Source organism: Homo sapiens, chromosome 19 (genome assembly GCF_000001405.40).
Source record: "Homo sapiens chromosome 19, GRCh38.p14 Primary Assembly".
Classification (NCBI taxonomy): Eukaryota; Metazoa; Chordata; class Mammalia; order Primates; family Hominidae; genus Homo; species Homo sapiens.
In genome coordinates this window covers 37,409,025-38,260,474 of record NC_000019.10, presented here as the reverse complement: position 1 = coordinate 38,260,474, position 851,450 = coordinate 37,409,025, and the positions used below count along the sequence as shown (strand labels likewise).

Sequence of the window (851,450 nt, the reverse complement as noted above, 5' to 3'; positions counted from 1 at the left end):
GGCATGAGCCACCATGCCCGGCCTTGGTCAGCTTTTTATTTTTAAATTCTCTACAGACAGTGCACCCTCTTTTTGCCTGTACCCAAAGTGGACCAGTCCTGTCCCCCTGCCTTTAGTATGCTACTAGTTGGGAAACAGACAATAATTTTTTTTTTCTGTCACTGCACAGAACAGAAAATATGACATTTTTCTTTTTGAGACAGGGTCTCACTCCATCACCCAGGCTGGAGTGCAGTGGTGCAATCACAGTTCACTGCGTCCTCCATCTCCTGGACTCAAGTGATCCTCCCAACTCAGCCTCCAGAGTAACTGGGACTACAAGCATGTACTATTGCACCTGGCTTTTTTTTTTTTTTTTTTTTTTTGTAGCGACAGGGTCTCACTATGTTGCCCAAGCTGATCTTGAACTCCTGGATGTAATTGCTCCTCCTGCCTCAGCATCCTATAGTGCTGAGATTACAGGTGTGAGCCACCACGCCTGGCATGGACAATACATTAAATGAGTACATTATATATAATGTTAGAGGCCAGGCATGGTGGCTCATGCCTGTAATTCCAGCACTTTGGGAGGTCAAGACGGGCAGATCGTCTGAGGTCAGGAGTTCGAGACCAGCCTGACCAACATGGTGAAACCCCATCTCTACTGAAAATATAAAAAGTAAGCGGACACAGTGGTGTATAACTGTAGTCCCAGCTACTCAGGAGGCTGAAGCAGGAGAATCTCTTGAACCCAGGAGGCAGAGGTTGCAGTGAGCCATGATCACAATACTATACTCCAGCCTGAGGTGACTCCAACTCAAAAAAAAAAAAAAAAAAAAAAAAAAAAAAAAAAAAATATATATATATATATATATATATATAATGTTAGAAAGTGGTAAGTGTTATGTATCAAACAGAGCTGGATGAGGGGCACGAGAGTTGCAGTGTGAAATAGCGTGGCCAGGGAAGACCTCACTGAACAGTGACATTGGAGGGAGGTGAAGGAGTGAGCCCTGATGATATTCTAGGGAAGAACCTTCCTGGCAGAGGGAACTGCGAGTGAAAGGTGCTGGTGCTGAAATGGGACTGTCCCTGGCAGAGATGGGACTGCTAAACCAGAGTTTGGCCTTTAGACTGAAGGTCATGGGTAGCTATGGATAGTTGTTTTTTATTTTTGTTTTTTTAGAGATGGGGTCTTTCTCTGTCGCCCAGGCTGGAGTGTGATGGCACGATCTCAGCTCACTGCAGCCTCCGCCTCCCAGGTTCAAGCAATTCTCCCACCTCAGCCTCCTGAGTAGCTGGGATTACAGGGGTGCACCACCATGCTTGGCTAATTTTTTTTGCATTTTTAGTAGAGACGGGTTCACCATGTTGGTCAGGCTGGTCTCAAACTCCTGACCTCAGATAATCCACTCACCTCAGCCTCCCAAAGTGCTGGGATTACAGACGTGAACCATGGCGCCTGGCCTGTTTTTAATTTTGAAATAAAACAGCTTTATTGAAGCCGGGCACGGTGGCTCACGCCTGTAATCCCAGCACTTTGGGAGGCCTAGGCAGGTGGATTACCTGAGGTCAGGAGTTCAAGACCAGCCTGGCCAACATGGTGAAACCCCGTTTCTACTAAAAATACAAAAATTAGCCAGGCGTGGTGGCACACCCCTGTAATCCCAGCTACTCGGGAGGCTGAGGCAGGAGAATTGCTTGAGCCTGGGAGGCAGAGGTTGCAGTGAGCTGAGATCATGCCAGTGCACTCCAGCCTGGCCAACAGAGCGAGATTCTGCCTCAAAAAAAAAAAAAAAAAAAAAAAAAAACACAGTCTTATTGAGATATAACTCACATACCATACAACTCACCCTTTATTTATTTAGAGATGGAGTTTCACTTTTGTTGCCCAGGATGGAGTGCAATGGCATGATCTCAGCTCACTGCAACATCCCCCTCCCAGGTTCAAGCGATTCTCCTGCCTCAGCCTCCTGAGTAGTTGGGATTATAGGCATGTGCCCCCATGCCCAGCTAATTTTTGTATTTTTAGTGGAGATGGGGTTTCACCATGTTGGCCAGGCTGGTCTCTAACTCTTGACCTCCGATGATCCATCCGCCTTGCCCTCCCAAAGTGCTGGGATTACAGGCGTGAGTCACTGTGCCTGGCCCAACTCACCTTTTTAAAGTGTATAGTTTGGCCAGGTGTGGTGGCTCGTCCCAGCACCTTATGAGTTTCATGACTGCAATTTTTTTCCTCCCATTCCATGGGTTGTCTCTTCACTTTCTTGATGATGTTCTTTGAAACTCAAAAGTTTTACATTATGGCTGGCTGGTGGAGTGAGGTGGCTCATGCCTATAATCCCAGCACCTTGGGAGGCCGAGGTGGGAGGATCGCTTGAGCCCAGGAATTGGAGAACAGCCTAGGCAACATAGGGAGACCCTGTCTCTACAATTTTTTTTTTTTTTTTTGAGATGGAGTCTTGCTCTGTCACCCAGGCTGGAGTGCAGTGGTGCGATCTTGGCTCACCGCAATCTCTGCCTCCTGGGTTCAAGCAATTTTCCTGCCTCAGCCTCCCCAGTAGCTGCAATTACAGGTGCACACCACTACGCCTGGCTTTTTTTTTTTTTTTTTTGTATTTTTAGTAAAGATGGGGTTTCATCATGTTGGCCTGGCTGGTCTTGAATTCCAGACCTCGTGATCTGCCCACCTCGGCCTCTCAAAGTGCTGGGATTACAGGCATGAGCCACCATGCCTGGCCTTTTTAAAAAAATTATTTATTATTATTTTATTTATTTATTTATTTTGAGACAGAGTCTCGCTCTTGTTGCCCAGGCTGGAGTGCAATGGTGCTATCTTGGCTCACTGCAACCTCCACCTCCCGGGTTCAAGCGATTCTCCTGCCTCAGCCTTCCGAGTAGCTGGGATTACAGGCATGTGCCACCAGGCCCAGCTAATTTTTGTATTTTTAGTAGAGATGGAGTTTCACCATGTTGGCCAGGCTGGTCTTGAACTCCTGACCTCGTGATCCACCCTCCTTGGCCTCCCAAAGTTCTGGGATTACAGGAGTGAGCCACTGCGCCCAGCCACATTTAAATTTTAGAGTATAATTATTGCTGCTTATAATTAGAAGTGAGAAGACTGTTTTGAAGTAAGGGACTTCCCTGGCCACCCTCGCTAAAATTGCAACCTTACCCTCACTCCATTTCTCCTTCTCTGCTTTATATTTCTCCAAAGCACTTATATGATAATAAACTGTATAATACCGTACTTACTGTGTTTCTCATGTATCCCGGCTACAACTGTCAACTGCGTGGGACTGGTTTTGTCTGTTTTGTTCCCTGCTCTATCCCTGGAGCGTAAAGCAGTGTCTGGTATAGAGTGGATACTTAATAGATATTCGTTGAACCGGGCCAGTGGCGGTGGCTCACGCCTGTAATCCCAGCACTTTGGGAGGCGGAGGCAGGCAGATCACTTGAGGTCAGGAGTTCGAGGCCAGCCTGGCCAACATGGCGAAATCCCGTCTCTACTAAAAATACAAAAATTAGCCGGGTGTTGTGGTGCATCCCTGTAATCCCAGCTACTTCGGAGGCTGAGGCAGGAGAATCGCTTGAACCTGGGAGGCGGACGTTGCGGTGAGCCGAGATCGCGCCATTGTACTCCAGCCTGGGCGACAAAGAGAGACATCGACTCAAAAAAAAAAAAATTCGTTGAACGGAATGAGTGAACAAACAAATGGATGGATGAGTGAATGAATGAACGAAGGAACAAGTGACCGCTCGACCTTCTACAGCGACAGCGGCGCAGGCGCTCCCGCACCAACAGCCCCCCACCCCGCCACCGCCAGAGGGCGCAGACAGGCCGGGTCCCGAGTGTCTGTCCCAGGCCCCCGCCCCACAGGATCCCGGCCCGGGAGCCCCCGATGCAGGGACCCGCCCGGGACTCTGGGTCCCCGCCCATACCTCAACTTCGCACGACTGCGTGCCTCAAGCCGACGCAGCGGCCTACTCTCGCACTGCAGACGGGGAAACTGAGGCCTGAGGCGGCCGGGGTGGGGCAGACCTCCCGGCGAGCCCGAGCCCCCGCCCCCGGCTAGCCCCGCCCTGGCCCGTAAGAAGCACCCGGGGCGCGAGGCGAAGGCGCACAGCGCGGGGCCAGGCTGGGTCCAGCAGCGCGATGGCAGCTCAGCGGCTGGGCAAGCGCGTGCTGAGCAAGCTGCAGTCTCCATCGCGGGCCCGCGGGCCAGGGGGCAGTCCCGGGGGGCTGCAGAAGCGGCACGCGCGCGTCACCGTCAAGTATGACCGGCGGGAGCTGCAGCGGCGGCTGGACGTGGAGAAGTGGATCGACGGGCGCCTGGAGGAGCTGTACCGCGGCATGGTGAGCCCGGGGAGGGCTCGGGGGTGGTCGGGGACAGATAGAGCCCGGGCGCGGAGACCCCACGCCCTTGGGGTCTCGGTGCACACTCGCTGGTGCACGGCCAGCCTGGTCTGCACAAGAGGACGAGCGCCCCAGGGCCGGGCACTCATTGGCCTGGCCATCCGTGCTCTATGGCATTGTGCTTGTGGACACACCGAGAGCAACACACAAAGACTTGGGTCTCCAGAGATGTGTCCAAACGCCTGTGGAGGGCCAGGGGTTTAGCATGAGGAGGGAGGAGGCTAAGTTGAGCTGAAACCGCCACGTCTGGAGAAAGAGTGGGGGAAGGGGGGTGTCATAAAGCCAAACACAGACATGGTGACAGGGGAGATACAGCCACACAGAGACCCACGGCAAAGGAAGCAAAAGCAGACACAGATGTGCACAGTGAAGGAAGCTATAGCCACTCACGGACACAGCCCAGAAGTAACAGCCATGCACAAACCCACAAGGACACAAGCGGGGGCTGGGGGGGGGTCACCTACAGTTCAACATATGCTACAGTCACAGCCACCCGCAGACACAGCGGCATGGGCCACAGCCGTAGGCAGACACAGCACAACCCCACTGGAACACAAAATGACTCAAGTTACGGCCCTTCCTTATCTCCTAAAGAAAAAACTGACCACCTTCAAGCACAAGCGCTGATCCGCAGCCACTCAAAGACATAAAACAACAGAAATTGGCCCAGCACAGTGGCTCACGCATTTTGTGAGGCCGGGGCAGGAGGATTGCTTGACGTCAGGAGTTCAACACCAGCCTGGGCAACATGGGGAAAACCTGTCTCTACCAAAAATCTTAAAACTTAGCCGGGCGTGGTGGCATGCACGCACTTGTAATCTCAGCTCCTCAGGAGGCTGAGGTGGGAGGATTGCTTGAGCCTGAGAGGCCAAGGTCACAGTGAGCCAAGATTGCACCACTGCACTCCAGCCTGGGCAACAGAGCGAGACCGTGTCTCAAAAACAAACAAAACCCAACAGAATTTATAACTACACCCAGACATAAAACTGTGTAAGCACCGGGCACGGTGGCTCACGCCTGTAATCCCAGCACTTTGGGAGGCCGAGGCGGGCGGATCACCTGAGGTCAGGAGTTTGAGACCAGCCTGATCAACATGGAGAAATCCCGTCTCTACTAAAAAATACAAAATTAGCCGGGTGTGGTGGCACATGCCTGTAATCCCAGCTACTCGGGAGGAGAATCGCTTGAACCCGGGAGGAGGAGGTTGCGGTGAGCCGAGATCCCGCCATTGCCCTCCAGCCTGGGCAACAAGAGCGAAACTCCGTCTCAAAAACAAACAAACAAACAAAAAACTGTAAGCTATAGGAACAGGTGGACATACAACTGCAGAACCCACCGCTGCTCACAGGCACACAAGAGCCTAAGCCACAGCTACATGTATTGACACACACAGGTACTTCATCACTTGAGTTTCTGCTTGAAGTCACACTTTCAGTGACTTCTTTTTTCTTTTCCTTAGAGGTGGGGCCTCATTGGCCGAGCACAGTGGCTCACGCCTGTAATCCCAGAACTTTGGGAGGCCAAGGTGGGCAGATCACTTGAGGTCAGGAGTACGAGACTAGCCTGGCCAACATGGTGAAACCCTGTCTCTACTAAAATTACAAAAATTAGCCGGGCATGGTGGCAGGCAGCTGTAATCCCAGCTACTTGGGAGGCTGAGGCAGGAGAATCACTTGAACCCGGGAGGCGGAGGTTGCAGTGAGCCAAGATCGCGCCATTGTACTCCACCCTAGGTGACAGAAGGAGACTTTGTCTCAAAAAAAAGAAAAAAGAAAAAGAGATGGGGCCTCGCTATGTTGCTCAGGCTGATCTTGAACTCCTAGGCTCAAGCAATTCTCTCTTGTCGGCCTCCCAAAATGTCAGGATTACAGGCGTGAGCCACTGCGCCTGGCCTTCTGTGACTTCTGTATGCTACAGTGTACACAGGACCCACGAGTCCTCCTCTTCATGGTGCGACAATGGTGGAAGGCATGGCCCTTCTCCCATGGTGACATGCAGTCCCTCTGTTCTCAGACTCACACCTGGGCCCATACAGGTGAACCAATCTGGTTGCTAGTGGCAGGTGGCATCTATGAGGCCATTCTCAGGTGGTGGGCCCCACAGCTGACTGTGGACACATGCTGATGTGTCACACACCCAAGCCAGAGCCACACACCTCACACCTGCAGGACCACAGTCCACTATACGAAGCCACTGCACGATGCCAGGTCCCTCTGCATCCTCGGCCAGCCCCAGGCCCTTGGCATCAGGCTGTGGCCCTGGCAGAGACTCACACACCTGTGTCCTTGCTGAAGCCCCTTCACCACACATGAACCAGGACCATCCAGCCCTGAAGCCCCAGGCCTGAAGCCGACAGCCGGACTTTGGGTTGGGGAGGAAAGGATTCATAACCCCAAGGCTCTCTTGCTCCCTCGACAGCTGGGGACAGCTGGGTCCTATTCCCAGCAGGGGTACTGAGCCAGCCTGCGCTTGGGCCACTGCCTGTAGAGGCCACACTCAGCGCCCCGCTCTTAGCAGCTGAGTTGAGCCATGACTCATCCCACCCACCCACCTTGAGGGGCCTCGGTGGTCCTCCCTTCGGTCTCACCAGGCTGCATTTTGGCCCTCTGGGGGCTGGCCCAAGCCGTCCCCTCCCTTCCTGTCCCCTCCCTTCCTGTCCCCTGGGGGAAGGGGCCGCCCCAGCTGGCTGCTGGCTGCCAGCCTCTCCTCCCCTGCACCTAGTGCTAAGACTTTTCCTTGAAAGGGCAGAAGCCAGCTCCTCTCCCGAATCCCAGAATCTGACATTCCAGGACTCCACTAGGCCTGTTTTCCTCTGTGGGAACTAGAGCCAAGGCGAGAGACCCGTGCCAGCCCCGAGGCTCCCGGGGCCCATGGGCCCAGGCATCGGGCTGGTACAGGGCCCCGGGGCTCTCTCAGCCCATCTGTCACCCCTCCCCCCCAACACCCAGATGTCCCGTCTTGGCAGTGCTGTCCCGGACTGCCACATTAATGCTCCAGAACCCGCCAGCTGGGCCCTGGGGCCGGTGGGGCTCCTGCAGAGCCCTGGACAAAGGCGAGGGAGGGAGGGAAGGGGATCCTAAGCACCCCTCCCTCCCTGGCCCTAGGAGGCAGACATGCCCGATGAGATCAACATTGATGAATTGTTGGAGTTAGAGAGTGAAGAGGAGAGAAGCCGGAAAATCCAGGTAGGTGGGGGGACGTGTCCCCCAGCCTCCCACTTTGCACCTCCCTAAAAATAATAGCAATAGTTCACGTGTTTACTGAGTGCTCACTAGATGCCGGGCACTGGTGTGATGGCTTTACATGTATTCACTCACTTAACCCTCACAAAACCCTCCGAAGCAGGCGCTAGTGTGAGCTCCATTTTCCCCATGAGGAAAATGAGGCCCAGAGAGGTTGAATCCCTTGCCCAGTGTCACACAGCTCAGAAGGAGCAGAGCTGGGCATCGAACCCAGGCAGTTTGGCAGCCATGTCTTTGCTTATGGCTTATACCTTTTTAGAGGAGGGAAGTGCTGTGTGACCCTCTCGCCCTCTCTGGATCTAGTAACTCACCCCTGCCCTGAGTCGATCCACATGCCCCTTGGGCTCTGTTCCTCTCTTGAAGCTTGGTGGGCAGTCCACCCTGGAGTCTGACTTCCATTTGTCTTGCTGCTGGGGCCTTTTGGGAAAGGGAAGGGGCTGGAGGGGAGTAGGTGTTAGTCATTTACTGTTTTGTTTTGTTCTTGGTTGGGGGTTTTAGGGACTCCTGAAGTCATGTGGGAAACCTGTCGAGGTGAGTTTTCTCTCCCTCATTCTCTCCCTGTTCTGGCCCCAAGTACTCTGATGGGGGAGGGGGAAGAAGCTGGCAGAAGGGTCTCTGGGGAACACCACCCGGCCCCACCACCCCCGGCCCCAACCTGCCCTCCGCAGCTCTTTCTGGTCTCCAGGGGTGTCTTTTGTCCTCCTACTTGTCTCTCTCCCTCTCTCCCCCATCTGCTGAGGGGGCTCCATTCTGTCCTCCCCCATCTGCCCTGTTTTTGCCTCTCCTGTGCCTGTCCTTTGGCCACCAGCCTTCGGGCTCAGTCTCCCTCTGTCCTCCCCTGTCACTGCCTCCGCCACCCCGGGCTCCCTTCCCCACCTCTGGGGGCCCTCCATCCTCCCAGGCCCTGAAGCTGAGCGGCCCAACCCCTCCCACTTCCTTCCCTGCTTTAAAAGGGAAAACTATTCATGTTTCTCCAACTAGCTCTAGGGACAAACGTCATTGCATTTCTGTTCGCCCTGGATCTATCTCTGGGGACCTGTCTCCACATGTCTCTGTTTCTTTCTCTGTCCTTATGTCTCTCTCTGTCTCTATCTCTACATGTCTCTCTGTTTCTGTGTCTGTTTCTCCCCCTCCCCCACTCCGTATCTGTCTCCTTGGATCTCTATCTCTCTTCCTAGCTCTTTCTCTCCATCCCTCCCATCGCCCTTTCCCCATCTCTGTCTTTCTCCCGGCTCACTTTTCTCTCTATGTCTATAGCCTCCGCCCCTAACTCCCCCCACCCCACAATCAGAGAACAGGAGGAGGCGCCCAGGTCAGGGACTGGGCTGGACAGGGGCAGAGGGTGCCCCCGCACTGTTCCCATGTTCTCAGCTCCCCCACCCTGTCTCAGGACTTCATCCAGGAGCTGCTGGCAAAGCTTCAAGGCCTCCACAGGCAGCCCGGCCTCCGCCAGCCAAGCCCCTCCCACGACGGCAGCCTCAGCCCCCTCCAGGACCGGGCCCGGACTGCTCACCCCTGACCCTCTTGCACTCTCCCTGCCCCCCGGACGCCGCCCAGCTTGCTTGTGTATAAGTTGTATTTAATGGTTCTGTAACAATAACACTGTGTGGCTGTTTTTCCTCCCCCCGGGTTACCATGGGCTTCCCCGAGCTCCCCCCACAACCTCCCTCTCTCCTCCTGTGGCCTCTGCTCATGTCCCTGTCCCAGCACTGCAGCTGGGCCTGCCAGATGGAGAATCACTCCTCCCGGGCCAGAAAGCATGAGAACGGGCCCTGCTGAGCCCACGCCCTTGGGATTTATATCCTAGACCTTGCCTTCCCTTGAACTCCCCACCCCACCCCCATCCCCAGTCCCAGCAAGCAGGGCCCCTATATGCAGGCTCCTGCAGGAATCTGGGTCAAGGGGCATGCTCATGACCAAAGGTGACCGATATTGACTCAGTACAGGTGATCACACAGCAAACAAATCATTCAGCCACTCCATGAAATCTGCGCTGTGCTTATAATGGCCCTTGGTACTGAGGCTGCAAAGATGAGAGGAAGATGGTCTCTGGCATCAAGGTGCTCACACACTATGGGGGGAGAAGGGCCTGAGTGTGAGAATCAGAACAAAGTGTGCTGAATGGCTCAAGATACCTGGGAGCTTGGCAGAGGGGAGGGAGCTATTCACTCTGGGGGTGGTGAAGAAATCTGGGAGGGCCTCCTGAAGGAAGTGGCATTAAGGTGGGCTTTGAAGGATGCATAGGAGTTCTGTGAAATGGATACCCTTCTCTGAGGACTCTGAACTTATGGGTGGAGGGATTGATATTGGGGCAGAGCCAGGGAAAACACCAAATATTGCCAGGGCCATCCACCAGTCAGGAAGGACAATGGCCCCCAGAGCTGGATCAGGGAAGCCCCCTATTGAACCCAGGTTAATCCTTTCATGCTGGGGCATGGAGAGGCCTGGAGGGTCCCAAGGGAGCAGCTGGGCCATCAGAAGTGGGTAGTGGCTTTTTAAAAAAAATTTTATTTTATGTTTTTTAATTTTATTGTTTAAAAAAAATTATTTTGTTTTTTGAGACAGGGTCTCATTCTGTCACCCAGGCTGGAGTCCAGTGGTGCAATCTTGGCTCACTGCAGCCTTGACCTCCTCAGGCTCAGGTGATCCTCTCAGTTCAGCCTCCCAAGTAGCTGGGACTACAGGCATGCACCACCATGCCTGGCTTTTTTTTTTTTTTTTTTTTTTTTTTTTTTTTTTTTAAGAAACAGGATCTTGCCGTATTGTCCGGTCTGGTCTTAAACTCTTGGGCTCAAATTATCAGCCTGTCTCGGCCTCCCAAAGTGCTGCAATGACAGGGGTGAGCCACTGTGCCTGACCTAATTTTGTTTTAGAGACAGAGCCTCACTTTGTCACCCAGGCTGGAGTGCAGTGGTACAATCATAGCTCACTGTAGCCTTGACCTCCTGGGCTCAATAAATCCTCCTAACTTGGCATCCCAAAATGCTGGGATTACAGGTGTGAGCCATCATGGCTGGCTATTTTTTTACTTTTTTGTAGAGACAAGGTCTCCTTATGTTGTCCAGACTGGTCTTGGACTTCTGGGCTCAAGCAATTCACCCACCACACCCAGCCCTCTATTTCAACATTGTCTTTTTTTTCTTTCTTTCTTTCTTTTTTTTTTTTAAGATGAAGTTTTGCTCTTGTTGCCCAGGCTGGAGTGCAATGGTGCGATCTCGGCTCACTGTAACCTCTGCCTCCTGGGTTCAAGCGATTCTCCTGCCTCAGCCTCCTGAGTAGCTGAGATTACAGACATGCGCCACCATGCCCGGCTAATTTTTTGTATTTTTAGTAGAGATGGGTTTTACCATGTTGGTCAGGCTGGTCTTGAACTCCTGACCTCAGGTGATCTGACCGCCTCGGCCTCTCAAAGTGCAGGGATTACAGGTGTGAGCCACCGCGCCCAGCCGTATTTTTTTTTTTTTTTTTTTTTTTTGAGACAGAGTCTCGCTCTGTCATCCAGGCTGGAGTGCAGTGGTGTGATCTCAGCTCACTGCAGCCTCTACCTCCCAAGTTCAAGTGATTTCTCCTGCCTCAACCTCTCAAGTAGCTGGGATTACAGGCACACCACTATGCCTGGCTACTTTTTGTATTTTTAGCAGAGATGGGGTTTCACCATGTTGGCCAGGCTGGTCTTGAACTCCCGACCTCAAGTGATCTGCCCACCTCAGCCTCCCAAAGTGCTGGGTTTACAGGTGTGAGCCACTAGGCCTGGCCTATATTTCAACATTTTATTTTATTTTATTTTATTTTATTTTTTGAGATGGAGTCTTGCTCTGTCACCCAGGCTGGAGTGCAGTGGCGAGATCTCAGTTCACTGAAACCTCTGCCTCCTGGGTTCAAGTGATTCTTCTGCCTCAGCCTCCCGAATAGCTGGGATTACAGGCGTGCACCACCACACCTGGCTAATTTTTGTATTTTTAGTAAAGACAGGGTTTCACCACCTTGGCCAGGCTGGTCTTGAACTCCTGACCTCGTGATCCACCTGCCTCGGCCTCCCAAAGTACTGGGATTACAGGTGTGAGACACCATGCCAGGCCTTTTAATGGCCTTTAATGGCACGGCTACATTCTAATGGTTCTGGTTGGACCAGTGGTCCCAGGTGTGTATAATCAGGAGCTGGGGTGGGGCTGTGGCCGTGCTTAGGACCAGGGCAGGGTCAGAGCTGGGCTGTCTCACCAAGGACAAAGTACATCTCCCACGTGGCCTCCACTGACTGAAGTTGGGGCCCCAGGGCCCTGTCCCCACCTGTGCCATTAAGTGGCCCCGCCAGGATTAAGCACTTATCCCGGGTGTCTGAGCTCCAGTCTGGGAGGAAGAGAAGACCCCCCTGAGGAGGAGCATCCAGGAGCACCCTGGCCTGTCCAGCCGTTCAGGTGACCTTGCTGTCTCTGTGCAGATGGACCCAAGGCTTCCAGTGCTCCCTTTCCTCCACACTGTATAGAGAATGGGCAAGTCCCTCCTGCTGACATCCCAGCTCCTAAGCCCGTGTCCTAGAACACCCCACTTGGGCCTGCAGAACCCTTTCTACTTCCCTCTCACAGAATCTCGTTTGGGTTCCTTGTCCTGGTGGAGGCGGTATGCGCTCAAAACCCAGGTTCTAAAGTCCTGTGTGTGCGTGTGTTAGGCCTCAGTATCCTCATCTGGAAAATGGGTACTTTGCAGATGAGGAAACAGAGGCCCAGATTAGGGATGTCACTTGTTCAAAGTCACATGGCTGGGAAATGGTGGTGCTGGGCTTCAGTCCCAGGCATTATGACTCCAGAGCCCAACTATTTAACTCCTGCTCTACAGGGTCCCTTTAAACCACAGCAACAATTGCTATTGTTCAGTGATGGGAAAATATTGGCTAATTCATACTAAGGTCTTCATGATTGCTCGCAATCCGTGGAGATAACCAATCTAAAGGGCAATACAATTAACTGAGAACAATGCTACAGTGAAGGACTGGGAGGCCAGGCGGGGTGACTCAAGTCTCTAATCCCAGCCAAGGTCACAGGATTGAGCCCAGGAGGTCGATCACACCACTGCATGCAGCCTGGGTAACGAAGCAGTGTCTCAAAAAAAAAATAAAATAAAATAAAAAAGGGCCGGGTACGGTGCACGCCTGTAATCCCAGCACTTTGGGAGGCCGAGGCAGGTGGATCATCTGAGGTTGGGAGTTTGAGACCAGCCTGACCAACATGGAGAAACCCCGTTTCTACTAAAAATACAAAATTAGCCGGGCGTGGTGGCGCTTGCCTAAAATCCCAGCTACTTGGGAGGCTGAGGCAGGAGAATCGCTTGAACCCGGGAGGCAGAGGTTGCCGTGAGCCGAGATTGGGCCATTGCACTACAGCCTGGGCAACAGAGCAAAACTCTGTCTCAAAAAAAAAAAAAAAAAAAAAAAGGAAAAGAATTGGGAAACGGCACACCACAGTGGTTAGTGGTTAAGAACATGGATTTTGGATTACTGCCTGGATTCAAGTGGCACTTCCTAGCTGTGTGATCTTGAGAAAGTCACCTAACTTCTCTGTGTCTGTGTCCACATCTGTAAAATGAAGGTGATTTTAATAGTACCTACCTCCAGGGATTATTGTGAGGTTTTGTTTTATTTTGTTTTTTGAGACAGGGTTTCACTCTGCCACCCACACTGGGGTACAGTGGTGTGATCTTGGCTCACTGCTACCTCTGCCTCAGGGGCTCAAATGATCCTCCCACCTCAGCCTCCGAAGCATCTGGGATTACAGGCACACACCACCAAGCCCAGCTGATTTTGGTATGTTTTGTAGAAATGGGATTTCACCATGTTGCCCAGGCTGGTCTCGAACTCCTGGGCTCCAGCGATCCACCCGCCTTGGCCTCCCAAAGTGCTGGGATTCCAGGTGGGAGACACCGCGCCCAGCCTGTTGTGAGGTTTAAATGCAGAGAATACGCTAGGCCCAGGCACATGGTAAGCACTGTTATCAACCCTGTCATTGTAAGGAGGGGACTGATCATTAGCTCCTATGGTCACCATTTCTGGCCAGCAGGAAGTCCCTTAGGAACACTGAACCACAGCTCTTCAGATACAGAAAAGCCCCAAAGGGGCCAGGAGCAGTGGCTCACACCTGTGATCCCAGCATTTTGGGAGGCTGAGGCGGGTGGATCACCTGAGGTCACGAGTTCGAGACCAGCCTGGCCAATATGGTGAAACACCGTCTCTACTAAAAATACAAAAAATAATAACTGAGCATGGTGGCACATGCCTGTAATTCTAGCTAGTCGGGAGACTGAGGCAGGAGAATAGCTTGAACCCGGGAGGCAGAGGTTGCAGTGAGCCAAGATCGCGCCATTGCACTCCAGCCTGGGCAACAAGAGCGGAACTCCGCCTCAAAAAAAAAAAAAAAGCCCCAAAAGACACAGTGTACTTAACCCACCATGCGCCGCCCTCCCCGCCTTGTAGCCACACTAGCCTCCCCACCCAGCTGGCTCCTTGCCTCCCACCGTCTGTGGTCCGTTTCCCACTCAGCAGCCAGACAACGCCTTTTCTCACTCTCACCCTAACCTCCATCCACCCTGTTCTCTCTTCCTCTTTCCTCCAAAGGTTACCATTTTAAAAAGAAAATCAATTTCTTAGTATTACTGCAATATTTTTTTCTGCAAATACAAACAAGTGTGAAGCTATGTTCTAGTCACCCCTTTTGTACCAACAAGGCAGACATTCCGAACATTACTCTTTGCTTTTTTTAATTTTACTTTTTTTTAGAGACAGTCTCACTCTGTCACCCCGGCTGGAATGCAATGGTGCAATCATAACTTACTGCAGCCTCTAATTCCTGGGCTCAAGCAAGCCGCCTGCCTTAGCCTCCCACATAGCTGGGACTATAGGTGTGCACCACTATGCCCAGATAATTTTTAAATATTCTGTAGAGATGAGGTCTCACTATGTTGGTCAAGCTGTTCTCAAACTCCTGAGCTCAAGTGATCCTCCCGCCTCAGTCTCTCAAAGTGCAGGGATGACAGGCGTGAGACACCTTGCCGGCCATTTAACAACTTACCCTGGGCCAGGTGTGCTGGCTCATGCCTGTCATCCCAGCAATTTGGGAGGCCGAGTCAGGAGGATCACCTGAGGTCAGGAGTTCGAGACCAGCCTGGCCAATGTGGTGGAACCCCGTGTCTACTAAAAATACAGAAAAAAAAAATTAGCCGGATGTGGTGGTGCATGCCTGTAGTCCCAACCATTCCAGAGGCTGAGGCAGGAGAATTGCTTGAATCTGGGAGGCAGAGGTTGAAGTGAGCCGAGATCATGCCACTGCACTCCAGTCTGGGCGACAGAGCGAGACTCCGTCTCGGGGCGGGGGGCGGGGAGGCAGGGCCCAGTGGCTCACGCCTGTAATCCCAACACTGGGAGGCCGAGGCGGGCGGATCACAAGGTCAGGTGATCGAGACCATCCTGGCTAACAAGGTGAAACCCCGCCTCTACTAAAAATACAAAACAATTAGCCGGGCGTGGTGACAGGTGCCTGTACTCCCAGCTACTCAGGAGGCTGAGGCAGGAGAATGGAGTGAACCCAGGAGGCGGAGCTTGCCGTGAGTGGAGATCGCGCCACTGCATTCCAGCCTGGGTGACAGAGCGAGACTCCGTCTCAAAAAAACTAAATAAATAAAAAATTAAAACCCATCCTGAAGACATTTCATGTCACCACTTTTCACAGTCACCACTTTTCACAGCCTTTCCTTGGTAGTCCTCCTGGCCACACTGCGCCCTGTCACCTTCCTGCCTTCAGCCCTCTGCTGTCTGACCCTCACCCACACCAGCTTCTCTCCCGTCCTCAGACCCACCTACCGGCCCCTCCATGACCCGTGGCCACATTGCCTCTGCCTGCAGTTCTCCCCGTGTTTCTCTCATCCTCACCATCATGTAGATGTCATCTCAGAGAGGTGTTCTGCAGCACCTAATCTAAGGAGCACCCTCAGTCACTATCCTGTCACTTGACCGATCGATCGATTGATTGATTTTAATTTTTTTGGAGACGGAGTCTCACTCTGTTGCCCAAGCTGGAGTGCAGTGGCATGATCCCTACTCAATGCAACCTCCACCTCCTGGGTTCAAGCAATTCTCTGCTTCAGCCTCCCGAGTAGCTGGGATTATAGGCACCTGCCACCACGCCCAGCTAATTTCTTTGTATTTTTAGTAGAGACAGGGTTTCACCATCCTGGCCAGCCTGGTCTTGAACTCCTGACCTCATGATCCACCTGTCTCGGCCTCCCAAAGTGCTGAGATAACAGGTGTGAGCCACCGTGCCCTGCTGATTTATTTATTTTTTTATAGAATTTATTGGCCAGGCGTGGTGGCTCATGCCTGTAATCCTAGCACGTTGAGTGGCCGAGGTAGGAGGATCACTTGAGGCCAGGAGTTCCAGACCAGCCCAGGGGAGACCCTGTCTCTACAAAAAATAAAATTAGCTAGACGTGGTGGTGCATGCCTGTGTTCTTAGTTACTCTGGAGGCTGAGGTGGGAGTATTGCTTGAGCCCAGGAGTTTGAGGCTGCAGTGAGCTATGATTGCACCACTGCACTCCAGCCTGGGAAACACAGCAACACCCTATCTCAAAAAAAAAAATATTACACTCTGGTCTGTCTATTCTATTGTCTGTTCACCGCCCCCCACCACCATCTTCAGAATATTAGCTCCTCGCCTACCTTGAAAAGCGCTGTGTTCCTGTGTAGAACGGCGCCGGGCGCACAGTAGGCGCTTGCCCAAGAACCGTACTCCCAGGTGGCCACGTTGTCTCCAAGCACCGCAGCCCTCTACGTGTGGACGTGAGGCCTCAGCGCCCCCTCGTGGCTATGTGAATTGGTTTTATTTTATTTTATTTCTTTGTTTTGTTTTTTTTTTTTAATTTTCGTTTCTCCTTTTTACTTTTTCTGTTTTGTTTCTTTGTTTGTTTTTTGAGACAGAGTTTTTGCTCTTGTCCCCCATGCTGGAGCGCAATGGCGCGATCTCGGCTCACTGCAACTTCCACCTCCCAGGTTCAAGCGATTCTCCTGCCTCAGCCTCCTGAGTAGCTGGGACTACACACGCGCCACCATGCCTGGCTAATTTTTGTATTTTTAGTAGAGACGGGATTTCACCATATTAGTCAGGCTGGTCTCAAACTCCTGACGTCAGGTAATCCACTCACCTCGGCCTCCCAAAGTGCTGGGATTACAAGCGTGAGCCACCGCACCCGGCTGTTTTGTTTTCATATCTTATCTTTTTTTTTTTTTTTTTTTTTTTTTTTTAGAAAGGGGTCTTGCTCTGTCGCCCAGGCTGGAGCACAGCAGCACTATGATAGCTCACTGCAGCCTCGAAATCCTGAGTTCAAGCGATCCTACCTGCTTCAGCCTCCTGAGTACCTGGGACTACAGGCACCCGCATCATGCCCGGCTTGAAGTGGTTTTTGTTTGTTTGTTTGTTTTGAGACTGAGAATCGCTCTGTCACTGAGGCTGGAGTGCAGTGGCATGATCTCGGCTCAATGCAATCTCCGCCTCCCGGGTTCAAGCGATTCTCCTGCCTCAGCCTCCTCAGTAGCTGGGATTTCAGGCACGCGCCACCATGCCCGGCTAATTTTTGTATTTTTAGTAGAGACGGGGTTTCGACATGTTGGTCAGGCTGGTCTCGAACTCCTGACCTCATGATCTGCCCAAGAGTTTGCAGTGAGCCGAGATCCTGCCATTGCACTCTGGCCTGGGCCACAGAGCAAGACCTTCCTCTCAAACAAACAAAAAAAAGAATAATGTCTCCAGCTCCATCCAAGTGGCTGCAAAATACATGATTTCATTCCTTTTAACGGCTGTATATGTACCACATTTCCTTTATGCACTCATTGGTTGATGGGCAGAACTTTTTTTTGAGACACGGTCTCACTCTGTTGCCCAGGCTGGAGTGCAGTGGAACCATCATAGCTCACTGCACCCTCAAACTCCTGAGCTCAGGTGATCCTCCCACCTCAGCCTCCCAAGTAACTAGGACTACAGGCACGTGTCATCACACCTAATTTTTTTTTCCTTAGACGAAGTCTCGCTGCTGCCCACTGTGCCCGCCCACAGCAATCTTCATCAAAATTCCAGATGAACTTTGGGAGGCTGAGGCGGGTGGATCACCTGAGGTTAGGCGATCGAGACCAGCCTAACCAACATGGTGAAACCCCATGTCTAGTAAAAATACAAAAATTAGCAGAGTGTAGTGGTGCATGCCTGTAATCACAGCTACTTGGGAGGCTGAGGCAGGAGAATTGCTTGAACCCAGGAGGCGGAGGTTGCAGTGAGCCGAGATTGTGCCGCTTGGGTTCAAGCAATTCTCCTGCCTCAGCCTCTTGAGTAGTTGGGATTACAGGCATGAACCACCACGCCCGGCTAATTTTTTTGTATTTTTAGTAGAGAAGGGGTTTCATCATATTGGTCAGGCTGGTCTCGAACTCCTGACCTCATGTGATCCACCCACCTTGGCCTCCCAAAGTGCTGGGATTACAGGCGTGAGCCACCGCGCCCAGCCTTGGAGGCCATTATTCTAAGTAAAGTAACTGAGGAATGGAAAACCACAAACCGTATGTTCTCACTTGTAAGCGGGAGCTAAGGTATGAGGACACAATGGCATAAGAATGATATAATGGACTCTGGGACTTGGGGCAGGGAAGGTTGGGAGGTGGTGAGGGATAAAGACTACATACTGGATACAGTGTACACTCTTCCAGTGACAAGTGCACTAAAATCTCAGAAGTCACCACTAAAGAACTTATCCATGCCAGGCGCGGTGGCTCACGCCTGTAATCCCAGCACTTTGGGAGGCCGAGGCGGGTGGATCACGAAGTCAGGAGATTGAGACCATCCTGGCTAATATGTTGAAACCCCGTCTCTATTAAAAATACAAAAAAATTAGCCAGGCATGGTGGCGGGCGCCTGTAGTCCCAGCTACTCAGGAGGCTGAGGCAGGAGAACGGCATGAACCCGGGAGGCGGAGCTTGCAGTGAGCCGAGATCGCGCCACTGCACTCCAGCCTGGGTGACAAAGCAAGACTCCATCTCAAAAAAAAAAAAAAAAAAAGAGCTTATCCATGTAACCAAAAACCACCTGTACCCCAAAACTATTGAAATTTTTTAAAAAATTTAAAAATAATCCTACTAAAGTGTCCCTATGTAGCAGCACATACAAAAATAGACTCCAGATAGAATAAAGACCTAAATGTAGAGTATAACAATTGAGTTGGCTGGGCGCAGTGGCTCACACCTGTAATCCTAGCACTTTGGGAGGCCGAGGCAGGTGGATTGCTTGAGCTCAAGAGTTTGAGACCAGCCTGGGCAAGACGGTGAAACCCCGTCTCTACTAAAATACAAAAAATTAGCAGGACGTGGTGGCATGCACCTGTAATCCCAGCTACTCGGGAGGCTGAGGCAGGAGAATTGCTTGAACCCGGGAGGTGGAGGTTGCAGTGAGCCGGGATCACACCACTGCACTCCAGCCTGGGTGACAGATGGAGACTCCGTCTCAAAAAACACAAAAAAAACAACAAAAAACACCAATGGAGTTGATTATGGAAAATGGAAGAGAATATCACTGTGACATGCCAAATTATTTCTCACTCTCCCATCAAAAGGTGGTGTCTCATTCCCTTCCCCTTGTATTTTTTTTCTTTGAGACAGAGTCTCACTCTTTTTGCCCAGGCTGGAGTGCAGTGGCGCAATCTTGACTCACTATAATCTCTGCTTTCCGGGTTCAAGTGATTCTTGTGCGTCAGCCTCCTAAGTAGCTGGATTACAAGCGTGTGCCACCATGCCCGGCTAATTTTTGTATTTTTAGTAGAGATGGGGTTTTGCCATATTGTCCTGGCTGGTCTCGAACTCCTGACCTCAGGTGATCCGCCCCCCTAGGCCTCCCAAAGTGCTGGCAACTCTCTGTCTTCTGCAAGTGTGTGCCCTCATTGGTTAGCATGGTTGGAGGAAACACAAGTTTTCACTTTAAATTCCTGACCCTCCCCTCCAGGCGTCCACTGGGGTGGGAGCCACGCTCCATACCTCCCTTGCTCATAGTGAGGGTTCCAAGTGTGTCTCTCTCCTTTCCCCATCCTTGCTCACAAGCTTCACTAGAAGAGAACACCCTAATTCCCTCGTCTCCTGCCGACTGCCCCACCTCCTGGCTTCTGTGCTGGTAAGTGCTTTTGGGTCCTGTTGGGATGGATCAGCTGTCTCTAACGTCACCCCCCTTGGGGATTTCCCCCATTTTCTTTTTTTTTTTTTTCTTTTTTGAGATGGGGTCTCTGTCACCCAGGCTGGAGTGCAGTGGCACCATCATGGCTCCCTGAAACCTCAACCTCCTCGGGCTCAGATGATCCTCCCACCTTAACCTCCCAAGTAGTAGCTGGGATTACAGGCACGTGCCATCATGCCCGGCTACCTTTTTTTTTTTTTTTTTTTTTTTTGTAGAGACGGGGTTTTGCCATGTTGCCCAGGCTGGTCTCGAGCTCCTGGGCTGAAGTGATCTGCCCACCTCGGCCTCCCAAATTGAGCCACCGTGCCTGGCCTATTTTCCCCATTTTCTCTTGCTTCCTGAAGGTCATTGCTCCAGCAGGTCCCCAGCCCCCACGTACTCATTCCCACGGGCACACAGACACATCGTCACTTCTTCCACATTAAAACAAAATCACAACAAAAACTCTCTGGACTTCCTCCAGCTCCAGCCCCATTTCTCCGTTTCCTTTTACAGCAAAATTTCTCACAAGAGACGTTCTCAGTTCTCTCTTACACCATTTCCAATCAAATGTTCACATCTTGCTGTTCCTACTCTGGAAATGCTCTTGTCGGGGTCCCCATGGTGTTGGGTCCAACATCACACCTCCTGCTTGTCTTGACCTCTCAGCTACATCCGGTGCAACACTGGCTCCCACTCCCCTGAATGCTTTCTTTCTTTCTTTTTTCTTTTGAGATGGAGTTTTGCTCTTGTTGCCCAGGCTAGAGTGCAATGGCGTGATCTCAGCTCATCGCAACCTCTGCCTCCTAGGTTCAAGTGATTCTCCTGCCTCAGCCTCTGGAGTAGCTGGGATCATAGGCGGGTGCCACCACGCCCGGCAGTTCTGTAATTTTAGTAGAGATTGGGTTTCTCCATGTTGGTCAGGATGGTCTCAAACTCCCAACCTCAGGTGATCCACCCACCTAGGCCTCCCAAAGTGCTGGGATTACAGGCATAAGCTACCGTGCCCAGCGAATATTTTCTTTTCTTTTCTCTTTTTTTTTTTTTTTTTTTTTTGAGACAGAGTCTTACTCTGTCGCCCAGGCTGGAGTGCAGTGGCTCGATCTTGGCTCACTGCAACCTCCACCTCCCTGGTTCAAGCAATTCTCCTGCCTCAGCCTTCCGAGTAGCTGGGATTACAGGCACGCACCACCATGCCCAGCTAAGTTTTGTATTTTTAGTAGAGAAGGGGTTTCACCATATTGGCCAGGCTAGTCTCGATCTCCTGACCTTGTGATCCACCTGCCTTGGCCTCCCAAAGTGGTGGGATTACAGGCATGATCCACCGCGCCCAGCCAGCCACCGCGCCCGTCTGCTTTCTTTTTATAAAATGTTTATTTATTTTATTTATTTATTTTTGAGACGGAGCCTTGCTCTGTCTCCCAGGCTGGAGTGCAGTGGCACGATAGTGGCTTACTGCAACTTCCACCTCCCAGGATCAAGTGATTTTCCTGCCTCAGCCTCCCAAGTAGCTGGAATTACAAGCGTCTGCTACAGCGCCCAGATAATTTTTTGTATTTTTAGTAGAGACAGGGTTTCACCATGTTGGCCAGGCTGGTCTCGAACTCCTGACCTCAGTTGAACCATCTGCCTTGGCCTCCCGAAGTGCTGGGATTACAGGTGTGAGCCACCACTCCCGGCCTTATATTTATTTTTTTAAAAGAATCTCATTCTGTCGCCTAGGCTGGAGTGTAGTGGCGCAAGGCGTGATCATGGCTCACTGCAGCCTTGACCTCCCAGGCTCAGGTGATCCTCCCTCCTCAGCCTCCCCGGTAGCTGGGGCTGCAGGCGTGCACCACCATGCCCTGCTAATTTTCTTATTTGTTGTAGAGATGAGGGTCTCAATATATTGCTCAGGCTGATCTTGAAAACTCCTTGGCTCAAGAGATCCTTCCACCTCAGCCTCCCAGTGCTGGGCTTACAGGCTTGAGCCACCATGCCGGCCTGAATGTTTTCTCTCTTTTTTTTTTTTTTTGAGACAGAGTCTCGCTCTGTCGCCCAGGCTGGAGTGCAGTGACGCCATCTCGGCTCACTACAAGCTCCGCCTCCCAGGTTCACGCCATTCTCCTGCCTCAGCCTCTGGAGTAGCTGGGACTACAGGCGCCCGCCACCAGGCCCGGCTAATTTTTTGTATTTTTAGTAGAGACAGGGTTTCACCATATTGGCCAGGCTAGTCTCGAACTCCTGACCTTGTGATCCACCCGCTTGGCCTCCCCAAGTGCTGGGATTACAGGCGTGAGCCACCGCGCCCGGCCAACAGCCTGAATGTTTTCTTTACAGGGCCGCTGTCTCTGGCCTCCTCTCACCTCCTGCCTCCTCTGTCTCCGGCCTCGTTCTCACCTGGTTCCTCCTCACTCTCTCTCCTGTCAATGCTGGCCAGCCGGGGTCTCCAACTTTTGGAAGACTGTTGATGTTACCTAAAGTGAGAAGGCTGAGTGAGCTCCCCTGGGGAGAATGCCTGCATGGAGAAGATGACTTTAGGTACCATCAATGGTCTTCCAAAATTCTCTCCAGCCTGACCTCTTCTCTGACCTTCAGACTCACCCAGCAACAACACTTGGATGTCTGATGCGCATCTCAGACCCAACACCTCTGGATCTCCTGGCCTCTCCCTAACCTGCCCCTTTCTCATGCGGCCCCGTCTCAGGGGCCTCTGATTGCTCTGGTTACAGACCCTGGCATCATCCTCATTCTTGACACTCCACAGTCAGATTTGTAAATTATCCACCCTCAGATTCTGTCCACTCTGCTGAGGGAGGCAGAATCATGCCTCCCCAAAGAGATCCTAGTTCCGTAGAAGGAAAAAGAGTCTTTGCAGATGAGATTGAGTTAAGCATCTTAACATGGGGATCTGGCTGGGTGCGGTAGCTCATGCCTGTAATCGCAGGGTGTTGGGAGGCTGAGGTGGGAGGATCACTTGAGCCCAGGAGTTTGAACCAGCCCGGGCAACAAAATGAGACACTCTCTCTCCAAAAAAAAAAAAAAAAAAAAAAAAAGCTGGGTTTGGTGGCTCACGCCTCTAATCCCAGCACTTTGGGAAGCTGAGGTGGGCGGATCACGAGGTCAAGAGAATGAGACCATCCTGGCCAACATGGTGAAACCCTGTGTCTACTAAAAATACAAAAATTAGCTGGGCATGGTGGCATGTGCCTGTAATCCCAGCTACTCGGGAGGCTGAGGCAGGAGAATCGCTTGGACCTGGGAGGTGGAGGTTGCAGTAAGCCGAGATGGAGCCACTGCACTCCATCCTGGCGAGAGTGGGATTCCATCTCAAAAAAAAAAAAAAAAAAAAAAAAAAAGCTGGGCATGGTGGTGTGCACCTGTGGTCCCAGCTATTTGGGAGACTGAGGTGGGAGGATTGCTTGAGCCCAGGAGGTCAAGCCTGTAGTGAACTATGATGGTGCCACAGCACTCCAGCCTGGGTGACAGAGTGAGACTTTGTCTCAAAAAAAGAAGGGGGACCTGAGGGGAGGTAGATTCTCCTGAATTATCTAGGTGGGTTCCAAAAATGATCACATGTGCCCTTTAAGAGGGAGGCAGAGGGAGACTTGACATAGACAGAAGGTGCTGTGTAGGCAGAGCAGAGATGTGGAGATGCTGGCCTTGAAGACTGGCGTGATGTGGCCAAGCCCAGGACTGCCAGCAGCCCCCATAAGCTGGAATTGGAGAGGAACAGATTTTCCCCCAGAGCCTCCCAAAGGAACACAGCCCTGCCCACACCTTGCTTTCAGCCCAGTGACACTGACTTTGGACTTCTGGCCTCTACGCTGTGAGAGAATACATTTCTGTTTATTTTGCTTTGTTTTGTTTTGTTTTTGTTTTTGTTTTTGTTTTTTTTGAGACAAAGTATTGCAATGGCTCCATCACGACTCACTGCAACCTCCGCCTCCTGGGTTCATCAAGCAGTTCTCCTGCCTCAGCCTCCCGAGTAGCTGGGATTACAGGCATCCGCCACCACACTTCTTCACTCCTTCAAATCAATCTGTTTTATTTTTTAAAATTATTTTTTATTTGCTTCTTTTTTCTTTCTAGAATCTGTGTTCTGCTGAACCTATTTCTTCTTTTTCTTTTCTTTCTTTTTTTTTTTTTTTTTAGAGAGAGACTCTCTCTGTTGTCCAGGCTGCAGTGCAGTGGTGTGATCATAGCTCACTACTGCTTCCAACTTTCAGGCTCAAGTGATCTTCTTGCCTCAGCCTCCTGAGTAGCTGAGACTGCAGACATGCATTACCACACCCAGATAATTTTTGTATTTTTAGTAGAGACGGGGTTTCACCATGTTGGCCAGGCTGGTCTTGATCTCCTGACCTCAAGTGATCTGCCCTCCTCGGCCTCCCAAAGTGCTGGGATTCCAGGCATGACCCTTGCCCGCCCATTTCTGTTGTTTTAGGCCACCACTTTGGTGGTCATATAACAGCCACATTCTCTTACTTCCCATCCCTTTCTCATACCCACACTGTTGCTCCCCCTCCCCTCTGACCCATCTTGGCACCACTTCCCTGGTCTCTGCTCTCCCCTTTGCCTCCACAGTCTGCATCCCCACCAATAATCAGAGAGACCTTCCCTTCCCTTCCCTTCCCTTCCCTCCCCTCCCCTTCCCTTCCCTTTTTTTTTTTTTTTTTTTTTGAGACGGAGTCTCGCTTTGTCGCCAGGCTGGAGTGCCTTGGCGCAATGTCGGCTCACTGCAACCTCTGCCTCCTGGGTTCAAGCGATTCTCCTGCCTCAGCCTCCCGAGTAGCTGGGACTATAGGTGCGTGCCACCACGCCCAGCTAATTTTTGTATTTTTAGTAGACACGGGGTTTCACCATGTTGGCCAGGATGGTCTCAATCTTTTGACCTTGTGGTCCGCCTGCCTCGGCCTCCCAAAGTGCTGGGATTTCAGGCTTGAGCCACTGTGCCCAGCCTGAGCCACCGCTCCCAGCCTGATATATCTTTCTTTCTTATTTTTTTTTTGAGCCAGAGTCTCACTCTCCTGTCTGTGTCAAGTCTCCCTCAGCACCCCAGGCTGGAGTGCAGTGGCACAATCATAGCTCACTACTGCCTCGACCTTAGCAGTCATGTCTCCTTCAGAAGCCCAGGCTGGGCTCCAGTGATCCTCCTGCCTCAGCCTCCTGAATAGCTGGGAGTATAAGTGCCCCTCACCACACTTGGCTAATTTATTTTTAATCTTTTGTAGAGATGGGGTCTCACTATGTTGCCTTGTCTGGTCTCAAACTCCTGGGCTCAAACAATCCTCCTGGCCAGGCACGGTGGCTCATGCCTGTAATCCCAGCCCTTTGGCAGGCCGAGGTGGGTGGATCATTTGAGGTCAGGAGTTCGAGATCAGCTTGCCCAACATGGTGAGACCCCATCTCTACTAAAAATACAAAAATTAGTCAGATGTGGTGACGCATGCCTGTAGTCCCAGCTACTTGGGAGGCTGAGGCAGGAGAATCACTTGAACCAAGGAGGAGGAGGTTGAAGTGAGCTGAGATGGCGCCCCTGAACTCCAGCCTGGGCGACGGAGTGAGACTCTGTTTCAAAATCAAGCAAAAAAAAAAAAAAAAAAAAAAAAAAAAAATCCTCCCACCTTGGCCTCCCAAAGTGCTGGGATGCTGGGATTACAGGCTTGAGCCACCACACCCAACCAGATCTGGGTTCGAATCCTACTTCTCCCTGCCATGAAGGTTGAGGGCTTCCCGTCTCAGCTCATTGCTGACATTTGGGTGCCTGCTTCCCAAGTGTGGTCTGTATGATTCAGTGATGTGTGTAGCTTGTTAAAGCTCAGTACAGGTCCTGACTCAGGAGGAGCTGAACCAATGAGTCTTTATTTGCTGTTACGATTATTACTGTTGCTGCCCTGATACTGCATGGCCCCCCAGCCCCACCTCTTCTGCGCCTCAGCATCCCCATCTGGGCAGGAAACTTTTTTTTTTTTTTTTTTTTTGATACAGGGTCTCACTCTTGTTGCCCAGGCTGGAGTGCAGGTGGCATGATCTCAGCCCACTGCAGTGTCTGCCTCCTGGGTTCAAGCTATTATCCTACCTCAACCTCCTGAGTAGCTGGGATTACAGGCACCTGCCACCATGCTCAGCCAGTTATTTTTTGTACTTTTAGTAGAGACAGGGTTTCACCATGTTGGCCAGGCTGGTCTTGAACTCCTGACCTCAGGTGATCCGCCTGCCTCCGCCTCCCAAAGTGCTGGGGTTACAGGCGTGAGCCACCGCACTGGGCCTGGGCAGGAAACTTCTGAAAGGTACATCTGAACATCCCAAGGGCCACTTAGGGAAGGCTTCCTCTGAATTGTAGCGGGCAGGAGAGGGGAGAAGTGGCTGTTAGCAGTTGCATTTCCTTCAGAGGCCAAAGCTGGACCCAGTGGGTATGGGGCAGAGTTTTCTGTGATTCCAGGTCCACCGGAACCTTGGATTAGAGGCGTGTGTGTGTGAGAGAGAGAAGGAGAGGGAGATACCCTGGTGACCAGGTCCTGGGCAGGGTCTGAGGCTCAGGGTTGGGGGCCCAGTGTCTCTGCGGGCAGCCCCATGGCCTGCAGGATGTCTCCCGGATCTGAGGCTTCCGAAGCAGCCTCTGCTGGACAAAGACTGGGGCCACAGCGCCCTCTGGTGGGCAAACCCTTGGGTTCCAGGGTTAGGAGAAGTGACCACAGGTTGAGACTTTTAGGGTTTGTTCCTCAAAGCTTGAGTGATGGGCATTAAGAAGATCAGGCATTAAGGCCCCAAGAGGTCAGAGCAGGAACCTTGCCCTGTGTCTGGGTAGATCAGGGGGTCAGGACTCAAAAGGATTCACATGCAGGCCGGGTGTCCTCTCCTCCAGGAAGGCATCCCTGACTGTCAGGCTAGGCCAGGAGACAGCCGCCTCTGGGCTCCCACAGTGCCCTGTGTCTCCCCCGCTCCAGCCCCGACCCCTCTGCCTGTGCCCCCCAATCCCTGCCCGGACCCCTCTGCCTGTGTCCTCCTTGTCCCAGCCCCGACCCCTCTGCCTGTGCCCCCCAATCCCGGCCCGGACCCCTCTGCCTGTGTCCCCCTTGTCCCAGCTCCGACCCCTCCGCCTGTGCTCCCCATCCCACCTGGACCCCTCTGTCTGTGCTCCCCATCCCACCTGGGCCCCTCTGCCTGAGTCCCCCTTGTCCCAAACCCAACCCCTCTGCCTGTGCTCCCCAATCCTGGCCCAGACCCCTCTGCCTGTGTCCCCCTTGTCCCAGCCCCGACCCCTCTGCCTGTGTCCCCTAACCCCACCTGGACCCCTCTGGACATCACTGTCTGGTGATGAGTCTGTTACTCTTCTGGACTCCAAGCTTAAGGCAAAGTCTGGGGCCATCTTATTTGCTGCTGTGTCCCCAGCACATCCACAGAGGGATGGAGACCATCATCGTTCTCTAGAAATGAGTGGATGTGACATTTATTTATTTATTTATTTTGGGATGGAGTCTCACTCTGTTGCTCAGACTAGAGTGCAGTGGTGCCATCTCAGCTCACTGCAGCCTCCACTTCCTGAGTTCAAGTGATTCTCCTGCCTCAGCCTCCCTAATAGCTGGGACTACAGGCGCCCGCCACCACGCCCGGCTAATTTTTGTATTTTTAGTAGAGACAGGGTTACACCATGTTGGCCAGGCTGGTCTCAAACTCCTGACCTCAGGTGATCCACCCTCCTCGGCCTCCCAAAGTGTTGGGATTATAGGCATGAGGCACCGCGCCCGGCCAAGTGTGCCTTTTAATGTATCCCTTCTCTCTGCCTTGAAGCCTTAGGTCCAGATGCTGTGCTGGGCACTTTTCCTTAAAAAAGGCCCCAAATTTGCCCCTCACTTCAGGTTGTCCAAGTGTCCATATGGGGTAGGGCAGAGCCTGGATCCCACCTGATTCTCTTCATGCTGGGTGCATGCTTTTGGACACTGGGGAGAGGCATGGAGCATGACTAATTGATACATTTATTTTATTTTATTATTTTATTTTGAGATGGAGTTTTTTGCTCTTTTGCCCAGGCTGGAGTGAAGTGGCACAATCTCGACTCACTGCAACCTCCGCCCCCTGGGTTCAAGTGATTCTCTTGCCTCAGCCTCTTGAGTGGCTGGGATTACAGGCACGTGCCACCACACCTGGCTTATTTTTGTATTTTTAGTAGAGCTGGGGTTTCACTGTGTTGGCCAGTTGGTCCCTAACTCTTAACTTCAGGTGATCCACCCGCCTCGGGCTCCCAAAGTGCTAGGATTACAAACATGAGCAAACTGCACCTGGCCAATACATTTATTTATTCATAATTTTGGCTGGGTGTTGTGGCTCGCGCCTGTAACCCCAGCACTTTGGGAGGCTGAGGCAGGAGGCTAGGGGCTGCAATTTTAGCTAGGGTTGTGTCTGAGGAGGTGGCATTTAACCGGAGACCTGAATGAAGTGCGGGATGGAGTGAGGCAGGTGTCTGTGGGAGGAGCACTCTAGGCAGAGGTGCAAAGGTCCTGTGGCTGGAGTGGGATTGGAATGTTCCAGAAATAGGGAGGAAGCTAGTGGGGCTGGAGTGAAGTTAGCCAAGGGAAGGAAGGAGGTGAAAGAGGCCAGAAATGTGATGAGGGTTGAGGAGGGATGGAGGAGGGCGTAGCGAGGGCTTTGCATTTTATTCAAATTATGAAAGAAGCCGCTGGAGGTTTGAGCCAGAGAGTGGTTGGATGCAGATATATGCTTAATTAATTAATCATTATTATTATTAGTTGAGATGGAATCTCTCTTTTGCCCAGGCTGGAGTGCAGCAGTGCGATCTTGGCTCGCTGCAACCTCTGTCTCTCAGGTTCAAGCGATTCTCCTGCCTCAGCCTTCCGAGTAGCTGGGATTACAGGCATGCACCACCACAGCTGGCTAATTTTTGTATTTTTAGTAGAGATGGGGTTTCACCATGTTGGCCAGGCTGGTCTCAAACTCCTGACCTCAAGTGATCCACCCACCTTGGCCTCCCAAAGTGTTGGGATTACAGGCATGAGCCACTGTGCTCAGCACAGAGATATGCTTCAGATAGCCTGCTCTGGCTGTGTGGGGAGAGCAGACTTGAGGGGCAGGAGCCCAGTGATGAAGCTGCTACCATAGTCCAGGCAGCAGACAATGATGGACAGGACTGGGGTGCAGGCCATGAAGTGCAGAGAGTGGGTGGAATCTGGATATGTTTTGAATGTAGAGACAACAGAATTTGCCGATGGGCTTGGAGTGTGTGTGCGAAAAAGAAGAGGAGAAGGAGAGTTCAGGATGATTGATTGCACTTAGAACAAAATCCATTTTCTTTATAATGACCTACAAGGTACTACATGAGCCGGGTCCTTGCTCTCTCCCCAGGCTGTCTCCCCCTGCTCACTCTGCTCCAGTCACACTCAATTGCTTCCTGATCTTTGAACATGCCACACTTGTTCCCAGCCCAGGGCATTTGCACTTGGTGATCCTGTGCCTAGACATGCTTCTTAGTGCATGCTGGCAACTTCTAGACCTTAGCTCAAATGTCATCTCTTCAGAGAAGCCACTTCTTCACTCCTTCAAATCAATCTGTTTTCTTTTTTTAAAATTATCTTTTATTTGCTTCTTTTTTCTTTCTGGAATCTGTGTTCTGCTGAATCTATTTTATTTTCTTCTTTTCTTTCTTTTTCTTTCTTTCTCTTGCTTGCTTGCTTGCTTTCTTGCTTTTGACGGAGACTCTCTCTGTTGTCCAGGCTGGAGCTCACTACTGCCTCCAACTTTCAGGCTCAAGTGATCTTCTTGCCTCAGCCTCCTGAGTAGCTGAGACTCCAGACATGCATCACCACACCCAGATAATTTTTAAACTTTTTGCAGAGATGGGATCTCACTATGTTGCCCAGGCTGGTCTTGTGCTATGGGGCTCAAGCAATCCTCCTGCCTCAGGCTCCCAAAGTGCTGGGATTATAGGTGTGTGCCTGGACTCTTCTCTTTTTCTTTTTCTTTCTTTCTCTCTCTCTCTCTCTCTTTTTTTTTTTTTTTTTTTTGAGACAGGGTCTCGCTCTGTCACCCAGGCTGGAATGCAGTGGTACAATCTCGGCTCACTGCAATCTCTGCCTCCCAGGCTCAAGTGATCCTCCCACCTCAGCTTCCTGAGTAGCTGGGACTACAGGCATGCACCACCACACCCAGCTAATTTTTTGTATTTTGGGTAGAGACGGGGTTTCGCCATGTTGCCCATATTGGTCTTGAACTCCTAAGCTCAGATGATCCACCTGCCTTGGCCTCCCAAAGTGATGGGATTACAGGCCTCCCAAAGTGATGAGCAACCACGACTGGCCCCATTTTCTTTTCTTTATAGCACCTTTCACTGTCTGAAATGATTTTATCTATTTATTTTCTTATTATCTGTCTTTCTCCACTAGAATGTCAGCTCCTTGAGAGCGGCAACTTTGTTTTGGTCATTGCTGTATCCCCAGTGCCTAGAAGAGTTCCTGGAACACAGCAGGCACTCAGTAAATGAACAAAGGCACTGATTAACCCCTGTGCTTGTTCACAGGCTGTCCGACATAGAAGAGACACCCAAATAGGCCTAGACAAGAATACACGACAGACCCTAGGGTCATCCACATACCCTGGGGACATCTAGAAGCTAGGGACCACCTGCTTCCGCGCCCGCGGTGCCTGGAGGGTGGAGATCCCGAGTTGGAGACCGAGCACTCCCAGGGAGGGAGGAAAGATGCTCTGGGGGGAGCCCCGCCCCTCCCTGTATCCCCAGCAGCCAATGGGAGCGCGGTCCTCCTGACGCCCCCTGGGACGTGTAGTCCGGGCAGGGGCGCCCTCGGGCGCCGCCGCGCGCCCCTAGACTCCACGTCCCGTCGTGCGCTGGGAGGCGCGGGGATTGGCTGAGCCCCGCCCCCGGCCCGCCCCGCTCCGCTCGCGCCGCAGCCCCAAGAATGAATGAAATCGTAGCGCGCTGGGCGGCAGAGCGGGCGGCGCAGGCCGGGCTGGGCCCGCGCGCGGCGGCAGCGGCGCCCCGGGCCGGAGGCGGCCCAGCCGAGCGGGCCATGGCCACCGCCATTCAGAACCCGCTCAAGTCGTGAGTGTCCCTGCCGTCCCCGCCCCCTGTCCAGACCCCCCCACCAGGAGCCCTTCCCCCGCCCGCCCTGGGGCTGAGGAGGGGGACGCAGCGCGCGGACCGTAGTTGAATGGGGGCCCCCAGCGCGAACCCTTGCCCCGGGGGTCCCCACCCCCTGTCGCCCCCTGGGGTTGGGGGCGGGAGCCCCTCCAGGGTCGCGGGGGCGCCTCTTCTTTGTCGCTGTCAGTGAAGGAATGCGGCGCGGGCTGGGGGTGGCGGAGGCCGTTTCCCCACCCAGAGTGGGGGTAGGGGTTTCCCTCTCCTCCATCTCTCCCTCAGGGTCTCCGGAGGTGCCGGGCCTGCCCCGGCCGGGGCTGAAAGCTCGAACACCTAAGTCCGGACCTCGGTCTCCAGGGTTTCCATCACCCGCTCTCCGCTCATCAAAGCGCCTTTCTCTCTTTCCCCTTCTTTCTCTGAGGACCCCGGCCCTCGCGGCCGCAGGGTGGGAGCTGAGACGTCGGGGGTCCCCAGTTCCATCCCCGCTGCCTCCCCTTTTTCCTCCCGGGATCCCGGGAACTGGAAGCCCCGAACCCGCCGTCAGTCTGGACCGCGGCATCCCTCCCTCTCCCCGCGCATACACATCAAACGGGAGCATCTCTGATCCCTTTGGGGACCGGCTGCCCAGGAGGGGGTGCCGGGAGCGCCCTCGGTCTCCGGGGATTCCCTCCCTTTCTCCCTGGCCGCGGTCCTCCGAGCGTTCGCCTCTTCCCGGGCCCGGTGGCTGGGAATCCGGAAGCCTGGGTCCGAGCCTGGCCCCTCCTGACCCTCTCCTCTCCTTGCCATCCCTCGCGCTCTCCACACCTCCCCTTCCCCCTCTCCATCTCGCTCTTGCTTCCTCTTCGGGATCCCGGACTCCACGTCCCAGCGCTCCCCACCCCCCGTTCCCAGGCGGTGACAGCGGGCTCCAAGTGACAGGCACTCGGCCGCTCCCGCCCTCCCTCCCCGCAGGCGAGCGAGGCGCTCCCCTCCCCCTCCTCCCGGGCCTGGTGGAGGAGGCGGAGGGCGAGCGCCCGCGGCGTCGCACAAAGGGGCCGGGGCGACCTCCCCCACCCTTCCCCCAACCCCGTGCGCTGGCTGCCTTGACCTTGAACATCGAGGGCTGGGGGCGGGGGTGGGGGGTGGGGGGAGAGAGGGAGAGAGGGAGCGCCCCCCTACCCCACCCACGAGAAGGGATGCGCCTGCTGGCTGGACCAGAGGCCGCCAGTTGCTTCTGGTTTCTGGCGGGAATGGGGGTGGGAGGTGGAGGGTGGGAGTTGGGAGAGGAAGGGGGGCAGGGACTTAGAGGCAAGCGCCTACACGTGTGGCTTCGCCGTGAGCAGGGTGCCGGGAGCGGGTGTGTGGGGCTCGGGTCCGTGTGAGGTGGTGTATGATGGTGACACCCCTCTGCTGCCCTCTCACCCTAAGTGGCACACACAGACAGCTGTCTCTCCTGTGAGGGGACATCCGCAAAATGGCTGGGAACGGGGCTCTTGTGCAGGTTGGTGGATCTACAGGCGATGGGGCCCCTCACCCTGACCCTGGCCCAGACCCCTGGGAGGAGGTGTGCTACAGCCGTGAGCAGGGGCCCAGCTACAGTAAGCCTGGACTGGGAGGGCCCTACCCCTCTGTGCCCTTCCCTTCCAAAAGGTCTCTGTGGGGGTGAAGGTGGGGACTCCCTGGCTCCTGAAAGAATGTGAGTCAAATCCCCTGGGGAGAAGGAGCTGCAGGGTGCCGCCCTCGGAAGTTCCGACTGCCTGAGTTCCAAAACCAGCTTGAGCCACGAATGTTCCCTGCCGTGAGCCTCAGTTTTGCCATCTGTGTATGGGGGCTTCTAACAGCCCTTACCACCCGATGGGACTGTCGTGGGGCTAAGGCCATCTTTGTAAAGCAGTTAGCACAGAGACTGACACTGACCAAATGTAGTGATTATTATTAGTAGTATCAATATTGATTTATGAAATTGATTTCTACTGTGGGCCAGCTCCCACACAGGGCATTGGGGGATGGGGCAGGAGGATTGTTTGGGCCAGGGAGAGGACTGGGAGTTCAAGTGTGTAGGAGAGTATGTGGGAGTGGTGTGTGCAGGTGGTTAGGGCAGAAGGAAAGAAAGGAGAGCCCGCTGCAAGTGTCAGCCTGCGTCTGTGGGTAGATATCCTGCTGGTGGGCCGGGCATGGTGGCTTATGCCTGTAATCTCAGCACTTTGGGAGGGCAGGGTGGGCAGATCACTTGAGCTTAGGAGTTTGAGACTAGCCTGGCCAACACAGGGACACCCTGTTTTTACAAAAATACAAAAATTAGCCGGGTGCGGTGGCACAGGCCTGTAGTCCCAGCTACTTGGGGGTTTGAGGTGGGAGGATCGCTTGAGCCTGGGAGGTGGAGGCTGCAGCGAGCTGTGTTCATGCCATGGCACTCCAGCCTGGGCCATCGAGTGAGACGCTGTCCAAAAAAAAAAAAGAGAAAAAGAGAAAGAGGAAAGAAAGAGAAGAAAAGAAAGAAAGAAAGAAAGGAAGGAAGGAAGGAAGGAAGGAAGGAAGGAAGGAAGGAAGAGAAATAAAAGAAGAAAAGAAAAGAAAGAAAAATAGAAATTCTGCTGGTAGAGGAGGACTGTTAGGAAGGTCTGCACTCAGTGTCTACACTCGGGCTTCTCTTAATCAAATCGACATGAGAGTTTGGGGTGGGGCAGGAGTGAGTCTGCGTGTCTGAGGCTAGCGGTGTGGGAATCAAGTGTAAGAGGGTGTGTTACGGGACCTGTGAGCTAATGGGAGGTGAGAGAGGAAGGTGGGGTCACAGCTCACCGTGGGTAAGGTGTGAGGTGGCCACTATAGGGCCCTGGAGGCCAGAGTGATCGTAGGGGTGTCAGTGCCCCTCACTTAATCCCCTTGTCACCACTCCAGGCCATATGTGAATCAGAGACCTACCTCCTGTTCCAGGAGAGGGGCCGGCCAAGACCTTACCTGGCTTAGATGGGCGAGTTTGTGGAAAGGGTCTAAGACTAGAGGAGTGTGTGTGTGTGTGTGTGTGTGTGTGTGTGTGTGTAGAAGTGACCGTGAGTGTAGGAGGCCTTGACTGGATCTCTCTCTTGGGGGGATTTCAAGTGACAAAAATGGTGAAGGCTAGCGGGCCACTTCTGTCGGCTGGGGCGCCCCCTGGTGGATGAGGGCGTTTGTGGGCGTGTTAATTACAGCAGCCGCCCAAATTTGAATGCTGGCTCTACAGGGGTCCGGGTGGAAGAGGGGAAGGGGAAAGGGGGAGAAGGGGTGGGAAGGGGAAAGGGGGAGGAGGGGTGAGACGGGAGGGGGGACGGGGTGGTGGTGTTGCAGAGAGACTGGGTCAGTTTGTGACTCAGTGGGTCTGCTCACTCCCTGGGGATCTCTTCGGGTGGAGTCAGTGTGGGTGACAGTGGGAGAGAGAAGGAGGTCAGGACTACTTGGGGAGGGCCGTCAGGGGTGCCTGCCTCCTTCCTTCAGTCTTACCTTCAAAGAGCCGCCAGGGCATGCGGGCATGTGAGGTTACCTTCCTGTGCCTCAGATTCCTCACCTGGAAAATGCAGATAATAAAAGCATCCCGGGGTGAACTGTGCCCAGCACATGATGGGTGCATTTACTCATTCAACAAATATCTACTGAGCATCTATTTTTTTTTTTTTTTTTGGAGACAGGGTCTTGCTCAGTTGTCCAGGCTGGAGTGTAGTGGTGTGATCATAGCTCACTGCAGCTTCGATCTCCTGGGTTCAACCAATCCTCCTGACTCAGCCTCCTGAGTAGCTGGGACCATAGGCATGTGCCACCATGCCCAGCTATTTATTTTTTTTTTAGTAGAGACCAGGTCTCGCTATGTTGCCCAGGCTGTTCTCCTGAGCTCAAGCGGTCCTCTCATCTCAGCCTCCCAGATTGCTGGGATTACAGGCATGAGTCACGGCGCCCTGCTTACTTAGTTTTTTGTTTGTTTGTTTGTTTGTTTGTTTGCTTTTAGAGACAGAGTCTCGCTCTGCCACCCAGGCTGGAGTGCAGTGGTGAGACCACAGCTCACTGCAGCCTCAGCCTCCCAGGTTCAAGCTATCCTCCCACTTTAGCCTTGCAAGTAGCTGGGACTACACTGCTGCGCCATCATGCCCAGCTAATTTTAATTTTTTTTTGTAGACACAGGGGTCTGGATATGTTGCCCAGGTTGGTCTCAAACTCCTGGGCTCAAGCAGTGCTCTCATCTAGGCCTCCCGAAGTACTGGGATTGCAGACTGGAGCCATCGCACCTGGCCGCATTATTCTTTCTTTCTTATTATTTATTTATTTATTTTTGAGAGGGAGTCTCACTCTTGTTGCCCAGGCTGGAGTGCAATGGCACGATCTCAGCTCACTGCAACCTCCACCTCCTGAGTTCAAGTGATTCTCCTGCCTCAGCCTCCTGAGTGGGGGAGTATAAGCATGCGCCACCATGCCCGGCTAATTTTGTATTTTTAGTAGAGACTACTACCATGTTGGCCAGGCTGGTCTCGAACTCCCATCCTCAGGTGATCCACCTGCCTGGGCCTCCCAAAGTGCCGGGATTACAGGTGTGAGCCACTGCGCCTGGCCTGCCAGTCACCTCTTAAAATGCTTTACCTATATTTACTCATTTAATCCTCACAACACTCCAGTGAGGCATCATCCTCTTTTTACAGATGAGGAAACTGAGGCCCAGAAAGGTTAAGTCATTTGCCAAGGTCACATGGCCACCAAGTGGCAGAGCTAGGATTTGAACCCTGGAGGTGTGACTACTGTTTCTAACCTGCACTGCTGCTGTCAGGCCTGCAGAAGGCGTTGAGCAGGGCGGGGTGACCGTGAGCGTGGCTGCTGGGAGAGACAGCCCCGGGTGGGGTCTCTGGAGCCAGGAGGGACTTGGGTGGGGGGCGGTGAGGGGGTGTCTGCTGGAAGCATGTTGGTGAGAAGTCTGTGTGGGCACCTGGGAGGTGTCTCTGCGTCTCTTAGTATTGCAGTGTGTGTGCGTGTGGCTGTGTGAGTCCGTGCGAAGGTGTGTGAGTAGGAGTGTGTGGGAGGCTGTGAGTATCCGCGTGAATGTGTGTGTAAACTGCCATGCGTGGGCGTGTGCGAGTCCAGGTGTGCATGTGGTTGTGTGCACGCGAGAGCAGGATATGTGGACGAGTGAGGGCGGGTGAGTGACGGTGCGTGCCCCGGGCCCCTCCTCCGCGCCGTCCCGTCCCCGCGGGGTCCCGGGGGCCCCCTGGCCTGGGACTACCACTCCCAGCATGGCCCGGGCGGGCCCGCCCCGTCGCCGCGATTGGCCGTGGCCCTCGTGCTCCCGCCCCCCGGGAATGAATGGATGGGCGGCCTCAGCGCCCGCCCGACCGCTGGGAGGACCGACCCGGCGGGGACCTGCTGGGGGCAGGACCCGGGGAGCAAGATGGCCACTGTCATCCCTGGCCCCCTGAGGTGGTGCGGGCCGGCGGGAGGCGGAGAGGAAGCGCGGGCGGGTCTACGCGGGCCTGTGTGTGTGTGGCGACCGGGGGTGGGGCCGAAGGGGTGTCTGGGGGGCTGTCACCGAGTGCGGGGCTGCGCGGGGGTGCGAGAGTGTGTGACTGTGGGTCTCTGACAAGAATGGTGTCGGATGCACCGCTCCCTGGCGGGGTGGAGGGCGTGGGGGGCCTCCAGATTCTTTTTGGGGAAGGGAGACATCATCCCTTCCCTGCAACCCTCGGGTCTGGGAGAGACTGAAATGACCCGGGGGTGCGGGGGCCTTGGCAACTGGAGTGAAGTCCACACTACCTTTGTCTTGGGATGTGGAGTGTGTGTGTGTATCACTTATTTGTGTTCTGGTTTTTTTAAGAATTTTTGGGGGATAGGTGTGTGGACATGTGTCTGTTTCCTTTTATTCTGCACTAGATATCTTTGGATATTTGGGTCTCCCAGTGTGTGTCCGTGTCCTTTGGAACTATATGTCATTTGTCTTGTGTTCTGTGTTTTTGGGTATGTAGGGCTGCGTGTATTTGTGTGTAAATTTTTGTGTGACTATGGGTGGATTTGGCTGTTTCTGTGTTTTATATGTGTGTGTGTCTGTGTGGATGTGTGATATTTTAGATACTGGTTGCGCATCGTGCATCTTTGTAAATGTGTGTGTGTACCTGTGTGAATCTGTGTGATTTCTTTGTGTTGTGTGTCTGGATATTGTGTGTGTGGTTTGTGTTGTGTCTTTGGATACATGGGTAAGTGCCTAGGGGCGCAAGTGGTTTCTGTAGTTCCTGTCTTTTGACATGCTTGTGTCTTTGGATGCATGAGGGGGTGTATGTGTGTGTGGTGTGATGTTTCCATGTTGTGTGTCTTTGTGTGGGTGATGTGTTTCTGGTGTGTGTCTGTGGATATGTGATGTGTCTTTGTGCATGGTTATTTGTGTGATTTGTCTCCACACTATGGAACTTGGGATATTTGTCTTTTTCAGTAGATATTTATGTGTGCACGTGTGTGAGGTTTGTCTGTTTCTCCTTTGTGAGTATTGGGATTTGTCTCTCTTTGTGTGTGAATCCCGTGTGACTGTGTGTGATTTGTGTTGTGTGTCTGCATGTGTTCAGGTAGGGATACGTCCCGGTGTGTTTTTGTTTGTTTCTGTATCGTGTTTCTACTCATGAGCTGGGGGCCTGTTTGAGTCCCAGTTTGGGGGCCCCTGGGCCCTGTCCCCTTCCCCCAGCCTGGGTCCCGGAGTGGGAGGAGGGGAGAGGTGAGGCTGGAGGGGTCGGCCCACCCCTCCCGAGCCTGGGCGGCCCGGCAGCCGGGGAAGGGGTGCTGGGCGACCCTGTGCGCCTGCCCTTGCTGACAGCCGCCCGCCCGTTCGCCGCCCCTCTAGCCTAGGCGAGGACTTCTACCGCGAGGCCATCGAGCACTGCCGCAGTTACAACGCGCGCCTGTGCGCCGAGCGCAGCCTGCGACTGCCCTTCCTCGACTCGCAGACCGGCGTGGCCCAGAACAACTGCTACATCTGGATGGAGAAGACCCACCGCGGGCCGGGTACCGCCGGGAGGGCTGGCGCAGGGCGGGGCGGGGCCAGGCCGCCCCACCGCCGCCGCCCTCTCACCCCCCTCTCTCTCCAGGTTTGGCCCCGGGACAGATTTACACGTACCCCGCCCGCTGTTGGAGGAAGAAACGGAGACTCAACATCCTGGAGGACCCCAGACTCAGGCCCTGCGAGTACAAGATCGGTGGGTGCAGCCGCTGGGGCCCCCATCGGTGTCCCAGCGCCTGCTGTGTGTCCTAGCACTCGTCCATCACCTTTATCGCCTTCTAGCAAGTGTCTGCCTGGCTGGCTGTGTGTCTGTCTGCCCATGTGCGTCCCGGGTGTTTCCCAGAGATTCCACAGTTTCTCTGAGTCACTGAGTGGCGACTGCATCTCCTCCTACATGGGCCCAGGTGCCCAGTTGTTGTTATTTATTTATTTATTTATTTATTTATTTATTTTTGAGACAGAGTTTCACCCAGGCTGGCGTGCAATGGCGTGATCCCCCAACCTCCACCTAGCGGGGAGTTGAACCTTGAACCCGCAACTTCCGCCTAGCAGGTTCAAGCGATTCTGCCTCAGCCTTCCGAGTAGCTGGGATTACAGGCATGCGCCACCATGCCCGGCTGATTTTGTATTTTTAGTAGAAACGGGGTTTCACCATGTTGGTCAGGCTGGTCTGGAACTCCTGACCTCAGGTGATCTGGCCACCTCGGCCTCCCAAAGTGCTGGGATTACAGGTGTGAGCCACCGCGCCTGGCCTGTTGTTTTTTAAATAGAGGCAGGGTGTTACTATGTTGCCCAGTCTGGTCTTGAACTCCTGAGCTCAAGGGATCCTCCTGTCTCAGCCCTCCAAAGTGCAGGGATTATAGGCGTGAACCACCATGCCCCACCAAGGGTCCCAGTGGTATTGGAGGGCATAGTGATATCTGTTAGGTGTGTGTGGGTGTATGGAGTTGCTGACTGTGTCCCTTCCCCTGGGAACTGGGATGGATCAGTCTGCCTGTATTTTTTTTTTTTTTGAGATGGAGTCTGGCTCTGTCACCCAGGCTGGAGTACAGTGGCGCAATCTCAGCTCACTGCAACCTCCGCCTAGTGGGTTCAAGCGATTCTCCTGTCTCAGCCTCCTGAGTAGCTGGGATTACAGATGCACACTGACATGCCCGGCTAATTTTTTTGTATTTTTAGTAGAGACAGGGTTTCACCATGTTGGCCAGGCTGGTCTCGAACTCCTGACCTCAGGTGATCCACCTGCCTTGGCCTCCCAGAGTGCTGGGATTACAGGCTTGAGTCACCATGCCCGGCCATCTGCCTGTATTTTTTTCTGTGGGTGCCTGAGGGTGTCTGCCTCTGTATCTCCCCAAGGGCGTCTGGATGTCTCAGTGTCTGGTTGGAGCTCTTTCCTCTCTTAGGTGTATCTTCCCAGGTGTCTCCAAGTGTCTTAGAAGGCTTGTGTCTTGTGTATGTCTGGTCTGTCAGGGTGTCCGGCTCCTCCCGAGTGTGTCTGGGTGTGTTAGGCGGTGCGGCCGTCTCTTTCTGTGGGTGTGTGGGTGCCTCGGAGTGTCTGGGAGAATCTTCCTGATGGTGTCTGGCGTATCAGGTGTATTTCTGCACGTGTGTGCCAGTCCATCAGAGGATCTGGACTTACCCTTGAATGTGTTTAGGAATATCGGGATCCTCGGGGTCAGTTTCTCTTCCTGAGTCCGAGGGTCTGTGTGTACCCAGGAGCGTGGCAGTGCCCACCTGGCTGTGTCTCTTCCTGTCTGTCTCCTGTGTGTGTTTGTGTGTATCTAGCTGAGTGATTCTCCCTGAGTATGTCGGTATCTCCCCGCTATGTGTCCAAGCATCTCATCTGGCTGTGTCTTCCCCAGGGTCTAGGTGTATCTGGAGGGCTAATTGTTTCTTTCTTTTTTTCTTTTTTCTTTTTCTTTTTCTTTTTTTTTTTTGAGACGGAGTCTTGCTCTGTCGCCCAGGCTGGAGTGCAGTGGCGCGATCTCACTGCAAGCTCCGCCTCCTGGGTTCACGCCATTCTCCTGCCTCAGCCTCCCGAGTAGCTGGGACTACAGGCGCCTGCCACTACGCCCAGCTAATTTTTTGTATTTTTAGTAGAGACGGGGTTTCACCGTGTTAGCCAGGATGGTCTCGATCTCCTGACCTCATGATCTGCCCGCCTCGGCCTCCCAAAGTGCTGGGATTACAGGCGTGAGCCACCGCACCCGGCCTCTTTCTTTCTTTCTCTTTCTTTCTTTCTTTCTCTTTCTTTCTCTCTCTCTCTTTTTCTTTTCTTTCCTTCCTTCCTTTCTTTCTTTCTTTCCTTCCTTCTTTCTTTCTTTCTCTCTCTTTCTTTTTCTTTTCTTTCCCTCCTTCCTTCCTTCTTCCTTTCTTTTTTTTTTTCACCCAGTTTGGAGTGCAGTGGCACGATCTCGGCTCACTGCAACCTCCGCATCCCGGGTTCAAGTGATTCTCTGCCTCAACCTCCTGAGTAGCTGGGATTACAGGCATGTGCCCCTACACCCGGCTAATTTTTGTATTTTTTTTTTTTTAAGTAGAGATGAGGTTTTACCATGTTGGCCAGGCTGGTCTCAAACTCCTGACCTCAAGTGATCCACCCGCCTCAGCCTCCTAAAGTGTTGGGATTACAGGTGTGAGCCAACGCGCCTGGCCAGCTAATTGTCTCTGAGCATTTCTGAGTGTACCCATGGGTCCAGCTATGTCTCCTCCCTGTGTCTGGGTGTCTCCAAGGATCTGGCTATACCTCTTTGAGTCTCTAGGCTGTATCTGAGAGTGTGGCTTATGCCTGTAATTCCAGCACTTTGGAAGGCCGAGGCAGAGGATCGCTTGAACTCAGGAGTTTGAGACCAGCCTGATTAACACGATGAAACCCCATCTCTACCAAAAATACAAAAATTAGCCCAGTGTGGTAGCATGCCAGCTACTCTGCCTGTAGTCCCAGCTACTCAGGAGGCTGAGGTGGGAGGATCACTTGAGCCTGGGAGTCGCAGTGAGCTGAGATTGCGCCACTGCACTCCAACCTGGGTGACAGAGCGAGACCCTGTCTCAAAAAAAAAAGAAAAAAGACAGCATGGCTGGGCCTCTTCCTTCCCGCATCTGTCTCAGACGATCTGTCTGGATGTCCCCTGCGGGTGTCCCTGTGTCTCCTCTGCGAGTGTCTGGATCTGTCCATATTTGTCTGGGTATGTTTGAGAGTCGCTGTGTCTTCCCTGAGTAGGTCTGGGTGTGCCTGATGGCCTAACTGTGTCTTTTTCTGAGGCTTTCTGGTGTATCCAAAGTTCTGACCGTGTCTCCTGCTGTGCATCCCAGGGCATCTGAGGGCGTGACTGGGTCTCCCCAGAGTCTGGGCCTCCCTCCTAGGGCATGTGGTTAAATCCTTGCCTCTGCAGCCTCTTCCCTCCTGCAAAGAGCATGGTCCCCCCACCTGCATAGTTTGAGGAGTCCTCCGGGGTCAACTTCCCCATCTGACCCCCCCATGGCCCTGTCCCCAGACTGTGAAGCACCCCTGAAGAAGGAGGGTGGCCTCCCGGAAGGGCCGGTCCTCGAGGCTCTACTGTGTGCAGAGACGGGGGAGAAGAAGATTGAGCTGAAGGAGGAGGAGACCATTATGGACTGTCAGGTGGGCCCACCTCTGGGGGACCCCCGCTGCATGGCTTCGTCTCACCCCTGCCTGCCACCAGCCCGGGCCCTCACGTTCCTGCTCTGAAACCCCCCCGGTTTCTTCTGGCTGTTGGGCATCCCAGTCACCATCCTCCCAGACTTCATCTCTATTTGGAAGAACTCCTGACTTATACTCTCACCCCCAATCTCCACCTTTGCCCAGAGCCCCTCAAAAGCAGGTCAGTGGCCCCCACTTTCTTGACCCGTCTCCTTTCTCTATTGCCCAGAAACAGCAGTTGCTGGAGTTTCCGCATGACCTCGAGGTGGAAGACTTGGAGGATGACATTCCCAGGAGGAAGAACAGGGCCAAAGGAAAGGTATCACCCCAAGCTTCTCCTCTTCCCCGCTCCCCTCAATGACAGGTCTCATTCATGGAGCAGGTGCAGTGGTCCGCCCCTGCCACAGTCTGACCTCAGTCTGACCTCATTGAATCCCCAGAGCGGCCTGCAGGGGTGGGGGATTTTATACCCATTTTACAGATGAGGAAACTGAGGCTCATCTGTATTAAGCCATTTGCAAAGCAGAGATTATGCAGTGGGTTAGAGCTACCTTCATCCCCATGCCACAGAGGAAGAAGCTGAACCTTGGAGAGGTTCAAGGCCCCACAGCTAGGACATTTGTACAGCTGCAATTTGAATTTGCAAAAGACACTGTTTTCTCACTTTCTTTTTTCTTTTTTTTCTTTTTTTTGAGACGGAGTCTCGCTCTGTCACAGGCTAGAGTGCAGTGGCGCAATATCTGCTCACTGCAACCTCCGCCTCCCGGGTTCAAGCGATTCTCCTGCCTCAGCCTCCCGAGTAGCTGGGACTACAGGCACGCGCCACCATGCCCAGCTAATTTTTCTATTTTTAGTAGAGACGGGGCTTCACCATGTTGGCCAAGGTGGTCTCGATCTCTTGACCTCGTGATCCGCCTGCCTCGGCCTCCCAAAGTGCTGGGATTACAGGTGTGAGCCACCACGCCTGGCCTGTTTTCTCACTTTCTTGGCCCCTCACTCCTGACTCTCCCCACAGGCATATGGCATCGGGGGTCTCCGGAAACGCCAGGACACCGCTTCCCTGGAGGACCGAGACAAGCCGTATGTCTGTGATAGTGAGTCCTTCTGAAGAGGGGGAAAGGCAGAGAGAGGGGTGCCCAGAGACTCCCCACCTCGTGGCCCTCTCCCTCCCGTTCCAGACCCGGGTTGGGAGGCTGCTCAGGTCTCTGGCTGAGGGGGGAGGTGTGATCCTGGAGGCCAGGGTGGAGGCGGCAGGGGCCCGGAGGGGCTGACAGGCCCTCCTGGCTCGCTCGCTCCCCAGTCTGTGGGAAACGGTATAAGAACCGGCCGGGGCTCAGCTACCACTACACCCACACCCACCTGGCCGAGGAGGAGGGGGAGGAGAACGCCGAACGCCACGCCCTGCCCTTCCACCGGAAAAACAACCATAAACGTGAGCTGGCAGGCCAGGTGGGGGTGGCCAGGGGCCCTGGGAGTGGGGAAGAGGAGCCCAGCTGGGGGTGGGGGTGGGGGGGCATTAGACATTTCTGGAAAATCTCCAGCTCAGCCGTTCCCTCCCCCCACCGACCATGGGGATGCTGGCTCCGGGGTTGCCATGGCAACCAACCATCGCTCCTTCGCTCCTGGCCGGGCGTAATATTTCTGGGTCTGATTTATTGTTTCAATTAGAGCTTGGGGAGGGGGGGTGATAGATGGCTCCCCTCCCGCCCTGCCTTCCCTTTCTCCTTTCTCTGCTAAGCTTTGGTCAAGGGGCAGGGTCTGTGGCCTGGGAGCCCTTGGCTTCCGCCCTTGCCAATCCCATGCCAGTTCTGACAGCTGAAGGATGGGGGAGGGGAGGAGGGTTTGGGAGAGGCAGTAGGGAGACACTGTCTTCCCACCTATCTCTCAGAGGCAGAGGCTGAGTGTCTTCACCCCTGGCCACTACACACCCACGCACCTCAGTGTTCGGAGTTTTTCTTCCGAGTGTCTGTTTCCATACCAGATCTTGGCTGGGGTACTCGCTGAATTTGTTAGATACAAATTACTGAGGGTGCAGTTGGGAGTGGCTGGCTGGGAGACATGTATGTGAGAAGGGAGGCAGGGAGCCCTTCCTCAAGCTGTCTACCAAGTTTTGACCCAATAAAGAGGACATGTCAGTTGTCTCAAGGAGTTGGGAATCCTGGCTGGGTGCAGTGGCTCACGCTTATAATCCCGCCACTTTGTGGCAGTGGCCGAGGTGGGAGGATCACTGGAGGCCAGGAGTTGGAGACCAGCCTGGGCAACATACCAAGACCCTGCCTTTATTTTTAATTGAAAAAAAAATTTAAAAAGGCAGAGTTGGGAGTCCCGATGAGAACTGTTTTCACCTCTCCCCACAGCTTGGGGTAGCTACTCACTCTTCCCAGCTCCCCACGCCTGGACTAAGAGGTCCATCCTTGGGGCTGAGGCTGGGGGCAGGGTGGAGCCTTGCCTGTGGTGAGAGTCCCTCTCTCTGTCCCCCCTACCCCAGAGTTTTACAAAGAATTGGCCTGGGTCCCTGAGGCACAAAGGAAACACACAGGTACGGATGCCTCCTTCTGCTCCTAAAGTCTGCAGCCACCTTTGCGGGGTGCCCTTGCCTGCCCCGTGCCAATGCCTGTCTGCTGTCTTGCAGCCAAGAAGGCGCCCGACGGCACTGTCATCCCCAACGGCTACTGTGACTTCTGCCTGGGGGGCTCCAAGAAGACGGGGTGTCCCGAGGACCTCATCTCCTGTGCGGACTGTGGGCGATCAGGTGATGCTCCCCACCTGAGGTTTCTGGGGGCCGGGTGCAGAGGACATTCAGGAGTGCAGACCTGGAGGGAGGGAGGCAAGGCGGTGAGGACCGAGGGGACCCGGAGCATGTAGGGGATACTGTGGATAACCAGAGCTAGCGAGGCTGATGCAACTGCTGAGGATTGTGGGAATTGGGTCGGATCAGTGAGGCTTTAGGGATAATGGGATGTGGCTCTCATGGCACTGTGGGTAGCTGCCTGTGCTTAGCATGGCATCAAGAGTAGTGAGAGGCCAGGTGTGGTGGCTCACGCCTGTAATCCCAGCACTTTGGGAGGCAGAGGTGGGAGGATCACTTGAGGCCAGGAATTTGAGACCAGCCTGAGCAACATAGCAAGACCCCCATCTCTACAAAAAATTTAAAAATTATCCAGGTGTGTTGTTGTGCACCTGTAATCCCAGCAACTCAGGAGGCTGAGGCCGGAGGCTCCCTTGAGCCCAGGAGTTTGAGACCAGCCTGGGCAACATAGTGAGATCCCATCTATATATAAAAAAAGTTAGCTGGGCATGGTGTTGCACCCCATTAGCCCCAGCTACTCGGGAGGCTGAAGTGGGAGGCTCGCTTGAGCCCAGAAGGTTTTTGTTTTGTTTTGTTTTGTTTTGTTTTTTGAGACAGAGTCTCCCTCTGTCACCCAGGCTGGAGTGCATTGGCATGATCTTGGCTCACTGCAACCTCCGCCTCCTGGGTTCAAGTGATTCTTGTGCTTCAGCCTCCCGAGTAGCTAGGATTACAGGCACCCGCCACCATGCCTGGCTAATTTTTAATATTTTTAGTAGAGACGGGGGTTTCACCATGTTGGCCAGGCTGGTCTCAAACTCCTGACCTCAGGTGATCTGCCTGCCTTGACCTCCCAAAGTGCTGGGATTACAGGCGTGAGCCACCGCAGCACCCAGCCCCTTGAATCTGGGAGTTTTTGACTAGCCAGGGCAACATAATGAGAGCCCATCTATTAAAAAAAAAATAGGCCAGGCTGGGTGATGTGGCTCACATCTGTAATCCCAGCACTTTGGGAGGCTGGGGCGAGCAGATCATGAGGTCAAGAGATCAAGACCATCCTGGCCAACATGGTGAAACCCCATCTCTATAAAAATACAAAATTTAGCTGGGTGTGGTGGTGCGTGCCTGTAGTTCCAGCTACTCCGGAGGCTGAGGCAGGAGAATCGCTTGAACCCGGGGCTCAGAGGTTGCCATGAGCCAAGATTGCACCACTGCACTCCACCCTGGGTATCAGAGCAAGACTCCGTCTCAAAAAAAAAAAAAAAAAAAAAAGGCTGGGCATAGTTTCGCACCCCATTAGTCCCAGCTACTCGGGAGGCTGAGGTGGGAGGATCGCTGGAGCCTGGGAGGTCAAGGCTGCAGAGTGCACTGTGATGGTGCCACTATGCTGCAGCCTGGGCAACAGAGTGAGACCTTGTTTCAAAAACCAAAACAAGACAAAAGGAGTAGCAAGAGACAGGGGCCAAGGCATGGCAGGTAGTGGGCTGTGTGGTGTGAGTGACGGACACCACCACCTGGGCACCGGTAGCAGGATGAGCTCGCCATAGAGTTGTGGTTAACAGAATGTGGTTTCCCATGGTGGGCTTGTGGGCAATATAGACTCTGGTTGCCTCAGCACAGTAGGTCATGAATTGTGGTTGTCGTGGCATCATGGGTAGTGAAATATGGTTGTCATGGCAACTCAGTATAATGGAATGTAGTTGTGATGGCACCGGGGCCGTGGTTGCAGGGGGCGGGCGCCATGGGTCGTGGCTGCAGGTAGCGGCTGCGGGTGTCTCTGCAGCGGGGCTGTGGAATGACTAAGCCTGGCGCTGCACAGTGCTGTGATGTGAGTAACAGTTTTGTTGCTGGGGCACCAAGTGGAATGGACTTCAGTTGCATGAAACCGAAGTGTGGGGACCCCGTTGTGGAAGGTGGTTGCCATGGCATTGTGGCTGGGAGAGTGTGGTTGCCACGTTGCTGTGGTTAACAGGACCCCTGGCCGTTCTGCTGTGGGTAATGGAAAGTGGCTGTCTCAGCACGGTGGTTAACAGAATGTGGTTGCCACGGTGTTGTGGGTGGTAGAAAGTGGTTGGCACAGCACTGTGGGTAATGGAATGCGGTTGCCATGGCGTTCTGGGGAGCAGAGTGTGGTTGCCATGGTGGTTGTGGTAGGAGACTGTGGTGGCCGGGGGACTGCTGCCGGCCACGTGGTTGCTGGGCAGGTGTGGGGTCAGGCTGTGGATCCCGGCAGCTCATCCTGGCGTCATGAGCCAGGGGTAGGGGCTGAGCTATGGCTCCCCTGCCGGTCAGTGCCCACCAGGGGCACGGTGACCTCCTAACTGCACCCCTGCCCCTTGGCCCCCAGGACACCCCTCGTGTTTACAATTCACGGTGAACATGACGGCAGCCGTGCGGACCTACCGCTGGCAGTGCATCGAGTGCAAATCCTGCAGCCTGTGCGGAACCTCCGAGAACGACGTGAGTGCCGCCCGCCCCCCGCGTGCCCTGCTGCCCGCCCCGCCTGGCACGTCCACCTCTGCCCCTTAAGCCTAAAGCCTGTGCCTGAGCCTTCCCTGGTGAACACCAGTCCCCTGTGTTATCATTATGCCGGTGTCCATAAATCGAACCTGGCCCTTTTTCCTCTTCATCTCTCTGGATCCTCCCAACCACCCTCTGAAGCAGGTGGTCTTGTTTCCACTTCACAGGGAAGAAACTGAGCTCAGAGAGGGAAAGAGACCTGCCCAGGGTCAGCCAGCTAGGGAAATGGCAGAGCTGAGATTTAAAGCCATGACCACTGCTGGCAGAGCTGGTATCAGATCATCTTAGGGTTGTTTAAAGCCTTCCACAGGCGGAGCGCGGTGGCTCACGCCTGGAATCCCAGCACTCTGGGAGGCTGAGGTGGGTGGACCACCTGAGATCAGGAGTTTGAGACCAGCCTGGCCAACGTGGTGAAACCCCATCTCTACAAAAATACAGAAATTAGCTGGGTGCCTGTAATCCCAGCTACTCGGGAGGCTGAGGCAGGAGAATGGCTTGAGCCCAGGAGGTGGAGATTGCAGTGAGCCGAGATGGCGCCACTGCACACTCCAGCCTGGGTGACAGAGCGAGATTCCGTCTCAAAAAAAAAAAAAACAAACAAAAACAAAAGCCATGACCGTTTCTGGCAGAGCTGCTATCAGATCATCTTGGTGTCATTTAAACTTCCCACAGACCGGGAGCGGTGGCCCACCTGTGTAATCCCAGCACTTTGGGAGGCTGAGGAATTTTGAGCCCAGGAGTTCTAGACCAGACCAGCCTGGGCAACATAGTGAGACTCCCGTCTCAAAAAAAAAAAAAAAAAAAAAAAAGTCGTGCATGGTGGCGCACACCTGTAGTCCCAGCTCAGGAGACTGAGGCAGGAGAATCACTTGAGCCCCAAGGAGTGTGAGGCTGCAGTGAGCTGTGACTGCACCACCGCACTTCCAGCCTGGGCAACAGGGTAGGACCCTGTCTCTAAAAATATAAAATAATAATAATAATAAGCCTTCCACAGAGCCTTATAAAACCCCCACTATAAATCGCAAAGGGACTGTCCTGAGGGATATGTGTTTGGCTAAGCAGTGTTGCGCACACATTTCCTGCTGCAAAGACCTTCTCAGAACCTTTCTCGGAAGGCCTCACCTCCCCCAGCCCCCTTGACCTAGCCCCTGCCCCAGCCCCCCACCCCCGTTTCTGGTGCCCGTGCCCCCAGGGTGCCAGCTGGGCGGGTCTCACCCCCCAGGACCAGCTGCTGTTTTGTGATGACTGCGATCGGGGTTACCACATGTACTGCCTGAGTCCCCCCATGGCGGAGCCCCCGGAAGGTGAGAGGAGAGGTGGGCATCCCATGGGGCGGGTGGGTGGGAACGCCATCTCCTGGTTGTGGAAGACTGTGTGTCCTCGGGGTGGGAAGGGGCTGGGGCAGCCCTCCCGGACCCGGGCCTGACTTCAGCTTCGGCTGCCCCCGCAGGGAGCTGGAGCTGTCACCTCTGTCTCCGGCACCTGAAGGAAAAGGCTTCTGCTTACATCACCCTCACCTAGGCCGGCTCGGCTCGCCGCGACTCTGGGGTGGTGCTCGCCTACCTGCCTCTCCGAGCTCCTCAATTCTCCCCCACCCTGAACATCCCGCAGGGGGAGGGGGAGAGGGGGAAGCCGAGAGGGGGCTGGGCCACCCCCTCCCCTCTGTGCAAGTGGAATGTCTGCCCTGTGGGTGGGTGGGCCCGGCCAGGGCCTCTCCCTCCCTCCCTCCCTCTCTGTCCCTTGGCAAATGGACACCAGGGGCTTCTCCCCTCAAAGCCATACCCCGCCTCTGGGCGGGCATGGGGGGTGGTGGGTGCCAGCCAGGGGCATGGACAGAGCCTTTTTCTAAAGAAAAAGACAAAAAGTTAAAAAAAAAAAAAAGAAGAAAAGAAAAGAAGTTAATATATACAAAGAGTCCTCCAAGGCCTGGCTGGGTGGAGGGGCGCTGCTGAGAGTGTCCACCGGGCACCCGCCTCTGCCGGCCCCCCGCCGGGCGCCCCAACCCCAATTTCTGGAGCTGCAGCCGTCCCGCGCCCCACCCAAGGTGGGCGCCTTCCCCTCTTGTGCCCAGGGCGGTGGGCGTGGTGTCCACCCGCCCCTCCTGGTGCCCACGGTGGATACTGCATGATGTGAACCTTGGTTTTGAACTCTGTTCCTGCCCCTCCCCGACCGCCCCAGCCTGTGCCCGCCCCGTGCCTGCCGTGGCTGGTGGGTGGCGGTGGTGGGGCCGGGTGGGCCCCCGCCCAGCGCCTGCTGGAATGAGAAGCACAGACTCCGCCACGGACTCCTTTTCTCTCCCTCCTCCCGCCCCGCCAGGCCTGGCGGCCCCCGCCCCCCTCGCTGGCCATTTTGGGGGAGTGAGGGGGCGTGGTTGTTTCTTGTGGTTGTGTGTGTTTGTTGTTCGGGTTTTAAAAAAGGGAAACTGAGACTGCAGGTGGGGGAGGTGGTGGGTTTTGGGGGGATGTCCCCTAATCCAGGAGTGCCCCCTCACTTGTCACCGAGTCTCCTCTATTGCCTGCCTCTGCTGTGAATTAACTTGTTCTGTGTATTAAACTGGGCCTGACCCCTCTGCCCACGACTGCCTCGTTCTCCCGTCTGGTTTGGGGCATCACCAAGAAGGAGGACCGGGGGTCGACGGGCCTTGTTGGGGGTGAGGCGACCAGCCAGCCCCTACCTCCATCCACCTCCTTCTTCCCCTGCCTGCACCCTGCCTCTCCCCGGCTTTGTCCCAGCTCCGCCCTGCTTTGCCAGAAAGGAGGAGAAGGGGGATGGGGTGGAGGGGCTCCCGCCCAGCCAGCTGTGGTTGCCCTGGCAACGGGCTGCTGCAGCTGCAGCGGGCGCAGCCGGGAGGGAGGCGGGAGCCGGGCCGGGGGAAGGGAAGGGCTGGGAAGAGGACGGTGGGTTGGCCCCTCCTGAGGCTGGGGTGGGGAACGGGGGTGTCAGGAGGTGTCATCCCAGACCCAGACATCTCCAGGGGGCTCCGTGTCCTGGATGTGGGGCAAATCAGCGGTGGCGATAAGGTGGAAAGAGAGGCGCTAAGGGAGGGCAGGAGGGTATCTAGACACGGGCACTGGGAGAGAGACTGAGATGTGGGCGACGGGTGGGGGGCGGGAGTGAGGAGTGAGGGAACTAGGACACAGATCAGGAGAGAGAAAGAGACGAGGACAGTCACACAGTTATTGAGAGAATCAGAAAAAAGAGCAAGAGGGTGCAGAAGGGAGAGAGACAGGAGGAAGGACCAGGAGAGAGGAAGGGAGCAGGGGTGAGAAGGAGGTTTAACGGCAGAGAGGGAATAACTAATAAAAAATAGCTGACATGCTGGGAGAGACGGGAGGAGGAGAAGGAGGACGGTGATTGGGGAAGAGCAGCAGCAGATTTAGGGAGAGGTCCTCCAAGAGGGGAGGCAGAGAAGGAGGTAACATCTATCAGGAGAGGGAAGAGTGAGAGGGAGCCACATTGCGGGTGGAGAGAGAGAGACTTGGGATCAGGGGCAGGCAAAGTCCCAGGACAACAGGCAGAGATGGGGAGAGACGCGGGCGGCAGGGGAGAGAAGGAGACAGACTTTAGGGGAACAGCAGAACAATCTGCAGAGAGAGCCGGAGGTATGAGGGACCCAGAAAGATTGGGGAGGAGAGACAGGGATGTCCGAGACGGGCAGAGGAAGCTGGAAACTGGGACACGAAGGGAAGGGCCGGGCCTCAAAGCACAGTTTGGGCGCGACCAGGGGCTGGCGTGCGCGCGAGTTGTGGGGTGCTGGAAGCAGCTGGCGTGGCTCCGGCGCCAGGAGAGGATGTGAGAACAGCCTGTTCCCAGGCTTCCCGCCCCCTTCGCCCGGTGGCGGGGGGAGGGCAGTGCGGGTTGAGGACGGGGCCTCGAGGAGGAGGAGGGCGGAGACAGGGAGGGTGTCTAGAACTCCAGAATTTTTAGGAGATGTGGGAATGGCTGGTCCTGCTCCTCCGGATGCCAGCCCCACGCCTTTTGGAAAAAGACATTTTTTGGAGGGGGCAGGGTCTGAGTCAGAGAAGCACTGGGTTTTAGCTCAGAGATGTGAAACTCCACGACAGGTACATGGGTAAGGGAGGCAGAAAGACCCCACCTGGCCAGCCCCGTCAGGAGGCTAGGCTTCCCTCAAGGGGCTGGACTTCGGGATTTTCAGGAGGAATTTCCTGATTCAGAAACCAGTTTGATCCCGGTTCCCAAAATGCAAATGTTCACCAGGCCAGATGCAGATCTGGGGCGATCAGGGGCTGCTTTCTACCCCCAAAGCATTCACTTGGCAAGTGGCAGCAGGGGTCTGCTCCCACCTCTACAGACAGAAGGGGGAAGAGTGTCCCAAATGCAGCCATGTGGCCAGGGCCAAAGGAGGCAGGGGCCCCTTGTGAGTCTTGCAGCAAAGGACAGATCAACCAAGCTGGAAACCTGGCCTTCCTCATGTGCAATATCCATTAAAAAAAAAAGTTAAGCTGGGCGCGGTGGCTCACACTTGTAATGCAGCACTTTGGGAGGCCGAGGTGGGCAGATCAGTTGAGGTCAGGAGTTCGAGACCAGCCTGGCCAACATGGTGAAATCTCGTCTCTACAAAAACACAAAAATTAGCCGGGTCCCCGTAATTCCAGCTACTCGGGAAGCTAAGGCAGGAGAATCACTTGAACCTAGGACGTGGAGGTTGCAGTGAGCTGAGATTGCACCACTGCACTCCAGCCTGGGTGACAGAGTTTCTGTTTCGAAAAAAAGTTAAAAAAAAAAAAAAAAAGGTTTTTTTAGAGGTAGGATCTTGCTATGTTGTCCAGGCTGGTTTTGAATTCCTAGGCTCAAGCAATCCTCCTGCCTCAGCCTCTCAAAAAGTGCTGGGATTACAGGCATGAGCCACTGCACCTGGCTGAATGTCCAGATTAAAAGTTGGCCACTATTTCTAAGACCCAACACAACCCTCTGGGCTGGGGCTGGCCTTCAGGCCTCCAGTATATGACCTCTGAGGCAGAATCTCACTCTTTTGAACTTAAGGACATTTCACATTCTGAGTGTTGGATTTCTGTCCTTTGGATTCCAAGGAAAAGAAGTTAGCAAGGCAGGTGCCCCTGGTTCTTAGGACATGTGTGTGGTGGTCATGGTGTGGGGGATTTGGGGACAGGAGCAGGAGGAGGGGCCGATGCTGGACCACACCCTCTGGTCAGCAACTCCAGGCAGCTGCCCCAAAAGTGAACACACAAGCCATTTCTATGAAACCTTTATTTCCTTTGAAACCTCCAGAAACATGCCAGAAAATCTCAAGACAGGGATGGGGAAAAAAAAAAGACAATAAAGAATAATAAAAAAAAAATCCAAATGAAACAAATCAACATATGAAAAAAAAAACCTGCTGCTATCTTCGGCCATTGGATAGAACATCAACCTCAAATTAAATAGATCTGTTTTTGCAGAAATCCTTAAAAAATAACAGAAAACAAAACCAAAAATCATAATTTACACTTGTCCATGTACATGATTAAGTCCCCAAAATGATTCGAATGATCTGAAGATGGGAGGAGACAACTGAAAAAAAAAAAAAAAAAGGGACCCGATGAGGGTCTAAGGGGTGGGGGTGGGGGACGGGTGGGCCCCCCAGAGAAGGGGATGGGGGAGAAGATGGCATCACAGTAGCTGGCCAGGGCTGAGGACGCTGCCTGGGGCACGCCCACCTCACTCTTGGTGTTGGGGGTGAGGGTGGGGGCAGGGGCAGCGCTGAGGTTTCCTCCTCCAGGGGGCCAGAGGCTGATCACAGGAGACGCGATAAGAACCCTCTTCTCTCACCCCCACCCATCCACACCGGCACCTCCGAGTGCCTGCGTCCTATGCAGTCCCCAGAGCCCCCTCCTCTGAGGTTCCTGACCCCAGAGAGAAGGCAGCAGAGGTCCCTGGACAAGGGCCGGGTTGCCTGGTGCTGGCTCACAGCCAGACCTGCTCCGCCAACTCCTCCCCGCCTGGTGCCTCCCAAAAAGGGCACCGGCCTGCCCTGACTTCATCCCTCTGGTCCTCCCACTGACCCCCAGCCCACAGGGGACACGCCTTGGTCCTCAGCTTGAGGTTGGGGGGATGAATCCACAGACTGTGGCCATACAGGCTTGTTCTGGCGCCAACTCTACATGAAAAAATAAATATATATATATATATATATATATCTTTTTCTGTTTGCTTTTAAAGAAGGAAAAAAAGAAACGGTTTCCTGGAGGAACAGCGTGGTACCACACCGGCATGGCCGCCCCTTATTGCCTTTAGAGAACCAGCGTCCAGTGGGGTTCGCGGGGTGCAGTGCTCCCCGGGGAGCATGGTGAGGGGGTCTGGTGGCCGCTGCTCGGAGAGATGGGCTGGGAGACTTGCAAAGGAAAAAAAAACCAGAGGAGGAGATGAAGGCTGTTCTCCTCCAGCCCTGTCCTGAGGGCTTCGGGAGCCCCTCCTGGAACCCAGAAGAGGCCGAGGCTGCTGGTCAGGGCCAGGTCGTGCCGGGAGGAGGAGGAGAGAGTCGGCTGTGTGGTGGCTCCACCGCCCCGGCCTGGCCTGGTTAGCTGGAAGGTGGAGGGGCCTGTGGACCCCTAGCCCAGGTGCAGTGGCCTCTGGCGGAAGAGGAGCTGATAGAAAAAGATCGTATAAACCGTCCTGGAGATCCAAATAGAGTTTCTCTCTCAAATAAATCGGCTCTGGAGGCTAGCCTTGCCTCTCTCTATCCTCAGGCCCCCAAGAAAATAATTTAAACTCTAAGAAAGTGCTCCTGGCTGCTTTTTGGGAGGAGGGGGTTAGGGAGGGGATCATGTTCGTGCTTTTTGGAGCTCACGTGCTAGGGACCGAGGCGCCCTGGTCTGTGTCCACGCGGGCCTCACCTCTCTGGGTGTGGGGAAGAAAGGGTTGCTTTCACGCTGTACTTTTCATGCAGGGGCCTCGGCCCCACAAGCCGCAACTTTGTTGTGCGTGGTGCAGAAACCTGCTGTGTGACCTCCTGGAGCCGAGGCGTCTGGAGACTGGCTCCTCTCTCCGTCCCCATCAGCTTCGAAGGGCTGGTCCCAGGAAGAGGCTAGATGGGGACAGCGGGGCAGGCCCGGGAGCGGTGTAAGCACAGCCCAGCTCACCGGGACCACAGCTGGGCAGCTTGGAGGGAGGCCTGAGACCACTTCGCCCTCTGGGGCATGAGGGCTGTGCGCGCTGACCCTGACTCACAGCCCTAGTGAGGCCATCGGAGTTTCCGTGTCCATGGGGAGGGCCCTGGATGGGTCATCTTGGTCACACCGGCAGCTGGGAGCTGAGTGGAGGGAGAGAGGCAGCAGGGCCACGGCCTGAGGGGAAGGAGCGAAGGCGGGCGGCGGCCTCCCACCTCAGAGCTCCTTCTTCTCCCTGCAGAAGATCTCCGCAAACTTGCGCAGCTGCTCGCTGGCGGCCTGCGACTCCTCCTGCAGCCGCTGGTTGTTCTGCCGCAGGCTGGCCACCTCTGACTGGAGCACCACCTTGTCCTGCTTCTCCTGCACAGGGTGGGAAGCTGGCATCAGGCGGGTGGGCTTGGCCGCTCCTGGAACAGCCGATGGCTCCCTGAGGCCTGTGAGCCCTGGCCCGGCTGTGCTTTGGAGCCAACCACTAGAGCCAGGCCAGGCCGGGGCACACATCCCACTCTGCCTCTCCACAACCGAGGGACCCTGGGCAAGTCACTTGGTTCCCGCAACTCTACCAGGAGGCTGAGGGGTGTCTGGAGCTCATCTATGTAGAGCTCCCGGAACGCAACCACATGTGGAGTCATCGCTTGACAAACATCACTATTGTCACCGCATCCCACCTTCACACTACCCGAGGACTTGGGGACTGTCGCTGTCCCTAGTTTCCTGGAAGAGGACCCCAGCCTCACACAGCAAGTGGGGAGCTGGGACATGGATGCAGGGTGGCCTGAGCAGACCCCCTTCTTCCAGGAGGACGTAGCCCCCGAAAGGCAGGGACCTGTTTCAGGTTGCGCAGCATTATGCAGTGGGGCGGGGGTCAGAACCTGGGCCCCTTTGATTCCACGGCTCGAAGACTTACGCATTATATACTCTGCCACCTTTCTGGCTTTTACCCAGAAGTATAGAAACAATAGATAAAAGTCTCCTCCTCATTTTTTTTTTTTTTTTTTTGAGACTGGGTTTTGCTCTTGTCGCCCAAGCTGGAGTGCAGAGGCATGATCTCGGCTCACTGCAATCTCCGCCTCCTGGGTTCAAGCAATTCTCCTCCCCAGCTTCCCAAGTAGCTGGGATTACAGGCGTGCACCACCACACCCGGCTAATTTTGTATTTTAGTAGAGACGGGGTTTCACCATATTGGCCAGGCTGGTCTTGAACTCCTGACCTCACCCACCTCGGCCTCCCAAAGTGCTGGGATTACAGGTGTGAGCCAACGTACCCAGCCAGTCTCCTCCTCATCCTTCCGCCCCATGGAGACAAGTCCAAAGAACAAATTGACTGTCACCTTCTAGATGGCCCTCTCAACCATGGTGGTTAAACAATAAATAAATAAGTATGGTGATATTCTAGACAACACTGCTGCAGCTCGCTTTGGTTTTTATGTAAGTTACTGGACTTCTTTTGCGTGTTAGTAAATATATAGATTTGTTATTACTTTAATTGGCTGCAAGCTGTTCCGCTGCATGGACACCCTATAATTTACACAGCCATTCTCATGTTGAGTGACAGCCACGCTGGCTCCAATTTTTTATTGCCAATAGTGTGGCAACGAACGTCCTTGTTCACAATCTCTTTGTACCCATGCTGTCACGGATAAATTCCCACAAGTGGAATTACTGGATCAACATTTTTTTTTCTTTTTTTTTGAGATGGAGTCTCGCTCTGTTGCCCAGGCTGGAGCCCAGTGGCATGATCTCGGCTCACTGCAACCTCCACCTTCCTGGGTTCAAGCGATTCTCTTGCCTCAGCATCCTGAGTACCTGGGATTACAGGCACCCGCCACCACACCCGACTAATTATTGTACTTTTTAATAGAGATGGGGTTTCACCATGTTGACCAGGCTGGTCTCGAACTCCTGACCTCAGGTGACCCACCACCTTGGCCTCCCAAAGTGCTGGGATTACAGGTATGAGCCACCGCGCCCAGCCACAGTTTTTTTGTGTTTTTTTGATAAATGTTATCCAATTGCCTTCCGAAAAGCCTGGGCTGATTATTCTCCCCCCAAGAATGGATGAGTTTCTCTGAGCGCTTGGTAGCCTGGGGTGTTATCACTGTTTACTCTTCACCCATGACTACACTCAAACACAGGAGGTGTGGGGGTGGGGTGGGTCCTGCATGGCGGGGGCAGGTGCCTGATCCCTGCTGACTGCCCTGCCCAGTGTCTGGGAAGTGGGATGGAGAGGGCGTGGCCCCCGGCCTTACCTTCTGCAGGTCAGTGTGCAGCTGTTTCAGCATCACCTCCAGCTGGTACACCTTGCCTGTCAGATCCAGGGGTGGCTCCTCGCTGGAAAAACCAGGGACAAGGTCAGCCTGAGGCCCTAAAGCCCCTGGGGAAGGCTTCTGGCCCACATCTGAGGAGCCTGGGGGTACAGGCCCCCTTATCCCTGACATTCTAGCAAAGCCTGAGGAGAAGCTCTGAGGGGAAGCAGGAAGCCAGCCCTCCACCCGGCACACTCCACCCACCAAGGGCACCTCTGTGGATGTGGACGGGGTGTTAGGAGCACCAGGCCAGGGGAAGGGTGGCTGCCCACCCTTAAGTGTGCGTTTTCCCTGAGGCTGGGCCGTGCATGTGACTTCAGGGAGGACCCCTTCTTCGTACCTCCAGGATACAAAGAGCCCACTCTACAGACACCTGCTGAGCACCTGGCGGGTCCAGGCACAGGAAGCACGAGAATGGACAGATGGTCAAAAGGACCTGCCCTTGTGGGCAGGACCAACAATGGTCCTGGCAGTGATGCTGACCACGTGGCCGTCACTGAGAGCCACCCCGCAACAAGCCCCAGACTGCCCGGCTCATCTCACAGAGCTCCTCTGCCCACTGTGGCCTTTGGAGGTGCTGCATGGCTACCACGTGCTGGTGCTAGGATTTGAATCAGGGGCCCATGGCCAGTAGCTGCCCCTCTGCAGATCCTCCCAGCCCTGGGCCTGCCTGGCCGCTGCAGAGAACGCGCAGCCCTTTCCTGCTTGGAGTTGGGGCTGAAGGAGGCTCCACTGGATGCCGTGCGTGCACAGGCACAGAGGCGGTGGCGGTCGGGGGCTGGCCCTCCTGCCTCGCCCACCCTTTCCTACAACCTTGCTGCTGAGTCTTGGGGATCTGCAGCTGCAGAGGGAGATGGGGGCAAATGGACTCCAGGAGCGCCGCCCAGGGGCCACAGGTCCCGCTGCTTCCCACAGCCCATGCTGCTCCTGCCCCTCAGCCCAGCAGCACCATCTGGAACTGCTGATTTCTTGTAATTACAGTGGGGCCTACGTTCGTGGTGGAGGTTGAGTTCTGAAGCCAGAGTGTGAAAAGCAAGAAGTCAAAATTACCCTCAAAAATTGCTCCCACTGCCCATGAAGTACAGTGCACGGATGGTTGTATATAGAACCCTGAACCGTGAGGTGTGCAGACGAGTGTGAAATGCACTATTTAAATCCATGTACAGGCAGAATGTGCCATTTACATTCTCTCTGCCTCTTTTTAATTTTGTTTTCTGCCAAGTGAGTGCAGTCAAATATGCTGCGCTGAATGTGAGAAGCCACGCGTGAGATGACAAATGTGAGAGATCTGTCCCCGTCCTCTTCCTTCCCCCGTGAAGCTTCCTGAGGGCCAGGCCTGGCCTCAGTTGCCACTAGGTCCTCAGACAGCCCAGCACGGCACCTGGCAGGGAGGCTGGGAAGGGTGAGCGTGAGGCAGAAGTCTGTGAGGTTTAGGAATCTGCAGAGGAGGAGACGAAGGAGCAGACAGGCGGGAGATTGGCAGCGACGGGGCTGACGAGAGGCACAGGGCTGGGGGATTGGGAGACACTGCCTAGCAGCTTTCCTTTCTTTTTTTCTTTTTTTTGAGATGGAGTCTCCCTCTGTGGCCCAGGCTGGAGTGCAGTGGCTCGATCTTGGCTCACTGCAAGCTTCGCCTCCCGGGTTCAAGCAATTCTCCTGCCACAGCCTCTCGAGTAGCTGGGATTACAGGCACGCACCACCACGCCCGGCTAATTTTTGTATTTTTAGTAGAGATGGGGTTTCACCATGTTGGTCAGGCTGGTCTTGAACTCCTGACCTCAAGTGATCCACCCACCTTGGCCTCCCAAAGTGCTGGGTTTACAGGCGTGAGCCACCGCGCCCGGCCTGCTTAGCAGTGTTCAAAGTTGGAAGCGAAACAACTGTGTGTGTATTGATTCAAGTGTCGTCTCTGCTGGACTGGGAGATCTGTTGGGACTGGGCAGAGTCTGTCTTGGTCACTGTGGATCCCCAGTGCACAGACAGGTGCAGTGTAATGACTTCCAAGTCTGTTAGGAGGGGGGAGTAGCTGCTATATCAGCTTCCGCCCGGAGAGTGGTGGGGGTGACCCACATGGCTGCCTCTCTCTGGGTAAGCCTCTTCCACTGCACAGGCCTGCCGCTGGTATGAACCCGGGTGTTCCCAGGGAAACCTCACCTCATGGTAGGGGTGGTCCTGGGGGTCGGGGGTCCCCTCTCCAGGCTCAGGTGGCTGTGGACAGGACTGTGTGCAGGCGGGATGTCCGGGCTCAGGGCCGGGTCGTTCAGAGAGAAGAGTGAGACGGCTCTTTGCACTGCCAGGGAGGGAGGAGGAGGAGAGGGGTCAGCAAGGCTCCCGGCTTCTCCCGCAACAGACGGACCACGCCTCTCCCTGCAAACCTCCATGATGCCTCCTATCACACTTGGGACAGACTGCATCGGCACTTAGATAGATTCTTGCCAAAAAACCAACCAAATGAACACACAAAACAAGAACACAATCAAAATCCCATCCTGATTCCGATCGAGGCTTTCGATCCAACGACCAGTTCATACAAAACGCAAGGGCTGAAGAAGCCAGTTAGATGAGAGTGCGAGCTAGCAACCGACCGGATTCCGAACCTGGCGTGCTCTCAACATAAGTGACTTGACTTGGTCCACAAGTAAAAGGTAGGAAAAAAGGGTTACAAAGTGGACGGGCTGGCGCCAGGTCCACGGGGATTCGTTATACAATTCGCTCTCCTTCGGAGGAAGCTGGGAAGATTTCAAAAGCAAAAAGAGAAGTGAGACAGATCACATCATGCATATTGAAGACAGAAAAGAAATCGCACGGGGCTGCCAGTGAAAGTGAAGATTCCTGGGTCCCGCCTTGGACACGTGACTGGCACTGGGGGCACCTGAGCTGTTTGCGTTTTCAAACGTGACTTAGATTTTCTTCCTGTAATGGCAACAGCTGGCCACCGCCCTAGTGCCCTCCAACAGTGGCTGGTTCAGTGAGCTATGAACAGCCAGACAATGGAATCCTCGGAGGTGTTAAAAACACCAAGGCGTCCCTGTGTGCCGTGTGTTGAGGGCGGCACCATCAGGGGCAGGGCAGGGCAGGGCAGAGGGCCAGCCCCAGAGGCAAGCAGCTCCTTGGGTCCAACTTTCATTTCTGTGCCTCAAGAATAGCACAGTAAAAACCCCAGCACTCTTTCCCTGGCACCACTCATTGTTAATACTTTGCCCATTTACTTTTTTTTTTTTTTTGAAATGGAGTTTCGCTCTTGTTGCCCAGGCTGGAGTGCGATGGCGCCATCTCGGCTCACTGCAACTTCCGCCTCCCGGGTTCAAGTGATTCTCCTGCCTCAGCCTCCCAAGTAGCTGGGATTATAGGCATGCACCACCATGCCCAGCTAATTTTGTATTTTTAGTAGAGACGGGATTTTTCCATGTTGGTCAGGCTGGTCTCGAACTCCCGACCTCAGGTGATCTGCCTGCCTCAGCCTCCCAAAGTGCTGGATTATAGGCATGCACCACCACACCTGGCCATGATATTATCTAATATACAGTCATCTGCAAATGTTCTCCGATTCTCTGAATAATACCCTTTATAGCTATTTTTTTCTATCTTGAATTTAATGTATAATGACATCTGTTTTTTAAGAGACAGGGTCTTGCTGTGTTGCCCACGCTGGAGTGCAGTGGCTATTCACAAACCCGAGTCCATTACTGATCAGCATGGGAGTTCTGACCTGCTCCATTTCTGACCTGGGCCAGTACACCTGTCCTTAGGAAACCTGGTGGTCCCTGGCTCCCTGGAGGTCACCATATTGATGTTGAGTTTAGTGAAGACACCGCATCAGAACAGCATACTCCAGCCTAGAACTACTGGGCTCCAGCGATCCTCCTGCTTCAGCCTCCCGAGGAGCTTGGACTACAGGTGTGTGATACCATGCCTGGCTAATTTTAAAATTAGTACCTATAATCTCAGCTACTCAGGAGGCTGAGGCAGGAGAATTGCTTGAACCTGAGAGGTGGAGGCTGCAGTGAGCCAAGATCACGCCACTGAACTCCAGCCTGGGTGAAAGAGTGAGACTCTAAAAAATAAATAAGTAAAATAAATTTTTTTGTAGTGACAGGGTGTCGCTACGATGCCCAGGCTGGTCTCGAATTCTTGGCCTCAAGCCATCCTCCTACCTTGACCTCCCAAAGTGTTGGGGTTACAGGTGCGAACCACTGCACCCAACCTGGAATATTTTAAATCAAATTCTAGATGTCTTTGTATTTCATCTGTAGAAACTTCACTAAGTAGCTCTAGTGGATAAAATATATATATATATATTTAAGAAAATTACTATGCTATGAACACATCTACCAAAGTTAATGAGAATTCCTTTAGTCTTTTCCACTTATGTGAATTGCAAGGGAAAACCCACATATATCTTCATTAAAAACCACACCTCCAGGCAAGCTGAAACCACCCTGACCTGCACTCCCTGCCAGCCCCTTTCCGGCTCCCGGGGAGGCACCTCCATGGTGGTGCTGGTGTGCTTCCTCCCAGGTCTTTCTGCTACTCCCCCCTCTCCCCCGTAACCTTCTGTGTTTCATCTATTAATTTTATAAGGAAGCAAAAAGCTCCCTAGGCGACTGTGACGCACAGCCTGGGGGAGAAATCAGTGCCACCAGCCAGGCTCCCTCAGCTTTCTCACATGGGGCGCACAGCTCCCAGGCATGCCAGGCACACGGAGCGGCTGGGAGTGGGTAAGGGGCTCTGGCTATCCTAGCCCTTTCCTGTGGCCCACGGTTGCGGGGGAGTGGTCAGTGTCTGGGCAGCTCTGTCTTCCGCAAACAACACTACAACCGCTGATGGCATCTGGGTCTCCAGGGAGAGACCTGAGGCCTTCCTCACTTCCCACTGTCCTGGAACTGGCTGTCCTGGCCCCAGGATGCTTGGAGACCCACATGAGAGAGGAGATGCCACAGCTGCCTGGCCCCGTCAGCACGGACTTCCAGCACATAAAGGGCCCTGGGTGGCAGAGCAAACCCTGTCCACTGCTCCAGGGAACCCAGGGAGTGAGGATCCCTGCAGGCCTGGTATGGGGAACCCCCAACCCAGGATGCAAGGTCTTGGCAGGACCCTCAGGGCACTAAAAGTCTTCCGCTCCCTGGCTCCCAGATCTGGCGCTGAAAACCCAAATGTCCTCAGGGACAGATTTTTTTTTTCCCCCAGACACGGGGTCTTGCACTGTCGCCCAGGCTGGAGTGCAGTGAGTGCAGTGGTGTGATCACAGCTCACCACACAGCCTCCACCTCCTGGGCTCAAGCGATCCTCCTGCCTTGGACTCTCAGAGTGCTGGGATTACAGGTGTGAACCACTGTGCTTGGCCTCACGTGTTTTACACGTGGTGTTTTGTGTAATCGTCATGGCAGCCTCAGGCATGGTCACTTCCGCTTGTTGGTCAACGTGGTTCGCTGGCATCAAAGAGATGACGACGCTTGCCCGGGGCTGCATGGTAAGCAAGTGACGGGGCAGGACTTGAACCCTGCTCCCTGATTCTGGAACCTGAGTGGGTATCCCTGCAAAGCCATGAGGCCCTCCATGAATCCCTCTAGAACAGAGGACGGGGTGGGGGCCTGGCGGGACTGGGTGGAAGGCGCCTACCTTCGTATGCCTTGGCTGCGTTCACCAGGCTGGACCACTCGAGGCCAGCAGCTGTGTCAGGCAGGGGCATCAGCCCAGGGTCCAGGCGCCGCAGGGGGCGGTCCCGCCCATCAGCCAGCGAGAGCTCCGAGGCTGAGATGGTGGCTGGATGGGGAGGGTGGAGATGGCAGTGGTTGAGTGTGACAATGCGGGAGACACAAATACATGAAGACATCCCATTGCTTATGCAGAGATGCTACATGCCCAGGAAAACCTCCAGCAGGGTAAGGGGTCTGGGAGTGCTGGAGCCTACAGAGGCCTGACTTCAAACAGGGTGCTGGGCCAGGCCTGGCAGAGATGCCATCTGGACAAAACTCTGAAGGGGAGGAGGGAGTGCACCAGGCGGATTACCTGGGGGAGGAACATTCCAGGCAGACGGAACAGCCAGTGCTAAATCCCTGAGGCAGGAGTGTGCCTGGAAGGTTTAAGGAACACAGAGGCGGCCCCTATGGCTGGGAGAGGGTGAGCAAGGGAGGAAGCAGCAGGAGGCGAGAACAGAGGCAACACGGCCGGACCGTGTGGGGCCTGTGGGTCCCAGTGACGACTGTGTTCTCACCCTGAGTGCCCTGGAAGACTCCCTCTGGGTGCATGTGGGGGACGGACTGTGTGTTTGGGGGGGGATTTGGGGGGAGACAGGGAGCAGGTAGGAGCTGTAACCATAACCCACAATGGAGACGGTGATGCTGGGCAGGACCAGGGTGGGGCCGTGATAGGACACAGGGGCAGATTCTGGGCCTACTTTTCAGGGGCAGCCAATAGGATTTCCTGAGGGTTGGATATGGCTGTGAAACAAAGAGAAGGGCCAGGATTGCGGCTCTGATCGGGAAGGCTGGGGTGGGGGATCAGAAATCTGTTTCTGGAGGTGCTCGGTGGAGATGGCCCTGGACATTCCAAGGAGATGGTGGGACGGAGGCTGGCCACAGGAGCTGGCGACGAGGAGAGTCCCAGCTGCACCTGTGATTGGAATCGCCAGTGTATGGACAGTGTTTACACGGGGTGGGGTTGCCGTGGGGGGGCAGGTTCAGGTATGACACGCTGAGCAGAGGAGAGGCCTGTGACATCTCAGGAGTTGGAAGTGAGAAGCAACGGCGCCAGCACTGCACTCGCACCTGCTGCGGCTATTGAGAGAGTCCCAGGCACCAGGCTCGGGCTCTGGCCTGGGGCTCTGTGACTCCTTGAAGCCCCTGAGGGAAGGGGACAGAGGACAGCCAGGTACAGAGAGACCAGAAGACACACCTCAGGGCCCTTAGCTGGGAATCGGCAGAGCCTGACCGTGGGCCCAGCCCGCTCTGCATTCCCGGCACCTCCTCTGTGCAGGGCCAAGGGAGATCATCTCACAGCCTCACTGTGAGGCTGGCGGAGGCGGGGGGTGACATGATCTCTGCTCATGGAAGAGGAAAACTGAGACCCGAGCGAGGCGCTGCCTTGCCTGGGCTCACATGGCTTCCAGCTAGTACTACTCAGTGCTGACTACATATGAGGTATACACTACGTGCTTTCCACATATTCACTTGTTTGATTCTTTTAACCCAGGGATGTGGGCACTATTTTTTACATTTTACAGTCAAAGAAACTGAGGCACAGAGAGGTTATATCTGTGAGTGGAAGACGTGGGACATAAACTCAGGCCGTTCAGCTCTGTGATATGTGGTGTGCAGTAAGTGCTGGCTGAATGAACGAGTCCTTGGCCTCCTGGCTCGTCCCTCAGCCTCCTTGCTCCCCCCTCGGCCTCCTGGCTCCCCCCTCGGCCTCCATGCTCTGCCCTTGACTCTATGTTCCTCCCTTGACCTCCTTGCTCCACTCTTGACCTCCACGCTCCACCCTTGGCCTCCTTGCTCTTCCCTTGACCTCCATGCTCCACCCTTGACCTCCATGCTCTGCCCTTGACCTCCATGCTCCTCCCTTGACCTCCACGCTCTGCCCTTGACCTCCACGCTCCGCCCTTGACCTCCTTGCTCTGCCCTTGACCTCCATGCTCCTCCCTTGACCTCCTTGCTCCGCCTTGACATCCACACTCTGCCCTTGACCTCCACACTCCGCCCTTGACCTCCTTGCTCTGCCCTTGACCTCCATGCTCTGCCCTTGACCTCCTTGCTCTGCCCTTGACCTCCATGCTCCGCCCTTGGCCTCCTTGCTCCACCCTTGACCTCCATGCTCCACCCTGGGCCTCCTTGCTCTTCCCCTGGCCTCCTTGTTCTGTGCCTCTAGCCTGCTGGCGTCTCACTGCTCAGCTGGTGGGAGCCACGGGAGTGGCTGCCATTGCTGAGCAGGGCATCAGGAGCACCGTGTGACAGGCTCCTTGGTGTGGAGGGCACTTGGTTAGTGAAGCCCAGGCCAGGGATGACCATGTCTCTTCATCTGGGATGGGGCCCGGGAAGGGCTCTGGAGCAGGCACACAAGAAATGGAGAGGCCCAGGGTCCCTGGCCACACTGAGGCCAGACGGGACTCTCCCCAGCTCAGGGGTGTGGGGGAGTCAGATGGACAGAGAAGGGTGTGTGTGTGCTGTGTGATGCAGAGGGACCTGAGCTGGGGTCACAGCAGTGACAGAGAAAACCCCAGGCCCCGTCTTTGGGGGGCCCCCGGTATGGTGGTGGAGACAGACACATTCTCATCTAGTGACAGCTCAGGATGGTGATGGGGATACAAGGCGGTGAGTAGGGACGGAGGGGGGTGAGAGAAACCCGGGGGGGCGGGGGGGGACGGGGCCTGTGGTGGTGCCTGACTCAGCCTGGTAGGGGAAGGGAGGGCTTCCTGGAGGAGGGGGCATCTGAGCCAAGACTGAAAGAATGAGGTACAGCAAGCTGGAGGAATTCGGATCGGCCTGTGGAGTCTATGCCTGTGTTCTCTGTCACCACCTCTCCGTGGTGGCCGCTGTCCCCGTCCTTTGCAGTGACTGAACATCTACTTCGTGACCAGCCCTGCCTTGGGCAGAGAGACAGAGCAGCAGGGAGGAGAGGCCGAGGAAGGAGACGTGGAGGGAAGCCTGGGGAGCAGGGAAATTTCCACTAAAGTGGCAGCCCTGTGAGGGCAGGGGTGTGCTCTGCTTGCTCAGGGCCACATCCTGGCACCGAGGGCAGAGCCCCGCCCACAGCAGGCGCTGCAGGAACAGGAAGGGAGCGCAGGGGAGGGCCCAGAAGCTCTGGAGTTGAGATGGGGGCTGGGACCCAGTCCAGGGCTTAGAGGAGCCTTCCAGGAAAAAGCAGGAATGGAGCCAGCCCTGAAGGACAAGAGTGACCCAGAAGAGGACTGAGGGAAGAGCATGGCGGGCGGAGAGAACAGCCGTGCAGGATGCCCTGAGCAGGGAGGGTCTGGTGTGCTGAGTGATCAAAAGGAAGGCTCTGTGAGGTGGAGGAGCAGAGGTGGGCACCCCACACCACCAGGGCAAGGAGTGCAGATGCAAATGCCAAGGCAACGGAGCTGCAGGGGAAGTTTTTTTTTTTTTGAGATGGAGTCTGGCTCTGTCACCCAGGCTGGAGTGCAGTGGCTTGATCTCAGCTCACTGCAACCTCTGCCTCCCAGGTTCAAGTGATTCTCCTGCCTCAGCCTCCTGAGGAGCTGGCATTACAGGCACCTGCCACCATGCCCAGCTAATTTTTGTATTTTTAGTAGAGACGGGGTTTCACCACATTGGCCAGGCTGGTCTCGAACTCCTGACCTCAGGTGATCCACCCGCCTCGGCCTCCCAAAGTGCTGGGATTACAGGCGTGAGCCACCGCGCCCGGCCTGCAGGGGAGTTTTAATAGGGGAGACAGACTGCCCTTCATAAAATTCCCAGAGTCTCCTCCACCCCATCCCCCACAGCTCACAAGAGGCTCTGTACAGATGGCACAGGCAGGCACAGCCCCTCAGCTGAGACCCTTGGGGTAGAACATGCCTCTGAATTTGAGATGTGCTTGGATTTGAGAGAGTAAGTGTGCAGATGCTGTGTATTATGTAACAAACTCAAAAAGGTCAGGGGCACCCCACGCGCAGTGGCACGCCAGCGCTCTGCCCCAAGCTCCTCATTGCTAGCACTAAGTAGGGGGACTATGGACCCTAAACAGCCTCACGCCCCTCCAGGCCAGGTTTCGCCACCCAGTGAGCATGGTGCAAACTTACGTACTGTCTTTCAGTTGTGGGGGGGTTAGGAGGTGGGTAAGGGGGGTTACAGGGTGCATCTGGGGCACGGCCAACTCCAGCTGGCTCGTGGCTTTTGATGCGGGTGGTGTGCGCAGTACCTGTTTACGGGGAGTGCTCAGTAAATATTTTCTGGGTGATTAAGCAGTGAACAAGTCATACCATGCACCACCCCCAAGTGTGGCAAACATGGGAGCAGTCAGGAAAGCAAATAAAATGCTCAGGAAGCAAACCGCTTAGAGCTGGAATGGGTGGGAGGGTTGGGGGGTGCTAGGGCAACAGCTGGGCAGCCCCATTCCCTAGGCCTGTACCCTGAGGGTGGACTTCTTCTCTGGTCTCAGGTGACTCCAATCCTTGGGTGCTTCTGACTCCTAGGTGACCCTCTGATGCTTGGCCAATGATCCCTTGCTCCTTGGGTGACACCCAGTGCCCCACCATCAGGCCCCCCGAAGTTCCTGTGAACCCCATTCCTCCCTGAGATGGCCCCGACACTGATGACCTCTAGCCTTTGACCTCCAGGTGAGCCCCTGCTCGGGCATCCCCACCTCCCAACCTTGGGGTAACTACCGCGCCAGTCCCAGGGGGCCCAGGCTCACATTTCTTCTCGGGAAAGCCGCTGCCGGCGGCAGGGGTGGCACCGGGGCCGACGGGCGGGTGGGGGTGCTGGTGCTGGCGGCGTGCAGGCAGCGTGCTGGACGGGAAGGCGCAGGTGCTGGTGAAGAGCACGTCGCTGGGCAGCCCTGGCTCTAGGCCAGCGGGGCTGGCGAAGCTGGGCTCCCGGCGCCCGCTGCACAGGCTCTCGTCCGACAGCGTCCGCTGCAGGCCCTTCTGCGGTGACTGCTGTGGGGCGTGGGTGGGATGTTGGGGGAGGTCACAGACTGGCTCATAGCCAGGGTCCTCAGAGGCATCTTCCCCTCTAGGACATTGGTGGCGAGTCCTTACCTACCCAGCATCCATTTCTGCCCCATTTCCTTCCTTCCTCCCTCCCTCCCTTCCTCCCTCCCCCCTCCCTCCTTCCTTCCTTTTTTGAGACAGGGTCTCACTCTGTCGCCCAATCTGGAGTATAATGGGGCGATCTCAGCTTACTACAACCTTGACCTCCTGGGCTTAAGCGATCCTCCTATCTCAGCTTCCCAGGTAGGTAGCTGGGACCACAGGTGCATGCCACCACCCTTGGCTAATTTTTACATTTTTTTTATAGAGATGAGGGTCTCATTACATTGCCCAGGATGGTCTTGAACTCCTGGGCTCAAGTGATCCTCTCACCTTAGCCACCCAAAGTGCTGGGATTACAGGTGTGAGCCACCACCCCTGGCCTTCTGCCTCCTTTCTGATCAAAGCGCTCCAGTTTTCCCCCAGGGACTCCCACTCCCCAACCCCACCCTCCAGCTCCGGGTAAGGCTGGCGATCAAAGCCTGATGGGTTGGGGAAGGTGGTGTGAGCCAAGCTGGACCCACCAGAGTCAGTGCTGGGACCCCAGTGGGTAGCGCTGGGCTGATGTGCTCTCTTCCCCCAGCTGTAGGCTGGTGGGACCCAACCCTGGGGAGGCTGGGGTCCACCTCAGTCCCCACAAAACAGCTCCTGCCTGGCAGTGAGGACGAGTAGGGCAGGCCTGGCTGGGAGGGGAAGGGAAGTGGATGCTGTGGAGGTTCCCTGGCACCCACTGTTCTTTCCACCCGTGTCCCTGAGTAACAAGAGTCTGAACTTCCTCTGGGAGCCCCTGCTCCACTCTCAGTCCCTGTGGTTTGGGTGGATGTGGCTGTTTCTATCCTGGGCTGGAGGAGGAGGGCACGAGGCCCTCCAGTTGTGCGAGGTTCTCGGTATGGGGTAGATTCCCGAGTGCCTGCCTGGGCTTATCCTGTGATTCCATCCCAGACCAATGCGCTGCCCTCACTCCCAGCCATGAGCCCATAGCCCCCAACAGGACTGGCAGATGCCAAAGGCTGGGGACACGACGGGAAGGAGCTGGCGTGACCGTGGGGAGCACAGCCCTTCTCCTTGCCTGCCCAGATCTGGGATCCCCTTGGGAGCTGGGGGTCGGGAGCGGGGGACAGGGCCCTACGTACTCCCGTGTCTCTCTCCTGCTCTGGCCCCAGGTTGTCCATGATGATGAGTTTCTTCAGGTCATCCTCGATGGTGGATTTGTAGTTCTTCCGTGGTGACCGGAGGTCTCGGAGGGATGCCCTCAACCTCGGTTGCCCAAAGACATTTTTGGTGTTCGTGTCCACCTGCCTGGAATGACAGCGTCAGGGTCAGAGGGGTGTCAGGGAGGCTCAAGCCACTTTTCAAAGCTGTTTGGATTCAAGAGGGCCGGCCACCACGGGACGCATGGCCACAGCCTTCTCTCCTTCACCCAGCAAACGCGTGGCAGAGAGGGGCTTGGCTCCATTCCCTTCTTCCACAAACGTTTTCCGGGAACCACACAGAGCTGGCTGTGCTGTCCTGTCCCAGGTGCTGGGGACACGGCCGTGAGCACCGAGCTGGCAGCCAGTGGGGGAGGCCCACGCTGAACACATGCACAGAGACAGACCCCCTGTGTGAGGGGAGAGGCTTTTTTTTGTTGTTTGAGATGGAGTCTTGCCCTGTCACCCAGGCTGGAGTGCAGTGGTGTGATATCGGCTCACTGGAACCTCTGCCCCTGGGTTCAAGCTACTCTCCTGCCTCAGCCTCTGGAGTAGCAAGGATTGGGGCACCCACCACCATGCCCAGCTAATTTTTGTACTTTTAGTAGAGACAGGGTTTCTCCATGTTGGCCAGGCTGGTCTTGAACTCCTGACCTCAGGTGATCCACCCGCCTCGGCCCCCCAAAGTGCTGGGATTACAGGTGTGAGCCACCGTGCCCGACCTGTGTCTTTGCCTATTGTCAGTCTACCCAGCAGAACGTGAACCATACCAGAGCAAGGCCTGGGTTTCCCTTGGAACATATATGTAGTCATTTGTGTGTGTGTGTTTTTTGCTTTTTGGTTTTTTTTTTTTTTGAGACAGAGCCTCCTCCGTTGCCCAGGCTGGAATGCAGCAGTGTGATCACAGCTCACTGCAGCCTCAACCTCCTGGGCTCAAGTGACCCTCCTACCCTGGCCTCCCAAGTAGCTAGGACTACAGGCGCATGCCACTACACCCAGCTAATTTTTTTGTAAAGATGGGGTCCTACTAGGTTGCCCAGGCTAGTCCCAAACTCCTGGGCTCAAGCGATCCTTCCGCCTCAGCCTCCCAAAGTGCTGGGATTACAGGTATGAGCCACCATGCCCAGCTTATAAATTCATTTGATCCCCACCACAGCCATATATGTTAAAGACTATTGGTATCCCATCTCATGGATGAGGCTGTTAAGGTACAGAGGAGTTTAGCCACTTGTCCCAAGTCACACAGCCTGTGAAGGAGTCAGGTTTCAAATCAAGGCCGCCAGGCTGCAGTGCCTACCCACGCCACTGCCAAGCTTGACTGTCACGTGTATATCAGAGATGGCAGGAAACACGTATGGTGTGGGGAACAGCCACATTGGATTTAAAAATATGCTTCTGTCTGCAGATAACAATTTCTGGAAGAAATTATGAACCATGATAACCTCTGGGAGGTAGGAATCTTATTAGGAGGTGGAAAAATGGGACTTTTACTTTTCAACTGATATTCTTCTGAAGTGTCTGAATTTACTTAACCATAATCATGGTTATAACAATAAAAATAATAAAAACTAGCTTAATAAAAGCTTTTGCCTGGACTTCTTCATTCTGTAATGCAAGAAAGAAAAAGAGGCTTTGAACCTGGGGAAGAAATAAGATGTCTTGGGTTCCCGAGGGTTTTAAAGACTGGATTTCCTTTTTCTGTTTCTCAGCTGCCAGCCTTGGGATTTTAACAAAGGAAGGGCGAGAGCAAGGCCAGGTTTTTTCCTGGTCAGGTCATATTCCTCCCCAAATTGGAATTCCAGGTCTAGGGTAATGCTGGGTCTGTCAGTTATCAGGGATGTGTATTCTTTGGGCAAATTAAAAGCTTTAGATTCAAAAGAGAGAAATAGAGAGACAGAGAGACAGACACAAATCAAAAGGGGACTCCCCCACCCCTTTTGATTTCAATATTTCCCAGAATGCCCTGCACAGGGGAGTGTGACTCAGTGCAGGGCTCATGGTGCCCATCTCCCGGCAGTGAGGAAGCAGGCCTGGCCTTCAGCACGCCCCCCAGCCAGTGCACTGCCCACAGGCTCCCCTCGAGAGGGGCGTGCCAAGACCTCCTGGAAGCATGAATAAAATGTGCTTGCTCTCTGCACTAGCAGTCCTACTTCTGGAAACGCGTCCTTCAGAAAGGCTCACATGAGTCCACAGTGCCACATGTGCACGGACACTCCCAGGGTCCTGTCTGTGGAGCAGACAGCAGCCCCCAGCCAGGAAAGGGCCAGGCCCACCACCCAGAATCACACCCTCCAGAGACGCATGGCAGATCCACATGGCGTGCAGAGGCAATCCCAGATACGACGTCATGTGAAAAAAGCAGCATGTATAGCGCGAAACCATTTTTAGAAAACTCACACACAGCTCAGCTTGGTATACTGGAGTTTACCAAACTCTCGTTTCTAATACTGGACACGTGTGGGATTCACTTTCTTTTTCTATTTTTTTTGAGACAGGGTCTTGCTCTGTTGCCCAGACTGGAGCCCAATGGCACGATCTTGCCTCACTGCAACCTCCGCCTCCCAGGTTCAAGCAATTCTCCTGCCTCAGCTTCCCGAGTAGCTGGGATTACAGGCGCCTGCCACCACGCCTGGCTAATTTTTGTATTTTTAGTAGAGACAGGGTTTCACCACGTTGGCCAGGCTGGTCTTGAACTCCCGACCTCAGGTGGTCCGCCCATCTCGGCCTCCCAAAGTGCTAGGATTACAGGCATGGGCCACCGCGCCTGGCCAAAAATGACATCACTTTCTACACACTGATACGGAACTATTGCCAAGAAACTTAGGTCAGGCATGGTGGCTCATGCCTGTAATCCCAGCACTTTGGGAGGCGTAAGTGGGAGGATCACTTGAGCCCAGGAGTGCGGAGTGTGAGACCAGCCTGGGTAACACAGTGAGATCTCACCTCTACAAAAAGTAAAAAACTAGGTGGGTGTGGTTGTGTACTCCTATGGGCCCAGCTACTAAGATAGGAGACTGCTTGAGATCGGGAGGTTGAGGCTGCAGTGAGCTATGATGGCACCACTGCACTCCAGCCTGGGTGACAGTGAGAGCCTGTCTCAAAAAAAAAAAAAAAAGACTTGAAGAGCAAGAGCAAGTGAGGAAGTAGTTCATATGCAGGAGGTGACCACATTAATAAAACAGGTGCAAGGGAAGCCCACACAATCATGTGTGTGCAGTCACGTTTGGAACATTTCTGGAAGGATGCAGAAATGAAACAATGGCTGCTTTTGGGGAGGGAGCAGGATGGCTGAGGGCCAGGGAAGGGAGAGAGGCTTACTTTTTTTTTTTTTTTGAGACGGAGTCTCGCTGTCTCCCAGGCTGGAGTGCAGTGGCGCAATCTTGGCTCACTGCAAGCTCCGCCTCCGAGGTTCACGCCATTCTCCTGCCTCAGCCTCCAGAGTAGCTGGGACTACAGGTGCCCGCCACCACGCCCGGCTAATTTTTTTTAATTTTTAGTAGAGACGGGGTTTCACCATGTTAGCCAGGATGGTCTCGATCTCCTGACCTCGTGATCCGCCCGCCTCGGCCTCCCAAAGTGCTGGGATTACAGGCATGCGCCACCGCGCCTGGCCGAGAGGCTTACTTTCTATTGCAAACCCTTTTGTAGTATTTTATTTTTTACCTTGTGCATGTTTTATCTTTCAAAACCTCAGTGAAGAAAACATCCTCCAGGTTCTGACTGACAGGACTGGACATCATCTCTGAGTTGCCTCTGTTGTCTAAATTTTGGGCCTGGCATGGTGGTTCACGCCTGTAATCCCAGCACTTTGGAGGCCAAGGCAGGTGGAACACTTGAGGTCAGGAGTTCGAGACCAGACTGGCCAACATGGTAAAACCCCTTCTCTACTAAAAATACAAAAATTAGCCGGGCATGCTGGCGGGCACCTATAGTCCCAGCTACTCGGGAGGCTGAGGCACGAGAATCACTTGTACCAGGAGGCAGAGGCTGCAGTGAGCTGTGATCATGCCACTGTGCTCCAGCTTGGGCAACAGAGTGAAACCCTGTCACCACCACCACCACCACCACCACCACAACAACAAAACATGTTTAATCTAAAATAATTGAGTTAGAAGTGAAGTGACTCAAAAGTGCCTCTCACGATAACAAAGACACTGTCTCCAAAATGCTCAGTGAGCTACAGCACATACAAGGGGAATGTATGAACAAAAATAATAATTCTAAGTTAATATTTTATATATGCAATTTTTTTTTTTTTGAGACAGAGTCTCACTCTGTCGCCCAGGCTAGACTGCAGTGGCACGATCTCGGCTCACTGCAACCTCCGCTTCCTGGGTACAAGTGATTCTCCTGCCTCAGCCTCCCAATAGCTGAGACTACAGGCACCTGCCATCATACTCGGCTAATTTTTGTATTTTCGTAGAGACGGGGTTTCACTATGTTGGTCAGGCTGGTCTTGAACTCCTGACCTCAGGTGATCCACTCGCCTTGAAAAAAGTTTTTTTTTCCTTTTGTCTTTTTTTTTTTTTTTTTTTTTTGAGACGGAGTCTCGCTGTCGCCCAGGCTGGAGTGCAGTGGCGCAATCTTGGCTCACTGCAGGCTCCGCCCCCTGGGGTTCACGCCATTCTCCTGCCTCAGCCTCCCGAGTAGCTGGGACTACAGGCGCCCGCCACCTCGCCCGGCTAATTTTTTGTATTTTTAGTAGAGACGGGGTTTCACCGTGTTAGCCAGGATGGACTCGATCTCCTGACCTCGTGATCCACCCGCCTCGGCCTCCCAAAGTGCCTTTTGTCTTTTTTTTGAGAAAGAGTTTCACTCTTGTTGCCCAGGCTGTAGTGCAGTGGCACAATCTTGTCTCACTGCAACCTCTGCCTCCCAGGTTCTAGCGATTCTCCTGCCTCAGCCTCCCTAGTAGCTGGGATTACAGGTGCCTGCCACCACACCTGGCTAATTTTTGTATTTTTAGTAGAGATGGGGTTTCACCATGTTGGCCAGGCTGGTCTCAAACTCCTGACCTCAGGTGATCCACCCATCCTGGACTCCCAAAGTGCTGGGATTATAGGCGTGAGCTACCACGCCTGGCTGAAAAAAATTTTTTTATGCAGGTGGGACCTCACTATGTTGTTGCCCAGGCTGGCTTCCAACTCCCAGCCTCAAGTAATTCCCCCGCCTCGGCCTTCCAGAGTGCTGGGATTACAGATGTGAGACACTGCATCTGGTTGTGATTTTTTTTTTTTTTTTTTTTTGAGACAGAGTTTAGCTCTTGTTGCCCAGGCTGGAGTGTAATGGCACGATCTTGGCTCACCACAACCTCCGCCTCCTGGGTTCAAGCAATTCTCCTGCCTCAGCCTCCCGAGTAGCTGTACATGGGATGTGGAACAGATTACAGGCATGCGACACCACGCCTGGCTAATTTTGTATTTTTAGTAGAGACAGGGTTTCTCCATGTTGGTCAGGCTGGTCTCGAACTCCTGACCTCAGGTGATCCACCTGCCTCAGCCTCCCAAAGTGCTGGGATTACAGGCATGAGCCACCGCGCCACACTCGGCCTTGGTTGTGATTTTTAAAATGTATCTGCAACTAAATACATATGAAAAGGGGCCGGGTGCGGTGGCTCACAACTGTAATCCCAGCACTTTGGGAGGCCAAGGGGGGGCGGATTGCCTGAGGTCAAGAGTTCGAGACCAGCCTGACCAACATGGTGAAACCCCGTCTCTATTAAAAATACAAAAATTAAGAAGAACAAAACAAAACAAAACAAAACAAAACAAAAATTAGCCAGACATGGTGGTATGCGCATGTAGTCCCAGCTACTTGGTAGGCTGAGGCAGAAGAAGTGCTTGAACCCAGGAGGTGGAGGTTGCAGTGAGCCGAGATCACGCCACTGCACTCCAACCTGGGCAACAGAGCAACACTCCATCTCAAAAATAAATAAATAAAATAAATAGATTAATAAATAAATAAATATTAAAAGGAACTATGAAGCGATTTCATTTGTGTCTCCTGCTGATATTTTATATGCTTAGTTTACATATGTTTACACCAACACACACATATACAAGCCATCTCTGGATTTCATCACTGGGAAAGCTGTTGTTGGATAGGGTTGTTGTCTCTCCAGGTACATCTTCTGAGCACCTACTAAGTGTGTGGTCTGGGTGAGGTTCAGGATGTCTCTGTTCTGGGCCCCATGGGGGTGACAGAGAGGAAGCAAGTTGCCAAGGGAGTGGCGGTCGCTGTGCCCTGGGACAGGTGCTGGGGGTGGGCTGAGCCTGGTGTGGGGGTTCAGACAACTTCTGCAAGAAAGGCGTGTCTGTGTTGATACCCAAGGAGTGGTGTTATGGGTTGAACTGGGGCCCCACAAAAAGCTACATTGAAGTCCTAAGCCCCAGCATCTCCAAATGTGACCTCATTTGGAGACAGAGTCTTTACAGAGGCAATCAAGTGAAAATGAGGTCATTAGGGTAGACCCCTAATCCCGTTAGATTGGCGTCCTTGCAGAAAGAGGAAATGTGGGCACAGATGCAGGGAGAACATCATGCGAAGAGGAGGTAGAGACGGGGGTGATGAATCTACGTGCTGACACCCACCGGCTGCTAAGAGGGAGGCCAGGAACAGGTTCTCCCTCACCGCCCTTGGAGGGAACCACCCTGTTGACGCCTGGAACTTGGACTTCTGGCCTCCGCAACTGTGAGATGATACATTTCTGCAGTTTAAGCCACTCAGTGTGTGGTAGTTTGTTGCGGCTGCCCCAGCAAATTAACATGGGTGGGCAGGAGTGGGCCTAGAGTGGGGGTGCGGGTTGGGGGGTGGGTTCCAGGCAGAGGAAGCAGTGTGTACGGGTGATTGTTGAGGAGGGTAACAGGGTTCAGCAGGGCCCAACTTGGGCCACACTGAAAAGTGGGGGCCTTATAGTATCTACTTATTGGGGTCACGTGAGAATCAAACAAGATCCACACGTCTTATGTTCAGGATGGAGCATGCCCTGTGTGCCAGGCACGTTACAAGTGCCTTGTGACTAAGACGGTGGCACCTGTTTCCCATGGGGGACACGGGATGTGGAACAGAGTACAGTGACACAGAATGACAGCCTGGGCTACTGAAGGCCAGGAGGACCTGTTTGAGGGGGTGGCATTAGAGCGAGTCCTCATGAGCTGCACCCAAGAAGATCTGGAGGGAGCTCACTGGAGGCAGCAGTGAGAGCCAGTGCAAAGGCCCTGGGGTGTGCCTGGACGTGGAGAGTGTGAGGAACAGCAAGAGGCCAGTGTGGCTGGAACAGAGCAAGGAGGGGAGAGTGGATGGGAACGAGGGCAGAGGTGAGGGGCAGATCATCCAGGCTCTGAGCGGGAGTTTCGGCAAAGAACATGGCGCCTGGTATAAACGTGTGTAGTCAATGTGAGCCTGCATCATTAATCCCGGGAGCATGGGGAGGCTGCTGAGTTTTTAAGCAGTTTTAATCATCAGTCTAGTTTTCAGAATCCCCTCTGGCTCTCAGTGTGAGCTCAGCACACTTGCCTGCTGATATCTCCAGGGACACTGTTTCTGTCTCCTGACACGTCTCTCCCTCCAAGCTCTGTGTCATCCCCGGATTTGAATGTCTCCATGTAGGTCATGAAAGATGACACTACAAAGAACAGGATGGAGGAGGGCAGAGCCCCTCACTCAAGAGACGTGAGCCTTGACCCAGGCTTCCTGGGCTCTGATCCAGGCTGTGTTCCTCACCAGCCCTGTGACTCTGGGCCTCAGCTGCCTCATCTGTAAAAGGGGGAGGACAGGGGCCGGGCGCAGTGGCTCACGCCTGTAATCCCAGCACTTTGGGAGGCTCAGGCGGGCAGATCACTTGATACCAGGAGTTCAAGACCAGCCTGACTAACATGGTGAAACCCCGTCTCTACTAAAAATACGAAATTAGCCGGGCTTGGTGGCGCATGCCTGTAATCCCAGCTTCTCGGGAGGCTGAGGCAGGAGAATCGCTTGAACCCGGGAGGCGGAGGTGGCAGTGAGCCGAGATCACGTCATTGTACTCCAGCCTGGGCAACAAGAATGAAACTCCGTCTCAAAAAAAAAGGGGTGGGGTGGGGGGAGGACAGGTCCACCCCCATGGAGCTGTTGTGGGATCCAGTAAATTCATTCGCATCAAACCACTTAGAACTGAACCTCGATGTGGTGAGTGCTCAGGCAATGTTAGCTCCTGTATCCTCCGACTGAAAAACAAAACCCTTTCTCAACTGCACACCCCTCTCCTCTTTCACTTTAAAGCAAAATGCCCCAAATGAACTGCTCACGCAGCTCCTCAATTCTGCCTCACCCTTTTCTCCTGAACCCTCCGGCGACCTCTGGGAGGATTAACCCTATATAGTCGGTTCTCAGTCTCATCACCCTGGCCTGGGCCCAGCCTCCTCGCCCGAGCTCCGCCTCTCCTGGCCCTGGCCCCGCCTCCGCACCTCTCCGCCTCCGCACCTCCCCGCCTTCCCCGGCTTCTCACTTTGGCTCAACATCAAGGGGTTTCAGTCTCAGTCCCACATTTCTCCTCTCTCCACACCCTGCCTTAGGGGCTCTTCCAGCCTCGCAGCTCTAGGCTGATAACACCCAAAGTTCTCCCTCCAGCCTGACCTCTCCACTGAATTCGGGATTCCTTACTCAAGGGCCCCCCTCACGCCTCCGTCTGGATGTCTCCTGCGAATCTCGCACCGAAGCATCCAGGATTGAGCTACTGTGCCTTCCCCAAGCCTGCTCCCCACTCAAGGCAAGTCTGTCCTCCGGGCTTCAAGACGACGCACCATCCTCAACCCCTCTCTTTCTCTCACACCACATCCACCCTGCCAGCAAGCCCGGTCTGCTCCATTTCAGATAATCTATCCGGAACCGCCCCCTTCTCACCCTCTCCGCCCCCACCCTGCTCCCGCCCCTTCGTCTGCGCCTGGACCATGACAGCAGCTCCTCCCTGCTCCTCGCAGGCTGTTCCCCACACGCAGCCACAGCGACCCTGGAATGCCCAATTTAGATCCTGCCCCCTCTCTGCTCCATGCCCTCCCGTGGCTCCATCTCAGTCAGGGAAGATGCCAAGTCCCTTCCACGTGGCCCTCAAGACCCTCCATGGTCTGTCCCCATCCCTCCCTGACCTCATGTTCCCACACCCTCCCCTGGCCCAAACTGTTCCAGCCACCCCGGCCTGCCCACAGGCAACCGTGTCACTCACTGCCTCAGGACCTCTGCAGCTGCTATGCCTTCTCCCTGGAATGTTCCACACCCGGATATGGCACAAGGATAACCACCATTGACCTATTGCGTGCTTCTCTTATTCTACTTATTGTTGGTCACCCCAAATGGAATGCCAGCTCCCCAAGAGGGGTTCTCGCCTGTCCTGCTTGCAGCTGCAGCCCCAGTGTGTACACTGGTACACTGGCCCACAGTCGTCTGTGCAATGACAGCATGTGGCATCACCCTCTTTCCGCCCCGGAGACGCCCTGGTGTGGATCTGGCGGGCGCCTCGCTGGACGTCCAGGCACTTACTTCTTTGGGTCACTGAAGGGGAGTGGCCGTGGTGGGGGCTCCTCCGTTCTCTTCCACCCTGTTGGGTGCTTATTGCGTACAGGCTGCTTGGAGAAGAAGGACTTGGGGACGGAGGCGGAGAGCTGAAAGGGGCTGGGCTGGGCCAGCTGGGAGGGCCGAGGAGTCTCTGCACTGGCAGTTTTGTAAACCTGAGCGGGGTAGCCAACCCTCGAGCCCATGTCACTGCAAAGCAAAAATGAAAGAGATAAAAAAAACCAAATCCATTCCACATTTGGCAAGACAGAGCTATTGAAGTTTACTCTTGGGAATCAAAAAAGTTCATTTGCACAAGACAGACACAAATATATTACCGCTGTGGAAAATTCCAACAGTATAGACGCCTATCTGTAGAAAAGGGAAGACTGCCTGCACAGCGCCTAATCCCACCCAAGGATGGCCTTCTAGCACATTTGGTTCCTCTATAGGAATCTGAAAAATTCACTCCCGTCTCCTTGGTACAACCTACGCAGCTAAAGGTGGGGATCTTACCTCCTGCCCATCTCGACAGGGAACTATGGCTTACAGTTTGCTCTATTTCCTTCCTAACCTTTCTTTTTTTTTTTTTGAGACAGGGTCTCAGTCACCCAGGCTGGAATGCAGTGGCGCGATCTCAGCTCACTGCAGGCTCGACCTCCCAGCCTCAAGTGATCATCCCACCTCAGCCTCCGAGTAGCTGGGACTACAGGCATGCACCACTATGCTTAGCTAATTTTTGTAGAGATGGGGTTTCACTATGTTCCCAGGCTGGTCTTGAGCTCCTGGGCTCAAGCAATCCGCCTGCCTTGGCCTCCCAAAGTGTTGGGATTACAGGATGAGCCACTGGGCCTGGCCCTTAACCTTTTTTTTTTTTTTTTTTGAGACAGAGTCTCACTCTGTTGCCCAGGCTGGAGTGCAGTGGTGCAATCTCAGCTCACTCCATCCTCAGTCTCTCGGGTTCAAGCGATTCTCCTGCTTCAACCTCCCCAGTAGCTGGGATTACAGATGTGTGCCACCACGCCCAGCTAAGTTTTTTGTATTTTTAGTAGAGACAGCGTTTCACCATGTTGGCCAGGCTGGTCTCAAACTCCTAACCTCAGATGATCCGCCTACCTCAGCCTCCCAAAGTGTTGGGATTACAGGTGTGAGCCACCGCACCCGGTCAACCTTTTTCTATGCAAAAACATACGCATGTGTATATAAAAGGGGGCATTTTGTGGGGGATGGGTGGGAGGATTATTGGTTTTTTGTTTATTTAAAGAGACAAGGTCTCGCTATGTTGCCCAGGCTGGCCTCGAACTCCTGGGCTCAGGCGATCCTCCCACCTCAGCTTCCTAAGTACCTGGGAACACGGCATGTGCCAGCACACCCAGCTAGGATTATATATATAAGTTAATAAATCCCTTTTGAGGGTCAATTTAGCAGTATCACAGGATGGTACTTTGACTACAGTCAAATGAGAAGACTGGCACATCTCCCCAGAGATGACAACATTGACCACAAATGACCATTTCAGTACTCCGAAAATTGACCAAACACATACAACAATTTGAGAAGCATGTATGCTTGAGAAACTGAACTTTAGGGAAGAACAGAGGAAATTTGTCGCATTTTGTCCTCCCCCCACCTCTTCCCAGCTCAGTGAGTGAAGAAGTTCTTCCAGAGCAGAACCTTTGGGACGGTATCAAGGGTACCAACATATGTGCATCAGGAACTTTGGAAGGAGAGGAGAGAAGGGGCAGAAAAAATATTTGAAGAAATAATGGTTGGAAACTTCTTAAATCTGATGAAAACCTTACACATCCAAGAAGCTCAACAAACACCAAGTAGGAAAAATACAAAGAGATTCACACCTAGAAAAGGAGTTGAAAGTTAAATGCTGGCCGGGCGCGGTGGCTCACGCCTGTAATTCCAGCACTTTGGGAGGCCAAGGCGGGCAGATAACCTGAGCTCAGAAGTTCGAGACCAGCCTGACCAACATGGAGAAACTACATCTCTACTAAAATACAAAAAAATTAGCCAGGTGTGGTGGCGCATCCATATAATCCCAGTTACTTGGGAGGCTGAAGCAGGAGAATCGCTTGAACCCGGGAGGCGGAGGTCGCGGTGAGCCGAGATCACGCCATTATGCCGTTGCACTCCAACCTGGGCAAAAAGAGTGAAATTGTCTCAAAAAAAAAAAAAAAAAGAAAAGAAAAAAAGAAAAATGCTAAGATAAACATCTTGAAAGCATCAAGAAAAAGATGATGCATCGCATATAGAGGAGCATCAATACAATTAGCAGGCCTATAATCCCAGCACTTTGGGAGGCCAAGACGGGAAGATCACTCAAGCCCAGGAGTTGGAAACCAGCCTGGGAAACACAGTGAGACCCCACTTCTATAAAAAAGAAAAAAAAACACAATTAATTGCTGACTTCTCATTTAAAAGAATGAAATAAAATGTAACTTTTAAAGTGCTGAAAGAAAACAACTGTTAACCAGGAATTCTATACCCAGCAAAACCATCCTTGAAAAATGAAGGCAACAGAAAGATGTTCCTATATAAACAGAGATGGAGAGAATTTGTTGCTAGCACACCTGCCTGATACAAAATAATTTTAAAACTCCTCGGGTTAATCCCAGCACTTTGAGAAGCCAAGGCAGGTGGATCGCCTGTCAGGAGAGCTCGCAGCCTGGCCAATATGGTGAAACCCCATCTCTACTAAAAATACAAAAATTAACTGAGTGGTGGCGGGCACCTGTAATCTCAGCTACTCAGGAGGCTGAGGCAGGAGAACTGCTTAAACCCAGGAGGCAGAGGTTGCAGTGAGCTGAGATTGCGCCACTGCACTCTAGCCTGGGTGACAGAGTGAGACTCCATCTAAAAAAAAAGAAAAAAAAAGTCCTCAGGCTGAAAGAAATGACTCTAGACAATGACCTGAGTCAGTAGACAGAAATGAATAGCCCAAGATGGCAAACTGTGGTTTAAAATAAGATTCTATAAAAGTATATGCTTTCTTATTTCTTCTCTTAACTTCCTTAAAGACATAAGACTGTATAAGGCAATAATGACAATACTATACTGCTGGGTTAAAACACATATGGATGTTTATGATAAACAGAGCACAAAAAAGGGAGAAGGAAATAGGACAATATTGGAGAAAAGTTTTATATTTTATTGGAATTTAGTATTAACCTGAATTGCAGTGATAGACGCACATTATAATAACTAAAAAGATAGTTACACAAGAGTAGAATCCAAATGTTATACTAAATTATATATATTTTTTATTTTTAACTTTTGAGACAGAGTCTTACTCTGTCACTTAGGCTGGAGGGCAGTGGTGCAACCTTGGCCCACTGCAACCTCCGCCTCCCTGGCTCAAGCGATTCTCCTGCCTCAGCCTCCTGAGTAGCTGGGATTACGGGTGCATGCCACCACGCCCAGCTAATTTTTGTATTTTTAGTAGAGACAGGGTTTTGCCATGCTGGCCAGGCTGGTCTCGAACTCCTGACTTCAGGTGATCTGCCCGCCTGGGCCTCCCAAAGTGCTGGGATTTTACAGGTGTAAGCCACCACATCCGGCCTGAAACTGTATTTATTTACTACAGTATAAGGCAGTAAGGAAGAACAGAGGAGCAAGAAAGATAGTAGACATACAGAAACAATAGCAAAATGGCTAATGCAAATCCAACCATTAGCAGTAATAATTACATTTAACGTGAATGGTCTGAACACTCCCATCAAAAGGCAGGGATTGTCCGACTGGATTGAAACAGCAACTATGTAATGCTTTCCACAATTTAGCAACATCTATCAATGGAGCAAAGAGTAGGCATTGGTGAGGAGATGTCCAGGGAACTACTGAAGCATGTAACACCAAGAATGGTCAGGAATGCTTTCCCCAGGAGACAAGAGCATCAGAACTGAGAACTGAAGGATGACTGGCTTCAGCTTAACATTTGGCCTGGCTGGGTGTGGTAGCTCATGCCTGTAATCCCGGCACTTTGGGAGGCCAAGACGGGCAGATCATGAGGTCAGGAGATCGAGACCATCCTGGCTAACACAGTGAAACCCTGTCTCTACTAAAAATACAAAAAAATTAGCTGGGCATGGTGGTGGGCGCCTGTAGTCCCAGCTACTCGGGAGGCTGAAGCAGGAGAATGGCATGAATCTGGGAGGCGGAGGTTGCAGTGAGCCGAGATCGCACCATTGCACTCCAGCCTGGGCGACAGAGTGAGACTCCATCTCAAAAACAAAAACAAGACATTTGGCCTCCCAGAAATCCATGCAATAGAAAAGCCTGCACAAGGCCGGGCATGGTGGCTCATGCTGTAATCCCAGCACTCTGGGAGGCTTAGGTGGGAGAACTGCTGGAGCCCAGGAGTTGCTGTAGAGACTCTATCTAGGGACGGGGTCTTGCTATGTTGCCCAGGCTGGTCTTGAACTCCGGGGCTCAAATGATCCTCCCACCCCAGCCTCCCAAAGTGCTAGGATTACAGTTGTGAGGCACCATGCCCAGCCCTAGAGACCCTGCCTCCACAAAAAAATAAAAATAGCCAGGAATAATAGCACATGCCCATAGTCCCATAGTCTTAGCTACAAAACACACACACACACACACACACACACACACACACACACACACACACACACACCAAAAGCCTGCACAAGCACACACAGGCAGGTATGAGGACGGTCTCTGTAGTACTGTTTATAATCAGGAAAAGTTGGAAATGGCCAGGCTGGAGTGCAGTGGTGTGATCTCGGCTCGCTGCAACCTCTGCGCCTCCGGGGTTCAAGCGATTCTTGTGCCTCAGCCTCCTGAGTAGCTGGGATTATAGGCATTCACCACCATGCCTGGATAATTTTTGTATTTTTAGTAGAGACGGGGTTTCACCATGTTGGCTAGGCTGGTCTTGAACTTCTGGCCTCAAGTGATCCACCTGCCTCGACCTCCCAAGGTGCTGGGATCACAGGCATGAGCCACTGCGCCCTGCCGCAAGCATATCCTTATGATCAAAAACTATGCAGCCAGTGCAAAGGTCAATCTCTGTTTATGTATGAGGACAGATGGTCTGAACTATAGTAAATGGAAACGATGCATGGTATAAAACATGATTCTGTGTATTTAAGGGAAAAAATATATAGATAGATATACACACATATGTATAGAGAAAAAAAGAAATAAAGTAGAATTTTATACTTTTTTTTGTCCTTTTTTCCCCCTTTTTGTGGGGAATGGGGTCTCACTAAATTGCCCAGGCAGGTCTCGAACTCCTGTGCTCAAGCTATCCTCCTGCCTCTGCCTCTCTGAGAGCTGGGATTACAGGCATGAGTCACTGCGCCTGGCAAAATAAACTAGAATTTTTTTTTTTTTTTTTGAGATGGAGTCTTGCTCTGTCACCCAGGCTGGAGTGCAGTGGCGCAGTCTCAGCTCACTGCAACCTCCGCTTCCCAGGTTCACGTCATTCTCCTGCCTCAGCCTCCTGAGTAGCTGGGACTACAGGCGCCCACCACCACACCTGGCTAGTTTTTTCTATTTTTGGTAGAGATGGGGTTTCACCGTGTTAGCCAGGGTGGTCTCGATCTCCTGACCTCATGATCTGCCCACCTTGGCCTCCCAAAGTGCTAGGATTACAGGAGTGAGCCACCGCGCCCGGCCCAGCTAAACTAGAATTTTTAAAAAGTCACTGTATTTCTTGCAAGGTAAGGGTTAAGTGGCATGTTTTTTGTTTGTTTGTTTGTTTTTTTGTTGTTTGTTTGTTTTTTTGAGACGGAGTTTCACTCTTGTCGCCCAGGCTGGAGTGCAATGGCATGATCTTGGCTCACTGCAACCTCCGCCTCCCAGGTTCAAGCGATTCTCCTGCCTCAGCCTCTCGAGTAGCTGGGATTACAGGCATGTGCCACCACACCCAGCTAATTTTGTATTTTTAGTAGAGATGGGGTTTCTCCATATTGGTCAGGCTGGTCTTGAACTGCTGACCTCAGGTGATCCACCTGCCTTGACCTCCCAAAGTGCTGGGATTACAGGTGTAAGCCTCCATGCCTGGCCTAAGTGGTATGTTTGAAAGAACTGGGTTGGTAAAGGTTTAGAGAAAAATCTCTGGAGGAGTGTACACTAATGGATTCTCTCTGAAAGTAGTAATGATGGGGAACATGTACGGAATAAAAGTCAAATTAAGCTGGGCATAGTGGCATATGCCTGTAGTCCCAGCTACTTGGGACGCTGAGGTGGGAGAATCGCTTGAACCCAGGAGTTTGAGGCTGCAGTGAGGCATGACTGCACCATTGGATTCCAGCTTGGGTGACAGAGTCCCCATCACTCAAAAAAAACAAAAAACAAGCAAATAAAAAAAACAAAAAAAAAACCAACCCTAAAAAAAGTCTAATTAAACTACATAAATGGCACAGGGTAAAAAGTAAGTGGCCAGCCGGGTGCAGTGGCTTACGCCTGTAATCCCAATACTTTGGGAGGCTGAGGCGAATGGATCACCCGAGGTCAGGAGTTTGAGACCAGCCTGGCCAACATGGCGAAACCCCATCTGTACTTGAAAAAAAAAAAAAATTAGCCAAGTGTGACGGTGTGCACCTGTAATCCCAGCTACTCAGGAGGCTCAAGTGATTCTCCTGCCTCAACCTCCTAAGTAGATGGGATTACAGGTACCCACCATTATGCCTGGCTAATTTTTGTATTTTTTAGTAGAGACGGGGTTTCATCATGTTGGTCAGGCTGGTCTTGAACTTCTGACCTCATGATCCGCCCGCCTCGGCCTCCCAAAGTGCTGGGATTACAGGCGTGAGCCACAGCGCCCAGCCTGAACGTTCTTTCTTTCTGGAGCGCCAGTGTGCCCATGCGTCCTCCTGAAGTCTCAATATCAACTTGAAAACTGGGGCAGCATAGTGTGGGCTTTGCTGTCCACCTGACCCAGTTCCAATCCTGGCTCCCATCAACACAGTGGCCAACTTGCGTGGGGTCTATTCCCCTCAGTGAGCCTCAGTTTCCTCCTCTGAGAAATGAGGCAATGACAGCACCTGCCTCACGAGATCCTATGTGCTAAGTGCTCAGCACTGAGTCCTGAGGAGGAACCGCGGAGCTGCAGGTGCCAGGGAGGTGGTGGGTCCCTGGGCTCTGGGCTCAGACAGCACTGGTGGTAGCGGGGGAGGGGCAGGCAACGTGCTCTGTGCTTCCATCCTCACCTTCAACCAGAGAGCTATGCATTAACCTGCTTGACATCTTAGGGGAGCATTTAACATTTTGTTGGAGTCAAAGGATTTATGCTTCCAAAAAAAGCTGAAAAACCAGAGGCTGGGTAGAGAAATCATACCAGCTGCATAAGTGTGTGCAATGCTTTTGGTCTGTTCAGCCTGGGGACTCTGAAGGGGACCAATGGGTGGTCCTGGGTGGGTGACAGGCTCTCAGGGAGCGAGCTGTGGTCCCTGCCTCCAGGAGGAGCAGTGGCACAGTAGGTGGCAGTGACAGTGCTGACCACTCTGAGCCTGTGGAAGCTGCCTGGCCTTGTTCTAAGCATCTTATAGGCGTCACCTCACTTAGCCGCCGTAGCAACCCCGAGACAGGAACTACCACCACCTCCATGTTCCAGGTGGGGGAAACTGAGGCCCAGGGAGATGAAATAACTTGCCCGAAATGATGTAGCTAGTGGGGGATAAGAGCCAGGATGTAGACATAGGTAGTCTGGTTTGAGAGACGATATTTTAACCACCATTCTGTACTCCCAGTGACAACAACTGTTAACGATAAATATCAATACATAATACATGAGAATAAAACACAGCAGCAGCTGATACACTTGAGCCCAGCTATGTCTCCAGTCCTGTGATAAGTGCTTTAAACTCATGGTCTCAGTTCGCCCTCACAACTTTAGATGGAGGATCCTTTTTTTTTTTTTTGAGAAAGAGTCTAGTTCTGTCACCCAGGCTGGAGTCCAGTGGTGCCATCTCAGCTCACTGCAATCAAGTGATTCTCTCGCCTCAGCCTCTCGAGTCTCTGGGACTACTGGCACCCGCCACCACACCTGGCTAATTTTTGTATTTTTAGTAGAGGCGGGGTTTCATCATGTTGGCCAGGCTGGTCTCAAACTCCTGACCTCAGGTGATCCGCCCGCCTCGGCCTCCCAAAGTGCTGGGATGAGAGGCGAGCCACCGTGTCTGGTTGACAGATCCTATTACCCCCATTTTACAGATGAGGACATTGAGCCTCAGAGCACCTAAGGGGCCTGAGAGAGATCACGCAGTTGGGGTAAGAGGTGGAGCTGTGATGTAGACATAGGCAGTCAGAGGAAGAGCCCTGAAGTCACACTGCTCACCCACATACCCCGAGGGCCCCCAGCCACTTGGCCTTCACCCTGGACCAATCTTGCTTTCTCTCCCTGACGTGTGTCATGGGCTGGAGAACCAATTCATCCCTGCATGCGGCTGGAATTGTGCTCCAGTGTAGGAGCCGTAAGCAGCCACATTGCCCCTGTGGCCTGTGGGGCAGAAGCGACGGGTCTTCAGGAAGCAGACACAGAGAGGGTCTAGGCAAGAGATTCAACAGAGATACCAATCAAGCCACTGCTCGCTACCTCCACCAACCACTGCCACCTGTATTGTCAGAGCGGCCTCCTCCTGGCTCCCTCTTCCTCCTGCATCCTTCCCCAGCCTCAGCACACAGCCAGAGAGATCCTGGGAACATGTGAATCAGATCAGGACTCTCTCAGGGTTCCACCTCACTCTGGGTAAGACCCAGAGCCCTCCCGACAGGGCCCCCCATCTGCCCCCCTCTCTTCTCTGCCCCCAGCTCCTCCACACTCCCTCTCCTTCACTCTGCTCCAGCCATGCGGAAGCTGTTCCTCAAACACATCAGAAACACTGCTACCTTGGGACCTTTGCACTGCTCCCCGCCCTGCAGATCTCTGCCTGGCTTCCGCACTCCCTTGAGTTCCAGGAGACGGCCTCGCTTCCTCTTCCCAAGCTGTGACTCTCCGAGGAGGTCTCTGTCTCAGGTGACCCCAGCCTCCCAACACTCACAGGCAGGGTGGGCCCCGGTGGATCTTCAGGCCCTCAGATTACCTTTCAGGGCTGTGTCCCCAGAAGGGCATCCCAGGGACTCCTGGCGCAGCCTGGGGAAGCAAGGCCACGTGCTTCCTGCCTGCCTGGGAACGCCCGGCTGCGTCAGCTCCATGTGGAGCCGAGAGCCTATGACTGCTCCTAACAGCTCTGACAAATTGCTCTGGAAGCCCAGAAAGCTCTGGAGTGCGTGCTGCCTCAGGAGAGGGCGAGGGCCAGGTGGCTGCCCGCCCAGGATCACTCAGCCCACTGCGGTGCCCATGGCAGGCACTGGCGCCTGGCAGCATGCCTGGCAGCTGGGCTCCCATGACGAATGTCTGGAGGGAGCATCTGTGAGGTCATCGATGGGCACAAGCTGCTACAGGCTGCACCTGCTTCCACGGCAAGGGCCGCAGCCCGGGGAAGGGAGGGTAGGGGGCTCCCCGCTTGGGCGTGTCAGGACCCATCCCTCTCCTGGCAGCCTTTGAATGCTGACCACCATCCTCCCCCTGCCCAAGATAGTCCGTCCTCTCCAGAGTAGCCCACAGTGATCTTTTCTATTTTTTCATTTTTACATTTTATTATTATCATTTTTTGAGATAAGGTCTTACTTTGTCACCCAGGCTGAGTGCAGTGATGTGATCTCGGCTCACTGCAGCCTCCACTTCCCGGGGTCAAGCAATCCTCCAACCTCAGCCTCCCAAGTAGCTGGGACAACATGCGTGTGCCACCACACCCAGCTAATTTTTTGTAGACATGGGGTTTTGCCATGTTGCTCAGGCTGGTCTTGAACTCCTGGGCTCAAGTGATCCACCTGCCTTAGCCTCCCAAAGTGCTGGGATTACAGGTGTGAGCCACTACGTCCAGCCCACAGTAATCTTTTTAAAAACATTAAGTCAGATGATGTGCTCAAATGCCTCCCATGGCTCCCATGTCCCTTGGAACCAAATCCCAGCATCTGACTTTGGTCAATATGCCCGCTAGAACCAGGCTCCTGCCACCTCACTATGCTGACCTCCTGCCACTCTCCCCCCATCCCACCTGCTTCAGCCCCTCTGGCCACCTGACCATTTCTGGAGCATTGAGAGTAAGTTCACCCTCAGGGTCTAGTCATCTACTGTTTCCACTGCCTGGATCTCACCCTGGCTTCCTACAACGCATCACCTCCTGAGAAGCCTTCCCAGAGACCCGCTGTTTTTGCCTTTCCTCCCCAGCACTTATCACCTCCTGGCACACTCCACGGTGGTTCGGCTGTCTGTCTGTCTTGTCCTGTCTCCAGGAGAATGACAGCTCCATAAGGGAAGGATGCTGCGACACCTGGCACAGAGTAGGGGCTGCAAAGGTCAGTGACTGGAAGAATCAGTCCCCGCTGGCTGCCCCACTCTGCCTCCTCTTCTCACAAGCACCTCAGGTGCTCCCAGGCCACGGCAGCCTCCAGACACGTGGCAGCCACCCTGGACTCTCACATGGCTTGCTGGCTCTGCCCTGGGCCTGCATCTCCCTCCCAGCTTACTTCCTGGCAATGCCGCCTGCTGCCACATCCACAGTTGCTTTGTCCTCCAGCTCAGGCCCACGTCCTCCCATGCAGATCCAAGCCTCAGCCCCCTCAGAGACTTTGCCTCCTGTCTCGCTGCCAGCACCATATTTTGGAACACAAATCCACCCGCATTACCCTGGCTGCTCTTAAGATGAGATCCAAACTCCATAATGGAGCTGGTAGGGCCCTGAATGTTCTGGCCACTGCTGATTTCCCCAACCTCCCATTGGCTGCCCTACCTGCCTACCTACCTACCTACCTCCAGGGCCTTGCTCTGTCACCCAGGATGGAGTGATTGATTGATCAACAGGGTGTCAATCAGTTACCCAGGATGGAGTGCAGTGGTGCAATCACAGCACACTGCTGTCTCGAACTTCCAGGCTCAAGTGATCCTCTCACCTCAGCCTCTTGAGTAGCTGGGACTGCAGGAGCCTACTGCCATACCCAGCTAATTTAAAAAAATTTTTGGCCAGGCATGGTGGCTCATGCCTGTAATCTCAGCACTTTGGGAGGCCAAGGTGGGTGGGTCACCCGAGGTCAGGAGTTCGAGACCAGCCTGGCCAACATGGTGAAACCCTGTCTCTACTATAAATACAAAAATTAGCCGGGCGTGGTGGCAGGTGCCTGTAATCCCAGCTACTCGGGAGGCTGAGGCAGGAGAATCGCTTGAACCTGGGAGGCAGAGGTTGCAGTGAGCTGAGACTGTGCCATTGCACTGCAGCCTGGGCAACAAGAGCGAAACTCCATCTCAAAAAAAAAAAAAAAAAAAAAAAAGTTTTGGTAGGGGGATAGAGATGGGTCTATGTTGCCCAGGCTGGTCTCAAACTCCTGGCCTCAAGTGATGCTCCTGCCTTGGCCTCCCAAAGTGCTGGGATTACAGGCATGAGCCACTGTGCCCAGCCACAATTTCTATACTTGAGCCCAAGGGCCTGTGTTCAGTGGCCTGACGATACCACCCTCCTCCCTACCACAGGGACTTTGCACACGCAACTCTAATTCATAGACATACTTTCTCCACGCCTCATCTTTCCCTTCTGTTTTTTTGTTAATGGTAAATAGTCATATATACATTCTTCTGAATGAGAAATTCAACAGACTTAAAAAAAAACATATGTGTGTATATATACATAGTTGTATATATACATACTGAGGTTCACAACATATATTGAGGCCCAGAAAGTGTGTGTGTCTATATATATGTTGCATATATACACACAATTTCAAAAACAGAGCAAATACCTGTATAACTGCATCCCAGATGAATGTCTCTCCAGCCCCACTGAACCCCTCTCCTCCTTCACCCGCTCCCTCCTCCCTGTCCCCCTCATCCTTGGCAGATGTGACCCTCGTTCAGGAACATTATCGCTGGCCCTAGGCTAGATTAGACACCTCCTCCAGCTCTGCATCCCATCCACCCTCAGACCCCACCCGTCTCTGCAGGCTGTCCCCTGGCACAATTCATTCATGACTTTTGGCATTATTCACTAGCTGTTTCCCATGGGCCTCCGTCCGTACCAGGACGGTGGGGATCTGGTCTGCCTGTTCCAGCTCCCTGCAGAGGCCCCGGTGCACAGCAGGCGCTCGCTGTGTGAATAAATACCAAGTTCTATGCCACAGAGTGCTGTGGAGGTAGACATAGGGCAGTCAATGAGTGCTCATGCTGGGCCTGTTCAAAGGTGCCTGCCTTCCAGGAGCAGAGGCTGGGGAGCAGGCTGTCACTCCAGCCCAGGGGCACGTTCTGACGACAGCACATGAGGGGGGCTGCTGGGCTGCCCGGTGCACAGTGCAGTGTGGCCGCCATGGGAGGCAGAGGCACGTGTGGCCACTTGAACCAAGGTCTGGCCCCAAGCAGGTGGCTCTGTGACCATCCAGGGAACTTGTGCCTACTGAAATGGGAAGACTGTGGGAGGCCAATGGAGTGAGGTGGGGTGAGATGGACAGTGGGAGTCCGTCTCATTCTCTGTCTGGACTGCTTTTCCCTCCTGACTTCCCTGGCTAGCTCAGACTCTTTCTCCAGGAAAGCCCCTCCCACAACTGGGCTGGCCCCTCTCACAACTGGGTTAGGGGGGCCCCCTTTGGGCTCTCACATCCCTGTACCCCTCCATCATGGCCCCAACCCCTCTGCCTGGCCCCCCTCCAGCCCACCCTGGCCCCTCTACCTGGGCCCCTCATCTTACCCTGGCCCCTCTACCTGGGCCCCTCATCTCACCCTGGCCCCTCTACCTGGGCCCCTCATCTTACCCTGACCCCTCTTCGCAGCTGCCTTGTATCCCAGCCCTGACCCCTTAGCCTGGGCCCCCCACCCTGACCCTGACCCCTCTGCCTGGGCCTCGCCCATCTTGACCTGACCCCTCTGGGCTGTCTCTGTCTGGGAATGCGTCAGTCAGGCAGGACTGGGGCTCCCCCAGTCACCGCTGTGTCCCCAGCACTGCCTGTAACAGGTCTTGGACCAGGGGGGATATTCTGATTTCGTGAATTTGAGGCAAGGCCTCATTTCTGTGTGTTTTTCAAATACACCCTCATACCCCATGATTCTGACAGGCAGTCTTCAAGTCAAAGCACTGTTCTAAGGGTACATTCAATCTTTACCACATCCCTATGATGTAGGTATGTGGTTTATCCCTAGTTTCACAGATGAGGAAACTGAGGCCCAGAGAGGTTCAGTTACTTGCCTGGGGGTACACAGCCAAGAAGTCGCTGAGGGAGGGATTGAATGCAGGTGGGCTGACACTAAAGGCCACACTCTTATCCACATGGATTTTTTTTTTTTTGAGACTGAGTCTCACTCTGTTGCCAAGGCTGAAGTGCAATGGCGTGATCTCGGCTCACTGCAACCTCTGCCTCCCAGACTCAAGCGATTCTCCCGCCTCAGCCTCCAGAATAGCTGGGACCACAGGCGTGCACCACCACGCCTGGCTAATTTTTGTATTTTCAGTAGAGATGGGGTTTCACCGTGTTGGTCAGGCTGGTCTCGAACTCCTGGCCTCAAGTGATCCACCTGCCTTGGCCTCCCAGAGTGTTGGGATTACAGGCGTGAGCCACTGCGCCGGGCCTGGATATGTTTTTTTAAATCAACTCATTTTATTTTCTCCTTAACTTGTCCAAGGTGGTATCTGTAAAATCAGGGGGTGAGTTGCAAACTCTTTTTCCTAATACTCATGAAAGCAAGCATATATCCATTTAAAATAAAACATTTTCCTCCCCGCACCACCCAAATCACCTCAAGCACCCCATTTTGGGAAATGCTGTGCCACACTCAAGCCTGGTTGCCTAGGAGAAAACTTCAGGAAGCAGCTTTAATGAGCAGATAAGAATGATTTGCAATTAGCATCAATTGTCTGTATGCAAATTAAAGCTCCCAACCGCAGGGCCCTCTTCTGCAGCGGGCTCCTCTCCCATTTCATTGCCTTCATTTCTGGGTTCAGCAGATCCTTTCCTTAGACACAGGGTTATTTCATACCCACCCTCCCATCTCAGCCACAGTCTACTCCAGGCCTGGCTGTCTTTATGTCTCGGATTTCAAATCCTCCCAGTTGTTCGGGTTCGCTAAGGTGGTGGTCCCATGCCTGGAATGGGGGCTACTGCAATCGAGACCTGAGGCCCCTGGTATAGACTCTCTTGGCTTCATGTCCCTCTTCGTGGCACAGGTTTTTGTTTTTTTTTCCACAGTGTTTTATTTTTATTTTTTATTTTTTTGAGACAGAGTTTCACTCCGTCACCCAGGCTGGAGTGCAATGTATTTTTGTTTTGTTTTGTTTTTGTTTTTGTTTTTTAAGATGGAGTCTCATTCTATTCCCCAGGCTGGAGTGTAGTGGTGCAGTCTTGGCTCACTGTACCCTCCACCTCCCAGGTTCAAGGGATTCTCCTGCCTCAGCCTCCCGAGTAGCTGGGATTACAGGCGCCCACCACCATGCCTGGCTAATTTTTGTATTTTTAGTAGAGACGGAGTTTCATCATGTGGGCCAGGCTGGTCTCGAACTCCTGACCTCAGGTGATCCGCCCACCTCGGCCTCCCAAAGTGCTGGGTTTATAGGCGTGAGCCACCGTGCCCGGCCTGGGAGCGCACACGTATTCATTTGTCTCAGTGATTATCTGATTCTCATCTGCTTCCCTCATTTGACAGTGGGCGGTGGGGAGGCCTCATCCAAATGTGCTCCTGATTTCTCTCAGCTCCCAGCACAGTGTCTGGGACCGAGCAAATCCCTAAGAAATACTTATGAATGGAGTGAATGAATAAATGAATGAAAGAGCCATTCAAAAGAGTCCACATGTTCAAAAGATTAAGAGGTACTCGTCACCAGGTGTGGTAGCTCATGCCTGTAATCCCAGCATTTTGAGAGGCCGAGATGGGAGCATCGCTTGAGCCCAGGAGTTCGAGACCAACCTTGGCAACACAGTGAGACCCCTTCTCTACTAACAAACTTAAAAAATTAGCTGGGCATGGGGGCACACACCTGTAGTCTCAGCTACTTAGGGGGCTGAGGTGGGAGGAACACTTGAGCTGAGGAGTTCGAGGCTATCGTGAGCTATGGTCGTACTACTGCACCCCAGCCTGGGCAATAGAGCAGGACCCTGTTTCTAAAAAACAAACAGCCACTTGTCTAGGGAGATGAACTGAGAGGTCTAAAACACTCAGACAGTGTCTCTCTCTGTCTGTCTCCTCTTTCCTCCTTCAGCCCTTCTCCTGGCTCTTTGACTCAAGGAGACCCTTGGATCACAGTGTGCCCGGGGAAGTGCTGACACTACAATCACTCAAACACAGTGGTTTTCAAATATCTGTCAGAGAACACTGTAAGCCATGAAATCATCTGAGTGGGGATTGATCAGCATTAAAAGTTTTTAAATAGAGTAGACTGGATCAAAGTATATCACACACAGGTTAAGAATTATTTTGGAAACCACTGCTTCACCTTTTTTTTTTTTTTTTTGAGATGGAATCTCGCTCTGTTGCCAGGCTGGAGTGCAGTGGCATGATCTTGGCTCACTGCAACCTCTGCCTCCCAGATTCAAGCGATTCTCCTGCCTCAGCCTCCCGAGTATCTGGGACTACAGGTGCCCACCACCACGCCCAGCTAATTTTTGTATTTTCAGTAGAGATGGGGTTTCACCATGTTGGCCAGGACGGTCTCGAGCTCTTGACCTTGTGATCCGCTTGCCTTGGCCTCCCAAAGTGCTGGGATTACAGGCGTGAGCCACTGCTCAAAGCCACCTTTTTTTTTTTTTAACATAGATATTTCTGTATAGATGGACACAATTCTACTGTGGACTGTGGTCAGAAGTCTGAGTTGGCTGCCTGAGTGTGGGTGTCCTGTGTGGAGAGAGGCTGGGGTTTGAGGACTGGAAAAGGCTTTAGGGCGCCACAGGAGAGGAAGATCCCTGCGCCAACCAGGTTCTGAGCCCTGATGGCTATCGGGGACTCAGGCTAGCCCACCCCAGGCATGGTCAGGAAGGGATGTGGGGCTGTGGACTCAGGGGCTGGCACTGGACACTACAGCACAGCAAGCCCTGCTGGGGTCACAGAACCCTAAGGGGGTCCAAGGATGAGGCTGAGCTCTGTGTCTGTGTAGAATACTCTTTCCATCTCTGTGCCCTTTTCTGGAAGGTGGCTCATTGCCTCCATCCGAACGTCAGTGTGTGTGGTCGGGACTCTAGGCTGCTGGCTCGCCAATTCCTGCTTTTCTTTTCTTTTCTTTTTTTTTTTTTTGAGACAGAGTCTTGCTCTGTCGCCTGGGTGGAGTGCAGTGGCACGATCTCGGCTCACTGCAACCTCTGCCTCCTGGGTTCAAGCGATTCTCCTGCCTCAGCCTCCCAAGTAGCTGGGACTACAGGCGCCCACTACCATGCCTGGCTAATTTTTTTTTGTATTTAAGTAGAGACGGGGTTTCACCATGTTGGCCAGGACAGTCTGGATCTCCTGACCTCATGATCCACCCGCCTTGGCCTCCCAAAGTGCTGGGATTACAGGTATGAGCCACCGTTTCCAGCCAATGCCTACTCTTTCTCTCTTACTCCCGTCTGCCTCTCTACCAGTGGCTCTCAAAGTGTGGTCCTGGGACCAGCAGCATCAGCATTTACTGAGAACTTAATGCATATTCTCAGCCGGGCATGGTGGCTCACACCTGTGATCCCAGCAATTTGGGAGGCTGAGGTGGGAGGATCCCTTTAGGTCAGGAGTTTGAGACCAGCCTGGCCGACATGGTGAAACCCTGTCTCTACTAAAAATACAAAAATTAGTTGGGCATGGTGGTGGGCACCTGTAATCTCAGCTACTCGGGAGGCCGAGGCAGGAGAATCACTTGAACCTGGGAGGTAGAGGGTGCAGTGAGCCTGAGACCGCACCACTGCACTCCGGCCTGGTGAATAGAACGAAACTCCGTCTAAAAAACAAACAAAAAAACACCAATGCACGTTCTCAGGTCTCCCGCTCCGACCTATTGAATCAGAAACTCTGGGTGGGGGCCAGCAGCTGGGCTGAACAAGCCTTTGAGGGCTTCTGTGGGGACCATCGCCGTATACGGTAGAGCCTGGAAGACCAAACTACAACTTTCCAGACCTCCTTGTAGCTGGGATGGCCCCGTGATGCCAGCTGCTGAAAGGGGTTCTGGGAAAGTGTTTGCTTTCTCCATAGGAAGGGAAAGGTGCTCAGAGGCTTCCAACTTTCCCCTCTTCTCTGTCCCCAACTGCCACTCACCAGGCAGCACAGCTCCATCTCAAGGCAAGTGAGACATGAGCCAGCATGGTAAAGATGCCGAGCAGGGAGACACAGAGTGCCAATCCTTGAGGCTCTCCACAAGCCACAGCACTAGCCTGGCTCTGCCTTCTCTGGACTTCATGTTAGGGGACTGTTTGTTACACCTCTATTTGTTTAAGCCACAGAGGGTCAGGTTTCCTATTGCCTCCAGCCAAATACACTCTATCAGATACAGTCTGTGACCCTTTAGAAAGCATAAAAACTTTTGGTATCAGCAGAGAGCAAAGAAAAAAGAGACAGAGGGTCAGAGAGAACCAGAGACAGATGAAAACAGAGACAGAAGGCCAGGGGTTTCTTTCCCTCCACCTGGGGTCCCTGAATGCTGATGGATGGGCAATAAGGCAGAGATCCACGAGCTCCTCAATTCTGTCAGCAAACCAATGACTAGGCGCATTCATCCGTGAGTGTGTTTCTGGGGAGGAGAACCCCACCATCAGGACCGTAAAAGTAGAACTGGCGAAGTGGAAGGTGGTTAGAACCCAGACTAGGTGCAACAGCTTACCTGGGCTGCCTCGGTGGGTCTCGGCTGCCCCCCGCCAGTCCCGTGGGGGTGCTGGAGCCGGAGGAGTACAGCTTCGGTCGGTAGCCCTTGCTTTGGCCGGCAACTGCGGGGGCAGGGGAGACCTCCCGCCGCCTGTCTGCGTGGTGGGACCTCCCAGCGGCCTCGCGACCCCCGCCACAAAGGCCCATACTTCCAGGGGGCTTGTGTGGCTTGGCGGGCCGTGGAGCCTTGGCCAGGGACATGCAGCTAGGGCTGGAGGTGTAGAGGGTGGTGTCGATGCCGCTGTCACTAGAGCCACCCTTGGAGAGGGGGTCTTGCTCTGGCTCCAGGGGGTCCAGGGGGTCGAACCAGCGGTCGTCGCTGTGGCTGCTGGATGCGTTGCTGGAGAGGGTGTTGCTGCTGGAATGACTTGAGTATTGAGGTTCTCCCTGAGAGGCAAGAGAAGCGTGTCATTCCCAGACTCCAGGGCAGGGGCGCATCTTCCCTTGCCGGGTCCTCCCTCTGCCTGGGCCTGAACCCTGGGACCAGACAGCTTCAAATCCTGGCTTCTCATCTACTGGCCGTGTTACCTTGGGCAAGTGATTTACCTTCCCTCAGCCTCAGTTTCCACATCTGTAAAATGGAGGGTGATAGTAAGCCTGCCTCATGGGGCTGCTCAGAGGAACAAATGACATCAGGCACAGAACATGCTTCCCACATCTCAGACTCAGCGAATCTAAGACTGAGTTCGGCAGCGTCTTCCTCATCTCAATGACGCCGGCCATGCTTTCAGCTGCCCCTGCCAAGAGCCGTGGACTCACCTTGACCCCGCTTTTGCTCTCACTCATGTCCAGCCCACTAGCAAACCCTGCTGCCCGCGTCCTCAACACAGATCCGGGACCTGTCACTTCCTGCTCCACGGCTCCGCGTGGTCCTGTCCATGCCTGTCCTGTCCTCCCCCTGGGGCCAGTGCAGCAGCCTCCTCCCTGGTCTCTCTGCACCCTCATCCCCCTGTTTATTCCCCACACGCAGCCAGCAGAAGGCTGAGAACACCTGAGTTAGATGATGACCCCCACCTGTGGCTCCATCTTACTCCAGGCACAAGTGAGAGTTCCCAGCATGGCCCATGGGGCTTTGATGCTTGGGTCCCGGTCTCCAACTTCATCTCCCCTCCCTCCCGATCACGTTGCTGTGGCCATGGTGGCCCCCTTGCTATTCTCGGAACATACTGGGCACTCCCCGTCAGGGCCTCTGCGCCTGCTGCTCCCTCTGCCTGCAATACTCTTCCCTGAGAGATCTTCGTGGGCCTCCCCCTTCCTTCACTCAAGGTTTCCGCTCAAAGGTCACCCCCTCAAAGGCCCTCTCTGACCACATCATCCTTGAGCTGCAGTGCTTGTCACTCTCTCCCCTGGACTGTTTTTTTTTTTTTTTTTTTTTTGAGATAGAGTCTCACTCTGTCGCTCAGGCTGGAGTGCAGTGGTGCAATCTTGGCTTACTGCAGCCTCTGCCTCCTGGGTTCAAGCAATTCTTGTGCCTCAGCCTCCCAAGGAGCTGGGATTATAGGTTCCTGCCACCACGCCTGGCTAATTTTTGTATTTTTAGTAGAGACGGGGTTTTACTAGGTTGCCCAGGCTGGTCTCGAACTCCTGACTGCAGGTGATCCGTCCGCCTTGGCCTCCTAAAGCACTGGGATTATAGGCGTGAGCCACCGCGCCCAGCCCGCACTTTTTCTTATACAACAGATCTGTTTATCTGCTTACTGCTTGCTGCCCCAAATGGGAAGTCAGCTTCCTGAGGACAGGGCTGGTCTGTCCTCTTCATCATCATGGTCCCAATGCCTGGAGTGTTGTAAGCGCTTGTCAAACACCCACTGAACGAATGGATACAAAGAGATTGCCAAGAGCCCCTGCAAACCATCTCCTCCTCCTGGACACACAGGACTACATCCCCAGCCTTCCTGGGCCATGCAAGACTACATTTCCCAGCCTCCCTTGCAGCTAGGTGTGGCCACGTGATGGAATGGAAGCGATTCATGCCATTTCCAGGCCTGGGCTAAAAAACACCTCCCATGTGATCTTTTCTCCCACTCACCTCCACTGCTGGAAAGACGCAGGGACCCAGCAGAGGGCTTGGAACCTCTGAGGGACAGCAGAGCCACAAGAGGGAGGGAGCCTGGGCTCTGAATCACCACGTGAATGGCGGGTAGATGCTCACTGAATACCTGCACTGCGCTGTTACAGGAGAGGGAAATCCACTTCCACTGTATGAAGTCACTGAGATTCGGGGCTGTCTGTTACAGCAGCTGATTTACCATGACTGATGGAACAATGAGGAAACTGCGGCTCGAGGAGGTAAAGGGATTTGCCCTAGATGACCTGGCTGATGAGGGCTGGAGCCAGAATGTGAACCTGGTTGGTTCCAACTCAGACCAAGTATTCAACCCCTCTGCTGAGTGGAAGGTGGCAGAGGTTGAGGATGTGCTCAAGTGTGAAGCTCAGAGGCCACACCCAGGCAGGCCTGGCTCCCCCGGTAGGGCAGGGTGGGGCCCAGACTCACTTTGGAATGCCTGTTGGGGGAATCTTTGCCTGCTGCATCCTGCCTGGACGGGTGCTTGTTCCCGCTGCTTCCGGCTATGGCTGAGAGCCTGGCCTGGGCAGGCACATGCCACAAAGGCTCTGTAGGAAAACAGGAGACACACCAGTGGTTAGGAGTGACTCAGGCCAGGGCCTGAAGAATCTGGACCCTTTGCCAGACTGTCTGCTCACCCACGGCATGACCCCATCAATTTACACCTTGGAGTGCAACACTCAGTAACAGAGAATACATCTCAGCACATACTATGTGCCAGACACCGTTCTGAGGGCCTCACTGAAGCCGTGCAATATCCCATTTCCCTCTCTCCCTGTCACCCAGGCTAAAGTGCAATGGAATGATCATAGCTCACTGTAACCTTGAACTCCTGGGTTGAAGCCATCCTCCCGCCTCAGCCTCCCAAGTAGCTAGGACTACAGGTGTGCATCACCATGCTTGGCTAATTTTTTTTTTTTTTTTGAGGTCTTGCTACAGCATCCAGGGTGGTCTTGAACTCCTGGCCTCAAGTGATCCTCCTGCCTCAGCTTCCCAAAGTGCTGGGATGATAGGCGTGAGCCACCATGCCTAGCCTCCTTTACCCATTTATCTATGAGCTTGACTGTCTTTTTTGAGATGGGGTCTCGCTCTGTCGCTCAGGCTGGAGTGCAGTGGTATGATCTCAGCTCACTGCACCCTCCACTGCCCAGGGTTCAAGTGATTCTCCTGTCTCAGCCTCTCAAGCAGCTGGGATTACAGGTGTGGCACCACCATGCCCAGCTAATTGTTTTGTATTTTTAGTGGAGACAGGGTTTCACCATATTGGCCAGGCTGGTCTCGAACTCCTGACCTCGTGATCCACCTGCCTCGGCCTCCCAAAGTGCTGGGATTACAGGTGTGAGCTACCGCACCCGGCCCAAACTATCTTTTATCTTATTGGTTAGTAGAGTTCTTTACATATGCAAGGTAGCAATCCTTTGTTGGTTGTATGTACATAGTTTTTTTTTTTTTTTTTTTTTGAGACGGAGTCTTGCTCTGTCACCCAGGCTAGAGCGCAGTGGTGTGATCTCAGCTCACTGCAACCTCTGCCTCCCAGGTCAAGTGATTCTCCTGCCTCAGCCTCCTGAGTAGCTGGGATTACAGGCACTGGCCACCACGCCCGGCTAATTTTTGTATTTTTAGTAGAGACGGGGTTTCACCATCTTGGCCAGGCTGGTCTCGAACTCCTGACCTCGTGATCCACCCATCTCAGCCTCCCAAAGTGCTGGGATTACAGATGTGAGCCACCGTGCCCGGCCCACAACTTTTTTAAAAAACAAAAATGGAATAATAATAAACACTGTCCTACAACTTAATTTTTCACTTTGTAATATGTCTATACTTGCTTTTCTCTTTATATCTTCACCATAGGTCTTCACATAATTGAATGTGATGTTACCCTAATAGTATTGCACTAAGTGAATGTACATCAATGACCTGCCAGTTTCCTACTGATGGATATTTAGGTTATCTTGAACAGTCTTCCCTCTACAGTGGCCTTCCCTCTACATGCGACTTTGAGCAAGCGTGGGATTGTGTGTGGGACAGAGAGTGCTACTGGTGGAATTGCTGGTCCAAAGGTGAAGCGGGTTTAAGAGTAGTGGCTGCTGTGGATGTCAGGCCTGGTGCGGTGGCTCACGCCTGTAATCCCAGCACTTTGGGAGGCCGAGGCGGGCAGAGCACGAGGTCAAGAGTTGAGACCATCCTGTCCAACATGGTGAAACCCCGTCTCTACTAAAAAAAATACAAAAAATAGCTGGGTGTGGTGGTGCACGCCTGTAGTCCCAGCTACTTGGGAGGCTGAGGCAGAAGAATCGCTTGGACCTGGGAGGAGGAGGCTGCAGTGAGCCGAGATCGCACCCCTGCACTCCAGCCTGGAGACTAAGCGAGACTCCGTCTCAAAAAAAAAAAAAAGAGTAGCAGCTGCTCTGGATGTCAACTGGTTTAACCTCTCCAGCCTAGTCAGTATGCCTGGACCAAGTATCTTGCTGACCTTAAAAAAAAATTGGCCAGGTGCGGTGGCTCATGCCTGTAATCCCAGCACTTTGGGAGGCCAAGATGGGGGGATCATTTGAGGTCAGGAGTTCAGGACCAGCCTGACCAACATGGTGAAACCCTGTCTCTCCTAAAAATACAAAAAAATTAGCTGGGTGTGATGGCACATGCCTGTAGTCCCAGCTACTCGGGAGGCTGAGGTAGGAGAATTGCTTGAACCTGGGAGGTGGAGGCTGCAGTGAGCCGAGATCGCGCCATTACACTCCATCCTGGGCAACAGAGCAATACTCCGTCTCAAAAAAATAAATAAAAAATAAAATAAATAAAGACATACATAAAAAGTGACCAACCCCAGTGGAGGGCATTTAGATATTATCTATGGAAATTACAAATGCACTAACTGAGGAGCTGAACGCCGGTGATTTAACCCCAAAGCTGACTTTTGATCACTATGGTATTCAAGATCATTAACATAATGATAATTCCCATTAAGCGTGTGTTCTGTGTCAGGCGCTATGGTAAGCACTCTGCATACATTACCCTGCTGCGTCCTCCCAGTACCACTGTGAAGTGGGTATCAGGAGCATCTCCGATAGATGTGGAACAAGACTCGGAGAGGTTAAGCAGCTGGTCCAAGGTCGCACAGTGGGAAAGGGCCAGGCAGGACGTGTGGCTCGGATTGGCCTAGTTTAGCACCTGTGCTGTCAAGCCCTGCCTCCTCCCTTGGCTTCACCAACAACGGCAATGCTGGCAGTGGTGGAGAGTGAGTGCCCGATGGGCAGGAGCTCTTGTTCTCCTAATGATGGGCCGTGGGCTTGGCCGGCATTATCTCACTGGACCCCCCACAAACTGCCCTGGAAGGAGAGACACCTAGGATGTCCACTACAGGAGTGGGACCTGAGGCTGAGGGGGAGGAGGTCACTGCTGAGGCCACACACCAAGCATACGCCCAACTCAGAACTGCCCACCAGGCCTGTGGGACCCCGAGCTTGCAATCACACTGCCACCTCCGGTGCAAGCCCAGGGTACTCTTGGGCCCATGTTCCTGCTGGGGAAGGTGGCCCGGGTGACCAGGCAGGGCACTCAGGGCCACTGCAGAGAATGGCCTGGCTGGATGTGGTCTAGTCTCAGTTGAGGGTGTCACCGCGTGTGTGGCTTTCACTGGGGAACCATGGATGCGAGAAAGTGGGGAGGCTGGCCTCTTTGTCCACCTGCTCTGCCTCCATTGATGGTTTTCCTCTTTGGGGCATTTTTATACACCCAGAAGGTGCTGGCTCCCCGGGAGGTGGGCAGTCACTCTGGGAGACCACATTTCTACAGAGCGAAGCCCATGGCAGTCACATCCGGCCTCAAAAACCACAGACAACGGACAACTCCAGTGCTCTACCTCTGGGCTGACCTCTGCCCCTGACTTGACACTTGAACTCGGCTGCCCTGCAGCACCTCCACTTGGGTATCTATCAGGCACCTCTCACTGAACATGGCCAAGGCCAAGCCAAGGGCTGTACCTTCCCCCAAACCTGCATCTCCCACAGTTTTCCTGCTCAGTTCATGGCTTCTCCTTTCAGCTGCTGTGGCCAAACCCCCTGTGGCATCCTTGACTTCTCTCATGCCCACAACTAGGCATCATCAAGAAATTTGGTTAACGCTGCCTTTAAAATACTATATCCAGAATCGTGCATCTCCGCCTACCTCTGTCCCCACCTGGTCCTGCTCCCACCCCACCTGACAGTAATCTGTAGCCAGGGGCTCCTGGGAACACCCGAGTCAGATCCTGCCCCTCCTCTGCACAGAAGACTGAGACCTGCGGCTCCTGTCCCACTCTCAGTACAGGACAACCGCCTCCCCGTGGCCCAAGAGGCTCCACATACTCTGCCCGTCCCCTCCCTGATCTCAGTTCTCACCACATGGGCCTCATCGCCACCACCTCAGGGTCTCCAACTAGCTGTTCACTTTCCCTGGAATGTTCTCATCCCCACTGACTTCTTTGCATTATTCCAACCTCACCTGAAATGTGATTTGCTCAGAGATGCCCCCCAAACCCTGTAAATCTCCTTCTGCACACTGTGACAGTTTCCACTTTTTTTTTCTTTTGAGACAGAGACTGCTCTGTTGCCCAGGCTGGAGTGCAGTGGCACAATCTCGGCTCACTGCAACCTCCACCTCCCGGGTTCAAGTGATTCTCCTGCCTCAGCCTCCCGAGCCGCTGGGATTACAGGTGCCCGCCACTATGCCTGGCTAATTTTTAGTAGAGATGGGGTTTCACCATGTTGGCCAGGCTGCTCTCGAACTCCTGACCTCAAGTGATCCGCCTGCCTTGGCCTCCGAAAGTGCTGGGATTACAGACATGAGACACCGTGCCCAGCCTAGTTTCCACTTCATACTCGGCATTACTGTTAATGTTTTATCATCATCGTGTCCCTGTAATTGTCCAATTCTCCCACCAGACTTTCAGCTCCAATAAGGCAGAAAACATGCCTGCCTGGCTCACCCGGTATCCCTGGCGCCCAGCCTGGTGGCATCATCAGTTGAATGCATGCACAGGTGAAAGGGCAGCTTCCTCCCCATCCTGGCTGCCCCTGCATTCTCCTGCCCCAGCTCTGCCCTCAGCAGGCCCTGATCCTGTCCCCTAGTTCTCTGGATCAGCCCTCGGTGACCTGCTGGCCTTCCTACCCCAAACTTGACATGCTGGGCAGGGGACAGCGTGAGAGCATGCTAAAACCCTGGGCCAGGCACAGTCTCTGGGCAGCCGGTGACCATGGAGGCAACCCTCCCAACCTGGGTGCTCTGAGGCCTGGGAAACGCTCACACTCTGTGGGTGAGGGGTTGTGGGTGGAGCTTATGGAGGGGTTCTGGGACCCAACAGGGCTCCGTTCATATCCTGATTACGCTGCTCACCAGCAGTGACCTGGGACAAGTGACAACCTTTCTGTGCCTCATCGTCCTCCTCTCTAACCGGGGGCAGTCGCAGTGCCCACCCTGTTGTGTTCCTGAGACGACTAAACATGAAGGCATGTGCAGTGTGCACACTGGACAATCCACGAAACTGTACAGCTGTTATTAGGATGGCTCGCTCCATCGGGGCTGGGCAAACCCCCACATCTGCTGCGAAGCCTGATCCTTGCCATCTTTAGTGAACCAACTTTTTTTTATTTTTTTATTTTATTGAGACAGGTGTTGCTCTGTCGGCCAGGCTGGAGTGTAGTGGATCATGGCTTGCTGTAGCCTCAAACTCTCGGGCTCAAGCCATCCTTCCACCTCAGCCTCTTGAGCAGCTGGGACCATAGGTGCGCACTGCCACACCTAGCTATATTTTTTTATTTTTTGTAGAGGCAGAGTCCCACTAGGTTGCCCACGCTGGTTTCGAACTCCTAGCCTCAAGCAATCCTCCCACCTCAGCCTCCCACAGTGCTAGAATTATAGGTGTGAGCCACTGTCCCTGGCCTTTTTTCTGAGTCTTGAATACATTGTAGACCTCACAATGATTTCTTTTTTTATTTTTTAGATGGAGTCTCACTCTGTCTCCGAGGCAGGAGTGCAATGCGTGATCTCAGCTCACTGCAACCTCTGTCTCCCGGGTTCAAGCGATTCTCCTGCCTCAGCCTCCTGAGTAGCTGGGATTACAGGTGCATGCCACCACACCCAGCTAATTTTTATATTTTTGGTACAGATAGGGTTTCATCATGTTGGTCAGGCTGGTCTTGAGCTCCTGACCTCAAGTGATCCACCCGCCTCGGCCTCCCAAAGTGCTGGGATTACAGGCGTGAGCCACTGCGCCCAGCCTCATGATGATTTCTAAACACAGATTCCCCTGATCCATGTGGGCGTGTGTGTATGGCGGCGGCAATTTTAGGAGTCAACTATAACAAGGTCCCAAGGAAGTGAGAGGGGAGCCAAGCTCCAGGGGACAGAAGAGGGAAGGGAAGGGCAATGGTGAGTTTCTTTTTTGGGGCCCATGGTGTATGCAGGAAACACTTCCTCCCCATTTTGTACTTTGGTGTGTAATGAAATAGCCAAGCAACACTTTTCTCTTTTTCTGAACTTGCTGAGGAAAAAGGAAAAAAGGGATCCAAATCTATCTGTCTTGGAGCAAAGATGACAGAATTGCAGGCAGTGACATGATCAAATGTGCTGAGGACAGGAGCAAACCACGCACACCCTGGAGACAGCAAAGAGGCTGAGGCCCCAGCAGTTCGACCTGCTTCCCTGAAGCCCAACCACTGTCTCTGGTTTTTGTTTTTTTTGAGACAGAGTTTCTCTCTCGTTACCCAGGCTGGAGTGGAACGGCGCGATCTCAGCTTACTGCAACTTCTGCCTCCCGTGTTCAAGCGATTCTCCTGCCTCAGCCTCCTGAGTAGCTGGGATTATAGGCATGCACCATCACGCCTGGTTAATTTTTGTATTTTTAGTAGAGAAGGGGTTTCGCCAAGTTGGCCAGGCTGGTCTCGAACTCCTGATCTCAGGAGATCGGCCTGCCTCGGCCTCCCAAAATGCTGGGATTATAGGCGTGACACTGTCTCTGGTTTAAGAGAACCATGGGCTGAGATATTGAGGAATTCTCCAGGCCACGAATCTTGGGGCATGCAGCCTCTTCCGTACCCCACAGCATCTGGGGGAGCTGGTGTGCTGATGGGGTCAGCTCTCCCAGCTGCCTGGAAATTCTCAGACACTCCCTAAGAGGACATCTCCACCCCTCCCACTCTGACGTCACTGCTTTCTAACATTGCTCATTTGTTTGCTTCCTTCTGAATCCATCTCGCCCATTCATCTGCTGGTTCTCAGACTTCAAAGGGGCTACAAGTTTGTTCTATGGAATTATGTTTAAAATATTCATCTGAGTAGTTCACAACATGATTAATAATGGGGAAGACACATTGAGAAGATGCTCAAATCTTAGCAGTCTTCAGAAAAATGCAAATTACAGACATAAAGAATTCAAATTACAAAGCCAGCCGGGTGCGGTGGCTCGCGCCTGTAATCCCAGCACTTTGGGAGGCTGAGGTAGGAGGATCACCTGAGCCCAGGAGTTTGAGACCAGCCTGGGCAACATGGCAAGACGTTGTCTCTGTAAAAAATGTTTTTAAAAAATAATAAATAAAATAAAACCATAATGTGGTAGCACCACCTGCCCACCGGAATGAATGAAACACAGAGGCTGGTGAGGGCATGCAGCAACTAGAACTCTCACATGTTGATAGACAGAGTATAAGATGCTTTGTCATTTTGGGAAACAGTTTGGCACCTTCTTATAAAGTTAAACATACTAGCCCTGTGTGGTGGCTCACACCTGTAATCTCAGCACTTTGGGAAGCCGAAGCGGGTGGATCACTTGAGGTCAGGAGTTCAAGACCAGCCTTGGCAACATGTTGAAACCCTGTCTCTATTAAAAATACAAAATTAGCCAGGAGTGGTGGCTCATGCCTATGGTCCCAGGTACTTGGGAGGCTGAGGCAGGAGAATCGCTTGAGCCTGGGAGGCGGAGGTTGCAGCGAGCTGAGATTACGCCACTGCACTCCAGCTTGGGCAACAGAGTAAGACTCTGTCTCAAAAAAAAAAAAAAAATGAATAATAAAATAAAATAGCTGGGTGCGGTGGCTCACGCCTGTAATCCCATCACTTTGGGAGGCTGAGGCGGGTGGATCACAAGGTCAGGAGTTCGAGACGAGCCTGGCCAAGATGGTGAAACCCCGTCTCTACTAAAAATACAAAAATTAGCCAGGTGTGGTGGCGCATGTCTGTAGTCTCAGCTACTTGAGAGGCTGAAGCAGGAGAATTGTTTGAACCCAGGAGTTGGAGGTTGCGGTGAGCCGAGATTGTGCCATTGCACTCCAGCCTGGGTGACAAGAGCGAAACTCCGTTTAAAAAATAAATAAATAAATAAATAAAATAAAATCAACTTAAAAATATGACCTAGAAATTTCACTCCTAGGTGTATACCCTACAGAAATGTGAACCTATGTTCATCAAAAGACAGGCACAAGAATGTTCCTAGCAACACTGCTCTAGGCAGCCCAACTGCAAACAACCCAAATGTCTATCAACACCAAGATGTGGCAATAAGTTGTGGCTTATTCATACAACGGGGGATACCACTCAGATACTGCGATACCATGTACATTCACTGGCTGGCTGTCACAAATGTAACACTGAGTGACAGAAACCAGACACACATACACAAAATAGACACAGTGTGATTCTGTATTCTATGAAATTCAAAACCAGGCAAAGCTCAGGCTGAGAAGTAGGACAGGGTTCCTTTGGGGGTACTAACTGGGAGGGGAATGGGGGTTTGGAGAGGCTAGCCATGTTATATTTCCTGCCTGGGTGTGTCCACTCTGCGATAGGTTATCAGGCTGTGTCTTCATCATGTAGGCTCTTTTCTTTTTTTTTCTGAGACAGAGTCTTGCTCTGTCGCTCAGGCTGGAGTGCAGTGACTCGATCTCGGCTCACTGCAACCTCTGCCTCCCAGGTTCAAGCAATTCTCCTGCCTCAGCCTCCTGAGTAGCTGAGATTACAGGCATGTACCACCACGCCTGGCTAATTTTTGTATTTTTAGTAGAGACAGGGTTTCCCCATGTTGGCCAGGCTGGTCTTGAATTCCTGACCTCAAATTATTATCCGCCCGCCTTGGCCTGGCCTCTTTTTTTTTTTTTTTTGAGACAGAATCTTGCTCTGTCACCCAGGCTGGAGTGCAGTGGCACGATTTCAGCTCACTGCAACCTCTGCCTCCCAGGTTCAAGTGATTCTCCTGCCTCAGCCTCCCAAGTAGCCGGGATTACAGGTACATGCCACCATGCCCGGCTAATTTTTGTATTTTTAGTAGAGATGGGGTTTCCACATGTTGGCCAGGCTGGTCTTAAACTCCTGACCTCAGGTAATCCTCCCACCTCGGCCTCTCAAAGTGCTGGGATTATAGGCGTGAGCCACCCCGCCTGGCCATGTGGGCTCTTAACATGTGCCGTATGTCCATAAAAGTTGAAAACAACACAGGAGGGTTTATGTAATGAAAAGCCACGGGACGCAGCCAGTCCTGCTCCTGAGAGCTCAATGCTTAATCTTTTTCAGCTACCTTCCCTGGTGGCTCCCAGCTCCATGTCACACAGCTGCACGCCGGCTCTGGCCTTATCAGCGGGAGCAGACGCCACCTGCCGATGCCCTGTCTGGACGGATAAGGATCTCGCTTGCTGGTTCCGCTGCTCTCCTAGGTGCCCTCTCTAGTCTTACATGTGGCGCTTACAGCTTTCTTTTGTGTTTTATCCGTCACTCACAAGAGGGGGAGTGTTGCCTGTCAAGCTCTAAGTAAGAGGTCCTGCGGAGTGAGGCAGGCGGGTGGGCGCAGCAGCTGGTGGGGGCCCTACCTGGCTTCTGGCGTTCCATGGTGCTCTCCTGGCTGGTCAGGCCGCCGGAAGAGGAGTCGCCGCTGGACGTCCCATCGTGGCTGAAGTGGGGATCAAGAGATAGCAGGGGGTGTGGGGCAGCCGTGTACCTGCAGGGGATGAGAAGAACGTGCCCAGGGTTAAAGATCAGCCTATGTCGAAAACCACCTGAGCCTGAGCCTGAGCCTTGCTCGCCAGTGGGTTTTAGACACACGGGAGGCTCCGCTGTGGATGAGAGAAAGCGGTTAGGAAGGCTGGATGAGTAAGCCTGGAAACGTGCTATTAGCTGCGGGTCCGGGATGAGAGTCTCGCCTGGGAAGCCTGCCAGGGAGCTGGTGGCGGCGGGGCAAGGCGGGTTCCTAAGGGAAGGAGGGGGCAGAGGCCGCTTGGGCCGACAGCCCTACCCCTGGGCTCCTCTCAGGGGTCCTGTTTTCTGGCTGTGACATGGGGTGAATGTCCCCAGCAGCTACTGCCCCAGGCCTCTCTCGGGCTGCCTTGCTCTGATGGAGACAGCAGGTTGGGAAGCATTCATGGGTGCAGCAGGCCCTGAGTTGGGCAACTGGGGCTTCAAAGCTCACCATGGCCTCTTGCCTAGACAGATGCAGCCACTTCCTAGCCCACAGCCTCAGTTTCCTTAGCTGTCAAGAGGCGATAACAGTAGGTCCTTCTTCTCAGGACTGAAGGATGCCCCGTCATGTCCAGTGTTTAGGCAGGGGTTTGATTCCTGACACATGGTGACTTGGGACACCTGGCTGATGGGCTAGAACTCTGTGTGTTCTACCACGCCCAGCTCACGAGGTAACATTTTCTACCTCATAGAGTTGGGGAGTGGATGGAATAAAGTTATCCCCTAGACAGAGGTCCTCCTGGAGGCCAGCTTCGCACACCCACATGCAAGGCTAGGATTTAAGGGAGGTGGTGGTAGAAGGCTCTCACTGTGCCCTCCTGTCCCAGTGGCATTCTCTATTTTTTTTTTTTTTTTTTTTTTGAGATGGGGTCTTGCTCTGTCAACCAGGCTGGAGTGCAGTGGCACAATCTCAGCTCACTGCAACCTCCGCCTCCCGGCTCAAGCGATCCTCCCACTTCAGCCTCCTGAGTAGCTGGTACTATAGCTGCATGTTACACGCCCGGCTAATTTTTAGTATTTTTTTGTAGAGATGGGTTTCACCATGTTGCCCAGGCTGGTCTTGAACTCCTGGGCCCAAGCGATTTGCCTACTTCAGCTTCCCAAAGCGCTGGGACTACAGATGTGAGCCACCATGCCCGGCCCCAGTGGCCCTGTCTACAACCATGGGGTGAATCTTGTAGACACTTCCTAACGTCCAGTCCTCCTTGGATCACAGCCGGTTGTGGTAGAAGGTCTTCTCCCTGTCTGAGGTTGGTTCAGAGACAGGCCTGTGACAAAATTTTGGCTGATGAGACACGAAGGGAGGTGAGTTATTAAGACGCCCACAAAACATTCCAGTTCTCCACTTCCAAGCAGGTGGCAGGACACACTTCCAGGTCCCTTGAGACTGGCTGAATGGAGTCATGTGACCAGCGCTCATAGCTGAGCTGTCAGGGAAGTGACTTGGAGTTGCTGGCTGCCTGGGTAGCCTGGGTCCTGAGAGGTCCCTGCCAACCAGCAGTGGAACTGCGGAGGGGCTGAGAAATAAACGTTGCTGATTTAAGCCACGGAGACTTTCAGGTGTCTGTTACCCAGCACCGTCTGACTGAAATGGGGTAAGTCTGCCCAGAGGCTTCTGGGAAATCTCCTTGCTCCTAAGAGGGATGACAAGAAAAGATGGCCTCTCTTTGCCCTCCAGATGCTGCTGGGTCCAGATTTAACATCATAAGCTGCTGCTGCCCTGTTGCTACCAGGCTGCAGGTAAGACCCACTCTGATGGTGGAAGAGAGGAGGCAGAAGGAATCTGGCCCTTGATAATGTGGTCAAGATGCTGGGTTCACCCTCCCTGGAACCTGCCCTGCTCCTGAGCTTCCTTTTCTGTGAGATAACAAATTCCTACAATGTTTGAGCCAAATTTTGGTTACTTCAGCCAGAAGCACCTCACTGACACAGGCCCTGTGCTCTGGGGGAGTTACTGAGCCTCCATTAATAATGTTGATATTAGCCAGGTGTGGTGGCTCACGCCTGTAATCCCAGCACTTTGGGAGGCCGAGGCAGGCAGATCACTAGAGCTCAGGAGTTCGAGACCAGCCTGGCCAACATGGCAAAACCCCATCTCTACTAAAAATATAAAAATTAGCCAGGTGTGGTGGTGTGTGCCTGTGACATCCCAGCTACTTGGGAGGCTGAGGCAGGAGAATCAATTGAACCTGGGAGGCGGAGATTGCGGTTGCAGTGAGCCAAGACTGTGCCACTGCGCTCCAGCCTGGACAACAGAACAAGACTCCATTTCAAAAAAAAAAAAAAAAAAAAAGTGTTGATATTGCAATTCCCTGGTTGGCTCCTGGCATCTGTATTTTCAACTTGGGAGGATCTGGTAGGGGGAGGTGAGGTGATAAACTAGGATCCCCCAAGATGCCAAAGAGGAAGTAACTGACTTATCCAGGGTCACCCTGCCAGCTCAAAGCCAGGACTGTCTCTACAGGGACCCTGCCCTAATCCCCTGGCTTCAATGCCCTGAGCACAGTAGAGAGGTGTTTCAAGGGGCACTGCACTCTCTGAAAACTCAACTCCACTCACTTGCCAGGAAAAAACACACCATCCTCCCTGCCCTCAACCAGACCTTGACCACTGACACCTCCAGGAAAGGAAAACAGGGCCCAAACACAGGAAGTACGAAACGTGAATTCTTACTTTTCTCAATGTCTGAGGGCCCAGTTTCCAGCAATCAAAGGGATTTTACAAAAGCAACTTTGACTATAAGCAATCTTCATCTTACTAGCTGACTTCACACCTGGCTAGCTGCCTGGTAAAATGTGGCTCCATCCTTGCTGGAGTTCGGAGTGTTGATGCACTTACTCAGTTTTCCCAAAAAGTCGCTGTGAAATCCTCAGCACTCAGGAAAAATGGCTAGGATGAGCCCGGGGAGGGCGGAAAGTCTGAGTGGCGGATGCTGCAGGCTGCTCCCCATGACTAGCCTCTCCTTCCTCCTTGGTAACAGAATCCCAACTGTATCTGGGGCAGCAATGAGACTGGATCACCAGACTACATGTCCCAGGATCCCTTGCAGCTCTGGCCAATGAGATAAAAGTGGAGGTGCCACACATAACTTCCAGCCTCGAAGCTTCCTCATGAGTGTGCTGTGGATGCCTTTGCCTCACCACCTCCTCAAGGCTACAGCTTGAACAGCCACTTTGAACCAGGAGGCAAAAGGCCAAGGACAGCAATACATCAAGGAGGGGGGGCCTGGTTTCCCGTCAATGTGGGGAAAGAAACAATCTTGTCAGAACCACTATTTTGTATACTATGCAGCTAAACCTAATCGTAATACATAGACCCTCCTCTTTAGTTGGGCATATTTTACCTTGTTTCATCTCTCAGCTACTTTCCCCAATCAGACAACCCGTACTTTATCCAACCATGTACTTCTCTTGTTAACAAGACTTTTTTTGTTTTTTTGAGACGGAGTCTTGCCCTATTGCTTAGGCTGGAGTGCAGCAGTGACGCGAACTTCCACTTCCAGGGTTCAAGCGATATTCTCTTTCCTCAGCCTCCCAAGGGAAGACAGGCACACGCCAAGGTGCCAAGCTAATTTTTGTATTTTTATTAGAGATGAGGTTTCACCATATTGGCCAGGCTGGTCTCAAACTCCTGGCCTCAAGTGATCTGCTTGCACCTGCCCACCTCGGCCTCCCAAAGTGCTGGGATTACAGGTGTGAGCCACTGTGCCCCACCCAACTAACAAGACTTTTTATTATCCCAATGCAAACTGACCTATGTTGACCATTCATTGGGATGCTGAATATATCCCATTTGAGACCATGTCTATCACTGTCCAATTTTGGTCAAACTGATTAGAAATCGGGACATTCCAGCATCTCATCACACACAGCTCTGGGGAAACATCCCCGGCAGAAGAGAAGATCAAATTGCTGTCTTTAACCTCATCTGAGTAATTTTAAAGTAATTATCTCTTCTTGGAAGATAACTCACTTTATAAAGGGTTTGGTGTTTTGGGATGAGCTGACTAGCTATGGTTTCAGATGTCTCCAGGCAGAAGCTGGAGGTACTGACTCTGGGGAGGAACCTTACGGGGAGCAGGGTTGGGCTACGGGACGCTGGCTTGAGCTTCCCTCTTGGCCACAGAGGAAAGCACCAAAACAGACAGGACTGTGGGCAGGAGCCTCGCCGGGCAGAGAGCTCCAGCCCGCTCTGTCAATCTCCCACATCAACCGATGAAACAATAGACAGGTGAATGACAGGATGCCTGGGCAAAATGACGGTCAGATGATGTAGCCTTGTTGGCTGCCACCCCAGCAGCCATCACCTCCGTTCCTGCTTGCCCAGATTCCACTCTGGCAGCCAGCCCTCTGTCTCGTGACTTGAGTAAATCCTCACAGTTAACACAGCCACAGAGGTGCAATGTGACCTTGCCAGGGGTTGAGGGGTGGGCAAGTGATCCAGTTCCTTCCCCCAACTTTTTTTTTTTTTTTGAGATGGAGTCTTGTTCTGTCACCCAGGCTAGAGTGCAGTGGCGCGATCTCAGCTCACTGCAACCTCCGCCTCCCGGGTTCAAGTGATTCTCCTGCCTCAGCCTCCCGAGTAGCTGGGACTACAGGCGCCTGCCACCGTACCCAGCTAACTTTTGTATTTTTAGTAGAGAAGGGGTTTCACCATCTTGGCCAGGCTGGTCTCGAACTCCTGACCTCATGATCCACCCGCCTCAGCCTCCCAAAGTGCTGGGATTACAGGCTTGAGCCACCGAGCCCGGCCCCTTCCCTCTTAATTAATTAATTATTTTGGGACAGAGTCTCACTCTGTCACCCAGGCTGGAGTGCAATGTCACACACCTGGCTCACTGAAGCCTTGACAGCCCGGGCCCAAGCAATCCTCCCACCTCAGCCTCCCAAAGTTCTACGTCAGGGTCAGCCCTCTGGAACCATAGTCCCGGGTTCTCATCTTGGCTCTGTTACGTCCTGGCAGAGTGACCTCAGCCAAGCAAATTCACCTCACTGAGCTGTAGTTTCCCTCTGTAAAATGAGGGCAATTAAACTACCCACCTCAAGGAGTTGCTGGGAGGACTCACTGAGATCATACGTATAGATCAATGGAACCCAGAAACAGATCCACACAAGGATATCCAATTAATTCTGCACTCCCCCATTTTTGCCTTAAGGAACAAAAGCAGTACAGTGGAGTGGGGGTAACCTTTTCAATAAATAGCACTGGAGTAAATCAGACAACCATAGGCAATAAAGGAACCTCAACCTAAACCTCTCACCTTACACAAAAATTAAAACAAACAAATCTCAAAATGGATCATGGACTTAAATGTAAAAGAGTAAAACTTCCAGAAAAAAAAACGAGAAAATCTTCAGGACCCAGCACTAAGCAGAGTTCTTAGACAACACCAAAAACCTGATCCATAAAATAATAATAAAAAAAAGATAATTTGGGCTTTATCAGAATAAAAAACTTAGGCTGGGTGTGGTGGCTCATGCCTATAATCCCAGCACTTTGGGAGGCCAAGGCAGGAGAGTCACTTGATTTAGCCCAGGAGTTTGAAACCAGCCTGGCCAACATGGTGAAACCCTGTCTCTACTAAAAATACAAAAATTAGCTGGGAGGGTTGTGCGTACCTGTAATCCCAGCTTCATGGGAGGTTGAGGCATGAGAATCGCTTGAACCTGGGAGGCAGAAGTTGCAGGGAGCCGAGATGACACCACTGCACTCCGGCTTGGGCAACAGAGCAAGACTCCGTCTCAAAATAAATAAATAAATAAAAATAAAAAATAAAATAAAAAACTTTTGTTCTGTGAAAGACCCTGTAAAAAAGACAAACTAAAGGCTGGGAGGAAATATTTGCAAATCGCATATCTGACAAAGGACTTGTATTTAGAATGTCCAAAGAACTCTTAGACACAGAACACCATCACACCCAATTAGAAGACGCACAAAAGACACGCACAGGCACTTCACTGAAGAGGATACAGGGGTGGCAAATAAGACATGAAAAGGTGTTCAATATCCTTAGCCATTAGGAACATGCAAATTAAAATCACAGTGAGATATCACTGCACACCTATCAAAAGTAGCTAAAATGAAAAACAGTGACAACGCCAAATGGTGAGGATGTGGAGACCCGGATCACTCACGCTCTGCTGGTGGGAATGTAAAATGATACAGACACTCTGGAAAACAGTTTGGCAGTTCCTTTTCAAACTAAAAATGGACTTACCATACGGTAAGCAATTGTACTCCTGGGCATTTATCCCAGAGAAATGAAAACTTATTTTCATGCAGAAACCTGTATGCCTGAATGTACATGTTCACCGCATGAATATTTATAATAGCCAAAACTCGGAAACTACCCAAATGTCTTTTTAAATCTTTTTAAAATATATTTTTAATATTTTAAAAAACTTTATTTCAACCCAGCAGCATAGATTCAAAGTGCCCTGAATATGCACTCCCCCAAATGTCTTTTGATGGGTGAGTGGTTAAACTGTGGTATATCTAGACCACGGAATAAACAGCATAATGAGTGAACTAGAGACTCGCGACAACGTGGATGAACCTTAAGGACATTCTGCTGAGTGAAAAAGACAACCTCTGAAGCATACGTACATCTGATTCTTTTTATCTAACATTCATCATGAAATAACAATAATTAAAAGACAGGTTGGGTGTGGTGGCTCACGCCTGTAATCCTAGCACTTTGGGATGTCCAGGTGGGAGGATGGCTTGAGGCAAGGGCTTCAAGATCAGTCTCAGCAACACAGCGAGACCTTGTCTCTATGAAAGAAAAGAAAAATTGGCTGGGTGTGGCGGTGCATGCCTGCAGTCCTAGCTAATTGCAAAGCTGAGATGGGAGGACTGCTTGGGCCCAGAAGAGTGAGGCTTCAGTGAGCTATATGATCGTGCCATTGCACTCCAGCCTGGCTGACAGAGTGAGACTTTGTCTCCAAAAAAAAAAAAGAGCCTCAGAACAGATGAATGGTGAATGGTTGCCAGGGGTTAGGCACAGGGGGAAGAGATGGGTGTGGCTATAAAAGGGTAGCATGAGGCACCTCGTGATGGTTACACAACACTTCACATGTGATAAAATTGCACAGAGCTACAGACACACACACACAAATGAGTGCATGTATAACTGGTGAATTTTGAATAAGCTGTAGGCCTGTACCCATGTCAACCTCTTGCTTTGATATTGCGTTATAACCATACAAGATGTTAACAATAGGGGAGGCTGCGTGAAGGGTTCAGGTTCACAAGACCTCCCTGTATTCTTTTTTTTTTTTTTTTTTTTGAGACGGAGTTTTTGCTCCTGTTGCCCAGGCTGGAGTGCAGTGCCACAGTCTTGGCTCACTGCAACCTGCACCTACCAGGTTCAAACGATTCTCTCGCTTCAGCCTCCTGAGTAGCTGGGATTACAGGCGCGTGCCACCACACCCAGCTAATTTTTTGTATTTTCAGTAGAGACGGGGTTTCATCATGTTGGCCAGGCTGGTCTCGAACTCCTGACCTCAGATGATCCACCGATCTCGGCCTCCCAAAGTGCAGGGATTACAGGCGTGAACCACTGTGCCCGGCCACCTGTATGTTTTTTTTGGCAACTTCCTGTGACTCAGTAATTATTACAAAATAAAAAGTTAAAATAATAAAGGCAGATACCAAGACTTTAGGAGAAAACAACAACAACAACAACAGTTCCCAAGAGCTTTCGGTAACACCACTGCCACCACCTTTGTTACTGGTGAGTCACTCTGACTGCCATTTCCAACCTCAGCCCCTGCTGTCACCTGGGTGCCCCCACACCCCATGTCCCGCACACACCCGATTCCTCTCTGATTCTCCTGTGTTTCACAGCATCCTGCTTGTTCATATCTGTGGCCTTTACTCTGTTTGGAATGACTTTTTCTCTCCTCTCTGTCGCAGACTCCTATTAGTCCCTCAAACTTCTGTTCAGATGTCACCTCCTCCAGGCAGCCAGTCTAGACCTCCAGTGCTGGGCTGTGTTCCCTCTTCCTCTATTAGAGTGCTCATCAGAGTGCACATGGTTTTTACGATCCTCTCCATCACAGTCAGCAAGGGCTGACTACAGAACCCCCTCGTAATTGAGTATCTCAAATACTCCTCCTGGCACGCCAGAAAGCTCTTGAGACCCTTTGCTGAATGAAAGCTGAATGGTGGCTACTAGAAGAAGAAACAGTGGGCGTGTTTCTCCAATTGAACAAGAGGCTTAGAATCTAACAATGGATGACTGTGGTGACTCTCAGAGAATGGTCCCTGGTGCAGCACCCCGAACCTACCAGGTCAGAAATTTGGGGCTCAGGCCCAATAATCTGTATTTTAACAAGTCCTCCTCTGGGTGATTCCAATGCCTGCTAAAGATTGAGAACCACTGGTTTGGTGGCCTGATCCCTGGTCTTAAGGCAGGTGGTTTCATTTTAACAAACCCACTCACTCCATCCTTTCATCCAATATATACCAAAGATCAGCCATGTGTCGGACTGTGTACTATGTGATGGGAGGTCTTGAAGAGCACGCTTACCCTCTCTGTCTCTCTCTCGCTCTCTTACAGGTGCACATACATGCACGTGCGCAAGCACACACACTCTTAGCTGGCTAATAAGGATGAAGAGTGCTCAAGGCCACAGTCAGGAAATACACAGGAATTGGGGGGCAGTGCCTTGCCTCAAGAGGGAGCTCCAGAGAAGGGTTCTGGAGAGGGGCACAGAAGCTTGAGTTGGTAGGATGGGGGGAGTGTGGGCGAGGAGTGTGAAGCATATTCAGGCCAAGGAAGGAACACCATCAAGGCTCTGAAATACAGACAGTCCCCCTAGGAAGCTGGGAGTGGCCAGTGTGGCTAAAGTGTGGCACTGCACGAGACTCGCAGGGGCCCTGGTGGCCACAGGGAGGGGCCAAAGCTGTGTCCTGAGGGCTCTGGGAGTGGTGGGAGGGTTTGGAGCAGGGGACAGGCATGTTCAGGTATAGAAAGATCTGGCCAGGTGCACGGGCTCACACTTGTAATCCCAGCACTTTGGGAAGCTGAGGCAGGCGGATCGCTTGAGGCCAGGAGTTTGAGACCAGTCTGGCCAGCATGGTGAAAATCCGTCTCTACTAAAAATACAAAAATTAGCTGGGCGTGGTGGCGAGAGCCTGTAGTCCCAGCTACTTGGGAGGCTGAGGCAGGAGAATCACTTGAACCCGGGAGGTGGAGGTTGCAGTGAGCTGAGATTGCGCCACTGCACTCCAGTCTGGCGACAGAGTGGTCTCAAAAAAAAAAAAAAAAAAAAAAGACACAGAAAGATCCCTCTGGCTGTTGAGTGTTGAGTGGAGGGTAGACCAGGGGAGGTGAGATGAAGGCTGGAAGCCCACTGTGGTGGCCTGGGCAAGAGAACAGGGAAAGGAGGAGAGGGTGGGTGACAGAGATGCTCAGGAGGAGGACCACTGCAAGGAGGAGGAGGAAGGGGACATTCACAGGATGAGGGCCACAGCTCAGGCCCAAGGACTAGGATTGATGTGGCTGCCCCTGAGACAGGGACCTGGGGGCAGAGGAAGAACAGAGGGCACGAGGGCTGAAGGCAGCTGGGGAATAAGCTCAGCCGGAGCCAGAGCCTGAAGGGCCTTGAATGCCAAGTTTATCCTGAGGGCACTGGGGAGCCATGGAGGGTTTGGGGAGATCTCTCAGGCTGGTGGGGAGCCATGGAGGGTTTGGGGAGATCTCTCAGGCTGCCAGGTTGCAGATGGACGCAAGTGGGCAGAACTGAATCCTGAAAGATCTCGAAAACTGGGTAATGCTGGCAGCCTGGTCCTAGGGGCTTAGGGCTGGAGAGAGTTAGATGCATGGCCGTGCTGGATAGTGGATGCTCTTGCTTGACAGGTGTCAAGAGAACAGCAATCAAAATTCTGCTGCAAGGAAAGCCAACGATGGGTCCTGCCCAGCCCGGCCCAGTTTTGCTCCAAAACTTGAGACATAACCACCCCATGGGGCTCCTCTGAGGACCTTCAGGGGTCCAGAAACACCATAAAATGGCAACTAGAATTGTGGGGGTGTGCATTTGCTGGGGAAGAAGGAGGCACAGCTTTCATCAGATCCCTTAACATGAAAAGAATTGAGGGAGGCTGACCTTTCTGGGGATGGCTTGTATCTCACGTAGGTGGCCGAACCGGGGGTGGAGAAGCTCCCAGAAGGCTGTCGGTAGGGAGGGACTCTGTCGGCCCCTGCTGGTGATACTGTGTAAGGGGTTTCTGGGAAGCTGACAGGCCTAGAAGGAGACAGGGGAGGAAGGAGGCAGAGGGTGAGTAGGAGGGTACCCCTGCCCTGGGAGGATGGACGGACAGACAGATGGATGGACAGACGGACAGACAGACAGACCAACCGAACTTTCCCCCGCCCAGCCACATCCCTTCTGCTATTCACTGCTCAGGATGAAGGGGAGGATGCTGAGCACAGGGCGAGAGAAGCTGGGATGCTCCTGGGCCCCCTCTTCCCGGATCCACTGCGGCTGCCCGCAACTCACAGCTTCTGCAGGCTGCTCAAGACCATTCTCGCCTCTGCCCCCTGGGGACAAGATGTCCCTCTGCAAGTTGGATTCCTTCATTTTTTGGAAAATTTTCTTTTTATCTTTTAATATATAATATCTTCAAAAGAGTATCTGTTAAGTTATATTTGTCATCATCATAAAACAAACTCCCTGAAGCTACCAGCCAACCCCAGGACTAGAACGGTGGTGCTAACATCTACCTGTGGGCTTCCCCACTTCCCATTTCCCTGCCTCCTCCAGGAAGAAGTCACTGTCCTAAATTTTGTGCTTATCAGTCCCTTCACCTTAAAAATAACAGTTTTATTTTATTTTATTTTTCAGAGATAAGGTATTGCTCAGTCTGGAGTGCAGTGGTGCAATCACAGCTCACTGCAGCCTCCAACTTCTGGGCTCAAGCCATCCTCCCACCTCAGCCTCTTGGGCAGCTGGGACCACAGGTGTGCATCACACCTGGCTAATTTTTAATAAATGTTTTTTATAGAGCCAGGGTTCTGCTATGTTGCCCAAGCTCTCTAACTCCTGGCCTCAAGCAATGCTCCTGCCTTGACCTCCCAAAATGTTGGGATTACAGGCGTGAGCCACCGTGCCCAGCCTAAAAAGCAGAGCTTCAGTCGTCTACTTAGTATAATGGATTTCTAACCCAGAGCTCCCCAGCACTGGGTCCCCAGACAAGAGGCCAACGGTGAAAGCTGAAACGAAGGAGGGAGGGAGGAACAAGGGAGACATAAGGATAAGAAGGAAGGTCGAAAGCTTGAGGCGAGGAAGAGGATGGAGGAAATAGTGAGGAGAGGGAGGGGCGGAGGATGGGTGTGGGCTGGTGGGGGTTGGGAAGTATTGGTCCCCCCAGCAGGTGCTTACCTCTTGCTGTGCAGTGGCTGGGACTCCCGGAAGGGGACTATGGGGGTCTGCTTCAGGGGCCGGCTCAGGGACTGGGCATGGCCGGGAGTGGTTGGAGTGGCCCACTTGGAGGCTGGTAGAGAGTTATGGGATGCGGGCCCGCTCCACTGCCAGGGAGCATTGCTGCGGTAGGGGGGCCGGCCCCCAGGAGTGATGCTTTCCTGCTCCGTCTTGGGCTCCGAGGTATTCATGTCGTAGGTCTCCGGCCAACCCCTGGGGAGAAAAACTGCATTACTCAGAAAGGCCCCAGCCCACCAACACGTGGGCCTGCTGTCTAGGCTGGGTTTTCCTGGCCCAATATAAACCGGGATGGCTTTTTTTTTTTTTTTTTTTTTTTTTGAGACAGAGTCTTGCTTTGTCGCCCAGGCTGGAGTACAGCGGCATGATGTTGGCTCACTGCAACCTCTGCCTCCTGGGTTCAAGCGATTCTCGTGCCTCAGCCTCCTGAGTAGCTGGGACTACAGGCAAGCGCCACTACGCCCGGCTAAGTTTTGTATTTTTAGTAGAGAAAGAGTTTCACCATGTTGGCCAGGCTGGTCTCGAACTCCTGACCTCAGGTTATCCACCCGCCTCAGCCTCCCAAAATGCTGGGATTATAGGAGTGAGCCACCGCGCCCGGCTGGGGATGGCCTATTTTAAAAGTCGAGTGAATACTCCTTAAAATGGTCTGAAACTTACCAGCTCAGAGTCTTCAACCAGGACGGGACCCAACACAGGGACTCCGACTGCCTGGCCCTTTCCACCTCATCTCCTCTTCCCTCCTCCCACTCGAATTCTCTGTTCCCGCCCCTCGCTTCTACCTGACCCAGGCCACACGGCTGCCAGGCCGCCAGTGTCCTCGACAGACCTGCCTGGCCCCCCTTAGCGGTACTCAGGGCCAGAAAGGCGGATGTCCTCAGAATCAAAGGACAGTAACTGCCTTGTTCCAAAGAATCTTAAAGGCAGCTGGAAGAGGAGCAGGTGACCTACTTTGTGGGGTGGTTAAAAAAAAAAAAAAAAGCCATGAAATCTACAACCTTGAAATAGATGCAGAGAGACCTGTGACTCCCCCTAGACCAGGCTGGCACATGCACCATGGTGCTCCTGGCTTGAGGCGGGGAGATCCGCCGGCTGGGCTGGCATTCTCCACTGCCACTGCAGCCCTGCATGGGAGGGGTCCCCGAGCCATGCTCATGAAATCCACCTCCTGGCAGCTGAGAGCTGAGCTCAGAGGAGCCTTCAGCCTGGAAGTGCCCATACCCCCATCGAGCTGATCCTCTGAGTGTCTCCTGAATTCCCTGGAGCCACCCCGTTCATGGCCACCCAGCAAAAGATCTGGTGGATATGGTGGTTCAGAGGCTGCTATGGTCTGGATGTGTGTTCCCCCAAAAGTCACGTGTTGGAAACTTAACCCCCAATGCCACTGTTGGGAGGTGGGGACTAGTGGGAGGAGCTTAGGGCAGAGCCCTCATGAATGGATGAATGCCACTATAGAAAGGGCTTGCGGGAGTGGACTCTCTCTCTTCTTCTCTTCTGCTGTATTTGGACGTGGCGTTCCTGTCCTCCAGAGGTCACAGCATTCAAGGCCCCATCATGGAAGTAGAAAGACCAGGCCCTATCCTGCCAGTGCCTGGATCTTGAACCTGCAGCCCCCACAACTGTGAGAAATGTATGTCTGTTCTTTATCCATTATCCGATCTCATATATTCTGTCATAGCAGCACAAAACAGACTAAGACAGAGGTGGATGCGCTCTGGCACCCAGGGCCCGACACACCGCACCCCTCGGTAGCGCCATGGCTGGAACTGACACTTGGCAGTGTCTTCTGGCTGTCCCTTTGGACTGGCAGCTGCCAATGTCTCACCAGGCACCAGGTGAGGAACAATAACAATATGAACGTCTATCAGAGCCTGTAGACATGCCAGGCCCGGGCAGAGGTGGGGAAAGGTACTATCACTGTCTCCAGGCAGTGCACACCTGCCATTCCTGCCTGCCTGGTGTCTCTCCCCACACCCCCTCTCCTGATAACAGGTCTTTGTTAATATGGGCTCTGGGTGGGGCTGACCCCACTTCCTGGCTCCAGGTATTAGCATGTGACCCAGGCCTGACCAATTAGAAGCTTTCTCCAAGCACCCACCCTGACACGATGACTAGCACAGAATTGTCATGTGCTCTAAGCAGGGCCAACGAGAGATAACGAGCATCAGTTGTTTGTTTTTTTTGAGATGGAGTCTTGCTCTGTCACCCAGGCTGGAGTGCAATGGTGAGATCTCGGCTCACTGCAACCTCCACCTCCCAGGTTTCAGCGATTCTCGCGCCTTAGCCTCCTGAGTAGCTAGGACTACAGGTGTGTGCCACCACACCTAGCTAATTTTTGTATTTTTAGTAGAGATGGCATTTCACCATGTTGCCCAGGCTGGTCTTGAATGCCTGACCTCAAGTAATCTGTCCTCCTCGGCCTCCCAAAGTGTTGGGATTACAGGCGTGAGCCACCACACTCAGTTTTTTTTTTTTTTTTTTGAGATAGAGTCTCGTTCTGTCACCCAGGCTGGAGTGCAGTGGTGCGATCTCGGCTCACTGCAACCTCTGCCTCCCAGGTTCAAGCGATTCTCCTGCCTCAGCCTCCCGAGTAGCTGGGATTACAGGCATGTGCCACCATGCCTGGCTAACTTTTGTATTTTTAGTAGAGATGGGGTTTCATCATGTTGGCCAGGCTGGTCTCGAACTCCTGACCTCAGGTGATCCGCCCACCTTGGCCTCCCAAAGTGCTAGGATTACAGGCATGAGGCACCACGTCCTATTCTGGAACTGTTTCGAAAACCCCCTGTGGGAGGGGGAGGCAAGAGACTGACTGAGAATGACAGCAAACATGGAAAGGTAAACAAGGGACAGAGACTCCTGGTGAGGGTGTCTGAGTCCCTGGATATGGCTATGCCTAAATGCTGTCCCATCTCCTAGTCTTGTCGGCTACGTGAGCCAGTGAAGACTCTCTTTTGCGGCGCCATGTTTCAGTCTGTTCTGTTGCTGGTACGCAGAGTCCTGATCAGTACATCACCTTTTAAAGACAAGTAAACCGAGGCACAGAGAAGTTAAATAACCCATCCAAGGTGAAACAGCCAGTAAGAAGTAGAAGTTGGATTTAAATATTTAGCACGTTGACTCCAAAGCCCACAACTTTAACCACCATGGACAATGGCCCCACCGTAGAGTGGTTTGGGAGCCAGTGGGTAGATTTCTTATGTCCTTGACTTTTCCTTTAGTTACTTTATTATTTTTTTTTTTTATTTGAGACAGAGTCTGGCTCTGTTGCCCAGGCTAGAGTGCAGTGGCGTGATCCTGGCTCACTGCAACCTTCGCCTATTGGGTTCAAGCAATTCTCATGCCTCAGCCTCCTGAGTAGCTGGGACTACAGGTGCCTGCCACCATGCCTGGCTAATTTTTGTGTTTTTAGTAGAGATGGGGTTTCACCATGTTGGCCAGGCTGGTCTCAAACTCCTGACCTCAAGTGATGCATCCACCTCGGCCTCCCAAAGTGTTGGGATTACAGACATGAGCCACCATGCCTGGCCTTTTCCCTTAGGTACTGATGGCTTCATCTTGGGCTAAGAGTCCCTGGGTACGACCTCAAAGAGAAAAACATAGCTGGGCAGTCCCAGCTACTCACACAACTCAGTCTGAGTTGGGAGGATCACTTGATCCCAGGAGTTCAAGGCCAGCCTGGGCAACACAGCAAGATCCTGTGTCCAAAAAAATAATAACTAAATAATAATTAAAATATAAAGAGGAAAATATTAATCAATCACTTTGAAGGCAGCATGGGCTGGGTGCAGTGGCTCACACCTATAATCCCAGCATTTGGGAGGAACAGACGAGAGGATCACTTGAACCCAGGAGTTCTAGACCCCATCTCCTAAAAAAAAAAAAATATGGGCCAGGTGCAGTGGCTCACATCTGTAATCCCAGCACTTTGGGAGGCCGAGGCGGGTGGATCACCTGAGGTCAGGAGTTAAAGACCAGCTTGGCCAACATGGTGAAACCCCATCTCTACTAAAAATACAAAAATTAGCCAGGCATGGTGGCACGTGCCTATAATCTCAGCTACTAGGGGGGTTGAGGCAGGAGGATCGCTTGAACCTGGGAAGCGGAGGTTGCAGTGAGCTGAGATCATGCCACTGCACTCCAGCCTGGGCAACAGAGTGAGACTCCATCTCAAAAACAACAACAACAACAACAAAAATGAAGGCAGCATGCAGCATGGAGAGGTACAGACCAGGGCTGCGGGGCCAGATGGCTGATCCAGATTCTAGCCCCGTTATCACCTACATGGGTGTGGGTGAGGAATTCTCTTCTCAGAGCCTCAGTTTCCTAATCTGTAATATGGGGCTGGCTGTGAGCATTCTCTGAGCGTTAGCAGAGTCTGCACATGACAACTGCTTAACAAATCAGAGCTGATGCAGTTGCCTCCTCCAGCTGATTCTAAGGACAGTTTACCTGCTTTTCCCACAAACAGAAGCAAAAGCCTCACTTCCACTTTCTGAAATCCAACCAAACCACCTTGGGGCTCTGGAAAAGATTCTGCCCCAGCTCCTCCCGGCTCTCGCCTTCCCCAGTGATCTGAAAATGATCATCATCGAAATTATCAGGAGCTCAGCAAATAATGAAGATTCCTGGGCCCCATCCCAGATTACACGCATCAGAATCCCCTGAGGCAGGGCCCAAGGATCTGCATTTGACTGAGCTGCCTGTGATGATGCTGATACACAATAACATTTGAGAAGGCCTGCTTCATTTATTGATTAAAAAAATTTTTTTTTGAGACGGAGTCTTGCTGTGTCACCCTTGTTGGTGTGTAGTGACGCAGTCTTGGCTCACTGCAATCTCCACCTCCCGGGTTCAAGTGATTCTCCTGCCTCAGCCTCTTGAGTAGCTGGGATTACAGGCGCCTGCCACCATGCCCGGCTACATTTTGTATTTTTAGTAGACACCGGGTTTCACCATGTTGTCTAGGCTGGTCTTGAACTCCTGATCTCAGGTGATCCGCCTCCCTCGGCCTCCCAAAGTGCTGGGATTATAGGTGTGAGCCACTGCGTCTGGCCCTTGAATTTTTTTTAAGGATTAAAATGATATAACACGCATCCCTGTCTCCCAATCCCATCCTCCAGTTTCAACTACCAGAAGCAACCACTGCTCCCACTTTCTTACGCATTCTTCTTTTTTTTTTTTTTTTTTTTTTTGAGACAGTCTCACTCTCTTGCCCAGGCTGGAATGCAGTGGCGTGATCTCACACCACTGCACTCCAGCCTAGGCACAGAGAGTGAAACTTCGTCTGAAAAAAGAAGAAAAACAAAACTAAAACAAACAAACAAAAAAACCCAAACAAAACTCCAGCCTTGTGGCCTGGGGGTAGGAGGAAGACCCCATGCATTCTCCTCGGTGTCTGAGAGCATGGGGTCAGCGTGCAAGCCATGCGGCCTGGCTGGTGGCAGCGAGGGCACTTCTATCCCGTCCTCACTGCTCGCCTCAGAGCTCACTACAACAGACATTTGAGCCAGGGTTGCATCAACAGGCTGGAGAAAGCCCAGAGCCTGGGTCATCAGCTCTGCAAATGAGGTCAGCTACACACCTCTGCATTTGAAGAACAACAAAAACCACCCAAGTCCTGACCCACGCCCACCCCTGCAAACGGGAGATCCTGTTTCAGCAGCTGCCTTATAAAGGGAACAGGAGGGAATGTCTTCCTCCTGAAAAGGGCAGGGAGAAGAACTCCTCTGTCTGGTTGCACTCTCCCTGGCCCTGTCTCCCCAAAGCTGGAGAACTGCAGACTTTTCTTTGCCTTTCAGTTTGTCCCTACCTGCATGTTTGGGGTGAGAGTCATGCGATGCGCAAGCTGGCTTATCGTGTGCACCCGTGGGAGTGTGTGGAGAGGGGTGCATGTCCTTCCTCGAGGAGCGTAGCCACCAGGGCACTTGCCTGTGGGGTTATCTGGCCTTGACTTGCCCCTGCAGAGATCTAAGCAGGTGTGGCTGGGCTGTGGCTCCGGGCAGGGTAGGAAGGTGGCAGGAGAAAAGGGCTGGGAACCGGAGACACCCGGGGCATGACTGGAGTCCTGAGGTTGAGCCATCTGGGATGTGGGTAGGGGTGGCCACACCCTCAGGTTCAGGGTTTAGGCCTGCCCAGAACTGTCCCCCACCAAGTGGAGAGAGAGCAAGCACGACTCAGGAAGGTGAGGGTGGGGACATCACTCGCATGCCCGTGTATTAATAGCTCGTGATGGCTTTCAGAGGCTGCAGAGTATAATGGAGACAGGCCGACCTGGATTTGAATTTTGCTTTGCTGCTTACTAGCTGTACAACTCTGCAAAGTGACTTGTTCACTCTGGGCCTCGGTTTTCTCGTCTACAAAGCAGAGATCACACCAGCCCTGGTGTGAGCCCAGCAAGGTCATATGTGAATATGGCACTCATCGTCACCCCATCTTGTGCCCTCCTCTTGGCTGAATCTGCTGCAGCCATGCAGGTCCTCTTTCTGGTCTGTCTCCAAGCTAAGGGCCTTTGCCCTCACCTTCGGGCCTTCCCGGACCACCCTATCCAATGTGGGTTATGTGCCCTTTACAGTCCTCACATCCAGTATCTTGGTGCCAGTGTCTCTCGAGCGCCTCCTATAGGCCAAGTACTGTCCCACGTGCCTTTTTTTTTTTTTTTTTTTTTTTTTCCTGAAACAGAGTCTCGCTCTGTCATCCAGGCTGGAGTGCAGTGGTGCAATCGGCTCACTGCAAACTCTGCCTCCTGGGTTCAAGTGATTCTTCTGCCTCAGCCTCCTGAATAGCTGGAACTACAGGCGCACGCTACCATGCCCGGCTAATTTTTGTATTTTTAGTAGAGACGGGGTTTCACCATATTGGCCAGGCTGGTCTCAAACTCCTGACCTCATGATCCACCCGCCTTGGCCTCCGAAAGTGCTGGGATTACAGGCATGAGCCACCAAGCCTGGCTTTTTTTTTTTTTTTTTTTTTTTTGAGAAAGCTTGAGTGCAGTGGTGTGATCACAGCTCACTGCAGTCTCAACCTCCTATCTCACCCTGAGTAGCTGAGACTACATGCATGTGCCATCACACCTAGCTGATTTTTAAAAATTTGGGCTGGGTGCAGTGGCTCATGCCTGTAATCCTAGCACTCTGGGAGGTCGAGGCGGGCAGATCACATGAGGTCAGGAGTTTGAGACCAGCCTGGCCAATAAGGTGAAACCCCGTCTCTGCTAAAAATACAAAAATTAGCTGGGTGTGGTGGTGCATGCCTGTAGTCCCAGCTACTCGGGAGGATGAGGCAGAAGAATCGCTTGAACACAGGAGGCGGAGCTTGCAGTGAGCTAAGATCATGCCACTGCACTGCAGTCTGGGCAACAAGAGTGAAACTCAGTCTCAAAAAAAAAAAAAATTTGTTGTAGTGGCGAGGTCTTGCTATGTTGCCTAGGCTGGTCTCGAACTGCTGGGCTCAAGTGATCTTCTGGCCTCGGCCTCCAAAAGTGCTGAGAGCCACCAGCACTCCACAGTCACAAATTCACTGGGTCTGGCCTGTCCTACGTGCTTTACAAGTTGGATCTCCTTCAACTTCACAAACGCTCTTGTGGAAAGGACGTTATTGTCCTTGTTTTACAAATGAGGAAACCGGGCACAGGGTGGTAAGGCCACTTCCCTAGGGTCAAAGGTAACAAGGGGAAGAGCTGGGATTCAAACCTAGACAGCCTGCCTCTCCTGCTATGCTCTCCTGCCTCCCCACTCTGTGATATAAAATCATCTCATTCATTTACTTGTTTACTGTTTGTCTCCCCTGACCCATTGGGGCCTCACTCCATGAGGCCAAGGCCTTGGCTGTCCTCTGTGCACTGTTTCCAGAGCTGAGAACATGGTGCGTCTCTCTCATTGGTCACTTCTGGAGGTTGCTAGGGACCAACTCATTATTCTGAAAACTGTATTTATCTTGTCTTCTCTGTACAAATTATACCTCAGGGTAACTAAACGGTTACTGAAAGAAAGCTCTTTTTAGAAGCATTCCAGCCAATATATGAAGAAGGAATGACAGAATGAAGATGGCACTCGTCTGCAAACCGTCATGAAATGATGGATCTAGGCAGGGCCTAGCAGTGGCTGCTGGGCTGTGAAACAGGACTGGAGGGGACATGTGGTGATGGCCAGGTGCCGCTGTCTGAAGCCTCTGCTTGCCCCTAGTGTCACTTGCAGGGGGAGACCAGGCACGCAGTGCCTTCTCACAGATGCATACCTAGGAGTGCTGCGGCCGAAAGACATCCCATTGGGGCCTAAGCAAGCTTCCATCTTTGACTCTAGTTTACAGAAAATACCAGTGGTGGAGCAATAGGCTAAAGGACACCATGGGGAGGCCGCCAGCTAAAGCCAGGAAGGGGGAAGCTCTAAGGACAGGTGACCTGGTTTCTTTCCAAAATAAACTGCAAGGAAAAGGCCAGGCGCGGTGGCTCACATCTGTAATCCCAGCACTTTGGGTGGCTGAGGTGGGTGGAACACCTGAAGTCAGGAGTTCAAGACCAGCCTGGCCAACATGGTGAAACCCCAGCTCTACTAAAAATATGAAATTTAGCCAGGTGTGGTGCTACATGCCTGTAATCCCAGCTACTCAGGAGGCTGACACAGGAGAATCGCTGGAACCCAGGAGGCGGAGGTTGCAGTGAGCCAAGATTGCGCCACTGCACTCCAGCCTGGGTGACAGAGCAAGACTCTGTCTCAAAGCAAAAAAAAAAAGAGCCTCAAGAGATACATGAATCAAATGCAATAGGAGAATTCTTTTTTTCTTTTTTTTTTTTTTTGAGACGTAGCTTCATTCTTGTTGCCCAGGCTGGAGTGCAATGGCACGATCTCAGCTCACCGCAACCTCTGCCTCCCGGGTTCAAGCAATTCTCCTGCCTCAGCCTCCCGAGTAGCTGGGATTACAGGCATGCGCCACCACGCCCAGCTAATTTTGTATTTTTAGTAGAGACAGTGTTTCTCCACATTGGTCAGGCTGGTCTTGGACTCCAGCCTGGTTCAGGCTGGTCTTGAACTCCCGCCTGGTGATCCGCCCGCCTCGGCCTCCCGAAGTGCTGAGGTTACAGGTGTGAGCCACCACACCCGGCCAATAGGAGAATTCTGATGAACAACTGTTTAAAAAACAAAGAGATGAGGTCTCCCTCTGTTGCCCAGGCTGGAGTGCAGTGGCACAATCATGGCTCCCTGCAGCCTCAACTTCCTAGGCTCAAGTGATTTTCCCACCTCAGCCTGAAAATAGCTGGGGCTACAACTGCACTGTTTTTTTTTTCTCCTTTAGGCAGAGATGCAGAGATGCAGAGACGGGGTCTCACTGTGTTGGCCAGGCTGGTCTTGAACTCCTGGCCTCAAGTGATCTTCCCACCTCAGCCTCCCAGAGTGTTACGATTACAGGTGTGAACCCAGTCTAGATAGTTGACACTACGAAATTGCTGTTGGCTGGACGCAGTGGCTCACGCCTGTTAACTCCAGCACTTTGGGAGGCCGAGGCACGTGGATCACGAGGACAAGAGATTGAGACCATCCTGGACAACATGGTGAAACCCCGTGTCTACTAAAAATACAAAAATTAGCTGGGCGTGGTGGCACGTGCCTGTAGTCCCAGCTACTCGGGAGGCTGAGGCAGGAGAATCGCTTGAACCCGGGAGGTGGAGGTTGCAGTGAGTTGAGATCACGCCACTGCACTTCAGCCTGGGCGACAGAGCGAGACTCCATCTAAAAAAACAAAAAACAAAAACAACAAAAGAAAAAACAAAACAAAATAAATAAGTCACCTACCAGCTTCCCACTGAGCATGGAATAAAACCCAAGCATGGAATAAAACCCATGAAGCCCACACCGCCTGCCTGGTCACCTCTCTGTCCTTTGCTCTCAGCTCTCACTCCTGCTCGCTCTGCTCCAGCCACATGGGCCTCCCCGTACTCCAGGAACACATCACCCATGTACACTGGGGAGGCTGTGCCCTGGCCAGCTCCTGTCTGGAGCCCGCTGGCCAGAAAACCACATGGCTGCCTCCCTGTGGAGCCTCGTGGAGCCTTCTCTGCCCGCCTTGTAAGCAGCTCTCCCATCGTGCTGCAGCCCCTTCATTACCCTGCTTTAATTTCCTTCTGAGACTTAGTACTACCTGATCCGGTATGACACACCTATTTCTTCACGGCCTGTCTTTCCCTGTAGAACACAAACCGCAAGGGAGCAGGCACTTTGTTGTGGTCACTTTGAACAGAGCTTGCACACAGTAGGGGCTCAATAAACACATTTTGAACAAATGAATGAAGTGTGGGGGGCCCACAGGCAAGCAACTATTAACATCCTGTGCTTCATGTAGGAAATGGGAAGAATGAGGCTCTCCCCTCACAGGGCAACTGTGGAGATTAAATGCGATCATGCACGTATGAAGGGCTAAACCAATAACTGGCATACAGTAAGCGCTCTGTAGATGTGCCCTCCCCGTCCTGTCACTGTTGCCACTATTCCTGCCTAGAAGGGCCTGCCTATCCCCCCTCTATTGGGACCTCAAGTGACAGTGCCAGGGAGGCCTCATGCCAGCGATCTGGGAGCTGCCACCCACCACCTGGCTGAAAGGTGGAGGCCCTTACCTCCGGGGAGTGCCGTCCTCAAAAGGCGGGATGATGACCACCTTCACAGTGACAGAGGTGCGCAGCAGGTCGATCATCTGGTCGTGGGTCAGTGTGACCACGGCCACCTTGCAGATCTCCACTAGTCGGCTGCCCTGCCGGAGGCCGGCCTGCCAGGCGAACCCATAGTCCTCAACCTCGGCCACCGTGCCGTCGTACTTCACGTGGAAGCCCAGCTGCCCGAGCCCGTTCCGCCGAAGCGTCATGTCCACCGTCTCCCAGCCACTGGTCATCACCTGCAGGCCACAGGCAGGATCGAGCCTCAGAAGCTGCTTGGGTCAGCTCCTCTGGAAGACCCCTGGTCACGTTCCCCGCTTTGAAGCCAAAAACCTGCCAACTCCCATCTATTAATACCTTCCCGGGTGATGGCAGGGGACCCGCAGGGGGAACACGCACCCGGTCCCAGCCTGGCTTCCTGATTTCTGGAGGGGAAATGTGGATATGCGACCCCGTGGCTTCTAACCTTGCAGAGACCATGGCAGTCATGAGCTGTGGCTCCAAAGGCCCCGAACTCCCTCCTTCCTGGGGTCAGTGGGATTGCACTTCTTGGCTCCCTTGTGGTTGGGTGGGGCCCTGGGACTTGTTTTGGCCAAAGAGTTGCGAGTGGCACTGCCATGTCCTCTGGGCTGTGGTATTTATTTCATCATTTTATTATTTATTTATTTTTGAGACGGAGACTTGCTCTGTCGCCCAGGCTGAAGTGCAGCGGCATGATCTCAGCTCACTGCAACGTCTGCTTCCTGGGTTCAAGCGATTCTCCTGCCTCAGCCTCCTGAGTAGCTGGGATTACAAGCGTCTGCTACCACGCCTGGCTAATTTTTGTATTTTTAGTAGAGACAGGGTTTTGCCATATTGGCCAGGCTAGTCTTGAACTCCTGACCTCAGATGATCCACCTGCCTCAGCCTCCCAAAGTGCTAGGATTACAGGTGAGAGCCACCACACCCAGCCAAACCTGCTTTAAGCCACTAATACTGTATCCTGACTGACACAATGACTCTAACTAAAATACACAAGGAAGCATGAGACCAGAAGTACTGGGACCTTTTCTAGGTTGGGAACTCACATTATATTCTTTTACTTCGTGACACCATTCTTTTTTTTTTTTTTTGAGACAGAGTCTCGCTCTGTCGCCCAGGCTGGAGTGCAGTGGCGTGATCTCGGCTCACTGCAACCTCCGCCTCCCGGGTTCAAGCAAGTATCCTGCCTCAGCCTCCCCAGTAGCAGGGATTACAGGCACGCGCCACCATGCCCGGCTAGTTTTTTGTATTTTTAGTAGAGACGGGGTTTCACCATATTGGTCAGGCTGGTCTCGAACTCCTGACCTCATGATCTGCCCGCCTCGGCCTCCCAAAGTGCTGGGATTACAGGCGTGAGCCACCATGCCCGGCCTCGTGACACCATTCTTGGAGGAAGAAACCCTTTCCCCATCTCCTCCTCAGACCTTCCCCCAACATGGAGCTGATCGGACCACGCAGGGCCTGGCCTCCAGGACTCCCTGCTTCACTGGGTGAGATATTCCCCTGGATAATGTGTTACCATAAGATCTGAGGACCTGCTGAATAGAGCCCTGCCCCCTCCCCCCAGCATGCTGTTAAGCGATCCCCTCTTCTTGGGATAAAAACAAGATGAATGTAACCAGCCATGGCTATTAAGCAAGTTGTCAAGAATGCCTGCCCTTTCCTAAAACTGCGTTATGGAAAGATAACGGAATGGCTTACATTTCCTGTGAGAAGTCATCCCCTGGCTAGAAATGATGCTATGTAACATACCTATCAGGATGCCCGCTTTCATACTTTTCTCACCACCACTTGAAGAAAGGAATAAATTTTTTTTTTTTTAAGACGGAGTCTCGCTGTCGCCCAGGCTGGAGTGCAGTGGCCCGATCTCAGCTCACTGCCACCTCCGCCTCCCTGGTTCAAGCAATTCTCCTGTCTCAGCCTCCCGAGTAGGTGGGATTACAGGCATCTGCCACCACACCCAGCTAATTTTGGTACTTTTAGTAGAGATGGGGTTTTACCATGTTGGCCAGGCTGGTCTCGAACTCCTGACCTCAAGTGATTCACCTGTCTCGGCCTCCCAAAGTGCTGGGATTACAGGCGTGAGCCACTGCGCCCGGCCAAGGAAAGAAATAATTTTATGTCACAAACTACTCTACAAATTCGTGTTTTAGAAATAATTTTACGTCACAAACTACTCTACACATTCGTGTTTTACACACATGCCCACAGACACAAATATTCCTTGCAATTCAAATCCGTCACATTCTTGAGTGTGGATAGCAAGAAGTAAGCATTTGGATGGTAAAGTACTTACCTGAAAATGTCACTGAATCTGTTTGGTTCCTGATTTGGACGGCGAGAATTTGGAAAGTGGGGGAAACGTGTGACCAAAACAATGCTTCATAAAATAGTCTTATCTTTACTCACTGAGGCACACTGTGACACTTTTTATTCTTTCCCATCCTATTACTACGGCAGAACCCTCATGAAGGGGATCAGTGCCCATATAAAAGAGGCCTGACGTGGTGGTATACGCCTGTAATCCCAGCTACTCAGGGGGCTGACACAGGAGAATCGCTTGAACACAGGAGGCAGAGGTTGCAGTGAGCCGAGATCACGCTACTGCACTCCAGCCTGGGCGACAGAGCGAGACTGTCTCAAAAAAAAAAAAAAAAAAAAAAAAAAAAGAGGCCCAAGGAACTTGTTCACCTCTTCCACCATGACAGCAAGAAGGTGCCATCCGTGAAGTTGAAAGGGGCCCTCACCAGATACAGAACCTGCGGGTACCTTTATCTTGGACTTCCTGGCCTCCAGAAATGCGAAGAAATAAATTGCTTTTGCTTATAAGCTACCCCACCTAAGCTATGTTGTTATATTCAGGCTAAGTGGACTAAGATATCTAACCTTTAACACTGTTGCAACTCGGGCTGAGTGCAGTGCCTCACACCTGTAATCTCTGTAATCTCAACACTTTTAGGAGGCCAAGGCAGGAGGACTGCTTGAGCCCAGGAGTTCAAGATGAGCCTGGGCAATATAGCAAGACTTCATCTCTACTAAAAATAAAATAAAAAAAAAATTAGCTGAGCATGGTGGCATACGCTTGCAGTCCCAGCTACTTGGGAGGCTGAGGTGGGAGGCAGGCTTGAGCCCAGGAGAGTGACACTGCAGTGAGCGATGACTGTGCCACTGCACTCCAGCCGGGGTGACACCAAGACCTTGTCTTTAAAAATTAAAGTTAAAATTAAAAATAAAAAAAATTACATCTCTGTGATTGATTTTATAGCCCACTCATGGGTGACAATGTGTTTATTTGACAATAAGGAATTATCGTTAATTTTTTATTTTATGTATGATGGCTATGTTATGTTTTAAGAGTTGTATCTTTTAGAAATAAATATTGAAAAATTTACAGATGAAATGATAAGATGTCTAGGATTTCTTCAAAATAATTGGGAAAGAGAGGGAAGGAAGAAAGAACAAGATCAGCCATGGGTCAGTAACTATTGTAGATGGTAATGAAGACTGGGGTTCTCTTTTTTTTGAGACGGAGTTTCGCTCTTGTTGCCCAGGCTGGAGTGCAATGGCACAATCTTGGCTCATCGCAACCTCCGCTTCCTGGATTCAAGCAATTCTCCTGCCTCAGCCTCCCAAGTAGCTGGGATCACAGGCATGCGCCACCACACCCAGCTAATTTTGTATTTTTAGTAGAGACGGGGTTTCTCCATGTCGGTCAGGCTGGTGTCGAAATCCTGACCTCTGGTGATCCAACTGCCTTGGCCTCCCAAAGTGCTGGGATTACAGGTGTGAGCCACTGCAGCCGGCCAAGACTGGGGTTCTTATATGATTCCCTTTGCTTTAGTGTATGCTTGCAATTTTCTATAATTAAAAAGTAAAATTGGGCCGGGCACAGTGGCTCATGCCTGCAATTCCAGCACTTTGGGAGGCTGAGGTGGGCAGATCACCTCAGGTCAGGAGTTCAAGACCGGCCTGGGCAACATGGTGAAACCCCGTCTCTACTAAAAATACAAAATTAGCTGGGCATGGTGGTGCACATCTGTAATCCCAGCTACTTGGGAGGCTGAGGCAGGAGAATCGCTTGAACCGGGGAGGCGGAGGTTGCAGTGAGCTGAGATTGCACCATGGCACTCCAGCCTAGGCAACAGAGAGAGACTGTCTTAAAGAAAAAAAAAAAGAATTGTCTTGGGCCTCACATGAAATACACTAACATTAATGATAGCTGATAAGCTTAAAAAAATCACAAAAAAACTCACAATGTCATAATGTTTTAAGAAACTTTATGAATCTGTGTTGGGTGCCATTCAAAGCCCTCTTGGGCTGCAGGTTGGACAAGCTTGCTCTAAATGTTAAACTGTGGTAACTAACTAAATACATCTGGGACTGTATCCAACCTGTGGATTTGAGACCTTCTCCTTGTCTGATTTAGCACCATCTGATAGGTTCTCCTGGCATCCTCCACACCCCCCTTTTAAGCTCTTGGCACTTCAATTGCGTGGTGTTTTTTTTTGTTTTGTTTTGTTTTTGTTTTTGTTTTTGAGATGGAGCCTCACTCTGTCACCAGGCTGGAGTGCTGGAGTGCAGTGGTGCAATCTCGGCTCACTGCAACCTCCGCCTCCCGGGTTCACGCCATTCTTCTGCCTCAGCCTCCTGAGTAGCTGGGACTACAGGAGCCCGCCACCACGCCCGGCTAATTTTTTCGTATGTTTAGTAGAGATGGGGTTTCACCATGTTGGCCAGGATGGTCTCGATCTCTTGACCTGGTGATCCACCCGCCTCGGCCTTCCAAAGTGCTGGGATTACAGGCGTGAGCCACCGCGCTTGGCCGAATTGCGTGTTTAATATCTGTCCCAGAGAGGAGCACCATGAAAGTAGGCCTGGGTCTGTTATGGTCATCACTATGTCCCAGCACTGGCCAGGCCAAGGCCAGGCGCATAACAACACTCATTCAATTAACCAGTGATGGGATACCGTTAGTTCAGGATGTCTGGGGCAGTTGAGTCAGCCTGCCGGGGAGAGTGTGGAATCTGTACCCTGTGGGTGCTTCACAAAGAGAGAGACTCACTGTCACAAGTCATTCAAAACGGGCCTGCCCCTCCACGGGAGATGGCTTATGTCACCATTCCCTGGCCCACTGGTTCCCCAGCAGGCTCTGGGGCACTGAGACTGGGGGTGGGGGTGGGGGTATGGCTGTGGAAATATGCTCCAAAAGGACTCCGCCAACAGTAGGCACGGGGGTGGGTGTGGGACAGAGTGGCACAGTGAGGATGTGGGTAAAACATGTCACCTGGCATGGTGCCTGGCATGGTCCCTGCTCAAGAAACGCGAGCTGCTGTCAAGATTAGGGGAGGCGGAGTAGCCTAGTGTTTAAGAACCCAGGCTTGGCCGGGCACAGTGGCTCAGGCCTGTAATTCTAGCACTTTGGGAGGCCAGGGAGGGTGGATCACTTGAGGCCAGGAGTTCGAGACTAGCCTGGCCAACATGGCGAAACCCTATCTCTATTAAAAAGGCAAAAATTAGCTGAGCATGGTGGCGGGCGCCTGTAGTCCCAGCTACCTGGGGGGCTGAGACAGGAGAAATGCTTGAACCCGGGAGGTGGAGGTTGCAGTGAGCCGAGATCGCTCTGCTGCACTCCAGCCTGGGGGACAGAGCAAGACTCCATCTCAAAAAACAAAACAGCTCCCTCTCCCTCTCCCTCTCCCCACGGTCTCCCTCTCCCTCTCTTTCCACAGTCTCCCTCTGATCCCGAGCCGAAGCTGGACTGTACTGCTGCCATCTCGGCTCACTGCAACCTCCCTGCCTGATTCTCCTGCCTCAGCCTGCGGAGTGCCTGCGATTGCAGGCGCGCGCCGCCACACCTGACTGGTTTTCGTATTTTTTTGGTGGAGACGGGGTTTCGCTGTGATGGCCGGGCTGGTCTCCAGCTCCTAACCGCGAGTGATCCGCCAGCCTCAGCCTCCCGAGGTGCCGGGATTGCAGACGGAGTCTGGTTCACTCAGTGCTCAATGGTGCCCAGGCTGGAGTGCAGTGGCGTGATCTCGGCTTGCTACAACCTCCACCTCCCAGCCGCCTGCCTTGGCCTCCCAAAGTGCCAAGAGTGCAGCCTCTGCCCGGCCGCCACCCCGTCTGGGAAGTGAGGAGCGTCTCTGCCTGGCCGCCCATCGTCTGGGACGTGAGGAGCCCCTCTGCCTGGCTGCCCAGTCTGGAAAGTGAGGAGCGTCTCTGCCCGGCTGCCATCCCATCTAGGAAGTGAGGAGCGCCTCTTCCCGGCCGCCATCCCATCTAGGAAGTGAGGAACGTCTCTGCCCGGCCGCCCATCGTCTGAGATGTGGGGAGCGCCTCTGCCCCGCCACCCCGTCTGGGATGTGAGGAGCGCCTCTGCCTGGCCGCGACCCCGTCTGGGAGGTGAGGAGCGTCTCTGCCCGGCCGCCCCGTCTGAGAAGTGAGGAGACCCTCCGCCTGGCAACCGCCCCATCTGAGAAGTGAGGAGCCCCTCCGCCCGGCAGCTGCCCCGTCTGAGAAGTGAGGAGACCCTCCGCCCAGCAACCACCCCGTCTGGGAAGTGAGGAGCGTCTCCGCCCGGCAGCCACCCCGTCCGGGAGGGAGGTGGGGGGTCAGCCCCCCGCCCGGCCAGCCGCCCCGTCCGGGAGGTGAGGGGCGCCTCTGCCCAGCCGCCCCTACTGGGAGGTGAGGAGCCCCTCTGCCCGGCCATCCGCCCCGTCCGGGAGGGAGGTGGGGGGGGGTTGGCCCCCCGCCCGGCCAGCCACCCCGTCCGGGAGGTGAGGGGCGCCTCTGCCCGGCCGCCCCTACTGGGAAGTGAGGAGCCCCTCTGCCCGGCCAGCCGCCCTGTCCGGGAGGTGAGGGGCGCCTCTGCCCGGCCACCCCTACTGGGAAGTGAGGAGCCCCTCTGCCCGGCCGCCACCCCGTCTGGGAGGTGTACCCATCAGCTCATTGAGAACGGGCCATGATGACAATGGCGGTTTTGTGGAATAGAAAGGGGGGAAAGGTGGGGAAAAGATTGAGAAATCGGATGGTTGCCGTGTCTGTGTAGAAAGAAATAGACATGGGAAACTTTTCATTTTGTTCTGTACTAAGAAAAATTCTTCGGCCTTGGGATCCTGTTGATCTGTGACCTTACCCCCAACCCTGTGCTCTCTGAAACATGTGCTGTGTCCACTCAGGGTTAATGGATTAAGGGCGGTGCAAGATGTGCTTTGTTAAACAGATGCTTGAAGGCAGCATGCTCCTTAAGAGTCATCACCACTCCCTAATCTCAAGTACCCAGGGACACAAACACTGCGGAAGGCCGCAGGGTCCTCTGCCTAGGAAAACCAGAGACCTTTGTTCACTTGTTTATCTGCTGACCTTCCCTCCACTATTGTCCTATGACCCTGCCAAATCCCCCTCTGTGAGAAACACCCAAGAATGATCAATTAAAAAAAAAACAAAAAAAACAAAAAAAAAACTCCAAAACCCAGGCTCTTTGGGCTCTGGGCAAGTCAAGGTATCTCTGGGCCTCAGTTTCCTCATCTGCGAAGTGAGGACCTCATCAGGCTTTTGTGAGCAAGAGACGCAAGACCACCCAAGGTGCTGAGCAGGGTCTGACGCAGAGCTGGCGCCCATTTGATCCTCACTATTGCGGCCACTATAGCATACGACGCATTTGTGCCTGCACTCGGTTCCTGCTCACTCAGCGGCTACTGTGCACCAGATGCTGGCCCAGGTGCTGAGGACACGGCAGTGAACAGATAACACACAGTGCATGGCAGATGGTGGTTAAGCAGGCAAAGCGCGTGAATGTGCTCCAAGCCAGGGGAGGGGGTGTGCAATCTTAGATAACGAGGCCTCACCGACAAGGCGACATGTGACCAAAGGCCTGTAGGAGGAAAGGGAGCGAGCCATGTGGTGATCAGAGAAGTGTTCCAGCAAGAGGTGGTACAAAGGCCCTGAGGCTGGACGCCGCCCTAGCATGCGCATGAAACCTCAGAGGTCTTCATGGCTGGGGCAGAGAGCGCAACAGTGACATGAGGTCAGAGAAGTCGACAGGGAGCCAGTTCACACCCGGCCTCATGGGCTTCTGTAAGGACTGAGGCTTTAACCTAGAGTGACCTGAGGGTTTAGGCAGAGAGGTGATGTGATCAGATTGCTCTCACTACCACGTCGAGAACAGGCCACAGAGAAGCAAGGGCAGGGGTAAGAAGGACCAGAAAGGACACCATCGAAAGTGTCCGGGAGAGACCAGGGTGGCTCGCTCCAGGGTGAGGGCTCTGGGAGAGGTGGCTGATGCCTGCCTACAGAAGTGGAGCTGACGAATGTGGGCATGAGAGAGAGTGGAGCCCAGGCTGATGCCAAAGCTCTGACATCCGCAAATGGAGGGATGGAGTCGACCTTTTTTTCCCTAAAACCTTATTTGAGTAGAGGACTTCTATTTTACAAAGTCAGGAAACCTCTGAGAGGGGTGGGGAGGAACACAGGAGTTTGCTTTTGTTTGTTTTTTTGAGACAGAGTTTTGCTCTGTCACCCACGTTGGAGTGCAGTGGCTCACTCTCAGCTCACTGCAACCTCTGCCTCTCGGATTCAAGCAATTCTTTTCCCTCGGCCTCCCGAGTAGCTGGGATTACAGGTGTGTGCCACCACGCCTGGCTAATTTTTGTATTTTTAGTAGAGATGAGGTTTTACCATGTTGGCCAGGCTGGTCTTGAACCCCTGACCTGAAATAATCCATCCACCTCGGCCTCCCCAAGTGCTGGGATTACAGGTGTGAGCCACCGCGCCTGGCCACTTTTTCATTTTTTTTTTTGAGTCCGGGTCTTTCTCTGTTGCCGAGGTTCGAGTGCAGTGGTGTGATCATAGCTCACTGCAGCCTCAAACTCCTGGGCTCAAGTGATCATCCCACTCAGCCTCCTGAATAGTTGAGGCCACAAGTGTGCACCACCATGCCCAGCTAATTTATTTTTTGTTTGTTTATTTATTTTTTTTTGAGACGGAGTCTCGCTCTGTCACCCAAGCTGGAGTGCAGTGGCAGGGTCTCGGCTCACTGCAACCTCCGCCTCCCAGGTTCACGCCATTCTCCTGCCTCAGCCTCCCGAGTAGCTGGGACTACAGGCACCCGCCACCATGCCTGGCTAATTTTTGTATTTTTAATAGAGACGGGGTTTCACTGTGTTAGCCAGGATGGTCTCAATCTCCTGACCTTGTGATCTGCCCACCTCGGCCTCCCAAAGTGCTGGGATTACAGGCGTGAGCCACCACGCCCGGCCTATTTTTTATTTTTATTTTTTGAGACAGAGTCTAGCACTGTCACCCAGGCTGGAGCGCAGTGGCGTGATCTCAGCTCACTGCAAGCCTCGCCTTCCGGGTTCACACCATTCTCCTGCCTCAGCCTCCCAAGTAGCCGGGACTACAGGCGCCCACCACCATGCCTGGCTAATTTTTTGTATTTTTAGTAGAGATGGGGTTTCACCGTATTAGCCAGGATGGTCTTGATCTCCTGACCTCATGATCTACCTGCCTCGGCTAATTTATTTTTTTATTTTTTTTTTAGAAACGGCATCTCACTGTATTGCCCAGGCTGGTCTCAAACTCCTGGGCTCAAGCAATCCTTTCTCCTCGGCCTCCCAAAGTGTTGGGATTATAGGCATGAGCCACTGCACCCAGCAATGCAGAATGATTCTTGTACCTGCTTTTCAGATGAAGAAACTGAATCACAAAGAAGCTAAATAACTTGGCTCAAGGTCATGCAGCTGGTAAGTGGCAGTGCTGGGACTTGAAGCCAGGCCTTCTGACTAGATCTTGTGCTCTGAACTGCCGTGTTATATGCTATCTCTATTTAGCACACATGGCACGGCGTTCTGCCAAACCCACTGCAGAGGCAATCACTGACCACAGTGTTCTTTCTTGTGGAGCTTAGATGGGGCCTGAGTACTTCTCAGCACAATGCTTCAGGCAGACAGCAGCTAAGCTATCACCAATCTGCCACTCTTGGTTTGTCCACGAGGGGTTTAGGGGAAGATTTCTACCTAGACTGTGAGTCTTTGTCTTTTAATAGGGCAAGTTAAACCATTCACATTTACTGTGATTACTAACATGGAACTCATTCCTGCCATGTAATTTTATGTTCCTTTGTGCTTTCTTGTATTTTTTCCTCCTCTCACCTCTGCCCTATCCATTAATGGTTTGGACATTTTTCATTCTATTTTAATTATTTTAGAAAGTACTCTTACACTTCTTTTTTTTTGTTTGTTTTTGAGACAGGGTCTCATACTGTTGCCCAGGCTGAAGTGCAGTGGCGTCATCTCAGCTCACTGTGGCCTCAACCTCTTGGGCTCAAACAATCCTCCCACCTCAGCCTCCCAAGTAGCTGGGACCACAGGCATGTACCACCATGCTTCCCTAATTTTCTTTTCTTTTTTTTTTTTTTGTAGGCAGAGTCTCACTATGGTTACCCAGGTTGGTCTGGAAATTCCTGGGCTCAAGCGATCCACCACCTCAGCCTCCTAAAGTGCTGAGATAGATTACAGGTATGAGCCATGGCGCCTGGCCTACATTTTTAACCTAAGCTTAAATTTATACTTTCTATCAGTGTCCAAGGTTAATAAGTATCTCTTGTCTTTCCAAGGTAATAGCATGAAGATCCACAGATCTCTGGCACAAACCTTCCAGAGGAAGAACCTAGCTACAGAACCCACAAGATGTCTAGTTTGTAAGTGACAACTGTGATTCTCTCCGGGCCAGTGCGTGTCTTAGCCTAACTGACTGGGCTAGGGAAGTATTTCAGTGGTTCCTGAGGCCGAAACCATACAAATCGCCGCCCTATCGCCGGGCTCTCTCCCTTACCTTCAGTCTCTGCACTATCTCCCTTATGTCCTCCACAGAACCCTCTGTCGCCTGTAGGAAGATGTGGTCTCCTCGTCCATAGAAGATTTTGAGTGTGGAGGAGTCTGGAGTCCAGCCAATGACATCCCCGCAGTAGCAGTTGAACACCACCTCCTTGGTGCGTAAGTCCAGGAGCACCACAAACTCATTGGAAATTCCCAAAATGCAGTCGATTTCCACCCCCTGGGCGTAGTCCTGGGCCACCACCCTCCAGGCGATGGCCCCTGCACTGTGCTGCTCAGCGCCAGCCCGTGCTTTTGTCTTTTCCTTCTTCTTGGAGGTCAGGGAGATGAGGTTGAATTTGCCGGTGGAGTCGATGGGGGTGTTGGAGACACAGTTTTCGGCCAGGTCCTTGAGATACTCCTGGCGGGTCCTGGTGGCCATGGTGTGGAACTTGTCGGACTTGTGCGCGGCGTTCTCAGCGTTAATCACCTTGGCCAGCAAGAAGTCTCTGAAGACGTCGGATTTGCGGAATGTGGTTCCACTGGGGATGGGGGGGCCGAAAGGAGGAGCGTCTTTGGATCGGGTCACAGCCATACTGTGGAGGGAGAGATTATTTAGATGGTGGGAAGAAAGGCACTAAGACACTTCAGAGAGAAAATATTCGATCAAAAAATAGGAATAGGGTTTTTTGTTTGTTTGTTTTATCGAGACAGGTCTCACTCTGTCACCCAGGCTGGAGTGCAATGGTGCAATCATAGCGCACTGCAGCTTTGACCTCCTGTCCTCAAGCAATCCTCCTGCCTCAGCCTCCCAAGTAGCTGGGACTACAGGCTTATACCACCATGCCCAGCCAATTTTGTTTATTTTTTGTAGAGACGAGGTCTCACTATGTTGCCCAGGCTGGTCTCAAACTCCTGGGCTCAAGCCATCCTACCTCCTGGGCTTCCCAAAGTGTTGGGATTACAGCTGTGAGCCACCACACGCGGCCAGTTTCCTTCTGAAGAATGAAAGTCCACATCTAATTAGTAAGTTGCTGGCTAACCAGATTCGAAATCTAATAAAAAGTCGGCTGGGCGCAGTGGCTCATACCTGTAATCCCAGCACTTTGGGAGGCTGAGGCGGGCAGATCACCTGAGGTCAGGAGTTCGAGACCAGCCTGACCAATATGGTAAAGCCCCGTCTGTACTAAAAATACAAAAATTAGCTGGGCGTGGTGGTGGGTGCCTGTAGTCCCAGCTACTTGGGAGGCTGAGACAGGAGAACGGCGTGAACCTGGGAGGCGGAGGTTGCAGTGAGCCAAGATGGCGCCACTGCACTCCAGCCTGGGGCACAGATCGAGACTGTCTCAAAAAAAAAAGTGTTAGGGCACATACACATTTTCTATAAAGCAGATGTCTGAACATCCTCTGACATCAAAGGGTAATCCTCCAAGGACTGTTCACTTATTCCTGTTTTAAATACATAGACCGTGTGGCAGATCTTACAGTTTGGCAAAAACCTACTCCCTCAGGGCAGTGGCGCAATCTCGGCTCACAGCAACCTCTGTCTCCTGGGTTCAGGCGATTCTCCTGTCTCTGCCTCCCCAGTAGCTGGGATTACAGGCGCCCACCACCACGCCTGGGTAATTTTGTATTTTTTGTAAGCCAGAAAGAAACATTAACGTTTGTCACTGAGCCCTTGGGTGGTTTGTTATACGGCTTTATTGTAGGAATAGCTGACTGATGTAGAATGTTTATGAGTTTTAGTTCTTTTGAACACTTGTGTTACACAAGTATACCTTGTAAGTCATCTTAACAAAGGTTATTTTGAAAATTCATTGCATTCCTCTGGTAGATGCTGAGGTTTAAAGAAGAAAAAAAATTAATAAAGGAAGTTCATTGTAACAGGAAGTTTTGATGGAGGCGCTATCAAAATCTGATAGCAACTCAGGAGAGCGTAAAGAGAAAATGAGGCTGGGTGTGGTGGCACAGGCCTGTAGTCCCAGCTACTCGGGAGGCTGAGGCAGGAGAATCACTTGAATCTAGGAGGCGGAGGTTGCAGTGAGCCAAGAATGTGCCACTGCACTCCAGGCTGGGCAACAGAGAGAGACCCTGTGTCAAAAAAAAAGAGAAAATGATCTGAAGACTCTGTTCCCCCAAGCTCTTATACCACATTTCCCACTATTTAAACTATGGAGAGAGAAAAGGAACTTGTGGAGAAAGCTGGTGGGTGAGCCCCATTCTCTCCCTTCCCCACCCCGCAGCAGGAGGGACCCCATAGGTAATGCTCTTTTTTTTTTTTCTGAGATGGAGTATCACTCTGTAGCTCAGGCTGGAGTACAATGGCACAATCTCGGCTCACCACAACCTCCGCCTCCCGGGGTCAAGCAATTCTCCTGCCTCATCCTCCCAAGTAGCTGGGATTACAGGCACCTGCTACAACGCCTGGCTAATTTTGTATTTTTAGTAGAGACAGGGTTTCGCCATGTTGGTCAGGCTGGTCTTGAACTACTGACCTCAAGTGATCTACCCACCCTGGCCTCCCAAAGTGCTGGGATTACAGGCATGAACCACTGCGCCCAGCCCCTAGGTGATCCTTATAGCAGCGAGCGGACTGGGATCTGTCTCCTGCCTGTGCAGGAAGCCCCTGAAGAGCCCGGCGAGCAGCCAGCCAGCTCCAGCCACAGTCCACATGGCACTTCCCTGCCTCCCTTTTCCTCCCTACACTCCAACCCTGGATGGGTCAGAAACTGGCAGTGAGCAGGGCTGGGAGGAGGAGAAGTGCAAGGTGCAGAAGCAGGAGAGGTAACCAGGCTCTCAACCCATCGAGGCTTCTGGGCGGAAGGAGCCCTGAGCCCGGACAGGGAGAAGATCTGTTGATGAGTCACATTTGGAGATTTGATGAATATCTTGGATGTGATGCTCTGATGACCAAATTAAATAGAGGCTCAGTGGCCTTTTGGCAGATTATTGCTAAAAGTGCACAAAAAGGCCAAGGCACCTGCCAGAATATTCACCCAGGGCAGGTGAGTTATGTTCTTCATGTTTCTTCTATTATTATTATTTTTTGAGATGGAGCCTCGCTCTGTCGCCCAGGCTGGAGTGCAGTGGCGTGATCTCAGCTCACTGCAGCCTCCACCTCCCGGGTTCAGTCAATTCTCCCACCTCAGTCTCTGGGGTAACTGGGATTACAGGCGTGCACCACCATGCCTGGCTAATTTTTGTATTTTTGGTAGAGATGGGGATGGGGTTTCACTATGTTGGCCAGGCTGGTCTCGAATTCCTGGCCTCAAGTGATCTGCCCGCCTTGGCCTCCCAAAGTGCTGGCATTACAGGTGTGAGCCACCGCACCCAGCCTGTTCTTTTTCTTTTCTTTCTTTCTTTTTTTTTTTTTTTTGAGACAGAGTCTTGCTGCTCTGTTGCCCTGGCTAGATTGCAGTGGCGCGATCTCGGCTCACTGCAACCTCTGCCTCCTGGGTTCAAGCATCTTGGGTTCAAGGGATTCTCCTGCCTCAGCCTCCTGAGTAGCTGGGATTACAGGCATGCACCACCACGCCTGGCTAATTTTTGTATTTTTAGTAGAGACAGGGTTTCACCATGTTGGTCAGGCTGGTCTTGAACTCCTGACCTCATGATCCGCCCGCCTCGGACTTCCAAAGTGCTGGGATTACAGGTGTGAGCCACTGCACCCGGTCTCTTTATGTTTCTTAATGGCACAGGGTGATGCAATAAGTTAACTATGCTTTCCTAAAAATGTATGGTATTTTCATCCTTGATTAAAACCTATTTGTCAGTACAGTGTCAAGACAGAATTCCTACTGTTTCTCTTCCATCTGTAGGATAATTTAAAAAAATAGAGATTATGGATTAAAAACACTCCATGAAACTCCAACCCAAAGTCATGCTTGCCCAGGTTTTGTTGATTCCCTCCCCTTACCCCCAACTCTAGACAAGGGCGACAGTGCGACACTCATCCATTTGTTTGACAAGCACTTCCTGGACTCCACGCTCTTAGGCATTGGGGATAACGTGGTCCCTGCCTTCCCAGAGCTTCTAGTCCAGGAGAAGGGACATACCAAATCAACACACAGAGATAAACTCATAAAGATGAGGAAAGGGAACAGGGCATGTTATGACAGAACTAGAGAAAGACCTGATTTGGACAGGGAGAATCTGGGAGGGCCTCTCTGAGCAAGTGATGATGAAGCTGGGATCTAAGGGCTGAGTGGAACCAGAGGAAGAGCTGGGGGAGAGTGCTGCAGCCAGGGGGTGCAGCACAGGTAGCAGCCGACTAGGGAAGGCCAGGGTGGGCATGGCCCGGAAGGCAAGGAGCAGGAGGCCATGAGGTCACCAGGGGCAAGGCCACACGGGGCCCTGGTGAGTTAGCACTTCCTATCCTTACCATGGGAGCAGGCAACCATTTAATGATCTGATCTGGTGGTGAAACCATTTCCTGTCTGCCCCCTCTGATCCATTCTGCCGTTCTCTGCCCTGCTCTGTGCTCAGGAAGGAAGATCTCTCTAGCTCTGTCACCTGGGTTCCTGTGCCCTGGGGCTTCCAGCTGAGTTTGGCCAATGAGAAGCACCAGCAGGGAATGGGAAGGTGGGAGGAGAGAGGCTGGAGTATTTATTTCTCTTCCCTTCCACTGTGAGGGGCTGTGATGAAACTGTCAGTGGCTGTCATCTTTGGTCCCTTACAGCTACTGCTCCTGTTGGGCCGCCCCTCTCCCAGGGCCACAGCTCTCATCAGCTTTCAGAAACATCTCCCGTCTCCCTCTGAGCCCATCAAGGCTTGGGGGTGGATAAAGGTTCCTGCTCTGGCTAGTCCCTGGATGCAGCATCTTCCCACATGGTTCCCGTAAGCTCCCCACACCTCTGTCAGTGGCATCAACTCCCTTTGGTTAAATCCTTGAGGGAGATCTGCTTCTCGCTGGGTTCCCAACAGAGGCAGGTGCTGGCAGAGGGACAACAGATTGGCAATCTGCGGAGACCACTGTGGCTGCCTCATGAAGAATGGACGGGAGGACAGGGCACATGCAGGAGACCAGTGTGGGAGCTACTGCGCGACCCCGGCCGATCAGGCCAGATCCCCCTCGCTCTCCATCTCTGGCGTTGACTGGCTAGTGATCCTTCATGCCCCAGGAGTGCCACGTGGCTGGATGCCGCCCTAGGCTTAGTGGATTCCCCAGCACAGTTGCTCAATGCTGACTAAAGTAATGGTTTAAACATGGACAGACGAAACAGGTTTCTACCAAGGTATGGTGGGCATAGTTTTAACAGAAAAAGGCATTTTCCAGAGCGGACATGCTTCAAAGAATGCCACACACACCAGGTAAATTTTCTTCTGTGGGAAATCTTGTGGACATGGCCTTACCCCAGGCAGGGGGATGGATGAGATGACCTCCCCTGTCCCTCTCTCTACTGAATGGGGCAGTCAGATTGTCAGATTGCACTTTACAGAGATGAAGAGCTTTGCAATTTTTTTTTTTTTTTTTTTTTGAGACAAGAGTTTCGCTCTTGTCGCCCAGGCTGGAGTGCAATGGCATGATCTCGGCTCACTGCAACCTCTACCTCCTGGGTTCAAGCGATTCTCCTGCCTCAGCCTCCTGAGTAGCTGGGATTACAGGCATGTGCCACCATGACTGGCTAATTTTATATATTTTTTAGTAGAGATGGGGCTTCTCCATGTTGGTCAGGCTGGTCTTGAACTCCCGATCTCAGGTGATCCACCTACCTTGGCCTCCCAAAGTGCTGGGATTACAGGCATGAGCCACAGCACCCAGCCGAGCTTTGTAACTTCTTTATTCAGCACTTAGCTGCTTATAGTGACAGATTTAGGCTTTTCCTATATTCCTGATTCATGATTTCACAAATCATAAAATTGCAAACGGCTGAAGGTTTTTGAGCCATCAGAACAGCTGGTCCCTTACTTCCCAGCAGGAGGGACTGGGTTTTGAGAGTCCACAGGCTGCAGGGATGATGCGGGTGGCCATTCGGAAATTGCACACTTGAAACAGAAAGGATGAAAACTCACGAAACAACCAGCAGACGAGGGGACCTGGTGGTCACCTGATCACCAGAGGGCAAGAAGCGTTGCTAGAACACTCAGAATTATTTATTCAACAATTATTTTTTCAGTGCCTGCAACATTTGGGCCAGGTGTCTTTCCAGCCAAGCAAAGATGGCTTTAGGGCCCACTATGTGCCAAGCTCTGTGCTGTGACAGATACAGGAAGCTAAACATGAAATGGGGTTACTGTCAAAGGAGGCAACAGCCACGTGATGTCTGTTTTTCCGTTTTTTTTGGTTTTTTTTTTTGAGAGAGTCTTGCTCTGTCACCCAGGCTGGAGTGCAATGGGGCTCACTCTAGCCTTGACTTCCTGGGCTCAAGCGATCCTCCCACCTCAGCTGGGATTATGGGTGCGTGCCAGCATGCCTGGCTAACTTGTAAATTGTTTTTTTAGAGATAGGGTCTCCCTATGTTGTCCAGGCTGATCTTGAACTCCCAGGCTCAAGTGATCCTCCTGCCTCAGCCTCCCAAAGTGCTGGGATTATAGGCGTGAGCCACTATGCCCAGCCCATCATATCATTTTTATGGTGTCATGTGTGCTATGACAGAAACATGTTGGGCAATGGCACATGGAGCAGGTAAGGAACCACTGGAGGGTGTCAGAGGCTCATCTGAGTTCAGTCTTTTTTTTTTTTTCTTTAATTGAGATGGAGTCTCGCTCTGTAGCCCAGGCTGGAGTGCAGTGGTGCAATCTTGGCTCACTGCAACCTCTGCCTCCTGGGTTCAAGCGATTCTCTTGCCTCAACCTCCAGAGGAACAGCTGTAATTACAGGCACCTGCCACCACACCTGGCTAACTTTTGTATTTTTAGTAGAGATGGGGTTTCACCATGTTGGCCAGGCTGGTCTCCAACTCCTGACCTCAGGTGATCTGCCTACCTCAGCCTCCCAAAGTGCTGGGATTACAAGCGTGAGCCACTGCACCTCGCCCTGAGTTCAGTCTTGAAGGACAATTAGAAATTCACTGAGTTGGGGGACAGGAGTTGGGGGTTTCAGGAGATGGTAAGCTGGAGAGCTGTGTCCGGGCTCCCTCCACAGGGTAGAGGCAGGGTCAGGTCTGTCCAGAGAGGAGCTGCCTGTGGGGAAAGAGGGATGGGAAGGGAGGGGGATGGCTGAGGAGCAGCTTTGGTTGTATCTCTAACATTTTCTTTCTTTAAAAATGAAGGAAAGAGGGAGAGCCGAAGCAAACAAAGCAAAATGTTAACATCTGTTAAAGCTGGCGGTGGGCACATGGGTCTCTGTTAAATGATTTTCTGCATTTTTCAGAATGGTTAAAATATTGCATAATAAAAATATTTTAAATTAAATTATAAAAAACAAGAAAGGTTTGTGTGTGAGAGAGAAGAAATCACTCTGGAGACCATGCAGAGGCGAGCCCGGAAGGGAGGGAGGTCAGCTGCAGGCTGATGTGATGACCCCAGTAGGAGAGGGGAGGTCAGAGTGGGGACGAAGAAGAGAAAGCAGCTCCCCCCACCAGCTCAACCCTCCACCTCTGATGCATCATAAGAAGGCTGCCTCCTTTTCCAGTGTGTGCATGTGTGTATGTGTGCGTGTGCATGTATGTGTGCATATGTGTGTGCATATGTGCATGTGCTTGTGTGTGCCTGTGTGAGTGCAGGTGTGTGCATGTGTTATGTGCATGTGTTTATGCGTGCCTGTGTGAGTGCATGTATGTGTGTGCATGTGCATGTGTGTGGATGCATGTGCCTGTGTGCAGGTGTGTACCTGTATGTGTGTGCATGTATGTGTGTGCATGTAGGTGTGTGCATGTGCGGACGCATGGTGTGTGCATACGTGTGTGTGCATGTGTGGACGCATGGTGTGTGCATACGTGTGTGTGCATGTGTGTGCCTGTGTGCAGGTGTGTGCCTGTGTGCATGTGTGTGCATGTACGTGTGTGCATGTATGTGTGTGCATGTGCATGTGTGCACGGATGCGTGCATGCATGTGTGTGTGTGCATGTGCCTGTGCACGTGTGCGTGTGCATGTGTGTAAATATCTCCCATCTCATCCAAGGGTCCTCAACCCCAAAAAGGGCCTGAGGTGCAGGCACTCTGTAGCTGCTGCTGCATGTTCCAGGAACCGATGGGCAGGGGGAGAGGTGGCCTCAGGTCCAGGGACATGCCTGTAAGGAGGCCCTGCCATGCAGTGTGCTGGCTCCCAGTAGCCAGCGGGCAACATGTGCAGCACAGAGGTGCTAGACAACCAGCGCTGCAGGCTGGGATGCCCCTCCCTTCCCTCACCCAGCCGAGGGAGGCAGCTGGTAGACCCGCGGTAATTTCGCGGTGACTACTGGTGCACATACACACGTCCTCTGCTCCAGCACCTCCATTTCTAGAATTTCTTTTACAGCTGTATGCTTGGACTCAGGCGCAATCAGACTATAAATAAGACTGTTCATTGCAGGCATCACAACCGTAATACCCATCAGTAGAGGACAGGAGATGACTCCACATCCATACAATGGAATATGAAGTATCAGAAAGAACAAAAAGCACTTCATGTACAGGTACGAAAAGATCTCAGCTGTGTGCGGTGGCTCACACTTACAATCCCAGCACTTTGGGAGGCTGAGGCTGGAAGATCACTTGAGGCCAAGAGTTCAAGACCAGCCTGGGTAAAACAGAGAGACCCCATCTCTACTAAAAAAAAATTTTTTTTTAATTAGCCAGGCATGGGGGTGTGCACCTGTAGTTCCAGCTACTCAGGAGGCTGAGGCAGGAGGATCGTTTGAGCCCGGGGGGGTCAAGGCTGCAGTGAGCTATGACTGCACCACTGCATTCCAGCCTGGGTGACAGAGTGAGACCCTGTCTTAAAAAAAAAAAAAAAAACCCAAAACAACAAAAACCTCCTCAATTCTACCTCCAAAGTGGGGCCTACCTCCACAGGTAGGCCCTGCTTCCCTCCGACTTTCCTCTGGGCCATCACTCGTGCCTCTTGGTCCTTGAAGCCCAGTGCCCAGGCCTGGCTGGTGATTTTGGCTCTAGGACAGGCACACGACTCCAACTGGGCCAGTGAGCCCCAATTCTGGGGCTTCTGATGCAACTCTTGGGAAAGAAAAGCTCTCATTTTGGGGGATTTGCAGCTGGTAGGATGTTCACCTCAGACCTGCTGGAAAGGTGACCCCCAGGAGGGCGGTGGCAGATCCAGCCAGGCCTAAAGGTGCCACTTTTGAGAGCCTATATACACAACTGTCTTTTTGTCTTAAGCCACATTGACATGGGTTTTCTGTCACTTGAAACAAAAGATTACAAGCAAATACAAATCCCTGATGGTTTCCTTAGCAAAAGTGGGGAGCCATGCCCCTTTCTGGCTAAAAACCACTCTCTGAGATGGTGTGGGGAGTATACGCCGAGCTCTTCTCCTGAAGCACAACGTGAGGTGTGGGGGGGCCCTGTACTGGGACCCACTTGGGCCAGCTGCCTGCCCCTCTCTCCATACGCTGCTGGGGGCCGGGTGTGGGGGGCATACCTGTAACAGACGTTATCAGTGCAGGGGTTGTGGACTCGGACAATGATGAAGACGTGCTGGAAGTGGGAGCGGATGTTCTTGGGGGTGAACGGTAGCGCGCCAGGCTCCTGGAAGATGATCGTCACGATGTCATTTCCTATGTGCCTCTTCCGTAGCAGCTGGGAAAGGGCAACAGAGGGGGACAGGAACCTGTCACAGGTCGGCCTGACGGGTCCTGCCTGGACCACTGCCACAGCTCCCCCCACCCACCCCCATTCCCACTCCCTGCTCACACACAGCCCAAGGAATGCCCGAGTCAGGTGACAAACCTTCCTGTGGTTCCCTCTCATTCAGGATAAAGGACAAAGGCCTCACCATGGCCAGAAACACTTCCTCGAAGCCTCTGCACCGCTGTTCCCTCTGCTAGGAACATTCTTCCTGAGTCCCCACATGGCTTCCTTCGTCACCTCTTCTGGTCTTGCATAAACCTCACCCTCCCAGGGAGGCCTTTGCTGACTACGTTATTCAGATCCACCCCACCACAACACTCCCTGATCTTTGCTTTTCTGTCCCCATTACTTAACACTTATTGACACTCAGCAGAGATGGCTTTCCCCACTTCATTTTGTTTCTTGTCTCTTCCCATTGAAGTGGCAGCTCCATGAGAACAGGGATTTTGTTCACGGCCAACTGCTGTATCCTCAGTACCCAGCACAGTGCCTGGCATACAGGAGGTACTCAATAAGTAAGATCCAGAGAGCACAGGCTGGTGGTCTTCAACTTGCTCAAAGCCACACCCATGGACAATGGCAGAGTCAGATCCCAGGTCACTGGCAGGGCCAGTTATAGGCGCCACCCCTTCCCTGGACCCTGACTGAGGTCAGGATGGCTGTGGCTTCCGAGTGCCCTATGGGACTCTCACCCTCTGATATGGTTTGGCTGTGTCCACACCCTACAATTCATCTTGAATTGCAGCTCCCATAATTCCCACATGTCGTGGGAAGGACCTGGTGGGAGGTAACTGAATCATAGGGGTGGGTCTTTTCCATGCTGTTCTCGTGATAGTAAATAAGTTTCACGAGATCTGATGGTTTTATAAAAGTGTGGTTCCCCTGCACAAGCTCTCTTGCCTGCCACCATGGAAGATGTGATTTTGGTTCTTCTTTGCCTTCTGCCATGACTGTGAGGCCTCCCCAGCCATGTGGAGCTGTGAGTCCATTTAACCTCTTTTTCTTTATAAACTACCCAGTCTTGGGTAAATCTTCATTAGCAGTGTGAAAATGGACTAATACACCTCTCCCCTGCTGGTCAGTCTCCGAGGAAGACTCTGTTATCTTCACAGGTGACGCCGTATTCACAGTGTTTGGCTTATTTGCTGAGATTATATTGTTCTTTTTCTTTTTTCTTTTTTTTTTGGAGACTGAGTTTCACTCTTGTTGCCCAGGCTGGAGTGCAATGGTGCGATCTCGGCTCACTGCAACCTGCACCTCCTGGGTTCAAGTGATTCTCCTGCCTCAGCCTCCTGAGTAGCTGGGATTACAGGCATGCGCCACCACGCCCAGTTAATTTTGTATTTTTAGTAGAGACAGGGTTTCTCCATGTTGGTCAGGATGGCCTCGAACTCCTGACCTCAGGTGATCTCTCCGCCTCAGCCTCCCAAAGTGCTGGGATTACAGGTGTGAGCCACCAAGCCCAGCCTATTATATTGTTCTTATTTACACAGTTCTAGCATTCATGTAGCTGTTAAAGAATCTGCCAATGCAGGAGATCCATGGACGGGAGTCCCACGGAGCTCTAAGTGACATGGCTCACAGTGTGAACTCCAGACACGCTTTGCAGCTCAACTCCTACTGTTGAATGGTTAGTTCTTTATGTGAGTTTTAAGTGGCATTAAATCAAATCGCTAAAGCAGCTATTGACTGTGGCTGGTCCTGTACTAAACACTGCACAGCCTTATCTTCAATTCATCATCTCAATGAATCTCTTAACAACCCCGAGAGGCGTTAACTCATTTTGCCCCATTTTACAGATGAGAAAACTTAGGCTCACAGAGGTTAAGTAATTTTACCTAAGTCACATAGTGATGGAGGGAAAGAGCCTGGATTCTAACCCACTTCTTAACTCTACGACTCAAGCTTTTCCCCAGCGCCCCTCCCACATACTCAGGAAAAGGCACTGCTCTCTGCGCCCCTCCTGTGTGTCGGGCCCTGTCACGCTCCGGTTGCCGCAGGAGTATATGGACCTTTCTCAATGACCCTGATTCAGGGGCACTACGATTATACCCATTTTACACAGCAGGGACTCAAGGCCCAGAGAGGTGAGATCACTTACCTGAGATCACACAGCTAGGAAGTAGCCAAGAAAGAACTCAAATTCAGGTCTAATTCTGAGATCAAAGCGCTTTTTTTTTTTGCTTTTTTTTCTCTTTTGAGACAGAGTCTTGCTCTGTTGCCCAGGCTGGAGTGCAATGGCATGATCTCAGCTCACTGCAACCACTGCCTCTTGGGTTCAAGCAATTCTCATGCCTCAGCTTCCTGAGTAGCTGGGACTATAGGCACACGCCACCATGCCTAGCTAATTTTTGTATTTTTAGTAAAGATGGGGTTTCACCATATTGGCCTGGCTGGTCTCAAACTCCCGACCTCAGGTGATCCGCCTGCCTCAGCCTCCCAAAGTGCTGGGATCACAGGCATGAGCCACCAAGCCTGGCCTAAGACCAAAGCTCTTAATAGCATGTTTTTAGATGAACCTTAGGAAATCAATATTTGAGCATTTTTGGCCTACAAAGTCACTTGTGCCAACTGGGAAAATACGTACACTTACTTCCTAAACTGTCAGCACTCTGGGGCTTCTGTTCATTAGGAACTGGAAGAATTGCTCTGTGGGCCCAGCCTGCAAGGTGGGTCCAAGAGAGGAGCCGGGTCACAGCTGCAGCCTCTTGGCAATGAGTGTTTGGTGGCGCTGCCCACCTGGTATCCCTGCCTCCTGCTGGCAGCCACACCCACCCAGTTCAGGAAAGCACCTCCCCAACCTCCATCCGTTTCAAGTTGAGCTGGCACCACTCACCCTCTCTAGGGTTGGGCATGAGCCTCGGGCTTGGCCAGTCTGCCCTTTCCACCCCTACCCCAGGCCCCAAGACTGGCATGTGAATAGTCCAATGAGACTCAGCTCTGAAACACTTCTGGGACAACTGGAAAAAACAGCACTCTTTCTGCTGAGGTGGCTAAGCTGGTGGATGTGAGCCTAGGGCTGCTAGGAGGTATCTTTGCTTTGCACCTGTGAATAAAGCTGCTGTAAAGAAAAGTGGAGGTGAGAAATGGGGAAGGATTCCTAATATTGTTGGAGTCCCTGGATCCAACCAGACCTGAGGCCAGCCCTCTCTACAATCTTAGAGTTATATAACCCATAAATCTCTTTTTCTAGTTAAGCCAGTTTGGTGTGAGTTTCTGTTACTTGCAGTCAAAATAATGTTGACTGATTCACTCTTCTTCTTAAGACCAGTGATGACTCAAGAGGCCCTGGAGGGGCGTCGGGCTAGCTGGGGCTGGGCAGGGCGCCCAAGAAGCAGCAGGAAAGACTGGGGCCAAAGTGACATCTCGAACCACACCTGGGCTGCTCTCTAACCCCCAGGGAAAGTGACCATAGTAAAGATGGCCTCCAAGGTCAAGGGCCTCCATATGATCCACAGGACAGAACTGGGAGGGCCAATGCTGGTGGGTGGGCAGCCAACATCCGGCAGCCGTGCCTCTGCTGAAAATCACTGACCTGCTGCCTGTTGTTGGGGGTGTAAGGGAGCAGGGTGGAGACATGGAACATGATCTCGTAGTCCTGGTACATCGTGTAGAGGGAGTGGGTTCCCGTGGAGTCGGCTGAAACAGAAATGCCAGTTAGGACCATGTTTCCAAAACCTCTGGGTTTTTGCCATATCCCACGTACCATCTGTGCTGGTTTTTAACTTGGTGCTTTCACTTCAATCTACTCTTAAAAATTAAATACACTGGCCAGGCCTGGTGGTTCACACCTATAATCCCAGCACTTTGGGAGGCTGAGGCAGGTGGATCATCTGAGGTCAGGAGTTCGAGACCAGCCTGGCCAACATGGTGAAACCCCGTCTCTACTAAAAGCACAAAAATTAGCCAGGCCTGGTGGCGGGTGCCTGTAGTCCCAGCTACTCGGGAGGCTGAGGCAGGAGAATCGCTTGAACCCGGGAGGCGGAGGTTGCAGCGAGCCGAGATCACGCCACTGCACTCCAGCCTGGGAGACAGGGTTAGACTCTGTCTCAAAAAAAAAAAAAAAATTAAATACATTTAGATAAAAAGGAAACCCCATTGCTATGTACCCACCAGACTGGTAAAAATTAAAAAGTCTGACAGCACCAATGGTTGGCGAGGATGTGGAGCAAATGGAACCCTTGAGGTGGCTGGTTAGGTGTGTAACTTGGTACAAGCACTTTGGAAAACTTTTTAGCAATCTCTCTTATACCTGAAGATAGGCTTAATTGATAACCTGGCACTTCCTTTCCTTGGACCACAGCCCAGAGAAATCATGCACACGTGTCCTGGGATATGGGTACAAGAATCTTCAAGCGTCAGTCAAAAGAATGGGTGAACACACTGGTCAATTCACACTGTGGAAAAATATACAGCCAGGAAAAGGAATGAGTCGCGGCTGCAGCATGGGGAAATCCTCTAAATGTTGAGTGAAAGATGCTGACACAAAGCAGCACACACAGTGTGATCCCATTCATGTGACATGCAAAAGCAGGTCAGATTATACCAGTCAGGGATGTGTAGGTAAGTAGCAAAACTATGAAGAAAAGCAAAGAAATGGTTATCATTGAGCATCAGGATATGAGTTCTCTCTAATAGGAGGGAGGGTTATGGCTAGGAAGAGGCAAACCTGCTTACTGAGCCCATGTTTCAGAGTGGGAAACTGAGGCATGGAGAGGGAGTGCCTTCCCAAGGTCACACTGTACTGAGTGGTAGCGTCTGGACCAGTACTCAGGCTGTTGGATTCCAGATCTGTTCTTTTTTTTTTTTTTGAGACAGAGTTTCACTCTGTCACCTAGGCTGGAGAGCAATGGCGCAATGTGGGCTCTCTGCAACCTCTGCCTCCTGGGTTCAAGCAATTCTCCTGCTTCAGCCTCCTGAGTAGCTGGGATTACAGGTGCCTGCCACCATGCCTGGATAATTTTAGTAATTTTAGTATTTTTAGTAGAGATGGGGTTTCACCACATTGCCCAGGCTGGTTGAACCCCTGACCTCAGGTGATCCACCTGCCTCAGCCTCCCAAAGTGCTGGGATTACAGGCGTGAGCCACTGTGCCTGGCCTCCAGATCTGTTCTTAATAATATTCAATGCTGCCTCAGTGTCTGGCGGGGACACTGAGGCCACAGCTGCCAGTGCCAGAGCCAGGTTGGGAGCCGGGTAACACCCAGGTATCTGCTCAAGCCAGGGCCATTCTTGCCTGTAATTTGGGGAAACTCATTCCAGGAGCACTATGCTTCCTGGGGTCCTCTAAGAGAACCCACTTCCTGGCCAGGCGCGGTGGCTCACACCTGTAATCCTAGCACTTTGGGAGGCCGAGGTGGGTGGATCACCTGAGGTCAGGAGTTCAAGACCAGCTTGGCCAACACGGTGAAACCCCATCTCTACTAAAAGTACACAATTAGTTGGGTCTGGTGGCACGTGCTTGTAATCCTAGCTATTCAGGAGGCTGAGGTGGGAGAGTCCCTTGAAACCAGGAGGTGAAGGTTGCAGTGAGCCAAGATCGTTCTAATGCACTCCAGCCTGGGTGACAGAGCGAGACTGTCTCAAAAAAACAAAAAAACAAAAAAACCAATACTAACACTCACACCTGCCAGCTTCCTCCACGCCAGGTGAGCCCAGGGAGGCCTGCTGCCTCCCCGCCCACCTAGGGGGACACCCACGCTGGCGGAGCTCTGGGAAGCACTCGGCACAGAGGGAGGGCTCAGGATGTTTGGGGCAAAGCTGACCCACGGAACCCTCACCATGCTTCCAAGATAAGCGCAATTATTACCTTCACTCTACAGATGAGGAAACTGAGGTCGAGAGAGGCAAAGCCACCTGTCCAAGATCACGAAACTAGCAAATGGCATAATAACATGCTCGTTCCTCCTACAGCCTCCTTCAGCGGAGGAGCAGGGGAAGGTGATGATGGCCCCAGACACCTGCCTAACACCTCACTTCTCTCTCTAAGATTTGTCTCCTGATCTGGGCTTCTGTTTTGTTTTCTAGAAGAGCAAACCGAGTCTTGGCGAGGTGTGGGGAAGAGCAATGTCTGACTGAGCCATCTTGGGGCCTTCTCACTCCCAGCTGACGAAAACCCACTCCCAAGGACAGTGGTAGTCCATTCCCCAGGGAGCTGTGACACCTGTGAACATTACCCATCCACCCACCCAGCTACTTCTCATGAAACATTTCAATCCTATATATCATATACATATATATATTTTTTTCTTTCCTTTTTTTTTTTTTTTTTTTTGATATGGAGTCTCGCTGTATCGCCCAGGCTGGAGTGCGGTGGTGCGATCTCGGCTCATTGCAAGCTCCACCTTGCGGGTTCACGCCATTCTCCTGCCTCAGCCTCCAGAGTAGCTGGGACTACAGGCGCTCGCCTGTATTTTAGTAGAGACGGTGTTTCACCCTGTTAGCCAGGATGGTCTCGATCTCCTGACCTCATGATCCGCCCACCTTGGCCTCCCAAGTGCTAAGATTACAGGCGTGAACCACCGCGCCCGGCCCCTTTTTTTTTTTTGAGATGAAGTTTTGCTCTTGTTGCCCAGGCTCGAGTACAGTGGTGTGATCTCAGCTCACTGCAACCTCTGCCTCCCAGGCTCAAGCAATTCTCCTGCCTCAGCTTCCCAAGTAGCTGAGATTACAGGCATGTGCCACCACACCTGGTTACATTTTTGTATTTTTAGTAGAGACGGGGTTTCACTACGTTGGCCAGGCTGGTCTCGAACTCCTGCCCTCAGGTGATCCACCTGCCTCAGCCTCCCAAAGTGTTGAGATTACAGGCGTGGGCCATTGCGCCCAGCCCCATATATCATATATATTTATGTACACATACACATGATAAGCACAGAGACTGCTGCAACAAATACGTCCTATGTGATACCACCTTAAGAAAAAGACCACTACCCACACTCTAACGTGAGCACCGTTTCCTAGACACACCCACCTCTCCCCAGACAGCCAACCACTATCCTGCATATTGTCTCCAGTATTCCCTTGTTTTTTTTTTTTTTCTACTGATTGATTGAGACGGAGTCTTGCTCTGTTGCCCAGGCTGGAGTGCAATGGTGCGGTCTTGGCTCACTGCAACCTCTGCCTCCCGGGTTCAAGCGATTCGCCTCAGCCTCCCAAGTAGCTGGGATTATAGGCGTGAACCACCACGCCCAGCTAATTTTTTTGTATTTTTAGTAGAGATGGGGTTTCACCATTTTGGCCAGGCTGGTCTCGAACTCCTGACCTCAGGTGATCCACCCGCCTCGGCCTCACAAAGTGCTGGGATTACAGGCATGAGCCACCATGCCCGGCCTATTTATTCTTGAGATGGGGCCTTGCTTTGTCATCCGGGCTGGAGTGTAGTGGCATGATCATAGCTCACTGCAGTCTCAAACTCCCAGGCTCAAGCAATCCACCCGCCTCAGCCTCCCAAAGTGCTGGGATCACAGGCATGAGCCACCACGCTTGGCTCTGTTTTTCTTTAGAGTTCCACTGTGTAAGAGCATATCCACCAACAATATATTGCTGGGTTTTTGTTTTTGCTTTTTTTTTTTTTTTTTTTTCAGAGACAGGGTCTTGCTTTTTTGCCCAAGCTGGTCTTGAACACCTGGCCTAAAGCAATCCTCCTTCCTTGGCCTCCCAAAATGTTGGGATTACAGGTGTGAGTCATCCTGCTGGACCTTTTTGCCAGGTGTAGTGGCTCATGTGTGTAGTTCCAGCACTTTGGGAGGCCAAGGATCCCTGGAGGCCTTGTGTTTGAGACCAGTCTGGGTAACATAGCAAGACCTTGTCTCTATAAAAAATAATAATTGGCCAGGTGTGGTGGCTCACGCCTGTAATCTCAGCACTTTGGGAGGCCGAGGTGGGCAGATCACGAGGTCAGCAGTTCAAGACCAACCTGGCCAATATAGTAAATCCCCATCTCTACTAAAAATACAAAAACTAGCAGGGAGTGATGGCTCATGCCTGTAATCCCAGTTACTTGGGACGCTGAGGCAGGAGAACTCCTTGAACCTAGGAGGCGGAGGTTGCAGTGAGCTGAGATTGCGCCACTGCACTCCAGCCTAGGCAATAGAGGCAGACTGTTTCAAAAAAAAAAAAAAAAAGAAAAGAAAAGAAAAGAAAAAAATTGTTATGTAAAAGACATCATTCAGGTCCCACTCTTCTGAGGCTTGCTGTCTTTGCGCAGCACGAAGCATGTGGCTCTCTTCCACGCTGATGCCTGTGGTGCCAGTTCATCTCCTCTGGGTGAACACGGCGCAACTCTGCCAGTGTGCACTGGGTGCACCGAGGTGCCGGTGGTTAGGGATATTCAGTCCTCTCCTGCCATGCACGTGCACATTAGACAGAGTGCATACCTAGGAGTGCAGGAGCTGAGTCACAGAGCAGCGTCTCTTCAAACTGGACTTGAATGTGCTGTACTGTTTTCCAAAGTGGCTGCACATGGCCAGGCGTGGTGGCTCATGCCTGTAATCCCAACACTTTGAGAGGCTGAGGTGGGTGGATCACTTGAGGTCAGGAGTTCGAGACCAGTCTGGCCAACACGGTGAAAGCCTGTCTCTACTAAAAATACAAAAATTAGCCAAGTGTGGTGGTGCACACCTGTAGTCACAGCTAGTTGGGAGGCTGAGGCAGGAGAATCTTGCTTGAACCTGGGAGGTAGAGGTTGCAGTGAGATGGGATCATGCCACTGCACTCCAGCCTGGGCCACAGAGTGAGACTCTGTCTCAAAAACAACAACAACAACAACAACAAGTACAACAACACGAAAAAATAAAGTGGCTGCACTTATTTGTGCTCCTACAAGTGAAGTCTGAGAGCTCCCACTGCTCCACGTCCCCACCGTGGCATCCCCAGGCCTTTTAAGCTTTGCCTGTTGAGTAGGAGTGCAGTGGTGGCTCACTGTGATCTAACCGGCCCCCTACTTACTCTTGACGTCCAGCTGGGCAGCGTACTTGGTGAAGCCCTTCAGGCAGACCTTCTCGCCGATGAGGGAGAGGAACTCCTCAAAGGCGGGGCCGGCCTCCTCATTGTTGTACATCTCCTCCTCGGAGCTCTGGCCGGCCTTGCAATAGAGGATGCCCACCTTGTGCTTCCGGCAGAGCTGCAGAGGCAAGAGTGGCTTTGTGGAGGCAGGCCAGGCAGAGATGGCAGAGGGAAGGGAGCAAGGGGTATGTCTGAGGCCTGAGGCCCTGGGAGCTGCTGGGACCACTCGGGAACCCAGAGCCATAGCCAGACAGGGGAAAACAGTGTTGGGGCATGGCAGCATGTCCCAGTTGTCCCTCCCCCTCCCTTCCACTCCAGAGAAGCACAACGAGGTATCCAGGCCGCCTCTTCTCGCTATGGCGGGTGGAGGACGGCTGGTGATGCCACACTTGCATGAAAGAGACTGTTGCCTTGGCCGGCATCCCACAGTAGGTGGACTGGGATGGGCTGAGATTCTGCAAAAGCAAAATCTGGAGGGCTCAAGGCTTATAGTCAATACCTTTTTTAGGGAGTGGGCTCCCAATAACTATGTTTGCTTTAGGTATCCCGGATCCCCCTGGTCACTGGTGACTGGGCCATGGACAGCCACCTGACCTACGCCATAGCCCAATCGATGGCTCTCCTGTGACCAGGGTCAGCCTGCTGGGGTCTGCATGTGGCTGTAATTCTAACAGACTGGGAGCTGTGGGAGAGGCAAGAGAAGCAGAGGGAGCCAGCATGTGGAGCGGGGAGGAAAGACACACTAACCCCCCACTATAGACACATATATGCATGCACACATGGGGACCTAGCAGCTATCTCACCCCCAGACAATCTCCCTCCTTTAGGAGACCCAGTTACATTCTTGCTCTTGGCACCACTAGAATTTGATTTGAATCCCTCCTTTTGCTGAAACCAGCTTAAGTAGGTTTCTGTTACTTGCAAAGAAAAAAGAAAGTGACCAAGATAGAAAAAGCTACCAGGAGTGGGGTTGCAAGGTACTGCCCCAGCAGCACCCCCACCTCCAGCCCCTGACTCACCCCTTGCTCATCGAGCTTCAGCAGTTGCTCCGTCACCTTGGGGGTGTTGAGGGCCAGCCGCAGGCAGTGGATGTTGAGCTCGGGGATGACATACTCCAGGGCATCCTTCAAGGGCAGGCCCCGCCCGGTCCCATGCTTGGTGGCTGTGGGCGTAGCATCTTCCAGGATGGAGCCCCGCAGGGTGATGAGCTACTCAAGGGAGAGAAGGGAAGGTTAGGGGGCTCTCGAGACCTAAAAAGGGATAAGAGCATAGCAGAGGTATCTTGTTTTGAAAGAGACATGTGTGATGATTGGAAGTTTGTGCTCTAAGGTCAGAAAGCCCTAAGTCTGAGCCAGAACTTGAACCTGCTGCCTCCTGGCTGTGCGGTCTTGACCAAGTGACTTCATATCTCTGAGCCTCAGCTTGCTCTTTTGTGAAATGGGTACAGGATGGTATCGTAACCTTGAAGGGGTGTTGGGAGGATTAAATGAGACAATAATGTAAACTACCTTCATTTGTTCAACATATACTGGCTGAGTGCCTCCTGTGAGGCACTGAGTCCTACTCTAGGTGCAATGAACAAAGACCCTTGTCCTTGTGGAGCTGACACTGGAATGGGGGAGATGAATTATGTAAGGCAGTAGGGAGTATAATGAAGAAAACAGGTCCTACCAGGAGGTGGGCTCTTGTCATTATTACAGTAACACTGTATTATGTACACATTACTGTAAATGCTCAAGTAAAACACCCACCTGCCTTGAATACTGGCATCATCTTGGATCTTGAACTGTGGCACTGGTTTCAGACCAGTTTCATTTAAAAAAAAAAAAAAAGGCCAGGCGTGGGTGGCTCACACCTGTAACCCCAGCACTTTGGGGAGGCCAAGGTGGGCGGATCACTTGAGGTCAGGAGTTCAAGACCACCCTGGCCAACATGGTGAAACCCCATCTCTACTAAAAATATAAAAATTAGCCAGGCATGGTGGCATGCACCTGTAATCCCAGCTACTTGGGAGGCTGAGGCAGAAGAATCACTTGAACCCAGGAGGCGGAGGTTGCAGTGAGCCAAGATCGCGCCACTGCACTCCAGTCTGGGCAACAGAGCAACACTCAGTCTGAGAAAAGAAAAGAAAAGAAGAAGAGAAGAGAAGAAAAGAAAGGAGGGAGGGTAGGAAAGAGAGAAGAGAAGAGAAGGGAAAAGAAAAGAAAAGGACAAGACAAGACAAGACACCACCAGTGATTCTAATTTGGTTGGTCTGGGATGGGGCCAGACATGCATGTTTGCATACATGGCATATTTTTAATCCTTCTCAGGTGCTTCTGATGTGCAGTCAGGGATGAAAACCTTTAGTCAAAGCCAATCACAGCCATCTCATTCCCATTCCCCAGATGTTGCTTCCCAAGTTTTTCCTATAGGCAACCATGTGATCAATTCCAGGCAATGAGATATGAGGAGAATTGTGCTTGGTGAGGACTTCTGGGGCAGATTTCCCTCTAATAAAAGGAAAGCCCCCTTTGGGAGGCCGAGGCGGGCGGACCACTTGAGGTCAGGAGTTTGAGACCAGCCTGGCCAACATGGCAAAACCCTGTCTCCATTAAAAATACAAAAATTAGCTGGGCCTGGTGGTGCATGCCTGTAATCTCAGCTACTCAGGAGGCTGTGGCAGGAGAATTGCTTGAACCTGGGAGGCGGAGGTTGCAGTGAGCCAAGATTGTGCCATTGCACTCCAGCCCGGGTGACAGAGCGAGACTGTCTCAAAAAAAAAAAAAAAAAAAAAATGAAAGCCCCTTTCCACCTGCCCACTTCTTTGTGTGATGGGCAGTGGTATGAGAATGAAATGTTTGGAGCTGTGGCAGCCAGATTGCAATCATGAGGAAAGAGACAACAAAAAGTCACAGAAGTTAATCCTTGCAGCTGCCTACGTCCAGACTTATTAGATGATTAAAGTAACCTCCCTTTGTTTTAGCTACTGGTAGTCAGGTTTTCTATCGCTTTGCAGCCAAATAAATGTCTAACTTATATACCTTAATAACAAGTCACATTTATGAAGGTGCAGTTCACTGCACTGTGCTCCAGGTACTATAGTAATAACTGTATGTATAGGTCTATTCAAGGGAGGTTTTATCTCTGATTTACAGAGAAGCAAATTGAAGTTCCAAGAGGTTACGTGCCTTATCCAAGGTCACCACAGCTGACAAAATGGCAACCAAGATTCCAACCCAGTCCTGACTTCTCCGAAGCTCGTGGTTTGTTTTGAGATATATATATTTGGTATGTGTATGGTGAGGTATATCCAAATATATAAAGTATACAGGCCAGACACAGTGGCTCACACCTGTAATCCCAGCACTTTGAGAGGCCGAGGTGGGCAGATCACCTGAGGTCAGGAGTTTGAGACCAGCTTGACCAACATGGGTGAAACCCTGTCTCTACTAAAAATACAAAAATTAGCCGGGCGTGGTGGCGCATGCCTGTAATCCCAGCTACTTGGGAGGCTGAGGCAGAAGAATCGCTTGAACCCAGGAGGAGGAGGTTGCAATGAGCTGAGATCGTGCCATTGCACTCCAGCCTGGGCAACAAGAGTGAAACTCCGTCTAAAAAAAAAGTACATAACACATAGATGTGAGGCCAAAGAAAGTATCAGAAAGCAAATACCTGGGTAATCACTATCCAAATCAAGAAATGTATTTCCAGCACCCACAGCCCATTTGTACCCCTTTTTCCTCAAAATTAACTCTATCCTGACTTTCAACACCATCATTTATATCTGTCTATTTTTGAACTTCAGGCAGTTTGTATTTTTTTATTCTTTTTTTCTTTTGAAGACAGGGTCTAACTCTGTTGCCCAGGCTGGAATGGAGTGGCACAATCATGGTTCACTGCAGCCTCGACCTCCTGGGCGCAAGAGATCCCCTGCCTCAGCCTCCTGAGCAGCTGGGACTATAGGCATGTGCCACCATGCCTGGCTAATTTTGTATATTTTTTGTAGAGACAGAGTCCCACTATGTTGCCCAGGCTGGTCTGCAACTCCTAGGCTCAAGTGATCCTCCTGCCTCGGCCTCCTGAAGTGCCAGGATTACAGGTGTGAGCCACTGCGCCCAGCCAGGCAGTTTGTATTCTTTTGTTATCTAGCTTCTTTCTCTGAATGCTACATATATGAGCTGCAGCTATGCTGTTGCGAGAGGCTGACGTTTTACTCCTTTTCACTGTTGATGAGCACCAGAACTGCTTCCAGTATTTGCCAACTGTGAATAGTGCTGTTATGAACCCTCACAGAAGCACCTCAGTGCACACGAACACCTTTTCTTTTGGGTTTATGCCTAGGATAGAAATTGCTAAATCACCAGGCATGCTAATCTTCAATTTTACTGAACTGCCAAACAGTTTTCCAAGTGGTTGTACCAATTTACACCCCACCAGCCCTGTCTGAGAGCCCCTGCTGCTCCACATCCTCACTAATACCAGCTCATGCTTGTAGCCACAGCATGCTGCTGGCCACCAGGTTATGCCATGCACTGGACCAGCACCACACCAAGAACGCACAAAGAAAAATCCCTCTCCAGGGGGCTTGTTACAAGCACCCAAAGTACACTTGGGGCTGTGGTTTAAAGACTAAGGAGGAGGCCAGGTGCGGTGGCTCACACCTCTAATCCCAGCACTTTGAGAGGTCGAGGTGGGCGGATCACTTTAGGTCAGGAGTTCGAGACCAGCCTGGCCAACGTGGTGAAACCCTGTCTCTACTAAAATAGAAAAATTAGCCAGGCATGATGGCTCATGCCTCTAATCCCAGTTACTCAGGAGGCTGAGGCAGGAGAATCACTTGAACCCAGGAGGCGGAGGTTGCAGTGAGCCAAGATTGTGCCACTGCACTCCAGCCTAGGCGACAGAGTGAGACTCCATCTCAACAACAACAACAAAAAGACTAAGGAGGATAAGTATTAACTGCAAAAACATGCTTGCCTAAGTCGACAAACACAGGAGGTGGCAAAAATAACATGTCATGACTTCGCCTCTAAGCACACAACCCACCCTCACCAAAGAGCACCTGGGCGAGAGGCATGTGTGGAAGGAATAGAATGATCCCACTTCTGGCCCCGGTAATTAACAAACAAACAAATCTCTCTTATCACAAGCACGGTAGTGTCAAAACCAATCATGAAAAGCAATGATGTTGGGGGCTTTGCCCTGTCAATCTGGGTGGCCCTGGGGTTGTGGGTTTCAGTTAAGACCAACAGGATCAGTGTCTTTATATCCTACTGACACTGTCCCACAGTGCCCTCTGCTGGGAACGAGGGACAGCACGGACCAGAAATCTTCCTTCTTCCTCCCTGGAGACGGGTGACTTACAGTCACATTTTGGCTCTGACCACCTCATCGGCGCGCACTACTTGAAAAACTCCTTCAGCACTGGCGACAGTAAGTGGGACACTGGCAGGTCATGAGTGGCCACCTCACTCTCCACCTGGTCACCCCCACCATCACCTCCCACCTGGACAGCAGCCTCCTCCAGGTCTCCCTGCCCCTGCCCTGTCCCCAGTCCATTCTTTCTACAGCTGCCTGAGTCAGATCACAGCCTTCCTCTGCTCAGAGCCTGAAAACATCTGGCATCAGCTAGTCGAGGGCAACAAATCAAGTGAGCTGTGAAAGGCACACAGTACCATGCAAACAAGGAGGTTCCAGCTGGTACAGGTTATCCCCACTCACTCCTGACTCAGACGTACTCCCCGCTTGACTCTGTGCTGGGCGGCAGGTGTACCCTTCAAGAACATTTCCTAGGAGGTTACTTAGGAGGTGGTCTGCCTGGGTTTGAATTCTAGCTCTAGCTCCTCCCTAGCTGTGTGACTCTGGGCAAGTCGCTTAATTTCCCTATTTCCTCATTGATAAAATGGGGATAAAAATGCCTGCCTCAAGGCAATGAAAGGATTCAAAAAGATCCGTGCATAATGCTTAGTGCTGTATCTTGGGTACAGAGTGAGAGCTCAATGTGTGTTAACCATTATTATCTGTAGATGTGTGTTAAATGTTTATGTACAAAGCCACATGCATAGTTAATAGTTTTAAAAATATTATTTCTTTTTTATTTATTTTGTTTTTGGAGACAGAGTTTCGCTCTTGTCGCCCAGGCTGGAATGCAATGGTGTGATTTTGGCTCACTGCAACCTCTGCCTCCTGGGTTCAAGTGATTCTCCTGCCTCAGCCTCCTGGGATTACAGGTAGCTGGGATTACAGGTGTGTGCCACCATGCCCAGCTAATTTTTGTATTTTTAGTAGAGATGGAGTTTTGCCATGTTGACCAGGCTGGTCTCGAACCCCTGACCTCAGGTGATCCACCTGCGTAGGCCTCCAAAAGTGCTGGGATTACAGGCGTGAGCTACCACGCCTGGCAATTAATTTATTTTTAATAGAGATGGGGTCTCGCTACGTTGTCCAGGTTGGTCTCAAATTCCTGGGCTCAAGCAATCTTCCCGCCTCAGCTTCCCAAAGTGCTGGGATTACAGGTGTGAGCCACTGCACCTAGCTGAGTTTTAAATTTTTTAACCTTAAGCAGGAAGCTACATTTTTTTGCTTTTCCCCCTACTTAACAATATGCTTTGGAGATTGTTCATTTAAACATACACACAGCCAGGTGCAGTGGCTCATGCCTGTAATCTCGGCATTTTGGGAAGCCAAAGGAGGAGGGTCACCTGAGCTCAGGAGTTCAAGACCAGCCTGGGCAACATAGTGAGATTCTGTCTCTAAAAATAAAACAAAATTATTAGCCAGGCATGGTGGTGCATGCCTGTGGTCTCAGCTACTTGGGAGGCTGAGGCAGGAGGATCGCTTGAGCCCGGGAATTCGAGGCTGCAGTGAGCTATGACTGCACCATTGCACTTCAGCCCAGGGGACAGAGTAAGACCTTGTCTCAAAAATAAATAAGCAAATACACACAGACACACACACAGTCAGATGTACCTATTGAACAAAAACGGGGTCACACTTGCTTTTTTCACTAATGAAACTTTCCTTTTTCTACTTTGCATACTTATGTATTGTCTAAGTTCTTAATAATGAGCGTTTGGTACTTTTTAAATAAAAAAGAAAAACCAATAAAATAAAAACCCAAATCTCTAACCCTATCAGAACTAAAGCCTGTCAAAAATCACGTGTTCTAGGCCAATGAGAACCACTGGGCCTTGTGGGGGGGTGCCACACAGTTCCTGGCTGGTTGCCATCCCCACTCTGTCCCCAGTGTCCTGGGTGAGACAGTGCCAAAGGGACCTGAGACAGGGCAGCCCTGGCCTGGCGCTCACCCTGTCCAGGCTCTCTGGGGTTTGGACAAGCAGTGCCAAAGCCCAGCTCCAAGTCTGTTCCTGCCTTGGTGGGGAGCCTGGCACTGCCAATGCTCATATCCCATCTGCTGGGAGATGCAGGTCCACTCGAGACTGTCTGCTTGGCGGCTGGGGACGGCCATCTGGGGCAGGCTGGCTGGCTTGGAAGGCAGCCCAGACCTCTCGCTCTGGCCCCTATGCCCTGGTTTACAGGACCCCAAGGCATGTGTGTGTGTGGATATGAGAAGGACAGAACCCCATCCGTGAGCTCAACCTATGCTTCCCAGCATGGGGCTCTGACCTCCTGGGAAGGAACATCGGCTGCAACAGTGGTGCCGATCATAATCACTTCCAGTCAAGTGTCAGGTCCCCCACTGCCTGCTTGGTATGTGCAACCTCACCGAGCCCACAACACAGTTCTGTAAGCTGAGAATTTCCAAGGGGGAAACTGAGGCTCTGAGAGGAAAGGAGCCATGTGCCCAAGGTTCTAGAACTGCTGAGTGGTCAAACTAGGACTCACAGGACGTCTCCAACCCACGGAGCATGGCTCCGCCTCAGGACCTCTGCACTGGCTGTTCGCTCTGCCTGGAATGCTCTTCTTCCAGTTGTCCACACGGCTCCCTCTCCCCTCCTCTAGGTTTACTCCAGTGTTACCTTCCCAGTGATGCCTCCCTTGACCTTCCTGTTAAAAATCTAAGCACCTGGGCCAGGTGTGGTGGCTCATGCCTGTAATCCCGGCACTTTGGGAGGCTGAGGCGGGTAGATCACCAGGTCAGGAGATTGAGACCATCCTGCCTAACACAGTGAAACCCCGTCTCTACTAAAAATACAAAAAATTAGCAGGGTGTGGTAGTGGGAGCCTGTAGTCCCAGCTACTCAGGAGGCTGAGGCAGGAGAATGGCGTGAACCTGGGAGGCGGAGCTTGTGGTGAGCAGAGATCACGCCACTGCCCTCCAGCCTGGGGAACAAAGCTAGACTCCGTCTCGGGAAAAAAAAAAAAAAAAAAAAAATCTAAGCACCTGCCACACTCATCATTCCTCCTTGCTTTGTCCCCCACCTTGTCACCATGGGAAGCACCTACAGCATAATTTGCTAAGGTGTTCTGCGTCCTTTTGTCTCCCCCTCAAACACCCAGTCTCACGAGCATCTTTGCTGCCTTGTTTGCTACGGTACCCTCCATGCCCAGCATAGAGCTGGGACGGGGGAACGCTGAGCAAATGTCTGTGGAATGGATGGATCCCAGGCCTGTGGCTGTGAGACTCAAAGAGTCCCCGTGCTGTCATCAGGGATGGATCAGAGTCCCCCACGGCTAGTTTTGTAGGTGCTGGGGGTGGGAAGTGGACGGGAGCAGGTACACACTGGGAATGGCATCAAGCCAGTTTCAAACTTAGTGAACAGGAAATCACAGCAAAAAATTATATAACCCAGTATCCATGCACTAAAGTCTCACGACTCTCAGTATGTGTGACATAGTCTGGGTTTTTTTTTTTTTAATATTATACTTTAAGTTCTAGGGTACATGTGCACAACGTGCAGGTTTGTTCCATAGGTATTACATGTGCCATGTTGGTTTGCTGCACCCATTAACTTGTCATTTACATTAGGTATTTCTCCTAATGCTATAGTCTGGTATTTTTTATTTTTTAGAGACACGGGTATCACTATGGTGCCTAGGCTGGTCTTGAACTCCAGGCTTCAAGCAATCCTTCCGTCTTAACCTCTTACCCCAAAATGCTGGGATTACAAGTGTGAGCCACCATGCCTGCCTATATATTGTATTTTCTTTTTTTTTTTTTTTTGAGATGGAGTCTCACTGTGTCACCCAGCCTGGAGTGCAATGGAATGATCTTGGCTCACTGCAACCTCCACCTCTCAGGTTCAAGCGATTCTCCTGCCTCAGCCTCCTGAGAAGCTGGGATTATAGTCACCTGCTACCATGCCTAGCTAATTTTTTTTTTTGTATTTGTAGTAGAGACAGGGTTTCGCCATGTTGGCCAGTCTGGTCTCGAACTCCTGACCTCGGGTGATCCACCCGCCTCAGCCTCCCAAAGTGCTGGGATTACAGACGTGAGCCTCCACGCCCCGCCTATTGTATTTTCATTACGAACAAAAACACAAACGCTAGCACTGAGTTGGTTGAGCTCCTAACTCATGAGTGGGTCCAGTGTGCAGTCTAAGCTGACTTAGTCAAAACCCAGAGGCAGCCGAGTGCGGCGGCCAGAACACAGGCAGGCACCCTGCCCTGCCACTCCCTGGAGGGTGCTTTGGGCAAGTCTCTTAACCTCTCTGTGCCTGTTCTGTCATCTGTAAATGAGGACAACAGGGTCTTCACCCTAGAATCGTGATGAGATTTAAGTGAGTTAATAGATATAAAAGGTATAGAATATTGCCTGACACACAGTATAAAGGAGATTTGCAGTAATAATAGCCTTCATAATAAATATTTTATATATACATATGTGTATGTATATATTTTTGAGACCGAGTCTCACTGTGTCACCCAGGCTGGAGTCCAGTGGTGTGATCTTGGCTCACTACAACCTCTACCTCCTGGGTTCAAGAGATTCTCATGCCTCAGCCTCCCGAGCAGCTAAGACTACAAGTGTGCACTAATATACCCAGCTAATTTTTGTGTTTTTAGTACAGACAGGGTTTTACCATATTGGCCAGGCTGGTCTCGAACTCCAGGGCTCAAGGGACCCACCTGCCTTGGCCTCCCAAAGTGCTGGGATTACAGGTGTGAGCCGCTGCACCCAGCCTATTTATAAGTATATGACTGTAGGCGTCATTTCACCACCCAGCAGTTGCCCATATGTCCTAAAACAGCCAGATGCAGTGTGAGCTGTCACCTCTCATTCTGCTCTGGTGCTCATCTGGCCAGAAAGGTGGGTAGAGGGAGGAGAGGGCTGGGGAGACAGAGGCTGGTGACCACCTGTGGTTTGGCGCACATGGCTTTAGGGCTGCCTCTTCCTGGCTACTGCAAAGCCTCCATGCCATCCCATTCCCCCAACTCAGTGGGAAGGTCTTGGTCAGGGGATGGGGCGAGGGCACTCCGAGCTGCATCTGCCAGCCTGGATGAGGTCCAGGACTTGGCTGGCCCCACAGTCAAGTCCTTGGCAGCCTCAGCCTGCTAGGCGTCCATGTCTGGGCAAAGGCCAGGCCCAAGGGGCTGGGGCAATGCAGGCTGAGGGAGACCCATTTTGGAGGGCCTGCCTAGCTGGCAAATGCCACTTTTCTGAAAGGTCTTCCTTATTTGGGTCTTCTGGGCCTCTCTGTCATTTCTGCTTCCCTGGGTCCCCTCTTTTTGCTGAGGATCTGCCCTGCCTCCTCCTCCAGGGAGCTCTGGTGGAACTGTCAATCACAGTGCCTGGCCCTGCCCCTGGACCCAAGGTGGGTAACACATGCTAGACCGGGCAGTTTCCTCTACCACCCCTGATCACAGCGACTGGCTCAGGACTTGGGCTTGTGATCTAAAGCAGAGCCAGAGTTCTTCCCAGATAAATCAGTGTAAGCCTTTTTTTTTTTTTTTTTTGAGATGGAGTTTTGCATTTGTCACCTAGGCTGGAGTACAATGGCGCGATCTCAGCTCACTGCAACCTCTGCCTCCCGGGTTCAAGCAATTCTCCTGTCTCAGCCTCCTGAGTAGCTAGGATTACAGGTGCCTGCCACCACGCCCAGCTAATTTTTGTATTTTTAGTAGAGACGGGGTTTTACCATGTTGGCCAGGCTGGTCTCGAACTCCTGACCTCAGGTGACCTGCCTGCCTCGGCCTCCCAAAGTGCTGGGATTACAAGAGTGAGCCACTGCGCCTGGCCAGTCTGAGCCTTTTGGAAGAGACAGTGCAAAGAAGTAGATTTGAGCAGCCCATCTCCATGTTCCCATGACATGGTGAGAGCTTGTTAGTGGCAGAAGAAAATGACACTCGCGATGCAAAAAGCAGAGCCAAGCAGAGAGTTAAAGAAGCAGAGTTCTGGAGACTGCATTTGAGTCTCTAAGTCCAGCTATGCCGGAAGTTTGCCCTACCCCTAGATTTGCAGTTACATGAACCAATGAATGCTATTTCTGACTTAAGCAAGTTAGAAATAGATTTCTGTCACTTACAATTTAGAGTCCTAATAGAGCATGGGTGCCCCAACAGGCCTTCCTCACTAGCTACAGTTGACATTTAATCCAGGGGAAGGCTTCCAGCCAGGACCATGGGCTTCTCTACTCAGAATGGAAAGTGACACATTGGGAGTACCTTGAGCTGATTGGCATAACAGCAGTACCTGTGGTTGAGAGTCCCCAGTTCCTGTCCTGCCTGAGGCTTGTTGCCTTAATTCTTTCCATTACGTAGGACACCTCATGTTCCTAAAATGATCCCTTACCTTCCCTTTTATTTCTTATGCTTATTAGAGCTAATCTCTTGCAAACAGGTTTTGTAATGTTGGGCTCTGAAGTCAGACACCCTGGACTGAAATCTTGGTCTGGCTACTGGTTCACTGATCCTATAGAAATCATTTAATTTTTTTTTTCTTTTTTTTTTTTTTTTTTTGAGACACAGTCTCACCACTCTGTCACCCAGGCTGGCAGGCTGGAGTGCAGTGGCATAAACTCAGCTCACTGCAGCCTCTGCCTCTCAGGTTCAAGCAATTCACCTGGCTCAGTCTCCCCAATAGCTGGGATTACAGGCGCGTGCTACCACACCTGGCTAATTTGTATTTTTGGTAGAGATGGGGTTTCGCCATGTTGGTCAGGCTGGTCTTGAACTCTTGATCTCAAGTGAGCCACCCGCCAAGCTTCCCAAAGTGCTGGGATTACAGGCGTGAGCCACCATGCCTGGCCAGAAGTCATTTAAATTCTGCGTCTTAGTTTCTTCCTCTGTGAGATGGAGAGACTAACAGGATTGCTCTCCCGGGGTTGTTGGGAGGATTCCATGAGATGAAGCTGGGGAAGCGTTTGCCCCCAGAACCTGGCTCGAGATGTGAGTGGCTATGATTTCTTTAATAAGAACGAGAGTGATGGGACCTACCTCGCGGGTCCGGAAGATGATCCTGTACTGGTACTGAGGTCCGTGCTCCTTGTGGTCTTCCAGCTTCTCCCGCTTAATGCTCACAGCCACTGGCCCCAGCTTCTCATCCACGCCGAAGTAATTGGCATGTTCTAAGAAGGAAGAGCAGGCGAGTTCAGGCTCAGCTGTCTGGGAAGGAGGGGCCCTGATGCCCAGCAGGCCTGCAGACAGGGCGACCAGGCAGGGTCCTGTGCAATCTGTGGGATGCTGGTCACGCAAACCTCATGCCTGGTCACAGACACCCCCAGTGGAGACACTGTAAGAGGCAAAAGCCCACCTTACTGTACCACCTGCCAAGCCACAGAACTTTTCTGAGCCTCAGCGCTCTCATCTGAGAAAACAGGACCTTGATGCCACCCACAATTCAGAGAGTGGATGTGAAGGCAAAAATGAAGCTACAAATATGAAACACTTAGTACAGTGCATGGCATGCCATCAACCCAGCATCACTGCGATTAATCCCGTGTTTGCAAATGGTCCACTTGGTTTAACTGCGGATTAGCCCTTGTGAAACTGTTAAGAAAGATTCTAGAGAGCCTCCTCACACCTGGGCTCTGCCCCTTAATAGATGTCTGGCCCCAGCCAAGTCGCTAGATAGCATTTTCAGCCGTAAAGTTAAAGGTGGACCCAGCCTTCAGCACCGTGCCAGGCACATAGTACGCACATGATGAGTGTTGGCAATGACCATCCCCAGTTGTTGGTGCCTGTCAGGGACCACGATAGGGGCCCCTAGGCATCACCTTTATCTCACCATGTTTCTTTACCTAGGTAACTTCAACACTGCTTTTTTTCTTTTTTTTTCTTTTTGAGACTGTTGTCCAGACTGGAGGGCATTGGCGCGATCTCGGCTCACTGCAAGCTCCACCTCCCGGGTTCACTCCATTCTCCTGCCTCAGCCTCCCGAGTAGCTGGGACTACAGGCGCCCGCCACCGCGCCTGGCTAATTTCTTATATTTTTAGCAGAGACGGGGTTTCACCATGTTAGCCATGATGGTCCCGATCTCCTGACCTTGTGATCTGCCCACCTCGGCCTCCCAAAGTGCTGGGATTACAGGCGTGAGCCACCGTGCCCGGCCAACACTGCTGTTTTTTCCCTTAGGGTAACAGAGGCTTTAGCCAGGCATGGGACACACCTCCTGCTCCCTCGTCTACCTGACAGCTGCCTCCTCTTTTTTTCTAAAACATGCTACTATCTTATAACCCTTCCAGGCAAATAGTTCTTCCTGATGTATAACCCAAGTATCTCATGCTTGTGTGGGTATCCGCCAGCGGTCTGTCTTGATCCAAGTCCACAAAGTTAGCATCTACCCACCACCGGAAATTGTACTGGTACACTGAATGTTTAACTGATGGTTCTGGTTCTCATGAGATGCTCTTGGCAAATCAAAGGCTAGTCTAAGGGCAAAATACTGTGTGGTAATTAATGACCCCGATCAGAACAGCATCTGCAGGGGGTTCAACAATCTCCAGCTGATCAGAGAATGGAATAAACATTGTACTCTACAGATCACAAATACCAGCTTATTCCTGAAGCAGCTACAGGGGTTGTTGCTTTTTCCATCAATGCATATCTAGCTCCTTGCGAATCCTAGCATATAGTAGGCACTCAATAAACACTGACCAATGACTTATTTACTAGCTTTGACAAAGATTCTTTGCTTGGCCAAACTTTAGTCAGGCTTTGGAATCTTCTCCTAGGCCCATCTGTGCACCTCCTTGTAAAATCCAGTTTTAACAAAGAACCCTGCGCTAAGTCAGTTTAGCAAGAACCCTGCCCCCCAACCTTATCCTCAATATCTGGACATCTTCAACACCTGATCAAGCTCTTCATCTTCCACCATCCAAAGGTGATGTCTGATCATCCTGGCGTGTCATCAGCAACATTAGGTTGGTTTAGCCAGAATCTTCCTTACCTCTGACATTTCTTCTTAATAGTTTCTTCCATGCACTGATCCCCACCTTGCTTCTTGGCTATAAATTCCTACTTGACTACGCTGTATTCAGAGTTAAGCCCAATCTCTCTTCCCTACTGCCAGACTCCGCTGCAGTGGTCCCTATGCCTGCTGTGATGGTTCTGAATACATTCTTTACTGTGCTTTAACAAATATTATTGAAGAGTTTTTGTTTTTTGAGACAGGGTATTGCTGTGTCACTCAGGCTGGAGTGCAGTGGTGCAATCATGGCTCACTGCAACCTCTGCCTCTAGGGCTGAAGCGATCCTCCCATCTCAGCCTCCACAACAGTTGGGACTACAGACATGCACCACCACACCTGGCTAAATTTTTAACCTTTTTTTGAGGTCTCACTATGTTGCCCAGGCTGGTCTCTAACTCCTGGGGCAAGTAATCATCCTACCTCGGCCTCCGAAAGTGGTGGAATTACACTTTCAGGGAGCCCTTGTGCTTGGCCAGAACGTTTTTTTCTTTAACAGCTTTCAGGGCTACAAAGAAATTTTTAAAAAGAAAACGGCTTTTTTTTTTAAAGCTCCAGGATGAGTACTTCCTACCTGCCTAACAAAGAACTAAGTATTTTAATGTATAATCTTATTTGATCTTTATTTGATCCACATTCCTTTCATGTACGTATTTGTACGTGTAGGTTGAAAAGAATGTGTTCTTTGTTGGTTAGGTACAAAGTTAATACATATACAGTGTAAAATCAAGTTTTCATTAGGTTATCTAAATCCTCTAAATCCTTATTTTTCAGCTACTAGATTCTGTCAACTTCAGAGAGATAATCTGTGCACTTCTCCCGCTATGGTTGTGAGTTTTTCTACTTCTCCCCGTAGCGTTTTTTTTTTGTTTTGTTTTGGTTGAGGGGACAGAGTCTCACTCTGTCGCCCAGGCTGGATTGTGATGGTGCGATCTCGGCTCACTGCAACCTCTGCCTTCCAGCTTCAAGCGATTCTCCGGCCTCAGCCTCCCAAGTAGCTGGGATTACAGGCACCCGCCACCACGCCCAGCTAATTTTTGTATTTTTTAGTGGAGACAGGGTCTCACCATGCTGGCCAGGCTGGTCTTAAACTCCTGACCCCACGTGATCTGCCCGCCTCGGGCCTCCCAAAGTGCGGGGATTACAGGCATGAGCCAATGCGCTCAGCCAGCCTGATCCATTTTTTAAATCTAGGTACCCCTAAACCAAGTTGCCAGGTATACGAAGGTTCACAACTACCAGAATTTCTTGGCGAACTTTAAGAAACATGAAATGGCCTCCTTAGTTCCTCTAAAAGGTGCTTTCAACCTTTACATCTATTTCATGTGATACTGACATTGCCTCATTGGCTTTTTCCTTGTAAGCAACTGTCTGGAACTTCTTTTTTTTTTTTTTTTTTTTGAGACGGAGTCTCACTCTGTTGCCCAGGCTGGAGCGCAGTGGCGCGATCTCGGCTCACTGCAAGCTCTGCCTCCCGGGTTCATGCCATTCTCCTGCCTCAGCCTCCCGAGTAGCTGGGACTACAGGCGCCCACCACCATGCCCGGCTAATTTTTTGTATTTTTAGTAGAGACAGGGTTTCACCGTGTTAGCCAGGATGGTCTCAATCTCCTGACCTTGTGATCACCCACCTTGGCCTCCCAAAGTGCTGGGATTACAAGCGTGAGCCACCGTGCCCGGCCTGGAACTTCTTTTTTATCCCTTTCTTTTCAATCTCTGTGTCATTCTGTTTGTGCATGTGATATTGATATAATCATCTTCATTTGTCACACAGTCTGAAGGGTAAAACGTATCACGTGGATCAGCTATGGAACAGATACCCCAAACCGAGGGCTGTCTGACTCCAAGTTGGAGCTCCAGTGTCCTGTGGGATGACTTAACTGACATTTGTTATGTTTGACAAGGATATTACTTTAAATATTTTTAAAAACTAGTTGCTGTGAGCTGGGCATGGTGGCTCACGCCTGTAATCCCAACTCTTTGGGAGGCCAAGGTGGGTGGATCACCTGAGGTCAGGAGTTCGAGACCAGCCTGGCCAACATGGAGAAACCCTGTCTCTACTAAAACTACAAAAATTAGCTGGGCATGATAGCGAGCGCCTGTAATCCCAGCTACTCAGGAGGCTGAGGCAGGAGAATCGCGTGAACCCAGGAGGCAGAGGCTGCAGTGAGCTGAGATCGCGCCACTGTACTCCAGCCTGGGCGAGGCGACAGAGCGAGACTGCCTCAAAAAAAAAAAAAAAAAAAGAAAAAGAAAAAAACAACAAAAAAAAACCTAGCTGCTGTGGGGTACTAGCTGCTAGTACTTCGTCTTTTTTTTTTTTTTTTTTTTTTAAGAAAAGCCCTCTATTCTTGGAAAAGAAAAACTTTGTCTAGCTAAAAACCTGCGTTTCCCAGCCTCTTTTGCACACAGGTGTGGCCACTAAGTGCAAGTAGTTGGACCGGGCTTCTGAGAAAGCTCTTTAACGCATTTATGCCGGAGGCTGCAATTTTTTGAATTTTTCCACAAGTAAAAATTCAGACCCTGGCAATGTCCTTGAGCAGTAGGCTATAACTCCCACATGCTTAGCGTTCCAATAATGAAACACTAGGCATAAGGGCATAAGGGGGTTGACTTGACAAGAGGTCTGCCTTTTTGTCCTTACCCTTTCCTCTTTTTCTCTGCCTGGAAACACAGATGTGACGCCTGGCACTCCAGCAGCCATCTTGGTGTGGAGCAGTGGGGGATCATGCCATGCACTAAGGCTGACCATACTGATGCTTAAGACTGACCATACCAGCCCTGGGCTGCTGAACTCTGGATTTCTTCACAGGAGAGTCCCTTCTATGTTGTTTAAGCCTGTTACTAGCAGTTACAAGCAATTCTCAATTTTTTTTTTTTTTTTTTTTTGAGACAGAGTCTCACTCTGTCACCCAGGCTGGAGTGCAGTGGCATGATCTCAGCCCACCGCAACATCTGCCTCCTGGGTTCAAGCGATTCTCCTACCTCAGCCTCCCAAGTAGCTGGGATTACAGCCACATGTCACCATGCCTGGCTAATTTTTTTGTATTTTTAGTAGAGATGCGGTTTCACCATGTTGGCCAAGCTGGTCTTGAACTCCTGACCTCAAGTGATCCGCCTGCCTCAGCCTCCCAAAGTGCTGGGATTACAGGCGTGAGCCACTGCGCCGGGCAGTTCCAAGACTTTTGTATTCGCTGCTCTGTTCTGGGAACAGTGTCTGCAATTTGCACATGGTGACTTCAGCTTGGTACTCAAACTGCACCTGCCTCGGAGGCCCCCTCTGACCATCCCCCACTGGGATCTGCCCCCACCCTCCGACACTCCATTTCCTTCTTCCCTGCTGTACTCTTTTCCACTGCATTTAGCAGCCTACAATCCCTTGTGTATTTTTCGTATTTATCCTGTTCTATGTTTGTGTTACCCATGAAAACATTATAAGTACTAGGAAGACAGAACATTTGTTTTAAGCTGGTTGATACTACATCCCCAGGCTCTAGAGAGTGCCTGGCACTGAGCTGTCCCCAAGTCCATATGTGCTGAGTAAATGCAGAGCTGTGTCCTGTAGCTCAAGGTTTATGGAGTGCTGCTGTGTCAGACACAGGGCTGAGGCCCGGGTGGCTCTGCTCACCGGATCCTCACAGCCCTCCAGAAGGGAGGTCTCTGTTCCCGCCACATCCTCAGTGCCAGAGCAGGGCCTGGCACAGAGTGAATGAATGAGTAGTGGGGGTCTCGGAGGCAAGCCTCGGCCCACCCAACCTTCCCACCCACACGCCATCCGTCACCTTTGCCCACGAAGTAATCCTGGTAGTAGCGGGCGCCCAGGTCCACATGCTCGATGCTGTACTGCCGGGGCCGACTCTGCGTCCGCTGCTGCTCCTTGGGAACTTCCAACACCGAGATGCTGGCGTTGGTGCGGTAGGCGCTCAGGGCGGGCTCTGCCAGGTGGCCCTCGCCGCTGCTCGGGGAGCCCACGGAAGCCCGGGAGAAGCTCACGTTGCGCTCACACTCGCCCCCGATCTCATTGCGGAAGTGCGGGCAGCTGAGCAGCAGGTCGTTGCTGTTGTCATCGCCGAGGTCCTGCTCCAAGTTCTCCTTGCAGTTTAGGTCCTCTGTGCTGGTGAAGGCCGGGTCCAGGCCTCCGAGGCTGTGGGCCCGCGAGGCCGTGAGGGAGGCCATGGCCGAGGCGGCGGAAGCGGCCGAAGCACCCGTGGTGGTGTTCCGCCGCTGCGACACCGACACCCTGTTGGCGGCCGCCTCGTTGAGGTCGAACAGCATGCTCTGCACGTCGAAGTGGGCGAAGCTCTTCTGACACACCCACGGCCTGCTGGCTTCCGGGGGGCTCCGGCCCTCGTCGGCCTCCCCCGGGGAACGCCCAGCCTCCCCCTCGGGTTTGCTGCTCCTTAGCTTCCGAAAGATGGACGAGTCCACCGTGTCCCCGCCGCCGAGGCCCCGCGCAGGTTTCTTCCGGGCCTTCTCCTTCTCCTTCGTGGGCTGCAGTGGCAGGAGGCTGTCCTTGGCGGGCTGCCCGTTGTGGGAGTCCCCCTTGGCTCCGCCGCCGCCCCCCATGAGGTGTGGGCCAGGATCTGCCCGGAGGAGCTCGGTGAGGGCCTGGCACCCTCGGGCGTCGGGCTGCTCGCTGCGGAACTCGTTCAGGATGTCGAAGAAGCTCTGCTCGGGCATGCCCTGCACGTCGATGGACGAGGTGCTCCCGTACTCGCGGAAGAGGGGCAGCGCCCCCGTGTGCCGGGCCCCCCGCGGCTCCCCCGCGTCCTCCGCGTCACACTCGCTGAGGGTGATCTCGCTGCTGCTGCGGTGCCGAAGGGGGAGGAAGGCCCTGCCGGGGGACCGGGGCCACCCGTCCTGGAACTCCACGTCTTTGGACCTTCTCCTGGAGAGTCGGTGGAAGGCTTTGGACCCTGAGGAAGCCGGGGTGCTGGTGGGGGGCTGTCCGTTCTGTATGCTCCTCATGGAATGGGCCATCTTGGTGGCCTTTGTGCCATCTGTGTCCTGGGAGGGGCTTGGGTTGCTGTGCTCTCTCAGGGCCTCCCGCTTGGGCGGCCAGTCGGCCACCCTTGCGCGCACGCCCATCTTGGGCATTGCGGGAGTGGTGGGGCTGGGGCGGGTGGTGGCGGTGGCGGTGGCGGTGGCGGTGGCCGGGCTCTCGCCAAGAGGCTGGGACATGCTGCCATTCTGGGCCCAGAATCCCAAGGGAGCGTAGTCCCCTGTGTGTGGCCCAGGGAGGACATCGCCCACCCTGGCGCCACAGCTGGCTGCCAGGTCCACACCATCGCTGGGGATGGCCCGATAGGTGGTCATAGTCCACGGGCACTGGAGTGCTGCTGGCCCCGTACGCTGTGGTGTCACTCTATGGGGTCCCCCAGCCCTCAGCCATTGTTCAGGGCAGCCAGGCCCAGGATGAAGGATGCTGGGCCCTGAAACCTGACAGGAAGGTTGTGAGCCTGTGGAGTCCAGTTCTCCACCATCGCTGTGCACAGCTGAGCCAGGACAACCTCAGGAAGCAGGTGCTGTCCTGGGGGCTCCAGACCGAGTGGCTCAGTAGCGCAGAGCAGGCAGTAGCTGTGGTCGCCCGCCAGCTGGAGGCAGCAAGGATGTTGTCCTCGCCATGCTGAAATGGAAGAAAAGGAAAATATGAGCTGCGATGGCCGTGTTACTGCTCCCAGAAAGTGGGACATGTGACTTTTCTTGACAGCCTTACTCATTTAAAAAATCTTTTTATTATGGAAATTTGCAAACATACTCAAAAGCAGAGAGGAGACTGAGTCACCCATCAGCTCCAACAACCACTAACTATTTTCCATTCCCATTTCATCTATTCACCCAGCCTTGTGACCTTCTTTGTTTCTGATAGAATGTTTTAGAGTAAACCCCAGACATCATTTTTTTTTTTTTTTGAGACAGAGTCTCGCTCTGTCACCCAGGCTGGAGTGCAGTGGCATGTGCTTGGCTCATTGCAACATCCACCTCGAAGGTTCGAATGATTCTCCTGCCTCAGCCTCCCAAGTAGCTGGAATTCCAGCATGTGCTACCATGCCCGGCTAATTTTTCTTATTTTTAGTAGAGACGGGGTTTTGTCATATTGGCCAAACTGGTCTCAAACTCCTGGCCTCAGGCAATCCCCGCCCGCCTCAGCCTCCCAAAGTGCTGGGATTACAGGCATGAACCACCATACCTGGCCAGACATCAGGTCATTTCACCCATAAATATTTTAGCTTGTATCTCTAGTACATAAGATTTAAAAAAAAAAATCACAGTAACATTATCATACTCATCTACATTAACAAGAATTCTTTAATGTCATGCACTACCCTGCCTGCATTACATTTCCCATCATTGTCTCGCAGGTGTCTTTTGTGAGCTGGTTTGTTCGAAATCATCCTCTGCTTATGCAGGTATTTTCTCAAGTCTCCTCTACTCTACAATGGCCACCTTCCTTTATTTTGATGCTCTTTACTTGTTGAAGGAAAGGGGTCACCTGTCCTGTGGATTTCCCCACTTTCAGGATCCCTGAGGTGCCACTTAACATGTTCCTCTGCCCCCTGTATTTCCTGTGAACTGGTGGCTTCATGCAGAGGCCAGACTATTGTCCACCTGCTCTGTTGTTTGCTCAGCTCAGCTACTCTGCCAGAAAGGAAGTGAAAATGACAGATGAGTCAACATGAGCACCAGTGGAGTTTGGGGAGGAAAGCTGCAGAAGGAATGTCTCTAGAAATCCATGTGGTTACTGCAGACTATGACTGGGTAAATCAGAGCCCATCACTTTTTCACTGAGATCTCCCCAGTGACTACTTACTGCATTAAAACACCATCCAAACTCCTTCCCCTGCTCCACAAGCCCCGCAGGATCTGGCTTCCATGTCTCTCCCCATCCCTGACTAAGCTCTGATCATACTGGCCTTCTTTTCTGTTCTGATGCACCAAACCTTATCCAGGACATCTGATATCCTTCCTCAGTCCTTCTTGGGGCTGGTTCCTTCCCATGATGTCAGTTCTTCCATGGGGACTTCCGGCTGGGCACGGTGGCTCACACCTGCAGTCCCAGCACTTTGGGAGGCCAAGGCGGGTGGATCACTTGAGCCCAGCAGCTCAAGACCAGCCTGGCCAACATGGCAAAACCCCATCTCTACTAAAAATACAAAAATTAGCCAGGCATGGTGGCATGTGCCTGTAGTCCCAGCTACTCAGGGGGCTGAGGTAAAAGGATCACTCGAACCCGGGAGGTTGAGATTGCATGAGCCACGATCACACCACTGCACTCCAGCCTGGGCAACAAAGCGAGATCCTATCTCAAAAAAAAAAAAAAATCCCCAAAAACAAAAACAAACACAAAAACCTTCCCAAATCACCCTATAGAGACAGAGAAGCCCGGTCTTCTGGAAGCCTTTCTTAATTACCCACTCTACTTTCTTCCAATTTTTCTTAGCAGTTGTTCGTTCTGTCTACTGGCTAGGTCCACCACTCAAATGTTGGCTCCAGAATGGCAGGGATGTCTGTGTTGTTCACTGATGCATTCCCAGTGCCTAGAACAGTTGAGACGGAGTCTCGCTCTGTTGCCCAGGCTGGAGTACAGTGGCGCGATCTCGGCTCACTGCAAGCTCCGCCTCCTGGGTTCACGCCATTCTCCTGCCTCAGCCTCCTGAGTAGCTGGGACTACAGGTGCCTGCCACCATACCTGGCTAATTTTTTTGTATTTTTAGTAGAGACAGGGTTTCACCGTGTTAGCCAGGATGGTCTCGATCTCCTGACCTCATGATCCGCCTGCCTTGGCCTCCCAAAGTGCTGGGATTACAGGCGTGAGCCATCTAGAACGTCCAGGACGTTCGTTTAGTATTATACATATGAGTGAACAGATGGCCTCTGCCTAATTGGAGGTGTAAGTACCTCCTGATTTGCAGGCCCCTGGGGAAGGGAGTCTGTGCTTCTGTCCAGCATATAAAACACCCTGCGGGGTCACTTCCCTTTGTCTCCACCTTGAACTTCTAGAAGATGAAAATCCTGCTGGAGAGGAAGGGGAAAGTGGGTCGCCGTCTGTGATGGAAGCTGTTGACTGCCCAGCAGCCGTGCCCGCTCCCTCCTGCCAACGGAACTGATTTTGCTCAGGGCAGTGGAGTGCTGCTTTGGGCCACGCACTTGGTTCAAGGTGACCTCTAACTTTTCTTTCCCTGGGAATCTAGAGCTGGATGCAGCCGTTCTTGATCAATGGCTATTGGAGCTTCCTGTGTGAGAAAGTAGCAGGCCTCTTCTGCGTGTATGTGTCTGTGTGTGTGTGTCTGTGTGTGTGTGCGTGTCTCTGTGTATGTCTGTGTGCGTGTCTGTGTGTGTGCGTGTCTGTGTGCGTCTGTGTGTGTGTGCATGTCTGTGTGCCTGTGTGTGTGTGTGCATGTCTGTGTGCCTGTGTGTGTGTGTGTGTGTGTGTGTGTGTGTGCATGTATGCGCATGTGTAGGGGGGCTTTTCCTAATTTATGCCCAGTTATGGAGCGCACTGGCAGAGATCACAAGGGAAGCTCAAAGCAGATTCAAGGAGCAAATAGCAAGGGGAGCCTGAAGCCTCTGAAAAAGTGAGCACCAGAAGAGGGCAGGTGGAGAGTGGGGAGCAAGGGGGAGCCCCTCTTCCTGGTGCCCCACGAGAACACAAACGATCCTGAAGATGTTGCCGGGAGGCAGCACAGGGATGGGCTACAGAAGAGAGAGGAAGCTGGAAAGCCCTCAGGGTCGAGTTGCCTAAGGGAGACAGGAGAGAGGCCAAGAGGAGCCTGCACTGACCTGGATGGCAGGGCATCTTCTGACAATCAAGGCTTGCGGGAGTATGGATGTCAGATCATCTGATTTTCCAACAGAAATCAGAAATCTAGAGTTGCATGTAACATTTCCCAATTGGAAAAGCAAAAATATTGGCCAGGCGCAGTGGCTCATGCCTATAACCCCAGCACTTTGGGAGGCCGAGGTAAGTGGATTGCCTGAGGTCAGGAGTTCGAGACCAGCCTGGCTAACATGGTGAAACCCCGTCTCTACTAAAAATAGAAACGTTAGCTGGGTGCGGTGGCGCACACCTGTAGTCCCAGCTACGTGGGAGGCTGAGGCAGGAGGATTGCTTGAACCTGGGAGGTGGAGGATGCAGTGAGCCGAGATTGCTCCACTGCACTCCAGCCTAGGCAACAGAGTGAGACTCCATCTCAAAAAAAAAAAAAAAAAAAAAAAAAAAGAAAAAGAAAAAGAAAAAAGAAAAAACAACAGAAACAACAACAAACTATCATGCAGAGATGATCGGAAGAATTTTCAAAAAACTAATAGTGCTTGCCTCTGTGTGTCTATCCCCACCACTCCCAGGCCCTTCCTCTGCTCCATTTTTCTCCTTAGCACTTATGAACAGGCTTACTTCTTTTTCTTATTCATTTTTATTATTATTTTTTTTAGAGACAGGGTCTTTCTCTGTTGTCAAGGCTGGAGTGCAGTGGTACAATCATAGCTCACTATAGCCTCAAACTCCAGGGCTCAAGTGATCTTCCTGCCTCAGCCTTCTGAGTAGCTAGGACTACAGATGCACGTCACCATGCCCAGCTAATTTTTAAATTTTTGGTAGAGGTGGGGTCTTAGTATGTTGCCCAGGCTGGTATCAAACTCCTGGGCTCAAGTGATCTTCCCACCTCAGCCTCCCAATGTACTGGGATTACAGGTGTGAGGCACCGTACCCAGCCTCCTCAATGACTTTCTCACTGGCATCTGGGAACTCATCTGCTGCCTCTGGTTGGCAGAAGCTGCTTCTCCTGCCATCTTGACATTTTTTAAGCCATACTCTTTCTAAAATTATCAAACCATCCTTTGCTGGCATTAAATTCCCCAGCTTGAGATCCTCCTTCTTCCTTTTGCTTTAGGTTGCCATGTAATGACTTCACTTTTTCTCGAAGCAAATTACAATCTATAGGTATGCCTTATAGCAATCCTGTACCCACATAGAAGCTGCATTTGCAACACGAGATAAAAATATATTTTGTAAACAGTGCAAGGTTTTTGTGCCTGCTGGCATACAGGCAGTGACAGCTTCATGAATTTCCTTTTCATTTTTTACGATGGTCCTCACACTGGATTCATTTATCTGGAAATGGCGGGCAACTGCAGCTGCAGATCTCCATCGATGGCACATATCAAGCAATTGCATATTTTCTTGTAATGTTATGACTTTTCTCTGCTTCTTGGGACAACTTCCAGCATCACTAGTGGCACTTTGTACGGGTCCCCTGAGGTTATTCAGGGCTTACAGTATTGCACTAAACACGATGAAAACTAGGTGAGAACCTCTAGGGATCATTTTTTACTGCGATGTGCAATTTGCTGGAGAGACAAACTGCTCATGCGGAGATGATGAGTGTCACACGGTGTTTCAAATGGATACTCACAACACTTGAGCTCACCGCAGTAGCAACAGGAGGTGGTCGCGAAACTATGACGGTAGTGCAGTGTGTACTGCAGTTAATTTCATGCAGTTATGATTTAATTCTGCATGTTTATGTTTGTTTACATTTCTCTTGGCTTGGCAGTGTGTTTGTGTGTGTGTAAGTTTTGATAAATTTTAACTTTTTAGAATGCATTTGTGTATATTTTATGGTAGCAAATGATAAAATAGAAAAATAGACTAATGTACATATATTTTATGTATTCATGACATACCTAACATTTTATTTTTATTTATTTATGTATTTACTTATTTATTATTATTATTATTTTTTGAGACAGAGCCTTGCTCTGTCGCCTAGGCTGGAGTGCAGTGGTGCGATCTCAGCTCACTGCAATCTCCGCCTCCCAGGTTACGCCATTCTCCTGCCTCAGCCTCTGGAGTGGCTGAGACTACACGCGCCCGCCACCACGGCCAGCTAATATTTTTTGTATTTTCAGTAGAGACGGGGTTTCACCATGTTAGGATGGTCTTGATCTCCTGACCTTGTGATCCGCCTACCTCGGCTTCCCAAAGTGCTGGGGTTACAGGCGTGAGCCACCGTGCCCGGCCTTAACATTTTATTTTTTAAAAAATATTTTTAGGCTATGTGGTTCACCTGCAAGATCTTTTCTTTTCTGTTTTTTTTTTCTTTGAGACAGAGTGTTGCTCTGTCACCCAGGCTGGAGTACAGTGGCACAATCTCGGCTCACTGCAATCTCTGCTTCCCAGGATCAAGTGATTCTCCTGCCTCAGCCTCCTGAGTAGCTGGGATTACAGGTGCACACCACCATGCCTGGCCAATTTTTGTATTTTTAGTAGAGACAGGGTTTTACCATGTTGGCAAGCCTAGCTCAAACTCCTGGCCTCGAGGGATCCGCCAGCCTCGGCCTCCCAAAGTGCTGGGATTACAGGCGTGAACCACCGCACCCACCCCTGCAAGTTCTTTTCAAATAGTTGCAAATCTCTTTTTTTTTCTGAGACGGAGCATCACTCTGTCACCCAGGCTGGAGTGCAGTGGCGCCATCTCAGCTCACTGCAACCTCCGCCTCCCGGGTTCAAGCGATTCTCCTGCCTCAGCCTCCTGAGTAGCTGGGATTACAGGCATGTGCCACCACGCCCAGCTAATTTTGTGTCTTTTGTAGAGACGGGTTTTCTCCGTGTTGGGCAGGCTGGTCTCGAACTCCCAACCTCAGGTGATCTGCCTACCTCGGCCTCCCAAAGTGCTAGGATTATAGGCGTGAGCCACCACGCCCAGTAAATAGTTGCAAATTTCTAAAAAATTTTCCAATATATTTATTGAAAAAAATTCATGTATACATAGATCCACGCAGTTCCAACCCATGTTGTTCAAGGGTAAAATGCACTTCCTAAGAACATTAACAATAAAAACCTCAATGAAGCCGGGCACAGTGGCTCATGCCTGTAATACCCGTACTTTGGGAGGCTGAGGAGGGAGGACTGTTTGAGCCCAGGAGTTTGACACCAGCCTGGGCATTACAGTGAAACCCCATCTCTACAAAAAATTTTAAAACTTAGCCAGGCGTGGTGGCGTATGCCTGTAGTTCCAGCTATTTGGGAGGCCAAGGCTGCAGTGGGCTGTGATTGTGCCACTGCACTCCAGCCCAAGTGATAGAGCAAGACTCTATCTCAAAAATCAAACAACAACAACAACAAAACACCACATACACACACACAATGAGGGTAAACAAAATAAGTATGTGTGGGTCACACTTCAGCAGGGGTTGCTGGTTTGCCAGAGAAAAGTGCAATTATTTTATCTATGGTGTTTATTGTCTCCACTCTAAACTGTCAGTTACAGAATGGCAAGACTGTTTGCTTGAGAGCCTGAACCCTGCCCCACAGTCCGCTGTGCTGGGCACCAGATCCCAGGTCAAGCTGGGATGATGGCCCGCCTGAGGGCGCTGCCTGTCCTCAGCAGCCCAGCCTGTGTTGTGGCTCTGCCTTCAGAGTGCAGAGTGCGGAGGGAGGATTAGTCCTTTGAGGCCACACTTAAGGCTGGGTTGGGAAAACCAGTGGCCCAGATGCGACCCTGACTTGCTTATGCAAGCACCTCCCGACAGATGGGCTTTGCTGATGGCATTTGTTTCCAGCTCAGTCAGAAACCCTCAATCCATTCTGCTCCCTTCTGTGCACACACACAGATGTTCTTGCAGGCCTTCGTCTCTCTGAACAAATCCCTTCTCCTAGCAGCTGCAGTCGAGTCTTCCTGTGACATTCAGAGGCTGAGTGGCACCCGCAGCCTCTGGGACTCAGAGGGTGCACACTGGTCTCTTTCCAGCTGTCTTCTACCGAGCTCCTCCTCCCTAAAAGCACTTGGACCTTCCCGATGGGGAACCCCCGTGATGAGAGAAGCACAGCATAGGCAGGAACCAGACTGCCTCCTGGGCTCAATCCTCGTGTGTCATGGACGGGTTATGGAAATAGTGACTCAGTTTCAATCTGTAAAATGGGTATAATACCACCTGCTCTTACTACAGTTCTGTTGTGTATCTTTGGCAGAAGTGCTTCCCCTTTCCCCCCACAGAAGCACAGTTGGAGTGGGCACAGGACGTGGGCTTGGTCGGCCCAGGGTCCTCTCCTAGGACTCCGTGCGAGGTTTCTAAGAGCATGTGAGGCTGGAAAGTGTCCTTGCAGGGGCAGGCACAGTGGACCTGGCTTCTCCTGTGCAGTGACTTTTGCTGGGGACCCCTGGTTTCTTCCCTCCAGGGCTTCCTTGGCTCCCTCCCTGTTTTCTAAGATTGCTCCTCTGGCCTCGTGTTCATTCTGTACATCCTCAGTGAATTGTGATTCGGCCACAGACTGCCAAGCGTGGCTTCTGCTGCTGGCATCAGAGGACCCCGAGTGACACACGGTGCTGTGTGAAGGAGGGCAGCTGGGGAACTGTATATGGGGAAAACTAGGGCAGCCTGGGAGACAGCAGCAAAATGAGGAGTGAGTGGCAGTGGGAGACAGTCAGTTGGGATGTGTTTGGCTGCGAGTAACGGAAGACTATCCAACGGTGCTTTGCACGGTGAAGACATTTAGTCATCTCATGTCACCAGGAGGCCAGATATGGCGGCTCCAGGCCTGGTGGGAAAGCTGGAGAGCGATGTGAAGCATGTCCCCCCATTCCCTCTGCCTCCCTCCTGTGCTGCAGGATTGAGCAAGTCTTCTGGCTTGCTGCGTCACGGTCACAAGCTGGTGGCCACAGCCACACTTCCCACTGAATCATGGGCAAAGGGGAAAGATAGGAATGGTGAGGGCACCGGTCTGACCCTAATCAGGAAGGAGAATCTTTCCCAGAACATTCCCCTTGCTGCAATCCTTTCTTTTATGTCCCACTGGCTAGAATGTGGATACACGGCCACTCCGGTTGCAAGGGAAGCTGGGAGAGCCAGCATCTGTAGCCATCCTGATTGCCTCTGGGCCAGTGGGGACGCATCAGGGTCTGTTAGAAGAGCAGGCAACCAGTGATGTATCTGTGGGTGTAAATGCTCCCAGATTGCCCCTGCGACAAGCAAGCAAGCCCCACAGCCTTGGTGTCTTGGCTCCAAAAGGCCCAACTCTGTGAGGGCTGCAATGTCTGCCAGAAGCTCACAGGACACAGCATAGGGAAACACAAGAGCCCTCCAATGTGGACAGTTGTGGTTTACTTTCCCTGTCGCCAGGACTCCTTTTTCCAACAGTCCCGACTTCCCTTTGGGAGCCTCCCCTCTCCAATGGCCACCCAATGGGCTAGAGGTGGGGCTCCTTCCCCAGCTCTGGAGCAACCCATGTGGCCTGATCAGAACCAGTGAGACCGTGATGTCTTTACCAGGAGTGCTGGAGCTGAAGGCTGCGCTTTTCCCTTTAACCCTAAGTCTGAGAAGATGTGAGGGATGGAGTCGCTGCAGCTGTCTCGTAACCATGGGAGAAGAACTATCTGTGAAGGGGACTGGGAGTTAGAATCTGGGGCTGTAGTCATCATTTGAGTCTCTGCATCAAGTTGGACACAAAGTCAGCCCTATTCCATTTCCCACCACTGGACATTTTAGTTATAAAACAAAACAACAATGAAAACATACACAAAAGCCAGTATCTACGACAGCAACTACCATGAATAGAATCCTTCTATGGTCCAGGTCCTTTCCAGAGCACTTCACACCTGTCAATTGCTATGTGTTAACCCTTTCAACAACCCCATGAGGTGGGTATCATTATTACCTCCATTTTACAGATGAGGAAAGTGAGGAGCAGACAGAGGAAGTAACTCATAGCCACATGGCTATGAGTTGACACAGTGGGGACTCAACCCCAGCCCCTTCTTACCTCAAGTCAGACAGTCCTGAGTTCAAGCACCAGCCTTCCTTGCAATCACAGGCAGCGCCTGGACCTCTGTGATTCTCATTTAAACGTGTGTCGCCAATGCGGAAAACATCTCCAGCTCCCACTGCTCTTCTGAGTTCCAAACCCCCCTACCCACCTGATTACTTGACATCACCACTTACACATCTCACATGCACTGCAACTGAACATTCCCAACCTGAACTCTTGATCACTCCCCATCCACAAAATGTGTTCCTTCTTGGGACAGGCGGGATGAGCTAAGCTATGCTGCAGTAACAAATGACCCCAGATGCTCAGGGGCTTTCACAACTGAGGCTTGGTTCTTGCTCACATTTCCTGTCCATCACAGGCTGGCTGAGAGCCCTGCTCATGCCAACTTCACTCCCAGCAGACAAAGCAGCCCTTACCTGGGACCCTGCTGATCACAAAGGAAGGAGACAGGGTTGAACCACGCACTCCAGCCTGGTTGCACAGTGAGACCCTGTCTCTAAAAAAATTCTTTTCTAAATAAATATCTGATTGGGCACAGTGGCTCATGCCTGTAATCCCAGCACTTTGGGAGGCCGAGGTGGGCGAATCAACTGAGGTCAGAGGTTCGAGATCAGCCTGGCCAACAAGGTAAAACCCCGTGTCCACTAAAAATATGAAAAAATTAGCGAGGCATGGTGGTGCATGCCTGTGGTCCCAGCTACTTGGGAGGCTGAGGCAACAGAATTGCTTGAACCTGGGAGAGGGAGGTGGCAGTGAGCCGAGATCACGCCACTGTACTCCCGCCTGGGCAATAAAGTGAGACTCTGTCACTACATAGATAGGTAGGCAGGTAGGTAGGGTAGGCAGGCAGATAGATAGATAGATAGATAGATAGATAGATAGATAGATAGATAGATAGATAGATAGATAGATAAAACAACATAACTATTAAATGACTGGATGGATGACAACCTCACTCAGGACCAGGGAGCACTGGCTCAGTTGGGGTCTGTGACCCAAGGCAAGCAGGGCCTGCTTGGTGCCCGAGTGTGCCCTTCCCTGGGAAGCAGCACGCCCAAGAAGCTGAAAGCAATGCTTGGAGATAGCTTGTAGGGGTGGGATGGGCTGTCCTTTCACAGGCCTTTGCTTAGAGGTAGAGGGACCCCCTGGGTGTTCAGGGCTGCCCTGATGTGCTCCAAGCATCTCCCTTTCAGGGAAACATGATCTAGTCACGGCCATGGAGGCTAAGTGGGGCTCAAGCACTCTGGAGGGCTCAGGGATGTGGCATCAAGTCCGAGGGTTCCTCTCTAAGGCCCAGGTGGAATGAGGACTCCTCCAGGCATGCATCCAGTGACTCAGCAGTTTCTGGGCACGTACAAGTCATTTGTTTATCCAGGAAGAACTAGTTAGTCCTTAAAATGCATCCATTCATCCATTCACTCACACAACAAACACCTACCATGTTCTTATAAATCCCTCAAAAAAGTTCTTCCAGCCAACAAAGCCCTAAAAACATATTCATTTATTCACCATTTCCCAGTCATGTATAACTCATTCATTCATTCTACAAGCACCAAACACTCGAAATCCATTCATTTACTCAATCTATTTCTACTACACGCCACTGCTGTGGGTGCTAAAGAAAATCTCTGAGCAGGACAGACTGTGCCCCTGCTCTCATGAATGGACCTCCAGTAGAGAAACGCCAGAGAAATAAAATAGAATTTCCAAGGGTGGCCAGCATTGTAAAGGTCATAAAATGGCTGGGTGCAGTGGCTCATGTGTGTAATCACAGCACTATGGGAGGCTGAGGTGGGAGGATCGCTTGAGCCCAGGAGGTCAAGGCTGCAGTGAGCTGTGATCACGCCACTGCACTCCAGCCTGGGTGACAGAGCAAGACCCTGTCTCAAAAATAGATAGATAGATAGATAGATAGATAGATAGGACTGAAGATCACTATAGTTGGGAGGGGGTCAGGAAGACTCCTTGAAGGGTGGTGTCTAAACCAGGATCTGCAAGAAGAGAGGGTACCTGCCGTGGATGAGCAGGGAAGCTGGGAACAGCCAGTATCCAAGGCCAGATGGGGATGCTCGGGGGACTGGTCTTCCTGCCAGCATACAATAGAGGTACAGAGGAGCTTTATAAAAATATAGGTGTCTGGGCCAGGCATGGTAGCTCGTGCCTGTAATCCCAGCACTTTGGGAGGCCAAGGCAGGCAGATCACTTGAGGTCAGGAGTTCAAGACCAGCCTGGCCAACATGGTAAAACCCCATCTCTACTAAAAATACAAAAAAAAAAAAAAAATTAACCAGGTATAGTGGCGCGTGCCTGTGGTCCCAGCTACTTGGGAGGCTGAGGCAGGAGAATCGCTTGAACCCAGGAGGTGGAGGTTGCAGTAAGCCGAGATCGCACCACTGCACTCCAGCCTGGGAGACAGAGCAAGACTCTGTCTCACAAAAATAAAAAATAAAAAAAAATATATAGGTATCTGTCCACACCCCACTCCCAGAGATTCTGAATTAGCTGGTTGGGGTGGGGCGCAGGCCTGAGTGCCTCTTAAAAGCTCGGCAGCTGATTCTACTGTGCAGTCTTAGGTGAGGACAGAAGGAACAGAGAGAGCAGAGAGAAGAGGGTCTGCCTCCGAGCTCGGAGAGGCTGTACATCCAAGTGGGCAGGTGGGTGATGGGAGCCAGGACATGAGATACAGCAGGCCCAGCAGGGAGGCTGGAGCGCAGGTGTGGTTGGGGAGGACCAACTGTCAACAGGAGTGGACGCTGCTCAAAGAGTCACGTATGGTGGCAGTTATAGGTATGAAGGGCACTGGTGACCTTTGCAGGAGTTATTTCAGGGGTTCACTGATTCAGAGCGCCTTGTCCTCGCCTCCCTCCGATTGTCCCCCCATGCTGTCTGTCCCACTAAAGCCAGGCAGAATTCCCCCTTTCCTCCCTCTGCTGAGCTCCCGGGGATGTACATGCACCCTTGATATGGGACTTAGCCCACTGGATTTTTAAGCCTCTGAGCATCTTCTGTCTTCCCCAGACTGTGAACAGATGCATGTCTGGGGTGGACTGGGATCTAACATATTTGTTCTCACATGTGGGCGGGGCAGTGGAGAGGGATAATACGGTGATGACGGTATTAAACATAAGGTCAACACTGATGAGCTCTCCTGATGCGCCAGATTCAGGGCTACACACTGGCGTGTGTTAACTGGTGTGTTCTAACAACTGTATCAAGTAGGGGCTTCTTTTCCTTTTTAAATAAATTTCTCTTCTCTTTTTTGAGACAGGGTCTTTGCCACCCAGGCTGGAGTGTGGTGGTACAATCATAGCTCACTGCAGCCCTTAAATTCCTGGGCACAAGCAATCTTCCCACCTCAGCCTCTTGAGTAGCTGGGACTACAGCTGTGTGCCACCACAACCGGCTAATTTTTTACTTAAAAATTTTTTTTTGTAGAGATGAGGTCTCACAAAACCTCAAACTCCTGGCCTCAAGTGATCCTCCTGCCTTGGCCTCCCAAAATGCTGGGGTTACAGGTGCAAACCACCATGCCCTGCCAAGTAGGGACTTCCATCATGACCATCTTACAGATGAGGCAAAGGTTACGAGGGGCAGGTGGGATTCAAACCTCAACAGTCTGCCTGCCACCCCTTTGCCCTGTGCTCCAAATAAGATGAAATCGTTCAAATGAGTGTGCTGTGGGAATACGTGAATGACGCTGACTGTCTTTAAAATCCATTCATAAGGACAAAATTCCAGCAAGTCAGCAACAGCTCAGCAGATTGCACGTTAAGAATCTGATTTTTCGGCCGGGCGTGGTGGCTCACGCCTGTAATCCCAGCACTTTGGGAGGCCGAGGCGGGCAGATCACGAGGTCAGGAGATCGAGACCATCCTGGCTAACACGGTGAAACCCCGTCTCTACTAAAAAATATGAAGAAAAAAAATCAGCCGGGCATGGTGGCGGTCGCCTGTAGTCCCAGCTACGCGGGAGGCTGAGGCAGGAGAATGGCGTGAACCCAGGAGGTGGAGCTTGCAGTGAGCCGAGATAGCGCCACTGCACTCCAGCCTGGGCAAAAGAGTGAGACTCTGTCTCAAAAAAAAAAAAAAAAAAAATCTGATTTTTCCCCTCTATGTCTTCCCCAACCTTACTGGGAGTTTGAGCATACATGGGACCACTACAGAGCTCCCTCAGGAAATAAGATGGATGAAAATCTTAGAAATCTCATTAGCTAGTGCCATGGCAGAGACTCTGCTCCACTGGCTGGAAGAGCAACGAGTGGAGTCTCAGCCACGGCTGTGAAAGCCAGCACTTCCACATTTAACGTCAAAGAGCCCAGAGGACTAGTGTTTCTTTCTTTCTTTTTTTTTTTTTCAGACTGAGTCTCACTCTGTCATCCAGGCTGGAGTGCAGTGGCATGATCTCGGCTCACTGCAACCTCCACCTCCGGGGTTCAAGCGATTCTTCTGCCTCAGCCTCCAGAGTAGCTGGGATTACAGGCTCGCACCACCATGCCCAGCTAATTTTTGTATTTTTAGTAGAGATGGGTTTTGCCATGTTGGCCAGGCTGGTCTTGAACTCCTGACCTCAGGTTATCTGCCCGCCTCGGCCTCCCAAAGTGCTGGGATTACAGACTTGAGCCACCACGCCCGGCTGAGGATTGGTGTTTCTAAAACAAATCTCCTCCAGCATCCAGAAGGAGCCCAAATTCCTACCCAGGGACCCAGGGCAGTCCCCACAGGAGAGAGGGAGGCCACGTCCAGCTGTTACATTCAAATTGGCAAGGCTCCCACACAGGTCAGGGTTCCTGCATGACCTGTTCTGCTTTTAAGGGTGTTAAATCAGTAGAGTTTTCTCCCCTTGGGGGAATAGAAAGAATAAGTTAGAACTGTGCATCAAAATTTTAAATTACTCTGTCGCCTGGTCTGGAGTGCAGTGGTGTGATTATGGCTCACTGCATCCTCAACCTCCTGGGCTCAAGTGATCCTCCTGCCTCAGCCTCCCAAGTAACTGGGACTATAGGGGTGTGCCAGCACACCTGGCTAATTTTTAATTTTTTTTTGTAGAGACTGGGTCTTGCTACGTTGCCCAGGCTGGTCTTGAACTCCCGGGCTTAAGTGATCCTCCCATCTTGGCCTCCCAAACTGCTGGGATTACAGTTGTGAGCCATCACATCCATTCTGCTTTTAAGGGTGTTAAATCAGTACAGTTTTTCCCAACTAGGGAAAGTCAAGAGAGAGAGCTGGAATTATGCATCAACATTTTAGGTGTGCATTCTATTTATTTTATTATTTTTATTTTTACTTTTTTGAGATGGAATCTTGCTCTGTCGCCCAGGCTGGAGTGCAGTGGCGTGATCTCGGCTCACTGAAACCTCTGCCTCCTTGGTCAAGCAATTCTCCTACCTCAGCCTCCTGAGTAGCTGGGATCACAGGCATGTGTCACCATGCCCAGCTAATTATCGTATTTTTAGTAGAGACAGGGGTTTCACCACATTGGCCAGGCTGGTCTAGAACTCCTGACCTCAAGTGATCCACCCGTCTTGGCCTCCCAAAGTGCTGGGATTACAGGCGTGAGCCACCGCGCCTGGCTTCATTCTATTTATTTTAATCCAGCAATTCCACTTCCAGAAATCTGTCTCTCTGATAATAACACCAGTCTACGTCAAGAAAGGTACACGATGCTTTGACTGTTTTACATTGCTGTAATACAGAAGAACTGAGAACAGCCCAAATGCCCACCAGCACAAGAAGGGTTAAGTGAATCCGGGTGCCTCTATTCCAGGGAATACAATGTATCTGTACAAAAAGAGCTAGGCCAGGCCAGTGGCTCAGGCCTGTAATCAATTTCAACCCTTTGGGAGGCTGAGGCAAGAGGATCCCTTGAGGGTGGTAGTTCGAGACCAGCCTGGATAACATAACGAGACCCTATCTCTACAAAAATTTTTTTTTTAAAATTTGCCAGGTGTGGTGGTGCATGCCTATAGTACCAGCTACTCAAGAGGCTGAGGCGGGAGGATCACCTGAGCCCAGGAGTTCAAGCCTGCAGTTAGCCAGGATCTCCTCAAGAGATCAAGCCCAGGCAACAGAGCAAGACGTTGCCTCAAAAATAAATAAATAAATAAATAAATAAATAAATAAATAAATAAGAGATCAAGCCCGGGCAACAGAGCAAGACGTTGCCTCAAAAATAAATAAATAAATAAATAAATAAATAAATAGATAAATAAATAAGAGATCAAACCCGGGCAACAGAGCAAGACGTTGCCTCAAAAATAAATAAATAAATAAATAAATAAATAGCAAGGTAGAGCTATGTGTAATGCATGCAAGATGCCCACGCAGCCCCAAGGGAATGAACACAGCTTATACTTAGCGTGTGCTCACTGCACGCCAAGCATGGTGTGAAGTGCTTTTAGTGCAGTAACGCATCACGCCTGTAATCCCAGCACTTTGGGAGGCCAAGGCGGGTGGATCACCTGAGGTCGGGAGTTCGAGACCAGCCTGGCCAACAGGGTGAAATCCTGTCTCCACTAAAAATACAAAAAAAAAATTAGCTAGGTGTGGTGGCAGGCACCTGTAATCCCAGCTACTCGGGAGGCTGAGACAGGAGGAATTGCTTGAACCCAGGAGGTGGAGGTTGTAGTGAGCCAAGATCGCACCACTGTACTCCAGCCTGGGCAATAACAGCGAAAGTCCATCTTAAAAAAAAAAAAAAAAAAAAAGTCAGCATGTGAGGGAAAACATGAGCAGAGTGAGAGTCACCCCTTGCAAGGCCCTTACCTTCTAGAAGTCAGAATGGGGAGAGACTTCCAAGCTGCACAGTTAGAGCTCTCTACTTGAGGGCCCATGGAGTCTGAACAATTTGCATGTTTCCAAAGGCAGAGTCCTCCGTGGCCTGGCGACAGGCTCCCACGCAGAGCCAATGAGGGAAGGACAGTGCACCCCACCTTGTGTTCACATATTCCCCAGGGAAATAGAGGCTGTAATCACCCCAAATACTTAAACTGAAATGTCTAATTTTAATTTTGCTACCTGGTATAACTGAACTTTATTTATAGGTTAAATGTTCATATGATTACACGCCTGCGTAGAGAGATGAAATTTTTAAAAAAATAAATGGGTGAATACCTTCACAGCTGCCTCTCTCACTTATCACCAGATGCTGGAGGTCTTCCCTGGTGTGGTGGCTGCAGCAGAGTGGATAGAAGCAAAGTCTATCTTGGTTCAATTCCCAGCTCCATCACTTAACTAGCTAGACCTTGGGCAGGCAACCTAGTCTCTCTATGCCTCAGTTTTCCCATCTGTAAAATGGAGATAATAATACAGCTTAACTCTTAGGAAAGATGTGGGTTAATAAATGCCATGGCTTAGAATATCCCTGGCCTGCAGTGATAAACGAGAATTGGCTATTATCATTTTTTCTTCTTCTTTTTTTGAGACAGAGTCTGGCTCCGTTGCCCAGGCTGGAGTGCAGTGGCGCGATCTTGGCTCACTGCAACCTCTGCCTCCCAGGTTCAAGCAATTCTCCTGCCTCAGCCTCCCAAGCAGCTGGGATTACAGGCACCCACACCACCACGCCCGGCTAATTTTTGTATTTTTAGTAGATATGGGGTTTTGCCATGTTGGCCAGGCTGGTCTCAAACTCCTGACCTCAGGTGATCTGCCCGCCTCGGCCTCCCAAAGTGTTGGGATTACAGGCGTGAGCCACTGTGCCCGGCCTTCATTTTTTCTTATATAATAATACTTTTTAAAAAATCTCAAGCAAACCAAATGTGACCTGGCAAGGAACCCTTGTTCCTCTGGGCTCAGGGGCCAGACAGCCCAGGGTGGCTCACCTTGAGCAAAGGCTCCTTTCTGGCAGCCCCAGTGCCAGGGCCGGGTGGGGCGCCCCTCTGAGTCTCTGTGGGGTTGGCTGGGTTAAGGGAAGCTGTCGTGACCTCCCCTGAAGCACATGTGGATGAAGCAGCTTGTTCCAGTTCTGGGCACAGTCCTATTCGCTCTAATGAGCCTTTGAAATGCAGAAGTGGAATGGGATGCTTCTTGGAGTATGGGCACAAATGCCAGGCCCACCCAGCAGCTACAGCCATGTTTGTAGAGTGGGGATGATGGGATGCAGTCAGGCGAGGGGCCTGAAAGCGCAGGTGAGAGGCCTCTGTTGTTGGTGTGGCCCCTTCTGGGTACTTAACTGGGGGCATCATCAGGGCTCCAGGCTGCCCTGCAGGGATCTCCCCGGCTCCAGCCAGGCTCATGATCAAGCCGCAGGCCCTGGCGTGGCTGTGCTGCTTCTTTTAGTGTTATTATTATTATTTTTTTCTCAGTGAACAGCTGCTGCCCTAAACGGGCTGAGTGTCCCCACTATCATCATGGGGGGAACACTGGGGCCCCACAGGGGCTGCTATGACCCAGCCTGCGGGCCTGCTCCCGTGGGCCACTGCCCGGGCTAGACTGATGGTTAAATACTTAGTACGCGCCCTCCTCCAGGGCTCACTCCTGTGGCCAGGCCAAGCCTCCTTTAGAAGACAGTGTCTTGCCAGCACGGAGCCTGACCTGCAAACTGATCCCAGCTAATTGCCACTGAAACCTGCTAAGACCGCATCTGTTGGGCCTGGAGATTAAATCAATATTCGACAATCTTGATTAAATAGAGCCAGGGAATCCTTGTAAAAGAACATCTGTTAAAGTCCCACTCTTTCCATCCTGCCGCTGGGGGCCGGGCTGAGGGTGGCTCCGGCTCTGCTTATCCTAACCTGAGGATGGCTCTAGGCTGAGGGGATGGGGGGCGGCAGTGGGGCCCACCCGGAACACCACAGCCAGGAAGGCTCCCTGCCGTGGGAAGGCTGGCAGGGATGGGAGCTGGGGGCCGGCGGGGGCGGTGCAGGTGCTGGACACACACAGCTGGGCCTTGTTATCCAGGTTGGAGTGGGGAGGGGGGTGGAGGGGAAACCCAGCTGCTGGCAGTAATCATCCATCATCCTAACTGGCCCCTGACCCAGGGCTGTCGGGGAGCCAGGCCCTGTGCAGAGCACATGACACCATAACACAAACCATTGCACTGAAGCTTCTAATCACCTGCTACTGTCACCCGTGCTTCACAATGGGGTTCAGAGAGGGCCACAAAGAGAAGGGGAGGAGGAGCCGGAATCTGAACCTGGGATTGGCTGACTCGAGTCTGCCCTCGTGACAACTCATGGGGCCACCCCATTTGAGAACATCTGTTGTCAAAAATGAGAGCAGGCCGTAATCCCAGCACTTTGGGAGGCCACGGCAGGCGGATCACCTGAGGTCAGGAGTTCAAGACCAGCCTGACCAACATGGTGAAACTCTGTCTCTACTAAAAATACAAAAATTAGCCGGGTGTGGTGATGCACGCCTGTAATCCTAACTACTCAGGAGGCTGAGGCAGGAGAACCGCTTGAGCCCGTGAGGCAGCAGTTACAGTGCGCTGAGATCACTGTAGTGCCACTGCACTACAGCCTGGGCAACAGAGTGAGACTCTTTCTCAAAAAAAAAAATAATAATAATAATAAAATGAGAGCAAAAACTGGCATTTACAGAACCATGAGCCCAAGTGGGCATCCTGCCCTGTGGTCAAGCTCCCTAAGCTGCACATAGCAATGGCAGCCCCCACTCAGGACTGGCCTCAAACCTGGCTCCACTGAGCCCACACAGCATCCTGAGGAGGAAGGCCCTACTGTTCTCCCCACTTTACAGAAGGGAACAGGGAGGCTCAGAGCAGCATGTTCCTGTTGAAGAGCACCCAGTGAGGGAAAGCAGAAGAGGGACTTGAACCCAGGCAGGTCAAATCTATGGCCATTAAAACCACTGTCATCTCTAAAGATTGGGGATAGAGCCATGAACACCGGGGCACTTAATAAATGCCTGCACTCCACTCCTGGGTGACTTAAGGCAGAAATTAGGCTTATGCTTTGGAGCCAGATTGCCTAGGATCAAATTCTGGCCCTAATATGTACCAGAGGGGGTAAGTGCCACCTCGTGAGACTGCTGGTAGATCCAGCAAGATGATCCCCATAGGGCACTCCCATACTAAGGGGCACATGGCAAGCACGCGATACATCCTTTCAACAGCACCTGCACTCACAGTGCACTCATCGGGGTGAGGGGTGGGGAGCAGCAATCCAACACCCAAATGCCAGCAAGCCACCATTCACTGGTCTATCTCCAGCATCCAAAACAGGGCCATCAACAGGGTGAATCTTCCACTAGTATTTTCTGAATCCATGAAAAAAAAAAACAAAACTCAAAAATCCCAAACCAACCAGATAACCAATTAGCCAGCCAACTAGATAACCAACCGACCAGTTAACTAATCCATTACCCAAACAGCCAACCAGCTAGTTAACCAGCCAACAGGTCTCATGTCTCAGGGGCCTGTTCCCATCTCTCTTCATCTCCGCCCCATCTCTGTCCCATGTTTCTTGTCCCTGCTCCATCTCTCTGTACTCCTGTCCCCCTACCCCTCTGCATCCCTGTACCTGTCTCTCCACGGCCCTGTCCTTGTCTGTCTCTCATTCTGTTTTTCTCTATATCTCTTGCACACGTGTGCACACAGATGGCCAGGGCCCTGCACATTTCTGGCTTCTGAGTCACAACCCCACGTCAACTCACCACTAAGGATGTGTCCCAGGCAGCTTCTGCCTGGCCCCTCTGGTCACCTCCTCCCAGATTCCAAGTTCTCAACATCTGCAGGGAGGGAGGGAAGCTAAGGAATTGGCCAAGATTATTATAGAAAACAAAAGAAAGAAAAAGAAAGGCTGGGCACGGTGGCTCACACCTGTAATCCCAGCACGCTGGGAGGTCGAGGCAGGCGGATGACTTGAGGCCAGGAATTCAAGACCAGCCTAGGCAACATAGCGAGACCCCATCTCTAAAAAGAAAAAAAAAATCAGGAGGCAGATACCAAACCATGTGCTAAATAAAAGAGTCACTGGCATGTGCCGCATTGTCCTGGCCCCTGAGTTCCCTGTATTCCAGGCAGGGTCTGCCTGGCCCATTCTTACCCCACCCTGAAGTGCAATATTACAAGGGATTTGGTTACTTTAATCAGAGAACAAACCTAGAAACCCCAAGAAGTACTAATTCGGAAGAAAAGCATACTCCCACATTTAAGAAGTTAGTACTTAAGGCTGGGTGAGGTGGCTCACGCCTGTAATCCCAGCACTCTGGGAGGCTGAGGCGGGCAGATCACCTGAGGTCAGGAGTTTCAGACCAGCCTGGCCAACATGATGAAATCCCGTCTCTACTAAAAATACAAAAATTAGCTGGGTGTGGTGGCACACCCCTGTAATCCCAGCTACTCGGGAGGCTGAGGCAGGAGAATCACTTGAACCCGGGAGGCAGAGGCTGTGGTGAGCCAAAATCAGGCCATTGCACTCCAGCCTGGGCAACAAGAGCGAAACTCTGTCTCAAAAAAAAAGTTAGCACTTAAAAATCTTTCAAGCTACATATTTTATACTTTTATCTACCTACCAAGCTCATTGCAGAGCAAAGATCTGGGAGGCAGAGGCCCAGAGGTAACAGTGGTTTCTCAGGGAGGGGAGCGACGGTGTGTGCCATCTGTGCATTCATTCTGTCCTCACCACTGGGGCTCCCAAACTGTCCAAAGTCACGCACCTCTGCTCAGGCATAGCCGCAGCCCACCTGTACTATTATTTACTGAACGTGATCCTTTCAACCAACTCACTGCCTAAACCCTTAAGAATATCCATGTTGGATTCGTTTTATTTTTTTTCTAATACTCATTAAACAAAATGTACAAATATTAGAACTCATAAAGCTTGTCTGTTTATCAAGGAAAATGGGCTTTAGGACCAGAAATGCATTAACTCCAAACTAGAATGCACCTCTCGGACATGATACTAAGTGAAAAAGCCAGACAGAACAACATATACAGTTCACAACTGTTTTTATATAAAGTTCAAAACTAGGTAAACTGGAACCACGTTATTTAGAGTTGCTCATCTAGGGAACACAGCTTTCACAATGCCAGGAAATGGTGACTGTGAAGTGCAGAGAGCAGTTGCTTTTAGAAAGAGGGTTCTGGTCACGTGCGGTGGCTCATGCCTGTAATCCCAGCACTCTGAGAGGCTGAGGTGGGCGGGTTACCTGAGCTCAGAAGTTCGAGACCAGCCTGGCCAACATGGCAAAACCTCGTCTCTACTAAAAGTACAAAAATTAGCCAAGTGTTGTGGCAGGTGCCTGTAATCCCAGCTACTTGGGAGGTGAGGCAGGAGAATTGCTTGAACCTGGAGGCGGAGGCTGCAGTGACCGGAGATTGCACTACTGCACTCCAGCCTGGGTGACAGAGTGAGACTCTGTCTCAAAAAAAAGGAAAAAAAAAGGGTTCTGGTGGCCAGAGCCCATGGGGGTTCCAGGCTGCCAGCAGGTTCTCTTTCTGGACCCGGGTTACCTGAGTGCTTGCTTTGGAATTCTTCGGTAAACTGTGTATTCACGTTTTACATGCTTGTCTGTATGTATGTTCCATTTCACAATAACAGAATTTTAAAGTCTTTTGTATTGCATGAGTTATTTTTAAACAGTGAGATTTTACTCTTGTATGACATAAGCAACTTTAAAATGTATACAAATGTATTTTAAAATCTCAGCTAACATGGTGAAACCCCATCTCTATGAAAAATACAAAAATTAGCTAGGCGTGGTGGCAGGCACCTGTAGTCCCAGCTACTCAGGAGGTTGAGGCAGGAGAATCACTTGAACCTGGGAGGTGGAGGCTGCAGTGAGCCGAGATAGTGCAGCCTGGGCAACAGAGCGAGACTCCGTCTCAAAAAAAAAAAAAAAAAAAAATCTCAGCTGTTTGCTGGGCATGGTGGCTCACACCTGTAATACAAGCCCTTTGGGAGGCTGAGGCAGTGAGCATAGCTTGAGCCCAGGAGTTTGAAACCAGCCTGGGCAACAGTGAGACCCCATCTCTACCAAAAAAAAAAAAAATGAGCTGAGTATGGTGACATGCACCTGTAGACTCAGCTACTCAGGAAGCTGAGGCGGGAGGATCACTTGAGCTATGATGGTGCCACTGCACTCCAACCTGGGTGACAGGGCAAGACTTTGTCTTTTTTTTTTTTTTTTTTTTGAGACAGAGTTTCACTCTTGTTACCCAGGCTGGAGTGCAGTGGCGGGATCTCAGCTCACTGTAACCTCTGCTTCCTGGTTTCAAGTGATTCTCCTGCCTCAGCCTCCCCAGTAAGCTGGGATTACAGGCATGCACCACCACGCCTGGCTAATTTTCTATTTTTAGTAGAGACAGGGTTTCACCATGCCAGCCAGGCTGCTCTAGAACTCCTGACCTCAAGTGATCCACCTGCCTCAGCCACCCAAAGTGCTGGGATTACAGGCGTGAGCCACCGCACCTGGCCAAGACTCTGTCTTAAAAAACAAAACAAAACAACAAAAAACTCAGCTGTTTGATCACCCTCTGTGCCACCCCAGTCACTCTCATGCCATAGCTTGAGATTCACTTTCTCTCTCCTATAAGAGATTTCCACTCCCAGAACCTGCAGGGCCACTTCGCCTGGATGAACACAAACATTGCGGGCTGCCTGGGGGAATGTGCACTCCCTCCGAGCCCAGAGGGAGTCAGGGAGAGCGGGGCACCCTCACAGAGGCAGTTTCAGGACAACTCTCCATATGTGACAGCTGGGGACAGAGGGGAGGCGCCTCTACCCACCTGAGACATGCAGGGGGGCACCTGTCTTCCTTCCCAGTGGGGAGAGGTGTGTGGGAATGGGGGTTGTGGGGCCAGGCTACTGTTAGGAATGAGCACTCCAGCCCCACCCTTCAGCAGCACCACAGAAGGCTCTAGAAAGGCTCTAGTTATGACCCTCGCTGGATGTGAAGCTCTTCTCAAGCCCGAGGGACCAGCTGGCAGATGGCGAGGGCCTGCTGTTCTGTTTGCTCAACACCATAATCAAACATCCTGCTCCGGGACTGCAACCCAGGCCAGGCAGAGCACAGCAGGCTGGAAGGGGACACCAGGCCCTCAGGAGACCAGGAAAATGGCTCTCCAGGAGCCCGATGAGCCCAGCACACCAGGAAACTGGCCACTCCCCAGGACAACAGACTTCTTTCTTTTTTAATGTTCCCAGTGGTGATCCCTTTCTAGGGGCAATTTGGCAAGAGCTTTAAAAAGTGTTCTCAGGCCGGGCATGGTGGCTCAGGCCTGTAATCCCGGCACTTTGGGAGGCCGAGGTGGGTGGATCACGAGGTCAGGAAATCGAGACCATCCTGGCTAACATGGTGAAACCCTGTCTCTACTAAAAAATAAAAAATAAAAAATAAAAAAAAATTAGCCAGGTGTGGTGGTGGGTGCCTGTAGTCCCAGCTACTCGGGAGGCTGAGGCAGGAGAGTGGCATGAACCTGGGAGGCGGAGCTTGCAGTGAGCCAAGATTGCGCCACTGCACTCCAGCCTGGGCGACAGAGCGAGACTCTGTCTCAAAAGAAAAAAAAAAAAGTTCTCACCCTCTGAACCAGGAATGCTACTTCTGTAAATTAATCCTAAATAAATAATAAGAGATGCAGAAAAATTCATAGTATCCTTTATAACAGGCAAAAAACCCAACCTCAATGAGCAACACCAGGAGTACCATTAAAGAAATTATCAACCCCTAGGACAGTAAACATCTATAGGCTATGCAGATGCATTCCCAGAAAAAAAGACAGGAAAGACTCGATAATTTGATGCTGGGGCTACTAGTGGTTTTCGAAAATCTGTTCTTTATACCTTCCCATATATATACATATATATACGTATATATATACGTGTGTGTGTGTGTGTATATATGTATACACATATATACACATATATATACATATATATATATATTTGAGATGGAGTCTTGCTGGAGTGCACTCTAGGCTGGAATGCAGTGGTGGGATTTCAGCTCACTGCAACGTCCGCTTCCTGGGTTCAAGCAATTCTCTTGCCTCAGCCTCCTGAGTAGCTGGGATTACAGGCGCCCACTACCATGCCTGACTAATTTTTGTATTTGTAGTAAAGACGGGGTTTCGCCATGTTGGCCAGACTGGTCTCGAACCCCTGACCTCAAGTGATCCACCACCTCGGCTTCCCAGAGTGCTGGGATTACAGGCGTTGAGCCACCGCGCCCGGTCCCCATATATATTTTTTAACGACAGGGTCTCATTCTGTCAGTAGCTGAGAATACAGGTGTGTACCACCATGCCTGACTAATTTTTTAAATTTTTTGTAGAGAGGAGGTCTGGCTATGTTGCTCCGGGCGGTCTCCAACTCCTGACCTCAAGTGATCCACCCGCCTCCCAAAGTGTTGGAATTACAGGTGTGGGCCACCACGCCTGGCCCCTTTCCATATTTTTTCATATTACTTTCAGTGAATGTTTCAAAATCAGGGGGAAAAAAAACCAAACAAGTTTTCATTCATTTGATTTACTTCCATTCACTAGGTGAGTATTTCCTGAGATCTTACTATGTGATAAGTAACAAAGCAGTAACCACGATAGCCCCCTTCTCTGTCCACTGACTAAAGGAGGAAACAAACATTAATTAAATGCACTTAAGCACACAAATCAGTCTAAAGCAAGAGAAGGAAGGGGTAAACTGACGAAGGATGGGAGCAGGGTGCTGGAGAGTGGGTGGCCAAGGAAGATGGCATGGAAGGGGTGGTGTTTAAGCCCTGAAGGATGAGAAGTTGGCCATGGAAAGGGGTGTGAGTGGGTGAGGGGGATGGAGGAAAAACAGGTGCAAGGATGCCACAGTGTTCAGGAATCTGGAGTTGACCTCCATGGCAGGTTTAGGGGGGCAGTGGCCCGACTGGCTGTCATGGAGATCGTGACCTGCCGAGGGTACAGAGGCTTCATCAGGAGGCCAGGGTAGCCACCCACGTGGGGGCAAGAGTGGCCTAGCCCAGAAGGAGGGTGGTGCTGGTGCAGAGAAGGGACCGACTGGGGAAGATCTGACTGCTCCTCAGATCAAGAGGTGCTCAGAAGCAAGGCAGTCAATCCTCAGCCGGGTACCTGGTGGGTGCTGGGCGCTGTGCCAGATGCTGGCCGCAGAGCCGCAGCCATCACTCCCACTCTCAGCCCCCACACTGTTCAGACTCGAGCGGGAGGGAGAGAGGTGAATAAATGAGCCGTCTCAGGGCAGTATGTTTGGGCTCTGGCAGTCAATCGGCTAGTTCGGCTGGGCTCCACTTGAAGAAAACCCGACAATTTTCCAAACAAAAGCCAGCCTCAGCTCTCCTATGGGGTGGGATGTATTTCAAAGTCCTTCCCAGCCAGGTTTTAAAGCTTCTCCCAAGTGTTCCTCAGCAGGGGGCATCACTCTCAACATGCAGATGAAGAAACAGGGCACAAAGCAGTGGCATTCCTGGACATCACAAACCAGAAGTCAGGCCCGCAGTGGGAGAATCCCGCACTCCTGCTCTGGGTTACTCCAGGGCCAGGCACCTCAGGCTCCACTGCTGGTTGTCAAATCCAAACCCATCCTCTTCTGATTCCTTGAGAGAGGTCCACATTTGTTGGGGTGGCAGGATACTAATCCAAAAAGCTTACTTTCCTGGATTCCCACGCAGCTAAACTAAGGATGTATCTGATTATGGCCAGTGTGAGGGAAGAGGAAGTTTGCAGGGGATGGGGGATGGGACCTTTTGGCGAAGCTATTGTTTTCCTAATAAATAAATGGGGCACACCTCTTCTACCCTTCTCTTGTACTTGGAATATAAATGTCATATCAGGGGGTGCAACCGTCATCTTGGGAGCATGAGGCTGAGAGTGACATGCTGGGGACAGCAAGATGAGGAGTCAGAAGGAGCCTGCTCCCTGTCCCTGCACCCCCCAACAGTGGCGCCGCCCCCAGCTGCCCTCCCTCCCTTTTCTTCTCATGTGTAAGAGACCACCTGTTGCCTTACTGAAGCCACGGCTTACTGGTTTTTTGTTACATGTAGCCGATTGCAATCTTGACTGATGGAGGTCTTACCAGATCATTTTACAGCTAAGGAAACGGAAGGCCAGCAGGGGAGGTCACCAGACCAAAGTCACAGAGTTAGGAAGCGACAAGGCTAGAATGTGAGCCTCTATGCCTAACCACGCCACAGCAGCACCCCGAATCAGTTACAAGCACTGGCTTTGGAGAAGTCTTGGTTCCAACGTGCTTCTCTATTCAGTCGTTTACTTGTCCATTCCTCCACCAGCAGCAGGGGCTCCCGGGAACATGGACTCTTCACCGTTCACCTGCTATCACCAAGGACTCATGGCAGAAGCGCAGCCATCCCCATGGCCTGAGCAGCGACCACAGGCCAGGAAGGTCGTGTGATGCCCCTGGAAAGTGGGGACGACAACAGTGGCTTCACGGCTGTGTGGGAGGGCATGCTGTCCAGTTAGTGCCAAACAAAAGGTTCTCTTATCACCATCACTGAAGCTGTGGAGCTCCTCTTCCAAAGGCCTCTCCTTGTGACCAAGAGAGTGTACCAACTCCAGATGATTTTTTTTTCCCCTAAACTTGGATTCAAAGACAATTTCCTTTTTTTTTGAGATGGAGTTGCTCTGTCGCCCATGCTGGAGTGCGGTGGCGCGATCTCGGCTCACTGCTGAGATCAGGTTCAAGTGATTCTCCTGCCTCTGCCTGCTGAGTAGCTGGGATTACTGGCACCCACCACCACATCCGCTAATTTTTGTATTTTTAGTGGAGGCAGGGTTTCACCATGTTGGTCAGGCTAGTCTCAAACTTCTGACGTCAAGTGATCCGCCTGCCTTGGCCTCCCAAAGTGCTGGGATTACAGGCATGAGCCACCACTCCTGTCCTCGAAGACACTTTCTCAACACAAACTAGACATAACTCACAGGCCAATCACCTCCAAGGACTTCCAACCAATTCCTAACTGCTGTGCATGGGAGTGGCCTCCCTGTGGCATGTGCCACTACGCCTGGCTAGTTTTGTATTTTTAGTAGAGAAGGGGTTTCTCCATGTTGGTCAGGCTGGTCTTGAACTCCCAACCTCAGGTGATCCGCCCACCTCGGCCTCCCAAAGTGCTGGGATTACAGGCATGAGCCACCGTTAAGGGCACAAATTCTGAACTCAGGCTGCCTGGGTTTGAACTCAGCTCTGCCGTGTGACCTTGGACAGGTCCCTTAAATCTCTTTGTGCCTCAGTTGCCTCATTTGTATTTGGTTGGTGCAAAAGTAATTGCGGTTTTTGCCATTGCTTTCGATGGCAAAAACCACAATTACTTTTGCACCAACCTCACAAAATGGAAACAAGAAGGCTGGGCGCGGCGGCTCACGCCTGTAATCCCAGCACTGTGGGAGGCCACGGCGAGAGGATCACCTGAGCCCAGGAGTTCGAGACCAGCCTGGGCAAGAAAGTGAGACCCTGTCTCTACCAAAAAATAAAAAATAATAAAAATTAGCTGGGCGTGTTGGCACACGCCTGTGATCCCAGCTACTTGGGAGGCTGAGGTGGGAGGATCGCTTGAGCCCAGGACTGTGAAGCTGCAGTGAGCTGTGATTGCACCACTACACTCCAGCCTGGGTGACACAGCGAGACCCCCATCTCCAAAAAAAAAAAAGTACCTCCTTCATAGGGTGACTGTGAAGATTAAATGAGTTAATATGTAGAGCTCTGAGGGCAGCCTGGCATAGGTGACCACCAGGAAGTGTCCATGGCTATTACTACCACTATTATATGGATTCCTGGTGTGCCACTCCCTAGATGTGTGGCCTTGGCCAAGGTACTTAACTCTCTGGGGTTAACAGTCCATACCTACCTCACAGGATTATTATGAGAATTAACTAAGTGAATAAGTGTAAAGTACTTGAAACAGGTCTGCTTTACAAGAAGGGCCCAGGTCACCTTAGCAATCACGTCGCTTCTGACCGAGGCTTTCTTGTGTAACTGGGCTTCTCTGTCTCCTTTAAACTCTCACATTGGTGTTGAGCTTCCCTGTTTGTGTATCTGGGCACCTTCCATCTCCCCTGGGCTCCCCTCACCTCCGTGAAGCCACCAGCTCCAGGAGGGCACAAAGCACAGCTCCCACCCACACTTGCCTGATGCCAGCTGAGTACAGAGCTGCCCGCTCAATGCCAGCTTGGGCTGCTCAGTGGCACAACATTCCTCTGGCCTCTAGTGTGGCCCAGGATGCTGGTACCTCATGCAGGGGGCTCCCTGAGAATACTCCAGCACCCAGAACTCTCCGGCACGGTGTCCTCAGGAGGGCTTTCCTTAGGGTCAGGGCACAGCCCAGTGCGATGGGCAGGAACAAAAGGCAGTGTCCACTCTGAGTGTGGGAGGGGGAAGCTTGGAGGGGACTCCTCCGGCAGAGGAGGAACTCGGAACCATGTAGGCCCATCCCAGGCAGCAGTGACTGGCTGGTGGCATGCAATGCCCAAAGAGCTGCCTCAGGTTACCCTGGCAACCAAGGGACTTACCTCAGTGCCAGGGATGGTGCCTGTCACTAAATGAGGTGCCCCTGACAGGCCATTAGACCCTCTGGCTTTCTCATCTATCAAATGGGGATCGAGTTCCCTCTTTGATCCATTGCCTGCCCTTTTCCTAGCCTGCTCTGAAACACAGGGAACTACATTTCCCAGGACTGCTGGTGAGGCTCAGCCAACAGGGGCAGTGGCAGAAGCCTGGAAGGTAGAGGTGGTGAGAAGCCAGGTGGTCCTCCCTCCAATGTGGACAGCATCTCACGCGGAGGAGGCCTCCGCCCAACACTGCCCTGGGCTCTGCTAAGGTGCCCTACTCCTTGCGCCCTTCAGCTCTGGTTGCTCATCTAGGGACTGGCCTCTGCCCCTTTTTGGTTTCTCTGCTCCTCCCCAACTTTTTTAACCAAATTCCCTGTATTGAATTCCTTCCGCTAAAATACCTAGAGTGGATTCTGTTTTCCCAACAGATACACCTGCCTTGTCTATGTCTTAGGGGCATCTGAGAATCAAGGGAGAAGACACACCATGGAAAATGAAAAGCACCACAGGATGATTTTATAGAAATGTCCTCCTCTCTTCCACGATGTACAGGCACGCTGTGGGCATGCAGTTTAAAGCTCCCCAAATGAAATGATACAATGTTCGAGATTTGTTTCAAAATGATCCAAAGGCAGAGGAATGGATGAAACAAGACTGGCCATGTGTTGGTCACCAAAGAATCTGGTGACAACTGTGTACATGCAGGCAATATATGCTATTTCTACCCCTGTAAATGCCTGAAATTCCCCATTACTAAAACAACTCAAGTGGGGCGTGGTGGCTCACGCCTGCGATCCCAGCATTTTGGGAGGCCAAGACGGGAACACTACTTGAGACCAGGAGTTCAAGACCAGCCTGGGCAACATAGCAAGACCCTGTCTCTACAAAAAAATTAAAAAGTTAGCAGGTGTGGTGGTGTGTGCCTGTGGTCCCAGCTACTCAGGAGGCTGAGGTGGGAGGATCACTTGAGTTCAGGAGTTCGAGTCTGCAATGAGCTAAGATCGAGCCACTGCACTCCAGCCTGGGCCACAGAGATACCCTGTCTCAAACAAACAAACAAAAAAACCAAACCAAACTAAGAAACAAATCAAAACCAACAGGTCTGTATTCTGTTGGTGGGGATACACCAGGTTCTAGTGGCAGAACCGTCTTTGAGGGCAACTTGTCAGTTCATTACATCAAAACCATGCATATCCCTGGACCCAGCAATTCTGGCTCCAGTAAAAACACTGGCTCAAGAACCCAGAGCTTCTTGGACGAGGCTCCCCACTGCAGCACTACTTGAGAAAGACGAAAAGATGAAACCCAAGAGTCTCTCATTAAAGAATCAGTAAATACATTTTGATATGTCCATATGATACAGGCAGTCATTAAAAAGAAAGAGGGTACATTTAACATGCTAACGTGAGAACATGTCTAGAGATAGTCATCAGAGACAAATGCTAGCTGTGAAGAAAAAGTATTTATCACGTCACATTAAAACCTATGTGCTACCCAGAGGAGAAAACTCTGGTAAATGTAGTGATATCCACAAACATGACTATAGCATTTACCATGTGCCAGGCACTGCTCTAAACACTTTACATATATTTTCTTTTCTTTTTAAGACAGAATCTAGCTCTGTCACCCACGCTGGAGTGCAGTGGCATGATCTTGGCTCACTGCAACCTCCGCCTCCCAGGTTCAAGTGATTCTCCCGCCTCAGCCTCTGGAGTAGCTGGGATTACAGGTGTGTGCCACCACACCGGGCTAACTTTTGTATTTTTTGTAGAGATGGGGTTTCGCCATGTTGCCCAGGCTGGTCTTGAACTCCTGGCCTCAAGTGATCCATCAGCCCCAGCCTCCCAAAGTGCTGAGATTACAAGCATGAGCCACCATGCCCAGCGCACACATCATACTTTTAAAAATTAAAAACTACACACGTGGAAATGAATATACAGCACTCGACTCAAATGTGAAAGAAAGGAGTAGCTCCAAGCCTGCTCTTCGGACAACTTTGACTATATTGTCTCTTGGACGACCCAGGAGAAGCCAGAAATTCCTCCACAGGCAGAGCCATTCTGACGTGCATTGAAAGTGAAAGGATACAACATTTGAAAGTTTAGAAACTTTAAAACAATAATAATGACGGTGATAGTGATAATAATTGCTAATGCTTTCAGATCACATATGTGTTAGGCGCTGTTTTTTTGTTGTTGTTGTTATTGTTGAGACAGTCTCACTCTGTTGGCCAGGCTGGAGTGCAGTGGTGTGATCTTGGCTCACTTCAACCTTTGCCTCCTGGGTTCAAGGGATTCTCCTGCCTCAGCCTCCTGAGTAGCTGGGATTACAGGCATGCGCCACCACGTCGGGCTAATTTTTGCATTTTTAGTGGAGACGGGGTTTCATCATGTTGGCCAGGCTGGTCTCGAACTCACGACGTCAAGTGATCCACCTGCCTCGGCCTCCCAAAGTGTTGGGATTACAGGCGTGAGCCACCATGCCCAGCCAGCACTGTCTTAAATGCTTTACATATATTATCTCATTTAATCCTCAAAATACCTTACAATATAGATACTACTATTATTTCCATTTTATATTTATGGCAGCTCTGAGGCTCAGAGAGGTGAACTAACTTGCTGGGTTACATGGCAGGGTCAGGATTCAAACGCAGGTCACCGGCTCCAGAATTTGCCTTCCAATGCCTGTGCTGACTGGGCCTCTCTTGGAAAGGGGAGCCTGAATTAGGTTAACAGGGGCATGAAGAGGCACTCAGCCAGACTCACCATCAGAGCATTAAAACCCCGGAGACCCCACTTGACACCCTTCGGATTGGTGAAACTGGGAAGCAGGACAACAGCAAAGTGGCGAGAGGTATGGGGAAGCGGGACCCTCCTGTGCTCTCGGGGGAACGCGGGTCAGAGCAGCCTCATAGAGAGCTCAGGAGTTCAAGATCAGCCTGGCCAATGGAGCAAAACCCCAGTTCTACCAAAAGTACAAAAATTAGCTGGGTGTTGTGGCAGGTGCCTTAATCCCACCCCTGGGGAGAGAGAATGCCTATCTCCGGCTGCAACTGACTCCTGGGGGTAAGCCCCATGGGTTCCTAAGGCAAAGGTAGGCGGATGCTCACTTGAAGCATGGTTTGAAGTGGGGTGGAGCTAGGGGCAACCTGGATGCCCAACACCAGGGGACCAGACACGTGAGCCGTGGCAGATGTACAGCATGTACAACTGTTCAGCTGCCAGACGCCATACACTGGACACACATCCAGCAACGTGGCTAGATGGCGAACACATGCTATTTGGTGAAAACCAGAAGAAACCGAAAGAATGAGATACAGAGCTCCAAACCCCGGAAGCTGACTCTTTACTCAAACCTCAATATATATTTTGCAAGGATGTGTGCACAGCTACAGACACACCGGAAATATTTCAGACTGGGGGAAGGAATGAAAGGACCTATAGAGGATGAAGATGGAAAGAGAAACAAAAACCTTCCCAGTGACAAGGGAGGAGACACCCATTTTTTTTCCCCACCATCAGACAAGTAGTCTTTGGCAGCCAGACTCCACTTGCCCCCTGTCCACCCCCCGCTTTTTTTTTGAGATGGGGTCTCGCCCTGTCGCCCAGGCTGGAGTGCAGTGGCGCAATCTCAGCTCACTGCAACCTCCACCTCCTGGGTTCAAGCGATTCTCCTGCCTCAGCCTCACGATAGCTGGGACTACAGGTGTGCACTACCACACCCAGCTAATTTTTGTATTTTTAGTAGACACGGGGTTTCACCGTGTTAGCCAGGATGGTCTCTTGACCTCATGATCTGCCCGCCTCAGCCTCCCAAAGTGCTGGGATTACAGGTGTGAGCCACCGCGCCCAGCCTGCCCCCTTTTTTGGGTGTTAACTGAGGGTGGATGATGCAGGAGGCAGAAATTGGACGCAAGTCACTAAACTTCTTCAAAAGAAAACCACACTTCTTTGTTCTCAAATGCCACAAAATCTGTTGGGCCTGACACGATTTGCTAACTTAGGGAGGGGACTTGGTCAGGGACTGAGCTTGGCAGGCATTAATGGTTGTCTACTCAGTTTCCACTTCTGCTTTTTTCAGCTACTAGACAACAGAACCCAGTTGGTCAAGAGTGATCAGGATGTGGCATTCCTCTAGTAACTTGACCGGCCTGGTTGAGGGGCACGTGACCTCAGCTGGACCAGCTGTAGACTGAGGGGAACCACTTATAACCATCAGTGGGGTGTGTTCTCTCTCTCCTGATGCCTGTGGACAAGGGCAAGTGGCCCTGATTATCACTGGAAGCCATTCTGGAACCAAGAGGCATACAGAGGCCTTTGGAGGCTGAGAACCTGAGTCCCTGACAGACATGCTTGAGCTGCTGATCCTATCCACCTGGTGCCCATCCACCCCTGGGCTTCTAGAACACATCACATGTCTTAACCATTGGCCAGATGGTGCCAGGGTTGTTACTTGCAACTAAAAAGCATCCTGACTGAGAACCACAAAGCAGCCTGCTATCTTTTAATTGTTAAACAAGAGAAAATCTCTGTAGGAGGGAAATGGGGCATTAGAGGCATGAACAGGAAGGGCCAATTCATCCTAGTGTATGGGAAATGTTCACCCAGGCTGCATGTCCCCTGCCCACCCAGAGGCACACGCACGATTCTCTGTGCACGAGAGCTCAGGAAACCCTCTGCAGTGGGTCACTGTTTCCCTCACATCCTTTACCACAGTGGAGTTACCGCCGGTTTCCCATGTTGTATTTCTCCTGATGACGGCAGGGGGTTAATCCCCAGCTGACTGGAGCTGAGGATGAGAGACAGGACCAGAAAGCCCAGCCTGGCACTCCTGCAGCTGCTCTGTTCCTGAATCAAAGGTCGGACTTCAGGATCTGGACTGCCGCTGGGGTCTCTAAAATGACACGTGGTCCGAGGCCCTCCATGAGGAGACCTGGCTGGCTGCGGTGTCACATCCCTCCGTCAGCATCAAGGGAAAGATACCAGTGTGGCAGGGGCGGGCAAAGGAGCGTGCGCTCTGGGGTCAGCCCGGCCCGGGTTCAATCATCGCTCTACCCACAGATCGCCTGTGACTGCCTCTACTATAAAGTGAGTGGCAGGAGGGATCGAGGTCGAAGGAGGAAAAAATAACACAAACCTACCCAGTGAGACATTGTGTCACTGGCCATGTCGGTTCATTCATTCAACAAATATTTACTGAGCAGCTCTTTCGGGCCAGGTCCTGTTCTAGATGCTGGGGATATGGCAATGCACAAGACACAGAATTCCTATGGTCAAACAGGAGCTCACAGGCTATACTATAGGGTGTAGACAGGCAATACACAAGCCCACAAATCCACTGTGATATGTGCCATGAAGAAAATAAACCAGGTGATATGACAGAGAGAGGAATGTGTAGGAGTGTGTGTGAGTGCGTGCGTGTGTGCGTGCGTGTGTGTCGGCGGGGGAGAACAGGCTGGCAGGAAGTATAGCAGAGTGATTATGAAGCCAGATGGTCTGGGTTCAAATCCTGGTTCTGCCACTTCCTACCTGTGTGGCTCACGCAAACAACCCAACTTATCCGTGCCTCAGTTTCCTCATGTGTAAAACTGGATAGTGCCTGCCTCACAGGGTTTTTGGGAGGACTAAGTGGGTCAACACCTATAACATACTTAGCAGTGGGGACCACGCCTGGCTGGGGAGCCCATCCACTTAAGGGTCTCTGGAAGAGCCACTCAACCACCCAGGTGGTGCTGTTAGGCAGCCACAGCTACAAGCCATGTGGGTTTTCTGAGACACGATACACCCAAGTGCTCTCAAAGAGAGCCCCCTCCTGCAGGATCAGAGCCACCTTGCTCTGAGCGGGCAGCTGTGGGTACAGCAGAAGGGACAGCAAAGCCCTCCACTTACTGAGCAACTGACAGACGCCACTCGGGCACAGGAGATGCCGGGTTGCGGGGTCAGAGGAGCTGCTCGGGGGACCTGGGCCCCTCCACACCCGGAAAATCCAGCAGCATCCCCAGGCTGCGGGCGAGATGGCGGATTCATGTGGGCTCTTGCTGGGGGGTTGTGGCACAGGGCCTCCCAAAACTCTCAGCCTATGAAGGAGTCATTTCCTGTGCCATGCCCAGGAGACACAGGTAATCTGGAAACTCCCCTCCCCGGCCACCCTGCCTCTTTCCAGGGCAGGGCCCAGAACAGGGAACCGAGAGAAGCACGTTGATCGGCATGAGGTCAAAGACTCCACCACCACCCCACGGCCCCCGACCTTGAAGCTTTGTGCTGTCATCTGGCCACTCAAAAGAAATAGGGAAATGAGGAGGGGGGACAGGCTGCTGGCAGCGCTGGGCCTGAGAGGAAATGAGGCCATCTTTGCGGGCAGCAGGTGGGGGTCCCTTTTGAGAGGCCTGGAGGTCTATGGAGGAGGCGGGGCTGCTGTGACCTGTTTCTCGGGCCTCCCAGCAGCCTGGGATGGACCAGCAAGCTGCTTCTTTCCTAGAGGCTGATGAGTCGAGAACCAGGGCACCTTCTCGTCTATAGAAAGCTCCTCTCAACCCCGCCGACTGAGTGGCCAGATGACGGCAAAAAGCTTCAAGGAATCACAGTGGTGGAGGCGGCTCTGGAGTCTCTGACGTGACCCTGGAGCGGTACAAACTGTCCTGGGGGAGGAAGAGTGTCAGGACATCAAGGCTTGAAAGTGCACACAGAAGTTTAGAAAGAATTAAATGAAGTTGTATCACTTCTCCCCTGAAAACCCTTCTGTGGCTCCCAGGGGCTGTGGGAAGAAAGTCCAAATCTCCTACCGTGGCTCACCAGACCAGCTGACCCAAGTTTTCCTTCCCGCACTCTGCTCCTCCAACACACCCAGTTCCTCCCCACCTGCGACACCTTGGACCTGCACACAGACTATTCTCCCAGCCAAAATGCCCCAGCCTCCAGCCCACCCCAGGCTAGTTCCTGTTCATCCTCCCCGTCGAGCTTCACAGGTTGCTTCTTCAGAAAAGCCTCCTCTGACACTCCCACGCCCACCCCAGCCTGGAATAAGACCCCCACCTCCTTCCTGCCTGTTATTCTCTCTCAAGGCCCCCTGCACTTTTTCTTTCTTTTTTTCCTGAGACAAGGTCTTGCTCTGTCACCCAGGCTGGAGTGCAGTGGCGTGATCATGGCTCACTGCAGCCTCGACCCCCCGGGCTCAAGCGATCCTCCCACCTTAGCCTCTCGAGTGGCTGTGTACCTTTTCTTTATAGTTTCATTGCCACAGTTAAATTACGTGGCTGAGTGATTATTTGGTATCTTTTTTTTTTTTTGAGACAGAGTCTCACTCTGTCACCCAGGCTGGAGTGCAGTGGCATGATCTCAGCTCACTGCAACCTTCCGCCTCCCGGGTTCAAGTGATTCTTGTGCCTCAGCCTCCCGAGTAGCTGGGATTACAGGCACGCATCACCACACTGGCTACTTTTTGTATTTTTTGTAGAGACGGGGTTTCACCATGTTGGCCAGGCTGGTCTCGAACTCCTGACCTCAAGTGATCTGCCCATCTTGGCTTCCCGAAGTGCTGGGATTACAGGTGTGAGCCACTGCGCCCAGCCTGATTATTTGATATCTATCTCCCCCACTAGGTGGTGAGGGCCATGAAGCCAGAATAATGGTAATGATAGGATTTAACTTGTAACAACAGCTCAAGCCTATCAAACACTGATGATGTTTTACAGCATTATCTCATTGATTCCTGACAACAGCTCCATGAGTCAGTATTATTATTAGACTCATTCTCTAGATGGGGATGCCACGTCAGTCCTGTTGGTGGCACCAGGCACTAAGTAAATGGTCTGGGGGGCGCCCAGATGTCTGGGTTATGTTTCTGATTCTCCTTCCCCATCATCATCTGGGGACAGGAGCCCAGGTCCATAGAACACACTTCTGCCATACTCCACAGTGACGACCCCCAATTCCAAGGGCTCCTCTGCGTTCTAACCTCTCCCCAATCCATGAAGACATTAATTTAACACATTTTTATTGTGCAGCTATTGTGTGCCAGGTGTGGCCTGAACAGAGAGAAAGCAACAAACAACACGTGTAGTCACACCTTCACAGGCCTCAACAAAGCCCCGTCTCTCTTGAACCTGCTCCCTTCAGCCTTTTGTGCCTCCCATCTAGCAATCACCTCGGGCCCTCATCAACCTCCTGCCTCACTGCAGGGGTCCATACTCTCCAGGTCTCCTCCCTCCTCACTGGCACTCCCTCCCCAGCCTCCTTCGCTGATTCCTCGCCGTCTCTCCGCACAGCTTCGCTCTTCCCCATCCACACGGCTCTCCTCGTGATTTCAACACCTCTGTGCTGGGGACCCCTACTTTTCCTTCTCCCCCCTGGACCTCTCTCAACTTCAGGTATGCGTATCCAACTGTCTCCTTGCCATCTCACGCAGCTGTCTGACGGGCACCCAGCACCGAACAGACTCAGCCACGTCTCTGATTCTTCACAAGGCCTTCTGCCACTCCCTGCAAACCCCGACCCTGGGGTCCCTCAATGCAGTATCTTCACCCCTCAGCTGGTGTCCAGGCCCAAACCTCAGGGTCATCCTAGCCCCCTCTCTTTCTCTCACCCCTACATCCAGGCCATCAGTACTCACTGTCAGCTCCACCTTCAAGATATAAATGGGCTCACCCCTCCTTCACACCCCCACAGGCAGGACCATGGACCACAGCAGGAGCTTCTGCCCCAATTTCCTGGCTCTGGCTCCTGCTGCCACACACAGCCAGAGGGACTCTATTAATCTATGGGTCAGATCATGTCCTTCCTCTGCTCAGAACCCTCCCCCTATCCATGTAAGGAAAAGGCCCCAGTCCCTAGCAGACCTCCTGTGGAACTCTCTGACCTCAGCTCCTCCGTGCCCTCTTTTTATCGTAGCCACTGAAGCAGGTGTGTCACGGTATCTCACTGTGATTATCACTCGCTTTTCCATGATGATGATTACGGATGGTGAGGTAAGCACTTTAACTAGTAATAGTAGCAACAGTAAATGGTTAACATTGACACAGCATTTACTATGTGCCAGGTACTAGGCTAAGTGCTTTCTTCATATATACGGTGGCATGATCCCTTCCTAAACCTCTTGGGCCTGATGTGTTTCGGAATTCTGAATAATTCAGATTTTAGAAAGGCAACCCTAGAAGGTTCTGAGCGAACAGTGGTAGACTATCACATCGATATTTCTGCAGTGATAACAAGACATCAGCTTGGATCACATTCCACCTGGGACTGTGGATCTGCTTTTTTCTTTCTTTCTCTCGCTTTTTCTCTATTTCTTTCTTTCTCTTTCTTTCCATCTAACTATTTATTTATTTTGAGATGAAGTCTCGCTCTGTCGCCCAGGCTGGAGTGCAGTGGTGTGATCTCAGCTCACTGCAACCTCCGCCTCCCAGGTTCAAGCGATTCTCCTGCCTCAGCCTCCCCAGTAGCTGGGATTACAGGTATGCACCACCATGCCTGGCTAATTTTTGTATTTTTAGTAGAGATGGGGTTTCACCATGTTGGCCAGGCTGGTCTCGAACTCCTGACCTCAAGTGATCTGCCCGCCTCGGCCCCCCAAACTGCTGGGATTACAGGTGTGAGCCACCGTGCCTGGCCCATGGATCTGTTTTAAATCCTTGAATGCCCACAACCATATTATGATGTAGGCAGCATTATCTCTTCTGTTTTACAGATGGAGAAACTGAGGCACAGGAAGGTAAGTGCTTTGGCCATGGTCATAGAGGTAGAAGGGGATGGCTGAGATTCCAACACATTCCAAAGGCCATCTTTACTACTGGCTTTCAGGGTAGCTGACAGGAAATATATCAATGTCGAATGAATGAATGAATGAGGTCAAGCTGGGGATGTGAGAGAACTAGTTACAGCTCACGCAGGAAGGTCAAACACTACTGAGCTAGCTATTTGTGAGTGGTTAACTTCATTTATTTTGGATAAAAGATGTAACCAAAGATAAAGCAAGATATGCCCAAAATATTATCCTTAGAAAATGTAGCTATATTTCAGGGTCTTTCACTTTATTTTATTTTGGAACAAGTGCTCTTTGGGAAAGACATATTAGCTTTTAAAAACTTAAATGATGCTAGTTTGGGCAATAATAAAAAGGGAGGCATATACTATAGGAGACTTGTTAAGTATTCCCAAGTATTCACAATTCCAAGTGTGATAAGTCACTGTAAACATGCTCTTTAAGCAATCTTAAAATTTATATATAGCCACAAAAAAACCCCAACTAGCCAAAGCAACACTGCGAAATAAAAAGTTGGAGGCATCACACTTCCTGATTTAAAATTATATTACAAAGCTATAGTAATCAGAACAGTATGGTGCTGACATAAAAACAGAATAAAATAGCCCAGAAATAAATCCAAACATAAGTGGGAAATAAGAATGAAACTGAGCCTTTCAAAGAATGAAATCTTATACCATACACAAAAATAAACTCAAAGAGGATAAAAGACCTAAATGTAAGATTTGAAACCATAAAACTCCCAGAAAAGAACATGGCGGAAAGCTCCTCAACATTGGCTTTGGCAATGATTTTTTAGACATCACACCAAAAGCTCAGGCTACAAAAGCAAAAATAAATAAACGGGACTACATCGAACTAAAAAGCTTCTGCACAGCAAAGGAAACAATCGACATAACAAAAAGTCAACCTATGGACTGGGAAACAATATTTGCAAACCACATATCTGACAAAGGATTAATATTCAAAATTTATGGAGAACTCTTACAACTCAATATTAGAAAAAAATAACCAAGTAAGAAATTAGCAAAGGGCCAGGTGTGGTGGCTTACACCTGTAATCCCAGCACTTTGGGAGGCTGAGACAGGAGGATCACTTGAGACTAGAGTTTGAGACCAGCCTGGGCAACATAGTGAGACCTGTCTCTATAAAAAATTTAAAACTTAGCTGGCCGTGATGGCTTGTGGCTGTAGTCTCAGCTACTTGGGAGGCTGAGGCAGGTGGATCACTTGAGGTTAGGAGTTCGAGACCAGCCTGGTAGCCTGGTCAACATAGCAAAACCCCGTCTCTACTAAAAACAAAACAAAACAAAAATACAAAAATTAGCTGGGGCCTGGTGCGGTGGCTCACGCCTGTAATCCCAGCACTTTGGGAGGCTGAGGCAGGCGGATCACGAGGTCAGGAGTTTGAGATCAGCCTGGCCGACATGGTGAAACCACATCTCTACTAAAAATACAAAAATTAGCTGGGCATGGTAGCGTGCGCCTGTAATCCCAGCTACTCTGGAGGCTGAGGCAGGAGAATCGCTTGAACCCGGGAGGCGGAGGTTGCAGTGAGCTCAGATCATGACATAGCACTCCAGCCTAGGTGACAGAGTGAGACTCCATCTCCAAAAAAAAAAAAAAAAAAAAAATTAGCTGAGCGTGTTGGCGGGTGCCTGTAATCCCAGCTACTGAGGAGGCTGAGGCAGGAGAATTGCTTGAACTTTGGAGATGGAGGTTGCAATGAGACAAAATCGAGCTACTGCAGTCTAGCCTGGGTGACAGAGTGAGACTCCAACTCAAAAAAAAAAAAAAAGTAATAATAATAAAATAAATAAAGGTTCCTTTAAAAAGCACGATAGGGGCCGGACACGGTGGCTCACGCCTGTAATCCTAGCACTTTGGGAGGCAGAGGTGGGCAGATCATGAGGTCAGGAGATCGAGACCATCCTGGCTAACACGGTGAAACCCCGTCTCTACTAAAAAAATTCAAAAAAATTAGCTGGGCGTGGTGGTGGGCGCCTGTAGTCCCAGCTACTTGGGAGGCTGAGACAGGAGAATGGCGTGAACCCAGGAGGCGGAGCTTGCAGTGAGCGGAGATTGAGCCACTGCACTCCAGCCTGGGCGACTGAGCGAGACTCCGACTCAAAAAAAGCAAGATAGGGACAAATGATTTTAAGACACGTTTAACCAATTTAAACAAAATACTTCAGTTGAAACTCTTAAATGGGGCATTTCAACTAGAATTTTGAATTTTTTTTAAAAAAAGGATGTGTAATATAGCACTGAAAACTGTCTCAAAGCAAAGTGCCACTGTGGGGGAAGAAAGAACATGGAGAAATTTTCCTAAGTTGTCATTTATTATTCGCACTGGAATGATGAGTCTGATTGACTCACAAACAGGCGATTATATAACCACTTTTATATGTTCACGTTTACTCAGCCACTTACCCATGTTCAGTAACTGTCCTTAAACATCTGAGTTGGTTTTTTAAAAAAACCTAACAGTGAGTGGCTGTAGAGATCACCAATTCCTAAAAGGGGCATTAAAAAAAAAAACTGTCTAATGGTAGAGGAATGGCTTCCTGAGTGTTGGGATACAGTTTCCAGTGACAACATACACAAATTCAAGGGGTGCCACATCACAAATGCTTCAGATGGACGTGGAGACAGCGTACTCTGGAAATACGTGTAGATGACTCAAAAAGTGACTCTTGTAATAAGGATGTCTGTGAAAAGTGTGACTAACACTGTTTTATGACATGTGAGAGGATATACGGAACATTTTGAGTCCAATTTTCTCTTTTTTCCTTGAGACAGGGTCTCCCTCTGCTACCCAGGCTGCAGTGCAGTGTTACAATTATGACTCACTGCAGCCTCTACCTCCTAGGCTCAAGCGATCCTCCCACCTCAGCCTCCCAAGTAGCTGCGACCACAGGCACACACCACCACACTTGGCTATTTTTTTTCTTTGTAGAGATGCGGTCTTGCTATGTTGCCCTGGCTGGTCTCAAACTCCTGGCCTCAGGCGATCCTCCTATGCTTCCCAAAGGGACAGGATTACAGGCGTGAGCCACTGTACCCTGCTGAATTCAACATTTTTGATATCTGGATTCCAAACATGTCACAAAATTAATCAATTAGGAAATACAGAAAGGCAGCTGATTATGTTGTTCAAATCCCTGAATGTTTCAGGTGGGCCTCCAAACTTTTTTTTTTTTTTTTTTTTTTTGAGACAGAGTCTTGCTCTGTTGCCCAGGCTGGAGTAGAGTGGTGCAATCTTGGCTCACTGCAACCTCTGCCTCCCCGGTTCAAGCAATTCTCCTGCCTCAGCCTCCTGAGTAGCTGGGATTACATGCGCGTGCCACCACGTCAGGCTAATTTTTGTATTTTTAGTAGAGATGGGGTTTCACCATGCTGGCCAGGCTGGTCTCGAACTTCTGGCCTCAAGTGATTCACCCGCCTCAGCCTCCCAAATTGCTGGGATTACAGGCGTGAGCCACCATGCCCGACCCCCACCCCCACCACCCCCACCCCCCGCTGGCAAACTTTTTTTCATCTCTTTGGAAAGCTATCGAACCACTTTGTTTTGGGGCACGTATGGCATTTTTTAGGTACAAGTGTTGAAAAAAATCTGGAAGACACACACCAGCTCATAAAAGTGATTATCTTGGGGCATTATGGGTCCTTTGATTTCTTTTTTTAAACAACAAACAAGCATTACTTTGATAATCAGAAATGCAGGCTAGGCAAGGTGGCTCATGCCTGTAATCCTAGCACTTTGGGAGGCCAAGGCAGGTGGATTGTCTGAGCTCAGGAGTTCGAGACCACCCTGGGCAACATGGTGAAAGCTTGTCTCTACTAAAATACAAAAAATTAGCCAGGCGTGGTGGTGCACGCCTGTGGTCCAGCTACTCAGGAGGCTGAGGTATAAGAATTGCTTGAACCTCGGAGGCGGAGGTTGTGGTGAGCCAAGATTGTGCCACTGCACTCCAGCCTGGGCGACAAAGTGAGACTGTGTCTCCAAAAAATAAAAATTAAAATTAAAAAATTAAAGAAATGCAAACAAATAATACAGCTTTATAATGTCGCTCAGTAACTCTAACTGAATTGGTCAAGGGTGAGACCCAGGCCTTGGGATTTCTTAAAGTTGCCAACATAATTCTAATGTACAGCAAGGATGGGAATCATTATTAAACATTTTCCAAATTACACTGTAGAAGATGTTCCTGGGTGTCTTTCAAAAAGAAAAGTGCTCCATAGTCAAAGAAGCGGGTTTCTTTCCTGTAGGATTTCTCAGACTGTAACATGCACATGACTTTTTTTTTTTTTTTTTTGAGACGGAGTCTCGCTGTCACCCAGGCTACAGTGCAGTGACGTGATCTTGGCTCACTGCAACCTCTGCCTCCTGAGTTCAAGCAATTCTCCCTGCCTCAGCCTCCTGAGCAGCTGGGATTACAGGCGCCCACCACCATGCCTGGCTAATTTTTGTATTTTTAGTAGAGATGGGGTTTCACCATGCTGGCCAGGCTGGTCTCGAACTCCTGACAGGTGATCTGCTCACCTGGGCCTCCCAAAGTGCTGGGATTACAGGAATGAGCCACCTCGTCTGGCCTGCACATGACTTTTACATGAGGAAGATACAGTGCACAGTGGACATCTGTGTGTGTCTGCTCAGAACTCCTTTCCAGCAGCCATGCCATTAGCAAGTCCTGTCCACTCTACCTCCAAACCGTACCCAGAACCTGCCCCCTCCTCTCCCTCCATGCTCCTTACCCTGGCCCCATCCTCTGGCATCTCCAGCCTAGACTAGAGCAACAGCTTCCTCCTTACTCTCACACTGGCTTCTATAATTCACTGTCACCAAGGCACGCTAGTGGCAGATCCTTGGGACATGCAGAGTTTGAAAAATCTCCCGCTACCTGCCCTGACACTGCCCAGGGCATCCCTACCTGCCATCCTCTGACCATGGAAGGTGCCTGCTTTAAGATGAAGGCACCGTGACAGACAGTCCCCCAGGCTATTGTTGAGCTGCTGTGTCACCAGCTCACAGGGTCCAAAGAACCCTCAGACTTGGAGGTGGGGGGCCTGACTGCTTAAGTCTGCATGAATGGGGGTTGCCGTTACCTGGAGCCAAAAGCCTCCAATCCATACGCTCCTTATTGTTTTACTCTATTTACTGGTCAGCAGTTTTTTTCACCAGGTAAAAATTATCCTATGTATCTGCCTGGTTCACTGCCTGTGTCCCGCTCCTCGAATGCCAGCTCTGAGAACAGGGATATTTGTCGTCTTGTTCACTGCTGGAACACCCCCTGCCAAAGAGTGGGAACTCAGCATTTGTTAAGAGAATGACTGAGCTCATTTGATTCTTTCAACAGCTCCAAAAGGCAGGTGTTCCAAGTCCCAGCCTCCTCCTCACCGCCAGCCAGACCCGGCACCATCTGCCCCCACCTACCTCTCCCAGCTCTTGACCCTGCAGTTACACAGGTCTTCTTCCAGTTCCTTCGCAGAGTCAAGCTCCTTCCCACGTCCGGAGCTCTGCTGATGCGGTTCCCTCTACCAGGGACTCTCTCCCCATTCCTCGCCCCCACTGGGGGAAGGTCTACTTATCCTTCAGGCCTCCTCCCAAACGTCAGTCCTTATGACAGACGTTCCCTGACCTCTCAAGACATGTCCGGGCTCTCAGATATGCTGTCACGGCCCTCTGGGCTCCTCTGCCAGAGCACTTAGTGCAGACATAATCACACAGCTGTTGCTGTAATTACTTCAATTCTGTTTCCACCACTAAACTATGAGCTCCAGGAAGGCAGGGGGACACCTCTGCATTTCTAGAGCCCTGAGAAGGCCTGGCACACAGTAGGTGCTGCATAAATACCCCACCAGTCCACTGTGGCTATGAGAGTTACTGCTCACTGAGTATCGTATTTCTAGTCCCTTGTAGTTAGGCAGGACCGTGTGACAGTTCTGGGTGCAGGTGGAAGTGAACACGTGGCTTCTGGGCCTCGGCATCTAAGTGCTGCTGTGCACCTCTCCGTCCCCTTCTGCTGTGGTGTCTCTGCAGCCTGTGAGGCTCCAAGACAGGGGCAGGCCGGGATGGGGCGAGTGGGGGGAGCTCCTGTCAGCCTGGGTCCCTGAGGTACAAGGTTAAGCCCTCCCACCTGACCTGCCCATGTCACAAGTAAGAAATGGACATCTGTTGTGTCCAACCTCTAGGATTTCAGGGTTAATTTGTTACTGCAGCAGAAACTCGCCCATCAGAGGCATTCCTGTGAATGAATGAAGGCAGCTAGAAAGCAGAGACACTGTGATCACCGACCGGAAGGTGTGGAGCAGGGAAACGGCCACCAGCCACCCAGCACGGAACTCAGTGAAAGAACAGAAGCGGGGAATGGGCCAAGCACTCCACGGAGCTGCGACTCTGTGCTCCTGAGGGGGCAGATGAAATGACCCAAAGCCTCCACTGCCTTCAGACAGGGCCTGCCTGGGCAGCCCTCGGGACACACGCTCCTTAGGGATCACAGCCAAGTGTCCGTCCCTGGGGACGGGGAAGGAGGCAGTGCTGAAGCCAGCAACACCCTGGAAAACCCTCTTAGCCAGAGGAAGCTGAACCAGCAAGGCTGCATGAAAGGTCTGGGCTAATTCGGGCTGACAACCTTCCCTCCGAATCACCCACTGGGGCTGTGCCCTCCCGGCTCCATCCCAGAGAATAAATCACACTGTCAGGTCTAATTTGGGGCTTGGCTGATGGGCTGAGCAGAGCATCCATGCGTTCTGGCCACAGAGGTCAAGGGCAGCCTACACTCTTGAGGCCAGTGCTGAAAAGTCTCAGGAATGAACAAGAAAGGGGACCAGGAGGCCAGGAGCCATGGGTCTCCAACACACACCAAAGAAACTCCCAACTTGGCCCATGAAATTCCTGGCCCAGGCTTTCGCTGTATGAACTCTGCTCCCAGAACACAGTCCTGCTACACCTAGGCCTGTGCCAGCTCAGGGCTGGGTGCAGGGCGACCCCTCACATGTCTGGTGAATGAATAATCACAACAGCAGCAGCTCACGCTTATTATCTTATAGGCTGTTACTAAGCCACCTAACCTCCAACATGCAGTAAGGGCTAATGAATGCAAGCTGCCACCATCCTCCTCCTCCTCATTATCATCATCACCACCTCCACCACCGCCACCACCATCATCTCATCATCATCATCTCATTATCATCTATTATGCGACTTCTCGTGCCAGGTACTGTCCTAGGTACTTGAAATTCATAATCCCATCTTAATCCTTACAACCACCTTGGGAGAAAATGGAAGCACCCACAGTTAAGCTGCCCATTTAGGGCTAGTCACGGGCTCAGCTATGACTAGACCCCAGGTCAGCTGGATTCCGGAAAGCTGTGCTCTTGGCCACCGTGTCAACCCATTTTTGCTTTCATCTCCCTGGAGAAGCCTGTCCCCAAACTCCAAGTCACCGTTAGGTGCCTTCTTGGGGTTCCCACAGCCCCGTGGCTTCCCCTATTAGAACTCTTATCACTCTGGGTTGTTTACCTGCAGAACTTCCCAACATACTGTATACCAGGGTAAGCCTCGTGCCCAGCAAGAGGAGCAGGAACATGGGAGGTGCCCAATCAATGATGGTTGGTTGGAAGGATGGATGGAGACCCAAGTCTGAATCTTTCATTTTACTGAGGAGGGAAACAGAAGTTCAGAAAGGAGAGCTGTCGTGAGAGTTTCACTGAAGAAAGGCAGGTGGAGAAGATGGTAGAAACGGCTCCTTGATGAATCTCTATTCCACCTCCAAAGCCCAAAAGCTGCTTCCAGGAGCCCTCTTTGACCCCTAGGCTGGGTTAGGCACCTCCACTGGGTTCCCACTCCCCTGGGCTTCCCCGATCACAGACCTGACCACTCTGGGGTCTGAAGGTCTGCTTCCCTCACCGGATGGGGAGCCGCATGAGGGCAGAGCCACCCAGCCATGAGGCTGGTCCAGTCACCACTGCATCCCCACTACTCTACAGGGACGGGCAGGGGAGGCGCATATCAAATGTGTGCGCAATCAACCAGCAGACCTCCAGAGAAAGAAAAGGCTAGAAGGCTCATCCTGGGAAGAATAACTAAAAGCACAGGTATAGTTTGGAAAAAGGGAGGCCAAGAGGGGTTCCCTCAGCCACTTGTAAGTCCCTGCAGGGCTGCCAGGAATAAGACGTGCAGCTGGTGCTCTCCCGAGGACTAGACCTGAACCAGTGGGAGGTAGTTAGTTACACAGGGGCGGATGTGATTCACAAGACAGTTTTTTAATGATCACAACTTCCCCAAAGCAAAACACACTGCTGGGCTCTGCCCTTGCTGGAAGAATTTAAACCCAGGCCAGACAGTGAGCAGCCTGGTCCCCTGTACCCCACCCCCCGCACCCCCGGACCTCTTATGAGGCAACAAAGTGTAGTGGCTAAGAACAGGGGCCCTGGACCCAGGCTGCATGCCTCCCTGTCCCAGCTCCTCTACCTGGCAGGCAGCTTCACCACTCGTGCCTCAGTTTCCTCATCATTACCATGGGGATATCACAGCAGTGACGTCTTAGGGTAGTTACAAGAACTGAATGAGATCATGCACGTGAGGCGCTTACGGCAGGGCTTGGCACAGAGTCAGCACCCATTAATGTTCATTATTACTGCTTTTCCTTCCCCATGAAACCAGGCAGTGCTGGCTGGCCACCCCAACAGATACTCTCAATTCATTTTTTCTCTGGCTTCCTCCTCAGGAAAGGCTGAAAAGTTAAATAACATTTGCCACCTTCCTTGGAGCTAGGGGAGGCTATGCGACATGGCAGCAGGAGCGATGTGTCCATGAGGGGAAAGATCAAGAGAATCAAAGCGGCTCTGCCCTGACACTGCCCAGCCACCAAACTAACACTGGCAGCCAAGCACCTCCAGGTGTGCTGTTGTGAGCGAGAAATAAGCCCTCATTCAATCAAGCTGCAGTGAGCGGGGGTTTCTGTTCCTGAAACTTGAAGACATTCCTGGCCGAATGCACATACCATGATGCAAATGGCTCAAGGCGCACACCCATGGTAATTGTTTGCCAATTTCAGCTCAGGCCCGCTGCTGAGAACCCCTGACCCAGAGGAAAAACAGTGGGTGGCTGAGCCATACAGTGCTTACCAAGCCCAGTCGCTGTGTTCCACCCTTCCTTTTCAGCTGTATCTACTCCCCATCTGTACAATTATTTACATACACGCACACACACACACACACACACACACATACGTATCTCTCTCGCTCTATTGCCCGGGGCTGGAGTACAGTAGCATGGCCTCGACCTCCTGGGCGCAAGTGATCCTCCTGCCATAGCCGTCCGAGTTCCTGGGACTACAGGTGCATGCCACCAAGCCTGGCTATTTAAAACATTTTTTGTAGAGATGGAGTCTCACTCTGCTGCCCAGGCTGGTCTTAAACTCTTGGCCTCAAGTGATTCTCCTGCCTTGACCTCCCAAAGAGCTGGGATTATAGAGTGAGCCACTGCACCCAGCCCTCAAGTGATGTTCAAGCTTTATATATTTAAAAAGAATCCATATCACCACTAAAAATGAAAAATTGCTATCTTTTGCTACAAAGAAAAGCAAACTTAAAAAATAAACACAATGAAAACAAAACATAGTCACAGTCATTCATTATCTGACGTTGCATAATTTGGGTTCAATGGACTGGCAAAAAATTTTTCACTTTCCTTTTCTATTGCGGGGAACATCAGATCTGGCAATACTCAGGGATAAGACTGGCTCCAGCTGAGCAGGGCTGCCCCTTGGAGAGGGAACACATTTCCTTTTCACAGAAACTGTGTTCAGAAGGGAGATGATTTGACTGTGATCTCCCGGATGGCTGTGGATGAATTAGGCTGGGGACCGCCTCACTCCCTCCTCTATTCAGGGCCTCCTCAGAGAGGCCTTCCTTGGCCACCTTGTCCGAAAATTGCCCTGTGAGGCCAGTCCCCTTCCCTGCTTTATTCATCACTATATACTCCTATATACATCCTATGTACACTATATACATCCAACTTATCCTATATTCACTTCTTTTTTTTTTTTGAGACCGAGTCTCGCTCTGTTGCCCAGGCTGGAGTGCAGTGGCGCAACCTCAGCTCACTGCCACCTCTGCCTCTGGGTTCAAGCGATCCTCCCACCTCAGCCTCTCAAGTAGCTAGGATTACAGGTGTGTGCCACCACGGTTGGCTAATTTTTTTGTATTTTTAGTAGAGACGGGGTTTAGTAGAGACGGCCACCATGTTGGCCAGGCTGGTCTTGAACTCCTGACCGCAAGTGACCCGCCCACCTTGGCCTCCCAAAGGTGTTGGGATTACAGGTGTGAGCCACCATGCCCAGCCCTATATTCACTTTTTATCTGTTTACTGTTTTATTCTCCAGTAGGATGTCCGTTCCCTTAAGGTAAGGAGTTTGTTTTTTCATTCCTGAATCCCTAGTGCCTAGAAGCAGATAGTAGGTGCTCAAATGCATATTTGCTGAGTGAAGGAAAATAAATGAATGAACAAACGAAACCTGTTCATGTTCTTTCCAAGTTCCCTAAGGCCCTGGTTACCACGTAGGAAAAGTGCCGTTCTTCCTGCTGTGTGAGAGGCAATGCTAGGAATTTACTTGGAACTTGGGAGCTTTTATCACATGAAAAAGGAATGTGCTAGATTAAAACAAGTATCTATGAGCCCATAGGATATAAATTAGTAACTAAATAAAGAAATAAGGGGGAAGGGACAGGTCTTCCTTACAGAAGAGTTCCAATTAATAAATGTAGATGGAATGAGAGGCACACAAAAACTGCCATCAGGGAAACAGCACAGCAGTAACTGCTGTAGACAAGACCCGGCCACCAATGGATGGTAAAATTAGTGGGTGGAAGTTTGAGGAAAAGCGGGATGTGGGATATTAGCATAGCCTCAAAGTTTCTCCCCAAAGGTAGCATTTTTGTTTTGTTTTAAAGAGACAGGCTCTTGCTCTGTCACCCACACTGGAGTGCAGTGGCACGATCTCAGCTCACTGCAATCTCCGCATCCTGGGCTCAAGCGATCCTCCTGCCTCAACCTCCTGAGTAGCTGGGACTACAGGTGTGCACCACCACACCTGGCTAATTTGTTTCTATTTTATTTTTTTAGAGCTAGGGTCTCACTTCATTGCACAAGCTGGTTTCAAACTCCTGGCCTGGAGTGCCCCAAGATAGCCATTAATTACAAAGGGAAAAGTGTAACTTTACTGTGGAGAAATCTGGCACACAGCAACTTAACCAAGTGATCTAGGTGAACATTACCGGAAATATGATGCATTGATGTCACAGACCCCCACAATGACGCACTGAGAAGGGCATGCTGCCTGTGTGGCACTGTTCCAAATAATGAATAACCTCAATCAGGTCATGAGAAAACATCAGAAAAACCCAAGTTGAAACACCCAACAAAATAGCAGAGCAGTCCTCTTCCAAAGTGTCTGGGTCATGAAAGGCTAGGAAAGACGGAGGAATTGTTCCAGATCGGAGGAGGTTAAGGAGACAAGAAAACCAAATGCAATGTGGGATCAAGAATAGACTCTTGGAAGAAAAAAGGACATCCGCAGAAAAACTGGTGAAATGTGATTAATGTCTGTCATTGAGTTAATCGTACTGGGTTGTGTGAATTTCCTGTTTTGATCACTGTGTTAAGGTTGTATAAGATGGTAACATGGGGGAAGCTGGATGTAGGGTAGACATGTGAACTTTGTAACCATTTTCACAACTTTTTTATAACTCTAAAATCACTTCAAAATAAAAGTAATCAAGAATTGTGCCAGGAAGCATCCTTTGACAGAAATCTGGCCCCTAGCAACTGTCCCACACACAAGCTTCAGGTACCCAGGCAAGACTGCCAGGATGAGGGAATGTGATGAGACCCACTAAACATCCAGGAGAGAGAAACTCCATCCACAGCCACTCAGTTCCCGCAGCTTGGCCGACACGGCTACCTGCATCCAGGGTCTGAATGCCACAATCCTCCCCCTTCCACCTCCCACACCGTTATGGTCTCTTGGTTCTTCAAGGATCAGACAATGGCCCCTCCCAACAAAGCTGGGAATCGTCCAGGAAGGCGTCACTGCAAACTGAAATGACATGCAGCTGGGGGCCCATGCCACTGCTTAGAACCCACCCACAGAAACAAGAGAGAATGTTCACTAGCAAACCAACCCAAACCCAACCCAGAAACCTAAACATAACATATTCAAAACCTATATAGCACAGGTAAGTATTTGCCATATATATATATATATATATATATATATTTGCCACATATATATATATAAAATATGTGTAAATACCCATTACCCATGCCATACATGTGTATGTATGTATGTATTTATTTATTTATTTAAATTTTTAGGTTTTTTTGAGACAGGGTCTCACAGCAGCCTTGACCTCCACCGGTTCAGGTGACCCTCCACTTTAGCCCCAGTGTAGCTGGAACTACAAGTGTGCATCACCACGCCCAGCTAATTTTTGTATTTTTTGTAGAGACAGGGTCTCACTTTGTTGCCCAGGCTGGTCTCCAGCACCTGGGCTCAATCGATCCTCGAGCCTCAGCCTCTCAAAGTGCTGGGATCACAGGTGTGAGCCACCACACCTGGCTCATATTTTTAACCAACAGAGAAACCAGTACATTCACATAGTGGGGCGGTGGGGCTGCTCTGAATCTTGATCGTGGTGGCAGTTTCACAACTGTCTACATCTGTCTCCATTCAAAGAACTGTATACCGGCCAGGTGCGGTGGTTCATGCCTGTAATCCCAGCATTTTGGGAGGCTGAGGCGGATGGATCACCTGAGGTCAGGAGTTCAAGACCAGCCTGGCCAGCATGGTGAAACCTCATCTCTACAAAAATACAAAAATCAGCCGGGCATGATGTCAGGGGCCTGTAATCCCAGCTATTCGGGAGGCTGAGGCCGGAGAATCACTTGAACCTGGGAGGTGGAGGTTGCAGTGAGCTGAGATGGCGCCACTGCACTCCAGCCTGGGTGACAGAGTGAGACTCCATCTCAAAAAAAAAAAAAAAAGAGGCCGAGGTGGGCAGTTCACCTGAGGTCGGGAGTTCGAAACCAGCCTGACCAACATGGAGAAACCCCACCTCTACTAAAAATACAAAATTAGCCAGTCATGGTGGCGCATGCCTAGTAATCCCAGCTACTCCGGAGGCTGAAGCAGGAGAATCGCTTGAACCCGGGAGGCGGAGGTTGCGGTGAGCCAAGATCACGCCACTGCACTCCAGCCTGGGCAACAAAAGTGAAACTCCATCTCAAAACAAAACAAAGAACTATATACCAAAAGAGGGTTTTACTCTATGTAAAGTTTAAAAATTGAATTAAAAAGTAAAGAAAAAATAAAAGTATATGAAATGTATGATATGCTGAGGTATGCTCATGAGCAAAGATCTTCAAAACATACTATTATTGGGGATGGTGGAAGCAAGCCAAGAAGCACTGCATAGCCTGGTTCCTTTTTCTCACACAACGAACCAAAATAAGTGTGTATATGTGCATGTAGGAATGTTTGTGTATGGGAAAAGGTCTGGCAGGGCACCCAGCCAGTGACTGACAGTAATTACCTCTGGGGTAGACGTTAGGCTTGCGGGTGACAGAAGTACAGCGATGCAAACTTTCATTTTTCCCTTGATACTCTTTTTTTAAAATTTTAAAAAAAATAATATGTGTATGAGTTGTAAAATTCTAAGCAAACCAGCAGCCACGCCTTACTCACCCTTAGTGCCTTCTAGACACTAGTGCTCTTGGAGGGTCCCAGGAGAGCTGATGTCAGAGACTGTGCATCTACATGGAGGAAAAAGAAGAGGTTAGGTCTCTGGCCAACTTAAGCCTTCCTGCAGTAATACCCAGCTGTCAGTCACATATTCACTCTTTCAACAAGTATTTACTGAACATGGCTGAGTGTAATCCCAGCACTATGGGAGGCCAAGGCAGGCGGATCACTTGAGGCCAGGAGTTCAAGACCAGCCTGGCCAACATGGCAAAACCCCATCTCTACTAAAAATACAAAAAATTAGCCGGGCGTGGTGGTGGGCGCCTGTCATGCCAGGTACTTGGGAGGCTGAGGCAGGAGAATCACTTGAACCCGGGAGGTGGAGGTTGCAATGAGCCAAGATTGTGCCACTGCACTCCAGCCTGGGTGATGGAGCAAGACTCTGTCTCAAAAAAAAAAAAAAAAAAGTATTTACTGAACACCTGCTATGTGCCAGGCTCCGGGAATACAACCAGGGTTCTCCAAGACAAAGTAGCTGTCCTCAGAGAGCAGACATTCTAGTAGGGGAGGAGGACAATAAACAAATACACAATACAAAGTCACAGAGTGGAACCTTGATGAAACCTAGCGGGGTGACGCCATAGTGATGGGACTGTGACCTTAAACGGAGAGCTCGGGGAAGGCCTCCCGGACGAGGGGACAGAGATGTGAATACATGAGACCACAGATCATGTGACTACCTGGGAAAGAGCCTTCCAGAGGGCAGGAGCAGATGTGGAGCATCTCAGGAGCAGTCAGGAGGCCCATGGAGCTGGCACGGGGTGAGTGAGGGGCAAGCGGTGGCAGGGGGGACAGATGAAGGGCTATTCTAAGGACATTTCCTCAGACAACTGTGAGCAGAGGAATGACAGAGAAATCATACTTGTCCTGGTTTGGAACTTTATATTATTAATTTATGCCTTTGAATATTTAGTATGCTTGTTTATATTTAAGTGAATATTCCATGGATGAATGAATGTCTCCAGGCGGAGAAGGCACTGTCTGTATTGTTCAGCATCACATTCTGGGCACCGGCAGAGGCTGGGCACTAAGTCAGGAGATGAGAGCTGAGAGGGTCTAGAGCTGTCCTATATGCAATGGCCATTCACTAATAACAATCCCTCCCAATGTGCCGGCTCTGTCCTAGCAGACAAGTGCTGACTCATTTCACTCTCCCGATCACCCAAGAAGAAGATACTATTATTACTTTCATGTTACAGATGAGGAAACTGAGGCACAGAATTCATAAGGGACCCACTAGCTGAGGTTGCCCAGTCAGTCAAAAGTATACTAAGCTAGGCACAGTGGTCTATAGTCCCACTAAGCCTATAGTCCCAGCTACTCAGGAGGCTAAGATGGGAGGATCATTTGAGCTCAGAAGTTCAAGACCAGCCTGGGCAACATAGCAAGACCCTGTTTAAAAAAAAAAAAAAAGTGTACTATATACAGCCAGGATGTGAACCCAGCAACCTGGTCCCAGAGTCTGTTTCTGACCACCTGGCTAGACCACACTCTGTCACAATGGTCAATGAAGGCAGTGGGCTGGCAACACCTCCCTGCTCCACTTCCCCAATACCATAATGTCCAAATGCTACCCAAATATCCCCGCCAACCTCAAAGGCCGGTCAGCTCCTCCAGGAATCTCCCAGGAAGGAAGCCTAGCAAGCAGCTAGCTAACACCCCAGGGTCCAGGAATCAGGACAACTTCAATGATCATTCCCCTGGGGTTCCTGGAGAAGCCCAAGGGGGTTCTTAACCTTTCTCATGCCAGGGACTCCTACTGGCAACCTGGTGAATTAGTTGCAGACTCCTCAGAATAATTTCTTTTTTTTTGAGATGGAGTCTTGATCTACTGCCCAGGCTGGAGTACAGTGGCGCCATCTTGGCTCACTGCAACCTCTGCCTCCCAGACTCAAGCAATTCTGCCTCAGCCTCCCGAGTAGCTGGGTTTACAGGTACACACCACCACCCCAGGTAATTTTTGTATTTTTAGTAGAGATGGGGTTTCGTCACGTTGTCTGGGCTGGTCTCAAACTCCTGGCCTCAAGCGATCCGCCCACCTTGGCCTCCCAAAGTGCTGGGATTACAGGTGTGAAACACCACTTCTGGCCTATTAATGCTGTTATATTACAAGATCTAGTGGTGAGTCCAATACCTATAGTGATTTAGAAACAGGTAGGTGTTTAAATGATATTTTGTGATATTTGCAACACTGTAATGTGATATGAGAATATCCGTGATTTCTAGTAGTGACAAAGTCACAGATATTGCTAATCCAATTGTGGTTTATTGCCCTGTGCATAAAAAAATGTTAATTTCAGTTACAGGGTAGCGAAAATAGAGATGTAATGTTTTTCCCAGCCAACCTCGTGACCCACTAATCTTCCATCCTTCAAAGGTCCATGGACCCGAGATTAAGAACCCCTCAACGAGACCCGAAAGAAGGTAAAGGCGGAGCAGCTTCCAAGGGAAAAGAACAACTGGGGAGTGTGGGGGCAGATTCAGCTTCGTGAAGTTAGTATGGGAAGGGGTTCCAGGCGTCGGTTGCTTTGACCCACCCTGCATCTATTTCTCTTCCTCAGTCAGCCCCTTGAACCTCATCTTTCCCACTCAGTCCTATGGGACTCACCCCACCCATGGGTTGTGGGTGGAGGTGGGACTGGTCATATGATCCAAGTCTGGCCAAAAAGCCACTGCACCACCTTCCCTGTTCCCAGCTTCAGAGATGGCCCGGGGTGACCCTGCCACCAAAGCCAGGATGATCAGAGCCAGTAAACACCAGCCCCATGATATATACTGGGACTATGGGGGAAAGAGATGGTTTATTTCCCTTGGAGCTGCTAAGTTGGTTGAATCTACTAGTGGAGCTGCTAGGGGCTGCTTCAGAGCCTACCTGAGAATAAAATCAGCACAGAAGAATGCTGAGCCAGGAGGTAAAAGGAAACATGTCCTGACAACCTCACCAGGCCCTGGATCCAGCCTTGCCTGAAACCATTCCAAGCCGAATCTCCCAGGCCCTGTGTCCATCCACTTCCTTTTAGACTTCCTTTTGACCTGAATTTCTATTTGTTCATACAACCAAATGACTCTCAACTAACACAGAAGGGCAGAGGCAACTGCTGTTCTTGACGATTCCCATAGCTCCCTACCAGGCCATTTAGCAAAGTACAAAATAAAATTAGAAACAGTCACTATACATAGAAACAGCAAATACAGAAAAACACGCTTTTAAAACACTCAGAAATGGCCTCTTGGGCCGTTGCTATTGCTAAGCTGGTCTAGGAAGCCCTCACAATGGTGGTTTTCAAGATGCTTGGCAGGGCAGGAGGGAACCAGACGCACCCAGAACATTTTCCTTTATCACTAGACTTCCCATTTTAAAAATTCCTGGGATGATCAGAAAACCCCTGCAATAAAGCTCTTATAAAATTTTAATAGCCGCCTTTTAAATTGCAACGGAAATTGCTTTCCCGCCACTCTAATTTTTCTCCTTTCTTTCTCTAAAGTGATGCATATGGCTCTATAAAGGCTGATCAGCAGCGATGTGCCGTGGTGCCAAGTCTCTCTCAGCCAGGAACCTACTTCCTGCCGACTAGAGGGAGCTGCGGATGCCCGTCGCCCTGCAGTCCCTCATGCAGGAGAGAGGAAGATGCCAAAGGGCCGTGGAAACGGCAGCAAAGGAGGGCTACAGATCCGGGAATCCAGCCAGTACCCTGCTTATCCCAGGGCCCCACTTTCTACCACCTGGGAAGGGACGATGACCTTCAGTTTGCCTCCACAATCCCAGCACACTCATGGCCATGACCCATTCATCACACAGGTGACATACAGGCCGAGCACTTCACTTCCTGCAGGTTTACAGCAAGAACAGAATCCCATGAGATAATGTAAGGGGGAAAGGCGTCCTGGCCTGAATGTCTCCTCCCCTCAGCCATAGGGATTGGCTCTGGGAGAGACACGTGAGCCAAGCACGGCCAATCAGAGTGGGCCCTGGACATTTTGCTGCAATTTCTGACGGAAACAGATGGGTGGTAAGGCAGGGGGACTGCTGAGGACTTCTTTGCCACCTGAGGGTGAGCAGAGGTGGGGCAGGAGGAAGGGGCCGAGAATTAAGTTAAACCTGAGAAAGGCAGAGTCTGGAAATAAAGAGGGGTAAATTCCTGATGAGAATACCTGAGTACTGACTCCAGCTGGGCCAGCTCTGGGATTTTTCAGGTCCCTGAACCATTAACTTCCCTTTGCAGTTTAAGTCAATTTGAGTTGGGGAGGTTCTGTCGCTTACAACAAACTAACAGCACAGGAAGGGACCTGAGGAATCAATACAGCACTCCTTCATGTTTGGGCGAACATGACCCTTCTAAGAAGCTGACGAAACAAAACTATGTCATGTCCCTCCAGGAAAAAAAGCACAAAATACTGCCTGTCTCAAAGATGTCAAAGAATTCTGAAGCCCCTGTCCGTAGGAACTAAGTGAAGAATGCTTTGATCTAGTCTGACTTGTCTGTCCACTTGGTGGAAAAGCAAACTGGGGTCCAAAATGCATAAATGACTTATCTGGGGCCCAGGGCCAGCTGGGGGGCAGTGCCGGGCTCCCCGAGACCCCCAGGAGGTTTCACCTTGAACTCCCCTGAGTACAGTCCTCCGAGGAGACTGCAGAGGGTAAAGGAAGGCTGCAAGCGAGGCTCCAGGCCCCACACCCTCATCTCACCTCCGGCAGCTCCATTTTTTCCTGCTTTATAAAACAGGCCTACAAGGAAGTGTCTGTCAAAAGTTCCACAAGACCATAATCAACATACTGAAAACCAGTCTTTCATATGACATTTCAGAACACTTACATGTTAATGACCTTGATTTCAACCCTCATGAAACCCTATGAAGCAGGCATTATCACCATGGCTCCAGGTGAGCTGTTTCTGCTGGGCTGGCCAGGTCACTTCTCCCCTGACCTCAAGGCTGGCTGGAGCACCTGCCCTTTCTTGTTCCTGGACCTGTACTTCTGGGCCAGGATTTTCTACCCCACCCTCGTATTTCCACCTCAATTCACATGGAAAGGATCATCCGCTCATACCTCTTCACTCCCCTTTACCTCGTCCACCCCCCTCCCCCTCCCCAAGGAAGAAGGGCTGGCCAATCTAACCGGCCAGAGATTGCAACTGTTGCTGGCATCTGCTTCCAAGTGGGCAGATTATTAGCCTGCTGGGCCCAGGCCTACCAGCTCTTTTCTCTGTGTCCCAAGACGGCAGGAGGTTCTCTTCTGTTTCTGTCTTGGAGCAGAATAAACACCCTGGGCAGTGTCTACCCAGCCTCTAAGAGGGCCTGGCCACAGGCACTCTCTCTTGACTGAGTGGTGATGGGGGACAGCCAGGCCTTTCTCTTCTGTGCCGCTGTGTAAGTGGCTGGTCTGGAAGAACCAAACCCACTGCAGCCTTTGCTGTAAGCTTCGCTCTCCTTTCTAGACCGCCAGAGCATCACTGTGGCATCAGGGATTACTCAACTACTAATAAAGTGGTTCAATCATCCTTCATTTAGAGAAGATTCCCATTATACCCATCCCTGTCCAGTCTTTGAAATAATGACTTAGGGAAATATCTGTTCATTCAGCTGCCTCTAGCCTACATCCCAACAAAGAAAAGCTGATAAGTGAGGAAAGGACTTTGCCTTGGGAAAATCTAGGCCCTCAACAGCCACTGAGATCATCTTGCAATTAATCATGTTTCCTCTTATGACCTATATTCTATTAATAGCACACAATAATGATTTAGCGCTGGTTCTTTTGCGGATTGATGCGGTCTACAAACACGACTAAGGTTGGGTCACTGACTTTGAGGGTCTCTTTCTCATTTCCTGTACCCCCTGACCCCCGGCCCCACCGCCTCACCCTCTCCAGAAGATAGGCGTGCTAGTGTGGTGCTCTGAACACACAGCTATGAGGATTTCACTGTGCTGGGGGCCCCACGGTGGTCCTGCCTCCAGCCCAGCCTAAGTAACTCCGTGGTAGAGTGGGCTCACAGACAGACCTCTGCAGATAAGCTGCTCTGGGAAGAAAATGCTGTGTGGCCATTCCACACACAGCAGATTGGCCGAAATGCCAGGCTGACAACACCAAATGTGCTGAAGTTGTGGAGTAAGGGGAACACTCAGTCACTGCGGGTGGGGGTGGAAATGGGAACAAACATTTTGGGAGAGCTATCTGGCAACTTCTTGTAAAGATGAAGAGAGGGTAACCTCAGTGACAAACTTCACTTCACCTACTGACAGGCCCAGGGCTCCCTGCTGAGCCCCCAGACCCATGTGCGGCTGTGCAAATTCTTTCTGGGTTGAAGCACAAGGTTTTCGTTGTGATTTTACTACATGCCAGGCACTGTTTTCTGTTGTGTTTTGTTTTTTCTTTTTTATTTATTTATTTTTTTCTTGAGATGGAGTCTCGCTCTGTCACCCAGGCTGGAGTGCAGTGGCACCATCTCGGCTCACTGCAGGCTCCGCCTCCCAGGTTCAGGCAATTCTCCTGCCTCAGCCTCCCGAGTAGCTGGGACTAGAGGCACCTGCCACCACGCCCGATTTTTTTGTGTGTGTCTGTGTATTTTTAGTAGAGACGGGGTTTCACCATGTTAGCCAGGATGGTCTCAATCTCCTGACTTCGTGATCTGCCTGCCTCGACCTCCCAAAGTGCTGGGATTACAGTTTTTCTTCTTAAAGATAGGGTCTCACTCTGTCACCCAGGCTGGAGTGCAGTGGCACAATCATAGCTCACTGCAGCCTCGACCTCCTGAGCTCAAGCGATCCTCCCGCCTCAGCCTCCCGAGTAGCTGGGACTACTGGTGCATGCCACCATTCCCGGCTCTGTTTTCTGTTCTTTAACTACCAATCCATTTAAACCTCTTAATAACCTGTGAAGTAGGTTGTACTATGATCTCCATTTTTAACAGACCAGAAAACTCAAGTACAGAGAGGTACCTTGCCCAAGATCACACAGCAAGTAGACGGCACAGCCAGGAGGGATTTGAACCCAGCGGGTCTGGCTCTAGAACCACCAACAATGGTGCCTACTAAATGCAACAGTGAAGAGTATGAGCTTAGCCTTGAACTCTGTCTCCTTCCATATACAGACATCAATGTCAGATGGGTCAAAGACCTAAATGAAAAAGGAAAAATATGAACATGTCTAGAAGACAGCACAGGTGCGTATCTTCAGAACCTTGGGGAGGGCAAAGGTTTCTCATTCAGGAATTCTAGAGAAGCATTTCCCCTCTCCTCACAAAAAGGACTGGATTCATACGCGGGGTGCAGTGGCTCACGCCTGTAATCCCAGTACTTTGGGAGGCCAAGGCAGGCAGATTGCTTGAGCCCAGGAGTTAGAGACCAGCCTGGGCAACACAGCAAGACCCCATCTCTATTAAAGAAAAATAGAAAAATTACTCAGGCATGGAGATGTGCACCTGTAGCCCCAGCTACTTGGGAGGCTGAGGCAGGAAGATCACTTGAGCCCAGGAGATCAAGGCTGTAGTGAGCCATGACTGCATCACTGCATTGCAGCCTGGGTGACAGAGCAAGATTCTGTCTCCAAAAAAAAAAAAAAGGATCAGACTCATCTAACAGTCATTTTCCCCTTCACCAGTCTGCCTTTTCTCCAGCTTGGAATGCAGATATGCAGATGTGATAGCTGGATTTGAGAGAGTCCCCTTGTCCCCAGAACTACCCTGCCCAGACTAGAAGGGCTGAGTTCTCTGGGTCCAACAGCTGTCTTAAGGCCATGGCGGCAAGAGGGTCAGAGCAGTGCTGGTGTTGACCTGTCAGCCACTGAACCTGCCAGCCTCTCTCTCCAGACATTGTTATATGACACAAAGGACCGCCTATGTGTTGAGGTGACAATGTCTCTTGTGAATTCTGCTAGCTGCGGCTGAATCATTCCTAACTGAAACACCTGCTGCAGCCGGGGGCCACGTGCTGTGCCACCACCCTGGAGAGTCTGCAGAGAGCCACCAACATGGACCTGAAGGGGTCTCAGAAAGACTCAGCTAAAAGCCGGGCACGGTGGCTCACGCCTGTAATCCCAGCACTTTGGGAGGCTGAGGCAGGCAGATCACCTGAGGTCAAGAGTTTGAGACCAGCCTGGCCAACATGGCGAAACCCTGTCTCTACTAAAAATACAAAAATTAGCTGGGTGTGGTGGCACACGCCTGTAGTCCCAGCTACTCGGGAGGCTGAGACAGGAGAATTGCTTGGAGGCAGAGGTTGCAGTGAGCCAAGATAGTGCCACTGCACTCCAGCCTGGGCGACAGAGTGAGACTCCATCTCAAAAAACAAAAAAAAAACAAAAAAAACTCAGAGATGAATTGTGGGACTCAAAGATTTCCACTGAGCATGGCTGATCAGAGGCAGCTAGAAAGATGACCTGGTGCCCGAATTAATGCTTGGGGACCTGAAGAGAGAATAGCTTCTTTCTCCTTAACACACTACTAAGGGCAGCCAGGGTGACTGTCATTTTAAAGGCCAGGCCCAGCCCACTGGCACACAGGCACTGTGGTCGGCTGGCCCCAGGCTCAGGGGCTGCGGAAATCCTGCATAGCTGTGGATCCTTTTTCTTCCTGTCACCAGCCATTTGCTGGATGTGCCAACAGTTAAGCCCCTTCCTGAACGCCTATGAAAACAGCCTGTCAATGTGGTTTCGACTGTTGGGTGCTTTTCCACAAAGCACTCTCCAGACCCCAGCTAATCAGATGGAAGACAGAACAGTGGTCAATCTACCAAAATAGGTCAGGCTTTATTTTGTAATCCTCTTATTCATAACACATTGAAAGGGAAGAATGAACGGAAAAAAAAAATTACTAACAGTGAGAAAGTCTACGGTGACTTACCCTCTCTGTGCCTCAGTTTCCTCATCTCCAAAATGGGGATAATAGTAAGGGTGTTGTGAGGATTAAGTAAAAAAATTACTCCACAAAAATTGTTTAGAACAAGACTTATTATGCACTAAGTATGCATTAAGTGTGAGCTACCATTATTCTATTTATTTATATATAGAGAGAGAGAGACGGGGTCTCACTCTGTTGCCCAGGGTGGAGTGCAGTGGTGCAGTCATAGCTCACTGCAGTCTTGAACTCCTGGGCTCAGTTGATCCTCTCGTCTCAGCCTCCTGAGTAGCTGGGACTACAGGTGTGCATCACCACACCTGGGTAATGCTTTTTAAAAAAGTTTTGTGCAGATATGGTCTTGCTAAGTGGCCCAGGCTGGTCTCAAACTTGTGACCTCAGGGAATCCTCCTGCCTCAGCCTCACAAAATGCTGAGATTACAGGTGTGAGCCACCACACCTGGCCAGAGCTACCATTATTCTTATAGCTGGTGATATGGTAGGTTTCTTGAACTGATGCTCCTTGACAAGCCTCAAAATCCCACCCTCTGGTCAACCAGACACACACAGAAAGTCCGTGCTCTGATTCTGGTCACTTAAGGCTTGAAGGTCCAGGCCAATGGGCAGAAGCTGGCTATGATGGACCTGGGTACTGTGGGCAGGAAATGTATCAACTCCAGTTGCTAAGTGCCCACCCAGCAGCCATTCTTCTCTTCCTTCTCAGGATGCTCAGCTAAGACTACATTTCCCAACCTCCCTTGCAGCCAGCCTGGCCAATGCAAGGTAAATACAAGCTGTGGGACTTTGAGGAAAATTCCTCAGCAGAAACGCAAAGCTGGACTATGCTTTTGTGCCTCTCCCTCACCCTATTCCCACCTGGACTCCAGACTCACTAGCTTGACTCCAGCAGTCACACTGGGCCATGAAGCCACCTTAAGGACAAAGGCCCTGTGCTAGGGATGGTGAGCAGAAGGACCCTGCATCAAAGCACTCTGCTTTTCTTGATGACTGTGAAGCTGCCACACCAGGCACGGACTGCCTATCTCTGGATGTCTTACTCAGGACAGAAACTGCCTTCCACTGAGTTTACACCACTGTTATTTCTGGTGTCTGTTACTGGCAGCCAAATGGGCTTTTCAAATGAGCCGGTAGTCTTGCATAGCAGATGAGTGATGGGACAGTATTTTACACCAAAGAAATCCTTCTAGTAACCTGCCACTATTTAAAGTATCCTCATGCTTTAGGATGCCTTGCTCTCCTCAACACCAGGGAGAAAGCTAGAACTTCCCAGATACAGAGTGGGGTTACGATCACTTTGCCTTAGGGAGAGGTAAAGTGAGAAATATATGAGATGTTGAGTCATTCATTCAATAATGGGCACTACCTCACTCTGGACACTGTGTGGGGTAGGATGCTAGGTACGGTGAACAAAATGTACCTGCCCTCACAAAATGTACCGTCCAGACTAGGGGACCAGAGTAAAGAAGTAAGCAAACAGGTACATATATAAGTTCAGTGGTGAGAACCAGAATGAATTTAAGCCCAGAACTAAAGAAAAAGCAGAAGGAAGCTATGTGAAAAGTGGGAGTAAGGATAACCCAGAATGTCCATTAGCTGAAGAATTAACAAAATGTGGTACCTCCATACAATGGAATATTCAGCCATAAAAGGAATGAAGCAAGAATCCATGCGTGACATGGATGGGCCATGAAAACATGATGTTGAGTGAAAGCCGGTCACAAAAGACCATGGATTATACAGTTCCATTTACATGAAATGTCCAGAATGGGCGAACCCATAGAGATAGAAAGTAAATTCGTGGCTGGGTGTGGTGGCTCACGCCTGTAATCCTAGCCGAGGCGGGCAGATCACCTGAGGTCAGGAGTTTGAGACCAGCCTGGCCAACATGGTGAAACCCCGTCTCTACTAAAAATACAAAAATTTGCCAGGCGTGATGGTGCGCGCTTGTGATCCCAGCTACTCTGCAGGCTGCAGCATGAGAATCACTTGAACCTGGGAGTCGGAGGTTACCATGAGCCGAGATCATACCACTGCACTCCAGCCTGGGTGACAGAGCAAGACTCTGCCTAAAAAAAAAAAAAAAAAAAAAAAAAAGACACTCAAAGGGCTATCCAGACTGAATGATTAGATTGGTAATAAATTCTCTAAGAAAAAAAAAAAATCAGAGAATCCCAGGAGATGGAGAAGGATACATGAGTCTGTTCAAAGAAACACGCAGGGAGCCCATGTGGCTGGATGGCTGCAGCAAGGGAGGGTGTGCCTCAAGACATAGCTGGTGCTCGAGGCGCTGTGTGGCCGCAGTCAGCCACATGCTTTTTAGTGTGATGGGAAGCAGGGGAATGATATGTTCTGATTTACAGTTTTGAAAGATCCCTCTGGCTGTTTCACAGAGATTGTCAGTGTTCAAAAGAAGCAGAGAGAGGCCAGGCATGGTGGTTTATGCCTGTAATCCCAGCATTTTGGGAGGCAAGATGGGAGGATTGCTTTAGCCCAGGAATTCAAAGCCAGACTGGGCAACACTGCAAGACCCTGTCTCTACAGAAAATAAAAATAAAAAAAATCAGCCAGGCATGTGGCACATGCTTGTAGTCCAGCTACTCAGGAGGCTGAGGGCTGGAGGATCACTCGAGCCCAGGAGTTCGAGACTGCAGTAAGCTATGATGACACCACCACATTCCAGCCTGGGCAGCAGAGCAAGACTCTGTCTCAAAAGAAAAAAAAAAAAAAAAAGGAGATAGCTGTTGCTATATGGTGGTGGCCCAGGGTGAGGACAGTGGAAGGAAAGGAGAACTCTGGTGAAGATTTGTTTAGGCTCAGGAACAAACAGGCCTTGCTGGTGGACTGGCCATGGGTGTGTGGTAGAAAAGGAAGATTTAAGAATGACCTTCAGAGGGTCTCATCGGTTTTTCCAAACTGATTTTCTGCTGGATTCAAATTGAGTAAGACACAATATCAAGAACAGTTCCGCAAATGCCTGTTACATGAATTCAATAAACAAAGTCACTGCTCTATTTCTTTGAAGGGCCTATTTTTGTATTTTCAATAAAGACACGAAGTTGGGCAAGGTGGCTCACACCTGTAATCCCAGCACTTTGGGAGGCCGAGGCAGGTGGATGACCTGAGGTCAGGAGTTCAAGACCAGCCTGGCCAACATGGTGAAACCCCGTCTCTATCAAAAATGGAAAAATTAGCCAGGTGTGATCGTGTGCCCCTGTAATCTCAGCTACTCAGGAGGCTGAGGTGGGAGAATTGCTTGAACCCGGGAGCCGGAGGCTGCAGTGAGCTGAGATCACGCCACTGCACTCCAGCCTGGGTGACAGAGTGAGACTCAGTCTCAAAAAAAAAAAAAAAAAAAAAAAAAAAAGCCAGAGGAGGCAGAAAAAGAAGTATCTGGTAAGGAGCAGAAAACAATTACAAACATGACCGGTATTAACCAAATATATCGATAATCACTTTAAGGCCAGGTGTGGTGGCTCACACCTGTATTCCCAGCACTTTGGGAGGACAAGGCAGGAGGATCACTTGAGGTCAGGAGTTCAAGACCAGCCTGGCCAACATGGTGAAACCCCATCTCTACTAAAAATACAAAAGTTAGCTGAGCGTGGTGGCATGTGCCCGTAATCCCAGTTACCGGGGAGGCTGAGGCAGGAGAATTGCTTGACTCTGGGAGGCAGAGGTTGCAGTGCACCGAGACCGTGCCACTGAACTCTAGCCTCAGCGACAGAGACTCCATCTCAAAAAAGAAGACGTGAATTCACAGTATGTATACCTATATGTGTGTATGTTTCTGGTTTGAATAAATGGGTAGTTGATGATGTCATCTGCCAATATGGACCACTACCCACCAGTGGATGGCAGAAAAACAGGCACAGGTAAGGATACTGACTATGTTTTGATTCGTATATATAGTCCACTAAAAATAGAGCTGGCCTTAGAAGTGTTTTAAGTCCTAGCATGAAACGCTATTACTCCAAGTCAGGTAAGTTAAAACTGGGGTGGTAACAGAACCCTATCTCCAATTGAGTATTTGTTACTTCATGCAACAAACCCAGATGGGGCTAGCTTTATGAGTGTGTGACCCCAGAAGCTGTGAGCCCTTCCCTTGGTCTAATGCTCTGTTGCCATCTTGAAATTCTAAATCATTTTATCTTTGAACTTGTATTTTGTAAGTGAAGTCCAGGGCCAATGGAGCATGCATGTGAGCAGAAGAGATCCGAGCCACGTGTGTGCCTGTCACTCCTAGTCATGGCATCCTCATACAGTATTCCTGATCCCCTGTGAGCGCAGATTCCGGCGGACCAACGATGCATGCAAGTTCAGCAAGATTGAAAGCAAAAAGTATAAAGTAAGCATATTATCACAACTACAAGGGAGTAAGCAGGGACACTGACAGTCCCCAGAGGCCCCTCCATTAGAGCCAGGAGTTGCTTCGAACACAGCAGAAAGAAGGCAATGAAACATGAAATGCAGAAAGAAACATGAAGACCATGGAGACCTCTCACATTCTTTTTTTTTTTTTTTTTTTTTTTAACAGGATCTTGCTCTGTCACCCAGGCTGGAGAGCTGTGACCTGATCACAGCTCACTGCAACCTTGACCTCCCAGGCTCAAGTGGTCCTCCCACCACAGCTACCTGAGTAGCTGGGACCACAGGTGCACACCACCATCCCTGGCTAGTTTTTGTATATTTTGTAGTGACAGAGTTTCGCCATGTTTCCCAGGCTGGTCTCAAACTCCTGGGGTCAAGCAGTCTGCCCGCCTCAGCCTCCCAAAGTGCTGGAATTACAGGCATGAGTCACCGTACCTGGCCACATTCTTTTTTACTTGCCACACTTCCCTGAATTAGCCAACTAGGTATGCAGAACAATGACATGGAAGGCAAGAGAAAGATACGGTAACCCACAGTTCCTTTCCCTATCATTGCTTCGTCATCAGTAAGTCAAAAGTAGAATATTGGTAGAATGTGCACATGCCAAAATATGAAATGAAAACAGTTTAAGTTGGTTTTGTGCAGCGTTTCCACTATTCTGGTAAGAATGAATGACATATATACGTATAAGCCAGGAAATGCAGGCTGTGTCATTTAGTGATTCCAATGAGTGAAATGATCTGATACTTGCATTTAAATCTGGCATGGAGCTGGGCGTGGTGGCTCACACCTGTAATCCCAGCACTTTGGGAGGCTGAGGCAGAAGGATCACTTGAGGCCAGGAGTTTTGAGACCAGACTGGGCAACACAGTCAGATCATATCTCAACCAAAAATCTTTAAAAATTAGCTGGGCTGCCAGGCACGGTGGCTCACACCTGTAATCCCAGCACTTTGGGAGGCCGAGGTGGGTGGATCATGAGGTCAGGAGATCGAGACCATCCTGGCTAACACAGTGAAACCCCGTCTCTACTACAAATACAAAAAATTAGCCAGGCGTGGTGGCAGGCACCTGTAGTCCCAGCTACTCGGGAGGCTGAGGCAGGAAAATGGCGTGAACCTGGGAGGCAGAGCTTGCAGTGAGCCGAGATTGCGCCACTGCACTCCAGCCTGGGCGACAGAGCAAGGCTCCGTCTCAAAAAAAAAAAAAAATTAGCCGGGGGAGGATCGCTTGAGCCCAGGAGGTTGAAGCTGAAGTGAGCTATGATTGTACCACTGCACTCCAGCCTAGGCAACAGAGCAAGACCCTCTTATTTAAAAAAAAAAAAAAAAAAAAAAAAGAATGTGGTGTGAGAAGCATTCCATCGGGTGGCTCTGTGTGCTGAGCTTGGGGTGGACGTGAATTAAGTTGTTGCCTGTGCTTTCTGCCCCCAGAACCTTCAGCTGGAACACAGCCCGAGATCTGATGTCCTGACTTCAACATTTCTGTAATTCCTCTGTGCTGGTCTCATGAGTGGCAGATTTGGTGGTGCTGCACGCTTCACGGCTCACCAAACTCCGCTTAGTTCATCCCACCAAGTGACTGGGAAATCAGTCAGATTGCCTGCCATGGTCAGTGAGAAGTGATTCTCACCATGGCACCTGGCACCCAGGAACAGGCTGGTCTCTCCTAGCCTGACAGAGGCCCAGGTGAGCATTTACCAGCACGAATGCCATGGGCTCTCCACCTGTGGCTGGGTGGAGGATGCTCGCAGACAGGCCTCTAATAATGACCAGTGGGTGAAGTTTACTCTGACCACAAGTAAGGATCCTGGCAAGGTCTCCCAGGCAGAATGCCGGGCTGAGCAGGCCATGTGACGTGGAAGAGAATGAAGTAGATACCCACTGTCCCCAACAAAATGACAATGACTTTTGTCGCTGTATTTTACATCAACAGGATCTTATCAAATTTACTTCTCTGAATCTTGCTTTCCCTTAAATACATCGCAGAAATGCCTCCAGGCCAGCAAGCAGTGCTCCTACCCACTCTTCTTAGCAGCTGATAGGCCAAGAGTACAGATGTGCCATATTTTATTCAATCATTCCCTGAAAAATGGGCATTTGTTTTATTTCCAGGGTTTTTTGTTTTGCCACTGCAAACAATGCTGCAATAAATATCCTTTTCTACTCAGGCTATTTGTTTTTTTCTTCTGCATGGTAGATTCTCAGGAGTTGCAGTGCTGGGTCAAAGGCTGTTTATGAAAAATTACATGGTTACATTTCGGAATGGTTTCCAGGTGAAGGTGCAGAACTGCACATATAATACATGCTTGTTTTTGTATTGAGCATCTCATCTCTGGAAGAACATGTGTGACATGGGTGTCCTCACAGGAGGGGACTGGGAGATCGTAAGTAGGGGAAGAAGACTATTGTATACCTTCTTTGTACCATTTGAATGTTTTATCACACGCATGTACTGGCTCATAAAACTTTTTTTTTTCAGCCCATGCTCTAAAAAGGCTGCAGTGATTCACATGTCCTCCAGCAACTTGGGAGGGTACTCAGTTGAGCTCATTAATCCTCTATATTTTTCTCCTTCAGGTCGTTCTTTGCTTTTTGGACCTGGTACGAGCTGAAATGTGTCAACTTTTACCTTCTTGTAATCTGTGACACCTATTCTACAGCCCTTGGGTAGGCAGAAGGCAAACTCTCAGAGATGCTAATTTGGACAAGTGGCCTGGCCCAGCACCTGCTAGCAGCGCCAGAGAGAAACTCGGAGCAGGAGGCAACGGGAGCTCAGAGGTCATGCTGTTTTAAACTCACACTGACCAAGCTGCCCTCACTGGCTGAGTGGACTAGAGTCCCCCAGATGCCCAAAGCCCCTCAGAAAGGGTAAAGGAGGCCTGCAGCACTGGCCACTGCCTGTGGGACCTGCACTCTCAAGAACAAGGCCAGAAACAAGACACAGAAGGGAACAGGGGACAAAGATGGTAGAAGAATCAAGTTCATACAAACAAGAGGCCTCTCGTTTACTTCCTGCAGGTCCAGCCTCCTTGTGAGGCTGGCCCAGAACCAAAGGCCACACCAGCCACTGCTTTCAATCCCCAGGAAAACAAAGCTGACCTAAATGCAGACAGCAAGGGCCCGAGAATGGCAGGATATCCAATGTGATGCATCTGCCGCTGCAACATTAGCTGAAACTCTGGACTCACCTGGGGAGGAGAGAGGATGGGGGGTGGGGGGAATGGACTTGGCCAGATGAGAAAGCAGCTCTGGAGAAGACGGGGGATGGAGGACATGAAAGAATCTCAAAATGGGCAGCAACTCCACATGCTTCGGGTAGTGGATTGAGGTTGGATGCTGCTGTTCCACAGCCCAGGAGACAGTTCTGCCCCTCACCCCACACTCTGGCCTGAGCTGGGCTGGGAGCAGGGGAGGTTCCCTGTACAGCACCAGAACAGGGCCCCAGCCTTTACTTAGATGCTTCCCTCCACCTGAAATGCCCTTGCCCTTCATCCCTTAAGACTCACGGTAGCTCACACCTGTAATCCCAGGGCTTTGGGACACTGAGGTGGGAGGAACGCTTGAGGTCAGGAGTTCGAAATCAGCCTGGGCAACATAGTGAGACCCCCATCTCTACCAAAAAAAAAATATCAGCTGGACATGGGGGCATGCACCTGTGGTCCCAGCTATCCAGGAGGCTGAGGGTGCTTGAGCCAGGAGCCGGGAAGGTCGAGGCTGCAGCAAGCCGAGATCACATCACTGCACTCCAGCCTGGGTGACAGAGCAAGACCCTGTCTCAAAAAAAAAAAAAAAGACACAGCCCAGCAAGGATGTGCATTCATGCATGTTGGGAGACACAGGAGACAACCTGTGTGTCTGTCAGCAGGGATCCAGCAATGATGCAGACACATGGGAGAATCCTTCCTGTCCCTCCTTCCCTCATCCTCCACAGCAAGGCCATCAGCAAACTCTGTTGCCACTACCTCCAAAATACATCCTGAATTCATTTCCTTTCTTTCTCCCTCCCAGGCCAAGCCACCACCATCATCTTTCATCCTAACAACTTCATGAGATCCCTCTCTGGCCTCCCCAGGCCACCTTTGCCTTCCTACATTCTATTCTCCACCCACAGCCAGAAGGATTACATCAAACAGGGATCACCTCCAGCTGCTTTCCAGCTTAAAGTTCTTCAACATATCTTGGGCCTCATCATCTTCCCCCATCACCCAAATGCTCCCGCCACACTGGCTGCCTTGACCTTCCAATTTCATGCTTGCCCTGGGGCCTTTGCACGTGTGGCTCTAGCTATTCTCAAGGCAGGCTTCCCCAGGGAGGTCTTCCCTGACCACCCAGATCAGGGGGCCCCTACTTCAATCTACTTTTATTGCTTACAGAGCAGTAAGCATGACTGCTGTTTTTCTTTTTTCAAGACAGGGTCTCACTCCACTGTTCGGGCTGGAGTGAAGTGGTGCAATCATGGCTCACTGCAGCCTGGACCTCCGGGGCTCAAGTGATTCCCCCACCTTAGCCTCCCAAGTAGCTGGGACTACAGGCGCACATCACCATGCCTGGTTAATTTTTGTTATTTTTTGTAGAGAGGGGGTTTCACCATGTTGCCCAGGCTAGTCTTGAACTCCTGGGCTCAAGCGATCCTCCCACCTCGGCCTCCCAAAGTGTTGGCATTACAGGTGTGAGCCACTAGGCCCGACCCACTGATTGCTTTATTATGTCTTGCTGATGAATATATGAACTCTATGGGTACAGGGCTCTCACCTTGTTCACAATGGATACCTAGACTGTTGAAGACTGCTGCCACTCACAAGAAAGTATCTGCTAAATAAATGTTCTAGCAGCTCTAAGAAAAAATAAGATATATCTGCGCACATCCATGTCTTCTCAGTGAATAAAGAAACAAACTGTGTAAGGAGAGACGTTTCTGTGTGCATAGAAAGAGACCCTGTTTGTTGGTCATTGCCATGAGTTGTACCCTGGGTTCAGCACAATCTTGATGAATACTCACAACCATCCTTGGAAGAAGGTTGTGTTATTATTACCCCTATATTACAGGGGAGAACATGAGGCTCAGAGTCACTTACTCAAGGTCACACAGTGGGTAACAGTAGAGGTGAGGCTCCATCCAGGCAGCCTGACTCCAGAGTGTGTACATTCTTTTTTGTTTTGTTTTGTTTTTTAGACAGAGTTTCGCTCTTGTTGCCCGGGCTGGAGTGCAATGGTGCGATCTCGGCTCACTGCAACCTCCACCTCCTGGGTTCAAGCGATTCTCCTGCCTCAGCCTCCCGAGTTGCTGGGATTACAGGTGCCTGCCACCACGCCCAGCTAATTTTGTTATTTTTAGTAGAGACAGGGTTTCGCCATGTTGGCCAGGCTGGTCTTGAACTCCTGACCTCAGGTGATCCACCTGCCTCAGCCTCCCAAAGTGCTGGGATTACAAGAGTGAGCCACCGTGCCCAGACCCTTTTTTTTTTTTTTTAATTTTGAGAGACAGGTTCTCTGTCACCTTGGTTGGAGTGCAGTGACTTGATTTTAGCTTACTATAGCCTCAAACTCCTGGACTACAGTGATCCTCCCACTTCAGCCTCCTAAAGGGCTGGGGTTATAAGCGTGAGCCAACATGCCCAGCTCATTTAAAAAATTTTTATGTTCAGTAGAGACAGAGTCTCCTTATATTGCCCAGGCTGGTCTCAAACTCCTGGGCTCAAGCAATCCTCCTGCCTCGGCTTCCTCAAGTGCTGAGATCACAGGCCTGTGTTCTTAATAGCTCTACTAACAGCAGTTGCTGCTGGGAGGGGGTCTGGAGGGAGAGGGCTGAGCAGGGTTATAGACGTCAGTATAAGACATAATTAAGAGAGATAGGGAGTGTCAGAGATGAATGGAGAGAGATGGAAACCAATCTCAACAGGAAACAGAAGTTTGATCTCTTGTGTGGCAAACACCTGTGAGAAACAAGCAGCAGGCTCTCCACCCACCTTCCTCCAACCCACCAAAGCCTCATGCTGGACAGCAGGGCTTTGCGACATGATTAACCATCCATATCACGCCGTCATAGAAAACCAGACCCTGTCCTCCTGGTCACTGGGAAAATCCCCAAAGCAGATGGGGAAGCAGTGTGGCAACGAGGCCAGGGAGCGCCATCTTGGTGGTCAGCTAGAGCCAGAATCAAATCACAGGTCTGCGGCTTAGCATCCTGTGGACGTGTGGCTGGTTACCAGCCCATTCAGAATCCCAAGCCTCCTCATCAGTAACATGGTGGGAGGAGTAATATCCACTCTCAATAGGGCTGTTGAGAGGGTTAAATGAGGTAACAGCAATTGAACGGTTGGAAAAGTAACTGGCACAGAAGGACCCTCAAAAGCACACTGGCAAAGATGTTATTACAACGGAAATACTGAAGAAATAAACAACATCCTCGACTCCTCATGTCTGAGGAGGTCTCTTGGGCAAATTGGACTCTGATAAGATTAAGCACACAGCCTAAGTGAGGGGTCCCTCCAGAGGAGAGTGCCTCCACACTGGAAATTTCCTTCTCTCTCTACCTATTCTCCATGGAATAATAGCCCAGAATAGGGCTGGGCGCGGTGGCTCATCCCTGTAATCCTAGCACTTCGGGAGGCCAAGGCGGGTAGATCACAAGGTCAGGAGTTCGAGACCAGCCTGACCAACGTGGTGAAACCCCGTCTCTATTAGCCGGGCATGGTGGCAGGCACCTGTAATCCCAGCTACTCAGGAGACTGAGGCAGGAGAATCACTTGAACCCGGGAGGCGGAGGTTGCAGTGAGCCGAGATCATGCCATTGTACTCCAGCCTGGGTGACAGAGCAAGACTCCTCTCAAAACCAAACAAACGAAAACAAAAAAAAACCAGGCCAGAACAAGGGTCGCTCAAGCAAGAAGGAGAGATGGACCCCAGACAGCTGGAGAAATTTTGTGGTGCAGGCATGCTCCTCAGTGCTTCACAGGCAGGACCCAGCAGAAGAGACCCAGCTAGTATTCCTAGCTCTCAAGGTGGCTTTGAAAAAGGAATGTGGCCAGGCATGGTGGCTCATGCCTGTAATCTCAGCACTTTGAGAGGCTGAGCTGGGGAGATTGCTTGAGGCCAGGAGTTCGAGACCAGCCTGGGCAACATAGGGAGACCCTGTCTCTACCAAAAAATTTTTAAAAATTAGCTAGGCCTGGTGGCATGCACCTGTAGTCACAGCTACTCAAGAGGCTGAGGCAGGAGGATTTCTTGGGCCCAGGAGTTCAAGGCTGCAGCGAGCTATGATCCCATCATTGTACTTCTGTCTCTAAGGGGAAAAAAAAGAAAGGAAAAGGAATGGGGGTAAAGGGAGAATTTTAACAGCTTAAAAGGTAGCCTAGCCAGGAGCGGTGGCTCACGTCTGCAATCCCAGCACTTTGGGAGGCTGAGGTGGGTGGATCACCTGAGGTCAGGAGTTCAAGACCAGCCTGACCAATATGGTGAAACCGTGTCTCTACTAAAAATACAAAAAATTAGCTGGGCATGGTGGCAGGTGCCTGTAGTCCCAGCTATTAGGGAGGCTGAGACAGGAGAATTGCTTGAACCCGGGAGGCAGAGGTTGCAGTAAGCTGAGATTGCACCACTGCACTCCAGCCTGGCAGACAGAGCAAGACTCCATCTCAAAAAAAAAAAAAAAAAAAAAAAAAAAAGCAGCCTATGGTGATTTCTCACCTCTTCCCCAGTCAGAACACCAGTGGGCTTTGCAGTTTGTTCTTCATTTCTTAGAGTCCATGAAAAGAGGGCAAGGCCTCTGGGGGCCTGAGGTCCGCATCTGCAATAGGAGGATAACATTCAGTCTTCAGACGCACTCACATTCATTCAACATGCACTCATGAAGCAACTGCTATGGGCCAGGCACTGCTCTAGACGCTGGGGATACAGAAAGGAACAAAGACAAAGATCCCTGCCTTCACGGAGCTCACATTCCAAGGAGGATGGTGTAGAAAGCAAATATAGAACATCAGACCGTGATAAACACCATGAAGAAAAATAAAGCAGAAGACAGCGACAGGGAGGGCCATTTTAGACAGGGTGCTGAGGAAGGCCGCTCAGAGATGGTGTCTCAGAGATCTCAATAAAGTAACTAAATCATACATGCACACACATGCACACACACACCAAGATACTTACACACATGTAGCCAAGAACACAGTGCCTGGTATGGAAAATGAAGGTGATCTAATTTGACAGTTAAGAGTGCTCTAACAGGGTATGCTTAAGTTAAGCAAAAAAAGGTAGAAGAAGAATTAATAATAATAATAATAATAATAAATAATGAAGAGTGCTCCAGGGCTGACTGGCATTGGAATCTTCACAAAACCTATATTCTCCTCACATTTTCCAAAATCCCCCCTCCCCCGGGCAATTACAAATACAATATTTGTTTTTTTCTTTTCTTTCTTTTTTTTTTTTTTTGAGACAGAGTTTCACTTTTGCACTGCACTGGAGTGCAATGGCGTGATCTCGGCTCACCGCAACCTCCGCCTCCCGGGTTCACGCCATTCTCCTGCCTCAGCCTCCAGAGTAGCTGGGATTACAGGTGCGTGCCATCACGCCTGGCTAATTTTTGTATTTTTAGTAGAGACAGGGTTTCACCATGTTGGCCAGGCTGGTCTCGAACTCCTGACCTCAAATGATCCGTCTGCCTTGGTCTCCCAAAGTGCTGAGATTACAGGCGTCAGCCACCGTGCCCAGCCAATTTTTGTACTTTTAGTAGAGACAGGGTTTCACCACATTGGCCGGGCTGGTCTTGAACTCCTGACCTCAAATGATCCGTCTGCCTTGGTCTCCCAAAGTGCTGGGGTTATAGGCGGGAGCCATCGCGTTCTTTTCGTTTTCCTGCTTAGCAGCACCACAGACACGGAAGGCCCCTCTTATCAGGGCCTTACTCTACCTTCCCGGCCGCATGGTATTCCGCTGCACAGACAAACCCGACTGATTCCTCTAGTGCCTTATTAAGGCACACACAAGCCATTTCCCCTTTTCTGCTCTGACAAACACTGCTGTAATGAATAACCTTGGACAAAGATCACTTCTCACACTTGGGAACATGTGTAGGTGAAGCTTCCTAGAAGTGGAGCTGCCGGGGTGAAAGGTGGGTGTGTGCCCGGTCATACTCACAGGAATGGCCAGAGTCCCCTCCAAAGCGACAGTTCTGCTTTCCCTCCCACTAGCTCCGGAGAAGCCTGGATGCCCCCCGCACCACTGCCCACAGCATGTGCGCACGCCTTGTGCTCTTGCCCTTCTGAGAGGTGCGAAGTAGTATCTCGGCATGATTTTAATTGGCATTTCTCTTATTACGCCCAGAGTCAGGTATCTTTCCATGTGTCTGAGACGCATTTCCTGTTTCTACAGATGCTGCCCATGTCAGTGTGGGGGACTGTCATCTCCCTGGAGAGTATTCTCATGCCAATATTCAAAGCCCTCCTACCTTTCTTGCCCTCTTCCCTCTCTTAACGTGCCCCACTCCCTAGAAGGTAAAAGGCGTGATGCCCCACACCCTGCAAAGCCTGCAAGGTCAAGCATGATTGGCCCTGTCTGCTTCTTGCACCTTCTACTGCTCCATCCCCACCTCACTCATGCTGCTTCTAGGTTCGGGCCTTTCAGTTCTTCGAGACTGGCTCTACCCCACCTCAGGCTCTTTTTATATACAGTCCCCAACCCCTACCCTGGACTCACCCCTGCCACCACCACTCCCCTAGACCAGCAAACTTTGACTGATGCTCTCAGCCCCAGCATCACCTCCCCAACTAGTTACATGATGTCTTGGCACCCAGTTTTTTCCTCCACCATTCACCGCCTGTTTATCTGGGTGCTTTTATTTTTCTTTGAGACAGCGTCTCACTCTGTCGCCCAGGCTTGCAGTGCAGTGGTGGGATCATAGCTCAACCTCGGGGGCTTAAGCAATCTTCCCCCCTCAGCCTCCCAAGTAGCTGGGACCACAGGTGCACACTAAAATGCCCAGCTAATTTTTGTATTGTTTGTAGAGATGGGGTTTCAGCATGTTGTCCAGGCTGGTCTCGAACTCCTGGCCTGCAGCAGTCTGCCCACCTCAGCCTCCCACAGTGCCAGGATTCCTAGCTGAGTGACAGGCAAGTCACTGTGCTCCGCTTTCCCTTTCTCCTTATGTCACTATTATCACTTCATTCATTCCCTTAGCAAAGTTTAGTAAGGAGCATATTTGGTGGAAAGGGTCATACCTTTAACAAAACAGATTTGGTTCCTGCCTTTATGGAGCTGACATTAAGGGGAGGGGGAAGCCCTGATCAGGTCAGATGAGTAGCTCAGGGAAGAAGGGCGGGGTGGGCTTCGGAGCAACCCCCTGGGAGTGTGTTGAAGGAGACATCTGAAGGAGGAGTCGGCATCAGCCAGGCCAGAAGGGCAGGGGTAGTGGGCAGCACGGTGGGAGAACCAAGAAAGCAGCCCAGGAGCAAGGCGAAGACATGGTGCATTCAAGGAAGGCAGGCCCAGCAGCTGGAGCGCAGTGCACAGGGATCTGCAGGATGAGGCGGGAGTGGGGGCGGGTGGCAGGCAGGGGCCAGAGCAAGCAGGGTCTGGGGGGCCACACTGAAGAGCTGGCCTTCCTGTAGAGAGTTGCAATGAGGTTTTAGTGTCACTACAGTCAAGAAGTGTGGCCCAATTGCTGTCCTTTGGCATCCTGCTTAAATGATTCCAGCTTAGAGGTCCTATGAAGATGTTATAGTAGGCACGTGGCAGGGGACAGAGGGAGCAATGACTTCATCCCTGCCTGTAGCTGATTGGCCGGGGGTGGGTGGGGGACATCTGACTCAGCTGAGCCTGTCAAAAGAACCCTTTCCTCGGCCCCGGTTAGTCCGGAGGGAGACATCCTCCACTCCTCGGGTTGTTTTGGACTCGGGCTGAGAGAACATGCGGTGACTCTCTCTGGGGGCCTGTACTGAAACGTGTATTGCTCAGCAGTCTGTGATGGCCAGGCTTCCTGTCCAGTAGAATACAAAGCAGAAAGACAGACTGAATATAAGAGAATGAATAACGCAGATCTAGAGGTGGGGAGTGAACAAGTGAGGAAGAGAATGCAGATACAGTGGCATGTGTGTCCTGGTTCCAATCCCAGCACCCAGCCCGCCCTTCCTCTATGGCAGGTTTTGCAACCAGCCTGCTAGTGTGAGCTCACCCCTCTTATTAGTGATTGGTTCGGGGAAGATCACATGACCAGTGCTAGTCCAATCAGACAGGAGCTCTGAGGTTTTGCATGATAGTTCGGGACAGATACCTTCTTTTTCTTTCAGGACAGGGATAAGGACACAAGCCTGAGCGGGTCCTGGCAGCTGGTGTGCAACTTTCAGGGGAGCCACGTTTGAGGATGACACTGACATCAGAGGGAACAATAAAGAGACAGAAGGAAAATGGGTCACTGGCAATAGCCCCAGGCTCCTGGACCAGCCAGCCCAGACATCTGCCCCACCTCTGGGCTTTCCAGTTGAATGAGCCAATCCTTTCCCCTAAAATTTATGTCTATTTGAGTTGGTGTTTTTGTTACTTGCAACCAAGTAACTGACTGGTCCTGAGGCTTTCTTCAGGTCTCTGGGCCGCCCCAGGAGCCTCTGGTTAAATGCCCACTTTTTGCCTAAATTGCTGCAGTACAGGAATTTGGCCAATGACTCAACTTGCCGAACTTGCCCACCGCCTCCCCAGCTCTAGAATGGGGATAATTATATACACTTGATTGAGCTGTTAAATGGATTAAAAGTGATTTAAAGACTGTCTAGCACACTGTAAATTCTCAACACGTTAGCAATTACTATTCGAAAGCACTGAAGGGTAGCTGAAAAGTCCCAATCCCAGTGAGCAATCAGCCACATCCCTCCCCTGTCTTGTTTGTAGTTCCTTTGTTCAGGTCAACAAGTCCCCTCCTCACAAACAGTCCCAGAGAACAGCTAACCCAGTTTCTGTCAGAAGGGTGGCAAATCTGGCCTGGGGGTGGGGGTGGGGGATGGATCTGAAATGAAAGAGATTTGACTCAACTTCCCGGTTGCTGGGTGGCGGAGGAAGCCCTCATGAGCTCATTTCTCTACCAAATACAAGCTGGGGTCTAAAGTTTCAAAACACAGGCTGGGGCACGCTGGCACAGTCCCGAGAGAGGACAAAGGAAAGAGGCGGGATGGAAGAGAAACCGCCACATGGCAGGTTCCACAACGAGCTCTCTCGGGAGGAGGCTCCTGGGCTGGATTCCAGCCACATCCGTTCTCTGGGCAGCTACGAGGCAGCAGGAAAAAGGGACCCTGCCACGTCTGTATTTACAGCTGGGAACTGGCGGTGGCACGGGAAACTCGGAAATAAACTCAAGTCAGGAAGTGAGAGGTGCAAGCTGCTTCCATAGCAACGCCCATCTGGGGATCCCTGCCCACAGCCGGAATCATTCAGAAGTGGGGCTTATCTAGAGACATACACCAAATTCACGTTTTCCATTTGCACCCAGAAAATGACACTTAAACTATACTTCCTTGGGGAGCCTCTGTGAATCTCCCTGTACTACAGCTTGAAAAATCCCATTCTTCTTCAGAGCACGCAGAACACAGTACTTATCCATATGGCTCTGCGGTTCTTGTGTTTTCTCCCTGGCTGTGGGCTCCACCAGGGAGGAGCTGTGCCTGCCTTGCTCATTGGTGCCTGGCCCAGAGTAGGGTCTTCAGTTGATGTTTACTGAATAAACTCTCCTGTTTTCAGTCTTATTTTTATTTTATCTTTTGAGATGGAATCTCACTCTGTTGCCCAGGCTGGAGTGTGTGAACTCGGCTCACTGCAACCTCCACCTCCTGGGTTCAAGCCATTCTCATGCCTCAGCTTCCCGAGTAGCTGAGACTACAGCAGCATGCCACCACGCCTGGCTAATTTTTTTGTATTTTTAGTAGAGATCGGGTTTCACCACATTGGCCAGGCTGGTCTCGAACTCCTGGCTTCAAGTGATCCACCTGTCTTGGCTCCCAAAGTGCTGGGATTACAGGCATGAGCCACTGTGCCCTGCCAGCACACCAGTGTTAACAGCAGCATTATTCACTATAGCCAAAAGGTAGAAGCATCCCAAGTGTCCATCAACAGATAAATAGATAAGCAAAATGTGAGATATATATATATACATATAAATTTTTTTTTTTTTTTTTTTTTTTTTTTGAGATGGAGTCTCGCTCTGTCACCAGGCTGGAGTGCAGTGGCGTGATCTCAGCTCACTGCAACCTCCGCCTCCCAGGTTCAAGCGATTCTCCTGCCTCCTGGGATTACAGGCGCACGCCACCACTCCCAGCTAATTTTTGTATTTTTAGTACCGACAGGGTTTCACCATGTTGGCCAGGATGGTCTCAATCTGTTGACCTTGTGATCCGCCCGCCTCAGACTCCCAAAGTGCTGGGATTACAGGTGTGAGCCACCGCACCTGGCCACAAAATGTGATATATACATATCATTATTATTTAGCCTTAAATATGAATTGGAATATTATTTAGCCTCATAAAGGAAGGAAATTCTGATATATACAACATGAATGAACCTTAAAGACATGATACTAAATAAAATATGCCAGCCACAAAAGGACAAATACCGGATGATTCCACTCATAGGAGACACTTACATTCGTCAATCTCATAGAGACAGAAAATAGAAAGGTGGCTTCCAGGGACTGGGGTCTTGGGGATGGAGAATATTGTTTTTCAGAGACAGAGTTTCAGTTTACAAGATGAAAAATGTTCTGTGGATGGATGATGATGGATGCACAACCATGTGCATGTACTGAATGCCACTGAACTGCACACGTAAGGTACATTTTTTTGGTAACTATATCTATCAGTAATGTAACTGGGCATAATAAAATTTCAGAAAATTAAACACTTGACTTCTAGGTTACTAAATGAGTTGTGCATATTTTCTTTTTTACAGTTTCCTTAAAGGTATAACTGACAAATAAAAACTGTTCATACTTAAGGTGGACAACTTGTATATACATATACATTGTGACAAAATCACCACAATCAAGCTAAAGCTAATTATAAAATATAAAAAAAATTTGTTATGTATATTGTGCCACAATAAAAGTTTTAAATGGTTAATTTTGTGTTATGTACATTTTATCATATTTTATCATAATAAAAAAGTACTAAAAAACTGCAGGGCCAGGCACGGTGGCTCATGCCTGTGATCCCAGCACTTGGGGAGGCCAAGGCGGCAGGATTGCTTTGAGCCCAGGAATTTGAGACCAGCCTGGGCAACATAGCAAGACCCAGTCTCTACGAATAATAAAAACCATTAACCAGGCATGGTGGCACATGCCTGTGGTCATAGCTATTTGGGAGGCTGAGGCAAGAGGATCACCTGAGCTAAGAGGCTGAGGCTGAAGTGAGCTATGATTGTTCCCACTGCACTCCAGCCTGGGCAACAGGGCAAGACCCTGTCTCAGAATTTTTTTTTTAAGTTTTAAAAAATGTGGTTCTTTTGCAAGATCAGAAGAACCACAAAAGAATTAGAGTTCTTTCATCTCAAGAGAAAGGTGGGAGAGAAGATAAATATCTAGAACAAGTCTGGGCAGGCGGAAGAATGGAGTTTGAGGGATCATCTTTGATATCAAGAACTTTCTAGGTAGAAATTTAATAGGCCTCAAGTACACCTTAAGGAAGGGTGGGGTGCAAACGTCTCTGGACACTCAAACATTAAGCAGAGAGCTTTATTCTGAAGTAACTCCACCCAACCTCCCCAGAAGCCAAGCTCACATGATTCCTTAACTTTTTAACATTTTTCCTGTTTATGAAAGTAGTATATATATATGTGATATATATGTGATATATATATATGTGTGATATATGTGTGATATATGTGTGTGATATATATGTGTATATGATTGATGTGTTATATATATGTGTGTTATATATGTTATATATGTGTTATATGTGTGTTATATGTTATATATGTTATATATATGTTATATATATGTTATATATATATATATAACATATATATATATATAAAAAACTTGGAACATAAATGTACAAAGAAGATTATAGAGTTACTCATTCTCTCCCCACCAAAGGGCAACCACTGTTAAGACATTGGTTCATTTCCTTCCAGTCTTTTTTTTCCCAGCATGTATATAGAGAAGTGGGGAAGAGACATTTTCTCTCTTTAAAGTCTTTTGCATGACCAAGCATGAGGAGGAAAAAAAAAAAAAAAGTCTTTTGCCCCTGCTTTCCTAGGAGATTTTGAACATCGAGTGAAAAATAACATTTTTCAACGATGAAATTAAGCCTATTTCCTCAAACCATGGACTGCTGGGGAGAAAAGTGCTTCCCTCTTCCTCTCCTCTAATTTCTGCTTCCATCTGAACCACTATTTATAAACCGAGGTTCTTTTTTTTTTTTTTTTTTTTTTGAGACAGAGTCTCACTCTGTGCACTCTGTTGCCCAGGCTGGAATGCAGTAGCGTGATCTAGGCTCACTGAAACCTCCGCCTCCTGGGTTCAAGCGATTCTCCTGCCTCAGCCTCCAGAGTAGCTGGGATTATAGGCACCCACCACCACGCCCAGCTAATTTTTTTAATTTTTAGTAGAGACAGGGTTTCACCATGTTGGCCAGGCTGGTGTCAAACTCCTGACCTCAGGTGATCCACCCGTCTCGGCCTCCCAAAGTGCTGGGATTACAGGTGTGAGCCACCACACCTAGCTGACCAAAGGTTCTTAATCCTAACTGTGCATGCCCATTACAACAGGATATGATAATACTGTCATAGCCACTATTAATTGAGGAACTACTACAGAAGAGGCAGTTTCAAACACTTAAAAAACAGTATCTAATTTAATCCTTAAATCCTACGAGGCAGGTACTATCATCATTTTACAAATGAGCAAACTGAGGCACAGAGAGGTTACGCAACTTTCTCAAGGTCACAAGTGTTAGTGGGGGTGGTGGGATTTGAATCCAGGGCATCTGGCCCCAGGTACCTTCTTTCCCCTGGTCCACACTGTTCAAGACCCTGGCAATCATGACCAACTATAAGCTTCATTCAGGGCTAGGTTCCCAGTGTCCCTATCGCCAGGTTTGTCATGATTTTTCATACTCCTCTCCAGACTCATCCTGTTTCCTAAAGGAAATGAGAAATTGCTGGAATTCAGCAGAAGTGAGACAGCCGGAAGCTACAGCTGACCACACGCACACGTGGGTCTCCCACTGGGCTACCCAAGAAACATTCTTAAACGATGACCTTTCTGGAGCAACCAGGGGTCAGTTCCTGGGTGGATCGCCCGCCCGGACTGAGACCCACCCAGTGCCAGATGGACTGCGGAAGCCCCTCCCTAACGTCCACAGGCAGCGGAATGAAGAGCACGTTCAGCGCTGGAAAACCCAGCCCACCACTCACTTCCATGTGCAACTAGAGAGAAGGCTGGGGCGGTTGCCTGTTTAACAAGGATGGGCAAGACTGCTCATGTGCGTCCAGGAGCGGGGCTGGAGTTAATATTTAGTCATTGTGGAAGATTGGCCAGTTACGTTTTTGCCGTCATCACACAGGTCCCTGGAGAAGAGCAGCTTGTGGCTCCCTCCACCCCATGGTAAAACCAGGCCCAGCAGTGAAAGGGATCCCAGGAGTCAGTCACTGGGGGGTTTGGTCTCCTCCTCCTCAGCAGGAAAGAGATGAGAAATTGATGCTTTGGCCTGAAATCCACTATCTGTCCAGTTGCTGAACCAGAAAAGGTCTCCTCACAAAGGGGATGAACGAAGAACTGCAAGGTGGTCATTTACCCATCGCCACCCTGGCTCAGGACCTTCCCAACTGTCTGTGGGCAGCAGGATCGCAGTGCTTTTCATGGTCACACAATTTTTAGTCTTTGTGTGTGTGTGGGTGTGTGTGTGTGTGTGTGTGTGTGTGTGTGTGATAGATAGGGCTGGTTTTTGTTCTGTTAACATGCTAAAAAAAAGTAGGGAGTAAGGTACAATGAACTCCCTTGTACCCAAACCTAGATTCAAAAATTGTCAAGATTCTGCCATATTAGCTTCATCTATTCTTTATTTCTTCCTTTTCCCCCCTTTTCCTTCTTACCAAAGTATTTTATTGTATTTATTTACTTTTGGACAGGGTCTCACTCTGTCTTCCAGGCTGCTACAGTGGTGTGATCTTGGCTCACTGCAGCCTCAACCTCCCAGGCTCAAGTGATCCTCCTGCCTCAGCCTCCTGAGTAGCTAGGACCACAGGCATATCCCACCATGTCTGGTTAATTAATTTATTTTTACTTTTAGTAGAGATGAGGTCTTGCTATGTTGCGCAGGCTGATCTCCAACTCCTGAGCTCAAGCAATCCTCCCACCTTGGTCTCCCAAAGTGCCGGGAATACACATGTGTGGCACCACACCCGGCCTGAAGTATTTTAAAGCAAATGCCGGATATCATGTCATTTCAACTTTATGCGTTTCGGTTTGCAGCTCTGAAAAACATGGACATTTTCTTACATGTCCATAATATTAGGCTGGTTCCATTACCAATCAAAATTACTATGTCCTACCACATACTCCTGGAAAAAATTACTATGAATTCTTTCCTAGAAGATAAGACACAGGGCTGGCTGAGGAACAGGGAAATGGGTCATCTCAGCCTGCAGTAACAGAGTAATGCTTTTCTGGAGGGACTCTAGGCGATACAAATCCAAAAAGGTTTAACAAGCCGTGAGTCGCTTCTGACTCAGATTTTCCATTCATGCACTCATCAAAAGAATATTTACTGATGTCTACCATGTGCCTGGCAGTGCCCTAAGCATTCTTCTCTCTGGTACAGATGTGGAAACTAAGGCACAGAGAGGTAAAGCTACTTGCCCAAGGTTATCTAGCTCTTACCAGCTGGGGCTGGGATTTGAATCCAAGCAGCCCAAGTTTAAATGGCAACACCAGGTCCTGGCAAGGTGCCATTTGGGGCCTTCTACCAATTGGGAGACCAGTGCTCTAGGTTCCAAAGAGCACTCTCTCTCTCTCTTTTTCTTTTCTTTTTTTTTTTTTTTTTGAGATGGAGTCTCGCTCTGTCGTCAGGCTGGAGTGAAGTGGCACAATCTCAACTCACTGCAACCTCTGCCTCCCAGGTTCAAGCGATTCTCCCGCCTCAGCCTCCGGAGTAGCTGGACTACAGGAGCGCACCACTGCGCCCAGATAATTTTTGTATTTTTAGTAGAGACGGGGTTTCACCATGTTGGCCAGGATGGTCTCGATCTCTTGACCTCGTGATCCACCTGCCTCGGCCTCCCGAAGTGCTGGGATTACAGGCATGAGCCAACGTGCCCGGCCTTTTTTTTTTTTTTTTTTAATGAGACAGTCTCACTCTGTTGCCCAGGCTGGAGTGCAGTGGCACAATCTCAGCTCACTGCAACCTCCATCTCCTGGGTTCAAGTGATTCTCGTGCCTCAGCCTCCCGAGTAGCTGAGACTACAGGCATATGCTACCACGCCTGGCTAATTTTTGTATTTTTAGTAGAGATCGGGTGTCACCATGTTGGCCAGGCTGGTCTCGAACTCCTGACCTCAAGTGATCCGCCTGCTTCAGCCTCCCAAAGTGCTGGGATTATAGATGTGAGCCACCGTGCCCGGCCCAAAGAACATTCTCTAACTGTACTGGTGAATGCCTACCATGTGGAATCTTCCCAAACCCTATGTATGAGGCAGGGAAGATTGTATTAGTCCCACTTTTCAGACAAGGAAACTAAAGTACAGAAGACGAAGGTATCTATTAAAAGTTGCACATGTACTTGTGGATATTATGTTGTGTATCTAGCATCTCTACCTCATCTTCCCCCACCCACTCCCAAATACCACCTTCTTGGATAGGCATACAACCCAAATGGAATATTCCCTGGGGCTAGTATAAAAACACTGAGGATTGGCCGGGCACGGTGGCTCACGCCTGTAATCGCAGCACTTTGGGAGGCTGAGACGGGTGGATCACCTGAGGTCAGGAGTTCGAGACCAGCCTGGCCAACATGGTGAAACCCCGTCTCTACTAAAAATACAAAAATTAGCTGGGCGTCGTAGTGGGTGCCTGTAATCCCAGCTACTTGGGAGGTTAAGGCAGGGAGAATTGCTTGAACCCAGAAGGTGGAGGGTGTAGCGAGCTGAGATGGCACCACTGCACTACAGCCTAGGCAACAGAGTGAGACTCTGTCTCAAAAAAATAAAATAAAATAAAATACAGAGGATGGCAGTGGAGGATTGTGGAGATGTTGGTCAAAGGACACAAAGCTTCAGTTGGACAAGAGAAATAAGTTCAAGAGAGCTACTGTACATCATGGTAGCAACAATTACTAACAATACATGGCATACTTCAAAATGGCTGAGAGAGTAGACTTTAAGTGTTCTCACTACAAAAAAAGCAAGTGAGGTAATGCATTATGTTAAATGGCTTGACTTAGCCATTCTACAATGTACACACATACCAAAACAGCATGTTGTATACCATAAATATATGTGATGTTTACTTATCAATTAAAAACAATAAAGGCTGGGCTCCCGCCTGTAAATCCAGATACTCGGGAGGCTGAGGAGGAAGGATCATTTGTGTCCAGGAGGTCGAGGCTGCAGTGAGCTCTGATTGAACCACTACACTCCAGCCTGGGTAACAGAGCAAGACCCTGTCTCTAAGTAAATAAATACTGGCTGGGTGTGCTGGCTCACGCCTATAATCCCAACACTTTGGTTGGCCAAGGCAGGAGGATCACTTGAGGCCAGGAGTTTGAGACCAGCCCTGGCAATGTAGTGAGACCCCATCTCTACACACACACATCCCCCAAAAATTTAAAAATCAGCCAGGTGTGGTGGTGCATGCCTGTACTCCTAGCTATTTGGAGGCTGAGGTGGGAAGACTGCTTGAGGCCAGGAGTTCAAGGTTACAGTGAACTATGATCATGCCCTTCACCCCAGCCTGGGTGACAGACCTAGACCCTGTCTCGGAACAAAACAAACCACTGAAGACTCTAAATCCTCTTTCCACTGAGTTGATAAACCAGGAGGATCTGCCCGACTCCAGCCTGCTGGCAGAGCGAAGCCAAGGAGAGCCCCAATGGCACGTGTGGGCCCCATACTCGGGCTGCATCTGAAGCTCCCCTCCTACAGACTTCCCAGTGACATAAGACAAATTCACCTTTCAACCCAAAGAGGCTTCCTTAACCCACCCAGCATACACTGTCCCAACCCGCTTTTGTTCATTCTGTGCCCTCTGCCCAGGCCCCACCTCCTCAGGCCATTTTCCTGTGTATCTGGCAGAACTCCTACTAACCTTTCGAAGGCCAGCCCAACCACCCCTCTTCACAGTTCTCCCTGATGGTGCCCAAGCCGAGTTTCTCTTTCCTGTGTTCCCCCGCACTTGCAGCTCATCTACTCACCACGCTGCATTATGGCCGGCTGGGTGTCCCCCTCAGGAAGGTAGCACTGCACAGGGGTTAAAACTGCAGGCTCTGTGGGAATACATGGCTTCAGATCCCTGCTCTGTCCCTCCACGCTGTATGAGATGCCAAGCAAGCCATTCTCTCACCTCTCTGATCCTTGATTTCTCTCATCTATAGCAAGGGTGGTAATAGCACCCACCCACAGCAGACACTTGGTTGTCTAGCGGATGCCACTGCCATCCCCTGTCTCTTGCTGTCTCTCACGGTACAGACATGTGCTGCCCCAGCCTCCCTTGCAGCTAGGGCCGGCCCCTGGCTCCTTTATGGCCAATGGAATGTAAAGAGAGGTCTGCTGGGAGGAGGGGTATTTATAAGAACATATTCTCTTTCAAACGGAAAGGCACGTGAAGAGGAAACCTTTCCCCTACTCCTCTCCTCCTAGCTCAGGATGCCGTGTCTGAGGATCTGATCCTCAGGCTGGGGCAGCCATCCCATGACCACACAATGACCAACCCCACCAGCACGAACGAAACGCCTGCACACAGAGGGTTGAACACAGAAACATAAGTGCCTGGAGTTCCAGGTGAGCACCTCTGCACCAGCCATGGAGCTTGTCTCCTCCAGGATGTTTGCAATGGGGCGTCTCTACTGCTCAGCCAGGAGTCACCAGACGTCTTGTTACCTGCAGCCCAGTGTGTCCCAACTGACAGATCGAAAGATCACATGGTAGAGGGAGGGTTCAATGCCATCAAGCATGGGAAGTGCTTGGCACTCACTCACATTGGTTAAAGATTATTACCACTATCACAGGTAGCTGCTCAAGGCCATTCCACAGCTCTCACATCCCACTGCAGGAAGAGAAGGCGCTAGCGATAAACACTTGGTATATTTCCTCATCCATCCCACCACCTCTGATGTGGGAAACTACAGCAGCCAGGGCGGCTGCTCCACTCTAGAGTGGCTGTGCTCAGACCTTCAGTGGTTTTCAAGAGCCAAGGAGGAGAGAGGCAAAGGGGGCCGAACAGCTCAGCAACCTCCTGAGGGAGCTTCAGCCTTTCCACCGCTGAAAAACAACTTCACAGCCCAGCCCTGACCCCTTTCTCCTAGCACCATGTCTCCCAGATCTCCACACACTGGCGCCACTTGTACCATATCCCAGAGCACCTGAGCTACGGCTTACTTCACACTTTAACTATACTCACTTTTATTTTTGGCTTAAGTACCAACTTTAGCCTCACCCAATGCAGAAATAGCCATGGGATACTAGGTTTGACATGCTGTTTAAATTCTTTTCCCGGCCAGGCATGATGGCTCACGCCTGTAATCCCAGCACTTTGGGAGGCCAAGGTGGTAGGGTCACTTGAGGCCAGAAGTTCAATACCAGTCTGGACAACAAAGCGAGACCCACATCTCTATAAAAAATAAAAATAAGAAACTTAGCCAGGTGTGGTGGTGCACACCTATAGTCCCAGCTTCTTGGAAGGCTGAAATAGGAGGATTGCTTGAGCCCAGGAATTCTTGGCTGCAGTGAGCTATGATTGTGCCACTGCTCTCCAGCCTAGGCGACAGAGCAAGACCCGTCTCTAAAAAAAAATAATAAAATAAAATGAAATTACTTTCCTGCTATGCATTGAAATAAAAGTACAGCTATTAAAATGCTTCAAGTGTTTATTCATACGGCACCTTGAACAATCTGGTGGAATCCTCTGACCTTGGGAAACCTGTCCCCGTGGCAAGACAACATCACACCTGGTCGACACGCTCCTGGCCCCTCCTTCACACACTTTTTCAGGTACGTTCTGGAAACACAAAGGCTCGAATGCTAGCTCTGAACAAGCCCTCCAGAGGAGGAGCTCTCCACAGATTCCCCCGTTAGGGATCTGTTCCCCTGAACGTATCTGCGATTTACACTTTCCACTTATGATGCTTTCTAGGATGGTTTAATAATAATAGCCTGGCCAACACAGTGAAACGCTGTCTCTACTAAAAATACAAAAAATTAGCTGGGCATGGTGGCGTGCACCTATAATTCCAGCTACTCGGGAGGCTGAGGCAAGAGAATCGCTTGAACCCAGGAGGCGGAGGTTGCAGTGAGCCGAGATCGCGCCACCGCACTCCAGCCTGGGCAATAAGAGTGAAACTCCATCTCAAAAATAATAATAATAATAATAGCAATAAAAACAGCCAACGCACAATGAGAACTTTCTCTGTGCCAAGAGCTGGTTCAAGGGCTTCATATAGATCATCTCGTGATCCCCACAGCCCCATGTGAAGTGGGTGTCATCCCCATCTCACAGATGAAGAAACTGAGGGGCAGGGGGCTAAGTCACTTATTCAAGGTCTCATAACTCAGACCTGACACAGCCAGGGTTTGAATCCAGCTGACTGACCATAGGGCCCACCCTCCATTGCCCTCACTATTCTGCTGTCCTCAGAACAACCAACGGTGACTGGGTACCACCTCTGTGCTTAGCACCGTGCCTGACACTGACCCAGCGAGTCTGAGGATCCTGCCGGGGTCACGCAGCTGGGAGCACCAGGGACCCAGGTCTGCTGACTTCCCGCACTCACACTCGCCCTGCACAACTGACCACAGAGCCAGCACGTAGGCGACCTGAATGGAGCCTCCCAAAGCCCTGGAGGACCTCCACTCCCAGATTCCTTGCTGTCCCCATTTAGCTCATGTTCTTCAGTCCAGAAAGGCCACTCTCCTCTGAAAGGAGGAAAACAGGCCCACAAAAACCACATGGAGCCTCATGTCACCACTTTTCAAGGCCAAAGGGGAGTAGCTGACCAACTTGGAGTTTTCTAGAACCATCCCATTCATAATTTTTTTTTTTTTTTTTTAAGACAGAGTGTCACTTTGTTGCCCAGGCTGGAGTACAGTGGCGCAATCTCAGCTCACTGTAACCTCCACCTCCCAGGTTCAAGTGATTCTCGTGCCTCAGCCTCCCATGTAGCTGGGATTACATGCATGTGCCACCATGTGCAGAAAATTTTTGTATTTTTAATAGAGACGGGGTCTCGCCGTGTTGGCCAGGCTGGTCTCGAACTCCTGACTTCGAGTGATCCACCTGCATCGGCCTCCCAAAGTGCTGGGATTACAGGCGTGAGCCACCATGCCTGGCCCTATTCATCATATTATCTGTGCAGTTCCTCCTTGCCTGACTGCTAGGCCTCAAGCTGACATTCTTAATTGTGCATTATGATCATGACAGCTCATGCCATGGGGCTTACTTACCTTGAGTGCCAGGGCCTGTGCTAAATACTCCCCAGGTACCTACTCACTCAGTGAACCCCGCAGCCTTAAGAGGTTGGGACTGCTCTGGCCCTTGCTGTAGAAGGAGGAAATGCAGCCCAATGGAGGCTAAAGCCACTTGCCTAAAGCCCTGGAGCTGGAAGTGGTGGTTCCCCAGGCCCTGCCTCTAGCCACGTGGATGCCTGTCTGTGGACTGAACACTCTGCATAAGATGACCTCAGTGAATTATCATCCTTTATCCCTCCCTCCAGCCCAAAGTCAACGAGGCAGGTATTTGAAAAATGAAGAGCCTGAGGAAGGAGGTGAAGTACCTGCCCCAGGTCATGCAGCTAGTGCAGGGTGGGGCCCGAACCCAGCTGCCTGCAGTGTGACTCCAAGCCATCAGCTGCAAGGCTCCACAGCCTCACACCCAACTCCAAATGCCCCAAACCCCACCCCGGTCCTAGCAAGCCCCCAAGAGAAATCTGTCTCCAGCTCCAAAGCATCAGGTGGAGGGTCATCTGTGCAACAGATCACCGTCACAGGGCTGTCTTGAGTGAAAGGAGCCTCCGGAACTCCAGGGCAGAGAGCTCAGCTGCTGCATTCCCGGGAACAGTGACTCTGCACGGTCCCTGCCAAGCTGTCTGCACAATGGGCCCACTGAACTCACATGCAGGTGGGGTACATAAGCCAGCCCAGGGCTTTCCAGGGTGACAGCAGCTGACCAGCCATATAGCTTTCTTCCTGCCTTCAGGTTTTCCTCCATGGCCTTTGCTCTGGGGATGTGGGGAGGTAGTTCTTCCCAGAGCACCAGGAATGGGAATGTCTGCTCCTTTCCATGCTGGCAGGGCCTTCCTCCCATCCCCAGAGAGATCAGCCGGTTTGGCCCTGTCCAGCCATCTGATACGTCCACAGAGCGCTTAAGAGCATGGAATTGGAAGCCAGATGGCCTGGGTTCAATCCCAGCTTTGAGACTATTTTTTTTAAAAGGCCAATAAGCACTTTCTTTCTTTCTTTCTTTCTTTTTTGAGACAGAGTCTTGCTCTGTTGCCCAGGCTGGAGTGCAGTGGCGCAATCTCGGCTCACAGCAACCTCTGCCTCCCAGGTTCAAGCGATTCTCATGCCTCAGCCTCCCAAGTAGCTGGGATTACAGACACGTGCCACTACGCCCTGCTGATTTTGTATTTTTAGTAGAGGCAGGTTTTCACCATCTTGGCCAGGCTGGTCTTGAACTCCTGGCCTCAAGCAATCTGCCCACCCCAGCCTCCCAAAGTGTTGGGATTACAAGCGTGAGCCACCGTGCCTGGCCCCTGCCACTTACTATTAACAGGCAGTGGACAAGTTACCTCCCCTCTCTTTGCCTCACTTTCCCCATCTGGAAAAAAAGGCTAACAACAGTACCAATGCCACTAAGTCATCATGGGGATTAAAAAGCACTCGGAATACGGCCTGGCACTGAGCGTGTCTGCTGTTGTTGGTACCAGTGGTCCAATTAAACACACACATGCCCCTTGAGTGGACAGAGATGTCTGCTGGGCCTCTGAGAGCGTGTAAGCACTTGCCAGCTACAAGTCAAGGAAAAACCAGACTCCAGCAAAGAACCCTACTGGGCTGCTGGCAGCAGAGGACACGTTAGCCCAGACTGGGGCGGGGTTCTCGCTGTGGGCTGACTAGCTGAGCAAGAGCTGTACTCATCGTCCACCTGCAGTTATGTGGCTATTGCTGTATCTATTCCTTGTCTCCATGCCCAGCCAGAAGAGAGCGCTCTGAAGTCAAAGCTGGTACTCCAGATCCCATCGGACCTGGCTTCCGCCAAAGTTCCACAGGTATTCACCCCACGACCCCGCCTGTCTCACTGGCTGCTTTCCTCCCATAGGCTCAAGGTAGTGCCCAACATGCAAGAGGCCCCAAAAAGATACATAGGAATGAATGGAGGTTTTTAGATCTTTTAACAAGAACACCCACCACCTTGCCAGGCCTAAAAGAGACCCAAAAAGATGCCTCTGTCCCTACCCCCAGGTAGCTGGTGATCTGGTCCACCCAGTTACAAAAATCAAGATGTGGGTATAAAATGACCTGGGAATTCTTCCAGGGTGGTTGAGCAACCAGAAGAGGCATGCGGCCGTAGGGCAGAAACAGGAGCTGACCCCACTCCAGAATTTCACAGAGGAAACGCCAGAGAAGGAGCCTCCCCTCCCCCACTCCACCAGGTGAAACCCTAAATATGCATGAGGGCCAAACAAAAGGTCAGGTGGGGGGGTCTACGTCAACAAGCACAGCAGGGAACCCCAAATCCTCTACTCTCCAATGGCCCGGCTCAGCCAGGCCCCAGCACCCCGACTGAGTGCACGGGAAGCCAAGGCTCATTCTGGCTGTGCCACCCAACAAGCAGTGCAATGATGTAGGGAGTTAAAGAATTCATCCTAGCCAGGCACGGTGGCTCACGTCTGCAATCCCAGCTACTTACTGGGGAGGCTGAGGCAGGAGAATCGCTTGAACCCAGGAGGCGGAGGTTGCAGTGAGCTGAGATCACGCCATTGCACTCCAGCCTGGGTGACAGAGCGAGACTCCATCTCAAAAAAAAAAAAAAAAAAGAATTCATCCTAAGCAGGGAGGCCTGATGTGTGTTCTGAGGATTTCCCTATTCAGAGGGAGACCTTGGGCAGTGACTTAATCAGAACCTCCATGTCTTCATTTGTAAAATGGAGCTCAAGATAGGTGCTGCATAGCTGGGTGCAGTGGTACACTGAGATTATGCCTGTAATCCCAGGGCTTTGGGAGTCCAAGACATGAGGACTGCTTGAGGCCAGGAGTTCAAGACCAGCCTGGGCAACACAGTGAGATCCCCGTCTCTACTAAATATTTTTTAAAAATTAGCCAGGAGTGATGGCGCACACCTGTAGTCTCAGCTACTCAGGAGGCTGAGGTGGGAGGATGGTTTGAGTTCAGCAAATGGATGTTGCAGTGAGCTATGACTGTGCTACTGCACTCCAGCCTGGGTGACAGAGCAATATCTTGTCTTTAAAAGCAAACAAACAAACAAAAAACAGGAGCTGCCCCACAGAGTTAGGAAGGTTCCGTGGGAGGATGCACAAGGCCAGGCACAAAGAAGCACTTAAGCAGCAGTTCACTCATTCCCTCCTCAATCACACAGCCAACACCTCCTACACGGCAGGCACCGTGCTGGGGAAACCACAGGAAAGCAGACAAGGCCCCAGCTCTAACAGGGCTTATATTGCATGAGAAGGGGAGAGGAATCTGTTTTTGTTTGGAGGTCAGGCTTGTAAAGAAGGCCTCGCTGGGAGGGTGACTTCTGAGCAGAGAAACCTAAGGGAAGCTTCGCAGGAGCAGCCAGAGGACTGTGTGGAGTGGGAGGGAGGACGGCCCGCGCAGAGATCCTGGAGAGCGAACGTGCCTGGTGCGTTCTAGGAGCAGGGAAAGGGTCAAAGAGCAATGGGGCAGGAAGCAGAGGACAAGGCAGAGAGGTGACAGGGCCAGATCAAGGGGGCCCAGTGGGCCACACAAAAGACACTGACTTTCCTCTTTTTAATTCTTATTTATGTATTACTTATTTATTTATTTTTGAGATGGAGTCCCGCTCTGTCGCCCAGGCTGGAGTGCAGTGGTGTGATCTCGGCTCACTACAACCTCTGTCTCCTGGGTTCAAGCGATTCTCCTGCCTCAGCCTCCCGAGTAGCTAGGATTACAGGTGCCCACCACCATGTCTGGCTCATTTCTGTATTTTTACTAGAGACAGGGTTTCACCATGTTGGCCAGGCTGGTCTCAAACTCCTGACCTCAGGTGATCCACCCGCCTCGGCCTCCCAAAGTGCTGGGATTACAGGCATGAGCCACTGCACCCTGCTTCTCTTTTTGATAATAATTTTTTAAAAATTATAAAATTTTTTGTAGAGACAGGGTCTATGTTGCCCAGGCTGGTCTCGAACTCCTGGGTTCCAGCAATCCTCCCACCTAAGCCTCCCAAAGTGTTGGGATTACAGGCGTGAGCCACTGCACCTGGCCTTGACTTTTCTCTTGAGTGAGATGCTGGTACTCCAGATCCCATGGGAGGTTCTGAGCAGGGGAGGGCCGTGACCTCAGGTGTTCACAGGCCCCACCTGGCTGAGTGCAGAGGACAGACCAGGAGAGGTAGGGCAGGAGCCAGCAGGATAATGAGAGACTGCTGCCTTAGGCCAGTGGGAGCCAAGGACAGACAGGACCAGCAGGGGGACTGTAGGAGGAGGGGAGAATAGAGAGAGAATTTGGGACAATTTCCAAAGGAGATAATACCACCAAGCCTAGAATCTTCTCTACTGTTATTAAAAGGGACTTTATGGTGACTTCATTCTGATTCCCACTCTCCCAACACAAATACCAAGCTCCGTTTATTATCCTTTCCCCACTTGCTAGTCCAGCCACACCCACCATTTACTGAGCAGTAAAGGCGCCGGGACAGTGGCTGTCAAAGTGCAGCAGACGGGAGATGCACCAAGAGCTTGTATCCCCACTGGGGCCTGCCCCAAACTAAAGTGGCCATGACTGCTACTGTGGGACCTGAGCATCGATGTGAGTGACCAGCTGGCCTAGGGGGTCCCAGGCATGGTGAAATTAGAGGGTGCGAGGCCGCTGGTAACCAACTAGGGACAACACTGCCCCACCTCTATTCCAGGGGACATTTGGAGACACTTTTGATGATCCCCGCTGGGGGGTGCTGTTACTGGCATCTAGTGGGTAGAGGCCAGGGATGCTGCTGAACAGCCCATAATATGCACAGGACAATTCTGACATCAAAGAGTGATCTAGCCCCAAAGGTCAACAGCGTCAGGGTTCACAAACCCTGGTCTAGGCTCCCAAATCCTAATGGGTAGTCAATCACCAAGGGGTCTGGGAAAAATGCAGCTAAGGATTCAAAGTGCGTGTCCCAGATTCTACACATCTGAAAAGCAGACTTCTAGGCCCTTGATTCTGACACCTAAGGTCCGGGAAACAGCATCATCTACATCACCTGGGAGCTCACTGAAAAAGCAGATGTGTCCGGGCGCGGTGGCTCACATCTATAATCCCAGTGCTTTGGGAGGCTGAGGCGGGTGGATCACCTGAGGTCGGGAGTTTGAGACCAGCCTGGCCAACATGGTGAAACCCCATCTCTACAAAAAATTCGAAAATTAGCCAGGCATGGTGGCACAAGTCTGTAATCCCAGCTACTCGGGAGGTTGAGGCACAAGAATTGCTTGAACCTGGGAGGCAAAGGTTGCAGTGAGCCGAGATCGCACCACTGCACTCCAGCCTGGGTGACACAGTGAGACTCTATCTCAAAAAGCAAAAAAAGAAAAAAGAAAACGCTCAGCTCCTCCTCAGACCAGATGAATGAGAACCTGCATTTTATCACGACCCCCAGGTGGTTCTCAGCTACATTCAGTGATTGTGAATGCCCCTGAATTCAGAGAGTGTCCCTGAAGGCACATCAGGCAGCTAAGAAAAAAAAGTCTCCACACCTAGGCCTCAGGCCCTTTACACAGGAAGAGGGGAAAGGGGAAGGCAGGCACGGGCACGTTGTAAACAGTGCCCACCTGATTCTAATAGGGTTCGTGCAGCCAGGGTTAAGAAAAGAAGAAGCTGCCCTGGAGGAAGCAGTCTTCTCTCCCTGGCAAGCAAGAGCAGTCCCTTTTGTGGAGGCACCACACAGGCCCCCAACGCTGGCGACAAACATCCTGACAATTCTCAGCTTCCTGGCATCAAATAACCTGCTTTTCCCCAGCAAAGGGGCTGCTTTTGGCACCTGAAGCCTGGCTGACTGCCAGACGCCAAGCTCCTGGGCAAGAACCGGGCTGGTGTGGAGAAACAGAAGTCGAATGCAAGTGTCTTAACTGTTGACAAGAAACTAGAGGAAAGAGAAAGCCATCTCACCTCGAGTTAAAATTGGAAGGTGATAACACTTATGTAGCACATCCTGTGTGCACTTTTCTAAGCACAGGAATTACTGTCCCATTCTACAGATGGGAAAGCTAAGGTGAGGCACATGGAAGGCATTTGCCCAAGGTGTAAGTGGGGAAGCCGGAGTTTAAGCCCTGAATCTGGGCTCCTAACTGTGGCTCTATCCAGGAAGCCCTGTTGCTTTAATACCTTCCCCACCTTTGACACAAAGAAAAGAGATGGTTAATTCCCCCACAGCCCCAAGCAGCATGCCCAGTCTGGCTTGGCTGCTTTCTGGAGCTTCTCTAGGGCAGACAGCTTTGAGCTGATCTATCTGGGGAAGGAGAAAGTGGGCTTCAGGCACAAAGCGCCACCGCTTTGCTCGCATGACGGCGCAGCTGGGTCACCTTTGGAACAAAAAGGACAACCACATTCTTGGCTGGGAAGTCAGGGAGTCCACCCAAGGGGCGAAGGGTCTCTTCCCTGTGGCCCCGCATCCCTGGGTAAGGGCCCTGGGAAGGCTGGGAGGAGCCAGGGAGGGGCCCGGCCTCTGGGCCCACCACCTCTCTTCCTAGACGCCAAAGTCAGCTCCCCACAGCCATCCTCTCCAAACACCCCTAGGATGGAAGCAAATGGAGGCTTTGGGGAACAAACTACAAATCCCTCCCAACACATTCTCACCCTTGTTCACCCACCTGTGTGCATGACTGGCTCCTTTTCATCTTTCAAGTCTCAGATTAAATGTCACCTCCTCGGACAGACCCCTTCCTCATCCCTCTAAGACACCCCTCCCACCACTACCACTCACTTCACTTTATCCTGGTTTAGTTTCTTTCCTTCCTTTCCTTTCTTTTCTTTCTCTCTCTCTATTGTCTAGGCTGGTTTTGAACTCCTGGCTTCAAGTGATCCTCCTGTCTCAGCCTCCCCGGTAGCTGGAACTAGAGGCATGTGCCATCACACTTGACTAAAACAATTTTCTTCGTAAAATTGGCTGGGCATGGTGGCACATGACTCTAGTCTCAATCAGGAGGCTGAGGTGGGAGGATTGCTTGAGCTAGAGAGGTTGAGGCTGCAGTGAGCCAAGATTGCACCACTGCACTCCAGCCTGGGCAACCAGAGAGAGACCCACACTCAAAAAAAAAAAAAAAGAAAAAAACAATTTTTTTAAGAGATAGAATCTTGCTCTGTCGCCCAGGCTGGTCTCAAACTGGCCTCAACTGATCCTCCTGCCTTGGCCTCCCAAAATGCTACAATAATTGAACGTCTTAATAGCACTACCAATCACTTCTGATAAATACTGTTTATTTCTAGTCTGTCTCCTCCACCAGACCTTGTACTCCAGGACAGCAAGGACTAGGTCTGTCTTCTCTGCTGCATACCTGGGCCTTGAAACAGTGTTTAGCACAGACAAGAGGCCCCAGAAATATTTGTTGAAGGAATCCACAAATCTTGACTTCCAGTCACGTTCATGAAATGACTATTCTCTTCTTCAGGGATCACCACAAGGACATGCTCTAGTTTGCTACAGAGTTGCCTGCATGAGAGGCATCTGTGGAGTACCAGCCATATTCCACAGCAGCCTACAGAACAATCACTACTGTTGTCATTAACGTTTATGACACCAACAGTAACGCAGCTAACATTTAATGCACACTTGCTATGTGTCAGGACCTATGCAAAAAGATCTTTACTAGTTCCAAGCTCATTAGTAAGCTGGTCACATAGTAACTAGTTCTTTTCCTCACTTTGCAGAAATGAATACCGAGGCTTAGAGATGGTTTGTTACTTGCCCTAGCCTAGTCTGCTAGTTTCCAAGGTTTTCTCTCTTTCCTTAATGTTTCGCAGCCTCACAATAATCTATCTGGGGGATTTCTTTTTATCCAGTCTCTGCTTGGCACTCGTTGTGAGCTTTCAGCATTGAGATGCAAGTCTTCAATTATGGCACATTTTTAGCATTAGTTCTAATATTGCCTCCCCACCACTCCTTCTAGCTTTATTTCTGGAAATCCTACTAGATGTATGCTTCTTCTCACTCCACCCGTTTTGTTACTTCTATGTATTTTATCTCTATTCTATACTCAGAGTGAATTTCATTTACTAATTTTCTCTTTGACTGTGCTTGGTGTTACTTGCCCAAGGTCACACATTAGTAAGGATGGAATCCAGCCCTTAACCGCCTCGCTGCCCCGCCCTGCGCAGGGCTCACACAGCGCTCCCTGAGACTGGAAGGACAGCGCATCTGCAAAAAGTGCCTCATTGTTCTCAGGAGATTCAGCCGGGCTGGGTCTTTCTCCCAACTTCTCCCACAAAGAACACATAGTTTCGTGCAACTCCAAAAATCTCCACTCGAATCATGCCTGTATGAAGCAAGCTTACTGATCAGGGTTACAGTTACAATTCCTCATCAGTGCTGAGCAATCTTTTTTTTTTTTTTTTTTTTTGAGATGGGGTCTCGCTCAGTCACCCAGGCTGGAGGGCAGTGGTATGATCTTGGCTCACTGCAACCTCTGCTTCCCAGGCTCAAGTTATCCTCCCACCTCAGCCTCCTGAGTAGCTGAGACCTCAGATGCATGCCACCACGCCCAGCTAATTTTTGTGTTTTTTGTACAGACGGGGTTTCACCATGTTGCCCAGGATGGTCTCGAACTCCTAAGCTCAGGCAATCCACCCACTTCAGCCTCCCAAGAGTGCTGGGATTACAGGTGTGAGCCACCATGCCAGGTCTGAGCAATCTTTTTTGGATGAAACCACTGTTTCTTAGGTTCACAAGGTGAACAACATCTCCCCTGGAACTGAGCTGGTCTCTCCGCATACCTGAGGCTAAGACTCGGTTACTCTTCATGGTCAACGCTACTGCACGGTGCCTAGGAGCAGCTGCTAACTCTTAAGCCAGTGCCTGTGCCAGATGCTTTAACATTTCAACTCACGTAACCTTCACAACTGCTCCGTGGGGCAGGTCCTACTATTATCCCACTTAACAGATGAGAAAACTGAGGTCCTGAGAGGTGCAGTCCCTTGTCCGAGGTCACCCAGCAAGTAAGCGACAGAACTGGATTTCAACTCCCAGCACGTGGCTCCAGGGTCGGCTTTCAACCACCACCCTCCACTGCCTCTCTAGCCCAGATGTGGCATTTGCCCAGAAGATACTGCAAGTTAAGTTCTGTTTAGATGTTAGTTCCATCACATGAGTCATTTATTTATTCATTTGTTCAGACGTGTTTTTAAAACCTACTGCACAGCCAGGATTGGGCCAAGGGAAGTAGATGCAAGGCCCCTGCCCTCCCAACATTTTGCATAGATCAACTAACAAATGAAAAGGCAATTTCAACATGGCCTGGCTGGGATGTCGGGGTAGAGGGGCAAGGGCACCATGGTATGCCTGCCAGAGAACCCTCGACCCCAGGAAGACAACCCAGGGAGGCCACAGGAACCTGTAAGGTGGGTCCTGAATAGCCAGGAGGAGCTAAGGGTGGACAAAGATGCCCCTGCTTGACCCCGTCCCTCTTTCTGGCTGCCACAGGTCACACCGGGAAAGCCCAGGTTGTCCAGCCCCAGCCTCTCTCCCTCCACAGCCACATTCATAAGCACCATTAACTGGGAGAGCCATAAGCCACTATACAGCCCTTGGAGGCCAGGGTCTTCCAAAAGAGTCCATTATGGAGAAAGCTCTGAAGACGTGCATGTGGCCTGCAAAAGCTGGAGCCATTTACATGGCGGGCTTTGATCCAGACGGTAGAGGCTGCCCCTAACTAGCTTTGTGACCTTGGGGAAGTGACATAGCAGCCCTGGGCTTGTCTCCATGTCTGTAATGGACCTAACACTGTCCCACCTCATAGGGCTACTGCGAGGATTACATGAGTTCACTCAAGTAACCGCAACACCAAGCACATGGTGAACGCTGGAAGAACATTACCTATGATTATCTCCAGTACCTTGGCCAGCACTAGGCACACAGTAGGTGCTCCCTGGCCCCAGGGGACGCAGCCATCTGCAAAGATCAAGGACCCAGCCAGAGGGAGGAGATGACCAGGAAGGCCTCTGGGAGCCAATGGAGTGTCCACCAGGCAATCAGACAAGCAGATAAAAGAGACCTGCCCTGAAGAAACTGGTTCTGCCGCCTTTCTCTGGCTGCTCACAGCCCAGTTCCCAGAGCCTGCCTCTCGACTTTGATCTGGGACATTAAATTGTTTCTCTGATCAGACAGATACAATTCGAGAACCTTTACAACTGTGTCCCTCACAGTCTTCCTTCCAGCACTTTATGTTGGGAGTCCGGCTGTTTTGCCACATATCACGGGTGACTTCTTGCAAACTGACCACAACGTGGACATGCGTAAGATGCTGGAGCCAGCCTCTCTGATGGCAAGATAGATTAACGTGCTCACAAATACGTACTGCACACAGCTGTGGTGGTGATATTTATATTCTGTGTGGGAGGCGATTAGGAAAATTCTCCATCTCTCACCCTTCCCTGCAGTTATGGGTGGTCATGTAACTTTCTATGGCCAATGACTCATAAAGGGACTAAAGAGACAATCCTCTCTTCCAGGGCCTCCTTTCCTAAATACTCACGGAGCAACTCTACCCTAACCCTTTGACAGGAAAGGATTTGCGGGAAGGTGTCCTGCAGAAAAGGTGAGGTGGTACAGCTAACGAAGGGCACTGCTGCTGAAATGATGGCGACGCTGCTACCACTGGCACTGCGTCATCTGACAATACTGTACAGCAGAGGCTGTGAAATAATAGGAATAATAATAATTGCCGGCATCTATGGGACCAAGAGGCAAGTATTATCACTTTCATTTGCAAGTGACAAAAATCAAGTACAGAGAGGTTAAGTAACCTGCTCAACACGGACAAGAAGTGGCAGAGCAGGTATTAGAACTCAGGTGATCAAACCAAAACTCTTTTTTTTTTTTTTTTTTGAGACAGGGTCTCCCTCTGTCGCCAGACTGGAGTACAGTGGCACAAGCATAGGTCACTGCAGCCTTGACCTCCTGGGTTCAAGTGATCCTCCCACTTCAGCCTCCTGAGTAGCTGAGACTACAGTCACGTGCCACCACCTGGCTCATTTTTTGTAGAGGTGGGAGTCTTGCTGTATTCTCCAGGCTGGTCTTGAACTCCTGGTCTCAAGCAATCCTTCCGCTTCAGCCTCCCAAAATGCTGGGATTACAGGCATAAGGCACTTCACAGAATCCCCAAACCTTTAATCATGAGCTATACTAACAAAGTATGAGCCCAAACCAGCCCTATAAAAAGAACCAAAGCCATCTCTATCACATCTTGAGCACTCACTATGTGGCCAACTTGGAACTGAGCACGGTGTATGCATTACCCTCCAAACAAAGCCTGTATTTGGCACTACGACTGTGTCTACTGAAAAGATGAGAACTGATGGGATGTGTCCCGTGTCTCATGACTAGAAAGAACTGAGGAGGCAGGAGGAACAGGCCTGAAACCTCCCAGACACCAGGTCACACTTCTTGAGCGCAGCTCACAGGAGAAATTCTTCCATCATTAACCAGCCCCAATAACCCTCTCTCGAGGACATTCTTGGCCTCTCCTTGGTCATATGGAATGACGGCCAAGTGTACTTGGCCACAGAGAAATCAGGGCATGGAAGGAAACAGAGCAGAACCCCACACCCGGGTGAGCTCAGAATTAAAGGCACGGTTCCTCCATTGACCATCAGGCCTTGCTGAACCTTCATGCCTCGACGGGCCCCCTCCTCCCTGGCCTCAGCCTCCCAGGCCTTCCCCCTGCTCTGGAGGGAGCCACGCTCCCCGGAACCTGGAAGCATGCTGTTCACACTGTTCCCTCTGCCTAGAATGCTCTTCCTCATGCTTCCCCCACCCTAAGATACACCTTTCTTTTTTGCCTTATTAACTCCTACCCACCCTTCAGTTTCCACCAGAACACTAAAATAAGAGGATCTCCAGGGCATACTGTTCAGTAAACATTTGCAAAGTGCAGAGCAGAGTACTGAGTAGGCTACCTTTTGTCGAAGGAAGGAGAAGACAAAAATATATATTCATATTTGCTTGTATTGATATAATGATACCTTAGACGGATACCCAAGGGAAAATACAAATCATTACGTAAGGGGAGAAGGAACAAGGTGGGCAGGGAGAGGAGTGGAGGACAGAGACTGCTCACACATCCACATAGAATTGATTTTGAAGCATATAAATGCATGACCTATTTTTTATTTAAGTGCCACAAATAAAAACAAAGTGGGAGTGATGGGGAGAGGGTCAAGGAAGGCCTGTGAGAGCAGGCCTGAATACATCCCTCCACAGGACTGCCCGATACTGTCTGACTCTCCCCACCCACCGGCCTGTGGATTCCTGAGGGCAGGCCTAGACCTGCCCTGGCTCCCAGCCAGCGGCCTGCCACGCAGCCAGGGCCCAAGAAATGCTCAGAGTGAGTGTGCACGCGGAGGCACCAACAGACCCACCGCCAGCCGAACCTGGGCATGCCCACGGCTTGCAGCTGGGCTCTGCTTTTGGGGAGCACAGTTAGCACGCAAGAAAAGTGCTGAGAGCCAACTGTCTCTAACACGCATTACTAAAGGAAAGTGTGTAGTGCAGGGATCAGCAAACTTCTTCTGTAAAGGGCCAAAGAGCAAATATTGTAGGTTTGGGGGGTGGGTCACACTTGTCTCTGTTGCAACCACTCAATTCTGCCATTACAGTGTAAGAACAGCCACAGACAATACACAACCAAATGGGCGGGCCGTGTTCCAATAAATATTTATAGACAGTGAAACCTAAATTTTTTTTTTTTTTTTTGAGACAGAGTCTCGCTCTGTTGCCCAGGCTGGAGTGCAGTGGCACGATCTCGGCTCACTGCAACCTCCGCCTCCCGGGCTCAAGCAATTCTCCTGCCTCAGCCTCCTGAGTAGCTGGGATTACAGGTGTGTGCCATCACGCCCAGCTAATTTTTGTATTTTTTTTTTTTTAGTAGAGATAGGGTTTCACCATGTTGGCCAGGCTGGTCTCAAACTCCTGACCTCAGGAAATCCACCTGCCTCGGCCTCCCAAAGTGCTGGGATTACAGGCGTGAGCCACTGTGCCTGGCGAAACCTAAATTTCATATAGGTTTACGTGGCATGAAATAGTGTTAACTTTTTTTTAACCTTTTAAAAACGTAAAACCCATTTTTAGCTCCCTGGCCATACAAAAACAGGCAGTGAGTTGGATCTCGCCCGCAGGCTACAGGTGGCCACCCTTAATGTTGAGCCCAGCTGCCATGTTTATAGATTTGCTTGTACTCATGACTTCTGAAAGGAGATGTGAGAAACAGGTCACAGTGGCTGCTTCTGTGAAGGGTTTGGGTGTGGAAGGGAAACTGCCTTTTTTTCTGGTTTTGTTTTTGAGACGGGGTCTCTGTCACCCAGGCTGGAGTGCAGTGGTGCGATCACAGCTCACTGCAGCCTCAACCTCCTGGACTCAAGCAGATCCTCCCACCTCAGCCTCCCGAGTGACTGGGACTGTAGCCCTGAGCCACCGTACCCAGCTAATTTTTAAATTTTTTGTAGAGACAGGGTCTCACTATGTTGTCCAGGCTAGTCTGGAACTCCTGGACTCCAGTGATCCTCCCGCCTCAGCCTCCCAAAGTGTTGGGATTATAGGTGTGAGCCACCGTGCCTGGCCTTTTTATTTTTAAATATTGTACTATATGCAAATTAATAAAAATAATATTGTTTTAAACTTAGTACTAGAGAGAGAAAACAGGCTGTGCATGGTATAGAAGGACAAACCCAAGCTTTGGAGCAAGAGACCATGGCCAGAATCCCACCTCAATTTCTCACTTGCTGTGCACACAACAGGCAAGTTATTTTCCCTCTCTGAGCCTCAGCACAATGGGGATCATATACTGGCTTCATGGGCCATTGTGAGGAGTCCATGGGTTAATCCCTTTGCACAGCTCAGGCACCTGGAAAGTGGTGGCTATTATTATCTTTGTTATTAAGAGTCATTCATGGGGAAAAGTCCCTCTCCAAAGGAAGGCCCTAAACATAACTGTGGCTCTGAAACTCCCCTAGAGAGCCCGCCCAGTCCCACGGCCCATCGCCCAACTGTCCACATAATAGATGCCTTGTGACGTGAGGAAGCTCATTTGTATTAGCGACTGCATTCCACAGAGATGCATCCTGGAGCCACGTCTGCACATCCTGTTCAACAGAGAAGGCAGCCAGCTCCCCAACTCTGGGTCTGCCCTCAACTGTCACACCGGACAGGCTGCAGGACCATGCACCTATTAGATAATTTAGTCCCCATTTATTAAACACCTACTGTGTGCATGGACACCCCTCTGAACCTCATCCTGGAGACTAAAGGTACAAACATGGATTTCTTTAAAATAACTAGTGGGATGCTTTTGTTGTGTGTTCCATAAAACTCTTGCACTTCCCTGTGTGTTTATTCATTGAGGAAACATTTACGAAGGACCTCCTAAAGGCCAGGCACTGTTCTAGGCATTTAGTTTTAACCAGGACCCTCAATTTCTGGACTACAGGACCTGTGAGGAGGAGACCGTGCAAATCACTGTCCCTTCTGTGTCTTCTGTGCTCAGCAGAGGCCATGGCACAAAGCAGGGAAGTAACCAACATTTGTTGAGTCCAGTTACTGAGCATGGAGGACACGGGCGCTCTGGACCTGCCTGGAGCCTGGAGTCTCTGCCCCAACTTCTGGTGACAGCAGCCCACTTTTCCTGGGGACAACTGTTTCTCCCTCGTTCCTCCTACTTCTGTGGGGGGGGGCGTGGAGGGGACTGCCAATCATGGGACCTGCCCACCCACCTGATCCAAACTGGGCCAATGGCTTCCTCTTGCTCAGGGATTTCAATTTCAAGCTGCCAATAAAAATAATAATGAGGCCGGGTGAAGTGGCCCATGCCTGTAATCCCAGCACTTTGGGAGGCCAAGGCAGGACCTCAGGATCACCTGAGGTCAGGAGTTCAAGACCAGCCTGGCTAACATGGCAAAACCCTGTCTCTGCTAAAACCACAAAAATTAGCCGGGCATGGTGGTGCGTGCCTGTAGTCCCAGCTACTTGGGAGGCTGAGGCAGAAGAATCGCCTGAACCCAGGAGGTGGAGGTTGCAGTGTGCCAAGACCACACCACTGCACTCCAGCCTGGGCGACAGAGCAAGCCTCCATCTCATAAAAAAAATTTTTTTTAATAAAATAAAAATAATAATGGTAGGCTAGGTGGGTGAGGTGGCTCATGCCTGTACTCCCAGCATTTTGGAAGGCTCAGGTGGGTGGACTGCTTGAGCCCAGGAGTTCAAGACCAGCCTGGGTAACATGGCAAGACCCTGTCTCTATAAAAACATACAAAAAATTAGCCGGGGATGGTGGCACATGCCTATAGTCCCAGCTACTCAGGCGGCTGAGATGGGAGGATCACCTGAACCCAAGAGGTTGAGGCTGCAGTGAGCTGTGTTTGTGCCACTGAACTCTAGCCTAGGTGACAGAGTGAGACCCCATCTCAAAAAAATAATACTAATAGTAATAACCACAGCACTTAATAAAAATAATAGCAGCTAGTATATATCTAGCCACATACTCTACACTACACACTGTTCTAAACACGTCTCAAATATCAACTTACTGAATCCTCAAAGCAACCCTCCGGTTCTCATTCCCATCTTATAGCCGACAAACTGATGCACAGAAAGCTTGAGATGCTTATGAATAAGGAGTGAGGTTGGGATTCTCACCCAGGAGGCGGGCTGCAGTGTCTAAGCTCTTCAATGCAGGGCCCTAAAAAAGTGCCCAAGAATATCCACTGAGAGACACCCCAGAGCTGCTCGACCCTTTTAGGGCCTCAGGGTGCCTGAGTTGATTTCTGTTGCTTGCAACCCAAGAACCTGGATTGATAAAGCAGATCACTTACTGGGTTTCACACTTTCTGCCAGACTGGCCGGCACTGCTTCCCAGTGCTGCAGTGCGGGGGCATCTTACAAATATTTTACAAGTTGGAGTCAGTGATCAGGGCATTCAGGGGCAGCCTGCATCTCCAAGAGCAGCCATCTTTCCACCCCAGGGAGAGAAACCCAATAAGAGACGTACAACAAGACGAAGACCCAAGGAAATCCCCTCCAGGACAACCCTCCCCTGGGGCGCCGTGGGCATGTTTGGTGGAACACTCCTGTGCATAGGTCAGTCAGCATCCCTGGCCCCCACCACTCATTGTGAGACCAACTCCCCATTTCTTTTCTTTCTTTTTTTTTTTTTTAAGACAGAGCCTTGCTCTGTCACCCAGGCAGGAGTGCACTGGTGCAATCTCAGCTCACTGCAATTTCCACCTCCTGGGTTCGAGTGATTCTCGTGCCTCAGCCTCCCAAGTAGCTGAGATTACTGGCGCCCGCCACCACGCATGACTAATTTTTCTATTTTTAGTAGAGATGGGGTTTCACCATGTTGGCCAGGCTGGTCTTGAACTCCTGACCTCAAGTGATCTACCCGCCTCGGCCACCCAAAGTGCTGGGATTACAGGCGTGAGCCACTGCGCCCGGCCAACCCCCCATTTCTGAATGCCTCCTGGGGGTGGTAGCCAGAGGCTGCACCCCTGACTCCCACAACCAAGTCTGTGTCTGGCAGTCCCTGTCAAGCAGTCCTCTAACTTGGATTCTGGCCTGGGTGGGGTGATTTTTTATTAGCCATCTTTAGACCTACAACATACAAATTTTAATTTTAATGACTAATTAAACCTATAGAGCCCTTGCCACAGGCCAGGAGCTGTTCTAAAGTTTTACATATAGTAACTCATTTAATCCACCAGTGACATCCACCAATGAAATGGGCACCATGACCAATATCACTCCCATCTTACAGATGGGGACCCTGAGCCTGGACACACTGTGACGTGCTGGTGGGTGGGGAGCCTCGACTTGCAGCCGTCTCCTCAGAGTTCAGTGGGAGTGAGGACTGGGGTGATGTGTCTAGGGCTTTCCAGTTCCCCCTGGAAGTGCTCTGTTCCCTCTCTGCCACCATTCAGCTCTAGGCTCGGCCTACACGGTGCCTCCTCGGGAAGCCCTCCTTGCCATCCTCCTTCCTGGTCCCCGGGTCAGGCCCTGGGTTCCGCACATTAATATGCTCTCCTCGCTCTCTCTCTGTTTCCTGTTTGGTATGTATCACAGCTGCAGTTGGGACTCTGAAGTTATCTGTTGAATGCCCAAGTCTCTTGCGTCCCCTCCAGGCTGTCAGTTCCACGACGGCCGGGATTTGCTTAACGATGTTCCTGTGTCCAGCAGCCCAGATCTGGAGTCTGGTAGGCACCGTAGAGATTTGCTGAGTAACAAATTAACTACTTTTTTTTGCATTTTTTGTAGAGGTGGGGTTTCACCATGTTAGCCAGGATGGTCTTGATCTCCTGACCTCGTGATCTGCCCGCCTCAGCCTCCCAAAGTGCTGGGATTAAAGGCGTGAGCCACCACACCTGGCCACAAATTAACTACCCTTTATAAATTCATGTTTAAAACTAGGATAAGGGAGAAGGGCTGGCCTAGAATAATGGGGAATGGAGAGATTCCACAAGAGCCACCTGTGTGTCTGATGGTGCTGTTGGGGAAGGGGATGTACCACTGGGTGTTAGAACAGAGGGAGGGGAGGCTGGGATGGCACAATCACGTCAACTCAAAAGTCATCATCAGTAACAAAGATTCACGAAATGAAAGCATGAAGGAAAACACAAACTCCTCTGTCCAGGCTGTCAAGCCTTCTGCTCCTGCATCTCACCCTCTGCCCTCATGACAGTACCGGCTAGAACCAGACTCTCTGTTCAAACCCCACCTCTGCCATGAATCAATACTTTTTTTTTTTTTTTTGAGACACGGTCTCACTCTTGTTCAGGCTGGAGTGTAGTGGCACAATCATGACTTGCTGTTGCAGCCTCAACCTCCCAGGCTCAAGTGATCCTCCCACCTCAGCCTCCTGAGTAGCTGGGACTATAGGCACGTACCACTGTACCTGGCTAATTTTTTTGTAGAGATGGGATCTCACCATGTTGCCTAGGCTGACCTTGAACTCCTGGCTCAAGCAATCCTCCTGCCTCGGCCTCCCAAAGTGTTGGGATTACAGGTGCAAGCCATCATGCCCAGCCACAAATAAGTAACTATATGATCTTGAGGAGGTCGATGAGTCCCTACACATCAGGAAAGTGGGGTATGGCAGGACCCATCTCATAAGGTTGATGAAAACAAATACTGCCAGGCACCCAGGAAGTGCTCAATAAAGTCCAGCTGTTACCAATGTTAGATCAGCATCATGACCCTTCAGCCTTTACAACCAGGACAATGGGGAAGTCACTTTGCCTCTGGGCTGCCCATGTCCTGTTAATTTGCTGCCGGAGGCCTGAGCTGCCCACTCTCTGTTGCTGATCTTCCTGGGACTCCAGGCCAACACATCAATCCCTCTTCTGCCTTGGGTGATCGAGGGTGGAGTCTGACACATAGAATCAAGAGTTCCAATATAGCATCACCATCCAGTCATCTGAGAAGCCAAACCACACATCTTACTGCACAGTAAAAAGGCACAGAGAGGTTGTATCAAATGTTTACCTCTCATAACTTCAACTAGGATCCCCTTACCCCTCACTAAAGGACAAATAATTTAAGCAGAACAGATACCCAGCATTCCACTTCCTAAGCATTTGCTCTGGTGTGAGTGTGGGATGGGGGACAGGCATACGCTACTCCCTCAGGCAGCCTCAGTTCTTCGTCATGCGAGCAGCACTCTCAGAGTGCTGAGAGGCGTTTTAGTGCTTCAAGATGCGCCCCCCTCCCGCTTTTTTTTTTTTTTTTTTTTGGCCAGGCACAGTGGCTCACACCTGTAATCCCAGCACTTTGGGAGACCGAGGTGGGTGGATCACCTGAGGTCGGGAGTTCGAGACCAGCCTGGCCAATATGGTGAAACCCCGTCTCTACTAATATAAAAAATCAGCTGGGCATGGTGGCAGATGCCTGTAACCCAAGCTACTTGGGAGACTGAGGCAGGAGAATCACCTGAACCCAGGAAGCGGAGGTTGCAGTGAGCCAAGATTGCGCCACTGCACTCCAGCCTGGGTGACAGAGCAATACTCTATCTCAAAAAAAAAAAAAAAAAAAGATGCGCTTTTTTTTCATACACCATGGTCCCCAAAGCCAAACTAACTCCTCTGGCAGGTGCTTATGAGAAGAACACGTGTTCTGACCTGGGTGAGAAAGTGGCTGCACAGTGTGTACTGCAGTACAGTATTGACTTCTTGTCCCCCAATACCTATCCTCCCCCCTTTCCTTTAATAACGGAACCCCTATATTTTAGCCAGGCACCTGATTGACTTGAATGAGGACTACATTTCCCAGCCTCCCTTGCAGCTAGCTGTCGCCATGTAACTAATCAGGATCACAGGGAAGGAGTGAAGGAAATGTGTGCAACTTCTGGGTCATGCTCTTTGAAGCAGGATAGAATTCAGGAGCTCCACTAATTTGGGGGGAAGGGGGCAGAATTACCTCTTTATTTTCACTAATCTCTAACAGAAATTCAGCATTTTCTTCAATTAGGAATATAGGCAAACTATAGTTTTCATGCTTACAAATTTGTCACCAACAGAAACCACAGGTATATTATCACATTGCAGTTTTGTTGGTTTATTTTGTTGAGGCAGGGTCTCCCCATGTTGCTCAGGCTGGAATGCAGTGGCACAATCACAGCTCACTGCAGCCTCAAAATCCTGGGCTCAAGGGATCCTCTCACCTCAGTCTCCCAAGTAGCTGGGACTACAGGTGCACACCACCATGCCCGGCTAAGTTTTTAAATTTTTTGTAGAGATGGGGCTTCAGTATGCTGCCCAAGCTGGTCTCAAATTCCTGGCCTCAAGTGATCCTCCCACCTTAGCCTCTCAAAGCACAGGGATTACAGGCATGAGCCACCACACCCAGCCCACAGTTCTTACAAACGTCTCAAAATAGCACTTATGCCCTTTGTTACTTTGGAATTATGGTAGTTAGATCTGCCAATGGATTTTGCCACACTATATCACAAATTTATCTTCGTATTTCAAAAACTACATTTTAAGACAATTAGTTTCCTTTGTCATCCTACATTTTATAAACTTAAAAACACAACTGAGAGAAAAAGATGTCAAAGGGCCCATGACACACACACACACACACACACACACACACACACACACTAGGTATCTCTGCCTTATTCCTAAAAAAGCTAAACATAGTTACCACATGACTTAGTAACTCCACTCTTAAGTATGTAGATATCCAAGAGAACTGAAAAATATCTTTACACAAAAACTTATATATGAATGTTTATAGCATTATTCATAATAGCTAAAACGTGGAAACAACCCAAAGGTCCATCAGGTGATGCCTGGATAAGCAAAATGTGGTCTATCTGTACAACAGAATATTATCCAACCCAAAAAGGAATGAAGTACTGATTCATGCACAACATGGGTGAACCTTAAAAACATGACACTCAGGCCGGGCGTGATGGCTCACACCTGTAATCCCAGCACTTTGGGAGGCTGAGGCGGGCGGATTGCCTGAGCTCAGGAGTTCGAGACCAACCTGGGCAACACAATGAAACCCCGTCTCTAATAAAATACAAAAGGAATTAGCTGGGCATGGTGTCACACGCCTGTAATCCCAGGTACTCAGGAGGCTAAGGCAGGAGAACTGCTTGAACCTGGGAAGCGAAGTAGCAGTGAGCCGAGATCGCGCCACTGTACTCCAGCCTGGGCAACAGAGCAAGACTCTGTCTCTGCAAAAAAAAAACCCCAAAAAACAAAAAACATGACACTCAGTGAAAGAAGCCAGACAGAAATGGATACTGCATTATTCCAATTACATGAAATGTCCAGAACAGGCAAATACATAGAGACAGAAAGATTAGTGGTGCCAGGGGCTGAAGGGATGGGAAAATCACAGGGCAGAATCAGGGAAGCGGGAATGGGTTCAGGGTTTCTTTTTGAGGTGGTGATCATGTTCTGCAAATAGATTGTTATGATGATTAAAGAGCCTGGAAAATACACTGAAAACCATCAAATGTTTTAAAAGGGCAAATATGCCAGGTGCAGTGGCTCACACCTGCACTCCCAGCACTTAGGGAGGCAGAGACAGGAGGATCACTTGAACCCAGGAGTTTGAGACCTGCCTGGGCAACAGAGTGAGACCCCATTCTCCAAAAAACAAACAAACAAACAAACAAACAAAAAAAAGCATGGGAGGTGGGGGAGGAATAAATTTTTAAAAAAGGGCAAATTTTAACACACATAAATTATATCTCAAAAAAAAACACAACTGCCTGAAAAAGAGGAGGTATAACCTCTCCTCTTACATCCTCCCCACCACAGGCCAGGCTGCACACATGGCAATAATGGAGAATCATTCTGGACCATGCAGATGAAAGCAACACCCCAGGAACAGGGAGCAACAAGACGGCAGGGGCCTGGGCTGCTCACTCTCAAACTGTTTCACAGGAGGGAAATAAACTGCCCTCGCATTTAAGCCACTACTATCCTGGGTCTGTTACAGCAGCCAAACCTCTACCTCACTAATACCCGACATCTTTAGAACGTGAAGGTAGTTGTGACTCTCTAGCATGTTTGCTTTACCCAATGACTGCTGAAGCTAACTCTTCTGAGATGCACCACCCATCCACGGCACAGCCTCCATGCCCTCCACATCCTGCAGGAGAGGAGGGTTCAACCGCCTTTGCAGTCATGCCAGTTCAGGGACCTCTTCCCTCTGCACAGAAGCTGAACGGATGGCTTTAGTGCGAAGAAAGAACTGTGGCTTTAGTGAGAAGAGAGCGGCCTGGAAAACAGCTTCCGGCTGCAGGAACCTTGACAAACTGCAGAGATTCAGAACGGTATCTGCAGCATGGGAGAGCTCCTTAGAGGTAGTCCAATAACCAAGTATTAAAATGCCTGTCCTGGCCTCTTCAGATAGGAGATGACTAAGAGGCTAATTAAAAATGTGTGTTAATCGTAGTACTCCACTTAACGTGGTGAAATTTTTATTGTTGGGAGATATACCATCTCCACTGGCCCCAAGACTCCAAAAGGAAAGTCACTTTGGGCATCACTAATACCAGCCAGCCTGAAAAAATATGGCTGCAGTATGAATTCATTTAACTTACGAGTAACATTTTCACTTTGAAATTTCACCGCCAGGGTTTTAAAAACTTCCGGCCAGACTTTGTTCCCTGCTCTAGTCCAATGACAAACTAACCAAAATTTTAAATGAGTAACAATTCTATTTCAACCACATTCATTTAATAAAGGTTTTTTGTTTTGTTTTGCACACCTAGTATGTACTGGGGATGCAATGCAAAGCAAAAATAAATAAATAAATAACAGGTCTGGGCTTGACCTCCTGGGACTCACAGCCAGCCCAGTGAGGAAGACGGGCATTAAACATGTAAAGACAAACATAACGTGTAATTAAATATTATGATAACTGCTATGAAGCTTTGCCAAGCAGGAATAACAAGCGGCCTAGTTTACATTCAGGACAGTCCAGAAGGGCCTCTTTGAGGACTTGACATTTAGGCTAAGATCTGAGGGATAAGAACGAGAAGGCTAGAAGACAAGCAGTCAGGAAAAGCATTTCAGGCATAGGGAAGGGCACACACAAAGGCCGGAGGAAAGTGTGGCATATTTGAGAAATGAATATGAAAGACTGGCTGGTGTGCAGTAAGCAAGGCCAGCACGGCTGCATCACGGGGGACCTTATAAGCCATGATAAGGATTTTTGTTTTTGTTTTTTATTTATTTGTGTTATTTTTTTTTTTAGACACAGTATAACTCTGTCACCCAGGCTGGAGTGCAGTGGCACAATCTCAGCTCACTGCAACCTCCACCTCCCGGGTTGAAGCAATTCTCATGCCTCAGCCTCCCAAGTAGCTGGGATTACAGGCACCCGCCACCATGCCCAGCTAATTTCTGTATTTTTAGTAGAAACAGGGTTTCACCAAGTTGGTCAGGCTGGTCTCAAATCCCTGACCTCAGGTGATCCGCCCGCCTTGGCCTCCCAAAGTGCTGGGATTACAGACGTGAGCCACCACACCTGGCCTATAAGGTTTTTTTCTTTTCTTTTTTTCTTTTTAACAGAGATGGGGTCTCTCTTTATTGCCCAGGCTGGAGTGCAGTGGCATGATCATGGCTCACCGCAGCCTTGAACAGCTAGCTCAAGTGATCCTCTCACCACAGCCTCCCTAGTAGCTGAAACTACAGGCATATGCCACCATTCCTGGTCAGGATTTTTGAAAGTTATTTTAAGCACTGGAGCATATTAGAGAGTAACTGATTTGTTTCCCCCTAGCAGCCATTGTCTCTGTTCCTAAAAAGAACACTATTTTCATTTGCAATCCAGATGATCCCCACTTTCAGGACATGATGTGTCAATGGGGTTCCACACCTGACCCAGGTCTAACTAAGCCAATCGACCACCTTCCCCTCCCTGGTCATAGCAATGGTTAACAGCTGGACACATGACCCAAGCCAACTCACAGTGAGCTTCAGAATTTCTGCAGAAAGTTCCACAAGAAAAAAAGAACTCACTCTCTCTTTTTCCACCAGACCTGATGTCAGGCCAGAGTTGCTGCAATCATAACTATCAGAGGACAACCAATTTGAGACTGGAACCAACTTGGGAGATCAAGGAGAAAAACCCAGCATTAGTAATAACATTATTTGAGCTCTGGCTCAAGCTGCACCTAAAGCAGGTTATCCCTGGACTTCCATCATGTTATCTCCATTTCCTTCGGACAGTTTGGGTTTGGTTTTCTTTTACCTGAGACTCAAAGACCCTGAATGCTAGAAATGGGAAACCACTGAAGGCTTTATACATGGGGTATATCACATGATTTCATTTCTGGCTTTGGAATGAAAACCAGAAATGGAATAGAGGAGGCAAGAATAGAAGCAGTGAGCTAATTAGGACTGCAATTGTCCCATTAAGAGATGAGGCCGGCCGGGCGCGGTGGCTCATGCCTGTAATCCCAGCACTTTGGAGGCCGAGGTGGGCAGATCACCTGAGGTCAGGAAATCGAGACCCTCCTGGCCAATATGGTGAAACCCCGTCTCTAACAAAAATACAAAAATCCGCTGGGCATGGCAGCGCGTGCCTGTAATCCCCGCTACTCGGGAGGCTGAGGCAGGAGAATCGCTTGAACCCGGGAGGCAGAGGTTGCATGAGCTGAGATCGCGCCACTGCACTCTAGCCTAGAGACAAAGCTAGACACTGTCTCAAAAAAAGAAAGAAAGAAAGAAAGAAAGAGATGAGGCCATCAGAACCCATTAATGAAACTAACATTTACTGAGCACTTACTATGTGACAGGAACTGAGCTAAAGGCTTTACTTGTATGAATCAATAACGTAAGTGGCTGGGCGCCAGGGCTCACTCCCGTAATCCCAACACTTTGTGAGGCTGAGGCGGGTGGATCGCTTGAGCTCGGGAGTTTGAGACTAGCCTTGGCAACATGGCAAAACCCCATCTCTACCAAAAATACAAAAATTAGCCAGTCACATAACCCAGTCTCTAAATAAATAAATAACTTTTTTTTTTAAAGTTTAACAACCCTAGTACATGGGTAATTATCATTCCTATTTTTTTCCATCATGAGTTGAACTGTGTCCCCCTAAAATTCACGTGTTGAAGTCCTAACCTTTGGTGTTTCAGAATGTGGCCTCATTTGGAGATAGGATTGTTGCAGAAGTAAAGTTGGGATCAAGTAGGGTGAGCCCCTAATCCAGTATGACCAGTGTCCTTATAAGAAGGGGAAATTTCCAGCCGGGTGCGGTGGCTCACGCCTGTAATCCCAGCACTTTGGGAGCACAAGGCAGGTGGATCATGAGGTCAGGAGTTCAAGATCAGCCTGGCCAACATGGTGAAACTCCGTCTCTACTAAAAATACAAAAATTAACCAGGCATGGTGGTGGGCGCCTGTAATCCCAGCTACTCGGGAGGCTGAGGCAGAAGAACTGCTTGAACCCAGGGAGGCGGAGGTTGCAGTGAACCGAGATCACACCACTGCACTCCAGCCTGGGCGACAGAGCAAGACTCCATCTCAAAAAAAAAAAAAGGGTGGGGGGGAACTTCCACATGGACACACACAGGGAGAATGCCACATGAAGATGAGGGCAGAGATCAGGGTGCTGCAGCAGAGGCCACGGAATGCCAAAAATGCCCACAAACCACCAGCAGCTGAGGGAGGGGTACAGGACAAAGTCTTCTTGATAGACCTCGGAAGGAACCAACCCAGCCCGAGCCCAGACCTTGATCTCAGACTTCTGGCCCCCTAAACTCTGAGATAATAAATTTCTGTTGTTTAGGCTACCGGGGTGTGGTACTTTGTGATGGCAGCCCTAATAAAACTGAGGTCCAGAGGGGCGAGGTCACCTGCACCGAATTCCCCAGCCACCCGTGGAAACTGGGCCTGTCCGCCCCAGAAGTCTGTGTTCCCAACCACTCCACTGTTGTTCTGCCCTCGCGGGAGCTGCTCCACCCCCACGCCTCCACGCACTCCTGTTTTCCACCTGCCAGACTGACATCTGCCTTTCCCTTCCCCCAGTGCCTGGACAGAGGCTGAGAGTAAGTGGGCATGAATGAGTGTGGGCCTTTGGAGGCAGCCCTGGAGTGGGACAGTTCTGAACAGTGTTCTAAACAGAAGAAAACACTGGGGAGGAGGGTGGAGGCGGATCAAAATCACCTCCCCATCCCAGATGGCTGGCAGGACAGGATCCAGTCTCTCCCATAACAGACTACAGAACAGAGCCTGCCCCAGATGGACGGTGCAGAGGGAGGTGGGCACGGCAGGAGTCATCCAGAAGCCACAGGAATGCTCCTGGATCCCAGATCAGGACTCTGAGACCCACCGCTCCATGCTGGTCTCATAACATTCCTCCAGCTTCCATGAACTGAGGCCCAGTAGCTCTCCACACATGGAGGAAAGGGAGCTCTGTCCAAACCTGTCCTTGCCATCATGAGCAAGTCACTGCAAAGCATCCCTCACTGAGCCCGAGGCAAGGGGACATGTGTGGCTGGCAGGTGCCCGAGGCCACTGTGGCAAGCTGGGAAGGACGGAACCTGCCAGCTCCCTGCAGTGCCGATTCCTCCTCCTGAGGAACATTTCTTCAAACAGATCAGTGTTTCTGGATGAAGGCTGCAGTGGGCAGCATTAAAATCCAAGTGGAATTAAAAACCAATTAGCACTTATTTCAGAAAAAAACAGCGGTGGATCACACGGCAGGGGAACAGGGGGATTCTGTCTGTGTCTAACCAAATGGTACTAGCAGAGTGGGTGGAGAACTGAGCCCGGCACACACTTTGGCCGTGCAAAATAATGTGATAGATCACAGACTGCCAATTCTAACATACACATTTCCCCCAAGTGCCCACCGCACACAAAGATCAGGAAGGTGGCAGGTGCTTCTGAGGTGGGCAGGAGGTGGCAATGCCCAAACACAGAACGCTGGGTCCCAGACATGAAGCCTGGAGAGACAGGGGCGTGTTTCAGGAGGGTTGACGTGGAATTTAATGTCACCCAACACCATTTGATGATACCGACATCAGAAAAATTCCAGATACAATTAAGGAATCTAGAATGCAGGGACTAGGGGTGGGGGCAGGGAGGTGGGTAGAAGACAGTCTGCTGTTCTTTTCCTCAACATTTCATGACAAAAAGTTACAAAGAAAATGTGAATCTAGAAGTTTAAAACAAAAACCAGGCCCAGAGCAGTGGCTCACGCCTGTAATCCCAGCACTTTGGGAGAACGACGCAGGCAGATCATGAGGTTAGGAGATTGAGACCATCCTGGCCAACATGGTGAAACCCCATCTTTACTAAAAATACAAAAATTAGCCGGGCATGGTGGCACGCGCCTGTAATCCCAGCTACTCAGGAGGCTGAGGCAGGAGAATCGCTTGAAGCAGGGAGACGGAGGTCACAGTGAGCCAAGATTGTGCCACTGCACTCCAGCCTGCCAACAGAGGGAGACGCCTTCTCAAAAAAAAAAAAAAAAACTAGAAATATAAAAAGAACTGATAAAATCATAATCCCTGTGGGAAGCAAACATATTTCTTTTCAGGAGAGTAACAGATAAAATTGACCAAAATTATGGCTAGAGAGAATCTGAGTAATACAAACTAGCAAATTTGATTTTAAAAGTTCATATAGAACCCCTTGCCAGAAAACAGATGAGATTAATTCTTTATAAACTATCCATGGGATGGCCATAAAAATTGATCCCATATTAGGAAAGAAATTTTCTTGAATTCCCCAAAACAGATAATTTTCTATCAGAATACTTTCATGCTAATGCATTTACATGAGAAATGAACAATTCTGGAAAAGGGTATAGAGAATTCTATCTAACTCAATGGTTCTCAACCTCAGCTGCATGTCACAATTACCGAGGGAGTCTAATATATGCTGATGTCCAGGCCTCACTCTCAGAGAATCTGATTTCACTTGACTGGGCATCTTACTTTTCAAGGTTCCCCGAGTCTATTTTATGATATTAAGAAATTACTATTAAATGCTGGCCGGGCGCGGTGGCTCACAACTGTAGTCCCAGCACTTTGGGAGGCTGAGGCGGGTGGATCACTTGAGGTCAGGAGTTCGAGACCAGCCTGGCCAACATGGTGAAACCCTGTCTCTACTAAAAATACAAAAATTAGCCAGGCGTGGTGGTGGCACATGCCTGTAATCCTAGCTACTTGGGAGGCTGAGGCAGGAGAATCACTTGAACCTGGGAGGCAGAGGTTGCAGTGAGCTGAGATCGGGCCATTGCACTCCAGCCTGGATGACAGAGTGAGACTCTGTCTCAAAACAAACAAACAAACAAACAAAAAGAAAGACAGAAATTACTATTAAATGCTTTAGCTGTGATAATTATATCACCGTTGTGTTTCTAAAGAGAAATTTTCTCCTTTTATCTTATTTTTTTGAGACAGGATCTTGCTCTACCACCCAGGCTGGAGTACAGTGTCATGAACATGGCTCACTGCAGTCTTGACCTCCCGGGCTCAAGCAACCCTCCTGCCTTAGCCTCAGACCACAGGCATGCACCACCATGCCTAATTTTTAAAAAAATTTTCTGTAGAGATGGGGTCTTGCCATGTTACCCAGGCTAGTCTCAAACTCCATCCTGTCTCCACCTCCCAAAGTGTTGAGATTACAGGTATGAACTACTGCATTCAGCCTCTTCTCCCTTTAGAACTATTTACTGAAATATTTATGGGTGAAGGGAAATATGATATATGGTACTTGCCTCAAAACAATGGGCTGAGGAGTGGGCAAAGTCAGAATATAAACAAAATAAGCTTGGTCACACCTGGATAATATAAACTCCACTTCTTATATGTTTGCAATTGTTCATACTAAAAAGTAAAATTAAAAAACAAAAACCAAACCCAACAACTCAAAAAGCTTCCAAATTGACTGAAATATGTAGCTAGAGCTACATATTTAAAGTTTGGAAATTTGGAAAGACTTCTGGGTATGTCTTAAATTAAAGAGAAAATCAAAAGTCAAAGCTGCTAACCAGACTTCTGGAATGGGGAAGTGGAGAGGAGCTCAGAAAAGTATTTCCCACCAAAATCAACAATGAAAGTAGACAGAATTGCCAAACACAACCATTTGAGGATTCTAGAAATCAACCAAAGGCATATAACTACCCAAGAAGCAGTTACTCAAAAACTCAATAAATAAACGCTGAACTTCAAGTAAGAACAGTGGGAACATGTGGCGTTTAATTTGGGGTTCCTCCCATCACACGCACCAGCTCCATCAGTTTGACCAAGGCAGAGCAAGCCATGAAAACTTTGTGGCTGGACTGGGGCCTAGTGCCAAACAAATGGGGAAGACCAACATCACAGCTAGACTGTGGTTACGATCTGGCTGGAGCCAGCAGCAGGCCTGTAGACCAGCCAGAAATTTAGCAGGAAGATCCAGGGAATGAGATAGCCACACAAGGCCTTGGTAAGGTCCCATGCAGCCCTGCTGGTCTGGAACAATGTGCATATATACAAGGTTGCACACAAGCTCCAGAGAGACTAGAGGGGGCCCTTGCTGTCCACACATCCCTGGCCCAACATGAGGCCTTGAGAGTGTGCAAGGGAGACACCAGATGGCCAGGCAGAAAGTAATGGCTGGGGCCGACTCAGGAACTGCTTGGAAAAAAAAAAGGAAGAAACTGAACTTTGAAAATATTCCCCAACCCACAGACACAGATCCATTGGCAAAGGATGGAAGCTTTATTGGCTCAAGGTGTTTCAGCACAACCTTTAATCTGACCACTAAACCATGCTGAACCAAAGGCAACCCCTAGTAAGTTATGCTTAAAATTAAAACAATTTTTTTAAAAGAGAAAAGAGTCTATACCACAAGGGGACAAACTCCAAAGAATTAGCCCAGGATACTCAGTAAACAAAACAAAAGGAGAAAAATGGCAACGGCAACCATGGCCTGGAAGGTAGAAATCAGAATCCACAGCTGCTACAGTGTATGATCTAAAATGTTCAGTGTTCAACAACAAAACAAACTGAGGCTGGGTGAGGTGGCTCACGCTTGTAATCCCAACACTCTGGAAAGCCAAGGCAGGAGGATCGCTTGAGCCCAGGAGTCTGAGACCAGCCTGGACAAGATAGGAAGACCCCATCCCTACACGTATGCATGTGTGTGCACACCCTCGCCAAACACACAAAGCTGGGCATGGTGTTGCATGCCTATAGTCCCAGCAACTCAGGAGGCTGAGGCAAGAGAATCATTTGAGCCCAGGAAGTCAAGGCTGAGAAGAGCCATGATCCTGCCACTGCACTCTGGCCTGGGCAACAGAGTGGAACCCTATCTCAAAAAAAAAAAAAAAAAAAAAAAGGCCGGCTGCAGTGGCTCATGGCCAAGCACGGTGGCTCACACCTGTAACCCCAGCACTTTCAGAGGCCGAGGCGGGCAGATCACCTGAGGTCAGGAGTTTGAGACCAGCCTGGCCAACATGGGGAAACCCCATCTCTAGTAAAAATACAAAAATCAGCCAGGCGTGGTGGCGCAGGCCTGCAATCCCAGCTACTCGGGAGGCTGAGGCAGGAGAATTGCTTGAACTCCGGAGGCGGAGGTTGCAGTGAGCCAAAATCGTGCCACTGCACTCCAGCCTGGGCAACAGAGTTAGACTCTGTCTCAAAAAAAAAAAAAAAGAATGAAAGAAAAATTGTGAGACACACAAACAGTAAAATGTGACCCATACTCAGGAAATGAATCAGTTAATAGAAATTGCCTTCTAGACGGCTTACAAGTTACATTTCAAACAGCTATTATAAGTATGTTCAAAGATAAATAAAATAACATTTAAAGAATTAAAGGAAAGTAGAAATAATAAATAGAAATTAGAAAAAAAGCAATGGAAATTCTGATAACTGAAATAAAAAATTCACTAGAGGGGCTCAACGGCAGATTTGAAAAGAACCAGTGGGCTTAAAGATAGATCAAAAAAAGTATATAATCTGTACAGAATTTAAATAATCTGTAAGAAAGATTGAATACGAATAAACAGGCCTTCAGAGACATGAGGGACATCATCAAAGGCATCAAGACAGACATAATGGGAGTCCTATGAGAGGAGAGAGAAAGTGCCAGAAAAAAAAATCTGAACAAGTAATAGCCCAAAACATCCCAAATCTGATGGAACACATTAGTTTACACATCCAAGAAGGCCAAGAAACTCCATATACAATAAATAGAAAGAGAGCCACACTGGACACAACGTAGTCAAATTGGTTTTCGTGTTGTTTTGTTTTTAAACATAGTCAAATTGTTGAAAGACAAAGACAAGGAGAAAAGCTTCAAAGTAGGAAAAGAAAAAGTCTACACACAGGGAGCATCAGTACAAATGACAGCTCATTTCCCACCACAAACAATGGAGGCCAGAAGACATCAGGATAGCATTTTCAAAATGCTGAAGAAAAAAAAACTGTCAAATAAGAATTCTATAGCCAGCAAAACTATCCTTCAAAAATCAAGGTGGAGAAGGGCACAGTAACTCATGCCTGTAATCCCAGCACTTTGAGAAGCCCAGGTACGAAGATAACTTGAGGCCAGGAGTTTGAGACCAGCCTGGGCAACACAGCGAGATCCCCATCACTAAAGAAAAATTTTAAATTAAAAAAAAAAAAAAGGGTTGGGCACGGTGGCTCACACCTGTAATTCCAGCACTCTGGAAAGCCAAGGCGGGTGGATCACTTGAGGCCAGGAGTTCAAGATCACCCTGGCCAAGATGGTGAAACCCCATCTCTACTAAAAATACAAAAATTAGCCAAGTGTGGTGGCGGGTGCCTGTAAGCCCAGCTACTCAGGAGGATGAGGCGGGAGGATCCCTTCAACCCAGGAGGTGGAGGCTGCAGTGAGCCAAGGTCACACCACTGCACTCCAGCCTGGGTGACAGAGCAAGACTCTGTCTCAAAACAAAAAAAAATATATTTTTTTTTAAAATTGGCTGGGTGCAGTTGCTCATGCCTGTAATCCCAGTACTTTGGGAGGTCAAGGTGGGAGGATTGCTAGGGTCCAGGAGTTCAAGACCGGCCTGAGCAACATGGCAAAACCTCATCTCTACAAAAAATTTAAAAATTAGCTGAGTGTGAGGCTGGGCGCAGTGGCTCACGCCTGTAATCCCAGCACTTTGGGAGGCCAAGGCAGGCGGATTGCAAGGTCAGGAGATCGAGACCATCCTGGCTAACAAGGTGAAACCCCGTCTCTACTAAAAATAAAAAAAAAAAATTAGCCAGGCGTGGTGGTGGGCACCTGTAGTCCCAGCTACTCGGGAGGCTGAGGCAGGAGAATGGCGTGAACCCAGCAGGCGGAGCTTGCAGTGAGCCAAGATCATGCCACTGCACTCCAGCCTGGGCAACAGAGCCAGACTCTGTCTCAAAAAAAAAAAAAAAAAATTAGCTGAGTGTGGTGGCGCGCACCTATAGTCCCAGCTACTCAGAAGGCTGAGGTGGAGGATCGCTTGAACACAGTAGGTTGAGGCTGCAGTTCAGTGCACTCCAGCCTGTGCTACAGAGCAAGACCCTGCACCAAAATCAATCAATCAAGGCAAAATAAAGGCATTCCCAGACAAAGACTGAGAGAATTCACTGCTAGAAGATTTGATCTGTAAGAAATATTACATAAATCCTTTAGGCTGAAAGGAAAAGAGGCCATATAACTCCAATTTACAATAAGAAAGAAAAAACATGAGAAAAGGTAAATACATGGGCAAATATAAAAGATGGCATAAATACATTTTTTCTTTTCTTCTCGACTGATTTAAAAGATGTAAGATTTCATAAAATAATTATAAAACCATACTGTGGGGCTTGTAACATGTGACAATAATAACACAAAAGAGGGAAAAGAAAATGAAACTATATTAGAGCAAAATTTCTATATTTAACTAGAACTAAGTTTTAATATTAATCTGAAGTAGGCTGTGATAAATTTAGACGCATGCTGTGATCCCTAGAGACCCAATTAAAAAAAAAAAAAAAAGAAAGTTTTTTAAAACCCAACAAAATAAAAATGAAACACTAGAAAATATCTGCTTATCAGAAAGACGGCAATAAAGGGAGAATAAAAGGAGGAAAAAAGATGTGAGGCATACAGAAAACAGCAAAAATGACAGATGTTAATCCAAACACACCAACAATCACATCAAACGTCAATGAATGAAATTTACCCTTTAAAAGTGTGTAATTCACCATCACCACAACCTGAGCTTAGAAAATTTTTATCATCTCCAAAATAAACTCTGTACTCCTAGCAATCACTTTCCATTTCCTGTTCACAGCATCCCCAGCCCTCAGCAAACACTAATCTATTTTCTGTCTCTGTAGATTTGCTTACTCTGAACATTTCATATAAATGGGATGAAGCAAGATGTGCTCTTTTGGGTCTGGTTTCTTTCATTCATGTGTGTTTCAGGGTTCATCCATGTTGTAGTCTGTATCAGTACTTCATTCCTTTCTATGACAGAGTAATATACCATTGTGGGTCTATATCGCATTCTGTTTAGCCAATTATCAGTTGATGGACATCGGGTCATTTTCACTTCTGGGGTTACGAATAACGCTACTCTGAACATGTATGCACAAGTAATTATGTGAACATATATTAGTATTTGAGTATATACCTAGGAGTGGAATTGCTGGATCATATGGTAACTCTATGTATATATTTTTTTGAGTAACTGCCAAATTGTTTTCCAAAATGGCTACACCATTTTACAATCCCACCAGCCATGTATGAGGGTTCCAATTTCTCCACATCCTGGCCAACACTTGTTATTGCCCATCATTTTGGCTCTAGCCATCCTAGTTGGTGTGAAATAGAATCTTGTGGTTTTGATTAGCATTACCCTAATGATAATTATATTGAGCCATTTTCATGTGCTTATAGGCCATTTGGATGTTTTGGAGAAAGAGCCATTCAAATCCTTTGCCCATGTTCTATATTGGGTTGTTTTTATATTGTCAAGTTGTGAGAGTTCTTTGTATATTCAGCACATAAGTCCTTTATAGACATGATTTGCAATTATCTTCTCCCATTCTACGGTTTGTCTTTTTATGTTCTTGATGGCATCCTTTGCATCACAAAAGTTTTAAATTTTCATGAAGTCCAATGTGTCTATTTTTTTCTTCTGTTGTTTGTGCTTTTGTTCTTTCTTCTGTTGTTTGAGCTTTTGTTCTCACCTAAGAAACCATTGCCTAACTCAAGGTCACAAATATATAATCTTATGTTTTCTTCTAAGAATTTTATAATTTTAACTCTTACATTTAGGTCTATGATCTACTTTGAGTTAATTTTTGTATATGGTGTGAGGTAAGGGTCCAACTTCATTCTTTCACATGTAGATAAACATTTGTAGTTTTTGTTTTTTGTTTTCAGACAGGGACTCACTCGGTTGCCCAGGCTGGAGTGTGGTGGCACAATCATGGCTCACTGCAGCCTTGATCCCTCTGGGCTCAGGTGATCCTCCCACCTCAGCCTCCCTGGTAGCTCAAATTACAGGTGCACACCACCATGCCCAGCTAATTTTTTATAGAGCAGGGTTTTGCCATGTTGCCTGGGCTGGTCTCAAACTCCTGGGCTGAAGCAATCCAACTACCCTGGCCTCCCAAAGGGCTGGGATTGCAGGCATGAGCCACCATGCCCAGCCTATTTGTAGTATTTTTGCAACTTCTTGTGAGACTGAAATTATTTCAAAAGAAAAGGTAAAAAAAACTTTAAAGGACTGAAATCATACAAAGTGTGGCATCCTATCTCCAAATATCTCCACTAAATAAGATACTTTTTAGGCCAGATATGGTGGCTCATGCCTGTAATTCCAGCACTTTTGGAGGCTGAGGCAGGAGGACTGTTTGGGCCTGGGAGTTCAAGACCAGCCTGGGCAACACGGCAAAACCCTGCCTCCACAAAAATAAAAAAAAAATTAGCCAGGCATGGTGATGCATGCCTATAGTCACAGCTACTCCAGAAGCTAAGGTGAGAGGATCACTTGAGCTCAGAAGTCGAGGCTGCAGTGAGCTGTGATTATGCCACTGTACACCAGCCTGGGCAACAGAAGACTCTGTCTCAAAAAATAAATTAAATTAAATTAAAAATTAGCTGGGCATGGTGACATGTGCCTATAGTCCTAGCTATGCAGGAGGTTGAGATGGGAGGGCTGCTTGAGCCCAAAAGGCCATGATTGTGCCACTGCACTCCAGACTGGGTAACAGTGAGATCCTGTCTCAAAAGAAAAGAAAAAAGAAAAAAAAGAAAAAAAAATTCCATTCACAATAGCATAAAAAAAATACATAAGAATAAATTTAACATAAGTGTAGACTTGTACACTGAAAGCTACAAGCACTGAAAAGCTGAAAGAAATTAAAGACAATCTAAATAAACAGAGAAGCATTCTTTGTACACAAACTGGAAGACTAAACATTAATATGGCAATTCTCACCATATTGACATGTAGAGTCAACACACAGTCTATCAAATCCCAGCAGGCTTTTGTGCAGATATTGACAAGGTGATCTGAAAACTTGTCAGTATGCAAAGGACCCACACAAGCCAAAACAATTTTGGAAAACAAAACAAGGTGAGGACTTAACACTTCCCGATTTCTAAAGTAACTTTAAAGCTACAGTAATGAAGACTGTGGCACTAGCAGTAGGATAGACATTTAAACCAATAGATCAGAAGAAACAAACCCTTATATTAATAATCAAATGACTTTTACCATAGTGCTACCTAATTCAGTGGAGGAAAATGGTCTTTTTTTCAACAAATGGAGCTGGGATAATTGGATATTAATACGCAAAAAGATAAATTTAGGCCCCTTATGTAATACACAAAAATGATATCAAAATTAATGATAGATTCAAAGGCAAGAGTTAAAAGTATGCAACTTCTAGGAGAAAACATGAAAGAAGAACTTCATGATACTGGGTCAAAGAGTTCTTAAATATAATACCAAAAGCACAATCCATAAAAGACTAATTGATAAACGGAATTTCCAAAATTAAAAACTTTTATATTAGGGTGGGCGTGGTGGCTCACACCTGTAATCCCAACACTTTGGGAGGCCAAGGTGGGCGGATCACTTGAGGTCAGGAGTTCAAGACCAGCCTGGCCAACATGGCGAAACCCCATCTCTACTAAAAATACAAAAATTAGCTGGGCATGGTGGCGTGTGCATGTAATCCCGGCTACTCAGGAGGCTGAGGCAGGAGAATTGCTTGAACCCGGGAGGCAGAGATTGCAGTGAGCCGAGATTGTGCCACTGCTCCAACCTGGGTGACAAGAGTGAGACTCAGTCTCAAAAAAAAAAAAAAACAAAACTTTTATACTTCCAAAGGCATGACTAAAAAAATAAAAATATTTTCTGGGAAAAAATATTTGCAAACTACATATCTGATGAGTGTTATCCAGAACATATCAAGAACTCTTACAACTCAATGAAATAACAAGATTAAGAAATAGGCAAACAATACAAATACATATTTCACCAAAGAAGATACACGAATGGCCAATAAGCACATAAAAAGATGATCAACAGCATTAGTCATCAGAGACATGCAAATCACAACTACAATGAGATACCACTGCACACCCACCAGGATGGCTGTAACAATAAGCGTTGGTGAGGATAAAGAAATACTGGACCCCAGCCAGGGGCGGTGGCACGCACCTGTGGTCCCAACTATTCAGGAGGCTGAAGCGGGAAAACAGCTTGAGCCCAGGAGTTTGATACTGTAGTGCGCCATGATCACGCCTGTGAATAGCCATTGTACTCCAGCCTGGACAACATCATGAGACCCTATCTATGAAAATGGCGCAGCCACTTTGGAAAACAATCTGGCAGTTTCTTAAAAACTTAAACAGAGTTACCAAATGACCCAGTAATTCCACTCCTGAGCAGAAATGAAAACATGTCCACACAAAGACCTGAACATAAATGTCTATAACAGCACTACTCATACTAGCCCAAACTGGAAACAATCCAAGTATCCATTAACGAATAATGGTAATGAAATTATCCATTCATGGTTAACGAATAAACAAAATGTGGTTTACCCATACAATAGAATATTATTCAGCAATAAGAACAAATGAACGACTGATATGAGCTATCACCTGGAGGAAGCGCAGAAACATTATGCTAAGTGACGGAAGCCTGGTACAGAAAAGACTACATACTGTATGACTGCATGTATTTGAAATGTTCAGGAAACGCAAATCTACAGAGACAAAGAGCAGGTTAGTGGTAGCCTGGGCCTAGGCGTGGAAGCAAGGACTGCCTGCAAAGAGGTACAAGATGGATATCTTTTGGGGTGGTGGTAATATTCTAAAACTGGATTGTGGTGATAGTTATGCAGCTTCACAAATTTACCAAAAACAGCTGAATTGCATACTCTTTTTTTTTTTTTTTGAGACAGAGTTTTGCTCTTGTTGCCCAGGCTGGAATGCAATGGTGCGATCTTGGCTCACGGCAACCTCCGCCTCCTAGGTTCAAGCGATTCTCCTGCCTCAGCCTCCTGAGTAGCGGGGATTACAGGCATGTGCCAACACACCTGGCTAATTTTGTATTTTTAGTAGAGACGGGGTTTCTCCATGTTGGTCAGGCTGGTCTCAAACTCTCGACCTCAGGTGATCTACCCACCTCGGCCTGCCAAAGTGCTAGGATTACAGGTGTGAGCCACCATGCCTGGCCTTTTTTTTTTTTTTTTTTTTTGAGAGACAGCATCTCACTCTGTCACCCAGGCTGGAGTGCAGTGGTGTGATCCCGGCTCACTGCAACCCCCGCCTCCTGTGTTCAAGCAATCCTCGTGCTTCAGCTACCCAAGTACCTGGGACTACAGGCATGCACCACAATGCCTGGCTAATTTTTGTATTTTTAGTAGAGACAGGGTTTCACCATGTTGTCCTTGCTGGTCTCGAACTCCTGGCCTCAAGAGATCTGCCTGCCTTGGCCTCCCAAAGTACTGGGATTACAGGCATAAGCCACTGCGCCCAGCCTGAATTGCATATTCTGAATGGGTGACTTTTATGGCACGTGTGTATATATACACACATACAGGCGGTGGTGGTGACAACTTCTGTAACCTAATCACCTCTGGACTTCCCACTCCATATGAAACCGCCTGGTTCTTAAAGCCGAGAGGCTTCACGCTTGGATGTGCTTATCACTAGGGGTTTACGGAAACTTAACAGATACAGGAGTATCTTGAAAACAGTGTTTTCAAGGGAAGCAATGTTCAGATCCTCAACATCCACAAGTTCCTCTTCCTAAAACTGATCTGGCTGCAAACCAGCCTGTCTCCTTCCCCACTGCCCACCCGCTGTTGTGCACTCCCCCATTTTCCCAAGGAGCACGACCGAGAGGTGTGTAAACCTCCAGGACTCCAAACACACAACATCAATATTGGTTTCGGGGAAGTAGCCTTTAGTGAACAATAAAAAGCTACTTAAACCCCCAGACTTGCCTGTCTTTCCCTGACTTAAGTATCTTTCTGCCAAACATGAAACTGGGCTTTAAAAATAGGATTTTCTGAACCATAGTAGGATCATGAATGTCAAAGCAGTATAGGTTAGTGGCTCTGATTTGTTCAAAGGGAACATTTTTCAGGACCACTGAATTTTTCTAGATCCACCAAGAAAAAATTCCCAGGGAAAAATTTACATGATTGCTTTCAGCTTCTGTGTACTTTACTCAATAAGGTAGTAAAAACTTTTTTTTATCTAACCACATCATAAAATATTTCAATTACATTCGACCTTCAAAATGTGTACTATTTTCTTCTCCCACAAATAAGACAAATTTAAAGTTACCATAAGCTTATTTTAGATGTTAGCTTTACAGTGTACAAGGAGGTATACAGGGGCTTATCAAAATTCTTTTGGGGAGGATGCAAGCAAAAATGTTTAACGATGATCAGATTAAATTTGAATAATCCTGGCTAACCCATGCCCTAATTCCTGGTGGCTGAGCTGTAGGAACTCAGCATGGGGCACAAATTCTGGGGAAAGCAAGATTTCAGACAATGGCAAAATCACACGTGCCTGGGGGTACAGCCAGCAGCGAGGAGTCAGTCAGGCCTCACAGCCCCTTCTTTCCCAGCTTTCAGGGGCCTCAAAAGCAAAGCTGCTCAAGGGAAGATTTGAAAAGGGATTTTCTGAACCGATAGGTCAATTCAAAAGATTTCCTTTCATTCGAGTAAAAGGGCTTTCGCCCCTCCTTCACCTCAAGTAAGTTTGGCACGCATGCACACACATACACACACACACACATGAGGAATGCATTCACCTTAAATTACCTTGAACTAAGTCAGTGATTACCCTCTTGAATATTTCCCACTATTAGCAAAATTCCTCCTAAGAGCAGACTTTGTTCCGAATTGGTCATGAACTCTATCCAGCTCTTTCCAAAGTTACCTGGGGAGGTACACACTGGGTCAACCATTATCCTAATAAAGTGCACAGATCTGACCAAATTCCTCCTGAAACATGATGCGATACGCCAGGTTTAGCGGCCAGTGTGCAAGGCTGGGTCATGGGCAGGAAAGGAATGTTTTTTTCCAAAGAGGAAAAAAACTGCAGACTTAAACTCTACTTTCATTCATTTGAGAAGGATCCTGGGCCCCCTCTATGGATAGGATTGTAAGCTGAGAATGCGGGTTCACGCCATTCTCCTGCCTCAGCCTCCTGAGTAGCTGGGACTACAGGCCTCCGCCACCACGCCTGGCTAATTGTTTTTGTATTTTTAGTACAGACGGAGTTTCACCATGTTAGCCAGGATCTCCCGACCTTGTAATCCACCCACCTCGGCCTCCCAAAGTGCTGGGATTACAGGCGTGAGCCACCGTGCCCGGCCAAGAATCCTCTGTGCATACACACACTCTGAAGTGTATGCAATCACCCAGGATGGTGTTCAAAATGCAGATACCCAGGCCTCAGGCCCCAAACCAGAATCTCCAGCAATGTGGAACAGAGCTGCTGTATTTTAACAAGTTCCCCAGGCCAGTCTGTTGATCACATAAAGCTAAGAACCGCCACTCAGGAAAGTCTAGCAAAGTGGTTCTCAAATATCTGATTCATACAAATCATTTCTGGAGAATTATTTATTTATTTTTATATTTTATTTTATTTTTGAGACAGAGTCTCACTCTGTTCCTCAGGCTGGAGTGCAATGGCACGATCTTGGCTCACTGCAACCTTCACCACCCGGGTTCAAGGAATTCTCCTGCCTCAGCCCCCTGAGTAGCTGGGATTACAGGTGCCTGCCACCACACCTGGCTAGTTTTTGCATTTTTAGTAAAGACAGGGTTTCACCATGTTGGCCAGGCTGGTTTTGAACTCCTGGCCTCAAGTGATCTACCCACCTCGGCATCCCAAAGTGCTAGGATTACAGGCATGAGCCACTGCGCCTGGCAGAGAATTTTTTAAATTTAAATATAGATTCTAGGGTCCACTAAAATTACTGTATTACTTAGGACTCTTTCGGTTGCAAGTGGCAGAGACCCAATTCAAACTGACTTGAGGGGAAAAAGGGCCAATGTTTTGGCTCCCATTACTGAGAAGTTCAGTTACCCAAAGAATTTGTCTGTAATGAATTATTTCCATCTCCTTTCCACTCGACCCTCTGAGCAAAGATGGTCCCCAGGCCCCCAGCAGCATTAAGCTTACACTCTACAACTTGGCACCTCCATAGGAAGAAAGCTCCTCTTCTTTCCTGGGAGCTCCAGAGAAAGACCTGTCTTAATTCTGATTGGACTGACTCACCTCCTCCCTTCCTTGAACCAATCCCTATGGCAGGAAGATAAGGAATGACCTGAACTGCCCAGGCTACTCCTAAGGCATTTCTAAGTCCAAACCAGGTAGACCAGGACATTCCACAACAGTGGGGCTTTTTTTTTTTTTTTTTTTTTTTGAGACAGTCTTGCTCTGTCGCCAGGCTGGAGTGCAGTGGTGTGATCTCGGCTCACTGCAGCCTCCGCCTCCTGGGTTCAAGTGATTCCCCTGCCTCAGCCTCCCGAGTAGCTGGGACTACAGGCGCCCGCCACCATGCCCGGCTAATTTTTTGCATTTTAGTAGAGACGGGGTTTCACTGTGTTGGCCAGGATAGTCTCTATTTCCTGACCTCGTGATCCGCCCACCTCAGCCTCCCAAAGTGCTGGGATTACAGGTGTGAGCCGCTGCGCCTGGCCCGGGGCTTTTTTTAAGTTGTTTTTTTTCCCACTTCTGTTTCTAAAACTTCCTTCTAGAAAATGTGAAAAATATACAAAAGTTTAAAGAGGAAGATGAAAATAATCTGTAAAGAGGAAGATGAAAATAATCTGTAATCATCCTACCAACTAAAATTTTTAGATCTTCACACTCAAAGCTGTGCACATGAGCACTGGTCTCCTGATTAGAATCCTATTCTGTACAAAGGATGACACTGTGGTTGAGTCTTCATGACAATTCTCCCAAAACTGAAGATAAACATTGTAGTCATTTTCATGTTTGTTCAGCCAACACTGGTTTGCTTCCCTTTTCCAGTTAATTTGCTCTTGTTTGTAACCCCTCAAGATGTGGGTATTTCCTAAGAAGAATCTCTGGATCACAGTACAATTATAAAAATCAGAAAGTGACAGCCTTACGGTACTGTGATCTAACGGACAGACACAATTCCAGTTTCAAGGGCATATTCCAGATTCCCTGCCATATCCCCAGTGCCTGGGGTAAATAATAAATTGCACACAGCGGTCTCAGTAAGTGAACGGACGGGATGGAGGAAGAGCAGTTCCCAACAGGAAAACCCCAAAAGAATGGTGAATGGTTGTAGGGCGGCCAAACCAGCAGATGATCTTCCTCTCCACCTGCGGGAGCAGATGCTCCAGGAGTGAAGCCAGAGAATCCCAACTGTTACCAAGATTCCCCAGGTGATGCCAACCCACAGCCAGGTTTAAGAATCACCGTCTGGGGAATAGATATAACCAGACACAAACACAGCATTTCCCCAGAAGCTTCTTCCAGATCTGCCTTTCACAAGAGAAGAAGGAAAAGTGCCGCATGCCGGGGTACTGGGGACAGGCGGATCAGACCTGGGAGGGCTCGCAGCGGAGGGAGCAGCAGACGGGCTTGTGGGGAGCAAGCGCCAGTCTCGGCACAGAAGGGCCCCGCGCAGCCTTCATGACAGAGGCGAGGCAGGCCCTAGAACCAAGCCCGCCATCAGCTCGCGTTCAAGTGTGATCAGGAGCTGGGGCTGCACTGAGCAGGGAACTTGGGATCTCTTGAATTTCCAGTCGCCCCAAATCTCAGACGACAAACGTACATCCAATGATCGAGCCCTGTAAGCTCTTTCTTGTCCTTACTACGCAGATGAAGAAACCAAAGCTGTTACTCACTTGGGCAAGGTCACAGAGCTGAGATCAATCCTACGCTCTTTATTCCCAAGTCCTATCTTGAACTGTAGAGCACCATCCGGCCTCAGGAAGGAAAAGTAAGGATGACAACGATGATGATGAAAACTAATACTTTGAGTGCTTACTGTGTATCAGGCTCAGACTGAGTCCTTTACCTAAGTTTGTCTAATGCTCTGAACCACACCCTGAAGTAAAAGGCTTTAGCATCCTCATTTTACAGGTGAGAAAACTGCAGCCCCAAGAGTGAGGTGATGAGTCCAAGGTCACACAGCTAGCAAGTGGCAGAGCTCTGAATCCAGACAATGTGGTCACACTCTTTTTTTTTTTTTTTTTTTTTTTTGAGACACAGTCTGGCTCCATCGCCCAGGTTGGAGTGCAATGGCGCCATCTTGGCTCACTGCAACCTCTGCCTCCCGGGTTCAAGCGATTCTCCTGCCTCAGCCTCCCGAGTAGCTGGGACTACAGGCATGCACCACCACGCCCAGGTAATTTTTGTATTTTTAGTAGAGACAGGGTTTCACCATTTTGGCCAGGATGGTTTCAATCTCTTGACCTTGTGATCCGCCTGCCTTGGCCTCCCAAAGTGCTGGGATTAAAGGCGTGAGCCACTGCACCCGGCCAATGTGGCCATGTTCTTAACCATGATATGATGTTGCTTCATATGAGAAAAGGGAAATGTACCCTAGGCCAGGACAGCAGGGGAGTGGGTCTTTCAGGCTTCCTAGAGTCCCCTCTCCAACTTTTTTTTTTTTTGAGACAGAGTTTCTCTCGTCTCCCAGGCTGGAGTGCAATGGCGGGATCTCAGCTTACCGCAACCTCCGCTTCCCAGGTTCAAGCGATTCTCCTGCCTCAATCTCCGGAATAGCTGGGATTACAGGCGTGCGCCACCACACCTGGCTAATTTTGTATTTTTAGTAGAGATGGGGTTTCACCATGTTGGCCAGGCTGGTCTTGAACTCCTGACCTCAGGTTAGCCGCCCACCTCAGCCTCCCAAAGTGCTGAAATTACAGGTGTGAGTCACTGTGCCTGGCCTTATAGTCCCCTTTGAATGAAAACTGTGCATGTACACAGGCACGGGTGGGATGGCCATGCTTATTCTCCAGCCATAGCTCACTGGATGAGAGGTGACCATCTGTGGTTGCGACCTGGAAATCCCATAAAAGAAGGAGCAATGAGGTGGCCAAATGCCTGGAGAAACCCAAAGAGAGAAGAAAGCAGAGATAAAGAAGAGACAGAGATGGGAGATGGAGACAGAAAATCGCCTAGGCCTCAGGCCTATCGATCCTGATGCCAGGAGACAGTGCAAGTCCTAGGCCTCAGGAGGCATCTCACAATTCTTTGAGGCTTAGGTGGGTCTAAGGTGGGTTTCTGTTATTTTCAACCAAAAGAACCTAAGGTCCACCTGGCTCCCTCTCTGATGCCATCTCCTGCCATTCTCCCCCGCTGCCCTCCTGCCACAGTGGCATCTGTGAATTGCTGGGAACAAGCTCTGGAAGCTCCAGCCTTGGGGTTTGCATCTGTGGTCCTGCCTGGAATGTGCCTTCCACGGCTGGCTCCTTATCTTTCAGGCCTTGACTCAAAGGCAACCTCTTTAGAGGCCTGCCTTGGTCACTTCTAATAAAACAGTAGCCTCCCTCAATCTCTAGCACTTCTCACTACATAACATTACGTCATGTATCTGTTGTATCTAGGATCCACCTGCCTTCTAGAATGTCAGCTCCAAGAGCGTGGGGGCCGTGCCTGTCCTGAGCCCTAACTGTGGCCCCAGCACTTGTGTGCCATGGCATAGGTGCTCAGGAAATACCCGAGTGGTATCTGCCTACCCACATTCTAAGCACACCTCCTGGGAACTTTCTTCCTACCTTTGGAAACAGAGGAACAATGACTAATATGTATGTGAGTGTTTACTATGTGCCAACCACTCTTCTTTTTTTTTTTTTCTTTTTTTTAAGACCGGGTCTCACTCTGCTGCCCAGGCTGGAGTGCAGTGGCACAATCACGGCTCACTGCAGCCTTAACCTTCCCAGGCTCAGGTGATCCTCCCACCTCAGCCTCTCGAGTAACTGGGACCACAGGTGCATGCCACCATGCCCAGCCAATTTTTGTATTTTTTGTAGATACAAGATTTCATCATGTTGCCCAGGCTGGGCTCTTCTCAGCACTTTACATAAACCAATTTAATCCACTGTGAGGTTTTTTCCCCCAGGATGAATTAATAGCCCCAGAACATTGCCTACTGCTGCTTGTTCTCAATTGTGCTTGATGTCAGCGTCTTCCCTGGTTTGGCCCAGCCATGGGGACAGAAGAGTCTTTCATGACACTTCCGCTGCCTAAGTGGCCACCATTAACTTAAGGGGATTCAGAAACATCCTGGTCACTGCCTAGCCAGGGCCCCGTGGAGGGGGCTCCTGAAGGATCAGACATCTGAGACGTCCACGCCTGCCAGCAGCCTCCACTGGCATCTGACATTGCCACAGAAGTCTTGGCCAGGGCAGAGGCAGAGAACAGGCCTAAAACATAGAACTCCAGCATAGGGAAAGTGCTGCAGGCTGTTACAGGTGGACAAAAGGGAGATTTGGCAAGAAACTGCAGGAAAAACTGCTGAAAACATATTACAAATAAGGGGGCTGGTTATTAAATAAATCTGCAATATTTCCAGCCAGGCTCTGCCCCATCCAAGCTGTGAAATGTCACGCAAGAAACGACACCTCTTTGTGCTTCGGTTTTCTTGCTGTGAATGGGAATATTATCAATCTGCTTCATTGAGTTACGGCAGGAGACTAGAAAGGTAAACTTGACAGACCAGGGCCTGGCTCACAGTAAGTTTGAGTTTCATATTAGTGGGAAAGAACGGATTATTTAGTCAGTAGGATAGGGACAACTCATTGACTACTGAGGTGGGGGAGTTGGACTTTTTTTTTTTTTTTGATATGGAGTCTCACTCTGTCGCCCAGGCTGGAGTGCAGAGGCGCAATCTTGGCTCACTGCAACCTCTGCCTCCTGGGTTCAAGCAATTCTCCTGTCTCAGCCTCCTGAGTAGCTGGGACTACAGGTGCCTGCCACCACACCCAGCTAATTTTTTGTATTTTTAGTAGAGACGAAGTTTCACCATGTTAGCCAGGATGGTCTCGATCTCCTGACCTTGTGATCCGCCCGCCTCGGCCTCCCAAAGTGCTGGGATTACAGGCGTGGGCCGCCATGCCTGGACGGATTTGTTTTTAAGAGACAAGGTCTCACTCTGTTGCCCAGGCTGGAGTGCAGTGGCGCAATCCCAGCTCACTATAATCTTGAACTCCAGGGCTCAAGCAATCCTCCCACCTCAGTCTTGCCAGTAGCTGAGACCACAGGTGTGCGCCACCACACCCAGCTAGATTTTTTATTTTTTGTAGAGGTGGGGTCTCACTATGTTGCCAAGGCTGGTGTCAAACTCCTGGCCTCTTGGCCTCAAGTGATCCTCCTGCCTCTGCCTCCCAAAGTGCTGGGATTATAGGCGTGAGCCACTGCGCCTGGCCCAGGAGCTAGATCTTTATCTCACAACCAATTCCAAAATAAATATCAGATCCTAGATGTAAAAACAAAGCCGTAAAATAACTAGGAAGAAAATATTTATCTCATCCTAAAATGAAAGCCAAAGCATACATAAAACAAGCAAAACAAAAAACACAAAGGAAAAATAGCTCTAACAACACAAAAATTAAGAAGCCTCTGAATGTTTAACAAAAAAAAACTAAAAGATAAACAATTTAGGAATATAAATTTGCAACATAACAAAATGATTCATATCTTCAACATGTAAAGAAATCTTCCACAAATTAACAAGAAATAAAAATACCCCCCAGAGAAATAGGTAATTAACTAGGAAATACATGATTAATAAACAGATACATATACAATAAACTTCACCAGAAATCAAATAAATGTAAATTATTAGTTACTTTGGTAACTTTTGGTTACCCAAATAGCAAAGATTAAAAAGCATTCTGGGCCATGGATGGTGGCTGATGCCTGTAATCCGAACACTTTGGGAGGCCGATGGGGGAGGATCGCTTGAGGCCAGGAGTTCAAGACCAGCCTGGGCAACAGAGCAAGACCCCATCTCCACACACACACACAAAAAAAAGTGTGGGGAGGGAAAGAAGCAGTGTGAGCCCAGCGTTGGTGAGGATCCAGGAAACCAGAACTCCTGTACTGGACCCTTCCGGAATACAAGTCAACAATAAATATCACAAGTCTTTATTATTATTATTATTTTTTTTTTTTGAGACAAAGTCTCGCTGTTGTCCCCCAGGTTGGAGTGCAATGGTGCATTCTTGGTTCATTGCAACCTCTGCCTCCCGCGTTCAAGCAATTCTCCTGCCTCAGCCTCCTGAGTAGCTGGGATTACAGGCGCTTGCCACCACGCCAGGCTAATTTTTGTATCTTTAGTAGAGACGGGGTTTCACCATGTTGGCCAGGCTGGTCTTGAACTCCTGACCTCAGGTGATCCTCCCGCCTTGGCCTCCCAAAGTGCTGGTATTACAGGCGTGAGCCACCACGCCCAGCCACAAGTCTTTAAAAATAGACACTCTGTTTCAGGAATTGCAACTCTAGGACTTTGTCCCAAGAAAAACTTAAGAAGCAAACAAATGATTTTTGTGTGTGAGATGTTCAGAGTTCCAATAATGAAAGATGGGAACAGCCAGTATGTTCAACAACAGGCAACAAATAGAGTGGAATGCTATGTAGCCATTAAAAAGAATGCCACAGACCTTGACCCACAGACACGGGGGGATCTCTTAAGCTAGACTACTCAAGTGTAATCTGCAGGACGGCATACCTAGAGTATGTCTATAAAACAAACTGCGGTACTCACATAGATGTATAATAAAAAAAAATAGCTGGCTGGGCGCGGTGGCTCACACCTGTAATTCTAGCACTTTGGAAGGCTGAAGTGGGCAGATTGCTGAGCTCAGGAATTCGAGACCAGTCTAGGCAAAATGGTGAAACCCCGTCTCTACAAAAAATACAAAAAAATATCAGCCAGGTGTGGTGGTACACGCCTGTAGTCCCAGCTACCGGGAGGCTGAAGCAGGAGAATCACTTGAACCTGGGAGGTGGAGGTTGCAGTGAGCCGAGATCGCACCACTGCACTCCAGCCTGGATGACAGAGTTTTGACTCTGTCTCAAAAAAAAAAACAACCTAAGACATGAGTACAGACAGTCTCTGACTTGCAATTTTTTGACTTTACCATGGCACAAATGGCTGCAATTTCAATGTACTTTGCATTTTGAACTTTTTCCAGGCCAGCAATAAGCAGTACATGAGATACTCAGCACTTTACTATAAAATAGGCTTTATGTTAGATTATTTTTCCCCAACTATAAGCTAATGCAGGTGTTCTGAGCACATTTAAGGAAGGCTAGGCTAAGCTATGATGTTTGAAAGGTGAGGTGTATTGAATGCATTTATTTATTTATTTATTTATGAGATGGAGTCTCGCTCTATCACCCAGGCTGGAGTGCAGTGGCAACAACCTCGGCTTACTCCAACCTCCGCCTCCAGGGCTCAAGTGATTCTCCTGGCTCAGCCTCCCGAGTAGCTGGGATTAGAGGGACCTGCCACCACGCCCGGCTAATTTAGTACTTTTAGTAGAGATGGGGTTTCACCATGTTGGCCAGGCTGGTCTCGAACTCCTGACCTCAAGTGATCTGCCCGCCTCAGCCTCCCAAAGTGCTGGGATGACAGGTGTGAATGCACTTTTGACTTAAGGGTAATTTCAGCGTATAACAGGTGCATCAGAACATAACCCCATCAAGGATCACCTGTACTTAACAAACATGCTAGGCACTATTCTTTTACATATTAATACATTAACAGGGTAAATCCTTAAAAGCCTATGAGGTTGGGATCATCACCATCATTTTAAAGATGGAGAAATCAAGGCACAGGGAGATTAAGTAAAGGCCCAAGTTCACACAGTCAGTACACAGCAATACTAGGACTTGAACCCAGGCACCCTGGCTCTTAACAAACAATCCACTGCACAGACCAAGACCTGGAAGTGTGCACTTAATATGCATCTGGGCAGGACCTGGGGGCAAAGCCAGGCCACTAGGTCAAGACAATGAAGCAGATCTTCATGCTTTTTTTTTTTTTTTGAGACGGAGTCTCACTCTGTCACCCAGGCTGGAGTGCAGTGGTGCGATCTCAGCTCACTGCAACCTCCACCTCCTGGGTTCAAGCGATTCTCCTGTCTCAGCCTCCCAAGTAGCTGGGATTACAGGCGCATGCCTCTGCACCTGGCTAATTTTTTTTATTTTTAGTAGAGATGCGGTTTCGCCATGTTGGCCAGGCTGGTCTCGAACTCCTGACCTCAGGTGATCCGCCCACCTAGGCTTCCCAAAGTGCTGGGATTACAGGCGTGTCCGGCCCATGCTTTCTCTACATACTGCTCTGCTGTTGGAACGGGTTACAGCCAGCGTGTGGCTTCTGTACATTTTAAAGCAGTAAAGATTTTTTAAAAACACTTTTAAAAAATTGATCAACATACAATCCTTGTCAAGAGGCCTAAACGCAAGCAGAGGCAGCACCAAACTCAACATGACTTTCCACAGGAGACCACGCTAAGAGAAGGAGGTCACACCTCTTCTGAGAGGACACCAAGTAAAGCCATTTGGCTGGCTGAGGTGTCACATACAACACACACCCTGTGAGTGGTGAGCTCCCTTTACAGCTGGAGTTCTGGAGAAGGTGATAAGGAGGATTTGATGGGTGAGAACACTTTCAGCCCAATCAGTTAAGCAGGCTCAGGGCTCAAAGTCCAGGGCCTAGATGCACACCTTATCTGGGCCTCGTGTAAAGTGGTCAGCAATCGAAAGTCCCCGTTTTCTGCCCTGTAATAATTACTGTCATAAAAGGTGTGTTGGAATCCAGGTTAGTGGGAATGGTGAAAAGGCCACTGATGTGGATTTGATCCCCTCTTGACTTCAGAAATGTATGACACTGACATTTGGCTCCTCCTGGACACAGGCTGTGTCAATACCATGAATTAACAGCTGTAGTTGGAGTGAGGGAGAAGAAGAGAGCGTGGTCGGACTGTGGGTGGGGCTATCCACGTTCCAATCCAGCCCCAACAGCCTATGTGACAAGGATTAAGGACTTCACTTCTCTGGGCCTCAGTTTCTTCGGGGTTGAAATGGGCATTAAGAGTCTACCATATGAGGGCTAGACGAGATGTGTGTAGTAGAAAACCTCAGCTCTTGGCCAGGCAGAGTGACTCACGCCTAGAATCCCAGCAACTTTGGGAGGCCAAGGCAGGAGGATCACCTGGTGCCAGGAGTTTGATACCAGCTTGGGCAATGCAGCAAGACCCTGTCTCTACAAAAAAAAAAAAAAAAAAAAGAGAGAGAGAGAGAGAGAGAGAAAGAGGCTGGGTGTGGCTCACGCATCTAATCCCAGCACTTTGGGAGGCCGAGGCAGAAGGATCACTTGAGGCCAGGATTCCAGACCAGCCTGGAAAACCTGTCTCTACTAAAAATACAAAAATTGAAAGAAAACCTCAGCCCATGTTAAAGGGGACTGGGGCTATCCTTACTACCACAAAATCCTGCAGACCAAAGCCTGAACCCGCTGGTAAACCTTTCAACCCACTCACCACCCAGCATGACCAATCCCTAAACAAGTTCTGTTGGGCCACCCACTTCTTGTCCCCATTGCCACCACTCTCATCCGGGACTCTACTTCTCTCCTCACTGCAAAACAGGCTGCCCCTCACTGCCCTACTTCCACTCCCACCTTCAATCTATGCTCCACGCCGTAGCCAGAGGGCATGGGAGGACACTCTGAATCAAACCCACACCCTCACCAGGCTCCCCCGCCACCCCCGTCTCCTGCCCTCCCCCTCCTTCCCACCCCCACCCCACACTCCTTCACACGTCAAACTCATTCCAGCCTCAGCGCCTTTGCACCTGCTGTTCCCTCTGCTGGGAAAGCTCTTCCCTGATCTTTCACAAGGCTGGCACCTTTGCATACCACTCCACTCTCAGCTGGCATGTCACCACCCCGAGGAGGCTCTCCCCCAACGACCCCAGTTTTCCAGCCTCCCACAATCCCTTCTACTTCCAGGCGTGTCTCTCTCGCCATTCTGCTTTCCTGACTCCACAGCATTATTCATCCCCATCTGGAATTATCTTATTAATCTGTTTACTTCTTCCTTGACTGTGTCCCCCAACCTAAACAATGAACTCCAGGAGGACAGACCTTATCGGGCTCCGTCCCCGGCACTGGAAGCATATGTGATGTTCAGTAAATATTTGCTGAATGAAGAAGTTAACAATGGAATGAATGAATGAGTTTGCACATCACTGCACAATAAATCTTCTGCCCCCAGGAGGAATGTGTTGTAATCTCTAGCAGCAAAGAGGCCCTTAGATATCGTGCAATATAATGAATAACTGATCCCAAAGCATCTAAATGATTTCAAGCGTGCTACTGCTCTCAAGAATTTATGACCCAGACAACAGTGGCTGGGGTCAGGGCTCGCCCCTGGCCAGGTTACCAGGGCTTGCCTCTGCAATGGAGTAGAGCCCTTTATTGTTCTTTTGTCTAGGAATGGAGTTTCAGATCAGAAGAAATCCAAATACTCAAAAACCTCTTGCCCCAAGCATAAAGGACTAATTCCTTGGCGTAGAGCAGGAACTCACCAAAGACTATAAGGTCTGACAATGCACGACAGGGGAAAGAGAGAGAAAGATGGGAATGTCCACAGTCTCATTACTTCGACAAACACCCGCAAGGCCCCACCCGGTCAAAGGTAAGGCCTGGAGCAGCCGTGCCCACACAATGAGATGACTGGACTGGTTCATCTGTTTATTGGCAAGCTCAGGACAGGGTATGAGCAGTGGTGGAGACCGGCAAATGTCAAATGAATGAACATAAAAACAAGGAAGATTTGAATCTCTGCAGGAAAAAAAAAAAAAAAAAACACACAACAGATTAGAAACCACCAGCCCAATTGTTCAATAGTCATTTCTAAGGCAAACAAAAGTTCAAAAGAGCCAGTACCCTCAGGATAACTGAATAATAGATGAGGGGCAGGTTCTCTCTAGAGGAATAGTCCCACTAATAAATGAAGAGGTGGACAGAATTACAACAGCACAATTTTTGTACACCCCAAATGAAATAATGGCTCTGAGCAATGGTCATCCACGGCCACTAACACCAATACAGAAAGGGGCCCCCAGCTTTACATCCCTAACGGATACACAGCAACACCTAGGAGGACGGCTAGCCCTGCCTGCCAAAAAAGAAACAGTGTGTGTGTGTGTGTGTGTGTGTGTGTGTGTGTGTATGTGTGTGTGTGTGTACATCTCAAACCTGAAATTCACCTACTCTGCAAATCCAATGATTCATTTATAGGAAACACAGAGATAGAAGAATAAGTTAAACACTGCAACAGGGATATGATCGGTCAGATCCAGGCCTGATCATATACAGGACAAATGACATGGCCTTTCTGAACATATAAACTGCAAGAGAAAAACAAAGAAAAATCAAGCCAGGTGTGGTGGCTCACTCCTGCAATCCCAGCACTTTAGGAAGCTGAAGTGGGAGGATCCTTTGAGGTCAGGGGTTTGAGACCAGCCTGGCCAACATGGTGAAACCCTGTCTCTACTAAAAATACAAAAAAATTAGCTGGGCGTGGTGGTACATGCCTATAATCCCAGCTACTAAGGAGGCTGAGGTGGAGAATCGCCTGAACTCGGGAGACGGAGGTTGCAGTGAGCTGGAGGGAGGGAGAAGCCATAGATTAAATGAGGCTTCACACGCAGATGAACCAACTCCAATGGTGAGCCCTGTTGGGTCCTGATTGGAACAAACCAATTCTAGAAAGATATTTATGAGATGATCTGAGATGTTAACACTGTGCGGATACCAGATGATGTAAGCAATTAATGTTAATTATTGTCATGATTAAAATGGTCTTCTCATTATGTCTTTAAAGAATCCTTATCTTGCAGATACTCAACTATTTAGCGTTAAAATAATACAGTAGAGGGTGGGTGGTGGTGGATATAGAAGAAAACAGAGTGGTCATGAGTTAGTAAGAGGTAAAGCTTTTTTTTTGTTTTTTTTTTTGTTTGTTTGTTTTTAGGCAGGGTTTTTTTTTAGCCTGTCACCCAGGCTGGAACGCAGCGGTGCAATCTCGGCTCACTGCAGCCTTGACCTCCTGGGCTCAAGCAATCCTCCTGCCTCAGCCTCCCAAAGTGCTGGGAGTACAGTTGAGAGCCTCTATGCCCAGCCTCCTTTATTTTTCTTCACACCCCTTATCTCTGACGCACTAAGTAACTGACTTGCTTACTATCTAGCTGCTCTTTTAAAATACGAGCTCTGCAAGGGTGGAGACCCCGTTTGCTTTTCCATTACTCTCTTCCCAGTTCCCAGAATAGTGCCTGTACAAAACAGGTGCTCCATAAATATCTGTGTAATTAATCAAAGAACCAAAAGTGGGGAGGGCATCATCTACAGGTACCATCCTGGTGTCTGATGGCTCCTTTCAGCTCCACTAGGGAACACCTCAGAACTAGTGACATTACCGGCTGCCTACTCCAATATTGAGTCTCCCCTTTTCACTTAGCAATCAAATCTAAATTTTAGCTAAGAATAAGGCCATGGGAAATAAAACTACATTTCCCAGGTTCCCCTGCAGCTACATATAGTACTGAGATTAAATTCTGGGCAAAGGTGTAAGCAGACTTGCTGTGTACAATTTAAGTCTCCTTTTTTCTTACTTGCCTCCTGGGACGTAATGGCTAGAGCTTGGGCAGCTGTCTCATACCATGAGGTGGCAGGATACAGGTGGTGGAGCCAGAAGGTGGAAGCAGCCTGGGTCCCTGATGAGAACACAGGCTCGCCTGTCTATTACGGGGCTCCTTTACGTGAGAGAGAAATAAGCTATCTTGCTTAGGCCACTGTCACTTTGTTGAAACTAAATTATATGCGGTTGAAACTAATCCTTTTTTTTTTTTTTTTTTTTTGACATGGAGTCTCACTCTGTCGCCCAGGCTGGAGTGCATGGTGCAATCTCGGCTCACTGCAGCCTCCGCCTCCTGGATTCAAGCAATTCTCCTACCTCAGCCTCTTGAGTAGCTGGGATTACAGGTGTGTGCCACCATGGCCAGCCTGTAGTTGAAACTAATCCTAACAGATACATCTGATACCAAAATGCAACGGCACAGTGGGTAGAACAGGTATAGTCAGTCATACATCTGTACTAACATATACAAATGCCCAGAAGTTGAGGACTGTTTCAAAGAGTGGATCACTGTGAGCTGGAGGTACACAAAAAGGTATCATGGAATTGGGGGGAGAATAGCAGGGGAAAGAAAACAACTACAGAAAGGATGACCCGAGGATCATAAACTTTTATTAGGTTAAATAGGCTGCCACCCCAGGATTAGTAGCCACAGTATATAAAGAACACCTACAATTCAATAGGAAAAAGAAGCAAAAGTGGCCGGGCACTGTGGCTCACGCCTGTAATCCCAGAACTTTGGAAGGCTGAGAAAGGCGGATCACCTGAGCTCAGGAGTTTGAGACCAGCCTGGCCAACATGATGAAATCCCGTCTCTACTAAAAATACAAAAATTAGCTGGGTGTGGTGGCAGGTGCCTGCAATCCCAACTACTCGTGAGGCTGAGGCAGGAGAATTGCTTGAACCCAGCAGGTGCAGTTGCAGTGAATCAAAATCACACCACTGCACTCCAGCCTGGGTGACAAGAGTAAAACTCCACCTAAAAAAAAAAAAAAAAAGAAAAAAGAAAAAAAGAAAAAGAAGCAGATGTGATGAGCAAGCAATATCCAGAAGGAGAAACATGAATGAAAAGATATTCTGCCTTACTAGTCTTCAGGGGTAAATTAACCACAATGAGATTTCATTTCCTATCCACTAGGCTGGCAAAAGTAAAAAAGTTTTACAAAACCAAATGTGACAAGGATACAGAATAAAAGAAACTCATCCTTGGTGGGATGTTTAAAGAGCAGCTCAGTAATATCTGGCAAAGCTAAAGATGATCACAACCTACAATCCAGAAATCTCATGTCCAGTACATACCTGAAAGAAATGCTTGTCCATGTGCACCAGGAAGTGTAACAATATTCACAGCAGCCTGTGAACAGCAAAAAATCTGAAAACAAAATGTCCATTGGCATGGAAATGCCTAAAACAAAAACATGGTATATTCAGCCAGTGGAATACTCACATGGCAGTAAATAAAAATGCATGAGTCCCAGTGGTACCAGTCTAAATCAATGTTAGAATCATAATATTAGCTGAAAAATGCAAGTCTCAGAAAACTATGTACAGTATATCTTTTTCTTTTTCTTTTTTTGAGGTGGAGTCTTGCTCTGTCGCCCAGGCTGGAGTGCAGTGGCACCATCTCAGCTCACTGCAACCTCCGCCTCCTGGGTTCAAGCAATTCTCCTGCCTCAGCCTCCTCAGTAGCTGGGACTACAGGTGCGCACCACCACACCCAGCTAATTTTTTTGTATTTTTAGTAGAGATGGGGTTTCACCATGTAGGCCAGGATGGTCTCAATCTCTTAAGCTCATGATCTGCCCACCTCAGCCTCCCAAAGTGCTGGGATTACAGGTGTGAGCCACCGTGCCTGGTCTTTTTTTTTTTTTTTTTTTTTTTGAGACAGGGTTTCACTCTGTCGCCCTGGCTACAGTGCAGTGGCACGAACCAGGCTCACTGCAGCCTCAACCTCCTGAGCTCAAGCAATCCTTCCTCCTAAGCCTCCTAAGTAGCTGGGACCACAAGTGCATGCCACCACACCTGGCTAATTTTTAAAAATTTTTTTGTAGAGATGAGGTCTTGCCATGTTGCCCAGGCTGGTCTCAAACTCCTGGGCTCAAGAAATCCTGCTGCCTCAGCCTCCCAAAGTGCTGGGATTACACACATGAGCCACCACACTCAGCCATATTTTGATAAAGTTCAAAAATCATTCTTTTAAAGCAAAGAATAATAAACACAAAATTCAAGATGGTGGTCACTTCTGAGAGAGCAGGCAGGAAAGTGAATGGGAAGTACCACATAGGTACATGTAAGTTACTGGTAATATTCAAGTTCTTGGGCAAACAGTGGGCTAACGGCTGTTCATTATGATAGATGAATATTTTTTTCATGGACCAAAAATGCCAGTGTATCATGCACCACGCATTATGATTAATCCAATTCTGTGTGTCCAAAGGCCATCTTTAAAAAGTTAATACAGGCCAGGTATGGTGGCTCACGCCTGTAATGCCAATGCTTTGGGAAGCCAAGGCAGGAGGATCACTTGAGCCCAGGAGTCTGAAACCAGCCTGGGCAACATAGCAAGATCCCATCTCTACAAACAAATGAAAAAAATTAGCCAACCATTCTATTCCAGCCTAAGTGTCACAGTGAGACCCAGACTCTCAAAAGATTTTAAAAATTAATGCATTTAGAAAGAGGTGAGGAAGAATATATACTAGGTTACTGACAGATGAGACCAATGAGGCAGGAAGCAGGAGTGGAGGGGATGGAGTAGTAAGTGGTTTTTGTTTCATGTTTTATTCTGCTGTCAATTACATATTCATTTCAACAAGAAATGTTTCCTGTAATTAACCAAAGCAGTATAGCCAAATGGTTCAGTACATGCCTCCAGAGCCAGACCAGGAGAGACTGCATCTCAACTCCACCATGCCCTTGTCAGAGGAAATATGGCAAGTTACTGAACCTCTCTGTGCCTCTGTTTCTGCCTCTGAGAAGAGGGGGTGATAACAATGCCCATTTCATAGGGCCACTGTGAAGATTCACTGAGTTGGCTTATGAAAAGTATTCGTAACAGTTCCTCTACACAAGGTAAGCCCTTAATGAGACTGGCTACTATTCTTATCATTAGACTAACTTCGAACACTGATATGAGAGAGGTGAGCTCAGCAATGATCTGGTCAATGTCTGCAAATAATCCTGCACACTCTTACAGTCTTTGGGAGAAGCCCAGTGCCCTGCCCATGCCAGGAATTTACTAAACAGTTGATAAGTGAATGTATGCTGTCTCTGTTTACCCACCACTTCTGTGGCTGTCTGGATGGAGTGCTGGCAGGTGAATGCCCAACATGTCCACTCTCCGTCTTCTTCCTTATTGACCCTTTGCTCAGGGTGGCAATGGGCCCAACTGAAAAACTGTAGATGTCCTTGCAGCAAGGAGTGGCCATGTCACAAAGTTCTAGCCAAATAGTCACAAGCAGACGTCTGCTAAAGATTTCAGGGAAGGCTTTGGCTTCTTGATACAGGTGCTGTCTCCTTTCCTTAGAGCCCTGGTTCTGCCTGCCCATCACAAGGATATCAGGCTGGAGGTAGAGCAACCATTTTATGAATATGAGGCTAAGGATGGTGACCTGGAGCAGCAGAGAGAGGGTAAGGTGAGCGTCACCTTAGCCTGCTGAGCTCTGCACTTCTTACATGAGAAAATGAACCCCATGGTAGCCAGGATAGAAAGGTGCCCACAGTGGACCACACCTCCTGGAACTTGTTTTGTGATATCCCTCCCATACTGAATCTGGGCTGACTCTTCAACTCACATTAACTAACAGAATGAAGTAGAAGTGATGTGGAGCCAGTTCTAAATCTATGCCTTAAGAAGGCTCACAAAAGCCCTCAGCTGCCGTGTTATAAGTCCAGCTACAGGCTGGCCAGGCCACATGAAAGGAGAGGTCCCAAGACTATGGACAGACATGGACCCAGCCATTCCCAAGGTGCCATTTCAGTAAAGCCATGTTGAATGTTCCAACCCCATCCACCCTCTGACTGCAGCCACATAACAGACCCCAAGCAAGACCAGCAGAAGAACCATCCTGCTGAGCCCCAGTCAACCACAGGTTCACAAGAAATAAGAAACTGCTGTCATTTTAAGGCCTTAAGTTTAGGGGTGGCTTGTGGTGCAGCAATAGACAACTAGAACAAATCTCTATCTGGGTACAACGCTGTACAAGTTTCCTGAACACAAGCATAGTCCCTAACTAAAGTGCCACCTGAAAAAGAAACACACAATCAATCACAAATCCCAACAAAAATCTCTTGCACATTCTGATTTCCAACCAAGATTGTTAATATGAAAAAACATGAACTGTCCTTTCACTCTTATTTCATAATAAGTACATTAAACACAACTAATCTGGCTAAGTGTGATGAATCTATTAATTATTCTAATAATAAAAAAGCATTTAAAAAATGCTTTTTGGTTCAACACAGTGCTGGACTTGGTGAGAACCCTCCAAAAATACATCTTCTATCTGGACGAGAGGCATCATTGCACTACTGTTACTTCATATTCATTCTCAAAGGCCTAGAACTTAACAAGGTGGCCAAACAGGTTGGACATCTGCAATCTAATTAAAGAAGGTTATCAATAAAAATAATAATTTGTGGGAAAAAAAAACTCTAGGAGAAAAGGGAATGCCTATCAGTGATGTCTTGGCCAAATCAATTATGGTGCATCCACACCACTGTGTGTTACGCAGCCACTAAAAAGAGCAAATCTCAGCACTATGCAAGGACTCAGAGGCATTCCACATGGCACTGCTATGTGAGAAGAGCAAAATGCAAGAAAATAAGTGTAATATTATCTCCTATAGGATTATATAACCATGGAGAAAAATGTGGAAAGATACATACAGTCCTTGATTGTTACCATGGGTGAAGGATTGCGGGAGGATGCTGACACAGGGGTGGAACCAGGGTCGGGGGTGGGCACAAAAAAGGACAGACCGAAAATATTAAAAAGGGGCTTGAAAAGAATTCTTAAAAAGAATTGTCTTTCTTAAATCTAATTTGCTATCTATGCACTAGACACAGCACTGAGTCACCTGATCTCACTTTGACTTCTCGTTTAATCATCTATTAATTATCCCCATTTTCCAGATAAGGAACCTGTGGCCCAGAGAACTACTGTGCCCACAGTGTTGGGGCTCAGGCATTACATGAAATAAGTGTAATAGGAGAGTCCTCAACTCAACCCCAAACTCCCGCACTGGGAGCTCAAGGGACATATGTGTTAAATGTTGCAGAAGAGCTTCCCTCCTGCTCTGCACATTCTTAAAATAGCAGCAGGTCCTGACATGCGATGATGTATGCTACAGCGGCGCGAAGTCCATCAGCACCTCAGTCCCCTGGTGCCTCATGCTGGGAGAAATCCAAGAAGGCCACTGACCTCACTCATGGAGCTCAGGGAAGCCCTGCCCAGGATATTTTTACAGAATCAATTGCTGACACCGGGAGCTAGAAAATAGATGAGGACGTGTCAGCTATTACACGGTCAGATTCTTCGCGCTCACCATTTAATTAAAACTTGTTCAGCCCCAGAGCAAGAATTATTACCCATTAAAGCAGGGGAGATGGCTCAACTGTGCCTGGCTGGTTAATTGCTACTTCCCAGGCACTCCCTGGCCTCCCCCTGCAGGAACAGCAAGCAGGGGCTGGAGATACATATGAGATGTGTGTATATGGGTGGTATCTTCCACACAGTCTTCTCCACCTAAATGAACCTGACATCCTCTCCACTTACTAGGCCAAGCTTTCCTGTTCCATGCCACAGGCACCCAGGCTGCCCAGATGAGTCACTACCAGGCCTGGGCTGCACAGACTGCAGGGGTTGCAGGACAGGAAGGCAGAGGGCTGGATGCTGCAGGCAGGTGCCAGAGAGCCACTGGGTGACCAGGGGGAGGCATCTGCACATGCCGCCTCACCCACAGCCACAGGTTCCTGGAAAAGCTGACACCCTCCTCAAACCCCAAACGGGGCTGGCCACCCATCCTTGGATCATGTTGCACCTGATATAAATTCATTCATATCACAATTTAGCCCGCATCTACCACGTGCCAGGAACGGTTCTACAAGGATGGACACAAAAGTGCCTGTGCTTCTATGGAGCCTAGAGCTGGGAAGCAGAGCATAGACAAAATATGTCAAGTGGAAGTAAATGCTATGAAGAAAAATAAAGCAAAGAGTAAGGGCGAGGGTGAGGGAGAAGGTGCAATTTAATAAGGAGAGAGGCCTCATGGAGAAGGTGACATCTGAACAGAGACTTGAGGGAAGGAGGGAGGGAGGCGGCGCTGGGGAATTCTAGGGGAAGTGTTGCAGGCAGAGGGAACAGCCAGGGCAAAGTCTCCGAGGGAGGAACAGCAGGAGGCCAGTGCAGCTGGGGTACAGCAAGCAAGCAGCTGAGAGGTCACAGATGAGGTCACACAGGGAAAATGGGGGCCTGGGGTTGGGGAGGGGGGACTTGAGCACCGCTCAGTGCCCAGGCTTGAAGCAGTTTACATAGATGACTCATTGGGCACTGCTGCTAGTTCCCATTTCACAAGAAGAGGAAACTGAGGCCCAGAGAGGAAAGCGGACTCAGGCGAGACCACAGAGCTCATCTACACCAGGCTGGGATCGCCCCCAGCCCCGGCACAGAAGTCTGCATCCAGCAGGAGCTCAACTCACTAAAAGAGTCACCGATTCCTTCTCTTGGGAGAAATGTCCTCCATTTTTCTCAGTCCGTCAACACCCGGCCCACTCTTTCTTCACAGTTAGGAGCAGACAGGTAAACATTTCAGGGAGAAGAGGGGGGAAAAAAAGAGAAAACAAAAAAAGCTAACTGTCTAACTCCGGAGAGGAAGAAACATGATGAACTTTCTCTGCAAGTCACTGCCAAATTTAATGAATATCGCTCACCTGAAAGACTCCCCGAACACGGCTCTGATCACAAAGTGGGCAGGTGGCTGTCAGGGGAGCCCCAGGTGGACTCCTCCTGTCCCTGGTCCTCCCAGGGCGAGGCCACCTGCCTTGGCTCTCCAGGCCGACCTCAGTGGTGCCCGCCCCCAGCCCGCTGTGGGTGCCTGGAATGCGGAAACGGGAACCTGCCGTGCCAGCTCCTAACAGCGACTTATTCAACAGCCGCAGGAACACGCCAGCCAGCCACCGGAGTTCCCCAGGAGATGGCTGGTCGTCGTGAACAGGCGCGTTCCCAAAGAAAGCTGTTTTGCCAACATTCCCTTTGGGGGAGGGAAAGAAAAGGCCTCCTTACTCATCAGACACGTGGTCTGAGGAGTCTGAATGGGCTTGAAAGAAAGCTCAAAGGTAACAAAGGCGGCTCGCCTATTACCTCGGATTCAGGCACAGGCCACCTGTTCACTGACAGAGCCAGGGCTGGACTTGTGCCCACACCGTCCCCTGCCCTGAGCTTGCGCCTGGATGCTTCATTCAGAACCGTACAATCTAAAGGCGGGCTCCTTGGCCCGTGCAGAGGAGGCACTAGCTCACAGAGGCAATGCAGCTTAATGATTAAACACGGTCGCTGGACTCTTCCAGCCAGCTTTGGAAGCACAACTGAACGGCTTTGGCTGGCTAATAATAACAACCACAACCGGAATGCTCACTGCACAAGGCGCTGTTCTAAGTGCTACATATGAATTCTCTCTCCTAACCCTCACAGCGACCCTCTAAGGAGGAACTATCAGCATTCTTATTTTACAGATGAGAAGTTCAACGAATAAGTCATAGGCTGGAGGTCACACAGGAAGAAAGTGCTGGGGTGGGGATCTAACCCAAGCAGAGGAGCTCCAAGGTTCCAGTTTTTACCCACTACTTTATTTATTTATTTTATTTTATTTTGAGACAGAGTCTTGCTCTGTCACCCAGGCTGGATGGAGTGCAGTGATGCGATCTCAGCTCACTGCAACCTCCGCCTTCTGGATTCAAGGGATTCTCCTGCCTCAGCCTCCCAAGTAGCTGGGATTACAGGCGTGCACCATCACACCCAGCTACTTTTTTTTTTATTTTTATTAAAGACGGAGTTTCAACATGTTAGCCACGCTGGTCTTGAACTCTCAACCTCAGGAGGTCCACCTGACTTGGTCTCCCAAAGTGCTGGGATTACAGGCATGAGCCACCGCGGCCGGCCTTAACCACTACTTTAGATCTCCTCTTGTAAGAAGAAGCAGGTGCTCCCACTGGGCCTCAGTTTCCTCATCTATGAAATGGGATGAAGAGTCAGTGAGAGCTTTATTATTATTTTTGTAGAGACAAGGGTCTCACTGTGTTGTCCAGGCTGGTCTTAAACTCCTAGCTTCAAGCGATCCTCCCTCCTCAGCCTCCCAAAGCGCTGGGATTACAGGCATGAGCCACTGTGCCTGGCCAAGTGAGATCTTTATGGTGAGCACTATGCTTGTGGCTCACAAAAATGCTCAACAATCAGCTGCACTTATCACATGCTGCCCTCAGAGTCAGTCAGGTCCACTTTATTCCTTCAAAATACCGAGTAATCAGCTCAGGTCAGAGTTTAAATTCCAGGCAGCTGAAGGAAAAGAAATTAAGAAAGGCTCTTACCATCCTTCTTTTCATCCACACACACAAATGTAAACAATGTCTATTCTGAGTCAGGCACTGGGACACAGTAGTAAACAAAAACCACATAAATCCTGCCCACAGGGAGCTTATAGTCCCCTGTGAATGAACTGGCACAGAATATTCAAAGATTAGCTGATACATATTGTATGAGTGCTGCTTTGGGTCGGGTGCTGTTGGGGGTTGGGGGGGAGGGGTGTCTAAGCATGTCACGTGCTTTGATGCATTCGAATCCTCCCAACAACCTAGGAGGACAGTACCATTACCAGCTCCACCTTACAGATACGGAAACTAAGACATGCAAGGCTAAGTGGCTTGCCCAAAGTAAAACAGGGAGCCCAAGATGGATCAAGAACTTGCACTCAGCAGTCTGGCTCAGAGCCCACACTGCATTCCTCAGCCCTTTGCAATCTCAAAGGGCAATGGCTTTACAGTGTGGCCACGAGCAGTAGCAACAGGTATCCTCAGGAAATTTCAGTCTGCAAAAGGGATGGTCACTCTTCATAGATTTTTTTTGGTAAGGGGGTGCAGGATTATAAAATATTTATTATAAGTCACATTTATGCTGGGCACGGTGGCTCACACCTGTAATCTCAGCACTTTGGGAGGCTGAAGTGGGAGGATCGCTTGAGCCCCAGGAGTTCGAGACCAGCCTGGGCAACAAAGTGAGACCTCGTCTCTATGAATGATTAAAAAATTAGCCAGGCATGGGCTGGGCACGGTGGCTCACGCCTGTAATCCCAGCACTTTGGGAGGCCAAGGTGGGAGGATCATGAGGTCAGGAGATCGAGACTAACACAGTGAAACCCCGTCTCTACTAAAAATACAAAATAGCCGGGTGTGGTGGCGGGCGCCCGTAGTCCCAGCTACTCGGGAGGCTGAGGCAGGAGAATCGCTTGAACCAGGGAGTCAGAGGTTGCAGTGAGCCGAGATCGCGCCACTGCACTCCAGCCTGGGAAACAGAGTGAGACTCCAACTAAAAAAAAAAAAAAAAAATTTGCCAGGCACGGTGGCATGCACCTGTGGTCCCAGCCACATGGGAGGTTGAGGCGGGAGGATTGCTTGAGCCCAGGAGATCAAGGCTGCAGTGAGCCATGATTACACCACTGCACTCTAGCCTGGGTGACAGAACAAGACTGTCTCTAAAAACAACAAACACATACATACATACATAGATACAGACATACATACATAAAAAGTCACATTTAATATGTTAATAGCAGAGGCCACGTTCTTAAGTACTTACCATGCGCTGGCCCCTGGGGGTAAGCACTTGACTGGCATCCTCTCCTTTCATCCAAGAACAGCCCTCAGAGGGGGAAACAGCCTTTGCAAGGAAGGGTAGGAGGAGGGGGGAGGGAGTCAGGAGCAGAGAGATGGGTGAGACCCAGGTGTTTCTGGGCAGAGTGAGTGAGTGCTCTCAAAGACCTCGCACTCTAACCTTCAGACTGCTGCCTCATCACCCAACTCAAGTTTCCCTGAATTGCCAGACAGAATACTTGGTATTCCAACAAGATTCAGAGTTCTTGTGGTACTGGGACTTTGTGCACAGTTTCAAAGGTGGGCATGATTAGAGAACAAAAAGCTAAGTCCTGATTCAGGTAATTACAAAACAAAGCTGGTAAGCACGATGACAAAAATGCATGGGCATTATGCTTTCCCTGTGTTCCACTTATTTCTGCAGCAAAACCAATTGTCTGCCTACCCAATATCCCTCCCCCTTTCCCAGTCCTTTCCTAAATGGTACTCTGATTTCATTCCTGTAGCCACTCTCCTCCCTGTGCTACCTACTTCAGGTAAGGCTGGCCCCGGCTCCAGCCCCAGCCCCAGCCCCAGCCCCAGAGGGTCAATCCTAATTGGCCCTTGGCTGGTTTCTCTGGGCAGGGTCACATATCACCATGCTGGCCAATGAGATATGAGGGAAATCTGGGAGGCAGGGAATCAATGAAAGGTTTCCTCACTCTTAAAGAGATACACAGCAAGTGAGAGATGCCCTCTTTCTGCTGCTGGATGTGGCACTGTCAGTGTGTGCCAACTGGAGCCTTGGCAGTCATCTTGTGGCCATGCAGGGAGCCTAGGGACACAGGAGACACACCATGGATGGCAGAGTGGCTTGAAGGAGAGGGATGGGGTCCCTGCAGGCATTGTGGAACTGCTTAGTCAACTCCTGTGCTGCTGTGCTGCCTACCTACAGGCTTCTTTGTTATATGAGATCATAAATCTCGTTATTTCAGGCCAATTTCATTTGGGCTTCCTATTACAGTAGCTCATGGTTCTCAAAACGTGCTTCCTGGACCAGGGGCACCAGTGTCACCACAAAATGCAAATTCTCAAGCTAGACTTACAGAATCAGGAACTTACAGAATCAGATGGGGCCCAGCAATCTGTGTTTTACCTAGCCCTCTGGGGATTCTGATCCTTGCTAGGGTTTTTTGTTTTTTTTGAGACGGAGTCTCACTCATTCTGTTGCGCAGGCTGGAGTGCAGTGGCATGATCTTGGCTCACTGCAACCTCTCAGAGCCTCCCAGGTTCAAGCAATTCTCCTGCCTCAGCCTCTCGAATAGCTGGGACCACAGGTATGTGCCACCACACCCGGCTAATTTTTGCATTTTTAGTAGAGATGGGGTTTTACCATGTTGCCCAGGCTGGCCTCGAACTCCTGGCCTCAAATGATCCACCTGCCTCGGCCTCCCAGAGTGCTGGGATTACAGATGTGAGCCACCACACCTGGTCTTGCTCGGGTTTGAAAACCACTGCAGTAGCACACAGAGCTTTAGAGTTAAGATACAGCTCTGGAGTCAGACTGCCTGAATCCAAATCACGTCACCATGCTGATACACTGTTGGTGGGAATGTAAATTAGCTCAGCCACTGGGGAAAGCAGTTTGAAGATTCCTCAAAGAACTAAAAATAGAATTACCGTTCGACCCAGCAATCCCATTTCTGGGTATCTACCCAAAGGAAAAGGAACCATTCTACCAAACGACACCTGCACTCCTACGTTCATCGCAGCACTCTTCACGATAGCATGTGAATCAACCCACAAAGCCAGGGAATCAACCCGGATGCCCATCAACAGCGGACTGGACAAAGATAATGTGGTACATATATACCATGGAATACTACACAGCCATTAAACAAGAATGAAATCATGTCTATTGCAGCAACATGGATGTAGCTGGAGGCCATTATCCTAAGTGAATGAATGCACAAACAGAAAACCAAATATCCAATGTTCTTACTTCTAAGTGGGATGCTAAACATTGCGTACACGTACACACACACACACACACACCCCATGTTCTTACAAGTGAGAGCTAAACATTGCATACACACACACACACACACACACACACACACACACACACCCCATGTTCTTATTCTAAGTGGGAGCTAAACATTGCATATACACACACACCCCATGTTCTTACTTCTAAGTGGGAGCTAAACATTGGGTACGTACACACACACACACACACACACACACACACACACACACACGAACAACAGACACTGAGAATTCCAAAAACCAAGAAGGAATGGGGCAAGGGTTGAAAATCTACCTACTGGGGGCTAGGCGCAGTGGCTCACGCCTGTAATCCCAGCACTTTGGGAGACCAAGGTGGGTGGATCACCTGAGGTCAGGAGTTCAAGACCAGCCTGTCCAACAAGGCAAAATCCAATCTCTACTAAAAAATACAAAAAAGTTTAGCCGGGCATGGTTGGTGGAGGCACCTGTAATCCCAGCTACTCGGGAGGCTGAGGTAGGGAGAATTGCTTAAACCCGGGAGGCGGAGGTTGCACTGAGCTGAAATTGCGCCACTACACTCCACCCTGGGTGACAGAGCGAGACTCCATCTCAAAAAAAAAAAAAAAAGGAAAAGAAAATCTACCTATTGGGTACTCTGTTCACTATTTGAGTGACAGGATCTGTACCCCAAACCTCAGCATCACACAATATACTCATGTAACAAACCTTCACATGTACCCTCTGAATCTAAAAAAAAAAAAATCATGCCACCACCTTTTTTTAGCTGCCTGACCTTGAACAAGTTATTCAAATTTAGTTACCTCATCTGCAAAGGGAGAATAATATCTTCCAGGGTTGTCGGGAGGCTTAAAGGAGTGGCTTCATGTGAAGGGCCCGGCACAGTGTCTTGCATGCAGCAGACGCTACATACATTGCCTACTTGCTGCTGCAGTTGTTGCTGCTGATGCTGTTACTACTGTTTGCAGCCAAAGGCTTACCAACTGACACAACTTCCCGACTGAGCTCTTCCAAAGTTGGCGCCATATCTCCTTTAAGGTTATTTCACCCCCACCCGCTCCCACAGGACCGAGGCCAGTGCCCTGGTTCCACAACGACTTGCAAGTCTCCCATCGCTACAGGGAGGTGCACGGCTCCTCAGGCCCCCTCCCCAAGCCTGAGCCACCTGGTCCCCGCAGAGATTCCCACAGACACCTCAAGCTGGGTGCTCTGCCAGCTACTCTGATGGGTGACTGATGCAGAATGCCCACGGGTTCCAGAGAGCACCCCCACCATGTGAGTCACACCAAACACCCAGCAAGAGTCCGCGGGTGCCCCTCCCTCTGGGAGCTGTGATTTCAAAACTGGTGGCACCAAGACGCAGAAAGCCAAAGTGACGAACATCAGAAGCCAGGTGAGGTCCCCGTGGAAAAGGGGCAGCCTCTTGCTGGGCTTAATAGCAAGCCCTGGTTTGAGGCCACAAGTAGGGCAGGGGTTTTCACGCCCTGGTGTTACAGGCACTGTTGGGCCTGTCACTGAAAGAGGATGGTGAGATGCAGGAGGAATCGGGGGAGGACTACCAACCCTCACAGCAAGAAAGGATTGGCCAAATTCCTCATGTTCCTGAAAGGAAGCTGTTAGGCTGAACCTCATAAAATTGCCAATATTCAACCATTCTTGACCCACGAAAGCACAATGTCAGGCAGTCCAACCTAATACAAGACAGGAAACTCACTCAGATAATGTAGTGTCAAGGAACTGGTCACCATCAGGAAACTGGAATTGTGGTGGTCTCTTGGGAAGGGAACTGGGTGCCCTATTTTTGTTGCTTTGGTTCCTTGTACATGTGGTCACTAGTCAAACTTTTCAAAAGTGTAATAAATCGGCCGGGCGCAATGGCTCACGCCTGTAATCCCAGCACTTTGGGAGGCCAAGGAGGGTGGATCACGAGGTCAAGAGTTTGAGACCATCCTGGCCATCATGGTGAAACCCCATCTCTACTAAAAATACAAAAATTAGCTGGGCATGGTGGTGCGTGCCTGTAGTCCCAGCTACTCAGGAGGCTGAGGCAGGAGAATCGCTTGAACCTGGGAGGCGGAGCTTGCAGCGAGCCAAGATTGGGCCATTGCACTCCAGCCTGGCAACAGAGTGAGACTCCGTCTCAAAAAAAAAAAAAAAAAAAAAAGTAATAAATCAATCAACCCTGAAAAATCTTAACCTTCTCAATCAGAGAAAAGACAAACCTGTGCAGGACCCTAAGAGATCTGCAAATATCTCCTCTCTACCCTCATCCCTCCCACTCTCCTGGGCTCATTCCGCTCCAGCCATGTGGGCCTCAATCTTACCAGGCCCCTCACCTCAGGGCCTTTGCACTGGCTGTTCCCACTCCCTCACCTCCTTCAGGTCTGGCCACTTTCCCAAGGAGGCCATCCCTGGCCACCCTTCCCAAAATTTCAACACCCTCCACCTTAACGCAGTCATGTGTTGCATAACACTGTTTCAGTCAACAATGGACCACATTTACAAGGGTGGTCCCACAAGACGACCATGGAGCTGAAAAATTCCTATTGCCTAGTGACATGAGCCACGGGGAGGTCGGAGAGCCATGCATTATTCACCTGTTTGTCGTGGTGTTGGTGTAAATAAACCTACTGTGCTTCCAGTCACGTAAAAGACAATGTAACACATACAATCATGTACAGTACATAATCTTTTTTTTTTTTTTTTGAGACAGAGTCTCCCTCTATTCCCCAGGCTGGAGTGCAGTGGTGTGATCTCGGCTCACTGCAACCTCTGCCTCCTGGATTCAAGCAATTCTCCTACCTCAGCCTCCTGAGTAGCTCAGATTACAGGTGCACGCCACGTCGCCCAGCTAATTTTTGTATTTTTAGTAGAGAGAGGGTTTCACTATGTGGGCCAGGCTGGTCTAGAACTCCTGATCTCAGGTGATCCGCCCACTTCAGGCTCCGAAAGTGCTGGGATTACAGGCGTGAGCCACCACACCCAGCCCATGTACAGTACATAACACTTGATAAGGATAATAAATGACTATGTTACTGGTTTACATATTTAGTATATATACTTTTTTTTTTTTTTTTGAGATAGAGTCTAGCCCTGTCACCCAGGCTGGAGTGCAGTGGCGCAATCTCAGCTCACTGCAACCTCTGCCTCCCGGATTCAAGCTATTCTCCTGCCTCAGCCTCCCGAGCGGCTGGGATTACAGACGCCTGCCACTATGCCCAGCTAACTTTTGTATTTTTAGTAGAGATGGGGTTTCGCCATGTTGGCCAGTCTGTATATATACTTTTTATTGTTATTTTAGAGTGTGCTCCTTCTACTTATATACAAAAAAAAAAAAAAAGCTGTAAAACAGCCTCAGGCAGGTCCTTCAGGAGATATTCCAGAAGAAGGCACTGTTATCATAGGAAGTGACAGCTCCACGTGTGTTACTGCCCCCGAAGACCTTCCAGTGGGACAAGATGTGGAGGAGGAAGAGTGATACTAATGATCCTGTGGAGGCCTAGGCTCATGTGTTTGTGTCTTAGTTTTTACTAAAAGCAGCTCAGAAAGCAAAAAAATAAAAACGGAACATTTTAAATTTAAAAATAGAAAAAAAGCTTACAGAATAAAGATATAAAGAAAATATTTTTGTACAACTGAATAAGGTGTGTTTTAAGCTAAGTGGTATTACCAAAGAGTCAAGGCCAGGTGCAGCGGCTCATGCCTATAATCCCAGCACTTGGGAGGCCGAGGGAGGCAGATCACCAGAGGGTAGGAGTTCGAGACCAGCCTGGCCAACATGGTGAAACCCTGTCTCTACTAAAAATACAAAAACAACAACAACAAACAAACTAGATTACAGTTGGAAGGTGTCTGTAATCCCAGCTACTGGGGAGACTGAGGCAGAAGAATCGCTTGAACCCGAGAGGCAGAGGTTGCAGTGAGCTAAGATCGTGCCACTGCACTCCAGCCTGGGTAACAGAACGAGACTCTGTCTCAAAAAAAAGAAAAAAAAAAAACCCAAACAGTTAAGAAATTTAGAAGTTTACAAAGTAAACAAGTTGCAGTAAGCTACGGTTAATGTATTATTGAGGAAACATTTTTTAAAATAAATTTAGTGTAGCCTAAATGTACCGTGTCTGTTAAGTCTACAGTGGTGTACAGTACTGTCCTAGCTTTCCCATCCACTCACCACTCACTCACTGACTCACCTGGAGCAACTTCCAGTCCTGCAAGCTCCATCCACGGTAAGTGCCCTGTACAGGTGCACCTTTTAAAAAATCTTTTATATCATATTTTTACTGTACCTTTTCTATGTTTAGATACACAAATACTTGCCATTGTGTTACAACTGCCCACAGAATTCAGGGCAGTCACATGTGTGTAGGTTTGTGGCCTAGAAGCAATAGCCTACTCCATAGCGCCTAGGTGTGGAGGAGGCTGTGCCATCTAGCTTCGCAGCAAGTACACTCCATGAGGTTCACACAACAAAAGAGCCTAACAACACATTTCTCAGAACACAGCCCCACTGTGAAGCCATGCGTGACTGCTTCCTAGGCCCTTTGCCTGTTTAATTTCTGCTCCCTCGCACTTATCACCAACTGACACGGTGCGTGTTGTACTTCTTTTTTTTTTTTTTGAGATGGAGTCTCGCTCTGTCGCCCAGGCTGGAGTGCAGTGGCGCGATCTCGGCTCACTGTAAGCTCCACCTCCCGGGTTCACGCCATTCTCCTGTCTCAGCCTCCCGAGTAGGTGGGACTACAGGCGCCCGCCACCACGCCCAGCTAATTTTTTTTTTTTTTTGTATTTTTAGTAGAGACAGGGTTTCACCGTATTAGCCAGGATGGTCTCGATCTCCTGACCTCATGATCCTCCTGCCTTGGCCTCCCAAAGTGCTGGGATTACAGGCATGAGCCACCGTGCCCAGCCGTGTTTTACTTCTTTATCTTGTTTGTTGATTGACTCTTCCACTTGAAGGTGAGCCCCAGAAGGGTGAGAACCCTTGTCTGTTTTCCTCATGGCTGCACCCTGGTATCTAGAACAGTGCTCCCCTCACTGAGGACTTGATAAGTTTAAAAATCAAGGCCGGGCTCAGTGGCTCACGCCTGTAATCCCAGCACTCTGGGAGGCCGAGGCAGGCTGATCAAGAGGTCAGGAGATCGAGACCATCCTGGCTAACACAGTGAAACCCCGTCTCTACTACAAACACAAAAAATTAGCCGGGTGCGGTGGCGGGTACCTGTAGTCCCAGCTACTCGGGAGGCTGAGGCAGGAGAATCGCTGGAACCCGGGAGATGGAGATTGCAGTTAGCCAAGATCGCACCACTGCACTCTAGCCTGGGCGACAGAGCAAGACTCTGTCTCAAAATAAAATAAAATAAAAATCAAGGCAGGGCTCAGTGACTCACACCTGTAATCCTAGCACTTTGGAAGGCTGAGGTGGGTGGATCACCTGAGATCAGGAGTTCAAGACCAGCCTTGTTAACATGGCGAAACCCCGTCTGTACTAAAAAAACACAAAAATTAGCTGGGTGTGGTGGCAGGCAATTATAATCACAGCTAGTAGGGAGGCTGAGGCAGGAGAATTGCTTGAACCCGGTGGGGCCGAGGTTGCAGTGAGCTGAGATTGTACCAGTTCACTCCGGCCTGGGTGAAACAGCGAAACTCAATCTCAAAAAATAAAAAAAATCAGACACGCCATCAGCATTTGGGGTTTGCTGCCCTCAGATCCAACGTGCAGTCCACACTGGGAAATACACACAAATCAAGCCACCTATACTGAAGACAGAGCTCATGACATTCCCTCCACACTAGACTCACCTGAAAGCCTCTCTACTAAAAGAACTGCAAAAGGTGCCTTGGAAAGAAAAACAGGCCAGGCATGGTGGCTCACGCCTTTGATCCCAGCACTTTGGGAGGCTGAGGCAAGAGGATTACTTGAGGCCAGGAGTTCGAGACCAGCCACGACAACATAGCAAGAACCTGTTTCCACAAAAATAAAAAAAAAATTATCCAGGCGTGGTGGCGTATGCCTGTGGTCCCAGCTACTTGGGAGGCTGAGGTGGGAGGATCACTTGAGCCCAGGAGTTCGAGGTTGCGGTGAGTTGTGATCGTGCCACTGCACTCCAGGCTGGGTGAAAGAGCAAGACCTTGTCTCAAAAAAAAAAAAAAAGAAAGAAAAAGAAAGGACAGAGATGAAGATGGTGCTGGGGGTGGAAGTTTATGGAAGCTTGAGGGGGTGCAGGACTTCCCTGTCTTCCTCCCTGCAAACCAACAGCACAGCATAGAAAAACGGGGCACCAGAGGAAAGAGCTCACCATCAGATGCAACAAACGGCGCCAGCACTGGCAGGATCTGACCAACCAGCACTCCTGTTCCCATCAACCATCTCTACCCACCAGGCAGCACACCATCAGGAGAAGCCCCCAAACGTTTCCCTCTTTTCCTGCCACTTCCGCATAAGAATTTTACCACATACTCATGTGCTGTTGTTCCAGACCCCCAAAGCACAAATGCAGTGATGGGAGCGGGGAGCGCACGCCGGCCGGCCGTAAAGGCGTTGTAGCTGCTAGCTTGATTAGAAATACCATCAGGTCCCAGGCACTGTCACAAGCTGCATCTTGCCCTTTTTCTTCTTTTGTCCAGAGTCAGAACTGGAAAGGGGCACGTTTCCTGCCTCCTGCCGCGGTGCTGTGGGCACACCAAAGACTGGATTCCGGTTCGTGTGGGGCCTCAACAAAGACCCACCAGAGGAAGGCCGGGTGTCAGAAGATCTGTGTACGTCTGTCCTGAGGGGAGGGTCTGAGGCTTTTTGTTGAAACAAGTCCTTGGAAAAAATGTGGGAGGGGCCCCACAGGCAGGTGCTAGAGGGAAACAGATCTCAGGGAAAAGGGACCTCAGTAAACTGACTCGAAGGCCAGTGCCACGGTGTTCGCTGCTCAGAGAAGCCAGGGCTGCTGGGGCCTGGCCGGGTGTTCCCACTGCTGCCAGACACGGCTTTATCAAAGGGGCTTCCAAAGCCTTGGGCCAAGTATTGGCTCATATAATAGAGACAAAAAAAAGAAAAAAGCAAACATTTGTATTATATAAGTGGACTGAGCAGAGGCAGGGAATTCCCCTGTATGTACACTTGAGCTTGAAATACACAAATGCTGGGTGAAATTTGTTGTACTTGTTTTTAACTTCTCATGATGATACATTTCAAAACATCAAGGCAAAAAAAGAGTATAATAAGCCCTCATTGTCTGGCTTCAATAGTTCCACTCACAGACAATCTTATTTCATCTCTTATTCACCCATGCACACTTGAGCCCCTGCACTCTCTGCCTGTCTATATTATTTTGAAGGAAATCCGAGATATCTTAACAGTTTAATCATAGATATTTCAGCATGAGCATCTTATAGATAAGGACTTTTTAGGTTGGGCATGGTGGGCTCATGCCTGTAATCTCAACACTTTGGGAGGAAAAAGGGAAGATCGCTTGAGTCCAAGAGTTCAAGACCGGCCTGGGCAACATAGAGAGATCCCATCTCTACAAAAAAATTAAAAATTAGCTGGGCATGGTTGTGCATACCTGTAGTCCCAACTATTCAGAAGGCTGAGATGGGGGATCGCTTGAGCCCAGGAGGTAGAGGCTGCAGGGAGCTATGATCATGCCACTGTACTCCAGCCTGGGTGATAGAGTGAGACCCTATCTCAAAAAAAAAAAAAAAAAAATTACAAACCAAGAAGCACTGGCCAGAGGGGTATTAAAGCCTCAGGGCCCAGCCAGGCACAGTCGCTCATGCCTGTAATCCCAGCACTTTGGGAGGCCAAGGTGGGCAGATCACCTAAGGTCGGGAGTTCGAGACCAGCCTGACCAACATGGAGAATCCCCATCTCTACTAAAAATACAAAATTAGCCAGGCATGGTGGCGCATGCCTATAATCCCAGCTACTTGGGAGGCTGAGGCAGGAGAATTGCTTGAACCCGGGAGGCAGAGGTTGCGGTGAGCTGAGATCGCGCCACTGCACTCCAGCCTGGGCAACAAGAGTGAAACTCTGTCTCAAAAAAAAAAAAAAAAAAAAAAGCCTCAGGGCCCAAAGGGGCCTGGGATCTGTTGTGGGGCTCCCCCAAAACAGGGGGAGACCACGTGTGGAGTGAGGAGGCCGGAACAAGTGAGAATGGTCCTGCTTGTCTGCCCCATCTGTTCGTCTGTCTGTTCATCGAAAGACCACACAGTGAGTGTTTAAGAGCCTAGACTCTGGAGCCAGTGACTTGCATAGGAATCCTGAATTTGAGACTCACCAGCTCTGTGACTTGAACTTCTCTGTAACTCAGTTTCCTCTTACGAGACATGGTAATAACAACAGTACCTACCCCAAGGAGTGGTTCTAAGGATTCAATAAGATATTAGCTGAGAAGCAGTCAGAACAGTGCCTCCTACATAGTAAGAGCTCAGTGAATGCTGGCTCGTATCATTAATTCAACAGATACTTACTGAGCATCTCTCACATGCCAGGCACTGTCCAGCAGTTGGAGATAAGTGTGGTGAGCACCATCTGGGGACAGGAACAAGCTGAGAATCTCCAGCACCTGCCCTGTTTAGGTAGAAGGCCAGGATTCAACCTGCACCTGACACCTCCAAAAAGTCTAGAACCACGACTCTCATAGAGTTGACAGAGGAAACCACTGTGATGTCCCTTCCCCACACCCCATCCACTGGCAATGTCTTTGGAGCACAGCAAGGGTAAGACACATTCACAAGCTAAGCTCTGCTGTTGCTTCCACCAGAGCCCACAGCACCCACCAGAATACACAGCAATGAGGGCCAGAGTCAGCGACACAACAGGTTTCATGTCCAAAGCAGCAGTTTGTTTATTTATTTATTTATTTATTTATTTATTTATTTATTTATTTATTTTGAGACCGAGTCTCGCTCTGCCGCCCAGGCTGGAGTGCAGTGGTGTGATCTTGGCTCACTGCAACCTCTGCCTCCTGGGTTCGTTTGATTCTCCTGCCTCAGCCTCCCAAGTAGCTGGGATTACAGGTGCCCACCACCATGCCTGGCTAATTTTTTCTATTTTTAGTAGAGATGGGATTTCACCATGTTGACCAGTCTGGTCTTGAACTCCTGACCTCAGGTGATCCGCCCTCCTCATCCTCCCAAAGTGCTGGGATTACAGGCATAAGCCACCAGGCCTGGCCCCAAAGCAGCAATTTAGAAATGAGCTTTCAGGCTGGGCATGCTGGCTCATGCCTATAATCCCAGCACTTTGGGAGGCCGAGGCAGGCGGATCACAAGGTCAAGAGATTGAGACCATCCTGGCCAACATGGTGAAACCCCATCTCTACTAAAAATACAAAAATTAGCTAGGTGTGGTGGCGCGCACCTGTAGTCCCAGCTAATCGGGAGGCTGAGGCAGGAGAGTCACTTGAACACAGGAGGTGGAGGTTGTAGTGAGCCAAGATCGCGCCACTGCACTCCAGCCTGGTGACAGAGCAAGACCCTGTCTCAAAAACAAACAAACAATCAAACAAACAAAAAACAAAGAAATGAGCTTTCAAACACGCCAAGACCTTTCCTTGCCTTCCTTAGTCCCCCTGCTCACCCTCCTCCCAACTCCCCAAAGACCCCTCTCTTTCCTGGGAGGTAAGGTTCCAGGTTCCAGCAAACCTAGAGGTCAATTTAAGGAGTGGACCTCTCAATCATTCAGGTCTCAAACCAGCACACCGACACCAATGTAAACCCAGAGATTAATGCTGACAAACTGGGACTTCTTTTTTTTTTGAGACAGGGTCTTTCTCCGTCACCCAGGCTGGAGTGCAGTGGCACAATCACGGCTCACTGCAGCCTTGACCTCCTGGCCTAAAGCAATCCTCCCACCTCAGCCACCCATGTAGCTGGGACCACAGGCACAAGCCACCATACCCAGCTAATTTTTTAAATTTTTGTAGAGGTGGAGTCTTGCTTTGTTGTCCAGGCTGGTCTCAAACTCCTGGGCTTAAGCAATCCTCCTGCCTGGGCCTCCCAAAATGTTAGGATTACAGGTATGATCTTCTACGACCGGCCTCAGAATCGATTTTGTGCAACAAGTCCCTCCTATGGTTTTCATTGCTCAAAACTCAGACCCTATCCCCCTTAAACACCCTCCAATACAGCATATAAAACAGGTTTAAAAGTATACACTCTGCACCTGAGCTCAAATGCTGCCTCTGCCACTTCCCAACTTTGAGCAAGTGACCTCTCATTGCCTTATCTCAGCTTCCTCATCTGTGAAATGGGAATAACTGTAGTCCCTGGCACCTCCGAACACAGGCAACACCCACCAACACTAAGCACAGTGCCAGGCACATACAGCAAGTTTGATGGACAGTAGCTCTTTGGTTAGCTATAACTGCTTGTGATAAACCTGCTTTTCATCATACATCTGCCCTTCTCCGCCAAGATAAAACAGGAGTGGCATGTCAGATCTATCACTGAACTACCACCTTTGATTTACACGTGAATCTCATACCCTCGGCCAGTGCTGTCCGATGTGGTAGCCATTAGCCACATGTAGCCACCGAGCACTTGAAACATGGCTGGTACCAACTGAGATACGCTGAAAGTGTAAAATACATATTGTATGTCAAACGCTTAATGTGGAAAAAAGGAAGTAAAATAGCTCACTAATAATTTCTATATTGATTACATGTTGAAATGATGTTTTAGATGAAATAAAATATATCATTAAAATTACTTTCCTGCTTCCTTTTACTTTTCAAAATATGGCTACTAGAAAATTTTTAATTACCTATATGAGCCTCATCAGTGACCCACATTTTTTTTTTTTTGAGAAGGAGTCTCACTCTGTTGCCCAGGCTGGAGTGCAGTGGTGCAATCTTGGCTCACTGCAACTGTCACCTCCAGGGTTCAAGTGATTCTCTGCCTCCGTCTCCCGAGTAGTTGGGATTACAGGCACATGCCACCAGACTCAGCTAATTTTTGTATTTTAAGTAGAGATGGGATTTCACCATGTTGGCTAGGCTGGTCTCGAACTCCTGAACTCAAGTGATCCACCCGCGTCAGCCTCCCAAAGTGCTGGGATTACAGGCATGAGTCACCGCGCTCGGCCCCACGTTATATTTCTAACAGACAGCACTGTTGTGGGCTTTTGAGAACCAGTGTCTTATTCAACTTTATACTGTCAGTGTCAAGCATGGACCCTGACACACAGGGTAGGTGAAGAAATGTTTCACAGATGGACAGATGAAAGATGCTCTCCATACTTTCAGTCTTTTTTTTTTTTTTTTTTTTTTAGACACAGAGTGGTGTGATCATAGCTCACTGTATCCTTGATCTCCTGGGCTCAAGGTGTGGTAGTGCCTGGGCTCAAGTGATCCTCTCACCTCAGCCTCCTGAGTAGCTGGGATTATAGGTGCACATCACCAAGCCTGGCTAATTTAAAAATTTTTTGCAGAGATGAGGTCAGATGCGGTGGCTCACGTCTGTAATCCCAGCACTTTGGGAGGCTGAGGCGGGAAGACCACCTGAGGTCAGGAGTTTGAGACCAGCCTGGCCAACATGGTAAAACCCCATCTCTACTAAAAATATAAAAATTAGCCGGGTGTGGTGGTGGGCGCCTGTAATCCCAGCTACTGTGGAGGCTAAGGCAGGACAGTCATTTGAACCCAGGAGGCAGAGGTTGCAGTGAGCTGTGATCATACCACTATACTCCAGCCTGGGCAACAGAGTGAGAACTGTCTCAAAAACAAAAACTTTTTTTTTTTTTGCAGAGTTGGGGTCTATGTTGCCCAGACTGGTCTTGAACTTCTGGTCTGAAGTAATCCTCCCACCTCGGCCTCCCAAAGTGCTGGGATTACAAGCCTGAGCCACCATGCCCACCCAATATTTTTAGTCTTAAAAGCACCCACTACTGTCCTCACATCTAACCAGGGCTACCCTTCATTCAAAATACGCCCACGCTACAGCAAATCAAAGTGCACACAGGTCATGATGCCGGAGCAGGGACCTGGGGCCCTTACAGGTCCAAGAATCATTGTCTTAGTTGATGGGCTATAGTATGATACTTTAACAGCCCACATGGCTAGTGTGCTTAAAACACCATTTCCAGCTGGGTGCATGGCTCACATCTGTAATCTCAACACTTTGGGAGGCTGAGGCCGTCGGATCACTTGAGGTGAGGAGTTGGAGACCAGCCTGGCCAAGATGGTGAAACCCCATCTCTACTAAAAATACAAAAATTAGCTGGGAGTGGCGGTGGGCGCCTGTAACTCCAGGTACTCAGGAGGCTGAGGCAGGAGAATCGCTTGAACCCAGGAAGCGGAGGTTGCAGTGAGCCCAGATCACACCACTGCACTCCAGCGTGGGCAACAGAGCGAGCCTCTGACTCAAAAAAAACAAAAACAAACAAACAAAAAAAAACACCTTTTCCAGCCAAGTCCCAAGTCCCCTTGCAAAGCTCACCCAAAGGAGACACCCTGCTCCCTCTCCTTGGACACTACACTTTGTTTCATGCTAACCTGTGCCTGGTATGGCAACCAAGCAGTCAACCTTGTTTTACTTGACAGGCTCTGCTGGAGGGTCTTTAGTTTTGAAACCACCACCAAACCATCCCTATCGTGTCTCATTGAGAGCAAAAATGATGCCACAACATCCCAGGCGGCCCCTGCTGCCACATCAATTAGGTACTAAATATAGTCTAAAGTGCTTTGCATGTCAAACAACAAGGAAAGGAAATGCTGTGTCCACTTCCTCAATTTGCCTCTGCCTGGTAAGGAGGGCCCTGGAAGAGTTTAGAATGCAGGTGAAGAGCATGGAGGGTGGAATCAGTTTCCTCATCTGTAAAATGAGTTTGATCAAGTTAATTACTTCACTGGACTACTGTCAGGATTAACTGAGGAATGTGTGAAATGCTTAGAAAAGCATCTAGCACAGAGTAAGCACCAGGTAAGCTGCTATCATTATTATTATTTTATAAAAAAGTAGGCCAGGTATGGTGGCTCGTGCCTGTAATCTTAGCACTTTGGAAGACTGAGGGTGGAGGATCACCTGAGCCCAGAAGTTCAAGATCAGCCTGGGCAAAACAGGTCTCTACAAAAAATAGAAAAAATGTGGCCGGCTGCAGTGGCTCACACCTGTAATCCCAGCACTTTGGGAGGCTGAAGCAGGCAGATCACCTGAGGTCAGGCGTTTGAGACCACCCTGGCCAACATGGTGTAACCTGTCTCCTCTATTAAAAGTACCAAAAAAAAATTAGCCAGGTGTGGTGGCACATTCCTGTAATCCCAGCTCCTTGGGAGGCTGAGGCAGGAGGATCACTTGAGCCCAGGAAGCAGAGGTTGCAATGAGCTGAGATCATGCCACTGCACTCCAGCCTGGGCGACAGAGCAGACCCTGCCACAAAAAAAAAAAAAATTAAAGTAGTATCAACTTGAAAACTAGGAATTAACTCTTCTCCAGTCAAACTGATACTCTTTGTAGCAAACTCACTCCCACCTCCGGGCCTTAACACTTGCTGTTCCCTCTACCTGGAATGTTCTTTCTTCAACTTTCGGCATAGCCAGTGCCACTGCTCATTAAGGTATCAGTTCACATGACTCCTCAAAGAGGCCTGGGAGGCCTTCCCTGACCATCAAAGCTAAGGTAACCACCGCCATCTTGCCCCATCAGCCATTTGCTCTCCACTTACCCTGTTAAATTTTCTCCATCACAGTTAAAACTATCTGAAGAGGCAGGATCAGGATTTTTTTTTTTTTTTTTTTTTTGAGACGGCCTCTCACTCTGCCGCCCAGGCTGGAGTGCAGTGGTGCAATCTAGGCTCACTGTAAACTCCGCCTCCTCCTGCCTCCTAGGTTCACGTGATTCTCCTGCCTCAGCCTCCCGAGTAACTGGGACTACAGGCGCCTGTCACCACACCTGGCTAATTTTTGTATTTTTAGTAGAGACGGGGTTTCACCTTGTTAGCCAGGATGGTCTCGATCTCCTGACCTCGTGATCTGCCCGCCTCAGCCTCCCAAAGTGCTGTGATCACAGGCGTGAGCCGCTGTGCCCAGCCAGGATTTTTTTTAATTAAAAAAAAAAAAAAGAAAGAAAAGGCTGGGCACAGTGGCTCACGCCTGTAATCCCAGCACTGTACAAGGCCAAGGTAGGCAGATCACCTGAGGTCAGGAGTTCAAGACCAGCCTGGCTAACATGGCAAAACCCCTCCTCTACTAAAAATACAAAAATCAGCAGGGCATAGTGGCGCATGCCTGTAATCCCAGTTACTCAGGAGCCTGAGGCAGGAGATGGGCTTGAACTTGGGAGGCAGTGGTTGCAGTGAGCTGAGATTGTGCCAGCCTGGGTGACAGCGAGACTCCATCTCAAAAACACAAAGTGAAATGATCCTGTTTATTGTGTGTCTTCCCGGGCTAGAATGGCTAGAATGTAAACCCTAGGACAGCAAGGATCTTGTCTGTCTTGTTGACTGCTGAATCCTCAGTGCCTAGGATAGGACCCTGGCTCACAGCAGGGTCTCAACACATCTGTCAACTCAATAAAATAAGAATAGTAGCTAACTGCACAGGGCTAATGACAGCCTAATGTGCTGAAAGTCTTGCAGACATTTCATTCAGTCTCCAGCGACCCCCGAGGTAAAGACTACTATCATACCCATTTTGCCAATGAAGAAAAAAGCTCAGTGCACATCTTACAAGTTAGTGGCTATACTGTGATTTGAACTTGGTCTGCCCGCCACCTAAGCCACCTTCCAACCATGGCACACTTCTCGCAAATATGAGGAGTGATATTTCCCACTGATGCTCCACCACCAGCCCCTCACCCCCACCACCCACTGTGGTCAGGGCACTTTACTGGCTCCTGTCTTCCTGGGCAAATCTCCTCCCTTCTTTCAGCGGCAGCTGGATCCCTCACCTTAGGCCCCCAACATCTCCAAGCGGGATCCCTGCAATATAACTTTTTCTTATTTCTACCTGGTGTTTCAAGTGATTGAGTTGGCTCTTCCTGTGAATTTCTCTGGGTTTGAAAGAACACATGTAGGCTGAGGCGGGAGGATCATTTGAGGCCAGGACTTCGAGACCAGTCTAGGCAACATAGTGTGAGACCCTATCTCTACAAAAATTTAAAAATTAGCTGGGTGTGGTGGTGCACACCTGTAGCCCCAGCTACTAGGGAGTCTGAGGTGGGAGGATCACTTGAGCCCAGGAGTTCAAGGTTACAGTGAGCTATGATGACGCCACTGCACTCCAGCGTGGGCAACAGAGTGACCCTGTCTCTAAAAAAAAGATCACAGCTGGCCCTGCCCTGAAGGCTTGACATAGATAATCTTATGAAACCTCTCAACAACCACCCTATAAGGAAGACACTGGTATCATCCCCATTTTCAGATCAGGACACTAAGGCTCAGAAGGACACATGATTTGCCCAAGGTATCACAACTAATATAGGATAGAGTCACAGTGTGAACCCAGACCATGTGGCCCCAGAGTTTGTGCTTCAGCCACTGGGCCATGCTGCCTATGTGAAAGGATACTTTTTATACTTTTTTTTTTTTGAGACAGAGTGTCACTCTTGTCACTCAGGCTAGAGTGCAGTGGTACAATCTCGGCTCACTGCACCCTCCACCTCCCTGGTTCAAGCAATTCTCCTGCCTCAGCCTCCCAAGTAGCTGGGATTACAGGCTCTCATCATCACACCCTGCTAATTTTTTCTTTTTTTTATAGATGGAGTCTCGCTCTGTCGCCCAGGCTGGAGTGCAGTGGCACAATCTTGGCTCACTGCAAGCTCTGCCTCCCAGGTTCACGCCATTCTCCTGCCTCAGCCTCCTGAGCAGCTGGGACTACAGGCACCGGCCACCACGCCTGGCTAATTTTTTTGTATTTTTTAGTAGAGACGGGGTTTCACTGTGTTAGCCAGGATGGTCTCGATCTCCTGAGCCACCACCAAGGATACTTATTAGATGTGTGTTTGCTGAGGTAAAGAAATCTCAGAGGGGCCAGGCGCGGTGGCTCACGCTTGTAATCCCAGCACTTTGGGAGGCTGAGGTGGGCGGATCACGAGGTCAGGAGATCGAGACCACGGTGAAACCCCATCTCTACTAAAAATACAAAAAATTAGCCGGGCGTGGTGGCGGGCGCCTGTAGTCCCAGCTACTCGGAGAGGCTGAGGCAGAGGAGAACGGCGTGAACCCAGGAGGCGGAGCTTGCAGTGAGCTGAGATTGCGCCACTGCACTCCAGCCTGGGCGATAGAGCAAGACTCCGTCTCAAAAAAAAAAAAAAGACATCTCAGAGGAACAACCTAAAGGACCAGCAGTGGGGGAATGCTGGAATAAAGCGTGGTCTCTCTGCACTGAAGAATGTGGGTACAGCTGTTGAAAAGGATAAGCCAGATCTATATGTAATGACTTGGAAGGACATGCCCAGCCATTAATTGAAAAAACTGGGTTACAAATAGGTGTAGCTTGATCCCTACCCCCTCCTTTTTTGGGGAATGGTATGGGAGGAGGAAGAAAACAGTCGATACACACACACACACACACACGCACATACATACAAACATAATCAATATAAACACAGAAAAAGATAACTGAAGCATCTGTCCAAATCACAAGGGCAGAGAGCACATCCATTTTGTTCATTATGCTATCTCCAAAGCCTAGCAATAGATACTTAATAGATACTCACTGTCTGAATAAATGGTTATCTCTGGCGACATGGGGTTTTGGAGTGGAGGGTGGCACTAGGTATTTTCCCTACACCTCTGTATTGTTTGACACGTTACAACAAGCATGAATTTCTTGCATAACTTTTTTTAAGCTAAATTCAACCCAATCACATACATACACACACGCACAAAAGGTCATGACCAAAATAGTCCTTAAAAAAAGGAAGCAATAGGCCAGGCACGGTGGCTCACGCCTGTAATCTCAACACTTTGGGAGGCCAAGGTGGGTGGATCACCTGAGGTCAAGAGTTCGAGGCCAACATGGCGAAACCCCATCTCTACTAAAAATACAAAAATTAGCCAGGCATGGTGGCATATGCCTGTAATCCCAGATACTCAGGAGGCTGAGGCAGGAGAATCGCTTGAACCTAGGAGGTGGAAGTTGCAGTGAGCTGAGATCGTGCCACTGCACTCCAGCCTGGGCCACAGAGCAAGACTCTGTCTAAAAACAACAAAAAGGAAGCAATATCAGTCTTGAAGAATACACAAATGCACAAACTGGTACAACAGCCTCTCATTCTTTTTTTTTTTTTTTTTCTGAGACAGGGTCTCACTCTGTCACACAGGCTGGAGTGCAATGCTGCAATCACAGCTCACTACAGCCTCAACATCCCGGGTAGCTGGGACTAGAGATGTGTGCCACCACACCTGACTAATTTTTTGTAGAGATGGGGTTTCGCCATGTTGCCCAGGCTGCTCTCAAACTCCTGGGCTCAAGTGATCCACCCACCTCAGCCTCCAAAGTGCTGGGATTACAGGCATGAGCCACTGCACCCTGCCAAATAGCCTCTCATTCTAATAGCTAAAAACAAACACTTTATTTTAAAGGAAATGATTATTGAATTCTTTTATTAAAATGTAAATACATTTAATTTACATTTTACAAGTTACTAAGACTATGTTTGAAATATATCAGTAAAATATATTTTACAGCAAAAAAATGAGGCACCAATCACTGCACATTCTAAATTCCACTTTTGATTTACCACCTAACAACTGCAATGTCTGAAACACAGACTCACATTTAACTCTTAGATCATTCATTCTACACTGACTGCTAAAAAGCCACGTGCTGCTTTTTTTTTTTTTTTTTTAAGCCACTGCTTTACTTCTTCAGGTTAGCAAAATGCTTAGGTAAATTTGTTGGCCATCACAAATGTGATTGAGGCCACCGGTTTCTATCATCAAATGAAATCACAATGACAGGTTTCTGACAATAAACTCAACCTAAGGGGAGCGCTAATAAATTCCCTTCCCAGCCTCTTCTTGGGTGTGTGGTATGTGTGCTGCCTCCTGAAATGCCCAGGATGGCCACCCTCCCACACGGGATATTCTAAGCCGCTGACACCATCTAACTTTTCTGAAAGAAATTAACAACTCAGCCGATCTTTACCAGGCTAAAATCACAGAACTGGGTCCCCTGAAAGCCAGGCTTTCATGCCACATCCACAGCCACTGCTGTCTAGCCAAGTCTATAACATCTTCTTGCCCTTATTAATACATATGTTACATAGGTTTACGTATGTTAATCCCTAATGACTTGACTTAACCTTGTCACAGCCAGGCGCGGTGGTTCATGCCCTACAATCCCAGCACTTTGGGAGGCCAAAATGGGTAGATCACCTGAGGTCAGGAGTTCAAGACCAGCCTGGCCAACATGGTGAAAACCCCATCTCTACTAAAAAAAAAAAAACTAACCACGTGTGGTGGCGGGCACCTGTAATCCCAGCTACTCAGGAGGCTGAGGCAGGAGAATTGCTTGAACCCGGGAGACGGAGGCTTCAGTGAGCTGAGATTGTGCCACTGCACTCCAGCCTGGGCTATGGAGCAAGACTCCGTCTCAAGCTGAGGGGAACTTTCAGTGCCCATCAGATGGGAGACCAATATGGGCCAATGAAATGGTGTTTCTATGAAATGGCAGCTTCGTCCTTCTTGCTAGTTGACTGGATATGGGAAGGCTGGGGAAGAAGAGCAACTCCCAGGTTTCTGGCTTAGGCAACCAGGTCAATGCTGGCACATTTGCCAAGATGGTGACTACTGGTTCCAGGAGGAGAAGGAGTTCAGGTTGGACATGCTGAGTTTATGGTGCCCAAGAAACAGCCACTTCTTTGAGCCACAGCATCAAAGAAGCACAGGCTCCACATCTGGAGCTGGAGTGCAGGGGACTCAGTGGCTTTGGGACACAAAGGCAAAAGCTGGCAGCACCAGGACAATAATTAAAGCACTGGAGTGAACATACTGGCTCTGTGGGGAGGGGTGTGTGAGCAGGGGACTGCTGATGGCAGGTCAGACCCATTTCTTCTTAGGCCTTTCTACTATAGTGTGTTCCATAATTTAATCTTTGGTAAGTAAAATTTGGGAGGGAGGGGGAAGATAAAAAAACACTAACTTTGTGCTCACTCTGCCATGTAGGTACAAACAGAAGCAAAAAGGGCCTATTAAAAAAAAAAACAGCAAGATACATTTAATCATTTAATAAGCACTTACTGTGTGCCGGGCCTTGTGCAAAGCACTAAACATGAATTATCTCCTGGAACCATCCAAACAATCCTGGCACAAAAGTCCTATGACTACCATTCCACAGATGGGACACTGAGGATGGGAGCAAATGTGTGGGGGAGCTCAGGGCTGTCATGTCACAGCCCACAGTCAGGCAGTCTCTGGGCCAGATGGAGAATATTGAAGAACAATTATAATACATAAGAGCTGCTACTTAGTGAGAGATGGCGCTGGACTAGAAATACAATCTCAGCAAATCCTTACAACCCTTTGAGAGTGATCTTGTTATTATCCCATTTTGTAAATGAGGAACCTGAGGTAGTAGGAAGGGAAGTCAACTGGACCAGTTCTGAATCTGGCCCTCGGGGGTGACCAATACTACGGCCAGAGCCCCACCCTCAGAGGGTCTCTGGGCCACTAGGAAAACGCTGAATAAATGGTACCATTTACTGAGCGTTATATGCCAGCTGCTGTGCTAAGCACTTTACACATGGTATTCTCACTGCATCCTGAAAACAACTCGACGAAGTGGTTGCTATTTAAATCCCCATTTTATAGATAGGGAAACCAAGGCACAGAGAGGTGAAGCCAGTTGCCCAAAGTCACACAGCTGGTAAATGTTCAAATTTGAACCTGGGGTCTCTCTGCCTTCCAAACCAACGCTCTTAACAAAATAATCTCGGTTAACAGCAGCTAGCCTGCATTGGGTGCTAACTAAGGACTCACCTCTTTACATGCACACGCTCAACTAATCCTCACCCTATGCAATCGATAACATCTTCACCTCATTTTTCGGAGAGCTAACAATAACCCAAATACGTAGTAAGTGCCTCCTATGTGCCAAATGTTTTATTATATTATCTCAACAGAGTCTCCGCCAAGATGCTCTCCTACTCCGTTTTACTGCAGGGGAAATTGAGGTTCGGCGCGGTTTTCCCAGATCGCGGCTCCCGAGTGGCACAGCCGGGACGCGAATCCACCGCTCCCCGCCTCCAAGCTCTTCACCACAGCGCCGGGGTGCACGCCTGGAAAGTTGAGCCATGCGGGCACGAGTCCGGCTGGGTCCGGAGGGCGCGAGTCCCGGCGCCGCCGCCCCCCACGGCCAGTACCCACACCCGGCCGTCCGCCCGCGCTGACCCTCGGGGTCCGGGCAGCCACCGATTCCCCGCCACCCTTGCGCGAGGCCGATCCTGCACCCGGAGCCACGTACCTGGACGCCCCGGCTGCCCGCCTCGCGGGCCCCACGATCGCGGCGTCCAGCTCCGCGCCGCTCGCTGGAGACGCCGCCAGCTCCGGTGGCCCGAGTGACTTCCAGGCTGCCCACTTCCAAGCCGCTTCGCGCGAGTCCTCCTGGGAACTGTAGTTTCGCCCTAGCCGGCCGCGAACTCAAAAAGAGAATGGCGCGCGGGGGCTGCCGGGAGCCGTAGGCGCACCGCCGCGCTGCCTCCTAGGAACGGTAGTCCGCTGGTCGCCTTCGTGCAGCTCCAGTCTGTAGAGCACTTCCGCAGCCCCGAGGGGCGTGAGGGAGGGAGGTGTGTCTCCTGCAGACTACAGCTCGAGAGCCGCGCTCTTCGCCCCGCCGGGGCGGTTTCTCCTTTCTCCTGGCCCCGTCTACCTCCTCCCTTCATTCGGCGGAACCTCTCCCTCACTCTCTGCCAGGCTCGAGTCACTTACCCCTAGGACGCTAGCCCGGGGGAAACGGGGGAAGCGGAGCAGTGCGCTAGACCCCCAGCGGAGGGGGCGGTGGAGGAGGGCGTAGATGCACGCCCGCGCACGCGCGGTCGTCGGCAGACCCCGGCCTAAATTGCCGCGGGACCCCGCGGAGAGGATTTTTTTTTTTTTTCTTTCGAGAGCGCGCGCGCGTTCTCGCGCCGGGCGCGCGCCCATGCGCACGCGCGTTCAGACCCCTGGCCTCGGGAAGTCCGCCGGCTGCGGGGTTGGGGGCCAACCGTTCTGTGGGCGGAGTCCTCTCGCAACATCCGCCAGGTAGCTTCTTAGTTGCTGCCCCTAGCTCTAGGAGCTCCTGAGTGCACACGCCGTACCCGTCCCTTGTCGGGAATCCTGTCGCAGGTAACAGGCGCAGCCAATGCTTTGAGATAGAGACGCCCTGCCTTCCCTGCCACGTGCAGGAGGCCCGAGGGTGAGGGGCCCCAGGTGTAGTCGCCTGTCCCCGGCGTAGGCGGCTCCAGAGCTCTGCCTTCGACGGGAGCCACAAGACCCAGGGGCTGCCTAGGGGCCTTGTTATCTTGCATTCTTTTGTTGATCGCACATTCCTGAGGGTAACTAGTGTTTGTAGAGTACCTACACCTTGGGAAATTTTGTCCAAATTTAATCCACCTGGTGACATAACCAAGCAGCGGAATACCCCGCAACACACACTCCTTTTTTAAGGTATATTGCCACTCCTCCATAAGAGTTACCGAGGGAATTGACTGGAATTGCAAGGTCCTCTGGTGGAGAAGCCGGAGTCAATACCCTTTCCGCCTCAGCCTGCCTTCTAGGAAGATGTTCACTAACACTTGAAGCTGGGAAGCATATGTTTCTTCCTGGGAGAGCACATTTTTCCACTCATTCAACAAAAATGGATTAACCACCTATTCCATGTCAGGTTGGGTGATTATGGAGACACAAGAGAAATCCAGACAGACTGGACTCCTACCTTCAGGGAGTTTTCAGTCCAGTAGGGATATCAGGCCACCACCAGACTACAACAATGTAGAGCAATACTAGCTAAGAGAAATATACCCTGCACTTTGAGCCACCGAGGCAGGAGGATCACTTAAGGCCAGGAGTTGGAGACTGGCCGGGTAACATAGCAAGACCCTATCTCTACTAAAACTAAAAAACTAGCTAGGCGTGGTGGCATGTGGCCATAGTCCCAGCTATTTAAGAGGCTGAGTATCGCTTAAGCCCAGGAGTTTGAGACTGCAGTGAACCATGATTGCACCACTGCCCTCCAGCTTGGGCGACAAAGCAGAACCCTGTCTCTTTAAAAAAAAAAAAAATTATATATGTGTGTGTTTTTATGTGTAATGCAAGCCACATATGCAATTTTAATTTTGACATAAACAGGTAAAATTCATTTTATTTATCATTATTATTTACTTTTTTTTTTCTTGCTATGTTGCCCAGGCTGGTATTGAACTCCTGGCCTCAAGACATGTTCCTACCTCAGCCTCGCAAAGTGCTGGGATTATAGGCGTGAGCCATCTCACCCAGCTATGAAATTAATTTTAATATTTTATTTAACCCAAATATATCCAAAATATTATTCCAAGTTAGGTTAATGGAAAAATGTTTTCATTGCTTCAGTTCTACTTTTTTTTTTTTTTTTTTTGGAGACGGAGTCCCACTCTGTCGCCAGGCTGGAGTGCAGTGGCGCCACCTCGGCTCCCTGCAACCTCTGACTCCCTGGTTCAAGTGACTCTCCTGCCTCAGCCTCCCAAGTAGCTGGGATTACAGGCAGGCGCCATCACACCCAGCTAATTTTTGTATTTTTAGTAGAGACTGGGTTTCACCATGTTAGCCAGGATGGTCTCGATCTCCTGACGTGATCTGCCAGCCTCGGCCTCCCAAAATGCTGGGATTACAGGCGTGAGCCACCATGCCTGGCCTCAGTTCTACAATTTAAGTTAATTAAAATCAAATAAAATTAAAATGTTATGAGGCACTAACAAAGATACTCATTTGCGGCATTAGCTGCAGTAGCAAAAGGTTGGAAACTACCGAATGTCCATTAATAGAAATTTGAATAAATAAATGATAGTTCAGCCACACGGTGGAATACCCTGCAGCTAGTAACTGTTGGGAAATGAGTTATATGTATTAATATGAATTAGTCTTAAAGGTATATTAAGAGAAAAGTGAATAACAGTGTATATAGTATACTATCACTTGCATAAGAAAAATATTTTTGGCCAGGCACAGTGGCTCACGCCTGTAATCCCAGCACTTTGGGAGGTGGGCGGATCACTTGAGGTCAGGAGTTTGAGACCAGCCTGGCCAAAATGGCGAAACCACATCTCTGCTAAAAATACAAAAAATTCGCTGGGTGTGGTGGCGCACGCCTGTAATCCCAGCTACTAGGGAGGCTGAGGCTCAAGAATCACTTGAACTCAGGAGGCAGAAGTTGCAGTGAGCCAAGATCGCGCCACTGCACTCCAGCCTGGGCGACAGACAGAGACTCCATCTCAAAAAAAAAAAAAAAGCACACACACACACAAAAGAAAGACACAACCAGAGTTACTTCTGGGAAGGGGAAACAGAAGGACAGCTGGTCAGGTGTGAAAAGGTGACTTTTTTTCCCTTACCTGCTCCTTAGTACATTTTCAATATTTTACCATGTCCGTTTTTAAAAGTTGTTTAATGGCCGGGCGCAGTGGCTCATGCCTGTAATCCCACCACTTTGGGAGGCCGAGGCGGGTGGATCACGAGGTCACGAGATTGAGACCATCGAGGCTAACATGGTGAAACCCCGTCTCTATTAAAAATACAAAAAATTAGCCAGGCATGGTGGCGGGCGCCTGTAGCTACTCGGGAGGCTGAGGCAGGAAAACGGCGTGAACCTGGGAGGCGGAGCTTGTAGTGAGCGGAGATGGCGCCACTGCACTCTAGCCTGGGCGACAGAGTGAGACTCCGACTCAAAACAAAACAAAACAAAAAACAAAAAAGGTTGTTTAATTACAGGGAGGATAATAGCTAAGTCGTTAGAATAATTGTAAGAATTAAACCAAATTGGCTGGGTGTGGTGGCTGACACCTGTAGTAATCCCAACACTTTGGGAGGCTGAGGCAAGTGGATTCTTTGAGGCCAGGAGTTTGAGACCAGCCTGGGCAACATGGTGAAACCCCATCTCTACAAAAAGTACAAAAATTAGCCAGGTGTGGTAGCACTAGCCTGTAGTCCCAACTACTCAGGAGGCTAAGGCAGAAGGATCACTTGAGCCGGAGTGGTTGAGGCTGCAGTGAGCCATGATCATGCCACTGCACTCCAGCCTGGGTGAGAGTGAGGCCCTGTCTCAAAATAAATAAGAATTAAAAGATATGTAAAACTCCTGGTTACTACTTTACAACCTAATTAATCCTGGATACTGTCGTTACTTCTCAGGGATCCAGGGTAACTCTTCCATCCAACAGAAACTAGCCCACCCTGTTAATGTATGTTTGTCAGCCTGGAAAACTATTTATTCCCATTAAGAAAGTTAAATGCATTCCACCCCCAGCCCTAGCTATGCAGCCACCTGAAGGCCAGAGTAGCACTCCCAGGCCCTGGGGACAAACTTGGGCTCCTTATCAGTAATGTCATTCAAAGAACCAAGTAAGCCTAGGTTGCCCCTCTGACTTTACAGTCAACTAATTAGGCCCTTCTGATATCAGCTGGACTTTCTGCACCCCTGTGCCCAAATGTGAGACCACCTGCAAGGTTATATAATCCATGCAGGGCCCTGTCTCACAGTGTGGCGCACTCATCACCTTCCTTTTGGGTGGCCAGGTCTCCTCGTTATATGTACTCAAAGCACTTCATACTTTTCCTTCTTAAAACTGAATTTAATTTGCAATTTAATTTGAGGAAATTAAAAGTTGCAGAAAAGTTCTAAAGGATAATATAACCCATCACCTAGAATTTCCCACTGTAATCCATTTTATATCTCTTCTTTGATGACTATAAGCTCTAGGGAGCAAGAAACCTGCCTGGATCCCCTCACACTCACCTGTAACAGAGCACATTGGAGCCAACAAGTGAGCCAAAGGGAGCCCAGGGGCCTGACCGTGTCGTGGAGTGCAGCGCCCCCTAGAGTCAACTCTCTTTAACAAGGCAAAGCTCGTGGGAGGTTTGCCTTTCCTCAGGCCACCAACTAATGCTGTACCTTACAGTGGACTGGTGCTAAGAAAAGGAATATAGTTCCAGTGTCAACACCCAGTCATGGACCTGGTTTGTCTCCACAGTCAGCAGGAATAACATGCGTTGGTCCCAAATACCCTTCACGCTAAATTGGCCACAGAGCTTGAATTCTCCCATTAGATTATCTTTGTGTTAAGATATTAAACAATCAGCCGGGCATGGTGGCTCACGCCTGTAATCCCAGCACTTTGGGAGGCTGAGGCGGGCAGATGACCTGAGGTCAGAAGTTCGAGACCAGCCTGGCCAACATGGTAAAACCCCATCTCTACTAAAAAAAAATACAAAATTAGCTGGGCATGGTGGTGCATGCCTGTAATCCCAGCTACTCAGGAGGCTGAGGCAGGAGAATCACTTGAACTCCAGAGGCAGGGGTTGCAGTGAGCCAAGATAGTGCCACGGCACTCCAGCCTGGGTGACAGAGTGAGACTCTGTCTCAAAAAAAATAAAAAAGGAAAAAGAAATAAAAGATATTAAACAAGACTGTTGGGATTAAAGCATCTGGAGCTCACTACAAACTTGCTTTTAAGGACAGGTACTGGGATTAGGGAGTCAAATGTCATCCTCTGAGGCTAACCCAAGGAAACTGGTCTATGGTGTGGGAAAGAGTGGCAAATAAATAAATAAATAAATAAATAAATAAATAAACATAGAGGGCCAGGTGCAGTGTCTCATACCTGTAATCCCAGCACTTTGGGAGGCTGAGGCAGGTGGATCGCTTGAGCCCAGGAGTTCGAGACCACCTAAGCAACATAGGGAGACCCTGTATCTACAAAAAGTTTTTAAAAAATTAGCCAGGCATGGGGGTGTGTGCCTGTGGTCCCAGTTACTCGGTAGGCTGAGGCAGGAGGATTGCTTGAGCCCAGGGGTTTGAGGCTGCAGTGAACTGTGACTCTACTACTGCACTCCAGCCCGGGCAACAGAGCGAGACCCTGTCTCAAAAAAAAAAACCACATAAAATTAAATAAACATAGAGATTTGGGGTTTGAAAGTCCTCCTTCTCACTCATCACCTAGAAATATTCCCCCAAATAGTCCCAACCATTTGCTCTCTGTAGGCCGGTCAAGAGAAGTGGGACCCAGTGGAGCTATTTGGAATATGGGAAGTGATGGCAGTGACTGCAAATTTGTTACAAACGACTACTCTCTCAGCAGCTCCAGGGCCACAAGAAGGGGCCAGTGGGGTAACTCTGAGTTGTGGTTGTTGTTTGGGTTTTTTGGTGTTGTTTTGTTTTGTTTTTGAGATGGAGTCTCGCCCTATCACCCAGGCTGGAATGCAGTGCTGCAATCTCGGCTCACTGCAACTTCCGCCTCCTGGGTTCAAAGCAATTCTCTGCCTCAGGCTCCTGAGTAGCTGGGATTACAGGCGCCCGCCACCATGCCTGGCTAATTTTTGTATTTTTAGTAGAGACAGGGTTTTACCATGTTGGCCAAGCTGGTTTTGAACTCCTGACCTCATGATCCACCCACCTCAGCCTCCCAAAGTGCTGGGATTACAGGCGTGAGCCACCGCACCTGGCCTTTTTTTTTTTTAAGACAGGATTTTGCTCTGTCACCCAGGCTGGCATGCAGTGGGGCCATCATAGCTGACTGCAGCCTCAACCTCCTGAGCTCAAGTGATCCTCCCATCTCAGCCTCCCAAATAGCTAGGACCACAGGCACATGCCACCACGCCTGGCTAATTTTTTTTTTTTTTTTTTTTTTTTTTTGTAGAGACAGGGTCCCACTATGTTGCCCAGGCTGGCCTTGAACTTCTGGCTGAAAGCGAGTGAGCCTCCCACTTTGGCCTGGGGTAACTCCCACAGGGGCCTCCACTGCTGTGCAGGATCTGAAGCAGATCAACTAGAGCCTGAAAGGCATTCAGAATGAGCAGCAAGTGCAGGGTTGAGTGGAACAGAATGGAGACAGCTATCGCAGGAGGGCAGCATGCAGTCTGGGGAGCGTGGAAAGAGACAGGATGGTGTGTGCTGCCAGCCAGTCCCAAGTTCCCATTGTGAGTGGATTTGTGGATCGGAGAGCCTTCTGAGCATCAGCCAGCAAAACCTCTTCCTCCTCTGATATAGTAGAAGAATCCTGAACTGTGGATTGGGTCTTTTTTTTTTTTTTTTTTTGAGACGGAGTCTTGCTCTGTCACTGAGGCTAGAGTGCAGTGGCGTGATCTCGGCTTGCTGCAACCTCTGTCTCCCATGTTGAAGCGATTCTCCTGCCTCAGCCTCCCGAGTAGCTGGAGTTACAGGCGCCCATCACCGTGCCCGGCTAATTTTTGTATTTTTAGTAGAGACAGGGTTTCACCATGTTGGCCAGGCTGGTTCTTGAACTCCTGACCTCGTGATCCACCCACCTCGGCCTCTTAAAGTGCTGGGATTACAGGCATGAGCCACTGCACCTGGTGGATCTTAGTCTTGATCTGCCCTTTGTAGACTCAAACACATCCCTTTTCCTCTTTGAGTTAATGTTCCTCTTTTGTACAATGGAGATGATGATATCTGCCTCTCAGGATTCTTTCAAGAACTAATGAAATGATTGATGTTGAAAGCTTTTCTGTGGGCTCTCACCCACTGTATGCATGTGAGATGATGATGGTAAGTTTTGCCTGCTGCTTTCCCCCATCCCAAATCCAGTGAGCAAGTCTCTGTGGCATACCAGAAGGTGTGTTTTGCTGACCTTGCTTCAGGAAGCCCAGGCCAAATGAATTGGGACTCCAACAGTTCTCTAAACCAGTGTTTTTCACATTTTGGTTATTGTTGAAGCAAGGTGCAACGGTTCATGCCTGTAATGCCAGCACTTTGGGAAGCCAAGTCTTTGGGAAGCCAAAGCTTGAGGCCAGGAGTTAGAGACCAGCCTGGACAGCATAGTGACACCCCCTCATCCCTACCCCACCCCCACTCCCATCTCTACAAAAATTGAAACAAAAAAACAAAATAGGCCAGGTGTGGTGGCTCATGCCCGAAATCCCAGCATTTGGGGAGGCCAAGGTAGGAGGATCACTTGTGACCAGGAGCTCAAGGCCAGCCTGGGCAACATAGTGAGACCCTGTCTCTACAAAAACAAAACAAAGAAACAAAAATTAGCCAGGTGTGGTGGCATATGCCTGTAGTCCTAGCATGTGGGAGGCTGAAGTGGGAGGATCACTTGAGCTCTGGAGTTCAAAGCTGCAGTGAGCTATGATGGTACCACTGCACTACAGCCTGGGAAACAGAGCAAAGCCTTGTCTCTTTTTTTTCTTTTTTTTTCCTTTTTTTTTTTTTTTTTTTTGAGACTGAGTCTCACTCTTTCCCAGGCTGGAGTGTAGTGGTATAATCTCGGTTTACTGCAGCCTCTGCCTCCTGGGTTCAAGTGATTCTCCTGCCTCAGCCTCCAGAGTAGCTGGGATTACAGGGGCGTGCCACAACGCCCAGCTAATTTTTGTATTTTTAGTAGAGACGGGGTTTCACCATATTAGCCAGGCTAGTCTCGAACTCTTGACCTCAGGTGATCTATCCTCCTCCGCCTCCCAAAGGGCTGGGATTGCAGGCGTGAGCCACGGTGCCCAGCCAAAACCCTATCTCTTAAAAACAAAACAAAACAAAACAAAACAAAACAACACAACAACAACTCATTGATGGGCCTTAATCTCAGATTGATGGGCCTTAATCTCAGATTGATGGGCAGCAACAACAATTATTCATTGATGGGCCTTAATCTCAGAATTTCCAATTGAGTAGGTCTGGGGTGGGGCCCAATAATTTGCATTTTTAACAACTTCCCACCATTTCTCTAAACGGATGAAGTTCTTCTACATCTGGCAGGAAAGGTTGGCCTCCGTTGCCCTCTGCTGGCCAGACTATAAATTTAACTGTCATGTTTCCAGAGCAGCTGAAAAGCATGAAGTATGAGTTGGAAGGAAATAGAGTGGTCACCTGTCTGAGAACTAGGCCAGCCTACAAACAGCAGTCGTAAGTGTCTGTCACTTACAGTCGTTAAGTGTCTGTCCTGGTTCATGAGGTCCAGGGACCATACTTTGAGAACCCACAGTCTTCACAAAATGCTCTCCGGACACACCACAAAATGTGAAGGACTATTATTTGCCTGTGAGGGTATTCTTTCCCAGCCCCTCTCTCGGTTTCTCTGGTTCTCTCACCCATATATGTTACTGGGTTACGACAGGAACACGCTAAGATTCACTCCCAATTTGCTCTCTCCAAGCCTCAGTTTTCTCATCTATAAAATGAGATAATGCCTACCTTACTGGGCTGTAGAGTGGATGAAATGAGAAGGTATGTCTTGTGCACAGTTCCTGACTTTCAGAAGGTGTTCAATAAACATGAGTTCATTGTTGTTGCTTTCTGATTCCTAGCTTCTCGGAAAATGGCAGTGACTAAGCTGGGCTCTTTTGGATTCCCACAGGTTTTTAAGCAACAGTCCTCAGGAGGGCCAAGGGAGTCTGACGGTGATGTCTTCCCCCAGGCTCATTCCCCTGTGGAAAGATTTAAAACTCCTCCTAAATGACACCATAAATAAAAGCAAGGTAATGTATATGTAGGACATAAACATATTATAGGTTGGCTGCTACCTGTCTTACAGTCATGAGCATTTCAGAAGAGCCACAGATTGTCCTTGAGAACAGGAAGCAAACAGGGTATACTATAGTCACCACCTTAGCAGGAGGTAGGCCATCAATTTCCATGAGTCACAGACTTCTCGCAAGGACATTTTGATAGTGGAAAGTGGACACTCTGGAGGATTGTAAGAGGAACTGACCTTCTGGAAAGAGAGTTTTTCTATTATTTTATTTTATTTATTTTGAGACACAGTCTCGTTCTGTCGCCCAGGCTGGAGTGCAGTGGCATGATCTCGGCCCACTGCAACCTCAGCCTCCCAGGTTCAAGCAATTCTCCTGCCTCAGCTGCCTCCCAAGTAGCTGAAACTACAGGCGCACGCCACCACGCCCAGCTAATTTTTTGTATTTTTAGTAGAGATGGGGTTTCACCATGTTGCCCAAGCTGGTCGTGAACTCCTGAGCTCAAGTAATCTGCCCACCTCGGCCTCCCAAAGTGCTGGGATCACAGGCATGAGCCACTGTGCCTGGCTGAGAGATTTTTTAAAACAGGGGAGGAGGCACCAGAGAAAACAGTTGCCAAGCTCAGTTTTGCTATGGTTGGCTCTGCATACAAGGATCCCAGGGCCAGGCGTGGTGGCTTATGCCTGTAATGTCAGCACTTTGCCAGGGCGAGGTAGGCAGATCACCTGAGCTCGGGAGTTCAAGACCACACTGGGCAACATGGTGAAATCCCGTCTCTACTAAAAATACAAAGTATTAGCCGGGTGTGGTAGCCCGTGCCTGTAGTTTCAGCTACTCGGGAGGCTGAGGCAGGAGAATCACTTGGAACCCAGGAGGCAAAGGTTGCAATGAGCCGAAATCAGGCCACTGCACTGCAGCATGGGGCCACAGAGTGAGATCTTGTCTCAAAAAAAAAAAAAAAAAAAACAGGATCCCAGATGCATGTTTCATAGCACATGGTCTATCACCATGGGATAATATATATATTGTATAAATGCTTGTCCTCTGTCAAATTTAAAGGCCAGATAGGGTGTCCCAAGAGTCTCACTTAGTGCAGCTTTAAGCTTCAGTAACTTAGAGCTGCACTGACTTTGGGAGATTCCGCTATATTCCATGTGTGCGTAAGGTGATGTACTTGCCTGACTATTCTGTTAAATATTGTGTCTTTTATGGTACATGTACCTTCTACACACAAGCGAGAATGTTAGAGGGGGCTGGACTCAGTAGCTCATGCCTGTAATCCCAGCACTTTGGGAGGCCGAGGCGGGCGGATTACCTGAGGTCTGGAGTTCAAGACCAGCGTGGCCAACATGGTGAAACTCCATCTCCACTAAAAATACAAAAAATTAGCAGGGCCTGGTGGCATGTGCCTGTAGTCCCAGCTACTTGAGAGGCTGAAGCAGGAGAATCGCTTGAACCTGGGAGGTAGAGGTTGCAGTGAGCTGAGATCACGCTACTGCATTCCAGCCTGGGCAACAGAAAGAGACTCCATCTAAAAAACAAAACAAAAAAAAGAATGTTAGAGGGCAGGCATGGCTAACTTCATGTTGAAAAGAACATCATTTTTCCCTGTGTTCACACTATGAAATTTGCACACAGAGACTCTGCAGGGTTGTGTTCCCTCATGCATTGGGGGATTTGTTACATGCTTGTGAAGTATAGCTGTGCCACAGGTGATAAGTTATGCACGTGTGAGTGTAACAGGAGTAGGTCCTTCGGGTGGGAAGCATGACTTTGGGAACTGCTCCAACTGTGACTTGTGCGAGAATATATTTAGTGCCTCTGTGCCCTGGCCTCTTAGTTTATGCCACGCCTCTCTCCAGCAACCTTCGGAAGACCCAAAGAACTGCCTGATTGTGCTGAGTGACCGGTCCCAGGTACTGTTCAAAGAGTCTCGCTATCCTCAAAATATGCCGTGTGTATGCTATTACTTCAGTGATGCCCACTTCTTCGCCTCCCTCTCTTGGGTGACATCAAACACAAAAGAAATACAAGTAAGACTGCCTTTCTTACCCTTCTTGGCCCATTCTCCAAGAGCCATGCCCATATAACTGTTAGCCCAGATTGACAAAGGAGGATATTCCCCATGGATGAATGTGGTCTGGAACCAGAAATCTCTCCTCATCCTTTCTCCAATTATAGTCCCCATGTTGAGTAGGTTGTATGGTTCCCCCGAAGTAAACCAAGGTTAGGAAAAGGGTCCTAGGATTCCTGCCTCTACCGTATTTCCAATTCCCATCACCAAGGGATAAAATCACTTGAGTCCTCCAATTCCTCCTTAACATAAAACATGGGGAAATAAGGGAATATTCTGCCCTACCATCAGCTCTAGGCAGTTTCATCTTTTTTTTTTTTTTTTTTTTTTGAGACAGAGTCTCGCTCTGTCACGCAGGCTGGAGTGCAGTGGCGCAATCTTGGCTCACTGCAGCCTTTGCCTCCCAAATTCAAGCGATTCTCCTGCCTCAGCCTCTCGAGTAGCTGGGATTACAGGCACCGACACCACACCCAGCTAATTTTTGTATTTTTAGTAGAGATGGGGTTTCACCATGTTGGCCAGGCTGCTCTCGAACTCCTGACCTCAGGTGATCCACCCGCCTCGGCCTCCCAAAGTGCTGGGATTACAGGCATGAACCACCTCACCCGGCCTAGGCAGTTTCCTTCTTATTCTCTTCTAGGCTGTAGCATGGATGAAGAGCAAAACTGAGGACATGGTTGAGAAAAGAACATTCTCCATGACTGAACGATTGCCACCCATCCAGTCCATGGTCCATGCAGGCTCCTTTCATATCCTCGTGGTCTACTGTGGTGACCTGATCCTGCGACTCTTTGGGGACCACTTTCGGGCATTCAAACCCCTGGGTAAAGTGCCCTGCCGCTTCAACATCAGCTGCCTCTGCTATGACCCGGAAATGAAGATGCTTCTGTCTGGCATCCTGGGGGCAGTGGTGACCTGGGTCATTGAGCTAGGTGGCACGGGCCTCCAAATAGCCCACATGGTCTCCATGCCAGGTGATGAGCTTGTCCAGGACATCGTGCTGAATGGTCCCAGTGGCTCCCTCCTGGCCCTGTGTGAGACGGTGGTGAGGGTCCTTATGCACCAGGGCAAGGGCCAGCTGGGAGAGGTAAAGAGGTTCACGTCCACCAGCAGCGGCTCCTCCATCACCTGCTGCTTCACCTGTTTTGATCAGGGCTTTCTCTATGCTGGAAACCAAGCTGGGGAAATCCAAGTTTGGAGCCTCCAGCAGGGCCATCCACTCCACAGTTTCCAGGCCCATCAATCAGGAGTGATCTGTATCCGCAGCCGACCAGAGGCCCACACCCTGCTAACAGCTGGTAGTGACAGCCTAATCAAGGAGTGGAACCTGACTTCAGGGAGCCTGCTTCGGCGGCTAGAGCTTGGTGAGGAGCTATACCGGCTCCAGTTTATTGACAGCATTACTTTCTTCTGCCAAACTGCCCATAGTTTTTCCTTGCACCGCCTGCCCTGCTTCTACAGCCTCTTCAATGTCTGTGGCTCTGCTCCCCAGCAGTTGCGTCGGGTCTGCTGTGGAAATAACTGGTTCCGGATCCTGTGTACCACTGAGGATGGCTTGTTGCGCTTTGTGTCCCCAGTAACAGGGGACCTTCTGGTTATCACCTGGCCCTTCTCAATCCTGGACCAGGCTGTGGATTGGGCCTACGACCCAGGTAAAGAGGAGCTCTTTGTAGCAACAGGCAGCTCAGAGGTTCTGGTATTTGACACAACCCGCTGCCCTTGCCCAGCCAAGTATCTCTTAGGCACCTCACCAAATTCTCAGGACTTTGTACAATGCCTGGCTTATGGGCATTTCAACTTGGGGCGGGGTCTAGAGGGACTGATATTCTCTGGGCACCAGAGTGGTGTGATAAGAGTGCTCTCCCAGCACAGCTGTGCTCGATTAGAAAAATTCATGCACTTTGGCGCTGTACTGGCACTCTCCACGCTGTCTGGAGGGATTTTTGGTGGCCAAGGAAACTCTCTGCTCTGTTCCTATGGAATGGATGACTATGTGCACCTGTCAGAAGCTGTGCTTGATGGGGTCAAAGTACAACTGCGGCCTCTCGCCAGCATTCTCAGCAGCTGTCACCTAACACATCTGATACTCTTGCCCAAGTCTGTGGGTGCCATCACAGAGACAAACTGCCTGCGTCTCTGGAAGTTCCATGATTTTCTGTCCTCTGGGTCACAGAATGGCTTGAAATTCATAGAAACACTGCCTCTGCACCTGTGTGCCATCACATCCTTTGATGTCTGCCTCTCCTTGAGTCTTTTTGTCACAGGTTCTGCCGATGGCTCTGTTCGGATCTGGGACTTCCATGGCAGACTCATAGGCATTCTGGACTCATCACTGCACTTTGGCCCAGTCTGTTTTGCAAATGACCGGGGTGACCTGCTTGTGACTTTTAACCAGAGTCTTTACCTAGTGTCCTGTTTAAAATTGCTTCCCCCAGCCCTGCTGACTCGCCTTTCCTTTATGAGCATATCAGATGAAGTACTGGAAGTCCCTAAGCCTTTCATACCAAGCTTCTTCTTCTCCTTTGAGACCATGTTTGTGCCCAAGTACATCTACCCTGGACAAGCGCAACAGAAATTAGTGGGTCTGGAGAAACTTGTCAACAACCGGGCCATTGCCTTTGACCATTCTGTGCCACATGTGATAGAAGAAGATGAGGAAGGGAGCCCAGTGTTACTGCGTTCCTCCATGCATTATTCTTTGCAGGACATGGAAGATTGGATGCAGGTGAGCAAACGTTACCAATGCCATTATGTGCTTCCTCCCCAGCTACAACTGACTAGCTGGGATGGACTCAACCCCTATCAGATATTGCGATACTACTTTGGTCATGGGCGGGAATGGCTTTTTGCCCCTGACTGCTATATCCCCAATTCAGTGATTCGTGCCCGTCTTTGGCCAGAGGGCACCCCAATATACCTACAGTGCAACCTGCATGCACCCCAGCGGGAGCTGGAATGGGACAGGTCTCAAGAATTCTTTTTCTGGCACAGCAGGGTAAGAGCTATAAGTAATACAGAATATCCAAAGAATAAGGAGGAGGATGAACACTTCCTAGAAATGAGACTTTCCAAGGATGTAACCTACAGTGTCCTTACAGATGGAGCAAACCGAAGTTGGCTGGGAAGAAAGATGAGTGAAATAACCATTAATAGCATGATTGAGACAATGCTCAATATTATGGTCCATGCTTCCTTGCTGAAGTACCAGTGCTGTGTTGGTGCACTAGGGCAAATCTTTGCCTCTTACCAGGTGTCCCCAGCCCTACGCTCTGAGACAGCCCGTCGGCTACTGAATGATACAACCAATTCCAACCCGCTGATCCGAGAACTAGCTTGGGAAGGGCTGAAGCGTCTAGGAATGATTACTCATCTTTTTGCCATGCCTCTGGCTCAAGGATTAATGGACAAGGATGAAAGAGTGAGGATCAAGACCCTAAGCCTCATGGCTGAGATTGGAATCCACTCTAGGACCTCACTCTTACAGCTGACCCAAAAACAAGAGACTTTTCGGGAGATGCAGTAAGTTTGTGCTTCCTTCAATTCTTCACCCCATTCGCCATTTTCCCCCTCCTTTCCTTTGCTATTTCTTCATCCCTGTTCATTAATTCTCCCTGATGTTTCTTCTTTCTCATAGCCTTTGCTCACGCCTAGATGACTATCCTTGACAATCCCGACTGTTCACTCCTCTTCCTCCTCCTCTTCCTTCTTTTTTTGAGACAGGGTCTTACTCTGTTGCCCAGGCTGGAGTGTAGTGGCGCGATCTTGGCTCACTACAACCTCTGCTTCCCAGGCTCAAGCAATCCTCCTGCCGTAGCCTTCTGAGTAGCTGGGGCTACAAGCATGCACCACCACACTGGCTAATTGTTTGTAGAGACAGAGTCTCACTATATTGCCCAGGCTGGTCTCGAACTCCTGGGCTCAAGAAATCTTCCTGCCACCTTGGCTTCCCAAAGTGCTAGGAGTACAGGCATGAGCCACCATACCTGGCCTGCTCACTCCTTTCTCCATTGCTTTTCCTATGTGTCCGCTACTTCTTCAAGTTCCATTTTCATCCTTTTCTCCTGCTTCTACAGCCTCCAATACAGATCACTCCATTCATTGCCACCTTGGCTTCCTAGATAGTTTCTTTTGTCTCAGCCATTATTTTCCTCTGCATATGCCATCTCTCTTGGCCACTTTGCCAAGCCTCCTGCCTGTTCCACAACCGTTTTTTGCTTCCCATTCTCCCTTTTGTTCCTGACTCAGCATAGTCCTTCTTCTCCTTTGACTTTCATAGGCAGCAGATGATCGGGGAGGAACCCCTGGACCATCTACTGGGGATGCGGGCCACAGATCTCCAAATCCTTTCCACTCAAGTGGAGCAGAGATTGAATGAAAACCTGACCCTGTCACATAGAGATGAAAAGCCGGCTTTTTCTTTAGATGTCTCAATGCCTTCTGAACTTAAATCCTCCCTGAAACCTCCTACAGTTTCTGAAGAATCTGAAGTGGCCATCAAGCCCAGCAAAGGCCAAAGACGAGGCCAAGCAGGGGTCAAAAAGCATAGTATGTAAGGGGTAATCTGGTCTGTGCCTCAGGGTCCCCAAGAGGCAGGGTAGTTAGGGTTAAAGTGGATCAAGAGATACTAGGTGGGCTGGCGGGACATGATGGCTCATGCCTGTAATTCCAGCACTGGGACGCTGAGGTGGGCAGATCACTTGAGGTCAGGAGCTCGAGACCAGCCCGGCCAACATGGTGAAACCCCGTCTCTACTAAAAATACAAAAATTAGCCAGGCATGATGGTGGGTGCCTGTAATCCCAGCTATTTGGGAGGCTGAGGTGGGAGAATCACTTGAACCCAGGAGGTGGAGGTTGCAATGAGCAGAGATGGTGCCACTGCACTCCAGCCTGGGTGACAGAGCGAAACTCCATCTCAAAAAAAAAAAAAAAGAGAGATACCAGGTGGGAAGAGAGATAAGTGGAAAGATCTCATCATAGAAAAGACACTCTCGGGTGAGGGACTAAGGGAGGGCTAGCATTAGGAGAAATACCTAATGTAGATGATGCTGGGTTGATGGGTGCAGCAAACCACCATGGCACCTGTATACCTATGTAACAAACCTGCACGTTTTGCACATGTATCCCAGAACTTAAAGTATAATTTTTTAAAAAAATGTATAGATAAGGAAATTATAGTGTATTCATAAACTGAAATACTACTGTGATAAAAAAGAGTGATACATGCAACAACATGGAAGAATCTCAAAAACTATTGAAAGAAAGCAAACACAAAAGAGCACATTTTTTAATGATTCTATTTATTTGGAATCCTAAAAAAGGCAAATGAATCTACAGTCACAGAAAGCAGATCAGTGGTTGCCTAGGGCCAGAGGTTAAGGGTAGATAGATGTTGACTGGGACACTATATAGGAGGGAATTTAGGGGGATAATAGAAATGCCTTATATCCTGATTGTGATTGCAGTAATTACAAAAGTGTATACATTTTTCAAACTCATCAAACTGTTTGCTTAAAATGGGTATATCCTGTTTAAATTATACCTCAGTAAAATTGATTTTTATGAAAGCAATGAAAAAAAAAGACTTTCTAAGGAAGGATCCACTCAAACTCAGGAAGACTCTAAGGCCTAGCTCTCTAGGATTTGGCAGGAGTAGGGGGCTAGGAATAAAGCAAAGAGAATGCTTTTTTTTTTTAAGGCCTCAGTTCTCTCTGTTGTTACTTCTTATATGACAGTTCTTCTTAGCTCACACCTAATATTGGGAAGGGTTTCATGTCGCTTCCCATACTTTGCTTACCTCCATCTCTCGATTTTTACTGCAGGCCAAAAATGGTTGCGGGGTCTCAAGAAGACGAAAGAGAGAGACTCTAAACAGATGAGCACAGAGCCAGGCCTCTTAGAGGATGAAAGTGGGACTGAGGCCGCACCAATTGAGATGGAGGAAGCATCCGTCTATTCCCAATGGTCTTCAAGCACCAGTGTAATAAAGCTCTCAAAAGATGTTGATTCTCAAGAGAAAGATATCTCGAAGGATCACATTGCATTGACCCTGAAGAGGCTGCAGAAAATACGTGACAAAAGAGACAAGAAAGCAACAGCTCAGAAACTCAAAAAGAAGCACAAAAAGAAGGGAAAAGAAGCCAAAGTTATAAATGAGGAAACTACACCTCCTGTAATGGAACAGCCAGTTACTAAAAAGGTTAAAATCCAAGGGCGGGGAGCCTCTGGAATATCTGGCCGCAGGTCAACCGCTGGAGATGGCTCATCATGGAGGGACGATCTATGTCGTCTTATGGCCCTGAGGATATCTGGTTCCCAAACAAAAATGTCAGAAAACCTAAACGCTGAGCTAGTGACATTTGCTCAGGAGATGCTGGTAGATAGGCACCCCAGCTGGGAACTCTTTCAGGAGATCTGCCCCCTATTGAAGAAAGAAAGTAAGGTTCTGCTTGAGGACCTTGATTGGGATGTAGTCCCGCCAGAGAAGAAACCAATTTTTATCCAGGAAGGAGCAATTAGAGAGGACATGATACAAGGTGTGACCCAAGAGGTGATCAGACACAAGGAAGTGATGCCAAGGGAAGAAGAACAAGCACAAAAGAAAGCAAGAGACATGCTGGGCTTGGAGGAAACCCAAGTGATTTTGAAAAAGGGCAAGAAAGTTATTTTTTTAGAACCAGGTAATGTAACCATGGGAAAAGAAATATCAAAGAAAGAAGAGAAGAAAACCTTTCAGAAGTCACCTAAGCAAGGGAGGAAAGCTGTCCAGAAGGAAAGAAAAGTAGGAAAAATAAAGAGGGAAATGACCAAAGAAGAGAGGGATATGAGTGAGGAAGTGGAGGAAATGGCCACACTAGAGGAGAAAGTGGTCAAACAAGAAGGAAAACTGGTTATGATTGAGAGGACACCATCTTGGCAGGACTGGAAAAAGGCCTGGGATGAGTGGAAACAGGTCCATGGTGAGACAAGGAAATCCTGGAAGGCATGGAAGGAAGAATGGGAGAAGAGGCTTCTTCAGGAAGAGGAGAAACTACATCAGGCTGGAGAGAAGCTATCCCCGGAGGAGGAAATGCTTCAGGAGGACAAGAAGCTGAAATGGGAGGAGTGGAAACAAGTCTGGGAAAATATGTTATCATCTAAGTCCAAGGAGCAACAGTACAAGGATGAGGAAGAAGTGACTTTGGAGGAAGAAGTGTCTCGGGAGGGGGAAGAAAAAGAACAGCAGGTCACAGAAGAGCAGAGACACATCCAAGAAGAACACAAATGGGCCAGAATACACAGGAAACGAGCCCGAGCTGAAAAAAAACGAGCCCAAGAAGAGAGGAAATTAGCACAAGAAGAAGAGAAACTTGCACAAGAAGAGAGACAGTTGGCCCAGGAAGAGAGAAAACTGGCCCAGGCATACGTGAAAATAACCCAGGATGACAGGGAAATGGCCCAGGCAGAGGGTAAGTTTGCCCAGAAAGAGGAAACACTGGCCCAAAGAGGGGAGAAGCTAAGCCAGGAGGCGGAGAAATTGGCCCAGAAAAGGAAGAAACTGGCCAAGAAATGGGAGAAAGTGGCTAGAGAAGAAGAGAAACTAGCAAAGAAAGGAGGGAAACTGGCTGAGGTGAAAAACATATTGGCCCAGAAAGTGGAAGAACTGCCCCAGAGGGAACAAAATCTGGACTGGCAAGAAAAGGAGCTGGCCCAGGAATTGGAGGAACTGGAATGGGACATGGAAGAACTGTCTTGGAAAGAAGAGGAACTGAATCAGGAAGAGGGGAAACTGGTTGAGGAAAAGAAGAAACTGGCTGAGGAAGAGGAGGCATTGGCCTGGCAAAGGGAGAAACTGTCTGAAGAAGAGACAAAACTGGCCCAGGAAGAAGAGTTGCTGATCCAGGAAAAGGAGAAACTGGCCCAGCACAAGGAAAAAATGCCTGAGGAAGAGGAAAGACTGGGACGGAAAAGGGAGCAATTGATTGAGAAGAAGATGAAACTGGCCCAAAAAAGGGAAAGATGGATCAACAGCATGGAAGAACTCACAAAGAACAAGATGATACTGTACCAGAAGAAGAATCTGGCTCAGGAAAAGAAGAATCTGGCCCAGGAGAAGGAAAAATTGGCTCAGAGGAAAGAGAACCTACTCTATAATAAAGAAAGACTCACCCACAGCAAAAAGCAATTAGTGCAAGTAAAGAACAAATTGGGAATGTTCAACAAGATACTGGCTCAGGTAGAGGAGAAGCTGACACAGGAAAAGGAGACTGTGATCAAGAAGAAGGAGAAACTGGCTGAAACAGAGAAAAAATTGGTCCAAGTAGAGGATAGTTTGGCCAAAAAACAGGAGAAATTGGCCCAGGAAAAAATGAAATTAGCTCTGGAGAAGGCAATGGTCCAAGGAAAGAAACGGCTCAGAGGAGAGTTGGATATTGCTAAGGAAGAAAAGGCATTGAACCTGGAAATGAAAAGACTGGCTGAGGAGAAGATGAGACTGGTTGAGGGAAAAGAAACACTGTCTAAGGGAGAGACTCCAGAAACTTCTAGACAAAGGAAAATGACTCAAGTTGAACAAGAACTATTTGAGAGAAAATTGTCACTAGAGGAGAAGATACTGCTACATGAAGACAGGATATTGGCCATGGAGGAAAGCGAAATTGCCAAAGGAAAACTGGAATTTACTAGAGGACAGAGAATATTTGTCCAGGGGCAAAGAAAGTTAGCCAAGGCTTCAAGGAAGTTGATTAAAAAAAGGGAGAGCCTTTCCAAGGAACCAGCAAAACTGAACAAAATCTTAAAGGCACTTCAAAAACTAACCAGGGATGAAAGGAAACTAACACAGGAAGAAATAAAAATGACAAAGATGAAGAGGGCACTCTTTGTTAAGGAGCGCAGGTTGAGTATAGAACAGAGTAAGCTGGATATCAAAGAGTGGGATTTTTCTGAAAAACGATCAGAACTGACTAAAGATGAGAAGAAACTGGCTCGGAAGCAGAGAAAACTGGCCAACAAAATGAGAAGAATGATAAACAAAGAAGAAAAAATGACTGAGGAAGAGAGCAAATTGGCCAGAAAGCATTCAGAAGTCATACTGGATGATGAAGAGGAAGGAGGAATAGAAGAAGAAGAGGTAATCCCATTCCTTAAACGAAGGTGGAGAAAGAGGAAAGAGGCCAAGAGAGGTGACAAACCAAAAGAAAAGTTTTCCAGTCAAGTGGATGAAGTGGAAAGTGAAGAGCATTTTTCTGAAGAAATGGAAAGCCTGTTAGATGAACTAGAAAAGCAAGAGAGTTTGTCTTCTGAGGAGGAGGAGGAAAGGGAGGAAGAAGAGGAAAGGGAGGAGGAGGAGGAAAGGGAGGAGGAGGAGGAAAGGAAGGAGGAGGAGGAAGGGGAGGAGAAGCAAGTGGAGAAAGAAGAGGAGGAGAAGAAGAAGAAGAAAAAGGAAAAGAAGAAGGAGGAGGTTCAGGAGAAGGAAGAAGTGTTTGAGGAGAAAGAAGAAATTATGAGTGAGGAAGAGACAGAAAGTTTGAGTGACGAGGAAGAGGAAGAGGAGAGCTGCTCATTGGAAGAAGAGGTGGACAGGGAAAAAGAGATCTTAAAAAAAGAAAAACAATTTAAGTTACAAGAACAAAGAAGAAAGAGCCTAAGAGGAAGGGAAAGAGTCCTTTCCATTTTAAGAGGAGTTCCTCATGGCAAAGGCAGGGCTATAAGACTAGGAGTTCTAAAAAGCCCTTTGAAGAAACTGATGTCAACAGCTCTGGAGATGAAAGAGAAAACACCAGTGCCAGTGCCGGAGAAACAAATATCCTGGGAAGATAAAAAGGCCACAGTAGTTGAAATACCCAGGAAATTCTTAGGGACAATGGATAAAGAAAGAGAAGTGATGGGAAAATATGAACCCATACCTCCACATGTTTTGGGTACAGTTTTGGAGTCCCAAGCACAGGACTTAAAGACCCCATTTATGTCCCACATATTAAGGAGGACCGTGGAAGCTGAGGAACTCCAACACAAACCACTAGGTGCCTGGTGGAAGTGGTTTTTGCAGCATCCACCTCTGATGGGACAGACTGAGGTACAGTTACCTCTCTCCCAAATCCCAGCTAAGGAACAACATGCAGACGTAAGCCTCTCAGATGTAGAGTGGATCCGCCATGTCCTAGAACGAATGGAAGCGGGAGAACAGCTTTCCAGGGATGGTTTCCATAGACTGTGCCAGCTGCTCAAAGACCTTGCCTCAAAGGGAAACTTAGAATGGCTGCATCTGGCCAAACATGAAGCCATTGTGTACCGTCACAGACAGGCCCTGGAGTCACAAGACACAAGGATCTCAAGTAGACAGTCCATGAGTCCAAAATACCTGAAAGTGATTCCTCCTATAAAAGCAAAGGAAAAGGAGAGCTGGCCAAAACCTTTGGCTGTCCCCACACAAAAGTCCCCATTAGCTACCAAGAGGATTCCAGACCCAAGGGCTAAAAATTGGCATCTTCTAGGAGAACCTTACAGAAGTGAGAGGGCACAGCAGATATCCATTGCTCACAAGGAGATGGAAATGCAATACTTTTATCCTGCCACCAGAGACATTTTTCCAAGTGCCCATGCCTCTGTGGAAAAACAAACCCTGGCACTGATGTTTCAAAAGGACTTCTGGGATTTTAAGGATAAACGCAGGTTTCCTAAACTGCCCAAGTTAGAGAAGAAGACACAGCCCATTTCTAAAAAAAAGGAAGAGTTGCCTTTGTGGGAGACATTTGTGGCACTGTACCATGTTTTGCGGATGCTGCAGCAGCGATATCCAAAAGACAGCACTGCTTGGATGGAACAGTTCTACCAGCTCATGGACCTGTACCAACTTAAGTCCCCCAGAATCCAGAAGCTGCTTCAGGAGCTGCTAATGAGAGAGGAACCTCAACCCCAAGAGATCATCTACGAAGAGGCCCTAAAAGCCACAGAGCTAGTTCCCGGGGAACGGCTGTTCTGCTGCCTGTTTTGTGGCAGTTCTCATACTCCTAGAAGTCCTCAGGAGTTCCAGGGTGCGGTACCCCTCCCATGGCAGAACTGTGTGCGCACCATCCTTCCCGTGGGCATTGCCCGGTATGGGATCTTAGAACTTGCCTGGAAGAGCCTGCCTGAAGCTGATCTTCATCTCACCAAGGCACTGACACACACCGTTGCTCCCACTCTCTAATTTGGGACTGACTGGAGGCTGGGACTTTTCATTGCCAACTGGAGAAAGGCCTAATTACCAGGATCTAGACCTTCATCTCTCTCTCTCTCTTTTTTTTTTTTTTGAGACGGTGTTTCACTCTTATTGCCCAGGCTGGAGTGCAATGACACGATCTCAGCTCACCGCAACCTCCGCCTCCCGGGTTCAAGCAAATCTCATGCCTCAGCCTCCCAAGTAGCTGGGATTACAGGTGTGAGCCACCACGCCCGGCCCTAGACCTTCATCTCTAGGCCCACACAGAGGTAGGGCCAGGTCGAAGCCCTTTCCCAGCTCTGGAAACACAGCTTCTATATGTGGAATAAAGAGGAGGTTCTTCTTTGCAACAAGCACTTTGATGTGTTCTTTCCCCGCAAACTTTGGTTCCCCAGGAAGGTAGCCAGGGAAACAACTTACTCACGTACTCCTGAGAGAGGGGGAAGCTTCCCAAAAGACAGTGGTGTCCACTATGTGGATGTATTGAGGCAGACGAGTCTGTCCTTGTCCTCTTCATTCCTTCCCACCATCCTCCCCAAGCACTCTAAGAAGGAAAGTACCAGACACAAAAACTAATGTACATTTGGCATGAATTTGAGGGTTATTGATATAGTGGAAAGAGAATGGGCTTTAGAATCAGAAGATGCAACATTTTGTCCCTTAGTATTTGGGGGCCTACAGTGGGGCTGACTCTTTTTCTGATTGTAGTTCTGTATGCTGATGACTTGAGTTCCAGATAGCAGGAATGGTGGATGTTGAGGAGATTCTCAGAGTAAAGGAATAATCTTCGAGTTTTAGCCAGCACCACCTCCACCTGGTGACTTCATCACTGGATGGCACTAAGGGGTGAGGCCATCTGAAGTTAAAGCAAAAAAAAAAAAAAGTTTAGGCTAGGCATGGTGACTGACGCCTGTAATCGCAGCACTTTGGGAGGCCAAGGTGGGAGGATTGTTTGAGCCCAGGAGTTTGAGACCAGCCTGGGCAACATGGTGAAACCCCATCTCTACAAATTTTTTTTTTTTTTGGGTTGGAGTCTCACTCTGTCACCCAGGCTGGAGTGCAGGGGAGCACAATCTTGGCTCACTGCAACCTCCGTCTCTCAGTTCAAGCAATTCTCCTGCCTCAGCCTCCTGAGTAGCTGGGATTACAGGCGCGTGCCACCATGCCCGGCTAATTTTTGTGTTTTTAGTAGAGACAGGGGTTTCACCATGTTGGTCAGGCTGGTCTCTAACTCCTGACTTTGTGATCTACCCGCCTCAGCCTCCCAAGGTGCCAGGATTACAGGCATGAGCCACTGTGCCCGGCCTGTTTTTTAATTAGCTAGGTGCAGTGATGTGTGCCTGCTGTAGTCTCAGCTACTCAGGAGGCTGAAGTGGGAAGATCACTTGAGCCTGGGAGGTTGAAACTGCAGTGAGCCATGGTTGTGCCACTGCACTCCAGCCTGGGCAAGAACAAGGCCCTGTCTCAAACAAACAAACAAACAAACAAACAAAAAGGAGCTAAGCTGATGTCCCTATGTCTTTCATTCCCTTTACTACCATCTAGACATGGAATTTGGGTAGGGTGATAGAATAAGAATTTGGAAAACTAGGTGTAGGCTCAATTAGGCCCCCCCAGTTACTTAGGGACTTAATGAACCTTCCTTCTAGCAATTAAGGAGACAAGAGTTAAAGCAAAAGGAGTAGGCTGGGTGTGGTGGCTCACGCCTGTAATCCCAGCACTTTGGGACGTTGAAGTGGATCACTTGAGGCCAGGAGTTCAGGACCAGCCTGACCATCATGGTGAAAACCTGTCTCTTACAAAAATACAAAAAACTTAGTTGGGCATGGTGGTGTGTCTGTAATCCCAGCTACTCAGGAGGCTGAGGCAGAGGAATTGCTTGAACCCAGGAGGCAGAGGTTGCGGTGAGCCAAGATCATGCCACTGCACTCCAGCCTGGGTGACAGAGCGGAGACTTCATCTTAAAAAAAAAAAAGGGGGCAGTAAAGTTGTCACTGTTTTTCCCTGATCTCCTCTCCCTGCCACGGCAGAACTGCCTCTTTCCAGGCACGCTGAGGCTTACTGCTGCTTCTAAAAAGTAGTCCATCTTTACCATTTGCCACTCCCCACCCCAATCTCTCTTTTATTATCTTACCTCCTCTACCTCTTTTTTCTTTTGAGGGGAAGCAGAGGATAGAGGGCAAGAGAACATTCTGAGAAGTTAGATTCACCTCAGAGGCCAAGGGCAATGAGTGTCCTTGCTCTACAGTTGGGCTCTTCCATGGCAGACTACACGTCAGGCCACGCAGAATAGGTGAGAGCTGACCAGGCATGGTGGCTCACGCCTGTAATCCTAGCACTTTGGGAGGCCAAGGCAGGCGGAATGCCTAAGCTCAGGGGTTCAAGACCAGCCTGAGCAACATGGTGAAACTCCATCTCTACTAAAATACAGAAAAAAAAAATAGCCAGGTGTGGTGGCATGTGCCTATAGTCTCAGCTACTTGGGAGGCTGAGGCAGGAGAATTGCTTGAACCTAGGAGGCAGAGGTTGCAGTGAGCCAAGATCATGCCACTGCACTCCATCCAGCCTGGGCGACAGAGCGAGACTCCATCTCAAAAAAATAATAATAATAAAATAAAAATTAAAAAAAGGATATGTGAGAGCTGTGGGCTGGGAGCAGGAAGACTCAAAAAGGATGATTCACCTGACAGCCAGGCAAGGCAGCAGGAGTTAAGGATAGCCCAGCTGGCTCTGCAGTCTTGACCTGAGTCATTTCTCCTTTTGGCCTCTGTTTGTCTGTGTCAAAAAAAGGATAGTGCACAAATCACAAATATGAGGCATGAAAGAGGAGCCATCACTACAGATCCTACAGATATTTACAAAGATAAGAGACTGCTATGAACAACTCTATGTCCATACATTTGACAACGCAGATGAAATGGATAAATTCCTTGAAAGATCCAGAAAGAGAATAACAATACCTATCTGATTCATTTATAAATCTACCATCCATATTCCAATTTTGTCAGTTGACTTAATAATGTCCTTTATAGTAGATCTTTCTCTTTCATTGTAGGAGCTAGTCTAGAGTCAGGATATTAGTGAGTCCTCTGGTAAAAAGAAACAAAACCCAGCAGATAGTCTGTGGTGGTAGAGTCAGAAAGTCTATGAATGACTCTTCAGGGACACTCAGAATTTGGGTACTGACTGTGACAACCCAGATATCTTCCTGTCTTTGCCAGAATGTCAAAGAACAGTTGTTTGTGTTTTTATGAAAAATTTCAATCACAAAAGTAGAAGAGTATTATAATGAACTCCCAGCTCCCTATCGCCTATAATTAATTGTTAACATTTTGCCAAAATTGCTTCATCTATTTTTTTCTTTGTTGAAGTATTTTAAAGTAAATCCTAGACATCATATTTCAACCCTAAATACTTTGATATTTCAGCTCTAAAAAATAACATTTTTCTATATAATGATTTTCAAATGTAACAAAATAATTCCTTAATATCATCCAATACTCAGTCTATGCAAATTTCCGTGGTTGTTCCCCTCCCCAAAATGTTTTTTTTTTTTTTTTTTTTTTTTTCATTTTTTAGAGATGGGTTCTTGCTATATTTCTCAGGCTGACCTTGAACTCCTGGACTCAAGGGATCCTCCCACCTCAGCCTCCAGAGTAGCTGGGATCATTGGTGCATGCCGCCATGCGTGGCTCCCTAAATGTCCTTTTATACTTAGTTTGTTTGAATCAGAATTCAAATAAGAGTGTGACCCTATCTCTCTCTCTCTCTCTCTCTCTCTATATATATATATATATATAATATATATATAATATATATATAATATATATTATATATATAATATATATATATTATATATATATTATATATATTATATATATTATATATATATATTATATATATTATATAATATATATAATATATATATATTATATAGCCAGGCACATGCCTGTAATACCAGCACTTTGGGATGTGGAGATGGGCAGATCACTTGAGCTCAGGAGTTTGAGACCAGCCTGGCCAACATAGTGAAACCTCCTCTCTACTAAAAAATACAAAAATCAGCCAGGAGTGGTGGTGCATACCTATAATCCCAACTACTTGGGAAAGTGAGGCAGGAGAATCTCTTTAACCTGAGAGGCAGAGGTTGCAGTGAGCCAAGAGTGCACCACTGCACTCCAGCCTGGGAGATAGAATGAGCAAGACTCCACCTCAAAACAAACAAACAAACAAACAAAAAATTAGCCATGTGTGGTGGTGTGCGCCTGTAGTCCCAGCTACTCAGGTGGCTGTGGTGGGAGGATTACTTGAGCCCAGGAGTTCAAGGCTATAGTGAGCTATGATTGTGTCACTGCACTCCAGCCTAAGTGATAGCAAGACTTTGTCTCTAAAAAACAAAAAATTGAGTCTGGGAGTGGTGGCTCACACCTGTAATCCCAGCACTTTGGGAGGCGGAGGTGGGTGGATCACGAGGTCAGGAGTTCAAGATCAGCCTGACCAATATGGTGAAGCCCTGACTCTAGAAAAAATACAAAAATTAGCCAGGCGTGGTGGCACGTGCCTGTAGTTCCAGCTACTTGGGAGGCTGAGGCAGGAAAATCACTTGAACCTGGGAGGTGGAGGTTGTAATGAGCCGAGATTGTGCCACTGCACTCCATCCTGGGTGACAGAGCGAGACTCCATCTCAAAAAAAAAGAAAAAAAATTAAATAAGGCCTATATACTGCATTTGATTGTTATGCTTCCTAAGACTCTTTTAATCTTGAACATTTACAGTCCTGTCCCCAGCTTTTTCACACCATTGATTTGTGGAGGGTACTAAATCAGTAGTGCTGTAGACTTCTCCATGCTTTGGATTGTTCTGATAGAGCAGGGTTTCTATAATCTGAGGTCTAGATGTACTTTGAGAGTCCATGAAACTCTTCAAATTAAATGAAAAAAAAAAGTTGTTGGCATGTGTTAAGTGCTTTTTTCTGCTGAGAAAAAGTCTGCAGCTTTTATCAGATTCTTAAGGAGGCTCCTGACACAAATACATGAAATCAACACTTAAGGAGACAGCACAGGGCTTTAGCTCAGACATTGCCAATAAGCAGCTGAATGACCTTCAACAAGTAATGGCCTTACTGGGCCCTAGTTTTCTGATTTTTGAAGGGAGAATTGCATTTCAGATCTCTCCAGCATATTAGAAGGGGCTTCCAGCCTCCCATCTTTCTCCCAGCATGCGTGCTCAGGATAGTATGAGAAACTTTTCCTACCATGTACAGCCGCCAACTGCTTTGAACCAGGATTTAGGTGACAGGGAGTTTGGCCTTGAGTAAGACCTCAATGGGAGGAGGATCTTACATTTCTGGAAGAATATGATTTGCACAGACTAAGGTGAGTGAATAAAGACACTAGATTGAGGCCAGGCACAGTGGCTCACACCTGTAATCCCAGCAATTTGGGAGGCAAAGGCGGGTGGATCATGAGGTCAGGAGATTGAGACCATCCTGGCTAACATGGTGAAACCCCGTCTCTACAAAAAATACAAAAAATTAGCCGGGCGTCGTGGCGGGCGCCTGTAGTCCCAGCTACTTGGGAGGCTGAGGCACGAGAATGGCGTGAACCCAGGAGGCGGAGCTTGCAGTGAGCCAAGATCACGCCACTGCACTCCAGCCTGGGTGACAGAGCAAGACTCCATCTCAAAAAAAAAAAAAAAAAAAAAAAAAAAAAAGACACTAGATTGAGATTGGGAAATGACCCTGAGGGTGTACAGAAACTCCTAGATAGGTTGGCTCTGAGGACTGAGCCCTGGGCACTCCAGTGTTTGGAAGGGGAACTGTCAAGGATATTTAGAAGGAGCGGCCAGGAATGTAAGAGAAAAACCAAAAAAGTGGTGTTCAGAAGTGAAAAGATGCACACATTTCAAGAAGGAGGGAGTGATAAACTATGTCAAATACTGATGGGTCAAGTAAGAGAAAGAGTGAGAGAAGTCACCATTGGAGTTGGCAAATGGGTATATTTGGTAACCTTGACAAATGCATTTCAGTGGAGTTGTGGGATAGGTGGTTTGATTAGAGTGGGTTTAAGAGAGAATGGGGCCGGGCGTGGTGGCTCATGCCTGTAATCCCAGCACTTTGGGAGGCCGAGGCGGGCGGATCATGAGGTCAGGAGATCGAGACTATCCTGGCCAACATGGTGAAACCCCATCTGTACTAAAAATACAAAAATTATCTGGGCATGGTGGTACGTGCCTGCAATCCCAGCTACTTGGGAGGCTGAGGCAGGAGAATCACTTGAACCAGGGAGTTGGAGGTTGCAGTGAGTGGAGATCATGCCACAGCACTCTAGTCTGATGACAGAGCAAGACTCCGTCTCAAAAGAAAAAAAGAGAATGGAACAAAAGGAACAGGCTCACTGGGGTTTTTGTTTGTTTTTGAACTTATTTTATTTTGAGACAGAGTCTCTCTCTCTCCCTGGCTGAAGTGCAGTGGCATGATCATGGCCCACTGCAGCCTCAACCTCCTCTGCTCAGGTGATCCTCCCATTTCAGCCTCCTGAGTAGCTGGGGCTACAGGTGTGTGCCACCATGCCCAGCTTGAACTTTAGAACATTATTTAGAAATTATTTCAAATTCCCAAAAAATCGAAAAAATAAAACAATGCAATAAAACTCTATGCCCTTTATTCAGATTATTGTTAAAATATTACCTCATTTGCTTATTCTGTCTCTCCACACACATACACATAAACAATTTAATATTTATCTGGAATATTTGAGGGCAAGTTACATAGAACACTTCAGTATGTACTTCCTAAGGATAGGGATATTCTCTTATATAATTGTTGTACAGTTATCAACTTCATACATTTGCAATACTTTACATCCATAATCCCATTCTGTCAGTTGTCCTAATAATGTCCTTTAAATCATTCTTTTTTTTTTTTGAGATGGAGTTTCGCTCTTGTCGTCCAGGCTGGAGTGCAGTGATGCGATCTCAACTCACTGTAACCTCTGCCTCCCGGGTTCAAGCGATTTTCCTGCCTCAGCCTCCCAAGTAGCTGGGATTACAGGTGCCCACCACCACACCCAGCTAATTTTTGTATTTTTAATAGAGACGGGGTTTCACCATGTTGGCCAGGCTGGTCTCGAACTCCTGACCTCAGGTGATCCACCCACTTTGGCCTCCCAAAGTGCTGGGATTACAGGCGTGAGCCACCATGCCCAGTCTAAAGCATTCCTTCCCTTCCATTGTAAGAGCAAACCTAGGCTGGGCACAGTGGCTCATGCCTGTAATCCTAGCACTTTGTGATACTGAGACAAGAGGATTGCTTGAGGCCAGGAGTTCAAAACCAGCCTGGTCAACATAATGAGACCCCATCTCTAAGCAAACAAAGAACCAATCTAGAGTCAGATATTGATTGCATTTAGTTATCATGTCTATTTTATGTCCTTTAATCTGGAACATTTCTACAACCTTTATTTGCCTTGTATAATATTGCCATTTTAAATTGTGGTAAATATATAAAACATAAAATTGACAACAGTAACTTTTTTTTTTTTTTTTGAGAGGGAGTCTCACTCTGTCGTCCAGGCTGGATGCAATGACGTAATCTCAGCTTACTGCCACCTCCGCCTCCCAGGTTCAATCAATTCTCCTGTCTCAGCCTCCCAAGTAGCTGGGACTACAGGCACAGGCCTTCACACCTGGCTAAGCTTTAAACATTTTTTTAGAGACAGGGTCTCTCTATGTAGCTCAGGCTGGTCTCAAATTCTTGCACTCAAGTGATCATCCCACCTTGGCCTCCCAAAGTTCTAGGATTACATGCGTGGGCCACTGTGTCCAGTAACATCCTAATTTCATCTTTCCACAACTGTTACTCCTCCAGTTCTTCCCATTCTCAACAAATGGCAATTTATGTTCTTCCATTTACTCAAGCCACTTGAAATCATTCTTGATTCCTTCCTTTCACTTATACCCCACAGGAGGTCCTATCTGGCTTTACTGGCCAAGCTACCATCTCTTATTTGGATTATTATAATGAACTCATTCATCTCACTGCTCCTGCCCTAGACCTCTCATATTCTATTCTCCATGCAACAACCAGAAGGATCCTTTGAAAACAAACATCAGGCTGGGCGCAGTGGCTCACACCTGTAATCCCAGCACTTTCCCTGCTCACAGCTGTAATCCCAGACTTTGAGAGGCTGAGGTGGGAAGATTGCTTGAGGCCAGGAGTTTGAGACCAGCCTGGGCAACATAGTGAGACCCTGTCTCTACAAAAAAAGAAAAAGATTAGTTGGGTATGATGGCACCGCCTGTGGTCCCAGCTACTTGGGAGGCTGAGATAGGAGGATCGCTTGAGCCCAGGAGGTCAACACTGCAGTGACCTATGATTAAACCACTGCACTCCAGTCTGGGCAACAGACTGAGACCCTGTTTGTAAAAAATGAAAATTAAAAAAATAAAAAACAAACTTTGGATCATGCCATTCCCTTTGTTCAAAATCCTCCAGTGGCTCTTCACTAAGAGGACAGGCCAAAGTCCTTACAATGGCCTAAAAGGCTGACATGATTTGCAGCCGAGCCCCTCCCCTCACCTCTCTGAGTACATGTCTTATCACTTTTCCTCTCACCCAGCTCCAGCAACCATGCTCAAATATGTCAAGTGCAATCCCCCCTCAGGGCCTTGGCACTTGCTGTTCCTTTTCCTGGAATGTTCTTCCCCAAAATAAACATATGGTTCACTCTTCACTTCCTCCAGATCGCTACTGAAATACTGCTTTATCAGAGAGGCCTTCCCTTCCCCCCCTGGCATTCTCCATTCTCCTTACTTGGCTCTATTTTTCTCTGTAGTACTTAGCAATTGACATATATTTATTTAATGCTCTTCTCTCCCCACCAGAATGTCAACTCTATGAAGAAAATCATTTTTTTTTTTTTTGGGAGGGGGGTTGTTTGTTTGTTTTTTGTTTTTTTTGAGACAAGAGTCTCGCTCTGTCACCCAGGCTGGAGTGCAGTGGTGCTGTCTGGGCTCACCACAACCTCCACCTCCTGGGTTCAGGTGATTCTCTTGCCTCAGCCTCCAAGTAGCTGGGATTACAGGCACACACCACCACGCCCCGCTAATTTTTGTATTTTTAGTAGAGACCAGGTTTCACATGTTAGCCAGACTGGTCTCAAACTCCTGACCTCAGGTGATCCACCTGCCTCGGCCTCCCAAAGTGTTGGGATTACAGGCGTGAGCCACTGCACCTGGCCAGGACCATTTAAAATATATAAAAGAAATATATTTTGGGGTAAAATATTTTTATTTCCTTCAGGGTCGGCTGTCATGTGATGCTATATCAGAGTTAGGTTGAAATTTTGTATCTTATTGTCACAAAGTCTGTATTTTTCAGTCTTAGGATCTCTATTTTAACCTCAATTCTGGTCAATTGTGCCTAAACTCCAAAAAAGTGGGGGCAGGGCATAGGATCAGGCGTGTCCAATCTCCCTTCCTGTCATGGCCAGGAATTCAGGTTTTCAGGTTTCTCTGGGGTCTCCTTGGCCTGGAGGAGTTCCTTTCAGTTGGTTGGTGGGGGAGCTTAGGTTTTAATTTTTGGTTTACAGTTAGCAGTTTCTGACTGGTTAAGTCTCTAGTTTTGTTTTACTGTTTACATTGGGCTTCAGGTTGCTTATGTAGGAACCCAAATCACTGGATCTGTCTCAGCCCAATGACCTCCCAATTAAATTTTTTCCTGTTAAAAAACAAACATGGGGTTTCTAGCTCAGAAATCAGACAATATTATTACACACAGCAAGAACTGCATCAGTTTCCCATGTCCAGTACCCTACAGGTGACATGGCAGGAGCCAGATGGACCATGACCATACAACAGAGTTTCTTGCCTCACAGGGGACAAACCCTGAAAGTGTAAACCTGACAGTTTATGTAGACTACGTGCTGCCCACGTGCTTCACAGCCCTCCTGAGAGAGGGAGAGAAAACTGATCTCCCTAGTGTAAACAAGTGCTTTGGAATGTGAATAAATTCTCTCAGGAAGAGAACGGAGAGTCCCTACCTTGGAATGCAAGCATTTCTCCCTGAAATAAGTTTTTGTTTGTTTGTTGTTGTTGTTTTTTAAGAGGGAGTCTCACTCTGTTGCTAGGCTGGAGTGCAGTGGCATGATCTCGGCTCACTGAAACCTCCACCTCCTGAGTTGAAGCGATTCTCCTGCCTCAGCCTCCCGAGTAGCTAGGACTACAGGCACGTGCCACCACGCCTGGCTAATTTTTGTATTTTTAGTAGAGACGGGGTTTCACCATGTTGACCAGGATGGTCTCAATCTCTTGACCTTGTGATCCACCCACTTCGGCCTCCCAAAGTGCTGGGATTACAGGTGTGAGCCACCACGCCCGGCCTGTTGTTGTTGTCTTTTGAGACAGGGTCTCACTCTGTCACCTAGGCTGGATTTCAGTGGTGCACTCACAGCTCACTGCAACCTCAACCTCCCTGGGCTCAAAGGATCCACCTGTTATAGTAGGTAGCTAGTCCGTGTCCCCTGTGCCCTGCCCCAAAAATCTCTCTAAAATAATAATTGGTCACAGTCGGCACCAGGGAAAGGCAGTATCCCAATAGATAGAAAACTCCTGGAACTGCTGATCAGCAGCTTCCCTATAAGATCTTAGGACTTGGGCAAGTGGGCTCAAGCATGTGCACTAAGAGGCAAAATGGCTGTGTTTAACTGGTATATGACCTTCTTCTAAGAACACTTGACTAGTAAGGGAAGAATGCTTCAAGTGGGCATGTGTACATCTTCGGTAAACACACTGCGCATGCACCCCCTCCCAAGTGCTGGCCACAAGTGGACAGCCCACCCCAAGGAAAGAATCAGGGAAGGAATGCCACCCCCCAGAAGCATATCAATGGATAAACCTCCAAGTCCGTATAAAATCCCAAGTCCAGGGTTAAACCACACACCTGATCTCCACCTGCTTGGACCTCCTCCAAGTGTATTTTATTTCCTTTCTTTCCAGCTCTAAAGCCTTTTTTTTTTTTTTTTTTTTGAGACGGAGTCTCACTCTGTTGCCCAGGCTGGAGTGCAGTGGCACGATTTCGGCTCACTGCAACCTCCGCCTCCCGAGTTCAGGTGATTCTGCTGCCTCAGCCTCCTGAGTAGCTGGGACTACAGGCACGTGCCACCACGCCCGGCTAATTTTTTTATTTTTAGTAGAGACAGGGTTTCACCATGTTGGCCAGGCTGGTCTCAATCTCTTGATCTCATGATCTGCCCTCCTTGGCCTCCCAAAGTGCTGGGATTACAGGTGTGAGCCACTGCACCCAGCCTTTAAAGCTTTTTAATTAATTTTCACTTCTCCTTTACAATGTGCCTCAGTCTCTCACCCTGCCTTATGCCCCTCGGTCGAATTCTTCTGAGGAGGCAAGAATTGAGGTTGCTACAGACCCTATGGATTCACCACCACTAACATATTTTGTTGCTGTGTGTCTCAGATACATTCCCTAAAGTGCTAACACACCTACTTCAGCCTCCCAAGTAGCTGGGACTACAGGCATGCACCATCATGCCTGGCTAATTTTTGCATTTTTTTGTAGAGATGGGTTTTCAGCATGTTGCCCAGTCTGCTCTTGAACTCCTGGACTCAAGCAGTCTGACTGCCTTGGCCTCCCAAAGTGCCGAGATTACAGGCAAGAGCTACCACACTCAGCCAAGATAAGTTTTATTATCCTTGCTCTGTCGCCCAGGCTGGAGTGCAGTAGCACAATCGGCTCACTGCAAGCTCCACCTCCCAGGTTCACGCCATTCTCCTGCCTCAGCCTCCCAAGTAGCTGGGACTACAGGCACCCGCCACCGCACCTGGCTAATTTTTTTGTATTTTTTTAGTAGAGATGGGGTTTCACCGTGTTAGCCAGGATGGTCTCAATCTCCTGACCCAATGATCCACCTGCCTCGGCCTCCCAAAGTGTTGGAATTACAGACGTGAGCCACTGCGCCTGGCCAGTTTTATTATCCTTTGAATGGGAGCAGACGGCTCCAAGTTTAACACCATTGGCATGTGACGATCAAACGGGTCTGGAGAAAAGGAAACATTTTCTAGCACATCTAAGCAAGTTCTCCTGTGCTCAGGAAACCAAACCAGCAGAAACACAAAAATAATCACGGAGCATTGACAGAGACTTTGAGGGAAAGGCTAGAGAGGCTGAAGAACAATCAGAAAGTGTAGGACTAGAGAAGCCAAAGGAAGAGGAGTGCTTCAAGGAGAGAGTGGCCAGTAGGGTCAGCTACTGCAGAGAAAAGGACTGATGGGGCTTCACTGGATTTAGCAACAAGGAGATTGTGACGACCTTGACCAAAGCCAATTCAGTGAGTAATGAGGGTTGAAGCTAGACTGTAATGGGTGGAAGAGTGCCCCATGACTCAGATACATTCCCCAAGTCCTAACGATACCGGAGGTAGAAAGAAATTATTTAGGGAGGTAGTGAAGGCAAAAGAGTCCTCGGCAGAATTTCTTTTCTAACAAAAAGCAGCCCCCAAATCATTTCTTTTCTAAACAAAGAGCAGCTTGAAAAATCGAGCTGCAAACATAAATAAGGAAGCTAGAAGCTTGCATGGGGGAATGCCAGCAGCAGGGCCAACAGAAAAGGGCTATATGGGGCCAGGCATGTCCAACATGGAGGCTCCATCTTCCCTTTTTTTGTTACCACCTGTACAGCAATAAAGAAATGGGCAACATAGCACAGTCTAGGCAGAGAACCCACCTGCATGATAAAAGATCAGGCTGGGGTTACCGAAGATTCACGCCTATGCCAATGGCACACCTGATCCAATCAGTTTTTCATGCCCTATGTAAATCAGACACCATCTTCTCACCAGATCACCTATAAAACCCCTGCGTTTCACTATGGATTGGGCAACCCATTTTTCCAGGACCCCTCTCTGCAGCAGAGAGCTATTTTCTTTCTTTCGCTTAGTAAACTTCCACTCTCAACCTCACTCTTTGTGTGTCTGCATTCTTGTTCCTGTGGCTGTGAGACAAGGAACCTTGGGTGTTACTCCAGACTACAAGGCTGCTTCACTAACACACCTTCTCACCATGGATGGTAAGAAGAAAAGACAATTTAAACTCGATTGACCAGGAAGTGGGAGGAGGAGAGAAAGCAGCAGCCCATAAGGTCAGGTGGGGAGAATTTTTTTTTTTTTTTTTTTGAGATGGACTCTCACTCTGTCACCCAGGCTGGAGTCCAGTGGTGTGATCTTGGCTCACTGCAACCTCCACCTCCCAGGTTCAAGCAATTCTCCTGCCTCAGCCTACCAAGTAACTGGGATTACAGGCATGCACCACCATGCCAGGCTAATTTTTGTATTTTTAGTAGAGACGGGATTTTACCATGTTGGTCAGACTAGTCTCAAACTCCTGACCTCAGGTGATCTGCCCACCTCAGCCTCCCAAAGTGTTGGAATTATAGGTGTGAGGCACCATGCCCGGCCAGGTGAGAAGATTTCAATATGGGAGTGGAAACCAAAAATAAAACTCTAAGCACCCCAAACAACTGAATGGACCCCTCCTCTTGGCCAAGGGCATTCTAAGGTAAACCTGAAACACTAGTTCCGGCAATGATGGGAATGGGTGGTTGGACATGTCTCATTATACCTTCTTCCCTTTGGAATTCAGGCACAGCCGACCAGCATGAACAGTGAAACAGAGACCTTAAGACTGAGAAAACATACTTTTTGTAGCAATAAGATACCAACATGACAGATAGGAGGCCCTGAAAGAAATGGAAGTATTTTGTTCCAAAATATATTTCTTTGACACATTTTGAAATGGCCCTGCAAAGCTGACTCTTGTGGGGAAAATCAACATTTGTAGAGAATCCCCTTCCCTTTTCAGGTCTTTTTCCTGATCCAGGAGAGAATGAGAGAATTAACTAAGAGTCTGGCACCTTTCTAAGTCTCATAATAAACATGTATAATCTATTACCTCTGAAACCTGCTACCTGGACACTTCATCTGCATAGTAAGAACCTTGGTCTCCACAACCCCTTATCTTAACCCAGACACTCCTTCTATTGATTCCAGGTCTTTTTTTTTTTTTTTTTTTTTTTTTTTTTTGAGATAGAGTCTCCCTCTATCACCCAGGCTGGAGTGCAGTGGTGCAATCTCGGCTCACTACAACCTCCACCTCCCAGGTTCAAGCAATTCTCTAGCCTCAGCCTCCCAAGTAGCTGGGGTTATAGGTGCTTACCACCACACCCAGCTAATGTTTGTATTTTTAGTAGAGACTGGGTTTCACCATACTGGTCAGGCTGGTCTCGAACTCCTGACCTCAGGTGATTCACCCACCTCGGCCTTCCAAAGTGCTGGGATTACAGGCGTGAGCCACCATGCCCAGCCTAGATAAAGTCAACCAACTGCCATTTAGAAAATTTTGAATCCACCTATGACCTGGACACACCCCACTTCCAGTTGTCCAGTCTTCCCAAATCAAACCAATCTACATCTTGTATGTATTGATTGATGCCTTATGTCTCCCTAAAATGTATAAAATCAAGCTGCAGCCCGGGCACCTTGGGTGCATGTTGTCAGGACCTCCTGAGGCTGTAACACTGGCCATGGTCACTGTATCTGGCTCAGAATAAATCTCTGCAAATATTTTACAGAGTTTGACTCTTTTTGTCAACAGGAGATACTTAAGCACTTAAGCAAAGAAAGTTAAAGCACTTTCCTTAACTCTACAAAGAGTTAAATAAAGAGAGAGGGAAGAAACATGAAAAGCACTCAACAGTCAAGACAGGTTTATTTTGGAGCAATAAACCTGAGAGGGGCTTCTGGCTGATTTCAGTCAGGAGCGTGCTCTATTACAGACTAAGTGTTTATTGGTGAGAGAGCTTGGAATGTTTCTGTGTCGGGGAGAAGTTTATGGTGGGGTTGGAATGTCTCTAGTTGGAGGGAAGGTTATCTTGGGGCTGACATCTCTCCAGCTGGCAGGGAGGTTATCTTGGGGCTGGCATGTCTCTGGTCAGGGAGGAGTCTGGAATGTGTCTGGTCGGAGATGTTATTTGTGGTTTATGGTCATGCTGACCTTAGCCATTAGGCTGATGCCCTTTGGATTTAGGCAGTTTTTAATCAAGGTAAACTTAAAACGACAGTGCTTGGCCAAGGTGGTGATACTCCTGCTCTGTCATGTTTGTCATGCTGACGTGGCCAAATCATGGAGATGGTAAGCTTGAAGGCGTAGGATGAACAGGGGAATACTGGGATAAGCCAGGTCCCTGATAAAGCAAGAGAGAATGGGGTCCAGACTCCAGGTGGAAGAATTAGCTTTAGACAAGGGGACAGGGATGTACCTTTCCAGCGTAGTGAGGGGTGTGAAAGGAAAAAATCTTGGGCCCCCAAAATCACTAAGCTAAAGGGAAAATTCAAGCTGGGAACTCCTCAGGGCAAACCTGCCTCCCATTCTATTCAAAGTCATCCCTTTGCTTACTGAGATAGATGCATATTCTGATTGCCTCCTTTAAAAAGGCGTATCAGAAACTCAAAAGAATGCCATTTGTCTCTCACCTACCTGTGACCTGGAAGTCCCCTCCCTGCTTGAGTTGTTCCCGTCTTTCTGGAGGGAACCAATGTACTTTTTTTTTTTTTTTTTTTGAGACAGAGTCTCACTCTGTCACCCAGGCTGGAGTGCCGTGGTGCCATCTTGGCTCACTGCAACCTCCACCTCCCAGGTTCAAGCGATTCTCCTGCCTTAGCCTCCCGAGTAGATTACAGACGCCCGCCACCGCACCTGGCTAATTTTTGTATTTTTAGTAGAGACGGGGTTTCACCATCTTGGCCAGGCTGGTCTTGAACTCCTGACCTCAGGTGATACACCCGCCTTAGCCTCCCAAAGTGCTGGGATTACAGGCATGAGCCACCGCGCCCAGCCAGAACCAGTGTACTTCTTACATATATTAATTGATGTTTCATCTCCCTAAAATGTATAAAACCAATCTGTGCCTCAACACCTTGGGCGCATGTCGTCAGAACTTCCTGAGGCTGTGTCACGGGCGCGTGTCCTCAACCTTGGCAACATAAACTTTCTAAATTGACACCTGTCCCAAATTTTCAGGGTTCATGGGGGAATAAGAAAAGATAGGAAAGTTTGTAGCTGTGACAAATGAGAAATAAAAATAAAATTCTAGTCTCCAATGGACTGAATGGACCCCATCTTGGCCAAGGGAACCCCACAGAAACCTTGGAAGCTGAGTTCATGGCCATAATAAGATGGGAGATCAGAGAGGCCTTGTTATACCCCCTCCTTCGCTACCAGTCATTAGCCTTTCTTCCCTAAGGGCTAAACAGAACTCCCTGCTTCCCCCCATTTTTTGAGACAGGGTCTCCCTCTGTTGCTCAGGTTGAAGGGCAGTGGCACAATCATGGATCACTGTGGCCTTGACCTCCCTGGCTCAGGTGATCTTCCCACCTCAGCCTCCTGGCTAGTTTCTTTGTATCTTTAGTAGAGACAGGGTTTTGCCATGTTGCCCAGGCTGGTCTTGGACTCTTGGGCTCAAGTGATCTGCCCACGTTGCCCTCCCAAATTTTTGGGATTACAGGCATGAGCCACCGCACCTGGCCCTAAACCAGCCCTTTCAAAAGACTACTGGCTTATCTTACCTGGTACAGAACAAAGACAAGAGTAATCCTTTTTGATTCCTTCACCCCTTCCTGAGACATGCTTCCTATTCCCTTTTTCTTCAAATGTACACCTTGTCTTATGTAAAAGGTAGATTTACTGGGCACTAACTAAAGTCTCACAATTATGTAATCATTTGTCTTACTGTGGGCCTCCCCCACCTCCGCCTTTAAGGAAAACGTATAAACACTAAACCTCCTGAGAACCTCTTTGTAGGCTCTTTGGAGATTCTCCAAACAGCCACAGATGTTTCTGTGACTCATGTTTACTGATTCTCAAGATGGCTCAATAAACCTCCATGATTTGAGACTTATGCCTCAATCACTCATTTTAGTTGTCACAAGTTAAGCAAGTTCCCAACTAATACATTCTATTTTTTCCCAAGCCACTCCTTCTTTTTCTTTCCTTTTTCTTTCTTTTTTCTTTTTCTTTCTTTCTTTCTGTCTCTCTCTCTTTGCTTCCTTCCTTCTTTCCTTCCTTCCTTCCTCCCTTCTCCCTTCGCCCTTTCCCTCCCTCCCTCCCTTCCTTCCTTCTTTCTTTTCTTTTCTTTTGTTTCTTGTCAGGGTCTTGCTCTATCACCCAGACTGGAGTGCAGTGCCGTGATCATAGCTCATTACAGCCTTGAACTCCTGTGATCCTTCCACGTCAGCTTCCCGAGTAGCTGGGACTACAAGCGTGCACCACCATGCTCGGCTATGTTTTTCTATTTTTATAGAGACAGGGTCTCGCCATGTTTACCAGGCTGGTCTCAAACCCCTGGCCTCAAGCAATCCTCCTGCCTCAGCCACCCAAAGTGCTAGTGATTACAGGTGTGAGCCACTGGATCTGACCCACATTCTATTTTTAGAGTGAAGTAAAAAGTTACTATCTGGGAGTGTGAAGGGAGTAAGAAGAAACTTGATTTTTGTAGGGCAATGATCTCCAAGGAGTACAATATTCTCCAGGAGTGTAGGAAGCCTGCAAAGTGCAAGAGCAGTGAATGTTGTCAATTCAAAACAAGTTTAGACTTGGATAAGGAGAGACCTTAGTTAGAAAGGTGTGGTAGCATGTGCCTGTAGTCTCATCTACTTGGGAGGCTGTGACAGAAGGGTCGCTTGTGGTTATGGTCAAAAAGTTGGAAGCTTGTGTAGGGGTGGGTTGCCCCTACACACCTGTGGGTGTTTCTCGTAAGGTGGGACGAGAGATTTGGAAAAGAAAAAGACACAGAGACAAAGTATAGAGAAAGAAATAAGGGGACCCGGGGAACCAGCGTTCAGCATATGGAGGATCCCGCCAGCCTCTGAGTTCCCTTAGTATTTATTGATCATCTGTGGGTGTTTCTCAAAGAGGGGGATGTGTCAGGGTCACAAGACAATTGTGGGGAGAGGGTCAGCAGACAAACACGTGAACAAAGGTCTTGGCATCATAGACAATGTAAAGGATTAAGTGCTGTGCTTTTAGATATGCATACACATAAACATCTCAGTGCTTTACAAAGCAGTATTGCTGCCCGCAGGTCCCACCTCCAGCCCTAAGGCGGTTTTTCCCTATCTCAGTAGATGGAGCATACAATCGGGTTTTATACCGAGACATTCCATTGCCCAGGGACAGGCAGGAGACAGATGCCTTCCTCTTGTCTCAACTGCAAGAGGCATTCCTTCCTCTTTTACTAATCCTCCTCAGCACAGACCCTTTACGGGTGTCGGGCTGGGGGATGGTCAGGTCTTTCCCTTCCCACGAGGCCATATTTCAGACTATCACATGGGGAGAAACCTTGGACAATACCTGGCTTTCCTAGGCAGAGGTCCCTGCGGCCTTCCGCAGTTTTTGTGTCCCTGGGTACTTGAGATTAGGGAGTGGTGATGACTCTTAAGGAGCATGCTGCCTTCAAGCATCTGTTTAACAAAGCACATCCTGCACCGCCCTTAATCCATTCAACTCTGAGTTGACACAGCACATGTTTCAGAGAGCACGGGGTTGGGGGTAAGGTCATAGATTAACAGAATCTCAAGGCAGAAGAATTTTTCTTAGTACATAACAAAATGGAGTCTCCTATGTCTACTTCTTTCTACACAGACACAGTAACAATCTGATCTCTCTTGCTTTTCCCCACAAGCTTGCAGCACTTTGGGAGGCCGGGGCAGGCAGATTGCTTGAGCCCAGGCGTTCAGTATCAGCTTGGGCCACAGCAAAGCTCCATCTCTACCAAAAATACAAACATTAGCGGGGCGTGGTGGCACGTGCCTGTAGTCCCAGCTATTTGGGAAGCTGAGGCAAGACTGCCTGAGCCCGGAGGTCCAGGCCGCAGTGAGCAGTGATTGTGCCACCGTACTCCAGCCTGGGAAACAAACTGTTTCAAAAAAATTTTTTGAAGTGGGAAGCTTGAATTTAAAATTTCAGAGGGGCCTGGGTGCAGTGGTTCACACCTCTAATCCCAGCACTTTGGGAGGCTGAGGCAGGTGGATTGCTTGAGTCCAAGAGTTCAAGACTAGCCTGGGCAACATGGCAAAACCCATCTCTACAAAAAAAAAAAAAATACAAAACTAGCTTGGCGTGGTGGTACATGTTTGTGGTCCCAGCTACTCAGGAGGCTGGGGTGGGAGGATCACCTGAGCCCAGGAGTTGGAGGCTGCAGTGAACTGTGATCATGCCACTGCACTCCAGCCTGAGTGACAGAGTGAGACCTTGCCTCAATAAATAAATAAATAAATAAATAAATAAATAAATAAATAAATAAGTAAATACATACATACATACATACACTTTCAGAGGGAAATCATTCTGAGTAATACATTCCAGGGTGTGGGTGGCTGATGTGGAGTAAAAGTGAAAGTTGTGAGAGTTAGTGAGTCCAGGGAACAGAAACCCATGTTCAGAGGAGCCATCACTCAGTACAACTGCATACCAGTAGCTGGACAGGAAGCACAGGAGCCAGGTATAAATCTGGCCTCTGAACAAGGGACAGAATCATCAATACCACACCATTCTCTCTTCTATAAGATTTGTCCCTTCCCCCAGAGGAGTGAGCCTAGCAGCCATGACCCTCCTTTTGGTCATGGTTAATTAGACCCAGAGTGTATACCAGATCCAAGCTAAGCCAATCAGCTTCTCCTTTCAAGGAATTTGGAACTAAAACTGAGAGCATCTGGTCAAACCCTGCTGGCTGCTTGAACTGAGGAAGTGTAATATTGGGCTGGAATAGCCATATTTGGCCCACGTGCATGCAAATAGGCTGAGAAAGCTGATACATGGATATATAGATATATAGAAAGGGAAGGAGAGGGAATGAAAGAGAGAGGCTTCTAGAGAGAAAGATCAGATTATCTGCAAAGGAACAAGGTTCAAACTGACATCAAATTTCTTTGTAGCAACCCTGGATGCAAACAGACCAGGAAGTAAAATATTGAAGGGGAAGAATTGTGAACCAAGAAATTTACAACTGAATTGTCAATCAATGAAGACTTTACAAAAAATAACTTCATTTAAATTGAGCGTTAAGGGAATGCAGTATTTTAATCGAACTCTGCCAATGCTTTCATCTACAGGCTTGTTGCCATTTTTGTCTTCTATGAAATTTTTGTCCCAAGAAAGACAGGATTACATTTTTTCTAACAGATTGAGCTGGTGTAGTGTATTCTTGGTTATCAAAATACTCAAATGGCTTGGGGATTTTGAATTGATAAATATTCATGATGTGTGAAAAAGCATGATACACACTGAATGATCTCAATCCCATAAAATTAAATGTGTCTATACACACATAGGGCCTAGAAGGACACGTCAAACTGTAAAGTGCTTGCCATTGTGGATGATTTTGTTCTTTGCTTCTTGTGTTTTTCGGTTTCCTATAATGCACACATTAACTTTAAAAAAATAAAAGTTTTATTTATTTATTTATTTATTTTGAGACAAAGTCTAGCTAGATCTGTCGCCCAGGCTGGAGTACAGTGGCATGATCTTGGCTCACTGCAACCTCCGCCTCCCGGGTTCAAGTGATTCTTTTGCCTCAGCCTCCTGAGTAGCTCGGACTACAGGCGCCAGTCACCACATCCAGCTAATTTTTTGTATATTTAGTAGAGACGGGGTTTCACCATGTTGACCAGGCTGGTCTCGAACTCCTGACCTCGTGATCCACCTGCCTCAGCCCTCCCAAAGTGCTGGAATTACAGGCATGAGCCACCGTGCCCAGCCAATGAAAGTTATTTTTAAAACCTGAAAAAAAATAACTTCAAGCTCACGAGGCCTCACAAAGATTGCCACATAGAGGCCCATTTGGAAAAAGTTTTGGAGGAAGGGCCAAAAAAAAAAAAAAAGAGAGAGAGAGACAGAGAGAAAGAGAAATCCTACAGATGCTGCAAGAAAAATGGGAAGAGGCCAGACGCGGTGACTCATGCCTGTAATCCCAGCACTTTGGGAGGCCAAGGCAGGCTGATTTCTTGAGGTCAGGAGTTCGAGACCAGCTTGGCTAACATGGTGAAACCCTGTCTCTACTAAAAAGACAAAAATTAGATGGGCGTGGTGATGAGCACATGTAATCCCAGCTACTTGGGAGGCTGAGGCATGAGAATCGCTTGAACCTGGGAGGCTGAGGTTGCAGTGGGCCTAGATCACACCACTGCACTCCAGCCTGGGTGACAGAGTGAGACTCCGTGTCAACAACAGTAACAACAAAAAAACAAAAAATGGAAAGAAAGGGTGATTTATTTTGGTAATTATTTTGGTAACTGTTCCTTGTTATTGCTATACTAATAAGGCTAGGATCTAATGAAATAAAGAGAATATTCATAACTCTAAAATAAAATTCTGGACAACATCAATATGAATGGAGGGGACAAGGATGGGAGATCAGAGGGACATGAGGATCATGGTAAAGTACTTGTCCTGTTAGAGATGATGTTGTCAATTTACTGCCTCTCAGACCCGGCGCGGTGGCTCACACCTGTAATCCCAGCACTTTTGGAGGTTGAGGTGGGTGGATCACTTGAGGTCAGGAGTTTGAGACCAGCCTGGCCAACATGGTGAAACCCCATCTCTACTAAAAATACAAAAGTTAGCCAGGTGGGTGGTGGGCACGTGTAATCCCAGCTACTCAGGAGGCTGAGGCAGGAGAATCACTTGGACCTGGGAAGCAGAGGTTGCAGTGAGCTGAGATCACACCATTGCACTCCAGCCTGGGTAACAATGTAAAACTCTTGTCTCCAAAAAATAAAAATAAAGAAATACATAAAATTAAAAAAAATTATTGTCTCTCAGCTCCAAATTCACCCTTTAACATATGCTCTGCCATAATGGACAGAATTCCTTTAAGCATCTCTACAGTGAGCACAATGTGAGATCCTTGTGAGAGTAACTGGGGGCTCTGGAAGGACGCTACAGAGGAAGGGGCTCTCCTGCTGTTCCTGGCTGCTGCATGGTGGGTGTTGGGGAGAGAACATCCAATAGAGCTCTGCCACAGCCATGTTCTCAGAATGTCTGGTGTCTCGGTGACCTTGCAGCTTTGGTGTGGCCTTACAATTACCTTCCTGCATTAATATGGAAAACCAGTGCCCCAGACGTCTCTGCTTCTTCCGCACACCCATGCCACAGGTCGCTGATTGTCTGTGCTTTGCCTGCACTCTGGATGGTTGCTTTCTGTTTGTTCAGAAACTGCAGACCAGCTCCAGCCTGGGAAAACTGGCAAACTTTTCCTGCTTCCTTCTGCTTCCCTCTTCCTCCTCCCCCCACCCCTCCTCCTCTTCCTCCTTCTTCTCCTTCTCCTCCTCCTCCTTCTTCTTCTTTCTTCTTTCCTCCTCCTTCTCCTCCTCCTTTTCTTTTCTCCTCCTTCTTCTCCTTCTTTTCTTCTTCTTTTCTCCTCCTTCTTCTCCTCCTTCCTCCCTCCCCCCTCCTCCTTCCTCCTCCTCCTCCTTCTTCTTTTTCTTCTTCTTCCTTATTATTTTTTTTGGAGGGGGAGACATGGTCTTGCTCTGTTGTCCAGGCTGGAGTACAGTGGCATGATCATGGCTCACTGCAGCCTCAGCCTCCTAAGTACCTGGAACTGCAGGCATGAGCCACGGTGCTTGGCTAATGGGCTTTGTCTTCTCCAGTTACGTCTGAACTCCAGCTTTGGGGAGGGAGCCCTTTTCCAAGTTTGTCCTTCTTTGAGTATTCTCTCTTAGTCCTAGGTTGCCATATGGAGTTTCCTTATAGCTTGTAATATATATATATATTTTTTTGAGACTTGCTCTGTCACCCGGGCTGGAGTGCAATGGCACCATCTCGGCTCACTGCAACCTCCGCCTCCCGGGTTCAAGTGATTCTCCTGCCTCAGTCTCCCAAGAAACTGGGATTACAGGTGTCTGCCACCACGCCCAACTAATTTTTGTATTTTTAGTAGAGACGGGGTTTCACCATGTTGGCCAGGCTGGTCTCGAACTCCTGACCTCAGGTGATCTGCCCGCCTCAGCCTCCCAAAGTGCTGGGATTACGCCGTAAGCCACCGCGCCCGGCCTGTAATCATTATTTGATCAGAATTTAAAAACTTTTTATATTAAATTTCTTTTGTTTAGCCCACTGTGTGTTTTATATTTCTTAAGTGGATCGAGACTGACACAGAAGGTACAAATAGTGATAAATTTAAGATATAAATAGGGGGCTGGGCATCACCCAGCCTGGAGTGCAGTGGCATGATCTTAGCTCACCGCAACTTCTGCCTTCCAGGTTCAAGGGAGTCTCCCACCTCAGTCTCCCGAGTAGCTGGGACTGCAGGCATGCACCACCACACCTGGCTAATTTTTGTATATTGTTGGTAGAGACGGGGTTTCACCATGTTGGCTAGCCACTATGAGCCACCACGTCCAGCCAAACTTACCCTTTAAAAGGCAGAGACTTTCAGACTGGATTAAAAAAACCAAGGTCCAATAATATGTTGTCAAGGAATAATACATTTAAAATAAAAAGAAAGCTTGAAAATAAAAGGAAGTAAAATTATATGCTACATAAATATGAATTAAAAGACACCTAAAGTAGCAGTCCTACTAGCTCACAAAACAAAATTTAAAGTCAAGATAAAACAGAGTAAAATGGTGGTTACCAAAGACTGGGAAGGGAAGGGGAGAGAGGGTACATAAAGAGAAGTTGGTTGGTTAATGTGTACAAAACTACAGTTATATAGAATCTAATATTCGATAGTACAGTAGGGAAATTATAGTGAACAATTATTATATATTTCAAAATAGAAGAGAAGAACTGTAATGTTTTCAACACAAAGAAAAGACAAATCGGCCTGGCAAGGTGGCTCACGCCTGTAATCCCAGCACTTTGGGAGGCTGAGGTGGGTGGATCACCTGAGGTCAGGAGTTCAAGACCAGCCTGGCCAACATGGTGAAACCCCCTCTCTACTAAAAATACAAAAATAAGCCAGGCATGGTGGCGCATGTGCCTGTAATCCCAGGTACTAGGTGGAGGTGGATGCAGAATTGCTTGAACCCTGGAGGCAGAGGTTGCAGTGAGCCGAGATTGCACCACTGCACTCCAGCGTGGGCAACAGAGTGAGACTGTCTCAAAAAGAAAGAAAAGAAAAAGAAAGAAAAGAAAAGAAATGACAGATGTTTGAGGTGATGGGTATCCCAATTACCCTGACTTGATAGTTCCACATTGTTTACAGGTATCGAAATAGCACATGTACCCCCCCAAATATGTACAACTATGATATATGTATAAAAACATAAAAAATAATAAAGGACAAAGAAAAATCTAATAAAAAGTACAACAGAAGGAAAAATGTTAATCTTAAACAGGCAGCTAACAATCCTGCCTAAAATATAGCAAAGTGACAAAACCATAAGGAGAAACAGATTGTTGGAAATTTGAATACTCAATAAGAAATTGTAACACCTTTTTTTTTTTTTTTCCTAAGATGGAGTCTTTCTCTGTCATCCAGGCTGGAGTGGTGCAGTGGCGTGATCTTAGCTGACGGCAATCTCTGCCTCGCAGGTTCAAGTGATTCTCCTGCCTCAGCCTCCCAAGTAGCTGGGATTACAGGCACCTGCCATCCTGCCTGGCTAATTTTTGTATTTTTAGTAGAGATGGGGTTTCACTATGTTGGCCAGGCTGGTCTCGAACTCCTAACCTCATAATCCACCCACCTAGGCCTCCCAAAGAGCTGGGATTACAGGCGTGAGCCACCATGCCCAGCCACACCCATCTAATTTTTGTATTTTCCGTAGAGACAGGGTTTCACCATGTTGGCCAGGCTGGTCTCATACTCCTGACCTCAAATGATCCACTTGCCTCAGCCTCTCAAAGTGCTGGGATTACAGGTGTGAGCCACCACACCTGGCCTGCTTTTGGATATTTTAACAGAAAGGCAGAGAGAAATAAATGGTTGAGAGATTTAATCAGAGAAAGAAAAGATCCCAAGGATCTAAACAATACTATCAACCTTTAGCTAATTATAGAACCTTAATTCCAATAAATGGCATATACAATAAATAGATAGCATATAAAGCCACTGAACCTTTAATATCAATAGCTTCAACCTTCAGCTAATTATAAAACTTTAATACCAATAAATATATACCACATACTTTTAAAAAATTCTATTTCTCAGCTGGGCGCAGTGGCTCACACCTGTAATCCCAGCACTTTGGGAGGCTGAGGCGGGTGGATCACGAGGTCAGGAGTTCGAGACCAGCCTGGCCAACCCAGCCTGGCCAACATGGTGAAACCCCGTCTCTACTAAAGATACAAAAAATTAGCCGGGTGTGGTGGGGTGCACCTGTAATCCCAGCTACTCAGGAGGCTGAGGCAGGAGAATCGCTTGAACTCGGGAGGTAGAGGTTGCAGTGAGCCGAGGTCACGCCATTGCACTACAACCTGGGCAACAGGGCGAGACTCTGTCTCAAAAAAAAAACATCCTATTTCTCCTGCTCCTTACAGATTAGACTTTTTTGTTTGTTTGTTTTGAGACAGGGTTTTGGTCTGTCATCCGTGCTGAAGTGCAGTGGCACAGTCAATCATGCTCACTGCCACCTCAACCTCCTGGGTTCAATGCTGGGATTACAGGTGTACGCCATTGTGCCTGGCTGATTTTTTTAAAAACATTTTTTATTGGTTACAAGCAAATCAAAAGCTTATCTATGGCTGGGCGCCGTGGCTCATGCCTGTAATCCCAGCACTTTGGGAGGCCGAGGCGGGCAGATCACATGAGGTTGGGAGTTCGAGACCAGCTTGACCAACATGGAGAAACCCCGTCTCTACTAAAAATACAAAATTAGCCGGGCGTGGTGGCGCATGCCTGGAATCCCAGCTACTTGGGAGGCTGAGGCAGGAGAATCGCTTGAACCCCGGAGGCAGAGGTTGCAGTGAACTGAGACTGCACCATTACACGCCAGCCTGGGCAACAAGAACGAAACTCTGTCTCAAAAAATATATATATAAAATAAATAAATAAATACGCTTATCTACAATGGCAAAACAATGGCAATAAGGTACCTGGCAGGTTTGGAAAACAGCAAAAAGGCCAGTGTTCCTGGAGTAACGGGGCCAGATTATGTTGGGACTTTGGAACCATTTTAAGGTCTTGGCTTTTACTCTGCAAGAGATGGAAACCATGGGAGAGTTTGAGCCGAGGAGTGTTGCAGTCTTACATTTTTAAAAAGCACTTTGATTGCTATGTAGAGACTAGATTGCAGTGAGGTAGGCAGAAATCCAGGGAAGGGGAGTGGAAGCAGCGGAATGAATGAAGAGTCTGCTACAGTAATCTAGGGGAAAGAGGACTATTGGGCAGATCTGGATCTATTTGGAGGATGAGCCATAAGGATTTACTGATAAGACTGGGTGTGGGTATGAGCGAAAAGGAAGAGTTAATGATGACTTCAGGGTTTTTTGGCTTGAACAGTTGGAAGGCTGGAGGTACAATCGTGTTGGGGCAGATTAACAAGGAAGTGGATACCGGAAGGAAGATTAGGAACTCATAAATTCAGTTTTGGACAAATTGAGATTAAGAGGCCTATTAGATGTTTACTTTGTCTAATAGGCAATTGGATATATGACTCTGGAGTTGAGGGGAAAGGTATGAGCTGGAGTTATAAATGTGGCAAACATTGATACCAATGAGGTGCCTGGCAGGTTGGAAGAACAGCAAAAACGCCAGTATACCTGCAGCAAATTGAGTGAAGAGGAGAGTAACAGAAAATGAGATCAGAAAGTAGGCTGGGCGCGATGGCTAACACCGGTAATCCCAGCACTTTGGGAAGCCGAGGCGGGCGGATCACTGAAGGTCAGGGGTTCGAGACCCATGTGGCCAACATGGTGAAACCCCGTCTCTACTGAAAATACAAAAATTAGCCAGGCGTGGTGGCGGGCGCTTGTAATCTCAGCTACTTGGGAGGCTGAGGCAGAATTGCTTGAACCTGGGAGGAGGAGGTTGCGTTGAGCTGAGATTGCACCACTGCACTCCAGCCTGGGTGACAGAGTGAAGACTGTGTCTCAAAAAAAAAAAAAAGTAACAAGGGGCCATATTATGAACCCCAGATGAGAAGATACCTAAAGCCATGAGACTGGATGAGATGACCAAGGGAGTGTGGATAAGGAAGAGGAACAAAGATTGAGTTCGGAGGAGCATCAATATTAACAGGTTAAAGAAAAGTGGAAGAATCAGTACAGAAGATGGAGAAGGAGAGGCTAATGAGGTAGAAAGAAAACCAAGAATGCGTGATGTCAAGGAAACTAAGTGAAGAAAGTGTATTAAGGAGGAGGGGGTGATTATTTGTGTTAAGTGCTGCCAACAGGTCAGGTAGAATAACAATCGAAAGTCAACCATTAAATTTAGCAAGATGATTGTTGGTAACCTTGACAAGGACAGTTCTGGTAGTGACAGATGCTGAAGTGTAATTGGAATGGGTTCAATAGAGGACAAGAAAAGAGAAATTAGAGGCAGGAAATATAGATAATACTTTCTATGAGTTCTGCCTGGAATGGAGCAGTGGTTGATGGGAGTAGGGGAATTTTTTAACGTGTGTGTGTGTGTGTGTGTGTGCGCGCGAGCGTGTGTGCGTTGTTTGTTTTCAAGGTGAGGGAATTGCTGGAGTCAAGAACTGGACAGAGCTCCTGCTTTTGGCTGGGCACGCTGGCTCACACCTGTAATCCTAGCACTTTGGGAGGCCGAGGCAGGTGGACCACTTGAGGTCAGGAGTTTGAGACCAGCCTGGCCAACATGGTGAAACCACGTTTCTACTAAAAATACAAAAGTTAGCTGGGTGTGGTGGCACATGCCTGTAGTCCCAGCTACTCAGGAGGCTGAGGTGGAAGGATCACCTGAACCCGGGAAGCAGAGGTTGCAGTGAGCCGAGATCGCACCACTGCACTCCAGCCTGGGCTACAGAGCAAGACTCCGTCTAAACAAACAAACAAAAACTGGACAGATAAAAGGGGGTGGAATCTAGTGCCTAATTGCTGAATGGACTTTAGATAAGAACATGGTTAGTTCATTTGCGGCAAGAGAGGAGAGGCAGTGTATATGAGCAGAGATGCAGATAGGTAGGCATGGTGCTGGGAGTCTGTAGAGAATCTCATCTGATAGCTTTGGTTTTCTCAGTGAAGAAGCACTTATTAGCCTAGAGGGAGGCAATGGGAGTGTGCGGTCGGTTTGAAAAGTTGTGTTTGGCAGTGAGTGGACTAAAAACACAACAAAACCCTAAACAGTGTGTCTGCGGGGGAGCACTAAGAACTACTTGAGGTTCGTGGTTATAACTTGAAAGCGGGAGCAGGGTGGCAGTGCACTTTTCTCCAGCCACATGCGGGCCAGGGTGCAGCTTGGCTACTTAGGGAGCGGAAGCCACCGCCTGGCGCCTGCTGGGAAGGCTCCCTCTTCCCACAGGATCTCCTGAGAGCTGCAATCCACCTGTCGCCTCCACCTTTTCTCTTTGGGAACTTTGAGGGGGAGGGAGAGACGAAATACAGGGAGCTACAGACGGGGCAAACTGAGAGTTGTATGTTAGGAGCCGTAGTTCCCAACGCCCTGTATGTTAGGAGCCATAGTTCCGGTCACCTCCCCAAGTACCATCTCTGCTCCTATCTACTTGCAGGCAACATTGGGGAGGTGAACACCATGGAGACTTCCAACACGAGGCAGATGGGGAACTTTAGTATTCCTGTCACCACCCTCATCTGCTATCACCAGAGGACGCTGGGGAACAGGTTAAAGGGAAAGGCGAAATCCATGGAACTTGGAAGGGATCTTACCTGAAAAGTCAGTTTCCCCAACGTGGGGCACAGCTGCACGGGGAAAACCCAGTCTTCTGGCCGCCACTCCCCGTAGAGATGGACGAAGGCAGCGCCTGGGGGGCGCTACGCCCTGGACGCTGGCGGATGCAGTCCGGTGTCGCGGTCCCCGATAGGACTTGCAGTCCGCACCCGCACCCGGAAGGACGACGTCTCCCGCCCCAAGGGGAATCCCGCACTAAGGCCGTAATAGGGGCTTGTCACCACCACCACCCCGCCTTTATTTTTTTTTTATTTTTATTTTGAGACGGAGTCTCGCTCTGTCGCCCAGGCTGGAGTGTAGTGGCGCTATCTCGCCTCACTGCAACCTCCGCCTCCCGGGTTCAAGCGATTCTCCTGCCTCAGCCGCCCGAGTAGGTGGGATTACAGGCGTCCGCCATCATGCCTGGCTAATTTTTGTATTTTTGGTAGAGACGGGGTTTCGTCATGTTGGCCAGGCTGGTCTTGAACTCCTGAGTCACCACCCTTTAATGCCGCTCTCCCCATCCTGTCCCTCCTGTGTGGGTCTCCGAACGCCCGGCTCAAGGCACTACTCGTAATTGTAGAGGGGGAGAGCCGCGAGACCCACAGAAAAAGAGAGCTGAAGAGCGCGTGAGGCGTCAAAGTAGGAAGCCTGCTGTGGAGCAGGAGCTGCCGGGCGAGCCTCGCGGAAGCTCCTGGGCGGGGAGGTGGGATGTGACGGAGGGCGTGGCTCCGCGGATGGTAGAGCCCCTCCTTTGCGCGCGCGCCCTAGCCCCGCCCTGGCTTGCACGCATGCGCGTTCGGTGGGTTCCGCGTGCTTTCTCGCCAAAGTGCGGCGGCTGCTTTTCCCAGCTTCAGCTAGGCGGCAACAAGGTTCTCATAGCACACCGGGCTGGCGCGGAAGGGAGCCAATGGTCCGGCTTAGACACCTGCCTCTGCTCCTGCCCAACGCCCTGAGACACCAGGTTCTATACACGGAGTCCAGGGCCGTGTTTTCCGTGTGTGTGTGTGTGTGTGTGTGTGTGTGTGTTATTTTTGAGACAGAGTCGCCTCTGTTGCCCAGGCTGGAGTGCAGTGGCGCGATCTCGGCTCACTGCAGCCTCCGCCTCCCGGGTTCAAGCGATTCTCCTGCCTCAGCCTACTTTGTAGCTTGGATGACAGGCACGCGCCACCATGCCGGGCTAATTTTTGTAGTAGAGAAGGGGTTTCGCCATGTTGGCCAGGCTGGTCTTGAACTCCTGACCTCAGGTGATCCGCCCGCCTCGGCCTCCCAAAGTGCTGGGATTACAGGCGTGAGCCACCGCGCCCGGCCTTCTCATAGCTTTTGTTTCATGGCTTCTTCCGGCCTGGTGGAACTCAAGCGTTGCCTTTATGAAGGGCTGCATGGGGACCCCGTAGAACCGTAAAGAGCCGGCCATGCTTGCAAACCGCTGATGCAAGGCCTCTGTCACAAAGGCCAGAGCGTCCCATGCACATCCCAGCACGGCCAGGCGGGACAATGGCATAATGGCTCAGCACATGTCTGGAGTCTGACTCTTCGCCCTGCCACATTCTGGCTGTGTGGTGGGGCATTTCCTCACCTGGAGGAAGGGGAATGATAGTAGCTTTAAGTAGTATTGCCACATTTTATTTAGCAAATTAAAATGGAGGACACCCAATTAAGTTTGGATGTCAGTTAAAAAAGAAAACAAGGGCCGGGCGCTGTGGCTCCTGCCTGTAATCCCAGCACTTTGGGAGGCCGAGGCGGGCGGATCACCTGAGATCAGGAGTTCGGGACCAGCCTGACCAACATGGAGAAACCCCGTCTTTACTGAAAATACAAAAATTAGCTGGGCGTAGTGGCCGGCGCCTGTAATCCCAGATACTCGGGAAGCTGAGGCAGGAGAATCGTTTGAACCCGGAAGGCAGAGGTTGCGGTGAGCTGCCATTGCGCCATTGCACTCCAGCCTGGGCAACAAAAGCAAAACTCCATCTCAAAAAACAAAACAAAACAAAACAAAGAAAAAGAAAACAGAATTTTTTAGCATGTATCTCCCAAATATTTTTCACTGAAATTCAAATGTAACCGGGCATCAAGTTCAAATGTAACTGTATTTTATCTGGCAGCCCTGCTTTAAGGCAGTGTTTGGAGACAAGGCATGAACAGTTCCTAGAGCAGTGTCTGGCACATGTAAGCACACAATAAAGTTTATTTAGATAAAAGGGTCACACTCCCTGCCCTCCCTCACAATATATTAGTGTCTCTACTCATCCGGCTGTAGGATCTCAAATGGCCAGCCCTCAGAAAGTCATTCTGTCATAAAAGGACAGTTTAAATCTCGCCATCCCACCGCAATGTAGTGACCCCTTTCCACTATCACAAACTACCAGATTTCCCCTGCCTCCCAGCGCTTGGCATATTCATGTGGGGATTTTCATGCTCTTCATGTTGCTGCTTTCACTGGACATATGGGGGAGGGGCTGGGGGAGTCCGAGGCATTATGATGTTGAAGCCAGTGACACTCTTTCTAGGGGAAATTGTAGCTGGAGTCTGTCTCTTCTAGAACTAGGGGCATGTAATCCTCTGTGTGTGAGCCAGGAGGCAATGGAGATTCAGAGGGGAAGCCTATGATGTTTGTATGATGTTAGTAACAGGTTTTCCCCATGGGGCGAATGTATATTGAGTGGCATTGGTCCCACTGACCTCATTAAGACGTCTGCCATAGATGAGATAAAACTTTGTTCAATCTGAAAAGTCCAAAGGAAAAAAAGTTGAAGGGGAAAATCTAGCTTTTTAAATGTAAGTCTATTTGACTCTAAAGTTTCTGTTCCATCTCATTCTCCCTTGATTTCAGTGTGCCCCTCACTTCTCTCATACTTAATAGCACCCTGCATTAATACTGCATTTTAAAATTATAATGCATTTTTATTTCATTATCTCACTGTCTTTTTCTTTTCTTTTTTTTAGACAAAGTCTCACTGTCGCCCAGGCTGGAGTGCAGTGGGGCGATCTCAGCTCACAGCAACCTCCGCCTCCAAGGTTCAAGTGATTCTCCTGCCTTAGCCTCTCAAATAGCTGGGATTACAGGTGCATGCTAATTTTTGTACTTTTAGAAGAGATGGGGTTTTGCCGTGTTGGCCAGGCTGGTCATGAACTCCTGACCTCAGGTGATCCATCCGCCTTGGCCTCCAAAAGTGCTGGGATTACAGGCATGAGCCACTGCACCCAGCCTCTCTTTTTCTAAATGCTTTAGTAGGGAAAAAGAACAGGGAATTTCTCTGAGGTCAAGAAGGGTTAAAGTGAAATATCTGACTCTCACCAAAAACTTAATGGAATGAAGTCTTAGTCTAAGATTTAGAAGCGTCAGGAAACCCCCATTTTCCCAGTTAGAGCTCCTAGTCGTAAATCACCAGAGGAAACTTTGGGAAGGCTCTGAGATTGTGGGATCGAACTCTTATTTCTCTTCACACATCAGCTTGCTGTAGCAGCCCACTCTCTCTTTCCTGTACTTTCACTCTCCCTTCTTAGTGGCTTCTTCCCCTTGACTTTTAAATATGTTTAATTTTCTCATTTTAAAAAATCCTTCTTTGCAGGGGCCACTTGGTCTTCCCTTGCATGTACTTGAGAGTTGTATGCAGGATTTTGGAAAGTTTAAACTTTACTTATGGTAGGCTGGGTGTGGTGGCTCATGGCTGTAATCCCAGCACTTTGGGAAGCCGAGGCAGGCAGATCACCTGAGGTTAGGAGTTCCAGACCAGCCTGGCCAACATGGTGAAACCCTGTCTGTACTAAAAATACAAAAATTAGCCAGCCATGGTGGTGCACACCTGTAATCCCAGCTACTCAGGAAGCCGAGGGAGGAAAATTGCTTGAACCCAGGAGGCAGAGTTTGCAGTGAGCCGAGATTGTACCACTGCACTCCAGCCTGGGTGACAGAGTGAGAATCCATCTAAAAATAATAATAAAATAAATAAGCTTTACTTATGGTAGAAATTTAGTAAGATAAAAGAAGAAAAAGAGGTAGTGACTCTTGCTAGGTGGAAAAGAAAGGGCTAGAATTGTTCAGCTAGGGATAGAAATCCCAAAGGAGGTCCTCCATTAGCACACTGGTGTCAGCTGGGAGCTATTTGTCCTTCTCCTCCACAAGATAAGTACAGAAATTCAGAGTAAGCATTTAGGAACTTTTATAGCAGTTTTACAGAGTAATCTAATGTATGTTGAACTTAATAATAAAAAAATCAAGGTGGCTCACCCCTGTAATCCCAGCATTTTGTGAGGCTGAGGTGGTTGGATCACTTGAGGTCAGGAGTTTGAGACCAGCCTGGCCAACATGGTGAAACCCCGTCTCTACTGAAAATTCAAAAATTAGCCGGATGTGATGGCACACTCCTGTAGTCCCAGCTACTCTGGAGGCTGAGCCAGGAGAATCACTTGAACCTGGGAGGCAGAGGTTGCAGTGAGCTGAGATAGTGCCACTGCACTCCAGCCTGGGCAACAGAGCAAGGCTCTATCTCAAAAAAAAAAAAAAAAAAAAAATTGGGTTCCAGTACCAGAGCAGCTAGCAATCCTAAACCTAATGGGAAATGAAGGGGAGCTGGATATGGGTGTTTACAGTGTGACTTTCACAGAATACTTTTTTTTTTTTTTTGAGATGATGTCTCACTCTGTTGCCTAGGCTGGTCTCAAATTCCCAGACTCATGAGATCCTCCCACCTCGGTCTCCCAAAGTGCCGGGATTACAAGTGTGAGCCACCACACCTGGCCTAGAATATTTCTTTTACCTGGTAGACATCCTGACTCTCAGTTGTCCCACCCATGACCAGGGGAAACTTTGTGCAGGAAACTTGTTTATACTGGCAGATGTCCTTGTGGCTCTTGTCTGACCCATGCCCCAGCTCTGACACCGGGAGCCCAGCGTTATGTTCCCTCTCGCATCCTTGGGGAAACCCAGCCTGAGGCAGCCCCTAGTTTTTTAGATGGAAGGTGCAAATCCAACACATTACCACAATAGAAAACAGGTTCAAAGATTTTTTTACTTACAGATCCTGGGCAGGGAAGGCACAGTGAGTCTGGAAGGCAGTCCAGATGTCCCCGGAACATGCAAGGCAGGAATGAAGAGTCAGGTGGCCAGAGAGAAAGAGAGAAGAAACTGGCAGTATATATAAGGGAACAGGGTGTGGATCACTTTAAGTTCACAGGCTTATTTATTTATTTAGAGATGGAGTTTTGTTCTGTCTGATCCCGGCTCACTGCAACCTCTGTCTCCTGCGTTCAAGCAATTCTCCTGCCTCAGCCTCCCAAGTAGCTGAGACTACAGGCGTGCACCAACATGCCTGGCTAATTTTTGTATTTTTAATAGAGCTGGGGTTTCGCCGTGTTGGCCAGGCTGGTCTTGAACTCCTGACCTGAAGTGATCTACCCACCTTGGCCTCCCAAAGTGCTGGGATTACAGGCATGAGCCATCGTGCCTGGCCCATAGGCGAATTATTTTATTTTATTTATTATTTATTATTATTATTATTTATTTAATATAATAAATTTTTTTTTGAGACAGTGTCTTACTCTGTTGCCCAGGCTGGAGTGCAGTGGCACAATCTTGGCTCGCTGCAACCTCTGCCTCCTAGGTTCAAGAGATTCTCCTGCCTCAGCTTCCAAAGTAGCTGGGATTACAGGTGCCCGCCACCATGTCCAGCTAATTTTTTGTATTTTTAGTAGAGACAGGGTTTCACCATGTTGGCCAGGTTGGTCTCGAACTCCTGACCTCAAATGATCCACCCGCCTCAGCCTCCCAGCGTGCTGGGATTACAGGTGTGAGTCATTGCTCCCAGCCGACAAATTATTTTAAAGGAAGCTGTGGAACCGCAGGGAGCCCAGTCTTCTAGGTGGGAGAGATGCCTCTAAGTTCTTATCTCTGGCCACCGTCCTGAGTCCTTTAGGTGTGGTATGGAACTGAAAACTGTGTCAAGGGTGACTGATTCCTGTTTCTTGTATGAGAAAGTTAAACTTGTATTTAAAATTGATACCAAGACAACATTAAATTAAAACAATTGACTATACTGTTTTCCACAGCCACTGCACCATCTGACATTCCCACAAGCAATGTCAGAGGGTACCCATTTCTCCATTTCCTTGCCAACACTTGTTATTTTCCATTAAAAAAAATTAAAGCCATCTTGGTAGATGTGAAGTATCTTATTGAGGTTTTGATTTGCATTTCCCTAATAACCAGTGATGTTGAGCATCTTTTCATGTGGCTCTTAGCCATTTGTATACACACACACACACACACACACACACACACACATATATTTGGAGACGAAATCTGGCTCTCCCAGGCTACAGTGCAGTGGCACGATTTCGGCTCACTGCAACCTCCGCCTCCCAGGTTCAAGGGATTCTCCTGTCTCAGCCTCCCAAATAGCGGGGAGTACAGGTGCATGCCACCACGCCTGGCTCATTTTTGTATTTTTAGTAGAGACAGGGTTTCGCCATGTTGACCAGGCTGATCTCAAACTCCTGACCTCAGGTGATCTGCCTGCCTTGGCCTCCTAAAGTGCTGGGATTATAGGCATGAGCCACCTCACCCAGCCTGTATATATCTTTGTAGTAATTTCTATTCAAATCCTTTGTCCAATTTTTAACTGGGTTATTTGCCTTTTTGTAGTTCAGTTGTAACAGTTCTTTATATATTCAGGATACTAGGCCCGTATTAGATACATGATTTACAAATATTTTCTCTCATTCTGTGGGTTGTCTTTTCACTTTTTCTTTCTTTTTTTTTCCTTTTTCAGCAAATCTTGGACCTGTGTGAAATCTTTCAGTTTTTTTAATAGTGTCCTTTCCTTAGTGCACAAAGGTTTTTAATTTTGATGAAGTCCAGTTTTTTTTTAGTTGCTTATGGTTTGCCATGTCTGCGAAACCGTTGCCTAGTCCAAAGTGACAAAGATTCCTGGTTTTAGTTCTTATATTTAGGTATTTGATCTATTTCGTGCTAATTTTTTTAATGGTTTGAGGTAGAAGTCCAAATTTATTATGCTGCATGTAGATATTCAGTTGTCCCAGCAACATTTGTTGAAACTACATATTTTCTAAGTAATTCTTTCTGGTTTTTTTTTGTTGTTGTTTGTTTTTTTTGTTTGTTTGTTTTTTCATTTTGAGACTGAATCTTGTTCTGTCGCCCAGGTTGGAGTGCAGTGGTCCCATCTCGGCTCACTGCAACCTCTGCCTCCTGGGTTCAAGCGATTCTCCTGCCTCAGCCTCCCAAGTAGCTGAGATTAGAGGCACACACCACTATGCCCAGCTAATTTTTGTATTTCTTAGTAGAGACGGGGTTTCTCCATGCTTGCCAGGCTGGTCTTGAACTCCTGACCTCAAGTGATCCTCTCGCTTCGGCCTCCCAAAGTGCTGGGATAACAGGTGTAAGCCACCACGCCCGGCCTGCTTTTCCCATTTTTGTCCTCCAGGTTCTTCACTGGGTTTTTCTCCCTTGTGTTCTTTCAACTTTTGTCCTTATGCTTGTGATACTTGATTTTTCTTCGATTTCTGCCTGCTCTCTATTTGTTCTTACCCTGTTCTTTCAGCATCTCCTCCCTGGATTTTTATATTTTTGCTTTGTGGTCTTCCATCACAGAGGAAATTGCATCAAGTCTTTTTTTTCATTCACGGCAAAATATTTGGTTATAATTTTTTTTTGTTTTTGAGACAGTGTCTCACTCTGTTGTCCAGGCTGGAGTGCAGTGGTGAGATCATAGCTCACTGCAGCCTCAACCTCCAGGGCTCAAGCAATCTTCCCACCTCAACCTCCTGAGTAGCTGAGACTACAGTAGTATGCCACCACTCCTGGCTAGTTTTTTATTTTTTGTAGAGACGGGGTCTCGCTATGTTGCCCAGGCTGGTCTTGAACTCCTGGGCTGAAGCAATCTTCTCACCTCAGCCTCCTGAAGTGCTGAGATTACAAGCAAAAGCCACCACACCTGGCCTAGTTATAATTTTTATCTGATCCATTGAGGCAGTTTTCCAGTGAAAGCTCTTCATATGTTAGTTTACTTTGTTACTCTTTCCTTCAGAGTTCGTTTTGTAGTTTTGGGTTAATGTAGCTAGTCCCTTTTTTCTTGCAGAACATTGCCTAAGTTGGGTTTTCCTGGATGAGTTTTTCTTTTAAGAGGTTCCTTCTGCCTCACATATGGCTTTTGTAGGAGACTGATCAACTCTGTCTCCTCTGTTTTTGCTTTCCAGTTTCTTACAGTGTAGTTGCAAACAAGAGGTATAGATCCCTACCTGACGGTGGACTCCTCACCTGTAGGAAATTTAATTTCCCAGGTGTTTTCTTTTCCTTTGCTTTTTCTTTTTCTTTCTTTTTTTTTTTTTTTCTTTGTTGAGATGAAGTCTCGCTTTGTCGCCCAGGCTGGAGTGCAGTGGCACGATCTCGGCTCACTGCAACCTCCATCTCCCGGGTTCAAGCAATTTTCCTGCCTCAGCCTCTTGAATAGCTGGGACTACAGGCACACACTTCCACACCCGGCTAATTTTTGTATTTTTAGTAGAGACAAAGTTTCACCATGTTGGCCAGGATGCTCTTGATCTCCTGACCTCATGATCCACCCGCCTCGGCCTCCCAAAGTGCTGGGATTACAGGCGTGAGCCACCACAGGTGTTTTCTTATATCTGCTTCTGTTTGTCTTTCTTTCTGCTCAAATTTCTTTGCATAGTTTCTTGTCTCCACTTCCTCCCTATAGTTGTTCCTCATTTGAGCTGCTTTTCCCAACTTTTACATGTAATTTGTTGTCTACAGATTATACTTCTCCTTGTTTTGCTGAATGTTGAGCTTGCAAAGATTTTTTTTACTCTCCTTATTGCTTTCAGATCATTTTAAGGAACAGAAGCCCATGATACTGTAAAGTTTCTATGTCTTACGTTTTAGATTTTTCTCTTATAAACAGCACGTACTTAATTCATTTAAATATTCAATTTGGTCTCTCTTTTATGTGATGAGTTTAATCTATATTTATTATGATAATGAAAGATTTGTTTCTATCACCTCATTTCTATATATCATACCTCTTTTTCCCTTCTTATTTTATTTCTAATATTGAATTGGTTAATGTTTTCTAATGTTTTCTTTATTTCATACCCCTTTTCCTCAACTGGTAAAATCATGCATTCTATTTGTTTTTTTTCTTTCTTTCTCTCTCTCTTTTTTTTTTTGAGATGGAGTCTCGCTGTGTCACCCAGGCTGGAGTGCATTAGAGCGATCTCGGCTCACTGCAACCTCCACCTCCCAGGTTCAAGTGATTCTCCTGACTCAACCTCCCGAGTAGCTGGGACTACAGGTGCATGCTACCATGCCCGGCTAAGTTTTATATTTTTAGTAGAGGTGGGGTTTTGCCATGTTGGCCAGGCTGGTGTTGAACTCCTGACCTCAGGTGATCTGCCCATCTTGGCCTCCCAAAGTGCTGGGATTACAGGCATGAGCCACCATGCCCGGCCTCTGTTTTTGTTTTTTTTCTTTATGGTAGTTTCCTTAACATTTTTAATATACACATATAACAGAATGTTAAATCTGACTTTCCGTGTTCTGGGAGTTTTATTTGAGATCAGTAGGTGTTTGATAACATATGAAGAGCATGCTAAGAGATTGTGAAGGATTTTTTTTGTGACTCTTAAATTATTATCCTCTTGGGTATAAAAATTAAAATGATGATTTCTCCAGAGAGAATTGTTGATGTGCTCTGTGGTGTTTCTCCTTCTTTCTTTTCTCCCTTGTCAGTCCAAGTGAGGGACATGTCAGAGAATCATTTGGAGAACGTGATAGGTATCCCTGTGAATTTGGGGTATGCCTGGATAAAAGTTTAAAGAAGTGTAAGCTTTCAGGAAGCTGGTCATGAGTCAGCTCTGTCTGTGGAAGTCTCTCTCTCTGAGGTTTGTTTTTGTCAAGCATTCCAGTGCTTCATGGAAGGGTTTTAATTCCAACTCCCTATCATTGGCCCGAGTCCTGGGTCTTCTCTTTACCAGGGCAATACTATCCAAGCCACTAGCCATTGTGGTCATTGATATTTGTGGTCTTTATGGGCTCTGGTAACTACACCTTCTCAGGACCAGCACAACAGTAGTCAGCACTTGTTGCTGTGGGTTACCCTCTACTTCCCTAGTTTCTGGTTCCTGAAGCTCAGGTACTTGTTATTTTACCCAGAATTTCTCGGATTTTGTAGTGTGAGGCTTTCAGGTTATTTTAGCCTGGCATCTTGTCATAATTGGATATCTATATGAACTTGTTCAGTGCCTGTCTTCTATGCTAGACAGTAAACCCCATCCAGGCAGATACTCATTCTTCTTCCCTGCTTCATCTCTAGCTCTCAGCACAGTCGGCATATAATGAGCCGTGAGGAAATATTTGTGGAAAGTGGGTGACTTTTACATATATGAGGACTTCCGTAGGAAAGAAGGATGATGGTTAATAAATATAATTATGTCCACAAATATTAGATTCCTAATAAAGAGAGCTAAGGGAGGGCTAGGCCCCTGCATTATTTCAGCTAAGCTACAGCTGGCTCACCTAAACTCACCTGAAAGCTTTACTTAATGTATTTTTTGTTCTGTTTCTAGACTATATAAAGCACCCACTTCACTCTATTCTTTTTCTTTTTTCTTTCTTTTTTTTTTTTTTTTGGTTTGTTTTTTGAGATGGAGTCTCGCTCTGTCGCCAGGCTGGAGTGCAGTGGTGCAATCTTGGCTCACTGCAACCTCTGCCTCCCAGGTTCAAGCGATCCTCCTGCCTCAGCCTCCTGAGTAGCTGGGACTACAAGCGTGCACCACCATGACCAGCTAATTTTTTGTATTTTTAGTAGAGACAGGGTTTCACCATGTTGGCCAGGATGGTCTCGATCTCTTGACGCTGACCTTGTGATGCGCCTGCCTCGGTCTCCCAAAGTGCTGGGATTACAGGCAAGAGCCACTGCACCCGGCCTTTTTTTCTTTTTCTTTCTTTTTTTTTTTTTTGAGATGGAGTCTTGCTCTGTTGCCCAGGCTGGAGTGCAGTGGCGCAATCTTGGCTCACTGAAACCTCCGCCTCCCGGGTTCAAGCGATTCTCCTGCCTCAGCCTCCCTAGTAGCTTGGATTACAGGCATGCACCACCACACCCGGCTAATTTTTGTATTTTTAGTAGAGACGGGGTTTCACCATCTTGGCCAGGCTGGTCTTTAACTCCTGACCTTGTGATTCACCCGCCTCGGCCTCCCAAAGTGCTGGGATTACAGGCATGAACCACCACGCCTCGCTTTTTTCTTTTTTTAGGACAGGGTCTCGCTTTATCATCCAGGCTGGAGTGCGGTGCCATGATCACAACTCACTGCAGCCTTGACCTCCCAGGCTCAAGCACTTGTCCCGCCTCAGGTACTCGAGTAGCTGGGGCTACAGGTACTTGCCACCACACCCGGCTAATTTTTGAAAATTTTTTTAGAGAAAAGGTCTCATTATGTTGCCCAGGCTGGTCTCAAACTTCTGAGCTGAAGTGATCCTTCCGTTTCAGCCTCCCAAAGTGTTAGGATTACAGGCATGAGCCATTGTGCCAGGTCACTCTATTCCCTCTTAAAAATGAAATTAAGGCCGAGTGTGGTGGCTCACACCTGTAATCCCAGCACTTTGGGAGGCTGAGGCAGGAGAACTGCTTGAGGGCAGGAGTTTGAGACCAGCCTGGGCAACATAGCAAGACCCCACCTCTACAAAAAATAAAACATTAGCTGAGCATGATGGCATGTGCCTGTAGTCCAAGCTACTTGGGAGGCTAAGGCAGAAGGATCCCTTGAGCCCAGGAGTTGCAGGTTACAGTGAACTTTGATTACTCCAGTGCATTCCAGCCTGAGTGTCAGAGCAAGACTTTCTAAACAAACAAATAAAATCAAATTTATTTAGGTATAATTTTCATGTAATAAAGTATACCATATTTTTTTGATGAGTTTTGACCAATTTCTATACCCATGTAACCACTACCAGAGTCAAGATACAGAACATTACAAGACTACAAAAAGTTCCCTTTCATCCCTTCCCACTCAGTCCTCCTAAATCTTTGCCCCATGTAACCACTGATCTACTTTCTGGCCCTGTTGGCTAGATTACTTTTTTTTTTTTTTTTTTTTTTTGAGACGGAGTCTCACTGTGTCACCCAGGCTGGAGTGCAGTGGCATGATTTTGGCTCACTGCAACCTCCGCCTCCCAGGTTCAAGCGATTCTCCTGCCTCAGCCTTCTGAGTAGCTGGGACCACAGGCACACGCCATCACGCCTGGCTAATTTTTGTATTTTTAGTAGAGATGGGGTTTCACCATGTTGGCCAGGATGGTCTCCAACTCCTGACCTCGTGATCCACCTGCCTCGGCCCCCCAAAGTGCTGGGATTACAGACGTGAGCCACTGCGCCCGGCCTAGATGACTCTTTTCTAGAATTTCATATAGATGGAATCATACAATACGTGCTGTTTTGTGTCTGCCTTCTTGTACTCAGTATTAAGTTTTTGAGTTTCATCTATGTTGTTGCAAATACTAGTAGTTCATTTTCATTCCTATCTTTTTTTTTTTATTATACTTTAAGTTTTAGGGTACATGTGCACATTGTGCAGGTTAGTTACATATGTATACATGTGCCATGCTGGTGCGCTGCACCCACTAACTCGTCATCTAGCATTAGGTATATCTCCCAATGCTACCCCTCCCCCCTCCCCCCACCCCACCACAGTCCCCAGAGTGTGATATTCCCCTTCCTGTGACCATGTGATCTCATTGTTCACTTCCCACCTATGAGTGAGTATATGCGGTGTTTGGTTTTTTGTTCTTGCGATAGTTTACTGAGAATGATGGTTTCCAATTTCATCCATGTCCCTACAAAGGACATGAACTCATCATTTTTTATGGCTGCATAGTATTCCATGGTGTATATGTGCCACATTTTCTTAATCCAGTCTATCATTGTTGGACATTTGGGTTGGTTCCAAGTCTTTGCTATTGTGAATAATGCCGCAATAAACATACGTGTGCATGTGTCTTTATAGCAGCATGATTTATAGTCATTTGGGTATATACCCAGTAATGGGATGGCTGGGTCAAATGGTATTTCTAGTTCTAGATCCCTGAGGAATCGCCACACTGACTTCCACAATGGTTGAACTAGTTTACAGTCCCACCAACAGTGTAAAAGTGTTCCTATTTCTCCACATCCTCTCCAGCACCTGTTGTTTCCTGACTTTTTAATGATTGCCATTCTAACTGGTGTGAGATGGTATCTCATAGTGGTTTTGATTTGCATTTCTCTGATGGCCAGTGATAATGAGCATTTTTTCATGTATTTTTTGGCTGCATAAATGTCTTCTTTTGAGAAGTGTCTGTTCATGTCCTTCGCCCACTTTTTGATGGGGTTGTTTGTTTTTTTCTTGTAAATTTGTTTGAGTTCATTGTAGATTCTGGATATTAGCCCTTTGTCAGATGAGTAGGTTGTGAAAATTTTCTCCCATGTTGTAGGTTGCCTGTTCACTCTGATGGTAGTTTCTTTTGCTGTGCAGAAGCTCTTTAGTTTAATTAGATCCCATTTGTCAATTTTGGCTTTTGTTGCCATTGCTTTTGGTGTTTTGGACATGAAGTCCTTGCCCACGCCTATGTCCTGAATGGTAATGCCTAGGTTTTCTTCTAGGGTTTTTATGGTTTTAGGTCTAACGTTTAAATCTTTAATCCATCTTGAATTGATTTTTGTATAAGGTGTAAGGAAGGGATCCAGTTTCAGCTTTCTACATATGGCTAGCCAGTTTTCCCAGCACCATTTATTAAATAGGGAATCCTTTCCCCATTGCTTGTTTTTCTCAGGTTTGTCAAAGATCAGATAGTTGTAGGTATGCGGCGTTATTTCTGAGGGCTCTGTTCTGTTCCATTGATCTATATCTCTGTTTTGGTACCAGTACCATGCTGTTTTGGTTACTGTAGCCTTGTAGTATAGTTTGAAGTCAGGTAGTGTGATGCCTCCAGCTTTGTTCTTTTGGCTTAGGATTGACTTGGCGATGCGGGCTCTTTTTTGGTTCCATATGAACTTTAAAGTAGTTTTTTCCAATTCTGTGAAGAAAGTCATTGGTAGCTTGATGGGGATGGCATTGAATCTGTAAATTACCTTGGGCAGTATGGCCATTTTCACGATATTGATTCTTCCTACCCATGAGCATGGAATGTTCTTCCATTTGTTTGTATCCTCTTTTATTTCCTTGAGCAGTGGTTTGTAGTTCTCCTTGAAGAGGTCCTTCACATCCCTTGTAAGTTGGATTCCTAGGTATTTTATTCTCTTTGAAGCAATTGTGAATGGGAGTTCACTCATGATTTGGCTCTCTGTTTGTCTGTTGTTGGTGTATAAGAATGCTTGTGATTTTTGTACATTGATTTTGTATCCTGAGACTTTGCTGAAGTTGCTTATCAGCTTAAGGAGATTTTGGGCTGAGACGATGGGGTTTTCTAGATAAACAATCATGTCGTCTGCAAACAGGGACAATTTGACTTCCTCTTTTCCTAATTGAATACCCTTTATTTCCTTCTCCTGCCTGATTGCCCTGGCCAGAACTTCCAACACTATGTTGAATAGGAGTGGTGAGAGAGGGCATCCCTGTCTTGTGCCAGTTTTCAAAGGGAATGCTTCCAGTTTTTGCCCATTCAGTATGATATTGGCTGTGGGTTTGTCATAGATAGCTCTTATTATTTTGAAATACGTCCCATCAATACCTAATTTATTGAGAGTTTTTAGCATGAAGGGTTGTTGAATTTTGTCAAAGGCTTTTTCTGCATCTATTGAGATAATCATGTGGTTTTTGTCTTTGGCTCTGTTTATATGCTGGATTACATTTATTGATTTGCGTATATTGAACCAGCCTTGCATCCCAGGGATGAAGCCCACTTGATCATGGTGGATAAGCTTTTTGATGTGCTGCTGGATTCGGTTTGCCAGTATTTTATTAAGGATTTTTGCATCAATGTTAATCAAGGATATTGGTCTAAAATTCTCTTTTTTGGTTGTGTCTCTGCCCGGCTTTGGTATCAGAATGATGCTGGCCTCATAAAATGAGTTAGGGAGGATTCCCTCTTTTTCTGTTGATTGGAATAGTTTCAGAAGGAATGGTACCAGTTCCTCCTTGTACCTCTGGTAGAATTCGGCTGTGAATCCATCTGGTCCTGGACTCTTTTTGGTTGGTAAACTATTGATTATTGCCACAATTTCAGCTCCTGTTATTTGTCTATTCAGAGATTCAACTTCTTCCTGGTTTAGTCTTGGGAGAGTGTATGTGTCAAGGAATGTATCCATTTCTTCTAGATTTTCTAGTTTATTTGCGTAGAGGTGTTTGTAGTATTCTCTGATGGTAGTTTGTATTTCTGTGGGATCGGTGGTGATATCCCCTTTATCATTTTTTATTGTGTCTATTTGATTCTCTTCTCTTTTTTTCTTTATTAGTCTTGCTAGCGGTCTATCAATTTTGTTGATCCTTTCAAAAAACCAGCTCCTGGATTCATTGATTTTTTGAAGGGTTTTTTGTGTCTCTATTTCCTTCAGTTCTGCTCTGATTTTAGTTATTTCTTGCCTTCTGCTAGCTTTTGAATGTGTTTGCTCTTGCTTTTCTAGTTCTTTTAATTGTGATGTTAGGGTGTCAATTTTGGATCTTTCCTGCTTTCTCTTGTGGGCATTTAGTGCTATAAATTTCCCTCTACACACTGCTTTGAATGAGTCCCAGAGATTCTGGTATGTTGTGTCTTTGTTCTCGTTGGTTTCAAAGAACATCTTTATTTCTGCCTTCATTTCGTTATGTACCCAGTAGTCATTCAGGAGCAGGTTGTTCAGTTTCCATGTAGTTGAGCGGCTTTGAGTGAGATTCTTAATCCTGAGTTCTAGTTTGATTGCACTGTGGTCTGAGAGATAGTTTGTTATAATTTCTGTTCTTTTACATTTGCTGAGGAGAGCTTTACTTCCAACTATGTGGTCAATTTTGGAATAGGTGTGGTGTGGTGCTGAAAAAAACGTATATTCTGTTGATTTGGGGTGGAGAGTTCTGTAGATGTCTATTAGGTCTGCTTGGTGCAGAGATGAGTTCAATTCCTGGGTATCCTTGTTGACTTTCTGTCTCGTTGATCTGTCTAATGTTGACAGTGGGGTGTTAAAGTCTCCCATTATTAATGTGTGGGAGTCTAAGTCTCTTTGTAGGTCACTCAGGACTTGCTTTATGAATCTGGGTGCTCCTGTATTGGGTGCATATATATTTAGGATAGTTAGCTCCTCTTGTTGAATTGATCCCTTTACCATTATGTAATGGCCTTCTTTGTCTCTTTTGATCTTTGTTGGTTTAAAGTCTGTTTTATCAGAGACTAGGATTGCAACCCCTGCCTTTTTTTGTTTTCCATTTGCTTGGTAGATCTTCCTCCATCCTTTTATTTTCAGCCTATGTGTGTCTCTGCACGTGAGATGGGTTTCCTGAATACAGCACACTGATGGGTCTTGACTCTTTATCCAACTTGCCAGTCTGTGTCTTTTAATTGGAGAATTTAGTCCATTTACATTTAAAGTTAATATTGTTATGTGTGAATTTGATCCTGTCATTATGATGTTAGCTGGTGATTTTGCTCGTTAGTTGATGCAGTTTCTTCCTAGTCTCGATGGTCTTTACATTTTGGCATGATTTTGCAGCGGCTGGTACCAGTTGTTCCTTTCCATGTTTAGCGCTTCCTTCAGGAGCTCTTTTAGGGCAGGCCTGATGGTGACAAAATCTCTCAGCATTTGCTTGTCTGTAAAGTATTTTATTTCTCCTTCACTTATGAAGCTTAGTTTGGCTGGATATGAAATTCTGGGTTGAAAATTCTTTTCTTTAAGAATGTTGAATATTGGCCCCCACTCTCTTCTGGCTTGTAGGGTTTCTGCTGAGAGATCCGCTGTTAGTCTGATGGGCTTCCCTTTGAGGGTAACCCGACCTTTCTCTCTGGCTGCCCTTAACATTTTTTCGTTCATTTCAACTTTGGTGAATCTGATAATTATGTGTCTTGGAGTTGCTCTTCTCGAGGAGTATCTTTGTGGCGTTCTCTGTATTTCCTGAATCTGAACGTTGGTCTGCCTTGCTAGATTAGGGAAGTTCTCCTGGATAATATCCTGCAGAGTGTTTTCCAACTTGGTTCCATTCTCCGCATCACTTTCAGGTACACCAATCAGACGTAGATTTGGTCTTTTCACATAGTCCCATATCTCTTGGAGGCTTTGCTCATTTCTTTTTATTCTTTTTTCTCTAAACTTCCCTTCTCGCTTCATTTCATTCATTTCATCTTCCATTGCTGATACCCTTTCTTCCAGTTGATCGCATCGGCTCCTGAGGCTTCTGCATTCTTCACGTAGTTCTCGAGCCTTGGTTTTCAGCTCCATCAGCTCCTTTAAGCACTTCTCTGTATTGGTTATTCTAGTTATACATTCTTCTAAATTTTTTTCAAAGTTTTCAACTTCTTTGCCTTTGGTTTGAATGTCCTCCCGTAGCTCAGAGTAATTTGATCATCTGAAACCTTCTTCTCTCAGCTCGTCAAAGTCATTCTCCATCCAGCTTTGTTCCGTTGCTGGTGAGGAACTGCGTTCCTTTGGAGGAGGAGAGGCGCTCTGCGTTTTAGAGTTTCCAGTTTTTCTGTTCTGTTTTTTCCCCATCTTTGTGGTTTTATCTACTTTTGGTCTTTGATGATGGTGATGTACAGATGGGTTTTCGGTGTGGATGTCCTTTCTGTTTGTTAGTTTTCCTTCTAACAGACAGGACCCTCAGCTGCAGGTCTGTTGGAATACCCTGCCGTGTGAGGTGTCAGTGTGCCCCTGCTGGGGGGTGCCTCCCAGTTAGGCTGCTCGGGGGTCAGGGGTCAGGGACCCACTTGAGGAGGTAGTCTGCCCGTTCTCAGATCTCCAGCTGCGTGCTGGGAGAACCACTGCTCTCTTCAAAGCTGTCAGACAGGGACATTTAAGTCTGCAGAGGTTACTGCTGTCTTTTCGTTTGTCTGTGCCCTGCCCCCAGAGGTGGAGCCTACAGAGGCAGGCAGGCCTCCTTGAGCTGTGGTGGGCTCCACCCAGTTCGAGCTTCCCGGCTGCTTTGTTTACCTAAGCAAGCCTGGGCAACGGCGGGCGCCCCTCCCCCAGCCTCGCTGCCGCCTTGCAGTTTGATCTCAGACTGCTGTGCTAGCAATCAGCGAGATTCCGTGGGCGTAGGACCCTCCAAGCCAGGTGTGGGATATAGTCTCGTGGTGCGCCGTTTTTTAAGCCGGTCTGAAAAGCGCAGTATTCGGGTGGGAGTGACCCGATTTTCCAGGTGCGTCCGTCACCCCTTTCTTTGACTCAGAAAGGGAACTCCCTGACCCCTTGCGCTTCCCAGGTGAGGCAATGCCTCGCCCTGCTTCGGCTCGCGCACGGTGCGCACACCCACTGGCCTGCGCCCACTGTCTGGCACTCCCTAGTGAGATGAACCCGGTACCTCAGATGGAAATGCAGAAATCACCCGTCTTCTGCGTCGCTCACGCTGGGAGCTGTAGACCGGAGCTGTTCCTATTCGGCCATCTTGGCTCCTCCCCAAGGCCTCTTCTATTCCTATCTTTTTTAAAACAAAGGAGTTTCTCCTGTTTCTAAGGGAGCACTTCTTTTTTTTTTTTTTTTTTTTTTTTTTTGAGATGGAGTCTCGCTCTGTCGCCAAGGCTGGAGTGCAGTGGCGCAATCTCGGCCCACTGCAACCTCCTCCTCCCAGGTTCAAGCGATTCTTCTGCCTCAGCCTCCCGAGTAGCTGGGATTACAGGCACGTGCCACCATGCCAAGCTAATTTTTGTGTTTTTAGTAGAGATGGGGTTTCACCATGTTGGCCAGGCTGGTCTCAAATTCCTGGGCTCAAGTGATCCACCTGCCTTGGCCTCCCAAAGTGCTGGGATTACAGGCATGGGCCACCGCGCCTGGCTTCTAAAGGAGTACTTCTCTAATTTATCTTGCTGCCCTTCCCTCTTTCCCAATTCCCTTAATTTCCGTTCTAACATTAGATGTTGTTGATTAAGAGACCTTTACCTTCCACAGGTTCTGTAATCCAAGATGTCTGTAAAGAGCTGGGATATCACTAGGAAATCATCTTCATCCAGACTTATTCCTGAGTGGAAGAACTTGAAGTTCCTCATAAATAAGATCCTGAAGGACATAAAGGTGATGTGTATGAGAGCTGTGCACATGGTGGCCCTGGACTAATTATTCCTGCCAAGGCAGGCTGTGGCATGGGCAAGACATAGGCAACTTAGGAAAGACCCTTCCACATCCCCCAATAACTTCCCCTGCTAAATTAAGATGATCGCATTAGGTAAGTTAGAACACTTTCTGCTGCAATAACAGAAAATGGATTTATATGGATTAAACAAGTAAGAGGCATCTTTGTCCTACGTGTTGTCAAGGACCTGCATTCTTTTTCTTTCTTTTCCACCATTTCTATTATGTTAGCTTATTATCCTAGGCTTACAAGATAGTCGTTGCACTTCCAGGTATCAGCCTCAAATTGCAAGTAGATAGAAGATAGAAGAGGGAAGCTCAGAGAGCCACAGGGCCATGCCAGCCTTGGAGTACTATAGTAGTACTCTATGTTGCTGAAGTTTCTGGGTCCATGATCGCCCTAAGCCAAATCAGAATTTCATTCGGATGGAAGGAGGGGGAAGAGGAAGGAGAAGGATTTGATGTAGAGTAGGTAGCAGTAATATCAGGCAGATACATTGCGTTAAGATATTCTTAGTTTTTTTCCATAGCAAAGCGTTGATCTCATTTAATGAGTGAATGAATTGTTTGTACATAAAGGCTGGAAAGGAGAAAAGGAATGATGATTAACTAATGGAATAAGAGGTATGTAAATGAGCTTTCTGATTAAGAGAGATGAGGGGTTGGGAGCTCAGACACCAGGGTCCTTTCACTCAACTCTGCTACTGCTACTGAATCAGCAATGACAATGGTGCTGTAAGCTCTTGAGATCTGAAAATAAGAAATACAGGTAGGGCTGGGCATGGTGGCTCACGCCTGTAATCCCAGGACTTTGGGAGGCCAAGACAGGAGGATCACTTGAGCCCAGGAGTTCAAGAGTAGCCTGGGCAGCATAGCGAGACCCCATCTCTACAAAAATAAAAAAAATTATCCAAGTGTGGTGGTGCATGACTATAGTCCCAGCTACTCAAGAGGCTAAGGTGGAAAGATTGCTTGAGCCCAGCATTTTGATGTTACAGTGAGCTATGATCACACCATGGCACTCTAGTCACGTCAACAGCAACAGAGCAAGACTCTGTCTCTAAAGAAAAAAAAGAGAGAGAGAAAGAAAAAAGAAATACAGAAAGAAGAGAGATTCTAAGTTGTAGATAGATATTGGCCTCAGTATAGTCTCAAATCCTTTGTGGATGCAGGAAGCAGGTATGATGGACATTATAAGTAAAGTTGTTTTAATACTTCAGTTGATTTAGTATTATACCTTCCAACTTAGTTGGTCAGAGCACAAATTCTGATGCAGAGAAACTTGGAGAGTTAGATCCATGGGGCATTGTTCAGGAGGTGGGTATAGTTCAAGTAGCTACTGAGAAGGGTGACCCCAGAAGTAAACTTCATGAACTCAGTTTTGGCTGATCAGCATGAGGACTTCATGTACATACATTACAGACATCTGCTACATCACTGGAAGGTGGCATGTATTGTATATGTTCTACTGTGTAACCTATTACAAGGTATGTAACTCCCTTGATAGGTACATATATATACACACACCCCACATGGCCAGAAGAGCTGACACACAGCTAACTCCATGTTGTAAATAGCACACATTCCCCTTGGGTACACATAAGAATAGTGACAGAATGCAGAGCACAGTGGCTCACGCCTGTAATCCCAGCACTCTGGGAGGCTGAGGTGGGCAGATCACTTGAGGTCAGGAGTTCGAGACCAGCCTGACAAACATGGCAAAACCCTGTCTCTACTAAAAATTCAAAAATTATCCGGGCATGGTGGCGGGCGCCTGTAATCCCAGCTACTCGGGAGGCTGAGGCAGGAGAATCACTTGAACCCAGGAGGCAGAAGTTGCAGTAAGCCAAGATCGCGCCACCTTAGTCCAACCTGGGCGACAGAGCGAGACTCCATCTAAATAAATAAATAAAGAAAGAATAGTGACAGAGGTGCATGCGACAAGGTCTGCCACACATGGTGGTCATCCTATTACATACTGTGAAGTATGAGTTTCCCAAAGGCAGTGTATCGTGTGTGCAATTCTAATAAGAGTGGTCCTTTTGGTGTAGGCTGGAACTTAAAAAAGTTGTTCCAACTGTGACAGGTATACATATTTGCCATGGTTGGGTTCCTCTGTCATACAGAATTGTATTCCTTTCTTTTTTTTTTTTTTTTTTTTTTTTTTTTTTTTGAGATGGAGTCTCGCTCTCGCCCAGGCTGGAGTGCAGTGGTGCGATCTCAGCTCACTGCAGGCTCTGCCTCCTGGGGTTCACGCCATTCTCCTGCCTCAGCCTCCCGAGTAGCTGGGACTACAGGCGCCCACCACCACACCCAGCTAATTTTTTGTATTTTTAGTAGAGACGGGGTTTCACCGTGTTAGCCAGGATGGTCTCGTTCTCCTGACCTTGTGATCCTCCCGCCTCGGCCTCCCAAAGTGCTGGGATTACAGGGGTGAGCCACCGTGTATTCCTTTCTTTGTAAGCATTTACTTGTTTTGTATACTCAGTTGTTAGTTATTTGTTTAACGTCTGTTTCCCCTCTGACTCATCTTCTTAAGAGCCAGAGCCATGTCTGTTTTGCTCAGCACTGTACCCTCAGAATCTTTCATAGAACCTGTCAGCCTTTCTCAACTGTGGCTCTTCATCTGAATCATGGAACACAGAACATGATTTGAGGGGCTACTTTCTCATTTCTCTCAATGCCTCATAACTAGTAGCATTCTAGATGACTAGGAAAGAAATCAATTCATTATGTAGATTGGATACTTTAGGACATGAGGGCTTACTTTTTTTTATGGAAACTTGGTTGAGAAAGTGTAGAAGAGACCAATTGATACAGATGTATTCTGTTGCAAACTGAGGGTGAGGGAGGGATGACCCCTCCAGTGCTGCTTTCCAGTAGTAGGGTAAACGTTGGTTAGCTCAAAAACAACAAATGACCACTCATCTCTCAGTAAATATTTATTTATTTATTAAACTTATTGAGACAGGGTCTCGCTGTGTCACCCATGCTGGCGTGCAGTGCTACAGTCATGGCTCACTGTGGCCTGACCTCCTGGGCTCAAGCGATCCTCCTGTCTTACTTAGCCTTCCGAGTAGCTGGGACTACAGTCATGCACCACCATGCCCAGCTAATTTTTGTATTTTTTGTAGAGATGGGGCTTTGCTGTGTTGCCCAGATTGGTCTCAAACTCCTAGGCTCAAGCTATCTGCTTGCCTTGGCCTCCCAAAGTGTTGAGATTACAGGTGCAAGCCACCACACCTGGCCAGTAAATATTTCTGAAATGAGTGAATGAGTGGGGACTCAGAACTCTTAACTCAGGTCATTCTTCTCTCTCAGAATGATGAAGAACCAAAGAATGATGTGGTTCTACTGAGTGACTGGCCTGAGACTCTATACCGGGAGTCTCACCATCCACAGAACAAGCCTTTTGTCTGCTTCTACTACTCCATCAAGGTCAACTGTTTTGTCTCCTTAAACTGGATGGAACCCTGTGGAAAAATGCAGGTAAAGCCACCTCGTTTTTCCCCCTCTCCTTCTTAATTCAATTTACATGCATCACACCTGAACTGCCCTCATTTTAGAATGATGGTAGTGACTGTGAATTAGCTCATTTTAGTACCCATCTCCATATCCCAGTTTGACTGGATGCAGTGATCCTTCTTCACCTCATGTTATCAGGCCCTCAGAATTCATATTCTCCATCAAGTAGACTGAAGGCCAAGAAAAGGGCCTTGAACATGGTGCTTCTATCACATACCCAATTCCTAGTATAATAGTCCCCACGAATTCATGGGGGATACATTCCAAGCCCCCAGTGGACATCGGAAATTGCAGATAGTACCAAACCTGACTGCCATCAATTGGAACATGTTTGTGTTCATGTGGCTCACCTACAAATTTTGTGCTTTTTCCCTCATAACTAAGTGCTATCATGCACTATGTCCATAATGCGTGCACTTGAGGTGCAACAGCAAAACTAGCATGAATTTGTCTTTCCTCCTTCACAATTTCACAGAAGATTCATTCTTTTTTTTTTTTTTATTTTTGAGACAGAGTCTCACTCTGCTGCCCAGGCTGGAGTGCAGTGGCACGATCTTGGCTCACTGCAACCTCCGCCTCCCAGGTTCCAGTGATTCTCCTGCCTCAGCCTCCTGAGTAGCTGGGATTACAGGCACGCACCACCATGCCCGATTAATTTTTGTATTTTTAGTAGAGACAGGGTTTCACCATGTTATTCAGGCTGGTCTCGAACTCCTGACCTCGTGATCCGCCCGCCTTGGCCTCCCAAAGTGCTGGGATTACAGGCGTGAGCCACTGCACCCGGCCAAGAAGATTCATTCTTACTATAGATGGTAGCAACCTCAGCATACAATTGCTTTCCTTATTAAGTCAAGAACCTTCACCTTTTCACTTAAAGGAAGCATTTTGTGGCATCTCTGTGGCATATCTGAATTGCCAGTATTACTATTCTTGTGCTTTGGGACCATTATGAAATAAAATGAGGGTTTCTTGAACACATGCACAGCGATACTGCGACAGTTAATCTGATAACTGCAATGGCTACTAAGTGACGTAACAGGCAGATAGGGTATGTAGTGTAGATAGGCTGGACAGAGGGATAATTCAAGTCCCAGGCAGGATGGAATGGGACTGCCTGAGATTTCATCCTGCTACTCAGAACAGCATGCCATTTAAAACTTATGAATTGTTTATTTCTGGAATTTTTCTTTTGATATTTTTGGACTGCAGTTGACCACACAGGTAGTTGAAACCACAGAAAGGGAAACCATGGGTAAGTGGGAGCTGCTGTACTAGGAGATTCCTAAAGTCAAGCTGTCTAGTCTTTCCTTAGTCACACCAGAGGGAACAGGGATCTGAATATTCAGCCTTCCCTACCCCACACTTTGGAAAATGATCCACCTCCACAGTCAGGCTTTCATCTCTCATCCTCTTCTAGGCAGTACTTTGGATACAAAAAAAGGGTACAGAAATGAAAGGAATGGTAGAGAAGATGAGGCTTCGCATGATGGATCAGTGGCCGCCCATTCAAGCAATGGTCCACACAGGTTCCTACCACATGTTAATTGCTTACTGTGGTGACATGCGCCTGAGGCTTTTTGGAGATCACCGTCGAACGTTCAGATTTCTGGGTACAGTGCCCTGTCATTTCTCCACCAGCTGCCTCTTCTATGATCCAGAAGCTGAGTTGCTGCTCTCTGGTACCCTGGGGGCTGTGGTTACCTGGTTTATCTTACCAAATGGCATGGGCATCGAGATGGCTCAAATAGTACCTATGGCTGATCATGAGCTTGTACAGGGATTTTCCCTGAATGGCCCCCAGGGATCCCTGTTGGCTCTGTGTGAGGATACAGTGAGGGTCTTCATTCACCGGGGTCAGGGCCAGCTGGAAGAAGTGAAGTTCACTCCTGTCGCCAGTGGCTCTTCCATCACTTGCTCCTTTACTTGTGTCTCTCAGGGCAATTTCTATGCTGGAAACAGGGCTGGAGAGATCCACGCTTGGGGTTTAGACCAAGGTAACTTCCTCCACAGCTTTCAAGCCCATTCCTCATCAGTGATATGTATCCATAGCCGGCCAGAGATCCACACCTTACTAACAGCAGGCAGTGAAGGCATAGTGAGGGAATGGAATCTCACTTATGGGAACTTGCTGCGGCAGCTGAATATTGACGAGGATCTTCAGAGACTGCAGTTTATTGATAATACCACTTTTTTCTGCCAGACCACCTACAGTTTTTCATTGCATCACCTGCCCTACTTTTATAGCCTCTTCAATGTCTGTGGTTCTGCTCCCCAGCAAGTGCAGCGGGTCTGCTGCGGCCATAACTGGACTCGGATTCTATGTGCCACTGAGGATGGTTTATTGCGCTTCTTGTCTCCAGTAACAGGGGATCTCCTGGTTATCACTTGGCCTCTACTTGTTATGGATAAGGCTTTGGCTTGGGCCTATGACTCAGAGAGAGAGGAACTCTTTGTGGCAATAGGCAGTTCAGAGGTGCTGGTGTTTGATGCAACACGCTCTCCTTGTACAGCCAAGTATCTTGTGTGCACTTCAGCAGACCGTAAGGATACAGTAAGATGCTTGGCCTATGGGAGGTCCCATCTGCAAAAAGGCCTAGGAGGATTGATGTTCTGTGGGCATGAGAGTGGCATTGTGAGAACCCTTTCCCACTATAGTTGTGCCCGAATAGAGAAGACTGTTCACTCTGGGGCAGTATTGGCATTGTCTACCCTGGAAGGCCCTCAGGGAAACGCCTTGCTCTGTTCCTATGGCACGGATAACATCATACACTTGACAGAGGCCGTGCTTCAGGTGAACAAGGTAGTCCTTCAGCCTGTCAGCAAAATCCTCTGTGGCTGCCCCCTAAAACGTGTGATACTCTTGCCAGGTTCTGTGGGTGCCATCACTGAAAGCTACTGCTGGTGTCTCTGGCACTATGAAGGCTTTCTGACATCTTCAGAATCAAAACAGAGCTTTGTGTGGAGAGAGACAAAATGCCTGCATGAGTGTGACATCACTTCATTTGATGTCTGCCTTCCCCTGAAACTTTTTGTCACAGGTGGCATTGATGGCTCAGTCCGGATCTGGGACTTCCACGGTAGACTTGTAACCGAGTTCGACTCAGCCCTGCATTTTGGACCACTCTGCTTTGCCAGTAATCGAAGTGACCTGTTGTTGACTTTCAACCAGCGTATCTACATAGTATCTTGCTTAAAGCTGCTCCCTCCAGCTCAGCTGGTTCACCTGCGTATCCTAAAAAATGCAGATGAAATACAAGAAGTCCCTAAACCCTTCCTTCCTAGCTTCTTCTTTATGTTTGAAACAGTATTTGTACCCAGATTTGTCTACCTTGGAAAAGGGCGGCAGGAATTACAGGGGCTAGAGACCCTTGTCAACAAACGGTTCATTGCTTTTGACAATACTGTGCCTCATGTTGTAGAAGAAGAGAGAAGCATGTCCCTTGTGATTCAAAAGACCAAATTTCCTCTTTTGGAGGATAAGGATATTGATTTCTCTACTCTTGATTCCAAGTATAATCGTCCCCGACATGAGGTTCCTGCTCCGTTGCAGCTGGCTGGCTGGGATGGATTCAATGCCTACCAAATGCCACAGTGCTTCTTTGGTCAAGGGCGGCAATGGCCCTTTGCTCCTGATGGCCATCCCCAACTCAGTGATCCGTGCTCGCCCTTGGCCTGAGGGTACCCCAGTCTTCCTATGCTGTGATCTGTATTCATCCTACCAAGTTAAGGACTGGGACTTGTCATCTATGACTCTAGTAGAAGAGAAAATTTCAAGGAGTCAACAAAAGGATAAATCCAAGGTGCGAAAAGGAACTTCCCTTGATATTCTTGAAAGCATGGCAAACCAAAATTGGATGAGAAGAAAATATAGTGGAAGGCTTATGGATGATTTAATAGAGGCCATCCTCAACCTCACAATTTACTGCTCTGTAGAGGAATACAAGAGATATTTTAGGGTACTTAAACGTATTTTTGCCACTTGCCAGATATCTTCAGAGTTGGTTTCTAAGACTGCCCATCGCCTCCTACAAGACACAATCCATTCCAATCCACGTATCCGTGAACTACCCTGGGAGGCGCTGGATAGGCTAGGCCTCATGAACCATCATTTTGCTATTCCACTGGCTATGGGATTGATGGACAGTGATGAGAATGTGCAGGCTAAGGCCTTATACCTTATGGTAAGAGTCACAGGCATCCAAACCAAGACCAGGCTGGTACACCTGCTGAAGAAACACGAAACTCTCCAGAAAATGCAGTAAGTTGGATGGTGACCTTCTCCTCTTCTGGTTCCTTCCATCTCCTATCCTCCAAAATCTGTTTCTTCCCATTTCAAAAATGCTTTTTAAATTCTATTCCTTCCAGGCACAGTGGCTCATGCCTGTAATCCCAGCACTTTGGGAGGCCAAGGCGGGCAGGTCACCCGAGGTCAGGAGTTCGAGACCAGCCTGGCCAACATAGTGAAACCCTGTCTTTATTAAAAATACAAAAATTAGCCGGGTGTGGTGGTGCATGCCTGTAGTCCCAGCTACTTGGGAGGCTGAGGCCCAAGAATCGCTTGAACCCGGGAGGCGGATGTTGCGGCAAGCTGAGATGGTGCCACTGCACTCTAACCTGGGCAACAGAGTGAGACTCAGTCTCAAAAAAATAAAAATAAAAATAAATAAATTCTCTTCCTCCCTCTTTGTTCTTTGTTTCAATTTGCTCTTTTACCCAGCACCTACCCCTTTCCTTCTGACCACTGACTAGCCTGTCTTTCCATCATTTCTTCAATTTCTCAAGATTCCTCAAGACTCATGTCCACAAATCTCCCAACCAAAGAAGCATCATGTGTCCCACTGACTACAGGCATATTTTGGAGATATTGTGGGTTTGGTTCCAGACCACTGCAATAAAGTGAATACTGCAGTAAAGCAAGTTACATGGATTTTTTAGTTTCCCAGTGCATATAAAAGTTATATTTACCCTCGACTGTAGTCTATTAAGTGTGCAGTAGCATTATATCTAAAAAATCAATGCACAGGCTGGGCGTGGTGGCTCACACTTGTAATCCCAGCACTTTGGGAGGCCGAGGCGGGCATATCACCTGAGGTCAGGAGTTCAAGACCAGCCTGGCCAACATGGTGAAACCCCGTCTCTACCAAAAATATAAAAATTAGCTGGGCGTGGTGCTAGGCACCTGTAATCCCAGCCACTAAGGAGGCTGAGGCAGAAGAATCACTTGAACCCGGGAGGCGGAGGCTGCAGTGAGCTGAGATTGCAGCACTGCACTCCAGCCTGGGTGACAAGAGCAAAATTTCATCTTAAAAAAAAATCAATGCAGATACCTTAATTAAAAACACTTTATTGCTGAAAATTGCTAATGATCATCTGAGCCTTCAGCGAGTTGTCATTTTTTTTGTTGTTGGTGAATGGTCTTGCCTTGATATTGATAGCTGCTGACTGGTGGGTGCTAAAGGTTGAGGTGGGTATAACATTTTATTAAAATAAGACAAAGAAGTTTGCTGCATCAGTTCACTCTCCCTTTCATGAAAGATGTCTCTGTAGCATGTGGTGCTGTTTGATAGCATTTTACTCAAATAGAACTTCTTTCAAAACTAGAGTCAATCTTCTCAAACCCTGCCACTGCTGTATCAACTAAATTAATGTAATATTTTAATATCCTTGTCCTTTCAGCAATGTTCAAAGCATCTTCACCAGGAGTAGATTCTTAATCCATTCAAGTTTGATCATGAGGTTGCAGCAATTCAGTCACATCATCAAGCTCCACTTCTAATTCTATTTCTCTTGTTATTTCCACCACAAGTAACTGCAGCAGTTACTTCCTCCACTGAAGTCTTGAACCTCTGAAAGTCATCCGTGAGGGTTGGAATTAACTTCTTCCAAACTTCTGTTCATGTTGATACCTGACTTCTTCCCATGAATCACAGGTATTCTTAATTGCATCTAGAATGCTGAATCTTTTCCACAAGGTTTTCAGTTTACTTTCCCTAGATCCATGAGAAGAACTGCTATCTATGGCAGCTATTGCCATACAAAATGTGTTTCTTAAATAAGACTTGAAAGTCAAAATTAATCCTTGATTCATTGGCTGAAGAATGGATGTTGTGTTAATAGGCATGAAAACCACATTAATCTCCTTATACATCTCCATCACATCTCTTGGGTGATGAGGCACATTGTCAGTGAGCAGTAATATTTTGAAAATGATCTATCTTTCTTGGCAGTGGGTCTCAATATTGGGCTTAAAATCTTCAGTGAACTATGCTATAAAGAGATGTGCTGTCATCTAGGCTTTGTTCTTCTACTTATAGAGCACAAGCAGAGTAGATTTAGCACCCTTCTTTAGGATCCTAGGACTTTCATTACGGTAAATACACATGAGCTTTGACTTAAAGTTACTAGGTGCATTAGCCCCTAACAGGAGACATGGCATTTCCTTTGAAGCTTTGAAGCCGGCCATTGACTCCTCTCTAGCCATGAAAGTCCTAGATGGCATCTTCTTTGAATAGAAGGCTGTTTTGTCTACAATGAAAATTTGTTATTTAATGCAGTCACCCTCATCAGTTATTTCAGCTAGGTCTTCTGGATCACATGCTGGAGGTTCTCCATCAGCACTTGCTGCTTCACCTTGCACTTTTATGTTCTGGAGACAGCTTCTTTCTTTCAACCTCATGAATTATTCTCTGCTAGCTTCAAACTTTTCTTCCACAGCTTCCTCAACTCTCAGCCTCCATAGAATTGAAGAGCATTAGGGCCTTGCTCTGGATTAGGTTTAGGCTTAACAGAACGTTGTGGCTGGTTTGATCTTCTATCCAGACCACTAAAACTTTCTCCACATCAGCAATAAAACTGTTTCGCTTTCTTGTCATTGTGTGTTCACTGGAGTAATACTTTTAATTTGCTTCGAGAACATTTCCTTTGCATGTGCAACTTGGCCTGCTGTTTGGCACAGGAGACCTCGCTTCCAGCCTGTCTGGACTTTCAACATGCTTTCCTCACTAAGTTTAATCATTTCTAGCTTTTGGTTTAAAGTGAGACACATGTGACTCTTCCTTTCACTCGAACACTTAGAGGAGATTGTAGGGCTATTAACTAGCCTACGTTCAATATTGTTGTGTCCCAGGGAATAGCGAGGCCTGAGGAGAAAAGATGGGGGAATGGCTGGTTAATAGAGCAGTCAGAATACACACAACATTTATTGGTGAAGTTCACCATCTTACATGGGTGCAGCTCACGGTGCCTTGAAACAATTACAATAGTCACTTCGAAGATCACTGATAACATATCACCAAAATGGATACAATAATAATGATGAAAAAGTTTGAAATACTATCAAAATTAGCAAAATGTGACAGAGACAAGAAGCAAGCACACGTTGTTGGAAAAATGATGCTGAGAGGCTTGCTCTAGGCAGGGTTGCCACAGACCTTCCATTTGTAAAAAACACAGTGTCTGTGAAGCATAATAAAGCAACGCACAATAGAACGAGTTATGTGGCACTACATTCCTTGCCATCCCTCAGTCTTTCTTTTTTCTTTTTTGAGACGGAATCTCGTTCTGTCACCCAGGCTGGAGTGCAGTGATGTTATCTTGGCTCACTGCAGCCTCTGCCTCCCAGGTTCCAGTGATTCTCCTGCCTCAGCCTCCCGAGTAGCTGGGATTACAGGCACCCACCACCATGCCCAGCTAATTTTTGTATTTTTAGTAGAGATGAGGTTTCGCCATATTGGCCAGGCTGGTCTTGAACTCTTGACCTCAAGTGATCCACCCACCTTGGCCTCCCAAAGCGTTGGGATTACAGGCGTTAGCCACTGCATCCAGCTACATTCTTTCTTCTTTAACCAGACTTTACTTCAGCCTGTTCTAAATTACTACTTTATCCCTCTCTTCCATTGTAACTTTTTCTTTTTTGAATTTTGTTCTATCACTAGCTTAGTACTGTACTTCTTTTCCCTTGACTTATATAGGCAAGAAATTATCGGAGAAATCACTCTGGGCCAACTGCTGAATATTCAAGCTGAAGATATACAGTCCCTGCTTATTCATGTGGAGCAGCAGCTAAATGAAAACTTGACCTTGTTACAAAGAGAAAAGTCATTTACTTTTTCTTTTGATATACCATGGTCTGAAGAACTTAAGGTCTTTTCTGAAGACATGTGCATACCTTTGTCAGAACCTGTAAAGATCACCAAACCAAAGAAAAGAAAGAGACATTTTCAAGCAAGGAGCAGAAAGCTTAGTATGTATAGGGTGATATATGGGGCATGTTTGGGGCCAACCTCAGGGCCCCAAAAGGCAGGGTGGGTAAGGCCAAGGTATATGAAAGGATACTAGTGAGAATGGAGTTCAGTGGGAGAATCTTATTCACAGAAAGTGACATTCCTGAGAAAGATCTACCCCACAGCAAATACCAAGCTCTTATTTTGTTAGAATATGGATGGTGGGATGAAACCGAGCATTTCCATATCATAAAGCCTTAGTCCCCCTGCTTTGTATCTCTTATGGTAGCTCAATGAATTAGATTTTACAAAGGATCTTACTCAAGACCTCTGTGTTTCTGTTAACTGTTTTTCTCCCAATATCTCTGCAGTTAAAAAGGACCTGAGAGTTGCCAGGAAGCACAGAAAGACAAAATTGGAAATGTCTAGTTCCATGTTGATGCCTTCAGAAGATGCAGGTGAACAAAGAGAGGCCGGGAAATCAGAGCTAGTTGAAACCCAACATGTTACCTTAGAGCCAGAGCTACCACTGAGTTCTCTAAGCACAGTCAAATCCCAGGATTATGCTGAAACAGAGCAGGAGGTCATTTTACAAGCTATAGAGGCCATGGAGGCCACAGAAGCCCTGGAGGCCACAGACGCCATGGAAGCCATAGATCAAGGTAGCATGAAAGATTATGGAGATGTGATCTCTAAGCTGGAAAGAAAAGAACACATTAAAAGGCTTTGGAAAAAGTCAATGAGAAAAGGCAGAATTGCAGATGTGCTGTGGAAAGAGAAAAAAGATTTGAAGGATATTTCAGAGGTGACTACAGAAGAACCTAAGGAAGACATCGTAAAAATTGATGAGCAAGAAGAAGGTAAAAGCAAGAAAAGTGAAAAGAAGAGCCGGGGTTTGGCTGGGACTCCTGGACGTGCAGGTAGACCAGACACCAGATCTTGGAGGGATGGCATTTGTTCTTTTGTCACTTCAAGGATAGCAAGTTCCCATCCAGGAATGTTAAGGTGAAGGTGAAGCTCACTGGGTAGCTTATGCAGAGTATTTATCTTCCTTATAAATCACACACCTTTTCTCTGCTGTGAATGGAGATTTCCAACTAACATCCCAAGTGTATGTCTCTTCCCTGACCACACAGGTTGTTATTTACACAGATGGCTTCCCACAGTCAGACTTATTTTTACCTGTACACCATCTTCCTTTTTCTTCCCTTACAATCATCCAGGGCTCTTTTCCTTGCTCCAATGATGTAATTACATCTGGCTTAGAAAAGTCATGTCCTGCTTACAAAGAAAAAAAGGCCACTTGATATAGAAACATACTTTGCTGTCAAAATTACAATTGTAATAAATCAAGGATCAAAATGAAACTGAATAAGGTTTTTGAGAGGATGAGGAAATTAAAGAACAAGAAATCAGTTAGGTTGGGTAAGGATTTTAAATATAACCTACACACCCATATCTTTTTTTTTTTTTCCTGAGAGTACACATAATACCATGGTTGAAAATACAGACTCTAGAGCCTGGTATCAATTCCTGCCTTTACCACCTCCCAGCTGTGCATGACCTTCAGCAAGTCATTTAAATCCACTGGGCTTTAATATTCTCAACTGGAAAATGAGGATATAATAAGATTGTCGAATTTAATAAGGATTAAATTGGTTGAGACATATATGTGAAATGCTTAGAACACTACCTTTAATAGACACAGTGTTCACTACTAAGGTTATTATTGATATTGTTGTTTTGTTAAGAGTATACAAGAAAAGATATTTATAGGATATTCATTCCATTTAAAATGTAATGTTTATAGATGACAACTTTAAACCACAACTTTCAACCACGAATAAGTTAAAATTTGCTTAGGAAATAGAATGTGTTTGCTTCAGTTTTAAATGAATTCAATTTATCTAATCCAAAGCTATATACATTATAAAGGTTCTTTTGATAATTAGAGCAATTCAGGATCCTATGTCAAGGTAATCTGCAAGTGGATCAGATGCTATAATGGAGTATCCACAGTAATTCGGAGCATAAAGAAATAGGAAACCTGGATCCTTTTACAATGGTTATATAATATAGGCTGCTGAATCCTAATCTAGCCCTTCCTTATAAAAGAAGAAAGACAACTGTAACTATGACCAGAGAAAAGTTTGAACATCACTGAGGGACAGGGAAGATGAGTATGTCTAGTGAAGCTGTCACTTCCTACCCAACAAAGCCCAAACCACTTCTTTGGGGAAAAGGGAAAAGAAATTTAACTAGTCTCTTGAAAGACAGCCCTAAAAATCACAATGAAAAATCATCCTAGAGAGCAGATTCAAAGTTATCCTAAATTGTCTGAGGCAGAAAACATACCAAGTTACTACAGTTCTCCATCATCACATCCCAATACAAGGTCTTCTGAACATGGTCGAGACATTCCCACTCCTGCTGCGAGAAGTCTATGGCCACATCCCTGAATGTCATTGATGCCCGAAATGGCAAACCCATAGTGTTACTGGAGAAATTAAAGGAATACTTTCAAGATGGATGGAGGGGAAATAAGGACTGTATTGCAGGAAGAGAGCAATGTAACAAGCATGTTGTCTACAAATTTACAGTATGAGGGGGACTGAAGTGGAATGTATACGTATTTTTGAAAAAGACTGCTGGCATATAGAAAACTATGTGGCATACTCTAAAATACTTGCACCATTTGGGAATAAATAAAATAATAATGTTTGCCTATGAAAGTAAACAGTGAATATAAGCATAATGTCTGATTGGTATCTGCCATATAAATTTTTAAATACATATGAGTTGCTGGGGAAAATTTTTGCTTTTAAGAGGAGCAAAAAATTTAATCAGATATTTTCCCCAAATGAAGTATAAAGTCTTGATTATTATTATTTTTAATAGAGACAGGGTCTTGCTGTGTTGGCCAGGCTGGTCTTGAACTCCTGGTCTCAAGCAATGCTCCCATATCAGCCTTCCTAAGTGGTGAGATTACAGGTGTGAACACCTGGAATTACAGGGATTACAGCACCTGGCCTTGATTTTAGAAAATAGGGTTTACATAAAATTAAGAATTCTCTCAAGCATTAAATACTTCATTACATCAGATCTCACCATAAGCATTTTTCTCTTGTTTTGACAAATCCATGTATTTTGGGGGCACATGAGAATTATATCTTAGGGCAATATCAGACTTACTTGTTTACAATGCAGTTAGGATACACAACATTTTTAAGGTCTTCCCCAGTTCTAGGATTCTGTGTTCACTTGCTACTTATAATGACATTCTCTTTTGTGGCTCTCTACCATCTCTCACTGAGCACCTGGCTTGCTATATAGGTTACCAAAGATCCCCATCCGATAGTATTACATGCTTGTGTAATCTCCTTCCCTTGCACGTGGGCTGAACCAAGTGACTTGCTCTTAATAAGCAGAATAGCTACAGTGCTGAAATGTTACTTCAGCACTTTTTCTGTATTTCTCTCCCTCTCTTGATGTCTCATTTGCTCACTGATTAAAACACAGCCACCATGTTTTAAGCTATTCTATGGACAGACCCACATGACAATAAACCAAGAGCAGCTTCCAGGCAACAGCGAATGAGGAACTAAGACTGTCAGTCTGAAGCCTGTGAGAAACTGGATCCTGTTAACAACTAGTTGAGTGAGCTTAGAAAAAGATCCACCCCAAGTTAAGCCTTAAGATGACTGTAGTCCTGACCAAAACCTGGATCTCCTTGTAAGAGATCGAGAGCCAGAGAGGCAAGCTAAGCCATGTCTGGATTTCTGATCCAAAGAAACTGTGAGATAAATGTTTGCTGTCTTAAGCCATTAAGTTTTGGTCTAATTTGTTATGTAATAATAGATAACAAATGCATTGAGTTAAAGAATACTAAGGAAGAATAATGAATTATATACATGTCATCTAAATTTAGTAGGTTCCATCCAACATCAGAATAGTCCTGATATTTATTCCTGAGGGGTTTCTTGCCAAAATCCATAACCTCCAAGTTTGCAAGTCCCCAGTCATTTACTGAACCACACAAAGCATGAGATTTCACCCAATGAATGACTGAGTTTGATCATTCAATACCAAATTTTCATCTTCACTTCCTGGAAATCTCCAGTCGGTGATAATTTAAGTTTTGTTATGGATGGTCAAATACAACCATTGACTCTATCTTACCAAACTAGACTTGACCCAAAAAGCACAAATCTTTACTTAAAAGGACTTAACTCCACCACTGCCCTTGATAGAGGGCTCTTAAGACATGCTGAATAATTTGCTCAGTAATTACATGAACAAAGGAGGTTTATAATGGGACATATTGGGTGGATGCTGGGAACTGGAAGAATAAGAGCTGGAAGCATGTTATTTGATGAGCCTCTCCTGGTAGGAAATTTCAGGAAAATTAATAAAAATACCTTCATGACCTAAAAACACACACATATTTCTTTTTTTTTTTTTTGAGACCAAGTTTCGCTCTTGTCCAGGCTGGAGTGTAGTGGCACAATCTTGGCTCACTACAACCTCTGCCTCCCAGGTTCAAACGATTCTCCTGCCTCAGCCTCCTGAGTAGCTGGGATTACAGGCATCTGCCATCATGCTGGGCTGTTTTTGTATTTTTAGTAGAGACAGGGTTTCACCATGTTGGCCAGGCTGGTGTCAAACTCCTGACCTCAGGTGATCCACCCGCCTTGGCCTCCCAAAGTGTTGGGATGACAGGCCTGAGCCACCGTGCCTGGCCAACACACACATATTTCAACAAGGAGAAAAACGTGAACTTACATGGGCCATGGTTTTAGAACTGCAAGAGTAGATCAGTCCTCAGGGTTCCTCTACCAGAGAAGCACAGATCCAGAAAGCCAGAGCTGGAGGAAGAAGAAAGACCTTGAGACCAGTTTTGCATTAGTGTTCCTGACAGACCTTAAGTTACTTAATATTGCTGTGATGCTCTTCCATTCCAGGTCTCAAACTATTTCCCATCATACATAATTCGGGCAAATTGGGGTTCTGGATAAATCTATTTCCTCCCCCAAATCACAGAGGTCTCCACTGAACAAAGTCATAGAAGCGAAGCATTTCTGGGGCCAGGCACGATGGCTCACGCCTGTAATCCCAGCAACTGGGGAGGCTGAGGCAGGAAGATCGCTTGAGGTCAAGAGTTCAAGGCCAGCCTGGGCAACATAGTGAGACCCAGTCTCTACAAAATAAAAATCAGCTAGGCATGATGGCGCATGCCTATAATCCCAGCTACTTGGGAGGCTGAGGCGGTAGGATCGCTTGAGTCCAGGAGTTCAAGGCTGCAGTGAACTATGATTGTGCCAGTGCACTCCAACCTAGGTGACAGAGCAAGACCCTGTCTCTACAAAAACAAAACAACAACAAAACAGAGGCATTTCTGCATCACAGACAAACTATGATGTTAGCAGGGAGGTTTCTGGCCACTGTATTATTTTGGTGAGGCAGATGTAGACCTGAGATTGGGCAGCAGGGTCCTGGTCTGGGTAGATCCTCTTCTTTCTATTCCCATCTTAGAAGATTGAAGGCCCACATCGTCCAGAACTTCTTCTGTGGCTTTTGAACTGAGCAAAGACACTGGGGACAGAAAGGCAGCATTTAGTATTTTGGATCTGACAAAGCTTACTAGATATGGCAGACCATCGTACATGTAAAATGGGAAGCTGTGAAAAATACTTAAGGACACAGGAAATATTTCAGATATACTGTCAATAGAAAAATCAGGTTGGCCAATATAATCATTATTATAAAACATGACTATCAATACAGAGAAGCAGACGATTACTGAAATCAGTAAACAAAAACTTGGAAGGTTATATGGCCACCTATTAACACTATTTTTCTTTTTGTTTGACCTTGATTTTAATTTTTAAAGCCTTGTTCATAATTATTCCAATAATAACAATAGGTTAACTTGAAACACATGTGGGCTTTTTTAGTTTTTGTTGTTGTTGTTGTTGTTAACAGGAAGATGTTCCCCCAAAAGAAAGGGACTTGAGACAATGTCTTTGTTCTCTACATTTACGTTGTTATACTAAATGTCTTATCTTTTGTTTCCTTTGGATCCTATTATCTGAACTTACTTGATCATTTCTTCTCAGGTATGACAGAATTCTGTCTTGAAAAAATGGGGAGTAGTCCCTGAGTAATCTTTTGAATAAACTGATGGCGGTCACCACACAGCTTTATTTCAGATCTTCTGGACAAAAAGGCTTATTTTGTTTCTAAGCCTGTCAGATAAGTCATGTCCCCTCAGACAGCTTCTGAATTATTATTATTTTGTTTTATTTTTATTTTTGAGATGGAGTCTCGATCTGTCGCCAGGCTGGAGTGCAGTAGCGGGACCTCGGCTCACTGCAAACTCCACCTCCTGGGTTCAAGCGATTCTCCTGCCTCAGCCTCCCGAGTAGTCCCAGCTACTCGGACTGGGCGCACGCCACCACGCCCAGCTAATTTTTGTATCTTTAGTAGAGATGGGGTTTCACCATGTTGGCCAGGATGGGCTCGATCTCTTGACCTCGTGATCCGCCCGCCTCCACCTCCCAAAGTCCTGGGATTACAGGTGTGAGCCACCACGCCCGGCCGAATTACTTTATTCTATTATAATACTTTCATTTTGCATCTAACCTAATTAGAAGGAAACTGTGAGCCACGAAAGTTACAGCACAAAATCTATTTATTGCCATAGATTCAACAGGATTGGTATAATTTGTTCATATCCTGTTGTGATAGACAGACTGAAGTGTATTTCCAGCGAATTCACGAGGTAGGATCACACACTGCCTAACACATATTAATCCTATTCAGATATTACCTTCACTGACAGATAATAAACATTTTAAAGGACGCAATAATGTCTTTTTAGTAACTGTATTGTCCCAAATACTACAAATTCCAGAGTCACCACAATGTAGAACATTTATGATCTTACCCTTCAAGGCTCCACTTGCAAGTACACTCTGCCGCAATCCCCAGGAGGGAATCCTATCCTAGAGTCTATCTGTTACCAGGACCCCATCTCAGGGCAATTCCTGATCCATAATTCCCATCCTAACAGCAAGTCCGTACCTTCTTGCTGGAAACTCAGGTAGGACTCAATATCTGATTTCCTGGATGGGACCATTTCTCTGTGGCAGTCATACTTGACTGAGAGGAGGACAAAGGAAACAGCAGGGAAGGGTTGCTGACGCCACGGAGCCACAGCAACGCACGCTTTGCAAAGGACACGCACTGCACATCCAGGTTACGCAAGGTCGACCACGCACCCCTCACAGTCCCACAGCTGCACCCACGTCACACAGGCACGCCCGGCCCTGTCGCCGCTGCGCGGTCTCTCACACTCCCCACCTGTCTCCCAAAGATGAGCCCCCACCTCGGCAGCTCCAGCACCCCCGGGCCTGAGGAGGCGGGAGAGAGCCCGGCCCGCGCCTGGGGCCTCCGCGCTCTGAACGCCTCCAGCAGCCCCACTCTCACAGCCCTGTAGGGTGCCACGTGGGCTGCGGGCTGGGGCTGTAGGGGCTCCCGCAGCGACCCACGCCGCCCTCTTGCTCAGGTGACTGCAGGTCACGCGCAGCGCGGAGCCAAAGGACCAAGTTTTCTCCGTCGTCAGTGGGAAACGTAGTCCACGACGGAATATCCAGACCCGCAGTCCCTGTCGGGAAATGAAGTCTAGGGGCGTTAAAACCTCTGAGAAAAGCCGTGGTGACCACGGCGACCGCCCGCCACGCCCACCGCCGAGTCCCGGAGGCTTCGGGGAGTTGCAGCCTGGGCTAGGAGTGCGCATGCGCAGAGCGGCCAACCCGTGAGGGAACGTTTCTGACGCTAGGTCAAGGGCGGTGTTCCTGTGTTCTTAGGGCCCCAGGAGGCGAGTCTGAGTGGAACCTGGCTGGGGTAGGCTGAAAGGTGACTTCGACGCTCTTCTGAGGCCTCAGACGTGTGTGATGACTGCCCTGTAGAATCAGTGCTGTGACCCCGAGTAACAACGCGCGCTTGAGTTGGTATAAACTCCTGAAGGTAGGTTTATAATGTACAATTCTGTACGCTTGTGTAATACTTTTTGTATTTTGCATGGATGGGCTTTGCTGCATTTTAAAGCCCATAGACTGGAGAAACATCTTTCATTGGTAATGCCTGGTCATGAGATCCCAAGACAGTGAAGATAAATTGTGGCCAAACGCCCAAAATCTGGGTAGAAGGTGCTGTCAGAAGAATTGAGCCAGGCGTGGTGGCTCATGCCTGTAATGCCAGCACTTTGGGAGGCGGAGGTGGGAGGATTGCTTGAGCCTGGGAGTTCGCCACCAGCATGGGCAACATAGCAAGACCCTGACTCTGCAAAAAATAAAAAGGTTCGAACCTGTGGTCCCAGCTACTCAGGAGGCTGAGGTGGGAGGACGGCTTGAGCCTGGGAAGTCGAGGCTGCAGTGCCACTCTAACCTTGGTGACAGAGGGAGACCTTGTCTTAAAAAAAAAAAAAGGAACCAAGGTTGTGTTTATATGTATTTATGTTCATGAGGACATTGAGCAAATGGGAAACATACTCATCAAAGGATGCCTATGTTTTAGTCATCAGCATTATTACGTATTTTAAATATGTAATACATACATAGAATAACAGTTCAATAGGTATGAAAAGGTTTAAGTAAAAAGATAAGCAGCCTTTCCTTCCACATAGTCCAGTCATACAGTAGCTAACCTTAGAGTCAACATTTTTATTTTGGTATATATCCTTCCAGAGAAGGTATTTTTATATAAAAATATGCACATATACACACACATACAAATGTATTTATATCCATATATAATTCCAAATATACATATATGTAACATGCGTTTATTTCGGGGGAACCAGCCCCCAATATTTCAACGTAGGTTCTTTTCCATTTTCCCTAAGTGTTAGCCGGTGTGAGAAATAAAGAGAAAGAGTACAAAGAGAGAAATTTTACAGCTAGGCCTCTAGGGGTGACATCACATATCGGCAGGTTCCGTGATGCCCCTGAGCCGCAAAACCAGCAAGTTTCTATTAGGGATTCTGGAAGGGGAGCAGATGTACGAACAGGGAGTAAGTCACAAAGATCACATGCTTCAAAGGGCAATAAAAGATCACAAGGCAAGGACAAAATTAGAATTACTGATGAGGGTCTGTGTCCCACTATGCACGCATTGTCTTGATAAACATCTTAACAGGAAACAGGATTCGAGAGCAGACAACCAGTCTGACTAGAATTTACTAGGCTGGAATTTCCCAATCCTAGTAAGCCTTAGGGTACTGTAGGAGACCAGGGCATATTTCAGTCCTTATCTCAACCACATAAGACAGACATTCCCAGAGTGGCCGTCTATAGACCTACCCCCAGGAATGCATTCCTTCCCCAGGGTATCAGTTATTAATATTCCCTGCTGGGAAAAGAATTCAGCGATATTTCTCCTACTCAAACGTCCATTTATAGGCTCCCTGCAAGAAGAAAAATATGGCTTTATTCTGCCTGACCCTGCAGGCAGTCAGACCTTATGGTTATCTCCCTTGTTCCCTGAAAATCACTGTTATTCTGTTCTTTTTCAGGGTGCACTGATTTCATATTGTTCAAACACTCATGTTTTACAATCAGATTTCATATTGTTGAAACACACGTTTTACAATTTGTACAGTTAACACAATCGTCACAGGGTCCTGAGGTGTCATACATCCTCAGCTTACAAAGATGACGGGATTAAGAGATTAAAGTAAGATGGCATAAGAAATTATAAAAGTATTAATTTGGGGAACTAATAAATGTCCATGAAATCTTCACAATTTATGTTCAGAGATTGCAGTAAAGACAGGCGTAAGAAATTATAAAAGTATTAATTTTGGGAACTGATAAATGTCCATGAAATCTTCACAATTTATGTTCTTCTGCTGTGGCTTCAGCTGGTCCCTCCGTTCAGGGTCCCAGACTTTCCACAACACATATATAAGTACATATTTCGTTTTCTTCATGTAAACATAGTTCCAAATCAGTACGTAAGGAATGTCATTTTCAACAATGCCAAAGGCCCCAGTATGGCTGCATCCTAGTTTAAGAAACATGCCTTCTCCTACTGTATATTAAGGAATTTCCTATGTTTTCTTTCTTTCTTTCTTTCTTTTTGAAACATAGTCTTGCTCTGTCTCTTAGGCTGGCACTGTTGCAATCCCAGCTCACTGCAACCTCTGCCTCCTGGGTTCAAGCTATTCTCCTGACTCAGCCCCTCTAGTAGCTGGGATTACAGGCATGCACCACCACACTTCGCTAATTTTTTTGTATTTTTTAGTGGAGACGGGGTTTCACCATGTTGGCCAGGCTGGTCTCAAACTCCTGACCTCAAGTGATCTGCTCATCTTGGCCTCTCAAAGTGCTGGGATTATAGGCAGGAGCCACTGCACCTAGCCCCTATGTTTTCTTAAAAGCAATGCTCCAAACAATATACTTGTGTAAACATTAGTTTACATATTTGTACGTTTTTATATCAATTCTCAAAAGTAGGTTTGCTATGTGCATTTTAACTTGTGACATTGACAAATTTCTCATCATGATTGTACCATTTTACATTTTCACACCAGTATCTGTTTCCTGAACCAACAAAATTCATTTGACTCAATTCTTTTTACTCTAATAGTCCATTTTCTCTTAACCTGAAAAGTCATCTCAAACAGTCCTTTTCCCTGTAAATCAAGGCTCAATAGAGATTCCACACCTTTAATTTTTTTGCCTGATCTCCCTTACAAATAGGACAACACTAAAATAATATTCATTTTAGGTTTGTATGCTTAGCAAAATGAAATTTCAGCCACAGACACTTTTCCAAAATTATTTTGAGTAGCTCAACTTCAGACCATGCATTAAACTAGACTGAGAACATGATTTAGTGCCTTATTTGAAGTTTGAGTTTTATAAAACCATGCACGATGGATACTGAAAGCTCTGAAATGGAAGTAAAAATGAGTTGGAGCCAGGCGTGGTGGCTCATGCCTGTAATCCCAGCATTTTGGGAGGCCGAGGTGGGTGGGTCAATTGAGGTCAGGAGTTTGAGACCAGCCTGGCCAACATGGTGAAACCCCAACTACTAAAAATACAAAAATTAGCCGGGCGTGGTGGCAAGCACCTGTAATCCTAGATACTTGGGAGGCTGAGTCGGGAGAATCACTTGAACCCAGGAGGCAGAGGTTGCAGTGAGCCAAGATCGTGCCACTGCACTCCAGCCTGGGTAACAGGGTGGCACTCCAGCCTGGGCAACAGAGTGAAACTCCATCTCAAAAAAAAAAAAGAATTGGAAAGTGTTTTGCCCACCTCTTTTCCCTTGTGGTGACAGAGTCTTGCCCTATGGTTCTGGAGGTATCTGACACATGACACCTGGAAACTGGACAGATGAGATTGACAGCAGCTTATTAATCACATAAAAATGCATATCCCAAAGAAAGAAAGTTAGCACCTCTGCAGGAAGATTGCACTTGGAAGTAGACTACCTCAGCAGGGGCTGTGAGAGGCAGGTTTTATAATAGTAAGAGGATGAGGCGCCCCCTGGTTTCCATGGGAGAATGAGATTATCTTGCTTCATTGGTTTCATGGGCTGGCAGGGAGATGAACTCCATTAGCTTGAGGACCAGGTGGGATATAGCTGGTCTGGCCTTCGAAGGAACTAACTGGCTGGGAGCCTTTCTTGCTGGGTAGGGGGCATATCTGATGAGAGCAGGGAAACTCATGGTTAGGCCTTTGGGACCCGGTGAGGCTCAAAGGTGTTAAGATAACAGATGAAATTTTAGGTCTTACAATATAAGAGAAAAACAGGACCTGACAAGAAATCCTTGTTCTTTAGTAATTTCCTTATAAAAATTAATAATATCTGAGAAAAATTGGAAATAAACATAAAGGAGAGACATCATCCATAATACCTTTGTACAGTAAAAACCAATGTGAATATTTTGGCTGGGTGTGGTGGCTCACACCTATAATCCCAGCACTTTGGGAGGCTGAGGCAGGTGGATCACTTGAGGTCAGGAGTTCAAGACCAGCCTGGCCAACATGGCAAAACCCTGTCTCTACTAAAAATACAAAAATTAGCTGGACGTGGTGGTAGGTGCCTGTAGTCCCAGCTACTCAGAAGGCTGAGGCAGGAGAATAACTTGAACCCGGGAGGCGGAGGTTGCGGTGAGCCGAGATTGCGCCATTGCACTCCAGCCTGGGAATGGGCAACAAGAGTGAAACTCCGTCTCAAAAAAACAACAACAGAAAAAGTGCCAGGTGGCACCACGGGCGTGGTGGCTCACGCCTGTATTCCCAGCACTTTGGGTGGCCGAGGTGGGTGGATCACGAGGTCAGGAGATGGAGACCATCCTGGCTAACACAGTGAAACCCCGTCTCTACTAAAAATACAAAAAAGTTAGCTGGGCGTGGTGGGAGGCGCCTGTAGTCCCAGCTACTTGGGAGGCTGAGGCAGGAGAATCACTTGAACTTGGGAGGCAGAGGTTGCAGTGAGCCGAGATGGCGCCACTGCACTCCAGCCTGGGTGATAGAGCAAGACTCCGTCTCAAAAAAAAAAAAAAGTAGGAGACTCTGGCTGCCCCCACTTTCTTTGTTCTGACCAAGAAACAGAATGCTTTGACCACTATGACCTGACCAGCTGCATGTTTTCAGCTTGAGCCTAAACCCAAACCAGGGCCTTGCACATTCCTAAGAACTGATTTAGTTTTAGGTTGTTGCTTGATGCACTGAAAGATTAACCATGTTGCTAAACACGTATACTAGATCCTGGGCCAAATATTTTAACTGTCATGTAAACTCCATGACCCAATCCCTTCATTAAGGACATTACATGGGTGGCACATCTCTCTTCTCGTTATCCCTCTCAGGCCGCGGCCCTGTATATTTAAATTCCCCTAGTAAACACTTTGCACTGATTGCCCGGACTTTCAGTGCTTCTGTCTTTAGGATCCCAGCTGGCTCCATCTTGGGATGGAATTCCTTCTGAGAACTTCCCTGCTGCCACTTTTGGGGTGACTCCAGCCCTGCTTAGGACAGAACAGATGTCATGAACTCTATGAGCTCTGTGACAACCCGATTATTCTGAATTTGAACAGCATAAAATTTTCAAATTATGGAAATATATTTTGTCATCATTTCTATTTTTATTTTTCTGAGACAAGGTCTTGCTTGATCACTCAGGCTGGATGGAGTTCAGTGGCACAGTCACGGCTCACTGCAGTCTCTGTCTCCTGGGCTCAATCAGTCCTCCCACCTCAGCCTCCTGAGTAGCTGGGATCATAAGCATGCACCACCACATCTGGCTAATTTTTTCATTTTTTGTAGAGACAGGGTCTCACTACATTGCCTCGGCTGGTATTGAACCCCTGAGCTCAAGCAGTCCTCCCACCTTGGCCTCACAAAGTGGCAGGATTACAGATGTCAGTCACCCTGCCCAGCTGGAAATTTATTATTTTAAACCTGCCTTCCTCGGTGATTCTTCTTGCATATGTTTCTTTGTTAGTCTAGGTTAAAATCAATATGATTAACAATGTTGAGACAGACACAGTGGCTCACGCCTGTAATCCCAGCACTTTGGGAGGCCAAGGCAGATGGATCACTGGAGCTCAGGAGTTCAAGACCACCCAGGGCAACATGGTAAAACCTCGTCTCTACTAAAAATACAAAAAAATTAACCGGGTATGGTGGCACGCACCTGTAGTCCCAGCTACTTGGGAGGCTAAGGCAGGAGAATCACTTGAGCCCCAGAGGCACAGGTTGCAGTGAGCCGAAATCATGCCACTGCACTCCAGCTTGGGCTACAGAGTGAGACTCCATCTAAAAAAAACAAAAAACAAAACAAAAAAAATTGTATTTGTTGTCATATAGCAGAGCCGAAGTAATTAATGTGTTGCTGTTAGATTTTTGTTTTAAATGTTTGGTTATCAAAAATACATTTTGAACATCATTGTACATGCATTTTATGTATTTTTACTAGTGCAGTCATAGGCTATAATGTTTCAATGAACAACAGATCACATATATGGCAGTGGTCCCATAAGATTATAATGGACCTGAAAAATTCCTGTTGCCTAGTGATGTGGTAGCTGTTATAACATCGTAGCACAATGCATTCATCACATTTGTGGTGATGCTGGTGTAAAACATACTGTGCTGCCAGTTGTATAAAAGTATATAGTTACTTTGATAATATGTACTGTACATATATAATACTTTGATAATAAATAACTATGTTACTGGCTTATGTGTTTACTATACTCTTTATCATTATTTTAGAGTGTAGTCCTGCAATTTACAAGAAAAAGTTAAGTGTAAAATAGCCTCAGGCATGTCCTTCAGGAGGGATTCCAGAGGCATTGTTATAGACGATGACAGCTCTGTGTGTGTTATTGCCACTGAAGACCTTCCATGGGACGCGATGTGGAGCTGGAAGTCAGTGATATTGATGATCCTGACACAGTCCTAGGATAAGGTGTGTGTTTGTGTCTCAGCTTTTACCAAAAAAGTTCAAAAAGCAAAAAAAGATTTAAAAATAGAAAAAGGTATATGAATAAGGACTTAAAAGAAAATATTTTTATACAGCTGTATAATGTGTGTTTTAATCTGTCTTATTACAAAAGTCAAAAAGTAAAAATTAAGTTGCAAGTTATAGTAGGCTAAGATTCTTATTGGAGAAAAACATTATTGTATAAATTTAGTGTAGCCCAAGTGTACAGTGTTTACATGAAGTCTGCAGTAGTGTATAGAAATATTTTAGGTCTTCACGTTCACTCACCACTGAATGGCTCACTTAGAGCAACTTCCAGTCCTGTAAGCTTCATTCATGATAAGTGCCCTACATAGGTGTACCATTTTTTATCTTTTATACTATCTTTTTTTTTTTTTTTCTCTTGAGACAGAGTCTCGCTCTGTTGCCCAGGCTGGAGTGCAGGGGCACAATCTCGGCCCACTGCAGCCTCTGCCTCCCGGGCTCAAGTGACCCTCCCACCTCAGCCTCCTGAGTAGCTGGGACCATGGGCGCCTGCCACCAGGCCCGGTTAATTTTTCTGTTTTTTGTAGAAATGGGGTTTTGCCATGTCACCTAGGCTGGTCCTGAACTCCCGCATTCAAGCAACCCCCCTGCCTCAGCTTCCCAAAGTGCTGGGATTACAGGCATGAGCCACCACACCCAGGCTGTGTTTTTCTGTTTTGTTTTTTGAGATGGGATCTCATTATGTTGCCCAGCCTGAACTTGAACTCCTGGCTCAAGCAATCCTCCAGAGTGGCTGGGATTGCAGGTGTGCACCAGCACACTTGGCTATATACTATATTTCTACTGATCCTTTTCTCTGTTTAGATATGTTTAGACACACAAATACCATTGTGTTACAGTTGGCTACGGTATTCACTACAGTAACATGCCGTATAGGTTTGTAGCCTAGGAGCAATAGGCTATACCATGTAGCCTGGATGTGTGTGTAATCGGCTATACCAAAGGTTTAAGTACATTCTGTGATGTCTGCACAGTGACAAAATTGCCTAACCACACATTTCTCAGAGTGTATCCCTGTTGCTAAGTGAGGCGTAATTGCATTTCCTTAAGCGAATTCCTAGAAGTATAATTTGCCTACAGGTATAAGTGCTTATAGTGTAACAGACCTTGCAATCATAGCATTTGAGGTGGTAGACTAAAATGACATAGTTGCTAAGGTGTCTTTTATTCTAGTAAAATAAACTCTGACTAGGAATCAATGTATTAAGGACCACTATCCAGATTCAGGTGATGTGACAGAAATCTTAGAGGAGGTTCAGCTATGAGGAAACTGAAGGAAACACAAGTAATTCAGCAAAAACAATCCAAATTTATTGTTTTTCTGTAAGATCAAGTAGAGATGGTTTTATTTTTTATTTTTTATTTTTTATTTTTATTTTTATTTTTTTTTTTTGAGATGGAGTCTTGCTCTGTTGCCCAGGCTGGAGTGCAGTGATGCGATCTCGGCTCACTGCAAGCTCCGCTCCCCAGGGTTCACGCCATTTTCCTGCCTCAGCCTCCCGAGTAGCTGGGACTACAGGCGCCTGCCACCTCACCCGGCTAATTTTTTGTATTTTTAGTGGAGATGGGGTTTCACCGTGTTAGCCAGGATGGTCTCGATCTCCTGACCTCGTGATCCGCCCGCCTCGGCCTCCCAAAGTGCTGGGATTACAGGCGTGAGCCACCGCGCCCAGCCGAGATGGTTTTAAAAAGTGAACGTTCTGCTTTTGAGAGTGTAGGTTTCCGCTTAAAACACACACACAAAAGTTTACATACATATATTTCAAGTAAGGCATGGCAACTGACCAAAAATTATGATATATTTAACCAAAATACCCCAAGATCAAAACAAAAAGATAAACGCTGTTAATATACGGGTGTATGATATTCTAGACTTTTTCAGTCTAGTTATATATAATGGCCTGAATCCTATATTGAAATATGTGTATGTTTTACAAATAATATCATGTTCTACATGTGGCTTGTAACCTGATTTTTTTCAAAAATAATATTTCTGAAATATTTTTTATATCCTTAAGATTTTTCCCTATCTATCATTTATTACATGGGTACTTTAGTAATCAGGTTCTCTGAAATAAGAATGCCCAAAACTGCCTGACTGTGCAGGAAAGGGTTACCTCAGCAGGCCTGTGGTGTTCAACCCTTATACATTCCAATGAAAAGCCTGTGTTCAGGAGGACTGGCCCTTCACTGGCCCCTGGGAGATAATCTCTGAGTACTTGGACTATCGTGCTTCCTATGCTGTATCACTGTCACCACAAAGTTTATGCAAAAAATGTGACTTATGATGAATGGCTATTTTGTGTGCCCAAGGCCCATGCTATATGAGCTTGACTTCTGGAAGGCTGGAGACTGAGTAAATTCAGGAGTTAAGTTCAGTCACCCAGGCACCATGGACACCAGCATTCAGACGAGATTACCTGTTTGGCACTACTTTGCACATGCTGGCACACACCATGGTGGGAAGAATTAAGTGCTGTTGCCATGCAATTCTAATGGAAGGGGAAAACTGGAAGCTTGTGCCTCGTCTCTCCTGGACTTTGTCCAGTGCCTTCTCCCATTGTTCATTGTTGCCTGCATCCTTCGCCTTGAGTTTGAGTATGGCAGCTCTTCTGGATCCCAGGAGTCCTTCCAGCAAATCATTGAGCCTGAGTGGTCCTGGAGACCAGTGGCACACCTTTGTTCAAGATAATGGTTCACTTCTCAATCAATAAAAATGTACTTGTAGACGCATTCATTGCTTTTCACTGGTGGGAACAAAACTGTTTGAAACGGTACTATTTTGTTTACTAATCACTAGGCTCTAATTCTTCTGTTGTATTAACTGTTGCTTTGTATTGGCTTAGGGTTTATCAAGTTTATCAACGCCAGCTCATTAACAGGTATTGAATGGGTTCTGGGGATAGAGTGGTGAACACAAATTCTGGCCTTTACTCTTCGTTTCCTGTGTGCATTGAAGGGTATTAAATTCCCAAAAAGGTCTGGCAATATCCCCATGTTCTAATATACAGGCCTTTAATTATTATTACTTTCTGAAGAGGCCCTGATTTCCATTTTTAATTCCATATTTAATTAAGGATTTAATTAATTATAGATTTCTAAATTATAGATTTCTAAAGATTTCTAAAAGGATGTTGCTTTTAGATTTCTAAAAGGATTATAGATTTCTAAAAGGATGTGACACAATATCCCTGAGATTAATAACTGTAAAATGGCTCTTTATAATGGGGCTCTATTCTGGAGAGATCAAGCAATCACCACTATAACCAAGTGATGACACTTAGCATCCTTAGTCCTGGAAAAAATCAAACATTATACGCTTTTTAGTGTGCACATCATCTGTGACATATTCTTGCTGAAAATTCTTAATCATAACCTAGTAAACCTCTTGGTTTAACTTCAAATATACTAGAACTATGAGGACTAAGATAAAGAAAAATAAGACTTCACAATGAAACAATTTTTAAAATCCACAGTTGGGTGTGATGGCTCATGCCTGTAATCCACTTTGGGAGGCTGAGGTGGGAAGATCCCCTGAGCCCAGTAGTTCCAGACCAGCATGGGCAACATAGAGAGACCCTGTCTCCACAAAAAAATAAAGTTAACCAGGTATGGTGGCACACACCTGTGGTCCCAGTTATTTGGGAGGCTGAGGTGGGAGGATTGCTTAAGTCCAGGAGGTCAAGGCTGCAGTTAGCTGTGATTGCACCATGGCGCTCCATCCTGGGTGACAGAGCGAGACCCTGTCTCAAACGAAAAAACAAAACCACACACACACAAAACAACCCAGAATGTTCAGCATTCTATTAGACAACTTTCCTGTGGTCTTCAAAAAGCCAAACTCATGAAAAAAAAAAAACAGTAGAGATATTGTTCTAAATGAGTTGGCAAATGTTCTCTAGAAAGGTCATGATATTATATACAGTAGGTTTTGTGACCATTGCAAATGGTCTCATTGCAATGACATCTCTGACGTGGTAGTAAGAAGAAAACATGTAAACAAGTGAATGTGGTAGTGTTGCAATAAAACTACAAAATCCACTGGCAGGTTGCAATTAGCCTGTAGGCCATAGTTTTCCAGCCACTATTCTAAATTAAAAGTGAGTAACGCTTTATCATAAAGGCATAAACTAGAGCAAATACCAGTTTGAAAATGACCAAAAAGATATAACTTGGATAAATTTTCAAAATTTGAATACAGGTTAGGCATTAGAATATGAAATTATTATTATTATTATTTTTGAGACAGAGTCTCGCTCTGTTGCCCAGGCTGGAGTGCAGTGGCGCGATCTCGGCTTGCTGCGAGCTCCGCCTCCCGGGTTCACGCCATTCTCCTGCCTCAGCCTCCCAAGTAGCTGGGACTACAGGCGCCCGCCGCCACACCCAGCTAATTTTTTGTATTTTTAGTAGAGACGGGGTTTCACCGTGTTAGCCAGGATGGTCTCTATCTCCTGACCTCGTGATCTGCCTGCCTTGGCATCCCAAAGTGCTGGGATTACAGGCTTGAGCCACCGCACCCGGCCAAAATTATTATTTTTCTTATGTAATTAGAAATCTGTCTCTTGGCCGGGCACGGTGGCTCATACCTGTAATCCCAGCACTTTGGGAGGCTGAGGCAGGTGGATCACCTAAAGTTGGGAGTTCAAGACGAGCCTGACCAACATGGCAAAACCCCGTCTCTACTAAAAATACAAATTTAGCCAGGCATGGTGGCTCATGCCTGTAATCTCAGCTACTCAGGAGGCTGAGGCAGGAGAATCGCTTGAACCCGGGAGGCAGAGGTTGCCGTGAGCCGAGATCGTGCCATTGCACTCCAGCCTGGGCAACAAGAGCAAAACTCCGCCTAAAAAAAAAAAGCAAAAAAAAAGAAATCTGTCTCTTTGGGGGATTCATTTTGATATATTTAAAACTGAAACATCATGATGTTTACAACTGTCCAATGATGCAGCAAAATATACAAAACAGAAAGGTCATATGACATAATATTAACATATATTTGCTGTACTGTTTTTCAGCTTTTCTTTATGTTTCTAATTTTTCATAAATTTGGGGGAAATGGCAAAATAGATATCCTTTGGCCAATTTCTAATCAATTTTGAAATGTGGAAGTGGAATGTAAATCATTGGCTAATTTAACATTTTTTTACACTTTCTAAAAGTATAAATATAAATTTCATTCAAGGATTAAGTGTTTGATTCACCTTAAGACCTCAGAATGAAGATGCTCTCAGGTTTTTTACATTCTATTAGAGTAGTTCAGAAAGAAAAAATTCACATTAAAAAAGGGGTAAGCAGTTACATGAAATGTTCCTAAATTCTTAGACCCATAAGAGTTTCATCTCAAAACATAAATGGTATTAGAAACAGTCGCTAATGTTTATCGAACATGAACTATTATGTCAAAAACTTTCCCATGTTTTCCACATAAATGAACTGATTTAGTTCTAACAGCCACTATAATGTAGATATTATTAGTATTGCCATATACGAATGAGAAAAAACAAGGAGTGGAAAGACAATTAGAATGGTTAAGATCATACAAAGGCTAAACGCTTTCCTACGTCTGTCTGTTACATTAGCAGAGGTTTTCTGTGATATGAATTTACTCAAGTTTAATAATGATTTGTGCTGGAAAGCTTTTATACATAAAACAAATAAACAAGGTTTTGTGTGTTCTCTTAATATTCCTTTAGTATAAATATTCTGAGAATCCATAAATAGTGTTGGGAAAGGCCGTCATGCAGTCTTTCAGCCCTCACATGGCCACATAAGACTGAGCCTTGGGCCTGGAACACTTCCCTACCATGAGATTCAAAAGCCCTCATAGCCTGTGCTGGGATTATTGACTTGTGTGGGACTGTATTTCCCTGTTTTGGACTTATTGTATACTCTTTTGTTCTGCTTAAGCACATCTGTCAGTGGCCTTGAAGCACATTCCCAGCATTATGTATTTCAGACCCGAGGCGGGGAAGGGATGAAGTCCTGTCACTGCAGCACAAAGTGGGGTGTGTGCAGTTGCTAGTGTCTTCCATATCAGCTGCACAGTGGAACTGCTGGCTAGGGGGACTGACACATTGCAAGCGGCACGATCTTATGCACTCTTTCTCCTCTCTAGCTTTAAGTAAATGCTGAACCACTTGAGCCTGGTGTGCTTGTAGTCTGTCTTCCACAACCTCAAACCATGTACCAGTCTCTTCCCTGGGTGGCACTTACCTGCCTTTTAACCTTGGCTGCACAGTCTGGCCACAGATTGAACAGTGAAACATAGAGGAATGCCATAAAATACTTTCTTTTATAAAATACAACATAAATACTCTGAACACTTGAGTCATAAATTAAAAACTTCAAATATTTATATTCCAAAAGAGTTCATACCAGTATAGATTATTTTACGTCCTGTAAAAACTGATCCATGCATAAAAGCCTTCTCACATTTTCTTCATTCAACTGTTTCTCAGTGGTATAATTCATTCATATACTGTGCATTGTCTATTATATGTATATGCCATAAAGTATTTCACTGGTATGAATTCTGTGATATACTTGAAGGATTGAACTAAACCTAAAGGACTTCCCACATTTGTCACATTCAAAGGGTTTCTCACCAGTATGCATGCTCTGATGTACTTTGAGACTTGAACTGAGCCTAAAGGACTTTCCACATTTGTTACATTGAAAGGGTCTCTCACCACTGTGAATACTCTCATGCTGACTCAGTCGTCCATACACACTAAAAGCCTTCCCACACTCCTTACATTCATAGGGTTTCTCCCCAGTATGAAATCTATGATGTATAGTAAGTTGATGGTTACTCCTAAAAGCTTTCCCACACTCTTTACATTCACGGGGTTTCTCACCAGTATGAATTCTTTCACGTCTAACAAGATGTGACGTGTGACTAAAGGCGTTCCCACATTCTTTACATTTGTAGGGTTTTTCACCAGTATGAATTCTGTCATGTTGTGCCAGGTTTGAGGCTTGACTGAAGGCCTTCCCACATTCCTTACATTCATAGGGTTTCTCACCAGTATGAATTCTCTGATGTTTCCTAAGTCTTCCAACTTCACTAAAGGCCTTCCCACATTCATGACACACATAGGATTTCTCACCAGTATGAACTCTTCCATGTTGAGCAAGGTTTGTGGCACGACTGAAGGCCTTCCCACATTCTTCACATTCATAGGGTTTCTCACCAGTATGAATTCTCTGATGTACTCTAAGGTCTGTAAGACGACTAAAGGTTGTCCCACAGTCTTCACATTGATAGGGTTTCTCACCAGTGTGAATTCTTTTGTGGATTCTAAGGTCTGTATGATGACTTCCCACATTCCTGGCAATCACAGGCCTTCCCACATTCCTGGCAATCACAGGGTTTCTCACCAGTGTGAATTACTTGATGTACTCTAAGGTCTGTATGACGACCAAAGGCCTTCCACATTGCTTACATTCATAGGGTTTCTCTCCATATTGAATTATCTGATGGAGAGTAAGAAATGAATGTTTTCTATAAATGTACATGTTCCCGTAGTTGATTATTTCATACCTCGAATCCAAATCTAAAAGAAATAAGAAAAACACTTTGTTTCCTTGACCAGAAAAAGTAAATGTTGTATGGTAGAATTAAGAGAAAATTGATAATCTCATCTATTAGATATGATATAAAGAACTCTAAAATACAGTTATATGGACAGAGGGTTCTAAAAGATGGTAGAGCAGGAAGCACTAGGAATGTGTCATCCCACCTAGACAACAATTGTACTGGCAGAATCTACCTTATGTGACCATTTTGGAACCTGAATATATTCAAAGCTTGTAACTTCCAGGGAAAGGCATGGATGGCAAACTGTGGTTAATTTCTGCTAATTTCAGCTCCAGGCAGCAACTCATCCCCCAGCCATGGGGCAAGCAGCCATGCATATCTGGCAGCTTAAGGGAGCCAGGGTGGGCAGCAAGGAACCTGTCCTCCAAAACTTGGGTATCTGATTTCTCATTGCTATTTCTGATCTTGGCAGTGCAGACAGATTAGCAGTCTGCCATTGCTGCACCCTTCTGCTCCAGTATTCCAAGCCCCTCTTGCTCCAGCTGAAGCTACTTCCAGGTGATTTAAAGATCCAATTCCCTTCTTTCCTCTTTGTTTTTCTCTTTTTTCCCTTCTGGGGGCCAGACATTCAAACTCTAGGATGGGGTCCCCAACCCATAGTACTGGTCTGTGGCCTGTTAGGAACTGGACCACACAGCAGGAGGTGAGCAGCGGGCGAGCAAGTGAAGCTTCATCTGTATTTCCAGCTGCTCTCCATTGTTCACATGACCGCCTGAGCTCTGCTTCCTGTCTGATCAGCGGTGGCATTAGATTCTCATAGGAGCATGAACCCTACTGTGAACTGTGCATGTGGGGGGTCTAGGTTATGCACTCCTTATGAGAATCTAATGCCTGATGATCTGTCACTGTTTCCCATCACCCCCAGATGGGACCATCTAGTTATGGGAAAACAAGCTCAGGGTGCCCACTGATTCTACATTATGGTGAGTTTAATAATTATTTCATTATATATTACTATGTAATAATAATAGAAATAAAGTACACAATAAATTTGACACACTTGACTCATCCTGATATCACCCCACCCCCTCCCCGGGCCCATGGAAAAACTATCTTCCAAAAACCAGTCCCTGGTGCCAAAAAGATTGGGGACTACTGACCTAGGAGATTTTATTAAAAACCAGACACACCGGGGAATTTAGAGAGTCACGGTGCATGCCCAGAAAAGGATGCAGGCTTCAAGAAGATCTGAGAAGACTTTAAGCTTACATCTCCGGGTAATCCATGACACAGGGAGCCTACAATGATCAAAAAACAAAAAAATTCACAAACACCAAAAAAGGAAGAACCTGATTTCCAGAGTTACTATATTATTGGAGTCAAATATCTAGCTTTCAACAACAACAACAATCACAAGGCACACAAATAAATAAGAAAGGCTCATTCAAAGTACAAAAACCATCAAGCAGACCAGCATATGCTCTGTAGAAATTTCAGTAGGAAAAGAGAAAGGACCAGAGAGATTATTTCAAAAATTAATGCCTAAAATTAATGCCTAAAACTTCCCAAATTTGATGAAAGATATGAATGTAAACATCCAAGATGCTTAATGAACTCCAATTAAGATGAACTCAAAGACATCCATTCCAAGACACATCAAACTGTTGAAAGCCAAGGCAGAGAGATTCCTGAAAGCAGCAAGAGAGAAGAAACCAACTCATCACATTCAAGGGATGCTCAATAAGATGATCAGTAGATTTCTCATAAAAAAACTTTGGGCCACACAGCATTGGTGGAGACATGGCTGGTTTGGAGCAGGAGCAGCTTGGCAGGCTGGCTTGACAGGGCGGCTGGAGCTGCAGCCTCTGGGTACAGGGTCTTAGAGCACGTCTCCTGCAGATAAGGGAGGCCTACTATATAACGTTTCTTTCTTTTTTCTTTAATTATAAAGCATTCTCCTTTTGAAATATAACAATTTGCCACAAATATCACTTCAGGTATAAAGATATTAAGATACCTTTATAGTAGATAAAAAGTTAACTAATTCTTTGTTAAGAGTTATCTTCCATTATATAAGCATTTAAGATATTAAAGTACTTTTGCAACCAAAAATAATGCTTCTGTAAATATTCTTTTACTTCTATCTTTATGAGATTTTACTTCTGCTGAAACAGATTGCACGAGGAAACAAACGTATGCGTATATAATGTAATATATATGTATATACAATTTAATATATACACATACATACAATAACATATACAATTTTTTGTTTTTTGAGATGGAGTTTCGCTCTGTCTCCCAGGCTGAAGTGCAGTGGCGCTATCTCAGCTCACTGCAACCCCCGCCTCTCGGGTTCATGCGATTCTCCTGCCTCAGCCTCCCGAGTAGCTGGGATTACAGGCATCTGCCACCGTGTCCAGCTAACTTTGTCTTTTTAGTGGAGATGGGTTTTCACCATGTTGGCCAGGCTGGTCGCGAACTCCTGACCTCAAGTGATTCACCCACCTTGGCCTCCAAAAGTGCTAGAATTACAGGCGTGAGCCACCGTGCCGAGCCTAACATATACAATTTAATTTATACAAAAAAAATAACAGGTTGGGCGCAGTGGCTCACTCCTGTATTCCTAGCACTTTGGGGAGCTGAGGTGGGGGATTCCTTGAACCCGGGAGTTTGAGACCAGCCTGGGCAACACGATGAAACCCCCTCTGTACAAAAAACACAAAAATTAGCTGGGTGTGGTGGCACGTGCCTGTGGACCCAGCTACTCAGGATACTGAGGTGGGGGGATAGCTGGAGCCTGGGTGGTCAAGGCTGCAGTGAGTTGTGATCACGCCAGTGCACTCCAGCTCAAGTGACAGAGTGAGACCTGTCTCAGACAAAAACAAAAACAAACCAAATAAAATGTCTACGCACTACACACTCGATTTCTTTCCGGAGGTTTATATAACACTATACTTTCACCAGCAATATATGAGACTACTCATTTCCTACATACTCACTATCACTTGTGTGCAGTCAAGGAAACTTAGTAGGCCTGAATTGTCCAAACCCCGCACACTCCAAAGAAAGGTTTGACTCTAGCCCAGCTCCTGGAAAATAACCTCTAACTCCTTGGAATATCCTGCCTATATAGTCCATGTTAACAATGTGATTTATTGTGGGGACCTTGGACCATGCAGTGTCAGCTTGACCTTGGGAAGGGTGGAGACAGAGAAACTAAGGTCATCCAAATGGGTGCTCTTGTCCATGTGACCAACCTCCAGTAAAACCCTCAACACCAAGGCTCAGGTAAGCTTTTTGTTGGGGAGTATTTTCTGTACTTTCTGCCACATATCGCTGGGTGAATTAAGCACTGTCCACATGATGCCGCTGGGAGAGGACAACTGGAAGCTTGCGCTTGGTCTCTCCTCAACTCTGCCCTATGCACCTTTTTCTGCTGCTGATTTTAATCTGTACCTTTTTGTTGTAATAAACTATAACCATGAGTATAACAGCTTGACTCAGTTTTGTGAGTTCTTCTAATTAATCACTGAACCTTTGGGACCCCAGAACACAACTTTGTTTCTTCTTTAATTGAATTTTACATGTTATGTAAGAAACCTATGTGCATCATTGAAAAATCATACACTAAGAAAGAGCTTTCCATGCAGTCTACTCCCCCACCTTATTTCTCCAATGCTCCCAGGTCTACTCCCTGAATAATCAAATGTTTAAATTTTCTAAACTATTTCTAATCTATATATCTGAGTGATTATCTCTGTGTTATATAATAGGTAGATCCTGCTCCTTCTCAATATATCAACTTGATATATTACCTGATGACTTCCTGTTCTCACAGGTGATGACTTGGCTGACACTCACCCCAGTGCCTGGACCACTTTCCAAATACGGTACTCTCACTCTTTTTTTTCTTTCTTTCCTTCCTTTCCTTCTTCCTTTCCTTTCCTTTCTTTTTCTTTCCCTCTCTCTCTCTTTCTTCCTTTCGACGGAGTCTTGCTCTGTCACCGAGGCTAGAGTGCGATCTTGGCTCACTGCAACCTCCACCTCCCGGGTTCAAGTGATTCTCCTGCCTCAGCCTCCCGAGTAGCTGGGATTACGGGTGCCTGCCACCATGCCCGCTAATTTTTGTATTTTTAGTAGAGATGGGGTTTCACCATCTTGGCCAGGCTGGTCTTGAACTCCTGGCCTCGTGATCCACCCACCTCGGCCTCCCAAAGTGCTGGGATTACATTCATTAACCACCATGCCTGGCCACTCTATTTTCAATGGCTCTGTTGGTTACATTTCACAACGTTCAGCAATTAGACTTATACCTCATTTATTTATTTATTTTTAATTTTTTCTATTTTTAGGTTTAACGGATACATGTGCAGGCTTGTTATATGGGTAAATTGCATATCACTGGGGTTTGGTGTACAAATGATATCATCACCCAGGTAGTGACCACAGTACCCAATAGTTTTTTGATCCATAGCCTCATGCCACCCTTCCCACTCAAGCAGGCCTCAGTGTCTGTTGTTCCCATCTCTGTGTCCATGTGTACTCAATGTTTAGCTCCCACTTATAAGTGAGAACATAGGGTATTTGGTTTCCTGATGCTGCATTAATTCGTTTAGGATAATGGCCTCCAGCTGCATTCATGTTGCTGCAAAGGACATGATTTATTTTTTTTACGCCTGTGTAGTATTCCGTGGTGTATATGTACCACATTTTCTTTATTCAGTCCACTGCTGATAGGCATCACATATGCAGCTTCAAACTATACTACAAGACTACAGTAACCAAAACAGCATGGTACTGGTACAAAAACAGACACATAGACCAAAGGAACAGGTTAGAGAACCCAGAAATAAAGCCACACACCTACAACCATCTGATCTTCGACAAAGTCAACAAAAATGAGCAATGGGGAAAGGACTCCCTATTCAATAAATGGTGCTGGGATAACTGGCTAGCCATATGCAGAAGATTCAAGCTGGGCCCCTTACCTTTCACCATATACAAAAATTAACTCAAAATGGATTAAAGATTTAAATACAAGACATCAAACTATAAAAATCCTGGAAGACAACCTAGGAAATACTCTTCTCAACACGGGCCTTGGCAAGGAATTTTTGGCTGAGTTTCCAAAAAAGCAGCAAAGACAAAAATAGACAAGTGATACCTAATTAAACTAAAAGCTTTAACACAACAAGACAAACTACCAACAGAGCAAACAGACAACCTACAGAATGGGAGAAGATACTCACGAACTATGTATCCAACAAAGGCCTAATATCCACAATCTACAGAGAACATAAACAAATGGAACTTAAATGTAAACAGAACTCTTACTACGTAGCAAGTTCTATATGCATAAGCCTGTCTTTATTCTTTTTTTTTTTTTTTTGAGACGGAGTCTCAATCTGTGGCCCAGGCTACAGCACAGTGGCACGATCTAGGCTCACTGCAACCTCCATCTCCCAGGTTCAAATGATTCTCCTTCTGCCCTAGCTTTCCAAGTAGTTGGGATTATAGGCGTGCACCTTCATGCACGGCTAATTTTTGTATTTTTAGTACAGATAGGGTTTCACTATGTTGGCCAGGCTGATCTTGAACTCCTGACCTCAGGTGATCCACCCGCCTCGGCCTCCCAAAGTGCTGGGATTACAGGCATGAGCCACTATGCCCAGCCTCTTTGTTCTTATTTGGTTGGCCTTTGTTTATTTATACAAAGAGCAATAACTGATATTCCCCATAAATCGTGGCTTTGAAAATGGTCACAGGAACTTATGACACTTGGAAGAACTTTGCATTTATGTTAGTGGAGTAGTGGCAGTATATGGGGCAGGAACATTTTGTTGTAGATGATGATGCTAAATTTAATTGTGGAAGAAAGGTGTATGTTAATGATGAGATGTCAAAAGATACAAGATAAGGGCCGGGTGCAATGGCTCATGCCTGTAATCCCAGCACTTTGGGAGGCCGAGGCAGGCGAATCATGAGGTCAGGAGTTCGAGACCAGCCTGACCAACATGGTGAAACCCCGTCTCCACTACAAATACAATGATTAGCTGGGCGTGGTGGAGCACACCTGTAATCCAAGCTGCTCGAGAGACTGAGGCAGGAGAATCGCTTGAACCTGGGAGGCAGAAGTTGCAGTGAGCCGAGATCATGCCATGGAACTCCAGAATGGGCGACAGAGCAAGACTCTATCTCAAAAAACAAAACAAAAAGATACAAGATAGGAGGCATTTATTCTGTTTTTCTGACCACTCAGTACCTTTTGAACATTTTTAACTTTTTTTTCTGAGACAGGGGCTCACTCTGTTGCCCAGGCTTGAGTGCAGTGGTGCTGTCGCAGCTCACTGCAGCCTGAGACTCCTGGGCTCAAGTGAGTACAGTCCCACAGTTGCCTGAGAAACTAGTCCCTGAGGCTTGGCAATGCAGGAGCCCTCCGTTCCGGTGCTTGGGTGTGAGGACCCTGAGGCTCTGGCTTGACCTCTCCAGGGTGTTGATGGGATGGTCTCCGGATGCCATGAGTGGCGGAGTTAGGACCAGGATGATGAAACCACAGGCAGAATCCGGGAGGAGCAGCGTGGCATCCCAGCCTCAGGCCTGCCCGGACGGTGTTCGGGTGAGTCTCCCCAAAAGTCATGCCCTCCATGACCTCGAGGACAGGTCTGCCTGTGTGCCTGTGGGCTGCTCTCTCACCCGAGAGTCGTTCTCCTGGAGAGCGGAACCCCGCAGCCTATATGGGTTCTATAGGCAAGCGCTCCCATGCCCAGCTAATTTTTGTATTTTTTGTAGAGACAGGGTTTCACCATGTTGCCCAGGCTGGTCTCAAACTCCTGGGCTCAAGCGATCTACCCACCTCAGCCTCCCAAAGTGCTGGGATTTTACAGACATGAGCCCAGCATAAATTATTAATTCTGAGAGGATATCTTACTTCATAATTTGTGACGTCTTGAGTGTTAAATGATGTTTTTAGTATCTAAAAGGCGTAAATACGTAGTTGTTTTTCACCTCAGGTGGTCCCTGGTACTTCCCTATCCTCCTAAGATACACAGATATATGGAAACCCACGTCAAAAGACAAAGTTACAATAAATTGACTTTAGATCTCATGGGCTTTTATTTGGGATTCACAAACGGGGCAGCCTCCATTGTATAAAATAGAATGAGAGCCCTTGCCCAATGCAGTGGGTTTTGTGTAAGGTGGGAACAAATAACAGAACTAGAGAAAAAAGAACTGAGGCCTGGTGACGGACGTCTGTAGTCCCAGCTACTTGGGAGGCTGAGGCGGGAGGAACGCTTGAGCCCGGGAGTTTGAAGCTGCAGTGAGCCATAACCACTCCACTGCATTCTAACCTGGGTGACAGAGTGAGACCCTGTCTTTAAAAAAAAGTTTTTTAAATTAAAAATAAGAAAGGAGTGGTGAACATCAATTATTTAGACTGGAATCTCTTGTTTTCAGGAAAAACAGGTTTTTTTTGAGATTTATCTGCTCCCTTAAAGTTTCAGTTTGATAATGTGGCATTTAGCATGAGTGACTTCATTTTGGTTTGGTGTGGTCTGTTGGAGCCTAGTGCAGAAGCTCAGTCCAAAGCAATACCATACCATAATTTTGGTTTAACAGCAACAATTGAGGTAGATTCCATTTTCGAACTAACAGTTGGAGTCTTTGTGTCTCTATTAATTCTCTTCTGCAATGACAAAACTACACACAAATGTTCATACATGAAAATTAGAAACACATACACCAAAATATGTAAAGTGATTTTCTCTGGGCAGGGGGGATTTGGGGTTATTCTTTCTTCTTCATAACTTCCTTAGGTAATGAAATTTTTGCAATGAGCCTGCCTTAATTCCATCATTACAAATAGAACATCAATACATTCCAAAGCATTAAACTTTTTAGAAGAGGGTACATTTTTGTCATGAAAAGAAACCTAAGTACTAGGACTAGAATTAAAAAGTATCAACGTGTCATGTAACATGTGTCCTCTTGAATAGCCTTTAGCTGTGCCACTTCTACATAATTAGAAACATTTCACTATTAAGATTCTTCCCTTAATGAACAGGGAAATGGTCTTTGCGCATTAAATGAGAAAAGATACAGAAAACAGACCACATGATTTGGGTACACATTAGATGTTCAATAAATGTGGCCTCTCCCCTTCTATTCTTCTCTGAAAAACCAATTGAATGGTCATATTAGATACAATCCTTGCAAAAGGTTTTGGAAACTTCCATTTTTAAAAAATGGGATGCATATACAGTTTTTGAGAACTGTGATCTACAACTGTGAATACTGTTTAAGGTTAGATCACAGTCATTTTTCCGTTAATGACAAATTCTTATTATTTTTTGTTTCCCTGATATCTGGTATGCAGCTAATAACAAATTCTTTATAAACATAAATTTTATTATCAGTATAATGTCCAATCCCATGGATGTTGTATGATTTTCTTAACCATTCTCATAATCTTGATCATTAGTTTTCTGCAAAACCATTCAAAGGTATAACACTCTGATTCCAGGTCTAAAGCTCAAGTCTAAATAATTTGGAAGATGGAACCCTGGAAAAATGCAAATTAACAAACATGTATATAAAGTTTCAGGGGGATTGTGGTGCCCTGTATGCCCGTAAAAACAGACAATGGACCCAATGACTAAGAATTCCTATTTTGGGGCACTTAAATTTCCGGCTCACTTCCTTCATTTGCACGAACACATCACAACTGAGTTCATATTCCTATTGCTTTTGATCTACAGAAATCCAAAACGGAACGATCCAAAAACTCCTCGAAATAGTGTTTCTGTTTCCCCCTCCAAGGCTACAGGTGCATAATTTCATACACATAACCAGAAGGAAGTATGGTAGGTGAAATCTCTAGTCATCCTTCACTGCAGGTTCTTAGAGTCAGAATTCAAGAAGGCCGTGATTCTTTTTTTTTTTTTCCAGGATCTTTAACTTTATTAGCAGCTACTGAGCTACAGAATACAAACCAACTGAAAACATTAAAGAAAGGCTTCCTGAAACAGGTATGTACAGGTATACTACACAGAAGCAAAAGCTGTATAATCCAATCCCAAAGCCACCCCTGTGGGGAAGGATGACCTTAGCTATGGGCCAAAGGAGTATAGAAGTTATGACATAAGAGTCCCATCCATCCAGGAAAGCAGTGGACAACTACAGCCACATTTGCACCAAAAATTTATCTGAGATTAGTTTTAAAGTTTCCATGAATCAAAGTTTTCAAATGAAAACAGGTACCCCTTTTTTCCTGTAGGCTTTCCAGCTCACTACCCAAAAGACTTGAGTACTTCTATTAAGGCAGCTGGAAGCCCACCCTAGACTTCAATGGCAATTTGTCCTTTCTCTGCCAGTAAGGCAATCCAACACAATATGCTACAGGAAAAACAGAATTTCCATGGTGCTGCCCTCTGGTACAAGGGAAACAGCACTCAGAGCAAAAGGCCACAGAGGACTCCCTGAGAATCCAGTACAACTAAGCGAGGCCTTAAACTGTCGAGACAAACTTTGCAACTGGATCCCGGTGGGACAGTGCCCTGCGGCGAGGAGTAGTGTATATGCCAATGAGAGGGCCCAGCTTCCAGGAACCGTTACAATGGCGTCCTGAGTCATTTTCTCTCTCCCACTTGCATTCGAGTGCGAAAACACACACCGTGGCCTTGATTCTCACTCACCACAATCCCCCTGTACAGAGGGGTTTGTTTCTAAGTCTGGAACCTCAACACGAGGCTGGGATGCTTCACGACGTGCTCTCTCCCACTGTCCAGCCATCTTTGGTGGTCTCCCCATAGTGCTTTCCCATCCTCTTATGCTCCTGTGGAGGGACCATGGGACGGGCCAGGAGGAAACCTGGGATCACTCTGACAGAAAAGGGACAAGCACAGCTGCCAGGAGCCAGTTGCTCCAGCCTCAGTCTCCGGTTGTTAGTCTCAGGATCAACAGAGAACTGGAAAGCAGCAGAATCTGGAGGAGCAGGCAGAGAGCCCAGAGGAGGAGTGTTGTGCTCAGTGACGGTTAACAGATGAAAAGGAATTTCATGGAGATTCTTTGTTACAAGGAGAAATTGCTCAGTCTCAACTCCCAGAATATGAAAGTTGCCTGGTTTAAGAGACCTATATTTTCTTTTTCAGCTCTTCAAACCTCTGGGAAAGATCATCAAAGTCAATGTCTTCAGATGCTGAGGTGCTGGCACCAGCAAATGCAGTTGGTAGTGTGTCTGGCACAGATGGCAACTCTGGTAGGACAAAGTTGTCATAGTTATCCGCAGGTCAGGAAGGAAGCTTTGCAGAGGCTTCTGGCTTGGGTCCAGGACCAACAATCTGTGCAGAAGAGATATTCTTATCAGCATTAATGTCATCTACAGATTCATATGATGGGGGAGTTGCTGGTATCTGAGATGGATAAATATTGGGAAAGGCCTGGTAAGTCCCCATTGGCAGTCCATTGAAATCTGATGGTCCCTTTGGCAGTGGATATGAGAAAGGAGTATTTGCAGATAGCATGGGCATAGGCATGGGCATTGGCACCATTCCATCAGGTCCACCAACTGGTGCTGTGAACCCACCACCCCCTCCTCTTCCAGGGCCTCCTTTCTTCACATCATCTGTGAATCCAACATCAATAAGATCTGTCTCTACCCCAGAAGGAGCTTCTGCCATGACCACAGAGTCAGGTTCATAGGGTACATTGTAATTCTTCGCAATTTCAATCAGGTATCTCTCCACCAGGATTTTGGATGGGGCTTCCACACTCAGATTGTGCATTAGCCTGTCATTCACAGTTCCAATCTGGTTGGTCCTACATAGCTTGCCATATTACTTGCTATACTTGGCACAGAGCTGATCAGCAACTATTTTCAACTCAGCCACTTCTGACTGGAGTCGAGGAGCAGCCCAGATCAATGTAGACACAGATTCAGCCAGACCAGAATCTAGTTCCTTCATAGACTGGATAAGGCCAAACCGAGCCAGCAGCAGATCACAGTACAGCTCCAGGATCTCCATGGCCTCCACGAAGTAGTCTTCCCGGATAATGTGCTCCACACGGATCCGAGCTCGTTCATCTTTCCCAGCAGCCAGATAGTCAGCAATCTCCTTCCTTGCTTTCTGGGCCAGTTCTGTTTTTTTTTTTTTTCCTCCAATAGTTCAAGGCGATTTATGACTAATCTCAAATTCACTCTTAAGTGCTCAGCTTTAAATCCAGAGCCCAGCATGCTGTGCTGTTCCTCCTAACCGAATCCTGCCATGAACACAGCAGACACCGACTTCAGAATCAGGGTTCACCATCCACGTGATTCTTAAACACGTAAATGAAACTCCAAGAACCGGGAGATGGGGGCGGAGTGTACAACCCTTCCAGGAAGGAATCCTACACAAACCCTGCGTGACCAAACTTTACTCAGGCTCTTACACCTTCCCCTGGGCCCATCTGTACACTTCATTATAAAATCCAACAATAACAAAGGCCCCTTTTAAGTCAGTTTAGCAAGAACCCTCTGCCCCCCATCTTCATCCTCCACTATCCCCCAGGCGATGATGTCTTATCATCCAGGTCTCTCTCTTCAGAAAGAATCCCAACAGGTGCGTTTAGCCAGAATCCTACTTATCCCAGACATTTCCTCTTAGTATTTTGTCATCCAGTGATCCCTAACCTGCTCCTTGACTATAAATTCCTACTCGTTCATGCTGAATTTGGAGTTGAACCCAATCTCTTGTACCCATTGCAAAATCTCACTGCTGTGCTTCCAATACCTATCACGATGATCCTGAATAAAGTCTTCCTTTGCATGCTTTAACGAGTGTTAAAGACTGAATATTTTTTCTTTAAAAGAGTCTATCACACCGTCTTAAGGGAATTCCTGCTCTAAGCTTCCCATCCTATCCGTTTCTTCTCACTGGAAAACTTCATCTAAGGCTCAGTATCTGATTTTGCGCTTAGATCATTTCTCTGTGGCAGTCATACGAGGCTGAGAGGAGACAGGGAAACTGAGACCCTGACCCACGGGTCAGTGACACCACAGAGTTATAGCAAAGCACGCTTTCAAAGGACACTCACGCTATGTCCCGGTCACACAACACATTCACGCACCCTTCTCAGTCTCCACGTCACAAAGGAGACGTTCTCCACCTGTCTCCCTAGAGATGAGCCCCTTCCTTCGCAGCTCCAGCACCCCAAGGCCTGAGTAGGTGGGAGACAAGTCCGGCCCGCGCCCGAGGCCTCCGCGCTCTGAGTGCCTCCTGCAGCTCCACTCTCACCGCCACCCAGGGTCCCGCGCGGGCTGCGGGCTGGGGCTGCAGAAGCTCCGGCAGCGACCCGCGCCGCCTTCTTCCTCAGGTGGGACCAGGTCACGGGCAGCGCAGAGGTCCAGGAGACGGAGCCAGAGGTACAAGATTTCTCCGTCGCCCGTGGAATATGTAGTCCAAGACGGAACAGTCAGGACCGCAGGCAACCCTGAGAAGTGGAGTCCAGAGTCCTAAAAACCTACAGGAAATACGGATGTGACCACGAGGACCGCGCGCCCCGCCCACCGCGCGAGCCTGGGACACCTCTGGGAGTGGCCACCTGGCCTAGGAGTACGCAAGCGCAGATCAGACAAATGCTGGGGCCCCCGACCTGAGGCTAAGGGTGGAGTCGCTGCGTTCTCAGCGCCAGTAGGAGGCGAGTCTGGGTGGAACCTGACTCGGGTAAAAGAAAAGGGTTAGGTAAATGGACTCAGGTCCTATAGGAGTGACTTAAGTCCCACCACATTCTTCAATACATTATGTTCTTCACCTTTGGACACGAATACATATGATTAAAAATTTTATTTAAAAACATCCAAAGAAATAAATACTTTCATTATTTTTGTTTTGGAATAGGCTTGTTTGCTTGTTTGTTTGTTTTAGGGACGGAGTCTCACTCTGTTCCACAGGCTGGAGTGCAATGGCGCGATCTCGGCTCACTGCAACCTCTGCCTCCCGAGTTCAAGTGATTCTCGTGCTTCAGCCTTCCAAGTAGCCGGGATTACAGGCATCCGCCACCACACCTGGCTAATTTTTGTATTTTTAGTAGAGATGGGGTTTCACCATGTTGGCCAGGCTGGTCTCGAACTCCTGACCTCAGGTGATCCGCCCACCTCGGCCTCCGAAAGTGCTGGGATTACAGGCGTGAGCCACCGTGCCCGGCTGGCCTGGAATAGGATTTTTTTTTTTTTTATGGAGTCTCGCTTTGTTGCCCAGGCTGGAGTGCAGTGGCGCGATCTCAGCTCACTGCAACCTCTGCCTCCCGGGTTCTGCCTCCCGGGTTCACGCCATTCTTCTGCCTCAGCCTCCCGAGTAGCTGGGATTACAGGCGCCCGCCACCACGCCTGGCTAATTTTTTTTTTTTTTCTGGTATTTTTAGTAGAGACAGGGTTTCATCATGTTAGGCAGGATGGTCTCGATCTCCTGACCTCATGATCCGCCCACCTCGGCCTCCCAAAGTGCTAGGATTACAGGCGTGAGCCACCGCACCCGGCCATCTTCTTCTTCTTCTTCTTCTTTTTTTTTTTTTTTTTTTTTTTTGACACGGAGTCTCCCTCTGTCGCCAGGCTAGGGTGCAGTGGCGTGATCTCGGCTCACTGCAACCTGCGACTCCCTGGTTCAAGCCATTCTCCAGCCTCAGCCTCCCGAGTAGCTGGGACTACAGGCGCGCGCCACCACGCCCAGCTAATTTTTGTATTTTTAGTAGAGACGGGGTTTCACCATGTTGACCACGATAGTCTTGATCTCTTGACCTCATCATCCCCCGGCCTCAGCCTCCCAAAATGCAGGTATTGTAGGCGTGAGCCACAGCCCCCGGCCTGGAATAGGCTTCCTAAACGTAACAAAGGGAAAAAATATTTTTTAAAATTTAGAACCTTGATATGGTAATTATTTATCTTGGTAGATATCTATAAACATTCCATATATCTGAATGGTAAAAAAAAAAAACAGTTTAAACAAAACAAAACGAAAAAAACCTTTTTACTTCCCAGGCTGAAGTGCAGTGGTGCGATCTCAGCTCATGCAACCTCCGCCTCCTGGGCTCAAGGGATTCTCCTGCCTCAGCCTCCCGAGTAGCTGGGACTACAGGCATGCGCCACCGTGCCCGGCTTTTTTTTTTTTTTTTTTTTTTTTGAGACAGAGTTGCGCTCTTGCTTCCCAGGCTGGAGTGCAATGGCGCAATCTCAGTTTACCGCAACCTCTGCCTCCGGGGTTCAAGCTATTCTCCTGCCTCTGCCTCCCAAGTAGCTGGGATTACAGGCATGCGCCACCACGCCTGGATAATTTTTTTTTTTTTTTTTTTTTTTTTTTTGAGACCGAGTCTCGCTCTGTAGCCCAGGCTGGAGTGCAGTGGCGCAATCTCCGCTAACTGCAAGCTCCGCCTCCCAGGTTCAGGCCATTCTCTTGCCTCAGCCTCCCGAGTAGCTGGAACTACAGGCGCCCGCCATCATGCCCAGCTAATTTTTTGTATTTTTAGTAGAGACGGGGTTTCACTGTGTTAACCAGGATGGTCTTGATCTCCTCACCTCGTGATCCGCCCGCCTCGGCCTCCCAAAGTGCTGGGATCACAGGCGTGAGCCACCGCGCCCGGCCAAAAATTTTGTATTTTTAGCAGAGACCAGGTTGCTCCATGTTGGTCAGGCTGGTCTCTAACTCCCGACCTCAGGTGATCTGCCTGCCTCGGCCTCCCAAATTGCTGGGATTACAGGTATGAGCCACTGTGCCTGGCAGCCCGGCTAATTTTTGTATGTTTAGTAGGTACAGAGTTTTTCCATGTTGCCCAGGCTGGTCTTGAACTGCTGACCTCAAGTGATCCTCCTGCCTCAGCCTCCTAAAGTGCTGGGATTACAGGCATGAGCCACTGCGCCAGCTAAAAAACCCGAAAACTTTAGATAAGTGAGTTTGGAAGAAATATTTATAACAGATAAAATGGACAAATAGATAATAATTCTATTTACTGTCTCTCTGGCTTAATAAAATTATTAGTCAATACCCTAAGAAGAAAGAAACAAAATCTAAACTTCGCCATTCACAAATACAAATAGTCAACAAATAAAGTCAAAACCTAAGAACTTGTTGTTGACCACTTATTTCTTCTCTGAAATTGGCTCTTGAATTTGTTGAACATGCATTGACATGGGATTAGGACATTTTAAAAATATTTTTTAAAGTTTTGCTTTTCGGAATTTAAAATTAATCCAAATTATTTAATATTCAACATTTGGAATTTATCAATCAATATTCTATCATTTTATTTTTCACTCTTCAAATAATTCCTTGTTCAAGAGTTTAAAACGTTTTTTAAATTAATAGATTCTGCAGGCTGGGCAACATAGGGAGACCCTGTCTCTACAAAAAATTTAAAACAATTATTTTTAAAATATATAGAAAATATATATTTCTTTATATATTGTTAAGTATATAAAACATATTTTAAATTTTTATTTTTTTTTGCCGGATAGTATGGTAAGCTTATGTTTAGTCTGGCAGGAACTTGCAAAACTGCCTTCCACAGTGGCTGTACCATTTTGCATTCCCAGCAGCAATAGATGAGAATTCCTGTCGCTCCGTATGTTCACCAGCATTTGGTGTTGTTGGTGTTTGGATTCAAGCCAGTCTAATAGATGTGTAATGGTATCTCATCATAAATTTAATTTGAATTCCCTAGTGACATATGGTGTTGAGCATCTTTTCAGATGCCTACGAAATGTGCCGTGCATGGTGGCACACGCTGGTGGTCCCAGCTACTCAGGAGGCTGAGGTGGGGAGGATTGCTTGAGCCCTGGAGGTTGGGGCTGCAGTGAGCCGTGATTGTACCACTGCACTCCAGCCTGAGTGACAGAGCGAGACCTTGTCTGCAAAAGATAGATAAATAATTGACTTAATTTTTAGAACAGTTGTAGGTGTACAGAAAACAGAGCAGAGGGCATATTGAGCTCTAATATCCCCCTCACACCATAGTACACACACTTCCTCTATTATCATCTTGTTAGTATGGTACATTTGTTATCCTTGATGAGCCAATATGGATATTATTAAGTTCACGGCTTATATTAAGATTCACTCTTTGTGTTGTACCATTTATGGGCTTTGACAAATGCATAAGGACATATGTCCACCATCATAGGGTCACACAGAAAAGTTTCAGAACCCTAAAAATCTTCTGTGCTCCACCTATTCATCCTTCCCTCTGCTCAAGCCTCTGGCAACCACTGAACTTTTTATACCATCTGCCTAGTTTTGCCTTTTCTAGTATTCCATATAATTGGAACTCTACACTATGTGGCCCTTTTGCATTGGCTTCATTTAGAAATACGTGTTTAAGATTCCTCCATGTCTTTCCATGCCTTGGTAGTTCATTTTTTTTTATTCCTGAATAATATTCCATTGTATGATTGTTTCAGAGTTAGTTTATGCATTTCCCTATTGTAGGATATCTTGGTTACTTCCAATCTTTGTTGGTTATGTATAAGCTGCTGTAAACATTCATGTGGAGGATTTGAGTAGATATGTTTTCAAGTCATTTGGGCATATACCAAAGAATGCAATTGCCAGATCATATGGTAAGCATATGTTTAGTTTTGCAGGAATTTGCAAAACTGCCTTCCACAGTGGCTGTACCATTTTGCATTCCCAGCAGCAATCAATGAGAGTTCCTGTTGCTCCATATCCTCACCAGCATTTGGTGGTGTTAGCGTTTGGATTTGAGCCAGTCTAATACATGTGTAGTGGTATCTCATCGTTGTTTTAATTTGAATTCCCTAGTGACATATGGTGTTGAGCATCTTTTCAGATGCCTATTTTTGCTACCTATATAGCAAAGGGCAGACACAGATGATGGACTGCAGGAAAAGAGCTTGCTGTGATGATAGGAAGCTGCAGGCAGAGATGATCTTAGGGTTAATTGGGCATCAACTGTGCCTTCTCCTGTCACATAAAATGTGGTCTACCTGAGTTTTGACTGGAAACACAGAATAATACCTGGTTATCCATAAATATTTCTGACTGAGGCTTCAGGTTTATGTATGTTTTAACTGAAAGGTGATATAAACCCAAAATATAAACGGGTTGGGGTACAACAGGCAATGACTGTCAGATATGTTGAGAGTCTACACTGAATCGATGGTATCATTGGCTGCCCATGTCTTTCTCATTATGGACTTTCACTTTTCATTTGCCACATGAAAGACCACTGAGATAGGCTACATCTGATTTTTCTCCTGAGGGTCTCTATTACTGAGAAATTTCTGTATTCTGGGCTACGCTGGGTTCATAATCTGACTATCTATATCATGTGTGTTTGTTCCTTCCCTAAAATGCTCAGTTCAGCTGCAGTTCTAGAGGTAGATACTACTATGTTTGTATTTCAGAGAGTTGAAGATCTGAGGTCTGGAGAGGTTAGTGTGTAGAAAGTTATGTTGAATAAGTGGCAAGGCCATGTGGCCAGGTCAGATAAGCTGCCTTCAGATTTTACTCTTGAACTTCTACTGGATAATGTCTTTTCATTATAGAAAAGAGGAGAGTGAACTTTGGTGTTTTGTTCAAAATCAATGACTGTAGGAGTTCTTTCAAGATATGATGAAAAGCAATAATTGTCTCATTTTACATTACCTATAATTATTGCTCACCAGAAATTGATTATCGATGCAGCAACCTTTTACATTCCTCTCTGCTTTATTATGCATGGCCGGGCTTTACTGTAACTAAGAGGGTCCAAGATTCAGAAATATCTTTAACTTGCAATGCTTGGTCACAGGTATCCAACTGAAAAATATTTTGCTCATTAGCCATAGGGACACATATGGCAAACTACAGCCAGAGACACAAAATATGGAAAGAAGAAAGGGCTATAAGAGTCCTGTGGCTCCTTAAATTTTGTATTTCTATTCATATGCATCTAGAATCATAAGGAAGTTGAGCAAATGGGAAATGCAAAGTCCTAATCAAAGCATACCCACATTTCAGTTATCTGCATTATTGCACATTTAAATTTATAATGCATACATAGGATTCAATTCAATAGGTATAAAAATGTTAAGTAACCTTTTCTCTCATGCACCCCCGTCATTCAGTAGCTCTTTAGAGTCAACATTTTAATTTTGTTGTGCATCTTTTCATAATTTTGTTTTCTTTTTCTTTTTTCTTTTTTCGAGACGGAGTCTTGCCCTGTTGCCCAGGCTGGGGTGCAATGACGCAATCTCGGCTCACTGCAACCACTGCTTCCTGGGTTCAAGCAGTTCTCCTGCCTCAGCCTCCCAAATAGCTGGTATTACAGATGTGCGCCACCATCCCTGGCTAATTTTTTGTATCTTCAGTAAAGATGAGGTTTCACCATGTTGGCCAGGCTGGTCTCGAACACCTGACCTCGTGATCCGCCTGCCTCGGCCTCTTGAAGTGCTGGGATTATAGGCATGAGCCATCACGCCTGGCCTCTTTTTCTTTTTTGATAGCGATGGGGTCTCACTATGTTGCCCAGGCTGTTCCTGAACTCCTGGGCTCAAGCAATCCTCATGCCTCAGCCTCCCAAAGTGCTGGGATTACAGGCATGGGCCACCACACCCAGCCAAAACTTTTTCTTTTTTTAAATGTATTTTATTCTATATATTTAAGGTACACAACATGATGTTATAGGATACATATACATAGTATAAAGGGGTTACTATAGTGAAGCAAATTAACATCTCTATCATCTCACAGATACCCACATTGTTTGCGTGTGGCAAGGGAAGCTAAAATCTACTCATTTAGCATGAATCCCAGCCTTATTATGTATTTTTTATATGCCTAAAGTATAGTCTGATTTTGCCTGGTTTCTCTCTTACATAATTGGAGTAATAGTCTGTATCCTGCTGCATCTGGCTTCTATTACTCAATATTAAGTATTTAATATTCACATTTAGCATCGATTCTGCATTCCATTAAAACAGTACACCAGCTAGGTGTGGTGGCTCATGCCTGTAATCCCAGCACTTTGGGAGGCTGAGGCAGGCGGATCATGAGGTCAGGAGATCAAGACCATCCTGGCTAACACAGTGAAACCCTGTCTCTATTAAAAATACAAAAAATTAGCCAGGTGTGGTGGCACGCACCTATAGTCCCAGGTACTCGGGAGGCTGAGGCAGGAGAATCGCTTGAACCCGGGAGGCAGAGGTTGCAGCGAGCCAAGATCACACCATTGCACTCCAGCCTGGGCGACACAGTGAGACTCCGTCTCAAAGCAAACAAAGAAACAAAAAACCAAAAGTTAGCCGAAAGTAGTGGTGCACACCGGTAATCCCAGCTACTCGGCAGGCTGAGGCAGGAGAATCACTTGAACCTGGGACGTGGAGGTTGCAGTGAGCCCAGATCGTGCCACTGCACTCCAGCCTGGGCAACAGAGTGAGACTGTGTCTCAAAAAACAAACAAACAAACAAAAAACAGTACACCAGTGTGTATCCCTTCATGGTTGGTGGACATGTGGGTTGTGTTCATTTTTTCAGTTACAAATGATGCCGTTGTGAACATTTTTGTATTTCTATTTGGTTACCATTAGTGTGTATTTATGTACAGTATAAAGCAAGAGGTAAAACCATAGGTTACATGGTAAACATATCTTCAGTTTTACTAGGTATTATTGGCTTCATCCCAATGTTAACACACCAACTGACAGTCTTACAATGTCTGATAATTCCCAAATCTTTGCATTCTTGCTGACACTTAATTTTGTCAAAATTTTAATTTGAGTTTTTTGGTGGTTATGTGTCAATGACTGTAGTATTAATTTACTGGACCTTTTCTTCTCTGTAACAGGCCCTGTCAAGATATATGTGTGGTACGGCAGGGGTAGGATGGCAGCGGTAGGAGCCCCTAGAGGTAGAAGGGGCTCTGGAATCCTTCATCGTCCTATGTGAAAAAGTTTGTGGCAGTGATTTTTTTTTTTTTTTTGAGACAGAGTTTCGCTCTTGTTGCCCAGGCTGGAGTGCAATGGCGCCATCTCAGCTCACTGCAACCTCTGCCTCCCAGGTTCAAGCGATTCTCCTGCCTCAGCCTCCCGAGTAGCTGGAGTTACAGGCGTGCGCCAACACACCCGGCTATTTTTTTGTATTTAGTAGAGATGGGGTTTCACCATGTTAGTCAGGCTGGTCTTAAACTCCTGACCTCAGGTGATCCACCTGCCTCAGCCTCCCAAAGTGCTGGGATTACAGGCGTGCGCCACGGTGCCCTGATATTTCCTGTGTACAGTGGTGTAGCCAGGGTGCAAAGCCGCTTCCTAATGATTCTGTGATCTAAATATTATATCTTCTTGCTTCCCTTTAAGATATGTTCATTCCTCCATACAATTAAACAATCTCAATTACTCTTGAGGGAGCATAAAATCCTCATTGTCTAATCATGGGTCCTTCCAAATTATTTGTTGGCTTGTGTTTAAAATATGAAAAAGATAATGTCGATTTTGTTTTATTCTTACTGCTTAACCTGAACAAAATGTCATAGATACCTCCTGGCCTGTTGCTCAGCCAAGGAGAGTCACTTGAATAATGAACAAGACTGGAGGGAAACCACATTGATAATTTATCATTACACCGTCATCACATACATGGAACTCATCAATGATGCTTACAAAAAAATTGGGTCATTTGTGGAAAAGTGTAAAGAGAATATAGGAGATGTCTCAACTGAAGACAAAAAGCTACAGAAAATAATTGCAAAAAAAAAAAAGTGTTAAGATGTGAACACAAATTCAGAGATTCAGAAGCACAAAGTGCTAAGTTAAGGGAAAAAAAGAGTTATCAATACTTTCTTCCTTATGGAGAACAGGATGAATTCTTAAAAGGGCAAGTAATTGTGAGTCTGATATATCTGAAGATAATTAGTATTTCTAATGTTGTAAATGGTTGTGAATTTATAGTCACTATTCCTATTTCCTTTAGACTAGTGACCGTGACTTTGATCAACAGAAACACACCGGGTTAGTACTGTTATCTATGTCTCTCATCATACTATGTGTTAAAATAAGTCGATCAATTTTTGTCTTGTATTTGTTTTCATTTCACTTTATTTTAGTTTCTCTGGAACAGGGTCTCACTCTGTCGCCCAGGCTAGAAGTGCAGTGACACGATCACAGCTCACTGCAGCCTCGACTTCTCCAGGCTCAGGTGATCCTCCTGCCTCAGCCTCCCAAGTAGTGGGGACTACAGGCATGAGCCACCCCGCCTGGCTAATTTTTGTATTTTTTTGTAGAGACAGCGTTTTGATGTGTTGCTCAGGCTGGGCTCAAACTCCTGGACTCAAGCGATCTCTGTCTTGGCCTCACAAAGTACTGGGATGACAGGCATGCACCATGGCCCGAGGTCTGTTTTAATTTTATTAATTGGCTGATTCATTCAGACACATAATTATCAAGTAAAATCTCACTATTTCCTTAGCATTTCCCTTCAATTTAGCTTAGAAAATCTATTCCTAAGTTAATTTTTTAAAACATATACAATTAGCCAGGTGTGGTGGCACATGCCTGTAATCCCAGCTACTTGGGAGGCTGAGGCAGGAGAAGCACTTGAACCCGGGAGGCAGGAGAAGCACTTGAACCCGGGAGACAGAGATTGCAGTGAGCCGAGATCGCGCCACTGCACTCCAGCCTGGGCAACAGAGCGAGACTCCATCTCAAAAAAAAAAAAAAAGGTTTTCTCCAGATCATTTTTACATTTAATTATTCAGTCTGTTTTGACTATACCTTTAAGAATTAAGTAAATATAACTTTACTTCTACACACTATTAGTCAATGTACCTAACACAATTTATTGAATAAACCAGTCCATTCACAACAACATCAAAAGTACGTACATTTCCCAATGTAAATTAATACAGCCATGATGGAAAATAATATGGAGATTCATCAGAAACTAAAAATAGAATTACTATATGTTCCAGCAACCCCACCGGTGGGTGTATAGCTAAAGGAATTGAAATCAGCATGCTGAAGAGATAACTGCACTACCATTCACTGCAGCATTATTCTGCATTGGATACGGAAGCAACCTAGGTGTCCAGCATGTTATAAGTGGATAAAGAAAATGTTACATATTATATATATTATGTATATAACCTTATACACATATATATATGTATATATAAAGGAATACTATTCACTTTTTAAGAAGAGGAAAATCGGCCGGGCACAGTGGCTCGCGCCTGTAAATGCAGCATTTTGTGAGGCCAAGGTGGGTGGATCACCTGAGGTCAGGAGTTCGAGACCAGCCAGATCAACATGGTGAAACCCTGTCACTGCTAAAAATACAAAAATTAGCCGACGTGGTGGCGCATGCCTATAATCCCAGCTACTTGGGAGGCTGAGACACAAGAATCGCTTGAACAGGGGAGGCAGAGGTTGCAGTGAGCTGAGACTGTGCCACTGCACTCCAGCCTGGGTGACAAGAGCGAAACTCCGTTTCAAAAAATAATAATAAGTAAATAGATTTTTAAAAAATAAATAAAAAATAAAAATAAAACAAGGAAAATTCTGTCATCTGTGACAACATGGATAAACCAGGAGGACATTATGCTAAGTGAGAGAAGCCAGTAACAGAAAGATAAATACCAAATACCACATAAGTGGTATTTGTGGAATCTAAAAAAGTCTAACTCTTAAGAGGCAAAGAATGGTGTTTACCAGAGACTGAAAAATGGGGAAAAGGGAGATGTTAATTAAAACAGTACAAAATTTCAGTTAGTCAGGAGAAATAAACTTTGTTAATCGATTGCATAGAATAGCAACTACATAAATAATGTGTTGCATGTTTCAAAATTGCTAAAAGTAGATTTTAAATGTTTTCACCACAAAAAAGTGAGGTGATGGATTTAATTAGCTTGATTTAATCATTTCGCATTGTAAACATAGATCAAAACAGCATATTGTACCCTATCAGTATATAAAACATACAATTATTATTTGTCCATTTTTAAAAAGTTACTTTTCTCATACCTTATAACAAGACTGGACTTCCTCAGGGGACACAGAGCAGAGTCCCCGCCCTCGGGAGCTCATAACCGATCCCCCACGCTCGCCCTCGCGGCCACACTTTGAAAGCCCTCCCCTACCGGCTCTACACTCAAACAGCCCGAGGCTTCGGGCAGCCTCGAGTTCGGATTCCACTTCTCAGCCTTCTGGGGTCACTGAAACCCTCAGAACTCCGAGGACAAGTCGGACACGCCTTCGCCTCAGCCATCTTCGCCAGCGCAATAAGTCTCTGTGTCTTCACACTCCTGGTAGAGGGAAAACTAAAACCTCCGGGAGCCAGCGTCCGGCGGTGCCTGCAATCTAACCGGGATTTGGGGTTCCGAGCCACTTTTCCCACAAGCCACCGCGGTCATGGAGCTTTAGGCTTAAACTACATTTCCCAGAGGGCAACGGGAACACCCAATCTATGGCTTCCCTTCCGTTTTCGCGTGGTTCTTTTGCAAGGTGGGTTGAACTCATTTCAGTATATAACAGGCACAGAGTACTCGCAGGGAGGGCTCTGGGCAATCAAGTTACGTTGGAGCCCAACCTAAACCAGCCGGGGTGGTGGAGGAAGCCCTTTAACCGTGGAAGCCTCTAGTGTGGACGGCCAGTTGTTATCGGAATCTCAGGCCCGTGGGTGCATGAACAGCAGAGGAGGGTATTTGAGTGCGCACGTGAGAGAATGTTGTATATGTCAGATGGGGAATGTTTGAGAGTGTGTGACAGAGAAACTGCGTGTGAGAGGCTGGGATGTGCCTCCTTGACGGTGGGTGCGGTTGTGAGGCTGTGACAGGTGAGTGAGTGGCTGTGCTTGCGTGACGGGGATATGAGGTGCTTGTCCTTTTCATGTACGTTGATTGCGGTGGCACTGCGGTGTCACTTTGAGTCTTGGCTGTAGGTTCCCGGCTGCTGCTTCTCTCCTCCCTCCTCACAGCTGCTTGCGGCTGACACACACAAAAAATGTCTGCAAGAGGGAAGTTGGATACTGAACTCTACATCAAGTTTTCCAGCAAGAAGGCATTGACTTGCTGTGAGATTGGAAACGCCTGGGAGGTTATTTCTTTGTGAGCTCTGAGAGCGAGCTACCTGTCTCAGAACCTCGTCTTTCCCAGAGCTCTGACCCCAGGAACCTGCTGTGAACTCATACCCAGATTCCAGCCTCTCTCCTACCTCCATGTGTTAAAGTGTGTGAACAGGGAAGGCGTGGAGGGTATTGTGTAAGGAGGCATTCCGTGCTTCAAGGAAAGGCCTGATAACTCATGATTTTTTTCTCCCTCCCTGGTCCTGCTATTCCTCAAAAGGACTCTAATGAGGAGGAAAAAAATTCTTTCACATCTAAAACTCAATGTTTAGGCTAGTTGGCTTTTTTCTTTCCTAAGGTTACTGGTTTTAGAGTATGTTTTACTTCATCTGAAATGTGTCTGAATGTCCTAATACCAATCTGCTTTCTTTCCAGTAGATGTTGGGAGCCATTGAGCTGAATCTCATTAACGTTCTCATATTTGGCCGGGTGTGGTGGCTCACGCCTGTAATCGCACCATTTTAGGAGGCCAAGGCGGACGGATCACTTGAGGTCAGGAGTTCGAGACCAGCCTGGCCAACATGACGAAACCCCATCACTACTAAAAATACAAAAATTAGTCTGGCGTGATGGTGCATGCTTGTAATCCCACCATCTTGGCCAGGCTGGTCTCGAACTCCTGACCTCATGATCCACCCGCCTCGGCCTCCCAAAGTGCTGGGATTACAGGCGTGAGCCACCGCACCCAGCCTTATGTGGATTATTTTACTTCATCTTCAGACTATTTTATATGCTAAATGACATTTTCTCCCAATTTACCAATGAGACTTTAAGACACATTTTATTAAGTATCAGAGCTTAAATCTGAAAGTCATATCCTAAAAGACTAACAACAGAATTTGTATTAGTTACTTCAAGAGACCACCTCTTAAATATTACTTTTTTTTTTTTTTTTTTTTTGAGACAGAGTCTCGCTCTGTCGCCCAGGCTGGAGTGCAGTGGTGCGATCTCGGCTCACTTGCAAGCTCTGCCTCCCGGGTTCAGGCCATTCTCCTGCCTCAGCCTCTCCGAGTAGCTGGGACTACAGGCGCCCGCCACCACGCCCGGCTAATTTTTTGTATTTTTATTAGAGACTGGGTTTCACCGTGGTCTCAGTCTCCTGACCTCGTGATCTGCCCGCCTCGGCCTCCCAAAGTGCTGGGATTACAAGCATGAGCCACCACGACCGGCTTTTTTTTTTTTTTTTATGACAAAGGCTTGCTCTATGGCCAGGCTGGAGTGCAGTGGCGCAGTCTCGGTTCACTGCAACCTCTGCCTCCTGAGTTCAAGCAATTCCCCTGCCTCAGCCTCCTGAGATCCATTATATCATTATTATGTCTTTGCATCCTCATAGCTTAGCTTCCACTCATAAATGAGAACATGTAATGTTTGGTTTTCCATTCCTGAGTTACTTCACTTAGAATAATGGTCTCCAACTCCATTCAGGTTGCATCCAATGCTGTTATTTCATTCCTTTTTATGGCTGAGTAGTATTCCATAGTGTATATATATGTGTACGTACACCAAATTTTCTTTATCCACTTGTTGATGGGCATTTAGGCTGTTGCCATATTTTTGCAATTGTGCTGCTATAAACGTGTGTGCAAGTGTCTTTTTCATATAATTACTTCTGTCTGGGTGCAGTGGCTCACACCTGTAATCCCAGCATTTTGGGAGGCTGAGGCCAGCAGATCACTTAAGGCCAGGAGTTCGAGACCAGCCTGGCCAACATGGTGAGACTCCTGTCTCTATCACTGAAAAAAAAATAAAATAATTTTATATAATGACTTCTTTTCCTCTGGGTAGATACCCATTAGTGGGATTGCTGGATCAAATGGTAGTTCTACTTTTAGTTTTTTAAGGAATCTTCATACTGTTTGTCATAGTGGTTGTACTAGTTTTTGTTCCCACCAGTAGTGTAGAAGTGTTCTCTCTTCACCACAACCATGGCAACATCTATTATCTTTTGATTTTTTAAAATTATGGTCATTCTTAGGGAGCAAATTGGTATCACATTGTGATTTTTATTGGCATTTTCCTGATCATTAGTGATGTTGAGCATTTTTTCATATGTTTGTTGACCATTTGTATATCTTCTTTTGAGAATTGTCTATTCATATCCTTAGCCTACTTTTTGATGGGATTATTTGTTTTTTTCTTGCTGATTTGTTTGAGTTCCTTGTAGATTCTGGATGTCAGTCCTCTGTTGGATGTACAGTTTGTGAATACTTTTTCCTATCCTGTGGGTTGTCTGTTTACTCTGCTGATTATTTCTTTTGCTGTGCAGAAGCTTTTTAGTTTAATTAAGTCCCATCTATTTATCTTTACTTGTGTTGCATTTGCTTTTGGGTTCTTGGTCATGAACTCTTTGCCTAAGCCAATGTGTAGAAGAGTTTTTCCAATGTTATCTTCTAGAATTTTTATGGTTTCAGGTCTTAGATTTAAGTCTTTGATCCATCTTGAGTTGATTTTTCTCTAAGGTGAGAGATGAAGCTCCAGTTTCATTCTTCTACACGTGGCTTGCCAATTATCCCAGTACCATTTTTTGAATAGTGTGTCTTTTCCCCACTTTATGTTTTTGTTTACTTTGTCGAAGATCAGTTGGCTGTAAGTATTTGGCTTTATTCTGGGTTCTCTATTCTCTTCCATTGGTCTACATGCCTGTTTTTATACCAGTCCCATGCTGTTTTGGTAACGATTGTCTTGTAGTATAGTTTGAAGTCAGGGAATGTTATGTCTCCAGATTTGTTCTTTTTGCTTAGTCTTGCTTTGACCATGCGGGCTCTTTTTTTGTTCCATATGCATTTTAGGATTGTTTTTTCTAATTCTGTGAAGAATGGTGATGGTATTTTGATGGAAATTGCATTGAATTTATAGATCGCTTTTGGCAGTATGGTCATTTTCGCCATACTGATTCTACCTATCCATGAGCGGGGGATGTGCTTCCATCTGTTTGTGTCATCTATGATTTCCTTCAGCAGTGTTTTGTAGTTTTCCTTGTAGAGATCTTTCACCTCCTTGATTAGGTATATTCCTAAGTTTGTTTGTTTTTGTTTTGTTTTGTTTTGTTTTTGTTTTCTTTTGTGGTTTTTTTTTTTTTTTTGCAGCTGTTGTAAAAGAGGTTGAGTTCTTGATTTGATTCTCAGCTTAGCCGATGTTGGTATATAGCAATGCTACTGATTTGTGTACATTAATTTTGTATCTTGAAACTTTACTGAATTTATTTGTCAGATCTAGGGGCTTTTTGGGTAAGTCTTTAGGGTTTTCTAGGTATATGATTATATCATCGGCGAACAGCAAGTTTGACTTCCTCTTAATCAATTTGGATGCCTTTTTTTCTTTCTCTTGTCTGGTTGCTGTGGCTAGGACTAGTCACTACTTTAAAATGCCAATAATTCAGCAAGGGCCATAAGTTGTAAATAGGAACGGGTAAGTCAGTGTATAGTGAAGACCACTAGAGAGATTCAGGTGATGTGCCTTGGGAATTCATGTGGACGTGGCATTGATTAGATTCTGGTCATCATTGTAACTAAGCTCATGGAATCTATATGGAAGTTAGTGAATATATTCTGTAAGCTTTTACTGTCTAATTTTTTCTTCAAGTGATGTTAGATAAAAAGTGAAACTAGGCCAGGCGTGGTAGCTCATGCCTGTAATCCCAACACTTTGGGAGGCCTAGGAGGGAGGATCTCTTGAGCCCAGGAGTTTGAGACCAGCCTAGGTAACATAGTAAGACCCTGTCTCTAAAAAAATTTTTTTAAATTAGCCAGGCATGGTGGTGCACACCTTTAGTCCCAGCCACTCAGGAGGCTGAGGCAGTAGGATTACTTGAACCCAGAAGCCTGAGTTTGCAGTGAGCTATGATCACACCACTGTACTCCAGCCTGGGTGACAGAGCAAGACCCCCTGCCCCTTAAAAAAAAAAAAAAAAAAGAGAGAGAGTTTAGCAGTAGACTGGATGACACTGTGGCTAAGTGGCAAAATAAACCCACCTTTTAATATACAAATTTGTGTGTGAGTGTATGTGTGTGTGTACACATGTATTTTTTAAGTTAATGTATGAACAGTGTTAAAATGATTATGAAATATATTCAAAAAAGAAAATCAAGATAGCAACTAAAAGAAAAGTAATGGTAACATATGATCATGTTGTAATGTAACAGAATAAATAAACTACCAGACTTTCTCAATGTATTGATGTCCTATAGCCTGTGCCTCAATGCTTGTCTGTCTTTTTAACGATCCAATGATATTGTACATTCTGTTTTCTCATCTTAATTTTCCGTTGACAGTATATCTGAAATTTTTAAATTTTATTAAATACGTTTCCCTACTTAGCATCTGATAGCTTCTTGGTATTCTATTACATGTATATTTTGTATTTAGCAAGGCAGTTTGTGCTCAACACAGAACCAGGCCTAAACATTTCCTCCTGTGATGTGTTCTCTCTCATGTTTTGACCAATTTCAACTGATTCTGATGCCATAGAAGAGGTTCTAGTTTGAGGCCAGGCGCGGTAGCACATGCCTGTAATCTGACTAGTTTGGGAGGCCAAGGCGGGTGAATCACCTGAGGCCAGGAGTTCAAGACCAGCCCCGCCAACATAGTGAAACCCCGTCTCTACTAAAAATACAAAAAAAATTAGCTAGGTGTGGTGGTACGCACCTGTAGTCCCAGCTACTTGGGTGGCTGAGACAGGAGAATCGCTTGAACCTGGGTGGCAGAGGTTGCAGCGAGCCAAGATCTCACCACTGCACTCCAGCCTGGGCAACAGAGCGAGTCTCCATCTCAGAAAAAAAAAAAAAAAAAAAAAAAAAAAGAAGCTTCTAGTTTGAACGATAAGTCCTCTCTCAGCCTTGGAAGGTGGGAATGAAGGCAAGTGAATCTTCTCATGGAGAAACTGAGCAGCCTAATCTCAAGTCTAGATCAGCCTTCCCAAATTGGAGCCTTGTCCAGAAAACCTCTTGCTATCTTGTCTGGATCTGGCTTTAGTGAGCCATTGACTTACTCTAAAACTACCTTTGTATAGCTGGGTTTCCTGGGGTGTGAGGGAGTGCTTAGATTCATTGTCTGTTTTTCCCTAAGTTATATGTTCAGTTGTGAGGGATTAATTTGGAAGGAGAAATAGAGGAGCAGAAAGATTTTATTAAATTAAGTCATATTGGGAACACTAACATCTCTTTTCTTCTCTCAGCTCTGGATTCTCTGGAGTTTGAATGTTTCCAGTATTGGAACCCCACCAAGTAGGACTGATCAGGTCTTACAATTCTAAAACCATGACCTGTGTAAGTTGATTAATTCTGTTTCCTTGCAATATCATGATCATAGGTTATGTGGATGTTTTCATTAACCTAAGGCTTCCTATTTAAGAAGGCCTCCTTCAGTTATCTGTCCCCACTTTCTTCTAATATTGTGAATAGTGATAGCAAATAACTCAGTTTTCTCCCTATGAGTATTTTCTGTCCACTTTTATATTTATTGTCAAATGTATTTAGTACTCATGTGCTTATTGTTCAACCAAAGTCTATGATAGAGCAGTAAAGGAGTGAAGTCTCAACAGGGAACTATTTGAGCTTCCTTTATAGGTCCTTAGTTTGGTGAATTAGAGATGTTGGTCCTATTTGGATACCATAGGTAGGCTCTGACATTCTCCGCAGACCTGAGTTTTCTAGGCAAATAAGATGGGATTTGGTTATCAATTGGTCTGTCTTAGTATGTGATGAGATCTCATATTCTTTGAGAATTTTAGAATTGTTGGAGATATACCATGGATCTTGTCAAAGAATTACTGAGAGACAAGTTTTTATTTTGTGGTTGAATGTGTTCTGCTGAACTTGGGTGACATTTTTTTATTATGAGTCATCCTATATCAGTATCCATTCTGGAACAAGAAAAGTATTAAGTGATGGAAAATGGCGATGAATGAGAATATTATCCTAAGGAGTAAATATGTTGATTTCCAGAACTGGGGAAGACCTTTGAAGTTCTGTCCAACAAAGTATATGAAGGTAGGCTAGCTACGGTGGCTCATACCTGTAATCCCAGCACTGTGGGAGGCCAAGGCGGGAGGATCACTTGAGGCCAGGAGTTTGAGACCCCTTGCAAAAAAAGTGAGACACCCATCTCTACAAAAAAAGTACAAAAATCATCTGGGCATGGTGACTTGCCCCTGTAGTCCCAGTTACTCGGGAGGCTATGGCAGGAGGATTGCTTGAGCGTGGGAGGTCAAGGCTGCAGTGAGCAGTGATTGTGTCACTGCACTCCAGCCTGGGCAACAGAGTGAGCCTGTCTCAAAAAAAAAAAAAAGATTTAAAAAATGTACACGAGGTAAAAGATGGATTAACGACGGAGTAAGTCTGAAATATTCATTATAAAATTGTTGCACAGTCAATAAAAAATATATTTGTCAAAATTAAGAAAAATGCTTATGTGCTCTGACATAATGATGTAACTTGAGACTTGTGGAAATGTCTAAATGTTCTGCAAAAGCTTTTTTTTTTAAATATGGAGATTGGCCAGGTGCAGTGGCTCACGCCTGTAATCCCAGCACTTTGGGAGGCTGAGGCAGGCGGATTGCTTGAGCCCAGGAGTTTGAAACCAGCCTGGGCAACATGGTGAAACCCTGTCTCTACAAAAAATACAAAAATTAGCTGGGCAGGTCCTGCACACCTGTAGTACCAACTACTTGAAAGGCTGAGATGGGAAAATCACCTGGGCCTGGGAGGTCAAGGATACAATGAGCCATGTTTGAGTCACTGCACTCCAGCCTGGGCAGGAGTGAGACCCCGTCCCCAAAAAAATAAATAAATAGCACAAAACAATTAAATATTGGAGATTATTAAATTTGGCAAGGACATCTCATTTTTCTAACTTACAGGAAAAATAGTTTAGAAACTCATGTTTATTGGGAATTTATGCATCACATGACTAGCAGACTATGTAGTTGTGTCTTTAATACTTTATTGAATTTTATTTTATCCATTCCTCAGCAGGTCTGAATTATTGTGGTAACCTTCAACATGCAGAAACATTTGTCTGTGGCAATAGGATCCTTTAGGAATAGGATCCTTTAGGAATAGGATCCTGTGGCAATAGGATCCTTTAGGAATATGTAGACACGTTGCTTTAGTCTGCTACCAGTCATTAGCCACATATACTATATCACTCCTTTTCTCTAATGTGCTCTTGTAATCTCCTATCTTTCCTTCTTTAAAATGTTTTTAAAATTTTGTAATGCATGGGTTTGCAGTTTCAGGAATTAGTGACATTCAGGGATGTGGCCATAGACTTCTCTCGGCAGGAGTGGGAATACCTGGACCCTAATCAGAGGGACTTATACAGGGATGTGATGTTGGAGAACTATAGAAACCTGGTATCACTGGGTAAGTTTATTTGCCTCAAGTAATTTAAAATGTGATCTGTGATATGTTACCTTTCAACACAATGAATTTCAAGGCCATATTTCAAGACATAGTTGAATTTCTCCTTCCTGTTCTTAGAGGAATATTTCAGCTCTGCCTGTTTGACAATGGCTGTGCCACTAAGCACCATCATTTTCTTCATCCTTTAGAGATAGTCACATATTCTCCTGCCCCTTATGATTGCCTCCTTTCCTTAATATCCAAGGGGCTGGGTTAAAATTATATATTATTATTATTAAATTATATATTATTAGTCCATGAATAACCATTGCCCAGGAATCCTGGTTTCCCATTGTGCATATTTCCAGAATTCCTATAGATATGCTGTGTCATCATCTGATCCACCTGCAGGGACAAAAGACGCAGATTCATGATTTACTCTGAGTATAAGAAGAACCCCTGTGACATATAGTGCTGGATTAGATGAACAATATTTATTGGAAACTGAAGAGTCCACATTTCATTTCCTGTAGCCAATTTGTATGATTTATTGTTGAAAGTTATAATTCATGAGCTTTGCATTGAGTTTGAATGAAGATTTTATATATCAGTCGGGATGCTTTTTTTCTCTCATACAGAAATAATAAAATAATTATAATTGGTACAGTTGTGCTCATTATGTCCCCAGCCACTCTTTGGAAGGGAGGGGGAATATATATATATATATATATATATATATATATATATATATAAAATAACTTAATCCTGAAAGAACTGTGTGATAGTGTTATTGTTATTATCTTATTTATTTATTTATTTTTTTCGAGACTGGATCTTGCTCTGTTGCTTAGGCTGGAGTGCAATCATAGCTCACTGTAGCCTCAACCTCCTGGGCTCAAGTGATCCTCCTGCCTCAGCCTCCTTAGTAGTTGGGACTGTAGATGCACCACCATGCCTAATTTTTTTTTTTTTTTTTTTTTTTTGTAGAGATGAGGTCTCGCTCTGTTGCCCGGGTTGGTCTCAAACTCCTGGTCTCAAGTGATCCTCCCACCTCGGCCTTCCAAAATGCTGGGATTATAGGCGTGAGCCACCATGCCTAGCCAATAGTAGTATTATTATGTCCAGTTTATTTGCCAAATTGGAATAATGAGTTGAAGTCACATGGCCAAAGTCACAAGGTTGGTAGATTTAAGAGGAATAATTTGTGCCCCAGCCTTCTGGCTCCAGAGAACTTCACAGCTACTTTGGGGTGGTAATATTTGGAAAGAGACATTTTATAAGGTCACAGGTTAAACTTTCTCCTAAGAGACCACGCGTGTATGAGTTTACATTAAAATAAGGTTTTACTGTGCCTGTTTCATTTCTTCAATCATCTCACCCCTCTTTTATTTGAAGTCCTTAGTTCATTGTAAATTTAATCAAAGCTCAAAGGTTTCTGTTACTTTTGTTTTTATTTTTATACCATGTGGCATTTCTTTTCTTATAAGGAGGACATTCCATTTCTAAACCAGTTGTGGTTGATTTACTGGAGCGAGGAAAAGAGCCCTGGATGATTTTGAGGGAAGAAACACAGTTCACAGGTAAGGAAGGCAGGGGACACCATCAGGGCCGGCCACAGCCCATGTGGTAAGAGAAAGGAGACATTTTTGTGTTGTTTGTGAAACCTTCCTCCAAGGCACCCAGACTTGTGGAGCAAAGGCCTACAACCTGGTTGGGAATAAAGATCGTAGCATAAGCTATGGAAGAAGCTTCAACTTTACCCCATTTACCAATCACCTTATTTCTTTTATATTTCAAACCTGTTTTCAGTGATGGGGCTTTCTTTTTTCTTTTCTTTTTTTTTTTTTTTTTTTTTTTCCGAGACAGAGTCTTGCTCTGTCGCCCGGGCCAGAGTGCAGTGGCTTGATCTCCGCTTATTGCAACCTCCACCTCCTGGGTTCAGGTGATTCTCCTGCCTCAGCCTCCCGAGTAGCTGGAATTACAGGCGTGTGCCACCGTGCCCAGCTAATTTTTGTATTTTTAGTAGAGACACGGTTTCACCATGTTGGCCAGGCTGGTCTTGAACTCCTGACCTCGTGATCTGCCTGCCTCAGCCTCCCAAAATGCTGGGATTACAGTTGTGAGCCACTACACCCAGCCTCGTTTTTCTTTAGTGCAATATTTTACCTGTATTTTGGACTCAACTGTTTTTCCAGCTCCCCTTTTGCACACACACACAACACACATATCAATGTAGTGATCATGAGGAAGACATGTAAGGTCCTTATCCTCATGGAAATTTACATTGTACTAAAGAACACATAAAAATAAACAGGTAGGCTGGGCGCAGTGGCTCATGCCTGTAATCCCAACACTTTGAGAGGCCAAGGTGGGTGGCTCAGGAGGTCAGGAGTTCAAGACCAGCCTGGCCGGTCTTGAATGGTGAAACCCCGTCTCTACTTAAAATACAAAAATTAGCCAGGCATGGTGGCAGGTGCCTGTAATCCCAGCTATTTGGGAGGCTGAGGCAGGAGAATCGCTTGAACCCAGGTGGCAGAGGTTGCAGTGAGCCGAGATCACGCCATTGCACTCCAGCCTGAGCGACAGAGTAAGACTCTGTCTCAAAAATAAAATAAAATAGGCCGGGCGCAGCGGCTCACGCCTGTAATCCCAGCACTTTGGGAGGCCGAGATGGGTGGATCACGAGGTCAGGAGATCGAGACCATCCTGGCTAACACGGTGAAACCCCGTCTCTACTAAAAATACAAAAAAATTAACAGGGCATAGTGGCGGGCGCCTGTAGTCCCAGCTACTCAGGAGGCTGAGGCAGGAGAATGGCATGAACCCGGGAGGCGGAGCTTGCCGTGAGCTGAGATTGCGCCACTGCACTCCAGCCTGGGCGACTGAGAGAGACTCCATCTCAAAAAATAAATAAATAAATAAAATAAAATAAGCAGGCAAACAACTACTATTAGGCAGTGGAATAAGCAATGGTAGAAAGTAAGCAGAGGTTAGGCCATTTTGGATGAGATGGCTGGGGACAGCTTCTTTGGGGCAGTAGTATTTGGAAAGAGACATGGTATAAGGTCACAAGCCATGTGTTTATCTGGGGAAGAATATTCCAAGCTGAATAAAGAGCTTAGAAGGCTAAGGAGATGGCTGAAGCATTGGAGGGAAGGAGTATGGATAGTCAAGGGAGGGTAATAGAGAGAGCTATGTGAGTTTGAGGAGCACCAAAGTAGACCAGAATAGAGATCCTAAGAGGAGAGTGACGAGAAATGAGGTCACATTGTTAGGCGTAGTCAGATCACATGAGGTATTGTTGAATTTGAATTTTTGGGAATAAGAAGGATTAGAACCAATGATGTAATTGTTTTCAAGGCATTTTTAAAAACATTAGACAGATTCAGAGAACAACATATAACACATGAGTAGCTTACTGAGTCTTACAAGTTAAACAATCATGTCACCACAGCCGTGTCAGGAGTTAAAACTTAAAAATTTTTTTTTATTTTAATATAATTTTAGAGTTACAGAAAGGTTATAATAATGACATACAAGATTATTTTATACCCTCCAAGCAGTATTTCTAAACAAGGAGAGAGTTTCTAGTTGATTCTGAAGTCCTCCACATGTCTGCAACCAGTCACAATCTCCTTCCTCCTGCTAAGTGTAACCACTATTCTGATTTTAATGGTAATAAGTTCCTTCCTTTTATTTTTTCTCCAATTTCAAGTCTTTTTAAGTTTTCGCAAGTCTCTAAGTTTTGTCTTCATCTTTCTTTGTGTTCTTAACCCCTTATTTGCTGAAGAAACATCTTCCATTCTATTTTTTGCTGATGCCATCCCTGAGATTTGCTTAAATATGTTCTCTGACCCCTCTATATCCTCTAAATAAGTAGAGGGGTCAAGAGGCTTATGTATCTGAGTCCAGAGCTTATACTGCTCACTGCACAACAGCCAGTAAGTCAAGAGGTAAGGTGTTAGGGCAAGGAACTTTATTTCAGAGAGCCAGCAAAGCGAGAAGATGGCAGGCTAATGTCCTAAAGAACCATCTTAAAAGGCATGAATCTCTGCCGGGCATGGTGGCTCACGCCTGTAATCCCAGCACTTTGGGAGGCCGAGGCGGGCAGATCACAAAGTCAGCAGATCGAGACCATCCTGGCTAAAACGGCGAAACCCCGTCTCTACTAAAAAAAAAATACAAAAAATTAGGTGGGCGTGGTGGCGGGCGCCTGTAGTCCCAGCTACTCAGGAGGCTGAGGCAGGAGAAGAGCGTGAACCCGAGAGGCGGAGCTTGCAGTTTGCCGAGATCGCGCCACTGCACTCCAGCCTGGGTGACAGAGCGAGACTCCGTCTCAAAAAAAAAAAAAGGAATGAATCTCATGCCGTTTTTTATGTTGGCGAAGGGGGAACTAGGAGGAGGTTGAGGTCAGGAGGTGACTGGCGACTACAGATATCTGGGTGTCAGCAGGGGTCCGAGAAGGTTGCACAACGTTGTCCTCGGTCAGGTCACAATGCTCCTATAAATCTTTAACATAACGTTGTTACTTGTATGTACACCCTCCCTATCTCCTTGAGAATTATTAATAGTTTTGGAAAGGGATTATTATCCTTGCTTTAAAGTTATAGTATAAATTAAATACTCCCATAGTTAACTTGGCCAGCGTGCAGTTATGAGCAAACGCCATTAGCTTGTGAGGTTAGAAGTAAGATGGAGTCAGCTATGCTAGATTTATTTCACTGTTACACTTAATCGATTTTGATTCAGTTTATTTTATTTATTTTATTGCAAGACAACTTCCTGGGCAGTATTGTATGCATCATATGTTGGCACTTTTCCTGCTCCCCTCATACCAGACAGAGCTGGGCTTATGGTTTACTGTGTTAAAGGAAAACACCACCTCTGAAGAGCTTTATATAGTATCTCAGAGGCAGAAGGGCAAGGATGGCTTTTACTGAGAATTAAAAGTTTGGTTTAAGGCTGGTCTTCATGCGGGGACTTGATTAGGATTAGGTAAAGATGAAGACACCACAGTGGAGAATTAGTGGAAACAGCTAGGTTAGAATTTTGAGGTTAGGAATTGAAAATTTTCTAGAGTACAAACTGTTGATGTTTGCCATTTAAGAGTTGATGGATCTTTCAGGAACTTCCAGTAATGAACAATGAAGCCATTTGCCTTTGCAAGAAACTTCCAGAACAGTAAAATTGTGCTGAGGAAAACAGTGGGATGTGTTTATGGAGAGAGTAAGCTACCTGTAGGGGGATTGGTAGGTCCACTTCTCTGTTTCAAGGCTGAGTGTGGGAGTGAATGGTTTAGGTTCTCAGCATAAACCTTCTGGTTGTCTCTCTGTGATTTTTAGCAGTCATTTATGCTCAATGCCTGGATGTATTAATTCATCAGACATTCCAAAATGGTCATATTCTAATTCTAACATTTATTTTTCATTTATTATGTACAAATATAAACAATTTTTTACATCACCTACTATTTGGTAACTACTGATACCATTTGGAAAATAAAGGCTGATCAATATTTGGTCTTTTCTCTTTTCTTTTTTTTTTGAGATGGAGTTTTGCTCTTGTCGCCCAGGCTGAAATGCAATGGTGTGATCTTGGCTCATTGCAACCTCCACCTCCCAGGTTCAAGCCATTCTCCTGCCTCAGCCTCCCAAGTAGCTGGGATTACAGGCATGCACCACCATGCTCGGCTAATTTTTATATTTTTAGTAGAGAGGAGGGTTTTGCCATGTCGGCCAGGCTGGTCTCAAACTCCTGACCTCAGATGATCTACCGGACTCGGCTTCCCAAAATGTTAGGATTACAGACATGAGCCACCGTGCCTGGCCCCTAGGATCCTTCATAGGTAACTAGACAGTTTTTGTTTTTGTTTTTGAGACGGAGTTTTGCTCTTGTTGCCCAGGCTGGAGTGCAATGGCACAATCTCAGCTCACTGCAACCTCCGTCTCCCAGGTTCAAGCGATTCTCCTGCTTCAGCCTCCCGAGTAGCTGGGATTACAGGCACGTGCCACCACACCCAGCTAATTTTGTGCTTTTAGTAGAGATGGGGTTTCTCCATGTTGGTCAGGCTGGTCTCGAACTCCCGACCTCCCGTGATCCGCCTGCCTCGGCCTCCCAAAGTGCTGGGATTACAGTCATGAGCCACCACTCCCAGATTTAGACGGTTATTTTATTGCCAGCCTTCTCCCATCTGATATGACAAAGTGTTGCAGGCTTATCTTGTACGTTTCCTGTACCAAGCCTTTAGTCAGCCATAAGTTTGTGAACTATTGGGTTCTTTTAGTGGGAAATGGTATTTTAAGGCCACAGTCTAGCCTCTAGAAGTGCCCATTTTTCTTGGTTGAAGATTGTTATAGGCTTTTTACCAGTTAAAGATAGAAAAATCTGTAAGTGACTGGGTGTGGTGGCTCACGCCTGTAATCCCAGCACTTTGGGAGGCCAGCCTGAGGTCAGGAGTTCAAGACCAGCCTGGCCAACATGGTGAAACGCCATCTCTACTAAAAATACAAAAATTAGCCAGGCATTGTGGCGGCTACCTGTAATTCCAGCTACTGGGGAGGCTGATGCAGGAGAATCACTTGAATCCAGGAGGCAGAGGTTGCAGTGAACAGAGATCATGCCACTGCACTCCAGCCTAGGCGACAAGAGTGAAACTCCGTCTCAAAAAAAAAAAAAAAAAAAAGGCCGGGCACAGTGGCTCATGCCTGTAATCTGAGCACTTTCGGAGGCCAAGGCAGACGGATCACGAGGTCAGGAGATCGAGACCATCCTGGCTAACACAGTGAAACCCCGTCTCTACAAAAAATACAAAAAGTTTGTCGGGCGTGGTGGCGGGCACCTGTAGTCCCAGCTACTCGGGAGGCTGAGGCAGGAGAATGGTGTGAACCCGGGAGGTGGAGCTTGCAGTGAGCCAAGATAGCACCACTGCAGTCCAGCCTGGGTGAAAGAGCGAGACACCGTCTCAAAAAAAAAAAAAAGTGACTCATGCCTGTAATGCCAGCACTTTGGGAGGCCAAGGCGGGCAGATCACGAGGTCAAGAGATCGAGACCATTCTGGCCAACATGGTGAAACCCCGTCTCTATTAAAAGTACAAAAATTAGCTGGGCGTGGTGGCACTGGTCTGTAGTCCCAGCTACTAGGGAGGCTGAGACAGGAGAATTGCTTGAATCCGGGAGATGGAGGTTGCAGTGAGCCGAGATCGGGCCACTGCACTCCAGCCTGGTGACAGAGCGACACTCCGTCTTAAGAAAAAAAAACAACAAAAAAAAAAAACAAAAAAAAACTCTAAGTATACATATATGTATGTGTTTACATATTTACATAAAAATAAATTACCTAATGAGTTTATATGGCAACTTCCTGGCCAAACTTAGAACTAAATGGTGTTTAATTGAAATTTTCTGTCTTTGATCTGTATCTCTTATTCCTTAGTACCAATTCTCCAATACTCCAGTGATGATAAAATTAAAATACCATGCAAGTATTCATTTCCTTTATTCTATTTTTTTTTTTTTTTTTTTGAGGCAGAGTTTCGCTCTTGTCGCCCTGGCTGGAGTGAAAAGGTGCGATCTTGGCTCATCGCAACCTCTGCCTCCTGGGTTCAAGCGAGTCTCCTGCCTCAGCCTCCAGAGTATCTGAGATTACAGGCATGCGGTACCATGCCCGGCTAATTTTGTATTTTTAGTAGAGATGGGGTTTCTCCATGTTGGTCAGGCTTGTCTTGAACTCCCAAACTCAGGTGACCTGCCCACCTTGGCCTCCCAAAGTGTTGGGATTACAGGCATGAGCCACCATGCCCAGTCATTTCCTTTATTCTTTATGACACATAAAACATTCTTAGAACATTAGTAACAGCTTTACTACCTAAATGATTACTGAAAACAGTTTTTTAGTATGCCCAGTCTCCTCCCAATTTTTAGTTTCACTGTAATCATATTATGAAATATATAGTCATTGCATCATATGCTTTCTCCCTTATGACTGATATTTACTCTGTTTTTTTTGTTTTGTTTTGTTTTTTTTGAGACAGTCTCACTCTGTCGCCCAGGCTGGAGTACAGTGATGGATCTTGGCTCACTGCAACCTCTGCCTTCTGGTTTCAAGCGATCTTCCTGCCTCAGCCTCCCAAGTAGCTGGGATTACAAGTGTGTGCCACCATGCCTGGCTAATTTTTGTATTTTTACAAAATACAAAGGGTGGTCTCGAACTCCTGACCTCAAGTGATCTGCCCACCACGGCCTCCCAAAGTGCTGGGATTACACTCTTGAGCCCCGGTAACTGGCCCTGATATTTACTCTTAACCTAAGTATATATTTATAATATATATATATATAACTATAGTTGTTCTTGGGTATTTGGTGCTCAGCACCCTGTGGCATGGCTGCAGTGATTCATGCATATGAGACAGCCTTCCAGGAGCTCTCTTTTCCACAGGTGCTAGAGCTCAAGTGCTAGGAAATGAGATCCACACGGCAGGAGTGTGGGCCTCCCCTGACTTAAGAAGACTGGTTTGGCTGGGCGCGGTGGCTCATGCCTGTAATCCCAGCACTTTGGGAGGCCAAGGCAGGTGGATCGCTTGAGGTCAGGAGTTCGAGACCAGCCTGTTCAACATGGTGAAACCCTGTCTCTACCAAAAACATAAAAAATTAGCCGGGTGTGGTGGTGCATGCCTGTAATCCCAGCTACTCAGGAGGCTGAGGCAGGAGAATCACTTGAACCAGGGAGTCGGAGGTTGCAGTGAGCCGAGATCGCACCACTGCACTCCAGCCTTGGTGACAGAATGAGACTCCTTCTCAAAAAAAAAAAAAAAGACTGGCTCCAAAGGTTGGTACAATATCTGGTGTGAGGATTCTTTAGTCATCGTTTCCAGGGTCTTTCAAGGATATGCTCTTTTAAAAAGAAATGTAGTCAAAGAAACCCTAAATATGGTGTTCTCTTCATCTAGCCCCTAGTCCACAGTCCGAGGTGCAACTTGCCAATCAGGGTCATTGTTACCATAAATAATGAAACTTATTAACATAGTTGACACATTCTGTTTTTAGGGAAGCAGCATTGGAGAGTTAGCCTAAGAGTACATCCTCATGCAGAATGGGATTCCCATTCTGTTTAATGTTTAATTACAGAACATTAGAAAATGTTTTGTTAACCCTTTGCCCACATTACCCAAGTGATTTCACAATTCTCTAAGAATATTATCAAATATACAGTCCACATCCAAATTTCTCCCAATTATCCCAGTAATGTCCTTTTATAAATTTTAAAATCTAGGATCAACTGAAGGAACATCTGTCATACTTACTCACCAAATCTATTTAATATCCTTTAATTCAGAGCATCTTCCTTCATGAAATTGACATCTTTGCAAAGTCCAGTCCACTTGATTTCTTTTTAGAATGTCTACAATCTGCAATGTATTATCACTTCCTTATGATTAAATTCAAGCCCAACATATTTTGAAAAATTGCCCCCAGGTGATGTTCTATTCTTCCCATTGTATCACATGAGGAGACAATAATAGTTTGTTCCACTGGCAATGCTAATATTATAATTTGGTGAAATAAGAATTTGTGCCTTAGGCAATGCTAATATGATATAACTTGTTTGAGATGCTTTTCATAATTGTATCTGTCCGGGCCAAGGAAAAACTTCTTTTTCACCCTCTGAAGTTTCACTGAAAATCACTGACAAAAGGCAGATTGAGAAGAAAAGGCATACAAATTGATCTAATCATACTTTTTCATGACACAGGAGCCTTTAGAAAGAAGATCCAAAGGTACAGGGGAAATTACCTATTTTTATGCTTAGGTTTAACAAAGTATGGACAGCTATGTAGAAACAGGATTGGGCAAAAAGGGTGTGATCTAATGCTAATAGCCTGAGTAGGGAAACCCAGCAAGGCCTGTCTGTCTAGGTTCTTCTTGGCCTCTCAGAACACGTATTCCTTCCTTCCGGAATGGGGGACACTCTCTGGAATGGGGGTCTTATGACCAACAGTCAAACAAAGTAGGCCAGGGAATTTTTTATGGCCAGTTTTTACCCAAAAAGGCAGGGGAAAGTTAGAGTAATATTTTTAGGTTTTATGAGTAGCTCTGGGGACAAGGGGTTCTGGTTTCCATGACTTGCCTTGGGGAAGAGGGCTTCTAGTCTTTATGGTTAGCCTAGGGGGAGAATGGGACTGAGAGACAGGAGGGCAAGAGAAGGTCCGAGAAAAAACTTTTGCTTCTGAGGATGCTTTGCGGACTTCATTTTGTGGTATTATTTTGTGAGTCCCAGGAAAACAATACAGATATCCTATTTCTCCTCCAACTTTTACACCCCCTGATCCCCACCACAGATTTTAGCTTCCAACAGTAGATTTTGCTTATACCAGTTCTTTTTTTTTCCTTTTTGAGACAGAGCCTCACTTTGTCACCCAGGCTAGAGTGCAGGTGCAGTGGTGCTGTCTTGGCTCACTGCCACCTCCGCCTCCCAGGCTCAGGCTGGGATTACAGGCGCTGTAGCTGGGATTACAGGCTTGTGCCACCACCCCCAGCTAATTTTTGTAGTTTTTGTAGAGATGGGTTTTCACCATGTTGACCAGGCTGGTCTTGAGCCCCTGACCTCAGGTCATCTACCTGCCTCAGCCTCCCAAAGTGCTGGGATTACAGGCGTGAGCCACTGCGCCCGGCCTGCTTGTACACATCTTTAATGCAACATTTGCCTACTGATGATTTTGCATTAACCTCCTACATTTATTAGCTGGAAACATTTTTTTTTTTTTCTTCAGACAGACTCTTACTCTGTTGCCCAGGCTGGAGTGCAATGGCGCGATCTCAGCTCACTACAACCTCCGCCTCCCAGGTTCAAGTGATTCTTCTGCCTCAGCCTCCTGAGTAGCTGGAATTATAGGCATGCACCACCATGCCTGGCTAATTTTTGTATTTTTAGTAGAGACGGGGTTTCACCATGTTGGTCAGGCTGGTCTCGAACTCCTGACCTTGTGATCTGCCCGCCGCGGCCTCCCAAAGTGCTGGGATTACAGGCTTGAGCCACCGCACCTGGCCCATTAGCTGGAATTCTTCTGTAAGAAGGAATACTCCCTTTTTCCTCTATTTATTCAATTATTTATATCAATATGGACTCATAGATGTTTATTTTATTCCATGAGTTATAATCCTATACTATCCTTAGTTATTTGTCTTCTGCTTTGGCCATTGGGAACTCTTTCAAGTTGGCATCTGTGCCTTTTCAACCTGCTCACCTTTGGTGAGCATTTCTTATTTTCTGGTACTACAAGTTGTTAATCTAGGATTATCTTATATTTTCTTTGCCATAGCCCTGGAATCAGCCACTTCTGTAAGGAGCACCAGTTCCTTTTATTGGGAACGCCATTTAGAAATCCAGATCTAGGCTTAGGTATGGTAATTGCTCGTGGACCCTCTTCGTGCTAGGCCCTCTTAACTCATTGAACTGGCAGCTATGTACGTATGTGTGGCAATGTGGCCAATCACTCTGGAGTATTTTCCTGTTCTTTTGAAGCTGCAACACCAGAACATGCTTTATACAAATCTTAAAACTCCAAATCATGTATGTGAACAATGTCAGTCTTTATCGTTTGCATTTCTTATTGCTGAAGCTGAGAAAAATAATCTTCTCCATTTCATCTTGTCCAAATTTTACATATACTAAAGGAATTGCCACACTGGCAGTAATATCTAATCATTTATCCAGTTGCAGTGAAAATGAACAAAGACGAGTGAAGGTTGATACGCCATTATTAAATTAGGGTAAAGAAACCAACAACGTAAGTTCTACACTCTAACTTAAACTATAATTTTTATTTTCATTTTTATTTATTTATTTATTTATTTATTTTTTGAGACAGAGTCTCGCTGTGTTGCCCAGGCTGGAGTGCAGTGGCGCGATCTTGGCTCACTGCAAGCTCCGCCTCCCGGGTTCACGCCATTTTCCTGCCTCAGCCTCCCGAGTAGCTGGGACTACAGGTGCCCACCATCACGCCTGGCTAATTTTTTTGTATTTTTAGTAGAAACAGGGTTTCACTGTATTAGCTAGGATGGTCTCAATCTCCTGACCTCGTGATCCACCTGCCTCGGCCTCCCAAAGTTCTGGGATTACAGGCGTGAGCCACCGCGCCTGGTCTAAACTATAATTTTTAAAAAGAAATTTGAAAAATGATAGTTTTTAAAAACCCTTAAAACTAAATCTATGTTTGTATTTTATTAAATGTTTATAAACTTTTGAGTTACAGTTAAACTTCAGGTCAATTAAAATAGAGTTCTTTTACTTGATGTAAAAGAAATTGTTCTCTGATATTGCTATAAATTTCTAATGGTGCTATGTTCTTGTCAGAGATTAAGAACTTGTATAACACATAATTCTATAATATGTAATTATATACTTCTATATTGTGTGATTCGTTATTTTGTTTGTTTGTTTGTTTATTAGAGATGGGGGTCTCACTGGGTTGCTCAGCTGGTCTCTAACTCCTGGGCTCAAGCAGTCCTCCTGCATTGGCTTCCCAAAGTGCTGAAAATACAGGTGTGAGCCTATAATTAGTTATTATTGATATATTAGATATATTGATATATCAGCCTATAATTAGTTATTATTGATATATTAGAAAGCAACTGATTTTTGTCTGAAAATAGCAGCCTTCCTGATATATCTTCATTATTCTGGTACTTTGTATTATTTTGAGTTGGACTTACTTGTTATATGTTTATGATATTTCAAAATATTTATTTTTCTATATTTAACGATATTTTTCATATACTTCCTAGGGTGTCTATATACTGTTGACTTCCAAGAATTACCAGACATTTCTGTTCATCTAGCAAAGCTAAGCTTATTAGATTTATTGCAAAAAAGGGAGAACAACCTCTTGAAAGAGTAACAGTAGTATCTTAAAATAAGAAACCAGGAAACTTACTTATCAGGTTTTAGAACCAGACTGGGTAATTTTTTTTTTCCTTTTTTTTTTTTTTTTAGATGGAGTCTTGCTCTGTCGCACAGGCTGGAGTGCAGTGGCCCGATCTCAGCTCACTGCAACCTCCGCCTCCCAGGTTCAAGCAATTCTCCTGCCACAGCCTCCAAGTAGCTGGGATTACAGGTGTGTGCCACCAAGCCTGGCTAATTTTTGTATTTTTAATAGAGACGGGGTTTCACCATGTTGGCCAGGCTGGTCTGGAACACCTGACCTCAGGTGATCCACCCACCCCTGCCTCCCAAAGTGCTGGGATTACAGGCGTGAGCCACCGCGTCCAGCCTCTTTTTTTTTTTAAAAAACGTGCTCCACAGAAAAGTAGCAACTGGGTAATTTTATATATATATATATATATATATATATATATATATATATATATATATATATATATATATATATTTTATTATACTTTAAGTTCTAGGGTACATGTGCACAACATGGAGGTTTGTTACATATGTATACATGTGCCATGTTGGTGTGCTGCACCCATTAACTCATCCTTTACATTAGATATATCTCCTAATGCTATCCCTCCCCCCTACCCCCACCCCACAACAGGCCCCGGTGTGTGGTGTGTGATGTTCCCCTTCCTGTGTCCAAGTGTTCTCATTGTTTAATTCCCACCTATGAGTGAGAATATGCAGTGTTTGGTTTTTTTGTCCTTGCGATAGTTTGCTGAGAATGATGGTTTCCAGCTTCATCCATGTCCCTACAACGGACATGAACTCATCATTTTTTATGACTGCATAGTATTCCATGGTATATATGTGCCACATTTTCTTAATCCAGTCTATCATTGTTGGACATTTGGGTTGGTTCCAAGTCTTTGCTATTGTGAGTAGTGCCGCAATAAACATACATGTGCATGTGTCTTTATAGCAGCATGATTTATATTCCTTTGGGTATATACCCAGTAATGGGATGGCTGGGTCAAATGGTATTTCTAGTTTTAGATCCCTGAGGAATCGCCACACTGTCTTCCACAGTAGTTGAACTAGTTTACAGTCCCACCAACAGTGTAAAAGTAATTTTTAAGGCAGGTTTTGCAAAACAGAGCGAACTAATTGGGATGGGGCTGAGTCTATGACATCATAATTTTAGTGTGGGCCGGGCGCGGTAGCTCACGCCTGTAATCCCAGCACTTTGGGAGTCTGAGGCAGGCAGATCACGAGGTCGGGAGATCGAGACCATCATGGCTAACACGGTGAAACCCCGTCTCTACAAAAAAATACAAAAAATTAGCCGGGCGCGGTGGCGGGCGCCTGTAGTCTCAGCTACTCGGGAAGCTGAGGCAGGAGAATTGCTTGAACCCAGGAGGTGGAGGTCGCAGTGAGCCAAGATCATGCGACTGTACTCTAGCCTGGGCGACAGAGTGAGACTCTGTCTCAAAAATAATAATAATAATAATAACAACAATAATAATTTTAGTGTGGGTAGGCAGTGAGAGGTGAGATACTTGGAGCCTTGATGAGTAAGCAATTGGCCTTAAGAGGGGATTGTGTTGGTTTCACTTTTCAGTAACCCCCATTTTTCCATTTTTGGTCATCCTTCTGCTTGAGATGGAAGATAAACTTATGTGGGAACACTAGTTCAGATGTACAGTGCTGTTTGAGGTTATCATTGTGTTTTTAAAAGTTTTCCCTCATGGTTATTCTAATCTCCATACATTTCATATTTTTGTATTCCTTTTGTTGGAAGATAATTTGTTGGCTCATTCGATGGAACATATATAGTAGCATTGCTATATATATGACTGTATAGTAGCATTTTATTATTTTATCATAATATGAGATTATATATTGTATATATATAAAATGATATAGTAGCATTTTATTATTCTGGAGATCACACTTTTGAACAAACGTATTTAGGGAAGAATTGCAATCACAGTTTATAGTCTCCTAAATCAGGAGCCAACAGAGGCCAAATTAAAACAAAAGAACAGATTCCTTACCGAATGCAAAGAGCCATTATAACTAGGTAAGTGGGAGCATTCTGCAAGTTTCCTAATGTTATTGCGACTCTGTTTTCTGAGTCATTAATATTAGTAATATTAAAGATTCCACAGAGACCTCTAGTGATATAACATTCTTCCCATAAGACAGCACATAAGCCTGCCCCCTTAGACCAGCATTGCATCTAAAGCAGCTCTCTTTTGAGTGACCATGCCTGCAATTTTATGCACCTCCGTTGAGGAGTTCTGTGCTTTAATCCCATGATCTTAATCTACTATTTCTGAAACCGTATGTACAATTCTTAACATTTTTCAGCCCTCATAAAGCATAACATGAAGAGGTTTGGGGGAAGAAGGAGATGGCAGAATTTCCCTTCAACAGTAAAGTTCTTTAAGTGGCATCAGGCCCACGAAATCTCCTTGAATTAAGTGATCTAAAGATCTCTTATTCTGAGAAAGGAAGTTGGTAGGCCGACATTGATCCTAGGTAAAATAAGGATCAGTTTACTGAGATATAACAACTCTGTGCCCACTTCGCAGATAGGAGCCAACAGCCTTTTCACAGTATCAGTCATTAGGAGACAGCCAGACATCTGTTTTCCCTGCAGGCTTCCCTGAAGGGTCAGTGGTGGGATAATACAGGTTAGCGTGTTAACCTAAGCGAAAGAGCACAGGGTTGAGCCCAAGTAGTGGGCTTTTCTTACAAGGTTTATAAAAGTGATTAATTTCCTCATGTTATTCTTTATTTCATGTATTAGGAAATTTGCCTTTTATTCTTACTGCATTGCCTCATTTAACTTTTTTTTTTTTTTTGCGAAGAACCATTTTGCAGTTGTTTTATATTTTTCTAAATACAGTAAATCATTTTTGCTCTGATTTTACCAATGCCTCTTCTGTTGCATCAATTTATTTTCTTTCTGATTTTGAAATTTGTGAGTCATAATTACTCACTTATTTTCATTCTTTTTTGATCTCTTCAGTATTTAAGGCCATAGATTTTGCTTTGAGCACAGATTTTGCTGTTCTATCTAGTTATATAATGTTTACACAGTTATAATTTTAGTTTATTTTGGCCCCTTGCTTCAGGTCAATTAAAATAGAGTTATTTTACTTCATGTAATAGAAATTGCTCTCTGATACTGCTATAAATTTCCAATGGTACTATGTTCTTGTTAGAGATTAAAGTCTGTGTTCCTAATTCTTCAAGAACTTGTTGAAATGTCAACTCAACAAATTGTTGGCGCTCTATGTGGTTAGATTTCCATGAATGCTCTGAGGTCAATGTTTTAAGTATTCTTTGTCCACTTGAAATAAAGTTTATTATCAGAGATAAGCATTGTAATTAGATTTCATCAGTGCTTATTTAGATTTATTCCATTGGGCCAGGTGCGGTGGCTCACGCCTGTAATCCCAGCACTTTGGGAGGCCGAGGCGGGCGGATCACGAGGTAAGGAGATCGAGACCATCCTGGCTAACACAGTGAAACCCTGTCTCTACTAAAAATACAAAAATTATCCGGGCGTGGTGGCAGGGGCCTGTAGTCCCAGCTACTCAGGAGGCTGAGGCAGGAGAATGGCGTGAACCCGGGAGGCGGAGCTTGCAGTGAGCTGAGATGGAGCCACTGCACTCCAGCCTGGGAGACAGAGCGAGACTCTGTCTCAAAAAAAATAAATAAAATAGATTTATTCTATTAATTTGAGACTGTTATTCTTTACCTCTAATTAGTTACTTTTTATTTTTAGAAATCTTTTAATTCTTTTTCTTTGAAAATTGATTTGATAGTAGGTGTTATGTTGTGTGGCTGTTCCTAACTTTTAAATTCATTGTTATTTCATTGTTTAATATTATGGAGTGCCATTTGGTCTATTTTGTAATTTGTTCCCTTAATTCAAAATTTTTTGATATCAAGATTAAGATACCTTTTTTTAAACTTTGCCTTCTGTACCCTTTCTCATCATTCTATTTTAGAGTCTTTTTTTTTTTAAATGAAATCTAGAAATGGATTTTTTTTCTGGAATGCAAGCAAAAGCCATTTAATAGAGACTTTCACATTTTTACATTTATTGTATGACAATTTTTGGTTCTTTTTGTATTATGCTTTCTGGTTTCATTTTTTTTTTTTTTTTTTGAGGTGGAGTCTCACTTTATCACCCAGGCTGGAGTGCAGTGACATGATCTTGGCTCACTGCAACCTCTGCCCCCCGGGTTCAAGCGATTCTCCTGCCTCAGCCTCCGTAGTAGCTGGGATTATAGGCACCTGCCACTGCACCCGGCTAATTTTTGTATTTTTAGTAGAGACAGAGTTTTACCATCTTGGCCAGGCTGGTCTTAAATTCCTGACCTCGTGATCCACCCACCTCGGCCTCCCAAAGTGCTGGGATTACAGGCGTGAGCCACCGTGCCCGGCCATTCTTTTCAATTATTTGATATGCTAGCTTTAAATGACAGTCTTTTCCATGGAATATTATACAAATTGACCACACAACATTCATGGATGTTTGTCCCCAAATCAGCATTTTTACATGAATTACTTCTTTAGACATTCTCCCAACTTTTCTAGGAACATGACTTTTATCTTTTACTCCCTTTTATGTATCTGACATTGTAGTCGCTGTATGTTCCCAGTTCTCCATTTCCCGGCTGTTGATAATGACCAAAGAGCCTGCCAAGATGAGATCAGGAGAAATATATTGTGAGAGTTCTTGTATATTTAAACTATTGGCTATTTTTGTAGTTGAAAGATACTTTGGATATCAAATTCTTAATTCATCTTACTTTTCTTGAGAACTTCGTACCTATTGCTCCTTTACTTTCTGAGTTTAAGTAACACTAAGTGTAACTCTAATGCCCACTGGATATTTCCTCCCTTCAAAGTGACTTGATCTTTTTGCCTGGCAACTATAAAAATTTTTTTGTTTTTTGAAGTCATAGAACTCTAATAGTATGTGCTTTAAATGGACCATTCTAGTTAGTTTTCCTTGGTATACATAGTGGCTTTTTAATATATAATTCATGTGCTGATAATGTCCAGAAACTTTTCTGGAGTAATATCTTAAAATGTTAATAATCTCCAGTTCTTTCTGTTTTTATTTTGAATACCATATATTTCCATTTACAAATATACTTCTTCTGCCTGTCTTTTATAGCTACTGTTTTCTCTTTAAAAAAAAATTTACTGTGATAAATAAGATCTAGTATTTGATAGCGCAACAAAGTGACTATAGTCAATAATAATTTAATTGTATATTTTAAAATAACTAAAAGAATATAATTGGATTTTTTGTAGCACAAAGGATAAATACTTGAGGTGATGGATGTTCCATTTACCCTGAAGTGATTATTACACATTGTATGCCTGTATCAAAATATCTCATATACCCCATAAATATATACACCTACATTGTACCCACAAAAATTAAAATAATAATAAAATTTTACTGTGAAATATAACAATTTTGCATGAATAGATGTACACTAATATATAACTAAAATATATACTACAGATGTGTGCCACACCCCCTGCCCCAACCCCGGCTGATTTTTTAAAAATTTTTTTGTAGAGACGGGGTCTTGCTTTTTGGCACAAGCTGATCTTGAACTCCTGGGCTCAAGCAATCCTCCCACCTCAGTGTCCCAAAGTGTTAGGATTACAGACATGAGTTACCACACCCAGCCTGAAATAATGTTAGACAAAAGTTTACAAAAATTATACAGTTCAAATGCCATGGCTCATACTTGTAATCCCAGCATTTTGGAATGCTGAGACAGGAGAATTGCTTGAGCCCAGGGGTTTGAGACCAGCTTGGGCAACATAGTAGGATCCTGTCTCTACAAAAAGTACAAAAATTAGCCAGGCACGGTGGCATGTGCCTGTTGTCCCAGCTGCTCAAGAGGCTGAGATGGGAGGATGGCTTGAGCCCTGAAGGTTGAGGCTGCAGTGAGCCATGATCATGCCACTGTACTCCAGCCTAGGGAACAGAGCAAAATCCTCATCTCTGAAAAAAAGAGAAAAGAAAGCTCATACACATTGCCAGTCATTCCCTATCCTCTCACTCTCAGCCTCTGGCAACCATTAATCTCCTTTGATATCGATAGATTTGCTTATTCTGCATATAAAAAAGGAATCAAGCAACATGTGGCCTTTTGCGAATGACTTTCTTTCACTTAGCATAATGTTTTTGAGTTTCATCCATATAATAGGAGGTATCAATACTCATTCTTTTTTTATGGCTGAATAATATTCTATTCCATCCTATTATTTCTTTTGTTGCTGTGCTTTTGATATTATTGTCTAGGAAACTTTTGTAATCCAAGTTCATGACGATTTACTTCTATGTTATCCTCTAAGTTAGTAGTTTTAGCTCTTACATTTAGGTCTTTGATCCACATTGAGTTAATTTTCATATGTGATACAAAGGGTAGATAGATGCCCAGCTTCATTCTTTTGCATGTGAATATCCAGTTGTGCTAGCACTATTGCTAAAGAGACTCCTTTGAATTTTGTTGGCACCCTTTTTGATAATGAATTAATCATAAATTTGAGATATATGTAAGTGTATGTGTATATATATACACACATAGTCTTTCTGTCTATATACTGTACTATATACTATATACAGTATATATACGGTACTATGTACTATATACAGTATATATACGGTACTATGTACTATATACAGTATATATACGATACTATGTACTATATACAGTATATATACGGTACTATGTACTATATACAGTATATATACGGTACTATGTACTATATACAGTATATATACGGTACTATGTACTATATACAGTATATATACGGTACTATGTACTATATACAGTATATATACGGTACTATGTACTATATACAGTATATATACGGTACTATGTACTATATACAGTATATACGGTACTATGTACTATATACAGTATATATACGGTACTATGTACTATATACAGTATATATACGGTACTATGTACTATATACAGTATATATGCTGTCTATACTGTATATATACACAGTATATATGCTGTCTATACTGTATATATACACAGTATATATGCTGTCTATACTGTATATATACACAGTATATATGCTGTCTATACTGTATATATACACAGTATATATGCTGTCTATACTGTATATATACACAGTATATATGCTGTCTATACTGTATATATACACAGTATATATGCTGTCTATACTGTATATATACACAGTATATATGCTGTCTATACTGTATATATACACAGTATATATGCTGTCTATACTGTATATATACACAGTATATATGCTGTCTATACTGTATATATACACAGTATATATGCTGTCTATACTGTATATATACACAGTATATATGCTGTCTATACTGTATATATACACAGTATATATGCTGTCTATACTGTATATATACACAGTATATATGCTGTCTATACTGTATATATACACAGTATATATGCTGTCTATACTGTATATATACACAGTATATATGCTGTCTATACTGTATATATACACAGTATATATGCTGTCTATACTGTATATATACACAGTATATATGCTGTCTATACTGTATATATACACAGTATATATACCATACTATACTACTATAGACAGTATATATACTGTCTATATACAGTACTATATACTGCTTGATTTACTGTAGCATTATAAAAAGTTTTGAAGTCACAAAGTATGAGTACTGATACTTGAATTCTTGTCTTTCAAGATTGTTTTGGCTATTCTGAGTCTTCTATATTCACATATGAATTTTAGTTCAGCTTGTCATTTTCCACAAGAAAAAGGCAGTTGACTTTTTTTTTTTTTTTTTGAGACTGGGTCTTGCTCTGTCATCTGGGGTTGGAGTACAGTAGTGTGATCTCGGCTCACTGCTGTAATTCTCCTGCCTCAGAGTCCCAAAGTGCTGGGATTACAGGTGTGAGCCTCCGTGTCTGGCTAAGGTATGTTTTTTAACAATTTATATAAATACTCTTTCACATGGAGGAGGTTTGCTTTTTTATACAATTGCTAAAATTTTTCTTAGGAATCATTCTTTCTGCATGTATTAACAAAATTCATACGATTTTTTTCCTCCATTATTCTGTACTATGTTGAATTCTAGTACTTGACTAACCTTGCATGCTGGACTCCAATTTGGTCATCATGTGTTGATATTTTATCTCTTATCAATTATATCTGAACTTTTAATGTTTTCTTTAGGTTTCATGAGTGGGATTGGATTGCAATTTTGTTTTTCATTATCCTTCCTAACGTTGGATGGCTGGGCGCAGTGGCTCATGCCTGTAATCCCAGCACTTTGGGAGGCCTAGGCCGGCAGATCACTTGCGGTCAGGAGTTTGTGACCCAGTCTGGCTAACATGGTGAAACCCTGTCTCTACTAAAAGTAGAAAAATTAGTGAGGCATGGTGGCGCAGGCCTGTAGCCTCAGCTACTCAGGAGATTGAGGCAGGAGAATTGCTTGAACCCAGGAGGCGGAGGTTGTGGTGAGCCGAGATCGTGCCACTGCACCCCAGCCTGGGCAACAAAGGGAGACTCCATCTCAAAAAAAAAAAAAATTAAAAAAAAATAATGTTGGATGTGTTTCATTAGCTTCATACATGTGTTGAGGGAATGTACCCTTTTACCCCCTCTTAGAATGTCTGAAGAAACACTCCAGAAAAAAAAATCTGAAACTTCAGTTTCCATTGTGCTTTTTAAAAACTTATGCAAATTACATAATGCTTATAGAATTGTCCAAGTTTTCTGTGTGTTGATTTTGCAGTGGCTACTTTTTAGAGTTTTATGCATTTCAAGCAAGTTAGTAACATGTTTTTATCCTAATGCCATCTTACTGTGTTTGTGCAGTGTGGAGAGCTATAGCTGAGGTACCTGGTAGCACTCCTAGGTTGGATATTGTAGCATTTACTTTTTTCTTCATCAGTGTTGAGAGAATTGCATCAGTAACATTAGTTTGAAATAAAATATCTGCCGTTTTGGCTCTTCTGTGGTATTTGTGAACTCCATTTTTTAAAATTACTGGACTTTTATATCTTATTTTTGTTTATTTGTTGCATTTTCCAGCTTCTTGTGATGAATATATAGGTCACCAATTTTCAAGTTTTCTCCTTTTCTCATATGTATTTACATCTGCTTTATAAATTGTTTTTTCTTCTTTCATGCTATCAAATATAAATGGATATAAACCTACTATTATTTGGTTAAAAATAATTTTATATGGGAATTTAGGTAATATCTCCTTAAATTCTGGGTTGCTGTTTCCTTTCCCCAGCTTTTTATTTTAAAAATCATCAAGCCAAGGGAGAATATTTTAAAAATATATATTTGTGTATATATGTATGTGTGTGTATGTGTATAATGTATAATATATAATATATATACAGTTAATTACCTTTCACATAGATTCATCTTTGGTTATTAACATTTTGCCTTACTTTTTCTCTGTATATATGCACCTTTCTTCTTGGCTCACTTGATGGTAAGTAGCAGTTGTCATTAAATTTCACCTCTTAACTATGTACATCTCCTAAGAATAAAGACATTCTCCTTCAAAGTCACAATATTATTATAATAGTAATGTAGTCTTATCTACTATAGAGTCTATACTTACATTTGTTATGCTGTTTCTAAAAATGTCATTTATAAAATGTTTCCAGGATCCATTGTGTATTCATACATTGCATTTAGGTCTTAGGCTTTTTTTTTTTTTTTTTTTTTTGAGACCAAGTCTTGCTCTGTCGCCCAGGCTGGAATGCAGTGGTGCTATCTCGGCTCACTGCAACCTCTGCCTCCTGGGTTCAAGCGATTCTCCTGCCTCAGCCTCCGAGTTAGCTGGGACTACAGGCGCCCGCCACCACGCCTGGCTAATTTTTGTGTTTTTAGTAGAGATGGGGTTTCACCATATTGGCCAGGCTGGTCTCGAATTCCTGAACTTGTGATCCGCCTGCCTTGGCCTCCCAAAGTGCTGGGGTTAAGGCATGAGCCACCATGCCCAGCCAGGTCTTAGGCTTTTTATCTTGGTGTTACCTTACTACATTTTCCCCTTTGGGTTTGGCTTTTTTGAAGTGTCTACTCCAGTTTTCTTGTGGAATGTCAGATTTATAGGTTTGATGGTTTCCCCTCATGATTAGAGTAAGATTAAACATTTTTTGCCAAGAATATTGCAGAAGTAGTGCGTAATGATCGTTTTTGTTTGTTTTCTTTTCTCCACCAACCAAACAAAGACCACTGGTAATTAACTTTTTTTAAAATAACTTTTTAACTTTAGAATAATTTTAGATTTACAAAATTTACAGATTTACAAAGATAATACAGAGATTTCCTGTATACATCTCTCCCACTTTCCACCATTGTTAACATCTTACATAAAGTATGTTTGTCAAAACTAGGAAACTGACATGAGACTCTCCATTGGGATTTCACCAGTTTTTCCATATAGCTCATATTTCTGTTCCAAGATGCATCCAGTTAGGGGTACCACATTGTATACATTTGTCTTATCTTCCAGTCTCTTCTGTTCTGTGACAGTTTTTTCTGCTTTTCTTTGTTTTTCATGACTTTGACTGTCTTGACAGACCATGCCAGTAGTGTTCTCCCAATCCAAGTCTGTTGTTTTTTTGTAATTAGGCTGGAAGTAGTAGTTTTTAGAAAGACTGTAACAGCCGGGCGCGGTGGCTCATGCCTGTAATCCCAGCACTTTGGGAGGCCGAGGCAGGTGGATCACGAGGTCAGGAGATCGAGACCATCCTGGATAACACGGTGAAACCCCGTCTCTACTAAAAATACAAAAAAATAGCCGGGCATGGTGTCAGGCGCCTGTAGTCCCAGCTACTTGGAGGCTGAGGCAGGAGAATGGCGTGAATCTGGGAGGCAGAGTTTGCAGTGAGCCGACCAGCTTGGGCCACAGAGTGAGACTCCATCTCAAAAAAAAAAAGAAAGACTGTAAGAGAGGTGAAGTATGCTTTTCATCACATTACATCAGGGGTACATGACATCACTGGTGATATTAACCTTTATCATTTGGCTAAAGTAGTGTCTGCCAGGTTTCTTCACTCCAAATGTACTATTTTTTCCTTTTCCATTCTCTACTCTTTAGAAACAACTTGTTAAGTCTAGCCCACCCTGGGAGCAGGTACATAGAAGTGGAAATTAAGCTTTACATTCCATAGAGTTTAATATCTAGAATTCTTCTATAAGACATATTTGTTTCTTCTCATATCAGTGTAGACTCATTTATATTTGTTTTATACTTCAAGGTAGAATCAAATATTACATTACTTCTTTTGCCACCCATACCGTTTCAACTTCAGATAGAATTCTTCTATAAGACATATTTGTTTCTTCTCATATCAGTGTAGACTCATTTATATTTGTTTTATACTTCAAGGTAGAATCAAATATTACATTACTTCTTTTGCCACCCATACCGTTTCAACTTCAGACAGAATTCTTCTATAAGACATATTTGTTTCTTCTCATATCAGTGTAGACTCATTTATATTTGTTTTATACTTCAAGGTAGAATCAAATATTACATTACTTCTTTTGCCACCCATACCGTTTCAACTTCAGACATTGATAGCTCTTTTAGCTTGGTTCCTATGTTCATTTAATACCCTGATCCTTCTGTTTTTTGAGGACTTCTTTCCTGGTACTACCTTCAGGTTCATTTTGTTTTCTCCCTCCCGTGGTCCTGGAATCAGCTGTTTCTCCCAGGAGTGTGATTCCTTTTAGTGGAGAATGGGATTTAAAAACCAAGGTCAGCTGGGCACGGTGGCTCACGCCTGTAATCCCAGCACTTTGGGAGGCCAAGGCGGGCAGATCACGAGGTCAGGAGTTTTTAAGACCAGCCTGGCCAACATGGTGAAACCCCGTCTCTACTAAAAATACAAAAATTAGCTGGGCGTGGAGGCGCGGGTCTGTACATAATGCCAGTTACTTGGGAGGCTGAGGCAGGATAATCGCTTGAACTCGGGAGGCAGAGGTTGCAGTGAGCCAAGATCGCACCACTGCACTCCAGCCTGGGCGACAGAGCAAGACTCCGTCCCAAAAAAAAAACAAGGTCTGGGTAATGGATATATGCACATTCGCCGATGTATGCTTACATATATTAATAATTGTCTTTTTGTCTATCCATTTGTATGCATCTGAAGCTAAACATGAGTTCATACTAATGTCTCTGACTCTCATCTACTACTACAAAATGTATTCTAATCTTCCTGTCTTGTTTATATGTAACTTTTTACCCTGACAGCAGGAAAACTGGCTCTCCCCGTCCACCATTTATTTCTGTATCTATTCAACTCCAGTGTATGTGTAACACATTTCTGAGTTGTTAACCTGTACCCCCATGAGCATCAAGTTTACTCACTTGAGTAGTGTTTGTATATACTTCCTTTAGTGTATGGCCTTATAATTTTCAGTCAAAACATCATTTTCCAAAGTTTGTTATTTTATCATATCACAGTGCACTGTTTGTTCAGTATATTGATTACCTACAAGCAGTATATAATTACCAAATATATGTTGTCTAGTTATCTTTGCAGTATTGATTTCTAGCATAAAATTTTTCTTGTGGTCAGACTACATACTCTATACAATCTTGATCCTTTGAAATACATGAAACTTGCTTTATAGCCCAGTATATGGTCAGTTTTTAGGAACAATCTGTGTGTGACTGGAAGGTAACTGAGCTCTGCAGTATTTGAATTGTATCTATGAAGTTCTGGATCTTTATTGATTAAATGTTCCACTCAGACTTTGGATTGTCTTTGGTTAATCAGACTTTGGATAATTTGCTTTCTTTATTTCATACCATGTTAATAGAGAAATACAGAATTATTTATAACCCTTATAAAGAAATATTTATAACATTAAGAAATCCTCTATGTACATTATAGTTCATTAGAAAATAGAGATGGTTAAAACTGCTTTCAAAACATTACAATCTTGCCAAGTGTGGTGGCTCACGCCTGTAATCCCAGCACTTTGGGAGGCTGAAGCGGGCAGATCATTTGAGTTCAGGAGTTTCAGATAAGCCTGTCCAACATGGTGAAACCCTGTCTCTACTAAAAATACAAAAATTAGCTGGGCGTAGTGGCAAGCACCTATAATCCCAGCTACTCCAGAGGCTGAGGCAGTAGAATCCGTTGAACCCGGGAGGCAGAGGTTGCAGAGCTGAGATCGTGTCACTGCACTCCAGCCTGGGCAACAGAGCCAGACTCCATCCTACCACCCCCACCCCCCAAAAAAATTAAAGTCTTGGCTGAATGCAGTGGCTCACGTCTGTAATCCTAACACTTTGGGAGGCTGAGGCAGACAGAAGCAAATCACTTGGCGCCAGGAGTTCGAGACCAGCCTGGCCAACATGGCGAAACCTCATCTCTACCAAAAATACAAAAAAATTAGCCAAGCATAGTGGTGGGTGCCTGTGGCCCCAGCTACTCGGGAAGCTGAGGCACAAGAATTGCTTGAACCTGAGAGGCAAAGGTTGCAGTGAGCCAGTATCACACCACTGCACTCCAGCCTGAGTGACAGAGCATTTTTTTTCTTTAAGTATTTCCTGGCCGGGCACGGTGGCTCACGCCTGTAATCCCAGCACTTTGGGAGGCCAAAGTGGGCACATCACGAGGTCAGGAGATCAAGACCATCCTGGCTAACATGGTGAAACCCTGTCTCTACTAAAAATACAAAAAATTTAGCGGGGCGTGGTGGCGGGTGCCTGTAGTCCCAGCTACTCGGGAGGCTGAGGCAGGAGAATGGCATGAACCTGGGAGGCAGAGCTTGGAGTGAGCCGAGATCGCACCACTGCACTCCAACCTAGGAGACAGAGCGAGATGCCATCTCAAAAAAAAAAGTGTTTTCTTTTTCTTTTTTCTTTTTTTTTTTCTTTTTTTTTTTTTTTTGAGATAGGGTCTTGCTCTGTTGCCTGGGCTGGAGTGCAGTGGCGTGAACACAGCTCACTGCAGCTTTGGCCGCCTAGGCTCTAGAAATTCTCCCACCTTGCCCTCCCGAATATCTGGGACCACAAGTGCATGCCACCATGCCCAGCCAAGTTTTTAATTTTTTTTTGTAAAGAAGAGGTCTTATTGTGTTGCCCAGGCTGGTCTTGAACTCCTGGGCTTGAGTGATCCTCCTGCTTCGGCTTCCCAAAGTGCTGGGATTATAGGCGTGAGCCACCACTCCAGTCCCTGACTCTGTTTTTGATGTTTAACTGCTGATGACTCCTCTTTTTTTTTCCCCTTCTGTCTACTTCTGGGCCAGCTGGTAAAAAACCTAGGTGCTCCCTCCTTCTCATTCAAACCATGTGAACCCCATGCCATGAGCAGGAACACTCAGCCCAGCACCACACCCTAACCACCATGCAAACTCCAAGCCAGCCTCCTTTTCCTAATCTCTCAAGTTGTTTTATGACCTGCTTGGGAGCTGCTCTGCTCTCTAGAAAGCCTCATGATGAGAGTTATAAACCCTTTCATACCTTTTTGGTGTATCTGTGTGACATCAGTAGTCTTTTTTTTTTCCTTTCTTCTAAAAAAAAAACAGGATACATGGATACATGTGCAGAACATGCAGGTTTGTTACATAGGTATACGTGTGCCGTGGTGGTTTGCTGCATCTTTTGACCTGTCCTCTAAGTTCCCTCCCCTCACCTCCCAGCCCCCAACAGGCCCTGGTGTGTTATTCCCTTCTCTGTGTCCATGAGTTCTCATTGTTCAACTCCCACTTATGAGTGAGAACATGTGGTATTTGGTTTTCTGTTCCTGTGTTAGTTTGCTGAGAATGATGGCCTCCAGCTTCATGCATGTCCCTGCAAAGGACAAGATCTCATTTCTTTTTATGGCTGCATAGTATTCCATGGTGTATATGTACCACATTTTCTTTATCCAGTCTATCATTGATGGGCATTTGGGTTGGCTCCAAGTCTTTGCTATTGTAAATAGTGCTGCAGTAAACGTACATGCACATGTGTCTTTCTAGTAGAATGATTTATATTTCTTTGGGTATATACCCAGTAGTGGGATTGCTGGGTCAAATGTATTTCTGGTTCTAGATCCTTGAGGAATTGCCATACTGTCTTCCACAGTGGTTGAACTAATTTACATTCCCACCAACAGTATAAAAGTATTCCTATTTCTCCACAGCCTCACCAGCATCTATTGTTTCCTGACTTTTTAATAATCGCCATTCTAACTGGTGTGAGATGGTATCTCATTGTGGTTTTGATTTGCATTTCTCTGATGATCTCTGATGATGATGTTGAGCTTTTCTTCATATGTTTGTTGGCCTCATAAATGTCTTCTTCTTCTTCTTTTTTTTTTTTTTTTTTGAGATGGATTCTCACTCTGTCACCCAGGCTGGAGTGCAGTGGCTTGATCTCGGCTCACTGCAACCTCTACCTCCCGCGTTCAAGTGATTCTCCTGCCTCAGCCTCCCGAGTAGCTGGGATTACAGGCACCTGCCACCATGCCTGGCTAATTTTTTTTGTGCTTTTAGTAGAGATGGGGTTTCACCATGTTGGCCAGGCTGGTCTTGAATTCCTGACCTCGTGATCCACCCGCCTTGGCCTCCCAAAGTGCTGGGATTACAGGCATGAGCCACCGCAGCCAAATGTCTTCTTTTGAGAAGTGTCTGTTCATATCCCTTGCCCACTTTTTGATGTGTTGTTTGGTTTTTACTTGTAAATTTGTTTAAGTTCCTTGTAAATTCTGGATGTTAGACCTTTGTCAGATGGGTAGGTTTCTCCCATTCTGTAGGTTGCCTGTTCACTCTGATGATAGTTTCTTTTCCTGTGCAGAAGGTCTTTGGTTTAATTAGATCCCATTTGTCAATTTTGGCTTTTGCTGCAATGGTTTTTGTCATTTTTGTCATGAAATCTTTGCCCATGCCTATGTCCTGAATGGCATTGCCTAGGTTTTCTTCTAGGGTTTTTATGGTTTTGGGTTTTACAGTTAAGTCTTTAATCCATCTTGAGTTGATTGTTACATAAGGTGTAAGGAAGGGGTCTAGTTTTAGTTTTCTGCATATGGCTACCCAGTTTTCCCAGCACCATTTACTGAGTAGGAGATCCTTTCCCCATTGCTTGTTTGTGGCAGGTTTGTTGAAGATCAGATGGTTGTAGATGTGTGGTGTTATTTCTGAGGTCTCTTTTCTGCTCCATTGGTTTATATGTCTGTTTTGGTACCAGTACCATGCTGTTTTGGTTACTGTAGCCTTGTAGTATAGTTTGAAGTCAGGTAGCATGATGCCTCCAGCTTTGTTCTTTTTGCTTAGGATTGTCTTGGCTGTACGGGGTCTTCTTTGATTCCATATAAAATTTAAAACAGTTTTTTTCTAATTCTGTGAAGAATGTCAATGGTAATTTGATGGGAATAGCATTGAATCTATAATTTACTTTGGGTAGTATGGCCATTTTCATGATATTGATTCTTCCTATCCATTAGGATGGAATCTTTTTCCATTTATTTGTGTCCTCTCTTATTTCCTTGAGCAGTGGTTTATAGTTCTCCTTGAAGAGGTCCTTCACATCCCTTGTTAGCTGTATTCCTACGTATTTCATTCTCTTTGTAGCGATTATGAATGGGAGTTCATTCATGATTTGGCTCTCTGCTTGTCTATTGTTGGTGTAAAGGAATGCTTGTGATTTTTTCACATTGATTTTGTACCCTGAGACTTGGCTGAAGTTGCTTATCAGTTTAAGGAGTTTTTGGCCTGAGATGATGGGGTTTTCTAAATATAAAATCATGTCATCTGCAAACAGAGACAACTTGACTTCCTCTCTTCCTGTTTGAATACTTTTATTTCTTTCTCTTGCCTGATTGCCCTGGCCAGAACTTCCAGTACTGTGTTGAATAAGAGTGGTGAGAGAGGGCATCCTTGTCTTGTACTGGTTTTCAAAGGGAATGCTTCCAGCTTTTGCCCATTCAATATGATATCAGCTGTGGGTTTGTCATAAATAGCTATTATTGAGATATGTTCCATCAATACCTAGTTTATTGAGAGTTTTTGACATGAAGGGATGTTGAATTTTATCAAAGGCCTTTTCTGTATCTATTGAGATAATCATGTGGTTTTTGTCTTTGGTCCGGTTTATGTGATAGATTATGTTTATCGATTTGCGTATGTTGAACCAGCCTTGCATCCCAGGGATGAAGCCAACTTGATCACGGTGGATAAGCAACACAGTGAGACCCTGTCTCTACACATAATTTTAAAATTAGCCAGGTGTGGTGTTGTGCATCTGTAGTCCCAGTTACTTGAGAGGCTGAGGTGGGAAAATCGCTTGAGCTGGAAGAGTACAAGGCTGCAGTGAACTATGATTGGGCTATTGTACTTCAGCCTGAGTGACAGAGCAAGACTCTGTCTTGATGATTGATTGATAGCTAGATGGATGGATAGATAGATAAACAGACAGATAAAGATAGAGAGACAGACAGAGTTAGCAGGTACTGCCTTTCTAAAGAAAGAACATTTACTCTGAAACATAAAGGATGAGAAGGATTCAGCCTACAAAATGTCTAAGTCCAAGGACTCTTGAGCAGTTAAACGGTCTGTGGAAAGCATTAAGTGTTGGGGGAAGTTGTACAGTTGGCCCTTTGTATCTATGGGTTCTGCACTCATGGATTCAACCATCTTCAGATCAAACATATATTTTTAAATTGTGAGGGTACTGACCACATACAGGCTTTTTTCTTGCCATTATTTTCGAAGCAACAGTAGAACAGCTATTCACATAGCATTTACATTGTATTGGGTATTGTAAGTAATCCAGAGATGATTTAAAGTATACAGGAAGATGTTTATAGGTTATGTGCAAATACTATGCCATTTTATATCAGGGACTTAAGGCGTCGGTATCTGGGTTGGGTTTTGGTATCTGCAGGAGGTCCTGGAACTGATCCTCCACAGATACCAAGGGGCAATTGTACTATATTCCAGGTGTTGAAAAGAGGGACTATGATAGAGAATAGGAAGCAAAGAGCTGATGTTTTGACATGAGACCTCCTAGGTAAGCAGCAGTCCTTGGAAAGGGATTTGTATTTTATTTTAAGAACAGTGAAAAATCACTCGAGAAACTTAAAGGATGTATTCTTAAACACTGACCTGCATCTAAATCAGTGATAGGTTCAAAATAAAGATGTCAAGGTTTCTCTCCTCTCAGTTTTAATTCACTTGGTCTTTGACGGTGCCAATATAGCAGATTTGGAACAAGCTTGTCAAAGATTCTGGCCCCACCTAAATGTTACCTATGTCCTCAATCAGTAATTTCACTATCTTACGTAAACTCTCATACGTCTCTGAACTCTTTTTGGCCTTTTTCAAATTTCGTAACCATATTTTTGAATTCTATATGCCATTCACTTATTATGAATGTTGGTTTTTCTTTGTTGCATAAAGTTTCTTGTTCTCTGGTATAGAAATACAAATTTTTTTTGTTGTCCTCTTTTGTTTCAGATTTGGATTTACAGTGTGAGATAATCAGCTACATAGAAGTACCCACTTATGAAACAGATATATCCTCTACACAACTTCAGAGCATATATAAGAGAGAGAAACTCTATGAATGTAAGAAATGTCAGAAGAAATTTAGTAGTGGTTATCAACTTATTCTACATCACAGGTTTCATGTCATTGAGAGACCCTATGAATGCAAAGAGTGTGGGAAGAACTTTCGTAGTGGCTATCAACTTACTCTACATCAAAGATTTCATACTGGTGAGAAACCCTATGAATGTACAGAATGTGGGAAGAACTTTAGAAGTGGTTATCAGCTGACTGTGCATCAGAGATTTCATACTGGTGAGAAAACCTATGAATGTAGGCAGTGTGGGAAGGCCTTTATATATGCCTCACACATTGTTCAACATGAGAGAATTCACACTGGTGGGAAGCCGTATGAATGTCAGGAGTGTGGGAGGGCCTTTAGTCAAGGTGGACATCTTAGAATTCATCAGAGAGTTCATACTGGCGAAAAACCATATAAATGTAAGGAATGTGGGAAGACTTTTAGTAGGCGCTCAAATCTTGTTGAACATGGGCAGTTTCATACTGATGAGAAGCCATACATATGTGAGAAATGTGGAAAGGCCTTTAGAAGAGGTCACCAGCTTACTGTACATCAGAGAGTTCACACTGGTAAAAAGCCATATGAGTGTAAAGAATGTGGGAAGGGCTATACCACTGCCTCATACTTTCTTCTACATCAGAGAATTCATAAAGGTGGAAAACCCTATGAATGTAAGGAGTGTAAGAAAACCTTTACTTTGTATAGAAATCTTACTCGGCATCAGAATATTCATACTGGTGAGAAACTTTTTGAATGCAAGCAATGTGGGAAGACCTATACTACTGGTTCAAAACTCTTTCAACATCAGAAAACTCATACTGGCGAGAAACCCTATGAATGCAAGGAATGCGGAAAGGCCTTTAGCTTGTATGGCTACCTTAAACAACATCAGAAAATTCATACTGGCATGAAACACTTTGAATGTAAGGAGTGTAAAAAAACCTTTACTTTGTATAGAAATCTTACTCGACATCAGAATATTCACACTGGTAAGAAACTTTTTGAATGTCAGGAATGTGGGAAGGCCTATAGTACTGGCTCAAACCTTATTCAACATCGGAAAACTCATACTGGTGAGAAACCCTATAAATGTAAGGAATGTGGCAAGACCTTTAGCTTGCATGGATATCTTAATCAACATCAGAAAATTCATACTGGTATGAAACCCTATGAATGTAAGGTATGTAGAAAAACCTTTACTTTCTATAGAAATCTTACTCTACATCAAAGTATTCATACTGATGAGAAACCTTTTGAATGTAAGGAATGTGGGAAGACCTTTAGACGTAGTTCACACCTTACTGCACATCAGAGCATTCATGCTGATAAAAAACCCTATGAATGTAAAGAATGTGGAAAGGCCTTTAAAATGTATGGCTACCTTACCCAACATCAGAAAATTCATACTGGTGGAAAACCTTATGAATGTAAAGAATGTGGGAAGGCCTTCAGTCGTGCTTCAAACCTTGTTCAACATGAGAGAATTCATACTGGTGAGAAACCCTATGTGTGTAAGCAGTGTGGGAAAACCTTCAGATATGGTTCAGCCCTTAAAGCCCATCAGAGAATTCATAGGAGCATAAAAGTGTAAGACCGTAAAGAGTACGAGCGCGCCATTCATCATCAGACAGCCCACACTGGTGAGAAATGATGGAATGTTAGTCTTATAGGTATGGCTTTAGCAATTGAGAGAGTTCAAAATGCAGATCTTGCCACATTAGAAAGCATTCAATGTCAGTCCTGTTTTAATGGAATATCTGACTATTCAATGGTAAATTAAGAAAAAAAAAAAAAAAAACAGGAATCCCAGTTTCTTCATGCCTACAACATCCATGGCATGGATTTTTTTTTAAAAAAACTTAATAATTAAGGCTGGGCGCGGTGGTTTGCCTGTAATCCCAGCACTTTGAGAGGCCAAGGTGGGCGGATCACGAGGTCAGGAGATAGAGACCATCCTGGCTAACACGATGAAACCCCGTCTCTACTAAAAATACAAAAAATTAGCTGGGCGTGGTGGCAGGCGCCTGCAATCCCAGCTACTCGGGAGGCTGAGGCAGGAGAATAGCGTGAACCCGGGAGGCAGAGCTTGCAGTGAGCAGAGATCGCGCCACTGCACTCCAGCCTGGGCAACAGAGTGAGACTCCGTCTCAAAAGAAAAAAAAAAAAAACTTATTAATTAAAAGGATGACCAAAAGCCTTTCATACTAGATTTCAATGGCTGTATTACAAATTACCCCAAGCCTTAATGTCTTACCACAACAATAAACATCACTCATAGGTTCTGAGGGTCAGAAATTCGGAAGAGGCTTAACTGAGTGCTTTTGAATTGGTCTTTCCATGAGCTTGCAGTCTTCTGAAGGCTCCTTGGGGCGGAAGGATCTGTTTTCCAGGTGGCTTGCTCACACTGGCAGGCTGGCTTAGACAGTGAGAGTGCCAGGAGAAAGCTGTGACTTTGGAGCCGTTTTTTGTTTGTTTGTTTGTCTGTTTTTGTTTTTGTCTTTGTTTTTTGAGACAGGGTCTTGCTCTATCACCCAGGCTGGAGTGCAGAGGCATGCTCATAGCTCACTGCAGCTTTCAACTTCTGGGCTCAAGCAATTTGGGTGGCTTCTTGAGCATATTTTGCATGACGTAGAAATATAAGCAATTTGTACTCAGAATGCCAGTCGTGGTGTTTTAAAAATATGTCCTCAAATTCTTGAAACTCTACCCTTCAAACTTGAAGTCTGGCCAGGCACGGTGACTCACGCCTGTAATCCCAGCACTTTGGGAGACCGAGGCCTAGCCAGGCGTGATGGCACACGCCTGTAGTCCCAGCTACTAGGGAGGCTGAGGCAGGAGAATCGCTTGAACTTGGGAGGCGGAGGCTGCAGTGAGCTGAGATCGTGCCTCTGCACTCCAGCCTGGGCAACAGCATGAGACTCCGTCTCAAAAACACAAACAGCAAATAAAAAAACCTGAAGTCCAATTCCCTTCCCTTTGCATGTGAGCTGAACCTAGATGAACAGAATCTTCAGGATCACCTTTCCCTGGTGCTCATGCTCACTTGTTCATTCACTCTCGTGCAAATCCGGCCTCCTCTACCTAGGGCTTCTGCAGAGGCTGCTGACAGAGCCATTTATAGAAGTTTCATTGAATGGTGATTCTCATAATTGTCACATTAGATATTGCTGGAGTCTTAACCAAGGGTTTTTAACAGTCATACTCTATCTGTTCTTTGGAGAACAGATAACCTGCCTGTGAAGTGCCCACTCTGCTCCCTCTCTGAAATAATCATTGTGTTAATGTTGAGGCCATGCTTCCTATGGGCTGCCCCCAGCTCCTTTTCTGAGCATAACATAAGTATTCATGCTAGTCAATTCTTACGAAACCCAGACCCTTCAGCTGGGGAACTGTGAATCAGCCAGGCTGAAACTGTTTTCATACTGCCCCGCGTTTTCATAGTTTTTCTACCAATCTTGCTTCATCCCTCTCCTTCAGAGTCATCCATCTTGTACCATGGCCTGAAGGCTTTCACTGCCTTTCCTGGACCTCTTTTTCATTCATAGCCCCCTCCTTCCTTCTGATCTGATCTTGCTTTTTGCTTTTCAGAGGATCAAAATGAACACATACCCTAAGGTTACCTACATACTATGTTTCCCTAACAGCACTCTGGATTTTATCTTTGTCCAGAGACTATTTCTGAAGTTTAGCATCATTTGCTTTCTGGAGAGGCTGGGAGTTTCCAAAAGCAAGTCCTGGTTCACTTCTGTTTAACAGTCTTTTTCTAGCTTATCTCACTTCTAGCACTTAAGCAACAAGAAGCAAGACACCTTCAACATTCTGCTTGGGAGTTTCCTAAGCTAAATTACCCACTTTTTTTGTTGCTGTTGTTTGTTTGTTTTTGTTTCTTAAAGACACAATCTTGCTTTGCCACCCAAGTTGGAGTGCAGTGGTGTGATCATAGCTCACTACAACCTTGAACTCCCGGGCTCAAGTGATCCGCCCATCTCAGCCTCAGGAGTAGCTAGGACTACAGGTGTATGCACAACTACATCTAGCTAATTCTTTTTTTTTTTTTTTTTTTGGTAGAGATGAAGTCTCCCTATGTTGCCTGAGCTGGTCTCAAACTCTTGATCCTCCTACCTTGACCTCCCAAAGTGCTGGGATTATAGCACGAGCCTGGGCCAGTTACACAGTTCTGTAGGTATTATTTTGTACTTTTCACAGTAACCACGTGCAGCCATGTTGCTTTCTGCTGTTGCATAACAAGAATCCCTTCCCCCTAGTCTCCAGTAACATTTTTCAGTTTTCTTTAAGCCCTCACTAGGAGCTCCTCAAAAATATCCAGGTTTCTGCTAATAATATTTTCCAGGCACTTCCAATTTCCACCCAGTTTGTGGTCCCAATGCCCCTCTGACATTTGTAGCTTTTTGTTTCAATAGCATCCCTTGTCTAGGTACCAAAATCTGTTATCTCATGCCACATTCCAAAGAACCTGAAGAATTAGTGGCTTAAAATGCCAATAAATGTGTATTTTTCTCACAGTTTCTGTGAGTCAGAAATTTGGGAGCAGCTAAGCTAGGCAGTTCTAGCTCCAAGTGTCTCAAGAGGTTGTGCTTATCTAAAGGCTTGACTATAGCTGTAGGATATGCTTTCAAATGGCTTAGTTCTGTGGCTGATAAGTTTATACTGGCAAGTCGTTTCTTCTCCCAAGGGGCCTTGTCCATAAGCTGCTTGAGTGTGCTTGTGACGTGACAGATGTGATCCTTTTTATAATCTCTCTTTGGAAGTTAGTTCTGCCACGTTCTGTTTGTTCCCAGAAAATCACTAAGTCTGGCCTACATTCAGTAAGAGAGGAATTAAGTTTCACCTTTTTTTTTTGAAGGCAGGATCTTTCACTGTCGTCCAGTGGAGTGCATATGGCTAACTTCAGCCTCAACCTCCTGGGCTTCAGTGATCCTCCTGCTTCAGCTTCCCGAGTAGCTGGGACTACAGGTGTGCGTCACCATGCCCAGCTAATTTTTAAATTTTTTGTAGAGATGGGGGTCTCACCAACTTGCCCAGGCTTGTCTCAAACTCCTAAGCTCAAGCAGTCTTCCCACAGTGTTCCCAAAGTGCTGAGATTATAGGCGTGAACCACTGTGCCCAGCCCACTTTCACTTTTTAAAGAGAGAAATGTCAAAACATTTGCAGACATATTTTTATTTTTAAATCGCCACACCTGACACCACTCAATCATTGTTGAAGTCTCAAAAATTAGTACTAATAAACTAACTTGTTAATGTCACATATGCAATAGTGCTTTTAGCCATGGCACATGCCTTACCTGTCATCACTGCCACATAACTCCCTGTGTGTCATTGGCCAAGATATTTATCATCTATGGGAATTATTTGCAAAGTATAATCAAGAGCCTACATGAAACCCAGGCATGGTGGCGCACACCTGTAGTCCCAGCTACTCGGGAGACTGAGGCGGGAGGATCGCTTGAGGCAAGAGTGTAAGCCTGCAGTGCTCTATGATGGTGCCTGTGAATAGCCACTGCACACCAGCCTGGCTTTTTTAGGCCCCATCTAAAAAGAAAAAAGGTACATAAGAGTCCTATTATGCGGATGTGGCCGAAATTATACTTGTCAAAACCTGGGAAGACTGTTTGGCATATAGCGTTATGCTCAATAAATATGAGCTATTGGCCGGGCGCAGTGGCTTACGCCTGTAATCTCAGCAGTTTGGGAGGCTGAGGAGGGTGGATCACATGTCAGGAGATCGAGACCATCCTGGCTAACATGGTGAAACCCCATCTCTACAAAAAATACAAAAAATTAGCCGGGCGTGGTGACACGCACCTGTAGTCCCAGCTACTCAGAAAGGCCGAGGCAGGAGAATCACTTGAACCTGGGAGGCGGGATCATGCCACTGCACTCCAGCCTGGGTGACAGAGCGAGACTCCATCTTAAAATAAATAAATAAATAAATATGACCTATTATAGATATCGTCATTATTTGTGTTGCTGATAATTAATTTTTATGAAAGATTCTAATAGCATAATTAATTTAGAACAGCTTCTGAAAGCCACTCATCTATTATTAAATTTTATATAATTTTGGAAATTAAGAATATGATTTTAGCATGTCTAAAGATTTTGACCAGGTGCAGTGGCTCACACCTCTAATCCCAGCAGTTTAGGAAGCCAAGGCTGGCAGATCGCCTGAGATCAGGAGTTCAAGAACATCCTGGGCACATGGCAAAACCCCATCTCTACTAAAAGTACAAAAATTAGCTGGGCATGGTGGCACACACCTGTAATCCCAGCTACTCGGAGGGCTGAGACACGAGAATCACTTGAACCCAGGAGGCGGAGGTTGCAGTGGGCCGAGATCACACCGCTACACTCCAGTTTGAGTGACAGAGCAAGACTCCATCTCAAAAAAAAAAAAAAAAAAGATTTTGCATATCTTGTTTTGTTTTGCTTTTGCTTTTTTCATTTTTTGTGGAGATGGGGTCTCACTATGTTGCCTAGGCTGGTCTCAAACCCCTGGCCTCAAGCAATCCTCCTGCCTTGGCTTCCCAAATTGCTGGGATTATAGGTGTGAGCCACTGTGCCTGGCCAAGATTTTGATAATAGCCAACAGTTCATATTTTCTGTTCACAATTTAAGATTAAGTAGGAATTAATAATGGGCTATCAAGAAGTAAATTGTTGTCTTGGAGGTTTTCCCTAAATTTGAAATGTACATTTTAATTTAACATACAGAAAAAATGAAAGAATTGTTTAGTAACCCACCATATATGTTTACATTCATGTTATTTGCTTTATCTTATTTCAGCTCTTTTTATCCGCTTATGTATGGGTTATTTCTGTATCATTTGAGAGTAAGTTGTAGATACCATGGCCCTTTGCCTTTAAATATATGCAAATTTCCTGGATAACTGTGATACTATAATCATACTGGAAAAATGTAATAATTTATATAGTGTCTTCAAATATGTGCCCAAAGATTTTTTATAACGACTTATTTTCTAATCAGTATCCACTCTTGGTTAATTCATTGCATTTGGGATTTTTTTTTAATTTATTCCTTTTCTCTAGGATAATATCCCCACTTTTTCATGCTTTTGAATTTTTCCTTTTTTTTTTCTTTTTTTTTGAGACAGAGTCTCACTCTGTCACCAGGCTGGAGTGCAGTGGTGCGATCTTGGCTTACTGCAACCTCTGCCTCCCGGGTTCAAGCAATTCTGCCTCAGCCTCCCAAGTAGCTGGGACTACAGGCGCATGCCACCACACCCAGCTAATTTTTGCATTTTTAGTAGAGACGGGATTTCATCATGTTGGCCAGGATGGTCTGGATCTCTTGACCTTGTGATCCACCCGCCTTGGCCTACCAAAGTGCTGGGATTACAGGCGTGAGCCACCACACCCAGCCTGAATTTTTCTTTTTTAAGTACCCAAAGAATGTCCCACATTCTTGATTTCTGCTTCACAGTATGATTTAACTTGTTGCTCTGTCCCTTGTTTTCCCATAAATTGGCAGTTATGTCTAGAAAATTCATTAGGTTGAGATTTTTGTCAAGAACATCTCATGAATGATGCTGCAGACTTCTGAAAGCATATCAGGTTTTTACATGATTATTTATGCTACACTGTAAAGCTTGCTTAAAGAGGCAACTGTCAGCTCTCCATTGAACAATTCCATTTTGCATTAGTAATTTGATGGGTGCTACATTGATCCGTTAATTTGAAAACATAATCCCTTTAATTCAGGAAACAAGGATTGAAACAAAAAGATGTCATTGTATTCATCTCTCTGTGTAGCACATATGAACTGCCTGTTAAAGGTTAGACTATAAATCTGTGGATAGAAACAATGTTAATATATGAGGCTAGAAGAAAGGAAAACAAATATACCAATATTAAGAAAAAATTAATAAAACTAGATAAAGAGATTAATGATTAGGAAATAAAACTAGTTTTTATTCAAATCTTACCCCCTCCCATTTTGTGGAACATGAGCTAAATCTCTAGATATAATCAAGAAAAATTTTAAAAGAGATATGAAGAAAATGTTTTAAATTAAAAGTTAATTTTTGCCGGGCACAGTGGCTCACGCCTGTAATCCCAGCACTTTGGGACGCCGAGGCAGGTGGATCATTTGAGGTCAGGAGTTCGAGACCAGCCTGGCCAGCATGATGAAACCTCATCTCTACTACAAATACAAAAATTAGCTGGGCATGGTGGCATGCGCCTGTAATCCTAGCTACTTGGGAGGCTGAGACAGGAGAATCGCATGAACCTGGGAGGCAGAGATTGCAGTGAGCCGAGATCATGCCATTGCACTCCAGCCTGGGCAATAGAGCGAGAACCAGTCTCAAAAGAAAGAGTTAATTTTTGATGTTTATACCAAAATATTTAGCAATCTCTAATGTATTTTGAGAAGGAATTATATTTGTGAAAGAATATAGTTTTTCAAAATGACATAGATATTGTAGGAAATCGGAATTTTTAAAACATGATTGAAAACAAGATGAGTTTCACTCATTAGGGTAAATGGAAAATTTCTGAGTATGATATCAGCAAACTCTAAGATTCTTTTAAAATAATTGTGCAATAGTCATTTTTCTGGCAGAGTCAATTCATTCTTCTGGTTCAATATATTCTAGACAAATGAAAGAAAAGGAATGTTGATCTGTGTTTATCCTTGTAATTTTTCTAAGCTTTATATACAGTTTTATAAATGGGATGAATTATGTGCACGATACCATCAATTCTAAAAACTACCTTTTTAAAAACCTTTTGGAAATCAGGATTGCAGTTGATAACTACCTAAACTCACTTCCAGCCCTATAAAAATTACTTTTCCAAACTAAGGAGCATCACGCATTATGCATTGTCAGCCAAAGTTCTGTAGTGTCAGCGTGATCATTCGTTGTGTCTGTAGTGTCAGCGTGATCATTCGTTGTGTCTGTAGTGTCAGCGTGAACATTGTGTCTGTAGTGTCAGCGTGATCATTTGTTGTGTCTTTAGTGTCAGCGTGATCATTCGTTGTGTCTGTAGTGTCAGCGTGATCATTCGTTGTGTCTGTAGTGTCAGCGTGATCATTCATTGTGTCTGTAGTGTCAGCGTCATCATTGTGTCTGTAGTGTCAGCGTGATCATTTGTTGTGTCTTTAGTGTCAGCGTGATCATTCATTGTGTCTGTAGTGTCAGTGTGATCATTCGTTGTGATCTACATGCTCATATCCCTTTTGTCCACAAAGGAAATAATTCGCCTTTAAATATTAACATCATTTCCCCTATGCAATTTTAAGTTTTGATAATGAAATAAAACACAATGCAGAATGATTTTGCTATAGGTTAGATGACCACTGTACTTGATAATTGAAAAATGGTTTATGTTCTTAGACAAGCCAATGAAGCAATCTCCTGCTCTTGGAACAAACAAAAACCACATGATTAACCTCTCACAAGATTGACGTGCACTGTGGTGTAGAAAGTTTGTTTGCCTTTCCATAACCCAGTGTATCTAAGAATTACCTCGGAACTTCCATTTCTATTAATATTACCTACTAACACTTAAGTCTGAGTGTGGTGGCTCATGCCTGTAATCCCAGCACTTTGGGTAAGGCCGAGGTGGTCGGATCACTTGAGGTCAGGAGTTGAAGACCAGCCTGGCCAACATGGTGAAACCCCATCTCTACTAAAAATACAAAAATGAGCCAGGTGTGGTGGCGCATGCCTGTAATCCCAGCTGCTCTGGAGCCTGAGGCAGGAGAATCACTTGAACCCGGAGCATAGGCTGCAGTGAGCCGAGATTGTGCCACTGCATTCCAGCCTGGGTGACAGAGTGAGACTCTGTCTCAAAAAAAAAAAAAAAAAAAAAATCGGGACATGAAACCATAAGCTGAAATGCTGCCAAGACCTAAAGGAATGACCCTCAAACTGGAATTTCAGCATTTTGTCATGTGATTAATCCCCGGGAGAATGCAGTCAGCTCACATGATGATAGGCAAGTAACCACCTTTTTCTGTACTCGTACTACTGTTACTTTTCTACAAAATGAAAAACCTAAATGTTTTTTTGTTTTGTTTTGTTTTTTGGGTTTTTTTTGTTGTTGTTGTTGTTTTTGAGACGGAGTTTTGCTCTTGTTGCCCAGGCTGGAGTGCAATGGTCCGATCTTGACTCACTGCAACCTCTGCCTCCCAGGTTCAAGCGATTCTCCTGCCTCAGCCTCCTGAGTAGCTGGGATTACAGGCACGCATCACCACGCCTGCCTAATTTTTTTTATACTTTTAGTAGAGACAGGGTTTCTCCATGTTGGTCAGGCTGGTCTCGAACTCTCGACCTCAGGTGATCCACCTGCCTCGGCCTCCCAAAGTGTTGGGATTACAGGTGTGCGCCCCCACGCCTGGCCTAAATGTTTTTAAACTCTCATCCTGATCAGTATTTAGGTTATAGATAATTTTTTAAAACTCTACTTAGAATATTGTTTCAGAGGAGTCTGTAAATAACAAAACTCTATAATTGCAGTCATAGCTGATGTATCTATACTTGGATCTTTTCCAAATGCTCTTCTACTCTTGTAATTTCTAGTCTGGTCAGCTGGAAATAAAAGTATCCAGTAACTCCACTTGTCCATCTAAAAATATAATTATTTTTTTAACTAACCCATTAAGTATTTTTTATATGTATTTATTAGCCAATCATGTTATTTACTGTGACTTTCCTGTTTGTTTCTTTTGCTCATTTTCTCAACCTGCTGATTTATGAATACACACACATACTCTAGATCTTGATTCTTCTGTTATTTTATATATAATATCCTTTTCCTGGAGAGTAGCTGTTTAAAGTGCATTCATGATTTTTCTGATACTGATAGTTTTCCCACATACTATCATATTATATTTGGATGTTGCCATTATCACTCTAACCATAAACTGGTAATCTATTTATATTTTTAATAGTATGTGAGATTTCTGTGTATTCAGTCAGATTATCTATGAATGGAAATGAATTTTCTTTTAAAATCATTATTATTTCTTTACTTTTATTAAAATAAATACGATTATGTCAAGTATTGGGGTAATAGCCAGTGTCTTAGTTGTTTAAACAGTTTAATGGAAATCAGTACAATATTTTACCATTCAACTAATATTTACTTTGTTGTATGCAAGTATGCTCTATAATTAGGGCTAACTTCTTATATTTTTTCAAATCCTATCACTTCTTTTGCTTTGTTCATATATCATTCTCCTCTGCTATTTTAATGTTATAATTCATTCTGATTTCTTGTTTTAAACCATTTCTGAAATATAATATGCTTAGCTGTGGTATATTATTGTTTTGATAAGCTGCTTAATTTATCTTATGAATATTTTGTTTGGGATTTTTGTCCAAATATTCAAAATTGATATTAATATTATTAGCATTCATATATTAACATTCAAAATTAAGAATTTTTTAAATTTTTGTTATTGCCATTATTTGTTTATTAAAGGTTAGATAAAATTTGGCTTTAAACCCATATGGTCCTGTTTTTTCTTTATTTTGTTTTCCTTCTTACAGTTTTAATACTGGATTGTTAAACACTTCCAAAATCACCTGATACTCTATTTGAATTTCTACTTTCTATGAAAGCAACAGATTAACTGAGCTGCGTACCTGCCCGAGGCACAACGCCTGTGAGCACTGCACATTGTGGTATTACCACTGGGTTCCACATAAAAGACGCATCCCCACATGAACCCCTCAATGAAAATCAAGCATTATGTGTTCTTGGCAATACAATGCTAGGAGTTCAGAACTCTTTAGCAAGAATATAAGATGCGGGCCCCGCATGGTGGCTCACGCCTGTAATCCCAGCACTTTGGGAGGCCAAGGCAGGTGGATCACCTGAGGTCAGGAGTTTGAGACCAGCCTGACCAACATGGAGAAACCCCATCTCTACTAAAAAAAAAAAAATACAAAATTAGTGAGGTGGGGTGACGCATGCCTGTAATCCCAGCTACTCGGGAGGCTGAGGCAGGAGAATTGCTTGAATCCAGGAGACAGAGGTTGCAGTGAGCCAAGATGGGGCCATTGCACTCCAGCCTGGGCAACAAGAACGAAACTTCATCTCAAAAAAATATATATATAAAATGCATTGCTGCTTAGACGTGTTTGGATACTTACCAGCAGCCCTCATGAGAATGACAGATTCTTTAATGTGTGAAAAATTTTAATGCAGGGTGAGTAAATATCCACTAATAGTTTTATTTTATTGCCTCATGTTAAAATTATAATTTGTCACATAATTAGCATTGATTGCATTAAATATTAAGCAATTGACATTCCTCTAGATCTGCACTGTCAGGTAGATACAGTAGCCACCAGCTACACGTGGCCATTTTAAATTAATTTAAATTTAATAAGGCATAAAATTGAGTTCACCAGTAGGACTAGTCACAGTTAAGTGTTCAATAGCCATGTGTATTGGACTTTACAGATACAGTAGTCCCCTCTTTATCTAATGTTTCCTTGTTGTTAATCTCTTGCTGTGCCTAATTTATAAATTAAACTTTATCATAAGTACATATGTTTAGTAAAAAAATAGGATGGTTTGGTGCCATCCTTGGTTTCAGGCTTCCCCTGGGGGTCTTGGAACATAACCCCTGCAGATAAGAGGGAGACTACTGTATACAATGTTTCCATTATTAGAAAACTTTCTATTAGGAATATTCTGAATACTTATATTCTATTCAGATAAAAAATAATCTTATGGATTTAACCAATGAAATATTGCCAAGCACTTAATTATCATTTGCAAAATTAATTGAGCAATGTTAGGTATATATTAAAAATCATAGGCTGGGTGTGGTGGCTCACGCCTTTAATTCCAGCACTTTGGGAGGCCGAAGAGGGAGGATTACTTGAAGTCAGGAGTTCAAGAACAGCCCTGGCAACATAGTGAGACCCTGTGTCTACAAAAAAAAATTTTTTTTAATTAGGCATACTGGTGCATGCCTGTAGTACCAGCTACTCTGGAGGCCAAGGCAGGAGGATTGCTTGATCCTAGGAGTTTGAGATTGCAGTGAGCTATGATGGCACTACTGCACTCTATCCTGGGCAATAGAGTGAGAACCTGTCTCTAAAAAAGCAAAGAAAAGTCGTTAATTTTTAGCAGATACTTGAAAGCATCTTTTTTTTTTCTTTGAGACGGAGTCTCGCTCTGTGGCCCAGGCTGGAATGCAGTGGCATGATCTCGGCTCACTGCAAGCTCCATCTCCCAGGTTCACACCATTCTCCTGCCTCAGCCTCCCGAGTAGCTGGGATTACAGGTGCCCATCACCTTGCCCGGCTAATTTTTTTATTTTTAGTAGAGACGGGGTTTCACCATGTTAGCCAGGATGGTCTCAATCTCCTGACCTCGTGATCCGCCCGCCTTGGCCTCCCAAAGTGCTGGGATTACAGGCTTGAGCCACCACGCCCGGTCTGAAAGCATCTTAAATATTTTAAAGTGGAAACAATATGCAAAAAAGTTGTAATATTGATTTATATTTTATTTTTTTGAGACGGAGTCTCACTCTGTTGCCCAGGCTGGAGTGCAGTGGTGCGATCTTGGCTCACTGCAACCTCCGCCTCCCGGGTTCAAGCAATTCTCTGCCTCAGCCTCCCAAATAGCTGGATTACAGGTGTCCGCCACCACACCTGGCTAATTTTTTGTATTTTTAGTAGAGACAGGGTTTCACCATCTTGGCCAGGCTGGTCTTGAACTCCTGGCCTTGTGATCCACCCGCCTTGGCCTCCCAAAGTGCTGGGGTTACAGGCGTGAGCCACTGTGCCTGGCTATTCTTACTATTTTTATGCACTTATGTTCTATTCCTTCCTATTTTTCTCTCTACAGTTAATGGTAATTGAGCAATTTTTAGATACTCCTCTAGTTTCCATGGTCTTCACTGAGACACACGCATGCAAAGACGTAATCACAAAAAAAGAAAGCTTTACCATGTGGATTATCAACCACATGTTTCTTGATCAGGGCCTTGGTCTTGGTGATCTTATGGAAGAGATCATTAAGTGTTTTTCTTTTAGCTTTTTCTTCTTAAATAAGCATTATTGAGATAAAGCAAGATATAATTTTAGGCTGAACACAGTGGCTCACTCCTGTAATCCCCACATTTTGGGAAGCCAAGGTGGGAGGATCCTTTGAGCCCAGGAGTTTGAGACAAGGCTGGAGAACAAAACAACAAGACTCATCTCTACAAAAAGTAAAAAAAAAAATTGCCAGGCATGGTGGCATGCACCTGTAGTCCCAGTTACTCGGGAAGCTGAGGCAAGAGGATCGCTTGAGCCAGGAGTTTGAGGCTGCCATGAGGGCACCACTGCACGTTAGCCTGGACTACAAAGCAAGACCCTATCTCAAAAAAAAAAAAATTAAAATTTTGCTTACTTTTAAGATATAATAACAGGGTAGGATGTACCCTCCCATCTCAATAATTTTTAAAAATATATAGAATGACAGTTTTCAGACACTGAACAACAAGCAGACCACAATCCCCATTTGCAGAAACCACCAAGGTGAGCTCTATTATTTCTCCCAACTTAACATCTGGAGTATTTTCAGTCCATTGCTCAGGGAGAGTTAACAGAAGCAGAGCCCAGTGTTCTTCCCGAATTGAGACACAAACTTGAGGATTTGCAGAAGCCAGGGTATGTGGAACAAAGTACTAGACAGGAACAACCTCCATGAAGAGATCTCTGGAGCGCTGCCAGGGAGTTCCCTTTGAATCTTCAGCTGAAAGTACTGACCAGTTAGCTATATGTGAAAACACCTGAAGCTGTGGAAAAACCCACTTGAAATGAATAGAGGGAATAATCCTCATAGCTCAAACAAGTCCAGGAATAGCAGGTGTTACCAATAGCCAAAGTGGAAAAACCCTCATAATTCACAAGACCTCGGATACTCAGAAGTATACTGTCTTAAGAGAGAGGAAAAATCAGCTTTGGACTAATTAGTCTTGCTCTGGTCCTGCCTTATCAAAGCTGAAAAAGAACCCATGAAAAAGATCAAACTGTTTTCAAGTTACGTGAACTATATTTCAAAACAAAGCTCAAAAATATTGAAAAATATACCAGAATACCTGGCAAGGTAACATTTCAATGTTTAGCATCCAATCAAAAGTTACAAGACGGGTGGGTGCAGTGGCTCACGCCTGTAATCCCAGCACTTTGGGAGGCTGAGGTGGGCAGATCATCTGAGGTTGGGAGTTCCAGACCAGCCTGACCAAAACGAAGAAAACCCGTTTCTACTAAAAATACAAAAAATTAGTCGGGCCTGGTGGTGCATGCCTGTAATCCCAGCTACTCGGGAGGCTGAGGCAGGAGAATCACTTGAACCCGGGGAGGTGGAAGTTGCAGTGAGCAGAGATCACACCATTACAATCCAGCCTGGGCAACAAGATCGAGACTCTGTCTCAAAAAAAGAAAAAAAAAAAGGTTACAAGACATGCAAAGGACCAGGAAAACATGACACATAACGAGGAGCAAAATTGATTAATCAAAATTGTCTCACGTATTAGAATTGACAGGTTATCAGAATAATTATAATGATATTTCATATGTTGACAAAGGTAGACCAAAATATAAGCACTTTTTTTTTCTTTTTTTTTTTAAAGACAGGGTATCACTCTTTGGCCCAGACTGGAGTGCAGTGGCCCAGTCATGGCTCACTGCAGCCTCGACCTCTTGAGCTCAGTTGATCTTCCCACCTCAGCCTCCCTGGTAGCTGGGACTGCAGGCATGCACCACCATGCCCAGCTAATTTTTTGTATTTTCTAGTAGAGACAGGGTCTTGCTTTAGCCTCTCAAACTGCTGGGATTACATGTGTAAGCCACTGCACCTGGCTGAAATATAAGCACTTTTAGGAGAATCATGGGAGATGTTTTTTTAAACCACATTAAACATCCACAAATGAAAACTACAATGTCTGAGATGTAAAATACTCTGGAGAAATGATTAGATATTGCAGGAAAAGGATTAGTAAGCTTAAAAATTTTCCCAATTGGTGAAAACTGTAGACTTACAAATTGAAGCAACTCAGTGAATTCTAATCACAAGAAATGTAGAAATCTAAACAAAGACTGATCATAATCTAATTGCTTTAAAATAGTGATAAAGAGTAAGTCAGCAGAGAAAGGAGACTACATAGAGAGGAACAAATGCAAGAATAAAAGTATTTCTTGTTGAAACCAACATAACCTAGAAGACAGTTGAGCAAAATTCTTGTATAGCGCAGAAATGAAAAATGTTACCTTGAATTCTATACAATGTGAAAATACTTTTGTACGAAGGTGAAAATTTGTGGATGTCTGATTTTTTTAGACATCTAAAAGATGAGAGGATTGATGCTTTCCTACACTCTAAGAAATGTTAAGGTTCTTCAGACAAATGGAAAGTGATATCAGATGGAAATTTGGACCTACATAGGAAATGACTAATATGTGGGTAAATATATCTTATTATTTAAATTGCTTAAAAGATGATTGAGCTGGGCGTAGTGGCTCACACCTGTAATCTCAACACTTTGAGAGGCTCAGGTGGGAGGATCACTTGAGCCCCAGAGTTTGAGACCAACCTGGACAACATAGTGAGGCCCTGTCTCTGCAAAAAAATTTAAAAATTAGCCAGGTGTGGTGGTGCACACCTATAATCCCAGCTACTCAGAAGGCTGAGGTAGGAGGATTTCTTTAGCCTGGGAGGTCGAGGCTGCTATAAGCTGTGATTGCACCAGTTGAGGCTGCTGTGAGCTGTGATTGCACCACTGCACTCCTGCCTGGGCAACGGAGCAAGATCCTGTCTTTAAAAAACAATAAGATAGTCTGGGCGCAGTGGCCCACACCTGTAATCTCAACACTTTGGGAAGCCAAGGTTGGTGGATCACTTGAAGTCAGGAGTTCAAGACCAGCCTGATCAACATGGTGAAACCCTGTCTCTACTAAAAATACAAAATTAGCCGGGCCTGGTGGCGCGTGCCTGTAATCCCAGCTACTTGGGAGACTGAGGCAGGAGAATTGCTTGAATCTGGGAGGCGGAGGTTGCAGTAAGCTGAGATCGTGCCACTGCACTCCAGCCTGGGTGACAAAGCAAGACTGTATCTCAAAAAATTTTAAGAATAATAATAATAACATTATTACTATCTTTCAGAGAAACTAAATATGAGGAAAAAAATGGTTTTACTTCCATTAACTTTAATTCTGACTCTTCATTTCTTGTTTAGATACAAATTTCTGATTCTGTCCTATTCTTTCTCAAGAATTTTCTTTAACATTTCTTATAAAGAAGATCTGCTAACAACAAATGCTCTCAGTTTTTACTTGTTGAAAACTCTGTATTTCTTTTTTATTTCTTTTGGTAACAACTTTGTATATAATTCACATTCCATCCAATTCACTCATTTAAAGTGTAAAATCCAGTAGTTTTTAATGTAGTCACAAAGTTGTGAAACCTTCAACACAGTTTTATAACATTTTCATCACGCCAGCATGAAAGCCTTTAGCCACCATCCCAATTCCTTCTGCCACCGTTCAATTTAGGAAACAATTTACTTTCAGTCTCTATAAATTAGCCCACATTGGAAATTTTATATGAGAAGAAATTTCACATAGAAGGAATCATAAATATGTGGTCTTTTGTACCAGCTTCATTCACTTAGCATAGTGTTCAAGGTTGATCTATGTTGTAGCTTGTATCAGATCTTCATTTCCTTATATTACCAAATAATAGTCCATTGTGTAGATATGCCACATTTTACTTATCTACTTATAAAATGAAGAACAATTGGGTTTTCTTTCCAGTTTTGGCTATCATGAATCATGCTGCTATAAATATCTGTGTACAAGCTTTGTGAGAACATATGGTTTTGTCTTGAGAATATACCTAGGACTAAAATTGCTACATCGTATGGTAACTCTACATTCTTCTGAGGAACTGCCAGACTGTTTATACAGTAGTTCTACCATTTTCCAGTGACACCATCAATGTATATAGGGTTCTATTTATCCAAATCCTATCCAAAATTTGTTATTGTATATTTATTTGATTTTAGTCATCCTAAGTAGTATATCTCATTGGGGTTTTGGGGTTTTGATTTACATAGTCTTTTTCTTTGTTTCCCAGGCTGGTTTCGAACTCCTAGGCTCAAGCAATCCTCCTGCCTCGACCTCCCAAAGTGCTGAGATTACAGGCATGAGCCACTGCTCCTGGCTGATTTGCATATTCTTAATGATTAATATAGAACATGTTTTCAAGTATTTAGTAGCCATGTGTATACTTTTTTTTTTTTTTTGAGAAATGCTTATTCAGTTACTTTGCCCATTTTTGTTGGGCTTTTTATTATTGAGTTGCAAGACTTCTTTATATATTCTAGATACAAATCCCTTATTGGATACATAATTTACAAACAATTTTTCTCACTCTTTGGGTAGCTTCTCACATTCTTGGTGGGTTTTGAAGCACAATGTTTTACAATTTATGTCCAATTTCCTTTTTTGATGTTGTTGCTTGTGATTCTGATGTCACGGTTAAGAAACAATTGCTGACTATAAAGTCCAGAAGATTTATGCCTACATTTCCTTCTAAATGTTCTACTGTTTTAAGTCTTACACCTAGGTGTTTGATCCATTTTGAGTTGATTTTGTATATGGTGAGAGGCAGGGAACTCAATTCATTCCTTTCTATGTGCATCTCTAATTCCAGTCTTTTCAACAAAGACTACTCTTCCCTTCCTTAAAATGCCTTGGTATCCTTGTTGAAAATAGTATGTGGAGCCGGGCGCAGTAGCTCATGCCTATAATCCCAGCACTTTGGGAGGCCAAGGCGGGCAGATCATCTGAGGTTGGGAGTTCGAGACCAGCCTGACCAACATGGTAAAACCCTGTCTCTACTAAAAATACAAAATTAGCTGGGCATGGTGATGCATGCCTGTAATTCCAGCTACTCAGGAGGCTGAGGCAGGAAAATCGCTTGAACCTGGGAGGTGGAGGTTGCAGTGAGCCAAGATCGTGCCATTGCACTCCAGCCTGGGCAACTAGAGCAAAACTCCGTCTCAAAAAGAGAAAAAAGAAAAAGAAAATAATATGTGGAGTCAATTTAATCCATTGATCTATGTGTGGTATTTCTGAGAGATTATTCAGGAGATTCAGGAGCAACAAATCCAAGAACTAATTAAGAGAAGAAAAAGTGATCAATAAGTTCTTAAATTGTAACTTTAATAGTTTTTTTTCCTTGACTATTTGTATTTTTGAATGGTGATTTTTTAGTTTTGTTCCTTTTCCTCTTAGGGTATAGACAAATATTTTTTATTTTTAAATTAATTTTACTTATTTATTTTTTGAGACAAGGTCTTGCTCTGTTGCTCAGGCCAGAGTGCGGTGACACCATCATACCTCACTGAAGCCTGAACTTCCGGGCTCAACTGATCCTCCTACCTTTGTCTTTGGAATAGCTGGGCCCACAGGCGTGTGCCACCACACCAGGCTAACTTTCATTTTTGGTAGAGTTTGGGAGGAGGAGAGGGGTGTCTCACTATGTTTCTTAGGCTGGTTTTGAACTTCTGGCCTCAACTGATCCTCCTGCCTTGGCCTCCGAAAATGCTGGGATTAAAGGCGTGAGCCACCGTGCCCAGCCTGTATTCATCAATATTTTATTAAGCCAAAGAAACAGGAAATTCGGACTATTAAATATTTGTCCGTTTTAGCTGTTGTAAATATTTCCCCCAAATTTACTTACCTAAAAATTTTTCTTATTCGTTTTTTACCATTTGGAAATTTTGGATGCTTCTAAATAACTATGAAGATTTACAAAGTATTACATGAAGGATCAAAAAAATTTTTTAAATTTCTTATTTTATCTTCAAGAAGCCTATTCCAGAACAAAAATAATAAAACTATTTAGCAGTTATTTCTTCAGATGATTTTTTAGTCAAATTTTTAGTCAAATATATTCGTGTCCAAAGATGAAGAACATAATGTCATGTATTGAAGAATGTGATGGAACTTCAAACCCTCATATAGGACGTGAGTCCATTTACTTAGCGCTTGACGAGACAAGCTGGGCCTGTCGGGTGGTATTAAAAGTCCCAGTCCCATGTGTTACCAAGGAGGCCGGCTCTACCTCAGGAGCCATGAGGGTTTCGGCGCCCCACCCTGAGGAGCTCACACCCATCCAGCAGGTGATCCCTTCCGAGGCTACCTGGATCAGTTTCTACTCAGACTCGCCTCCTACTGGCCCTAAGAACGCACTAACTCCACCCTAAGCCTCAGGCCAGGGGCCCAGTAGTGGCCGATCTGCGCATGCGCACTCGAGGCAAGGCGGCCACTCCCAGAAGTCTCCGGGGCTCGAGCGGTGGGTGGGAGGCGCGGTCCAAGTGGTCGCTGCCGTATTTCTCGTAGGTTTTTAGGATTCTGGACTCCATTTCTCACCGGTACCTGCGGTCCTGACTGTTCTGGCTTGGACTACATATTACAAAGGCAACGGAGAAAACTTGGACCCCTGGCTCCGGTTCCGGGACCTTTTGGTTCCACCTGAAGAAGGCGGCGCAGGTCACTGCGGGAGCCTCTGCAGCCCCAGCCCGCCGCCCGCGTGGTACCCTGCGTGGCGGTGAGAGTGGGGCTGCAGGAGGCGCTCAGAGCGCGGAGGCCCCCAGGCGGGCCGGGCGAGTCTCCCGCCTCCTCAGGCCCTAGGGTGCTGGAGCTGCGGAGGAGGGGCCCGTCTCTAGGAGACAGGCGGGGAGCGTGAGAGACCGCGCAGCGGCGACAGGACCGGCTTGCCTGTGTGACGTGGGTGCAGTTGCGGGACTGTGAGGGGTGCGTAGTCGACCTTGTGTGACCTGTACATGCCGTGTGTGTCCTTTGTAAAGCGTGCTTCGCTGGGCTCTGTGGGGTCTATTGACCCTTGGCTCCAGGTTCCCTGCTGCTTCCTGTGCCTTCCTCAGCCTAGTACGACTACAACAGAGAAATGGTCCCAATGGGAAATCAGATACTGAGTCTTAGATGAAGATTTCCAGTGAGAAGAAACAGATAGGATGAGAAGCTTAGAAGAGTAATTGCCCTTAAGAAAGGTATGATAGATTCTGTTAAATAAAAAAGTATTCAGTGACACTTGTTAAAGCATGCAAAGAACCCTTTATTCAGGACCATGGTGGTAGGTATTGGGATCCCGGCTGTGAGATTTTGCAGTGGGTAACAGACATTGGGCTCAACTCCGAATTCAGCATGAACAAGTGGGAATTTATAGCCAAGAAGGTTAGGGATCACTGGATGAGAAATTACTAAGAGGAAATGTCTGGGTTAAGGAAGATTCTGACTAAACGCACCTAACAGGATTATTTCTGGAGAGAGAGACCTGGGGGACGGTGGAGGATGAAGATACGGAGGCGAAAGGGTCTTGCTAAACTGACTTAGAATAGTTCTTTGCTATAGCCAGATTTTACAGTGAAGTGTACAGATGGGCCTAGCTGAAGGTGTAGTAGCCTGACTAAAATTTGGTCTGGCAGGGTTTGTCAGTTTCGAGTGTAGGATTCCCTCCTGAAAAGGGTTGTTACTCCGCCCCCACCTCCCGGTTCTTGGAGTTTCATTTACATGTTTAACAAACACGGCCTTGAATTCTGACCCCAAGAACCTGCAGTGAAGGATGATTGCAGGTTCCATCCAACATACTTCCTTCTGGTCGTGTGTATGAAATTACGCGCCTGCAGCCTTGGAGGGGGGAAACATAAGCGCTAAGTATTATGAGGCAATTTTGGATATTCCGTTTTGGATTTCTGTAGATCAAAAGCAACAAGAATATGAACTTAGCCGTGATGTGAAGGAAGTGAGCCAGAATTTAAGTTTTCCAAAATAGGAATTCTCGGTCATTGGTGTACTGTCTGTAGACCAATGCCCTTATGGGCATAAGGGACATCACAAACCCCCTGAAATTCTATAAAGAATTCCTGTACATGTTTGTTAATTTGCATTTTTCTAGGATGTCCATAATCCAAATTATTTAGACTCAGGTTTTAGATCTGGAATCAAAGAGTTTTATACCTTTGAATGGTTTTGCAGAAAACTAATGAACGAGATTATGGGAATGGTTAAGAAAATTATACAGCGTCCAAGGGATTGGATATTATACAAATAATAAGATTTATGTTTGTAAAGAATCTGTCACAGGATAAATAGCTGTGATCTAATGTTTAACACTATTTAGAGTTACAGTGGTGGATCACAGTTCTCAAACTATATATGCAACTCTTTTTCTTTCTTTTTTTTTTTTTTTTTTTTTTTTGAGACTGAGTTCCGCTCTTGTTGCCCAGGCTGGAGTGCAATGGTGCGATCTCTGCTCACTGCAACCTCCGCCTCCCGGGTTCAAGCGATTCTCCTGCCTCAGCCACCTGAGTAGCTGAGATTACAAGCATGGGCCACCATGCCTGGCTATTTTTTTTTTTTTTTTGTATTTTTAGTAGAGACGGGGTTTCTCCATGTGGGTCAGGCTGGTCTTGAACTCCCAACCTCAGGTGATCCACCCACCTTGGCCTCCCAAAGTGTTGGGATTACAGGCGTGAGCCACCACGCCCAGCCGCAGCTCATTTTTTAAAAATGGAATTTTGGGCCTGGCACAGTGGCTTCCGCCTGTAATCCCAGCACTTTGGGAGGCCGAGGCGGGCAGATCATGAGGTCAGGAGATTGAGACCATCCTGGCTAACATGGTGAAACCCCGTCTCTACTAAAAATACAAAAAATTAGCCGGGCGTGGTGGTGGGCGCCTGTAGTCCCAGCTAGTCGGGAGACTGAGGCAGGAGAATGGTGTGAACCTGGGAGGCGGACCTTGCAGTGAGCCGAGATCGAGCCACTGCACGCCAGCCTGGGCGACAGCGCGAGACTCCGTCTCAAAAAAATAAAATTTAAAATTAAAATTAAACAAAGGGAATTTTGCAAAAACTTTTGCAAGGATTGTATCCAAAATGATTATTTAATTGGTTTTTCAGAGAGGAATGAAAGGGTTGTGGCTACATTTACTGAGCATATAATGTGTGCCCCAAATTATTGGACCTATTTTGTGTACCTGTTCCCATTAGATGTGCAGAAGCCATTTCCCTGTCCACTAAGGAAAGAATCTTTATAGTGAATTGTTTCTAGTTATGTAGAAGAAACACAGCTAAAGGCTGTTCAAGAAGACAAAGAGTTACATGTTTTAGTCACGCTGATTTTTCATTCTAGGCCTAATATTTAGATTTCTTTTAATGACACATGTACCCTCTCCCCATAAGGATACTTTTAGAAATAGTTTATTACTACTTTGAAATATCTTGAAGTTATATTTATGATGATGGAATTAAGGCAGTTTCGTCACAAAAATTTCACTCCCTAAGATAGTTTCAAAGAAGAAATTTAGAATAACCCAAACCTCCCTGCCCAGAGAGAATCACTTTACAAATTTGGGTGTATATGTTTTCAGTTTTCATGTGTGAGCACTTGTGTGTGGTTTTGTCTTTACAGAAGAGAATTAATGAAATAGACAGACTCCTACTTTTAGTTAGAAAAAGGAATCTAACCCAACCATGGATATAAAACCAGTATGATGAGACACCATTACTTTGGACTGAGCTTCTGCACTAGGCTCCAACAGACCAGACTAAACCAAAATGAAGTCACTCATGCTAAAAGCCACATTACAAAACTGAAACTTTAAGGGAGCAGGTAGAGTTCCAAACAGATCAGTTTTTCCTGAAAACAGGAGACTCCAGTCTACCTGAGTCAGCATAATAAGGAAATGACCTCCGCTTAACCTTCCAGAAAAAAGTAAACTGAAGTAGCCTGATAGTCACCAATCAATTTTTTTTTCTATAGTTCTCTTATTTGTTTCCACCTTACAAAATCCACTGTTTCTCCATTGCTCAGTAGGAGCTCTTACGCTATTTTGTACAATGGAGGCTACCCCTTTCATGAATCACAAAGCCCATTAGATCTGTAAGTCAATGTGTTGCAACTAGGTCTTTTGACATGGGCTTTCATATATCTCTGCATTTTAAGAGGAGAGGGAGCTACCAGGGACCTCCTTCAGAGGTGAAAAACAATCCAAGTTTTTATACCTTTTAGGTATTAAAAATGCGATTTAAAACTTAACAGGGCACAAATGATGAAGACATCCTCTCAGAATTAGTAGTTTAGAAATGCAAAGTTACTGCAGAGAAAAGCATGGTAATCTATGATTTCCAGATGTCTTGCAAGTATGGTAATATTTCCAAAGATAGTTCAGTAATAATAACAAATAGGTATTGTGATATTTACAAATACTCACATAAATGTTTGTATTTGGCAGGAAAATAAGATTCACTCTCCTTAATATTCTTGACCTAGCACTTTATTAGATCCAGTTCTTTGAATGTATGTGAGGCTGAGTGGTATCTTCCTTGTTTTCTGTACCTGCTGGGGAGTAAGGAAAGGGGCATTTTCTCCTTACTTATCTGATCATCTTTTTTTTTTTTTTTAGATGGAGTTTCATTCTGTGGCCCAGGCTGGAGTGCAATGGCATGATCTCAGCTCACTGCAACCTCCACCTCCTGGGTTCAGCAATTCTCATGCCTCAGCCTCCTGAGTAGCTGGGATTACAGGCATGCATCACCATGCCCAGCTAATTTTGTATTTTTAGTAGAGATGGGGTTTTACCATGTTGGTCAGGCTGGTCTTGAACTCAGATGATCCGCCCGCCTCAGCCTCCTGTAGTGCTGGGATTACAGGCGTGAGCCACCACACCCAGCCAAAAAAAACCTAATTTTTTTTTTTAAAGAAGACTTGTATTTTCTTAAAGGTGGGCCATGAAATTTGTAAATTCGGAATTATGAGTAGGAGAAAGCCCATGAAGCACAAACTTTAAGAAACAGAAAGTGGCTGGGTGCAGTGGCTCATGCCTGTAATCCCAGCACTTTGGGAGGCTGAGGTGGGCAGATCACTAAGTCAGGAGTTCTAGACCAGCCTGGTCAACATAGTGAAAGCCCATCTCTTCTAAAAGTACAAAAAATTAGCCGGGCATGGTGGCACACGCCTGTAGTTCCAGCTACTCGGAGAGCTGAGGCAGGAGAATAGCTTGAACCTGGGAGGTGGAGGTTGCAGTGAGCCAAGATTGTGCCACTGCACTCCAGCCTGGGCGACAGAACGCGACTCCATTTCAAAAAAAGAAAGAAAGAAAGAAAAACAGGAAGCAACAGAATTAAGTTCCTTTTATAATAACGGATTAATGAGCATGTGGTATTTTTTAACATTTGATGATAATGTTATTACAGTAGCTATCATATTTTACTTTTTTCGTGTTTCTATAGATCATCTTGATTAATCTTCAGAACTGTCTCGTTAAGTAGGATATATTCCTATCCCTTATTTGCTGATGGGGAAACAGGCATTCATATGTTAGCATCTCTCATAAGGCAAAACTCAGTATCACTTTTGAGAGTGAGAAGACAGCCTGTCTTCTTAATTTCAGCAGGATACCACGTAACTAATTTTTGCATACTTTTTTTTTTTTTTTTTTTTTGAGATGGGGTCTCACTCTGCCATCCAGGCTGGAGTGCAGTGGCATGATCTTGGCTCACTGCAACCTCGGTCTCCTGGTTCAAGCGAATCTGGTGCCTCAGCCTCCCAAGTAGCTGGGATTACAGGCACCCGCCACCATGCCCAGCTAATTTTTTTTAAAATTATTTTTACTGGAGACAGGGTGAGTATGTTTGTTGTTGCTGCTGCTGCTGCTGCTGCTGCTGTTGTTGTTGTTGTTGTTGTTGTTGTTGTTTTGAGACGGAGTCTTGCTCTGGAGTGCAGTGGCGCGATCTTGGCTCACTGCAAGCTCCGCCTCCTGGGTTCACGCCATTCTCCTGCCTCAGCCTCCCAAGTGGCTGGGACTACAGGCGCCCGCCACCACGCCTGGCTAATTTTTTTTGTATTTTTAGTAGAGACGGGGTTTCACTGTGTTAGCCAGGATGGTCTGGATCTCCTGACCTCGTGATCCGCCCACCTCGGCCTCCCAAAGTGCTGGGATTACAGGCATGAGCCACTGCGCCCGACTGGGTGCATACGTTTTTAAACCTGTCTTATTTACTAACTCATCCTTGGTACTATTTTCCTTTGATTATATGATTTAAGATCAATCTTAGTAATCATGGCATAGGATGTTACCATAGTCCGGAGAATAATATGTTTAACCTACTCCCTATTGTGCTTTTAATATTTGTGTTTTTAATTTCGATAATCAAAAATTATCTTTGATGAATGTATTGTACGTATTGGTTGTGTACTTCTATCGTTATTTCCTTTTTAAAAATTCTTACAAGTGTACCTGTGAATTTTGTGGTAAAAAAGACTTTTGGGCCGGGCGTGGTGGCTCACACCTGTAATCCCAGCACTGTGGGAGGCTGAGGCTGGCAGATCACGAGGTCAAGAGTTTGAGACCAGCCTGGCCAACATGGTGATAACCCCATCTCTACTAAAAATACAAAAATTAGGTGGGTATGGTGGCAGGTGCCTGTAATCCCAGCTAGCTACTTGGGAGGCTGAGGCAGGAGAACCACTTGAAACCAGAAGGCGGAGTTTGCAGTGAGCCAAGATCATGCCACTGCACTCCAGCCTGGGCAAAAGAGTAAAACTTTGCCTCAAAAAAAAAAAAAAAATCAGACTTTTATTAAGTGCTTCTACTACGCCACACCTGAAAATTGCAGTATTTGAAATGGGACAATCACTGAAAAGATGAGTTGCTTCCTCTGAAATACTTTTACAGTCTATGAAGGAAAGTCAAATCTGAATAGGAGGAAGTTTAAGGCAGTGTGTGATAGAGTCTGTTTGGAGAGATTTAGGTGAACTACTTGGTGATGTCACGTAACAGAGACATCAGTCTGAGTATAGCAATAGTCAGGCTATGAACAAATTACACTGAGTCTATGGGCTATGTATGGTGATAAACAGGTTTTATACTACATCTTTTAAACCTTGTAGTTTTCACTGTAATGATACTAGATAGAAAGCAAAATTAATTGCATGAGGAAATTCAGCAGCTATCTAGAGGATATCCTGACCTACCTGCCAGATTTAGGAACGAAATAAACCCTTCTGTTAAGAAGACCTGAAATAAAGCTGTATTGAGACCATCATCCATTCACAGAGGAGATTTCTCAGGGACAGTTCCCCATGTTGTTGGAGACACAATTCTAACATATCTGAGAACCGGTGATGAAGTGAGTTTAGGTTTGGGGACCCAAAGGAACCCACAGAAGATAAGCCATTCAGTAAGATGATTTTAAATTTAGAGAAAAAATAATTTTGTTGAAATTCCCACCTTAACAAATTGGAAACACATACATGTTTCAAGTTAATATGTCCGTGCTTACAATAATCGTGAAGGAAGTATTAATAATGAAAAAATCAAGAGCCACACAAAAGTATAGGGAATGCTATTTATCAAACTCTGATTATGGGAAGTTGCTAAGCAAAGGTTTATTTACTTTTCCTTTAGTTTTATTTAGTTGTTTCATGTATTCAGCCAAAATGGAATACATAGTGAGATATAAGCACTATGACTATAAGCACTTTTTTGTTTCTTGGAGACAGAGTCTTGCTCTGTCACCCAGGCTGGAGTTCAGTAGCACAATCATGGCTCACTGCAACCTTGAACTCCTGGGCTCAAGTGATCCTCTCGCCTCAGCCTCCTGGGTAGCTGGGACTACAGGTGCATGCCACCTTGCCTATTTTATGATTATCTGTCTGCCAGCCTTTCTCTCTGTATTGATGGATATGTATTTATATATTTTACAAAAATAAATGTATTGGTCAGTCTGATCTTTATGTTGACATTGTTTCTGATATTTTTCATGTCCTTGAATTTTTCTCAATTTCACATTTAATGACTAGTTTGTATTCTAGGACAGTGATAGTCTGTTATATATTTAACTAGGAAGCTTTGCTAGACTTAGAATGCTGAACACTCGCCATCTGTCTCCAATATCTTGACCAATTTCCCCAGTTTCAAGACTAAAAAGAGGTTCTGGTATGGATGATGTTCCCTGTTTTTACCCTTAAAGGAGGGAATGGAAAGAGGTAGTTCTGCTCAAAGCAGGACAGGGCTGCCTAATCTGAGGTCCCCATCTGCCTCACCAACATCGTACATTGGCCAGAAAATTTCCTACTGAATTATCTGGGTCTGGTTTCCATGACAGTATGTTTCTAATGTATGACTCTGTGTAGGTGAGGCCCTTGGGTAGTGGGGGAGGAAATGGGTTTATCCAGAATCTTAATCTTCCCAAATTGTATGTGAGAGGAGGTAGTTTGTAACTTGGAATGGAAGAGGAAAACAGTACTATTACCTTGAGTCCTATGGGGACCACTAAAGCACAGCTGGTCTCAAGGTCTTCTCTTCTTTCAGGTCTTGGTTCTTTTGACTTTGCTCTTCTGGTAGAGAAACGCCAAGGACTGATCAACTCTTGCCAGTCTCAAACCATGTCCTATGTAAGTTGATATTTCTCGCCATGTGGAGGTTTGTGTGTGATTTTTTAGGTCATGTATGTCTTCTCATCATTTTTCCTGAAGTTACCTTCGTGAGACGGTGCTCAGTTAACCTAATCTCCAGTTCTCATTCTTCCAGTAAAATATGTACCACATCACCCAGCATCCTCGCTAGGTGGGCCACTGCAAATTCACTAGCATTCATGTTGTTATTGACCAAATTAATGTCCTCTAGGTGCCCATTCTTCTATTTTGGGCAGTGATACAGAGGAAAGGAGTCAAGTTCTTTGAGTACAGATAATACGCATTTCAGGTTGGTTTTGTCATTTGTTGCGATTGAGACAACAGTTCCATTTGACCATCCATGGGAAGTCTTTGAAATTTTCCAGACATCTGAATTTTTCAGCTAGATAAGGTGGAAATTGGCATTGAAGGATCTAAATCTTCAGGTAGGGTAAAATCTCATGTTTTGTGTGAATTAGTCTATTGGATTGGAACTTGTAAACACAGAAATCGTGGATTTGGATAGAAAGTCCTGAAAAACAAATACCATAAAATAATAATGTCATGATAAAATCCTTTGTCAAAACAAACAAAAATGCTCATGGTAAGATTTAATGTAATGAAGTACTTGATGCTTGAAGAAATTATTAATTTTAAGGAAACCTAGTTTTCTGGAGTCAGATGCGTGAGTCAGATGCGCTATTGTTGCACCACGAGGTCACAGGAAACCTAGTTTTCTAAAATTGAGAATCTGTACCATATTTTGCATAAAACATCTCTTGATTAAAAGTTTAAATTCTCTTCCAAGTCAAAATATTCCTCAGTTAACACACATTGATTGAGAAGTTATGAGGCAGATACCACCAGGGCATTATGTGCATAATAATGATTTAGTTTAATAGAAAAACATTATTATTTTGTCATTTTCAAAAAGGTCAGATACCTAAGAAGTGTCCCAGAACAGGCAGAAAGTTTTATTTGTGTTTCAAGCTTCTTCAAAAATATGTATAAATTCTGCTTCATTCCCCTCCCTGATAGCATAGATTTCTGGTCTGTATGCTGGTTATATTGCTCTTCTGCTGCAATGCACTCCTTCATCTCCTCCACTCCATTTTCGTTTTTCTTTTCTTTTTTTTTTTTTTTGAGATGGAGTTTCGCTCTTGTTGCCCAGGCTGGAGTGCAATGGAGCATTCTCAGGTCACTGCAACCTCTGCCTTCTAGGCTCAAGGGATTCTCCTGCCTCAGCCTCCTGAGTAGCTGGGATTACAGGCATGTGCCACCACGCCAGCTAATTTTGTGGTTTTTTTAGTAGAGACAGGGTTTCTCCATCTTGGTCAGGCTGGTCTTGAACTCCCGACCTCAGGTAATCTGCCCGCCTTGGCCTCCCAAAGTTCTGGAATTACAGGCGTGAGCCACCGCGCCCGGCCATCCACTCCATTTTCTTTTAATTTTTTTGAGACGGAGTCTCGCTCTATTGCCCAGGCTGGAGTGCAGTGGCGCAATCTCGGCTCACTGCAACCTGCGCCTCCCAAGTTTAAGTGATTCCCCTATCTCAGCCTCCCGAGTAGCTGGGAGTGCAGGCATGCGCCACCACACCCAGCTAATTTTTTGTATTTTAGTAGAGACGGGGTTTCACCATGTTGACCATGATGGTCTTCATCTCTTGACCTCATGATCTGCCCGCCTCGGCCTCCCAAAGTGCTGGGATTACAGGCGTGAGCCACAGTGCCCGGCCCCTCCACTCCATTTTGGAATTTCCCCAGTAATACATGGGTTTGCTGTTTCAGGGATCAATAACATTCGGGGATGTGGCCATAGACTTCTCTCATCAGGAGTGGGAATATCTCAGCCTGGTTCAGAAGACCTTGTACCAGGAGGTGATGATGGAGAACTATGACAACTTAGTCTCATTGGGTATGTTTATCAACCTGGAATGATTTAGAATAATTTAGAATCATCTGTTTCGTAGGATACATTCTTTTTCTGTTGTGGTTTTCAGGGCTGCCTTTTAAGAAACTAAATTTATTTTCTCTATTTCTATTGAGGTGGTTTCAGCTTTGAGTCAGTAATGGCAGGTCCTTTCAACACTTTCATCTTCTCTATCTTTCAGTGACATTCACACCTCCCTCTGATACCTCTTTTATTTGTCTCTTTAACCCAGTAAGTGGGTTGAACCAGTGGTTTAGCTTGGAATTTTCTGGTGTTCATTGTAGAACCATTGTCAGGGCGTTCAGGTTTCTTATTTATTTTGTGCACAGAATTGCTATAGTGCTCCATTTTATTATCTGATCCATTTGCAGTGATATTACTTTGAAAGAGGGTGCTGAATTGCCGTTATTATTGAAAGAGACTGTTCATATAGGCATAGAGTGGTGGACTGGATAAATGAAACTTACTTAAAATTGAGAAGAAAGTAGTCCATTTCCTGAGACAGAATTCATTTGATTTATGGTTGAAGCTTATAATCCATGAAAATCACATGTAAAATGGGATGAATATACTATAGATATCTCTTCTTGTATAGTCTTAGTAAAATAATTGCAGCAGTGTAATGTGAACAGCTAGCATTGTGATTTCCACACCAACATTTTTCTAATTACTTTACTCATATATCAAGTAATTTAATACTCCCAACAGCTTTATTGTTTTCCCAATTTTATAAGTGAGAATACTGACCAGCAGTGTAAGTAACTTGCCCAAGGTCACACACAGCTGGAAGGTGACAGAGTCAGGAATTGATCCCAGGCTTTTTTTTTTTTTTTTTTGAGACAGAGTCTTCTGTCACCCAGGCTGGAGTGCTGTGGTGCGATCTTAGCTCACTGCAACCTCCGCCTCCCGGGTTAAAGTGATTCTCCTGCCTCACCCTCCTTAGTAGCTGGGATTAGAGGCACTACCACCACACCTACAGATAATTTTTATATTTTTAGTAGAGACAGGGTTTCACCATATTGGCCAGGCTGGTCTCCAACTCCTGACCTCAGGGCCTCCCAAAGTGCTGGGGTTACAAGGCATGAGCCACCGCACCCAGCCAATCCCAGGCTTTAGAGTATGTGTTTTCAACCACTTTATGCTTGCTTTCTACAGTTAGAGGACATATAAGTTTAAATTTCTTTTGAGACTGGGCACGGTGGCTCATGCCTGTAATCCCAGTGCTTTGGGAGGCCCAGATGAGCGGATCACAAGGTCAGGAGTTCGAGACCAGCCTGGCCAACATGGCGAAACCCCATTTCTACTAAAAATACAAAAATTAGCCAGGCATGGTGGTGCACGCCTATAATCCCAGCTACTCAGGAGACTGAGGCAGGAGAATCACTTTAACCTGGGAGGCGGAGGTTGTGGTGTGCCGAGATGGCGCCGTTGCACTCCAGCCTGGGTGACAGAGCGAGACTCCGTCGCAAAAAAAAAAAAAAAATTTTTTTTGAAAACCAGCAAACAAAAACATTGACTCTCCCTGGGTGATCTTTTTCTTTATTTCCCTCACTCTTCTCTAAAATCTTACTCAGTATCACTTTGACCTTTCATTTATTGCAATTGTAATTTTAAATTTTACCTTCAAAGTTGATTTCCGTATTTTGTGGCACTTCTTTTCTTTGTAAGCAGGACATTCCGTATCTAAGCCAGATTTAATCACCTTATTGGAGCAAGGAAAAGAGCCATGGATGATTGTGAGGGAAGAAACAAGAGGAGAGTGTACAGGTAAGAGCAAGTCAGGCAGGGGCAGCCATTTTTGTATGCAAATAGCCCTCGTGGAAGTGGTCATCTCATTTGGTAAACGCATCCTTGAAACATTGGTCATAAATTTCCCTTCTCAGCGAGGAGGCTTCTGATGTGGAGAAGAAATGGATATCTCAGCATGAAATAGCCAATGAAGGCCCAGCGCTGTGGCTCACGCTTGTAATCCCAGCGCTTTGGGAGGCCGAGGCGGGCAGATCACCTGAGGTGATCCACCACAGTAGCTGGGACCACAAGTGCATACCACCACACCTGGCTAATTTTTTTTTCTTTAGAGATGAGGTCTCCCTACATTGCCCGGGCTGTTGTCAAACTCCTGGGCTCAAGTGTTCCTCCTGCCTCAGACTCCCAAAGTGCTGGGATTATAGGTGTAAACCACCGTGCCTGGCCCAGAATTGTTCTATATCCCCCTGCCCAACCTTTTTTTTGTTTTTGAGATAAGGTCTCACTCTGTCACCCAGAGCAGGAGTGCAGTGGCACAGTCTTATCCTCTGAAGTATCTGGGACCACAGGTGTGCACCACCACACCCAGCTAATTTTTGTATTTTTGTAGAGACAGGGTCTCACTATGTTGCCCAGGCTGGTCTTGAACTTCTGGGCTCAAGCGATCCACCCGTCTCAGCCTCCCAACGTGCCAAGATTACAAGTGTGAGCCATCTCACCCGGCCTGTTCTATATCCACATTGTGGTTATGAACAACCATATGCATTTTCCAAATCTCATAGAACTGTATATCAAGAAAAGTGAATTTTGGCCGGGCTCAGTGGCTCACACCTGTAATCCCAGCACTTTGGTAGGCCGAGGCGGGCAGATCACTTGAAGACAGGAGGTCAAGACCACCCTGGCCAACATGGCGAAACCCCATCTCTACAAAAAATATGAAAAATTAGCTAGGTGTGGTGGCACTGCCTATAATCCCAGTTACTTGGGAGGCTAAGGTGGGAGGATCACTTGAGCCTTGGAGGCAGAGGTTGCAGTGAGCTGAGATCACAACACCACACTCCAACCTAAATATGAAAAATTAGCTAGGTGTGGTGGCACTGCCTATAATCCCAGTTACTTGGGAGGCTAAGGTGGGAGGATCACTTGAGCCTTGGAAGTAGAGGTTGCAGTGAGCTGAGATCACAATACCGCACTCCAACCTGGGTGACAGAGTGGGACCCTGTCTCAAAAAAAAAAATTAAGAAATTCTTGTCAAGTTACAACGCGAGCCGTCTGGCCACGGTGGGGAAGAGAGTGCTAATCGTAAGATTACAGAAAGCGTCCCCTCTGAAATACCTTACCTCCTCCTCAGCAGAGCTACAGAGTAAAAATTGTGGATTCCAACTGAGAGACCTGCAAGACAGTCTCCATTTAAGAAAGAATTGCTAGGGAAACCCAAAGAGAAGACATAAATAAAGACTGGAAGAATTGAAGCTGCAACACAAACACAGCTACAGCACACAATGAACACGGCCTAACTCCTACGCAGACGAACCTCAAACTTTGCACTGAAGGTGTATTCACCTCAGTTCCTATTACAGGACACATCATGTCCAGCTATTTCTTTCTTCTTTCTTTTCTTTTGTTTTTCCCTTCCCCCTTCCCCCTTCCCCCTCCTTTCCTTTCCTTTCCTTTTTCCTCTCCTTTTTCTTCTCCTTTCTCCTCTCCTTTCTCCTCTCTTCTCCTCTCTTTTCCATCTTTCGAGATAGAGTCTTGCTCTGTTGCCCAGGCTGGAGAAAAGTGGCGGCATTTTGGCTCACTGCAACCTCCACCTCCTGGGTTCAAGCAATTCTCCTGCCTCCGCCTCTCGAGCAGCTGGAACTATGGGTGTGCTGCCCAGCTAATTTTTGTATTTTTAGTAGAGACAGGGTTTCACCATGTTGGCCAGGCTGGTGTCAAATTCCTGACCTCGGGTGATCCGCCCACCTCGGCCCCCCAAAGTGCTGGGATTACAGATGTAAGCCACCATGCCTGGCATCAACCTGTTTTTATAGGAAGTGTTTGGGTTATTGATTTAATCACTTTATGAGAACAAAAGAGAGAGAAAGAGAGAGAAGGGAGCAGGGGTGGGGGAGAGAGAGAAAGGAAGAGAAAGAAATATAGTTTTTTTTCTTTTTCAGATTTTCAATTTCTTCTTAAGTAAAAATTGGTGCTTTGTATTTTTCTTGGAAGTTGAACATGCATCTAAGTTTTTTTTTTTTTTTTTTTTTGGAGAGAGAGTCTTGCTTTCTTGCCCAGGCTGGAGTGCAGTGGTGCGATTTCAGCTCACTGCAACCTCCACCTCCCAAGTTCAAGTGATTCTCCTGCCTCAGCCTCCTAAGCGGCTGAGACTATAAGCGCCCACCATGATGCCTGGCTAACTTTTGTATTTTTAGTAGAGACAGGGTCTCACCATGTTGACCAGGCTGGTTTCAAACGCCTGACCTCAGATGATCTGCCTGCCTTAGCCTCCCAAAGTGCTGGGGCGTGAGCCACCATGCCCGGCCCTGGCAAACTGTTTTCTGAAGGGCCCGACCAGCTTAAATTATTTACTGGATGGTAGTGTTCATTGCTTTATCTACTTCTTGGTCAAGCTTTGGTGGTCTGCTTCTTTCAAGGAATTTGTTCATTTCATCTAAGTTGTCAAATTGATTGGCATGGGGTTGTTCATAATACTTTATGATTTATAGTGATAATCCCTTTTTTATTCCTGAAATGGGTCATTTATGCCTTCTTTCCCTTTTCTCCCCTTTGGGTGGAGGTTTATCAATTTCATTGATCTTTCAAATAATCGGCTTTTGGTTTCATTGATTTTTTTCTCTATTGATTTTCAGTTTTCTATTTTATTATTTTTTCTGATGATTATTATTTTTATTCTTCTTGCTTTGGGTTTGATTTGCTCCTCTTTTTCTGTTAAGGCGAAGACTGAGTTTTGTTTTGTTTTGTTTGTTTGTTTGTTTGTTTTTTAGACAGAGTCTCGCTCTGTTGCCCAGGCTGGAGTGCAGTGGCGCAATCTCGGCTCACTGCAAGCTCCACCTCCTGGGTTCACGCCATTCTCCTGCCTCAGCCTCTTGAATAGCTACAGGCGCCCGCCACCATGCCCGACTAATTTTTTGTATTTTTAGTAGAGACGAGGTTTCACCGTGTTAGCCAGGATGGTCTCTATCTCCTGACCTTGTGATCCGCCCGCTCGCCCGGTGCTGGGATTATAGGCGTGAGCCACTGCACCCAGCCAACTGAGGTCTTTTTTTGTTGTTATTTATGCTAACATAGATGTTAGTGTTGTAAATTTCCCCTAGGTAATTCTTTATTAGTTAGTATTCCATAAAAGTTGATACATTGTGTGTCCATTTTGATTCAGTTCAGATTGCTTTCTAATTTCCTTCTTGATTTCTTCTTTGACCTATGGTTTATTTAGAAGTATGTTGGTTTGTTTTCTAAACAGTTAAGGATGTTTCAGTGTTGGTTAGTGATTTATAATTAGTGCCATTATGATCAGAGAACATGCTTTTTATGACTTGAATTGTTTTAAATAATAATTGAGATTTGTTTTATGTACTGTGTGGGCCCTCTTGGCAAATATTCCACATGGGCTTGAGAATATTGTATATGTTGGTGTTGGGTGGAATGTTCTGTGAATATCTCATGTAGTTTCTTGGTTAATACTGTGCAAATCTTGTATATTTTTACCGTGTTTTTGTGTACTTGTTCTGGGAATTGTTTCTAGAAAAATATTTCCATTTCCAGTTATATATTTTTTTTCTTTATTTTTGTTTTTTTTTTCAGACGGAGTCTTACTCTGTCACCCAGGCTGGAGTGCAATGGCGTGGTCTTGGCCCACTGCAACCTCCGCCTCCGGGGTTCAAGTGATTCTCCTGCTTCAGCCTCTGAGTAGCTGGGACTACAGATGCATACCACCACACCCAGCTAATTTTTGTATTTTTATTAGAGACAGGGTTTCACTATGTTGGCCAGGCTAGTCTCGATCTCCTGACCTCATGATCTGCCCACCTCGGCCTCCCAAAGTGTTGGGATTACAGGTGTGAGCCACCACGCCTGGCCAATTTCCAGTTATGTTTTAACTTACGTATTTTTCATTGCATTTCAATCAGTTGTTGTTTTATGTACTTTGAGAGTCTGTTATCAGGTGCATAAGTGTTTGGGATTTTTATGTTTTCTTGATAGACTGATCCCTTTTATGTTACGACATGCACCTTCTTGAGTCCTCCTGTTTTTCTTTGTCCTGAAATCTATGTTGTCTGATATTAATATAGCCCACCATTTTTTTGGTTTGTTATATTGATTCCATCTTTTTACTTTTAATATTTTGTGTCTTTAAAGTATGTTCCTTGTAGCCATTACATAGTGCATAAGGGTTCCAATTTCTCTGCATCCTCTTCAACATTAGTTATTTTCTGTTTTGTTTTTGTTTTTGTTTTTACCAGTAGCCATCCTGATGGGTGTGAGGTGATGGGTCATTCACTATGTTAATCTTTGCCTTTTAATTAAAGTGTTTTGACCCTAAACATTTTATGTAATTATTAACATGATTACATTTAGGTCTACTACTTTACTTTTTTTCTCTATTTAGTTTCTCTGTCCATTCCTTTTGTAATTTTGATTATTTCAATTTTTTTTTTTTTTGCTATTTATTTAAATTTACCTGTTGGTGGGGTGTGGTAGCTCACGCCTGTAATCTCATCACTCTGGGAGGCCAAGGCGGGCGGATCACCTGAGGTCAGGAGTTCGAGACCAGCCTCAACATGGAGAAACCCCGTCTCTACTAAAAATACAAAATTAGCCAGGCATGGTGATGCATTCCTGTAATTCCAGCTACTCGGGAGGCTGAGGCAGGAGAATTGCTTGAACCTGGGAGGCGGAGGTTGCAGTGAGCCGAGATCACACCATTGCACTCCAACCTGGGCAACAAGAGCGAAACTCCATCTCAAAAAAAAAAAGTAAAAATAAAAATAAATAAATAAATTTACCTGTTGACTTTTGGGTTGTATCTCCTTGAGTAATTTATTTTAGGTAGTGTTATAGGTATTATAGTATACAATATACATGACGTTTCGCCAGCTAGATAGAATTGTTCTTTCTCAACAAATGTATAAACCTTGTATTTTTATAGGTTTATATCCACCTTTACCCTTCATGTTATAATTTCCATGTATATCACATCTTCATATGTTGTAAACCTCACTAGGCAGTGTTATTAGTTTTGCTTTTAACAGTCATATTAAAGAACTTAAGGAGCAAAAAATTATTTTATTTACATCATCTTTTGTGATGCTTTTCTTATATTCTGAAGATTCAGATTTCTCTGATAGTATTTTCTTTGGGCCTAAATAACTTGTTAGCATTTTTTGTATAGTAAGTCTGATGGCAACAAACTAATTTGCTTTTATCAGTAAATGTAACATATCTTACTTGGCATTAAATGAGCATCTTAATTCTACAAATTTATTTCTTTCACTAAATTTGAGATGTTTTCAATTGCTATTTCCTGAGATATTTTTCCTGCCAAAATCTTTGTTTTTTAGTTTATAATTTCAATCATATCTTTTGATTTATTCCCACAGCTGTTTACACATTTTTTCTTCTTTCTTTTTTTTTTTTTTTTTTTTTTGAGATGGAGTTTCGCTGTTGTTGCCCAGGCTGGAGTGCAATGGCGCAATCTCTGCTCACTGCAACCTCTGCCTCCCAGGTTCAAGTGATTTCCTTGCCTCAGCCTCCCGAGTAGCTGGGATTACAGGTGCCCGCCACCATGCCCAGCTAATTTTTTGTATTTTTAATAGAGACAGGATTTCACTATGTTGGCCAGGCTGGTCTCGAACTCCTGACATCAGGTGATCCACCCGCCTCAGCCTCCCAAAGTGCTGGGATTACAGGCATGAGCCATCACACCCAGCTAAAATTTTTTAAACCATTTTTCTCTCTCCATTTCAAGTTGAATAATTTCTATTGATCAATCAAGTTTACTGACTCTTAGTGATTATATGTTTCAGTTGTATAATTTGCATTTTCATCCTTTTCTGTCTCCCCCCCATGGTTATATCTCCTATGTTGTCCATCATTTCCAGTGTGTTTTTCTAAGCTTTGTCTTAATGTTCTGATGTTGCAATCATATTAGCTAGCATGACAGGCATTAGCCATTGAGCCTGGCTCCAAACCTGGGTATGCTACTGTTATAAATAAAGTTTCGATGCTGCAAAAGAAATAGCACTCGAATATAAAATTTTCTTTTTTTTAAATTTTCAGCAAGGTAAGGTACTTGTATAGAAGTGTGCGCTTTCACCGATGGAGCAATGGTGGGCACACATTTGGACAAGGGAGGGGAAGGGGTTCTTATCCCTGACGCACGTGTCCCCTGCTGCTGTGTCGTTCCCCTATTGGCTAGGGTTAGACCGCACAGGCTAAACTAATTCTGATTGGCTAATTTAAAGAGAATGACAGGGTGAGCGCTTTGGCGGGAGTCAGGGCAGAGCAGGTAGTAGGTAACTGGAATGAGTTAGGGTGGAGCAGGTGATCAGAATGATTTAGGGTGGAGTAGGTAATCGAAAAAGGTTGCTTTAGAGGAAGTTAAGTTTAAATGTAGAAGGCAAAGATTGAACATACTGATAGATTAATTCTTTGAAGAGAAATTTAGAATTCATATTCAACACTACTATTTTTATTGTTTTGTTTACTCACAACTCTAAGTCTTTGAAGACTTCCTTTCTTTTTTTAATTATATTTTCAGGTTCATGTTACCTGTTCCCTTCCTGAATTGTTTCTCTGGAATATCTTATGTGCACATTTTAAAAATTCAGATATTGAGAAATTACAAGATAGGGGGTAAAATGTGCTCATATTAACTGTCTTTTTAGCAGCTTTTTGTATTTCATCTATGACAATTGACTATTTAGACTTTTCACTTTTAGGGTCATCTTTGAAGAATATTCCTACAAAATCATTCACTGTTTTTAATACTTTCAAAATATGTATATATACTCTCATAATTTAAATAAAATCTCTTTCTTATTTTCCCTTGTTTCTTATTTTTATTTTTTATTCTTTTTTGGTTGCTTTAGCTCATATTTCACCCGATGATTTTTGTAAACACCATGTCTTTGATTTAGGTGTTGACACTATTCCGTTTCCTAACCCATCACATTCTGCTTTTATCTTTATTTTCCTGCTTTCCTGTACCTTGCTCTTAAATTCCTAAATGTTGGGTAGTGATCTTTTACTTATTTTCTTTCCTTTTTATTGAGATAAATATTCACTCTGAACTCCCTGCCTGCCGATACTGAATGCCCATGATTATGATGTGTACCCATTTTCTCCGTCATGATTTCCTTACCCTTTATGTTATAATTTCCATGTATATCACATCGACATATGCTGTAAACCTGATCATTCTTCAATGAAAATCTTCCCTGAAATATGGGTGTTCCCGAAACTGTAGTTTATTCCTTTCTATGCATGACCGTGTATCCTACTTTTCTCTATATATTAAATAAGATACTGAGTTTCTATTTAGTTATCTTACCCTGACATTTTCTTATTACTTCTGGTCCTACAGATGTTCAATCTGCTGGAATTCTTCCATTTTACTCTTCTATTTCCATATCGATACTTGCCTGTATTCTTAGCATATGATATAAATTTATATACAGGGGGTGTGGTACAGCTGGTCAGTTCTGTCATTCTAGAGCCAGTTATGCACATATATTAATAAATCTGCATTAAATTGACAGCTAGAAATTGCCCTCAGTGGGAGTATTTACACCAGAGATCTTGGCAAACACTACAAAACAGGGCTCTGTGTGTGTGTGTGTCTCTTTGTGTATGTGTGCCTGTGTGTGTAAGGCTGCATTCCACTGCACAAACTCATTTTTTTAGCTCTCCTTTCATTTTTTATATTTTATAACTGTATTTTCGAGTTAGCATCTGTAATAGGTGAGAATTTCTCTTAATTCTACAATAACATTGACATTTTCTCATCCAATAAAATGTTTTTATTTTATGTCTTCTAGATTTGGATTCAAGATGTGAAATAATCAGCGATGGGAAAATGCAGCTTTATAGGAAACACTCATGTGTTACTCTCCATCAGAGAATTCATAATGGACAGAAACCATATGAGTGTAAGCAATGTCAGAAGTCCTTTAGTCATCTTACAGAACTCATGGTACATCAAACAATTCATACTAGTGAGGAACCTGATCAATGTGAAAAGTTTAGGAAGGCATTTAGCCATCTTACAGACCTTAGAAAGCATCAGAAAATTAATGCTCGTGAGAAACCTTATGAATGTGAAGAATGTGGGAAGGTCTTCAGTTATCCTGCAAACCTTGCTCAACATGGGAAAGTTCATGTTGAGAAACCCTATGAATGTAAAGAGTGTGGGGAAGCTTTTAGGACTAGCCGTCAACTTACTGTACATCATAGATTTCATTATGGTGAGAAACCCTACGAATGTAAGGAATGTGGCAAGGCCTTTAGTGTGTATGGACGACTTAGTCGACATCAGAGTATTCACACTGGTGAGAAGCCCTTTGAATGTAACAAATGTGGGAAGTCCTTTAGGCTCAAAGCAGGCCTTAAAGTACATCAGAGTATTCATACTGGAGAGAAGCCACATGAATGTAAGGAATGTGGAAAGGCCTTTCGTCAGTTTTCCCACCTTGTGGGTCATAAAAGAATTCATACTGGAGAAAAACCCTATGAATGCAAGGAATGCGGGAAGGGCTTTACATGTAGGTATCAACTTACCATGCATCAGAGAATTTATTCAGGGGAGAAACACTATGAATGTAAAGAAAATGGGGAGGCTTTTAGTAGTGGCCATCAACTTACTGCACCTCATACATTTGAAAGTGTTGAGAAACCTTATAAGTGTGAGGAATGTGGGAAAGCCTTTAGTGTGCATGGACGACTTACTCGACATCAGGGTATTCATAGTGGTAAGAAACCCTATGAATGTAACAAATGTGGGAAGTCCTTTAGGCTCAATTCATCCCTTAAAATACATCAAAATATTCATACCGGTGAGAAACCCTACAAATGTAAGGAATGTGGGAAGGCCTTCAGTCAGCGTGCACACCTTGCCCATCATAACAGAATTCATACTGGTTACAAACCCTTTGAATGTAAAGAATGTGGGAAGTCCTTTCGTTGTGCCTCATATCTTGTTATACATGAGAGAATTCATACAGGAGAGAAACCCTATGTATGTCAAGAGTGTGGGAAGGGTTTTAGTTATAGCCATAAACTCACTATACATCGCAGAGTTCATACTGGTGAGAAACCTTATGAATGTAAGGAATGTGGGAAGGCCTTTAGTGTATCTGGACAACTTACTCAGCATCTGAGTATTCACAGTGGTAAGAAACCCTTTGAATGCAACAAATGCGGGAAGTCTTTTAGGTTCATTTCTGTACTTAAAGCCCATCAGAATATTCATAGCGCTGAGAAACCCTACGAATGTAAGGAATGTGGCAAGGCCTTTCGTCATGCCACAAGCCTCATATATCATGACCGAACTCATGCTGGTGAAAAGTCCTATGAATGTAAAGAATGTGGGGAAACTTTTAGTCATGCTTCACATCTTATTATTCATGAGAGAATTCATACCAGTGATAAACCCTATGAATGTAAAAGATGTGGGAAGGCATTTCACTGTGCCTCATATCTTGTTAGACATGAAAGCGTTCATGCTGATGGAAATCCCTATATGTGTGAAGAGTGTGGGAAAGCTTTTAATAGTAGCCATGAACTTAGTATACATCATAGAGTTCATACTGGTGAGAAACCCTTTAAATGTAACAAATGCAGAAGGTCCTTTAGGCTTAGATCCATCCTTGAAGTACATCAGAGAATTCATATTTGATAGAGAAATTGTGGCATATACAGGTAGTAAAGAAAGCACATTGTGTCAATGGATTTATCCCACTGAACAATTTGAATGAAGACAATGTGGAATGGCTTTGAGATACAGTTCAGTTTTTATTAGGCATCAATTTGTATTGGTGTGAACTTTTCAAAATGTAAATCATATATGCAGTTTCTTTGGTATGACCTGTGTTAACTCAGATTCAGAGAATTTATAATGTATTTTTTTAATAACATAAGAAAACTTTTCTGATATTCCTCTAGTTTTGGATTGCCAAAATATTCACAGTAGAGGAAAACTGAGAAAACGTAGGAAACCATTCTTTATACTTGCATGTAAACATCTTCCAGCAACAATCATTTATTGTTAAACCTGGAAAAAGCCATTACACAGGAAACCTCTGTTGATATAAGCGATGATGGGAAAGGCTATTTAGCCACTCTGCATATTTAATGCTCATGATCAACATCTGCTTCCTATAGCTGGGATGATATGGGGGAAGATATTTATCCCTTCTGGGGATCATATATAAATGATGATAGTAGTACCTACAGTATAGTGCTGTTAGAATTACATGAGTTAGATGTGGAGGTCAGAGTGGAAGCAGGTGTGAGAGGGTCCCGCAGAAGAAAACATGGCTGCCAAAGTGTTTGAGTCCATCGGCAAGTTTGGCCTGGCCTTAGCTGTTGCAGGAGGCATGGTGAACTCTGCCTTATGTAATGTGGATGCTGGGCACAGAGCTGCCATCTTTGACCAATTCCGTGGAGTACAGAACATTGTGGTAGGGGAAGGGACTCACTTTCTCATCCCATGTGTACAAAAACCAATTATCTTTGACTGCTGTTCTCAACCACGTAGTGCGCCAGTCATCACTGGTAGCAAAGATTTACAGAATGTCAACATCACACTGTGCATCCTCTTCCGGCCCATCACTAGCCAGCTTCCTCGCATCTTCACCAGCATTGGAGAGGACTACGATGAGTGTGTGCTGCCGTTCATTACCACGGAGATCCTCAAGTCACTGGTGGCTCGCTTTGATGCTGGAGAACTAATCACCCAGAGGGAGCTGGTCTCCAGCCAGGTGAGCAACAACCTTATGGAGTGAGCAGCCACCTTTGGGCTCATTCTGGACGACGTGTCTTTGACACATCTGACCTTCTTGAAGGAGTTAACAGACAGGTGGCCCCCCAGGAAGCAGAGAGCGCCAGATTTGTGGTGGAAAAGGCGGCCATCATCTCTGCTGAGGGTGACTCCAAGGCAGCTGAGCTGATCGCCAACTCACTGGCCACTGCAGGGGACGGCCAGAGCGAGCTGTGCAAGCTGGAAGCTGCAGAAGACATTGCATACCAGCTCTCATGCTCTCGGAACATCACCTGCCTGCCGGCAGGGCAGTCCGTGCTCCTCCAGCTGCCCTAGTGAGGCCCCAGCCTACCTGCACCTCCGTGAGGCAACTGGGCCACAGCCCCGATGATTCGTAACACCACCTTTCGCCCTCACCCCAGAAATCACTGAAATTTCATGATTGGCTTAAAGTGAAGGAAGTAAAGGTAAAATCACTTCAGATCTCTAAAAAACAAAGAATTACATGAGTTAGTACATGAAAAAATTATGGGAAACTACATGAAATATACTGTTACGTTCAATAAACATTAGCTTCTGTATATAATAATATCATTACTTGTGTTATTTTTAGTGCATTTTGACGAAATGAAAACCATTAACCATTCAAGTTTAATGAATTCAAAAAAGTTTTATGCTTTTTAAATTTGAATTCATTCTGGGTAAACAGATAATAAGTAAAAACCATAAGAGGGCTTTCATTCCGATCTGTTTAGGTGAATCAGACACTTAATCCTGGAATGAAATTCAGATGTAAGCTGGGCAGTGTGGCTCACGCCTGTAATCCCAACACTTTGGGAGGCCAAAGTGGGTGGATCACTGGAGGTCAGGAGTTCAAGACCAGACTGGCCAACATGGTGAAACCCCGTCTCTACTAAAAATGCAAAAATTAACTGGGCGTGGTGGCAGGCGCCTGTAATCCCAGCTACTCGGGAGGCTGAGGCAGGAGAATTGTTTGAACCCGGGAGGTGGCAATTGCGGTGCGCGGAGATCACACCACTGCACTCCAGCCTGGGTGACAGAGCAAGACTCCATCTCAAAAAAAAAAAAACCTGCCTGAGAAAGCTCAATGCTGTTCTGAAAACATACTGTTCCAGCCAAAACCTGTAAATAGTGATAGGTCCTTAAGCCCCCTCTTAAAGCAGTTACTTTAGAAAGCTTGCAATTATAAACCATTTCTCTGCCCCTTTGAGATGCAAATCTACCACCAAGAGCTGTCTCCTCAGCTGAGTTTGAAATGCAAACATTCAGAGAGCCAGCTCTTGCTCCAGCCTCTCAGTTGCTGTGGGAGTGTAAGGGCCTAACTTTGGTGGCTGTCTTGCTCCAACTTTCACAACTACCTCAGTCGTAAAGATACAAGAAGTTTGTTTCTACTCTGGATAAATACCAATTAGTTAAAAAAAAAAAAAAAAAAAAACCTGATGCCTTAGTCATATGGACCAAACTCCCCCGTAACACCTTTCAGTGTCTTCTTTAGTACACCCCAACATTTTCAACAACTCCTGATTTTTGTTTCCCAAAGTGGAGCTCAGTTCACACTGGATTCTGTTCCCTAATGCAGTAGTTATTACTGAATAAAATCTGTCTTTACTGCCTTTTACTATTGTCTCACTTTGTTTCTTTTTCTTTTCTTTTTTTTTTTTTGTTTTTGTTTTTTTGAGATGCAGTCTGGCTCTGTGGCCCAGGCTGGAGTACAGTGGCCATGATCTCGGCTCACTGCAACCTCTGCCTCCTGGGTTCAAGTGATGCTCCTGCCTCAGCCTCCCAAGTAGCTGGGATTACAGGCATGTGCCACCACACCCCGCTAATTTTTATATTTTTAGTAGAGATGGGCTTTCACTATGTTGGCCAGGCTTGAACTCATAACCTCAGGCAATCCACCCACCTCGGCCTCCCAAAGTGCTGTGATTACAGGCGTACGCCACCACGCTTGGACTCTTTTCTTTTCTTTGAGACGGAGTCTCGCTCTTGTCACCCAGGGTGGAGTGCAATGGTGCAATCTCGGCTCATTGCAACCTCCGCCTCCCAGGTTCAAGCCATTCTCCTGCCTTAGCCTCCTGAGTAGCTGGGATTACAGGTGCACACCACCACGCCTGGCTAATTTTTGTATTTTTAGTAGACACGGGGTTTCACCATGTTGGCTAGTCTGGTCTTGAACTGCTGACCTCAGGCGATCTGCCCACCTTGGCCTCCCAAAGTGCTGGGATTACAGGTGTTAGCCACTGCATCTGGCCTTTTTGTTTCTTAAGACAGGGTCTAGGTCTGTGGCCTAGGCTGCAGTGTAGTCATGCCATCCATAGCTCTTGGGCTCAAGTGATCCTCTGGCCTCAGCCTCCAGAGTAGCTGGGATTATGGGTGTAGACCACCAGGCCCAGCTAATTAAAAAAAAAAAAATTTGTAGGCATGGGGTCTCACTATTTTGCCCAGGCTGCTCTTAAACTTTTGGCCTCAAGCAATCCAGCTGCCTTAACCTCCCAAAGCACTGGATTACAGGCATGAGCCACTGCGCCCAGCCCCACTGTATTTCTCTTTGACAAAACCTAAACATTCTGTTTATTTGAACACCACTTATATTTATGTTAATGTTCTGAGTAAATGTAAATGAATACTGACAAAATAATAGTATAACATCAGAGAGATTTTTGTTTGTTTGTTGAGACGGAGTCTCGCTCTGTCACCAGGCTGGAACGCAGTGGCACAATCTCAGCTCACCACAACCTCTGACTCCCTGGTTCAAGCAATTCTCCTGCCTCAGCCTCCTGTGTAGCTGGTATTCTACTGGTATTAGCTGGGTGTGGAGGCACGCGCCACCACACCCAGCTAATTTTTGTATTTTAGTTTCACCATGTTGGCCAGGATTGTCTTGATCTCCTGACCTTGTGATCGGCCCACCTCGGCCTCCCAAAGTACTGAGATTACAGACGTGAGCCACCACGCCCAGCCTAGAGAGGTTTTTTTAAACAAAACGAATATGTAACTGATATCTTGTATTTTAAATTTAAGAGGGCATATGAAATTGAATGCATTCTGTGAGAGGAGAGTCAGAGTATTGATAAATTTGGACTTATTAAAATTCCTGGAGTAATGACTTAAAGAACCTACAAACTATTAAAGAGAAAATTGGAATAGTAATACATCAATCCAACATAAAGAAAGGAGAGAAAAAGGAAACATGCAACAAAAAGAAAACAAATTAAAATGCCAGGAGCTAATGCCTGTAATCCCAGCACTTTGGGAGGCAGAGGCGGGAGGATCGTTTGAACCCAGGAGTTCAAGGCCAGCCTGGGCAACATAGGGAGACCCTGTTTTTAAAAAGTAATAAATAAGGCTCCGAAGCAGGGAATGGGGGCAAGATGGTTTACATCTCAAACGCACAAGTGTTGGACAACTGGAGTCAGTCTCCATGGAGATTATCTTTGATAACAGATTTCTTCTGGGGAATAGCTGAGTTTGTGGTTTTGTTTTTCAAAACTCTGCTTCGGCAAGATTTGAAAAAAAGAAGAAGCTATGGAAACTCATCTGATTTCAGATACGATGACGATGGAAGAGGGCCACCGGGAAACCCTCCTGGAAGAATGGGTCCAATCAATCATCTGGGTGGCCCCAGTCCTCCTCCAATGGCTGGTGGATGAGGAAGGTGTCTGCTCTAAGAAGCAACTGGACATGCATATTCATAGCAGAAGGAAACCATCAAGAAGTGGAGTGCTGACCATGCTGCAGCAGTAGATGAAAGTGTGTGTCTAAACAAGGACTGCTCTGTGTCCTCACAGATGACTGAGGTCATGCTGGGAGTTCCCTCTGCAGGGAACTGGCCTGATTGACATGCAGTTCCACAAATGCACGTTTGTCTCATTATCTTTAGGGTATTAAAGTATTAATATAGTTTTTGTTGTTGTTGTTGTTGTTGTGGTTTTGAGACAGAGTCTCACTCTGTCGCCCCGGCGAGTGCAGTGGTGCGATCTCGGCTCACCACAACCTCCGCCTCCCGGGTTCAAGCGATTCTCCTGCCTCAGCCTCCCGAGTAGCTGGGACTACAGGCGCACGCCGCCATGCCCAGCTAATTTTTTGTATTTTAGTAAAGACGGGGTTTCACCATGTTGCCCAGGCTGGTCTCGAACTCCTGAGCTCGGGCAATCCGCCTGCCTCGGCCTCCCAAAGTGCTAGGATTACAGGCGTGAGCCATTGCCCCCGGCCTCCTCATCTTTAAATTCACAAAAAGATTGAATATGAAGAAAATAAAAGCCTGTGTATTTAGCACTAAAAAAAAAAAAGAAAATATAATAAAATGGCAGCTTTAAATCTATCAGTGGCTATATTAAATGTAAATAAATTAAATACTCCAGTTAAAAGAGATAGACGTTCGGGGTGTATTTAAAAGCCACAGACACACATGGTCTTCCGACTGCCCTATTCACATGCTCAGCCCCTGACAGCACTGGCTCTGGGACTAAGCCCCTCGGGCAGCCCTGAGCCTCCCAGGGCTGAGCACCTCGCTTTGAGCAGCTCCGCTACCGCGTCCTCCAGTCGGGAGGCGGCTGCGTTCCTGCGCGAAGCACGTCGGCCGCGAAGGCCTCTGGGAAATGTATTCCGGGCTACCAGCCCACAAACGCGGCGGAACCGGTTGCGGGGAGGTTGCTTGAATTCTCTCAGCTGCGCCCCCTGACCTAGTAGTCGCTGGCACAAGCTGCGCCCGGAGACGTGGGAGCGTTCTCTTGTTTTCCGAGTGCGCGGACTCATCGGGTCACAGTTTATGCTTTTATGACGCGGTGAGTCCAGCCACTGATTCCTAACGGTTTAGAGTGGGGAGGTTACGCTTGGGCGTCCTGGACGCTGGCCCAAGTGGTGGCTGTAGAAGACGCACGGATCCCGGGATGGGGCTGGAGGTTTGCAAGAGTCCATCCGAGGGGATTCTGGCTGCGAGTGTGACAGAGTATATGAAAGCCGCATGGAGGATCTGATTGTAGTGTGAGCGAGAGTGAGTGCCCGCGAGGGATCGTCACCTGAATGAAAGTCTCGGATTCACCGCCTCTTATCTTCCCTTCTTCGACTGTAAAATGGTGAAAATAAGGGTGCTTCTTCCAGGACGTCAGTTTACTCGAAAATTTGGAAAAGGCTAAATAATTGATCTGATAAATACTATAAAACAGGATTTCTGTGTAAAAGATAAATTTATTATTGTATAGAATACCAAATCAGTGTGACTTTTAAATACAAGAAGAAATATTTTAAAGGAACTTATTTTGTGGGACTCCTGCTTTTGTGTCAGACCCTCAGAGTAGGCATTTATTCTGTTGTTTAGGGAACACAACAGATTTGAGAAGCCTCGGATTAAGGAATAATTTATGAAGCTCCGTTGACTACCGTGGAGAGATCATAATTTGGGGTTCAAGATTCCAGGTAAGGCGCTATAACTCCACTTTCTGAAAAGCAAACCTTCGTTCAGAGAAGTCCTGGAGCCTTTTAAGGCTTCACCATTCCTCAGTGAGCCTAGTACCAGATTCATTCGGCTAATTTGTTCCAGTTTCCCCAGGCCACAATGTCTTTGGGATGTAAAGAAGCCTATGCTTCTCTCAAAGATCCTCCAAGTATTTCAAAACATTGACTGCACGTAAATTTAAATGATAAATTTATTATTAATTTTTTTTGAGGCGGAGTCTCCCTCTGTTGCCCAGGCTGGAGTGCAGTGGCATGAGGTCGGTTCACTGCAGCCTCGTGGGTTCAAGCGATTCTTCTGCCTCAGCCTCCTGAATAGCTGGGACTACAGGTGCGTGCCACCACACCCGGCTAATTTTTTGTATTTTTAGTAGAGACGGGGTTTCACCATACTGGCCAGGCTGGTCTCGAACTCCTGACCTCGTGATCCGTCTGCCTCAGCTTCCCAAAGTGCTGGGATTACAGGCATGAGCCATCTCACCTGGCCCAATGATAAAATTATAAAGAAATTGAGTACAAAATTAGGATCTGGAAATTTGTAGTCTTTATTTATATATTTTTTAAAGCCAACTAAAAGATGTAATGAAAGAAAATATTTGGACGGATGCGGTGGCTCACGCATGTAATCCTAGCACTTTGGGAGGCCGAGGTGGGAGGATCGCTTGAGCCCAGGAGTTTGAGACCAGCCTGGGCAACATGGTGAGAGCCTGTCTCTATAGAAAATAATTAAAAAAAAAAAATTTTTAGCCATGTGCAGTGGCATGCATATGTAGTCCCAGCTCACTGCACTCCAACTTGGGTGACAGAGTGAGACCCTGTCTCTAAAAACATTAAAAATATTAATAAAGAATATTACTTAGCAATTGTGCATGTTACAACATGGATGAACCTTAAAAATTCTAAGTGAAAGAAGCTAGATGCAAAATACTACATAGTATATGATTCTGTTTATATGATTCAAAGATAAACAGACACTAAAGCAGTGAAATTTTATTTTATTTTATTTTATTTTATTTGAGACAGAGTCTCGCTCTGTTGCCCAAGCTGGAGTACAGTGGCACGATCTCAGCTCACTACAGCCTCCACCTCCCAGGTTTAATAGATTCTCCTGCCACAGTCTTCTGAGAAGCTGAGATTATAGGCGCTCGCCACCACGCCCACGTAATTTTTGTACTTTTAGTAGAGATGGGGTTTTGCCATATTGACCAGGCTGGTCTCGAACTCCTGACCTCAGGTGATCCACCCGCCTCAGCGTCCCAGTGTTGGGATTACAGGGGTGAGCCACCGCACCCAGCTGAGAAGAGATTTTATTCAGTACAGATTAAGCATTCTTAATGTAAAAAATCTGAAATCCAAAATGCTCTAAAATCCAGAACTTGATGTGCACTGACATGATGCTCAAAGGAAAGTTTATTGGAGCATTTCAGATTTTGGAGTTTTGGATTAGGGAGGATTAACTGCTATATAATGCAAATATCTCAAAATCTGAAAAAGTCTGAAATCTTCAGATTCCACTTCTGATTCCAGGCCTTTTGGTTAAGGGAAACTCAACCTGTAATAGCTGCTGCAATGGGGAAGTGAACTGAACTGGACTGGAGTGCAGTGGCATGATCTCGGCTCACTGCAACCTCTGCCTCCTGGGTCCAAGCGATTCTCCTGCCTCAGCCTCCCGAGTAGGTGGGCTTACAGGTGTACAACACTACACCTGGCTAATTTTTGTATTTTTAGTAGAGACTGGGATTCACCGTGTTGGCCGGGCTGATCTCAAACTCCTGACATCAGGTAATTCGCCCGCCTTGGCCTCCCAAAGTGCGGGGATTACAGGCGTGAGCCACTGTGCCCAGCCAAAGGGAGACTTTTTAAAGGCGGGGGTGTGCTAGGGAAAAGCCACTGAAGGGTGCAAAGGGGAGTTTGGTCCATGTACCTAGTTTGCTAATTGCCATTTTTCTGGAGAAGAAACAAAGAAACAGAGTTTTTTCTTTTCTTTTTTCTTTTTTTTTTTTTTTTGAGACAGAGTCTTGCTCTGTCACCCAGGCTGGAGTGCAGTGGCACAATCTCCGCTCACTGCAAGCTCCGCCTCCCGGGTTCACGCCATTCTCCTGCCTCAGCCTCCTGAGTAGCTGGGACTACAGGTGCCCGCCACCGTGCCCAGCTAATTTTTTGTATTTTTAGTAGAGACGGGGTTTAGCTGTGGTCTCAATCTCCTGACCTTGTGATCCGCCTGCCTTGGCCTTCCAAAGTGCTGGGATTACAGGCGTGAGCCACCGCGCCCGGCCTCTTTTTTTTTTTCTTTTTTTAAGACAGGGTCTCACTGTGTTGTCTAGGCTGGAGTGCCATGGTGCGATTGTGGTTTCCTGTAGCCTCGACACCCTGGGCTCAAGCGATACTCCCAGGTCAGCCCCCTAGTAGCTAGGACTACAGGTAAGTGTGACTAAACTGGTAATTAAAAAAAAAATTTTTGTAGAGGCGATCGATCTCACTATATTGCCCAGGCTGGTCTCAAACTACTGAGCTCAAACGATTCTCCCACCTCGGCTTCCCTAAAGTGTTGGGATTGTAGGCATGAGCTACCACACCAGCCAGTTCTCAGATCTTTTTAATTTTTAATTTTATTTTTTCATAATTAAGTATCAAGCAAAGTTCTCAAATCTTTTATTACAGAAGGCCAAGTGGTGCAGCTTGGAGCACTGCACCCACCAAAGTTAGGCCTTTACTCTTCCAGAGGGGCTGGGAGTTATGTCCCTGAATGTTTGCATCTCAGGTCCTTGAGGAAATAGTTCTGAGTGGCACATGGTAGGTATACATCTCAAAGGGCAGAGAAAGCATTTATAATGATAAGCTTTCCTAGCGGTAGCCAGACAGGCCCCTGAACTCCCTCTTTAAGCAGTTAGTTTTTTTTTTAGACAGAGCCTCGCCCTGTCAACCAGACTGGAGTGCAGAGGCACAATCTTGGCTCACTGCAACCTTGGCCTCCTGGATTCAAGCGATTCTCCTTCCTCAGCCTCCAGAGTAGCTGGGACTGCAGGTGCACGCCACCACCCCTGGCTAATTTTTGTATTTTTAGTAGAGATGGTGTTTCACCATGTTGGCCAGCCTGGTCATTAACTCCTGGCTTTAAGTGATCCACCCACCTCAGCCTCCCAAAGTGCTGGGATTACAGGTGTGAGCCACCGCGCCTGGCCAAAAACAGTTACTTTTAAAAGGGAGTTTAGGGGCCTGTCTGCCTACCACTAGGTTTTTAGCTGGAACAAATAGTAAATTCTCCAGGCAGCATTAAACTTTGTCAGGCAGGCATTTTTTTTTTTTTTTTTTTTATTGATCATTCTTGGGTGTTTCTCGCAGAGGGGGATTTGGCAGGGTCATAGGACAATAGTGGAGGGAAGGTCAGCAGATAAACAAGTGAACAAAGGTCTCTGGTTTTCCTAGGCAGAGGACCCTGCGGCCTTCCGCAGTGTTTGTGTCCCTGGGTACTTAAGATTAGGGAGTGGTGATGACTCTTAACGAGCATGCTGCCTTCAAGCGTCTGTTGTCAGGCAGGCATTTTAAGGGGGACTGGGGTCAGCCTAGGAACATGGTCTTAAAATGCTGGAAGCTATTCTAGAATTTGGGCAAGTCTCTTACCATAGGAGTTTGGATAGAGTTGTTATGTGCTATGTGCATGAGTTTATAGTTTACAGAGGCCGTAGGACCTGAAATCAGGCCGGGCGCGGTGGTTCACGCCTGTAATCCCAGCACTTTGGGAGGCCGAGGCGGGTGGATCACGAGGTCAGGAGATCGAGACCATCCTGGCTAACATGGTGAAACCCCGTCTCTACTAAAAATACAAAAAAATTAGCCGGGCATGGTAGCGGGTGCCTGTAGTCCCAGCTACTCGGGAGGCTGAGGCGGGAGAATGGCGTGAACCCAGGAGGCGGGGCTTGCAGTGAGCCAAGATCGCGCCACTGCACTCCAGCCTGGGCGAGAGCGAGACTCCGTCTCTCAAAAAAAAAAAAAAAAAAAAAAAAAAAGAAATCAGCAGGGAGATCCAGTCCTCCTTTTTATTTCTATGAGGTGGACAAATCCAGAGAGAAACCTCTTAGGGTAATGTCGGAAGCTCTCTACGGTCAGTGGCACCCTGAGATTACTGTCTCTGTAGGGGTGGGGGGCATGGGATGAGATATGGGTGTGTGGGGTGTGGTTAGGGTTGGGGGATAGATTAATATTGGGTAGGGTGATGCTGTGGGGTAGGGGAGACTCTCCAGATCATTGATCTACAGGGTGAAAGTAAACAGCTAATAGTGATTGATTAACCCTGACCCACAGCTCTGGTCTTGGGCTAGAATTTTAGAGCTGGAGGAGATTCGGGGAGAACGCTGGGAGCAGTGGCTCACGCCTGTAATTCCAGCACTTTGGGAGGCTGAGGCGGGTGGATCACCTGAGGTCAGGAGTTCAAGACCAGGCTAGCCAACATGGTGAAACCCTATCTCTACCAAAATACAAAAAACAGCCGGGTGTGGTGGCAGGTGCCTGTAATCCCAGCTACTGGGGAGGCTGAGGCAGAAGAATCACTTGAACCCAGGAGGCAGAGGTTGCAGTGAGCCGAGATTGTGCATTGCACTCCAGCCTGGGTGACAGAGCAAGACTCCATCTCAAAAAAAAAAAAAAAAGAAGGGGAGACACCTGAGAGTCACCAGAAATCGGAATTCCCTTGTCATGAATCCTTCTGGAAGCTCTGTGGAGAAAATTACACTTCCTAGAAGCCCTACCATGCCTGGACTATCTCAGTTAGGTATCTGAGACCGCTGAGAAGTGGCAGCTCCAGGTAGCTTCCATCCTGACTTTTCTTTTTGACACAAAGATAAGTAAAAGATGCTGGTCTCTCTCTGACTTCTATCTGTGTACACAGGCAGAGGACCTGGAGAACAGGCCTCAGTTTATATTGACACAAAACTGGTTTCTCCTAATTCCATTCTCCTTCTCCAGTCTGTGTTTTTCCAGAGGTGCCCTGAGGAGCAGGGAAGCATGGCTATTGTGGATGTAAAAGCCATGTTCAAGGTGAGGGGAGATTTCTTTCTTCTGTTAACTACTTGTTTGTTTTTTCTCGGAAATGCACTTTCCACTTTGTTATAATGATCAAGTTTGGCTTGAGATTTGCCAGCATGATTTGTTTTAGGCCATATATCTACCTGGACCATAAAAGGCGGTATGCTTTTCTTTTTTTACTCAAGCACCTCCTAGGCCATGTGGGGACCTTAATATCTGTGTTCTAGAGAAATGTAATTCTCTGCATCTCAGTTTCCTCATCTGTAAAATGGAGGGAATGATAGCACTCACCTGTAGGTTTGTTAGAATGACTAAATTGATACATGTAAAGCCCTTAGGTATATTGGCACATAAAGTATATTCAATTTATTAATACATGAACTGTTACGATTATATTTTGTACTAAGTTATCTATGGATCAGGGAAAACAAAAATATAAAATTAATTGTGATAGATATTTGCAAATAAGAAAAAGAGCTAGACACTCAAGTAGTATAGAACAGGAGTTTTTAATCTGCAGGTCATTTACTTCATATATTGGCCACAAATCCCTTGAAAATTTTTTTCCTGAAAGAGGTGTAGAATTTATTCTGACTTCAAAGGTATACATCTGTGGCCTAAAAAGATGCCTGGTTTAACCATAGATATGACCTTACAAACAATCTGTGCCTCCCAAATGGAAAGAACTAGAAACATTCTTCTCCATTCATGTGCTAGAATATTTAACACAAAGATGTGAAGTAACTTGCCCAAGCTGGTGCACAGCAGAACTGGAGTGCAAACCAGGCAGTCTGGCTTCACTTGAGCTCTTCTCCGGTGTGCTCTCTGTTTCTTCATTTGGTGACTTTCTAAAAATCCACTTATCAAGAGTCACATCACAGGCATCTATAAGCATAGCTGCATTTTATTTTATTTTATTTATTTTTTTGAGACAGGGTCTTGCTCTGTTACCCAGGCTAGAATGCAGTGGTACAATCACAGCTCACTGCAGCCTCGACCTCCTGTGTTCAAGTGATACTTCTACCTCAGCCTCCCGAGTAGCTAAGACTACAGGTGTGCACCACTGCACATGGCTAATTTTTGTATTTTTTTTGTAGAGACAGGGCCTCACTATGTTGCCCAGGCTGGTCTCGAACTCTTGGGCTCAAACGATCTGCCCCCCTTGGCCTCCCAAAGTTCTGGGATTATAGGCATGAGCCAACGCATCTGGCCTCTGAGCTGCATTTTAAATTATTGTGTTATATGCTCTTCTAAAATTATAGTTGTTTTTTTTTTTTTTGAGACGGAGTCTCACTCTGTCACCAGGCTGGAGTGTAATGGCGCGATCTCACTGCAACCTCCACCTCCCAGGCTGAAGCAATTCTCCTGCCTCAGCCTCCCGAGTAGCTGGGGCTACAGGCGCATGCCACCACACCCAGCTAATTTTTGTATTTGTAGTAGAGACAGGGTTTCACCATGTTGGCCAAGATGGTCTCAATCTCTATTTTTTTTTTCTTTTTTTTGAGATGGAGTCTCGCTCTGTTGCCCAGGCTGGAGTGCAGTGGTGCTATCTCAGCTCATTGCAACCTCCGCCTCCTGGGTTCACGCCATTCTCCTGCCTCAGCCTCCGGAGTGGCTGGGACTACAGGTGCCCGCCACCACACCCGGCTAATTTTTTTTTATTTTTAGTAGAGACGGGGTTTCACCGTGTTAGCCAGGATAGTCTCGATCTCCTGATCTCGTGATCCACCCGCCTCAGCCTCCCAAAATGCTGGGATTACAGGCATGAGCCACCACTCCCAGCCAAATTATAGGTTCTTTTAAAGACCTGCCCCCTTACGTAGTAATTCGTCACGTATATCTTTCCTTTTTACTTAAAATGTTTGGTCATAGCTGTTAATGGTAGTGCAGTCATCTGTCATGTAACTGTTCTGTGATATATTCTTGTGTTCACTAAATTTTGCACTTTTCTAGGTTTCGTTTATTGATAACTTCCCAAGTATAGAATTTTTAGGTAAAATATTAAGCATTTATTAATGCCAGGAATATCAATGATTCTGTGCTAATACTTGGGAGAAATGAAGTGATTAGAAAGCCCTAGTTAAGTTTCTCTCAATCTAGCAAGGGACATATAATCTATACAGAAATAGATTAAAGTGTGACAGGAACTAGCGAAACACAGATGCTTTTCCTTGTGGGCTCATGGGAAGGTGACATTCTGACCACAGTAACCTCTGCTGTTTTATGAGAAAACCATCTTGAATACATAGAAACTCTGGAGATAAAGAGATTTTGTGTCGTAAGCGTTATGCCATGTAATTTTTTTTTTTTTTGAGACTAAGTCTTTCTCTGTCGTCCAGGCTGGAGTACAGTGGTGCAATCTCGGCTCACTGCAACGTCCACTGGCTGGATTCAAGCAATTCCCCTAGCCTCAACCGCCCGAATAGCTGGGATTACAGGCACCCATCACCATGCCTGGCTAATTTTTTTTCTATTTTTAGTAGAGACAGGGTTTCACCATGTTGGCCAGGCTGGTCTTGAACTCCTAACCTCAGGTGATCCGCCCACCTTGGCCTCCCAAAGTGCTGGGATTACAGACGTGAGCCACTCCACCCGGCCTTATGCCATGTAATTTTTAAATAAAGTTTTTTTGTAAATAAAGTTTATTTTTGTAAATAAACTTTTAATGTTAGATATACAGTCAGACGTCACCTAAGAACAGGGATACATTCTTCTGTTGTTAGGTAATGTTGTTGTTAGGTGATGTCATCATTGTGTGAACATCAGAGGGTGGACTTACATACACCTAGATGGGATAGCCTACTACACACCCAGGCTATATAGTATAGCCTGCAGCTCCTAGGCCACCAGCCTGTATAGAATTTTACTGTACTGAATACTGTAGATAGTTGCAACACAATGATTTTATGTATCTAAATATATCTAAATACAGAAAAGGTACAGTAAAAATATGGTATAGGCCAGGCGCAGTGGCTCACGCCTGTAATCCCAACACTTTGGGAGGCCAAGGCAGGTGGATCATGAGGTCAGGAGTTCGAGACCAGCCTGGCCAACGTGGCGAAACCCCGTCTCTACTAAAAATACAAAAATTAGCTGGGTGTGGTGGCAGGTGCCTGTAATCCCAGCTACTCGGGAGGCTGAGGCAGGAGAATCGCTTGAACCTGGGTGGCGGAGGTTGCAGTGAGCCAAGATTGTACCATTGCACTCCAGACTGGGTGACAAGAGCAAGACTCCATCTCAAAAAAAAAAAAAAAAAAAGGTATAAAAAGTAAACAATGGTACACCTGTACAGGGCATTTACCATGAATGGAGCTTGCAGGACTGAAAGTTGCTCTAGGTGAGTCAGTAAGTGAATGGTGAGTGAATGTGAAGGCTAGGACAGTACCATACCCCACTATAGACTAGAAACACTGTATACTTAGGCTACACTAAATATGTGAAAATTTTTTTCTTCAATAATAAATTAACTTTAGCTTACTGTAACTTTTTTTACTTTATGAACTTCTTGATTTTTTAAAACTTGTTGACTCTTCTTTTTTGGAAATGGGGTCTCACTCTGTCTCCCAGGCTGGAATGCAGTGGTGCGATTATGGCTCACTGCAGCCTTGACCTGCTGGGCTTAAGCCATCCTCCCGCCACAGCCTCCTGTGTAGCTGGGACTATAGGCACGCACCATCATGCCCAGCTAATTTTTGTATTGTTTGTAGAGATGGGGTTTTACCATGTTGCCTGGGCTTAGTGGTGTTTTTTATGATGGTAAAAGATAGTATATCCTCAATGCAAAAATTCAGAAAATGTGGAAAATCACAAAGTAAAGATTACCTATAGTACGACAACAACGAAAAATCTTTCCAGATCTTATATATATCCACACACGTGTGGGTTTTCTGCCAAAAGTGGTTGACAGTCACTCTTCTGTTTGATAACTCTAGGATGACAATGACTATTCCGTTTAATAATGCTCTCTGTTCACTAGAAAATTGAGGTAAAAGATTTTTCATGTTACAAATTAAGGAGAAACTTTTTTTTTTTTTTTTGAGATTTGAGATGGGGTCTCCCTTTGTCTCCCAGGCTGGAGTGCAATGGTGCAATCATAACTCACTGCAGCCTCAATGTCCTGGGCTCAAGGATTCTCCTGCTTCAGCCTCCCAAGTAGTTAGGACTATAGGTGTGGGCTACCACACCTGGCTAGTTTATATATATATATTTTAGAGACAGGGGGTCTCTCTACATTGCCCAGGCTGGTCATGAATTCCTGGTTTCGAGTGATCCTCCCACCTCGGCCTCCCAAAGTGCTGGAATTACAGGTGTGAGTCACTGCGCCCCACCCCAAAGCTATCTTTTTTTTTTTTTTTTTTTTTTTGAGATGGGGCCTCACTCTGTTGCCCAGGCTGGAGTGCAGTGGCATGATCTTGGCTCACTGCAACCTCCGCCTCCTGGGTTCAAGTGATTCTTCTGCCTCAGCCTCCTGAGTAGCTGGGACTACAGGTGCACGCCACCACACCCAGCTAATTTTTTTTGTATTTTTAGTAGAGACGGGGTTTCACCATGTTGGCCAGGATGGTCTCGATTTCCTGACTTGGTGATCCGCCTGCCTCGGCCTCCCAAAGTGCTGAGATTGCAGGCATGAGCCACCGTGCCTGGCAAAGCTATCAGTTTTATGATTATCTTGTTTTTCATTATATTAATACAATAATGGTTTGTTAAACTGTTTCCTCTTTGTACACATTTAAATCTTCATTTGAATAGAATCTAAGATGTATAATTGCTGAGTTTAAGGCATGCCTGTACATGCTCATACATTTTTCTAAATATAATCTTATGTGCAGGATGCCCTGAGATTATTTCTCATGTAATCATATGGGGTGTAACCAGTTGTCTCATTTTGCTAATCTCATAACTGGGAAATGATATTTCTTTGTTGCTCTACTGTGGGCGGCAAGCCACCCAGGCGCCGAGGCAAGAGATCGAGGACACGAGCTGTTCCAGTATAATAAAATATAAAACAAGAATAGTTATACCAGATATAGATCTTAGAGATATATGAATATCATTAATCATTAGTTTCTAGTAATTACTCTTTATCCCAATATTATAATAATCCTCGCTCTACAATCATAACCTAGGAAAAACCAGGCCATACAGAGATAGAAGCTGAGGGGACATAGTGAGGTGTGACCAGAAGAGAAGAGTGCGAGCCTTCTGTTATGCCCGGACAGGGCCAGCAGAAGGGTTCCTTGGTCTAGCGGTAACGCCAGTGTCTGGGAAGACGCCCGTTGCCGAGCGGACGGTGGTCTAGCAGTAGCGAAAAGTGTCAAGGAACAATACCTGCTACTTAGCAGACCGGGAAAGGGAGGCTCCCTTTCCCCGGGGGAGTTTAGAGAAGACTGTGCTCCTCCACCTCTTGTGGAGGGCCTGACATCAGTCAGGCTTGCCCGCAGTTATCCAGAGGCCTGACCGTCTCCCTGTGATGCTGTGCTTCAGTGGTCACGCTCCTAGTCCGCCTTCATGTTCCATCCTGTACACCTGGCTCTGCCTTCTAGATAGCAGTAGTCAATTAGTGAAAATACTAATAGTCCCTGATATGCAGAAATAATGGCGTAAGCTGTCTTTCTCTCTGTCTCCTCTCCCTCTCTGCCTCGGCTGCCAGGCAGGGAAGGGCCCCCTGTCCAGTGGACACGTGACCCACGTGACCTTACCTATCATTGGAGGCGACTCACATTCTTTACCCTGCCCCTTCTGCCTTGTATCCAATAAATAACAGCACAGCCAGACATTCGGGGCCACTACCGGTCTCCGCGCATTGGTGGTAGTGGTCCCCCGGGCCCAGCTGCCTTTTCTTTTATCTCTTTATCGTGTGTCTTTATTTCTACACTCTCTCGTCGCCGTGCACAGGGAGAGACCCACCGACCCTGTGGGGCTGGTCCCTACACTCTACCATTCAAATCCTTGATTTCAAGTAGCATCTTACCTCTCTATTGAAATTTCTTTAGTAGTTGTTGTTTTAGAATTCTTCAAATTTATTTGCATCTTCTGCAAGGAAGTCTTCAAATTTATTTGTATCCTCTTTATTAAGATAGAGCGGGGGTCCCCAAAACCTGGGCCACAGACCAGTACTGGTCCTTGGCCTGTGAGGAACCAGGCCACACAGCAGGAGGTGAGTGGCAAGCAAGTGAGCAAAGCTTTCTCTGTATTTACAACCGCTCCTTATCACTCACATTACTGCCTGAGCTCCACCTCCTGTCAGATCAGCGGCGGCATTTGATTCTCATAGGAGCGTGAACCCTATTGTGAGCTGTGCATGTGAGGGATCTAGGTTGTGGGCTCCTTATGAGAATCTAATGCCTGATGATCTGTCACTGTCTCTCATCACCCCCAGATGGGACTGTCTAGTTGCAGAAAACAAGCTCAGGGCTCCCACTGATTCTACATTATGCTGAGTTGTATAATTATTCCATTATATATTACAATGTAATAATAATACAAATAAAGTGTACAATAAATGTAATGCACTTGAATCATCCTGAAACCACCCTGTCCCTACTCTGTGGAAAAATTGTCTTCATGAAACCAGTCCCTGATGCCAAAAATGTTGGGGACCGCTGAGATGGAGGTACTCCCTGCCCATCTTTACTGAGGTATAATTGACACATAAAAATTTTATATATTTAAATATATATTTATATATTTAATCTTTTGATAGAAATGTACATTGTGAAGTCATTGCCACTATCAAGCTAATTAACATATTCATTACACGATAGAGGTTTTAATAAGATATTTTGGGAAGATTCCCTCAAATGTTCCATTTTATTTTGTGAAAAGAGAAACTGTACTAAGAACTTTAGAGACTATCAGCCTCAAAGATTTGCTAAGATGCAGAAAAGCTGTTATTCTTACAGTTATGGTTTATTCTAGTAAAAGGATACATACTAAAGTCACCAGAAAGAAAAGGTACATGGACAAAGGTTAGGAGAAACCAGGTACAAGCTTTCAGGTGGCTGCTTCCAGAGGAGCTATACAGGGACACACTTAATGCTCCTAACAATGACATGTCACAACATTGTGTGAACTATTGCCAGCCAGGGAAGCTCACTTGAGCCTTGGTTTCCAGAGTTTTTATTGGGGAGTCAGTCTTGCAGGGATTTATCACTCAATACCTGACTTTAGCTACTCAGTCTCCAGTTCCCCAGATGTCAAACTGATACAGCATGCTCCAAGGCCTGTGGCATACAAAAACAATCTTATCAGGTAGGATATTTTAAGGGCTCAGAGGTTATCTCCCAAGAGCCAGTCAAGGGCCAGTTCTTTCTTTGGCACGTGCAGGATTTGAGCATTCCAGGTGTACTGAGTTACCTGTCCACTCACCCAGGCCTTGGCTTAGGCTCTCTTGTAGCAAAACTACCTGAGCAGCTACACAGAAACAGCAATAGTATCAGGATGTAGATGGCTATCATTTCAAGGAGCCAGTATGGAGTAGCAATGGATTTAAAGAAACAACTAACCTATCCAATAAAGCCATTACATGCATTCTCATATTTTTGTATTAATTTGATTACTCATTTCCCTCCTTGAATCTACTGTTATGTGCCACATGATAAACTTGTACAGAACTATTGAGCGTAGAAATTAGCTGATGGTTGGTTAAATTCTCCCTGAAGCCAGTCTTTTTCACTGTTACTTCATTAGCCAGGTATGGTGGTATGTGCCTGCAGTCCCAGCTACTCGGGAGGCTGAGATGGGAGGATCCACTTGAGCCCAGGAGGTCAAGTCCAGCCTGGACAACTATCAAGACCCCATCTCTAAAAATAAATAAATAACATTTTAAAAAAGATTGAAAGGTAAAGTTCCAGTTTCTTGTTTAGGGATCACCCCTGCTTCTGTCACTTGGAGTTACAGTCATAGTCCCAGGGCCACTGCATCAGGTAGGAAAAAAGAAAGTTGAGGTTATTTGGGGAAGATTTGTGTAACTGTGCCAGCATTCTGCCATGCACCCTCTCCTCCTAATTGCCCACGACAGTAGAGGAATCTCTCTAGTGGAGACTGTCTTTGGCTTTCCCCATCTTGAGAGTAAGCACATCCTCATGAAGGAATGCAAGCCAGCCCATACTTTACTTTCCCTTACTTTAGCCAACAACTCTATAGCTCTCCTATTCTAATTGTCTACCAAACCACTACTTTGAGGATGATATGCATCATGGTATATCCAATTGATGTGAGAACTCTTTGGACATTGTTGGACACTGCGGGGTGTAAAGTGTTTCTTTTGGTCTGAATAAATATAACACAGCAATGCCAATTGGCACGTTTCTATTCAAGGAGTTTTATAGTATTTTGAGCCTTTACATCTACCACAGGGGAAGTGTGTCTATCCACTGCCAGGATCCTTTTGTAGGCTCCCAGGGCTACCAGTGGCCATCGGATAGAGTCTACATGCTATGCTACCTCTCCGCGTGGGCCTTCCCTGCTGGAAATCAGACCTAATTTGTTCTTCAGGTTCTGATGTTATCATTATCATCAATGTAGTATATTGTTACACTTAGGACTGGTCTCAAGTCCACGCTTTCCTAATCAAATTGTAATAGTAAGCTAGTGAATTCAAATAACCTGTGAGAATACAGTAGATATAAATTGGGATTGTCCCCTCATGAAGGCAAACTATGGTTGTCTCTTTCCCAAGATTGGGATAATGAAAAAAGCATTTGCAAGATTAGTCAGAGTACTGGTGTCCTTTAATTCGGTGGTACTACTTCATTCAAGCCTCGACAATCTACTGTTAGTCTCCCCCTTTGGCACAGACCTATCAGGGTTATTGTATAGAGAATTGGTTGGTACCAGCACTCTAGCTTCTAACATGTTATTAATGAAGTGGTAATCTCTTGTATCTACCAGGTATTCTATACAGCTTCAAATTAACAACCTACATAGGCTGGGTGTGGTGGCTCATGCCTGTAATCCCAGCACTTTGAGAGGCCAAGGCGGGTGGATCACCTGAGGTCAGGAGTTCAAGACCAGCCTGGCCAACATGGTGAAACCCTGTCTCTACTAAAAATACAAAAATTAGCCAGGCGTGGTGGCACACGTCTGTAATCCCAGCTACTTGGGAGGCTGAGGCACAAGAACTGCTTGAACCCGGGAGATGGAGGTTGCAGTGAGCTGAGATTGCGCCACTGCACTCCAGCCTGGGTGACAAAGCAAGACTCCGTCTCAAAAAAAAAAAAAATTAACAACCTATGTGGGCTTCAGCAATTCTATAGGTTCCTGTTTGGCCTGTCTAATAACATTGATTGAAGGACAAACTTACATGCCTTTAGTTTTAAAATACTAGGTAGGAGAAGTGTTCCTCAGTCAGACATAATACCCTTCCCCATTATGTATTCAGGTAAGGAGATGTAACCACTTCACATAAGGTCCATTCAGACCTTCTAGTTTTCATTTAAACTTTCACCTTAATAACAATCAACCACTGCATCCCCATATCCTCCCAATCTAACTGTAGTCCCTATTAGGGTATCACCAACAGATTTTGGAATCACACTGCACTGGGCTCCATGTCAAGGAGTCCTAGAAATGTTTCTTTTCCATCCCTGGTCTTAACTCACACACATGGATATAGCCTTGGTCCTAGCTTGGTTCGTCATCCTGATTAATTTGTCAGGCTGTTGCCTTAGCGATTCAAGATCAGGTTTCTCAGTGTCATCTTTGCATTTCAGCCTTTTAAGTTCCTTCAAATTAGGAGAAATAAAACATGGTCCTGGGATTACAGGCAAGAGCCACTGCGCCTGGCCCAGTTTCAATTTACATTGTTTTACACTGTTGGCTTCTCAACATGTTCCGATTAATAGAAATTTCCCACAGTGGCAGGATGTTGTATCTACCTCACAGCACAGGACTGCTCAACAATATGTGTGTATTCATTTCCTTATTGCCGCCTCCATAAGTTTCCAATTTCAACCTACTGCTTACTATAGAATGCCTTCTAGGAAAATCCCTTTTTATGTCCTTATCATTCACCTAAAATATATTTTCTTTATTATTACATATGTTAAATGGACTTTTCCTTTAAAGGATTGGTGACATTCAGGGATGTGGCTATAGATTTCTCTAAGGGAGAGTGGGAATGCCTGGGCCCTGCTCAGAGAGACTTGTACAGAGATGTCATGTTGGAGAACTACAGCAACTTTGTGTCACCGGGTAAGATCACCTGTTCCCTGTAATTCAGAAAATATTCTCTCCACTGGGAATTCTGGGGCTGCATTAAATATCTAAATTTCTGTTCCATGTTCCAAAAAACTGGTTTGAGTTTTGTTTTCTTGGAATAGATTGCTACTCTCAAGCACCTTCATATTTCTTGTTCTTCACTGACCTTCACTCTTTCCCTGGGCTCCTTATGTAACTGAGTTTTTTCTTGATTTTTAAGGAGCTAGATGATGGTCGAGGGACATTTATATAATAACCTGTAGGATTTAAGACGTGATGGTTCATCTACAATTTAGGAAAACACATACCCTGTTATGTTTATGTTTGAGAGCTACATTCTAGGAATTTGACATTTCACAGGAAGACACATTGATTCTGTCTTGAGGCTTCTTGCTTTTTCTTACCCAAATAAGTAGAGATAGAGCCCACGTAGATTTAAATTTAACTAAGACCTTTCTGCCTCATTTGTCTCTTTGTTCCTTGTGTTCCTTAGGTCAGCTTAATGTGAATGTATTCTGACGTCTTCATCATTCTTTTATCCAAAAGCTTCTCTGGGGCCCATTTTTAAATTTTATTTATTATTATTATTATTATTATTATTATTATTATTATTATTTTGAGTCAAGGTCTCACTCTGTTACCCAGGCTACAGTACAGTGGTATGATTGTGGCTCACTGCAGCCTCAAACTCCTGGGCTCAAGTGATTCCCTCACCTCTGCCTCCCAAGTAGCTGGGACTACAAGTGTGCCACCGTGCCCAGCTAATTTTTTAAATTTGTGTAGAGATACGGTCTTGCTATGTTGCCTAGGCTTATCTTAAACTCCTGGCCTCAAGTGATCCTCCTGCCTTGGCCTCCTAAAGTGCTGGGATTACAGGCGAGAGCCAATATGCCCAGCCAAACTTTTTTTTTTTTTTTTGAGACGGAGTCTCGCTCTGTTGCCCAGGCTGGAGTGCAGTGGTGCAATCTCGGCTCACTGCAATCTCTGCCTCCCGAGTTCAAGCGATTCTCCTGCCTCAGCCTCCCAGGTAGCTGGGACTACAGGCATGTGCCACCACGCCCAGCTAATTTTTTGTATTTTTAGTAGAGACGAGGTTTCACTGTATTAGCCAGGATGGTCTCGATCTCCTGACCTCATGATCAGCCTGCCTCGCCCTCCTAAAGTGTTGGGATTACAGGCATGAGCCACCATGCCTGGCCAAAACTTTTTATTTTGAAATGATTTCGAGAGCTAGAACTAACCAGTATGCCAAATGTCCATCTACTCTTCAGTCAGTTTTCCCTAATGCTAATAATTTACATAAGCATAGTACAAATATCTAAACCAAAAAGTAAAATTGATATAATATTAAGTTATCTATTTCCTTTTTTCAAATGTCATTAATTATCCTGGTACTGATCCAGGATCCCACTTGTACTGATCCAGGATCCCACATTGCATTTAGTTGTCTTGTATCTGTAGCCCTCTTCAATCTTGGAAATGTTTTTTCTCTTTTATGACCCTAATTAACACTTTTAAACTGTGCTGGCCTGTTATTACATAGATTATTCCTGGATTTAGATTTGTCCTTTTTTTTTTTTTTTTTTTTTTGAGACGGAGTCTTGCTCTGTCGCCGAGGCTGGAGTGCAGTGGCGCGATCTCAGCTCACTGCAAGCTCCGCCTCCCGGGTTCATGCCATTCTCCAGCCTCAGCCTCCCAAGCAGCTGGGACCACAGGCGCCCGCCACCATGCCCGGCTAATTTTTTTGTATTTTTAGTAGAGATGGGGTTTCACCGTGTTAGCCAGGATGGTCTCGATCTCCTGACCTCGTGATCCACCTGCCTCAGCCTCCCAAAGTGCTGGGATTACAGGCGTGAGCCACCGCGCCCGGCCTTGACCCATATTTTTATGATTACTTTAAAGTTATGTATTTTTGGGAAGAATACTACAGAAGTGATGCCTTTTTCAGTGCATTGTATCAGGACATAAATAATGGCCAATCAAAAACAGTATCTTGTTTTGATGCTTGAAATGGTATCCTCTAGGGTTCCGCATAGTAAAGCCACTATTTTTACCTTTGCAATCAGTAAGTAACTTGTAAAGAAATTTGAGGCTCTACAAATACCCTCTTGCTCATGACATTTTTATCACTTTAGTTTCATCAGTGATTCCTGCAGAGAACAGTTATGGTTATTATGTTTTTGAGACAGGGTCTTGCTCTGTGACTCAGGCTGGAGTGCAGTGGCATGATCTTGGCTCATTATAGCCTTGACCTCCTGGATTCAAGCAGTCTTCCCGCCTCAGACTCCCAAGTAGCTGGGACCACTGGCGTGTGCCACTACACTTGGCTCTGACAGTAGTTATTTCCTCTGGTGTTTGCCAAATTATGATTTTCTGTTTCCATCAGTCTTCAGAGGAACCTGAATTAGCTTTAGGTTAAACCAATTCTAAATAAGAACATTTTTTGGCTTATTTATTTTTAGTATCCTATTTCTTTGAGCAGGACTTGCCATTTCTAAGCCATCAGTGATTTCCCTATTGGAACAAGGGAAAGAACCCTGGATGGCTGGGAAAACAGGGTGGTATCCAGGTGGGTAAGGGTGTTGGGGTACTCCCAGCAGAAGTGCATTTTAGGGAAGCCCAAACTGGTCAGAGTGGTGATGTCTTTTGTTTGAGATATTGTGTGGAAACCTTCCCTCAGAGGCCCAAGGTCTTGGGAGAAAAAGTTTGACAAATGGGAAGTATTTCAAATATTTACAAAGAACTTTTTTTTATAGCAGATGTATTGAGGCATAATTGACATATAATGAACCAGCTATGTTATAAAGTACATGGTTTGACAAATTTTGATGTGTGAAATGGTATACTTTATATGTGTACATGTTTGCTCATGAAACCATCACCATAATTAAGATAAAAAAACCTATTAATCACTCCCATTGCTTCTGATCTAAGGAAAAAAGACTTCTTTATTATTATGATGATGAGACAGAGTCTCACCCTCTTGTGCAGGCTGGAGTGCAGTGGTATGATCTTGGCTCACTGCAACCTCCACCTCCTGGGTTTAAGTGATTCTCCTGCCTCAGCCTCCCGAGTAGCTGGGACTACAGGCGTGTGCCACCATGCCCAGCTAATTTTTGTATTTTTAGTCGAGATGGGGTTTCACCATGTTGGTCAGGCTGGTCTCGAATTCCTGACCTCGAGTGATCTGCCCACCTCAGCCTCCTAAAGTGCTGGGATTATAAACATGAGCCACCGCGCCCAGTCAATATTTTTTTTACTGACTACGATATTTCTTGTAGATTTTTGAATGATGTCCTTTACTTGAGAAAGTAAGTTCCTTCTGTTTTTAGTTTGGCAAGAATTTTTATGATGATTCTGTGTTGAATTTTTTAAGAGTATTTTGTTTTTATTCAAGTGATCATGTCATTTGACTTTTAAAATATGTTAATATGTTGAATTACATTAATTGATATTCAAATGCTAAGCTGACTTGTTCATGAGGTAAATGCCATTGAATGTTGTGTTATGGATTTAATATATATATTATTGGATTCTATTTGCTATTATTTTAAAAGGATTTTTGCATGATCATTCAGGAGGAAAATTTGTAGTTTTTGAATGGTTTTTTGGTTTCAGTTGCAGGGTAGTGGTGGGCTTCTGTAATTAGCTGTGAGTTATTTCTTCTTTGACTATTTGATAGGATTTGCCATTAAAGTCATTGGGCCATGTTTGTCCTTGGGGCAATGTTTTTACTATAAATTCAGCTTCAGTGATAAATAGACAGCTATTTCCTTCCTTCCTTCCTTCTTTCCTTCCTTCCTCCCTCCCTTCCTCCCTTCCCTCCTTCCCTCCCTTCCTCCCTCCCTCCATCCCTCCCCCCTATCCATCCCTCCCTCACTCCCAGGGTCTTGCTCTGTCACTCAGGCTGGAGTGCAGTGGCATGATTACATCTCACTGCAGCCTCAACTTTCTGGGCTCAGCCTCCCATGTAGCTGGGACTACAGGCATACACCACCATGCCGGGCTAATTTTTCTATTTTTTGTAGAGATGGGGTTTTGCCATGTTGGCTAGCCTGGTGTCAAGTCAAAGTCCTGGGCTCAAGCGATCCATCTGTCTTGGCCTCCCAAAGTGCTGGGATGACAGATGTGAGCCACTGCACCTGGCTTGTTTTACTTATTTCTTCTTGACTGATCCTTGGTAGTTTGTGTCTTTCAAAGAATGTGTCCATTTTCTCTAACTTCTTATACTTCTGGATATTAAATGGTTCATATTTTCTTATGTAATTATGTTTAATTTTTACTTTTATTATTTATGTAGGGTTTATAATTAGAAACCCCTTTTTGTTCCTGGTATTTGTGTTTTTCTTCTTGTTTTTTATTGGTAGTTTGGCTCCAAGGTTTATCAAGTTTGCTAATCTATTCCATAAACCAGTTTTTGACTATTAATTATCTCTGTTATGGTCACTTTTCTCATTCATTGATTTCTGCTCTTATCCTTGTTATTTCTTTACTTCTACTAATTGTAGATTTACTTTGCTCTTTTTTTTTTTTTTTTTTTTGGAGATGGAGTTTTTGCTCTTGTTGCCCAGGCTGGAGTGCAATGGCACGATCTTGGCTCACTGCAACCTCCACCTCCTGGGTTTAAGCGATTCTCCTGCCTCTGCCTCCTGAGTAGCTGGGATTACAGGCATCCACCACCACGCCCGGCTAATTTTTGTATTTTTAGTAGAGACGGGGTTTTACCATGTTGGTCAGGCTGGTCTCAAATTCATGACCTCGTGATCCACCTGCCTCGGCCTCCCAAAGTGCTGGGATTACAGACATGAGCCACCTTGCCTGGCCTGCTTTGCTCTTCTTTATCTACTGTCTTGCAGTAAAACCTTAGGTTGTTTATTTTATACATTTTTCTTTTCTAATATAAGCATTTAAAGCTATAGGTTTCACTATAAATGTTACCTTAGCTATATAACATATTTTGGTGTGCTATACTTTTATATTGTTCATTTCTAAGTATTTTCTAATTTCCATGTGTATTCTTTAGTTTTCAAGTATTGGGGGACAGGTTCCAGAAATTTTAATAATTTCAAACTGAGTTCCATTGTGATCAAAGAAAATATTCTGTGTGACATTGATCCTTTTTAGTGTATTGAGACTTGTTTAATGTCCCAGCATATGGTCTATTTTGAATGTATAGGTATTTGAAGAGAATGTACATTCTGCAGTTTTTGATATTGTGTTTTGTGTATATCAACTAGTTGAAGGTGGTGGACAGTGTTACTTATATGCTCTATTACTTTACTAATTTTCTGGGGGAGGGGGATGTTCCAGTCGTTCTATCAGTTATTGAGAGATGGTTGCAAAATCTCCAACTATGATTGTAGAATTATCTATTTCCTGCTTTACTTTTGTCAATTTTTGCTTCATATATTTTCAGGCTCTGTTATTCTGCACCTACACATTTCTGATTGCCAAGTCTTCCTGATGAGTTATTATAACTCTTTTATCATTATGAGAAAATTATCTTTGATAATATAGAGTAACTTGAAGTCTGTTTCATCTGATATTAATATAGCCATTCCAACAATTTTTTTCTGCAAATTAAATGCCAAGATTTAAAAGTTATCTAAGCCATTTCTTGCTTAAGGGCAATATTATCTGTTTGACTGCTTCTATGCAGTTTTATTTCTCATAAAAGAGGAAAACATGATGTTTATTTTCTTTAAGATATGCTGTCTAGATATGAGACCAAGGAGTTAACTCTTAAGAATGGCACTTTTGAAAAGGAATCATTAAAATGGAAAATAATAGAAAGTGTCAGAAGTTCTTGCCTTGAGGAATCTTTTTTGGGAAATGATTGGAAATGCAAAGGACTCTTTGAGAGACAACAGGAAACTACAGAGGAATATTTCAGGCATGTAACTGTGCCATTTGAAAAAATATCCGAATTCATCCAGCCTACATATTTTCTTCTAAATCAAATAATTCATACTGGAAAGAAACTCTATGAACAAAAAAAAAAATGAGAAAATGTTACTCAACAGGGAAGAATTCATATCAGTGACAAGCTTGACGAAATGTGTGGGAACACCTCTGTATTTTGCACAAATCATATGAAACATCAGACAAATTTTAATGCAAAGAAATGCAATGTATTTAAAGAATGTGGCAGAGACTGCTTGTAACTTTCAACTAACTCAATATCAAATAAGTCATGCTAATCAGAAACCCTATGAATGTCAGATATGTGGAAAGCCCTTTAGAAAGCGTGCCCACCTTACCCAACATAATCGAATTCACACTGGTGGGAAACCATATGAATGCAAAGAATGTGGGAAAGTGTTTATCTGTTGTTCAACATTGATTCAACATAAGAGAACTCACACTAGTGAGAAACCCTATGAATGTCTGGAATGTAGAAAGACGTTTAGGCGGAGTGCACATCTTATTCGACATCAAAGAATTCATACTGGTGAGAAACCTTATAAATGTAAGCAATGTTGGAAGGCCTTTGCTTCTGTTTCTGATTTAATAGACATCGGAAAATTCACACTGATGAGAGACTTTACGAATGTACAGAATGTGGGAAGGCATTTAACAATCGCTCAACTCTTATTCAGCATCAGAGAATTCACACTGGTGAGAAGTCCTTTGAATGTAAGGAATGTGGCAAAGCATTCAATAATTGCTCAACACTTACTCAACACCAGAGAACTCATACTAATGAGAAATCTTATGAATGTCAGGAATGTAAAAAGGCTTTTAGGCAAAGTGCACATCTTACTCAACATCAAAGAATTCATACTGGTGAGAAACCATATGAGTGTAAGTAATGTGGGAAGGCTTTCACTTGTGTTTCTGATTTTAATAGACATCAGAGAATTCACACTGGTGAAAAACCCTATGAATGTAAAGAATGTGGTAGAGCTTTTAACAATTGTTCAGCTCTTATTCAACACCAGAGAATTCACACTGGTGAGAAGGCTTATGAATATAAGCAGTGTGGGAAGGTTTTTGTCTCCTGTCCAACACTTGTTCAACATCAGAGAACACATACTAATGAAAAACCTTATGAATGTCAGTAATGCAAGAAGGCCTTCAAGCATAATGCACATCTAATGAGACATCAGAGAATTCACAGTGGGGAGAAACCCTATGAATGTAATGAATGTGGGAATGCCTTCATTTGTTTTTTTGATTTTAATAGACATCAGAGAATTCACAAAGGAGAGAAACCCTATCAGTGTAAAGAATGTGGGAAGGTTTTTAATAATTATCCAACTCTTACTCAACATCAAAGAATTCATACCAGTGTGAAACCCTATGAATGTAAGGAATGTGTAAAGACCTTTACTTGGCTTTCAAACTTGAATAAACATCAGACAATTCACACTGGTGACAAACCCTATGAATGTAAAGATTGTAAAAAAGCTTTTCTTTGTTATTCAACATTTATTCAACACTATAGAACTCATACTAATGAGAAACCTATGAATGTCAGGAATGCAGCAAGGCCTTTAAGCAGAGAGCCCATCTTAGTCAACATCAAAATATTCATACTGGTGAGAAACCCTATGAGTTTAAGGAATGTGGGAAGGCCTTTGCTTGTTTCCTACCTTAATAGAAATCAGAGAATTCACACTAGTGAGAAACCGTATCAGTGTAAAAAATGTAGAAAATCCTTTATTGATTGTTCAACTCTTAACACCAGAGAATTCACACTGGTGAGAAACCCTTTGAATGTCAGGAATGTAGGAAGGCCTTTAGGCAGAGGGCGCATCTTACTCAACATCAAAGAATTCCTACTGGTGAGAAACCCTATGAATGTAATGAATGTGAGAAGGCCTCTTCTTGTCTTTCATAGGTGAAAAAGCACCAGAGAATACATACATGAAGGGACAAATCTTATGTATTTGAATAGCGTCTTTTTATTTAACAATCCTTATCTAACATCACCAAATTCACATTGCAGAGAAACTTCAGAAATATAAGAAATGTGGGAAACACTTTTACCTGTCCCTCAGCTATACTTTTTCATAACAGAATTTGTACAGGTGAGAAGCCTAATGAAAGCCCGATATGTGTAAAGATCTACTCTCACAATATACTCAACATTATATAATGTATAGTGTGATTAATATAGGAAATCCTTGATTTTGAAATTATCAATTATGGAATAGCAAACAATTTGTAAGTGAAGAAAATCCAGTGACTGTAAATTTTTTTACCTCATAATTCACAATTTATTAAGCATCAGAATTTATATGGAAAAAATAGAATATCAATTATTAATAAAAACATTACCACTAAAATTTTATTTGACTTATAGAGAATAGCATATAGAGAATAATCATGTTGACTTTGTGAATGTAGAAAAGCTTTTATCTATTACACGAATCTTTTTCAGCATCATTATACTTTCACCAGTTTCCACGTCTGTTTTATTACCAAGTAATTTAAACTGTATACTTCAGATTACAAATTTCTTACATTGTGATAAGGTTATTGTGAAGATTAAATGAGTTTATCCAAAGACTTTGGGAATAGTTATTGGCAAATAGAAACTATTCAGTAAATATTGGCTGTCATGATTATCACCTTCATTACTACTCTTGGAATATTTATATAAGAACATTTAATTATGCAGATTTTACTAATATAATGAAATCCACCATCACAATTTCTCTGACTGCAAATCTATGATAATTTATTCTGGAATGAAAATTATTAGAATATAGTGAGTATGAGGAAACATTCATTTAAATTTATTTTAGTTGAATCAGAAAATTCACTCTGGAAACACTGAATGGATATAGTAAGTAAATTTTTTTAGAGTAAAGTTGATATGAGAAGTGATATATCTGAAGCAAGTTTCAAAAAGCAGTGTACGTTTTCTGACAGTAACTCAAGACAGGCTGGGTGTGGTAGCTCATGCCTCTCATCTTAGCACTTTGGGAGGCCGAGGCAGGTGGATCACTTTAGGTCAGGAGTTCGAGACCAGCCTGGCCAGGCTGGGCCTGGTGGCTCACGCCTGTAATCTCAGTACTTTGGGAGGCTGAGGTGGGCGGATCACGAGGTCAGGAGATCAAGACCATCCTGGCTAACACAGTGAAACCCCATCTCTACTAAAAATACAAAAAATTAGCCAAGCGTGGTGGCGGGTGCCTGTAGTCCCAGCTACTCGGGAGGCTGAGGCAGGAGAATGGTGTGAACCCGAGAGGCGGAGTTTGCAGTGAGCTGAGATTGTGCCACTGCACTCCAGCCTGGGTAACAGAGCAAGACTCTGTCTAAAAAAAAAAAGAAAAAAACAATGAGACCAGCCTGGCCAACACGGCAAAACCTCATCTCTACTAAAAATACAAAAATTAGGTGGGTATGGTGGTGTGCACTTGTAGTCCCAGCTACTCGGGAGGCTGAGGCAGGAGAATTGCTTCAGCCTGGGAGATGGAGGTAGCAGTGAGCCGAGATCTCACCACTCCACTCCAGCCTGGGCAACAGAGTGAGATTTTATCTCAAAAAAAAAAACAAGACAAGTAGATACAAAAGGTAAATTTTAAAAATTTGCAGTTTATAAACACCACCATATATAGTTCTTGGATTAAGTGAAAAATGTAATCTGAAATAACAAGCTGTTTAGATATGAAAGATAGTGAGAGTGTTGCATAATAAAACCTGAGGTATATGGCTCATCTGAATAAACATTCAAGCAGAAAAGTAACAAACCCAAAATTGACGCTGGAAACGTATTCACAAATCAATCTGTTTATTCAGTGAATTTGAATGAATTACTTAAAAAGAAAATGAGCTAAACAGAAAGTGGACTTTATCTAAAAGTGGTTTGAAATAACCAGTAATATAGACTAAATTTGCCAGTTATGATTGAGATGAGTAAGAGAAATAACATAAATGCATCAGTGCAAATGGGAACATGGAAATTTTACAGGCATTTTTAATATTATGAATTATTTTGTTTAGTATTTCAATTAAATTTAAAATATCTATGGTAAACTTCATTTTACAGGAATATGTAAATGTTTCTAGTTGGTTCACTGAGGTATAGAAAATCTGAATGAAGCCAAACTTGAAGCTATAGAAAGTCTGAATGAAGCCAAAATGTGAAAACTTTACTCCACAAGGAAGAATCCATGCCAGTGATAAGCTTAATGAAATGTGTGGGAGCACCTTTATATTTTGCACAAATCATATGGAACATCAGAGAAATTTCACTGGAAAGAAATGCAGAGAATATAAGGAATGTGGCAGAGACTTTGGTCATAACTTTCAGTTAACTCAGTATCAAGTAAGTCATACTAATCAGAAACCCTATGAATGTTAGATATGGGGAAAGACCTTCAGAAAGGTCTTTCAAAAAAATTATCCCTTCAAAAACATTGAAAAATTAATCAAAGATAATTACCTTTAAAAGCTATTACTTAGGCCAGGCATGGTAGCTCACACCTGTAATTCCAGTGCTTTGGGAAGCCATGGCTGGTGTATTGTTTGAGGGCAGGAGCTTGATAACCAGCCTGGGCAAGATAGTGAGACCTCAACTCTATTAAAAAATTTTTTTTGGCAGGACATAGTGGAGCAGTTCCTCAGTCTTTTTGTCATTTACGACATTGACATTTTTGGAAAATACTGGCCATTTGTTTTATAAAACATCCTTCAATTTGAGCTTTTCTAATGTTTCCTAATTATTATATTCAGATTATGTATGCTTTGGCACCCATATACTGTACTACACTATACCATACTGTACTATATACACAGTGCTTTTCCATTTTATTTTATTTTATTTTTGAGAGGGAGTTTTGCTCTGTCACCCAGGCTGGAGTGCAGTGGTGTGATCTCAGCTCACTGCAACCTCTGCCTCCCAGTTCAAGCAATTCTCCTGACTCAGCCTCCCGAGTAGCTGGGACTACAGGTGCACGCCGCCACGCCCGGCTAATTTTTGTATTTTTAGTAGAGATGGGGTTTCGCCATAGTGGCCAGGCTGGTCTCAAACTCCTAACCTCAGGTAATCTGCCTGCCTTGGCCTCCCAAAGTGCTGGAATTACAGGCATGAGCCACCGTGCCCCAGCCTTTCCTTTTTTATTAACAGTGCATCACATTAGTGATGCTAACCTGTATCTCTTGATTAAAGTATTGTTGACCAGGTTTGTCCATTCTAAAATTATCATATTCCCCTTTTTAATTACTAAGTGTTTTGTGGGAAGATACTTTGAAACTGTAAATGATCAAAACCGCTAATTTTTGTATTTTTAGTAGAGATAGGGTTTCATGATGTTGGCCAGGCTGGTCTCAAACTCCTGATCTCATCATCCGCCTGCCTCGGCCTCCCAAAGTGCTGGGATTACAGGTGTGAGCCACTGCACCCGGCCCAGATTAGTATTTTCTAATTAAAAAAAAGTTTCAACTATAACAGTCCACTCACTTTTGGAATTACTGACAAGGTTTATGTCTATCAATGCTTTTATGTAATTTTCATTTAAGTTGCCTATTCTATATTCATTTTTCTTTCCTTACTTGTCTCCTAATTTTCATTGATTACTGGTAATTTTTATAGCTAGCTTCATAAAAAGACACAAAAGACATAAAAGTGTATCATAGAATTTTGGGATGCCACCATTGTCCATTTTTGGAAAAGTAATTTAATCTTATAGAAATAATTGATAAACATTTAATGGTGATTACCTGTTCCTTCCAAATTTGCTTGGTAAACACTATGTCATACTTAAAAATTTTTTTTTTGAGATGGACTCTCGCTCTGTCACCCACGCTGGAGTGCAGTGGCGTGATCTTGGCTCACTGCAACCTCCTTCCCCGGGGTTCAAGCAATTTTCCTGCCTCAGCCTCCCCAGTAGCTGGGACTACAGGCACCCACCACCATGCCTGGCTAATTTTTGTATTTTTAGTAGAGACGGATTTCCCTATATTGGCCAGGCTGGTCTCAAACTCCTGACTTTGTGATCTGCCCACCTCAGCCTCCCAAAGTGTTGGGATTACAGGTACATGTATATGCCACCATGGCTTTTTTTTTTTTTTTTTAAGAGACAGACTCTTGCTGTGTCACCCAGGCTGGAGTGCAGTAGCACAATCTCAGCTCACTGCAACCTCCACCTCCTGGGCTCAAGCAATCCTCCTGCCTCAGCCTTCCGAGTAGCCGAGACCACAGGTGCATGTCACCATGCCCAGCTGTTGTTTTTTTATTTTTAGTAGAGACAAGGTCTTGCTATGTTGTCCAGGCTCATCTCCAACTTCTGGCCTCAGGCGATCTACCCACCTCAGCCTCCCAAAGTCCTGGGATTACAGGCATGAGCCACAGCACCAGCCATGCCTGGCTAATTAAAAAATATTTTTTTGTAGTGAAGGGTCTTGCTATGTTGCCCAGGCTGGTCTCAAACTCCTGGCCTCAAGTTATTGTCCTGCTTCAGCTTCCCAAAGCACTGGAATTACAGGCATGGGCCCTGTTCCCTGACAGTATTGGTTAATTGTAACAAATGTATCATATTAAGGTAAGTGTTACTACTAGGGGAAACCTGGTGTGAGTGTATGAAATTGTCATATCTTTGTGTCTTACATAAATCTAAAACCATTGTAAAAAATAGTTCATTTAGCAAAAAAATTAATGACTTTTTTTTTTTTTGGCTTTTGTAACCAAAAAGTCCAAAGATAAATGGAGCTTCAGGTATGGCATGATCAAGATGTTCACTATGTCATCAGGTTTCAACACTGAACACTCAGCTCTCCCTTTGCCAGTGTTTTGGCTTTGGCTTGAGGCTAATTTCCTCATGACTGCATCAGTTCCAGGCCTCCTATCTGGACATATCCCCTCCAGTACAAGAGGGAGAGCACCTTTGCCTGGCATTCCAAAATAATCCTCTGAGATTCACCTTGACTGGGTCAAGTTAATTGATACGCCCAATTGTAAACCAAGAGCTTTGGCTTGCAGGGAGCCCTCCCTACACAGAGGCACACACTGTCCCACATCTTTTGAGCTCCAGATGTCAAAGCTCCGAGTGTGGCTCGGACCTGCTTCCCTTCTCTCTCATCATCTTGGGTCCAGTTAACCCCATCACCAACAACCTGGGAAAGGGGAAAAAACAGGACCTCATGGCCAAAGGCTGTTCGCTGCTTATGGCACCCCTGCAACTGGACCGGAGACTCTTGCCAGGGCTGGCATGTACAGGTACAAGCCACACTTACACTCCATTCATGACTCAATAATGACTTCACTTCAATCTCATAGTGAAATCCCCAACTGCTTCCACACCACCAAGTCCCCAGCACAGGCAACACCTCTCCTAGGGAAGTCCCAGCCAACAAGCTCTGCCATTCTTCTACCTGCAATTCTGCCCTGAAAATGTCTGGGCCTCAGTTCCGTGAAACAGGCCGGGCAATTTCTGCCCTACTGTGTAGCCACTTGAGAAATCAAGTCAAAGAATTTACTCACATACTGACATCCTGCAGGGTAAAGCTGTACCCTTTTTTTTTTTTTTTTTTTTGAGATGGAGGCTTACTCTGACACCCAGGCTGGAGTGCAGTGACATGATCTTGGCTCACTGCAACCTCTGCCACCCGGGTTCAAACGATTCTCCTGCCTCAGCCTCCTGAGTAGCTGGAATTACAGGCGCCTGCCACTATGCCTGGCTAATTTGTGTATTTTTAGTAGAGATGGGGTTTCACCATAATGGCCAGGCTGGTCTCAAACTCCTAACCTCAGGTGACCCACCTGCCTTGGCCTCCCAAAGTGCTGGGATTACAGCCGTGAGCCACTGTGCCCAGCCAAGGCTGTACCTTTTATGGGTTGTCAGCAGCTCAATGTCTTGCTATTAAAACAAGAGGTTTAGTAGATATATCCAAACATGAGAAGAGTGGGGCACAGGATTCTACTCCAGACAGCAACACCAGCTATGCGGGCTCCTTCCCCACAGGGGTCACAGCAGTCCTGGGACGGATCACTGTAGAAGAAACCAGCACTCACACACCAGGACTCTGTTTATGAGCTCACTCTGAGATCTACCTGCCCCACTCTCCTACTCCAAGAGAAGGCTTATCATTGGTCCTGCTTCTTGTACCTTGCATGGAAATTCTGTCTTCAAAGGCAACCCTGTAGTAATTGAAGCAAAGCAGATGTCTGATGCGTCAGAGTGACCCTGGACCAGGCGGCATCCCATTGATTGGCAATGCCCAGCTGACCATGGGGCTTCTGGGATGGAAAATTCATGGAACAGGACAGTACATCAGATTCCTGTCAAGAGCCCTCTCCATATACTTAGTAATAATAATAATAATAATAATTTTATAGTTGGTGAAAAGGTAACACATGTTCATAGTTCTTTTCAAAAGCAAATCAAACTGTTAAAAAGCATGTCCCATTAAAGGTAAGTTTCTCTCCTGTTCTGACCAGTCCTTCAGTTCTATCCCAGTCCCAGAAATCCACTTAATCATTTTCTTGCATCTCATTCCAGATATCCCATCCGTACACAAGCACATGTATGCATCTAAGTGTACTTCCTATTTTTTGCACATTTCTAGTTTTTTTTTACTTAAACAATTGTTATTCAATTCCCATATTAAACTTTCTTAGAGACTATTTTATTTTTATTTTTCTATTTCTGAGACAGGGTCTCACTCTATTACCCAGGCTAGAGTGCAGTGGCATGACCACAGCTCACTGCAGCCTCAATTTCCTAGGCTCAAGCCATTCTCCCACTTCAGCCTCCTGAGTAGCTGGGACTACAGGTGCATGCCACCATGCCTAGCTAATTTTTAAAATTTTTTGTAGAGATGGGATCTCATTATGTTACCCAGGCTGGTCTCCAACTCCTGAGCTCAAGCAATCCCCCTGCCTAGGCCTCCCAAAGTGCTAGGATTACAGGCATGAGCCACCACTCCCAGCATCTTAGAGACTTTTTTTTTTTTTTTTGAGAGAGAGAGAGAGGGTCTCACTCTATCACCCAGGCTGGAGTGCAGTGGCATGATCTCAGCTCACTGCAACCTCCGCCTCCCAGGTTCAAGCAATTCTCCTGCCTCGGCCTCCTGAGTAGCTGGGATTACAGGCGTGTACCACCACATCTGGCTAATTTTTGTGTTTTCAGTAGAGATGGGGTTTCGCCATGTTGGCCAGGCTGGTCTCGAACTCCTGACCTCAAGTCATCTGCCTGTCTCAGCCTTCCAAAGTGCTGGAATTACAAGTGTGGCGCCCAGCCTCTTAGAGACAATTTTATATCTACATGTATAGACCTAAAGAGTAACCAGATTATGTAACATTCAAAGCAGTATGCTTTTGAGAGTGAAAGTGGGTGATATCATTTACTCCAGGACAAGGACATAAACCAGGACTGTCCTCAACAAATACAAACATACAGTTATCCTAGATAATTATAATCCAATGCACAAAGGTATCCAATTTTTATAACCAGTGACCCATTGATAATTGTAGGATGCTTTCAGACTTCTGCTATTGCAGTGAGTATCCTTGAATGTACAGTGTGTGTGTCTTTGCACACTGTTCCCAATGCCTGACATATATTAAGTAACTTAACCTCACAACAGCCCCATGATTTACCCAAGCAATAGGCACTAATATTATCTCCACATGACAGGTAAGGCCTCTGAATAGTTCCAAATAGGAAGAGTGGTTGTTTGTGGAAATGTTTCTGGTTGTTATAGTGTTTAGGGTGAGTCAGGGGGAAGAGGGAAGACGTGATGGTCCTGCAAGCCTAGGATGACCTGATGTCCTGCTTTGCCTGGGACAGTCTGGCCAATGCCTGCTGTCCACATGTTAATGACAGCATCTCCTTTGACTTTTTTTTTTTTTTTAGACAGAGTTTCCCTCTGACACCCAGGCTGGAGTGCAATGGCACAATCTCGGCTCACTGCAACCTCCACCTCCTGGGCTCAAGTGATTCTTGTGCCTCAGCTTCCCGAGCAGCTGGGATTATAGGCGTGTGCCACCAAGCCCAGCTAATTTTTGTATTTTTAGTAGAGATGGGGTTTCACCATGTTGGCCAGGATGGCCTCAGGATCACCTGAGGTCAAGAGTTTGAGACCAGCCTGGCCAACATGGTGAAACCCCGTGTCTACTAAAAATACAAAAATTAGCTGGGCATGGTAGCGTGCGGCTTTAGTCCCAGCTACTTGGGGAAGCTGAGACAGGAGAATCGCTTGAACCCGGGAGGCGGAGGTTGCAGTTAGCCGAGATTGCACTGCTGCACTCCAGCCTGGGTGACAGAGCAAAACTCCATCTCAAAAATAAAATGGAAAAGCACTGTGTATATAGTACAGTATGGTATAGTGTAGTACAGTATATGGGTGCCAAAGCATACATAGTCTGAATCTAATTAGGAAACATTAGAAAAACTCAAATTGAAGGATATTTTACAAACAAATGGCCAGTATTTTCCAAAAATATCAATGTCATAAATGACAAAAAAGACTGAGGAACTGCTCTAGATGAAAGACTAAATATACTTATCAGCCAAATTCAATCAGTGATAATACAATGAATTCTAGACAAATAAAAAAGTGCTATTCAAGAATACTGCAGGTACAACTGGCAAAATATATTAATAAAGGGCATTCATTAGATTTTTGTAATATTAAATTTCCTGATTTTAATACTTAATGGTAAAGTAACTAAATGTCTTTGAGCTTAGGACAGACTCACTTCAGTAATTAGATGTAAAGGGTATGATTGGAATTTACTCTCATGTGGTCCACTAAAAAATATAAATATGGACAGAGTATGATAAGGCACATGTGGAAAACCATGAACAACTGGTGAATCTGGGGGAAGGCTATAGGAGAATGAAAATTCAAAATTATTTCAAAATAAAAAATATGTCACATTGAGTTTTAGGAGTGTAAATTTTTTCCTATGTAAATATTAGCCAAAAACATATTAAGAGACCTTCATATTTTATGAAGTTATGGTACAAGAATTAGTTTCATTATTTTCATTCATTCAACTGTAAACACATTTATACATTCTCTTGTGTATCTGTAATTTTTCAGAATTAATTTTAAAAAATAATAATTGGGCTAAAAAAGGAGTGAAAATACTGAAACAGCTAGAGAACATCTCTCAGCAAGTTGGAAGTTAAGACCAAGGGTTTTTTTCAGAATACAACCTGATGAATTTGAAAGGAATAGAAAACTGTAAATAAAAAGGTAGAAAATACACCCTGAGAAGTCATCAGAAGAAACTGATAAAGATAAAAGTGGAAATTAATGAAACAGAAAACAAAAGCAGTAACTAAAAGAAATAAGCTGGTGTAAAAAAAAAAAGTCCGGTACAAGCAAAATCTTACTTAAAAGAGTAATGAAAGGCTTCTCCATAAACAGAGTAAGTAGATGCATTGATTTCCCATTTCTCCTCTGCAAAAAAAAAATATTAAAATGAATATATTAAGTAAAGGAATATAAAAAGTATTAACATGTAAGAACCAAAGAAAATGAGGAGGGAGACTGCAAAAACAAAACAACAACAACAACAAAAAAAAACGCACACACAAAAACAGGAGAACTGTCCAAGAATTCTGGTATGAAAGGGCTTAGGAGTCAGATTTCTATTAATGAGGCAATTCAATGCATAAACCCCTGGAAGCTCAGGCACCAAAGAGCATGACCCTGGAGAGATGTGGATCTGGAAACAGGAGATTGGTTGAAAGTTTGAACACAAACTGGCTGTTCACCTTTTTTACTTTTCCTCTCTTATGTGATCAAATACACTAAATTGGGGTAGGGGGGTGATCTGTGGATAAAATGACCCAGAGAGGATGTATACCTGCATAAAGAAAGACAGAACTGAGTCATAGGCAAACTAAATGAAAAACTACACTCAAAACTGGGGGCCTCTGAGAGGTCTTTGAGGTCTCAGACATCACTAACTCACTGTCCTCAAAGGAGGAACTAAAGAACAGCTCACATCTCCCAATGAAACGGCTGGCTCTGAAGTCAGGTTGAGAAGATTCACTCCATGACTAGAGGCAAGGATTACCACACATTTCAGGGAAGTATCCAGTATAAAAAGAGAACAATTCAAACTTTTTTGTAAAGGGGGAATTTGATTTGGATATAAAAGACAAAAATAGATTAAAAAAAAAAGCACCAGAAAACTTTAAACTAATTGCCCTCTGAGAGATTAGAGGTTTTATTGCATCCATAATAAAAACGAAAGGCTATGAAGAAATAAAAATTACAGAATATAAAGGAGCTCTTGGAAATTAGAAATGATTATCAAATTAAAAATAAATACAATTGTACTGTAAAGTCAACAAAATTTCCCAAAGTAAGAGAAAAAGAGAAAAAATAGGAGACAAAACATACAGCTCATGAAAAGTCCTTCCATGAAATACAAATTCCAGGACAAGAGAACAAAAATTCAGAAGGATAGAGGACTGTCAAAAAAGAAAAAGAGGAAGAAAAATGTTCAGACCTATAAAGTGCTGCCCTATAACTAGCAGAAAAAAATGTTTAAACATACATGCCAAGTGCATAAATTATGAAATGTAAGTGCATTGTGGATTACAGGTGGCAATAGGTATCTGGGCGTTGGTGGGAGTGGGACATGAAATTAAAAAGGAACAGAAAACAATTGGTATTAGACTTGACAACATTAGCTACTAGAACACTGTGAAGTGACGCCTCCAAATTCTGAATCTAGGCAAAGTGTGAAGGCAGAATAAAGACATTTTCAGGCCCAGCGCGGTAGCTCACGCCTGTAATCCCAGCACTTTGGGAGGCCTAAGTGGGCGAATCACCCGAGGTCTGGAGTTCGAAATCAGCCTGGCCAACATGGTGAAACCCCATCTCTACTTAAACTATAAAAAAAAAAAAAAAAAAAAAAAAATGGCCAGGCGTGGTGGTGCACGTCTTTAATCCCAGCTACTCGGGAGGCTGAGGCAGAAGAATCGCTTGAACTGGGGAGGCAGAGGTTGTAGTGAGCTAAGATTGCACCACTGCACTCCAGCCTGGACAACAGAGTGAGACTCCGTCTCAAAAAAAAAAAAAATTTCAAACATGAAAGAACTAAAAAACATCTTTAATACATGCATCTTAAGGAACTTATTGGAAAAGAACTTTAGCAAAAATTAGCTGAATTCTAGGAAACAAGAATCAAACTTAGGAAAACAATGACGGTAAATTTTAGGACAACTGTACAGTCCAATTGCAGCCACAGAATGGAAGAGAGATTCTACTCCGATGTTTGAACCACTGAAAAAATAATCGATGAACATTTAACATATCTGTTGGAACATTTCTAAAAAATAGCAACAAGTACAAAGAAAACCAATAAATCCTTGATAAACAAACTCATGTAAGAAATGTACTTGGTTTTAAAGAGAAAATAATTGACGTAATTAGTACATATACTCCACATATTCACTTAACCAAAACTTGAGATATCTGGAAGAGATCAAGGAGAAAGAAGAAAGTTTTAAATATTTTAAATGAAGTATTACAATGAACATTTTTATTACTAAAGGTATTTTTAGCTACGAAAATGAGGCTGATCTTTCAACTAAAGATCAAAGAAACTTACTATCCAAGAATGCTTGGAGACATTGAATTTATCCAAGAGTTCATCCAGGAACAAAGGGGAAAAAACAAATCTCATTTGTTAGAATATTCCAAGACCAGGTATGGAAGAAAATAAAATGCCTCTCCCTCCCGTTTCATGGTGTCCTATTCAATTTTCTGACACAGTCCTACAATTCCATCATTTGGAAGTAATAGCAACCTTATTCCTTTCCAATTTTTTTTCCTGCAATTATTTTACTTGCCTAACACCACAGTCCTGAGGGCACACAAGGGCCAGATGCAGATAATCAAAATCCCAACACTCAGTTTCATAGGGACCCACAAACCGTCTCCATGGAAAACCAGAACCAGAAGCGCTGCCCTATCAGAAGGATTCTGGAAATAACGCTGGATGAGGCAGAGCCACAGTCACAGATCCGATGTCAGGTACGTCACAAACGCAGACACAAACCGCAAAGACCCCAGAGACCCGCTACAGCCAGCGTCAGAGTCAGGCACCACCGCGCAGCCTTCTCTGCGGCACCATCCTAATCCCCCGCTAGAGAACGGCACACGCGCACGCAGCAGCCCCGTGCACGGAAACACTACTCCGCCAGCGGCCAGGCACTCGGTCCAGGTACGCGGGGGCGCGGCGGCCGTCACTCAGCAAACACCACAGGCAGCACGCGCCGCGCCTTGGTCCAGGCTCGCGATACTGGGGTTTCCTCCATCCAACTCACGCCAGGGTCACGGCTACAGGCCTAGATTTGAACACTCCATCCCCATCGGGATCCTGTAGCCAACCTCCACCCTCCTCCAAACCTCCCGACCCCTCGGCAGGTGCGGCCCCACACTTCTCCCTTGCTCCCTGAAGGGCCCCAGCGTTCGCCCCCCGCGCGCTTGCGCACTCGAGGCAGAAGCCGATTTCCAAAGGTTCCGGTGAGGCGTCGCTGGGGGCGGGGCGGGGCTCGCAGCCTCCGCCTGTCTCCGAGCCGAGAACCAAATGAAAAATAAAAAGGCGGAATATTGTTTTTTTAAATTTTGGACCGCAGTGTCCACAGGGGAGCAGGCCTGGATTATCTTTAATGGCACTGGTCAGTCACGGGGCGGCCATTACAGGTAGAGGCCTGAGGCGAGGGACACTGCGGCCCCTCTGGCTCCGTCTCCCCGGCCCGACTATCCCCGCCGAGACCCGGCCCCACGCGCCCCTCCCGGCCCGGAGCAGCTGCGGGACTTGCCTCCGCCCCCCCGCGCGCTAGCGCATTCGCGACGGAGACAGGCGCTCTCCCGTATTCTGGCGCCGCTGACTCCCAGGGCTGGGCTATCCTCTGAGTCGGGTGAGGCTGGGGCTGGGAGCCGGGCGCCACTGTGGCCGCTGCTTTTCTGAGGGAAAAGAGCGCGGAGTGGGCCAGGTTTTGCAGGCCGGGCCAAGGTGGAGAAAAGGTTCCTGTGGAGCCTCAGGCCGGTGTGCTTTTTTTCCCGGGACTGAGCTTCTGCAGCCCTGAGGCCTGGAGGCCCGGGCGGTAGTAACTGTGCCGGACCAGGTTCGTGGGTGCGGCCTGTGGTGCAGTTGGAGACCGAGGCCCCGCGCATCCTCGTCCGCGCTTCAGCCACTTAGGCTCGGCCGTAGCGAAAAGGCCCAAGAGGGAAGTCAGAGGTGAACGCCCCAGGATGAAGGTCCCCTGCAAAACGCTGGGACCTAGATTTGGGGTGGGTGTCTGGGGTCTAGGAGGACACGCTGGACAGTTCCGAAAAGACACAGTGGGTGGTCCCGGGCGTGGGCAACCGGGTGCGGAACTACAGCGTACCCGGAGCTGCGAACCCAGACGCGGGTGACTGCTGACCCTCTGCCCTGTCGTTTCCATTTGTGCATGCAGGTGGCGGTTAGTTGGGGCCAGGGAAGCGTGGAGGGTGGGTTCCAATCGAGTCAAGAAAAGCCTGGGGTGTCCTGAACTCTGCCTGCTTCCCCAGCCCTGCCAGTTTCCAGAGAAGGCGCTTGAGAAGGAGAAACGAATCGCTGCTGCTCTTCTAAAAGCCGGTTCCCTGTGAGTTCGTGCTGCTGCTTTGTTTCTGTGAAATGCATTCGAGTTCCTTCCGTTTAAAATCCTGCTTAGGAATGATCTATTTATTCATTGATTTGGGCCTTAGGATTTCCCTACCTAGTTAACGGCAGGGGACCTAATTAATAGATTTCCCGTTGTTAGTGCCCACTTCATGCTGTTCTATAGTTAGACACATGGTTAGTTAACTGTAGGCTGCAAATTCAATTACTCTGTGAGCGCTGTTTTTCTAAGGATCTTGATGATATGGAAATACCCGTGCTGGAGATTAATGTTCATACTTTGTTTTTATTTGTTTTTTAGGGTTTAGATATGTTTAATGGTTCTGGGGTAGGAGTGGAGATTTCTTTTTTTCCAGGAAATTCATGAGTGGAAGTTTTTGGTACCAGCCAGATGTGGTTTGAGGTCTGGCAGCATGAGTTTATTTTGGGTATATCTTGGATCGACTGAGGGAGGTGTAGTGTAGTGGTTAAGAATTTCGAGCCTAGATTAAGTGGAATTGAATCCTGACTGCCACTTAAATCTGAACGAGTTTAAGCAATCTGTGCTTCAATTTCCTCAGAATTGTAATAGTGTATACTTTACGGTGTTGTTTTGAAGATTACATGAATTAATATTTGTGAAGCTCTTAGGAGAGTGCCTGGCACATAGTGAGTCCTTAATTCATACTAGCTACTGGTATTAAAATGATGATGCTCAGTCATTTCCTATCAGCTTTGTGTATTTCCAAGACCAATGCAAATGTGAAGGTAATTATGATGGATGCTTGCAAGCAGGAAAATGAGCCAGACCCTGCAGTGGACCAGAACAGGGATTGGTAACATAAGTCCTTGGACTCTGTTTATGAGCTTTCAGGGCAACAAAGATATTTTAAGATTATATACAGAATTGTTGTATGTATTTGTAAATGGTTAATTTTTTCAGTGGAGCGAGGAAGTCTATCATTTCATGGTATTATCAGAGTTGTATAAGCTCCAACAACATTGATTCTCACTGTCTAGAAATGAAATAACTGGTAATGACTTTCGGGATGTTCTTTTATAAAATTAATATCTAGCAGTATGGAAATGGTTAAATCACACTCCATGTGATGGAATGTTATGCAATAATAAGAATTTTGTTTATATTTAGTCATAAGAAAAAAGTATAATGTAATATTGAGAAGTATTGTTGTAAATAAGAATCATCAAGAAATTGTTACATATGAATCTTGTATACTACAATAAAGGTTTTTAAGTTATTTTGCAACAATGTAATATTTAAATATTAAATTGCTAGGTATTTAATGATTAGTTATTTATTGGAGCTGAGGAGGGGTAAATGCAAGTTATTAAGTAGCTGCTGTGAAATGAGCATTTGTTTTTGTCTGCAGTTCTTACTGGCTCTTAATCACTTTGGAAATGACATGAACCAGGATTGTAATCCTTCACAGAACTATTTCAGGGTCTTGATGAGATACAATACTCAGGAACTGGTAGAAATTATTTTTTCAGTCACACTGATTTCCCTGTTGTCACCATTTATGCAGGGCCTGTTTAATCACAATTTTCTTTTTTCTTTCTTTTTTTTTTTTTTTTTGAGACGGAGTTTTCGATTTTGTTGCCCGGGTTGGAGTGCAATGCCGAAATCTCAGTTCACTGCAACCGCTGCCTCCCGGGTTCAAGCGATTCTCCTGCCTCAGCCTCCCAAGTAGCTGGGATTACAGGTGCCCGCCACCATGCCAGGCTAATTTTTTGTATTTAGTAGAGACGGGGTTTCACCATGTTGGTCAGGCTGGTCTTGAACTCCTAACCTCAAGTGATCCACCTGCCTCGGCCTCCCAAAGTGTTGGGATTACAGGCGTGAGCCACCGCACCTGGCCCACAATTTTCTTAATGACTGTAAGGTAGCCTATCTTCCCAGTCATTTAAAATTTTTTGGAATAGCTTTTTAAAATATTTCTGATGACAGAATTAATACAAGCTTGTGAAATATTAGTAACTACGGAACCTATAAAGAAAATTAAAATGATCAATGGTCCCAATGTCCAGAAATAATAATTATTAATGTTTTAGAGCATATTTTCCCAAAATATTTCTACAAGTCTGTGTGGTTTTGTGTGTGGTTTTATTTATTTATTTATTTTTTTGAGGTGGAGTTTCGCTCTTGTTTCCCAGGCTGGAGTGCAGTGGCGCGATCTTGGCCCACTGCAACCTCCGCCTCCCGGGTTCAAGTGATTCTCCTGCCTCAGTCTCCCAAGTAGCTGGGATTACGGGCACCTGCCATCACGCCCAGCTAATTTTTTGTATTTTTAGTAGGGACAGGGTTTCACTATGTTGACCAAGCTGGTCTCGAACTCCTGACCTCAGACAATCCACCTGCCTCAGCCTCCCAAAGTGCTGGGATTACAGGTGTGAGCCACCGTACCCGGCTGGTGGTTTTCTCTCTGAAGAACAGGCTAATACTAATTGCAAATTTAAAAGAAACTAAGACCTCTAGTTCTTAGTTTAAAAGAGGAATTCAGTGCTCTTGTGGATTATATGACTCCATGGATGTATGGAGAAAAGTGACATCCCAGTGATCCACTTCTGGTTTGACAGACCTTCCAAATATTTACAGTTCTTCAAATTATGGAAATTTCAGTTAAGTTGAGATTTAAATCTGATTTTAAAATTAATTTTAAAATCTCAGAATTGAAATTTTAAGAGTTTTTTTCATCTGTTCAAGTCTGTTTCCCTTTAATGGTCTAAAAAATCTAATCATATATTGTTTTGTAAACTTTTTTTTTCTTTCAGTGTATCTTGAATATTTTCCTTTCCTTAACTGTTTTCTAAAATTTAGCATTTAGTGATTACCTTAGTATTCCATTTTATGGATGTTTTGTAAATTTTTTAAGAAATGACTTATTGGACAGGAATATTCCAAACTGCCCAAGCAATTCCTTCAGGAGGATTTCTGGCTCCTATGACTTGATCAACTTTTCACCTCAGAGTCATGTGAATTTCAGAGTTAGGCATATTTAGGAATTGACTTTTGCCAGGTGGGATACAGGTATTTGAAGTATTTGACTGTATTTCTGAAGGATTGATTTTTCATTCTTAGAATATAAAATAGACAGCTGTGCTATTTTTTTTTTTTTTTTGAGATGGAGTCTTGCTCTGTCGCCCAGGCTAGAGTGCAGTGGCGTGATCTCGGCTCACTGCAACCTCCGCCTCCCGGGTTCAAGCAATTCTCCTGCCTCAGCCTCCCAAGTAGCTGGGACCACAGGCACATGCCACCATGCTCAGGTAATTTTTTGTATTTTTAGTAGAGATGGGGTTTCACCGTTTTAGCCAGGATGGCCTTGATCTCCTGACCTCGTGATCTACCCGCCTTGGCCTCCCAAAATGCTGGGATTACAGGTGTGAGCCACTGTGCCCGGCCAGCTGTGCTATTTTATACCAGGAGCTTCATCCTTCAATTACATGATTCGGGGAAATGAATTAATGATAATTTCTTAGAAAACTAAACTTACAAAAAACAAGATCATTTTAATCTCAGAAAAAAAAGTCATATGCAAAAAAGGCAAAATAACCTGAGTATACTGCATAGTTCAGTTGGTAACAATGTTTAGTCACAGTAATGTAAACTGAATTTAAAAACTGATTTACTCTGAAATAGAATAAAACCATATTGAGGCTGGGTGCAGTGGCTCACACCTATAATCCCAACACTTTGGGAGGCCGAGGCTGGTGGATCGATCACATGAGCCCAGGAGTTCAAGACCAGCCTGGCCAACATGACAAAACCCCATCTCTACAAAAAACACAAAAATTAGCTGGGCGTGGTGGTGTGTGCCTGTAATCCCAGCTACTCGGGAGGCTGGGACAGGCAGAGAATCGGTTGAACCCAGGAGGCGGAGGTTGCAGTGAGTTGAGATTGTGCCACTGCACTCCAGCCTGGGTGACAGAGTGAAACTCTGTCTCAAAAAAAAAAAAAAGGAAAAGAAAATCATATTGAAAGGACAAAGGGACTGCAACTATGCATATGTGGGTGGGAGTTGAGTAGGTAAAAGACAGCTAAAACTATGCCTCTTATAGTAGTAAGTGAATATGTAATGATTACAACTGAAAATTCAGAAGTGGAAATATTAGCATGTTTTTTAAATACCAAAAGGAATGGCTAATAGAGGTAAAAATTACTGCCTCTAGATTTGGAAGATGGGGCAGAGTAGCAGGGATGGAACTGTTGGAGCTTTTTGTGATATTCCTTGCATAGCTGTTTTGAATTTTTGTTCAGGTATAAGTGATAAAAATTTTTAATTAAAAAATTCAGGCCAGGTGCAGTGGCTCAAGCCTGTAATCCCAGAACTTTGGGAGGTGGAGGCAGGTGGATCACTTGAGTCCAGGAGTTTGAGAGCAGGCTAGGCAACATAGACTGCATCGCGGTAAAAAATAGCCAGGGTGGTGTCATGTGCCTTTAGTCCCAGCTACTCAGGAGGCTGAGGTAGGAGGGTCGCTTGAGCCCTGGAAGTGGAGGTTGCAGTGAGCTGAGATCCGAGATTGCACTTTAGCCTGAGCGACAGAGCAAAAGCCTGCCTAAAAAAAAAAAAAATGTAAAGATTCCAGGGAAGAACAAATAAAGATCACCTAGGACTGGGATACCATCAAGTAAAGGTAACAATAAAATTTTATTCCAATTCACAGATCATTTTATACACATGCATATACATGTATGCATGTGTATGTAGTTTACCTGCCGAAATACAATTACATTACAATCATATTTTCTAACCTGTCTTCTTCCCCCAACAATATGTAGTGGCCATCTTCCCATGACATCAAATATGAATTTTATCTTCATTTTTAATGGGTGTTTATTTTTCTTTTTTTTTTCTTTTCTTTCTTTTTTTTTTAAGACGGGGTATCACTCTATTGCCCAGGCTGGAGTTCAGTGGCATGAACGGGGCTCACTGCAGCCTTGACCTCCTGGGCTCAGGCGATCCTCCCACCTTGACCTCCCAGGGAGCTGGGACCACAGGTGTGCACCACCATGCCCCGTTAATTTTTTGTAGAGATGGAGTTTTGCCATGTTGGCCAGGCTGGTCTTGAACTCCTGGACTTATTAAGCGGTCACCTGCCTTGGCCTCCCAAAGTGCTGGGATTACAGGTGTGAGCCACTGCACTCGGCTGTTTAATTTTCCATTGTGTGAATGCATGATAATTTATTTGACATTGCTGAAGGACATTTAGGTTCTTTCCAGCTTTTTTGGTCCCATTTTAAACACTCTATCCACATATTATTTCATTCTTTGTACATCATATCATTGAGTATCCATTTCCCCAACAGCTTAGTAACTATGAGGTGTCATAGCTTTTTGAAATCTGCCAATCCAGTTCCTTCAATATGCTCTCTAGTTACGAGTAGATTTTGACTGATAAGCTGATAGGTTATTTCTTTTTCCTATTTTGTTCTTTTTTTTTTTTTTTTTTAAGAGACAGGGTCTTACTTTGTCACCCAGGCTGGAGTGCAGTGGAAAGATCATAGCTCACTGCAGCCCTGAACTCCTGGGCTCAAGCAATTCTCCTGCCTCAGCCTCCCAAGTAACTAGGGATACAGGCAGGTGCCAACACACCCAGCTAATTTAAAAAAATTTTTTTGTTGTTAGAGACAGTATCTTACTATGTTGTTGAGGCTGGTTTTCAATTCCTGGCATCAAGCAATCCTCCCATCTGGGCCTCCCAAAGTGCTGGGACTACAGGCATGAGCCACTGCACCCAGCCTATTTCTAGCTTCTAGAACATTATCCACACTCAGGCTTCATAAATTTACTTCTCTAAGTCTGAGTACCAAGAAAGATTGCTTGGTAATTGAGATCATGCAGGCAATATTGATGATCCTGAATAGGAAAATAAGGAGCAGAGAGCTCTGAGTTAAGCCTTGGGGAAGGGATCCCAATGTGCACCTGCAGTTTTGCCATAATAAAGGCTGCTATATAGCCTTTCTACAGGTGTTTTATACCTGTGGTTCTCAAAGTGTGGCATCTGGACCAGCAGCATCAGCATCACCTGGAAACTTTTTAGAAATGCAAAGTCTCAAGTCCAATCCCAGACGTACTGAATGCCAAACTCTGGGAGTGAGACCTAGCAAGTTGTGTTTTAAGAAGCCCTCTGGGTGATTCTGATGCATACTAAAGTTTGACTACCAAACTTTGCTGCCCATTATAAGCACCCATGGGAGGAGGAGGTAGTTAAAAAAAAAATCCTAAATCCCACGTCACACTAATTAAATCAGTGTGTTTAAGGGTGGGAGCCAGGCAACAGTATATTTTAAAGATATCCAGGTGATTCCAATTTGAGCAAAGTTTGGGAAATTCTTGTCTATGCTATTTTTTGTCTTCATGTTTGGGGAGGCCAGCCAGATTCCTAAGGCCAAGAAGGAAGTTTTGGTTTAGATGGTGTAGCCCCTTTTCAGCTGGGAAGGTGGGGATGGAGGGAGGAGGATCTGTTCAGGACAGGTCTGCACAACCCATTCTTTGGTCCAAACCAGCCCGCCTTGGGGTCAGAGCTGGGGACCAACTGGCAGCCCTCCTGCTGAAGTGTCTAGACATATGCTTTGATGCCGCAGAGTCTCTGCTCTTCAATTCCTTGTGCAGCTGAGCTGATTTCGCTGTGGTTTTGGGGAGGACATCTTTGTCTAAACTACCTCTTACCTATCAAAACTTGTCTGTGTGTTGGGGGTGGGAGTTGCATATAGGAATGGAGAAGTAGTACCAGTTTTTAAAATTTGGAAACTCTGAGGCAGTTCTCTTCTCATGATTTTACATGTTCTTTCTGCAGCTCTGGTGTCTGTGGACCCTGCTTCTGAAGTACATGAACCTTGAGGAAAATTGACCAGTTCTAGCAGTTCTAAAATCATGGCTCGTGTAAGTTGGAATTTCTCTCTACTTTGGAATTCTGTCATTTTTTTCAGGTTATGTGAACATTCTCATTTGTTATTCTGCAACTTTCTAACAGAGCCCCATTCAACAGCTTCTCCCCAGTCTTCCCCATTCCAGCACGGGATGGAGCCAGCCAGATTCCTAAGTGCCCCTGTCTTCTCCATCTGTATCTGTATTAGTCCATTTTCACGCTGCTGATAAAGACATTCCTGAGACTGGGTAATTTATAAGGAAAAAGAGGTTTAATGGACTCACAGTTCCACATAGCTGGGGAGACCTTACAATCATGGTGGAAGGTGAAAGGCATGTCTTACATGGTGGCAGGCAAAGAGTGAATGAATGCCAAGAGAAAGAGGAAACCCCTTATAAAATCATTAGATCCCGTGAGACTTACTCACTGCCATGAAAACAGTATAGGGGCAACTGCCCCCATGATTGAATTATCTCCCACCGGCTCCCTCCCACAACACATGGGAATTATGGGAGCTACAATTCAAGATGAGATTTGGGTGGGGACACAGCCAAATTGTACCAGTATCCATGTGTGCATTGACCAAATCATTCAGCATCTCTTGTGTGCTCCTTATCTGTCTAGAGCAGAGATGGGGCAGAAATGAAGTTCCTAGAAGTGGGCATTTTATCTGAAATTCTCAGGATTAAAATAGCACTGTCCAAAATAATTGTAATTCAAGCTACAAATATAATTTAAAATTTTCTAGTAGTCAAATTTTAAAAGTGTAGACTAGTATGCAAGGTCAAATATTTTAAATACTTTAGTAGTCACATTAAAAAAAGTAAAAAGAAACACATGTAGTTTATTTTAATGTCTTTTATTTAACCCAATATGGCCAAAATATTATTTCACAGTGTAATCAATATAAAAGTCATGGTCAGGCCCTGACAGTGGTGGCTCATGCCTGTAATCTCAGTACTTTGGAATTGGAAGGCTGAGGCAGGAGGACTACTTGAGCAGAGGAGTTCGAGACAACCTTGAGCAACTTAATGAGATCCCATCTCTTAAAAAAACAAAACAAAGCAAAACAAAACAAAACAAAACTGGCCAGATGTGGTGGCATATGCCTGTGGTCTCAGCAATTTGGGAAACTGAGGTGGGAGAATTGCTTGAACCCAGGAGTTCGAGGCTGCAGTGAGCTGTAATCAATAAATGGGCTGTGATTGTGCCACGCCATTCCAACCTAGGTGACAGAGTGAGACCCTGCCTCAAAACCAAGATAAAATAAAGAATATATATATAAATCATCAATATGTTTTACCTTGTTTTTTTGCTTCTAAAGTCTTCACTATCTGGTATCTGGTATATATTTTACATTTACAGCACATGTGAATTTGGACTAGTCCCAGTTCAAGTGCTCAGTATCCACATATTGCTAAACTAGAATATTGGGCATTGAAGCAGCTTTAGATATTTTTTGTAATGTAAATTCTAAATATAATATATTTAAAAGTATAGCTATATCTAAATATAATCACTATTAAGTGTAACATATCCATCAGATGGAGTACAGCAGTCCCTCGTTACCCAAGGGGGATACATTCCAAGACCCCCAGTGGATGCCTCAAAACCTCAGATAGTATGGAACCCTATATTTATGATGTTGTTTTGATCTGATAATCAGGTAGTATATACAATGTTGATATGCTGGACAAAGCATATCACATCCCAGGTGGGGCGGAGTGGTTAGTGTGAGATTTCGTCATGCTACTCAGAATGGCATGGAGTTGAAAACTTATGAATTGTTTATTTCTGGAATTTTTCCATTTTATATTTTTGGACCATGGTTGACTGTGGGTAACTGAAATTGAGGAAAGCAAAACCATGAGTAAGGGAGAACTACTGTATCATGCAGTAAACTGTAAATATTAAATAAAGAATCTGTTATAATAAAAATGCTAATGATACATTATGATAAAGTTACATCTAGAAGACATTTTTAAGTTTTATGCAAACTATACTTTTTAAAAATAGGCATTTTACAGTTCATTTTTTGGGGAGAATACCATCAATTATTATTATTTTTTAAAAATCTTTAAAGGAAAAGAAGATAGAGTAAATCCCATTTATTGAGAATTTTTTAGGTCCTTTGCAAGTACTGTTCCTATGAACCTATTTCAGTTAATTGAAAAATTCTGATAATTACCCGAATATGTCTGGAAATAAATAAAATTATCTCCTATTCCATAGTACGTAGGAAGTTTTGGCCATAGCAGTGGTGGGCAAACTAGATACACTATAAATCTGGCCCACAAGCTGTAGCTTGTTTGGAACAGCCTGCAAGCTAATTACATTTTGAAATAATTGTTACAAAAAAAAAGAAGAATGTGGAACAGAGACCATATGTGGTATACAAAGCCTAAAATATTGGCCCTTTACAGAAAATGTTGCCAAACCCTGGTCTTTTGTTTATAGAAATCTTCAAGAACACATATTCTGCTTCAGTCACACTCACATCTTTATTGCCACCTTCCCACATCACAGGCTTCCAGCCCTAGTCTATTCATTTGATGTATGAAGTGAACATGTATCATCAAAACCCTTCTTCCACTTTTTTTTTCTTTTTTTTTTTTGAGACGGAGTCTCGCTCTGTCGCTCTGTCACCCAGGCTGGAGTGCAGTAGCGCGATCTCGGCTCACTGCAAGCTCCGTCTTCCAGGTTCACACCATTCTCCTGCCTCAACCTCCCGAGTAGCTGGGACTACAGGCGCCCGCCACCATGCCTGGCTAATTTTTTATATTTTTAGTAGAGACGGGGTTTCACTATGTTGGCCAGGATGGTCTTGATCTCCTGACCTCGTGATCTGCCTGCCTCGGCCTCCCAAAGTGCTGGATTACAGGTGTGAGCCACCGCGCCGGCCTTTTTTTTTGAGACAAGTTCTTGGTATGTTGTCTAGGCTGGTCTCAAACTCCTGGCCTCAAGCAGTCCTCCTGCTTCAGGCTCCCAAAGCTAGAATTATAAGCATTGAGCCACTACACCCAGCCACCTTCTTCCATCTTCAAAATATTTTCATTTATCTTACAAATAATACATGCGTTTATCATTTCAGGATTTGGTGATGTTCAGAGATGTGGCTGTAGACTTTTCTCAGGAAGAATGGGAATGCCTGAACTCATATCAGAGGAATTTGTACAGAGATGTGATATTAGAGAACTATAGCAACTTGGTGTCACTGGGTAAGCCTAGCATATCTGTGTCAGATAATTTAGACATTCACAGGACTGAATTTCTGGGCTGTCTTTGTTTTTTTCCAAAGACGAAGTCTCGCTGAGTCACCAGGCTGAAGTGCAGTGGCGCAATCTTGGCTTACTGCAACCTCTACCTCCTGGGTTCAAGCGATTCTACTGCCTCAGCCTCCCGAGTAGCTGGGACTACAGGCGCACACCACCACACCCAGCTAATTTTTGTATTTTAAGTAGAGACGGGGTTTCACCAGGTTGGCCGGGATGGTCTTGATCTCTTGACCTCATGATCTGCCCACCTCAGCCTCCCAAAGTGCTGGGATTACAGGTGTGAGCCACCGCGTCTGGGCTGTCTTTCTAAAAACTAGCTAAATGTCTGCTTTGTGCTTTGACAGTAAGTACCACTATTAAGCACCTTCATCTTTCTGTATAATTCAGTGACCGTTATATTTTTCTTCGACTTTTCTGTTATTACCGGTCTTTAATGACAGCTGGATATAAATTCTTAGACACTCATGGCAAAACCATTGTCAAAACAATCTGATTTCATACTGCTATGGATGGTCCATGTTATTTGTAACTCATTTACAGTGAGAATAGGAAGACAGAGGTGTCTGGCTCTACATAGCTATTAAAAGAGCTTTTACAGTGTATGTGATGCTGGGTTGAATTGACAGTTTGTTAAAACTCAAGTGGACAGTATTCAGTTTCCTACAACAGACATATTTTAACTGCTTTGTGATTAAGTTTAAAATACATGAATTTGCATTTAATATTGTATGCATATCCTGGCAAGAAACTTATTTTTCTTTAAAAAAAAAATCAAAAAATAGCAAATGTAGTACCTCATGAACATATATGATGGTTAACATGTACCAGGTACTCATCTAAACACTTACATTAAATCGAATCTCACAACAATGCTATATATACGCATTACTGTTATCCCTTTTTCACGTCTGAGAAAAATGAGGTGCAGAGAGATTGAATTAGTTGCTCTACTGACATGGGAAAGAGAGGCAGGATTTGAAACCAGTGCTTTCAACTATTCTTTTCTCTCAAGAGACAGAGCCTGTGTAAGTTTAAATTAAAATAAAACCAGGTCCCTACTTCTGTGTTCTTGTTTTTCCTTGTGATCCTGAAGTAACTCTATGCTATGAATGTTTTTCAATCCTGATAGTCTTCTTTGTTTTGAAGCCTTAAATAAATTCTTTATTATATTCTATTATTTATTTTTAAGCAGGATGTTCTATTTCTAAGCCAGATGTGATCACCCTATTGGAACAAGGGAAAGAGCCCTGGATGGTTGTGAGGGATGAGAAAAGAAGATGGACTCTAGGTAAGTGCTGATCAGGCAGAGGTCAGCCATTATGGCATGGCCAGACCTGCTGGTTGAGGAGGAGACACACCCCTTAGATGTCAATTGTGAAGAAGAGACCTGAAACTTGGGAAGAAAATTTAGATCTTCTCAGCATGAGCCATCAAAGACATTTCATCCATACTTCCACTTATCACTCGTTTCTTTTTTTTTCTTTTTTTTTTTTTTTTTTTGAGACGGAGTCTCGCTCTGTCGCCCAGGCTAGAGTGCAGTGGCGCGATCTCTGCTCACTGCAAGCTCCGCCTCCCGGGTTCACGCCATTCTCCTGCCTCAGCCTCCCCAGTAGCTGGGACCACAGGCACCTGCCACCATGCCTGGCTAATTTTTTTGAATTTTTAGTAGAGACGGGGTTTCACCATGTTAGCCAGGATGGTCTTGATCTGACCTCGTGATCCACCCGCCTCGGCCTCCCAAAGTGCTGGGATTACAGGCGTGAGCCACCGCGCCTGGCCTCAGTCGTTTCTTTTCTATCTTGTTTCCCTCCCTTTTCTTTCCCCTATTTCAGTAGAGGAAAGCTTTCTGCCCTAGTGATTCCATTTTACCTGTATTTTGAATCTAATCCCTTTCTAGCTCATCTTTTATATTTTGACTTTTATGTATACATTTTTTCATTGCCCATGTTCATGGAGTTTAAATTGTAGTGGGGAGTCACACAGTAAACAAGTAAATAAAATCAGTAAATGGATTACTAAAATATCCTGAAGTAATTAGGTATTATGAAGAAAAGTGAGTAAGGTAAGGATATGGAGAATTATAATGAATGAATAGAGTAATTTTAGATGGGTTGGTCAGGCTCCAGTTGGCCAAAGATGGGACTATTTGAACGTCATTACATATAATGACTGCAGTGTATTGCAATGCATAAAATACACTTAATTTTATAAATTCTTGATACTAACAGCAAATTATTCATCATTGAAAGTTACTAGAAAACTAACATTTAAAAAGCATAAATTAAAAGGAAAAGAAGCATTTATCCTGCCTTTCTTATAAGAATTATATGAATAGGTAGTAGATGGAGGTATGTTTCTCTTAATAAAAGTGTTCAGTGAATAAATGAAGAAGAAATGATAGAATATTACCATTGTGGAACCCATAAGAACTATTGGATTTAGATATTGAATATCAGTGCTGATAGCATCAAAGAAATAGAGGCAATCGGGTGTTGTTTCTCCTAATGAAAGAGCACGATATCACCTATGAGGTAACTTTGCCAACAAAAGGTCCTAAGTCTTATCAAGCATCTAAAGCCAATTGCCAACTTACGGGAAGAAGACAGAGGACTATGTTCTACACCTTGGGAATGTAGTGAGCCAAATTCAGAATATGGGAAACTACAGGACCAAAAACAGGTTCTTCAACAAATAAATTACAAGGGAAATAAATAAATGATAGGAAAACCTATAGATTAAAAGAGATGTAAAAGACACGTCAACAGTTGTATTCTGTGAACTCTGTTTGGATGAGTTATTCTTTTTAGGTTGTTTAAAATTTTATCAGATGGAAGTGTGGACATTGACTTTTGATGATATTTAATAATTCATTTTTTGGGTTTGGATAATGGTATTGTGGTTATGTGTAAAAGTGCTTTTTGAGATGCAAACTTTGTACACATGAAACGATGTAATATCCAAGATTTGCTTCAAATAATACGAAGGAAGTAGATTGGGAGGTGCGTAGGCCAAGATTGGGCATGGGGTTAATGCTGGATACATGGAGATATTATTATGCCGTTCTGTCTACTTTTTGATATGTTAGAAATGCTCTGTTATAAAGGTTTTTCATTTGTTTGTTTTAGAGTTACTGAGAGATAAAAAGAAAATGGTGGTGAGGCAATGATGAAAATAAGGTTAAACTATTCTTTGGATGAATTTTGCCATAGAAGGGAAGCAGATACATAAGAGTACAAGGAATATATTTTACGATGTGAAATATTAGAACATGTTTATAGGCTACGAGAATGATTTCAAAGAGAGGAACATTGATGAAGTAGAGAGAGAGGGTAGTTTTGTAGGCAGCGACCTTCAGTAGATGGGAAGGAGTGGAACCAATTGATGAAGTAAAACCACATATATGGTAAGAATTCAGACATAGATTGATTGGAGAATGTGGTGAAGAGAATACATATTTTTCTTTCAGTTGTTTCTGGTTCCTTGGTGAAATGGCAGTAAGATTATCGTCTGAACCTGAGGATTATTCAGTATTTCATTGGAATTCAGTATGGATTATGCAGTATTAGATCAGTGTTAATTTTCAGAAGTACAATTTTGTGGTCATAGGGTTTTAACATTTTCAGATCTCTGATGTTAATATAATTAGAATTGTCTTGGTCATAAATATTCTGTATCCTGTATAATCTTGTATCAGCCAGAAAAAAAAGGGGTGGGGGAGACATTATACCTCAGGAAATAGCATACCTCCGGGGATGACAAGATAATTTGCTCCCTATTTTATTTTATTTTATTATTTTATTTTACTTTATTTTATTTTATTTTATTTTATTTTGAGACGAGGTTTCTCCATGTTGCCCAGACTGGTTTCAGACTCCTGGGTTCATGCAATCTGTCTGCCTCGGCCTGCCAGAGTGCTTGTATTACAGGTGTGAGCCACCACACCCTGCCCCTATTTTATTTTTAATTAAAGCTGATGCCCTGTAAATGGAAATAACACTTCTTTCATTTTGATCTAAGATGGACTAATATTTTGTTTTCACATTAGCAGTGCTTACTAGACTAAACTCTTTGATTCAGTAGAATCCAAACTAGTATTTGGCTTATTAATTTTATTAGTTAATATTAAATTATATAGTATTATATAATTAAATAATGTTAATATTAAAATTAAAATATATACATATTTTACATACATGTTTTTGGAGGTAGAACATTAAAATTGTCTATCATAGTCCAATCTTTTGATGTTTGGCCCAGCATTTTGTTTCAGTGTAGGTCTAGCCCATTCTGTCTTGATTAAAGTACTTATGAAACATAGGCTATTCTTTCCCATTTCAACTTCTTTGAAGTAGAACAGGAATGTAAAGATACTTGTGAAGCAATCTGAGGGCAGAATTCTTGAATTTTTATGTTTTCTGTCTTTTACTATTTTCTCACCCATGCCTACGTTGACAAAAATGAAATGTTTATGTATAGCCAATACTACGAAACATCCAACTTAGTTTTCATAGAAATAATTGTCTTTAAACATTAATAATTTTAGTTGCTTGCAGCAGTAAGAACTGTAATAGGCAAACTTGGGAACAAACATGGCTATTTGGTAGCGTACAGCTCAGCTGTGTATATTATAGAACAGCCTTCTAACTGAGAATGTTCAAAATACCAAGATCTTGATCTGGCTTGTCACTTAAGTAGGGAGCCATATATGACAATCTCAAGTTCACCTTATCAACACTGGCAATTTTTTTTTTTTTATGAAAACCTTCAAATTTTACAGGATAAATTTTACAACCTATTCTAATTTGATTATTAGTGAATACAGACATTTTGTCCTAATTTGTTTATGCTTATATTTACTTTTCCATTGTCTTCTCACTTCCTTTATTCCATTACCTTTTCCATTGTTTATTATTTCTTATGCCAATTTGTATGGGCTTAAATTTCTTTCTTTTAATTTTAGTTTTTCGAGATTGGGGTCTCATTACATTGGCCAGGCTGGTCTTGACTTCCTGGCCTCAAATAATCCTTCCACCCCAAGTGATCCTCCCACCACAGCCTCCCCAAGTAGTTGGGGATTACAGGTGCGAGCCATGGTGCCCAGTTTGTGTGGACTTTAATGCTATAAACAGTAACACGTTCTCACTTTCTTATGAATGTTTTAGCCTTTAATTCGATTTTTGACTGGCTTTCCTTTTAGATTACTGGTTTTATTTTTAATTTGCAGGTAAATCCTTTGAAATGAGCATCTTATTTCTTAACCTTTGTATTACCTTCATAACTACTTACTTATTTACTACCATTATTTAGCTAATTATGATGCTTTTATTAATATCACTTATATCTTATTTGTCTTATTGAGGCCATAAATGGACTTTATCCCCAAAATTCTAGACAACTGCCATATTTTGTATTGCTTTTTTTGGATGGGGAGACAGAGAAAGAGACAGAGAGAGAGAAACACGATTATATAGCAGTATTTTCTGTTCCATTCATTTACCTGTCCCTGGTCACATTTTATCCACAGCATTTAAATTATTGTTGTCTTTTACTATCTTTTTAGCGTATACTTTTTAAAAGTAAACTTATTGAAATATAAATATATACAAAAATATACAGATAATTAGTGAATTGTCACAGTGACCACACCCATCTAATTAGTACACAGATTCAGAAATAGAGCTTTACTAGGATACCAGAAGCCCCTCTTGACTTCTTTCGGTCATTCCTCCCCACCAAGACTAACCACTGTCCTGACACCACCATAGATTATTAATTATCATTTTTTAACTTTATAAAAATGGAATTGTACAGTATAGATTGTTGTATGTCTAGTTTTGTTTATTCACCATTATGTTTTTGAGATTAGCCCTTGCTGCATGTAGTTGTAGTTTGTTAATTCTTGTTGTTGTATAGTATTGCGATGTATTAATATGCCATCATTTATTAGCTGTTCTTCCATTGATGAACACTTGGACTCTTTCCAGTTTGGGTATATTACAAATAACGTTGCTTTAACCCTAACTCTAACCCTAACCCTAAAGCAACATTATTTAAAATACCTTTTCCTTTTTGAAGAGTATTGAATTCCTATTGCAAAGATTTTGAGAACAGGTGCATTTGCAAAAAACATCTCTTTGCTCAGAATTTTACTAGCCTTTTACCATAGTATAAACCTGTTGTTACACCTGGAAAATCACTGAAATATTCTCTAGGAAGTACACAAATGGCATTATGGGGACTTTCAGGAAGATACGGGGAACCTGTAACATAGATGTGCAAGTTACGTAAACTCAAGTAAAGATAAATATTTAGAGACTCTTATTACCTTGGTCGTGAAAGGGGGCAAAGTTCACTTATGATTATGCAAAGTAGGAATTGAACTGCAGTGGAGGTATCTGCAAGTGTACATGAAGAGGCAATTGGAAGGATGATGAAGTGTAAAGAAATCACTATTTTCCATTTATATATTTTACTGAGATAGCTTAGATGTACTTGTTTCCCATCTCTGTAGGAAGTGATAAAAAGAATGTTTAATCAGTGTAGTAAGGTTTAAGATTGGAGGCAGGATACCATATGCCATAATTGTTGACTAATTATGAGAATTTAATTCACAGTTAATATGTACTGTGGATTTGCTATTCACTGGTGAGTGAAAAATTGTTTCTGCCCTTGGGGAAGTTTAAGGTAAGAAAATAAAGAGAATAATAAGTGGAGAAATTAATGAATAACAACCCAGTTGAGAAAAGTGTTCAGCAAGAAATAAGTAGCCAGGCATGGTGGCTCACACCTGTAATCCCAGCACTTTGGGAGGCTGAGGCGGGCAGATCACTTGAGGACAGGAGTTCGAGATCAGCCTGGCCAACATTGTGAAACTGTCTCTACTAAAAATACAAAAATTAGCCAGGTGTGGTGGCGGGCACTTGTAATCCCAGTTACTTGGGAGGCTGAGACACGAGAATTGCTTGAACCCTGGGGTAGAGATTGCAGTGAACCGAGATCATGCCACTGCACTTCAGCTTGGGCAACACAGTGAGACTCTGTCTCAAAAAAAAAGGAAAGAAGTAGGCTGGGCGCGGTGGCTGACGCCTGTAATTCTGACACTTTGGGAGGCCGAGGCAGGTGGATCACGAGGTCAGGAGTTCAAGACCAGCTTGGCCAAGATGGTGAAACCCCATCTCTACTAAAAATACAGCGGTGGCACATGCCTGTAATCCTACCTACTTGGGAGGCTCAGGCAGGAGAATCACTTGAACCCAGAAGGCAGAGGTTGCAGTAAGCCGAGATTGCGCCATTCCACTCCAGCTTGGGCAACAAGAGCGAAACTCTGTCTTTAAAAAAAAAAAAAAAAAGAAAAAAAGAAAAAAGAAAGAAGTGACTGGGATAGAAAACAAAGGATATATATTACATGAAGTCAGCAGGGATCATTTTTCTGATTTTTAAAATGAAACCTGATGGATGAAAGAAACCCAACCATGCAAACCCAAGTCAGGATTCCTGGGAGATTTAATAGCCAGTGAAAAGCTCCAAAAAGTGGAAAGATTGGGTCGGATGTGGTGGCTCACGCCTGTAATCCCAGCACTTTGGGAGGCCGAGGCAGGCGGATCACTTGAGGTCAGGAGTTCGAGACCAGCCTGGCCAACATGGTGAAACCCTGTCTCTACTAAAAATACAAAAGTTAGCCAAGTATGGTGGCGCACTCCTGTAATTCCAGCTACTAGGGAGGCTGAGGCAGGAGAATTGCTTGAACCTGGGAGGCAGAGGTTACAGTGAGCTGAGATCGAGCCACTGCACTACAACCTGGGCGACAGAGACTCCGTCTCGAAAAAAAAAAAAGAAAAGAAAGATTGTGACACATTCTAGGAGCAGAAAGGAGGCAGGCAAGTGTCATAGGGACATGGACAGCAAAGGGGACAGTGGCTTGAGTTGATACCTTGTGTTCGACAGAGTCCATGTTACTCCTGATAAAGTATTTGCTCTGTATTCTAACTGAAAAGAGAAATTGAAAAATTTAAGTGGGGAGTCTCAAACTTTGATCTGCACCCAAATAACCTGGTCTTAACTCATCATTTTCTTATTTCCTTTTAGCTTCTTTTAAATTACCTATTTTAGAGATTTTGAGCCCATTTACTTCAATTGGGCTTTCTTTTTCTTTTTTTTTTTTTTTGGTCACCGATTTCTATTATAAAGTTTTCGTTTGTTTATTTTGTGTAGAACAGGAAAATATGTTTTGGTCTTGTTTTCTTTCAGATTTGGAATCCAGATATGACACTAAAAAGTTATTTCAAGGAAAGGATATTTATGAAATGAACTTATCTCAGTGGAAGGTAATGGAAAGAATTAAAAGCTGTGGACTTGAAGAACAAGAAAGTCCTCATGAGGTGTGTTTCAGGCAAGTGACAAAAACCACCTCTGAAAAAATGCCTACTTACAGAAAACTCACATCTCTTCCTCTGTATCAGAAAAGTCATAACAGAGAGAAACCCTACGAATGTGGGGAATGTGGGAAGGCTTTTAGAGTACGACAACAACTTACTTTCCATCAAAGAATTCATACTGGTGAGAAACCCTATGAATGTAAAGAATGTGGAAAAGCCTTTAGACAGTGTGCCCACCTCAGTCGACATCAGAGAATTCATACTTCTGACAAACTCTATGAATGTAAAAAATGTGGAAAGATCTTCACATGTGGCTCAGACCTTCGAGTACATCAGAGAATTCATATTGGTGAGAAGCCGTATGAATGTAAAGAATGTGGGAAAGCCTTTAGAGTTAGAGGACAACTTAATCTCCATCAAAGGATTCACACGGGTGAGAAACCCTATGAATGTAAAGAATGTGGGAAGGCCTTTAGGCAGTATGCACACCTTACTCGACATCAGAGACTGAACATTGCTGAGAAGTGCTATGAGTGTAAGGAATGTGGTCAGGCCTTTCTGTGTAGTACAGGCCTTCGACTACATCACAAACTTCATACTGGAGAAAAACCCTATGAATGTAAGGAGTGTGGAAAGGCCTTTAGAGTGCGGCAGCAACTTACTCTCCATCAGAGAATTCACACTGGTGAGAAGCCTTATGATTGTAAGGAATGTGGGAAGACTTTCAGTCGTGGCTATCATCTAACTCTCCATCAGAGAATACATACTGGTGAAAAGCCCTATGAATGTAAGGAATGTCAGAAGTTCTTTCGTCGTTACTCAGAACTTATTTCACATCAGGGTATTCACATTGGAGAGAAACCTTATGAATGTAAGGAATGTGGGAAGGCATTTAGGCTGTTCTCACAGCTTACTCAACATCAGAGTATTCATTTTGGTGAGAAACCCTTTAAGTGTAAGGAATGTGAGAAGACTTTTAGACTGCTTTCACAACTTACCCAACATCAAAGTATTCATACTGGTGAAAAGCCCTATGACTGTAAGGAATGTGGAAAGGCCTTTAGACTTCATTCATCACTGATTCAACATCAGAGAATTCATTCTGGTGAGAAACCATACAAATGTAAGGAATGTAAAAAGGCATTTAGACAACATTCACATCTTACTTACCATCAGCGAATTCATAATGTAACTTAATAATTATTAGAACTCTTCCTTTGCGAATTTTATGTTGAGCATAGGAAGTACATTCTAGAGGAAAGGTTTTTGAACGTGGGAATCCCTTTTGCTTCATGCTCACAACTAAGCATAGGAAGTTTTATTTAAAGGAAAGAATATGTTAATGAACATATAGAAGCCTTTCATCACCTTTGAAACCATGTTAAACTTTAGGAAATTCATCCTAGAAAAGAACTTTATTACAGGACTGAATGTGGAAAAGCTTTTGATCTTACCTATTATTATCTCCATATTCTTCCATCTGTGTATATACACACGAAGGTTGCTAGGGAACCACTTCATTCTGAAAATGTGTAAATGAAAGGAAAGTCATTTAGTCTGCATTTCCTGTAGGAACTGTATTTCAGGGCAACCAGAAGTTAAGGAGGTAAAGTTCTTCTTTATTAGAAAATTCCAGGCTAATGAATGCAGAAAGAATAATAGAAAATTATATTAGAAAAACTATTGTGTAACACATAATGAAATAATGGATCTAGGCATGATTCTCTGTACAGGTTGACACCATTCAGTGAAGGTTGTGAACTTTATAGTGAATAGATGAGACTGACAACGTCTGAACCCACTCATCATCTCAACTTCACAAAAAGCAAGAGAGTAAAAATTACGTGCCTCCTAATGTGCTACAGTAAGATATACACATCTTGCCAAAAATATTGAACCTGAATTTAAGCCTCAAGAGCCAACTCCCAGTTTAGAGAAAATTCAAGGAATGGAAGAGTAAATTACATGACACAAAAAGGAGCAATTAAATCTAAAATAAGGGTAATTCTACAAGAGGAATCACCTGGTTTCCCAACCAATAAAATGGCATTTTAAGAAATAAGGTGGAACTCCTAGGTATTGACAGACTTGAGACATCAGTCAAATGCAATGAAACAGTGGTTTTTACTTAGATCATGAGTTGAACAAACATGTAAAAGAAGAGATACTTAACAATAATTGGGAGAATGGAATATTGACAATATTAGATAATATTAAGAAACTTTGTTATGTGTGATAATAGCATTGTGGTTATGTAAAAGTGTATTTGTTAGAGATAATTTCTGAAGTCTATACACAGGAGATGATATATCTGGAATGTCCTTTTGTTCATACAAAAGAAAAATGAGGATGAATAACAAGTTTGGCAAAATGATGGTAACCTAAGTCTTGGATACATGGTTTTTATTTGTTTTGTTTTTGCTATTCTACTTTTGTGTATTTAAAATTTTCCATGATGTTCTTTTAAAGATCAAATTATCCATGAAATTATAGCCAGTTTAAAATGAATTATTTTAAAAAAAATTTCTGGCTGGGCCCGGTGGCTCATGCCTGTAATCCCAGCACTTTGGGAGGCCGGTGGGCAGATCATGAGGTCAGGAGTTCGAGACCAGCCTGACCATCATGGTGAAACCTCATCTCCACTAAAAATACAAAAATTAGCCAGGCGTGGTCACATGCGCCTGTAATCCCAGCTACTCGGGCAGCTGAGACAGGAGAATCACTTGAACCCAGGAGGCAGAGGTTGCAGTGAGCCGAGATCACGCCATTGCACTCCAGCCTGGGCAACAAGAGCAAAACTCTATCTCAAAGAAAAAAAGAAAATTTCTACATATTAAAACTTGTGGATGTTGCCAAAGCTCTACACATTGGGATTGGAATATTAATTACACTATAATGACGATAATGTATTCAGGAAGTTAAAATGTAGGTCCACATTTTATTTAGTTGACCTCTCTATCTCTATATTATAGTACCCATGGTATGCACCTTTTTTTTTTTTTTTTTTGAGACGGAGTCTCGCTCTTTCGCCCAGGCTGGCGTGCAGTGGCACAGTCTCGGCTCACTGCAAGCTCTGCCTCCCGGGTTCAAGCCATTCTCCTCCCTCAGACTTCCGAGTGGCTGGGATTACAGGCGCCCGCCACCACACCAGGTTGATTTTTGTATTTTTAGTAGAGATGGGGTTTCACCATGTTGGCCAAGCTGGTCTCAACTCCTGACCTCAGGTGATCCACCTGCCTTGGCCTCCCAAGGTGCTGGGATTACAGGCGTGAGCCACCATGCCCGACTCTCACTTCATATGTTTAAAGAATGAGTAAAAGAAAGCAATTACTACTGCTAAATGTGGGAAATAATGGACTAGACCTGTACTAATATATGGTAGTCACTAGCAACCTGTTGAGCACTTGAAATTGAGTTATTGAGCACTGAAATGTGGCTAGTCCAAATTCAAATGGTGTTTTTTTGTAAAACACAAGATTCTGAAGACTTAGTTATTTTAAAAAAGTTAAGTATCTCAATTTTTCATATTGAGTACATATTGAAATAATATTTTAGATATATTGGTTCAAATAAAATACATTAAAATGAATAACACTTTTTTGTTTTTAAAATTGTTATAGGAAAATTTATATATGTAGCTCACGTATTTCTATTGTCAGCGCTGGCATAAACAATAAAAAGTAGACTTGGTTTTTTTGTGTGTGTTTCTTTAAAAGATACCAATATAGTCAAGACCTTTGCAGTTTTGATCACAGAAATATGAAAGATTACACAGCTACAGCTATATGAATGATAAAAGTGACAGCTATGGATTTTTAAAGTTATAAGTTGCTATACTACATATATGTAATGTGTGTGTGTATAGTGTGTAGGTATATATATTTATATTTATACACACACTATACATGTATTTTAAAATATTGAAAATCCAGAATTATTTTATGGTAAAAATTACTAAAATTGACTTCACATGCTGAATGAAGAGAGCCTGAGTAGACCAACAAACAAATGAAAAATTAAGACGGTTAGAAGATACGCTTTCTAAAAGAATACATTTAGAATCTAACTTTAAAAAAAAAAAATCCTACTCTCCTGAGCCAGAGTGGTCTCAGAGAGACTCCGAGAACCTAATTTTTTACAAGTAAAATCTTTGAAGAATTGGTAATTGCTAAATTTTTCCAACATACTATTCTACAAGACTAACCTAAAACTGATTATAAGAACTAGGTGAGGAGGGCTGGCAAAACGAAAATCTAGACATTTTCCGTATGAAGAGAAATCTGGTAATTCTAATTTCTATGGGAAATTATATCCAACAGTTTAGAATAGAAAATCATTTATGTGGAATAACTTGGACCAGATCCATCCAGCTTTAATTATATATTTAGATTCTAGGCATTCTACCTTCAGAACATCATAATGATAGTAAAAGAGATACGATTCTGGCCCAGTATCATCTCAATTCATGCTTATTGTCTTTTTTTTTTTTTTTTTTTTAGCTTTCTATGTATTAAGAATGGAATGAATTTTATGTATGTAAAAGTGTAACCCAACACCTTAAAATTACCTTCTCAAAATTAATAAAGACAGAGTTCTTATAAATGATTGCATCAGTTGGACTTCGGTGATTTCACCGTGGTCATCCATTATGAACTGTATTTGCTGTTATAATTGGGAAGCCATGATGTTCAGTGTATTACATCATTATATTCCATTTCTCAAATGGAATATGAAACTTGATAGCATTTGAAACCATTTCCCAGGAAACACTAGTGCTTGATGGTATTTTTAGAAAGCATTCTGTGGTTAAATGAGCATATTAAAATTAATAATTAAGAAAATAAAACTATAGCTTCTCCAAATAATGAAGTAATGAGAGTTTAATTGATTTTATTTAACTTAATGTATCTGAAGCACCTTTTACCCTGTAACTTTCACTCTTAATGCTTGTGAGTATGGGATATGAACCCATTTTAACAGATAAGTGCTGTAACCAAAACAGGTGACAGCAAAGGTGGAAAGTTCGGACCTCATGTCAGGTGGTTAGTTGTGTTGGAAGGTGGATGTGAGGTATGTTTCCCTGGATGTGGCATCATGTTCTAAAGTCACCTGTTCTTTCTGAATATTGAACTGTTGCTTTTCTGCAGAAATAAAATTTCTGAATCAACACTATACTGCAATGAAAATGAACAACCTATGACTGTGTACAATACAGATAAATCTCAAAAGCATAATGCTGGGCAAAAGAAGCCAGACATAAAAGAGTGTGGGGAAAAGCAAGAGAGATCAGATTGTTACTGTGTCTGTGTAGAAAGAAGTAGACATAGGAGACTCCATTTTGTTCTGTACTAAGAAAAATTCTTCTGCCTTGAGATTCTGTTAATCTATAACCTTACCCCCAACCCCGTGCTCTCTGAAACATGTGCTGTGTCAACTCAGAGTTAAATGGATTAAGGGCGGTGCAAGATGTGCTTTGTTAAACAGCTGCTTGAAGGCAGCATGCTCCTTGAGAGTCATCACCACTCCCTAATCTCAAGTACCCAGGGACACAAACACTGCGGAAGGCCGCAGGGACCTCTGCCTAGGAAAGCCAGGTATTGTCCAAGGTTTCTCCCCATGTGATAGTCTGAAATATGGCCTCGTGGGAAGGGAAAGACCTGACCGTCCCCCAGCCCGACACCCGTAAAGGGTCTGTGCTGAGGAGGATTAGTAAAAGAGGAAGGAATGCCTCTTGCAGTTGAGACAAGAGGAAGGCATCTGTCTCCTGCCCGTCCCTGGGCAATGGAATGTCTTGGTATAAAACCCGATTGTACGTTCCATCTACTGAGATAGGGAAAAACCGCCTTAGGGCTGGAGGTAGGACCTGCGGGCAGCAATACTGCTTTGTAAAGCATTGAGATGTTTATGTGTATGCATATCTAAAAGCACAGCACTTAATCCTTTACATTGTCTATGATGCAAAGACCTTTGTTCACGTGTTTGTCTGCTGACCCTCTCCCCACAATTGTCTTGTGACCCTGACATATCCCCCTCTCGGAGAAACACCCACGAATGATGAATAAATACTAAGGGAACTCAGAGGCTGGCGAGATCCTCCATATGCTGAACGCTGGTTCCCCGGGTCCCCTTATTTCTTTCTCTATACTTTGTGTCTTTTTCTTTCCTAAGTCTCTCGTTCCACCTTACGAGAAACACCCACAGGTGTGGAGGGGCAACCCACCCCTTCAAAAGAGGACATACTATATGATTATATGGAATACAAAAATTGAGAACTTTTTAATGTAGTTAGAAGTCAGGATACGGCCAGGCACCGTGGCTCACGCCTGTAATCCCAGCACTTTGGGAGGCCGAGGCGGGCGGATCACGAGGTTAGGAGATCGATGAAAACCCGTCTCTACTAAAAATACAAAAAAATTAGCTGGGCGTGGTGGCGGGCGCCTGTAGGCCCAGCTGCTGGGGAGGCTGAGGCAGGAGAATGGCGTGAACCCGGGAGGTGGAGCTTGCGGTGAGCTGAGATTGCGCCACTGCACTCCAGCCTGGGCGACAGAGCGAGACTCCGTCTCAAAAAAAAAAAAAAAAATACTGAAAATACAAAAAATTAGCCGGGCGTGGTGGCGGGCGCCTGTAATCCCAGCACTTTGGGAGGCTGAGGCGGGCGGATCATGATGTCAGGAGATCGAGACCATCCGGGCTAACACGGTGAAACCCTGTCTCTACTAAAAATACAAAAACAAAATTAGCGGGGCATGGTGGCGGGCGCCTGTAGTCCCCGCTACTCAGGTGGCTGAGGCAGGAGAATGGCGTGAACCCAGGAGGCGGAGCTTGCAGTGAGCCGAGATCGCGCCACTGCACTCCAACCTGGGCAACAGAGAGAGACTCCGTCTCTAAAAAAAAAAAAAAGATACTGGTGGGGGTGAGGGGGGTAGGGGTACATGGCAGGAGGGATAGTGATGGTAAGAGCAATGGGAGGTTTCTGTAGATGCTAGTAATGTTTTGTTGCTTGATTTGCGTGCTGATTACTCTGATGTATTCAGTTTGTGAAAATTCATTGAGTTGTACATTTGTATACTTTACGTTTATTATAGTTCAATTAAAAGTTTTTTTAACTTAGGAGAATAAAAACTGAGTTTATATTGATACTTCCAATTCAAATTTAATACCACATTATTTTTAACTTTAATTTTATTCTCGCGTCTTTTGCTTTTCCCCTGAACATCTTGTTGGATTTTAACAATGAACTAATGTATGTGCTGTGATCTATAAACAGTATAAAATACTTACAACAGAATACGAGCATTACTACCAAACATGAATGCTGAATGAAGTTGAAGATTTCTTGGCATCACTCTCCGTCCTTCAAATATCATTCACTACGAATGTAGAGGGAAAATGCTTAGTTCTAACCAACCTGATTTCCAGCTAGATTCATTCGTTTCTATTTATTTTCAGTGTTCAAGGACTGCCATTTTTATTTCTGATTCAATTTTACTTTTAAAGACTATAACATTTTCATGATTTTAAAGTTAAAAACATAAAATGTGTTCAGAGAAATTTTGCATCAGTTTGTGTTCCATACAATCTGTTCCATCAATTCCCTCTTAAAAAAAACCATTTTATTACTCTTTGGTATAACTTTCCAGTGGTTCTTTTTGAGAAGGGTTTAAGTGCTCTGATGATTGCTGCGTAACAAGCCACCCAAAACTTCGTGCCATAAGACAAGCATGTTATGCTCATAGGTTCTGTGGGTCAAAAATCCAGAGAGAATACAGCAGGGATGTTTTTTCTTTGCTTCATGATGTCTGGAGTCTCAGCTGGGGTTATTTGAATGACTAGTCCAGGTAGGGCTAGAATATCCACTTCCAGGCTTCTTCTCTCTCATGCTTGAATTTTGGACTTGGAGGACTTGAATACCAATCTTAGCTAGAACTGGCAGCAGGAACACCTACATGGTCACAGATTTTTCACAGAATGTTTATTCCAAGATGAACATCCCAAGAGTGAACATTCTAAGAGAACCAGGTGGAAGCTGGCCTTTTCTGACCTAGCTTTGGAAGTATTACAGCATCACTTCTGCATTTTAATGGTTACTAGTGAGACTTAAATCCAGCCCAAATTCAAAGGAAGGGGAATTTGAGTTTACCTCTTGATGGAAAAGTGCTAAGAACATACTGTAGAAGACCATGTGGGATGGGAAATATTATTGTATCCATCTTTGAAAAATACAGTCTGCCACATTTTGCCTCCTGGCCACCATTCACATCCTGCCCCATGAAAATACACTCATGCACTTCCCTCAGGCTTCCAAAGTCTCATCCTATTACAGTATCAATTTGAAGTCTAGGACCTTATCTAAATCAAACCCAGCTAGATAAAGAAAATGTGTGTGTGTGTGTGTGTGTATATATATATACACACACATACACCATATATATATACACATACACCATATATATATATACACACACACACATACATACATACATACATACATACATACACCATGGAATACTACACAGCTATAAAAAAGAACAAAATCATATCCTTTGCAGCAACAAGGATGGAGCTGGAGGCCATTATTCTAAGCAAGTTAACACAGGAACAGAAAACCAAAACCAGCATGTTCTCACTTATAAGTGGGAGCTAAACACAGAGTACACATGGACACAAGGCAGGGAACAATAGATACCAGGGACTACTTGAAGACAGAGGGTGGGAGGATGAGAATCAAAAAACTACCTCTTGGGTAGTACCCTTATTACCTGGGTGATGAATAATCTGCACCAAACCCCTACAACACACAATTTACCCATGTAACACACCTGCACATGTACCCCCTGCACCTAAAATTAAATTTGGAAAGAAAAAAAATCAAGTCCAGGTGTGGATAAGCCTCCTTCAGTGCAGTTCCTGGGATACACTCCTTGAGTATGAGCCCTCTCAGTCCACAATATTGGGAACTAACTTCAATCTACAGTTTCTTGACACACCCACATCCAGTGGTGGAACAGCCATAGAATAATAAGCATTCAGATTCAGAAAGTTGGTGGGTAAAACAGTTGAAGGAAATTGCTAATCGTAACAATTCTGAAATCTGGCTGGGCACACATAACCAGCTCCTTGATCAGCGTTCCCTGGAAATGATTTTCTATGGCTCTTGTCCTGCCATCTGATCTTTTGGTTGCACTTTCTGAGTCACGCTGGGGTTTTCTTTTTTTTCTTCATAAAAAGTAGCCCATGTTTACAACTGAGTACTATTCTCATACTTTTTTCTTGTAGATATTTGGGAACCCAAAGATCCTTTCTCACTTTGTACCGTTTCTGCCCCTGTAAGCTCAAGCTTGTAGTGCATCAAGTAGTACAATTCTCTTGAAAATTCTGTGTATACTGTGAATTTTATTAGGGTTCATTAAATGAAACAAAAGACACACCACAGGCTCTTCTCTTTATTGTGCTCCCTAAGAGGCCACTGTGGAAAAATGACAGATACTTTTTTTTTTTTTTTTTTGAGACAGAGTCTCTCTCTGTTGCCCAGGCTGGAGTGCAGTGGTGCAATCTCGGCTCACTGCAAGCTCCGCCTCCCAGGTTCACACCATTCTCCTGTCTCAGCCTCCTGAGTAGCTGGGACTACAGGTGCCCGCCACCACGCCCAGCTAATTTTTTTGTATTTTTAATAGAGACGGGGTTTCACCATGTTGGCCAGGATGGTCTCGATCTCCTGACCTCGTGATCCGCCCGCCTCAGCCTCCCAAAGTGCTGGGATTACAGGCGTGAGCCACCATGCCTGGCCCAAAAATGACAGATTCTTAGAGGCCCTGCTGTTTCACAGAAAGAATAAACATTGGCTTCATCTTTTCCCTGAGGCTACATTTTCATGACTGCACTATAGATGTGTTTTTCCCCCAACTCAGGCCCTTTATAACTTTGAGAACGCTCCCAATTGCTGAGAGAGATGTATAAAAGTTCTCAACTATAATGAGTTCTGATAGCTTTTTGTTTATGTATTTTGAAACTCTGATATATGAGGCATAGCATTTAGGATTATTATGTTTTCTTGGTGAACTGATCTTTTTATAATTTTCGTTATTTTTTTTGAGGGCTCACTGCAACCTCTGCACCCTGTGTTCAAGCAATCTCCTGCCTCAGCCTCCCGAGTAGCTGGGATTATGGGCGTATGCTACCACGCCTGGCTAATTTTTGTATTTTTAGTAGAGACAAGGTTTTGCCATGTTGGCCAGGCTGGTCTCAAACTCCTGACCTCAAGTGATCCGCCCACCTCAGTCTCCCAAAGTGCTAGGATTACAGGCGTGAGCCACTGCACCAGGTCTTTTTTAAATAATTTTGTATAATTTCATAATCTCTGCTCTGATTTTCTCTGAAACTGGCATTTTCTGATATTAGTAATGCCACTCAGCTTTCTTTTGGTTAGTATTTACATGGTGTATCTTTTTTCCTATTCTCTTTTAACTTATCAATATCATTATATTTGAAATTAATTTATTTTAATTTTTAATTTTTTTTTTTTTTTAGAGACAGGGCCTCAGTCTGTGGCGCAGGCTGGAATTCAGTGGCATGATCCTAGCTCACTGCAGCCTTGAGCTCTAATGGTAGCTCAAGCAGTCCTTCCGTCTCAGCCTGCTGCATAGCCAGGACTACACACATGTGCCACCACATCCAGCTAATTATTTTATTTTTTGTAGAGATGGAGTCTTGCTATGTTGCCCAGGCTGGTCTTGAACAACTCCCGTCTTGGCCTTTCAAAGTGCTGGGAGTACAGGTGTGAGCTGCTGTCCTTGGCCAAGATCTTTTAAAATTGGGTCTATTTGGAGATCTCTGAGCCTCCTGAATCTGCAAGTTCAAATCTCTCTTGCTAGACTTGGGATGTTTTCATCTATTATTTCATTAAATAGGTTTTCCAGCCCTTTTGTTTTCTCTTCACCTCCTGGAACATCTAAAATTCTAATATTTGTTCTCCTATATTGGTGTCCCAATATGTCATGTAGGTTTTCTTCATTTTCAAAAATTCTTTTTTTTTTTTTTTTTTTGTCTGACAGGGTTATTTCAAAAGACTTGTCTTCAAGTTCTGAGATTCTTTCTTCTGCTTGATGTAGTGTATTGTTGAAGCTTTTGAATGTATTTTATATTTTATTCAGTGAATTCTTCAGCTCCAGAATTTGTTTTTTTAAATGATATCTGTTTGAAAATGTCTCATTAATATCCTGAATTGGTTTTTTTCTGATTCCTTTGTTTTGTTTTTCATTATTATCTTGTGTCTCACTGAGCTTCTTTAAAATCAGTATTTTTGGTTGGGTAGAGTGGCTCACACCGGTAATCTCAGCACTTTGGGAGGCTGACGGGAGAGAATCACTTGAGCCCAGGAATTCAAGACCAGCCTGGGGAACATAAGGAGAACCTCATCTCTAATTAAAAAAAAAAAAAAAAAGTGGAATATGGTGATGTGTGCCTATAGTCGCAGCCCTTCTGGAGGCTGAGGTGGGAGGACCGCTTGAGGCTGGGGTGGGAGGATCACTCAAGGCTGGGAGGTCGAAGCTGCACTGAGCCATGATCACACCACTGCATTCCAGCCTGGGTGACAGAATGAGACCCTATCTCAAAATAAATAAATAAAAGTAAGATAAATATTTTGAATTATTTTTTCAGATTTTATAAATTTCTTTTTGATTGGGATCTTTGCTGGAGAATTAATGTGTTCCTTTGGTTATGTCATATTTCCTTGCTTTTTCATGTTTCTTGTGTTCTTACATTGAGATCTTCACATCTGGTGTAATAGTTGCTTCTTCCAATGTTTTGAATTTGCTTTCATAGGGGAGGAATTTTTCTTGAAGATGTATCTGTGGTGTTGGTTGGATAGGCACCTTGTCTTTGATTCTAGGTGCATGAAGTAGTGTAGTCTCTGTATGATTGCTTCAACTGCAAACGGTGTCAGTGGTTTCTGTGATTTCCTCAGTGGCTCAGGGTGCTGTTGTCAGTGTAGGCTGTGGTGAAGTTTTACTTGGGACTGGGTTGCCAGCCACATGGACCAGTCTCCAGGCCCCATTGTTGGCAGCAGTGGGCTGAGCATGCCTGTCTTTTGGTCCCACGGTAGCATATGCTGGCACTGGTGTTAGAGGGGTCCAGGCAGATTGGTTCTTTTTTTATTCAGACAAGATCTCACTCTGACTCAAGCTGGGGTATAGTGGTGCAATCATGGCTCACTGCAGCCTCAACCTCCCAGGCTCAAATAGTCCTCTCACCTCAGCCTCCTGAATAGCCATCACTACAGGCGTGAGCCATCACACCCAGCTAATTAAAAATTATTTTTGTACAGATGGGGTCTTGCCATGTTGCCTATGCTGGTCTTGAACTCCCGGGCTCAAGTGCTCCTCTCACCTCTATCAGGGAACCTGCCCCGATATTCACGTAGGTTCTTTTCTATTTTCCTTAAGTATCAGCCAGCTTGAGAAATAAAGGGACAAAGTACAAAAGAGAGAAATTTTAAAGCTGGGCATCCGGGGGAGACATCACATGTCGGTAGGTTCCATGATGCCCCACAAGCCACAAAACCCAGCAAGTTTTTATTAGGGAGTTTCAAAAGGGGAGGGAGTGTGCGAACAGGTGTGGGTCACAGACATCAAGTACTTTACAAGGTAATAGAATATCACAAGGCAAGTGGAGGCAGGGCAAGATCACAGGACCACAGGACCGAGGTGAAATTAAAATTGCTAATGAAGTTTCAGGCACCACTGTCATTGATAACATCTTATCAGGAGACAGGGTTTTGAGATCAGCTGGTCTGACCAGAAATTATTAGGTGGGAATTTCCTCTTCCTTATAAGCCTGGGAGCACTATGGGAGACTGGAGTCTATTTCACCTCTGCAGTCTCAACCATAAGAGATGACCACGCCCGGGGGGCCAGGTCAGAGACCCACCCCCAGGTGTGCATTCTCTTTCTCAGGGATGTTCCATGCTGAGAAAAATAATTCAGCGATATTTCTCCCATTTGCTTTTGAAAGAAGAGAAATATGGCTCTGTTTTGCCCGGCTCACTGGTGGTCACAGTTTAAGGTTATCCCTCTTATTCCCTGAACAATTGCTGTTATCCTATTGTTTTTTCAAGGTGCCCACATTTCATATTGCTCAAACACACATGCTGTACAATTTGTGCAGTTAATGCAATTATTACAGGGTTCTGAGGCGATATACATCCTCCTCAGCTGACAGGATTAAGAGATTAAAGTAAAGACAGGCATAGGAAATCACAAGGGTATTGACTGGGGAAGTGATAAGTGTCCATGAAATCTTTACAATTTATGTTTAGAGACTGCAGTAAAGACAGGCATAAGAAATTATAAAAGTATTAATTTGGGGAACTAATAAATGTCCATGAAATCTTCACAATCCACGTTCTTCTGCCATGGCTTCAGCCGGTCCCTCCGTTTGGGGTCCCTGACTTCCCACAACAACCTTGGTCTTCCAAAGTGTTGGGATTACAGGCATGAGCCACTGTGGCCAATTCTTGGGCCTTCAGGTGGCTTGCTTGAGTGCCAGGAGTGGCAGCAATGGGCTGGGTGGTTAGGTGGGTCCCTAACCCCCTGTGCAGCTGAATTGTGTGGCCTATGCCAGTAGCAGTGGTGGGACAACCTTCTGGAACCTATGCAGTCCATGCTGGTGTTGGCAGTGGCTACAATGGGCTGGGCAGACAAGTCCCCAGGTCTGCAGGTGGTGTGTGCAGGTGGCTGCCAGCTGTGGTGGTAGTGGCAGGTTGTGTAGGCCTGACCTCAGACCCTGGGAGGAGTGCTCAGGTGCCAACGGTTGTGGACTGGGCTGGGCGATCCCCAGACCCCTGGATGGCACTCTCAGGCCAGGGACTGTCCTTGAGCCATCTGGTGGTGCTTGCAGGTGCTGACTGTGGTAGGCAGGGATGGGGTTATCCCCAGGCCACCAATGGAAAGCACGGAGGGGCAGGGGGAGTAGCAGCTGTGCTACAACCATGCTATTGGGGACATCACAGTTGCTTTCAAATGGTAGCAGCCATAGGGAGCTGGGGGAAATGTGTTTTGCTCACCTCTTGGTCCTGCAGAAGCCTACAGTGGTGGCCAATGCAGGCAGTGGATTTGTCCTTAGTGCTCCTGAAAATGTGCAGCCACCACTCTGCTTGTGGGAAGTGGGGTCACTGCCAGTGGCTCCTGCCTCATCCCTGCTGGGATAGCTATGGGTGGCAAATGTGATGGGGTTCCAGGGATGTGGAGATGCAGGGCCTGTTGGGCCCCAGGGCAGGATGCATTCTGGTGGGGATTGGGCTATCAAAATGGTGCCATGCAGCAGCTGCTTAGGACTCAAGGGTTTGTGGGACCCAAAATGCACTCCCTCTCTGGAGCAATGCCCTTGTGCAGTCTTCAGGCAGCTACCTGTGTTAGTCTCAGGGCTCATGAGGGTAGAGGGGGTCTCCCTTGGCGAAGATTAGCCATTGATGGGAATGTGGACCACTGGGGGTCTCTCACTTAACCGTTTCCCTGCATTAGGGAGCCTCTCCAGGCTCCCAGACTCTCCTGGCCAAGCAGGCTGCCTCTCCTTCTTTCAACTTTTCCCATCACTTCTCTGTGGCATTCCAGTGTTCTCCCTCAGATGATCTATTCAAAGTGTGATTATCTATATGCTAATTTGGTTCCTTTCTGTGGAAGAGGCTAGTACTAGATGGATCTAGTCAGCCACCTTGAAGCCCTTCAAAAATAGATTACTCTGGCTGGGCGTGGTGGCTCACGCCTGGAATCCCAGCACTTTGGGAGGCCAAGGCTGGAGGATCACCTGAGGTCAGGAGTTTGAGACCAGCCTGGCCAACGTAGCGAAACCCTGTCTCTACAAAAAATACAAAAATTAGCCAGGCTTGGTGACGGGTTCCAGTAATCCCAGCTACTCAGGAGGCTGAGGCGGGAGAATCGCTTGAATCCGGGAGGCAGAGGTTGCAGTGAGTACACTCCAGCCTGGGAGACAGAGTCTTGCTCTGTCTCAGAAAAAAAAAAAAAAAAAAAAAAAAAAAAAAAAAAAAAGATTAATCTGGGCTGGGTGTGGTGGCTCATGCCTGTAATCCCAGCACTTTGGGAAGCCGAGGCAGGTGGATCACCTGAGGTCACAAGTTCGAGACCAGCCTGGCCAACATGGTGAAACCCTGACTGGGCTGGGTGTGGTGGCACAGGCCTGGAGTCCCAGCTACTCGGGAGGCTGAGGCAGGAGAATCACTTGAACCCGGGAGGTGGAGGTTTCAGTGAGCCAAGATTGCACCACCGCACTCCAGCCTGGGAAACAGAGCAAGACTCTGTCTCAAAAAACAAACAAAAAAAAAAGTAGATTACTCTGGTTTCTAAATTTTTCAAGAGTTGATTCTGTAAGTTTTTATTTGTTTATTCATTGCTTTTGTGAAGGGATGAGTTGTTGGTTTCCTCCTCTGCCATTTTCTTATTTATAGTGTTTTTGGGTGGATCACTTGTATCAATTTTTTTAGCAGTAGCTGTAGCCAAGTTTATCTGACTTGCGGCCTGTGGGCCTCATGCAGCCCAGCAAGGCTTTGAATGCGGCCCAAGACAAATTTGTGAACTTTCTTAAAACATTATGAGATTGTTTTATGATTTTTTTTTTTTTAGCTCATCAGCTATCGTTATTGTTAGTGTATTTTATGTGTGGCCCAAGACAGTTCTTCCAATGTGGCCCAGGGATGCCAAAAGATTGCACACTTTTGCTAGGCATTACGTTATATATACATAACTTACAAAGTCTACTGGTTTGACATTTTTCCAGTTTGAATTAGGTGTAGAAACCTTCCCTTCCCTTACCCATCCCAAATTATAATCAAGTTAAATATTTCTTTTATATACATTGGAAACCACCTAAGAGTGATACAATTTTTGCTTCAGTTGTCAAACATAATTGAGGAAACTCAAGATAAGGAAATTACCCGTAATTTTGCTGTGTTTCTTCTACCTTCCTAATTTTCCAAGATTCCTTGTTTAATATTTAATTTCTGTTCTCAGATTTTCTTTAGCCTTTCTTTTTTCTTTTTCTTCTTCTTCTTCTTCTTTTTTTTTTTTTTTAATACAGAGTCTCTGTCTATCACCCAGGCTGGAGTGCAGTGGCACGATCTCGGCTCAGTGCAACCTCTGCCTCTGGGGTTCAAGCGATTCTCCTGCCTCCGCCTCCTGAGTAGCTGAGACTACAGGTGTGTACCACCATGCCCAGCTAATTTTTGTATTTTTAGTAGAGACGGGGATTTCGCCATGTTGGCCAGGCTGGTCTCGAACCCCTGACCACAAGTGATTGGCCTGCCTCAGCCTGCCAAAGTGCTAGGATTACAGGCATGAGCCAACCCACGCCCAGCTAGCCTTTCCTTTATGGTAGGTCTGCTGGCAACAAATTCTCCTAGCTTTGTTTCACCTGAGAATGTTCTTGATTTCTCCTTCTTTCCTGAACAATATTTTCATTAGGTATGAAAGTCCACGTTCTCCATTTAGTTGGCATTGACACCATACAGGAGGGGCTCATTATTGCCTGATGAAAATGAAAGACCCTGGTTTCACACTGGGCTTTTTCTGAGACTACTTGGTCAGGAAGTTTGGACACCTTGTTACAGCCTATAAAGGTAAAAGTCTAGACTCTCCACTTGGCCTTTGGTGTTAAGAGTGGTGGTGGGGCCACAGATTTTTCTGTGGCATTTGGCTGAAGTAAGGGGTTATTTAAAAGTTTCCTGTCTTGGCTGGACGTGGTGGCTCATTCCTGTAATTTCAGCACTTTGGGAGGCCAAGGTGGGCAGATCAATGGAGGCCAGGAGTTGAAGACCAGCCTGGCCAACATGGCAAAACCTCATCTCTGCTAAAAATACAAAAATTAGCCGGGCATGGTGGTGCACGCCTGTAATCCCAGCTATTCGGTAGGCTGAGGCAGGAGAATTGCTTGAGTTCAGGAGACAGAGGTTGCAGTGAGCCAAGATTACATGACTGCACTCCAGCCTGGGCAACAGAGGGAGACTCATCTCAAAAAATAAATAAAATAAAATAAAATAATAGTGTCCTGTCTTGCTAGACTCCCTTTCCTGTTTCTTTAGCTATACAGAGTAGGCTTTTCTTTAGAATTTTTTTTTCCATCTCTGAATATTGGCATTTTAGGGTTGCCAGCTTCTTTAGCTCCAAGTCTGGGATATAAATAAAGTCCATGGAACTTCACGACTATGTCATTTCTTGGGTCCTGTGGTCCCTAGCCAGTCTGCTCTCTTCTCTCCACCTTTCAGAGTCATCTTGTGTTTGTTTTATATATAACGTTCAGAGTTTTCAGTTGTACTTAGTGGGAGGAACAGGGAAAAGGACATCTCTTCCATTTTCCCAGAAATGGAAGTCCCTCTATTAAAGATTTTATTTCCACAAGGACATTTAAGTAATTTTTGTAATCTCTAGTTGATTTTGTTATAGAGATTTGCTATTTCCCATCATATCATTTTGAGGATGCTATTCCTACTTACTCTTAATATTCGTACTTAAACAAAACTCCCGTTTCATTTATTCTACTACTGCCTTTATAGTATTTCCCATTGGATCAGCATTGTTTCTCTATTATATGGGAGTCAGCTTTTTTGGAAATGTTTGGTAATTCTGATATGTGTTTAGTTTCACAGTGGAGAGTACTTTGGATGTAGTCTGCTTCAGTGCAGGAATAGGATGTGCTGCTCTGATGTGCACTCTGACTTGTTTTTAGAGACAGAGGAGTGGCAGGTTTTTTGTGCTGCAGCATGCCTGGCCTGCTAGCCCCAGGCATAGGGATGCTCCTATTTCCCCTAGGACAATACCAGTCAGTGGCCTCACCTCCTCCTCCTGGAAGCAGGGACTAGGGCTTGCTAACTGGGTTAAGGGAAGGTGATGTGCCAGGTTAAATCACTTTACTTCCCCAAGCAACCAATCTCACTATTGGTTGTGAGGACAATCTCACTGTCCCCACTTTTGCTTCTTGTGACAAACCCTAGGCCCAGGCCACCCTTATTATGTCACATTCACCTTTCAAAGTAGTGCACACTCTTGTGTTTTGTTTTCTGGTTCCCTTAGATGATCTAATACCAGTGCTTCCTCTATTTCAGGTATTCTCCATTGTTCCTAATTCACCAAAAGTTGTTTATATTTTCGGGAGCTGTTTATATGTGTGTGTGTATATGCATGTGTATATAATAGTCCCAATACCATTTATAAAAATTTAGGGCTGGCTGCAGTGGCTCACACTTGTAATCCCAGCACTTTGGGAGGCCAAGGCGGGTAGATCACGAGTTCAGGAGTTCGAGACCAGCCTGGCCAACATGGTGAAACCCCGTCTCTACTAAAAATACAAAAATTAGCCGGGTGTGGTGGCAGGCACCTGTAATCCCAGCTACTCAGGAAGATGAGGCAGGAGAATCGCTTGAAACCAGAAGGCAGAGGTTGCAGTGAGCCAAGATCGCACCACTGCACTCTGGCCTGGGTGAAAGAGCAAAATGCTGTCTCAAAAAAAAAAAAAAAATTAAATGAAAACATTATTAAAATGCCTTTGCCCTGACAGTTGTTTTCAGGAAATTCTTGTGAACATTAAATTCAAATAAGTCTTTGTGTCTGGTTTGTGTATGTGCATGTGTATATATACATACACCATATCCCATCAAATATAAAATGCTTTGATACTGGCACAAGGCTTATCTTACTAAAAATATCAATGAACGTTTTCACAAGACATTGTATTAGTCCATTTTCACACTGCTATAAAGAGCTACTTGAGATTGAGTAATTATAAAGGAAAGAGGTTTAATTGACTCACAGTTCCACATTGCTGGGGAGGCCTCAGGAAACTTATAGTCATAGCACATGGTGAAGGGGAAGCAAGGCATGTCTTACATGGTGGTAGGAGAGAGAGAGGGGGGTGGAGAACTGCCAAACACTTTTAAACCATCAGATCTCATGAGAACATACTATCATGAGAACAGCATGGTGGAACCACCCCCATGATCCAGTCACCTCCCACAGGGTCCCTCCCCCAACATGTGGGAATTATAATTTGAGATGAGATTTGGGTGGGGCTTTTTAGCATTGATGAAATCAGGAGGTATCAGTGATAGTAAGGCTAATATATATATATGTGTATATATATATATATGATAATGAATCTAGATGATAATAGGACTGTAGCAATTCTTTTTCCATAATTTAAGCTGCATATGTATAGAACCAGAATATTCCAGTGCCTGCACATTTCAGATATATTTACTGAAAAATTGTATCATTTTGCTGACATTTTATTTAGCATTTTGATTTTTCTCTTTAATTAGGACTCATTTAAATTTTGGTTTTTAGTAACTATTCTCTCTAGTTTTATCATTTGGATTATGTCAGCCATGTATCATGAGCTGGGAAAATTCTGGTAACAATTATCCTTGAAGTTTTTATTAAACTAAAACAGATTGTGCTAGCAGACTGTGTTGTTCTAGCTTGTTCTATAGCTTAAGCTGAATTTACGTTTTCCATTTACTAGTTCACTCAAGCATGATTATGTTGTGTAAATTTCAATGAAGTACATTTTCTAGAAAAGACTTCATTAGCTCTGGAATTTTATATACATTGAAATGATACTACTTTCTTATAATTTGACATCCTAAAAGTAATGGTAATACATATACCCAAAGTACTAAAATCACACCCTAAAAATTAACAATTCCATAGAATCTTATAATATCCATTCCATGTTGAAATTTCCATAATTGTTCCAGGAATATATTTCATAGATATTTAACAAGGATTTACTCTCAGGATCATACATTGTAACATTTTGGTGGTTCTGTCACTTTTTTTTTTGAGACGGACTCTCGCTATGTCGCCCAGGCTGGAGTGCAGTGGCGTGATCTCGGCTCACTGCAACCTCCGCCTCCTGGGTTCAAGCAATTCTCCTGCCTCAGCCTCCCGAGTAGCTGGGATGACATCGATATCTCTGGTAATGTCCTTTTTAAATTCGTGACACTTATAACTGTGTCATCGTTTTTTTCTTTTTACTGGATTTGGAAAAATTGAATAAGTCTATAATCTGCTTATTACTTAATTTCTAATTTTAATTGCATTAACTAGTTCCTTCTTTTAGCATCTGCTTTATTTGGTACCTTTTTTTGTTTCTTGAGTTAAATACTTATTTTTTCCCGAGTTTTATCAAGTGCCTACTATGCAAAAGGCGTCACAGTCGTGTTGAGGATACAGAGAACAAAATGTTCTATCCCCAAATCGTGGTTTTCTGTATGCATTAAGGGATGTTAATTTACCACTGAGTAGAGTCTTGGCCACATCCTACAGATTTCAATATGTAGGCATTTCAATATCACTGCTTTCTGTTAAATCAATATTTAACTTTTGATTTCCAGTTTAATCCATGACTTGTATTATACATGTAGATGATTGTAAATTTGTAAGAGGAGGTGCAAATTATCACCAAATTACTTACTAATTGCAAAGAAAATAACATACCTTTACAATGGAGAGATCTGGCAGTCACTACCTTAACCAAATGTAGCATCACTAATAAAAGGACAACCTGCCATTATATGCCTCCTGTGTGTACAGACTGTATTATACCTATGAAGTATTCTTGCTAAAAATGTTTGACCAGAAGCAAATCAAGCTGCTGTTTAAGTTTCAGTTTGGAGACAGAGGAAAAAGAGGAACAACATTATGCAGAAATAAAATACGACAAACCCAGAATCCAGGATATTCTACGACAACTGTGATGGACTCTTCTAAAAGCCAATAAAATGACATAAAGATGAGGGGCTGTTCAGTTTAAAAGTGACAGAGCAGGCCGGGTGCAGTGGCTCACCCCAGTAATCCCAGCACTTTGGGAGGCCAAGGTGGGTGGATCACAAGGTCAAGAGATCGAGACCATCCTGGCCAACATGGTGAAACCCCATCTCTACTAAAAATACAAAAATTAGCCGGGCGTGGTGGCAGGCGCCTGTAATCCCAGCTACTCGGGAGGCTGAGGCAGGAGAATTGCTTGAACCCAGGAGGCGGAGGTTGCAGTAAGCCGAGATCACGCCACTGCACTCCAGCCTGGGCGACATAGCGAGAGTCCGTCTCAAAAAAAAAAAGTGACAGAACCACCAAAATGTTACAATGTATGATCTGGAGAGTAAATCCTTGTTAAATATCTATGAAATATATTCTTGGAACAATTATGGAAATTTCAACATGGAATGGATATTATAAGATTCTATGGAATTGTTAATTTTTAGGGTGTGATTTTAGTACTTTGGGTATATGTATTACCATTACTTTTAGGAGATACAAACTGATTTAGGGGCAAAATGATATGATGTTTATAACTTAACTCTCAAATGGTATCGCAAAAAAATGTATTTTATAGAAAAAGCAAAATATACATTTTCAAATCTAGGTGGAAGGTAAAAATGGGTGTTCATTATAGAATGCATTCTATGTTTCTGTGTCTCAGAGCATTTTCATAATAAAATTAGTAAAAACTTTCTAAATAGACAGCTTTTTTCTTTTTTTGAGACAAAGTCTTGCTCTTGTCTCCCATGCTGGAGTGCAATGGTGCAATCTCAGCTCACTGCAACCTCCACCTCCTGGATTCACGCGATTCTCTTGCCTCAGCTCTTGCCTCAGCCTCCCGAGTAGCTGAGACTACAGGTGCCTGCCACCACACCCAGCTAATTTTTGTATTTTTAGTAGAGACGGGGTTTCTCCATGTTGGCCAGGCTGGTCTCAAACTCCTGACCTCAGATGATCCACCCATCTCAGCCTCCTAAAGTGCTGGGATTACAGGCGTGAGCCACCATGGCCAGATCTTTCTTTTTTCTATCCATTTAATTTCTGTATTATTATGGGTAAATTCCCTCACACCTCTCTTTGATGCTTCAACAGCTACATTCTAAGGTCCTCCCACTCACTACATCCTTAGGGTTTCTCTTCATCTTTAATTTTAGAACTTAAGCAATGAGGTCTGAATTTAGATCTTTACATTTTATTTATATTCTAATGGAGTGCCTTAGTTATCTGGGCTGCATAACAAAATATCGTAGACTCAGTGGCTTATAAACAACTGAGGTTTATTTCTCACAGTTTTGGAGGCTGAAAGTCCAAGGTCAAGGTGCCAGCATGCTTGGGTTCTGGTGAAGGCCCTCTTTTGCACTGTAGACTGCTGACTTCTTGCTGTAACCTCATGTGGTTGAAAGAGCTAGCTGGCTCTTTGGCTTCTTCTTATAAAGGCAGTAATTCCACTCATGAAGGCTCCACCCTCATGACCTAATTTCCTCCTAAAGGCCCTACCTTCAAATACCATCACCTTGGGATTCGTGTTTCAACATAGGAATTGTTACGGGAACACAAACATTCAGCCCATAACAGATTTTATCAAAGAAGTACTTCATGAAATGTAAGTGATGAGTGGTTTTTCCAAATTTGTCATCTCCATTGCATCTTCCTATTAAGAAATCCACTAATAATAATGTTGATGATAATAAAAACAGTAATATCCAATATTAATCCAAAGCAGTTTGGGCCAGATAGTTGTTGCTGTATTATACATGTTGGAAACAACCACACTTTTAGGTGTGTTTCATTTTACAGCTGAGGTACCAAGAAGCAAATATTTTGTCTAATATCACACAGATAGTAGAGTAGTGGAAAGGCAATGATGATAAGTATATGCTGTTGCTAGAACACTTTTCCACAACTGTTACATTAACAGCTTTATTTTCTAGTGTGAATTTTCCTAAATTTAATGAGAACTAAGAGGTATTTAAGACTCATACATTTATTAAGTTAATATGTGTAAAAAAACATCAACACATTGACAGAACTTCTGGCCATAAATATTTTGATATTCTATAAATAGAGCATGACATGGAAACCTTTTCTTATATTAAATTACATTATGAGTTTTCTGATGTTGATAAAGATGTGAATATTGTCTAAAGGCCTTTCTACATACCTTACACTCATAGGGTTTCTCACCAGTGTGAATTCTCTGATGTTCAGTAAGGTGTGAATTAAGTCTAAAGGCCTTCCCACATTGTTTACACTCATAGGGTTTCTCACCAGTATGAATTCTTTGATGTATTCTAAGGTCTACACTACGACTAAAGGCCTTCCCACATTCTTTACATTTGTATGGTTTTACACCCGTATGAATTTTCTGATGTTCAGTGAACTGCCCACGCCGACTAAAGGACTTCCCACATTCTTTACAGTCATAGGGTTTTAAACCAGAATGAATTTTCAGATGTTCTTTAAGATTCCCTCTACGAATAAAGGCCTTTCCACATTCTTTACATTTATAGGGCTTTTCACCAGTGTGAATTCTCTGGTGTTCAGTAAGGTAGAAACCAAATCTAAAGGTCTTCCCACATCGTACACATTTGTAGGGCTTCACATCAGTATGAATTTTCTTATGTAGACTAATTTGAGAACGAACTCGAAAGGTCTTCCCACATTCCTTACATTCGTAGGGCTTCACACCAGTATGAAGTCTCTGATGTTCAGTAAGGACTGAACGAAGCATAAAGGCTTTCCCGCATTCCTTACATTCATATGGTTTCTCTCCAGTATGAATTCTAGAATGTACTCTGAGGTCACCACTATAACTAAAAGCCTTCTCACACACCTTACATGCAAAAGGTTTTATACCAGTATGGATTGTTTTATGCCGATTAAGCTGTCCACGCACATTAAATGATTTCCCACACTCCTTACATTCATAAGGTTTCTTACCTGCATGAGTTCTTCTGTGTTCAGTAAGGTAAAAACTAAGTCTAAAGGTCTTTCCACATTCCTTACATTCGTAGGGTTTTACACCAGTATGAATTTTCTGATGACGGGTAAGTTGTCCGCATACACTAAAAGCTTTCCCACACTCCTTACATTCATAGGGTTTCTTACCTGTATGAATTCTCTCATGTTCTTTAAAGTAGAAAATAAGTTGAAAAACTTTTCCACATTCTTTACATTCATAAGATTTCTTACCAGTATGAATTCTTTTATGTTGAGTAAGTTCTAATCTACTAAAAAAACCCTTATCACATTTCTTACACATATAGGGTTTTTTACCAGTGTGAATTTTCTGATGTCGATTAAGTTGTGGGTAAAGAGTAAAGGTCTTCCCACATTCTTGACATTCATAGGGTTTCTCACCAGTATGAAATCTCTGATGCAGAGTAAGTTGATAGCTATGACTAAAAACTTTCCCACATTTCTCACATTTACAGGATTTTTCACCAGTATGAATTTTCTGATGGAGAGTAAGCTGATAGACATTATTAAAAGTACTCCCACATTCTTTACAATCATGTTTCACATCAGAATCTATTTTCCCATGTTGAACCAAGTGTGAGTCACAGCTTTTCTCACTATTGTGAATTCTCTGATTCAGAGTAAAAGAGGGACGTTTTCTATCAGTTGACATTTTTTTAGAGACGATTTTCTTTTGACTGATAGATCTTTCTTTAAGTCCCTGTTGACCCTCAAACTCACTTTTGTTCTGCCACTCATTTCTAAAAATGGATCCTTTCAGACGAAGAGTTTTACTTTTTTCTATTATACTCTCTTTGGATAAACTGATTTCATGAATGTCCTTTTCTGAAGATAATTTCTTGGTCTTATGCCTGGATAACAAACCTGAAAGAAAACATAAAAGCAAACAAAAATTATTTTCCTGTAGCCAGCATAACATAAAGTTTACATTTTCAAAATAGGAAACAAAGTGAAAACGGTTCTTACTAGAAGTCAGTGGCTTAAAGAATATTTCAATAAAGTTATATAATTTGAAATTAGGCAACATGAGCTTAGAAAATGAGAGATTATAGCCGGGCGCGGTGGCTCATGCCTGTAATCTCAGCACTTTGGAAGGCCAAGGCAGGTGGATCATCTGAGGTCAGGAGTTCAAGACCAGCCTGACCAACATGGTGAAACCCCATTTCTCCTAAAAAAAAAAATACAAAATTGGCCGAGCATCATGGCAGGCGCCTGTAATCCTAGCTACTCAGGAGTCTGAGGCAGGAGAATCACTTGAACCTGGGAGGCGGAGGTTGCAGTGAGCTGAGATTGCGCCATTGCACTCCAGCCTGGGCTACAAGAGCTAAACTCTGTCTCAAAAAAAAAAAAAAGATTATATAAGATTGTGGTGATATGGCAAATAGTTTATTTACGTCAGTGGTTCTAAAATTTTATTGTGTATGAGAATCATCTGGGGAACTTTATCACAAATACTGCTATTTAGTTACACACAAGTCAAGTGAACCAAATCTACAGGAGTAATTTGGTATCTGAATTTTTAATAACTCCACTAGATGATTCTGATATAGATCAAAGTTTGAGAATCTCCACTTAACAATTTTAACAGTTTTTCTTTACTCTTAGAATAAAATCCAAACATGTTACCATATAATATAATATGGTCTTTGGTTACCTAAAGACCTCTTTCAAAGACATTGTCCTCCTTACTCCCTCTTATTATGACTTGCTTCTATTCAGCTCCTCGATTGTGTCATAACATTTCCCATTTCATATAGTTTTCTATGGGATTTTTCATCTCCTAAAAATAATCTGTCCAGGGCTCTGTGAAAGGCCAACTCCTTCTCATTCTTAATGGTTGGTTAAATATCTCTTACACAGAAAGGCTTGCCCTACCGACTGTAAGGCAGTCTATGTCCTTTATTCTCAATTCCAGCATCATGTTTCATTTCTTCATTTCACAATTTTCAAACGCATATCCACTGATTTTTCTTTTTGCTCTTTTGTTGATTTTCTGATCCCTAAACCTTCCCAAAGGAAGATGTAATCCTTATTTCATTCAACAGTGAATAACTACCCACTAGCATACAGCAGGCATTAAACAACTGACTGTACAATAAATTAATCATTGTCTTAAAGGAAATTATGATGATGAATGACAGATAAGTCATGTATAGGACAGCTGAATATCAGGACAATCACTTAATTTTTATATTTTTGTAACAATTACAAAGGAGCTCTAATCTCTCTCACCTTATTACAGTGATTAAATGCACTCTTTCCTACCTTACTTCCTTTACAGATCAGAACAAAAGTAAATCCAAGGTAGTTCAACCAAATGTATAAAATGAAAAAGCCCTTGTTTTGCCTACTCATCCTTTAAATGGCTATCCAGTTAAACAGAGATGTTTCCAATCCTGTTGTTCACTGCCTCCTGTGCAAAGAGATGTATGTTTACACAGCTGAGTTTTACTATTATTCAGCCACCTACTGGATGCTCACTCTACTGTTTTTTTCTTTTCTTTTTTTTTCTTTCTTTCTTTATTTTTTGAGATGGAGTCTCACTCTGTCACCCAGGATGGAGTGCAGTGGCACAATCTCGGCTCACTGCAACCTCTGCCTCCCAGGTTCAAGCGATTCTCCTGCCTCAGCCTCCTGAGTAGCTGGGATTACAGGTGCATGCCACCAAACCCAGCTAATTTTTGTATTTTTAGTAGAGACAGGGTTTTACTATGTTGGCCAGGCTGGTCTCAAACTCCTGACCTCAGGTGATCCACTTGTCTCGGCCTCCCAAAGAGCTGGGATTCCAGGCATGAGCCACTGCGCCCGGCCACTCTACTTTTTTTGCCCCCCAAGACAGAGTCTTGCACTGTCGCCCAGGCTGGAGTACAGTGGCACCATCTTGGCTCACTGCAACCGCTGCCTCCCAGGTTCAAGTGATTCTCCTTGCCTCAGTCTCCCAAGTAGCTGGGATAACAGGCACCCACCACCACGCCTGACTAATTTTTTGGTATTTTTAGTAGAGACGGGGTTTCACTATATTGGCCAGGCTGGTCTCAAACCCCTGACCTTGTGATCCGCCCACCTCGGCCTCCCAAAGTGCTGAGATTACAGGCGTTAGCCACCGTGCCCGGCCCACTGTACTTTCTTTATAAGCTTTCTCAGATGATATCTCTTCTGTTCTCTTACATCTAAAACCAACCATTCCTATACTTGATAGAGAAGTATTTAAATGATTTGTATAGATATTGTAACAGGTATGTGCCATGTTGAATGGTTTCTGGAAAAAATGAACAAAGAAACTCAACAATTTTAGGGAGAACAGAGTAACTGAATAGTATGAAGAGATGGCTGGGAGACTAGAAGTGTCAAGGAATCTTATTAACACAGATAAGTTAAATGAAAGCTGGAGGGTGGCAATCTAAATAAGAAAAGAGCCTAAAAAAATCTAAATACTGGCCGGGCGCAGTGGCTCACGCTTGTAATCCCAGCACTTTGGGAGGCCAAGGTGGGTGGATCACCTGAGGTTAGGGTATTTTCTCAAGTAGATAGATCATAACCTGCTGGGGTTTTATTAGAGCCTAATGATATAGAGGAATGAAAATACCCAACTCAGCCCTCTAAGCTATCCTGTCACACCTAGCGATGGGGAAAAAACTGGAAGCACTGGTTAAGGTCCATCAGGTGGCACAGGTGCACCGAAAGACTGAGACCTAATTCTGGGACTGCGGAAACCTTATCACTGCACTCCTAAAGGCCTATTTACTATGTTTCCCATTACCCAGTACATCATGTTCACCTTCCAACAAAAAATTAGAAGGAAAACTAAAAGGCGAGAAACACTTTGATGAGACTAAACAAGCATCAGAATGAGAGTCAGATATGGCAGGAATGTTGGAATTATCAGACCAGGAATTTTAAAAGACTATAAGAAATGTGTTAAGGGCTTTAATAGAAAAAATAGACAACATCCAGATGGATAATGAAAACAGAGAGATGAATATTCTAAGAAAGAATCAAAAAGAAATGCTAAAGATCAAAAACACTGTAATAGAAATGAAGAATGGCTCTGATGTGCTCACTAGTAAATGGACACAGCTGAGAGTCTCTGCACTTGAAGATGTGACAAGAGAAACTTCCAACACTGAAAAGAAAGAGAAAAAATACTGAAGGAAACAGAACAGATATCCAAGAACTCTGGGGGTAAGCATAAAAGGTGTAAATACACATGATGAAAATACCAGAAGGAGGAAAATGAGAGAAAGGAAAAGAAGCAATATATGAAGCAACAATGAATGAGAATTTCTCCAAATTAATGTCAGACACCAAACCAGAGATCAGGAATGTCAGAGAACTGCAAATTAAAAACAACGAGATACCACTTCACACCTGTTAGAATGGCCAAAATCGAAAACACTGGCAACACCAAAGGCTGACAAGGATGTGGAGCAACAGGAACTCTCATTCATTGCTGGGGGAATGCAAAAATATTATAGCCACTTTGGAGAACATTTTGTCAGTTTCCTACAAAACTAAACCTATTCTTATCGTACTACTCAGCAATCATTTCTTTGGTGTTTACCCAAATAAAATGAAAGCTTATGTTCATACAAAAACCTGCACACAAATGCATATAGCAGCTTTATTCAAAACTTCCAATACTTAAAAAAAACCAAGATGTCTTTTAGTAGGTGAATGATTAAGCTGTGGTACATCCAGAGAATGGACTATTATTCAGTGCTAAAAGAATAAGCCATCACAAAAAGATGTTGAGGAAACTTAAATGCATATTACTAAGTGAAAGAGACCAATCTGAAAAGGCTACATACTATATGATTCCAACTACATGATAGTCTGAAAAAGGCAAAACGATGGAGACAGTAAAATGCTCAGTGGTTTCTAAAGGTTAGGGTGGAGAGAGGGATGACTAGGCCAAACACAGAGAAATTTTAGAGCAGTGAAACTACTCTGTATGATACTGCAATTGTGGATACATATCATTATATATTTTTCAAAGTTAATAGAATTTACAACACCAAGAGTGAACCTTAATGCAGACTGTGGACTTTGGGTGGTAATGATGTGTCAATGTAGGTTTATCAACTGTAACAAATGTACCACTGTAATGTGGATTGTTGGTAGTTGGGGAGGGTGTGTATGTTTGGGGACAGAGAGTATACAGGAAACCTGTACTTTCTGCTAAATTTTCCTGTAAACCTAAAACTGATTTTAAAAATAAAGTTTGTTAATTAATAGAAAGTTACTCCAGAAACTAGTAAAATATTGCAAAATATATATCTAGTATCTAAACTAATAAAATATTGCAAAATATATATATCTGATAAAGAAGTTGATTATAAGATATATAAAGAACTCTTACAAATCAAGAAGATAAAATGGATAATATCAATGGGAATTTTTGTGTCCTTGTATGAGAAAAAGAGTTCTTCAATACAAAAGCACAATTCATAAAAGAAAAAAAAGATACATTTGGCTTCATCAAAATGAAAAATATTTGTACTGCAAAAAATAAGATTAAGAAAATGAAAAGACATGCCATGTACCGCAATCTGGGAGAAAGTATTTGCAGATCATATATGTAAATAAAATGCTTATATTCAGAATATATTTTTAAAACTCTTGCAACTCAATAATAACACAAACAACCTAATTTTAAGAATGGGCAAAACACTGAACAGTCTTTCCACCAAAGATGTACCAATAGCTAATAAGCAATTGCTCAACATCAACCACAATTAGATACCACTACACACACACTGGAATGGCTGTTCTCAAAAAGACAGGTAATAGCATGTGTTGGAGAGAAGACAGAGAAACAGAAACCCTCATGCATTGTTATTGGGAAGGTACACCGATATAGGTAGTTTGGAACACATTTTGGCAGTTTCTTATAAAGTGAAAGTTATATTCGTCATATAACCCAGCAGTTCCATGCCTATGAATCCAACTAAGATGAATTAAGACATATGTCCACACAATGATATGTATACTCATGTTTATAGTAGCATTATTGATAACAGCCCCAAACTGTAAACAATACAAATGTCCATCGCTGGTAAATAGATAAGTAAAATAAGGTATATCCCTACAACAGAACATATTCAGCAATAAAAGAGAATATATCACTGATACATGCTGCTTCATAAATGGACCTCCAGAACATTATGCTAAGTTAAAGAAGCCAGAGTCAAAAGACTGTACATTGCATGATCCCATTTATATGAAATGTTCAGAAAAGGAAAATCAACAAAAATGGAAGGTAGGTCAGTAGCTGCCTAAAGCTGTAGATTGAAGAAGGGATTAACTGCAAAGGGGCACAAGGGAAGTTTTGGGGGTGATGGAAGTATTCTAAAACTGGATTGTCATGATTCCTGCCTAACTATAAATTGACTAAAAGTCACCAAGTGTGCACTTACAGTGAGTAAATTTTATGTTATGTAAATTATACCTCAATAAAATTGCTAAAAATTTTGATGGATAAAATTTCTGAACAGACACTTTTTACCAAAGGAGAAAAAGGAATGACAAATAAATGAAAATATGCTCATCACTAGTCATTAGTTAAATGCAAATTAAAATCACAATGAGATACACCTACACATCCACTAAAATGACTAAGATTAAAATGACTGACAATACAACAGGTTGGCAACAATGTGGAGCTATTGGACATCTAGTGGGAATGCCAAACAATATAGCCACTTTGGACAGTTTCTTTCTTTTTTTTGCGACAAGAGTTTCACTCTTGTTGCCCAGGCTGGAGTGCAGTGGCGTGATCTTGGCTCACTGCAACCTCCGCCTTCCAGTTTCAAGCCATTCTCCTGCCTCAGCTTCCCGGGTAGCTGGGATTACAGGCACACGCCACCACACCCGGCTAATTTTTGTATTTTTAGTAGAGACGGGGTTTCACCATGTTGGTCAGGCTGGTCTCGAACTCCTGACCTCGTGATCCACCCACCTCGGCCTCCCAAAGTGCTGGGATTACAGGCATGAGCCACCGCACCCAGCCCAGTTTCTTTTTTTTTAAATAAAGTTTTTACAGGTGTGTACCACCATGCCTAGCTAATTTTTGTATTTTTAGTAGAGACAGGGTTTGCCATGTTGCCCAGGTTGGTCTTGAACCCCTGGGCTCAAGCGATCCGCCTGCCTTAGCCTCCCAAAGTGCCGGGATTACAGGCATGAACTACTGCGCCCAGCCCAGTTTCTTATATATACTTATATAATCCATGAATCCCACCCTCAGGTGTTTAACCCGAGGTAACAAAGCATACATTAAAACAAAGACTTGTAAACAAGCACTCATAATAGCTTTATTCATGCCTGCGAAAGACTAGAAACAACTTAGATGTTCATAAACTGTTAACTAATAAGCAGATATGAAATACTATTCAGCAAGAAAAAGGAATTAACTACTGAGACTTCTAACTACTTGGATGAATCGCATAAATATCAGAAGTAGAAGTAGTATGACACAGAATACTGCATATTCTGATTTATTTGATATGAAATTGTAGAAAAGACAAAATTAGGGAAAGAAGGCAACTTAGTTGCCTGTCACGGGCTGAGCTGAAAGTGGGGGAAGGGTACTGACTGTAAAGAAACATAATGGAAAGTTTTGACATGATAGACATGTTCTACATCTTGACTGAAGTGGTGATGATTACAAGACTCACGTGTTTGTCCAAAATAATTAAACAGATACAATTAATGAATTTTATTCTATATAAATCATATCTCAATAAAGCTGATTTGAAAAAAAATAGTAAGGCTGGCCAGGCGCGGTGGCTCATGCCTGTAATCCCAGCACTTTGGGAGGCCGAGGCGGGCGGATCACAAGGTCAGGAGATCGAGACCATCCTGGCTAACACGGTGAAACCCCATCTCTGCTAAAAATACAAAAACTTAGCCAGGCGTGGTGGTGGGCACCTGTAGTCCCAGGTACTCCAGAGGCTAAGGCAGGAGAATGGCGTGAACCCGGGAGGCGGAGCTTGTAGTGAGCCGAGATCGCACCACTGCACTCCAGCCTGGGCGACAGAGCGAGACTCCGCCTTAAAAAAAAAAAAAAAAAAAAAAAAAAAAAGTAAGGCTATTTTCCAAAGCTCTATGTAATGCTCTAAACAAAATAATCCTGTATATTCCAGAATAAAAAATTTTAAGGAAACTATTAATTTCCTGTATTGACCACAGAAGAAATAAAAAGCCTAAGCAAATGAAATTCCATTGTGAAACACCTATCCTTGCAAACAATTTCATAGACGTCTATCAAAGTTTTAAAGAACAGATAATTTTAAAGTTAGTTTAGCTACTCGAGAAAAGAGCAAAAAGAAAAGTTATCTTATCCTTTTTATAAAATTATGATAAGCAAAACAACTAAGCAGAATTAAGAACTTTAGAGGCAAACATTTTTAAGAAAGAATGAAAAACTATCATGATTTGCAAATGATCTGATTATATACAGCCCAAGAATTTCAACTAAAAAAAATCTGCAAATAAAATACAAATCAGAATTTGGCTTGATATAGAGGAATCAACATACTATATAGAACTTAATAGCCTTTTCTTCATAGTTTTAAAAATGCATTATTTTTTACATTGACAGATAAATTTTATGTATTTACTCTGTACAACATATTTTGAAGAATATATACATTGTGAAATGACTAAATCTGGTATACAGTAAATAATCAATGTTAACTGTTATTATTATTAACTCCTGATTAACAGAAAATAAAAAGTGAACGAGCTATTGAGATGCAAGTAAACTGAACACCAGTATTCAAAATATATTTACATCTTTCACCTCAAACATAACTCTCCTTTCCCTCCTGCCAATTCTTAGCTGATGATCTCCCTTATTCCTCTAATAAAAATGAAGCATTGAAAAGAAATACATAATACCACATCAATCAACCCACCTATATCCATTGTCGTATCTATAGTTCTCTAAATTTTTCTTGTGCACTGGATCCTACCTCCTTGTCCTCCAATTTCCATAATTATCCTTCCCTCTACTACAATTTTTCCCCTTTCTATAGAATCATTTTCATCTTAAAATCTCACATCTTGAAATAGACTCCTGGCCAGGCATGGTGGCTCACGCCCAGCACTTTGGGAGGCCAAGATGGGTGGATCATCTGAGGTCAGGAGTTCAAGACCAGCATGGCCAACATAGTGAGACCCCGTTTCTACTAAAATACAAAAATTAGCCAGGCGTGGTGGCAGGCGCCTGTAATACCAGCTACTCAGGAGGCTGAGGCAGGGGAATTGCTTGAACCCGGGAGGTGGAGGTTGCAGTGAGCCGAGATCATGCCATTGCACTGCAGCCTAGGCAACAAGAGCAAAACTCTGTCTCAAAAAAAAAAAAAAAAAAAAGACTCCTTACATCCCATATCCTCTTCTAGCTACTAACCTCTTATCTAGTTCCCTCCTAACAGATTTCCCATTAGAAAAGTTTTCTATCTCACTGTCATCACTGCCTCACCTCCCATTTTATTTCAGCCACATCTAGCAGGCTTTTTTCACCTCTGACTCCACTGAAACCTTGTCCTCTTAACACAAGGTCACCACCAGCTTCTTTCCTGCCATATCCTATAGGCAGTTTACAGTTCAGTTGACCTCACAGATGACTACTCCCTTCCACTTGAAACATTTTCTTCATTTGACTTTTTTGGTACCACTCTCCAGGCTACTTGTTCTCAATCTACTTGCTGCCTCCTCTTCCTTCTCTGAATAGAGTGCCCTGGGCCTCAGTCTCTTTCTCCTCTGGCTCCCTTCATTCTATGAAACTCATTCGCTAAAGGGAGGGAATCAGCAAACTTTCTGTAAAGGACCAGACAGTCGATATCTTATGCACTGCGAGCCATATGACTTCTGTCTCAACTACTCAACTCTGCCATAGACAACACATAAATAATTAAGTATGGCTACGTTTCAATAAAACTTTATTTACAAAAACAGGTAGTAGGTCAGATCAGCCCTAAGTGATCTCATCCAGTCAGTTGATTGGCTGGACACCCAAGTTAATATAACTCATCCTACCATCTCTGTTCAACATCTCGATCTTGATGACAAGTAGGCATTTTAAATATATATACCTAAATCAGGACTCTATTTCCATCTTCCAAGCTATCTTTCCCATATGTCCATCTCAGCAAATTATATACACTTAGCTGCTTGTTCACCTATGATTTCTTGTTCACTCATACCCCATGGCATGTCTGTTAGCTCTACTTTCAAATCATAAGATGAATACAGCATCTTCTTACCACCCCTCACCACTACCATCCCAATCCAAGCTACCTTCACTGCTAATCTAGACTTCTGAAATAGCCTGATAACTGATCTTCCTACTTCCAATCTTGCCCCTGTTTAGTATATTCTTCACAGAGCATCTACAGTGATCATTTAAAAACATATTTTTGATTATGGCTTTCAATCACTCTTGGAAAAGAAAAATCCAAATTTCTTACTATGATAAACAGAACCATATAAGACCTGGCCCCTGCTCAGCTCTAAATTCATATTTAGTTACTCTTCCCCACTCTGAATCTGCTCTGAGCTTTTCCAGTTCTTCAAACACACAAAGCTCACTTCTCTGCTGTGCTTGGAATTATTTTCTTCCAGATATTCACATGGCCTAAGCCTATACTGCACATCTCTGCACATATATTCTCTCTTCGAAGAGCCTTCCCTGGGCAGCCCACCTCAATTAAACCTGCCCAAACTCTATCTCTTTACCCTTCATAGGTTTCTTTCATAGCATGCATCATTATTTAATATTATATATTCATTTGTTTACAGTTTACTATGTATCTCTGCTACTACAATGTTAATTCCATTAGTGTAGGGAGGTTTTGGCCTTATTCACCAAGGCACTGATAACACTTGGCACAGAGTGAGCACTCGGTAAATATATGCTGAATATGTGAAAGACTGAACTTTTAGGCATTAGAAACAAGCACACATGTCAATGGAGAAAAGATAGGAAGCAATTGATTGCACTAGGAAAGAGCATTCCCTTTACTGAAATGGAGAGTAATACGAGGGGAAACAAAAACAAAGACAGGTGGTAAGTAGGAGCCAAGATGAGGTTCTTTTGATAGTTCATGCTCAGATGATCTGTTTTCTTCCCTGTCTTAACCTTTACTCCAAAGGCCTGAGGCCTCTGAGAGTAACTCCCTAAACAGCATGCAAAGCCTGTATATGCTCCCTCACCAGCTGGCCGTGACTGGCAATGAGGGCTTCCATCTGCCTGATGAACTCTCAACTCACCGGGGCACTGTCTTCCTGTCACATCCCTCGCCACCACGCAGGGCTCTTTCCCTTGCTCCAGTAAGGTAATCACATCTGGCTTTGAGCCAGAATATCCTGCTTACAAGAAAGAAATAAAAGAATATATAGAAATAAAACATTGCACATTCAGAAACATTTTGAGACTTGGTTAAATTTATATGGATCAACATGATTTCGATGAAGACTTCGGAAAAAACTGACAGGATTAAAGAATATTCAACTTAGTGTAACCTCAGGATCCCAGAGAATAAAGAAACTTGATGGGCAGGGGAATTAAAATTCATCTAGGAGAATTTTAATTCATTTTGGAATTAAAACTCATACAGACTGGCTCTATTGAGAGGCAGTAGTTATTGAGGGCATAGCCTCTGAAGCCAGACTATGTGGGTCCAAATTCTACTCTACTACCTATTGACTAATGATTGTAAACAAACTGGTTAAATTATTTGGGCCTCAGTTTTTTCATCTGTAAAATGAAAATAAAAGTAGTACCTTTTATTTTCTTTTTTTCTTTTGTATCTTGTAGCTAGTACTTAGAATGATGCCTGGTATATAGTAAGCACTCTATTAGCTATTATTATTTTTGTTGTTGTTAATTTACTTAGAGCAAAACAAGAAGCTTCCTAAAATATTTCTAGGTTCTTGCTAAGATATTCATTTAAAGTTAGATGCTAAGTTAATAAATTTTATTTTACTTTAACTAATTTCAACTTTTATTTTAGATACAGGGCCATACGTGCAGGTTTGTTACCTGGGGATATTGTGTGATGCTGAGGTTTGAGGTACATTTGATCCCACCACCCAGGTACTGAGCATAATGTCCAATAGGTAAAATTTTCAATCACAAATCAGTAAGAGAAAATATTTGTTTTAGGAAGTAGAATGCATTCACTTTAATTTTAAATCAATGTTATTGGTCTGAACCATGACATGTAAATTGTAGACCCTGGGTAGGGCTGTTATCCTTATAGGCATGTTACCAAATAACAGAGCATCCATAGCAATTCTGAGCTCAAATGCAATGTGAAACCTGATTTCATTGACATTGGCTTTGGAGTAAATGCCCCAAAATTCAAATCCAGTCTCTTAACTATTAAGGAAGAAGTAACTACAGTAATGGATTAAGGAACATTTCATGAGGCTCAGTGAGGTATGGTGAAAATGAAAGCATTTAGTGGAAGTGCCATTCACAAACCATCAAAGTTCAGTCCATTCCTTGAGGAAGAGAGAAGAAATTCAGCTAGTTTCTTAATAATTAGTCCTAAATTTGTGGAAGAGAAAGCTACTATTTCAGATAACAGAGTCTACATTATTTGACATAGGTGACCTTACCCAGTGAGACCAAGTTATTATAATTCTCCAACATCACATCTCTGTACAATTTCCTCTGGGTAGTGTCCAGGCACTCCCATTCCTTCTGAGAGAAGTCTATAGCCACATCCCTGAACGTCACCAATGCCTGAAACCATAAACCAACATATTACTGGTGAAATTACAGAACAAGTATTTTAAAAAGAAGAAAAGGAGATAAAAGGTTTCATTGCAGCAAGGGGTACTATACTAAACTCTAGGCTGGGGCTGAAAGCTTATGATAAAGATAGAAGAAAGGAACCAGGTGTTCTAAAGCAGAGTCACCTCATTTTCTTGAAGAATCCAGCCACTATATGCAAAATTTCCTGTATATTATGGGGTTCTTTAACTACTCAAAACATTTCTGGGAACAAATAAATGTTTCCCAATTCAATTAAACAGTGGATACAAGCAAATAAACTATATTTCTACCTCAAAAATTCTCAATAAATTATTACTTAATAATAAATACTTTAAGAAAAACCACTTAATACATAAAAAAGAATCCTATATCCTCTTTTTCCTTTAAGTTTATCTATCTATCTATCTATCTATCGATCAATCGATTGATCAATCGAGACGGAGATCTCACTCTGTTGCCCACGCTGGAGTACAGTGGTGAACTCAGAAGTTCGAGGCCATAGTACCTCACTGCAAATCTGGGAGAATACAATTAACTAATATTTATGTATCTGGATGATTTTCTTATAAGTACTACACACCTTCTTTTTTCTTGAGATTAAGAATATTGATGTAATGAACCAGAATCATACTGATGTCAAGACTAGCACATTCCGTTTAACCACAAAATGCGTCTTACTATGGGTTTTCACCTCAGAGATTCTCAGGAAAGATCCCCTGGCCTCTCTATAAGCAGGCCCCAACCACATACTGAAACTGAGGCCAATCAATATTAAACTGCATTTATCTACAGACACAGGATCTGTGGAAAACTGCAGTGCTTTCCTACGTGTAGTCAAATGATTCCATTCTTGGTTTCATTACACCTCAGATCTGACAAAGGATGGTAAAGTACCTCCCCCTCTAGGAACTTCATGTCTGTTCCATCTCTGCCCTAGACAGAGACTGAGTACCCTGAATGAGTTGGTCAATGTGCATGTGGATACTGGTTAGAAAAGAGAGGGGGCCCATGGGAGGAGCTTGGAAATGTGGGGATGAAGAAAAAATTCTTAGGAAGTGTCAGCATAAAGAGTGAAAATGTTCACATGATCTTTAAAAACAAAATAATCTAAAAAGGAAAGAGAAACTGTGACTTACATGGGCCATGGTTTTACACTCACAAGAACTGCTCAGTCTTCCGCAGGATTATTCTGCTGGAGAAGCAAAGTTCTGAGAAGCCTGAGTTAGAGGAGAAAAAAATGAGACAGTGAGACTAGGTCTGCCTCAGAGGTAACAATATGATATAAATTAATAATCTTTTATTTTCCACTGTTGCTTGCAAATACCTCCCCTACACTTCCCTCACCTCCCTCCGACACACTCACCACAGCAAGGGAACCTGGCTGTACGAGGATGGACACAGTGCAGAGGTTATCCTGCATTAGAACACATGACCAATATTTCAGCAGGAGAGTTCTGGGCCAATCCCCACTATGAGGATACTGATCTAGGCCCAAGGCTGGGATGTTCAGAATTGCCCAGAGTAGATTCTCTTCCCTCAATTCTCACCATCCAAAGGGGACAGACCACATTATCCAAAGCAGACTGCCTTCATGGCCTTAGGAGCTTCCTGGCCTCCCCAGACTTAAAAACGAAAGATAGAACAGACTAGGAGTTTGCAACCTATGGCCCATGGGCCAAATCTGGCCCGCCCATATGTTTTTGTAAATAAAGCTGGAATGGAACACAGCTATGCTCATGTGTTTACTTCTGACTATGGCTACTTTCAGAAAGCTACCATAGCCAAGTTGAGTAGTTGCAATGGAGATTGTATGGGCCACACAGCCTAAAATACTTCCTATTTGGTCCTCTATAAAAAACATTTGCTGGCTGGGCGCAGTGGCTCACGCCTATAATCCCAGCACTTTGGGAGGTCAAGGCGGGCAGATCACCTGAGGTCGGGAGTTCAAGACCAGCCTGACCAACATGGAGAAACCCCGTCTCTACTAAAAATACAAAATTAGCTGGATGTGGTGGCGCGTGCCTATAATCCCAGCTACTCAGGAGACTGAGGCAGGAAAATCGCTTGAATCTGGGAGGGGGAGGCTGCGGTGAGCTGAGATCGCCCCATTGCACTCCAGCCTGCGTAACAAGATTGAAACTCCGTCTCAAAAACAAACAAACAAAAAACCAAAGAAACAGTTGCTGATCCCTGGCATAGACAATCCATGATGGCCTTTATCATTGCAAAATTATACTTGCACACTGGGATCCCTTTTCCTAGCCTGAACTGGAACTCCCACAATCCTCAGGGCTCACCACTCCCCATTTCCCTCAATCAGAAGAGTCCCCAGGGTCCCTGCAGGACATCATTCACCCTCCCTTCTCCCTCAGTACCCAAACTAGAGGGAGAAGTAAATTTATGGCCCTGGAAGCAATAAAAAAAAAATCAACTTTTATGTGATGCATACCTTATATATAGCTATTTAATCCTTAGAACAGTTCTACAATGTCATTATTATCTCCACTTCAACATCAGAAAAACAGAAACCTAAATCCACTGTTAATAAACAAGACATCTGAGTTCTGAATCCACAATTCTCCAACTACAAAGCCAGTTCTTTTTCAACTGTGCTCTTGTCACTGATACCCAGAATTTCTTATTACGCCTAATAAAACCCAAGCGTGAATAATGACTTGGGTTTAATGACTAAAAGCTATTAAATGTTGCTACTTATTAAGATAATATACGTTAAAGTGGCAAATAGCATTTTATATTTACAACACGGGAACATTGAATAGACTGATAATAACATGTTAAACTGGAGTAAAATAGATGCCCTCACGCCATGTTATACACTGGTGCCACCTTAAAGAGGGTAAATTAGAAATTTATATTAGCAGAATTTAATAATATGAGCCAGATGTTTCAGTAATCCCACTCCTATGACCCTGTCTAAGGAAAATAATTATATATGTTCACTAGGATATATGCAGACAGGTGCAGATAGACTAATTTTAAAATGGAAAAAGCTAGATACAAACATAAATTAGACTTCAATAAAGAACAGGTTAAATAAATTCTAGTGTATCCATATAATAGAAAATAAAGTAGCCATCAGAAATAATATAGATTGGGAGTCTGCAAACTTTTCCTGCAAAGAACCACATAATAAATATTTCAGGCTTTGTGGGCCAGCTGGAGGATCCCTTGAACCCAGGAGTTCGAGACTGCAGTGAGCTATAACTGCACCACTGCACTCCAGCCTGGGTGAGACAGTGAGAGCCTGTCTCTTTAAAACAAACAAATACAGTATCTGCAAAGTGCAATAAAATGATGCACAATAAAATGAGGTATGCCTACATTATCATTAATGTTGACGCGAATATCTTCAAACAAGAGGGAAGAAAGTGCATTTGTCTATAAAAGGGCAACACAACAGATCCTCGAGGTGATGGAAATGATCTATCTTGACTATCAATGTCAACATCCTGGTTGTCATATTATACTACAGTCCTGCAAGATGTTGTCATTGGAGAAGACTAAGTTGAAGATAACACACAATGTCTCTATTATTTCTTACAACCTCATATGAATCTACAATCATCTCAAATTTAAAAAAAAATTTAAGGAAGTTTTAAGAATTTCATTTTCAAATATTTGCTAGATGAATTAAGTTTTTACCCCCTTCAAATCTTGAAGGCAAATTAATGCTCCAGGTTGTACTGTTCAATAGGAAGACTATTAGCCATATATAGCTGTTTACATTTAGATTTATTAAAATTGAACACAATTTAAAAAATTCGTTCCTCAGTCAAACCAGCCACATTTCAATTTCTCAATAGCCATATGTAGCTAGTGGCTACTATATTGGAGAGCACAGATATAAAAAATGGAACTCAGTTTTGCAGAAATTCCTATTAAAAAGCATTGTTCCAAAGCGTTACACGACTGACACCCTCACTTTACAGGTGAGAAAACTGAAGCCAGGAGATATCACTATAATACAGCGCTGCACACAATCGTGCTCATTCTCACCATATTATGCTCACACACTTCTTTCCCCACATTCACTGCCACAGGCGAACTCTCAATGAATCATTCACTACATTTATATAATTTCATGGGAATCTATTTTAAATTCATGACCATGCAAAGAAAAATCAATTTCTTACAGGTTATAAGATACTCAGTCGCAGGCTGAATCTGATTAAACAGACATCAGTCACCCTCAAAGCTATAATCAAACCATTCCCAAGACCCTTCCGCACACAATACTAAATGCGCCACTAATAGCCTCAAGCATAATCTGACGCACATCACACAGGCATGGCCACTACCCACTCTGCACCCACAGAGGACACTCGGACACGCGCGCGCACAGACCCACACACACACGCACACACACACACATGGCCGCAAAGAATGCGTCACACTTCCGAACCCCGTTGAGCAGCAACCCGGTATCGTGGCCACTGCGTCACGGCCAGAGCTGTCAGAGAGAAATCCAGACCTTACCTGACAGCCTTTTGCAGCTCTTCTAGCCCGGGATGACATTCCCCTGAAGGCACCACGGCAAGACTCAACCTCTTTGTGTGAGATTCTCTGGAATTTCTGGGGCGTTACTTGAGTATAATGAAATAGGGTAGGCTCGGACCATAGTAGGGTAAGTCCCACAGTTCGAGCAAGGGAGCCTCAGGGATCGTTCTGTTCTGGAGCGCCGGACCCGATCTTAGCTGCTGGGCCTGCGCAGACACGATCCGGCCGGTTTCCAGTTGTAGACTACATTTCCCGAAGGCCCCCGCGTCGCTGCGCAACGTCGTACACTTACGCTGTTATGTCTTGACGCACGGAGCTTGTCTGCGCCGGCCAGGTGAGTGGGCGGCCTCACCGGGAACCGCTCGCAGCTTTTGGGTTGCTTCATCGAAAAAGTAGTTCTTGTATGGTGCTGGGAATACCGGTGTCCTGGCTGGGGCTCGGTGCTGACAGGAACGGGACGGTGCTCTGGCTAATTACTTATGGAAGTCGGCCTTGCGCTTGCGGAGGGGTGTCGGCACCGTCACTTTGGTTCTGGCAGTGGCGGGGGTGTGGTGCTGCTAGTTGTGTTCCTCCGCACCGAATTTATGAGTGTGCCCCTGGAGCCCCTGCCGCGGACAAAATCGGCACCATAACTTTGGGATAGGGAGGCTAGAAGGAGGCGGGTGTTACTAGTAGTGTTCCTCCGCCCTGGACGTGTGCGTGTGCGCTTGTGCGGCCGCGGGGTGGGCTCACCTGCCGCCTGTTAATGCTCCTAGCGCTTGGCCCCTCCCGGGCCGCAGTACTCCTCGTGTGACACGGACATCATTAAGCCAGCTGAGAATCGTGCGGTTACAGCTGCTGCAGTTTCTTTGCAGAGTAAGAGGCTCTTTTTGAAGTTTCCCTGATGGTGAGGCTTTACCCCTGGAAGTGTCTTAGGAAGAAGACCACTGTTAAAGATGTCCTATTCTAGCTTGACAGCCCTGTGGGGAAGACTAATCCCTTTCTAGAGGTTGGTGTTATCCTAAATTGTTTCGTCTGCTCCGAGAGCTCTGATGTTCTATGATGCTTATTTCTTTTCTCGGTTCTGCGTTTTCCAAGAGAGGCACCCAGAGGAAAAGAATATCGCACTTCTGAAAGTCTTGTGTGAAGTTCCTGTTTTCTTTCTAACCTCAAATTTCTTCCTTTCCGAAACGTTTTCTACCTCCAGCAACATCTTCCTAAGGAAGAACCAGCCATGCTAGTGACTGGTCCTTAGGCACCCCATAAATGATGCTGCGGGGATGGGATCATCAGTTTAGCTCTACTCCCCAGCCACACTACACCTCTCCTTTCCACCCAATGATACAGCAGTCCTTTCTGGTCTAAGATTTTTTTGTTTGTTTGTTTGCTTTTTGAGACGGATTCTCGCTGTGTCGCCCTGGCTGGAGTGCGGTGGTGCGGTCTCGGCTCACTGCAAGCTCCGCCTTCCGGGTTCACGCCATTCTCCTGCCTAAGCCTCCCGAGTAGCTGGGACTACAGGCGCCCGCCACCATGCCCGGCTAATTTTTTGTGTTTTTAGTAGAGACGAGGTTTCACCGTGTTAGCCAGGATGGTCTCGATCTCCTGACCTCGTGATCCACCCGCCTGGGCCTCCCAGAGTGCTGGGATTACAGGCGTGAGCCACCGCGCCTGGCCTGGTCTAAGGTTTTGATGAAAAATAACTGTACTTTCTGGGGGAAATTTGAAGAGTTTTAAAATTTTAACTTTATTGTGGATGTTTTCAAGCAGGCTAAAGAATAATACGAACCCCAACATGTTCAACACCTAGCTGTAATTAAAAACATTTGTAAATACCTTTGTATCAATCCTTCCCCGTTTTTTCCTATAGTATTTCAAAATTGTATTTTATCCTCTTATAAGCATATATTACCAAAAAGGACATTATATTTTAAAATAACCATGATGCTGTTATACCAACATAAAAAAAAAAACTAACAATAAGTTTAAAACAATAAATTTGTTTCTTATGTTGGTGTAACAGCGTGGTGGTTATTTCATAATCTTGTATACCCCCATATTCAGATTTTCCCAATTATTTCAAAGACATATTTTTACAATAGGTGTGTTCAAATCTGGATCCAGATAGAGTCCACACATTGCATTTGGTGGCCAAACCTGTTAAACTTACTTAATGCATGATAGTTTCCCTCCTGTGTTTTGTTTTGGTTTAATTGGTGCTGTTGATTTGTAGAAAAACTAGATCATCTGTCCCGTAGAATATTCTGTATACTGCTTTTAGCTAATTGCTTCTTTGTACTGTCTTATAATTTGTTTTCCGTTCCTTCATATTTCTGTAAACAGGCAGTTAGATCTAGAGGTTTGATGGAATTTGGATCAGATTTTCCCTAAATCACCTTTAATTCATAGTTGGTGCTGTGTACTTCCTATTACATCACATCATGAGGCCCTTACAGTCTGATGTCCCACTTTCAGTGATGTCATATTGATGTGTTTAAATGCTGTCCATTTAATCCTTTCCTTTTTTTCACCTAAAGCATGCATTCTCAATGAGGGTGGAGGATATCACCTTCCAAGTGGGTGAAACTTGGTTTTTGAGAAGGAAGAGGACAAAAACTCATAGGTATTACAATGATCTGTGGTCCTCCAAAGGGCCACAGTACATAAACATATATACAGTATATCTATGGTAATAAAATTTCATGAGAGTGGTGGCTATTAGAGAAAAGTATCTAAAAAGGTTCCTAGGGATATGACCGTGAAAAATTTTAGAAGGATTGAGAAGCACTGACCTAAAGGTTATAACGTCCACTTATGATTGATACCAAGATCCATTCTTTATTTTTTTTTCCTCACTCTGTCGCCCAGGCTGGAGTGTAGTGGTGTGATCTCAGCTCACTGCAGCATCCACCTCCCAGGTTCAAAAGGTTCTTCTGCCTCAACCTCCCGAGTAGCTGGGATTACAGGCATGTGCCACCACACCTGGCTAATTTTTGTATTTTTAGTAGAGACGGGGTTTCACCATGTTGCCCAGGCTGGTCTGCAACTCCTGACCTCGAGTAATCCACCCACCTCAGCTTCCCAAAGTGCTGGGATTACAAGTGTGAGGCACCGCGCCTGGCCCATTCATTAACAGTTATATATGGTGATTAAAAAAAAATTCTCTCAATTCCTCCTGTATTCATTAGTTACAGTTCTTCTATATATAAGAACTTTTTTTCATCAAGTATTTGGTTATCTTAAAATACGGTTCATGGCCATGTGTGGTGGCTCACGCCTGTAATCCCAACACTTTGGGAGGCCGAGGCAGGCGAATCACCTGAGGTCGGGAGTTTGAGGCCAGCCTGACCAACATGGAGAAACCCCGTCTCTACTAAAAATACAAAATTAGCTGGGCATGGTGGCACATTCCTGTAATCCCAGCTACTCGGGAGGCTGAGGCAGGAGAATCATTTGAACCCGGGAGGCCGAGGTTGTGGTGAGCCGAGATTGCGCCATTGCACTACAGCCTGGGCAACAAGAGTGAAACTCCATCTCAAGATAAATAAATACAGTTCATATGGAAAGGCAGAGTAATTGATTTGATTCTTTCCCTTTATATATTTTCAGAGAAATGAGTTGGTGCCCTACAACCTTCTAAGGAGTCCCAAAAGGGAGTGTCTGTTTTGAATACCATATGTTTCGAACTATTGTGATCATTATTCTTTTTTATATCAAACTGCTCTTTTTTAAGCCAGTGGTAGTCCTTTCCAGGCAGTTCTGTGTCTTTCTGTCATGATTCTAGTAGAGTTGATAGCTTATTTGCTTTCTGGCAGAACAAATGATCCCAAGATCAACTTCTACATTTCCTGTGCCAGCCCTGAAATGAGCCATTTCTCTAAGGAGTTCTGATTCCTCTTGTGGTATACAGTGTACAGTGACCACTGTCTGGGCATTAGAGTTTCTCATTGCCATAAGGCTGTCGTTTATTCTAGGCCATTTCAGGGAACAAAGCTAATAACTTGTTTTTAAAGTATAAATCATGAATCATGAATTTATAATAATAGTTCAGACAAATTACAGAGTATTTTCTTGTTTGATTTTATACTTGTATCTCTGTTTTATGCTAACAATCTTGGTTGCTAAAACATTAATATAATTTACGTTCTTTATTCTAAAATATAATTGTTTGAAAACAACAGTAACTGTCACTACTGTTAAGATAGAGAATGCATTTTAGATTTCTTTTGGTTTTTATGTTTTGCTATATTTAAGGTTCATGGATTACATTTGGTTATGCCTCTTTAGTCTCTTAATTAAAAATCAGTACTCACATAGCATTGGTTTTTTAAAATTTTTATTTTGATATAATATTACACTTACAGAGAAGTTGCAAAAATAATAGAAAAAACTGTCCTATGTCCTTACATATTTACCAGTTTTTAACATTTTGCTTTTTTGTTTGCTAATTCTCTCTACATATATACTTCTGAACTACCTGATAGTAATTTTCAGACATCATTTTCCTTTATCTATAATTATATTAGTGTATTTTCTGAGCACAGGGGACTATAACTATAGTTCATTTATTAAAATGAAATGTAGCAGAGATGTAATAATTGTCTAATCCAGAGTTCATAGAAAAATTTCACCAATTGTTACAATTTTGTCCTTATAGCTTTTTTTTTCTTCTTCTTTTTTTTGAAACGGAGCCTCACTCTGTCCCCCAGGCTGGAGTGCGGTGGCGAGATCTTGGCTCACTGCAAGCTCCGCCTCCTGGGTTCACGCCGTTCTCCTGCCTCAGCCTCCCAAGTAGCTGGGACTACAGGTGCCCACCACCACGCCCAGCTAATTTTTTTTTATTTTTATTTTTTTTTACTAGAGACAGGGTTTCACTGTGTTAGCCAGGATGGTCTTGATCTCCTGACCTCGTGATCCACCCGCCTTGGCCTCCTGAAGTGCTGGGATTACAGGCATGAGCCACCGCATGCCCAGCTCCTTATAGCCTTTTTTTGCCCCTTATCTGGCGTCCAATCCAAAATCATATCTAGGATCAAACATTTAATTTAATTAAATCATCTCTTTAGTCTCTTTTAATGGAAAACAATTCCTGGACTTTTCTTTGATCCTTTGTGATCCTGACTTTTTTGAAAACTACAGGCCTGTTATTTTGTAGATTGTTCCTCAGTTTGTATGTGTTTGATGTTTCCTCATGATTCAATTCAAGTGTGCTTTTTTTTTTTTTTTTTTTTTTTGAGATGGAGTCTTGCTCTGTTGCCCAGGCTGGAGTGCAGTGGCGCGATCTTGGCTCACTGTAACCTCCAACTCCCGGGTTCAAGCAATTCTTTGCCTCAGCCTCCCAAGTAGCTGGGATTACAGATGCCCGCCACCACGCCTGGCTAATTTTTGCATTTTTTTGTAGGAATACTGCTTCAGTTCATTGGCCAGCACCTTCAGTTAGTTGCTTTTTGTATTATGTCCAGATCTGATAGGTGTATCTTCAAGGAACTTAGTCCAGTAGGATCTTAATGATATTGGATTCAGAAGTCTTCTCAATTTCGTTTCAATTTGAATTTCTCTTTATTTAAATGATGAGCATTTTACATGTTGAATGACCGTTGACTTTTTTTTTATGAATTGTCTGTTGTCCATTTAAAATAATGATTTTTTTGTCTTTCTCTTGTTTTCCCTCGATTTTTAAAATACAGCTCTTTGGATTTTAGGACTCTGTTTTTTATTTAAGTTGCGCATATTTTCTCCCATTTTGTCATTTGTCTGTGTATTCTTTTAGGCAATTTTTAAATGTAGGAACATTTATTCATATGATTGTGAGATACAGAATTTTCCCCTCTGAAGTTAAGAAGGAACAGTCTGTTTTTCCTTCTAGCATTTTTGTGATTTTTTTTTTTTTTTTTTTTTGAGACGGAGTTTGGCTCTTGTCGCCCAGGCTGAAGTGCAGTGGCATGATCTCGGCTCACTGCAACCTCCGCCTACTGGGTTCAAACGATTCTCCTGCCTTAGCCTCCCAAGTAGCTGGGATCACAAGCACCCGCCACCACACCCAGCTAATTTTTGTATTTTTAGTAGAGATGGGGTTTTACCACATTGGCCAGGCTGACGGTGAACTGCTGACCTCAGGTGATCCACCTGCCTCAGCCTCCCAAAGTGCTGGGATTACAGGCATGAGCCACCACTCCCTGCCAATTTCATTTTTTAATATTTAGATATCTTATATATTTGGAGTTAATTTGGGTATGTGTTATAAAATGGGGTTCCAATTTTACCTTTCTCCAATAACATTTACTGAATAATCCACCTTTCCCCAGAGATCAGAGATTCTATTCAGTTACATTAATCTTTTCTTTCTATTCATATGCAGTATCCAACTTTTTAAAAATAAAATTTCAACTTTTATTTTAGATTCAGGGGGTACATGTTCAGGTTTGTTATATGGCATATTGTGTGATGCCGAGGTTTGGGGTATGATCCAGTCACCCAGGTAGTGAGCAGGATACCTGATAGGTAGGTAGGTTTGCTCCTTTGCCCTCCTCCTTCTCTCCGTGCTCTAGTAGTTGCCAGTGTCCATGTTCTCATCTTTATGTTCAGGTGTACCCAGTGCTTAGCTTCCAGTTATAAAGGACAACATGTGGTATTTGGTTTTGTTTCTGTGTTAATTCATTTAGGATAATGGCCTCTAGCCACATCTGTGTTGCTGCAGAGGATATGATTTTGTTCCTTTTTACAGTATCCAACATTTTAATGATAGGAGTGGTATTTTGAAATCTCTGTTCTCTTTATTATCAGGCATTTTTTTCCAATTCTTGCTTTTTAATTTTCTTGCTTGTTGAATTTAAATTGAATGTATCTGCTTTCATACTTGTACTTTTATTGGGGTCATATTTAATTTGTATATCATATGTCAAATATCCTATTAACTTGCAGAGGTTAACATCTTTATATCATTTTATATATATTATTTTAACCCATGGGATTTTTTTTTTTTTTTTTTTTTTTTTTTTTGAGATGGAGTCTCGCTCTGTCACCCAGGCTGGAGTGCAGTGGCGCAATCTTGGGTCACTGCAACCTCCACCTCCCGCGTACAAGTGATTCTTCTGCCTTAGCCTCCCAAGTAGCTGGGACTACAGGCATGTGCCACCATGCCTGGCTAATTTTTGTATTTTTTAGTAGCCATGTTGGCCAGGCTGGTCTTGAACTCCTGACCTCAAGTGATCTGCCTGCCTCGGCCTCCCTGGGACTACAGGCGTGAGCCACTGCGTGCAGCCAACCCATGTATTCTTAATGACGATGATATTGCCTCAAAGGAGGTGAAAATTGGTTAGCGGGGAGGACAAAATCTTAGTACAATGGCTTATGGTGCTTCAAAGCTCAACTATACCCAACAAAATCTTACTTAAATTATTTACCTGCTCTCTTACTGGGTTTTCTTGGTATCACACAAGTAACATTGATGTTAAGTTCATGGATTATACATGTATGCAAGATCAATGCTACCAAAAAAAAAAAAAAGATCAGTGCTACACAACTATGGCAAGTAGGTGGCTCTAGTTGGGGAACTTGCTCAATCTTGAAGTCATATTGCAAGAGGGGGCGTGCTGTGCGCACATTGGCTGTCATGTGGATGTTGCTCCTGTTTGACCCTCCGTGCTTCTGTGTGTGCCATGGCTTGGAGAATTAGGTTACAGTTAAAATAGTTTGTTTTGTTATTCTACAAAAGTTATTCAACCTGTGAAATAAAAAAACAAATCCAGACTTTGGTAAGGAATGACTTTATTCACAGGAACACTGCAGTAAGGGAGGAGGTGTTGTAATTGGGAGAATACTCCAGCCATAAGATCTGCAAGCATAGCAAAGGTCAGGCATAAAGGAATTTTCTTTTATAGGGAAGAGTAAACAGGCAAGAAAGAACTAGATTCAGGGGAGTGGGATGAGACTGTTTTGGATCTGTTGACCCTGATATGTCTGTCAAAATGTCTGTGAGTCTAGCTGATGTTCATGACGTCTGAAAGAAGGCCACATTTTGGTCTCTGAAGCCCCTTCCTAAGATTGGGAGCAAAGTACCTGACTTAGTGTTTGGGTCCAGGAGGATGGTGGGGGGCTCCCTGGGCATGCCTCTGTTCTACTGTGGAAGAGGAGATGCCATGGGAAAGTAACAGCACCTAGGGTCCTGTTCAACATGGACATTAAGGAAAGGTCTGCCTGAACCCCTTCTGCAGTAGCTGGCTTCCATTGGGTTTGTGGAAGAACTGAGATTTTTTCCAAATTCCCAAAAGAGGAGAAGTAAAGGTAGTTCTAAGTAGTTTATTTTGTGGGCTGTGAGCCAAGTCTAATCTTGTGGCTTCTTTTCCTTGTCCAGCACTGGCTTCTCTGGACTTTGCACACCTCCAGGAGAAGAACCCAGAAAATTGATCAGTTCTAAAAAACCATGCCCCACGTGAGTTGCTGTTTCTTTCCTTCTTGAAGTACAATCATTTTGTTGTGTAATGTGAACACCAGATTTATCCCAGAATTTCCTGCCTTGTTTGGTTCCTTAAGGGAACTGCTTCCAAACGTCTCCCATTCTAGCGAGTAATAGTAGCAAAGAGCCCAATTCTTCTCAATGCTTTTCCCCTCTCCAAACAGTTTTCAGATATTCATTCAGCAGATAATTCTACATTGTCCACAGGCATAGTCTTCTGCCCAGAGCTCTGAGGGAACAGAAATACCTCCTTTTAAGATTGGTACACATTAGTACCACGGTTTGGTGAGGTAGAGATGAGTGTTTAAATGTGATACATGACAAAATTTGATCTTCTCTACAATCCTGGGTTTTCCATTTGAAAGTGATAGCATTTTTTTGTTGGATGTTCCTAGTCTCAGTGTGTGGCAAGATTTTCTGTGAAAGTTTGAAAATTGGTTGGGAATTGGGTTCTATGAAGGAAGGAGTCTTGTTGCTGATATAGTTTCCTGTTGCTGCCGTTACTAATAACCACTAATTTAGTGGCTTAAATCAATATAATTATGATTTATACCTCTGCTGGTCAGAAGTCTGAAATCAGTCTGAAAGGGCTAATATCATAGTATTAGCAGAGCCATGTTCCTTCTGGAGGTTCTAGAGGACTGGAGAATCTGTTTCCTTGTCCTTTTCTGGTTCTAAAGGCTGTCCACGATCCCTGGGGTGTGGCTTCCATCCATTTTCAAAGCCAGCAATCACATTTTGACTTGTGCTTTCATCATCACGTTTCCTTTTTTTACTCACCTGCCTCCCTCTATCACTTACAAATACATTGGGCCCAACCAGATAATCCAGGATAACCCCCTCTCAAGATCCTTAATTTAATTGCACTTCTAAAGTCCCCTTTGCCATGTAAGGTAAGGTATACATAGGTTTTGTAACGAAATTCAGGTCCAGACCACTTGTCACTTGAAAGTTTAAGAGATGAGCATTGGTGAAAGGATGGTTAGCTCTATTCAGGAATCCAACAACCCAGGGGAGGCAGTGAACTAGTGTTCAAAGACCGCCGAGTTCTGTCTCCATATCAGGGGTTTTTAAGGGAAATTAGAAAAAATGATGATCAAAACATTCTTGTGAAATGTGCAGTCTCAGGTCATTGCTTTGTTGGTCATTGCTTTCTTGGTCAGTGTTTTGTGGCCTTCTGTAGGTGCCATCAGCCTATTCTTATCAGGCTGGTCAGCCCATTCCCAGAGTTGTTAGTCTGCATATTTTAATTCTCTTATCTCTGTTGAAGGTCCTGTTTTCCTGAGACTGTTCTTACTGAATAATCTACAAAGTCAAGCAAAGTAATTATATTTAAGCAAGCAAGCTTTTCTTTATCATTGAGTCAGTACTGTTACTGTTTCAGGGATTAGGTTGTGGACATGTTTGGGGGGCCTTTATTCTGCCTTCTACAACCCTCTTGCCCAGGAACCAATGAGAGAGGATGATCATAGTCAAGTTCACCTTGGGATTTCCCGGAATGTACCAGTTCAGAGTGATGTCTCTGTGTGCCTGGACTGGCATCCAGTACCTTGCTATAGCCTAGGAACGTGGAAAATAGGAGCAAATAAAACATGCCAGATGCATACTCTCAAGAATTATAGATTCTAAGAGCTCAAAGACATTAGAGAATTTGTCTAATTCCTTTTTTTTTTTTTTTTTGAGACGGAGTCTCGCTCTGTGGCCCAGGCGGGAGTGCAGTGGCGCAATCTCGGCTCACTGCAAGCTCCGCCTCCAGGGTTCACGCCATTCTCCTGCCTCAGCCTCCCGAGTAGCTGGGACTACAGGTGCCCACCATCACGCCCGGCTAATTTTTTTTGTATTTTTAGTAGAGACGGGGTTTCACCGTGTTAGCCAGGATGGTCTCGATCTCCTGACCTCGTGATCCGCCCGCCTCGGCCTCCCAAAGTGCTGGGATTACAAGCGTGAGCCACCGCGCCCGGCCGAGAATTTGTCTAATTCAGATACTCCCAAATAAGCAGATCATTTTGTATGTAAAATGGAAATATGTCCATTCTGTTCTGTGACATAATATAACTTGATGAATCTGAGTCTTCAAAAAATTCTTAGGTTATATTCAAATTTTATTTTCTAACCTAGAGATTTGGTAAACATTGTTTGGAAAAAAATTCATCTTTTTAAAAGTATTTAAAGGCAGAAGGGAGAGCAAGAACTTGTATTAATTGAGAGTATATTAGTTATTGAGGATTTGGAAGCCTTATCTGCTGTGCAATTAAAACCTGTTGTGAAGAAAACGCTTGCAGTATTTTCTTTAATCAAGAAACTGCACACATCTGGCTTTTTAAATTCTCAGACCTTTCTGGATAATGGAATTGTTCTATTGTACAGAGGAAGTTTTATCTGTGGCAATAGGAATGATAGAGAATCAGGTTAATACTACTGTTTAGGCAACCAATTTCCTGTTGTTTTGTGTTACTTGCTTCCTTCAATTACCTCCTCCATTTTCTTCTCATTTCACTTCAGAATCATTCCTGTAGAATCATCCTGTAATGGATTTGTTGTTTCAGTTGTTGGTGACTTTCAGGGATGTGGCCATTGACTTCTCTCAGGAGGAATGGGAATGCCTGGACCCTGCTCAGAGGGACTTGTACAGGGATGTGATGTTGGAGAACTACAGCAACCTGATCTCATTGGGTAAGATCATCCTACGTAATATTCAGAATTTGTTCCCCATAATTTCTGCCTCATTCATTGTGAATTTCTGATCTCCATTCCCTAAGGAAAGGCTTACGTTTGAGTAGAAGTAGAAATGGACAGCTCCACCGTGTACCTTTTTATCTCTTATCCTTTAGACTGTCACATCTTTCTCTGTCACTTCCTGTCAGTGTCTCCCTTCTTTGATGCCAATGGACTAGATTTGAATCTGGGAATCCCCTAGCATGACCATGCACCATTTCCTTTCTTTTAAGCTGTATGTGCAGTCCCTAAGCCAAATATACTTTCCTTACTGGAGCAAGGAAAGGAGCCCTGGATGCTGATGAGAACCATGACATAAAGACAGAGCTCAGGTGAATAAAGGCTGGTCACAGTGTCAGCTATTGCTAATAATACAGCTGATCCGTAGGTGGCAGCACTTTGAGGTGTGTGCCTGAAGCTCTCTTCAAAGGCCTGTGGAAAGAAGGCTTGAGACATAGGGAGAGCAGGAAGGTTATGTGTGTGAGTTCCCCGTGGAACCTCCCTCCCAACTCCCATTTGCCACTCTTCTGTTTTACATTCCCTTTTTGTTTTAATAAGGGAGCTACCTTTGGTCTGATCTCTTTTGGGGACAATGCTTTTATCTATTTTTTGAATTACGTTTTTCCTGGTTGCTCTTTTATAGTTAAACTTGGATAAGTATCTCTAGCCAGCACATACGTACTGAGAGCTTGCTACGTTCATAGGTTAGGAGGACCAGGAATGATAGCTCAGGGGAGGTAACATTTGAATTAAGACCTGAATAAAGTTGGCTGTAAATCAGGGAAAGGTGTGTTCAGGCAGAGGGAAGAGAAGATCCTGAGAGAAACTGAGCTTCACTTGTTTGAGAATCAGCAAGAAGGCCAGTGTGGCTACTGAAAGTGGAAATTTGAGGTGAGGTTAGAGAAATAGGCAGAGGTCAAATCATGTAGGACCTTGTTGGTTGTTGCAAGCAGTGAGATTTTATTCTAAGTGTGATAGGGAGCCCCTGGCTGACTTTTTGCAGACAAGTAAAGGATCTTTGTTTAGAGGTCACTGAGTGCTATGTGAACAGTGAGGATAAAAATGAAAGCAGGAAGACTAATGAGAGGACTAGTTCAGAAGTTCACACTAGAGATAACAGTGGCTTGGAATTGGGTTTAATATGTGGAGGTGATGAGAACAGGCTATATTTTGAAGGTAGAATTAATACCTTCATAATGGAGTTATTTTGAAGATTGGCAATAGAGGCATCAGGGTTTGGAAGGCTGGAGAAGGAAGTCAAGAGTTACGTATTTGATATGCTCATTAGATATCTGTGTGGTGAAGTTAGATAAGCATTTGGAAGCCTGTGGGTGGAGGGGATAGTCAGGACTGAAGAGATAAATATGGGATTACTCTCTGTACCGAGGAACTGAATGAGATTATGGAGCGAATTGGTTTAGACGGAAGGCAAGGTACAGCTCAAGGACTGAACCATGGGGTGTTCCAACATTCAGTCAGGAAAACAATCTAGCAAAGGAAATTGAGGACTAACCTGAGTAACCTGTGACCTAGGAAGAGGGAATGCAGTGTATTGGAAGCCAACTGACAAAAGGAGGAAGCAGTTAGCTGAGAGAGATAATGCTAGGAGTTCAAGTAAGAGGAACGCTGAAAATTGGCTATTGGATTTGGCAGGATGAAGGGTGTTGGTGACCCTGACAAGGTGGGTTTGGCAATGAGAGGAACAAAAACCTCATTGTGGAGTATTTAAAAGAGAGTGAGAAAGAAGTAAGTCAACAATAAAAACTAGAGTGGGACAGTGAATTAACTCACCAGGCACTGTTGAAGGCCCATTTGAGGAACCCTCAAAGTTACAAATAGAGTTTACAATATTTTAGAAGGTTTTAAGAACACTGTAATAATTAGGGGAAAGAAGTGTGATTAGAGTTTATATATGCAGTATTATTTCAACTACATAAAAATCCATGGAACAAATTTAGGAAGGAAATATGGCAAAATGTTAATTATGGTGGTAGGAGAGAAAGAAAAGCAAAAGGTATAGACAGGAAGCATGCATACCTCTTGAGAAGTTTTGCCATTCTCCTGGTTCACCCTGCAGCTCCTGTCCACTGCAGGGTGAACCACAGAATCAGGAGAGGTTTTTGTTTTTTGTTTTTTTTTCACAGGAGAATCTTTAAAATGGTGGTAGGCTGGGCACAATGGCTCAAGCCTGTAATCCCAGTACTTTGGGAGGCTGAGGTGGGTGAATTGCTTGAGCCCAGGAATTCAGGACCAGCCTGGGCAACATAGCAAAACCCCATCTCTACTTAAAATAAAAATTAGCAGGGCATTATGTCACATGCCTGTGGTCCTAGCTACTTGGGAGACTGAGTTGGGAGGATCATTTGAGCCCCGAGGTCGAGGTTGCAGTGAACCATGATCACGCCACTGCATTTCAGCCTGGGCGACAGAGCAAGACCATGTCTCCAAAAAAAAAAAAAAAAGAAAGAAAGAAAGAAATGGAGATAAAATGCTGGAGGGGTGGTATAAAGGTAAATGATCTGGTAACTTCAGTGGTGGTGGTCAAAAAGGACGGTTGCTTGAAAGTGTGCTTTAAGACGTGTTGCTGTTATTGGTAATAACATCCTTTGACATTATGTATTATTATGTTAGTACAAGTTGTGCTAATCATTATTAAAAAGAGACTAATCTATTATGGATTTGGCAATTGGGGGTAGGAAACATGATGTTTGGGAATGAAATGATTAGAATATAAATAAATTGTCCTATTATTGTAGGAATAGTGAAAGATGTGAATAAATTTTAGCTTGTCTTTTTCCCAAGGGGGTCTCACGTTTTAAGGCTTCAGTGTTCTTTGGTGATGGATTTTAAGAATAGGCATATTTCAAAAATTTCAATTGAAGTAAATAATGCTAGAATTATTGAAAAAAATTATGTGGATGTTTCTAGTTTTGGTATTTAAACATAGATGCTGGTCACTTTTCAAAGTGTTATAGTGGAACTAATTCAAGTGTAATAGGTGTCTTAGTTCATACTGTGTTACTATAAAGGATACCTGAGGCTGGGTAATTTATACAGACAAGAGGTTTATTTGGCTCGTGGTTCTGCAGGTTGTACAAGAAGCATGGCACCTATGTCTGTTTGGCTTCTGGTGAGGACCTCAGGCTGCTTCCATTCATGATGGAAGGTGAAGGGGAGCCAGTGTGTGCAGAGATCACATGGTGAGAGGGGAAAGGTGACAGGCTTTTTTAAAAACCAGCTCCCTTGAGAACTAGTAGAGCGAGAGCTCAGTCACCCTTGAGGGAGGGCATTAATCTGTTCTCGGGGACCAGCCCCCATGACCCAAGCACCTCCCACTAAACCCCATCCCCCAAGACGCCATACTGGGGACTAAATTTCAACATGAGATTTGGTGGGTACAAACCACATCCAAACCATAGCAGATGGTATTTCATGTTGTATATCCATCAGTGTAGTTATTGTCATGGCATGCCTGATAAATCAAGAAAATGTTGTGGAAAGAAAGTCAAGCTAACACCTACAAATACAAAATGGATTTTGGCTCAGGTTGAGTGTATAACCTGAAAATATGGGAATCAGTGAATAAATCCTGTGATGGTGAAGACTGCAGCTATTGATAGAACATGTTAGAAATGTGCTGTAGCACAGTATATATCATGAGGATTGATGTCTGCTGATGAGTTAGAACAGTTCCTGTTAGGCCTCCAACTGTCAGCAGGAAAATAAAGCCTAAACCTGATAATATAGCTGGAGATCATTTAGTATTACCTCCATGTAGGGTTGCTAGTCAGTTAAATACTTTAACTCCTGTTGGAATAGCAATAATTATAGTAGCTAGTGTAAAATACATTCAGGTATCAATGTCTATCCGTGCTGTAAATATAGCCTCATACGATAAAGCTTATGAGCTAAATTGATATTATGGGTCATATTATTTCTATATAATCAAATGGTTCTTTTTTTTCCAGAATAATAGGTAGCAATATGTGAGATTATTCCAAAACCTGGTAAAATAAGAATGTACACTTTTGGATAGACAAAAATATCAGAATAAATGTTGGCCTAAAATTGGATCTCCTCCTCCAGCTGGATCAAAAAAAGTATATTAAGGTTATGGTCTGTCAGTAGTATGGTGATGCTGGTTGCTAGTACTGGGAGAGAGAGTAATAAAAGCACAGCTGCAATTAATAGTGGTGTCTGGTATTAGATATGGCTGGTGGCTTTATAACTGTAATAAAATTAAAATTAGTAGCTCTGAAAATTGATGAAACACCTGCAAAATGTAATGAGAAAATGGTAAGATCTTCAGAGGCTTCTGCATGTACTAGATCAGGCCATCTTAAGTTATTTTATACGGTGAAAGGTAGGGTCCACTTTCATTCTTCTGCATATGGCTAGCCAGTTATCCCAGCACCATTTATTGAATAGGGAATCCTTTCCCCATTGGTTAAGGGTCACCTGTTTTCCGATGTCACAGTACTGCTGCTTCCTGTAGAAGGGGCTTCCTCCACAGGGCCTGTGTGAATGGGTGTTGTGCTGGTGTCAGCTGGTTGGGTTGGTCTGACCTCAGGCCCTGGGGGAAATGGTCAGGCGCCAGCAGAGTTGGAATGGGGCAAGTAGTTCCCCAGTTCCCCCCAGGCCCCTAGCTGGCCCACTGGACAACCTGTGTGAGACCTGAAGGGGCTGGACTGCAGTCGGGCTAGCCCAGAGTTCAGGTGCTGGCTATGATGTGGGGAGGTGGGACAGGTTGGTTTCCAGGTCACTGGTCGAACTCTCATGCAGGGTCCTACAGAACACTTAGGTGGTGGGAGCCCAAGGGAATATCACGGTATGTGGGGTTTGGATTTTCAGAAGGGCTCTGGGCTGCAGGTGAAATGTTCAGGTGGGGGCAGGGCGGCTGTGCTGTGGGCCTTTCACTGGAGCAGGACTCCTGCAATGGAGACTGACAGCTGCGGAGCACGTGGCGCGCTTGCCCTTCCCTCCCTTCCAAACAATGCCGAACTTCACTGTTTAGGGCATACAGAGGTGCCAAGTGTTATCTGTTACCTCTGGGAGTTCTGCCCCAGAGGAACACAGAACCTCAGGCCACCAGAGTTTAGGCGGAGGTGCGGTTGCTGCAGAGGTGCGGTTGCTGCGCTGGAAGAGCCTTAGCCGCCTCAGAGGAGGTAGGGCAGGGGTTGCATGGTCTGCTATCTGGGAGGTTCCTGGGGGAATGTGGAGCTGTGCCTGCCTGCAGAGTTCAGGTGGGGACAGGGTCGCTGTGCTGGGGAGCTCAGGCGGGGGCAGGGTGAAGCCGAGCCTTTCCTGGCGAGGAGGGGCTGGGCATTCTGACCGCCCCTCAGCACTGTGACTGCGGCTTCCACTGGGGTTATGGCAGCTGGCACCAAGCTGCTCAGGGATCCGGGGCTTGTGGTGCTCCACATGGGCTTGAGCAGTGCCTCTGCAAAAACTCTAGGTGGCTTTCTGTGTTGGTCTAGTGGCCCAGGGATGGGAGTTGGGGGTTCCTCCTGTGCCCAGGATTGCAAAGGGCCATGTGGGAAGTGTGGCTTCCCCAGGGACTCTCACTCTCTCACCGTTTCACCATGTTAGGGAGCTTCTCCCACTCCATGCCAGTCCCAGGAAGGTGGCTGCCTGGCTTGTCTCTCTGTTCTCTGTGAGTTCCCTGGCGTCCGTGGTAAATCCTGACATGGTCTTCTAGACCAGCGCTATCCCAACCTTTTTGGCACCAGGGACTGGTTTCATGGAACACAGTATTTCTGGCCGTGGGGAGTGGGGCGAGAGGGGAAGGGCGGACTGGTTTGGGGATGAAACTGTTCCACCTCAAATCATCAGGCATTAGTTAGATTCTCATAAGGAGCCCGCAACCTAGATCCGTCCTGTGCACACTTTACTATAGGGTTCGAGCTCCTATGAGAATCTCAAGCTGCCGCTGATCTGACCGGAGGCGGAGCTCAGGTGGTGATGCTCACTCGCCCACTGCTCACCTCCTGCTCTGCAGTTCGGTTCCCCACAGGCTGCCAAACAGTACGGTCTGTGGCTCCGGGTTGGGGATCCCTGTTTTAGATGATCCACTTAAAAGAGACAGTATTTACTTCCGACTTTGTTTCCTCTCCCTGAGAGTGGTGCACACTAGCTGCTTCTAGTCAGCCATCTTGAGTGCCCCCCTAGAGTTACATTTAAATTTACATTGATTAAAATTTGAGTAAATTTAAAGTTGAACTGAAATTCTGTTCTGAATAGCCGGCTATCACCAGATTTTCACTTCTACTCATGGATCTTCTCACTATTTTGCTACATATATGAGTTAGTCTGTGGGTAGCTTGTCTGGTTTTGGGGTTTTTAGCTAAAGTTCTCTTTGTAAAATTGTTGTTAATTCATTACATAAAAGGTATAAAGGATTAGCTTTGCTTTTTTTGTCCTTAATATTCTTTCATCTTTGCATTATGATACTTTTTCTGTAGCACCTGAAGAAATTCCCTTCTCCTATACTTTATGTTGTGAGTAAATGTTTTGGTCTAAATAAATATAATTGTTAGGTTCTGTTGATTTGGGGCTAGGTTTGGTTCAAAGTGGTCAAATCAATATGAAACCTTCCAGATGTAGGCTGGTTTTAATAAACACTTTGGTTTATTAAAGCATATAGTATGCTTACTTTGTTATGATTTACCTCATATAAATTTATGTTAATTATAAATTTGGATATATTGAAATATTTGAGGAGGGTGATGAAAGGTTGTGTGCGTACTTCATGGCCCTATTCAATTAAGCTCTCTGTTCTTAATTTACTATGAAATTTTCCTTTCGCCTTAAATTTCATTAAGTTTGTTGTAAATGGAATGTTCTTTAATTAGAAAATATAGCCCATTTATTTCTGTTTTATAAGCTGCACCATGACCTAACGTTTTATGTAAATACTTGTGTTTAGTACCTTTTAAGGTTTTGCAGAAGATGGCGGTGTATAGGCTGAATTAGCAAGAGATAGTGAGGTTTACTGGGGTTTATTGATTACAAAAAAAAAGGGATATAAGCACTGCCAAGTCCTTTGTGTTTTAAGCTGTTGCTGGTAGTACTCTGGTGAATTAACAAAGTTACTCTGGTGAATTAACAAAGTGAATAACTTTGTTAATTTAATTAAGTTTATGGCTAAGCATATTGGGGTATTTCTTCCCAGTTTGGGTCTTTGCTATCATGTATTCAGAATATATTAAATCACTTTCATAGTTTATTTTTATATTAGCTGTAGCTTTTTATGACCTAGTTAAGGTATAACTTTGTTTATAATCTTAAACATGTTTTATGCTGAGTTTTGTTAAAAACATGTTTTATGCTGTTTTGTTAATTTGGGTTAGTCATATGACTGCAAGCATGAAATTTTACAAACCCTAAGGAAAATTAGTATAACTTAGTCAATCTTGTGTTAATTGCTTAATTTTTATCATTGCTGTTTTCTGTGGCTGTATGGTAGAGTAAGGTTTTACGAGCTGCTAATTAGTGTGCTTGAAGCCTGCTCTATTTTATTTTTGTTGATCTAGAGGACATTCTCACTAGAATGCAGATAGTTGCAAGTGTTACTAAAAATGAATAAAGAGGCCAGGACCAAACCTATTTGTTTATAGAGTTATATGAACTCATTTAGGCATTGTCAGTGCCTTGCTTTGTGAATTAAGCTACATTAGCTTATATGTGGAAAATTCTCTCTCAAGAAAAAATGGCTAAGTTTAAATGCTGTGTCATTATTGGTGGATTTTTTAGTAAATTTAGTAAAAAACAAACTTTTAACCCAGAAAGCCTAATTTTTAATTTATTTTTTGGATTTTGATAAATTCTTTAGGAGTTGGGCTAAAACTTAGTTCTAGATGAACTTGTGTGTGTGTGTGTGTGTGTGTATGCATGTATGCCTTACCTGTAGTTAATAAATACAAGATTTCCTGTTTTGAAGTTTGGCAAGAATAAAAGCCTTATATCCACAAATACTACAATAGCTTGAGATTGTGGAGTTAATTAACGGAAATTGTGTGTATATGTTTGTGTCATGTTTTTTACTATGTCCACCGAACATGGAGTAATTAACACTTTATGGTTTCAGTGTAGAGAAAGACTATTCAATTTCAGCTCAGCTACAGTTTGCTTTATTGCATCAAGTCCGTGACAGCCATGTTGGATCACAACATTCCCTAAATTAAAAAATACCAAGTGTGTGACACCATCACAGTGATGTGTGATCATGGACTGGTTAGCCATTAGTCCACCAAGATGTCTTATTAAAGAGGAATGAATGGGCAATCTTAAGTCCGTGACCCTGAAGTAAGAACCAGATGGCAGGCATAGTTTCATCCAAGTTTCATGGGCCCAGAACGAGAAGTGGGACACATCTCAAGCAAGTTGCTGGTTTCTTGAAGCTTAGTACTAAAGAAATCCTGTTGGCGGTAATAAGCTTGTTGTCAAGGATTGATTTGACTGAATGTACTGTGAATAATCAATAATTTCATGTCCTATGTAAAATATAAGGATTTAATGTATTGAACAGTATTTGTATGGTAAATCTGACATATGTGGGTATGCCATTCAATGGGTTAAGCACTGTTTGTAATTTCATGTATATGCTTATATGCATGGGGAGTGGATCTTAATGTATGATTACACATGTATATACAATGTACAATCAAGCATAATAGTACTAGTACATTATTATCAGGAAAAGCACATAATGCATCCATAAAGTAGTTAGATTTTATTTTCTCAGTACTGACATAGCATTTAACAATAATTTTTCTCAAGTAGCAGAGTCAGGTTATAGTTTAAGTGGAACATCAGCTTCAGAACTCTGAGACTTGAGGTTCTAGTTTTGTTATTTGGGGTGTTGTATTGTTAGGTTTGTTCATAGAGTTATTTATAATTATGTGAATAACAGGTTATGAAGTGGAGGTGATTTTTGATTTTGAAAATGTAAAGGATTGGGTAATTTTTGAGGGTGAAGAGTTTGAACGTCTTCAGGAAGTTTCTGTAGGTATAACAGCATTATATAGTTATGAAGGCCGACTCATGGCTGTGGCCAGTTGATCTTTATTTGTTGGTATCTTTATTGTTACTGAGATTACTCTGGGAAATTAGATAGCTAGGAGTATAGCCAGTAAAAGTGAGATAAGGAAGGAGAAGAAAATACTTTCATTAGGAGATGGTTATTGAAACTATCATTTGGAAGTTAGAAATGATTTTTAGAGTGACTTTTTCTAGTCATATCTACTAAAACTGGTGCTATGTTTAGGTTTGTTGAAAAGTTTAGGTATGGTGATAAACCATGAACAACTGTTGGGAAGAAACCTAGAAGGTTGGAAAATTTGTGTATGTATGAGGATTCAAATTTAAGATTTTATGTTATTAGTTGAGTTCTAATGTTATAATGAAACTTAAGGTAGTTAAAGCATGAGCTAAGAGTTTTAGGTAGAGTGGCATAGTCATTTGGGGAATAGTTATGGGAATAATATTTTTGGAGATAAAAAAATTTAGTGAAAATAATACTGATTGCAAGACATTCAATTGAATTAGCTCGGAGGGGGCTGTTTTTGTTGATTTGAGTTAAAGTTGAAAAGCAGGGTTGTCCCAGGACTGGAAAGAAAATAATTTGAGTACTATAGACAGCTCTTAGGGAGGTGACAATAAGCATGATTTAAAGGGCTCAGGTGTTAGCATACGTTGCGGTTTTAATAATTAAATCTTTGGAGTAGAAGCCTTTAAGGAAAGGCATATCTATTAAGTGTAGACTTCTAAAAATGAGTAAAGACATAAAGAGTATAGTTTTAAATAGGCCTCCTAGTTTTCTAGAATATTTTTCATCATTCAGGGTACGAATAATGGATCCAGAGCATAGAAAAAGTATATGTTTCAGGAATACATGTGTACAGATGTGAAGAAATGCTAAATGTGGTTGATTAATGCCACTAGTGACAATTAGGAGACCTAGGTTTGAGGTGGAAAAGGCAATGATTTTTTAAAATGTTATTTTGTGTTAGGGCACAGATTGCTGTGAATAAAGTAGTAATAGCAGCTAAGCAGTTTTGTTATTTTCTTTTTTCTTTTTCTTTCTTTTTTTTTTTTTGAAACAGGATCTCGTTCTGTTGCGCAGACTGGAGTGCAGTGGCACAGTCACGGCTCACTGCAGCCTCACACTCGGGCTGAAGTGATCCTCCCACCTTAGCATCCTGAGTAGCTGGGACTACAGTTGTGCACCACCATGCATGGCGGATTTTTTTTTTTTTTTTTGTAGACACAAGGTCTGTGTCTACTGTGTTGCCCAGGCTGGTCTTGCACTTCTGGGTCCAAGCGATCCTCCTGACTCAGCCTCCCAAAGTCCTAGCATTACAGTTGTGAACCACTGCACCCCACTGTGTTTTATTTTCAATTAGTAGATAAAAGTGTATTAATAAGAAAATTCTTGTTACAGCTATTGTGCTGAAATGAAGTAAGGCTAAAACTAGTGTTGAGCCCTCTGTCACTGATGGCAGTTATGGGTGAAAACCAAATTGGGCAGATTCACCAGTTGCTGCTGCCAGGAGAAGCCTAATTAGACAGTGTCAGGGTTGGGGTTGAGTGTGGAAATTTTTTGGAATTCTCAAATGCTTGAGTATAACAATCATGCCGTTAATAATAGGAATCCAGTATCTCCAATACTTTTATATAGAATTGCCTGGAGGCTGCTATGTTTGTGTTTGTTAGGCTGTGTTATCATCCATTAAGTAAAAATGATATAATTTCTGTTGTTTTTCATCCAATAAAGAGTTGGAAGAAAAAAAAAAGAGTTGGAAGAGGTTGGTGGCATTAGCTAAGATTAGTGTGGTGGTGAGGAATATAAGTATGTACTTAAGTAACTGATTAATATTTAGATCTGAAAGTATGTATCACATTGAAGATTCTATAATCAATCATGTGATGAAAGAAGCTACTAGTACAAATATTATTGAGACGTAGTCTAACTTAAAGCTGAGTGTCAGTTTTAAAGTTTGAAAGTCATTCAATGTCAGTTTGAAATAATTATTTCTTGCCCTGAATGAATAAATATTAGGGTTGGAAATAGGCTGGTGGCAAATGAGTATTTTTGTAAATAGTTATAGTAATTGGTAAAAATAAGTTGGTAAGTAAAATTATGATAGAAGAACAGAAGAAATTAATTAATTTTATTTGAAGTTGCACCAATTTTTGGCTCCTAAGGCCAACAGATTACTTCTAACCTTTAAAAGTTCAGAAAGCCACATTGTTATATATGGAGGCATGAGTTAGCAGTTCTTGCATACTTTCTTAGCAAAAACAGCAGTTCCCCCTTATCTGCGGCGTATACATTCCAAGGCTCCCCCAGTGGATGCCTGAAACCAGAGCTAGTACTGAGCCATATATATTATGTGTTTTTTGAATCTGATAAAGGAGATAGCTACTGGGTGGTGACTAATAGGCAGATCCTATTTGGATAATGGCAAAATTAGACAATATGCTGGTCAGAGGGATGATTCATGTCTTGAGCAAGATGGAGTAGGATGGTGTGAGATTTCATCATACTATTCAGAATGGCACACAGTTTAAAACTTATGAATTGTTTATTTCTGGTATTTTCCATTTAATATTTTGGACCTCAGTTAACTATGAGTAACTGAAACCACACAAAGTAAAACCTTGGTAAGGGGGAACTACAGTAAAGAGTTTTAAGCTTCTATATAGATTGACAACTGAATGTTTTATTTAAACTATGTTTACAGTGTATGGGTCCTAGAATAATTTTGGAGTTAAGTGATAGGGGTAACAGAAGTAGGAGATGTATAAATATGAGAGTATTTTCTCATGTGAATGATGGTTTGATGTTATTAATGTGATATGTGAATTTTTCTCATTGTGATGTGATTGATAGATAGGACTAATGTACTAATTATGGCCATATAGTCTATTTGGATAATGGTAAAATTAGATCATAAAAAAAGATATAATTTAAAATAATTCTCCATTCTGGTTAATAGTTGATAGTAAGGCTATCAACTGCTAACTCATGCCTTCATATGTAACAATATAGCTTTCTGAACTTTTAAAGGTTAGATGCAATCTGTTGGCCTTAGGAGCCAAAAAGTTGTTGCAAAAGGCTAGGTCAGTTAGGCTAGCCCATACTTATCATGTTTCTGTTAAAGGAAGTAATGTCTGTAGTCTGCGAGCTAGTAGTACAGATGCTCCTCAACATATGTTGGGGTTACTTCTGGATAATGTCAAAAATATTGTAAGTAGTTCTGTGTAACCCCTTGGTAAGTCAAGGAGCATACTGAATGTGTATTGCTTTCTTACCATGGTAAATTTGAAAAATCTTAAGTCTAAGTATCATAAGTTGGGGAACCTTGTGTATGGTTTGGCTATGGATTTGTTCATAGTTTGAATTTGTTTTTTTGTTTGTTTTTGTTTTTTTGAGATGGAGTCTCGCTCTCTCACCCAGGCTGGAGTGCAGTGGTGTGATCTCGGCTCACTGCAACCTCCACTTCCTGGGTTCAGGCGATTCTTTTGCCTCAGCCTCCCAAGTAGCTGGGATTACAGGTGCCTGCCACCATCCCTGTCTAATTTTTGTATTTTTAGTAGAGCTGGGAGTTTCACCATGTTGGCCAGGCTGGTCTCAAACTCCCGACCTGAGGTGATCTGCCCACCTCAGCCTCCCATGCTGGGATTACAGGCATGAGCCACCGTGCCTGGAATCGTAGTTTGAATTTGTAAGGCAAAATCATTTTGATGTTGTGTGGTCATGGGCAGTTATTAGGGCTCCTATAAAACTTCATGGCATTTGGATGAGAAATGCTATAATTAGTAATGCTGTATGAGCTACAGATGAATACACAATGAGTGATTCTAAGTCTGTTTAGTATGAACAAATAGAATTTGTTATAATTATTCCTCATAGTGATATTAGAAATAGGCTATATACTGTTAGTAGATTTAAAATTAGAGTAATTTGTATTACACCACAGCCTATTAATTTTAGTAATGTGGCTGCAAGAACTGTGGGTGCAGCATTTGGGGCTTCTACATATGCTTTTGGTAATCAAAGATGGAGGATATAAAGGGGTGGGTTTTTTCGTTGTTTTTCCTTTGTTTTTACTATGAATGCTATAATGCCTTCTATTTATAGGAGACTATTCAGAAGTTTGGTAGTATTTGAATTCAGTAGTAGGTTATTAAGATATTTAATGAATCCATGGTGTTTTAGATATAGATTAATTCTATGAGTAGGGGTAAAGAGCCAATCAGTGTATACAACAGGAAATGAAAGTCCTGTGTTTAATCATTCTGTTTGGTTTTCTCATTGGGTAGTAACAATTACAGTTTGAATTAGAGTTGCTCCAAAGAGACTACAGAATACAATTAGTTCTATGATGGTAAATGTCATGATTAGGAATATTTGTAGAAAAATTAACATTGAGTATATTTTTTTGTATATCTGATTCCTTGAGTTGGTGTTGACTTGCTATAATTATGTCTATCTTGGGAGAGGTTAGGTGAAGCGAGGTGGAGGGAAAGACATGAAGGAAAACATTGTTTCTGGCCAAGTAGTGTGCTCAAAGTTTCAAAAGGATCAAGAAGGTGAAGAAAATAATCACAGGCGGGGCAGAGGTTGTAGACGATTTGTAGAAAGTACACTGTGAATTCCAAAAGGCATAGTTTGGAGTGAAGTAGGACATGGATGGGATAAGAGTCCTAGTGATGACCAAGGACCCAGGAAACCAAAGCTTTTAAGGTAATTGAGATAACCCAGAGATGTCAGGCATTAAAGGATTGGCCTCTAGTGGTCTTTTAGGGGAGGGTGGGTGGTTATTCTTTTTATAACTTAAGGATAGTAAGGCTATTACACTAAGAGCTTATGGAAATTGAGATCTCTGTGGAGAAGCCAGCCTTAATAGCAGAATGTGGAGGTCTTACCACAGCTATGGAGGCTTTCCTTGTAGACTGCAGTGGGTGGAGTGGCTGTCTTACAGAAGAGAGATTACTGGAACAGCATTGCTAGGAGCCTGGGATTGGGGACAGCTTCTCAGGAAGTGCAATGGTACATGAAGTTTCAGGTGAGCCCTGAAAGAATGAAAAACAGGTAAGGAGACTGAGGATAGAGAGAAGAGGGAAGAGCATTCCTAGCAGAAGTAACAGTGTACTGCAGGCCATAGGAGGATGGAGCTTGGTTTGTATGAGGTATTGAGAGAAGGCTTTTGCAGCTGGAGCCTAGTGAGGCAGAGGTGCCACAAGGGAGTCGGAGAGGTTGACTGGAGCCAGGCCGGGCAGAACCTGCTAGAGGTTATGAATACAACCTAGTAGGTTATAAGCAGCACTTGTTGTTTTTAATAAAACAGGAGATAAAATAACAAAATATGAATATATAATACATATAGCAAAGATAATTTTATGACATCCTTGTTTTATGTTTGAGTGTGTGTACTCAGTCATAATATGTATTTCTTACTATGAAATTTTAGTCAAAAGAAGTTTGAAAAATACTGCAGAAGAGTTTAGATTTTATCCCTCCAATTTTTGCAGGCTATTGAAAAATCTTAAGATGGTGACATAATGTGATTTTCATATTTACTATTCCATTCTATCTGCCAGATGGAGATTAGAACAAAGGGTCTCATAACATTACTGAGTAGGTTTTTGTTGTGGTTCCGGATGCTTTGGGGCCAGGCGCAGTGACTCATGCCTGTAATCCTAGTGCTGTGGGAGTCCGGGGCAGGTGGATCACTTGAGGCCAGGAATTTGAGACCAGCCTGACCAATATGGTGAAGGCCTATCTCTACTAAAAATACAAAAATGAGCCAGGCATGGTGGTGCACACCTGTAAGCCCAGCTACTCAGGAGGCTGAGGCAGAATTGCTTGAACCTGGAGGCGGAGGTTGCAGTGAGCTGAGATGGCACGACTGCACTCCAGCCTGGATGACAGAGCGAGACTCCATCTCAAAAAAAAAAAAGATGCCTTGGGCTTCCCGAGTGTCAGCAGTGGTGTTGGTGATAAGGTAACAGATTCGAGAGCTACTTAGGAGATATATTCAGTAGGACTTGATGGGGGCAAGAATAAAAGAAACCTCCTAAAATGACTCCTCCTTTTCAGACTCCATTTTGTTGTCTTCACTCATCACCCCTTTTGCAGTTTTCCCTTTTTTCACCATATAGTTTTTTCATTAATTTAATGACAATAAAAAGAGCTGCTACTTAATTGAATACATTTTTATATGTACTCCTCATTCTGGGCACAGTTCTGAGACTTTGGTATTCTAATCTTAACTTTTTCTATATTCCTCTAGATTTCTGTTTAGCACCATCCTGTGTTCTCATAGTGCCTCCTACCCCAGAATCATATTAGATTAATATTTCTTCCCATTTTTATTAGGGCACTAGCACATAGGTAGCTATTTTGGGTCCCAACTGAATTTATTTGATTCCTTATAGTGTTCCCTTAATCACCATAAGCCCATTGATTTCTTTCAGTGTTTTATAAACCATATTGTTCTTCTATGAAAGAAACAAAAGCAGGGTCTATCTTGTTCTAGGATGTGTTGCTGACATGAATTGGTGTTAAACTGAGCTGTGGTGTGTATATGGCAAGTGGGGGGGGGTAGTTGCTTTTGTTTTTATCATTTCTTTTTGCTTTTCAGCAAAAGTGTGTTTTCTCAAGTTTTGGAGGCTTATTTCTAAAAGACTGTTTAAATTTGAGCTTACTGATGTGTATTTATTTTTCTTCCCATGACCAGTCTTTGTTATTCTACAGCCTATATACAGTGGTCAGAGACCCTGTGCCTGCTGATCCAGTTACATCAGATAGGTTTCTCTGCATTTGAAAAGTACACTTGTTTCTCAACTTCTTTCTTCGGAATAATATAAGATCTTTATTGTGTAAACTTGTCACTATTTCTAGGAGATTTTGAGGTACTTCTTTGGGAAATATAAGAACATTTGGCCTTAAGTAATAAATATTGGAAAGTAAGACATGAAAAACTATATTAAAGGAATAAAACATTATATGTATACTGTGTTCTGGGGACTAGCTATATAATAAAACAGGCATTTTCCCCCTACACATGTAGAGCTTGAGGAGCAGAAAGATCAACAGATAAATAAATGAAATTTTAGAATTGCAAAAATTCAAACAAGAATTAGGAATAAATTACAGGTATAGAAAATACCTGGCATGGACCTAATTAAAGTGATCCAGGATAGTCTTTCTGAGCAGCTGACATTTAAGCTAGGACATTTCACACGCAAAGGAGGTGGCCACTTTGAGAGCATTCTTGGCAGATGGAACAGCATATGGAAAATCTAAAATGGGAAAGAATTTGACATGTTCTTGGAACTTAAATCAGGCCAATAAGATTAGAGCATTGTTCTGAAGATAGTAGTGGCTCAATTTGAGGCTTAAAAGGTACGTTGAAGAAATTGGAGAAATTTAAGAAAGAACTGGATCGTAAAGGGGCTTGTAGGCCATGAATAGGAGTTTGGATTTTATTCTAAATACAAGGGTAAACCATTGAAAGATTATTAGCTCTATTCTCAAACTTTGTGTTTTATGAGAAGCATCTAAGGAGATTTATGAATGAAGGAACATATATATTTTAGAAATTGTTGACAAATATTGAATGCCAGCAATGTGTAAGTAATGATGTTAGGCACTAGAGATAAAGCAGTATATGAAACAAAGCCCTTGCTTTGATTAAGCATGGGACAGACAGACAATAGTCAAACTTTAGAAATGGTATATCCATTAGTGAAAAATGCAATATAGGTACAATTATGTGTTGGATGTTTTGATAATGTGACAGCTGAGCAGAAAACTGAAATGAGGGAACAAGCCATGCAGGTATCTAGAGGAAGGGCATTCTAAAGACAAAACTGTAGGCATATGCTTGACACTTTTTTAACACCAAGGAGGCCATTATGACCACAGCCAAATGAATAATTAGGGGAGTGGTAAGTGATGATATCAGAAAAGTGGCCAAAGTGGGAGATGACATAAGAAAAGTGGCCACAGGCAAGCTTGTGTAGGGTCTTGTGAGCCATATTAAGGACTTTGGATTTTATCCTGAGATGGCAGACCATTAATAGGGAAGATTTTTAGCAGGGGAAATCATGTTATATAAACCACATTTTAAAAGAATTCCTCTGGCTGCTGTATGAAGAATAGATCATAGAAGCAAGGATGAAAGCAGAGAAACCAGCTAAGAGGTTATGACAATGAGAGAGGGGTGACTTGGCCTAGGATGGTGGTAGTAGAGGTGGTCAGATTCTTAATGTTGACAGGAGAGCTGATAGGATTTGTTGATAGATTGTATGTCCAGCTACACATCTGTTTGTTTTCAAGAGGGTGTTTTTATTACTATTTTATAAGCCTCCTGGGTGTCTCTAAGCCATTCCAAAGTTTGAGAACCACTGACTTAACCTATTTTTCTAATTACCTTCTTTCCTATAAGCTCTCCTTTTTCTTTATTCTCTCCTTGTGCCTTTAAAGAAAAATGGCAGAAAATATTTCTGTACTGTTTAAGCCATTCTATTCTTAATGAGAATTATTTTCATCTATCATTTTTACCATAGAATTTTTATTTCTCCTTGTAAACAAAAGCAGGAATTTGCTTTCTTTTTATTCTACAGACTTGGAATCCAGTTGTGTGACCAAAAAGTTATCTCCAGAAAAGGAAATTTATGAAATGGAATCACTCCAGTGGGAGAATATGGGGAAACGTATCAACCATCACCTTCAATACAATGGTCTTGGAGACAATATGGAGTGCAAAGGCAACTTAGAGGGTCAAGAAGCAAGTCAGGAAGGGCTTTACATGTGTGTCAAAATTACCTGTGAAGAAAAGGCCACTGAAAGTCATTCAACCTCTTCTACTTTTCATCGGATAATTCCTACCAAGGAAAAATTGTACAAATGTAAGGAATGCAGACAAGGTTTCAGCTACCTGTCATGCCTTATTCAACATGAGGAAAATCATAATATAGAAAAATGCTCTGAAGTTAAGAAACACAGGAATACCTTTAGCAAAAAGCCAAGCTATATTCAACATCAGAGAATTCAGACTGGTGAGAAACCTTATGAGTGTATGGAATGTGGAAAGGCCTTTGGTCGTACTTCTGATCTCATTCAACATCAGAAAATTCATACTAATGAAAAACCTTATCAGTGTAACGCATGTGGGAAAGCTTTTATTCGTGGTTCACAGCTCACTGAACATCAGAGAGTTCATACAGGAGAGAAACCATATGAATGTAAGAAATGTGGAAAAGCCTTTAGTTATTGTTCACAATATACTCTTCATCAGAGAATTCATAGTGGTGAAAAACCCTATGAATGTAAGGATTGTGGGAAGGCCTTTATTCTTGGCTCTCAACTTACTTACCATCAGAGAATTCATAGTGGTGAGAAACCTTATGAGTGTAAGGAATGTGGAAAGGCCTTTATTCTTGGTTCACACCTTACATACCATCAGAGAGTTCATACTGGTGAAAAGCCTTACATATGTAAAGAATGTGGGAAAGCCTTTTTATGTGCCTCCCAACTGAATGAACATCAGAGAATTCATACAGGAGAGAAACCCTATGAATGTAAAGAATGCGGGAAGACCTTTTTTCGTGGCTCACAACTTACTTACCACCTGAGAGTTCATTCAGGTGAGAGACCTTATAAATGCAAAGAATGTGGGAAAGCCTTTATTTCTAATTCTAATCTTATTCAACATCAAAGAATTCATACCGGAGAGAAGCCCTACAAATGTAAGGAATGTGGAAAGGCCTTTATTTGTGGCAAACAACTTAGTGAACATCAGAGAATTCATACAGGTGAGAAACCCTTTGAATGTAAGGAATGTGGAAAGGCCTTTATTCGTGTTGCATATCTTACTCAACATGAGAAAATTCATGGTGAGAAACATTATGAATGTAAGGAATGTGGGAAGACCTTTGTACGTGCTACACAACTTACATATCATCAAAGAATTCATACAGGTGAAAAGCCCTACAAATGTAAGGAATGTGACAAGGCCTTTATTTATGGCTCACAACTTAGTGAACATCAGAGAATTCACAGAGGTGAAAAACCTTATGAATGTAAACAGTGTGGGAAGGCTTTTATTCGTGGCTCACACCTTACTGAACATCTGAGAACTCATACTGGAGAGAAACCCTATGAATGTAAGGAATGTGGGAGGGCCTTTAGTCGTGGCTCAGAACTTACTCTGCATCAAAGGATCCATACTGGTGAGAAACCCTATACATGTGTCCAGTGTGGTAAAGACTTTAGATGTCCTTCACAACTTACTCAACATACAAGGCTTCATAATTGAGAAAGCCTTGAATGTGATTAAATTTAAGAAAATCTTCATCTATTTCATATCTATAATGAATGTAGAACATCTTGCTTCTGCTCAGAATCTGCTCATTCTTAGAAGGCCTACATTAACATGGATGCAGAATAATTTCAGAAACCCCTTAAATAATTCCTTAACATCTCTATAAACGCTAGAATATAATGCTGAATTATATCCTTTATTAAGCATCATCTCCATTTCACCATATCCTAACTGAAATCCTATATATTTCTTGTGTGTTCTTTTCTATTTGTAAAATACTGTAATTGTATTACAATGACTAAATTATAATTAAATACATATAATTCCCTTTCGATAGCATCTGATATTTGTTGTTAAAATGATTGCCATTATCATCATTACATACTGTTAGAGAACTCAAATGGTGGGAATATTTTATGATTACAGTAAAAAGATGCAACCATTCTCTTATCATGTAGCCCCTTTAGAACAACAGATACTTTATTTTAGACAAAACCTTTAAAGTATAGTAAAGGTATGAAGGACTTCTGAGCATCAGATAATCCACACCAGGAAGAAACTTCCAAAAATTGCTTTAGGGCTGTTGTTTTTTGTTGTTTTGTTTTTTAAGAAAGTGAAAGATTATTTTTCTACAACAAATTCCAAAAGCAAAAGTTTTTGGCCCACATTTTCTGATTGTTACTTTAAGGGAAAAAGAATTTCTTAACAAAATGATGGCCAAGGTAGTTCCATATATATACATATATTCCACATGTGTGTATGTGGAATATATACATATATTCCACATGTGTGTATGTGGAATATATACATATATTCCACATGTGTGTATGTGGAATATATTCCACATGTGTATATATTCCACGTGTATGTATTCCACATGTATATATTCCACATATGTATACATTCCACGTGTGTATATAGTCCCCATATGTATACATTCCACGTGTGTATATATTCCACATATGTATACATTCCATGTATGTATGCATATATGTATTCCATATATGTATATATTCCATATACCATATATGTATATATTCCACATATGTATTCCATATATATATTCCATATGTATATGTGTGTGTGTATAAAATATATATTTGCCTTAAATGGAAATATAAACAAAATTTACCAACTACAGTTTTTCCTCATTTGAATCTAACCCATTTCTGATATACTGAATGGTAAATTTTTAGAGACCCAGATCTCGGAGGCTACATTCCATTTTTTGGTCTTTTTGTCTTTTTTTTCTTTTTTTTTGAGACAGGGTCTTGCTCTCCTTGTTCAGGCTGGAGTACAGTGGCACAATCACAGCTCACTGCAGCCTTGACCTCCTAGGCTCAAGCTATCCTCCAACCTCAGCCTGCCAAGTAGCTGTCACCATAGCTGTTCATCACCATGCCTAGCTCATTTAAAAAAAAATTTTTTTAGAGATGGGGTCTCACTATGTTTCCTCATCTGGTCTTAAACTTCTAGGCTCAAGCATCTACCTGCCTCAGCCTCCAGAAGTGCTGGGATTACAAATGTGAGCCACCACATCTGGCCCCATTATTTTATTTTTGGTTTGTATTATTTTTATTTGGCCCCATTATTTTAAATAGGAAAAACAGTATGTTTTCAGTCCATTAAAAAATCCTAACCAAATTTAATTTGAATTCAACTTAATTTAAGCCACCTAAATGACCTCTATCAGGGATTTCTGAATAATGTAAAACACTCAAAAGCCAGTTAACAGTTAATTACCAGATATGTTTGTGCATGCAGTGATTTTGAAAAATATAATACATGAATTATGCTTTCCTTCTATGCTTTAAGGAACAGATACTATAGTGACAATAAATGTAATACATTAGTACATAATGGACGCAAATGACAGATAAAAACAGCTTTAAATAATTTGAACTTGTTAATTAGAATGTTGTTGAATGAGGGCTGATGGTCAGAAATTAATGATGGTGAGAAGAGGTTAATGGTGTTCAGTGAGTGAAGGTGAGTTAGAATAATATATTGGAGCAGCAATCAATCAATGCCTACAGTTCTTCTATGATTCCAAGCATCTGGTGCACAGAACTCAAGACCTCAAAATTGAGTTACTGTATACAAAGCTGTTCATAGAAAAACAAATGTTACCAAGAAATACTTACCTTTTCTATATGCAGTGTTATCTCTTGTCTTCTAATACATTATCTTTTTTGGTTTCAAACAAAAAAAAAACGGAGTTTCGCTCTTGTTGCTCAGGCTGGAGTGCAGTGGTGTGATCTTGGCTCATTGCAACCTCCACCCCTGGGTTCAAGTAATTCCCCAGCCTCAGCCTCCCACGTAGCTGGGATTACAGGTGCGTGCCACCATGCCTGGCTAATTTTGTGTTTTTAGTAGAGGCAGGGTTTCTCCATGTTGGTCAGGCTGCTCTCAAACTCCTGACCTCAGGTGATCTGTCTGCCTCAGCCTCCTGAAGTGCTGGGATTATAGGCATGAGCCACCGCACCCGGCCTACATTATCTTTAATGAACATTGCAGCCCACTGAATTGTCATCACTCTGGAAACCACTGATTGTATATAGTGTATGATTATAATCTAAATGTTAATTCACTGTTTTACAAACTATTGTCCAAAAAAAAGTGGTAACTGAGAATCATTAGAACTCTGAATAATCAGTGTAACCACCATGATGCCACAACACTCATGCATTCTTCGTCTCTAAAGTACATTTTGTTCAGATTGGATAAGTTATGCCTTCATTATTCAGTCATTAACAATTGAGAGATTAACATAATTGCAAAATTATAAATTTAAAGGAAAAGTTAAATGTCAGTAGACTGTTAGGTGCCCTTCTACCATCAAACATACTTGCATATTAACTGCCATTTGCAGACAATATCTTGAGCCAGACTTTTCAAAAATATGTTCAAGAAATAATTCCCAAAATACGTAGAGCGGGTTCTACCTCATTGCATATGATACAGTGCATAACCAAATTTCCTTACTGGCATTGTGAATTCCACTCTGAACAAACCAAATTAAAAGGTTGAGAAGACCTGCAGTAAAGAAAATACTATCTTTTGTTTAACCCATTGTTTCCCAGTCCTGACCATTAATCCTTTCTCTTCTGTATGCTTATTAATATCTTTGGCTTGTGAACACACTTGCAGAATTTCTTTTTAACCATAAAGAATGATGGTAAGGGGAAATTTTAAGCATTATGTCAGTTATTTAAATTTGATGGATGATATAGTGCTTTTCTGTTCTTCAGTCATGGACTACACTAGAGAGGAACAATTTCTGTAGCCAAGGTTTTTACAATCCTCTACACTCCATCATTGTCTAGATCAATTTTATAAGGGTTTTGTCTTTTTTTGTTTAGAGGTGGGCTCTCTGTCACCCAGGCTGGAGTGCAGTGGCATGGCTCATTGCAGCATCAAACTCCTGGGCTCAAGTGATCCTCCTGCTTCAACCTTCCAAGTAGCTGGGACTATAGGTGTGCACCACCACACCTGGATAATTTAAATTTTTTCTTTCTTTTTTTTTTTTTTTTTTTTTTTTTTGTAGAGACAGGGTCTTATTTTGTTGCCCAGGCTGGTCTCAAATCCCGGGCTTCAAGTGATCCTCCTGCCTTGGCCTCCTAAAGTACTGCGATTACAGACATGAGCCATACCTGACCAAGGCTTTTTCTGTTGTTACAAGATTGTTTAAAAGAAGAAACTTAATAACTGTTAACTCTTTCAGCACTTATGTTTATTTCATAAATCATGTTTTCAGACAAATTTCTCTCAAAATGGTTGGTGGGGGAGGAATGTACACTAATCAGAATTACTAAGACAGACAAAAGTGGTTGCAGCACTGCTTTAGTTGCTCCTTTGAGTTTTGTTACCATCATAACTGTTCAAAACGAAGCTTTACTTTCTTTACATCCATGTTTTTCTTTTTAAAAATCATTACATTCACGCCTGTAATCCCAGCACTTTGGGAGGCTGAGGCTGGTGGATCATGAGGTCAGGAATTCAAGACCAGCCTGGCCGATATGGTGGAACCCCGTCTCCACTAAAAATACAAAATTAGCCAGGTGTGGTGGCACATGCCTGTAATCTCAGCTACTCGGGAGGCTGAGGCAGGAGAATTGCTTGAACCCAGGAGGCAGAGGTTGCAGTGAGCCAAGTCGTGTCACTGCACTCCAGCCTGGGCAACAGAGCAAGTCTCTATCCTAAAAAAAAAAAAAATCATTACATTTATCTTACAAAGTTACATACGAAGTTTATCCTATACCAAGGAAATAGTGTAAAATTTATTTTTATTTATATTTTTATTTTTTTCGTTTTGAGACAGAGCCTCATTCTGTCACCCAGGCTGGAGTGCAGTGGCGCAATCTCAGCTCACTGCAATCTCTGCCTCCCGGGTTTAAGCAATTCTCCTGCCTCAGCCTCCTGAGTAGCTGGTATTACAGGCGCCTGCCACCATGCCCAGCTAATTTTTATATTTTTTGGTAGAGATGAGGTTTTGCCATGTTGGCCAGGCTGGTCTCAAACTCCTGGCCTCAAGTGATCCACTCGCCTTGGCCTCCCAAAGTGCTGGGATTACAGGTGTGAGCCACCACGCCCAGCTAAAAAAATTTTTAAAAACCACCTTCATTGTATTGCACTCATCTGCTGTTAAAACTTTCGTGTTTATTTTTTGATGTTTTCTTCTGTGCTCAAGTGTGGGTGTCATTTCAGTCTGGTGACAGTATACTATAATAGGATAACTGCAAATATATCTGTCACTTTAATTTGTTTTAACTTTAGAAAATTTTAAACATGGGCAAAAATAAAATAGTACAGTGTACCCATAACCTCTTTAATAATCACCCTATTTTTGCCTTTCTTGTTTTCTCTCCCAATAAGTTTTCACTGGGATATATTAAAGACAACCAGCATGCTATATACCTTTTCCCCCTAAATATTTTCAGTATGTATCTTGAACAGATAAGTCAACCTTTCACAATAATAGTTGGTTTGAGTCCAGATTTAAATAAGGTCTGTACATTATATTTTGTTGGTATTTGTCTTGTGCACCTTGCTTTTCTTTTTCAAAATGCCTGCAGAATTACATGTAGCAACCTAGTAACAGCAATGCCATGATATACTCTATCCATTCCCCATAAGCTGAGTATTCAGGTTGAGTTTTCTATTTCTGCAAACTAGTGCAATAAATATCTTTATATGTTTATTCTTGGATTTTATTTATATAGAATATATTACAACTGATTATACTGCCAAGTCAAAAGTATTTGTGCATTTTAAATTTTAATAGATCATGCCCAATTACTTTTGAAAATGTCAATTTACATTCTCACCAATAATGTGTGAGAGTGTTTCTTTCCAGTGACATCACCAGTGTCAAAAAACATGAGCTTCTGTTGGAGCCATGATGGAATAATTGGTTTGTATGACTGTGATCCCTGACAGAAGAGAATCATGTGGGCCAGGTGTGGTGGCTCATGCCTGTATTCCTCGCATATTGGGAGGCCAAGGCAATCACTGGAGCGCAGGAGTTTGAGACCAGCCTTGGCAAGTTAGTGAAAACCCATTTCTATAAACAATACAAAAGTTAGCCAGGTGTGGTGGTGCATGCCTGTATTCTCAACTACTTGGGAGACAGGTGGGAGGATCACCTGAATTTAGGGAGGTCAAGATTGCAGTGAGCTGTGATCATGCCACTGCATTACAGCCTGGGTGACAGAGTGAAACACTCTCTCTCTGTCTCTCTCTCTCTCTCTGTCTCTCTCTCCATATATATATATATAGTGAAGTTGTGCAATAGTCACACAAACTTTCTACTTGGAGACACATTCTGGATAATGAGAAAGCTGATCCCAAACAACATGAAGTTCTTACTGTGTTAAGAAGATAACAGAGACATGCTGGCTGGTGCAGGACAGAGTTCCAGAGAGGAAGGAGATATACAGAAAAGATTTTCAGAAATGTGCACAGAGGTCTTTCTCTCTACCCGGCCTAATTGGGACCCAAATTCCTCAAGTGGAGGGAGAGCTTTGGATGATTTCCACCGGTATCTCCTCGCAGGTATTAAGGGAGCTGCTCGGAAACCCATAAACTTGTCTAAGGCGAATGAAGTCATCCAGGGGCATGATGAGTCACCAGGACCGTTTTTAGAGCACCTCCAGGAGGCTTATCAGATTTACACCCCTTTTGACCCAGCGGCCCCCGAAAATAGCCATGCTCTTAATTTGGCATTTGTGGCTCAGGCAGCCCCAGATATTAAAAGAAAACTCCAAAAACTGGAGGGATTTGCTGGAATGAATATCAGTCAGCTTTTAGAAATAGCCCAAAAGGTTTTTGACAACCAAGAGTTTGAAAAACAAAAACGAGCAACACAGGCAGCTGAAAAGGCTGCTGATAAAGCATTCAAATGACAAACAAAAATCTTAGTGGCGGCTATCCAAGAGGTACAGAATGAAATGGCCCGTTAATTTGGACAGACACACAAGAACAGGCTTTTTGAAACCTGAAAAAGGCATTAACTGAAGCCCCTGCTTTAGCCCTCCCTAATATCTCAAAGCCGTTTCACCTGTTTGTCCATGAAAGCCAGGGAGTTGCTAAAGGGGTGCTTACTCAGACCTTAGGACCCTGGAGACGCCCAGTAGCCTATTTATCTAAGAAACTGGATCCTGAGACCTCTGGATGGCCAAGTTGTCTGCGAGCCAAGCAGTAGCCGCTACAGCAAGCCTAGTCCAAGAGGCTGATAAGTTAACTCTGGGCCAAAATTTAACCCTTAAGGCTCCTCATGCCATAGAGACTTTACTTCAAAGTGCTTCTGGCGAATGGATGTCAAATGCTCGCATCTTGCAATATCAGAGTTTACTGTTAGATCAGTAAACTGACTTTCTCTTCCACACGGTGTTTAAATCCAGCTACTATCCATGACTGTCAGGAACTGTTGGAAACTACCGAAACTGGCCCATCCGATCTTCAAGATGTGCCCCTAGAGAAGGCGGACGCCACCGTGTTCACAGACGGTAGCAGCTTTCTCGAGCAGGGAGTACGAAAGGCCGGTGCAGCTGTTACCACGGAGACAGATGTGTTGTGGGCTCAGGCTTTACCAGCAAACACCTCAGCGCAAAAAGCTGAATTGATCGCCCTCACTCAGGCTCTCCGATGGGGTAAGGATATTAACGTTAACACTGACAGCAGGTACGCCTTTGCTACGGTGCATGTACATGGAGCCATCTGCCAGGAGCGCAGGCTACTCACCTCAGCAGAAAAGGCTATCAAAAACAAGAATCCCCCGTCTTCAAAGCCTAACAGATCAAGCAGCTCTCTGGGGAACAACCTGCGACCAGGTAAATGCCAAACAAGGTCCTAAACCCAGCCCAGGCCACCGTCTCCGAAGAAACTTGCCAGGAGAGAAGTGGGAAATTGACTTTACAAAAGTAAAACCACACCAGGCTGGGTACAAATACCTTCTAGTACTAGTAGACACCTTCTCTGGATGGACTGAGGCATTTGCTACCAAAAACGAAACCGCCAACTTGGTAGTTAAGTTTTTACTCAATGAAATCATCCCTCGATATGGGCTGCCTGCTGCCATAGGGTCTGATAATGGACCGGCCTTCACCTCGTCTATAGTTCTGTCGGTCAGTAAGGCGTTAAACATTCAATAGAAGCTCCATTGTGCCTATCGAGCCCAGAGCTCTGGGCAGGTAGAACGCATGAACCACACCCTAAAAAACACTCTTACAAAATTAATCTTAGAAACTTGTGTAAATTGGGTAAGTCTCCTTCCTTTAGCCCTACTTAGAGTAAGGTGCACCCCTTACTAGGCTAGGTTCTCACCTTTTGAAATCATGTATGGGAGGGCGCCGCCTATCTTGCCTAAGCTAAGAGATGCCCAATTGGCAGAAATATCACAAAAGAATTTATTACAGTACCTACAGTCTCCCCAACAGGTACAAGATATCATCCTGCCACTTGTTCAAGGAACCCATCCGAATCCAATTCCTGACCAGACAGGGTCCTGCCATTCGTTCCAGCCAGGAGACCTAGTGTTTGTTAAAAAGTTCCAGAAAGAAGCACTCACTCCTGCTTAGAAAAGACCTCACACCATCATCCTCACAACGCCAATGGCTCTGAAGGTGGACGGCATTCCTGCTTAGATTCATCACTCCCGCATCAAAAAGGCCAACAGAGCCCAACTAGAAACATGGGTCCCCAGGCCTGGGTCAGGCCCCTTTAAAACTGCACCTAAGTCAGGTGAAGCCATTAGATTAATTCTTTTTATCTACCTCACTTGTTTGTTTTTGCCTGTTATGTCCTTTGCGCCTTCCTACTCCTTTCTCCTCACCTCTTTCACAACAGGATGTGTATTTGCAAACACCACTTGGAGGGCCAGTACCTCCAAGGAAGTCTCCTTTGCAGTTGATTTATGTGTACTGTTCCCAGAGCCAGCCCGTACCCGCGAAGAGCAACACAATCTGCCGGTCCCAAAAGCAGGAAGTGTCAACCTTGCAGCAGGATTTGGACACTCCAGGAGCCAAACTGGATGTGGAAGCTCCAAAGGTGCAGAAAAAGGACTCCAAAATGTTGACTTTTACCTCTGTCCTGGGAATCACCCTGACACTAGCTGTCGAGATACTTACCAGTTTTTCTGCCCTGATTGGACATGTGTAACTTTAGCCACCTACTCTGGGGGATCAACCAGATCTTCATTCCATAACTCGTGCTTCTCGTCCTAAATTATGTACTAGAAAAAATTGTAATCCTCTTACTATAACTGTCCATGACCCTAATTCAACTCAGTAGTATTATGGCATGTCATGGGAATTAAGATTTTATATCCCAGGATTTGATGTTGGGACTATGTTCACCATCCAAAAAATCCTGGTCTCATGGAGCCCACCCAAGCCAATCGGGCCTTTAACTGATCTAGGTGACCCTATGTTCCAGAAACCCCCTAACAAAGTTGATTTAACTGTTCCTCCACCATTCTTAGTCATAAAAGATACACTCCAAAAGTTCGAGAAAATCTAGATAGGCGCCAACAGGAACGAGAAAACAACATCCCCTGGTATCAAAGCATGTTCAACTGGAACCCCTGGCTAACTACTTTAATCACTGGGTTAGCTGGACCTCTCCTCATCATACTATTAAGTTTAATTTTTGGGCCTTGTATATAAAATTGGTTTCTTAATTTTGTAAAAGAATGCATAGCTTCTGTCAAACTTATGTATCTTAATACTCAATATAACCCCCTTGTTATAATTGAGGAATCAACGATTTGATTCCCCAAAAACACAAGTGGGGAATGTAATGCCCAACCTTGTTTTTACTAACCCTGTTTTTAGACTCTCCCTTTTCCTTTAATTACCCAGCCTTGTTTCCACCTGAATTGACTCTCCCTTAGCTAAGAGAGCCAGACAGACTCCATCTTGGCTCTTTCACTGGCAGCCGCTTCCTCAAGGACTTAACTTGTGCAAGCTGACTCCCAGCACATCCAAGAATGCAATTAACTGATAAGATACTGTGGCAAGCTATATCTGCAATTCCCAGGAATTCATCTGATTGATAACGCCCAAAGCCCCCGGTCTATCACCTTGTAATAGTCTTAAAGCCCCTGCACCTGGAACTGTTTAATTTCCTGTAACCATTTATCCTTTTAACTTTTTGCCTACTTTATTTCTGTAAAATTGTTTTAACTAGACCCTCCCCTCCCCTTTCTAAACCAAAGTATAAAAGAAAATCTAGCCCCTTCTTCGGGCCGAGAGAATTTTGAGCGTTAGCCGTCTCTCGGTCGCCAGCTAATAAATGGACTCTTAATTCGTCTCAAAGTGTGGCGTTTTCTCTAACTCAGGTACAACAAGGGAAAAACACTGTAAAAGAGTCTTGGTGATCTGTGGGAAAATATAAAGATATATGTAAATGTGAGTCTGAGAAGCGGGGAGAAGGCAGAAAAAATATTTAAAAATAATGGTTGAAAATACTCCAAATTTTTTGGAACCTATCAGCCACAGATCTAAGAAGCTCAAGGAACTCAAAGCTAAACACAAGACAAATTGCTGAAAACTAGTGGTAAAGGAAAATCTTGAGAACAGCCTGATGGAAAAAAGATACATACATGGGGACAAAAGTAACAAGATTCATAAACTCCTTGTGAGAATCTATGCAAGCTAGCAGAGAAAGGAATAGGGAGGAAACTCTATCTGGTATTTCTGCACTTGGTAATAATATGAAAAAAGTGAAAACTTTTATAAACAAATGAAAGCTAAAGCCTCAGGGAAAAAAGAAATTGTGTTCTTTGCAGCAACATGGGCACAGCTGGAGGCCGTTAAGTGAAGGCATGCAGGATCAGAAACCCAAATACTGTTATGTTCTCACTTATAAGTAGAAGCTAAACATTGAGTACACATGGACACAAAGATGGGAACAATAAACACCAGGGCCTGCTTGAGAGTGGAGGGTGGAAGGAATGTGAAGGTCAAAAAACTGTCAGCTACTATGCTCACTATGTGGGTGGCAAAATCATTTGTACACCAAACCCCAGGGATATGCAGTTTGCCAATGTAACAAACCTGCATGTGTACTCCCTGACCCTAAAATAATAGTTTCAAATGAAAAAAGAAATGAATGGTAAGAGAATTCATCACCAACAAATGCAGATGGAAACATGGATTCATACATACGAATGGAAATTAACAGAAAAGTTAAATATGAGTAAATATTGTTTTCCTCATATTCTCTTGAAAAAGTAATTGAGTTTTTAATGCAAAATCAATAATGTAGTATAGGGATGGTAATATTTGTGGCAATTAAAATATGAAAATGGCTCAAAGGTGAGAAGGTGGAATGGAAGTATTATTTGTGTGAGATCCCAGCAAATATACGATAGGGTATAATATGTAAAACTAGACATTGAAAGCTAAAAATGAATGTTGAAAGCCTCTAGGAAAAAAAGCACTCAAAATTCTAAAAAGTGCCGTAATATTTAGCCAGTAGTAGAAGTAAAATAGAATATAATTTAAAAAATACAAAAATAGGCAGAAAATTAGAAAAAGAATTAAGGATAGATAAGAGAAACAGAATAAAGAGCAAGATGATTGTTACAAACCCAAATATATCAATAATTACAAACAATGTTAATGGCCTAAATACTTCAGTAAAAAAACACAGAAGAAAGCCAGGCGTGGTGGCTGATGCCTGTAATGCCAGCACTTTGGGAGGCCAAGGTGGGCGGATCACCTGAAGTCAGGAGTTTGAGACCAGCCTGGCCAACATGGTGAAACCCCATCTCTACTAAAAATACAAAAATTAGGCAGGCGTGGTGGTGGGCACCTGTAACCCAGCTACTCAGGAGGCTGAGGCAGGAGAATCGCTTGAACCCAGGAGGTGGAGGTTGCAGTGAGCCGAGATCATGCCACTCCACTCCAGCCTAGGTGACAAAGGCGAGACTGTCTCCAAAAAAAAAAAAAAAAAAAAAAAAAAAAAAAAAAAAAAGATGTTAGGTTATATAAAAAAAGATTAAAATATGAAGACTCGGATTAAAAAGTCAAAAGTATATACCAACTCAAATAGGTTAAAAGTTAAAAAAAAAAAAAAAACACCATGCAAACACTATACCAAAATGGCTATGTGAACATAAAACAAATTGTCTTTTTTTGTTCGAGACAGAGTCTCACCCCGTCACCCAGGCTGGAGTGCAGTGGTGCCATCTTGGCTCACTGCAACCTCTACCTCCCGAGTTCAAGTCATTGTCCTGCCTCACCCTCCCGAGTAGCTGGGACTACAGGCGCACGCCACCACACTCGGCTAATTTTGTATTTTTGGTAGAGATGGGGTTTCACCATGTTGGCCAAGCTGGTCTCAAACTCCTGACTCCAAGTGATCCCACCACCTCAGCCTTCCAGAGTGCTAGGATTACAGGCATGACCCACTGCACCCGGCCCTCACAACAAATTGTCTTTGAAACAAAGAATATTACCAGGGATTTATTCTAAAAAGGCATATTTTATAATACTATAGAAGTGTATTGACCAAGAAGACAAAGCAATCATACAAGTACTTGTGCCTAGTACCAGAACTAAACAATACATTAAAAACTGCTAGAAATAAAAATAAATGAACTCAGAATCATATTTTGAGATTTTAATACTGTTCTCTCATTAACTTTTAAAAGTATATAGAAAATCTATAAAGATATAAGATACCTGAACGGTGCTAATAGCCAACTTGTTGTAATTGATACTTATAGACTAGTCCACCTAAGAGCAGCAGCAGTGTTTTCACTTATACAAAGAACTTTAGCAAGCTTGTTTATATTCTGAGCCATAAATTGTCAATATATTGAAAAGGATTGAAATCAGAAAATCTGTTTTCTAACCACAGTAGAATTAAGCCAGAAATTAATGTCAAAATTAAAAAATGTTTGCAAATTAAGCAACACACATTTAAGTAAACTATGGGACAAGTAAAAAATTACCTATTTGGAGTCAAAAATAACAGCATATAAAATTTTGTGGAATGCAACTAAAGCAGCACTTTGAGGGAAATGTATGCTTTTAAATACATATCAATGGTTTAAGTTCCCACTTAAAGAAACAGGTGAGACTCAGAAAAGGAATTAAGCTTAGAGCTGAAATCAATGACCCCCAAGAAAGCGAAAAACAAGAAAAGCACACTTGGGACCACAAGAGGGCGCATAAGAGAGCCCGCGGACTACAGAGAAACGGCGCTCCACCGCACGAGACACATTCTTTTCACCAGACACCACCCCCCCCACACACACAGACATGCAACACTTGCACAGAAACACACACAGAGATATGCAACACTCGCACAGAAACACACACACCCAGGCAGCTCCTGAGGCTGCTTGGTTCTCCTGTCCGCCAGAAGCCCCTCCCCGGAGACAGCAGCCCCGGTACACACAGGCAGGCGGTACCTACCTCGCAATCCCAGGCGGGACAACGTTCAAGGAGACGCGCTCCCAGCACCGTCTAGGCAGGCCTGACGCGTCGGGGAGATCCGATAGGGATCACGCGGTGCATCCTTGAAGCTACGCTGGACGTTTCTTTAGCCTGGTTCTGCCCTGCCCGACTCCTAGGGTCGGGGGACCAAGGCGACGATCCCCCGGAGAGGAGGGGGCCATAGCCCAGCGCCGACGCACTGCCAGGGAGGGCTCCAGCTCCGCCAAGCCGCTAGGGCCCGTCCCCAGGCAACGGTGGCTGTCACTGTGACGCGAGCCCCGGCTCAGCCGTCGCGCCTGGTGACGCGCGCCTGGCGCATGCGCATTCGCGTGCCCGGCTGGCGCTGCCGCAACGTCAGGGCTCTCAGGGCCCATAGGAAAACGGTGGAGGCCGTGCTGGCTGCGGCCCGGGGAAGAAGGCTGCGTGAGACCAGCAGCGCAGGACCCTGACAGTCCTGACCTCAGTGCCTCCTTCAGCCCACTTCGTGTACGGGTCTGGGTGGAGGAGGAGGCGCTTCAGACCTTGAGGTGGGCACTCGGGACTGCTCTCTGATTTGATTCTAGATTGGAGGGTGTGGGCAGGAATCAGGTCCCATGGGGCTGGGGATCCAATCTGGTGAGGAGTTGAGGGGTCGCTGGGGTAGGAAAACATACCTGAGACCCCAGTGGAGGGTGTGAGCAGGACATTCCCTCGCCCCATGAGCTGACTGGCCCCCTTTCGACCTGGGCCTCCCAGGGCCCTGTCCTGGTCTCCAAGACCAGGGCCTTCGGCTTCTCAGCATTGCTGTCCAGAAAAGGCGGGAACAAGGACAAAGTCAAGCCCGATGTGAAGCAGAGGTGGCAACACCTAAAACTGGCATCCCATGGGGGCAGAAAATGTGGAGAGAGTGTCTCAGAGGCCTTCTGGGGTGAATCCAAGCCCAAAAGGGATATCCAGGCATGCTGGCGAGGGCCACTGAGGATACCCCCAAGAAAGCGAAGCACAAGCAAAGCACACCTGAAACCATAGGAGGGCCTGTGCCGGAGTCCAAGCCTCCTCCAGGGATTCCTGCCAGAGGAGCCAAGAGGATCCTGCAAAGTGATCCAGCACCCACACCGGGATCACAACCCACCACCGGGTCTACACCCAGCTAACCCCCAGTCCCTTTTGCTCCGTGAAATCCCTGGCAACGAAAAGGTGCAGTGCTGAGAGGCAGTCCCAGCCAGGAACAGAGCAATGGGAGACCCCTCAACAATGAGAAAACACCAGCAGATGAGATGAAACATAGCCTTCATTAGAAGGCAAAGGCCAGCTACGGCTGGCTACCTCTCATTCTATGTGAATCATGCAGCCATCTGATGCAATGGGGAGACCAAGAGTTTCCTTATTGGGGAAAGCTACGGGCACCCACGGTTCCAAGAGCATCACAGCTACCCAGTCATTAAGAAATGTGAGTGTTGAGAAGGAAACACTCATCACCTACGTCCCCGCCAAGGTGGTCCTGGACGAACTGGGAAACATTTGCTGTGAAGGACGTTCTGGAGGACTGTGAGCCAGACCAAGGAAAACCTGGGCCGACGAGAATCAGGGAAGGCAAGAAAAGAGGGAGAACAGAGTAGAGGCCGCAGCCCAGGCAGGATCAATCCATCCCACTCCCATGTGCCTCGGGGAACCAGGGTCCAACAGGGGACCTGGCCAGAAAGGCGACAGTCTTCGGTCCAAAGGTTCTCCGAACACTCGTGTCTTCTATCGCCAGCACAGCGCCATGGTGTGGACAGGTTGTACAGTGAAGAGGAAAAGGGGATGGCGTTGGAAACAGTTTCTTTGACATCTGTCTGCACCTGTTCTGCAGGTGAAGGTGCGAGACCTCCTCCACACCTCAGCGGATTGTATCTTCACCCCCATCTGACCTTTTTTCTGCACACATCCTTTAATCCAGAATGAAATCTGAAGAGGATGAAGGAGTGCCCGCCTCAGGTCCTGAAGCTGCGACTCCGCCAGCCACCGAATTAGAAGTGGGCTCAAGGGGGTACTGAGGACAGGACAGCTAGGGTCCGTCCAGCCTTGGGTGTGCCGCAGGACCATGGGCCCCTGGAGGAATTTGTTCTTGGTTGTCGTGTGCTGGTCTTCTTTCTGGAAGAGTGGGCGGCTTGGGAGGGGAGGTGATTTGGACGTTTGCGGGTCGCAGCCAGCCCCCCACTTCACCGAGGCTTTAGGAACCAAGAGCGAAACAAAGAACGCTTGCCCCGCAACCCAAGCCCGGCCAAAGAGACGGGCGCATCAGAGCGTAGGCGAACTACAGAGAAACCGCGCTTCACTGCACGAGCCACATTTCTTTCACCGCACACCACACACACACTCACACGCACACACAGAAAGACACACGGAAACATCCAACAGTCGCACAGAAACACACACAGCCAGGCAGCTCCTGAGGCTGCGCGGTTCTGCTCTCTGCCAGGAAACCCCTCCGGAAAGAGAGCGCCCCGGGGAACACAGGCAGGCCGTACCTCGAAATCCCAGCGGGGACACCTGTCAGGGAGACGCACCCTCACACCGCCCATGCATGCCCGACGCATCTTTGGGATCCTTAGGGATCACGTGGTGCTTCCTTGAATCTCCGCTTGAGGTTTCTTCAGGCAGGTTCGGCCTTGCCCGACTCCTAGGATCGCAGGACCATGGCGACGATCCCGCGGAGAGGGGACGCACTGCCACAGACGCCTGGGGGCCAAGCCGCTGGGGCCAGTCCCCCGGCAACGGTGGCGGTTACTGTGACGCGAGTCCCCCCTCAGCGCTAGCGCCTGGTGATCGCGCCTGGTACGTGCACTTTCGCGTTCCCGGTTTGTGGGCCGCATTGTCAGGGCTCTCAGGCTGCAGCCCAATAGGAAAACAGTGGAGGCCGTGCAGGCGGCGGTTCGGGGAAGGAGACTGCATGCGACAAGCAGCGCAGGACCCTGACTGTCGTGACCTCAGTGCCTCCTTGAGCCGACCTCGTGTTTGGGTCCGGGTGTAGGAGGAGGTGCTTCAGACCGTGAGGTGGGCACTCGGGATTGCTCTTCTGATTTGATTCTGGACTGGAATCAAATTGGAATTGACCCGGAATTGGGTCCCACGGGGCTGGGGAACCAATCTGGTGAGGTGTGGAGGGGTCGCTGGTGCACAGAAACATACCGGATACCCTCGGGGTGGGTGTCAGCAGAACATTCCTCGGCTCCATGAGCTGACTGCCTCCCTTTGATCTGGGCCTCCCAGGGCTCTTCCTGCGTCTCCAAGCTCAGGGGCTCCTGCTTCTCAGCACTGCTGTCTGGAAAAGGCGGGAACGAGGACTAAGGCAAGCCCAGTGTGGGGCAGAGATGGCAACACCTGGAACTAGCTTTTCATGGGGGCAGATAATGTGGAGAGTGTCCCAATTACATCTCCCTTTATTCTATCCCATACTACTAAACCCCACCAGCTATTTGCCTACAAACTGTGTATCAGTCAGGACATCAGGACACCAAGATAAAGGACTAGAGTTTGGTAATCAACTACTGGCTCCTCCAGCAGCTCAGAATGTGGCCTGTATGCATCACTTCACTTAATTCATTCAAGAAATGCTGACTGAGTTCCTGCTGTGTGTTGGACACTTTCTTAGAAGTGGGACACACTGCAGTGTGTGGGACAAAGGCTGGGCCGCTCATTGCTTATGTTCTAGTTGAAGAGAGAGTCAATCAACAACATTCTACTTTCAGACATTGATAAATGCTGTCATGAAAAGACAAGGAACATGAAAAGGTAAGAAAAGGGATGGAGAGAGATGGGATGAGGGGTGCCTGGGCAGACAATGCAATGATCTGGCAAAAGAGTAGGACAATCATGAGACTGCATGTGTTCCAGTTTCTGCTGCTGTAAAACAGCATCCACAGGTTACATCTTTACTATTCTGTTACATACATACTATTATTTAAATAAAAAATAGTACTAGTTAACTGTGAAAATTGCAATTAATAGGGCAGATTAAACAAATCCTTTAAATTTAAACAAATGTTTTATGGTTTTTTATCCTCTGATACATTGTTTCAACTTTAAAAAACCCTCTTTATTTGATATTTAAACTCTATATTAATGTATATTCTTAAGATACATAAATTTAAGATTTTTTTCGAGACAGGGTCTCATTCTGTCACACAGTCTGGAGTGCTGTGGTGCAATTATGGTTCACTGCAGACTCCACCTCTCCAGGCTCAGATAATCCTCCTGCCTCAGACTCCTGAGTATCTGGGACCACAGGTGTGCATCACCACACCCAGCTAATTTCTTGTATTTTTTTGTTGGGATGGGGTTTTGCGATGTTGCCCAGGCTGGTCTCAAACTCCTGGGCTCAAGTGATCTGCCTGCCTTGGTGTCTCAAAGTGTTGGGATCACAGGCGTGAGCCACCACATCCAGCCTAATTTAAGATTTTTAAAAAGCAGAATGTAAATATGGTCATGCATTGTGTAATTCTGTGGATACTTTCTGAGTAATGCATGGTTAGGTGACTTCATCATTATGTGAACATTATAGAGTGTACATACACAAACCTAGATGATGTAGCCTGATGGTACAGCCTATCACTTCGAGGCTACAAATCCAAATTGCCTGGATACTGTAAACAATTATACTCAATGGTATTTGTGTATCTAAACATGTCTAAACATAGAAAGGGTACAGTAAAAATATGGTATAAAAGATAAGAAATCGTATACCGGTATACAGCACTTACCGTGGATGGAGCTTGCAAGACTGGAAGTTACTCCGGGTGAGTCAGTGACTGAGCGGTGAGTGAATGTGAAGGCTAGGGCAGTACTGTATACTACTGTAGACTTTATATGTACTGTATGCTTAGGCTACACTAAATTTATTTGAATTTTTTTGTCGGTAATAAATTAACCTTAGCTTACTATAATTTCTTTATAAACCTTTTAATTTTTAAAAATGTTTTGACTCTCTTGTAATAAATTAGCTTCAAACACATTGTATAGCTGTACACAAATATTTTCTTTATATCCTTATTCTATAATCTTCTACTTAAAAATTTTTTTAATTTTTTTATTTTAATTTAATTTTATTTTATTTTGAGACAGAGTCTCACTCTCTCGCCCAGGCTGGAGTGCAGTGGCGTGATCTTAACTCACTGCAACCTCCGCTTCCCAGGTAATATTATTTAAATAAAAATAGTACTAGTTAACTGTGAAAATTGCAATTAATAGGGCAGATCAAGCAATTCTCTTGCCTCAGCCTCCAGACTTTTTTGTTAAAAACTAAGACACAAACACATTAGCCTAGGTACACACAGTGCCAGGATCATCAAAATGTCATTAGGCAGTATAAACTTTTCAGCTCCATAAAAGTTGGAAAAAAAATAATAATAATAAATACAATTTTATAAAAAGAAAATTTTCAGCTCTGCTATAATCTTATGGGACCACTACTGTATATGTGGTCCCTCATTGACCAAAACATCATTATGTGGCACATGATTATAACAAATGATGGATGGCGAGGTTGTGAAGAAACTGGAACCCTTGTGCATTACTGGTTGTAATATAAAAAGGTACAGCCACTGTAAAAAAAAAACACAGTTTGGTTATTTCTTCATAAGTTAATCATAGAATTACCATATAATCCAGCAATTTCACTTCTAGGTATATGCCCAAAATAATTGAATAAGGTGTTTAAACATAAACTTGTACAAGAATGTTCATAGCAGTACATTTCACAATACTCAGATAATCCTCTCATTGGAAGCAACTCAAATGTCCACCAACTGATGGTATTACCCATGCAATGGAATATTATTCAGTCATAAAAAGGAATGAAGTACTGAGGCATGTTACAACATGAAGGAACTTTGAGGACAGTTTGTTAATACGCTATATACTGTGTAATTCTATTTATATGAAATATCCAGAATAGGTAAATCATTAGAGACTAGAGACAGCAGATTAGTGGATGCCAGGAGTTTGGGGAAGGAAGGGGTGGGAAGAATGGGAAGTGACTGCTTAATGGATACAGGGTTTCTTTTTGGGGTGATGAAAAATTTCTGGAACTAGATTGTAGTGATGGTTGCACAACACCGTAAGTGTAATAATGTCACTGAATTATACACTTTAAAGTGATTTAAATGGTAAATTGTATTATTTATGTATTTTACCACAATAAAGAAGTCACCTATCACCAACCCTTTAGATCCCTTATTGACTCCTTAGACTCCCCACATCCCATATCCCAGAGACTACCACTCTCCCAAATTCCAAGACCTCGGATACCTGACCCACTGGGACACCCATACCAATTATAGCCTTCTCTGGACTCCTGAATCATTGAAAACCAAGTATCTGCATGCAATCATTCCTTGGACCTCTTTATCACTACATCCCAGAACTGATTCTCCTCCCCCAATTCCTAAACCCCATTCCTGCCACCCACTTCCCATTTTCAGTCAATTGCATCCAATTCCTAAGCCCCATCTCTCCGCAAGACCACACATTGCCATGGTTTCCTCAAAGGACATCTCTCCTTCTGTGGCGGCAGGGCCACTGCAACAACCCTCTCCACCTCGCCCCAAGGCTGCCACACACACTCAGGTGTGGCTTTCCGCTGTGTAGCTAAATGCCCAGGGCGCCCCATTATAGTGTGAGATGCTGAGTAATTAATTGCGTCTATGCGGTGAAACCAGGTAGCTGCACCCATTTAGCTGTTTCTCCCTGGGGACGACCATTTTCAAAGATGTGTCCTACAATACCCCCAGCCTATCTTTTTCTGACCCCAAGGTTTTGGTTGTTCTAGGTAGGGATACACAGTTGACAATGACCTGCTACCATCCTTTCTGTTGGAACCCCACTCTGAGGCTGTCACTTCTGCAGGAAACCACTGCCCGCATCTCCTCTCCATCAATATAGTGCTAGTCATAAGAAAAACAGTAGGCCGGGCGTGGGGGCTCACGCCTCTAATTCCAGCACTTTGGGAGGCCGAGGTGGGTGAATTGCTTGAGGTCAGGAGTTCAAGACCAGCCTGACCAACATGGTGAAACCCCGTCTCTACTAAAAATACAAAAATTAGCCAGGCGTGGTGGCTCACGCCTGTAATCCCAGCATGTTGGGAGGCCGAGGCAGGAGAATCGCTGAAACCCGGGAGGTAGAGGTTGCAGTGAGCCAAGCTCATGCCACTGCACTCCAGCCTGGGCGACAGAGTGAGACTCCGTCTCAAAAAAAAAAAAAAAAAGGAAAAGAAAGACGGAGAAAGACAGTAGTGGTCTGCAACCTGCTCTCATTGGTGAATGGTAGGGTATATTGGGCGCCAATATTTTGGAGAAGGTGCTGAACAGCTTCGATTCCACTGCTGGGTGGAGGAACACAGAAAGGCCATGGCAGAGGGGACTCCTTCCTTCCCATAAGCGCAAATGGCACTGGCCCTCCTGTGTGCTGGTCTGGAAAGAGAGATAGCTTGGACAAAGACTTCGGAAGGGCAGAGTGAGAGGGAAGAAGCACAGCTAAGGGGAGTGTGAATCCAATGGCACTTTCAAAATTCCTGACCCATAGACAGCATGTGAGACGTTTATTGTTGTTTTAGGTCACTAAGTTTGGGGGACAATTTGTTATTCAACAAGAATACACCTTCCTTTCTGGTCTCCAACACTCCAGACACATTCCCTTAGGGTGTTTGCATTTTTGCATTTGCTGTTCCCTCTGCCTAGAATACAATTTTCTAGACAGTTGCATTATTACATCTCTCATTCCCTTTAGGTCTTAATGCAGAGATCATTTTGAGGGCTTTCCTGGTTACTGCATCTAAAATTTAACTCCCCTCCTATTTCATTTTGCTTCTTGACAATTATCAACATTTCTTTCTGTTTACTGCTTTATCCCCAGATCCTAGAACAGTGTCCAGTTCATAGTAAGCACTCAGTATATACTTGTGGATAAATGAATACTTCTGTTTAGTGGAGAACTTCCAGCAAGCACATCTAGAATCTGTGCACTCATGGTGCCCAGCAGCAAGTATGTGGCTTACTTAAACTACTGTTCCAACACAGTTGCCATCCTCACTCCTCCCTAGTTTCAAATAAGTGTTTCGCTGATGAGGTGGGTAGACTCCAAGATGGCCCCCAATGATCTCTGCTGCCTGGTAGTCTGGAGAAGGAAATTACTCTCATGTATAATTCCTTCTCTTTGAGTATGGCTGGGACCTATGACTTGTTTCTAGTAGAATGCAGCAAAGGTGACAAGACGTCATTTCCATAACCCTAACCTCAACCCTAGACCAAGTCAGGGTGCCATCTTGTCAGAAAATGGAAACATTTTCAAGGCTTCATTCAGTTTGAAATGTTTTCCCCCTTTATTTTGTTTTTCAAATTACAAAAGCAATATATGTGAACAAGACAATGCAAAGGTATTCAGAAAACTTATTACCCTTCTCCACCAAGGTAACCAATGAATGTTAACACCTTCGTGTGTATTCTTCTACACTTTTCTATGTTCATATAAACATCCACATGCATATATACACACACAGGAGTTTTTACTTTTTTTAAAAATAGAATCGTATACATTATTATGAAATTTTCCCTTTTTACAATATATACCATGAACATCCCCACAAATTAGCAAAATTCTAGCTCCCCCATCCCCAGCCAAATTTACTAACTCACACATTTGTGGTATCACCCGTGATTCAGTCATTTATGTATTTTTCTTTTTTGGTTTTCCTTTTCCCTACACCCCTGACTCCCCCATAACCTACCTGCATTACCCACCTCCCTCCAAGTCAATGCATACTCTTCTATACTTTTCTTCATGCACATAAAATCAAATAAACATATATAGATACCGTTTATTGCTGACAAACACCTAGAGACATTTTGTTAATGATTTAAAAAAATGGAGTCATATTTAACATACTTAATATCTACCTTGCATTTTTCACTCAAGAGAACATTGTGGAATTCCACTCAAGTCCACTAGCATAGTTTTAATTTGTCCACCTTAATGGCTATATTAACATTCTATGGAATGGATACACTATAGTTTTTTCCTTTCTACAATTTCCCAGTTGATGGGTATTTACTTTGATTCTAGTGTTTGCTTTGGTTTTGGGGGTTTTTTTGCCATTAAGAACAATTTTTACAATAAATGTCCATGTTCACATGTTCATCTGTCTTTTATGTATTGGAGCTTTTACTTCTAAGGGAAGATTCTCCAAAGTGACATAAATATTTTAATAATATTAACAGATTTCTTTTCTTTTCTTTTGAGATGGAATCTTTTTGCTCTGTTGCCCAGGTTGGAGTGCAATGGCGCGATCTTGGCTCACTGCAACCTCTGCCTCCTGGGTTCAAGTGATTCTCCTGCCTCAGCCTCCCGAGTAGCTGGGATCACAGGTGCCTGCCACCATGCCCAGCTAATTTTTGTATTTTTAGTAGAGACGGGGTTTCACCATGCTGGCCAGGCTGTTCTCGAACTCCCGACCTCAGACAATTTGCCTGCCTCGGCCTCCCAAAGTGCTAGGATTACAGGTGTGAGCCACCACGCCCAGCCTAAATATTACCAGATTTCTTTCCAAAACAGTAATTTGCATTGTTTTTCAAAATTTATTTCTCCACCAGCAGTGTGTAACATCTTTTGTTCTGATAGCTAAAAATGCTGTTACACAGTGTTATTTGATTTTAACTTTAAATCTGCATCCCCCAGTGACTACTGAGGATAAACATTTTTGGACAGGTCCATTGGCCACTTAGATTTGCTCTTCTCACAACTGTCAACTCATATTCTTTGCCACATTTTGCTATTGGGTTTTTTTCCTGTCCATTTCATGAATGCCTTCTCTCTGATCAGCTTTACAAATATTTCCCCACAATCTATTATCTCTTGAGTTTGCTGATGGCATCTTTTGTCACCCAAAAGATTGTACCAAAAGATTCTACGTAGTCAAATGTTTGTTTCCTTTTTTTTTTCTTTTTCTTTTTTTCTGAGATGGAGTCTTGCTCTGTTGCCCAGGCTGGAGTGCAGTGGTGCAATCTCAGCTCACTTCAACCCCTGCCTTCCAGGTTCAAGTGATTCTCCTGCCTCAGCCTCCCAAGTAGCTGGGACTACAGGCATGTGCCACCACACCCAGCTAATTTTTGTATTTTTAGTGGAGATGGGGTTTCACCATGTTGACCAGACTAGTCTTGAACTCCTAACCTCAGGTGATCCTCCTGCCTCAGCCTCCCAAAGTGTTGGGATTACAGGCATGAGCCACTGCACCCAGCCTTCAACTGCTTATTTCTAAATAGCTTCTGAGTGTCCTGTGTTGGTAAAGTTAATATCTCCCAACTCCTAGATTGTACACATAGGCTCCTTTGATTTTCTTTTAAGAATTCTGTTGCTTTAAAATTTTACGTCTTAAAGCCACCCAGAATTTATTTTTGTGCTGTTAATCCAAATTTTCTTCCTTTAAGATTAAAAGGTTCTGTTCCAGAATTCTTTTTAAGTAAACTACTCTTTTCCCCTGTGGTTTCAGATTTCACCTTTTTCACATATGAAAAAGTTCATATATATCGAAGTCTATTTCTGAATTTTCTACTGTGTTCTAATGATGTATTTACCTGTTCCTTTGCCAATACAATATTAATTTCATTAGAATGGCTTCATGTTATCTTCTGGTATCTAGCATGGCATTTTAAAAATTTTTAATTATTATAGATATATAATTGTTGTATATATTTATTGGGTACATGTGATGTTTTTATACATGGTATGATTTTTTTCATATATTTTTTTCAATGATTGTCAAAAAATCATTGAGATTTAGTGTAATTCCAAAAGAAGTACATATAAATTATGTTTTCTTGTCAGTATGGAGAACAGCTCTTGATTTTGGTACCCTGTCTTCTTAGAAAAGTTAACTCAAAAAATAGTCTTTTCATTTATTGGTGTACAACCATATCATCAGTAAAAATGGATAGTTTTACCTTTTCTGCTGTTTATACCAATTCATTTCTTTTTATTGCCTTCACTGGAATCTCTAAGCCAATATTGAATTCCTGATTTTAAAAAATGGCTTTGGCATAATATATGCTTTGGGGTTTGGGTTAAAAAAAATTTTTTTTAAGAAAAACCGCTTTAAGTGGTTCCCATCTATTACAATGTAAATTAACACATTCTATGAAATGCCTTCTCAGTATCTGTTGAGAGTTCATATGATTCTTCTCCTTTAAACTGTTAATTTGATTGATGCATTTCCTATTAACTGAACTGGTTTGGCATTCTTGGGATGACTCTTACTATGTCACTCTTTGGGTATATGGCTGAATTCTATTTGCTAGTATTTTAACTATAATTTTTGTTTCTATATTCATGAGTAAGACTGGTCTGAAGTTTTCTTTTTTTTTTTTTTTTTTTGACGGAGTTTCGCTCTTGTCACCCAGGCTGGATGGCACGATCTTGGCTCACCGCAACCTCTACCTCCTGGGTACAAGCAATTCTCCTGCCTCATGCCTCAACCTCCCAAGTAGCTGGGACTACAGGTGTGTGCCACCACACCCGGCTAATTTTTGTATTTTTAGTAGAGATGGGGTTTCACCATCTCGAACTTCTGACCTCATGATCCACCTGCCTCGGCCTCCCAAAGTGTTGGGATTACAGGCGTGAGCCACCGCACCCAGCAGAAGTTTTCTTTTTTCAACTATCTGTATTTGATTTTGGTGTTAAAATTTATTCTGACTTAATAAAATAAATGAGTACAGTTCATGGATTGTATTACATCCATATAATAAATAACACTGGTATTACTCTTTCTTTAAAAGATAGAACTAAGCATGAACTCTTCTGAGCCTGGAGCATTTTCCCATTATAGATCTTTAATAGCTTTTTTGAGTTTTTCAATGTTAACTATCCTACCAAGTTTTCTACTTCTTATTGCAGTTTTCATAACTTAAGTTTATTAGAAAAGCATCCACCTCCTCTTTTTAAAAAATATGTTGATTAGAGTTGTATGAGGTATCTTTTTATCACTTAAAAAATCATATTGATATCTGTGGTTATGTCTCCTTTCTCATTCTGGATCAGGCAGTCTTACATGGAGGGAAATCTTGAAAAATGTAGATTCCACATGGCCATTTATTTTCTAATATGGATGACATAGCAACTCAGGGAAGCAGACTTCTTTCCAAACATTGAAATAATTAAAACCTTGGGATTTAGTGTCTAGGACACTTGCAAGGAAATTTATATGAAAAAAATGAATATTCTTGAATTAATTTGCAGAGGGATAGAGAGAAAAGAAATTCTCCTTCAGTGGTCTACGCATGAAACATTTCTGAGTTATACAACCTGTATATAGAATAGTGTATCTAGAATAGTGTAGCAATGCTACTAATTTGCTACAAGATATTTTAAGCAAGACTAAGAAAATATGAACAGTGTACTGTACACCAGGGTGACACTACATTTTGTCAAATAGTTTACAGTGTTTCATTTACCCAGTATCAGGTTCTTAAACTATTCCTTAGCTTGCATTTTTAATATAAATAACTACATTTTAGTAAAATTTTTGGCCAAATTATCCAAATACATTTAAAAACACTGCTTTATTATTTCTGCAGAGGACAGTAACAACCTCTATAGCCATTTACATGTATTACAAAAAGGTGGAAAAATGTAGCTGGTATAATAAAGTTCTTTTAACAATAGTGGGCCATGTTGTTGTTATTTTTTTGTATTGTTAAGACATCAAAAGACAATGATGATATTTAAAGTGGAAAAGTTTTCTGAATGGCATTCTATATGTTGTGTGACATGTGTCTGATATTCACATTTTATGTTAATTTCACATTTACAACTCCAAAATACAAATAATGCTGATTGTATGGCTCACTGTGGAATATACCAGAGTATGCCTTTAAGTCTCTTCACAGATATTTTGTATTCTGCTGTTATTCCATTTAATACATTTTTAAACGTTTACATGCCAGGGTGTCCATGCTTATGTTTGAGAAAGTATTTTCTAGAAAAGTTTGTATCACAATTAGATCATGATTTCCATTATGATACAACACTGTCGGTTGGGCGCGTTGGCTCATGCCTGTAATCCCAACACTTTGGGAGGCCAAGGGCGGGGGGTTGGGGGGTATCACGAGGTCAGGAGTTCGAGACCAGCCTAGCCAAAGAGACCAGCCTGACCAACATGGTGAAACCCCATCTCTACTAAAAATACAAAAATTAGCCAGGCGTGGTGGCAGGTGCCTGTAATCCCAGCTACTTGGGAGGCTGAGGCAGGAGAACTGCTTGAACCTGGGAGGCTGAGGTTACAGTGAGCCGAGATAGTGCCATTGCACTCCAGCCTGGGAAACAGAGAATACAACTCAAAATAAATAAATAAATAAAATAAAAACACACTGTTCAAATTCATTAAAATGATAAGATTTCTCCTAAGGATAAATTCCCTACATACCGGCCAGGCGCGGTGGCTCACGCCTGTAATCCCAGCACTTTGGGAGGACAAGGCGGGCAGATCACAAGGTCAGGAGATCGAGACCATCCTGGCTAACACGGTGAAACCCCGTCTCTACTAAAAATACAAAAAAAAAATTAGCCGGGCATGGTGGTGGGCACCTGTAGTCCCAGCTACTCGGGAGGCTGAGGCAGGAGAATGGCGTGAACCCGGGAGGCAGAGCTTGCAGTAAGCCGAGATCGCGCCACTGCACTCCAGCCTGGGTGACAAAGTGAGATTCCAACTCAAAAAAAAAAAAAAAAAATTCCCTACATACCATGAAACCAGATATTTTGCTCAAGTATTTCCCACAATTATTAAGTTTTCATTCCTGTAGGCATTCTTCCGAGCATGAATTTTCTGATGTCTGCTGAGGTTTGGCTTCTGGTAGAAAGCTTTCCCACATTCATTGCACCCATAGGGCTTCTCTCCTGTGTGAGTTCTCCAATGTTTATTGAGGCATGACTTCTGGCTGAAGGATTTTCCACATTCTCTGCAACGATACGGTCTTTCTCCTGTGTGCATTTTTCGATGTACATTGAGGTATGACTTCTCACCAAACGATTTCCCGCATTCACTGCAGACAAAGGGTCTCTCTCCTGTGTGTGTTCTCTGATGTTCTGTGCGGTGTGACTTCTGGGTAAAGGCTTTCCCACAAAAAAAACATTCAAAGGGTCTTACCCCAGTGTGAATTCTCTGGTGTTTGATGAGGGTTGACTTATGTGAAAAGGCTTTCCCACAGTCAGTGCAGCCATAAGGCTTCTCCCCAGTGTGACTTCTCTGATGCCTAATGAATTCAGACTTGTAGCAGAAGGCTTTCCCACACTCACTACAGACGTGGGGTTTTTCTGTAGGTGGAACCCTCTTCCGTTTGTACAAGAGAGAATCACTTACTGCTGGTTTATACATAAGTGCCGGGTTCTGGGTGAAAGCTTTCTCACAGTGACTGCAACCCCGGGGCTTTTCTCCATTAGGTCGTCTACCATGATTTATACGCTGAAGCAATTTCCCATAAGCATAACACTCATCTTGCTTTTTTGCACAGTTTCTCTTAAAACCAATCAAGTCTAAATTATGGTTCAAATTCTTTCCACAAGGGTTCCAGTTACTAGGGCTCTGGATTGAAGAAAAAAGATCAGTGCTCAGAAGTGATATTTTCCCAAACTTATTATATTCACAGCTTTTCTCCTTGGGCAATGTTTTCTTGCTTATGGCTGCGCCTGGCCTCAAAAGCATGTCTTGCCGTCTTTTCCTCTGGATATTAACTCGCCAGATGTCTTCTGGAGAAAGTACAGTGAATCATCCTTATGAAACTTCATACTACTTAAGAAATGCTCTCAAAATTTAAAGAGTGCACAGCACACAAATAGAGAACATGAACCATAACCCAAAGCACAAACGCAGGGAAGAGTGTTCTATGAGTAAAGAGGATTCTGAACACTGGCACAAATGGAATTCAATATATCATAGAGTATAGAGACCAATAATTTCAAAGAAAATAGGATATTACAGAGCAGAGGTTGGCAAACTTATTCTTAAGGAGTCAGAAAGTAAAGGCTTTGTGGGCCATATGGTCTCCGTCACAATGACTCAACTCTCCCGCCATACCATGAAAATATAGACAACATGTAAACGTAAGAATGTGGTTGTGTTCTAATAAAACTTTATTCACAAAGCAGGTGGCCAATCGGTAGGCCACAGTTTGCTGATCCCTGTTACAGAAGAAAGAAGGTTAAATGTTATACAGTACCTTGCTATCCAGCATGTGGGTCTTCAAGTGGCAATTTTGGCCTTACTTGGAGCTTGTTAGATGTGCAGAATCTAAGGCACCGCCCCAGACCTACTTAATCAGACTCTGCATTTCAACAAGATGCCCCGGTGATTCCAAACACCTTGGAGCTTAACAAGCACTGGTATAGCAGTCATCCAAGGGAATATCATGTTGGGCTAGTTAGTTACAATATAAACGGTAAAGCACTCTAAGGTGAAACAGATTAAAAAATAAAATCAACAAAGCTAACTAGGACTTAAGCAAGAGTTCTTAACTTGGCAGAAAACAGGGGGCTTGTGAACTTTGATAGAAAAGAAATTACATTTTTGTTTTCACTGAGTTCCAACTACAATTGAACATTTCCTTTGAATATGAATATAAGCAACAAAACACAGTGGTATTAGTGGTTCCTGTGACTTGATACTAGTTTGTGAATATTGTTATTTTCATGTCACATTATTATGTTTATAATCATCTCTTCTTTGAGATCATGACAGTTATTAGACCTGATGCTAGGCCTCATTAACGTATAAATGAAAAAGTACATCTACTATTATATTGCACATTTTGAAAATATTTTGAAGCTGGGCGCGGTGGCTCACGCCTGTAATCCCAGCATTTTGGGAGGCCGAGGCAGGTGGATCATCTGACGTCAGGAGTTCAAGACTAGCCTGACCAACATGATGAAACCCAGTCTCTACTAAAAATAGAAAATAAGCTGGGCGTGGTGGCACACACCTGTAGTCCCAGCTACTCGGGAGGCTGAGGCAGGAGAATCGCTTGAACCCAGGAGGAGGAGGCTGCAGTGAGCTGAGATCATGCCATTGCACTCCGGCCTGGGCGACAGAGTGAAACTCCATCTAAAAAAAAAAAAATTTTTTTTTGATAACTATTTTCTAGCTTATTTTGATAATTACTGTACTTTAGTCATTTATTTTATAATCTTATGAACGTTATTATATTTTTATACATAGAAGTGAGGTCTATAGCCTTCAAAAGAATGCCTAAGAAGTCCATGGCACAAAAATAATTAATAACCCCTCACTTAAAGACATTCAGTCATGAGATAATCTGGGTCTCATTTTAGGAGATATCAGTGGAAAATTAAAAGTGGGGCTGGGTGCAGTGGCTCACGCCAGTAATCCCAGCACTTTGGGAGGCTAAGGCGGGTGGATCACGAGGTCAGGAGATCAAGACCAGCCTGGCCAAGATGGTGAAACCCCATCTCTACTAAAAATACAAAAATTAGCTGGGGGTGGTGGCACGTGCCTGTAATCCCAGCTACTCCGGAGGCTGAGGCAGAGAATTGCTTAAACCCAGGAGGCGGAGGTTGCAGTGAGCTGAGATGGCACCACTGCATTCCAGCCTGGGTGACAGAACAAGACTTCATCTGAACAATAACAACAAAAAAAAGTGGAGAAGGACTGGGCATGGTGGCTCATGCCAGTAAATCCAGCACTTTGGGAAGCCAAAGCAGGTGGACTGCTTGAGCCCAGGAGTTTGAGACCAGCCTGAGCGGCACTGCAAAACCCCTTCTCTACAAAAAAAATGAAAATTAGCCAGGTGTGGTAGCACGTGAATATAATCCCAGTTACTCGGGAGGTTAAGAGGTGGGAGGATCGCTTGAGCCCAGGAGGTCAAGGCTGCAGTGAGCCATGATCATGCCACTGCACTCCAGCCTGGGTGACAGAGTGAGACACTGTCTCAAAAAGAAAAAAAAAAAGCAGAGAGGAAGATTTAAAGCCATTTCTCAGAAGAAAAAAAATCAACAAAACCACACATATGAATGGAACAGTTAGAGTGAGTGGTAAAGGCAGAAGATTCAAAATGACCACACGGTAGCAAAGCCCTGGAATAATAAGCAAGATGAAGTGGTGTGTGTGTGTGCGTGTGTGTGTGTGTGTGTGAGTGTGAGTGTGTGTGTGGCAGGGGTAGCAAGGACAAATAAAGATGATTTTAGTTTTTGACACACAAAGAACAGGGTAAGTGCACACCTGTAGTGTAATCCACAGACTGGTTAAATGCGGGGGTGGGCAGTGCAAGGGGGAAAAAAGGGCCCAACATGGCAAAAGGGCTGGTTGTGAGAATCATGTACTCTCAGAATGGGTGAGTTCTTTGAGAGGATTACACCACTGGAAAGAGAACCAAGTTATGGAAAACAGAAAATGCAATTGTTCCTTGGAAGGAAAATGCTGGGTTTGAGCCAGGGAAATAGATAGTAACAGAGTAGCTGGAAAAACGGGAGGCTGACTAGATACATTCTTGTGGAATTTGCAGTTACGAAATTTTCAGAAGAGGAGAAGAAAAGAAGAGGAGGGCAACTGATAACCGGGATACCACAGTCTCAGGACAGCTGAAGAGCACAGTTTAATGGAGGAACACACTCCAGAGAGCGCCAGAAGCAGAAGTTCAGAGGCATCCCTAAGAGTGGGCCATCCATCAGCCCTCAGGGTACAATGGATATTGCTGGAATGTCTTACAGAGCTGAAGGGAGAGGGGCAGTGAGTCTGAGGGTTAATCAGCAGTGGTTAAGATGGGCCCAGCTCAGCCATTTCCTTCACACCTCCCCACCCCAACATGGAATTCACTGCTTCCTCTTCTCTGATCCCACAGTCATCTGTCTATGGGAGTGATTTAAATTTGAGTGCAGAAATTAGGGAAAGCAGGTAGCTCTGAAGCATTTTATCTGGAAAGTTTGTCACAACAGAGAATAGGAAGCAGGAACAGGAGAATCATAGAAGCTTTTATTTGTAAGAATACCTGCATGGGAAAGATTCTGGAGAAAGAGAGATGGACCAAGCACATAAGGGCAGAGGTGCAATCAAGTAGAGCCGAGAAAAACACTCAGATATGGGCGGTGGGGTTGCATGGAGGTTGAAGAGTCATTAACGTGGCTGAAGCTCTCGGAGGACTTTCAAGGCTTTTAAGAGAAGAATGCTGAACAAAATTCCAAAGGTGCCAGCCTCCTTCAGTACCCCTTTTGCTAGATTTATCACACTTACCCCAACAGTGGCAGCCCGGGCATGCTGCCTCACCAATCCATGGTGCTTCTTCCTGCTCCAGTCTGAGGATCACATCTGGTTTGGTGCCTTCATAACCTGTTCCGGGGAAATTGATGCAGGTCTTGGGCTGAGCTCCTTGGTCTTCAGGGCCTCTCAGGCAGCTTTAAAGGCTGCACAATAGATGTTATACTTGGGAGGGGACTAAACACACACCTTGTCCAGAACCAAATGGGATTAGTAATCCAGGACCATGGAAACTCAAGCCACACCCACTGAGGCAGCAGCACAAGGTAAGAATGCATTCTGTGCTGCCAGAATGCTGAGGTTCAAATCCTGACTCTGCTATCTACTAGCTGGGTGACTCTGGGCAAGTTACTTCACCTCTCTGTACCTCAATTTCCAAATGTGTAAAAAAGTGGTACTAATAGTAACTACCTCATAAGGCTTTTATGAGAATGAAATGAGTTAATATTTTTAAAGTGGCTAAAACAATTTCTGGCACATAGAAAGTGCTAGATAATTATTAAATAAATATTTCAGAAGTTCTAGAGTACTTCCGTTGCTTTTTTTTTATTTTTTATTTTTTGAGACAGTTTCGCTCTTGTTGCCCAGGCTAGAGTGCAATGGTGCAATATCGGCTCACTGAAACCTCTGCCTCCCGGGTTCAAGCAATTCTCCTGCCTTAGCCTCCTGAGTAGCTGGGATTACAGGCGCCCGCCACCACACCTGGATAATATTTGTATTTTTAGTAGAGATGGGGTTTCAGGGTTTCACCATGCTGGCCAGGCAGGTTTCAAACTCCTGACCTCAGGTGATCCACCTGCCTTGGCCTCCCAAAGTACTCCAGTTGCTTTTAGCAACTGAGAAAGGAAAGGTGGTCATTCGAACATAATCTGCATTGTATGGTGAGGATGTTCTTACCCACTGAGACGAGGTTGCTATAGGTTTCCAGCATCACATCCCGGTACAGGGCCCTCTGAGCAGGACTCAGCCGGTGCCACTCCTCTTGGGTGAAGCCCACAACCACATCTTTGAATGACACAGGTATCTGTTGAAACAAAAATGACATTGAGTCATGTCGAAAAAAAATGTTTGTGCAGGGCCAGGCATGGTGGCTCATGCCTATAATCCCAGCACTTTGGGAGGCCAAGGTGGGAGGATCAGGAGTTCAAGATCAGCCTGGCAAACATGGTGAAACCCCGTCTATACTAAAAATACAAAAATTCACCAGGCATGGTGGTGCACACTTGTAATCTCAGCTACTTGGGAGGCTGAGGTGGGAGAATCACTTGAATCTAAGAGACGGAGGTTGCAGTGAGCCGAGATCGCACCACTACACTCCAGCCTGGGCTAGAGCAGGAGTCCATCTCAAAAAAAAAAAAAAAAAATTTTGTGCAAGAGATGGTGCTGATTTTTATAATGTTTATAAGTTAGAGCTTATTATCTATCTGGAAGGCCTTTTATATTCTTGGCTTTGTGTTATATATGGTGGGGAAAAAGAAAATCACATTGGAAGCTATCTACCATTGCCATCCATACTTTGAGTCAACAAACATTGAAGACCCACTGTGTGTTGCTGGGGTCACAGTCATAGATGGGTCCTGACCTCAAGGAGCTCACTGTCTGGCACAGAGAGAGCAACATGTAAAGCCATCAGGGTAAAAATGTCACAAGAGCTGTGATGGCAGGACATCTAGGCTATGGCATACAGAGAAGCGAATGGTCTGTTAAATTTTTCAGGTTCTGGTTAGGCTTCAGAGCCCAGGGATATGGAAAGCTGACTCTCCTCCGCAGGAAGATGGAAAACTGCATTCTATGCAGGGGAGCAGTGGGAACAAAGGCCGGGGGGCAAAACGGTGATTTTAGGGGTGGCAAGTTACTTAGTAACAAGAGAAAAGTATGCAGAGGTCGGCCAGCAATGAAATGATGGACTTTAGGGCCGGGCACAGTGGCTCACCCCTGTAATCCCAGCACTTTGGGAGGCCGAGGTGGGTGGATCACCTGAGCTCAGGTATTCGAGACCAGCCTGGCCAACATGGTGAAACCCCGTCTCTACTAAAAATAGAAAAATTAGCTGGGCGTGGTGGCGGGCGCCTGTAGTCCTAGCTACTCAGGTGGCTGAGGCAGGAGAATCTCTAGAACCCAGGAGGCAGAGGTTGCAGTGAGCTGAGATTGTGCCACTGCACTCCAGCCTGGAGGACAGGGTGAGACTCTGACTCAAACAAAAAAAAACAAACAAAAAAAAGAAATGATGGACTTTAGGACAATGGAAACTCCATCCAAGAAGAAGTGTATGCAGAAAGTATATTCTAGAAGGCATGAGGTGAGCTTCTTGCATTCTATGTGAAGTGGTATAATGATAACTCTAAATAAACTGTGAAAAGTAAGATATATATTGTATCCCTGAAGTAACCACTAAAATCATAATGTGAGGTGTGCCTGATCTAAATAAACAGAATTTTGAAAAATGTTCCATTCATCCACACTAGCACAACAAAAGAGAGGAAAGAAGAAATAGAGGAACAAAAGAGTAGACGGGATAAACAGAAAACAGACACTAAAATGACAGATACAAATCCAACCATACCAATAATGTAATTTAATAAAGATTATATGTAATGTAATTTAATATAAATTGTGGGGAAAAGAGAGATCAGATTGTTACTGTGTCTGCGTAGAAAGAAGTAGACATAGGAGACTCCATTTCGTTCTGTACTAAGAAAAATTCTTCTGCCTTGAGATGCTGTTAATCTATAACCCCACCCCCAACCCCGTGCTCTCTGAAACATGTGCTGGGTCAACTCAGGGTTAAATGGATTAAGGGCTGTGCAGGATGTGCTTTGTTAAACAGATGCTTGAAGGCAGCATGCTCCTTAAGAGTCATCACCACTCCCTAATCTCAAGTACCCAGAGACACAACACACTACAGAAGGCCGCAGGGACCTCTGCCTAGGAAAGCCAGGTATTGTCCAAGGTTTCTCCCCATGTGATAGTCTGAAATACGGCCTCGTGGGAAGGGAAAGACCTGACCATCCCCCAGCCCGACACCCATAAAGGGTCTGTGCTGAGGAGGATTAGTATAAGAGGAAGGAATGCCTCTTTGCAGTTGAGACAAGAGGAAGGCATCTGTCTCCTGCCCGTCCCTGGGCAATGGAATGTCTCGGTATAAAACCCGATTGTATATTCCATCTACTGAGATAGGGGGAAACCGCCTTAGGGCTGGAGGTGGGACATGCGGGCAACAATACTGCTCTGTAAGGCATTGAGATGTTTATGTGTATGCATATCTAAAGCACAGCACTTAATTATTTACCTTGTCTATGATGCAGAGACCTTTGTTCACGTGTTTATCTGCTGACCTTCTCTCCACTATTATCCTATGACCCTGCCACATCCCCCTCACCGAGAAACACCCAAGAATGATCAATAAATACTAAGGGAACTCAGAGGCTGGCGGGATCCTCCGTATGCTGAACACTGGTACCCTGGGCCCCATTATTTCTTTCTCTATACTTTGTGTATTTTTCTTTCCTAAGTCTCTCGTTCCACCTAACGAAAAACACCCACAGGTGTGGAGGGGCAACCCACCCCTTCATAAACTGAACACTCCAGGCCAGGCATGGTGGCTCACCACTGTAATCCCAGCACTTCAGGAGGCTGAGGCAGGCAGATCACTTAAGGTCAGGAGTTCGAGACCAGCCTGGCTAACATGGCAAAATCCTACCTCTACTAAAAATACAAAAATTAGCCAGGTGTGGTTGTGCGTGCCTGTAATCCCAGCTACGCAGGAGGCTGAGGCAGGAGAATCGCTTGAAACTGGGAGGCAGAGGTTTCAGTGAGCCCAGATAGTGCCACTGTACTCTACCCTGGGTGATAGAATGAGACTCTGTCTCAGACTAAACATTCCAAAAAGGCAGAGATCATCAGACTGAATTAAAAAAAAAAATGCTGCCTACAAGAGATGCACTTTCAATGTAAACTCACAGGCAGTTTTAAAGTCAATGGATGGAAAGAGAAGTGTGGTGGGTGACCTGGAGGGACGTGAGAGGAAAGACCCTATAGTAACCTGGGTGAAAGGTGATGTTCACAAGCAGGACAGTAACCGTTAGAGAAAGATGGAACGCTGTAAAGAAGAGCAGACCCCATTCTGCATGGTGTGATAATTTCACATTGCATGATGCCTGTACCAAAACATATGCCCATAAATACACACACCTACTAGTACCCACAAACATTTTTTAAAAATTAAAACAACAAAACAAAACAAAAAGAAGAGCAGAACCTGCACCTTAACTGGTTGTGGGAGGGAAAGAGGGTAGGGGCAGGGCAACACCCAGGTATCTTGAAGGCAACCGGGTGATGATGGCGCCACACCTGGAGATGAGGAAACCATGAGGAACAAAGAGGAGGCTGTTGTGCTGGACCTGCCTGGGGACCACGTGGACATGTGGGTTTTGTGTCAGGAGCAAGATCAGGAATGGAGCTAAAATGCTGAGCATCAGCACAAAAGTGAGATTCCTCTGCAAGACGGGGAGAGCAGGGTGCCCAGGCCAGAGCTCCAAGGGACACTAATATTTAAGAAGCCAGCAGAAGATGAGTTCAGCAGGAGATCCAAAGGAGGAATAGTCTGAAAAGAAGAAGTCTTGACCGCCTGGCAGGCCTCGGGTTATGGGCACAGAGAACAAAAGTTCTCTAAAGAGCTGATAGCCCTGGAGATGCCAGCATAAGTTGTGAAGGAGCAGGACAGTCACTGAGGGAGACCCATGGGTACCAGCCTAGGAAGGTCCTGGTGATCCTGTCTTTAAGTGACTGTGTGGTAAAGAATTTGACCTTGCCAAAAGAGAGGTGTGGCCTTTGCCCTCAGCTCCTGGAAAGTAATCTCTATACTCTTGGAATGTCCTAAGAGTGTCCTTGTTTACCTAGTGGTCTTGGGCCACACTAGATAGTCTAATGATGTGGTTTATAATGAGGGCTTTGGGTCACAGGCATCAGCTCAACCTCTTGGAAGGGCTGGAAACTGAGGTCAGTGGTGGGAACAGTCAAGCCTTTCTACATGATCAACCACCAATAAAAAGTGGACACCAGGGCCTAGGTGCACTTTCCTGGTTGGCAAGGCTCCGTCTGTATTGGCACACATTACTGCTGGGAGGATTTAGCACTGTTTGGGACTTCCATAGGAGAGGACAGAAGTTCTATGTGTGGAACTCTCCTAAACTCTGCTTCATGAGCCTCTTCTCTTTGTTGATTTTACTTAATTAATTAATTAATTTATTTTGAGATGGAGTCTTGCTGTGTTGCCCAGGCTGGAGTGCAGTGGCGCAGTCTCGGCTCACTGCAACCTCCGTCTCCTGGGCTCAAGCGATTCTCCTGCCTCAGCCTCCTGAGTAGCTAGGACTACAGGCACACACCACCACGCCCAGCTAATTTTTGTATTTTTTTTTTTTTTCAGTAGAGACAGGGTTTCACCATGTTGTCCAGGCTGGTCTCAAACTCCTGACCTCAAGCGATCCGCCTGCCTTGGCCTCTCAAAGTGCTGGGATTACAGGCGTGAGCCACTGCACAGGGCCTTGGTTGATTTTAATCTGTATGCTTTTGCTGTAATTGTAACAATGAGTATAACAGCTTTCAGTGAGTTCTATGAGTCCTTCTAGTAAATTAGAAAACCCAAAAGTGTTTTGAGGGAGACCCTCAAACTTGCAGTTGGTGTAGAAGTGAGGGTCTTGTGGACTGCTCCCTAACTATATGTGACCACATAACATGAGATGCAAAGCAGTGGATTGGGGCTGGACTGCCTGAGTTCAAATATCAGCTCAGCCTACCCTGGGAAAACTATTTAGCCTCTCTGTGCCATAGTTTCCTCATCTGTTCAATGGAAATAATAATAGTATGTGTGTCTTAATTACTATGAGGTTTAAATTAGTTAAAAGGTGTAAAGCCTTTGAACAGTGCCTGGCACATAATACCATTATATAAATTTGCCTATTTTATTTAAGAAGAAAAATCATATAAATCAATATTTTGAAATCTGTAAGAAAGGGAAAACAATTCTGGCCAGGAGCGGTGGCTTAATGGCTGTAATCTCAGCACTTTGGGAGGCTGAGGAGGGTGGATCACCTGAGGTCAGGAGTTCAAGACCAGCCTGGCCGATATGGTGAAACCCCATCTCTACTAAAAATACAAAAATTAGCCAGGGTGGTAGCACATAGGCGGGTGGATCACCTGAGGTCAGGAGTTCAAGACCACCCTGGCCAACAGGGCAAAACCCCATCTCTACCAAAAAGACAAAAACTTAGCCGGGCGTGATGGTGCATGCCTATAATTCCAGCTACTCAGGAGGCTGAGGCAGGAGAATTGCTTGAACCTGGGAGGCAGAGGTTGCAGTGAGCCGAGATTGTGCCACTGCACTCCAGCCTGGGCGACAGAGCGAGACAACATCTCAAAAGAAAAGAAAAAAAGAAAGGAAAACAATTCTAAAGGACAAAAAATGGGGACTCAGTGCCTGTGCAGTGGGCTTTAAGTAGGGTAGGTAGCTCTATTGCAGTGCTGGGGCCACTGGCCTACCACCTCCAGGAGTGGCCGAAGGAAAGAAGCACCGAAGTGGCTCTGAGAGCAGCCCAGGCCCACGCCCCATTCTCAGGAGGCTGCAGACCTCCATGAGGAATGCTGGGCTTCCAGCAGCACCTGAGCAGTAGTAGCCCAGGCAAATGGGCCTAAAGGCAGGACCAAAAGCAGGGCAGGGGCCATGGAGGCTGGCACATGACACACTAAGACTCACATAGAGGGCACAGCGCACAGGGGGTGCCAAGCAAACACCCTCCCTGATGCCAGAACAACACACCAGGGTAGTAAGAGCAGCAGTCAGGGCTGATCACAGGGCACAGTGACAGGCTCTGGGTCAATATTTCCCAGGAAAAGATACAATTCTGCACCCAGGAAGCCATGCCATTTCCACAGAACACAGGAATGAAGAGGCAGCAATCACTGAAGTTGTGGCCAGGTGTGGTAGCTCATGCCTGTAATCCCAGCACTTTGGGAGGCCGAGGCAGGAGGACCACTTGAGCCCAGAAGCTCAAGACCAGCCTGGGTAATATAGTAAGATCCCATCTTTACAAAAAATAAAAAAATTAGCTGGGCATAGTGGCATGCGCCTATAGTCCCAGCTACTCGGGAGGCTGAAATGGGAGGATCGCTTGAGCCCAGGAGTTCAAGGCTCCAGTGAGTAAGACCCTGTTTCAAAAAAATAAAAAGAATCACTGAACTTTTAAAAATTAGCACGGCATGGTGACTGGGTAGAAGGAGGGGGAAAAGTAGGGAGGAAGTCAAGGGTAAATCTCAGGGTCCCGGCCTGCCCGATGGGATGGCACCATCTCCTGTGATGGGAAACTGAGAAGGGATGGAGGAGGAGGCAGGAATGAGAAACTCAGGGAAAGGAGAAGTCTTCTCAGGACACAGGGCCCTTGGGGGCTGGGAACACCTCACACTGAGACATTCCCAGGAATAAGATGTGTAACTGTTTGCTACCAAACTAGAACACACATATAAGAAGAATGACAGTCATTTAAATGCTGGGCAGTACATCTGTTCCTCAGTCCAGATCAAGGCTACAGCTGCCTTGGATCAAATTCAGGGCTTCTGTACACTTGAAGCAGCCCTCTGACCCCTTAAACAGAAATCATTCCTATTGGCCAGGCACGGTGGCTCACGCCTGTAATCCCAGCACTTTGGGAGGCCGAGGCAGGTGGATCACGAGGTCAGGAGATCGAGACCATCGAAACCCTGTCTCTACTAAAAATACAAAAGTTAGCTGGGTTTGATGGTGGGCGCCTGTAGTCCCAGCTACTTAGGAGGCTAAGGCAGGAGAATCGCTTGAACCAGGGAGTCAGAGCTTGCAGTGAGCCGAGATCGTGCCACTGCACTCCAGCCTGAGTGACAGAGCGAGACTCCGTCTCAAAAAAAAAAAAAAAAAGGCCAGGCACGGTGGCTCACGCCTGTAATCCCAGCACTTTGGGAGGCCGAGGCGGGAGGATCACAAGGTCAGGAGATCGAGACCATCCTGGCTAACACGGTGAAACCCTGTCTCTACTAAAACTACAAAAAATTAGCCGGGCATGGTGGCAGGCGCCTGTAGTCCCAGCTACTCAGGAGGCTGAGGCAGGAGAATGGCGTGAACCCGGAAGGAGGAGTTGGCAGTGAGCCAAGATTGCACCACTGCACTCCAGCCTGGGCGACAGAGAGCAAGACTCCAACTCAAAAAAAAAAAAAAGAGAGAAAACAGAAAGAAATCATTTGTATTTTCACTTTCTTCTCACTGACATGCAGCATTTCCTTCCATTATATATGTGGATCGCAAGCAACAGAAGAGTTAGGACTTCCTACAGCTTTGACACAGATAGAAAACATTGTCGTATCATTGGGGAGCTAGCACTTGGCAGTTTTGGTCACCTGAAAAACTGGGAGTTCTGCCTTGGGTCTAACACTCTATTCCAAGGGGAAACAATATAAAAAACCTATTTCGGATTTATTAGTTATTAAGAACTTTGTCTACTATCACTATCAATGTTTTTCATACTTTTATGTGCGTAAAGATCATCCAAAGCCTTTTAAACACACATTCCCAGGCTACACCTACAAATCACCCCATGAAGCAGGCCAGGGGCGGAGCCTGCCGTTCCATATTTCCCACAGGCTCCCAGGAGACGCCCAGGTCCCGGGACCACACTGTGAGAGGCTGTGCTTTTCTACTTCAGTCCTAAGAAGGCGTCTTGGAAAACACCTTCAAAAACTGCCTTGAAATGCTAATTTTCCACTGGAGATAACAATAGGCTTCTTCCTTATAAACAGTACAAATCTTGGGCTAACTGTATTTGCCTTTTTGTTGGGCTACCAGGAAGATCAGTTACTGACTCTTGGACTCTCCACTTTGTACATTGGTAATCCAAAAGAGAATGTTCCTTGCATCACTACTTGTAATATCAAGTCTGAAAATTACCCAAATGTCCATCAAATGAGGGACTGGTCAAATCAGTCATATTCCCTTGCATACGATGAAGCATTACATATCTGGTTTAAAAAAATGGTATGGTTTTAAGTAAGACCCCATCTTTACAAAAAATAAAGATAACATGTTGGTTACAGCAGTATGTGTTAAGTATCTTGCCACTGTATCTACATATAGAAAGGAGGCTCTTGCAGGCTTAAAACCCTTTATTATTATTATTATTATTATTATTATTATTATTATTATTATTATTTTGAGATGGAGTTTTGCTCTTGTTGCCCAGGCTGGAGTGCAATGGTGCCATCTTGGCTCACTGCAACCTCCACCTCCCAGGTTCAAGCAATTCTCCTGCCTCAGCCTCCCGAGTAGCTGGGATTACAGGCACCCACCACCATGCCCAACTAATTTTTGTATTTTTAATAGAGGCAGGCTTTCACCATGTTGGCCAGGCTGGTCTCAAACTCCTGACCTCAGGTTATGCAACTGCCTTGGCCTCCCAAAGTGCCGGGATTACAGGCATGAGCTACCCCTAGCGGCCGGCTTAAAACCTTTCTGAGAATTATCCTTGGCCAAAGGGTACTGCACCATCCAAGGATATCTACCCTCCTCGGGGCAGCCTACAATCAATGATTAGTTGATTTCAGAATATAAAAGCCTCCTTGCCTCCATTCACAACAATGCTGAAGGCCATCCCAGCTCCAGAGGATAAGATCCACTAAGGCCTCTGTTCAACAATTCCCTCAGCCCAATCCAGCTTCCCTCACTGTCTTACAGGTGTTCTAAGAGCCTGCCTAATCAACCTCCTGTGAGAAAAATCTCCATCTATGAGTCAGCTTCCCTGAGAACCCAGCCTGTATGTACAAACTGTACATACTTACAATGCACACCCTTTTTTTCCTCTAGGACAGTTTCCCCAGGAAGGAAAACTGGGCTACTTAATGTGATACTTACCTGGTATTCGATCATTTTCTGCTGTTCTTGAAAAAGATCTGACACCTGTAGACATGTGGGGGGAAGAAGATGGAGAAAGAGAGAACAGAGAACAGAGTGTAAAGAGCTAGGCCTGTCTTGGAAATTGCAAATTCCCTTTGTAAATATTGTACAAAAATCCATGCTTTTAGCTGGGTGTGGTGGCTTACACCTTATTTGAGGCCAGGAGTTAGGGACCAGCCTGGGCAATATGGCAAAGCCCCGTCTCTACAAAAAAAGATAAAAAATTAGCCAGGTATGGTGTTGCACACCTATAGTCCCAGCTACCCAGGAGGCTGAGGTGGGGGGATCACTTGAGCCTAGGAGGTCAAAGCTGCAGTGAGCCATGATCCCACTACTGCAATCTGGCCTAGGTGACAGAGTAAGACCCTGTCTCAAAAATTAAATAAATAAATAAACAAACAAATAAATACCCTTTATCTCTTATTTGTTTCAAATACTTTGAAATATTATATAGGTCATAAAGCATAGACCATAAAGCATGGTTGCCATAGTATCTAAATGCCCCACACCCCAAGACATTTAATGATTATAAAAGGAAAAGAAGTAACTTTGCCTTGGAAAAACTTGGCAGTATCACTTAGTCAAGTGATCAGTTAACGTGACCAGTAATGAGATATAAGACATCATGTGCCTCCTGATATAATGCACTGTGAAGGGTACAACATCCCTTCTGTGGTGTTCACACCCCAAATGCATACCTGAACCTAATCAATGAGGAGACATCAGACAAAACCATACTGAGTTACAATATACAAAATAACCTACCTATACTCTTCAAAAATGTCGACTTCATGGAAGATGAACACTGAGAAACTGCTCCTGATTAAAGGAGACTAAAGGGATGTGTCACCTAAAGGCAGCATATGATCCTGGATTAGATCCTGGAATGGAAAAAGAAAAGAAAAGTTGCTATAGGCCCGGGCACAGTGGCTCACCCCTGTAATCCCAGCACTTTGGGAGGCCGAGGTGGGTACATCGCCTGAGGTCAGGAGTTCGAGACCAGCCTGGCCAACATGGTGAAACCCCATCTCTACTAAAAATACAAAAATTTGCCGGGTGTGCTGGCAGGCACCTGTAATCCCAGCTACTCAGGAGGCTGAGGCAGGAGAATCATTTGAACCCAGGAGGCAGAGGTTGCAGTGAGCCAAGATCGCGCCATTGCACTCCAACCTGGGTGACAAGAGCGAGACTTGGTCTCAAAAAATAAGAAAAAGCAAGAAAGAAAAGTTGCTATAAAGTGACAGTATTAGTTGACATCTGATTGTAGACTGGATTAATCTAGTCTATGGTCTACATTAATCTAGTTATCATGATTATTAAATCATTATAACACTGACTTTGTAATCAGTGTCAAATGCCTGGTTTTGAAAACTACTGGTTACATAAAAAAAAGTTCTTATTCTTAGAAAATATACCCTGAAGTACTTATGGGTAAAGGAGCATCATGTCTGCAAGTTAGTCTTAAGTAGTTAAAGAAAGAATAGGAATGATATATTTATGATATAACATAATTATCTATATACATATATATTTGTATATAGAAAGAGAGGACATGCAAACATGGCTTTATATAGATGAATCTAGGTAAGGAATACATAGGAGACCACAGAAATATTCTTGCTTTTTTTTGGAAAAAAATTTCCAAATAAAATGTTTAGTTAAAAACAAAAGGCTGGGTGCGGTGGCTCACGCCTATAATCCCAGCACTTTGGGAGGCCAAGGCAGGTGTATCACCTGAGGTTGGGAGTTCGAGACAAGCCTGACCAACATAGTGAAACCCCATCTCTACTAAAAGTACAAAATTAGCCAGGCGTGGTGAAGCGTGCCTATAATCCCAGCTACTCAGGAGGCTGAGGCAGGAGAATCCCTTGATCCCTTGAACCTGGGAGGTGGAGGCTGCAGTGAGCAGAGATCGCGCCATTGCACTCCAGCCTGGGCAACAAGAGCGAAACTCTGTCTCAAAAAAAAAAAAAAAAAAAAAAAGAGAATTGACCATGCATGGTGATTCATGCCTGTAATCCCAGCACTTTGGGAGGCCGAGGTGGGTGGATCGCTTGAGGTCGTAAGTTCGAGACCAGCCTGGTCAACATGGTGAAACTCCATCTCTACTAAAAATACAAAAATCAGGACAGGCACAGTGGCTCACGCCTGTAATCCCAGCACTTTGGGAGGCCGAGGCGGGCAGATCACAAGGTCAGGAGATTGAGACCATTCTGGCTAACACGGTGAAACCCCGTGTCTACTAAAAATAAAAAAAATAAGCCGGGCATGGTGGCACACACCTGTAGTCCCAGCTATTTGGGAGGCTGAGGCAGGAGAATGGCGTGAACCCAGGAGGTGGAGCTTGCAGTGAGCCGAGAATGTGCCACTGCACTCCAGCCTGGGCGACAGAGTGAGACTTCATCTCGAAAAAAAAAAAAAATTAGCCGGGCATGGTGGTGCATGTCTGTAATTCTGAGATTCTGCCATTGTACTCCAGCCTGGGTGGCAAGAGTGAAACTCCGTCTCAAAAAACAAAACAAAACAAAATTATATACAGTAGGTCCATAAATTCTGCCACCACCACCATTCTGAGAATCCAGGGCCATTTCTGCCTCTGAGTCAGGATGGAGTGAACTAATCACATTCCTAGAGGCCAGGTGAGGTGCCAAAAATGACGGGAGAGCAAGTCTAGAGAGGTCCAGCAAGAATAAAGAAGCAGATGGGCCACACCCCATACCACAAGATAGCAGAACGCAATGGGCTAGAAAGATGCCCCCTTCTCCTGAAAGAACATGCCTATCGCACCCGCCATGAGACTCTGGCCTCCCTACCTCTCCCTTCACTCTGTCTTCCTGGATCTTGGGCCAACCATCCTCCCTTCATTTAGCCATGGAGAGTCCCTGGAAAGAGTAACGTCTTCAGGTTTGGTCTTGCTCAGCTTCTGGCTCAGGGATGAAGCTATTTCCTTTTATGTGGGAGTCTTTGCTCTGACAAGAGGTATGGGGTCTGAGTGATTCCTTCAGAAGGGAATTTTCATCCCAAGTTCCCTTCTCCTGGACAGTGTCTTTAACCTGGCCTGCCCAGGCACTCACAGCTCCATCTCTCAACAGTAACTCACACTTAGCTGCAGGGCCTTCTGTAGATGTTGTGACCAAGGTCCTGTGGCTCTAAGGGCTGGCAGGAGCTAGAGAGCCCTCCCGTCCAGCAAGGTGGCAGGATCCAAAGGTCTGCAGGGCACCCAGAGAACCTGAAGATAAGCAGATCCCATGGTGAGTCATCCAATCGTCCTTCCCCAAACACTGCCTGGGGCCTCAGGGGGAAAAGCCTGCAGAGGCTGTGCAGGAGACAGCTGAGTGATGGCTCTGTTCTGGGACTGGGACAGGGGGAACTCCCACAAAGACCCTTGTGTCTGAGTCACTCCCTGAGCCAAGGAATGACTCAGATACAAGTTTGAAGCTAAGTAATTCCTCTGACTGACTGAGAGAATCTGGGCTAGACACTTTACCTCTCTAGGCCTGTTTCCTCACCTGTGAAAACAGAAAGAGGCTGTCAAACAGACTCGGGAGCCAGACAACCTGGGTTCAAATGCAGGCTCTGCCATTTACTGATGTGTGATGTTGAATGAGTTACTTAGTCTATCTGTGTCTCAGTATCCCTATCATTTATTTATTATTTTACCCTTCTTTGATTTCCAATGGAGAAAGATATTTTCCTCATCTATTTATTGGCCATTTGCATTTCTTTTGTAAACAATCTGTTTATGCTCTTAACTTTTGATTTTCCTGAGTTATTTTCAAAAATTCATTTACAAGTGTTCTTTCTATATTGAGGCTATTAATCCTTTGTCATATTTGTTATAAATATGTTTTTATAGTATAACATTTGTCCTTATTTGTCATTTGTCCTTAAACTGGGTTTATTAGTTTCCAAATACCAAACAAGTTTTATTGGTTATTTTTAATAGTCAACTTGTTGATATTTTCCCCTTATAGTTTCTGCTTCTGGTAGTATTTTTAGTAAAAGTCTTTTCCACAAGATTATTAAAATGGTCTTTTTGGCTTATAAGATTGGCAAAGATGGAAATCATATCTCTTACACTGCTGGTAGGAGGGCAGGATATTCCAGCTTTCTGAAGGGAATTTATATCAGAATTTTTTTTGTTTTTGAGTCGGAGTCTTGCTCTGCTGCCCAGGCTGGAGTGCAGTGGCATGATCTCAGCTCACTACAAGCTCTGCCTCCTGGGTTCACGCCATTCTCCTGCCTCAGCCTCCCGAGTAGCTGGGACTACAGGCACCTGCCACCACGCCGGCTAATTTTTTTGTATTTTTAGTAGAGACAGGGTTTCACCGCGTTAGCCAGGATGGTCTCAATCTCCTGACCTCGTGATCCGCCCACCTCGGCCTCGGAAAGTGCTGAGATTACAGGCGTGAGCCACCGCGCCCAGCCCTATCAGAATTTTTAGAGTGCACACTCATTAAACCACTCTTCAACATCCAATAATGTGTCTCAAGGAACTAATTAGTCTCGCTAAAATAAAAGATAAAGGTACAAGGATGTTCATCTCACCTTTGCTTACAAAAGTAAAACAACTGGAAGCAATCAAAATGTCCCAACAATAATTTATTTTTTTTTCATTATCTATTTCTTTATTTGAGATAGGCTGGAGTACAGTGGCATGATCATGGCTTGCTGCAGCCTCAAACTCCCAGGCTCAGGTGATCCTCCCACCTCAGCCTCCCGAGTAGGAGGACTATAGATGTGCACCAACATACCTGGGTAATTTTTTTTTTTTTTTTTTTTGTAGAGACAGGGTTTCACCATGTTTTTCGGGCTGGTCTTGGACTCCCGGACTCAAGCAATCCACCTACCCTGGCCTCCCAAAGTGCTGGGATTATAGGTGTGAGCCACCACACCTAGCCTGTCCCAGCAATTAAAAGATTGGCAGGCTGATATTGGTGAGCCACAGAATGGAACACAAGGCAGGCATTAGAAATAGTAGTGGAGGCCAGGTGCCATTTCTCACACCTTGTAATGCCAGCACTTTGGGAGGCCAAGGCGGGCAGATCAACTGAGGTCAGGAGTTCGAGACTAGCCTGGCCAACATGGTGAAACCTTGTCTCTACTAAAAACAGAAAAAATTAGCTGGGCATGGTGGGAGGGGCCTGTAATCCCAGCTACTCGGGAGGCTGAGGCAGGAGAATTGCTTGAACCCAGGAGGCGGAGGTTGCAGCGAGCCGAGATTGCGCCACTGCACTCCAGCCTGGGCGACAGAGCGAGACTCTGCCTCAGAAAATAATAATAATAATAATAATAATGGAGTGGTGTACTCCGACTTGGAACTGCATTTGTGATGTATTTTGAAGCAGAAAATACAAGTCATAACATACAATGTGAAGCATAATTCTATTTTTAAAATTATGTAAGTCCGAATCTATGAAAATATTAACATTGCTTTCTCTGAGTGAAGGGACTGAAAGGAATTTACGTTTCATTTTCGAAGTGTTCATTTTCTAACTTTTCCAATAGCCTCATAATTATACATTTATTTGGGTAACAGCAATAATAACAATAACAAAATGTACAATAATGACAAATCAAAACAAGCACACACAGGAAGAACAAATAAAACTATGACACATCATAGAAACTGATAGAAATAGAAAAAAAAAACCTAGCTTGTAGTTATTGAGCCCTGATCTCAACTTAGGCACTGTGCAAGGTTATTTCCTCATATGGACTCATTTATTCCTCACACTGCCCTCTAAACCGAGTCCTACTCCATTTCTACATAAAGACGTAGTGCCTGAGAGAGCTGAAGAACTAGCACACAGCAGCAGTGAGATACAGACCCGACTAGCCTGGCTGTGGCGCTTGGGTTTATAACTTCTCAGTCTTGCTGCCTCTCAGAGACAGATTTGCCTTCTAAAAGAGCAATGTAACATTTGCTGTGCACATTTTTTTTTTTTTTTTTTTTGAGACAGAGTTTCTCTCTTGTTGCCCAGGCTGGAGTGCGGTGGTGCGATCTCAGCTCACTGCAGCCTCTACCTCCTGGATTCAAGGGATTCTCCTGCCTGAGCCTCCCAAGTAGCTGGGATTACAGGCACCTCCAGCTGTAGATTACTAAAATCACCTCCAGCTGTAGATACAGACTAAAATATGAAGGCAGGAAACAGTAATTGGATACATATGGTAGAACTATGATGAATATTTGCTTCGATTTCCTTCAACAAGGTAAAATTAGTCTAGTAATTTTCCTTTTTTATTTAAAAACAGATTTTTTCCTACTGGGGATGCCCATCTGCACACAGAGCCAAGTGTGGCAGATAAAATCAGTGCCACCTATCCTGATGAAGTAAGGAAATGTGAAAAACAAAGTTCCCTTCCTCCCTCAGCCCCAATTCCTCCCTAAAACTGGGCAACTATGGGGAGAATCCACTTGAAGATGAAGGTCAATCATTATCTTTCTTAGTAAAGAGTCAATCTCAGGCCGGGCACAGTGGCTCATGCCTGTAATCCCAGCATTTTGGGAGGCCGAGGTGGGCAGATCGCTTGAGGCCAGGAGTTCAAGACCTGCCTGGCCAACATGGTGAAACCCCATCTCTACTAAAAATACAAAAATTAGCTGGGTGTGGTGGTCACACCTGTAGTCCCAGCTACACAGGAGGCTGAGGAAGAAGAATTGCTTGAACCTGGGAGGTGGAGGTTACAGTGAGCTGAGATCGTACCACTGTACTCCAGTGTGGGTGACAGAGCAAGAATCAAAATTTAAAAAAGAAAAAAAAAAGAGTCAATCTTGGAAAGCAGTATTGCCCTGCAGTCCGGCACTCTTCTAGCAGCATGGCAGCCATCTGATGGGCACCATCTCAGTCAGCATTGTGACGTGATTGTGACTTACACACCCTTATCAGTCCCTAACATTTGAACTCAAAAGCCATATTTTACCATATAGATACCATCATCTGGATGCTCTCAGTCACAATCTTAAAACTAGATCATAGGCCGGGCACAGTGGCTCACACCTGTAATCCCAGCACTTGGGAGGCCGGGGCAGGTAGATCACCTGAGGTCAGGAGTTTGAGACCAGCCTGACTGACATGGTGAAACCCCGTCTCTACTAAAAATGCAAAAATTAGCCGGGTGTAGCAGCACATGCCTGTAATCCCAGCTACTTGGGAGGCTGAGGCAGAAGAATCGCCTGAACCCAGGAGGTGGAGGTTGCAGTGAGCCGAGATCGCGCCACTGCACTCCAGCCTGGGCAAGAAGAGGGAAACTCTTGTCTCAAAACAAAACAAAACAAACTAGTTCATAGATCTCTCATTGCCACCCATTGTGGTTTCACAAAAGTGAACTCAGTATCTTCTACCTCAACTTATTCTTCCTCTTAGGTCGTAGCCTCTATCTCCTGAAGCTGTATGTTTGAAAGCTTTGTCTAGCACATTACCTCTTGTTACTTATTTTTCATAAATGTCCTAGATATTCTCAAATGTTTCATCTTCAACATAAACTGCAGAATTATTCTGTTACAATTTGGGGCAAAGAGATCCCTTCTTAAGATTTTGCTTAACATTGCACTGAATTTGTCCATTCATATAAGAAAATACTGACAATTTTTAAAATTGTCGAGTCTTCCAATCCAAGAACAAGGCTTCAATATTTATTCAAGACTTTCTATACATCTCAAAATGCAATGTTTTATGCTTTCACACAGGTACTCCAATTTTCTCTTTCATCTGTTACTGGATAGTCAACTGTGTTTTCAGTTACCATTCTAAATGGCATATTTTCATCCTTTTAATTACTGACTGCAATAAAAAAAGTCATCAGGCTGGGCGCGGTGGCTCACGCCTGTAATCCCACCACTTTGGGAGGCCGAGGTGGGCGGATCACAAGGTCAGGAGATTGAGACCATCCTGGCTAACACGGTGAAACCCCGTCTCTACTAAAAATACAAAAAAATTGGCCGGGTGGGGTGGCGGGCACCTGTGGTCCTAGCTACTTGGGAGGCTGAGTCAGGAGAATGGCGTGGACCCGGGAAGCGGAGCTTGCAGTGAGCTGAGATTGCGCCACTGCACTCCAGCCTGGGCGACAGAGTGAGACTCCATCTCAAAAAAAAAAAGAAAAAAGAAAAAAAGAAAAAAGTCATTAATCCATTTTCCTACAGTCATTTTAAACCAGCCCCCTTACTGAACTTCCTTAATAACTATAATGGTTAATCTTCCAGAGCTTTTGGGATAGACAATTATTTCATCTACAAATACAGTTTTTTCTTGTCTTGTCCAATACTTCTGTTTCTTATTTCATTCCCTGATTAACTGCACTGGCAGGCACTCTAGAGGAAAGCAAATCAAAGCAGGGAAGGGTGTTCACTTGAATGGGAAGGTAAGCAGAGTTCTGCCATTACGTCTGCTACTGACTTTTCACTTGAGACATAGGTCTTATCAAGTTAAGAAAGTATCCAAATTGTTCTATTTCATTATGTTTTTTAAAATCCAGAACAGATGTTGAATTTTATCAAATACTTTTTTCCCATCTATGAGGCGGCTATGGTATTCTCCCTTGTCCTATTAACATGGTAAAATTCATTAGTAAATTCTTTAATATTGAACTTACACTTTCAGGATAAATTTATTCTCAGTCATAATGCATTATTTAACATATTGCTAATTTTACATGTACATTCATAAGAAGGTTGGGCTATGGTTTTCTTTTGAAATGCCACCTTTTCCAGTTTTTGGAATCAATGCAACAATGTTGGCTTTATATAAAAAAAAAAGGGTTGGGTAATGGTGTATTCCTTTATAAATTCCCTGGAAGAGTCTATCTATCTATCTATCTATCTATCTATCTATCTATCTGTCTATCTATCTATCTACTGGAGACAGGGTCTCACTCTGTCACCCACGCTGGAGTGCAGTGGCACAATCATGGCTCACTGCAGTCTTAACCTACCAGACTCAAGCGACCCTCCCACCTCAGCCTCCCAAGTAGCTGAAACTATAGGTGTACAAGACCACGCCCAGATAATTTTTGTATTTTTTGCAGAGATAGGGTTTTGCCATATTGCCCAGGCTGGTCTTGAACTAAAGAATAGTGTGTTACTTGGAAGTCACTTTAAGGCTCAATAAGAAATCACCAATTGACCTATCTAACCTGATAGTTGAGATGGTGGACAGGAACTTTTTCAAGTATTTTAATCGTTCATAGCTATTGATCTTTTCATTTTCTCTTCTTAAGGAAGTTTTACATATGTATTCTGAAAAAATCTTTTGCATGCCACCTTTGAAATCTATGAAAGTGTTACAAAAATATTTCTTAATAATATGGTTATTCCCCTTTTTACATTCCTAATTTGTATATCTGTTCATTTCCTCCTGACTTGATAAGGTTTGCTAATGGTTTATCTATATTATTGACTTTTATTAAAATCAGATTTATCAGCTTTACCTTTTTCCTTTTTTAGATCGTTAATTTTTCTTTTTATATTAATTCCTTCCACTTCTCATATATATTTTCTAACTTCCTTGACTGAATGTTTCATCAAGACAGAAAATAAAAACTACAGAAAATCAATCACAGTTGGGTATAACTCAGTTGAAGGCACCATACCATATTCGCTCATCTAATCTTTTCCATCTTCATTAAAAAATACATAATATGATTCACTGTCACAGAATAAACAAAATTAAGAGTTAGGTTTTACAGCACATATAGATCATGTCATGTGGTTTTGACAGTTTTACCACGTTTCTGAAAGTTTCTTTCTTTGTCTTCTTAGTTGCCAATACCTCATTCTGAGAACACTGCAGAAATCTGTCTGGCCCAGAGTGGAACCCAGATGTTTCCTGTCTGTGTGGAGACATCACTTTGTCACATGATGTGACAACTGTTTCTCTGTAACTAGTCAATTTCCCAAGATGTTTTCTTTGTGATTCAGAAGGTCTGAGTTTTGGCGTATGGTCTAACTCAACATTTTAAACAGTTTTGTAAGTGTCTAATGTGCACCTCCTATTTTGTATGCAAATAGGACTTTTGTACTGATATCCTCCAGATGAAGAAAAGGGAAAGCTTCTACAATAAATACAGAAGGAAGGACACAATTGGAAAATCACCATTTGGTAACCATAATTAGAAGTAATTGAGTCACGTAAGCATCATTAATGGATACTAACTCTAGTGGATGAAAGTTTGAGGTTAATTACATGATCTCAAAATATCTCTCTACAACATACTTAGTAATAATATAACTTTATAGTGGAGAACCCTGGTGGGCATAGCCTTGATCAAGTGATCAAAGCTAACATCACCATTAATGTGACAAACCAACACTGTGTACCTTCTGGTATGGTACATTGAGAAGGACACATGATCACTTCTGTAGTATTCCTGTCCGAGATGTACAACATGACTCTAATCATGAGGAAAAATCAGAAAAATTCAAATTATAAAAATAACTGGCCTGAACTCCTCATACATGTCAAAGTTAAAAGAGGTAAAAAAAAATGACCGAGAACATACTCCAAATTAAAGAAGTCTAAAGAGATATGACAACTAAATACAACATGTAACACTGGATTAGAATCCTGGACCATTAAAAGGAATGAACATAAATGATATTATTGAAACAAGTGGAGAAATCTAAATAAAGTCTATGCATCAGATAATAATATTTCAATGTTAACTTCCCTGCTTTCGATCATTATATTGTGGTTAGTTAATTATTGTGATCACATACAAAATGTATATTACCTAGGAAATACACATTAGGAGTAAAGGGTCATCATGTTCACAACTTACAGACAGAGAGACAGAAAAAGAAAGTCTCTACACACACAGCAAAATCTTAATTACAGAATGGGGTGAAGGGTATAACAGGAATTTCTGTATTATTATTATTATTGTTAGTATTATTATTATTTTGAAACGGAGTCTTGCTCTGTCGCCAGGCTGGAGTGTAGTGGCGTGATCTCGGCTCACTGCAACCTCTGACTCCCTGGTTCAAGTGATTCTCCTGCCTCAGCCTCCTGAGTAGCTGGGACTACAGGCACGCACCACCACCCCTGGCTAATTTTTGTATTTTTAGTAGAGACAGGGTTTCATCATGTTGGCCAGGATGGTCTCAATCTCTTGACCTCGTGATCCACCCACCTCGGCCTCCCAAAGTGCTGGGATTACAGGCATGAGCCACCACACCGGGCCTATTCTTATAACTTTTCTAAATCTGAAATTATTTAAAATCAAAACCAAAACAAAACAATAATCTCTTATGTGTGTGGAAAGGTGAGCAAGATGAAAAGATTAAAGAAGAGGTTAGCTGCTTTCCCATATTGTCAGGTTGTATGTGAGGGACAGAGGCATCTCTGCCTGGGAGTGAATCTACCAGCAGCTTCCAGAATCCCTAAGGCAGACTCCTCCGAGATAACCCTGCATTTGTTGAGTCACCACTATGTCTTGGCCCTCAAGCAGCCAGCCTCTAGAGAGGCTCTTTTTCACGCTACTTCATTCAGGTCTCTGTAGTCAATGGTCAGTCCCTAAAGACTAAGAGATTTTGACCAAGGGACTGAAAATCCCCCTCCAAACTACCTACTGAGAAGAGTCCTTAACCGTTAGCTTCATTAATGGGACCCTACTAGAAACCCACTTTAAAACCTCAGGGTCTAGTTCACTGTGTATGTTTTTGGCTTCCAGGGAGAATAATAGAAAAGAGGCAATCTCAGATGGCCAAGCCAGAACTTCAGATTAGAATTTCTTTTTTATTTTTTTGAGACAGAGTCTTGTTCTGTTGCTCAGGCTAGAGTGCAGTGGTGCAATCTCAGCTCACCGCAACCTCTGCCTCTCAGGTGCAAATGATTCTCCTGCCTCAGCCTCCTGAGCAGCTGGGATTACAGGTGCTTGTCACCATGCCCATCTGATTTTTGTATTTTTAGTAGAGATGGGTTTTCACTGTGTTGGCCAGGCTGGTCTCAAGCTCCTGATCCTCCCACCTCATCCTTGCAAAGTGCTGGGATTACAGGCATGAGCCACCACGCCCGGCATTCAGCTTAGAATTTTGTCCTGGTATTCATGTGGTTTCAGAATTTCAAACAAAATTACCTCATGGTATGAATGCCTTGGCTTCACGTTTATATGATTCAAATGGAATCCTATCAAATTCAGTGAATATGAGTCAATCAAGTGGATTCACAGGGGAGATATATAATTCAATTCAAATTCAAAAGCATGCAAAAGTAATCCACTATATTAAACACTAGTTACCCCTAGGGTGGCAGTAGGTATTGACCAGTAAGGACACCTTCCAGGTGTTAGAAGTGATGAATATCTTGATCTAGGCTGTGGTTACAGGACTCTGTAATATAAAAATTCATTGAGCTGCACCTTAAAGATAAGCCCACTTCACTACATGTGTATTATGCCTCAATTTTTTTAAAGAATTTTTTGGCCGGGTGTGGTGGCTCACGCCTGTAATCCCAGCACTTTGGGAGACTGAGGTGGGCGGATCACGAGGTCAGGAGATTGAGACCATCCTGGCTAACACAGTGAAACCCCCGTCTCTACTAAAAATACAAAAAAGTAGCTGGGCGTGGTCATGGGCACCTGTAGTCCCAGCTACTCGGGAGGCTGAGGCAGGAGACTGGTGTGAACCTGGGAGGCAGGGGTTGCAGTAAGCCGAGATCGTGCCACTGCACTCCAGCCTGGGCAATAGAGTGAGACCCTGTCTCAAAAAAAAAAAAGAAAAGAATTTTTTTTTTTGAAACAGGGTCTCACTCTGTCACCCAGGCTAGGGTGCAGTGGCACAATCATAGCTCACTGCAACCTTGAACTCCTGGGCTCAAGGAATCCTCTCACTTCAGCCTTTCCAGTAGCTAGGATCACAAGTGTGAGCCACCACACCCAGCTAATTTTTTTTTTTTTTTTTTTGAGATGGAGTTTCACTCTTGTTGCCCAGGCTGGAATGCAGTGGTGCAATCTCGGCTCACTGTAACCTCTGCCTCCTGGGTTTAACTAATTCTCCTGCCTCAGCCTCCCAAGTAGTTGGGATTACAGGCGCCCACCACCAAGCCCAGCTAATTTTTTTTTTTTTTTGTAGTTTTAGTAGAGACGGAGTTTCACCATGTTGGCCAGGCTGGTCTTGAACTCCTGACCTCAAGTGGTCCACCTGCCTCGGCCTCCCAAAGTGCTGGGATTACAGGCATCAGCCAACATGCCCAGACTACCCAGCTTATTTTTAAATTTTTTGTAATGATGGAGTTTCGCTATGTTGCGCAGGCTGGTCTCAAGATCCTGGCCTCAAACAACCCTCCTACCCCAGCCTTCCAAAGCACTGAGATTACAGGTGTAAGCCACTGTGCCTGGCCAAACAAGGAATATTTAATGACCTGGAAAAGTATCTGTTATATAAATGAAATTATCTCAATTCAAACTTGGAAATTTTGTTTAAACACAGCCACATCTTGCCTCTCCCCATGGTGCTCCTCCCCCCCAATGAATATCCCATTAAATTAGAGATCAAAAACAGACAATACTAAGATTAGAAGCTAGGGAACCTCTGGCAGAGTAGTGACTGGGAGGGGCATCATGAGGGCACGGTGCTAGAATGTTGTTTTCTGATCTGAGTGCATTACCCAGGGGTATTCCCTTGTGACAATTCATTGAGCTACATATTTATATACATTTTTGCATATATATCACAATAAAAAGTTTATGTAAAATTTCTTTTTAATTATTTGCTCTGAAACCTGGCACTGAGCACAGTATAGGTGGTGAAGGGAATCAACATGGAGAAAAAATTACCCAAACTCCTTACCCTGGCTTATTATTTCACCCATGCTAAGCAGCTATCTGTCTTTGATTCTGTGCAAGTGAAAAACAGGGACTATCTGCTTTTAAAACTAAAATTTGACCTATGTGGGTTCTGAAAGATGTTACCTGCCTTAGCATCCAGCTGCCTTTATTTCTTAAGATGCTACAGGCATTGTGCTTTGTCTGAAGGTTACATAAAGATCAAACGTAATAATTTTTTAAAATTAAAATATTGTTTTGACATTGCACTTTTTCATTAATGGTCAAAATCTTATTTTCTAACTCAGAAATAGAAAGTCAAATACTGCATGTTCTCACTTATAAGATAATAATGTGTACACATGGATATAGAAAGCAGAATAATAGACACAGATGACTCTGAATGGAGGGAGGGTAGGAAGCGGGTAAGGGATGAGAAATTATCAGATTGGTACAATGTACATTATTCAAGTGATAGTTACACTAAAAGCCCAGGCTTCCCCACTGTGAAATATACCCATGTAACAAAACTGCACTTATATCCCCTAAATCTATTTTTTCAAATCTTATTTCCATTTTATTTGCAATCCCATCTCAGCCATTTTAATAACTATTAGTTCAATTTTAATTTCAGTGAGGAACAGTTTCTAAAAGTAGCTTACATTTTGTTTTGTGGCGGTTGTGGCTTTATCTGTCTTGAATTTTTTCTGCCAGGACTTTATAAGGAATTGATTAGTGGAGGTTAAAAATGGCTATGCCTAAAATATATAGGACAAGGCAAAAAGTTTCTCAGAATACAATAAATTCCAAATCTAGTTTCTCTTCCTTTGATAATTTAAGTTGAGCCTAGATAAAAGTATTTTCTAAACACTCTGTTTGCTCTTTCAGCCAAATCTTTTACATTATCATTTTATTTTATTTTGTTTATTTATATTTATTTATTTATCTTGAGACAGAGTCTCATTCTGTCACCCGGGCTGGAGTGCAGTGGTACAATCTCGTTTCACTGCAATCTCCACCTCTTGGGTTCAAACGATTCTCCTGCCTCAGCCTCCAGAGTAGCTGGGACCTCAGGCGCCCGCCACCACGCCCGGCTAATTTTTGTGTTTTTAGTAGAGGCAGGGTTTCACCATGTTGACCAGGCTAGTAATTCCTGACTTCAAATGATCCACCCACCTCAGCCTCCCAAAGTGCTGGGATTACAGGCATGAACCACTGCACACAGCCTACATTATCATTTTAGATACTTACTCAGTAAATTTGTTTTCTAACCACGGGCAAGGTCACATCCATCCCCGCTGTCACAGAGTCAGAATGGATTTCCAGAAACCAGCCTCACTCTTGGGATGCTGGCACAGATGCGTATGTCATTACCTTTGCCAGAAAGAGCCTTAAAGGAAACATTAGGAAAAAATATGCATTAGATCCCTAACAAGAATAGAAGCCACGTCTTTAGTAACATGTTACTTTAGATAAGTTTAGCACGCGATCCTTTCAAATTATTTTCATTATTGTAGAGAACAATAAAAAGGGTGTGGGTTCAAAAAAGAGTTTTCAGATGGGCCTTGGTGGAGAGGAACTGGCTGCTATTCAGCTAGGGAGTGTCACCTGAGTGAAATGTGTTCCCGCTATGCAGGCTTGCAGCCTCAAATCTGTGATTTTCCCATCCCCAATCTCCACATTTCAGGACCCTCAACACCAACCCCTATAAGTCTCCTAATCAGACACGCATAGTGCCCCCAATCACTGGCCTCCAATCTCCAACCCTCAGAGGTTTTCATAGTCACTGATATTCCCCTATGTTCAAATCTGACCAGGAGAGACTACAGGTCAGTAACTACAAAGAACACCGATCCGATCTGATTGCCAGTGAAATTACACAGCCCCCAATCATGAATCCACACTGATTGCCAATGATATCCCAACGACTGAGGATCAATTGTTGATTCTCACAGTCCCACTCCCACCCACAAGTGACAGTCCGAATCACTGAGCCTCATTGAGGCGTACCTTTAAGATAAGCACACTTGACTCTATTCTCCATTCCCTGATCTACAAAAGTCCAATCGTTAATACTCTCCGATCCTCCACCGATGATATGAAGTAAGTCTCAATCACCGATGGCCCAAAACATTTCTCCAAACATTCATCACCACTGACCTCCCTCATTTGAACCCCAAAGTTTCCACAATCACCAATTCCAGTACCCAAACTATTACTGCCCACAGAACTTAGAACCTCCGATCACTGATCCTCTCGGGCTCCGATCATTAACCTTAAAGATCTCTAAACCAGTGTCTGAAAAATCCCAACTGACCCCAGACCCATGAAGACCACTATTACTGACCCCATGCACCCTGAAAATCAAGACATTTCACAGAACTCGCATTTATTGATTCCCACACACTCCCAATCCATCTTCTTCAGAGACCGTGCCACTGACTCCCGCAAACCTCTGTCCGCCACCACTGAGGCCCCGCGAGGCTCAGACGCCGAATCTCTTAACCCTTCAGTTCCCTTGTCATTGACCCTCACGGGCACCCATAGCTGACCCAGTCGGCCACCGTAGTCGGCAGCTCACTATCCTCCACTAGTCCCAGGTTTGACCGTTTCTCAAACCGTGCCTTCCCATTTATGCTGCATCCGCGCCCTGAATCTGAAATTGGTCGTCCTGCCACGCCGCCTCACCGCGGTATAAGGTCGTCCCATCCTGAATGGCCGGTGCGCAGACTCAATTGCGACTTTGAGGCTGTCAGCCGCCACCCGGCAACCTTCCAGTGAACAGGATTCTGGGTTTCTCAAAGCTGTAATTGGAGGTATGATGGCGACGCCCACTTGACTCCTACCTGGGGCGGCCATGTTTAAAACTGTGCCGTAAAACGGATGATTAAGCCCTTTGCTAGACCAAAAGATAAGGCTATTTTAGGACAAGGAGAAGGAAGTGTCCCTGGATCCCTAAACAGAGATGTCGTCTCTGCTCTTAACTCAGCATCTCAGATGCCAAAACCTCCTGTGGCCAACATGGTGGCGCCCAGACATCAAAGCTGAGCTTTCTTTGTCTCCGGCAGCCTGGTAAGATGGCCGCGTACATTTTTACCGCTTCTTACGTGCAATGGGTGCAGCCTCTCCTAGGAGCTCCCCTATGGCAATGTGAAACTCTTTCTGAGCCAGCTCTAGGAGTTAGAGAGCAGCGAAGAGACTCGCTCTTAGGGAGACAGAGACAGCCTAAGGACGGGCGTGACTTCACGGAAAGGGCGGAGCCGCAAGGAAAGGGCGGGGCTGCCGCAGCGGGAAGAGATCAGAGTTCTTAGCGCATAATGGAAAGGAAATGTTGAAAGCAAGGTTTTTACCTAAGGAGGCTTGCCCGAGAAGCCGACCTGAGGAAAGAATGAGTGCAAGCAGTTTATTTGGTAGGTGGGGGATGGAGAAGTGAGACGGGAGCGATGGGAACGAATATACAGTGCATAGGTGAGCAGATTAGCTCTGGATCAATGAGGGCTCAGTCAGCTTGGGACCTCTGGGGGATTGTGTAGAAACCACTTCCAAGTTTTCACAACCACCAGGCCGATGAAGCTTACATATGTCTACACCATCTCTCTTCCTAATTGTTTTAGGGCCACTCCAGAGGTGTTAAAGCTCCAGCACTTCGAGCCTGCCTCGTGGGAAAGTCTTAGGCTGAGTCTGTAGGTGTCTGCAGTTAAGAAGCCAGCGGTCTGCATATGATTGCTCAGGGGTGGTGGCTGGGTCCAACAGCATTCACTACAGGCCTGCCTTGAATACCACCTAGCGCAGTGCTCCGCATATCACAGGTATTGGAACATCTCTAGAAAAGATTGCCTTGTCTTATGAAAATGGCTTTTTAAAAAAATCCTAATTCCAACTGGTCATCCTAGCAACTGATACAATAACTGACCTCAAAATGTTTCCCAATGATTCCTACCTCCTACTATTCACACTCTTATGTAGTTCCCTCCCACATTGTACCAGGGTTGGACTGTGAGACTAATAGAATGCAGTAGCAGTGATAGATGTCACTGCTGAGATTAAATATAATAAATGGCACCTTGAGTTCTGTCTTAAAGGCTGCTGCCCCCACTTTGAGAGAAGTTAGTTGCCATGTCATGAGGATACCGAGACAGCCTATGGAGAGGCCCAGGTAGCAAGGAACTAAGCCCTCCACCCAATAGCCTGGGAGTAGCTGGGGCCTTCCTATAACCAAGTGTATCACCCTTGGAAGCACATCTCCCAGCCCCAGTCAAACCTTGAGATGACAGCAGCCCCTGCCAATAGTTTGACTGCAACTGCGTGAGAGACACAGTCACAAGCACTCAGCTATAGCAGCTCCTATATTCCTCACCCTCAGAAAGTGTGTAAGATACTACATGTTTGTTGTTTTAAGCTTCTGAGTTTAGGGTAATTTGCTATGCATCAGTAGATAACTTCAATGCTGTGTTAAAATGCTACAATTGACATTTCTTCTTTTTTTTTTTTTTTGAGACGGAGTTTCGCTCTTGTTGCCTAGGCTGGAGTGCATTGGTGCAATTTCAGCTCACCGCAACCTCTGCCTCCCGGGTTCAAGCGATTCTCCTGCCTCAGCCTCCTGAGTAGCTGGGATTACAGGCATGCACCACCACGCCAGGCTAATTTTGTATTTTTAGTAGAGACGGGGTTTCTCCATGTTGGTCAGGCTGGTCTCGAACTCCCGACCTCAGGTGATCCGCCTGCCTCGACCTCCCAAAGTGCTGGGACTACAGGTGTGAGCCACCGCGCCCAACCCCATTTCTGAATTCTTTAAATAAAGTTCCTAAAGTTGCGAGATTATTCTGTCAGAGGAGATTATTACCAGTTTCCTCTTCTTCCTTGCGATGGAAAAATTAAAGGCCTATGGCTCTGCTAGATTTTTAAAATTTAACAAAGAGGTCAAGGGTCCTTGCTTCATTTGATTTAATATAAGTGGTTTATATGACAACACTTTGAAGTGATTATAGTAATTAATTTAAAATCACCATTTAGGCTGGGCATGGTAGCTCACACATGTAATTCCAGCACTTTGAGAAGCCAAGGTGGGCAGATCACCTGAGGTCAGGAGTTCAAGACCAACCCGGCCAACATGTTGGAACCCCGTCTCTACTAAAAATACAAAAATTAGCCGGCATGGTGGACGCCTATAATTCCAGCTGCTCGGGAGGCTGAGGTAGGAGAATCACTGAACCCAGGAGGTGGAGGTTTCAGTGGGCCAAGATTGTGCCATTGCACTCCAGCCTGGGTGAGACTCTGTCTCTAAAAAAACAAAAATAATAATATTGAAGTAAAATGAGTATTTATAAAGTGCCTATTAAATGCCTGATTGATCACTGGCCTGCTCACTTCAAGGGCTGTTCTTATTCTAGGATTAGACCAATAAAGCAGCCACAACTGGTAAATTGTCACTCATGAAGGCCGAGGGAAAGACAGCCTTTGAGGGTCTTTTGCTGGGAATTAAACGTTCTGCCTCAAAAACTATACATGTCATTTCCATTCACTAGTCTTTGAGACGTCACATGGCCACCCAGGAGTGTGATAGCAGACATGTAATCCTACCATAATTCTGGGATGGGAAGAGCTGGCGATATTTTGGAATAACATTAAAGACTGCCACAAACATTGTAAAGATAGTGTTATCATCACGCTTCAAAAGAAACTGCAACACGGGGGTGAGGTGACCTGTCCGTAATCATTCAGTGAGTAAATAAAGCAACAAGGATTCAGAGCTGGGTGTTTCTGTGTTATTCAGAAGTAAAGGATCATTAGCATCATTATTAAATTTTACCCAAAATTTATTAGAACCTAAATATATCTCAGCAACTGAATTGGGAAAAAGAAGACTGAGTACTCGAGTAAAAATAGAGGCTACTCAAGGAGCTGACCTCTTGATTGGGGAAGGAGTACACATGGAAAGAGGAAACAGGTAAAAGAAGAGTACACACTGTAGGACTCCAGTCATGAGAAACTCAAGAACAGGCAAAACAGATCTATTGAGTTATAAATCAGAAAGCAGTTGACTCCAGGGGCTATTTTTTTTTTTTTTTTTTTTTTTTCTGAGACAGAGTCTCTACTCTGTCTCCCAGGCTGGAGTGCAGTGGTGAGATCTCCATCTCGGCCCACTGCAACCTCCTTCCAGGTTCAAGTGATTCTCGTGCCTCAGCCTCCCAGGTAGCTGGGATTACAGGCATGCGCCATCACACCCGGCTAATTTTTGTATTTTTAGTAGAGATGGCGTTTCACCATCTTAGCCAGGCTGGTCTCAAACTCCTGACCTCAAGCGATCCGCATGCCTCAGCCTCCCAAAGTGCTGGGATTACAGGCGTAAGCCACTGTGCCTGGCTGGGGCTATGACTTCGAAGATAATTTAGGGGGTGAGGAAAATGTTCTATGTCTTGTTTTATGTGGTAGTTTCATGGGCCTACGTAATTGTCAAAGACTCATCAAAGTGAACACTTATTTGTGTTATTATATGTAAATTATACCTTCATTTTTAAAAGAAAAAGCATACTATTCAGAGTATTGAGTAATGATGTGGGCCAGGGAACAGAGGGAGTGAGAAAAGAAGTAACAGAACTTTATCATAGTCTGCAGAAAGATAGGACCCTGCCAAGGTCATCATTAGCATTTATGGCCTATGACAGTGTGATTCCTCTAGGCAGAGGAATTCGAGAAAGGAGCCTCTAGGCAGACTAGCTCCAAGGCTCTGGGCTAACCCAACCTGCAGTGACCATCAGCTCTCACCTGTTCCAGTGAGCTTATGCCTATAGGTCCAAGCCTTGAACTAAATGTGGTGGCCCTAGACACTGTCATCATTTAAAAGGGTACAGGGCCCCAAATTTGGCCTAAAAGGAGGCACAGCGCTTCCTTGCTCTGGAGCAGAAAGGACCTTACCTGGGCCTGAGTGTTGTTTGTTGTGGGGGAAAGAAAAATAGATCAGACTGTTATTGTGTTTATGTAGAGAAAGGAAGACATAAGAAACTTCATTTTGATCTGTACTAAGAGAAATTCTTCTGCCTTGAGATGCTGTTAATCTGTAACCCTAGCCCCAACCCTGTGCTTGCAGAAACAGGTGCTGTATTGACTCAAGGTTTAATGGATTTAGGGCTGTGCAGGATGTGCTTTGTGAAAAATGTGTTTGCAGGCAGTATGCTTGGTAAAAGTCATCACCAATCTCCAGTCTCGAGTACCCAGGGACACAATACACTGAGGAAGGCCACAGGGACCTCTGCCCAAGAAAGCCTGGGTATTGTCCAAGATTTCTTCCCATGTGATAGCCTGAGATATGGCCTCCTGGGAAGGGAAAGACCTGACCATCCCCCAGCCCGACACCCGTAAAGGGTCTGTGCTGAGGAGGATTAGTGAAAGAGGAAGCCCTCTTTGCAGTTGAGATAAGAGGAAGGCATCTGTCTCCTGCTCGTCCCTGGGAATGGAATGTCTCATAAAACCTGATCATACATTCTATTTACCGAGATAGGAGAAAACCGCCTTGTGGTTGCTGAGACATGCTGGTGGCAATACTCTTTACTGCACTGAGATGTTCGTGTAAAGTTAAACATAAATCTGGCCTACGTGCACATCAAGGCACAGCACCTTTCCTTAAACTTATTTATGACACAGAGTCCTTTGCTCACGTTTTCCTGCTGACCCTCTCCCCACCATTACCCTATAGTCCTGCCACATGCCCCTCTCCGAGATGGTCAACATAGTGATCAATAAATACTGAGGGAATTCAGAGACTGGGGCCAGCGCGGGTCCTCTGTATGCTGAGCGCTGGTCCCCTGGGCCCACTTTTCTTCCTCTATACTTTGTGTCTTATTTCTTTTCTCAGTCTCTCGTCTCCACCTTGCAAGAAATACCCACAGGTGTGGAGGGGCAGGCCCCCTTCAGTTTGTTGCTGTTTTTTTTTTATTTTTATTTTTTGGTGTTTTGTCTGGTTTAGTTTGGCTTTTTGGTTTTTTTTTTTTTTTTTTTTTTAGAGACAGGATCTTACTCTGTTGCCCAGGCTAGAGTGCAGTGGCACAATCATGGCTCACTGCAGCCTTGAACTCCTGGCCTCAAGTGATCCCCCTGCCTCAGCCTCCCAAGTAGCTGGGACTACTGGTACACACCACCATGCCCAGCTAATTTATTTTTATTTTTATTTTTTTGTAGAGATGGGGTCTTGCCATCTTTCCCAGGCTGTGGCCTGAGTGTCAATAGGGCTGTATCTTGGCATGAGTGTAGGGTGCTCTGGATCTGGGTGGGATGTGACCATCTCCTGGATCAAGGTTGACCGTGGAAGTAGCCTGGGATGAGGAGAGGCCACAGCCCATCCTGTCCTCAGAGTATGTGGAGGCAGGAAGAGCACCGGGGCAATGGGTGAAACAAGTATCAAAGTATAATTTTCAAAAACTTATAATTTTTAACTCTTTTACAGATATTCAAAGATTCATTTCACTTATTAGCAAGGGCATTGGAAATTGATTTCCAAGTGAACAGGTATATACCTATCTTCAGTGAAAAACAATAGAATCTTCGAATAAGATTGCAAAGTTAGATATAAAACTATTTAATATCCCTACAGGGCAATAAAACCATACCTTTAAGGTTATTTCTTCCACACAGAATCAATTTGTAGCTATACCAGATGAATATATGAAAATGCATCAATTGTCTGCTGGGCGCGGTGGCTCACGCCTGTAATCCCAGCACTTTGGGAGGCCGAGGCGGGCAGATCACGAGGTCAGGAGATCGAGACCATCCTGGCTAACATGATGAAACCCCGTCTCTACTAAAAATACAAAAAATTAGCCAGGCATGGTGGTGGGTGCCTGTAGTCCCAGCTACTTGGGAGGCTGAGGCAGGAGAATGGCGTGAACCCAGGAGGTGGAGCTTGCAGTGAGTCCAGATCACGCCACTGCACTCCAGCCTGGGCAACAGGGTGAGACATCTCAAAAAAAAAAAAAAAAAAGAAAAATGAAAAATGCATCAGTTGTCTGCAAGTTAACATCTATTTTTACACCACCTACATCCTAATAAATAACAGTCAATCAAATAAAGGTTCATTACACCAGAGCAATGAATTCTCAACCTGGGGCAGTTTTAAGCCCCAGGGGACATTTGGCAATGCCTGAAGACAATTTTGGTTCTCACAATGATGGGGGTAGGATACTACTGGCATCTAGTGGGAAGAGGCCAAGAATGCTTCCAGCCACTCTGTGTTGTAGAGAACAGTCCTCTGTAACAAAGGATTATCTGGCCCAAAATGTAAACGGTGCTGAGTGTTGGAAAACCAGTCCCTAGAACAGTTTGTTAGACTGTGCTGTAGTATGACTTTGCAAAGATATATGGGATAACAAAATAATATTTTTTCCTTATTTCCTAGTTTCATGAGTGGTGCAAGGTTAGAGATATCCAGGGGCACACATGCTTGTATCTTGCCACAATGTCAGGCTTTTATTGATGCTAGTTCAATAACAAAAGCCATGAGCTATGTGGAGTTCCCAAGGAGGCATTCTCCTTAGTACTTCCCCTTCACTCCAGAGGCAGAGCCGCAGGCACACAGGTTCAAGATACTCCAGAAGTCAGTCAATACTGCAAAGCATATATAATAGTGTACTTTTTTTTTTTTTTTTTTTTTTTTTTTTTTGCGGGGGTCAGAGTCTCACTCTGTTGCCCAAACTGAAGTGCAGTGGCGTGATATCGGCTCACCACAACCTCTGCCTCCTGGATTCAAGTGATTCTCCTGCCTTAGCCTCCCGAGTAGCTGGGAGTATAGGCACCACCATCCCCAGCTAATTTTTTCTAGTTTTAGTAGAGATGGTGTTTCACTATGTTGGCCAGGCTGGTCTCGAACTCCTGACCTCATGATCCGCCTGTCTCAACCTCCCAAAGTGCTGGGATTACAGGTGTGAGCCACTGCGCCTGGCCAATAGTGTACTTAATATATAAACATTCTTGGTCAAACATTCTACAACAAAGTAACATTTAATATCAAGAGGAAAAAGAGATAGGAGAAAGGGTTAAGGAACCAGTCCATGGGCAAAGACAAAAGAGGTCCTAGTCTGGACTAGGCAGTCCATCAGTCTTGCAAGAAAGAGTTTTTGATGTGGCACAGCCTTCCACAGCAGATGCCAAGTTCTTATCATGAGTAACTACAAGATAGTGTCAGTTAAGACGGCCGTTTCAAGCTGCTGAAGCCCTAATCTTTTATAGTCACAGAGTCCTCTGGTGAGAACTGATGATGGAAGAATGTGCTTGTTCATGTCCTTAACTGGTTGGATGCAGTCTTTATTCTTTTTTTTTGTTTATTAAGCAAAACATCCTGTTGGCAAAGTGTTCTATGAAAAATGAAATGGAGTCTTTTTCTAAGATGGAGTTAGGTATGTCAAAGGTGCTCTATACATCTAGTTTTTGATAATTTATTATTATTATTATTATTTGAGACGGCGTCTCACTCTGTTGTCCAGGCTGGAGTGCAGTGGCGCGATTTCGGCTCACTACAGCCTCTGCTTCCCAGGTTCAAGTGATTCTCCTCCCTCAGCCTCCTGAGTAGCTGGGACTACAGGCACACACCACCATGCCCGGCTAATTTTTGTATTTTTAGTAGAGACTGGATTTCACCATGTCGGCCAGGCTGGTTTTGAACTCCTGACCTCAGGTGATCCGCCTGCCTCGGCCTCCCGAAGTGTTGGGATTACAGGCATGAGCCATGGCGCCCAGCTGATAATTTTTCTTAACACCAAATTGGCAAACTGCTGATAATTGCTGAATTGGTGTAATTAATACATGATGATCTATTCATATTTTTTCTCTGTTTTTATATATGTCTGATTTTTTTCTATATTAAAAAGTGAAAAGAAAAAGAAAAAAACAGTAGATTCTAGTCTGTTAGCTTATGGTCAATGCTATCTATAAGTGACCACAATTAAAGATCATATTAGGAAATAATATTTAAGTCTAGAGGTTCCTTTTTTATGACCTGATCTCCATACTCGGTTCATCTCCAGTTGTTCTCAATTCTTTTTTTTTTTTTTTTTTTTTTGAGACGGAGTCTCGCTCTGTTGCCCAGGCTGGAGTGCAATGGTGCGATCTCGGCTCACTGCAACCTCTGCCTCTCAGGTTCAAGCGATTATCCTGCCTCAGCCTCCCAAGTAGCTGGGACTACAGGTTCCTGCCACGATGCCCAGCTAATTTTTGTATTTTTAGTAGAGACGGGGTTTCACCATATTGGCCAGGCTGGTCTCGAACTCCTGACCTTGTGATCCACCCGCCTCAGCCTCCCAAAGTGCTGGGATTACAGGCGTGAGCCACCACGCCCAGCCTGGTTGTTCTCAATTCTAACTACATCTTAAAATCACCCAAAGAGATTTTTAAAATCCCAATTCTTGGGCACCTCCAGAAATTCTGGTTTGATTTTCCTGGGGTAAAGCCCTGTTTTTCTTTTTTTCCTTTTTATATTTCACCAGGTATGGGAAGCTTTGGATTCATAAGCTCAGTAAATTAAGGAATTTCACATTATGAACTCAATTTGAGATGGGTTGGACTGGTGATACCTGGAAGGGGTAAATGAGAACCCACTCTGGAGGCACTTTACGCCTGAGGGAGCATCCACAAATAATTTTTCAGGTACAGTGACCAGCAAGTTGTCACAGATATCCAGCATGCAAGGGAACAGAACCACATGAATGAGATCAAATAGAAACAACAGATAGTATAAGCAGATTCATCTAAACAGAGTAGCTTTGAACTAGAGATGTTGCTTTGGTTTGGGTTCGAGGCCCTCATTCAACTTCTCTTAGCCCACAATGGTGAGTCTTCAAGAAATACGAATATACATTACAGTTGCAACTAGCCCTTGTTATCTGCTGGCACGTAGATACCATTGCATCATAGAACCTACCCCTGCCTCCAAAGTCTTTATAGGAGCTGCAGTAGTTGCCTCTGTTTAGATTATGGGGTTTATTTCCCACTCTGTCCTCTATATGTGGTAGTAGATATTGTTTATTTCTAATCAGCACTAATTTCTACCTCTTTTTGCGCTCTTACCTTTGTTTCAGGGGCTGGAAACCTAACAATTTCACTTCCTAGACAACTTGCTAAAAGTCACCTAAAGACAGTCTGGTTACTGCCAAAGATATGCTTTCAAATAAGATTTGGATAAAGAAGGGAGGTAGATGCCTTTTTTCAGCAGTGGAGTGATGTCTAGACCAGTAGATGTACGCATCTAAGTGAATTCATCACCAGCAACAATTTCCAGAAACTTCCTGACCTCCAGATTGCAGCTTCATTAGTGTGAGTTTAAAGCCAACTAGATGCCATTCTCAGATTCCACGCATATGGCCAAGGGTCCAGGAAATAAGAAGAAACAGGTTGAGGGGTTGGTGTTATGGGGCATTTACTTGAATTTTCTATGCTATAATTGTCTCATCTTTAAAACGGTGATAATAATAAAATTGTCAGTTATTAAATAAATTAACACAGTGAAAAAAAATTTCTTCAAGGTTCTTTCTTTTTGCTTTCATTAACAGTTTCTCAAAGCCTTTCCAGTTTCTGCCCATTCTCATGTGTGAGGTTTTTCTTATGGGCATATTCTACTTTCAGTTTTGTTTGTCCAACCTCATCAAACTTCATCCTTAAGATTGATGTATTTTATTTTATTTTTATTTATTTATTGAGATGGAGTCTTACTCTATCACCAGGTTGGAGTGCAGTGGCGCCATCTAGGCTCAATGCAACCTCTGCCTCCCAGGTCCAAGCAATTCTTCTGCCTCAGCCTCCTGAGTAGCTAGGACTACAGGCACTCACCACCACACCCAGCTAATTTTTGTATTTTTAGTAGAGACCGGGTTTCACCATGTTGGCCAGGATGGTCTCGATCTCTTGACATTGTGATCCGCCTGCCTGAGCCTCCCAAAGTGCTGGGATTACAGGCGTGACCCACTGTGCCCGGCCTATTTTATTTTAAACTACATACATAACTCATACCACAATAAAACTGATTTAAAGTATATGGCACTTATAAAAAATAACTATACCTAGTATATAAAAACATATAGAAGATTTTAGTTTTGGCAGAGGATTGAAACTATTGTAGAAAAAAAAAATGGGCCAGGCATGGTGGCTCATGCCTATAATCCCAGCGTTTTAGGGGGCCAAGGCAGGTGGGTCACTTGAGATCAGGAGTTCAAGACCAGCCTGGGCAATATGGTGAAACCCAGTCTGTACTAAAAATACAAAAATTAGCCGGGTGTGGTGGCAGGTGCCTGTAGTCCCAGCTACTTGGGAAGCCGAGGCATGAGAATTGTTTGAACCCAGGAGGTGGAGGTTGCAGTGAGCTGAGATTGCACCACTGCACTCCAGCCTGTGTGACAGAGTGAAACTCTGTCAAAAAAAAAAAAAAAAAATCCAAATGGTGATTTTCATTACTTTCAAATAACTAAAAGGACAATGGATGTAAAGATCAGATTACACACAGGGAACAAAAAGTTAATCAAGTGGAAAAGAGGACATGAATTCTGTAATAGAGTTTCAGGAGAAAATGAGGAGAAAAAAGCTAATACAGGCACAAGGTATATAATAATTAAGTCTTACTTTTATTAAATCAGGGTCCTGGAAGGAAAAGAGATTCAGAAGGTGCAGAAAATACTGGAAGATTAGAAAACTGGTAGATGAAAAGAAGGCACACTTTTTTGGTAAATGAAAATAATATATTTTTATTATTTTTATATTTCATTTGACCATCATTAGTTATGATTTTATAATAGTTCCTAACATCCTCACTATGGATTACTCTTTTCTTTTCTTTTTCTTTTGAGACAGGGTCTTGCTCTGTCACTTAGGCTGGAGTGCAGTGGCACCATCTTGGCTCACTGCAATCTCAACCTGTTGAGCTCAAGTGATCCTCCCACCTCAGCCTCCCAAGTGACTGGGATTACAAGCACGTCCCGCCATGCCTGGCTAATTTTATTTATTTTTTGTAGAGATGGAGTCTTTCTATGTTGCCCAGACTGGTCTCAAACTCCTGGGCTATTTGGTTTTTTTTTTTTAATTGACAAGGGCATACTTTCAAGAAACATGTCTCTGATGGGCGCAGTAGCTCATGCCTATAATCCCAGCACTTTGGGAGGAGGCCGAGGCAGGTGGATCATGAGGTCAGGAGTTCAAGACCAGCCTGGCCAACATGGTAAAACCCCGTCTCTACTAAAAATACAAAAATTAGCCAGGTGTGGTGGTGCACGCCTGTAATCCCAGCTCCTCAGGAGGCTGAGGCAGGAGAATTGCTTGAACCCAGAGGCAGAGGTTGCAGTGAGCCAAGATCGTGCCATTGCACTCCAGCCTGTGCGATAAGAGTGAAACTCCATTTCAAAAAAAAAAACCACATTTGTTAAAAGGCTAATGAAAAGGAAATCATAACTAAGATGAGAAGAAATCTGCTGAAACCAAAAACAAAGAAGCTTGCAAAGTTTTTTTTAAAAAAAAAAAAAAAAAAAGGACTTCTCAATGGAAATCAGTGGAAGCCAGAAGATTTAGCACTCTTAGGAAGTCACATACAGTGAAAGAAGAACTGGATATCACTCAAGAATAAAAAGGGGCTGGACGCAGCATCTCACGCCTGTAATCCTAGCACTTTGGGAGGCCAAAGGGGGCAGATTGCTTGAGTCCAGGAGTTTAAGGCCAGCCTGGGCAACATGGTGAAACCTTGTCTCTACTTAAAAAGAATAAAAAGGACTGGACTCCAGAAAACTCTCTCCAAACCAACTATTTTGTCATTGCAGTAGTCTCTCATTGGATCATTGAATGACATAATTTACTTTTCTTTTTTTTTCTTTTTTTATTTTTTATTATACTTTAAGTTTTAAGGTACATGTGTACAACATGTAACTAATTGAATGAAGAGAGTAGAGGATGAGTTACAAAAAGGAAATGATCTCTGTGAGTTTTTTAAGGCAGAAGACTTGGTAGATGATACCATAGATTAACAGAATATATACAAAAATGGAAAATGAAGACTCTAAGTTATATTGACCACAAATAAAGTTGGCATCCAAGCACAGAAAAAAAAAAAAAGAATAAAAGGGAAAGTACAGATGAAATAACAGACAACATGAATTAGAAGGCCAGGGATGGCTGTGGTTGGATATATGTTTTGTTTTGTTTTGAGACAGAATCTCGCCCTATCGCCCAGGCTGGAGTGCAGTGACGTGATCTCAGCTCACTGCAACCTCCACCTCTCAGGTTCAAGCAATTTTCCTGTCTCAGCCTCCCAAGTAGCTGGGAATATAGGCACCCACCATCACACTCGGCTAAGTTTTTTGTATTTTTAGTAGAGACAGGGTTTCACCATATTGGCCAGGGCTGGGCACGGTGGCTCATGCCTGTAATCCCAGCACTTTGGGGGGCCGAGGCAGGCGAATCACAAGGTCAGGAGATCGAGACCATCCTGGCTAACACAGTGAAACCCCGTCTCTACTAAAAATACAAAAAATTAGCCGGGCGTGGTGGTGGGCACCTGTAGTTCCAGCTACTCAGGAGGCTGAGGCAGGAGAATGGCGTGAACCCAGGAGGCGGAGATTGCAGTGAGCTGAGATCGTGCCACTGCACTCCAGCCTGGGCGACACAGCAAGACTCCGTCTCAAAAAAAAAAAAAAAAAAAAACAAACTCCTGACCTCAAGTGATCCACCTGCCTTGGCCTCCCAAAGTGCTGGGATTACAGGCATAAGCCACCACGCCTGGCCTCAGTCATTCTTTAATTGCAAAACCTTACTTGTTCAAAAGACACACAGAAACAGAGGAATACACACACATGAATGAAGCTCCATCACAGATATGAAAGACAAAGAGAGAAGGACATGTTAGGAAAGGCTGGAGGCAATGCAGGAGAAATCACTCCCAATAGCCATGTGGATCCTGGATGTTTGTGCAAGAGTGGTGAATTTTCCATAAAGGCTACGGTTTTAGTTAACAATACCATCCTCAAATTACTCTCCTTTTCTGCATGAATGGACTGTGTTCAGTTAGGTGCTATCATTAGGGGAAGGAGAAAAAGGAGTTATAAGCACCTTATTTAACCTCTTTCTGCACCTCTTGTCAGTCTAAATGAGTTCCTCAGGAGGTTTTTGTGGTTGGGTGGTGGTGTAGTCCTCTTGTTTTTAAAAAGGTGACCCCTTAAGAAGGGAGGGGCTTCATAATCCCAAAGCTATTATACTGAACAGGAAAAATTAAAAGCCTTTCCTCTAAGGACTGGAACAAGACAAAGACGCCATTTTTACTTTTTTTTTTTTTTTTTAAACAGAGTTTCACTCTTGTTGCCCAGGCAGGAGTGCAATGGCACAATCTCAGCTCACTACAACCTCCACTTCCCGGGTTCAAGTGATTCTCCTGCCTCAGCCTCCTGAATAGCTGGGATTACAGGCATGCGCTACCATGCCAGCTAATTTTGTATTTTTTAGTAGAGATGGGGTTTCTCCATGTTGGTCAGGCTGGTCTCGAACTCCTGATCTCAGATGATCCATCTGCCTCAGCCTCCCAAAGTGCTGGGATTACAAGCGTGAGCCACCATGCTCGGCCCATTTTTACCACTTTTATTCAACATAATACTGGAAGTCCTACCCAGGGCAATTAAGCAAGAGAATGAAATAAAGGACACCCAAATTAGAAGGAAAGTAATCAAATTGTCCTTGTTTGCAGATGAAATGATCTTATATTTAGAAAAACCTGAAGATTCCACCAAAAAACTCTTAGAACTATAAACAGTAAAGTTCCAGGATACACAATGAACACACAAAAATCAATAGGATTTATCTATGCTAACAGCAAGCAATCTAAAAAAGAAATCAAGAAGTTAGTTCCATTTACAATGGCTACAAAGACAATGAAATCCCTAGGAATAAACTTAACCAAAGAAGAGAAAAATCTCCACAATAAAAACTACAAAACACTGCTGAAAGAAATAGGACACCAAAACATGAAAGGATATTCCATGGCTATGGATTAGAAGAATTAATATTGTTAAAATGTCCATATTACCCAAAGAATCTACCAATTAAATGCAATACCTATAAAAATATAAATGACATTTTTCACAGAAATATTAAAAGTAATTATAAAATTCACTATGGAACCCCAAAAGACCTTGAATAGCCAAAGAAATCCTGAGCAAAAAGAACAAACCTGGAGGTGTCACACTACCTGACTTCAAAATATACTACAAAGCTATGATAATCAAAAGAGCATGGTACGGGCATAAAAACAGATATGTAGACTGATGGAACTGAACAGAGAACCCAGAAATAAATCCGTGAAATTAGTGCCAACTCATTTCTATAAAGGTGCCAAGAACATACATTGAAGAAAGCACACTATATTCAACAAATGGTGTTGGAAAAACTGAATATGCATATACAGAAGAACGAGACTACATCCCTATCTCTCACCATACATAAAAATAAACTCAAAATGGATTAAAGACTTAAATGGCAGACCCAAAACTATAAAACTGCTAGAAGAAAACATTGGAGAAGTGATCAGCAAATTGGTCTGGGCAAAAATTGTTTGGGTAAGACCTCAAAAGCTCAGGAGACAAAAGCAAAAATAGACAAATGAGATTATATCAAGCTGAAAAGGTTCTGCACAGCAAAGAAAACAATCAGTAGAGTGAAGAGACAACCTACAGTAAGGGTGAAAATATTTATACACTAGACATTCAATAAGGGATAAGCAAAATATATAAGGAACTTAAACAATAGCAAAAAAATCTGATTTTAAGATGCGCAAGGGATTCGAGTAAACATTTCTCAAAAGAGACATACAAATGGCCAATGGGTATATGAAAAAATGCTCAACATCACTAATCATCAGGGAAATGCAAATCAAAACCACAATGAGATACTATCTCACCTCAGTTAAAATGCCTATTATCAAAAGATAACAAGTGTTGGTGAGGATGTGAAGAAAGGGAATCCTTACACACCATTGGTGGAAATGTAAATTAGTATGCTATTATAGAAAACTGGAGATTTCTCAAAAAAACAAAAATAGAACTACCATACGATCCAGCAATCTCATCTCACTGCTAGGTAGACATCCAAAAACAAAACAAAACAAAACAAACAAAAAAGGAAATCAATATATCAAAGAGATATCTTCACTCAAGAGGGTTAATTGACTCACAGTTCTGCATGGCTGGAAGGTCAGGAAACTTACAATTATGGTGGAAGGTGAAGGGGAAGCAGGCACCTTCTTTATAAGGTGGCAGGAGAGAGAGAGAGAAAGCAGGGGAAACTGCTGCTTTTAAACCATCAGATCTCATGAGAACTCCCTCACTATCACGAGAACAGCATGGGGAAAACCGCCCCCATTATCCAATCATGGCTCAAACCATCCTTCTACCTCAGACTCCAGAGTAGTTCAGACTACAGGCTACAGGCACATGCCACCATGCCTGGCTAATTTTTGTATTTTGTATAGAGACGGGGTTTCACCATGTTTCCCAGGCTGGTCTCAAACTCCTGAGCTTAAGCCATCCACCTGCCATGGCCTCCCAAAGGGCTGGGATTCCAGGTGTGAGTCACCGCACCTGGCCAGATTAGTAGTTTCTTAGCTATGATACCAAAGGCATAAACAAGAAAAGAAAAAATAGATAAATTAGAGTATATCAAAATTAACAATTTTTTTAGTTGTTTTTTATTTTTTGCTTCAAAGGGCACTATCAAGAAAGTGAAAGGAAAGTCTACAAAATGGAAGAAAATGTTTGCAAATAGCATATCTGACAAGGCCCTTGTATTCAGAATATACGAAGACCTCTTACAGCTCAACAATAAAAAGGCAATTCAATTTAAAATTGGAAGTGGATTTGAATAATCACTTTTCCAAAGAAGATATACAAATGGCCAATACACACACGAAAGGATGTGCAACATCATCAGTCATTAGAGAAATGCAAATAAAACCCATAAGTAGTACCACTTCACACCCACCAGCTTTTGTATCCACTTGCCAGTCTATAATCCATGTTCAATAACTGGCTGCCTGGTGAATACAGCTCACCTCAGAGCTGTTCATGAGCATAGGATTTATACAGCACAGTCACACGATATGACATAGGCAGTTTTTATTTCCTTAACTACTTTCAGACACTATGTGGCCAGGCGCGGTGGCTCATGCCTGTAATCCCAGCACTTTGGGAGGCTGAGGCAGGCAGATCACGAGGTCAGGAGTTCGAGATCAGCCTGGACAAACTGGTGAAACCCTGTCTCTACTAAAAATACAAAAATTAGCTGGGCATGGTGGCGGGCACCTGTAATCCCAGCTGCTCGGGAGGCTGAGGCAGGATAATTGCTTGAACTGGGGAGGCAGAGGTTGCAGTGAGCCGAGATAGCGCCACTGTATCCAGCCTGGGCAACAGAGAAATGCTCCGTCTCAAAAAAAAAAAAGAGACACTAGGCTATAGCTCAGATTCCACAAGTATCTCTATCTAAAGGATATGAATGAGTGAATGAGGCAAAATAGGGAAGAGAAGAAGGGCTTTATTTATTTATTTTTTTTTTTGAGATAGAGTCTCGCTCTGTTGTCCAAGCTGGAGTGTGGTGGCGCAATTTCGGCTCACTGCTACCTCTGCCTCCCAGGTCGCGGTTGAAGCAATTCTCCTGCCTCAGCCTCCCGAGTAGCTGGGATTACAGGCACACGCCACCATGCCCAGCTAATTTTTGTATTTTTAGTAGAGATGGGGTTTCACCATGTTGGCCAGGCTGGTCTTGAACTCCTGACCTCGTGATCCACCCACCTTGGCCTCCCAAAGTGCTGGAATTATAGGCATGAGCCACCGCGCCCAGCCGGGTTTTAATTTTTATCTACTGCTTTAACTTTCACTTCAGTGTGTTGGAGTGTGGTGGACAAGCACTCTTCCTCACTCTGCCATCCTGTTTCTGTTGATATTTTCAACCATTCAGCTATGGATGTCTGAAGCCTCTCTTTGACAGTGATAGACAATTTCCTTGATATTCTTAATTGCTTATTTTTCCATTGACTTATAAATGAGAAAAATATAATAAAAATGGGAAGCTATCAACAAATTCTGCTGGATATTGATTATAATCACAGTGACTAAGTTAGGCATCCATTTTAAAATCCAGAGTTACTATGTATTTGTTTCTGTATGCTGCCTATCTGAAGTAAATTTCTGTCTCTACCGCTTGCTTCTACTGTAACAGCCTCATGCCATTTCCCTTCCTGTTTCCTTTCACAACCCCCAGTATATTTTATAAAATAATAACTTTTACTAAATACTGCTGTAAATTTAACATGTATTATGACAAATGCATGTAACAGTTCTAAAACAAAGAATTACCTCCCTTTAACATCTGAGAAAATTGAGTTCAGAAAGGATAGTAATTGGCCCACAAAAATTCTGGACACTTAGTACACAAAGGGAAATTAACAAATCATGGTGCATATACAATGGGGTCCTGAAAACAATAAGAATGATGATGGGAAAATTAGGCTTATAAAACCCTTAGCATAAAACGTCATTCTCAAATGAGTCAAACATGGAAAGATAGTCTTAAAATTGTTAACAATGGTTGCCTCTGCAAATAGACCATATATAAGCTTCTTTCTGAAGAAAATGGTGGATACAGGAATACCAGTGGCACACCTTGGGAATAGTAAAAAAGTAACTGACAGGGCACAGTGGCTCACGCCTGTAATCCCAGCACTTTGGGAGGTCGAGGCAGGCAGATCACCTGAGGTCAAGAGTTCAAGACCAGCCTGGCCAACACGGCAAAAGCACATCTCTACTAAATATACAAAAATTAGCTGAGCGTGGTGGCGTGTGCCTGTAATCCCAGCTATTTGGGAGGCTGAGGCAGGAGAATCGCTTGAACCTGGGAGACGGAGGTTGCAGTGAGCCGAGATCATGCCACTGCACTACAGCCTGGGCGACAGAGTGAGCCTCCATCTCAAAAAAGAAAAAAAAAAAAAGAACTGATAGAAGCAAACATCATTTAAATATTCTTTATTTTTTTGCATTATGAAATAGTTTATACAGAAAGATACAGAGAGTAAGAACTGACTCATATACTCACAGCCAGCTTTATCAAATTTTAAGAATTGGCTATACAGTATTTGCTTATTTTTAAAAGAAATGAATAATTAAAGGTATTTTCATTTGCATCCTTTCCCCAATCTCAGTTGTCTTTCTCCCTGCAGGTCACCACTGTTCTGAATCTGATGATTATTTTATTAATTCTTTTAGATCCTTTTTATATAGTATTTAGCCATGACAAAAATACATAACACTAATTTGCATGTTTTGAAATTGTACGTTATACTGTATTATATAAAATAGTCTGTAGTTCAATTTCATTAATACTATTTTTGAGGTTTACCCATGTTGACAGAAATATCTCTAGTTATTCATTTTAGTTTGCATTCTATCTTGTATTTAACCTAATGGTTAGATTGCTTTCAACTTCTCATTCTCACAGTTCTGCAATGGACCATCATATGTATCTCCTTGAAACACGAGGAGAGACTATGTAGAGGTTTAAACATGGAATTGCTGGGTCAAAGATTATTCACATCTTCAACTTTACTAGACATTGCCAAATTATGCTAAACACAACTACTTCCTATAGCACCGTATGAGTGTTCCTATTGCTCCACATCTTTCCAGTAATTGGCACTCTAATGCTTTTGCCAATGTGATGATTTTGAACTAGTTCAATGTGATTTTATTTTGCATTTCCCTTACTACTAGTGAATCCCCTTACTACTAGTAATACCCCCAAATCCAATCTTTCTCTCTACTGGTATGAACCATCATCATATGCAGTTTCTACAAATAGATTCGAAATTTTTCTTGCTGCTCTTAAGAATTTATACCTCATAAATTTCAGAACAAACCTGTGAAGCTAAAGGGCAAAACAAAAACAAAAACAACAAACAAAAAAAACCACTGAAACATTTTGGCTGGAATTGCAGTAAATTTGATAATTAGGAAGAATCGCCAACTTTATTATATTGAGTCTCTGCAGTCTAGGCTATATAATGCTCCTTGATTTAGTTTCTTGTTACTCTTCCGTTTTCTGCGTTTAGAAAATCTACTGTTTTATATTTAAGTATTAATTACATGTCTCCACCTCTGGAATTTTACTCCATGAGAATGTGGCCTTTGTATTGCTCACTGTCATTTCCTCATACCTAAAACAGTGTCTGACAAACAGTAATTACTCAATATTAACAGAATGAATGCCTATATTATTTGTGTATCTATCTGTTTTCTTCCCTTAATCCCCTTTTGATTTCAATTTTGCAACCACTGGATAAATAATTTTAAAACTTTACATTTTTCTATAGTATGGAACACTTTACATGCCTTCTAAATTACCCGAATTTAACCATACAATTAGCTGGGGGTAGTGCTTTTTTTTTTTTTTTTTTTTTTTTTTTGAGATGGAGTCTTGCTGTATTGCCCAGGCTGGGGTGCAGTAGCACGATCTCAGCTCACTGCAACCTCTGTCTCCTGGGTTCAAGCAATTCTCTTGCCTCAGCCTCCTGAGTAGCTGGGATTACAGGCGTGCGCCACCACACCTGGCTAACTGTTATATTTTTAGTAGAGATGGGGTTTCACCATGTTAGGCAGGCTGGTCTCGAACTCCTGACCTCATAATCCACCCACCTCGGCCTCCCAAAGTGCTGGGATTACAGGAATGAGCTACTGCACCTGGCCAGGGTGTGGTGCCTATTTAAGGGGATCACATGAATTTCTATGTTTATTGATTTTTTTTGGTTAATTGTGACCATTTCTATTCCTTCCTTGATTTAAATGTAGGTTCTGCATTCTTCCCAGTGAATTCTATTTTTCTTAATTGGCTTATCCAATTCATTATCTGTAGAAACTTCCTAAAACTGGCTGTCAGTGTTATAGTTCCACTACCTGACTTCATAACAACTACTAAGCTACAGTACAAAGACTGCCATTTATGTTCTAACATTTTTAGATTTTCCAAATTCTGAACTGGTGTTTTGCAGGAATGCTCCACTTTGTCCAATAAGGAATCTTGTTTTGTGAGGAGTAGATGAGTTAATATATGTAGAGTATGTAAGACAGTGCCTGATGTGTAGTGGGCACTCAATACATGTTAGCTATTATCATTTATTGAATATCTGCTATATTTGACAGACTATATGAAGTATTTTACATGCAAATTTCTCATTTAATATGCATCAATCTACAACAGACACTATTTCACTTAATACTTACATTTCTACAGTACAGTATCCTATATTATTCCTATTTTAAGATTTAAAGAAAACCCTGAGGTTTAGATAAGCAAATTGCTCAAAGTCACGCAATGCCATAGTAGTGTTGGAGCTATGATTTTCCAGAATCTAAGCTCTTAGTCCTGGGAAGTGCCTAGTGCCCAAAGAAGAAGACTGGAATAAAATAAGGCTGAATGGTGTGTAAGAACCAAATAACAAAAGCCTTGCAGACAATTTTAAAGGCTGTGAATATTAGTCTAAGAACAATAACAAGCAAAAAAAAAAAAAAAGTTTTAACTGGAGATAGTAACATGTGTTTTCTTTTCTCTTCTTTTCTTTTTATTTTGAGACGGAGTTGCAGCCTTGTTGCCCAGGTTGGAATGCAATGGCGCCATCTCGGCTCACTGCAACCTCTGCCTCCTGGGTTCAAGCAATGCTCCTGCCTCAGCCTCCAGAGTAGCTGGGATTACAAGTGTGCACCACCACGCCCGGCTAATTTTGTATTTTTAGTAGAGATGGAGTTTCGCCATGTTAGTCTGGCTGGTCTCAAACTCCTGACCTTGGGTGATCTGCCTGCCTTGGCCTCCCAAAGCGCTGCGATTACAGGCATGAGCCATCACACCCAGCCCATGTGTGTTTTCTTATTCTTTAAAAAGAACACTTTGAGGCTGGGCGTGGTGGCTCATGCCTGTAATCCCAGCACTTTGGGAGGCCGAGACAGACAGATCACTTGAGATCAGGAGTTCAAGACCAGCCTGGCCAACATGGCAAAACCCCATCTCTACTAAAAAATACAAAAATTAGCCAGGCATGGTGGTGCATGTCTATAGTCCCAGCTACTCGGGAGGCTGATGCATGAGAATTGCTTGAACCCTGGAGGCAGAGGCTGGGAGTCAGAGGTTGCAGTGAGCTGAGATCGTCCCACTGTACTCCAGCCTGGGCAACACAGCAAGACATTGTCTCAAAAAGAAAAAAAAAGAAAAAAAAGATCCGTTTGAGTGCATTGTGGGAAATGGATTTAAAGGTAGCAAAAATAAATACAGGAAAACCTGTTTGAAAGCTATATTAGTAATCAGAGTGAGATGAATCAGACCAAGGTGACAACATTAAAGATAAAAAACAGTATAAATTCTAGAAACATTTAGGACTCAGGATCTATAGGACTTGGTGATTGACTGGGTTGGGTGGTGACAGTGACTCCCCAATGTGAATTCTCTGGTGATGAGCAAGGTGTGCATGCTGCCTGAAGGTTTTTTTGCATTCCTTACATTCATAGGGTCTCTCTCCAGTATGAATTCTCTGATGTTGGGCAAGGGATCCACAGTAACTAAAAGCCTTTCCACAAACAGTACATTCATAAGGTTTCTCTCCAGTATGAACTCGCTGATGTTGAGTAAGGGACGAGTCATTGCTAAAAGCCTTCCCACATTCAATACATTCATAGGGTTTCTCTCCAGTATGAACTCTTTGATGCTGAGCAAGGTAGGCAATCTGGCTGAATGCTTTCCTACATTCCTGACACTTATAAGGTTTTTCTCCAGTATGAATTCTCTGATGTTGAGCAAGGTGTGAATTCTGGCTAAAGGCCTTCCCACATTCCTTACATTCATAGGGTCTCTCTCCAGTATGTATTCTCTGATGTACAGTAAGGTATGCACGAAGGCTAAATGCTTTCCCACAGACATTACATTCATAGGGTTTCTCTCCTGTATGAACTCTCTGGTGTTGAGCAATGGATGATCTGTTGCTAAATGCTTTCCCACATTCGATACATTCATAGGGTTTCTCTCCCGTGTGAACTCTCTGATGTTGAGCAAGGTAGGCAAACTGGCTGAAGGCTTTTCGACATACCTTACATTCGTAAGGTTTTTCTCCAGTATGAACTCGCAGATGTTGAACTAGGTGTGCATTCTGACTGAAGGCTTTCCTACATTCCTTACATTCATAGGGTTTTTCTCCAGTATGAATCCTCTGATGTTGAACAAGATTTGATCTCTGGCTGAAGGCTTTTCCACACTCTATACATTTATAGGGTTTCTCTCCAGTATGAATTCTTTGATGAAGAGTAAGGGATGAACTCTGGCTGAAGACTTTTTCACAGTCATTACATTTCAAAAGTTTCTTCTCTGCACAGACACTCTTGGGCTTAATAGCCATTAAATTTTTTTTAAAGCTTCTCTTTTGTGTGTCATGTTTATGTACTTTCTCCTCTTTGGGGATTATCTTTTGTGTACAAAGCAGTGGGTTCTGATGAAAACTTCCCCAAGATTTATATTCTTGTTCTCTCTCATCAAAAAGGGGTTCTTCATGAGTGATTATCTCTTCCTTGAAACACGCCTTCTGATTACCTGGTTGCCTTTCAAAATAGCCCTCACATTTCCACTCTTCTCTCAAACTGGAGTATTCAAGGTTATAGCTTGTAAGTGTTTCTATTATCTTCTGGGATTGATGTTCTTCATAAAAATCCTGCTTTGGGGTTAATTCTTCAGTCTCACATATAGGCTCCCAGCCTGAAAAGTAATAATAAGAAAAAATGTCTCCTCTATTGAGTATCAGAAAGTACATTTAATAAAGTACATCTGTAAAGTAAAATATGTGAATTAAATAGCAAAACCCACAGGAACATTGGCTTTTGCAGTTCTGAAGTGTACAAGAAGAGAAACTGAAAACAGGTCATACAGAAACCTAAGAAGGAATGATTAGAATTATAAAAGAAAAATCAGTAAATCTCAGGGCAGAAGAAATTAGAGATGTGGTCAGAGTTGGTTACAATTTTATGCCTGTATTCATAAAATAGACACTGAAACAGTCTCCATTCTTTTAGCTGCTTCATTCAAGAACATTCACTGAACAAATATTTACCTTTTGCCAGATACTGTTCTGATGCTTTTAATATCACAAAACAAAGATCTTTACCTTCAGGGATGTTATTTTCTTAGAAGAGACAGAAAATAAGTGATAAATAAGTAAATTTCATTTTATGTTAGAAGATACTACGTGCTTCAGAGAAAGAAAATCAGGGTAGGGGATGTCATGGATACTGATGAAATTAGAGCTAGGAATCATTAACAAGTTAACATTTAAGCAAAGATTTGAAGAAAGTGAAAAAGTCAGTCAGTCATTCAAGTCTCTGGGGAAAAAGCATTCAGGGAAGAGGCAGCAGCTGGTTCAAAGGCCCAAAACTAGAAGCATGTTTACTATGTCTGGGGAATATTAAGAAGGCCAGTGTGGCTATAGAGTGAGTAGTAGGATATAAAGTCAGGAGGTAAAAGGTAATGAGATTATTTAAGCTTCACCGGCCTTCTAAAGAATTTGGCTTCTACTCTGAGAGGGACGGTGTATTAGAACATTTTCACGTTGCTGTAAAGACACTACCTGAGACTGGGTAGTTTAATTGACTCACAGTTCTGCATGGCTGAGAAGGCCTCGGGAAACTTACAATCATGGCAGAAGATGAAGGGGAAGCACGCACCTTCTTTACAAGGTGGCAGGAGAGACAGAGAGAGGGAGAAAGGGGGGGAGGGGGAGAGAGAGAGAGAGAAAGAAAGAGAGAGAGAGAGAGAGAGAGAGAGAAAGCAGGGGAAACTGCCACTTTTAAACCATCAGGTCCCTTGAGAACTTCCTCACTATCATGAGAACAGCATGAGGTAAACTGCCCCCAAGATCCAATCACTTCCCACCAGGTCCCTCCCTCAACACATGGGGATTACAATTCAAGATGAGATTTGGATGGGGATCCAGAGCCAAACCGTAACAGATGGTAATACAGCTCCATCCAAATCTCGTGTTGAAATGTAATCCCCAATGTTGGAGGTGGGGCCTGGTGGGAGGTGACTGGATCGTGGGGGTGGAGTCCTCACGAATGGTTTAGTACCATCCTGTTGGTAGTGTCATGATAGCGAATTCTCATGAGATCTGGTCCTTTAAAAGTGTGTGGCACCTCCCCCATCTCTCATGCACTCCTGGCTTTTGCCAAGAGATGTGCCTGCTCTCTGTTCACCTTCTGCCATAATTGGAAGCTTCCTGAGACCTCCTCGGAGGAAGATGCCGCTATGCTTCCTGTACAGCCTGCAGAACTGACAGCCAGTTAAACCTCTTTTCGTAGAAATTACCCAGTCTCAGGTATTATATTTCATTATAGCAGTGCAATGGCCTAACACAGATGGAGACCCATTGAAGTGGTTTGAGTAGAGGAGTAATAGCTGGTTGCTATTCCATGAAATCACCACAAAATGTGGTATATACGTACAATAGATTATTCAGCCTTAAACGAGGAGGAAATTCTGACATATGCTATAATACAGATATAACTTGAGGACATTACAGTAAGTGAAATAAGCCAGTCACAAAAGGACAAATACTGTATGATTCCACTTATATGAGGTACCTAAAGTAGTCTGGCAATACAGCAGACTAGTTATAATGACAAATCTTCCTGGTACAAAAAAGCTTACAATTTTGTAGAAATAGAAAAACTTTCTTTTAGCTGCATTACCAAGCTGGCAAGAAATTAAGGTAAACTCTCAGAGGTCAAACAGACTGTGGAAGGCACTTTCAAGTAAGTAAGGTGGAACTGAAGCTGGGAGCATCAATTTATCCCTGGTGAGTCTGGTCTTAGGCACATGTAACTGGAGTTTTAAGAAAAATAAACACAGAGAATGGGAAAGTGACAATATGTGAAGAGATAATAGCTGATAATTACCCAGAGTCCATTAATGGTCAGATAAAAAAAATCACAATAAATCCCAACTACAGCAGCTGAAATTTACATCTAGATACATCACATTGAAAATACAGAATAACCAGGGCAAGAAGAAGAAAGTTCTTAAAAGTTGCAAGGAAGAATATATTAATGAAAACTGACTTCTCAAAAGCAAGAACAGAAGCCAGAAAAGCATGGAATGGTATCTTTAAAGCACTCATAAAAATAATCTGTCACCGGGCACAATGGCTCACGCCTGTAATCCCAGCACTTTGGGAGGCTGAGGCGGGCAGATCACGAGCTCAGGAGTTTGAGACCAGCCTGGCCAACATAGTGAAACCCCCATCTCTACTAAAAATACAAAAAATTAGCCAGGCGTGGTGGCACGCCCTGTAATCCCAGCTACTCGGGAGGCTGAGGCAGGAGAATTGCTTGAACGCGGGTTGGGGAGGTTGCGGTGAGCCGAGATTGCACCACTGCACTCCAGCCCGGGTGACAGTGCAAGACTCCATCTCAAAAAAAAAAAAAATCTGTCAATCTATGACTGACAGAGAAAGCTTCTTCTATGCATGACAGCAAAACTATCATATAAATGAACAAAACATAACAACAATAAAAGTTGATATGAATAGTATATAAATATTTATAAAGAAGTTACTTCAGGAAAAAGTTCTGGGACAGAATGGTGAACAGGGAAAATGACAAACATGGATAATTTTTTGTTTTGTTTTTTTTTTTGAGACAGAGCCTTGCTCTGTCACCTAGGCGGTAGTGCAGTGGCACGTTCTCAGCTCACTGTACCTTGAACTCCTGGGCTCAGGCGACCCTCCCACCTCAGCCTCCCAAGTAAATGGAACTACAGGCACACACCCCATACCCAGCTAATTTTCGCATTTTGTAGAGACGGGGTTTCACCATGCTGCCCAGGCTGGTCTCAAACTCCTAGACTGAAGTGATGCACCTGCCTTGGCCTCCCAAAGTGCTGGGATTACAGCCATAAGCCACCACACCTAGCCAAAAGTGGATAAATCTAAACAACACTAAATATAATATGGTCTAAATTAAATAAATATAATAATGGTCTATTATACAACTTCATAAAGCAAAATAATAATTTAAGAAAAGCAAGGAATAACTGAAATGAGGGTAAGTGAAGTTAAGACAGTCTAAGGTTCTTGGTGTTTTGTTTTGTTTTGTTTTTTGAGATGGAGTTTTGCTCTTGTTGCCCAGGCTGGAGTGCAGTGGCACGATCTTGGTTCACTGCAACCTCCACCTCCTGGGTTCAAGCGATTCTCCTGCCTCAGCCTCCCAAGTAGCTGGGACTGCAGGTGCATGCCACCACGCCCAGCTAATTTTTGTATTTTTAGTAGAGACGGGGTTTCACCATGTTAGCCAGGCTGGTCTCGATTTCTTGACCTCGTGATCCACCCGCCTCGGCCTCCCAAAGTGCTGGGATTACAGGCGTGAGCCACCGTGCCTGGCTACGTTCTTGTATTTTTAGTGGTCAAATATAAAGATTAGAATTAATTTTAGGTTTTGTTAAGGTGACTATAAATGTTAGATTTTCTAAGGTAACCAGTACAGAATAGAAATAGATTGTAAAACATTCAAATTAGGAGATGGAGAAAAACCAAGAAATAAGAAAAATTTGAAAAGGCACAATTTATAAAAGAAAGTGAGGTAGTGGAAAATAAATCCAAATCTATTAATAGTACCAAAAAATTTAACTGACCACCACCATCATTTGGTTAAAAGATAAAGGTTATCAGACTGGATTTTAAAAAATGTTTATCCAAATACTGCTTATAAGAGAAACACACAGCAAGCCGGAGAATAAAGGAGTAGGAAAAAACTACATCAAGTAAATATTAACAAAAGGCAAATATAGCTATAACAATATTAAGTGAATTCTTTTTGCTTAATCAGATAGTCACTAGAATTAAAGAGAGTAACAATAATATAAGAATTCACTAGAAAAATAAAACATTCTAAAAACATATGACCAAATGAAATACCTTCAAAATATAAAAAAAACTGCTGTTACAATTACAAGAAAAAAATTTATGTATTTACCACCAGAGTAGAAGTTTCTTTAACATGTCTCTCAGTAATTGATGGCTCAAAGACATTTTTTTTAAATTCATAAGGACACAGAAGATTTGACCAGCACAGTTAATGAGCTTAACCTAATGAGCAAATATCAAACACTGTATTCAACAACCAGAAAATACATATTATTTTCAAGGACACAAAGAATATTTACCAAAACTAGCCCTAAGAAATAAAGCAAGTCTCAAAATACTTTCAATAAATGTATATTGAAGAGATCCCATTCTCTAACCATAATACAATTAAACAAGTACCAAACAAAAGCCTTCAATTTCAAACTTCTAAATAATTCACGGATCAAGAAATCATTGAGAACCAGAAAAATAATGGACAACTTCATCTAATAAGTTTGAAAACTTACATCAAAACTAAAAATATTTAGAAAAAAATACCCTAATTGCCTCTAGGAGAAATAGAAAACCTAGAATTTTAGAACATATCAAATTGAATGATTAGTTTAAATTCTTTTAACAATAAAAATTCCAAGCCAAAATGAACAAAGTTCTACCAAACATTCAAAAAACAAATAATTTTTATTTTACACAAATGTTTCTAAAGAAGAAAAAGAGAATTTACGAGACTAATCAACCTTGATTCCGAAATCTGACAAGAAAGGAAAACTGAAGATCAAATTCACTAATAAATACAGATGCAAAACACCCAAACAAAATATTGGCAAACAGCAACTAGCAAAAAGTGGAAAAGATATAAAGATGGGTTTAACTTGGGAATGCAATGTTGGTTCAACATTTGAAAATGTATGTAATTTACCACATTAAGATGTGAAAAACTAAAACCTATTAAGAGGTAAAAATCACCCACAGATGGAGAAAAACATTTGTTAAAACTCAAAAGCTTTCCACAATGAAACTCTAGCAAACAGGAATGAAAGGGTATGTACCAAAACTTTTAAGCATCAAAATTATTAAAAAACAAAATGCTAAAGTATTCTTATTAAGACCGGAAGTGGACAAGAATGCCTGTTATCACTACTTCGATTCATATTATACTGGAGATACGACAAAGGCAACAGAAAAATAAATTAAGGTATAAGAATTGAAAATGAAGAAACTACCATTATTCACAAATATATCTACTCATACATAAAATCCAAACATATTTAAAAATATTATTAACAGGAGAGATTGGCAAGGTTGCTGGATATAAGGCCAATGCATACGAAGTTAATTTCATTTCTATATATGAGCAACAAACAGAAAATATAGATAACATTTAACACAGCAACAAAACTAATATGTTTAATGTTTACAATTTAATCTAACAGAAGATGTGCAAAGCCTTTTTTGGAGAAAATTATAAAACACTGAAAAAAGTGAAAAAACCTAAATAAATGGAGAGCTATACCATGTTAATGAATTTTTAAAATTTCCAGAATTGATTACAGAATAAATAAAATTTGAATCAAAAGTTAAAATTTGAATCAAAAGTTAACAGCATTTTGTTGTTTTCTGATAGAAATTTACAAGTTGACCCTAAACTTTATATTGATGTCCAAAGGGCAAACAAGAAATTCTAAAGAATTTAAACAAGCTGTAGAGATTTTCCCTAGCAGATAATTATCCTTCTAATAAACTATTTTTATTAAGACAGTGTGGTACTGGTATAAGGAAACAGAGATCAATGAAACTGAATAAAGCTTAAAGTCAAACCCATATATAGACTAAAACCTGGTATATTAAGAGGTAACATTCAGAAAAACAGGCAGAGGGAACACTTATTCAAAAAATATCTGGGACCTTTGGTTTTCCATAAGATACAGAAATTAAATTCTTATTTAAAATAATCCTCAAAAATAAGTTCCAATTGGATTATGGACCTACATATAAAAGGACAATCTTTAAAAGACTATTTTCAGATATCTATATGAACTCAGAACATAGAAAGGTTTCTTAAAGTATCAAAAACATAAGCTACAGGCTGGGTGCAGTGGCTCACGTCTGTAATCCCAGCACTTTGGAAGGCTGAGGCTGGCGGATCACCTGAGATCAGGAGTTGGAGACCAGCGTGGCCAACATGGTGAAACCTCGTCTCTACTAAAAATACAAAAAAATTAGCCAGGCGTGGTGGTGGGTGCCTGTAGTTCCAGTTACTGGGGAGGCTGAGGCAGGAGAATCACTTGAACCCAGGAGGCAGAGGTTGCAGTGAGCCGAGATCATGCCACTGTACTCCAGCCTGGGCAACAGAGCGAGACTCTGTCTCAAAAAAAAAAAAAAAAGTTACAAATACACACACACACACACACACACACACACACACACACACACACACGACAACCTCCCCCACAATGAGCACCTTAGGAAAAATCACACATGCAACCTGTTTTTCCTTTTCTCTCGCACCACAACAATAAACACAGAAGGCTTCTGTGACTGAATGTGGGGGTTTCTCTCCACCAACAAGCAAGCAATGAATTCTGCAGTGGGTGTCCTCTACCTCAGCTCTATTTTGATACTGTCTACCTGGAGATAGCATCAGATCCCTCAGGTTGAGGACTCAGTCCCCAAGGCTGCCTACACTTCTGATGCTCTGTAGAGCTCAAAAATTTATAAGAGGCCAGGCACAGTGGTTCATGCCTGTAATGCCAGCACTTTGGAAGGCTGAGGCAGGCAGATCACGTGAGGTCAGGAGTTTGAGACCAGCCTAACATGGAGAAACCCTGTCTCTACTAAAAATACAAAAATTAGCTGGGCGTGGTGGCATGTGCCTGTAATTCCAGCTCCTGGGAAGGCTGAATCAGGAGAATTGCTTGAACCCGGGAGGCGGAGCTTGCAGTGAGCCGAGACTGCACCACTGCACTCCAGCCTGGGTGACAGAGCGAGACTCTGTCACAAAAAAAAAAAAAAAAAAAAAAGTTTATAAGACTACTACAAGATTTTTTAAAGACTGAGAGGCTTATGAAACTGAGAGGGGATGGGACTTGTTAGAAAGGAGATAGGAAAGTAAGAGAAGGGAAATAATTAAAAATAACAAATGTGGGAGAACATCCTAAATGGCCCCAAATTTTTATGAAAACCTAGAACATTTGAGAAGAATTTGGAAGCCTGAAGAGTGAAGAGGTGATACCTTTGAGTCAAGCTGAGCTGTCACGTGCAAAGATTTTTGCCAATTTCCTCTTCACTAACCTGAGCACAAGCCTTTTGTCAGCTCTCTCTTCACCATCCAGGGTGCTTTTCCTTGTTCCAACAATAATATCACACTTGGTTTGGAAAAGCAAAGTCCTGCAAATACGAAAAAAAAAAGTAGAGTTTTGTCATGCTGTGGATATTCCAGAACTCACATTCAATCCTTAGCTCATCAGGGAAAAGGGAGTTTACAGTAAGCAAAAAGAGAAATGTGTAAAGGACATGTATTAGAAGGATAAGGAAGATGAAGCTTCAGGCACAGGCCAAGAATATGTTCACTGCCAAATCCACAAACACTAAGCCATTTGTTTGGCATAGGCAGCAGACATTCAGCCAAATTTTGCAGATATTATCCAAAAATTCACAATAGTGGTAGCAAAGAGCCCCTTTTGAGCAGAAGCTCAGTTTTGCAAGAAGATATCCTTACCCAGTGATACCAAGATCCTGTAGTTCTCTAGCATCACATTACTGTACAGATGTCTTTGAGAAGAATCCAGACAATCCCATTCCTCTTGGGAGAAGTCTACAGCCACATCTCTGAAGGTCACCAACTCCTGAAATGAAATAAATGGAAGAACCTTATCTCTTACCATATTCACCTCATTTCCTCTGCCCTAGGCACACTGGGCTCTCTCTGATATTACATCCTCAAATATGTAACCATGTTATCATATTTGTACTCAGGGCCTTTGTATATCTCAGATTATTCCAGTATAAAATAGCACTGCTTCCACCCCAATTCCCTATTTCCTAACCCTCCTTTATTTTTCTCCACTGCACTTAATTATTTTATTCATTGCCTGTTCTTCACCCTCCTCAACTAAAATTTAAGCTCCATGAGGGCAGAGTATGTTTTGGCTTTGGTCACTGCTTTATCCCCAGGTACAGAATAGAACCTGGCACATGTGAAGTATTCAAATTCTGACTCAGTTGAATTAATCAATGAGTGGTTTGAAGAAAATTTCAAGAAGCTAGAAAGGGATCAAAAACAATACCAGAAAGTATTCACTGTATCTCTGAAAACTGTGCTAGACCAAGCAGAGCAGAGCATCAATTCCATTAAAATTCAAATACTTTAATCCAGAGTTCCCAAAATTTTGTGTAAAGAAATGGGTGTTCTACTCATAATATTGCTTCTGCCTACAGGGGTTAGAGAAAGTTCTTAAAAACTTGACACTGAGCTGGGCTCACGCCTGTAATCCCAGCACTTTGGGAGGCCAAGGCAGGTGGATCACCTGAGTTTAGGAGTTTGAGACCAGCCTGGCCAACATGGTGAAACACTGTCTCTACTAAAAATACAAAAATTAGCCAGGTGTGGTGGCACATGCCTGTAGTCCCAGCTACTCCAGAGGCTGAGGCAGGAGAATCGCTTGAACCCAGGAGGCGGAGGTTGCAGTGAGCCAAGATTGTGCCACTGCATTCCAGCCTGGGCGGCAGGGCGAGACTCCATCTCAAAAAAAAAAAAAACAAAAACAAAACAAAACAAAAAAAACTTAATGCTGCTGTGATGCCACTGGATTCCAGGTTTCTATAATGTGACCACTTGCTGATGAAACAAACATACATTATATGTGTATGTATTAATTTAATTTTTTACAAAATTAAAAGATGTGAACCTGTCAATGCAACCTTTTGCATTTGACACAATTTTGTTACAGTTAAAGAAACTGTCTCTAGGCTGGGTGAGATGGCTCACACCTGTAATCCCAGCACTTGGGAGGCCGAGGCAGGTGGATCACTTGAGGTCAGGAGTTCCAGAACAGCCTGGCCAACATGGTAAAACGCTGTCTCTACTAAAAATACAAAAATTAGCTGGGCATAGTGGTGCGCACCTATAATCCCCGGTACTCAGGAGGCTGAGGCAGGAGAATCGCTTGAATCCGGGAGGCAGAGGTTGCGGTGAGCTGAGATTGGGCCACTGCACTCCAGCCTGGGCAACACAGCAAGACTTTGTCTCAAAAACAAAACAAAACAAAAGAAACTATCTCTACAGAAGCAAAATTCTTCAAGTTCAATGCTCAGTCACCTTTTTTCTTACTTAATTATAGGAAGTAGGTAAATCTCTCCCTCTCTGCTCCTGCTAACAATGCTTCCTAAAATGTTTTCCTTAGCTTATATAAATACATATAATAAATGTATAAATATTTATATATGACATACATATTTTCCACTGATTCTTGATAGTCAACAAAAATAATTTCTATGTCAACATAGGAGCTTAAATTCTGATCTTAAAATATTTGACCCCTAACAAATACTTGGTTTCAAAATCCATTCACAATTATCATTAAACCAGTCTGAAGCAAAACTACAGTTCCCACTTTTTCCTGTTTTCTTTCTGCCCTTAAAGAAACATGGCTTCCAGCTGAGAGAACGACTTCCCCTGATGCCCTATCACTGATGAATGTTTTATTCCCCACATTCCTTGTACCACAGCACCTGAAGGTGAGGCAGGTCACCTCTTTGCTCTTATTTCCAAACCATTTCCTCCTCCCTAAAAGACATCTAGTTTTAAACCTCATGAAATTAGGATATGTCAATCACAATCCCTCCTTGTGATATATATCTACTAATTTCTGATAGACACCAGTTCTCTGTCAGTCCTTAAATTCTTCAGCACCTGACTCACTGTTACTCTCTTCAATGCCATTCCTATCATTCTTTGGTCACTTCGATATCCACATAAATAATACTCCCCACAACCTCGCCTCTTAGTTCTCTGACCCCTCTCTCCTGGAATAGTCTCATCCTCTACGCTTCTACAGTCATTCATTCCCATGGTCATAACCCAGACCTTGTCAGTACCAGTCAGTACCAAACCCTTCATAACCTCAATTATCCCACTCTGACTTCTACCTCCTATACCTCAACTGTTGCCCTATGATACCCCAAACTGGATAGTTATTTGACTCCACCAGAAATCAAATTCTGGAGAAGTACAATTCACTGATCTTACCACTTTTTGCCACTTTTTCACTGTTCCTCATCCCCGAGTACCCTCACTTCCCAGCACAACCACCTGTTATAATCACCCCCTGCATATGCCCTTGTCTTCTCTGCCCCTCTCTCACTTAACTGTACTCACTTGGTTAAACCACAGCCATTTTTCTGCTTACTCTGTGCCTGTATCCTGCATAGCTGAACTCTGCTAGAGAAAATCATACCAACCATGCTAAGCAGTCTCACTTTAAATTCATGATCACTTAACCTCAAGTGGGCGGAAATGCTGCATGATACATTTCCCTAGTCCATTCATCCCTTCACTCTGCTAAATGACCATTTGATACTGTCCCCTCTCACCTCACACCTTCAAGATCTCCTTCCCCATGCTCACTCTCAGCTGATAATCTTATTTTCTCTGAGAAAACAAAACCCATTGAAAGATAATTCCCACAAACTCCCACCACATCTACACTTCCACCTGCACCTGTGCTTGTACACCCTAACATGCCCTTATTCCTATAACTGAACAACCCACTTTCCTAGAAAAGGCCAAACACTTAGCTCCTCTCACCTACTTAAGCACATTGTTCCAGCAATTCCTTTTTCTCTATTCATCTTCAAATTTCCCTTTCTACTGAATCTTTAACATCAGCCTGCCAACATATATCCATCTTTCTGAAACTTTGTCAGTTATGACTTTCTCCTTCAGTTACCACCCATTTCTTTCCTTCTTTTTTTTTTTTTTTTTTGAGACAAAGTTTCACTCTTGTTGCCCAGGCTGGAGTGCCATGGCACCATCTCAGCTCACCGCAACCTCCACCTCCCAGGTTCAAGCGATTCTCCTGCCTCAGCCTCCTGAGTAGCTGGGATTACAGGCATGCGCAACTACGCCCGGTTAATTTTTTGTGTTTTTAGTAGAGACGGGGTTTCTGCATGTTGGTCTGACTGGTCTCGAACTCCCGACCTCAGGTGATCCGCCCACCTCGGTCTCCAAAGTGCTGGGATTACAGGCGTGAGTCACCGTGCCCAGGTCTCTCCTTCTCTTATAGCTAAACTTTTTGAAAGAGTTGTCTATGCTTTCTATTACTTCCACCCACCCCCGCCTATAAATAATGACATCATACAACTTATGTATTAACAAGATCACTTTGGCTGCTCCATTGAGAACAGACTAAAAAGAACAAGAGTAGAGGTAGAGAGAGAAGTTAGGAGAGTACCACAGTAACACAGGTGAGAGATGATGGTACAGAACATAATGGAAGCAGTGGTGATAGTAAAAAGTTCTCTGGGCCGAGTGCGATGGCTCATGCCTGTAATCCCAGCCTTTGGTAGGCCGAGGCAGGCGGATCACAAGGTCAAGAGATAGAGACCATCCTGGCCAACATGGTGAAACCCTGTCACTACTAAAAATACAAAAATTAGCTGGGCATGGTGGCACGTGCCTGTACTCAGGAGGCTGAGTCAAGAGAATCGCTTGAAGCAGGGAGAGGCATAGGTTGCAGAGAGTTGAGATTGTGCCACTGCACTCCAGCCTGGGTGACAGAGTGAGACTCCATCTCAAAAAAAAAAAAAAAAAATAGTAGTCTGATTCTGGATGTATTTTGAAGTCTCTAATTTCCTGATAGAAGATGTTTAGCTTAAGCAATGGAGCCAGGAAGTACGTTAAGAGTTTCCTAGTTGAGTTCCCTAATTCTATCCTTGTCCCATTCAGTTTACTCTCAGTAGCAACCAGAGTGATGCTACCAAAATGAAAATCAGTTCATGTCACTCATGTTCCAAAACCGCCAATGGCTCATTTCACTCCATTTGTAAGATGTTTGCATTTGACATATCTCTTATGCAACCAAATGAAGATGTAGGCAGTCAGGTATACAAGTCTAGAGTTCAAGAGAGAGGTCTGGGCTGTACACAATTTGGTAGTTGTTGGCATATACATGGTATTTGAGGCTATGAGACAGGATGAGATCACCAGGGTAGTAAGTGTAGAGAACAGGATGAGGGACTAAGACCTGCGACACCCAGTGGTAATGGGTGCTTACTAAAAATTAGAATGAATGAACGTTTTTGGTTAGAGACTAGAGTGAGGAAGTTGGTCTGTATCGGGTATCTGAGGGAACAGTATCCCAGGCAGAGAGAATAGCAAGTGCAAGGCCATGCATTAAGAATGCATGGGTGCAGTGGCCGGGTGCGGTGGCTCACGCCTGTAATCCCAGCACTTTGGGAGGCCAAGGCGGGCGGATCACGAGGTCAGGAGATCGAGACCATCCTGGCTAACATGGTGAAATCCCGTCTCTACTAAAAATACAAAAAATTAGCCAGGCGTGGTGGTGGGCGCCTGTAGTCCCAGCTACTTGGGAGGCTGAGGCAGGAGAATGGTGTGAACCTGGGAGGCAGAGCTTGCAGTGAGCCTAGATCGTGCCACTGTACTCCAGCCTGGAGACAGAGCAAGACTCCGTCTCAACAAAAAAAAAAAAAAAAAAAATGTACTCACTGGCCAGGCATGGTAGCTCACGCCTGTAATCCCAGCACTTTGGGAGGCCGAGGCAGGTGGATCACCTGAGGTCTGGAGTTTCAGACCATCCTGGCCAACATGGTGAAACCCCGTCTCTACTAAAAATACAAAAATTAGCTGGGCGTGATGGCGCACACCTATCGTCCCAGCTACTCGGGAGGCTGAGGCAGGAGAATCGTTTGAACCCAGGAGGTGGATGTTGCCGTGAGCCATATTGCGCCACTGCACTCCAGCCTGGCAACAGAGTGAGACTCTGTCTCAAAAAAAAAAAAAAAAAAAAAAAAGAATAAATAAGAATGTACTCACCACATTACAAGGAAGCTAGTGTTGCTGGAACTGAGTGACTGAGTTAAAGACAGGATGAGAAAAATTAGATGAAGTCAGAGGGACAGTCAGGGACCAGATTATGCAGGGCCCTGCAGGTCAAGACAAGGACTTACGCGTTTATCTTGAATAAGATGGGAATCCAATGGAGAGTGTTGATAAGGGACATGACTGGTTACCCAGAAACGTTTCAGCAGAAGGAAAATTAGTACCTGCTTGTTTTGAAAAGCAGACAGGTATTCAGGAAATCGAGAAAACACCAACACACCTGGTACATGGCTTTAAGAAGCCCAACAGCCATTCTTTCTTCCTCCTGGCTCTTCTCTTGGGAAATAGCAGTGGCCTCAGATGACTGAGATGGGGAAAAGAACATGAGAAACTAGACTTTTCTTGCAGCATCCAGAATCACCAGTCTAGACTTTTTAGGATTCTCTTTCCTCCTCTTGCAACCTTCCCTCCAATAGAGAGAGCATAATGGAGACCTAGGAATTTGTTTGCATACAATTTAACTGATGCCTAAATCATTTCCCAATTCCTTAGGTTAACAACAGATGTTCTAGGCTTTACAAATACAGACTCAGAGGAATGTAAGTTTTCACATAAAGACACAGAACTAACAAATAAGAGCACCAAGATCAAATAAAAGAGGACCTGACCCCACAATCCTCCTCTCCAATAAATCAGTGATTCTGAAACTTGGTGGCACATTGATATGACTTGGGCTGGCTTTAAAAGCCTCTCCGTGGCACACAGTCTCTCACTCAATCCCCCACATAATCAGAGTCTGAAAAACTACAGTGCCAACCACCGTCTTACCCACGCCACAGTCAGAGGCCATGGGTATGGACTGCCTCACACGGGCACCCTTTCCCATACCGGCAAGGCTCAGCCACCAGGGTATCTATCACAAGCGACAATCTCACAACCCAGTCACAAAGAAGCCGCGGGTATCGGCCCAACAAGGTGCAGCGAACAGTCGCCCGCTCCCGCCTCAACTCACAGCCTCACATTCCACGGTGCCATTGACTTCCTCGCACCCAGTCACACAGGACGTGGACAGGCACACGGGGTGACAGCCTCGCACTGAACGGTACCAACCTCCACTCGCACCGGAGTCACACAGATGGCCTGCGACGAGCTTCCGGAGACCCACACGCCACTCCTCAGCCCACTCCCGACCTGCAGAACAGAACTGGTGGAAGATCTCCTTCCTGCCCCGAAGGCTCGGGGAATCTGCACTCGGGTCTCACCGCTACCCTTAGTTGGATGGAACCCAGCCCTTACGGGCCCGGAAAGAAGCGCCTCAGCTGCCTCCGCCCCCGGAGGACACAAAGGGGCCGCCGGCCCAACTCCCGCGGGGTCCGCTGGGAAACGTAGTCCGGAGTAGAAAAGGTCGCGGCGTCGCAGTGTCTGGCAGCAGCGGTGCAGCTCCGCGCAGGGTTTGTAACACGGCCTCCTCCCCACCAGGTCCTCCCACACTGGCCTCTCCCCGGCCTTCCAGAGAGCCCGAAAGTCCGGATTCCCTGCAGCTCCGAGCCTGGCCCGGTCACAGGGACGGGGCCCAGCGTCACACTACACGGGCTGGTGTGGAAGTGCGCAGGCACAAGCGCTCTGCGCGCCTCCCTTAGCAACCAGGGCGGGGAGTTGAGAATCGCAGGTTGGCCGCAGGGAAAAGGTTTGTGCGTGGGAACGCGCTAGTGGCGCGTCTACTCAAAATGGGTGGGAGGCGAATTCCTAGAATTGTGCTGGATACCCGAAAAAAATTGGGAGGGGAGCGGGGTGGGGGGGATGCAGGGTGGTAAACTGCGCAAGCGCACTACACTCCTGGCAGTCTCCCACCCGCTACCCTCAGCCTGGCACGGTGGCTCACGCCTGTAATCCCAGCACTTTGGAAGGCCAAGGTGGGCAGATCACGAGGTCAGGAGTTCGAGACCAGCCTGACCAACATGGTGAAACCCCGTCTCTACTAAAAATACAAAAAAATTAGCCGGGCGTGGTGGCACGCGCCTTAAGTCCCAGCTACTCAGGAGGCTGAGGCAGAAAAATTGCCTGAACCTGGGAGGCGAAAGGAGGCGGAGGTTGCAGTGAGCCGAGATCGCGCCACTGCACTCCAGCCTGAGCGACAGAGCAAGACTCCGTCTTAAAAAACAAACAAACAAAAACCTCGTGACCTCAAATGATCCGTGCGCTTTGCCCACCCAAAGTGCTGGGATCACAGGCGTGAGCCACCGCGTCCGGCCTATTATCTCTTTATTAAAGGTATTAAGACCGGCCCCGTGCGGCTCATGCCTGTAATCCTAGCACTTTTTGAGGCCCAGGCGGGAGGATCGCTTGAGCTCAGGAGTTCGAGAGCAGCCTGGGCAACATAGCGAGACCTTATCTCTACTAACAAACAAACAAAAATCAGCCGGGCGGAGTGTCCCTTGATTGTGGTCCCAGTTACTCGGAAGGCCGAGGCAGAGAATCGCTTGAGCCCGGGAGTTCGAGGCTGCAGTGAGCCAACATCGCGCCGCTGCACTCTCCAGCCTGGGCAACAAAGTGAGGCTCTGCCTCAAAAAAAACAAAACAAACAAAAAAAAAAAAACACGAAAGGCATAGAGAAGTTAAGTACCTAGTCTGAGATGACACAGCTAGTAAGGCCAAGTCTGTTTAGAAGTCAGGCGGTCTGGCCACACTACTTTTCGCTCACGATCCCGGGTCATGAAATCCAATAACACTGTCACACTCACAATCGAGAAGTCCAGAAAGAACAAATACATGCACATTGTCTCTGACAAAACTGCAAGGTCAGAATCAAACAGCCACGAGAATATAAAACGCGACCATGGTCACACAAAAGGTCGCATATTCGCACGACCTCAGATGTCACTGGACAGGGTCTCTCGCCCTGGAAACCCCACTCCAAATTCCATGGCCGAAGTTTCACACATACAGTCACACTACGTCACTCCTCCCTCTTCTAGCCGCTGTCAGGACCTTAAGGCTCCAGCTGACCCGGCCTTCACTGGCCCTGGAGCTCTCACCACCTTCACCCCGCTGTATTCTAGCCTCAGGTAGAGACCCAAAAAGACGGAACTAAACACACTGAGCCGGGCTTCCTTCACGGACCTTGCGAACCTGCAGCTCCAGCCGACTGTAAGAAGGAAGTGCCTTTTTGCAGGTGGGGTCGGGGAAGTAGGGCCGCGAAGGCCTCTGGGAAATGTAGTTCGGCGCAGGAAGCAGCGGAACGATTCGATTCTTCTCAGCACCAAGTTGCGCTCCCAATCTCTCAGAGCTGGGCTCGCGGGAGGCCGCTCGTGCAAAACCTAGGCTGAGCTCCCCTGCGCGGAGCTGTGAGCCCTGGAACACCGTGGTCTGCTTCTCAGGACGCGCAAACAGTGAAGCCAGTCCCGCCCGGGTGAGCCGCGGGGGCCTCTGGGAAGCGTCGCCCCTGGTGTAACGGACCGAGACTTGTGGCGCTCTCAGCCACCGACAGCGCCGGCCTCAGTGCCGCCTCTGTCCCAGCCCGCGCCGGCTCTGCCACTTTGGCAGCGTTAAGTGTGGAATCGGGGCCTGTGTCCGCGGGCTTGGTGGTGAGTCCTCGGGAAACCGCTAGCTCTGAGCGCCGGACTCTTTGTGCTGGGTGGGAGTGGGGGCCCGCGGTCCTGGTGCCCCAATCTTTGGAGGAGGACGCCGGGCGGGGCGATGCCTGTGCTTGTGGTTCCCTGAGGCAGTGGGAGTGGCGTGTGAAGGACTGTGAGAGTCTGGCGTGAAGTGACTGTCATTTGCCAGACATTCGTCTGGCTGAGTGTGGCCCCGGGATCGTGTCCGTAAGCGGATTTCGTGGAGGCGCTTTCCCTTTTATCTTTCAGTATGAACCTGCGTGCAAACGTGCATGACAGTGGGATCTTGAATGAATGAAAAACTGTGGATACAAGGTAGGGTGTGCTTGTGGGTGTAGATGTGTGAGACTTGGCGTTTGTGCCAGCGCTGCATGTCTTTAGCTTTGGTCATTGGAAATACGTTGTTTTTTTGTTTTTGTTTTTGAGATGGAGTTTCGCTCTCGTTGCCCAGGCTGCTGGAGGGCAATGGCGCGATCTTGGCTCACCGCAACCTCCGCCTCCTGGGAAGAAGCAATTCTCCTCCCTCAGCCTCCCGAGTAGCTGGGATTACAGGCGCACCACCACGCCTGGCTAATTTTGTATTTTTAGTAGAGACGGGGTTTCTCCATGTGGGTCAGGCTGGTCTCGAACAACTGACCGCAGGTGATCCACCCGCCTCGTTCTCCCAAAGTGCTGAGATTACAGTCGTAAGCCACCGCGCCCGGCCGGAAATATGTTTTTATATGAAACATCGATATCCCCAACACTTTAATATTTATTTATTTTTAATTTTATTTTCGTGTATTAGCTACGTTGTTTTGTGTACTTACTAAACTCATTCTCCTCCTTCCCTACTCCACCCCATTTGGGGAGTGGAGTGGGGTGGAGAAAAATACAGAAAAGCTCGAAGAACAAAAATCATTCATAGTTCTACAGGCCATGCAACTACTGTCAAAATTTACTTTCCATCTTTTCACCCCCGCCTTTGTGTATACATACGTATACATTCATATGTTCTATATGTGTGCATAATGGCTTCAAAATTGCAGTAACACTATACATACAGCTCTGTAACCAACCTTTCTTGTTTAACAATGTATGATTAGTATCTTTCCATTTAAACAATCACAAATTATGCATTCATTTTAAAGTATTTCATGGTATACGTTTACCCCTGTTGATGGGTGATTTAGTTCTCTGTAGCTTCTTGAAATTATAAACTGTGTTTATCAGCAACTATTTGGCACGTGTTTAAATATACTTTTCTAAATTTTTTTGGAGGGGGAGCAGACTCCTAAAAGTAGAATTGATAGGTTAAAATGTATGCTTTTATTAAAGGTTCCCAGAACCTATCCAATTATTCTGTAAAGTTCCAATAATCTGCAGTATTATTGGCATAGTATAAGACTGCTTATATCCTCATACACTGTTGATAACAATGGATATTCTAAATAGTAGTAATCTTTGTTAACCTCATGGATATAAATTAATTTGCTCTAAAACAATTGTTTCATTACTTATTGAAGTCAAGCATTTAAAAAAATCTTTTGTAAATTATATGTTTTCTAAAGTAGTGTTCTGTTTTCAAATTTCTTTTCCAGAGTTCTTCATATATTAAGGATTCATTCATTCATAGACTCATTTATTGAAGGCTGTCTGTGTAACAGGCACAATCCTAGGTGCTTGGGATATAGCAGTGAACAAGAGACAAACCCCCTACTATCATGGTACTTACATTTTTGTGGGCTGGATAATAAACAAGGTAAGTAAATTAAGTATGAAGTATTTTAAATGGTGAAGAATACTAAGAAAAAATGTGAAGTGAGAGGATATTTAGAACTAGAGATAGGAGTCTGAGTTTTAGATGGGCTCGCCAGGGAAGGCATCCTGAAAAGGTAGTAATAAAGATATGAAGGAAGTAAAGGAGCTATTTATGCGTGAGTGAGAAAAGTTATTCCAGGCAGAGGGAACAGCAGTTGTAAAGGCTCTGAAGTGGCAACATGCCTGTTAATGAAGAGGCTAAAATAGAATAATTGAAGGGGAGAGTAGTGGGAGAGAAGAGAAGAAAGGTAAGTGGATGGGAGGAGGGCAGATCAAATTGGGCTTTATGGCCCGTAGTATTAATTTTGGCTTTTCCTCTGAGTGAGATGGGAAGCTGCTGGAGGGTTTTTGAGCATGGAAGTGATACTATCTGCTTACAATTTAAGAAGACAGCTTTGGCTGCTCTGATGAGAATGGCCTATGGGAGGACGAATGAGGAAAGAGCAGGGAGGTCAAGGGAAGAAGCACAGAGACCAATTAGGAAGCTACAATTGTGTTGCTTAATGATGGGGATACATTCTGAAAAATGCATGGTTAGACAATTTTGTCCTTGTATGAACATCATGGAGTATACTTACACAACCTAGATGGTATAGCCTCCTGCAAACCTAGGCTATATGGCACAGCCTATTGTTCCCAGGCTACAAACCTGTACAGCATGTTACTGTACTGACTACCATAGGCAACTGTAACACAGTAGTAAGACTTTGTGTATCTAAACATATCTAAACACAGAAAAGATACAGTGAAAATGCAGTATATAAAGATTAAAAATGGGCCAGGCGCGGTGGAATCCCAGCAGTTTGGGAGGCCAAGGTGGGCGGATCACGAGGTCAGGAGATCGAGACCATCCTGGCTAACACGGTGAAACCCCATCTCTACTAAAAATACAAAAAATTAGCCAGGCGTGGTAGCACACGCCTGTAGTCCCAGCTACTTGGGAGGCTGAGGCAGGAGAATTGCTTGAACCCGGGAGGCGGAGCTTGCATTGAGCTGAGATTGCGCCACTGTACTCCATCCTGGGCAACAGAGTGAGACTCCGTCTCAAAAATAAATAAATAAATACGATTAAAATTGGTATACCTATATATATATTTTGTGTGTGTGTGTGGTGGTGAGTGAATATGAAGGGTTAGGACGTTAGTGTACTCTACTGTTGACTATAAACACCGTACACTTAGGCTACACTAAATTTATAAAAACATTTTTCTTTTTTCAGTAATAAATTAACCTCAGCTTACTGTAACTCTTTTACTTCATGAACTTTTAAATTTTTTAAACTTTTTTACTCTTTTATAATAATACTTAACTTAAAACACATATTGTACAGCTGTATAAAAAGATTTTCTTTATATCTTTATAAGCTTTTTTCTATTAAAAATATTTTAACTTTTGAAACTCCTTTGCTGAAAACTAAGACACAAACATATTAGCCTAGGCTTACACAGGGTCAGAATCATCAATATCACTGTCTTCCACCTTCACATCTTGTTCCACTGGAAGGTCTTCAGGGGCAATAAACATGCATGGAACAATAAACATGCATGGTTATCATCTCCTGTGATAATAATGTCTTCTGGAATACGTCTGGAAGGACCTGCTTGAGGCTAATTTATAGTTTACTTTTTCTTAGGTAGGGATATACTCTAACAATAAAAAGTATAGTATAGTAAATACATAAAGCAGTAACAGTCATTTATTATTATTGTCAAGTATTATGTACTATTCACATGATCAATAATCAATAATATTATCAAATACTAATACCATACACAACTGTATGTGCTATACTTTTATACCACTATCAGTGCAGTAGGGGTGTTGACACTAGCATCACCACAAACATCATAGAGTGTACTTATATAAACCTAGGTTACGTGTGTAATGCATTGTGTTACGATGTTATGATGGCTATGATGTCACTAGGTGATAGGAATTTTTTAGCTTCATTAAAGTCTTATAGGACCACTGTTGTATATGTGATCTGTTGTTGGCTGAAACATTGTTACGCAGCACATGACTGTATTGTAGTACTTTAGGGAAAAGATATTGGTGATCTGGACCAGAGTAGTAAAAATGCTAAGAAGTAGTCATGTACTAGATATAATTTAAAGGTAGAGCTGCTGTGATTTGCTGACAAACTGAGGTAGAGTGTGAATGAGACAAGGTGACACAATACTGTTTTTATGAGTAACTTGAATGGGTGTGTCATTAACTGAGAAGGGGAACAATGTAGGAAAAACTGACTTGGAATGTAGTGAGATTTCAGTTTGGAATATAGTATGTGAAATGTGAGAATGCCCATTAGACATTCAAGTGGAGATATCAAGTTGGCAGTTGGATATACAAGTATGAAATTCAAAAAGAGAGACAAAAGGGAGATCTAAGATCTAGGATGGAGACATATATTTGGGAATTATCAGCATATAAATGGTATTTAACACGAGACTGAATGAGGTCACTTAGAGGGTAGGATAGATAGAGAAAGGTAGAGGCAAATGACTGATCTCTGAGTCACTCCAACATAACAAACTCTGGGAAGTAAGGAGGAATTAGCAAAAGAGACTGATGGGGACTAGCTTGAAACGTTGAAGGAAAACTAGGTGAGTGTGATATTCTGGAAACCAAGGGAAGAATGTGTTTTAACAAGAACTGTGTCGGGTGCCACATAAAATGAGGAGTGAGAAAGAAGCATGGAATTTGGCAACATGAAATTCATTTATTAGGGACCCTGAAAGCAGTGTCCGTGGAATTTTAGGCCAAAGAGAGAACTGGAAAAGAAAACGTTGGAGATATCAAGTCTAGACAACTCTTGAAGACTTTTTTTTTTTTTTTCTAAATGGAAGAAGTGAAATGGAATGGTAGCTGGAGTTAAGAGGTACACATTCTGTTTATATACTGATTGAAATGATCCGGTAGAGAGAGAAACTACAATACAGGAGAGAAAGCAGATAATATAAAAATGTCCTTAAGTAGCCAGAGCAAATGAGATCTAGTGGCAGAGTTTGGCTGAGCTTGGAGCTTGACCACGGCAATAACAGGAGAGAGGGAGAAGTACCCAGGCACAGATACAAGTAGATGGGCAGATGTGTTGGTGAGAACTTGTAAACCTTCTCTTATGATTGTTTTAACTTTATAGTGAAGTACCTAGCAAGAGACTCAAATGAGAGTGAGATTGGTGGAGGACGTGCTAGAGTTTGAGAAGAACAGGGGAAAAAAAATCACAGAGATTGGGACAGAGAATAGAGAAATTATGATTTTCAGGCACCATCAAAGACCCACTTAATGTTAGTATTTATGAATTTAAAGTGAGCCTATTCTGTGTAGCTGTGTGATTTTTCTCCTGCAGTGTTCATCCGCATAGTTGCAGCCAGACAGGCTAGGGGGAGATTTGGATTTAACCAGAATGTTGGTTTCATGAAGCAAAGAGGAATAATGTGAGAGAGAGGCAAGAAGAGTCTTAAGTTGGCAAAATAATTGATTGTTGTTTTGACTGTGGATTTTAGGCTAGGTAAGTGGAAAAGTGAGGATAGGAAGAGAGTGAAGGACAGTAAAAAATTAGTAGAATCAAGGAATGGAAGCTCCTGACAGGGCTGAAGGACTATTGGGTTGTAATATTAGAGGAAGTAAGGTGAGACATAGAAGGATGGGCTGGGCATGGTGGCTCATGCCTGTAATCCCAGCACTTTGGGAGGCCATAGTGGGCACATTGCGAGATCAAGAGATCAAGACCATCCTGACCAACATGGTGAAACCCTGTCTCTACTAAAAATACAAAAATTCGCTGGGCATGATGGCGCACACCTGTAGTCCCAGCTACTCTGGAGCCTGAGGCAGGAGAATCGCTTGAACCCAGGAGGCGGAAGTTGCAGTGAGCCAAGATCACGCCATTGTACTCCAGCCTGACAGAGTGAGACTCTGTCAAAAAAAAAAAAAAAAAGAGGATATTTTTCATATGTTTTAAAAATAGAACAGTTCTTCTTACCACTATACCGGTTTTAGAAAACATGGATGATTACTAACTAGACCCATTATTTCAGTAAGGGCTACAAAATGGCGATATTCTAATTCTGTCATTACTTCGTTTACTAGCTAGAATATTTTCCTAAAGAAAAAATTTTCCTCGTCAACTCTTTGTTCACCCTTAGGTACAGTTTGTACAGAAAAGGCAGAATAAATGGATTATTTCCCTTTATATGATTTTGAGTTATTGGAGTGGTTCCCTGGCATCTCCTAGTGGGTTGTTTTTATTATTATCACCATTATATATTCATCATTTTTAGCATATTTGATGTGTTTTAAATCACTGCACTTATTTTCTTTTTGAAGCTCAAATTTTTTTGTTAAGTGTTTGCTTGGGTGCAACCTTTGACTATCTCCCAGAATTTCTGAAAATCTGGTTCAGACAGGTTTTGCCTTTTGTTTGTTTTTTTCATTTCTAGGGAAGGATAGGCCACCAGTCTCATCCCTTGACTTTTTTTTTTTTTTGAGACAGGGTATCACTGTATTGCCCAGGCTAGAGTGCAGTGACTATTCACAGATGCAGTCATGGCACACTGCAGCTTTGAACTCCTATGTTCAAGCAAACTTCTGCCTCAGCCCCTGCAAATAGCTTGGACTACAGGTGCACGCTACCACGCCTAGCTTCATCTCTTTACTTGTAACTTGAATGTTAAAGTGGGTTTCTTATAGACATATATAGTTGTTTTTTTTTTTTTAAATGCACTCTGACAATCTGTCTTCTAATTGCTGTGTTTGGACCATTTACACTTGGTGTGATTATTTTTGTAGTTGGATTAACATCTACCATTGGCCAGGCGTGGTGGCTCATGCGTGTAATCCCAGCACTTTGGGAGGCCAAGGCAGGCGAATCACCTGAGGTCAGGAGTTTAGGACCAACCTGGCCAACATGGTGAAACCCTGTCTCTACTAAAAATACAAAAATTAGCCAGGCATAGTGGTGCATGCCTGTAATCCCAGTTGAGGCTGAGGCAGGAGAATTGCTTGAACCCAGGAGACAGAGATTGCAGTCAGCCAAGATCGTTCCACTGCACTCCAGCCTGGGCTGGAGTCTCCAGTGAAACTCTGTCTCAAAAACAAACAAACAAACAAAAAAACACTACCATCTTCCTAGCTCACTACCATCTTCCTAGCTGTTTTCCATTTGCTTCGTATGCAAATAGAAAATTTTTTTATTTCTTTGTTTTGTTTCTTCTCTTCTCCCCTCCTTTGTCTGATTACTACGGTTTTCATTGAGCATTTTATATTATTTCATTTTATCTCCTGTTTACTTTATCATTTATACTTCTTTTAAAAAATTTTAGTGTCACCCTAGAGTTTTCAATGTGTATTTTTAAGTAATCTAAATTCACTTTTGAAAATGCTATACTGCTTCATATGTAGTGCAGGAACTTTACAACAGTATTCCCAGTTCCCCCTTCTTCTCCGTTGTTATGTCACTTGTGATGTCCCTGTCATTCATTTCACTTATCCGTGTGCTGTAATCACCTAATACATTGTTATCATTATAGCCTTTAACAAACATTTATCTTTTAGATCAATTACTAATAAAAGAACCAAAAGATTTTATCTTACCTTCATGATTTTGTCTCTGGTGCTCTTCCTTTCTTTATGTAAATCCATGTTTCTGACCTATATTGTTTTTCTTCTGCCTAAATAACTTTTTAACATTTCTTACAGGGTAGGTCTGCTGGTGATGAATTCCCTTAGTTTTTGTTAGAAATGAAAGTCTTCATTTCTCCTTCAACTTTGAAGGATAATTTCCCTGGATAGAGAGAATTCTAGGTTGGTGGCTCTTTTTCATTTAATGCTTTAGATATTTCACACCACTTTCTTCTTGTTTATATAGTTTCTGACAAGAAGTCTGCTGTAATTTTTATCAGTGTTGTTTTATAGGTAAGGTGTTACTTTTCTCTGGGTTCCTTGACTATCTTTTCTTTGTTTTTTTTTGTTGTTGTTTTTTCAGTTTCAATATGATATACACGTGTGGTTTTTTTTGGTATTTATCTTGCTTAGTGTTCTTTGCGCTTCCTCAGCCTATGGTTTGGTGTGTGTCACTAATTTGAAACATTCATGGACATTATTACTTACAATATTTCATCTGTGTTCTCTTTTTTCTCCTTTTGGTTTTCTAATTGGGAAAATAGATGTCTGTTTAATAGATACATGTTTTGATATTGTCCCATGGTTTGGATGTTCTCCCATGGTTTGGATGTTCTCTTTTGTTTTTCATTCTTTTTCCTCTGTGCATTTTAGTTTGGGAAGTTTCTTTTGAAGTTTCTATTTTCAGGTTCACTGATTGTTTCCTCTACTGTGTTGAGTTTGTTGATGAGTCCATTGAAGGCATTCTTTGTTTTTATTAATATGTTTTTGATTTCTAGCATTTCTTTTGATTCTTTCTTATAGTTCGCATTTCCCTGCTTACAGTACCCATCTCTTTTTCTAACTTTCTCATAGAGCACTCAAAATATTAATCATAGTTATTTTAAATTCATTGCACAAAATTACTGCACATCTTTTCTTATATAGGTTGTGCTGGGCCATGAAACATCAAACCATATGACCAGTCCCTGCCATAAGTGGTTCACAGTCCTACTTAGATAAATCAGTGGGTGCACTGGCAGAGTGATAAATGCCACAAGATGGTTAAGCTCATGAGATACAGAAGTACAAATAGATCTACATAGACGGATATCCCAATCAAATGATAAAGTTGTTCTTAATCTGATCTCTTTAAGAACAAGAAGGTATTGGTCAAAGGCAAGAAGGAACTGATGATCAGCAATCAAGAGATAGTTTTTAGGCATGGAAACGTAATATACAGTAACTGTTAAGGAGCAATGCTTTGTATATTTTAAGAAAGGTATGTAATTATGTATGGCTGGAGTTTACTTTCAAGGAGTGAAAGATGAAGCTAATGAGGTATTCAGAAACAAAATTATAAAAGTTGTCATTGAAGTAATTTAAGGTAATACTCATGTAACAAACAAGCACATGTACCCCTTGAATCTAAAATAAAATACACTTTTTAAAAAGGACTCCATAAAGAATATAAAAATATCAGGCTGGGCATGGTGGCTCAGGCCTATAATCCTAGCACTTTGGGAGGCCAAGGTGGGCAGATCACTTGAGCCCAAGTGTTCAAGACCAGCCTGGGCAACATGGCAAAACCCCATCTTTACCAAAAATATCAAAATTAACCAGGCATGGTTGTGCATGCCTGTGGTCCCAGCTACTTGGGAGGCTGAGATGGGAGAATCACTTGAATCTCGGAGATGAAGCCTGCAGCGAGCCATGCGCTCCTCCAGCTTGGGCAACAGAGCGAGACTCTGTCTCCAAAAAAAAAGAATATAAAAATATCTAAGATTTTCCAGTTTTATTTTGTTTATTCTTTTTTTTAATACTTTAAGTTCTAGGGTACATGTGCACAACATGCAGGTTTGTTACATATGTATACATGTCCCATGTTCGTGTGCTGCACCCATTAACTCGTCATTCACATTAGGTATATCTCCTAATGCTATCCCTCCCCCCTCCCCCAACCCCATGACAGGCCCCAGTGTGTGATGTTCCCCATCCTGTGTCCAAGTGTTCTCATTGTTCAGTTCCCATCCATGAGTGAGAACATGTGGTGTTTGGTTTTCTGTCCTTGCGATAGTTTGCTCAGAATGATGGTTTCCAGCTTCATCCATGTCCCTACAAAGGACATGAACTTATCCTTTTTATGGTTGCATAGTATTCCATGGTTATTTTGTTTATTCTTAAACATTATATACCAATTCCACATTCCATCACTCTCTTTTTCTTTCATATTTCCACATACCTCAGTTTCTCTGTTACCATAAGCCAGTAAATTTTGGGCAAGGGGAAAAAAAGAAGTTTAAACAGGGGAGTGTTACTTAAGATGCATTTTATAAGTATAGAATTCTCGATTAAATCCTCAATTTATTTTAAAATTGGTTTTAAAGGATATTGTTGCGACAACTAGGGAAGTATAGAGATAATATATTTTATTGTACGAATGTTTAATATCTTTGGTGTGATAATGGCATTGTGTTTATGTAGGAGGCTTCTTAGTTTTTGGAGGTACATTCTGAAAGAGTTAACGTGAAGTTTGTGTATATGTTTTTAGAGAAGGAAAGAGAGGTAGAAAAATGTGGCAATGCTGAATATAGATTAAGGGTTTTAGAAGTATTCTTTGTACTGATCTTCCAACATTTTTGTAGTTTGAGTTTTGTGTTTTTTGTTTTTTGTTTTTTTTTTTTTGAGACGGTGTCTCCCTCTGTTGCCCAGGCTGGAGTGCAATGGCGCGATCTAGACTCACTGCAACCTCCGCCTCCTGGGTTCAAGCGATTCTCCTGCCTCAGCCTCCTGAGTAGCTAGGATTACAGGCGCCTGCCACCATGCCCAGCTAATTTTTTGTATTTTTAGGAGAGGTGAGGTTTCACTATGTTGGCGAGGCCAATCTCGAACTCCTGACCTTGTGATCCGCCCACCTCAGCCTCCCAAAGTGCTGGGATTACAGGTGTGAGCCACTGTGCCTGGCCTCGAGTTTTTAAAAGTAATAAATTTTGGAAGAAAATTTCTAGAATGTATACATACAAGTATGTTTAGAGTGAACTAGAGGGAAGGAAAGTAGGAGGCAGTTAAACTGTTTTATGAAGCTTCAACTCCCTGTCTAAAGAAAAAGTTTTCTTAATGGAGAGCTCTGTGACTTAATGTTTAACTAACATAAGTGGGAGCTTCCTTCTCAAACATACGGGCCCTAAGAGAGAAGTAGAAATGTTAAGAGATAAAATATAAGACACTTAGATGATCAGTTTAAGGGATAGATCATCCTATTCTTAGGAATTATACGTAAGAGAAAGTAGAGAAAATGAAAACAAAAACGTGCAAGAAAATTTCCTAGAAGAGAACAATAAATATACGGATTGAAATGACCGTATGTCCGTGATATATACTGACCAAAAGCTCAGTGCGATTAATGAGAAAAACCCACACCAACTATCGGAAACCAATAAGAGAGAAGAAAGGCCAAAAACTTTCTACAGAGGAAAAAAAAAGTTGGAATGATCTAGAAGTAGAATGTCAATGTACAGCAACACTAGAAGTCACTGGAGCCACAAAGTGAAGTCACATTGCTTTAAATTTCTAAGGAAAAACTGTTTTTCTGAGAAGCCTACAGTTAGCCAAATTATTATTTGAGTATGAGAGTAGAATAAAAATGTTTTCAAACATGCCAACCAAATTAAAGAGAAAACAAAGTAAAGAAGCTTTTGAGAAATTAAATTTTTGATTCCTGTAGTTGCAACTGGCTTTGGCAACTTTAGATCCCAGATAGAGCGGTACCCACAGAGTTTAATGCTGTTCTTCCAGCCATCAGTGGGTGCCCTTATATAAGTGGGTCCAGCCCTTATATCCTTCTTTCATGTGTCATTGGCCCTTTTCCCTTGTGATTTAAACATGTGTTGCAAAGTGGTGTGGTAGGACCTGGAATCCGGGGACACATGGAAATAGTGGAGAGAAGACTAGGAAAGAGTTGGGGGTGGGGGAGAAAATACTGTTGTCCACCACAGAGCCATATCCCCAGTCTGTGAGTTAGTTCACGCTAACTAGAGAATTTCTGCCTTGAGAGATGCTGCCAGGTGTAGAGCTTTCAATGAGTTTTAGGTTTTTGGCAAAACGTGGATTCAAGCAAGTGGAGTGTTAAAAAATATATATTATTATGTAGATATGGCAGTTGCTGTAAGCATTTTAACTGTATCAGAGCTCATTTCAGGAGGGAATCATGCATGATAGTCCAGAAACTAAACAAATTGATATGGCTGGAAGTAAGTTCTTTGCAGTGGAAAGAAAAATAACATTTGTTATGAATATAACATTTAGTTTGTGAATTTATTTCTAAAGTATTTCCTCAATTAGCTTAAAGTTGAGTTCCTCCAGTATACTGAATTCCGTCTTTTCTGAGGCCTTACCAATTGCTACTGCTTTGCTTGTAATGCTTTCCCACTCCCACTCCATCCTAGCTAATTTACTTGACTTTAAACTGTTATCCTAATCCTAACTTTATTTGCAAGGTATTTTTGAGCCCCATGACAAAATAAACTGAAGGACTTCTCAAAAGTTTATTGTAATGAGGGGACTTTGGGTTTCTCCTTAGGGATGTAAACAGCTGGAAAGAACTTTGCTTCAATCATTACAACAAGGAAACTACAAACTTCTACCGTACAACAAGGAAATGGACAAACTACAAAATAATTTTTCTAGGACCCTTCAGAGAACTGAGGTCACAGGGCAACCAAGTAATCTTAAATCTGGGGAAAGAAAGATGCCAGCTGAGAGAAACAGGACTCAAGCTTTACTTACCTGGGATGGACTCTGCCAGACACCATATAAGCCAGTAAGAAAATACAGCTATCAAGTTTTTAAACAAATTTTTAAAGTGTGAATGTCAGCTAATGAAAGTGTGAAACCACTGGGGGACTTGCAAAATTAGGGAGGTGGGGGTTGCAGTCTCTTGTAGGCTTTTCCTCTGGGAATCCCAACAGGCACTCATAGGGAAGATGGGAGTGAATCCTGAGAAGCCTTTCCTTGTGGTGTTAGCTGGGGGAGGGCAACAGCAGCCCAAACCCATCTTCCCTATCACTGCATAATGAAGAGCAGCAAAAACAGTTGCCTTAGGAGACTTGTAGAAAGCTATTGCAGTTTAGGAAAGGGACCTGAAAAAAAGTAATATCTCTGGGAGTAGGGGAGGAATATGCTCTAGGACTAGCACTACAGCTGGCAGAGCGGCAAGAGCACTTGTGAAGGCCACATCCCCAAGACTTAGGGATATGGTGTCTGCCTAAGACTGAGGCTTAGTGAGATCATAAGAGAATGCTATCCCTCCGTCTACTCAACCCCCACCAAGATAACAAGAATCAAATAGAAGCAATAGTAGAGTACAGCTAGGAAGCCTGCAAGAGAGATTCTCTCTGGGGAGCAGCACAAATGGAACACCCAAAACTAAGGGAGAAACATGCATTGAGAAAACAACCATGGGAAATCAACCCTTACCTTAAACACAGATATTATTAGAGGATATTATTGAAGCCTGGGGTACACTCAGTGTAACCACAGCAATGACAAACCTCAAACCCTGTCCAGCTATTGAATAGACCAGCATAACCCCCCATGTTAAAAACCTAGCAGAAGAAAAGACATACTCATGTTTAAGTGTAAAAACTTCTTAACCTTCATATCTACTGTACTATCCAAGATGTACAGCCTTCAATGAAGATTATGAGGCATATAAAAAGGCAAGAAGAAAAAGAAAAAACATACTTCAAAGAGACAAAGCAATAATCATAACTGACTTAGTTATGACATAGGTATTGCAACAACCCAACAGGAATTTAAGATAACTATGACTTATATGAAATGGACCTGATGGGTAATTGGAGCAGAGATGGAAGAAAAGTATTTAAATAAATGATGGCTGAGAATTTTCCAAGTTAGTGACACGAAACCATAGGTCCAAGAAGCTCAGAGATAAATACCAAAACAAAATTTTAAAACACATCTACACATATTATATTTAAACTGCTGGAAACTAAAAATAAAAGGAAAATCTTGAAGATAACAAGAAAAAAATTGTCTATTGAGGAACAAGAATAAGAATTACATATAGCAGATCTATTATCAGAGACCATGCAAGCAAGAAGACAAGGGAGAATCATTTTTAAAGTGCAGAAAAACTGTCAATCCAGGATTTCACACCAAGCAAAAATACCCCTTCAAAATGAAGGAGTGGGGGGTGACATCAGCAAGATGGTGGTGTAGGAAGACTTGGACCCTTCCTCACCTTCCCAAAATACTAATTCAGCAACAATTCACAGACAAATTCTGTTTGTGAGAAATCAGAAACTAATTGTAAAGGCTGTTGCATCCTGAGAGAACATGAAACAAGACTAGTGAAGCTAGTAGGGAGATTCAGGATACCCTGTTGCTGGAGATACTGCCCCTGGTACAGTACCAGACAGTCAGGAAGAGATGCCCTAACTCATCCAGGGGAGAGAAGGGGTTGGTTTGTGCAACCAGTACGCCATCTTTTCTTTGTGGGCTCTCCAGAGAATTGGCTGAAAAATTCACTAGAAGGATTCAACATCAGACTAAATAAAGCAGAAGAAAGGATTAGCAAACTGGAAGACAAGCCATTAGAAATAATTCAGTCAGGGGAGTGATAATAAAAAATAATGAAAAAGAGTGAAGAAGGCTTAAGTGGGTTATAGAATACCATCAAGCAGACTAATATATGCATTATGGGAATCTCAGGAGAAAATAGAGAAAAAGGACCAGAAAGCTTATTTTAAAAGTAATGGCTGAAAACTCCCCAAAGCTGGGGAAGGAAACGAACATCCAGATTCAGGAAGCACAAAGGACACAAAATAAAATGAAACAAACCCATACCAAGATGCATTATAGCAAATTGTCAAAAGTCAAACACAGAATTTTGAAAGCAGCAAGAGAAAAGCAACTTGTCACATACAAGGGAACATCTATAGGACTATTAAGGGATTTTTTTCAGCAGAAACTTTGCAGGCGAGAACAGAGTAGAATGATATATTCAAAGAGCTGAAAGATCAAACAGACAAAACAAACAACAATAACAAAAAAATCTCTGCCAACCCGGAATACTATACTTGGCAAAACTATCCTTTAAAAATGATGATGAGAGAAAGACTTTCCCAAACCAAAGCATCACCACTAGACCTGCCTTATAAAAAATGCTAAAGGGAGTTTTCAAATAGAAATGAAAAAACACCAAACAGCAAAAAGACAGTATAGAAAAGTATGAAACTCATTGATAGAGGTAAATATATATGTAAATACAGAATACTGCATTACCATAATGGTGGTGGGTAAATAACTTTTAATTCTACTATGAAAGTTAAAAGACAAAAGTATTAAAAATAGATATGAAATATGTTAAAAGATACACTGTGAATAGATGTGAATTGTGACAGTTATAACCAAATGTGGGCAGGAGAATTTAAAATGAAGAGTTTTTGTATGTGATTAAACTTAAGTTTGTTACCAGCTCAAAATAGACTGTTACATCTATATTTTATGTAAGCCCCAAACTAACTACATATGCCAGAAATTACCCATAGAGGCTACACAAAAGAGAAAGAAGTCAAAGCATATCAATACAAAAAACTAACAAAACACAAAGGGAGACTGCAAGAGAGAAGAGATGAAGGAAGAAGACTAACATAAAGCAACTAACAAAATAGCAATAGTAAATTCTTCCCTAGCAATAATTACAGGAAACGCACATTAAACTCCCCAATCAAGAAACAGAGTGGCTGAATGGATATATAAACAAGACCCAACTATATGCTGTCTACAAAAAGCTCACTTCAGATCTTAACGGCACACATAGGCTGAAGGTGCGGGATGGAAAAAGATGATCCATGCAAATGGTAACCAAAAGACAGCGGGGTAGCTATACATATGTCAGATAAAATAGGATTTAAGTAAAAAACTGTCACAAGAGACAAGGAAGGACATTTTATAATGATAATAGGTCAACCCACTGGGAAGATAGAATGATTATAAATATATATGCACCCAACACCAGGACATCTAATATGTAAAAGAAACACTGGCAAAATTGAAGGGAGAAATATACAGCAATACAATATAATAGGAGACTTTAATACCCCACTTTCTGTCCATTAATAATGGACAGAACTTCCTGACAAATCAATAAGGAAACATTTGACTTGAATAACACTGTAGACCTAATGGATCTGAGAGACATATACAGAACTTTTTTTTTTTTTTTTTTTTCAGATGGGGTCTTGCTCTGTCACCCAGGCTGGAGTGCAGTGGCACGATCTCGGCTCACTGCAACCTCCGCCTCCCGGGTTCAAGTGATTCTCCTGCCTCAGCCTCCCGAGTAGCTGAGATTACAGGTGTCCACCACCATGCCCAGCTAATTTTTGTATTTTTAGCAGAGACAGGGTTTCAACATGTTATCCAGGCTGGTCTCGAACTCCTGACCTCAGGTGATCTGCCTGCCTCAGCCTCCCAAAGTGCTGGGATTACAGGCATGAGCCACCGTGCCTGGCCATCTACACAACTTTATACCCAACAGCTGTAGAATACATATTCTTCTCCAGTACACATGGACATTTCTCCATAATGCATCATATATTAGATCACAAAACAAATGTTAAAAAATTTTAAAATATCTAAATCATACCAAATATATTTTCTGACCACAGTAGAATGAAACTAGAAATCAATATAACAAGGAAAACCAAGAAATCCAGAAGTATATTGAAATGAACATAATCTTGAATAACCATTGGGTCAAACGAGAAATAAAAAATGAAATTAGAAAATACCTTGAGGCAAACAAAAACACAACATACCAAAACTTATAAGTTGCAGCAAAAGCAGAACTGAGAGGTAAATTCATATGGATAAGCTCTTACCTGATAAAAGAAGAAAGATCTCAAATAAACAACTAACTTTACATCTCAAGGAACTAGAATCAGAAGAGCAAACTAAGCCCAAAGTTAGCAGAAGAAAGGAAATAAAGGAAACGAGAGCATAAATAAATTAAATAGAAAAGTGACAGAAACTAACAGTTGGTATTTGGAAAAGATAAACTGACAAACCGTTAGCTAAACTATGAAAAAAATAGAGAAGACTCAAATAAATAACATCAGAATTGAAAGAAGAGACAATACAACTGATGCCACAGAAGTAAAAAGGATCTTAAGAAAAAACTGTGAACAATTATACATCAACAAACTGGATAACCTAGAATAAAAAATTAAATTCCTAGAAACATACGAACTACCAAGATTAGATCATGAAGAAATATTATAAAATGTCTGAACAGACCTATAACTAGTGTGGAAACTGAATCAGGAATCAAAAACCTCCTAATGGAAGAGCTCTGGACCATACAGCTCCACTGGTGAATTCTACCAAACATTTAAAGATGAATTAATGGAAATCCTTCTCAAAATCTTTCAGAATATTGAGGAGGAGGGACCAGTTCCAGACTCATGAGGCCAGCATTAACCTGATACCAAAGCAAGACAGAGACACAAGAAAACTGCAGGGCAGTATTCCTGGTGAGCACAGATGCAAAAATCCCCAACAAAATACTAGAAAACCATGTCCAACAGTACATTAAAATGTCATCCACAATGACTAAGTGGGAGATAAAACAGAATAATAAAAAGTGTGCAATTAAACGAAACCAAAGGAGAAAAGTGGGGGAAGGAGAGCGAAAAAGAACAAAGGAGCAAATAGAAAACAGCTAAGAAGATGGTACATCTTAATCCAGCTGTATCAGTAATCAATTTTAATATCATTCTGAATGCACCAGTTACAGATAGAGCTTATCACATTGAATAAAAGAGCAAGATTCATCTAAATGCTGTTTTACAAGAAACCCATTTTAACTACCAGACTACAAGATGGAGTAGCCTAAGATACCCATTTTAAATATAAAGATAAATAAGTATATTAAAAGCAAATGATATTAAAAAAAGCCACAAAATACTAACCAAAAAAAAAAAAGAGGAAGCAACTTTAATATTAGACAAAGTTTAGAACAAGGGATTTAATCAGGGATGAAGAAACATAATGCTCAAGGGGTTAGTAAGAAGAGACAACAATCATAAATGTGTATGCAGCTAACAGAGCTTCAAGATATACGAGGCAAAAACTGATAGAACTGAAAGGAGAAATAGACACACGCACAATTATAGTTGGGGACTTAAAACTTCTCTTTCAGGAATCGATAGAGCGTGAAAGGATATCAGAAAGGTTACAGAAGACTCCAAAACGGCATTATCAACCAACATTCATGTATTGAATGTCAATTTTTTCGGTGTTCAAATGTGAGTGACATTTATAGAACATTCTAAACAACAGCAGAATACATGTCTTCCTCAAGTGCGCATGGGCATTCACCTACATAGATCATATTTGGGGCCATAATAGAAATGTCAAGAATTTTAAAGACATAAAAGTCATTCAAAGTCTGTTCTCAGAACATAGCAGAATAAAACTAGAAGTAAAGAACAGAAAGGTATCTGGAAAATCTCCAAATATTTCAAAATGAAACACACTTCTAAATAGTCCATGAGTCAAGAAACATTATAGGAAATTAAAAAATAATTCGAAAGAAAATGGAAATACAGCACACCAAAATATGTGGGAAGCAGCTAAATTAGTGCATACAGGGAAGTTTGTTGCATTACATGATATAAATAATTAGAAAAATCATTACTACACTTCTGCCTTAACAAACTAGAGGGGAAACAAGCAAACTAAACTCAAAGCAAACAAAAGGAAACGGATATTAAAGATTACAGCATAGGCCGGATGCGGTGGCTCTTTGGGAGGCTGAGGTGGGTGGATCACGAGGTCAGGAGATCGAGACCATCCTGGCTAACACGGTGAAACCCCGTCTCTACTAAAAATACAAAAAATCAGCCGGGCGTGGTTGCGGGCGCGTTTAGTCCCAGCTACTCGCGAGGCTGAGGCAGGAGAAAGGCGTGAACCCGGGAGGCGGAGCTTGCGGTGAGCTGAGACCACAACACTGCACTCCAGCCTGGGCGACAGGGCCAGACTCCGTCTCAAAAAAAAAAAAAAAAAAAAAAAAAGATTACAGCATAATTCAGGACAATTTGAAACCAAAAATAATGGAGAAAAATCAGTGAACTAAAGGCTTGTTCTTTGAAAAGATCAATAAAAGTTGAAAAAAAGAAACAAATTGCTGATAATATCAGGAATGAAAGATAGGGTGTCACACTCACCCCCACAGATTTGAAAAGGATAATAAAAGAATACTGCAAACAACTCCATACCTGCGAATTTGACAACTTGGATGAATGAGTAAATTTTTTGAAAGACATAAACTACCAAAATTCAGACAATAAGAAATAACCTGAATAGTTGTATATCTATTAATGAAATTGAATTTGTGATTAAAAACCTTCCAAAATGGAAACTCCACACCCAGATAATTTCCCAGGTGAAGTACTAAACATCTACGGAAGAAATTCTAATGATTCTATACAAACTTTTCCAGAATATAGAAGAGGAGGAAGACTTTTCATCTGATTTTATGAGGCCAGCTTTGCCCAGATACCAAAGCCAAAGATATTACAAGAAAACTACAGACTAGTATTCCTCATGGAGTTAGAAACAAAAATCCTCAACAGAATATGGGTGAATTGAATCTAGCAATATGAAAAAAGTATATCACAATAGGGTTCATCTTGGGAATATGAGATGAATTTCCAGTTCATCCTTTGAAAATCAATTACTACAGTTGACTGTAATAAGAGAATAAACATATGACTGTTAGTAGATGCAGAAAAGCACTTGACAAACATTCATTCATGTTAACAACAAAAAACAAAGCAACTCCTCAGCAAACTAGGAATTGAAGGGAACAACCTTTACTAAAGGGCATCTTCAAAAAACCTAGAGCTACATTACAGTTAATGGTGAGATACTGAATGCTTTATCTCTAAGACTGGGAACAATGCAAGGATGTCCTCTCTTACTACTATTATAATAGTCACTATTGTACTGGAATTCCTAGCCAGTGCAATAAGGGAAAAGTACATAAAAGACATAAAGATTGAAAAGGAAGGAATATAACTGTTTCTATTTGCAGACAACATAATTAAGTAGAAAATGCCAAAGAATCTACCATAAACCTCTTCTGTAGTACAGTTAAATTAATGTGTCATATTCTACATTCTATTTTAGATTCCACCTCCCAGAATTCACATCCTGGTTGAATTCTATTTGTATACAGTAAAATTCACTCTGTTTTTATGCCTTTATTTTGTTCCTTTTTATATATAGGCTGGTTCCATATTTTTGCAATTGCGAATTGTGCTGCTATAAACATGCATGTGCAAGTATCTTTTTCCTGTAATGACTTCTTTTCCTCTGGATAAATACCCAGGAGTGGGATTGCTGGATCAAATGGCAGATATACTTTTAGTTCTTTAAGGAATCTTCACACTGTTTTCCATAGTGGTTGTACTAGTTTACATTCCTACCGACAGTATAAAAGTGTTCCCTTTTCACCACATCCATGCCAACATTTATTATTTTTTGATTATGGCTATTCTTGCAGGAGTGAAGTATCATATGGTGGTTATGGTTTGCGTTTCCCTAATAATTAGTGATGTTGAGTATTTTTTCATACGTTCGTTGGCCATTTGTATATCTTCTTTCGAGAATTGTCTATTCATGTCCTAGCCCACTTTTTGATGGGATTGTTTTTTTCTTGCTGATTTGTTTGAGTTCCTTGTAGATTCTGAGTATTAGTCCTTTTTTGGATGTATAGATTGTGAAGATTTTCTCCCATTCTGTGGGTTGTTTACTTTGCTGATTATTTTGCTGTGCAGAAGCTTTTTAGTTCAATTAAGTCCCATCTGTTTATCTTTGTTTTTGTTGTGTTTGCTTTTCGGTTCTTGGTCATGAAGTTTTTGCCTAAGCCAATGTCTACAAGGGTTTTTCGAATGTTATCTTTTAGAATTTTTATGGTTTCAGGTCTTAGATTTAAGTCTTTGATCCATCTTGAGTTGATTTTTGTATAAGGTGAGAGATAAGGATCCAGTTTCATTCTTTTTTTTTTTTTTTTTTTTGAGATGGAGTCGCGCTCTGTTGCCCAGGCTGGAGTGCAGTGGTGTGATATTGGTTCACTGCAACCTCCGCCTCTCAGGTTCACGCCATTCTCCTGCCTCAGCCTCCCAAGTAGCTGGGATTACAGGCACCTGCCACCATGCCTGGATAATTTTTTTGTATTTTTAGTAGAGACGGGGTTTCACTGTGTTAGCCAGGATGGTCTCAATCTCCTGACCTCGTGATCCGCCCACCTTGGCCTCCCAAAGTAATGGGATTACAGGGGTGAGCCACCACACCTGGCCCCAGTTTCATTCTTCTACATATGGCTTGCCAATTATCCCAGCACCATTTGTTAAATAGGGTTTCCTTTCCCCACTTTATGTTTTTGTTTGTTTTGTCAAAGATATGTTGACTGTAAGTATTTGGCTTTATTTCTAGGTTTTCTATTCTGTTCCATTGGTCTATATGCCTGTTTTTATACCAGTACCATGCTGTTTTGGTGACTGTGGTCTTATAATATAGTTTGAAGTCAGATAATGTAATGCCTCCAGATTTGTTCTTTTTGCTTAGTCTTGCTTTGGCTATGTGGGCTCTTTTTTGGTTCCATATGATTTTTAGGATTGTTTTTTTTTCTAGTTCTGTGTAGAATGATGGTGGTACCTTGATGGGAATTGCATCAAATTTGTAGATTGCTTTTGGCAATATGGTCATTTTCACAATATTGATTATACCCATCCATGAGCACGGGATGTGTTTCCATTTGTTTGTGTTATCTGTGATTTCTTTCAGCAATGTTTTGTAGTTTTCCTTATAGAGATCTTTTACCTCCTTGGTCAAGTACATTGCTAAGCATTTTATTTTTTTTGGCAGCTATTGTAAAAGGGGCTGAGTTCTTGATTTGATTCTCAGCTTGGTTGCTGTTGGCATATAGCAGGGCTACTGATTTGTGTACATTAATTTTGTGTCCTGAAACTGCTGAATTCAATTGCCAGTTCTAGGAGCTTTTGGGATGAATCTTTAGGGTTTTCCAGGTATACAATCATGTCATCAGCAGCAGCAACAGTATGACTTCCTCTTTACCAATTTGGATGCCTTTTATTTCTTTCTCTTGTCTGATTGCTCTGGCTAGGGAAAAGTACGGATTTAACTCTCTTACCATCAGTACCTCCGATACACATTACTCACACATAAAAACTTTTTATTTGTTCCTCAAGATATATCACCTTTTAAATTCTTTTAAATTGCTACTTCTTTTTTAATTGCTAATTATGACTGTCTTAAATGTCTCAATACTTTAAAATACTTTAGGTGTTTTGTCAGTTTCATAATTTTCCTGCATATATGCTTTCATGATGCTACATGTATTCTCTGATACAGAGCTCCCACATACGCACCCCTGTTTCTATCCACCCTGTGCCCAAGCTCTGCATGATTATTCCAATCATCCTCACACCTATTAAGAACCTTTGTGGTATGAATATTCTTGGCATTTCTGATAGATTTAATTATCATTCCACTACAGGGTGACCTTTAATCCACCCTGTGTGTGCATGTTTCTGAAACTAAAGACAGGCCTATTTTAATGACTTTTATTCTCTTCCCCAGCTCTACTTCTGCAGGCCCCATCCCTTCCCAGAAAGAAGAGGAAATGACTGAGTCCCAGGTAAATGTTAAATAGTGTATTTGTTTCTTGCCTTACTCTCCAATGCAATTTAAGGGGATTGCAGTAATTCATACAGTAAATTATAAAGGTCTGTATACATAAAACATATTTTCAGGGGAAATAGAGTTGAACGATTAAAACTAGGGAAGAGTTAAAATGTGGGTATTTTATGAAATTCATTCAGAGAGATTAAAGCTGGGCTTCAAATTTAAATTTCCTTTTTACAGGTAAAGAAAACCAGAGCAAAAATTTGTTACATAATTTTCATTGTAACAATAAAAAATCAACATTTTCTAACAGAAATAAGCTTTTCATTGATACCTAGGTCAATGAAAACATTGTAGTGTTACTTCTTGTAGTTGATAAACCTAGCTCTTTTGATGTTCTCTTTCGATCAAGGATAAAACAAAGTGTAACTATCAAAATAGCCCAGCATTAGAAACAATGCAAATGAAAATTAACAGGAAAAGGAATAAATTATAGTATTTCACACGGTGAAATACTACTTAACAATAAAAAAGAACAGATGACTGTTACACGCAACAACCAACATGGATAGATTACACAAACATAGAATGAAAGAAGCCAGAAACAAAAAAGTATATATCATAGGGTTCCATTCATATAAAGTTGAAAATGGGCAAAACTAATGTATTGTGATAGAAGTCAGAATACTGGTTACCTCTGAGAGGGTATTTACTGTGAAACAGCATGAAGAAATCTGGAGGGGTGAAAATGTTCTGTATTTTGACTTACTGGTAGGTACCCATGTCTATAAATGTATACAGATTTATCAGATTTTATGCTTAAGACTAGTCCATTTTACCACATTACTCTATGCATGTCATACATAAATTTATTTATTTATTTACTTATTTATTTATTTTTTGAGATGGAGTCTTGCTCTGTTGCCCAAGCTGGAGTGCAATGGCACGATCTCAGCTCACTGCAACCTCTGCCTCCCGGGTTCAAGTGATTCTCTTGCCTCAGCCTCCATTGTAGCTGGGATTATAGGCACCCACCAGCACGCCTGGCTAATTTTTTTTTTTTTTTTGTATTTTTAGTACAGATGGGATTTCACCATGTTGGCCAGGTTGGTCTCAAGCTCTTGACCTCAAGTGATCCACCTGCCTTGACCTCCCACAGTGCTGGGATTATAGGTGTGAGCCACTGCGCCCGGCCCGTAAATTTAAAGAGAGAAAACTAGACTATCTTAAGAAAGAGGTGGGATGTGTGTCTTTCAGATGACCCTATGTAATTATCTTTTTCAATGGGCATTTGCTGCTGATTGAGCCACACTGTAATCATTTCTGGTAAATTCTTAAAATTTTAACCACTAGAATGTAAGCAGAGAGTGTGTTTTACTTTGTTTACTGCTGTATCTCCAGTACCTAGAAGATCACCTAGTACACTTGATATTCTGTGAATACTTGTGGTTTTCTTTCAGATTTATCCTACACTCTCAGATACTGAACATATTTTACTTTTTACCCTCAGCTCAAAGCTTTGCTCTTCTGAGATATACCTTTCTTTGACCGTGGTTTTTTTTGTTTGTTTTTTGTGTTTTGGAGTCTCACTTTTTGCCCAGGGTGGAGTGCAGTGATGCGATCTTGGCTCACTGCAACCTCTGCCTCCCAGGTTCAAGCAATTCTCCTGCCTCAGCCTCCCGAGTAGGTGGGATTACAGGCGTGCGCCACCATGCCCAGCTAATTTTGTGTTTTTAGTAGAGACAGGGTTTCACCCTGTTGGCCAGGCTGGTCTCCAACTCCTGACCTCGGGTTATCTGCCCGCCTCACAAAGGCTGGGATTACAGGCGTGAGCCTCAGCACCCGGCCGACCATGTATTTTTATCTGCCAGCTTCTATATATCTCCAGTTTCTTCCTCAGGCACACTCAGTTAATTTTCAAAATGAACATACCTGTGTAACACAGCGCACACACTCAGTGAAGAAATACAGAATTACCCTAGCACTCTAGGATACCTTTTCTATACTTCCTAGTCATCACCCCCACCCCAGGAGTGTTCAACTTTTATCACCATAAATTGTTTCTTCCTGTCTTTTAACTTTATATAATCTGTGTATTCTGTGTCTGGCTTTTGTTTAATATTATGTTTGTGAGATTCATCCATGTTAAATTGGTGCATCTAGTTGTAGTTCAGTTAATCTCATTGCTGAATATTATTATATTCTCTGATCAACATTTCCATGGATCTTATAATCCATGTCACTTCATTTCTTACCTGGAACTACTCTGGCAACTGCCTACTAATCTCCCTGTATCCACTCCTGACCATCTATAGTCCATTCTCCATAGAACAACCAAAGTGATAATTTAAACCTAAGGTTTTATTATGACTTCTCTGCTTAATACCATCTAGTGTCTTTCCTTTACATGTGGAATAACGTCCCTTACAAAGCCCCTCTTGGTATGCCTTCTGCCCATGTCTTCACCATTATCTTGTGCTACATTCTCCCTCATTCACTGTGTTTCACCCTCACTAACCTTTCCCCGCTTTGAGCAGACCAACTTTGTCTTGCCCCAAGAACTCTGAACATGCTTTTAAATGTTCCTACCCTAGATATTTATATGACTGGTTCTTTCTCATCATTCAGGTTTCTGCTGAAATGTCATCTTCCTCAAGGTTGTCTTTGGTTACTAAATTCAAAGTAGAGTTTCTGATTCATTCCATAACCCATTACCTTTATTGCATTTTCTTAACTTATCAATATCACATTTTATCTCACTTATTCACTTGCTTATGTTTTCATTTCCCTGTCCCCAAAGTAGAATCTAAGCTCCAAGAGGCCCAGAGTGTTTCTAAACTCACTCTGCTATCCCCTGTGAGTTCTGATTGATAAAATGAAAAAACTAATTTTAATGCAGTCTGATTCAAAACTTAGTTCAATCAGCAAATTGTTCTCTTGACAATTATTTAGTCATTCAGATTCTACTTTGTATCCCTGTTCTCTGTTAAAGTGGTGTTTGAGATAACAGGGAAGATCTTCATAGCTTGGGTATATGCTGGATGATTTAGCTAGCTCCTTTTTCAGGACATTCAGTGGCTGATGAATTTATGGTGTATTTCACAGCTCAGTGATGGTCCAAGGACCTCTCTTTATCAACTGGCCTCCTTTGGTTCTTGCTATCTCTGTAGATCTCTCTGAATCTGTCATTCTCTAGATGCTTCCTGGGTCCCCTAAACCCCACAGCATGCATGTAGGAGCATCTTGCCTTCTTTTTTTTTTTTTGAAACAGGGTCTTACTCTGTCACCCAGGCTGGCGTGGCACAATCTCAGCTCGCTGCAACCTCTGCCTGCTGGGCTCAAGCAATCCTCCCGCCTTCAGCTACCCAAGTAGCTGGGAGTACAGGCACGTGCCCCCATGCCTGGCTAATTTAAAAAAACAATTTGTAGAGACAAGGTCCCACTATGTTGCCCAGGCTGATCTCGAACTCCTGGGCTCAGGCAATCCTCCTGCCTCTCGGCCTCCCAAAGTGTTGGGATTACAGGCATGAGCCACTATGCCCAGCCTCACCTTGCCTTCTGAAATGACCCTACTTCATCCTACTCAGGGTCTGTGCTACATGGGAACTGAAAGCTACTTAGAAGTTATTCTCTCAGTTTGACATGACACTTTTCCCACTTAACTCACTGCTTCTCTTGCATTTCACACTCATGCCTTAGAGTGTGGGGAGTTCTAGGCACATATTACCTCCCTACCTTCAAGGCCTTTGTTTCCTCTATTCCAGGCCTGTAAGAGGAAGGAGAGGATTTTCCCCTTTCATCTTCTCCTCTGTCTTTCCTTTTTCAATAAAGTTAAGTGGAGAAAATGTATGAGGCATAAGGAAACATAGATTAAAATGTACTTCAAAACTAGTATACTGGTTAAACGTGTTTGGAGCCAGTGAGTGCTGAGTAGAGGCCAAGGTAGTATAAAATAAGGCCATGGAAGGTCTCAAGATATTCTTGGTGATAAAGCGCATTGATAAAGAAGAAAATTAGCCCATAGAGGAAGGATATCACATTTATTTGTTCTTTTGTTGCCATATTAAGTCTTCATCTACAAATAAAAGGTTCACTTCTCCAGAAATGTAGGGCAGAGTACCTAAGAAAATGAAATTAGTTCAGCTGATATATACTTATCATTGTGTGCTCTGCATTCTGCTTAGTGCTTTATTGGAGCTCTTCATTTTTTCATGTGGATTTTAATTGTTTTTTGTTACTTCCTTTCAGTCTGAATAACTTCCTTCCGTGTTTCTTATGAGGCTAGTCTGCTAGCATTGAATTCTTTGTTTTTACTTATTTCACCTTATTTTTTTACCTGAAATTCACATACATATTTAAAATTAATCATTCTACGATTCAGTGGTCTTTAGTACATTCACAGTGTTGTATAGCCACCACCTCTATCTGGTTCTGTAACATTTTTATCACCTCAAAATAAAACCCCATACCCATTAAGCATCTGTTCCCCTATCCCTCTCTCACTCCTAGCCCCTGGCAAACACCATTCTGCATTCTGTCTCTGTGGATTTACCTATTCTGGCTATATTATCTATTCTGAATATTTCATATATATACAATAATAAAATATGTGACCTTTTGTGTCTGGCTTCTTTCACCTAACATAATCACCTTCATTTTTGAAAGATAAGTTTCCTAAATATAGGATTCTTTGTTGTTAGTTTTTTTAATTTTTAGTTTTTGTGGATACGTAGTAGGTGTATACATGTATGAGGTATACATTTATGAGGTACATGAGGTATTTTGATACAGGCATACAATGAGTAATAATCACATCAGGGTAAATAGGGTATCTATCCAAGCATTTATCCTTTGTGTTACAAACAATCCAATTTACTCTTTTGGTTATTTTTAAATGTACAAATTATTGTTGACTATAGTTGTCCTGTTGCACTATCAAATATTAGATCTTATTCATTCTAACTATATTTGTACCCATTAACCATCCCCATTTCCCCCACCCACTATCCTTCCTAGCTGCTGGTAACCATCATTCTGTGCTCTATTTCCATGAGTTCCGTTGTTTTAATTTTTAGCTCTCATAAATAAGTGAGAACATGTGAGCTTTGTCGTTCTGTGTCTAGCTTATTTCACTTAACGTAATGATCTCCAGTTGCATCCATGTTGTTGCAAATGATAGGCTCTTCTTTTTTATGGCTGAATAGTACTCCAAGGTGTGTATGTATCACATTTTCTTTATCCATGCATTTCCTGATGGGCACTTAGCTTGATTCCAAATCTTGGCTATTGTGAATAAACAAGGAAGCAATAAATAAGGGAGTACAGATATCTCTTTAATACACTGATTTCCTTTCTTTTGGGTATATACTTAGCAGTGGGATTGCTGGATTATATCATAGTTCTATTTTACTTTTTTGATGAACTTCCAAACTGTTTTCCATCAGGTTGTACTAATTTACATTCCCACCAACAGTGTATGAGGGTTCCCTTTTCTCCACATCCTGGCCAGTATTTGTTAGTACCTGTCTTTTGGATGAAAGCCATTCTAAGGCCGGGCATGGTGACTCATGCCTGTAATCCCACCACTTTGGGAGGCCAAGGCGGGTGGATCATCTGAGGTCAGGAGTTCAAGACCAGCCTGGTCAACATGGTGAAACCCCGTCTCTACTAAGAATACGAAAATGAGCCAGGCATGGTGGTGCACACCTCAAATCCCAGCTACTCAGGAGGCTGAGGCAGGAGAATCGCTTGAACCCGGGAGGCGGAGGTTTCAGTGAGCCAAGATCGCACCACTGCACTCCAGCCTGGGCAACAAGAGCGAAACTCCATCACAAACAAACAAAAAAAACCATTTTAATTGGGGTGAGATGATATCTCACTGTAGTTTTGATTTGCATTTATCTGATGATCAGTGATGTTGAACACCTTTTCATATACCTCTTTGCCATTTGTATGTCCTTTGAGAAATGTCTTCAGATCTTTCCCCCTTTTTAAATCAAGTTATTAGACTTTTTTCATATACAGTTATTTGAGCTCCTTATATATTCTAGTTATTAATCCCCTGTCTGATGGATAGTTTACATATATTTTCTCCCATTTTGTGGGTTGCCTCTTCACTTTGTTGATTGTTTCCCTTGCTGTACAGAAGCTTTTTAACTTGATATGATCCCATTTGTCCATTTTTGCTTTGGCTACCTGTGCTTACGGGATATTACTCAAGGAACCTTTGCCCAGTCCATTATCCTAGAGAATTTCCTCTGTTTTCTTTTAGTCGTTTCATAGTTTGAGGTCTTAGATTTAAGTCTTTAATCCATTTTGATTTGATTTTTGTGTATGGCAAGAGATAGGGGTCTGGTTTCATTTTTCTGCATATGGATATCCAGTTATTGAAGACACTGTTCTTTCCCCAATATATTTCTCGGCACCGCTGTTGAAAATGAGTTCGCTGGAGATGTATGGATTTGTTTCTGGGTTCTCTGTTCTGTTCCATTGGTCTTTGTGTCTGCTTGTTGTTATTCTTTGTTGTCGCTGTTTGTGACAGGATCTTGCTCTCTTGCTCAGGCTGGAGTGCAGAGGTGTGAACATGGCTTGCTGTAGCCTTGACCTCCTGGGCTTAGGTAATCCTCTTGCCTCAGCTTCCCAAGTACCACAGGTGCACACCACCATGCCTAATTTTTTATTTTTTTGTAGAGACAAGGTCTCACTATGTTGCCCAGGACTCAAACTCCCAGGCTCAAGCAGTTCTCCCACCTCAGCCTCCCAAAGTGCTGGGATTACAGGCACAAGCCACCCTTCCTGGCCTATGTGTCTACTTTTATGTCAGTACCATGCTATTTTGGTTACTGTAGTTTTGTAGTATAATTTGAAGTCAGGCTCCTCCAGTTTTTTCTGTTTGCTCAGGATGGCTTTGCCTATTCTGGGTCTTTTGTGGTTGCATATAAATTTTAGCATTTTTTCCTATTTCTGTGAAGAATGTCATTGGTATTTTGATAACAATTGCATTGAATCTATAGATTGCTTTAGGTAGTATGAACATTTTAACAATATTGATCCTTCCAACCCATGAGCATGGACTATCTTTCCATTTTTTTGTGTGTGTCCTCTTCAATTTTTTTCATCAGTGCTTTATAATTTTCATTGTAGAGATCTTTCAATTCTTTGGTTAACTCCTAGGGATTTTACTTTTAGCTACTGAAAATATTAATTTCTTGATTTCTTTTGTCAGATTGTTTGCTGTTGGCATATAGAAATGCTATTGATTTTTCTATGTTGATTTTGTATCCTGCAACTTTACTGAATTTGTTTATCAGTTCTGGTACTTTTTTTGCTGGAGTCTTCAGGTTTTTTCAAACAGAAGATCATATCACATGCAAACAAGGATAATTTGACTTCTTTTTTAATTTGGATGCCCTTTACTTCTTTCTCTTATCTGATTTCTCTTGCTAGGATTTCCAGTACTATGTTGAATAACAGTGGTGAAAGTGGGCACCCTTGTCATATTCCAGATCTTAAAGGAAAGGCTTTCTGTTTTTCCCCATTCGGTATGATACTAGCTGTGAGTCTGTCATATATGGCTTTTATTGTATTGAGGTATGTTCCTTCTGTACTCAGTTTTTGAGGGTTTTTATCATGGAAGGGATGTTGAATTTTATCAAATGCTTTTTCAGCACCAGTTGAAATGATCATATGGTTTTTGTCCTTCATTCTCTTGATCTGATATATCACATTGATTCATTTGCGCATGTTTAACCGTCCTTGCATTTCTAAGATAAATCCCACTTGGTCATGATGTATTGTCTTTTTAATGTGTTGCTGAAATCAGTTTGCTAGTATTTTGTTGAGGATTTTTGCATCAATGTTCAGCAAGGATATTGGCCTGTAGCTTTCTTTTTTTTTTTTTTTTTGATGTGTCTTGGTCTGGTTTTCGTATCAGGGTAATATTGCCCTCCTGGAATGAGTTTGGAAGTATTCCCTCTTCCTCTATTATTTGGAATAGTTTAATTAGGATTGGTATTAGTTCTTCTTTAATTGTTCAGTAAAATTCAGCAGTGAAGCCATTGGGTTCTGAGCTTTTCTTTGCTCGGAGACTTTTTATTACAGCTTCAATCTCATTACCTGCTATTAGTCTGTTCAGGTTTTGGATTTCTTCATGGTTCAATCTTGGTAGGTTGTATTTTCTAGGAATTTATCTATTTCTTCTAGGTTTTCTAATTTATTGGCATATAGTTGCTCACAGTAGCTTCTAATGATCCTTTGAATTTCTCCAGTATTGGTTATAATGTCTCTTTTTTCATCTCTGATTTTACTTATTTGGGTCTTCTCTTTTTTTCTTAGTCTAGCTAAAAGTTTGCTGATTTCATTTTTTTAAAAAACTGATTTTTTTATTTTGTTAATCTTTTGTATCATTTTCTTCATTTCATTTATTTCTGCTCTGATCTTTATTATTTATTTTCTTCTAATAATTTTGAGTTTGGTTTGCTCTTTTCTAGTTCTTTTAAGATGCATCATTAAATTGTTTATTTGAAGTTTTTCTTCTTGTTTGATGTAGGTGCTTATAGCTATAAACTTTCCTTTTAGTACTGCTTTTGCCATATCCCATGGGCTTTGATGTGTTGTGTTTCCATTATCATTTATTTCAAGAAACTTTTAAATTTTCTTCTTAATTTCTTCATTGACCTAGTGATCATTCAGGAGCATGTTGTTTTATTTCTGTGTTTGTATAGTTTCCAAAATTCCTCCTTATTGATTTCTAGTTTTATTCCATTGTGGTTAGAGAAGATATCTTATATAATTTTAATTTTTTGAATGTTTTAAGACTGGTTTATGGCCTAACATGGTCTATGCTTGAGAGTGATCTATGTGCTGAGGAAAAGAATGCGCATTCTGCAGCCATTGGATGAAATGGTCTGTATATATCTATTATGTCCATTTGATCTGTAGTGCAGATTAAGTCTGATAGTTCTTTGTTGATTTCTATCTGGATAGTCTGTCCAGTGCTGAAAGTAGAATGTTGAAATCTCCAGCAATTATTCTATTGGGTCTATCTCTCTCTTTTACTGTAATAATATTTGCTTTATGTATCTGGGTGCTCCAACATTGGGTGCATACATGTTGACAATTATTATATCCTCTTGCTGAATTGACCCCTTTATCATCATGTAATGACCTTGTTTGTCTCTTTTTATAGTTTTTGTCTTGAAGTCTATTTTGTCTATAGCTAGTCCAGCTCTTTTTTGGTTTCCATTTGCATGAATATATTTTTCCATCTATTTTCAGTCTATGTGTGTCTTTATAGATGAAGTGTGTTTCTTGTAGGCAATGGATTTTTGGGTCTTGTTTTTTTGTTTGTTTGTTTGCTTGTTTTTATAATATATTCAGCCACTCTGTCTTTTGATTGGAGAGCTTTACATTCAAATGTTAGTCCATTTACATTCAATGTTATTATTGATAAGTAAGGACTTAGTCCTGCTATTTTGTTATTTCCAGGTTGTTTTGTGGTCTTCTTTTCCTCCTTTCCTGCCTTCCTGTCTTCCTTTTTGGGAAGGTGGTTGTCTCTAGTGGTATGTTTTAATTTCTTGCATTTTACTTTTTATGTATCTGTTGTATGTTTTTTGATTTGAGGTTGCCATGAGGCTTGCAAATAATATAACATATTACTTTAAGCTGATGACAAATTAACACTGATTGCATAAACAAACAGGCCAAGAGAAAGTTAGTACTCTACACTTTAACTTTGTCCCCCTGCTTTTTTAACTTTTTGCTGTTTTTACTTTTTAATTTATTTATTTATTTATTTTTGAGATGGAGTCTCGCTGTCACCAGGCTGGAGCGTAGTGGCGTGATCTCAGCTCACTGCAACCTCCGCCTCCCAGGTTCAAGCGATTCTCCTGCCTCAGCTTCCCAAGTGTCACACGCGCACGTGTGAAGAGACCACCAAACAGGCTTTGTGTGAGCAGCAAGGCTGTTTATTTCACCTGGGTGCAGGCGGGCTGAGTCCAAAAAGAGTCAGCAAAGGGTGGTGGGATTATCATTAGTTCTTGTAAGTTTTGGGATAGGTGGTGGAGTTAGGAGCAATGTTTTGCGGGCAGGGGGTGGATTTCACAAAGTACATTCTCAAGGGTGGGGAGAATTACAAAGAACCTTCTTAAGAGTAGGGGAGATTACAAAGTACATTGATCAGTTAGGGTGGGGCAGAAACAAATCACAATGGTGGAATGTCGTCAGTTAAGGCTATTTTCACTTCTTTTGTGGATCTTCAATTGCTTTAGGCCATCTGGATGTATACATGCAGGTCACGGGATATGATGGCTTAGCTTGGGCTCAGAGGCTTGACACCGAGTAGCTGGGACTACAGGCTTGCGCCACTCCACGCCCAGCTAATTTTTTTGTATTTTTAGTAGAGACAGGGTTTCACCATGTTGGCCATGATGGTCTGGATCTCCTGACCTTGTGATCTGCCCGCCTCGGCCTCCCAAGGGGTTGGGATTACAGGCGTGAGCCACTGTGCCCAACCTGCTGTTTTTATTTATATTTTATTGTACTGTGTCTTGAAACATTGTTTTAGTTATTGATGTATTTATATTGATTCATCTTCTCATCTTTCCTTTTTTTTTTTTTTTTGAGACAGAGTCTCGCTCTTGTCACCAGGCTGGAGTGCAGTGGCACAATCTCGGCTCACTGCAACCTCTGCCTCCCGGGTTCAAGCGATTCTCCTGCCTCAGCCTCCTGAGTAGCTGAGACTACAGGCATGTGCCACCATGCCTAGCTAATTTTTGTATTTTTAGTAGAGATGGCGTTTCACAGTGTTGGCCAGAATGGTCTCATCTGTTGACCTCGTGATCTGCCCACCTCAGCCTCCCAAAGTGGTAGGATTACAGGTGTGAGCCACTGCACCCAGCCCTTCTTCTCGTCTTTCTATTCAAGATATGAGTAGTTTACACACCACAATTACAGTGTTATAACATTCTGCATTTTCTGTGTACTTTCTATTACCAGTGAATTTTGTACTTTCACATGATTTCTTATTGTTCATTAACGTCCTTTTTTCAGGTTGAAGGACTCTCTTTAGCATTTTTTTGTAGGACAGGTCTGGTGTTGATGAAATCTCTCAGCTGTTGTTTGTCTGGGAAAGCCTTTATTTCTCCTTCATGTTTGAAGGTTATTTTCACCAGATATACTATTCTAGCATAAAAGTTTTTTTCCTTCAGCACTGTAAATATGTCGTGCCACTCTTTCCTGGCATGTAAAATTTCCACTGAAAAGTCTGCTGCCAGACATATTGGAGCTTCCATTGGTATGTTGTTTCTTTTCTCTTGCTGTGTTTAAATGGATCCTTTCTTTATCATTGACCTTTAGGAGTTTGATTATTAAGTGTCTTGAAGTAGTCTTATTTGGTTTAAATCTACTTGGTGTTCTATAACCTTCTTGTACTTGAATATCAATATCTTTCTCTAGGTTTGGGAAGTTCTCTATTGTTATCCCATCGAATAAACTTTCTACCCCTGTCTCTCTACCTCCTCTTTAAGGCCAATAAGTGTTAGATTTGCCCATTTGAAGCTATTTTCTAGATCTTACAGGCATGCTTCATTCTTTCTTACTCATTTTTCTTTTGTCTCCTCTTACTGTGTGTTTTCAAATAGCCTATCTTCAGGCTCACTAATTCTTTCCTCTGCTTGATCAATTCTGTTGTTCAGTGACTGAACAGACTGGGGGTGGTGGCTCATGCCTACAATCCTAGCATTTTGGGAGGCCAAAGCATGAGGATCACTTGAGCCCAGGAGTTTGAGACCAGTTTGAGACCAGCTTGGGCAACGTAGTGAGACTACCATCTCTACAAAAACATTAAAAACTTAGTTAGGTATGGTGGCATGCACCTGTGGTCCCTGCTCTTTGGGAGGCTGAGGTAGGAGGATCACTTGAGCCTGGCAGGTCGAGGCTGCAGTGAGCCATGATCACACCACTGCATTCCAGCCTGGATTACAGAGACTCTGTCTCAAAAAAAAAAAAAAAAAAAAAGACTGATGCATTCTTTAGTTTGTCCGTTGCATTTTTCAGCTCCAGAATTTCGGCTCTATTCTTTTGAATTATTTCAGTCTCTTTGTTAAATTTATCTGATAGCATTCTAAATTCTTTCTCTGTGTTATCTTGAATTTCATTGAGTTTCCTGAAAACAGCTATTCTGAATTCTCTATCTGAAAGGTCACAGATTTCTGTGTCTCCAGGATTGGTCCCTGGTACTGAGTTCAATTTGGTGAAGTCATGTTTTCCTAGATGGTCTTAATGCCTGTGAATGTTTGTTGATGTCTAGGCAGTGAAGAGTTAGGTATTTATTGCAGTCTTAGCAGTCTGAGCTTGTTTATACCTGCCCTTTTTGGCAAGACTTTCCAGGTATTTGAAGGGACTTGGGTGTTGTGATCTAAGTTTTTGGTCACTGCAACCATATCTGCATCAGGGGGCATGCCAAGCCCAGTTAACACTGTGGCTCTTACAGAATCATAGAGGTACCACCTTGATGGTCCTAGATAAGATCCAGAAGAATTCTCTGGATTACCAGGTAGAGACTCTTGTTGTCTTACTTTCTCCCAGAGTCTTTCTGTGCTGAGTTGCCTGGAGCTAGGGGAGGGGTGACACAAGCACCCCTGTGGCTACCACCACTGGGACTGCGCTGGGTCAGACGAAGCCAGCACAGCACTGAGTCTCACCCAAGGCCCACAGTAACCACTGCCTGGCTATCACCTGTGTTCACTGAAGGCCCTATCACTCTACAGTCAGCAGGTGGCAAAGCCAGCCAGTCTTGTTTCCTTCCCTTTAGAGTAGCAAGTTCCCCCCAGCCACGGGCAGGTCCAGAGATGCCATCCAGGAACCAGGGCCTAGAGTCAGAAACCTTAGGAATGTACTTGGTATTCTACGGTGGCTGGACTGGCACCCAAGCCACATGGCAAAGTCCTTCCCACTCTTCCCTCCCCTTTCCACAGGCAGAGGAATTTCTCCCCGTGGCTACCACTGACCCAGGCCCATGGCAAGTATGGCCTGGCTACCGCCAGTGTTCATTCCAGGCCCAAGGGCTCTTCAGTCAGCTTGTGGTGAATGTTGCCAGGCCTGGGATTCTCCCTTCAGGCAGCAAGCTCCCCTTCGGCCCAGGGCAGGTCCAGAAATACCATGCAAGAGGCAAGGCCTGGAATTGGGGACCCCAAGAACCCACTTGGTGCTGTACCCCATTGTGGCCAAGTTGGTACCAAAGTTCCCTATACTTTGCCCTCTCCTTTTCTCAAGCAGGAGTCTCTCCTTGTAGCCACCACACGGGAAATGTGCTGGGTCACACCTGAAGCCAGCATGTCTCTGAGTCTCACCCAAGGCCCATGGTGAGTACTACCTGGCTACCACTGCTGACTGTTCAGGGCTCAAGGGCTCTTTAGTCAGTAGGTGATAAATGCTGCGAAGACTGAGTTCTTCCTCTCAAGGCAACAGGTTCCCTTCTGGTCCAGGGTGTGTGTAGAAGTTGCATCCAGGAGCTAGCGCATGGAATGGGGGCCTCTGCCTGGTGCCCTATCATACTGTGGCTGAGCTGGTATCCAAGGTGCAAGACAAAGTCCTCTTTACTCTTCCTTCTCCTCTTCTCAAGTGGAAGGAAGGGGTCTCTCCTGGAGCTGCGAGCTGCACTACCTCGGGTTAGGGAAAGGGTGGCACAAGCACTCCCTTGGCTACCCTGGCTGGTGTCTCACTGGGTCCCATGACCCCCTAGTCCACTGGCTCCAAGCCCAGCACAGCACCAGGACTTGCCCAGGAATTGCAATTCCTGTGGCCTAGACTGCCTTTCAAGTTCACTTAGGATCCTAGAGCCCTTTAGCCCATGGTGGTGAGGCTTGCCAGAATTCAGGTTCCTACTGCTACAATGGACAATTCCCCTAGACTGGCTGGGGCTGGTCCAAATACTTCTGGTGTGGGCACCAACTGGGTTCTCCCTGGTGTTGCCTTCTGCTGTGACAGGGCACCACTGAGTTCCAATGAAAAGTCCTGCAATCACTCTGGTCTCCCTCCTGCGGGTGCACAGATTCTCTCTCAGAACCATATGGCCACTGCCGGAGAATAGGGGAGGGATGGCGTTAGCAATTCACGATCAGCAATTCACGACTGTCTTTCCTACCCTCCTCAGTGCCTCTTTCAGTGATGTGAAGTTAAAACCAGATACTGTGACTGCTGACCTGATTTTTGGTTATGATGAAGGTGCTTTTTTGTGTGGATAGTTGTTCAATTTGGTGTTCCTGTGGGGAGTATGATCGGTGGAGGCTTCTATTGGGCCCTCTTTCCCTACTTCCTCTCTGATAGTTTTTTTTTTCTTTCAGAACTTTGAATATGTTGTCCCATTGCTATTTGTCCTCCATTGTGTTTGATGAGAAGTCAGCTATTAGTTTTATTGTGGTTGGTGAAGATAATGAATTATTTTCCCTTGCTGTTTTCAAGATTTTCTCTTTATATTTATTTTCAACATTTTGACTATGATGTGTTTAGGTGTGTACCTTGTTGCGTTTATCCTACTTGGAATTCATTGAGCTTGAATATGTACATTAATGTTTTTCATCAAATGTGGGAAGTTTTCAGCCATTATTTCTTTGATTTTTTCTGTCCTTTTCTCTCTCCTCTCTAACTTATACTTAAATTATGCATATGTTAATGCACTTATTGCTCTAGCTCACATTTCTGAGTCTATATTCTTTTTTTTTTTTTTGAGATAGGGTCTCACTCTGTCACCCAGGCTGGAGTGCAGTGGCACAATTATAACTCACTGTAACCTTGAACTCTTGGGCTAAATCAATCCTCCCACCAATGTCTCCTGAGTGGCTAGGACTATAGGCATGTGCCACCACACCTAGCTGATTTCTTAAATTTTTTGGTAGAGATAGGGTCTCATCATCTTGCCCAGGCTGATCTTGAACTCCTAGCCTCAAGTGATCCTCCCACCTTGGCCTCCCAAAGCACTGGGATTACAGGCGTGAGCCACTGTGTCCAGCCTGTATTCATTTTTCTACATCCTTTTTTCTGTCTCTTCTTCAAATTGCATCATTTTTAGTGATCTGTCTTCAAGTTTACTAATACTTTTTTCTGCCAACTCAGACCATCCTGAAGTTGTGAGAAAGTCTCAGCCAGGCCAAAGGGGAGTTGCTGACCAAAGCTTTCCCACTAGAGGAAAACCATATCAAGTGTAATAGTCCAGACTTTAATAGCCTCACTATGCTGAGCCTGTGGCTGGAAGCAGTGTTGGGGTGTCATGACCTCAGCATGAAAGTGGAGCAGCTGGAGGCTGTTTGCCAACTATGCTTCTCACAGTGGATTCCCTTAAAGAGGATTCGAGCACCATCCCTTCATAGCTGCCAAAGGATGGCCAGATCTGGCATGAACATATTAATCTGTTAGTATTACACTTGACTGCCTGTGATAGAAAGCCCAGATAACCTTTGCTTAAACAAGACATAAGTTTATTTGTCTCTCATATTGAAGTTCAAGGCTGGTCCTGTAGCTCCAAAGGGCAGAGAACGAAACTCTTTCTCCTTCATTGCTCTGCCATTCTTGGTTGTTGGCTTCTGCCTTATTATCTCAAATGGCTCTGTTTGCTCTCGACTCTGGTAAGTCGCATTGACTTACCAGTCTACAGGAAGGTAGAAGCTTAGGAGAAATGGTATACCTCGTGCCTTTATGTTCACTTATCAGCAGTTGCATGCAGTCCTTTCATCTCACTGTCCAGAACATTATCATATAAACATATTAATACTTATTTCAGCAGACCATGTGCCTGGCCAGAAATTGGGAAGACAGAATAAATATTGGAATAGAAGAATAACAGTGGGTGCTATAGTATTGCACTGTTGGGATTTTCTTCTTTTTTTTAAGATCAGTCTTAGGCTTATGTTTCCCTTTAACCTATTCATTTCATTATGAATTTAAAAATTTCAGGCTGGGTGTGGTGGCTCACACCTGTAATCCCAGCACTTTGGGAGGCCGAGGCAGGCAGATCATTTGAGGTTAGGAGTTAGAGACCAGCTTGGCCAACATGGGAACACCGTCTCTACTGAAAATACAAAAATTAGCTGGGTGTGGTGGCGCACGCCTGTAGTTCTAGCTATTTGGGAGACTGAGGCAGGAGAATCACTTGAATCCAGGAGACGGAGGTTGTAGAGAGCCAACATCACGCCACACTGCACTCCAGCCTGGGCAACAGGGCGAGACTCTATCTCAAAAAAAAAAAAAAAAATTCAACCACAGATATATACTACTTTAAATATCAATTAGTTTTAATGTTTTTTCCTAATTTGGGATGTTTATTTTTCTTCCTTAAACTTACTAAACATTTGCCTAATTCATTCTTCTTAAACTATCAGCTTTTTTTTTTTTTTTTTTTTTAAGAGACAGGGTCTTGTTCTATTGCCCAGGCTGCTCTAATGCAGTGGTGAGATCATGGCTCACTGCAGTCAAACTCCCAGGCTTAAGCAGTCTTCCCACCTCAGCCTCCCAAGTAGCTGGGACTATAGCCACGCACCACCATACACGGCATTCATTCATTCATTCATTCATTCATTCATTTATTGTAGAGATGAGGTTTTGCTATGTTGCCCAGACTGGCCTTGAACTAGCCTCAAGCAGTTCTCCCACCTCGGCTTCCCAAAGTGGTAGAATTACAGGCGTGAGCCACCGCGCCTAGCTCCAGCTTTTAAATATGGAGATTTGTGTATATGTAAGTTCTAAATTTTTCACTTTAAATTGTTTCTGTTTTTGCATTTACTAAATTCTTTTTCCCAAGTATTTTCTTCAAATGTATTTTAATGATTTCTTTTGGGATTCTCTCACTCTTGAGCTAGGGGCAATTAGGATTTTCTTGTAAAATCTTTGGTGCTGATTTTTAAAATTTATTTACTAGTTTAATGATCTGACCTCCTGAAGAAAATACAACTTCCTGAGGAAAAAGTCTGCAGCTGAGGTAGTCCCAGCAAGAGTGTGTTTCTTATGTGCTCATGTTCTTCCCTGTAATTGGTGAAACTATTATACCAGGGCCAGATTTCCACATCATGCTTTCTCCTCAGTCCCACTTCCTCACCAAATGCTTTATCCAGGCTTATTTGGATCTTCCTCCCAGATGAGGGGAAATATTAAAAACCCCTGGATTTCAGGGTTTTTTTCCTCTGACACTTTGCCTTTTGCTTCTTGAACATGTTTATTGCAAGCATCATGATTTTCAGCAGGAAGGGCTTTCAGGAGCTGATCTCCCATCAGTACCACAGCTTTCTCTGAGCCCTTAGTGTTAATGGATGTTCATGCTCATAAGTTCCTTTTAGGACCTAGAAACAAATTCTTAGATACATTGTGAACGAGCTATTGGAGACTTTCTTTTTTCTCACCTAGTTTCTGGTAGAAATTCCTGAAACAGTAGGAAATATGGATTGCTCCCTTTTTTCCAGGCTGAGTGCTATTTAAGATTTTTTCTTATGTTCATATACGTTTGGGCATTTCTGTTTTGAACTAGGAAGAGTGCATTAGATTTCTATATTCAAATCACATTGCCTTTAAGAAGTTCACCAGTTTTTTTGAAATTCATTCAATAGCTTTTTTTTTTTGAGACAGGGCCTTGCTCTGCCACCCAGGCTGGAGTGTAGTGGTGCAATCACGACTCACTGCAACCTCCACCTCCCGGGCTCAAGCAATCCTCCTACCTCAGCCTCCTGACTAGCTGGGACTACAGATGCACACCACCACACCTGGCTAATTTTTGTATTTTTTGTACAGACGGTTTCGCCACATTGCCCAGGCCCGTCTCAAAACTCCTGGGCTCAAGGGATTTTCACGTCTCAGTCTCCTAAAGTGCTGGGATTACAGGCATGAGCCATGTAATACCCAGCCATTCTACAGCTTTTTAAATACACAGTTTCAGTTATAATTCTATTTCTGACCATTAAAAAACAAATTGTCATCAGGGCATGTGTTTTTTCATGGTTGTCTCTGAGATTCTATCTGTGGCCCCTTTTCCAGTACATGTAAACTATTTGAACAATCAGATCCCATTTTCATGGCTGCAGACACATACTACAGGCTGATGACCCATAAATCTTCATTTCCAATGTGGATTTCTCCTGATCTCATGAACAATACATCCAACTGCTAAATCAGTGGCTATCTCCAGTTGCATGTCCCACCATACCACAGATTTCACCTATCATTCTGTCCCCTGCTTCTGCTTCCATCTAAGCCTTGCTTTCATTTTTTCCTGCCTTTGGTATCTTGTGAGATCTCAAACCACTTAACTTGGTTAAAGTTTTATTTTTATGTTTCTTTCACACTCAATATAAATTGGTACCTAAAATCTCCCCTTTAACTCATGGTAGATATTAAAGACATGTGCTTGCTAATCAGTGAATGAACATAAATGACAGGATGCTGCTAATATGATGGGCTTTTTTAATAACCTCTGATTAATATCAGAACAAGGTTCAATATATTTTGTTTACAATCACCCAAGATGGATGACTTCAGATTGAGTGGGAGTGTGTTGTTACAGGGAACAGTAACATTCAAAGATGTGGCTATCGACTTCACTCAGGAGGAGTGGAAGAGATTGGATCCTGCTCAGAGAAAACTGTACCGGAATGTGATGCTAGAAAACTATAACAACTTAATCACAGTAGGTAAGAGTAATTTACTATATAATTCAAACTCTGGAAAGAAAGTACCTTTTTTTTCCTCCCAGTGTTTCTGAAATACATGGACCTTTTAAATATTAGAGTGAGCTTGGCCTTGGGATGCTTTTGCTCATGTGAATGTCCATGCTGCAGTTTTCAGAGCAAAAGGGGACAGAACCCCCGAAGCCACATTTTCTTGTCCTTTAGCCTGGTTTTCCTGGGCCAGCCTCAATTTTTGGGTGGTTCTTTGTTCCTAGTATGTATGCCCAAATCTATGTAACTTCCCTTTGACAGGCTATCCGTTCACCAAACCTGATGTGATTTTCAAATTGGAGCAAGAAGAAGAACCATGGGTGATGGAGGAAGAAGTATTAAGGAGACACTGGCAAGGTTAGTGGAAGGGAACCAGACAGGTGAGGAGAGGTCAGGGCCTATTAATGATTAATCAGTGAATGGTTGATCCCTCTAAAATATTCTTCAAAGATATTTTCAGAGGTTGGCACAGTGGTTCATACCTATAGTCCCAGCACTTTGGGAAGCCAAGGTGGAAGGATTGCTTGAGTCCAGGAGTTTGGGACCAGCCTGGGCAACATAGTGAGACCTCATCTCTTAAAAAAAAAAGAGAAAAGAAAAATTGGGCCTGGCACAGTGGCTTGCGCCTGTAATCCCTGCACTTTAGGAGGCCGAGGTGGGCGGATCATGAGGTCAGGAGATCACAACCATCCTGGCTAACACGGTGAAACCCCATCTCTACTAAAAATACAAAAAATTAGCTTGGCGTGGTGACACGCGCCTGTAGTCCCAGCTACTTGGGAGGCTGAGGCAGGAGAATCGCTTGAACCCGGGAGGCAGAGGTTGCAGTGAGCCAAGATTGCGCCACTGCACTCCAGCCTGGGCGACAGAGCAAGACTCTGTCAAAAAAAAAAAAAAAAAAAAAAATTAGCCACGTGTGGTGGCATACGCTTATGATCCCAGCTGCTTGGAAGGCTGAGGTGGGAGGATCACTTGAGCCTAGGAGGTTGAGGCTACAGTAAGCCATGATCACAGCACTGCACTCTAGCCTAGGCAACGGAGTGAGACCCTGTCTCAAAAAATATATATATATTTTCAGAAAGCATGTAGACCTTTTGTGTGTGTATGTGTGTGACAGAGTGAGACTCTGTCACTGTGGAGTACAGTGGCGCGATCTCGGCTCACTGCAACCCCCACCTCCCAGGTTCAAGTGATTTTCCTGCCTCAGCCTCCTGATAGCTGGGACTACAGGCACGTGCCACCACACCCTGCTAATTTTTTGTATTTTTAGTAAAGACAGGGTTTCACCATGTTAGCCAGGATGGTCTTGATCTCCTGACCTCGTGATCTGCCTGCCTTGGCCTCCCAAAGTGTTGGGATTACAGGCATGAGCCACCATGCCCGGCTTTTTTTTTTTTTTTTTTTTTTTTGAGACAGAGTCTCACTCTGTCACCCAGGCTGGAGTGCAGTGGTGCAATCTTGGCTCACTGCAACCTCTGGCTCCTGGGTTCAAACGATTCTCATGCCTCAGCCTCCCGAGTAGCTGGGACTATAGGCATGCACCACCATGCCTGGCTAACTTTTTGGTATTTTTAGTAGGGATGGGGTTTCACTATGTTGGCCAGGCTGGTCTTGAACTCCTGACCTCAAGTGATCCGCCCACCTCAGCCTCCCAAAGTGCTGAGATTACAGGCGTGAGCCACCGCGCCTGGCCTGATGTACACTTTTGTAGTACAAAAGTGACCATTGATGCAAACTCTTTTATAAACCTAAGATGTCATTTCTAGATACCATTCTTAATTTCTTTCCTCAGAACTTAGAGATCTGGTTGGCTTTCTTACCTGTGTGCTAGATACCAACCTTTCCTAATAAGTTTCCAGGCTTACTTTGATATTCATTCTATTATTAGCATCTTCGGGAGTACCATCCACCCTCATATACAGGATCCTTTCTTTTTGCATACATTCACTAATTTGCAGTTGTTAAATCAAACCTACTGACATTTATAGTCCCTTACTTTCTCTTCTTTCTTCCATTGTAAATGTCTGAAATGTCGTACAGTCATACTTCCCACTGTATTTTTAGGTTTTACTCTCATACTTCAATAATCACTACCACCCTTTATTTCAATAAAAGTTTTAAGTCAGTGCTGATTTTTTGGTAGCTCCCATTTTCTGATATATTTGTCATGTACATATGCAAGTGTATGTAATGTAGGTGTGCATCTATATATACCCACATATACATATATACATATACATATATATGTCCATATACACGTATTTTGAATTTTATAAAGTCATTTTTGCCCTCCAAAGAGACTGTAATAATTTATATTTCCACCAGTAACTTCAACCAGTGTAGTCTGTTAGCATTTAAAAAAATCGTTGCCAAACTGAGGTGAAAAATGGTAGCTAATTATAGCTTGAATTTACATTTCCTTTATGATGAGTGAAGGCAAGCATCTTTTCATGTTTCCAATCTATATTTCTTTGTTTTAATAAACAGTTGGTATCCTTTGCCCTTGTTTCTGTCAAGTTCTTAATTTGTATGAACTCTTAACATATTGAGCTGATTGGCACATCATCTGTCATATGTTTTTCTTGTGTTTTTTTCCCAAAGAGATTATTCCTCGTTGAAGTACTTTTTTGCCACCTCGACTTTTTAAAATAATTCATGTAGTTAAAACAATCTGTTCCTATAGGAGATTATCACAATTTTTAAAATGTATATGGTTCAATTATGTTTAGATATTTCTCAATAATGACTCATCCTCTTATGTTTGCTATGAATTTAAATAATTGTTTATACTTTTAAAGTTTTTAATGTCAATGTTAGACTGGTTTTATAAATAGAATTTGGAAGCTTTCCTTCATGCTCTAGAGCATTTATATAGCATTAGTGTTAAAACTCCCTAGAAAATTTGGTAGATGTTACCTGTTGAACTATTTCGACCTTGTGTATTTCTGAGGGAAGTTTCCTTGACAACTCTTTTCATTTTTCCTTTTATAACTATCCTATGTGTATGTAAATATATTTTTGTCTTTTGGCATTAGTTTTTGATAATAGGTTGTATTTTTCCATGAAATTACCCACTTAATTCTAGTCTTCAAATTTTCAGAGTTGACAAAGTAACTTCCATAAATATTAAAATTTCCTCTGTATCTGTAAAAAGTTACCACACATTGATATTCCAGGATCATCTATTATATTTGAAAATTTGTTTCATCTGTATTTTCAAATGTTTTGGTATGAAATTATTTGTAGTGTTCTCTGATTTTAGCTAACAGTTGCTTGTTTTCCTATTGTTTATTTTTTGTGTGGGATAGGTGGGTAGAGAGGTATTCTTGGAGGTTTGTGCTATGTCCTGTAGACCCAGTGATGCATCAGAATGTCTGTCTTATCCATTACCTTGTTTTGCAGTGTGACATTGCTGTACCGTAATTCTAATGGTGAAAGTTCTATTCCCCCCGCACCATAATATTCTTCATTTCAATGGTGGTTTTCTTTTTCTCTTCCAATTATTTCCTTGGTTCTGCTGGTAAAATTTTATACCCTTTCTGTTTTCTCAATGATTCTTCCTCATGCATTTATACAGGCATATCTCATGTTATTATGCTTTATTTTATTGTGCTTGGCAAATGTTGCATTTTTTTATAAATTGAAGGCTTGTGGCAGCCCTGCATCGAACAAGCCCATTGGCACCATTTTTCCAAAAGCATGTGCTCACTGTGTGTGTCTGTGTCACATTCTTGCAATATTTCAAACCTTTTCATTATATTATTATCTGTTATGGGGATCTGTGATCAGTGATCTTTGATGTTACTGTTGTCATTGTTTTGGGGTGCCACAAACTTCATCCATGTAAGATGGCAGACTTAATTGATGTTAAATGTTGTATGTGTTCTGACTATTCTACTGACCACCCATTCCCGTCTCTCTCCCTTTTTCTGGGTCTCTCTCTTCCCTGAAACACAACAATATTGAAATTAGGGCAATTAATAACCCTACAATGACCTCTAAGTGTTCAAGTGAAAGGAAGAGTCGCACATCTCTCACTTTAAATTAAAAGCTAGGAATGATTAAGCTTAGTGAAGAAAGCATGTTAAAAGCCAAGATAGACCAAAAGCAAAGCCTTTTGTGTTTGCCAAGTTGTGAATGCAAAGGAAAAGTTCTTGAAGTAAATTTAAAGTGCTGGCCAGGTGTGGTGGCTCACGCCTGTAATCCTAACACTTTGGCAGGCTGAGGCCGGTGGATTGCTTGGGCCCAGGAGTTCAAGACCAGACTGGGCAACATGGTGAAACCCTGTCTCTACTAAAAATACAGAAATTAGCCGGATGTAATGGTGCATGCCTGTAGTCCCAGCTGCTTGGGAGGCTGAGACGAGAGGATTGATTGAGTCTAAGAGGTGGAGGTTGCAATGAGCTGAGATCACACTACTGCATCCCAGCCTAGGTGACAGAGCAAGACCCTGTCTCAAAAAAAAAAAAAAAAAAAAAAAAGTGCCACTACAGTATACACACAAATGATAAGATGATAAGAAAGCAAAATAGCCTTATTGTTGATAGGGAGAAAGTTTTAGTTGTCTGGGTAGAAGATCAAACCAGCCACAGCATTCCCTTAAGCCAAAGCATAATCCAGGACAAGCCCCTAATTATCTTCAATTCTATGAAGGCTTAGAGGTGAGGAAGCTGCAGAAGAAAAGTTTGAAGCTAGCAGAGGTAGGTTCATAAGGTTTAAGGAAAGAGCCATCTCCATAACATAAAAATACAAGGTAAAGCAGTAAGAGCCGATGGAAGCTGCAGTAAATTATCCAGAAGATCTAGCTAAGATTATTGATGAGGGTGGCTAACTAAACAATAGCGTTCCGATGTAGATGCAACAGCCTTCTATTGGAAGAAGATGCCATCTAGGACTTTCACAGCTAGAGAGGTGAAGTCAGTGGCTGGCTTCAAAGTTTCAAATGACAGACTGACCCTCCTGTTATGGGCTAATGCAGGTGGTGACTTTAAGTTGGAGCCAGTATTCATTTCCCATTCTGAAAATCCTAGGGCCCTTAGGAATTATGCTAAATACACCCTGCTCGTGCTCTATAAATGGAATAACAAAGCCTGGACGACAGCACATCTGTTTACAGCATTGATTTGCTAAATATTTTAAGCCCACTGTTGATACCTACTGCTCACGAGAAAAAAAAGTTCCTTTGAAAATAGTATTGCTCATTGACAGTGCACTTGGTCACCCAGGAGCTCTAATGGAGATGTACAAGGAGATCAGTGTTGGTTTTCATGCCTGCTAATACAACATCCATTCTGCAGCTCATGGATCAAGCAGTAATTTTGACTTTCAAGTCTTATTATTTACGAAATACATTCTGTAATGTAATAGCTTCCATAGGTAATGATTCCTCTGATGGATCTGGGTAAAGTAAATTAAAAAGTGTAAAAACTGGCTGGAAAGGATTTATGTTTCCAGGTGCTATTATGAATATTCATGACTCAGGAGAGGAGATCAGAATATCAACAGGAGTTTGAAAGAGGTTCATTCGACACTCATGGATGACTTTGAAGGATTCAAGGCTTCAGTGGAGGAAGTAATTGTAGATGTGCAACTAGCAAGAGAAGTAGAATTAGAAGTAGAGCCGGAAGATGTGACTGAATTGCTGCAGTCTCGTGATTGCAGGGATAAGGATTACTTCTTATGGGTGAACAAAGAAAGTCATTTCTTTAGGATCTACTCCTGGTGAAGATGCTGTGCAAATTGTGGAAATCAATGATTTAGAATATTCCATAAATATAATTGATAAAGCAGTGGTAGGATTTGAGAGGAGTGACTACAGTTTTGAAAGAAGTCCTACTGTGGGTAAAGTACTATCAAACAACATCACATGCCACAGAGAAACTTTTTGTGAAAGAAAAGTCAATCAATGTGACTCTTCATTGTTATCTTAAGAAATTGGGGCCGGCGCAGTGGCTCACACCTGTAATCCGAGCACTTTGGGAGGCCGAGGTGGGCAGATCACGAGGTCAGGAGTTCGAGACTAGCCTGGCCAACATAGTGAAACCCCGTCTCTACTAAAAACACAAAAAAAATTAGCCTGGCGTGGTGGCGCACACCTGTAATCCCAGCTACTCAGGAGGCTGAGGCAGGAGAATCGCTTGAACCTGGGAGGCAGAGGTTGCAGTGAGCAGAGATCGAGCCACTGCACTCTAGCCTCTGCACTCTTGCCTGGGCGACAGAGGGAGACTCTGTCTCAAAAAAAAAAAAAAAAAAAAAGAAAGAAAAGAAAAAAGAAATTGCTACAGCCACCCCAACTTTCTGTAATCCCCCCTTGATTAGTCAGCAGCCATCAACATTGAGATTGAGGAAGACACCTATCAGCAAAAAGATTATGACTCACTGAAGGTTCAGATGATTGTTAGCATTTTTAAGCAATATTTTAAAATTAAGGTGTACATTTTTTAGACATGATGCTGTTATATACGTAATAGACTAAGTATATAGTATTAAATTTTTTTTTTTTGAGACGTAGTCTCTCTTAGTTACCCAGGCTGGAGTGCAGTGGCATGATCTCGGCTCACTGCAACCTCCACCTCCCAGGTTCAAACGATTCTCCTGCCTCAGCCTCCCAGTAGCTGGGATTACAGGCGCCTGCCACCACGCCCGGCTAATTTTTTTGAATTTTTAGTAGAGACAGGGTTTCACCATATTGGCCAGGCTGGTCTTGAACCCCTGACCTCAAATGATTCACCCACCTCGGCCTCCCAAAGTGCTGGGATTACAGTCGTGAGCCACCGCACCCAGCCAACATAACTTTTATATGCACTGGGAAACCAAAAATGTTGTGTGACATGCTTTATTGTGGTGGTGTGGAACTGAACCCACAGTATCTCTGAAGTATGCCTGTGTTTCTATTTTGAATTATTGATTTGTAGATTTTAATTTATTATCTTTTTGTATATTCGTTGTAATATATTTAGTCAAGATTATCATTTATGTAAACTATCAGTAAACATACAACCTACAGAATGGGAGAAAATATTTGCAAACTATGCATCTGACACAGTCCTAATATCCAGCATCTATAAGGAACTTAAATTTACAAGAAAAAAACAGCCCTATTAAACGGACATGAACAGACACTTTTCAAGACATAAATATGGCCAAGAAGCTTATGAAAGAAAGTTCAATATCACTGATTGTTAGAGAAATCCAAATCACCATAATGAGATACCATCTCACAACAGTCATAATGGCCATTATTAAAAAGTCAAAAAATAACAGATGCTGGCAGAGAGGAGAAAAATTTCCATTTTCCTATTGGAAGTAAGCAGCAATAGGGAACTGAACATCTCAGCCTTATTAAGTACGTAAACTTTTGCTTGATATCCTTGTTTGAGCCAGTTTAGGTTCCCTGTAGTCTTCTGCCTGGTGTCCCTGACTCTAGAGTCTATCTGGTTCCATTTCTCCAGAAGCAGAGAGTAGTCTTCCCATCTTCTCTTGGGAGTGATAGGTACCTCATTGCACAGTGCAGGCAATTGTTTGCCTTACAGACTTCCATTCAATTTTGTTATTTTTTAGGGCCCCTGTTCATTCCCACCTTTCATGGTGCATGACTTCTCTAATTTCTCAGCCTTTCTTTAGTTATATAGTAGGAACTTGCTTTTTGACATCTTCGTCTGCAGGCACATGGGTTTTAGCGTTCTCGGTTCTTCTGTTAGATAATAGTCCTTTCATCTTCTTCCATCTGCTAAAATTATGTTTACATCTATCATCCATTGTTGTCTGTTATGGTCTTTGTCTTCGTTGGTTTATGCCTTTTAAATGATACCATATTTGTGCACTTTTGGATAGAATCTGAGCTAAACTCATGTATTTATTATACCATATTTAACCTCAACTTCTTACTATTTCTTTTCCCTATGGTCACTATATTTGCCCCTATACAATTAACCTAGGTGGGCCTCTCCAGTTTTATGTTCCAATTCCGTCATCCAGTTTTTAACCTTCCTATTGGTTCTTCTCATTTTATTGATTATTGCAGTGTTCAGAACAATTTTATTTGTTTAGACTGGATATAAACACATACTCATAGAACAGAACTTTATTTTATTATTATTATTATTATTATTATTATTATTATTTGAGATGGAGTCTCACTCTGTTACCCAGGCTGGAGTACAGTGGCGCGATCTTGGCTCACTGCAACCTCCGCCTCCCAGGTTCAAGCGATTCTCCTGCCTCAGCCTCCCGAGTAGCTGGGACTACAGGCACGTGCCACCATGCCTGGCTAATTTTTGTATTTTTAGTAGAGACCGGGTTGCACTATGTTGGCCAGGCTAGTCTCTTAACTCCTGACTTCATGATCCACATGCCTCAACCTGCTGGGATTACAGGCGTGTGCCATCGCACCCGGCCAGAACAGAACTTTTAAAGTACAAAAGGATATATGTTGAAAAGTAATTCTTCTCTTACACATTTTTCCCTTCTATGGTGGCAACCCCCAGTATCATTTTCCTTTGAGCTATTTTCAAACATTTTTATTGAAACCGCTTTAAACTGATATATTAACTTACGAATGTCATCTTTATGCCATTGAATTTTCTTGTCTAAAATGCTTTAATGCCTTTTTCTTAGTTTCCTAGGGCTGCTGAAACAAAGTACCACAAGCTGGGTAACTTAGAAATAACAGGAATTGGCCAGGTGTGGTGGCCCACGCCTGTAATCCCAGCACTTTGAGAGGCCGAGGCGGGTGGATCATCTGAGCTCAGGAGTTTAAGACCACCCAGGGCAACATGGTGAAACCCCATCTCTACTAAAAATACAAAAAAATTAACCACGCCTCTAGTCCCAGCTACTTGGGAGGTTGAGGTAGGAGAATCTTTTGAACCCCAGCGTCGAAGGTTGCAGTGAGCCTAGATCACACCACTGCACTCCAGCTTGGGTTACAGAGTGAGACTCTGTCTCTAAAAAATAAAAAAAATAACTATTCTCACAGTTCTGGAGGCCAGAAATCTAAAATCAAGGTGTCAGTGGGGCCATACTCCCTCTGAAACCTGTAGGGAAGGATTCTTCCTTGCCTCTTTCAGCTTCTGGTATCCCCAGACATTCCTTGGTTTGTGGCAGCATAACTCTACTCTGTCTCTCCATCTTCACATGGCATTTCTTCCATGTCTCTTGTCTCTTCATGTAGCATTCTTCTTCTAAGAACACGAGTCGTATCGCATGGGGGCTTCTCTTATTCCAGTTTGACCTCATCTTAACTAATTTCATCTTCAATGACCCTATTTCTAAATGAAGCCTCATTCTGAGGCACTAGGAGTTAGGACTTCAGTTCAATCCATAACACAATTCAATCCATAACACCATTCTATTTGTTCAAGTCTGTGTGTTCATTTTAAACTTTTCTTCATATGGTTTTTGGACATTTTTTATTTTTGTATATTTTTCATACTTTTTGTTGTCATTGTAAATGTAGTTTTTAATTCTATAATTTCTAAATATAGTCAGCCCTTTCTATCCATGCTTTCTGCAACTACAAATTGAAAATATTCAGGGGAAAAAAGCAACAAAAAATAACAATACAACAATAAAAAATAATACAAATTTTAAATTATAGTATAACAATGATTTACATAGCATTTATATTGTATTCAGTATTATAAGTAATCTGGAGATTATTTAAAGTATACAGAAAGATACACATAAGTTATAAGAAAATACTTTTATCATTTTATGTAAGGCATTGAGCATCCATGGATTTTGGTATCCACGGGAGGTCCTGGAACCAGTCCCCAATAGATAATGAGGGATGACTGTAGTTGTTTGTATATGAAGGTTTTTAAAAATAAATATCAATTCATATGTAGTGAATTTCTTACTTTTCACAATTGTTCAGATGACTTGATTTTTCAGGTAAACAGTTTTGTTTCTGACAAATAATGTTAATTTTCATTTTCTTTTCCTGTTTTTTTTTTTTGTTTTTTTGTTTTTTTGTTTGTTTGTTTTGTGTTTTGACACACAGTCTTAATCTTTCCCCCAGGCTAGAGAGCAGTGGTGATCTCTGCTCACTGCAACCTTAACCTCCCAGGCTTAGGTGATCCTCCCATCTCAGCCTCCCTAGTAGCTGGGACTATAGGCTTGCACCACTACACCCAGCTAATTTTTGTATCTTTTGTAGAAATGGGGTTTTGCCATGTTGCTCAGTCTGGTCTTGAACTCCTGAGCTCAAGAGATCTGTTTGCCTCAGCCTCCCAAAGTGCTAGGATTACAGGCGTGAGCCACTGCACTCACGCCTTTTAATTAAGAAAAGAGGGGCAACTCTTTTCTTAATATTCTTTTTTTTTTTCTTTTTCTTTTTTCTTTTGAGACAGAGTCTCACTCTGTCGCCCAGGCTGGAGTGCAGTGGCGTGATCTTGGCTCACCGCAACCTCTACCTCACAGGTTCACGCCATTCTCCTGCCTCAGCCTCCCAAGTAGCTGAGACTAGAGGTGCCCGCCACCATGCCCAGCTAATTTTTTTTTTTTTTTTGTATTTTTAGTAGAGATGGGGTTTCACTGTGTTAGCCAGGATGGTCTCAATCTCCTGACCTCGCGATCCGCCCGCCTTGGCCTCCCAAAGTGCTGGGATTATAGGCATGAGCCACCGCGCCCGGCCTCTTAATTTTCATACCTCTGATTTATTTCTCTTATTTAATTGTACTACCTAGTACTGCAATGAGTGGTGACAACTCATCTTTTCTTATTTCTGACTTTAATGTGAATGCTTCTGGATGTTTTCCATTAAGTAAAGTGCTGGTGTTTGGGCTGTACTGTACTTTATTCTCAAATTAAATGTTATTTGTTCCTATTTTATATAAAGGATTTTTAAATGAAAAATAGATGTTGAGTTTTATTATCTTAATATCTACAGAAATGATTACTTGATTTTTTCATTTTTTCAAATGTCATTACTTGACATTTTTCATTAATTTATTTATAGTAATATACTTTCTATTATCGAAACGTATCCCTGGAAAAAATGTACTCAACTCAAATATGATATATTTTATATTTAATGTGCTTCTGGGTCACTTTTTTCCTTTTGGGTCATTTTGATGTTTTACATAGAATTTTTACAATGGTTTTCATAAATGAAATCGGATAGTTTGCTTTTTTGGTGTGTCATCTTTGTCAGGTTTTGGTATTAATATATGTTTCATACACAAAAACATCAGGAATTTTTGTCTTTTTTCTTTCACAACATTTTAGACAGCATAGGAGTTGTCCTTTAAAATCTGTTAGAATTTTCATGTGGATCTCTGGGTTTTTCCTTTTTGTTTTAGGGAATTACTTTTCATATTTCTTTTCATTTTATGGAAATTGGTTTAGATAAGTTTTTTGCATCTTGTAGTGTCAGTTTTAGTAATTTACAATCCAGAAAAGTGTTTAGATTATAAAAATGTATTTTAATAGAGTCCCGCAAAATGATCTTATACTTTTTAGCTTCCTGTTTTTGTTTTTTCTCTATCATTATTTCTTCTTACTTCATTTGTACATTCTGCATTTCCTATTTATTTACCTATTTGTTTTCTATCAGATCATTTTTTAAAGCAATCAAAGCTATTTGTATTTATAAATATATGCCTCTACTCATATTTCCTTTCCTGAATTTCCTTCTCAGAACTTCAGAGATAAGAGATATATGCAGTTGAAAATGTTTTAATAGTGGGAGAGTAGGGCTTAAACCAATAATCAGTCCCATAATTGCATATTTTTCAAAATGTTCTTCATATTACAATATTGGAAAAAAATTTGTAAGTGATATTTATTTGCAATCTGTTTTAGGAGAAATATGGGGAGTTGATGAGCATCAGAAAAACCAGGACAGACTTTTGAGACAAGTTGAAGTTAAATTCCAGAAAACACTGACTGAAGAAAAAGGCAATGAATGTCAAAAGAAATTTGCAAATGTATTTCCTCTGAACTCTGATTTTTTCCCTTCCAGACACAATCTCTATGAGTATGACTTATTTGGAAAGTGTTTAGAACATAATTTTGACTGTCATAATAATGTGAAATGCCTTATGAGAAAGGAGCATTGTGAATATAATGAACCTGTGAAATCATATGGTAATAGCTCATCCCATTTTGTCATTACCCCCTTTAAGTGTAATCATTGTGGAAAAGGCTTCAATCAGACTTTGGACCTCATCAGACATCTGAGAATTCATACTGGAGAGAAGCCCTATGAATGTAGTAACTGTAGAAAAGCCTTCAGTCACAAGGAAAAACTTATTAAACATTATAAAATTCACAGTAGGGAGCAGTCTTACAAATGTAATGAATGTGGTAAAGCTTTCATTAAAATGTCAAATCTCATTAGACATCAAAGAATTCATACTGGAGAGAAGCCCTATGCATGTAAGGAATGTGAGAAGTCCTTCAGCCAGAAATCAAATCTTATTGATCATGAAAAAATTCATACTGGAGAGAAACCTTATGAATGTAATGAGTGTGGAAAAGCATTCAGCCAGAAGCAAAGCCTCATTGCACATCAGAAAGTTCATACTGGGGAGAAACCTTATGCATGTAATGAATGTGGTAAAGCCTTCCCTCGAATTGCATCCCTTGCTCTTCATATGAGAAGTCATACAGGAGAAAAACCTTATAAATGTGATAAATGTGGTAAAGCCTTCTCTCAGTTTTCCATGCTTATTATACATGTTAGAATTCATACAGGTGAAAAACCCTATGAATGTAATGAGTGTGGAAAAGCCTTCTCTCAAAGCTCAGCCCTTACTGTACATATGAGAAGTCACACTGGTGAGAAACCCTATGAATGTAAGGAATGCAGAAAAGCCTTCAGCCACAAGAAAAACTTCATTACACACCAGAAAATTCATACTAGAGAGAAACCTTATGAGTGTAATGAATGTGGGAAAGCTTTTATACAGATGTCAAATCTTGTTAGACACCAGAGAATTCATACTGGGGAAAAACCCTATATATGTAAGGAATGTGGGAAAGCCTTTAGCCAGAAATCAAATCTCATTGCTCATGAAAAAATTCATTCTGGAGAGAAACCCTATGAATGCAATGAATGTGGTAAAGCCTTCAGCCAAAAGCAAAACTTCATTACACATCAAAAAGTTCATACTGGAGAGAAACCTTATGATTGTAATGAATGTGGTAAAGCCTTCTCTCAAATTGCATCCCTTACCCTTCATTTGAGAAGTCATACAGGGGAAAAGCCTTATGAATGTGATAAATGTGGTAAAGCCTTCTCTCAGTGCTCACTGCTTAATTTACATATGAGAAGTCACACAGGTGAGAAGCCCTATGTATGTAATGAATGTGGGAAAGCCTTCTCTCAAAGAACTTCCCTTATTGTGCACATGAGAGGCCATACAGGTGAAAAACCCTATGAATGTAATAAATGTGGAAAAGCCTTCTCCCAAAGCTCATCCCTTACTATACATATACGAGGACATACAGGTGAGAAACCCTTCGACTGTAGTAAATGTGGAAAAGCCTTCTCTCAAATCTCATCTCTTACCCTTCATATGAGAAAACATACAGGTGAGAAGCCCTATCACTGTATTGAGTGTGGCAAGGCTTTCAGCCAAAAGTCGCACCTTGTTAGACACCAGAGAATTCATACTCATTAGAAACCCTATGAATATTGTGAATATGGCAAGGCCATCTGAAGGAATTAACACCTCATTGCACATTACATGATCACTTCCAGAGTAGAAAACTATGAATGTGGGATAGCCTTCTGAAAAAGCCACAAATTTATGAAACATTAGAGAATTCTTCCAAGGTGACAAATTATATAATGAAAAAGCTGTTACCAGAAACTTTCAGCAGACATCTTATTGATAATATTTAATCAGCATTCTCATTGAAATCTGAAACAAGGTATCTTCCATCAGCATAACAACACAACACTTGAGCTCCTAGCCAATGTATTAAGTAAGGAAAACAAGTATCAACGAAGAACTATAAAAATAACTTTTATACAAGAAATAATTAGAAAATGTGTTGATAGAAAACCTAAGAATAAACACAACAATGAGTTAGGTCTTTATCAAGTTATAAAATATGTTGAAAGGCACAAAAGAACACCTGAAAAATGATATTTTGTCTGAAAAGACTTGACATTGTAAAAATATAATTTCTCTCCCAAATCACTAAGTTTAATATACTTCTGAAGTTTACATCAGTTTTATTTTAAGGAACTTCACAAACTTATCCAAAAATTTTATGTGGAAAAGTAAAGAAACACAAATAGCTGAAACAAACTTGACAAAGCAAGTAGAGAAGACACACTCTATTATTAGATATATCATGTACTTATTTAAAGCTGCTGTCATTTAAACAATGTATTACCAAGTGAATAAATCAAGCAGTAGTAAGATAGTGAGCATTCATACAAAAATCCAAGAAGATACAGGAATTCTGTGTATGACAGTGCTATTGAAATCACTGGGGAATGAATGGCTTATTTAATAAATGGAAGGTTCATAGGAGAAAAATTTTAGCTTTCTACTTTATATCATATACAAAAATAAAATCCAACTAAAGACCAGAATATAAAAAGCAAAATTTTAAAACTATGATGAAAGTAGAATCCGTTACTTTAGGGTAACAAGATTTCTTTAAAAAACATGTAAACATGGAATAGTCTGTTGAATTTTGGTGTATTGGCCTCACAGGCACCCACAAATGTACACAAAGAGATATATATCACTGTGTTCCTGAATCATGGTTTGTATTGCCCAAAATTGGATATAACAAATTTTTATCAATTGTGGAATAGATGAATAAGTGTGATCATTTCTGTGATAAAATACAGAATTTAGAAACAAAATCTACCTATAGTTATATGGATAGATTACAATATATAATATTGAGAGAAAAAATTAAAATGCACAAAGGAACACAGTATAACATTTGTATAATTTAATAAGATCTTGCAAAGAACAGTACTGTGTATTGGTCATGGATCCATATATGACTTGGTTGCCTTTTGGGATGTGGGAAAGGTTTGGTGGGAGTTGTTATATTTATCTGTAATATTTCTTTAATAAAAGAGTGAAAGCAAATATGACAGTGGTGACAAATCTGGTTGTCCAAATTAATTATATGGGTTTTTAAAATTGTTTTTTCTTGCTTTTATTTTCCTAATTTCTCAAAAATAAGAATCAAATGGGTGGGGGAAACCTGGGCCTGGAGAAATAATTTTAAAATGGATTTTTATTCTTGATCAGATACTAACATTTATAGAAGATTGTCTTTACACAAAACATACCTGACAAGGTATTATTTTGTTTACTGTCTCTTCATGTTAATTGGAATAATAAAATCAGCAGTATTTTCGCATTTATTTGAGGCCAATTTTTAATTTTAAACTCAAATTTTTTTCTAGTTGAGTATAGAAACAAAACAATTATTTTATTATTGGGATAATTGGCTATCCATTTGGGGAAAGAAATCCACCTTCATTTGGGTTGGTTTTGGAGTGAAGGAAAGAGACCATTCATGCATACTGTAAAATATAGTTTACATTCTAATATATCAAGCCAAGAATAGTTATTGGTGTTAGAGTAGAAGCAATTTCTATATATCTCAACAAAGCTTTTCTTTGTTTCTGGATCAATAAATGGGGATGCAGATGCTGGTGATTTTATGTATGCCAGGTAAGGGCCCAGTGGATGTGAAAAATTCACTTCATTCTGTTCCACAGATGTTTTATATTCAGGCCTTTCAAATATTTATGTCGTGGCCAGGTGCAGTGGTGGCTCACACCTGTAATCCCAGCACTTTGGGAGGCTGAGGCAGGTGGATCACTTGAGGTCAGGAGTTTGTGAGCAGCCTGGCCAACATGGTGTAACCCCGTCTCAACTAAAAATACAAAAATTAGCTGGGTGTGGTTGTGTGTGCCTCTTATCCCAGCTACTTGGGAGGCTGAAGCACGAGAATTGCTTGAACCCAGGAGGCAGAGGTTGCAGTGAGCTGAGATCACGCCACTGCATTCCAGCCTGGGCAACAGAGTGAGACTCCATCTCAAAAAACAAACAAAAAAACAAATATGTTGCCTCCAATTTCATTTTCTGTGAATAGTCTATTCATATATTAAGTCTGTTTTTTTCTACTGGAACTTCAAAAATGTTTTTCTTGGAAACAATTATGGATTTATAGGAAGTTATACAGATAATGCTGTATAGTACTATTTAGTCCTTGTACCCCACACCTCGTTTCTCCTAATGGTAACACCTTATATAACAGTACAGAATCAAATTTGACATTGGTACAATCCACAAACATTACCAGTTTTATAGGCACTTGTGTATGTGTCTGTACAGTTCTATACAGTTTTATCTCATGCACAGATTAGTGTAACTGCCACTCCCCATAGTCAATCTATAAAACTGACAGCACCACAAAGGTCCCTTGTTCTATCCATTTATAGTCACACCCATCTTCCTGTCCTCCTCACTCCCCATCCCTAACCCCTGGCAATTACTAGTCTATTCTCTATCTCTATAGTTTTTTCATAATGGATTTTTTTCTTTTTTGTGTGTGTTACAATATATTCTGGACACAAATCCTTTGTCAGTTACTTGCATTCTAAAAATAGTTTTGTTTTCAGTTTATTGCAGACACAAAAATTTTAAAGCTGAATGTGAAAATTAGTCTATGATACATTTTGAGTTAACTTTTTATAAGGAATAAAATTTAGGTCAAGGTTCATTTTTTGGATGTCTACTTGTTACAGTGCTATTTGTTGAAAAAAAATATTGTTTCTCCATTGAATTGCTTGGCCTACTTCTGTGTTTCTGAATGCTCTTTTCCAAAAATCTATGCATCTATCCCTCTATCAATGCCACACTGTCTTGATTACTATAGCTGTATACTGATTGCTCTCATTTTTTTACTTTTTCTTTTTCTTTTTTTTTTTTGAGGCAGGGTCTCACTCCTGTCACCCAGGCTGGAGTGCAATGGTTCTAGTCATAGCTCACTGCAGAATCAGATGATTCTCCAAGCCAAGTAGCTGAGACTAGACGTGTGTGTCAGCACACTCAGCTAATTTTTGTATTTTGAGTAGAGATGGTTTTGCCATGTTGCCCAGGCTGGTCTCAAACTCTTGAGTTCAAGGAATCCTCTGGCCTTGGTCTCCCAAAATGCTGGAATTACAGGCGTGAGCCACCACACCTGACCTATTATTCATTTTCAA

General features: G+C 45.3%; 13 protein-coding genes, 7 long non-coding RNA genes, 1 other non-coding gene and 10 pseudogenes across 108 annotated transcripts, besides 90 other annotated features; 16 read left to right on the top strand and 15 right to left on the bottom strand.

Annotated features, from left to right (window-relative positions):
- Positions 4,101-9,238, top strand: PPP1R14A (protein phosphatase 1 regulatory inhibitor subunit 14A). Of its 2 annotated transcripts, NM_033256.3 has the most exons (4): positions 4,101-4,336; positions 7,501-7,581; positions 8,137-8,169; positions 9,029-9,238. In NM_033256.3, exons 1-4 carry the CDS (start codon positions 4,136-4,138, stop codon positions 9,155-9,157), a joined length of 444 nt encoding a protein of 147 aa, NP_150281.1. In that variant the 5' UTR covers positions 4,101-4,135; the 3' UTR covers positions 9,158-9,238. The 2 variants fall into 2 exon arrangements, with proteins under 2 accessions (NP_150281.1, NP_001230876.1); NM_001243947.2 differs by lacking the exon at positions 7,501-7,581.
- Positions 4,122-4,309: a silencer, noted in NCBI's record as "fragment chr19:38746806-38746993 (GRCh37/hg19 assembly coordinates)". NCBI's record gives its function as "represses an EF-1alpha promoter that drives an FKBP-Casp9 reporter gene in an ReSE screen in K562 erythroleukemia cells {active_cell/tissue: K562}" and the evidence as "EXISTENCE:reporter gene assay evidence [ECO:0000049][PMID:32094911]".
- Positions 15,355-16,231: an enhancer, noted in NCBI's record as "H3K4me1 hESC enhancer chr19:38734884-38735760 (GRCh37/hg19 assembly coordinates)". NCBI's record gives its function as "activates a minimal SCP1, AML or CMV promoter by ChIP-STARR-seq in primed H9 embryonic stem cells {active_cell/tissue: H9 hESC(primed)}" and the evidence as "EXISTENCE:reporter gene assay evidence [ECO:0000049][PMID:30033119]".
- Positions 21,471-21,970: an enhancer, noted in NCBI's record as "H3K4me1 hESC enhancer chr19:38729145-38729644 (GRCh37/hg19 assembly coordinates)". NCBI's record gives its function as "activates a minimal SCP1, AML or CMV promoter by ChIP-STARR-seq in primed H9 embryonic stem cells {active_cell/tissue: H9 hESC(primed)}" and the evidence as "EXISTENCE:reporter gene assay evidence [ECO:0000049][PMID:30033119]".
- Positions 26,209-26,258: an enhancer, noted in NCBI's record as "active region_14569". NCBI's record gives its function as "activates an Ori minimal core promoter by ATAC-STARR-seq in GM12878 lymphoblastoid cells {active_cell/tissue: GM12878}" and the evidence as "EXISTENCE:reporter gene assay evidence [ECO:0000049][PMID:35858748]".
- Positions 30,496-30,875: a silencer, noted in NCBI's record as "silent region_10564". NCBI's record gives its function as "represses an Ori minimal core promoter by ATAC-STARR-seq in GM12878 lymphoblastoid cells {active_cell/tissue: GM12878}" and the evidence as "EXISTENCE:reporter gene assay evidence [ECO:0000049][PMID:35858748]".
- On the top strand, positions 30,780-49,469 carry DPF1 (double PHD fingers 1). 20 transcript variants are annotated; one of them, NM_001135156.3, is made up of 12 exons: positions 30,780-30,916; positions 37,772-37,927; positions 38,011-38,118; positions 41,417-41,544; positions 41,813-41,902; positions 42,599-42,677; positions 42,884-43,015; positions 44,072-44,122; positions 44,216-44,335; positions 46,719-46,831; positions 48,114-48,195; positions 48,342-49,469. In NM_001135156.3, exons 2-12 carry the CDS (start codon positions 37,903-37,905, stop codon positions 48,410-48,412), a joined length of 999 nt encoding a protein of 332 aa, NP_001128628.1. In that variant the 5' UTR covers positions 30,780-30,916; positions 37,772-37,902; the 3' UTR covers positions 48,413-49,469. The 20 variants fall into 20 exon arrangements, with proteins under 20 accessions (NP_001128628.1, XP_024307499.1, XP_006723471.1 ...); XM_024451731.2 differs by having other exon boundaries at positions 37,767-37,927; positions 41,819-41,902; XM_006723408.4 differs by having other exon boundaries at positions 37,767-37,927; positions 41,819-41,902; positions 48,084-48,195.
- Positions 32,226-32,996: an enhancer, noted in NCBI's record as "H3K4me1 hESC enhancer chr19:38718119-38718889 (GRCh37/hg19 assembly coordinates)". NCBI's record gives its function as "activates a minimal SCP1, AML or CMV promoter by ChIP-STARR-seq in naive H9 embryonic stem cells {active_cell/tissue: H9 hESC(naive)}" and the evidence as "EXISTENCE:reporter gene assay evidence [ECO:0000049][PMID:30033119]".
- Positions 35,919-36,488: a silencer, noted in NCBI's record as "silent region_10563". NCBI's record gives its function as "represses an Ori minimal core promoter by ATAC-STARR-seq in GM12878 lymphoblastoid cells {active_cell/tissue: GM12878}" and the evidence as "EXISTENCE:reporter gene assay evidence [ECO:0000049][PMID:35858748]".
- Positions 41,021-41,520: an enhancer, noted in NCBI's record as "H3K4me1 hESC enhancer chr19:38709595-38710094 (GRCh37/hg19 assembly coordinates)". NCBI's record gives its function as "activates a minimal SCP1, AML or CMV promoter by ChIP-STARR-seq in naive H9 embryonic stem cells {active_cell/tissue: H9 hESC(naive)}" and the evidence as "EXISTENCE:reporter gene assay evidence [ECO:0000049][PMID:30033119]".
- Positions 42,128-43,327: an enhancer, noted in NCBI's record as "CDK7 strongly-dependent group 2 enhancer chr19:38707788-38708987 (GRCh37/hg19 assembly coordinates)". NCBI's record gives its function as "activates an origin of replication core promoter dependent on BRD2, BRD4, P300/CBP, MED14 and CDK7 cofactors, with strong dependence on CDK7, by STARR-seq in HCT116 cells {active_cell/tissue: HCT116}" and the evidence as "EXISTENCE:reporter gene assay evidence [ECO:0000049][PMID:35650434]".
- Positions 49,879-50,862: an enhancer, noted in NCBI's record as "H3K27ac-H3K4me1 hESC enhancer chr19:38700253-38701236 (GRCh37/hg19 assembly coordinates)". NCBI's record gives its function as "activates a minimal SCP1, AML or CMV promoter by ChIP-STARR-seq in primed H9 embryonic stem cells {active_cell/tissue: H9 hESC(primed)}" and the evidence as "EXISTENCE:reporter gene assay evidence [ECO:0000049][PMID:30033119]".
- On the bottom strand, positions 52,106-353,267 carry SIPA1L3 (signal induced proliferation associated 1 like 3). 8 transcript variants are annotated; one of them, XM_047438486.1, is made up of 23 exons: positions 353,117-353,267; positions 341,181-341,280; positions 231,319-231,386; positions 177,376-179,219; positions 171,624-171,754; positions 160,325-160,513; positions 159,249-159,423; positions 153,835-153,938; positions 150,091-150,248; positions 140,593-141,169; positions 129,703-129,977; positions 119,040-119,291; positions 117,765-117,902; positions 107,508-107,635; positions 98,104-98,222; positions 95,569-95,996; positions 77,735-77,956; positions 68,165-68,330; positions 66,695-66,938; positions 61,943-62,086; positions 58,478-58,613; positions 56,267-56,348; positions 52,106-54,378 (listed from the first exon to the last, which is right to left on the bottom strand). In XM_047438486.1, the coding sequence occupies exons 4-23, from the start codon at positions 178,907-178,909 to the stop codon at positions 54,235-54,237; spliced, it is 5,346 nt and encodes a 1,781-aa protein (XP_047294442.1). In that variant the 5' UTR covers positions 178,910-179,219; positions 231,319-231,386; positions 341,181-341,280; positions 353,117-353,267; the 3' UTR covers positions 52,106-54,234. The 8 variants fall into 8 exon arrangements, with proteins under 8 accessions (XP_047294442.1, XP_047294443.1, NP_055888.1 ...); XM_047438487.1 differs by lacking the exons at positions 341,181-341,280; positions 353,117-353,267 and adding exons at positions 252,280-252,379; positions 327,783-327,914; NM_015073.3 differs by lacking the exon at positions 341,181-341,280.
- Positions 56,919-57,602: an enhancer, noted in NCBI's record as "H3K4me1 hESC enhancer chr19:38693513-38694196 (GRCh37/hg19 assembly coordinates)". NCBI's record gives its function as "activates a minimal SCP1, AML or CMV promoter by ChIP-STARR-seq in naive H9 embryonic stem cells {active_cell/tissue: H9 hESC(naive)}" and the evidence as "EXISTENCE:reporter gene assay evidence [ECO:0000049][PMID:30033119]".
- RN7SL663P (RNA, 7SL, cytoplasmic 663, pseudogene) lies at positions 59,943-60,241 on the bottom strand (annotated as a pseudogene).
- Positions 84,484-84,984: an enhancer, noted in NCBI's record as "H3K4me1 hESC enhancer chr19:38666131-38666631 (GRCh37/hg19 assembly coordinates)". NCBI's record gives its function as "activates a minimal SCP1, AML or CMV promoter by ChIP-STARR-seq in naive H9 embryonic stem cells {active_cell/tissue: H9 hESC(naive)}" and the evidence as "EXISTENCE:reporter gene assay evidence [ECO:0000049][PMID:30033119]".
- Positions 89,474-90,035: an enhancer, noted in NCBI's record as "H3K27ac-H3K4me1 hESC enhancer chr19:38661080-38661641 (GRCh37/hg19 assembly coordinates)". NCBI's record gives its function as "activates a minimal SCP1, AML or CMV promoter by ChIP-STARR-seq in naive H9 embryonic stem cells {active_cell/tissue: H9 hESC(naive)}" and the evidence as "EXISTENCE:reporter gene assay evidence [ECO:0000049][PMID:30033119]".
- Positions 93,975-94,177: a silencer, noted in NCBI's record as "fragment chr19:38656938-38657140 (GRCh37/hg19 assembly coordinates)". NCBI's record gives its function as "represses an EF-1alpha promoter that drives an FKBP-Casp9 reporter gene in an ReSE screen in K562 erythroleukemia cells {active_cell/tissue: K562}" and the evidence as "EXISTENCE:reporter gene assay evidence [ECO:0000049][PMID:32094911]".
- SNORD152 (small nucleolar RNA, C/D box 152) lies at positions 97,326-97,379 on the bottom strand. The gene has a single exon (NR_145800.1). It is a non-coding gene; the product is annotated as a small nucleolar RNA, C/D box 152 (small nucleolar RNA).
- Positions 102,569-102,747: a silencer, noted in NCBI's record as "fragment chr19:38648368-38648546 (GRCh37/hg19 assembly coordinates)". NCBI's record gives its function as "represses an EF-1alpha promoter that drives an FKBP-Casp9 reporter gene in an ReSE screen in phorbol 12-myristate 13-acetate-treated (for megakaryocytic differentiation) K562 erythroleukemia cells {active_cell/tissue: K562(+PMA)}" and the evidence as "EXISTENCE:reporter gene assay evidence [ECO:0000049][PMID:32094911]".
- Positions 116,095-116,944: an enhancer, noted in NCBI's record as "H3K27ac-H3K4me1 hESC enhancer chr19:38634171-38635020 (GRCh37/hg19 assembly coordinates)". NCBI's record gives its function as "activates a minimal SCP1, AML or CMV promoter by ChIP-STARR-seq in primed H9 embryonic stem cells {active_cell/tissue: H9 hESC(primed)}" and the evidence as "EXISTENCE:reporter gene assay evidence [ECO:0000049][PMID:30033119]".
- Positions 127,393-127,893: an enhancer, noted in NCBI's record as "H3K27ac hESC enhancer chr19:38623222-38623722 (GRCh37/hg19 assembly coordinates)". NCBI's record gives its function as "activates a minimal SCP1, AML or CMV promoter by ChIP-STARR-seq in naive H9 embryonic stem cells {active_cell/tissue: H9 hESC(naive)}" and the evidence as "EXISTENCE:reporter gene assay evidence [ECO:0000049][PMID:30033119]".
- Positions 129,374-129,874: an enhancer, noted in NCBI's record as "H3K4me1 hESC enhancer chr19:38621241-38621741 (GRCh37/hg19 assembly coordinates)". NCBI's record gives its function as "activates a minimal SCP1, AML or CMV promoter by ChIP-STARR-seq in naive H9 embryonic stem cells {active_cell/tissue: H9 hESC(naive)}" and the evidence as "EXISTENCE:reporter gene assay evidence [ECO:0000049][PMID:30033119]".
- Positions 129,875-130,375: an enhancer, noted in NCBI's record as "H3K4me1 hESC enhancer chr19:38620740-38621240 (GRCh37/hg19 assembly coordinates)". NCBI's record gives its function as "activates a minimal SCP1, AML or CMV promoter by ChIP-STARR-seq in primed H9 embryonic stem cells {active_cell/tissue: H9 hESC(primed)}" and the evidence as "EXISTENCE:reporter gene assay evidence [ECO:0000049][PMID:30033119]".
- Positions 139,519-139,719: a silencer, noted in NCBI's record as "peak3469 fragment used in MPRA reporter construct". NCBI's record gives its function as "represses an SCP1 promoter by STARR-seq MPRAs in K562 erythroleukemia cells {active_cell/tissue: K562}" and the evidence as "EXISTENCE:reporter gene assay evidence [ECO:0000049][PMID:32103011]".
- Positions 140,945-141,148: a silencer, noted in NCBI's record as "fragment chr19:38609967-38610170 (GRCh37/hg19 assembly coordinates)". NCBI's record gives its function as "represses an EF-1alpha promoter that drives an FKBP-Casp9 reporter gene in an ReSE screen in K562 erythroleukemia cells {active_cell/tissue: K562}" and the evidence as "EXISTENCE:reporter gene assay evidence [ECO:0000049][PMID:32094911]".
- Positions 147,947-148,564: an enhancer, noted in NCBI's record as "H3K27ac-H3K4me1 hESC enhancer chr19:38602551-38603168 (GRCh37/hg19 assembly coordinates)". NCBI's record gives its function as "activates a minimal SCP1, AML or CMV promoter by ChIP-STARR-seq in primed H9 embryonic stem cells {active_cell/tissue: H9 hESC(primed)}" and the evidence as "EXISTENCE:reporter gene assay evidence [ECO:0000049][PMID:30033119]".
- Positions 178,476-179,029: an enhancer, noted in NCBI's record as "H3K27ac-H3K4me1 hESC enhancer chr19:38572086-38572639 (GRCh37/hg19 assembly coordinates)". NCBI's record gives its function as "activates a minimal SCP1, AML or CMV promoter by ChIP-STARR-seq in naive H9 embryonic stem cells {active_cell/tissue: H9 hESC(naive)}" and the evidence as "EXISTENCE:reporter gene assay evidence [ECO:0000049][PMID:30033119]".
- Positions 185,541-186,040: an enhancer, noted in NCBI's record as "H3K4me1 hESC enhancer chr19:38565075-38565574 (GRCh37/hg19 assembly coordinates)". NCBI's record gives its function as "activates a minimal SCP1, AML or CMV promoter by ChIP-STARR-seq in primed H9 embryonic stem cells {active_cell/tissue: H9 hESC(primed)}" and the evidence as "EXISTENCE:reporter gene assay evidence [ECO:0000049][PMID:30033119]".
- Positions 188,989-189,488: an enhancer, noted in NCBI's record as "H3K27ac hESC enhancer chr19:38561627-38562126 (GRCh37/hg19 assembly coordinates)". NCBI's record gives its function as "activates a minimal SCP1, AML or CMV promoter by ChIP-STARR-seq in naive H9 embryonic stem cells {active_cell/tissue: H9 hESC(naive)}" and the evidence as "EXISTENCE:reporter gene assay evidence [ECO:0000049][PMID:30033119]".
- Positions 189,489-189,990: an enhancer, noted in NCBI's record as "H3K27ac hESC enhancer chr19:38561125-38561626 (GRCh37/hg19 assembly coordinates)". NCBI's record gives its function as "activates a minimal SCP1, AML or CMV promoter by ChIP-STARR-seq in naive H9 embryonic stem cells {active_cell/tissue: H9 hESC(naive)}" and the evidence as "EXISTENCE:reporter gene assay evidence [ECO:0000049][PMID:30033119]".
- Positions 204,349-204,919: an enhancer, noted in NCBI's record as "OCT4-NANOG-H3K27ac-H3K4me1 hESC enhancer chr19:38546196-38546766 (GRCh37/hg19 assembly coordinates)". NCBI's record gives its function as "activates a minimal SCP1, AML or CMV promoter by ChIP-STARR-seq in naive H9 embryonic stem cells {active_cell/tissue: H9 hESC(naive)}" and the evidence as "EXISTENCE:reporter gene assay evidence [ECO:0000049][PMID:30033119]".
- Positions 207,617-208,118: an enhancer, noted in NCBI's record as "H3K4me1 hESC enhancer chr19:38542997-38543498 (GRCh37/hg19 assembly coordinates)". NCBI's record gives its function as "activates a minimal SCP1, AML or CMV promoter by ChIP-STARR-seq in primed H9 embryonic stem cells {active_cell/tissue: H9 hESC(primed)}" and the evidence as "EXISTENCE:reporter gene assay evidence [ECO:0000049][PMID:30033119]".
- Positions 210,855-211,384: an enhancer, noted in NCBI's record as "active region_14568". NCBI's record gives its function as "activates an Ori minimal core promoter by ATAC-STARR-seq in GM12878 lymphoblastoid cells {active_cell/tissue: GM12878}" and the evidence as "EXISTENCE:reporter gene assay evidence [ECO:0000049][PMID:35858748]".
- Positions 212,038-212,786: an enhancer, noted in NCBI's record as "OCT4-NANOG-H3K4me1 hESC enhancer chr19:38538329-38539077 (GRCh37/hg19 assembly coordinates)". NCBI's record gives its function as "activates a minimal SCP1, AML or CMV promoter by ChIP-STARR-seq in naive H9 embryonic stem cells {active_cell/tissue: H9 hESC(naive)}" and the evidence as "EXISTENCE:reporter gene assay evidence [ECO:0000049][PMID:30033119]".
- Positions 213,655-214,034: an enhancer, noted in NCBI's record as "active region_14567". NCBI's record gives its function as "activates an Ori minimal core promoter by ATAC-STARR-seq in GM12878 lymphoblastoid cells {active_cell/tissue: GM12878}" and the evidence as "EXISTENCE:reporter gene assay evidence [ECO:0000049][PMID:35858748]".
- Positions 214,765-214,814: an enhancer, noted in NCBI's record as "active region_14566". NCBI's record gives its function as "activates an Ori minimal core promoter by ATAC-STARR-seq in GM12878 lymphoblastoid cells {active_cell/tissue: GM12878}" and the evidence as "EXISTENCE:reporter gene assay evidence [ECO:0000049][PMID:35858748]".
- Positions 222,929-223,430: an enhancer, noted in NCBI's record as "H3K27ac hESC enhancer chr19:38527685-38528186 (GRCh37/hg19 assembly coordinates)". NCBI's record gives its function as "activates a minimal SCP1, AML or CMV promoter by ChIP-STARR-seq in primed H9 embryonic stem cells {active_cell/tissue: H9 hESC(primed)}" and the evidence as "EXISTENCE:reporter gene assay evidence [ECO:0000049][PMID:30033119]".
- On the top strand, positions 233,724-235,524 carry LOC105372396 (uncharacterized). The gene is made up of 2 exons (XR_001753934.2): positions 233,724-233,799; positions 234,861-235,524. It is a non-coding gene; the product is annotated as an uncharacterized LOC105372396 (long non-coding RNA).
- Positions 234,555-235,058: an enhancer, noted in NCBI's record as "H3K27ac-H3K4me1 hESC enhancer chr19:38516057-38516560 (GRCh37/hg19 assembly coordinates)". NCBI's record gives its function as "activates a minimal SCP1, AML or CMV promoter by ChIP-STARR-seq in primed H9 embryonic stem cells {active_cell/tissue: H9 hESC(primed)}" and the evidence as "EXISTENCE:reporter gene assay evidence [ECO:0000049][PMID:30033119]".
- Positions 235,059-235,562: an enhancer, noted in NCBI's record as "H3K27ac-H3K4me1 hESC enhancer chr19:38515553-38516056 (GRCh37/hg19 assembly coordinates)". NCBI's record gives its function as "activates a minimal SCP1, AML or CMV promoter by ChIP-STARR-seq in primed H9 embryonic stem cells {active_cell/tissue: H9 hESC(primed)}" and the evidence as "EXISTENCE:reporter gene assay evidence [ECO:0000049][PMID:30033119]".
- Positions 247,278-247,850: an enhancer, noted in NCBI's record as "H3K27ac-H3K4me1 hESC enhancer chr19:38503265-38503837 (GRCh37/hg19 assembly coordinates)". NCBI's record gives its function as "activates a minimal SCP1, AML or CMV promoter by ChIP-STARR-seq in naive H9 embryonic stem cells {active_cell/tissue: H9 hESC(naive)}" and the evidence as "EXISTENCE:reporter gene assay evidence [ECO:0000049][PMID:30033119]".
- Positions 253,005-253,064: an enhancer, noted in NCBI's record as "active region_14565". NCBI's record gives its function as "activates an Ori minimal core promoter by ATAC-STARR-seq in GM12878 lymphoblastoid cells {active_cell/tissue: GM12878}" and the evidence as "EXISTENCE:reporter gene assay evidence [ECO:0000049][PMID:35858748]".
- Positions 255,937-256,056: an enhancer, noted in NCBI's record as "active region_14564". NCBI's record gives its function as "activates an Ori minimal core promoter by ATAC-STARR-seq in GM12878 lymphoblastoid cells {active_cell/tissue: GM12878}" and the evidence as "EXISTENCE:reporter gene assay evidence [ECO:0000049][PMID:35858748]".
- Positions 256,463-256,994: an enhancer, noted in NCBI's record as "H3K27ac-H3K4me1 hESC enhancer chr19:38494121-38494652 (GRCh37/hg19 assembly coordinates)". NCBI's record gives its function as "activates a minimal SCP1, AML or CMV promoter by ChIP-STARR-seq in primed H9 embryonic stem cells {active_cell/tissue: H9 hESC(primed)}" and the evidence as "EXISTENCE:reporter gene assay evidence [ECO:0000049][PMID:30033119]".
- Positions 260,293-261,492: an enhancer, noted in NCBI's record as "P300/CBP strongly-dependent group 1 enhancer chr19:38489623-38490822 (GRCh37/hg19 assembly coordinates)". NCBI's record gives its function as "activates an origin of replication core promoter dependent on BRD2, BRD4, P300/CBP, MED14 and CDK7 cofactors, with strong dependence on P300/CBP, by STARR-seq in HCT116 cells {active_cell/tissue: HCT116}" and the evidence as "EXISTENCE:reporter gene assay evidence [ECO:0000049][PMID:35650434]".
- Positions 269,581-270,086: an enhancer, noted in NCBI's record as "H3K27ac-H3K4me1 hESC enhancer chr19:38481029-38481534 (GRCh37/hg19 assembly coordinates)". NCBI's record gives its function as "activates a minimal SCP1, AML or CMV promoter by ChIP-STARR-seq in primed H9 embryonic stem cells {active_cell/tissue: H9 hESC(primed)}" and the evidence as "EXISTENCE:reporter gene assay evidence [ECO:0000049][PMID:30033119]".
- Positions 270,087-270,592: an enhancer, noted in NCBI's record as "OCT4-NANOG-H3K27ac-H3K4me1 hESC enhancer chr19:38480523-38481028 (GRCh37/hg19 assembly coordinates)". NCBI's record gives its function as "activates a minimal SCP1, AML or CMV promoter by ChIP-STARR-seq in primed H9 embryonic stem cells {active_cell/tissue: H9 hESC(primed)}" and the evidence as "EXISTENCE:reporter gene assay evidence [ECO:0000049][PMID:30033119]".
- Positions 270,593-271,100: an enhancer, noted in NCBI's record as "OCT4-NANOG-H3K27ac-H3K4me1 hESC enhancer chr19:38480015-38480522 (GRCh37/hg19 assembly coordinates)". NCBI's record gives its function as "activates a minimal SCP1, AML or CMV promoter by ChIP-STARR-seq in primed H9 embryonic stem cells {active_cell/tissue: H9 hESC(primed)}" and the evidence as "EXISTENCE:reporter gene assay evidence [ECO:0000049][PMID:30033119]".
- Positions 271,101-271,606: an enhancer, noted in NCBI's record as "NANOG-H3K27ac-H3K4me1 hESC enhancer chr19:38479509-38480014 (GRCh37/hg19 assembly coordinates)". NCBI's record gives its function as "activates a minimal SCP1, AML or CMV promoter by ChIP-STARR-seq in primed H9 embryonic stem cells {active_cell/tissue: H9 hESC(primed)}" and the evidence as "EXISTENCE:reporter gene assay evidence [ECO:0000049][PMID:30033119]".
- Positions 271,607-272,112: an enhancer, noted in NCBI's record as "NANOG-H3K27ac-H3K4me1 hESC enhancer chr19:38479003-38479508 (GRCh37/hg19 assembly coordinates)". NCBI's record gives its function as "activates a minimal SCP1, AML or CMV promoter by ChIP-STARR-seq in naive H9 embryonic stem cells {active_cell/tissue: H9 hESC(naive)}" and the evidence as "EXISTENCE:reporter gene assay evidence [ECO:0000049][PMID:30033119]".
- Positions 278,115-278,616: an enhancer, noted in NCBI's record as "H3K27ac hESC enhancer chr19:38472499-38473000 (GRCh37/hg19 assembly coordinates)". NCBI's record gives its function as "activates a minimal SCP1, AML or CMV promoter by ChIP-STARR-seq in primed H9 embryonic stem cells {active_cell/tissue: H9 hESC(primed)}" and the evidence as "EXISTENCE:reporter gene assay evidence [ECO:0000049][PMID:30033119]".
- Positions 280,266-280,645: an enhancer, noted in NCBI's record as "active region_14563". NCBI's record gives its function as "activates an Ori minimal core promoter by ATAC-STARR-seq in GM12878 lymphoblastoid cells {active_cell/tissue: GM12878}" and the evidence as "EXISTENCE:reporter gene assay evidence [ECO:0000049][PMID:35858748]".
- Positions 282,010-282,119: an enhancer, noted in NCBI's record as "active region_14562". NCBI's record gives its function as "activates an Ori minimal core promoter by ATAC-STARR-seq in GM12878 lymphoblastoid cells {active_cell/tissue: GM12878}" and the evidence as "EXISTENCE:reporter gene assay evidence [ECO:0000049][PMID:35858748]".
- Positions 282,160-282,269: an enhancer, noted in NCBI's record as "active region_14561". NCBI's record gives its function as "activates an Ori minimal core promoter by ATAC-STARR-seq in GM12878 lymphoblastoid cells {active_cell/tissue: GM12878}" and the evidence as "EXISTENCE:reporter gene assay evidence [ECO:0000049][PMID:35858748]".
- Positions 286,381-286,440: a silencer, noted in NCBI's record as "silent region_10562". NCBI's record gives its function as "represses an Ori minimal core promoter by ATAC-STARR-seq in GM12878 lymphoblastoid cells {active_cell/tissue: GM12878}" and the evidence as "EXISTENCE:reporter gene assay evidence [ECO:0000049][PMID:35858748]".
- Positions 296,997-297,497: an enhancer, noted in NCBI's record as "H3K27ac hESC enhancer chr19:38453618-38454118 (GRCh37/hg19 assembly coordinates)". NCBI's record gives its function as "activates a minimal SCP1, AML or CMV promoter by ChIP-STARR-seq in primed H9 embryonic stem cells {active_cell/tissue: H9 hESC(primed)}" and the evidence as "EXISTENCE:reporter gene assay evidence [ECO:0000049][PMID:30033119]".
- Positions 297,971-298,220: a silencer, noted in NCBI's record as "silent region_10561". NCBI's record gives its function as "represses an Ori minimal core promoter by ATAC-STARR-seq in GM12878 lymphoblastoid cells {active_cell/tissue: GM12878}" and the evidence as "EXISTENCE:reporter gene assay evidence [ECO:0000049][PMID:35858748]".
- Positions 326,917-327,579: an enhancer, noted in NCBI's record as "H3K27ac-H3K4me1 hESC enhancer chr19:38423536-38424198 (GRCh37/hg19 assembly coordinates)". NCBI's record gives its function as "activates a minimal SCP1, AML or CMV promoter by ChIP-STARR-seq in naive H9 embryonic stem cells {active_cell/tissue: H9 hESC(naive)}" and the evidence as "EXISTENCE:reporter gene assay evidence [ECO:0000049][PMID:30033119]".
- Positions 334,192-334,261: a silencer, noted in NCBI's record as "silent region_10560". NCBI's record gives its function as "represses an Ori minimal core promoter by ATAC-STARR-seq in GM12878 lymphoblastoid cells {active_cell/tissue: GM12878}" and the evidence as "EXISTENCE:reporter gene assay evidence [ECO:0000049][PMID:35858748]".
- Positions 341,305-341,424: an enhancer, noted in NCBI's record as "active region_14560". NCBI's record gives its function as "activates an Ori minimal core promoter by ATAC-STARR-seq in GM12878 lymphoblastoid cells {active_cell/tissue: GM12878}" and the evidence as "EXISTENCE:reporter gene assay evidence [ECO:0000049][PMID:35858748]".
- Positions 343,855-344,720: an enhancer, noted in NCBI's record as "H3K4me1 hESC enhancer chr19:38406395-38407260 (GRCh37/hg19 assembly coordinates)". NCBI's record gives its function as "activates a minimal SCP1, AML or CMV promoter by ChIP-STARR-seq in naive H9 embryonic stem cells {active_cell/tissue: H9 hESC(naive)}" and the evidence as "EXISTENCE:reporter gene assay evidence [ECO:0000049][PMID:30033119]".
- Positions 344,721-345,586: an enhancer, noted in NCBI's record as "H3K4me1 hESC enhancer chr19:38405529-38406394 (GRCh37/hg19 assembly coordinates)". NCBI's record gives its function as "activates a minimal SCP1, AML or CMV promoter by ChIP-STARR-seq in naive H9 embryonic stem cells {active_cell/tissue: H9 hESC(naive)}" and the evidence as "EXISTENCE:reporter gene assay evidence [ECO:0000049][PMID:30033119]".
- Positions 349,455-349,504: an enhancer, noted in NCBI's record as "active region_14559". NCBI's record gives its function as "activates an Ori minimal core promoter by ATAC-STARR-seq in GM12878 lymphoblastoid cells {active_cell/tissue: GM12878}" and the evidence as "EXISTENCE:reporter gene assay evidence [ECO:0000049][PMID:35858748]".
- Positions 349,635-349,704: an enhancer, noted in NCBI's record as "active region_14558". NCBI's record gives its function as "activates an Ori minimal core promoter by ATAC-STARR-seq in GM12878 lymphoblastoid cells {active_cell/tissue: GM12878}" and the evidence as "EXISTENCE:reporter gene assay evidence [ECO:0000049][PMID:35858748]".
- Positions 352,556-352,615: an enhancer, noted in NCBI's record as "active region_14557". NCBI's record gives its function as "activates an Ori minimal core promoter by ATAC-STARR-seq in GM12878 lymphoblastoid cells {active_cell/tissue: GM12878}" and the evidence as "EXISTENCE:reporter gene assay evidence [ECO:0000049][PMID:35858748]".
- Positions 352,916-353,155: a silencer, noted in NCBI's record as "silent region_10559". NCBI's record gives its function as "represses an Ori minimal core promoter by ATAC-STARR-seq in GM12878 lymphoblastoid cells {active_cell/tissue: GM12878}" and the evidence as "EXISTENCE:reporter gene assay evidence [ECO:0000049][PMID:35858748]".
- Positions 353,778-375,652, top strand: WDR87 (WD repeat domain 87). Of its 4 annotated transcripts, none has more exons than XM_047439499.1 (6): positions 353,778-353,892; positions 362,190-362,310; positions 364,167-364,220; positions 365,019-367,897; positions 368,655-368,923; positions 370,199-375,652. In XM_047439499.1, the coding sequence occupies exons 1-6, from the start codon at positions 353,792-353,794 to the stop codon at positions 375,541-375,543; spliced, it is 8,769 nt and encodes a 2,922-aa protein (XP_047295455.1). In that variant the 5' UTR covers positions 353,778-353,791; the 3' UTR covers positions 375,544-375,652. The 4 variants fall into 4 exon arrangements, with proteins under 4 accessions (XP_047295455.1, XP_011525662.2, NP_114157.4 ...); XM_011527360.3 differs by having other exon boundaries at positions 364,167-364,337; NM_031951.5 differs by having other exon boundaries at positions 353,881-353,976.
- Positions 361,396-363,647, bottom strand: LOC107985301 (uncharacterized). Its single transcript, XR_001753935.2, has 3 exons — positions 363,620-363,647; positions 362,356-362,546; positions 361,396-362,259 (listed from the first exon to the last, which is right to left on the bottom strand). It is a non-coding gene; the product is annotated as an uncharacterized LOC107985301 (long non-coding RNA).
- On the bottom strand, positions 363,802-404,711 carry LOC105372395 (uncharacterized). Of its 2 annotated transcripts, XR_935962.3 has the most exons (5): positions 404,407-404,711; positions 401,656-401,755; positions 378,239-378,330; positions 375,976-376,099; positions 363,802-363,835 (listed from the first exon to the last, which is right to left on the bottom strand). It is a non-coding gene; the product is annotated as an uncharacterized LOC105372395 (long non-coding RNA). The 2 variants fall into 2 exon arrangements; XR_935961.2 differs by lacking the exon at positions 378,239-378,330 and having other exon boundaries at positions 375,976-376,411.
- Positions 396,685-397,185: an enhancer, noted in NCBI's record as "H3K27ac hESC enhancer chr19:38353930-38354430 (GRCh37/hg19 assembly coordinates)". NCBI's record gives its function as "activates a minimal SCP1, AML or CMV promoter by ChIP-STARR-seq in naive H9 embryonic stem cells {active_cell/tissue: H9 hESC(naive)}" and the evidence as "EXISTENCE:reporter gene assay evidence [ECO:0000049][PMID:30033119]".
- A 567-nt stretch (positions 404,712-405,278) lies between the features above and the next one.
- Positions 405,279-436,753, top strand: WDR87BP (WD repeat domain 87B, pseudogene; annotated as a pseudogene). The gene is made up of 6 exons (NR_040015.1): positions 405,279-405,371; positions 406,513-406,576; positions 423,460-423,582; positions 426,961-427,128; positions 435,135-435,406; positions 435,758-436,753. The product of NR_040015.1 is annotated as a WD repeat domain 87B, pseudogene (transcript).
- Positions 423,572-423,866: a silencer, noted in NCBI's record as "tiled region #13711; K562 Repressive DNase matched - State 24:Quies". NCBI's record gives its function as "represses a minimal TATA promoter and a strong SV40 promoter by Sharpr-MPRA in K562 cells {active_cell/tissue: K562}" and the evidence as "EXISTENCE:reporter gene assay evidence [ECO:0000049][PMID:27701403]".
- On the top strand, positions 428,559-431,408 carry LOC728853 (WD repeat domain 87 pseudogene; annotated as a pseudogene).
- Positions 433,837-443,064, bottom strand: LOC644554 (uncharacterized). The gene is made up of 5 exons (NR_040013.1): positions 442,774-443,064; positions 440,858-440,978; positions 440,169-440,251; positions 436,569-436,664; positions 433,837-434,303 (listed from the first exon to the last, which is right to left on the bottom strand). It is a non-coding gene; the product is annotated as an uncharacterized LOC644554 (long non-coding RNA).
- Positions 442,905-443,406: an enhancer, noted in NCBI's record as "H3K27ac hESC enhancer chr19:38307709-38308210 (GRCh37/hg19 assembly coordinates)". NCBI's record gives its function as "activates a minimal SCP1, AML or CMV promoter by ChIP-STARR-seq in naive H9 embryonic stem cells {active_cell/tissue: H9 hESC(naive)}" and the evidence as "EXISTENCE:reporter gene assay evidence [ECO:0000049][PMID:30033119]".
- Positions 443,203-469,285, top strand: LOC105372394 (uncharacterized). Of its 2 annotated transcripts, NR_187848.1 has the most exons (4): positions 443,203-443,414; positions 449,675-449,870; positions 466,420-466,499; positions 466,748-469,285. It is a non-coding gene; the product is annotated as an uncharacterized LOC105372394 (long non-coding RNA). The 2 variants fall into 2 exon arrangements; NR_187849.1 differs by lacking the exons at positions 466,420-466,499; positions 466,748-469,285 and adding an exon at positions 452,244-452,663.
- On the bottom strand, positions 456,495-457,488 carry LOC100128948 (zinc finger protein 607 pseudogene; annotated as a pseudogene).
- On the bottom strand, positions 467,312-468,720 carry LOC728533 (IST1 homolog; annotated as a pseudogene).
- Positions 480,075-480,737: an enhancer, noted in NCBI's record as "H3K27ac hESC enhancer chr19:38270378-38271040 (GRCh37/hg19 assembly coordinates)". NCBI's record gives its function as "activates a minimal SCP1, AML or CMV promoter by ChIP-STARR-seq in naive H9 embryonic stem cells {active_cell/tissue: H9 hESC(naive)}" and the evidence as "EXISTENCE:reporter gene assay evidence [ECO:0000049][PMID:30033119]".
- Positions 480,075-481,401: a biological region, named in NCBI's record as "H3K27ac hESC enhancers GRCh37_chr19:38269714-38270377 and GRCh37_chr19:38270378-38271040".
- Positions 480,596-480,945: an enhancer, noted in NCBI's record as "active region_14556". NCBI's record gives its function as "activates an Ori minimal core promoter by ATAC-STARR-seq in GM12878 lymphoblastoid cells {active_cell/tissue: GM12878}" and the evidence as "EXISTENCE:reporter gene assay evidence [ECO:0000049][PMID:35858748]".
- Positions 480,652-480,946: an enhancer, noted in NCBI's record as "tiled region #9873; HepG2 Activating DNase matched - State 1:Tss, and K562 Activating DNase unmatched - State 1:Tss". NCBI's record gives its function as "activates a minimal TATA promoter and a strong SV40 promoter by Sharpr-MPRA in HepG2 and K562 cells {active_cell/tissue: HepG2 | K562}" and the evidence as "EXISTENCE:reporter gene assay evidence [ECO:0000049][PMID:27701403]".
- Positions 480,738-481,401: an enhancer, noted in NCBI's record as "H3K27ac hESC enhancer chr19:38269714-38270377 (GRCh37/hg19 assembly coordinates)". NCBI's record gives its function as "activates a minimal SCP1, AML or CMV promoter by ChIP-STARR-seq in naive H9 embryonic stem cells {active_cell/tissue: H9 hESC(naive)}" and the evidence as "EXISTENCE:reporter gene assay evidence [ECO:0000049][PMID:30033119]".
- Positions 480,889-522,173, top strand: ZNF573 (zinc finger protein 573). Of its 5 annotated transcripts, NM_152360.4 has the most exons (8): positions 480,889-480,931; positions 486,724-486,814; positions 487,493-487,537; positions 488,779-488,911; positions 490,378-490,470; positions 501,336-501,428; positions 501,879-501,999; positions 520,281-522,173. In NM_152360.4, exons 7-8 carry the CDS (start codon positions 501,879-501,881, stop codon positions 521,981-521,983), a joined length of 1,824 nt encoding a protein of 607 aa, NP_689573.3. In that variant the 5' UTR covers positions 480,889-480,931; positions 486,724-486,814; positions 487,493-487,537; positions 488,779-488,911; positions 490,378-490,470; positions 501,336-501,428; the 3' UTR covers positions 521,984-522,173. The 5 variants fall into 5 exon arrangements, with proteins under 5 accessions (NP_689573.3, NP_001166160.1, NP_001166162.1 ...); NM_001172689.2 differs by lacking the exons at positions 487,493-487,537; positions 501,336-501,428; positions 501,879-501,999 and adding an exon at positions 489,878-490,068; NM_001172691.2 differs by lacking the exons at positions 487,493-487,537; positions 501,336-501,428; positions 501,879-501,999 and having other exon boundaries at positions 488,785-488,911.
- An 18,540-nt stretch (positions 522,174-540,713) lies between these two features.
- On the top strand, positions 540,714-564,112 carry ZNF607 (zinc finger protein 607). 6 transcript variants are annotated; one of them, NM_001375895.1, is made up of 5 exons: positions 540,714-541,206; positions 548,783-548,865; positions 550,653-550,779; positions 552,466-552,561; positions 560,580-564,104. In NM_001375895.1, the coding sequence occupies exons 2-5, from the start codon at positions 548,857-548,859 to the stop codon at positions 562,433-562,435; spliced, it is 2,088 nt and encodes a 695-aa protein (NP_001362824.1). In that variant the 5' UTR covers positions 540,714-541,206; positions 548,783-548,856; the 3' UTR covers positions 562,436-564,104. The 6 variants fall into 6 exon arrangements, with proteins under 6 accessions (NP_001362824.1, NP_116078.4, XP_047295509.1 ...); NM_032689.5 differs by having other exon boundaries at positions 552,463-552,561; NM_001172677.1 differs by lacking the exon at positions 540,714-541,206 and adding an exon at positions 541,287-541,460 and having other exon boundaries at positions 560,580-564,112.
- Positions 540,953-541,062: a silencer, noted in NCBI's record as "silent region_10558". NCBI's record gives its function as "represses an Ori minimal core promoter by ATAC-STARR-seq in GM12878 lymphoblastoid cells {active_cell/tissue: GM12878}" and the evidence as "EXISTENCE:reporter gene assay evidence [ECO:0000049][PMID:35858748]".
- Positions 541,123-541,212: a silencer, noted in NCBI's record as "silent region_10557". NCBI's record gives its function as "represses an Ori minimal core promoter by ATAC-STARR-seq in GM12878 lymphoblastoid cells {active_cell/tissue: GM12878}" and the evidence as "EXISTENCE:reporter gene assay evidence [ECO:0000049][PMID:35858748]".
- Positions 563,273-563,947: an enhancer, noted in NCBI's record as "H3K4me1 hESC enhancer chr19:38187429-38188103 (GRCh37/hg19 assembly coordinates)". NCBI's record gives its function as "activates a minimal SCP1, AML or CMV promoter by ChIP-STARR-seq in primed H9 embryonic stem cells {active_cell/tissue: H9 hESC(primed)}" and the evidence as "EXISTENCE:reporter gene assay evidence [ECO:0000049][PMID:30033119]".
- Positions 564,624-565,299: an enhancer, noted in NCBI's record as "OCT4-NANOG-H3K27ac-H3K4me1 hESC enhancer chr19:38186077-38186752 (GRCh37/hg19 assembly coordinates)". NCBI's record gives its function as "activates a minimal SCP1, AML or CMV promoter by ChIP-STARR-seq in naive and primed H9 embryonic stem cells {active_cell/tissue: H9 hESC(naive and primed)}" and the evidence as "EXISTENCE:reporter gene assay evidence [ECO:0000049][PMID:30033119]".
- On the top strand, positions 566,884-567,444 carry SELENOKP1 (selenoprotein K pseudogene 1; annotated as a pseudogene).
- Positions 568,160-592,724, top strand: ZNF781 (zinc finger protein 781; annotated as a pseudogene). 4 transcript variants are annotated; one of them, NR_173332.1, is made up of 6 exons: positions 568,160-568,323; positions 568,857-568,954; positions 573,953-574,024; positions 581,702-581,853; positions 584,081-584,206; positions 589,919-592,724. The product of NR_173332.1 is annotated as a zinc finger protein 781, transcript variant 4 (transcript). The 4 variants fall into 4 exon arrangements; NR_173331.1 differs by lacking the exon at positions 581,702-581,853; NR_173329.1 differs by lacking the exons at positions 581,702-581,853; positions 584,081-584,206.
- Positions 603,854-604,841: an enhancer, noted in NCBI's record as "H3K27ac-H3K4me1 hESC enhancer chr19:38146535-38147522 (GRCh37/hg19 assembly coordinates)". NCBI's record gives its function as "activates a minimal SCP1, AML or CMV promoter by ChIP-STARR-seq in naive H9 embryonic stem cells {active_cell/tissue: H9 hESC(naive)}" and the evidence as "EXISTENCE:reporter gene assay evidence [ECO:0000049][PMID:30033119]".
- ZFP30 (ZFP30 zinc finger protein) lies at positions 604,214-629,469 on the top strand. 7 transcript variants are annotated; one of them, NM_001320668.3, is made up of 6 exons: positions 604,214-604,355; positions 605,596-605,763; positions 612,576-612,661; positions 615,739-615,865; positions 617,112-617,210; positions 624,170-629,469. In NM_001320668.3, the coding sequence occupies exons 3-6, from the start codon at positions 612,653-612,655 to the stop codon at positions 625,492-625,494; spliced, it is 1,560 nt and encodes a 519-aa protein (NP_001307597.1). In that variant the 5' UTR covers positions 604,214-604,355; positions 605,596-605,763; positions 612,576-612,652; the 3' UTR covers positions 625,495-629,469. The 7 variants fall into 7 exon arrangements, with proteins under 7 accessions (NP_001307597.1, NP_001307600.1, NP_001307599.1 ...); NM_001320671.3 differs by lacking the exon at positions 604,214-604,355 and adding an exon at positions 605,010-605,055 and having other exon boundaries at positions 605,690-605,763; positions 617,115-617,210; NM_001320670.3 differs by lacking the exon at positions 604,214-604,355 and adding an exon at positions 605,010-605,055 and having other exon boundaries at positions 617,115-617,210.
- Positions 604,405-604,454: an enhancer, noted in NCBI's record as "active region_14555". NCBI's record gives its function as "activates an Ori minimal core promoter by ATAC-STARR-seq in GM12878 lymphoblastoid cells {active_cell/tissue: GM12878}" and the evidence as "EXISTENCE:reporter gene assay evidence [ECO:0000049][PMID:35858748]".
- Positions 604,865-605,054: a silencer, noted in NCBI's record as "silent region_10556". NCBI's record gives its function as "represses an Ori minimal core promoter by ATAC-STARR-seq in GM12878 lymphoblastoid cells {active_cell/tissue: GM12878}" and the evidence as "EXISTENCE:reporter gene assay evidence [ECO:0000049][PMID:35858748]".
- Positions 646,296-709,101, bottom strand: ZNF540 (zinc finger protein 540). Of its 3 annotated transcripts, none has more exons than NM_152606.5 (5): positions 708,810-709,101; positions 662,019-662,099; positions 660,723-660,849; positions 659,370-659,465; positions 646,296-648,962 (listed from the first exon to the last, which is right to left on the bottom strand). In NM_152606.5, exons 2-5 carry the CDS (start codon positions 662,025-662,027, stop codon positions 647,212-647,214), a joined length of 1,983 nt encoding a protein of 660 aa, NP_689819.1. In that variant the 5' UTR covers positions 662,028-662,099; positions 708,810-709,101; the 3' UTR covers positions 646,296-647,211. The 3 variants fall into 3 exon arrangements, with proteins under 3 accessions (NP_689819.1, NP_001165696.1, NP_001165697.1); NM_001172225.3 differs by lacking the exon at positions 708,810-709,101 and adding an exon at positions 665,380-665,599; NM_001172226.3 differs by lacking the exons at positions 659,370-659,465; positions 708,810-709,101 and adding an exon at positions 665,380-665,599.
- Positions 665,122-665,171: an enhancer, noted in NCBI's record as "active region_14554". NCBI's record gives its function as "activates an Ori minimal core promoter by ATAC-STARR-seq in GM12878 lymphoblastoid cells {active_cell/tissue: GM12878}" and the evidence as "EXISTENCE:reporter gene assay evidence [ECO:0000049][PMID:35858748]".
- Positions 665,358-666,040: an enhancer, noted in NCBI's record as "H3K27ac-H3K4me1 hESC enhancer chr19:38085336-38086018 (GRCh37/hg19 assembly coordinates)". NCBI's record gives its function as "activates a minimal SCP1, AML or CMV promoter by ChIP-STARR-seq in naive H9 embryonic stem cells {active_cell/tissue: H9 hESC(naive)}" and the evidence as "EXISTENCE:reporter gene assay evidence [ECO:0000049][PMID:30033119]".
- Positions 665,358-666,041: a biological region, named in NCBI's record as "H3K27ac-H3K4me1 hESC enhancer GRCh37_chr19:38085336-38086018".
- Positions 665,402-665,521: an enhancer, noted in NCBI's record as "active region_14553". NCBI's record gives its function as "activates an Ori minimal core promoter by ATAC-STARR-seq in GM12878 lymphoblastoid cells {active_cell/tissue: GM12878}" and the evidence as "EXISTENCE:reporter gene assay evidence [ECO:0000049][PMID:35858748]".
- Positions 665,562-665,761: an enhancer, noted in NCBI's record as "active region_14552". NCBI's record gives its function as "activates an Ori minimal core promoter by ATAC-STARR-seq in GM12878 lymphoblastoid cells {active_cell/tissue: GM12878}" and the evidence as "EXISTENCE:reporter gene assay evidence [ECO:0000049][PMID:35858748]".
- Positions 665,683-696,215, top strand: ZNF571 (zinc finger protein 571). Of its 4 annotated transcripts, NM_001290314.2 has the most exons (5): positions 665,683-665,734; positions 666,156-666,255; positions 673,730-673,807; positions 676,378-676,504; positions 694,184-696,215. In NM_001290314.2, the coding sequence occupies exons 3-5, from the start codon at positions 673,799-673,801 to the stop codon at positions 695,875-695,877; spliced, it is 1,830 nt and encodes a 609-aa protein (NP_001277243.1). In that variant the 5' UTR covers positions 665,683-665,734; positions 666,156-666,255; positions 673,730-673,798; the 3' UTR covers positions 695,878-696,215. The 4 variants fall into 4 exon arrangements, with proteins under 4 accessions (NP_001277243.1, XP_016882347.1, NP_057620.3 ...); XM_017026858.2 differs by lacking the exon at positions 666,156-666,255 and having other exon boundaries at positions 676,395-676,504; NM_016536.5 differs by lacking the exon at positions 666,156-666,255.
- Positions 665,992-666,041: an enhancer, noted in NCBI's record as "active region_14551". NCBI's record gives its function as "activates an Ori minimal core promoter by ATAC-STARR-seq in GM12878 lymphoblastoid cells {active_cell/tissue: GM12878}" and the evidence as "EXISTENCE:reporter gene assay evidence [ECO:0000049][PMID:35858748]".
- Positions 666,041-666,722: an enhancer, noted in NCBI's record as "H3K27ac-H3K4me1 hESC enhancer chr19:38084654-38085335 (GRCh37/hg19 assembly coordinates)". NCBI's record gives its function as "activates a minimal SCP1, AML or CMV promoter by ChIP-STARR-seq in naive H9 embryonic stem cells {active_cell/tissue: H9 hESC(naive)}" and the evidence as "EXISTENCE:reporter gene assay evidence [ECO:0000049][PMID:30033119]".
- Positions 666,112-666,241: an enhancer, noted in NCBI's record as "active region_14550". NCBI's record gives its function as "activates an Ori minimal core promoter by ATAC-STARR-seq in GM12878 lymphoblastoid cells {active_cell/tissue: GM12878}" and the evidence as "EXISTENCE:reporter gene assay evidence [ECO:0000049][PMID:35858748]".
- On the bottom strand, positions 673,127-711,526 carry ZNF571-AS1 (ZNF571 antisense RNA 1). 4 transcript variants are annotated; one of them, NR_038248.1, is made up of 6 exons: positions 711,320-711,526; positions 709,484-709,613; positions 694,386-694,444; positions 692,725-692,857; positions 690,479-690,625; positions 673,127-675,136 (listed from the first exon to the last, which is right to left on the bottom strand). It is a non-coding gene; the product is annotated as a ZNF571 antisense RNA 1 (long non-coding RNA). The 4 variants fall into 4 exon arrangements; NR_038247.1 differs by lacking the exons at positions 692,725-692,857; positions 709,484-709,613 and adding an exon at positions 676,641-676,992; NR_038249.1 differs by lacking the exons at positions 692,725-692,857; positions 709,484-709,613; positions 711,320-711,526 and adding an exon at positions 708,810-709,104.
- On the bottom strand, positions 679,968-680,867 carry MTCO1P41 (MT-CO1 pseudogene 41; annotated as a pseudogene).
- Positions 685,727-687,632, bottom strand: MTND5P45 (MT-ND5 pseudogene 45; annotated as a pseudogene).
- Positions 689,250-690,199, bottom strand: MTND4P41 (MT-ND4 pseudogene 41; annotated as a pseudogene).
- Positions 709,136-727,624, top strand: LOC124904708 (uncharacterized). 2 transcript variants are annotated; one of them, XR_007067248.1, is made up of 2 exons: positions 709,136-712,583; positions 726,347-727,624. XR_007067248.1 is itself a non-coding variant. In XM_047439796.1 (2 exons), exon 1 carries the CDS (start codon positions 710,893-710,895, stop codon positions 711,820-711,822), a length of 930 nt encoding a protein of 309 aa, XP_047295752.1. In that variant the 5' UTR covers positions 709,136-710,892; the 3' UTR covers positions 711,823-711,845; positions 712,264-713,807. The 2 variants fall into 2 exon arrangements, 1 of the variants encoding a protein (XP_047295752.1); XM_047439796.1 differs by lacking the exon at positions 726,347-727,624 and having other exon boundaries at positions 709,136-711,845; positions 712,264-713,807.
- On the bottom strand, positions 717,142-754,047 carry ZNF793 (zinc finger protein 793). 13 transcript variants are annotated; one of them, XM_047438815.1, is made up of 9 exons: positions 753,168-753,536; positions 752,072-752,210; positions 740,163-740,291; positions 739,876-739,944; positions 737,828-737,943; positions 737,021-737,065; positions 727,993-728,119; positions 727,072-727,167; positions 717,142-723,578 (listed from the first exon to the last, which is right to left on the bottom strand). In XM_047438815.1, the coding sequence occupies exons 6-9, from the start codon at positions 737,033-737,035 to the stop codon at positions 722,596-722,598; spliced, it is 1,221 nt and encodes a 406-aa protein (XP_047294771.1). In that variant the 5' UTR covers positions 737,036-737,065; positions 737,828-737,943; positions 739,876-739,944; positions 740,163-740,291; positions 752,072-752,210; positions 753,168-753,536; the 3' UTR covers positions 717,142-722,595. The 13 variants fall into 13 exon arrangements, with proteins under 13 accessions (XP_047294771.1, XP_047294773.1, XP_047294772.1 ...); XM_047438817.1 differs by having other exon boundaries at positions 753,428-753,536; XM_047438816.1 differs by lacking the exons at positions 739,876-739,944; positions 753,168-753,536 and adding an exon at positions 753,928-754,047.
- Positions 729,679-730,501: an enhancer, noted in NCBI's record as "NANOG-H3K27ac hESC enhancer chr19:38020876-38021698 (GRCh37/hg19 assembly coordinates)". NCBI's record gives its function as "activates a minimal SCP1, AML or CMV promoter by ChIP-STARR-seq in primed H9 embryonic stem cells {active_cell/tissue: H9 hESC(primed)}" and the evidence as "EXISTENCE:reporter gene assay evidence [ECO:0000049][PMID:30033119]".
- Positions 753,035-753,826: an enhancer, noted in NCBI's record as "NANOG-H3K27ac-H3K4me1 hESC enhancer chr19:37997551-37998342 (GRCh37/hg19 assembly coordinates)". NCBI's record gives its function as "activates a minimal SCP1, AML or CMV promoter by ChIP-STARR-seq in primed H9 embryonic stem cells {active_cell/tissue: H9 hESC(primed)}" and the evidence as "EXISTENCE:reporter gene assay evidence [ECO:0000049][PMID:30033119]".
- Positions 753,320-753,469: an enhancer, noted in NCBI's record as "active region_14549". NCBI's record gives its function as "activates an Ori minimal core promoter by ATAC-STARR-seq in GM12878 lymphoblastoid cells {active_cell/tissue: GM12878}" and the evidence as "EXISTENCE:reporter gene assay evidence [ECO:0000049][PMID:35858748]".
- Positions 753,388-763,316, top strand: ZNF793-AS1 (ZNF793 antisense RNA 1). The gene is given in 3 exon segments (NR_110723.1): positions 753,388-753,636; positions 754,435-754,629; positions 762,883-763,316. It is a non-coding gene; the product is annotated as a ZNF793 antisense RNA 1 (long non-coding RNA).
- Positions 753,827-754,618: an enhancer, noted in NCBI's record as "NANOG-H3K27ac-H3K4me1 hESC enhancer chr19:37996759-37997550 (GRCh37/hg19 assembly coordinates)". NCBI's record gives its function as "activates a minimal SCP1, AML or CMV promoter by ChIP-STARR-seq in naive and primed H9 embryonic stem cells {active_cell/tissue: H9 hESC(naive and primed)}" and the evidence as "EXISTENCE:reporter gene assay evidence [ECO:0000049][PMID:30033119]".
- Positions 763,317-771,822: 8,506 nt separating the features above from the next.
- Positions 771,823-792,703, bottom strand: ZNF570 (zinc finger protein 570). 6 transcript variants are annotated; one of them, NM_001300993.3, is made up of 6 exons: positions 792,549-792,703; positions 790,918-790,998; positions 790,088-790,171; positions 784,468-784,594; positions 784,041-784,136; positions 771,823-776,596 (listed from the first exon to the last, which is right to left on the bottom strand). In NM_001300993.3, the coding sequence occupies exons 1-6, from the start codon at positions 792,582-792,584 to the stop codon at positions 775,242-775,244; spliced, it is 1,779 nt and encodes a 592-aa protein (NP_001287922.1). In that variant the 5' UTR covers positions 792,585-792,703; the 3' UTR covers positions 771,823-775,241. The 6 variants fall into 6 exon arrangements, with proteins under 6 accessions (NP_001287922.1, NP_001308922.1, NP_653295.1 ...); NM_001321993.3 differs by lacking the exon at positions 792,549-792,703 and having other exon boundaries at positions 783,982-784,136; positions 790,918-791,119; NM_144694.5 differs by lacking the exon at positions 792,549-792,703 and having other exon boundaries at positions 790,918-791,119.
- Positions 790,945-791,444: an enhancer, noted in NCBI's record as "active region_14548". NCBI's record gives its function as "activates an Ori minimal core promoter by ATAC-STARR-seq in GM12878 lymphoblastoid cells {active_cell/tissue: GM12878}" and the evidence as "EXISTENCE:reporter gene assay evidence [ECO:0000049][PMID:35858748]".
- ZNF569 (zinc finger protein 569) lies at positions 791,210-849,318 on the top strand. 10 transcript variants are annotated; one of them, XM_047438278.1, is made up of 8 exons: positions 793,031-793,216; positions 793,671-793,736; positions 795,002-795,162; positions 805,402-805,641; positions 815,511-815,568; positions 834,097-834,223; positions 834,512-834,607; positions 846,056-849,318. In XM_047438278.1, exons 4-8 carry the CDS (start codon positions 805,613-805,615, stop codon positions 847,876-847,878), a joined length of 2,133 nt encoding a protein of 710 aa, XP_047294234.1. In that variant the 5' UTR covers positions 793,031-793,216; positions 793,671-793,736; positions 795,002-795,162; positions 805,402-805,612; the 3' UTR covers positions 847,879-849,318. The 10 variants fall into 10 exon arrangements, with proteins under 10 accessions (XP_006723111.1, XP_047294234.1, XP_006723109.1 ...); XM_006723046.3 differs by having other exon boundaries at positions 793,031-793,391; XM_006723048.5 differs by lacking the exons at positions 793,031-793,216; positions 793,671-793,736 and adding an exon at positions 791,210-791,494.
- Positions 793,161-793,210: an enhancer, noted in NCBI's record as "active region_14547". NCBI's record gives its function as "activates an Ori minimal core promoter by ATAC-STARR-seq in GM12878 lymphoblastoid cells {active_cell/tissue: GM12878}" and the evidence as "EXISTENCE:reporter gene assay evidence [ECO:0000049][PMID:35858748]".
- Positions 849,319-851,450: the final 2,132 nt, after the last annotated feature.

Excerpts from the sequence above, each read along its gene's own strand:
- PPP1R14A (NM_033256.3), top strand. The coding sequence starts at position 4,136 with ATGGCAGCTCAGCGGCTGGGCAAGCGCGTGCTGAGCAAGCTGCAGTCT. Across the intron at positions 7,582-8,136 it reads AGAGAAGCCGGAAAATCCAG|GGACTCCTGAAGTCATGTGG; the intron begins GTAGGTGGGGGG and ends TGGGGGTTTTAG. Across the intron at positions 8,170-9,028 it reads CATGTGGGAAACCTGTCGAG|GACTTCATCCAGGAGCTGCT; the intron begins GTGAGTTTTCTC and ends ACCCTGTCTCAG.
- DPF1 (XM_006723407.3), top strand. The coding sequence starts at position 30,885 with ATGGCCACCGCCATTCAGAACCCGCTCAAGTC. Across the intron at positions 37,928-38,010 it reads GAAGACCCACCGCGGGCCGG|GTTTGGCCCCGGGACAGATT; the intron begins GTACCGCCGGGA and ends CTCTCTCTCCAG. Across the intron at positions 38,119-41,416 it reads GCCCTGCGAGTACAAGATCG|ACTGTGAAGCACCCCTGAAG; the intron begins GTGGGTGCAGCC and ends CCCTGTCCCCAG.
- SIPA1L3 (XM_047438486.1), bottom strand. The coding sequence starts at position 178,909 with ATGACCACCTATCGGGCCATCCCCAGCGATGGTGTGGACCTGGCAGCC. Across the intron at positions 141,170-150,090 it reads ACTGATAACGTCTGTTACAG|TATGGCTGTGACCCGATCCA; the intron begins GTATGCCCCCCA and ends CTCCCTCCACAG. Across the intron at positions 107,636-117,764 it reads TACAAGCCATCCCCAGAAAG|GTACACGGCTGCCCCACACC; the intron begins GTCAGCCTCCCT and ends CATCCCCTGCAG.
- WDR87 (XM_011527360.3), top strand. The coding sequence starts at position 353,792 with ATGCGCACGCGCGTTCAGACCCCTGGCCTCGGGAAGTCCGCCGGCTGC. Across the intron at positions 353,893-362,189 it reads CCTCTCGCAACATCCGCCAG|GTTTTTAAGCAACAGTCCTC; the intron begins GTAGCTTCTTAG and ends GGATTCCCACAG. Across the intron at positions 368,924-370,198 it reads AGCAGGGGTCAAAAAGCATA|GCCAAAAATGGTTGCGGGGT; the intron begins GTATGTAAGGGG and ends TTTTTACTGCAG.
- ZNF573 (NM_001172690.2), top strand. The coding sequence starts at position 486,746 with ATGTTTCCAGTATTGGAACCCCACCAAGTAGGACTGATCAGGTCTTAC. Across the intron at positions 486,815-488,778 it reads ATTCTAAAACCATGACCTGT|TTTCAGGAATTAGTGACATT; the intron begins GTAAGTTGATTA and ends ATGGGTTTGCAG. Across the intron at positions 488,912-490,377 it reads TAGAAACCTGGTATCACTGG|GAGGACATTCCATTTCTAAA; the intron begins GTAAGTTTATTT and ends TTTTCTTATAAG.
- ZNF607 (XM_006723435.5), top strand. Across the intron at positions 550,780-552,462 it reads TGACAACTTAGTCTCATTGG|CAGGACATTCCGTATCTAAG; the intron begins GTATGTTTATCA and ends TTTCTTTGTAAG. Across the intron at positions 552,562-560,579 it reads AACAAGAGGAGAGTGTACAG|ATTTGGATTCAAGATGTGAA; the intron begins GTAAGAGCAAGT and ends TATGTCTTCTAG.
- ZFP30 (NM_001320668.3), top strand. Across the intron at positions 615,866-617,111 it reads TAGCAACTTGGTGTCACTGG|CAGGATGTTCTATTTCTAAG; the intron begins GTAAGCCTAGCA and ends TTTATTTTTAAG. Across the intron at positions 617,211-624,169 it reads GAAAAGAAGATGGACTCTAG|ATTTGGAATCCAGATATGAC; the intron begins GTAAGTGCTGAT and ends GTTTTCTTTCAG.
- ZNF540 (NM_152606.5), bottom strand. Across the intron at positions 659,466-660,722 it reads TAATAACTTGGTCTCACTGG|GATATTCTGGCTCAAAGCCA; the intron begins GTAAGGTCACCT and ends TCTTGTAAGCAG. Across the intron at positions 648,963-659,369 it reads GACAGGAAGACAGTGCCCCG|GTTTGTTATCCAGGCATAAG; the intron begins GTGAGTTGAGAG and ends GTTTTCTTTCAG.
- ZNF571 (NM_016536.5), top strand. Across the intron at positions 676,505-694,183 it reads CAGCAACCTGATCTCATTGG|ACTTGGAATCCAGTTGTGTG; the intron begins GTAAGATCATCC and ends TTTATTCTACAG.
- LOC124904708 (XM_047439796.1), top strand. The coding sequence starts at position 710,893 with ATGGGCCCCTGGAGGAATTTGTTCTTGGTTGTCGTGTGCTGGTCTTCT.
- ZNF793 (XM_047438816.1), bottom strand. Across the intron at positions 727,168-727,992 it reads TAGCAACCTCGTCTCAGTGG|GTTATGAAGGCACCAAACCA; the intron begins GTAAGAACATCC and ends TCCCCGGAACAG. Across the intron at positions 723,579-727,071 it reads CCCGGGCTGCCACTGTTGGG|AAGACATCTGGCGAGTTAAT; the intron begins GTAAGTGTGATA and ends TACTTTCTCCAG.
- ZNF570 (NM_001300993.3), bottom strand. The coding sequence starts at position 792,584 with ATGTGCATGTATTTGTTCTTTCTGGACTTCTCGATT. Across the intron at positions 784,595-790,087 it reads TTCTTAAAGCCATGTACCAG|GAGTTGGTGACCTTCAGAGA; the intron begins GTGTGTTGGTGT and ends ATTTCATTTCAG. Across the intron at positions 784,137-784,467 it reads CAGGATCTTGGTATCACTGG|GACTTTGCTTTTCCAAACCA; the intron begins GTAAGGATATCT and ends TCGTATTTGCAG.
- ZNF569 (XM_006723048.5), top strand. The coding sequence starts at position 805,613 with ATGGACTCTGCCAGACACCATATAAGCCA. Across the intron at positions 805,642-815,510 it reads GCCAGACACCATATAAGCCA|CTCTACTTCTGCAGGCCCCA; the intron begins GTAAGAAAATAC and ends TCTCTTCCCCAG. Across the intron at positions 834,608-846,055 it reads ATTAAGGAGACACTGGCAAG|GAGAAATATGGGGAGTTGAT; the intron begins GTTAGTGGAAGG and ends AATCTGTTTTAG.